Source organism: Sparassis crispa (genome assembly GCF_003851025.1).
Source record: "Sparassis crispa DNA, contig_000001F, whole genome shotgun sequence".
Classification (NCBI taxonomy): Eukaryota; Fungi; Basidiomycota; class Agaricomycetes; order Polyporales; family Sparassidaceae; genus Sparassis; species Sparassis crispa.
Window position 1 is genome coordinate 3,272,569 of NW_020939748.1, and position 927,358 is coordinate 4,199,926.

Genomic DNA, 927,358 nt, shown 5'->3' on the forward strand with positions numbered 1-927,358 from the left:
ATCACAGTTGGCAGATGATTGTCAGCTTACTGGACTGTTATTGAAAGCTGATATATTTACAACCCCCCTGAGACTGGTGAAACATTTTGATCTCTTCTGTTCAGCAACTTGAACTTGATAAACTGCTATTACTGAATGATGGTGCTCCAGAAAGCACACTCTGAGTGTCATTCATTCACAAACTAGATTAGAGGGAGGCAGAATGCCTAACAAAGGTCAAATCTCAGAAATAATGAACTTTTGGCTTACCCTGCAAAAGTGCTGAAAATGAGAGGTGCAAATGTCGCACAGCTCAATGGCAGAGAGTTGAAAGCACAATCTCCCTTGTCCATCCAGAGATTGACCTCAAATGATCTATCTGCATTAGTACTTTAATATCATGTCTTCGATCTCAGTCATTCCTGTGTCATCCTGACCATCTTACAAGCACTGATATTATGCCTCTGTGTCATAAAAAATAGTTATGTAGCCTTTATGATCATTTCACACATTTAACCAGATTTTTAACCATAATTAATGATGCTTCTAGGACATCTGTAGTGCATAATGAGCCTTACAGATTTATAATCAAAATCAGCACTTAGAGAGCTAATACACATCAGGGTGCAGTAGTGGTACTACACCAGGAACCTAGTGTCTCTATCTACGTGGGCAAGGCACATTCACATGATAAAACACACTGGAGCAAAGCAGCGATTCTCTTGGCTTTGCACTTTAATAGGCAAAACACTAAGGTTCTGTTATCTGCCTCAAATTGGGCTAACACTTTAGAGATATAGCTCTCCATAGAGTATGTTGCATCATTCTGGCTGAGGTAAGAGGGTGTTGCTCTGAGCACTTATAAAGCTCGAAGACAGAGTAAACAATTTTCAATTACATTCTCAAAGTTCTGATGAGTTGCATTATGTATGTTAGTAACTGCAGCTTTTCGACTAATTTGTTGGTAGCTGCTAGAGGAAGAGTTGCAGTCAATAAGATAAAGGGAATACAAAGCTGGTGCAACTGGTTGAGCATTCCTAGTAGAGGGTGATAGTGAGTTAATGTCAAAATGTAATGGATCTCATCTACAACAATGCAACACAGTTTCTTCTCCTATATGCCTGCCATTATATACTGCAGAAAATCGTTTGAGGCAGCATGTTTGGCATATACTACAACTACATCTGCATCATAGCAGCTTTGTCTAAAAGTTTATATTATCATTTTTATATCATGAGCTCTTATATTTGAGCACTGTTCATCTAACAGAGTGACAAGGAGAAAGACTCTCATGGCTGACAGTCCCCACTCAGCTGAATTTATGAAAGGCACTATGAACAGCAGCAACTTTCCTGCACTGGTTCTCATAATGACAAGAAGATCATTCCACTATTGCGACACTATCTGCAATGCAACAGCTTGTTCTGCAGACTTGAACTACACATCAGGTTCTATCAACTTTTGACATCTATAAGCCTTTTAACATAAACATCAACCTGTAAAACATTAATGAGGCATAGGTTAGACTCTGAAGATTAAGACAAATAGTTGGCCAGGTCAGAATGCATCAGCTTCGTGCTTGACCCAAAGCTTTCTGGCAATTCTCCCCATGAGCATATGTACTTAGAGTGGATTGCATTGGCACAAACTGAAGTCCAGCTATGTCGAGATCACATTCTGACTGCCAGGTGCCACTGACTGTCCAAAATCTGTCAACCTCTTCAGATGACAATTCGAAACAGGAACCTAGTTGCTCCAGGCTATAGTTCAACTCTGAAACAGGCTTGGCATGGCCAGCTTGGTTATCAACAGCAGAAGTGGTAGGGCTGGAAGATCTTATAAGATGTGGATAATGCTTTTGATAGATTTCATGCATAATCTGATAGAGGTCCGGTAAATCAATAGTGCAACCCAGCTGGTTTGCAATGTGCTTGCGAAATATTTTGTTCACTCTTGTTAATCTCCAGCCACAGGTTCTTTTTCTCTATGGAGCACTGTTGACAAAGACATGTGTTGCATGAAGGAGTGTGGATTTGCCCAGTGTGTTGAGGATCCACATCGTTAGTGGGCAAATAATGCCTAGATATAAGCAGAAAGCCTTGGTAAGGACAGGAACTACCTAGAGACTAGCTTGATATGCCTCCTTGTTTTGCTGAAACTTTGCCTTTGGCCACACAATGACGATGTACCATTTATCAGGAAAAAGTTTTGTAGGAATTGAGAGTCTCCAGCATAAAGAAGGTCGCCAATCTGAAATGCACGTGGACTAATATCACATACGAGGTCAGCTGTGGTTCCCACCATTGTATTACAATTGCCCACAACACTGAGCAGGCCATTGTGCACAACTCACCAGCCATTATAATTGTAATAACACTGGGCACATTGTAATACAATGGCAATTACAATGCCGGCCACATTGTAATACAATGGCAATTACAATGCTGGCCACATTGTAATTGGAAAAAAAAGTATTTACAGTAAGAGTTGAACCCCTGACCTCATGGCCAAAGTTTTGCTTATGTAAGCTACACAAGACACATGCTTTAACCACTACACTATTGGTACTTACTGTTATTTCAACCTCAATTGTATATAATGAGTCTGTCCACTACAATATAATATACAAGCTTCTAATGCACATTTTAATATTATATCTAATACTATTACTTTAAAGAATTAGAAAAAAAGATGAACAAGTAAGAGAACATAAATAGACACTATAATAGTAGTTAACAAAGAGTTAAGAAAGGAACAGTAACAAGTGTTAGTATTTGTAATAGAAGCTTGTATATTATATTGTAGTAGACAGACTTATTATATATAATTGAGGTTGAAATAATAGTAAGCACCAATAGTGTAGTGGTTAAAGCATGTGTCTTGTGTAGCTTACATAAGCAAAACTTTGGCCATGAGGTCAGGGGTTCAACTCTTACTGTAAATACTTTTTTTTCCAATTACAATGTGGCCAGCATTGTAATTGCCATTGTATTACAATGTGGCCGGCATTGTAATTGCCATTGTATTACAATGTGCCCAGTGTTATTACAATTACAATGGCTGGTGAGTTGTGCACAATGGCCTGCTCAGTGTTGTGGGCAATTGTAATACAATGGTGGGAACCACAGCTGACGAGGCAGAAGGCCACAAGTAAAAATTCGAGAACTCGCTGTTCTTGCACAAGCCAAGCCGTGATTTTGACCCTGTAATGCTGTTCGAATGCCTTCAAAAGACGTCCTGGTTTCCAAAGACTGTCCTAAAAGTGCGCAGTGATAGGATCAAAGATTTTTTTGGGTTTTTGCGTGACTAAATGAATGAAGTGGCCATAGTTGGGTCATCACAGAGTGAAGCTATCAAGAATTTCAGGACTAGTTGTATCACCTTGGCATCATCTATTGTGAACTTATTGAACTCTGAAATAAGGCAGACAACAAAATGGTGTGCGGAGGCAATAAGCTTGTTTACTTCTATCAGCCGCTTAGTTCCGCTTCAAAAGAAATTGAATACCTGGCCATTTAGTTCCCATTCAATAAATATCTTGCTAGGGGTCTCTTTATTAGTTTTTCAGACATTCTTCCAAAGAGTCTTTAGGCGACTAAAGGGCCTGGATACAAGAGTACTCCGATTCATGCAAGCAATCAAGTGCTTAAGTTCTGCGGAGTGCCTGAAAATTAGAAAATATAGGTTACAATGAAGAAATTTGTTATAAAATCTTATACACATGCTAGCAATAGATCAGCATCAGTGTTGGCATTCAGGCGCCAAAACATCCAAAGATGCTGAAAATGATGTGGCAACTTCTGTAGATCCAATTTCTTCCAAATCTGTGACAGGCACAACCATGTCAGGGGAGATGTTATCTTCACTGGTGTCTTTTTTATCATTATCATCATCATCATCACTACCTCCTTTCTCATTGCCTTCCACTATGGCCAGATCCCTGTCAGCTACTAACATGTTATCACTTTTCACATTGCCTTGGTCTCTGTTGTCTGTCTCTTCAACTTCAACTTCATTTTCATCTTCTTCATCTTCTTCCTCCTCATTCTCCTCATCTGGACACAGGTGCCAAAATGTATCATTTTTTGGTAGGGCAGGTACTGGCATGTAATAGTTATCCTGAAGCCGTGTCACATACACAAAAATCGATCAGAATATATACTGCCATCTTGCACAAAGTTTAGAGAATATGTGGGCATCACAGAAACAGTCAATCTTATTCTTTCCAAGTGCAGAACAGAAAAGCCCAAGGTCCGTAGGGCAACCAAAGCATTGTTGAATTCCTGGTGTAAATGTCAACAGTGCAACACACAAGCAATGAAAATGGATGGCCAGTTGTCCCTCATCAATTTCTTTCTCCACAGGGTATGAGATAAGAAAGTTGAAAAGACTGTTGCGTGTGTTCTGAACTTGCTGCTGCATGTAGACTTTGATGCACTTTATGGGCTTCATGCACTTCTCAAAGAAGCGAAGATGCAAGCGCATCAAGACACAGATTAATTGTGTCAATGGAAGCTTGTAATGTGACAGGGTCGTATCTTGAAGATGCCAGTATGTGGAATTAGTACTAAGATCAAATACTGTGAATACAATGCAAAATATTCCATATGAATAGGTGCACTCAATGGTAAGCCGATCACAATACACTTTATGAGAGGATTCCACAAAATTATCAGCTTGTCGCAGGTACTCCCAAGTGAGCTTGTAAATGGCTGCTAGACCTCGCTCTAACATTAATTCTGCATTACTTGGGTTTTTGCAGAGGCAGTATTTGCTGGGGTGGGCACGAAGATTGAGGAGAGTAGCAAACTTGATACCTTGATCAAAGCTAGATGATGAATCTGTGGACCTTTGATCACAGCACCACTCATTGAGAAGAGCTGGATAACCTATATTCTGTAACCATGGTGCAAGATTCTGAGACCCTTGCATGCTTTCTGGTTTGAATCATGGATAGCTAGGTTCTGGTGAAGGGTTTGGAATCTCCTTGTGGAATCCAGTCTGGAACAATTGGTACACGGCCATTAGACATATTGTGCATGAAAAGAGTCAAGATTGCTTGGCAGTACTGAATGTGTGACAGAGTGCCCTGAGGTGGTTCAGCGCAAACTCGCTTTTTCCCTGCATAAGATCCAGAGGTTGCATAATGCTCCTTCATCAATGTTTCAGCTGATTTATTTATGCAGAGCGTTATCCAATTATTACATGAGTTGCACCAGAAGCACTTGCTACAGGGAACTCCTTCTGGAATAAGTGCAGACAGCTCCAGGTCTTTAGTCTCCACATTCTGAGTCACTGCGATACCATAGAATTTGAAAATGTAAGAAATGATAGGGTTCAAATGGGTTTTCTGCAATGCCTGTTTAGACTAAAGCCTATTGAGCTGCTTGCACTGATGTGCATGAGCTGTGTTGCCCAATCTGTAAGCTTTTGTAAGATGGCAGATGAAGTCAGAGAGTGGGACAATTTTCTGGTGTATTTGGCAGAAGAGGAATCCAGTTTCATGGTGAAAAAACATGCTAAAGAATTCCAAAGTGGCACAGAATGGACTAGCAGAAGTTACAATTCATGAGGAATGAAGAGATTCTTTCTTATACGCGGTGGACCTTTTGAGGCTGATCTGAACTGTGATGCACTTTTCCCCAAACTGTGGGAAAATCCTAGAGGCAGAACTGGGCTACAAACATTCTAATGGCTCTTCTTGCCCAACTAAAAGTTGATTATAGGTGGACATTCAAAAATTGTTATATTGAAAACCAGTGCAGCTTGTGACAGACGAGAATGGTGTCTTAGATAAAACACAACCCAAAATAAAATCCTCCTGAGGTCACCGGACTTGAACAAAGTCGGGAAATATTCCTCAGTGTATTCGATATAGTTAATCACTTGGTTACCTGGTAGTAATCAAGTGTGATAGTGTGTGTGTGAGTAAGAGGGAAAGACTGTCTTGTAATAAGACAGAGAGTATGACCAAATAATAAGTGACCAAGTAAACAGATGACTGATTGACAGATAACCGAGTCATGACTTGCTTGATGCCTAGAATGCTATGCCTGAATAACACTGTATTCAGGTGAGTATGAACTTGAGTATATACCGACTAGTGACTACTGGGGGTGAGAAGAATGTCCTATACCTTTAGGACAACAGGTTTCCTCTGAAAGTCCAAGTGGGCTTCCAGGGTTTATATACTAAAGAAGGTGGGAAAATTTAAATATTAGAAAAGCACCTTCAATAGAAATAACAATAGAAAATGTGATAATAGGAGTCTGAGTCATAATAATAGAAAATGACTCTGAATAAAACAAAAGAGAGTGGGGGATAATAAAAATAATAAAGACAATAAAAACCTACCTTGCTATTGTCCCTCTAAGTGTCAGACATTGGTCAGCAAAAATGACCAAGCACTTCAGTGACTAAAAACAGACAGAGTAATAGCACAAGCAAGCAGTGGTGAATACTTAAGCATAATACATGAATGCACATGAGTGGAGGGGTTGAGCAAGTGTGCTAGTAAGTACAAAGAAATTTTCTCATCAATTCTAGACCCGCAATGTTCCCTTTCCTCTGAATTTCTTAGCATTGACTTCCTCCTGGTTTCCAGCGCATGTGAAGTCCAATTCATAAGCTTTTCCATAAAGATGAGCTCTGGCACGCGCAGCCTTGGCAGCTTTGGCCTTGGCTTTCATCGCCTTATTGTTGGCCTTGGCCTTGCATCGCTTTGCTTACCAAGCATGATATCTAGAGTATTGTGTTAGTTATGTGAGGTTTTATATTGTAACATATTACCCGTCTGTCACTTGTATAAATAACCATTAACAGAAGAAAGGCTTCACATCATATAGATTACAGTCACAAATTTAGATCATACCTTACATAATGATTCTGCGTGCGACGTGGTTCGTCTGAGTGTCTGCCCCCCGACAGGAGTGAAAATCCAGAAAGGGGCTTGGAGATGGGTAGGTCTGTCGAAAGGGATGGTCAGTGAACAAACTGGAAAGCAGTGCCCTCAAAGATGACAGGGATGAGGTATGGTGGTGACACAGAGCAAGCCTATGTCGAGTCAAGCAAGCGGCAAAGGATGTGCTGGCAGTGAAAGCTGTGTAGATGCCCAAGACGGAGGTGCTCATGGACTTGCTGATGCGACTGTAAATTCTCACATTGCGACTGCAAATTCACCATCTCTGAGCTGGCTGAGAAGGGGTCAGTTTTTGCGGGCACTCCAGCCAGATGTGAGCACTAACACCTTCCCTGCAGCTGCATTTACAGTCAAATGGCCTGCAAAATTCACAGTCCTTCAGTTGGACTCCATGGTGCTCCCGCCTGTATCTGCCCTCCCCGCCTCTTCCTCGATGCCACTTTGTTGACATCCACCACCTCTGTTAGCTCTCTACCTGTCTTACTCTCATCGCACACGTTATTGTCCTCCATGGGTATCAATGGATTTTGGGAGGTTATTTTTTCTCTTTTCCATCATCATTCTCAGCACATGGCTCACAGTTATCCACCAGCTCCTCCAGCCAGCTGCAGAGAGTTGCTCACTCACTAGCTGTGGTTCCCACTTTTGTATAACAATAGCCCAGGTAACTGGGCAAGATGTTGTTCACTACTCATCAGTCATTGTCAATTGTCAAAGTTATTGTTAACAACAGTCTGAGAGGATTGTAATACAATAACAACTTGTACAAAACAACTTGCACTCAGCCAGGGTTAAACCCTGGTCTTCCGGGCACATAATTACATAAGCACATGCCACACACACAGTCTACCAACTGCTCCACTGGACCATGCATTTCTTTTAGCCTCAATTCTATATAAGGCTACTGCCTTCTCTAATATATATATTAGAATCTTTTGTAATGGCTACTATATCCTGTTGTTACTGTTGCTTCTAACAGTGATTGATGTCTCTGTTAATAAGTCTTTGAGTGCCTAATCTTAAGCATTTCCTTTTTAGTTCAGTAAATATTCAAATAATATTAAAATTGTAATATCAAAATTTGTATTAGATGTAACAAAGCTATTAGAAGGGTGAAATAAATAGAAAAATGTGGGTAAATCACTATTATAAGCAACAGTAACAACAGGACATAGTAGCCATTACAAAAGAGTCTAATATATATATTAGAGAAGGCAGTAGCCTTATATAGAATTGAGGCTAAAAGAAATGCATGGTCCAGTGGAGCAGTTGGTAGACTGTGTGTGTGGCATGTGCTTATGTAATTATGTGCCCGGAAGACCAGGGTTTAAGCCTGGCTGAGTGCAAGTTGTTTTGTACAAGTTGTTATTGTATTACAATCCTCTTAGACTGTTGTTAACAATAACTTTGATAATTGACAATGACTGGTGAGTAGTGAACAACACCTTGCTCAGCTACCTGCAGTATTGTTGTACAATACTGGCCACCACTGGTGGCTGAATGGGATAGACATGTCGTGGTTGGGATCTGCGGTGAGCAAGCATGGTTTCAGGACCTGACAGAAAGCGTGAGGAATCCCTTTCCAGAAATAAGGGCCTGTTTGACTTCTGAAATATGACCACAGTTCACTAGCCATCCAGTGACTGTGAGAAAGTTCCTTGAGTATTCCCGCCATGCACCTAAGTTCTTGATAGTAGGCTTCCGACATGATTCTTTGACCAAGGCTTCAAGGTCCTTGACCTTATATCGCCTTTTGTCTCGGTCAGCGTCATAAAACATGAGAACATCTCTCTTGAAGGCATTCCAGTCTGGCATGATATAGGCGGGGAGTGATTCTATAAACGGGTGCACGCTTTGTGCAATACTGCGTGATGTTTTTCGCTTGGTCCTCTGCAGTCACGATGTTAAGCTGAGCGCACAGCCACTCATAGTGCTGCAGAAACCTCACAACTTCTGCATAACTTCCTTTAAACTTCTTCGGTGAACCCTTCATTCTCAGAACCGGTAATCCAGCGATGCCAGTCACCATATTGGACTGCGAAGTGTTGATTGGGTAGAGCTGTAGTGTAGGATAGACTGCCGTGTTGACAGGCTTCAGACTTTTAATCTGAAGGCTGCGAGTTCGACCCCCACGGTGGGCTCCAGATGTCAACTCGGGGTATGCACGGGCCTTGGCCGGAGGAGCTTTTGACTCCAGGTCAAGTAAGTGGTACTTCACTGTGGTTCACCGGGCGTGGCAAAAGGGAAAGTACACCGGGCTATCACAGTTGTTCGTTGAGATCAAATTTATGATAGTGGGTTAGGGGCGCTTGAGCTATACATGTGATTCATTGTCTAAAGTCGAGATGGAGAGTCTGCACAATACAGATGGGGAAATGTGGGGGGATGCCTAGCAACCGTGTGTAAGGGCTTGCTTTCTGTCTTCTGATATGATGTCTACAACCAGTGCAGGGCTTAACAGGTTTTCTTATACGAGGCCTACAACCAGTGCAGAGCTTTCTTCATCTTCTTCGTCTTCCTAATCTGTGTGCCTACAACTGTGTGCAGGGCTTTACCGAGTGCGTATGTCCTAATACAATGTGCCTCGCCGATAACTTTCCTCAGTGATGTCAGTTATGGGTGATAATAAATTATGCTAGTTAACAGCATGAGAGGATAAGCAGGCTTCTAAGTTAGCAAAGGATAATCTTTGAATGTCTGAAGATAATCTTTAAGATAATCCTAAGAATGATCCAAAGGATTATCTGAGTTTAAAAGATATTTTTTAAGTTGTCACCAGCCAGGATTGAACCCTCAACCTTGAGAGAAAGTCACATGATCAACTTACACTAGACACTTTAGCCACTACACCATATCAGCTTATAAACTTACTCTCATGTATCATGGATATAGGAGATTTTGCCAAAGAGACTTGGGCAAATTCTGTCTATAGTGTATAACTGAGTGAAACATAAGACAAAGAATGTCATAGTAGCATTTCATACGGTCTATACTGCTGTTTATATTACAATATCTATATATTAACTTTGTATATGTTGTGAACTACTGTTTACCTTATAGGTACCATTAAAGGTCCATTCTCTAAACTCAAAATTTATGACTATAGTCTTTTTGTAAAAGATGAGATCACAATGTGATTGAATTGTAAGGTATGTACTGAAAATGTTATTATAAACATGCTTTGCCTTGTGTTTAACTTAGCTACTCTCTTATGATAGGCAGAACTTGTCTAAGTCTCTTTAGCAAAATCTCCTATATATATTATACATGAGAGTAAGTTTATAAGCTGATATGGTGCAGTGGCTAAAGTGTCTAGTGTCAATTGATCATATGACTTTATCTGAAGGTTGAGGGTTCAATACTGGCTGGTGACAACTTAAAAAATATCTTTTAAACTCAGATAATCCTTTGGATTATCTCAAAGATTATCTTAAGATAATCCTTCCGTTTAAAGGCTTGCTGATAAAATAATCCTGGAAGAGGTCTGCTAAGTAAGGAGTCTGCTAATCTTAAAGGTCTGTTAATTAACAGTATATATTATCTTCCATAAATGACAATGATGCTTTCCTACGTGTTGTCCGAGAACAGTTTGAGTATCTAGCAATCGTGTGCTAGACTACCTAAAAGAAATGATTAACAAGTTACTAAAAGAAGTGGAATGAACTCCTATTCTTTTAGTTTATCACTTGTAGGGTAAGCTACAAGTGGAGGGAGAACTCTTCACTTATATGGGGCTACAAGTGGGGAGAGAAGACTGAGGGTCGGAGCGCCTCGGGGGTCCTTTTATACCCCTCGGATGTCACCCGTTGTGACTGTTACATAGTAGTGTTATATGGCAAACTGGCCAATAGCAAAATAAGAGCGTCATGTGATCAAAGGAGAAAGTAGGAAGGAAAAATGTCTTAGGACCTTCGTGTCCAATAGCATAAAGTGAGCAGGGAGAAACAGGGAAGATAAAACTCTTGGCACCTCTGTGTCCAATAGCATAAAGCGAGCAGGGAGAAGTAGGAAGAAAGCACTTTTTGAGTTTTTCCCGTCCAATAGCATAATGTAAGCATCAGGTGACATGCTCGGCCAATGTTCTCGGATTCTGTCTTAGTCACATGACTTCTTCGTTGAGCGCTTCACCGGTGGTTACGTGTTCACAAGCCAAACACTTTTGGTGTGTGACAGCGCCCAGAAGACTGAGCTGGCAAACAGATCTGAGTAATGTTACAGCTGGTATATGTGATTGCAATGCTCTGCTTGCTGCGCTTTGATGAAGTGTTGAGGATCTCTTGAGGTGATGTTTATCTTGAGCAAGAGAATGGTGTGACCCGCATGCGTCTTGAGCTGCCATTTCGCAAGACACATCAGAATGGAGGTATGGCTTTATCTCTGCTTCAGGTGAGATTATACTGAACTTCTCAACCTATCGGACTCAGATATTGCACCATTTTGGCTCTATCCTGACAATAAGAAGCCATGGATGTGCCCCATATGGATGTTTGCCAGTCACACCTTTCAGTCATGTTACCTGAACTGAACTCCCATTTACCCTGACATTGTCATGAACTGGACAGCCAGCGGACGTCGGCCCATTGTCACCATGTTGACCTCTACCAGCAGTGGGCCCATATCTTTCATGTGTGGGATACTAGCAGTGGGCCCACCGCTAGTGTTCTTCTCCCAGTGCTCGGCCCACTAGCAGGGCATATTACAGTGTTGTAACCGTTAAGCAATGGGCCCACCGCCACAGGTCAGAGGGTGGGCCGACGCCAGAGCATGTTATCGCCATCGATGGGCCCACTGCCAAAGTATGATCAATGAGCAGTGGGCCCATCGCCACGAGTGTAAGATGACGGATGGGCCCACCGCCAAAGGTCAGAGTGTTGGCCATGGCCAGAGCATGTTTGTCTGAGCAATCGGCCCACCGCCAAAGTATGACGAATGAGCAGTGGGCCGATCGCCCAGAGTGTAACCTGAAGGATGGGCCCACCGCCAAAGGTTAGAGGGTTGACGATTGCCAGAGCATGTTATCGCCAGCAGTCGGCTCATCGCCAAAGCACCCTCAGAGAGGGCCTTACTGCAAGCACCCATGGGATAGGTCATCGCCAGGACATGTTTCCGCCAGCAATCGGCCCACGGCCAAAGGTCAGAGGGTTGGCCAACGCCAGAGCATGTTATCACCAGCAATCGGCCCACCGCCAAAGGCCAGTGGGTTGACGATCACCAGGATATGTCATCGCCACCAATGGGCCCATTGTCACATACAGCCCTGCAGTTTCCGGGCACATTGGTGGTGATGACGTGCTCTGGTGATCGCCAATCCTCTGACCTTTGCCGGTGGGCCCATCACTCACCAGCACTCATGGCGGAGGGCCAATTGGTGGCAAAAACATGGCTTGGCGATGGCCAACCCTCTGACCCTTGGCAGTGGGCCCTTTGCTGGTGGAGCGATATTCCCATGCAGTGAAGCTTTCACTCAGGTCCTTTGGCGATGGGCCAATTGCTGGCAACAACATGCCTTGGTGATGGCGAGCGCAGTCCGCCCATCTCAAGAGTACACTGGAGGAGCGATGGGCTTTAGAGCTTAGTGATGCAGAAGTGAATGTATCCATTTTGTACTGGTATACAAGCTGTTACATAGCGGTCATATATTGCTAACACCAGAACGCTCAAAGACACTAGTTCAGTTGCTGCGATACGCCTCGCCACGAATGTCCCTCAGAATGTACCCCATTTGGAACACGGTCGAGCTGGCATTGAGGTTCGCAACGTGCATATCCTCAGTGAGGTTGAGCTCACGCTGAAGACGTACAATGCGCTCCCGCAACATGGCGCAACGACGACTAACCGCAAAGCTATCACCTTCGTCATCGTCCACTATGAATAAGGTCAACATCAGACTGAAGGTTGCCAGGGATGTACTCACTGGAACTGTCTGCCTCTGCTGCGATCTGTGCAAACGATCTACCGAGGCGGGCCACTTGTGAGCCAGAAGCGGCATTCGTCTCTCCAGGGACTGCCATTGGCAGCAGCTGTGTGGTATCTGGGAATAAGCCTGGAACCTGTTCCCAATGGGTGGGACGATGGATCGGCAGCTCATCTGGAAGTGCTGCCAGACTTGGCATCCTGGAAGTAACAGTGACTGGCTCGATGCTGCCTTTCATATAGTGAATGACAGGTGCATCGTGGTGGAAATTGCTGTCATCGAAAGTGCGAGCTGGCGAGTGAGAGGGTGCCGATGGCGGAGGCGGTGGACTTAAAACATCATCCAACAAAGGCCGCCTCTTTGGAGGCGAAGTGCTGGGACTATTTAGCCACCGGACCTGGCTACACACAGGCATCGCGCCAGGGCTGTCTATCACCAGAGCTCGCCATCGTCCTGGCATGGCGGGAGGACTATTGTCAAAGTCCAGCAGTTTTGGCACTGGTTCCACGTCAAGTGTCTCGTCCACCAGCATGCCCCTCGCCATCGGCATACTTGCTTGACTATCGAAGTAGATGGATGTACGTGGCGTAGCGTCAAGGGGCTCAGCAATGAGCGATCATCGAGGGAGTTGGGAGGTGTCAGGAGTGCGAAAGTCGAAAGTGTGAGCTGGTGGAGGAAGGGGAGTAGCTTCCAACAGGGCACATCGAGGGATTGGCGAGATGCCAGGAGTGTCGAAGTTGAACATTCCACTGGGTGCAGTGGGGGTGGAATCTGAGATGAGTGCATGCCTATGGATTGGCGAACTGCCATGACTTTCATCTCAAGCTGGCGCCAGAGGGTCAGGAATAAGTGCGTGACTTCCCTCCACAGGCGCCACAGATCCAGATGACGCCTGTACCTTTGGCGAGGCGTGGCGGTGGAGATGCTCATGTGGTGAGTTGGATGGCGCAAATGGAGCCGCCAGGGACGGGGTAGTGTGGCGGGGCACGAGGGGTGTCTGAGAAGCAGAGTGGAGAGGCAAGGAGATCTGGGCAGATCCAGGAGAGTCAAGGAGATCCGAAATGAGTGGACGACGGGGCTTAGCGATACTATCCTCCTCATCCGACTCGCCCATCATAATGTCCAGCATGTCAGGAGGTTCCGCGTCACTGGCCATGGCAGGTAGATTGTGGCGAGCAGACAAGTCTTCGATTAGTCCTGGATCGCGGGAGATCAGTTGTAGAAAGGGGATTGATATGACATAGAAAGGTCAGATAACATCACAAAGGAGTCAGATTCCACAAGGAGAGCAATAGAACTTACTGTTGGGAGCCATGAGAACTTGCGGCAGGTCACACTGACCTTGAGAGACTTGAGAAATCGCGCAAGTCCAGCGATCACGTGCAAAGCACGTGGTCGCGTGGCGTGTGAAGTTGAACTTGGTGCAGATCACGTCTGCCAGCTCATAGCATCGTCTGCTCTGCCTCCACTGTACTGCAACCTCTGCTTTTGAAACACCCTCACACTTTCTTCTGCCAAGCTCACCATGCCTCTGGATATCGACCCCAACTATGTTCTGCAGGCCGCGCAACTGACGGCCATTGTTGCAGCGGCGCCTCGCCAGGACGACCCTTGCTATCCAGACTGGGAGACGAGGATTTACCTCGAAGTGGTAAGTCATCAGTCGAAGGTCTGGCATGCACTTACCGAATATGCCACACAGAGTCGGCTTGAAAAGAGTTTCCCGCAGCCCTTGAAGTCGTTGAGGATGCCTGGGATTGTCATCAGCGCGTTGCTGGAATTCACCCAGACATACCAGCAGAAGGCCCTGGCGCGGCTGGACCACATATCGAACGACGACGAGAGGATATACAAGAGGTACCCTCCGGCTGTGCGCGAGTATGGGGAGTGTGAGGACCTGGGAAGGCAGTGGTGGACTGAAGGTGAGTCACAAGCGTTGTGAGGCGTCGAGCGACACACTGACTGCACCAGATCCATATTGCAAGCTGCCACCGGTGAAGAGTACGCCAGCGGAGGGCTGGGGCAATGTGCCAGCCGATGATGACACCCAGGGACGTGGCGAGGAGGACCTGGCTACTGGGGACCTCATCACCAAGGGGAAAGGCAAGGAGAGAGCTGACAACGACGTCGGGACAGGCATGGTGGGTGAGCGTATCGTCCACGTGGAGGCGGGGGAGGACAAGGGAAAGGGCAAGAGCAAGGAGAAGGCGCAGGGGAAGGCGGTGCATGCGATGAGCGAGGAAGAGGATGGGGGAGAGGGAGAGGGAGAGGGAGAGGAGCAGGAGGGCGAGGACGACGACGATGCCGACAGTGACGAGGACGACGATGCCGACAAAGATGACGACGATGAGATGGCGGAAGACGTGCCGGGTGCAGGCCAGCCCGAATCTATCGAGGTCGATGCGGCGTCGCCCCCTCCACCAACTGCCAGACCAATATCGATCTCGCCAGCTGCCCCATCACTCCGAAAGCGCAAGGCGGTCATCACAGAGTCGAGTGAGGAGAGTGAGAACGAGGAGGCGGCTCCGAAGGCGAAGCGGATGAAGCCGATCGAGGTCGCAAAGGAGAAAGGCGAGGCCCCGACCACCTCTGGCCGAGCGCAGCGTGCGCAGAAGAGGATGGCGCAGACCGAGGTGGAGGGCTCGAAGGTGAGCACGAAGAAGAGCGGGAAGAGGAAGGCGAAGGAGTCAAGCGATGAAGAGGAAGTACCGACCGTCAAGCCGCCAAAGAAGAAGTGTGCGACGAAGGAATACAAGAGCAAGGAGTTCATCGAAAGCGAAGACGAGACTCCGGCACCGCCTTCCAATCTACCCGCCAAGATCGCAGGGGACTCTAACGACGGTGTTGCGAAGACGAACGCCCCTGCCAAACCTGTCAAACAGACAACGAGGATGACGGTGACGCCTCATGTCGCACCGAAGGCGAAGGCAAAGGGGAAGGCAAAGGCGACGGCGAAGGGGAAGGCGACGGTGAAGGCAAAGGCGAAGGTGACGGTGTTGCAGAAGGACATGTGGAAAAAGATGTCCACCCGCGTGTCTGACTTCATGTGGGCACATGCAACAGATTCGGTGAGTAACGATCTTGTGAGACATTGACCTGTGCTAATGTTCCTGCAGCTCGTCCCTTGCGTTGGCTGCCAGGAGAAAGAGTGGCCATGCAAGCTCAACACCGCCAACTTTGGTCGCTGCCTCGAATGTGCAGCACGAGGTGTCAGTTGCAGCATCGCGCCGAGGAACACGGACAGTGTGTCCCTGCGAGGAAACTCACACACTGCACAGCGTGAGTTCCAAGAGATGTGCGCAGCGCTGGTGGTAGAGGGCAAGCCACTGCCCACGTCGCCACCTCCATACAACGTCAAGGTCGACTCTGACGAGCCCGACAGTGCAGAACCCATGGTCATGGGAGCATCGAAGCGCAAGCCGCCGAAGAAGACCAAGATGCGCAATGCTGCAGCATCCAGCTCCAAGGTCAAGGGTGGCGAGGAGGTCGAGGCGACGAAGCAGAAGGCGACCGTCATGCCCTATGAAGCCAACGCTGAAGGCGAGGCCTCGGTGGAGAAATCGTCAAAGTCCAAGTGCGCCACCAAGTCCACCACCGCCACTGGAGCTGTGGCTCTGTCCAACTCTGGCGAGGTCTCCAAGTCTGGCGCGCCTGCCAAGTCTGGTGCGGTCGCCAAACCTGGCGAAGGTAAGAAATCAGGACCCAAGGCAAAGCCGGTGAGGAGCCAAAACTCAGGTGCGCAAGATGGTGGCGAGGTCACCAGGACCTCAGTACGTGAGCCAGATGAGGTCCCACCTGCCAAGTCTGTTGCGAAGGAGGGCGGGCAGACGACAAGGGTGGTGATGGGAGGTCGCTCAGGCCCAATGGTGCCCGTGATCACCAGGAAGGCGAAGGTGAGTGCTCCGAAGGCAGCAGCCAAGATGCCTCTGGTGGAAGGCGATGGCATGGAGGAAGCCGCCAGGCTGGCAATGGAGGCGGTGCGGGCTATGGCCTTCCAAACAGGGCCAGCTGCTCCACCGCAAGCTAGCAGCAGCAAGCGCATGCTGACACCAGTCGCCGATGAACCAGAGGATGCGCCAGAGTATCAGGCAGAGGTGGCGGAGGATGAGGTAAGCAGGACATCTTGTCGCAGCTGGAGTCAATGTAACCATGAGACAGCGCGCGTCCTTGGAGCGGCCACACGACGATCGGTGGCGTTCGCTGCTGATGCCCCACGAGATGAGCGCAGGAGCTGCCGAGGTGGCACAGGAGGTGACGCCCTCCCTGGAGATATCCAAGGCGTCGAAGGGAGCGAAGTCCTCCACATTGGCAAAGGCAGGACATCTCAATGAAGGGCGAAGGCCAGCTAAGAGGGGTGCCCCACTGGACCGCAAGGCAGCGAAGAAGGAGGCGGAGGCGAAAAGGGATGCGAAGGCGAACCGCCTCAGAGCAGTGCCTCCGACCAGCAAGGGTAAGTGCGCCCGCCACAGCTTCGAATCCATGCAGCGCTGACCAGGGATACAGCACCCCACTTGCGCGACATCCAGCGAGTGTCTACAGGAAGTCCCGCTCCGGTGAACGAAGGCGACACCCCCAGTGGTGAAGAAACCTCGCAGTCATCCAACGATGACTGTGCGAATTGTGCCGAGTTGTGACAGGAGTTCCTGGCGCACAAGGACGGGATGGAAGTTCAATTCCAGGAGAGGATGGCGGACCTCAACACCGTCAAGGCAGAGATCACAGCGGCACTCCAGCGAATCAACCCGCCATCCGCATTTCAAGAAAATGCCCGGAGCATTCGCGAAGAGGTCAAGTTGGCGATGGAGGAGTTTCGCAGGCCGGTCACCATCGAGCTTCAGGAGAGCATGAAGTTGGCAGTGGCGGACCTCGTCGCCAAGCGACATTGCCTGCCAGAGCTCAAGGAGAAGGTCAACAGGTTGGAGCAAGGCGCGAACCAGACGGTGAGCCAAGCGGACGTCAACAAGCTGCAGGGTGAATTGGCCGACCTCCGTCATTCAATGGAGCTCCAGGCAGCGCGGTCAGACAGCATGGAGAAGGAGCTCAGGTCTTTGGCGGCAGAGGCGATCGCTCAAGCGAGCAAGCTGGAGATGGAATTGGTGCTCGCCAAAGAGGATTCGATGGCGGTGGCGACGTCCGCTTTGGATGAAGCGAAGAAGGTGGCGAAGGAGGTGGTGACGGCGAGAGAGGAAACCTCGCTGGTGGCGAAGTCTCTGGACGCATTCCGAGAGAAGGTCGACTCCGCCATGGTCTTCACCGCCTTTCACCCAGATAGACACAATGTGTAGTCATTAGAGTATTGATATACATGCTTTTTAACCTAGCATGGAATCTCCATGCACTCGATTCGCCACTGCCACTCCAAGTCAACTGAATGCCTGCTGAAGTTCTCGCCAACTCCCCTCGCCATTGCCACCATCTCCATGGCTTTACCTATGTAAATCTATGGGTCACATTAAACAATGTGGAAGCCTACGAGTCTACTTTGAACTGGAGTTATATTGTCAAGGTCTGGTGCCGCCACTGCGGGTCTTGCGACCTGCGCCAACTTGGCCACTCTCTTTCACTTTGGCAGCTGCTTTCCCCAGACGGACCGGCTTCAGCTTGGTTTCTCCCTTGTCCTTGACCTCCGGGGTCTGAGGCAGAGCTTATCTTCGCTTTGCGGGAGGCTTGTCACCATCATCCGAGTCCTCGGCCCTCGCATTCTTCTTCCTCGGCGAGGCCACTACCAACTCGTCCCGAGTACCATGTCCACGCTTCCGAGGTGGCGGATTGTCTTCGCCAGAGCTGTCTTCGCCATCGGGCTCGGGACGTGCTGGTTGACGTTTCCGCTTTGGATCAGGAAGCTTCTTCAAATCTTTCACAGCTCCTAGTGGATGCTGACTGCGGGTATTCTTGGCGGGCGACTCATCCATCGCTTGACGCTGACTGCGAGTGATCCTGCCGGGGATATTACTCTGAAGAGCATCGGTGATTGACCTTCCCTGGAGCGCTTTGGCTTGACCTGACAGACGGTCTTCCGTGGCTGCGGCCTTCCTCGTCTTAGGTATAAACGGAGGCGGTGGCGGTCGTTCAGCACCACTGCTAGGTACGGACAAGTGTGCATCGTCCTCTTCGCCATCGTCAGAGGCCCCACCACTGGTCTCCTGGCTCGGCCCTTCGTCTCCTCCACTTGGAATGATTGGTTTGTCAGCCATGAGGGCAGGCTGGTGAGCCTTGTGAACTTTGGCAGCAGTAGCAGCGCCATCGTGAGTTCTTGCAGAGGCATCACCTTCCTGCTCCTCCTGGCCCCCAAGGCCATCGCCACCTTATGGGGCACCGCGTATGGCAGGCTTGCTCACTGGCTTCACCATGGCATGGGTGACGTTCCCTTCCACCATGTCCAAGGTAATGATCTCGCAACAGCGAAGCAGCTGCTCTACTGCATCAAATGAGATCGCCGAGTTCACCACATAGTCGGGAAGGTTGGTCGGTTCGCCCTCCTCAATGAACTGAGATCGTGTGAGGTCCCTCAGCGCCATACCAATCACGAGTGCAGATTGTTGTACGCCCTGTGGATGTAAGAACCGATATTTTGTGAGCCATGGTTTGTCGCCCAACCAGTTCTCGACGATGTCAAAGTTGTCCACCGCATGAAATGACAGCGGGAGGTAGCGCTGGCCATACGACCATTCGCTCCAGGGAATCGGATCATACCTGGTGAAATGATACACCTGGGGCTATATGACGGATGATCAATAGTGGCTATGAATCCCCACGAAAGGAGCTCACCACAGTCGCAATCTTGACTTGCTTCAGCATATCCTGGTATTGCAGTTTGATGGAAAGGGTGGCAAGAAACACGTCTCTCCTTTTGACGAGGTGGGGCACAGTACTCCCCACAGTACTCCCGCCAGTGAGATGTGGGGCTCGGCCTTGAAGCTCAAGCCTCAGCTCCTTTGTACTGGGCTCCAGTTCACTCGATGCTTCATCAGTCTCCTCCGTGTCAAATCTGTGCAGTGCGCCCAGAGGAAGGTCTTGGCGATCTCGCTTCTCCTTCACCTTGGCACCGCTACTGCTGGCTTGAGGTGCACCGCCATTGTTAGCCTTACATCCACTGGTGGTGGCGACTGCCTTGCCCTTCGCTTTATTCGCAATCACGCTCTCGCCATCCCCTGAATCTTCATCGCTGGCCATATCTTCTTCAGAAGCCATGCTGGGTATATCTGGCGAACTCCTATCAGAGTCTTGGCTGCTTCTGGCATCGTCTTCCGAGTCGTATGCATCTTTCGTCTTGCGTTTACGCCCACCGCCTTTGGCTCTGCCAGGGGCCGCTTTGCCCTTTGTCGCCTTCGATGCTGCCTTTCCCATGACCTTGCGCACAGGTTTACCCTTCTTCTTCGCCTTCCCCGCCTTCTTAGGTGTGAGTGCTTCTTGGACCTCATGTTCAGATCCTTCTTCTAATGCCTGTGCTGATCCGTCAAGTGGTGGAAGAGGATCATACTTGGCGGGAGCAGCTTCGCCATCCTTGTCGAAGTACTGGGTGAATCACATGGTCTGCTCAGGTCCATGTTCCTCTTGACGTGCCCGCCAGTGGTCGAGGAGGGCACGAACGGGAACACTTGTCATCTTTGAGGGATCGATCCACTGGAAGTTCTCAGGTAGCATCTCCGCTGGAATAACCTCATTGATGTCGTCTATGCTGTTCAGCTTCGTCCATGGCGACTTGCAGTTCCGAACACCCTTCGCCAATGCTGTAAACTGGTCAGCATCTCTCAACACCCAGTGGGAGTGTCATACCGTAGTGATGATTCATGAAGTCTCGAACTTGTACCTTCATCACCTTGAGAGGCGCTTCCGCCATACCTTCGGGCACCGACGGGAGCAGAGGAAAACCGTTGGCCGTCAACCGAATCTTGTCCATGGCCCGCATGCAATCGGCAGGTGTCTTCTTCACCGTCACCGTAGTCTCAGTCACACCTAAGGAATCAGGTCAGTGTGCCAGCGACAATGCAACTGAGGTCTTCTTACCGTATTCACCTTTGGCCCACTCAGAGAACACCTTTGCTAGAGGCTGGTAAGCACGCAGCCACCCAGGATAGGCCCCGAATGGAGTTCCATTGGTGATGGCGTGGTTGACCTCCACCCTTCACTCGGGGTTTAGCAGATGGTGACAGTCGGACGGTCTACGCTCACATCTCTACCTTCAGACTCCCCGCTTCCTTCGGATATGCTAGCATGAATGCCATGCGAATGCCCATGGTGTCCCACATAGTCTTGGCAAACTTCTTCAGATATTGCATCATTCGCTGCTCCCTCAGCCTGTCTTAGGTCAGGATTTGCCTTATGCTACGTGACAGGAGGTACGCACTTCATTTTCGTCTTATCATTCAGAGTGCCATTGCGCCAACTTTCCGCCTTTTCCTCATACACCTTCTGCTCCTCCTCGGACAGTTTTGCCCATTCGGCACTCCGTGCGACTCTCCACACCTTGGAGACATTGCAACCCTTATCTGCCGCGAGTGCTCGCGTGGCCTCAGTCACCTTGTCCCTCTCCAGCGCATCCCACACCTTGAAGGCATTGGGCTTGCCAGAAACATGCATATGCTTTTTCGTCACTTTCTCCTGCGCATGGCGGGCGTGGTTATTGAGCCACTCTCGGATTTTCTGCAGTGAGAGTTAGTGGGGACCTCACAGACATGAAACACTGCTCACAGTTTCCACAATGATGTCGTCATAATTTGACGCGTCGACAAACTGTGTCTTCAGCTTCTGGTGCAAGCTCTGAACCAGAGTCTTGCATCCCTTGGCATCTGCCATGTCATAAGACCGCAGCTTCTCAGAGAGTATGGGCTGATGCTCCGTCAAAATTACAAATCTCGCCGGCATGCTTTCTCGATGTCGAGGATGAGATTTTTGTGTTGGGGCAGTGAAGGGGGTCGATAGTTCAACGGGCAGCGCTCTGTCCATTTCCTCGTCAGCCGCCCACAACTCAACATGCACGTGCTGATGGCCCATTTGGGCTTACACCAATTACCCTCCTCGCCATGGTGTGTGGTGACTGCTGAAGCATTGTATGTGTATTTTTCGCAGTGGCGGGAGGTGGTAGTAGGTATGCACTAGCATTCATGCCTGGTGAAAGGCAATGTTGAATGCCGCTTCTATGGCAGAGCACACCACGCCAACTTCATCTTGCGAATGCTGGGCGGAGGCAATCTGGCGATCATCTGCATGCCAATCTGTGGGATAAAGGGCTTCCTCGGAGTTAGGCTCGGCCAATTAGATGGCGGTGACGAAGGGCCCAGACATGGCGGACCACCCGGCCCATGATCCGGCATGGCGGCATCAAGTCCGGCTTGGCGGCATGATGAACATGTGAGATGTGCAAGGGACGTGCTTGCAAGCAATATGCAGGCAGATGAATGCATACTGTTCTTTGCCATTCTGGCCCCTCCTACATTCTCCCCTGCATCTGCAAGCCAACCGCCTGAGCCCGCCATACACCTGTGCATTCCTTCAACCGATGCATGCTGTAATTGTCCCATTGATTGGCAGACAGTATCAAGATGAGCAATCTGTCACCCATGCCACTGACCGATCAGATAGCAGGAGTCTTAGAGCTCATGTTCTGCCGAAAGCTCCATCTGGCCACTCATGCAGCCCATTCTGCGCCATCCATAAAAGTGCCTCCGTCCATGCCATCCGCCGTCCTATTGGAGTGCAATGGCATTGCAGATGCTCTTGTGAAGGCCATCCGTAATCCTGGTAGTCATTAGTCTTGCCGCAGGTCTGATCATACTGATCATGCCATTGTAATAGTAAGGCTGCAGTGGGACATTGATAGATATTGCGACAGCCTTTCAATTCAGCCCACGGGGCAGAATAAAGTCCTCGAGGCAGAACTGGAACGGAAGTGGCCTCCTCCATTTGGTGAGAGCGAAATACGCATAGACCAGCCCGCCACCCTCGTGGACATGCACAGACGCATCTTGGCTTGGATACTTCCAAGAGTGTTGATACCAGACCGTCAGGTGAGTGGCTTGCCCAGCCTTGCGCTGTGATCTGACAAATTTGTCAGACGAAGATGCTCCAAGCGACCAGGGCCCTACACCCAGCAATAGCAGCCAGTAAGCCTTCCAGCACCACCGCCAGTTGGCGACACAACCCGTTGTACTTCTTGCCTCCTGAGGAGTGTGCCTAATTCCCAGCGGGCTCCTTGTGTCTCTCGCCAGGTTGGTTCCAACAAGTAAGAGAGGTGGGTCTCCTCGCCACGCCATTTGCCTTGTGTCTGGAAAGGCTTTGCAGCATATGGAGTCTGGGAGGCTGGAGACCTCCGCCAGCCTGAAGCTTGAGGGTGGAAGACGTTGGCTGCATGATATTCATGACTCCTCCGCATTGCTGGGTGCCATCCTGGCCGTCGTTCACCCAATGCTATATGCCGCAGGATGCCAGTGCTTGGGTTTGATCCAGCAAGACTCAGAATTGCGAGAGATGGCACTGAACTGGTTATCACCATTCAATGCGCTCCAGGTGATCGCCAACCGGGAAACTCCTTTCCACCGAGATAGCAAGACAAGATACACGTTCTACGACCTGTTGGCGACATTGGGCAACTACACTTGCGCGTGGTTGAAGTTCCCCGCCATGCATGTCGCCATCGATTATAGTCCTGGAACTGTCGTAGCCTTCTGTGGAAAGGCGATTCGTCATGGCGTCACTGGAGCAGATGGCGAAAGGCTCGTCTATGCATACTTCATGCGAGAGGGCATCCAGAACAGGCTGGGCATTCCGGTGCCCCACTGGATGCAAGCTTCATATTATGCCTCACACATTGGCATGTGCACAGTTCATCACCGAGTCTGCATTCCTAACTCAGAACAGGTCCTAACTGGCTCGCTTATTAGAGGGACATCATGCTAAAGACTGATTGTGACGAGAACACTATGCAGGGGATGGAGACTGTCGATGGCAGCTTCATTGGCAGGACAAAGTTGGCAGAGGTGATGGTGAAATGTATGGAGTCGAGAAGTTCCAAATGCTAGCTGAAGGTTGGCAGCGGTGTTGGTGGCAGCGTTGATGAGCGCGCGGTATGAGTGTGCATTTCACATCTCGACAGTGTTCAGCTCAAGGTGTAGTTATCACTGATGGCAGCATATGGTTGGCAGACCTCGAAGTTGGCGGAGGTGGTGGCAAAATGTATTCGGTCGAGAAGTTGTGAGTGCTAGTGGGGCAGATGGCGGCAGTGCTAGCGAGCGCGCGGTGCAAGTGCAAGTTTCCCTTTTGAAAATTATGCTACTCCGAGTCAACGCAAAGTTAGCACTGAGGGTGACATATGATTGGCGGACCTCTCGCCAACATGGCATCCTTATCTGCATAACACCGATATGGCGCCTAAAGAGACCACGAGGTGATAGGGCCCAGGCATTGCAGCCATTCGTAACCACCTTCTTGATGGGTAGTCTGGTGGGCAGCAAGGCTGTGTGTGATTTGCACATATTGTGCGATAGGGACACAATGCTCATCGATGGGTTTGGAATACGACTCCCCACTGATCTGAGCCATGAGCAGATGCAACAAAAGCAGGCTCATTGTAGACCTGAATGACGAGGTTGAGTTTGTGACCAAGGTAGCTAAGCAGACCACTAGGGGAGTGCGCTATGTGGACGTACCTTTGCCGTTGTTATGTGCTGTGAAGGCACCCAGAGGGCAGAGATCTCCGCCATGGCCCAAATGGATGCAGATGCCGACCCGATACAGTGATGCCGGCTCAAAATACTGACCCTGCCAATGCTCTATCCGATGGAAAGGAGCACGCTGATGGCTGTTACGACAGCAGTCGGTACAGGTGAGTGGTCTGCCCATACAGTCCAGGCATCGCCACCGTCCCTCGCCAACCTTGCATTCCGCACAGTTTCTGGGCTCAGGCGGGGCTTCCATCTCGACAATGGCATGAAGATAGTCATCACAGTGGGGTATCCAGTCCCTCATGAAGTCATTCTGGGTCTATCGTGCATGGTCAGACCGTCAGATGGTCATGGCGGGAGTGCCCACCTTTGTCTTCCGAGCCACCGGATCCAGCTGAATCGGTACACCTATGTTGCCCAGGATGTCGCCATCATCCAAGTTAAACAAGGAGCCTGAAGCATGAGCCTTCGATGGACTTTTGGAAGGCGATGGGGCGTTTGAACCCGTGGGCATGCCTGTGCTGGTGGTGGCCCCGAGGTCCGATTTCTGGAATGCCTCCAATGAAGACCTAAATGCATATGATGGTGAGGTCCCATTCGACTTTGCACCGCTGGCAGGTGCCCTTGACGGTGAAGCAAGGCAAACCGACGATGCTTCCAATTCCACTTGGGAGGAAGATGTGCCACCGGTGCTCTCCCGGCCACCTCGCCGTGATAGTTATGGGAATCGCATCATGGTCATTGTCGACATCTCTGGCATTCACCATATCGGCGTTGACTGGTGCCAGTGTGAGATGGCGGTGGAGTGTGACATGCAGCTTCTTCAAATGGGACTTTACCCTGGTACCGTCAAGGATCCCCATACCACCTTCACATTCGCCATCCTTGATGATTTCCTTCTGGAGAACAAGGAGTGCAAGACGGCGGCATTGAACTACTACAGCAAGCTCAAACGGGTCACGAGCAATGCCTTCCCTGGCACCATTCCTGTAAGTGTTCACATGCATTCCCATGGTCCAACCATTTATGCCAGTTTCTCGCCAGGACCGTTATCGTGAGCTGATGCGAGTGTCCCACCAATGGCGCCAATTCAAATATCGCAAGTGGCACGGCTTCTCACACAATGCCCTCCATCCTGTGGAGAAGGGTGGCCTCGCCATCTTTTGTCCCACCTGTCCCCAGCCTGGGCTCAACCTGCCTTTCGATTGGCAAGCAGATCCAGTCCAGTGGAAGTTCAAACGCGGCTTCGTCATGGATGGCAATTTCAGTGCAGAGCACATGAAAATGAAGCACTCCGAGGAGGACGTCGCCCTCAGTGATGGCCAGGCATTCATGGTCAGCCAAGAGGATTACAAGGCTCATCTGGCGGTGGCCATGGAGTCGCATCAGGTGCGTGTCTGGCTGCACATTCTTCTTCCGCCCTTGACTCGTAAGCCCACCAGCGCTCCACTTGTCACGAGCACCGCGCTGTCAATCAGGCCAATGTGGATCGCGCCAATCTCGACGCCACAGGAATCAGGGCCACTGCTTGCGCCAGACATGGTTTCTTCATCCCTCATACTGTCGTTGATTTCCAGAAGGGAGAAAGGTTCGCATATGTCTCTTGTCATGATTCATTCTCACTGACGCACCCTCTGCAGACAAATGAATATGGATTACTCTCTCATCAATGCACTCCTGACCCTCATCGGTATTACCCTCGTCCTTGTCATGTACGACATCATGTGCCAGTTGTTACACGGCAGCGAAACATGAGCATTAAGTCGAGTCGTCACGAGACAAGGCCTTAGTCTAAGACACAAGTCCATTCAAGTGACACTTCTGGTGATGTCCTTGCACTGAAGGTCGATTAGAGTTCGTTCTTATGACTCGTAGTAGCTGTCTGCTACTAACGGTCGATCTTAGTAAAAGGCAAGTGAAAAGTTGGTTTAATAGTAACCAGGTCGAGATGGGGATCCAGCTCGACAAGGTTGTCTACTTATACAAAAGGTATCCGCAGTACTACACAGTAATGCGGGATTGTTCATTGGCTAGATAAGGTGAAACGATGTCTGGGCAAGGTAACAGCGAGGAAGTAATATGTATGAGAAAGCTGAGTAAGGTCGTGAGAGATAATCAGTACTAATGGGAATAACGAGTCGTGTATCGGAACGAGGTAAAGATGAGGCATACATGCACATCTTGCATGCGCGATAAGAAGAAGGTCCGGAGTTGGATCCGGTGTAACCCTAGACTAGGGGTTCTGGACATCTGGATAAAGAATCGGAGGTTGCACTCCGATGAGTCATGTGTTGGATCACGTGGTCTGGTAATGTAAAGGGAACAAGAAAAAGAAAAAGAAAAGACGCGCCACAAGTGAGGAGCATTGTAACATCAGCTCCTGTCTAACGTTTCTTGTCCCACAAGAAATATTGTGATCTTCATCGTCATCGGGGGCAGTCGCGGACATAATGATCTCCTCCACATCTGTAGCATGTCCGCCGGCTGGTTCGTGATCCTTGTTCGGGGATACGTCCATCCCTGTAGGGATGACTGCGACGCGAAGAAGTGGATGCGGTTGAGAAAGATGGTTGGGATAACGGAGATCGTCCACTGGGTACGTGCGAACGAGGAGGGCGAGGTCGAACGGGAATTGGTTCTGGTGACGAGCGAGGAGTGGATGTGGGTATTCCATTAGTGGTGTATCCGAGGATGTGTCCGATGTCTTTGTCCCCATGCTCCCTCCAAATTTCCTGTGCTGTACGAGTGACCGTACTGCGCATCAACGACCAGACTTGGTCGACTCTGGTTTGGGCTCTACTCGTCCTTTCTTCTGCTGCGATGAGCTCTTGTCTGGCCGTCTGCATCCACTCGACCATTTCTAATGCTCGTTGCATGGAAACCACTGCTTGTCGATCTTGCGGGTGATTTCGTAAGGCGACAAGGATATCTGTGAAGTCGACAGGAACACGGATAGCCGAGACCAGATGTGTGGCAAATTCTTGTTCGTCCGATGTGTGACTGAGTTCGATAGAAGGTGAGGGCGATGAAGCGTGGATAAAGGGTGTCTGTGCTCGAGAGGGTACTCCATTGACAAGCGTAGGCGATGCGGGTATGCTCATAATTGTGGAGGCGACTTCAGCGAGTATATTGTGAACAAGGTCGTCTATAGCGGAAGTGGGCATTGATGATATGTCATCTTCTCCTCCTTTTATACCTTTCGGTCGTTAAGGGGATCGCCGTTATCTGTGATGTGAAATAGAATGTCGTGGATCTGGGTAATAATCAAATAGATGAAAATCCATTGGACGATAAAGAGTATTCCCACAGAGATAAGAGCTGCCTGATCAGTTCCAGGCATCGTTCTGATCACCCCAGCCGTTAGCGTGCGGGCTGTCTCGCGTGAAGAGTGTGTGTTCGACAAGTCGTCTGATAAGGATTCGGTGGATGATCCAAAGAAAGGCGAGGGTTGTGCAGTGGAGGACGATTAGGAAGATGATGAGGAAAACCGCCGTGGTAGTCATTCCGGGTTTCTTCTCCTCTACTGGATTCCCCTGGTCCTTTTATATGCATCGAGGATTCGCTTGGCATTCTGTAAATTGTGGGTAGGTTCCCACGAGTTTTCTGCTGAAGAATATCCCTTCCACTTGACTAAGTACCTCAGATGACCTCGGTACGTCTTGTGATTCAGGATGGCTTCGACTTCGTACTCTTCTTCGTTATCAACGACATCAGGTGGTGGGTTCACGTAATTCGGACCATGTATATCGTTTTCGCGATAAGGAGATAGAAGGGCGGCGTGGAATACGGAATGAACTCGCCAGGTCTTCGGGAGTTTGAGACGATAGTTGGCTGGTCCGATGACTTCGACAATTTCGAATGGCCCCTCACGCTTTGGTGCTATCTTGCGCGAGGCGTAATTGACCTTCAGGTTCCTCGAGTCTAGCCAGACCTTCTGTCCTAGTGTAAACTTCGGCGATCCTTGTCTGACTCGGTCCGCCATCTGTTGCCGGGCTAACTCGTGCATGGCTAGTGCTTCTAGTCTTATCTTCTGCAACATGTCAAGCCTGGATTCAACCGATGGAATGTTCGTGGTCGGAAATACAGAAGGGAGTCCACATGGTTCGTATCCCATCATGATGCGGAATGGGCTCATCTTCCGTGCCGAGTGTTCCCTTGTGTTATGACAAAACTCGAGGTCTGGCAGGCGGTCGGCCCATGTTTCAGGGTTGTTTCCGCAATAGAGTTGAAGATAGATTTCCAGCTCCTGGTTGACTCGCTCTGTTTCTCCGTCCGTCTGAGGGTGATAAGCTGTGCTCATTGATGATCTGATCTGGAGTAGTCGATTTAACTCTTGGAAGACCTTGGATGCGTATTGAGGTCCTCTATCCGAGATGATTCGGTCGGGTAATCCAAATCGCGAGTATACTTTGTCATGAAAAATCTTGGCCGTTCCTTTGGCTGTGATCATTTTGAGGCAGGGCGTAAGAATCACCCCCTTCATAAGGTCATGGTCTACTACGACCATAATCGAATCAAAGCCATTGGAAACGGGGAGGTCGGTGATAAAATCTGTGGTGCAACAGGAAAATGGTAATGCGTGTGGGTCTGCGGGGATCAGTTCCAAAGGAATACGAGTTGGATGAGTATTCGGTTTCATCTGTTGACAGGCTGCACAGCCTTCGATGTAATTGTTGACAAATGCATACATGCCGGGCCACCAAAATTCACGACGTAGGAGTTCAAGAGTATTGAACTTTCCAGGGTGGCCCATGGCAGGGGAGTCATGATGTAGTCGAACAAGGTCACGACGAAGAGTTTCGGATGGTGGAACGTAAATCTTTCCCTTGTAGAGGATGACACCATCGCAAACTTCCCAGTCAAAAAGCGATGATTTCATGGGGAATGGCCCTTTGTGCGCAATCGCTTCAAGGGCTTCGTGAACAATGAGGTCTTTTGCTGCGTGATTCCTGATTTCGTCAAATAGCGTCGGGGAAATGGATCGCACGAATAGTGCGTTAGGTAAAAGAATGCGATCTTTGTTGTCACTTTCACTGTCATCGAGTCCATTACAACGAGATAGCGCATCAGATTGGATCATCTGAGTGCCAGGAACATGGATGAGTTGAAGATCAAATTGTGATAATTTGAGACTCCATCGTGCTTGTCGGCAGTTTAACTTCTGAGCTGTACGGAAGTATGTGAGGTTCTTGTGATCACTGCGAACTTCGACGGGATGGGGAGAGCCTTCAAGATAATGGCACCATTCAGTGAGGGCTCAAATGATTCTAAGGAGTTCGCGGTCGTAGATTTCCGTTCAGCTGAATTGAGCATCTGTGAAATGTAGGCACAAGGATGGAGGTCTCCATTGATGTCGGCTTGGCGTAAAACTGCACTTGTAGCAAACTTGGAAGCATCAGATTCAACAATAAAGGGTTTTGCCTTGTCAGGCAGTAACAGTACTGGGGCGGTACTGAATCGTTGCTTCAATGTGTCGAAAGTCATCTGACATTCTGTCGTCCATTCAAAAGGTGGAGATCCAGCGGCAGTGCGCATAAGATTCGTCAATGGTTTGTCAATATCCGAGAAGTTGGCAATAAACTTCCGATAGAAGTTTCCAAACCCTAGGAAAGAGCGAACACCTTTTACCGTGCTTGGTTCAGGCCATTCTGCAATTCCTTTAAGTTTGATAGGGTCCATGCCAATGTAGTTTTCTCGAATGATCATGCCTAGGAATTCGACTTCTTTAACGTCAAAGAAACACTTTTCCGGTTTAAGGAATAGGTCGTTGTCTTTGAGTCATTGGAGTACGCGTCGGGTTCGAACGTAATGTTCTTCCAGATTGTTCGAGAAGATGAGGATATCATCCATGTAAATGACTATCCATCCCTCATCGATCATGTCCTTGAAGAGTGCGTTCATCATCATTTGGAAAGTCGCTGGGGAGTTGCAGAGTCCGAAGAACATGACCATAGGTTCGAAAAGTCCATGATTTGTCTTAAATGTGCCCTTCCATTGGTCACCATCTTTGATTCTGACATTGTTATATCCGGAGCGTAAATCCATTTTTGTAAAGATCGATGCACCTTTGAATTGATCCATAAGGTCAGAGATGAGTGGAAGAGGATAGGCGTTCTTCACCGTCCCTTCATTCAGGTATCGGTAATCCTGACAGGGACGTAGTGCTCCATCTTTCTTTCCTACGAAGAAAAATGGTGAAGCCATGGGAGATTTCCAGCCCATTCAGTCATGTTTGTGAACTGGACTCCCATTTACCCTGACATTGTCATGAACTGGACAGCCAGCGGACGTCAGCCCATCGGTCTGTGTAAGGAGCTGTCAGCAATTGGCTCATGGCGATGAAGGGAATGCTGGAGCGATGGGCCCACCGCCATAGGAGTATTTCTGAGCGATCGGCCCACCACCATGATGCTACTATTATACAGGCATGGGCCCACCGCTGCGGTGATAGTTCTGAGCGATGGGCCCACCGCCATAGGTAGTGTTCTGAGCGATGGGCCGACCTCCATAGGTAGTGTTCTGAGCGATGGGCCCACCGCCATAGGTATATTTCTGAGCGATCGGCCCACCGCCATAGGTAGTGTTCTGAGCGATGGGCCGACCTCCATAGGTATATTTCTGAGCGATCGGCCCACCGCCATAGGTAGTGTTCTGAGCGATGGGCCGACCTCCATAGGTATATTTCTGAGCGATCGGCCCACCGCCATAGGTAGTGTTCTGAGCGATGGGCCCACCACCATAGGTAGTGTTCTGAGCGATCGGCCCACCGCCATGGGGCTATTACACAGCCATTGGCCCACCGCCATAGGTAGTGTTCTGAGCGATGGGCCGACCTCCATAGGTATATTTCTGAGCGATCGGCCCACCGCCATAGGTAGTGTTCTGAGCGATGGGCCGACCTCCATAGGTATATTTCTGAGCGATCGGCCCACCGCCATAGGTAGTGTTCTGAGCGATGGGCCCACCACCATAGGTAGTGTTCTGAGCGATCGGCCCACCGCCACGGGGCTATTACACAGCCATTGGCCCACCGCCATAGGTAGTGTTCTGAGCGATCGGCCCACCGCCATAGGTAGTGTTCTGAGCGATGGGCCGACCTCCATAGGTATATTTCTGAGCGATCGGCCCACCGCCATAGGTAGTGTTCTGAGCGATGGGCCCACCACCATAGGTAGTGTTCTGAGCGATCGGCCCACCGCCACGGGGCTATTACACAGCCATCGGCCCACCGCCATAGGTAGTGTTCTGAGCGATCGGCCCACCGCCATAGGTAGTGTTCTGAGCGATGGGCCGACCTCCATAGGTATATTTCTGAGCGATCGGCCCACCGCCATAGGTAGTGTTCTGAGCGATGGGCCCACCACCATAGGTAGTGTTCTGAGCGATCGGCCCACCGCCACGGGGCTATTACACAGCCATTGGCCCACCGCCATAGGTAGTGTTCTGAGCGATCGGCCCACCGCCATAGGTAGTGTTCTGAGCGATGGCCCGACCTCCATAGGTAGTGTTCTGAGCGATCGGCCCACCACCACGGGGCTATTATACAGCCATCAGCCCACCACCATAGGTATATTTCTGAGCCCATAGGCATGGGTCGCCTGAAATATCTGACTAGCCCGGGCATAGCTGAGTTATTTGCCTTGCCCTAGGTTGTCAACTGGGCTCGTATCGTGTCCGTGTCATCTTGGTGAAGCATGGGTGGGTGAAGGAACATACCGAATGATTCTTCAGGGAGGGTGAAGGAACATACCGGATGATTCATCAGGGAGTAGCATAGGTGGATATATGAAACATGGAGATTGGTCGGGGGGAAGCATGGGCAGATGTATGAAACGTGGAGATTGGTCAGGGGGAAGCATGGGCGGATGCCACACCTGGTTGCCCGAGCCAAGAAGTAGACCATACGAAGTGAACGGATTGTACCCGAAGTCAACTGAAGAGCACGAAGTAGACGAGGATGCGGACGTGTGCAAATCAGCGTACGAGCCGAAGGACACCACAGAAGAAGGGGGCTCCGACGCCGAGTCATTGCTCATGCGGCACCTCTTGCTCAGACCTATCGGCCCACCGCCATAGGTGTAGTTCTTAGCGATCAGTCCACCGCCATGGGCATATTTTTCAGTGATTGATCCACCGCCTAACAGGGCAATGATGGAGCTACTGCTGGCCAATAATTTCCACGTAATCCACCCATCATTCCCTCCAATTCTGGTTAGCTCACTATCAGCTCTCCTTGCAGTATCACACTCTCTCCCACTGTGGGAAGGGTTGGCAAACTGTGGCGAATATCTTTCGCCATCTGAACATGGAGTTCAGAATGACTTCACCAAACTCTCCCAATTGGCATCGGCATTTCGAGACATGCATCAGATAGAATTTGGGATGTGCCCTTCTGGATAGAGTATGTGGAGACGAATGGCGATCCTTTCCACCGTGAGTAGGGTTGGCGAACTGTGGTGGATATCACTCGCCATCTGAACATGCAGTCCAGAATGACTTCGCCAAACTCTCCCATGTGGCAGTGGCTTTCGAGCCATGCATCAGATACCATTGGGGATGTGCCCTCCTGAGGAGAGTATGTGGCTACTATGTTTCGCCTTACCACACCAGGTACATTGCCCAGGTTCAAAGACATGACAACCTTATATTCAACACACTACAGCACGAACGGACGCCTGGCATTGGGCGATTACATTCCTAACTCACGCAGCTGCCGCGTCGCCTCCTGCAGCTCTTCCAGCACCACATCCAGGTTCTGATCTGTCCTCTCATGCAACCAACTAGTGAGGTTCGCGACGCGAACATGCAGCTGTTCAAGCTGCACCAGTGTAGACTCGGAGACGGTGTACACCTTCTCCTATGTTCTCGAGGTTCAGCAAGACTGTAAGGTGCTGGAACGTACCACTCACCCAGGGATCACCAAGTTTGTACCACCAGGCCTCCATAGGGCTCCCCGCCGGCCCAACCTGACGATCCCATTTCCACCAGTAGTCGGGTGAATCCTCGAGTAGGTTCTTAGGATGAGGAACGAGGGTGGTGGGGCGTGGAATCGCCTTGACGTCAATGCTGATGGGGCGCAGAACTTCGCGATTGAAAGTGCAGACGGTGAGGACACTGGCGATAACTCCGCCATGGTCAATATGGTCAGCATGACCCACCAACGCGAGGTCGCCACAGATACCCCTGACGGCGAACTGCACAGGACTCAGCAGGGTCAGGCGATATCAGCAAGAAAGGCGTACCATCTCCCGGCGCAAGCCTTCCTCCCAACGGACCTTGGTGAAGTGATCTGGGTCAGGCTCCAGTGCCAGAACAGCTTCTTGGATCCTCCAAGTGTAGACTTCCAACTGCAACCTCCCTCTGGAGAACAGGCAGGGGCGCGCATCTGATGTTGAAGACTGGGCAGACATGATGGTGAGTGGATGAGCCGAGGTTGATATCTGATCGACCTTATCTGATGTCTGATGTCATGCGATTGGAGAGCACATGCCGAGATGAAGCCCTCAGGCGAGGATGGAGGTCACTTCGCCAAATGTGATATTGGTGAGTAGGAATTACATACATGATGATCACTACATCGATATAGCAAACATGAATATGCGTACACCCCAGTGAACCCTGACTCAAAGCACATTTTCATTGCCCGCCCTTTCGTCCTCAATGTCCAGGGCGAGGATGTGGCTGAAGGCGTCAGTGGCATGGCTGGCGAAGGTCCGCCACATACTCACTTGCCTGGCGGCATAGCAAACATGACCCCGCCAGGAAGGATCCGTCATCTCGAGCCAGTGAGCCCATCGTTCCGCATTCCGCTTGAAGGTGGCTATGGTCCAGGCCATTTCCGAGTGGACCAAGACACGCTCCTCCCTCCATCTCTCATATCGAGCTCTGGCACGCAGCCAATTCACTCTATAGACTGGAGGGTAAATTAGCAGGAGGCCTAGAGATTGATCGGACAATTACGAACACTCGTCCATCCATTCTGATGAACCTCGATCTCCAGCGACATCCATGGTCCAGAACCAAGCCAGGTTGACGTTCCTGAGCCCGGAGGTGCTAGCCTCGATGACGGCAGTCTTCACGTGCAGGTCCTTCTTATCCAAAGGGCGATAGAGGGCCAAGTCTTCATCGGTGGCGCCCAAGCACATAATGGCGCGTCGGTTGGCGGAATAGAGCCTGGCACAGGCCAAGACGGTCTGATCGGCAGCATGAACCTCCGCCTGTGCACGGGTCATGGTTCCGACGCTGTTGGCAGGACGAACCCTCTTGCGGTAGAGGTAAGACTTCAGTCCAAGCGCCATGTGAAGCTCGTGGAGGATGTCATTCATCAGGCCTTTGCGCAACTCCAACTCTTGGGCCGCCAGGGTCTGGAGCCCGTTGGCGACAGCGGCCACAAATCTGATCTGCGAAGGTAAATTCAAGGAAGCTCGCTCGGGTGAAATCGCATCCTCACCATACTCAGCATCCTCCAGGTGTATTTGAAAAGGATTCTCATCCAAGGAATCCCAGAGCGCACCATCGTCACGATCTTCCATGGCGGGAACGTCCTTCAACCTTCCCATGAACTTCTCAGAGCGACGTTGGAATGTGAGAATGCTGACTTCGAGGTGCTGATGGTGCTCGAGAGTCTTGAGGTCCTCCGCCACACTCGGATTTTGACCTGCCTTGCGGATATCATTTGCAAGCTTAAGCCTGAAGGCCGTCAGAGCTGTATTTTTGTTAAGATGAGGCAAACTCACTGTGCTTCTTGAATTTTGAGGCCAGTCGACAACCATCCGGCGGTGCCCTTCTCCAAGCCCTTGGCAGACTCCTCGCCCGCCAGTCTGAGTTGGGTGAGGTCTTTACCCGGGGCTTGCATTCACGTCAACTACATGCCACACGACGATGGAAGGATACTCACCCTTCATGAGCTGGACATCGAAGGTGTCCATGATCTTCGGATCATTTTGGCGAGCCTCCATAGCGTCGTCGTACTCCTTCTGCCATGCCTCAAGGACATCCTCATCTGTGGATGCAGATAAAGCTTCAAAGGACTCCTTGCTTCGTGGGAAGCCCAGGAGCACGCGTTTCCACTTTGTCATCAAGGTTGGCACTATAGGCAGCATAAGGCAGGTGGCAAATAGGGAAGGAGGAACCAGGCTCACCCATGCGAGTCGTCTTCTTCCAGTTGGAGTCATTCATGTGATCGTCAAGGACTTCTTGGCGGTGAGCTCAGGTCATGCCCCTGGTACTGCCTGAGACCTCATTTGTCGGCGCCCACAGGGTCTCGATGACCTCGCCATCGACCATACCAGCGCCAACTATAAAGTTGGGCAAGAACCGTTGGAAGCAGCAATCTTGGTGTCCATGCACATGAAACAAGCCGATGCCTTGGTCTACCTTGAGCTCGAAGGGCATCCTCAGATAGGCACTGTGGCAGAAACGTTTGCGGACATGGATGCCATACTGGCACATGATGTCGTACATGACGAGGACGAGGGTAATACCGGTGAGGGTCAGGAGCGCATTGCTGAGAGAGTAATCCATATTCATTTGTCTGCAGAGGGTGCGTCGGTGAGAATGAATCATGACAAGAGACATATGCGAACCTTTCTCCCTTCTGGAAATCAACGACAGTATGAGGGACGAAGAAACCATGTCTGGCGCAAGCAGTGGCCCCGATTCCTGTGGCGTCGAGGTTGGCGCGATCCACATTGGCCTGATTGACAGCGCGGTGCTCATGACAAGTGGAGCGCTGGTGGGCTTAGGAGTCAAGGGCGGAAGAAGAATGTGCAGCCAGACACGCACCTGATGCGACTCCATGGCCACTGCCAGATGAGCCTTGTAATCCTCTTGGCCGACCATGAATGCCTGGCCATCACTGAGGGCGACGTCCTCCTCGGGGTGCTTCATCTTCATGTGCTCTGCACTGAAATTGCCATCTATGACAAAGCCGTGTTTGAACTTCCACTGCACTGGATCTGCTTGCCAATCGAAAGGCAGGTTGAGCCCAGGCTGGGGACAGGTGGGACAAAAGATGGCGAGGCCACCCTTCTCCACAGGATGGAGGGCATTGTGTGAGAAGCCGTGCCACTTGCGATATTTGAATTGGCGCCATTGGCAGGACACCCGCATCAGCTCACGATAATGGTCCTGGCGAGGAACTGGCATGAACGGTTGGGCCATGGGAATGCATGTGAACACTTATGGGAATGGTGCCAGGGAAGGCATTGCTCGTGACCCGTTTGAGCTTGCTGTAGTAGTTCAATGCCGCTGTCTTGCACTCTTTGTTCTCCAGAAGGAAATCGTCGAGGACGGCGAATGTGAAGGCGGTATGGGGATCCTTGACGGTACCAGGGTAAAGTCCCATTTGAAGAAGCTGCATGTCACGCTCCACCGCCATCTCACACTGGCACCAGTCAACGCCGATATGGTGAACGCCAGAGATGTCGACAATGACTATGATCCGATTCCCGTAACTATCACGGCGAGGTGGCCGGGAGAGCACCGGTGGCACATCTTCCTCCCAAGTGGGATCAGGAGCATCGTCAGTTTGCCTTACTTCACCATCAAGGGCACCTGCCAGCGGTGCAAAGTTGAATGGGACCTCGCCATCATCTGAGACCTCGCCATCATGTGCATTTAGGTCTTCATTGGAGGCATTTCAGAAATCGGACCCCAGGGCCACCACCGGCGCAGGGTTGTTATGTGCTGTGAAGGCGCCCAGAGGGCAGGGATCTCCATCATGCCCCAAATGGATGCAGACGCCAACCCGATACAGTAATGCCGGCTCAAAATACTGACCCTGCCAATGCTCTATCCGATGGAAAGGAGCACGCCGATGGCCGTTACGACAGCAGTCGGTACAGGTGAGTGGTCTGCCCATACAGTCCAGGCATCGCCACCGTCCCTCACCAACCTTGCATTCCGCACAGTTTCTGGGCTCAGGCGGGGCTTCCATCTCGACAATGGCATGAAGATAGTCATCACGGTGGGGTATCCAGTCCCTCATGAAGTCATTCTGGGTCTATCGTGCATGGTCAGACCGTCAGATGGTCATGGCGGGAGTGCCCACCTTTGTCTTCCGAGCCACCGGATCCAGCTGAATCAGCACACCTATGTTGCCCAGGATGTCGCCATCATCCAAGTTAAACAAGGAGCCTGAAGCTGGAGCCTTCGATGGACTTTTGGAAGGCGATGGCACGTTTGAACCCGTGGGCATGGGCAAAGGTACGTCCACATAGCGTACTCCCCTAGTGGTCTGCTTAGCTACCTTGGTCACAAACTCAACCTCGTCATCCAGGTCTACAACGAGCCTGCTTTTGTTGCGTCTGCTCATGGTTCAGGTTAGTGGGGAGTCGTATTCCAAGCCAATCGATGAGCATTGTGTCCCTATCGCACAACACGTGCAAATCACACACGGCCTTGCTGCCCATCAGACTACTCATTAAGGTGGTTAAGAATGGCTGCAATGCCTGGGCCTTATCACCTCATGGTCTCTTTAGGCACCATATCAGCGTTATGCAGATAAGGATGCCATGTTGGTGAGAGGTCCGCCAATCGTATGTCGCCCTCAGTGCTAACTTTGCCTTGACTCGGAGTAGCATAATGTTCAAAAGGGAAATGTGCACTTGCACTGTGCACTCGCCAACACTGCCGCCATCTGCCCCACTAGCACTCACAACTTCTCGATGACCGAATACATTTCGCCACCATCTCCGCCAACTTTGAGCTCCGCCAACCATACGCTGCCATCAGTGATAACTACACCTTGAGCTGAACACTGTCGAGATGTGAAATGCGCACTCGTACCGCGCGCTCGCCAACCTTCAGCTAGGATTCGGAAATTCGTGACTCCATACATTTCGCCATCACCTCCGCCAACTTTGTCCCGCCAATGAAGCTGCCATCGACAGTCTCCATCCCCTGCATAGTGTTCTCGTCTCCATCAGTCTTTGGCATGATGTCCCTCTAATAAGAGAGCCAGTTAGGACCTGTTCTGAGTTAGGAATGCAGACTCGGTGATGAACTGTGCACATGCCAATGTGTGAGGCGTAATATGAAGCTTGCATCCAGTGGGGCGCCGGAATGCCTAGCCTGTTCTGGACACCCTCTCGCATGAAGTATGCATAGACGAGCCTTTCGCCATCTGCTCCAGTGACGCCATGACGAATCGCCTTTCCACAGAAGGCTACGACAGTTCCAGGACTATAATCGATGGCGACATGCATGGCGGGGAACTTCAACCACGCGCAAGTGTAGTTGCCCAATGTCGCCAACAGGTCGTAGAACGTGTATCTTGTCTTGCTATCTCGGTGGAAAGGAGTTTCCCGGTTGGCGATCACCTGGAGCGCATTGAATGGTGATAACCAGTTCAGTGCCATCTCTCGCAATTCTGAGTCTTGCTGGATCAAACCCAAGCACTGGCATCCTGCGGCATATAGCATTGGGTGAACGACGGCCAGGATGGCACCCAGCAATGCGGAGGAGTCATGAATATCATGCAGCCAACGTCTTCCACCCTCAAGCTTCAGGCTGGCGGAGGTCTCCAGCCTCCCAGACTCCATATGCTGCAAAGCCTTTCCAGACACAAGGCAAATGGCGTGGCGAGGAGACCCACCTCTCTTACTTGTTGGAACCAACCTGGCGAGAGACACAAGGAGCCCGCTGGGAATTAGGCACACTCCTCAGGAGGCAAGAAGTACAACGGGTTGTGTCGCCAACTGGCGGTGGTGCTGGAAGGCTTACTGGCTGCTATTGCTGGGTGTAGGGCCCTGGTCGCTTGGAGCATCTTCGTCTGACAAATTTGTCAGATCACAGCGCAAGGCTGGGCAAGCCACTCACCTGACGGTCTGGTATCAACACTCTTGGAAGTATCCAAGCCAAGATGCGTCTGTGCATGTCCACGAGGGTGGCGGGCTGGTCTATGCGTATTTCGCTCTCACCAAATGGAGGAGGCCACTTCCGTTCCAGTTCTGCCTCGAGGACTTTATTCTGCCCCGTGGGCTGAATTGAAAGGCTGTCGCAATATCTATCAATGTCCCACTGCAGCCTTACTATTACAATGGCATGATCAGTATGATCAGACCTGCGGCAAGACTAATGACTACCAGGATTACGGATGGCCTTCACAAGAGCATCTGCAATGCCATTGCACTCCAATAGGACGGCGGATGGCATGGACGGAGGCACTTTTATGGATGGCGCAGAATGGGCTGCATGAGTGGCCAGATGGAGCTTTCGGCAGAACATGAGCTCTAAGACTCCTGCTATCTGATCGGTCAGTGGCATGGGTGACAGATTGCTCATCTTGATACTGTCTGCCAATCAATGGGACAATTACAGCATGCATCGGTTGAAGGAATGCACAGGTGTATGGCGGGCTCAGGCGGTTGGCTTGCAGATGCAGGGGAGAATGTAGGAGGGGCCAGAATGGCAAAGAACAGTATGCATTCATCTGCCTGCATATTGCTTGCAAGCACGTCCCTTGCACATCTCACATGTTCATCATGCCGCCAAGCCGGACTTGATGCCGCCATGCCGGATCATGGGCCGGGTGGTCCGCCATGTCTGGGCCCTTCGTCACCGCCATCTAATTGGCCGAGCCTAACTCCGAGGAAGCCCTTTATCCCACAGATTGGCATGCAGATGATCGCCAGATTGCCTCCGCCCAGCATTCGCAAGATGAAGTTGGCGTGGTGTGCTCTGCCATAGAAGCGGCATTCAACATTGCCTTTCACCAGGCATGAATGCTAGTGCATACCTACTACCACCTCCCGCCACTGCGAAAAATACACATACAATGCTTCAGCAGTCACCACACACCATGGCGAGGAGGGTAATTGGTGTAAGCCCAAATGGGCCATCAGCACGTGCATGTTGAGTTGTGGGCGGCTGACGAGGAAATGGACAGAGCGCTGCCCGTTGAACTATCGACCCCCTTCACTGCCCCAACACAAAAATCTCATCCTCGACATCGAGAAAGCATGCCGGCGAGATTTGTAATTTTGACGGAGCATCAGCCCATACTCTCTGAGAAGCTGCGGTCTTATGACATGGCAGATGCCAAGGGATGCAAGACTCTGGTTCAGAGCTTGCACCAGAAGCTGAAGACACAGTTTGTCGACGCGTCAAATTATGACGACATCATTGTGGAAACTGTGAGCAGTGTTTCATGTCTGTGAGGTCCCCACTAACTCTCACTGCAGAAAATCCGAGAGTGGCTCAATAACCACGCCCGCCATGCGCAGGAGAAAGTGACGAAAAAGCATATGCATGTTTCTGGCAAGCCCAATGCCTTCAAGGTGTGGGATGCGCTGGAGAGGGACAAGGTGACTGAGGCCACGCGAGCACTCGCGGCAGATAAGGGTTGCAATGTCTCCAAGGTGTGGAGAGTCGCACGGAGTGCCGAATGGGCAAAACTGTCCGAGGAGGAGCAGAAGGTGTATGAGGAAAAGGCGGAAAGTTGGCGCAATGGCACTCTGAATGATAAGACGAAAATGAAGTGCGTACCTCCTGTCACGTAGCATAAGGCAAATCCTGACCTAAGACAGGCTGAGGGAGCAGCGAATGATGCAATATCTGAAGAAGTTTGCCAAGACTATGTGGGACACCATGGGCATTCGCATGGCATTCATGCTAGCATATCCGAAGGAAGCGGGGAGTCTGAAGGTAGAGATGTGAGCGTAGACCGTCCGACTGTCACCATCTGCTAAACCCCGAGTGAAGGGTGGAGGTCAACCACGCCATCACCAATGGAACTCCATTCGGGGCCTATCCTGGGTGGCTGCGTGCTTACCAGCCTCTAGCAAAGGTGTTCTCTGAGTGGGCCAAAGGTGAATACGGTAAGAAGACCTCAGTTGCATTGTCGCTGGCACACTGACCTGATTCCTTAGGTGTGACTGAGACTACGGTGACGGTGAAGAAGACACCTGCCGATTGCATGCGGGCCATGGACAAGATTCGGTTGACGGCCAACGGTTTTCCTCTGCTCCCGTCGGTGCCCGAAGGTATGGCGGAAGCGCCTCTCAAGGTGATGAAGGTACAAGTTCGAGACTTCATGAATCATCACTACGGTATGACACTCCCACTGGGTGTTGAGAGATGCTGACCAGTTTACAGCATTGGCGAAGGGTGTTCGGAACTGCAAGTCGCCATGGACGAAGCTGAACAGCATAGACGACATCAATGAGGTTATTCCAGCGGAGATGCTACCTGAGAACTTCCAGTGGATCGATCCCTCAAAGATGACAAGTGTTCCCGTTCGTGCCCTCCTCGACCACTGGCGGGCACGTCAAGAGGAACATGGACCTGAGCAGACCATGTGATTCACCCAGTACTTCGACAAGGATGGCGAAGCTGCTCCCGCCAAGTATGATCCTCTTCCACCACTTGACGGATCAGCACAGGCATTAGAAGAAGGATCTGAACATGAGGTCCAAGAAGCACTCACACCTAAGAAGGCGGGGAAGGCGAAGAAGAAGGGTAAACCTGTGCGCAAGGTCATGGGAAAGGCAGCATCGAAGGCGACAAAGGGCAAAGCGGCCCCTGGCAGAGCCAAAGGCGGTGGGCGTAAACGCAAGACGAAAGATGCATACGACTCGGAAGACGATGCCAGAAGCAGCCAAGACTCTGATAGGAGTTCGCCAGATATACCCAGCATGGCTTCTGAAGAAGATATGGCCAGCGATGAAGATTCAGGGGATGGCGAGAGCGTGATTGCGAATAAAGCGAAGGGCAAGGCAGTCGCCACCACCAGTGGATGTAAGGCTAACAATGGCGGTGCACCTCAAGCCAGCAGTAGCGGTGCCAAGGTGAAGGAGAAGCGAGATCGCCAAGACCTTCCTCTGGGCGCACTGCACAGATTTGACACGGAGGAGACTGATGAAGCATCGAGTGAACTGGAGCCCAGTACAAAGGAGCTGAGGCTTGAGCTTCAAGGCCGAGCCCCACATCTCACTGGCGGGAGTACTGTGGGGAGTACTGTGCCCCACCTCGTCAAAAGGAGAGACGTGTTTCTTGCCACCCTTTCCATCAAACTGCAATACCAGGATATGCTGAAGCAAGTCAAGATTGCGACTGTGGTGAGCTCCTTTCGTGGGGATTCATAGCCACTATTGATCATCCGTCATATAGCCCCAGGTGTATCATTTCACCAGGTATGATCCGATTCCCTGGAGCGAATGGTCGTATGGCCAGCGCTACCTCCCGCTGTCATTTCATGCGGTGGACAACTTTGACATCGTCGAGAACTGGTTGGGCGACAAACCATGGCTCACAAAATATCGGTTCTTACATCCACAGGGCGTACAACAATCTGCACTCGTGATTGGTATGGCGCTGAGGGACCTCACACGATCTCAGTTCATTGAGGAGGGCGAACCGACCAACCTTCCCGACTATGTGGTGAACTCGGCGATCTCATTTGATGCAGTAGAGCAGCTGCTTCGCTGTTGCGAGATCATTACCTTGGACATGGTGGAAGGGAACGTCACCCATGCCATGGTGAAGCCAGTGAGCAAGCCTGCCATACGCGGTGCCCCATAAGGTGGCGATGGCCTTGGGGGCCAGGAGGAGCAGGAAGGTGATGCCTCTGCAAGAACTCACGATGGCGCTGCTACTGCTGCCAAAGTTCACAAGGCTCACCAGCCTGCCCTCATGGCTGACAAACCAATCATTCCAAGTGGAGGAGACGAAGGGCCGAGCCAGGAGACCAGTGGTGGGGCCTCTGACGATGGCGAAGAGGACGATGCACACTTGTCCGTACCTAGCAGTGGTGCTGAACGACCGCCACCGCCTCCGTTTATACCTAAGACGAGGAAGGCCGCAGCCACGGAAGACCGTCTGTCAGGTCAAGCCAAAGCGCTCCAGGGAAGGTCAATCACCGATGCTCTTCAGAGTAATATCCCCGGCAGGATCACTCGCAGTCAGCGTCAAGCGATGGATGAGTCGCCCGCCAAGAATACCCGCAGTCAGCATCCACTAGGAGCTGTGAAAGATTTGAAGAAGCTTCCTGATCCAAAGCGGAAACGTCAACCAGCACGTCCCGAGCCCGATGGCGAAGACAGCTCTGGCGAAGACAATCCGCCACCTCGGAAGCGTGGACATGGTACTCGGGACGAGTTGGTAGTGGCCTCGCCGAGGAAGAAGAATGCGAGGGCCGAGGACTCGGATGATGGTGACAAGCCTCCCGCAAAGCGAAGATAAGCTCTGCCTCAGACCCCGGAGGTCAAGGACAAGGGAGAAACCAAGCTGAAGCCGGTCCGTCTGGGGAAAGCAGCTGCCAAAGTGAAAGAGAGTGGCCAAGTTGGCGCAGGTCGCAAGACCCGCAGTGGCGGCACCAGACCTTGACAATATAACTCCAGTTCAAAGTAGACTCGTAGGCTTCCACATTGTTTAATGTGACCCATAGATTTACATAGGTAAAGCCATGGAGATGGTGGCAATGGCGAGGGGAGTTGGCGAGAACTTCAGCAGGCATTCAGTTGACTTGGAGTGGCAGTGGCGAATCGAGTGCATGGAGATTCCATGCTAGGTTAAAAAGCATGTATATCAATACTCTAATGACTACACATTGTGTCTATCTGGGTGAAAGGCGGTGAAGACCATGGCGGAGTCGACCTTCTCTCGGAATGCGTCCAGAGACTTCGCCACCAGCGAGGTTTCCTCTCTCGCCGTCACCACCTCCTTCGCCACCTTCTTCGCTTCATCCAAAGCGGACGTCGCCACCGCCATCGAATCCTCTTTGGCGAGCACCAATTCCATCTCCAGCTTGCTCGCTTGAGCGATCGCCTCTGCCGCCAAAGACCTGAGCTCCTTCTCCATGCTGTCTGACCGCGCTGCCTGGAGCTCCATTGAATGACGGAGGTCGGCCAATTCACCCTGCAGCTTGTTGACGTCCGCTTGGCTCACCGTCTGGTTCGCGCCTTGCTCCAACCTGTTGACCTTCTCCTTGAGCTCTGGCAGGCAATGTCGCTTGGCGACGAGGTCCGCCACTGCCAACTTCATGCTCTCCTGAAGCTCGATGGTGACCGGCCTGCGAAACTCCTCCATCGCCAACTTGACCTCTTCGCGAATGCTCCGGGCATTTTCTTGAAATGCGGATGGCGGGTTGATTCGCTGGAGTGCCGCTGTGATCTCTGCCTTGACGGTGTTGAGGTCCGCCATCCTCTCCTGGAATTGAACTTCCATCCCGTCCTTGTGCGCCAGGAACTCCTGTCACAACTCGGCACAATTCGCACAGTCATCGTTGGATGACTGCGAGGTTTCTTCACCACTGGGGGTGTCGCCTTCGTTCACCGGAGCGGGACTTCCTGTAGACACTCGCTGGATGTCGCGCAAGTGGGGTGCTGTATCCCTGGTCAGCGCTGCATGGATTCGAAGCTGTGGCGGGCGCACTTACCCTTGCTGGTCGGAGGCACTGCTCTGAGGCGGTTCGCCTTCGCATCCCTTTTCGCCTCCGCCTCCTTCTTCGCTGCCTTGCGGTCCAGTGGGGCACCCCTCTTAGCTGGCCTTCGCCCTTCATTGAGATGTCCTGCCTTTGCCAATGTGGAGGACTTCGCTCCCTTCGACGCCTTGGATATCTCCAGGGAGGGCGTCACCTCCTGTGCCACCTCGGCAGCTCCTGCGCTCATCTCGTGGGGCATCAGCAGCGAACGCCACCGATCGTCGTGTGGCCGCTCCAAGGACGCGCGCTGTCTCATGGTTACATTGACTCCAGCTGCGACAAGATGTCCTGCTTACCTCATCCTCCGCCACCTCTGCCTGATACTCTGGCGCATCCTCTGGTTCATCGGCGACTGGTGTCAGCATGCGCTTGCTGCTGCTAGCTTGCGGTGGAGCAGCTGGCCCTGTTTGGAAGGCCATAGCCCGCACCGCCTCCATTGCCAGCCTGGCGGCTTCCTCCATGCCATCGCCTTCCACCAGAGGCATCTTGGCTGCTGCCTTCGGAGCACTCACCTTCGCCTTCCTGGTGATCACGGGCACCATTGGGCCTGAGCGACCTCCCATCACCACCCTTGTCGTCTGCCCGCCCTCCTTCGCAACAGACTTGGCAGGTGGGACCTCATCTGGCTCACGTACTGAGGTCCTGGTGACCTCGCCACCATCTTGCGCACCTGAGTTTTGGCTCCTCACCGGCTTTGCCTTGGGTCCTGATTTCTTACCTTCGCCAGGTTTGGCGACCGCACCAGACTTGGCAGGCGCGCCAGACTTGGAGACCTCGCCAGAGTTGGACAGAGCCACAGCTCCAGTGGCGGTGGTGGACTTGGTGGCGCACTTGGACTTTGACGATTTCTCCACCGAGGCCTCGCCTTCAGCGTTGGCTTCATAGGGCATGACGGTCGCCTTCTGCTTCGTCGCCTCGACCTCCTCGCCACCCTTGACCTTGGAGCTGGATGCTGCAGCATTGCGCATCTTGGTCTTCTTCGGCGGCTTGCGCTTCGATGCTCCCATGACCATGGGTTCTGCACTGTCGGGCTCGTCAGAGTCGACCTTGACGTTGTATGGAGGTGGCGACGTGGGCAGTGGCTTGCCCTCTACCACCAGCGCTGCGCACATCTCTTGGAACTCACGCTGTGCAGTGTGTGAGTTTCCTCGCAGGGACACACTGTCCGTGTTCCTCGGCGCGATGCTGCAACTGACACCTCGTGCTGCACATTCGAGGCAGCGACCAAAGTTGGCGGTGTTGAGCTTGCATGGCCACTCTTTCTCCTGGCAGCCAACGCAAGGGACGAGCTGCAGGAACATTAGCACAGGTCAATGTCTCACAAGATCGTTACTCACCGAATCTGTTGCATGTGCCCACATGAAGTCAGACACGCGGGTGGACATCTTTTTCCACATGTCCTTCTGCAACACCGTCACCTTCGCCTTTGCCTTCACCGTCGCCTTCCCCTTCGCCGTCGCCTTTGCCTTCCCCTTTGCCTTCGCCTTCGGTGCGACATGAGGCGTCACCGTCATCCTCGTTGTCTGTTTGACAGGTTTGGCAGGGGCGTTCGTCTTCGCAACACCGTCGTTAGAGTCCCCTGCGATCTTGGCGGGTAGATTGGAAGGCGGTGCCGGAGTCTCGTCTTCGCTTTCGATGAACTCCTTGCTCTTGTATTCCTTCGTCGCACACTTCTTCTTTGGCGGCTTGATGGTCGGTACTTCCTCTTCATCGCTTGACTCCTTCGCCTTCCTCTTCCCGCTCTTCTTCGTGCTCACCTTCGAGCCCTCCACCTCGGTCTGCGCCATCCTCTTCTGCGCACGCTGCGCTCGGCCAGAGGTGGTCGGGGCCTCGCCTTTCTCCTTTGCGACCTCGATCGGCTTCATCCGCTTCGCCTTCGGAGCCGCCTCCTCGTTCTCACTCTCCTCACTCGACTCTGTGATGACCGCCTTGCGCTTTCGGAGTGATGGGGCAGCTGGCGAGATCGATATTGGTCTGGCAGTTGGTGGAGGGGGCGACGCCGCATCGACCTCGATAGATTCGGGCTGGCCTGCACCCGGCACGTCTTCCGCCATCTCATCGTCGTCATCTTTGTCGGCATCGTCGTCCTCGTCACTGTCGGCATCGTCGTCGTCCTCGCCCTCCTGCTCCTCTCCCTCTCCCTCTCCCTCTCCCCCATCCTCTTCCTCGCTCATCGCATGCACCGCCTTCCCCTGCGCCTTCTCCTTGCTCTTGCCCTTTCCCTTGTCCTCCCCCGCCTCCACGTGGACGATACGCTCACCCACCATGCCTGTCCCGACGTCGTTGTCAGCTCTCTCCTTGCCTTTCCCCTTGGTGATGAGGTCCCCAGTAGCCAGGTCCTCCTCGCCACGTCCCTGGGTGTCATCATCGGCTGGCACATTGCCCCAGCCCTCCGCTGGCGTACTCTTCACCGGTGGCAGCTTGCAATATGGATCTGGTGCAGTCAGTGTGTCGCTCGACGCCTCACAACGCTTGTGACTCACCTTCAGTCCACCACTGCCTTCCCAGGTCCTCACACTCCCCATACTCGCGCACAGCCGGAGGGTACCTCTTGTATATCCTCTCGTCGTCGTTCGATATGTGGTCCAGCCGCGCCAGGACCTTCTGCTGGTATGTCTGGGTGAATTCCAGCAACGCGCTGATGACAATCCCAGGCATCCTCAACGACTTCAAGGGCTGCGGGAAACTCTTTTCAAGCCGACTCTGTGTGGCATATTCGGTAAGTGCATGCCAGACCTTCGACTGATGACTTACCACTTCGAGGTAAATCCTCGTCTCCCAGTCTGGATAGCAAGGGTCGTCCTGGCGAGGCGCCGCTGCAACAATGGCCGTCAGTTGCGCGGCCTGCAGAACATAGTTGGGGTCGATATCCAGAGGCATGGTGAGCTTGGCAGAAGAAAGTGTGAGGGTGTTTCAAAAGCAGAGGTTGCAGTACAGTGGAGGCAGAGCAGACGATGCTATGAGCTGGCAGACGTGATCTGCACCAAGTTCAACTTCACACGCCACGCGACCACGTGCTTTGCACGTGATCGCTGGACTTGCGCGATTTCTCAAGTCTCTCAAGGTCAGTGTGACCTGCCGCAAGTTCTCATGGCTCCCAACAGTAAGTTCTATTGCTCTCCTTGTGGAATCTGACTCCTTTGTGATGTTATCTGACCTTTCTATGTCATATCAATCCCCTTTCTACAACTGATCTCCCGCGATCCAGGACTAATCGAAGACTTGTCTGCTCGCCACAATCTACCTGCCATGGCCAGTGACGCGGAACCTCCTGACATGCTGGACATTATGATGGGCGAGTCGGATGAGGAGGATAGTATCGCTAAGCCCCGTCGTCCACTCATTTCGGATCTCCTTGACTCTCCTGGATCTGCCCAGATCTCCTTGCCTCTCCACTCTGCTTCTCAGACACCCCTCGTGCCCCGCCACACTACCCCGTCCCTGGCGGCTCCATTTGCGCCATCCAACTCACCACATGAGCATCTCCACCGCCACGCCTCGCCAAAGGTACAGGCGTCATCTGGATCTGTGGCGCCTGTGGAGGGAAGTCACGCACTTATTCCTGACCCTCTGGCGCCAGCTTGGGATGAAAGTCATGGCAGTTCGCCAATCCATAGGCATGCACTCATCTCAGATTCCACCCCCACTGCACCCAGTGGAATGTTCAACTTCGACACTCCTGGCATCTCGCCAATCCCTCGACGTGCCCTGTTGGAAGCTACTCCCCTTCCTCCACCAGCTCACACTTTCGACTTTCGCACTCCTGACACCTCCCAACTCCCTCGATGATCGCTCATTGCTGAGCCCCTTGACGCTACGCCACGTACATCCATCTACTTCGATAGTCAAGCAAGTATGCCGATGGCGAGGGGCATGCTGGTGGACGAGACACTTGACGTGGAACCAGTGCCAAAACTGCTGGACTTTGACAATAGTCCTCCCGCCATGCCAGGACGATGGCGAGCTCTGGTGATAGACAGCCCTGGCGCGATGCCTGTGTGTAGCCAGGTCCGGTGGCTAAATAGTCCCAGCACTTCGCCTCCAAAGAGGCGGCCTTTGTTGGATGATGTTTTAAGTCCACCGCCTCCGCCATCGGCACCCTCTCACTCGCCAGCTCGCACTTTCGATGACAGCAATTTCCACCACGATGCACCTGTCATTCACTATATGAAAGGCAGCATCGAGCCAGTCACTGTTACTTCCAGGATGCCAAGTCTGGCAGCACTTCCAGATGAGCTGCCGATCCATCGTCCCACCCATTGGGAACAGGTTCCAGGCTTATTCCCAGATACCACACAGCTGCTGCCAATGGCAGTCCCTGGAGAGACGAATGCCGCTTCTGGCTCACAAGTGGCCCGCCTCGGTAGATCGTTTGCACAGATCGCAGCAGAGGCAGACAGTTCCAGTGAGTACATCCCTGGCAACCTTCAGTCTGATGTTGACCTTATTCATAGTGGACGATGACGAAGGTGATAGCTTTGCGGTTAGTCGTCGTTGCGCCATGTTGCGGGAGCGCATTGTACGTCTTCAGCGTGAGCTCAACCTCACTGAGGATATGCACGTTGCGAACCTCAATGCCAGCTCGACCGTGTTCCAAATGGGGTACATTCTGAGGGACATTCGTGGCGAGGCGTATCGCAGCAACTGAACTAGTGTCTTTGAGCGTTCTGGTGTTAGCAATATATGACCGCTATGTAACAGCTTGTATACCAGTACAAAATGGATACATTCACTTCTGCATCACTAAGCTCTAAAGCCCATCGCTCCTCCAGTGTACTCTTGAGATGGGCGGACTGCGCTCGCCATCACCAAGGCATGTTGTTGCCAGCAATTGGCCCATCGCCAAAGGACCTGAGTGAAAGCTTCACTGCATGGGAATATCGCTCCACCAGCAAAGGGCCCACTGCCAAGGGTCAGAGGGTTGGCCATCGCCAAGCCATGTTTTTGCCACCAATTGGCCCTCCGCCATGAGTGCTGGTGAGTGATGGGCCCACCGGCAAAGGTCAGAGGATTGGCGATCACCAGAGCACGTCATCACCACCAATGTGCCCGGAAACTGCAGGGCTGTATGTGACAATGGGCCCATTGGTGGCGATGACATATCCTGGTGATCGTCAACCCACTGGCCTTTGGCGGTGGGCCGATTGCTGGTGATAACATGCTCTGGCGTTGGCCAACCCTCTGACCTTTGGCCGTGGGCCAATTGGTGGCGGAAACATGTCCTGACGATGACCTATCCCATGGGTGCTTGCAGTAAGGCCCTCACTGAGGGTGCTTTGGCGATGGGCCGACTGCTGGCGATAACATGCTCTGGCAATCGTCAACCCTCTAACCTTTGGTGGTGGGCCCATCCTTCAGGTTACACTCTGGGCGATCGGCCCACTGCTCATTTGTCATACTCTGGCGGTGGGCCGATTGCTCAGACAAACATGCTCTGGCCATGGCCAACCCTCTGACCTTTGGCGGTGGGCCGATTGCTGGCGGAAACATGTCCTGGCGATGACCTATCCCATGGGTGCTTGCAGTAAGGCCCTCACTGAGGGTAAAAGGATCCCGATGAAGTCAGTTCAGTGCAGGCAGTGAGTTGTTACGAACACAACTACTGCACTCTCATATCATTTCTTTTGGGTAGTCTAGCACACAGTTGCTAGATACTCAAACCGTTCTCGGAAAGTTCTCTGACAACACGTAGGAGAGTTATCGGCCAGGCACATTGTATTAGAACACGCGCACTCGGTAAAGCCCTGGACACAGTTGTAGGCACTCGGATAGGAACACAGAAGACTCAGTAAGCCCTGCACATGGTTGTAGGCACCCAGATTAGGAAGACGAAAAAGACTTAGAAAGTCCTGCACTGGTTGTAGGCCTCATATAAGAAAACCCGTTAAGCCCTGCACTGGTTGTAGGCATCGTGTTACAACGCTCCTCACTTGTGGCGCATCTTTTCTTTTTCTTTTCCTTGTTCCCTTTACGTTACCAGACCACGTGATCCAACACGTGACTCATCGGAGTGCAACCTCCGATTCTTTATCCAGATGTCCAGAACCCCTAGTCTAGGGTTACACCGGATCCAACTCCGGACCTTCTTCTTATCGCGCATGCAAGATGTGCATGTATGCCTCATCTTTACCTCGTTCCGATACACGACTCGTTATTCCCATTAGTACTGATTATCTCTCACGACCTTACTCAGCTTTCTCATACATATTACTTTCTCGCTGTTACCTTGCCCAGACATCGTTTCACCTTATCTAGCCAATGAACGATCCCGCATTACTGCGTAGTACTGCGGATACCTTTTGTATAAGTAAACGACCTTGTCGAGCTGGATCCCCATCTCGACCTGGTTACTATTAAACCAGCTTTTCACTTGCCTTTTACTAAGATCGACCGTTAGTAGCAGACAGCTACTACGAGTCATAAGAACAAACTCTGATCGACCTTCAGTGCGAGGACATCGCCAGAAGTGTCACTTGAACGGACTTGTGTCTTAGACTAAGACCTTGTCTCGTGATGACTCCACTTGACGCTCGTGTTTCGCTGCCACGTAACATTAGGTCCAGATCTTATTACTCTCTGTGACTTCCTAAAAGTCTAACAACGAACTACCGACCGGACCGAACCTTGAAGACTAAACGATACACCCAATTCGATTGCTAAAGCACCGTTTGAGATTACTCTGTAATCGAGGTAGCTGAAGGGATAGACTGATCACTAATATTCGGAGAGGGGTCTGTCCGAGAGACCAATAGGCCGAGGAGGCTGAGGTAATCACTCGAGCAATCAGCAAATAGGTGTATCAGTTTGAAGGCAGAAGACACTCTACGGGCTTGTTAGCCGACGATGAACGAACCCACTTAGTTAAGGATGGTGTGCAGTCTACGTGTAGACGTAGGTCACACAGGAGAATTTATCCACACTGGATTTGAACTTTATCAACACGACTGCTCTTCCCAAGCAATACATCGATCTCCTCCCATCTCAGGCAGAGTGGGACGCACAGAGGAACGTACACGTTTTAAACGGACGACCCTTATTCATCAGACCAGACCAGCACATCGATCACCCAGGTGGTGACTATGAAGCAAATCTACCCCATAACGTTGGAGAGCTTGTACTGCTACACATCGCAGACAGTGGTATACCGATCTCTTATCGAGGAGAAAGACCAGATGCCCCTTGGAACCCCCCTGCCCAGGATCCCATACCACAATCGACTCTTGCACCAATCGTAACTGTTGACGTCCCACCAGTGGCTACAATTACCATGGATAAAGGTCATCACCATGTTAGCCAAAAGGAACTTGGTTTTAGAAAACCCGAGATCTTCAACGGTTCAGACCGTTCGAAGCTCAGGGAATTTATAAACCAATGCAAGAATTACATGGCTGGAAATAGCCATGTCTACCAAGAGGACAATCAGAAGATTGCATTCGTGCTGTCGCACATGCAAGGAGGGACAGCAGGATCATGGGCGCAGAGCTTCATAGAAACAGAACTTACCAATGACGACTTCCTTTCTTATGGAAGTTGGAAAGAGTTCATTGCGAGTGTGAACAAAGCATTTGGCAATGAAAATATCAAAAAAACTGTTCGTACCTTGCTACATAACATCAAGCAAGGGACTCGTACCGCGGATGACTACATTGCCGAATTCCGATCGCTTGAATCCAAGGCGAAATTAGAAGATGCCGGAAATATTGAGTATTTCAAGTGGGTACTTAACGACCCACTCCGACAAAGGATATATGGGATGGAAAGCATGCCCAAGACACTTGACAAGTGGTATGAATATGTCTCGCGGTTTGATAACCAATGGAGATCTGCTCAGATCTTCAAGCGAGGAGCCACTACGACGACGCGAGGAAAGGGCCAATCTGTCCATCGTCCCTACTACTCGGCTTCTGCAAAGGATCCAAACGCGATGGATGTTGATCGTGTCAATATCTCGCGCTTATCCCCGAACGAGCGACAAAAGAGAATGAAAGAAGGATTATGTTTCCTATGCGGAAAGAAGGGCCATATAGCCAACGACAGACAATTCCACCCCCAGTCTGGAAGTTTCACCCGTGCTAGAACGATACAGCCCGGGTTAGACACAGACATGATCACATGGATCAAGAAGATGCGAGAAGACCTCGCACAGAAGAAGGAGACGTCGAAGGAAGAAACCAGAGAGGAACAGATCGCCTATGTGCGAAATGTCTTCAACGACATGACTGATGAAGAACGAACCCAATTGGGTTTTTGAGACGACGGCCACTAGTAATGCATGGACCGTCGCATCTTACCGTATCTCCCCTCGTTATTTGTAACACTAGCGGAAATTCAATCACTGTGAATATTTCGTTGGGAGAGAAGGAAGACGTTACAACAGAAGCCTTGATCGATTCCGGTGCAGCCGAAACGTTTATGAACATTCGTTTTGCGGAAGAAAACAATTTCATCAGATGGGAATTACCGAAACCGATTACAGTCATAAATGCAGATGGCACACCAAATCAAATGGGCACCATTACTCATTGTACCTGGAAGATGATGAAAATCGGAGGAAGGAAGACGCTTACTCGCTTCCTCTTGACCGGCATTGGCAAAGAAAACATACTTCTCGGCATGCCGTGGCTTAAACGCCTCAATCTGATGATCAACTGGGAAACCGGTGACTTTTGGTTTGGTAAAGACGCCAAATGGCCACCGAAACCCACCGTCGAAGATGCACCAGATGAAGAAGTTTCGATTTTCAAGGAAGATGGACTCCCAGAGTTAATCACCACCGAAACTTCCCCTACCTCATTTGGGCATTCAGAATCTATCAGAGAAATCGTGGCCGATAACACTGAGCGTGGCGAGTTACCCGCAGTGCGGAATGATACCGAACCAGATGACCCACCATCAGAACCCCCTATGGATCAGCTCGATGACGACGATCTAGTTATATCCTATATTGCAGGAGAGCCAGTTATTGGGATATTTGAACCCATCAGGAAGGAGTCACCTTTGACGAATGAAGAGACTGAAACCGCAGTCTTCACCTTATGAAGAGGCCCCGCCATTGGAAGAATGACACACAGTACTCGATCCCCATTATTCTGTAACGCACAGAATACGGTCTTTTACAAACCATCTGGTAAATCACAAGAATTGGCACAACAGGCACACAAGGAAGCATCAGCTGTAGACAAACCCAAAACCGTCGAGGAGTTGGTCCCCAACTACCTCCACGATTTGAAGTCCGTCTTTGAAAAGAAAGCAGCTGAACGCTTTCCAGAAACCAGGCCTTGGGACCACGCCATTGATTTGAAACCCAATTTTATTCCACGTGACTGTAAAGTCTATCCATTATCGCTCAAAGAACAAGGAGCGATGGATGACTTCCTAGAAGAAAATCTGCGAAAAGGATACATCCGACCGTCGAAATCTCCCATGGCTTCACCATTTTTCTTCGTAGGAAAGAAAGACGGAGCACTACGTCCCTGTCAGGATTACCGATACCTGAATGAAGGGACGGTGAAGAACGCCTATCCTCTTCCACTCATCTCTGACCTTATGGATCAATTCAAAGGCGCATCGATCTTTACGAAAATGGATTTACGCTCCGGATATAACAATGTCAGAATCAAAGATGGTGACCAATGGAAGGGTGCATTTAAGACAAATCGCGGACTTTTCGAACCTATGGTCATGTTCTTTGGACTCTGCAACTCCCCGGCGACTTTCCAAATGATGATGAACGCACTCTTCAAGGACATGATCGATGAGGGATGGATAGTCATTTACATGGATGATATCCTCATCTTCTCAAATGATTTGGAAGAACATTACGTTCGAACCCGACGCGTACTCCAATGACTCAAAGACAACGACCTATTCCTTAAACCGGAAAAGTGTTTCTTTGACGTTAAAGAAGTCGAATTCCTAGGCATGATCATTCGAGAAAACTACATTGGCATGGACCCTATCAAACTTAAAGGAATTGCAGAATGGCCTGAACCAAGCACGGTAAAAGGTGTTCGCTCTTTCCTAGGGTTTGGAAACTTCTATCGGAAGTTTATTGCCAACTTCTCGGATATTGACAAACCATTGACGAATCTTATGCGCACTGCCGCTGGATCTCCACCTTTTGAATGGACGACAGAATGTCAGATGACTTTCGACACATTGAAGCAACGATTCAGTACCGCCCCAGTACTGTTACTGCCTGACAAGGCAAAACCCTTTATTGTTGAATCCGACGCTTCCAAGTTTGCTACGGGTGCAGTTTTACGCCAAGCCGACATCAATGGAGACCTCCATCCTTGTGCCTACATTTCACAGATGCTCAATTCAGCTGAACGGAAATCTATGATCGCGAACTCCTCGGAATCATTCGAGCCCTCACTGAATGGCGCCATTATCTTGAAGGCTCTCCCCATCCCGTCGAAGTTCGCAGTGATCACAAGAACCTCACATACTTCCGTACAGCTCAGAAGTTAAACCGCCGACAAGCACGATGGAGTCTCAAATTATCACAATTTGATCTTCACCTCATCCATGTCCCTGGCACTCAGATGATTCAATCTGATGCACTCTCTCGTCGTAATGGACTCGATGACAGTGAAAGTGACAATGAAGGTCGCATTCTTTTACCCAACGCACTATTCGTGCGATCCATTTCCCCGACACTATTCGACGAAATCAGGAATCACGCAGCAAAAGACCTCATTGTTCACGAAGCCCTCGAAGCGATTGCGCACAAAGGGCCATTCCCCATGAAATCATCGCTTTCCGACTGGGAAGTTCGCGATGGTGTCATCCTCTACAAAGAAAAGATTTACGTTCCACCATCCGAAACCCTTCGTCGTGACCTCGTTCGACTACATCACGACTCCCCTGCCATGGGTCACCCTGGAAAGTTCAATACTCTTGAACTGTTACGTCGTGAATTCTGGTGGCCCGGCATGTATGCATTTGTCTACAATTATGTTGAAGGCTGTGCTGCCTGTCAACAAATGAAACCGAATACTCATCCAACTCGTATTCCTTTGGAACCAATTCCCGCCGACCCACACGCATTACCATTTTCCTGTTGCACCACCGATTTTATTACCGACCTCCCCATTTCCAACGGTTTTGATGCAATTATGGTCGTAGTAGACCATGACCTTACGAAGGGGGTGATTCTTACGCCCTGCCTCAAAACGATCACAGCCGAAGGAACGGCCAAGATTTTTCATAACAAAGTATACTCGCGATTTGGATTACCCGACCGAATCATCTCGGATAGAGGACCTCAATACGCATCCAAGGTCTTCCAAGAGTTAAATCGACTACTCCAGATCAGATCATCAATGAGCACAGCTTATCACCCTCAGACGGACGGAGAAACAGAGCGAGTCAACCAGGAGCTGGAAATCTATCTTCAACTCTATTGCGGAAACAACCCTGAAACATGGGCCGACCGCCTGCCAGACCTCGAGTTTTGTCATAACACAAGGGAACACTCGGCACGGAAGATGAGCCCATTCCGCATCATGATGGGATACGAACCATGTGGACTCCCTTCTGTATTTCCGACCACGAACATTCCATCGGTTGAATCCAGGCTTGACATGTTGCAGAAGATAAGACTAGAAGCACTAGCCATGCACGAGTTAGCCCGGCAACAGATGGCGGACCGAGTCAGACAAGGATCGCCGAAGTTTACACTAGGACAGAAGGTCTGGCTAGACTCGAGGAACCTGAAGGTCAATTACGCCTCGCGCAAGATAGCACCAAAGCGTGAGGGGCCATTCGAAATTGTCGAAGTCATCGGACCAGCCAACTATCGTCTCAAACTCCCGAAGACCTGGCGAGTTCATTCCGTATTCCACGCCGCCCTTCTATCTCCTTATCGCGAAAACGATATACATGGTCCGAATTACGTGAACCCACCACCTGATGTCGTTGATAACGAAGAAGAGTACGAAGTCGAAGCCATCCTGAATCACAAGACGTACCGAGGTCATCTGAGGTACTTAGTCAAGTGGAAGGGATATTCTTCAGCAGAAAACTCGTGGGAACCTACCCACAATTTACAGAATGCCAAGCGAATCCTCGATGCATATAAAAGGACCAGGGGAATCCAGTAGAGGAGAAGAAACCCGGAATGACTACCACGGCGGTTTTCCTCATCATCTTCCTAATCGTCCTCCACTGCACAACCCTCGCCTTTCTTTGGATCATCCACCGAATCCTTATCAGACGACTTGTCGAACACACACTCTTCACGCGAGACAGCCCGCACGCTAACGGCTGGGGTGATCAGAACGATGCCTGGAACTGATCAGGCAGCTCTTATCTCTGTGGGAATACTCTTTATCGTCCAATGGATTTTCATCTATTTGATTATTACCCGGATCCACGACATTCTATTTCACATCACAGATAACCGTGACCCCCTTAACGACCGAAAGGTATAAAAGGGGGAGAAAATGACATATCATCAATGCCCACTTCCGCTATAGACGACCTTGTTCACAATATACTCGCTGAAGTCGCCTCCACAATTATGAGCATACCCGCATCGCCTACGCTTGTCAATGGAGTACCCTCTCGAGCACAGACACCCTTTATCCGCACCTCATCGCCCTCACCTTTTATCGAACTCAGTCACGCATCAGACGAACAAGAATTTGCCACACGTCTGGTCTCAGCTATCCGTGTTCCTGTCGACTTCACAGATATCCTCGTCGCCTTACGAAATCGCCCGCAAGATCGACAAGCGGTGGTTTCCATGCAACGAGCATTAGAAATGGTCGAGTGGATGCAGACGGCCAGACAAGAGCTCATCGCAGCAGAAGAAAGGACGAGTAGAGCCCAAACCAGAGTCGACCAAGTCTGGTCTTTGATGCGCAGTACGGTCACTCGTACAGCACAAGAGATTTAGAGGGAGCATGGGGACAAAGACATCGGACACATCCTCGGATACACCACTAATGGAATACCCACATCCACTCCTCGCTCGTCGCCAGAACCAATTCCCGTTCGACCTCGCCCTCCTCGTTCGCACGTACCCAGTGGACGATCTCCGTTATCACAACCATCTTTCTCGACCGCATCCACTTCTTCGCATCGCAGTCATCCCTACAGGGATGGACATATCCCCGAACAAGGATCACGAGCCAGCCGGCGGACATGCTACAGATGTGGAGGAGATCATTATGTCCGCGACTGCCCCCGATGACGATGAAGATCACAATATTTCTTGTGGGACAAGAAACGTTAGACAGGAGCTGATGTTACAATGCTCCTCACTTGTGGCACATCTTTTCTTTTTCTTTTCCTTGTTCCCTTTACGTTACCAGACCACGTGATCCAACACGTGACTCATCGGAGCGCAACCTCCGATTCTTTATCCAGATGTCCAGAACCCCTAGTCTAGGGTTACACCGGATCCAACTCCGGACCTTCTTCTTATCGTGCATGCAAGACGTGCATGTATGCCTCATCTTTACCTCGTTCCGATACACGACTCATTATTCCCATTAGTACTGATTATCTCTCACAACCTTACTCAGCTTTCTCATATATATTACTTCCTCACTGTTACCTTGCCCAGACATCGTTTCACCTTATCTAGCCAATGAACGATCCCGCATTACTGCGTAGTACTGCGGATACCTTTTGTATAAGTAGACGACCTTGTCGAGCTGGATCCCCATCTCGACCTGGTTACTATTAAACCAGCTTTTCACTTGCCTTTGACTGAGATCGACCGTTAGTAGCAGACAGCTACTGCGAGTCATAAGAACGAACTCTGATCGACCTTTAGTGCGAGGACATCGCCAGAAGTGTCACTTGAACGGACTTGTGTCTTAGACTAAGGCCTTGTCTCGTGACGATTCGACTTGACGCTCGTGTTTCGCTGCCGCATAACACATCATATCAGAAGACAGAAAGCAAGCCCTCGCACACGGTTGCTAGGCATTCCCACCCACATTTCCCCATCTGTATTGTGCAGACTATCATCCCGACTTCAGCCAACGAACCGCACGTATAGCTCAGGCATCCCTAACCCACTATCATAAATTTGATATCAACGAACAACTGTGATAGCCCGGCGTACTTTCCCTTTTGCCACGACCGGTGAAGTACCACTCGCTTGACCTGGAGTCAAAGCTCCTCCGGCCAAGGCCCGTGCATACCTCGAGTCGACAACGCAAAAGTACGTGTCTTTTCTCCACAACGAGAACATTGTATTTCAAGTGTGAGGTGGTTGACACACATGATTTGTGTCTCACGTAAAGATTCTATCCTACACGGGAAGATCTCCATGCTCAACTTGTAAGAGCAGCAAATGAGAAAGGACAACACCAACCTTTCCTTAAAATATATCGCACCTATATGCCAACTACCCTTGAGGACGAGTATATTGCTTGAGACACTGTGATCCCATCCATCGGCATATACATCGACTTCACCTCTCTTTACGGTCACTCAGTGTAGGCAATCTCCTCAATCCTATCAGTGCAAGATTCTGCTCAGTGTTACGCGGCAGCGAAACACGAGCGTCTAGTCGAGTCGTCACGAGACAAGGTCTTAGTCTAAGACACAAGTCCGTTTAAGTGACACTTCTGGCGATGTCCTCGCACTGAAGGTCGATCAGAGTTTGTTCTTATGACTCGTAGTAGCTGTCTGCTACTGACGGTCGATCTCAGTCAAAGGCAAGTGAAAAGCTGGTTTAATGGTAACCAGGTCGAGATGGGGATCCAGCTCGACAAGGTCGTCTACTTATACAAAAGGTATCCGCAGTACTACGCAGTAATGCAGGATCGTTCATTGGTTAGATAAGGTGAAACGATGTCTAAGCAGGGTAACAACGAGGAAGTAATATGTATGGGAAAGCTGAGTAAGGTCGTGAGAGATAATCAGTACTAATGGGGATAACGAGTCGTGTATCGGAACGAGGTAAAGATGAGGCATACATGCACGTCTTGCATGTGCAATAAGAAGAAGGTCCGGAGTTGGATCCGGTGTAACCCTAGACTAGGGGTTCTGGACATCTGGATAAAGAATCGGAGGTTGCGCTCCGATGAGTCACGTGTTGGATCACGTGGTCTGGTAACGTAAAGGGAACAAGGAAAAGAAAAAGAAAAGATGTGCCACAAGTGAGGAGCATTGTAACATCAGCTCCTGTCTAACGTTTCTTGTCCCACAAGAAATATTGTGATCTTCATCGTCATCGGGGGCAGTCGCGGACATAATGATCTCCTCCACATCTGTAGCATGTCCGCCGGCTGGTTCGTGATCCTTGTTCGGGGATACGTCCATCCCTGTAGGGATGACTGCGACGCGAAGAAGTGGACGCAGTCGAGAAAGATGGTTGGGATAACGGAGATCGTCCACTGGGTACGTGCGAACGAGGAGGGCGAGGTCGAACGGGAATTGGTTCTGGCAACGAGCGAGGAGTGGATGCGGGTATTCCATTAGTGGTGTATCCGAGGATGTGTCCGATGTCTTCGTCCCCATGCTCCCTCCAAATCTCTTGTGCTGTACGAGTGACCGTACTGCGCATCAACGACCAGACTTGGTCGACTCTGGTCCGGGCTCTACTCGTCCTTTCTTCTGCTGCGATGAGCTCTTGTCTGGCCGTCTGCATCCACTCGACCATTTCTAATGCTCGTTGCATGGAAACCACCGCTTGTCGATCTTGCGGGCGATTTCGTAAGGCGACGAGGATATCTGTGAAGTCGACAGGAACACGGATAGCTGAGACCAGACGTGTGGCAAATTCTTGTTCGTCTGATGCGTGACTGAGTTCGATAAAAGGTGAGGGCGATGAGGTGCGGATAAAGGGTGTCTGTGCTCGAGAGGGTACTCCATTGACAAGCGTAGGCGATGCGGGTATGCTCATAATTGTGGAGGCGACTTCAGCGAGTATATTGTGAACAAGGTCGTCTATAGCGGAAGTGGGCATTGATGATATGTCATTTTCTCCCCCTTTTATACCTTTCGGTCGTTAAGGGGGTCACGGTTATCTGTGATGTGAAATAGAATGTCGTGGATCCGGGTAATAATCAAATAGATGAAAATCCATTGGACGATAAAGAGTATTCCCACAGAGATAAGAGCTGCCTGATCAGTTCCAGGCATCGTTCTGATCACCCCAGCCGTTAGCGTGCGGGCTGTCTCGCGTGAAGAGTGTGTGTTCGACAAGTCGTCTGATAAGGATTCGGTGGATGATCCAAAGAAAGGCGAGGGTTGTGCAGTGGAGGACGATTAGGAAGATGATGAGGAAAACCGCCGTGGTAGTCATTCCGGGTTTCTTCTCCTCTACTGGATTCCCCTGGTCCTTTTATATGCATCGAGGATTCGCTTGGCATTCTGTAAATTGTGGGTAGGTTCCCACGAGTTTTCTGCTGAAGAATATCCCTTCCACTTGACTAAGTACCTCAGATGACCTCGGTACGTCTTGTGATTCAGGATGGCTTCGACTTCGTACTCTTCTTCGTTATCAACGACATCAGGTGGTGGGTTCACGTAATTCGGACCATGTATATCGTTTTCGCGATAAGGAGATAGAAGGGCGGCGTGGAATACGGAATGAACTCGCCAGGTCTTCGGGAGTTTGAGACGATAGTTGGCTGGTCCGATGACTTCGACAATTTCGAATGGCCCCTCACGCTTTGGTGCTATCTTGCGCGAGGCGTAATTGACCTTCAGGTTCCTCGAGTCTAGCCAGACCTTCTGTCCTAGTGTAAACTTCGGCGATCCTTGTCTGACTCGGTCCGCCATCTGTTGCCGGGCTAACTCGTGCATGGCTAGTGCTTCTAGTCTTATCTTCTGCAACATGTCAAGCCTGGATTCAACCGATGGAATGTTCGTGGTCGGAAATACAGAAGGGAGTCCACATGGTTCGTATCCCATCATGATGCGGAATGGGCTCATCTTCCGTGCCGAGTGTTCCCTTGTGTTATGACAAAACTCGAGGTCTGGCAGGCGGTCGGCCCATGTTTCAGGGTTGTTTCCGCAATAGAGTTGAAGATAGATTTCCAGCTCCTGGTTGACTCGCTCTGTTTCTCCGTCCGTCTGAGGGTGATAAGCTGTGCTCATTGATGATCTGATCTGGAGTAGTCGATTTAACTCTTGGAAGACCTTGGATGCGTATTGAGGTCCTCTATCCGAGATGATTCGGTCGGGTAATCCAAATCGCGAGTATACTTTGTCATGAAAAATCTTGGCCGTTCCTTTGGCTGTGATCATTTTGAGGCAGGGCGTAAGAATCACCCCCTTCATAAGGTCATGGTCTACTACGACCATAATTGCATCAAAACCGTTGGAAATGGGGAGGTCGGTAATAAAATCGGTGGTGCAACAGGAAAATGGTAATGCGTGTGGGTCGGCGGGAATTGGTTCCAAAGGAATACGAGTTGGATGAGTATTCGGTTTCATTTGTTGACAGGCAGCACAGCCTTCAACATAATTGTAGACAAATGCATACATGCCGGGCCACCAGAATTCACGACGTAACAGTTCAAGAGTATTGAACTTTCCAGGGTGACCCATGGCAGGGGAGTCGTGATGTAGTCGAACGAGGTCACGACGAAGGGTTTCGGATGGTGGAACGTAAATCTTTTCTTTGTAGAGGATGACACCATCGCGAACTTCCCAGTCGGAAAGCGATGATTTCATGGGGAATGGCCCTTTGTGCGCAATCGCTTCGAGGGCTTCGTGAACAATGAGGTCTTTTGCTGCGTGATTCCTGATTTCGTCGAATAGTGTCGGGGAAATGGATCGCACGAATAGTGCGTTGGGTAAAAGAATGCGACCTTCATTGTCACTTTCACTGTCATCGAGTCCATTACGACGAGAGAGTGCATCAGATTGAATCATCTGAGTGCCAGGGACATGGATGAGGTGAAGATCAAATTGTGATAATTTGAGACTCCATCGTGCTTGTCGGCGGTTTAACTTCTGAGCTGTACGGAAGTATGTGAGGTTCTTGTGATCACTGCGAACTTCGACGGGATGGGGAGAGCCTTCAAGATAATGGCGCCATTCAGTGAGGGCTCGAATGATTCCGAGGAGTTCGCGATCATAGATTTCCGTTCAGCTGAATTGAGCATCTGTGAAATGTAGGCACAAGGATGGAGGTCTCCATTGATGTCGGCTTGGCGTAAAACTGCACCCGTAGCAAACTTGGAAGCGTCGGATTCAACAATAAAGGGTTTTGCCTTGTCAGGCAGTAACAGTACTGGGGCGGTACTGAATCGTTGCTTCAATGTGTCGAAAGTCATCTGACATTCTGTCGTCCATTCAAAAGGTGGAGATCCAGCGGCAGTGCGCATAAGATTCGTCAATGGTTTGTCAATATCCGAGAAGTTGGCAATAAACTTCCGATAGAAGTTTCCAAACCCTAGGAAAGAGCGAACACCTTTTACCGTGCTTGGTTCAGGCCATTCTGCAATTCCTTTAAGTTTGATAGGGTCCATGCCAATGTAGTTTTCTCGAATGATCATGCCTAGGAATTCGACTTCTTTAACGTCAAAGAAACACTTTTCCGGTTTAAGGAATAGGTCGTTGTCTTTGAGTCATTGGAGTACGCGTCGGGTTCGAACGTAATGTTCTTCCAAATCATTTGAGAAGATGAGGATATCATCCATGTAAATGACTATCCATCCCTCATCGATCATGTCCTTGAAGAGTGCGTTCATCATCATTTGGAAAGTCGCCGGGGAGTTGCAGAGTCCAAAGAACATGACCATAGGTTCGAAAAGTCCGCGATTTGTCTTAAATGCACCCTTCCATTGGTCACCATCTTTGATTCTGACATTGTTATATCCGGAGCGTAAATCCATTTTCGTAAAGATCGATGCGCCTTTGAATTGATCCATAAGGTCAGAGATGAGTGGAAGAGGATAGGCGTTCTTCACCGTCCCTTCATTCAGGTATCGGTAATCCTGACAGGGACGTAGTGCTCCGTCTTTCTTTCCTACGAAGAAAAATGGTGAAGCCATGGGAGATTTCGACGGTCGGATGTATCCTTTTCGCAGATTTTCTTCTAGGAAGTCATCCATCGCTCCTTGTTCTTTGAGCGATAATGGATAGACTTTACAGTCACGTGGAATAAAATTGGGTTTCAAATCAATGGCGTGGTCCCAAGGCCTGGTTTCTGGAAAGCGTTCAGCTGCTTTCTTTTCAAAGACGGACTTCAAATCGTGGAGGTAGTTGGGGACCAACTCCTCGACGGTTTTGGGTTTGTCTACAGCTGATGCTTCCTTGTGTGCCTGTTGTGCCAATTCTTGTGATTTACCAGATGGTTTGTAAAAGACCGTATTCTGTGCGTTACAGAATAATGGGGATCGAGTACTGTGTGTCATTCTTCCAATGGCGGGGCCTCTTCATAAGGTGAAGACTGCGGTTTCAGTCTCTTCATTCGTCAAAGGTGACTCCTTCCTGATGGGTTCAAATATCCCAATAACTGGCTCTCCTGCAATATAGGATATAACTAGATCGTCGTCATCGAGCTGATCCATAGGGGGTTCTGATGGTGGGTCATCTGGTTCGGTATCATTCCGCACTGCGGGTAACTCGCCACGCTCAGTGTTATCGGCCACGATTTCTCTGATAGATTCTGAATGCCCAAATGAGGTAGGGGAAGTTTCGGTGGTGATTAACTCTGGGAGTCCATCTTCCTTGAAAATCGAAACTTCTTCATCTGGTGCATCTTCGACGGTGGGTTTCGGTGGCCATTTGGCGTCTTTACCAAACCAAAAGTCACCGGTTTCCCAGTTGATCATCAGATTGAGGCGTTTAAGCCACGGCATGCCGAGAAGTATGTTTTCTTTGCCAATGCCGGTCAAGAGGAAGCGAGTAAGCGTCTTCCTTCCTCCGATTTTCATCATCTTCCAGGTACAATGAGTAATGGTGCCCATTTGATTTGGTGTGCCATCTGCATTTATGACTGTAATCGGTTTCGGTAATTCCCATCTGATGAAATTGTTTTCTTCCGCAAAACGAATGTTCATAAACGTTTCGGCTGCACCGGAATCGATCAAGGCTTCTGTTGTAACGTCTTCCTTCTCTCCCAACGAAATATTCACAGTGATTGAATTTCCGCTAGTGTTACAAATAACGAGGGGAGATACGGTAAGATGCGACGGTCCATGCATTACTAGTGGCCGTCGTCTCAAAAACCCAATTGGGTTCGTTCTTCATCAGTCATGTCGTTGAAGACATTTCGCACATAGGCGATCTGTTCCTCTCTGGTTTCTTCCTTCGACGTCTCCTTCTTCTGTGCGAGGTCTTCTCGCATCTTCTTGATCCATGTGATCGTGTCTGTGTCTAACCCGGGCTGTATCGTTCTAGCACGGGTGAAACTTCCAGACTGGGGGTGGAATTGTCTGTCGTTGGCTATATGGCCCTTCTTTCCGCATAGGAAACATAATCCTTCTTTCATTCTCTTTTGTCGCTCGTTCGGGGATAAGCGCGAGATATTGACACGATCAACATCCATCGCGTTTGGATCCTTTGCAGAAGCCGAGTAGTAGGGACGATGGACAGATTGGCCCTTTCCTCGCGTCGTCGTAGTGGCTCCTCGCTTGAAGATCTGAGCAGATCTCCATTGGTTATCAAACCGCGAGGCGTATTCGTACCACTTGTCAAGTGTCTTGGGCATGCTTTCCATCCCATATATCCTTTGTCGGAGTGGGTCGTTAAGCCCCCACTTGAAATACTCGATATTTCCGGCATCTTCTAGTTTCGCCTTGGATTCAAGCGATCGGAATTCGGCAATGTAGTCGTCCGCAGTACGAGTTCCTTGCTTGATGTTACGCAGCAAGGTACGAGCGGTTTCTTCAATATTTTCATCGCCAAATGCTTTGTTCACACTCGCAATGAAGTCTCTCCAGCTCCCATAAGAAAGGAAGTCATCATTGGTGAGTTCCGTTTCTATGAAGCTCTGTGCCCATGATCCTGCTGTTCCTCCTTGCATGTGCGATAGCACGAATGCGATCTTCTGATTGTCCTCTTGGTAGACATGGCTATTTCCGGCCATGTAGTTCTTGCATTGGTTTATAAATTCCCTAAGCTTCGAACGGTCTGAACCGTTGAAGATCTCGGGTTTTCTAAAACCAAGTTCCTTCTGGCTAACATGGTGACGTCCTTCATCCGTGGTAACTGTAGCCATCGGTGGTATGTAATCGGGTACGATTGGTGCAAGAGTCGGTTAGGGTACAGGATTCTGGGCAGGGGGGTTCCAAGGGGCGTCTGGTCTTTCTCCTGGATAGGAGGTCGTTATACCGCTGTCTGCGATGTGCTGGAGCACTATTCCACCAAGATTATGGGGAAGTGTCCTTTCAAATTCCTCTGGGGAGTAGTCGAAGTTGTGATTGTCTGGCCTGATGAATACAGGCCTTCCTCCTATGAAATGTGCGTTTCGTTCTGTGCTCCACTCCGCTTGGGATGGGAGGTGCTCGCGGTACTGCTCTGGAAGAGCGGTCGGGTTGATGTAGTTAAAATCCAGCGTGGATAAATTCTTCTGTGTGGCCTATGTCTACACGTAGACTGCACACCGTCCTTAACTAAGTGGGTTCGTTCGTCATCGGCTAACAAGCCTGTAGAGTGTCTTCTGTCTTCAAACTGATACGCCTATTTGCTGATTGCTCGAGTGATTACCTCAGCCTCCTCGGCCTATTGGTCTCTCGGACAGACCCCTCTCCGAAGATGAGTGATCAGTCTATCCCTTCAGCTACCTCGATTACAGAGTAATCTCAAACGGTGCTTTAGCAATCGAATTGGGTGTATCGTTCAGTCTTCAAGGTTCGGTCCGGTCGGTAGTTCGTTGTTAGACTCTAGGAAGTCACAGAGAGTAATAAGATCTCGACCTAATGTTACGCGGCAGCGAAACACGAGCGTCTAGTCGAGTCGTCACGAGACAAGGTCTTAGTCTAAGACACAAGTCCGTTTAAGTGACACTTCTGGCGATGTCCTCGCACTGAAGGTCGATCAGAGTTTGTTCTTATGACTCGTAGTAGCTGTCTGCTACTGACGGTCGATCTCAGTCAAAGGCAAGTGAAAAGCTGGTTTAATGGTAACCAGGTCGAGATGGGGATCCAGCTCGACAAGGTCGTCTACTTATACAAAAGGTATCCGCAGTACTACGCAGTAATGCAGGATCGTTCATTGGTTAGATAAGGTGAAACGATGTCTAAGCAGGGTAACAATGAGGAAGTAATATGTATGGGAAAGCTGAGTAAGGTCGTGAGAGATAATCAGTACTAATGGGGATAACGAGTCGTGTATCGGAACGAGGTAAAGATGAGGCATACATGCACGTCTTGCATGTGCAATAAGAAGAAGGTCCGGAGTTGGATCCGGTGTAACCCTAGACTAGGGGTTCTGGACATCTGGATAAAGAATCGGAGGTTGCGCTCCGATGAGTCACGTGTTGGATCACGTGGTCTGGTAACGTAAAGGGAACAAGGAAAAGAAAAAGAAAAGACGCGTCACAAGTGGGGAGCGTTGTAACACTCAGTCCCCTTCCCCCTATTCTCACAATCGTCATTCATCTGCTAAGCAGATGTTCAATGGACTTCACTTATCGAGGGTTAGATCGTGAAGGAGAAAAATATAAGATGAAGACACTGGGTTTGATCGAAGCTTAGGGAATTATGTTTATATCCTTTCACTATTATCCCTGGTCATACTTTTAGTTACAAGTGCTCAGTACACTGTTTGTTATGTTTGTAACTTGTTGAAATGTTTCGTTGATTCTATTTGTTATTTGCTGTATAAATGAGTACAACAATAGCCTAGCTATTATTTCTATTTATTTATTATTACAAGACAATAGCCTACTATTCATAACACTAAGAACTATTGTTCCTATTGATTCAAGTGACTATTATTCTTATTGATTTACTTAGCTATTGTTTATTTTCGTTATTGTTTCTATTGAACCTTCTGACTATTGAACACCATTTTTAGTATATTTTATGAACAACCTATTATTGTATATAGGCAATTGTTCATCCTCCTATTATTCTTTTCGATTGTTCTTGTCTATTATGCTTAGGACCTCATTTTCCCAAGTTTTAGTATATAAAGGCCCTTATCTGAGACAGGAAAAATAATATACATATATTCACACTGATATTTACATACAGTCACGTGCCAAGCAATCAAGTACTACTAAGTCAAGTAGTAAAATCTCTGTCTAAGTCACTAGTAGTTTATAAGTACATAACATTGTACTTACTGAATTACAAAGTCTATCGCACAAGTCTTTAAGTTTATAAGTCTCAAGGTCTGATATCGGAGTCGATGTACTTATATCAGTCAACTCTACTGAAGTTAGTATTTTATCCAAGAAGGGTATTCTACTACTTTGTTCTTATTTCTAACACCTAATTTACTTCAGTAACAACTGGGATATAATCTGACTTAAGACCAGTCTGATTATCTCAGAATTTGTGGAGATTTGAAGTCTTGCTTGACACCAGACATTTTTATTAAATCACCCAAGTTATAAGTCAATATTAGAAGTGTAGGCCTGATAGATATTAAAATCAGGAATCATCCTTGCCATGTGTTAGCATCAGCCCACTCCAAGCAAGTGCTATTATATTTGTATAATTTTCGGCCAAGAGAATACTGACTATTATCCCAGGCCTTTAGGGTTAAATCTGGGGTAAAGGATAATCCTAAAAAGGTGGTTGCCTTTTTTAAACATTTTTGCTTCACATTCTTTGGATTCCTGCACCTGCCCGTGGTAATCAGTCATTTCAACTTTGCCTTGAATTTCAAGGGGGACTTGCAATAAGCATCATCCAGATCAAAGTCCAAATTCATGTTCTAGCCATGCAACCATCTCCTCTACTAACCCCTCAGCATCTAAGGAAGCCAGTATAGTAATGAAAGAAGGTGATCATTATACTGTGGTCAGTATAAGCACTTGAGTCAAGTTTGAAAGGACCAATGTATGCTAAGCTAAGCTTAACTGCATGAAATTGACAAGTTTCCCAGCAGAAACATTCTGAATGCTGACAAAATCAAGAACATAATATATGGCTATGTCACCTTTATGATCACTTTGCTCATTCAGGACCTCCTCCATCAGCATGTACTCATCAAAGATCTCATGGGTATACTTGTGCATGATAGTGATTAGGAAGTGTCTTGTCTTTGCTAAGCCCATAGAGTACCCCAAATCACCATTGAGAACAGGCTTGCCTGAAACTGCCATTAGAACCTTAGATAAATCATCTGAATCTCAATTACCATAAAAACTTATGAACATTATTTCTCTAAAGTAAAGCATGAATTTCTGAGTAAACACATTAGCTGCAAGGATCTTCATCGTAGGCACCACAAATATCATCCATTGGATGAACAACTTGCCAACTGGTGAAGGCATGCTGCATAGGATTATGTACTGCTTTTCTTGATTGCGCAGGATTTTCTTATAAGTTATGATATCATTGAGGTACTTTTGAAACCAGTAAAAGTTTCTCAGATGGAGTAGCATGTTGATGAGCATTAAGAGGCATAGCTTAATACCTTTTACAGATTGACTGAAGCCATGATGATATAGGGCAAACATAAGAGCCAAACAGTTTTTGCAAGCTTTGTACCATTTCCTAACTCCAGCAGAATTTCACATGACTTCACTGTCATTTGTGTGGTGTAAATATGTCATCCATTAAACTAATTGGAGTTCAGCAGTGCATCATAGAGGTATCATGCATGTTGCACACATAGGTTGCAAGAATCACATATAAAGGAGTAGCTGAGCTCAATCACCAGTGGTGGCCACCATTGTATTACAATTGCCCACAACACTGGGCAGGCCATTGTGCACAACTCACCAGCCATTGTAATTGTAATAACACTGGGCACATTGTAATACAATGGCAATTACAATGCCGGCCACATTGTAATACAATGGCAATTACAATGCTGGCCACATTGTAATTGAAAAAAGAAGTGTTCACAGTAAGAGTTGAACCCCTGACCTCATGACCGGAGTTTTGCTTATATAAGCTACATAAAATATGTGCTTTAACCACTACACCATTAATGCTTGCTATTACTTCAACCTCAATTGTATATAATGAGTCTGTCCACTACAATATAATATACAAGCTTCTATTACAAATACTAACACTTGTTACTGTTCCTTTCTTAACTCTTTGTTAAATACTATTATAGTGTCTATTTATGTTCTCTTACTTGTTTATCTCTTTTTCTAATTCTTTAAAGTAATAGTATTAGATATAATATTAAAATGTGCATTAGAAGCTTGTATATTATATTGTAGTGGACAGACTCATTATATACAATTGAGGTTGAAGTAATAGCAAGCACCAATAGTGTAGTGGTTAAAGCATGTGTCTTATGTAGTTTACATAAGCAAAACTTTGGTCATGTGATCAGGGGTTCAACTCTGACTGTGAACACTTCTTTTTTCAATTACAATGTGGCCGGCATTGTAATTGCCATTGTATTACAATGTGCCCAGTGTTATTACAATTACAATGGCTGGTGAGTTGTGCACAATGGCCTGCCCAGTGTTGTGGGCAATTGTAATACAATGGTGGGAACCACAGCTGGCTCAATGCTACTGAGATCATTGTAAATATGCTTATCAAGGGTTGGCAGTAGAATTCCCATTAACACTTCCTTCTCAAACATGATAATCATTTCCTCTAGCAATTTCAAATATATTGCCTAGAAGATGAGTATAATGAGCTGATGGCCATAGAATAAGAGCTCCATGCTCTGAGAGTCCTGTCACCTAATATTCAAAACATAGACAGAATTCAATGCCAGGTACGAGGTATAGTGAAGGAGCTCCTAAATGTGGGTAAAGAAACAGGAACATTTGTTTTTAATGAATGGATAGACTTTGTGAACTATACTACATAATGTAATATGATGTTAAAGTAGAAATTTATGAGACATTTGCCAAATTTACTCTTTGATATGCTCATCAGGTTGTATATGTGACCATTTCAGAATTTCTCAGAAAGCTGATGCCCTTAAGGTCCATTGCAATTTAGCAAGAAATGTCTTCTAGTTCCTTAACCTGGCCTAATATCTTAACGCAGTCATACATGATAAAAAGTTCCTTTCTTGAGTTTATACCCTTGCTTGACAGTTAAATATCTGGAGTACCTAACTACTCATCTTTGAAACTCATCTCGGCATCATAGTCCAACATCTGGACAAGTAGGAGCTCAGTGCTAATGAACCCAGCATATGACTATTATTTATTCACCTGCCACAAGGACAATCATGAAATCTGAAGTTTTTCTTTATTGTGAGAAGGACAATAATGAGGGCATGAACTGGATGAGACATCATTATCATCTAGAAATGCTGCAGCAGATGCATCATCATTTAAAACTATTAATGCATTATATTCTCTTGCAATGGTGGTCAGAATAGCTTGTTACATCACTTAAGGAAAATGCCACACATTTTTTAAGGATGCTAGGCTTCACCTGGTCCTTTGGTGGGGTCAGAGACTGTTCAGCATGCGATAATATTGCTTTATACTTTTTTAAGGCAACATTAGCAAGTGAAGGTGGATGAACAGCAGGAAAAATGACTCTTGAGAGCTGCACAGGATAGTATGTCACTTTGGACTTAAAAATAACTTGCACAAAGCTTTTCACAAGGACTAAAGACACCACAGATGAGACATGTTTCTGATGGAAGTGTTCTAGCATATTCTGTCTTGACGAACATCTATGTACATAGTGAGAAAAGGGACATCTTCATCCTAAGGAATATCCAGAACAGCCTGATACTGCAAATTGTGGTTCCTGAGGATATCCTCTTTAAGAAGATTGAACTATTGTACAAGCAGTATGTCATCAATGAGAGAAGCATCACTGTGTTTAGTTTGGCAATCCCTTCAGAATACTCAAGGTCCCCAGCAAGTAGCTATAACAGTTCTGGTGTTTGGTCACAGCTAAGAGCTGGCCAGGGGTAGGTCAGTCCAGAGTCTAATGCTAAGGACTACGTCCCTATGTGGGCAGTTCATAATATGTGGGCAGTCCTATATAGGAAAGTAATGGGCTGATAGTAAAGGAAGGTCTTTGTCTGCCCTAAAGCCCCTTATTTGCCCTGATATCCCTATATCCCTAAGGATCATTACTTGTCACATGATGCTTGGGGTCATCTTTGGGACATCCCTTTTGGACCATCCCACAGCTAAATTAATTGATTCTAGCTAGCATTCAGGTATGCTTTCTGGGTAAGCTGATTATAAAAGTATATAATATAATAGTATAAAGTATTGCTTTATTTGTATCTAATAAGAGCAGAGGTGTCTATAAAAGGAGAAATGCTAAAAAAAGTGGAAAATCCCACACTAAGTTTCTAAATTCACTCATGATGTTAGAAATACTCTATTGCCTTTACTAGTATATACAGCAGGTTTATCAGATTATATAATAACTGAAACAGGCTATATAATAGTGCTTATTTCTGTGTTTCAAAATATATTTGACACTTTCTGTTATAGTGCCCAATCTAACCTCATACAATATTTATTGTATAGTATCTGATGTGGACATTCTATAACTTTCATTATAGAGGTTAAGAGATAGAATAAGCTATATACTAGTAAAAGAAATAAGATTCTCCCCACAAAGATATATTTAAACAGAAAAGCAAGGTATTTAGTCCAGTAGTCTGAGGAAGTTGTACTTGGGGCAGATGTATTTACTACACAACATTCTGTGCTAAAGGACACAATAGGACCTATAAAATGATGTTTCATTGTCCTAATATAGAGGGACATCCCATTGCCTCAGTACAGAGGGATATCCCATTGTCTCTTTATATCAAGAAATGTCCATAGTCTGTCTGACATCTGAGAGGCTCTTAGCTACAACACACTATAGATTATGTTGAAGCTAAGAGCTAGGTCAGAAGGGTATCCTGAAGTGGTAATAAATAGTATATACTCAGCACTACATATACAAATGAATTTGCATATATTATAATCTAAAGTTAACTGGTAGTCTATGATAGCAGCTTCTATTATATGATATAGTACAAAATATATAATTTATTCCTGCATTGACAAGTCAGTTGTTCAAGAAGGTCTGGAATGACATCTACTCTAACAAGTCATTTAAGCTTAAAAGATATACTCTGGCAAAATGTCTCAACATACTTAGAAAAACACCTATATACCATAATCAAATGTCAGTTTACATTTGTGAAATGCGCAATATACATTTACAGCCTTAGAAATATAGGTCTAGCATGCATAGTAAGAAGAAACCAAGCAGCAAAGTATCTATTATATGAGCTATAAGCCAGAAAATGGAAAATACTGCTACAAAGCTCCTCTCTGAGGAACGCACGGACGACTTCCACCTCTACCTTTACCGATCACGTGACAATGACGTCACAGAGCCTAGACTGACCATGTGACAATGATGTCACCTACCACATGACCATGATGTCATCATGGTCATCGCCCTTATCTATCTGGCACGGATCTATATGATCATCTGACGATGTGCGCCTTGTGCGCAAGCCTTGGATCCTCTTCCTATCACACATGCGACAAAGGCATGTTTGCCTCACCTTTGCCTTACCCTTACGATACAAATACCGAACCTCATGGGCATGGCCCTAGACCCTGATACATGCGCTAGATGCACGATGACCTCGCTGCTGCCTTGTCTTTGCAGCACGACCTTATCTCCATATGGACAGATTGTCTCTCACGCAGAGTCATGACTGACTCAGCATTCTCACGACCGTGGGACAGGTATACGAACCCTGTGCCCTTGTATTGATACCGATGGACCAATCGTAGTTCTAGTATTACAGGTAGACAGACGCCTGTACTTGTATATAAGACCGACAGGACAAGCTGGAGTCCCCATCTTGTCCTGGTTACACATCAACCAGTTTTACCATCTACATCTGTGCGACAGATCGACCTTGGTCTGCAGACAGCGGCCAAGCGTTCATAAGACTGCTCCACTGGGCCGACCTCTGGTCATCGCTATGACTGGAGGTTGGACCCCTCACGATTGACTTGAGCCCTTGCAAAGGCCTAGTCACTAGACAATGAACCGGATGCACGGTGGCACGACTGGCCCCCGTAACAAATACCAGACTATAGGAAGTTCAAAATACCCCCTGGCACCCTTTGACCAGTAATAACATGAGGGAGGTTCATGGGAGAACCTATATAACAGGGAAGACCTGAAGCTCATGAGTCACTTCAGATAGTACCAATAAGTAGCTTCCATATCAAAACCTCCTCAACTGTGAGATATCTCACAAGGCCAGTGGGCCATCCACAAATTCCATGGGCAGACCACCTCCTGAGAGGCTCTTAGCCACAACGAACAGTAGATTATATTGAGGCTAAGAGCTAGGGATGGGAGATACCCTGAAGTGCACTTCACTGACAGTCATATAAGATGAAATTGAAGTGAACATGACTAGAAGAAGCTTACAGTGTCCACCTCACTGAGCAGGAAGATATGAGCAGTTTCAAGTCTGATGTAATCTGCACTTGCAACTAATTAATTGGCTCATAATACAGCATCTGTTGCAGTCTCAGACTCACAGTATGAAATTTGTTTTCTAACTGAGTCATTATCAGCTATTTCAGTAAAAGACATTGCTCAAAAATGGACGTGTGGAGTGTGTGTATAGTTAATGGAGTACAGTGACAGGTGGGGGACATCTGTGGTTAGGTACACGATGATCTGATCTAACTCTGTAGAATGTACAATATATCAGTAGTGAGTATAAAAGAAAGCATAGAGAAGAAGTTCACTAGGATGTGAAGTGCATATGATGTAACATCTGGGCTAAAGCTCATCATTGCTGCCAGGATCAAGTGCAGCACCAGCCATAGTGCAATTGTCCTCAACTCGAGATGAATAGAGAGCTCATTGCAAGAGATGTAGCATACTGGGTTGATCCAGCTGAAGAAGGTTGAGATTGAAATGCCTCTATGCTGAAAGAAGCCTGAAATGACTTGGTAAACAGAGAGGCCATGGTGTGAGAGTTGAGCTCACTGGCCACTTCTGCACCATTCAAGGAGCAGAATATATGTATATTGTGTCTGGGAATCTCTGCAGCAGTGAATGTGCACTGGATGCAATTTCCAACAATCTGGTGAGAGTTACACAAAACTTATTTGAAAGCTAAAGTGAAAAAGTTTAGCATAAGTGACTCCAGATTTATCTAAAAGTTGTAGATATGGAAAGCTTATTGTAGAGTTATATTTACTTCAGGATAGGTTTCAAATGTTTTCAGCAGAACCTGCCTAGATAACAGGTAAGTTATTTAGCCTATCTTTGCCAAAAATTCACCGTGAATGTGGGCAGATTATGTAAGGAGTGCATGCTGTACAGAAGTCAGCTCAGCTGTTTGCACTTCGGGCAGGAGAACAACGTCTGAATGTATTTACCTGTACAGAAGTCGGCTGTACAGGGTTGTAAGTAACATGGCAAGAAATACATGTATGTAAACTACTCACCTCAGCCGTTCGCACTCTGGGCGAGAGAACAACGTCTGAGGTGTGCTACGTCTACGAGACTTCCTTAAGTGAGAAACGTATGTACCGTATGCACAGCAGGAACTAAACTAAGTATAGTAGTAGTACGGAAACTGGGAACAAAGTTAGCAACAAATGTTTGACCATTCGGGTATATCGGAGACACATGCGCTCAGATTGTCAGCTCCAGCACTCCCCCTCAATCCTAGCAAAGTCCCAACGCAGTGGCAAAATGCTTGACTTTTGGACTGGGGAGAGCTTTAGTGAGGCAGTCAGCTACCATGTCTTCGGTAGGGCAATAAATGAGTTTAAGTTTTTCTTCTTCAACAATCCAACAAATAAAGTGGAAACGTATATCAATGTGCTTCGTGCATGCATGATACTGATTGTCGCGGGAGAGAGCGATGGCGGACTGATTATCGGAATACAGGGTAATGGTCTCAGAGAATGGTTGAAAAACTTGCCTGATTAGGGAGCACGGCCAGAGCGCCTCCTTCGCTGCATGTGTCGCTGCCACGTACTCTGCCTTGGTCGTTAACAGCGCAATAAGCTCCTGGCATTTCAAACTCCAAAAGACCGCGCCGCCGTCGATGAGGAAAGCATAGCCCCTTCCGATCTTTGTGCATCGACCCATCTGCATCCGTATAGCCTACCAGATCCAGCCCCTGCGCACCATAGGTAAGCTTCAAGTCCTTGGTGCCGGACAGATACCTGAAGACACGTTTGACAGCTTCCCAATGCGCTCTCCCGGGATTGTCTGAAAACCGCGAAAGAAACGAGATGGCATACGTGATGTCCAGCCGCGTACCAAGTGAAGTGTACATCAATGAGCCCACAGCCTCGCGCTACGGGATGTCGTGCATGGCAGCAGCCTCAGCGGTCATCTGTGGTGACTGCACACTTGACAGCATCATGTTCAGGTCCATAGGTGTGGTGAGTGGCTTCAAATCTTCGAAACCAAACCTCTAGATGATGGAATTGATGTATGACATTTGCGATAGGGCGAGCGTGCACGCAGAGCAATCGTGTTCTATGGCGAATCTGAAAATCCAATGGATCTCACCCATATCTGAGATTCCGAATGCCTTTCGGAGTTGCACCTTCACCTCGTCGATCAAGGTGCGCGACGACGCGATGACAGTCAGGTCATCGATGTATACAATAATCACGATGAGGTCAGTCCCTTCTATGCGAAAGAAGACAGCCTGGTCGACATCGCACTGTACCATGCGGAGGAATTCCTGCAGTGCACGCAGGAGTTTCTTGTGCCAGTGATAAGCACTCCGGCGGAGGCCATACAGAGGTCGGAGAAGTCACAGCACTATCCCAGGCTCTTTTGTGAGGTTTGTCCCAGGAGGTAGGCTCATGTAAATAACCTCGTTCTTCTCAAACTCACCATGAAGATAGGCACTCTTCACATCGATCTGGTGGACCTCAAAATCGTGACGAGCAGCGAACGCGAGCGTGACACGGATGGATGCCGTCTTGGCAACAGGTGCATAGGTATCGAAAAAATTGACACTGGGAATCTGCAAGAATCTGCGAGCAACAAGCCTCGCACGATACCTGTAAACATTCCCGGCGGCATCCTTCTTCGCAGCAAAGACCCAACGATAACTGACAACATTTGCACCTGTAGGTGCCTTCTCAAGACGCCACATACCGTGTGCCTCAAGAGCGCGCAGTTCCTCTGTGATCACCTCTTCCCAGCGTGGCCACTCCGGCCTTTTCTTCACCTTGCCTATCATCCTTGGCTCCAGTCCCTCAACATCTGCCATCTTTGCCGCCATCACAACGCCTCCTATCAGCTCTTCAAGCTCCCCCTGAAGCGAAGCTTCAGCGCTGCGGGATTTTTCAGCCTCATCAGGCACTTGCATACCGGTGGGCAGTTTCTTTGACTCTGCCTTCCCCGCGCATATGTCGCAGACATAGCGTGTCAGCTGGCGGTTACGAACAGGGCGCAGCGGTATATGTGGTAATTCGGCAGGTGTCTAGTGCGATGCAGGCTTAGCGGGCACATTGGACGGCACGAGCACATTTGATGCAGGCTCGGGTGCACTAACGGGCAGGTCGGGCGCACTGATGGACAGTTCAGCTTTGGGCTTGTCACCAGCAGGTTCCTCTCCCTCAAGCTCGAGGCCGTCATCTGAGTTTGGCGACACAGCATGTGGTTCCCCAAACTGCACATTGCGCTCAACTGTGATGGAGCGCTTGTCGGGCCAATACACCCAATGGCCTTTGCTCTGCATATCGAAACTGACCCAATGACCAGGTTTTGCATGCTCGCCCATCTTCCCTGTAGCTGTATCGTGGATCCAGATGTGTGCACCCCACTCAGGAATACCAGACAGATCCGGTAAGTCACCTGTCACAGCTTCGTATGGTGTGCGACCATTCAGTGCCTTCGTTGACATCCGATTTTTCAGATAAATCACATGCAGCACAGCCTCTCCCCACAGGAATTGTGGTAAGCCCACAGCAATCAGCATTGCATGGCCTTTCTCAGCAACAGTGCGATTTAAATGTTCCGAGACACCCGACTCGCCGTAAGTATCATGTACGGACAGCTTCTGTTCCGTGCCTTGCTCTTTGAGGTGCCTGACAAATGCATCGCTCAGGTACTCGCCGCCACAATCTGTGTTCAAGACAGTGATGTCAACACCCATGTGAGTCTTCACCCATGCTTCAAAGGCCTTGTATGACATGAAGGCTTCGCTTTTCTGGCGCAGCAGGTAAGCAGTTGAGAAGCGACTGCAGTCATCCGTAAAACTGATGTAGTACTTCCGACCACCAAGAGTTCAGATGCGAGATGGCCCCCACAAGTCAGAATGGACTTCACCACTGAACTCGGTTGCCCGCTCTCCCTCGTGCTCCTTCGGCACTGGTCGCCTCGTGCTCTTTGCACGAATGCACACTTCGCAAAGTTCAGGCTCATCTGATTTGACGAGCTCAACACCATGCACTAGGCCTTTCATCACAAGCTCGCGCACGGCGCAGGGCGCAATATGACCCATAAGGCAATGTAATTGCATGACAGTAAGTTTCTTCACATGTCGTGCAGCATACGTGGAGAGTTTCTCATGCTGATGCACCACTGTATACAGCCCCTTCATCTTCGGGATCATTCCGAGAAGATGGCCATCACAATCGTGGATCTTGCAGCGCTGCCCACTGAACGTCACAGTGCAGCCTGCATCATCAATGTGTCCAATTGAAATCAAGTTGAATGTGATCGCGGGGGTGTACAAGACTCGTGTAAGTTTCATTTTCATCGGTCCGGGACTATTTGGCACCGCGATAATCATATCTCCAATGCCAGTAGCAACAAAGTCCTGCTGGTTTGCTGCATTCAGCAGCTGCAGCATTGTCTCGTGGAAGGTGAGAAAGTCCTCTCAGAATGGTGACATGTGATGACTCGCGCCTGAATCATACAGGTCTGTAGGGTAACTTGACTTGGGTTTTGCAGCTGCCAGTGCCTAAGACAATATCAGGAATGCGAGGAGCATCTTCCTCATTCGATTCATCTTTGGCCACTGCAACCTCAATTACCCAATCGTCGACCCACAGCATCTTCGATAACACATCCATGGGGTGCATCAGGAAAACCCCACTTTTCCTTAAAGACCTTTGGCTCTGAAAACCCTTATTTAAGGCTATAAGTTCTCAAATAAGTCTCAATAAGTTGGATTTCAGGCACTTAATGTAATATGGCTTATGCCCTTTTTGTCCTTATTTCCTCAAATAAGAACTATAAGTCTGTTTAAGGCAGTTAAGTGTTCTCTTAAGAGAAAGTTGGGTTTTCCTGATGTGGCGGGCAGCTTTGTGTGCCCTGGCAACCTTAAGACCGTCCTCGTGCGAGATGGCATCGCCGACATCACAGCTTTGTGCATCACTCGCGCTCTCATCATCGAACTCGCTGGCAGACGAGTTTGACACGGACACCAAGTCTGGCATCTCGACATTGTCAGTGGAGGCCTCTGTGAGTGCACTATAATCTGAGTTGTCATCGCTGACAGACCAGAGGTCCAGCACAGATGACACACTGTCATCCGAGAAGTCGGCAGGTATGAATGCTGACCAGGCACCTGCAATGTCGTCAAGGGTGACTGCTGACACTGCGATAGGCTTCGACGTGGACTTGGATGGCTCGGCACTTTTGCTGCCCTTGTCCTTATCTTTACTGCCCTGCTTTGGAGTCGGGCAGTCAGCCTCTTTGTGTCTCTTGCCACCGCAGTTCCAACACACACCAACAGGCTTGCGCAGACCCTTTCCCTTGCCACCTTTTGGCTTCTCACTCAACACCATGCTGGCTGCGACACTGAGATCCTTTGCCTTTGGCATAGCACCCTTCAACATCTTCCGGCGATCCCATTTCTCAAGAACGAGTGCCATCAAGGTCTCGGCATCAAGGAGTGGCTTCTCCTTGTCAAGGTTAATCTGACTCCACACAGCGGTGGTACTTGGGGTAGTACTGAACATCGCCGCGGCACGCTGCTGCATCAGCATCGTGGCTTTGGCTGTCGCAGAGATTTGCGAGATGAATGCAGAGAGGTCGGGAGGTAGGAAAGCAATGATCAGTGAAGCATACTCGGCTTTGCTGATGTTGATCTCTAGGTTGAGTAGCTCCTCGTGCTTTACAAGGATACGATCAAATTCGGCATGTAGGTCTGCACCGGGGTTATAACGCAAGTTCGAGAACTGCGTCCGGAGGTTCGACCTGATTAATATCGACTTCTGCGTGAACTCCGAGACAATGGCAGACCAGATCTCGGTAACGCTACTCCTCCGGTGGTACTTTGTCACTGTCGTGTCAGATAGCTTCTGCGTGCATCAGGAAAACCCAACTTTTTCTTAGGGACTTATTTAGACTTTGGGGTCTGACAACCCTTATCTAAGTCCATAAGTGTTGAAATAAGTCTCAATAAGTCGAATTTCAGACACTCAGGGAATATGCCTTTTTTTGTCCTTATGTCCTTAAATAAGGACTATAAGTCCATTTAAGTTATATAAGTGTTCTCTTAAGGAAAAGTGGGGTTTTCCTGATGTGAGAAGATAGAGGGCAAGGTTCTCCTTCTTCTGCCATTCCTGAATGAGGTCTGTCTCGTCCGCCGTCGGCTTGCCTGGATCTGCAGCGATGAGCTTCTTCAACGAGCCATCAAAGTGTGACCATACACCTTTCTGGTGAACTGCGATCTCGAGACGATGCTGGAACATGAGCCAGTTCCGGCCGGTCGTATCGAGCTTCTCGAAAGCATTGGCATACTCGGATAGCGAGACAAGTGTAGTCATAATGAGAATAGAGTTTGAAGCAATAGACACAGTGGATTTTTCGTGAGACGTGCAAGGCTATGAAGAGCCGGGGCTCATAACCTGTAAGGAGTGCGTGCTGTACAGAAGTCAGCTCAGCCGTTCGCACTCCGGGCGGGAGAACAACGTCTGAATGTATTTACCTGTACAGAAGTCAGCTGTACAGGGTTGTAAGTAACACGGCAAGAAATACATGCATGTAAACTACTCACCTCAGCCGTTCGCACTCCGGGTGGGAGAACAACGTCTGAGGTGTGCTACATCTACAAGACTTCCTTAAGTGAGAAATGTATGTACCGTACACACAGCGGGAACTAAACTAAGTATAGTAGTAGTACGGGAACCGGGAACAAAGTTAGCGACAAATGTTTGAACATTCGGGTATATCGGAGACACATGCGCTCGGATTGTCAGCTCCAACAGATTATTGAATGGTGGTGCATCCAGTGGTGGTTGTCAACATCAAGTGAGTGACGGGCCTGGGCGGGCCGATGTGGCGGCTCGCGGTCACGGGATTCTGCGTATTGTTCGAGTTTCCACGGAGCCCGTCTCTTTGTCCGCTGCGATACCCGCCACACGCGCCCTCGCGCACCCCGTTGCTCACAGCCTACACATACGCTTCCCTATTCTAATATGTCGCACACCACTCGCCCAGGTCCTCTCCAAGAGCTCCCCCTCGACCGCTTTCTCCCCGCTGAGCCGCCCACGCCCTCGAAGCACCGCGCCCACCTCAAACGGCCCCACTCACCCACCCACTACAGCCCCGCCAAGCGCCGCATCCTCACCGAGGAGGGCGTCTTCTCTCCCACCAAGTCTCTCAAGAGCCCGCTCTCCGCCTCCAGCGCACGCTTCGCCCCCGCCCACTTCCACGCCCTCCTCCAGGGCCCGGACAGCCCTGCGCGCAGGCTCGACTTTAGTGCTGCTAAGCCCAGAGATGTCCCCGTTCATGGAACACTGCCCTCCAACGCGTCCAGCGCCCCGCTCGCACCCTCCCCAGTGCTGACAACGAAGACCGTTCGCAGCCCCCCCACAGCCCCTTCTGCAGCAGCACCTGTGCCCGCGTCATCTACATCGTCTAGGAGCCGTCGCGCATCCCCGGCCGATGACACAGATACCGACACCGACACCGACATGTGGTACGACCCGCGCCCATGCTCGTCTTCCACGCAGACGCCCGCCCCGGTCCTCATCGCGCGCGAGATCGCGCAGCCCGACAGGCAGTCGGTGCATTACCCCGGCTTCGACATCTACCAAGACCCGTGTCTGCCCCTCCCACGCCCTATCACGCGTTCGCGCTCGCGCTCCCAGCCGCTGTCCGACGCGGCTGACGCGCCCCAGGGAGACACTGCGGCGAAGAGGGAGGCAGAGAAGGAGAACGTCGCGCCCCGCCGTCGCACGCACAAGTCTGCCGGCGCCCCCGTTGCCCCTGCGGAGGCGGTGTGGCTGAAGGCAGGGCTACTCTCGCCCGCGGGGAAGCAGCCCCAGACAGAGCGCACCGGGATGGGGAAGACCATGCCTACCACGCCGCATGCGAAGAAGATCTACGAACTCCCTATGCTCCGCGATGGCTCGGTAACACCAAAGAACCGGCGCCGTCCGCTGGAGCTGGAGCTCGGGACGCCCGCTCACACGCCTGTGGGTAGAGCAGCTCGGAAGCTATGGAGGATGATGATGGAAGAGGAGGCAGACGCTGTGGAGAGCGAGGTGGAGACGGTGCTGTAAGCTGATGCTGCGACGATGTATGTTCAACCGAGGATCCTTCCACTTTTCATAATAACGCTGGCGACTCCCCATCCCTCTCATCTAATCCCCTCTCTCCTTCCCAGTTCCTCGCAGTCACCCCCTCGCAGTCACCCCGACTGACCCCGCGATATATATCTGCTCATCTACCCGAAAAAGTTTACGTGTTGATTCACCGCTGTTATATACTCTTGATTTGTCCACTCTTTTGGTTATGGCTTTCTATTGTGTTGTATCTACCATACTTTCTCTTCATGATGACTCCGAATGCTCGTTTGTTCCCCCATTTTCACTCGGGACGGCGGAAGATCTGACGCGTTGTTGCGCGCTGTTGACGCGTCGAGACGACACGTTTCCGGGCGTCTATATAGTTGCTCTCTCTCCCTCTCCGCATACAAGCTGGACACCATGTTGCCACGAATATTCGCCCTCGTCCTCGCCCTAACGCTCATGTCCTCCGTCCGCGCCCAATTCGGGTTCTTCGAGCAGATGTTCGGCCAGCACCAACAGCAACAGCAACAGCAGCAGCAGCGACCGCCAGACGGCGTCCCGCAGTGGGTCCTGCAATCCGACGCCGGTGCGTTTGTTCTTTTCCCTAGCTAAATGGTTTTGGGCTGACGAAGGCGGGACGGTGGACAGTGCCGTGCGCGCAGTACCTTTGCCCGGACACGCTCTTCTGCGCACCGGGCCCCGCGGCGTGCCCGTGCCCGGACGTGCAGGACGTGCGGTGCGTGGTGCCCGATGCTGCGGAGGGGGGCACGGTGGTGTGTGTGCGGGGCCGGGTGGACTGTGCGGAGGTGACGAGGTTAGCGAGGCCGTTGGGGAAGTGAGTGCGCGAGAGGAGGTGAGTGCGCGTGGTTGTGCTTCGGGCCTCTGGGGCTGATGCTGGTGCTGTGAAGGCTTGGTTTTTTTTCGCGTAGGTTAGTCGGGTTCGGCGCGCGACGACGACATCGAGACTCTGCGCGGCGCTGTACGGAATATGTCCAATGAGAGAGAAAAGACGGAACTTTACATTTTCGATCGTGGATGTGCGGGACTGTGCGCGGTCCGCGTCGTCGTCGCGTGGAAGTACAACGTGGTTCCGCAGGATGAATCGACGCAGGGCACTCCAGTGCAGGTCGTATCCGAGCGTGTGGGTCATCAGCTCGCGAGGTGCGTCAGAATTTGCACGTCGTACGATCTCATGTGGCGCTTTGTGCGTAGGGAACCGCGGATAGAGACTTTGCTCTGCCGCTACTGCAGTGAGGTTCTCTGCGCGGTTGTAGGTGACCCCCGCAGTGGCGAGGAACGACAGGTGAGTTTGTGCGATTGTGACACGGACCGAACTTTACAATGGGTGCAATTCTCGATAATCGGGCTGAAGTTCGGAGCGAAGTCTCATGCTGCCGTGCAGGGCATGCACGCTATGCATACAGGAAATAAGGTAGGAATATGCTGCGTCTATATGTTCGTGAGTGCGGCGCGTGTAGAAGGCGTGGAAAGTCGTGGGGCGGAGGAATCAAAGTGCCTTGGAACGAATATGCGTGGATTGTATGCAGGTGGGTTTCTGCTTCGTCCCAGAACGAAACCCGGGCCGGGGCGCAGGTTGCTGTTTGTCAAAAGAAAACAATTTCGGTGTTCTACTGTAACTCACTTGGTGGGCCTTTTGTCTTCGGTATATCAAAGCCAAGGGCGCTTCAGGTGGTAGTCTCAATCATTGGTGGATTTCTGCTTTCACAGTCTGTGGCCCGGTGTCACGCTGTAGTTTGATACGATCGTTCAAGGCGTACTAGAATATCTGACATGCGGCAGCGCAACCCTGAACCTTCATCCTGTTAATGGTGGTGCGTCTTTTTCTGACATACTTATTGCTACCGTGAGCGAGCCGCCGTCCTAGCATTTCTGTGGTTAGCGGGATATTGAAATGAACGACCAGGTCAAGCGGTGAGGATCCCGTGTTTATCTCTGCTTCCGTTGCCAGGATTTACAGATCTCAGGACAGGAACGTGCAATTGCAGCGATCACTTACGCGCTCAGTACATGCGTCTGATCCGCCGAGCGAGTCGCCGGGGAGCTAAGCTCCAGCTCAATGTCAGCATCGGCAGACTGCATGGCAAAATCTCTATCCGCCGTGCGGGAAGGAATACGAACACAGAAAACGGTAACCAGTAGCGTCGCTGCGGACAGCGGAATCAAACGTCGTCCTGTGGTCCTGCTCTTCCTCAGTCAGCTGCTGTGAGCGTTGGTCGATGCGTGCTTACCGCCGGCAGTGACCCTCGTGGCTTGGCAGCCGCGAGCGAAGCCGCCGAGGACGGTTACGCATACATTATCGATAACGTTGAGTTTGTTCGACAGAAAATCCGATGCACTCTGTTTTATGACTTCTTCCGACACCCTCCCGCTATTGGCAGTCAGAGGCAGAGTTTTACCCAGTGGAGTGCGTACCCTCATGGTGCCAATACAGTCTCCCGGCAACGGGCCTGCGAATGTTTTGCCTCTGTAGGCATGCCTATCCTCGTTGATGACACTCATATAGTCATTTTTAGCCAGAAGGCGCTCCAACGCCGACCCGAACACCTTTTTTGCGTATGGACGAGCGCAATATTGCTGTTCCCGACAATGATGGACCTGGAATATGGGCATGCCAAGGGCGTCTGGTATTAAAGTATACCAACGTTCTGCCTGAACTTATGTGCCTCACGAGGAATCGACATCCGTGCTAGAAGGAGCGGAACGCCTCCAAGTTTCGTTCTGCGAAGATCAGTTGTGGTTGTCAGGGTTTCGTGGGTGAGTGCTTGCGTGCTGGCTTCACATTGTCTGCGCCGCCGCCGATCAGACGTCCACGATTGGGGGATCTTACATGCCACCTTCAGGGAGTTCGCATCCTCCGCTTCGCGTGCGGGTTCTCGAGGATTGTTTGTGGCACGCCAGAACGCTTGATCTGTGGTACTTGCAAGCGAGGAGAACGCTAGCCATCAAGCTTGGAAGAGCGATCGAAGCTGGGGCCACAGAGTGCCAATGCCACGCTCTTGAGCATGACGAAATCCGTGGAACTTTGATGTCGAGAGCTAGCTGAGAACACCCCTTGCCTTCCACGTCTCATAGGTGCTTTACACCCTTGTTTTGCGGATGTGCTTATCTCCCGGTTTCGCTGATAAGCCGCTCGACCTCCCGAGATCGATGGCGCGTTCGTTCACAGGCGCTTGCCAGCGCCACCCATGCACAATCGCAGATTCTTTCTAGGCGTTTACCATTGACTCCGAGGGTCATTTGGCATGCCTGCTTTGATTCAGTGCGATGTCGCCGCATCTTCGCAGAGCTTGATTGTCTCAAGCAACAATCACGACGGATGATGCATCAGGGAACGCTGGTTCGAGGTTCCTTCACATCAGCAGTACGTGTGATCCAGCACCAAGGAAGCTTAGGCAAGAGTACTCAGCCGGAGAATGCCGAGACCATGGGTTAGAGAGGGAGGGGTGGTCCTGTGGTCCTAAATTGTGTTTTGACAGCGACTACTCGGAATACTCAGAAAAGGCTTTTTGCACTTTATAACCACTTCAAATGCTTCAGAATTGTCCACAGCATTCATGGTAAGGCCCAGTGACTGTGAATCCCTCAAAGAAGTGAGCTGCAAGGTCTACATATGAGTAAGGGCACACAGGCTGCCATGTGAGCATTAGTAAGTATCTCTGCATGCACTGGGGGCAATTTATTGCAGCACCATTTCAGCTGAATAAATATGCATATGGCACTACTGGTAGGTACTGACTGCTTTTATGATGAGATTTGCATGGAAGGAGAATGCTGGGTGATTTGTGTGTCGGTGAGTGCAGATACGAAATTATATTAAATTTATACCTAGTACTTTCCGTGAGAATAATATTCCATATAAGGCAGTTAACCTGCCAAATATGGCAGGAAGAGGGAGAGAGGGGTCCCCTCGGGGCCCTTATCTGACTTCTTCGACCTGTGGTAAGGAACTGACTTTACGCCACCCTCTTGAGCTTAGGAATAAGGTCTCAAGCATGTCAGTGTATACACGTGACGTTCCGAAGTTATCAGGTTTGTGGCATGTTCTGTTAGTTATCACTGCAGCCCTGACCTTGCTTGGTGGACTGGTGTCAGTAATTACGCGTACTTGTGCCAACGAATCCACCCACTTCTGCTCCTGACGTTCTGCGCTACTTCCTGGTCGCGCGGTCAGGACGCTTGACGTCGCTGTCTGGCATCCTGCACTGCCCTTAATCTGTTCCGACCGCGGACATAGATTGATTGGTGAATACTGGTGGGATGAAGAAAGCACTGGCGTTGCGCCCTGGCAGTGTGCCGTGGTTCGGCGCGCTATGCTCCTTGCGCGGTGCATCTTTCCGGATTTTATCAACAGACATAGCACCTTCCGGTGATCTTCCCGACTGCGCTGCAAGTTGATGAGTATCAGCCATTGACAGCCAACATCTTCGTGGCAGGAGCGAAGAGGCAGTTCTCCCAAGAGATGACAGATCTGTTCAGAAGTGGGATATAAATTCGATAGGTGGTGGTGCTATATGTGCGTTCAACCTCCTCCACCTTCCAGCCCCATCGCACGCCATGATGTTCACCTTACAGTCTATTGCCCTCCTCCTTGCAGCAGTTCATAGTGCTGCTGGTCAATCGATAACACCCTCCAGCGTGCAGCAGGCGTTCATGGATGCCAAAATCGTCCCTAATGGCAAGTATAAAGCTCGCAACCTTGCCAAAGCTTTTTCGCTAACGGTTTATCACAACTTGCAGTTATTCCGACGTTTGACCCGATCGCAGTATTGAATGTCGCTTTCAAGACATCTAATTCGACCATTGGGGTCACTCCAGCAACCAATCTCACCGTTGAACGTGAGAACTCTCCATGCGCGAATATTGGTGTATGCGAGGTTGACTTGCCGAACCAGAGACGGCGCAGCCACCCAGTTTCGCACTGACTTCCTCCAACACCACCCTCGACGGCCAGACGTTCGTGATTGTTATGATCGATCCCGATGCGCCTACTCCCACGAACACGTCGTGGTCGCTTGTCCGCCACATCTTGGCAGGGGATTTCCATGCGTCGGGAAACTTTAGCCTTGGTGCACCACTGACGAACTCGAGTGCTGCGATCACACCCTTCATCGCACCCGGCCCTCCCGCAGGGTCACCTCCCCACAGGTAGGTACAGACTCAGTATCTTTATCGTGAAGCCTGAGGATGCCTGCAGGTATATCCAGCTTCTGTTTATTCAGCCTCCCAACTTCGACACCCTTGCTCCCGAATATGTGAACACCTCCAGCTCAATCCCTGCACGCTTGGACTGGAACCTCACCTCCTTCAGCAAGGAGGTCGGTTTGGGTAGCCCTGTTGCAGGGAACTTCTTTTATACTGGCCCCGATGCATCAAATGCGTCGTCTTCCAGCACGTCGTCGGCGCCTTCTTCAACCTCCTCGCCTTCCGCTGCTAAGGGCATGTCAGACAACTCTTCCCTGTCAATCATATTCGCGACATGGGCACTGACGGCTTTGGCGTTGGGTCTCCAAGTTCTGTCGTAGAGTATGTTTCTGAGTAAGCACCCTGCACGGTTGCGATATGCGCTGTCTTTCTTGTTTGCATGCTTCCTATCGCTCCAAATGGGAGGAGCACATCTAACGGAGGCACACCGTCTACACTGGAATATTTATCGTATTGGCTCTAGGAGAAGGCATCGTAATTTACACATGTTTTGGAGGATGTGCGGGGAATAATCACCCTGTAGGACAGTGATACGTACTCACCGACGGGGCTTGCACAGTATGAGATAATTGCTAAACGTCGACAGCACGATAGTGCACCCGGACCGTTCTAGTAGTAAGAACTGCCTTGATTGCTGCGCAACCGGCATGCCAACGCCAAGGGTCCCGAATCCTCTTCCTCTCCCTTTTAGGAGATTCATCGATGCGTGCATGTTTTTATGATCAGTTCACCAAGGGTTATCATTGCATGCTGAGCCTGCCGCGCCCGCTCCTGTATACGCGCTGTCTGGAAGTGTCACGGTTGCAACATGGTCCTCTTCTTGTGCGTGTGTGCGATTGCGAGTCTCAGGCACACCATTCAATTCATTCCTCCGAATCGTTCTCGATATCGATCGTGAGTAATTCTTCGAGAAGAGGTGAACACTTTAGCGAGTGTGCTATCGCACCAAAAATGTAGCAACCGTTCTGATTCGCCCATCCTACCTTAAGCATGGCGCTCGCATCTGCAGGGGTTGTTAGCCGTTCTTCTGACGTCAATCGACTCTCAAAGATGAAGGTTGCATGTGCAGTAGTCTGTTATATATTGGCAGAAGTTTGCTACAAGAGCAAGGCTAGCGCTGGTAGTTCTCTGACTAATGCGGGCAGCACTTACTAACGCCCGGGCCATGGGTTGTACTCAGCTGCTTTCTCCGGGTTTGTACCCTCGTTGAAGGAGTGAAGCGCAAGGATAGGATACTGTGCCGTGTAGCTGAGACGTTTCTATTCTTTTTTAATGCTGGCTCCCAATCCATCCATTCACTGCCATTCACGCTCAATGACAAGATACATGCTAGATCTAGCACCTCACGAAGGCATCACCGTCTCGACTGTAAGTCCGTTACCCTAGTTTCCTAATGGCCGACAGACGTTCTCTTCAACCTTCGTTCCTCAGGATATCCATACGTATCTGCGTGGCCCGCGCGAGCGTACTCGCGGACTTAAAGAATGGGTGACCGCCATGGACACGCTCGTGCTTGTTGCTGCAATGAGGGCTCAGACGCCGACGAGGACGTTTGCTGTGAAATAGCAAATTTGTTAAGCCCGCCTGATATTGCCAGAGAATGCAGGGCTTCGTCCGCGGTGAGCCTACATCTAAGCTCGACTGCAGACTGGGTCACCGAAGGCGGTTGTTTGTGCCTGTTAAAATCGGAAGCTCCTGCAAAATGTGCACAAATAACTTCTCTGCTGTGGCTGACACTCTTGCTTCATTTAGTGGCTTTGTTGGTATGTCGCGCGCCGAGGGCGAAACGCAAGCACTGGTTGACTTGGACTCGCTCTCAATACTCTCATTTAACAGTGCGCCCGTTTTCCGTGTGGCATAATCGGTCGGTAATCAGTCTCGCCCTCAGCTGGCAGCTGGAGCCCACCAACCACTAACCGATCGCTGAGGTGTCGTTATTTTATCAAAGATACCTACGGGTATATCCAGCTGTTGTACGTACAGCCTTCCGACTTCTACATACTTGCTTGCACCTTTATACGTTAACTCCTCCGACTAAGTCATAGTACCCCTGCTTTGGAACCTGGTCACCTTCACTGACAACATCGGATTAGGCAGCCCCGTCACGGGGATCTTCTTCTATGACGGCCCTGATGCTATGATTTCCTCGTCCTCCAGCACATCATCTGCACTTTCCTCGACATCTTCTCCTCCAACCGCGTCGAATTCTGCCGCAAGCAGCATTGCAGAGAGGCATCCGAATGCCTCTTTGTCAGTAATTCTTGCGATGTGGGGTTTGATGGCTTTGGCGTTGGGCTTCCAGTCATTGCCATAGAGGCTGTGCTTTCGTGAAAAATCGTGACTCGATTGCCTTCGTACATTTGTGTGGGTTTTGCATATATATCGTTTTGCTGGTAAGCACCAGACGCGCTCGCGTTTGAGAAGCGCTTGTCTAGATGCCATTCTAATACTCACTTGGAACTGATCATTGTCGGGATGTGGAATCACACGCGTACGTTGTATGGGCTCTGCCGTGATCATCACTTTAACGTGAAGCGTAAGGTACCGCACGGCGGTAGATGGAGGCTATCGAAGCAGCAAACGCTACTGTAGGCATATCCTGCGGATTATCTAACCATTGATAAGCCTCAACAGTTCAACTGTTCTCATGACGATACCGGAACAGAAGCAGCGGTGAGTTCGCCAGCAATCTCGAGAGGTGTCGAATCCGACTGTACCTGTACGCAGTGCTGAGAATATCCTCGCATATCCCTCATGCCCCTTGGAACCGACGTAATTGCGGCGCCAAACGTCTTGTCTCGTGTGCTTGCGCTACCCTCAGGGATCACATCTAATTCCTTTTGACCAGATCCTTTTCGTGGCAGATATCTTGATTTCGATCGTGAGCAGTTTTTGAGGCAATAATAGGCGGTCTGTTGAGTTTATGTATCCTTAGACCTGGCTACCTCTTCAAGTTGAGCGCATGCCGCCTTGAACACGGGGCTGTATGAGTAGAAATCCCCCCTCTTTGCAGTACGCTTTTGTGTGTTGGACTCTCACAAGCGCGGTACCGGCTGTGGATAGCTATGCAGGACCTCGATTTCGAGACTTCAGGAAGCGTTGGTGCCAGGTCTCCCTTAGCCAACACCAGTGCAGCAATTACAGCAGTATTGCACCCGTCCTCCCCTTCGATTTCGCGTGTGGGTGGATAAGGGAATTGGAACCAACATGACGGGGAGTTAATTCAAAATCTTATCGCGCTTCTGGAGGTACGTTTGCCCAAGTTCAAATGTCTAAGTACGTTTCTCTGTTTGTCCTTCTGATACCGCGAGCGCTCACTTAGACTGCGATCTCTCTCTTATCTATAAGGGATATCTGAGCTGTCTTACTGCTGAGAATTTAATTCTGTCCCCGGAGTATGACAATATTGTTCCGCTCACCCCGTCTTTCGAGACCATCCGGCTACTACCACCATTTCTGTTGCTTATGTCTTTCATGTGGGCACTGAGTCCTCATGATCTGAGAGTTCATATTCAGAACCAATCGTAGTGTGAGAGCTCGACTGAATGCTAGGCAGTGTAGCTGCGGCTATAGCACTCATGCGCATTTCCAGTGCGAGCTCCATTGACTTGGCTCGCAGTTGACAAAATGTCACTAGCATTAGCTCACTGTGGAAGACAGGTTCTTGTTATCGGTCCCAATTCTTCATAATTTTAAACCGCTTGAGACCGACACATGGTACTTTTTGAGTGGCCAACCTTTCGAGAGCATCTCGCTGTCTGTCACACTTACGGCTCGATTTCCAACTGAGTCAGACTTGAGCCATTTTCTGGCTCACAGTTTACGAATAGCTCTGAAAATCAACTTGACGGAGCCGTTTCTGCCTGAGAGTTTGTAGAGGATGGTACTTTTCGGCAGCTGCATCTGCCACGGTTGCCATATTCGGATTAAAACTCCGCGGATTATTATTGGTCACGGTCACATTAGCGTTTAGACCGGTTGAGTTCAACTATCATGGCTTTGGCACGACCCACCGTATGTTATAGTCTTTGCTCTTTTCTTTCCTTTGCCTGCCATCTCACGTTTCTGTTCTTAGACAAAGCTCCCTCCTGGCGCTAACAGGATTCTGTTCGTTAAGAATCTGAACTACCAGATTACAGGCGAAGACTTGTATGATTTGTTTGGACGCTACGGTGGTATCCGCCAGATTCGCATTGGAAATGAGCAGAAGACCAGAGGGACTGCATTTGTGGTGTTCGATGATGTGATGGACGTGCGTTTTCCTAGAATACAATTCGAGTCTACCGTTGACAGTTGTATCGACAGGCAAAGAATGCGCTTGATCATCTGAATGGTTTCCATCTTCAGGAGCGGTACATTGTAGTTCTATACCATATGCCGGCCAAGCAAGATGCGGCGGCGGCGAAGGCTGACCTCGCCCGCCGAGAAGAAGAGTTAGCACAGTTGAAGAAGAAGCACGACATCAAGGATGACGATTGACGCGTGCGTTTCGTATCACGGTTTCACTCCGTATGTTAGCCTTCACGACGACGCGAGGCCCATTGTGATTGTATTGTATTTTTTGCGTACTGTATACTATATAATTGTCTCCGTGCATGATGTGTCTTCCCGCAGAGAGTTCAATGTTTCTTTCCTTCTTGACCTTATCGGCTGCTCTATCTGCTGACCTTTTCCCCCATGCCGTGACTGCATCAATCTTCTTGATACCCAGTCTGTCGGCTTCCGTGATGGCAAGAATCGGATTTGCTGTGTGAGAATATTCACGGTAGTTTGTTGTTCTTCTCATGCCTTTTTGACGATGTTAACTGTGCCGCCTTATATGGTATGTTCCTTCCGTTGAGCATCTGAAGAGGATCGGTGGACTTAGTAAGTGAATATGCATTCATTGCTCCGCACCCACATACACTTGGTACTAATAGCGTGTATCAGTGCATCTCCCAAGGCCATATACAGGATAGCTCAACAAATTGTTACAAGAAACCACGTTCGCAGCGTCGATAAAAGTACAGTTTATACAATTAACCTCATCACACGCAAGAAAATCACCCGCAACGCAGTTCTCCAATGCGCCGTGTATGTTACAATATTACTGTCCAAGAAATTCTGCCGATGCCGTTTGACCAAGTGCCATTAAGCCAAGCCTGCAGCGGTGCAGTTCGGGCAATACGCATCGATATGAGGCGCTATGTGCGGTTGAGTACCGAAACAGGCCTCAGGTCATATCCACTTACAATACATCTGGGGTTGCGGGCGACTGGAGAACTAGTTAGTCACTTAATTGGCGGCCCAAAATGCGTACTCACTATTGCCAGCAGTTTCTTGTGCAAAATGGTGGAACGCAATCCGGTGGATGCATCAGACTAAATTTGCAGGTCGGACTGTCGCATTTGATCTATGCATATACATCGGTAGATATGGTAGTCAACAAAGACTGAAAAGATTGACTGACCTCCTCTTCGGGCTGGTCATAGGAGCCATGATCACGGAGGACTCATCGAAGGCAGAAGACGACATACCAAAGATATGCCGTGCTGGCACCTAGGCGAGATGGAGGGCTGATGAGAGTCGACCTATACTGGAGGTTCGTGGCACTCACTTCACCTAGAAATTGTAGACGCTGAATAGACCGAGGCAACAGAGGATTATGAGTATCGGGCATACCGATGAAAGTTCGAGACATTACCGACGCATTCTGCACATCGTGTGTAAATATGCAGGAGATTGAATACTCTGGGGAATATGTGTTACCGGTGCGTTGTGTCGGAGGTGATGTGGACTCTCCTTTATATACGAAGGGGAGCCTGTGCTCACGATGTATACAGGACATGGTTGCCCGATAGTTACTAGCAAGTTCTACTTGGGTGCAGAGGGGCGCATCGTGCGACCTGTCACCGCGATTCTGAGATGTGATCGAGGCGAAAAAATTTCATGTGGGAGTTACGTTGATAGAATGTTTAACTTGTTTTGGATTCTGAACCGCAGGGGGGCGTACATCTGTGGACAATGTGGATGCCGATGCCACGACATGCCTATCCGGCCGTCCTTCCGAGATTGTCGCCCAAATGAGGCACTTTGGAGTGATTCCCTTCTGTGAAGCGCCAAAGTGTGGTATGTATCGATACGTATCATGGGAGTGGTTCTCTGGATCTTGTTCGAATCGGCAATTAGCTGACATATTACCGGTATCGCTTATGTACAGGGAACACATCTATGGCGTCCATAGGCTCAATGCGAGTTCAACCCGATGTTTTGCTCTGGCATGGGGGCTTAGGACGCCCATCGTGACCCGCAGCGAGAGTTTTGTGCATCTGTGCGTGTGCATGTATCCGTTCGTGCGTATGGTGTATGTTTTCTTCTGACGTGCACCATCTCTGAGTTGTCACTTACTTTCATGCAGTACGCCGGTCGTTCCGACGGATCACGCATCGTCAATCTGGAGATCAAGAGGCCACCTAAGCCGCTTGTGCTCTGCCCTGAATCAACTGCAGATGGCGGGTCTATCTTACTGGAATCTACTTTGGGTCCTCGGTGTCTGTTCGTTTGCAAAGGCGGCGACAAGGAGGGCAATATTAATGATGGCGGCCAAAGCTCCACGCTTCGTTCATGACATCATTTCCAGCGTCATGATAAGGGTCGCCTGCCTTCGTTTACGAGAACCAACGATCGCGAATGCTCGAGAGCTTTCGTAAGGTACATCGGATCGCATCGATAGTACCGGTTAAAATACATGCGGGATAAATTCGACGTGGATACAAATACTAGTAGAACTTTGGTCATCTCATGCATTTACTGGCGTCACAACGTCGAAAACACCCGTCCCTGACGAGTTGAGTCGACCTATCACGATGTTGCCGGAGGGTGTGGTCAAGTCATCGAAGTCACCATGAAGGGTGGCATCGGACAGGAACGCGGCCGTTGTTTCATACGATGCCTTCAGAAGAGGTGAAGGATTGGTCGAGATACCCTTGCGGTTGAAGGGCTTGTATCCGCCGTCGAACGTCTGCCAATGGAACGCGTCGATTACAGCAAGAAGATACAACAAGTGGAGAAAGGTACACACCATGTAATCAGCAATAAGCTCAAGATGGCGAACATCAACGTCAATTTTGTACACCGCAAACACGCCCGCGATCTCCCGCAAAATAGTTGCACGCGCTGCCTCCACTCCATACGCATACATAATCGCATGGATGTCGTTAGAATAGATGCCGTCTTCATCAATCATGCTCTCAACATCGCTGCAAGCGAATTGCCACAGACCAGAGAGATTTGATCCGTTCGTCGTAAGCTGTGTAAAGTGAGCGACCAGGATCGAACGATTGATACCAAGTAATCTGACCTTGTACAGTGTTTCCCCGTTCTTTCCGTCCTCTTTGCTCTTGAAACAGTCAGTGATCCCAGGAATTTCACGTATAACAGTTTTAACACATGTTTTCTCCACGATGCCAACGAGTAGCAGCTTTGGCATGGTCGCTGAGAACTGCGGGCCAGCCATCGATCAGAGGTACTGCCAACGTTGTCGGGTGACAATTAACTCACCGAGAGTCCGATCGTACAACCCTTCTCATTGAACTGGAAGGATGTCGCATTAGGGAAGTTATGCATGAACAACTCCTCAACAGTCTGTGGCTTTTCCGTTGTAGACTCTGGATCGTTGTCTCCGTCTTCCTCGCCGCTGGCTTCACGTGCATAGGCTGCTTCGATTTCCTCATTATCGAATTCGCCGAGCACAGGTTCTTCATCTTCATCATCATCTTCATATGTAGCTTGCTCTTTTGTCTGACGCAGCCGTTTCGCCGCCGATGCATCGCCATCTCCTACTTCGCTGTTCTCATCGTCATCTTTCTTCCCCTTAGCGCTGTCTTCAGCCTCATTATCTCCTTCAGCCTCGGCGTCGACCCCGCCCGCATTGCCAGGACGCTCTCGCACCATTTTCCCTTTGCCCAGCCCCGATATCTGGCCCTTTAAGTCAGCATCCAACTTCTTCATCTCCACTTGCAACTCCTTCCTGAGTATCATCGGGAATCTGGTGCCGAATGCTTCCATGACTTCTGCGGTTTCAACGTCATACACCGCTTGATACTGCGCTTTCGGATAGAACAGGAGTTCGATCATGAATTCCTTGCTCCTGGCGTTGCCTTCTCCCATGAGGCGCTCCTTGACGATGGCCTTGTCCACAACATGAGAAAGTGCAAGTCGACTAGCTTTCTTGCAGAATTCGTCAACGTCTGACTCGGGCACTCCCGGACGAACCAACATGGTCATCGACGGTGTCTTTGGCTTTGTGGAAGCTGACATTACGATTTCTCTCAACCGTGGTATACCCAGAGTCACGTTCGCAGCACCGTGGCCTAAAAGGCAACCTCAATGTTAATCCTCTTCTGATCGAACGGATGTCTCACCAGCGAAGTGGAAGGTATTCAACGTCATCTGCGTTGACGGCTCACCAACACTAACCAATGCGACATCAGCAATTGTTCAGAATCACTGCAGGTGGGAACGCACCCTTGTGAAGCAAGAAGGCCAACCGCTTCCCCGGGTTCCACGAGACTGCGCATGTATTTAACATTCATCAGCAGTCTAAAGTGCTTTGAGGAGACCGGATGTTTCCGCCTTTGAATTGGCGCGTCGTCCTGTCCTTTCTTCCTCAGGAGGCCGTGAGGGTTCTTCTTGATGTATTCCTCGACCTTCTCAGCGAACTTTTCCGAGGTACTACCAATATGCCGACTTGGATTGAAACGAGAGAGAGTTGGCTGGTAACTCTCATCCGGAGACTTCTTCTTCTGCTTCAAGATCGTCTTCATGTACTCCACCGCTTCCTCCGACACGACACCGTGGAGTGCTCTTGGCTTGTAACGATTGACAAACGAGATCTCATTGCGTGCAATGAACTCGAATTGTAGCAGGTGCTTCTGTTTCGTCACATCGAGCCCATCACCGCCATAGTGAAATTGATAAATGGAAGAATCACTTCCTCGCACAGTGTTGTCGTAATGAACGCGGATACCTTCCAGATGTTTGATGAGACACCGCTGGAGATAACCTGAACGTGAGGTCTTGACAGCAGTATCGATGAGGCCTTCTCGGCCGGCCATGCAGTGGAAGAAGAACTCCTGAGGTTTAACTCCTGTGAGGAAACGGCTTGCCACGTAACCGCCAGCAATAGCTTTGGTCTCGAAGGGTTTGAAAGATGGCAAAGTCTTCCCGCTGACCATGACAGGGACTCGACGACCTTCCAACTCTTGCTGGCCCAGCGCACAAGATATCTGTTGAGCATTGACGGCGCTACCCTTTGCACCAGAAAGTGTCATAGCTTGCATATGGTTATGCGGGAATCGGCGCAACAGACCGTTGGGCATGCAAGCGTCGGCAATCGATTTGGTCAACTTGGCTAGCTTGCCCTTGACAGTCATATCAAGCCCAGCCATCTTGCTATCGTCTCGTGACACGTCCTCCAAGAGGGAACGAAGCACCATGAGCTTCTCATCTTCGTCGACCGTGCTGAGAGAAGGGAAGTTGTCGATTGCACCTTCAGTACCAAGTCCAGCCCCCTTTTGTAGTAGCGCCGTGCGCTTCGCGTTACCTTCAGGCGTCAAAGCCAAGTCATCTATCCGACACGTGAACGCCCGGTGCTGCAAGAACTTGGTGAACAGACGACTGAGAATGCCAAGCAGCTTCCCCGCGATATCTGATCCGTACAGTTCGTACACAGAATGCACCAGCCCAAAATCCGTGGCGCCGAATGCTGACTTATCAAGAACTCCGGAAAGGAGCTCACCGTCCATGAAGATGACCTTGTCTTCTTGGGTATCCTTTCCCCACAGGTAACCGGGCACCTTCGCTTGTGAGTGCAGGTTCAGACCTTCAAAATTACTGGGCGTGATGTTTTTCATGACTGTAGAGATCTAAACACACAGAAACCCGTCAGAGAGTACATACACGTGGGTAAGGATGACCTACAATTTGCTTTCCTGTCCACAGAGCTTTCGGTTTCCATATGGTTGGCGGCAAGGTGACTAGGCGGCCACTGTGATGGCCAGAGTCATCTTCCGGGCGAAGCGCTCCATATAACAGCTGGAAGTACTCTTCACGTGTGAAGAACGAGTCTTGCGCGGTCATCCAGACACCAGCCACAACATGATCCTGAATTAAACCTCGCAGAGGTTTCCCAGACGTTGGCACCAGATACTGATTATCTGTGTTGGCAATGTACATTGCCTCGGAGCGTGCAACTTGGTTCTCTGCAAAGACTATTCAGATCCAATCCCATGAGCACGAAGATTTGACTTACGTGGAAAATGGATGTTCATCTCTGTAAATTTATGTCAGACGCGTAGGACTAGCTCGACCAAACGTGTATTTACCATCACCATCGAAGTCAGCTGTTTGAGGACAAATTATGATGAGGGGACGACTAGGAGGCGGCAAGAAACAATCTCACCATTGTACGAATTGCTACGGAGTATCGTCAGTATCACAACGCCGCATGTGGCCGCAATTAGAACGTACCAGTTGGCGTAGTGCATTCGAATGGTCTTCTCTCCTTGTAACACGCGAGCTTTGTGGGCCATCATACTCGGCTTGTGCAACGTCGGCTGACGGTTCAATATCAAGATATCACCGTCACGCAGATGCCGATACACTTTCTTATTTATGGCTGTAGTGCGGGTATAAAGGCCAGAGCGTGCGGAACCGTGGTCGCCTTCCTGCAGCGTAAGAAGTTGGTTCGCAATTGCAGTGCGCTGTTCAACACTGAGCTTGTCCTATTGGATTTGGGTTACAGATTGAAGCTCGTGTATGAGAGAGGACAGCTCACGAGGTACTGCAAATGGCCATCCTCGAACTCTACCATGGAAGCACCGGGATAGTTTCTGGTACCATTGATGACCAACTGCCGCAGCTCGTGGAAATTGAAGGGTGTGACGGGTTCAGGGAATGTCAACTTGCGAGCAAATACAGGTGGGATACCGATCTCGTTGGGTTCAATATTGACATCAGGAGAGATGACGGATCGAGCAGCATAGTTGACTCGTTTTCCCTGAAGAACGAGAGCAAGAGTCAAAAGCATAGCTTCGAGAGTAGATAGCAAATAGGCATACCATCATGTGCTTGCGGAACAAGCCTTCTTTCTTTTCAAGTCCCTGCTTCACACCTGCTGGCGGAAGTCTGCCTTGTCGCATCGGGGCTGGGTTCTTGCTACTATCGATGAAGCTGTTCACATCGATTTGCAGCTGTATGAGAGCGTCAAGAAGTGACTGCAACAGTCTCCGTCTGGTATCATCATCGACCTCTGAACCCTTCAGCGAAGCGGCCCGTACGCTGTCATTTAGGTCACGTAGTCGATATGAAGTATTGATGATTCTGGATAAAAGCTCGTTCTGCGGGTGTTCGAAGAGCATTTCACCCATCTTCGCCGGGGGTCGGAAGCGCGTTGGGCTAACTGGCACAACATCCAGAAAGAACATGTCGGCGGAAGCATACGACAAATTGTGCTTGCCCAGAGGGGCGAAAGGACCATGTCGACCAAAGAGCAGCGAACACACCACGGATTCATTTGCAAACAGACGTCGCAAATGGGCACGACACTCTTCAGGTGGCATAACACGCTCATTGCGCCCTCGTTTGCCCTTCACCTTCCCACTGGCCGATTTGGGTAAGTTCTTGGCTGCCGCCGCAGACTCAGCCTCATCTTCATTGTGCTCTGAGAAAACGTCCTCGCCGTCATCCTCTGATTCTGAATCTTGACTGGAGTCGTCTGCGCCGTCGTTTGCGTTAGAATTCTCGTTTGGGGCGGCCCTCACCTTTTGATCAAAGAGAACATTTGGTCTTTTCAAACCCATAGCTTCATGAGCTTGTTTCTGCTTTCCGGACAAGTCGTATTCGATGACCTTGGTGTACCCCTCCTTGCGGAAAGTGTAGGCGTGACTAGGGACATGCTCATCACCATTTCCTATTCAAGCTATGATGCATCATTGACTCACGCGCCGCATTTGGGGTTCCTGCATCTCTTCTGCGTGACCACCTTCAAGAAGTCGGAGATCAGGGCCTTGCGCGCCTTGTAAACGAGCCCATCCTTGTACGCATCTCGTTTGCTCGTGGACGCAGCTGCAAATTGGAGCGCAACATAGGTGTTGACCCTCTGCTCAAATGCCTCGTAACTTTCGTGAAACTCAGCGTCCTCGTCATCGGGCTCTCCCTGCTTCGACTTCTTGTCCTTTTTCTCAGTCTGAACATAGAAATCGTTCAAAGTCTCAGCAGCGACAAGGAGTCCATGCTCCAAAAGGCGCAACTTCGCAACGTAGAGACAGAGCTACGGTAAATACGCTTGTGAGAGCGTCTCACGATAGACTAGTAGGATGCACTCACCACCGACCGGTCGACCTTGAACCTATGGCAAAACAGACACACACCGCGGAGCAAATGATACATGTTTGTCATGAATAGCGGATGGAACACGGGTGCCGGTAGTTCTATGTGACCAAAGTGCCCAGGGCAGGTGAAATATGTTAGCCGGCATGTTGCACAACTGAGAAAGCCGTTAGATGCGTTTCACAGGGTGACTACTCGTACGGCGCACATGTCTGATCTGTCACTAGGTCCAAGAGCAGGATCGTAGAGACCGCCAATAGTGGGACGGTTCAGGTCGTCGAGAAGTACGGGATTAACGATCTTCTGGACAGAGATGCGTCGGACATCGTCCGCAGAGAGAAAAGAGAAGGAAATGCTCGAGACTGTAGCAGGAACAGTTTGGGCAATGTTCATGGCTAAGGAGGACAGAAACCCCGCTCCAGAGGACTAAGAGCAAAGTAATCTGCGTAGGTCTGCCAAAAATACATGCTAATCACGTGATCAATATCAGATTTAGAGGTCGATCGTGTCGCGGTTGCAGACTGCAGTCAACTTTCCATCAAGGTACACGAGGCAGAGTCGTAAACTTAGGTTGAGACAATAATATGCACTATCGTCGGAACAAGTCCGTGAATATCACTGTCAAGACAAACAAAATACCGTGTGGCAAGTGTAGACACTATGTCATCCCACTACCCCTCCGAGTAGGTATCCGTTTGCCAGTCTTGATTTTCTGCGCCTCTCCAACAAGCTCCCCAATCAATTTGTTGTATGTCTCCGAATCTTGCTGTAAAGCGTCCCGCGTCTGCAAGAGATACGTCAAGACTGTCGAAGTGTTGATTGTCTGCGTTTTCATCTCCGCGAGGAAAGTTTCCAGCTTTGTGACGGGAAGCAATTTCAAGGAGTCTAGTCGGTAATATGTCAGTCCAGCATCTTTCAGACAGAACGGAGATATGCGAACCTGTATCCAGATCGAGCAATTCGGACAGTTTATTCTCGTCCAGGTCGGGTTTAGGTCCAAGTCGTAGTTGAGCAGCCGCAGACGCGGTGTAACCGGGACCAACACTTGTCATGGGAGAACTTGGATGTGGTGTTCCTGCCCTTGAATTGCTCGCTGAGGGTAGTGGCCGCGATGGAGCAGTGCGAGGACCGGGAGGCGCGGACATGGGTCGAGTGGTAATTTGCAGCATAGGAAGCTTCCCGTTCGCTCGAGGGAGGACTTCATCGAGGTTCACTGGTATGCCGAGGGAAATAAGGTGCCGCCGACGTATCCGCGAGCGTGTCCAGTTAACGGGTTGGAGCGCAGGAGGGGTAGGCGGGAGTAACATGGTATATAATTGACGACTGGAACAATCTGTGACTTCAGATATGAGCTGCCGGGTATGAGAATAAATCATGGGTACCTCTCGGGTGTCACTAATGTTTGGTTCAACCCTTCTGCTTGTCGTATATCGTCATTCGTCAGGTGGGATATGTCGATGGTTGCCCATAGCGGCCCCAGTATGTCGTCTATCTGGTCCTGAAGATCTTGTCTAGACGGTAATGGGTGCAACTGTAAAGGTCCCCAATCCGCAAATGATGGGCCAGGTGTTGGTGTCTGCTCGCCATCGCCAAAAGCCACCTCTTCCCCAAACGCAGAGACGTCTCCAGCCACCTGTGCTTCTCCAAAATCTCCAAAATCCCCAAAGTCATCATCCACCTCATCCTCCGACGCGGCCAGTGTCTCTGCAGGTGTTCCAAAGTTGTCGAACTCATCGAGTCCGTCTTGCGAAGAAAGAGCAGGTGAAACGGAGGATGATAAATGTTTGTCAGAGATTGTAGGCACCAAGTCGTTCGGTGCACCCCATACTGAGGCTCCAAAGGTGATATCGTCCTCCATTCGCGAAAAGTAGCACTCACGGCGTGGACCGAGGTTATGTGGGAGTGGAGGCAGAGAAGTGACACACGGTGAGCGCTCGGCGCTCAGCTCACGACGATCGTGTTTGCTGCGCATGTCGACCGAGCATTCGTTCCTCTTCACCTCTCTCGACTCAAAGCAACCATCGACTGCGCGCAAAGTGCACATACGCCGCTTATTTGACATTCTCCATCTCAGTTTGCAGCGGAATGATCTCGTGCGAGCGCGTAGAGCATGGGTAATCCTAGCACGATGCAAAGAGACTCATTGGAAATCAATGTGGAAGACTGCCCTTCTCCTTCTCGGCGCACAGGCTGAGGATGGCATGGATGCGGACGATACGAGAATCAACTTTCTGACCACTATGATGAGACAGCACGCAGATGAAGTGAGTAAAGACTTTGTCGCAGACGATACGTTGACAATACACTGCACACAGCGTGAATCCATCCTTAAGGAACTTGTACTTCAATTGATACATGCCGGTCAGTATCGAAAGGCATTGGACGAGTTAGAACTGTTCGTGTTATTTTTGTGCGAAAGACTTCCAACAGCAAATGTTCAAGGATAAACATCCGCCAGATTTCTTCCTTCGCTACCCTACCAAGACAACCCGGTTCTGCACGTGTATGCCGGTCTCATATGTCTATATCTTGCTCAGCCAAAAGCCAATGCGCTGATTGCAGATGAGCTGTCTGACGGTCGGTCTGTCGAGTTGTTATCAAGCGCTTTCTTTAACGATACCCGTCAGAATCTGGCTGGAATGCTGGCCTCTTGCGAGAAGCTCAAGGGCATTTCGAACGAGCGAAAGCAATTGATGCTGACAACACGGTTGCAACGACCTTCCTTGAACAGGTATAGCGGCAACGTGAAACATTCCGAGATTCACTGACGTCTTCCTGGCATTCTCTTAGCTCCCCACAATTACCAACCCAGCACAGCCCGATCGCACTACCCCGGAATCGGACGACGAAGACGTGACAGTAGATGATGCAGGCCAACGCCGCAAGCGCATCAAGACCTAGAAATCGCGATGTATTCGCACCGATGCCAGCACCGATTACGATTTTGTTTTGGTGCAGGCTATCTTGAAGAAGTAGATGCTGCGCGAATCATTCAAGCGCTGTCAATCGGAATCCGAGTCCATGTCGATGGTTGGCATCGGTTCATCGTCCTCATCTTGATCCATTGGCGCAAAATCAGGTGCCGCTGTCGCAATTGGGGTGACGGGTATTGCAGCCGCAGAAATTGATGGTGCCGCCGATGCGGGTACCCAGGGCGGGGAGCGTGCGGGGGTGCCGAGCGAGGTAGTGCTATGATTTGTGAGGTTCTGTGATGGTTGTACAGCAGACGCCTCCGTGAACCCAGCGTATGAAGCGACAACTGGCAGATTCGCTGCTATCTTCGGTAGAGCCTGTTCCCGATGTATGATGGAGGTGTCTGTAGGCATTTGAACGGACTGCGATCGCGAATATTCCGGGAGAGGTTCGCGGCTAAGTTCCCCAGCAGGAGTTGCCGAAGATGGCGTTGCTGTGTCCACCATCTCCGCTGAAAGTGGTGTGGAAACACCACCCTCGGCGCCGATACCTAGTCTTCTCCGGGCTTCCATCTCTTCTTTGCCTTCCTCCTCGCGGAACAATGACAGCATTTCCACATGTGGCAGCGCGCGGACAAGAGGCGGCACACGGGGGTGAAGGAGCAGGTCGATCGTCCGCTGGACGTTGGCGTCGCGCTAGTTCATATGAGCGAATCAAACGGAAAAGTTTAGATCAATCAAAGCTTACTGGCTCGCTATCACCGTCTTCCATAGAGCTGATGATAAGCCCGAGGCTCTTGCTCATGGTGCTGGTAGTGCCTATGGCTAAATCGGTGCAAATATTCCGGACCTTAACGTACAGTGCACCATGCAGAGACAAATCAGGAGATAGTAGGGCAGGTGGAATCTCTGGCAGAGCAATGTAGATGGACAAGAGCATGCGGCCTGCCAGTGAATGAACGGCAGGTGATATCTGAGCGCTTTGCATGACCAAGTGGATGGCTACACATGTTTCCAAACATTTGTCAGAGGTGACTCCATGCGCAAAAGACAAGTATACTGACCGTCCAGTGCAGCGAGCAGCACTGCTCCGTCATCCACCGTTGAGCAGATAATCTCTCTGGTGACCTTGAACACCTCGTCACCCTCGTAGCCGCGTGCTCTCTTTTTACCCTTGCTCTTGCCCTTGGTGCTTTGCTCCGTGTTACTCTGCACTTCTGACTTCGTTGACAAGACCACTGTTAACGAAGGCAAAATCGCTCGGAGTAAGCGCGACGACAATACAACATCATGCATCGTATGGCAATTGGCGAATAACGACGCTGTCACCTTGAGAAATGGCAGACGTTGTGAGCTATCCAGATTTGAGCAAGAACGTCCAGGGTGTGGTGTAAAACTAGAGGTGCGTACGGCGTTAGGTTTTGTTCCAGATGATATGTCACATGCGATATCAATTGTGGCAAGTGGGGGGTTAGATGAGATTGGGCACTGAATATACCGCGGTGAGTAGAGAGTCCAGAGAATCTGATGGCTGACTTACCTCTCTGCAAGCGCATTCAGAACACCGCACGCCAATTCCCAGATCGTTGGAATTACTGATTTTTCAAGTGCACGCACGCTCGAGTCGATGTGACCGTCTACCTACACATAGTCAGTACGTAGAAGGTCTGTAGGGCGTCTATATATACCTTTTCGACCGGCGTACAACGCAACAGGGCTAGAAAAAGGCGCACAAGAGAGCCCACGGGCACCGAAATAGGGCGGGATGTGGTGGTGCTTCAGTCCAGCGTGTGAGATAGTGCAAACATGTTCGTTTATGAAGTTTCTCACCGTAGAAGATCGCACAGCACGTGGGTAGCAGCTCTCAGACGATCCGTATTCAAAGGGATGGAAACCATTGGATCCACTCCCAACGAACCTGGCTGAGTAACCGAGGTACTCATACCTGAAAAACCATCAGACTAGTTGTACGGATAAAATAGCAAGAAGGTACAACCTGTGGAGGGGTATGTAGTTCTGATGCTCGTCAAAGCAGTCCACGCGAAAACCAGTGTATCGTCTATAGACTTGCGCCAGATATTCGACGCTCCTACTTTGCCCCCAGTAGTAGGCAGGACTGAATAGAGGCGTGAAGCAACCTCTAGAAGTGGCCCTGGAGTAGGTTTCGGGGCAGAGCCATTAAGATATCGCAAAGCCAGCGTATTCAAGGAATTTTGCAATGCGCGATGAAGAGTAGGATAAAGAGGGATGAGGTGGGCCAGAGTGCTTATTGCGAGCAGCTGTGCATGCGATATGTTCGGCAACGTAACACAAATTGAAGACTGATACCGACCTTGAGTTCCAGCTCTTCCTGCTTCTCCGATATTGAAATCAGGAGAGCACTGAATTTGGGTACATTTGGTGTACACAGCTGCCGTTGAAATTCTGGAACATCGAGCGCACTGGAGAAAACATGTCTCAAGAGCCTTATGGCGGCCTTCATGGTAGGAGGAGGCTCATTTTTCTTCGGCGAATGTGAGTTTGCGTTTTTATGTTTACAAATAAATACACGGACTGAAAGCATGGGTAATGCGATCCCGATCCAATTCTGTGCACACTCCATCATCAGAGGCCTAGAAAAGGCTGCAGTCTGCAAGGCAAGACAGAGCCCACTCCAACGCGCGCCCGAATCTTTCGAGTTTAGAAGAGAATTGACACGGGCTGTCCATTTCTCTGTGTGTGGCGAGGGTAAAAAGTATTCCGGCGTGAGTGCCTCGAGGACGTAAGGTAGGTGTAAGACAGCATAGGAATCTGAGCCAAGTTGGAGCTGGAGAAGAGCCTTTAGAGGGTGTGGGTCTTCCATGTTATTGAATTTTGCAAATTTGTAGCCTGAGATAAGAAAACCTTGTGCAGGGTGAGGAAAACAATTTCGATGCCGGAAATGAAGGAAAACATTAGACGCCCATAATCCTACAAGTGTTCAAGCGCCCGTAGAGTTGCCGCGGCTAGCTTCTACGGCTGCGCTAGTAGTGTTTGAACGCCTTTGCCATATGCAACAGTGTAGGGCCGACTGGGACTAGAAGTCTTTCTGGCTGAAAGACATGTCGCAGGCCAGATTTCCACCGAGGTCGTTGGATCCATCTGTAGAAGACCATTTACGAGTAGAGGCCTTTGAGGTAGATCTCCAAATGTTCAGAATATATCTGTGACACTCACAGGTCGTTTTAGGGGAAGTTCGATGTCAGAGACTTTGTGGGATCGATTTCCGAGAGACTTATTGCACAGTCCAAGTCAGATCCAGGACGTACGTTCGTGCAGCTAATGTCTCCAAATATCGCGTTAACTCCTGCGGTGTACAGCGTTCGATCCAAAGCCGTTCATCCGGACGTTTGAAGCAGCAGTAGACAAATTGATTGCGGTGAGAAAGGATGTTCAGGCGAAGACAGAGCAGATGGAGAAGATAGTGAGAACGACTGAACGGGATTATTCGAAGAAGATGGCTGAGCTTAACAGAGGTTTCGAGGCAAGTGGGCTACACCGTTCCTTGAATTCATATCTTATACCATCATTCTATTGCATAGTCCGTGAGCCAGTCATTCTCGGGTATGGAGACCAAGATGACCGAAGTTGGCCGCACAGCCGTCAGGATTGGTGGGTCTATATGCGACATCTTACCCTCGCTGTTAACATGTACGATTTTAGGTGAACAGCTGGAATCTGTCCACCAACAACGACAGAGGGCCCAGGCAGCGTATGATCTCATTGACTATTATCACCAGTTCTCGCGAGACGATACTACTCGACTGGACGCTCTCAAGAAAGAAGGCAAAGATGGCAGGCGCCAAGTTGCCATATTGTTGCGACGTCTAGGCACTGTAGCGAAGGAAGTCGACCTCCCACACGCTGAAAAGGTTGGATATACCTGCATGCGATGAGTTGATACTAGCGACTCAGTTATATGTTAGACCAGAGAAAATATTGAAAAGTACTGTGAGAAGTTCGAAAAGGACATGCTCCATCTTTTCGACCGCGCATATCGCCGAGGAGATCCCAAGATGATGCACGTAAGTTCCTTCTAGTTACTTTCTTCTGCTGGTTCTCAGTTATGTGCGGTCTTCAGCATTGTGCACAGACGCTGCTCGAGTTCAATGGTGGTGCATCATGTGTTCAGGTCTACGTCAATCAACACGACTTCTTCATTAACCGCGTACCAGGGAGCAATAATGTGGATGATCAACTGTCTGTGGTCATTGTGGCTGAAAGTGCCGGTAGTCGCTAATTTTCTGTCGAACAGTTGGCAGACTCTTCCAGATCCGGATGTCAGTCCTCCCGCCACGGAAGCAGGCATGCAGGAGCTATTCCAAGAAATTCGAGATACAGTCGGACAAGAAGCCCAAATCGTCCAAGCGGTCTTCCCAAATCCTCCTTTTGTCATGCAGGTATTCCTGCAACGAGTATTCGCACAGTCTGTTCGTGGTGCATCCGATACCTTGACATGGGATAATGTTTTTCACCCTTCTTGGCTCACAGATCCAACAACATATGGAGCAGCTCCTGAACAGGGCTACTGGATTGTCTGATCTGTCGTTCCTACGTATCATGCAAGTGGTCCATCAACAAACGGCGCTGCTTGTCGAAGATCTCAAGGCGTATGAATTGACTACGGTAGCACCTCGGACACCCTCCGATACCACGGATTTTAATGTGACTCTCAATGGATCCGCGTCAACTTTTGGAGCTACCTCCGTTGCAACAGTGAGCACGATGCTAGAGACCGCGATGGAGGAACTATTCGTGCCATACACGGAGGGCCAAAGGTATCTCGAGCGTGAAAGTAGAAGTCTAGGTCAGCTCTATGCCAGCTACCTCTCGAACTTCACACGCTACCATGTAAGCTCCTCCTTGGCTATTGTACTACCTAGGATATCTCTGATGAAGCTCTCTTGCAGGAGCGGTCACACAAAGGTGGTGGGAAGTCGTCGATGTTCGATCGCATGGTGAACCAGTTGAGCGCTGCCGCATCCACCACTTCGACAACTGGTAGTGCCACTACCTCCGCCCAGGCTGCCGCTGCGATCATGCGCATCGGCGGACTCAGCTCAAACGCCGACCGTTCACAGGATAAGGGCGGTGAAGAGCCACTGCGCGAAGAGGACGGCCGTATAAGTGTCGATATCGCGGAGAAGATGCTCAAGTGGCATGCAGAAGCAATCGGGAGATGCGTAGAATTAAGTCCCGCGGGTGAAGTGTGGGTGTATAAATGATTGCTACGATGCTGCTTGCTCATGGGATAATCTGTAGGCCCAAGCATGCGTTCGCGTTACTGCGCGTTCTCTCAGCTGCCGTTGGTGGAGCTTATATGGAGGTCGCCATCGAAACGTAAGCAGTTGTCCGTGTCTCACAGAGTTTGTTGCGACGTCGTCTTGTAGCATCCAAGCTCGCTTGCAATCTGCTGATTGGAAAACGGAGCCTTCGCTGCAGCTTCTCGCGGTTCTGCGCGAGCTAGATCTTATCTGTCACTTGTGGCAGCACTATGTGAACATGGCGCTCCTGCCGCTTGCGAGTAGCTCGGTGACGGTTCGACGAGACATGGTGGTTTTCAACAATCAATCGGTCAGCAGGATTGAGGGTGCAGTCAATCACGTCATACAACGCCTCGCCGACTGTATGCTTTTTGCTGCATTACGACCTGGCCGTGATAATGATATGATTCTTATATAGGGATCCTGAGCTATCTCACATCGCAGCTCGCGAAGCAGAAGAGGAACGACTTCAAACCGCGGAACGATGACCTATCATTTGCAAGGGTGAACACTGAGCCATGCGTCGCCTGCTGCGATACCTTGGAGAGAGTGCGAGATGCGGCAAAGTCGAACCTGAGTGGCAAGAACTTGGAAGTCTTCTTGACTGAGATCGGCGTTGCCTTCCACAGGTTTGTTGATACCTACTACGTTGCGTGCGCCAACTCATATTACTCGACGTCAGTCTCCTACTGGACCATCTGAAAAAGTTTCCTGTTAGCGCGACTGGCGGTCTCATGCTGGCAAAGTTTGTCCCTGTTTCTCACTACGTTAGGTTTCCCTTAATTAACCCTTCCTTCTCTTTCAGAGACTTGAAACATTACCAAGACACCATCGCGACCTTTGGAATACCCTCCCTGCACGAGCGTTTCGAGTTCATCAGACAGTTAGGCAACGTCTTCCTCGTTCGTCCAGACATCCTCAAATCATACATCACCGAGGGATATCTCGGGCGTATCGACTCGTCGTTGCTTAGGCCGTACCTGGCGCAGCGAAGCGACTGGGGCCAGGCGGAGAAGGGCTTCAACGACGCAGACGGTGGAGAGCTCGCAGACAACAAGGGCCTCCGCGATCGCTTCGGCATGGGGCGGCTCAGTATGATCATGAAGGACCTCGAGCTCAAGGACCTGAATGTCGGCATGCCGCACATGCCTGCTCTGTCCACCTCGCTGGGCTCGTCTTTCACGTTTGGCGCGTAAATTATAGCCTCTGCAATGTTACCTTACGCATCGGAACTGTAACATTGATATCCACTATTGCTGTATTTTTGCATGTACTCCAAGATGGAATGTATTTATTCCCCTTTAAAAACAGGGGGCCGTTTCTCCCTGAATGCTTCCAATGCTTCTGTCCGATCCTTGCTCTTCAAGAGGGGTTCGTACGAAGCTCGCTCGAAGTCGAGACCTAGCAGAGGGTGTATACATGACGTCTGCAGTACTAGTAAATAACGAAGACTGACCTGATTCCAACCCAAGCTCCGGCGCACGCGAGATTGCCTGCTTCGCAGCTCGAAGCGCCAGAGGTGCTACAGAGAATAAAATATTCCGGAAGAAATCACAATGCTGCAAATACTCACCGTTCGCACTGATCTCCTCCGCCAACAGTAGTGAGCGATCGAACGCCGTCGCATCGGGGGCAGAAACGTAATCGACAAGGCCTTGAAGTGACAGACAGATCCTCAGCAAAAAAAGATGCCGCAAAGAAAAAGAGGTACCGCAGGCCTCCGCTTCAGGGCCAGACAAGGTGCGAGCAGTAAAGATGAGACTCTTCGCCTTCGACACCCCGAGTAAACGCGTGATACGCTGCGTACCACCTGCACCGGGAATGATCCCTAAGCGCGTCTCTGGCAACCCAATCTTGGTCACTGTATGTCCTGAAAGGCATTCAAGACAGCCAGTCAATGCGGATTGCGCGCGCGACAAAATTCAGCAAGCGAACCAGCGACCCTAAGATCGCATGCGAGGGCAAGCTCAAGACCACCTCCTAACGCAGGCCCGTCGATGGCAGCGATGGTAGGCATAGGCAGGCTCTCGAGCGTCCCGAGCGCGCCGCGCAGATCCACGAGGAACTTATCCACCTGGGGCTTTGTCATTGAGCGCCGCTCGATCAGGTCTGCCCCCGCGCAGAAAGAGCCAGGAGTAGATGAACGAACGATGAGTACGCGGACGCTAAGCTCAGTTGTTCAAGGAAATACTGCGGGCCTTGGCGCATACATTGCGCACCTGTTGTCAAACTGCACCGTGTCGAGACATCCACGAAACTCCTATGTCACACGGAAACACGGGTGAGTATCCCTTTGTATCAAATCAAAGGCTCGCTTTCACCTTCAAGAGCCTCAGCGAAATGGCGTTCCTTGCCTTCGGCCTGTTGAACAGGAGACACGTTACGCCTGGGTGAGACTTTATAGGTTCGAGGTAAGCTTCAGCATCGGCGCTCGCGTGTATCAGTCTTCTATACGCAAGCCTACGCGCGCTGAGAGCAGACCGACGCAAGACGGTGACCAGCATTGTGGCCAAGGATAAAAAGCATGTCGGCTGAAGGACGACCGGGACCTACGATAAGCGCCAGAGCTCACGCGCCCATAACGCTAACACGCTGCACATGACCAACCTAGTACTGTACACGACAACGCAATAATTATTGAGTCAAGGACGTACAAACTGAGATACTTGTCATAGACACACGAGTATATAGGGAAAAAATCCATGGGCTAGGATTCCATGCAGTTCGAAGTAGAAGTAAGCCACCAAAAGGCTGAAGGAACCCCTGGATTTGATTGACGGAAGTGACACTACACAGGGAACGGTTCAAAGGGGGTATCTGTCGATGGCGAATGAGTGAAGACACGGTAGAAACGTAAGGCGGCAGACACGTACCAACATATAGCGCCAACTAAGCTTACAGGGTTCACTCGGCTTCAACGTAGGCATCTGCCCAGTACTCAGACTCACGGGATGGCTCAGGGCCAGTCACTATGACTGGAGGAGGGCCAACCCGTTTACTGACGTTGCTGGGATCAGCGAACGGGTGCTGTGCAGGAGAAGTCGAAGACTGCGGCGGCGCGCTATAACTGTTATCCGTGTATCCGGACGTATATCCGCCAGGTTGTCCAGTGTAGACATACTGGCCCTGCTGGCTCGCCGCCGCCGCATACGCGGTGCCGGGCGGGTACTCCATACCGTAGTTCTGCGGGTTGCCGTACTCGGCCATGTTCATGTCGCCATAGTGCGTCAAGCGGTCGGGGTATGCGTCTGCCGAAGCGGGCGCCATTATGTTCGCGCCCTCGCCGCCTTCGCCGCTGATGAACGATGGCTCGCGGTCCGTCGCACCGTACGATAGTCCGTTGCCGTTGTCCTTCTCGAACCATACTTCCTCCTCGTCCCGCCGTCGCTGCCGCCGTCGCCGCGCGCGCACGACCAGAGCGATGACCGCTCCGACAACGATCAAGCCGATTACGGTGAACGTACCCGCCATGGCGCCTGTGTTGTGTAGGAAGCTGCACCAAAGCTGAGGTTACTGATCAGAAGAAACAGAAAGTGACACGCACCTCTTCGAAGAACCGCCGGTCGTGACGTTGCTTGCCGCACCGCCAGTAGCAGCGGCGCTCGACGGCGGGCTGGCGATGACCTCGGTGGAAGAGAAGTGGGCGTAGGAGGCCGTCGGCGCCGTATTGTCCGTTGCAGGCATGACCAAAGTGGACGATATCGCACTGCGAGTGGAACTTTTGGCGGTAGAGGATGGACTCGGAGGGGTATAACTGGGGCTGTCGGCACCAAGTCAGTTCGTCAGGAGGCTTGCAGGATGACTGCGAACGCACGAAGATACAGAAGACGGGGACGAAGTTGGAACCGAGGAAGAAGGTGCCAACGAGCTAGGAGTGATAGAAGGGCTGCTGCTTGTAGGGGTATACGAGGGCGTCGAGGAGGTCGAAGCATCAAGACTGCTGCTCGACGGCGCTTGGGCTGGAGTGCTCGCATCTTGCGTAGAAGATGGCTGAGAAGAGTCAGACGACGAACTCGAGACCGGTGACTCGGAAGGAGGGGGTGCAAGGGAGGTGCTAGACGGTGACGGCGAGTTCAACGATTCGCTTACACTCAGCGACGGCGTTGTCGACGGCACATTGTCGACCGACGAAGACGACTGGGCGTTGACGAACGAGTGTGATGAAATGAATGTGAGTGAAAAGAGTGTCAGGATGCAAGCTGCTGAGCAGCAATGCATGGTGGGCGATGGTGGTGGTGGAAGACGAGATCGGCGACGGCGACGAGACTTTCTTCGCCGTTGCGAACGTCGGGCAGAATATCCGCTTAAGTTTACTCAAGGATATACTTATCGAATTGGTATCTGGATAGGTCGCCGGATAAGCTTAAATCTACGTATACTATTCACTCAACAACCGACACTTGTCTTCTTGCAAGTGGTGATGCTGTAGCTCTGGAATTCGAGTCATTCAGCTTGAGGTTCATGGATTTTTTTAGCGAGGTACATATGTAGTCGTGTCCAAGCGCTGCCTCGAGCTCATGGTCGACCACCGATGGAAGAACTCAAAGCGGCCCGAAGGACAGTCTCCTTTATTCTCACTTTCAAACCGTGGGCTAATGCTACGAGTCCGATGTACTTGTTTTCGTGCCAGAATTCATAGAGAAACTATGGGAAAGTTGCGGTGATGACAGATCCTGTCGGTGGCTCACTGACAAGCTGCAACGTCACCTTGATTACTCGCCGACCCCGCAATCTGTAATTGACATTCCCAGCTGATCATGAAGAAACGCAAGAGAGTGGTCTGCTAGGCCTTCACTCCTGAGTTCGATGGTACACTGCTGCAAGTCGCCCTGCTCAAGCATCGTTGCGATACGCTGACCACCCGGAGCCTGATCCCAGCGCTTCTTCAGCTCCAAGGTGAGCTCATCCTTATCCTGAAGAGGCTTGATTTTATTCTTCACTGCACGGCAAGGTTACTTACCTGGCTATTCAGTATGGACCATACTGGCAGGACCTGCGCTATTGTGAAGCTGTGCATTCCGAGATACCACCAAGCTTCCTACGACTGTGGTGATTTTTCGCTGTTTCACTCTGGGTGGCATACGTACCTTTTCTGCGGGTAACACCAAGAGGTGAAAAGCGGGATTCTCGGCTCTGTCTCTTGATATGTATTTCTCGACTTTTCGGTTGATTTTCCGAGTGCCCCAGCTGATGAGGTAGGTTGTGGAAGGCCCTTCCAACACTATGGGGTTGAATAGGAATGCGATGTCATTGTGTATATGGATATGCATGCACGCGTCTTGCCACCATTTGTGATGGCTATGTGCCTTTTCAATCTTGGTGGTAGGAAGATTTTCTACATTAACGTACCTTGTGTTGCAGATAGTCTGGGGGTGAGTCAGGATTTGTCCAAGTCTGTGTGCTGCATAGAACTTGTATCTTACCGTCTTATTATCCAGCTGTAAGTGTTCGGCAAGCTGTTCATACAACCATCCTCCTACTGAAAGCTCTGCTGTTGCTGGTGGTTTGAAGTATTCTAAGTACCAGCCTTCTTGCGATGCGACTGTTGTCTGCTCTTTCCTAACACTACTGGCTGTTCGAACACCTGTGGGTGCCTGCTCCCTTGCCTGTTGCCCCTCCTTGGCAGTCTTGTCGTTACCCGGCCTTGTTCCCGTCTCCTGTATGATGTCGCGTAACGATTCACCTATTAGGCCCGTCGTGTCCGTTTGTTTTGCTTGCGGAATCGTTGCTTGCGGGTTATCGTCATCTTCCGATGATGGTCCACTTTTTGGCGAACCTCCTCCAGACTGGTCTGTGAAGCCCGCTTCGTCCCAGGGCTGCTCCCCAGATAGTTCTACGAGCGCACGCTCTTCTGCTGTCGTGTATTCAAGTTTCTCGGCATTGACCCTTTCCTACCACATATTTCCTATTCAGCTTTGCACACTGCCGCCGAAGTGCCGTCGATCTTACCCTTTTCTCGCTCAAGAGTTTCCGAATGGTCATTCTGACCGATGCTAACTTACACTGTGTCGCGTCGCGCTCATCGATGGCCCGCCGAAGGTCCGGTTCCTTTTCCTCAAGCAGCCTCTTCAATTCGGCATTCTCGGTCTCTAGTCGTCCTATCCGGCTCGCCATGGCCTCCTTCTCCGCCTCAAGTTCTTTAATCCTGCACTGGAGCTTCTTCCTACTATCCTCAGAGATACGTTTCGCAGACGTAAATTCGTCTTGAATACAGAGAATCGATGCGGCCGCCACTAGCAGCTGGAGCTGGATCAATCTGCCCATCTCAGCGAGCACCACCATCGCTGCGCACCTGATCTTGCACACTCTGCAGGTCCGTCACAATCTCAGACATCAGGTCAACAGCGAAGTGGGAGACAGCAAGGGTGGGATACGAAGGGGCGACATTACAAGGCCATATCCAGGCCTGTCTCCTTCGCTGCCGAAGCTCTGTTCTGCGGCTCGACCGCAGATGGTATATACAGCTCGTCACAAGGGAAGATCCTTTCACTTCCTCGCCGGGAGTAACGATGCCTGCAGAGATAGTGATCCCTCTGAAGGTATTCTCTGCTATCGGATGCTCACATGTATGGTGACAGAGGAGCTGTAGTTTGGTACATGAGCACGTGTTCGCGTTTCCCTGTCGTACTTGTCTATCATACTCACTCCCGCTTGACCACTTGGATATACAAATCATCTTGAGGGACTTTCGCTGAGAGTATCAGATTTCTTTTCAGTGTACTCTAACCGCTGAACTGCCATCGATGGCGAAACTTCTTATCGACATCCATACCCACGTCTATCTACCACGCTATGTGTCGTTTCTACGCGCCCGTTCATCTGTACCGCGTATTTTCTCGCGAAATACTGCAGAGGGAAAGACAGAGGAACGTCTTCTGATCTTAGATGGCGAGCCCAGCGGTGGACGGCCGATGGGTCCTCAGGTATTCACCCATTCTGCACTGCGAGCAAATGCGACTGAATGCACGGATCCGAAAGTAGTACTGGGACAGGGAACAGAAGCTGAGCTTCATGGACAGACATGGGATTGATATCTCGCTCGTGAGGTCTGCTGTGGTTGTTCACCCTCCTCACAGAGCGGCTCACTTCGCGACTTGGAAGCTCGGCAAACCCATGGCTCGATTTCCTCCCGGCCTCCACAGCGCACAGCCTGGCGAATGAATTGAACAACGACCTGGAAGAATACTGCTCGACTTCGCCGTCCTTGAGCGCCGCGGGAGGTACCACGAAACGCCTCTACGGGTTCGGACTACTTCCCCTTGTACCAGACGTCCCGATCACGTCTCTCGTGGATACAGTCAAGCAGATTACAAAGCTAGAGCATCTAAAGGGTATCATACTCGGCACACACGGAGTTGGAAAGGGCCTCGACGACGACGCGCTTGAGCCGGTATGGTCCGCCATCGCGGAGGCAGGGCTCGTCGTGTTCCTCCATCCGCATTACGGTGTGGACGGCAAGGAATGGGGCAAGAAGGACAACGGACATGTCCTTCCTCTAGCCTTGGGCTTCCCCTTTGAAACCACGATTGTGAGAGCGCCTTCAGATTGTCGATTCTCACCCACTGACCATCACGCAGGCAGCCACGCGACTGATCCTGTCCGGCGTGTTCGACCGACACCCCGACCTGCGCATCTTGCTCGCGCACTCGGGCGGGACGCTCCCGCAGCTCTCATCGCGCCTCGCGTCGTGCATCGATCACGACCCAATTGTCGCGTCGCGACTGCAGCACGATGCGCGATACTACCTCGGGAAGCTCTACTTCGACGCGGTCGCGTATGGCGCAGAGGAGCTCGGGTTCGTGAGTGACGCGATCGGGCGCGCAGAGTGGTTTGCAGCTCGTCCATCCTCCGCTGCCGCGTCAAAAGAACAGGGACTCGCGTTACGTGCGCTAGGCAGCAAACGGATGCTGTTCGGGACGGACCACCCGTTCTTCCCACCCTTGAGCAGCACGGAGAAGTGGAAGAGCGTCGTGGAAAACCTAGAGGCGATCGATGGGGTGCATGGGTGGAGCGAGACAGAGAAGGACGCAGTACGGGGTAGAAATGCGCTCGCGCTCTTCGGCATACCCTCCGCGAAATGAGTTGGAAAAAGGAAGGTGGGTGAATTCTACCTTATAGAATGTCTCCATAGATGTTCCGGACAAATGTCAAGTACTTCTGGCTTGATAGCGAGTACAAATGGAACCGGTATTGCTACATGTCCCATAACGACTGGATAAAAAGATAGAATACATGTGGTCTTGGACAAAAGTCTTCTTTTCTTCTCCCTTCAGATGTAAGCTCGAAGTGGTTCTAAAGTCGTCAAATCTGAATTTTCAAGCTGAAATCAATGTGCTGGACAGATTGGTGCACGACGCTGGTGCTCAGGATATCGATTTCTGTTCGGGGAATCAGTGCTGTCCCTCGCGAGAAGTAACAAACACACACCATTGATGGCTCTCTCCTGCAGGTTCGTCTCGGTGATGTTTCCACTGCTTTCAAAGAGGAATTTACGCTTGCCACTCCACTTCTCCCGCAGTTCGCGAGCGACGCTCACGAGCTGGTCGCCCTCCATATTGTCTAGCATGATAATGTCCGCGCCGGCATCGATAGCTTCGTCTGCCTCTGCTTCTGAGCCGACCTCCACCTCTAGCCGCAGGCTGAACCCGCCGACCTTGCGCGCTTGCTGAATGGCAGTAGTGATGGATCCTGCGGAGTGTTACGCGTATTAATGATTACGAGGGCATTCGAGGAGAGGGCACACCTGAAGACCAAATGTGATTATCCTTCAGCATAATCATGCTCGAGAGGTCATGCCGATGAGGGTCGATGCCCCCGACGAGCATCCCGTACTTCTCCACGAGCCTGAACCCAGGCGTGGTCTTCCGCGTCCCAGCAATGATTCCCTTGTACCCATACCCTCGCGCGAGATCTTTGATTGTTTTCGACCTGCGTGATACAACATTATCATAAGCCAAGCAACCATCAGCTGCATCACCCAACGAGCAGCACGGCGCTCACTTTGTCGCAATCCCGCTACACCGCGCAAGTAAATTCAATGCAACACGTTCGCCCAGGAGGATATGCCGTGCTTTGCCACGGACAGTTGCGACGTGCTTGACAGGCTCGAACGTCTCGCCATCTCGCATGTGCCATTCAACCCTGCAGCACACACGCGCATCAGTCCCGCCCGTTAGGCAGAGCAACGCGCGAACCACTCACTCGCATCCCAGCTGGGTGAATACTTCCGTAAAGAACGGGGCACCTGCAAGGACCGCAGTCTGCTTGCCCTTTCCAAGTAGAAAGGCCTCGCGGTGCGCTTCGCCGACGACGAACCCACCGTAGTCGAACGACGGCGTGTCTTCTGCCAGCCAGGCTGTCACCTGGGGTTTCCAGCTCGGTGGCAGGAGGTACTCATAAGACTCGGGCGAGCTCATGGGAAAAAGTCAGAGATGACAGTGGGCGTATCAGATCGCCCGAGGCATTTACGGAAGTCTCGCGCGAGGTCGATCCAAAATTCAGGAGCTTGTCGCAGACGGCGAACGAATACTTCTGCAGAGGTTGGTGAGAACGGACGCTGTATTGCACAGTTATCCGCAACTAAAACAGTACGTTGAACAGTACATAGTATGGACAATACGTAGTATGTGAGCGACTGTCAATTACACCCAGAGTGTTCAACAAATGCACGCAGGTGCAGGTACACCAGAACGTACTCTATAATATAATACCAGAACGTACCAAGTTACGACCATCGAAAAGACAGGAAAAAGGACAGGCAGTGTACTCTACAGAGTAGTCCGAACGTTCGAATCAATGTCTATAGTGATCAGATAGAACGGTGTCTACAGCGATCCACATCACTCCTTAAGCAAGCGTGACGCCGAGTAGAGCCAGTGCCGCGAACAGCACCGCCTGCATGCCCATAGCAGGGGCAGCGCCGCTTGTCGTGGTGGGGTTGGTAGAAGAATCGGAAGAGGTGGGGTTCAGAGTACCGCTGCTGCCACTGCCAGTCGATTGCCTGAACCAAGGTCAGAGTGAGGCGCGCATCACGACAAGATCAACCTTACCCAGAGTTTGTTCCCGAGGAAGTTGGCACAGATAGAGTGGAACCACTGCTACTGCTGCTGGAGCCGGAGCTCGAACTCGAAGTCGACTGCTGGAGAGTAAAGTCTCCAGACTGGGCGAGGACGGCATCGAGGCGGGTGGCATCTTGAACAAGGTTCACCTGGTAGCCCGCGCCTGCAACCCAACCGCCGCTCGGGGCACCTACACTGACGGAGCCGAGGCTGGAGACGACAAGGGCATCTAGAACCTGGGAATAGGTCGGGTACTCGTTCTGTAACTGCAGGTGAATATTTTGAATCAGGTGATAAAAGCGCTGATGCCTCACCTCATTGACCAAAACGATGGTGAAGTTAGCCGGGTCGGTGGAGACAGAGACCCAGGAGACGGTGTTGTTGCCGCTGGTAGACCACCCGGTGCTGTTGGTGGGGGAGGTGACCTGGAGGGCGAATGCCGAGGCGGCGAAGGCGAGGAGGGTGGCGAAGGAAGAGCGCATTCTAGAGGTATAAAGCTGTATGCTTTTACTTTTTTGACGATGAGAGGTGTCGAATGCGATGGAAAGGAGGAGGACGAACAGCAAGATTTAAAGTAGTAGGGAACGTGTACGCTGTGCGGAAGAAGGTCGAAGCCTGGGAATAGGTCTTTATATGAACGCTCGGCGGCTGCCACCAGTGCGGCCCAGAGTGACCGACACTGTCGAGATCTCGCACCTCCCCGTTCCATCACCGCTAATATCACTGCTCTTTCTTGTTGGCGTCCAAGCTCTTCGCCGTGAGGACACGACGGCTCCAACCTTCTGCTGGACGCAAGCTGGGCATCTCTGCGCAACCCACTGGGCCATATCGGCAGAAAATTTCACCGCGGGAAATCACTCCAGGTTTTTACTATCTCACTCAGGAACCGTCAGTCGAAGCCTTGCCAGTGATAACACTGATCACGCTCGAGGCTCCATGCCTTATCTGCAGCCTATGATTTACAGAATTGTAACGGGCATGTCGAGCAGTCGCGACTCGGTAACACCATTACCACTCGCAGGCATTTTATACTACTGTCAAAGAACCGTTCTGGCGCAAGTCAAGCAGGGATACCTGGAATAAACGTACCAGGTCTTGGGTCTTGAGCGTGGATAACTTCGTGGCCTTTCTCTTCCGTCTCTGGCAGGAAGCTGTTGAAAAAGCAAGGTTTCGGCATCTAGTCCGACATATTAAAGAGACGGCAGTACATTTTATGTATATCTGCCATTCATGATTAGGCTGTGACAATTCTGCCGACTTCTTTATTGCAGTACGTTCACCACATATTTCTCGTACTCCAGTTAGTGGTGATTCACCGGTGCAGTGATCTTGCACACCAGTTATCCATTATCAAGACGTCACCGAGAGCGATATCTCGGAACATCTGGATCCAACATCCCGGTGCTTAACGATCCATAGCTGCGTACGACGTAATGGAGACTCGATTCCGGAACAGATGGGCGAAGCATCAAGTCCTTCAAAATCCGATACTGAGCCATGGAAGATTCGGATTGATGACCCCATAGTCAGCAGGTGCACATCCGAGCGCACTGGGAAGTGATACTGGATGCCTACGGCGTTTATGCGCCCTTCAGCTTTACTAACTCCACCTCTCTTGTACGGCGCTGGTATACTCGTAGGCAAGTCTCCCAGTGTTGCAGTATGAGTGTCTTAGTGTACTTAATATATATGACGGCATGCGACAGAGCCACGGTGGTGACAAATGCCGTGTTTTCTACCATCTTTCATAGCACTGTAAGTGCGCACTGGGCATGCTGCACGGACACAGTCCAACGCTGTGTATGATATCCGCTGGGTTGCTTACGATTCGCAGAAAAAACCGCGCATTTTTTGTGTCAAGTAAACGGCCACAAAAAAGTGAGTAACAGTACCGCCGATCGTGAGGTGATGCTGAGGAAGGGGGTGTAGTAGTGGACCATGGATGCCGTGCTATTTGGGACTCGTCTTGGCTCTTTCTCTGTTACAGCCACGATCGATCAAAGGCCGCGGAGATCAAATTTTAAAGTCTACTATCCTACTAAGGAAGGTATCTAAGGTCGCCCTCGGCTGTCCGGGGATTTCCTTTTCAAGGACAAAGTACCGACTCGACTGTGCTTGTACTTGGAACGCAGTGCCGACCAGTACAGTTTCAATACATGCGCCAATTGCCAGGTAGCTAAAGCAGCTCGATGCAACAGATAATCGAGATGGATAGTTGAGCTATAGCTTGTGATGACATCGTTGTGCACACACTTCTGCGTCGACTTCGAAATCGTCGATTCCGCGGACCGGGAGTGATCACAGCATTAATATTGTTCCTGAGGAGTGACGAGCATAATATCACCTAAAGTCACTCGTACTCATTAATTGGCAATAATATAGTGTTGATTGGAATTGCTGATTGAGCTTCCATTTGCGCAACGCAGAAGGAAGACCAACCAGCAATGCGATCAAGCCAGAGACGATATCGAAATCAAAAAATGACTGCACGCCTCTCAGAGAACACATGAATCGACGGAGTTTGTGGACGTGGCAACCAAGGCTTGCATTATATGCCCGCCATGAACGTTGGTTACTGCTGATGTGGAAGTCCGTCGAGCCGCTTGAGTAATCTCGCATGCCGTGCGACAGTAAGCAAACCAGAGCTGAATTATGCGGCAAGATCACATACATTAAGGGGACAACAGCAACGATCTATACCACCATATTGGCCAGCATTTCCTCCGCGTCCACCCACAAGTCTCTCTGTCCCCAAATGCCGACAATCGCCGTTATGATCAGCCAACAAGACCGCTCATCCATGCTGATGTCTACTGGAGTCGCCTCATCAGGGGATGCAGTCTCGATGGAAACTGTTCGTCGGATCATGTTTTCTTTGATTAGCGACATGCATGCTCGAGCGAGATTGCGGAGCAGACTTGTCTCGTCTGCAGAAACATAGTCTTCCACGCGGGACAGAAGGATGAATATCCACCGCGCATGTGTGTGAGTGAAATATGCAGGGGGACGGTGGGGCTGTTCGAGGTGCACGTTGATCCAATGGGTGAAGTACATGAGGAGGTGCAGTGCATATCGCTGGACAAGAAGATGAGTGTATCATCCCCACCGTAGAACAGCACAGGAACGTACGTGGTCGATGTATTGCATCAAAGAGGGTGTCGGTTCGCGCCGTCCTCGGTGAGCCTGTTTGTCTACATCATCACATTTTTCTCCAGGACTAAGCTCTTGAGGTGCAGGAGTACCGAAAGGTGTTGGTAGAGAACCAGAAGCCTCGAGCACACTTGCATCCTTCATATCAGTGGCACGCAGAGCTTCCTGCTCCGATGCATACGCACGGCCTTCTTCCCGGTAATCATAAGATAGTTCCCGCTCATCAGTGTCATCAGGAAACCCGCGTAGACCTCTACTATAACGGTCGTTCCGCCACTTGTTCTGCTTGTTTTGTTGCGGCTTCTTAGGCGGATCCCAGTCAGTTTGCGGCCGCCCCTCAATGAAGGCCCACCATTGATCTCGTTGCTTCTTCTCCGGCATGATCTTGTGTGGAGAAGCTGAGGCGGGTACATGTACGTGGATGGTTGGTTGCGCGGAATTCTAGGGTGAAAAGTGTGAGAACGATAAAGCCGACACGCTCCGACGACCTACCCTGCGAAAATTCCTGAATCGCCCAAGAAAAACTTTACGCCATTCTTCAGAAGGGAGCGCTGGGTGAGGAACACCCAACCTACTAGTACTCGTTGCGGGTTCCACTGGGTCCTCCCTTATCTCGTACGGGTTCGCAACTCGTGTATAGTGAGGTAGCTTTCGAGCATTCCGACTGTAAAAACGTCAGCTCCGGTGTAATATTACTGAAGTAGCAGTAGCGTTGTTCTTACCGAACGGTGAACAAATACTGCAGGCCATCCATAGGTTCACCAGAATAATCATGCGGTAGGTTCGCAACCGGTAGCACTTGCCGACCCAACATAGGTTCCTCATCTGCGTCTGAGAGATCCATATCAGATGCTTTGCGCTTGGGAGCCATTATTATCCAAAATCTGTGGGAAGAGTAACGAGTGAAGGTGAAGGAGGAAGCCCGAGGGACTTTGGTGACTGGCGCCTAGGACATGACCCACGTGACACAACAATTGCAAGTCTTTCGAGTTGCTTTCGAGTTGACGTTCAGAACGTACAAAGCATGACTAGCTCTATGCTATAGACCCTACGGTCTTATCTCACGACTCCACGACCATGGCAAACATCCTTGACGAAGATGACGTCGACGCTGAGACCCTTCAGGCTCAGGTCGACATGTCCATGGCCTTCACGGAAAATCTAGTAGCATCTTGGATGAAATCATCAGAAGGGAAGCTCCCCTCGTCAAAATGGAGACGCCAGGATGAAGAGAAGGAGCTGGAGGAATATATGCGTAGGCCTCCCAGGTGCATGGTCTGTAGCCATTGTTTGTGCTGTAGTTCACCGTTCATATAGGCTTGGCGTTGGTGCCGCAATTCCGGAGTCGACCAGCGCGTTCGGACGCGATACGGCGAAGCTCAAGAACAAGCTTACTGGAGGAGCTGGAAAGAAGCGCGCACGAGAGGAGGAGAGAGAGGTGGTCGTCGTGCCCTCGGACGATGAAGAAGAGAGCAGGGCCGGCGCGATCAGGAAGAAAGTCAAACTAGATCCATTCGCCAAGGTATCCAAGCCAAAGGAGAAGAAAAACAAGCTCAAAGCGGAATTGTCGCCTGCGAAAGAACACCTTGTCGCTGTGAATGTGGAGGAGAATATCAAAATCGAGGATGTGGTTCCTATGGAAGGTCAAATCGAGGGAGAACAGGAAACTGCTGCGCCTCCGTCATCACCTAAGAAGAAGAAAAAGAAGAAGAAACACAAGGTCGCCGGCAACTCCGTCGTTGACCTCACCGTCTCACCCCTCTCTACGTTCTCTAAACTTGCCCCCGATTCTGTCGGTTCCGTTCCAAGCTCGGTAAAAGTGCAGGAGGAGTCAACGGTCATCTCGCGATTCCTTCAAGGCGTGAAACACTTAACCCGGAGTTTGGACATCTCTGCGTTCTCAGGTTGGGCAACTGTATTGTATGTGGATATACCGTGGTCTCATATATTGCCTGAAGCCATTAGTGTGCCCTCTTCTCCCGAGAAATTGGCTTCGGAGAATAAAGCCAGAACTTCCGTTGCTTCAGGTAAGTTTCTTTCCAGAAGTTGCTTTGTCTTATCGCGGCTGATGAATCTACAGCCGCGAACGTCGCATCCTCACCAGAGAAGACGAAGCCGGAGCCGATCGATGCAAATTCCCTTCCTCCAAGTCCGGCTAAGCACGCCTCGAAGCCAACACTCATCTCGGGCGTCCCTTTGCTCAATCTGGACGGCCCTCCGATAGAGGTAGAGGAGGACGCGACGACTTCTCCCAAGAAGAAGCGTAAACGAAAGAAGCATAAAAAGAAGAAAGTGTTAGCTGATACGCACGTCAGCGGTGATGCTGAAGAGGAAGGTTGAGGTGTTTGCAGGATGGCACTTAACTACGCTACGGGATGATGGTGTGACAACCCTTTGGATACCGGTACGTACTTCCACTGCATACAAATCTTCTAGCTTACTGATTTATTTCACCACAGATTATGCGGAGGCAGGAACGTGTTGGTATGCGTCTCCGTTATGGAGTTACTTTATTCATCACACCCCTCGGTGAATCGCACATCTTTGCACTTGTTGTGAACTTGGATCTCCACACATTTATCTAACCATACTGACGTCACTTGTATTAGTAAAGCGACGAATATCCAGACTGTCCACGGGTCCCTACACTATACTACTACAGCTAACGTGCCTAGCGCCGAAACTGTCGTTAACAATCGTCCCAAAATAGCGATGTAGATGAATAAATACTATAACGGAGCCTTCAACGAGGAAAATTTAATGAATCATCTGCGCCAGTCCCACCTGTTGCCGGCAGCCTCGTACTTCAGAGCAGCAGCATCCTTCCTGCTTTGCCGCTGACGCCTGCGTCGCTCCTTCTGGCGTTCTCTGGCTGCCCTCTCGTTCATCTCCCTGCCTATCGCAGCTAACTCCCTGTTCCCGGTGAGTATGCCTCGAAGACGGGTTCCATGACCATGGTGGTAGGGTTTGGTGCGATGGGGGAAGTGCATGCACGATGACTCTCCTCGGTTCGAATGGCCGAGGTCGCGATGATGGTCAGATTTGTCATGATACCCTCGACCCGAGTGATGTCTTCCCGAGGAGTGGTGGGGGCGGCTAGAGTGATGTCTGCCGGAAGCGCGAAGCTTTGGGGGGGAGTGACTCTTCGGTGAGGAGAAGACGGAGAATATAGAGAATATACCCCAGAGACTGTGATCACTCTCGCGCCCCCGCTCTCTCCGCTCTCTGGCCCAATTGTGCTTGTACTCTCGGATGGCACGAGCTTCGCGCATCTCCCTGATGCCGAGGCGTCTGACGGACTCGTTGTCAATCAGCGTGCCACGCATCTTGGTGACCCAGCCATGTACCGTCGACGCTTTCTTGTGATGACGTCCATGGTGATCAGGCTGAGCTGGCTCACCATCAGTGCTGGGACCTGGTGCAGAGGGAGAATGCGGCGCACCGATCCCCACTCTATTTCGATCATGGTGGTGGTGGACAGCAACCTCGGTATCGGACATCGTGTGCAGGTAGACGATTACTTATAGACAATAGTTGATGGGCAAAATGAGGCTGGCAGCAGCGTGTTCGCCGTGTGTTGTTGTTGTCTTCTCTGTGGGAGCAGCTGTCCAAATTCTTTACGTATATATGCACGTGACTGTCGCGTCGCGTGTATAACGCGTCGCGGTCGCGTCTTTGGCGTAGCGACACAGCCACAGATCATGGATTGACACAGCACGGCTTCGACTGCGCGAAAACCTCGTGTTATCTGTGTAGGGCCTCAGAGCAAAAAGCGGCGTAGCAGGAATAAGTATTAACGGAATCGGTCCCCGTCAGGAACGCTGGGCAGCAATAATTACAGAAGATAACGCAGGGTGCTAGTATGCTACTCATATTGTACCTATCGCTGTAACGCATAAACCGCTCCAACAGACCGGCAGGCCGCATCGGGATCCCGGAATCAGGCGTGGTTCCCCACAGATTGATGACACTCGCCGATGACCGCGAAGAACACAGGCATCTGCATGAAAAAAATGGCACTCATCCGTCAAATGGCGTGGACATCTCTGGACATCTTCAAATTTCGGCACTTCCGGCATTTTCGGCGGTAGGGAGTACACACATGCGCACTGTAACCATGAACCATGGCCGGCTCAACGAGCTCGTTCTTTTCCCACTTCCCGAAACAACAGAGAATTCTCAACGCCCGCATGAAACGCCGTCACAGAGCCCGACATAACTGTTTCCGAGGGCTCTGGGGTGCAGAGAACGGGGAGACCAATGAGAGCTCGGCCTTTGCCGAGTCGGGATATTTCCAAATTTGGGCGAAACACGTGGCGGCGGTTATCCAATTCAGGACGGCGGCAACCGCTGCGCGCCGCATCATCATGCTGCCAAACGTCTCGGCCTGGTCTTTACTCATGTCCATCGTCTGGATCCTGGCCTGGGTCCATCCATCCGCCGAACGTTTTGTTCTCGATCCACGACGAGGTCCATTCGGTTGTGCGCGCGTCGCGTGCTTGTAAATACCTACCGGTTTGACGCGTCGCCTTATAAACTTCCTTCGACTCGGCGATGGCGGTTAATATTCATACCTTCTGGAAGCTGTGGTCCCTTTCATCTCTTCTCTGAGCAGCCGATAGAGCCCGCCTTCTACGATGCAAACGTCGTTCGCCAACCTCGAAATCCGTTCGAATCACGGGGAGACATCCATGTCCTCGCCCACATCGCAGAGCGGGCTCCTTGACGAGTCGCACCATGGTTGCCCATTCTCTGGCGCCAGCGGCAACCACGCGGACCACACACAGCCGGCGGGGAAACCCCAGGCTACATGTCCCGCCATCTTCACACAGGAAGTCGATCCCATCCTTATCAAGCACTCGTTGGAGGACCGCATCGCGTACCTCACAGACTTTCTCAACTTCACTTCGGCAGACTCGGATGTGATCAACAAAGTTGCGCCCCATGTGAACGACGTGATCCCGGAAGTCGTCGACTCGATGTATGCGAAGCTCTTTGAGTTCGACATCACGAAGAAAGTGTTCATGAAAAGGAACCAGGTGCGTTGCGTGTTAAATGCTCGGTGATTAGAGCTCAGTGTGTTCCAGGGATTCGATGGTCCTCTCCCAAAGAGATTAGAAGACCTTACCTTGGACAGTCCTCAAATAGTATTCCGAAAAGTGAGTTCCAAGGTTGGTTCATCTACGCGTTCGCTGACCATGAGGTTCAGGTATTCATGAGATCATGGGCACGTCGCGTTCTCACGTCCGACTATGCAAGTGGCAAAACCTGGGCCTACATGGACAAGGTCGGGTTGATGCACACTGGAGCATCGCCGTTCAAGCACCAGCGCTCCCTCGGAATTACTCCACTGAACGTTCCATGTGCGTTCCATTAGCCCTTCGCATGGACGAGTCTAACTTAGGTCATCCTGGTTAATTAGATCGGGATTGCGCTCTGACGCTGGGGTTGGTGCAGAACATCTTGCAGACCGCAATTCTTCGTTTGCCAGCGGACAAAGCAACGACAGAGGACAAGATTGCAGCTGTCTCAGCCATCAACAAGGTACGTGTTTCCGGGCGAATTTCCATACATCTCTCTATCACTTTCCCGCTCGATGTTTGTTGTGAAGCAGTTCAGCTATACTAATGATCACTGCACAGGTCATCTGGATCCAGAACGACTTGTTTTCACGGCATTATATTGTCGACGAGTAGAGACTTTCATGGCATACCTCCACGTCACGGACATTCATTCGTTCAAGTAAGATCAAGTAAGATGTTATTTGTACCGGCGTAGCATTCAGAAGTTGTTGAGCACGCTATAAGATACATCCCTCCCCTCCATCGAGGTAATAGACGTTTTGTACGCGGCTGTCCGGCGGACCCCACTGCATTTGTCGTTCTTGATTCCGTAGTGCTGAGTGCGTCTCCCGCGTCGCGTACTTCCCGCGTATCACGTGCCGGGCATTCGCTCCGAAGCAAAGTCATGGCGCCTTCCTGGCGCCCACAAACCACACAGCCCTCAGCATTCCATTCAGATGCAATGCTTCTCCAACAACATGTTTGCAGCTCGTCGGTATTCGAGCGCCCTTTCATCGGCCAATTTTCTCGTCCGTGCTACTGGGCGACGGCGTTCGCAACATCGCGACCATCTTCTCAGTCGCAGGCAGTGAGAACCTAGTACCACGAGCGCCTTCTCCACCGTTCTGTGGTCACTGGATTGATTTACCCCAGCGCTCCTTCCCCCTCGCTCGAGTCAATAGATCCGTTGACTGCCTGCCACGAAGCTCTCAATACGCGCTGTTGCGCCTTACGGAGGTCTCAACCAACGTACAGTCAAAGTCGCTCACATACCAGTGTGTCTGCATCAAACGACGGAGTACGGTCTTCACCTGTTCCTGCACTTCCCTTGCAATACCGAATACGTCGGACGACACCTTCTCTCCTGATCTGCTCGATGTGATCTGGTATCCACGGAGCCAAAGTGATCTTCATCTTGAGATTCATCGAGTTCCAAAGGGGTACCGCCACCGCTGCTCTGGTGGCTGATTGACTCAGTAATATGGGACCTTTTTTGATTACATTCACGGCTTCGGAACTTGCGCGGCAGAACAATGTTGAGGTCATGAAGACACAGCTTCTGCGCCAGGATCTGTGCCTTCTACGAGGCGCTAAACTCGTGTCGGCCGCATGCGGGCGCCTACAACACGTGGAATGAGCGTCCGGGCATATTCCCACGCTAATTGGCTGTGTTTTGTCACTGCCATAGACGCTGCTTCTGCCAAAATCGTACATCCATCATGCATCCACAATCTCCGGACCTGCCCTTATTGCGAGTACGCTATGCTTACCACTTCGGAGGTCGTATTAGACCGCCTCGAGAGCGGCCTCTACAAAACCCAGCTCCGTCCAGCGAGGATGGTCGCGTCGAAGTTCCGTTTGGGAAGCACAACCCGTCAAGATGAGCTGGAGAAATATCAACGCCATCATCGATGGAAAGCTTTTCTTGGGAACGTATGTATTTGCACTGCCTCCCGCTTGGCGTGTCTCATATACTTGCGACCCGTCAGTATCGACGCTGCGATATCTCCCCGGACCCTGTCGGATCGGCGCATCACCCATATCGTCTCTGTTGGGTCGGAGCCCATACCTGCGGATAACCCAGCATCCGGGTTTAGGCATCTGCGCATCCCCGTCGAGGATATCGGTCATGCGGATTTGTTGATCCATCTGCCAAGGGCGTGCCGTTTCATACATGACGCGCTCAGCACCGGTGGCGTTGTTCTCGTGCATTGTGTTCAGGGACTGTCTCGGAGCGCCGCCGTGGTCGCTGCATACTGTAAGTATTCGCATCTCTTCTCCGCGGAATTGAATAACTCGATCATTTTCAGTGATGTACTCTCGACATATTGACGCCACTGATGCGATACAAGCCGTTCGGGCCGGTGTGTACATCCATGCGCTCATATGAAAATCATTGTATTCAGTGCCACTCCTTAAAGCAGCTCGCGAGCAGGTTTGGATTATCCCCGGCTTCCAGGTACGGTCCGAAATACGTGTCGTTTTCTTTATCACAACTCACCCATAATCTTAGGAACAATTGGTTCTCTTTGCGCTTTGCAAATATGCACCTTCGCCGAACGAAGGCATATATGTTAACTGGCGTCAGAGGATCAACCGCCATATCCAAGAGCAGCATCGCTGAGATACATGCAAAGACCAGGAGTTCCCTTCATGCGACTAGAAAATACCGCTTCAAGTAAGCGATGATCAAGACGTACTCGTGATTTCTTGGATGTCTTGCCAACGTTATATCACTCCTACCTTACTACCTGTATTTTAATGTGTGCATCTCGGTCTGACTACTAACGTCCCACGTAGAATGTACAAGATTTTCATGTTGTTTGTTGTTGTGCTACAGTACATACTGGTATTTGAGATCGTCTGTAGATATTTCACTTATTTTTGCCTTTTTGAGACGGATGGACAGCCGGCGGGCGTCTGTCCCAGGTTCTCGGGGCGGTTGAGTATAATTACAATCTCAGATCGCCGATGGGCTCATGACGTAGCGGTATGAATTCGAATCACGTGTCAGACGCGCCATGAACGCGCTGAGGCTGCCCCCCTTCCTACTCCCTAACCCTGGCCTTTTGGATCTACATCTTTTGTTCTCCGGGGAAATATTAAAGTTGATCTCTAGACGCCATGCCCCTAAACACTGTCTCTGCTGCTGTGTATATCACCCCGGGTTCGAGTCTATACCGTTCACGCGTGGGGAAGAGTTGCGGCTGACTTGATGCTCTCCTAGTGGTGATAAAGACACTTCTTAAACACTCGAAGAAGAAAGGTCAAAAGCTGACTGACAGCGATGCCGTTCAAGAAGCCACGGATGACATCTTTTTCGATGAGTATGTCCCACTGCTGATACGCTACGACGTTGATTATCGACGGTGTATATTTCAGAGCCTTTCATATAGTAAAGGCATTTATACAGTTGGGAACTTTGAATACAATAGAATCTCTGCAGGAATTGTAAGTGTTTATCCATTACACGAGTGTTTCCTGACACTGACCGCATTGCGCAGCACGAACACCCATGTCCCTGCTCCGTGGTGGGCTGCCGTGTCACCAGTTCGGATACCATTATCGACATGCAATAGAGCTGCGGACGTCCTTATCGACTGGTTCGGCCAGGAGGACTTGAGGTGCGTCGTAGGTGGTGAACGATGGTGGCAAGTTAGAGGATTAGACGGGATTGACTCGGAATGGATCACGGAGAAGAAGTTCCTCCAAGACACTCCGGAGTATCAAGGGAAATTTACTGACGAAGAGGAGAACATTTTGCGTATGGAACATCTGGAGCCCGTCATGGTGAGTGATTTTCGCTTTGGGTCTTCATTTACTAAGCGACTCCCCAGCTCTATGTTCATGGAGGTATATCTTGCTGAGAGAACTTTGGTCGCGCATTGTTAACTTCTCTTCCTAGGTGCCTATTTCTGGGGTTCAATAAGTATGCGTCGGTTTCAGCCCGAGAATCTGCATCTGATATCATTACATCTTAGACACTCACAGGTACCAGATCATACATTATGGTGCGTTTAAATTCCACGAAAGTCTCAAAATATTTCACTGTGCATAACGTTAGCTCGCAAAATGAAAGGTCGCGCCTTCACGGTTAATTACCGGTGCGCTTGAAATTGCGCAGGCAGAGACAGATGGTTGACGCTTTGTTCTCTTGCAGGAAAGCTCCGCAATATCCTTGGCCATGTCCTCTTCAGGATGTCCTAGCAGCTTGTCGGTGAAAGGATTGTTCTGGAAAGATGCGTTAATAACATCCCCGTTTTGCAGATTTCTACCTCATCAATCCTCCTCCAAATGTGGTGCACAAGCCTGTCTCACCGTCCAAGATTGTCTTTATCGGAGACTCAGCTGGGGCAGGCTTATGCATCAGCATCCTCACGGTCCTCAGAGACATGGGATTGCCTCAGCCGGCTGGTGCGGTGCTCATCAGCCCATGGGTAGATCTTACCCATAGCTTTCCGAGTGTTATGAAGAATGCTGAGACGGTGAGTGGCACGCTGTCCGATGAGACATCTCCCTGAATGTATCATCGCGAAGGATATTATTCCTCCGCATGGCTTCATCCACAAGCCATCTACGCTGTGGCCAATACAGCCTCTGCCAGAAGGCGGTCGAACTCGCGTCATTCCTACAAAGACGAATCCCCCACCGAGACCTGGGCATGCAGATACATTGGAGCCAGACCCAGCGCGTTTGAAGAGGCAGCTCCGGCAGCGTATGGAAAGGGGCCAGAAAGGCACTCCCGTCCACGCGCACGATCTTCAAGAGGACGATGCACAGATAGAGAGCCAACAGGATATGCTGAACCGGGCCAATAGTGATGACGAAGAAGGCCCGAGGAGATGCGCCGATGCTGACGGCCCCACCTGTGATGGAGACACACACCTCGATCAGGAAGCGCATACAGACTACGATATCGCCCTGGACATGTTCGAGCCCAAACCCCCGAAGGTCCTCATGGAGAACCCGGGGGAGAGGCCGCTTGAACTGCGTTCTCAGATACAGGTCTATGCAACCACCGAGTAAACTATACCAGTGCAGCCTCTTTATAGACACTTATCTGACTAGTCCTTCTGGCAGGCAACTCACGCATCCTCTCGTTTCCCCTGTCCTGCAAGGTTCTTTGGGTAACCTCTGTCCACTATACATCCTCGCGGGAGACGGCGAACTCCTGAGAGATGAGATTATCTACCTTGCACACAAAGCTGCGCACCCAAAGGATTACCCTACCAGAGCCGGCGCGCTGAGGGAAGCACGCAGACAGAAAGAGAACGCGGAGAAGTTCCAGACTCCAACGAAGGTGATGTTCGTCTACTTACATCTCTAAGAGCATCTAAGCTGATGGTCGAAACCTCCAGGTTCACCTGCAGGTCTTCGACGGTTAGTTCTTGCGTGGCATGTACCATGTAGAAGCTGAATCATACCATCGTCAGGAATGTGCCATGTCTTGACCGTCTTCACGTTCACGAAGAGCGTACGTTTGGAAACTCAGCAGGCTCGCTGCTGTTCATCTGACAACGTTGACAGGCAAAATATGCGTATCGCTCCATCGCCGAGTTTGCCAAACACGTTACGTCGCACTCCGAGGAGCACTTGGATCGCAATCCATTCCCAGAATTGCGCAGAGCGCCTTCTGAAATCTCTGAATCTGAGTCGGACGACGACGATCATTGCGACCGTGCAGTGAAGAATAGTAGAAGTACCCACAGCGGTCACAAGCTGAAAGAGGTGGAACCTCATCGCGGCTCTGCTGGAGGCGTGAAGCACCACAAAGAGAATCAGGAGAAGGTAAAAGAGGATGTCCAAGCAGGCGAAACCGACAGATTTGCGAACTCTGAGAAGGTCGGCGAATCTCAGAGCAACGAAGCGACGATGAAGGTGGGATTGTACTCGTTCCTGAGATGGAGAGTTGTCTGATCTTGTCAGCGTGGCCAGGACATCCCCAGTGTCTTTATGATCCGAGAGCGCGTCGATGTTAATGGCCGTGTGCGCCCTATGGAGCCACGAGAGGAAATCGAGGCACTTTGTTTGCCCCCTGAAGCGGTCGCACTCATCAAAGAGGCACCGGTCAAAAGGTGGCTCACGGGCCAGGAGGAGTGGGACAAGAAGTACAACCGCGCCGCGCGCAGAGTGGTGCATCGACGGCGGTATTACGAAACGATGACAGCCAAGCTGATGAAGAACGCTCGGGATCAGGGTTTCGTTCACGCCAACGATGATGAGATGATGAGAGTCAACTCTGGCCAGAGCTCAGCTTCACCGGCCGCTGGCGGTATTGCTCCCGATCGACGATGGGGTGGGTCAGGTTATGAAGTCATGCAAAAAGCTCACTCACTTCCTCGCTAGGTCCCCTGGATCTTAACGGCGAGCTTCCTCCCCCTAGTGCTATAGCCGCAAGAGGAGATACGGTACGTCACCGTACGTTTGTTCTTGAAATGGCGCTTCATACAAGGTTTAGCGCGAAGCAGTGGCGCTCTTGAAGATGCATATTTACCACAGCGCTCCTGCGACGCACAAGACGGTTCCCAGGCGCAAGACGTCTGATGCGATACGTGCTGCGTTCGATCCCATGGACCATCCCACGAAGCCACCTCGCCAGTCTATCTCCGAGCAGCAGAACAAGACCCATGTCATACCTGTGCACGGCCTGCGTATCTGGCCGTCCCTCCTCACGTAAGTACCAGTCAGGATTTTCCTTAGTGCAGTCCCTCTCATCAGCTACTTGCCAGACTCTTCATGCGCAAGAGCTCGAGAAAGGCGTTGCGCGGCAAGAGACAAGCAGAGTTGGGGATACTCTCCACGTCTCAGAAGCTGCAGTCAGGACTGGGAAATTCCGAGCCTCAATCATGACCGGGCGCGTTTCATGAGCGATTTTCTAGGCAGAGAGGACTTTTTGGATTCTGTATGGATGCTTTTAGGATTAGTTTATAGACTTGTCGAAGTCTGTGTCCATATGTATTGCATACCTGTTCCAGCCTACTTCTAGGGCGCGAACTACAACAGTTTCTATGTCTGGGAATAAATGATGCGCACGGACCAAGTCGGGCACGCCGTGTGTGGGAACGTCTTTGTCATCGTTTGGATTGCCTTCGCCGTTTGCGCGTGTTGTCGATCTTTTCCTTCACCACCCTTGCCTTTCTCTTGTCTTCCATCCTTCGTCGACAAAATGCGTGAAGTGATCTCAGTCCACGTCGGTCAGGCTGGTGTCCAGATCGGTAACGCCTGCTGTGAGTTTGGGTACATGTTCTGCGATTTGACGAAAACGACGCGTCAAATCGTACCATTTTCGCGTCCGAGGTTGCCCAACATGTTTCTGACTTCGTTTGTCTCCCAGGGGAGTTGTACACCGTTGAGCATGGCCTCAGCGTAAGTCTCGTTGCGCGTCAATGTCCACGCGAAGACCTCAACTTGTTCTTTTTAGCCTGACGGGCGCCTCGTCGAGGGTTCACCTTCCGCTCACGACGACAGCTTCAGTACTTTCTTCTCGGAGACCGCTTCTGGGAAGCACGTGCCGCGTTCGCTCTATGTTGATCTTGAGCCCAATGTCATCGACGAGGTCCGGAGTGGCACGTACAGGAGTCTCTTCCATCCGGAGACTCTGGTGACCGGCAAGGAAGATGCTGCTAGCAACTGTGAGCTCTATGTATAGATGTTTTAGTCGTTATCGCTTACGGTTCGCTCTTCCTTCAATGAGATGCTCGTGGTCATTACACCATCGGCAAGGAACACATCGACACCGTGATGGACAAGATCCGCCGGCTGGCCGACAACTGTAATGGCCTTCAGGGCTTCTTTGTCTTCCATTCCTTCGGTGGTGGAACTGGATCTGGTCTCGGTGCTCTTGTGTTGGAGCGTCTCTCGACCGATTATGGCAAGAAGTCGAAGTTGGAGTTCAGCGTATATCCTGCGCCGACCATGGCCAATTCCGTCGTTGAGCCTTACAACTCTGTCTTGACCACCCACACGACTCTTGAGCACTCTGACTGTTCATTCATGGTGTGTTTTCGTGTCGTATTCTACGCGGATTTATCTGCATTGAGCTGATGGATTATAGGTTGATAACGAAGCTATCTATGACATTTGCAAGACCAGGTTGAACATCACGTCACCCAGCTTCTGGAACTTGAACAGGTTGATCGCCCAGGTTGTTTCTTCTATCACCGCTTCCCTCCGCTTCGATGGGTCCTTGAACGTCGACTTGAACGAGTTCCAGACGAACTTAGTCCCGTGAGTCTAGTCGTTACTGTCCGTTTGGCACCATCTCATGTAGTGTCCACAGCTTCCCTCGCATTCACTTCCCATTGGCGACTTTCGCGCCCATCATCTCTGCGGAGAAGGCTCACCACGAGCAGAACTCGGTCGCTGACATGACCTTCTCTTGCTTTGAGCCCGGCAACCAAATGGTCAAGTGCGATCCGAGGGAGGGCAAGTACAGTGAGTATGCTTATGCTACGTTACATACTTGTTTGTTGACTTGTATAACTTAGTGGCTTGCGCCCTCCTGTACCGCGGTGATGTCGTCCCCAAGGACACTAACGCCGCAGTGAGCATCATCAAGACGAAGCGGACTATCCAGTTTGTCGACTGGTGTCCGACTGGCTTCAAGCTTGGTATTTGCAACGAGCCTCCGGCGCATATACCTGGCGGCGACCTGGCGAAGGTCACTCGCAGCTTGTGCATGCTGTCGAATACCACTGCGATCTCAACTGCGTGGAGCCGTCTGGACCACAAGTTTGATCTTCTGTACTCGAAGCGAGCATTCGTCCATTGGTATGTCGGTGAGGGTATGGAGGAGGGTGAGTTCTCGGAGGCGCGTGAGGATCTTGCCGCGCTGGAAAAGGATTATGAGGAAGTCGGCATCGACACTGCTGACGTAGAGGAGGTCGGCGAGTACTAAGCATCTTCCTTTGTTAGGCCCGATTTCTCTTCTCGTTGCTGTTTATGGTTTTCGTCTTGTCTCCTTGTCGTCCACTTTTCCTTGTCACGATCACGCCCATCATCAATGTTTCGGCTTATATTTTTCTACGCAAGCAGTCCCACCTATACCATCCGTACGCTAAACGTATAATGCATGGATTTCAGCGGAGCGACGATGTCTTGACATTGGGAATTGCACGATGGTTGTTGGCAGCCATGACTCAGAAACTGAAAATATTGATAATGCAAACATCTGAGTTTTTTATTGGTACGGCCTTGCAAATGTTTTCGCTGCACTATATGTACAGTCGGGCCATACAACCACAGCCAGTCCATTTCAATTGGAGCGCAATTCAAATTCTAGGGCAGATACGTCCAAGATGTCCCGCCACTTGTCGTCCCATTCTTCTAGGAACAGGCATTCCGCCTGCGCATCACTCTGCACGGCCAACACATCGCGGATACATCTTGCAAGAACTCCAGCCCCTTCTTTTTGATGTCGTGCGTCTCTGCCAGCGTAACCTGGAACATTGTAACGCAGTTTCGTCCGTTTTCCTGCTTGAACATAAGGGAGTCGGAAGTCGCGTTATTCTTTTCGCTGGCACAAGAAGCATGGCCCAGTATTTTTTGCGGAAAAACCACTAGAAATGGTTAAAGTAAAGCACACAGAAAAACTCTGGAAATAGAAAAAAGTATTTCTCCAGGAAAAACTGTGATTCTCAGCTGCTGATTGGACAATCACAGTATTTCCCACAAAAATTTATTATGCTTTTTTCAAAGTTTTTTCTCGTGCTTTACTTTATGAATTTTTCTCAGGGTTTTTCCCTAAGAAATACTTGGCTATGCGTGTTGTGTGGGTAGATAGTAATGGTCGAGTTTGAACTCCGCAGTCGAACCATGCATTGAGAAGAAGACCTCCTGGAACCTAGGGTTCTGCGCGGGCATAGAGGTCTACACAGCCGTAGTCCTGGTAGAAGCGTGCAAGGTGGGGGTGTGGGGTGTGGGAGTAGGGACGCAAGATGCGTCTCGTACAGGGTCTCCAAAACCTCCCTCGTGGTCGCAGAAAAGTGTTCCACCCCGTCGTAAGGGTCGGACTGCATAAGGCGTCTTCTGTGGGAGCCTTCGTCCATGTGCGTCCATTTGGCAGATCTGATTCCGACGGCCTTTAAAGGCATCACGAGCCGATGGGCCAAAACTCTGCTTCTGTTGCCACGACTTTCTTCTGGTGTAGACGACTAGCAATGTGGTAAGTTTCACGGTTTATAGCAGATAGCCAGCGGAACTCACGCCATAAAAATCTCCGCGAAATTTGTAGGTTTCATAAAGAAAAAGCTGGGTTTCGTTACGTAGCCATTCCAGTCGAACGACTACGAAATAGTAGTATCATCCGAATTCCAGTCCACGGAGTACGGCATTTGACTGGCTGGGATGCTCTAAATGCCCGATTCATGGAAGTAAAGGACGGAATCCGCAGTTTCCTGGTAGAAGGTGAGTAAACGACACTGGAGCCGATAAGTCAGGACATTAATGTCGTCCTGCCTGTCGGCGATGCTGGGAGTCCGACTTTGACTAGACAAAGACACGCGTACCTATGCCGGGATGACCGATTGCAACTATATTACCATCAGGTTTGCCTGGCCCCGACCAAGCAGTGTGCAAGCTTCTAACGCCTCAGCATATTCGTTGCCAACCACTGCACTGTCCAAACCCCGCCCCATGAAGGGGTGACCCCTGATCGAAGTGCAGGCTGCAGGGATCTCTTCGTCCAGGTCATGACCAGAAAAAAAGGTACTATCCCGCGCGACGAGATTCTCAGAAGGGGCGAACGTTTCGCGACCCCACACCTTCTTCGAGGAGTCCTTAGCCACTAAATCGTGGTTATGGAACGATAAAAGATGAAGCTTTGAAGGACGAAGCCACCTGAGGGAGACATGAGTCCCAGTGAAGTTAATGCTGGTCGTACTTACAGTAGAAGCTTACCGAGAAACTCATTAGACTATGACTTTGGGCGCTGGTGGGCTCCCAGTCGCCTTTTATGGGGGAGGCACTATTTAAGCCCAATCTCTGGGCACCCAGCCTCTGCGTCGTTCACGAATCGACGACCTGCTGCCATCGAAGACAATTATGCGTGAAGTTATCTCTCTCCATATTGGACAAGCTGGCGTTCAGATTGGCAACGCGTGTTGTAAGCTCGTCTGTCCCTTTTTTTGCGCGTTGATCTTGATCATTGTTTATGCAGGGGAGCTGTACACACTCGAGCATGGCATGACAGTACGTGTTAGCATACTGACAGTGAAGGCTGCTGATGGATCTCTCAGCCGGACGGTCGCATAACCGAAGTAAAACCCGGTAGCGACCATACCAGCTTTTTCTCTGAAACCAACTCTGGGAAACATGTCCCTCGCTCTCTCTATGTCGACCTTGAGCCCGGTGCTATCGATGATGTCAAGACTGGTCCGTACAGGTCATTGTTCCATCCCGAGACGATGATTTCTGGCAAGGAAGACGCAGCCAACAACTGTATGTTCGTCTCGTCATTCACAAGCTGCGCCGTTGACCCGTCTTTCAGATGCCCGCGGCCACTACACCGTCGGGAAGGAGATGATCGACCCAGTGATGGACAGGATCCGTCGCCTGGCAGACAACTGCTCCGGCCTGCAGGGATTTTTCGTCTTCCACTCATTTGGCGGTGGAACAGGTTCAGGGTTCGGCGCGCTGGTCCTTGAGCGCCTCTCGGCAGACTATGGCAAGAAGTCCAAGTTGGAGTTTTGTGTATACCCCGCGCCTCAGCTGTCGAGTTCCATCGTCGAGCCGTACAACTCTGTGCTTACGACGCACACGACGCTCGAGCATTCGGATTGCTCGTTTTTAGTGAGTGCTCTCAGTACTTTGTCTCCTAACGATGTCCGAGAATATCGTGTGAATAGGTCGACAACGAAGCGATTTACGACATCTGCAAGACGAGGTTGGGCGTTTCGCTGCCGAGCTTCACGAACTTGAACAGACTGATCGCGCAGGTGGTCTCGTCCGTGACCGCGTCGCTGCGCTTTGGCGGGTCCATGAACGTCGACCTTGCTGAGTTCCAGACGAACCTCGTGCCGTTCCCGCGCATCCACTTCCCTGTCGCCTCGTTTGCGCCGCTGCTGTCCACGGAGAAGGCACACCACGAGCAAAACTCCGTTGCAGAGATGACGTTCTCGTGTTTCGAGACGGGGAACCAGATGGTCAAGTGCGACCCAAAGGAGGGCAAGTACATGGCGTGCGGCCTCTTCTACCGCGGCGACGTCGTACCCAAGGACGTACAGGCCGCCGTCGCGACCATCAAGACGAAGAAGACCATCCAGTTCGTGGACTGGTGCCGGACGGGCTTCAAGGTGCGTTGGGTTGAAGTCCGATCCGGGTTGAGCTGACGTGCCGGTGATAGCTGGGAGTCTGTAATGAGCCTTCGGCGTGCGTGCCCGGCGGCGACCTTGCCCGCACGACACGCAGCTTGTGCATGCTGTCAAAGTGAGCACACCCTTTCGATTCAACGTGACAGGATAGTTGAATTGAAGCGCGGCGTTAAAGTACCACGTCCATTTCCGCCGCTTGGAGCCGACTTGGTACGTGTCTTCTCGCCGGAGAGCTAGTTGGTCAGACTAACTGATGCATTTTGTAGATTACAAGTTTGACCTGATGTATTCGAAGCGCGCCTTCGTTCATTGGTACGTCGGTGAGGGCATGGAAGAGGTCAGTGTTTACTTCGCGTGCTCCGCGGGCTGCGTGCTCATATCTCCCCAGGGTGAATTTTCGGAAGCTCGCGAAGACCTTGCCGCGCTCGAGAAGGACTATGAGGAGGTAGGTCTGGACTCCCCGGAGGACGAAGAGCAAGGGGTTGAGTATTAGATCCTGTGAATACCGACGGATTACTTGGAAGAGTACTATAAACGGTTGGTATAGTCGCTCTGTAGTCGTGCCTCTTTCATTATTTCGTCTGTATTCTGATAAGTTATTCAACTCTTTTACGCGATATCCTTCCCTTGACAGAATGGATTCTTGAAGTTGCAGGAACGATGGAAATCCGCAGAGGCGCCTACGTAGTATCCGTTGCTGACTAGTCTCATCCTGAGGCTCCTGCTCCTGCTCTCTGTTAGTCTTCGTTGTTGACTTAGTCTGATATCAAGGCCGTCCGCGACATTATCAGAGGGGCTTGCATTGAACCTAGTAGTTGCTGACTGTCTTATGGCTATGGATGATAGTTGATCCATGCACACTGATTCAAGCGCGTAGATGAGAGCGCGACCTGCACGTGATCGATGCGGTCTCGCACGTGAGGTCGACGCGTTTGCGCAGGGCGGCCGGCCAACATCGGGCTATCTACGAACGATGAGCAACTCGCAGCCGGTTCACGGGAACTACCATGGGTTGGTACCACGAGCCAAACAATTGAAGAAGTGCGTAACAAATCCTTTCGCAGATACTACACCAAGCGGCTGTTTGTGCGTGATCCCCGACTAGCAGTACTGCCTCCTTCCACCTTCGCTGGTGCGCGGGTTTTGGATGTGGGATGCAATGAAGGATTCGTAACTTGCGAGATAGGTAAGTCTTGTATGTATCTTGTACTGCCGAACTCACTCACCGGGACGTGTCGCAAAGCCAGCGCAGTCATGGGGCGCGAAGAAAGTCATCGGCGTAGATATCGATGACACGTTGATCAGGGCTGCATGGAAACGGAGGCGCACCGTGTGGAGCTCTCAGGAACCTTCAAGAGACAACCAAACATTGAATGCCAACATGACCCAGACAAATGGCAGGAAACGAAGGAGGGAATCAGTCGCCTCGGACGATGAAAGCACGAGTACTGGTCGCGCGCAAGCAGATTACTTCCCCCTGTCATGTGAACATATGTTCGGGCCACTACCTATACTTTCTACGTGCAAAAGTGGCGACTCCACGAACTTTCCGCATAACGTTGCCTTCCGCGCGGCCGATTGGGTTAACAGCGAGATCCCTGAAGACAAAGAAGGATACGACGTTATTCTCGCGTCCGTCGTTGTCTCGATACTTTGCTTGCGTTCGCTTACGCTTTATTTCAGATTCTCGGTATCTAAATGGATCCATCTCAATGGCGGAGATGAAGGGCTGAAGAAATTCTTCCGGCGCATTTATTCTGTGCTAAGACCGGGGGGCACATTTGTGTTTGAGCCGCAAGACTGGGATACATACGCTAAAGCTAAGCGCATGGATGCTGTGCGCTGAATCTCCTTCGACCGCTTAATTGTATTGAATTTTTCTTTTTTGAACAGAAACTCAGAGAGAATGCCAAAGGGTTGAAGTTACGACCAGAAGACTTCGAGAGGATCCTCACTGAGATCGGTTTCGGCCCCGCACAACATCTGGGCATGGTCGGACAGAGCGGTGAGTATTCAGAGGATGGCTCTACTCATATCCCAAGCTCATGGACTTGTGTAAAGGATTCCGACGACCAATTGATGTGTATATTAAAGCCGGATGACCTACAAGGTGGGTCCAGCTGTATACGGATTGTAATGTCCCTCTAGACTTCTATGCTCTAATATCTCATATACTTCTGCGGGATCTTACATGCTGCTGAATCGCACTACTCGATGGTGTTAATCACTGGCAATGTTAATCTCCACCTCGATGCCGTTTTCTGTTCTCCGCATGTTGACGCTGAGAGGAGAAATTCAGACGCGAGTAATCTTCACAGATATAACCATAAGCCTACCTGGACAGATCCTTGATAATGAAGTCAGGCTGCGAATCCTCCACTTGCTTGCGACTATGCGTTGTCAGTAAAGCCAGGGTTTTGCATCCGGCCGCGTTTCCGCTGCGAACACCGGAAGGTGCGTCTTCGATGACCAGACAACGCTCCGGCGGGACTCCGCATCGTTTTGCACCGAGCAGGTATGGGTCAGGCCTGCATCAGTGTAACACATCAGCCTTCTGTGACGACGAGTTGAGCGCACATGCGTACTCGGGTTTTCCCTTCGTGACATCTTCTGCGGCTACGAGGACGTCGGGTAATGGAAAGCCAGCGAGGTTCAGCGCTGCTGAGGCGTAACTACGCGTCGCGGACGTGCAGATCGCCCAGCGGGGCTTGGGGAACTTGGCAACAGACAAAAGCTGACAGGCATAGATCAACATTGGACGCCAACAACTGGGTGAAGGAGAAATACGTCGTCGATGATTTCGTGCGCCCCTGGGAGCGCAACGATGCCTCTCCGGCCATTTAGGCTCGAAGTGGAGACGATGGCTTCCTCAAAGCGGACGGCTTCTCGCTACGAGCACATCAGTCAACCTTTGCGGAGCACGAATTTGACACACCACGGACCTGTAGCTCTTCTGGGTCCTCCACGCCACAGTGTATCCGTAAATTATCGACGGTCCGCACCCCATGCGAGGCTGAACGGGTGAACGCCGGGTAAGCATGACTCATTCCCACCTGTCCAAACAAGCGCGGTGTGGCGAGAGACACTCACAACTGAGAATTTCGTGGACGTTAATCCCGGGGTATGATTCTGCGAAGAGCGACCACGCGCCGACCACGCCCGCGGTGGAGTCTACGAGGGTACCGTCCATATCGAACAATCTGTGGTATGCAACAGCGTTAGACTGCGTAAGGATAGACAGGGTGTGACCCGACGCAGGATACGTACATCGCATCGAACTCGAGCGTCGTCGAGGGCATCGTGCTTGGTGGATAGAAAATTATAGGTGTAAGGAGAGCTCACCGCCTGTGTCGAGTCAATTATGTTGTCATCCGGCTCGGACTCGCCTCGGATTTACTTACTCGACCCCGGCCCGGTGCCGTATGCAGAGCGGACCCAGCACTCCCAAGTCTCCCAAATCTTTGCCGAAAAAAGTCTACATACGTCAAAATTGCTCCGAGATAGATAATTGTTTATTAGGATCAGAATCTTGCCAAACATCCTCCCAGTATAAGGGCCCTATAACCTTCAAATTCATCTGAAGGTCCTCTGAAGCGATGGTTCAAAAGCACATTACCATAAGATTACGCCGCAACAAGGGCATGCAGATTATAGATCTCTCTGCGAACGACGTAGTACACATGAGACACAGATCCCTCCAGCTCGACCCGTCCCCGCGCAGTCTTCTTTACGGCGACCGAATCCTCGAGCGAGTCCGGGGCGCTTCCTCTCTTCGCCGCCGCACCGCATATCAATACACCTTCGCCGACGAGCTCCGCTTGGACACCCACGTCGGCGAGACGCTTCTTCAGTGCGGTCAGCTTCAGCTCACCAATCATAGTAGACTGTGCTAGGGTTGCTACCGAACGTGAGCCGAGCATACGTCTCTGAACCGACTTTCTGGGCTCGGATTCAGAGGAAAGGGGTGCTGCAGACACCGGTTCGAGAACGGGGATCGTAGAGCTTGCAAGACTTGCGATGCGGCCTGTTACGTAGCCGACTTCGTTGTCTTCAAACTGCGAAACGTATTGGCAAGAGCGCTCATACAAGGAAGGGTAGTTCACCTACTTGTGACATTTTTATTGATGTGAGAAGCTCGTCGCTGAGAGATATTGAAAAGCTGTTCGTGTGCTGTCCGATCTGGATACTCTCGCCCTGGGCAGGGGCATAGATATCTCGTGTCATGGCGCGGATCTTCGAACAGCTCTCCAGAAGTATGTTTGTAGCGCTTGATGGGGCATGCACGACGATCTTGGAGGTGAAACACAAAAGTCCGAAGTGAGACGGAGAAGGTGGAGGACAATGCGTAGCACGCACCATTTTTCTAGGATGGACTTGAGGCACGATCGTTTTCACTGCACGCCCATCGTTCAAGCCTGCCAGGTCCACGAAAAACAGGCGACACGCCAACTGGACTTCAATATCCTTGCTCACGAATTTTGAAGGCGGTTCCACTGGGACTTTCTAAAGAGACAGCCAGGTTATTGAGCACCCTCCGTTACCCAGAGACGACGGAGACATACCTTAGCTTCCTCTTCTGCCTTCCTCCGCAACTCCTTGACCTCCTCGCTCTCCGCGTCCTCCTCCAGCACCTTTCCCTTGCGTAGCCACATGCCCACATCCAGCATCTCGCCGTACTCGTCCACACGCCGCTTCTTCTCCACATACGGGAACATGCGGAACCGCTGTGTCTGACCCTCCGCGCTCTTGAAAAATGACGTCGCGCGTGAGACATTGCCCTTCAGGTATATATCAAACGAGAGCGTCCGCATCTGTTGCCCTTCGTCCGCATCCATGCCCATACCCCAGTCCGCCCCGTCCGCCGCACCGCCCTTGGTGGTCTTGCGCTTCACACGCCCGTTCTCTGCGGAACGACTTTGCGCACCCACAGAATCCTCTTTGGTGTCCATGAGGTCCTCGCCCAGCGAGCGCTCCACCTCGTTCTCCTCGTCAGAATCGGCGTCAGAATCCGAGTCGCTATCCTCGTCGTCGTCCGCCTCGAGCAGCCGCTGGTTGCGTGCCAGAGCGGCCTCATGTGCGGCCTCCTTCTCCTTCGCCGCCCGCTCCCTTTGTAGGTGGGCCTCGAGCTCTGCGCCCTGCAAAGGTACCTTCGCATGCATCTACATTTGAGTTCATATAGTTAGCACATGGGCGACAGTGTCGGCAAGAGGGACACAGACCTGCAGCCGCAACGAACCGTCCATCATGACGTTGTTGCCGATCTTGCCGCGATCCCACTTCGAGTCATCCCGTTGAGCGTCGTTCCACCGATCGAAAAGCATCCGCCCGAGCGTGCCTTCCTCGCTGCGCCCGGTGAGGAGGACAACATTATCTGGGGTTTCAGCGAACTCGGAAAACAACGCGCGAGAAGGGCCGTGCGATAGTGAGGCGGGAACTGCGAGAATTAGCTTCGGATCTTTCGAGGAATAGGTCTGGAGGAGCGCTTGTGGGCTCGGGAAGAACTCTAGGTGCCTAAGCCGTGCGCGTATGATTAGTACCCTTCAACGGCGACGAATGGACTAGTGTTTTTTTACCTGAACCGCAGCGCAAATGCGCCCAAAGCATCTTCGTCTCCATCTTCGTCCCTTCTCCGTTTCGTCCCCTTCCTTCCCGCAGGGCCCGTGCCTTCCTCGCCGACATCCTCCTTGCTGACCGTCCCGCCGAGCCATTCCATCATGCTGCGCACGAACGTGAGCATCTCGCGCCCCGTGCGCGAGAGCAGGCAGATTGGATACTTCAGGCGTGAGTAGTTCCAGTGCTGGTCAAGTAGCACGAGGAGCTCAAGCACGCGCGTGCTCGAGTCGCACGGGAGCAGCAGCGAGTTACGTGAAGTGAGCGTAGCGGTGACGCAGTCTACGGGGCACCGAAATCAGTTAGACTGGTGTAGTGGTGCGAAAGAAAGAAAGACGATACGTGCCGAGTAATGCAGCATCTCGGTCCTTCCGCCGCGCAGTGGTGACTCCCGCACGCTCCGCGTCAGTGATGAGCAAGTCTGGGCGGGCAAGGCTCTCGAAGACGCCGCCACCTGCAGACGCCTGGCGGATAAGTACCGTTCCGTCGAGATGACGCTCGCGCATGTGGTTCATGTCGACTGCGTAGAGGATCGTCCCTGCAGTCGGTGAGCGGATCTTCCAAATGGTGCCCCCAAGCGTGTGTCCAGCGTTGAAAGGGATGACAGTGATGCCCTGGCACTTTCCTGAGTGACAGTTCAGCTGCAGGCGTAAGATAGAGGGCAAATATCGGTACCTTGAAGATGGTAAGGCTGAGAGTACCGCAAGACGTTGACCGAATCGAATGCGTCGTGTACTTCCTGCAGTGTTGGTATGTACTTTCCAGAGCGCGGTCGAGGTGCAGATGTACTGCCGGAAGCGTCATCTGATGAGGGCTCATCTGTACCGGGGGAAGCACTGTGCTGCTCTTTGTCTTGTCCACCAACGTCTTGTTCGTCACGGATTCCCTCCGCATCTTCTGTGGCAGCAATACGGGCCATAGCTTGTACGGGAAGAGTCGTATAGGCGGGTGCAGTTAGATTCCAGTGAGAATATGCATAGGCGTATAGTCCAGAGTGCGCAAGATCGCCGTGTGACAAAAGAACCAAGTCGACGTTCGGAGCAGCGCTGGAAAATATCGTTAGCATGCACAACCGGTCATTGCAGCCTCGAAGCTCGTGGCACTGCCCGCGGGAATGAGGCGGAACATTGCATCACCACGAGAGCCAAACAACACTCCGACGAACTTGGCCTGTAACGTGCAAACGTCACGCAAACAAATCATGCAGCTGCGCACAACGACTGCTGGATGACGGACGAGGCTACACCCTGCTTAACACAACGCTAACTGAGACAAGACTTACTCCTCCAACGCCTCACAATACTTCTCCCATGAATGCTCCTCCTGCTTCCCAGTAGATGCATTTTCTGGACACCAATCTGGTGAACCACAATCAAGGAGGATGCGAACATCGTCGACCTGGAGAATATAAGCGAGTGGAACGGTGCGAGAAGAGTGAGCAGCGCCCGACAGCGGGGTAAACGTGATCATGGCGGTGTTATAGTACAACCAGGCTTCCAGAAGTTGATTCTAAGGATTCTTCCTATGTCATCGAGTTAGTGCTGAAGCCCGTGTTTGGACGGCCGTCAGAGTGAAATTAGCGACTTTGGGCAAGGGGCATGCATAAATCGGATTTATTGCCGTTTGCAGAAGAATTGGCGGTCGCGCATTTCACGCGCGTCTTGCAGAAATACGACGCTCGATCTTCCGAGCTTCATATCTCCTCGACTGTCATTCGGACTACCTTGAACACACATATATTCTGAATCCTCTCATCGAGGACATGTGCGCCTCGGTATCAGATCCGCGGTAAGTGCTGTGGGACGTGAGGTCTCGAGAGGTGACCTGTATACCAACATATTGCCTGTATCTCGAAAACGATGAAATATATTTTGATCAACACTATGCTACTGTATTCCAGACGTGTATGTGGAATGCGCCCCAGCAAAATCAGGACCGGAGTTCGATGTTGGAGCTGTGCCATATAGACATCCTCGTTGTCGGCTAGTCTCGCACGTCTTTGGCTCCTACACTCATGGCTCACTGCTATGCTCTCTCTGATGGCCTGTACGGTATACTTCTTGACATGTTCTGCAATCTCACCACGCCGACAATCACTCAATACAAGTGTTCATGAGGCATATAGTCGGCCGGGTGCTGTCTGACTACCAGTGGCATGGGAGAATGACTTGCGCAAAATCTTCTGGAGGGTGTGTATGTGTCGGATTGGCAGTAGCTCAGGATGTCTGGGTGAGTGACATATTGTTGTGAATGTCTTATGTGGTGAAGAAACTCGGCCTTCTTACAAGAAGCTGTGGATTGTCTGCACAGTGCTGGTCCGATGTTGAAGTCCATTCCTAATTTTGCTGGGGCGCATTCCACATACACGTCAGGAATACAGTAGCATAGTGTTGATCAAAATATATTTCATCATTTTCGAGATACAGGCAATATGTTGGTATACAGGTCACCTCTCGAGACCTCACGTCCCACAGCACTTACCGCGGATCTGATACTGGGGTGCACATGTCCTCGATGAGAGGATTCGGAATATATATGTGTTCAAGGTAGTCCGAGTGACAGTCAAGGAGATATGAAGCTCGGAAGATCGAGCGTCGTATTTCTGCAAGACGCACGTGAAATGCGCGACCGCCAATTCTTCTGCAAACGGCAATAAGACACAGGGTTAGAAAATCCGGTTAAGCACCCTTGAGACACCCCCCTCCCCCGTGGGAATTTCCCACGGTCCATATGTGGAAGGTCTCTGTATGCATGGAGAGTAGAGACAAAGGTTTTTTGATGCATATACTATCGATATAGCTCTGTAACTACATGCCGATCAATACCTTGTTCTCCTTTTCTTGTGCGCATGAGATTTCTGATATTTTGCATGGCATTCATCCGTGCAAAACCATGGGCCTTTCGGTGGTTTCAGGAGGTCGACACATTCAAAGTGGTACTGACAGCAGGATAATGCGGACGTGAGATACAATGACAAAAAATAATGATAAGTCAATGCTTACAGCCAGATGTACTGCCTCCCCCAATTCAGGACCTTGACACCAGCAGAACGTCTCCTCGTGGTAGGGACTAGCATGGATCATCCGGATGTCTATCCGGATGAATATCCACGGATATTTTTAATCCCCGCCATCTGCGGATATTGTCCGTACGGGTGCAGATGCATCCACGTTTGGGTAACATGACACAAGTACACTGTCTAGTATACAGAGCAGTATAGACATTTTTGAACTAACATTTCACCGGCATCACTTCTCATCTTTGCCTTCAGTATCCATGTAAGCTCTGAGAATTCTGGCATCAGCAGAGTGTCACAAATCGGAGCCCGCTGCCATTGAATATTGATGCCTTGAATGTCTGCAAAGACATGCTGTGCTGCATGAAAATTTCAGGTGGGAAATGTCTTAGTAGTGGCAATGACAATGGTATTGTTCATTATTAGAGGACTATACAATCAAGACTTAGCATGTAGCATATCAAGAGGGTATAAACGAGCGCTACAATGAGAGGAGACAGAGTCGGCAGAAAGTATAGCGAAAACCGTGGATAAAACCGTCTATTCGCCCTATCCGTGAGAAAGTATCCGCATCCATATCCACATCCACGCAACTGCTATCCATGGATCATTCATCCGGTTGACCGGTATCCATGCTAGTCCCTACCTCGTGGGATTCCAAGTTTACTGGCTCCGTCGAGTGCTGGGTTGCTATGTCGATGTCCAAATCCTCTTCACTCTCAGGTAGAAGCTTAGGATCAATAGGAATATCCAACCGGTTGGTTACAGGTTGAGCCCGCAACACTAGATCAGGACCGTCCAGCTGATAGGTAGATGGCTCGCCCGTGGGACTCGAGGGCAACAGCTAAAGATTTGAGATGTTGGTGTTAGAGTAATGAAAACAATTAAAGCTTAAAGGACTGTGCTCACCACAACTTATATTCGTGAGACTGCTGGCCCCTTCCGACCGATGTGGTGCTTAGGATATTTTATGCAGGTTTTAAATATATATATATAATTTCCGGTTAAGGACCTCGGAGGCCCCCCCCCTCCCCCTACCCTGTGTCTCGGAATCTGCCGGTGCATGCCCCTTGACTTTGGGACTTCAGATTGAGAGAGTAAGGTAAATCATGTAACGAACGCCAAAGATTCTGCAAAACACACTATCATTACTCAGAATTTGCCAGGGAGCCTCTTGAACCGATACCACCACCTGGTCCAAGTTTTCCCACGCTTTTTAGCTGGGCAAGAGAGGATGTCCTGAGCTACGCACAGGGAGGGCCCGCAACCTCCCTAATTCCATCAGACTCCTAAAGCCGACAGCTCCTCGTCGCACCCGCTACCAGTTGTCAGCGTTCTCTGACGACTCTTACCCGCTGCCACGGTGGTACATCCGGTGCAACCGCGATCCATCCACCCTTTCTGTCTCCCATTTATTGATCCTCGACTCTACTAACACCCAAGGCTCACCGTCGACTGGTTTCCAGCTATGTCCAGTTGTTGCGCCCGCTGTGTGCGGACTCAGCACCTCATTTAATCCTATAGCGAGGCTCACGCCGGATCCGGATTCCGACCTTCACCCATATGCCCGCCCACGTAATACCTCATTTTAGCTATGGCAGCCATATCCTATCATTCCGGTTCACCTTCTCTTTCATCCTACACCACCCACTCACAGGAGCATCTACCGAAGAACTACAGCATGAGGCCCGGAAGACCACCGGTCTAGCAGGAATGCGTTTCTGCAGGAGCCTTACAGCGCAGTAGTTGGATGGAGAGTGGTACAGCAGGAATGCTGAGGCCCTCTACCCTTGTCTGGGATGGTTGGGGTGCGAGCGGAGCTTGAGCAGGAGGTGTAGGTGGACATTGTCGGTTCTGACCCATTGAAGCACAGAGTAAAAGCCGGGAGGTCAGTGAGAGGAGGGGAGTTTTCTGACTTTTTGTCTCTGCTTTTCGTCTTGGTTCCAGCGTCGATCTGCTATGACACCCGTATGCCTACACATGGACACCTTTTATCAACTATATCACTCTCAAGCCTCACCCAATGCACCCCACTTCCATCACATTGGTTCCTTGTCGTACAGTTTGTACTGGCCGGTGACCACCGCGTCTTAGCACGTAGTTTGCTTGTTGCGGTATATAAATTCTGAGTTCATCATCATCAACTCAGAATTCGCCGCTGTGAGCCTTGTATTGAGAGGCGAGCGCAAGGCAAAAACCATGCAAGCCGTCAACATGTCCTATGTTCCCCTCACATACTGATTCTAATTCAACAGGTGTTTCACCAAACTTGTTGGTAATGGCAATGCTGATGCATGCCCAGGCCGATTCCCTCGTAAAGCCAAGGAGGAATGTAATGCAAGTATAGGATATGTGTGAGGTTCCAGGAAAAATTGGGTAACCTAGATTATAGAAGAGCATACAATACAGACATACAAAACAGTACTCGAAAAAAGGATCAAAGGTATTCCTGGTCTCAGAGTGAGTGTGATATAGTAGTGAATCATGAGATGAAAAAGAATTACATGCCAAACATGCAAGAATAAAAAATACTACTCTAAATGAAGTCTTCCATATCTTTACAGGGCAACTGATCCTCCAGTCCTCCACACAGCAAAGCAATACTTAGCAGCTCTAACCTGTCGCATCATAGGCATTCAAAGGGGAATGCCTGCTGCACATTAGCAGCGTGTTGTACATAGAGTGAGAATACATACAGCGGACTGGTCAGTAACTTTGAGAAGCTTCGACTGAGAACAACTCGCACGCACAACGTCGGCAGTGTTGCAAGGGTAACCATCAAACAGCAATGATAAGAGCAAAGCAAAGACAAGGGAAGTGGGCAGTGACATGGTGAAAAGACTTTCAGATTGTTGGATGGGCAAAGGAAAAGGGGAGACCTTTTATCGAGATTGTCGGAGGCCCACCATATAGACGAAAGAATCAAAGTAGATGGACGAATGGAGTTATCTCCGCGACGGGGAAGACTGAAGGAGAAACGATACCAAGTGGAGCGCAGGTACAGCCCCTACGGGAATCGGAATTTGATTCTAACAGTCCTTTCACCAAATGGATCATCAGCACCGGTTAACACCCATGTTCCGTCTCGACGGTCTGCAATTGTCTTCAGGCTTGTCAGCCAGGGATCGGAGCCGATGGCTCGAGACGGTACCCTGCAGCTCTAAAGGTGAGGTTCCCCTTTGCGATGTTCACTTGCCAGGTATTGCAACCTTCAGAGCATGAAGACCCTTGCACGGTCAAGCGGAGGCAGTGTAAGTCGGTGTTATAGATTTGTAGATATTTTGCGGACACCGGGAGTCATACAATAACACGTCGGGAGTCATTAATATTGTGTCAGAGGCTATGAGAGACCACGTAGGCTAGACGTGGAGCGACATAGCCTTTGTGTCCCACCGAGACCGCGATCGGTATAAAGTCGAGGAGGGCCGCCAAGGCATCACCCGCATCTACTTACACGTAATATTTGGGAGCTTGAAACCGTCACGGTATTGCCTCACACACAACTCCTTCAACCAGCAAGTCCAAAACCTCTTTACAACTCTTCATCCTCCAAACCTTTTTGTTGTCTTTATTCCTCCGTGAACACAGCCAGCCATGGGGCTCTCAATCTCCCGCCTCCTTTCTGGCCTCTTCGGCAAGAGGGAGATGCGTAAGTGTCCTTTATGAGTGATACCTGGCATGTCTTGAGTCTGACCCGTCCGCGTTCTTTAGGTATACTGATGGTGAAAACCACCAAAACTAGTTCTAGCATTCGGTATTGACTCACATACCCACCAGGTCGGTTTAGACGCAGCTGGTAAAACGACCATTCTGTATAAGCTGAAGCTCGGCGAGATCGTGACTACTATTCCTACGATCGGTCAGTCGGCCCGGTTTTCGACATTCGCTTGATCTGATGAGTAAAGTACCCAGGTTTCAATGTCGAGACTGTGGAATACAAGAACATCTCGTTCACCGTGTGGGATATCGGAGGCCAGGACAAGATTCGTCCTCTTTGGAGGCATTGTATGTGCAGACTACCTCTCCTGACTTGGTGCTTCCTGACTGGCTCACTACTTGCAGACTTCCAGAACACTCAGGCTATCGTTTTTGTTGTTGATTCCAACGACCGGGAACGTGTTTCGGAGGCACGCGAGGAGCTACAGCGGATGCTCAACGAGGATGAGCTCCGCGATGCGCTCCTCCTTGTCTTTGCGAACAAACAGGATCTCCCCAATGCTATGAATGCTGCTGAGATTACCGACAAGCTCGGTCTACATGGCCTCAGGCAGAGGACGTGGTTCATCCAGGTAAGTTCTAATCTATCCTGATTCCCGTGTATTTGCCACTGACCGCGATCCCACAAGGCGGCGTGCGCGACCAGCGGAGATGGCCTCTACGAAGGTCTCGAGTGGCTGAGCGCAAACATCAAGCGACGGGTGTAGTTTCGTCTCTTCTCGCCGTCGTTTCTGGATACCTACAAACACTGTCGTATTACGATCCTCACGATATTGAGAAGGGTTCATGTGCCGCCTCGTCTCTGCTCAGTACTTAGTTTACATGTCATAGTCTTGTCAGCGTCGCCTCTTCAGTCCGCCGGTGGTCCTTCTGGTTTTACCGCCTCACCTATTTGTGTCATATACATAACGGAGCTCTTACTTCCTGTTCCCATCTCGAGGAATGGGCTGCCCCCAGTCGGCTTAACATCATGAAATCTATCTTTCTTAAGACTTCGATGTGTGTGAGTAAATACTCCTGAAAAAAAGGTAATCTGGGCCCGGTATATGTACTTTGGCTATCAAGCATAACGTACGGGACGCAGGATGGGCAGTGACTGATACATTTCGAGTTTCCAGGTATACGTACAGGCAGAGAGAGTACAATCATGAACGTCCCTCGGGAAACAGCCTGCCGACAGCGTCCGCTTCCTTTCTACGCTTCTCCCCCCTCTCCCTCGACGGGGCGTCCCTGCATTCACCGCCGTACCTCGCCAACTTCTCCAGCAGTGCCTGCAGGCGCTTGGCGCGCACAACGGCATACTGTGATTGTCGTGTCGACGGTACGAGGTAATCTTGCACCTTATCCGACGTGACAATGAATATCATCTAGAGATACGGATGTCAGAGTGCGAAAAGCAGAGAGCATGGTGACTGCGTACTGCTCGGAGCTCGACGAAAGCGTTGTTGAGGAAGGCATGCCCACTCCGTTTAAACTCGTCCTCGAGGAAGTCGATGTCGAGCTGCAAGTTTGCAAGCCCGTTCTCGTTGATCATGGGCGTATGCCGGCCCGTCAAGAAGTCCTAAGCAGCACGCCAGAATGAGCCACCAGCCCCCATCCCAGCGATTCGCAACGCACCATGAAGCAGTCAGCAATGTAGTCGACCGCGCCGCGATATGCCTCCTGCTTGTACGCGTCCTCGATGATGAGCGAGTCCACGACAGTCGTGAGCCAATTCACGAGCTCGTAGAGGTACATGCTCGGCGCGTCCTCCCGCGCTGCCGGCGTCCAGTCGTACTCCGCGAGCCCGAAGAAATCGTCCAGCTTCGACGTGATGGACGCCGTCACCCGTGCCAGCGCGCGAGAGAGCGTCGCGGCGAAGGATGCGGCGGCCGTCACGCGGATGGCCCCGCCGCGCTGTGCGGAGCTGCGTGCATGACGAAAGAGTGAGCACAGCGTGGTTAGATGTGTGAGTACGATGCGCACCGGATGTTCGTCAGAGAGCGCTCCAGCTCGGCACAGGCGACTTCGAAGTGCTCCAAGTTGGTGACAATCTGGGTAATTTGAGACAAATTTGATGTACTCTGAGCCCGCCGCGCGATGCTCTCGCTGATATACGCTGTCAGTATCGTGTCCAGCGACTAGAGGAGTCGTCAGTCGCTATAGTATGCGACATGAATCGAAGAGTAAATACCTTGCTCAACAAGTCGTCAATGTTGCGATGATGTTGGGATACACCTTCGATGAACTGGTAAAAGTTCTGCACGAAGCTGCGTATCTGGCGTGAAGGTCAGAATGATAGGGTTTATAGTGAAGGGGCGGTGAGACTACTCACGTCCTGGCAGCATAGATAGAAGCTTTGAGACCACGGCAGAGTGAGCGGCAGGGCACTCCTGCAAAAGCAAGAACGTTAGTGGTCGTTCTGCACTTTTCACGGAGTGGCTCACTTGGACAGGTAATCCCTCTCCTCTCGGCCGAGCCATACAGTATCAAGTACTTTGCTCCTCTCAAGTGGTTGCTCAACATACATCGGTAGGCAATCGTCTTGCGTCACAATCTGAGACGAATGTCATGAAGTAGATCGAACAGGTGAAAGGTCACACGAACGCTTTCAAAGCGCTTGCCGAACTGTTTCTCTAATATGCCAACGTACTTCTCAAATAAGACGAGGATGAAAGAATGCACGCTGTTGGTGGAATAGAAGAAGGACTGCATTCTCGTGCATGAGCCGAAGCAACAGCCAGTGCACGGTAGGGACTAACCTCAAGGGTCATCACGAAAGCAAGCAAGCTCTCTTTTACTCGCAGATACGCGTCTGGATCGGTTGAGTTCCTGAGAGAATTCTCAACTGCAGTACCAACGCGCTTCACGATCGCATCCCAGAGGTCTTCAACTTCCCTCTCGGACCGGAAGCTTCCCGTGGTATGGAGGACATGGGTTTCGATGATGAAGAAACCTACTATTTCTTGGGTAACGGATGGTAGGGAGGAAAGTGGGAGTGGTTCAGGAAGAATAAGGTCGGATTGGGCCTGTTAACCGGCATCAATAATGGTAAAGGGGGAGAACATTCTAGTACGCGCCTTGCGATCCTGCTGGTATGAACGTCGAATTTCGTCCAGAGAATCGAGCGCACTGTAAATATGGATGCATTCGTATAGCGGCTTGAAGTCAACCTTCAGTTGATCATTATCCAAGACATTGTCTGCAACCACTCTTAGCATGGCTTCAGCTGGTCAGACGAGTGAGGCCTACATTCCGTCTTCTCGTTTGTAACGACTTCGACCGCGCTGCCCACTCGGCTCAGCTTAAGCATTGGGTCCTTCTCTCTCCTGCTTCTCCATTTCCGATTCCGAAGCTCCATGGCTTCCAACGCAAGTTGTCCCAGCTGTGCACTGACATTTCTGATGTCTAAGAGCCATTGCTTCACTGAGGCAGTGACTGCACCTTTGATTTGGCCCCTTAGTGATGGTAGCGAGGAAAGTAAGTGCTGGAACAGCGGGCTCTGCGACAGCGACGTCGAAGGCATACTCTCAATATCTTCCAGAGACTGGAGAACGAAGATTGCATTCATTACATGTATACGTTATACAGACAACGAGAGTTACGGACCCGTAACGCACTCCAGTACCGCCCCTCCTTGATCATCTCGCCGACGCGGTTCACGACGTCAAGGACGCGCAGACATGCCTGGAGGCCATCAATGGCCTCGTCGAGGTTGGCGGCGGTCTTCTTGGACTGCAGTAGCGCCTTCTTCTTCTCGACGAGACCGCGTCCGGCCTGCTCGACGCTGGCATCCAGGGTCGTGATCTTGTCTCGCAAGTTCGTCGTGTACGACTTGATAGAGAACAGTGTAGAGACGGAGCCGATGAACTCTTGGTAGTTATCCGAGCATATGGTCTCTATCTCGGCATCCTTGGATTCAACTAGAGCATTCACCGTGCGCAGATAAGCATCTTGCTGCCGGTTCTGGTGTATCTGCTTGATTATAGGCCCGAGCTGCTCGAGGTTCTCCGAAGACGAGGACTGGTCGAGGAAGTGAATTTGCTGGAGGTGCTGGTCAATATTCTCCTGCGTGAATTGGGGCCGTCGCCGAGGAGGCATAGTGGGATTACTAGGCGATATATTTCAGAGAAAACATAGGGCAGGTCACTCTGTACGAGAGCTGCGCAGAGTAGTAAAGAAGAAAGCGCCCGGACGATCTGATCGTGACCGACCTGCATGATCTTTCGCGGCACAACTGCCAATCCCGCTCCGATATTCTTCTTCGTATTCATCCTCGGTCGGATTCAACTTTTATCTCTGAGACTTGTCGTCTGACGATTTGTCTGGGTCATGACCGAGCGAACCAGGCCTGATGTCAAAGAGATCAAGTCCGTCTTACTACGCTTGACCTTTTGGTTCAGAGGATTAGTCCTGTAACCTCTTGCTGCGACAGGGACGCATATGACTACCTGTTCAATTCTGCTTTCAACATGTCCAAGATCAAGGACGCCGCGCTAGGTGGTCGTCTCTTCCGCGGCTCAGACGATGCAGACGGTGTGCCAGGGAGGAGCATGGCTTGGAAGGTGTGTTGTTACTTTTGTCTATCTCCAATAGCATGTCACTCATTGCTGAAGTTGGTCCTTCTGGAAGCTGTTCCTGCTGCAAGCAGAGCCCCTTCAAATGCCCCATGATGTGGTGGCCATCGCACCTCTCGAATCATTACGAGTATCTCGTAAAGAATACACTAAGTTACTGCTGGAAAAGATGCGCTCTCCAGATGGAAGCTACGAGGAAGGGCTCGTCATCCCCGGTCTTGCGACATCGCCACCGAGGGTGGACCTCTCAAAGCAGAATTTAGAGAAGAACAATCCACTGAGTCTACACGACGAGGTTCGGACATCATTCGCCAAGTGCGGCTGTTTCGAGTTTGCTGAGAATATCGATACCGCAGAATCCTTGGACGAAATGGTTTGAGTCGGTTGATTTGCGAAAGACAATTCTCCAGGACGTTGAGCGCACGTACGCCACACTCTGTATGACTAGAAGCCCTATTAATCTCTTTATCCACAGCTTCCCCGACGTTGGTTATTTCCGTGACCCAGAAGTGCAAGCACAACTCACAAACATCCTGTTCGTTCACTCCGTCATGCATCCAGATGTCGGGTACCGGCAAGGAATGCACGAGCTGCTCGCCCCGCTGTATTTTGCCGTGGACTACGACTCGGTTACTGAAGACGAGCCAGGACTGGATGATAGTCCAGTGAAGGAATTCTGCTCCCGCACATGGGTTGCTTCAGACGCCTGGTCGCTCTTTGTGTCTGTCATGCGCGGCGTTGGTCGGTGGTATGAGTGGCGTGAGTCGCAGAGCCCAGCGGATACGTCGCCTCTCGGGTCACACGTTCAGCTGAACATACCCTCGGGTGAGACCAGGTTGAAGCCGTATGTCGCGCCGATAGTGGACGCGTGCAACCGAATACAGTCGACGTACCTGAAATCCGTAGACCCAGAGCTCTGGCGGCGCATGCAGAGTGCAGGCATTGAGCCACAGATATACGGAATGTAGGGCGCCCTACTTTTACGATTGTCGAAAGTGTTATGCTGACTTTCTTCGCGTTGATCAGACGGTGGCTACGATTACTTTTCACCCGAGAGTTCAGTATGCAGGATGCCATGATTATATGGGACGGCCTATTTGCCTGTGATCCTTCCTTCGATCTCGCGCAATGGTTATGTGTGGCCATGCTGATTCGCATACGCAACCAATGTGAGCTCTGTCCATCAGTTTATCTCGCGATTAATGACTAACTTGCCCAGTGATTCCGTCTGATTACAGTGGTCAACTCACTTACCTCCTACGATACCCTTCACAGCCACCTTCTGCAGAAGCACCAGCTGTACATCACGCTACGCTCCTCCTCCACCAAGCACTGACCTTGCAAATGTCTCCAAGCCCCGCTGCCGGCGTCTCAGTGATACACGAGAACAGGAACCTGCTCAGTATTCCTATCGAGGTGCCTGAACCGTCGCCACCGCCGCCCATGCGCCGTAGACAGCGACCTGGAGAGTGGGGGATGTCTTTCTCGTCCGAGGCTGCGTCGAGGGCAGGCCAAAGCAGCAAATCCGCGCATGGGCGCCAGCAGTCCACCCCCTTGGGCCTATCCGAGATGCTCGCCCGGGGACTGCTGGAACGAGGCGAGAGCCTCGGGATCAACAAGACCGTGATGAACGCCGTCTCGGAGCTGAAGGTAAGCTCAACTATCGAGGCACTGGCGCGTTCATTGCTCAGCGATATGCAGCGGAATCTCCCGGACTTGACCAACTCGCTGGGACGGTTCCCGATGACGCCACAAACGGCATATGCTGCGTATCCCCTCACTGATGAGAGGCTGCCTAGTGAGCGCCCGCCTTGGGAGTCTCGCATACGGTTTGAGGTGGATCGCGAAGTTGCGCAGATGCAGTCGCTTCAGAAGCGTCTGGGGGACTCGGTGTCGTGGATTGTTGACACCCTCTTGTTAGACGAGAGCACCGGTCCCAACGAAGACCGTGCGCGAGCGGTCCAGAACAGGAAGCGGGAAGCGCTAGAGTGTCTATCGTACGTCAGGGACGTGCTACGAGGGACGGTAACCGTGGTCGAGGAGGAGCGGTTGGTAGGAGAGGAGGAGTTCAAGAGGAGGCAGGCGAAAGAAGAGCAGCTTGCGATGCCTGCACCACCACAGCCTGCAGCACCTCCTCCTGCTGAAACACGTCCACAGGCATTGGGATCTGGTATGCCGTCGGACTACTTCTCGTCCACCATGCGTTCCCAGTCCAGGGCGTCGATTCCTGTTGCTAGGCTGTCTCCTCAACCCCCCTCCTCGACGGCGTCACCTTCACTCTCGACGCCCAACAGCAAGGGGGTTCCGATGGCGCCGTGGAACCATACACGCTCGAATTTCTCCAGTAAAGCCCCGCCTATTCCGAACTTGCCCCGTCTTCCTCCACGCACGTCCACGGCGACTCACCCTGGTGTTGTGCCTTCTGCATATACCCCACCACTACGCCCTTCCCCAGTAGTAGAATCTGCTACATCGCCAGGATATCCCCCGCGTCATGGAGTGCAGCAGGACCCGTTGGGTGCCCTCCCGTAGACATTTATATTTTCGGATTTGTCGTACCTGCAAATTTAGACAGTTGACAATACACACGTTGATGGATCTAGATGCGCCGATCCCGACAGGCGGACATGGAATAGGAAGGTGGGGATTGGTTGGCACGGTTGTCGGAGACCGACGGGCATTATCGGTCGTAGGCCCGAACTATAGACCGAGGCTCGTGCTCGCCATCCTCGACGTCTTTACCACCGTCCTCTCCATCCTCCTCATCGTCCGGCGCGTCCTCCTCGCTGCGACATGATCAGAACTTCACTGCCCAGGGCGTTGCGCGCATCCAACCGCTGTTTTCACAGCTCAGTACCCGCACACAGAGTTGTCGCGACAAACCCTGTCAGGGCTGAGGAGGTGCAAGTACGGCTTTCGCTACGTTGATGCTGGCCTGCTATTGACGGCCAGTATGAAGTCGTGGGCGTCTGGAAAATACCCTTTGATTGAACATGAATACGACGCCATTGTTGTGTGAGTGCTGGAGTTACGTGCGTTGTGGATCCTCAGTAACACGGTCGTCAGAGGAGCCGGAGGTGCGGGTCTGCGCGCTGCGTTTGGTCTTGCTGAGGCTGGTTTCAACACTGCTTGTATCACCAAGCTCTTCCCTACACGTAGTCACACTGTCGCTGCTCAGGTGTGTTATCATTTCTCATGACGTCGTGCCGGATCTAATACACCGACAGGGAGGCATCAATGCTGCACTTGGAGTGAGTACATAAGAGGACAATTTTGTCGTGCATGGTACTGAACTGGGCATTCACCAGAATATGTCAGAAGATGACTGGCGGTGGCATATGTACGACACGGTAAGATTCTCTTTGCTAGCGCGTTCTCCACGCGGTCATCCATTCTCTCTTTAGGTCAAGGGTTCAGATTGGTTGGGCGACCAGGACGCTATCCACTACATGTGCCGAGAAGCACCCCACACTGTCATTGAGGTATGATCTACAGAATCCTGGCATAGGTGCCCCACCTCCTAACTCTACTCCCAGCTCGAGCACTACGGTGTACCCTTTTCCCGAACAGAGGAAGGCAAGATCTATCAGCGTGCGTTCGGTGGTCAGTCGCTGAAGTTCGGCAAGGGCGGCCAGGCGTACCGCTGCGCTGCGGCCGCCGACCGTACCGGTCACGCGCTTCTGCACACGCTATACGGCCAGTCCCTCCGGCACAACACCAACTTTTTCATCGAGTACTTCGCGCTGGACCTGATCATGCAGGGTGGCGAGTGTGTTGGCGTTATCGCGCTGAACATGGAGGACGGCACTCTGCACCGCTTCCGCTCTCATAAGACTGTGTTGGCGACAGGCGGGTATGGGCGTGCGTACTTCAGCTGCACGAGTGCCCACACGTGCACTGGCGATGGGAACGCCATGGTCGTGAGAGCTGGTCTTCCTCTCCAGGATCCGGAGTTTATTCAGTTCCACCCTACTGGTATATACGGAGCAGGATGTCTGATAACGGAAGGTTCGTCGGTTTTCCAATGTTCTCTGCGAGTGTTGAATATGTTTGCTCAGGTTCGCGTGGTGAGGGTGGATACCTCCTGAACGGAGAGGGTGAGCGCTTCATGGAACGTTACGCCCCTACTGCGAAAGATCTTGCATCTCGTGATGTCGTCTCGCGTAGCATGACGATCGAGATCCGCGAGGGCCGTGGTGTCGGGCCCGAGAAGGATCACATCTACCTGCAACTCAGCCACTTGCCTCCTGAGGTTCTTCATGAGCGACTCCCGGGTATCTCGGAGACTGCTGCTATTTTCACTGGTGTTGATGTCACCAAGGAGCCCATCCCGGTGTTGCCCACCGTCCACTACAACAGTACGTGGCATGTGGGCACCGATCGGTCTTTGATCTGACATTTCTTTCAGTGGGTGGTATTCCTACTAAGTATACTGGTGAGGTCCTTACCATCGACAAGGTTGGCAATATCGAGTCGTTCCATCTGATTTGTTTTGACAAAATCATCTCCAGGATGGCAAGGACAAGGTTGTCCCGGGTCTATACGCAGCTGGTGAAGCCGCCTGTGTTTCCGTACATGGTGCGAACCGTCTCGGTGCCAACTCCCTTCTGGATATCGTTGTCTTCGGACGTGCTTGTGCCCACCACATAAAGGAGACGCTCACGCCTGGCAAGCCCCACAAGGCGATCCCCGACGAGGCTGGTATGGAGAGCATCGAGTTCCTGGACAAGATCAGGTTGGTTTGCCTCTGACCCAACTCTGTGGTTGGTCCTGAGTTTGTGCCCAGGAAATCGGATGGTCCTCTTCCTACGGCGAAGATCCGGTTGGATATGCAGAAGGCCATGCAAGCTGATGCTGCTGTCTTCCGGTAAGTCATCCGATATTGCCTCAAGGCCTTACTGAAAATGTCCGCTAGTACGCAAGAAAGCTTGGACCATGGTGTCCAGAAGCTTCGTGCCATTTACAAGAGCTACGACAACGTCGGCATCAAGGATCGCAGTATGATTTGGAACTCGTATGTTCCGTTGCCTGAAAATGTTCACTTTTTGTTCATTGTAACCTTGCCTTGTAGCGATCTGGTTGAGACCCTAGAGCTCCGCAACATTCTCCAAAATGCTGTCCAGGCTATCAACGCTGCCGCCGCACGCAAGGAGTCTCGCGGTGCGCACGCACGCGAGGACTACCCCGAAGTAAGCTTCTCATTCACTCTGGCGGCTATTCTGGCTGACTGCTCTTCACTTGTAGCGCGACGACGACAACTGGATGAAGCACACTCTGACGTTCCTGCACGACCCGTCATCGCCCGACGTCGACATCAAGTACCGCGCAGTCACGAGCGCTACGCTGGACGAGAACGAGTGCAAGTCCGTGCCGCCGTTCAAGCGGGTGTACTAAACGCGAGAACACCCTCTCCTCGCGTCCTTGCCACATGCTCCCATCCGTATCAAGGTGGCATATGTCTTCTGCGTATCGGTCGTTTTCGCTGTAACTATCATGGTGGTGTAATCGATTTATTGCATCTACGGTCCCTTTCTGTTTGCTCAGTATCTCAACTTCTGCAACACAGAACCCGGGAGACGCCATGTCGTTGCAGTATCGACAATTATAGTGGACTACTGGCCGATCACGCATGGCGGAAATGCATGTGGGAAGGATCGTGTATAATAGTAATGTCATCAGCAACACATGGTACATACTTTGTGCATGCATGCTCGTACTTGTACCAGGAGAACGCAGCGATGTCGTGTGTGCGGGACGCCGGCCTCGTACTACAAAATAACAGTCTAAAGCGCTATACAACTTCGCTCTGGAAAATGAATAGGAAGAAAAATCGATTTAAGCTGCATTGATGTTACAGAGCAGAGGTCGGTTGCTCAGCACCAGCGGGGCTGGCACCAGACGATAGGCTGGCAGACTGATTCTCCGCATGAGCGATCCTGAACGATACAGGAATGATAACTGTTTGAACGTACCCGGAGCCGGCTGCTGCACCTGGAATCCGCCGTGGATCTGATGGTGCGCCGGAGAGCAGCAACAGTTGCCCATGGGCACCATGACGGCGCACCCGCCCTGAGAAGATCAGAAAATTAGTTAGCGGGTCATGGCTGGCGGTACGTCCGGCTTTGGTGAGACATACCACCGGGCACTGGTGTCCTGAAGGCTGTGGCGTCTCGTTAGCGGGGTGCTCGACGACGAGCACCATACGGGCGAGCACTTACTCCGCATCCTCCGCCGCCTCCACCATGGTGCTTGTGGTGGCCGTGCTTGTGATGATGGTGAGGCATCGTAGTTGTGCTAGGAAGAGGGGATTGTAGTAATGTGCAGTGAAAGAGAACTTGGCTCGCAAGTGAGGAGTGAGTTGCTGATGGTGGGGTGAGCGATATCTGCGAGGCCTTTTATCCCTCTTCCGTGGGTGTTTGCGAGCGCTTTGTTAAAGGCGGTATTTGCCCAGAATGTATTGTTCATATTGAGAAGTGTTAAGGCCTGTCAGTGTTATATCGCCGCCTCGCAGTCATCAAACCACCGCGGCGCCAAACACAATGGGAAAAGGTGGGCGGTGCGCTAGCGAAGGCATTGCATCACAACGTGAGCACGATGGAACCTCGTGAATCACGGCATAAGAACAACAGGAAGAAGGGACTTCACTGCCTTACGGTCCAATCGCGACAAAGACCTGTGCGCTTGAACATCAGCTGGATGGAAACCACACGCCGGGTGACGCACGAATGAATACAATAGCATCTGCCCGATAGCGGTTAATCGCCACTTTACATGAGGAGAATCGCAATGTGGGAAGATCTGAACCAGGTTCGCGGTAGAGCTTCAGTGTTGCAGAATGCTGCCAGACCAAAGCAATCCAAAAGGGGTTCAAAGGTGCGCAATCCATGTATTGGCGGGAGTTTTAGAATCAACGGCGTGATCATAATGCCGCTGGTCCATCTGCAAGGTAAAGGCCGGTGTGAAGCGACATATATGAAGTAGTTCAACGCCGAGGAAGCTACAGTGGGAAAGCGTGAGCCTTTCAACTGCCGAGGAGCGGTCAGATGAACCATGCAGCCGTTGCCGAACACAGCGCAGCAGAATTCCAGGGGCAATGGGCGCACCATGCCATTAACTGGAATGAAGAAGGGGCTATCCGAGAACCTCTGCATAGAGTGCAACATGCAATTGAATGCGTGTCACATGTTTCTGCGGAGAACTTCCGGTGGATACGAAGGCTATGAGTCTGTCTATACGAGAGTAAGAAGATTGACAACTCAGGAAGACTTTCGGAATTAAAGGTCGGCCGCGAAAGATACGCTGCCGAGTGCCAAAGGATTTAATGCGCACTCCGGGCGACTGAGAGAATCAGCGCAGACAAATTGACGCGGCTGAGCAGTAGAATACTCACTTAGGCATTTGTGTTCCGTCATAAAGGGCCGCTGGTCACCGTAGATACGTGGGGAGTAACGAAGACTTGAATAAATGCTTATGAAAGACCTGTTAGAGAAGTTTCACGTGAGCAGCCACGGTCCACAGACTCGGGTTTGGGCATGTTCGCCCGGGACAAATAGCCCCGGGAATCTCAGCTTGCAAAATCATCCCCATTTACCAAGGGAGGGTACGGGATGATAATAAGGAAATACGAGGTTCCAAAGTTCTTGAATTCAGGACGGCCGCCTTGAGTCTGATCCATATCAGTGTCCAGTCTCAGACGCTGATTGCTGGGCCGCAGTCTTCGTATGGCGGTGACGCTGGCCAGAGATTAAATACATAAATTATGATTGCTGTGGTCAAATTTCAAAAAGAAAAAACGTTTATCTAGGGAAAACCCGATATCTGATCGTCGATCAGTTTTGATCGAAGTTACTTCTCCGACGGGGCAGAAGTCAAAAAATAACATACGAGCCGCGATTTGCGTAGACAAGTAGACGAGTAGTCTCTCTGTGCATTACAGCAATAAACGTTTGACTCCAGGAATTCGAAGCCACAACTTCTACACGAAACATTGGGCAAACCTCCCCGTCGGACAGAAAATGGTGTTGCAAGAGAAGGTAATTATTACAAGGAATCTCCACACTGCACCGGCTATAATATGGGTCTGCAGTGCACAGCGGTATATGAGAAGTAGTAGTGAATTTTTGAAGAGTCTGTCTGAGAAAGGCAGCGGAATTTGAGGAACTGCACGGCGGGAGCAGAAGTTCCGAAGTAAGTGTTTCGTGCTTGTATGCATGCCGCCTTCATTGTCTCTTTCATACCGGGAACCTAGAGTACAAGATTCAATTATAATGATGGTGAATTCAAACAATTTAACGACTCACAGTATTCAACAGTGCCTCTGGTGGCAACGAGGCGAGCAGCAACAATTTCCAGAGGGGACCATATTGCCACATCCAGGCTGATTATAACATCAAGTCAGACAAGAACACAATCAGCAGGCGATATAAGACTCGCCGCTGGACACCTGTGTCCTCCACCAGGCCAACATCCTGCGTATCATCAGTATCAGGGTGTATGTGTTTTGAGAACGCAAACGTACCAGAAGTGTTGTATCCGCAGTGTATCATGTGGTGCGCGGCACCGCAGCAGCAGTGGCCACTGTCAACCATGACACCACAACCGCCCTGTACATAAATGTCAGAGACAGGACGCGTGATATAAAGCAGCGACTGACCACTGGGCACAGGTGTCCTCCTGTATGTACGACGAACAACTTGTCTCAGCAGTAGGAGACACGAACGAATAACTACGCACCGGGAGGAGGGCAGTGCCGTTGATGACAGCCTTGGGAGCAGCAACACGAGTAGCCACCACATCCTCTGGGGATCGGCCCGCCGCACATCTGAGCCGGTCGACTCAGCAAAGGGACCCAGGCCAAAGCTGGCAGAACGCTCACTCACACAGCAAGATCTGAATCCACAAGGCATCGTTGTATATGAAAGGGTAAGCAATCGGTGAGAAAACGAGTAGCACTGCGTGTGAGAGGTGTACTTGTCGCTGTTAGGGTCGTCGAGATATTACATACCTTTTATACCGTGCATTTTCGGCGCTGCTCTTCGTAACTGAGGTCGCGATGAAGGAGTAGCCGATTTCCCGCCTGAATTTCTTGCATCCGTCGCCAAAGCTCTTGACAATGGACGGACGAAGGGAAGCGGCATTCACAGCCTCACGGGTCAATATAGGAGCGGAGACGGAGGCGAAGACAGCTAGAAGGGAAATCGACTGAATAAGACAAGGGGGATCAAAAATCACAAAAATCGGGACGAGTATTCCGCGGGGAGCCTTACAGCCTTACAGCCGTCCTAGTTCCCCAGGAGCCTAGGAAAGGCGTCTGCATCCATATAGGTGAGAGTTTGTCAAGAGAAGTCAGTACGTACTATGTCCTAGGTGCTTTCAGACTGTGAGACGAAGTGAAGGTCCTCTGTGATTATTTCCGGAGCAACCAACGTTCCAACAGCATAGAACCAGAAGGTGAGAAAATGCCATGGGTTTTCGGCACGGCGGCAACGAAAGTTGGAAGGACAAGCACCCGAATGACTTTAAAGCAGGTACCATCACGGCGTTTCTGAAGTTCCATAACGCCAGGCTTCCGAGTTGTCGAGCACTTGGCAGCACTTCTCGCGGTGAAGTTGCCTCCGCGGGGACGTTCATGATAATGCAATCAGTTCCAAGCTGCACTAGTCCGCTCGAGGACGTATTGCACTGCTAAAAGAGCCCTGCGCGCGAATATGCAAGACATGGAGAGGATAGTGAATAGCAGTGTGGAGACCAAGTAGTGGGGGACAACGCAAGAAGCAGCGCGGGAACTTAGAGTGAATGATCTTATCTGGTATAGGAGATCTATCAATATTATCGGCGAGTCTGAGTCACTGGGCCAATTAGGCCTAACGTTCTCAAAAACATACCCCCACCATCGTGAAAGTACCGTCTAAAGTCCTCGGTAGCCTTTGATCCCTAGGTAGCACTAGAATCGCTTCGCCAGCATGCCTCCGAATCGAGATACTCCGGACACAGCAAGTCTCGTCGAGCTTTTCAAGTCAATTGGTCTCACTCAGTCCAAGGCTGCTGAAGCAGCAAAAAGCTCAAAGAGTGCTGCGACATTGAAGGAAATTATTGAGATACATGCAGTGACGGAGAAACGACTGGAGGAGAAGCAGGCCGTACTGCTTGCCAGTCTGGCGGTGCAAAGCTCGAAACTGGAGGCTGGAGAGAGAGGATACGGAGTAGATGCGATTCTGGATGGTCGGTTGAAGAGTACAGACCAGGTTTCTGGTGAGTGAATTGTCTCACTGACGGACAGGCAAAATGTGACTGCGGATGGGGCTTTACAGCTGCGATCAAGTATCTCGAGACGCATTCCCTTCCGATTGATGGCTTCGAGTTCGACAAGCAATGCGGTGTAGGTGAGTGGGAAGAATCGAGATACTCGCGGATGACCCAACTGATAGTATGCACCTACTCAGGTTTTAGTGTTACTCCCGAGCAACTGTCTTCACAAGTTGCATCGTACGTCACTTCAAGCGCCTCAGCGGGATGGAACAACTTGGGCGCTGTCATTGGGAGTCTGAAAGGCACGGAATTGCGCTGGGCGAATCCACTTGAGCTCAAGAACGCCGTGGAGCGGGCCTTTGCGGAGAAATTTGGACCCAAAGAAGCGTCGAAACCCAAGGGCAAGGTAATCGCGTCCTATGAACCCCATTCCGTCTCATTCATCGCGCTTCTAGGAAGCTAAGAAAGATACGCTCGCAAAGACAGTGTCAGCCGGTGAACCAACCGCCACAACTGCATCCACATCCAAATCTGTCTTCCTTGAAGGGTTCCTCGGGCGCCTGCACAAGCCGGGCGAGAATCCGCAGATCCATCCACATCTCCGTGAAAGACATCTTGCTGCAACAGGTGGACTCGTATATACGCGTTTTCCCCCCGAGCCGAACGGTTTCTTACACATTGGGCACTCGAAAGCCATCTTGGTCAACTTCGGGTATGCGGCGTACCATGGCGGGAAATGCTATCTCAGATATGATGATACGAACCCTTCGGCAGAGGAGGGGCGATACTTCGAGAGTATCTTGCAGTCCGTGAGGTGGCTCGGCTTTGAGCCGTGGAAAATCACGTATTCGAGTGATTACTTTGACGAGCTGTACGAGCTGGCCGTCGAGCTTATCAGGAGAGATAAGGCGTACGTATGCCATTGCTCTGGTGCGTTTACAAGGATATGCACTTTTGGTTGCTTCTGAATATTCACAGGTGACGAAATCTACGAGAATAGAGGAGGTGACGAACGTGGTCCGCGGAAAGCATGTGCGCATCGCACAAGACCTGTCTCACACTCGCTAGGAGAATTTAGGAGGATGAAGCATGGAATATATCAGCCAGGCGAGGCCATCCTCCGAATGAAGCAGGACCTAGAGTCCGGAAACACCATGATGTGGGATTTAGTTGCGTATCGAGTGCTAAACGCTCCTCACCACCGCACGCACGACAAATGGAAGATCTATCCAACATATGATTTCACACACTGTCTGTGTGACAGCTTTGAGAACATCTCGTCAGTATCTGTCATCACTTTCCCCTGCCCTCTCTGAACAACTTGCACAGGCATTCACTATGTACAACAGAATTCATTGCCTCGCGAGAGTCGTATGACTGGCTTTGCGATGCTCTGGAGGTATATAAGCCCCGCCAATCCGAATACGGCCGTTTGAATGTTACGGGAACCATAATGTCGAAACGCAAGATTCGACAACTCGTTCAGGAGAACTATGTCCTGGATTGGGACGACCCCCGTCTATACACCCTCATCGCACTCCGGCGACGAGGCGTACCTCCGGGTGCAATCATCTCTTTCGTCAGCTCTCTTGGTGTCTCCACAGCTGCTTCCAACATCCAGGCTGTGCGCTTCGAACAGACAGTACGGCAGTACCTGGAGAGTACCGCACCGCGCCTGCTCATGGTTTTGTGCCCGCTGAAAGTGACAATCGAGAACCTCCCGGAGGATTACCTCCTTTGGCTTGACAAGCCTCTGCACCCCAAGGTACCAGAGCTCGGAACCTCAAAGGTGCCGTTCACACGCACGATCTACATTGACGCAGATGACTTCCGGCTGGAGGACTCAAAGGATTACTTCAGACTCGCACCAGGGAAGACTGTCGGGCTTTTCCAGGCCCCGCATCCCATCACGTGCACGTCATACAAGACTGACCCGGTCACAGGGCGGCCAGTCGAGCTCGTCTGCCGCGTGGAAGACTCCGGTGCGAAGAAGCCTAAAGCGTTCATTCAGTGGGTCGCGGTGCACGCACCCTCGGGCAGCCCAGTGCGCGTCGACCAGACCCGCATTTTCTACCAGCTGTTCAAGAGCGAGAATCCATCTGCGGCTGTGCCGGACTTTAAGGCAGACATCAACCCGGACAGCCTCGAGATCGTCGAGGGAGCGATGGTGGAGGTGGGTTTCTGGGCACTTGCGAAGCGAGCGTATGCCGACGCGCGCAAGGAGAGCACGGAGCGTACGGAGAAGGCGTTAAAGACGACCGCAGAGTCTGATACGGTGCCAAGGTTTGACGATGACACGCCGAAGGCCACCAGCGAGCAGCTGGTTGGCAAGGAGTGCATTCGCTTCCAGGGCTTGCGTGTGGCGTACTTCGCTGCTGACAAGGACGCAAAGTTGGCGTGTCTGGATGAGCCCGATGACGTTGTGCCTAGCCGGAGGGAGGGTGACTTGGTCATTCTCAATCGCATAGTTAGTCTGAAGGAGGACTCTGGGAAGACTGCATGATAGTGTGCCTGAGTGTGCGCGTCCATCGTAGAAGTAATTAATGTGTGGTTGTACCAGAAGGAGATAGATCTGACTTGCAGTGATGCATGTGTCGACTGCAATACAGCATTGCTACCGACAGAAATGTCGATTCCATTTATATGCGAGTATTCCATGAAGATGCGTCTCTTAGCTCTAGCAGTCTAAGCGGACGAGACCGTTCAATATCTATGTCAATGCATAACCACATCCCCAATGCGACTGACTAGCTTCTTGTGATGAGTGCTCCCACGTTGCGCGCTTGAAACGGTCCGCCTCTTGTCCACCCACGTACATAACCTGCATTCCTCTAGTTTGGGATGTTCCGGAGCTCCTCCCCCAGGCAATCTGATAGGAACGCCGTTGCAAGCTCGCCGATCTGGTCGAATATTCCCGAGCTTGGACGCACTCATGAATGACTCAACGTTTCGGATAAAGATCACGCCGAAGTCAGTGAACGATGTTTCGCGCGCACGAGCATGAGAAGTCCGACAGACGCCCCAGCAGCGTCCCGAACTCGGCTTCCGCTTCTCTGCCACGTCGCGTCGCGATGTCCCACCACCACCTTGAGAAGTGATTCAAATTCAGAGTTGTGAATTCCTCTGAGTTGATGATAAGGATCTTCGGGCCTTTGGTTTGTGATCTTCGCATCCACGAGTGCCGGTAAGCAAGCCACAGCGAGAGATGACGAGAGGGCTTGTGCCATCTCAAGGATTCTCAACGTTCCATGGCCAATACCATTTTGCCCTAGGAGGCTATACGTGCACAAACTGATCACGGGACTGGCGTCGGCCGTGACCTTGCTTGCCGAGATGACTAGCGTAGTGTCACAGTTTTGACTGATTTTCGAGTGGTCAACGTTGTACAAGTTCAAAGCGGAAGTTCAGAAGTCAATTAATGTTGTTGTCAGATGTCACCGTTGTGACTAGGCACACGGGCGACGAACGTGAAATTTTATATAGACTACATACGTACTCTACTACAGGGAAAAAGTCGAACGAACGGCGGAAAAACCTGCGTAGCCCTTCCGGCAGTTGATCCATCAAGCCTTCGGGAAGATCAACATCGTGCATTCGACATAATCACTTGGCATCTGCAACAGACATTAGCGGGGTCGAAGCCTCCTCCTCTGCGCATGATCTTGTATGGCGAGGGTGGGACGGGAAAGTCGAGAGTGATCCAAACGGTTACAGAGGCGTTTGTCACCAAGGGGGTCGACTACATGCTGGTGAAATCAGCATACACCGGTGTTGCTGCATCACTGATAGATGGGAAGACGACGCACACAATTGCGCACCTATCAATTGGTTCTGATGGTACCATCAGTGACGACTCCAAGGTTGTACTGCAGGAGTTCTGGCGAAATCGACAGTATCTCATCATCGACGAGTTCTCCATGTTGGCGAAAACATTTCTCGCGAACCTGTCAAACACTGTGTCAGTCGGAAAAGAAGGCACCCCACACCGGAAGGATCGTTTCTGGGGAGGCATCAATGTTGTACTTTGTGGTGACCTGCATCAATTCCCTCCTGTTGCGAAGGGAGCATCAGAAGCCCTGTTCCGTCCCATCGGTGTCAGAGACTCTGACGACTGTGCCCTCGGACGGATGACCTACGAGGAATTCACCACTGTTGTCATCCTCAAGGAGCAGATGCGCGTGACGGATGAGGTGTGGAGGAAATTTCTGGCACATCTGAGACATGGCAATGTCCAGCCACGACACATTGACATGCTACGGAGCCTGATCATCAATCAACGTGAAAGTCCACATACCGACTTTGATTCAGCACCTTGGTCCGATGCATCTCTAGTCACGCCTCGTCATGCCGTGCGCAAGATGTGGAATGCGGCGGCAGTCCGAAAATGGTGCAGGAAATCGGGAGAGCGCCTGTTCGTTGTGGGTGCAGAGGACAGTTGCAAAGGCCGTCCGCTCACCGTTCGGGAAAAATACGCCGTGCTCATGCGCAACAAAGACAAGAGAAACAGATCACACAAAAAGGATCTCCCAGAGCAGATCGAGCTGGCGAAAGGAATGAAGGTGATGGTGACTTCCAATGTGGAGACCGACCTTGACGTTGCGAATGGCGCGCGTGGTGAGATCGTAGACATCGTGCTTCATCCGGATGAGCCGCCACTGGGTCCGGAACCAGTCGTTAACCTGATGAAGTATCTGCCAGCATTTGTGCTCGTAAAGCTTAGTCGTACACGTGCGACGACATTGGAGGGTCTGGGAGAATGCGTGATTCCTGTGGAGCCCATGGCGATGTCGATGCGGATCAAGGTGGACTTACCGGGAGGCATGGTCGGGCACCGCTATGTGCGTCGGAAGCAGTTCCCAGTGACAGGCGCATATGCGTTCACTGACTACCAGTCTCAAGGGCAAACTATTCCTATTGTCATTGTCGATATGAAGACACCACCACCACCTGGAACTCTAAGTCTGTTCAACCTTTATGTCGCGCTCTCAAGGAGTTCTGGTCGCTCAACGATTCGATTGCTTCGGGATTTTGATCCGGAATTGCTTCTAAAACAGTCGCATGATCCCGATCTTCTGGCAGAGGATGACAGGCTGGAGCGGTTGAATGAGCAGACGAAAGCATGGTGGGTAGAGATGGGCCATTGCATATCGAGAGATCCTAGTTCACGTTGACACTACATGTATGAAAGTACTACACAATTGTCTATGCAGCGTACAACGACACATCATTGATAAGCAATGGATCATTTACATTTATTGTAGACCTACGATTTGGAGACGGCACTGGAAGGCCAGAGCTTATCGGGAAGTGAGTCGGGCAAGAACGGGGCAACGAAAAGTGCGTCAATTAAGGGGGACGAGGAGACCTTGACAAGCAAGGTAACCTCTAATTCGTGCGATTGCCACTAAGCTCATGAGAGAAAATGACAGCGGACCATCGAGCGTTTGGGTTTTTGGATGAAGTTGGGTTGAGAAGAGGTATGTACGGGTATACTGGGATCTGCGGAAATAGCGTAAATAAGAGCTCGCGCTCAGCAATCTCGCTCACCTTAAGACGCGAAAAATAAGTCCTACTAGAAGCCTGACAAGCCAATATGGAATTTCGCTGAAGTGGACACAGCCTCGTAACGTGTGCTTCACTGGGACGAACTCAGACAAGTTGGTACAAGGGCCAATCTGACGTACCTCGGGAGTATAATTTCTTCCTATCCTAGATGGATCCCCCGCTGTCAGGTCTGCAGTAGTGGATAATATAACGTGGACGCTATCTTCTCGAGGAGCAAAAGCTGATCGTAGGATAATGTGAGGGACCGGAACGAAGAGCCTATGATCCAGGGTTCGTGAAGAGTTACGGTGAAGTGGTAGCTCCAACAGGATAGTCACCAGATGCTCCGTAGAGAATTAGCATGACTGCAGGAGGCCCATTTCTTTGCTAGAATTAGTTGGGACAAATGTCAGTTGACGGGGTGGCCTGAGTCCACGCGGGGCCGGCCCGATGACAGACACAGCTACATATCCTGAGGCACGAGGGTAGAAGCAGAGTGTCTACCATCTGCCTTCGGTAGATTAAAGGCAGCTCCCTGGCCAGACAGTTCAACTTGCCACATTCGAGTCCGCCGCACTGGCAGGGTGGACGAGCAGGATAAGATAAGATCAGAATCGGCGGTCGGCGCGCTTCTTTACAATGAGTTCATCTTCTCGCTCTGAGCCGTCCAGGTACGTACTGAGTGGCAGCCTCGAGATTGTGGGTATCGTTCAATACTCGTGAATAATGTATGTAAGCGCTTACTAGAAACGGTCCAGTACCAACTACGGTACGACATCACTTTTCGCGAAGTTAACAATATTAATGTTCGTTGTCATGTCAGTATATTTTACCCCCGTATTGTTCTAATGCTACAATGAGCTAGTTGGCTATATATTACTTCGCTATCTATGTTGACGCCACACCAAGTTTGAACCCCAGTTTAGAGCTTTGAGCCCGAACGTATCCTACAACTTTCCGTTTAAATACAATCCTCCAGTAATTCAAGGAACTCTATACATCATACACAGTCACCACGGAAACATCCTGCAAACCAAGCATCGTACAAGTTTAAAGTCAGCCACTACACGAAGGAGCGCCCCAGTGCCGCCAGCGTCGCATGCGGCCGCCCTTCCAGCGCCGCGCCCATACCAGGCATTCCGCCTGGCATCACCGACGTTCGTGCCTGCTTGCTCTCCCCGGCGGACCATATCCTACCGGCAAGCGTGAGGCAGCTCGCGGGCAGACCGTCGGACCCTCCGGCAGCGGAGCCCCCAGAGATGCGGACATGACGGACGTCCCCAGTGGCGCTCTGTGCACCTGCGCTATGCGGCTGCTTCTTGAGCTGGTCGCGGAGGGACTTAATCTGCCCGAGGAGGACGGTGGCGAAGACGGGCTTCTCGTCGCCCTTGTCGCCTGCAAGCAGCACCAGTGCAGAGACACTGGGCCGGTCAACTGATTAGCGGGAACGACAGTGAAGGTGGTGAGACATACAAAGCTTCCTTGAGGTAGGCGAAGCTGAAGCCGTCGGTTGCGGATGCGACCTCGTCGACCAGGCTGTCTGGGAACGAGACACTGTGGTTGCTCTTCAGCTTGCCCTGCCAGTAGCGTGCGTACAACGCGCGCTCGTCCTGATCGGGATCCTCGAACGGGCTGAGTATACAACGTCAGGAGACGCGCACCAGTAATACGCAGAGCGCCACGCACTATTTACGGTCGAATCGGCTCGGCCTGCCGCTAAGCGCGGGGTCGAGCTTGTCAAAGTGGTTCGTCGACCCGATGACGAGCAAACCATCGTTCCCCTCGAGGCCATCAAGCTGGTTGAGGAAGAATGAGCGGTTCGCGTCGTTGATAAGCGAGTCGAGGTCCTCGAGCACGATCACGCACGGCGCCATCTCACGCGCCTTGCTAAACACCGCGGCCATCGAACCCTCTTCGCCCATGTAGCTCTTGAACGACTTGACATACAGCGTCGCGTACCCTCGCGCGTCGCAGTCTTTCATGATCGCTTTCACACTGATCGTCTTGCCATTGCCTGTGTGCATGTCAGAGTCAGCGACTCGTCACGGCGCATGTAATGAGATATACCTGGAGGCCCGTGCAAGATGAGACCACGCTGTGAGAAACTCCGTCAGAACCCTGCCCCAGTAAACCAGGGGCGTATGCACCTTCCAGGGCACCGACAGTGACTTGTACAGCTCCTCGGAGTCGAAGAACCCGCGCACATCTTTCTGCAGCGCGGTCTTGAATGACTCCTTGAGGATGACGTCACCCCAGTTAGCCTTCTGGACCTCCATCCATAACTCGTGGTTCTTCCGCCAGAGGCCCTGATTGAAGACGAGGATCTCGTCATGCAGCTGGTTCTGCCAGGCGCCGGCAGCGACGAGGAGAGCGCGGGAGTGCTCCTCGGGGCCTTCGTGCAGGACGTAGTGCTGCACAATTTCCGAGATGCCTTGTGGGTACTGGGAGCATCAGTCAGTCCATGCACGCAACGCAGCGGTAAAAACTGAAATTTTACCCTGACGATGTACAGAATGAAGTCGTATGCCTGGCATCAAAATGTAAATTGCTTAAAGGATCACGCAGGGTTGCAGTACGCACATCCCAGGAGACGTGGAACGCCGCGAATCTAATCATGTTGACGAGAATACCCGGAATCTGCCCTAAACGACGTGCGAATGGCACGAAGTAGACCGAGCTGACTGTCTCTGTCGGCGACATGGGCAAGAACGCGGCGCTGGGGAAGCTGAGGATATCAATGCCCCGATCAGTGGAGAGCACGATGGAGTGCTCTGGGTATAACTTCTGCAGGGCTATTGCACTGTGAACATATAATTTTGATTAGCTCACAACTCGTATACTCTGGTTTCAGCATCTGTACGCCAAGACAAATACTGAAACAGAGCCAGCCATTGAAAAGCATCGCAGCCCATGAATGTTTTCGCCCGCTTGCCGTCTGCTTGAATTCATTTTTATTTTATTTCGGAAAGCTCTCAACTCTGTCTCCATCAAGGACACTAACAATGATGCTCTAGGAGAAACAACGCATTCTTCAGGAGAGACCGCACTGCTCTCTTCTGCACAACGCGTTGATTCTATGCGCTAGCGCCTTCAATAGCACACAATATGGATGTTTGACCACAACTAAACATATCTGGGAAAAACCATAGGGTCCCGACTTGTGAACAGCTCCGCACCTCTACCGAGGGTCTGGTGCCGATGCGCAGAGCAAATGTCACATACCCGTAAGTTGCAGCATCACTGAACTTCGCAGAAACTGGAACGTGCATTCCATATTCAGCATGGTTTTGGAGGTTTGAGCATGAAAACGAGTCTGGGCTCACCGTGGTCAACCCAGGTATCGTAAAATGCCTCTGTAGACTGCGCTCCGGCGCCGTGACCATCTTCCTCGAAAGTAACTTTAATGAACGCATCCTCGAGCTCTTTCGCAGCACGGTCGGTTGTATTGTGCTTCATACTGGCGGGCATTTTTCGACACTGAAGTGGTGAAGACAGTGAGAAAGCGTGGATGGGAGACGTTGATGCGAAGTGATCGCAGCGCGGTAAGCATAGCGAACGGCAGACGCGCCGCGCGCGCGTGTACGCTGAGCGCCGAGCGCGTTCCGGCGGTAGCCGGACTGAGCTCGGCGTCTCTTCCGCCTTGAAACTTTGTCGCCGACAGCCATGGCGAACAGAACGTCCACCATCTTCACCGTCGCTAGTGCAACCGTCCTCGCTGGCCTCGTCGCGTATGTCGTTTACTTCGACTACAGGCGGAGAAACGATACTGAGTTCCGCAAGAAACTGCGTAAGTGCTTCGCTGGCTTTCTTGCTCACTCGCGCCACTGACGCCTGCTCACAACGCCATTACAGGGAAGGACAAAAAACGCGTCACAAAACAGCATGCGGAGGCCGAAGAGGCTGCGAAAGTTGCTGTTAAAGTCAGTCCAGAGGATCTGAAGGCTGCTTTGGCCAAAGTCCGTGACGAAGAGGTTCCTACTTCGCCGGAAGACAAGGAGCAATATTTCATGACTCAGGTCGGGCTTGGTGAACAACTCTGTGCTCAAGGTGGGTCCATATCACCGCTTGCGGTTTTGTGGAGCGAACTCAATCTGTCATCAGGTCCCAATTTCTACCTCCCAGCCGCTCTCTCCTTCTACCGCGCTCTCCGTGTCTATCCTTCCCCCGTTGAGCTCATCGTTATATATCAAAAGACTGTTCCAGAACCTATCTTCAATGTGTGTGACGCCACACTCCACATCATGCGCATCTGACCCATTCCCAGGTTGTAATGGAATTAATGAACATGGACGTGAGTACCCCTTCACCGGAGTCCTTGGACAGGCCGCCGCCTTTGTCGCACGATACGTCCGAAGATGGCGAGACGAGTCCGACGAGGACTGGACCTCCCTCAGAAACGTCTTCACAGGAGTGGGACACGGTCACCGACCCGGGCAGCCAAGCTGCCGTTGCCTAGTTGAACTACCCACCCCTTCAGTGCGGGCTGAAGACGTAGATATCGAAAGAGCATATTTTCACCCTCGTTCGCCCCCTGCTCCATCTGCCTCTGCTCCATCTATCCTTGTTCCATCTGTCATATCCCGCATGAACCCATTCTAATACATGTTGTTTTATCTCTTTTTCATATCGTCGTTCTGTCGTAGGTGAAAGCGCGCGTTGAAGGTGAGCTTGTCAACTTGAGAGTGACGCTGCGGTAGCTGAGAAGGGACTGGTGGGGAATCAGGTTATTACAATGTCTTCCCGCGTAAGAGCATGAACGTATCCGTACGGCCAGCACCTAGCGACAGCCTCCGGAAGATCCTCGTCGTAGAAAAAGACTTCAAGGCTGGCGAAGTGATTTACAAGGTCTCGTTATCAACCTTTTCGATGTTACAGCGAGAGTACTGAACGTGCGCCCCCACATTGTCCAGGAAGAACCAACTGTGGCCGTCCTCGACGCCGACCTGCAAAAAAAGGGCACACACTGCTCGCACTGTCTGCGCGACATTCAAAAAGGCATGGCGATCTGCCCCACCGATCGCCTCGACTCCGTGTACTGCTCCAAAGATTGCCAAGTGCGCTCTAAAGTGCAATCACAAAACCTCCTCTTCGGACTCGACTCCGTTCTCCCGCCGGAGCTTGACAACGGCACGGGCAGGCTCACTGAACAGGAGCGCGACCGCGCACAGACGCAGTTCGCCGCGTACATCAAGAATTCCACCCGCGCCGCGCCCTTGCTGGTAGCCCGCTTCATCGCGCGCCAGGTTGCGATCGAGACCGCAAAGATGATGCCGAAGAAGGAAGGCCCGCTCGCAGACGAGTTCGTCAATGCGGATAAGACCGACGCGGAGTACAGCCTGTACGATCACGTGGAGCGCCTGCGCTTCCTCGACGGGAAGGTGTCGGATGAGGAGACGAAGCTGCTCAAGGACGTGCTCGCTGCGGCGCTCCCCGGCCTTGAGCAGTCGCTCACGTCTGAGCGCCACGCGATGTACATCGGGAAGATGACTTACAATGCGATCGGTGTGTGCTTTGCGGGCGGGCGGGACGACAAGGTGCGTGTGCACGCTTTTCCTCCACATGTGCGTCTGGTTGATCTTCGCGCTAGCCTACGCCCAAGGAACGGCCGGAAGACCAGGAGCGAACGCGCACGCCGTACGGCACTACGCGCCAGATCGGCAGTGGCCTCTATCCCGTTTCGTCCTACGTTCGTTGCCTCATCGTCCTGGACCCATATCTACAGATCTAATAGGCGTTTGCAGATTGCGCACTCCTGCGCGCCCTCCGCGCGACCCTCGTTCAGCTCCGGCACGTCTGAGTTGCACCTGATCGCGACGCGCAACCTCGAGAAGGGCGAGGAGGTCACAATGGCGTACGTCGACGTCACGCAGCATCCCAACGAGACCCTTGCGGAGGCCCGCCGTCGTCGCCGCATCGAGCTCGCACGCGGCTGGCGGTTCAAGTGCGAGTGTACAAGGTGCGTGGAGGAGCTAGCGGCCGCGCGCAATGCCGCGGGCGAGGCCGGGAGCGAGAGCGAGAGCGACGTGGGCGTTCAAAAGGACGAGTCAAAGGTGGAGGATGTCGTCCAGCGCGTCGAGAGGGGCGCGAAGCTTACGATGCCAGCCGCGGGTCCCATCGACTAAATAATTATTTGGTGATGATCACCTTAAGCTTCCGGTGTTCACAACTAACGCTGCTCATACTACCGGATCATCTAGTACGAAAATTTACTTACAAGCTGCACCAATTTTCATCACACATATTTCCCCCACTCGATACTCAATAAGCATTGGATTCGAAGCATAACTGGTGCATTTGAGATTAGCTTACGGGCGTGAACGCACTTAGCGATACATTATGTACACGACAGCATTGCACAGCACGGATACAGCGAGTAGATGTGAATACGGGTACGACTGCGTTAGCTTGTTACAACAACAACAACAACAACAAACGGCATCACCACAACCACGCCACGGGGAAAATTAAACCAAGATTAAGGTAGGACTGTGAATTCGTTCGGCAAGCAAGGTATCTTGTCAGGCCAGGCTTCTCCACATGCCTGAGCGGTTTAGGAGTCAGAAGATGTGAATGAAGAGAGCGCGGGGCACTCACCGGCTGGTGGGAGCTCACTGCGCGCCTTCAAGATCTGTAACGCGCGCTGTCGGCCTCTCGACCCGGCTTCAAGATCATCGCCGTCATCTTCCTCTTCCTCCTCTTCATCCTCATCCATAATGCAATCCAGCGCACCCGGGTCAATAGATCGGCTGCGGTCGCGTTCCGCATAGGCTGCCTTGCGCATCGCCGCGGACGAGACCTTGTGCAGCGCTGGCACCAGCACGCCAGGACGGTCGGATAGCGACGTCTTGAGTTGGTAGGACGGGAGTCCAAAGCCTGACCTGTCTATGGGAATAGGCAACGAAGATGCCACACCCCGATGTGACGACCAGCGCTCATCTACACGCATTGGCATCAGTAATCTACGATCAGCGGCAGAAAAGAGGAAGAAGACGTACCATCTTGGCCGTCATCGTCGCCATACTCTAACACGTGTTCATCTTCTGGTCTCTCCGTGTATCGTGTGCCAGGACTGGTATATTCCACACTAGAAGCGCTCTCTTCTTCCTCTGCGATCGCCTCCGGGTCAGCATCCCGCATCCTGCGTTCGCTCCGGTTCACAAACAGCTGCCACGCCTTGCTGTTCTTCTTCCACGCGCCTCTATGGCTCGGCGTGCTCGCAGCGACGAGACGAAGTATCTCCGCCTCCTGTAAACCGAAGTTCTCTTCGTCGTCTGAGTCCTCCTTTCCGTTCGCTATCACGTCGTGGTTGCCATTCACCTGTCGACTGCCGTCTGGAGGAACGAGGAGCGACTCGCGCATGGCCTGCGGACGCGGGGTTGCTGCAGGCGCAGGCTCCTCGCGCAGCCGAGGCGGCGGCGGAACGGTGGAGTATGTTGGCAGCGATGCCGGGCGCAGAGCGGCGAAGGACACGGGCCCGAAGTCGTTCGATTTTCTTGCGCGGGGCGGGCGTTTCGGTGCTCGCGGGGAATCTGGGGTAGGTGACTTCGGGCTCAGCGGAGACGAGGGATCTAAGACAGGACCAGTATCCTTGCGCTCGCCCCCTTCGCCTTCCATGTCGAAAATCACTTCGGCAAAGTAATATGATGAGCGAACCACAAAGCTACGATGCAGAAACTGCCTCAGTACCTTCGTCTGCCTCCTTCACCGCCTCCTGTGGCTGAGCTTCTCCATCTATGATGGTAACTTCAGGCTTCACAACAAAGGTCACTTTTCTTTTACCTTTGTCAGTACTGCCCTCTGGATGGCCATCTTCTGCCTTCCCATTCGTGCTTGGTGGCGGCACGTCCTGCGTTGGCTCAACAGGCCTCTCCTCGTCCTTCGGCTTCTTGATAGAGCTCTTGCCCGCCTTCGGAGATCGTGCTCGAACAACCGCAGCGGCACTGCTCTCAGCAGCTTGATTCCCCTCCACCACGCTCAGATCTACAGTGTGGCTGTTACTATCCTGTCGCCCTCGGACGCCCTCCATCATCGTCTCCATGTTCATCACGTATTGGAAGCTGGTCGCAATGTCCTTTGACTCATCCATATTCCGGCGGAACGCCTCGAGGATAGAGCTGCCCTCGCCGTTCGTCGCCGACGCGGCCGTACGCGAGGAAGCTATGCTGGGCGTCTTGACGCGCGTAACGCTGGAGCGGCTCGGCGACGGCGAGGAGCCTGAAGCATCCCGCTCCCGGTGGGCGTGTGGGTAATGGAACGACGACGTCGCGAGAGACGCCGAGAGCGCAGAGGCGACCTTGGGGAAGGCAGCTGCCGCCGATGTGCGCGGGTGGAGGTCGTGAATCGGGACGAAGTCATTGATGCGCACGGAGGACGCTTCGACTGGGATGGGGTCCGCACCGTGTCCCGGCCGCCTGACGCTGCTACGTCTGCGCCGGGACGTCGAATGTGGCGCGATGCCGTTAACCTTACCTTCAAATTTGTCTACAGTCTCTCGAAACTTGCTCCACAAGAGCTCAACTTTGTGCTTTAGGTCGAGATCCGCGGCTTGAACTTCGGCAACTTTCTCCTGTGTAACGTTCGCTATGTACTCTTCAGCCCCGTTTCTGATATTCTCAGACTCGGCTGCAGCAATAGATGAAAGATGAGAGAACACAGGATCCGCGGGCGAAAATGGTGGGGGCGCAAAAAGCGGTGGAAGCGGTGGAAGGTGTGGTCCCGACTGTTGAGGGAGGCTCTTGTACGGAGGTTCGGAATCACCGGCAGGGGCAGAACCCGGTAATTCCGGGGGTAGGAGGACAGAAAATAGTTTGGAGTACTCAGGCGAATTTTCTGCCTGCGATATACATTCCCGCGTCTGCATCCGTAGTCAGTCAGCTGGCAGACACAGTAAGAAGCGCCAAAGACGATGGACCAGCGTAACACTGCGCGGTGGGAAATTTCTGCAGTCAGCTCAGCCTATACTGATGCTGCCTCACTGCAAAAGTTCTCCGTCGGCCGGCCACGATATTGTACACTTCGAAGTATATGTGCGAACGCACCAGACACCCCTTGTACACCTCAATCCACCCAGATGTACTCTTCAGCATGTCTTGCTCCGCCCAGTCGTCCGTAGGGAGTACAGGGCCTTCCGCTTCCTCCACGTCGGGGTGAACTATCTGATGCACACGATATACGGGCGTTTGGCATAACAAACAGGTCAGTGATGTGTACCGGGTGGAGCGGGTAGTTTCTCCGCTCTTCTCCTGAACTGGTCGGGTTCGGCTGCGGAGAGTAAGTTGTAGATGGGCCTAAAATATGTCCGCGTAAGTTTGGAGATCATAGCCGGGGCGTACACTCGAACTCACGACAGATAAACCGTCGTCATCGACATAAACCGAGTCATAATCGTTGTCCACCGTCGGCGGTTGTCCCGGCGGGGGCAGGGGTAGGACACGCACGTTCAGGCAGCGACATGCGTACCCCTGCTGCTGACTTGTAGAGCCCATAGGGGCCATACGGACGGAGGAGGGGAAAGAGGAGATGATGGGACTTGTGAAAAGGCGGAAGACATAGCCAGACTTGCACTGAGCGCCCGGCCTAAAATGACTATCGCCGCAGAATTTTACCACGGCTCCGCGGCTCGGGCCGTCTCCAGTGGCCTATGTCCCATCCCGCCAACCTTCACAGCATCGCATGCCACAACACACGAATAGATACAGCGACGAGCATACGTCTTTCGGGTCAGATGAGCTTGCCGATACCAGCTGCAGAACAGATTTGTGCCTGCGTGTTCCGGCCGTGATACGTACAACGTGTAACTACTCGCGGGACACCGGGTCACTTGTTCTTCTTCGTCTCCGTCCCCTCTTTCGCCTCCTTCTCCTGTACGGCAGCCACTTCAGACACCATCACCTGACCGTACTCATTCACGCGCTTGGGGTCGATCCGGTATATCCACCGCTGTAGATTAGGTTCGCATCACCCTTCTATTGACAAAATGTTCGGAGATGTGGGGTTGCGCACCTGATATAGGAAGACGAGGAAGACCACGTCATCGCGGAAGCAGGCAAGGCGATGCAAAAATGGCATCTTGATACAGAACCTAAGGAGAGGTGTGAGCATCACGGAACATGACGAAATAGCTACCGATGCACGCACGCGAAAAAATCGTCCACAACTGTAGAGAGGGACTTATATATCATTGCCTTCATCGGCATGTGAGCAACACTCTGAAATAGCCAGAGTATTAGTGGTGCATCTAGAAGCAGATAATTGGTCATACCTTAAGCTTATAGTTTATGATCAACTGTGGGATCAGTTGTGCCTGTACAATGAGATGCTCAGTAAACCTAGCTCCACGGAGTGATAAAGGGAACGTACGAAGCCGAACATGTAGACGAACGACGTCAGCGTCGAAATGATGAAACTGTACCACCCTCTATGGGTTTCGTAGAGTAGCGAATAGAGCGTGTAGACAGCGAGACAAGGGATTGCGAAGTATGCCACGATGCGGAACGCAAGCTTGTCGTATCTGAAAATACGTGTCAGTAAACAAGCACGTCCTGCACCTCAAGATGACACACTCTTGCGTCTTCCTCTCATCCTCGCTAAGAACGTGTTTATCTGATACGACGTGAGCTCCCAGCATCTGTCGTATATACAACAAGTAAGACCAACCTTTGATCTCAAGCTTGTAGGGCAACAAAGAGCCCGCATCTCCGTTGACAATACTGATGTCAACTGCCTTTGTGATCTGTCGGTAAGGCCAGTGAGATCAATCAGCGAACAGATTCCAGATGATCACCGACTTTCCAAGCTTCAATTAGTATTCCAATCCCCGAAGAAAACAAGATCATCCAGCTCGTTTGTTCACTATTGTCGATGAGATAGAGTAGAATGATCGTCTGGACCACAACGTTCGTGACAATTGATCTGTCGTGGTTATGGTTATGCGGCGGAGGCGAAAGTAGTATTTCATCTCATCTCACCTCACTGAAACACCGACAAGTTCCCGCTTCTGTCTCCAATGCGAGACATCTGAGCTGAATGCGAGCATCTCGAACCTATCGCATTCTCAGTAAAACACCGCACCTAGGATAAGGGATCACGTACACCATATGCAAGATACTGACGAGCGCCGTCAAGCCCAAGAAGTATGGGTTCGTCTCGATGAGCATCCGTTTGAGCTCGTCTAGCTCCGCGCTAGCCGCGCCACCATTCTGCTTCTCCGCGTCATTGAACCCCTGCGTCATGGACGCGAACAGGTTGAACTTCCAGTACGACATAGGCTGGAATGTCACCTGGAGCGGGAAACGTGGCGTTGTCGTGTTGATCTCGACGTACTGCGAGCGCAGGTGCCAGAACTCGTTCGGGAAGATAATGGGCTTGTAGAACCCAGGAGGAACGATTTCAACAACTACGATTTTTGTTAGAGACATATGACGCTGGACGCTCCTAGCTTACATTGAGCTACCGGAGGAGCCATCTGATTCACCGGGATGTCTGAGTCGTCCGATATCAATGCCAGGGTGAGATTCTGTAATGTCAGATCTATCATCGTCCATTCCTTCCAGTATCAGTTCTCACTCACATTATGCCAGTGTGATACAATGACATCTACTTCAGGCTACACCGGGAAGTCAGCAGTATACATTTGGAATTAATGAGACACCTACTTCTTCCTCCTCTGCATTCTCATCCTCTGCACCCTTGAGCAAGTTCTTTTCCTTACGAACCTTCGCACGTGGGAAGTAGTGCGTCAATACTAGGACATAATTTGAGCGAAGAAAAGGTCCGAGGTGGAGAGCATTACCCACACTTCCTGATATGATGCACGGAACTCGGGTCAAATTTAGGACTCGATGGATCAGGGCTGGCGCCATCCCGAACAAGGAACACATCCGCCCATAAAGATCCGTTATGCTGCACAGTCTGCACAGCACCTCAGCACACTGCACCACACTCATCGCAGCACGCCAACGAACCAGAGGGAGATCGATCTCATACTCCGCCGTCCGGGACTCCTTCCAGTCTCCATACGTAATGTTTGCCCAAACGAAGCTGGGCAGTCCGCCGTCCTGATCCTTCCACCGCGGCGAGAACACATTGCCCGTCGGGGACGTCGACAGGTGGACGTGCATCGCGAGGGGGATGCCGAGCGGCCATATGGGGTGCACTTCAGCAGGTACATTTGATTGTGGGACGGAGCCCGGCTGCGCTTGCGCAACGTCGCCTGTGGATGGTACTGGGGGCGCTGCTGGCGGCGTCGCGGGTGAAAAAAACCTGGTCGCTGGTTGTGTGTAACGTCTATTGTCAGTTTCAAGTGCGAGATCATACCGAGCATACCCAATTGCATTATTACCCATATCATCAACAATTGCTGCACAACGTCTGCTCAGTCGATCGGACGTCTTCCTTTGACAAGAGTCTACGCACCTGCGCGATGCCGAAAAATTTGCGGAATGGCGACTCCTGTTGTCCTTGTCCTGGTCCCGCGTTCGCATTCGCAGCCGCGGGCCTTGCGGAGGGATTGACGGTCGACATGGCTGTCTGCAGAAGAGACACGACGGACTGCACGGTGTCACGGTCAGGACGCGTGCAGCAAGTGAAGGCCACGTGTGTGCGGGTAGATTAGATAGGCGCCCGTACATACCTTCGGGCAGTTGACCAACCACTTCATCCTCTCCCGTCGCATGCACACATGATTCAGAACGTCGGGTGTCCGGTGCCAACACTGCCGTCACGCCACAGGGTTTCTGCTACTTAGTACCGCACCTCTGTGACGGCTTCACCAATTCGTCTCTCTTGCGATGGCAATAGGAAAAGTTCCAGTGGTCTTGTACCAGTGAGTGTATAAGTTACTCGCTCTTTCTTATTGCGACCAGGGTAAATGGCGCAACAGTTATGAAGCCTCCCCATTCTCTACCAAGATCAAGAACATACTCGCTCTCAAGGGCATCCCGCACAGCAGGGTAGATGTGAGTGCCAGTGATCCGTATCTGCCTACCATGTCCGAACGAGTTCCCTACAGGTCGCTCTCGCACCTCCCCGCCCGGAGCTCTCGACGCTGCTTGGGCTACCCTACCGACGCATTCCCGTCCTCGCGATCGGGAGCGACGTGTATTGCGATACCAGCCTCATCGCGTCAGTGCTCGAGCGCCGATTCCCACCCTCTGAAGGCTACCATACCTTATTTCCCAAGAGGAAGGGAGGGCAGCGTGCGGATACGGGGCTGGTAAAGGCGCTGTCTATGTACTACGTGGACAGAGTTCTGTTCCAGCTGGCCGCGGACAGTCTTCCTTACACCCGGTTCCCCAAGCCCCTTCTGGAGGATCGAAATGTGGTATGTCCGAACTTTTGTGTTTAGGTGCATCTATCATTAATCATATCTGCAGTTCTTCAGCCCCACGAAGCCGTTTGACCTGACACAGATGACTGCTCGTCAACCTGAGGTGAAGAGCGCCATATCCTCCCACCTAGTAAGCTACATAATTAAGTTGCAATGCGCTAGATCTCATCCCAGCCTTGAAGACTCTCATTGAGGAGCAGCTTGCGGATGGTCGCGAATGGCTCCTCGATACAGAGGCTCCCGGCTTAGCTGACATATCCGTCCATTTTGTTGTCGCATGGTTGCAACACCGCCAATTCAGAGCTCTTCACGACGTGCTTGATGCACAAAAGTACCCCAAGAGTCTCGCAGTAAGCCGCTTGTACCCGCCCGCTTGTCTATTTCTGACGCCCCACATGACAGTGGCTGTCCACTGTAACTGCGTACATTGACGGCAGACAGAAGACGGGCGCGTCTGCGTTCGAGGATATTACGGGTGAACAGGCCGCAAAACTGATTGGCTCATCACCCTGCGAGGATGTGAGCGCTGTCGGATTCGACGACGTTGAGGCCGCACGCTTGGACGTGAAGCTGGGCGAGGACGTCTCGGTAGAACCACAGGACAGCGGTGCGTGAAATACTCGCACATTTTCTGCCTGCGTTGGATTGACATACCATTGCCCGTCCTGCAGGGAAAGTTCCTAGCGTTGGTAAGCTTATCGCGCTGAACCGCGAAGAGGCTGTAATCGAAACCCGCGGGTCGACGGGTGATGTCATTCGTTGTCACTTCCCGAGACTCAACTTCTCCATCAAGGCGCTCCAGAAAGTGGACGCGAAGTTGTGACGCGCTGTGCGAAATAGGTCAGAGTCAGGCTCCTAAAACCAGCCGTCGCTATAGCGTTCTCGCTCCTTTATCCTACGTTCATGTTTTAGGAGATCATGTGACAAATGTTTTATGAGACTTACCTGATTGAGCGAATCTTACTGTAAAAGGATAGCCGAACAAGAGGAGGAGAACGCTATAGGACGGCTGGCCAAACTGGTCATCCGAGGATACGCCGAGCGCGCACACCCAGCATTTCTCGCAGGAAATCTCGAATAAACCCTAGCATGGGTCCTGTTTTCTGCGATGCTGTCAACCCAAATTCGGCGTTCGCATAGGGCACCATCGCGCAGTGTCGCAGAATACAAGGTGCAATGTTGTTGATTTGAGGCAAGCACTACCCAAAATTGATAGATCACTATGTTGTCTAATCCACAGGAACTGACACAGCACAATGCTCCGGATTCTGACACCGGCAGATTCCGAGAGAAATGTCAGATTTTAGAACATTTTCCCAACATTGTGCCTCAGATACCCTCTGCAGAGAATCTACTTCCGATTACAAGTTTTTGCAGCATTGTTCCATCATTCTACTGAACATTTCTGCTCACATTTTATCACATTCTCTCCGGCCGCGCTGGGTGCCACCGTGCAGCCTTCCCTCACCTCCTCCTTGCCGTCCCTCGTCCGCCCATATTAACAGTCTCCCGCGGTGTGAAAAGCAGTAATCCATGCGCCGAAATGATGTATTAGGATAGATTAATGATAATGAAATGATCAGTATCCGCGTGCGCTCGCATTGTACAGTTGATGAACAAGAAGCTCGAGTCAAGCGCGCAGAGAGACACTGCATCGATGAGAGCACCTGAATCTGTGTCCGCTGCTCAGCGTCATACATGCCCTCAACCTTCACGGTACTAGTACTTTCTTGCCATGGAGGATGCGAACACCACCGAGAATGGCATGGTGGCGAGGAAACAGAAGACGGCGATGCTTGTGGTGCAGGTGTCTGATCACCAGATGCGCATTGAAGTTCTGGAGGGTGAAAAAGAGCTGTTGAGGATGGAGATGGAGAGCTTCAAGACAGTTGCAGAGACGTACGAAAAGCGCCTCGAGACCGCAATTGATCAGCTTGATAAACAGGCCAGGCTCATTGGCGGACTGCAAGACTTGGCATCAGAGCTGCAGGACCGCTTGGAGGCCACCAAGGAGGCCTCGAGTGAAGGGGAGGATGAGTTGGATGAAGGTTTTGACAAGAAGGAGAAGATGAGAATTGCAGCCAGTGCCGCAGCGTTGAGAGATGCGTCCTACCGAGTGAGTCAGCCCCTGGTGATGTTCACAAAGAGGTACTCACATGAAAGTCTCAGGAGCTCGTTTGGCAGGCTTTCCAGACGCGCATGGGTGTTCCGAACCTTAAACCGCGCACTCTTCCATTCTGGCCGAAGGATGGAGAGTCTATGCCAGTTGATCCTGCAACCAAGACCGACTTGATGCGCTTTCGATGGGATCAGCCTTGGGACGCCGCTGGAAACTACAAGAACATTAGGACACTGGTCACGATGATCATCAAACAAGGAGCGGAACTTGTACCTGGCGCGGCCAAGCCCATTCGAGATCTTCTCAAATCTGATGCTGAGGAGAGCGTGAAGAAGAAATTCCGTGCACTGCAAAAAGCTCTTCGTGATGAAAAGCTGATCGGTGCACGTGGTCGTTCAGTAATGGTTCAGCGGGATATGAATGCGATGGCGTACGAGGATAATGATTCCGCAGAGGCTGGTGGAAATGGCGCTGTGAAAGACATGCCCATTACAGCGAAGAAGTCAACACGTACTACCAGCCGTGCGAAAGGGGTAAGTCTGTCTGCAGTTCTGAGTAACGAAGGCATGGGCTTACATATGTTATAGAAGCTTCAAGTGCACATCCGTAAGCGTACCAACTTGCCCAAGGAATCCAAGTGGCGTGATCCAAAGTACGATGCAGCGTTCACCATGAACCTGATGTCTGATGACGAGGACCAGGTGGATGAGAAGGGTGAATTCACGGGGAAATATATCTCAAAGGCCCCTGCTTACCGAAGCCAAGAGGTGTGCATATTATTTTCTTCTGCAAGCACGGAGAGAATGACTTGTATACCAGTTAATCAACCTGTTTCGGGCGGTTGATGCAGCTCAAGACCCGAAGCCACCGAACAGATATATTCCTCGTATGAAGGCTGCCGAGACCATTGATGAGCCGCCGAAGGTGTCAAGAGACCTCAAGAATAAGGCACGGCACTGGATGATTGACCAAGCTTGGTTAGCCCTCGAGAATAACAAGCAATATGATGTGGAGAGCCGCATCGTGAACAACGGTCATCTTTGGGGGGACGAAGAGGACCCTCAGGATATCACTGAGAAGCAGAAGCGCATGCAAGAGGCGAAGGCAGAGATCACCTCGAACAAAAAGGCACGCTTGGCAGAGAGTGCAGGCAACAAGGGTAAGGGATCATCAAAGAAGAAGATTGTGAAGAAGATCAAGACCGTGAAGGAGAAAGAGAAAGAGGTAGCTGCCGAGGATGATGATTCTGATGATTTGTACTTCGGGTAGCAGCTTGCAGCCCACTGTCCCGAAGTTCTGCATTCTTGGCATGTGCATACTGTTCTAATCATCTTCCTCGTCGAGAAGCTCTTCAGGCTCATTTTCCATCTTGTTCCATAGTTAGTATAGTTCAGCGGCGCTGTAGGTAGACGTACATGGTCGAATGAAACTGAGACCCATAGTTCTTGTGCCAAATGTTCAGATCGGACTGGGATCAAGGTGAGAGGAGCATCGAGGGCCGTAGCAGGCACAATTTTGTAAGGTCCGAGGCGATTGGCATACGAGACGTGAATTCCGAGCAAATTGGAGCTAGAGTGGGAGTTATACATCAGCGTGAGGTATATCTGATTGTGTGTGAGAGCGCAGACTGCGTACTAAGTTTGCCATGGGAATGTTGGAATATTCTCATCAGAGACCATGCAGCGGATGACAGCGCATACATGCGGCGATTTCTCCGCAACCTTGATGCCGAGTAGTGCTGCAATCTCCACAGGTACACGCTCACCTGACTCTCCACTAGGATCTATGATGAAGACATATTGATCAGCTTTTGTGCACTTGTTAGAGGTCGATCCGTAGCGTATCCCATCTTTCCGAATGTACGTGAGGGGTTGCGCGACTTGAGATGCAATGAAAGCAACTCCATCCTCTAGCGACAGATCGTCAATGAGATGGAGTTCAGGATATAGCAGTTGGGAGTACTTGAGAGCAAGGCAGTATATTCCTCCAGCCCCAGGCGCCAGGAATTCACAAAGATTGATAGGCTTCCCGAGCACACGGGGGAGTTTGACGTGATCTACAGGAAGAAAGATTCATGTGGTATATTGGTTATGAATATAACACCTACCTGTTGTAGCCTCACTGTGATATATGGCAAGTTCCGTCATCATTCCACCTCACTGACTGTGCCCTTCTGACTTGATTACTCTCTCGACGTACTCGCGTTCTTTTGAATGAGCTTCGGGAGGTAGTGCCAGGAGATACTCATAGATGAGATGGCACTGTACCCAGTGCCACATGAGAGTTAGCTCCATGCATCCCCCGTCATGACCGTTAGTATTCACTCGCTCAAACATTCCGTTAAACTGTTCAAAGGCAAAGAGCCACCAACCGTAGACAGGCCCAAATAATTTGATGAATTTTGCGAAGTGAGTCGACAGATGGTTGTTGATTGTAAGGTCGACACCGAGCTCCTGCATCTTGCGGTTGTACTGTGTCAGGAAGTCTTGACCAATTTGAGCCTGCGACATAGAGATCTTGCACGAGGCTAGTATACGGACACCTGCACAAAGAAGAAGAATTGCGAAGTAGATGCTCTTGCAATTACGAGAATGTGTAGGTCGTGTCTTCGCATTTGGAGGAATAGGTGGGGTGACATTTGATATGCGGTCATGTTCATCTTTCCAGCACACCCAGAGTAGGATTGGCATGATGGTAAGAAGCCGGTGCCATTCATCAGCCTTCTTCAATGATTGATTCTCGCCAAGCTGCAATAATGAGTGGCTTACTGGCTTGTGAATATCAGATATGTGTTACGCACGTTCTTTGGAAGCCGAGTGACATGACTCAGCCATCGCACTGAGTTCACTGTGTCCTCAAACTTCTGTTTGGGGGAATCATCACCTCCGATACCGGAGAACATGTAACCCTTGAAGAGAAGGTCAAGATATAGATGTGCAATAATTCCTAGAGTCCATAAACATGGTATTTTGAGCATAGAATGCATGAGTCTATTGTTACGCACCTAAGAATACTGCATGCAGGAAGTCCAAGACAGTCTGCGAGGATGGCAGCCAGCCTGCGAGCAGATTCATGATGCTCCAGCGCACGCCATGGTCGCGCAATATGGCGCTTTCCCGGTGAACGCTCACTCCTCTCGCGGAGAATGCATGCTTGAGCAATTTGTAGTCATCCTTCTCCAGTCAACCTAGAAGTACATCAGCGCTTGAAACACAACTAACACAAAGGGCAAACTATTGTCGTAGCCACTGGACTTGTTGATATCCAGTATATTGATCCCGCAGTACAAGCAAGGGTGAAAATCATGGTTATGCGATGCTGTGCTGCTGATCTTGCGTGCCGCGGGTGTGTCGCAGTTATCACAGAGGAAGTCGGCATACACCGTGGCTGCATCATCATCGTGCACATTCATTTCAATGCCTACGAGATTATTAGCAAATTTATATCATTTTTATAACCGGATCTCACCTTTGTGCAGTTCAATCATTTCCTTGATACCGGGCTCAAGTGCGTGGTTAAGCTGTTGCTGATTAGGCTCGCCTGGACCTGGAAGTACTGCAAGGCAAATTACGTTAAGTTGAAGGTACCGTTGGTCGCGTGGAAGATTATTAAGGGCGAGGTATATTGGGCCAGTCGAGTGAGGACGGCCAGAGAGTAAGCCAAACCTATGCGGGATTAATTCTACATCGGAACAGTAGTTATGGTACTTACCAGTCGAAGTTCATAGAAAGAGCTAGTCCGTAGCGATGGCTTGTAAGCTTCACTGGTTCTTGATGGTCTTCTCGAGGACGATCACGAACAGTACTGGCAGAGTTAATTTCTCTGATTGTCCCGGTTGTCAGCCTAAAGAGCATATCACCGTCATAGATATCCTCCATCATGAAGTCTTCATCGCGATTGTGCCCAGGCTGATCATTGCGAAAGTCACGCAATTCATGCAATGACTTGGCAAACCCAGGACGCATCATCATGCGTCGCAGCGACTCGATAATAGACACCTGTGGACTGATTTTGATTGCCTGCCGCCGAGTTTTGCCCTTTGAGTCGAGTGATTCAAGATAAAGTGAACCGGAGCAGCCAAGAACTGTACAGCACCAGGAAAACCCAACTTTCTCTTATGGACTTATTTAGACTTTTGGGTCTGAGAACCCTTATTTAAGGCCATAAGTGTTCAAATAAGTCGAATTTCAGACACTCAGGGAATATGCCTTAGGCCCTTTTTGTCCTTATGTCCTTAAATAAGGACCATAAGTCCATTTAAGTTATTTAAGTGTCTTTTTAAGGAAAAGTGGGGTTTTCCTGATGAGGCAGGTGACTCAAGCTCTTTTAGTTCCCTCGGAGTATGGTGCTTCCAGCAAACTGGACAAATTGCATACTGAATAATCCAAGCATCAGGATCAATGCTGAGGCGTCGTCTAGCAGTTGCCAGAGTGCGTGCAGGTTGAGGCCTGAGGGGTAGCTGGCCTGCTTAGACTGACAGACAGTCCAATGTGTTGTTCAGCTGCTCGGTTGCGGCGTTCCACGTGAGATTTTGGTAGGTGTTACCCATGACAGCATGAAGATAGGCCATCCGAATGTAGGACTCCTCGCTAAAGGCCGGAATAATGACAGAGGGTTCGTCGTCATTATTGTCATGCTCTGAGCCTGGGATGGCAATGTCTGGTGGCAGCACTTCATGATAGTCATCAGGTTCAAGCCCTGGTGCAGGTGGAGGATCAACATATGGAGAAGGCGAGCGAGAAGGATTCCTAGACGGCTGAGAGTCCGGTTCCACATCCTGTGGCTAAAAGTCGTCAAAGCTCTCAAAGTCATCTTCAGCAGGGATGGCAAGGTCACGCTCAACCCCTTGACCTTTGACGGGGTCAGTGACCTTGACGGGGTCCGACCCCCAGGGTCACGGAGGTCAGCGCGTCAAGGCGTGACTGACACGGCTCGGCAGCTTCGGCAGCGACTAAACGCTTGGTGCTTAACACTGGCGATGCAGTGTCTAACTTACTGTGTAGCACAACATATATTTATTCCTTCCCTCTGGCACTATGTGCATGCTTTCTGGTATGTCACTCAGTCCGGAAGGGTTTCTAAAGAAGGCCAAAACTGGATGAATAAGTAGTCAATCCAAGGATGTGGTGTGTCTGCTGTATGGCTATGAAACTTCATGAGATATGCATGCAGGCCCTGGGGCTGGATGCTGTCATGGATGCAAGTCTCCCGGACACATGACCTTCAGAGGAATTTGAGGAGTAGCATAAATAGTCCTGTAGCCCTTAGTCTCCCAAAGCCAGACTACAAAATCAGTCCTATGAGAGGTTGGAAGGACGGTATGTAGCCCTTGAATGACTCGGAGAACGGGTTGTATAATATATCAAGATAGCCCACCATGACAATTTGTAGGTGACGGGATTCAAGCTAATTTTGTCTACTTTTTCGAGACGACAAGATCTATTCTACGAATGAACCAGTTTCGTACGAAATATATGTTGCGTGCCATTGAGTTGTGCGCGCGCGTCGGTCACGCGGTGACCCTTGACCTTTTTGACCTTTCGGGGTCGGACGGGTCATGACCTCTGGCTTGACGGGGTCAGACCCCGTCACTGCCATCCCTGATCTTCAGCACCATGTGGGCCAGGATGAACAGCCCCGTTGTCACACACCAAAAGTGTTTGGCTTGTGAACATGTAACCACCGGTGAAGCGCTCGACGAAGAAGTCATGTGACTAAGACGGAACCCGAGAACGTTTGGCCAAGCATGTCACCTGATGCTCACATTATGCTATTGGATGGGAAAAACTCGGAAAGTGCTTTCTCCCTACTTCTCCCTGCTCGCTTTATGCTATTGGACACGGAGGTCCCAAGAGTTTTGTCTTCCCTGTTTCTCCCTGCTCACTTTATGCTATTGGACACAAAGGTCCTAAGACATTTTTCCTTCCTACTTTCCCCTTTGATCATGTGATGCTCTTATTTTGCTATTGGCCAATCTGCCATGTAACACTACTATGTAACGGTCACAACAGGTGACACCCAAGGGGTATAAAAGGACCCCCGAGGCGCCCCGACCCTCAGTTCTTCTCTCCCCACTTGTAGCCCCCTATAAGTGAAGAGTTCTCCCTCCGCTTGTAGCTTACCCTACAAAGTGATAAACCAAAAGAATAGGAGTTTGTTCCACTCCTCCCAGTAACATTGTTACTCGTAATCAAAAGGATCCCGATGAAGTCAGTTCAGCGCAGGCAGTGAGTTATTATGAAACACAACTACTGCACTCTCGTATCGTTTCTGTTGAGTAGTCTAGCACACGGTTGCTAGATACTCAACCCATTCTCGGAAAGTTCTCGGACAACATGTAGGAAAGTTATCAGCCAGGCACATCGTATTCGGACACACGTACTCGGTAAAAGCCCTGCACACAGTTGTAGGCACTCAGATAGGAACACAGAAGACTCGGTAAGCCCTGCACATGGTTGTAGGCACACTGTTAAGAAGACAATGAAGACTCGGTAAGCCCTGCACACAGTTGTAGGCACATGGATAAAAGAGAACACAGAAGAATCAGCATCGTATAAGAAGACAGAATGCAAGCCCTTGCACACGGTTGCTAGGCATCTCCCTCTACATTCCCCCATCTGTATTGTGCAGACTCCCATCCCGACTTCAGACAACAAATCACACGTATAGCTCAGGCGTCCCAAACCCATTATCATAAATTTGATATCACCGAACAACTGTGATAGCCCGGCGTACTTTCCCTTTTGCCACACCCGGTGAACCACAGCGAAGTACCACGTACTTGACCTTGGAGTCAAAAGCTCCTCCGGCCAAGGCCCATACGTACCCCGAGTCGACATCGTCATCATGAGTGAGTACAGGCTCAGGCAAACGCGCATCCTCTGGAATCCAATGTTCAGCCTGCCGAGGTTCACTACTGGATCCAGTATCAGCGATGTTGTGGTGTGCTGTAGGCTGCAATGGGGCTGAATTAGGGGTTTGCGAGCTCTCCTGAACAGAAGTGTATGGCCCATAGAGCTTTAGATGCTTCACACAGACCTGCTTTGACTGATACTTGAATCCTAGCAGGTCCAGACTGCAGCGAGCACAGCGACATTGTATGCGAACAGCTGCAGACATCAGTGAGTGTTCTCCTTTAGACTGAGATCCGAGCACCCAGGGAAGACTTGGTAGACACTTGTGTAGCCCTTTTCGCAGAGAGATATAGGTGATTGAAGGACATATAGTCAGGTGGTGGCGGCGCAAGATGGAGTCAGGTGCCAGTGAAGTGCGACACGACTCAGAATGTGACTGTGCCAGTGGGCGCTAATTGACAAGAATCTTATTTTGTCCAAGTCTCGACACTTGGAAAGCATGATGATAGACAATGTATATTTTCTAAGGTTCTGCATGTAGGAATTACTCGGAGGCTTCACAATCGTCATAACCTATGGAGAATCGTGGAAAATCTGGGAACTGCTGACATTTTCCCACGTCCAAAATCTCTGGTGTTGTGCTGTGTGAGACTCAGGTCACCCACAACCTACAATATTTCCCGAGTTCAAGCTGATGCTGTTGCACTACATAGTACTTAATTTTCTGACGTGCACTTACATACAACTCGACAACCAGAGCATTGCGGTCAATTTCCAACAAGTGGCAACAAGAGAGAAAAGCATGCGCAGTACACTGTATGGCTTCCATGTCTCTGCAACACTGCGGGGAGCGCGCGATGGTGCCCTATGCAAACACCAAATTTGGGTTGACAGCATCACAGAAAACAAGACCCATGCTAGGGTTTATTCGAGATTTCCTGTGAGAAATGCTGGGTGTGCGCGCTCGGCGTATCCTCGGATGACCAGTTTGGCCAGCCGTCCTATAGCGTTCTCCTCCTCTTGTTCGGCTATCCTTTTACAGTAAGATTCGCTCAATCAGGTAAGTCTCATAAAACATTTGTCACATGATCTCCTAAAACACGAACATAGGATAAAGGAGCGAGAACGCTATAGCGACGGCTGGTTTTAGGAGCCTGGGTCAGAGTTATACGGTGTCTGGCAGTGGCAGCGTGTAAAGTCGAGGGTTCACATTTAGCCTCAATCCTCTTCCCTTGCGGGGTGTTATCACTTATTCTCTGTGTTGGTCCTTATATTGTCTAAAGGATCGAGCTGTTTTCACTGGCAACTGTATGCAGAACGAGCGATGGCCAACTTCCAACTCGAAATGGACCCGTCCTACAGCCTGCCCTGAGCGAGCAATGTTCCAGAGTACTTCTAGTTTGAGGCGATGTAACACTGCTGTGTGTTACCCCTGCGGCGGAAGCAGATCGCTGACATGAAACAGGACTCTCTGTAAAGATGAGAAGTCCAACTAAGTCATGTAGAGTCATTAAATAGTCGTGTACTAGTCAATTTGGCCAGAATTTTGTGTTTTAGCTACCAGCCTGTGACTATCTTTGTCAGGTTTAGTCTACAAAAAGTCGAGAATTAGTCTGGAGTTGGGGAGCGGTAATGACACTGCAGCCACCAAGTAAAGTCAAACAATAGTCCGTCATAGTCATCCGTAGTCAAATTTCAGTCATAAAGTAGTCAGACTCCAGTCATAAAGAAGTCAAACTCCAGTCACTCTCTTTCATCGAAATAGTCATCAAAGGTCATCAAAAGTCATGAATTTGTCATGCAGAGTTACTACAAATGAGAACAATTTGGCACTAGCGACACAGCAGCGACATGCCCCTCCCCTCCTCACGATGAGGCTCAAACTCTTGAAGTGGCCATCTTCTTAAGCTTGCACTGCGAACCGAAGTGTCAGAAGTAGATGCGAAGAATGGGACTAGTATCATACCTGCTGCACAATGACATCAACTTCTGCCTTAGATGGCTGGGCGATCGCTTCGGCAGACAGAATGATTGATACGAGCTTGTCTGTAAACATGAAAATAAGTGCACCAAGTCATACAGAAGGTAAAAAAATGGAGAATTCTTACCTTTCTTAATGGAGGAACTCTTCTTTCCAAGCTTCATATTGACCGCCAACTTCCGATCGGTGATCCATTCAAACAATTCGTCTCTGTTGAGCGACTATCCAGTGGCACACATCAGTGAAAATAAACGGTAAAGGCTAAATGTACGTACAGTGATATATGCACGCAGGTCAGAATTGCTGTTGGCCATAGGTTTGCCACTACCAGACGAGTTGGAAGGGCATGAATCAGAGTTCATGGACAAACTGGTGTCGGCAGAGGGCTGAGAGACATTGACCAAAGTGGCGGCAGAGGGGGTAAGAGTGGCAGCAGAGGAGTCAGGAATACTGGCGATGGTGTCAGCAGTGGACATGGTGCGTGAGTCCGATGATGTGAAAGCTTTGCCCTTCCCCTTCACAACAGGCTGTAGTGAACATATTTAGAAGCAACACCCACCAAGATAATATAGCACTTACTCCTCCTGTGGCTTTTCAGAGCCTCCAAAGGATTTCAACTGTCGTCTCCAAGTATGCATCACTAAGATACGCGTTCATTTTGATCCCGCTGACAAAACACACATGTCTTGCAACCTTGCACATCTTGATGGCGGCAGCAATTAATCTTCGCGTGGCCTCACTCCCAATGCCATCCCATGAGACAAGTGTGGAGCTGGAGGTCATCAAGCCTGCTGTAAACTGGTAATGGCCCCACACCGTTCCAAGATTGTCTTCCGAGAGGTCGGGTGAGTTAGGATCAGTGTTCTCGATGCGCTCAATGAATGTGATGACTTCTGATGTCGGAGAACCGATGTTGAATACAGGTGTGAGCTTCATGGAATTGAGCAGCTCCAAACCACTTATTAAATCCGGATGGCTACTGGACAAGGCATCTGCAAGCAAATAAATAAACAAACAATAATGATGAACGAAGCGTACCTGTCAAATTTTCGATTGACAGATCGACATTGATGAAGCTGATGCCAACGGCGCTTTTCACCATTAGGCCAGATACCGAAGGAGAGATGACAGAGGCAACGACAGAGGAAGGCGCGGAAGGCAACTTTGGCTATTTACCATGAGGTTTAATAACGCAAAAGGACCATGTAAATTTACTTACCGAGAATATTACCGATTGCACTCAGCTGTGGTTCCAACACAGGCATGGTCACTGGGGCAGACATTAGATTCAGCTGCGGTTCCAATGCAGGCGTGGCCACTGGGCCAGATGATCGGCCCTCTGCATATTGCGATACCACACCCGTGACAGGCTTCTTCTTCGGCTTGCTTGAAGAAGTGGAGTGGACGCGGCACCTCTTGTTGGCAACAGAGACCTGCGAGGCCATCGAGGCAGAGATTTCACTGCGCTCAGATGCACGAGAGTTGGTGGCAGAAGTGCTGACGTGACTAACATCATCGTCGTTATTGTCGAGTTCGGAGTCGGGTTTGTGCTGCTGAAGCAGCATAGGACCAATAATGTACTCTGCCTTCCAATGGTCTGAGCAAAGGGCAAGCAACAGTTGTTGCTTCTCCATCTTTAGCATGGCTGCTTCCCATTCGCAGCCTTGAATACCTTTTTTGTTCACTTTATGTTGCGATACCGACGGTCTCAAGGAGGTGGAAGAGAGAGAAGCTCGTTCTTGACTACGCGTGCAGTCGTCTGAATCACGTGCCACTCTGCACTTGAGATGAGGTCACCATTCTCGTGTTGAATGGCCTGATCTATAGGAATCCGTTCAGGATTAGCTATCGTGATGTGGACATCATCGTCCTTCTTACAATCCTCTTTGTTCCAGAGGACCGTGAATGGATATGTCTTTTTCGGCACAGGAGGAGAGACAATGCTGCTATCTTGTGAGATCGTGCCACCGCAATGCGAAACAGAGTCACTTGGCATAAGTGTCGAAGTACTGTGTAGTGTATAGGTTAATCAGATCAAACGTGAGGGAAAAAGCTTACCTGACAAAACTTGGGGATCAGCTTTTCTTGGACTTTAAGGCCTGCAGCTCTTGTGTCAACTGCTTATTTTCTTGCATAACCTGCATCAATTCAGTCTGTACATCAGATAACTTGACCACCTGAGCACTTGTTCTGCGCAGCTCAGTGTACAAGTCGGCAACGTGGCGATTCTTCATAAGTTCGGAGAGCTCGAGCCCTGCAATGTCATGATCAGTGAAGGACTGATGAAGACTTGCAGATCCAGAAGGCAGAGAGAAGTTAGTAGAGAAATCTGAAAAATTAGAGGGTTGGAACGACATTACTAGGCGGCAAACACAGAGAGCGCCATGTCCGCTGAAGGGACGCAGAGCGCGCTGAGGTGGGAATCACATCCGGGAAGCGGTCTCACATTTTGGAGATACTACAGGGTGCTACACAACCGACCCCTAGTCCGACATTAGTTGGAAGCTGGTTATCGGAGGAGGGAACACTACGAGCCTGAACGCTACTTTCAATTCCTCGACTGTGATCCGCAACTGTCTCAAAGTACCATCCGCCAGCTCGCGTCTACCAGTGATTTCACGCATAACATTGTACAGTTCGCAGGCCGCGTTGCGCAATGTCTCAACCTGAAGGCGCAAGGTTCCTGATGGCGATAAAAAGCTGAGGAACACGACTCCAGGAAAATAGGGACAGGACGACCGTGCACCAATGTCAGGGAGACCATCCGGCGGGTGGCCTAAACCAAAGTCCTCGTGGACAGCAGGGTCGTCATACAGAACGCGGGCAGTCAAACCATGAGGAATGACCGCAGGAAGGTGATCCACAATTCGGGGTATCATCTGACGACCACCTTCTACAGTGCGAGCTGTTGCCAGGTGTATTTTCACCTGGGCCAGGACAGGGATATCACGTGGAAGGGGTAGGATGATCCCCACGCTGGCCGCTTCAGACTGGGCTTGGACCATAAGGACCTCAGGGACATGTGAGGGTCAGACAACAAAGGATCATATGCTCGTGGGGGCCTCACCAGCAGGACGTGCATCTGGACTGCCCATGCTTTCCACAGGATCGGATCGAAGGGCTCGGTAAAGATCTCAATGCGAAGAAGAGCTTCTGCGAGGGTGTATTTGCGAAGGATGATGCTGGCGTCCATGGATGGGAGATTGAGTTTAGGATGGGAGACGCCTCCGAGATGGATGGGTCCTTATTAGGCGCTCGGGCGGGTTCAGTGATGGAAGGTCCCTCAGAATGAGTAGGAGCGTGAGGGGACGGGATTGCGAGATATGGCGTGATGGGCAGTGATTCAGCGGAGCGATTGTTAAGCAGATGCGGGCAGTATCGGAAGGGCAGGAAAGGTCAGGACTAGTTAAGTATGATGGCAGGGAAAAAGGGGAGGGGGAGAACCCACCGTCCCGGAAGGTACGCTTGCGAAAAGACTCGTTTCCCATTCCCATCCCATCCAGTTAGTGCGTCTTTGGGCAGTCTTGTGTTTTATGCATTTTCTGGGCAGTCTTGCATTTCTGCATTTTAGCGTTCTCCTTAGGGCAGTGCGATTTTAGTCCGACGCGTTGTCCAGTGATCATTGCGACTACAGAGATTTTCCTAGCTACGCTTTCGGGCCACCCACCTCATACCTCTGGAATAGACTCTTCTCCCTCGTTGCATCTCAGACCCCACGCGGACTTGATTCCGCTCGTACTCCTCCTTTCCGGCTTGCGACAGAACATCAATCACGTCACTGCAAGATTTGAGTTTTCGAGATTTGTCAGCAATCCAAATTAGGAAATGGACCACGTTGTAACCAGACGGATGCAATGCAGCTATTGGCTGTACCGCTCTCTTGCTCTCTGACTCTTATGACATCTCATTACACTTTTCTGACCAGCTCTACACTCCTGAGACTAAAGACAATATGCTTTGCCAGTGCAGTCAATGCCACCCCGTCAAGGAATGCGGTCCCAAAACTATTTGAAAACATCTCTACAAAGATATTGAAGAGCTTGAACATCTGTTTCACACAGAGGAGTTTCGCGACCATCTTCACACCTGTATTTCTTTGAACACTCAGACACTGTGGAACATATCATCAGAAGCTTCCAGTGAAATATTGCCTGCTTGTATGTTTTTTACTTAGTTATTTGTAAATCTTACAGCTAATATAATTATAGACTCAAATGCTAAGGACAGTTTGAATCCTTGTATGTTTTTTACTTAGTTATTTGTAAATCTTACAGCTAATATAATTATAGACTCAGACAGTTTGAATCCTTGTATGTTTTCTACTTAGTTATTGGTAAATCTTACAGCTAATATAATTATAGCCTCCAATGCTAAGGACAGTTTGAATATAAGTGAGGAGAGAGATCTAGTTGATGAAAATATGGAAGAGGTATATGCTATGGAAGTGGATGAAGATATGGAGGATAATGAGAAGGAAGCTGAGGAAGAAGCCGAGGAAGAGAATAAAAATCTTCTTATATTTCCTTCTCAAATTCAAGAAACTGACTCAAGTGATATAGATTCAGACGATGGTGATACAAGTGGTATATTTCCTCCTCAAATTCAAGAAACTGACTCAAGTGATATAGATTCAGACGATGGTGATACAAGTGGTATATTTCCTCCTCAAATTCAAGAAACTGACTCAAGTAATATAAATTCAGATGATGGTGATACAAGTGGTATCAACTCAAGTGATACTGAGACTCAAGACGATATCGCAGAGCCTGCTCATTTTCAATATCCTCAAGCACGAGTGGATCTTCAGAAAGCTCTCCTGAATAAATATTCCTGTCCCTCGGAGCCTCCTTTCTCTGCATCTCCACCACGGGATTTATCTAGGTCTGAATTTCAATCTCTTCGACATTATATTGCTTGGAAGCTGTCCAATGGAACAGTGAAAGCATATAACTATCATGCAAATGTTTTGGCAGATGCATCCCAAGTGGATATCTTGTCCCTATATTTGGTCCGCAGGCTAGCAATGACCTTAACAGACACCACACCACTGCAAATTGATATGTGTCCACGAAGCTGCATTGCTTATACTGGTCAATTCGAAAAGATGGATACCTGTCCATTTCTTCGAGACAACAAACTCTGTGGAAAGCCACAGTACCGAGCTGCGAAAAAGCCCAGAGCACAGATGCTTTATACCCCATTTACTGCAGTTATCAAGGCCATGTTTGCAAATGTGGAGACCTTAAAATTGCTTGCAGAAGCTTCACAGGTAGGTTTTACTTATATATATATATTTAATATGTTTGAAACTGATTTAGAATTTTCTAGTCTCAAAGGCTCTATTCAGATTTTGCAGATTCCAATGTGCACATCCATCATTATACACAGATGGATCTATTTTGGGATTCACGAGATATTGCATTTGCCTTGTCCACAGATGGTGCTCAGCTCACAATGAAGAAACACTCAAACACATGGATCCTTATCCTGATCTTGCTGAATCTCCCTCCAGAACTGCGCTATAAATCTCATCGCATTCTCATTCCTATGGCTATTCCAGGCACACAAAGTCCAGGAGACATTGAATTCTTTTTGCGACCTCTCTTTGAAGATCTAGCTATGGCAAGTAAGGGCATTTGGATGTGGGATGCCATCGATTCCTCGTATTTTGTTCACCATGCTTTTCTTTGCATGGTCCTTGGAGATATGCTGGGCTCTGCAAAAATGAATGGAATGGCAGGACACTCTGAACTTCATGGTGATCGATTTAGTGAAGTACAGGGTGCACGCTCGAGCCTCAAGAAAGGAGCAAAGGCACAGTACTATCCTATATCACCTCCAGATAATGCAAGATATAATCCCAGTCACACCCCTTTCTATGATCTTGACAATTTACCATTGCGGACTGAAACAAAATATTGGGACACTATTGCAAAGCTTTTGCATGCTATCTTAAAGAGAGAACAAGCTGTGATTACACGAGATACTGGAATTTCTCGTATGCCTCTAGCTGCAGCAAGTCATGCATTCATACTTTCATCCTTCACCTCCAGTATGAAAACCAAATGGCTTTTATATGGGATTTGTGGACTACTTTTAGTTCACCTCAAGATCCAATTCATCTCAGCAAAGAGAAAGCAGCATTATTTGGAACTCTGATCTCAGAAGCAATGTCCTCACTCCCTCCATCATTCTGTGGACCAGTTCGCGATCCTTATTTGAAACGACAAAGCTAGTACAAAATCTACGAATGGATGGCTTTGCTTCATTGGTATATTCTTCCAATTGGATTGGAACTGGGCTTCAATTCTATGGTCCTTTACAATTTTTCCCAATTTGTGGAAATTGTAGAGTTTGCCATGACAATCAGGCCTAGAAGCAATGCCGATATTCACTGGTTTCACAATATGATCAAGACATTTCTGATAGGTTTTCAGACACTATATATTGGAGTCGATCCAGAAAAAATTTCAAGATTTCGGCTATGCATTTTTCAGTTGATTCATCCACATCAAATGGTATGGCTCTATACGCCTTGGCTCACAAGCAACTATGGAAAGAACTATTGGGGAACTTGGTTCAAAAATTCGTTCCAAGAAGGCACCATTTGCAAATTTGGCCAACCTAATTTTGGAAAGACAACTTGTTGAATCCCTTCTTCTATACTATCCTGCACTCGCACCAACTTCGAAACAACCAGACACCAATAAGCTGTTGCTTTTTTCCAAATTTTCAGTGAACAAAAAGGAGCGTAAACCAGGAACAGTATTCTATCAACAATTACAAGCAATCTCAGAGTCACAGCAGATTGCTTTCAATCTTGATGCAATTGTTACAAGATATGGAAAACTACGTGTAGGCAGTCAAGGTGCTGTCTTGAACAGCCATTTGGGTGAGCTTCATCAAGGCAAAATTCCCTCGAGATCTCATCGCTACTTCGAGGGTCATCTGGCTGGAAGTACAGCCCCAATTTTTGGTGAAGCACTTGCATTCTACCAATTCAATGGAGAGGCAATAGCTGTTTATCATCCAATCAATGATATACAGCATCCATTGAAGACTTGGAAGGGGAAGTGGTCTAATGAGATCAAAGTTGCCCCAATTTCAGAAATTGTGGATGTTGTTGGAGTATGGAACTACAAGTCTGTTGTCTATGTGCTTAGAAAGCATCCAGGACTTGATTGGTTGAACCCGGAAGAAAGGGGAGAGGCCAGGGAGGCAGAGGAAGAGGCAGAGGATCTAGAAGAAGGCTTTAACACATTCTAGCAGATCTCTTGACTATTGCAGACTACTGTATGACAAATTTCTTGGCATTTTTTTCTCAATTTGTAAGCTGACAATTTTTGTGACTAGCAGTAGACTATAATGCGACAACGACTGTATACTGTTTGACTACATATGACTTTGTTGGACTTCCCATTTTTACAGAGCAGGACTCTGGACCCCATGCACCACACACGGACGAGCTCGCATTTGTATCCGAGGCACTGCAGGAAACATTGACGAAGGTGAGTATGCGTATTCGATGGTCGTGCACACACTGCACTAGGTCAGTATCATGGTGTCGACACTTCCGAGCCAGAGGAAACTATAGACTACAGCCAGTGAGAATGTTTTTTATACTGCCTTAATGCGGCCAAGGTCAAGCAAACCCTCGGCTGCCATGCCCCTCCAGCAACAGGGTGTGCCTAATAACATCCTGCCCAAGATCCTCAAACTCGAGCATGCGGACATCGAAGTCAAATTGGCCTGTCACAGGTCATAAGGTGTGAACCTACCGTTGTTTGAGTACAGTATGGGGGTGCACCGCAACAGGTTCATTTGATTGAGGGGTGGAGCCCGGCTCAGCTTGTCCGACTTGCCGACTGTGGAGGACACTGCGGGTGGTGCCACTGGGGGTGTTGCGGGTGAGAAGAACCTGGATGTTAATTGTGTACAACATCAACTGTCAGATTTCGATTTACAATTAATGCCGAGCGTACCCAATTGCATCCCCGCCCATAACATCGGTAATTGCTGCACCACGTCCGCTCAGTCGACCGGACGTCTTGAGTCCTGCGCGATACCGAACAATCTGCGGGACGACCACTCCTGTTGGCCTTCGTCTTGGCCTCCTCAAACATTCGCATTCGCAGCCACAGGCCTTGCGGGGGAGTTGGTGGTCGACATGGCTGTCTGCAGAAGAGAACGCCGTGAAAGCCACGCGTATGCTATAGATTAGATTGGCGCCCGTACATGCTTACAGTACGTGTCATCCCGAGTCGGGGCAGCACACGCAACGCGGCAACGGTGACCAACCATCCTCTGTCTGTACACATGATTCAGAACGTCGGGTGTCCGGTGGCAAGACTAGGCCGTCACCCCACCGGAATTCGTACCTACGCCACCTTTGCGACGGCTCCAACACATCTCTTTGACGATGGCAACTGGTAAAGTCCTAGTGGTGCTGTACCAGTGAGTAAACTACTCGCTTTTCTTCATGGCACACGGCCAACGGCACAACAGATATGATGCCTCTCCGTTCTCGACCAAGGTCAAGGACACACTGGCTCTAAAGGGGATCCCGCACAGCAGGGTAGATGTGAGTGTCAATGAACTGTATCTGCCCACTGTGTTTCGAACGAGCTCCCTACAGGTCGCTTTCATGCCTCCCCGTCCGGAGATCTCGACGCTCCTTGGGGTATCCTACCGCCGCATTCCCGTGCTCGCCATTGGAAGCGACGTCTACTGCGATACCGGCCTCATCGCGTCCGCGCTCGAACGCCGATTCCCTCCCTCCGAAGGCTACTATACGCTGTTTCCCAACAGGAAGGGAACGAAGAGCTCGGACGTGGGACTGGTTAAGGCACTGTCTATGTACTATGCGGAGAGAGTTTTGCTCCAGCTGGCCGCGGACAGTTTTCCTTTCAACCAGTTCCCAAAGGCCTTTGTGGAGGATAGAAATGCAGTAGGTTCCAACGTTCCTGCTTAGATGTGTATATCGTTGATCATCTCTGCAGTTCTTCAGCCCTACGAAGCCGATTGACCTAACACAGATGGCCTCTCGTCAACCGGAGGTGAAGAGCGCCATCTCTTCTCATCTGGTAAGCTACGCCAATAAGTTGATAAGCACTGGGGTCTCATTCCAGGCTTGAAGACTCTCGTTGAGGAGCAGCTTGCGGATGGTCGCGAATGGCTCCTCGATACAGAGGCTCCCGGTTTGGCTGACATATCCTTCCATTTTGTTTTTGAGTGGTTGCAAGGCCCGCAATTCAGAGCTCTTCACGACCTGCTCGATGCGCAAAAGTTCCCAAAGAGCCTCGCGGTAAGCCATATGTTGGCGCGCGCTTGTCAATTTCTGATATCCCGCATCGCAGTGGCTGTCCAATATGACTGCGTACATTGACAGCAGACAAAAGACGGGCGCGTCCGCTTTTGAGAATATCACGGGAGAACAAGCCGCTAAGCTGATTGGCTCATCACCCTGCGAGGATGTGAGCATCGTCGGATTTGATAATGTGGAGGCCGCGCACCTGGGCGTGAAGCTGGGCGAGGACGTCTCGATAGAACCACAGGACACTGGTGCGCACAGTCGTCGCGCGATTTCTGCCTTCGTTGCATTAACGTACCTTTATTTGTCTTGCAGGTAAAATACCGACTATCGGTAAGCTTGTCGCGCTGAACCGTGAAGAGGCTGTCATCGAAACCCGCGGGACGACGGGCGCTGTCATTCGTTGTCACTTCCCGAGACTCAACTTTTCCATCAAGAAAGCGCACACGAAGTTGTGACGCGCTGTGCGAAATAGGTCAGAGTTGTAGGGTATGGGACAGCGGACAAAGTCAAGGGTTCACATTTAGCCTGAATATCCTCCCTTGCGGGGTTTCACCACTTGTTCTCTGTGTTGGTCACTACCTTGTCGAGAGCATGGATCTGTTCTTGTATGAAAAACGAGCGATGGTCAACTGCCAACTCGAGATAGACTCGTTCTTCACGCTGTGCTGAGCGATGTAATGTTCCCCGGGTACTCCTACAGTTGCGGACAATCAAACACGGTTAATTTGATAGCGCCTGAACTAGATTTTTCTGAGACAAATGGACTTCAGATTCAGACTCAGGGAGGTTTTAAACCCCCAAAAATGCACTCAGATAGTTTTTCCCACGAAGTTTTTGGATGGCCAAATTTTTGGGCGATTTTTTCGACACTTATAGGCCACTTTGCGGTCGTAGTGAGTACTATTGGCCACCTGCTAGTCACCCGCAACCTCTGATTCATTCAAATGTTGCGAATCCACCCAAAATTCACCCAACCAGCTTCCGTAAGGGATCCTACTGCTACTTACGCATTTGTTCTTACGCCACACGTTTGAGGTGTTCTCACATGTTCGCGCAGATTTCAGCTGAAACTGCCTCTGGCACGAACCCGCTCATCATAGCTAGATTGGCAATGGTCAGAATGCTATCTAAGACAGTAACTTTAAATGACAAATTCCATATTCTAGGTATACTTTGTGCATTTTCTATAGCCATATTTTTGGATGTATATTTTTCATCTGTTTGTGGCATTATGCCCTACTCATTGAAAGGAGTCGATTGCATATTTTTTCGTATTTTTATCTAATTAATTATGGGGTTGGCCAAAATTTTGGGTCCAAAACAGGAAATAATAAGAATTAGTGAAATCGGCTCGTGCAAATCGAGTCTCTGAGTCATAAGCATCACATTTGTGCAGTTTCCGAAAGCTTCCGGCACTGTCCGGACTCTACATAATTGGACTAAAATAGTTACCGCGTTTGATTGTCCGCAACTGTAGATTGAGGCAATGTAACACTGCTTGGGCGCCTGTGTGTTACTACTGCGGCGGAAGCAGATCGTTGTGATGAAACAGTACTGGACCCCATACACCACAGCTCGCGTCTGAGGGACTGCAGGAAACATTGACGAAGGTGAGTATGCACATTTGTAACTTGTTTTATCTGAGAGGTCTATATGATGGTCGTGCACACTGCGCTAGGTCGCCGAAATCATGCACGTTCATGGTGTCGACGCTTCCGAACCAACGGAAATTATAGACTGCAGCGAGGATGGTTTATACCACCCTAAGGCGGTTCAAGCCAAGGTCAAGCAACCCCTCGGCTGGCATGCCCCTCCAGCACCCACAGGGTGTGCCTAATATCCTGCTCAGCCTCAAGATCGATATCCTCAAACTCAAGCACGCGGACGTACCGGGATCCCTGTTGAGATAGTTTTTCAAAGAGCATCAATGAATTTTCCGCGGTTCTTTATTAGTGCCACTGCTGCAAACTGCTCAAGTTAATGCACTGTACTTCCGCACCAAGGGCTACAGCCACGTGCAACCAGGCGCGGCAGAGGTCTTGTCAAACAGAAAATGTGTTCCTTGACGTTGCGACGGTGCATATCTGAGGGGCGAGGTCGAAGCGATATGCATAATATTGAGCGCTGCGCCGCAAGGGAAATGTAGAATCGTGATGGAAAGTCGCGAGCGCTATACTTTCCTAAACAGGGTGAGGATCGCTACAGCTGTGTTGGGGTGGCCGGGGGTGCTGCTTAAGAGGGCTTCCTTCAATAACTTGCCAACGAACTGCGGTCACTCTTTCTACTCACCACCACGCTCTCCACACCCGCTCCTCAGGCCTGTTTTTTTGTTTTTTTCTGGACCTTGACGAACAGCACCATGGCTGAGGGCAACCGTCCCCCGCTCCCTTCCTTTTCTTCCCAAACTTCGCTCTCTGACCAGGCCGACCCATTTGCTGACCACCACGTCAACTTCCTGGAGCCCCCACGTCCCTATGAGAGCACCGTGTCGCTGCCGCAGGAGTTCGGTGGCATGGGAGGGAGTAACTACGATGAAGACGACATAGAGAAGCTCCCACTCACCGCCAACCAGGGCTTTTACCCGCCTAGGTGAGTCGTTGCCAGGCGCTACGCTACACGCGGTCCTAACCTGCCGTCTGCCTGCAGCCCCATAGATCCCAGCGCGTATGGAGATCCGTATGAGCGCCCGTTGTCGACCGTGTCCACCTCCTCTTCTGGAGTTGATTCCGCATGGAGACGGCGGCAGACGATCAAGCGCGGCGTAACGCGCAAGGTTAAGCTCACCAAGGGTAACTTCATCACCGAGTACGCCGTTCCGACACCCGTGTATAGTGCCATTGAGGCCAAGTGGGTGAACACCAATACGACGGAGTTCTCGTCAGTTAGATCGATGCCTGTTCCCGCAGTTTAACATTGACATGCTTCACAGGCACATGCGATACACTGCGGCCACATGTGACCCGGATGACTTCACGGAAGCTAATGGTTACTCTCTCCGCACGAAGATATACAACCGCCAGACGGAACTGCTCATTGCCGTCACCTCGTACAACGAGGACAAGATCCTGTACGCTCGTACTCTCCATGGTGTCATGTTGAACATCCGCGATATCTGCAAGACTAAGCAGTCGAAGTACTGGCGCCGCACGGCGGAGGAGGGTGTGCCTGGTTGGCAGAAGATCACTGTCGCACTCATAATTGATGGTCTGGAACCCATGGATAAGACAGTTCTAGATATTCTTGCCACAGTCGGTGTATACCAAGATGGTGTGATGAAAAAGCAAGTCGATGGGAAGGATACCGTGGCTCACATTTTCGAGGTGCGCCTGATGTTTCGCTCATAACGGTTGCAGCGGTTAAGGCACCCTCAGTATACCACCCAACTGTCAGTAGACCACACCCCGCAGTTGGTGCTTCCTCATGGCGACGATCCCAACAATCTTGTGCCCGTTCAGATTATTCTCGTCATCAAGGCAAAAAATCAAAAGAAGATCAATTCTCACCGTTGGCTCTTCAATGCGATCGGCAGATTGTTGGAGGTTTGTCTTCGTGGCACCAGATGACAGACTCCCGTACTAATTTTACACTTAGCCCGAAATTTGTGTCCTGATAGATGCAGGTACCAAGCCCGGTCATAAGTCTATCTACTACTTGTGGGAAGCCTTCTACAACGATGTTCATTTGGGAGGCTGCTGTGGTGAAATCCACGCCATGCTTGAGGGTGGCAAGAAACTGCTCAATCCTTTGGTCGCTGCGCAGAACTTTGAATACAAGATGTCGAACATCTTAGGTCAGTTTCATGCAGTGCATTCTATGTGCATGTCATTCTAACCGCGAAAATAGATAAACCTTTAGAGAGCACTTTTGGATATGTGTCCGTGTTGCCTGGTGCATTCTCCGCATACCGATACCGCGCAATTCTTGGGCGCCCAATGGAGCAGTACTTCCATGGTGATCACTCTTTGGCGGACCGCTTGGGCCCGAAGGGTATCTATGGGATGAACATCTTCACGAAGAACATGTTCCTGGCCGAGGATCGTATACTTTGTTTCGAGATTGTTGCGAAGGCAAACGAGCGGTGGACGCTGACATACGTCAAGCCTAGTAAGGCTGAGACGGATGTCCCGGAGTCCGCTGCCGAGCTTATCGGTCAGCGCCGTCGTTGGTTGAACGGTTCGTTCGCTGCATCAGTGGTAAGTGCTCCTTTGTCGTTTTTCGTGGTCGACTGGTACTCACATTCTGCACTAGTACTCCCTCGTCAACTTCTTCAAGATGTACAAGTCAAGCCACGGTATCATCCGCATGTTCTTCTTCCATGTACAAGCTTTCGTGCGTGCTTTGTATTCTTGGGATTCAATGTCTCGTACTTACCCAGGATATGCAGTACAACATCTTTACCCTGTTCTTCTCATGGTTTGCTCTTGCCAACATGTGGCTGACATTCAGCATCGTCATCGATCTCCTTCCTGATGGTGGAGTCAATACTTTTGGTACAGCGGCCGTTGTGAGTCAGTTGTGGAAAGTGATTTATACCCGTGTCAATATAAGTTATCAGACGTATTGGATCAATGACATCTTCAAATGGATTTACCTCGCATTCCTTGCACTCCAGGTTGGTTTCTCAACTTTGAGTATGTTTACTGTCTAACGTGGTCACAGTTTGTGCTGGCTCTTGGTAACCGACCAAAGGGAGAACGAGTGACATACGTAGCCACATTCTGGTATGACGACACTTCTCTGATGTGAATAAGGTTGCTCATTTTGTTGATAGGGTGTTCGCCTTCATGGCTGTGTACCTATTGGTCTGCGCCTTCTGGTTGACTATCAGGGCGTTCCTGGTACGTCTAGTTGTCGACGATGTGATACTGGCGCTCATTTCACCTCTATCGTATAGGCGGTCCCTGCGATGCTGAAGAACAAAACGACACTCCAGATTGTCGCTACGTTCTTCGTGCCTCCAGTTGGATCTCTGGTTGCTGCCCTGGTTTCTACTTATGGTGCGTGTGTTGACCGCGCATGTTAGACGATAGCTGAATTACTGTGAAGGCATTTACATGGCCTCCTCGTTCCTCTATGTATGTCTCTTTCTGTACCGTGTTAAGATGCCTCCGTACAACTAACTCCTTGTGTAGCGCGACCCATGGCATATGTTCACGAGTTTCCCACAATACTTGTGTATTGCACCTAGCTTCACGAACGTGCTGAACGTGTACGCATTCTGCAACCTTCACGACGTATGTCTTTTATTTCCCTCTTCAACCGGTAATCATGACTAACAAAACGGACTTCGTAGGTATCATGGGGAACCAAGGGTAGCGACAAAGCGGAGGCTCTGCCATCGGTTTCGTCCAAGAAGCCAAAGGATGCTGATGCACCAGTCGTTGAGGATACGTTGCGGAACAAAGAGGATCTCGACGCCCACTTCAAGGAGACCGTGACGCGTGCCGTGACGAAGCTCGATATTAAGGAGGCCGTTGAGAAGCCAACGCTGGACGACCAGAACAAGACGTTCCGCACGCGTCTCGTTGCGTGCTGGATGCTCAGCAACGCTGGGCTGTCTGTCGCGATCTCGAATTTGAACGGCTTGCCTACCGGTAATGAGACACTGGACAACGAGCATTTGCGCACAAAACAGAACATTTACTTCGCAATTATCCTTTACTCGACCTTCGGTCTTGCGATGACGCGGTTCGTAGGGGTACGTCTTCGCTTGACTTTGCACGCTTCGCAGCGACTGACACGCACGATTGTAGTGCCTGTTCTACTTCTTCAAGCGCAACCTCTTCCGGTGTTGCCGACGGAATTGAGCAGGGTTCGTTGGTGGACTTTGCATGTGTCGTCATTCATTCACACTTCCTATACACTGATACATCTCTGGGAACACGGACATCTTTCATATGCATGCCTGCTCGCGGTCCCTGTCGGAGCCGCACCTGTCTTCATACTGCTATCCAGTCGCGCTACTGAATCTTATTAATGACTACTTTCGTTGTACGACGCCGTCTAGTGATACCATCCCTTATGCTCCGATGCTGTGCTGGGTGTATCCCAAATTGTTTTGAGTTCGTCGAAACTTCTCGTTCGACCCTGAGGCGTGAGCGCTGAGCGCTGGCCGGCAGTCGTCTCTGAAGTACTCGGAGCTAAATAGCGCTATGGGCGTTTTCGATGTCTGCGGAAGCAGCCTTGATACTTTAGAACACCTCGGTTGCGGCACTGGCTGCCATGCCTGTTCCACGCCACTCTTTCAGCCTCTGGGACTCTGCTGCAATATCTCGGAGCTGTTCTGAGGCACTGCGATATCGATTAAGCTTCTCTGATAATTAAACCCCACTAGCTCTTCTGCGGTGCTGGCCCTGGACACGCAGGGGCTGCGTTTCGACAAGGTGTCCAATCGGGACGTTCAGGCCTTTCTAACTGCTACACCGGAGAGGCCTTCGCGAGCCCGGAGTATGTTGCAGCGTCTCTGTCCGACATAATAGGGGAACTTATTCCCTGCTAGCGCGCCTCTGCTGAGTTCGCTACTCAGTGCGCGCAAAGCAGGCTGTTTGCCCGGTGGTGATCCCCAATCCCGCTCTCTGCGGACAATGGGGAACGTTTATGGCCTCCAGGGTTAAAAGGGCTGCTGGAATGGACGGATGGACCCCATTGCGGTTTTGCATTCATACTCCACGCACTCTCTGCACTGTCCTAGCTTCGCAGCCACATTGAGATTATGGACGGCCCGAGATATGCCCCGCAGTCTGTTTTCTTGGAAGGTGGCGTGCCTCGATACCTCTCCGTCTCCGGTCGCCCGCTGTCGATCGCGGAGATGTCGCATCGCTTTAAGAGACGGGGCATGGTGTTCCCCTCCGACGTGGTAATCCCCGAGCTGGAAAGCATTCCGTCGTCGAGCAGTAGCTCCAGCACCTACAAGGGCCACAATGTGGTGGAGCTCTTCCCTCCGCTGGGTCCGCGCAGCATCTTGAGGATTATGGCCCCGCGCACACGGGAGGGGCCGACCCCAGCGCAAGACTTCGCTGCGCAGTACCGCGCGACGCACACGGCATGGGAGTACGAGCCGAGCGAAGTGGGTTCCAGCACTTACGTCGGCAGTGCCATGCTGTCCGTCGATGCGCTGAGCACTTCCCCCGATACCGCCTCCCAGGTGCGTTTCAGTCAGCTGGACGAGGACGTGATGGAGGGCTTCGTGAGTAGCAGGCTTGTCCGCTTTGAGTAAGACCTGATCGCATCGTTTACAGTCCTCCGAGGCGGTCGAGATGGCGAGCGCTGGCGTCGGCGCGAGAAACATCCGCTGTCGACGACCGGGTTGTCATTATGTTCTAGAAGACGTGCGAGCACTCACTGCGCATCTTCACTTGCACAGCATTGGCCATGAGCGGTGCGTGCTGCCGCTGTGCGAGACAACTCTTCTGGTCTGACTTTTATCGTCAGCAATGGGATAGAAGGGTTCAACGGGCCATCGGCGACAGCCAATAAGCCGTCCGGTAACAGACGTCGAAACCTGCCGCATTCCGCCCCTAAAGGTGTGCATATATACTGTGACCTGTTATTTCCTCTTGCCTCATATCTTGGTAGAGGGATTCTTCGCCTTTCTCGGCCGGCTGTGTTGCCTGTGTTGCAGAACTCGCCGTCACGTCATGGTCGATTGAACGAACAAGTCCAAGCACCAATGGACTATGATGCTGATGAACTAATCTTATTCTTTCTTCTTTTCTCGTCTTCATCTCGCTATTATAACTAACTTAATTTCCCACCTGCTGATTCCTCGTACGTAGTATAACGCTACATGACTTACCCTATTTTTCTATACCCACCCATGAAGATACCTCCGTTTTCTTTCACTACGTACATGGCCTCCTTCGTCGTTATGATTCCTTTCACTCGTTTAATATGTTGTACACTCTAGTATCTGACTGTGTTGCCCGTACTAATTACCTCTACAATGCGAACACCGGAAACTGATATTTATGCCCTTGAAATACCAAATATGCCTCATTTTACCTGTCTTGAGTCATCGCTATCAATAACCATCCGCAGCGGTTGCCCACGACCGCAAACATTGGTACGCGCATGCAATAGTCTCCCGAAGGCGGATGGTAGACACTCTGCTTTGCCTCAGGATATCCGTGTCTAAGGCGCAAGCCCCTATAAAATTTGGTATATCGATTGGCAAGAACGCAAACCCGATTCTTTTAAAAGAGGAATCGGAACCTCTACTAAAGCCATGGTCTTGTGCCGAGTGGATTGACAATGACTCGGTAAACTTCCACTGCCTAGTACGTTAACATTGCTGGGACTTAAAATGCTTCAGGAGGCGTTCTCTCCCCTCGTTTCCGAGAGACAATTTAACGGCAAATGATTTCTGGGTGAAGGCGCGGGGTAAAGAAATGTTCGCCCCTTCTGAGCGTTCCGTCGAGCGGGATGGTACCTTGTCTGCCCATGACCTGGATGAAGAGATTCCTGCAACCTGCCAGTTGATCATAGCTCACCCGCTCGTAGGACTGGATGTAGAGAATGTGGTGGTACGCAATGAGTATGTCGAGGCGTTGCAAGATTGTACGGTGCTTTGTCAGACGAGACCGTGGGGTAATGAAGTTATAGTTGGTCATTCCGGCATAGGTACGTCTATTATTCATGAACGTTGAACTTCAATGAAGTCGGACTCACAGCGTCGCCGACAGGTAAGACGATATTTCTCTATTATGTCTTGGCATATCGGCTCCGTTCTCGGTTACCTGCCTTCTATCAAAACACTGCGGATTCCGTCCTTGAATGAGTCGCGGAGAGACACGACCTCGAAGTGGAAGGCTTAAAGTTCTTGGAAGATGCCCTGGATCTACCGAACGGAACACCGTCTATCCCGTCGCCGTGTATCCGCTCTGCGTTGGTCGTGCAGAGTGGTGAGGAGGCGAAATGCTTGTTCCCAAAAGAATGGGTTCAATTGAGAAGTGGCAAGACATCGTGGACGTGTGTGACCTAGAGATCAAATTCGATTGAAATCACCCAGTTCTACGCTGTCGTTGTACTTATGTCTCGTGTCGACGTTCTCGCGAAGATGTTTGTGAGGTCGTGTCGGACTCGGTCCACCACTAGACCTTCTACAAACGGAAGTATTACGTAATATATGAGGCAGGAGCGTAGACGCTCGAAGGTAGCGTCAAAGCTGACCATATACTGCGATCTTCTCTGCCTCTGAGTGTTCACTGACAATGGAGGAGACGACCGCTGCAGGACGGCCTGTTCTTGACCGTGAAAAGGTATGCAATTTTCATTTCTCTGCTCACTGATCATATCTTCATACAACCGCTGCATCTCAACGTCTTTTCTTTCCTCGGTAGACTGCGCCATTCCTCATCCGCACCTTCATCAAAGTCGGCGGGTTCCACCGCGCCCTCCAGTTCGAAGACGGCCCGCTGCCCATCGCAGACGAGCAGCAAATCTACACCTGGTACGCCTTTCTCCATTCCCTCAGGCGACAGCCGACTTACGCTCCCCACCCCACCCCAGGAAAGACGCAACCCTGCGCGAAGTCCTCACGACGCTCCGCCCGCTCCTGCCCTCCACCCACCCGCTCGCGCGCTACTCCTTCCGCACGCTCTTCTTCGACGCCCTCGCCCGCGGCCGCGTCTCCACCAAAGACCTCGGCCTCATCTACTCGCGCGACATCCTCGGCGAGCCCGGCACGCTCGCCGCGCCCGCCCCGCGTCTGCAGACGGACGACGAGCCCCCGCCGCCCGCCGCGGAGCGCACGCTCGACGAGCTCCGCTTCGTCCCCGGCGACTTCCTCTGCGTCGCCGTCCTCCTCCCCAAGAGCGCCACCGTGCCCGGCCCCGGCGGCGAGCTCGCGATCAAGGGCGGCGCCGCTGCGGCAGCGCCGGGCGCGGGTGCGGGGACGAATGGGTGGAAGCGCGATGCTGGGTGGAGCGCGGGTGCAGCCGGTGGTGGCCCGCCCGCGGGCGTAGGGAGGGGCGGCGGGCATTGGCGGGGCGATTCGAACCCCGTGCCGCCTGCCCCGCGTTCTGTGCGTGCTGGGGGGCGTGGAGCAGATTTAGCGAGGGACAGGGACAGGGATAGGGATGCGGACCGCCGTGCACCCCCGCTGCGCCGGGACTCTCCACCACCACCTAGGAGAGATTGGAATATTGATAGAGACCGAGACAGACCGAGGGATAGACGTGTGTCGAGGTCGAGGAGCCCTCCGAGGAGACGAGGAAGCTCGAGATATTGAGCCCGAGGCCTGAGCGCTGAGCGGTTGTGCTCTTCTGCGCGTGTATATCTTGGTATTTTGGCGCCGTACGTGCTATTCATCATTCTACTTCTCACCACTTCCAAATGTAATGTCATGATCATACATGTCGTGAACTATAACAGCGGTGCTACAACACAGTTCCAATGCGAGAGAACAAGGAGATATCTACAATATATGGAGGTCCATCGATCATCGCTGCTGGGACATGTTCAATCATCCCTTTGCGCGAGTCCGACCCTCTGCCCGCCTTGGTCGACTGCACCACAGTCGTCAGTATATGTATACTTACAGAGAAGCTTGGGCAGTAGACGACTCACAGACAACATATACCGACTTCAGGAAGATGTCACCGAATATATCAAAGTTGAGATCACCGCGGCTCTGGATACCGCCGAAGGTGTTTCCATCGCCAGCGTCACCGAACGCGAAGTCAACCGCATTTATCTGGTCGAGCATGTTTAATGAGTAAAAACGCCAAAGGTAAAAAACTTGGCTGCACGCACCTTGTACAGTGTCTCACCGACCGCGAAAGACACTTCGGGGATCTTGGCATTGGTGGGGAAGATCCAACCGCCTTGCTGGTTGCTGTACTGAGCACCCTCAATCGCGCCTACAGTGCCCCGAAGGTGATGAGGGAGCAGTCTCACCCAAACTGCACAACCTACCATAGATGGCCTCGAGAACGCTGTCATCGACGAGGCAGAGCGTGGTGCCAGTATCGAGGATAGCCGAGTTGCCCGAGCGAGTCTTCTTCTCACCATTGAGCGTCCACGAGGTGGACTCGGCCTGCCAGAAGCCCTGAGAGCTACATTTCGGGGAACCAATTGGTAACAGTGTTGATAAGGTGAATCTATACTTACTTGTCGACCTTGGCGTAAGTAATCGGGCTGGAGGTGACAGTCTTGTCGATATAGCCTGCGGAGGCATAAGCACAACGGCACGACCAGAGAACTATCTACTTACCGAACGAGTAGAAGCTCTCCTCCTCAGTACCATGGCCCAACTTGACAGTGAAGACCGACTACAGACATATGCCTCAATATGGCACATTTCCTTGATCGCCGATGGAGCAACTTACCGGATTGATCAGTTTCTGGGAGATCATGTTCTCGACGGGCGTTGCGACTGACTGAGGCTGGACGGTGTTGATCGCAGGCCATGCGAGACCGAGTAGACCGTCGTTCCCGCCGTCCTGCAAGAAGCTGGAGCTCAGTTTGCTCGCGAGCTCGACGGCTTGTTTGGAAATTGTGATTCCGGCAACGATGACATTGTCGGCGTAGACGTCGCCGGAGGCGGAAGAGCCGTCACCGTAGCTAATGTTCCAGGTTCCATCTGCCTTCACAGCGGTAGAAGAGTTCTTTGGGTTGTAGATGTTGTGGCCGCTCGTCGAGACGCCCGCAAGCTCGGAACTACGTAGCAGCGGAGTGAGATGTAAAATAATGTCACGAAGAGATTTATGCAGTTACCTCCAGACCCAGAGGTCCGACGAGCCAGTGTCAAAGTCGAGATTGAGAGTAACACCAGGAGTGCCAATGGTCACTTGGACAACGTACTCCGTACTGTCAGAATGGGAGAAAGTAGGTGAGCGACGCCACAAGTGCGCGGACATAATTCCGAGATGGCATCGGACTCACTCTAAACCATAAACGCACATCAGTGGTGTAACATGTGCGAGAAGCGCCGGATCTCACCATTCTGAATGGACTCGGCGGGGACTTCGTGCTCGGTGGACTTGTCCTCCTTGCCTCTGACCTTCACTACGACATTGTTGCGCTTGGCGAAGCCGGCGTATACACCTGCCTCGAAGCCGTAGCGGCGTGCAGCGCGTGCATACGCGGCGTAGAAAGAGGGACCCTGGCCCTTCGGATAACGAGAAGGGCGCTCGAGTCGCTGGAGCTTGGACTGAGGCATTGTAGAGGCTTGTGGGGGTTCGGAAGACGACTTGGAGGGAAAGCAGCCCATGGCGGCGAGACTTTATAGCACAAGATAGCGACGTCTGACTGAAGTTGCGGACCCGGCGGGGGACGGACTAGAGGAAACAGGCGGCGATGAAGAGACTGAAGCACTGACGGATGGCGATCGTGGGGCGAACAGAGCGGGACCGGGAGAGAACGATCATCCGTCTCTTTTATCACATCCAGCTGCAGCCTTCCGGTTCTGCACCCACGCCTGGCACCGTTGCGGGGAGGCACGTGCACGTTTCACAGCCAGCCCCTGGCTCTCGTCCCGTGTCTTTTGTTCCAGGTCTTCTGCGTTTATCAGCCGCAGCCAGGAAACCACAGCGGCATCAGAACATACCTTAGCTACTCGAAGTTACCGCTTCGGGACCACTCTGCCCCATATATGGCAGGTGTTGTGATTCCGCCCTGGCCTGCGTCTTATCGCACCATTCCTCGCCCAGCTTCCTGAACTTCCGCTTCTTCCTGTCAGCCTGGCCACGTCTTTGGGTGTGCTCAATAGAGATAACACCCACGCACAGCGCTGAAGTCGCATCCTGTCGTACGAGTCATATGCCAAACTAAGAGAAATCGACATACGCAGCTTCACAGCTCCTAACACGAGCCGAGACACAATCTAGACGATCCACCGTTAACACCACTCAGCAAGGCACAGCAGCAATATTTCTCGAGGCTGTCATGGCAAGAAGTCACTCGATCACGTTCGGGTCATCGCTCAGAAGATGTCCAATAGATAGCCACGTCCAAGCTCAGGCTGGCTGCAGTCGATGCCTGAACTGACCTTGAACTGCCTGGCCCCAAACAATAGCGGATCAATGGGATTTCGTCCAGCGGGCTCTATCGACATTCCATCTCCTGCCTTGCATTTGCATTGCATCTGTTCCACGCATTCGCCAGTCTGGGTCGAATATCTAGTTGTCACGCCCGAGTAGCCGAAAACAAGCGATCGGACGTCCGAAGGCGCCAAGCCGTCTGTCGCAGAACCGGATAGTCCAGTGTCACTCCGTAAACACCTATATAAATATCGGAACGCAAGGCCGCGGATCAGCGATGCCGGCGATCTCGAGGTCATACCCACTCACCGGGTGAATCAACACATATATGGAACCTTTATATGTTCTGGGCGTAGTGTCAGTAAATGAACATTATTTTATCGTAAGCTGCTTATGCTCTCTGTCCTGATACTATCCTGGTACTAAAGCTAAGATGGTATGTCTCGAAATGACGATACTCCGCTTAGAACTCGAGCGCTCATGCAGCCTTCTCCCGCGGTCTTCCTGCTCATTCCAGCACCTTTTTTTGTATCGCGGGTTTGCAAGGGAAGCATACTTGATTATAAGACTGTGGAATGGCAATCATCAATGCTCATGGCCATTGCTTTTGCCAGTCGGACCCGCGCATATATCGCTTCGCTGTATTTCGTCGAAAGAAGGGATGAGTCTATTCAGAAACCCCCCCCCCCCCCCCCCCCCCCCCCCCCGAGGGAAAATAAACCCCCTTCCCCCGGAACTGCTGAAGAGAAAAATGCGAAGACGGAAATACCATGAAAGAAATGTCAATGGGTGCCAACGATGGCGTCGACCGCGCGTCATTGCTCACCGTGTCGCACAGGGTGGACAGCATCGGAGTCGTCATTGGAGAAGACGAGCAATGGCCGGTCGTCGAATTTAGGTGTGTACCATATCTTTGGCTCTGTACGACATGATGCCCACTTATACAAAGTTTTTTCAGCTCACCTTAATAACGATGGGACACCACTACTCGACGTGGTAGACGATGAGCGGCACCCGATGAACGACATGGGGTGCACCGACCCACCCTAGCATCTGGCCAATGCGTGCACCCTCACCGAGCTCGACAGCGGACCCAGGAGACCGCTGCTAAACATTGACAGGTGAGCGTCTTCGACTTTTTTTCAGAGCCATCACGAAATTACCAAAAGCAGGGGGGGTTTCTGCGTAAACCGGATTTCTGAATAGACTAATCCCGAAAGAAGCATTATTGGAATGGCCAAGTGAGACATATATACATATGGTGGTTATCTCGAGATTTATTGCGGTGGCCTTCCTCCAAGACGACTTCAGCGCAGTGCAGTATGCCACATCCATCTATGACAACAATTAGTTTGACAAAGAATAAAAATTCCAAGCCTTAGCTGCTTAGGATGTCAGAGGCCCTCCGTTCGCCACTTAGACGACTCCTAGACTCTATCGTCGCTCAAATTTGAAACTCGCACAGGAAGTCAGAACGGCAGTGGCTTCAAGTTGAAAACTTCAGCAAGAAATTCCTTATCATCAAGCAGACTCAACATGGGCTCCTCAGGCAAATGGATCAATCGCCAGTTTTCTCGTCCTCAGAGGTAAAAGCGCTACGCACTGGTCGGGAGGTTGCAGGTGGTCTCTGTTTCGAACGTTACCGTGCTCCGCCTCAAGCGCGCTCGGGTGCAGCCCTTGTCACGTGTTCGCATTGCCTAAAGATCGGTGATCTCCGAGTCCGTCCACTGAGTTCCTTCACCGTGCCAGATGTGGCTGTCCGTCTCGTTTCCCGTCCTCATGCCACCCGGTCCTTCATTCAGTTCCAGCTGCAGTGCAACTCACCAGGTGAACTGAATAGCAACGTCTAGAAAGATATGCTCATGTTCGTTGCCTCACCCGAGGCGGTCCAATCGATCACGGACAAGAGAACACAAACCTTCTGCAGCAGATTGTTTCATATAGACATATAACGTGCGACGTGCATCGACTTGAACTGTGTCCATGCCTTTTCCATGGCTATGATAAACAAAGCCTGGCTGAGCCTGGTTGCTATCGCTGTCCCGGTAACAGTGCTGGGCGAGAATCAGTCGGTGAGCGACGGACCACTTGAGAGCCTGAGCTGTGTCCGAAAGTTGCCGTCACTTCGTCTCTGTTTTGTTTCGCCAATTGCTGCTGCCCGACAATGTCGCTTCCTCGCGGTCATCGAGCATACTTCAAGTTGCCAATGTCTTACGCGGCTCCCTAGGATTCGGTGCCCCATCCTTGTCGAGATGCCTTTTTCTGAGGTTAGGTACGCGCTCTCTTCGACTGATTGATGGACTAGCACTCTCAGGCACCCATGATTCAGCGCTCCTTCTCATGCAATGTGGGCGGCGTTCCGAACAGCTCATATGGGAATTGAATTAATCTTAGACCATATCAACTATGTGTCCTGACCCACCGGATGGCAGGAGGTACTATTGACCTTCGCGGCTTGCTATACCTCTGGTCGTTGACCTAACCACCCCTTGCTATCCACGCTCGTCTCAGTATGTCTATCAAAGTCGACGATGCGGATCCGAGCATCACGTACTCCACTGGCTGGACGTTCAATATTAGCAGTGCCCAGTACGATGATACTTACCACGGAGCTACCAAAGCCGGCATGACTGCCACCTTCACTTTTACTGGTGCACACTTCTCTCTGCATGTTGCCTGCGCACAGGTAGACTCAAGCTGTCTGCTATTTCAGGTATATCAGTTGCTGCATACGGCTCCCTAGGGTCTTGGGACGTCTTTGGCAGGCCGGTGACGTCGTACACAATCGACGGCAACTATATTTCGGCATATCAAGCACCCATCGTTGACCCTCCATACTACACGGTTAATACCTTGTATTTCCAGTCATCGGAGTTATCGCAGGGTACACATACGCTGGTCATCACGAACCTCAACGGGACGCCACCGAGCGAATTCTGGCTCGACTACGTCATTTATCTTCCGGGCGCTGCTACGACCGCCCCCGCCTCTACCCCCACGACGGACTCTCCCCCACCTCCCCCCGCGACTACGCCACTGTCGTCCAGCCCCAGTCCGACACCACCGGGCACCTCCCCGCCTCCCGGCAGCCCGCCCGAGTCTTCGTCTTCGTCACCATCCCTAAATTTTCCCAGCAGTCCGTCCGCTAATTCAGGCCCAACTTCACCAGGTGCCAGTGCCTCCACTGACCTATCCTCCTCGTCAAGCAACCATCCCACCTCTCCTTCATCCTCCCCGTCGCATAACTCCTCCACTGAGCTCACCTCGCTCACCCCAGGATATGCCGCCTCGTCGCCCAGTGCGTTCAGTCATTCGGGAGGCACAAGTTCTGCAGCGGATCATTCTTCGACTGGCATCTCAGCTGCGGCATCAAAATCGAAGACACCTATAGGTGCCATAGCAGGTGGGTCGGTCGGGGGTGTGGTCGGACTCGTCGTTCTGCTTTTGCTGTTCTTTTTGTTGTGGCGGCGGAGGGGACGCCGTTCTGGTAAGCACTTCCTGCTCCGTTTTCTGCTAAATGTTCGATGCTTATACTGAAATAGGTGAGGACGTCCGTCCCTTCGCGTCCTGGCGCCACGATCCGGAACCGGCGAGGGTCCCTTTCGTATATCACAAATCACCCCTCCCAGGCACTTCCCACAATCCTCCAGAGATGGTGGCGACTGCGTCTGTGAGCTCACCGGAGTCTGTGAGCTCTACTAGCTCTGGCTCTGTCCCCTCGCAGCAACAACCTGTTGTAATATCAGAACTCACGTCTGTTGTAACACACCAGCATGAAGACTCTGGTGTGCGGTTAGCGCCGGCACCCGTGGTCGTGGAGGTACCCCCCGCGTATACTCACGCATGATGGGGCTGAAGACTTGGTTCATTCGAATACGACCACTAGACATCAGGTACCGGGCTAGCTGATTTTATATGGATGGGGACATTGACAGAAGCCATTCACCTCATGCTCTCCTCTACAAGCTGTTCCTTATAACATAGAAATTTTCGTGGATGTGCGTTGGGCGATGTTCTCGATGATCCTGGCGTAGCTGACTGTACCAGATATTTCACGCAATTCACAACCATCTCCTCAATTCGGTACATGATGTCACCAGCAGTCCATACCCGACCTCCATGACCTGTTGTCGTTTCTCAGAAGCACTGATGCTGCGATGCCGTGCGGTATGTCGAAACTGATCAAGATTCACACCTCAGCCGGGAAAGCGATGGACGTGAAAGCCATGTCTCTCAGCGTCGTCCGTGCGTGCGACAATGTCCCAGCCTCCGTTCTCATGGTATCAAGACGCTTTGTGACTACGTACGTTCGGCTGAGGTCAGGCACGATGCAGTAACTTGGAGCAACTTATACGATAGGCTGTTGACTGCTCCAGGTGAGATTTGCAAGTCTATGACCGCTCGTAGGTAGTATGTGCCATATACGTACAGTGCCTTTTCCACTGAGTTTGGCAGATTGATCCGATGGCGGGATGGGATCACGTACACCATTGATGGCCAGTTAGCAGCAGCGGTTCTCCTTCGGGTCGTCCTGGCCATTCAGACAAAGTTCCAAAGACAGAGGTGTAGACCGTCACAGCAAGTTGCGAGCCCTCAAGAGAGCGACAGTTCGCGATCACTCCCGCCGAAAGTTGCTGGGGTCGTACCTGTGACGACGGCCACACCTCCATCTGTTATAGACGCTCCACCTGCATACCCGGAATTGTTGAGGGAGTTAAAAGCCAGGTGTTTATGCATGAGCGACATGCAGACCACTTACTTGCTCAGTGCACGACCTGTACCGGCATGTTTTGCCTAGTCGCTCTCTCAATGTCGTACATACCGCTAGCTCCGTGGAATAAAGACTGTTGTAAATGCTGAAAGACCATACTGTAGTAGGACGTTTCAGACGCAACCTGTTTCTGGCTTTTGTCGTTACTGAGGCGGCTGCCAATCATTTACTTTGGAGCCTGAGAGATCTCGAGATCTCGATCGCGTCGTGACATTTGCCACAGTGCCGCCACCAATGCATGGTTTGCTTTTTCATCGACTGAAATCAGCAAAGCTCCCCGGTGCATCGACAGAAACGGAGTTACATATGTTTCCTTTTCTTCCACGGAAAATCGCGCAGTCCTCGAAAACTGTGCGCGCACCAGCAGCGTCCAACCGTCCGACGACGATCCCACAGACACCCGTAACCCAAGAAAACATACAAAACGCGTCAGATTCCCAAGCTAAAGGGAAAGGGAAGGAGAAAGTGGAGGACAATAGCCTATCTGAGGACGACTATGCCATCCTCGTTATGCTGTCTCTGTCCGACCATATTATTTGGGCTGACGCTGATCTGAGGAGGACTATAACTTCTGGTGACGAAGGGTGTAAGTACTTTATTCTTTATGTTCCTCAGCTAACTGTTTATGGTCCTGCTATTGTCTTTCAGACATTCCGTTGAGATATCTCATGCGTCATTCACCATTCTTGTCGAACTTGACACCTTCACCTGTTGAAGCCGTGTTAGCGAAAGCAATACGCACTCATACTAGCGACCACCTAGATGTTCGCATGTTAGTCTCAGAACCATCGCGTTCATCATGGCGTGGAAAGGATACAACCGAAGATGATGTGGGAGGGTTCGAAGTGAGAAGGAAAACGTGGCGGACAGTTCTGCAAGTGGCTCGCAATTATGCCAGGCATGAATGGGAGTCTAGAACGATTTACATGGTATGTTCAACTGCAGTGCTTCTCGTGATGGAACGATAACTGTGCCTATCTTGTAGGAGAACATTCCATTTCAACACCGAAGCATTGCCGGGATCTACAGGTTCACCGAGTCGTTGCTAGCAGCCTCCTCGTCGTATTCAGGGACAGCACAGCCCGTACAGAGTATCCTGCTTCCGCCGCACCGCCAAGACAAACCTGGCGATCAGCCTAAGTGCAAGGGCTTCGCCATCGTAATTTTCCTACATCTCGAGAGCGCAGAGTTACTTCTCTCTCAGTGGCCCTGGAGTCCAAGACGACTAGATGAACGCGGCGTAAAACATGTCCAAGAAGTTGGGGAAGCAGTCAAATTTGGCTTCCGTACACTTCGAAAAACGCAATGGGACAGGTTGAAAGAGGAATATCTACTCTACCGCCAGATGCTCCTCGATGAGATCGCTCAAGTAGAAGTCCACGAACAGCCAACCGTGGAGGTTCATGCGCAACCGCAATTCTTTGATACGGCGGATAACACTCTCAGTGAAGCGCCTGCCAGTCCAATGCACTCTGCGCCGTACCCTCAGGGCTGTCTCGTATTCGTGCGTAACGTACACCCAGAGACGAACAAGACCACCCTGCGCACCCTGTTTTCTCAGGCATTTCTTGGTTCCTCTTCAGGCATGGACCAGTTAGATTACGTTGACTTCAACAAGGGCATGAAGACGGTAAGTCTCCTAACCGGAAACCACACGATAGTATTAATCCAGTCTGCAGTGCTACCTCCGTCTCACTACGCCCCACCACACTGAAGTGCTCACAAAGTTCTTCGCCATAAATCCGAAGATTCAAAGCCTGGGTCTGGACAGCAGTGGCACTGACGCCAGCGCAATGAATAAGGACAAGACGATCGCCATGGAGGTCGTCGATGGCACCAGAGAAGAGTTGTATTGGACGAAGGTGCCGGAAAAGGTGCGTCGACAGGCTGTCGAGAAGGCGTTTGCGAAGGCTCTACCCCACGAAGGTACGGATGCTACAGGAGAATACCACGATGCATCCGAGCAGACGGAAGTGAAACGCAAACGGAAGCGCGGGAAACACAACGGTTAAGTCATGCCTCGCGGTGCACCATCGCATCTCGCCGTCCTGTTGTTGTTACACCGATCATCCAAAATGCAACACGACACCAGCGTGCAATATAGTACAATACCTACGACCGGATCATCCTGATCAAGTGTTCAGTCCCTCTGTACGCAGCCGATCCCTCACGCGCATTAATGCCTTGCCGAGCTCGTTCGCCCCTTCACCTAGGGATCCATCTCCCCAGAAGGGATCATTGAGTTCCGAATATACAAGCTCTGCTGTACCAGTGTGCATCAAAAGAGCGCGCAGATCTGGATGCTGCACGAACTTATGGTACAGCGCGACGTCCATCTGCAGCACAGGATCACGGGTAAGCAACCCACACTGACACGTTGCATTGCGACGGAGACACGCACCATCTGAAGGACGACGTGCTCCCAATCGGGTCTGATGTGCCGTTGCTTGTCTGCAGCGATCGCGGCCGCATCATTCGGGGTGGTGCATTTTCGTATGCGCTCTGCAATGTCCGGCCGGCTTTCCATGAACTTGAACGCCTCCAACAGATGGAACGCTGTAGGATATCGCTTGTGCTCGTAACGCACCCCGTGCGGCGAGAAGTGCAAAAGTCCCGAAAGCTCGTTTTGGCGGTCAATCTTCAGCGCGTGCGGACGCAATGGTGCAGGTGTGCCTGTGCGTACAGCAGGATTGGGCGATGCACTATGAGCAGGCTCAGGCATTGGCATGGGTGTGAGCACGGGCACTATTGGTGCAGGCGCTGCGCCGGCGACCTGCACCATCTGTGGAGGGATGCTGTAGACAAGGGCCTTTGTTCCATCTGGCATTTCTTGCAGAGTAGGCATGCCAGCATGCACACCCCCGACGACGGGAGCACTCTCCTGTTGGGCCTGGTCGTCATCATCATCATGTCGCCGACGTGAGCCAAACACACCCAACAGGCCTCTGCGCCGCCCTTGACGGCTTCCCCCCGAGCCGCTGTGCGAGCGGAAGGACCCTATTGGTACTGAATTGGTTCTCTGCAGTTTGGAGAACGGATCTACGACCTCCCCGCTTTCCTTCAGATTGCGCAGGATCGATCTGTACGGTGAGTCTAGGAAGAAATTTTTGGGCGGTACTGGTATCGGGTTGTGGGGATAGAGACCATAAAAATCATCGTATGGCGACGTTGCGTGTTCTTGGTGACCATACTGACCTGGCGCAAGTCGGGTTGGTCGTGAGTGCGGCCGTGGTGTGGGATTGGAGATCTGAGGTTCAGGAAAGGTGACCGGCGAGGGCATGGACGGTGCTTGGACTGGTGGAGGCGGTGGAGGCATCTGCGGGATAACGGGAGGCTGGGCAGCAGTCTGTTGTTGCTGGTACTGCACTGGGATGACAGGTTCTGGCATTTGCATGGTCGCAGCTTGCACGACTGGGACGCGCATCGTAGGCTGCGCCAGTGCAGGTTGCACGCCGTGCTGCACGGCTACTTGTGGCTGCGAGTAGACAAACCCTGGTGGTGGTGCCGTCACCGGAACCGGCTGCTGCACGAAGGTCATCTGCGGCGGCGGCGGCTCTGCGTGCTCGCCGCATCACATCGTCAACCTTGATTGGGAGGACTGCAGAGGCAGGACGCACGGAAGTATTGGGGCTGCGCGTACCCGGGAAGAAAGGGCTGAGGAGCGAACACGGGTACCAAACCCTGTGGTGCATGTTGCGGTCGGTACGCCTGCTCTTCAGGGTAGTAATCTTCTGAGCGGTGCCGCCGCCGGGTCGACTGGAACTCTTGGGGTCGTTGTGTGCGCGATCGCGAGAGGGTTCCACTGCGGGGGTATCTCTGTGCAAGGTCATAGTCGTATCCATATGTGCCTGCACGAGAAGGATTATTTCCCATCCGTCTCGTTCAGTGATTTGAGAACTTGATTGAGATAACGAATCGAGTACTAGTTGGACTTCTGCAGGATAGAACAGAATGAGAAACGAGATATTTTTGGGATCGCCTCTGAAATATAGTGAATTCCGGTCATGGATTATGTAGTACCGTGGCACCAGCTACCGTACACCAATCAGACCCTAACCCTAAGCAGACCAAAATAAGAGCACGTGTATCCTCAAGGAAACTCTACTGATTTTGAGCAGGTCCGTTTTCCGGCCGGCATCATTCAGCCACCAAAACATACGTGACCGAAAATTCAAGAGACGCATTGCACAAAAGTAGGGGGGACTCCGTAGGTGACCATTTTATTGCTTTGTTGCAATGGTAACTTACCACTGGCAGGCCAGGATTCTCGAGCGCTGTCTGGAAGCTCCGTCCTCGCAGAGGACTCCTCTGCCCCCCAAGTACTTCAGAACGACATGGTATGAAGCTCGTCATGGACGGTGCCCTCGCGATGCCGCCCTCCGATGTCCACCTCCCCCCAAGTGTTAAGCTCCCACTTCGACAGAAACACAAGCAGACGAAAAGGTGGCCCGTTGTCAGCAGCAACCAAGGTATGTGGGCATCGTGCGCCAACGTGCACGGTGACCCGCGTCCCCCCCCTCTCTCGTGACCATCCAGTGTAGCTCTCATCCCCGCTGTTGTTTTTTACATGCACAAGACGCAAGACGACGAGGACGAGGACGACACCATTGTCAAGGACGAGCTATGGACGTGTACGGCGCACTACGCGGCCTTACTCATGCGTACGGGCTGTCCCGCTTTTCCCGTGATCGTCGTTTCCTGCACCCAGACATAAGACGACAAAAACGAAGACGCGGAGAGCAACAAGAGATGACAGCGCAGGTCCGTACATGGCGTACAACCTTCCTCGGGACCCGTTCCTCATCTTCTACACCTAGAATGTAAGACATCGAGAAGAAAAGTGTCTCCGCAAAGAACGCCGACGCGGTGATGTTGGTGCTATGCATTGTACCGTCTGCCTGCGCTCTTCAGCCCTCACCAGGCTCTCAGACTGGGCCTCGATCCAAAGCCGCCTGTGTGCTTTCCTAGCTTTATTCTTCATGTTTTATCTCTTGTTCATACGCACCCTTGGAAGATTTCGTGTGCAACACGTGTTCCAGCATGTTGTAAGTCAATAGAAGTTTTTTTGTCGAGGACCCGATAAGTTGCCTTCGATAGCTCAGTTGGAAGAGCGCAAGACTGTAATTGGTTGCAATTGATCTTGATGTCGCTGGTTCGATCCCGGCTCGAAGGACTGGGTTGTCTCTCTATTTATTGCTTTTCTGAGCAAACACGTGCCCCGGACCTAAATCCAGTTATTTCAGGACCCCCCGCAATCCCCGACGAGCCCCGATGCCTGAATCCCCGAAATTGGGCCTGCCGCAGGCCGGACCTCCGATCTTGGACCCCCGAAAATGGTCGAAAAATCGGTACAACTTGTGTCCAGAAATTCCCGAATTGTCCCCTTTGGCCCGAGGTTCAGTGCGAAACCCCCGGAAAATGGTTCCTGAAAGAAATTTTCCTGGAGACCTTCAACGTGGAAGGATTTTCCGGTGAAAATTCGTTTTGAACCCAGCAGAAGCCCATTTCTCATCGTAGATGTTCAATCCCAATTTTCCTGAAACCGGCCGGGACCTTGCAAGGGTGCGAAACCCCCGAAAATGACCGTGTCCTGACCCCCGAAAATGGCCTCTGGTGGGATTGGAGCTCTAAGCGAATTACGGAGGGTCCTGTTATTTCTGTTTCCACCCACGGAGAGCAAGTCATTGGGTGCACCATGGAAAGACCCCTGACAATTGGGGAGGATCCCTGAGCCGATTTCAGACAAAATTTGGACTTTTGAGAGCCTCATGCATGGTTTTTCACGGACAAATCAAGGGGTTGACCGTTAAATACTGGCGAGGCAGGGCGGAGGAGGCGGGGAAGCCGCTGCTCTAAAAACGGTCAAAACCCCCTTTTTTGGGGCTGTGCGCGACGCCATGCCTGAGGTAAAATGCGGACATGGTCCGAAAAGTTGGTGGTGATGCCTGGTTTTTTGCGGATGTTTTGGGTCCGAAATGGCACTTTCCTAACAGACATTTTGGCCTCTCTGGATCAGGCATCTTTTGTCAGGGGTCCTGCTTGGTTGATACTGCCCAGTCAAAACCCCCTCGGGCCAGATCGAGCCACGTCGAGCGAGAGAGGGATAGTACTTTTTCATCGGGTGAGATCGAGCTATGTTGAGTGTACATTTGACCTTACAATTAGACATGTCAAACACTGTGCAATAGTTCCACCTTGCATAGCTTACATATCACATTGTCATACAGCTTGCATCACACTGCTCAACGTATGCTAACAACACCATCCTCTATTGTGAGGTCACATGGCATGGATGTGAAAATCGTTTGACAATGACATCATTGGTACTTTGGAGTCCTTTTGCACCGTCTCTTCGCCACGTCACTCTCCTCGACACCTCCATCTGCGCCTGTGGGCAAGTACTTCTAGCATTAATGTCACACAAATGTTGTGAGCCAATTCTCGAGACCTGTCACCGCAGAGGATGCAGACAGGTAGCTCAGCAAGGCCTGAAGGCCTTATGCTTATAGGCTGAGGAGCTTTGTGAACACGACAACGGACGATGACCCTTGGGCATGGCGACAAGTACACACTCGCTCTATCCATAAGCTGGCAGATGGCTCACAGCAGAGGTTGAAGCAGAGATGACATGGGTGTTGAAAGAGGACGTACCGGGAATGCATGCACATTGTGCATACCGGCTGGTGCGCGCGAAGTATTGAATGAACATACCAGACATATGTGTCCCATCCAGCAGGCAGCAGGTCTGCCGCGCTACCCCCCATTCTCAGTGCGAGAGTGAAATGCACAGTGCCAATGGATCACTCGAATGCTAAGATCACCGGTCCTATGTACGTTGCACTCGCCAATAATCATGATCACTCTTACTCTAACTTCTGCAGCACAGTCAACACGAGACAAGATCTCTCATGCACTCATGAGAGCCCAGGGGCTGATACATCGAAGGTAAGACTAATTTATATACATGTTTGTTCTAACTACACCACCCCGCAGAAAATACAAGAACATGGCTGGTGCGGTGATGATGGCCAAATGCAATCCTGGACACGGTGCAGTGAACATGAGCAGTGGGAATGGATTACGAACATGCTGGCTGCCCATGCCAATGTGGAGGGCAAGGGCGCTGGCCATGGGCGATGCGTCAGAGGGTAAGGATATGGGCCGGCGGTGCTGGGTTACTGGGCGGCAACACTACGTGTGGGACGGCAACACTACATGTGGGATGGCGATGCTATGTGCGAGATGGCGATGCTACATGCAGGGTGGCAATGCTCTGTGCGGGATGGCAGTGCTGGGTGTGGGACGGCGGTGCTGGGTGCAGAATCGTGCAGAGTAGCATTGGGTGCAGTAGAGCTGTACAGGGTGTCGCGATCTGAGATTGAGATCTTGTACGGCGCATTTACAATACGTGCATGGTCTATTTCATTCTTTTATTGTGTTCTTGTTTCTCATTGAATGTCTTGTCTCACGATTATGAGACAAGACAGTTTTATCTTACTTAACCAGTATATTGAGTAGGGAATGCTCCAGAGCTTACACCTGGAGCATTCTGCGTACGTATTCTCATCCTAACTGTATACTATAGCTACTTACTAGCTGTGCAGTGACCCGCGTGTCACTGCAGGTATGAATTACAGAGCTTACACCTGGAGCATTCCGCTGACCCGCGTGTCACTGCAGCTCCGCTCTCCGGTCTCATCAGCCACTCAACCGTACCACTGCACTCCAACGGCTTTGCCCGTTTTCCCCATCGTATTCTATACGTTCACAGGTTATGAGCCCCGGCCTTAGCGGCTGAGAAGTCTCTTTATTTTTGCATGCACATTGGAATTTTATGAAATATTTTCCCCACTATCGACAGACCGTTACCCTCATGTGTTGCACGTACTCATTTGCATCACGAACACTTCGACTTCAACAAGGTTACGAAGTCTCGGATCTTACAGATCTCCCTCTCTATCATTCTGATTCACCACTTGCTCACCTTGCTCGGATTGAACCCGACATCTTCACATCTGTATCTTTCACTCCGGTCACTCAGAGCTCAATTCCATTGCCAGTCATGTCCACAACTGTCGCGAAGGAATTTTCGGAGGTCCTGAAACTCGCGTCCGACGGCTCGAAATACCGCATATGGCTCGGTCGCGTTGAACGCGCTGCGGGTGCTTGCAAAGCAGAACATCTACTCAAGGGTGCGGCAGACCCTGCCTTGGCCGCGGAGCTGAAGCTGAACAAACAGATGCTCAATACTATCACGGCAAAATTTCCGGACTCACTCTTCAAGAAATACCTCAACTTCATAGAGGTGCATTCCGTGATGTCTGGCCTGAAGGTTGAGTTTGAAACATCCACGGCTGCCTCTGAGGCGTGGACAGAGGCGAAGCTTTTCTCGCTTCACTGTACAGATGAGTGCAAGGTCCGTCAGCATTTGGACCAACTTGCCGAGCTCAAGGACAAGCTATCCGAGATGAATGTCCAGATCGAGGATAGGACATACATCAATGCCATTACAACATCCATTCCACGTTCCTTTGCTCCCACCGTCACTGCTATTGCTACTGCTGTCGACATCTATAACTCAACACTAGCGGCAGGTGCAACTGCTCGTGTTGTCAAATCCATGGAAATAATCAAGGCCCTCCGCACGGAAGCAGACTCACGTGCAGTGCTGAAGTCCACTGACAAAAGCACCACTGCTGGTGCTGCTGTTATGAGTGGACGTGGTGGAGGATGAGGACATGGACATGGACACCATGGTAATCGAGGCCGTGGTGGAAACTCGAGCAAAAATAGTGCACCTAGGTCTGAGAATGACCTGACATGCTTCAAGTGTGGAGGCAAAGGGCACCGTGCTCCGGAATGCCCATCAAAGAAGCAGTTCTACCAGAGACCCAAGAAGTCCGAGGCTGCATCCACTAGTGTGAACGTGACCGATGGGAAGACAAAGGCAGATGCCAAGCCCAAGGATGGCGCCATGAAGGAGTCATCTACATCAGTGGCTGTGACAGCCCCTGTGCCGTCTGTGCACATTGAAGAGGCCTGGAGTGCCTGCACATCATTCTCACCTCTGTGCGAAGAGGAAATTGTTATTGACTGCTCGGACTTTGCTGTGCAGGAGGAGATCCGAATTTCGGACGCGCACCAAGCTTTTGGCAGTGTTCTTGAAACTGGACACCGCATTGATATTTTCGACTCGGGAGCCTCGCGACATATGACACTGCACTTGGATCGCCTCTCAAATTTCCACACCACCATGCCACACTGGATTCATGCTGCGAACTCAGAAATCTTCTACTCACATGGAATAGGTGACTTGTTGATGCACCTACCTGCTGAGAACAGCGGCAAACACATCCGGCTCAAGAGTGTCCTGCACGCACCTGCTATGCATGCAACCCTAATTTCTTTGGGTCTCATCGAGGCAGCAGGATTTTCGTGGCTTGGCCATGAAGGCGAGCTGACTATTATCAATAGGCAAAATGATGTCATTGTGTCAGTCCCACACAACGACAATCTATATCAGATCTTCTATGATTCGTCTCTCGCTTCACTTGCCACTGCACCAGTCCAGCTCTCACTTTTCAAAATTCACAAGAGGCTTGGCCACATTAACTACGGTTACATCAAAGATATGCTACAACAGAACCATCTCACCGGCATCGCACTTGACCCACACAATAGCAAGACAGTCAAGTGCAAGACCTGCCTCATAGCGAAGGCCCACTGTGCACCCATAGCATCGGTGCGCCGATCCCCGCTCACAGAAAAATTTGGCGAGCATCTCCACATGGATATTTGGGGGCCTGCAACAGTCTTCATAATCGACCGATGCAAGTACGTCTTGACAATTGTTGACGATGTGACCCGATGGCTTGAAATGCCACTTATGCGAGTAAAATTTGAGGCCTTCGGGAAGTATGTTAGCATCGAGGCACATCTGCAGACACAGGATGGTGTACACGTGAAAATCGTGCAGTCAGATCATGGTGGAGAGTTTCTCTCTGCAGTTATGGACTCCCATCTTGAGCGTGCAGGGACTATTCGGAAGCTGACAGTGCACGACACACCTGAGCACAATGGCGTAGCTGAACGCACACACCTCACAGTTTTCAATGGCATACGAGCTGCACTTGCCTGCTCTGGTCTTCCAAAATGGCTTTGGGGTGAGGCTCTGGCATATGTTGTCTATGTGTACAACCGGACTGCGCGCTGCGCACTTCAGGGTCAATCACCGTTTGAGGTGCACTATGGCCACACACCGGACATCTCAAATTTGCACGAATGGGGAAGTACCGTATTTGTCACTGTAGCAACAGATTCAAAGTTTGATGCACGAGGACATGAGGTATGCTGGATAGGCCTCGACAGAATGTCGAATGGACACCGCATTTACTGGCTGAAAGAACGGAAGATCTCTGTGGAACGAAACATTGTTTTCAGCTCGGAGTCTCCGCACGTCGAAGGGGAGCATGATTTTGACATAGGACCTACCTCGAATATTTCCGATGCCACTCTGCCTCCTCCTAAGCATCCGCGATATGTCCCTGAATCCGAATGCTCACCGATGCTTGAGCCTGGTGAGATTCGCGAGCCCGAACATCCCAACATTGTCACAAGTAAGTGCAAGCGCACACTGAGCGCAAAACTGCGTGACATTGCATCTGGATGAGCTGAGAGTGCACTCACCGAAATCACAATCGATGAGAACGATGAATGTGAAGTCCTTGCATATTTGGTTGGTGTCGCTGCATCCGACTCCTTAGGATTTGATCCACGTACCATCACAGAGGCCAAACGTCGCCCGGATTGGCCTGAATGGCAAGAAGCCATGCACGATGAGATCAGAAGGCTGGAGTCGAGAAAAGCATGGGTGTACATGGACCCGCCGTCACGATTGTCGGGCCAAAATGTCGTCAGCTCGAAATGGGTATTTCACATGAAGCGAAATGCTCGTGGTGAAGTTACAGGCTATCGTGCACGCTTAGTGGCTCAAGGTTTCACACAAGTCAAAGGTGTCAACTATTTTTCTGATGATACCTATGCCGCCGTGTGCAAGCTTGCATCTATCTGCGTCATTCTCTCTGTTGCTGCCCACAATGGATGGTTCACACATCAGGTTGACGTCAAGAGCACGTATCTCTACGGCAAGCTGCGGGACGATGAAAAGATCTATATGCAGCCCCCTTCTGACATTGAGCTTGATGGCCTGAAGCCTGGCCAGATCCTATTACTACTCATTGCACTCTATGGACTCCACCAGTCTGGCCGATGCTGGTACATCCGTCTCTGCAAGATTCTCGAGGGCTTCAAACTTGTTCGGCTTGAGCATGATCACACCGTGTTCTATTGGCGCCATCCCGATGGTGAAATATCTATCATATTCCTTCACATAGATGATATGACACTGGTCTGCTTGCTACTCGCTAACCTGCTTCATCTCAAAGTAATGATCAAGTCCGAACTTGAAATCACGGACAATGGTGAACTACACTGGCTACTCAGAATTGAAGTCAGACGCAACCTCGAGAAGCACACAATCGCGCTCTCACAATGGGCGTATATCGATTCAATCATTGCCTGCTATGGATTTTCTGATGCAAAGCCACTCTCGCAGCCCATGGATCCCCATGTCCGCCTCTTTGTCGACCAATGCCCTGTTTCGACAGCCGAATATGCCACTATGCGAGATAAGCCATATCTCGAGGCGTTAGGAGCACTACAGTATGTCTCTATCGCTACTCGCCCTGACATCACTTTTGCAGTTGGACAACTTGCTCAGTTCGGACGGAACCCTGGCATCGCACACTGGAGTGCATTAAAGTGCATTTACCAGTATCTGAAGGGGACCGTGGACATCTGGCTCATGCTCGGCAGCTCGGAGGACAACGACATCGTTGGATACTCAGATGCTGATGGCATGAGTACGGAGGGACACCGTGCAATCTCCGGCTACATTTTTATGCTCAACGGCGGCGCAGTTTCATGGTCTTCAAAGTGCCAGAACCTCGTTACCCTCTCGACGACTGAGGCCAAGTACGTTGCATTGACACACACGAGCAAGGAAGCCATCCGGCTTCGCTCTTTCATCAAGAAGCTCTTTGGTGACCCGGAACACCCGCTGCCTCTCTGTTCCAACAATCAGTCCACTATTGCGCTTGCCAAGGATGACCGTTTTCATGCACGTACCACATCAGTATTGCATAAGCAGCAACAGACGGCGCAGTGGTGACGATAAAATTCTCTCCTGACATACGACGACCAGCGCGAGCGTACAAAATCTACTATGAAAAACTCTGCCGGCAACCTCTGAGATGGGCGCCAGCTTGCCCACCTTCAACACTCTCCCACAAGGTGAGCACCCATCGAGGGTAAGGAAGTAAAATCAAAACAAACACAAAACCTCCTCTGAGTCATCCCAAACCCTCGCTGACATCGCAGCCTCATCCTTCCCATTCTCCGAATCCACTGTAGCAATGTGAGCATGAGCACAACTTGAACCATGACCAGAGGAATGACCAGAACCTTGAGACGGGGAAGGACACTCATCTGAATAATGTCTACGACCTCCACAATTGTAGCATGAGACCTCCTGTCGACCAGGTCCCTGCTTTCCTCCACCTCGCGATCCATCTCCATCTCTCCTGGACTGTGCAGCATAGTAGGCAACAGTGACCTTTGAAGCCTTCTCCTTGGAACGAGCAAGTTGTGCTTCGAGACTGGTGATCCGCATGGTGACAGCGAAGAGCTTGAGCTCCTCAAATGAAAGACTGTCGAGAGCATTGACAACGGGCTGATATTCGTCAGGAAGGCCATTGCTGATGACCATAATGATGTCGAGTTCAGTGGTGGGATAGGGGGTGCGACTGAGCTCGAGTGCAGCAGTGTGGACACGAGAAATCCAAGTCATAATTGACTCAGACTCAACTTTCATCATCTGGTGACGAGATTGTTGTTTCGTCGCAAGCCGGATTGGAGGAGTACGAGCGGAATCAAGTCCACATGGGGTCTGAGATGCAATGAAGGAGAAGAGTCTATTCCAGAGGTATGAGGTGGGTGGCCCGAAGGCGTAGCTAGGAAAATCTCTGTAGTCGCAATAATCGCTGGAAACATGTCAGGATAAAATTGCACTGCTCTAAGGAGAACGCTGAAATGCAGAAAACGCAAGACTGCCCAGAAAACGCACAAACGCAAGACTGCCCAAAGATGCACTAACTGGATGGGATGGGAATGTGAATGAGGCTTTTGCAAGCGTACCTTCCGGGACAGTGGGTTCTACCCCCACCTCTTCCCCCGCCATCATACTTAAACTGGTCCTGACCTTTTCCTGCCCTCCTGATACTGCCCGCATCTGCTTAACAATTACTCCGCTGAATCACTGCCCATCACACCATAGCTCGCAATCCTGTCCCCTCACGCTCCTACTCAATCTGAGAGGTCGTCCATCATCGGGCCCACCCGAGCGCCTGATAAACACCCGCCCGCCTCGGAGGCATATCTCCCATCCTGAACTCAATCTCCCATCCATGGATGCCAGCGTCATCCTTCACAAATACACTGATCCTGTGAAAAGCATGGGCGGTCCGAATGCATGTCCTGCTGGTGAAGCTCCCTGCGAGCATATGTTCCTTTGCTGTCTGATCCTCACACGTCCCTCAGGTCTTCATGGTCCAAGTCCAGTCTGAAGCGGCCAGTGTGGGGATCATCCTACCCCTTCCGCGCAATATTCCTGTCCTTGCCCAAGTGGAAATACATCTTGCGACAGCTCGCACTGTGGAAGCCAGCCGTTGGATGGTCCCTCGGATTGCTGACCACCTTCCTGCTGTCATTCCTCGTGGTTTGACTGCGCGCGTTCTGTATGATGACCCCGCTGTCTGCGAGGACTTCAGTTTGGGTCACCCACTGGATGGTCTCCCTGACATTGATGTGCAGTCGTCCTGTCCCCATTTCCCTGAGATCGCATTCCTTAGTTTTGCTATATTGCCATCAGGAACCTTGCACCTTCGGGTTGAGACATTGCGCAATGCGGCCCGTGAACTGTACGATGTCATGCGCGGGATCACCGGTAGATGCGAGTTGGCAGATGGTACTTTGAGGCAGTTGCGGATCATAGTTGAGGAGTTAGAAATAGCATTCGGGCTCGTAGTGTTCCCTCGTCCGATAACCAGCTTCTAATTGCTGTTGGACTAGGGTCTGTTGTGTAGCACCCTGTGGTATCTCTGAAATGTGAGACCTCTTCGCAGATAGGATTCCCACCTCAGCGCGCTATGCGTCCCTTCATCTTTTCAACACTTCAAATACTGACCACCCTCGGTCAGGGTACCTGGGCCCCCCATACAAGAATGAGCTGCGGGTACCACACGACACCAGATTGCACCCGCGAGATTGTCTCAGTTCAGCGCTAAATGAGATCCTCTCGGTTGGCACCCTGCAAGTATTACTAGTCGGGTGCCTCACGAGACCGGCCCTTCATCACGTGCCCTGTGAGACTGGCACAGGTGCCCAGGCATGCGGCGTGAAGAGATGCATGCAAGTAGCACCTGTAGTCTCATGTGTGGTTCCCTTGCACGCAGGGCACCTTGTACCCCGGCCTACAACCCTGGACGATCCGCGCTGAGATGGCTCAACCCTCCGATGCCTGCATTATTTCTAAATACAATGTGCACGACACCATAGCAGATGTGAATCGTCATCTTGCAAAGGCCGATGGGTCCGGAGAAGATGAGGTGCAGAAGGCGTGGATCAGTGAGCTGTCCCGCCTAGTGGTGAGTGTCTCAGTATCCTCGCTATCTGCTTTTGACCCCTCTTGTCCCTCAGAGAATTCTGGAGGATCGCTTCCAGGTCCTCACCACCTTCGGGGAGTCGGATTTTCATCCGAGGGAGGTCAACGAGATACACGCGACCTTCGTCGATGTCGTCTTGTATGCGCGCTTGCAATCATTCGCCAGTCTGCATCTTCCGGACCCATCCCAAGAGGAGGTTGATGCTGCGATGACCCGGCTGGCACTGGGCCAGGACTTCTTCACTGCACTCGAACGTCGCGCAGCCCAGCCTGCATTGATTCACAATCCCGGATGCGAGGCATGCCAGGAAGCCGAGGTAGATTGCATCTTCGGCACCTTCGAGAGAGGCGCTTGTGCCAGGTGCCAGGCGAGGAGGTGCAGGTGCACCTATGCAAAGCAGAGGTCGAAATCCCAAGGTGCGCCCACACTTCTACCCTGCGGATTGCTCTCTCTCACTACTACCTTCCAACTAGCGACTTCCGCAAACACGGGCAGATCACCGGGGCCACAGATGAAATGATCCCGTGGAAAGAAGGCTGCCTCCTCGGGTGCCCGCAGTCATGTCGCGGAGTCGTCCTCTGCTGCGGGTGCAGCTCCCGTCATCAGCCGCGGCCCTTATGTCGACGTGCCCCCTATGCCTCGCCATCACCATGATGCGCTTGCTCGTGAGTCGCAGAAAGGGCTCATGCAGGACCTGGAGGCTCGTATCACAAGCCTGGAAGAAAAACAGGACTGACTCAAACACGACAACAACAAGGCGACTGCTCTCCTCAACAAGCTTCGTGGCACTCCTGCCCCTGCTGGTGGTGCTGACGACCTCATCGTTCATGTCAACGGCTTCAAGACTGCACTCTATTTCATCCGAGAAAGGCAGGGTTGGGTCGCCGTGGATGTTATCACTGTCGTGAATGCACTGCGTCAGGCTGGAGTGATGATCCTGACTTTGGGTGTGGAGGAACACGACTCCGATGTGGATAGCGTGCCCGGGGGTGAAGCTGAAGATGATGACGGGGACGCGGAGGTCTGAGCGGAATCGTTTCCTTTATGGTCTTTCACTGTATTAGTATTACGCCCCGCGATCGAGCTGTAGTTATATTGTTGCCACTCCACATTCCCTGGAATTGTGAGTTTCCTCCCAACGGCACGTGCAGGGTGCGAGCACGCACTTCGGGGTGCATGCGTGTGCCCATATAGCTTCCGGCCTCCTGGGAACTTCTGCGCATCGTGTTTATTTTCATCCCTTTAGCCATATCTCACACTCTCCTCCCTTCACATCATGTCGTCGGAATATCCTGACCTCCAACTGAAGGACTATGCAGTCTTCATTTTTGGCCTGGTGACTGAGATGAAGGTCCCATGCACGTGGGATCGCGGATGGGCAGAGGGGCTAAAAGATCGTATCGTGCATCGCGCGCTATTGCTATTGACCATCCAGGACTGACCGTGGTCCTCTTCCGAAATGCCAGGAGTGTGCGAGGGCTATGCATGCTTATTTACTCACTAAGGGATCAGAAGTCCCCCTCACTCTGGATGGACGCGCCGATATCCGGGACGCATTGGCAGCGTATGACTCCCTCATGGCACCTGCTCCGGCCTCATCAACCTCGAAGAAAGAGGGGAAGGCGAAGAACTGCCCGCGACTGCCCCTCCCGTCTGGTGCCAAGGTTCCGACTTCAGGCGTGCACAGTAAGCCCACAATTGTGTCGCCCATTCCTCAACCTGCCTTTATGGGGTCCACTCCGCACACCATACCGCCTACATTGAACCTCGAGATGGGCAGTGCTCGTCCGATCGATCACGCATCTGGTGTTCAGTACATGCCCGACGTCGCTACGATCGCTGGTGGGCCATCCTTGCAGAGTCGCCAACCATTTTCACTACCGATCGGATCGATCGCGGGAGATGAGCATCCGGTGAAGTGTCACGCTGCCTCCCCGCAGCTGGATCCCATGGTGATTGATGACCCGCCGACAATCCGCGCCGCGGCATCGGCCATGCCTCCTCCACCACTTCAGATGAGTGTGCCCTCGTGCTCCCAAGCCGTCACCACAGATTTGATGGACGAGCCGTATGCCCGCCCCTCTCCTCGTGTCATGGCTGCACTTCCCAGGCACCCGTCCGATCATTCCCTTAGTCGACAGGCTTCCGCGCGGTCTCTTCACATCGCGCCATCCCCAATTGAGTGCAGTGGGTCCCAAGGTAGTTATGGCAGTCCGATGCTCCCGGCCATATCTCTTGACGATCTGCCCCGCCCTCCGGCTTTTCACTCTCACTTTGCCGACATTCTCCTCGCGAGCTTCCGGTCCATGCAACCGGGCGAGCAGATCGCGATGCTGAAAGTGGCACTCCGTTGCAGCTGGCAGTGCATGCGTGTGCTTGAGGACAGCCAGCATGTTATGCGCTCCCAGCTGGATGCCATCATGGGTGCCCTCAGGGGTGATCCCGCCGCATTCGCCACCCGGTTCGGGGTGTATGCCACTCGCGTCAATGCGATCCCATCTAAGCAGCACGAGCTGAGCCAGAGTTTGGCCGAGTTGGAGGAACATGTCAGCGGGCTGGAGGGTTCAGATGCAGAGTTCCCCTCCGAGGAGGAAGACGAGGTCGTCCATAGCATCTCCACAGGTGCCTTCGACCCCAGTATGGATTCGCGTAGCGGTGGGGACGAAGGGCTCAATTTCGACGAGGAGGATTAGGGGCTGCGAGGTGAAGGGAATGCGAGGCCTCGGAAATGCATCGGCCGACTTGTCACAGTAGTGTACGATATCTTTGTTGTGTTCCACGAAACTCGCTTCTGTGGTTATAACTTGTACAATATTCACTGGATCAAAATGGAGCGTTCTCAAGGAATCTCATAATCAATTAAAAACAAGGAGTAAAATTCTTGAGGAAATAAACTGGAATGGATACATGCTGATGTCAAGGCTCATTATCCGATCCTGCAGCGCTGTCCGTCTCATCCACGTCGGACAACGGGGTGAAGTGGAGATCGGCATGAGTTCGGTACTTGTAAGGTATGACACGGAACACTGCAAACCATAGCTGAGACACCACACCATCCGGTTCTGCGAGGATATACGATCCTCCCTCAGTTCGTCGAATGACTACCATGGGTCCCAAGTAACGTGGCTTTGTTTTACGATTGAGCTCCATGTTAATTCGGGAGTTTCGAACCAGCACAATATCGCCCGGCTTGAAGTCATAGGACCTAATGGTCCCATGAAACTCTTGTGCGAACTGCTCCATGGACTTGTATCTCGCTCTGATGACACGCTCCCATACCTCCACCAGGTCCTCTTCCCATTTTTGGAGCTGACGCGCCCGGTGTGCTAAAAGTTCAATCCGAGTCATCTGTACACCCTCATATGGAACCAGGTAAGTTGCTTCCGCGATGTCAAAGGGGAACAGAGGCTCGGTTCCATGCACCATGTAATATGGGGAGTATCCTGTAGATCGCTGAATTGCGATGCGCTCTGCCCAGAAAACTGCGGGCATGACTGTAGGCCACTTCTGCTCATCTCCCAGACACGTTTTCATTGCAGCCTCTCGCACATCCAGATGTCGGCATTCCACAAGCCCATTTGCCTGGGAATTGTATGGGGAAATTCGGATATGATGAATCTTGTATTGCTGAGCCAAATAGTCTAATGCCTGAACAAAAGCGGAGCCGTTATCGGTGACAATTTCCGTGACTGCCCCCAGCGACAAAGGATTTCTTCAAAGATGAATGCACCAAGGGTCCGCCCATTTTCCTGTCAGAGCATTTGCCATTCAGGATATGATGTAAGTGAGCAGTGTGCTTGTACGATATATCGGTACCCTCCTGCCCGCGGCATGAGCATCGTGTCCATGTGCACCTTGTGAAAGAGTGCGGAAGGAAGCACAACCATTGGTGGAATGTGCACCTTCATCATCTGGCGGACCTGGCATTCATGACATGTGCCCACGTACCATCGTACATCCTGGTCTAAGAGTGGCCACCAAAAGTGTTCCAGCAAGCGTGTCCGCACTGTGAAAATTCCCTTGTGGCCGAGGTCATCATGCGCCTGTCGGATAAGCATGTAGCATCTTCCCTCATCGACAAATAGTTTGTGCCTGCCGCTCAGGTCCTTTTGCCAGAGATTCCCATCCCTGAGGAAGAAGTCCGATGCATACCTGAGGAATTGATGGTGTTCCTTTATTGGCACACTCATAGCAACCTCGGGATCACGTAGGAAATCGTGGACTTTGAGAACGCATGCATTCCTAGCCATGGCCTTTGTCGTTCGCAGAATCTCGACGTCTTCTGGGGCCGAGGTGTAGACTGCGACATCTGGTGTCCTAGCACTCAAGCCAGTCAAGACAGTCCCCGGAGCACAGGCACACCACCCTTCACACATTATCCCAGAATTTGCGGCATCAATAGTGAAGGCGTTAGCTTTGTCTAACTATTGCTCGAAGTCATCATCCTCCTCGGGGTCTTCATTTGCACAGGGGCGACATGATAAACTGTTAGCCCCAGTGTGGCGTGAACCTGGTACGTGTACGAGGCAGAAGTCAAATAGTAGAATACCAGCAATCCAACAATTGATTGTAGCATTGGGTTGGATGTCGGGGTTATTTAGCATTCCTTTGATGTATTTCGCGTCGACTTCTATGACCAGGTTTGCGACCCCAATGACGTAGATCTGAACCGCGCGGAGAGCGCGAAAGAGACCATACAATTTGACCTTCGCTTGTGAGTATCGCGACTTGCGCTCGTTCCAAGTGATGGATCCGAATCGGTTTGGGCATCGCTTCCCATCTTCGCCAAGTTGGAAAAGGACAAAACTGACAGCAATGTTTGATGAGTTGACCGCGAGGATAACGATGCGCAATGATGCATAATCAATGGGAACCAATGCCCCACAGGACTGTACAGTCTGTTTTATCTGTGCCATGGCTGCGTCCTCCTTGTCGCCCTAACTGAACTCTGTCTCCTTACGCGTCAGGGTAGTCAGAGGTCATGCCATCTTCGCATAATCTTTGATGAAGACCCGAATGAGACCGCAGGTCCCAAGAAATCTGCAAACCTCTGTGACAGTTGTGCATGCCAGCCAGTTGACAATCTTCTGTATATGAGATGGCAGAGGCCACCGACCTTCATAGTTGTACAACCCGCCAAGGTATTCAAGTTTCGGTCCGCAAATGATACATTTCTTTCCCGACAGCGTCGCACCAGCCATCTCCAGACGATGAATCACGTGGTTGACGTTCTCTGCATGCTCCCAGATGAAGCGATGTATTCCGGAGTTCTGGGGGATGACTTCGTATCCTCCGTCAGACATCTCGTATCGCATTGTCCCATTCTTTACAGGGATGTCGTCGATGTAGGGAATCGTGACATGTGGTATCTCATCTTGTAAAATGAAGGTCACGTCGCCATGCATGATCTGGACTGAGTTGGTATACCCCATTGGAATGGTGGTCAGGCGGAGTGCTCCGAGCGGGCTCTGGAAGGTCGTTAGGTCACGGGAGTCCGGGTGAAGAGTCCTTTGGTCGAACACGACGAACAGGTCGAAGCTCGCATAGCAAGAGCATTCACCGAACGCCTCCACTATATCCTCAATCTGTGGCAGTGCTGCCAAATCTCAAATCACAACGGCATTTAGTGGCTGGAGATCATGTACCAAACATAGCGACTTCTCATCCTTCTTCAGGACGCAGAACCAGCGTGATCGGTAGGATGAGTTCGATGGCTCGTATACACCTGATGCGATTTTATCGTGAATGACTTGAATAACTTGCTCGCGGATTCCCAGTGGAATAGGAATGTTGCACAATGCCCAAGGGACATGCTGCTGATAGGGAATTCGGATCGGTTCGAAATATTCATCGCTAAATTTCCCTTTTTTGGACTCATCCCAGGTGAACGCTTGCTTATGGAGATAGAGGATGTGATCGAACAGCTTCACCTCCTCCTCCCAGAGAAACCCGTCGCTGTTGATGTTAAGGTCCCGCCATCGTTCCTCCATATAACATGATCTGCCGATGAAGTCTGGTGGGTGGAAGGGGAGTGATGGGAGGTTCTGCATGGGGTCACGGGGAACACGCCGCATGATCCGGAACTCGTCCGCCAGTATTCCTGGAACAGGCTTGACACCCTTGTCAACCTTTTTATATCCATAACCGTGGACTACAGCCTCGTCACACCTTTCAGTCATGTTACCTGAACTGAACTCCCATTTACCCTGACATTGTCATGAACTGGACTGCCAGCGGACGTCGGCCCATCGGTTTGTGTAGAGAGCTGTCAGCGATGGGCCCATGATGATGAAGGGAAGGCTGGAGTGATGGGCCCACCACCATGGGGGTAGTTCTGAGCAATGGGCCCACCGCCATAGGAGTACTTCTGAGCAGTGGGCCCATCGCCATAATGCTATTATTTAGCGATGGGCCCACTGCCATAGGGGTACTTCTGAGCAGTGGGCCCACCACCAAGAGTGGAAGATGAAGGATGGGCCCACTGCCAAAGGTCAGAGTGTTGGCCATCATCACAGCATGTTTCTCTGAGTAATGGGCCCACCGCCAAAGTATGATCAATGAGCAGTGGGCCCATCACCATGAGTGTAAGATGAAGAATGGGCTCACCACCAAAGGTCAGAGGGTTGGCCATCACCAGAGCATGTTATCACCACCAATAGGCCCATAGCCAGAGTACAATAGCTGAGCAGTGGGCCCATCTCCAAGAGTATCAGATGAAAGATGGGCCTACTGCCACAGGCCAGGGGGTAGGCAATCACCAGGACATGTTTCTCCTAGCAATGGGCTCACTGCCAATGTACAATGAATGAGCAGTGGGCCCACTGCCATAGGTGTTGTTCTGAGCAGTGGGCCCATCATCATGATGCTATTATTTACTGATGGGCTCACCGCCATAGGGGTACCTCTGAGCAGTGGGCTCACCGACATGGTGTTATGAGTCAGTGATTGGTTGACCATCATAATACTGGCAGTGCCTGGACTCAGCAAGACACCTAATCGCTAACCTGACACTACATCTCTGGTGGAGTTTTTACAACATGGAGTCCTGCCTGAAACTTATCGTAGCTGTCATATAGAGTGCAGTGCCACCATTTTATGAGTTTCTGATATATGGTGAACCATGGCTTTACATTCTGGTGATGGTGAGACTCAATTTGCCAAAAAGTCGCCAACCTAGCTCTCCTTCTTTGGCAAAGTTTGTTAAACTTGGAGGACTGTCTGAAACTTGTAGAAGAGGATTTATAAAGTGCAGTACTGCTATTTTAGACTTCCTGCATATATGGAGAGCCATGGCTTTACATCCTGGTAATGGTGTGACTCAACTAGTAAAAAACTCGCCAACCTAGCTCTCCTTCTTTGGTGAAGTTTGTTAAACTTGAAGGACTGTCTGATACTTGTAGTAGGGGATTTATAAAGTGAAGTGCCACCATTCTATGAGTTCCTGGTATATGGCGAGCCATGGCCTCACATTCTGGTGAAGGTGAGACTCAACCAGTAAAAAACTCAGCAATTTGGCTCTCCTTCTCTGACAGAGTTCACAAAACTTGGAGCACTATCTGGAATTCATAGTAGTTGGTATATAAAGTAAAGCACCACCATTTCATGAGTTTCTGATAGACGTTGAGCCATGGCTTCACATCCTGACGATGGCTAGACTTAATCTGGTGATTCTCCACTAACCTGGCGGTCCTTCTCTGGTAAAGTTAATTCAACTTGAAGCACTGTCTGGAATTGATAACAGCTGTTATATAAAGTGAAGGGCCACCATGTTATGAGTTCCTGATTGATGGCCAGCCATAGTTTCACACATAAAAATGCTAAACGACTAGCTGCTTCTGTAATGAAGTCTGTATGCAATGGAGTATTATCTGAAACTTACGGCCAAAGTTATATACTGTGGAGGATGAACTGCAACTTGGAGTAGCAATATCATATTGTGACTTAACAGCTATTAATTCTCAATAACAATTAAGTGTAATTCTTTGGAGAGAGCTACACTTAAGTTTATAAAGTGTGTTTTGCTTTTCATATAACTAAATGCCAGACATTTGTTAGAAAATGACAGATGTATCTTTTTCAAGACAACATGTGGTCAACTGTAATGTTAAGTGATTGGCAAGCTTTACTTCTCAAAAAACAGCAAAGTTCACTTCCGAAGAGTTAGCAATATTTCACTCTGAGCTCTATAGACTTCTTATAAACATGTCAAGAATCTATCTAGCTCTGATATAAGGTCTATATAATCACCATCCTTTAATGTAGATAGAAAAATGTATTGAAGAAGAATCTCAAATATATAGAAGAAAACACATATAGGAGCCATTATGTTCATGTAGATGTGTGTGCACTCGGAGACTAAAAAGGAAAGTGTGATTCCTTGACCAGTTCAGCAAGTCACGTGAAGTTCATTAAAGGTAGACAATATTGAATTCTTCACATAACACTAAGTGATTACAATCAAAACTAACCACAACATCATATTTTGCATATAAAGTGTTGTACTTTATTACACATAGTATCATGCAGAGAAATGGTAAGTTGTATGCTGAACTTCTCAAAGTGTTCACAGATCATTAGAATGGGTGTGTGTATCTTGCTAAACTTCAAGAAGTAATGCAAGGCTTCTAATTTAGAGCATACAACTGCTGTTGTAAGATTTAGTCACTCTTCCATATTATACATATATAAGATTATCACAGCCGGTTAGCATGCTAACTTGTGAGTGTATTTAGGGTGATTAGATGTGGCTCAAAACCAACTACGAAGTCATACAGCACTGGCATTGAACAGTAATGCAACTGCTGCTTTAAGTTTTGAAAGGCTTAGATACTTCACTTTATAATAAATAGCAGATTGTCAGCATTGAATCTCAGTGCATCCACACTTTGCCAAAATGTACAAACACAGCCTGACATCAGCCAGAAGTCCATATAAAAGGACATCACAGTATATAGCTACTGCTACAACTTATAGTTAGTACTGTATATCATATAAAATTCATCAGTGTATGTGAAAAAAGAAGTATCAGGTTGCCAGTTACATTTTCCCTGTGGCTCACCATCTATAAGGAACTCACAAAATGCTGGCACCACTTGATATAACATTTACTTCAATTTTTAAACAGTGCTTTAAGTTAGACAACCTTTATCAGAGAACAAGTGCCAGATTGGTCATTCTTTTCCTGGTTAAGTCTAACTATTATCAGGATATGAAGCTATAGCTCACCATTGATCAGGAACTCAGAAAGTGATGGCACTTCACATTATGAAATGTCTACTATAAATTCCAGACAGTGCTTCAAGTTTGACTAACTTCATCAGAGAAGAAGAGCCAGGTTAGTGATATGTTTATCGGTTGAGTCTAGCCATTATCAGGATATTAAGCCATAGCTCCCATCTACAAGAAACTCAAACAATGACGGTGCTTCACTTGATACTGCAGCTACTATCAATTCTAGACAGTCCTCACTTCAGAGTACCCTTCCGACCTAGCTCTTAGCTTCAACATAATCTATATTGTGTCATGGCTAAGAGCTTCTCAGGTGTCAGACTGACCATGGTATCTATGTAAGTCCCATGGCCTTATAGGGGAAGTACCTGACCAAGGGAAGGCCATGAAGGGCTAATACCTAGGGACATCCAATAGTCATCCTGTTTAACCCTGTGTTGTCCTATTGCCATGGGAAATCCATGGAGGTCCTTGGTCATTGTCACCTGTCACATGGTGGTAGGGGTCAATATGTATTTCCCGCTCATTATTTCTCTGCCAAATTGGCAGCCACTGGGACTGTATACCTATCGTAGATGCTTTCTACATATACTGTAAACACTGTTATCTGAATTTTATTATAATGAAAATAGCTGCTTGCTGTCAGCTGTTACTTCTCACTTTTTGTGCTTGCTCCATCACATTGTATGAGCAAGGAGGAAATTATAGTCTAGAACAGCACGCTGGCTGAAGCGTGAGCATCAGGTCTACTCAAATCACTAGTCTCAGTTATAAGCAAGGCTTGCATTGACACATAGGATGTTCTTACTAGTGATAACAAGTAAGGAGGACATGAGAAACTGCTGAGCAGCACCTCAACAAGAAAGTGAACTAGGTAAGGAGGATGTGAGAAACTGCCGAGCAAGAAAGTAACTAAGTAAGGAGGACGTGAGAAACTGCGGAGCAGTATCTCAACAAGAAAGTGAACTAAGTCTGCACCTTTTGCAAACTATCAATATTAGTCTCTGACACAATGATATCATGTCCAAAGGGTGCACACTCCTCTCTTAATTGTGCCAAAGTTGTAGGTCATTCCAGTGCGGCAGCCTCAGCAGCTTCCACCAACTGCTGTGTCTTCTCTTCCTGTACATCCACCTGTATGTGGGTAGCAAGCACCAATATCTCAAGTGCAGACACCTTTGCTTCAAGATTTAGGATCGTCGACTGAGCATTTGTATGCTACATCTCCAATGAGTGAGACAGTTCGAGCACAGACTCAAGCTGCTTTGACAGTGTGTTGAGGCGTTCAGTGACATCCTCTGAGGAAGAAGCAGGAACATGGGGGACAGGTGGAGACAATGGCGAGTGCAGATGAGCATGAAGGTGAGACAGGTCTGAGTTGCCACCTTGAAGATGGATGGGATGCGAATCATGGTCCTCATCATTGTCACTCATGCCCATCCCAGTTGGCTCAGGCATTCTTGGGCACCCTAACTCCTCCCTTCTCCACCTTCAGTCTTCTTCCTCTTGCTCAGTGGCTAGCTGTTCTTCATCCTCTTCATCAACTCATTCCAGTTTATGCGGGACAACTGTCGCAATGCTACGTGCATTATCATCATCTCCGAGTAAATCTCCGTCATAATTCATTTTGTCCTGATGCTGCTGCTGGTGAATAGGACTGCCGTTCTGGTGCTGTCTGTACACCTATCAAGCAGGTTCTGCGCACCAGCTGGGCTGTCCACAGTCATACATGGATCTCCTGACAGGTTACTCCAAGGAGCTACATCTCTCCTGTATGGGCCTATGGATGTCCCAGAGGGCCATGGCACTATACATGGATCTCCCGACAGGTCACTCTGGGGAGTTACATCTCTCCCGTATGGGCCTACGGATTTCCCAAAGGGCCATCACAACATATGTGGATCTCCCAACAGGTGATTCTAGGGAGGTACATCTCTCCCGTATGGGCCTACAGATGTCCCAAAGGGCAATGCCAGTCTTCACGTATCTCCCAACAGGTCACTCTGGGGAGTTACATCTCTCTCGTATGGGCCTACGGATGTCTCAAAGGGCAATGCCAGTCTTCATGGATCTCCCGACAGGTCACTCTGAGGAGTTACATCTCTCCCGTATGGGCCTACGGATGTCCCAAAGGGCAATGCCAGTCTTCATGGATCTCCTAACAGGTCACTCTGAGGAGTTACATCTCTCCCGTATGGGCCTACGGATGTCCCAAAGGGCAATGCCAGTCTTCATGGATCTCCTAACAGGTCACTCTGAGGAGTTACATCTCTCCCATATGGGCCTACAGATGTCCCAAAGGGCAATGCCAGTCTTCATGGATCTCCTAACAGGTCACTCTGGGGAGTTACATCTCTCCCGTATGGGCCTACGAATGTCCCAAAGGGCCATCATATCTCCCAACAAGTTATTCTAGGGAGGTACAACACTCCTATCTGGGGAAATGGACATCCCAATGGCTATGTCAGAGATATATAGACATACTTGGATTTCCGAAGTTGTATACCTCCCACTCATCTGTGCTACAGTTTTAACTAGACAATTTGAGCAATCCTACTTGTTACAAAGTTCTAGAGGTGAAGCACCCGCTTGCGCGAGGATTGACTAACCATTCGCATGACTCCATCATCGAAGAGACTATCGGAGTCAAAATCTACTGCACTGGGATGATATGCATCAGTCAATGCAGCACCCTCAGCAGCATCAAGGAGTTCACCATCATCTTCGGGATCCGTGGCCTCATCAAAGCTCACCTCATCTTCATCGTTGGCATCCAGCGCAGCATTCACGGAGCGGATACCATCACCTTCATCATCCCAGCTTCCGGTGACCTCATATGCAGCTGCTGCAGTTAGCTGTGCTTTGGATGGACCCCAGGTCTCGGTCATGTCTCATTTGCAAGGGATCATGCGTACTCGGGCCTGCCACGTCACACACAGCAGGCATAACGACTCACGTTGACAGTCAAGCTGGTAGAGGAGGTCTGGATTGTCACCTGCATATAATCAGACCACTGCGACAGAGAGAGAACTGCAGTGAGACTTACCTGCATCCACGCAAGCCCTCTCATTGCTCGTTCACTCCTCCGCAAACCACTCTTGCAGAGAACACCTTTCTTCCCGCAACCGCTCCTCCTCCTCATTGCAGCGATCTAGTAAGAGGCGATTCTTGATGCCTTCGCGAACAGTCTCATCACCGAGCCAACGTGGGACCGCGGCAATGTCGTCATCATCATCGAGGCCGACATCTTGCCAAATATCGTCATCGATGTCAAGCTTGAAGAGGCCGTTGCCTTGAATCGGCTGCAGCGACACTGCGTATCGCGGGGCCTTGCGTTGCTTGATGAGAAGGTCCATCTGCTTGCACAAGTCGTTGTAGGTCTTGGCCAGCTTGAGGATGCCGGGCTCACGACGCTTGATTGACGACTCAGCGTGAGAGCTGAGCTTGTTGTCTCAACATGTCATCAGTTGTTAGACTAAATCCAACATGTGGAGACTTACTGTTGACCGTTTGACGATACGAGCGTTCGAGCCGCTCGAGCTCGAACTTGCGCTGGTGGAGACGGTCGCGGATGTGCTGCTTGACTGCGTGCGCATTCATACGCAGCCTCAGGAAGGCGTTGTTGATCAAATGTGAGAGCTGCAGCCGCTCACCAACTCCTAACGCAGTCTTCTTACGTTGCAAGGCTTGCTTGACGTTCACTACTTTAGACCTTGCCTCCATCAGCTTTAAGCTGACCTCCTCGATGCTGAATATGTCATCGTCGTCACCAAGTAACTTGAGTTCCAGTAGGCGCACACTCTCGTTGTACGCGCCGAGCATCTTCTGCAGCGCCAGGATTGTCTGGATTGCCTTCTTTCCTTTATCGCGAGAACGCCCTGAAGTATGCGGATCAGTATCACATTTGCATGATAAGAGATATGAATGAACGACGTACGAGGCGCGGGCTTGGTTTGATCGCGAACCTGTGCCGCCCATTGCTCACGTAACACCTCATCTGTGATCCCACATTGCTCAACTGCTTCCGCCGCTACAAGTCTCTTGGCCTGGCATTGCTTCCACTTCTTATTGAGCCAATGACCGAGGCTGAAGAGGGACTGCTGGTCAAGATACTTGACTTGTGCATCGAGAATGAACAGGCGCTGATGATACTAAAGTAGCGGTTAGATTTTGATGCACAATGAGCACGCTGAAACACTCACCCCAGAGACACGAAGAGATGGTATTAGCTTCCGGATTGAGCTCCAGAAGCGTTCACAACCCTCCCCATCTGTGAGCCCAAATCCAATGCATTTCCTCGGATGGTATATCAGTTGGCATGGCCATTGATGCCCGTACACGTGAAAGATCGAGACAGCGAACATGATGCGGTCAAACAAATCCCCGAGAAGGTCCCACTTGACGCAACTCCAGTGCAGCTGGCAGGCGATATCATACAAGATCCCGATGGTGGTGGAACGGGGTAGATGCACGAAGAGCCGTTGAATGAGAGCGAGAGTGTAATGTTGTTTCTCCCCTGCTGAGGTCATGTTTACTAACCAAAGGACACGATCATGCCTGCACAGCAATGCCATCAGGCCGGTGTCCGAGAAAAACTGTGTGCTAGCCTTCTCGCGCTTTTCATCGGCGGCAAGGAAGGATTCATGGCAGCCATCGAGCACAGACCTTGGTACCTTGAGGCCTTCTTCATACCCATCATTGTCGTCGGCTGAAATGGGAGGTTGGGCACGGCGCCGCCCAGTGTCCCTACTTGGTCGAATTTGCTCAACATACGACTCCATTTTCTTCACCTCCTCCTCCGGGATGAAGACTGACTCCTCGGCTTCACGTGGATGATCATGCCCGTCTCCCTTCCCCCTTCTACGTTTTTGAGTGAAACAAGCGTCGATATAAACGATCACATCTGGACTGAAGACAAATGAGTTTTGATTTACAGTCAGTAAATAGCGTAGCACAGCTCACATATCGTTACCGTCTTGTTGCGCCTTCCCACTGAAGCACAACGGACATCGCTTGCGCAAGTACTCACTTGGTCTCAGCAGGTCCTCCGGCAGTGTGAACGGCTTGCTCTGTCCAGCATGCCCTCCATCTACGGCGGGAGATGACAGCTTCGACGGCGAACGCGTTGGTGACTCCGAGCGTGAGTGCGTCGGTGACTCCGAGTTCGAGGGCGTCGGAGACTTCGAGGTCGAGTGCATCGGTGACTCCGAGGTCGAGCGCATCAGTGAATCCGAGGTCGAGCGCATCGGTGAATCCGAGGGCAAGCATGATTGTGAGTGCGAATCGAAGTGCGATGAAGAGGCGAAGGCCGAGGGCAATGGCGAGGGGGAAGGGGAGCAAGGCCGCATTGAGCCAATATCTGCGAAGACAGTCAATACGATGCGTTCGGTCAAGTAACGCTACTAACGTACCAGGTGTCCGAATGTGTGATGTCGACTCACAGGCCTCATGCAAGACAGAACATCGGGCTTGTTTGACAGCATCCTGCACGTGTCTCTTAGTCGCATTGAGGAGGTTTGAGTACCAGAGGAGCGCGTTTCCGAATCGTCGATGCAATGAGTCCTACCGGTGATGTGAGCAGCTATATAAATAGAGCAGTAAGGAGAATTCATACCCTTGTCGTGAGCTTATATCCCCGGTCCCCGAGAAATGCTTCTAGCGTCGCACAGAATGACGTGGTGTTAGGAGGTAGGCGGACAAATAGCTGTTGAGTAAATCGCAGCAGATTCAGGTCCACGGCGAGTGTGGGCGCCTGAGGCGTGCAGGGGAACAGCCCGCGCGAGAGTAACTGTAGAGCAGCAGGCGAGCATAAACAAACATTGATATTTACATAGCGAAGAGCTGCAATTCATGAGCATAGGATCATGTACCACAGGGAAAGGAAACCTACATTCAAAGTAGACACACACAACCTTCAGTGTTCTTACGTGCTCACCACCGCAGGTGCACGCACGCGGGATGTCAACGTTTTGACGCAATGATTCGCTCAACCGAAGTAATTCCATGTGGGGAAGGAGCAGCGAAGGTATGACCTCCGTCACCCACCTCTGCCACTGGTGGGCCTTCTTCTGCCGGAGGCGTGCCGCTCGGACGGCAGCCGGTTCATCAAGCAAGGACGTGTAAACGCCGTCGAAAAAAAAAACGCTCTGGACTTGAAACAGGAAGATCGTCGACATGTGAAAGGAATGGATCGTCTGAACTAGGAACCCCTTGCTGAGTAGCGGACGGACCGTGCTGCATGCGAGTGGAAGATCGACCTCTCGGAAGGTTGGCATGCGTGAAATTGAGGCAGCCAGGCAGCGTTACCAGGCTCTCGGGGCCAGGCAGGAAAAGATGCTTTGCACCATGGGGTCGCCTTTGTCGAGGGAAGTCTATAGGCTGGATGAGATGAACATGTGACGTAGGGGTTTTTTCAGGAGAGGTCGAACGAGAAACTGAGCGAGAAGATGGCTGGGATGACGAAGGATGCACGGGAGATGAACCTTTAGAATAATGAACCCTGGGTCGGCGGAAGGACATTGCGATACAGTCTTGGGAGTGCTTGAACTGAAAAAATCGTTGAGGGGATGGTCGCGAAGACATGCAGAAGGGGCTTACCTTCCACGTCCCGCTTGACACATGCTCGAGCCCCTTGAAACATCGCCATGGGGGCGGCGAACAGTCGCAATCGGCGGCATCCGCCCAAGATATTTAGGCAGAGATCGGGCGTGGGTGAACCGCAGTTATGACGGCCGCCTCGAATTGCCTAGAGATGAAAAGGGTTAGTTTGGACATTCTATAGCTGGTGTACGTTGACGCGTTAATCCGTGAGCGAGACGTACATGTACACAGATAATTGTGATTCATGATGCAGGTCTTGCGAATGCTGAAGGACGCAAGCTGTGATGCACCAAGGAATTCCGTCTACCATATCATCGTGGGGCAGTTGTTGAAAAGTAGGACCTGGATCATGTTGCACGTATTTCGGTGGGGACCTCACTGTCGAGTGAGAAACCATCGCGATCGATGGGTGGAAGGAGTGCACGTCCCTAGAGGGATGCTTGCTGGAACTCTCAGAGAAAACGGGGTGTAGTTAGCTGTCTGTAGTAAAGTAGTGTGTTATTTCGGACAGATGGAAGAGTATCAGGATAGATTGGTTTGCTCACCTTTCTTGAAGCAATTTTGACGAAGGACTTGTCCGAGTCAATAGGAATTGTTGAAGGCAACGCAAGGACCACGTGGGACTTCCATGTAGGGACATCCCATTGTACATTCGCACTCTGCTCAAACTCGGCACCTGGATCGCTCAAGTTCATCAACCGCCTCTCCTGTATCGACGCATCTGTATGGCTACAGTCCGCTTTGCATGTTTGCTGCTACTCTGGTACTGAGATCATGGTTTACTGGCCGCTATCACCCTCATATCGTGGTATATCGAGCAAGTATCATCCGGCTGCGTCATCTCTCTCTCAATGTAGCGACACTTACATGGGCCCGCCTGAATATTGTACGGTCGAGCACGCTATTGAAGCTTCACCCGCAGACTCAATTTCTTGCGAGTCTGTGCATCTGTGGGAAGCACGAGCATTTCAAGTATACCCATACAAATTCTCAACCAAACTCTGCGCGTTGTCTTCAACCTGCCCGCCACCTCATGTTTCGCTCATGGATGAAGACATTCCGGGCTTCGAACGCTGCGCTATGGTGAGTCTGTGTGGTGCATCGGGTCCACTTAGCTCCACAAGGCAATATTTTATTCCCCGAGTGCCCTGACCGCCGTCGCAACAAGCGCGTCACCGATGCGCTAGCATCACATTCCTGTGCTCCTTTCGTGAATCTTGACAAATCGTGACACCGTGGAATTAACATTGCACATGCAGATAATGTCGCACGACTCAATAGTCTCCATTATTAACACGGTATCCTTTGAGTGTGAGCTGCAGGTACAGTATCATTTACTCTTTGTCCTTTTGATACTCACTGCAGATCTGCAGCTGAAGCACACCCTGAGGTCTTGTCAGCTCTTCTTCAGACTAGCGCGAGCCTTCGTGCGGGCGCAATATCGTGAGTTGCATTTCATCCCATCCCCTTACTCAGTTTGATGGACTTTTCAGAATTCTGTTCAGAATCCGGCAGGAAGGATCTTTTTGGAGGCCGCCCGCAATGACTCAAATCTGGACAATTCCATGTGAGTAGACGCCATCCACTGCCCCTTCGTCTTCCTCCGCCATGTTCGATTAATCGTCTGACTCCTGCACTTCAGAACTCAGCCGCGATGCCTCCTCGAACGCGGTCTGCACTGGATGCGAGCGAACCGCGGCAGACGCGGTCGCACACGAAGGGAGTTCAGAAAGTTTCGACTGCCTCAGAATCGCGTCCTCGCAACTCCGCGAAGAAGAAGAAAGATGTCTCTCCACCAAAAGATGAAGGTCACCCAGCCACAGATGGATCAAAGCAAAAGGTGGAGTGCCGCAACCATCATCTAATGCTACTGAACGATCTGACCGCTATAGCAGAGCTCTCGTACGAGCAAAACTACTGACGTGGCCGATGAAGAAGCTGCAGAGTCGGTTGCGCAACATCAAGGGGTATGTCCACTCCCTCCATATTTGTTTTTCGACGTGTGTTACTTACTGTTATCCGACTTCAGAAGGCGAAGCTACCGGCGAAGAGGGACACTAAGGCCAGGAGGACATCCCCTTCCGACTCCGATGGTGGTGATGGCAAGTCTGTGGCACCGGCGAGCGAGGATGATGGCATCGATGCACCCAGCAACAATGACAAGGACACGAATCTCGACTCAGCAGAGCCAGATGCTCACGCGGCTGCCAACCTGCACAGATCGGTTGATGAGGCTGATGCGTACAACGAGGACGAGAGCAGTGAAGAGCCAGCCGGCAATGATGGACTTCATGAGGAACATGGAAGGACAGATGTAGACAGAGGTGGAGACCAAAGAGTGCCCAACACCGAAGACTCGGAGGACGGCGCCATTTACAGTGACACTCAAACCATCGATGAACCCATGCCCGGGAATCGCGACCGCAAGTTGGTGCTACGCAAGCCGACAAAAGCGGTAAGTTCATTTTCTCATTTCACTTGTCATCCGCAATTTGACCATCCGCACACAGAACCAGCCATATGTTATGCTCCCTAAGCTACGTGACATAAGACACAAGCAGGACACGACCCATGATGCCGTCAGGAAGCAGCAGCCTCAAGGACAAATTCCAGATGATAGTATGTCTGATGGTGGCTCGGACGGGGGCTTTGCACTGTCATCAGAAGGCGGTATTGACTCCGTGCACAGTGGTGCTGATGGACAGAATGTTGCTACAAGCTGAGGTCAAGAAGGTGAGATTATCCCGTGTGCGTGCATGAGCTCATCACTGATTTAAATGTAGATTATGATATGTCGGAGTACTCGGGTAGCGACTACAGTGAGACGAAGAAGGTCGAGCTGATGAGACGCGAGAACCATCTGCGACGTCATCAAGAAGATGTTAATACTGAGCAAGATGATGACTTACTCGACAAGGAGATGGTGGATGACGTTGTCACCGAACTTGAAGTCCATGGACTGCACGCACGCACCCTTGAAAAGCGGAATGATCTTCGCATGCACAGCCGGACCGTTCATGGCAAGGGGAAGCAGCACGTTGTGCAGCTTGATGAGGCTGAAGAGATTGCTGAACAAGAGGCCGTGGCTGGCAGTGCCAATTGGCAGAAGAGTACGGGTCCATTCTCGAAGCAAGCAAGGGCTGCCGCGGTCACCTTTGGAGAGGTTGTAATGCGTGAGGCTGAGAACCTTGCACAGAAGCACGGCAAATCCACCCGGGACGTCCTGATCCTCGCTGGATTGTCGTTCAAGCCCTCGCACGCTGCGAATCCTGCTAACAAGTATAGGCAGTGGTATTCTTACCACCATCCGAAGGCGGACAATGGTGAGTGTCCTCACTGTTGTCGTCATTACGCATGCGGCTGACTTGCATGCCTCAACAGTCACCACTGCGGACTACCTGAAGGAGGTTAATACTACTTACAAGAAGATGTTTGAAGGTGTCGACGGTCAAAATGACGAGCAACGTGCACTCGTCATGAAGCTGATTCTCGATTTCTGTGACTCGATCGAGAAGGATCCCAGCCTGGCGAAGCACTCTATGCAGTCCATCACTGCTCGGATGTTGAGTGCGAAGGACCAGTTTACCGCGTTGGTATGTGCACACAGTGCCTTCCCCACTTGACTACATGGCTGATTCATGTGTGTAGGCCGCTTCGTATCGCAATCTGGCTGACATGGAAGTCGTGGGGGCCATCTTATACATGGGAACTGATGCTGGCGGATGGCAGACATCCGCGATTTTTGGTGGGTCTTCTGCAGTGAAGCGGTTGATCGAAGATAATCAAGTGGATGTACGGAAGATGGTGGACGATCTTACCACCGCCATCAAGTGAGTTTTCGTTCCATCGTCTTTCCAATATATTCTTAACTGAACGTTCTGTCAGGGCTGTCAATCTCAACGAGGGAGGTTTCTCGCTGCCATCGTCATTCGGTCGGGTCGACGTCAATGCTCAGGGAAATGAAGCACCGCGTGATCATTTTCATCGAGTGTTCATGGCCATGATGCAGCAGAACTTGCGTACGTTGTCATTTTCCCTTCAATCTTACTGTACTCATCATAGTTATACAGAGAAATTTGAGGAGGCCGCCACGAAATGCGTTCGCTGGAAAGACTGGATGAAGACGGCATCGACATACAAGCTCTGCATCGTGGACTGGCCGCCCGCTATTCTCGCCCTGGGCCCCGACTTCGAGTTCAGGAGCTTGAATGCTGCCGAGTTGAAGGTCCTCACCGATGGCTTCATTGAGGCGTGCCAGAAAGGGAGAACAAATATCCCAATACTGCACATAATACGATGGGATCAAGGTAATTATTTCATGTTTACTCTATACTCCTTGAGACTAATATGAATTTTGTAAGCTGACATCGACCTACCGGATGACGATCCGCGCAAGGGCAAGGGTCTCGTCACCTTGGTGAAGGACACCAAGGGTAATAGGCTAAGAGTCCTCCGTGACATTGCCGGTTGGGCCAGGATTGTCGCACATGCTGCTCCGAAGGGTAGGTGTCGCCATGTCAGCCCTGTGGCTCTACCTTCGTCATCTGAGTCTGAGGAGCTGCCAACCCCTAATGTCCGGCCGGTGCGAGGATTGCCACCTAGAGCTAGAAGTGTGGTTCCTGCCAGGACCATCAATACTGACATTGCACCGCCGCGCAAACACCGTCGTGAAGCTTCGTCCGATGGGTCGGACATTGAGGAGATCTCGCCGACACGCAAGACACTCGGACATAAGCCCCAAAGTATTCAAGGCTACGAGGGTCCAGGTCAGGCCAGTCGTCCTCCTTCACGCAATCATCATCCTCGCTATAACGAGCCATCGACTCGTGGCCGTGACGCTCAATGCGTATCTCGTCATTCGAGAGACCACGATGGCGGCGCAGCTCACAGCAACAATCTGCACATTATGGCCAGAGCTCGGATGGGTGAGGCTTCCAATTATCTCGCACCACCTGGCCAAGTGTTCCCGTTGCCACAAGATGAACAATTCGGTGGCGGCGCCCAATATCCTCACCAGGTACCCCCTCACAACTCTCTGGTCGGACCCGCTCGCCCTCGAATTCCATCGGCAGCCTCGTCGCACAATGATCATGTGCCTTATTCATATGCAGATCAATATTCCTCGCGCCTGCCCCAACAACACCTGCGATCCATACAAGGTCTTCTGCCTCCGCCGCATTGGCCTCGGGCTCCTACGTCACAGCTGCATGCATCTCATCGTTCGCAAGACTTCGATGCAGCGGGGAACGGCCAGTGTCGTCGCGATGACCAGTCCACGCGTGCATCTGGCTCCAGGCCATCTGCGGGTACCTCAGGTGCACTTCACGGTGCTCAGGCGGACACGTCGCGTGCCCACCGTGTAGCCACTTCTTTGCACGAATCTGAGCCTGGGCCATCTCGCAGGGTGGAAGTTGCTCACCCTTGTCAACGCGTGGTATCTCCCATCTATGACGAGGGTGGTTATGATGACTATGGCGACTTATTTGACGGTGATGATAAAGGTAATGACTGGTACCATGAATGCTAGAGTAGCGATAAAAGGAGCTACCAGATGTACTTATATATCTCAATGTGTTTCGGTTTGATTTTGACTTAAAATATACCACTGTATTGTGGGATGTGTGTGAAATGTGTGAGAAGATCCGGCTATCTTTCTATCTCCCTGGCATTGCCCTTTGGGACATCCGTAGGCCCATACGGGAGAGATGTAACTTCCCAGAGTGACCTGTTGGGAGATACGTGAAGACTGACATTGCCCTTTGGGACATCTGTAGGCCCATACGGGACAGATGTAACTCCCCAGAGTGACCTGTTGGGAGATACGTGAAGACTGGCATTGCCCTTTGGGACATCTGTAGGCCCATACGGGAGAGATGTAACTCCCCAGAGTGACCCGTTGAGAGATACGTGAAGACTGGCATTGCCCTTTGGGACATCTGTAGGCCTATACAGGAGAGATGTACCTCCCTAGAGTCACCTGTTGGGAGATCCACATATGTTGCCATGGCTCTTTGGGAAATCCGTAGGCCCATACGGGAGAGATGTAACTCCCCAGAGTGACCTGTCGAGAGATCCATGAAGACTGGCATTGCCCTTTGGGACATCTGTAGGCCCATACGGGAGAGATGTAACTCCCCAGAGTGACCCGTTGAGAGATACGTGAAGACTGGCATTGCCCTTTGGGACATCTGTAGGCCTATACAGGAGAGATGTACCTCCCTAGAGTCACCTGTTGGGAGATCCACATATGTTGCCATGGCCCTTTGGGACATCTGTAGGCCCATATGGGAGAGATGTAACTCCTCAGAGTGACCTGTTAGGAGATCCATGAAGACTGGCATTGCCCTTTGGGACATCCGTAGGCCCATACGGGAGAGATGTAACTCCTCAGAGTGACCTGTCGGGAGATCCATGAAGACTGGCATTGCCCTTTGAGACATCCGTAGGCCCATACGAGAGAGATGTAACTCCCCAGAGTGACCTGTTGGGAGATACGTGAAGACTGGCATTGCCCTTTGGGACATCTGTAGGCCCATACGGGAGAGATGTACCTCCCTAGAATCACCTGTTGGGAGATCCACATATGTTGTGATGGCCCTTTGGGAAATCCGTAGGCCCATACGGGAGAGATGTAACTCCCCAGAGTGACCTGTCGGGAGATCCATGTATAGTGCCATGGCCCTCTGGGACATCCATAGGCCCATACAGGAGAGATGTAGCTCCTTGGAGTAACCTGTCAGGAGATCCATGTATGACTGTGGACAGCCCAGCTGGTGCGCAGAACCTGCTTGATAGGTGTACAGACAGCACCAGAACGGCAGTCCTATTCACCAGCAGCAGCATCAGGACAAAATGAATTATGACGGAGATTTACTCGGAGATGATGATAATGCACGTAGCATTGCGACAGTTGTCCCGCATAAACTGGAATGAGTTGATGAAGAGGATGAAGAACAGCTAGCCACTGAGCAAGAGGAAGAAGACTGAAGGTGGAGAAGGGAGGAGTTAGGGTGCCCAAGAATGCCTGAGCCAACTGGGATGGGCATGAGTGACAATGATGAGGACCATGATTCGCATCCCATCCATCTTCAAGGTGGCAACTCAGACCTGTCTCACCTTCATGCTCATCTGCACTCGCCATTGTCTCCACCTGTCCCCCATGTTCCTGCTTCTTCCTCAGAGGATGTCACTGAACGCCTCAACACACTGTCAAAGCAGCTTGAGTCTGTGCTCGAACTGTCTCACTCATTGGAGATGTAGCATACAAATGCTCAGTCGACGATCCTAAATCTTGAAGCAAAGGTGTCTGCACTTGAGATATTGGTGCTTGCTACCCACATACAGGTGGATGTACAGGAAGAGAAGACACAGCAGTTGGTGGAAGCTGCTGAGGCTGCCGCACTGGAATGACCTACAACTTTGGCACAATTAAGAGAGGAGTGTGCACCCTTTGGACATGATATCATTGTGTCAGAGACTAATATTGATAGTTTGCAAAAGGTGCAGACTTAGTTCACTTTCTTGTTGAGATACTGCTCCGCAGTTTCTCACGTCCTCCTTACTTAGTTACTTTCTTGTTCAGATACTGCTCGGCAGTTTCTCACATCCTCCTTACCTAGTTCACTTTCTTGTTGAGGTGCTGCTCAGCAGTTTCTCATGTCCTCCTTACTTGTTATCACTAGTAAGAACATCCTATGTGTCAATGCAAGCCTTGCTTATAACTGAGACTAGTGATTTGAGTAGACCTGATGCTCACGCTTCAGCCAGCGTGCTGTTCTAGACTATAATTTCCTCCTTGCTCATACAATGTGATGGAGCAAGCACAAAAAGTGAGAAGTAACAGCTGACAGCAAGCAGCTATTTTCATTATAATAAAATTCAGATAACAGTGTTTACAGTATATGTAGAAAGCATCTACGATAGGTATACAGTCCCAGTGGCTGCCAATTTGGCAGAGAAATAATGAGCGGGAAATACATATTGACCCCTACCACCATGTGACAGGTGACAATGACCAAGGACCTCCATGGATTTCCCATGGCAATAGGACAACACAGGGTTAAACAGGATGACTATTGGATGTCCCTAGGTATTAGCCCTTCATGGCCTTCCCTTGGTCAGGTACTTCCCCTATAAGGCCATGGGACTTACATAGATACCATGGTCAGTCTGACACCTGAGAAGCTCTTAGCCATGACACAATATAGATTATGTTGAAGCTAAGAGCTAGGTCGGAAGGGTACCCTGAAGTGCAGTCCTCCAAGTTTGACAAACTTTACTACAGAAGGAGAGTCAGATTGCTGAGTTTTTTACTGGTTGAGTCTCACCTTCACCAGAATGTGAGGCCATGGCTCGCCATATACCAGGAACTCATAGAATGGTGGCACTTCACTTTATAAATCCCCTACTACAAGTATCAGACAGTCCTTCAAGTTTAACAAACTTCACCAAAGAAGAAGAGCTAGGTTGGCGAGTTTTTTACTAGTTGAGTCACACCATTACCAGGATGTAAAGCCATGGCTCGCCATATACGATGAACTCATAAAATGATGGAATTTAACTTTATAAATCCTCTGCTACAAGTTTCAGACATTCCTCCAAGTTTAACAAATGGCACCAGAGAAGGAGAGCCAGGTTGGCGAGTTTTTTACTAGTTGAGTCACATCATCACCAGAATGTAAAGCCATGGCTCGCCATATATTAGGAACTCATAGAATGGCAGCACTGCACTTTATAAATCCTCTTCTACAAGTTTCAGACAGTCCTCCAAGTTTAACAAACTTTGCCAGAGAAGGAGAGCCAGGTTGGCGACTTTTTGGCAAATTGAGTCTCATCATCACCAGAATGTAAAGCCATGGCTCGTCATATACTAGAAACTCATAAAATGGTGGCATTGCACTTTATAAGTCCTCTTCTACAAATTTCAGACAGTTCTCCAAGTTTAATAAACTTCGCCAGAGAAGGACAGCCAGGTTGGTGACTGTTTGGCAAATTAAGTCTCGCCATCACCAGGATGTAAAGCCATGGCTCGCCATATACTAGGAACTCATAAAATGATGGAATTTAACTTTATAAGTCCTCTTCCACAAGTTTCAGACAGTCCTCCAAGTTTAACAAACTTCACCAAAGAAGGAGAGCCAGGTTGGCGAGTTTTTTACTAGTTGAGTCACACCATCACCAGGATGTAAAGCCATGGCTCGCCATATGCTAGGAACTCATAAAATGATGGAATTTAACTTTATAAATCCTCTGCTACAAGTTTCAGACAGTCCTCCAAGTTTAACACACTTCGCCAGAGAAGGACAGCCAGGTTGGCGACTTCTTGGCAGCTTGAGTCTCGCCATCACTAGAATGTAAAGCCATGGTTCACCATATATCAGAAACTCATAAAATGGTGGCACTGCACTCTATACAATAGCTACGATAAGTTTCAGGCAGGACTCCATGTTGTAAAAACTCCACCAGAGATGTAGTGTCAGGTTAGCGATTAGGTGTCTTGCTGAGTCCAGGCACTGCCAGCATTATAATGGTGAATCAATCACTGACTAATAACACCATGTCGGTGAGCCCACTGCTCAGAGGTACCCCTATGGCGGTGAGCTCATCACTAAATAATAGCATTATGGTGATGGGCCCCACTGCCCAGAAGTACCCCTATGGTGGTGGGCCCACTGCTTAGAATGACACCCATAGTTCAGAACACTACCTATGGCGGTGGGCCGATGGCTGTATAGTAGCCCCGAGGTGGTTGGCCAATGGCTCAGAACTTACCCCCTGGCAGTCGGCCGATCGCTTAGTACTACCACGGTGGCGGTGGGCCGATGGCTGTATAATAGCACCATGGTGGTGGGCTGATCACTCAGAAATATACCTATGGTGGTGGGCCCATTGCTCAGAACACTACCTATGGCAGTCGGCCAATGGCTGTATAATAGCCCCAGTGGCAGTGGGCCCATCGCTCAGAAATATACCTATGGTGGTGGGCTCATCGCTTAGAACACTACCTATGGTGGTCAGCCGATGGCTGTATAATAGCACCATGGCGGTGGGCCCATCACTCAGAAATATACCTATGACAGTGGGCCCATTGCTCAGAACACTATCTATGGTGGTCGGCCGATGGCTGTATAATAGCCTCAGTGGCAGTGGGCTGATCGCTCAGAAATATACCTATGGCGGTGGGCCCATCGCTCAGAACACTATCTATGGCGGTGGGCCCATTGCTCAGAATGCTACCTATGGCAGTTGGCCAATGGCTGTATAATAGCCCTAGTGGTGATCAGCCGATCGCTCAAAAATACACCTATGGCAGTGGGCTGATCGCTCAAAACTATCACCATGGCGGTGGGCCCATGCCTATATAATAGTAGCACCATGGTGGTGGGCCGATCACTCAGAAATACTCCTATGGCGGTGGGCCGATCGCTCCAGCATTCCCTTTCTCGCCATGAGCTGATCGCTTACAACTCCTTATGCAGACCGATGGGCCGATGTCCGCTGGCTGTCCAGTTCATGACAATGTCAGGGTAAATGGGAGTCCAGTTCACAAACATGACTGAATGGGCTGGCCTTGTGCTCTATCTGGAATGCACCAGGGGCCACCACAGGTGTGTTCACACTGCTGGCCACTCTGATACTGCAAAAAGATGAGGAAAGGGTATAAAGAACGCGGGGCTCTTCGATTTGCAATGAAACGATCCGAGGAAATAATTCTTCAGAGGAAGAGAGGGAGGAAACCAGAGTCGCAGAGGATGAGAGAGAGGGAAACGAATCCATAAAGGAAAAGAGAGAGGAGACCGCAGCCATAGGGGAAGAGAGAGAGGAAACTGAAGACGCTGATTCTAGAATATGAGGAACTCTACCATCCACGAGGGACCACTCCCTGATGTGTCCTGTCATTTTAAGGGTATCGCTAGCACACTGGTGCCTGTTCATTGTGGACCCTCCTCAGATCAAGCCTGACTCCTCGAGTCTTGAAAACCCATTCCTGGAAGTGGCGTCGGCCGTGGCCTTGGGTGACGCTCATGAGTGAGAAGCGTGACTACTTGACGTGTGTTAGGGTCGTGCAGAGTAATGTGTTGCTCGCCATTGGTAAAGTCGAGTGTTTTGCATGCCGTCAAGGTAAAGAACGGCTGGCCCAAGAGTGCCTCGAATGGGGCATCATTTAGAACATGGGCCTGAAGATACAGCTCCATCTCGCCGAACCCAAATCGAATGTTAGCGAGGCATCCGAGCATCTGGTTGATACCCATGTTAGCTGATTCCATGTTGAGTGTTTTCTCAGACTGCAGCGCGGACCCGATGCGTTCCCAGATGTCCCGTTGCATTGCGATGATCTGTGAGCCTTGGTCAAGGATACATTCTGCTGATTCCTTGCCTTCAACCAGGGCGTCAATTGCTCGCAATGGAAGAGAATCATCAGCTACCACGAGTGGTCCGCCGCCGTCGCTCACATCCACTAAGAGAGCCTCCGCAACCTCCTCGCCATCCGCAGCCTCGAAGCTTCCCATCATCGCTACTTGCTTCGCAGTAATCTCCTCCTTCTCAAGCTTGTGGATCTCTGGGCACAATGCCATCAGTTCCCGATGTGTAAGCGAGATGCGGACTTCATTTTGGATGCACTCGAATATATCCTGCACATTCATGTTGTCTTCCACGGGCATCTTATAGCTGTATTGCATAGTGCGGTTTCCCAGAGATGGTAGAGATGGTAGAGATGCCTTCGCGCCTCTTCTGGGTGCTGCAGATGGATCCGACGTTGGCTTGAGAATTGACGCGGGGACCTGGGAGGCCAGAACACCAGGAGGACGCTTTGCAGACTTCCTCGCGGCGCTGTCATCAAACCGAACCGTCTTTTTCTTTGGAGCCACGTTGGCTTCTAACACTGACGTCACGGAGTCATCAAGACATTCCTCAATGTACACTGATGATGGTTCCTTGGGGTTAAGTGCCTCCTTCGTGATCTCCCATAGGCTGACCATATGCAGAGGCTGGTCACGCCCATCCCTGGAAACGTTTGGCAGAGGCGCTGCAGATGGCCCCGGACCATCGCCAAAAAGGTTCCCCGGATACATATCATGCCATGCATCAATGTGTTCTGCCATGCTACGTCCCAGTAGGTCACGAGGAACGAACCACCCATTCGGGAGAATGATCCTACTAAGCGCATCACGATTAATCTTCCGCACCCTGATGTAATCCTCGATGCGTGGACAGTTTCGCATGAAATGGTCAATGGCTAGACAGAAGTTACAGGCATGCAGAGCTTGTGGAAGAGGGTTTTGTGCGACCACCGCCTGAATGTTGGCCTGTGATACCGGCGCCTGTCCCCCTCCCGATGTTCGCATTACTTGCTGCAACACGTTCGCTAGAAACCACATCGCGTCCATCTCATTCCCCTCCAACTTCACCATCCCTGTGCTCGGCTTCGACACAGCCACAGCACTCGATGCACTCCCGCTCCCACTGAGAATATGCTGTGCTGCGGAATGGACTTCCGATATTGCGTATGGATTGTCCGGGTTCTGATCAGGAACCTTAATCACCAGTCAATTCTTGATAGCATGTAAGGGGGACACTTCGAATCCCTCAAGGTACAGCCGGTCCCGCTCATAGGTCGATAGTCGACCCCTGGACAATAAGAACAATGCGACGCGAGTAAAGTCCCGATAGTACTGTCCCTCCTCCGCGCGACTGGACACTCCTCTCATCCGGGCCGCCTGTACAATCTGAGTTAAGTCGGACTGCGTGTAGCGACGGTCATCCTCCGCCCCCGGGTACAATGCAATGACCGCAGTCTTGAACTGCTCATAGGTCTCTCGCTCCATCACACCCATCCAAAGATCTGCCTCGTCCAATGAGACGTACTTGCAGGCAGCTCAGATTTTTGCGTCGTCGTCCAACTGTGCTCGCATTGCCAAGTCTTCAAGATCAGTGAAATATTGCATCAAGGCTCACGGGGATCCATCAAAGGTGGGTGCCGTCGAGTGACCACGTGCCAGCATTGAGCCTGGTCTGGAGGCAGGTTCCTGGTCTGCCATGGCTGTTGCTTCTCGGCATTGTGGTGATAGAGTTGGGGATGGGGGATGAGACGGAATGAGTGAGACGTCCTCCAGGAGTGACGAAAGGGGAGACGATTCGCGAGATCTCGAGGAAGAGGGAATTGGAAGATGGGGGTCAACAAATGGGTTCTCTGGATCGTCGAAGTCGATAGGTGGTCGGTATGTGAAATTGTCAGGAAGTGGACCCGTGAACACTGGGGATCCTGGAGTCGGCGGCTGGGAAGCTGTCAAGGTAAGCTCCTCTTGGAGCGATCTGGAAGCAAGGCGACTGCTCCGCCATGTCGCACGAAGACCCCTCACGGTGGGCTCCAGTTGACGAGATTGTTGTTCTGTCGCAAGCCGGATTGGAGGAGTACAAGCGGAATCAAGTCCGCGTGGGGTCTGAGATGCAATGAAGGAGAAGATTCTATTCCAGAGGTATGAGGTGGGTGGCCCGAAGGCATAGCTAGGAAAATCTCTGTAGTCACAATAATCGCTGGAAACGCATCGGGGTAAAATCGCACTGCTCTAAGAAGAACGCTGAAATGCAGAAAATGCAAGACTGCCCAGAAAATGCACAAACGCAAGACTGCCCAAAGATGCACTAACTGGATGGGATGGGAATGTGAATGAGGCTTTTGCAAGCGTACCTTCCGGGACAGTGGGTTCTACCCCCACCTCTTTCCCCGCCATCATACTTAAACTGGTCCTGACCTTTTCCTGCCCTCCTGATACTGCCCGCATCTGCTTAACAATTACTCCGCTGAATCACTGCCCATCACGCCATAGCTCGCAATCCTGTCCCCTCACGCTCCTACTCAATCTGAGAGGTCGTCCGTCACCGGGCCCGCCCGAGCGCCTGATAAACACCCGCCCGCCTCGGAGGCATATCTCTCATCCTGAACTCAATCTCTCATCCATGGATGCCAGCGTCATCCTTCACAAATACACCCTCACCGAAGCCCTTCTTTGCATTGAGATCTTTACCGAGCCCTTCGACCCGATCCTGTAAAAAGCATGGGCAGTCCGAATGCACGTCCTGCTGGTGAGGCTCCCTGCGAGCATATGTTCCTTCACTGTCTGATCCTCACACGTCCCTCAGGTCTTCATGGTCCAAGTCCAGTCTGAAGCGGCCAGTGTGGGGATCATCCTACCCCTTCCGCATGATATTCCTGTCCTTGCCCAAGTGGAAATACATCTTGCGACAGCTCGCACTGTGGAAGCCGGCCGTTGGATGGTCCCTCGGATTGCTGACCACCTTCCTGCTGTCATTCCTCGTGGTTTGACTGCGTGCGTTCTGTACGATGACCCCACTGTCTGCGAGGACTTCAGTTTGGGTCACCCACTGGATGGTCTCCCTGACATTGATGTGCAGTCGTCCTGTCCCCATTTCCCTGAGATCGCATTCCTTAGTTTTGCTATATTGCCATCAGGAACCTTGCACCTTCAGGTTGAGACATTGCGCAATGCGGCCTGCGAACTGTACGATGTCATGCACGGGATCACCGGTAGATGCGAGTTGGCGGATGGTACTTTGAGGCGGTTGCGGATCATAGTTGAGGAGTTAGAAATAGCATTCGGGCTCGTAGCATTCCCTCGTCCGATAACCAGCTTCCAATTGCTGTCGGACTAGGGTCTGTTGTGTAGCACCCTGTGGTATCTCCGAAATGTGAGACCTCTTCGCAGATAGGATTCTCACCTCAGCGCGCTATGCGTCCCTTCACCGAAAGAAACGGTGACACAATGACAGAATAGAGTTGACAGACGCTGACCTATGAGTTTCCTCAAGTGCAGCCCATGCCTCTCGGGGGTTTTCCAAACCCAACACGAAAGCCATCTGCGGGGGACTGAGGTTCATCAAGATCTTCGAGTACGCCTGCTCACGCTTCTTCTTCTTTGCTGCCACTCCCTTCGGTCCTCTTGCTACCAGTTCCTCCTCCTCGGGCCCAACAACCTCCCACAAATCTGCAGCAACCAGATGTGCCTTCATCAGGGCACTCCACTTGATGTAGTTCCCCTCAACGAGCTTGGGTGTTACAACGCTCCTCACTTGTGGCGCGTCTTTTCTTTTTCTTTTCTTTGTTCCCTTTACGTTACCAGACCACGTGATCCAACACGTGACTCATCGGAGCGCAACCCCCGATTCTTTATTCAGATGTCCAGAACCCCTAGTCTAGGGTTACACCGGATCCAACTCCGAACCTTCTTCTTATCGCACATGCAAGACGTGCATGTATGCCTCATCTTTACCTCGTTCTGATACATGACTCGTTATTCCCATTAGTACTGATTATCTCTCACGACCTTACTCAGCTTTCCCATACATATTACTTCCTCGCTGTTACCCTGCTTAGACATCGTTTCACCTTATCTAGCCAATGAACGATCCTGCATTACTGCGTAGTACTGCGGATACCTTTTGTATAAGTAGACGACCTTGTCGAGCTGGATCCCCATCTCGACCTGGTTACCATTAAACCAGCTTTTCACTTGCCTTTGACTGAGATCGACCGTCAGTAGCAGACAGCTACTATGAGTCATAAGAACGAACTCTGATCGACCTTCAGTGCGAGGACATCGCCAGAAGTGTCACTTGAACGGACTTGTGTCTTAGACTAAGACCTTGTCTCGTGACGACTCGACTAGACGCTCGTGTTTCGCTGCCGCGTAACATTAGGTCGAGATCTTATTACTCTCTGTGACTTCCTAGAGTCTAACAACGAACTACCGACCGGACCGAACCTTGAAGACTGAACGATACACCCGATTCGATTGCTAAAGCACCGTTTGAGATTACTCTGTAATCGAGGTAGCTGAAGGGATAGACTGATCACTCATCTTCGGAGAGGGGTCTGTCCGAGAGACCAATAGGCCGAGGAGGCTGAGGTAATCACTCGAGCAATCAGCAAATAGGTGTATCAGTTTGAAGACAGAAGACACTCTACGGGCTTGTTAGCCGACGACGAACGAACCCACTTAGTTAAGGACGGTGTGCAGTCTACGTGTAGACATAGGCCACACAGAAGAATTTATCCACGCTGGATTTTAACTATATCAACCCGACCGCTCTTCCAGAGCAGTACCGCGAGCACCTCCCATCCCAAGCGGAGTGGAGCACAGAACGAAACGCACATTTCATAGGAGGAAGGCCTGTATTCATCAGGCCAGACAATCACAACTTCGACTACTCCCCAGAGGAATTTGAAAGGACACTTCCCCATAATCTTGGTGGAATAGTGCTCCAGCACATCGCAGACAGCGGTATAACGACCTCCTATCCAGGAGAAAGACCAGACGCCCCTTGGAACCCCCCTGCCCAGAATCCTGTACCCCAACTGACTCTTGCACCAATCGTACCCGATTACATGCCACCGATGGCTACAGTTACCATGGATGAAGGACGTCACCATGTTAGCCAGAAGGAACTTGGTTTTAGAAAACCCGAGATCTTCAACGGTTCAGACCGTTCGAAGCTTAGGGAATTTATAAACCAATGCAAGAACTACATGGCCAGAAATAGCCATGTCTACCAGGAGGACAATCAGAAGATCGCATTCGTGCTATCGCACATGCAAGGAGGAACAGCAGGATCATGGGCACAGAGCTTCATAGAAACGGAACTCACCAATGATGACTTCCTTTCTTATGGGAGTTGGAGAGACTTCATTGCAAGTGTGAACAAAGCATTTGGCGATGAAAATATTGAAGAAACCGCTCGTACCTTGCTGCGTAACATCAAGCAAGGAACTCGTACTGCGGACGACTACATTGCCGAATTCCGATCGCTTGAATCCAAGGCGAAACTAGAAGATGCCGGAAATATCGAGTATTTCAAGTGGGGACTTAACGACCCACTCCGACAAAGGATATATGGGATGGAAAGCATGCCCAAGACACTTGACAAGTGGTATGAATACGCCTCGCGGTTTGATAACCAATGGAGATCTGCTCAGATCTTCAAGCGAGGAGCCACTACAACGACGCGAGGAAAGGGCCGATCTGTCCATCGTCCCTACTACTCGGCTTCTGCAAAGGATCCAAACGCGATGGATGTTGATCGTGTCAATATCTCGCGCTTATCCCCAGATGAGCGACAAAAGAGAATGAAAGAAGGATTATGTTTCCTATGCGGAAAGAAGGGCCATATAGCCAACGACAGACAATTCCACCCCCAGTCTGGAAGTTTCACCCGTGCTAGAACGATACAGCCCGGGTTAGACACAGACACGATCACATGGATCAAGAAGATGCGAGAAGACCTCGCACAGAAGAAGGAGACGTCAAAGGAAGAAACCAGAGAGGAACAGATCGCCTATGTGCGAAATGTCTTCAACGACATGACTGATGAAGAACGAACCCAATTGGGTTTTTGAGACGATGGCCACTAGTAATGCATGGACCGTCGCATCTTACCGTATCTCCCCTCGTTATTTGTAACACTAGCGGAAATTCAATCACTGTGAATATTTCGTTGGGAGAGAAGGAAGACGTTACAACAGAAGCCTTGATCGATTCCGGTGCAGCCGAAACGTTCATGAACATTCATTTTGCGGAAGAAAACGATTTCATCAGATGGGAATTACCAAAACCGATTACAGTCATGAATGCAGATGGTACACCAAATCAAATGGGCACCATTACTCATTGTACCTGGAAGATGATGAAAATCGGAGGAAGGAAGACACTTACTCGCTTCCTCTTGACCGGCATTGGCAAAGAAAACATACTTCTCGGCATGCCGTGGCTTAAACGCCTCAATCCAATGATCAACTGGGAAACCGGTGACTTTTGGTTTGGTAAAGACGCCAAATGGCCACCGAAACCCACCGTCGAAGATGCACCAGATGAAGAAGTTTCGATTTTCAAGGAAGATGGACTCCCAGAGTTAATCACCACTGAAACTTCCCCTACCTCGTTTAGACATTCGGAGTCTATTAGAGAAATCACAGCCGATAACACTGAGCGTGGCGAGTTACCCGCAGTGCGGAATGATACTGAACCAGATGACCCACCATCAGAAACCCCTATGGATCAGCTCGATGACGACGATCTAGTTATATCCTATATCGCAGGAGAGCCAGTTATTGGGATATTTGAACCCATCAGGAAGGAGTCACCTTTGACGAATGAAGAGACTGAAACCGCAGTCTTCACCATACGAAGAGGCCCCGCCATTGGAAGAATGACACACTGTACTCGATCCCCATTATTCTGTAACGCACAGAATACGGTCTTTTACAAACCATCCGGTAAATCACAAGAATTGGCACAACAGGCACACAAGGAAGCATCAGCTGTAGACAAACCCAAAACCGTCGAGGAGTTGGTCCCCAACTACCTCCACGATTTGAAGTCCGTCTTTGAAAAGAAAGCAGCTGAACGCTTTCCAGAAACCAGACCTTGGGACCACGCCATTGACTTGAAACCCGATTTTATTCCACACGACTGTAAAGTCTATCCGTTATTGCTCAAAGAACAAGGAGCGATGGATGACTTCCTGGAAGAAAATCTGCGAAAAGGATACATCCGACCGTCGAAATCTCCCATGGCTTCACCATTTTTCTTCGTAGGAAAGAAAGACGGAGCACTACGTCCCTGTCAGGATTACCGATACCTGAATGAAGGGACGGTGAAGAACGCCTATCCTCTTCCGCTCATTTCTGACCTTATGGATCAATTCAAAGGCGCATCGATCTTTACGAAAATGGACTTACGCTCCGGATATAACAATGTCAGAATCAAAGATGGTGACCAATGGAAGGGTGCATTTAAGACAAATCGCGGACTTTTCGAACCTATGGTCATGTTCTTTGGACTCTGCAACTCCCCGGCGACTTTCCAAATGATGATGAACGCACTCTTCAAGGACATGATCGATGAGGGATGGATAGTCATTTACATGGATGATATCCTCATCTTCTCAAACGATTTGGAAGAACATCACGTTCGAACCCGACACGTACTCCAACGACTTAAAGACAACGACTTATTCCTTAAACCGGAAAAGTGTTTCTTTGACGTTAAAGAAGTCGAATTCCTAGGCATGATCATTCGAGAAAACTACATTGGCATGGATCCTATCAAACTTAAAGGAATTGCAGAATGGCCTGAACCAACCACGGTAAAAGGTGTTCGCTCTTTCCTAGGGTTTGGAAACTTCTATCGGAAGTTTATTGCCAACTTCTCGGATATTGCCAAACCATTGACGAATCTTACGCGCACTGCCGCTGGATCTCCACCTTTTGAATGGACAACAGAATGTCAGACAGCTTTCGACACATTGAAGCAACGATTCAGTACCGCCCCAGTACTGTTACTGCCTGACAAGGCAAAACCCTTTATTGTTGAATCCGACGCTTCCAAGTTTGCTACGGGTGCAGTTTTACGCCAAGCCGATATCAATGGAGACCTCCATCCTTGTGCCTACATTTCACAGACACTCAATCCAGCTGAACGGAACTACGAAATCTACGACCGCGAACTCCTCGGAATCATTCGAGCCCTCACTGAATGGCGCCATTATCTTGAAGGCTCTCCCCATCCCGTCGAAGTTCGCAGTGATCACAAGAACCTCACGTACTTCCGTACAGCTCAGAAGTTAAACCGCCGACAAGCACGATGGAGTCTCAAATTATCACAATTTGATCTTCACCTCATCCATGTCCCTGGAACTCAGATGATCCAATCTGATGCGCTCTCTCGTCGTAATGGACTCGATGACAGTGAAAGTGACAACGAAGATCGCATTCTTTTACCCAACGCACTATTCGTGCGATCCATTTCCCCGACACTATTCGACGAAATCAGGAATCACGCAGCAAAAGACCTCATTGTTCACGAAGCCCTCAAAGCGATTGCGCACAAAGGGCCATTCCCCATGAAATCATCGCTTTCCGACTGGGAAGTTCGCGATGGTGTCATCCTCTACAAGGGAAAGATTTACGTTCCACCATCCGAAACTCTTCGTCGTGACCTCGTTCGACTACATCACGACTCCCCTGCCATGGGTCACCCTGGAAAGTTCAATACTCTTGAACTGTTACGTCGTGAATTCTGGTGGCCCGGCATGTATACATTTGTCTACAATTATGTTGAAGGCTGTGCCGCCTGTCAACAAATGAAACCGAATACTCATCCAACTCGTATTCCTTTGGAACCAATTCCCGCCGACCCACACGCATTACCATTTTCCTGTTGCACCACCGATTTTATTACCGACCTCCCCGTTTCCAACGGTTTTGATTCAATTATGGTCGTAGTAGACCATGACCTTACGAAGGGGGTGATTCTTACGCCCTGCCTCAAAACGATCACAGCTGAAGGAACGGCCAAGATTTTTCATGACAAAGTATACTCGCGATTTGGATTACCCGACCGAATCATCTCGGATAGAGGACCTCAATACGCATCCAAGGTCTTCCAAGAGTTAAATCGACTACTCCAGATCAGATCATCAATGAGCACAGCTTATCACCCTCAGACGGACGGAGAAACAGAGCGAGTCAACCAGGAGCTGGAAATCTATCTTCGACTCTATTGCGGAAACAACCCTGAAACATGGGCCGACCGCCTGCCAGACCTCGAGTTTTGTCATAACACAAGGGAACACTCGGCACGGAAGATGAGCCCATTCCGCATCATGATGGGATACGAACCACGTGGACTCCCTTCCGTATTTCCGACCACGAACATTCCATCGGTTGAATCCAGGCTTGACATGTTGCAGAAGATAAGGCTAGAAGCACTAGCCATGCACGAGTTAGCCCGACAACAGATGGCGGACCGAGTCAGACAAGGATCGCCGAAGTTTACACTAGGACAGAAGGTCTGGCTAGACTCGAGGAACCTGAAGGTCAATTACGCCTCGCGCAAGATAGCACCAAAGCGTGAAGGGCCATTCGAAATTGCCGAAGTCATCGGACCAGCCAACTATCGTCTCAAACTCCCGAAGACCTGGCGAGTTCATTCCGTATTTCACGCCGCCCTTCTATCTCCTTATCACGAAAACGACATACATGGTCCGAATTACGTGAACCCACCACCTGATGTCGTTGATAACGAAGAAGAGTACGAAGTCGAAGCCATCCTGAATCACAAGACGTACCGAGGTCATCTGAGGTACTTAGTCAAGTGGAAGGGATATTCTTCAGCAGAAAACTCGTGGGAACCTGCCCACAATTTACAGAATGCCAAGCGAATCCTCGATGCATATAAAAGGACCAGGAGAATCCAGTAGAGGAGAAGAAACCCGGAATGACTACCACGACAGTTTTCCTCATCATCTTCCTAATCGTCCTCCACTGCACAACCCTCACTTTTCTTTGGATCATCCACCGAATCCTTATCAGACGACTCGTCGAACACACACTCTTCACGCGAGACAGCCCGCACGCTAACGGCTGGGGTGATCAGAACGATGCCTGGAACTGATCAGGCAGCTCTTATCTCTGTGGGAATACTCTTTATCGTCCAATGGATTTTCATCTATTTGATTATTACCCGGATCCACGACATTCTATTTCACATCACAGATAACCGCGATCCCCTTAACGACCGAAAGGTATAAAAAGAGGAGAAGACGATATATCATCAATGCCCACTTCCGCTATAGACGACCTTGTTCACAATATACTCGCTGAAGTCGCCTCCACAATTATGAGCATACCCGCATCGCCTACGCTTGTCAATGGAGTACCCTCTCGAGCACAGACACCCTTTATCCGCGCCTCATCGCCCTCACCTTCTATCGAACTCAGTCACGCATCGGACGAACAAGAATTTGCCACACGTCTGGTCTCGGCTATCCGTGTTCCTGTCGACTTCACAGATATCCTCGTCGCCTTACGAAATCGCCCGCAAGATCGACAAGCAGTGGTTTCCATGCAACGAGCATTAGAAATGGACGAGTGGATGCAGACGGCCAGACAAGAGCTCATCGCAGCAGAGGAAAGGACGAGTAGAGCCCGAACCAGAGTCGACCAAGTCTGGTCATTAATGCGCAGTACGGTCACTCGTACAGCACAGGAGATTTGGAGGGAGCATGGGGACGAAGACATCGGACACATCCTCGGATACACCACTAATGGAACACCCGCATCCACTCCTCGCTCGTCGCCAGAACCAATTCCCGTTCGACCTCGCCCTCCTCGTTCGCACATACCCAGTGGACAATCTCTGTTATCCCAACCATCTTTCTCGACCGCATCCACTTCTTCGCGTCGCAGTCATCCCTACAGGGATGGACGTATCCCTGAACGAGGATCACGAACCAGCCGGCGGACATGCTACAGATGTGGAGGAGATCATTATGTCCGCGACTGCCCCCGACGACGATGAAGATCGCAATATTTCTTGTGGGACAAGAAACGTTAGACGGGAGCTGATGTTACAACGCTCCTCACTTGCGGCGCGTCTTTTCTTTTTCTTTTCTTTGTTCCCTTTACGTTACCAGACCACGTGATCCAACACGTGACTCATCGGAGCGCAACCCCCGATTCTTTATTCAGATGTCCAGAACCCCTAGTCTAGGGTTACACCGGATCCAACTCCGAACCTTCTTCTTATCGCACATGCAAAACGTGCATGTATGCCTCATCTTTACCTCGTTCTGATACATGACTCGTTATCCCCATTAGTACTGATTATCTCTCACGACCTTACTCAGCTTTCCCATACATATTACTTCCTCGCTGTTACCCTGCTTAGACATCGTTTCACCTTATCTAGCCAATGAACGATCCTGCATTACTGCGTAGTACTGCGGATACCTTTTGTATAAGTAGACGACCTTGTCGAGCTGGATCCCCATCTCGACCTGGTTACCATTAAACCAGCTTTTCACTTGCCTTTGACTGAGATCGACCGTCAGTAGCAGACAGCTACTACGAGTCATAAGAACGAACTCTGATCGACCTTCAGTGCGAGGACATCGCCAGAAGTGTCACTTGAACGGACTTGTGTCTTAGACTAAGACCTTGTCTCGTGACGACTCGACTAGACGCTCGTGTTTCGCTGCCGCGTAACATTGGGAATGCGCGAGTCATGTTCTGGCATGGTGACCACTGACGAAATCAATGTAGAATAGAATAGGAATAGGAATGAACGAAAAATGATTGGATGGCTTGGTAGATGAGCGCACAAGCCAAAAGTAACTGCCAAAAATCGAGAGTGTAGGCCGAAATGCAGTTGCAAGCGTGACTACCGGTCGTTGCTAGCGGTTGATTCGAGGATGCACAGCAAGAGAATAAGCAGGGTGTGTAAGCAGTAGGAAGAAGCAAACACTAGGGTGTCAGAGCTCGGGGCTCATAACCTATTGCATAAGCAGCAACAGACGGTGCAGCGGCGACGATAAAATTCTCTCCTGACATACGACGACCAGCGCGAGCGTACAAAATCTACTACGGAAAACTCCGCCGGCAACCTCCGAGATGGGCACCAGCTTGCCCACCTTCAACAATCAGGAAAACCCAACTTTCTCTTAAGAGAACACTTAACTGCCTTAAACAGACTTATAGTTCTTATTTAAGGAAATAAGGGCAAAAAGGGCATAAGCCATATTACATTAAGTGCCTGAAATCCAACTTATTGAGACTTATTTGAGAACTTATAGCCTTAAATAAGGGTTTTCAGAGCCAAAGGTCTTTAAGGAAAAGTGGGGTTTTCCTGATGCAAGCACATCGACATTCACTTTCACTTCATTCGCTATGCCATTGCTGAGGGGAAGATCTCGCTGTCATACTGCCCGACGGAGGACATGACAGCGGACATCCTGACAAAAGCTTTGCCGTCCATGAAGTGCAAACACTTCGCTTCGTCCATGGGACTCTCGAAGGTTTGATGGGGAGTGTCGCGATCTGAGATTGAGATCTTGTACGGCGCGTTTACAATACGTGCATGGTCTATTTCATTCTTTTATTGTGTTCTTGTTTCTCATCGAATGTCTTGTCTCGCGATTATGAGACAAGACAGTTTTATCTTACTTAACCAGTATATTAAGTAGGGAATGCTCCAGAGCTTACACCTGGAGCATTCCGCGTACGTATTCTCATCCTAACTGTATACTATAGCTACTTACTAGCTGTGCAGTGACCCGCATGTCACTGCAGGTATGAATTACAGAGCTTACACCTGGAGCATTCCGCTGACCCGCGTGTCACTGCAGCTCCGCTCTCCGGTCTCGTCAGCCACTCAACCGTACCGCTGCGCTCCAACGGCTTCGCCCGTTTTCCCCGTCGTATTCTATACGTTCACACAGGGCTACCTAGAGAGTAATCAATTTCGCTCTACCTGGCATGATCTCGTGCTACCACTTTCCGATATCCCTCTATGTCCCTCGACAGCCATAGGGATTATTCCAAAATCTCGGGGGAGATAGAGCCATATCGAGAGACTTGATATGGCTCCGTCTCACCCGATATGGCTCGAGGGGGTTTTGACCGGGGATACTGACCGGTGACCGGATAGCATATGTAAGCTAATTGCTCAAAAAATCTGCATGCCGCACAATGACTACAGCCTTGAATTTGAGACCTTCATCTATCAGAAACTATCTGAGTTTTTTTGGCTTCAGACCTGTACCTGTACACAAAACGTTGAACCCCTAGTACACCCAACTTCAAGCAGCCAATGTCCACGGCACCCCGGAAATCCAGACCCCATATTGACTCTGGTGTCAAAATTGTCGCGCTGTCTTTCTTCAGTCTCCTGCAATTTTCTTTTTCTGGTTCTTTTTTATTTTATTTTCCACCCAACTCTACCGCTATCGAGCCAGTCATTGGAGTCTGCGGAGATAATTATTCCCATCGTCCAAGGAAAGCCGAGAGCCTGAGCCCAGAAGGAAGATCCGCGAGGCAAGATCCCTTCAATAACAATTGCTGTAAATGAAGTGTACGTACTAGTCTTCGCTCAAAATTTGTTGACTCTGGATGTGGCTGCTCATTTGGGACGGTCCAACCACCACGTTAGAGACTCGATTATGCACAATGTATCGGCACTGACAGTATACATTCTAGTTTCACCCCTTTGTTTCAGTTCGCCAAAGGCGTTACGGCCTGACGATAGATATGTCATTGATGGCAATTAGCAACTCATGGGAATACTTGGACAAACCTTCTTTGTGATTTCATATATTCTCCTTTGTCCCATGAACAAAATCGCTGCCGTCAACACGCTCTGCACGAGCTTGCTGCCAATCCCCTTGTACAAGCCTTCGATACCTTCGTCCTTAATGATAGTCAGGATACCATCCAGTGACGATTTGTACTTCAGAGCGTGGGCTTGACCCGCTTGCAGTCTGCTCTTCATGACACTGCGCGGAAGAAGTCATGAAACAGGCCCAGTTCGCGGTAGTAAAACACATACATGTACGGATACGTGGACGACGTCGCCACTGCACAGTGTCAGAAAAGATTCATGCAAAGCCATCAACACTGACCTAGTTTCGAAAGGGCACCGAGGATAAAGTAATCCCAATCTGTGAGTACAGCGATGGCCGCAGCAGCACCGCCAGCGGCCCTCAGCTTTGCCGTCCGGCGCTTCACCAGCAGGTTCTTCAGCTGCTCAAATATAGTGTATTGCAGCACGGGGTTAATCACAAGCACGAGCGCGGGACCGATGCCGCGCCAGAATGCGCCAATGCCGTCCTTGCGCAGGATATGCTGGACGGTCTCAACAAAACCCAGGCGCTTGATGACCGGGCGCGGGGCGGAGGGGTCCTCGGGCGACTGTTCCATCGTGTGCACTGCCTGCGAGGTCTGTATGACCCAGATGGGGTTGCTGATGATCGTCGTCGAGGAGCCGGCGATGAGGCCTGCGAGCATGGCCTCGAGAGTGGTCAGTGCCTTCGTTCCCCGGTGGCCCCTGGCGCTGACAATTGCACCCTTTGTTCGCTCGTAGAAGTAGTAGTAGATACTGCGCAGACGCATCAGCATGATAGGCTGAGTATGGTGCGCGGAACTCACCCGTTGCTCACGGCGATACCAAGTAAACTGGAGTTAAGCCCGCTGTACAGGCCTAATACGCCTTCGCGTTTTATAATGTCTACAACGGCTTCATACGTGGACTGGCTTGCGCGTCAAGATCTGCCATGGCTTACGCCACTCTATGGAAGTTCACCTTGTGGGTCGTCTTCGTCTCAACCGCCGTTCGGGTTGAGAGGAAGATGAGGGGGCTATCGCGTCAGACTTGTTCAATAAAACAATCCCACACACGAACCGAGTACATACTCACTATGTAACCGTCATGGCTACGACGCCACCTGCTGCACCAGCGACGGCATGAATGACAGAATCGCTGACCATATTAGAGGTTCTTGTCTATTGCGACGTAAAGACGAAGTAGAAGATAGAAAAGGTGAACAATAGCGCTGTTCGCTGGTTCTGCGGTTGTCTGACGACGAGAGGTCCCACAAAATCCGGAGCCCATGGTCCCGAACGTTGCAGGCTTTTAATGCAGCACACGCTAAATCGCGTGAATATCACATGTTTCTATCGCACTGCTTACAGCTGTATATATAAGTTAAGGGTGAGTTCAACGCGGATTAAGTAGTATGCAGACAGGTTTTAATCGCGAAATACGACATGTCTTTCATTACTGGACTATGAACGTAAGGTACAATATATATGCAAAAACAGCGATGCGCAAAACATTTTGCACTAACAACCAGCTGTCAAAAAGACGTTCACGAGGACTCTCCAGCCTGCAATTTCAGCAGCAGACTCTTCAGCTCGTTCACGTCTGACTGGAAGCCGCTAGAGCTGCCGCCCGCCGCAGCTTTCGGGGAATAACCGCCGTCGCCAATGGGTCTCCCATCGTCTTCCGCAAGCCATCTATCGAGCTGCTCAACGATAGAACGTGCCTTGAGTCGGAAATGCGTGTGGATGACATCCCCGAACGGTTCTGGCGGGTTCTTCAGGTTACCCAACATCTATGCGGGCATGAGTACAAGTGAATCACAGAGTGTGAAGTAACGACGCATACTGCAGTTCTAACGACCATCCGTCGGACATTGGCCGAATCTAGCCACCTCCTCAGTTATCACGTTCACCATCACCGGGGAAAAACACTTGCATGCTTTTGATTGAACGGTGCCAGCCATACTTGCCCACCCGGGTTCATTGAGATATGGCTCTTCACAGAGAATCATAGACTGTATTGAAACGAGGACCTGGATGTCTTGTCAGAGATCTGCACATTATATATATAAAAGTAAACGCATCATGCTTACCTGCAATAACGTCGACTTGCCTGAAACCCAGCCGGGACCTGACCATGTACCTAGCAGCGACAGGCACACTTTACCATCCTGGACGAAGCATCAGATACGACTATATGCGCAACATGGCACATTGCTCACCGCGTACAAGTTGGGGTTGAAACGGTATTTTCCGCCATGAGTCTGTCAGGTGATCGGCATGGTGTCTGACCGTAGAATGAGAGCACGAGTTTAGACTCACAGTCATGTACTTAACCATCGGTGGAGACTGGTTATACGCGGCGCCTAGGAATACATCGAAAAGATAACTTTGTCCCCTTGAGAAATACACGGAAAGGCAGAATAGTAGAGAACGCGTACCATCCGTTATGATAGCTAATTCGCGTGACCAAGTCAGTCAAGCTGTAAGTGAGGGGATGAAGAAGATTCGCACGGCGTTCCGTCTGCACCCGTCACAAGCACTTTGATGACATCTACACGAGTTTCGTCTACGCGCATGAATATGGAGGAGTTCCAGTCCACGGGCAAGTTAGTAGTAAGAACTGCGAGCTGCCGAACGGTTAGTCCATCGTCACATCTCAAATGGCAAGGAACACTGTACTTCTTTCGCAATAGCGAGGGAACGTTTTGGAATGTCGGAATTCGCCAGCATCCGAGCTTCATTGTTGTAGTAAAATTTATAGTGCGGTACGTCGTCATCGTCTTGTCCCGGAGCTTCTAACGGTGGTATTGTAAGGTCGCAGTACTCGAACCGTACTCGGCTTGCCCACTCTTCGTATGCCTTAACCGTACTCTCCTCGGTCTCACCAGCCTCGACCCATGTATCGTCATCATCCGAGTTCGGGATTTTTGGCAGACTGGCGTGGAGCCTCTTGACGAATGCATCACCCTTGGTATCGACTAGCGAGCGATCTATCGCCTTGGCAGTGCCCAAGATACGCTGGCAGAACCTGAGCAGCTTCATGTTCTCCTCTGAGACAGCACGGCCGGGATCGGCCGCCTTGCCCTTCTCGTTGCCCGTTCTCCGCTTCTCCTCTTCCGTCATCTCCACGTCCTGTGACAGTTTCAACCCCTCGAGTCCCTTTAGGGCAGCTTTTGCCTGGATGACGATGGCTTCGAGGAGCTCCCGGGGACCTGAACTGCCTTCGTAGACGATTGAACGTTCGCGTATCCGAGAACTTCCCCTTGGAGATCCTCTCCTCGTTTCCTTCTGCGTAGCAACCATGATTGGCATGGCCATCATGCTAGCTAATGCTTCATGACACGAGACTGTCTGAAGCATATTACATCAATCGCCAAGTCCGACTGGCAGTAATGAAATCATACCTCAAGCCATTCGAAGAGCTCGATGTACAGTACCGAACGGTCGGACATGTCTGTCAGTGAGTCATTGCGGAGAAGCCGACTGCTGACGAGGTTGAACCGCCGACGAAGGTGTGCAAGGGTTGTCGGATGGACGAGGTAATCACTCGTTCGGCCACCACCGTCTCGATAAAGAGAAGGAAGATAGATCCGGATATTTGACAGAAGCTGAGCAAGCTTCTCGTCCTTCGTGCGTTGCAGAGCTAGTGCCTCCAACTGTCCAGAAACCTGGTAGCGAATACACTGAGCAGTGAATGTAGCCGCCAGTAAGAAGATGCTTACATCCTCTCTGACATCTCCGGCGTAGCCTACACCCAGTTTCGCCTTCTTTCCCTGGACCATAGGAGGATAATCTTCATCATCGTCATCGTCGAACTCGTGTTGCAGGATTGGGGCGGGAGCTACCTGGACCTTGCGTCTCTTGCCGTTTGTTGCCTTGTTCGTTTCGTCGCTTGTCACGTCCTGATCCTGGTCATCATACGTCTTCTCTAGCATGGCAAGCCCGACACCAAGAATAACGCCCTGCAGATTGGAACAATGGAGTAACACATCGTCTTCCTTCGAAGTGGCCTTCTGATGATCTGGGGTTGTAGGTTCTCCGCACGCAAAACAAAAAGTCTTCGTACATTTGGTACAAGTACGGGGAACAATGTTCCGTAAATGAATGATATAGGTAGGGAATTCCGCCTGAGTGCCGCATGAACTATTAGCTTTCAAGTGACAACTCGACAACTCACAAAAATAGTGAAGAAATCGCGCTTCTGCCTGGGAATAGATTGACCACAGCCGTGCGGGCACCGACATTCGCCTTGGCTGAGTTCCTGATACAGGCTGAATAGGAAGCTTTGCTCTCCTCCTTCTGGGCAGCCTTTCATCCACTGTCCTTGATTCATGAGAGTTGCTTGCTCGTTGACATCTGGAACCATGGCCACTTCAGGTTCTTCCTCCACCTCGATTACTTCTTCACGCCTGTCCTTCGAGAAGAAGATGCCTGAAAGACTGTGAACGGACGAATCAGAAAGTCGAGGAGAATAAGCGAACCTGCATAAGGATCCGCATTCGAATTGCTTCTGCCCGTAACCTTATCCTCGTAGTCTGAGTCGTAGTCCACGTAGTCTTCATCTGAACTCGTGCATTTAAGTCATGGACGACGTGCGAGCGTGTCGATCACTCACCCTCGTCGTCCTCATTCCCGTCATCTACCTCCTCGTCCTCACCTTCGGCATCGTCCGGTGTCTGACCCGCATTGTCAGTAAGAAATAACGTCTGCCGTGGAACTACGTACAATTGGTCTGTTGGCATTCTGCTTAGGACGAGCGGGTGCGCTCGACTCGGATGCACCTCCGTCGTCGATGATGTGATCAAAACTGCCATCAAAGATACGCTCTGCTGCTTGCATGACATCCTTGTATCTTTCCAGCGCAGCTCGTGCTTGCGCCACTGTGGCACCCTGTAAGCATTGCGGCCAGCCACAATTAGCAAAGTCGGGCATAGTTGGAACGAATGCGTTCCACCGCACCATCTCGACGAGCTGCTGAACTTCGCGATCCATTGTTATGAAAGCAAGATGTTCAACAAATTCTGTGGTTGTCTCGCATGCAGGAAAGAGGTCAGATAGGCTCGTTCGTTGCGTCACGAAGGGGACGAACGGTGTCACTTCTCTGTGCGCTGAAAAAGGGAATCTTGAATACCGCGCTAGTTCTTTTTGGGCACTTCGCCGCCGCGGCGTTCCACGAGCTCATCAGCAAAACCGGGAATTTTCTCCAAAGAGATTATAAAGGTGTAATTCCATGTAACTTGCGCAATTTTTTCACCAAGGAATACATTGCATTGTAATCCTGAGTCAGATTGCAGAGTTGCCAACTGGCATAATCAGTTATAAACTCTGGAAACATTCTACAGGTTATGAAGCTCATATAACTTCCTACAAAATTTATTACACGCTACATTCAGACTGTCCTAAACAGACCGAAACCGATTCATTCAGATCGGTTTGATAATTCTCAAAAGTGGGAGTATTCCAAATTAATTATGTCAACATATTATTATTACTGCAGCGACGGACAAAGTGCTCTACATTAGAGCTAGTTGGGCCTACTTACAAGCTCCAAAACCCGCGTGCCGCCGTAACGTCCACTTACCGCAGTAACAACACCCGCGTGCCACCATAACAAACAAGTAGTTAGGCCTACTTACCGCGCCAACACCCGCGTACCGCCGTAACAACCAATGCTAGAAATCAACATACACTACACGTCCGCCCAGAGGCATAAAACAGTAGAAATTGAAATAGAACGCACTATGCGAGTCGCTCCAACCACGAGAGCCCGATCAAGCACACGCAACAAGGAACCTGGTAGACCTGTGGAATATAGTTAGCTGCGAGTAACAACACTCACCTGGCGGGCATCTGGCAGAGGCTGCGAATTTATATGCGAGTGAGGGTGGCGAGGATTGTCAGCGGATGGTAGTCGCGATGCATCGAGATTAGCCTCAGACTTGCCTCCGAGTTGCCTCGAAACGGCTTCGGATCTTTTCGCTGTGAGGGCCTGGACGAGAGCCTTGCCTCAATGCTCGCATTTGGTGCGGTATTCGGGGGCCTGAAAACTAAAACGCGACGCAAGAGCCAACTCGGAGCGAGTTCTGCAGAGAGCGCTAGTAGACGCCCAATAGGCGCTCCTTACAACATTATATTTAGTGTCTAGAAGTTCTTCCGACTGTGTAACCTGGTGAGCAACGTTTGACTCGGGTTACATTGCTCGACAACTCTTTGCCAACATGTATTTTTGTTATAACTTGTGTATCAATTTCTATTCTATGTAATCTTCTTTATAGACCTCTACTACCTTTACTTTGATTACAAATTGGTTTAAACATCACTAGTCCTGTGTAACTTACACAACGCTTGCTACCCCGATGTAACTGGTGTAACCTTACATAAAAATTTCCCGCTTTTGCTGATGCTTGAGCTTCTCGGAAGCTGCTCCAATATCCTTTTAATTGTCGAATACGAATACTTTTCTCGCGTTTACCGGACATACAAGCAGCCTGCATCCTCTACTCAACTCATGTACTGGATTGCAATCGGATCGCCTGAAGTCGTTCGTGGTCGCCCTCGTGGCGGAAGCCGTCCTCAAGTCTGACGGGCCGTCTCGAGGTCCGCGAGCTTCGTGAACATCGTCCCTATCTCTTGTCTGGTCTATATCTCTTGTCTGCTTGTCTGGTCCAGACCCTCTGCATTATGACGGCTCATACTGGACCCGTGGTCGCATTCGTTGTTGATTCCAAGTGGAGCAGCTGTGATGCCGGCATGCTCCTGCTTGCCACCAATATCATCAGGTGCCGACTTATCAGACCGATTGGATCCAAAGTAGAAAACACTATTGTTGGACATGCAAAATATTTGTCAGCATTACTCGAAGTTAGCCGGCGATCGACGTCATGGATATCATATGTGCGTTGCAGCTTGACCGTTGAAGCTTTGAAGCCACTCCCCGTTTCTCTGTGCGTCGGAGCGACGTTATTTTCCAGCCCAGGGCCGCTGTTAGCTCAGCATTTGTAGGGTATAATTGGAAAGCTACGACGACGTGGTGACGTCGATCCTCCCCAACTGGATGTCCTGCCCTCTATTCTCGTCCTCGCGTTCTCTCGCTGAGGCGGTACATTAAATCAATTAATTAGGCAGCGCTAAACTCTATGCCCATTCGAGGAGTACTTACTCCCGCTTGCAGCAACATGCATTATCATCGTGTGGAGCAGAAGAGTAAAGCGTCACGAAGACGTTGCCGATCCCGACAAGTTGGCTAGTACGCCCATATAACTCTGCGGTCCCACACGCTGCGAGTAGAGCCCCTTGCGTCGATGTTTCCCGACAACACCATGACTGGTCCGTCTTCCGACGATGAGAGGTTGCGCATTCCCCCAGAACGGCAGGATAGCCTGGATCCAAGCGCACGACGCCGCAGTACCAGAGGTAATGACCTGACCTCTATCAGCCAGCGTTTTCTGGATTTGAATTGAGGTTCCTCAGCCTGTGATCATTGTCGCCGCTCCAAGAGCAAGTGCGAGCGTGGAGCATCCGCGTTAGATCAACAATCCTGCCGCGGGTGTCTATCTCTAGGTCTTTGTAAGTGTGTGTTGTTGATCAGTTTAGTCTCTCACTGACACGCTGCGGCGTCAGCTTGTACATATGTCGGTAGGTGCCGCAGATACGCCAAAATATGTCACATCTTCAAAGTTCTTCTCAGGTCCGAGTCACAAACGAGGACCGCCTAAAGGGTAAGTAACGCCCATCGTTGTGATAGGTGCACTCGTGTTTATATCTACATCATAGGTACATTCTTGCCATTGAAAGACGCTTGCACCAAGTCGAAGCATTGCTTGGGACGATTATCGGTTCTGACGATCTCCGCGCTCGCAGCCTTGTGCAAGACCTATCTCAGGATGATCTTGCCCGCCAAATCATTCACCGAGTGGAAATTGGTCCGTTTGGTCCCAGAGGTCGCGTGGCTCACCCGTGAGTCAGATAGTTCCTTCACCTGAATCTCACTAATTGGTTACCCTAGCTTTGGCTCAACGAAGGAAGATTTTCTCGCATCAATAATGAATGGTGTTGAAATCTCTTTCCGGCCCGATAACCGAAGTCCTGAAGCAGGTTGGTTGTGTTATTGCAGACATTCGATGGTCTTTCGTTTATGCGCTTCCAGATGTCGGCGCATTAGTCAGTCCGAGTAGCAATTGGCAAGACTGTCTATACCATGTTCTGCGCGCATCAGGAAGCGGCTCTTCGCATGAGAGCTCGATGGGAAGGGGATATTCATCGTCTTCCCAGAGTCACACCGAGTCACTTTCTTTGACTTCTCCGGTATGTTCTGGCTCGTCCTGGTCGCATTTTCAAGGGGAGCAAACCGGTTGGGATCTCGCGAGACTGGAAAAGATCGGTGGTATGTTGCAGTGCTTCTTATTTTATCCCTCAACACTATCTAACAGGTGAGTCAGCTTTATCCGAAGACTCTACAACCAGGGTCTCCATTAGAACAGAAGACGTCTATATCGATCGTGATAGGCAGGTTAGTTTACTTCACTTCGATTTTTGACAATGAGCTGTCCTTGATATCTCGTAGCTGCGCATCATCCATCCTACGAGCGGACTGCACACACTATCGCAATATTGTCAGCTCCTCGCCAACAATAATGGAAAGCCCTTGTGAGTCCTTAAGACCAGTGCTGTCACGACCATATGCACACACATTCCGCAGTGAACTTTCATGGCCATCAACTATAGGGTCGTTGCCATTTGGTCCTGCTGCCGCTCCCTCACTCTTTCAGCCTCTTATGGATCAGCAACAAAACATATTAGTTCACTATTTCTTCAACTATGTTCACCCGATGTACCCGGTGATCAATCGAACATACTTCATGGTGCTGTATAACGAAAAGTAAGTGCTTCTGTACATCTATATGCAACCTCAACTTGCGAATTTCTGCTCTTGAATGGCAACAGGTTCAACTCGTGAGTAACCTGTTGATTGTAGTCCGTCGACCTTCAACTTCTTCTCTCAGTTTCATCAAGGGACCGTATAATTCTCACAATCCTACGCTTAAGGCCTTCGAGGTCCTACTACTCTGCATTTTCTCTATCTCGGCAAGGTACTTGGATATTCCGGGAGGAAACCGTGATAGTGACGAGTACGCCGCCGAGGCTGTTAGATTATTGGGTAGGCGATAGATAACGGCCGTGGGGGAAATTGCATGGCTGACATTTTCCAGGTACCGTCTCTGGGATATCTAGTCCATTGCTGTGTCAAGTGCTTCTACTCCTTGGTTATCGCAGCTTTGGGATTGGTATGTGGAGATCTTCGGTCATGTCTAAATAATTTCAGAGTCACTTTTGACTATCAGGTGAGGCGGAAGATGCATGGACCTACATTGGTGAGCCTGTTCAAGTGTGGAGGGCCGATGTACTCATCAATGTTTGCAGGTATGGCCGTACGCATGGTAAGGGGCGGATTTTGATCGATGTCAAATATTGACATTGCGTGTAGGCATATTCTCTGGGCTTGCATCGCAGGGTGGGCGAACTGGCTTCTGCAAGCTTCGGCCTGGTAACGTCGCTCGAACAAGAGACGCGGCAACAACTGTGGGCTGGTTGCGTAATCGCCGACAGGTACCATTGCCATTCCCTCTTTTACGATATCGAAGCGACTAACGTGCTATGCGCGTAGATTCGTTTCTGTACTTCTCGGTTAGTATTGGTTCATTCCACCAGCGATATTACGTCGTCACCTGCTCGTTCTAGGTCGACCCTCCATGATTCTCGATGGACAATTTGACATATCGCTAGTAGACATCCCAGAAGTTAGCATATTTGGTTCTATCGCACTCGGCTGTAGCTCACCCAAGGATCGTAGTCGACAGGCCGAGGCCCAGTACTTAATCCTTCTCCGCCCGGTAACTTAGCACTTCAGCCGGAAGAAGTGAACGAAAATGTTGTGTTATCGTGCTTTAATGCGTCTTGCGCTCTGTGTGAGTTCAATGACACTTATCAATGTCCTTGAATCTCACTCATTGGACAGCTGTAATCGTCGGTTCAATTGCAAACGAACTTTACCCAATTGATCGACCTGCTGATTCGACGCTGTACTTCCGCGCCAAACGGCTGGAAGACAAGCTCTCTGGATGGATGGAGTCAACCTCCTCTTTGCTCAACTTCAATCTTGCCACAGTCAATGTGCATTCTGCGCCATGCATATTCGAACTGCAGTTGCACTATTGGTGGGCCGTCATCTTACTACACCGAGTGTTGTCGGTTCTTTTCTCCTTTTCTGAACATGCGCACTTGCTCACTCAGTCGCAGTATTTACGACTCTTGGATGAAATGCATGTTCCGCCCGGGAGACCGGCCATCGCAGGCCTGCACTGCGTGCCAAGACGCCGCGGGTCATATATCGTCAATAGGTCTGTATCAATCGCTCTTTCTGTCTAATACTCAGGTTAATTTACTCGTAGTTACGGTCTTCGTGAAGCAGTGGGAGAAATTTGCTTCTGCTTTTCTTCCTGGATACATCTTGGCGGCGGGGTTAGTGTGGCCTTCTTTATTTCTTTCATTTCATTTCCCGACTCATTGCGGTTGTCCCGTCTGTCTAGGGCTGTTGATTTGATGCTCTGTACGGTGCTGCTTCCTTCACCCAACATAGTTACTGAAGTTTTTGCAGCAAAACTGTCGCACCACACTACGGAGGGTGGTACTCGGCTGAGACACAATCTCACCGCCCTACGGAAAGTCGAGGTCGATTTGCTCCCTGTCAGTTCTCGTCTGGCATATCTAACGATCGTCTTCAGGTGACCTGGCCAATGGCGTCCATCGTGCAAAAGCTCCTTCACGCGTGCCCCTCCAATTTCCCTACCACGTCTTTTGTCCTGTCCTCACCACACTCGGGAAGAAAGCGATCCACGGGAGAAGCCTCCCAGAGCACCGAGCACCGGGAGCCAAAGACTGACTGTCGACCGCAGATGGTCTCATCCCCTGTGAAAGATCTTGTGAGCTTCGATACCCAAGGCCGTGTGCAAGGTCTCGGCTCTGCGTTGGGAATCGTTACGTCGCCTCCATGTCCTGGTTTCCAGGACCCCGGTGAAGGCTCTTCCAATGGCAGTTCCTTACCGGGAGTGACTTATAGTTCTGCTACTATGCATTCTCTTGGCGCGTTCGGTCTCTGGTAGATGTTCATTTTGCTGGAATAAACAATACCTGCGTCAAAGAATGTAGTAATTGCACCTATGCACTGGTGTTGCGGTCAAACAGCAGCTTCAGTTTGTGTGAGACTATTCGAGTGTTCATTAAATAAACAATTGGAAAGCGTGCTAAAACTGGTGGCAATGCTGTGTACATAGAGTAGGAATCCATTTCTCCGGCGGAAAAATACAAGGGAATCAGTGGAATTTTGTCTCGGTCATAACGTTTCGTCAAAATAGATGAGCCGAACTGCGTTGGAAGCCTCACGCATCATTCCCCCTTCCAACAAACCTCCGCACCATGCCAATGCTTTCTTGCTTGGGTAGCTCGCTTCGCGCAGGCACAAGTCCGGGAACACCTATGAGCATCACAGCGAGCAGCTCCGAAAGCGCGGCGAGCGGATACCACAGATGCTCATTGTTTTGCTAACAACGCAACGTCAGACGTGATCGCCATTTAAAAGCAGCAGTGAAGACAATACCTGAGAGAGGTTGTGGGCCGTCGCAGCAAAGAATGCCTCTCGTAGGAGCAAGAGTATGGAGACGATGAGAAGGACGAAGACGCCATACTTTGCTCCGAAAGAGGCCTGGAAGCCGTAGCCCGAATCGCCCGCAGCGTATCTGGGTGCTACATTGAACAAGACAAAGTTAGTCTGATGACAAGTACCATGCACACTCAAGTGGAAAAACTGACACTTAATGTCAGAGATTGCAAGTACGATAGTCTGAAAGGCCAACAGCGAAGCGACGGAAATGAATATATAGATACTTGAGCTGCGGAGGGTTTCCCCAGAATTAATTGTAGCGGCTGAACTTCCTGAAGATATTTTGGTCTACAACGGTAGAGGTGAAGGAGGGCAGAACAAACATGAATCAGCGAAATAATCGATCATAGTGCTTGCAAAAAACGCATACCGCGCCAACGATACCAAGAACAATTGCGACGAGGAGTATAATCCGGATCAAATGGCGGTCCCGACTTATACGGACGACGAGCCTCACGGGTCCAGGCGCATAGGCCAAAACGCCATCCGTGTCTGCCAGAAGTTCACTTAATCCACCAGACATCAATGCTTGCATTAGATACCAGACAGATGTGACTCACCGGTCAAGAACGAGGGTATATGAAGAGTAGAGCACTCCGAAGAAACCTACGTTGTATAATATTTGCGCTGCAATGTATAGGTTCAGATTTGATCCTGCCGAGGTTGATCCTGCGAGAGCGGCGCGTAGCGAAAATGCTACTATACGAACTGTGGTAGAAGGACCACTAAGTGTTAACCACGAGTAGATTGAGAACCATATTGTAATCACCGAGGCAGAAAAATGACAGAACGAGATGAACATATGTCGGCCTGCGAACACTCTTGAAGAGGTAGAAAGCCAAAAGCGGAACATAAATGATCGCAAAGATGATTGCGGCTGTGAGGGAGTGGATGCCTTCAAGCTGAGCGTAGTTGACCATGGGGTGAAACTAATAAAGTTGCAATATGCAGACTTTGTAGGGGACTCAAATAGCGGGACAGAAGAGCTGGGCAACACAGCTAGAGTCCAGAAGTGAGTCACTGGGGAGTCAGAGTGGACTCTAGGGGGTTTATATCTACCTAGAGTGTGGCTATACAAACCTGTGAGTAACACAGGATTGTGGCTATGAACATAGGCAGGCATAGCTATGCATAGCTTCCACATACATCAGGAAAACCCAACTTTCTCTTAAGAGAACACTTAACTGCCTTAAACAGACTTATAGTTCTTATTTAAGGAAATAAGGACAAAAAGGGCATAAGCCATATTACATTAAGTGCCTGAAATCCAACTTATTGAGACTTATTTGAGAACTTATAGCCTTAAATAAGGGTTTTCAGAGCCAAAGGTCTTTAAGGAAAAGTGGGGTTTTCCTGATGTAGCAGTGCATAGCGCAGCCCGATCAATAGGTATCTAGGTGTATAGCATCTTGCATTGCTTTGAGTCTAGACACATAAGAGACTGATGGATTATCTAATCTAACAGAAACCTGTTTGACAAGCACTCACTGCAGTCTGGGGAACTATATAGGAAAAGGATCGCTGCGCCCCGGGTCGGAGAACGACCGCACAGATGCGTGAAGGTGGGGGAAGTTAGAATGCCTGCATCCATTGCTGCTATTCAGCCAATAACGGCACCACAGTCTTAAGCGATGTACCTGAACACTCACATCAGGAAATCGGGGAGGCTCTGGCATGACCATGCGGAGTTGATAAATAGGCTACATGCCGAGAGCTGCCGATCAAGGTGTTCAATATATTAAATTGATGTCTGATTATCATTAGGTCCGGTTTCAAACTGTACAGATGGAATCAGTCTTTGAGAGACATGGCAAGAATCCTGAAACTCCTGTCTGCATATGGCCTGTTCAAGTCTACAGCTGTATGACCGTCGAGAAGTTGGCAGATGTCTGCATTCATTATCATGTATGCTCTGAGATTAATGATGGTTCCATTGATTCTATAATGTGCTGTCACTGGACCAACATTCTAAGGACTCCTGTTACAGCAAACACAGCTTGAGACTGAGTGGTCAGAGCCTGCAGTAATTCCATTGATTCTATAATGTACTGTCAGCAGACCAACATTCTAAGGACTTCTGTTACAGCAAGCACAATTTGAGACTGAGTGGTCAGAGCCTGCATTAATTCCACCAATTCTATAATGTACTGTCACTGGATCAACATTCTGAGAACTCATGTTACAGCAAACACAACTTGAGACTGAGTGGTCAGAGCCAGTATTAATTCCACTAATTCTATAATGAGCTGTCACTGGACCAACATTCTGAGAACTCATGTTACGGCAAGCACAGCTTGAGACTGAGTGGTTAGAGCCTGCATTAATTCTACCAATTTTATAATGTATTGTCACTGGACCAACATTCTGAGAACTTGTGTTACAGCAAGCACAACTTGAGAGTGGTGGTCAGAGCCTACACTAATTCTATAATGCTCTGTTACTGGACCAACATTCTAAGGGCTCATATGTTACAGCAAACATAACTTGAAACTTAATGTTTAGAGCCTGCATTAATTCCGTTGTAATGTTTGTAGTGCTTGTAAGAGAAGTTCTAGCTTGCTGGAGTCCTAGGGCTTCAGCCATGCAAAGATAAGTCTCCAAAGTTGACTAAAGTAGTGCCATCATTCAGGTATGGGTTTAGGATGAAGGATTGGGAAGAACTGAGTGGACTGGATGTCACCCACAGAGATGAGAGTGGCAGGTGAGCATTGTGTGTCACACACCATCTTTGATAGTGTTGTTCTGCTTGCTGGGTCAACTTATGCTATGTATGCATATCACAATCACATAAACTTGAGGATAGCAATAAAATTCAAGCCCCATCACTATGGCACCATTCCCAACCAATTTGGACTGAATGAGATCAATATCTCCACCTCCGAGAAACTTGGCACAATGCTAAGCATCTGCAGTGTATCACAATATTAAGGAGAAACCGAAGAGAGAGTGATAATAAACACATACCAAGACTGGAAAGGCCATGAGTAAACTGCTGAAGACATTGCATGAATTCAGCATCAGAGACTTTCTTAGGTTCACGAAGCTCCACCTCATTTACTCGATTAATAGTAAAACTATCAGCATGCTTTGATCGTCTTGCAACAGTTAATGTAAGTGAAAGTATACTGTAAGGGCACAGAAGCTTACAGATGATTAATCAGGCCACTTCTATGAAAGAATCCCTTGCAGAATGAGGCAAAGATACAAGGAAAATCACTCCCTGGTCTGCGAGGTCATTCTCCAAATGCTCGAGCTTCATTCTGAGCACGGTGTTTGATCTTTCTTCTCTCCTGCTTCCGATAAAGTGCTACGCCATTGTCGACAATGTTAGATTCCATTCCAAGCTCTTCAGTCACATGAACAGGCATTGCATCACCAGTATCAATGTGAAGAGGGAGGTTGTCTGCAAGAATAAGAGGAAGCTCCACCCTGGTCAAAGGAGTTGTTAGATGATGGATGGAAGTGGTGCCAGACAATCTGCTGGATAACACCTCTTGCATCAGTGCTAATGACAATCATGTGTACCAAAGTGTAGTGTAGAATTGAAGGACATCATCACCTGACCCACTTGTTAGTCTCTGTTGATGAAGTTCCTTTGTGAGATGCTGTGTATGGGTTATGTTCTCTACAGAGAAGAAGTCACAGGCAATTTTTATGGCATCCAACATATTGCAAACCTAAGCAGAATAGGTGAACATCACTGAAGGCAAAGTGAAAAGAATTGTACCTGGTGGGGACAGCCGGCCGGTATAAAAACAGCCTGACCAGGGTACTGGTGAACAGTAATTACACGGATGCCGTACTTCGTGGCAAGGCATTCCAGCATGTCTGGTGTCCAGTACACACTGTGAGTGTAGATTGGATTCTGTAGACCATATTCTGTTTGCAGTGCACGATCTAGTGCAGGTGTGGTTACTGCAAGGAATAGATGCCAGAGAGCAAAGCCTGGCCGGCCACTTGCAGAAGTTGCGGCCCAAAGCATGATATTCACAGCATCTGTGACGTCTGCATGTAGTCGAGTAGAACCATGATGAGAACGATCTGTGGTGGAAGCTAGTGCATTATACATTTTCCATCTTTGTCAGTTATGAAAGATAATCTTTTCTATCAATAAGTAGCAAATTTTCATAAGAATTGCTACTTTTAAGTAGACTTATTTGTAGGTGCATAGATTAACTCAGGATAATCGTAATATAATCTTCCAGATAATCTGAGGATAATCTTCTGGATAATCTGAGAATAATCTGAAGATTAGCAATAAAATACAATTTTAACTTTAACACCAGCCAGGATTGAACCCTGGACCTTAGGTTGATTTTATAGAATATAATTCCAAGTGACACTTTAGACCACTTGACCATTAGGCCATACATCACAACTATCTTATATTAAATTAGACGTCTTTTTCTTGAAAAAGACTTAGCCAAATTCTGTCTATTAGAAAAGAGTAAGTAAAAGACACTTGACTTTTATCATAGATAGACAAGCCTTATAGACAAACAGTACTCTGCATCTTATTATAGTCTTGTTCTACAGCTTACAGTTTTTGTAAACTATCATGCAGTACTATAGAGTATCTTAATATAGTCATCTATAATATATAACAAGTTATTGAGAGACAGTATTTTATTTGTTCATTTTAGGCTTATACTCTAGAGTCTATTATATTATAGACTGAGCACTTATATATACAAGATCTTTATAGCTATCTTCTAGTTGTATAGCAAAGTTCTGTTTTGCTGAAGTAACTGTAGAAACATATATTCTATTAATTACATATTGTACTACATTATATGAAGGCTGCAAGCATTAGAAAAGACTATAAGACTCAGAGTAATGTTTGTTTATAAGTCTTGTCTATCTATGATAAAAGTCAAGTGTCTTTTACTTACTCTTTTCTAATAGACAGAATTTGGCTGTCTTTTTCAATAAAAAGATGTCTAATTTAATATAAGATAGTTGTGATGTATGGCCTAATGGTCAAGTGGTCTAAAGTGTCACTTGGAATTATATTCTATAAAATCAACCTAAGGTCCAGGGTTCAATCCTGGCTGGTGTCAAAGTTAAAATTGTATTTTATTGCTAATCTTCAGATTATTCTCAGATTATCCAGAAGATTATCCTCAGATTATCTGGAAGATTATATTAAGATTATCCTAAATTAATCTATGCACTTACAGATAAGTCTACTTAAAAGTAGCAATTCTCATGAAAATTTGCTACTTATTGATAGAAAAGATTATCTTTCATAACTGACATCACTGAAGAATCATTCACCAATGAGTCCGTTGCACCCTTCTGTATGTTAGCTTCTATCTTTTCACTAATAGGTGATGACAGGGAGAGGAGAGAACATAGGGTTTTTACCATGCTTCTTCAGTCAATTCCTGGCCTTGAAGAGTGTCTCATGAGTAGCTCAGAGGAAGAAGTTGCTATTGTGTCTAGTCTGGTGAGCAAAGCCCACATCCAGAGACAGGATATACTGATCTTTCTTAGATACAGAAGGGTGCTGTGAGTGCGAGATCTGACGACACGAAGAGCCTGAAGAGGGCCATCTTGGATTGGATCACTCCTAAGGGCCAATCATTGAATCCACCCCTGTCTCGTAATGTGAAGGTGGATCGTGAGTTTCACCATGAATGCACCGGATACCTCTTGTGTCCAGCTGGCATGGACTAGTCCAATGAAGAGTGCGTGTTTAGTGTATGGAGATTCTCGAAGATTCTTTCCTCAGCGATGAACTTAGGACCAAGCAGCTATTGCAAGATGGGCAAACAGTGATCTCAGGGGATCAATGGCCTATTTTTCTGTATCGCAATTACAGTTATAATCCAGAAGATCCATGGAATGGTCTATTTTGTAGTGCTCTTCTTATCACAGTAAGTCAATCAATTACCTTCCAAGTCTATATCATTATTGCTGAATTAGTTGCAATGATTCAGACATACAAACATATCTTCACATCTCCCAGTTCTGTTGACAAGGAGCCCAAAGCTACCCGTGCTGAAAATGCACGTATCCATGGGATGACCAAGGTTACAGGTGCCTCTATTGCATATGTTGCCACTCAGGTATGACTTTAGCTATCCTCCGTTTCACCTTCTCTAATTGCCCTTAACAGGTTCAATTTGCTCTGTCTTCCTCACCTGTGTTCTCAAGAACGGACATGGCTACTGACTCGGAGTGCTTTTACATGTCGATTCTCAATTTATTTGAGGATCTCGACGAGCAAGTTGAAGTATCTGAATTGATTACTTGGTAGAATCGGTAAGTCTAGCATGTGCTAATGATTATGGAATCCTCTACTGAAGGTGCATCTAGTCAAGTGTTCCCAAATTTCTCCACTGCACGGAGGCCTGTATCAAAGGACAGTGCTCTGGCAAAAATTAGAAAAAAATGCGCTGCATTGAAAGCAGCTGCATGCGCAAATAGATCGGGGACTAGCTCTCATCTCAATGGCCAGTCTAGTATCTCCTACCATCCCCATTTGACCTAAAGTCCTCCATGTTCTTTATTTATGTTTGGTTCCTCATTATTCTCAAATAGCAGTATAGGATTGGGCATAACTTGTGGGATACCTTCTCTAATGTTGATTCTTTAGCAAGCTAGTCCTCCAGACTATTACACTCAATACACCTCAGATTTTTGAAGTCTAATTATCAATGTCCTTCATTGCATCTATTAAGCTATGCTGTAAGCATGTTATGAGGTTGACAGCCTGATTAAATATGGAAATAAGCTATCTGTTTATAGTTGATTAGCACAGAGAGTAAAGCCACTTATATCAAGAAGTTATCTCTATGTAATTGAGGCAAGCATTACAAACCCCATGATAAATTATTAGGGTGGGCTAATTGAAATAACTTATAAGTCTTACCATCTTGTTAAGTATGTTTAGAGACTTCAAGAGCTATAGTGGCCTTATCAATATTCTCACTTTCATGTTATTTTGATATGAACTATAGGTCTGTCTGGTCTTGGCCACTTATATCAAGAAGTTATCTTTATGTAATTGAGGCAAACATTACAAACCTGGTGATAATAATCATGGTAGGCTGATTGAGATAACTTATAAGTATTATCATCTTGTTTAGTATGTTTAAAGACATCAAGGGTTATAGTGACCTTATCAATACTCTCACTTTCTTGTTATTTTGATATGAACTATAGGTCTGTCTGGTCTTGGCCACTTATATCAAGAATTTATCTCTATGTAATTGAGGCAAGCATTACAAACCTGGTGATAGTTATCATGGTGGGCTGATTGAGATAACTTATAAGTAGTGCCATTAGTGTATGGCATGGGTATTACTAACTCACATGGGTTGTAAGTATGGGTATCCATGGGTATGGGTGTGGGTCAGCAGTGAGTAACCCATGGAAACTCATGGGCCATCTTATGGGTTTGTTGTAAACATAGGGTTTCAGCAGTGTGGTGGTGGCATAACTGTATGGTACCTCTATGAGGTAATTCAAACCTGGTATCACACATAGCTCAGAAGACCCATCTCATCACTCTGAAAGCATGGCAGGTGACGACACAAAGACATGCATACTACTATTGTACTATGACTCCCACACTGCAATCCATACAGACCCATAGCTGACCCATACCCAACCCACAGAAAACCCATACCCATGTGATGGGTATGAGTTTTCCGTGGGTATGGGTGTGGGTATACCTTGTCAGACCCATGGAATACCCATGCTAGACACTAATTGCCATCTTGTTAAGTATGTTTAGAGGCTTCAAGAGTTGTAGTGGCCTTATCAATACTCTAACTTTCTTATTATTTTGATATGAACTATAGGTCTGTCTGGCCTTGGCTACTTATATCAAGAAGTTATCTGTATACAATTAAGGTAAGCATTACATATCTGACAATATCACCAGGGTGAGTGGTTTGAGATAACTTATAACTTTGAGTATGTTCATAGGTTTCAACTTGAAGGGTTATAGTGTCTGGAAATGAGATGGCATGCTGGAACACATTGTGGAGGATGCCAACAACACTGTCTATTATAAGGTTTGGTGTATAACCAGACCTCTGAATGCAATTATCAGATATTCTCAGAGCTTCACATTCTGAGGGCACTTGCAGACTCTAGCAAGCATACTGTCCTATATCTATATTTGTCAGGCAATATGCAATTATTAGAGTTATGAATAAGGTTACTATCGTTACCCCAGTTCTGCAATCACGATTGCAACTCTAGCACCATTCCTTCAAACCAAGCCCAATTTGCTTGAATTTTTTTTTAAATGAAAGCGCAACATATAAACTACCTCCTCCGCAATGCTCAAATTTTTCGGTGATGTTGTGTGATGCTGAGAGTGAACGCGGCGAGAGGTGTCGTTTGCCCACCAGATTGCATTATCGGTCACACAACGTCACACATTGCCGTGGTGCCGCTTCCTTTTTCGTTCAAACTCCGCTCACGCTCACCGGTTCTGCAATTGCAGCTCAAGCTTGTGCCACAGATGGAAAACAATAAATGTATTTGATTTAAAGCTAGCTCTGAGTATATGGAGGTCCATATGGTACATGAGAGAAGGAATACTGAGGGTATGTAAGAGCTGGTACAGGAGTGTGTGACTCTTCATGAGCTGTTGTTGACACAGGCTGCTCGCACACTGTAAAAGAGGACTGAGGTATATACGGCATACCGTATGGTGTGCCATATGGTGCCGGCCACTGTGCTGAGCCTGCATATGGTAGTGGATTGTACTGCCACGGTGCAGGAGTTGAGAGTGCATTGGTAAGAGGCTCCGCAAACTGTCGTTGACTAGGACCCGGCTCTGCATTGTCATTGTCATTCCGTGTGTTTTCCTGAGTAAGGACAGCTGCACGCCGCTTCGAACCATGTGTTGCGAATATTTCGGCAAACTGATTGTTGTTACGAAGCACCGAGTTCTCGTCCCTGTCAAAGTAGGCCTTAATGCGGGCAATAAGCTGGTCTTTCTTACCATCCTCTGGTAGCTCCAAGCTCCAGGCAATGTCACGAAGAACAGGGAGCTTCTGGCAGCTCAAGGCACTCACGAATTTCATACCTGTACGGCCGTTCTGCTGACGACGAGCACGCACCTCGACTCGTGCATCCTCCTGCTTTTGTCGGGTCTCTTGTGTCTTCTTGGCTTTCTCGTCATGCACTAACTTCTGTTGCAAAGCCTCCTCACGCGCTTCATCAGACATAGTCACGCGGTCGCCGATATGCACAATGCGACCGTTGCGCTTCTTGGACGTCTTTGTGTTCAGCCTGGCTTGAAGCAACTTGATATGATTACCAGCCAAGATTGCGTGTGAAACAGCTGTGTCGCGCTGTTCTCAAGCCTTATTTCGTTATCTTTTGAGCTTTGCGAGCTTTTCTCAAATCTCTGAATCATAGCCCGTGTCTGAGAAGTCAGAATCTGAGCTGTCATCGTTGTATTGGGGTGGAGGGCCTAGATCAGGCAATTGTGTTGACAGAGCGGCCGATGCATCTGCAATCAAGCTGGGAGACGGGAGTCTGGCGATGGCAGAGGATGTCGTGGTTGCCGATGGCATACCTGCTGGCAAATCCGGGTAGTCTTCTTCTTCGTCACTGCCCAAGCAAGATTCGGGTGCATCGGGCACATCATAAGGTGAGTCGCAAGTGGTAGACAATGGTGCACTAGCAGTGGATGATGATGCACCAGGAGTAGACAGTGATGTACTGGCAATTGGAAATCCATCTGGGAGATATACTTGAGTTGAAGTGGAGACACTTGGAGCGAAGTCGGTTGCCGTGAAGATGGATGGATTGCACTGTACCTTCGAACCTTCAGGATTTGAATCAATCCCAGATTTTCGCCATGCCTGTTTGATTGTTTCGACCTTGAAAGCTTCTTGCCGTGCAGCTAAATATAACCCCACCACATCCTTTGCTCGCACGGGTATTCCAGTGGACTCAAGGAATGAATCACACTTACGATTTCATGCTCTCTTCAGTGGTCCAAATGCCCCCACATCACAGGGCTGAAGTCGATGAGTCGTATGAGATGGCAGACAATAAAGAACAATGTTCTCCTTCTCTGCAATAGTAATCATCTCATATGTAACATGAGATCCATGACCATCAAACATCAGAAGCACTGGCTTCGAAGAATCACTATGAGCTTTGGCGGCAGGGATAAATGCTCTCTGGAACCACTCCTGGGACACGTGGTCATCTGTCCAGCCATTATCGGTGGTAGCAAGGCTGCAGAAACATGAGTATTGGCAGCACAAGAGCAAATCTGACTTACAAAATCCCGTCCTCCTCAGAAATCCACTCTTCACACATCTTGACACCCGCGAAGACAAAACCAGGCTTCACAGTAGATGAGCCATCAGCGCAGACAGTTTCGAGAACAGTCACAAGCTCCAGGTCATCGCTCTTCAGTTTGTAGTGGCTCTGGTCCTCTGAGGCAAAGAAGAACTGCTCACGCGATCCCTTCCGACCCCCACCAAGCTGGATCCCAATCTCGTCAAAGTTAAACATGTTGCATGGAGGAATGTCGTAGAGGTCGATAGTCTTCTGGAGCTCTTCAAAGTGGTGGTTGACAGTAGTATAGTTAAACGCACTAGCCCGCTTCGGATCCAAACCAGCCGGTCGCCCCATAGTGCAGTCGGGATTCCGCATTAGGAACCGTTCAATCCACTTGGGATTCGGGTCCTTTCCACACAGAGCCTTGACCTTCGGAGAGATCGTCTCTCTCGTCACCGGCTGACCAGTGAATCCCAGCCACTTCGTCCATGCTACAAGAGTGCGCTCCTGTGCATGGTTGAGAAGTTGCTTGGCTTGATGGGCCTCGCATTGCGGTCGTGTCTTATTGTTGAGCCGTCGCCAGATCGTGGTGTACTGAGAGCCAATACCGAGCGCGCAAGCAGCAATCTTGGGTGTAGCATAGGTGCCGTTCTTGATGCCATCGACAGCCTGTTGAATCTTTGCTTCCCGGTTTTGAATGGTGAGGCCCTTCTTGTGGAGAACAGCAGCCCGAGGCATATTGCAAGTTAGATATTGTGTAAAGTAGACCAGATGTAAGGTGTGATAGCTGACAGCCAAAGGAGAGTGTTGCAGAAAAGAGCATGCCGCGCGCAGGTCAAACAGACTTGAACACGGATGCGAAGTGCAATTGCCACCCGCGCGTGAATTGCCGAGCGGAGTTTCAACCTGCAAATCCTAGTGTCACACCAGTCTTGCAATCGGCGTTCGGTGGGTTCTAGCACATAGAACATCGCATCTCCTACCTATTCTTTATGCCGGTTGAGAAGATTTAGTGACCTGCTACTGTTGGAGGTGTGGATTAGCAATCCGGCATCTACGGAAAGGTCCGGGAAAGGTCCGTAGGGTTAGGATTAGTAAGGACAATGTCTCGAGAACAGTCTGGTAGTTTCTAGTCTTTTAGTTTACAGTATATAAGGAGCTCAACAGGCTTCTATGTAGTTAAGCCAATTTCTATCCTCTTCCACTCGTAGCCCGAGGTGCAGTTGCTTACAGGTTATGAGCCCCGCGCTCACACTAGTTCATATCTAATCTCTCCCTCATATCTTATCACTCGATCTTATCACGCAAGATGGCATCGCTAAATCCCCATGTCAAGCTCCCGACCCTCACGGGAGATAATTACTATGACTGGAAATTTGCGGTTTCCATGGTCATGCGGCGCAACGCGTGCTGGGACGTTGTGAGTGGAAAGGTGTCGAAGCCTGCCGAAGACAAGTTGGGAGACTGGCCGAAGAAAGCGGAAGATGGACTCACACTAATCGGGCTCACAGTTGATCCGAGCCAGTACGGCTACATTCGTGATTGCACGGATGGACCGGCGGCATGGAAAGCATTGGCAGCGGTCTACGAGAAAAATAGCCGCGCGAACCGAATCGCCCTCAAGCGTCAATTCTACAATTTCGTGCATGATCCCAAGTGTCCGATCCGGGATTACATCAGCGGCATTACCAATTTGGCAGCGAAGTTGAAGGGCATTGGAGTTGTGCTCGAAGACGAAGATGTTACTGATGTCCTTATATTCAATCTACATGAGGACTACTCTAATATCGCGGGCACACTCACAGCCACCAAGGGTGATCTGAAGATAGCAGATGTGACAGGTGCTCTAGTCGACGAAGAAGGACGACGCGGAGGATTGCCTAAAGCGGACGATGAAAAAGAAGTCGAGAATATGGCATTATTCGCGCAGAAAAAACGTGACAATCGAAATCGTAACGTGGAATGTTACAATTGCGGAAAGCGTGGTCACATTGCTCGTGATTGTCGCTTACCGGGCAGGTACAACGAAAAGAATTCGGCAAAGGCCGAGAAGGCGTCGGTTGCCTTTGATTTGCGAGACATTGCATTTTGAAGGGTTAGGGTTACCGTGGGAATCAAGGGAGGTACCTTGGGAATGAAGCATTGGCTCTGCTGTTGTGGTCGAAGGATCTGGCGGGATGGTAGCAGGAGGCTCTCTTGTCACGAGCATAGGGCTCCCACAGCATATAGCGAGGTACAGGATTTCCAAGTATGGATAGCCGATGAATTTTGGAGATGCCGAATTGAGGGGGTGTGTTGGAGGTGCGGATTAGCAATCCGGCATCTACGGAAAGGTCCGGGAAAGGTCCGTAGGGTTAGGATTAGTAAGGACAATGTCTCGAGAACAGTCTGGTAGTTTCTAGTCTTTTAGTTTACAGTATATAAGGAGCTCAACAGGCTTCTATGTAGTTAAGCCAATTTCTATCCTCTTCCACTCGTAGCCCGAGGCGCAGTTGCTTACAGCTACTACTGTGTGAAATTTTTCCGTGAAACTTTGGGTAGGAAATCAGCCAGGAAAGCAGACTAGCTCTGCAAAGCAGTAATTCTCACTTTTGTAACACATTCCCTTCATACATGGTACTTCAAAATTTATATCCAAGGCATACAGGATGATGTGAGTTCAGTACATATTTTTTCGTGATTTGTGCTACAGCGGAATGAGGTGGAATCGCGAAATTGCAGAACTAGACCCGATTGCAGAACTGGGGTAACGATAGTACATCTCGGATAATCTCTGACAATTCCTTGTCATATGTTCATAGATTCTCTGATGCAAGAATCCAATGTGAGTGTGGCTGCGAAATCAACAGCTGCCATGCTGCGGCACCGCGTACTGAGCAATTGTGGGGATTCTCTCGAGACAAGCATACATTGACAGAGAGACATACGGTTAATGTTCTCCCAATAATCTGGCAGAATTGCGAGTCTCGGTGTCCCGAGGTTGGCCTGACCTGAACACAAATTCTGATTGAAATGCAATTGCACGCACAAGTCTTAGCGGGGCGCCCACCAGGAATGGTATGTCTGAAACGCCACGACCAACGGGTTCAACGTGAAAGGTATCTGACTTACATAAAGAAGTACTCTGCAGGGCATGACTTTGTACGGGGGAAACTTCGCATGGGATCAAATTGTGAAAACGTGAGTTGTACCAGTCTCACCGCCTTGATGGTTTTCTGCACTGTGTTCATGCCTGCAGCTTGGGCAGCTATGATACCGGTGCCAATATGTCAAGTGCTCGAGCGCAGTCTCAGACGTTCAGAAGCATATCACAAGTGGAAATTCGATGCGCGGCGCCGTTTCCTATGCATGGTTCAGCTGTGCTTCATTCCAAGTTGCGATGGGATCACTCACAGTCTGCGCAGTGCGCAATGCTCGGATCTACGTCAGTCTACACTCTGAGAATCTCTGATTATAGAACAAAGCGTCCATGTTCGCCATGCTATATATTCGGTTCAACAGAATAAACAAGCAAATCATAAATATTCGCAATGACAACCCAGACAACCGCACAGCGCATGCGGGAAAGCAAACGCACGAAGGCAGCACGACCACCACATGGAACAACACAGACTACACAAGAGTCGAACTCTTAAGGGACAAGGAGAAACTGAAATATTTAGTACGAACAAGTATGGTATCAACCAAAAAGAAGGGAAGCATAGAGAAAGACGGGGAAGCAGGAAGACTGTCATTGATGGAGATCTTGCCAGGATCAACCAAGCGGGCAGAGACGAGCCAAATCGATCAGGTGGTATAAGCAGGGAAGTGGTGGAAAGGGACGGAGGGAGTTGTGTTAGTGTTGGTGCACTGCGACAAGTCGAATTCGTAACATGGGCAACCCGTTTAGCGTCGGTGAGGCATAGGCGCCGCAGAACCGCGATCAAATCCAAGCGGATACGAGGATAGGTCGCTCGTTAGAGCAAGCGTGTCTAAGCTTGCACGCTGACGACCCATAAAGGCGGATGGCGGTGAAGTCGAAGGCGTGGCGCTTTCTGAGCCGCTCCCAGAATCGATCTGGAAGGGGAACGAGCCCAGTCCATTCGATGTCGTCGAGGACTGCGAGGCAACCGACAGTCCAAGCATCTGCCGGTTAGGAGGCGGGGGAAGAGGGGAGTCGGGAGGTTGAGCGGTATCGTGCACGACTTCTCCTCGCGCAGCTGGAATCTTTGACTGTGCTGATTTATTATTATTGGCGAACGTCTGCTGTGCAAGTGGAGAGCGCGGTGGGGACCGGATCGGACGGTTGGAGATGGGCGAAGGTGGAACGAAGGGGAAACTCTCGAGGATGGAATCGGCGCGCGTCGACGTGGTCAAGACGGAGGACTGAGACATTCGTCTCTCGTCAAGGTCTTGCATCGCCCGATGCTGCTGCTGCTCCATTGGCCCGTTTCGGTAAGCCGCGGAGGGGGGGGACACGAGCTGGGCGCTCGTCATTCTATAAGGCGAGCGAGGCGTGCCCAATGCTCCACTGGAAGCCGTAGCAGGGGGGACGTTGTCGCCGATGTATTGCTGAAGCCCAATGTGCACACGCGTCGCAGTACTGATGTCTGCGCCAATGACGGAAGAGGCAGCTGTGGCTGTGCTAACTGGGCGTGGAACCTTCTTAGCGAATGCAGGTCGTGGACCCTCGGGAGTCCATTCGTGCTCGAGGTCGGGTGTGGGCTCTGAGTATTGGCTCGCGCTCTGCTGAGGGGTACGCATAGCGTCAGGAAACCCGAATGTTGACACAGACGGTGCGGGCGATGGCAGGCCGGTGTGCTGCGCTGAATGCTCGTCACCGAATGGATTGCCACGTGCGACGACCTCTGGCTCATCATCTGTCTCCCGCAGCACGTCCGACGGACCGAAACTCGTTGCCGCCAGCGGGGAACGCACCGGGGGACGCGTCATCCCCGACGGAGCGCGCAATCCCTCGTTGCTTGGTGCTGCCGGCGCCCTCACGTAGTCGGCTTTGACCACGCCAACCACCTGTTTCACCAATCCCCGCGTCGGCGTCACGATTACCGGTGCCTCGTTCAGGAAGTCGCTGGCGTAGCTGCCCGTCGTCATGTACGACAGCCGGTGGTTCGCGATTGCGTTGGTGTTCCCCATGTCAGAGCGCTGTGAGTCGGCATCGCTGTTAACCGCATCCTGAGAGACATTGACATGTTCCAGGTTCAGGTCCAGATCCGGAGAGCGCGAAGGGCGAGTGGGTCCAGACGGTCCGACGCTCGATCCCGATGTAGCCTGCATCGATGGTGGGGGGGTGTGCGCATGCGGGGCAACGAGCGCGATAGGGATCACGTTGGACTGCGTTCCAGTGGACGTCGTCTGGATCGAGTGGTTGTCTTCGAACGGATTGGATTGCGCAGACCCACGGCGGGACGGGTGCGCGGAGGTAGGCCCAGCGCCGCTGAAATCCACCGCCTCGGGATCGAGGTTGATGACACCACCATCGGCGCCAGAGTAAACGCGCACCGTACGTTCATTTGGTACAGGCTCTGCCGCGTTCGCCTTTTCGTTCGGATCAGGTCTATTGAGCACATCCTCCGCGCGAGCCGGCACGTCCCCCTTGCGCTCTAGGGCTGCGACAGCCTCGCGTTGCTTGCGCAGACGTCGGCGGTAGAGGTACACGGCTGCCACGACGGCAGCCAGAAATATGACGACCCCGACCACGGCCCCTGCCACTGCGCCTTTGCTGACACCACCCGAGCCAGAGCTCGAGGACTTGTCGTTTGCTGCGCAGGTGTAGCTAGCACACGCGCTACAAGACCTGGCCGAAACGGTTTGTAAGCTGTGCATCCACCCGGAGAGACAAAAACTCACTCTTCTATGAGGATACAGGTCTGGTCTGACGAGCAAGTACACGGGGGAAGGCTAGAAGGGCACTGGACGCAATCGCGCAGAGTGAGGAGACTCATCGTGAGACGAAAAAAACTAAAGAGTGTGGGTCAAAGGAAGAGATGGCAGAGAGAAAACGAAGTGTCCTACGACGGCCAGCACGTCGGGAAGATGGAGAGACGAGGGTAAGGGCGTCGTCGTCGGCTCCAACGAGGGCAGGCCAGCGACCGCAATTGAGATTATGGCTGGTATATGTGTTACCGTGGTAATTACCTTGAAACTATGGCAGTGTATTCCCACGATTTTAAATTCTAGCCCCAATAGCATACAGTGATCATAATTTCTGACTGGTCTGTTACTACGACATGTACATTGCAGGGTTGAACGTTAAATACTGATCAATAAGTCACGTTGAAGAGCTCTAGGGTTGATGAGTCCAAAGTTACAGTCCTATGCCTGAGGTTGAGCTCAGCCAAACGTATCCATGCACAAACTTGGCCTGCACAAGCAGGTCCATTAATGGCTGTAGTCATATCTGGAGCATGGAAATCAGCATCTGTTCACTGTGGCAGACGAGGCACGGGTACTTACTTCCTGTAAAACGTTTCCGAGTCCGAAGGAACCTGTGTCCATGTCCAACTTATCAACGATCGTTCTGAGCGCGAGAAGCACATAACTCACATGATCGTGCTTAGCACCTCTCATCTTCCGTCCGTCCTTTTCCAACCGCCGCCGCAGTCCACGGTCTTCTTTCAACCACTGTAGCGCTACAGTGTACAGCGATGGACTGGGCCCTAGATCCATAGACACATCGTTTAGAGTAGTCGCCTCTGTAAGCGGCCACGGCGTCGGTTGGGATAAAAATGTTCCCAAATGCATGTGCGCGACATGCGTGGGGAAGTCGTTCAATCCGTCAAATATATGTGTGGCATCTATGAGAGATATGATGAGATGTCACAGAAGTGGCGAAATCGATGAAATCGGTGCCAAGTAAACTCACAAAGTATTGTCGCTCCACGACTCTCGCTATCAGCCTTCAGGAACTTCAGGAGATCGTCTCTAACCAGTACGTCCAGGTCGACAGTCACCTAAATTCCATGGTTTGTGTGCCAAAGTGGCGCCAGTCAATGCGATATATGTCAACCAATACGCTTACAGAGCACTCACTTCGTCAAGTAACAACACGTCCCAGTCGGACATGAGTCCCATGCACAGCTGGACACGCCGACGCTCCCCGTCAGATATCGCATGCATATGCCAGTCTAAGTCGACGTCAAGAATGTCAAGCAGGCGATCACGCCGTGCTTTATGGCGATATCCACCGACGGAATTGAGAAAGTTTGACACCACGATGTCGCCGCGGACGACCGGGTTCATTGCCCTATGGTATTCAAAACAGACCGATGAGACCAGGGATATGTGAAAATCAAGGCTACACTACCATTCTGTGCCCAGAAATGTCACTCCAGGAGGAGAGTGACGGAAGACATCTCGCCCCTTGACTTCTACTCGTGTGTCATCCTTCGAAATGAGTCGTTTGCCCGCTAGGATTTGCAGCAGCGTTGACTTTCCAGCTGAAGCGTCAACGGACAACGCCATCAGAGTAGTTGCAACAGAGAAAACCGCGCTCGTACCTCCATTCGCGCCTACAAGAATTGTACGTGACCCTTTCGGTAGGTCCAAAGTTATGTCAGAAAGGGAAGGGGAAAGGTCCGGAGCATGAGAATAAGTGAGTTTTGTGATGGAGATCTCGTGTTCTAGCTGTGCTTTCGACATGGTTGTCGACAACTGGTTGAGTGCGTCGAGAGTTCCGTGCTGACCGTGAACGTGGACCGGGAAGGTATATGTACCGACTTCACTGCCAGACCAGACCAGCCCGTCCCTCCCCCATTAAAGGGATGATTTAGACTATACCAGACCACACATAACCTGCTCGCCGTCGGCATCCCTTTTATTACCGAGCGCAGAGAGGTCTCTTTCCTCCCCCATAATTCCGCAGCAGTGCGATACAGTAACCCTTTGTACCTCTGAGAATTACCATTGGATGGCGGAGAAAGCACATGACAGTGTGTAAGAGAAGATGACTCAGACACGGAACTTTATCGGTCGTTTGTGTGCTCTATGTAAGTTTTACAATCATTCCTAGGAATACAGAAATTATACCGATTTGTATATGGTACATTAAATGCTCCCTATCTGCTGTGAGGAATGAGGAGGAGGATGGTTTCCTGTGGTGCATTTAGTGTGAGTGAATATGGGATGGAGAGTCGGACGCACCGAGTTATCGGAGAAGTGAAACGTGAAATGATCGCTACCTCTGTTAATGCATTCGACATTCACGGAGACCGTTAATGTGTTGAAAATATGGTCTTGGAATTTGTTGCCATGGATTAGCCTGTTAGATGGCAAAAGATACGAACCGTGCAGAATATATTGGGTACGTGATGCAAAGGCTCTTCATCCAAACGAATGTGAATCGGCGTTGAAAGGAGCACTCGGAGGAGCACTCGGCAAGATGACGATGAACATAACAAGACAACGTACATGGGACAAAGACTTTGAACGCCGCAATCGTGACGCCGATGCCTACTACGCCGACGTCTCTCAAATCAGTTCTTTCTCCCGGTTATGAAGACATCATCACTTCCTCCACGGAATGACCAGGAATGAATCTACCTGACAATGTCACAGCTGTGAAAAAGAAAAAGAAAAAATAACAGTTTCAATTTTTTTCCCTTGAGTTACTTTTTAGTCTATGCGCACCATAAAAACAATCCTCTTATTGCTTAGTCTACGAGGTCTCTTTCCTCCCCCACAATTCCGCAGTAGTGTGTAATAGTAACCCCCTGTACTTGTGAGAATTACCATTGGCTAATGCCGAAATGTGTTGGAGGCTTCGGGATGACCTTATTAGTCAATCCGGAGCATCCAGGTAGTCGGGCGATATTCCCCGATATCTTATTCAGCATCGAAGGATACAGTAGCTACGAGAACTATGTAGTATGTTCTGGACTAGTCTACTGGTGTAGTATATAAGGAGGGACCTCTTGCAGGTCCCACGAATAATATCTCTTCCCCAAATCACTCACTCGGAGGAATTCATACGAGCTGTGCTAATAGGTTATGAGCCCCGCTAGCTTATAGCTTATACTTTACCAGCTTCTACTTACTTGTTACACACTCTGACTATCGGTAGTTACAATGTCGAGTACTACCGAATCTCGTGACAGCCTGTCGTCCTTGTTCCGAATCGAGCAACTTCGCGATGACAACTGGCTCCCATGAAAGCGCCGTACTATGGCGATCTTAAGGGAGCACGGTGTCCTGAAGTATGTTGATGGGACCTCGGAGAAGCCGAAGCCGGCAAATGCAACAACACCAACAGCAGGAGAAACGGCGGTGATCACGAAATGGGTTGAGGGCGATCAAAAAGCCCAGACCGTTATCGAGCTGCTGTTGAGTGACTCGCAGATGATACACATTGCGGACGCTACAACGGCTGCGGAGATGTGGAACCAATTGAAGTTAGTAAAGGAGGCGAGTGGACAACTGGGGATAATGGCGTACCAAAGGAAATTCTATCGCACAGTTGCCACGGAAGGCAGCGATATCGCAGCGCATATCACGGAGCTCCGCCGGACACAGGAGCAGCTACACATGATGGGTAGCAAGGTGTCGGATGACGAATTTCGAGCGATCCTGATCACATCGTTACCGGAGTCTTGGGACCAGTTCACATCTGCGTACCTGGGTGCAACAAGCCAGAAGGACAAGTTGCCGACATCGCATGAATTGATAGCCATCTTGCTTGAAGAATACCGGCGCAGGCGAGAGAAAGGCAGTGCCGATGAGTCTGCGCTGGCAGCGCGCGGACGGTGGACCCAGCCGAAGAATACTGCACAGGGCGGAACGGACAGGAAGTCCGACGCGGAGTGCTGGAATTGCCACAAGCGTGGACACACTCAACATGAGTGTTGGTCGAAAGGCGGCGGCAAGGCGGGTCAGGGACCGCAAAGTAAAAAAGGAGGTCGTGTGCAGGTGCACACGAACCAGGCACAGTCAACAAATGATGTGCTGCGAGATGTTGCATTCCGCACAGACGAGGCAATCGGTATTGGGCAGCAATTTAGTAGTCAGTTCTCATGTTACGACTGGCTAGCTGACTCGGGAACGACGTCGCATGTTACGAACCTTCGTGATGCAATAACGGACTTCATGCCGCTTGAAGCCTCATCGATCACCAGCATTGGTGACCAGAGCATACGCGCACTTGGGCGCGGCACTGTGAAAGTCAATAGCAGGATAGGCGGCAAGACTTTTACCTTCTGTCTGAAGGATGTGTTATACGCACCAAAAGCAACGAATAACTTGGTGTCGCTCACACGTTTGGATGAGGCGGGCGGACATTTTGACGGTGGTGATGGAGGGATAACACTACGGGAGAGTGGCGGCCATGCCATCACTGAAGGCCGGAAAATCGGCCGTTTGTACTTGCTCAACATGCGGGTCAAGGCTGCTATGCCGAGTGAAGAGCACGCGAACATTGCGCGCGATGATAGCGACTCGTGGGAGTCGTGGCACCGGAGATATGGACACCTGGGATTCACAGGGTTAGAGAAGCTCTACAAGGAAAACTTGGTGGAGGGACTCACCGTTGATGAAAACTCGATGCCACTGACACAGTGCGAAGCCTGCGTACAAGCTAAGCAGGCGCGTCGTGCATACCCGAAGGAGGTGGAGGACCGCTCCCAGATGCCAGGCGAGTTGACGCATAGTGACGTCTGGGGCCCCACACGTGTAGTATCGATCGCCGGATCGCGTTACTACATATCGTTCACGGACGACTGCACGCGGAGGTGCCAAGTCCTGTTCATGAAACATAAAAGTGAGGCTTTTGAAAAATTGAAAGAATACCTCACCTTTATTGGACGACACTTCGGGCACCTGCTGAAGATCGTGCGTGTTGACAATGGGTCCGAGTACATCAATAAAAACCTGAAAGGGTGGTGCCGTGCGAAAGGAATTGAGCTGCAAACAACAGCACCATACTCACCTTCGCAGAATGGTGTAGCTGAGCGATTTAATCGCACGCTATTGGAGCTTGCTCGTGCAATGTTGATTGCGAGGAAGCTTCCAAACTTCCTCTGGGCGGAAGCTGTTGCATATGCAGCATACCTGCGAAATCGAGCGCCGACGAAAGCACTGCACGGGAAAACTCCGGAAGAGGCATGGACAGGCAAGAAGCCCAATGTCGCGCACCTACGAGAATTTGGGTCAGATGTCTGGATTCTGACGGAAGGCCAGAATCTCTCGAAACTCGAGCCAAAGTCGAAGAAACACACCTTTGTAGGTTTTGCTGATGGCCAGAAGGCCATGCGCTACTACGATGTGGGTGTGCGCTCGATCCGAGTCTCGCGAAATTTTGTATTCGCGGATGCCCCGAACCCAGCAAGCAATGTTCCTGTACATCAGCTTGATGACAGTGACAGGCTGCCGCTCAAGGGGGAGTCAGGGGGAGCTGTCAAGCAGCAGCCTCCCACATCTGCATCAAAACCAGCATCAGTACCTGTCAAAGCTGATCAGTCTAATAAGAAACACGATGGAAACCACATTACGGAGGAAGACTTACCTCCCGAGATGCAGGAGAGCATGCGAGAGCGACCGACATTCTTGTCTGCACCCCCGAAGATCCCTCTTCGTCGTACAACCCGCGTCATGCAGGATCACGACTATCGAAAGATGGATAACCCCCGCGCGCAGCCCGCAAAGTTGCGCGAGCCGCCGGGAGTGCTGAAAGAGAACGCACCGGGTGAAAGTGCGAAAGTCGCTGTGATGCCCGAAGAATTAGAAGAGATTGCGCAGGCACTGTATGCGACAGCGCTGGCATCGGGCGACAGAACGGCGAGTGCGGGAGATGAACCGCGAAGCCTCGCGGAGGCCCAAGCCTCTCCGGAATGGTCAGAATGGGAAAAGGCTGTAAAAGCGGAATATGATCAGTTGCAGGGCATGGGGACTTGGGAGCTACAAGACTTACCAAAAGGTCGAAATGCTGTGGGCTGCAAGTGGGTCTTCCAGAGGAAAACCAACAAGGAGGGTCAGGTTGTCAAGTACAAAGCCAGATTGGTGGCACAGGGGTACTCACAGATCCCAGGGATGGATTTCCTTGAAACCTTTGCCCCTGTAGTTCGTCTTGAGTCCATCAGGGCCATCCTAGCATTAGCAGTAGTTAATAACTGGGAAATAGGCCAGATGGATGTCAAGGGAGCTTACCTGAATGGAGACCTCCAGGAGGAGATCTACATGCGACAGCCGGAAGGCTTCGATGATGGAAGTGGACGCGTTTGTCGACTCCACAAGACGCTCTACGGACTAAAGCAGTCCGGGCGCGAATGGAACCGCAAGCTGCATCGCGAGCTGACGGAGCTCGGGTACAAGCGGCTGGAGGCGGATCCATGTGTATACCTGCGGGAGCGAAAGGAAGGAGAAGTTCAGATTATCACGGTATGGGTGGATGACTTACTGTTATTCACCAACTCTCCGAAGCTCATGGAGGAGCTCAAGCGCGACCTGCAGGACCTCTTCGAAGTCACGGACCTTGGTGAGCCGCAGAAAATTGTTGGGATTGAAATTGAGCGAGATAGGGAAGTGGGAACACTTCAAATCTCGCAACAGCACTACATCGAGAGCATTCTCAAGCGATACCAGCTTGAGAACGCCAACGCTGTAGGGATGCCGCTTGATCCGAATGTGGCGTTCACAGCAGAGGACGAGAACGAGGAGGCGGACGACCATTTGGCGGGAGGTTACGCGTCGATGGTGGGATCGCTGATGTACGCAGCAGTGGGAACAAGGCCAGATATTTCCTACGCTGTGCAAACGCTGAGCAAATATACAGTGTGCCCACGACCTGTCCATTGGACAGCGGCAAAACGCGTTCTACGGTACCTCGCAGGAACACGTGACTTGCACGTCACGTACACGCGATGCGATTTGGACACGCTGAACGGAAATATAATAGGAGGATATATGGACGCGGATTATGCATCAGATCATGACCGAAAATCAGTCTCGGGTCATGTCTTTTACTTGGGAGGTGGAGCCGTAGCATGGAGTTCGAAGAAACAAACAACAACGGCAACATCCTCGACAGAAGCCGAGTATACAGCACTCGCGCACGCGACACGTCAAGCAATATGGCTGCGAAACTTACTGGCAGAACTCGGGTTTGCACAAGAAGAACCCACAGAAATTTATTGTGATAACCAGGCAGCGATCGCGACCCGCAGTATCACACGCGGTCAAAGCACTTTGACGTGCAGAATCATTTCGTGCGCGAAAAGGTGGAAAATGGTATTATTCAATTGTGCTACTGTCCTACAGATGAGATGGTAGCAGATGTATTTACTAAGGCCCTACCCAAGCCTAAGCACCAAAAGTTCACATTGGAACTTGGGATGCTTCCGGCTTGAGGGGGAGTGTTGGAGGCTTCGGGATGACCTTATTAGTCAATCCGGAGCATCCAGGTAGTCGGGCGATATTCCCCGATATCTTATTCAGCATCGAAGGATACAGTAGCTACGAGAACTATGTAGTATGTTCTGGACTAGTCTACTGGTGTAGTATATAAGGAGGGACCTCTTGCAGGTCCCACAAATAATATCTCTTCCCCAAATCACTCACTCGGAGGAATTCATACGAGCTGCGCTAATAAAATGGAGTAACAGATGATGACTCATTTGATTGGATTCGGCTATATTTTGTGCTTTGCACTGTTGATACGCTACTAATACAACGATACCTGGTAAGCTTTGTATGATTCTTATCCACCGTAAGGAATGAGGAGGAGTACGGTCTCCTGTCAAATATTAGGTCAGGATGAATACTACGAAATTCGTCATATTTTGCATGCACATCGTCGTAGTCGTCAGTGAAGTGGAATGTAAAGTGGTCATTTCCTCTGTCGATGCATTCGATATTCACGTTTACAGTTATCGTGTCAAAGACATGGACTTTGGCATTTGTCGCCATTACTCAGTGTATCTGAATGTGCAATTTTTCATCCGACACTGCAACCGACACGAGCAATGACGCTGACAAAACACCAGCATGTAAGATTATTCTCCTCATTCAAAATTCACACTCAGTCTAACAGAATTGGATGCTCAATATGGCATTCATACATGGAACATGTGTGAATCTTGCGAGCAACTACATGGTATCCCCTTACCCGCCTTTGATCTACGCAATGCTAAGGCTCTCCATCTGAATGAATGTGAATCAGCATTGAAAGGAGCACTCGCAAAGGTGTCGATGAACATAACGAGACAGCGTACGTGGGACAAAGACTTTGAAGGACATAATCGCGACGCAGATGCCTTCTACGCTGATATCTCCCAAATCACTGTTCTTCTTTCACCCGGCTATGAAGACGTCATCAGTTCCTCTGCAAAACAACGAGGAATGAACTTACCTGACGTCATAGCTGCGAAAAAGAAGATTAAAAAGTAACATTATCAAATACATTTCCTGCACTCATACTCTTACTTTCTACTGTATGCGTACGATACATAATTCTCGATTTTCACACTCTTATTTCCTACTTTACGCTTCATATCTACTTCTATATCGAAAACCACACTAAAATATATATATAATACAAAAATTCAGCGAAATTTCACCCCAAAAAATTGACCTACCTACCTCGCGAGGTTAGTGCATGCTGAAAAGCATGCGCTTCTCGAGTGGTAAGCTTTGAAGCTGCGGCTGGGAGTGAGGGAAACCATGTGTATAACCTATCCTTATAGTAGCCGCGAACATTATACAATGTACGGCGTCACAGTGGGCAAAAGCACCTAACACTGGACATCAAAGCAAATTTGGGCACAGAATACTGCCTGAATATCTGGGATATCTGACAAATTTTCTGGCTGTATTCTGCCTGTAAACTTGGCAAATCAGCCCATTCAGTCATGTTTGTGAACTGGACTCCCATTTACCCTGACATTGTCATGAACTGGACAGCCAGCGGACGTCGGCCCATCGGTCTGTGTAAGGAGCTGTCAGCGATCGGCTCATGGCGATGAAGGGAATGCTGGAGCGATGGGCCCACCGCCATAGGAGTATTTCTGAGCGATCGGCCCACCACCATGATGCAACTATTATACAGGCATGGGCCCACCGCCGCGGTGATAGTTCTGAGCGATGGGCCCACCGCCATAGGTGTATTTTTGAGCGATCAGCCCACTGCCACGGGGCTATTACACAGCCATCGGCCCACCGCCATAGGTAGTGTTCTGAGCGATCGGCCCATCACCACTAGGGCTATTACACAGCCGTTGGCCCACCACCATAGGTAGTGTTCTGAGCGGTGGGCCGACCACCATAGGTAGTGTTCTAAGCGATCGGCCCACCGCCATAGGGATATTTCTGAGCGACCAGCCCACCGCCACGGGGCTATTGTACAGCCATCGGCCCACCGCCATTGGAGCTGTTCTGAGCCATTGGCCGACTGCCATAGGTAGTGTTCTGAGCGATCAGCCCATCGCCACGGTGCTATTATACAGCCATCGGCCCACCGCCACCGTGGTAGTACTGAGCGATGGGCCGACCACCATAGGTAGTGTTCTGAGTGATCGGCCCACCGCCACTGGGGCTATTATAGAGCCGTCGGCCCACCGCCATATGTAGTGTTCTGAGCGATCAGCCTACCGCCATAGGTATATGTCTGAGCGATCGGCCCACCGCCACGGGACTATTATACAGCCATCGGCCCACCGCCACCGTGGTAGTACTGAGCGATGGGCCGACCACCATAGGTAGTGTTCTGAGTGATCGGCCCACCGCCACTGGGGCTATTATAGAGCCGTCGGCCCACCGCCATATGTAGTGTTCTGAGCGATCAGCCTACCGCCATAGGTATATGTCTGAGCGATCGGCCCACCGCCACAGGGCTATTATACAGCCATCGGCCCACCGCCACCGTGGTAGTACTGAGCGATGGGCCGACCACCATAGGTAGTGTTCTGAGTGATCGGCCCACCGCCACTGGGGCTATTATAGAGCCGTCGGCCCACCGCCATATGTAGTGTTCTGAGCGATCAGCCTACCGCCATAGGTATATGTCTGAGCGATCGGCCCACCGCCACAGGGCTATTATACAGCCATCGGCCCACCGCCACCGTGGTAGTACTGAGCGATGGGCCGACCACCATAGGTAGTGTTCTGAGTGATCGGCCCACCACCACTGGGGCTATTATAGAGCCGTCGGCCCACCGCCATATGTAGTGTTCTGAGCGATCAGCCTACCGCCATAGGTATATTTCTGAGCGATCGGCCCACCGCCACGGTGCTATTATACAGCCATCGGCCCACCGCCATAGGTAGTGTTCTGAGCGGTGGGCCGACCGCCATAGGTAGTGTTCTGAGCGATGGGCCCACCACCATAGGTAGTGTTCTGAGCGATCGGCCCACTGCCATAGGTAGTGTTCTGAGCGATCGGCCCACCGCCATAGGTAGTGTTCTGAGCGATCGGCCCACCGCCATAGGTAGTGTTCTGAGCGATCGGCCCACCACCACGGTGCTATTATACAGCCATCGGCCCACCGCCATAGGTAGTGTTCTGAGCGATGGGCCGACCTCCATAGGTAGCGTTCTGAGCGATGGGCCCACCGCCATAGGTATATTTCTGAGTGATCAGCCCACCGCCACGGTGCTATTATACAGCCATCGGCACAACCCCATAGGTAGGGTTCTGAGCAATGGGCCGACCTCCATAGGTAGTGTTCTGAGCGATCGGCCCACCACCACGGGGCTATTATACAGCCATCGGCCCACCGCCATAGGTATATTTCTGAGCCCATAAGCATGGGTCGCCTGAAATATCTGACTAGCCTGGGCATAGCTGAGTTATTTGCCTTGCCCTAGGTTGTCAACTGGGCTCGTATCGTGTCCGTGTCATCTTGGTGAAGCATGGGTGGGTGAAGGAACATACCAGATGATTCATCAGGGAGTAGCATAGGTGGATGTATGAAACATGGAGATTGGTCGGGGGGAAGCATGGGCAGATGTATGAAACGTGGAGATTGGTCAGGGGGAAGCATGGGCGGATGCCACACCTGGTTGCCCGAGCCAAGAAGTAGACCATACGAAGTGAACGGATTGTACCCGAAGTCAACCGAAGAGCACGAAGTAGACGAGGATGCGGACGTGTGCAAATCAGCGTATGAGCCGAAGGACACCACAGAAGAAGGGGGCTCTGACGCCGAGTCGTTGCTCATGCGGCACCTCTTGCTCAGACCTATCGGCCCACCGCCATAGGTGTAGTTCTCAGCGATCAGTCAACCGCCATGGGCATATTTTTCAGTGATTGATCCACCGCCTAACAGGGCAATGATGGAGCTACCGCCGGCCAATAATTTCCACGTAATCCACCCATCATTCCCTCCAATTCTGGTTAGCTCACTATCAGCTCTCCTTGCAGTATCACACTCTCTCCCACTGTGGGAAGGGTTGGCGAACTGTGGCGAATATCCTTCGCCATCTGAACATGGAGTTCAGAATGACTTCGCCAAACTCTCCCAATTGGCATCGGCGTTTCGAGACATGCATCAGATACAATTTGGGATGTGCCCTTCTGGGTAGAGTATGTGGAGACGAATGGCGGTCCTTTCCACCGTGAGTAGGGTTGGCGAACTGTGGTGGATATCACTCGCCATCTGAACATGCAGTCCAGAATGACTTCGCCAAACTCTCCCATGTGGCATTGGCTTTCGAGCCATGCATCAGATACCATTGGGGATGTGCCCTCCTGAGGAGAGTATGTGGCTACTATGTTTCGCCTTACCACACCAGGTACATTGCCCAGGTTCAAAGACATGACAACCTTATATTCGACACACTACAGCACGAACAGACGCCTGGCATTGGGCGATTACATTCCTAACTCACGCAGCTGCCGCATCACCTCCTGCAGCTCTTCCAGCACCACATCCAGGTTCTGATCTGTCCTCTCGTGCAACCAACTAGTGAGGTTCGCGACGCGAACATGCAGCTGTTCAAGCTGCACCAGTGTAGACTTGGAGACGGTGTACACCTTCTCCTACGTTCTCGAGGTTCAGCAAGACTGTAAGGTGCTGGAACGTACCACTCACCCAGGGATCACCAAGTTTGTACCACCAGGCCTCCATAGGGCTCCCCGCCGGCCCAACCTGATGATCCCATTTCCACCAGTAGTCGGGTGAATCCTCGAGTAGGTTCTTAGGATGAGGAACGAGGGTGGTGGGGCGTGGAATTGCCTTGACGTCAATGCTGATGGGGCGCAGAACTTCGCGATTGAAAGTGCAGACGGTGAGGACACTGGCGATAACTCCACCATGGTCAATATGGTCAGCATGACCCGCCAACGCGAGGTCGCCACAGATACCCCTGACGGCGAACTGCACAGGACTCAGCAGGGTCAGGCGATATCAGCAAGAAAGGCGTACCATCTCCCAGCGCAAGCCTTCCTCCCAACGGACCTTGGTGAAGTGATCTGGGTCAGGCTCCAGTGCCAGAACAGCTTCTTGGATCCTCCAAGTGTAGACTTCCAACTGCAACCTCCCTCTGGAGAACAGGCAGGGGCGCGCATCTGATGTTGAAGACTGGGCAGACATGACGGTGAGTGGATAAGCCGAGGTTGATATCTGATCGACCTTATCTGATGTCTGATGTCATGCGATTGGAGAGCACATGCCGATATGAAGCCCTCAGGCGAGGATGGAGGTCACTTCGCCAAATGTGATATTGGTGAGTAGGAATTACACACATGACGATCACTACATCGATATAGCAAACATGAATATGCGTACACCCCAGTGAACCCTGACTCAAAGCACATTTTCATCGCCCGCCCTTTCGTCCTCAATGTCCAGGGCGAGGATGTGGCTGAACGTGTCAGTGGCGTGGCTGGCGAAGGTCCGCCACATACTCACTTGCCTGGCGGCATAGCAAACATGACCCCGCCAGGAAGGATCCGTCATCTCGAGCCAGTGAGCCCATCGTTCCGCATTCCGCTTGAAGGTGGCTATGGTCCAGGCCATTTCCGAGTGGACCAAGACACGCTCCTCCCTCCATCTCTCATATCGAGCTCTGGCATGCAGCCAATTCACTCTATAGACTGGAGGGTAAATTAGCAGGAGGCCTAGAGATCGATCGGACAATTACGAACACTCGTCCATCCATTCTGATGAACCTCGATCTCCAGCGACATCCATGGTCCAGAACCAAGCCAGGTTGACGTTCCTGAGCCCGGAGGTGCTAGCCTCGATGACGGCAGTCTTCACGTGCAGGTCCTTCTTATCCAAAGGGCGATAGAGGGCCAAGTCTTCATCGGTGGCGCCCAAGTGCATAATGGCGCATCGGTTGGCGGAATAGAGCCTGGCGCAGGCCAAGACGGTCTGATCGGCAGCATGAACCTCCGCCTGTGCACGGGTCATGGTTCCGACGCTGTTGGCGGGACGAACCCTCTTGCGATAGAGGTAAGACTTCAGTCCAAGCGCCATGCAAAGCTCGTGGAGGATGTCATTCATCAGGCCTTTGCGCAACTCCAACTCTTGGGCTGCCAGGGTCTGGAGCCCGTTGGCGACGGCGGCCACGAATCCGATCTGCGAAGGTAAATTCAAGGAAGCTTGCTCGGGTGGAATCACATCCTCGCCATACTCAGCGTCCTCCGGGTGTATTTGAAAAGGATTCTCATCCAAGGAATCCCAGAGCGCACCATCGTCACGATCTTCCATGGCGGGAACGTCCTCCAACCTTCCCATGAACTTCTCAGAGCGACGTTGGAATGTGAGAATGCTGACTTCGAGGCGCTGACGGCGCTCGAGAGTCTTGAGGTCCTCCGCCATGCTCGGATTTTGACCCGCCTTGCGGATATCATTTGCAAGCTTAAGCCTGAAGGCCGTCAGAGCTGTATTTTTGTAAAGACAAGGCAAACTCACTGTGCTTCTTGAATTTTGAGGCCAGTCGACAACCATCTGGCGGTGCCCTTCTCCAAGCCCTTGGCGGACTCCTCGCCCGCCAGTCTGAGTTGGGTGAGGTCTTTACCCGGGGCTTGCATTCACGTCAACTACATGCCACATGACGATGGAAGGATACTCACCCTTCCTGAGCTGGACATCGAAGGTGTCCATAATCTTCAGATCATTTTGGCGAGCCTCCATAGCGTCGTCGTACTCCTTCTGCCATGCCTCAAGGACCTCCTCATCTGTGGATGCAGATAAAGCTTCAAAGGACTCCTTGCTTCTTGGGAAGCCCAGGAGCACGCGTTTCCACTTTGTCATCAAGGTTGGCACTGTAGGCAGCATAAGGCAGGTGGCAAATAGGGAAGGAGGAACCAGGCTCACCCATGCGAGTCGTCTTCTTCCAGTTGGAGTCATTCATGTGATCGTCAAGGACTTCTTGGCGGTGAGCTCGGGTCATGCCCCTGGTACTGCCTGAGACCTCATTTGTGGGCGCCCACAGGGTCTCGATGACCTCGCCATCGACCATACCAGCGCCAACTATAAAGTTGGGCGAGAACCGTTGGAAGCAGCAATCTTGGTGTCCGTGCACATGAAACAAGCCGATGCCTTGGTCTATCTTGAGCTCGAAGGGCATCCTCAGATAGGCGCTGTGGTGGAAACGTTTGCGGACATGGACGCCATACTGACATATGATGTCGTACATGACGAGGACGAGGGTGATACTGGTGAGGGTCAGGAGTGCATTGCTGAGAGAGTAATCCATATTCATTTGTCTGCAGAGGGTGCGTCGGTGAGAATGAATCATGACAAGAGACATATGCGAACCTTTCTCCCTTCTGGAAATCGACGACAGTATGAGGGACGAAGAAACCATATCTGGCGCAAGCAGTGGCCCCGATTCCTGTGGCGTCGAGGTTGGTGCGATCCACATTGGCCTGATTGACAGCGCGGTGCTCATGACAAGTGGAGCGCTGGTGGGCTTAGGAGTCAAGGGCGGAAGAAGAACGTGCAGCCAGACACGCACCTGATGGGACTCCATGGCCACTGCCAGATGAGCCTTGTAATCCTCTTGGCCGACCATGAATGCCTGGCCGTCACTGAGGGCGACGTCCTCCTCGGGGTGCTTCATCTTCATGTGCTCTGCACTGAAATTGCCATCCATGACAAAGCCGCGTTTGAACTTCCACTGCACTGGATCCGCTTGCCAATCAAAAGGCAGGTTGAGCCCAGGCTGGGGACAGGCGGGACAAAAGATGGCGAGGCCACCCTTCTCCACAGGATGGAGGGCATCGTGTGAGAAGCCGTGCCACTTGCGATATTTGAGTTGGCGCCATTGGCAGGACACCCGCATCAGCTCACGATAACGGTTCTGGCGAGGAACTGGCATGAACGGTTGGGCCATGGGAATGCATGTGAACACTTACAGGAACGGTGCCAGGGAAGGCATTGCTCGTGACCCATTTGAGCTTGCTGTAGTAGTTCAATGCCGCCGTCTTGCACTCTTTGTTCTCCAGAAGGAAATCGTCGAGGACGGCGAATGTGAAGGCGGTATGGGGATCCTTGACGGTACCAGGGTAAAGTCCCATTTGAAGAAGCTGCATGTCACACTCCACTGCCATCTCACACTGGCACCAGTCAATGCCGATATGGTGAACGCCAGAGATGTCGACAATGACTATGATCCAATTCCCGTAACTGTCACGGCGAGGTGGCCGGGAGAGCACCGGTGGCACATCTTCCTCCCAAGTGGGATCGGGAGCATCGTCAGTTTGCCTTGCTTCACCATCAAGGGTGCCTGCCAGAGGTGCAAAGTTGAATGGGACCTCGCCATCATCTGAGACCTCGCCATCATGTGCATTTAGGTCTTCATTGGAGGCATTCCAGAAATCGGACCCCGGGGCCACCACCGGTGCAGGGTTGTTATGTGCTGTGAAGGCACCCAGAGGGCAGGGATCTCCGCCATGCCCCAAATGGATGCAGACGCCAACCCGATACAGTGATGCCGGCTCAAAATACTGACCCTGCCAATGCTCTATCCGATGGAAAGGAGCACGCTGATGGCCGTTACGACAGCAGTCAGTACAGGTGAGCGGTCTGCCCATACAGTCCAGGCATCGCCACCGTCCCTCGCCAACCTTGCATTCCGCACAGTTTCTGGGCTCAGGCGGGGCTTCCATCTCGACAATGGCATGAAGATAGTCATCACGGTGGGGTATCCAGTCCCTCATGAAGTCATTCTGGGTCTATCGCGCATGGTCAGACCGTCAGATGGTCATGGCGGGAGTGCCCACCTTTGTCTTCCGAGCCGCCGGATCCAGCTGAATCGGCACACCTATGTTGCCCAGGACGTCGCCATCATCCAAGTTAAACAAGGTGCCTGAAGCTGGAGCCTTCGATGGACTTTTGGAAGGCGATGGCACGTTTGAACCCGTGGGCATGGGCAAAGGTACATCCACATAGCGTACTCCCCTAGTGGTCTGCTTAGCTACCTTGGTCACAAACTCAACCTCGTCATCCAGGTCTACAACGAGCCTGCTTTTGTTGCGTCTGCTCATGGTTCAGGTCAGTGGGGAGTCGTATTGCAAACTCATCGATGAGCATTGTGTCCCTATCGCACAATACAACACGTGCAAATCACACACGGTCTTGCTGCCCACCAGACTACTCATCAAGGTGGTTAAGAATGGCTGCAATGCCTGGGCCTTATCACCTCATGGTCTCTTTAGGCACCAAATCAGCGTTATGCAGATAAGGATGCCATGTTGGCGAGAGGTCCGCCAATTGTATGTCGCTCTCAGTGCTAACTTTGCCTTGACTCGGAGTAGCATAATGCTCAAAAGGGAAACGTGCATTTGCACCGCGTGCTCGCCAACGCTGCCGCCATCTGCCCCACTAGCACTCACAACTTCTCAACCGAACACATTTCGCCACCATCTCCGCCAACTTTGAGGTCCGCCAACCATATGCTGCCATCAGTGATAACTACACCTTGAGCTGAACACTGTCGAGATGTGAAATGCGCACTCGTACCGCGCGCTCGCCAACCTTCAGCTAGGATTCGGAAATTCGAGACTCCATACATTTCGCCATCACCTCCGCCAACTTTATCCTGCCAATGAAGCTGCCATCGACAGTCTCCATCCCCTGCATAGTGTTCTCATCTCCATCAGTCTTTGGCATGATGTCCCTCTAATAAGCGAGCCAGTTAGGACCTGTTCTGAGTTAGGAATGCAGACTCGGTGATGAACTGTGCACATGCCAATGTGTGAGGCGTAATATGAAGCTTGCATCCAGTGGGGCGCCGGAATGCCTAGCCTGTTCTGGACACCCTCTCGCATGAAGTATGCATAGACGAGCCTTTCGCCATCTGCTCGAGTGACGCCATGACGAATCGCCTTTCCACAGAAGGCTATGACAGTTCCAGGACTATAATCGATGACGACACGCATGGCGGGGAACTTCAACCACACGCAAGTGTAGTTGCCCAACGTCGCCAACAGGTCGTAGAAGGTGTATCTTGTCTTGCTATCTCGGTGGAAAGGAGTTTCCCGGTTGGTGATCACCTGGAGCGCATTGAATGGCGACGACCAGTTCAGCGCCATCTCTCGCAATTCTGGGTCTTGCTGGATCAAACCCAAGCACTGGCGTCCTGCGGCATATAGTGTTGGGTGAACGACGGTCAGGATGGTGCCCAGCAATGCGGAGGAGTCATGAATATCACGCAGCCAACTTCTTCCACCCTCAAGCTTCAGGCTGGCGGAGGTCTCCAGCCTCCCAGACTCCATATGCTGCAAAGGCTGTCCAGACGCAAGGCAAATGGCGTGGCGAGGAGACCCACCTCTCTTACTTGTTGGAACCAACCTGGCAAGAGACACAAGGAGCCCGCTGGGAATTGGGCACACTCCTCAGGAGGCAAGAAGTACAACGGGTTGTGTCGCCAACTGGCGGTGGTGCTGGAAGGCTTACTGGCTGCTATTGCTGGGTGTAGGGCCCTGGTCGCTTGGAGCATCTTCGTCTGACAAATTTGTCAGATCACAGTGCAAGGCTGGGCAAGCCACTCACCTGGCAGTCTGGTATCAACACTCTTGGAAGTATCCAAGCTAAGATGTGTCCGTGCATGTCCACGAGGGTGGCAGGCTGGTCTATGCGTATTTCGCTCTCACCAAATGGAGGAGGCCACTTCCGTTCCAGTTCTGCCTCGAGGACTTCATTCTGCCCCGTGGGCTGAATCGAAAGGCTGTCACAATATCTATCAATGTCCCACTGCAGCCTTACTATTACAATGGCGTGATCAGTGTGATCAGACCTGCGGCAAGACTAATGACTACCAGGATTACGGATGGCCTTCACAAGAGCATCTGCAATGCCATTGCACTCCAATAGGAGGGCGGATGGCATGGACGGAGGCACTTCTATAGATGGCGCAGAATGGGCTGCATGAGTGGCCAGATGGAGCTTTCGGCGGAACATAAGCTCCAAGACTCCTGCTATCTGATCGGTCAGTGGCATGGGTGACAGATTGCTCATCTTGATACTATCTGCCAATCAATGGGACGATTACAGCATGCATCGGTTGAAGGAATGCACAGGTGTATGGCGGGCTCAGGCGGTTGGCTTGCAGATGCAGGGGAGAATGTAGGAGGGGCCAGAATGGCAAAGAACAGTATGCATTCATCTGCCTGCATATTGCTTGCAAGCACGTCCCTTGCACATCTCACATGTTCATCATGCCGCCGAGCCGGACTTGATGCCGCCATGCCGGATCACGGGCCGGGTGGTCCGCCATGTCTGGGCCCTTCGTCACCGCCATCTAATTGGCCGAGCCTAACTCCGAGGAAGCCCTTTATCCCACAGATTGGCATGCAGATGATTGCCAGATTGCCTCCGCCCAGCATTCGCGAGATGAAGTTGGCGTGGTGTGCTCTGCCATAGAAGCGGCATTCAACATTGCCTTTCACCAGGCATGAATGCTAGTGCATACCTACTACCACCTCCCGCCACTGCGAAAAATACACATACAATGCTTCAGCAGTCACCACACACCATGGCGAGGAGGGTAATTGGTGTAAGCCCAAATGGGCCATCAGCACGTGCATGTTGAGTTGTGGGCGGCCGACGAGGAAATGGACAGAGCGCTGCCCGTTGAACTATCGACCCCCTTCACTGCCCCAACACAAAAATCTCATCCTCGACATTGAGAAAGCATGCCGGCGAGATTTGTAATTTTGACGGAGCATCAGCCCATACTCTCTGAGAAGCTGCGGTCTTATGACACGGCAGATGCCAAGGGACACAAGACTCTGGTTCAGAGCTTGCGCCAGAAGCTGAAGACACAGTTTGTCGACACGTCAAATTATGACGACATCATTGTGGAAACTGTGAGCAGTGTTTCATGTCTGTGAGGTCCCCACTAACTCTCACCACAGAAAATCCGAGAGTGGCTCAATAACCATGCCCGCCATGTGCAGGAGAAAGCGACGAAAAAGCGTATGCATGTTTCTGGCAAGCCCAATGCCTTCAATGTGTGGGATGCGCTGGAGAGGGACAAGGTGACTGAGGCCGCACGAGCACTCACGGCAGATAAGGGTTGCAATGTCTCCAAGGTGTGGAGAGTCGCACGGAGTGCCGAATGGGCAAAACTGTCCGAGGAGGAGCAGAAGGTGTATGAGGAAAAGGTGGAAAGTTGGCGCAATGGCACTCTGGATGATAAGACGAAAATGAAGTGCGTACCTCCTGTCACGTAGCATAAGGCAAATCCTGACCTAAGACAGGCTGAGGGAGCAGCGAATGATGCAATATCTGAAGAAGTTTGCCAAGACTATGTGGGACACCATGGGCATTCGCATGGCATTCATGCTAGCATATCCGAAGGAAGCGAGGAGTCTGAAGGTAGAGATGTGAGCGTAGACCGTCCGACTGTCACCATCTGCTAACCCCCGAGTGAAGGGTGGAGGTCAACCACGCCATCACCAATGGAACTCCATTCGGGGCCTATCCTGGGTGGCTGCGTGCTTACCAGCCTCTAGCAAAGGTGTTCTCTGAGTGGGCCAAAGGCGAATACGGTAAGAAGACCTCAGTTGCATTGTCGCTGGCACACTGACCTGATTCCTTAGGTGTGACTGAGACTACGGTGACAGTGAAGAAGACACCTGCTGATTGCATGCGGGCCATGGACAAGATTCAGTTGACGGCCAACGGTTTTCCTCTGCTCCCGTCGGTGCCCGAAGGTATGGCGGAAGCGCCTCTCAAGGTGATGAAGGTACAAGTTCGAGACTTCATGAATCATCACTACGGTATGACACTCCCACTCGGTGTTGAGAGATGCTGACCAGTTTACAGCATTGGCGAAGGGTGTTCGGAACTGCAAGTCGCCATGGACGAAGCTGAACAGCATAGACGACATCAATGAGGTTATTCCAGCGGAGATGCTACCTGAGAACTTCCAGTGGATCGATCCCTCAAAGATGACAAGTGTTCCCGTTCGTGCCCTCCTCGACCACTGGCGGGCACGCCAAGAGGAACATGGACCTGAGCAGACCATGCGATTCACCCAGTACTTCGACAAGGATGGCGAAGCTGCTCCCGCCAAGTATGATCCTCTTCCACCACTTGACGGATCAGCACAGGCATTAGAAGAAGGATCTGAACATGAGGTCCAAGAAGCACTCACACCGAAGAAGGTGGGGAAGGCAAAGAAGAAGGGTAAACCTGTGCGCAAGGTCACGGGAAAGGCGGCATCGAAGGCGACAAAGGGCAAAGTGGCCCCTGGCGGAGCCAAAGGCGGTGGGCGTAAATGCAAGACGAAAGATGCATACGACTCGGAAGATGATGCCAGAAGCAGCCAAGACTCTGATCAGAGTTCGCCAGATATACCCAGCATGGCTTCCGAAGAAGATACGGCCAGCGATGAAGATTCAGGGGATGGCGAGAGCGTGATTGCAAATAAAGTGAAGGGCAAGGCAGTCGCCACCACCAATGGACGTAAGGCTAACAATGGCGGTGCACCTCAAGCGAGTGGTAGCGGCGGTGCCAAGACGAAGGCAAAGCGAGGTCTCCAAGACCTTCCTCTGGGCGAACTGCACAGATTTGACACAGAGGAGACTGATGAAGCATCCAGTGAACTGGAGCCCAGTACAAAGGAGCTCAGGCTTGAGCTTCAAGGCCGAGCCCCGCGTCTCACTGGCGGGAGTACTGTGGGGAGTACTGTGCCCCACCTTGTCAAAAGGAGAGACGTGTTTCTCGCCACCCTTTCCGTCGAACCGCGATACCAGGATATGCTGAAGCAAGTCAAGATTGCGACTGTGGTGAGCTCCTTTCGTGGGGATTCATATACACTATTGATCATCTGTCATATAGCCCCAGGTGTATCGTTTCGCCAGGTATGATCCGATTCCCTGGAGCGAATGGTCATATGGCCAGCGCTACCTCCCGCCGTCATTTCATGCGGTGGACAACTTTGACATCGTCGAGAACTGGTTGGGCGACAAACCATGGCTGACAAAATATTGGTTCTTACATCCACAGGGCATACAACAATCTGCACTCGTGATTGGTATGGCACTGAGGGACCTCACACGATCTCAGTTCATTGAGGAGGGCGAACCGACCAACCTTCCCGACTATGTGGTGAACTCGGCGATCTCATTTGACGCAGTAGAGCAGCTGCTTCGCTGTTGCGAGATCATTACCTTGGACATGGTGGAAGGGAACGTCACCCATGCCATGGTGAAGCCAGTGAGCAAGCCTGCCATACGCGGTGCCCCACAAGGTGGTGATGGCCTTGGGGGCCAGGAGGAGCAGGAAGGTGATGCCTCTGCAAGAACTCACGATGGCGCTGCTACTGCTGCCAAAGTTCACAAGGCTTACCAGCCTGCCCCCATGGCTGACAAACCAATCATTCCAAGTGGAGGAGACGAAGGGCCGAGCCAGGAGACCAGTGATGGGGCCTCTGACGATGGCGAAGAGGACGATGCACACTTGTCCGTACCTAGCAGTGGTGCTGAACGACCGCCACCACCTCCGTTTATACCTAAGACAAGGAAGGCCGCAGCCACAGAAGACCGTCCATCAGGACAAGCCAAAGCACTCTAGGGAAGGTCGATCACCGATGCCCTTCAGAGTAATATCCCCGGCAGGATCACTTGCAGTCAGCGTCAAGCGATGGATGAGTCACCCGCCAAGAATACCCGCAGTCAGCATCCACTAGGAGCTGTGAAAGATTTGAAGAAGCTTCCTGATCCAAAGCGGAAACGTCAACCAGCACGTCCCGAGCCCGATGGCGAAGACAGCTCTGGCGAAGACAATCCGCCACCTCGGAAGCGTGGACGTGGTACTCGGGACGAGTTGGTAGTGGCCTCGCCGAGGAAGAAGAATGTGAGGGCCGAGGACTCGGATGATGGTGACAAGCCTCCCGCAAAGCGAAGACGAGCTCTGCCTCAGACCCTGGAGGTCAAGGACAAGGGAGAAACCAAGCTGAAGCCGGTCCGTCTGGGGAAAGCAGCCGCCAAAGTGAAAGAGAGTGGCCAAGTTGGCGCAGGTCGCAAGACCCGCAGTGGCGGCACCAGACCTTGACAATATAACTCCAGTTCAAAGTAGACTCGTAGGCTTCCACATTGTTTAATGTGACCCATAGATCTACATAGGTAAAGCCATGGAGATGGTGGCAATGGCAAGGGGAGTTGGCGAGAACTTCAGCAGGCATTCAGTTGACTTGGAGTGGCAGTGGCGAATCGAGTGCATGGAGATTCCATGCTAGGTTAAAAAGCATGTATATCAATACTCTAATGACTACACATTGTGGCTATCTGGGCAAAAGGCGGTGAAGACCATGGCAGAGTCGACCTTCTCTCGGAATGCGTCCAGAGACTTCGCCACCAGCGAGGTTTCCTCTCTCACCGTTGCCACCTCCTTCCCCACCTTCTTCGCTTCATCCAAAGTGGATGTCGCCACCGCCATCGAATCCTCTTTGGCGAGCGCCAATTCCATCTCCAGCTTGCTCGCTTGAGCGATCGCCTCTGCCGCCGAAGACCTGAGCTCCTTCTCCATGCTGTCTGACCGCGCTGCCTGGAGCTCCATCGAATGACGGAGGTCGGCCAATTCGCCCTGCAGCTTGTCGACATCCGCTTGGCTCACCGTCTGGTTCGTGCCTTGCTCCAACCTGTTGACCTTCTCCTTGAGCTCTGGCAGGCAATGTCGCTTGGTGACGAGGTCCGCCACCGCCAACTTTACGCTCTCCTGAAGCTCGATGGTGACCGGCCTGCGAAACTCCTCCATGGCCAACTTGACCTCTTCGCGAATGCTCCGGGCATTTTCTTGAAATGCGGATGGCGGGTTGATTCGCTGGAGTGCCGCTGTGATCTCTGCCTTGACGGTGTTGAGGTCCGCCATCCTCTCCTGGAATTGGACTTCCATCCCGTCCTTGTGCGCCAGAAACTCCTGTCGCAACTCGGCACAATTCGCGCAGTCATCGTTGGATGACTGCGAGGTTTCTTCGCCACTGGGGGTGTCGTCTTCGTTCACCGGAGCGGGACTTCCTGTAGACACTTGCTGGACGTCGCGCAAGTGGGGTGCTGTATCCCTGGTCAGCGCTGCATGGATTTGAAGCTGTGGCGGGCGCACTTACCCTTGCTGGTCAGAGGCACTGCTCTGAGGCGGTTCGCCTTTGCATCCCTTTTCGCCTCCGCCTCCTTCTTCACTGCATTGCGGTCCAGTGGGGCACCCCTCTTAGCTGGCCTTCGCCCTTCATCGAGATGTCCTGCCTTCGCCAATGTGGAGGACTTCGCTCCCTTTGACGCCTTGGATATCTCCAGGGAGGGCGTCACCTCCTGTGCCACCTCGGCAGCTCCTGCGCTCGTCTCATGGGGCATCAGCAGCGAACGCCGCCGATCGTCGTGTGGCCGCTCCAAGGACGCGCGCTGTTTCATGGTTACATCGACTCCAGCTGCGACAAGATGTCCTGCTTACCTCATCCTCCGCCACCTCTGCCTGATACTCTGGCACATCCTCTGGTTCATCGGCGACTGGTGTCAGCATGCGCTTGCTGCTGCTAGCTTGCGGCAGAGCAGCTGGCCCTGTTTGGAAGGCCATAGCCCGCACCGCCTCCATTGCCAGCCTGGCGGCTTCCTCCATGCCATCGCCTTCCGCCAGAGGCATCTTGGCTGCTGCCTTCGGAGCACTCGCCTTCGCCTTCCTGGTGATCACAGGCACCATTGGGCCCGAGCGACCTCCCATCGCCACCCTTGTTGTCTGCCCGCCCTCCTTCGCAACAGACTTGGCAGGCGGGACCTCATCCGCCTCATGTACTGAGGTCCTGGTGACCTCGCCACCATCTTGCGCACCTGAGTTTTGGCTCCTCACCGGCTTTGGCTTGGGTCCTGATTTCTTACCTTCGCCAGGTTTGGCGACTGCACCAGACTTGGCAGGCGCGCCAGACTTGGAGACCTCGCCAGAGTTGGCGACCTCGCCAGAGTTGGACAGAGCCACAGCTCCAGTGGCGGTGGCGGACTTGGTGGCGCGCTTGGACTTCGACGATTTCTCCACCGAGGCCTCGCCTTCAGCGTTGGCTTCATAGCGCGTGACGGTCGCCTTCTGCTTCGTCGCCTCGACCTCCTCGCCACCCTTGACCATGGAGCTGGATGCTGCAGCATTGCGCGTCTTGGTCTTCTTCGGCAGCTTGCGCTTCGACGCTCCCATGACCATGGGTTCTGCACCGTCGGGCTCATCGGAGTCGACCTTGACGTCGTATGGAGGTGGCGATGTGGGCAGTGGCTTGCCCTCTACCACCAGCGCTGCGCACATCTCTTGGAACTCACGCTGTGCGGTGTGTGAGTTTCCTCGCAGGGGCACGCCGTCCGTGTTCCTCGGCGCGATGCTGCAACTGATGCCTCGTGCTGCACATTCGAGGCAGCGACCGAAGTTGGCGGTGTTGAGCTTGCATGGCCACTCTTTCTCCTGGCAGCCAACGCAAGGGACGAGCTGCAGGAACATTAGCACAGGTCAATGTCTCACAAGATCGTTACTCACCGAATCTGTTGCATGTGCCCACATGAAGTCAGACACGCGGGTGGACGTCTTTTTCCACATGTCCTTCTGCGACACTGTCACCTTCGCCTTCCCCTTCGCCGTTGCCTTCCCCTTCGCCGTTGCCTTCCCCTTCGCCGTCGCCTTTGCCTTCCCCTTCGCCTTCCCCTTCGGTGCGACATGAGGCGTCGCCGTCATCCTCATTGTCTGTTTGACAGGTTTGGCAGGGGCGTTCGTCTTCGCAACACCGTCATTACAGTCCCCTGCGGTCTTGGCGGGTAGATTGGAAGGCGGTGCCGGAGTCTCGTCTTTGCTTTCGATGAACTCCTTGCTCTTGTATTCCTTCGTTGCATGCTTCTTCTTTGGCGGCTTGATGGTCGGTACTTCCTCTTCATCGCTTGACTCCTTCGCCTTCCTCTTCCCGCTCTTCTTCGTGCTCACCTTCGAGCCCTCCACCTCGATCTGCGCCATCCTCTTCTGCGCACGCTGCACTCGGCCAGAGGTGGTCGGGGCCTTGCCTTTCTCCTTTGCGACCTCGATCGGCTTCATCCGCTTCACCTTCGGAGCCGCCTCCTCATTCTCACTCTCCTCACTTGACTCTGTGATGACCGCCTTGCGCTTTCGGAGTGATGGGGCAGCTGGCGAGATCGATATTGGTCTGGCAGTTGGCGGAGGGGGGCGACGCCGCATCGACCTCGATGGATTCAGGCTGGCCTGCACCCGGCACGTCTTCCGCCATCTCATCGTCATCATCTTTGTCGGCATCGTCGTCCTCGTCACTGTCGGCATCATCGTTGTCCTCGCCCTCCTGCTCCTCTCCCTCTCCCTCTCCCTCTCCCTCTCCCCCATCCTCTTCCTCGCTCATCGCATGCGCCGCCTTCCCCTGCGCCTTCTCCTTGCTCTTGCCCTTTCCCTTGTCCTCTCCCACCTCCACGTGGACGATACGCTCACCCACCATGCCTGTCCCGACGTCGTTGTCAGCTCTTTCCTTGCCTTTCCCCTTGGTGACGAGGTCCCCGGTAGCCAGGTCCTCCTCGCCACGTCCCTGGGTGTTGTCATCGGCTGGCACATTGCCCCAGCCCTCCGCTGGCATACTCTTCACCGGTGGCAGCTTGCAATATGGATCTGGTGCAGTCAGTGTGTCGCTTGACGCCTCACAACGCTTGTGACTCACCTTCAGTCCACCACTGCCTTCCCAGGTCCTCACACTCCCCATACTCGCGCACAGCCAGAGGGTACCTCTTGTATATCCTCTCGTCGTCGTTCGATATGTGGTCCAGCCATGCCAGGGCCTTCTGCTGGTACGCCCGGGTGAATTCCAGCAACGCACTGATGACGATGCCAGGCATCCTCAATGACTTCAAGGGCTGCGGGAAACTCTTTTCAAGCCGACTCTGTGTGGCATATTCGGTGAGGGTATGCCAGACCTGCGACCGATGACTTACCACTTCAAGGTAAATCCTCGCCTCCCAGTCCAAATAGCGAGGGTCGTCCTGGTGAGGCGTCGCTGCAACAATGGCCGTCAGTCGCGCGGCCTGCAGAACATAGTTGGTTGGGGTCGATATCCAGAGTCATGGCGAGCTTGGCAGAAGAAAGCGTGAGGGTGTTTCAAAAGCAGAGGTTGCAGTACAGCGGAGGCGGAGCAGACGACGCTATGAGCTGGCAGACACGATCTGCACCAAGTTCAACTTCACATGCCACGCGACCACGTGCTTTGCACGTGATCGCTGGACTTGCGCGATTTCTCAAGTCTCTCAAGGTCAGTGTGACCTGCTGCAAGTTCTCATGGCTCCCAACAGTAAGTTCTATTGCTCTCCTTGTGGAATCTGACTCCTTTGTGATGTTATCTGACCTTTCTATGTCATATCAATCCCCTTTCTACAACTGATCTCCCACGATCCAGGACTGATCGAAGACTTGTCTGCTCGCCACAATCTACCTGCCATGGCCAGTGACGTGGAACCTCCTGACATGCTGGACATTACGATGGGCGAGTCGGATGAGGAGGATAGTATCGCTGAGCCCCGTCGTCCACTCATTTCGGATCTCCTTGACTCTCCTGGATCTGCCCAGATCTCCTTGCCTCTCCACTCTGCTTCTCAGACACCCCTCACGCCCCGCCACACTACCCCGTCCCTGGCAGCTCCATTTGCGCCATCCAACTCGCCACATGAGCATCTTCACCGCCACGCCTCGCCAAAGGTACAGGCGTCATCTGGATCTGTGGCGCCTGTGGAGGGAAGTCGCGCACTTATTCCTGACCCTCTGGTGCCAGCTTGGGATGAAAGTCGTGGCAGTTCGCCAATCCATAGGCGTGCACTCATCTCAGATTCCACCCCCACTGCGCCCGGTGGAATGTTCGACTTCGACACTCCTGGCATCTCGCCAATCCCTCGACGTGCCCTGTTGGAAGCTACTCCCCTTCCTCCACCAGCTCACACTTTCGACTTTTGCACTCCTGACACCTCCCAACTCCCTCGACGATCGCTCATCGCTGAGCCCCTTGACGCTACACCACGTACATCCATCCACTTCGATAGTCAAGCAAGTACGCCGATGGCGAGGGGCATGCTGGTGGACGAGACACTTGATGTGGAACCAGTGCCGAAACTGCTGGACTTTGACAATAGTCCTCCTGTCACGCCAGGACGACGGCGAGCTCTGGTGATAGACAGCCCTGGCGCGACGCCTGTGCGTAGCCAGGTCCGGTGGCTAAATAGTCCCAGCACTTCGCCTCCAAAGAGGCGGCCTTTGTTGGATGATGTTTTAAGTCCACCGCCTCCGCCATCGGCGCCCTCTCACTCGCCAGCTCGCACTTTCGATGACAGCAATTTCTGCCACGATGCACCTGTCATTCACTATATGAAAGGCAGCATCGAGCCAGTCACTGTTACTTCCAGGATGCCAAGTCTGGCAGCACTTCCAGATGAGCTGCCGATCCATTGTCCCACCCATTGGGAACAGGTTCCAGGCTTATTCCCAGATACCACACAGCTGCTGCCAATGGCAGTCTCTGGAGAGACGAATGCCGCTTCTGGCTCACAAGTGGCCCGCCTCAGTAGATCGTTTGCGCAGATCGCAGCAGAGGCAGACAGTTCCAGTGAGTGCATCCCTGGCAACCTTCAGTCTGATGTTGACCTTATTCATAGTGGACGATGACGAAGGTGATAGCTTTGCGGTTAGTCGTCGTTGCACCATGTTGCGAGAGCGCATTGTACGTCTTCAGCGTGAGCTCAACCTCACTGAGGATATGCACGTTGCGAACCTCAATGCCAGCTCGACCGTGTTCCAAATGGGGTACATTCTGAGGGACATTCGTGGCGAGACGTATCGCAGCAACTGAACTAGTGTCTTTGAGCATTTTGGTGTTAGCAATATATGACTGCTATGTAACAGCTTGTATACCAGTACAAAATGGATACATTCACTTCTGCATCACTAAGCTCTAAAGCCCATCGCTCCTCCAGTGTACTCTTCAGATGGGCGGACTGCGCTCGCCATCACCAAGGCATGTTGTTGCCAGCAATTGGCCCATCGCCAAAGGACCTGAGTGAAAGCTTCACTGCATGGGAATATCGCTCCGCCAGCAAAGGGCCCACTGCCAAGGGTCAGAGGGTTGGTCATCGCCAAGCCGTGTTTTCGCCACCAATTGGCCCTCCGCCATGAGTGCTGGTGAGTGATGGGCCCACCGGCAAAGGTCAGAGGATTGGCGATCACCAGAGCACGTCATCACCACCAATGCACCCGGAAACTGCAGGGCTGTATGTGACAATGGGCCCATTGGTGGCGATGACATATCCTGGTGATCGTCAACCCACTGGCCTTTGGCGGTGGGCCGATTGCTGGCGATAACATGCTCTGGCGTTGGCCAACCCACTGGCTTTTGGCGGTGGGCCGATTGCTGGTGGAAACATGTCCTGGCGATGACCTATCCCATGGGTGCTTGCAGTAAGGCCCTCACTGAGGGTGCTTTGGCGATGGGCCGACTGCTGGTGATAACATGCTCTGGCAATCGTCAACCCTCTAACCTTTGGCGGTGGGCCCATCCTTCAGGTTACACTCTGGGCGATCGGCCCACTGCTCATTCGTCATACTCTGGTGGTGGGCCGATTGCTCAGACAAACATGCTCTGGCCATGGCCAACACTCTGACCTTTGGCGGTGGGCCGATTGCTGGCGGAAACATGTCCTGGCGATGACCTATCCCATGGGTGCTTGCAGTAAGGCCCTCACTGAGGGTGCTTTGGCGATGGGCCGATTGCTGACGATAACATGCTCTGGCAATCGTCAACCCTCTAACCTTTGGCGGTGGGCCCATCCTTCAGGTTACACTCTGGGCGATCGGCCCACTGCTCATTCATCATACTTTGGCGGTGGGCCGATTGCTCAGACAAACATGCTCTGGCCATGGCCAATACTCTGACCTTTGGCGGTGGGTCCATCTGTCATCTTACACTCGTGGCGATGGGCCCACTGCTCATTGATCATACTTTGGCAGTGGGCCCATCGATGGCGATAACATGCTCTGGCGTCAGCCCACCCTCTGACCTGTGGCGGTGGGCCCATTGCTTAACGGTTACAACACTGTAATATGCCCTGCTAGTGGGCCGAGCACTGGGATAAGAACACTAGCGGTGGGCCCACTGCTAGTATCCCACACATGAAAGGTATGGGCCCACTGCTGGTAGAGGTCAACATGGTGACAATGGGCCGACGTCCACTGGCTGTCCAGTTCATGACAATGTCAGGGTAAATGGGAGTTCAGTTCAGGTAACATGACTGAAAGGTGTGGGCAAATACTGCCCGAACTTATTGCTTATTCGGGTAGTTTTCAGGCGCTTTCCGGGCGCTTTCTGGTCACTTTTCCCGCACTGCTATTCCTGGAATACTGCTCACTTTCGTTTGGTGCTCATGCCTTTTGATATATGTATATATACCACATACGAAAACACAAGTAATATTTTCGAGTCCATCTGAACTACTTCAAACCACATGCATTCGCTGTCCCGTCCACGTGTGGTCGTCACAATGAAGTCCACTGCGGCGGTGCTCACATGCCAGAAGGAGGCGACAGACTGGCCACTGTCATCGAAGCCAGTCATTTGTGTCAGTGCGATGGACAGCGCATTCACCGTATGTCCAGGAGATGATCTGGATAAGTCCAGTCATGACAAGGAGCTCGGCAGCAGCGTGCACACTCACCGCCAGCTGTTCTCCATCCCAGACTAGCATGACGCCATGCCTGTGCCTGTGAAATCCTCTGGCACAAATCACCCACCCCGCGAGGACCCTTCCAAAAGACCGCGCTTGAATACTCAGAGCGGGGGAAGCACCAGATCCAACACACCAGCAGGTGAAGCCAATGCAGCCACAGGATTGAGGAGACCGCACAGAGTAAGTGGCATGTTCAAGGACCCATTTGCGGCGGCGGGTAGCGAGTCCGATCCATCTGGGCGAAGCAGCAGTCCACTGGTCCCCAGGTTCACAGCAGACACATCTGGAGCCACTCTTCATCGACCAAATGCCCCTGCTAATGTGTCCGCAGGCCACGCACTGAATGTGACTTCGAGCAAGGCTGTCGCTGATACCATGGCCATGCTGAAGGACGGTTTAGCAGAGATGCATCGGAAGTATGGGATCCACGACGCACAGCTCGAAGCTCTCGAAAATAACGTGTCGACTATCGAGGGCATTTACGCTGACCTGTCGCACGACGTAGGGGTACTATGCGCTGAGAACCGTGCAATGATAGAAACAATCAATCAGTGTCTCAGTTGCATATCTCGCCTGGAGGATGAACTGGAGAGCTTACACGAGAACGGCATCGCTCCGTCAGCTGATGGCATTAACACGCATGATGTGGATGGTCAGCACAAAGGAATTGTGATGGCTGGCAATGACCATGACATGGCAGGAGGCAAAAAGCAGCGCAACAATCGCTTGAGTGTAAGTAGTACCGCGCATATGAACAGTGGATCCATGACTCACCACCACCCCTTAGAACATCGTCAGAGCGGCCATGTACCACTTGATTGGGATCGACTCTAAGACAGTGCCACCGTCATCACTTCATGAAGGAGTCTTCTGGAGTGGAGAGGTTGGCGATGAGAACCGAGCGCTTCGTCCAAACTGGGAAACTTGGAACGTCAACAAGGTGGCTTGGGTCAGAGAAATTGTCCAGAAGATACAAACCGATGGGATGTGCTGGCACAGTGGGTTGACATCGGAACAATTACAGAACATGGCGATGTCAGATATCGAGGTGGCTATCAACAGTGTGTGGGAGACGATGCGGGCCCGAGTCAAAGCTAGTCAAAAGAGTAAGGCAGAACACCATGTCAACAAGATCAAAAATCGCCGCACGGCACGCAAGAAAAAGGTATGTGACCAAACTTGTCACTGAGAACAGATTAGTCCTGAAGACAATGGCACATCTGCAGAAAGCCGGCGAGTGTAAAGCGGTCCGAGATGATGTTCTTGCTTGAACTGAAGGGTGCCGAGTACGACTACTTGTTCGACTGGAAATACCAGTCAACCGACGAGTCTCAGCGTTCCGACCAGCAGGGACCAATCCAGTCAGATGCGGTGAGTTCAGATGACGATTCAGATGCACCAAGGTCAAAGACAAAGCCCTGGATTTCTCATCCACCAACGTATCACCTTGCTGCGGTGAGTACCAAACTCGTGCAGAGATAATTACTCACTGATTACCCCAGGTCGAGCCTCTTGTGGTTCGTCTTGATCAGCAAGTCTTCCGTGCACATCAAAGGTCAAACAATGCACAAGGAAACACTTACCATTCACATATCCGAGGAGCACGAGCGGAGAAGGAACTACCCAGCCGTAAAGGTGCCAAGGCTGGTGCACTGATTTCGCGCAGCCAGGTCAGCGCAGGGTGGCTTGCGGCGCATCCTGTCAACGATCTCCCGAGTCATATTGCGATGGATGTGGAGGTCAATGAGAATGAGAACGACGTGGACGATGAGGATGGAGAGGGCCCGCAGATTGATCCAGCATTGCAGTAACATGGTGAGCCTCAATACTTGATCTTTCGAAAGGAAGTACGAAATTAAGCAGGACGTGATTCAGGATAACGCCCGACTTCTTGATCCAATGCAACAATACGGCCACAGAATTCTTGATGCAGACTTGAGTGTCTTATGTATATTGCACGATATGTTCTATTAGTAGACACTGTCAGAGAAGGAGACAAGATGAGGTACATGCAGATGCAATAAAATCTTGATCGTATTGTGCAGAGTTCAGGATAGCCTAGTTGTCATGGTAATCTGAATCCGGCTCATCCAGGATGTCAGGCTCTTGTTCATCCTGGTCAATGCAAGGCATTAGCTACAGCAGTCACATTATGCAGTGAGGATGCAAACATGACATAGCGAGATTGTTACCCATAGGTGCTGGTGGTTCACACTAAGCGTAGCAAGCGCAAGATGACTGGAAAGGCATTCAAGTTGCACAACTTCAGCAGATTGTAGTCTCTCAGCATACCAAGTGGCAATACCAAGGTCTGTCGCGCTACGGGAGTTAGAAGGTTATCAGATGTACCCCAAGATGTTCGGAAAGCACATATATACAAACCACATAGACCAGGGCATTTCCAGTGGTATGTCTTCATTGCTAATGAATCGCTGAACTATGGCACAACCGCATACCAGTGGAGGATCGCCGGGCGCACGGCGTGGATGCTCGATTCGGAGGATATAATTGATTTGAACTGGCTGCCGACCATCGATGTATGCATAGCAACAATCATAACCTCGGTGTGTAGTTGACGCACCATACCGCAACCCTTTAACTAGGACATGGGAGAACAAGTGCACTGCAACGGCAACAAATGGCTCACCACTGTCGACTGATGCCGTGTCAGCAACAAGAAGAACAGTGTCAGTCCACAGCATCTGCAGGAAGTGTAGAACCAAGCCGTAAACACCGAACTGCTGCAGATTGATCTTTGAAGACTGATGGGGAAACCTCAATGACTCTGAGATGGAGATTAGCAAGCGCATAAGTTTGATATGGATAGACTAACCGCCACGATCTTGCGCCATCATGTTTCCCATTAAATTCAATAATGTCCCTCATTGTCGTGTCGCCTTGGTGTCACCCTTGATAAGTTCTCGGAGTTTGCGCAGTATCTTCTCATCGTCTTCCGTCTTCTCAGGACCCAGTCCATCCAAGTGTAAGATCTAGCCCCATATCATGTAATGCAAGGCTGCTGCAGAAACAGACTCGAAGCTTACCAAGTCATTGATGAGCTGACATTTGACCCAGCCATGCATCATCGTCGCCTCGATCTCCCCTCCAGTGTGGCCATTATTCTTGAACTGACCGAGAAACCCATTGTTCTGCTCATAGGGGTAAGTCCACCAAGCATAGACAGGTCCCAAGTGAAGAATGTAGTCCGAAAGATGAGTCGACATGTGAAATACCGGCATCAAATGTGATCCCATGTATGCCCATGATTGACAAGCCCTGAAGTGACATTCATGTGTGCGAAGAGCTTCTGCAGGAGAGATTAAGCGTGAAGACCAGATCCGCATTGCTGTGCAGAGCTCGAGGACATTGTTGTAATGCTGTAAATAGTTTTGGTTCAGCTTTGCATCCTCAGCCCACCTGTGATCAGCATCTGTTGGATTTGGATTCTCTGCAACATATGCTTGATGACATTCACGCAGCATCTCTTCCTTGCATGCGAATGCTTTGCCCACATTTGTGGTGGGCCTGGGACGAGGGGATTCATAGTCCGGGATTTTGCCGTCGATCTCCCATGCGACATATAGAGTGACCACATAGATCGTCATGAGGTTTCGCCATTGGTCAGCCTTCAACGAGCCTGGCTCTGCAATCTAGAACCTGTTCCATGAGTAGTACCTTCACACAGTAGTGATAATATCGCACCTTACATGTTGTGCGTCCAACCGTCGATGGCCACCACACCGTACTCAAAAAATTCTCAATTTTCTCCAGAGGCTTATCGGAGCAGTTACGCTGTGTGAACATGCCGCCGCCGACAAGGATCTCATTGTTGAGATGATTTGCTTCACCTAGATACAATTGTCAGCACTCGATATAGACTAAGTCATGATCTCACAAGATATCCCATATGCATGTAGTCCGGAGGTGAATCTCGCGCAGGCATCCATCCTGGATTCGCATCAAGAATCGACCAGCGAACACCTCACTTTTCAGTGATCTCCTCGCGGTCTTCAACACTGGCAGAGCGTGAAATAAATGCATACTTGAGATACCGCCAATCCTCGCGCAACCAGAATTCTTAAGATCATCAGTATTGCGCATGAAGCAAGCTGAAGTAAGAAGAAGAGTGAAGTGTGCTTACTGCTGGAATCAAAGCAATCTGGCGATACTAGCGATGTAAAACTTTGATGGCAACATGGGCACATGAAGTACTTTGTTGTCACTAAGTGGAGACCGGCCGCCTTGCGACTAGCGGGAAGATCAGAAACATCGATGTACAATGTGCCATGGCAGACACGAGACTCGGGCTCCTTGTATATACGAAAGGCAATTCCTGTTAAATCTTCAGATTCTGCAGAGGTGCACTGTTGAAAGGATATATACCGCTTTCCAGCTTCAGAACATCTTGCACAAAAGGCTCCATCACATAATTTAGTTCTTCAAGAGATGGTTCCTTTGGGCCTGGAATGATGCAGACAAGAATGGTCTCCTCGCGCAGGAATCATTTCGAGCGCAGATTGTTGCAGATACTTGCATATATTGCACCGGCGGAATAGTGTGAGCATTTAATTGTTCCGAACCTGCAAGATTATTAGCATATGTGCAGCAATAACATGAGGAGATACTGCACCAGTCAATGTTGAACATTAAGACTAGACCGCAGGGCAGTGAGACAAACCGCTGATGAAGCTGCCTCATGTCTATGTCCTCGATGCCCCAGTGCCCACCCTTCCTCCGCTCCAAACCTGCCTGAATTTCATGCCATCCTCAGCCATCATAGATGTCGCACATGCGTACATCTGGGTCTGGAAAAGCATCCCAGCCATCTATTGGCCATGCAAGCGGTGCCACACGTCCCGGCTCATCACCAGGCTTCCGCCATTGCTGGAGTTCAGCATACTTGCCTGGGCGAAGCAACATGCGCTGTATCACAGTTGTGAGAGGCATTGATGGGAATATTTTGACGAGAGTGCGTTTCATGTGCCCATTACTCAATTTCTTTGTCGTGTATAGAATTCCTGGGCAGTCTGGCTGCATACAGTTTGGAGATTTCAGCTCGCTGAGTTCGGAGGGATGATGTCGATACCAGCATACATTACACAGGAAATGATATATGATGAATTTGTCGGGGTCAATACCCAAGCAGCGCTCTACCGTATGAAGAGTGCGAGCCATATTCTCGAGCCCACGAAGTTCGTGACCTGTCTGATCGGACAGAGAAATGAACAAGTCATACTGACTCTCGAGTATATGCTGGACAAGGTCATGAGTCGCATGATGAAATGAGGCCGCAATGAATGCATTGATATATGCGTTGCGAATGAGGGGGTCTTCGTCAAACGCTGGTGGCAAGTTGCTAGTTGAGTCATCATCTTCAGTGTCTTCTGGTTCTTCCTCATTATCGAATACGTCCTCACGAGAGACAAAGAGAGGATCATCTAAAATGTTAATGTCAAGTTCATCGTCCTCTTCGCCATCCTCATGGGGCAAATCTTCCTGGGCTTCGAAGAGATCATGATGAATGTTGTCGCTAGAGTGGGAGTACATGGATACCGGTGAGCCAGGCACTTCAAGTGGGTAGATGTCATCGATAGCAAGCGCCCCGAGAAGGTCATTGTCCTGAGAGCCCACAGGAGTGGCTGCCAGAGAGTCATCAGCACCAGATTGCAGAGGATCAAAACCGACATCCAGTTCGCACAGAGAGCCATTGTCGGGCGCAATGTAGATATCCTCACCAGAGTATGATCTCTCAGAATTATTGTCAGAGCCTGCTGTAGCTGCCTTCACATCGTAGTCAAGAGCGTAGTCCTCGGCGACTTGCTGGATGTTGACAGTAAGACCTCTCAGCATGAGCTCTTGCAGTCGATCCCGCGTCCGAGGCTCTGTCAATTGCTGTCTAGCGAGTCTTTCTGCTTCATCTCGGTCATGCTTCAGATGGTTTCGGATGGTCTGCATTGACTGAAGACAGGAGTCAAGATCTCGGCTGCAGCGCTCACATGGGCACTTCCGGTATTGCTGTTCCCCATATGGCTTCACCCTTCGACCCTGGCCTGTGGTCTTCGATGGATCCTGACTCCTAGGCATTAGCGAACTGCGAGATGATAGTGTGGGTAGTCCAAATTGGCCAAGGCAGTGAGCAGGGCATGAGCAACAGCGAGCGAGTGGGAGAAAATGTTGGCACAGGCTGCAGTGATGGCGGGGTATAAGTGCAAGAGTGCTAAGTGTCGCAGGCCCATATGCAGCTGCAGGCGTGCTCGAGATCTGAGCGCGCGAGTCGCATCTGCTACGTCACGCACTGGAAAATTGGCTCATATTTGGCTAAGTATGGACTGGGGGGAGAATCTACTGAATACTGCCAGGATATCTAGACTATTCAACGAGTATCCTACTGGCAAATTCAGGTCTGAAGTCCAGTGTAAAATTAAGATTCCAACTCAATTTCAAGTTCATATCCATTGCTGCAGTCTGAAGTTCATTTGCATTCCTTTGATGCATTGATAAAAAAAAGCCTGTGGATATTCTCTCGCACTCCTTGCCCGCAGTTCGTCGCGCGTTCACCATGCGCTTCATCTTGTAGGTTCGAGGACACGGCGGAGAGTGTAACGGGGCATGCGTGTGGCCTTGTGTGGCACGAGAAATTGTCGGGAGTCGAGCACGCGGCGGCGGCAGTGGCGGTAGCGGCACCAGCACAGAGAACGGCACATAGCCCAAGAACGGCAACAGGTACTGCATATAGCAGCTGTTGCTATAGCGGGCAGCAGACGGTACACGGTGTGCTATGGTCATCGGTGCCACATATCAGGGGTTGCTGGCTGGTGACCACCACACCCAAGGGACAACTGAATCTCCCTATTGCTGTGCCTACAGAATTGCTGAGTCGAGTGTGTCTCATTTTTTCTTTTAATCTCTCTGCGTTCTGATTTCTTTCTTTCGTGTTTTCCTCCTCCAGTGTCTAGCACCAAGACATCTGTTCAAACGCATTGTAATGTCTTCCACGGACCAGGACGTCCATTCCACTACCCTCATAAGCTTGATCACCCACGCTGTCCCTGACCCGCCTTCCAATGCTCTCTACATTCTGTCCGATGTCGAGGCGAAGCATTATCTCTATGGCCTTCCCTCCAAGGCCCACCTTATCACTCGCTCCAACCCTGACATCTGAATGAAGCTGACGGGTGCTGAGGCATACCTCGATCCCAAGGAGTTGACTCCTCTCGGCATGCACCGTCTCAATGAGGTCTGGGAGGACACTGTCGGTCCTGCCATGGATAGTTACTTGCTCGAGAAGAAGGTGCAGTGCACGATTCTACGCCCCCTCCGAATTGGCATAGCTGGCCGGCCTTCCCCTTCCACCTTCATCTTGGTCGGAGTCAACCATGGCACTCTCTCTGCTGAACTTGGCATTGAGGTCGCTGTCCATTGTCGATCTATCCTTATCCAGAACAATATCGACGACATGCACGTCATAATCTGTGAATCGAAGTTCACCCGCTCTGCCATGATGTACAAGCCTGCCATCAGCGCCAACCCCACCGCTGTCATCCGCGAGCCCTTCTCCACTACTCTTGGTATCCCCATCTGCAACGCCAAGACCCCCAATTTCAAGGGCACTGGTGGCTTTTTCTTCATCGACACTGCCAAACCCGGCATCCTCTATCTCCTCACAGTGAGGCACGTCCTCTTCAACCCCGACAAAGAAGAGAACATTCTCTACAGGTTTCATGAAGGCAGCGGTCAGCCCAGTAGGAAGGTCATGTTGATGGGCGAGGCTGCCTTCAAGGCCCATTGCGAGGCTATCGAGTCCGCGATCGGTGCCAAAGAGATCATCATCAAGCAGCTCCACAGGCATTTGGCTATTGTTGAAAGGATAGAGGATGAGGACGATGCTAACGCAGAGCGGAAGGCAGTCAAGCCGAAGATGGAGGAAGCGGAGGAGGCGATCACAGCCTTCAAGAAGTTGCTTGCCGACATCACCAGGGATTGGACGGACGAAAAGAAGCATGTTATTGGCCATGTCACCTTGTCTTCCCCCATCGGTCAGGACCTCAGAATATTGGCTGAGAACCCTTAGGCAAATTCGGACAAAGTTCGGCTTGAAATTGGCTCCAACCCTTGATCCAGTCCGGACATATGGGAGAAATTTTTTCTGGAAGCCTTATTTTTTTTCCAGACAGACAGAGGATGTCCAGCCCTAACTCTTATCCACTTATAGGGCGCTTGTGGCCCATATCCATCTGAGTTCACCTATATTTGGGAATTTGGTGCCCACAAACATAGTTTTCCAGGATTCTCGGCAGCCCTGTGATGTGTGACTACGGTAATGTATACTCTGTATCCATACGATAACGCGCTCCCATGTGGGCCGAAGGGGCGCCGTTGAGGCTGATACTGGTCTTAAGACACGTTGGAATCATTTAGACATTTCTTTGTGCTACCAGTAGTGTTGAATTTATGAAGTTGACTATGCTTGTGCTCAATACCCGCCTTATCACAGCTTGCAATGATGTTTTGGAGTTTCTGCTGCTGCATCAGGACAAAAATTACTGTTTTTTGAAGCCTTATCTCGGCATCCGGACTAAAAGTGAGTTTGAAGGACCCTCATCCGCCATCTGGACAAAATTTTCGAAAAAGTGCCGAACCCTCGTTCAAATCGGACAAAAACGTCGGATTTGGCATCTCAGTGCTTAGACATTTTTGCCTCCGCTGGATAAGGGTTGCTGGCCTATTTTCCGAGGTCCTCATTGGTCTCGACTACAGCGATGATGGCTTTACCGATAATTGGGCAGTCATCCAGATATACCCCTCCATGATCGCCAGACTTAACTTCATTGGTAATGCTATTGACCTTGGCTCCATTGAGGTCGACGAGCTTACTGCCTGGATGTACCCTCATCCTGCCAATCCGAGTTCATTCGAATACCCTGGCGACCGTCTCCTTCGATTCCACGAGACCATCTCCGACCAGGAGATGTTCAGGCCTAACCCGAAGAACAAGGACTACGATAATGACCCAGTCATCATGGTCCTGAAGAACGGCAACAGCTCTAACCTCACCATTGGCCGTCTGAACACCATCCGTGCCTTCCTTCACGAATACTTCAAAGGCAAGCCCGGTAAGATGTCGAAGGAGGTGGGCGTGTTTCCTCGTAACTCGAAATCTGGCCCGTTCTCTGAGCGTGGAGACTCTGGTTCCATGGTCATCGACACCATCGGCAGGGTTTGTGGCATCCTCACTGGCGGAGACAAAGCCACTGTCTCTGACTGTACCTTCGTTATCTCTATTAATTTTCTCATTAAGCGCTTGGCCGCATCGGTATCCATGCTAACATCTTCCCCTTACCCGCCAATCTTTAAATGCTGTCCCCTCTCCAGATCCCCACATCCGCTCGTCCCTTCTTCACACCTCCTTTTTATATATTCTTCTTCTCCCCGTCCCCCCACTTGTTTTTTCTTCCACGACCTCGCTATTTTTCTTTACTTTTTACTCTCCTTGTTCCATGGACTTGTTGTCAGTTAGACTAGGTACCGGATAGTTCCTTCGGACAGTACTTGGTACTTGCATGGTATATCATTAGTTTATGGATTGAATACAGCAAAGAATCACCTTGATCCACCAGTATGGGAGTGGACGGTTCAAACCTGACTCTGCACAGAGCAAGTTCAGTTACCATCAGCAAAAGCGGGAAATTTTTATGTAAGGTTACACCAGTTACATCGGGGTAGCAAGGGTTGTGTAAGTTACACAGGACTAGTAATATTTAAACTGATTTGTAATCAAAGTAAAGGTAGTAGAGGTCTATAAAGAAGATAACATAGAACAGAAATTGATACACAAGTTAGAACAAAAATACATGTCAACAAAGAGTTGTTGAGCGATGTAACCCAAGTCAAACGTTGCTCACCAGGTTACACAGTCGGAAGAACTTCTAGATGACTAGTGCTCTCTGCAGAACTCGCTCCGAGTTGCTCTTGCATCGTTCATATTCAGGCCCCCAGATACCGCACCAAATGCAAGCATTAAGGCAAGGCTCTTGTCCAGGCCACAGTGAAAAGATGCGAAGTTGTTTCGAGGCAATTCTGAGGCAATTCTGAGGCAATCTGAGGCAATTCTGAGGCAATCTGAGGCAATTCTGAGGCAATCTGAGGCAATTCTGAGGCAATCTGAGGCAATTCTGAGGCAATCTGAGGCAATTCTGAGGCAATCTGAGGCAATTCTGAGGCAAGTCTCGATGCATCGCGACTACCGTCTGCCGACAATTCTTGCCACCCTCACTCGCGTATAAATTCACAGCATCTGCCACTGCAATGTGCCTGCCAGGTGAGTGCCGTTACACGCGGCTAACTGTATCGCACAGGTGATACCAGGCTGTTGTTGCACGCAGCTTGGTTGGGCTCCCGTGGTTGGAGCGACACATGTGTGTTCTATTTCAATCTCTATTGTTTTATGCCTGTGGGCGGAAATGTAAGTGTGTTGATTCCTAGTGTTGGTTGTTACAGCGGTACATGGGTGTTGATGCGGTAAGTAGACCTAAATACTTATTTGTTATGGCGGCACGCAGGTGTTGTTACGCGGTAAGTGGGCATTTCGACGGCACATGGGCTTTGGTGCAGTGAGTAGGCCCAAGTAGTTCTAATGTAGAGCACTTTGTATATGTTGTACCGCTGTAATATAATATGTTGACATAATTTGGAATACTTTGAGAGCTATGAAACCGATCCGAATGAATCAGTTTCGGTCTGTTTAGGACGGTCTGTGCCTACATGCTACAAGTGCATAATAAATTTTGCAGGAAGTTATATGAGCTTCATAACCTGTAAAATGTTTCCAGAGTTTATAACTGATTATGCCAGTTGGCAACTCTGCAATCTGACTCAGGATTACAATGCAATGTATTGCTTAGTGAAAAATTGCACAAGTTACGTGGGATTACACCTTTATAATCTCTTTGGAGAAAATTCCCGGTTTTGCTGATGACCGAGCACGAGCTGTCACAGATAGTGACTTCATGTCACCAATGATAGTCGTTACAAAGGGAGGTTCAATTACACATCACAAAGGCCATCAGTCTCTTAGCAAATATATCCTGAGGGTTCCAGAGGTGTATAGCTATCATTTCACCTCTTCCTTATGTCAATACATGTCCTCAAAGTTGACAGGTATTTTTGCAAAGTCGGAGAACAAGTCACAGTATGACATGTCACACATAACCCGCGCCTCGCCAGATCAAGATGAATGAAGTATACATTATGACTTTGAAGTGTCTTGCTGCTACAAGAACAGGTGACCGTGCTACCTCGATAGGTTGATTATCTCACTCATCAACCAGGAGGTGAAAGGGGAATAGTCATAGCTTACTTCCATGAGGATAGAGGAGACTTCGAAAGGGGGTGAGTCTGTGTTTTGAGCTCTGAATGTGCCTAGCGGCAATGACTGGGACGGGAACGTCATACTGTATGTTTCCCTGATGTCTCTCTCCATTCTCATAGATCTGAGCCTTACCTCCAGGCCCAACGAATTCTTACAACACACGTGGACATCACTCGCGCTCACGCCCCATTATCTAGGCGTCGATCTCAGTGCGTGCGGCCCACTGTGCTCTACTGTGCTGCAAAACTCAACCTTTGCTTCCTGCATGCCCCAGCATTCGCAATTCCATATTTCCTTCATCTCCCAAGCTCGGCCGTGATGCGACGGAGCCGCATCTCGCACTGCTTCAATACCACAGGTCCCTTGCATTCGAAAATTCGATTTTTCGACATCCACCGAGCTGGGGCATGGGCGTCGTCCACCCAGGTGTCCTGCAGTCCTCGAATGTCAAGTATATCTGCAGCTGCATCTGGTGTGGCACAGCCGCACTCTCCACTTTTCTCAATGCGGACGTCCCGTGCTCCCAATCCATGCACCACCCTTCGAAGCCGGGAATGCTCGTCACTCGCGAGTGCACTCTTCGCATTTCAACACTCGATTGATGGCGACGTTTCGTGGCTGGCGAACCCTGCCGCATTCGAAGTTCAATATTCCGCCATCTCGCGAGCTTGGTGCATCGCAACCTCGGCGCATCGCGACCTCCACGTCAATGTCTCCAATGAGTGCCCCGCGCTAAAAATTCGATTTCCTATCGTCCGACCGGCGAGGCTTTGCGGTCGTCGTTTGGGCATCCCCTGGCTGTACTCACTACATGTCCGCCGCTTTTCGAACGCGATATTTCGATGTCCTGTGAGTGAGGGTACGTTGTCCTCGTGCAGGCCGAGCAAGCAAGTCCTTATCCTGTGGTCTTTGCAGGCTCTTCATCGCGCGGCTACACACTGGAGGTCAGCGCGGTGGAGGCGTGTCCTCCGCCTTTCAAACTCGATATTTTGACGTCCGGTTGAGCGAGGTGGTTCCACCTGCAAGCTTGACGTCGCACACCATACGCTGTTGGAGGTCAGCTCGGCACCGTCGCACTCTGTCTGCTCACTCAGGCTGCGAGTATCCCGGCCCTATGGACTGCATATTTCGACGTTCAGCGAGCAAAGGTGCGCGGTCATTGTCTTTCATTCCTGTTTGTTCTTTTTCTGTCATGCTGACTTAGCCGTCTCTTTCTGCTGCGGTTTCAGGCTCATCTCCAGTGTCGACACCTCAAGTGCAAGGCTGCGAACTCCAGCCCCGTTCACTGAGTCGCCGCCGTCATCGAGCACACGCGTGGCATTGTCCGCATTCAACTTTCGAATTTTCGCTGTCCGGTAAGAGAGGGCATGACGCCATGGCTATCATCACTCCTGCGCGCTATGGACCTTGTTTTTTGGACGTCCTGCGAGCTGGACGACGTGTTCGATGGCCAATTCAATAATACTCCGGATTGAGTGCAAGTGCTTGATGGCTAGCGGTGACGGCATCCAACGCCCACAATCCCATGGCCCAGCTTGCGGCACAGGGCCAGCGTGCGAGATCTGCAGCCTGGGGGTTCGCGCGACTGCTACAACAAGCTCGGGGCACTTACTGCGCAATGAACGCACAGTCCGTTCGCCCAGCTCGCAAGTTTCAAATTCAAATGGTCCAGTAAAATACCAGGGAATATAACGCAGCATAAGGTATCCATAGGTGTTCAAGGCAACCATATTTACGCGTACCCATGTCAAAAATCCCGCCCTGACAAGTATGTCCATCATAGATCTGATCCTACAGTGTCGACCACATGTGCTGCGGCCGCAGGAACAGTCCTCTCGATTCCGACGCTGACATGTCCAACACCGCAGGCGACGTGCTTGCAGTCTTTTCGCTGGTTCGATGCTTAGCTGTTCACCCTAGTGCAGAGCAAGGGTTATGACAACCCATGAGGGTCATGGGTAAGGGTATCCACGGGTACGGGTAGGGGATTACAGTCCATTGACAGTCCCTCCTGCCTAATCTGTCCACACACGTCGCACGAGCGCGAGTCCCCGGCCAGCCTCGGTGAATGGAAGGAAACATGCGAGAGGACATGCGCATGCTGCACGCTAGTGCAGAGCAAGGGTTATGACAACCCATGAGGGTCATGGGTAAGGGTATCCACGGGTACGGGTAGGGGTCACGGTCTGCTGACCCTTAATACCCACCACGTACCTGTAGGCATTAATTAGTCTTAGACTTTGCCCGATCTGTTGCACAAGTGCACATGGCCTAAAACCTTATTTCATAAGCTACATACTGCATATGGATTGACTACATAAAGGTGAAAGAAACCCGAGCAACGGTACCATCACCATCATGCTGAAACATCGTGGAAGTCAATCAAAGAACACACAAAGGAAGAAGCAGTGCATTGACAGCCAGGATCCCGATGCAGCTCCATCTGCGCCCGACCGGAGATTGCACCCCAAGGATGTCGAACCACCGAAATGCGATCGTCGGGCGCATGTTGAGGACGCAGATGATGATGATGATGATGATGTCGAACCACCGAAACGCAACCGATGTGCACATGTTGAGGATGCAGATGATGATGATGATGTTGTCAAGATCTTCGAGTCTGATAATGAGGCCACGGAGAAGGTCCGGGCAAAGAAGAAGGAATTGATGACACCTGAGGAAGAGCTGAGTGAGTAACTTATGATAATATCATGACTGAAGATGACTTACCAAGCACACGGACAGGCGAGATGCAGAAAGACTGGACAGCGACAGCCTATGCTTTCTGTAAGCCTGAAGTCACTATTGAGACAGATAAGGCGGGCGTACGTGGACATGTTTTTTGTTGCGCGAACCACGGCTGCAAGATGAAGGTGAAGCGATGGCTTGATAAAGGAGATCAAATGTCGACGGGGAACATGCGTAGACATATCCGGAAGTGCTGGGGTGAGGAGGCTTTGGCAGCGGCTGATGAGATGAACACCGCGGCTGATGAGATGAACACCGCGGCTGATGAGATGAACACCGCGGCTGATGAGATGAACACCGCGGCTGATGCGCGCCCATCTATTGAGAAGTTCAGATGGTCAGGAGATATCACCGTGGCATTCGAGCGCAAAGAGAAAGGGAAGGTAACTTACTCTGTGTGCCAGCACACACGCACCGAGACCCGGTGAGTTCCAGTGAATGCCAGTCGGGTCTGTTGGTGGCTGAATGCAGTATGCCAGGGCGGAGATTGTGCGCTGGGTCTCGGAAAGCCTTCGCCCATTCACGATCATTGAGGATCATGCATACCAGTCTTTGATGAAAACGGGTCAGCCAGAATATTGGATCCCCTCGTGCTGGACGGTAGCACGAGATGTGCACAAAGTATTCGCATGCTGTTGGGCACATGTCGCGAAGATGCTGCAGGTCAGTGATCAGTATGCAAGAAGGGGTAAGTCTGACACTCACCTGCAGGAGTACGATGGCGAGTTGAGCTTCGCCACTGATGCTTGGACCTCGCTGAACCATAAGGCAATCGTCACGTTCACAGTCCACTTGCAGCATAAGGGCATGCCACTCCGGATGGTCCTCGATGTTGTTGAAGTCGCGGACTCCCATAGTGGCGTCAACCTTGCCACTGCATTTGCGAAGATGGTGGATGATTTCAAAATTGCTATAAAGGTATGTCAATATTCACCGAGGCACTCAAATTGCGAGGAATTACTCACCAGAGGGTTAGATGCTCAGCATCACCGTGGACAATGTGTCGCCAAATAATGTCATGATCGATGAGCTCGCCAAGTTGATCAAGTCGTTTCAAGGCCAGGCAAACTGCGCGCGATGTTTCGACCACATCATTAATCTCATGGCCAAGAGCCTGCTGCGCCAGTTTGACATCCCACAGAATGGAGCTGATGCGACACTCGACGACACCAAAAATGCCCTTCACGAGCTGGCAAAGGATTTGGAACTTGGAGTGGGAGAAGGAGGTGAGAAGGGGGAGCCACCGAATGATATTGAGGGCCTCCAGGACGAATGCGAGGGGATGTCCATGGAGGATCACGCAGCGCTCGATGCGAGTGTGCGGCCTGTTAAGCTCATTCTTGTTAAGGTGAATTCCATATCAGATATATTGTGCACTCACCTTGGCTTGACTGCCTTTGCACAGTTGCGTAAGATCGCGTCCGTGATCATACACTCATCAACGAAGCTCTTGCCAGCTTGGTTGAAGGTGCTGGCAGACTTGGAGCTGGCAGAGAGAAAGATGCCTCGGGATGTCATCACGCGATGGAACTCGACCTTCCGGATGTTGGAATTTGCACTGGAGTACTGGCTGGCAGTCGATGAGATGACAGGAGACAGAGCGATGGAGCTGTGAAGATATGAGATGGACGACGATGAATGGGAGATAGCAAAACAGCTGTGTGACATCCTCAAGGTGAGTCACATGTGACTCTCACCACGCCTCCTCCTCACGCCCGCCACCAGGTCTTCAACGACGCAACCTTGTACTTCTCACGCGACACACCTAGCTTACCTATGGTCATTCCGGCCATGGATATCATCGATGAGAAGCTGACAAATGACTCTCTCGACTCCGACTATGAGCCCTGTATCTGCGCTGCCCTCGGGATGGCGAAGAAGACACTGAATCGCTACTACGACAAGACCGATCTTTCCAACATGTACCGCATCGCAATGGGTGAGTTTCCAATTGGTAGCTTTCAACATCATACACTAAATACAATACAACGACAGTGCTACACCCCTCCCACAAACTGCAGTACTTCCAGAATGCCGATTGGCAGGCAGAATGGATCACGACAGCAAGGGCGCTGGTCCATGAAGAGTATGACTGTGCTTATGCGCAATGTGCAGTGAATGTCAAGCCTACTCAGATGAAGCAATCGGAACACATGGTAAGTCCATCCCCATTGTTTGCGATTGTGGCTGATTTCGAATGCACACGCGACACGTTCTGTCGCCATCCCCTCAGCCATCTAGCAACATGTTCGACAACCTCCTGAATGCGAATGTCTCCAAGGGCAAAGACAATCGCGATGAGCTCAAATGCTATCTCGATGCTGACACAGAGCATGTTGATGGTGATGCGCTTGGCTGGTGGTACGTGCGGTGCAAGGAGTTCCCTCATCTATCGTGGATGGCCATGAGTTATCTTACTATTCCCGGTAGGTGTCTCCTGATCTCTGATTGCATTACAACCCACTGATGCACTTATCTGCAGCCACGTCTGTTGACGTTGAGCACATCTTCAGCAAGGGGCACATATTGTTACCACATCTGCAAAATGGTCTCTCCGTGGAGTCTATTCGTGCTCTTCTGTGTCTTGCGGAGTGAAGCCAACTGGGGTTTGTACATGATACTGATGTCTTGGCTGTTGTCTCTCTCCCTGAGGCTCAAGAGGATGATGATGGCCTTGAGGATGGGTGGGATAACATTCTTTGAGATTAGATAGCTCTATACTATGTTGAATGCACCAAAGGTCCACAGATCTACCCTCAGGGTACATAAACCCGTGGGAACCTGTGAAATCTGTGGGATACCCGTACCCGTGGGCACGGGTATGATACCCATGCAGGTACGGGTACAGGTACACCTTGGGACACCCAAGGGTACACCCTTGCTCTGCACTACTGTGTAGTACTGTGGATACCTTTTGTATAAGTAGTGGACCTCATCGAGCTGGATCCCCATCTCGACCTGGTTACCATTAAACCAGCTTTTCACTTGCCTTTGACTGAGGTTGACCATTAGTAGCAGACAGCTACTGCGAGTGATAAGAACAAACTCTGATCGACCTTCAGTGCGAGGACATCACCAGAAGTGTCTCTTGAACAGACTTGTGTCTTAGACTAAGATCTTGTCTCATGACGACTCAACTTGATGCTTATGTTTCACTGCCGCGTAACATTAGGTCGAGATCTTATTACTCTCCATGACTTCCCAAAGTCTAACAACAAACTACAGACCGGACCGAACCTTGAAGACTAAACGATACACCCGATTTGATTGCTAAAGCACCGCTTGAGATTACTCTGTAATCAAGGTAGCTGAAGGGATAGACTGATCACTCATCTTCAGAGAGGGGTCTGTCCGAGAGACCAATAGGCCGAGGAGGCTGAGGTAATCACTTGAGCAATCAGCAAAAAAGTGTATCAGTTTGAAGACAGAAGACACTCTATGGGCTTATTAGCTGACGACGAATGAACCCACTTAGTTGAGGACGGTGTGCAGTCTACGTGTAGATGTAGGTCACACAGAAGAATTTATCCACGCTGGATTTGAACTTTATCAACCTGACTGCTCTTCCCAAGCAGTACATCAATCTCCTCCCATCTCAGGCAGAGTGGGACGCACAGAGGAATGTACACATTTTAAACGGATGACCTTTATTCATCAGACCAGATCAACACATTGATCACCCAGGTGGGGACTACAAAGCAAATCTACCTCATAACGTTGGAGAGTTTGTATTACGACATATCGCAGACAGTGGTATACCAATCTCTTATCAAGGAGAAAGACCAGACGCCCCTTGGAACCTCCCTGTCCAGAATCCCATACCCCAACCAACTCTTGCACCAATTGTACCCATTGACATATCACCAATGGCTACAGTTACCATGGATGAAAGTCATCACCATGTTAGCCCGAAGGAACTTGGTTTTAGAAAACCCAAGATCTTCAACGATTCAGACCGTTCGAAGCTTAGGGAATTTATAAACCAATGCAAGAATTACATGGCCGGAAATAGCCATGTCTACCAGGTGGACAATCAGAAGATTGCATTTGTGCTGTCGCACATGCAAGGAGGAACAGCAGGATCATGGGCGCAGAGCTTCATAGAAACGGAACTTACCGATGATGACTTCCTTTCTTATGGAAGTTGGAAAGAGTTCATTATGAACATGAACAAAGCATTCGGCGATGAAAATATTGAAGAAACCGCTTGTACCTTGTTGCGTAACATCAAGTAAGGAACTCGTACTGCGGACAACTACATTGCCGAATTCTGATTGCTTGAATCCAAGGCGAAATTGGAAGATGCCGGAAATATTGAATATTTCAAGTGGAGACTTAATGACCCACTCTGACAAAGGATATATGGGATGGAGAGCATGCCCAAAACATTGGACAAGTGGTACGAATACACCTCGTGGATCGACAACCAATGGAGATCTGCTCAGATCTTCAAGCGAGGAGCCACTACAATGACATGAGAAAAAGGCCGATCTACCCATCGTCCCTACTACTCGACTTCTACGAAGGATCCGAATGTGATGGATGTTGATCACCTCAACATCTCACGCTTATCCCTGGATGAACGATGAGACACTCCCAGACCTCCTGGCCTCTAAAAATGCATTTTCCAGTGATTGCTCATACCTCACTACTCTAGCTCTTAGCCTCCGAGATGCATCCGACCCTTTCACGACCTTATGCAAACTTTGGCGGCTTTGTTCGACTTCGCTCAATTTCTCACGACTTCTCTCCGAGATTCGACATTTTTTCATCACTCATACGCCACTCTTGCATCTCCCTGCTGTCAGATACCACTTATCCATTGTCCTTTGGCCTAGTCTGATGCACCCTGGCTGATTTTCTTCTAAGTCCATACTTTCCCGATGTCGCACCGACTTACTGGTTCATCGCGCTGACTTATCGGTGTTGCACAATGGTCGCGACCTCTTCCTTTGCAAATCCCATTCCCTTTATCATTCGACCTTCCCCTTCAAGACTCCTACCTTCGTGCTGGACCAGAGATGCCGTTAGAGTATTCCATGTGGTTCAGGACAAGTAGCATATGTTTTCTTTCCATTTCCCTCTACTTTACCATTCTTTTCCATCGCTAACGTACGACATTCACCTCTCCACTCCCTTTACCTATTTTTCCATTGGTCCTAGACCATTGCAACTCTTTCCGATGTCAGGATCCATTTTCCGACATTTTGCGACTTTCGCATTTCACCTCTCCCATTTTCCCCTCTATAAATAGCTGCTATATCTACATCGATTATCATCGAAGACCAGTAGAAGACTTCCCCCTTCACTTCAGATCACCGAGAAACTGTGTTTACTGCGATAGCGACTTCGAACTGCGATATACCCCACTGCGACATAGCGACATAGCGAGACTGCTATACTGTATCATTACGACCACTCCGGTGTTGGGTGTGACATGTGACCAGAAGTTTCAGTCTGGCGCCACGGTGGGCAGCTCAGAGATATGTGACACGTTGACCTGACGGCGCTGCAGGCGGCGAAAAATGGGTATAGGAGGCCCGGAAAGCCCGAAAACTGGTGTGACACGCCGCTGTCAGGCGGCGGAAAGCCCAGTGACACTGTGACACTGGTCAAATACTGGCAGGGATGGGGGCCATGTTATGCGTGACCGCTGGAGTGGTCATAATGATACAGTACTTCGAGACTGCGTACTGTGACTGCAATAGCAAACTGCAACACTGCGATAGTGACATAGCAATATAGCGATATACCACCTGCATTAGTCTTAATCCGACTTTTGTGTTAGACTGACCATGTGATAAGGACTGACCATGTGATAGTGTGATAGGTTAGACTGACCATGTGATAAGGTCTCGCCCCCCATTACACTTTTTTACAGTCCATTTCACCCTGAGAAAAATTCTATTCAACAGCGAAGACCCCCATCAAGAAATCAAGAACCTTAACTTGCCACCCAATGGCAAGTCAAGGCCCCAAAAACACATGGATAACACACTCCCAGTCAAGACAGGCAGAGCACGTGGCTCTGGCAGATGTGGCCGAGAGTGCACCCCATGATGGCATGCATGTGGACACTGGCATGCCAGCCCCAGAAATAACGGACCATGGGCAAGAACTGGCATCACCAGCCCCATGATCCCCTACTCTATCGTACGTTGAACCCACATGCTCAACACGAGGAGGCCGAACGGACGAACAGCGGTGGGAATCCGCCTCTGATCATACAGCTGTGGTTCCCACCATTGTATTACAATTGCCCACAACACTGGGGAGGCCATTGTGCACAACTCACCAGCCATTGTAATTGTAATAACACTAGGCACATTGTAATATAATGGCAATTACAATGCTGGCTAGTGCAGAGCAAGGGTGTACCCTCGGGTGTCCCAAGGTGTACCTGTACCCATACCTGCACGGGTATCATACCCATGCCCACGGGTACGGGTATCCCACAGATTTCACAGGTTCTCACGGGTTTATGTACCCTGAGGGTAGATCTGTGGACCTTTGGTGCATTCAACATAGTATAGAGCTATCTAATCTCAAAGAATGTTATCCCACCCATCCTCAAGGCCATCATCATCCTCTTGAGCCTCAGGGAGAGAGACAACAGCCAAGACATCAGTATCATGTACAAACCCCAGTTGGCTTCACTCCGCAAGACACAGAAGAGCACGAATAGACTCCACGGAGAGACCATTTTGCAGATGTGGTAACAATATGTGCCCCTTGCTGAAGATGTGCTCAACGTCAACAGACGTGGCTGCAGATAAGTGCATCAGTGGGTTGTAATGCAATCAGAGATCAGGAGACACCTACCGGGAATAGTAAGATAACTCATGGCCATCCACGATAGATGAGGGAACTCCTTGCACCGCACGTACCACCAGCCAAGCGCATCACCATCAACATGCTCTGTGTCAGCATCGAGATAGCATTTGAGCTCATCGCGATTGTCTTTGCCCTTGGAGACATTCGCATTCAGGAGGTTGTCGAACATGTTGCTAGATGGCTGAGGGGATGGCGACAGAACGTGTCGCGTGTGCATTCGAAATCAGCCACAATCGCAAACAATGGGGATGGACTTACCATGTGTTCCGATTGCTTCATCTGAGTAGGCTTGACATTCACTGCACATTGCGCATAAGCACAGTCATACTCTTCATGGACCAGCGCCCTTGCTGTCGTGATCCATTCTGCCTGCCAATCGGCATTCTGGAAGTACTGCAGTTTGTGGGAGGGGTGTAGCACTGTCGTTGTATTGTATTTAGTGTATGATGTTGAAAGCTACCAATTGGAAACTCACCCATTGCGATGCGGTACATGTTGGAAAGATCGGTCTTGTCGTAGTAGCGATTCAGTGTCTTCTTCGCCATCCCGAGGGCAGCGCAGATACAGGGCTCATAGTCGGAGTCGAGAGAGTCATTTGTCAGCTTCTCATCGATGATATCCATGGCCGGAATGACCATAGGTAAGCTAGGTGTGTCGCGTGAGAAGTACAAGGTTGCGTCGTTGAAGACCTGGTGGCGGGCGTGAGGAGGAGGCGTGGTGAGAGTCACATGTGACTCACCTTGAGGATGTCACACAGCTGTTTTGCTATCTCCCATTCATCGTCGTCCATCTCATATCTTCACAGCTCCATCGCTCTGTCTCCTGTCATCTCATCGACTGCCAGCCAGTACTCCAGTGCAAATTCCAACATCCGGAAGGTCGAGTTCCATCGCGTGATGACATCCCGAGGCATCTTTCTCTCTGCCAGCTCCAAGTCTGCCAGCACCTTCAACCAAGCTGGCAAGAGCTTCGTTGATGAGTGTATGATCACGGACGCGATCTTACGCAACTGTGCAAAGGCAGTCAAGCCAAGGTGAGTGCACAATATATCTGATATGGAATTCACCTTAACAAGAATGAGCTTAACAGGCCGCACACTCGCATCGAGCGCTGCGTGATCCTCCATGGACATCCCCTCGCATTCGTCCTGGAGGCCCTCAATATCATTCGGTGGCTCCCCCTTCTCACCTCCTTCTCCCACTCCAAGTTCCAAATCCTTTGCCAGCTCGTGAAGGGCATTTTTGGTGTCGTCGAGTGTCGCATCAGCTCCATTCTGTGGGATGTCAAACTGGCGCAGCAGGCTCTTGGCCATGAGATTAATGATGTGGTCGAAACATCGCGCGCAGTTTGCCTGGCCTTGAAACGACTTGATCAACTTGGCGAGCTCATCGATCATGACATTATTTGGCGACACATTGTCCACGGTGATGCTGAGCATCTAACCCTCTGGTGAGTAATTCCTCGCAATTTGAGTGCCTCGGTGAATATTGACATACCTTTATAGCAATTTTGAAATCATCCACCATCTTCGCAAATGCAGTGGCAAGGTTGACGCCACTATGGGAGTCCGCGACTTCAACAACATCGAGGACCATCCGGAGTGGCATGCCCTTATGCTGCAAGTGGACTGTGAACGTGACGATTGCCTTATGGTTCAGCGAGGTCCAAGCATCAGTGGCGAAGCTCAACTCGCCATCGTACTCCTGCAGGTGAGTGTCAGACTTACCCCTTCTTGCATACTGATCACTGACCTGCAGCATCTTCGCGACATGTGCCCAACAGCATGCGAATACTTTGTGCACATCTCGTGCTACCGTCCAGCACGAGGGGATCCAATATTCTGGCTGACCCGTTTTCATCAAAGACTGGTATGCATGATCCTCAATGATCGTGAATGGGCGAAGGCTTTCCGAGACCCAGCGCACAATCTCCGCCCTGGCATACTGCATTCAGCCACCAACAGACCCGACTGGCATTCACTGGAACTCACCGGGTCTCGGTGCGTGTGTGCTGGCACACAGAGTAAGTTACCTTCCCTTTCTCTTTGCGCTCGAATGCCACGGTGATATCTCCTGACCATCTGAACTTCTCAATAGATGGGCGCGCATCAGCCGCGGTGTTCATCTCATCAGCCGCGGTGTTCATCTCATCAGCCGCGGTGTTCATCTCATCAGCCGCGGTGTTCATCTCATCAGCCGCTGCCAAAGCCTCCTCACCCCAGCACTTCCGGATATGTCTACGCATGTTCCCCGTCGACATTTGATCTCCTTTATCAAGCCATCGCTTCACCTTCATCTTGCAGCCGTGGTTCGCGCAACAAAAAACATGTCCACGTACGCCCGCCTTATCTGTCTCAATAGTGACTTCAGGCTTACAGAAAGCATAGGCTGTCGCTGTCCAGTCTTTCTGCATCTCGCCTGTCCGTGTGCTTGGTAAGTCATCTTCAGTCATGATATTATCATAAGTTACTCACTCAGCTCTTCCTCAGGTGTCATCAATTCCTTCTTCTTTGCCCGGACCTTCTCCGTGGCCTCATTATCAGACTCGAAGATCTTGACAACATCATCATCATCATCTGCATCCTCAACATGTGCACATCGGTTGCGTTTCGGTGGTTCGACATCATCATCATCATCATCATCTGCGTCCTCAACATGCGCCCGACGATCGCATTTCGGTGGTTCGACATCCTTGGGGTGCAATCTCCGGTCGGGCGCAGATGGAGCTGCATCGGGATCCTGGCTGTCAATGCACTGCTTCTTCCTTTGTGTGTTCTTTGATTGACTTCCACGATGTTTCAGCATGATGGTGATGGTACCGTTGCTCGGGTTTCTTTCACCTTTATGTAGTCAATCCATATGCAGTATGTAGCTTATGAAATAAGGTTTTAGGCCATGTGCACTTGTGCAACAGATCGGGCAAAGTCTAAGACTAATTAATGCCTACAGGTACGTGGTGGGTATTAAGGGTCAGCAGACCGTGACCCCTACCCGTACCCGTGGATACCCTTACCCATGACCCTCATGGGTTGTCATAACCCTTGCTCTGCACTAGCGTGCAGCATGCGCATGTCCTCTCGCATGTTTCCTTCCATTCACCGAGGCTGGCCGGGGACTCGCGCTCGTGCGACGTGTGTGGACAGATTAGGCAGGAGGGACTGTCAATGGACTGTAATTCCGCGGGTGACCCGTGTGACGAGACCGTCAATCTGGCGGAGGAAGGGTTGTCAGAATGTCTGGTGAAAATTGTATAGAGGGGGGGGGGTATGTAACGCTCTCCCCACTGTAGCTCCTGCACAACTCGTGTCACACTTGTCGTCCCGCATGTACCTGTGCATCCCCTGACCTCCGCTGGAAAATTTTGTTCATGTATGCCACCATATGTGTACCTTGGACCATATTTGAGGCATTGTGACCTGCGAATGTGCCGCGCTCAGGTTCGGATGTTTCGAGTTTTGGCTGAGGTCACGCCCATGTGACATACCCCCCCCCTCTATACAATTTTCACCAGACGTTCTCGGGAGCGACCCAACATCTTAAACGCCCAATTTGGTAACCGCCAGGTTGCTCACGTGAACGTCTGGTTACGAGACTACTGTGCAGGCAATGTGAACTAGAACACCTGCCAGATCGGGTACGTAGGCACTGGAAATTTCCGCTTAAGCGCCTTGTGCTCGTGTTTCCCGCCCATTTCTTGGCTCATTCTCAAGGAGCTCAGCAGATCACAGTCTGCTTGTATCGTATCTCTTCGATTGACCATGGCTTCTGAAGCGGCAGAGATTATCGACCTCACAGTTACTCCCCCACCGGTATATGCTGACCTGGAGGACGAAGAGATCATCCTCGTGAACGAGGAGACTACAACCAATTCGAATGGAAAGCCAAAGAAGCCTCGAAGGAAGAAGGGACGCATGACAGAACCTGTTGAAGTTGGTGTTGGAGCGAAGGCCAGTATGAATGGCGTCCCTCACGTTAACATTACGAATGGGTGCGATGGAAAGCGGACTCCAGCGGAGAAGACGCTGACCAAAAAGTCGCTACTCGAGCGTATGCAAGACGCCAATTCAGTCAATGCCTCTACCAGCGGAAGTGGGGGAGTAGTCAATCTGGAGGAATCAGAACGCGGAACGAAAAGGAAGAAGCGAAAGCAGAAGAGAAGTGGGTCGTTGTTACAGGACTCAGAACAATATCAGGGTCGTGGACGACGCTCTCGCTCACCCGATCGACAGAAGGAAGACAACAGATCATCTAACTCGGCGATAGATGACAATAACTGCGCCTCTTTGTTCTTCGTCGATGTCAATCATTCTGACCTTCCATCCTCCATGAAACTCAACGAGCAGCAACCAGGGTCTTCGGGGAAAACACCAGAGCAGGAAGAGACACCTATGCTGCTACTTCCGGCGCACGTCTCTGTGTTCGGCGAAGGTGGCGTGGACCCTGTAGAGATTCTTCCACCATCGAATCCGGTTTCCGACGACGACGACTACATTGAATATCTGGACTATGACGATGATCGCAAGGTATGTCGCGCTGTAATCATTATGCAATATTAAGTGTTGACAGTGTGATGCGTGAAGGCTCCGTGGATGAAACGGTATTTCGACCAACCTGAGGACGAGGAAAAGGTTGCGAAACCGACAAAGATCGTGTGCAAGAATTGTGGGGCAGAAGGCGAGCACAAGACGTACCAGTGCCCCGTCCTAATTGTCAGTATGTCAATCCTTCCCATACTCAGTGTTCAAATCTATCAGACGGAAGCTGACTTCACTTGAACTTCCTTCGTCGAAAACAGTGTCTAACGTGTGGCGCACGAGATGAACACTCCACACGGAGTTGTCCCATCAGTAAGACGTGTTTCACATGCGGTATGAAGGGACATATCAATAAGGTCTGTTCTTTCATGCAGGATCAATTGATTCATCGTCTTATTTAGCATCTTGTAACAGACATGTCCCAATCGGTATTCCAGTCGAGCTGGCGTCAGCCAATCTGAATGCGATAGATGTGGTGCACGAACACACAACACCAATGTACGGCCACCTAGAGTCGTCATTGTTGCTTATACTGAATGAATACTAGGAATGCCCAACGCTGTGGCGCATGTATGAGTACGTTGGCGATTCAGAGCGGCAGACTATCTTAGTTGCCCGAGATGCCAAGAAGACACTGGCGCTAGGACAGGGCGGTGAAGGCTACATCGCCTCTGACGAATGGTGTTATAACTGTGGCGCCTGTGGCCATCTAGGAGATGTACGTCCAAGTTACGTTACGCATCGTTGATACCCCATGATGACATGCTATACTTTCAGGACTGTAGAGGGCTACCATATGCACCGGATATCCCCCGCGAGCCCTCCGCGTTCGGTTCGTACAATACCGTGTCAGGGCCCTTCTATGACACTTCATCGGCATCCAACGAGAAGCGTCCGCCTCGCGACTGGGAAGTTGCGTCTGCGTTCGCTGACGGGTTCGGATTCAATGCACCCATGAATGTCGGCAAACAGGGTCGGCAGAAGGAGCGGGCGCGGATGGAGATGCGCGCGAAGGAAATTGAAGAGGAGGAGCGGCAGGATGATTGGTTCGCGCGACCAAATGGTCGCAGGAGCGGTGAAGGTGCTGAAAATGGGCAAGGACAACCCAAAGGATATGCGGGTGGGAAGAAGATAGAGATTGGCCTATCAAGTTCCAACTCAAGGAGAGATAATAGACGGGACAACAGAGATGGGGTTGACCGGCCACGCCTGGTGTATGATGACCTACCCGGACCATCACGAGAAACGGATTCAATACGGTTGCTTGGGGCAGCTACGAAACAGTACGATGACCGGTATGGTGACCGGTATAGTGGCAGTCGGCGCGGTCGGTCGAGAGAGCGGGACCGAGGGAAACACTGGGACAGACGGGACGATAGACGAGATGAAAGACGGGGAGAGAGAGGGCCGCGGTATCGAGGAGGCTATGCTCGATGATTGGCCGGCGTCCGTTGTTAGTATTCTTTGCATATATACTTAGTCTCTGGCTTCCGAGCAAAGGCTTTACTTATATATACGGGCGCATGTCAGAACAAAACTAATATTCGTAACATATGGCGATGCATTATGTACAACCGTGTGGGAGCAGGCAGGAGGAGCGTATAGTTGATTCTGCTATATACATCAGTACAAAGTATACAAGGATGCCAGTTAAGATACAGGTACCTACGATAGAGCACGACCGTGAACGTCAGATTCCCGGAGAATGAATGGAATTCCAGATAGTCAATTGTGGAACTAATCTACCTCCCCTTCACTTTTTTCTTGGTCTTTTTTGCCCCCTTCGACGTGGCGTTCGACGGTGCCAGGGAGATAAAAGACGACATAGGCGAAACACGGGAGAGCTGCTCGGAAGGTATTACAATAGGCTCAGGCATAGGGATGGGAGCGTTCATGAAATCATCAGTAGGGTCATTTCCGAGATCGTGCGGACTGGTAGAGAGGAAGATCAGTTAGCATATATATAAACCGCAAGTGTGAGCACGCACGACAACCTCTGTTGGGCTTGCTGGAGCGGCGACGGGAAGGGCATCGGTATTGGTAGAGGGGTTGGGTCCGCCCGTGCGCTACCCATGACAGGTGATAATGGCGTGTTCATGCGGCCAGATGTCCTTCCACCATCTAATCCAAGATTGCTGTGGCTGTAAGGTGTTCGCGAGTAGAGATGAGATTGCGATGAGCTAGGGCTCATCACGGATCCAGCTGCTGAAGCAGGCAAGGGTACCCTTGCCGCACCAGAACTTACAGATCCAGCTGCCGAGGGAGGTAATGGTACCATTGCCGCACCTGAGAGAGAGCTCGGGACCAGCCGCGGTGTGGGCACAGGGTAGATGATATTTGGCGGGACAGGCGCGACGGCGTAGGTGGGACCTGCTTGCTTTGGGAGCTTCTTACGCCGATCGGGAGGTGTGGTCAGTGTGTTCATAGAGCTGCTGATGCCAGAGGAGACTGCGTCCGATTCCGACGACGACGAATCTCTTAACGCAGAACGACTGTACCGCCTTACGGGCTGCGCATTTGGCGCGGGAGAAGTCCCAGGCAGATGAGGGATCACTACAGGTTCTGAAGCAAAAAATGCACCCGGAGCCATATTCGGAATGATTGAAGGCGTCAGAGTCCCACCGTAGGAGGAAGGTGGTAGCGGTACACCTGCAGGGCTAATCGATTTCACATACATATCTTGAGAGGTCAGTCTCAAGGAAGGCGGTAACGGGGGTGGCATTGACGGTTGAGGGGTGAACGTACTCGGCGGGACAGGACGGCTATTAGGCACGAAGCCTGGCGGTAACTGATCCTCTAGCACTTCCGCAGACGCCGATTGCGATGAAAGAGAAGGGATTACGGGCTGTCCGAAAGATTGTTGAGCGTTGACGCCAGTGCCGGCCGCATTATCCTCTGGCAAAGTAGGCAGAGGTCGATCAGCATCACCTGCACTCAAGAGGTTTGGCGTCATTGGTACAATCCCAGAATGATTGGACTCTGGACGGGACTGGAATAATACCAAAAAGTGCGATAATCAGAAACATGTTGAAGGCACGTTTGAGAGAATACGCAGCAGCAGGAGTCAGAACAAGAGATACGAGATGAAGAGAAATCCATACAGGGGGCTCAACCGTGATACGATATTCGGAATTAAGGCTCTGGCGGCGATCACTCGCCTGCGAAGGAGGCCTCAACGACGACTGAGATCTCAACCGCGACATCGGACGTGCATTCTGTGCCGAGTCAGACGAGGAATCGGGAGAGCGTGGACGCGTGTAGATGTTTTGGTTATGAGAGAAAAGACGTATTGGAGTAGTATCCACGCTCTGTGTCTGCGTTTGCGGAGAAGGCCCTTGAGGCATGTAGAAACTTGAATTTGACGATTGCAGGTAGGGCGACTGATAGGATTCCTACAACGGCTCAGTACGGTTTTGAGGAAACATCATGAGAAGCTTGACTTACCCCAGGTCTAGGAACTGGAGAAGACGCAGATGACGTCCGCTCTCTTTCTTCAGCAATTGCGCTTAGTACGACAGGTCGCTCTCTCAAAGCACTCCTCCCATTCGGCGCGACGGGCGGTCCCAAAAGTTCGAATTGAGACATCGTTGTGGATTGAGATTCGGAAGACCTACGGCGAGCGTGCCGGGGTCGGCGATGAGGAGGTTCAGCAATTGATTCCGTATCGGACACTGCAAACTCAGCATGATCTATGGGTGGAGGAATCATAACAGGTTTAGCGTCTGCAGTGTCTGCCGTGCCCAATAGCACCACAGACGGTGGGGGAGAGGGCGTAGGGGGTGGCGGTCCCAACTCGTGCGGAGGCGGGATACGAATGCGAGAGTCACCGTCTTGCATCGGGATCCATCCATCCGGAGGTATTTCGACATAAGGATGGGAAGGAGAGGCGTTGAGCATATGCACCGGGATAGGATGTATCTCGTTATCGTGAGGCGGATTAACGTGAGGGTTCTGAGGGAACGGAGGATCAGTTGTGACGACGGTGGGTGCAGGTGTAGTACGACGTAAAGGTTGTGAATAATTCGAAAGACGCTCCTGCTCATACCCTCGTGAGGATGACCCAGAAGACCGAGAAGGCTGTCGAACATCTCCACGCTGTTCGTCAGAAGGAGTTTGAGCCGCGTCTTCGACATCCTCCACGTATGGGCGCATTCGCATTGCAGCATCCTGCCCTCGGGCGTATCCCTCAGCCCTGCCTTCTTCGTACCCAATATTTTGGCCCCTCGCAAGACCCTCTTCCATACCGAGCCTCCGTCCCTCCTCCCTGGCAAGCTGCGCGAGTTTCTCCTCTTTTAGCTTCCGCGCCATACTGCGAGCCCGCGCCGCCGATTCCTCGGCCTCCAATCGCTGAGCCTCCAGGGAATCCAACAATTCTTGCGCCCTGTGAATTTCCTTCTGCGCCGTCGCGAGCTGTAGCTTGTACAAACCCAATGCCTCTTTGGCACGTGCAGCCTCCTGCTGGGCAAGAATTCTGTCTTCGTTCGCGCCCTTAAAACGAAGCGCAGCTTCCCTTGCTTTGTCCTCTGCAGCGTCCGCGCGCCGCGTCTCGCCCTTGAGTTGCTCCGTCACAGACGAGAGCATCTTCCTGAGATCTTTGGCATCACGTTCCTGGTATACCAACAAACGAGCGAGCTCCCGACTTGATCCTCCTAAAAGAATCTTTTCGCGGTCCTTTGAGGACCGATGTTTCCGGGGTAGTTCTGTCATCCTTCGCGATAGCAAAGGCTCTTCCAGTGGTGAAGGAGATTCCGAGTCGTCCATATAAGCTGATGAAGATTGGCAGTACGGTATGATCTATGTAATGATGTTTCTCAATTTGAGCTCTCTAGAATGCGATAGATGGCACCTGGCTGCTCACCAGATAGTTCTGTTAGTATCACAAGACATTCCAATCCGGTCTGAAATCTTATGAAGGTCGTCGTTAGATCTTGCAATCATTTGAAATAGCAAGCGAGGTACCGTGAAGAAAGTAAATAGAGAAAAAGGTCACAGCATTTGGGGTCCGGTGGTGGATTCAACTTCACGAGTAGACGCCCATAACACATGCATGCCGCACGCCGGGCGCTCTGTGATTAACCTGAGAAACAAAGGAGCTGCGGTGATTCGCGCTTGAGGTATGGTAGCGATATATTGACGAAGTGTACGCAGCCGTAAATACACGCAGACCGGAACACCATCAAGACAGAGGAACAACAAGCAAGCAAGCATTAGAATTTGCTGATAAAGTACACTAAAAGTGGTCCACCGTGAACGTCCATTTCCCCTCCTCGATGTCAAAGCTCTCGAAATGGGTATGTTTCATGTTCTTCAATCTCTTCGAATGACGCACCGCCATAGGATGTTTTTCGTCCTTGATCGGCTCTCGCGTCGCCTTGTCCAATGCCCAGCACCGCACAAGCTCGATCCTCGCCCTCACGTTTAGGCCCGACCCTGCTGGTGGTTTCTCCGTATCGTCGCTGTCGGGGTAGACACTGCACTCCTTGTCGTCGAAGCGTACCACCTCCCCGAGTAAGCCAGCCAGCTTCGGAACATTCGTGAGGTCCACGGGGTCGAGGAACGTGATTTCACCATAGCCTACACGCCCGACGACAAGGCCCTTGAACGCCACCAAATCATCGTAGCCAAGCTTCTTCAAGGTCTCCAAAGGTGGCTCTACCCAGTAGTCACCTTCCTGCAGTTCTGTCGGCCCTCGCTCCGGCTCAGCCGCCGGTTCAGGTGCACTCTTCTCGGCGTTCGGAATATCAAAGATATCCTGGGTGCCTTGCGCCGAGAAGCGATTAAGTGGTCGTGTAGGTTGTGCCCGCGCAGGAGTAGGTGACTCGGGGGCACGCATGTGAGTTGACGCCGCCGCGGCGGTGGCCGCAGCAGTAACCGCTTCTTTTTCCCGTGCAGCGATGCTCAACGCGGGGCTGAATTGAGGAGTCTTGCTGAACAAGTCGTTCGCCGCAGTTTTCTTGTCCAGAACCAGCTTCTTCACGTTCTGCCGCGAGTTGCTGCCCAACATTGGGATGGGTCCGCCTCCACTCAAGAACGAGTCTGATCCGATAACGCTCTGCGCGTTCGTCGACTTCGTCAGCGACAGCGCGTTCGGCTTGTTCGTCGAGAATATTAAACTGCTGTTGTTGACACTCCCGCCAGGACCCGGCGTGCCAGACGTCGATCCAAACCCACGAAGCTTCGCGCCTGCAGGAGAATAAGTCAATTGCAGGCGCGGGCCGGTGGGTCGAGTGGGCACATCTACAAAGTAATTTCCTCTTTTCTTCGGCTGCTCCATGTCGACAGCGCGCGGGCCAGGAGGCAGCATGCTGAAGATTGGGAGATTGGAACCAATAGGCTGTGCGATTGACGCAGTGAGCGAGCCCTGTGCACTTGGCCCCAGGGCAGACGCTCCTAGGGTACCGGTGGAAGCGCCAAGATTACTGCCAAAGAGACCTCCCTGTGCTCCTGTGGACTGCGACATGCCCAGAGCTGGAGCCGCAGGCTTCGCAAAGAAGGAACTCGGCGCTTGCGTCCCTGGTTGCTGACCAAGGGCGGTACCAAAGAGGCCTGTCGTGGGCTGAGTAAAGGTGTTCGTGGTTGAGGATGGTTGTCCAAAGGCGCTTCCGAAAAGTCCGCCAGTTGTTGGTTGTGTGGTGGTTGTAGCAGGTTTAGGGCCACCGAACAGACCGAAGGCGTTCGGGTTGGATGCAGGCTGCTGCTGCTGTTGTTGACCTTGTTGGCCAAGGTTGCCAAACAGTCCGCCACCACCACCTGTGTTACCGAACAGCCCACCGGTTTGCTGCTGAGCAGGTTGGCCAAACACTATCGATGCACACGCTTAGTGGAAACAAGGATACAGTTCTGCAAATGATGAACGTACAGGAACCAGTCGGTTGTTGCTGCTGTTGCCCTTGCTGCTGCTGCTGCCCTTGCTGCTGCTGATTTGTCTGTCCAAACAATCCTCCCGATCCAAAGAGGCCACCAGTTGGTTGAGTGCCTTGTTGCTGCTGGCCAGTCTGACCTTGTTGTTGCCCGAATGCACCAAAGGCGGATGGCTGGCTCTGCTGTGTTGTCGCAAATAATGGAGGTTTCGGCGCGTTCATACCTTGACCTGAGGAATGAAATAATGAGTGAATACGCTACGAGGCAATTCACCCCATGAACTCACCGAAGGCATTGAATGCGCCTCCGGGCTGCTGGGGTTGTTGAGGCTGACTGAACAGACCACCGCCTTGCTGTTGGTTCTGAGGCTGACCAAAGGTACTCCCGCTTCCAAACGCACCGCCTCCTGAGCCTCAGGAACGATAAGCGCCATGCGGTCGCGCGGTCTGCATCTGAGACTTACCAAATGTGCTGCCGCCGAATGCGGACTTCTGTTGTTGGTTGGCGCCAAATGTGTTTCCAAACAGCCCTGCTCCTGGCTGCTGCTGCTGCTGCTGCTGCTGCTGCTGAGGCTGCGTCTGTGTCTGTCCGAATGCACCAAAAGCAGACGGTTGCTGAGGCTGATTCTGTGGCTGGTTCTGCTGACCGAAAGTGCTACCACCGAAAAGACCTCCCCCGGTATTTCCTTGGTTCTGGGGTTGAGCGAAAGCTGCAAATCCACCACCAGTAGTGCCAGTATTCGAAGGGCCAGCGGTAGGGGTGGATCCGAAATTGCCAAACATAGGATTCGCCGCGGGCTGATTTTGGGCTGACTGCCCAAAGAGTCCTGTTGTTGGTTGAGTAAACGAGGACTGGCCAAATGCTCCTGCAGTCTTCCGCCCTTGTTGATAATCTTGCACACGAAGTTCCTGTATACGGCAGCTCATAATGAAGTAACCATAGCATGAACGAAACGCATACTGACCTCGAATGAAGACCGACTATATTGGGGCATGCATGTGATACTTTGGTATTGGAGTGTTGCGCTCGGGAGAGCTGGATCTTTCTCATTATGGACGATGTAAGGTGGGTTCGCTGTGCCTGTCGTCACAGGCGCAACACCGTCCATAGACCCTAATACCGCTGAACAGAGACATCAGCAACGTAAGCCGCATGGATACCAAACATTACTCACGAGCAGTGGATCCGAAACCAGTGGCAGGCTTATTGCCACCAAACGCACTAGTGTTTCCGAAAGCACCTCCAGTGATGGTCGACGGTTGAGTGCCAAACATCCCACCGCCCGTGCCAGAGGGCCCTGTACCAGTTGTGCCCGAACCAAAAGCGCCACCTCCAGTTCCGCCAAACGCAGACGTACCGCCTCCAAATGCACCAAAACCGGTGGCCGGTTTCGGCTGTCCGAACAAGCCACCAGTGTTGGCCGTGTTGGTGCCACCGAAAGCGCCTAGAGTGATGGGAGATGAGCGAAGATGCTGCATGAAGGCAGCACGCCACAGAAAGCTCACCGAATCCAGTACTAGTGCCGGTAGTGCTGGGATTGCTAAGATTGCCAAACATGGGGTTAGCCTGAGGCTGTGGTTGTTGCTGTGGTTGGCCAAAGGTAGAAGAGGAACCGAATGCTACATTGACACGTCAGGTTATAAGGGGCGCGCGAAATGACTCTGACAATTAAACGAACCTCCCCCGGAACCGAAACCTGAAGGTTGCCCAAAAGCGCTAGGTTGCTGCTGCTGCTGCTGCTGTTGTTGTTGTTGTTGTTGGTTCTGCTGTGGGTTCGCCCACGACGAGGAGATGCCAGTATTACCGCCGAACATTATCCAACTCGTCGCAGCAGGTTGTTGTTGTCGTCGATGGTCGGTTGAGGAGCTTCCTGTAATCCAAGGGCACAACAACACGCGTTCAGGCGGAGATCCAAATCAGACGCGCCTCCGCGTGACGCTCACTCTCCGCGGCAATTTTTGCTAAGTCTGAAAGTGCTCGGGGCATCACCGCAAATTCTTCCTGTTAACGTTTGCCATGCCGGACGCTTCGACTAGGTCGACGGGAAGCACGTTCCACACGCTCACCCGAGAGAAGCAGTTCAAAAATCCACCAAAGAAAGGCTCAGTCGTTCCTATCCTGAATGAATTTGTGATCCCTCATTTAGAATCATTCAACGCGCTTTTCGATGACTCCGGTTTACCTGTTGGCGATGGAGACGGTCAAGGATTACTGTCTTTGGCGATAAAGGACATAGGGGAACGCGTCGTATTCGATGGCAAAGGAGAAATCGGTTCAGAGAGCGGTCTCAAAGGTTGGGGGAACAGGTTGAGCAGTAAGTACTCGAACTACTTTACTGGAAGTGTAAAATATAACAATTGTCCAGTGTGTTATGAACAGGTTCTTGTGGCACGACCTATGATCTCCGACAAAGTTCAAAACGATTACGCCCGGCTATTCCCCTCGGAGGTGAGATTTTCTTCATGTGCGCTTAGTGATCGTCATGTTTTGCGTGGTCATCATACGGAGTGCTTCAGAAGCTCAGGGTGCAGATTCATGGCCATGGCTGTCTTGCAGGACTTCTCACTCGGGAGAGTAGATGCTGTCCATGCCATGTTTGCTATGTGCTATGATTTCGCTGCGAATAGACATTCTCCTCATCTATGAACGTCCGCGCGTCATATATGTTGCACCTAGTGAGACGCTTCTTCACTATCTTGCCTTCAAGGCGTTGATGCGGTGTGCGTCATCAGCAGCGTTCCGTCCAGGTTGCGAATGCTGTTTCGGTATCGATGCTAACATTATTTCATGTACAGGCTCGCGAACGTGTGACATCTTACCGTGCCCGCATGACAGTCAAACTCCGTTGGAGAGTTAACGATGGTCCGACAGAGGTCGAACAGCGAGACTGCGGGCTGCTCCCGATCATGGTTCGAGTAAGTGCGTCTATATGGCTAGTTATTGTCGGGTAATGACCACTCAACACAGTCAATAAGGTGCAACCTCAAGGGTATGTCTTCAGCCGATCTTGTGAAGCACCACGAAGAGCCCGAGGAGTTCGGCGGCTACTTCATCATTAACGGAAACGAGCGGCTTATCCGATACCTCATCCTCCCTCGGCGACACCATGTTATCGCACTTACGCGCCCATCCTTTGCGAACCGCGGGCCGTCCTATACACCATATGCCGTGCAGATCCGGTGTGCTCGGCAAGACCAGACGAGCGTAACAAACACACTGCACTACCTCTCAAACGGGAGCGCCATGCTGCGTTTCAGCTGGCGGAAGCAGGAGTATGTCATCCCTATCATGCTGATCCTGAAAGCGCTTGTTTCCGCCTCGGACAAAGAGATCTTCGAGGGAGTCATGATGCAGGACTATGAGGACACGTTCCTCACGGACCGGGTGGAGTTGCTCTTGCGCAGCTTCAAAATGTACAGTTTGTACGCTGGTGATCAGTGCCTCGAATTCTTAGGCTCCAAGTTCCGCGTTGTTCTCAGTACACCTGACGATATGACCAACAAGGCCGTTGGTGCCTGGCTAGTGCAAAAGCTGGTGCTTGTCCATCTCGACTCACCGCGAGAGAAGTTCCGGATACTTCTGTGCGTGTGGATAACGACGCGTTGTCTCGTCCTCGAACGCTCACGGAAGTTCGATCTACCAGCTTTATGCTCAGGAAGCTCTATGCGCTGGTGTCAAAGTCATGTTGCGTAGATAATCCTGATTCCCCGCAAAATCAAGAAGTTCTACTGCCGGGAACATTATACGGGATGATTATCAAGGAACGGTTGGAGGAAGCATTGCACAATGTGTCTCAAGCCATTGCTGCTGACGTCAGGCTATCGAACCCATCCGTAGACTTCTTTGACAGTGCGTACACCTCCATTTCCATTCCAGCTGCGGGTTGAGCACCAGCTGTCTCGCGTAGATCGTTATTTCAGAAAAATCCTAGCGCGTACTAACTTCGACATCGGTGCAAAGATGTCGAACTTTCTCGCGACGGGCAACTTGATATCACCGACTGGTCTTGATCTGCAGCAAGCTTCTGGATTCACGATCGTCGCGGAGAAGCTCAACTGGCAACGTTATATCAGTCACTTCAGATCCATTCACCGAGGGGCATTTTTTGCCGAGCTGAAAACTACGACGGTCAGAAAACTTCTGCCAGAAGCCTGGGGTATGCGTGACTATCGCTCCACTGAATAACGACGGCTAAGTTGCTCGGTGCAGGTTTCCTCTGCCCTGTGCATACTCCTGACGGCTCTCCGTGCGGATTGCTCAATCACCTGTCGCGTACGTGCCGCATCGTGACTGCGCCATTAGCAGTCGCGCATATACCCGCCCTTCTAGCCGTCCACGGCATGACACCAGCCTTTGCCGCCTCAATCGACGGCCGTAGAAACCTGTGCGTGCAGCTCGATGGACGTCTGATTGGCTGGGCCCCTTCCGCCGTCCTCAAACAACTCGCGACGAATTTGCGGATATGGAAGACGGAGGGAAAATACAACGTACCGCTCGATCTGGAGATTGCATTCGTGCCTGTCTCCAAGGGCGGGCAATATCCTGGGCTGTACCTTTTCGCGTCGCGGGCGCGAATGATGCGGCCCGTGAAGTACCTCGCGAATGGACATAATGATCAGATTGGGTCGTTCGAGCAAGTCTACATGGACATTGCGTGTACACCGGAGGAGATTGAGCAAGGTGTTTCGACACACGTCGAGCATGCCCCAACAAATTTCCTCTCGATTCTGGCGAATCTCACTCCTTTCTCTGACTTCAATCAAGTGAGTGGTGTCGTCCACGTGTCGTCATGTCATATAATAACATGGCCCTGTTCAGAGCCCCCGTAATATCTACCAATGTCAGGTAGCTAATACCACGTTTTGTAAGGAGGAGTGACTAACCGGGTGCTTTCAGATGGGTAAACAGACCATGGGAACACCGGCCACTGCCCTCCAGCATCGGACAGATAACAAGTTGTACAGACTACAAAGTGGTCAAACCCCAGTGGTACGTCCCGCGTTGCACAACACATACGGCATGGACTCGTTCCCAAACGGGACCAATGCCATCGTCGCGGTCATCTCTTACACTGGATACGACATGGAAGACGCCATGATTCTAAACAAGTCAGCGCACGAGCGAGGCTTTGGATATGGTACTGTCTATAAGTCGCATACCGTAGACCTCAGAGAAACGCAAGGGTCCGCAAAATCGCAGACAAACCCGACGCTTCACTTTGGCTTGGGGTACGATGTCAGGACTTCGGGTCCTAGGCGGCATCCCTGGTGTGACTTCGTAGATCCCGATGGTCTACCAGCTGTTGGAACTCGACTGACCGCTGGCGATCCACTCTGCGCTTATATTGACGATACGAAGAATCGCACGATATGGGTAAAGTACAAGGGTGACGAGGTGGCCTATGTAGACACGGTGCGCCTGCTAGGTAAGTGCGTCAATCCATCATACAAGCAAAGATTGACAATCCATCCGCAGCCAGTGACGGTGTTGAGACCGAACTACAGAAGATCAATATTACTCTCCGGATTACGCGCGCCCCAGTCATCGGTGACAAGTTCTCTTCCCGGCATGGACAGAAGGGTGTCTGTTCGCAGAAATGGCCTGCCATTGACATGCCGTTCAGCGAGAGCGGGATGCAGCCGGACGTCATTATCAACCCGCATGCCTTCCCCAGTCGTATGACGATCGGTATGTTGGTCGAGAGTATGGCAGGTAAAGCGGGCGCGATGCATGGCCTTGCACAAGATGCCACTCCATTCCAGTCAGTCTCCTGTCATAGCTTCCGGTGATCGTTGACCTCACACAGTACCTTAGATTCACAGAAGAGGACACAGCTGTGGATTACTTCGGCGAACAGCTTCTTGCTGCCGGCTACAACTTTTACGGCAACGAGCCCATGTACTCAGGTATTACTGGACAGGAGTTTGCCGCCGATATTTATATTGGTGTCGTCTACTATCAGCGTCTACGACACATGGTGTTGGACAAGTTCCAAGTACGTACGACGGGTCCTGTCGATCCCTTGACGCGGCAACCTGTGAAGGTGAGTTTTCAGGTCTAATATGTCACACCAATCTTCATTTGTGTTGCAGGGTCGTAAACGTGCAGGAGGTATCCGATTTGGTGAGATGGAGCGGGACGCTCTCATCGCCCATGGTACATCCTTCCTTCTCCAGGATCGACTGATGAACTGCTCCGACTACTCAACTGCCTGGGTCTGTCGGACGTGTGGAAGTCTGATATCGCTGGGATACGACGACATCAGCCTAGGAGAAATGTCCTTGGGTCCATCGGGACAGCTAAGACCCACTGGGCCAGGAGGGGAGTACTGCCGAGTCTGCCGAGCAACTGCAGAAGCGGAGGATGAATGGGCACGAAAGTCGCTTGCCAATGCGCAAAACGGGATTTCCGCCGGTCACAGTCAGAGCGACCTTAGGGTCGCCATTCCCTCACACAATATCTTGGGACCCGCGTCGAAGGGTGGCAATCTGGATATCGTTGCAGTGCCGTATGTCTTCCGGTATCTTTGCGCCGAGTTGGCTTCCATGGGGATAGCGATTTCCCTGGAGGTCCACTAAGTTGTACTCGAATTTGTCTTGCGTGTGGCTTTATTGTTTTGACATACGTTCTTGCATTCCTCGACAACTCGTGATTATTATTGTACTTACCGAGCTATCTAACCAGAGTGCTCAAAAACTTGGAAGCAGGGAGTGTAATATCATCCTATATCCAAAATAAACCAGATATACCTGCAGAACAGAAAGGAACAACGACAGAGTAACTATACAGGCGATTAACGCCACGAAAAGTATGCAAACGAAAGATAGTGAGCAATCATGCAAATGAAAGTTACGGTATAATATTAAACAGCAACGGGTGGTGGGGCCAGCACTTCGACAGCTGGCGATTCAAAAGTGTCCACGAAACATTGTGATGGTATCTTCGCCTGAGCCACAGCATCCGGCATCAGTAGCACTTGGCCTGTGACATCGACCACGGTATCGTTGGTGTCTTCCTCAGGGCCGCTCTCCCCCAGAAACAATTCGACCAGCGAGCTTTCAAGATCAGCGGCAGATGCTAACTGGGTATATGCACCGTCCGAGGGTAAACCCACGCTAGAAGATACTGCAGCGCGAGAAGCTGATGTAAAGGGAAATCCATTCCTCGCGAAAAACATGTCGACAAGCAAGCGACACTCGTCAACGGACGTCGCACTTGATAAAAGTCGCCGGAAGTCATCTACTTCGGCAGTGGATATAGAGGGCGAGCTCTTCTGTGAGACAACTGCCGAATCTTGGGGTATATCTGTGGCGACCGGAGTAGGCGGGGCCTGGGTATTTCGAGGACTATTCTCGCTGGCAGAACGGAGAACTGATGTGCGAAGCGCATTGTCCTCCTCTTGCTCTGCAGCAGGACTCCGGTTGTGTCCATTCAAAAGCCCAAGGGGCCGCTTGGAAGAGATCTTGCGCACCGGCGCCATCGCCAGCGTACCGTCTCTGCCGCCTTCTGCATGCCTGACTGAGGTGCTCTCCACATGGCCGTTGGCTTGTCCGTTCGCTATCTGAGCCAGGGTTTGTGTCGACTCATCTGCCGAAGGCGGCGACACAGGTAAGGTTGGCTGTATCTCAGTCCTCTCGTCGTACGTGGGTACAGCCTTGCGCATAGTGGAACGACGAGGGGACAGAGCAACGGGGCTTACACCGGCCTCCTGGATCGAAGTTTGCGACGATGATGCAGACGATGATATCATAGGGGATGCTGCAACGGGGGATGGAACCGCCGGCGACGACGATACAGGTGAGGGTGCTGCAATAGGCAACACCAACGTACTTGGCACCTTCACCGACGGGACTACAATGGACGGTGCGGTAGACAGCATCGGGGAAGGTGGTGGTGGTGGACGGGGAGGCGTCGCAACGATCACGTTGGGCAATGACCTCTTGGGAGACAGCGACAGCGACTGCTGCATGTACGCTGGCGGTGGAGGCATAGCGGACTTGCTCGGTTTGCGCCCAAGCGTCCGCGGTAAACGCGGCATGCCTTGCGACTCGTAGCGACCACTCAGCTTCTCCGTTGAACCACCAATAGTCAACTTCGACATCATGCGGGAGAACCGGCCAGCCTTCGACTTCGAAGACTCGAACGAGATAACACTAGCGTTGGCGCTGATAGCGTGGGGGAATTTAGGCTCCTCAGGTGGTCCCTCGTCTAAGAAGTCGATTAGGTCTCTTGCAGACTGTGACACGTACGGATCTTTGGCCTTTGGTCGAGGAGAAGTAGGCTTGGTCGCCGCTTGCGGCACCACTCCGACCGTGTCGTTGTCCGACCCTGCCATCACATCCTCTAGGTCTATCGACTCCCGATTCCCCATCACTCTCCGTGTACGCTGCGGCTGGCCGGGTAAACTTTTGAACACGTCGACTTTGCGCATATCCCGCTGTGGTGGTGCAGATGCGACTGGGGAACCGGTTCTTCGAGACAGGCTATCGTCATACCTGGGGTGAGGTATGTTGGAGATGGAGATGGAACGATTACGCCCGTTGGCAGACGTTGAGTGTACCGTGCCTGATGCGCCTGTGCTTGAAAGGCTACCCTGTCGTACCCGTAGCGGTGCGCCGGTGTGATAAGACGTGGGCGGAATATTGGGGCGTGCAGGCTCTTCCTCGTCCTCGATAATGGAGTCGACATGACGTAGATGAGGACGTCCGGCCAAGCTATGCGGACCTCGCTTCGATTCTGGAGATGCTGGGGAGGGCATTGGACTGGTGTTTTCGGTCTCCTTATCCGTTGACTGCTCACGCTGGCCACGTCGACTCGCACGCTGGGCGCGCTCCTTATTGTATACCTGGGAGGATGCCTTCAGCGCCGAAGATAGCGGTCACAGAATCAAATTGTGCACTTGCCTCCATGGATTTCAGCCTGTCTGGAGTGAGGGATACTTTGACGGTTGCGCCAGAGCGCATCAACTCGTCGAACTCGTTGAGCAGATCACTGTCGTCCTGGGAGAGAATAATTTTGAGAAATAGCCGGAAGGAGAGTGTGAAAAGGTACCTCGAATTCGGTAGACGCGCGGGACCTTCCAGATTCGGACTGCGCCCTGGCCTCGACTTCCTTCTCGCTTGACGATCGGCTGTGGCTCATCAGCTTCTTCATGGCCCTGCCCTTCTCCAAAGACGTTCGCCCCTCCACCGTCGTCGTCGCCCCCGACTTCATCGACTCGGACGACATCCGCACACGCCCCGTCGACGACGACTCTCTCAGCGACGCAATCTCAGTAAACGGCGACGACGTCTGCGATCGTAACGTCACTTTCTCGTTGCTGCGTGAGAACGACTTACTCCGCCGTGGTTTCTGGGCTTTGGATAACACTTCGATCTGATCGTACACTGTGTGCGCACATTGAAGAGAATTGTCCGACGAGTCACACCGCAGAGACGTACCCTTCATCGTCTTGAACATACCATACATCGAGTCGTCCTCGCACAGCGCAATAAATACGTCTTGTAGGATCGCGGTAGTCCGGCTACTATCCCTCGCAGCGACGCGACTGACATTGGAGAGGAGATGCCTGGACGAATTGTTAGTAAAACCGCAAACGGTTGGCCAGCATTACTCACTCGCAGGTAGACCTGCAGTAGCACAGACGGTCAGCGGCGCGACGAGACCGATGGATGGATATACGTACTCGAGGATAGCTGTTAGATACAGTGCTGCCGGTGCCAACAAAGATGCCTTTGGAGGGGCAGAACTATTGTTCGTCCCCATCTTCGCATTCAGGCGTTTCTCCGCATCAGCGTCTTCATCGGAATCATTCATCGTGGAATAGGCTTCGCATTTTAGGCGAAGCAACTGCAAAGACTATGAGAACAGGTATAGCGACGCGTCACAACGCGTACTCGCCTCGAAAGCCCACTGCAAATTGAACTCTGTCTCCGCTTCGCCACGAGCAGAAGCCGGCGGTGCTGTACTGCGTTCCCAGTACGCCTTCAGCTCAACTTCGGCTTCCAGCAACGCCTCTTTGCCCAAGTTCGTGGGGAGTACTTTGCTCAAGGCGCCCTTGAGTCTGTCCGTAGATATTGAACGCGCGGCGCTGAGGATATTGTACAGGAGCTCGTCCAGCAGAACATTAATGGATTGCAGCGCTTCGGCATTGAGCTTGATGGGGCGGACGTCGGACAATATGGCATCGGCGGAACGAGAGGATATGTATGCAGGACCTGGGGAGGCCATGGATGTTGTCCATAAAATTAAACCAAAGGCAGGAGAGAAAACTAACCAGGTCGAAGGCTCTCAGAGCCTGCAACAGTCATCGGGAAAGTCGAAGGAGAAAGAGAGCACTCCGGTGGCACAGTTAGCACCTGCCTGATATAGCTCAACAAGTCGATTAGATAAACTCGACCGTTTGCTAGTTAACTCATGCTCTCCGATCTAATCCTGCACCGTGACTGCATAGGCCATCATGCCAGAAACGGCAGAACAATCAAAAGAAAATCCCACATGCCCCGAATGCCCCGAAGTTGATGGAAATTGTCGGCCTTTGAGACATGGGTCTGACTGCTTCAACGCAGAAATTGTCTATCAGGTGGTATCCAGACAGCTCTGCAAACCAGTGTGCAGAAACTAAACGTTACGCCAAAAGAGATTCTACTGCAACCTCGTCGTCTCCATTGCTCTGCACGGCGGTCCACTCCGGCTGAGACTGCTCGTCGCCATCTTGATGCACTTCTGGATCATCACTGGCATCGTGCATCAAAACGTCGTCGGCAACGTCCTTAGTCCCATCGTGCACCTCGTCCGGACCCTCCACGCCACTAGCAACCCCCGCAGCGCTCCCAGCGGCTACAGCCTGATCTGCACGTACCGCTCCTTCGCCGTCCACGGGCTCAGGAGGGCTGTTATGTCCGGATTCCAGAGGCAGCTGATCCTCTTCCTCGTCCTTTGCTTCGGCCTCAGCGCTCGCCTCCCGCTGCTCGTCAGCGGACGGCCATAGCACGAGGCCATCATCGCACAGTCGAGTGACCTCGCTCGAAGGTATGTCATCACAGCGCTTGGATGCCTTCTGCGTTGTTTCTTGAGCGATGAGGTCGTATTCGTCGTGCGTCATGCGCCGCATGAGCTCCAGAATAACGGAAGGATCTGTGCTCTCCTTTTCCACGGCCGCGAGCTTCTCAGCTATACGACGAGACCCGCGCGACGGCGTGCTGTGATGAGATCTGAGTCCAGGGCAGTAGAAGAAGGAAATATTCGCCAAAACCTGAGCACAGAAGGAAGGTTGAGAATGTGTCAGAAGCTGATCAGCGGTAAACGCACACGTGGACCCAGCCAATTGTGAAGCTCCTTGGATATTGGATGTCTGGTGACACGCCTCGGGAGCGACATGTAAGCTGGAAGCGTTTCTGGTAGAGGCGGAAGATTCACGTCGACATGCTGGAAGGGCATCGGTGTCGCTCTGATATTCTGCCATCTATGCATATGACCGTTGTGGTGACCAAAGAGCTCTCTGGGTGTCGTGAAGGAACGATTACAGCCTATGTGGCAGACGTTAGGATATTTGTACAAAATCGGCAGCCGCAAAATTACCTTCGTAGGCACAGAAAAGGGAAGTCGAAGCATGTCTGGAGATATGGTGCAGAAACGCTGTCTTGCTGGTGAACTTGCGAGCGCACTCCTGCCAGTCACACACCAAAGCTCCCTAGAGGTGACCATGACTTAGCACATATTTCCTAATGTCGATGCATGTACTAAAAATTTAATGCAAACCTTGCCGTCTTGTTCTTCTACATGCATCGCTAGATGCTTGTCAAGGCGTTGGGCGGAGTTCAACAATGCGTCACAATTCCTCCACCGACACGGAGCCTTGCGCAACCTGGTGTATGAGAGTCGAACAGCATCCTGACGCATTGCCTCTGTTTAGTCGTCTACGATGAGGATGATGAACAATGCAGACAAATCTACAACAACAGACCTTCCCTCCTCCGCTCTTCCTCATTCTCTGCATCATCGAGGTCAAGTAGGTCAATTAGCCCCTCTCCCCATACCTCGGACATCAACGCCACGCACCATCATCGCCAGCCAGCTCATCTGTCTCGGATCCCGCGGCCTGAGGAGCACGAGCTTCGATGCTGGCATTCATTCGCTTCGCCCATGTCGGGAGCGGGGGCACAAGAACGTAGACGTCCTCGGAGACACGAGGCTTCGCTCTCTTGACCAGCCTCTTTGGAGGAGTCGGAGTGAGGTCGATGGCATCAATGTCTATCGATAGAGCTCGTCCTTTGCCTTTGTCTGGTCTAGAGCTGGAAGCCGGCCCCAGTAGGCTCGTATTCAACACGAATGATCCTGAACCCATGTTGAAGTCACCATCGGCGTCAACCGTGCCTTGTTCTGGTGCACCCGCCAGCTCGTCATCTTGAGCCCCGACAGAACTCGAGGGAGAGGGGAGGAACAGAGGCATTTGGGACAGACCTGAGTCTGCTTGACCCGTACGAGCGATTGCTGAGGAGGTGTCGTCCTCATCACTGTCGAAAATTTCAATCACGTCGACCTTTGGTGCGGGCTGGGAAAGTGCTGGTTCTGCATCCGGATGTGAGATCCCGAACGAAGGCGCAGGGGATGCTAGACTGGGTTGCACAGATGGTTCATGACCGGACTGAGGGATTTCCGGGGTACGAAGCGGTGCTTTTTCCAAAGACGGGCCTGGCGATGTCGTCTTGGAGGATGGCGGTTGCGAAGCGACAGACTCCGGAGGAGTATGTTCCACGGCAGCGACCACCACCTTCGCAAGCTCCAAATTGTGCGCGCTTTGCCCTTGACGCTGCTGCTGCTGCTGCACGCCCGCGTCTTCCAGCTGAGCACCTGTATTCGAATTTTGCATCTCTTTCCGTTGACTCTCTACCGCACCGATGGTTATGATTTCACCGTCGACATCCATCGGCTCCCTCGTTTTCTGCTTCTTGAGAGTCTCCGGCGAATCCGTGGCCCTCTTTCTCTTTGCCTTTGCATGAGCATCCGAATGCGTCCTCACCAGCGGTACAGACGGCGAACCCGTCGGACGGCCAAGTGATCGTATAATATCCTGCGCAAGCCGCCCCTTGTCGGCTTTCGCAGGTGTCCACGGGCTGTGTGGCCGCTCTGCAGGACGAGGGGGTGTCTGAGGCTCTGGAAAGACTATAAACGGAGACGGGTTTGGCGCCACGTTCACAAGTACAGACGAGCCTGATGCGATAGCGACAGGCTGAGACACGACGGATTTCACTGGCGGTTGTAAACCCGGTTGTGCAGAAGCAGTGCTGGTTCCGGCTTGCACAAGAGAAGTGTTTGCGATTCCATTAGCGTAGATCTGCCGCGGCAGTAAATGCCGGCGATCAAGCGAATCACCTCTGCGGTCATGTTCTGGAGGGGGGAGCTTCGATTGTTTATTCCAACTGAGCCCTATCTGTGATGCTGTCACATATTGACCTTCGCTTTGTTGTCCTCCACCTGCCAACGGCGCTGTAACGGGCGGAGTGGATGAAGCCGGCGGGTGCGAATGCGGTGCCGACGTCGAGGTTGGAATGTGTGTTAACTGGGAAGATGTGGGCACCTGCGAAGGACGAGAAACTGGTGGTAATGGAGCTTGAGGGATTGCTTGAGGGCCGGTCTGTGGTAGCTGAGAAGACTGCATGTTGTGTTTTACAGTCATAAGAATCCGTATAATTGCATTGCGATCCAGACCCTAAACAAACGACAAGTATTACACCACTGAAATGAAGAGAAGAAGAAACTTACTTGTAACTGACTAACAACATACTTGCTGACTTTCTGTATATGCTCTTGTTCCGCAGCAGACTGGCTTTGCACTGTTGAATGATCAGGTGCTGCAGTCACATTCAGCTTCACTTGCAAAACAGTGATAACAAGAGCAATGATAGTCTGAATGGTGGTAGGCCTAAGATTCTGGATCATCCATATTACAGTCAGATGAACAAAATGGAAAGTATATGTATGAAAGTTACCTTCAGAACATTGACAATATTACCACAGATTTCAGCATCCTTCTGGGTAGCTGCAGTGCCAATAAGTGGCGTAGGTTGTGCGGAGGCTGCCTTAACTGAACTTGAAGAATATGTAACCTTGGCATGATTCACACCTTCCGCAGGTCCAGATGTGAAAGAAGCGCCCAAAGCGCCATCCAGAGTTGATGTTATGCTTGGAGGTATGGACTGTGCGTGAGATGCAGATGGATAATCAGCTGAAAAGAGCATGAGGACAAGATACTCTACTAGTAACAGGCCGATCAATTCACCACTACCAAATCTGTTGGTTGTACTTGATGAATGGCCCCCAACATTTCGAGGCAGTTGAAGGTGTGAAGTAGAATGTCGGTTTGAGTGAGATCCAGACAACACAGAGTCACTATCTCCTGGTAATTGTCCCCATCCATCCATTGGGTTGTTGGGCTGATGAGAAGGCATCAATAGTCGACTAAGTACCCGACCGAGTAAAGTAACCTTAGGATGCCCCAACTGTGACCAGTTCTGTGCTTGGACATGCTGCTGTTGGGCCCAAGAATTGTAGGCAGGTTGGGTAATATTAACGCTGCTACCAGTGGCAATGTACGGTTGTTGCTGATGCGGCACACTTGACGGAACCTGATATGTGGTTGAACTAGACTGCTGTCTGCCCGCCTGGAAAAGAGCGTGAAGAACGAATATGCACAGTACTATGTTACGAACATACATCTGGTGACTGCTGTCCGGAGCTGGGGAGCTCAACAATCCTAGAAGCTTCCTGGTACGTAGATTGGGCATTTGTGTAACCAAAACTGGGGCTACTTGCATAGCTAGGCCCGGGGGTCGTATCAAGGGACGAACCCACTCCAACCGGAGTTGATCTGCGACGCAACGCTTTTCTCAGTATCAACAACATACGATTCACTTACGCTACGCACTGGCTTCCACCTTGTATGCGAGATAACAGACGCCTTTCAGAGGGGCAGAAGAACACTCAGTACCAGAATCGAACGGACAGCATTTCGCCACTCACTCGGCTTCCCGACCCTCTTCAATACGTCTCTTCAGTTCCTGCTCTTGACTATAGTACTTCCGCAAGCCTGCTTCGTTGTGGGCCTCATAATTCGCGACGAACTCCTTCATCTGTCTGATGCGGTCCAAGTTTTGACCGTAGTCATTCGGGGTAACGACAACATTGCCTGGGATCAAAGCGAGCTGTTTTGGTTCGTTGCCATCCTGCCCATAGCTCATTTCAGCCAGAATGCGCGTCCTAAAAGCTGCAGCAATTTTTGGGCAACGAACAGAAGAGTACAGATGTGATGGGAGTTAAGAACGATTCGCGTCTTCTGCAGACACCGTGCGGGCTTGAATAGGATGATCTGACTAAGCAACGGTGACACTGTCACCGCGTGACGCTCATGACGCGTCGGTGGCGTGTTCAGCGCTCAAGCGCTTGTTTACAGCTGAGCGCCATCGGTGTGCATGTGAGTATCCAGAACTCTTTTCGGATCTGATGTGCCTTTATCCTGCTGGTTATTCAACACGTTCAATCACCCTCACTAACTCATGCCAAAAGTGCGTTCACGATGCTCATCCATAACGTCGCACGTCGGTGCTGTTCGACCACGTTCAAGCGATCGTACGCGTCCGTGTCGTCATCCTCGTCGCCCATAAACCCAAACACAGTACGCCCGTTCCAGGTCTTCGACCGTAACGCGAAGCGTCTCCAGAAAGACCGCGCAGCGTCTCGAGAGGATGGCGTTCGTAGCAGAATAGTGGATTACGTCCGTGATGAAGTTGCCGACAGGATGATTGAAAGGCTCTTGGTGCGTACCTTTTATGACGGAGCTTTGCCTCCCAGTTTGACGTCAGAGAATAGGACATCAAACGGAAATTTAACACGATACTTGATCTCGGCTCAGGTCCTGGTCACTTCTCCAGATTGCTAGAGTATGAAACGACTAACAAGGTGGTAATGCTCGAATCGAGTGGTAATCAATGTTTCCGTGTGTGAAATCACTCCACAACCTCACTCATTCTTGTTAGAAAAGCTTCTACATCGTGATCCGGACACTGAGTTTGATGGTAGGTAGCCTTAGCTCACTCTATATCTGCCAGCTATTGAAATACGCTCCGTAGTAGAAGTGAAGAGGATTTATGCAGACGAGGAGGACTTGCTGAAGGTCGTGGAGCCAAACTCCCAAGAAGCCATCGTCTCATGTCTTAGTTTACACTGGGTAAACGACCTACCCGGTGTGTTATGCGTCTTTCGGTGGATGCCTGCGATGAAATAGGCCGTACCGACGAATTCACCGACACAGGAATCCTCATCCAGATAAAGGAAGCACTTCAACCCGACGGAGTATTCATGGCGGCACTATTTGGTGGAGATACGCTCTTCGAACTCAGGTAGGACATTTTTTCTACTATCAAACCGTTTACATATCACAAGCAGAACTGCCCTTCAACTAGCCGAAGTTGAGCGAGAAGGAGGCATCTCCCCACATGTTTCACCAATGACAGGTACGCGAGTTGATCCCTTCAGTTCAGCGTTCTACTGACTCCTTACAGATTCACGGGACATGTCCAACCTCCTGGGGCGCGCCGGATTCACCCTTTTAACAGTAGATGTAGATGAAGTCAAGGTGGCATATCCGTCCATGTGGGAGCTGATGGACGACCTGCGTGACATGGGAGAGAGTAACGCAGTGATTGGTAGGTAAGATATCGCTCCAAGCTACTCGACGAACGTGAAGTCTTCATAAATTGAACAGACGGAATTTCATACATCGCGACACCCTTACCGCTGCTTCTGCCATATACAAGGGTCTGTCATCGTTCTCGCCGTCTTTCCTACAGTGCTTACGGACATCGTAGAGTTGCACGGTCATGAAAACGGGAGTGTTCCAGCGACTTTTCAGATTATCTATGTTGTAAGGATCTAAATTCTGCTATATGTCTCGTACCCTCATTGCGCAACAGATCGGGTGGAAACCTGCTCCTACGCAACCAAAGCCCCTTGAACGAGGAACCGGTAGGACAAGTCTGAAAGAAGTCCTGTAACGATAGGAATAAGCATAATGCATGCTTTCATGTTTTCGGTTGCAGAATGTATATTGCGTGCTAACAAGTAGAGGGGCAACTACACAATATCTGGAAGTTTTGGCTCCTCACCGCCATCCATACTCTCTGTTTCAGCTTCTTCCAATGCTCGCACATCGATCACCATCCTCTCGACGCCATCGTCACCGTTTTGGGCCCCTTCAGCATCTGCGTCGCTCTCATTTTCCTCGTTAGTGATAACTGCACCATTTCTGCTCCTCTTCTCTTGGAATTTTCTCTTTGGTATAACGTCCCAGAAAGCCTTCTCCCAATCACGAGTCTCAATCCATTTGAGTAGAATCTCGATCGTCTGATTCACGGTAAGCACCTTGCGCGTGCGAAGCGTAGACAGGTATGTCCCAATAGGTAACCGCGCAGAACGAACCCCGCTTTCCACGGATTTCTTCTGACAGAGGTTCTGTGCAAGGAAAGTATGTCAATCGAGCACTTGTCCGCGACATCACAGTCCATTGGCGTTTCATGGACGACTGCGTACCTTGTACCGATTGTGGTCGCATATGCCACCGATGATGTATGTTTTGCCTTCGTTCAGTTCCGTCAACTCTTCTGGAGAGTCTGCTGTGAGGTATACTACGGTTTCTCTGTCTGCGGTTTGTGGCTTCTGTGCGAGCTCCAAATGTCTAAATTTCGCATCCGCCTCCTGTAGGTCATGCCCACCCTCTATCTTTCCGGTTGCGTCGTGCACCTTCCCGTCACCGTTGCCGTTCTTCTCACCTCCCTCTGTCACTCCTTCTACGTCCGCGCGTTCTGCCTTCTGGTCCTCCCATAATTGTTCGTATCCTTCTGTCCACCATTCGGTATCCACCCAACGCTTATATGCGGCATTGGTGAGGTTTTCCAGTCGCGTGAATGTTCGGCCGTTCAGCGAGGTGAATAAGAGTGAAGCAAATGGGCGTATTGCCTTACGATTAGCGCTAGAGGTGTATGCCAGCTGCGACGTTAAAGATATGATCTCCTGGTTTTGATGATAAATGATGCACAACCATTCCGGCGTCGTGATGAGTTCAAATACATATAACAATACTTAGGACTCACCTTCTCACTCATCAAGTCATCGAATCCCAGGTCCACCACCACCCTTGCACCGAAGGGCTGTCTCAGACCCTTCTGCTCGTCTATCCTGCGCTTCTTTCTGCTTCGGCCGTCTACCTCCTCGTCGAGCTCACCGGCGACTCGCTTTTCCGCCTGTACGCGCTTCTTCTCTTTTTTGCGTTCCTTCTCTGCCGCGCGTCGCTCCTTCTTCTGCTCCGTTCTACGCGCTGCCTTGGCCAGTCTCTTCTGAGCGTTTTTTGAGAGTCCTTGGGCGGATGAGGATCCGATTTCGGGAGATTCCTCTGCCGGCGGGTCAACGATCGCTTCTTCTGCAGCGTCCATTGTCCGAGAATATAAGATATTCGATACTCCATAAGTCAGATGTGTCAGATGTGTCGCAATGTAAACTTTGGAACGTCAACTTACTACCCTGGTAGGACCCTGGTAAGGATGATATCGATTGTACAGTGAATCTCGCGAAAGAAGATGATCTCCTTTCCCATCTCCTCGATCGCGGCACGAGCGCCCTCCAAGCCCGGAGAAATTTCATTCGAATACGCTCGGTTGCGGAAATGAATGAGTATAATGTGATTTGTAACCGTCTCTGTGATTGCTGGTTTGCATCTGCACGGCCGGGCTATTTTCGAGCACAGATGGTAGTTCGTATTGCATGGAGGGGCGATTTTTGTTCAACTACTAGGCGCTCGATATGTTTCCTCCACTCAACATTTTTATAGTCCCTTCGAAGTTTCTGCATATCCAAACTAACGTCTCAACAGAGCCAGTGCCTAAGTATGTGCCGCAAAAACCATGACCGCCAGGCGTAGATCCTCCTCCCACCGCTTTGCGACCTCCCGCGGTATATCGTATTTTGATCCCAGCTCTGCCACCTCCATAAATTGGGATTTCAGCTCACACAAATCCCCTTTTATATGTAAGTTGGAGCTTGGCTCGAGGATCTTCTGCAAGCGCTTCGCGTCCCTAATAAGTGACCTAGGAAGAGACAAGGTGAGCACAGGAGGTTTATGCCTTTTCGTTCGCCCAAGACCTACGTATCCTTGGTGAGCTGCACCTTCCACCTATCTTGTTCCATGCCCACGGCACTTGTGAAATGTGCCTTCGCCACCTTCTTTGAGGATTCCGCATGAGTCAATATACCTTGCAGCGACAACAATATGTGTGGCAGTGGGCCCAGGAAAAACAGACGGTACCGCCCACCCCTCACGTTGGAGCTCTCGGCCTGGTTCTCCAGAAGACAGGCTGAGAAGAGGCGGGAGACCTGTGTTTCTGTTTCATTCCGTCGACGATTAAGAATACGCCTGTACGTTCGAGCGAAGTAGCTTGCAGCAGCGATCTTCTCCTCAGAAACAGCAATGCTCATTGCCTCGTCGTCGGCGGGTTCTTCGAGATCGCTGGCAGTGGAGTGAACGTCATCGCGGTCTTCAATCTGGTCTTCGGCCATCTCTATAAGATCTTGTCTAGGTGCAGGCCCCACTGTGATACTCTTATGAATAGCTATTACAGGCGAGGCAGGCGGCTCGACGATCGGGTTGGTCCTCGCGGTCCTCGTCGCTCTCGCCGAGAATTCCAAATCGGCAGCCACTGACGGCAGAATCTGCTCTGAGTGCCAAAATGTCACTCTGTGGATCCCTTTGAGTCGTTTTCCATGGATGACACCCTTGGTCATGTCTCTCTTGCTCAAGTGAAGTAGCTGATCCATGCAGGTCTCAGGAAAGGTTGGTTGTAGAGCGTCCACCACATCATCCCAGCCAGAAACATTGATGTAACTGCGCAACATGTTTTTCGACTAAACGCCTACTCGCACGTCAACCAGAAAGGATGGCGCACCTGCTGTAAGGCAGTTTAGATTGAAAGTTGGTACTTCGTAGTGATTTCAACACTGAGAGGACATCCCATTTGAATTCTTCATTCTGAGAGTTGTACCCCACTGTAGTGCACCGTAGTCAATGCCATTCTGCATAACACATTGAAACACTTACGGAGAGCAAGCATTCTGCAGCTACATTGGACACGTCAACTCAGTGTGAGAATATCCGTACATACAAGTTGCACTCACATGCGCAATATGAAACGACTACCCTGGTCGCTGTCGATTTTTGAACCATCCAAGCTGAGATAATCTGCAGAGGGACCAAACTCAATATGGACCGGATTCTCGACGTGTACGATGTACCTATGTCCTGCCCCGTGTAAAGGCCTCCCAACAACGCGGACATCGGTCGAAGAAAGATCGCCAAGAATTCACAATCATCGTAGTCGACACGTTCGAGATTCCATCTTTCGAAATTCAACAGCCACCTCCGAGGAAGGGTAATATCATGAAGTTGGTGGACAGATTGGGTGCGATCCAACAGGACAAAGGAACCGCATAGGTATTCAAGCAAATCGCACAAGACATTCAGATCAGCGGGAAGCTTATGATCTAGAATGTGCCTGAAAGAACGATCGTAAGTTCAGATTTTCGCAAGCAGATGATCTACAGCGTACACAGCATAAAGAACACCAAATGATGTCCCTGATGATCCAAGTGCCTTCAGTGCCCATAGGAGATCTCGCACTGTATCGCGCCGATCGTCTTCCCATCCACGGAGTAAATGGATGAGACTGCAATTTCTGAAGATAGTCGCAATTTCAATGTCTCTTTTGACTTGGATCCGGCTGAGGAAGAATTCTAATGTCATAAGCTCTGCAGTGGTGAGCCACAAGTTCGAGCGCAGTAGACTTTGCCGATCGCAAATGAGGCTTTGAATCCATCGTTTGACAACCTGTATCCCTTCGTCGAACGCAGGAATACAGTCTGCAGTCAGCGCTGGAACGGATGTGCAGACCAACATTGAGGGTATTACTGCATGATACAAGTCCTCGAGAATACTTGACCGACTGGTGAGCCGAGAAAAAAACAGGACATTGACGTTCGCGTTCGCAACGTACCTTCTTTGCATCATTTGATACCCGAATTTGTCATCGGAGAATACCCAATGAAACCTCTCGTAGATGACGATCCGAGACAGTAAAATTCCAATCCGTGTGTGATATGAACTACTGTCGAGTGAATCAGCAATTGAGTGGTCTCGAAGGCATGTTGCTGGTCCATCATTACAACACCCAAAAATCGCGAAGGACAAGCATGGGGCGAAGATGTATGTCTGACGGAAAACTCCATCTTCCTGCGTTATTCTACTCCGCAGACGGTCTTGTAGAGAATGTCGGATAAGCAGCACCAGTTCGGCGATTGATAGTGATATCGATTTCTTGGGGTGGCGAGTGCGCTCGGCTTTGACGGAGTGTGAGCCAAATACCGCAGCCATCCGATGCAGGAAAGTCCCAGCCGACAACACATAGCCATTTGGTATTGAATATTGTATTCCGAACAGTTGTCGCAGGGCAGGATCAATGCCACTATATTGGCCTTCGGCGACCTTCGCCATCAAGTTGAGGTACAAGCGAAAGTTTTCAAGGATAGTAGCAGCCTCAGCTTGGTCCGATTTCTTGAAACAAGCCGTGCCCATGAAAATGTGGTCCAAACAGAGCAGTCTGGCAGCAATATCTCCGCTGAGCAGCGTAGGATAGAGTAGGTGTAGTTGTTTAAGATCGTCTGTAAGGGCTGCCCTAAACATACTAATCTGTGACGCAATGGATCAGTGCCTGGACCTGAGGAAAAATTTGAGCAAATACCAGTCTTTGACTATTCGGAGTGGCATTGGATAGGCCTGAAAATTGAGTGGTGAAATCTGCCAAGTCCCGGAAGATCTTTTTTTCAGTGGTCGGCTTGACCCCAAATGAAAGATGCAGCCAAAGTTGTCCTAAGAGACACTGTTCTGCTCGTCGGACTGATCGCATATCCTGGGGACACTTCAGGTAGAGCTGAATTGCCTTCAGTGGGAGACCTTTGGCGAGGTGGAGGTCTGCAGCATCTGAGAATCGATTAAGTCGTTCAAGATACTTGACTCGTTCAACATCGAGATCACATTCTTCCATGTAGGCAAGTGCCTTGTCAGGTGAAGAAAATAAAGGGATAGCTTTCCTAAACATCCAAGGTGTCTCAGCAAACGGCAGCAGTACTACACAAGCTGAAAACGTACCTCGCTTCTGATTTCTTGAAGTAATAAGATATTGCAGAGGAAATCACAAGATCTGCGTCAGCTTCTTCCACATGAATCCTATGACTCTGGATGATCTGGACTGCTTCGTCAAACAACTCTGCATCCCTGAGAGACAGGGCAGCCTCAGCGTAGTCATCTGCATGGATGTAGCACTGCGCTGCTGGTCTCGGTTTCCCACTTTCCCCATAACATTGCGCGGCAATACGGAAATATGCCTTCCTCTCTCTGGCAGTGGCTATTTCTGCACGCACTCGGAAAGCTTCGGCAGCATCACCAAACGCAATGGACCTAGCAGTCCCGCCGACATCCAATGTATTTCTGGCTTTCTCGCGTAAGTAGAAGGCTTCAGCAACGGCCTTCTCTCCTGCCATCGATGCCTTGTCGTATGCATGCATGGCCTGTGTGTAGTGTTTATTTTCAAAGTGAGTACGGGCGGCATGCGCCCATTCCTCTGATGTTGAAGATGTGGCGAGCCGTGGGACCTTTGAACCAGGTATCCAGACGTCTATCTGATCTCGTGAAGTCCAAAATATCTGCAGCTAGTGAGAGCCGATGCTACAAAGTAAACATTAGTGAGACCTACCCGCATTGGATCAAACTTGTCAGGATTATCGGCAATCCATAGAGTTTTTCGCGCTCTAGTGATGGCAACATAGAGGCACTTCAACTGGAAAGTATTTGTCAGCATACATTTAGTAGAATTGATTTCATCTAACTTCGTGGCAGATCGAACTATGCCCGATATCGTCAAACAAAGGAGCTGGGGTAGAATATTGTTGTGAATATTGTTGTGGCAAGGCATTTAGGACGACGCGGAATTTGGCGGAATCAACCGTCGAGTCTTCAAAGAAGTTGTACAATAGGACCTTCGTTGCTTCGTGAGTGATTTCATGATAAGATGTAAGAAAATCTTACGTCGTCGAATTCTTGCCCTTTGCTCTCATACAGTGTGCTATATGTTATGTCAGACAGAGCCAAGTAAGAGGGAGGAATAGGCTCACAATATTGTTCCGACTTCCCCAACCCTGGCCCGCAGACGCTCACGAGCCGCATCATCCCGGACCAATATACCTGTTGAAAAGTATTAGACGGTAACAAGCTTATGCATGAAATGTAATATCACATTGTTTTGCGCCAAATTCAACAGAATTGCCACTTCCACTAAGAATGTGAATACAATGCTTCGCAATTGAGGAACACGTACTCACCTATCGCCAAACAAGAACTGCTCATACTGAACGCTGTTCTCGTCCCGACCGTTGAAAAACATCGGCTTCGGTCCATCTATCAAAGCTTTCTCTTGTGTAAGAGAATCAATGGAGTTGGGCCAGAACAGCATCAACAACTCAATGACAGATTGCGCGCAATTGACTATTCCTGCGTGAGAGCGATAGTTTACACAGAGTTGGAAAAACTCAGGTTCAGCCCGAGGTCTAGAAGACGAAATCACGGTAGTCTGACAAGAGTGGATCAAACAAGTGAGAACCCATGTCCAATACAGTAGATGGTACATACCTCAACTCTGTGCATGAATGCCCTCAAATCATTGAACTTGAATGCGCTGCCTACGGATATCGTCTGAGCAGTGTCTCCAGCCCAGAACAAGCCACTCGAATTCCCGCACAACATTCGTAGAACTGCATTTTGATGGATTGTCATTCGTAGAAAGGAAGCTCTGCTGCAGCATCTTACCAAGTAGATCAATGAGCAAATTGTCCTGAACCTCATCGACATATCTACGGGGGTATGTCAGGACAAGCTGACCATGTGCGCAAGATTCAACTCACAGGAAGCTAACCTGTCGGCCGGGAACCCCATCGTCACGTAGACCATCCCAAATCCTATGTGTTCTGGGTTGCAACCTGAATTAGTTGCTTAATGAAGTAATTGATAGTGAGCAAAATACCTATCAGCAACGTCATATTCTCCTCGTTCACGTTTCATTCTGGAATAGATCAGGAAGAGTTGATAAATTACATCCGCTTGATTCGCCACAATCGCATGAGACCGGCGGTTTTTTAGCTTTTGGTAATTGTCCTTGTCTAGGTATTTGGCGGAACTCGCCAAAGCTTCCTCGGATCCTTTGATGACCCCTGTTGACTGTAAGTAGAGAAAGATACGCCCAGTCTAACCGACTCACCCATGAACTCTGCGAACACCAAAGTGGCATCTAGAGTAACATCAGAACCAATAGTCAAGAAAATGCAGATACAAACTCGCCTAGACCCTTAGTCAATGGTTGAGGGAAGTGTGGCCAGTATGCCATCCTGAACCTATCGTAAGTCACAAACGAGCGCCGTTGCTTCGAAGAGAACCATCAGGTGAGTAAATGTCTGCCCATCAATCATACGCAACATTGTCCTTACCCGAGCAAGAGCTGTGCTCTGGGTTATGCCTGATGTGGTCATGTCGTTCTCAAGCAGTCGTGCCAGCTAAATACAAAGTTAGTAGGACTCGCGACCTCCAACCATGACTATTCACCTCATCATATGTGATAAACATCGGGAAGTGCTCATCCCTGAGCGCAGTCCATCGCTTAGGCAGATAACTTCCCAAATCAGCCATCTCGTCCGCATCATATAGACCACTAGGCAAAATATTCATCTTGGTTTTCATCGCAGAGAGCGCTTGTAAAGACAGATCTGCTGCACCATGTGCTTCAATGAGCTGCCCGAAGTGTTGCTGTACCTTCTCGGCAAGCACTCTCGACTTCGTGACAAAGAGTTGGCGTGGTTTCGGTAAACGATCTCCGTCTAGATGCCACAGACGCTCAATGCGGAGCATCTTGAACAGCATTGTTGTCGTTTTACTGTGTGGTATTTCAAAAGAATAGCGATACTCCATCAATGACAGTCTTACCCAGTTCCGCTCCTTCCGATAACATAACAAGAGTCCTGATGTTCGACAATGCGTTGTTCCTCAGTTCTGGGACGAATAGTTAGATCGCAGGGAGTAGCGGCAGTGGAGCGAAATACGCACGAGACCTGGAATACGAGCGAAAGCTCGAGATCGCCGAGTATACCTAAACGAAGCTCACGCACTTATAAGTTACATATAAACATAAAGACTCACTATTCAGGAGAGCCTAGAAGACCAGGTGAGAATTCGAGACGGTCATGTCAAGGTAATAAACAGACCTTCGAAAACGGATAGTACTTGTCCAATCTTCAATAAAGTCAGACTGGCTATAACGGAGCAACAGAGCTGCTTTGAGAACTCACACCAGCAATTCATGTAGCTTAGACAAAGGTTAATGAAAATTGGCACGAATGTCACTTGGTGCGCACCTTGCCAAGATCTTCTTTGTGTAATGTAGGCAAGCTTGAAGAACGCTGCTGAGACTCGGAAACAGACAATGGAGGGAAACAAGCTGGAAGAACGACGCTGTTCACCGACTGGTTTCGAAACACACAACTAGGAAGCATTCAGCGACAAGCGGTCTGAGCAACATGCGAGTTATCTATACCGTCGCTTATATTCGCGCCCCTTCCCACTTAGTGAATGTCCGACGCTGTCCCAGAGATGTTCTCCCATTTGCGCATGAGTAAAAATGCCGAAAATCTTCAAAACTGCCACGCTTGTTACTATCTTGCGAAGTCGCCATGGTCGATGCTCTCACCCTGAGTATCAACCTGTGTACCCTTATGAACACATTTCTTATTCGTATGTTATGCGAGCACTCACATTTCGCTGAAAGTCTGGTACACAGTCAATTTGATACTAGCCAGAAGAATGAGTACTTTTGATGAGTGAGAAGAGTTGAGTCTTACTATCAAGCGGGAATCCCGGGCTAGCTTCGCCGCATAGATCGGTACGTCAAACTCATTCCTCACATTCATGCGCTTATGGTTGTCTTGCGTCCAGAAACTGGGACCGTTTGATAATTCTCTAAATCAAATTTACTCCTGAGCATAGAACAACATGCAACTATGGCTTCACTTTTCTTACCTAATCTTCTTCATGATGATCCTGAACAGTTCGGGATCCTTCTTGAATTTTTGGCGTAGATCGCTCGCTGCTGGCTTTGATATAAGCACACGCCACCCACCAAAACCATCGGCGTTGTCTGCATCCAGCGTCATTTGCGCGTGCTGCATCGTTGGGAATATTTCTGAACCATTGTCAACTGTCGGTTTCGATACCTCCTGAGACACCGAAGCTGGGCCGTGGGAGGCGTGGCACTTTGGAGAGACCACCACCACATCGTCCGAGGGCGCATGCTCAGGGATGTATGTGCCCTTGAAGATATTGCGTAGTTGAGGATAGCGAAATACATTCAAGTAGTACTCAATCGAATCTCTCAGCCGAAGTTGATAGAGAAGTGTAGGAGAAATCGGGCTAACCTGCAATACTTCCTTCAAATTCCTCATTATGTGATCGGCCAACCCCTCGGCTTCACGTCTGGAGTGCGGTACATCCATGCGAAGGTCATGGAATGGCTTGGATTCCAAAGAGACACCGCCTGGTCGAGCCGAAGTCCCACTCGCCTTCTTACGCTTAGAAGGTTTTGAGCCGGAAGCCCCGAGATCGTCTGCGAACAGTGACGATGTCAGAAGGGCCTCCAAAGCTCGCGTAGAGAGTTGAGCCGATTGACGACGTTCGCGTAGGTCTAGTGGTTCTTCGGATGGCGGATAGGACAGGAAGTAGTGGTAAAGAGAGAAGCGCTCAATCAGTTTGCATGCCAATGAAGACGAGAAGATTCGAGGGTCCTTGGGGAAATTGTCCAAGAGACGTTGAGAAACAGCGATGAATGTAGCATCGCAGATGACTGTGGTGCCTCGTCAGATACGAAGCGGAGTACGAGATTGACGCACAAACTCACCAGATAATGAAAACTCCAGCAGGTGTTGGGAGGGAAACAGATCCTCGACGAGCACTTCGATGTCAGCTGCTCTGTTATCGAGGTGTGTCTCGAGGACGCCAATGGCGATCTCGAGTGCGACCTCGTCGCACAGCAACCTGCCATCGAGGATGTTGAGATCGAGACTCGCGTGGGCCCTCTTCTGCGTCTTAAAGTTCTTCATGGTGAGTCCGATGAGAGCGACAGATGAGGGGGTGAGAGAAAGCCAGCTGGAGGGTATCTCTCCTTCGCATTTAGAGTTCACTGAAGGCCTCGTGTGTTGATGGAAGAGCTACCACGCCGTGTCAAGGTGGACTGTGAGGGTCAATGACATATTTACGGTCGTCGTTTGCCATATTCGCAATAGATGCCAGAGTCACCAGGAACGAGGACCAACTCGCAGCGGTAGCAAAGAGTGAAGACATTGGAGAAGACAGTAGCTCTGTACATACCAGCATCTGTTACCGTCTCAGGCTGGGAAATTAGACTGAGGGAACATAAGGTATTTTGTAAGGTGTTTCCAGATACAAACAAGCTGCCACACGATCGCTGAAAGTTGGACGTTCACAGTTTTCTTGATACGGAGTACCTAGTATTAATGTGGCTGGATGGGACAAGCGAGCCGCGGCGCTTGAATTAACGGGATCCGATCAGTTGCCTATTGTAGTTGGGTGGGGTATCTATGCCAAGTCGTCTCTTCTGGTTCTCGATCTTCGTTGCAGTCTTCTGTTCGTTCACCTACGTCTTTCGGGTCAGATTTACTTCGGAAAGCTCGATACAGGTCATACCGTTACAAGAGATGGCAGCATTACAGCCTTTGAAGTTCCTGACAGTCCAACCTATCGCTAAACACACCGCCACAGTCATATTCGTTCATGTACGTGGTTTCCCGTTATTGTTTTCTACGGAATGCAAAGAAATCAACTCTTACTTCGTAATAGGGCTTGGGTGACACCGGATTTGGTTGGAAACCCGTCGCGGAGATGTTCAAAGCGGATTCTACATTGAACCACATCAAGTGGGTTCTACCCCACGCGTGAGTAGCAAGCGGTCCGTCGATACTCTTCTGGTGCACAGTCGGTTGGTCTTACCATATTGTTTGCAATAAGCCCCACAATGCGCGTCACGGCAAACATGGGCATGGAAATGCCCTCCTGGTATGTATCACGTTGCCTGTTGCAGTTCCAATCCGACCCCGATCGCACTGACGTATCCACCTAAGGTTTGATATCTACGACTTCGGTTTTCAGAGCACCGAGGACGAGACGAGAATACTGCACACGGTGCATTCCCTGAATCAGATCATCACTGCGGAAGTGGACGCTGGCATTCCAGCAAATCGTATTGTCCTGGGAGGCTTCAGCCAAGGCGGCGCAGTGACCATATTTACGGGCTTGACATCTGAACGCAAGCTAGCTGGACTTGCTGTCCTCAGTGGATGGACGCCTCTCGCGAACAAGCTCAAAGCGGTGAGTGCACTCTCCATGCGCTTTGCGGGTAACATGGGACGAACACTATTCACAGATGGCGACACCAAGCATGAAATCAGTACCCATTTTCTGGGGACATGGCAAGGCCGATCCGTTGGTTAAGTTCCGCTTTGCTCAGCATTCTGTCGACTTCTTGCATAACGACCTCGCTATCTCATCTGCCTCTCCCGATGTTCCGGAGAAAGGGGGGTTGACTTTCCATGCATATGACGATCTCCCGCATATGACGAATGAAGAAGAACTTCGCGATCTCAGTGCCTGGTTAAGGAGAATACTACCGAAGGAGTAATCGGTCTCGTGCACAAAGGTTTAAGGCAGTAGAATCCTTTATTTCTTTTCATACGTTGTTCCACTTCATGCAAAGCTTTCAGAAATAGATGGTACGGTCCAACGAGTTTAGAGGCTGTACAGATACTGGGAAAAAAAGTCCAAGAGAAACAGGCGCACCAAGTGGATCACTTCCTCGCTCGCGTCGACCGTCGCACCGTGGTGTCAGATGCTTCATATTCCTCCACGAACTTTGCCTTCCGCTTGCGAGTCGTTGGTTGCTCCTCGTTCGCTGACGCCTTGTCCTTGCTTGACCCCTCCATATCCCCGGCCACCACACTGCTCCCTGTATCGACTTCATCCCGATCTTCCTCGCTCTTCGTTGCCTTGCGCCTGCTCCTCTGCCCTTGCGCAGTTCCGGTTTTCTTCCCCTTCTTTTTGCTCGCAGTAGCATCCTCCTCAGTCCATCCGCCTTTCGCGGCCAATTCCTCGATCACACCCCACGTGTCTTCCTCTACTCTCTGCACACTCAACCGCCCACGCGTCACCAGCGCCATCTCTGTCATGCAATTACGCTCGCAGCTTAAGAAGAACTATGATAGCATAGCACGGGAAGCGAAAGACTCACGCTTGATTGCCGATGTTCCTGATTCGCCGATGTATGAGACGTCAGTGGGGGGTTCTGACCCTGCTGCTGCGATGCGCCGTAACAGCGCGAGTGGCACGAAATGGGCTGTGCGGTTAATGAAAGTCACGTCAACCATGTACCACTTCGGGTTCTCTTTATCAGTTTTCTACAGCAACGAACTTCGTGAGCGCGTGTAGGCAAATTGATAGGCCTCGGCGTACGGGATCGTAATAAGGATGTGATCTATCGAACTGCGTCAGACGGCTATATCCATCGCGACATCACGCAAGGGTGGACGTACGAATCCCATGCAGTGTCTAAATTTGCTGAGAGAATTAGCTCACCGCACTAACCGCACTATGTGGAGTCACTTTTGCTCACAGTCAGGGTACGCCTCTCTAGACACCTACGCGAGTCAGAACCTGCATGAGAGACGGGTATCTGAGTAGCACACTTCCAAGACAATACCTCCGCAAAACCCGCAATGCCTAACGGTCACCACTGAGATCAACAAGCAGCGAGATCGACTAGGGTGGCGGGCTAACCTGGTTTCTTGCAATTCGAGTGATAGAACAACACCTAGATGAGTTGGATGCATACAAGGACATGGACAATTACGGAACGAGGATAACAGGATCTGACTGACCTTGTCCCCAACTTCCATCTCCCTCATTAGATTGCGAGCTTCCGCATTGCGCACCCCCTCCCATGGCGTTGTCTTGACGGACTCAAAGTCGTCCACGCTGAACTGCGTGGATATTACGTCGCCGGGCACAGGTCATCAAGCTGTACAGACCTTGACGTCCTTGCCCTTGACGACGCGTGAGTCCGGCTCGGCCTTCATGAGCCAATACCTCGGAGACATGGTGGCGGCGGGGCTCGTATGCGAACCTGTACGAAGCCGTGGCGTGTCCTGAAATTTCGGAGATGACGATTAGAGATGAGATCAGATGGCCGTTAATAAACACAAGAGGATGACGGCTAAGCGACGAGCAGCCGCGTCAATAGCGAGGCAACGGTGAGGGAAGACGGTGGCAAGACGGATGATGGCGCGGCGGGCGCAAACAGCGGTCAACACGCCTTCGACGCCAACTTCCACCGCCCTCGACAACCTCATTCCTCTGGCCGTTGCCGTTCTCATCTACGGCGACTCTCAATTGTCATGAGCAGCGCTGACGCTGCAGCCCGCACAGAGACCCAAACAGTTTCGCCCGTTCCGCCGCAGCAAGTGCACGCACTATTGCCTGCCCACTCCGGAGAAAATGTCCTTAATACTAACCAACCGTCGACCACGACAGTAAATGGACGCGTCAATAGTGCAGAGAAACTCGCTGAGGGTCAGGGGGGCGAGACCACGGGAGCAGGCCCGTCGTGCGAGGTTACGGGCGCTGTTCATGTTGGTGCAGCCGACCATCTCGAAGGAGCAGAACAGACGGGAGATGACTCTGGGCAATGGTCTGACGACGAGAGCCATGATCTAAAGCGCGTAAAAGTGTATCAGCTAATTGCCAACCGCTGGGTCGACCAAGGGACAGCATTTTGCTTCGGCGACTTTCAGGATAACGAGGCCCTTCTCGTCGCTCGCGCTGAGGCTGATTTCAACCATATAATACTCTCTACAGTTATCCGGAGCAGTGATGTCTATCAGCTGCAGCAAGGTGTGTGGTAGGCAAACTCGTGCAGTTTGAAATGCTGAAGATATTCGGATAGACACCCTCATTGTGTGGACGGAACCAGATGGGAACGATTACGCGCTCAGTTTCCAGGATCCGGACGGCTGTGCAGAAGTCTGGCAATTTATTCAGGAGGTACAGCGGCACATGAACTCGGGAGGTGGGCATTAACTCTATGTTTAGGTCGATCATACGCTGAAATGTTGCAGAAGACCCAGTGTTGTCCTCATCTCCTCTCATGGGGCACGACCAGTCAATCACGACTGCAAGCATAATTCGTTCAGGGCATTTACCACAGCCTCAGTTGGGAATCATTGGCGAGATCGAGAAGGCCATCAAGGCTCTTTCACGCACCAATGCGCTGAAGGAACGCATCTGTGAATACATTCAGACGGAGGTACGTAACTTTACTCTTAGTAAGCTCGTCTTTTCCTTACGAGCTCATGCAGGACTACATCAGAGCCATGATTGATGTTATGCACCAGGCAGAGGACTTGGAGAACCTGGAGAATTTGCATGCATTATGTAGCTGTATGCAAGCTATTCGTAAGCATCGCCCGATTATGTAGAGTTGATTCCTATCACTAACTTTATGTGGTAGTCATGCTAAATGATCACAGCCTATATGAACATATCCTAGAAGACGATCTCTTCTTTGGCGTAGTCGGCATGCTCGAATGTCCGTCGCGCTGATCTGCATGTCTGTCATACGATCGATCTGACCGAACTTACCAGACGACCCGGAATTTCCGACGCACAAAGCCAATTATCGTGACTTCCTGCGGCAGACGTCCCAATTCCACCAGCCAATTCCGCTTGGCGATGAGACAATTCAGAAAAAGATCCATCACACATACCGCCTCCAGTTTCTCAAGGATGTAGTGCTTGCCCGCGCAATCGACGACTCGACATTTAATGTGCTTAATTCGTGTATCATCTTTAACCAGATCGACATCATCAATTACGTCCAGAATGACCCCTCATTCCTCCCGGAAGTCGTCGCCACCTTCATGGACGATGAGCTCTTAGCCGCAGTTGGTCTTCCTGCGAAGAGCAGGGAACCGGAGAAAGAGAAGAACTCTCAGATGGACTCGGAGAAGATGGACGTTGACCAGCCCGAGGCGAAGACAAACGGCGCTGTGAATCCAATCGGGATTGCTGAAGGTGCCCCGTCGTCCGCTCCACCATCGTCAGACGATGAATTCAAGCGTCGCTGCGAGGTCGTGCTGTTGATTCAGCAACTTTGCGCGATGGGCAAGAATGTTCAGCTGCCCGCGCGAATGACACTATTTCGAGCCCTCGTCGAGCGCGGCATAGTCTTTGCAGTCCAATGGGGTCTGGATCAATCCGAGACAGAGGAAAATGGCCGGCAGATGATAGCTGCATCGGGGGAGATATTGACTGCACTACTTGACCACGACGTGGGCGGAGTTCGCACTCATGTTATGAAACAGCTGACGAGGATGGAGCATGAGAAAGCCAGCGGAAAGAAGATCGTCGCGAAAGAGACTGTGTTGGAGTTAATGTGCAGAATCTTGGTAAGAAGTCGGGATTTGGCTGTGCAGAGTCAAGTTGGCGAAGCCTTGAAATTGCTCCTGGAAACTCAGCAGGATTCATTGGAGCAGCATGTAAGTTTTTTCCTTCCTTCCGTCTAGAGGACTACCGTGGCTAATTTCTATGTGAGGCTCCTCCGGGTACGAAGACGCTTCAGCGCCCTAAAGATGAACCAAATACTGAGAGGTTCCTGGACTTTTTCTACAAGCATTGTATTGGAACGCTCTTCAGACCCCTCGACGACATCCCTGTGTTCTCAGAATTGACAGGTATGATCACTTCATACATTGTCTCTTGTCGCATCTGACGACGGTGTTGATAGAACCCGTTCTCGTACTTTCGCGGGAAAGGGCGAACCTCTATTTTTATCTATGTGACTTGCTATCCACATTCATTTTGCAGCACTCATTCCGCAGTCACTTCTATATACTTTCCTCCGACATTTCTCTACGTGTAGCTTCATTACTCAGTGCGCGGGACAAGCACCTTCGACTGGGTACGCGTTCTGTTATCTTACCGCTCTCCCATCTCTCAAACCGATTTACATGCACCCAGCCGCATTCCGCGTCTTCCGCACATGTCTTAAGCTCAATAATCCCGGCCTCTTCAATCAGCTTATCAGCAAGCACTTATTCAAGCCCATACTTGATCTCACCCTGCGAGAGTCACACCGTGATAACCTGCTCAGTGCATCCTGTCAAGAGTTCTTCGAGCATATGCGGAAGGTATGCAAAGTCTACGATACGCCTAGACGGGCTTTGCTAAGCACTCTACGCAACATAGGAAAATCTCAAGGATCTGATAGCCCACTGTATGACTGTATATGGGCCGAGGGTGCGGGAGTTAGCGGAGTCTCCCATGGGCGGTCCGCGGTTCAAGGCTTTCATCCGTCGCTGGGAGATGAACGTAGAACCTCCCCCGGAGGAAGAGAAACCCGAGAAGTGAGTACAATCTGAGAAGAGCATGCTGTCTAGATGACTTAATTATTCACCGCCTCAGATTACCATTAAACGGTCCGCGGCGGTGGGGTGAAGGCCGTTTGCTGGAGGCGGAGGAGGAAGACTACTTCAACGCCGATGACGATGACGACGAGATCGTCCCTGTTGTCAGCACACCTCCACGAGGAAACGCTCTCAAGCGAAAGCGTATGCGCGGCATGGGGCCTTCCGTCCGATCCATACGTCCATTCACTCCCTTACCTCGAACCCCGCCCCTCGCGCGTCTGGTCGACTACGACGAAGGGGACAATCTCGGAGGTCCGGTGGAGGACAGTCCTATGCAATCGTCTCCTAGTATATCGAAGACGGCATCCACATCAAGTGGGTATTTCCCCCTGTCTTCCCCCTCCGTGGATGGTCCTCCCAGTTCGCGCATGATTCGACGATCACTAGTGAAACCTTCCTCGTTCCCCGACGAGCAGGACGACCTGCTGGAGTCACTCTTCACTAGGTCTGGTTCGTCATCAGGCCTAACCGGACCACCAGAGCTCGGCGCGAAACGACGGCGGGAAGACGAGGATGACGAGCTGCTGGAGCGCCTAGCGAGTAGATCTAAACGGACTAGCGTTGGTCCCGGCCCGAGCCCAGAGAAGGAGAATGCGGACTCTCCCGTGGCAGGTAAGGCAGGCCTTGCCAAGCCTATAGAAGAGAGTCCGAAGAAGATGAAGGTTAAGATCGGCTCACTGGGTGCCGCACTCGCCTCTTCGTCCCCGTCTACCTCCGTACCACCTGCCCCTTCAAGAGCTGGCACGAAGGATGGCGACAACGGCTAGCGAAATCAGAGACTCATGTACACATGCTTATCTGCACATGTCCCATGCACTGTAGCTACTTACCGTTCCCTGACATGTACATACAGCGCTGTTGTATGTACGACATACTAAGCTCACTTGCTTCAGATTCATTGGCGGTCTTTGCTCTCCAACGGTATGAAAAGCAGCTTTCGTAAATAGTACTATACATAATCTTATCGAGGAAAGTAGTAAACAGCGCAATGTACCCTCGTGATGACTAGCCAACATATATGCAAGGTATGCAAGAGCAACGGAACGAAAATGACCTGATGTGCGAATGTACGGACGAAAGATAAACGGTGCGACGCAGAACGGAAAAGGTGGGACACGGATATTAGCATATGTAAGTTTCGTTTATGGGGTTGATATGGATAACCCGATGTACGCTGAAGAATGGTCGGTGCGAGGATATTGCCAGTGTGAAGGAGAGAACGTCCGAAAGGCGAAGATATTGACCGGGAGTAAATATGCAGTGAGGAGATGGAGGTTGTGTTCATAGATAGTACATGCACGATTGCCATATGCGACTTGCTGGCCTCAGCCGACACGGCCGGCCTCTATGTTCGCTGCGGAAGAGGAGAGATTGGGAAGATAATCGTGGTTGGCATCAGCGCTGGGCTGATCGGGTATCGTTGAACGAGAAGGGGAGATGCCGAAAGGAGAGAACGAGCTGGAGCCGCCCAACGTCATACCATACCCCTGCGGGTTGGCTCTAGGAAACGCCGTCGAGCTCGACAACGGCGTGACAAATGGAGCAGACGGAGGGGGGGAAACAAATCGAGGAGGAGGAGGTGATGTCGTATAATGATAAGAGGTCGTAGGCGATGTCATGCCCGACATGTCACGGCGTAAAGATCGTCCAGCGTCTTGAGGGAACACGTCACCCATAAATGACTGCCCGTGTGCGATGATCTGCTGCTGCTGTTGCTGCAAGCTTGAGGCGTTAGTGCTACTGGTGGGAGTTCGGACGCCAAGTGGGTTCTTGCTGTACGACAACCGTATGCCACCACTCTTGACCAATCCGTTTAGCGTATGACCAGATAGCTCATTAATGGCTTTCGTGGCTAAGCTCACGTCCTCAAACTATACGCAATGATCAGGTTAGAGCTTAGGTAATCGGTGAGGTTCCGACATACCTCGACAAAGCACATCGGACCATTGCTCTTCTGCCTGAATATGAGCTTGCGGTATCCCGGCCTTTTGGAGAACAAGTCCCTCAAGCGGTCTTCGAGAAAGTTGAGGGATGTCACACCAGCAGTGGAAGACGTTGGCAAATTCCCGACATACAGTGTGTTGATCTATAGATCATGTTAAATCAATTGTTGTCCGAATCAAGCATGCGATTGAGCATACGTACAGGTGGGTTCTGATCACCGGAATTCCTCCCTGTGCCTGAACTAGCTCCAGAGGATGGAGACGGTAGTTGAGGAGACGTCGTGCCTTGGGCTGTACTCACTGCTAGCGCAGCCACAGACCGGGAAAGTTCCTCTTCATTACCACTCTGAGAACCACTGACGCTGGACGCACTAGAGGTAGGTATCGAAGAATTGATCAGAACCTGTCCCAATATACTTGGCTGTGGCTGTGGCTCGCTGCCAGGTGAGTACGGCCGCGGACGAGACGGAAGCGACGGGTGACTGGGGAGTGAGGAGGAACTGGACTGAGGCGAGAAAGGGGCACTACGACTACCCGGCATCGCGCTGCCATTCTGGGACGACGCTGACACAGGAGCGGACGGCGGATTGGTCGCCGTATCCGCGCCAGGGGAAATCTGTGAAAGGGGAGACGAAGGACGCGCAGGCAGGTTCGTAGCCAGCATAGACATCTTCCTCAAAGCAGCACTGGCGCTGACATCACGCAGCGAACCCCAAGGAGCACCATTGAAACCCTCCGGCTGCGGAGGAACGCTGTGTGTCGACTGTGGGGATGGCAAACCCGTTCCGCTGAGCAAGTGACCACTCTCGACGGACAACAGGGAATTCGCGCCTTGACGTACCATCTGTTGCGGAACAGAGTGGAAAGCCTCAAAGGCAAACGAGTTCTGTCTCAACCGCAACGCCTCCCTCTCCTTGCGTTTGCGCTCACGTTCGCGTTCGTCTTCCTCAGCTCGTTCCCTGGCTCCACGGGTACCGAGAGCGCCAAGGCCGACCACTCCGACGTCCGGACGTCTCGAGCGTTCTTCGTCCTCTCTCCCGTCCATCATCCTGCGCTGGTTCAACGCGATCCCCATAGCACCCAGAACACCTAACTCCCTGTCCCTCTGAGCGAAGGGCTCGCCATTACCAGTGGTCCCGGAGTTCGGGCCGATGCCAGCTATACCATTAAGACCCGCGATACCAGACAAAGACTCTGCCTGCCCCGGGCCAGATTGACCGTTAACCAGCGAACCAAGGGGAATGCCGAGAGGGCCAACGCCAGGCCCCCGCTTCGTGTGCAAATTCTTCTTGGCCATCTCTGCCTTCAGTACTGCACCGCGCTCAATATCAACCCGTCGACCCTGAAGGGTATCGCGTGCATCGATAGCCTCCTGCCGCGAGCGAAACTTAGCAAACCCAATGATCTGCTTACGGGTGGTCTGCGCGGGGACGTTGGATTGAAGGTAGTGGCCGTCGTCATTCGGCTGCAGGGGTGCTGCCGCCGGCCACGACGTTGTGGTACCGTCTCTTCCACCATCTACTACGACCCCGCCTTGATTGACAGTGACGAGGTTGTATGGATCGTTAGATCCTGGGTACGGGAGACGACCACCAACGGTCGGAGTGCCCGCACCATAAGCAGTGAATTCTTTGTTGGGAATCTTTAGCGTGGCAGCTTCGAAGCCGGGTGAGAACGTGAACATGTTTTGGAACTCACGCTCCTAGAAGTGAAGAGAATGCGCATCAGCATGAATCACAACGACGTCAGACGAAGCACAAAATGAAACGTAAGGCACCAACACTGACCTGCATGTCATCGGGGAAGCCGACAACAAAGATGGTGGATATCTCCTCTTGTGGCTGGGAATTCTGCGCACTACCGTTCACATGGTTCATCCCAGAAGCGCCCCCAAGGCCCGTGCTCTGCGCGCCAGCGCTAGGTCCGGATCCTGCGCTGACAGCAGGCAATGTGGGCCCAAACTGCGTCTGTGATTGTAACGCAGTATGGGGCCCGTGCCCAAGGTGGGAAATCCCGTTAGGATAGGCCCCTTGGTAGGACTGCTGCGAGACCTGATGTTGCATAGACAACTGCGATGCCTGTGTACTGGTCAGCATGCCACCGGGTCCCTGCTGATTCGTCTGATGATTCTGTTGGAGCGATGCTGAATCAAGTCCCTGCCGATAGGGGTCCAAACCACCAAAGGACTGTGGGATCCCATTGATCGCCCCACTGGTCGAGGATTGGGATCCAGGGACGGCGTAGTCGTGTACACGCCCAAGGTGATGCATAGCTTCAAAACTGTACGATTGTGGTGCTTGCTGGGTCGGGGATGTGGGGATCTGAGAAAGCGGGCTCGAGGTGTTGAACGTATCCGCAGAGGGCGGACCGAAAGCAGCTGCACCAAAATTGGAAGATGAGGTGTCGCGAAAGGTGGAGGTGAGATGGCGCGTACGGGACGAGAAAGGATTGAAGGACGTGGACGTCCTGAACGGCGCCGGGGCAAAACCGTTTGCTTTAGTTTGAAAATTAAGAGCATCAGGCTCCATCGAAGATAGGGAGGTGTAGTCGGGGGAAGCGAGATGAATATTGTTCATGCTGTTATACATTGGATGATGGGTGGTATTGGCGATCGGCACGGTCTGTATGTACTGGTCGGCACTATGCGGAGTGGACTTGTGATGGGAAAGCATGGTATGGTTCGGCGAGTCTGAGTGAGGTGGCTGTTGCTGGGTTTGCGTAGAGATGCGGTATGGCAAAGTCGGGGAGGTGGATGAGGTAGTGGACATGGATCCAAATGTCCTTGCGGAGACACCTGCGCCTTCGGAGTCGGAGGAAGAAGAAACAGGCTCCGCGTCACCTTGAGCGTTAACGCTTTCTAGCAGAGAGCGATTAATATATTCCTCGTCCGAAGATGGGGATGCCACGGAAGGAGAGAAGGTGGAAGGGCGGCGGGCAGCTACAGAAGACGCCAGGCTGGGCAAATGAGACAACAGTATGGTACTCTTGGGGGTGTGGGACGACGAGATAGGACGAGGCGACGAGAGAAAATGAGACGGAGACAGGTTCAGAACATCAACAGCCAGGATGGCAACAAAGACAGCAGAGCGATGAAAACGCGTATAGCTGTCGGTATAAATACAGAGGAAGGGCGACTAGAGCAGCTGGTGATGATAATGTATGTGGTCGAGGGCGTGCACGACAACGAAAAGGATGCGCGACGCGTGAGACCAGATGTGAATTGTATTGAGGGCGGCCGGCTGAGCAATGCGGGCGGAGTGGAAGGCGGTAGACAGCGAAAACGAAGTGAGAGCAGCGAGGGTGGAGTTGAGCAGGGCGTATGTGACGATGAGCAGATGTGTGCGCTCGCTGTGGCTGGCGACGAGCAGGGGCTGATCGAGGATGGAGACAGAAGGCGGACGGCCGGAGTCCCGGAGTATAGAAACCCACCCAATGGTCAACTATTCTTTCCCACGCACAGACCATTTGCCTTATATGGACGGCAAACCTACCAAACCTAACCTTAATTCCCAGAATGGACCGGGTTCCCACGTGGCCGGCCCCTAACCAGCGCCTCCGACGTGAACAATGGGCAGGCGGGACAGTATGCCGTCGTCGCCATTGTCTGCGACGAAGAGTCGATGAACGAGGGCCAGAGGGGATATGCGAAGTCTGCGTACCGGCCGCCATTATCCACGTCAATGGTTCTCCATCGCTTGTTTGCCAAACATGCCCCTCATCGAGCATCCATAGAACTGCCTGTACGGCAATGGCAGAGTATCTCCAGTGAAGAGCAGCACAGCGACCTAAGAACTAGCAGCTGACCGAGGTCGGTGGTAGAGGATAAAGAGACGGTAAGGGGGAAAGCGAGTAAGGGAGGTGAAGCATGGTGTGAGCCAAGCAAGTCCACGCGAACACCTTCACAGTGATATGCAAATTGTGCCGGTGCGCCGCAACATATTTCTTTCTTCCTTACCGCCCATTCTCGTCCAAAATATCATTGTACTCGTAAACACAAAATTGCTAGATATCTAACTAAACATTTCTAAGGTATCGTCCCCGTTGCCCCGATGAGTCAGTAAAGTCCCAAACAATTACACGTCTCCATCACGAGCCTGACGACGACACAGCACTGAAAAGTAATCCGCAGGAATACCTGCCCCGGCGATAACCATAACATCAATCAGCTACGCCCATGGCACTCAGCGAAGGCCGTGCTTATACGGTGGTCTGACGCAAGCCAACGTTCATCAAGCCACAGCGCGGCGTGTTCAGAATGATCCGCTCACCAACAGAGCACCGGGCAGCCGTCTACAACGCCTGCCAAATGTCCGTGTCCCCCGACGTCGACTGTCCGCCGAGCAAGGCGTGATGGATCTTCAGGTGCACCTCGTATCCCGTCACAAAGCCTGCAAGCAGCAAGATGGCCACCGCCCAGACCATGGCGCCCACGAACCGCCAGCGTGCTCGTGAGCCAGCCTCAGCCAGAGCGTACGGCGAACGCAGGTCGTAATACGGCAACAGATGTGTGTACTGGGCAATTGGTGTTGGACCGTAACCTGCGTGGCTCTGGCTGCCAGACGATGCTGATAAAACAACGTTTGTCGCATCGCGAGACGGAATATATGGCTGGTGCTGGGCGGACTCTGCAAATTCGGAGTACGCGGGTGGAGGAGACAACGTTTTCGCTGACGAGGATGCACTCATGGCAGAAGGTGAGTTCGAAGACAAACGCAAAATCAGAATGACTTGCCTTCTTCGTCTTGCGAATGATGTCATCATTGACCCTAACCTCGTGTCAATTTTACGCGTTGTTTACGCGCGTTAACCTGCAGCGTCGTCGTCTACGGCACGTCTACGGTCACTACAGGTGATTTCACAAGTAGGGAAACAGTATTTTTGATAATATTGGTAGGTAGATTCTTTCTCTATGTTGTCTTAATTCTCTTATCCCATAATTCAAGGGCGACCTTTTTACAGTAACAACATCATTAGCCATTTGTTGTGCGATAAGTAGTAGCCATCCGAGTCCTTGACAAGAAAGAATTGCCATCGAACTGGTCGTGTCAGCTTGGCTCGATGCATCGCTGCTTGCAGATTCCGGAGGTTGTCCACTTGATAGTAGATGCATTTACCATGCAGGGGCAGGTGGTACACCTGCAGTGTGGTCCTTGCGTCCGCAGGGATTATGAAACTCTCGCGACTCTTGCACGGACCAGTCGTGTATTTCATGAACCTGCGCTGGACATCCTTTGGTCTTACCAGGCAGATCTTAGTAACCTCGTCAAGTGTTTCCCTTCTGACTCGTGGATAGAAATTCCAGGCGTAGACGGTGCTCCCACTTCTCTCGTGAGCATACCATATTCATGATCATTGTGTTTTGCGAATTTGAAGAGGTATGGTAGACTTTCATGCGACCGTTGTTACCAATCGACTTCACGCGATTTGACCAATATGCCTTCCGCGTCAGAGAGTTATGCTTCAAGCCATTTCGCAAGGGTGTGCCCGTGATGTATCCATCGGTGGAGCTTCTGAGGTCTCTCATCTTGTATCTGCCGTCCAGGCCACTTCTACCAAACCTCCGTGCCATCGTCTGGGACCACGGACCAATCGGGAACGGCGCCTTCCCTTTCTGCCAGTTATTCCTGGGGGCAAATATCAAGATTATGTCATGGCGATCCACAAATCCCGCCTCAGACCTTGTCGTTGCGTATGCGTTGCTGCAGCAGCAACAGCTTTCACCTTGTGCTCACCGCATCTCGATGGAGCTGCTGAGTTTCCCTGACATCCTAGTGAAGGCACCCGGTGTGCTCAACGGGTTCAAAGAGCTCCGCTCTTTCTCATGTATCTCCCCCGCACCACTCCCTTACGAGCTCTTCGGCCACCTGGCACAGCTGCCCCGTCTATACCGACTGCTCTTATCTTCGCGTGGGGACGACCTTGTCATCCTCCCAAAGGATCCTGCTCCACCCATTGCATTCCCAGCGTTAATGCATCTTTCTGTCAGCGCCGTCTCAATCAAGGCATGCGCCGCGCTCCTGACCGCTACAACATTTCCCTCCATAACAAATCTCAGAGTGACCGCCTACCACACCAACACAATTTCTCCGCTGCTAGAAGCCATTCAGAAACAATGCTCACATGTGACCCTCGAGTCCCTTACCATCTCCGGGCTGAAGCCTCCGGGGACAGCCGCTCCAGCGAGCACCGCGCCCCTCGCGTGCCTGCACGCCTTTTGCAGCCTGCGTGAACTCACGCTCGACACACTGGAGCGCCCGCTCGCGCTGGACGACGATGCGTTGCGCGGGATGGCGCTCGCATGGCCTCAGCTGGGCTCGCTGAATCTCATCGGTACGCGCAGCAGGGGCGCCCAGACCGCCGTGACCCTCGACGCCCTCGTTACGCTCGTGCGACACTGCCCGCACCTAGTGACGCTGCAGATCCCGCTGAGCGCGGCACACACACAGATGACACCAGGGCGCCGGCCTGGCGGTGGGTATGTGAACGGCAATATTCAATCACTGCACCTCGACGCGTCTTCCGCGGGCGATGCGGCCGAGGTGGCAGCGTTCCTGTCGGACTTGTTCCCTAATCTGCGGATGATTCGCCCTTATGTGACTGGGGAGCCGAGTCTCGATTGGAAGCTGTTGGAGAAGCTGCTGCCTACATTTGCAGCTGTGCGGACACAGGAGAGGACTCCGTTGGAAGACGAGTGACAGACTATGTGTGCCTCGGTGCTTCCGAATTACCGATTCATTCTCAAACTGTGTTCTTTCCAATATACCTTCTCCTCCTCTATATATTCTGCCCCTATTCGGAAGCTGCCACGTACAGCACTAAATAACTGTGATCATCATTTGCCCCTATCCGCGACCTTAGCCCACAACCACATCGTCTACCATGGCACAACCCCTGCCGGCGATCTCCAATGTTCCACCCGAGGTGCACAACTTATTCATCGACGAGTTACGCGACGACAAAGCGAGCCTTGTGTCTTGCGCGTTGGTCTGTCGAGCATGGAACCCCTACAGTCGCCGCCATCTCTTTCACAGCATCTGTGTCATAGAAAAGGAGCACCGAAACGTGGCAGCATTCCTGAAGCTACTGAACAGCTCAGCGGATGTGCACCCGCATATACATGCCCTGACCCTGCGAGCATGGCCTCCTGTCCCGATGGATCCCATTTACTGGCGTTGCGGTACCCGCGAAGCCAGCAAGCCTAGCATTCCTCTCGACTTGCACGTCCTGGCAACGATTCTCTCAAACCTACCTAATCTCCAGACATTGCGCCTGTTGGAGTTCGCATACACATACGCCCCTGAGTACGGTCTCCCACAGACGGCCTTCAAGATAGAGGAGCTCTCTGTGCGGCAAACCCCTCGGCAGCGCGAATGCTCCTTCAAGACGCTCGGAGTGCTTGCTCTCTTCGCTGAAGTGGACAGGCTCTGCTTGGAAGATGGGTCACGGCATGACTGCGATCCGAGGAATGACTTCACCAGAAGGCCGGAGCACGAGTTGCTGAGTATGCCCAAACCCCGGGTCCATAATCTTACTTTCGGCTGGATCCAGGAGATGGACTACTATTGGCGTTACCTGCTCCCCTCGTCATCGTCATCGACCCTCACTGGGCTCGGGGCGGTATTTAAGCACAGCAAGGACTTCGGGGCCTTCGGGACTGTACTGTGCAAGGCCAGACACAGCATCCGCTCTGTGGAGCTCCGCATAACTTCCAGTTGTGAGTATCAATTCACAGACAATGTCGCCCTGATTGATGATTTTTGTCGCAGTCATCGCCAAGAATTTGAAGGCAAAATGTTTCGGAATCGATCTGTCCAAATGCCCGTCCCTTGAGTCTCTCGTTCTCGGCTTGAACCTGGTGGGAGAAAACAACCCGCTATGGCCAGTATACACGCACCTTCTCCGCCACGCCCCCCACACGCTGCGCGAGATCATCGTTCGCGTGTCCGTAATGTGGCTGTACTCCACTTCCAAATTCTTTGCCGCGTTGCAGAGTCTCGACGGTGCGGCGATGGACAAAGTGTTAGGTGTGCGCGAAGAGCTTCGGGCGGTGAAGTTCGAGTTCACATGGGATGACAGGGAGAAGAATATTCCTGTGCACACGGCGCCACACCCTGACGTCGATTCATACCTTGTTACAGCTTGTCGCGACATACTGCAAGAGATGCTGCCCACGATTCACGCGAGAGGCTTGCTGCGCGTTCGTTGAAGACCTGACGTAGAATCTGGCACTAGCCGGGCAGTCATTGGGGCGGTCACCTTAGCTGCAGTTGGCAAACTATTTCCTTCTATCTGCTATTGATACGAAGTGCATGTTACATATAAAGAAGAGGAGTATTGAATGTACACGATACCTTTTTTCCTTGAATCTAGATTTGGTGCACGCATATAATGCCAGTACCCATGGGTTCTCCAGCAAGTCACCGCGATGGTTCGTTCATGAGTGAGGTCCAGATCTCAATATAGCATATGTATGCAATGACTTTCCTGGTCGTAGACGTACTGGTTGCTCGAGAGGAGTACAACCGACTGTATGTCTTCAGTTATAAGGCACCTCGCTGCCGCCAACATGCAGTGTAGCTGGCCGTTCACATACTTCATTAGAAAATGAGACGAATGCATTCTCGCAATCATACCTGTGATCAGTCATAGCTCGACGTAATTCAATCCGAGTGCATACTGATTTATAAATTGACTTCTGAAAGTGTCGATGTTGCTCTTGGGAACGATGAAAACAAGCAACCACTGTTTCATAGTCTTATTCAGCAGCCCCAATAACTTCACAGCCTGCTGGAGGCACCTTCACCGCATACCTGGGTTCAACTGTCATCTGGATGACCACAGGAGGACTGTCGACAATGGTGAATAAGTCTATTCCGGGAAAGTTGAGTGCTCCTGGCCTGCAGTTGATATGCTCCGTCCGGTTTTCTTGTATGTGTTTGAGACTTCCTGCATTAAGCGTCAAATCGATAGTGAACATAGAAGAATTCATGAATGATGTGGGTTCCTGTTGAGAGGTGCGCATCATGTCTGCATGGGCAGTAAGTGTAAAGGCGGTTCCTGAGAATGCCAAAACAAAAAGAAGACAGATGAGGAATCAAATATCTGACGAAGCTCTACATCCTGGATAGTAGCAGTCTGCTTGATTAGTTGATTCCAGATGAAGCGGGTCGTAATGTTCTGGAAATTGCAACCCCAAGTTGTGAGTGTAGACGATCCATTGAAAGGTCAGGTGCTAGTATGCAATTGGTGTAGACATCTGCACAGCATGCTTCCTACAGTATATCTGTGTCTAGTAGGGCAATGGAAGGCTGAGACATCACTAAGATAGGATGACTTTCGCTTGGTGAGTCACTGAGTGAACGAACCGCCGTGATGAGTTCCTGCTCGGTTGCTCAGAACGGTAGGTTTCGGGAAGTCAAACACCGTCCAAATAGTCCGAAACTGTGTGAACAGAACGCGCACGAGTATAACGGGCGCGAGAATGTGACATCACTACCATAGTCACTTAACGGCTGCCTTATAGCGTTGCACCTACAGGACGTACCCGACGACAATGATGCGATAGACCGCCTCCCACTCGGCCTGGTCCATGCTCAACAGCCTCCCATGGAGAGCCTTCGTGCTCTCGTTACCCTTCACGACTGAACTTATCCCGAGGCTAATGCCTACATTATTCACGAGGACGTCGACCAGTTTCTCGTGCTTGCTACCAGAGAGCCTCTTGATGGGCGCCTTGTCGGTGGTTGTCCAGGAGATGGAGGCAAGGTTGCCCTGTGGGTGCAGGTCAAGAACCGCCATTTCTTATCCGCAGTCTCGATGGCGTCCAAACGCCGCCTAGTGATGCAGGCGCGGGCGCAATTGGCAAAGGCCCAGAGGACGGAAATCATGGAGGCGGGGCAGGGAAGGAGCTTTTGTGGTGAACCAAGTCGGCTGTTGAGACATGGTTATGGCAGAATGGTACGTTACAGAGTTGTCGTCGTGAACATTGACGCGTACCGCCGCAGTCGGACGCGTCGTTCATGAGCTCATGTGACCGATCTTGAAGATGCGAGTCACATGCTCAATACTCCTTTGGCTGTCTCTCAACTGTCTCTACTGCTGCTGCACTCGAATACAGTTGATCAAGCTTCAAGCAAAACATAAATGCTCGAGCACCGGGGTTTTGGCGTTTAGCTCGTGTGCGAACGGGACTTAGAGGAGTTTTCGGTCAATGTTGAAGACGAGCGGACAATTGGCTGTTACATTCCCAGTGAGGCTGGAAAGGTATGTGTCTTTGGTTGCTGCTTTACTAATGTTAGTGATGAATGATCATTCACATAGACCTTCTCCGTGGTTGTGAAAAGCAACTTTGATGCCTTGGTTGTTGCTCAATTTTTTGTGGATGGCGTCTGCGCGAATGAATTGTACTTGCATCCAAAACGTGAATGCACTTCAAGAGGACCATAAGTAATTGAGAGAACCCTACAAGTTTGTTCCACTTAATGTCACCGGTATGGGGACATGCAACACCATGGGCGGTAGTATCTAATGTACTTTTTGCTAGATGACGAGATGATCGTGAACCCTCGTGATCCAGTGCTACGTGACCTGGGTACGATCGAGGTCCGTATCCTTCGAGCAACACAAGGGAAGCCCGCAGAGAGGGTTAAGGAGGGTGCCAAGTTGGAGGGCCACGGACCGGTGCATGAACGATGCAAGAAAGCAGGAACTCACCAGGTCTCGTACGTCTTGTCACTAAAATATCGAATATGGTGCGACTGAAGCATGGTATATGTATGATGAAGCCATAGAAGTGACAAAGGCTGCCTTTCACTTTCCAGTTTACATTGATTCACTTGAATCTCCGTATGCTACATTTCGTTTTCGGTACAGACCCAAGGGTGAGAACTTCAATCTTCTGCAGTACAAACTCATATCATGTTATTTTCGTACTAGACATATTGCAGGCCCAGGGCATCATTACGGTGAATAGAGCTGATGTTAATGATCAACCTTCCGGTTCGGGACTCTCGTTATACGGCACCTACTGCGGACACAGAAAGACTCAGACATTGTTGTGCTTGATGGTCCACCCCCGAAGAAAGAATGTTGCTGGCACTCTGCTGAAGAGGACGTTAATCCTCTCGTCGACATCAGTGCTCTGCGTGGAGATGGCGAGATTGGTGACGATGCTGACCTCGCAGCCATAGAGGTGAAATTTTTTGTTGTGTGGCGTCGAGAGTCTTCTAATGGAATGGTGCTACTAAAGAATCAAATTCGCTCCCTTACAGAGCAGCTAGAGCGCAAGAGACGTAGTAAAAAGAGACGGGCAATTGCAGATACCCGGGTCAAGAAGGAAAAGCTGCAGGAACTTGACATACACATAGGAGAGTCCGACATCATAGAATTAACGTAGAGCTGATGCGGGCGAGGCTGAGCACTAGCCGTCACCGCGTTGTTCTACCACGCGCAGGCTCTTGGTCGCAGCTTACACCGAAATTCTAATATTCAATAAAATTATATTGAGTACTCTACGTGATATGATTTATCTCTGCAGAATTGTTTCCGAGACTGGTGTTGCCTTGTTCTCGTCTTGTTTCCTCGATGTTACCAATACTGTCGCGTCGCGGTTCACGACTATCAACAACGCGAATGTCACGACTCGTCATCACGCTTGATCTCTCTTCAAACCGCCGCCACACCTACTTACCGCCCTCTATCTCGAGCAGTTATGCCACTAGAACTCGGCGGCATTCGTGTTGGGCTGGTCTGCGATGCCACACCGATGGATCAGTATGCAACGCAGCTTGAGACCCAACCTAACGGCAGAACGCGCAGACCCAAACAGATGGGCATGGCCAGTTGCTACGTACCTAGTGTCGCTGGGAAGGTGAGATGACCGACCCTTCTCCTACTTCATAGTATAAATGTGGTTTTTTGACAGACCTTCTCGATCGCTGTGATCAATATGCGCACCGACGTGTCGGTCTCCGTAAACTGCTATCTGGACGGCCGATGCGTCCATGGCATGCTCTTTGCTCCGGGCGTACAACATATCTCGCATGGCGTCTACGTGTCCGAGACTGATTATCGGCCGTACCGTTTTGCAGACCTTCAGGTAACTGGTGAGTTGTCACTTTGGTATTCCCAGGCCAGCTGCGTTACTGAGCAATGTAGATGACGAGGCGATCGCGAATCCGAAGGACCCGAACTACGAAGACCTAGGCATGATTGAGATCCAAGTGCTTCGGGTCAGACAAGGAAAGTCTGTGCATGCGAATATCGGTGACACAGCCGAGTCCCGGCCGGTGCATGAGAGAAGCAAGAAGGCCGGAACACATCGAGTATCGTATGTCATAAAGCACGTTCAATATGTCATGCACAAGCTCATCCTGCAACTTCAGATTCGGAAACAAGGTGCGAGGAGCGAAAGCTACCTGGGTCGATATCACCTACATCGATTCTGTGGAGGAGCCGTTCGCTACCTTCAAGTTTTTCTACAGGCCTCGAAGTAGAGTCATAGCGTACTCTTTTTCGCCAATGAGCTGATAAGTCGATCCCCACAGCGCTGCTACAAGCTCAAGGAATCATCCCTACTTCACCAGCGTCGAGGAAAGGCAAGCAACGAGTCCCCGATCCAGATTCCGTAGGAGGTCCCACAGGTATCAGTACAGGTGTCGGGCTCAAAACAGAAGATAACAAGGATTCGCTCCGTCCGAACTTCAAGAACGAGGCTTTAGATGCGGATACCAAGAGACGTATTCCAGATGGAGAACCGAGCAACCGAAGTCCCCAGAAGAGACGTCGCATCGACGATTCGGGTGATTCTGCATCGGTCGCCCTTAAAACGGAAGTCGGAGAAGGATCGTCCAGAGCCAATCTGCCCTTTATCAAGAGCGAGCCTGTCGACGAAGACATCGAACCTTTAGTAAAGCAAGAGAGTGTTTATCACATTGATAGCAGACCGACTGGTAATATGGAGAGTTCTTCGAATCCTCATGGGCAGTCTAGGGATCACGATGATGAAGTTGCGTCGTTGAAGGTGAGTCTCGTCCACGATTTGGATCCACTGTTTGCGATGGGTAGGACTGAATGCCTGCTTCTGCTGCAGGTGCAAGTTCAGACCCTGCAGGGTCGAGTGGACCGCCTAGAAGCACTTGTCCAGGAACTTCGTCAGCATGTCAAGATACCTATTGCTATTGATCTGACGGAGGACCCATGATGGTTACAATACTCGTCGTCTCGTCGACGGTTGACCGGCTCTGAAAGCCGAAAGGCTTTATCTGCCTTCCGTGCGCCGACGATACTTCATTTCCCTTCTGGCTGTGATAATGCTTGTATCGAGTTGTGATAATGATCTGTTGCTAAGTACATCCTAGATACCTATTGCATTACATTCTGGCATACATATTATCATGTACCTCGCTATCCAGTTTCCGGTTCTGCATCAGTGTGAATCTTGGTTATAATCGCCTATACGCGACTGTCACGTTCACGTGCTTCGCGACCACCGTGGTGACCATGACCATGACCGTTCCGTGTCTTCCATTCCGTTTTTCGACGTCGCTAACCGAGGAGGATCGACTATTATGCTGGAGAAGAAGGCAAGAAAAGTGTGGATGCAATGTGACATTAGAAGACGAGAAGACCCTTAGTAGCTTCATTCAGAGTAAGCCAGGAAGGGACTGCATCAGTATTCTCATATCTTACGCTAAGGAAAGTACCCACTGTTTACAGATCTGGAATACTTCCCACGACTTAGTCGCGGTAGACTGTTATATGGTCGGCCGATTCAAGTTGGACAGCAATACCCTGCGGGTGCAAAGGTGTTCGAGTGTCCTTCGCGTGTGTCCTCCGTCGGAGAAGTTATATCAGTAAGTCCCAATCGTCGTCACTGTTGTATTGAGTCTAACCTCTTACGGCGATGATTAGGCTTATATGTCCGATCATTGGTTGACGAACAGCTTGCATGTTGGCAAGGACTGGGTGACATTGAAGAAGTTCGCATATTACTCAAAAAGCTTGCTAGCCAAGATGAAATCCACCGTGTGGAGATCTTAGAAGAGCGCTGCTGTTTATGAGTGGAGAAAAAAGCTGGAAATCGTTATGTCTCGTGAGTTTGCTACCAGAGAGATCTAATTCTTTACCGACGATCGGCTACAGTCAGTGGTGCAAAAAATGGCAGAAGAAGGACGAGTGGAAAATGGAGCTCATAGACCCTACAGCATATACCCTTATGCGATATTTCTGTTTTGCCACCTGATTCGAGGTAACATGATATCGTGCCACTCATGAGCCAATATGACTGATTGTATCATGGACGATTAGAGATGTTGGTGACTCGGGGAATCGAATCATTGCTCCTCCAATTTTCGACATATCTCTAGTCGCCTCATCAAGAGGCAAGTCAGACGAGAAGAAGGGCCTGCGGAGGCTTCGACCTACGAGCGAACAAGAATCAGAGGAAGCACCGGTCTGTATCTCCCCACGCGGAAGATCGGCGTGTTAGAGCTGAGGGCTCTTCGAACATAGACATGAAGCCTGCCGTCGAAGCTCAGACTTAAGATGATGACGAAGAAATGGCGTCCACGAAGGTAGGTGGCCACACGATTTTTCAGCATCACCTCGTGTTACTTGTTGCCTTCACTCTTCGAAGCAACTTTTGGCATGCCCAAGCCAGCGCATGGAAGCTAGGCGCCGATCTAGCCAGAAGGACGTCATCGTAGGCGATTGACGATGTTCGCAACCTACTGTAACTTCTGGATTGGATTATTTGTGCGTGGTCCACTACCCGCTTTCTCCATCACGCGTCACCCCTTGTCAATTAAAAATGGAAAGAACCGTATGATGGCTCACTTATACATTTTTACATGCCCCCAGCTGTTCTTCCATGTCATTAGGAGGGCAGACGAGGAGCATTGACGTGGATTCTCCCTCGAGGGAGAGCACTGCAGAGTGAGCCTACAGGTGAGCATAAGCGCATAACTTTGTATGTATACGTCACAGTATGACAGCATGATACAGCAAGGCTCTACACCTCAACCACCTCTTCCTCAACCTGCTCGATGACCTCGTCGATCCACACCTCGATCTCCTCCTTCGACTCCTCATGCCTCTCGCTTTCGCGCTCGATCTTCTTTCCGCGCCGCTTGCGCTCCTCAGTCATCTCCTCCTTGCACTGTGCACGCCATGCATTCCACTCGTCGACGAGCCGCTTGCGGAGGGCGATGAGTTCCGCGCTAACGTTGCTCTCCTCCGCAGCATCCTCTTCCTCAAACGTACGGCTGTACTCCTTGAGGTTCCTGCGGATCTGGCGCTGTTGGTCCTTGGTGAGAAGCGTACGCGGTCGCGGACGCCACAGGAACTGCTTGAAACGATCGAGGATGTGCTTCTCCAGCTCTTGACCCTTGAAGTCCCAAATTGCATAGCCATTTTCGAGCTGACGCACACAACGGAATTTAGCTCCTTCGCACCGACGTACACGCGAAGTATACATACTGTGTGTCTCCATGCACTTGCACTAGTCGCGAGGTAGCGGCCGCTGGGATCCCACTCGGCATCGGTGACGGCATAGTGGTCGGCGGTGCCAAGTAGCTGGATGCCACTGCCCCATTCCTCCTTCGACGGGCCTTCCCGACGGCCGACATCATCGAAGTTGAAGTCGAGGTCCCAGAACTCGAGCTCTGATTTGCTCGACGAACCTACAGTCGCGAGTACGACATGGCGGCCCCGGGGAGACCACCGGACGGTATTGCTGGTTCGTGTGGAGAGTGTTTCTGCGGTGACGGTGGTTAGGAAAGGATACGTAACTGCATTATCTTTGGTACACGTACTGAGGAGTTTGAAATCGCCCTTCCCTCGCTCTAGCTGGTAGAAACTGACATCAGTCTTGATGGTGACACCAGGGCCCGGGTTGCCAAGATTTGGATCGTTGCTAGAAATAAGAGCGAAGCGCTCGCCCTTGGGTTCCCAGGAGAAGTCGGTGACAGTGTCTGACATACGCGGTGAGAATAACACATCAATGCACCATACTTCACTTACCCTTCAGCTCCACGACCTCCACGGGGAAGTCCTTTTCACGCACACGGAAGATCTCCAGATTGCAGAAGATCGACTTCTTCGTTTTTGTATGACGATCCACCTTGACGCAGAGGAAGTCGCCCTGATTTTGCCAGTAGAGCTTACACTACATAGAGCACTGTTAGGGCTAGTCACATCGATATTACGAACGCTGTTACCTCAGTGACATTGAATAAGTTCTTCTGTCGCAAGATGGAGCGGCTAGGGAAATCCATTAGTACGACACGGGCAGGCTGGTTCGCCACTTCCGGCGTCCAGTATGCTAGCATGTTTTCCTTAGCCTTCTTCGTGCCCTTGCTTACTCCATCCGCAACCGCCTTCGTTTCCTTCTCGGCGTCCTCGCGGTCCTTGTCGCCATGTGGACACCACTCAAAGTCGATCACTCCCTCGATCTTAATACTCTTCTTACCCTGCAGACCCATGCTCGGCAGCTCGTACACACTGATCTGCTGCCCGGGCGTCACACGCGCGACGAACTTGTCGTCTGGGCTCCACTTCAGCGAGGGCCACTGCATTTGCTTCTTCTCCTCGCCATCGGGGTAGACTGTGGGGAACGTCCGCAGTAGATTGCCGGTCTTGACGTCCCAGACTGCGATGTTGTTGCCCTCGTCCTCGGGTGAGAAGAACTGGGGGCCCTGCTGCGCGCCCTCGGGCACCACGATGGGGTCGTGCGACCAAGTAACGAAGTACTTCTCGCAGGGCGAGAAGTCGATGAGCTTGACGAGTGGGTGTGCAAAACGCTGCTGCTTCTGCCATGAGGCGCCGCCCCAGAGCTGTACACCCTGACGGTGCAGGGTGGCGAGATATGTTCCAAGAGGCGACCAGGATACATACAATTCTGTCCAGTTCTAGCCGTCATGGGTGTCAGTAGATGTCTGCGGCAAAGTTGGCGTTAGCGTACTGGTCGATTGAATGCGACCTCGCACTGCGACGGCTTTCCGTGCCAGTGGATTTCGACTTCGTCGTCACGGTAGGTTGCATACTGGTCCCGACCTTGAGGATCGCCGAGCCAAGCACGGAGATGTTCCTACGCGCAGAAATTCAGCAGCAGCCGCAAGACCGGTGCGCATCGCGTACCTTTGCCACATATTGTTCAGGCTCCGGCTCGACATACGTCTCGTCCAAGTTGGCGTAACGCTCGATGTCAGTGAATCGATTGATCAAAAATGTGTGCTTCGTATCGAAAGGATGCCCGTGCATCGCATTGAGCGCGAAATTCGCCTCGTGGGCATTCTTGAATTCCACGAATATATACCTACACATCTGTTCTTTCAATCTCTCGCCTCACCAGAGAGAGAAGTAGACGGACCCTCTGCTCTTCCCGTTAGCATCGTTCCATGGTACTGTGATATCATCCGGCTTGATGGGCGCGCCCTTCCGCGAAAACTCCTTCGCGATCTTGACGAGAAGTTTCTCTGCCTTTGATTTATCAATGACCGGAACACCGTCGACGACCAAGACGTTGTCGAAGCCCTCCTCGTAGTGGACCTGGTATCTGGTACATTTACTCAGCCGTGCACACACCATCTCGGGATCTAGCCACTCACTTTGCTTCGATGTCGGTATAGTCAATTTCCTCGTCGTTATCGGCGTGGTGTGCGCCGTTTATACCGTTGGGTGCCATAGTTTTGTGTCTGCAGGTCGTCGGAGGTAGTCTTAGTGGGCACACTGCAAACTTTTTGTCGGTGTGACCCTGTTTTAGGGTTACGTTGCCCACTCACGCCTCGGTGATCGCTCGGTATGTCAAAAAACATATCTACATTTCCCTCACGCCCAACCAGGAGCTCGGACGGCGGGGTTGTACTTGTGTAGCAGTAGTCTACTACTAGGACGGACCTCACTGCTATAGCGCTTATCCGCATCTCACTGCTATAGCGCTTATCCGCATCCATTAGGAGAACAACGTCGATGACATGCGACAGGAACGATAGATTCAGACCACAGAGAAAACAAGAACAACTACACAAAACGGAACAGAGATTTCGCGAGGGGGTTTGTGAACAAATGTGGGGGAGCGCGCGTGGTGCTACGGAAGACGTATGTTACAGATCCCGCATGCAGAGATGGAACGTCGGGGCATAAACACAGAAAGGGTGCGTGAGCTGGCCGCAAGCGACAGCCATTCGAGAGCGTCGTAACAAACACAGAAGAAAGCCTACAATTGGAATGACGTCTGGCATGCATAACGAGAAGAAACGAGTGGACAGGAACGAACTAGATCACAACGAGAAAAGGAATGAGATGGGTCTGAGACATCAGATATTCAAGACAATGAAAAAAAAACCATGTCCACTCATGGCGACGCCAACGCGTGCGCGCCATCCGCACCGTTCTTCCAGATCCCCTGCGAGTGGTGGTGGTCGAGGTCGAGGCTCGCCAGCGTCCCGTTCAGATCCTGGATGTCGTGATCGTGGTCATGGCCTGAGTATTGCTCCTGGTTCTGAGAACCCTTCCTCGTCACATCCGGTCGTGCGATGGGCACAGGACCATCCCGTCGAGAAGCCGCACGGTCGGCCTGGAAAAGCGACTTCGAAGAGCCTTCGCCCAACAGGAACCTTTGTGAGGCACTGGGGGGACGTATTGTCTGCGCAGACGACGGCGAGATCTTCCCGCTCGCACTAGGAACCTTCTCGTCTTGACCAATGAACCACGGTGTAAAAGATTTCGCAGGCTGACGAAGAGTCTGTGATGAGGACGAAGCCATTGGCTGTTGTTCCTTTACCGCATTCACGAGATAGTTGGGATCAGGTGAGAAGGGAGAGAAGCTGGATGGTGCCCCTGAGCTGTTGCCGCCTGGGGCGGGGCGCGTGCCGAAGATGGGGTTGAAAGCATGGTAAGCTGCCAGGCGATCTCCGTCAACGTCGTTCAGGAGAGCAGCAGCGACCTGAGACTCGCTGCTACCATCGTTACCTGAAAAATCCCCACCATTATTATTGAGAAGATTCGTTAGCCCGAGCTTCTCTAGCAGTTGCAGCGCCTGCTCGGGAGTCAGAGCAGGAGCAGCACTCGATGGCGTCACCGGTGTCACCTGTGACTGGTATTGCGCTTGAAAAGCGGCAGCTTGGGCAGCCTGCGCCGCAGCCTGTGCAGCCTTGTCTGCACCATTCGATCAGAAAAAGAATTTGATCGTGTGAAGATGGGAGCCTACATTGACTACGTCCCCAGCTGAGTCTGATCCTGCTGCCCCCAATGGGGAAACCTTGCATCTTCTCGATGGCTCTCTCCGCATCAGGCTTTCGCACAAACTGCACGAAGCCACAATGCTTGCCAACCGGTACTTTCACCTGCAAGATAACATGTCAGACGACAAAGAACCCATAAATGGTTAAGCTCACGTAGTGGATGTCGCCGAAGGGCACAAAGAAAGTCCTCAGTGTCTCCTCAGAAATCAAGGGCGATAAGCCGCCCACGAAGACAGTAGTGTTGTACGGGTCCGACGACGTCAACTGCTCGCCATTCGGGCCAATCAAATTGGACAAGATCGCGCGTGCCTGAGCATGATGCTTCCACGACTCCTCAGAGATATTGTATTTCTGAGCCATCAACTGATCCTGGGTAGGCTGAGCGAATGGTACGGAGACGGACGGAGTCTCATCGTTGGTTGCGGATGGCGCACCGGCCATCGCACCAGAAAACTGTGCCTTCAGCGCCTCATCTGAGGCAGTGGATGCAAGCGTGGACGAAGAAGAGACAGTTGATCCCGAACTCAGAGATGGTGCTGAGACAGACGACGTCGACCCGGAGGCAGACATTACCGTACTCGTGATTGAGGAGCTCGAACCAGACGCAGCAGCAGTGGAGCCGGCAAGAGGAGCAGACACGCTCTTCGTTTGGGTGGCATTCGGAAGTGGTAAAGCGATAGTCACAGGGTTCATTGGTTCTGTCGCTGCGGGAGGCGTCGGCTGCGCAAGCGGCAACTGCATCTGTGCAATGTCCATCCCTGCCATTCCAGGCACAGGTTTGAACTTCGCAGTGGCAGGCGAAATCCGCACTGCATGCATACCGTCAGGCACGTGTTAGTATACGTGGCAAATGGTGCACTCACTGGGACGTGAAAGACAGTAGAGACCGTGCATTTCGATCAACGCACGCTGCTGATCAGCTTCATCCGTGAACCTGTAAATACTGAGTGTCAGCACAGGGAAAGCAAGAGCCTACACCAACTCGAGCACACCTGACAAACCCATATCCTCGCGACACGCCAGTGACAGGATCCAACATGATCTTAGCACTCTTGCAGCTCAAGAACGGCCGGATGAAGCGAGGCTCCCTGTCATTGCGAAGACCAAGGACCGGATTACGAAAGACGGCCACCAAGTCCGAGTTGGACACTTCCGGAGCAAGATCACCCACAAAGATACTGTACTCTTTGGGATATTGCGGGTTCTGTGCGCCCGGGACTGAGATGACTTGGCCGGGCTGTAAGGCAGCCATCGGCGTGGAAGGTACGGACGACGCCCAATTGAGCGAGAAAGGCTTGCTGGAATTGGGCATGGTCATGGAGGGGGCGCTCCCGTTATTGCTATTGTTGATCTGAGACAGAACTGACGCCGCGTGGGCTTGAGAAGGGAACGTTAAGAAGCAGTAGCCTGGATTGTTTGCCTGCTGGCCGGTAATAGGATCCGGCGCAGGGCGAGGAACCTTGATGCTGACGGGGTCCCAACCCATGAGGTTGCAGACCTGCTTTGCATACTCTTCGTCCATCCAGGGTTCGAGTTCGCCCCACCAGAGAGTAGAGCGAGAAGATGAATTATTGTTGGTGGGAGACGGGAGGGACTGGGGGCTCGCCGAGGAAAGTTGAGGGGAACTAGACTGCTGCTGCTGCTGTAGCTGGCTGAAGAAGTGCTCGCGATGGTCTCTCGTGTCACGGGTGTCGCGGTCGTGAAAGGAGGAGTTGTAGAGCTCAGAGGCGGGCGGGGCACGAGGAGGAGAGGGGGAGCGCAGGAGATGGTGGTGGTTATGAAGCAAGGGGGGGAGCGAGAGTTGAAGTTGGGAAGAGACGTCGGCGGACGGTCTGGCGGTAGACGGGGAGGCCGAGTACGCGGCCGGCTTGGTGGACCAAGTGTCACTGGGACCGACGCCGATTCCCTGCGAGCCGTGGAAGATGCCCGGAGCGACAAAGGACGGGAAGCCGGAGCCACGGAGCGTGCTCGACGCCAGCGGACGGCGATCGGCCGTGGCTGCAGCCAGCGACGGCGCACCGCTGCTGTAGACGTTCCCCGCAGACGGTCCAAAATCTCGCGCTGATCCATCTCGAGAGAATTCCCGGATGTGGCTCCCAAAATCTCTGGAACCATGCCCATTCTCTCGCCCATTAATCCGCCCATTTTCGCCCTGCGGTCGCCCATCGTACGGGGGACCATGGTCGTATTCGCGCGTGTGCGGTTCGGGTCGTGACATGGCGGATGCCGGATGTGAAGATCGGAAGGACGTCGAAGACGGTTGACAGGAGTTTTTTTCTAGTATTCCTGCTCTTTAACGGAGTCAAGGTAGATGGACGAGAAGATGCGACAGCGAGATGAGTTAAATGACGAAATGCAGAGAGGGAAAAAAAGCAGAAAAGAGCTATGCGCAAACGACGAGTTGGCGACAAACGGGAAAGCGATTCAGAAAGAGAAAGGAGGTGATTTTAACACGTATTCGACAGCGATGCAGAACGACAACAAGGGCCCGCGGCGTGGTTGTATACCAGATCTCCAGGGACCTCGATAGATGGAAGGAGGTGGCAAGGCAGAGTTCATCTGCGGAGTGCGGAATTGCCGCTGGCGGAGTTACCTGTTCGTCAATAAACAACAAATCAGACCCCCATCCAAACTCCTCCTTCTTCCACCAACACGAGGTTACCCGATAGCGAGGTGGGCACGCTGCTGGTTCGTCAAAGAGCCTCGGCGATCACGCCTATTGTCCCTAGGCATCACGATGCGCGCTAGCTATTTCCGGTTGGCCCATTGTTGCACTTTTTTGTCCACTTTGGACCGTACTTAGTGTCCCTTGGTTACAAGCAACGAGGAACATCCACCGTTTGTTCTCCGCAATGTTTTCGTGGTCGACCGACAAAACACTACAGCGCCTGTCAAGCTGTCAGTCGAGACCACAACTTCCTGATCGATCAAGCGTAGACGCAGAGAGGTGAGCCACATGTTCCCAGACTGAAGTCACCAAAGCTCGACTTTGCTCAGCTCCTTCCATTCATTCGTGCTACCTTTATTTGGCTTATCTCGAGACCACCCTCTCAATCTATTGTGGGTCCCCGTCGATCCTTTCTATGTGGCTGTGCGCATCTCATTGTTTCCAGTGATTGTCTTTTATCCCGTGTTCTTCCAAGATATGATTCCACCTTCCATCGAGATGTCTTTAGCCAATCCGCCATATCTCATGAGCGATCCCCTCGCTTCATGGTTAGTCTATGTAACTCTTTGGTCCCAGTGGGGTGCTTTGCTAATCGATTTGCTGCGAATCCCAGTCTCTCATCTTCAGCATACTGATGTGTCGGAGTTGGCGCAGCTAATATTTCTTACCTCTCCCAGAATTTGTCAGTTCATCGTTTCCCATTACAGCGCCATCGTAGCCATGTAACGTTTCCCGGAATATCCTTTGTGCACACCACCATCTAATCAATCATGTCGAAAATATGGCGCTACAGTGATTAGACACGGACTCGATGTGAGCTGCCTTCCACTTTCGTTGTAAACGCCCTCTCCAAACTCTCTGGGTGGAGTATTCACTGATTAATATTGCCTTTTAAAGCAGTCAGCTACATGTCAATTAGATAGGCCACTCCAACCGCGTCGTATCACTGTACCAGGTCCCAAAGAAGCCGCGTTGTCAAAGTAAGAACATTTTGTGCATTTTGGCCGAATACGCATTAATGACGTGGTACGTGGTTTGCTGCTTTGTTGAGATGCCGCCGGGATGGGAAGTACACATCTCTCCAACGGCGCTATCGTCTTGTTGTCCCCCGCACCACTAACTATGACGTGGGTAATGATGCAGATCTCATCTAGTGGTCTGTTACGGCAACCCGATCTCGGAATACAAAAAGCGCGCAAAGATGGGATCCTCGTGAGTAAGATACTATGAGTATGTTTTAACACTTCCGCAGAAGCTCCGTACACATGGGTGTCCATTACTCATCGATGCTCGTTCACGCGGACACCTACACTGGCAGGAAGCGCTTTATCTGGCGGGCCCCGCTTTTAAGCTTTATCCAAGCACGCAAAAATGACTGCGTACGTCTACATGATACAAGTTTCAGGTCATCAAAGGTGAGGCTCCATATATCTGGAGCTACTTACGTTTCACGCTTCGGCCATGCATTGGAACAGTGGGAGTCACTGAAACATACATCTCTCATACATATGATCATCGTGTATCAGCCTGGGCTTGTCAGCAGCACGGCGGGTTACTGTTAGAAATTGAGATAGCATCCTTCAGGAGGTAGTGAAATTTCAGAAATATTATGCCCAAGCTATCAGAGCCTTGGAGCTTTCAATGCTCAAGCGCTCACTTCAGAGAGCGGGAAGTGTCATTTTTACGTAATCACTAATGCGCGCCTGTCCCGCGCGCCCCGCCGTGTACAAGCTGCCAGAGCCGACGACGAGCACTTCCCTTTGTCTCGTCCACCGCTCTGCCGTTTTCTCCTCTCACCTCCACCTCCTCCAATAATCTGTCCTGGCCGGCATTCCGTCTTACCCAGGCCCTTCGGACCTTTCTTTATTGACTCGCAGCGCGCAAGCCATGCCTCCACGGCGCGCTTCTGCCGCCCATAACGTCGCGTCCTCCTCCACGCGGGCCCATAGAAGCAATGGGTCGAATCACAGCATCTCTGGGCAGTCTCCTGTCGTGCAGTCGCAGAATCTTCCTTACAGCTCCAACTCAATACCTGCGACACCTCAACAAAAAGTAGTATATGTTCTCGTGAACAGACTGAAAAACAAGGTGAGTGACTATGTCCCGCTCACCCGTTGTATCTACGGGGAGGATGCACGCGTGACGAGACGGCATGTGCTGACAATGAGGACTTCTAGCTCCCATGTAATTCGGGTATTACTTTGACTGAGCTGGAGACGGATGAGGCAACGCAAGAAGTGGTCGAATCTCTCGTGGAATTGTCGCGGGAGTCACTGGATATTATAGCGTGGGCGCTGAGTGAGTTGCTGGAGAAATTGGCCAAGGTAGATCAAATGAACTCGCACCGAAACGAACCAACTGAACTATTTCTTGCAGCAAATTGACCCCGACAACTTCAGAAATCTCGATGTTCTACAATCACAACTCTTTGTACTGAAGGTTCTCTCCATTGCAATGGCGTCGCGTTGGAACCGCCGTCCAGAGGCGAATAGGCCGGACTCTCGAAATAGCCAGCAACCGAGCCTCGCCACCTCCAGGACCTGTGTCCCAGATTCTCCCGTTCAGGCCAGAAGTCGCGATAAGGAGTCGTATGATCATCTGTCATCTCTGCGGGTGGAACCTCCTCCCCTGGATGACAACTGTGCCAAGTATGTCTTGAGCGTGATGGTACTTTTCCTCCGACAAACCGCTCCTCCGAAATACCGTCTAATGTCTTCTGCGAGTTTGAATTTTGTCGCGTCGTACCACGACTTTGAGTCCATCGAGCTTCCGGAAGTGGAGCCGTCCACAGACGTCTTCGCCAACAGCGCCAGTACGCCTCCCAGCATCTCGCCGTTCCCTAGAAGCATGATACGCGCAAAGCATTCGTCCTCAACAACTCTCAATTCTCCACCCAGCACAATTTCGTCTGCTTACATCTCGAAGCATTCGCTCGTCTACGAGACAACGTCTCTTGTTACCTCCAAAGCGATGGGCTCCTTGAATGCCCTCATCACCAGATTCGTCGGTCGTGTCGTATATCACTTGTCGGCTTCGAATTGGCCGATTGTCCTGACGCGCATCCGGAACAAGATCCATTCCCTCGCGAATACAACAGAAATTGATCCAGACGTCATTGACTTGCAGTTGATGACCCACAGTGCGCTGGATAAAGTGCGGTTGACGCAGGCCCTGTACGGTGCGTTTTCTCTTCACTGAACGACTGCTCCAATTTGACTTTTGTGCAGAATTGTCGTCGCTCCTGGTGAACATGAAGCGAGAGGCGCAGATGGCGATCGCGATACCGCTGCGAGGTGCGATCTGGAACTGGATCGAACTATTTCCGGAAGAGTTCAATGAGACTATTTGCCGCCACCGTCGGCTCGATGGTGGTCCTGAGCGCGTCTTCGACATTTTGTACGAGACCTGGGATGTGGTCAAGGATAAGATGAACCAGAATATCTGTCCGACCCTCACGGCACTTATGTGTATCAGCAACGACAGAGTGAGGGTCGACTACACCACAAATTCAGTGGGCATGCCTCTGTCTTCAATGTACAATCGTAAAGTAAGTTCAGTTACTGTCTTCGTGAATGGTAAATAACCATGTGCACGCTGCAGGACAAAAACTTTGTCGACGTGATGATTAGGAACCTGCTGGTCGAGACGAAAATTTCAGATGTGGCTCTAATCTGCGTCTTGGACATTTGCAGAGCCGCTTCTCGACTCAATCCCGAGGATGGGAGCGAGACGCCGTTGTTCTCGATGGCGTCTGATATTGCCCATCATCTTAAGGTGCCTCCTTTCTGATGACTAACGTCACGATCGCTGACAATTCGTTACTCTTCTCTCTAGGGACAACTTCTCCAATGGGGCAGTCAGAAACCATTCTGGGAGGATCCGGATGAGATAGATGTTGCTCTTATCAGTGATATTCTTGTGACAATCTACCGCTTCCTGCCTCTTGAAGATACGCTACCTATCTTTGGGCTTTGTCTCGAGCCTGAACGCGCATATGCGGTGAAGATTTCCGTTGTGAAAGCATGCACGACTCTTGTTATCGAGGTTCGTGACCCGCTGTCGGATATCATCTAAACCGAGCATAATATGTCATAACTAGGCTTCTCGCATCCCGTGGCAGAAGCCTCTTGATCAATTGAAGGCTGTGGTAATCCCACGTCTGCCTATTATCTACAAGGTAGCATAGTCTTAGCTCTCGTTACCGTGCATACTCAGTTTGCATGTCTGCCAGGTTTGCGCGAGTCGTCGCAGCGAAACTGACCCGCAGGGGAACATGAAAAAGATTGCTGTACGGCCGAAAGCCAAGAGATATACCTCTGAGACTCTGCCCGACCGAGAGTTGATAGTGTTCTCAATCTTGGCCTTGTATCGGACAGACCCTATGTTCTGGATAGAGTCCCTTACTATGGATCAGGAGCCGCATTGGATTCCAGAAGGATTGGACTTGTGGAGGACACCCCGCGACCTTACCCACAAGCTGTGCATGGCGCGGACATTCCGCCGTTTAGTTGATGCAGTTGTCAACATGACTCCGGAAAATGTCTACTTTGAAGTTGCTAGTGCTTGGTTGAAATCCACGGCGTATGTGCCTTTCCATTCGAACATTTCCGCTGACTTCAAGATCATTGTAGACCCGCCGTTCTTGCGGCTTTGGGCATGAACCTGATTGACACGCGCACGGATCTTCAGTCGCAGCGCATGTTCATCAGCATGGCGTACGAGATTATGTATCGCTTCAGTTCGAGTACTAAAGTACGTGCCTTCTTTGCGGTAACTAATCGCTCAACCTGACAGACGTTGCAGGAGCATATCGAACCCATTCAGATGTGCACTGATCGTGTACCAGCCTTTGCGATAGCGGAGATAGCTTTCCTAGTCTCATTGACCTCCGCAGACAGCTATGTCACATTGACAGCAGCTCACTGCCTTCGTCTACTTGCGCGGGCCGAGACAATGCCTAAGGCTCCAGCACCTGCTGCAGAGAACGAGGAGGAGAGGGTAAAGCGTTACACGCTCTACGAGCAGTTAGGTGATCCTTCGGTTATTGCTGTCGGTACGTCGTCATTCTACAACGGCATGAGATTCAGGGCTGAGCAGATAAACAGGGCGAATCGGACATCAGAAGCGCGTTAGGAAGATCATGCGTTCGATGACATTTTCTTCTGCGATCAATACGGCTGTGTGGGAGGAGTGCTTCTGGCGCTGGCATGCACTTCATGATCTTGTTCAACGGACAACACGAGAACTAGAAAGATGTGATCCCAATATGAGACCCATTGGAGACAATTCGCTCACACTGGAGGTAAGACCGAGAAACTTTGATCCACGAGACTCAAGTTTACCCCGGTCGCAGGAATGCCAGGCTCAATGGCAAAATCTCACTCTTTTTATGACAGCATTCGGATCAGCGTGTATACGCGACGGCCATGATCCTTCGGCCTTGACTACGACGATTCCTTCCTACTACCTTCCAGACCAGATGCGAGTACTGCGGGATCCTGCGGACTTGCTCTCATCCTTCTTAACAGTGCTTATCGACCTGTTGATTTCAGATACTGTACAACATCGGGAAGTTGCAAGAGAAGCCCTGAGCACCGAGGTGCATCCGCGGTTGTACACAAGGGTTTTCAAGGAGTTGGATAGGTCCGCAACCACATATCCATGGCACTCTTAAATACCGCTCACTTCGAGCATTGCAGTGTACTTCGCCAAATCAGCGGTGAGAAGTTGCATTGGGAATCTCTTGCAGTTTTCCTTGACCAAGTAAGCTTGAGCCACCTTTATTGTCTAAAATCAGCGAAGTCTAACCTATATCTAAGTTTACTGCGATCCTGAGAGTACTGGTCGAAAACGTTCAGAACGTAGAAGAGATGCGAGGCATTGACATCGGGTCTACGCTGTTGATTCTTGCTGGCTTCATCACGCGCCTGCACGATCCGTCATCGTCTCGCATCAAGATCAAGTACTGTGGTCTATGCGAAAGTGTCTTCAAGCAAGCGGAAACTATCATTATTCGCAAAGACACCGACACGCGCCAAAATGTAGTTGATATTGTTATCGACTGGATCCAGGATCCGTCGTTGGTAAGCTTGTCGTGTGTGACTGGGCATGACAATCGCTGAGTGGGTGTCGACCAGATCGAAGCTCCAGACCTTGCAGCGACGCAACGCGAACTCAATATGACCGCTTTCAAGACGGTTGTGAACCTACTCGACTGTCTGCAACTTCAAGCTCCTCCAGGCACCAGTGGAGAAGAGGCTACACATGTCATTTCGCGACTCTTTATTCGCTACCTGAACTTCCTGCTGAAGGTTGTGGAGAGCAGCCGCACTAACTACATTGTGAGAACGCGTCGATTTCTTCACGCTCCCCAATGGATTTGATCCATCGAATTTAGGTCGGTGACGATGGTTTGTCTGACAAAGCATCGTCGCTCTCGCAAGTGGGTTCCATTTTGGTCGGTTTCGTATATCATAGCGACTTAATCACCTCTAGATGCGAGCCACTCAGCAGGAGGATCAACTACGCGATCTTGTGTTGACCGGAATCACCTCTCTGATCAGCGCCAATACGGAGTGTGGAGTGAAGCATTTTCTACCTCTAGCATATGACAAGGACAACGCCAAGCGGGTGTTATTTGCGAACGTGTTCACACGCGTTTTAGGTCAAGGCATCGAGCTCTCTGCGGAGAACACTCAGCCTGTGGTCAACCGACAAAGTCGCTTGTGCGAGGTAGGTCCCTGCGGTCCAAGAATATTGAGTTATTTCTAACGTTCGACCAATACAGCTAATAAAGGGGCCTGACGTGAGTTTTGACGCTTCTGTTTCACATCTCCATCCCATGTTGATGTCCTATAGATGATTCTCGCCCTCGCTATCTGCCAAATCTGTCCCTCCGGGGAGGTAGATAACTTGATCTCTGTCCTGCTGAATCTCTTTGATACGAGGTCCTCGCTGATGACCCTTATGAAGATGATGATTGACTTGGAGGTAGCAAATACAGGTGGGTCATCATGTTCTTCGTCTCGCAGGCTACCTTTGAGGGGCGACTTTTCATCAGACAGCGATACTGCATTATTCCGTGGCAACTCTACCTGCACCCGTTTTCTGTCGGCTTTTGCCAGCATCTATGGCTACAACTACTTGAGGAGCATTGTCATGCCGCTTCTGAAAACGATGTCTTCTTTGCCAGCAGGACATGGTTACGATCTTGATCCGCTTAAAGTCGGAGAACAGGCTGCGGTGCAGAATTCCGAGAATGTTAAGCTCGTAGTCACCTCTTTCCTTCAGATCATCTCGTCTTCAGTCCCTACTATCCCCTCGTAAGTCATCCGTGCGCAGGCGTTGAATGTTGCCAATTCATCATATCCATCTGTCAGGATGTTTCGCGAGATATGCGCCCACATTGCCAAAGCCGTGTACGTGACTCTGACTCTCGCGTGGTCGCTGGTCTTATTGTATCACGTTTAGCCAGGAGGTGTGGCCGGAGGCTAAGTTTGCTGCGATAGGCTCGTTTATGTTTCTACGGTAAGCCTGTGAATATCTCACCTGGTTTATCTGACAGTGGGTTCAGGTTCATCTCCCCTGCCATTGTCTCCCCCGAGACGGTGGACATTGAAGTTCCGAAGGAGAACAAAGTCATCCGCCGTGGCCTGATGATTATTGCGAAGGTCATGCAGAGTCTTGCGAACAACATTTTCTTTGGGAAGGAACCACATATGATCTCTTTGAACAAGTTCTTGGAGGACAATATCATGAATGTGACCCGTTTCCTGAGCGAAGTGAGGGTCAGTCTTTGACATATCCGTTGTCGTACCTAAGTCGATACTGATTCGCGATGAAGATCTACAATCCAACCCCTCCCGATGAGGAGTCTGATGAATGGTTGAACACGACTTATGATGATACTGATACAATAGTGCTGCACCGTATCCTCGAGAAACATGCTGACAAAGTCGGTAAAGAGTTATTAAGCCTGTCGAAGCCACCTCCTGACCAACAGCTTACTCCCGAGGGAGAAGCATCCACTGCCAATGGGAAGCGCTTGTGGGATGCTCTCTGTGCAGCGCTGCTCGAGCTAGGACAGCCGTTAGAGAGTCCGCAGGTTACTGAATCGACTAGCCATGCGCATCGGGAGTACCTTGACTTGATGTCGAGGTATGACTACAAAGACACCACGTCAGTGCAGGATCTATTTGTCAAGGCACTCACACCTCAGGTCAGAAATTGGACACCTTTATGTGATTGTTGTTGATCCCTTGTTTCACCAGGATACCGCTGTATTTGTTCTTTCTGTGTCAAAGATTGACGTGGAAGTGCTAGACATTGAATTATTGCTGTACCATATCTTTAAGGTGAGAATCCAGCAGCGCCGTAATCAGTCCTTACCTGAACCTTCATCATAGAGTCTCACTTCGCCTCTAAACGATATACGGGACTTTGACATAGTGTTCGACTTCACATGTTTCACCGCTGCTTCTCAGATACCGGCTCAATGGTTGAAGTTCGCACATGAGGTCATACCGGCCGATATTCGGAAACGCTTCAAAACATCTCACATTTTAGCTCCGAATACTCTGGCCTTGAAATACCTCAGAAGATTGTACAATCTTGCGTCGGGTACGCTCCTTGAGTCGTGGATTCTCCATCTTCTCTACTGATCGGATTTGGTCATGCTCTTGCAGGCGCACCGTTGTCCAAGGAGTATTCAACCCATTGCTCATTGGAGGAACTCCTGCAGAAATATCCTCCAGGCACTTACATGTCTTCATTGTCGTACGCTGGTATGTGGGTAAATCCTGTATGCCGTGTCTTAAAGTCAACCATGAGGCAGGGGATTTGGAACAGGAGCATCGAACACCCTTCACGGAGGTGACAATGCGACATACACATCCCATGCGTGAGCCAGTCACACTAATAGTCGCCACAAACCACTTGCGAGTCACCACAGTGAGCAGTTGAAGTTCTTCATCTTTTGCAAGCATGTGGCTAAGATACGCAATAGATGAAGGCTCAACCGATCTGCAACTCGTTGGCGTGTAAAGCGACGGAGATAGTACCGCTATCGGATATTAATGACGTCTATAATGTCGCAACGGGCCATGAATCCAATGAATTCATCATCCGCAGAGTTCGCCATGGGGTCACCCTCTATTTCTCCTCTCCTCTCCGTGGGGCAGTCGTCCAGGTACGTATATTTTACTGGGTCGCTGGACCGCGCTGACAACTCGGTCACTTACAGGCCATCCGAACTGCAAAGGGTTCTGCACAGCCTCTACAATTGCCCGGTGCGGAGCGTTTCTCCAGATTATCCAATATCGTGATCACACTACTCCATATTGGCATGATGAGTATGAGCTCTGAAGACGAGGAACTTCATATGGCTGCGTATCATCTGCTTTCGGCTGTCTGCACATACCTCGATTATGAAGGAAAGCCGCTCCTGCCATCAAAGAGTAAGTGCAGATAGCAACTCCAAGTTTTTTTTACTGATGCTGCTTTGGATAGCTGTTATTGTGAACGGGCCTCCCGGTCCTTTCTTAGTGCAGCTCAATGAAGGATTAGCCGGCTTCGCCCCTCAGCTCACGCTCGACTTCATTTCCGAAACAGTCTCGGGGCTGAATAAAGCTTCGACAGTGCAAAGAGTGAACTGCTTACATTATATCAGCGCTTGGATCAGGAATATGCATTATTTTACTAATCCGGCCAGCAAATATTACGAGCAGTCTGGTGCAAAATTCCGGGACTGTGTGCGGGTTCTGATAGAGTTGACACTGGCTGAACAAGAGGTGAGTAAGTGCTTTCTGGACAGTCTCGGTAGCTGATGAATATTGTATAGCTTCATTATCTTGTTCAGAAATATATATGGCTCGAGTTTGCCAAATACGACAGCAGCGTCGTCTACCCTGTGTTAGATGAATTAATGCGTGCCGCGGTAGACGGAGGGATAGGTTCATCAAGAGGTGAGATAGTCGCGAAGACACTGGGAGCATTTCCATCCATCCATGTCCGCGCTCGGCTATCGAATCGTTTACGCAAGGCGGGTCGTGTTCTTCCTATAAACTATTCTTTCTAACCCTCCACACAAGGTTGTCGGAAAGACTTCCACAAAGCCAACGAAGAACCTGGCAGACAATGCGCATTGGAGCGAACTTGTGTGCCTCTGTCGACTCGCTCTGGTTGTCAGCTATCAGTCGAGAAATGCGGCCAGTAGTCAAGTGTTCGTTCCCGACACCCTATATGTCTCCAGCATCATGGCCGCCACCGGATCTACCTATGTCCGCGAAACGATATATGGCGTCTTGGTCAACATGTTGAACTCCCTGTACACTGCTCGACTTAGCAATAATACTGCGAGTCCTGAGATCCAGTCCCTTCTGCACGAATGTGAACAGCCTGAGACACTACGCCTGTTCGGGCTCGTGCGGCATACTCCCTCCAGCGATCTCTATTCGATTGATCCACCGAACGAGAGGATTTTCATTGACACTCTTGAAAGCATGATGCGGTTCCTTCTACGGATCCTGGAGACAATCTCTGACTCGAATGGTGTGTGGTATCGGTCTTTGTTCATGCCGTTGCTTACGCCTTATAAGATATATCAAATACTTGGCGTGCACGATGGATGAGTCTGGTAACATCCTCAGCATTCCAGCTCTCACCCGCCGTTCAAACCCGCGCCTTCATATCTCTCGGAGTTTTGGCCAACTCAGACGTGGACGACGATCTTCTCTACCAGATGCTTGTGGCTTTCAAGACTGCTCTGTCACAATCCAACGAGACGGACATCACCTGTGTTGTCAGCATGTTACGCTGCATTCGCAATGTTGTTCCTGCTCTACCGCGTAACTCCCGGTATATCTGCCAACTCTTCTGGCTGTCAGTTTCCCTCCTGCAATCAAGTCACATAGGTCTCTACGTAGAAGCGATCCATTTACTTCGAATCACCTTGGAGGTGATGGCAGTACAAGGCGCGTTCGAAGAAAATGGAGTATCTGCCGTCCTTTTGGATGGTAGAGCACCGCTTGAGGAGATCGCATGCCAACTGGACCAGCTTCTCGGCCTCTCTTTTGAATCCAGTTTTTCGTTCTCCCTCGCATCTATCATCTTCAAGGGTATCCGCCATTCAGGATTGAAGGATGCCGCAGAAGCTGCACTGAGGAGCTTACTACGGATCACTGCAACGACTTGCGGGGAAGCAGAGCACGCCGACGATGGGCCCAATACACCTATTTGTCAGGAGGTTCTCGGCTACTTCCTGGCCCTGATACCAATATCCACAACGAAGACGAGCTTCAGACAGCTTGTTGATGATTCCAACTTGGATTTGTCTTGGGTTTCGGAGGAACCCTCCCCATCTCTCAATGAGGAAGAAGAGCCCTTTGTCAAAATTCCGTTCGAAATGCTCGGCTTGATGGACAGCAATACAGCGCTGTTCGTGACATCATTCGTAGGCGCGGTGCTTACCACCGCCCAAGGAGACGACGTGGAATCGCAGATTCTGTACAACCTGTTGTCCGATGTCGGAGACGCCTTCCCGAACATTGCGTCGTTAACGTGGGGCTCTTTCACCTCCAAATTCTGAACATAATTCTGACCTTCCTTGCAGATACGATAGCCTACAGGACAAGATCAAGGATGCATTTGCGAATTCCTCTAGCCCCGCGATTTTAAGCTCAGTCTCCAATTTCTTCCAAGTGGCCATGCAGGACACGGAGAAGGGAACACTTGTGCGAGGGTCCGGATCTGCGTCGACTCTCAGTACTGTCGATGAGAGTACTGTCCACGGCCCTGGTCGGGGTCACCTGTACGCCTTGGAGGAGCTCAATATGCAGGGGCTGGCCAACAGTTTCCAATTCTTGCCTCCCAACCGCGGACACGCTACGAAGATGATCAACTGGATATCGGAGCTCGTGGTGAAGATTATTGAATGATGACTGTCTTTTTAGTTACTCTACCCGCCTCGATCACTTTTGGCATACCCGTATCTACCCTAAGTTATTCCAATTCGTCGCCTTCAATTTCCATTAGTGTATGGTAGCTTACTGCATATCGGATTCGCACTCACTCTGTACACTCTCGTACCCTTCTTGAGTTATGAACTTTCATGCTGGTGCGCTACTTGCGCCCCTCGTCGAGTCGCTGGATTACGTCCTGTTTGGTAACGCTCAGGTAGCGGAAAGAAAAACCTGTGACCGGCAAGCCACGCTGGTATCGCCCTAATGGTATATACATTGGTGTCACCAGTGATAGTCCTGGACTGGTATCTATAAGTGGTACTGTAGGGTAGAGGTACGAGACTTGTATGCTATAATTTACATGCGGCACCTAACAGTAAGCAAGTACAATGTAACAATAGATGTTCTCTAAGATCAGACCATAAGTGAGTGTCATCAGTAATCCCCCTCACGACTCCAAGTCCGGTGCATGAATGTCTCCTCGCGAGGACTCTCTCCGAATAATGAAGACGATGGAGGCTGATTGGGGTCCAGCGCCGTCGTCGCCCACGATGCCAAGTTCAAGGTCCGCAGAAGCCCTGCCGTGCCAGGCGGAATGGCGCGAGGTGACGATGCGCGCGGGCGCGTGGGCGTATGTGCCCCTTCGCGATCAGGGCTCTTGACGTTTGGTCGTGAGACGGGTGTCTCAGGGCGCGAAACCGGGCGTCCTGCGTCCGCGTTCGAAGTGGGACCTGCGAATCGGAAGCCCTGCATCCGCTTGCTGATCGCAGCGAGTACAGACTGGTGGTCTTGCGTCGCGGAGGTCTCGTGTTCGGCGGGCTTGGCCTCCTCCTCACCGTGATTCATGAACGTGGTATGGATGGAGGAGTCCGACAGGCCCCGCCGGATGAGCGTGCGGTCCAATAGCGTGCTCGGACTCGCCTCTTGAGGCTCCGGACGATCGCCTGCCAAGTCGACAGCATCGACCAGGCGCGACAGCCCGATGCGGGATGCTGCGTGTCGCAGCGCAGACCGTCCAACGGTCGCGGCCCCCGATGCCGAGCCAGAAGGCGCACCTGTCCCAGTTAAGCTCCCTTCTCTTACGCCTGGCATAGGAACTGTGAATCCGCGTTGTGGCTTAGGAATCACGATCCACGGATCAACGCTATCCTCAGTCCGTGGTGCCCCGGCGAAGATACCCATGACACTCCGGGAGAGGTTCGTATTGGGCCCATTTGGGACCGGAGCAACTGGCTGCGTCGTGAGGCTCTGCATCGACAGAATGCTGATGCTGTCCTCGCGCTCGGGATGCGCAGAGTAGGTGCTCGTGACCGAGCGCCCGACCGCGGTTCCGCTGAATTCCACGTTCACGGTCATCGCGGATGCGGACAAGGCGGCCTCGCGCTTGGGGACGACGCGGGAGGGGGCGCGGCCACGCCCGCGGCTGCTCGACCGCACGGGAGGCGCGAGTGCCCGAGAGGCGGCCTGTTCGCTTGCATTTGGCCCGGCGGATGGTAGGCCGAGCAGCTTCGAGATCGGAGCCATCCATCCTGGAGCAGAGAGGTTCCCCGCGTCTACTCCCGATGTCTCTGCAGTCGCCTTTGCGGGATGCAGCGCCATCTCACTAACCTTGTTCGCGACGCTGGGGTCGAGGATGACATCGTTGAGGGTAACGCGCATCTGGCCCATCTCGGCGAACATGTCCTTGACGAGCCTGAGGAGTGTCCGGAGGTCCCGGCGCGTGCATGTCGTCGTGACCTTATCGTCCTCGAGGAACGCGCGGAAGTGCGCACGGAGTGCGGCGGACTCGCGCAGGATTCCGCTCACAGTCGTACGCGAGAGATGGCTCACGTCCGCGCCAACCAGGTGCTGCCGCTTCAGCCGGTCTGTCAGTGTAAACGCGTCCGCCTGGCTGAGGCGCGTCAGGAGTGTCGTCACTCGCTCGAGGAGCGCGCTCATGACGGTCGAGGAGGACTGATTATTGTCCGTCACAGAAGATGACTCGGACTGCCCGTCGTGGGGTGAGAATGACGCGAACGAGGACGCCTGGTCGCTATATGCACGCAGGACGGACGACGGGGACTGGCTCTCGCCGCCATCCGTCTGCACGCCGCGCGAGCGAGTCAGGGGATACAATGTCTTCTGCGCACGTGGATACCCGGGGGATGCCCTCGCATCATCGTCATCGTTCTCCAAGCTGTCACGCGACGATGGATAGCTTGCACGCGAAAACGACGTCCATTTCGCCTCGCTCGGCATGAGCGAGTCTGCGGGAGACAGCGGCCGTTGTTCCGTCTCCGGCGTGAGCAGTTCCTGAGTACAGGCTCAGTACAATGCATACAACGACAAGAAATGACTCACGAAAGCCCTTCGAGACGCCCGCTCCATGCTGGCAGCACGTCGACCCCCACGCAAGGCGGGGTCCAGGGAATGCAGCACCGACGGCGAAGGGGCGGTCCCCACATGGAACACGGGCGACAGCGGGGACGACGCGGACGACTGTCCGCTGTGCGTGTAGCGATGCCGGGCAAACGACATGTCATTCGCCCGCCGCTCCTGGATCTCTTCTTGCAGTGCCCGCAGGTCCTCGCGCGACTCCCCGAGCAGGTTCCGCAGCTCCGCGTTATCACGCTTCAGCGCCTCGTTGTCCGTCACCAGGGACTCCAGCACCGTCGTCATCTCCGTATTCTCAGGCACCATTGCGTGGCCCTGTTGCTGTTGGTACATTCACTCAGGCTCGTGTGGATATGGTGGGACAAAGGGCACTCACCGATTGTTGCAGCTGTGCCAAACGCAGACGCGCGTCCTGCAGCACCTCCTGAGACATCACTCGACGATGCGACCGCTGAGCGTCCAGATCCTCACGAAGACGCACCAGTTGAGCCTGCAACTTGGCTTCGGACGTCAACCCATTAGGGCTCCTCCAGCCGACACCGCAAAAAGCGAAGCCACTCACCGCACTTGTCTCTCAGCATGCTAATCCGCGCCTCTGCCAGTTTCGCCCGCTGCGCCGCGCTGTCTCTCTCCTGCTGCATGTCGTCCTTCTCCTGCAGCGCGCTCGAGAGCCGGGTCTCCCACCCAATCGAGCGCGCCTGTTGGGTCGTCAAGCGCGACATGTTGGCGCGAACTTCCTCGAGCTCTTGCAATGTCGTCTTGTTGGATGCTTCGGACATTTCGTTGTTAACTAGAGCCTGTGTGAGACGCTGAAAGCGCGATCAGTGATACAGGCGAGACTGGTGCAGCTGCATACGGACCTTCTCCAGCACTGCGTTCTGCATAAGATAATGTCAATGCCATGCGGGGCGCATAATTTACGGTGTGCGCACCTCCTTGACTAACTCCGCAACTCGTGCGTCGACAGGGCCCTCGCTGGTGTCGCTAGCTTCTGTAGGTACTGGTGATCGTTCCGACTACAACGAATATTAAGACCGTATATACAGATCAAGAAAGACAAGGACGCACCTCACGCCTTCGCACATACGCCTCATGCCTCTCTAAGAGAGCTTGCCCGACCTCTAACCGGGACGCCCTTCAGCAGTGACTTGGACGCGACACACGGCGCTCACCTGCACTGAGTACGAGCCTGGCCTCCATCTTGGTCTTGTACGCTAGCCACGCCTTACTCGTCGCGCACTCTTCCTTCCTACAGCAGCACACGGCGACGTGGAGCGGCTCTGGCGAGGACGCGCGCGAGAAGTTGGCGAGCGCGAGGGTCAGCTCGTCTATCGTGCTCGTCGCGCGATAGAGCGGGGAATCCGGGCTCATTGAGCGGAACGTTCGCAGCATGGTGAACTGGGTGGTGTAGGGCGTCGCCGGGTGGATATATAGCAGCAGTCGTGTGTATGCGACTATTCAGGTGAGTAGATGAATGAAAGGCACGCTGTTATATGCGGTGAGTGGGACTGCTGTGACGTGCACTGTCGTTTAATTTCCGCGAAAGCACGTTCAAAGCACAGGAAATAATAAGGAGGAGAGGGAAGGCACAGCCTACGAGCGTGGTAGAAGATTCAAACCAATCCTGAATTTGCTGAGGATGTCTCTCAGTCTGACCTATTGTTCGATCACATTCTTAGCACGACTCGCCCGAAAAGGAATCCCACGTGGTCGGTGGTCTGTGTTGCAATAATCGCACTACCTGACCATCATGCATCACCCTTCGTCTCGGCTGCGATTGAATGCACTCCACTTTCGCATCTCTCTCTCCTTGTGGATCCTAGCGGGCTCCTGAATATCTGATAAGTGCGAGGTCTGGTTTTCTGCGACAAACTAACGCGGTAGCCACACCGGCGCTTGTTCTCAGGCCGGTCTAATATGCCAGTGTATTGCTAAGGATATTCCCACCGACCCTCCAAGGTAACAACAGGCGCTTTATGTGTTGGAAAACATATTCTGGACACGTGATGGGAATGAAATAGCGGAACAGAACTGACTGCATTGTTCCAGCACCGAATAGTAGAGACTTGGTCCAGCAACGATCGACAGGTGCAGTTCATGACTTCGAATTCTCGGTGCAGCTATTTAGTTGCTTGCAATGTATTCCAGCCTCTTTGTTCCGTCTTTATGTTGTCACTGTAGATGCACGGTCTCAGCTGCGTGGCAGCCCTGTGTATAGCCACTGCGGCATGCCACTGCCGCGTCCACTGTTCCAGTTCTCCTTGCCCGGATGTGTCCTACTCTCCATCCAGCCTCATCTGCTAGTTCTGAAGTTGCAACAACGCTATGCCTACCTTGGTTCAAGATAATTAGGAGAGTCCTCGATGGGTCCTGATGTCTCTCGCTGTCGCAGCACACGCGAATACCAACTCCTCCCGCAGAAAATTTCGCCGGATCGCATTACTAGGGGACGTAAACTTGAATGCGGCGGGCGTGTCAGGGCTCAGAATATTGACGGACTGCCTACTACAGACATCGCAACTCGAGTTGCGGTTCGTGACGAAAATCTAAAAGCTAGTATAATTGATCACAAAAAAATTGTCTTGAAACTATCCCTTCAGCTTTGTGTAGTGCCGCGCATACTGACGATGGCTTGCATGCACGGTGACTTGATCTTCCCGGAAGGAATATTGCGTCCGCGAGAGAGGTGATCAATGAAGGTGCAGTTGGTGATGATGAAAATCTGTGTATTTATACTGCAAGCAGGCGATCAAGTGCGCCAAGGAACAGTCTCTAACGTAGGTAAATACGCGCTGGTTGTCGAAAAATAGAAGTGTCTTTGCTGCCATGAAAGCAGCGGTGTCTCATGAGTACTGCATTGTTCAGGTGTGGGGAAGTGATGTCAACGGTGGGAGTCTATGAAGTGAAAAAAGGAAAACGGAGAGATAGAAAAAAGAAACCGAGAAAGCCCTTCACACCGACTGAACCTCTTGCCATCCTCAACGTGTTCCCCGCCTAGCTCGCATTCACCAAACTCTACTCACCCGCATCAAAGCTCCATCCCGTCCTCCCATCGAACCTCCTTCCACGTCAGCGATTCACGGTTGGGACGAAGAGGGTTCGGCATCCCTGCTTATTACCCCTCCCCATCGACGTACTACGCCACGTCGACTAAGGCCGCAAACGCATTCCTGCTATGGCGGGGCACAACTCCCGTAGGTTCATGCAGCCGTCTTTCGGCAAATGCTCCCGTGTGTGAATCGTGAGGCGGAAAAGTGGTGGTGGGATACCTAAAATGAAGACCTCAATTGAGGCAGAGAGATGGATGGCAAGTGCTGGATAGTGGATGCATGTCGAGGATGGACAGAGTAGAAGGTTTGAGGATCCAGGCTGGTGGATGCATCGCGACGAAGTCGGATGTACCCTGTCGAGTGAACACGCGGGGGAACGACTGCCGCAATGGCGAATCGGACGATGTCGAGTCGGCTGTCTGTTGGTGGCGTCTACAGTCCTCCCATAGGTGAGAATCTGCGTTGACTGGGAGCATCGGACGATGCTCCCTCTCTTTGCTCGGCGAAGAGCGTGGGAAAATCCGCACCAGGTGGTGGTACGAGTCCAAGGAGCCCCTGGTTGCAGTTGGTGAGTAACATGAAAAATATCTGGTGTATGTTAAATCCGCATGTTTTACGGATATTCCTCATACCCCTCCACCTCGGCTTGGCCCGCACAGCTGCCGAAAACGGAAGGTGACTTGCTTGAAAAGGAAAAAAAGAAAGCCGTCTATAGCAAGTCCTCTTTCTCGCTGCGTAGAAAGGCGCAATTGAGTGCGGTCCCTATATATCACACGCGTACCAGTGACCAGTCCCACCGAAAGCGAGAACCCATACATAAGTGCGTGATCACGTACCTACGCGAACAATTAATAACTCATTGCAATATTCATGAGGTTGGAGCAGAATTATTGAAGCGTAACGTTGTGGATATTCCGGTCAGTAGGCGTCGCTGCAGCTTTTGGCTTGCTGTCCCTCAAAAACATGTTAATTACCGAGCGCAGAGAGGTCTCTTTCCTCCCCCACAATTCCGCAGTAGTGTGTAACAGTAACCCCCTGTACCTCTGAGAATTATCATTGGATGGCGGAGAAAGCACATGACAGTGTGTAAGAGAAGATGACTCAGATACCATTGGCTAATGTTTACAAGGAGTAAAAGACGATGACTCATTCGGTTTGATTCGGCTATATTTCATGTTTTGCACTGTACGATAACTACTGATACACTAATAATACAACGATACGTGGTAAACTTCCTATGATTCCTATCCACCGTGAGGGATGAGGAGGAGTACCGTCTCCTGTCAAACATTAGGTTAGGATGAACAACAGCTACGAAACTACTTTGCACGCACATCGTGCAAATCGTCAGTGAAGTGGAATGTAAAGTGGTCGTTCCCTCTGTCGACGCATTCTATATTCACATTTACGGTCAACGTGTCGAAGACATGCGCTTTGGTATTTGTCGCCATTAATCACCGTATCCGAAAGAGCAATGTACAAACCGTGCGGGACATATTGGGTACGTCCGATGGCGTCTCGGATAGTCGCGAAGTAGCACATGTTACAGGAACTGATAATATGACAGATGACAGAGTGAATATACTGAGAGTGTTCAGGAGAGGACATGATGGTCGTATGGATGGATGCAAATACTGTTTGTCCCCTGTTTGGGCGTCTCGTACTAGCGCTCAATCACCTGATATTTTGCCAGCGCACGAAAGGGTGCTTCCACTGTATTCGCTGTAACGACAGCTATGCTGGAGACATTAACAAGGTGCGTATCGGTGCGCGTGGTAGGTGAGTAGCATAGAACATCGCTACTTATACTATGTACAGTGACGGTGCTCTTTTCCGACCTAGAAATCAGCTAGTCATCATACAGGATTATCATCTGCGACGTCCTCATACTGGACTATGGTTTAACGATGGAAGTGAGTTCTCGATTTCGCTTTCATTTGCAACCTCGGCTGCTGATTGGCCGGCGATACTCCGTTGTCGTAACCCGTCTGCGATTTTTGGGTGAGTGGGATTTCGAATCGATTATTGCTGGATTTTACCTGGTACGTTTACATTGTTCAATCCACCAGCATTCAGTGCTTTCCACCACTGTAGCGTATCCTTTTCCAGCTGGATCAGTCGTCTGTCTTCTCGACAGAGCATTTCGTCTACTGGCTTTTTTATCAACGCAGGATCGAAATCTCGTAACAGGCGAATTGTTTCTCGACCGGAACTGCGAGACAATGCAACATATATGTTGAAAAGAGTTAGCGCGCCTCCCGTGGGTGGATTCGCCATATCGACAATGATATATGACAATGTTTGACCTTGGCCTCAAAAATCTGTGAATGCGTATGCTCCGGTTACTGCGAATTGCAGGCGAGTAATAGTTTTTTTGGGTGAGGTTGTCTTTGAGCTTTGGATATAGAAAGTTTTGACCATCGGTTCGATAGGTACAACCCCTTCTGGTAGACCCGGCAACGTAAACTTGTGACTGCCATGCAATTTCACCAGTATATATGCCGGAGGACGTTGCAGATGAACAATGGGCTCATTTCCGTACCGTGGTTCAGTTTCGTGTAAGACAATATCGATCACGGTTCCTCGGCTGCCGTTTGCAACATCAAGGTCGGTCTTCATATTCATAGTGATCATTATTTTCATTCCGATTGCCAGCTCAACAACATCTGGAAGGCCCGATTGCTCATTCCGATTTCTTCGAGTTCGAGGTCTTGTTAAAACCAAATATTTTTCCGCCGTAGTCAAAGGCCGTTTCGCTCGACCTATTGTGTCCAATGCAGGACAAATGAATAGTCTTGTATCTGCGATAGGTAAGCAATCTGTGTGTCTTTGAAAACTATTAGACACTTACTGCTTTCCGAACAATGTCGTCTTAATGCTGCGGCGTTGCATTCTTCTCGAACTGAATGTCACGGAGTGATCAGACACGCATCTTTCCATGGGTGTGTCGAAAAATCAGTAGGTGGACATTGCGAACTGGTAAGGACAAGACTTTGTAGTAGGTTCAAGTCGTCGTTACTTGTCCTGCCGTTACGAAGTGCCCGCAAGAAATTCATCCATACTGGATCAGTTATTCGCACTTGTTCGTGAAGAATTACGACGCGGTTAAACTGTTCATATATTTTGCGACCAATGTTGGATTTGTGGGTGTCGTTTTGACTGACAGGATAATACAACGGTGCAGTTCTCCCTTTTGCAATTGGCGGAAACTGATGAAAGTCGCCACATAGAATGACGTGTAGTCCTCCGAATGCAAGATCGTCATGTACCTCCCCCGTTTTTCCTATTCCCACATGACGCGACAGATCGGCGAAGAATTCACGGCTGAGCATTGACATTTCGTCGATAACTAGATATTCGCATAAACGCCAGATCGACTCCAATTTGGTCTTTCCTTCAGGACGAAGAGAGGCAGATGATCGAAGCGAAAGGACACCAACGTTGTGAGTTGTCTTGCCATCAATTACTGATGCTGCAATACCTGTGTAGGCCGCTTTGACCAACATATAGCGAACTGCCCTGCTAGCGAATGCCTCTGTTACTGTTTGTATGACTTTTGATTTTCCGGTGCCTCCTTCTCCATGAACTTGTAGCAACAACTGTGGTAAGTGATGCCCTCGAAGTGTACAGTCCAAATGATAGACAATGATGTCGAATGCCCGACGTTGGTCGACTAACAGGCAATTTGGATCAACAGCGTCCAATGATGCTTCTGCTGTCGCGATAGACGTTGGTGACACGTCTCCAGCTTCTTCTGCATCCAATGCGTTTCCTATATTTTCCACAGTGCCTGTCGGCTCTTCACTCGCATGAAATCTGATGGCAGAATCGTGTTGGTTAACCATTCGGTCCATTTCTCCATTCCACGATTTCAACAGTTCACGATCGGCCGCTGTAGCAACATGGATAGGATATTTGACACCAGGTGGTATATATTCTTGTGAAAACATGCCGACCAAGCGTCCAATGCGTGTCGCAGCTTCTGAATAGGCATGATCGCGAGAAGATAACCGATTTAATGTGAGCCAGTTTTCCAACTCTTCTTCAGTGATGTCATCATATTCGTTGCCCTCCATATCTTCGTCATCACCTTCGTTGTCCGTTGGTTCGTCTTCATCACCCAGAGTCATTTGATTGTCATCATGTTGTTCTTTCTGCGCAGCGACTTCTGCAGCAATATGGCATCGATGAAAATACTGAATTCCACATATTATATCGCGCCATTTCTGCGAAGAAGTGTTTTCGAATGCATCGAAGGCTGCAGACCAGGATTCGTAACCTCGTCTGAGGTCATTAACATTTCTCCAAGGTTTCAACAACATCAGCATCGATGCTGCATACAGTTCACGTGAATCTTTATCATCTCGTCGCGGAAAATATTGTCCAACAAATTTCGGTGCTGCATTGTGCCCGGAGCTTCGTACAATACGGTAAGCAGTTTGACTTCTTGGGTGTTCCGGTCGATAATGAGAACACATATTAAGCGGATGACCTTTTTTCCCATGAGAATTCTGTTCTCGCTTGTTCTTTGGCTCGTAGGTGTCAATGAGAAAGAATAAAACACTGAACTCCTCTAGTTCATTGCCCCGAAACCTATAATCTGTCACTTGACATTTCGGCGTAATAAACCCGGCAGGTGAAGCTTCTAGAACAACAGTTTCTTCTGAGCGGAGTTCCTATATGAACAATTAGCATACCGTTGCACTAACTGACTGACGTTTCGTACAGAACTATTATCATTTGTTGGAAATTGTTCGGCGTTATTCGTCAGTCTTCGCTCTGCAAGCTGCGGATCCTGTTTCTGCAAGTACATGGCAAACGATGACCAATAAATTGTATTTGGATGATGGGAACGGAATACGTCGCCCCATCCCTTGTGGTAAGTCATAATCATTGGTCCAGCAAGTTCTTGCTCTCGATTAACGGTATTCACTGCTCGGAAGATTAGAAGCCTTTGCCGTTCTTTCAGATCTTCCATAAATCGCGGATCGTCAAAATGGTAGGCCAGTTTGTCAGCTAAGAGTGCTGATAAATTATAATTGGAACCTTGTTTCTTTGTAGCGTATGTCGTGGCATAAAATGATAAGTTCAATGTGTCGTGTCCATTCAAAAGCAAGCTGACATCATTGTTTGCCATTAGCGTCTCTGTTATCGTAGGCATGGAAGCATTCATAAATGGATATAACCGCTTCGGATGCCATTCTCCAGATGGTGTGACGATGCTCTCAGCATATAATGGCCATGGAGCTCGACGTTTGCAACGAATAATGCCCTTCTTCAATCGCAAACAACTTGAAGGGGAACAAGTGTGTATTTGTTTTGTTCGCATAACTTGAAATGCAATTTGACTTGCACGACTGTTATAGTCATCGGAATCAGGATCCAATTGACGTGAGTAGCCAACCTCTGGATTTGTAGATGTATGCCGTATCTCATTCTCCGTATCCAATCCTGCTAGTCGTGCTCGAGCCACTGCATCGCCGAAAGTTCGAACCCGCTCCCGAAAAGCTTCCTCCTGCAATAAACGATGCATGACTTCTGTTGATGGAGCTCCCTCCAACCATAAGAGCGCATGCAGATGAAGAGTTCCCCGCCCTTGACTTTCCACCACACCGAAATACCCTTTGAGCACTCCAAAAATGCCTGTCGTTGCTTTTATACGTCCTCGAGATGTAACGTGAATACCGAAAAGAACGCGAAAGACGAGATCGATGATGAAATGGAAATATCTTGCAGCGCCATATGGGTTTTTTGCAATATTGACTGCTCGTTTTTCTTTTCCAGGACCAAGAACATTGGAGAACTGATCCATGTCGATATCTTCACCACAAAAGATTTGAGCAATTGGACTATGCAAATCGTCAGGATTGATAGTAACCCATAAACTCGGTGCGTTCAACAGAATTGTCATGCCCCAAATTTCGCTACGCAATTTTTCTCTTGAGGAATTTGAACCGGTAACACGCATTGCACTAGCATACAGATGTTTTCGTAGTAAGCGAACACCTGGATCGGAGATAGGTTGATGATTTGCCTCCTGTTCTGCAGCGGACTTCAATCGCTGAATTGTTATTGATGATAGCTGAGCCGCATCCCGATCAAAGTCCTTCTTTTGCATTTCAACTCGTGCGGAATGCAGTGCCTCCCGTTTTTGTTTGACGCTGAACACATGATATGGGAAAATCCCATGTGTACAGAATCTTCGATCGAAATAGTCCAAGCACCACTCCATATGTTCTCCCAAAGACACTGGACGTCGACACTTCCGTTCTAGCCCACCGATGCCAAACGGAAACAGAAATGGGTACGTCTTCTCCCACAAGTTATTGTTTATCTCTGTTGATGGAAATTCATTTTGCGCCTCCCAACCGTGCCGAACTGCATATCCGCCCTCTTCTCCACTGCTCCATAAATTGACCAATCCCCACTGAAGCATCTCCGATGATGAGGTCTGCATCAGGTCAACATCGTGTGACCCTAAAAATCGCAGAGGAACAATATCTATATTTATGGTGAATTTCTTTCATGTAGTAATACGCAAAATACTTACCTGGATCACTTTCACTTATCTCGATGTCTTCTTCCACCGCCACAGCACCAGCACTCTCATATGCAATCATATCAGAATCAGTTTCCTGTCGAACAATTGCGAGGACTTCATTCGGAACGTCATCTTCAGGGAGTAGAGACAGCGCGGCCATATCGATTTCGATGTCTCCATAATATGCCGGGTTATGCTCCTTCAACCATTGGAGTGCGCGACCCACATGATATCGACGAACTCGAAAGGTAGAACGTAACCAATTCTTCGGCAAATGACCTCGTCCGACATATGTTACTGAAATGACTTCTGCGAGAACCCCTAAAGGCTGTGGTAGAAGTCGACCATGAAGCATATTGACTATCTGCTCCGTATTCAACGAATATGTTGTAACGTTGCCCTTGATCCCGCATTGCAACATAGCTGGATTTTGACCTCCTCGCCGATCTTTAGGATATAGCTTGAATATACACGCTCGCACGAAATTTCGCGCAATCAAATATTGCTCTGGAATCGTCAGAACTTCCAGGTCGAAAGGCAATGTTCCGATCCACATGTCGTTGGCAAGGGAAAATTTTGGAGGTCGGTCTTCTTCATCCTCTTCATATAATTGATCCAAACACTGACCACATATGTTGATTTTCAGAGTATTATCTTCTTCAACACACCCTTCCCGCACTACTATCAAACCGTCCACGGTATCCTGTCCAGGAATGATAGATCGACATTCCAAGCGGTGACGATTGGGTACTTTCTTCAATGCCATCGTCTCGAATTCTGCCTCCATCACCATCAACCGTCGTGCACAAACACCACATATCTTATGTTGCAATGCAACATTAGACGTCGCCTCTCGAAAGCGACGCAAAATATTCTTCAACTCTACGTCGTTAGCAGGAATCATAAACTTCTCTGTCGTAACCTCGCCATTAACGTCACCGCTCAATCGCGGCAATTTCCTCTGGTTCTCCGCATCGGCAACCGCTGCCTCTTCTTCCAACCGTTTTCGCTTCCGAGAAATTGCGTCATTGATACGAGACTCACAATCTGAACCCAGCTGTGATACAGCAGCGAGCAGTGCCGGTTTCGTTCTGTGAGCACTAGAAGGCAAATAAATATTGTCGCCAACAGCTTCCAGTATTTCTTTCTTCGTGAGTGTATCCATCGGAACGTTATGCACACAAACAGCAAGACCCTCACTTATTAATCCACCAATTACGTCAATCCAGCTATGACAAACCCTCCACCATCGTCTGCCCCCAACCCCCTATCCTCGTTCTTATTCATTCTACCGCCATGTCTTCGTCTATACAAACTATCCATCATTCAGAAATTGACACACTACTTGAAGAGCAGCGACAGTATCTACGCAATAATCCGCTTTTCCTTGGCAATCCCGCTTTACTCAACCATGTGGAATGGGACAAAAAGGACACGACTTACGACGCGCTCATCAACAAACGTCAATCGAACACCGAACCGTCCCAATTAGCCGACGTTGTCTGTATCGCAGAAATTAGCAAGGACAAATACTGGATGATCCCGGGAGCTTTTGCGACTATCGCCAACAGAGAAATCGCCAACACCGATGCGTTCACTCGACAACGTGGTTCTCTCAGGCTGTTTCAGCTGCGAAAGAAGGCTCTCACAGACCTATGGAAGCCGACGTTGGATGGAATCAAAAACCTCTTAACCTCCGTTCCTAATCCGAGATCTCGAATCACTCACACCATTATCGAGAACGGAGAATTTGTTAGGGTTCGACATGAATGGTTTGAAGTATACCTTTCCGCACTCCATCTATTCTATCCCACTCTAACAACGTCACAGCGCATACCGCCCGATGAAGCAGAATACGAAGAGACATCGCCAGGTTTGACTAAATATTGTTATTGCTTCCTACATTGCTAACGCACTACCAAAGAAGCACCTACCACCTCTGCTGTAACGATTTCATCCGACGCTGCAACAGACACGAGCGATGACGTTGACAAAACGGCAGCACGTAAGGTTATTCTCCTCATTCAACCTACGCAATTCACACTTAGTCTAACAGAACTGGACGCTCAATACGGCATTCAGACATGGAACATGTGTGAATCTTTCGACTGGGCTCAACAACATCTACAGCGTATAATCGAAGACAAACAACTACGTGGTATCCCCTTACCCGCCTTCGATCTACGCAATGCTAAAGCTCTCCATCCAAATGAATGCGAATCAGCATTGAAAGGAGCACTCGCAAAGGTGACGATGAACATAACAAGACAGCGTACGTGGGACAAAGACTTCGAAGGACATAATCGCGATGCAGATGCCTTCTACGCTGATATCTCCCAAATCACCGTCGTTCTTCCACCCGGCTATGAAGACATCATCACTTCGTCCGCAAAACGACGAGGAATGAACTTACCTGATGACATCATAGCTGCGAAAAAGAAGATTAAAAAGTAACATTTCTGCACTCATACTCTTACTTTCTATTGTACGCATATGATGCATAATTCTCGATTTCACACTCTTATTTTCTACCTTACGCTTCGTATCTACTGATAAACCGAAAACCACTCCATAAAAAAAATAAAAATAAAAAATTCGGCGAAATTTCGCCTCAAAAAGTTGACCGAGCTACCCCGCGAGGTTAGTGCATGCTGAAAAGCATGCGCTTCTCGAGTCCGGTTAGAGCCTCCCTGCCGTGCACCACCTTGGTTGGAGCGATGCGACCTAGACGCGACGATGCCAATCACGTTCGTCGATCAAGATAAACTTCGATCGAACGGTCGACGTTACGTTCGAATATCTGAAGGTATTTGTCCCTGTATTTCTTCGCCATCTCCTATAATACGACACTTTGCCTTCGCGGGTGAACCTCCTATCTCCCGCTATCATGGCTGCCACAACGCTCACCGCTGATGATGGGAAACCCTTCGCGCTCGACGAGTGCACCGCCACTGTCGACATTGACAATGACTACTATGAACATCCGGGCGTCGTGAAGCGCATTTCCCTCAAAGTGAAGCATCCTGTGCAGACCCGTGCTGTCCTGGGCGACACTACCACCGCCGCCCCCACCAATGGTGAAGAGGAGTGGTTGGACGACATCGACCTCAGCGATGACACAGTCGCGTCCGTAACCGCGCTACAGATCAACCGCGCACGTTGCAGGGGCAGCTTCCTGGAGGTGATGGACGACATGTCTCAGGAGCTGCACGAGTTCTCTGTCGCTCTCTTCAACAAGTTCGGGCACCTCAAACCCGAGCTTGTCGAACACGAGTACCACCGCGGCTCCGGTTGCTGGGGGCGCGAGATGGACAATAACATGCTCGTGTACATCGAATCTGTCGAGGTAAAACCTCAGGTGTGTCTGCCCCGCCGCCCGTCCGGGCTCCGCCACCTTCTCATTGCGGGACGCACCGTATAGTTCCGTAACAAGGGCGTAGGCTCCTGGGCACTGCGGAAGCTTAGCGAGCGTTTCGCGACACACGCAGACTTCGTCGTCTGCTGGCCGACCCCTATCGAACGCATCCTCGAGAAGTCAGCATGGGAAGCGCAGAAAAACAAGATCATCGATTTCTTCCGCAAGGTAACCTATTTGCCTCCCATGTCCTCACCTGCCTATACTCACCCCTGCTGCAGAATGACTTCCGACGCGTAGGGCGTACTGATTTCTTCGCATACTCACCTAACCCGCAACATCCCTCGCGTTCGCTCGCAGCAACAGATGACGTCGCAGGGCACGAGTATGCCACAGATGAGAGCGAGGACCCAGCTACGGAGGCACGCGTGCTGGATTTCCTCCTTACGGGCGGGCAATTGGAGGCACAGCGAGAGCGCGACGCGCAGCACCAGGAGCGCTATCCCGTGCACCATGCTATCGCTAAGAGCCTGCATCCCGGTGGCGGCGCTCCGATCGGAGACACTATTCGCACCGCGTACTCAGTAGACCACGCGTCCGTCCGCAAGAAGGACGACAACGGGATCTCCCCGCTGCACCTCGCCGCTGGCCTGCTGAGCCTTCCGGCGGTAGAGGCACTGCTCGCACTCCCTGAAGAGAGCGGAGTGCGTGAAGATCTTACGCTGAGGGACAACAAGGATGGTGTGACACCGCTCGAGGCATGCGAGCACATGATGCGCTCAACGAAGGAGTTTTCCGAGACGATGCTCGGCGTGTGGAACGGCCACCAGGACGAGGGGTTGAAGATCGCCGCGACGTTAAGGCGAGCTGCGGGCGAGCAGGTGGGTACGGACGACGAGTACATTCGCCAGCGCAAGTGGGGATGCACGTGTGGGCAGTGTGCCGACGGGTGGCTTTCACCGCGCATGCGCTACCGTTTGGAATGTACGTCTCGCTTTATTACTGGTTTGGAGCGTAGCTGACTGGCAGCAGGTGCGGCGGAGCTGGACAAGGATATGATGGAGACAATGCGCCCACAGTTCCGGAGGGGCCGACCGCTGTCCCTTCTCACCATCCTCGGGGATAGCATCGCGCTGAACTACGTTCCGCAGTATCTGTGGGGCGTGATCGACCGAGCGTTCTACGACGGCTTGCAGCTCGTGTTCCAGGAAATCGCAGATGTGCTTAAGCAGGGCGCAATCCCGAGCCCACAGCACGTGAGGCAGCGTGTGGAGGCTGTTGCGCAGAGGTTCTTTGCGGAGGACGGACGTGTTGAGTATGCGTTGGACTTCGTCACGCAAGGGGCGCTCGAGCAGAGCCCGCTCGGCGACGCCACGTGGGATGAGATGGTGGAGGACGATCTTGCAGAGCGGCACGATGGCGTGTGGGAGGCGTGGCGCAGCTTGCCCCAGTGTGCGAATGATCTGGAGTTTGGGATGGTCAGGGAGAGGCTAGGCCTCTCGGGCAGGCAGCGGTGGGGTCCGTATTTGGGCGGGGACGACCACGACGAGGACATGGATGGTGACGATGACGGCGATGACGACGAGATGGGTGAGGAGGAGGATGAAGCTTGAAAGGAATTCGCTCTTGGTCAGGCTACGAGGTTTTTGTTTGTACGTTTATATGGGTATTGTATGGTCTAGGGAAATACGCATGATTAATGTTGGTCTTTTGCGATCTTTCGAACGAAGTGTAAGACACCCAACGCCGATAGCACAGGAATTCACCGAGATGTTCAGCTGGGTTAAGAAAGTCCTCTAGATTTGCTTGTACACAATTCGTACACGGAGTCATGCCAGCGAACCAACTATTCCGATCCGTTGACAGTCACGCATGTGGGCCGGTGGACATTCAGCGGCTTGCAGTTCAGAGAAGGAATCGTTTATCTCTATGACAGAGGCTGGATCCTTGTATGAGGAGCCGCTGAGAAGTCCCTCGTGGGAACTGCGGAGATCGAACATGCCGACGGCAAAACCGCGCACGAAACTTGCAAAGCAAAGGCATACTATCCTAGGCACAGTTCTGCAAACTCTTTCAGTGTGCTGCTCATAGCTCCCTGACAACTTCATGAAATCCCTTGAAACTTGCAGTCTATGTACAATAATGTCCCCTCTACAAGGTTATCAAAGTAGCATGTTAAAATTCCCAGAACTTATGTTCTCGGAGACCTTCCGGTGACGAGAGTGCAAGTGCGCAGGGTAATGCAAAATCGTCACAAGCCTGTCACGGTGAGCGCCCTTCGGCATGCCCGGCAAATTTGATGGCTCGGTCAACGCAAGCGGTGTGCACAGTTCTGCAAAGCCGCTTTGGGCGACGGAGTCTGAATTTCATCACGCTGTGGCGGATGGATGTAACGCGTCTTTCTCGCAACATAGCATAGAGCAAGAACAACTTCGCATGGCGTCAATCGGGGTCACTCTGAAGGTAGCTCCATGTTAAAAAGGCTTATATTATGGGTGGCAAAATTTTAGGATGAGTACTGCAAGAAGGATCTCCACATCAGCTGTATTTCCGGCACTTACATTGGGGTGCAAAACCATGCAATCGCTCTCCCATTTGTTTCCACATCAACAAATTATCATACACAGGGTTGAAACATGTTTAGATAGTGTCCATACAACTACTAACCAAACCCATTAAAATATTTTTGAGAATTGGACGAGATATTCGCATTTTGCATATTGATGCGCACTTTGCAGAACTGTGCCTAGGATAGTATGTATCGGGACACGTCTCTGGTGCAGGAAATGTGGAGGTAATTAAATTGTTAAATTGCAGTACAATGCGAATCTTTCAGCCTTGGTATTTAGAGGGCGGATTGGCTATACAATGCATATATTCATGTGCGCCTTCTGTAGGGCTGCCGTTTGGCCGATGTCAATATTCAAACTCAATGGTTCCCACGGGAGACCGCTCAGACTCGGAGGCTCCTCATACGAGGTTCGAGCTTAGCTTCGCGCATAACCTCCCCGAGCGATTCTTCTCAACTTTTGAACTCGTGGGGAATGTCTATTCGAAATCCTGGAACAGAGCTGAAGGTACGGGTCAGAAGACGAGACTCCCGGACACAAACAAAGTGATGAAATTCAGGAGTTCACGCGCACATTTGCCATAGCGCTACGGTGACTTGGACAAACAGGATACTGCGCAAAGATGCGCGAACTTACAGGCAATTCAATTCCTATCTGTACAACATAGTCCTAGACTAATTTCCACCCTATTGTCCCTAGGTTTTGGATGTTCCACTAGTACTGGCCGCTAGGTCTTGCCTCGCGTTACCCAAGAATCTTGCGAGCGTCCGATATTTTATATCTTCGAGCGCTAAGTTTTTGCCACAGCAAAGGTATCATGTGAAAATTGAACGCTGAGGAAATTAACCCAGCTCGAGAAGTCGACGCTCCTTTAGCCCTACTCAACAGTAGACTGGCCCAGTTAAGCTCCCGTATGCTCGCTCGACTCAACTCCCAAAGTTCATTGACATTTCTATAGCTCTGTCATCGTAGATCTTATCGGACTTGCCGAGCGCGGGGTGCTTATTCACCATCGGCCAACTGGGACTAGTACTTAAGGGCCAACCCCACCAGACGCTCTCAGAGCATCCACTCCATCAGTCCCCTCACCACCCGCCTTCCCTCCCCCAAATATACAAATGTCAACCCCAAACGCCGCGTCCTATCTCACCGCTCCCGGGGGAACGTTCACCGTCAAAGACGCTCCTTACTCGAAACCGGGACCTGGAGAGATCGTGATCAAGAATGCCGCTGTCGCTGTGAATCCAAGTTCGTATCAGCCTTCCACCCAGCTTCTCTCCTTTCCTTCTTTCATGATATACTTGTTTTCTCTATTTGCTATTTTAATGATAAGGCAATTTGCTGGGACTGATTTCTGATGTGGAACACAGTGGATTGGAAAATCCAAACTTTTGGAGCAATCTTGCCGTTTCCAAAGCAGTATCCTGCCGTAAGTCCAGTCTGGCTGAATCTGAAGGAATGGATGGATGAGGAGGATAGGTAGGGAAGATGTTGATTGATTGGATTGGCAATAGATACTTGGCGCAGACGTCGCAGGCGAGGTATATGAAGTTGGTGAGGATGTGACCAGGTTCAAGAAGGGTGATCGTGTTATTGGGTGAGTTCCGAGTCCGCATGCTCATCTATGACTCTCCATGTTTCCTGCTCCCCATTCCATTTACTATCTACAAGCATTGACCAAACCGCATCACTACTAACTCCCCTTCCACTCAAAGCAAGCCAAGCTGGTTCCTCACCGCCCGCCCCCAAGACGGCGGTTTCCAGCACTACACCGTTTGTATATCCAGTGTCGTCTCCCCCCTCCCAGCCAGTATCCCCTTCAAATCAGGCTGTGTCCTTCCTCTAGCTCTGTGCACGGCAGCAATGGGCCTCTATCCGTCCACTCGCTTGGCACTTCCGCTTCCGCAGCCCACAAAACCGAAGTCTATCAACAAAGTCCTCCTCATTTGGGGCGGTTCCTCCAGCACGGGGAGTGCCGCAATCCAGCTAGCCGTTGCCTCGGGCGTTACGGTTATTGCCACCGCATCGAGCAAGAATCACGGATTCGTCAAGGGGCTTGGAGCGAGTGCGGTGTTGGATTATCAAGATGATAAAATTATAGAGAATTTGGTTGAGATGATCAAAGGGGCCGGGGGTGAGTTTGCGGGTGCGCTTGATGCAATCGCTGAGGAGCAGACTTGGAGGGCTTGTGCGGAGGTTGTCAAAGCCTTAGGAGGCGGTAAGGTCGTGAGTAATTTGCCGACAACCTTTGTGGATGTTCCTGAAGGAGTGGAGGTCTTACCTGGTGAGTTGGACTCTTGTTTCCGTGGTGGGGACTCACTGAGACTGATGCTGAAATGTGGGTAGTCAATAATACTTCTGCCATAGTCCAACACAAGGAAATCGTCGAAGGCATATGGACGCAGTTTGTTCCTGAAGCATTGAAGGCAGGGACTCTGAAAGCTGTGCCTGAGCCTGTCGTTGTTGGGACAGGCCTGGAAAAGATAGGGGAGGGAGTTGAACTGTGTAAGAAAGGTGTTTCAGCGGGGAAGGTGGTTGTTGAGATTTGAGGCGTGTGGGTAACAACATACGACCCATAACCCGATACGTATGATCATGTACTTATATGTGTGTGGATGGCATACAGTGAATCCAAGCGTTCGGTTCAAGTAGCTCGTCGTTCTAAACACGATAAGCGGTGTCATTCTTGGTTCTATCCTCGCTGTTTCACTGGGGAGATCGACTCCCTGACTTTGAAGAATGTGCCAAGGAAACTGACAGCAGCCGATGATTTCGAAGGAGCAAGATTGACACTTTGAACTAGGTGTGCGAGACTAAAAATTGCGAGGATGGGAACTCTGTCGTGCGTAAGTTAACTCCCAAAGTCCATTTCGCATATCAAATAGCTACTCATTGTCTCATTTTGTAGCCTTTTACCTCACCCTACTGTTATGGACCTGTCCTGCCGAATGTGACTATACCGATACATACATACATTGTACACGACCGCGGAACGGTACGCGAGCTACAGAACGACGCATGAGCCCCACCAGGACGCCGCGGGCCTGGGCAGCGCTGACGGCTGCGACTCATAAACGCCAGGCCGATACAAAGTGGGCTCCCGCGTAGTGAAAAGGAACCAGTGTGGTGCAGGGCTGACCGTATCATAACCGGCCTCTGCGGCCTTTTCGTCCGCGCTACGGAACGACATGGCGATGTTGCCAGCCACCATCAGACAGTCGATCCACAGGCCATTGTCGTACAGGAGGACGTCGGTTTCACAATATCCCTGCGTTATGTCGTCCACACTAAGCTTGGGGTAAGTTACCCCGTCGACGCTGTACAAACGCTCCCCGGCAGCTGAAGGTAGTTGGCCGTTTAAATCAACTCGCAAAAAAATTACGAATTGACTGACCTAAACCGTCTCTCTCCCATGGTGCCGCACGTAGCGGTTCTATTCCGGCTTGCCAAACCCCCTCATCTGTCCAAGGGACGAAGGCGGTGATCCAACCGCTAATAAAATCAGCCTTATATAGCCAATCATGTAGCTGGACTACATGCGTCCAAAATTCGACATCAGGCTCGCCGTCGAAAGCGGACACAAAACGTCGCAGTATAGGGCGCAGCATCGTCGCCCAGGCACGGGGTTGCCTCCCGAACTCGTCCAGCTTGTCCACTCGTTGCAGGAGCTTCAGCCAGTCTTCCTTTTCGCCCTCCAAGGTGACAGATGGAATGCCGCAAACGCATGCCATCATGTAGTCGAAGTATCTGCGAGAGGAAAAAAGTTGAGAGAAGCTCGTGAGCCGACGACAATCGGGGATACGCACGACTTCAGCGTATCATCAGAGCCGAACATATCGTCGTGTCGGCGGTGGTCGTGGTGGTGAAATCGGGGAGGATCCACTCGGTGAGTGTCTTATCGACGACCTTCACACAAAAAGGTGAGATAACAACTAAACAACAGTGTGCGATGAGAAAAAACGGCACTGACATTCTCGCGCAGTTGCTCGGCCATCTGACGCGTCATCTCTCCGAAATCGACCATGTATCGATTTCCTTCGGCAACCACCCTCACCGTTTTCTTCCCCCCGTGCTCTACGAATTGGCCCCGCAGTTCTTCGGCGTGTGCGTTCACGCTGCGTAGCACCCTGAATGAGCACGACTCCACCGCGGTACGCAGACTCGAATGACACACTAGAAACTAAATTGGTTCAATATGGCGATCCAGACATCATCTGGCCTGCAGAACGTGTTTAATCTCTCAGGGGTCAAAGAGCGGATCGCCGGACAGACCTTATAACGAGGTTATGATGCCCGCCGTGTGCCCTCATAGCGGCATGGACGAATCCGTTCCCGCAGTATTCCATCGACGGCAGCGCCTCGGGACACACTGAGCCCTGAAAGACTTCGATGCATCGTCCTCTCGGACTAAGGCGCGCCCTTGTCAGCAGGTCTTTCGCGTCCTGGACCTTGTCCAGGGACTGCGGATGGACAGGCTCGGCAGAGTGTTTTGCGACCTTGAATGTGACAGGCATTGTGGGGGAAGCTTAAGAGAAGTTAGTTGAGGACCTTCAGAATCGAAAATCTTTCTTTGGTTACTGTTGCGCCTCCTGAGCGTTGGCGCGTACACGTCAGTCGGGAGTCATACGTGGTGAAGGAAGTAAACTTTCGCGGAAGCAAAGCGGGTCGGACGCAGGGCCCAATACTCCTGTGTACCAGTTGAAGGTCAGGTTGTCAGAAGTGATTCAAACAGAGGACGGTAATCTCACCGAAAGAGTGCAAGATGAGCTACACCCACCACATAGCGCCATGTGTATCATCTGTCAGCGCCGGAAGGCATGCACACCATGAGGGCTCCAAGAATTATCAGAGGAACGACAGGTTCCGAGGCTACTGTACAGAACAAGCAGGCTACATTGAATACTAGTACAATAAATTCCGTCAAGCAGAAATCCGATGCTGGCCGATCAAAGCGCAAACCTTCTCCAAGCCCCACCAAAAGAGGCATAGCACTAATTTTGTGATACGAACAAGAGCAGAAGCACGCACTAATGTCGACGCGCAGGAACGGCGAGCACGATCGCAGTGAACATCTACCACCGCCGCGTCAGTCCAGAAGCAGCCAGCAGCGACAGAAAAACCACGCACCGCCGTCCACGCAAAGCCGACCCACAGGATGTCCCGCATGACGCGCCGGTGCACCGCCTGGATGCGCGGGTCGAGCACGACCTTCTCGGGCCCGAACACGGGTGGCCGCGAAAACCCGCCATCCTCGTCGTCCCGTTCGTCTGCAAGCGAGAACGCGGGGGGCGCGCCAGAGTCAACCGCGGACTTGATGCTGAGCGACGACGGCTGGATGCGGAGGCGCGGCGGGCACCGCGTGCGCGCGAGGGACGGCTGCGACGACGCGCTGCCCACGCGCACCAGGGTCCCGTCTTTGTCCTTGTCCTCGGGGGACCCGAACGGAGCGATCGCGTCGAGATCCATGTCGTCCTCGCGCCCGAGGCACATGCTCATCGTGGTGCTGGTTCCGGGCGATGAGGACGCTTTCATGCTCGGGCAGCCGCTTGCTAGCGTGCTCTGCTGCGAGTCCCACACTGGCGCACCGGCGCGCTCGCGCATCTGCACGCCGCCCATCGTGGGAGAGGTTGGTGAAGACGGGCTCAGAGTCGGTGACGGCAGCGGATCGAGGGCACGCGCCCAGTGTGCTGCCGCCTCGTCGTCCATCTCGTGCATCTCCCACACCCGCAGCTGTGTCGCGCCTCGGCCCCATACTTGGCTGCAAAACCTGTTGTCGAAATAAGTGTCGATTCAGTATCGAAACGTATTGTGCACGTACCCCCTCCATGCAGAATACGTCTGCATGCTGCCCAGCGCGGCGAACGGAACCGCAAATAACCTCCACGCGCGACTCGCTTCTGGGGGTGCGGGAACGAGCATCACGAGCAGCAGCGTGATCAAAATACTGACTACCAGGTCCACGAAGCCGACGCCGTACCAATACAACTGCTTCGGCAGGTTTATATTCGCGGACGCCGCAACGAGGAAGCGCGGAAGGGAAACGCCCTCGACCAGGGCGTACAGCTCCTCGTACGCAGGCAGGAACGCGTCAGGGTGCGTGTTCCATGAGAGCGCTCGCAGTAGCGTGTCCCGCAGTGCCGGCTCGAGCGGGAGTTCCTTTGGTGCACCTGGATGCAGGAATGTCGCGACGATACGCTCACATTCGTCACGGAACGGCTGCTCGGTGACGGTGGGGAGGCCCGGAAACGGCGTAGAGGGCACACGACCATCTGTCGAAGTCGCGGCGACGCGCTGAGCGGTGCGTGCGGGGGTGGGCAGGGCGAAAGTGAACTGCTTCGGCCCTGGAGACGCCGCTTGGATCTCCTCAGGCAGAGCAAGGAAGCGCGCGCGGTAGTCCTGGAACCAGACTACGAACTGGAGATGCTCGAGGGTGTGCTCCTTGTGTGCGAGGTACGCCTCGAAGTCGGAGAGGCTGAGGTAATCAGTATCAGGTCGAGTTATTCGCCGGTGGCAAAATGTAAACGCACCTGATCGGAGCGCAAGTGTCGCCTGCCAGGACGTGTGCGAGGGTGATGTCAGCGAGTAGCTTGACGTTGAAGTTTGCGGCATATCGCTGAAGGACGGCGGCGTACGTGGTGCGGCGGTTGCTGTTGCGGTTGGACATGACAGCGGGAGAGAGGAAGGAGCGGAAGGGCAGCAAGCAGGGTGTGAGGACGTGAGGGAGACGAGAAGTACGAAAGCAGTTGCGGAAGCCAGAGCGGAAAGCCTGGAATAGATGCGGATGGTGGAGCACGCGCGGCGGGTCGTAGGAGCGGCGGATATATGAGCTGTGTGCTAGTCAGGGTTTGTACATCGAAGAATTCGTGCATCATGCTCGCTGCCGTGATGGGGCGCGGAAGCTCCTGCATGTGGAATAAGCTTGTCCGAATTCATCGCGAGCGCCCAGCACTGTCGTACGGCATACGTGTTGCGTTGTTCTCAGGCGAGAGCGAGTTAGCCATTGGCGGAAGGGCTGACGAAGTTGACGAGGTCGACGAGGTGTGAGACTCGAAGCACATGCCACGCACCTGCTGACCATCTCTCTCTGCTCAACTTGACTCCCGCGAACAGCCTGAGCGTCAAACGGGTTCACCAAATTCTGTGCGTAAAACATGGACCTGCGGGGGGAGGATCGCAAGGACGTCTGCAGGCCCCGCTGTTCAAAGGCTCCTCATCCCTAGCCCCATTCATGTTTCAGTTGATGTGGCTGGGAAGTCTAAGCTGCTCTGACTCCACCGTCATTGCTTCGAATTTTTGCCTTTGATGACACCACACGGCCCCTAAAAATGTGAGCAGTAGACTCGCGCTTGTCCAAAGTGCTTCAAAGAACGTTGACGTCCCGTGTGCCAGGGAACATGCTGAGTGCCAGGAAGCCTGTGCGGAGCTTTCGACAAAGCGCGATGGTGTTGGCTCAGGCTTTTGGATCATGAGAGTGGGGGGAAAAATGTTGGCCGTCCGATTGAGTCAAGATGTACGCCTTATATACTAACTGTACTCGCAGACCATCAATCAGCTCGGTACTATCCTTGGGCTATAGTACGCATAGTATGCCGAGTGGCATGCCTAAAGGAGTAAGTGAGGTGCTATAAATGGAAGGAATGCAGACTTTCCGACTAGCTTGCCCGGAATCCGCTAATATTTGTCCTACGTTGACATGTACAGTGGCAGTAAAATACACAGTAATTATTGCGCAGTATTTGATCGCGAGGCTCCCTTCAATTTAATTACGACGGTGAACTGCGCATATCTAAATGATATACATACAATGGCGACTACGAGTAAGGACTGACACTGAGCGCTCTTACATGAAACTGAGTGGAGAATCACAATATTTCAGGTGAATCAGACCTACCGTACACGAAATAGCTCCTCATGCCACAGACCAGCAGCACCTCGCATGCCTTCACGCACTCGCTTCGTTCAGGGTAGAAGCATCTCGTCGCCGGCATCACCACACGATCCTGTGCTGAGTAGCGCGAAAGCCGTGATGACAGGGTTCCAGCCAGTCTGACAGGAAGAGCGTTGGGACTTAGACAGAGCCGTTGTTAGAGATTGCCGCAGCCCCTTGGTTGAAGATGCAGTGCAGCATCAACTTCGGCCTTGTAGGTCCATGTGTATCCACCCTGCCCGCGAAGATATCCTCACACAGCAACGAGATCGTCCCAACGGAGGCGTTTGTGGCATCATCTCAAAGACATAATATTAGGCCGTACAGAGAGAGCATGAAAACCAGTGTCAATTACATTACTGAATTTCCAAGCCCGTTCCGGGATCTCAACTGACACGAAGGACAAGGGCAAATCAAGGGCAAATGTGGCTCCGACACAAAATCATTGACCGCTAAGACTATGTGACGTTGAGCTGCGCACGGTGAGTTCTCATCGGATGAAATGTATGGAGAAACGGTAGTTGCATAGCGTACTGGCAAGGGCACCCAACTCGGGCTTTGTATGTAACGCGCTGACTGCGGAAGGGCTATGAGGAGAACAATTTTATTCTAGAGTAAATAAAATTGTCCGAGATAGAGAAAGCCGAAATGAGTATGCGCCACGCAATGTTGCATACGAATTTCGACGTGCGGGGGGAATGTTGCGGGGCTTCGTGAGGGAGCGGAACTCGGAGGCGCGAATTCCCAAAAGGGGAATGCCAACGAGATCGGCCCGCGGAACCTTCGGAGCCTGGCACGTAGATCTCGCGGCCAGACCATGGCGGGTCAGCCGGGGAGACGAGACCATACCTATCCAGAGCGCGGCTCACTACGTCGAGTGACCGGGGACCCGACCCACACACAAGAGCAAGCGATGGAGTGATGACTCTGCGGAGAGAAGCACGAGTGACAGCTAAGATTGAGGCCAGCTATATGGTACAGAGTATTCTACAAGGGGGAAGGTGCGTGTGCATGAAGATGGGGAGTGTGAGTATTAGGTAGGAGCACACGAAACGAGACGGTGACGACGAGAGAATGAGTCCATGGCGGAGCCAATGTGTAGTGCGCGAGAAGAGTGTGATGCATTGGAAATGAAAAGAGGGAGGATCGATTCGATGCGACGCCAATACTCCAGGAACGCCTGTGATTTCCAGCGGCCTTGTGTCGCGACCACGTCCGGGTTGACACCCTGCAGGAGTAGTTCCGTGGCGCCCCCGATACGGAAGGCATGGCCCGGCATGTCTGGAAAACCGGCGGAAACCCAGATGGTATTGCAGCACTGCATGAACCAGTGCTTGGTCATGGGAGACCAGCCACCGGCCGCAGTCTCGAATGCGAAGAGGGGAGCGGAGGTGGGGATGTCGATGTTGCAAGAGAGGTGATGGCGAAGCGCCACGAGTGGGCATGTAGAGTGAATGCGCGCTGTGATCGAGATGTCGGCGCCCTCCTGCAACGTCGTCTTGGTCCACGGGATGTGAAAGGTGGCGAACTCAGCTCCATTGGCCAGACGATCGAATGCGATGGGGAGCACGGAGCGCGAGACATGTTTGAGTGGATCAAAGAGATTGGTGCTCGGAATGACCAATTCCCCTAAACTATGCACGGGAGGTGAGTACAGGTTTGACCGGTGTGAAGAGGAGTGAGAACGGGGAGGGGGAGAGGGAGGGAGTGAGAAAGTGAGAGTAGCAAAGAGGAGAGGCCTACCGACAACAGCACCAGAAGGCGATGCTCACGAGGGCCCAGACAGCCGCGTCGAACACGTTTGAGAGGTCAAGGCCATCTTTGAGGATCACCATCGCTTCAATGGTGACCGGAGGATGCTTGGCCCGCTTCGAGTCGGGTGGAACCAATTTCGCGATGCCACGTCGAACGTGACGCAGCATGTCATGTCCGTGCCATACCGCACCGTTGATGGTGTGCCAGAAGTGAAGACCCGCAAGCCAGTTGGAGAGGGTGTTGTCTGAGATCGCACCGGCGGCAGATGCTGCGAATGTGGAAAGGAGCGATTCGGAGGCCGGCATGCGCTGAAGTTCTGGAATGCGATGTTGGTCACAGTACTGAGTGAAGCGTAGGAGACCCGCTCCGTGTGTAGATTCGTCAAGTGAGCATAACATGACTTGGAAGAGTTTGAGCACTGCAGTGGAGGGGAGGAGGCTATCGAGAGATCGTTGGAAGGAGTGTGAATGAGGGGTGGTCCAGAGTAGGACCCGATCACTGGCGAGAACGAGAGGGCGATGCGAGGAGGGGGCGATACAGTTCAGAGAGGATGGACGACGGGGAATGCGTACGTGTCCCCCGGATGGTGGGAGAGTGGCAACATGCCGGACATCACTATTGACCTGTGAGAAAAAGGCAGCTGCCTCCGCGTCGATGTCAACATCTTGCAGGAGGTGGGCGATGGGAGAGGAATCATTCATGGGAGAAGAGGGGGGCTATGGGAGCTGGGAGAGCAATGGAGAGAGGCAGACGAAGGGAGTCATCAGGGTGGATGCCACGTGACACGGGGTCCGCGAGATTGTCTTTGGTATTGACATATATGAGAGATGCTGATAGGCCAGTGACACGGAAGACTTCTTCAGAACGACGAATGCAGAGGTTCGTCTCCGCATTGTTGGAACGACCCTTCTCGAAGGCACCAATGACGCCCTCATTGTCACTCCGAATCAGGATGCCTGCATCCCGAATACCTAGTTCATATGCGATGAGAATGGCAATTTCGGCTGCGACGCCCTCGAGCCAACCAATGTCCCGACCGGGTACTTTCCAGCCATCGACAGCGCGCCAAGCAGCCCAGTGGCCATTCCATATGATGCCTATGCCCATGCTGGTGGACGCATCGACCCAAATACCGTAGTCTCGAGTGGGGCCGTGAGGGGTGAGTGAGCGCGGTGCAAAGGGGATGGAGAGCTCAGTTAACCACCACTTGAGATCTGAGATGATGGAGGATCGCATGTAGCATGGGATGAAGTCCGTGTGGAAGGTGCGGAGCCAGGCGTATAGATTGCTCATGTATAAGCGACCGCGTGAGTGTACAAAGGTGATGTGGGAGAGTTTCCCGATGATGCGTTCTGCTTCCTTCTTCGGTACTTGAGAGTTCTCGTATGTCTGGAGAAAGAGGAGTAGGTGAGCAGAGTATTTTAATCGTTTGCGCTCGGAGAGGGAGACGGTGCGCTGCGCAATGTCCCAGTGGAATCCGACATAATCGAAAGAGTTTGCAAATTCTTGGTCTTTCGTAGAGTGCCAAGGAATACATAAGGGTGCGATCAGTTCTTTCGCATAAGTGAGATCGTAGCGGTAGCGAAAGCCGTCTTCCACGAAGGGCCCAATTTCACATGGAAATCGAAAAAGTGTGAAGTCATCCACCCATTTGACGATGGGGGATACTGCGAGGGACTCCCAGACATCCACCGTGGCATCAGCGATCTCGCCTTGGAGACCTGATGCCGACGCGAGACCAAATGGTACATTATGATCCATGTAGAAGAAACTGAGAAAAAATACGACGAGAAATCGTTTGTGGTCCGGCTTCACCGGAACCATATGATATGCGCCCGCGATGTCTAATGTCACCGCTTGTGTGCCGAGCAGTGCGGAGGAGATCTGAGTGGCATCAGTGGGGAGGCATGAGCATCTGATGCTGATGTGGGATGACGAGTAGGGGAGATAAGTGTTAGCGATGTGAATCGTGGTCCCCCTCGATAGTGATGTGCATTTCGAGCTGATAGTAGGTGAGCATCTGGAGGGGTGAACCCTTTTGACAGCACGACCTCTTTTCGGCGAAACACATCCACCAGTCTCATGGGAGAATGAGAGAGAGGAAGGAAGATGGTATGAGGGAGGATCAGGAGAGCGCATGGAGTGAGTGGGGAGAGTGCGTGAGAAGAAGAGAAGAGGGAGCATGCTAGGAGCGATAGGTAGACATCATGAAGATGGGAAACTGAGAGCCGGAGTATAGGAGTGTGCAGAAAGAGAGACCATGTATGGCTGAGAACAAACAATGCACGAAGAGAGAGGAGAGAGATAATGTGCATGAGCGATCGAAGAGAGATGCACGTGAGAGAGAGAAGAGTGAGGGCTTACGATTTTCTCTACATCTGTCGCTTTGCCTCATCGAGTAGGATAATCCTTGGCATCAATCTCATCGTTGACGGATTGGCCCAGCGTACCCTTGTACGAGAGATGGCGACATATGCGAAATTTGTCCAGTTCACCGCAAGCCCCCACTTTGGTCGCGACTTGGAGAGGAGATGATCGAAAGGGTCCGATCTTTGTTTCGAGCTGCGCGCGCGTGAAGGGACCGGTGAAGCGGCCGAGAGCGAGTTCTTCCGAAATGTATTCACGAATGACCTCCATATGATCGTTTGCACTCGGCAGGTTGTTGGGAGTGAAAGACTCAAGGATTGGTGCGAGATCGCCAAGTGGGAAGCTGTGTGTGATTTTGAAGCAGAGTTCAGGATATCGTGCAAGGAGGCCGGCGTTGTCAAGATAGCGCTGGAAGTCGGGCGTGGAGTAAGGAGTGAGAACAAGTGAGAAGTCAGGATCTTGATCGAAAGGAGAGGGCTCAATTTGCAGGCCATCCAGGTACACATGCAGCTCATCGGGAGTGGAGATATTTGGAGGGGGATACCACTCCACGAAATCATCAAGAAGACGTAGCCACGCGCCAAGAAGGAGGGTCACGTCGCCCTCATTATGTGCATTTTCTCGCGCAGGCTCCATGCTCGGAGGAGCCGCAGAATGAACAGATATGTTGCTCGGGATGGTGCTGTTTGCAAACACATTTGGGAGAGTTGAGCTGGAAGGTGATGCAGAGGGGGGAGGAATTGGATCGCAGGACAAGCTTGTTGTTGAGGTATCGCGAGAGTGTTTCGATGCCTTGCGCTGTCGACGTTTCCGTGCATTGAGAGAACTTGTGTCCGGGCCGGCGGCAGCAGAGGCAGAGGGGAGTGGACCCAGAGTCAGCTCCCTTGCTGTCTCGAAAGGGAGGCTTCTCCATGGAGACGTTGCGAGGGTTGCGACGGGCGTCTCGGTCATAAGGCTCGAATGCCCGACTGCCTCTGCTGGCGTTCCTGTCAGGCCCGGAGAACTGTGTGCGCGGCGCCTGCCTGTCGGTTATAATCTGAGTTCTGAGTTCTTCCAGTTTGACCGCCTCAAAGCGTCGCTGGTATGCATCCTCGTTGTGCGCTTCGGGAGAAATGGAATAACGTGTGCGTGCTGAGCCACTGCTTTGTCTGCGTGTGTGCGAAGGAACAGATTGTAACAGTTCCAGGCTTCGTGCCAGTCCGCGACATCCATATCTGATTCCGCTTGAAATTGCGTGAGATCCATTAGGTGACATTTTGTGCCGCTAGAATTATAAATGATGTTCTGCTTGATGGAGGTGGCGTGATTATGTAATTTGTTTGTAGTGGAAGTGGTAAATAATGATAACGGAATGTGTACTCCATTGTGTCCGAGGTTAAGGATAAAGGGATGTATACCGAAGCTCTGAGTGTGGGAAGTGGAAGAGGACGGGCGTTCACGTTCGATAGAGAAAAGTAATTTTGGGACGGAATCAGGGAGTGCATTAGTAGGTAAAGGTAGCGAGGAATTAATCAGGGTTTGGACTTTTTTCTGGGAACCCGGGGAGAATTGAGAGAATGCGGAAAGGAGACCAACACAATTATTAGCCGAAGAAAAGGGTGTGGGAGGTAACATAGGGGTGGGAGTGGAAGGACGGGATATAATGTGGAGAAGCGGTTCATCAGCGGGAACGTTAGTCTCCTGCGCATCTCTGCGCTGCTGCAAAAGGAGATTGCGAGCAACTCTCGCCAGGTTCTCGGTCTTCTTCTCCTCGGTCGTCAGGGGCGCTGGCCCTGGGAGATTAGGTCCTCCTGAGCTGCCGGAGCCTGATTCGGACTGGATCGTTGATGTGTCTTTGTTGGCCGCGCTTGTGAGAGCGATAGAGCCAGTCATGGTGTGAGATCTGTGAGATCGGAGGTAGAAAAAAGTGAGACCAGGATGGGGCAGCGGCGTGTAGAGAGAGAGGAGGTGAGGTGACGTGTGCGCTCTTCCTTCCTACTTAGGGGAAGTGCGCACGGACCTCTAGGATGAAACACGTGTCGCCCGCCTTCCAGTGAACGTCACGCTTACAAAGCCAGCGCTTAACCGTCGTCGTACTCGCAGGCTCGCAGACGTCGGTGGAGCGTTCATCTCGACTATAAAAAATCAATTCCCACCAGAAGGAGACGTTACCCACAACTTTTGCTTGAACATTCTTGTTCTGTGTGGCCTTCCAGTGATGTCTCGATCTGTACGCAGAATCACTTGTCTGCTGCTTATAGATGGCAGTGTCATTCATCCCGCCCTATGACAATCCCGTTCGAACGAAGTTGAGCGCCCAGCACTCCCGTCGGATATTCGTTTCCTAGAACATGACAGGAAGAGTCAAGATTGTCTATTCAGGGACTGTTTCGCCATTCAAGAGATTTATTTTGGAGCCACCGAAATGTATTCCCAGTATGGCAAAACAGTGACTGGTGGTGCATATGGTTAACATTACAGTGCGGCGTAGACTATTGTGCAGAACAAAGTGAGGCAAGTGTGTATGTTATTAGGATATCTTATCATCAACCTTGCAAGTACACAATTGTCAGTGACTGAACATAAGGAAGCGTAAATGCACTCGTACCTCCGTCTTCGCAGTAACAAGCAGCTTAGGCGTGTCCTCCAGCGACAAGCTCTGGACATCGGGCATTTCGGGGCCATCGTAGGAGGCCAACAACTTCTCCACCGTCAACTCTCCTGACATAGAGTGCTCCGTGAAAGAGAGGATAGACCACTCAATGAGAAAGTCCGGTGTTTCCATAGTCTTGTACCGCGCAGGTTCAGGTCCATCGCAAGACACCATAATGACAGGATTCCTGCCCAGCCCAACCATCTTCTGGAATTTCCGCAGTTGCCGCTCATCCTCTGGTGTGTGGCACTGGGGTAGCATCCTCATGGGAAGAGCCCAGCACAGACTACTTCAGCTGCTTCCAATCCAGGTGATCCCAATAAGCAGTTCAGGAATGGGCACCTCACAGTTGACCTTCGCCACTGTGTAATCAACCAGAACACTTGCCCATCTGTCCATCCCGTCTCGTTCAGCCTTTGCGCGTAAGCTTGGATTGTGAATGAGCACGACCTGCACGGCCTTCTCAATGTTGATGATAAAACTGTAGCAGGTGGGCCATCGCTGTCGTGAAATAGGCATCGGCGCTCTATGTAATATTTGGCAAAGCAGTGAATGAATTGCTTTGGCTCATAAATGAATGATGACATACCATCAGTTCGGGGTTTGGATTGTGTGCACAATGTACTCTACCTGGTTCCATCTTAATTATGCTGCATGCTGCAAATCAGGGGATATAAGCACATCAGCGAATTCACGCTAGGAGGGTGGACTTACCTGAGAGGCTACGTACGAAAGCAATTGCTTATGAGAGAATCGGCATACTAGGCGCCCATACACTTCAATCAACATGCTTATGTAATACCGCACATTTGTTCCCGCCTGTTTCGCTCCAGAGGTTCCCTCATTCGGTGGCCGAAACAGTCTCTGTATATGCCTAGGCTACTTGCTGAGAGGGTAACTTACTCAATACTAAATGTTCAGATTAGTTCGTGAGCACCCAGCGCGGGCCACGGATCTACTTATATTGTTTATTGTCTTTTGACAGCTCCGGAGACGTGCACAAGAAGCATACCATTCGATGGAGTCGGGACATACGTGCTAGCTGCACTCACCAACTATAATTCAGCTCTGTGATCTCCTTCTAGCACACCACAGAAGAAAACCTGGTACAACATCAAGGACCAAAGATCAAAAGGAGAAGGTGAGATACCATAAATGGAAGGTATTCCCCTACACCGTATTGAGATCAAGTCAATTCTGCGACAGTTTCGCCATTCAAGTAATTCTTTTTTAGTGGTGATGTACAAGGTTCGTGTTACATTACATTACAAACTATCGTGAAGAGCAGACGGGCAAGTATGTTATTGGGATTCCTCTTCATCAGTCTTCTGCATACACAATCGTCAGTGACTGAACATAAGGGAACATAAATGCACTCGTACCTCCATCCTCCCAGTAACAAGCGGCTTCGGCATGTCCTCCAGCAACAAGCTCTGGACATCGGGCATTTCAGAACCATAGGATGCCAACAACTTCTCCACTGTCATCTCTCCTGACATACAGCGACGTATGAAAGACAAGAGAGACCACTCAATAAGAAACTCCGGCGTTTCCATGGTCTTGTAGCGTGAAGGTTCTCGTCCATCACAAGATGTCAAGATGAGGGGCTTCCTGCCCAGGCCAACCATCTTCTGGAATTTCCACAGTTGCCGCTCATCCTTTGGAGTGCGATACTGTGGTAACATCCTACTTGGAAGAGACCAGCAGAGACTGCTGTGGCCACTTCCGATCCACGCTTCCCCAGTAACCAGCTCGGGAATGGGCACCTCTCGGTTTACCTTCCTCACTGTGTAGTCCACCAGGACGTCCACCCATTTGTCCATCCCATCTCGTTCGGCCTCTGCACGTAAGACTGGATTGTGAACGAGCGCGACCTGGACGGCCTTCTCGATGTTGATGATAAATCCGTAGTAGGTGCGCCACCGCTCGTGAACTAGGCATGGTGGCTCTAATATCAGGGCATTCAATACATAGCTCTAGTGTATGAGTGAACAAGGATATACTTTCAGTTGGGCGTGACCGGTTGATATGTACGAATCTGCGGGCTCGGCATAACTTCGGCTTATAAGTGCTCATCCTAGTCCGGTAAATTTCGATAAAAAAGGCAAGTCTCATAAAATATACATCCCTATTAGGCTATTTTCTAAAACATATACTGGACATGGATTTAAAAAACAAGTTCTACATCTGATCTACATCTGATTTCCGATCATGAGTCCTCAGCAAGATGATTCATTGTTGGAAATGCCAATCACAGAAGGAAGTTGATGATCCTTTCAATGGATGTGATTCCGGTTCAAACGAGCTTGAGGGAGTTGAAGTTTTGAAGGCTCAGCGCTCAGGACAGATACTCGTTTCTGAGAGTATGGAACGAAGATCAAAATTGTGGATTCTGGGACCACTTCGCCATTCAGTTCGGTGGAAATACATATGGTTACAGTACAGTGCAGACTATCATGCAGAGCTGGCGGGAAGCAAGTGTGTATGTTATTAGGATTTCTCATCATCAGTCTTCTGCATACACAATTGTCAGTGGCATAAGGGAGCATAAATGCACTCGTACCTCCATCTTTGCAGTTACAAGGGGCTTAGACGCATCCTCCAGCGACAAGCTCTGGACATCGGGCATTTCGAGGCCATGGTAGGAGGCCAACAACTTCTCCACTGTCAACTCTCCCGACATACAGTGCTCCGTGAAAGAGAGGAGAGACCACTCAATGAGGAATTCCGGCGTCTCCATGGTCTTGTAGCGTGCAGGTTCCACTCCATTGCAAGACACCATGATGACAGGATTCCCGCCCAGGCCAACCATCTTCTGGAACTTCCGCAGTTGCCACTCATCCTCTGGTGTGCAATACTGTGGTAGCATCCTCATGGGAAGAATCCAGCAGAGACTGCTGTGGCCACTTCCAATCCATGCGTTCCCAGCAAACAGTTCAGGAATGGGCACCTCACGGCTTACCTTCGCCACCGTGTAGTCAACCAAGATGTCTACCCAGTTATGCATCCCATCTCGTTCGGCCTTCGCGTATAACCTTGGATTATGAACGAGTGTGACCTGCGCAGCCTTCTCGACGTTGATGATAAATCTGTAGCGGGTGGGCAACCGCTGTCGTAAAGTAGGCATCGGCGCTCTATGTAATATTTGGCAAAGCAGTGAATGAATTGCTCTGGCTCATAAATGAATGACAACATACCATTGACGGTTCGGGGTTTAGATTGTGTGCACAATGTACATGACCTGGTTCTGTCTTAATTATGCTGCATGCTGCAAATCAGGGGATGTAAGCACGTGAACGAATTCACGCCAGGAGGATGGACTTACTAGAGAGGCTACGCAACGAAAGCAATGGCTTTCGAGAGGATCTCTTCGCTGTCACACTAGGCAATCAATGCGCTTATGTAATACCCCATATCTAGAGGTTCCCTCAGTCGGCAGTTGAAACTAGTCTGCTTTCTGACGCGGGGGGTTAGTTGAGAGGTCGGACAATTTAGACGGAGCTGGAAAGTACAGTAATGTTGGCTACAGTGGAAGCTCAAGTATTGTAGAGTCACGTTACTGCTTTCTCAGATGCGGAGGGGCAAATTGGTCATTCCAAGGATTTTCCCCACAGCCGGCGGGCCGGGGACCATCCAAGGATTTTGGCGCGAAGTGCCAAAATGGTACCAAGGAATTTCTCACCGACACGCGTGTCGGCGAGACTGTATCTCGCTCATTCTATTTCCGCAACTTCAATATCGGTCAACACACTATGAAAGATGCACCTCAAGTGTCATGTCAACCATATGCGGACTCGGCTAATAGCTCACACCTTCAACATTTGGGTGCGCCACCACAGGCGGCGAGGAAGCATTCTCGAGTGCGAACATTGTACGTACATGTACGCAGCCCTCAACCTCAGGCAAGCCCTTGTACAGGGGATGTAATTGGTAAGCACTCTTCTCTTCTAATATTGCAGCAAGATGGACGAGCGGGCAGCATAATGTGCATGCACTATGCTGCTCGGAGTTCACTTTGCTGTAATATTATTCCTCACCATCTGGTGTTGACCAGGGCCTTAGGTACGGACCGTCCCATCTTTCATTCTATTTCCATCCACTTGTCAGCATACCGCTGATGTCCTGTTGTTCACAGCATGTGCTCCTACTGACCATCCTCTCATTGTTGATGGGTGCACCACTGCCATGGCAGCGGGGGCATGCTGTTCCATTTTGGTCAACATGCGCTGCCTCAGCAGCCTCCGAGTCCTCCCCTGTCACTATCACTCTTGCTCCTGCCCCTTTGGTGCAGTTTGCTGGGCACTCTCATGCTTGCCCTGCCAGTGTTTTGTTATGAATTCTTCCCTTTCTGCTCTACTGGCTTGAGCAGCTTGTACTCCTATGTAACACTAGTTTGTAATATACTTTTTGGAGTCTAAATATGTAAACATGCAGAACAAATGAGAGGATCTTTTCGAAGAGCCTGTATGTCGGGAGGTCAGGTGAGATCGTTTTGGTCAGTCAATTTGGGGTTAGGGTTCAGATTGGTCAGATTGGTCTTGGACCAATCTTGGACCAATTTTGGTTGGTCCTTGGTATGGCGGTGTAGCCCGCGGAGGCGGCTAAGTGTCTCTGCTAAGTGTCTCTGGCACGAAGCTCTCCATGGCAGGGCCATCGAAGCCAGCAACGGTCTCGCCAGCTGTTTCTTTCGATAAAACCCAGATTGCACATCTTGAGGCCATATTAAAGCTCATCCAGCAGTGTCGATGGACCCTCAGTTCCTTCCTCCAGGCTGTCTTCACGGAACTCGCAGCCGGCGACAAGAATATATCGCAAGTTCATTTACAGATGGTGGCTCATTTTCTCTCAGATTGTTCCACCATTCAAGCTCAAGATATTGCCGAGCTGATGTACTCAAGCAAACACAGCGCTCTAACCGGATCACGTACGGCATCAATGCTTCCTGCAAACATCGTGGAGGGCTCCAAGCAGGCCAAGATGGCACGCAGTCATTTGCAAGAATGGGCTATCCAAAAAGTGGAGGCTGTAGTCAATTTGGAGGCCGAAGAAGTGTCTGGTAAAGGCAGTGGATTTCACCTGAAAAATTCGAATGCGACTTGGGACTTTGTCCTTAACTTTTCCCTGAAAAATATATTACTCCTTGTTGAAAAGAGGGGCTCAACCATCCTACACTTACTCGTAGCGTGCGCTATGCCTCCTGGAAGACGACCCGTATGACAACCACAACCAGTCACACTGGCTGCACATAGTGCAAGCACTGCGACTGCTGTCGTTCCCATGAATGCTGCCACAGCTGCTTCCACCGATGGTCGCGCATCTACCACCACCCCCGCAAGCACTACTAGCAGTGCAAGTGCCATGACGATCATGAATACTACTGCCATTGAGACAATCCCTCCTGCAACAACGGTGATACCAACCAGTGCGAGCATAGCTCAGCCTGCCACGTCCTATGCTGCGTATCTCACAAAGGATGCCCTGCACGGGATCGGTAAGAATCGCTGAGACCCTTTCGTGGTATGTACTGTGAAGACTCTCTGTGTGTTACTGGGCATTTAATATCTAAGCTCTCTAGATTGTCCTGGTCGCTCTCGTCCTCCTGATGAGTGCCCGAAATCTTCACTTTTCAGCTTTTCGGAAAGTTGTTGGTGTATGGCTCTTCACACACACCTCACAACATGGAGTATATGCTATTCTCACTCGCTTCAGCTTCACGGTCTCGTACACATCTGTCCTCAAGCTGTTGCACAGTCTCTCGCAGTCTGCCAAGAGCCTCATTCAGCAGAAGGCAAAGTCTCGTGCATTCTTGCTGATATATGACAACATCAACCAAATGTCACGAGCGTGGGATCTGGACTTAGGCCAGAAGGATACAATCCACAATGGCACGGCGGCAACATTCGTGGAACTAGATGACTGTGACGTGACCAAAGCTTTTGACGTCAACCGCCTTCACCATGCACAGCAAGCGGAGCGCAGGAAGGATCTCAACCTCGAGACGCTGTATAAGTGGGTCGACTGGGAAAGGTTGAATGCTACCATCACTACTCACATACTGAGCTTTCTAGTCGAAGCGGTGCCGGCATTGGCGGTACATCACGAGATGGTCCAGTTGCAGCTGAAAACAACACTGATGGTTCATCGTATGCGCACGGGACGTCAGACAGGAGTCCACCCACTCACGACATCCAATCACAATGAGGGGAACACTGCTGAGAATGCAAAGGTATTAGAGGATCTTCTGATGGACCAACTCCAGATGTCCAAAGAGGAAGTAGAGAAGGGGCTAATTCTTGTTGGCAGTGATCAGTCTACTGTCAAGAAGTTGCGCACGTTGAAGAAATATGTTGCAACTTGCCTGCATGGTTACTCCCGACATGGCTGGGTTCTGCCCCTCATCCAGCTTTGGCACATGGGTTGGGCGGACCTGGAACACATTTTGAGTACGCACTGGGGGACCTCAACTGCGGATGATCTCTCATCATTCCGCGCGGCAAATGTCTTGTTGGGGCGCAAGGTGAAGGACCAAAAACGGCCTGATTACTATCCGACACAGCACCTGGTTTTCGACATGCTGAAAGCAGAAATACTGGACTGTTGGAGGTACACCGGGCAGCATACATCCAAGAAAGTGGCTGACAGACAATTTCAGAATCCATCTCAAGGCTGAGAACCTCAAGGAGTATTTTTGTTCACATTCCGTGGTGTACGAGCAGTTGCTCAAGTTGGCGGTTGAGATCTGTGATCATTATTTGACTGCAGATGCGTACGACCGTGCGCTCAACCCTGTGGGAGGTCAGCCTCAAGCATTTTTTGGAAATGGTACGCCATGGACAAGAGATGTGGCGGAAGGTACAGAGATAGGTGCCGAGCCATTTCCCGGTGACCAAGTCTTGGCAAACACTATTCTGCATATGCGGGATAGCATTATCCACTATGAGTTCCAATGTGCAATCGCAGATGGGGATATTGGACGGGCAATGAATGTGATGGCCGTGAGTGGCAGTCTTTATCGGGCGCCTTGCATTCTTGTTGATCGTCATGAAGATCTGGACCTTCACCTTTGCAGGATCCGGTCGAAGTAAATATGCTAATGAGCTACTTGAATTCACTTGCCAATTTGAATTTGAATACTCAGAAGAACTGAAGACCGCAATCAAAAACAACTGGCTGTGCAATCTGTCTGGTATTGAGGGGTGTTGGTTCCCTATGGACCTCTTACAGGAGAAAAATATTAAACAGCTGAAGAAAATGTCACAGCGCAAGGATAATCCTTTCGGGGGAGAATTTTTCAAGAACATCGTCGCTATGAACATCCGTGCTTTCCTTCAGGCTATCGTGTCAATGCGAGACACTGTCCGGCTACTACGCAAGGGGAGTTCCCACTGACGGTCAGCCAAGCAAGCGAGCATGAATGAGCTCATGTGCAATATGATAGAACAAGAACTTCACTGCTTTCGTGCAGGCCGCATGGCTGCACACCCGGCGAAGGATGATTTTGCGATGGGCTATGAGCGCTTGGCAGATGGGAAGCGAATAAAGGACTTTATCACAAGAACAGTGCGGGACGCAGGAGCCATTCATGGAGACGAGGAGCTCACCACAGATCAGACTGTTGAAGGCGTTGGCCCAGATGTCATGCATGATGCGTCGGACGCACCGCTTCCGAATATTCTCTTCAATGGACAGTTGCTCGAGGGCAGTTCAGACAGCGCAGATGAAGATGGCATTCTGTCAGTATTAGATGACAGTGATGTGAGCACATCAGACTCCGAGTCAGAGGGGGGGGAGTGACGACTGCAAGGAGCTGTGAGTATTTTATTAGGCACTCGTACGTTTACGGGTGCATAGCTGACAGCCGAGTAGAACATCGCAGAAAAGCGGCTGAAGACGGGGCTGAATTCTCCTTTTGACAGGCTGTTGTTGTAGTACTTTTGCTTGTGCTCTATCATCGACTATGTCAACCTCTGCAAATGGACATCCAGAATGCCAGATGCGACGGGTACTCACCATTGCCTTGGTTCCAATTCGAGATCTTTTCTTCTCCGGTGCGTCTGTGCTTTCAGATGTCGAGGCGCGACGTTTTCCGAGTGAAGAAGCTCCTCCTGAGATATTATAGAACTGTGCCGATGGCACAGGTGCAAGGAGCCCAGTGCGCACTGGAGGCTGAGGTCCTGGCCATGGCGGAGTGCTCGATTCCACGGCTTGAGGTGCCACCATGGAGCACACACTTGGTATTTTGACTTTCAGCATGACCTGTTTGATGCTGTTCAGTCCCACAGCTGCCAGTTCTGCTCAAACTTCCTCCTCGCGCTTCTTCTGTCTGTTAGCTCGCTGTTTTCCCAACATTTCCTCGTGGCGCACCCTGAGGAGCTCACACATCTCATCAGCAATCTTCTTCACAGCATCCCACAGTGCAGCCCCAGAGTCCTCCCAATACTGCCACCCGCTCAAGCGCGATGCAAGAACTGATCTAGAGTCCACGAGATGGAAATCACGTGTAATCTTCTTCACGTACATCTCATCAAGGAAGCATTGTGGGCTGATGAACAGCCTATCTAGCTTTGAGGAGCCGCTCCTGCGAAGGTCGCAAGCAGCTGCGCAGAGCCTCACCGCAACGTGATTGATATCCTTTGTGTTAAGCTTCATGTATGCAGGAACTTTGGGCACATCGGGATCACCCTGAATTTCTGGTGAGTTCTCAGATGCTTCCTCTCCATTGTTCTCGCTCGGTAGAACTCGGGGTGTGGGAACTGGGCGAGGAAGACAGGAGCTGCATCGCCCGCAGTCTCGAGACACGCCAGGGTTTCCATAAATGAAGTTGATTTGTCATGTGATGCAGTACCCTCGAGCGTGCGTGGCAACAATCAGAAGCCGCACGGTGCAGATTCGTTTACCAGGGCCGGGAATACTTTTGCGTGAGCTCACCGCTGTCTTCATGATATGCAGCTCCTTCGGAAGAGAGTTTGTCTTCGTAGCGGTGACTACACTGGCAGTAGTCTGTACAGTGGTTGCATTGTCACTCAATCCTGACCACCTGACAGTGAGTACAAACTATTAGCGCAGCTCGTATGAATTCCTCCGAGTGAGTGATTTGGGGAAGAGATATTATTAGTGGGACCTGCAAGAGGTCCCTCTTTATATACTACACCAGTAGACTAGTCCAGAACATACTACATAGTTCTCGTAGCTACTGTATCCTTCGATGCTGAATAAGATATCGGGGAATATCGCCCGACTACCTGGATGCTCCGGATTGACTAATAAGGTCATCCTGAAGCCTCCAACACTCCCCCTCAAGCTGGAAGCATCCCAAGTTCCAATGTGAACTTTTGGTGCTTAGGCTTGGGTAGGGCCTTAGTAAATACATCTGCTACCATCTCATCTGTAGGACAGTAGCACAATTGAATAATGCCATTTTCCACCTTTTCACGCACGAAATGATTCTGCACGTCAAAGTGCTTCGACCGCGCATGATACTGCGGGTCACGTGCTATCGCGATCGCTGCCTGGTTATCACAATAAATTTCTGTGGGTTCTTCTTGTGCAAACCCGAGTTCTGCCAGTAAGTTTCGCAGCCATATTGCTTGATGTGTCGCGTGCGCGAGTGCTGTATACTCAGCTTCTGTCGAAGATGTTGCCATCGTTGTTTGTTTCTTCGAACTCCATGCTACGGCTCCACCTCCCAAGTAAAAGACATGACCCGAGACTGATTTTCGGTCATGGTCTGACGCATAATCCGCGTCCGTATATCCTCCTATTATATTTCCGTTCAGCGCGTCCGAATTGCGTCGCGTGTACATGACACACGAGTCACGTGTTCCTGCGAGGTACCGTAGAACGCGTTTTGCCACTGTCCAATGGACAGATCATGGGCACGCTGTATATTTGCTCAGCGTCTGCACAGCGTAGGAAATATCTGGCCTTGTTCCCACTGCTGCATACATCAGCGATCCCACCATCGACGCGTAACCTCCCGCCAAATGGTCGTCCACCTCCTCGTTCTCGTCCTCTGCTGTGAACGCCACATTCAGATCGAGCGGCATCCCTACAGCATTGGCGTTCTCAAGCTGGTATCGCTTGAGAATGCTCTTGATGTAGTGCTGTTGCGAGATTTGGATTTTTCCCACTTCCCTATCTCGCTCGATTTCAATCCCAATGATTTTCTGCGGCTCGCCAAGGTCCATGACTTCGAAGAGGTCCTGCAGGTCGTGCTTGAGCTCCTCCATGAGCTTCGGAGAGTTGGTGAATAACAGTAAGTCATCCACCCATACTGTAATAATCTGAACTTCTCCTTTTTGCTCCCGCAGGTATACACACGGATCCGCCTCCAGTCGCTTATACCCGAGCTCCGTCAGCTCGCGGTGCAGCTTGCGGTTTCATTCACGCCCAGACTGCTTTAGTCCATAGAGCATCTTGTGGAGTCGACAAACACGTCCACTTTCGTCATTGAAGCCTTCCGGCTGTCGCATGTAGATCTCCTCCTGGAGGTCTCCATTCAGGTAAGCTCCCTTAACATCTATCTGGCCAATTTCCCAGTTATTGACTGCTGCTAATGCTAGGATGGCCCTGATGGACTCAAGATGAACTACAGGGGCAAAGGTTTCAAGGAAATCCATCCCTGGGATCTGTGAGTACCCCTGTGCCACTAATCTGGCTTTGTACTTGACAACCTGACCCTCCTTGTTAGTTTTCTTCTGGAAGACCCACTTGCAGCCCACAGCATTTCGATCTTTTGGTAAGTCTTGTAGCTCCCAAGTCCTCATGCCCTGCAGCTGATCATATTCCGCTTTTACAGCTTTTTCCCATTCTGGCCATTTCGGAGAGGCTTGGGCCTCCACGAGGCTTCACGGCTCATCTCCCGCACTCGCCGTTCTGTCACCTGATGCCAGTGCTGTTGCATACAGCACCTGTGCAATCTCTTCAAATTCTTTGGGCGTCATGGCAACTTTCGCACTCTCACCAGGTGCATTCTCTTTTGGCACTCCCGGCAGCTCGCGCGACTTCACGAGCTGCGCGCGGGGGTTATCCATCCTTCGATAGTTGTGGTCCTGCATAGCGTGGGTCGTACGATGAAGAGGGATCTTCGGGGGTGCAGGCAAGAATGTTGGTCGCTCTTGCATGCTCTCCTGTATCTCGGGAGGTAAGTCTTCCTCTGTAATGTAGTTTCCATCGTGTTTCTTGTTAGACTGATCAGCTTTGACAGGTACTGATGCTGGTTTTGATGCAGATGTGGGAGGCTGCTGCTTGACAGCTCCCCCTGACTCCCCCTCGAGCGGCAGCCTGTCACTGTCATCAAGCTGATGTACAGGAACATTGCTTGCTGAGTTTGGGGCATCCGCGAATACAAAATTTTGCGAGACTCGGATCGAGCACGCACCCACATCGTAGTAGCGCACGGCCTTTGGGCCATCAGCAAAACCTACAAAGGTGTGTTTCTTCGACTTTGGCTCAAGTTTCGAGAGATTCTGGCCTTCCATCAGAATCCAGACATCTAACCCAAATTCTCGTAGGTGCGCGACATTGGGCTTCTTGCCCGTCCACGCCTCTTCCGGAGTTTTCCCGTGCAGTGCTTTTGTCAGCGCTCAATTTCGCAGGTATGCTGCATATGCAACAGCTTCCGCCCAGAGGAAGTTTGGAAGCTTCCTCACAATCAACATTGCACGAGCAAGCTCCAATAGCGTGCAATTAAATCGCTCAGCTACACCATTCTGCGAAGGTGAGTATGGTGCTGTTGTTTGCAGCTCAATTCCCTTCTCACGGCACCATCCCTTCAGGTCCTTATTAATGTATTCGGACCCATTATCGACGCGCAATATCTTCGGCAGGTGCCCGAAGTGTCGTTCAATAAAGGTGAGGTATCCTTTGACTTTCTTGAAAGCCTCACTCTTATGCTTCATAAACAGTACTTGGCACCTCCGTGTGCAGTCGTCCGTGAACGATATGTAGTATCGCGATCCGGCAATCGACGCTATACGTGCAGGGCCCCAGATGTCACTGTGCGTCAGCTCACCTGGCATCTGAGTTCGGTCCTCTGCCTCCTTCGGATATGCATGGTGTTTGGCTTGAATGCAGGCTTCGCACTGTGTCAGTGGCATCGAGTTTTCATCAACGGTGAGTCCCTCCACCAAGTTTTCCTTGTAGAGCTTCTCTAATCCTGCGAATCCCAGGTGTCCATATCTCCGGTGCCACGACTCCCACGAGTCGCTATCGTCGCGCGCAATGTTCGCGCGCTCTTCACTCGGCATAGCAGCCTTGGCCCGCATGTTGAGCAAGTACAATCGGCCGACTTTTCGGCCTTGCGCAATGATGTGGCCGCTGCTTTCTCGCAGCATTATTCCTCCGGCACCGCCATCAAAGTGTCCGCCCGCTTCATCCAGGCGGCTCAGTGACACCAAATTATTTGTCGCTTTCGGTGCGTACAGGACATCTTTCAAGCGAAAAGTACATGTGTTGCCTCTGATCCTGCTATTGACTTCCACAGTGCCACGCCCGAGAGCGCGCACACTCTGGTCTCCGATCCCGGCAATCGACGAGGCCTCAAGCAGCACATAGTCTGTCATCGCATCACGAAGGTTCGTAACATGTGATGTCATTCCAGAGTCAGCTAGCCAGTCATAACGCGAGAACTGACTACTAAATTGTTGCCCGGCACAGGTCGCCTCGTCTGTGCGGAACGGGACATCTCGCAGCACATTGTTCGTTGACTGTGCCTGGTTCGTGCGCGCCTGCGCACGGCCGCCTTTCTTGCTTCGCGGTCCCTGACCTGCCATGCCGCCGCCTTTCGACCAACACTCATGTTGAGTGTGTCCACGCTTATGGCAATTCCAGCACTCCGTGTCGGACTTCCTGTCCATTCCGCCCTGTGTGGTATTCTTCGGCTGGGTCCACCACCCACGTGCTGCCAGTGCAGACTCGTCAACACTGCCTTTCTCTCGCCGGCACCAGTATTCTTCGAGCAAGATGGCTATCAATTCATGCGATGTCGGCAACTTGTCCTTCTGGCTTGTTGCACCCAGGTACGCAGATGTGAACTGGTCCCAAGACTCCGGTAACGATGTGATCAGGATCGTTCGAAATTCGTCATCCGACACCTTGCTACCCATCATGTGTAGCTGCTCCTGTGTCCGGCGGAGCTCCGTGATATGCGCTGCAATATTGCTGCCTTCCGTGGCAACTGTGCGATAGAATTTCCTTCGGTACGCCATTATCCCCAGTTGTCCACTCGCCTCCTTTACTAACTTCAATTGGTTCCACATCTCCGCAGCCATTGTAGCGTCCGCAATGTGTATCATCTGCGAGTCGCTCAACAGCAGCTCGATAACGGTCTGGGCCTTTTGATCGCCCTCAACCCATTTCGTGATCGCCGCCGTTTCTCCTGCCGTTGGTGTTGTTGCATTTGCTGGCTTCAGCTTCTCCGATGTTCCATCGACATATTTCAAGACACCATGCTCCCTCAAGATCGCCATAGTATGGCGCTTCCATGGGAGCCAGTTGTCATCGCGAAGTTGCTCAATTCGGAACAAGGACGACAGGCTGTCACGAGATTCGGTAGTACTCGACATTGTAACTACCGATAGTCAGAGTGTGTAACAAGTAAGTAGAAGCTGGTAAAGTATAAGCTATAAGCTAGCGGGGCTCATAACCTATTAGCGCAGCTCGTATGAATTCCTCCGAGTGAGTGATTTGGGGAAGAGATATTATTAGTGGGACCTGCAAGAGGTCCCTCCTTATATACTACCCCAGTAGACTAGTCCAGAACATACTACATAGTTCTCGTAGCTACTGTATCCTTCGATGCTGAATAAGATATCGGGGAATATCGCCCGACTACCTGGATGCTCCGGATTGACTAATAAGGTCATCCCGAAGCCTCCAACACAAACGTCCAGCCTAGGTAGTCAAGGCACAGACCTTCTCCATCATCATTCCCATTTTCCGACGGACCAGGCATCGCAAGATCATCAGTACAGAAGGCATCACCTTCACTCCTTCTCTCCGCAGCACCAGCTTCTACGTCTGAGGCTGTACGATCGTCTTCTCCAATATGGGCATTGCTATCGCGTGCTGTTAACAGTCGTTCATCTACGGGTTCTGACTGCACATAGGTAATGGCGGCATCGATGTCGGATTTCTTCACATAGAAGATCGCCTCTCCGTGAGTGTTTGGTTCTCGTGCAGGCCGGCCGCCCTCTTGAATCCACGATGATGCACTCTTGCTTCCTCCATAGCTAATGACACGCCGAAGACCCGGGATGTTCACACCCACTTCGAGAACAGCAGTTGCCACAAATATAGCACTTCGCTGTTCATCTTCTCTCTCATACAAGGCTGCAAAACCCTCGCGCTTGCATTCCGGGCAGTTGATGGAGTGCATATGGCGGATAAGGATGTGGCCCAGGCTCTTCAATGGCAGAGGAAGGAGACTCCGAAAGGTAGTGTGCAACACGATGGCCGAGTTCAATGGTGTCGCAGTACAGTACCAATTTTTCAACATCGGAGGCTTTCGTCATGGTTTCAGGGATGAGCCAATCTAGATCTCGAAATTCGTGGCCGGTAGAGGGATACTGCATTGTTCGGAAGATGAAATCAACATTGTGGCGCTCACAATCACGTCTGTCGAAGAGATAATGGTCTTTGCGGAAACCGAGACAATGCAGTATATTCATCGTCTGGGGCCCTGGTTCGACACTGGCAGACAAGGCAACAAATACGAGGTGCGATGGACATGACCAAATGTCCGAGTATGCTGTTCGGAAGTCGGCACCCCATTCATCCACTATATGTGCCTCGTCGGTCACCAGTACCCTCCACTGTGCACGAAATTGGTGATTCTGGATGAGCCTGCTAAATTCAGCTGTCCTCAGAGTCTCCGGCGAGAATGTAAGGATCTGCCAGCGGCACTCGCGCGCCTCCTTCCACAGGTCTCGTCCGGCTTTGCGAGCTTCGGCTAGACTCTCCGCATTGATAACTGTTGCTTGCAGTCCTTTCGCAAGAAGACTGGAAACCTGTAAAAGTAATCAACTACATGTTTGACTTCAAAGTGGGCTGCACTTGTACCAAATCACTCTCCAGAAAATTTGTTGGCTGAATCACCACAACAATAATGTCTCGTTGCGCCAATGCTGGTATGTAGATGAGTGCTGACTTTCCATCGCCAGTAGCCGTGATACAAAAGACGTCGCGACCATTAAGGATGCAGGCTGAGTCGTACAATTGAAAATTGCGTGGTTCATATTTTAGTAACGGTGAGACGAGCTTCTTCAATTTATCAAGACCTTCCTCGGGGGTCCAGTCATAAGGTATCCCATTGGACCGGTCCAATGGGAGCGAAACAGCAGACATTCAGACTTAGATGTCAGAGAAATAAATAATACATGATGAGACGAGGTCGCTAGTCGAGAGTGGACAGCAGGGACGCGCTCTAACGATCGCGAGACGCGTGTAAACAAGACGCGTTCGATAAGTTATGATCTGTTTGTACGTGCACATGACGTGCCGGCTCGGCAATGTTCCGCGCGGCCGACCTCTTAGAAACACCCCCCTTAAGGAAAGCAGACGTCAGATACGGATATCCTGAGACACGAAGGTTGAAGCAGAGTAGCTACACTGCCTTTGGGAGACTAGTTGAAACAGGCTCTGTATACACGCCTAGGCTACTTGGTGAGAGGGTAACTTACTCGATACTGAATATTTTCAGATTGGTTCGCGAGCACCCAGCGCAAGCCACGATTCTACTTGTATTGTTTATTGTCTTTTGAAAGCTCCAGAGATGTGCTCAACAAGCGTACCGTTCGATGGAGTCGGGAAATACGTGCCACCTGCACTCACTAACTATAGCTCAGCTCCGTAGTCACCTTCGGCTCTAGTACATCACAGAAGAAAACCTGGTATGAAATCACCAGAGGTCGAAAGGAGAAGGTGAGATACCATAAATGGAAGGTATTCTGCCGCTGCTAACATCAAGACAATTCCGCGACAGTTTCACCATTCGGGTGATTTTTTTCAGTGGTGATTACGTATATGGTTCGCATTATATTACATTGCAGATTATCGTGGAGAGCAGACGGGAGGCAAGCATGCATGTACGTTATTCAGATTTCTCATCGTCAGTCTTCTGCGTACACAATTGTCAGTGACTGAACATAAGAGAACATAAACACACTCGCACCTCTGTCTTCCCAGTAACAAGCGGCTTAGGCATGTCCTCCAGTGACAAGCTTTGGACATCGGGCATTTCGGGACCATAGGACATCAACAACTTTTCCACTGTCACCTCTCCCGACCTACAGCGCCGTATGAAAGACAAGAGAGACCACTCAATGAGAAATTCCGGCGTCTCCATAGTCTTGTAGCGCGCAGGTTCTGGTCCGTCGCAAGACGCCATGATGAGGGGATTCCCGCCCAGCCCAACCATCTTCTGGAATTTCCGCAGTTGCCGCTCGTCCTTTGGGGTGCGGTACTGTGGTAGCATCCTCCTTGGAAGCGCCCAGCAAAGACTGCTGCGGCCACTTCCGATCCACGCCTCCCCCATAAGCAGATCGAGAATGGGCACCTCACGGTTTACCTTCCCCACTGTGTAGTCAACCAGGGTGCCCACGCATTTGTCTATCCCGTCTAGTTCGGCCTTCGCGCGTAGGACAGGATTGTGAACGAGCGCGACCTGGACGGCCTTTTCGATGTTGATGATAAAACCGTAGTATGTGGGCCACCGCTGTCCTGAGCTAGGCATGGTAGTCCTGTGGAATATTTGGCAAAGCAGTGAATGAATAGCTCTGACTTGTGAGTGAACGACAGTTGTACATACTTTCAGTTGGGGTTTGACCGTTTGGGTTATGTTGTACGTATACCGCCTGGTTTCATTCGCACTAGTGATGCATGCTGCAAATCAGGTCATGTGAGCCATGTCGTTGCTCTCATTAATGGCTGTCGTAAACTACTAGGCGGCAGCAAAGAGAGATGAAGTACCGACTCGCACACAAAAAACTCAAGAGCTGAGGCCTGAGGCCTGAGGGACTACGCGTACGGGCACTGTCAAATATTCACATAATGTGACCGTTCACCAGGGACCCCCGTCACCTCTACCCATCGGGGGAAGAACTCCCCGATGGCCAACCCTCCTCCGTCCCTATAGACCTGGAATAATCTACTGTTCGCGACAAGTCTTATCATTTCACCATTTTGCGAAGGCGAAAGCGGAGCCGAAGTCGAAAACGGTGGAATCAGCGGAAGAAAAGGAAGATGACGACGTGGTCGACGTGTCCAGCGATGTCGATGAGGCCCGATTGTCACTTTACAGTGACGCATGCCAAAGAAGATGTCGCGGAAACGGGTCAAAGCCGTTGACGCGAGCGCGAATTCCTCTCCGCAAGAGACTGTCGAAGAAACGGCGACGGCGGACCCATCAAGAAGATGATGGAGACGCCAGTATATGCCCACGGGGGAATGAATGGTGCAAATGTTGTGTTGGTCCGCATACGATATCTGCACGTCAGCGATAAACTTCACCGTCTGAGGAAGAAGAGGTCTAAGTAGAAGCTCCGTGTGGTGCAAGGATAGCAAGAGATGTCATGACAGTGAGCGCTCGGCGTCGGATACTCCTTATAACACAACAAGAAGGATCAAGATTGTCGATTCCGGGACAGTTTCGCCATCCAGATTTCAGTGGTGATGCATACTGTTAATGTTACAGCGCGGTGCAGACTACCGTGCAGAGGAGACGGGAGGCAAATGTGAACATTATTGCGATTCCTCATCAAGAACCTTCTGCGTAAATGATTTTGTCAGTGACAGAACATAGACTAGTACCTCCGTCTTCCCAGTAGCAAATAGCTTATGCGTGTCCTCCAGCGACAAGCTCTGGACTTCGGGCATTTCGGGGCCATAGTAGGACGCCAACAACTTATCCACTGTCAACTCTCCCGACATAGAGCGCTCCGTGAAAGAGGGAAGAGACCACTCAATAAGAAATTCCGGCGTCTCCATAGTCTTGTACCGCGCAGGTTCAAGTGAGTCGCAAGACGCCATAATGACAGGATTGCCACCCAGCCCAACCATCTTCTGGAACTTCCGCAGTTGCCGTTCGTCCTCTGGGGTGCGGTACTGGGGTAGCATCCTCATGGGAAGAACCCAGCAGAGACTGCTGCGGCCACTTCCGATCCATGCGTTCCCAGCAAGCAGTTCGGGAATGGGCACCTCACGGTTTACCTTCGCGACCGTGTAGTCAACCAGGGAGCTCACCCATTTGTGCAATGATCCCATCTCGTTCGGCCTTCGCGCGTAACCTTGGATTGTGAACGAGCGCGACCTGCGCGGCCTTCTCGACGTTGATGATAAAACCGTAGCGGCTGTGCCGCCGTTGTCGTGAACTAGGCATGACCTTATATATGTAACACTTGGCAAAGCAGTGAATGAACAGCTGTGACTTATGAGTGCTAGTGAACGACGACATACCTTTAGTTGGTGGTTTGGAAATAGTCAGGGCGTGTACGTGTACTACGGCCTGGTTCCGTTCGCGCTTGCATACTGCAGACCAGGTCGGCAAATTGATGCAAACCGACCCTCTAACTTATCATGACATTCGCGATGCTGGGGGAAGAAGAATGTTCCTGAAAAGTTACGACGTCGCTTTCTGCCGCTACCTAGTACCAGCGCGAGCAGACTCATCGCCGAAGTCTGTCTGTCAACACCACAAACGAGCGAGCGAAGTGGTATACTCAGCACAAGCTGAAAGTGGCATTATCCACGAGTAGAAAACATAACACAAGACAACCGGACTCAACCTAGTCGTACAAGGTGGGATACGCAGAATCCGTGAACGTAAACAGGGCATGGAGCGTGGAGGGGCATTAGGTAGATGAAATCGCAGCAGGTACATCGGCGGCGAGCACCGCGAGAAGAAGGAATAGCGTACGAGGAACAGAGGACATCACCAGCACACCCCCTACACGTTCGCGATGCTGTTCATCAGCGCTACGCGGCCGACCGAGCCCTCCTCGCCGGTCGCCTCCTGGAGATGCGCCGACGACAAGCCAGAGCCCTGCGCGAGCTGGCCAGCGACGTCGCTCTGCAACTGCATCGGCACAAACACGACCTTGCTATTCGCCGTCTTCGCCATCGTCTGCAGCGCCTCGAGCTGGCGGATCTGCATCGCAGCCGGGCTCGCGAGGATGTCCGCGGCCTGGCGCATGAGGCGCGCCGCGTCGACCTCTGCGCGCGCGGCGATGACCTTGCTCTCTCCGATGCGCTTCTGCTGCGCCGCGGACGAGAGCGACGCGGAGATCTCGGCGGAGAAGATGATGTCCTTGATGAGGATGCCCTCGATGGCCACGCCCCACTTGTCCGCGACGTCCCCCACGATCTCGGCGATCTCATACGCGATCGCCTCGCGCTCTGCGATGACACTCTGCACCGCCCGCGCGCCCACGACGTGCCGCAGCGTCGTCTGCGCCCGCTCTATGAGCGCCTGGCGCAGGTCGGTGATGTTGAACGCCGCACGGTAGGGGTTCGTGATCTGGAAGTAGATGACAGAGTCGCTGTGTGGGGGTCAGCTCGGTTGCGCATGGACAGGGGTTGGGCAGACGTACATCTCGACGTCGACGTTGTCGCGCGTGATGACCTTCTGCCTACCAATGGCGCTGATTTGAATTTTGACGTCGACGATGCGTAGAGACTCGGTGCAGACATTCACTTGCACGAGCCCTGGGTCGACGCTCTTGTAGAATTTACCGAAGCGTGCGACGAGCCCAACCGAACCTGGCGCGAGACACAGGTTGCATGAGCATAATAATGCAAGGACAGAGAGCAGGTCTCATACCTTGTTGGACGTTGTGGAACGGGTTGGGAACCGGGCAGCACGGGATGGCACCGCAGAACCCGATGCACGAGCCCAACACTTGCAGCAAGGAGCCGTAGACACCATGTGTAACCTCTCCAGTTCCCAAATCCTGCGCATACGATGGCTGTTGGAGTGTCAGAAGTGTTCGAGACAAGACAAGATTGGAAGAAAGAGCATACCTGCATCTCGGCGCGTTTGAGCGGCTGAACCTTGATAACATGGGCGTCCGCTGACTGCGGCCTCCGCGCCACCGCGGGAGGCTCGTCCGTCACTAATGCACGCAACGTTCAGCGTGACGAACAGTAGGCGGGCGGCAGGGTGTGCTCACCATTAGGGGCATTGTGGTCGACGACGTTGCGGGAGCCGGACGAGCCCTCGCTAGGCGGACGAAATTTGGAGTCAGACATAATATCGACGTTGACGAAAACCAGCTGGGGGGCGAGGAAGACGAGGAGGACGAGGAGGGTGTTTTAAGAGGGGCAGTGTGGGTGCGCAGTCGAAGGAAGAGGACAGCTTCGAGGCTCGCACTCGTGCTCTATACTGGACCTTATGCGGTGTGAATGCGATGCCTTCACTCCGCAGCAGCAGCTGCTCAAAGGTTTGATCCCGCTCCAGCGCCACCCACGAGGCTATCATGCGGGCCGCACCTCTCTTGTTTCCCATCCCATACGAACAGCTATTCCTGTCTTTCGCCCAGGGCTCACAGAATTGTATACTGACAAGTCTATACATGATTTTCCTCTGAAAGGATGCACCGACTGTTGACCGACCGCACGCAAATCTAGACTCGATCTCAATCGCATTTGGTTCCGCTTCCTAAGTGCTCGGTAGCTGAGCTACGGAGTGGAGCACGGCTCACTAAGATAGTGTTCGCCGTGCAATGTAGAGTGCTAGTCTTGCGGGTTGGGGAGAGGTGGATTCCGGCGGCGGCTCAAGCTCGGAACAGGCTGCAATAGGCGCCTCACAGGACTGCGACGGCCCGAGAAGTCAGCGGGCGACCGGCAGCGGAGGGGCGAAATGCGAGGGGAGCCTGAGCGGAGAGAATCGCGGAATCCAACTCGAGCGTGAAGCGGCGGAAAGTCGTTGAGAACACGGCTAACCACCGCTAGGACGCTTGAATCAACAAGGGGAGGTGGGTGGGATGAAAACGAGTGAGAGGCTGTAGATGCAGGAGGAACAGACTGGCGCTTACGGCGCCTATTCCTCCGCCTTCAGCCTCTCGCTTAGTAAGCACTAGTTTGACTTAGCGCTCGCGAGCTCGCTGCTAAGCCAAACTCCACGCTTCCTAAGTGCTCGGTAGCTGAGCTACGGAGTGGAGCACGGCTCACTAAGATAGTGTTCGCCGTGCAATGTAGAGTGCTAGTCTTGCGGGTTGGGGAGAGGTGGATTCCGGCGGCGGCTCAAGCTCGGAACAGGCTGCAATAGGCGCCTCACAGGACTGCGACGGCCCGAGAAGTCAGCGGGCGACCGGCAGCGGAGGGGCGAAATGCGAGGGGAGCCTGAGCGGAGAGAATCGCGGAATCCAACTCGAGCGTGAAGCGGCGGAAAGTCGTTGAGAACACGGCTAACCACCCAAGGAGCGCAGCCCACAACAGTCGTGGCTCAACGTGAGCCCGCCGACTTCCCCAACCCAGGGCTAGCGTTCCGCAGCAAGGAGCGGGAGAACAAAGTGACATGCATTACAACATAGACAGTGCGACAGCAGTGGAAAGTATTACAACGAAAACAAACATACAGTTGCAAGTATAGTAGACTACAGAGAATACTTCTTCTTGAAAGAGTCCATGGCAGTGGAAGCCAGTTGCAAACGAGAGGAAGTGAATGACTGTGAGATGAAAAGAGGTAATATAGACTCAATTTTCCGCCAATACTCGAGAAAAGCGCGTGATTTCCAGCTACCCTGCGTAGCGACCACATCCGGATGGGTACCGCGAAGCAGAAGCTCGGTCCGATGCGGAAGCAGTGGCCTGTGAGGTGCTCGAAGCCGGCCGCTGCCCAGGCCGCATTGGCGCGATTGAGGAACCAGTCGCGGGTCATTGGCGCCCAACCCGCCGTGTCGCTCGTTTCGAATGCGAAGAAGGGAGCATGCGCGGGCACGCGGCCGTTCGCCCGTAGGTGATGGCGCAAGGTGACGACGGCGGAGCTAGGGTCGCCGAATTCGGTGGCAATGATATCGGCACCGAGTTGCTTAGTTGTCTTGGTCCAGGGCACATGGAAGACAGCATACTGCGTACCTCCCGATAGCGTGCGATAGGCAACGGGCGCCGCGCGCGCGACGTGCTTGACTGGGTCGAACGCACCCGCGGAAGGGATGACTAGCTCACCAAGCCTGCAAAGAAGTTAGCAGAAGGAAAGAGGGGAGGCCAAATGGCACGCGCGCACCGACGACAGCACCAAAAAGCAATGCATGCCACCGCATACACAGCGGCATCGAAGGAGTCGGATAGGTCAAGATTGGCGCGCAACGCATACAGGTGCTCTACGGTGACCGGCGCGCGCTTCTCCTTCGAAACCGGAGCAGTCTTCGAAATGGCCGAGCAGGTCACTTTGAGCATCTTCGCACCTTGCCACGGGGCACCGTGCAACGCATGCCAGAAAGATAGACCTGCCATCCAGGTATCCACGGTTGAACGCGCGACGCTCCCACTCCACTGCGCAACGAACGCAGCTAAAAGCGGCTCCGCCGCGGGCATGCGGAGGTCTTCCGAGATCGCAAGACAGTCGCAGAATTGCGTGAATCGTAGCAGCCCGGCGCCGTAGTTCTTCCGAGTACTGGGATCAAGAGAGGATAGCATGACATTAAAGAGCTGTACTGAAGCTGCAGATGAAGTCTGCGCGGAGAGAGAAGCACGAAAACGAACAGCATGAGGCGTGGTCCAGAGCGCAAGACGATCTCGCGCTAGGACATGAGGACGAAAAAGAGAAGGAATTACTTTGTTTTCAGAACGAGGCTGCCTAGGTTTTCGTCGAGCCAGTGTTCGCGACGAAGGGCCAACATGTGCTGCTCCAGCCTGAACAGTGTTTGGCCTCTCACACTGGGACGACGCGCTCGCACGTGCGGGCGCAGAAGGTGACGAGGTTGTATTAGACATTAACGAGGAAGGACACGAGCTCCTCCGGGAGCTGGAAAGGAGGTTGTCGGTGGGACATCGAGGGGGTCGGGTCGCCGCGAGAGACCGGATCCGCCAAGTTGTCCTTGGTATTTACGTAGCGTACGATAAAGAGAATGTTCAATGACATGGCGATGACCTCCGCACGACGGATGGAAGAGTTGACTTGGAAATTGTGGCTGCGACCACGAGCGAATGCGCCCTCAACACCTTTGTTGTCACCACGTACCAGGATGGTAGCGTCGTGGTAGCCAAGCGCGTCCACTGTGCGGATGGCGAGCTCGACCGCCACCATCTCGGCCCAGCCGATATCGCGCCCTTGGCCCTTCCAAGTATTGATCGGACCCTGCCAGTGCCATGCGCTCCATTCGCCACAGACTATGATCCCGATGCCCCAGGAAGAGGACGCATCAACCCAGATGCCCAGGTCCTGCAGCGGACCACGCGATGCGAGAGAGCGGGCAATGCTGGGCACGTTCAGGACAGAGAACCACCACTTCATGTCGGAGAGGACCGAGTGTGGCGCGAACCGCGGCGCATAAGGGTTGGAGAAGGACGCGATAAAGCTGCAAAGATTGGTGAGGAATGCACGACCGTGCGGGTATACGAACGTGATGTGCGAGAGCGTGCCATTTATGGACATAGCATCTCGCTGGGACACACGTCCCCGTTCAGCGGTGGCGATGAATGCTGTGAGCTTCGCTAGATACTTCGAATGCTTCTCGTCAGGTAGGGCGACCGACCGCTGGTCCAGGTCCCAAAGGAAACCGCTGTAAACTGCACGTGAAGCGTAGTCTGAGTATTTTGTCTGGTGCCATGGAACACCCAGAGGATCGGTAATACGGAAGATGTCCGCCAGACCATATGCATACTTGCGGACATCAGAGGTGGCAAGTTGGTCGACTGGAAAACGGAATGTGATCAAATCGTCAACCCACTTGCGCGACGGTCCGATGTCGTGTGCCCCCAGGATGTTGACGATGGCATCCATCGGCTCGCCCTGCACTCCGGTCCCTGATGAGACGCCGAACGGGAGAACATGGTCGATGTAGAAGTTGCCCGGGTCACATTGAATGACCAGAAATGGCTTGTGCGCGGGTTTGATGGGAAGATTGCGGAACGCGGAATCGATGTCAAGGCAAGCTGCCTGCGCACCAGAGGGCGCGTTGACGATCTGACAAGTGGGTTAGCAATGTCTGCTGCAGACATGCTCTGGAGTTCACCCGCACAAGTGACGGGGAATAATCAAGTGGTATCCCGCGCACCGGGCATGTACCGAATGATGTCAACCTCCCGCGCACCGGGCAATGGTTTCACGATGTGACCTCCCGTGCACCGGGCAATGATCAAGGTAAAATGCAACCTCCTGCGAGCCAGGCAACAATCGCGAATGGAGATCTCCCGCGCACCGGGCAGTGATCTGGGCTACGAGCCCTCCCGCACACCGGGGAAGACCGAGAAGATATTACGAAGGGACTCACGATTTCTGCGACCTCAGCTGCAGTGCCCCATTTGGTGGGGAAGTCGTCCGAGTTGATCTGGCTATTCACCGAAACCCCAAACTCGTCCTGATATGAGCAATTCTGTACAAGACGGAATTTTTTCGAACCAGCCTTTGGAACGACAGCGAGTGGAGAAGAAACGAAAAAGGTGCCCAAGATGTGCTCAACTTGAGCCTGCGAGTACGGACCAGTCATGCGTCCAAGAGAGACTTGCTCGGAGATATACTGGCGAATGAAATCGATGTGCTCAGAACCGGAAGAATGATTGGAAGGAGCGAACGTGCGAAGGAGCGGAGCGAAATCACCAATAGGAAAGCCGTAACGTAATTTGCGGGGCAAGAAAGGGTAACGCTGAAGAAGGCCGAGTGTACGAAGAATGGACTCGAAGGCATCAGCGTCGTAAGGAGTAATGATGCGCTCACGCTCCGAGGCACCGCTTAGCCGCAGCGGCATGACCGTCGGAACCGCAGAGGGAGCAGATGTGTCCGCTGTTTCCGGGACAGTACATACCACGGCAGGGCGTACGACCGTGTTGGACATTCCAGGTGAGGCAGATCTCCGCGCGTGTGGAGATGGCGAGGAGCTTTTTGTTCTCCCAGACGGTGAACGCGGGCTTACCGTTCGACAAGGTCGATCGCCCACATTGACTGGCCCGGTGTCCACTCTCGCCGCAGATGAGGCAGAGCATGCTTGTGGACGCAGATGCTCTGCCTTCGCGAAAGGGCTTGGCAGTGGAATCTGCCGTGCCATCGCGGCGCGGGCGACGTGAATCGGGGGAGTGGGACGGCGTGCGATACAGGGTTTGGGACGAACCGGCGATGGGAGCCGCGGGGATAGGGAGTGTGGATCGGGTGCCCTTCTCGATGTGCTCTAGGCGAATTTTGAGGAAATGGTCGTTGTAGCTCTTCGAGTCAACAACGAAGGTCTTCTTCGTGAGGAAGTACCCGCGGCGTACGTCGATGTCGAATGCGAGGATGACTGGGAAGATCCTATTGAAGTCGCTCTGTCCGGAAAGCCACATGTAATGTTCCGAGAAGCGCTTGACGATCTCATCATCGCAAACAGCTGGTAAAATCTCGAAGTAGTTGCGCCAAGCGTCGCGCCAATCCTCCGGCTTCAACATCTGTTCGTCGGGCCATTGGGCGATGTCGATCAGCGCCCTCTTGATCCCCTTGCCGTCATGCATCTTACGATATTGAACCTGTTCCGGATGCTTGTGCATCTTGGTCATCACCTCAGAGGTGCACATGGAGAGCGGAAGGTGGAAACCATTCCTAAGGAGCGCGGGTAGTTCCTGAGGCGTCTCGACGACTCGGCCGGCAAAGAGGTCAGTCTTGATCTCGGAATCTATGGTTATCAGCGCGTTCTCGCTACCCTTGCTTCCACTTCCCGCGGTAGCCTCTGCCCGAGGGCCAGCTCCACTGCGCTTATCGACACCTGCATTCCACAACTTTAGGGCGATGCCCCGAGAGTTTGGAGTCATCTTCATTACGTCCCGAAGCAATTGCAGGCTATCGGTATCATCTTCCGGCGTTCTGGGTCGCGAAGGCATGCCTGCAGGCATTGCCGACGGTTCCTGGGAGTCTAACTGACCCGGAGATGCGCCATCTGATCCATCCAACATTCCCAGCTCCTCGTCATCACTGACGCCATCTTCTCCGCCCTGTCTACGTACTGCCCTAGCCGCGTTCCGGGCCTGCCGCTCCCGGTTTTCCTGAAACAAAGCCATCTGGGCCGGGTTGGGCAGGCTCGCGGTGCCTCCACCTGATCCAGACTCATCGGGAAGGAACGAAGACAAATCCTTACCGCCAACGCTCGGGGGAGGTCCTTGGGACGGCATTTGTTACAGATCGGCGGAGATCGTGCGTGTGGAAACACCAGAATGAAAACGAGTGAGAGGCTGTAGATGCAGGAGGAACAGACTGGCGCTTACGGCGCCTATTCCTCCGCCTTCAGCCTCTCGCTTAGTAAGCACTAGTTTGACTTAGCGCTCGCGAGCTCGCTGCTAAGCCAAACTCCACTTGTCTACGCACGCTGTCAACGTTTCAACCTCTACCCCGTCGTTCCGTATGCATTCCGCAGAGTGATAAGCTCTGGATTGCCATCTCATGGCCGTATCCTGAACGAACTGTATACTTGCGGGCGCAGCATCCGGCGGACGGAGTTTCCTTGTTCTCCATTTCAGCGCGGAAACTCCTGCGCCCGTTTCGACTGCGAAGGTACCACATTCTGACTCCAGTCGACGCTGACGCCAGCGCACAACGAATATCTGCTGCGCGAATTGGACACTTGCGCGCTCAGACGTCCACCCACTCGCACAGATCTTCGGAGCCAGAAGGCAAAACACCGGCCGGCTATAGCGCTTGAAGCTTGATCACTTCTGCGCTAAACGGTGGTTTGAATGCGTTAACGTTGGCAGCTGCACCACTTTTTTGCGACTGGCTCATGAAGCTGCGGCGCAGTGTTCAGCTGGGCCGAATACGACGCGAACTCGACCTCACAAGGTATAATTTTGCGCGCCCTTCACTACGCCAAGAACTACAGGCCTCAGGCTGTGCGCGGGCCTTGGATTGTGCACTGAGCACCCTTTCAAGTTATCCCCGGCTTGCCAGGTACCTTCCACAACAGTCATAGTGCGGACATACTACTATGGACCTACGCAAACTAGACGCCACAAGCTAGAATTTTACGCGCCGTTCGTGACGCCAAGGCTCGGGCGGCTGTGCGCATGCATGGAGAGTCACTGAGCATCCGTTCAAGTTATCCCCTGCTAGCCAGGTACCCTTTTTTTGAATCCTGTTATTGTCCCCGAGGGCGGAGCCCTATGGTAGACAATAACTGCTGTATCTAACTGATAGCTTGCCAGGTACCTCCGGCAACAGTCTGCACAGACATCTTGCTGACTCCTACAAGTATCCTAGTTGTTCTGTACAGCCTCGAAACCTGTGATAATTCTTGGGGCCCACTGCCTTCCAGCGCTGATTCGCACGGCGCTGTAACATGTGTGGCTTATCTTGCACTCATTCGGTGAGAGCACTGTCCTCTATTTGAGTCGCTTCGGACATCCTGACCTTCAACTGGTACGCACCAAAACTCGTATTGGTCCCTGTATTCGACCTGCTTTACTTCCGTGAAAGTTTCACAACTCCCGACCCCTGAAGTGTTAAGCAACCGTCAGGAGGCGGGGTAGTTAAGAGACTCATTCAACCCTGAAAGTCCTCGTTGAACAACTTCTCTTACGCTTTTCCTCACCATGCCTGTCACATTCGAGGTCGCAAAGCACTCTGCTGAGCCAGTTCGTCAGCGGTCCTCCGTGAATGGAGTCCAGGACGCCAAAGGCCTGTTGAGACAGGCGCATCTTAGTCGGCGCCAACGATGCGTCGAAGTCCTGCAGAGTTCTGCGGCCCCCGACGCACTTCTGTCGATGGAATACTGCGGGAACGGATTCGTCCATGCCGTTATGAGGGCACACGGCGAGCATCATAACCTCGTTATAAGGTCTGCTCGGTGTCTGCTCTTTGACCGCTGCGAGATCTGAACATGTTAGTTCTGCAGGCCAGATGATGTCTGGATCGCCATATTGAATCAATTTAGTTTTTAGTGCGTCTTTCAAATTCTCGTACCTCGGTGGAGTTGTTCTCATCAGGAGTTATGCAGCGTGAACGCGCACGCCAAAGAATTGCGCAGCCAGTTCGTAGAGCACACGAACAAGAAGACGGTGGTGTTCGCCGCCGGAACTCGATACACTGTAGATTTCGGAGGCATGACACGCCAGATGACGGAGCAAATGCGCCAGAACGTCAGTTCTATTTTCCTCGTGCATGCACCGTTATTTATCCTATTCACTTGAAGGTCGTCGATGAGACACTCACGGGATGGATCCTCCCAGATTTCACCACTTCGACCACCGTCGACTCGACGATATGTTCGGCGTTGATGACGACGACGCTGAAGTCGTACGATCCCTTAGCTCCTATCAGGAGCTTCTTTGAATGTTTTTATCACAAATACTTTAACTACAAGATGATATGCATTTGCGGCATCCCATCGGTAACCTTGGAGGGCGAGAAGGAAGACTGGCTGAAGCTCCTGCAACGGGTGGACAAGCTGGACGAGTTCGGAGACGAACCGTGTGCGTGGGCGACGATGCTGCGCCCTATACTGCAGCGCTTCGTGTCCTCTTTCGACGGCGAGCCTGATGTCGAATTTTGGACCCATGTCGTCCAGCGAGATGTTGCCAGGTACCGGCATGATTCCGTTAGTGGTTGGATCGCCGCCTTCGTCCCCTGGACGGATCAGGGGGTTTGGCAAGGCGGAGAGCAGCCGCTGCGCGCGGCACTATCGGAGCAGAAAGATGATTCAAGTCAGTCAATTCGTAATTTTATATCAATCCGAGTGAATTGGCTAACTATCCACTTCAGCCGCCAGGAAGCGCGTGTACAGCGTCGACGGGGTAACTTACCCCAAGCTCAGCGTGAACCGCATACCGCAGGGATATGGCGAAGTCGACATCCTCCTGGAGGACACCGGTGTGTGGCTCGGGTGCCGGATGGTGGCAGGCCACATCGCCATGTCGTTTCATAGCGTAGACGGAAAGGAAATCCTCGATACGGTCAGCCCTGCACCTCACTGGTTCCTATTCACTACGCAGACCGCTTTCCATGCGAGCGTTGTCGTTCCGTCGCTGGCGCCTTCCCAAGGGTCGTCGTCTCCGCCTTCCGAGGGACCATCAACTGCGCCATCTGCGCCTAGACAGACATCGTCTTATGCTTCCTATGGGCGTGTTGTCGTTTTGCCGCAGGCGCCTTCCCAAGGAATGTCGTCGTCTTCGCCTTCCCAAGGGACGTCGTCGTCCCCGCCTTTCGAGGGATCATCGGCTGCGCCTAGGCAGACATCGCCTTATGAGGAGAATCATCCTCGTCGTGTAGTTCGCTCTCGCTCAAGCCCGCGCATGACCTCGGCGTCGGGCTTCGCATCGTCAGGCTTCTCGTCGTCGGGCTTCTCGTCGTCGGGCTTCTCGTCGTCGGGCTTCTCATCGTCAGATTCATGCCTCGTACAGTAGTTGAATGCAGTCCCTCCAGTCCTACGTACCTGCGCCCTAGCCTGCAAGAATTAGCTGTGATATGATGGAAATTAGTCTTATGATGTTTTTTAGCAACTGGATCGGGTTGTATGCCCGTTTCATATCTCTTGTATACTTCATTTCCCGTCCTGCCAGCATTTCGGTGGACATCGACGAGACGAGTTCATTGGAGTCAATATATCTGTATGAACATCCAAATATTCATGATTCAGGATACCTTTAAATATGCCCAGGAAGTAAGTTCGTGAATACATCAGCCGCCCACTTCTGCACCTCCCTCTTCGTAACGTGGAACACATGCTTGACCGAGATCTCTACGACCTCGCGAGTCAGCGTCCTCGAGTCAGGGAGTGCAACGGGCACCACCCCACCCAATTGTGTGCGGCCTTCCTGTGAACGTCGGATGTCAGCAGACCTGCCGAGGCGAGCTCGGAGCTGCTCCAGGTACAGCTCGCGGGCAACACAGATATCCTTGCTGATACCGATGGCGTTCTTCATCAGGGCTATGCGCTCCTGGTCTAGATGGTGGATTGTCTGCAGCTCGCAGTGCAGCCTCGGGATGACAGGGCTGCGGCTCTCGCCGTACTGCCAGGCGTCGTGGAGACGCAGGTCGACGGATACTGTCCTTTGGTGTCCTTGAAGCAGTACTTTGGAGTGGTCACACACACCGCTGAACCAGTTTTCCGGCGAGGACGGCCACGTATAGGGCTCGCGGGCACTCGAGGTATTACTTCTCCAACCCATACGATCTCTAAGCGCTTCTCCAAGTCTTCTGGATTCGGTAGCATTCCGGGTTGCAAGATTAAGTCGAAGTACCTCGTTCCACGAAAAATGAAATCTGTCGCAACGCCAAAGTAGCGTTCAAGACCCGCGACACAGCGGCACAGGCAGAGAAGTAGATTTTTGCCCGGAGGACAGTTGGAGAGCTGCTTCACCCATACCGGACTCCGGAAGTACCTGTCGCAAGGTAATCCTTGCGTTCCTCATCTGTCTCAAAGTTCTCCGTACGGATGCGCTGTGCCAGGTCGAAGGCCGATTGGAAATCACGCTCCAGCGCCTTGAGAGTGTCCCCGCCAAACGATTTATCGGCGACTTGCTGGATTGGCTTGGAGGACTCTCTTCCATAATCCGTGTGGGCCCAAATGTTCTTCTAAAACCCAGTCATCAATCAAGTCATCTATCCGCTGCAGGGTCTCGTCCGGTTCTGGTACCCGATTCCGAGAGGGCATGTCCAGAATGTGATCAATCTTGCGAACGATCCGCCCCCATGCCGTTTCGACGTTCAAGCGCAGAAACTGCGAGACAGCGCGCTCGCACATATCATTACTGGGTATACTATCCTTCAGGGAGACGGCTTGACAACTTCCGATATGAACCGTTGGACCACAAGACGATCTTCTGCAGCAGGTACTCGATCGCTTGCAATGTGCATGGTGAGCATGCCGGGGAGAACAGAAAGCGCAGCAACAAAACAATCTCCATCGTTGGCGTGCACGAAGCACTGGGCAATCCAGGCTAGCACATTTTGCAGTGAGGTCCTTTGGGGAACCTCGCGACTCTGCCCTGAATAACGGTAGAACCTGTATGGTGCGCAGCTTGATAACACACTCTGACTTGTTGTTGGTATCGTTTTCGACAAATGGGAATTCTTTCGCATTCACAACATAGTCGGGTTTGCTTCCTCTCGGAGGGTATACGGAGTCATTTGATTCCTGTTGAACGTAATAAAGCTGTCCAGTATAATTAAACATAGCGCTTACCGGCAATATGACAGTCGGTCGTTCGTTTTGAGAGTTGGATAATCTTCAGCGAAAAACTTGGTAATGAAGTGTCGGATAGAATTGGTTTTCATCGGTGATATTCATTGCGTTATGAGAAACTGCAGCCGAAAGGAAAGAATCTTACTTGGTCCGCTGACTCGCTGATCAACGTGACATTCGCGCTGTGAAGTGTGACGATCGCGGATCGTGACATTTCATTTCGAGAAGAAAACAACTGCAAGCGGACACGACAATGAGTCTCGAAAATGATCAAACCTGTCTTCTACGCATAGTATATACTCGAAAAGATAATGTGAATGGCGAATTATTGAGTTATTCTCATAGTAGTATACCTGCTGCAACTCGAAGTTAGATCAAAAACCATTGAAAAGCGGGCATACGAACTCCAAGAGGGTGAAAGACTTCAGGCCAATATCGCATATGTGAGTTCTTCGGTAGGTCCACGGGATCGGACTATCCCAAGTGCACGTCAATCTCCTCCAGTTTTTCCTTCTTGGCTTTCTTGCCTCGGGCCCCAGTGACTGTCCGTTTCTTCTTACGTAGTTTGCGCTCTAGCTGCTTCGTGAGAGAACGAATTTGTTCCTTTGACGGTACGAAAGTTGTCGGTAAGCTCGTGATGCAAGACGGGACTGAACTCACCGCTATGGTTGCCACATCGAGGTCGTCGCCAGTGTCGTCAGTCCCGTCTGCGTCCAGAGCGTCAACGTCTATGGTAGGCTTAACGTCCACTGACGTAGACGAATTGATACGTCGTTTCTTCGAAGGTGGGCCATCGAGTACGACTACGTCTGAGTCCGATTCGTAGGTTTCAGCCGTGTCTGCCGAAGGATGAGATCCCGAACTAGAAGGCTCATCGTGGATGTCAGCTCTGTCCACGATAATGCCCCGTGCCCGCAATAATTCTGCAACGGAAAACAATCTGAATGCCAAGAACTCGTAATCAGCACGCTGCGTCATTACCTCTGGGCCTGTATCGTAACCTAAATGTGGCATAGGGTTGGCTCTGTGGATCAATCCAAGTTGGCTTATAATATTGACGCTTCTCTATTTTAGTGGCTTCTCCATACCTGATGTGGGATTCACTGCAGTACGCAAGCAGTATATGAAGTCACATACGAGACATGATGAGTGCCTGCTTTCTTGCATCGCTCATGAACAGGTCCACGTTCTGTCGGTGTATTCGGCGCTATGGGCTTCCCTGTGGGCTTCTCTTTGTTGACACGGAAGATACGAACTTCAATTGTGCCCAAGTCGAGCAGGGCTGGATCTTCAGGGTTTACCATTTCATCGTCTGCGTCGACGGGACTTAGATGTTGCATGTTACCGGAGAGCATTAAAACGCACGCCTACCTGTGACAGTCACTGTGTTTTCGCCGTTCTAGTAGGGGGTCTGCTACGAATAGGCTACGCCAGATAGAATACATAGTTTGATGGGTAGCCGAAGTCGCAATGTGAAGATAGGCGGAGTAGGGCAGATAGCAAACATAGCTGTGACCCCCACTGCTATGTCATAAATCTTGATGTGAAAGATGTGTGCTAGCCCACATAGCTTATGCATCGCATTTGGTGCACGATCTCACTTATCTACGACCATCTGCTACGTGAGCTATACTACATCACTGTGCTCCTTTCTATACAGGCTTTCTGGTGTACCTTGCACCAGCTACATTGGCTATTCCACGTAGCGATTTCAAGCTTGACGTACATATAACTAGTGCTAAGTTCAGGCCTCCATCGGCCCAAGCGCATCATCGTGTCCAAGGTCAAGTTCACCTGGCGTACACTACGTGCTGGTTCCGCGCCCTTCCATCCACAGATTCACTGGCCCGTTGACCGCTGTCTAAACATATTTCTGGCGTGCCGTCGCCGTCACCTTAAGAGCGAGGAGTGCTGCGTTGCCTTCTATCTCCATGACATGGTCTCTGCATGCTCTTGGTCTCTCGGGTCATGGCTGAACATGCGATGTGCTCTACAATTCTTGTGTTTGTCCAAAGTTGGGATGCTCCATTGACACCTCTCGTGACAGGTATGTGAGAAACAGACTGCGTCGCAAACCCCATCGGAAGATCGACATGCAAAGTCTATTCTGTTGCAGGTGTGATTAGGTATGCAGTAGGGGATGTGAGCGCATCAGGAGTATCTACTATTAGTATATAATGGAATAGACGGGTGTTGTTGATGGTAGCCATGGAGCATCGCCAATATAGCTGAAGTTTGATATTTCTTGTAGCCTAGAAAGTGTATGCTGTAGCTTCTAGACTGCTAGTGACTACGTGCTGCGCGGCATAGCCAACGTATCACCTTGTTCACTACAGGGGATCGCACAGTGAAAGATACACTTGAAGCTTGGTAACCCAGCTTGGGGGTTGATATGCAGAACTATGCGGCGTAGCCCAGGTCCTAGTTATACCACGTATCCATGGGGGTATCTTGCACCCAGACATAAGGGCAAAAACGCAGTGAGTAAGCGTGGTGAAATTATACGGTCTCAAAGTAGTGTCGTCGACAAGGAAGCCTGTCGAGATTCGCTGCTTTTGTGGATCAACGAACGGCTTATACGCACATTCGCCATCGACGAAGCATCTAGCAACGACCACAGCATCGAGGTTGTTCTTCACAACAATAGAAAATGTCTGCAAGAACGGCTGTTGCATAAGTCTGCATGAAGAGACACTAGATGATACGCATACTTTTCCGGCCTCACTTGGAACATAACAACTAATTGACTTCTTGTTGGAAAGTAGCGCCCAAATTTCTGGAGCTCCAGAAATTGGGGAGCGCCCAAGGGTAGACAAGCCGAGGGCATGATTACAAAGAAAGACAAAGAAGGAAATTTGCTTATATAAAGTGGAGCGTCTAGAACTGTATATATACAGAAATCTATTTTAGGACGCGCAATCACGCGCCCCGACGCATCTTGACCCGCCATCACTACCTTCCTATTTGGGAACTAAGGCGCGATTTCTAACAGGTTATGAGCCCCGGCTCTAGCCAATAAATACTTGGATAACAACAGCCCCTATTGTGGCTACAAAAATTGTTACCCCCTTACTAGTACGAGAACAAATAATGTCGACCAGTGCTGATAATACGAGCAATAGCAATGCTTACTGGATCCCGCTCCTGAAGGAAGACAATTGGCTCCCGTGGAAGCGCCGCGTCGAGGCCATCCTTAATGATAAGGGTCTCCAGGAGTATGTGACCGGAAAGACACCAAAGCCGCAGCCGAGTAATGACCCGGCCAATAGGGCAGCGAGAGAGGCGGAGATTAGCGCCTGGGGAGAGAAGGACCTCAAGGCCCAGAACATAGTTGTGCTATCGCTGGGAGATTCCCAGATGGTGCACATCGCTGGAGCCGAGACGGCACGGGCCATGTGGGAGCAGCTTCGCACAGTCAAGAAACAGCGTGGACAGCATGGAATTCTCGTGCTGTGCCGGCGTTTTTACCGGATGCAAGCCAAGGAAGAAGATAATATCTCCAGTCACATTACACAGCTACGACAGATCCAGGAACAACTCCACCTAATGGGGAAGGTTGTTTCTGATGAGGATTTCCGGCTCATTCTGGCTACCTCATTACCGGAGAGCTGGGACTCTTTCCTCAGCTCTTACTTTGGCGCCGTGGGCGGCAATGTTGGCGCCGAAGGTGCTGACAACGTGCGCCCTCAGCTTACATCACAAGAATTAATTGCCATCATTCTTGATGAAAATAGGCGAAGGCATGAGCGTGGCGAGCGCGGTCAATCCTCGGACCAAGCCATGGTTGCCAAAGGAAAGAAGCGCCCCTTTGGGGAATACAAAAAATGTTCGATCTGCGGAAAGCCGGGACATCTTGGTAACGAGTGTCAGCACCGCGACAAGGTCAAATGTATGAATTGCGGAAAATTCGGGCATAAGGCCACGGATTGTTGGGCTAAAGGCGGCAGCAAAGCCGGACAGGGCCCGCTGATGAAACGGCAAAAGACGGAACGTGCTTATGAAGCGCACGAGGTCGAATCGAAAGAGGATGAGGCAAAAATAGCCTACAATAATGATAGCGACACTGTATCTCTCGGATCTGATGGCGAAATCGCTTCTTTCTATGAGTGGTTTGCCGACTCCGGGACAACTTCGCACATTACAAATTGTCGTGAAGTCTTCGCGACCTATCAGGCGCTCGAAGATCACGCGATCACGGGCATCAGACTGCAACCAACGCAGGCATTGGGCCGCGGTACGGTCGATGTCGAAAGTAAAGTAGGAGACCGAAAAGTGAAATTCCGTCTCCACAGTGTACTGTATGCGCTGACAGCACCCAATAGCCTCCTCTCCATCACGCGTTTGGACGATGCGGGAGGAAGAGTACTTATGGGTAATAGTCGTGCAATACTAATAGATAAAAATAAACACACTCTTGCTATAGGCAAGAAAAATGGACGACTATATTCATTGAAATTGCGTCCAATAGTTCCACAACCTGCGCGAACCTATACTGCTAAGGAATACGGCCCGCATACCTGGGAAGAGTGGCACAAGATCTATGGCCATATCGGGAAACCAGCGCTTACGCGATTATATCGCGAAGGGCTTGTTGATGGCCTAGAAATCTCGCCAAGCCCAGATGAAATTAATTGCGAGGCGTGCATCCAAGCAAAGGCAATGCGGAAGCCATTTCCCAAAGAGACAGACGAATGCAGCAAGGTACCCGGAGAATTAACACACATGGATGTGTGGGGACCTGTGCAGACAGCCGCTCTACAAGGGTGGAAATATTTTATTACATTTACCGATGATTACAGTCGTCGAAGTACAGTACTATTTATGAGGCATAAAGATGAAGTAACTGAAAAGGTAAAGAATTATATTACCTATATCGAGCGCAAGTTTGGAAATAAACCCTTGCGACTCAGGCTCGACAACGGTCGAGAATATATGAACACCGAATTAATTAACTGGTGTCAAATGAAAGGGATCGAGATGGGTCCGACTGCGCCGTACTCACCATCCCAGAACGGAGTCTCTGAGAGATTGAATCGCACACTGCTTGGACTAGCGCGCGATGATCTATGCGAGAGATCTACCTCGTTATCTTTGGGCTGAAGCGATTGCTCACGCAGTCTATATTAAAAATAGATCGCCTACCCAGGCATTAAATGGGGCAACTCCCGAAGAAAAATGGAATGGGATGAAACCAAATATCTCGTACCTACAAGAATTCGGTTCCCCCGTATGGGTCCTCACGGAGGACGCAACACTATCAAAGCTAGCGCCTCGTGCCAACAAGTATATTTTTGTTGGATACATGGACGGACCCAAAGCCATCAAATATTATGATGCGCATACGCGCCAGATTAAAATCTCGCGTAATTTCCAATTTTCTTCGAATTTCCCGGACCATTTGCCCGGCAACGCGCCTCACGTGCCACAAGAGCAAATAGGATCCGACGTACCTATCCTCATAGCACAGTGTGAGGGGGAGCAAAATATATTTCCGGGCACTTTACCTAGCAATGTGTCAGATGTGCCGCATGCGGAAAGAAGACCCGAAGTCCCAAACCTCACAACGACCGCAGACGTGCGGCGCGAGGGGGAGTTAGGAACTTCCGCGCCACAGTCACCTGCCAAAAATTCGCGAAAGTGCAAACAGGATGATGATCCTGATCAACGCGAGGAAAGCGGGACGGATGCACCAAGCCAGCTCAGACGAACCAGAAGAAAGACAGTTCGGCATGATTACCGTCTAATGCACGACCCAGAGGCAGACGAAGATCTGGATAATGATCCAGATAAATCAAATGCCGAATTAGTCTATATTGCGATGAGCACCCACGGAAATGCAGATGCAGACGAGCCAAAGACGCTCAGTGATGCCAAGAGATCACTCAAGTGGCCCAAATGGGAACAGGCAGTCCAGACGGAACTCAATCAACTACAGGGTATGGAGACTTGGGAGTTAGTGGAACCTCCCAAAGATCGAAAACCCGTAGGAAATAAATGGGTTCTAGTTAAGAAAACAAACAAAGAGGGTGAAATAATCAAATACAAAGCCCGCCTGGTTGTGAAGGGATATTCTCAAATCCCAGGCATGGACTATACCGAGACGTTCATGCCCGTAGTCCACCTCGAAACCATTCGAGCTATCCTCGGGCTAGCCGCAATCTTAGATTGGGAGATCGGACAGATGGACGTGAAAGGCGCCTATCTCAATGGAACTCTCAAAGAAGAAGTGTATATGCGGCAACCCAAAGGATACAGCGATGGAACATACCACGTATGTAAATTAAAGAAAACCCTCTACGGGCTAAAGCAGTCTGGCCGAGAATGGAATATCGTGCTGAACCGCAAGTTACTAGACGCGGGATTCAAGCGCCTATTCTCGGATCCATGTGCATACATTTGGATCAAAGGTGATAAGATAGAAATCGTCACCGTTTGGGTAGACGACCTATTAATATTCACCAATGATTGCGCACTGATGGACCAATTGAAGAGGGAACTCCGAAATATGTTCGAAGTTACCGACCTTGGCGAACCCCGAAAAATTGTGGGGATAGAAATTGAGAGAGACCGTTCAAAGCGGACAATCAAAATCTCTCAGACAAAATATATTGAGTCTATCCTACACAAGAATGGGCTTACGAACGCCAACACGGTCGGGATGCCTCTTGATCCAAATACAGTGCTTGAAAAAGAAGAACCCGAAACTGATGATGAATGCGACCGAGACAACGGATATGCATTGCTCATCGGATCACTGATGTACGTGGCAATTGCCACAAGACCAGACATTGCTCACGCCGTGCAACGGCTTAGCTCATTTACTGCCAATCCCGGAATGGCTCATTGGACTGCTGCTAAACGCATCCTCCACTATCTATCCGGAATGCGAGAACTTGGAATAATCTACGGGCCAATTGCAGATGTCAAGCCCGAAGATCAATCCATATTTGTGGGCTACTCAGATACAGACTATGTGAACGATATCCGAGATCGCAAATCAATCTCGGGATATTTATTTAAATTAGGAAATGGCACGATCACGTGGAGCTCAAAGAAGCAAACCACGGTCGCGTCATCCACCACGGAAGCCGAATACATGGCATCCGCCGAAGCGGCAAAAGAAGTCGTGTGGCTCCGAACACTATTCAAAGAAATAGGTTTCGAGCAACAAGATCCTACAATTTTATTCGAGGATAATACAGCGGCGATCTCAATCGCACGTGATCCCCAATTCCACGCGAAATCAAAACATTTTGATGTAAAGCATCATTATGTGCGCGAAAAATTGAGGGATAAATATATTGATATCCACTACTGTCCCACGGAGGACATGATAGCGGATATCCTAACAAAATCACTCCCTAAGCCGAGGCACGAGAAGCTCACAAAGAAGCTCGGAATGCCCATCGGCTTGAGGGGGAGTGTTGGAAAGTAGCGCCCAAATTTCTGGAGCTCCAGAAATTGGGGAGCGCCCAAGGGTAGACAAGCCGAGGGCATGATTACAAAGAAAGACAAAGAAGGAAATTTGCTTATATAAAGTGGAGCGTCTAGAACTGTATATATACAGAAATCTATTTTAGGATGCGCAATCACGCGCCCCGACGCATCTTGACCCGCCATCACTACCTTCCTATTTGGGAACTAAGGCGCGATTTCTAACACTTCTCATCGTCGACGTTCACGGAAAATTCCTCCAAATTCTGGCCTTCACAGACAAGATGAACGCTGAAACCTCGGAGTTCAAGCATAGAGTTGCTGTAGGTATTGTACTTGAAGTTGCGACCGCGTATGCAGAACGTGCCAAGGTGATCAAGTTGAAACAAAAGTCACGGTCTCACGTGAATTCAAGTCACGTCGCGTCATACGGCTTTCATCGAGTCCAACTGGATTCGTTCTCTTCCGTGTCGCCTCCCGCATCCGCAAGTGCTTACTTCTGTGTTTCACTTCTCCCGGATGCACTCCGCAATGCCAGGTGCAGTCCTGCAGTGAACACCACATACGGCGCCCGATCTCCTTGTAGATCCTCCTCACTAAAGTGTATTTTCCCTTCGCGTCCTGCTCCACGTCGTGCTCTGCCTCCGGCGCACCCTTCCTCCGGTGATGTAGAAGCCGAGGTTCCGAGATAGCACACCCAGCGCAGAAAGCGGCGAGGCTCGCTGTGAGATTTGGCGGGAGGTGGACTGGGGGGGGAATGTATGGCGTTGTTGGTGCTGGCTGGCTGGACATGGAGTGAAACGAGGTTCTTCTGGTGAGAGCTCTATGTGCTTCTGCGGGTGGAGACCTGATGTTGATGCAGCGTGCGCCCGTCCTTGCGAGGCCCGTCTCTTGCGCTCGCGTACCTTCCGGATCAGCTGTCGCCGTTAGTGTTCACTCCTTCCTCCCAGTCAACAAGATATCCTTGAGTACCCCACCTGAAGCAATATGTTTTCGCGCCTCCTGACGTTTCCTTCGTGCGACACTTCCAATGCCTGCTTGTACCAGCAGGACAGCTGGGGTCTGGTCTCCCTACCAGAATACAGAATATACCTACAGGACGAGTCGGTGAATCTCATATAGTCACACCCAGCTGCGAATTCCGGACTCCACAAATGGGTCACAGTCTCTGTACCAGAACATATAATATGTATGCTGGTAAGGTAGATTCGGTGTGTCCTCGCGTACCCTCGTCCCAACTTTCCGCTGCGGATTCCAAAATTTAAATTCTGCGACAGTGCCGTAATTGCTCGCTCGAGGCCGGATGAATGATAGGTGTACGGACGAGTCTTCCGCAACTGATCTTGCTATGTGTCCCCAGGTCGCAGGGAAACTGCGACTGCACCGCCCTCGTACAATCCCTGACCCTCGCGGCACCGTTGGACAGATGGTCACCAGATGCCCTTAACTGACCTGTAGACCGAATGACGGGGTTGAGCAAGGAAGTCCGAACGAACCTGGGCCTTATGAGTCGAGTACGCAGCTTTCACTTTTTCAAACTTGGGGAATGTACAGTTGTCCATTGGTTGATGTTGAGCCCTTGCTGTCCATCTCTCCGACGGTGCCATCGGAGGAACCTCGTCCTGTGATCTACGGGAAAAAAAACAGTGCACCGTGGGTCTCACGTCTACTCACAGTTTACAGCCTCTCTGATTCTATAACTCCAGTTTACGGTCCCTCTGCCATCTCCTTCCTTATTGTATTTCCCTCTGATGATTGTGATGTACAGTACGTTTTACTTCGCGATTTCTGTCCATGTGGGTATGGAATCATCACGTTGATGCAATGAGCTCGATCTATCGCCTCCTCACATTAGTGCATCGTCAATATCGTGCGTAAAGAGCAGCAGCGAGTCATGATTGCCCCGAAATTCGGAGATCCGACATGGCTGGGAGATACCGTAGAAAAGTCCGAGCACAAAACCAGCACTGGCAGACCCCGAAGGACGCGCTAGGGTCAATCAGTTGTAGTTCGCAACAAGGGATGGGCGATGCGTCGAAGTGATGTCACCAAGCTGCACTGAATGCCAACGGCCAGGCGGACACTCTGAAGTATCTAATATCTAATATCTACACGATCTTCGGGCCAAGTGTCTCATTAGTAGTTGTCTGGTGCTAGTAAAAGTCGAAAAGTCGAAATAATAGTATGGGAACCCCGTAAACTAGCGAATCCTGTTTCGCTCAGATGGAAGAGCGCGTCATACTATAAGAGTTGACGAGGTCAGTCGTTCGAGTCGTCTGACAGGAATCTTGGAGTCTTGATAATATTTTGTACCAGACGTCGAGCACTGACGTGTAATGCGTCGTTCACCGACGACCAGCTTTCGTTATTGCTCTTTTTGCCACGGTGTGGAATCGCACAAAAAGTGGGGGCGGCAACGATCTTAAGGGAGCCGATTGGAACAGATTGGAACACGATGATCTGAGATGGTTGATCTGGGTAACGACGCGCGCACACCTCCTCGCGTCCTCCTCCACACATGCTCATCCAACTGGATCCGTTTTCCTCTCCTGTGTCGCCTCCGCATCCGCAAGTGCTTACTAGCTACACTTCCGCATTTCACTTCTCCCATGCGGCGCCTGATCTCCTTGTAGATCCTCCTCACTAGAGTGTATTTTCCCTTCGCGTCCTGCTCCACGTCGTGCTCTGCCTCCGGCGCACCCTCCCTCCGGTGATGTAGAAGCCGAGGTTCCGAGATAGCACACCCAGCGCAGAAGGCGGCGAGGCTCGCTGTGAGGTTCGGCGGGAGGTGGACTGGGGAGGGGGATATATGGCGTTGTTGGCGCTAGCTGGCTGGACACGGAGTGAAACGAGGTTCTTCTGGTGAGAGCTCTACGTGCTTCTGCAGGTGGAGACCTGGTGTTGACGCTGCGCCCATCCGTTCGCGTGACCCATTTCTTGCGATAGCATGCCCTTCGGAGAACGCTGCGAGGCTCCGGGACGCGGTGGACTGGGAGGGCGGCAGAGGGGGATCTACAGCGTTATCCGCACTGGCTGCTGGTTTCTGCCCGGACTTGTTCTTCCCAACTTGCGTGGTTCTGCCCGAACTTACAATGTCAGGCAGGCTCCCCATGCGATCAACCGGGTGAGGAGAATATTCGACGTGGCATGCATAAGTCAGTCGTGGCTGATAATGATGCCAATAGGTGCGAACGAGTCGCCATCGACCGATCTTCCAGCAAAGATCATATCGATAGGCCCCTCCAAAAAATCCGTTCACAGTGCGGACTGCGCAATCAAACGGTCCGGAAGTTCAGGAGGATTGGCGCCACCGTGCCGCCAAGTCGCGCCGCCTAGACGCTCGCGTCCGCAATGTCCTTGATCCCGGCGAGATACGAAGGCTAATATCCAGCCTATCAGGAGCTCTTTTTTTCGCAGACCGCCCAAAGGCCGTCCGTGCACGGTTTTTTGACCAGGGGCCTAACGATTTGGTTGTCATGACAGTGCCCAGGTCCACTCACATCTACTCACAGTGGGAGTCTCTTGGCCATATTATTCCCTCTCGGACATCGTCCGATGAGTACTCATTAGACACTGGCGCACGTTCTGCTCTTCTCCGCAGGCACGGTCGCTCGTTTTTGTTTCTTGGCCTCCTGATTTCTGCTCCGTCCGTGTTATGTTTTATTTTTTTTCCGTTCGGTTTGTCGCCGATCGTGACCGTGCACCCATTTCCGGCCATTTCCAACATACAGACTACCCGATATATGCCACGTCGTCACCGTTCTATGGTTCATACTACGACTGCTGTTCAATTCGGCATACAGGCACCCAACTAACAATATATTGATGAAGACCGTTGGTGTTGAAGCTGTTGGTTTTCTGACATTCAAAGTAGTAGAAGAGACTGGTCTACTGAGAGGGTGCAGCACACTAGAAGAATGTGTTCCACTGGCTTTTTATGCTGTGATTTCCGGAATGTCCAGCTCGACCCGGTGAGTATAGACCGTTGATAGGACAGCACCGCTGATCGAAGTAATCCTAGGGAATTTGTATGGTTCCCGTTCCGCAGCTTATAACGCTTCGCGGATGATCTGCGAATTACTCACGATCGACATTGGCCTATACGAACGCACGAATGTCGAATGTCGCACGCTGTTCAATGCCTGCCAACGGTCATAGTGATGACCTCGCCCTGGAACGTGCTTTAAGGTTCATGGTGTGAATGCTTTCTTCTTTTTGCCATGGCTCATCGATATTGGATTCCAAGGTGATAACTCTTGGTGACATTATCGCCCATCGTTTATTGGAAAGGTCGTTGCAGACACAACAAGCCTCTGCCGGAGTCGCTTTTCATGTCAAGCTTACGGTGAAGTCTTCAGTACACCTTTAATCGCGTATACTGCTGCCCGTATCTGACGGTCGGATGAGGGCTGGATACGTCTTGATGCAAAATCCAGGAATCTCGCTTGCATGGACTTTTGAACTTGTCTACGCGGCGGGAGGCCTTCATACCTCCGCCGTCAGTGTCGTTTGACATTTACCAGATGACTCATGCCTTCTCTGAATGACAGTCTTCTTAGCCACGAAGTCTTCTGAGCCATGATTGTCCAGTGACTGTGAACGGATTTAAACTCCTGCGTGCGTTAGGCTTTGGCGTTATCAGGTATAAAAGCTGCACCTTGGCAGGACCCGTTGGCGATTGCCCCTCTCCCGGGATATCCACGTACTCTGTTTTGTCACGAAATTGGTAGCCTCTTGCCTACAATACTATGACTATGATCGAGGTACTTTTAAACCCCGCGGCACATCCGATTTCCTTCGTCTTTTGTCTTCTGCCCGTTGTTGTCCTGGCAGTGCACGTTGTACCGTATTTGGTCGATAAGCATGGTCTTCGCCAATACCACGGCCCTTTCTTTGCAAAATTTTCCGTTGGTTGGCTCTTCTGGGTGTCCAGCACATTCAGGAGGACCAACACTATCGACGAGGTGCACCATAAATATGGTATGCCTCTCTAACTTAGATGCAGAGTGGTTAGTTGAATGACCGATGCCAACTTGGACACTAGGACCTTTCGTCCGCATCGCGCCGAACCACATTTCGATTGTTTCTCCAGAAGCGTTCTCAGAGGTGTATGGCCACTCCGCCGGCACAACGAAGTCAGCTTTCTACGAGGCCTTTACGTCTTACCGTGCCATACGCGGCATATTCAACACGCCCTTCCGCACCGAACATGCTCGTAAGCGACGTGTCATGGCCCACATGTTTTCCCCGCAGAGCGTGCGCGCCTTCGAGGGCCCGATCAAGGTTCATCTACAAACTCTGTTGAACCAGTGGGACGTCATGTGCAACGGCGCGGTGCGCAAGGATGAAGTGAAGACTGGCACACTGGGGTCCAGCACATGGGAGGTGCGCGGCCGCTATGTCTGGTTTGATGCACAGTTTTGTGAGCGACGAATTATTCTGAACGAGATTCTGACCATCTGATGTTGTGTGTTGTGTGACAGGGTGCAATTTGTTCACGTTTGATGTCATTGGTACGAAATTCGTGCTGCATAGATACTTCAACGCAGGCTGATGTGACGGTCCCTCAGGTGAGCTCGCCTTCGGCTCTCCTTTTGGTATGCTTTTGCGTGGCCAGGACACCGCCAGGATAAGGAAGTCTCTCACAGCTGGAATTGCCTCCTATGCAGTCGACGAGTCCACCGCCCAGGAACCTGCGATTCAATATGAGGTCGAAGAAGTCGCTGCTATCGACGCGGTTAGTGCGCGCATGGAGATTTCTCCCATTCTCGGTGTGCTTCCCACGTGCGTGCGCGAGTTCGTGGAGCGCATGCCGCAGCACCGTCGTGGCCTGAAGGCGCAGGGCCAGCTGATCGGCCTGGCGGCGGAAGCTATCTCGCGGCGCCTTACCGCCGCCCGCCAGGCGGAAGATGCAGGGAAGATTTTTGATGATATGTTTGGGAAATTGTTGAACGGTCGAGACGAGAACGGAAACCCAATGACTGAGCGGGAGTTGACTGTGGAGGCCGTTGGGCTGCTAGTCGCAGGATCCGACACAACTTCCAGGTACGTCTACTTGTTGCAGCTATATTGTCCCGTTGAGCTCGCTTTGCTGATAACTTATTTTACAGCTCGCTGTCAACTATGATATTCCATGTTGCCCGCAACCAGAATGTGCAGAAGAGACTCCAGGCTGAGCTGGACGCTGTGGCGGGCACAGACCCGAGTATTCTGCCCTTTGTTGACGTCAAATCTTTGCCATACCTCGAGGCTGTCATCACGAGGGCCTCCGCGTTCTCTCCACGATTGGTTTTGGTCTCGGTCGTGTCGTTCCCGAAGGAGGCATCACGGTGTTCGGCCACACTTTTTCTGCAGGCACAGAGATCAGCGTGCCGTCATATAGCATGCATCACTCCGAGGAAATGTGGGGCGCGGACGTGGAGGAGTACCGTCCCGAGCGCTGGTTGGATGCTGAGAAACAAGGCGAGATGATGAAGGCGTTCAACCCGTTCTCCTTGGGACCCAGGTGACATCTTCGGCAGTGGTCTTTGCTTCGGCGGCTGTGTAAACTTATTGTCGTGTTCCAGGGCCTGCATCGGGCGCAGCGTCGCCATGCTGGAAATGAAGTTGCTCATCGCCGCCGTTTTCCGCCGCTATGATATTGTCCTGCAACCGGGCCAAGCGGTGAGTTTGGACTTCTGCTACGGCCTAAGCGTGCTGACAAGGGATCTTGTGCAGTTCGGAGTGCACGACAATTTCGTTCGCAAGCCGCATGAGTGTGTGGTTGGGATCAAGCGTAGAGAGATATGATCGCCCGAAAGATGCGCTTCCGAGGGTAAAATTGCAAGCGTCGGTGTGTTGTATAATTTTACTGTGAATTTGATCAAAGATCCGGAGGACGAGGGGTGGTTTAGTGTGTGAGCAGGCTGCAGGCAAGCTGGCAGCCTCTCGGACCCCGAAGTTGCGTGCTATACTTATGTTGAGCATGTATCAATTGCTATCGTGCGTACTAATACCTTTCATTCATCTTTTATATACCATTGTGTCACCGCATTATTTGCGCGTTGTTTATACAATAATTATTTACTCATACCATGTGAGTTGTGTGCATTGGCGTACCGTCATGGCCGTGAGTTCGGTCGCGATAAGCGCATAGGAGCTGGTTGAGAACAATGGTAGACGATCGCTCCCATGAGTGATAAACTGGCGCTCCGAGTCCGATGTATTGATATGGCCCCAACTCGAGCAAACGAGTCTTCCTGCGGAATGAGGGATCACAGCAAAGTTTCAACTCGTTGCCCCGGGTATTTCTGGTACGTGTATCTGTCGGCCTTACCGTCACTGTTTTCCCACTCACCGATGGGCATTTATAGCGTCCTGCACATCACGGTGAAGATTCTGACAGCGACGTCTCGTCATCTCGATGTCTGTACCACAAGTCAAGCGGATGAGAGAATTACGATTGAGATAATCAGGCGACCCAAGACAGCGATGGCAATGAAACGCTTACTCGGAGCACGCGCGACGCGTTAGTCACGTGAAGATGCTCAGTGACTTGTGGGGCGCTTTTCTGCGGGCCAGCGGCGTTTCTTTCAAGTTCTCATTAGTCTGAAAACTAGAGGGAAAAACTAGAGAGAGAAACTATGCACTATCAAGCTTGCTTCGGTGTACTGTCGACAACATCTAGCAAGCAACATTTCCGTACACACTGTCTTGTGGCTCCCACGCGCCGGTGGACTCGGCAGTTTCCAACCATCCTTGGAATCGCTCTATATTCAGGCAGATCGCCTTTGGAGACGGAGCACTCGATTGTTCATACTGAATTATGGTACTTCTACCTCGCAGTGAGTATTGCTCCTCGGGGTATATAGTGACTTCTTATTGCACCTTCAGAGTGTTCAGCTGGAGGAGTCATCCGTCCAGGTGTGCAAGTATACATCGAGCTCGTCGCTGTGCATGGAGCCAGTTCCCCCCAATGAATGGCTTCTCCTCCGAAACTGGATATCTGACGTGTCAGCGCTGGTGAACAGTTTAACCAATTTAACTTGCCTTGCCATCGTGCTCCTACTGCACCTCCTGTTCAGCTTGCGCAATTACTTGTGCGTGCATCCTATTGCACTATCGCCACGAATTGGCTTCTGCGTTATTTTCCTTTACCGTAGGCTCTCACCGGGATTTTGACAAGATAACGGGCTATCCAAGCACACTTCTCTCTGGCGGCTCAATCTCGACATTGTGCCCGGATCGGTTAATTCACGGGGCTCGTACTTGTCCGAGTGTCTGTTCATTGCAGTTTCCCTTCCTCCTCGTCGCTCAGCGCAAAAGGTGATTTTGTCTGTTCACAAAGCAATGAATCTTCGCAATGTGGTCAAGGTGCGCACATTTTCTTTGTCGTTCCTATCGATTAGTGGTTAGATCATCACGTTGTGGTTGGTGTGTGCCAAATTAGAACCGTGAAGACGTGGGCTCGACTCCCACTAGGAACATGTCATGAGAGGTAGAGGGAATTTTAATATTTCCTTCCACTTTCGTACCGTGAGCATCGTCATACTTTTGCTGAATTTCTGATGCTCGTTTTCCATAGGAGTATTCAATTATTATTCATGGGTCTCTAGATGTTTCATCAGTTTGCTTTTTACTCGGAACGAATGATGGCATCCTCGCAGGGTTACGAGCGGATCAGGTCTTACGAAGGCGCCTTACATGAGCATAGGCGCTTACCTCTCGGTGCTCAAGGGTTGTTCTGGTCTCATAACGGGCTCTTGAGTACTATGAATTTGCCTCCATGAGGTCTCCAATTATTCTGCACCTTGCGAACTACTTGACCGTCCGCAGGCTTGGAAGTGCTCGGCATCTCGGCACCTTACGGAGACCACCCGTGTGTTGTTCGAAGTGTTGTCGCGGAGCACTTATTATCCCCTCTGCTTCTGGAGTTCGATTCTGTGCCACGAAACCTCGCAGTAGGAAATTTTCTAAACTACGCGCTGGAGGATGGTGGTTCTAGATCGCGTGTGGTGCGTGCTCTCCATCTTCAGGGAGAGCTAGTTTAGACGTTGAGTGCCATTTGCTAAGGAAGGCTCTACCCACAGATATATCCGCTGTCGTACGGATAACAAAACTGCGGCGCGCCATCTAATCTGTACGATACGGTGGGTCAAACTGTCCGCCCTCGTTTAACTTTTGGTGCCTAAAATAAATGTTCTGTCCTTGCCCTCGGCGTGACGACACCTCCCGCCGTGATTCTGCCACTCCTCGTGTGTTTGGTCTGCACGCGTGGTGGTTCAGCATGGGCTGCATCACACGTAGCATTGACGGTCATAATTCTTTCCCGGAGTTCTGTCAATCATGTGGGTTGAGCGCGTCGGTTTTCTCGCTCTTCCATTGCAAGCTTTTCAGCGGTACCTGTCTCTCCCGTGCTAGGCTTGACTGGAACCGTCTTCCGTTGCGTCTCGCGCTGCACGTACATAATGTACGCCAAGACTGGCGGGCACCATTAAACCTCGAGGTTGAGCTTCCATGCACTAGCTGACGGGCACCACCGTCCTCTTGGCCAAGCACGAGACATCCGCTGTCGACGAAAGTTGGCAGGGAATCTGCGCACGCGGCTCGCATTGTGCCGACGACTTCTGTGTTCTACAGGCACGACTGAGGAGCCCAGACGAGAAGCTACGCATGCAGCCGGCGTAGTACACAGTCCTGCGCGTGCCAGCCGTCGCATTCTCGAGCACCTGTTGTTCGGCTTGCAAATTGATTGTGCGTCGTATCTGACTCATTGACTCTCGTGTCATTTCTTTCCTGTAGGCGCGCTCCGGGACGCTGACAGGGCAAGAAGGTGGACCACCCAAGTTTGGTGGCTGAATCTCGATATTCTGCTCAGATCGGTTGGTTCACGGTGCTCGCACATTTTGCAGTGCCCTTCCTCGCTATGGAGGATTTTACCTATTCACGAAGCACGGAATCTTCAGAATCTGATAGGGACACGTTGAGTTATGGTGAGTTCCTTTGGATTAGTGGATAAATCCTCACGGCGTTGTTTATATCATCGCGTTCAAGCATCGTGAAGATGTGGGTTCGAGTCCCACAAGGAACATCGCAGTGTAAAGCTTCAGTTTTCTTCGATTCTTCAGTTTGCCCTGATCCCGTGAGCCTAGTCGTGTTTTGTCTGCAACTTGTTGAACTTCATTTTCCTTACTTAGGGGTCTTCAGGCATTATTCACGGAGTCCTACTAGTTCCAACCATATGGGCCGAATGAGTGATGGAAATCTCCCGGTGTTATGCGGATCGGGGAGCTCGAGGCGCCATGCACGAACATGAGCGCTTATCTCGCGACGCTCAAGTTTTCTGGTCTCATACGGGGTTCTTGCAAAGTGCTGCTCAATTGTCCTTCTCGACACGGCTGAATCAGACGCATCCTGCATCTGGACCGCTGGCCCTTCCGCAGGCGACATGAAAGTGCTCGGTATCTCAGCATCTTACAGAGACCACCTGTGTCGCTCCAGCCGCTGTTCGACAACGGTTTGAGCAACACAGCTGGTCTCCGTAAGTCGCAGGCCACTTGTTTATCCTCTCTGCTTACGACTCGAGTTGGAGGAGCCCCTCGGGATGTTGAGTTTCTGCCACGGATCCTCAGTAACTTGGGAAATTTTGTAAACTATTCGCTCAGGGACTGCGGCTCTGAAGCGCGTGTGGCGGGTGCCCTACGTGTTTTATTTTCCATTCGTGCGACTGACCAGTGACCTTGGAGCAGGCTAGGTTGACGCATGTGGTGTTTTTCCGCCTACTGCGACCCCACAACTAGGTATGCCTGTTGTCGTCTCTCGTATGATATTCGCAGCTGAGCTCCGTCGATTCGTTTACATCAAGTCACAGCGCTCCGTCTTGTACGATGTTCTGTGTCCATGTTGTGAGTCACCACTGTCCTCCGTTTTCTCACTGTTGGTGGCTGAGATAGGTGCTCTGTCCTTGTCCTCGGCGTGACGTACCGTTATCGTCTTCCAGGACACGTCTGGTCTGCTACTTCCCGCGTGTTTCGTCTGCACGTGTAGTGGTTCATCACGGGCTGCAGGACATGTGTTGACTATCACAATCCATTCTCGGCTTCTGCCAATCGCGCTGGGTTCGAGCGGCGCGGTTCCACCGTCTCACCGTCGCGCGGCGGCCTTCTCGCTTCTCCATTGCCAGGTTTTGCCAGCGATACCTGTCTCTTCCATGCTAGGCTTGATAAACGTCTTCCGCTCCCTCTCGTGCTGCCCATATACAATGTACTGCCAATGACGGGTAACACGTCTATTAAACATCGACGCCCGAGCTTCCATGCAACTAGCTAAGGAACCCCCCTCAGTGCTCTTGGCTAAACACCCAGTACTCGCTGGCTGTCTGTGGAACTTCTGGCGTTGGCGGGGAATCTGGGAACGCGGTGCGTTTCCGCGCGCCGACGGTTCTCTGCGCATACAGGACGACGGCGGAGAGACGAGCCGCCCGGAGGGAAGAATATGTAGGTATTCCCGGTGCACCTTTGGGTGCATGCACGCGCGCATCACTCTCCACGCAGACGGTGTCGGTGAAAACCCCTTGCGCTCGCCGTGCCTCCAAATCTAAATCCTCATCATCCTCATCATCATCGCGTCCGCGACCCCCGCCCACAATGACACACACCCTCCAGCGTCAGCGTCGCCCCCGATCGCTGCGTCCCGATCGGCGTCCCCAGGCCTCCTGCCATGTTATTGCGTCATTAATCCTAGTGTTTGGGGCCTGCCTTATCTCCCGAGCTGTAATCTCTGCATAATGCCACATCGGACGCCCGATCGCGATTTGAATTGGGTGTGTGTGTGTGTGTGTGCGGGCGGTCTTGTGGCCTCCACTTTTTGAGTGCGACGGCGCGTAAGTCGAAATTGAAATTCACGAGTTGAAGCCCCGGCGGCAGAAGGTGCCAGGAAGGGGCTGCTCCTCGACGAAGTGCGACCTGCGCGGCGTGCGTTCCGTCATGCGACCGAGATATATTGTTTACTAGTACGGGCGCAGGGATGCATCCGGATCCCTACCAGCCACTGCCGCAGAGACGTGCTGCGGCACACGACTCGCCGATTCGCGAAGTTTGTGGTTCCTGTTGTCGTTCGAGGAGGGGGTGAATTCCTGAGGCCTGAGCTCTCAGGAACACAGGCGCACCAGAAATCGGGGACGACCGCCATGAGATAATTTAGTCGCGGGTGGTAGGCGTCGTTTCGCACAGGAGCTCGCGCTCGGATCGAAAATTTTATTATTGTTCTTTTATAACTGGAACGCGGGGAAAGGTGCGCTGGAGCCGGGGGTGTACGCTCCCGGCGTGTAATGGGCGACGAAGCTGGGGAGAACCAGCAACGCACGAGACACGGCGCAGGGCCAGATGATCGACGCTCGGGCCCGCGAGCGGATAATTGTTGTCCACTACTAGGGTGACGTACAGGGGAGAAGGGGTGGGGGGGGGGGCACAGGAGACAGGAGAAATCGCGCGCGCGGAGGGGCCGTACACGTCCTCCAGCTCGAGACTCGGAATGGACTGTGGATAGGCGAGGAGGGTTTGGGGAGCTCGAGACGTTCGTAGGGCTCCGTCGTTGGTTTAGAGGGTGGAGGCCTGCGCCGGCGCTCAGTACTCAGTTCGTGACGTCGACCCTTCGCTGCAAAGAACGTGTCGACACCGCTCCCACTTCGCGTGTTGCTGGATCTTTCGATCGCGCTGCGGATGGTGCCGTCGCGAGGCGACGTACGAAGCGTATTCTCGGAGGTTGTGCCAGTGCGCGCCTGTGCGACATTCGCGCGACATCGAGCGCGATCCCGAGTGCAGTGCGCGCTTGCGCCGGTCGTGCTTGAAACTCGGGAGGTGACTTATATACGGGCCTCGGTACGTTCTGTCCGAGATGGATGACGTCTCTGGGATGTGGCGAGAGCTGTTGGGGGCGTGCAATTCGCTGTTGGTTCAGAGGAAGGCAGGGCCTGCGCCGGCGCCGGGTTTTCGCCTGTATACGACATTCGTTTATACGAGCTTCGCAGACGATGCGATCCCGAGTGCGCGCTGAGACGGCGTGTGCCGGCCCCGGTCTCATCCTTCGAGGCGGGATATACCAATCGCGGGTTGGGTTCACGCGGATATACGAAATTGCTGACATCCAGGTTCGGAGGTGATGTGATCCCGAGTGCGCTCGTCCTTGAAGGTGGCTATTGTATACGGCGGGGGTTGCTGGCACACACCTGGAGGACTCGCTGACGCTGTCCGTGTCTGGCTTGGCGACTTCTGCGTCCATCGGTTGTCCCGAAATCCGTGTGGTGCAGACGTGCCACGACAGGGGAAGATGTCGGTGGGTGGTGCGGTGTGAAGGTTTGACAGCACGCACCGTGCGGAAGTGGGACGTAAACTGACCAGCGCGTTCGGACGCAGCCGCCGCCGCTGCATAGAATTGAAATGACGTAGACGAGACGACGCGAAAGGCGCGGGTGGCTTCATCTCCGAGCCCCGCCCTGCCCGAGAAGTTCGGAGGGGGGGAACGGAAGGCTGCGATGTCGCGGCGGAGCGCGCGAGGACGGAATATATTGCCCCGTTGGGAGAGACGAGTAGAACCTGAATCATGATGCATGATGGGTGGTCGCTGGCGGACGCTGGGGGCGCTACAAATTTAAAGCGGGGGGCATACTGTGATTGCACGGCGCGCGGTGGTGGCACTGGCGCGACACGAGGGATCGATGGAGGAATGTCGGGAAGCGTGGGAGGGCCAGGGTCGGGGAAATTGGGTTGGCGGGGAAATAGAGTCGACTTCTGAGAAGGGAAGCCTGGCTGCCATAAGCGGCTAGCGCGTCGCAAGAAGGAAGTGCGCTGGATCGGAGGACCGGGCCGAGATCGGTGTTGCGGAGGCAAACGCGTCGAGGATGACGACAGCAGACAGGAGATGGCATCGAGAGCAGTAGTACTGACAGCGTGGTGGTCTCCTGAGGGGAGAGGTGTCAAGGAGAACGAGGGCGGCGTCGAGGAGGGAGTGAATAGGCGTAGCTGCGGAGAAGCCGAGGAAGATCGTTGGTGCGGCGCTTCTGATGGACACGAACGTGCAGGCGCGTCCAGTGCTCTCCTAAAACATGCCTCATAGTACCCTCCTCGTTCGGAATATCATACCCCTCGTCCTCTCCTCTCCTCTGCGTACGCGGCACACTCGCGCACCCTGGACTTCCCTTCCAGATCCTCGCACCGTCTCCCCGCGCTTCCTGATCGCGAAGGACTTCCACTCTGCGATCCCCCACGCGCGACCGGTAGTTCTCTTATTCTAGTGTCGACCACACGCACGCTCCCTCCTTATCTGCCACGCCCGTCCTCGCTCCTCAGGCCTGCCATCCACGGGGCTGACCGCCCTCTCAACCATCTCCTCTTCCCCTTCTCTCCAACCTCGCTCCACACCCCCCGCCCCTTCCCCTTCGTATCCCACTGCCTCCCTCCTCTCTCGCGTGGTCCTCCCCGGCTACCCCGCTTTTCTCCCTCTCTTTTTCCTCGCTTCTGCGCGTACCCACAAGCCGTCGACGTTGCTTATTATCGTCGCTTGCCGGTGCCAGCACGTTCAGCCTCGTTGGGCCTGCCTATCGGTATGTCCTTCCTTCTTCTGGTATCCCGCCTTCTCGTTTTCTCCTTCCTCTACCCCACACCCCCCTTCACATATGCATATCTGACACCTCCCTTCCCGTGCGTTCACGTTGCCCGCCTTCTATCCATCCTTCTTCCGTCCTTTCCCACTTGCTGCCTAGCAGTGCCAGCCACCGCCTTTCTCTCCCATTTCTTCGTCTGCTCTATCATCCGCTCACCCCGATCAACCAGGGACGAAAGCCGCGCCATCGCTCGCGCTCTACTATTTCAGGAGGGAAAGCCAGTGATCGTTTTCTTTCGAGCTGAATGTGAGTTGCCTTGCCGTCCGTTGATCCCTTCCTTTATTTCCTACCCTGTACTTTCGGCACAATTTACGTCTGTCTCGTTTCCTCCATCCTCGACCCCACACCCCACAGGCCTTTTCGTATACGCATACCTGACACCTGCCTTCCGGTCACTTTTCGTTGCCCGCACTTCTTTACGTCCTCGTCCGTTTGTCCGTCCCTTCCCACTTGCTGCCTGCTCCACCTGTAGCTTGCAAGACGACGTTTGCACCCCTCTTCTCTCTCCAGTTTCTGCGTTTGCCTCTTCCTATATGCATATGTGACACCTGCCTTCCGGCGATTTTTTGTTGCCCGCCTTCTACGCGTCCTTGCCCGTTTGTCTGTCCCTTCCCATTTGCCACTCGCTCCGCTTGCTGCTTGCTCCCCCAACTACCGCTTGTGACTTTTGCACGTCTCTTCTCTCTCATTTCGTCGTCTGGTGCTCTATCCCCGGCTGACTCCTTTGACCAGTGTAGTTGCTCGTGCACTGCGCACCGTTTTTTGCACGAGAGGAAGCTTTCTTTGGAGCTAGATGTGAGTTGCCTTGCCGTCTGTTTTTCCCTTCCTCTGTTTCCTACCCTGTACTTTCGGCACGCTTCTTCATATCTGACTGTGGCCTGCTCCACGCATTGCGTGGTTTCTGCCGATCCCTTCCTTTCATCGTCTTTCATTCCCGCCTCCCTGCCGCTTCCCTATCACGCCGTGATGCGGTCAATGGCAATACCGACACGTTAGCTCTGAAAAACGTCGGCCGGTCTTCCTGCAGTCGCGCACTTTTCGGTTCATTGCCCTTCCTTCTCATCTTTCTTTCATAACCGGCTGCCGCTCACTCGGTAGATCGTGCTAGCATTGACGCGGTAGAACTCCACGCAAGGGCGAACATCAAAAGCCGCTTTGGAGGAAACTTCGAAGGTGTGTGCACCGCGCCTCCTGTGTCATATTGCTGTCGGGGTGTCCGTTCGTTGACCTGCTTCTCAGATACCCGCTCGTCCGCTCTCCCGGTGTGCGCTGTGTCGTTCACAGGTGCGTCTGCTCGTTCACCGCGCGTTGTTGACCTTATCTTTATCTTCGGTGCTAGTTAAAGTTATTCGAACCTGCGCTCCGTGTGCGCAGCAGTCCCCGCCATCTGCGGAGACATCGGACACGACTTGATCCTGTATCTCCTTTCCGAGCTCTGGGGTTGTCATCGGTATGCCCCCTCGTATCTCGACGATCTCCCGCCGCTGACGTCGGCTCCATCCCTTCTCCGTCCGAAGCCAGCTTTTCACAGCAGCGCTTCGAAGTGCGTCACAGCTCTCGTGCCGATATTCGCTTCCTCAAATTCTCCCCCGTCAGTCCCATCGCGCATCTGGCTGCGAACACCACCGCGGCGCGTCCGGTACCCATCAGTGCGCGCGATGGAAGTCCTGTCCTCGCCCGCTCCCCCCTCCCCCCCGCATCCAAAACCCCATGTCCAGCGCGCGCGCAGCAGCAGCCGTCCCAAGCCCGACGTGCTCGACTCGATCCTGCTCAGCACGTCCACCCCGTCCTCGCCCACGAAGCGCATCGCCGCCGCGCACAGCCTGCTGTGCCCGCGGCGCGCCGCGGAGCACGCGCGCGCGAGCGTGACGATGTCGCCCGCGACCGCGACCGGCACGCTCCGCGCGCCGCCGCCGCGCAGCAAGGCGTTCGTGCCGCTCACGCCGATCATGGCGTCCCCCGTGATGACGCCCGTGCCGAGCGAGGGCGACTACCTCACGCGAGGGGAGCATCCGACGCCGCCGCCGCGGTGGACGTCGACGCCGCCGACGCCGCCGACGAAGCACGCGTTGCCGGGCCCGAGCACGGAGCCGCCGCGGCGGCGGAGCAGGAGCGGCGCGCGCCCGGCGTCGGTGGCGGTTTTCCCGCGCGTGGGCGCGGGGGACGCGCCGGCGCGGAGGGACCATGACCCGTTTGCGGGGGTGGTGCCGCGGCGCGCGAGGAGGATGTCGTTGCCTGTGAATTTGGCGAAGGCGTTGCCGGCGCTGCCGCGGAGTGGGAGTCCGTTGAGGGTGGAGGTGGAGAAGGAGGCGCGGGCGCGGGAGGGGGAGGAAGAGCAGGAGCAGGGGAAGATGGGGGCGAAGAAGCTGTTTCATCTGGATGGGGACGAGGATGAGGAGGCGGAGGGGGAGCGGCGGTGTGCGGCGTTGGAGATTGCGCAGGCGGAGTCGGTGCTGCTGCTGGAGCGGGAGAGGGAGGAGCGCGTTAGGGCGGACACGCGGCGGTACCATGCGCTGATGGAGCTGCTCACGACGGAGGTCGGGTACCTGATGGACCTGCGCGCGCTGGTGACGGTGCGCTCGCGATGTGCCCCTTTGACCGCTGATCGCTGATCGCTGATTGCTCGGTGCTTTCGTAGGTGTACCTCGAGCAGCTGCGCGTGCTGACGGCTGCGGGCTCGCCCGCGTCGCACAGCCAGAACCCGACGCCGACGCCGACGCCGCTTCCGTCGCCGGCGCGCACGTCGCCGCCGTCTGCGCTCTCCCTCCCCGCCCTCGGGCTGGGACGCCCGCTCCCTTCCTCGCGCTCGTCCTTTCTGCACGCGTCTCCCCTCCCCTCGCCGTCCGTATCGACCAACAACGACCTCGGTGCACACCCCCACGAAGACGAAGCGCACCCACACCCCGAGTCCTGCCCGGCGCCTCCCCTGCAGCGCCCGTCGCTGAAGAGACGGAACGCGCGCCGGCCGCTGCTGTCTGAGGACGATGTGCGGAAGGTGTGCAGGAACGCGGGGGAGCTGCTGCGGTTCCATGACCGGTTCGTGGAGGAGCTGCGGAGGGCGGTGGGGCCCTTGGGGTTCGGATCGGCGTTTACACAGGACGATGGGGGGAGTGGGGAGGTGGAGCGGGTGGACGAGGCTGCTGAGCTCGTTGCGGGGAAGTTTGTGAGCCAGGTGAGTGCGTTCGTGATATACGCGCCGCTTGGTAAAACGTTGAGTGTTTGTGTGCTTTGGGCAGGCGGCGGAGTTTGGGATATACGAGGCGTTCTGCCCCGGGCATAGCGAGGCGGCGGGTTTGATTCGGAGCGTGCAGGAGACCTACCCCGCGGAGTGGGAGGCGTACGAGCAGCGGTGCTCGCTCCTCCTCGCGGGCCCTGCTGAGACTGCGTCCCCTGTTGAGGAGATGGCGGCTCCGCCCTTGCCGCCCCCACCACCGCCGCCGTCGTCCTTCCGGTCCCCGAAACGAAAACGCAGACACTCGACGCCGTCCCTCGCGGTGCTCGACACTGCCGCGTCGCTCCCCCAGGCGCTCTCTGCCCACGTCGTCGCCTCGCCCACGCGCTCGGACTGCGTCGAGGCCAAACGCGCGCGGCAGGGCTCCGCCTCCAGCGCCGCGTCCGCCTCCGCGAAAGCGCAGTCGCGCCTCAAGTTTCTGGATTACCTCATCAAGCCCGTGCAGCGCATATGCAAGTATCCGCTGCTGCTCGACCAGCTGCGGTGCCGCCCGCCGGGGGGTGCGGCCGTGGAGGGCGCGAGCGAGGCGATGCGGGTCGTCGTGGGCCTGGTGGACCGCGCGAGCGAGCACCGGGTGCACCTGGTGAAGTCGGCGCTGATCGCGTGCCGCGTCGCGTTTCAGCCGCCCCCCGTGCCGCCGCTCCCCGGTGGTGCGCCGGTGTCCTCCCGCCCGACGTCGCCGCAGCGGGTGCAGCATTTGACGCCGGAGTTTGTGGCGTCGCTGGGCCCGTGTCACCTTGCGGGCGCGCTGGATGTGGTGCACCATCCTACGGCGCTGCATGCGCCCAGCGGGACGGTGCGCGCGAAGTATTTGGGCGCGTTTTTGTATATGGGGGGTTATCTTGTGCTTGTGAAGGTCACTAAAGGCGGGAGGGTGTATGAGCCTCGGTACTGGTTTTCGCTTGCGGGGTTTGAGGTTGTGGATGAGGAGGACGACGAGGGTGAGTGGGTTCTGTTGTCGTTGCTGTGATGATTGGGCTGACTGGGATGATTGGGGTGTTGGGGCGTTTTAGCGTCGTTGCCGTTCTCGTTCCACCTGTGCGGGCATGGCCATGTGTTGCAGCTGGCGACGGCGTGCCAGCAGGAGAAGATGATCTGGATGTCTGCTGTTCAGGAGGCGCTGTCGGTCGAGCCGGCGTGGACGGACGAGCCGCTGTCGAGCTTGCAGGCGGACAAGGACGATCGCGAGAAGAGCGTGCAGTCTGCGCCTGCGATGGAAGAAGGCCCGGAGTGGAACTCGCCGATGCCCTCGCCCCTCCCGACCATCCAGTCGCTCTCAGAGCTCGAGAACCAGGGCGAGAACCCTATTGCTGAGACCGTGCAACAGTCCAGGAGCCGGGTGGAGGTGAAGATGTCGAGGTCGCTCAGGCTGGAGAGCATACACCGACAGGAGCCGGCGTTCGCTGCGCTCAATCGCCGCTCGTCTACTGCCTCCGTGAAGGCGTTCTTCTCGCCCATGGCGTTTGAGGGCCCGACTCGCATCGCGCGGCCGTCTGCGCAGACGCGCCAGCACACGGACCAGGGCTTGCACGATGTCTTTGCGGAGAATTGCTCGACGGCGCGCTCGCAGGCGCTCATGCGCGAGGACGAGCTGTTTCAGGTGCGTAAGAGACCTGGTGCGGGTATGGCGCGCTCGAACTCGGGCTTGAGCATCACGGGCGCTATGGGCTTTGCGGCGAAGCGTCGGTATGATAGCGTGCTGCTGAACCGGAGGAAGAGCTCCATTGATGGATCGGTCGAACTCCATAGCGAGGTTGAGGGCGGGAAGAGCTTGACGACGTTGTCGAATAGGGCGAAGTCGTTGACGAGGCGGCGAAAGAAACAGCTCCCGTCGATCGTCCCTGCTGCGTCCAACCTGGCGAAGGTGGATTCTGAGGTCGAGATGGAGACGCCTGTCACCCAAAGCCCGGGTACCATTCTTGACTCACCGTTGCTCCGTTCGCAGTGCTCTTCTGCTACCTCGTCCAATGCTGGTTCTGCCCTCCCGAGCCCCGTCGACACCCCACTCCCGCTCCCGCTCCCAGACGTACCCCAGGAAGCGACCCTCCGCCAGTCAGACGTGCTCGTGGTGCGCGGAGAAGACTACAGGCCCAAACGGACCCGATCGATGGTCGATAACGTGCGGTACTTCTTCCACTCCCACCCAGAGTCCCCGACGTCGTCATCTGGCCACTCCTCGCCTACGCCGCCACTCGTGACGCCGGAGCCGGAGCCTGAGCCTGAGGCGCCTCCGAGCTCCTTCATGCCATGGTGGCGCAAGACGACGTTGCGCCGCCGGGTGCAGAGTTCCCCCGAGGTCCCCGGCGAGGAGCCGCAGCAGGCGGTTGCTGCGGGTCGGTCGTCGGAGGATAATCATAATTCTTTCCTTTGGAAGGTCCTGCCTGACAGGCCCAAGGAGGAACCCGCGCATACTGCGATGGATGATGATGGTCAGGCTGGGACGGCAAGCTCACGCCGAGGCACGGATACCATCCCTAGTCGGCGACGATCCCTCCTGGTGCCGTCGACGTTCTTTCGCGAGGCGAGTCCGCAGCCAACACCGTCGGCGCCGCCGCCTGCGATGCCTGTCGCGCGGAAGACGCTGAAGAGCGTGTTGTTCTTCCAGCGGTCGAACTCGTTCACGCCCATGGATTTGGACCGGACACACGAACCTGACCGATGATCAAAATTATTTATGCCCCGTCGTCTCCCTATATATGCTATTTCACACAGCTAATCTAGTTCGTGACTTTATTCGCGCTTTGCATTTTTTTTTTTTGCGTTGGTAGTAATCCTTCCGCCCCGCCCATGATACTAGTTCAGTCGGTACACGCGGACGTTTCGTAGCAGTTCTCCTTCATGCATGATAGATCGTTCATGTATCCTCCCAGCAGTTCACGCAATCATTGTAGATACCCTGTATCAATTTCAGCAGTTCATGCACATTTTGGCGTTCTTGGAGGGGTGATCACGTGTTGTCGCTGAACTTTGAATTGAAGTCGACCCCGACCACGACGAGCCTTCGTTGTGTCCGACCATGTCCGTTCTGTTCGAGACGTCTCTGGGCGACATTGTGATTGACCTCGAAGTGGAAGCGTGCCCAAAGACATGCGAAAACTTCCTCAAGCTGTGTAAGGTGTACTACTACAACCTGAACGCGTTCTTCAACGGTACGTCGTATTCTCGAGTGACGGCGCGACGCTAGCCTCACACGCTGGTCTGCAGTATCCAAGGACTTCCTAGCGCAGGCGGGAGATCCGTCTGCCACGGGCACAGGAGGCGAGTCTATTTGGTCTTTGATTGCCTCCAAGCAGGGACAACAACAACAGGCCCCGCGCTACTTCAGCCCCGAGTTCGTCCCGCGCCTGAAGCACAAGGCGCGGGGCACGGTCTCCATGGCCGTCGCGCCCGCGATCGACGGAACGCGAGGTGGCGGCTGCGGGAGCCAGTTCTTCATCACGCTCGCGGACGAGATCGACTACCTGGACGGGAAGCATGCCGTGTTCGGGCACGTCGTCGAGGGGCTGGACACGCTCGAGAAGCTCAATGAGGTGTTTACGGACCAGGAGGGCCGGCCGCTCAAGGATGTGCGCATACGGCATGTGGAGATTTTGGGTGCGTTGCTGCTGCACAGTGTCCTTCGTTTGGTGAGGGAGCGCTGATGGGATGGCCTCTAGATGATCCTTTTGAGGACCCTCCGGGGCTGGTGGTCCCGGAGTCGATCCCTACTAGTCCGCCGGACAACTCCACGCGCATCGCAGAGGACGAGGACCCGCTTGCGACGCTGCCTGAAGAGGAGGCGGAGGCAGAGCGGCGCAAGCAGGCCGCGAGGGCCTCAGCGCTTACGCTTGAAATGGTCGGGGACCTGCCCTTTGCGAACGTCCGACCGCCAGAGAACGTCCTCTTCGTGTGCAAGCTGAACGCTGTAACGAGAGACGAAGATTTGGAGCTCATATTCTCGCGATTTGGAACCATCATGAGTTGTCAGGTGATTCGAGACAAGAAGACGGGAGATTCACTCCAGTATGCGTTCATTGAGTTCGATAAACGAGAGGATGCGGAGCAGGTGTGTGCGTTCAGATGTTCATATTGTGTGAAATCTGACGCGTCGATGTTAGGCGTACTTCAAGATGCAGAATGTACTGGTCGATGACCGTCGTATCTGGGTAGACTTGTACGTTGTAAATTTACCAGTGTGAGGGCTCACTGACACTGTCCCTCAGCTCACAGTCTGTTGCCCGTCTCAACACTCATTGGTCAAACGACATCAAAATTGGACCGCGCCTCGGTCGCGGAGGCGGAGGTCGAGGACGAGGCGGTGGATTCGGCGGGCTAGAGAATCTGGAAGAGACGCGAAGGTACAGAGAGGGTTCGCGCGGTGCTGTCAACGGGTACGGGATGGTTTTCGACGTTCCTGAAGACCGGCATCGTCGTCGTAACCGCAGCCGAAGCGTCACTCGCGACAAGGAATACGGGAGACGATCGAGGTCTCCCCAGCATAGAGACCGTGGAGAACGCGAACGTCATCGGAGTCGTAGTAGGGATCATAATAGGCACTCGAGGGATCATTACGATCATGACCGTCGACGCTGATGGGGTCACCTGTTGGAGGTTATTCGACAGAGGCTCCTTATGGGACGCTGAGTGGCGGTGTGCGCTGTTTCTACTCGCCGTTGTTATGCTCACTCCACCACTTTTGACCAGTTTAGTCCGATGTCGGCTTTATGTGAGCCAGTGGCGGCTGACCCCGATTTGTCTTGTCTCACTCTACGCCATATAAAAGCCAGGGGCATTTATCCACTCCTAAGGAAGAACTTTCTCGATGCCTTTCGAACCTTGCGAACCCTTTGACTTTGCGGACGCCGATTTGGTGTTGCGCTCCTCTTCCGATGAAAATCTGGAATTTCACGTGCATCGATGTATCCTCTCCGTCTCGTCTCCATTTTTCAGACAGATGTTCACCCTCCCGCAGCCTCTGTCGGCTGATACGGATGCTCCCATTTTGGAAGTGTCGGAGAGTCCGACCATATTACAGGCGCTCCTGTCGTTTGTGTATCCCGTGCCCGACCCGCCGATTCATTCGCTGGATGAGCTAACGCCCATCCTCACCGCGGCATTCAAATACGAGATGACGGGCGTAATCGAGCAACTCCGAAAGGTCCTCGTCGTCCAGCATTTCCTGAAGGAAAACCCTACTCGCGTATATGCCATCGCTTCGCGATTTGACCTGGAGGGGGAAGCGCGGACCGCATCACGGTACACGCTCGCCGTGAATATTCTCGATTGTCCGCTACACGACGATCTCAAATACATCACTGCATATGCGTATCACCGCCTCCTCGATCTTCACCGCCGACGGGCGGAGGCTGCCCAGGCGTTGCTGCGGCTACCGGAGGAGGTGAAGTGCATGCGGTGCAATGGGACACAGTACCTTGCTTTCAGTCCACCAAAGTGGTGGCTGGACTTCGACGTGCGGGCGAGGGAGGAGCTGCGGGTGCGACCCACGACGGAGGTGGTTTTCTCGTTGGCGTTTCTTACGCGGTCGGCGCAGGCTGGGTGCGAGCGGTGTGCCGGGAGCATCCTTGATGCTCACCATTTCCTGGAGAAACTGAAGAATAGCATTGACGAGTTGCCCTCTACGATTTGACCATGGCGGCTTGGTCTTTCTGTTTGCATTGCACGGACGCTTGGCGATAAAACTTATCGTTGTTTATTACCCGCGTAGCGTACCTGCGCCTTGTACCTGTTTCTACTCTATCTAATCCATCTCCTTGACTCGTCTATCGCTTCCAAGCGCCCACGATCGAAGGCCCACTCATAAGGTCTGGTAGCGTCCATGTAGCATTCGCAGTTCCTCTCCACCATGTCGACACCCCAACTGGCAAACTTCAAGCTCCCGGCTTGTTATAATGAGCCCATGGTGAGTCTCAGCCGCGCAAAGTGTTCGCATCTGACCGCGCGTAGAGGAGTTATGGGCCCGGCTCCTCTGAGCGGAAGGCCTTGCAAGAGGCCATCGCTCAGATGGAGAGCGAGCTGCCCTTCGAGGTGCCATGCGTCGTGAACGGGAAGCCGGTGAGTGGCCATATCCATTGCTCTTACTCAGATCTGCCCATCGAGGCTGACCCTATCTCCCTTCAGGTAAAGACAGGGAAGCTTGCAAAGCAGCCCATACCCTCCGAGCACGCGAAACACCTCTGCACGTACCATGAAGCCGACCAGGCGACTGTCGCCAGTGCCATCGACGGCGCTCTGGCGGCCAAGGCGGAGTGGGAAGCCATGCCCTGGGGCGATCGCGCTGCCATCTTCCTCAAGGCGGCCGATCTGGTCAGCGGTAAGTACCGCTACAAGCTGATAGCTGCCACCATCCTTGGCCAGGGAAAGAATGCCTGGCAGGCGGAGATCGACGCTGCAGCAGAGGTGTGTCGCCTTCGTACTCGTTCTCGGTCATTTCACGGAAATAATCGCTGCTACTAGCTCTCGGACTTCCTCCGCTTCGGGGTAAAGTATGTCGAAGAGCTGTACTCTCAGCAACCGTCACAAAACTCGCCTGGCTGCTGGAAGTGAGTGGAGATCTAATACCGTTCTCAGTTTATATTCATTCCACGACAGTCGCGTCGAGTACCGTGCATTGGAGGGCTTCGTCCTCGCAGTGTCGCCATTCAACTTCACTGCCATCGGCGGTAACCTGCCAGGAGGTGAGCGGCCCAACGACGTATATCCCAGCAAAATCTCAACGATACGCACTCCTATCTCCAGCACCTGCTATGGTTGGTAACACCGTCGTGTGGAAGCCCTCGCCCGCAGCTACGTACGCCAGCTGGCTCGTCTACCAGATATTCCTCGAGGCGGGAATTCCCTCGGGTGTAATCCAGTTTGTCCCCGGCCCTCCCGCAGAGGTCGTCGGGCAGTGCATCGCACACCCGGACTTCGCCGCGCTGCACTTCACCGGCAGCACGTTCGTGTTCAAGCAGCTCTGGAAGGACATCGCGTCGCACGTCGACACGTACAAGAGCTACCCCCGCATTGTCGGCGAGACGGGTACGCCGCTGCTACTATGTATTATCCCTTCCTTTGAGTTGTGCCGTTCATGCTACTGCTCCAGGCGGGAAGAACTTCCACCTCGTACACTCCTCGGCTGAACCGAAGAACGCGGTGATGCAGACCATCCGGTCAGCTTTTGAGTACCAAGGTGTGCACAGCGCCAACGGGGCGTTGAGGGTGCTGATGTTGATGTCAACGATAGGCCAGAAGTGCTCCGCTCTGTCACGGCTGTACGTCGCGTCGTCCGTGTGGAACGCGGGCTTCAAGGACCTCCTGCTTTCTGAGATTGCGAAGCTAAAGGTTGGCAGCCCGAAGGAATTCACCAACTTCGTCGGGCCCGTCATGTATGTTTCTCTGATCGTTCCTCATTGAACATCTTTCTGAGGTGGGCGTGCAGCGGTCGGCCTGCGTTTGACAAAATTACCGGGTATATCAGGAAGGCCAAGGAGGCCGGCGGAGAGGTCCTGATCGGTGGTAGCGGTGAGTATTACAGGCAGCTGAACGGTCACCGTTCGCTCATGTCGTCATTGGAGGTGACGACTCGGTTGGATACTATGTCCAGCCCACCGTTATCCTCACGAAGGACCCGAAGTCTATCACCATGAGAGAGGAGATCTTCGGACCCGTGCTCACCGTGCGTGCAGACTGGCACTTTTGAGTTCCTCACCTTAAGGCAACGGTCTGGTAGGTCTTCGTATATGAGGACAGCGACTTCGACAAGACGCTAGAGCTGATCGACACCACGACCGCCTATGCTCTCACCGGGTCAATGTAAGTCCCGCTAAGTCCTGCCAGGCCCCAGCCTAGCTGGCCCGTACGCTAACGTCGAGCACAGCTTCGCGCAGGACCGCAAGGCGCTGATCCACGCGACGAATAAGCTACGCAACGCGGCCGGGAATGTGTACTACAACGAGAAGTCGACGGGCGCGGTCGTCGGGCAGCAACCATTCGGCGGCGGGCGCGCGAGCGGGACGAACGACAAGGCGGGAAGCATCTCCATCTTCTACCGCTTCGTCTCGCCACGCAGCATCAAGGAGAACTTCCTCTCGCTCGAGAGTTATACGTACCCGTCCAACTTGGCGTAGGCCTCCCGTCTCGCTGTAGTGGCCCTTCGAGAACTATGGGGTTTACGATGTGCTGAAAGAAAAAAGGAACGCTGTTGTAGGAAAGTAGTCGACAGAATGCCATTGTTATGCAAAAATGATACAATATATAGCTCTAGATCGTGCACTGTTTTGAAGGTGCCGGATGTACACGATGACGAGATGGGCGCACTGTGTTCAGGATCGCGATTCGGCCAGCCGGAGAGATCTTGGTGAACATAACGTTGAAGCGAAGTCGAAGGGAAAGGGCACAAAATGACGTCACAGCAGATCGAGCAGCGTAATCCAAGATAGAGGATTGAAGCGCACGTTGCCAGTCAAGTGTCCTCTGGCTCAGGGATCACCGCTCGCCGCAGAGGGCTTGGCCCCACGCCCACGCGGCTACCAGATACAGCCTGGTGCCACGTACGGTTGCGAGCCTGAAGGGGCCTGGCAGACTGGTGGTCATGAGTCAAACAACAGTCTGAAGAAGGGCGTCTGGTTATCATCCACATAGGAAACACTCACAGCACGTTGGGCCGACTGGGGCAGCGGTTGCGGCGGCGGAATCGGCTTTGGACGCCTGCTGGGATTCTGGACGAAGTTCAAAGTGAGTGGTATGCGTGTTACCGCGACACAAAGGGGACGCTCACCAAAGCGAAATATAGCTCTACCGCTGCGGCACCTTTCAGAGCTGTGAAATCCATGTTTTCGTTCAGACTCAGCAACTTCCTGAAGACGGCGGCCACAGTGGCCCTCGTCTGCGCGACATCATTGACATCCCATTCCGGATCTTCTTCTCCAGAGTTCATGGTAGAGCTGCAAAAGTTAGTTAGGAGGGATACTAAAGTCGAGATTATACTTACACAACAGAGAATGCACCGTCAAGGGCGTTCAGGATGTGCTGCTCGCGCTCCGGGGTGGGCCGCGGAACGTCAGGAGGGAGAGCTTCACCGTAGAGCTCGTCCGATGTTATCCCCAAGGTGCTCATCAAATGCCAACACAGTGTATGGCCCAGGAAAAATACTTGGAACGTTGGTGATGGTGCTCGAAGAGGTGGAAGAGAATAGGCGAGTGAAGGAGGCGAAATAAATACTTACTCACAATAGGCGCCCATAAAGTAAGAATACACACACGTGATGAACGCGTCGTCCGCCACATACGCGCTTTCCGCGACTGAGCCTCTCCTTCCGTAGCGGTTATTCTCTGACAGAATCGACCCTTCGAGTGGCTATTTGTGAAGAAGCTCTCTGGCTTCAAAATCTCTCCGCGATACCTCGACATGCGTACCCTCCATAGCGATCAACCGCAGACTCTGTGTGCAAGGTACTCCGAGAAATCCCCGATGCCAATATGAAAGTAGGACCTAACAAAAGCTGAAAGCACAAGACGGGACTAAGTCGACTGTCCCGCCGGAGACGATAGGTACTCAGAGACAATCTGCTTCACCCTAGGATCGACTCCTTCGAGTATTTCCAAAGTCTCAGTCTAAAATAAGGTCAATTCAGCACAGGTCCGTCACAGAACTCAGAGAAACACACCCAGACTCTTCCTGCAAGAGCCTTGCCCTCCTCCGTCCGCAAATAGTCGCTTTCTTCCACAACCTTACACGTACTGACGAAGTGCCCGTGGAACGCGCGCTCGTCCGGGTCGATCACGGAATGTACCAGTGTGCGGCTGCCGACCTCGGTCGTGCGCGCGAAGATGGCCTTAAAGCTCCTAATCACATATTTCTTCAGGGGTCGCTCGTCGGCTTCGCGTGTGAGCTTCGAGTGGCAGAAGCCTGGGTTAACGGCGAGAACGGCGACCGGGGTCGGTCGTGGCAGACGCGCCGCCAAGGATTCCACGAACATCACGCCGAGGACTGAAGATCATAGGTCAAAACCTGTCATAGGTGAGGGGGTGTGACTGCGTACGTTTGGAAGTGTAATACAGCTTGTCCATGTTCCTGTAGTGAGCAGTCAGTCCTAGCGTCAGAAGGTCTTCTAGTAGGCTTACTTCTGCGTGCAATACTTTGGGTCACTCAGTTCTTTGACGATATTCGGTGACTTCTTCACGTCATCCAGAGTGGCGAGGTAGTGGGCGTCACTGGAGACGATGAGAAGGCGTGATGCTGCATCGGCCGTAGCCGACTTGATCAGAGTAGGGAGTAGCAGAATGCTCAAGAGCGCATTGGACAGATAGTTGACCTGCAGACTTCAGGCACTTTGCATAAGCACGAGAGCGCGTTTCTCAAGTTGAACAATAAACGTACGTTTTCTCCCATCCGTCTGAAGTAGGAGCATAGATACTAGTCGCTACCCCAGCATTAATGAGCAGACTGTCGAGCTTCGCGTTACCACCGTCCGCAATTTCATCAGCAAATGCCCGAACAGAGTCGAACGATGAGAAGTCGACGAGCGACAGAGACAGCTCGCCGCTGTTAGCGCCATCTCCTATCACTGTCCGGGAAGTTACAGAGACGCCGCAGACTATACGAGTTGTTCGACTCACACTTCTTTGCCTCCTCCCCCTTTGTCGCATCTCTGCTGGTCACGACGAGTCTATCTGGTTCGAGCTGCGCAAGACGTTTGGCAGCCTCGAAGCCCAGCCCGACATTCGCGCCGACGACGACGATCGTCTTACCCTTCAGGCTGCCTGTCGGAACAGGGATATCGGTAAACTGCTCGCGCAGGAAACGTATAGCGTTTTTGATGACACCGGACATGGCGAACGGCAGGAATGCTGGGGGCTCGGTGGTCTCTGAGATTTATGATGGCAGGTCTATACCGTGAGCTAAGTCGAAGTGGCGTCGTGTGACGGCGATCGCGAGCTGCGCCGCTCCAAACCACCGTGCGCCATAGCCGAGCTTGTCGACGGTCGCGTACGTACGAGGTAGTGTTTGCAACTGCTTCGACCCTCACATGTTTTCTTTCTTCCACGATACTCTCGAGCTCTCTCACAGCAATATTTTGACTGTTTCACCGTGTCGTACCTGATGTACCATAAGTGAACTCATGATTCGTTTTCAAGTTCACAGTACGGCAGACTAAAACTTGGGCAGAATGATCGCGCAGTGTTCATGATCATATGCATCTGCCAGCCACCAAACTCCGGGCAACCACCTACAGCGTCGCTTTTCCAGACTCTCCCAGCCCGACAGCAGCAAGAGGGCCTCCAGGTATTGATGGGTTGAAGCTTCCCCGCAACCTCGGTCATTTCAGCATGTATGCTGTATTTGTTAAATGAAATACTCACCAACAATGTAGTAAGCATGAATTGATCCAAAGCGGTTCACACAAGTGAACATGCTTCATGTTTACCTTCACGTCTTCATACCTGAGGCGCTCAGTCCAACGACTATACTGCATGTAAAGCAACCTGCGAGACACGGTCAGTCCACATTTTCTTGCACGGCTTGAGAACAGGCCCAAGATTTGACAACATCCTGGTGTGCGCTGGTGTGCGCTTCCTTCGTTTCGCGCGGAAGATGCAGAATTCCATGGTGCTCAGATTGTGCGCCGCGCGGGATCTCGAGGGTTTCCGGTACGCAGCACAGCTGTAGCTTCGTTGATATCTAAATCCAAGCATTTATAGTAAGATTTTACAAAACGGATTTAACGACACACCTGTGCTCATATCGCAATGCTAGCATTTCGGAGGTCATCGATGTCAGCATGTCACCACATCAGCAAAACAAAGTTACCTACATGGAGTCAAGAAAGGTTTATTGGACTCACAACGCAGATCCGTACGAACATTCATATTCAAAACAAAGGAAACGGTGATATGGGCCGGAACTCCTTGAATGCCCGCTTCGCCCAATCTTGCATCTCCCTCTTCGTGATCTGGAACACATTGTTGACGGTCCTTTCCACGACGTCACGAGTAAGCGTTCGCGCCTCAGGCAGCGCGACGGGCACCATCCAATCGTGCGCGGCCTTCCTGTAAGCGTCGTATGTTTGCGGGACCTTCCATCCCGGAAAGTCGTCACCAAGCCTCGCTCGGAGCTGCGCGAGGTACAGCTCGCAGGCCCAACAGACGTCCTTACTGACACCGATAGTGTACTTGACCACGGCTATGCGCTGCTGATCTAGGTAGTGGACCATCTGCAGCTCGCAGTGCAGCTTCGGAACAACAGGGCTGTTGCTCTCACCATACTGCCAGGCGTCGTGGATGCGCAGGCAGGAGAACGCCCTCCGTTTGCGTTCTCGTGAAAGCCGCACACCGGAGCGGTGCAACACACCGCTGAACCAGTCTTCCGGCGAGGATGGCCATGTATAGGGGTTCGCGGGCACTCGGGGTATTACTTCTCCAACCCATACGATCTGTGCGCAATTCTCCAAGTCTTCTGGTTTCGGTGGCACTCCGGGTTGCAAGATTAAGTCGAAATACCTCGTTCCACGAAAAATGAAATCCGTCGCACCACCAAAGTAGCGTTCAAGACGCGCGATACGGCGGCGCAGGCAGAGAAGTAGATTTTTGCCCGGAGGACAGTTGGAGAGCTGCTTCATCCATACCGGACTCTGGTCGAGGTCCCTCAGAAAGTCCGACGAGTGCAGCACTTCACATCTGAAAATTACCTCTCGCAGGTAATTTATGCGTTCCTCGTCCGTGTCAAAGTTCTCGGTACGGATGCGCTGCGCACGGTCGAACAGGCATCGGAAAACATGCTTCAGCGCCTTGTGAGTGTCCCCGCCAAAAGATTTATCTGCGACTTTCTGGATTGGTGTGGAGGACTCCCCTCCATACGTCATTGTGGTCCAACGATCCACCCAGTCATCAACCAAGCCATCGATCCGCTGCAGGGTCTCGTCCGGTTCTCCTACCCCGTTCCACGAGTTTACATCCAGGATGAGATCAATCTTGCGAACGAGCCGCTCCCAGGCCGTTTGTGCGTACATGCGCACAAATTGCATGATGATGCCGTAGAAGACATCGGGGTCGTCAAGCCTGTCCTTCCGAGAGACGGCCTCAACGACTTCCGCTATGAACCGTTTGCCCATGAGATGGTCTTCTGCAGTAGGTGCTCGATCACTCGCAATGTGTATGGTGAGCATGCCAGGGCGAACAGAAAGTGCGGCGGCGAAACGAGCTCCGTCATTAGTGCGCACGAAGCACTGGGCGATCCAGTCCAGCACATTCTGCAACGAAGACCTTCGGGGGACCTCACGATCCTCCCCTGGATAGCGGGACTGGCAACGGAGGACTTGTATGGTGCGCAGATCGATAATGAACTCGGACTGCTTGTCGGTATCGTCCTCGACAAATGGGAAGTCTTCCGCGTTCACAACGGTGTCGGGAATATTTCTTCTGCGAGTGTTTACGGAGTCATTTGAGTCCTGCCAGATGTGATGAGACTGTCCAGTGTGATTAAACATAGCGCCTACCGTGAGTATGACACTCGGTGGATCTTTTTGAGAGTTGGAGAGTCTTTTCAGAGAGAAAAGCTTGGTAATGAAGCAACGGAGAGAGTGAAACATTTTCTTTCAGTCATTTACTTTTCATTACGTATGGCGTTGAGGACCGTTGCAAAGGGAGAAAATGTCAAGTGCAACTGAGAAGAACTTGGCGGATACGACTAAGAAAAAACAGTCACTTGGAGCGCACCGACGCTTGATCGAGTGACGGCAAACCGTGACATTCGCATTGGGAAGTGACATTGAATAATCTCGTTTGAACATTTCACCAGTCGATGGGAAGGGGAGAACGCACGGGGACCACAACTACGCTCTAGAATAATCGCAATCTCCAAATATACTGTAGAGAATCGCGTAAAGTAAGATAATACCTAACCGCATAACGTAATACAACAGCTGGACAAAAACTGTATGAGCGGGTGTACAACTTGGTAGGGAGCCAACCTCGTTTGCATCAGCTCTCCGTTAAGTCTATAATATTGGGCTCTCCCGGGAGTATGTCGAGTTCTTCGAGCTTTTCTTTCTTGACTCGGGCGTCTACGATTGCTCGTTTCTTCCTGCGTATCTTGCGCTCGAACTCCTTCGTGAGCGAGCGAATCTGATTCTTTAACGACACGATAGTTGTTAGTGTGCTCGTGAGACAGAGTACTTCCAGACTTACCGCCATAGCCGCCAGATTGGGGTCGTCACCAATTTCGTTAATCCCAACCATATCCAGACTCGCAGTATCAACGTCTATGACAGGCTTAACCTCTGGGGTAGCGTTGCGGCGTCGTTTCTTCAGAGGTGGGCCATCAAGTACGACGATGTCTGAGTCCGATTCGTATGTCTCAGCGGTGGCTGTCGCGGTATTCGAACCGGAAGGCTCGTCATTAGCCTCAACCCCCTCAGTAGTGATGATGCCCTGTGCCCGTAATAATTCTGCGACGGAAAATAATTTAAATGCTCGTGATCCGCAATCAGAACAAAATGCCATTACCTCTGGGCCTGTAGCGGAATCTAAAGGTAACATAGGGTTGGTCCCGTGAATCAATCCAGATTGGTTCATTATAGCGAATTTTCTCTGATTTCACACCGTCTCCATACCTGAGGTGCATTCAGGTCAGTGGGTAAACGGCATATAGAGTCACCTACGAAACACGATGAGTGCCCGCTTTCTTGCACCGCTCGTGGACGGGTTGAAGATTTGACAACTTCGTGCCCTTCGATGGTCTGTAGTACTTCCCTTCCTTCACACGGGAGAATCGAACTTCGATGGTGCCCAAATTGCGCAGCGCTGGATCTCGAGGGTTCGCCACCATTTCGTCGTCTGTTAGTAAGGTTATTCGGATGTCGAGTAACACTGGATGGCAGAACAACAGACGCCTACCTGTGACAGTAAGTGGGATGAATTGAAACGGCTTGACCGTCGTCTTATCGACGTAGGGACCCTTCACGATTCCTTGGGTATGGGGATAAAGGAGTGACCCACGCGCGAATTCACCATCAGCGTAACAGTCAAATACAACTAGAGCATCGAAGTTGCTCTTCACAACAATGGAGAACGTCTGTGAGAGACAATCACGCTGCATAAGTACGCACAAAAGAGACGATAGGAAGGCACATATACCTTGCCAGCCTCACTTGGAACGTAACAGCTAATTGTCCTTTCATCGTCGACGTTGACGGAAAACTCCTCCAAGTCCTGGCCTTCACAGGCGAGACGAACGCTGAACCCTCGGTGTTCAAGCATCGAACTATTGTAGTTATTGTAATTGCTATCACGTATGCAAAACGGGCTCAGGTGCCAAGTGGTGCTACAGTGCTTGAGGGTGGTCAACGATCAAACCAGGATGTCACGGTATTGGGAATGGTCACGACCTCACGCTTGGTGTCACGTCGCGTCGACGGTTGGCGGCGGGGGCCCGGCTGGACTGACAAGAATTTGATGCAATAGTGGATGCCTTCCCGTAGGATTTGGAGCACTTCTAAATCACAATGCGGACTGCGAAACACCCCACTGTGTCGGAACAGCAGGATTTGTGAAACCGTAGCGTCGCAACATGATGATGATCAAACCAAGTTCTAGAGGGTCGGAGGACGAGCGGCAGCATGATGTAAGCAATATGCAGCACCAAATATAGGCAAAGATGGGCATTGCGAGTGGGCGGAGATCGAAATCAGCGTTTAGAGAGACGTTTAGAATCTGGAAGGGGGGGTCGACCCCCCCTTCCAGATATAAGGTTTAGAAAGAGCTCACTTTGCTCTCACGGTATACGGAGATCAATTTGCCGACGTGCCGGCCTGATTTAGAGACGAAATTTAGTTTAGAACGTTTCTAAACGGCTACGGGAAGGCATCCAGTACTACTATCGTTGACCCGGATATGCCAAAAGTTTGGCACTTCTGGTCCCGCCGCGCAACACCTGGCGCGATAGTCTCCGGCACTCCATATGATGTTGATATGGCACGTAGAATACAACAGGTGGTTTTTCTGTATTTTTTAGAGCAATTTTTTGGGATCCGAGCGAGCCACACATACTTACCAAAAATTTAGAGCATCAAGAGTAGACACACAGGCTTCTACCTCTGCAATATTGAAGTGATCAGGTAAGAGAATAGAGCCGCAGGAAAAAATTTGGCACTTCTGGGACATTTGGCATATCCGGGTCCACGATAGTAGTGCTCGCGTTCGCCGAAACGTCAAGTATTAATTGCTAAGTACTTTGAACCTCGTGAAACATATAAGACATTAGACAATAGCGTTTGCAAGGAAGGGATATGATACATGTTCAAGAATTCTTCGAGGCAAGGCGCGCAATGGCTGAAATCACGTCCGCCGAAGTGGCAACAGCCCCGAAGATGCCCCCCTCCGTCTTGACCATTGTCACCGCAGCACGATGCAGCTCCTGCACACTGGCGGCGGCGGCATCCTCCACAAGCAAGCAATCATACCCCCGGTCATTCGCCTCGCGCATCATCGAAGACACGCACACGTCCGTCGTCACCCCACACACGACCAGGTTCTTCACGCAGCGCACCTTCAACAGCAGCTCGAAGTCTGTGTACGCGAACGCGGACTTGCCTGGTTTATCGACGACGGGCTCGCCCGGACGGGGATAGAGCTCGTCGACAATGTCGTGCCCGCGCTCGCCGCGGATGAGCAGCCGCCCTAGAGGTCCGACGTCTCCTATGCCCAACCCACTTGGATTATTACGCGACCTGCCAAGCTCGCGCAACGATAACGTGGAAAGGTCGGCGCGGTGTCCTTCGCGAGTATGAAAAATCGGAAAGCCGTGCACGCGGAACGTCTCGAGAAGAGAGGCGATCGTAGGGATAATAGCGCGTGTGCTGGCGATTGAGTAGCCTTGGTGCGCGAGATACCCCGCCTCTGAACAGACTGGATGATCCGCGGGTGTTGAGACGTGAGATCTCTAGCCAGTTCGAGGATGGAGAAGGACTTGCAGTCGTTCTGCATGTCGATTACAACGAGGGCTGTAGTAGAAGGAGACAGAGAGCCATCAAGTGGCCACTGGTAGGGCTGTGCAGCAATCGCCACCATATTTCTCTCCGATGAAGTCGAGAGCCTTCGGACGGAAGCTTGGTTTGAAGCAAGAGCCAGTGCCGGAGACGCCCGTAACTTCATGAAGAATTACCAAATCTGGAATTGCAGAAATTTCCCTGCACCAGCGACCATGGCTCAGGCTGTATTACCGTTCTCTGTCGCAGGCTTCACGCCCATCCCAGTATCCTATTCAGACTCTTCCACACACGTCCTTTATGCGCGTGCTCACACTGGGCCGAAGAAACCGAAAACAGACTCGAAGGGTAAGGCCGTCGTGCTCCCCGAGGACCGCACGCTCTTTCTCGTGAACGTCCCACCAGACGCGACGGAGCGAGAGCTCACCCTCTTCTTCAAGAGCAGCGGAACTGTAGAGAAAGTCCTCTTTGTCGGGGACGCGGAGGAGACTGATGAGCCGTCCGACGGAGAAAGCGACAGCGACGAGGAACAGGAAGCTGCGGAGAGTGATGCAGGGAGCGATGAGGATGCGAACGAGCGCCCCAGGAAAAAGCGGAAAAAGGGCAGGGCGGTCGCTCCACAGGTCGTGCCCCTCCCCTCACGACCGTTGCGGACATTTCGACGGACGGGCGGGAGGGCGCATGTCGTGTTCCTCGATGCGTCCTCCCTTGCTCGCGCATTGACTCCTCCCACAAAACCAAAACCATGGCCGACGGACACATCGGTACCATTGGGCCTTGCGCATTACACTGCTCTCTACGCGTCTCTCCGACCGCCGCTAGATACCGTGAAGGCGCACGCGGATACATGGATGGCGCATTTCGATTTTGAGGAAGCCAAAAAGAAGCAGGAGAGCAAATACAAGAAGGGAGAGGCGATCGTGGACGAGGACGGGTTCACGCTTGTCGCGCGGGGCGGGGCGTATGGTAAGACACTGGGTGGCGATGTTGGCGTTGCGAGCAAGAAGTTCCAGAACCAGCAGCAGAATGGCGGAGGAAAGAGGAACAGGAAGAAGAATGACAAGAAGGAGAAGGAGGGGTTCTATTCGTTTCAAATTCACGAAAAGAGGCGGAAAGGTGAGCAGAATCGGCCCCGTTGCGGGCGGACCATCGACTCAATGCTGTTTCAGAGCTCATGGACCTGAAGAAGAAGTGGGAAGAAGACAAGGCGAATGTGGAGAAGTTGAAGCAGTCGAGGAAATTCAAGCCATACTAGGGCTTCACATTGGGTGCATATCCCTACTATTCATTTGTTATCTCATGTACGGCTCACCATCTGGTCTGACATATGAGAGTAATCCCAGCAGAACACTAACATGTGTCGTGACCTACACCGACTCGAACTTGTGGAGATAACTGTTCGACGGTCATATAATTGTATCATTACATTGCTAATCTACAGTCCTTCAGATTCCTTCATATCCAGTGCACTGCAGATATAGACCAGGCAATCCGTGGTCCGTTAGGCTTCGTAGCTTGGAGGGCTGTCATTAGGAACATTCGATGCAGGAACATACGACGACGGCCCTGGAGCGTCACCCGGAGTCGAGTAAGATGCTGGCCGAGATAGAGCACCAGTAAGTGCCATACATGGGCGTTCAAGGTGTATTACGCACGAAGACCCTCTTCCTCATCCGCCGACTGCCGCCTCATGTACAGCGCGCGTTCGCGTGTCTTGTCCAAGGCGCTCGCAAACTCGAAGATCCCCTTGTTCATGAAACGCACCTCGGCCTTCGTCCCCTCCGCCAGCCCGCCGGCAGCGGCAGGATGGATGTCCAGGATGAGGTAGTTCGAGCCCAAGTACGGCTGCTCGAACTTGGTTGACAGGATCGACTTGAGCGGGACAGAGAGCGACTCGAACGACGCCTTGTCCCTTGTGGCGTCAGACACGAATATCACCTGCGATCAGGCAGGCCAGCCGGGGAAGAAGTCAACGAACAGTGGCGCAGCCGAGAGGGAAGGTGCAGCGCGCACTCGATGGTCAGTGAGCCAGAGGCGTCCCTGCTCCTTGAGCTTCTTCGACCCGCCCGACCCGCCTGAGCGTGCTGCGCCCGCCGGCGGCGAGTCGGTAACAACAAGCGTGAGCTCGACGCCGCTGTCGACCGTTCTGATCGTCATTTCGTGGGGCAGCGGGACTGGGGAACGATTTGGACTGAGCATAGTCCAGTTGAGCGCCATCGTGATCCGGTAATGCAACTACAGAGAGACGAGGAGGATTAGATAGAGGGAGACACTTGGTCGTAACTTGGGAGTGCTTTGGGAGAGATACAAGTGCCACAACGGCCCGGCGTTTGGGCTCGTGGAAATCTACCCTTCTCGCCGTATTTGGCAGGTGTTTATGATCATCGATCCTGTAGCAGGGTCGCAACAAACTGAACACCACCTACTATAGAGGATGGGAAAAAATTCTCACCAACTCCAAGTCACCATCATCCCTCTCTCGGAGGTGGAAGATACGATGACTGATATATATATTACGATGGATGGCATACACAACAAGTGGATCGGTGCAAAGAGACTACTCTAACAAAGGATCGGTCCCGCAAGCACCAATGCTTATGCTGACGAACGCAGGGAATCCTGCAGGCTTCTTCGCCATCGGTGGTGGGAGAGTTTTGAAGGCGAATCTATGCACCGATTATACATGCCGACCCGACCCTCAAACGTTCTGATACGCGAGCACTACAGGCGGTAGGCGGATTGCCTTGAAGGTTGATGCGCGCGTATATATGCCGGAAAGGGCGCCATAGTACGCACCCGCGGTCGCACACAGGCCGAACGCACCGCCGGCGGTACCCAGGTGAGGGTTGCCTGCGACGACGATAAGCTTGAGCGTAGTAGACAACACGGTCAAACGTACCGGTGAAGCTGTTCGCCGACAGGCACGTTAGAGCGAGGACGGTGAATCCAAGCGTTGCGCAGACGGGTAGAGTCGTTCTGAGGGCACCGATGCTAGATAACCGCGCATGTCAGCAACGGTACGGTGGGAACAAATCAGATCGCGCACAAGAAAAGCAAAGTGATCGCACTGGTCATGTCCGATTGTCAGAATTATAGGAGACTAATGAACTGTTCGACGTACTCCCAGATAGCCAGGTAGATGCCGATAGCGTGCGAGAATTCCTCTGTTACTACTCCGTCAACGGAGTACGCTGCCCTGTGGGGTAATCAACACTTGCGCCATATTGAAGACGAACCGATGAAAAAACTCACGCTAGTCCGATCTGTGGTAGATAAAGCGCACCGTATGAGAAGTTGAAGCCGCCATATGCACCGAAGACCGTCGCCGAGAATGTATCTCTGAGGACCATGTTAGAGAATGGGGGGACAGCTACGAAGAAACACCATACCCGAGGAACATACACCACATGCCCACTAATGTTTGTGAGATACCGCCGAAGCTAGTTTCAGATAAGAAAACCTGTGTTATTGCGATGTCACCACGGACGTACAATACTGCGAAGACCAGAACTAGGTTTGCCGACTGTACTCCCCCAGCGTGCAATGTCAGAAGGGACGAGCAGAAAAAAACGGTACCATAAGCCAGCATTCCAAGCGGTGCCTACACAGACACGATGAAAATGAGGGCATTGTATGAGAGAAACAGATTCCACTAACAGGGTCCGCATAGGAATGCTTGTACGCCTCGACGACAGGTGGCGGTGCATTGATAATGGAGTGAGGAACGCCATGCTCACTGTCAGTGGCATGCATAGCGCCAGACTTCTCAGACATGATGTCGTGTCAAAGGACCGTGGCGGGATCGACGAGAAGAGTGCTGTGTGGGGAGAGGGGCGGGGAGAAAATACCAGAGCAATGTCAGATTCTTATACAACAGTGAGAAGTGTCTATGATAGATCAAGAAACTCTGGGCGTGGTTGCGGAGGCACTAGAGCGCCATCGCCCCTCGCACGGTGCGAGGTGAGCATCTGCACGAAACGCGCTTCTGTGGAGTGCTAGCTTGGCATATTTGCTTTAGCCGATGCGAATTCCATTGTCTACGCTGGTCGCATCCATTAAAATTTGACTGCGTTCCCACTACGCTGCAATACTGCATAGTAGGTAAGAAGCACGATAAGAAGCCCGACGATTCCGCGAGAATGCAGAGTGAACGTTAATACCATTCTGGGACGATGTGCCATCACAGCAACCACGCAACCCACGCAACCGTGGATCCTCACACACGCCACCGTTTTCGGACTGGTGAACGCACGGTATGATGTTGCATGTGTGACATTTCGCATGCTCTAGGGTTCCGGAGGATCTGATCCAAACGCACCTGAAGCAATATGCCTGTCCTTTATCAATTGAGCAGTCGACAGCTGAGCGATGCGATCGCGTAACTTGCCATCCACACAAACACAGCTGACACGGCACAGCATTTCAACACTTACCTATGAGTTCTGGAGATGGCGACCATCATGCAGCCCCGGATTAACGTGAGCAGCGGAAGATTCTGAACAGAAATCAGCATGCAGTTACTACGCTGGTGAATGGTTTCAGCGGAATTAGAACACGGTGATCTGATCAGGAACATACGCTGTCGACTTCAGACTCTTGGGTTCAAGCTCAAGGATGAGACCAAAGAAATGTTTGACACAGAGGCCGGGAAGTACAACGCGCCAAACGCAACCGTGACAGAGCGGTTATGGACTATCGCAGCCACCATTCTGAAATTCCTGTCATGTCGAAATAGGTTTTGCTGCAGACCGTGAAAATTCTGTTCCACTGGCCAGCACGACGTCATGTATCGCGAAGCGCATCAGCGTGGGTGCTGTCCCACGTTTTGTTCTTGATAGCGTTCTGTCACTTGCACCAAGGGAAAACAAGGAAAGTAGCCTACCGGGAGAAGTTCCAGTGGTTCCACAACGCCGTAGCTGACATACCGAGATTACTTGTCACTGCAGCCTATGGCAGACGGAAGGTTGGATGTTGAGAAGTTCAGATCTCGGATGCGAGCTCGCGCTACGCGCCTTCAAGCGCAGGCTCCTGCCTATGTTGATCTCATCGACTTAAACCTAACAGGACTGTCACGAATGACTGAGCAGGCGGTGCCGCGAGCACATCCCAAGCAGAAAGTTTTCAAGAAGACGGTCTGCTATCGCAGCTTCAAGGGGAAAGAAAGCCTGGATCGCGCGCTAGTACGCACGGTACGGCTGCGCCTCTGACAAAAGTCCCATACACATATGGCGCTGGGAATATATAGCCAATCCTGAACTAGCTCTCCCAAATCTCAACTTCATTCGAGCCCCGACCCTCACGGCAAGGATGATGGAGGCCTACATCAAGTACTGGCTATTATACGTTGCACCTGTCTGGCGTAACTTTATTTGAAGGCCCCCCCCAGGACACAGCTAATCAGATGGTCACTCTGTACGTCTGATACCTCGAACGTCTTCTACTCGGTATCCCGCGTATGGCTCAGGGAGATTAAAGCTATGTATGTCGTCAGATCCGAACCGGCTAGAGTCTCTATACGCCGGTGGACTCGGCATTGACTTTCCCTCTAGGAAAGGTACGTATCGTCAGCACTGAGAGCACTCGCCGTTGTAGCACATGTCACCTTTCCTTCGTGGGGTCTGCTTGCTCACTCACTGCCGAAAGACTTTAGCAACGTGCATGAAGGCACCGGCAGATCAAAGTAAATTTCCTGACTCGCCCAATACTAGCGAGTTTATCTCTCCCGTATCGAGGTGGTAAGTTCTTCTTCCGTCTTCTTCCGCTATATCTGATATGTACTACGAGTGGGAAAGTTGCAGGAGAACGACCGACGTCGTCTCAGCCTATAGTCGTCTCTGAACGCTATCGTTGAATATTGAAACATCTCTCTCTTAGAGTTTGACTGTGAGCTATCTCTCGGCTCTCGACGTGCACGCGCCGCTCTCAGCGGTGGGACCATGCATACTGCTTCTGGCGCCTGAAATCCAGCACACCGCTTGCAGCACCCATTCATCGCTCCCTGCAGCGCAAAATTCCTTCTTACTCCGTGCGTCTTCGTATAACTGCATTTGTCTTAGGTCGATTGCGAGCGCATCCCTTGCCCACAGATACCACCGTCCTCTAGGCTTGCGTGATACTCGTGATATTTCGTCACTAGTACCTTCTCTTTCACGTACGTGAACACTTCTGGCCCTTGACTGTGCAACGTTCTCTCTGATTTCGTCATGTCGACTCCCGCAATATTTTTACGAAGGAAGCAATCGTCAACCGCATTATACAGCCAGCTGGTCCTCGTTCCTTGCTCTTTAGTCAACAATTTTTCCCCAAGTTCATCCGCTCAAAGTTCGTCCGCATCGGCATTCAAGTGATCGATCTCTGCCTCCTAAATCTCTCGCGGAGGCAATAGACACCAAAAGGCCGCCTTTGAGGACGAATCTCAGGCTCTCGATACTTACTCCTACCGATGCTCGATCAACTGACCGTCCAACCCCCAAAATAGCAGTGCACCCCAGTCACCAGCTCTCGCGTCGTGCGCACCCAGTGGGGGTGGTTGATTCGTACCGCGCATGAAAATAGCCCAAAGCAGCTTCTTCTACGGGGCTTCTTCCGTCCACCTTCCCCCTGGGGGATCTTCGGACGACCCCATTCTCGCTATCCGACCGCCAGGCCACTTCCGTATTTCTTCCGACATACTTCTCTGTTTCGTGCACGATGGCTATTACTTCATGTACGACGAAGGGTGGCACTGCAACATTCCCATCCGATAACATGTGCGGACGCTGGCTGCGCTGGCCTACTGGTGCCGAAGCTCTTCCGAGCCAAGCTTGGAGCAGATAGAGCATCAGACGGGCGCAGCGAGTCTATTTTGAAGCGTTGCAGGGGGTTTAGCGTGAGTCTGATTCCGCTTTTTTGTAACTCATGCTCACATTGAGAGCGCTGTACGGTGAAGCTACGCTGATAGGTTCAACAAAGATTCGCGATGATAGATACCAGCTCAGTCCGCAAGGCCAAAGTTGTGTGTATGTTATAATTAGCGGTGAACAAACTTACTTGACTGCGTACACGCAGTTCGCATGGAATTGAACTATCGCAATCTCAAATATCTATCTCTTCGTTGGTGGAGTACTCAGCAAATAAAAATTATGGAACCAGAGGTGTAATATTTGTGCCGGATACATTAGTATGGCTACCTGGCGCAATGGTAGCGCGTTTGGCTTCGATTGCCAGCGTACCAAAAGGTTGCAGGTTCGAGTCCTGCGGTGGTCATGAGCCAGGGGTATCTGTTTTTGCACTCAATTTGATTTTCTGAATTAAGTTGTTTTGTTCTACTCCAATTGTACAAATAAGAATGTTTCAACTAACTATAAGCTCTTTTAGCATTGGTGTTAATATTGTTCGCCTGAGAGAAACGCAACGATTACAACATCAATGTATGATCATGAATATTCATAACCATCTTCAGCACGATGAAACTCGCACGGCTGCCGCCCGATCGCGATGGCTTCCCCAGCGACCACCCTCCGAACCTCCATCTCCTCGTCAGGCACGCGCACACGGACACACAGCTCATCCGTGACCTCGTCGACGAAGTGCCACTGACCGCAGACGCCCTCACCGAACGGATGCGGGAAGAACTCGTCGTCCCCGGGCGCGTCCGGCGCGCGCAGGAACGGGTGTGCGAGCGCGCGGCGCGGTGTGAGGCGGCGCGTCGCCTCGGGCTCGAGCAGCTGTGCGGCGAGGTCGAGCGCGGCGTCGACGTCTGCGGCGTGCGCCTCCGCTGTGGGCGCGCGCACGCCGGGTGTGGAGGATCGCGAAGAGTGGCGTGGGGGGGAAGAGGAGGAAGTTGGGGGCCTGCCGGAGTGCGCGTGCTCGCTGGTGGTGTAGGGGTAGAAACGCGAGTCAGGGGTCGGGGGCTCGTGCAGTTCGGGGTTTTGGTGCAGGACGAAGTCGTGCCAGCTGATGCCGTCTTGCGTGATTGAGGGTACGTTCGACTGGAAGACACGGCCTGGAGTAAGGCTGGTTAGCTACGTGCGCGAGGTGTTGAGTACGAAGAGGGAACGGTGCGCATACTGTGCAGCGTTGCAACTTTCTCCATGCGCCTCTTTCCAATAATCGTCGCGATTTCCATCAGCGCTTCGATGTCGTCGTTCGAGTGAAAGAGCGGGAACTTCCCAGTGAGAAAGAACAGGAGGATCGTGCCGGCGGACCAGACGTCGATAGCTGCCATATATGCGTCGAATAAGTACCGAGTGAGTGCACATGGCTAGGCACCCTCACCGCCCGATTGTTCCCCACACTTGAACAATACCTCGGGGGCACGAAAGCCGCGCGTTCCCGCGCGATTTGCCTTCGAGTGTGGCCTGCGGCTGGCCGTCAGGGAGGATGCGGTGTTCATGTGAAGGCGAGGGCTCACCGATTATCCTTCTCCGGGTACCCAACTTTGTCAGAGGCCATCGCGCTCTTCATCCGGCCTTCCTTCTGCATGCGTTTGATATACTCGATGTCGTACTCCTCCCGCTGGCGGACGCGACCATGCGGGTGCTCGCGACTCGGCGCGGTGTGCAGGCACGCACCAAGTGTCGGCCCGCGTTCCATGCGCTGCCAAGGGCTCAGCGCGATTTTCGCACAAATACCAGAGAAACTCACTTACGCATGCGAGCCCGAAGTCGCAGAGCGTGCCGGTACCTGTGCGGGGGTCGAAGAGGAAGTTGGCTGGCTTCACGTCTCGGTGGATGATCCCCCGAGAGTGGATATCGCGCAGAGCGCGAAACATGCAGCGGAAATACGCCTTTATCCCCTCCATTGGCAGGAAGTGGTAGTAATCCTGTGAAGGATGTCAAAGAAGGGGCGGACGTACATTGCATGACGGCGCCACTCACCCGGAAGTCTTCGTTGCGGTGGTACGGCATGATTGCGACGACTTGGTCGCGCTCCCGGAACGCCGTAATGAGTTGTGATACGTGTCTACAGCCTCTGCAGTCTTCCATGATAGAAATTTCATTCCGTATCCGCTCGGGACCACTCGTGACATATATGCGCTTCACCGCAACAAATACTTTGCTCTCTGGCGGGTGCGGGACGGACTGGTAGTGCGCGGAGGACGCGGGCGCGTGGAAGCCGTGCCACGGGGAGTTGTCCCACTTGTTGTGGTAACCGAGGTCAATCGCCTTGTACACGGAGGAGAAGGTGCCCGTCCCGAGGCGGTCGACGACCTTGTAGTCCGGCGTGAGCTGTGGCACGGCGGCCTCGAGGTCCGCGATCTCCTCCTCGATCTCGTCCTGCTCGTCCGCGGGCTTGAGGAATATAGTCATCTCCTCGTCCGTCTCGCCCTGCGCGTCCGCGTCGTCGTCGTCGTCGTCCTGTTCCTCTTCTTCATCATCATCCTCATCGTCCTCGCCCTCGTCCTCCTCGTCGCCGTCCTGCGCTTCATCCTCTGCTTCGTGCCCATCCATGTCGTGCTCTTCGTCCTGGAACATCTCGTCGGCAAACTCGTCGTCACTCATGTCTTTGTCGAGGTCTGGGTGAGAGGGAGCGGGGGCGGGGGCGGCGGGAGTGGAAGGCTTCGAGTGGCGGAGAAGAGACGCGTTTGGGTATAGCCTGGATATATGGGAGTGGTACTGCTCCATTTCGGGAACATTGTAGTCGTTGAGGGGATCGTCGGAGGTGGGCTCGTCGCCGACAGCCTTCTTAGCGCGTTTCAACTGTCGAAGATAGGCCTTATTGCGAGAGTCGGAGGAGCCTACTTCGAGTGGATTGGAGGAATGTTGTGACAACAAGACAGTAGCCATATATCAAGAGCTCGACCGGCCTAGCACAATGTCGCAAGAAACACAAAAAAGTAAGACATCAAGAAATTATGTGTTACGCTGTCGTCTGCAGACCACACCATCGACAAACCGTGAGACGCGTCGCATCACGTGGGGGTCTCAATGGTGGACATTGCAAAACGTCTGCACAATTTGCACATGACCACCGCAGGACTCGAACCTGCAACCTTTTGGTACGCTGGCAATCGAAGCCAAACGCGCTACCATTGCGCCAGGTAGCCATGAGAATTTGGAGGGACAGATACATTTCGACTCGTTTGTTATATGGGAGACGCCGCTCTTGGGAGGGACAGCTTGAGGTCGGACGCTCATGTCGGGAGCGAATGTTTGAGCTAGGCTTGAGCAACTAGCGCAGATGCTCCTGGACGATATTCGCTACCTCGCCTACCTGCTCGTCTCCAGCCCTGCCTTCCAGCTGCTCTTCCCCTTTCTTATTCTCTTCCTCGTCCCTCTCCTCGTCCTCTCCCTCCACGCTCGCAAAGCCGCCATCGCTGCCTCCATTTTAATGGTCCTCGAAGCACTTGCCTACGCCCTCCCCTGGAACTGGTTCGACTCCCATTCGACACCCGCCCATGCAGAGAAGAGGAAGTCCCGCAAGAAGGCCGTCCGCACCCGCGCAGACGAGCTCGCCAGCAGGAAGGCCGAAAACCATGGTGCGTCGCATCCTCGCTCACTGCCTTCTCCGTATCTGCTCAACTTTCGGGTCGCAGAGCTCTCAGAGCACCTTGCGGCTGACGGGGGTTACTACCCTGGGCTCGTCAATATCTCTGGCACGTATTGCTTCATGGACTCCACCCTGCAGGTACGTGTCGATAGCGCATACATCACCTTACCATGTGCTCATCTCGCTTGCAGGCGATGGCCTCCCTCACATATCTGCAGCCCCACATAGATGCCATCCACGCCAAAGCCGTGGCGCTAGACGTACCCACCCCCGTCGTAGACGCCCTCCGCGCGCTCCTCCACAGTCAGTCCATTCCTGAAATGCCCTTGTCCCCGCACTGACCCGCTTTCCCACTAGCCCTGAACACCCCCAGCTCTGCACCCTCAGCCCTGCGCCCCATCGAGATGATCAGCGCTCTCTCCGCATCATCCTCCGCGCGGCACAATTCCCTCTTCTCCTCGCGCGAGCACCAGGACGCCCAAGAGCTTTTCCAGCTGCTCTCCGAGTGCATCAAGAATGAAGCGGCCGCCGTCGACCGCGAGGGGCACAGAGACCGCGGACTCGGTGCGCTCGCGCACGCCGAGGGCCCTGCCTCCCGCGAGATAGGTACGAGCGTCTTCGACGGGCTTACCGCGAATCGCCGAAGTTGCATGGAGTGTGGGTACACCGAGGCGGTCATGCACTTCGCCTTCGACAACTGGCAATTGGCTGTCCCCCGGCTTACGGTGCGTGCGTTCCTGACTTCTCCGATACGGCTTCGGACTTATTCGCCGACATGACTTGGTTGGCGTGCAGTCGGCGTGCAGGCTCGAGGACTGCTTGGAGGATTACACGAGACTTGAGATCCTGACGGACTGCGTCTGCCGCAAGTGCTCCATGCTCGCGACGTACTACCGGCTACAGCAGGAAGCAGAGAAGCTGACGGAGGCTGCGGATGTGCACGAATCCAGTCCGTCGAAGAAGAAGCGGGCGCGCGAGGCACGGAAGTTGCTTGCACGCGTAAAGGCTGCGATAGACCAGGGTCGGATCGAGGAGGACATCAAAGGCGTGAAGATGGAACGAGTGTTCAGCAAGGCATCGACTAAGCAGGCGATGATAGCCAGAGTGAGTAGCCTTTTGCACCGTCTCTCGAATATTCCTCACGGACCTGCTCACTAGCCTCCGCGCGTGCTCGCACTACATCTCAACCGTTCCGTCCACTATGGCCACTACGCGGGCAAGAACACCTGTCGCGTACTCTTCCCCGAGATCCTCGACCTGACACCATACACCACCTCCGGCCAGCTCTCGACCGTCCCCTCCGTACCCATATCCACACCTGCGCCCGCACTACCGCGGAGCACGACCCCGACGCCTGCGAGCGTCTCCGCACCACGCACGCTCTACCGCCTCGCCGCCGTCGTCTGCCACTACGGCGCCCACTCCTTCGGGCACTACGTCTGCTTCCGGCGCAAACCGCGGCGGCACGCAACGCCTCCAACCCTAGCGTGCCCGCTCAGCTGTGAGTGCCCCCGTTGCGCGCGCTTCGGGCCCGTGCGCGACGACGCGGACCCAGATCCGGACGCCGCGCGCCCCGGGTGCGGCTGGCTCCGCGTGAGCGACGACAGCGTACGCGAGTGCGGGCTCGAGAGCGTGCTGCAGGAGGGCGCGGGCGTGTTCATGCTCTACTACGAGCGCGTCGTCCTCCCGCGCGGCGGGCCGTACATGGTGCGCTCACCGCGCAGCTCCGAAGAGACGCTGCGCCCCGAGGGCGTGCGCGCGAACGGCTCGTGGGCGTCCCTCGCCAGCGAGGACGGCGGAGTTGTGCTGCATACGCCGGTGCCGAAGGCGGTTGGGCCGCGCATTGTGCGTAATGTGTCGGCGCAGGTGCGCGGAATGTCGCGCTCGCCGTCGGCCCGCGAGGAGGGCACCCCTCAGCCGCTTCCGAAGATGCTGAACGGGAAGTTGCATGCGGGCCTTAATGGGGATGCAGTGCTGCCAAATGGAGACGCTTTTCTACCACCACAAGACAGAGATGCAGCTCTAACGACCCAAGACGGAGGTGCAGTTCTAGCACTACAAGACGGAGATGCAGTTCTAGCACCGCAAGACCGCAAATATGAATCAGAACCTGAACCGGAACTGAACGGCGTCGTCGAAGCGACAATAGCTGCGCCTGCTCCGAGCGTCGAGCCTAAGTCTGAGCATGAAGCAGCACCCGCGACGTCGCCGGTACGCCCCTCATCCTCCTCGAAGCCAGCATCGTCCCCATCACCGTCTCCCCGTCTGCCCAGACAGCCGCTTCCCCGCGCGTCCCCGCAACCGCAGCGCATCGCCTCACCAGCGGGGCGCCCGCCGTCCCCCACGCGAATGGTCGGTCTGCGCGCATAGCATAACAGAAGGTTCCCCGTGCCCCGGAATCCACATGTGTATCTGTAGTAATGTCGCTATCTTACATCAATATTCCCCTCCAGTCGTCGCATGTTTCATTTCCTTTTACCACGTTCTGTGATCGCAAAGGCGGGCTTTGAAGAATGCTGTTGCCGCTCCTGCGGGAGAGCTCTAACATGTCCATTCCGCTGCTAGTCAAGATCCAATATACAAATAATACAGTCCAGGTCCTTCTCCCCACGAAGTACCAGCGAGATAGATGATGTCAGTATGTACAATACGGCGCAGCGTCCGCGCGGCGGGGAGCAGCGTCTCCTGGGCACGGCGCTGACGGGCCAGATACGAGGTCCCGGAAGGGGAGGTGGATCACCAGTAGACCATGCGCTCTATTGTCCGGTGTTTGGGCACCGTCGGGCGGGTGTACGAGATCGTCCGCTTCACGCGGGTGACGGTGGGGTACCTGTGCAATCGCGGCGAGCTCAGGGCACGCGGGTGCAGTATGGGGTAAGGGGGACACACCAGGCTTGGTAGACCTCTTCGGGCCCGAGCCGCACCTCGACGATCTGCCGGCCCTGCGGGGGAGGTCAGCTGGGCTCCGAGTGAATATGGGTGGTACGGTGCTCACAGCGTAGTCGATGTGGGACCCGATGACGAGGCCCTCTTTTCGGCCGTACTGGCCGTGCTGCACGGCGACGATATCGCCGGGCTACAGGTAGCGCATGCAGTTAGTTAACACTTGGTCCGTGGGTGTATGCAGGCGGAATCGACTCACGGCGATGGATTCATCAGAGGACGACATGGTGATACTGATAACGACTTACAGACGAGCACGGTTCTCGAGAGCTGAGGACGCAGGTAGGCGAGGGACGAGGAGATGCAGAGGAAAAAAATGGGAGAAAAATAAGTTTTTATAGATAAGATGTGCGGGCCCTGGGAGTGTTCCGTCGTGTTCTCGTGCGGCAACCACGAGGCAAGTCATGGTCGCCGTCGCGCTCTGATGGACTCCGTTTCCCGACCCCTTGTCCTCCATTTGTTGACCGCGTGAAATGAACAGGAAATTTGCAGCCGACGCGGACACCCCGGGCGATAATTGCGCGCAATTGTTGTATGGCCTTTTATCCGAATTTTTATTGTTTGAATTTTTTCTCGCTCGGAGTCTCATCGTCGCGTATAGCGCTAGGCGGGCACGCGCTGGAGCCTCACGGCATCAGAATATCCTGGCGAGGGCGGCGTGTCGGGCAGTAAAAATGACGATCATGACAAACCGAAGCGAGAGATGGCTGCGTGAATCAAGCAGCTGGCACATGGCGGACACGCGCAACGATTCCACATCGCCATCGGATGCTGCCAGAAAAGCTGCGTGAACTATCGATACACCTATTCAGAGTAAGCACTACTATTACAGTGATCCACAAGACGTCAACGGGCTACACTGTGCAGCGTGTGCAGAGGACGCGAGGAATGCACGCACACAACGGCCCTCATCGACCTCGTAGGGCACCCCACCAATCGCGGAGTAGATCGCGGATACGCAACCTCGCCCAGGTGTCTGCGACAGCTGCCCCGGAGGCAGTGCCCTCCTCCTCGGCGTCAGTAACGCCCCGGGGTTGAGGGCTAACGCTGCTGGCCTGCATCCTCTCAGCAAGACCGCGCAAGATGTCCTCCCCAGAATCGCGGTACACGCGCTCGAGCTCGGCCGTGCGCATGTAATATGGTCTGCGCACGGCGTAGGGTGCCAGGCCGTTGTATTTTCTGACAAGCGAGTTCACCTCCTCGAGCGCCGTGTCGTGGTACGACTTCTCACGCGCCTCCCATTCTGCATCGCGCAGCGAAGTAACATCGGTGAGTGTCAAGGTAGGAAGCAGGGCTAGGGGCTGGGAAGAGGTGAGCATTCGGATAGCACGGCGGATCCAGGACTGCTTGACCACTTCGCGGAAGGAGGCGATCGCAGCTTCCAGCTCTGCAGACGCAGTCAACACCTTGAAGACGAGCCTAATCAGCATACTGACCCCCCTGTATTTCCACCCACGGAGGAGCAGCACCGTTGCGTTGGACAATTCTGTTCATGAGGAATTCCTCTCGAGCGATAAACGGATTCCTCTCTTGAGTGGTGGACGCAAGAGGTTGTCCTCGACCTTTGACAGTCTTGAACAAGCCTTCCATGCGGGCTTTCTGCATACAATCGGTTACTAGAGTAGTATACATGAGATACTAGGACGCACCTCTATTCTGTCTTCTACCAAACTCGCCCAGCCTTTCATGCTGACCGGGTTTGGTCGTCGATAGTCAGTTGCCCCGCCTCTCTTAATTCCGAGACGATAGTCTAGGGTGGATTCCCGGGCTCTCGACAGCCTGCCAGCCTTCTCCGTCCGCTTCCTGGCTTCCTTCTCCTTCTTCCTTGCCCGCTCGTCCAGCGACTGTGAGATGACGGGGCTCCTTGGCGGTGAGGGGATACGTCCATAGCGAACACTCGAAGTTGCATGTGAGGGGGCCTTGAAGGTCGTGTGCCAAGGCTTGTGTCCCTCAATCGACGGCAGCAGCGGCTCGTTCGCAGACCTGACACGGACCACGTCTGCTGCCTGTGCCTCGATCTTCGTCCCCCCCTCACCAACCGCGTCTCCACTAGTGTTAACACCATCTTCAGCACTCACCGAACCTGTGTCGGGGATATGCACCCGCGGCGGCGCCTGCCTGAGCTTCTCGTCCGCCGAGCGTATCTGCCCGCCGCGCAGAGGTTTGTACTTATCGACGAGCATGCGGAGTACCGCGTGCTCCAGCGCCTCGTCGCCCGTCCAGTTCTCGTTTTCGCGCTCTAGGGCGGCAGGACGCGCAGGGGCAGCGCGCTCTGCCGCCTCCTCTCGCGCGGCGTCCTCGAATAGCTTCGCACTCGCACGATGGTCTGGGCGGCTGGACGATGCATCAGCGTTGACGTTAGCGTTGGCTGCATCACGCGCGAGGAGGCGGCGGTGAAGGCTGTGCGGAGCTCTGAGGGGAACTACTAGGGGACGAGCTTTTGAGTATGGTAGTCGCACAGAGATCATGCAGGTCGGAGGTCAAGTCCGAGTCGGGTCTCAGCCACATCTCAAGATCTCAGATCTCTCTCACCATCTATCGCTCGGGCCGCGCTGAGTATTGAAGTCTCCCCTAGTGGCGTGATATAACACACCAGGTGCGACACGGTGAGATTGGCAAAAATATCGGCATGATAGAGCTTGCCGTGCCAGAAAGACAGAGTAACTTTAATCTCGTTCGTGTCGACCTTTCGGACTCCCTGGAAGCAACATCAAGAGCGCACGAACCCAGTGACGTTATGTAGGGCATAAAAATATCTCAACATTTTGCAAGCAAGATCGCGCATGCATTCTTCGTAGGAAAGGTTCCAGTGTTCTTCGGGGCGTGATTAGCTTTCAAACCATCCAAAACTCAAGCATAATGAGGGAAGCCCGCATCCACAGAGCGAGCAACCGCAAACTCTGATCTAGCCGAGATGCGGGTCTAAAATAAGGCACCTGCCGAGGCGATCAAAGTGGGGAACTCAGGGAGGGACATAATTGAACAGGGCACATGAATAGTCAGCGAGAAACAGGACGAAGAGCAAAAACACGAAGAGCAACAACACAGAGGGCCGAGGGCTCCGAGTCATAGTCATGCTCACCTCAAGCCTGAGGCTGCGGCAGTCGAATTACGACGGAACAAGTGCCCCTGATTCTGGCATTCCACAGACCGTATTGATATGTTTTGATCAAAGGACCAGGGTCGCAACAAGATGCTGCTCAAGTTGCACAGACCTTTCTTAGATTGGGAGACAGACGGACACTGCATAATTAGTTGAGTAACAGAAGTTCCGTTGCAGTGGATAGAACCAACGCGGAAATAAAGCTGTGAAGTACACAGCGGGTTACAAAGCGGATAGAACCAACACCGCTTCTTCCCCAACGTACAATATGCAGTGGATACAACCGACACCGAGACGAATATATTCTCCAAGTACGAGATAATGAAAATGAAACAGAGGGGATAAAGCCGACGTTGAGATTTTCAAGAATCCACGTACGTCGGACCCAACATATCGCCAGTTGTGCGACATCGTCTCGAAAGTTCGGTGCCAGCGGTGGATCATCTTCCACAACGGCACAACGACATGCCTACACAGCCGTTCTCCAGCTCCATGTTTGAGTACCTCGTCCAGGCGGGCCAACAGCAACGCGAGTCTTCGCTTCGGGTGACCTGTACGTCTCAAAGCAGCGGTGGGGTAAGCGTTCGAGCGCGCTGACTCGCAGCGCTTGAGCAGACAGCTTCATGGCCATACTTGAGGAAGTGGCGAACGCGACCGTCCTTGTCCTGGGCTGGGCAGGCGAAGGGTTCTGATGCCTCTGGCTATTTGTGGTGGGCGCGAGAGCGATCGAGAGCGTAGGTACCCGGCGCGACGGCGGCCTGACAGCCTGAGCCTGAGGACGGTGCGCGAAGAGTAACAGCATGGAGATGGAAGACGGACTTTGGGTTGGATGGGACCCTGCCACCGCGGAGCTGGGTGGAGGTGTGTAACAAATAATGTTGCTCTCCGAGTCGCCTTGACACGCTCCCGGCTCAGAGCTTCCATAGGACTGAGCGACACCCGCATGCCGTATGCTCTCCAGCGTGGGGATCTCTTGCGTTCCACCTTATTCCCGTGCAGCACGCGAACTGCCGGTGGCACAGTACTCGATTCAGCACGTCCGGTTTCAGTTCCAGTGCTTCCACGACAAGTAGCCGGAGGAGGCGGCCGACCCGCCAACCATGATGACCGCACAGGTGCATCAAACCGGTATGTTTTCCGTAGCTGTCGTGCGTGAAACTCCCACTTCTATGAGCCTGAGTAGCGTCCGCACTGCCCCTGAAAATGCTGATTCAGAACGGCCTCGTTGTGCCTCGCCTTGACGTGGCGCTCGACGTCGCCTGTGCCGGCGCTGGAGGATAAGGTGGTCATTAGGACGGTGAAGAGACAGATACTTGAGTTAACGCACATCCATTCGTAAAATAACGCGTGCGATACACAGATGAGTTTATCTGCTTGAGGTGCAGAATAATTCAGCGGCCTCAAGAAAGACGATACATAGTACTCAACTCTTCCATTGTTTGACTAGTGTCCACGGTTGAGCACTGAGACGGACGCGCTTATGCTCGGGCAAGGCGGTCCCGTGAGATCTGATCTGCTGGTTACGCCGGAAGGTCTCCATCATTCGTTTGATGCAAACACCAACCGAGCGCTGATGGTGCACGTAGAGACCTATAGATAACAATAGAACACTCTTCTAAAAAACAAGTAGTAGAGACTCAGCAAGTCGCAGGCAAAAACTGTGGCGGCGTACATAATAGGAAAGCATATCAAGGCGTCAAAAACCAGACACAGATATTCCTTAGTGTTCCTAGTGGGAGTCGAGCCCACGTCTTCACAGTTCAAGTACTTCAGGAGTCGGTACCACAATGTGATGATCTAACCACTAATCGATAGGAACTTCACAAACGAAAAGTGGACCTTGAACGTATTCGGAAGATAAAGTGCTTCAAAAGGCACCCTCTGTTCTGCATTGAGTGATAAGGAGAAAGGACAGCTGTTGCCAGCAGACGATGGTGTGTGTACAAGCCCCACGCACCAGTCAATCAAAGCATAATGTCGGGATTTCTCCGCCGGGGTACGCAGAAAGCGGTAGAGAGGCTGCGCCATATCGCAAGCAACGCACAGAGCTCATACAGTAAAAACATTCTGCCATGTCAGAGGAGCCTGCAGATATTTCAGAAGGATAGACAGTCAAGATGCTGAATGGTGCGCAAACACACAAGTGTCCCTGGAGGTTTCTGGCAGTATTAGAAGACAGCAGAGAGCTTTCAGCACGGAGCAACAGCATGCAGGATGATTCCTGCGCATGACAATCGTGAAAAAAGACGCGTGTCACCATCGGTCAGGAAAGCCTAGACAGCAGGCGAATTCGAGGATGAGGACGGTGGCTTGGGCAAAAGAATATGATTAGCAACCGGTAAAGACGGGTTTGACTCTACGTCGATTCCACTCCACGTATTCAAGTCATGCAGGAACGGCGGTGAGTTGGAGAAGACAGTGCCCGGCCATGGCGATAGTAGCTCGATGCATGCTCGTTCACCAGGACACGTTATCCAATTCAGGAGCTTCCTGAGCGCATAACAACTTAGTTTAATCCACATAATATGGCGCTCACAGTGAGGAAGCCATATCAAGGCACTGAATATACGGGCCTCTGTGTCCTAACGGTGTGCCCATGTTAGAGAGAGCGAGTCCGAAATCCAAAACAAAGATCGGTTGATGTCAGCCAAATGGTGGGAACCGCAAAGGAGAAGAAGGCGCCCGCTGAGTGATGCACGATAATATGTCAAGGCAGTGTCCACAGTTGCAAGTACTGTAGCCAGATTTCTTTCTGCTCAGTAAGCTACAAGAAAGCGAGGAGGCACGTTGGAAGGCGCCCATACTTCTTGTATGCACGTGACTAACGCGTCGCGCGTGCTCCACATTTGCCAGTTGCCACAGGCGCGACTCCGCGTAGTAGGGGGGAGGAGATTACAGTACGTACATGCAATCATGAGTGATTTTGCGACGATGTCTGCTCTTTGAAGGCGCAGTTACCTAGAGCTATCCCATTGTATGAGCTCAAACTACCTACTGTGTCTGATTCGATCATTCTACTAGTCTCATTCCTCTATCGCGGTGAATACTGCAGACCGCGTCTTGCAGTCACTGCATCGTCCATAAATGCGGCTATAATTAATAGCTCGTGTCCGAAGTTCGTGAGTCCGTCTGGAGCAGGAGCTGCCTGTGTATCCGACACCGGGCAAGTTGTCCGCAACCGCCAACGCGCGGCCAGGACATGCCAGATAGACAACCACGTAAACACCGAGACATTCTACAAACGCGTATACGCCCCGATACGCGGTGTGTAGATGCGATCAGCGGTGGTTAATACAGCGCGGTACTGTCATCCTCACGAGGCACGAAGATAATATTGCGCCGCTCCGCGTCCCGCCGCCGTTCAAGTTCCTTGTCTAGGAACACGCAAAGCGCACGGACGTTCTCGCCGCGGAAGACTCGGTACACGCCCCGGGCGCGCTCGTCATAGCCCGGCGGCGCAGGATCGGAGAACCGAGCAACACCCGCGCGCCGCAGAGCGCGCACACCGGACGCACCGAACACGGCGAGCCGCACGAGCTTCCGCACGACGACATGCGCCGCGTCGAGGGAGAGGCGCGCACAGTGCGCGATGTGCAGGCGCTCGAGCGCAGGCGTGTGTTCCGCTATGAACAGGAGGGCGTTGTCCGTCACGCGCGGAATCCCCGCAATTACAAGCCGCCTCAGGGGCAATCCCGCTAGCTCGAGCACCGCGAGGTCCGTCAAATTCGTGCAGACTGCAACGGGCGTCAGCGTATGATGTAAACACACCAGCTAGGGGTGCTCACGGCTGACGTCGACAGACTTAAGTTGCGGGCACGAGCGCACAAGGTGCACGATCCCGCGGTCTGTGATACGCTCGAGCTGCGCGAGTCGGAGCACACCGAGGTACGCGCCGAGCACCGCGATACTCTCCAGCGCGCCATCGGTGAGCAACACGCACCCCGACACAGTGAGATGCTGTATATAATGCGCGTGCGTGACAATGCCTGCAATGGCCGCGTCAGTGATCTTCGGGCAGTGCGCGAGGTCTAGCAGACGGAGATCGAGAAAGGCGTTTGCGTCGTGCGAGAGTATCAGCGGTGGAAGCTCGTCAAGCCAGGTAGGTGGCCGCGCAGGAGGTGCAACACCGTCCTCCCCCTCGAGCTCCCCGCTGCCCTGCGAGCGCGGGCGAGGCGCGAAGGGGAAGGCGCGATCAGTCAGTTGGGTGCAACGTGCGAGCTTGAGACGCTGAAGATTGCGGGAAAAGGTCCAAATGTCGCGCACAGAGGCGGCTGTGATGAGTGGGAGGTCACACAGCTCGAGTTCAAGGAGGTGTGGGAGGGAGCACGCGAGGGCGGATATAGCGGGATCCGCGAGGCCAGGGATGGCGCTTAGCTTCAGTACTACCAGGTTCGTCGCCGTCGCGGCGAGCTCGAGGATGCCGACGTCTGTGAGCAGGGTGCAGCCAGAGACATCGAGGTAACTCAAATACGGAGCAGCGGTGGCGAGGAGGATGAGAGTGCGGTCGGAGAGATCAGGCGCGCCAGAAAGATAGAGAAATTCGAGATGTGAGCAGGCAGGAAAAATGGCCGCGAGCTCCTCATCTGTAACCCCATGCTCAACGTCGCAGTGCAATTCAAGATGTTGGGCAAGAAAGCAGGCATCCTCGCCGTGTGGTAGGGTGTTGATGAAGTCCATGCACTATAGCTAACCAATGAGGTAAAAAAGAGATGAGGATGGATCAGATGTTCCTAGCGGGAGTCGAGCCCACGTCTTCACGGTTTCTGGCACTCCTGCGCGACACCACAACGTGATGATCTAACCACTAATCGATAGGAACTACAGGTAACTTTCTCCAATGCACTTATTGATAGTCTTCAACGGAAGGCTTCCTGAGTATAGGGGAGTCTCCTTGTCACGTCACGGTAGGTATAGAGTGGCATAGCTCATTGATCGGATTGTGGCGGAAGAGCGAGCGTTCTCCATACTCGGGCCAACATGAGACGCGTTACCCGATCTTCTGCAGCAGCCATGGACCACCAGTCCCATCCCGACAATGGCTACGACATCAACAAGGCTCATGACGGCAACGGCAACGCCGAAGCTAGCGGGAGCATCGCCCCGCCCACCCTCGAGGTAAGCCTACCCCGCGAGCCGCACGCTGTATTTGAGCGCGACTGGTATTCACCATTTAAGTCTACCGCAGATCCATATTAGACGTGCATTAAAGGGCGCGCAGGCTCTCCAAGAGGAGCTCGCGACGCTGCAGAAGCGCAATGGCGCACTGCAGCGCAGGCTAGACGTGCTCGAGCAGGACGGCCAGGTTGATGTGCAGCCCCGGAGGGGCCGCGGAGCTCGGCCGACTGTGAGCGGGCTGCAGGTGCAGGTGCAAGAGCTCAAGGATCAGATAAAGAAGCTGGAGAAGGTGCGCCCGCTGTGTGTCTGTCCCAATGCACTGTCGCTGGACCGATGTCGGGCAGGACAAGAAGAAGGACAAGCGGAAGATCGAGAAGGTATGTGCGATCCACACGTCTTTTCCCGCCAGTTCCAACTTATTATACACATCTGTACCCAGCTTAAACTCAAGGAAGTGAAAGAGGACGCGGTCGATCTGCAGGAAGCCGCATTCGAGGTCGGCGACACCGCCTACCGCATGCGCAAGGTGTGTGCCGGTATGTTCCCCATGCCTGCGCCGACTTTCCGTTCACTCTCCACACCTAGCTCTTACGGCGCTTCCACGACCTCATGCTCAGCCCCTCGCTCGAAGAGGGAGAGGAGTGCCCTGTGTGCATGGAATCGCTCGTCCCCACCAAATGCGCAAGGTAAGTCTCCCCCTCTCCATATGGCGAAGCCTGACCGTTGCGCTAGCCTCCCCTGCGACCACACCTTCTGCGCCGACTGCATCCAGCAGCTCTCCCCCGGCAAAGATGACCTCACGTGCCCGCAGTGCCGCAAAGTCTGGCCTCGCGACGAGCCCGAGGCTATACAGTATACCGCGTCACAGCAATGGGACGCGCTTCTCGACGTCGCGAAGGACTGGGCGTGCATGGATCACCGCCGCGAGGATGACACCAGTGAGGAGGAGGCCGAGGAGGAGTTCATTGACGATGGGATACCCGACGCGACGTGTGTACTTTCCTGGTTTGCGGCTGTCGGGATGTCGAGTTGACGGTGGTTATTACTAGATCCTCCGAGGTGTCGGCGCCCCACGACCAGGACCCTCTCGCAACGTCTCCAGAGCCAGAAGTAGAGCCTAAGCCGCAAGAACTGGATTTTGAACCCGGGGTGCGCGCATCTCCTAAAAGGCGGCGTGCCGTCACGCTCGAGTCGTCCCCGGAGCCTGACGAGTAAGCGTTCCGCTTGTCTGCCATAAGCCTCAACAAATTTCGTATATCTCTACAGTGCTGTCGCACCGGAGGCCATCGCTGCGGTTCCTGAAACCCAACATAACGGTACTACATTGAATGATGCAAGTACCTCGAATGACGCAGGCGCCTCGAAACAGGAAAGACCTGCAACCCCTCCGAACGTTGCAACCCCCCTGTATGCGCAAAGCCCGAACTCAGAGAAGAGGAAACGCATGGAGGACTTAGCCGCCAGGCGAAGTTCAAAGCGGTCACGGTATTAGCCAGAACTCTGCAACATATACACTGCGTACGAGAAGCATAGATATCGGAATGCCGGACTTGTCTGTTACATTAGTACTACGCTCTCAGGAATCACTGTATCGATAGATGGGCCATGATCTGCGTTTTTCCGAGGCTTACTAAAACAGCTCCACCAAGCCTCTCCCTGGAGACAACACCGCGGTAACCTTGCTCGAGAGGTCGAACGCGCTCCCGCCCGCGTACGCGACAAGGTCACCGTCGTCCCCGAGCCAGCCCTCCAGGTCTAGCAGCTTCTCAAGGTTCGTCGATACCAGCGCATGAGCCTGCAACCGGTCGATGCGCCCGTTCGACTCTAGGCCCGCCTGCAAACACATTCCGTCAGTTCGCATGCACGCTGCAAGACGGTAGACACGGAGACGCACCCAGGCGGCCTCGAAGCGCGTATTCGCTGCCTCCCAGGCGCCGTGCACGCCGATGCCTACCGTCACGCCGTGCTCCATGAGCGTGACGAGCTCAGTGTCGTTAGTGAGCGGAGGACCGGGCAATCTGCGGACGCATGGTCAGCATTTCGATGAGCATATATATGCCCGAATGAGCTTACATTCTGCGCTCATCCCATATCTGCGGGAAAGGCCTTACGGGGTCCAAGATAACGCCCACTTTCGCTTGAGCTTGAGACGAAGCAAACTGGTCAGCACGACACTTTGGAAGTCAAGCAGGTAGGTACGAACCGATTTCGCTGGCGATGAGGTGCGCCTCTGTCGCGCGCGCAAACACCATCCTCAACGTGGACCCGCGCTCCTCCTCAATCTGCGCCTTCAGTTTCAGCAGCGTGACCATGATATCCGCGCTCGCGACGTCGATGACGAGCGGGATCACACCCTACATCGAACCCAGCCAAGGTCAGCCTCTAAATCCTCACAGTACACATATCACACGCACCTTCGCAGCCTGCTTGAACCAGTGACCCGTCTCCGTGTCTGACCTCTCCGCGTTGAGCAAGAGACGCCGTAGCGTCGCAATCTGGCTGCTCACACTCACGCCCGCGATGCGCGAGGTGGGCGCGCTCCGGCTGATGACCACGTGCAGCGCCGTTACGTGCTTGATCACCGCGCCGCGCTCGAGGCCGTGCGTAGCGCCGGTGCGGAAGGTCGTAGACAGGCCTACATTGATCGACGCGGACGCGGTGCTGATTGTAGACTCATGTGCAATGAGCGAGGACGTCGCATACGACACCCCAGCACGGTTTGCAAGTCTGCACGGAAGAATTTGTGTTAGCGATTCGCGAGGATGGAGAGAGCACCTACAGCGCATTCCGAGTCCCGAACTGCAAGGCATCTGACGCTCTCACCAACCCGGCTTTGTCCCCAAGTATAGCAGGCACGTCATCCGAGTACGGGTCGTATATTGCTCCGTCGCCCGTCGAGGGTTCGCCGGAAATCTCTTCCAACCCAACGCGCGAGCCGAACGTCATCAAGCTCGGGGAAATCGAGCCACCGCGCAGGTCTACAAACGCGCGCGCATTATCGATCCCGCCCATACAGGCCCTACCGATGCACGACACCTTCCCGTTCTCGACGACCACCTCCGTCCCAACCTCAGAGGCTGTCGCCATAAACATGGGCACGATACTCTCCTGCCCGCGCAGCCACAGCTCCCTGACGTTGCGGAATACAACGCGCCCGCCCTCCCGCATCCCCTCGAGCGGCGGGAGACCCTCGTACTTGATAGCATTCTCGCGCTCCGCATCCCAGTTCGGAACGTCTGGCACGTCCTGGAACGCCCGGTCCTCTTTGCCTTTGCCCACGATGACGCCCTCTTTGTCGTTCCCGATTTGCAGGATTCCGTCGATCCATACCTTGCGCGGCGTCGCGCCCAGCTGCAGCGGATGAGAATCCCAGAGTACGACGTCCGCATCTGCGCCTTCGTACAGAATCCCAATGCGGTGCGACATCCCAGCCGCTGCAGCAGGGACGGATGTCACAGACCCTAGTGCAAGGCGCTGTGGAAGACCTAGAGGCTCTCGGTGTTATCACCTGCAACTATTGAACATGCCAAAGCGCGTACCGAAGTAATGTGCCTGTTGCGCCTCGAACATAAGGTAACGACTGTTCAGGACAGGATGGTCGGACTGCAACTGCAGTGTTGATTTATGTTCGATTGCTAGATCATCATACGCACCTTCATGACCACGGGGATACCATTGTCTGCGAGCACACGGGCCGCGAACTCTGAACCACGGTAAGACTCGCGTTTATAGCGGTGCTTTGTTGCGAACATAGCGATGGTGGGAGTGCCTCCCCACCTATGCGACACTTGACTGAAGATCAGAAGTAGAGGAGAGAAGAGCTTACGTTCGTTTGAGCACATCCGGGACGAGCCAAGCTTCGGACGCATGGTGGAACGAGGCAATGGGAAATTGGAATTCATTCGTCAACTAGGCATCACTTTCAGCCGTAGCAATGACCGGATACGGAGCTTACGCACCCGCACGATGTCGTCAAGATCAACCTCCTCATAACAGTGGTTTGAAATCTACAACGCGGTGAATATTTATAGGTGTACCAGAAAGAGTAAAGGCACCTTAACACGACCCCTCAGAACATCTACCAATGCTTCCCATTGCAAGTTGTCGGGGTAATCCTGTCCCTGGAGCTCGTTCCAAAGGCCCGCTTCCACCTTTGCGCAATAGGCATCTTGTGTGTTCTTGATCTTGCGCGCCTCATTGTACGCGGACCGGAACGACCACACAGCATCCATGCGGTTGCCGTACCTGCGCAAGTTCTCGCCACATGCAGACTTCAAGTGCCGCCAGCGCAAGGGCTGAGACGGGTCAAATTCAGTTCCGTTCAGCGTGTATGGTGGCTCGATCATCATTGATGTGGGAGACCTCTCCGAAGTCGGTCGCAGCTTCACCATAAAGGCTTGGCCGCCTGGTCCCACAATACTTGGCACACGGCCGCAAGGAGCAGGTTGTGAACGCACCTATAGCATTTCCGCTGCCGGGCAGGATCTGTGCGGACGTCACTCCTCCCGCGATAGCAAGCCGAATGGACTCATCGTGCGTATTAAACGCGTCGATGCTCCTGAGCCAGGGAAGAATCGGTCCATGGGCAGAATTAACATCGTATGCACCACTCAGAACGGGCGTACTGAAAATACCAAGGTGAGAGTGCAGGTCCACTGCAGAGCCATGAGCTCTCTATAGCACGCCCCCGAAACGCCCACAGATGGATACTGCGCACCTAGACCAGGTGTTACCCATCCTCCCTGTGCATTCACCTCCACGAGACTTTCCACGTGCGCATATAGGGACTGAGACACGTAGCCAATGCCTTTGACGATGCCCTGCTCCAGATACAAGTCTCCTCGAACAGTCTCAGTACCATTCCTCGCGCCCGTCCATATCGTCGCGTTTCGGATGAGGATTGGTGGTGTACCGGGCTCGAACCGGTCTGAGCGTTGTCGTTCGAGGAAGTCTATCGAAGGGCCGACAGTAGCTCGCAGGGCAGCACATTGACCTAGAATTTGCTGAGCATTCAGTGGGATGTGTTGGACCTGGACGGTGGAATTGCTGGTAGAGACCGTCGAGGTTAAGTAAGTGTTGTAGACCGCTAAGGTCGTGGCGAGAGCGCATAGTGCCAGCACCGTCGGTTTTCGGCGCGGGGAACGACGAGTGGGTGGCGTGGAGATTGGGAGTACTGGAGGGGGATCCTTGTTTGCCATAGTCGTCACAAACTACCATTAGTGCAGCAAATATGTCATACTCTTCTTATATGTAGTACATCGGCACGCCGTCCACGGCAGGCCGTGGGATCGATGTCGCGTGTACGGAGGAAGCACTGTTTATGCGAGGCACCAACAAGTATTCTCGAATGAAGAGGGACGTCTCCGTATACACGAATGCGGAGACACACGATGTGAATGAGCTGGCAGACAAACTAATGGGCGCTGTGATCTCGAATAAATGTATATTCAACAAACTCACTCTCAACGGTGTATAATACAGGACAGGGACTCAACTAGTCCAAATCCGCCATCAGACTACCGAGGAGAGCAGCGCCGCTTTTGATACCTCGTCCCCGAGCAGCAGCGACGCTGATGGCTAAGCAGCTGAGCAGGAATCCCGTGAATCTATAGGAAGGGAGGAATATAAGTCGAGTCAACGTTCAGGCACACAAACAGACTCACCTGAAAAATGCGACACGGGACAAGGAGCGCTCCTCGTTCGTTGTGCGAGAGGACGCGAAGATGGAGCGAAGGACGGCAGGAGTCACTGGAATGCGACTTGGTTGGCCTGGAGGTGGAGGTTGATGGATGGGCTGCTGGGTGATGTTAGACGGGGTGGCCGTCACCGTAGACGACGTCGACGACAGGTTGCTCATCGTCGAAGACCGCTTGTAACTGGTTCAAAGCAGGTTGTTCCAACTTCGTTGTTTACTTTCAAAAGTCGGCTTACAAATTGTTTACCTGCTTTCAGCAGACTACAAATTGAAATTGATAACTCGTGTTTTACTCCCCGAGCTTGACGTTCGTACTGACGCATACTGCACAGGAGCATCATCCTATGAAGATTCTAAATACTATGGCTGAGTACACAGGTTTCTTGCGGGTCTGGGTCGGCGTTCGGTTCCTTCTGCAGCGTTCCCCTCTCCGGGCTCCGGACGACTCCAGATCTGAGTACCCCCTATAAACACCGCAGATCATACGGAATAGCCCCTCGCCATTCTTACCCTTTCCATGATGACTTCCCCTCGATGGGTGGATGCTTTGACTCAAGCCCTCAGTTTTCCAGAGAATGAATACGAAAACAGTGGGTTTCTCACCAGAGAACGTGTTTTCGGTATAATTGATACACCAATACCTGCAGCGTACCAACTTGCTACCGTCGATGCTGAGAGCATGCCGCACGTCCGCACCTTCATGCACCGCGAGATCCTTCACCCCGACGGATTCCCAAATCTCCCGGTTCTGCTCACCACAACGGACGTGCGCACGCCCAAGGTCACACAGATCTACTGCCACCCATTCACCGAGCTTGCGTGGTGGATGTCGGGCTCGCAGGACCAGTTCCGCGTATTCGGCTCAGTTCGTATCGTCACCTCTCCCAGAACCCTGTGCCAGGCAGAGACATATGAGGAAGGCCTCCTGGCGCTCAGCAAGTTCCAGGAACAGGACTACGATTGGGAGCGCAAGCGGCTGGAAATCTTTGATTCCATCAGTTCGGACAGGAAGGCGGGGTGGTGCACCCCCCTGCCAGGCAGCGTCATGCATTCGTATGAAGATGCGAAGAAGTGGCCGCAGACAGTACCGAGGCTGGGCGAGGCGCAGAGCGAGGAGGACAAGCGCAATCAGGAGCGGGCATTGGATAACTTTGCGTTGGTCCTCATTGAACCTACGGAAGTGGATTGGACGCAGCTGGGCGTAAATCCCTGGCGGAGGACGCGGTTCACGAGGAATGATGGTGAGTGGATCGAAGAGATCATAGTGGCTTCATGAATGCGTTGAAGCTTCTTTGCGTGGGGCGTCGGGTGTGTTATGCCCTGTATCTTTGTACTATGTATTACTATTGAATGCAAGTGGCCCATCAGCTAGTTGAAGGAACTTGATATGAATGATACAATGTACTTGGGGAGTGTCTCAGCTCCATACCAGTTCCACAAGTTAACGCAGATTTACCTACCGTACTTACTGAAGAAGCGCGCGAGCGTAGGAGATCTCAGATTGCAGCTGCCAATCGCCGATCGTTCAAGCGCGCGCATAATCGACAAGTCAAGGTACCGTCCAATCTTGCAAATCGCCACCCTCTGGTAGACCCCCGCGGTGGTCGTTAATCGTACAAAATCAAAAAGTAGTATACGTACATCCCCGACCAAGCTGCTTAACAACAGGGCGACATGCACACATCCTCACATGTCGGCTTTGCTATGTGGCTTCTCCTCCACATCTACGATCTCGACCTCCTTGTCGTCGTCGTCATCCGCGTCTTCTTGCGGAAGAATGAGGTTGAGAACCACCGCAACAACACCAGCGACGAGGACTACAGGACAAAAAACTCAGTAAGCAAGACAAAGAGACGACAACGGATGACTACGCACAAGGAGTGCTGAGCACGATCGTGATAGAGCTGAAGAAGCCCTGTAGTGCGCTATTTGGATGCTTGACGCGGTCAAATAGGTAGGTAAATATGGTGGGCACAAGGAGGTCGCCGAACCCGAACGACAGCGCGGCGGATAGGACAAAACGGTCGCGGCGCGTGTAACGAGTATACGCGAGCACACGCGCGCCGGACGTCGCAACACTGGCAAATAGGAAAGTCGTCACGCCGCCAAGGACGGGGTTCGGGACTGTGGGAGTAGGGCGTTGAGTTAGCGATGGGAAGGAAGGACATAGATGACGCATACTGGCTAAGAATACCCCGGATATCTTGCCGAGGACACCGAAGAGAATCAGGAACATGCAGCAGAAGCGTCCTGCCGTACGGTTCGCACACCGTGTTACCGCAATGACGCCATTGTTCTGGCAGTGAAAGTCAACGATATAGCAGAAATAACTACATGGGCAGAGCTCACCTGAGCAAATATTGACAGCGGAGTCACGGTGAAGAGCGCGGATAGGAATCCTCCAATGCCGTCACTCTGCAAGATCCTTGTGAGCATCTGATATCGGCTTATAGACAGTGTGGATGTACATACCAAGACACCTCCTTGTATCCGCGAGTCGAATTCTTCGCCGTCTACAGCAACTCGTGAAACCTCTGCAGATGCAGTGATGTCGCCAATGGCCTCCATTGCGACAGAAACTGAGAGGACGAATTGTGATGAGGAGATGCGGCAAAGCACAGGGAAAAATACTTACTGTAGACAGCTAGCATAGGCAAGATGGCGGGAGGATATACCCTGATCTTGAATGTGTGTACCCTGCCTGACGTTAATCTTTCGTGGCACACTCCACAGCATGATCACACACCATAAGAACGTGATGACTGGCGCTGTCTTGATACTGCTTCCGTCAATATAGCCCGCAGCACCGGAGACAATGCAGCCAACCGCCAGCCCGACAATGATCGAGATATTCTTAAGGAACGGGGAGCCAAAGAGCTCTGTCAGGAGGATGCTGACGAAGGAGAGGAATCCAAGTCCGATAAATTCCGGCGAACCCCAACTAAGGACATCTCTCAAAATGAGATTCATGCAGCCAATGACACGAAACTCACAGCAAAGGTCTCGGTGCATTGATGTTTGGGCAGAGTCGGAAAAAACCAGAGGTTGGACGTGAACTGCAGCTGTTGGATCCTCCTCCCCAGTCGGGTATGCCTGACGATCCGACGAGAGAGGCTCCGATCATCAGGATAACAGTGCCTGACACATGTCATGTGAATACCACATCGCGAAGTCTATCCGCAAAGTCCACTGACCCGTGACCATCGGAGGGAAGATGCGCTGCAACATTCTTGGCGGCACAAACGACAGGAAGATTTCGAGGAATGAACAGATGAGTGAAGTTCCTGCACAGCTAGCGTTAACGAGGGCAATAGAGGAGAAGTGAAACAGTTACTCACCAAGAACTTTACCATATGCATCTGGACATGCGCCTCTCACTACCGTTCCATCGGCACTAGTCGTAGATGGACATGTACCATCAGCATACATGGCATTGAAAATCTGATAAACGAGTAAGTCAAACCTGCAGAACCACAGAGACGTCAGATGATGTACGCACAGCATTGGCAGTACTGAGGGTCGCAAAACTAGTCCCGACGACGGATAAAAGCCCCGTGCCGAGGTAATAGTTCTTGAACAGCCTGATGCGAGACATCTGCACCAGGCTGAGAATACCACAGCCGATGAGAGACGCGGAGATCATGTATGCGGAGGTCTCGCCATCGAGGTTCAGCGTGCTTGCAAAGATGATGGGCGGTGTGATGAGGCCCGCCAGCATCGCGAGCGCGTGCTGCAGGCCGCTGGTGAGCGCAAGCAGGAGGGGAAGTTCTGAGTCTAGCGCGTAGAACGGCGGCATTCGCCTGCGCGGCTTCGCGACGGACGAGATACTGAACGGGAGCGTCGGCATGCAGAGCCAGCCATAGTCGTAGTCGCCCACCCACCCGTGCTTGGTGGTGAGCTTTTCGTAGGCATGCACGACATTCGACCTGAGCGCGCCAGAGAACGATGTCCTGTGATCCAGAGAAGCTACTGGCTCTGGTTGTTCCTTGATGACAGAGTGCTCAGACATCGCGGGAAAGCTGAGAAGACTTCAACGTCGACTCGTGAGACTAGAAGAGGTGGTGAGAGGACAGACCCGAGTTAGGGCACATCGAAAAGGACGTTATATGTTTTTGGTGGGCACCACCAGAATCGACGAGAGATGGCCAGCCCAGGTACGCACGATAAGCCTGCGATTACCGGCCTGCTGCTAAGCGCAGAGATAAGGCTCTCCGTCCTGTCAGAACTTTGGAAATTTTTGAGAGGAACGCAGCATCGCGCTTTTATCAAACTCACATGGCCAAGCGCCCGCCGTTATCTACACTGCACGTGATCTGAACGCGTGAGTCGCGACTCCCAGAGGACGCGTTCCTACTATGGCTCCTCGTAGCGAAATGCGAATCACGGTGTGAACAAGTTACAGCGAGGGTACACTAGAACATAACAATGTAACGGCAAACAGTAAGAGTCCAAGAACACTCGCACCTGGCCTACTCTTCATCTACCTCCATCTCTTCCTCGTCTTCCTCGTCTTGCCCCCCCATCGTCATTAAGTCCGCGAGGTTCACCGCGGGCCTCGGAATCTTCTGTATCTTCTGTAGTTGTGGGTCCCACTCAGCTATGCTCTGGAAGAATCTCCGCTTGAAGTTCGGGCCCTTGAGTATCCCAGGTTTCACTTCGTGCCCACACCCCATGTCGTAGTACCCGTACCCGCCCTCCTCCACCCGCGGTACGTCGAAGTACTGCCCTGTCACTATACTCATGCGTTTTCTGTCACTACGCATGTGTCGACGAGATCTCGAGCGCACTCTCCTACTGGACGAGGACTCGTCCGATAGTGACTCCTGCTCAGAGTCGTCAGATGCTAGTACGTCCTGCAGCCCATAGACGAAACGTGTATGTTCTGCGAAAGGATTGTAAAATGAGATAGTAAACGACTTCGTGGAAAGCTCACGCGCAAGACGTTCGTCCAAGTCATCTACTTGCTCCTCTGCATCATCACGGCTGAACCCAAGATGATGCCCAACACTCTCAGATGGCACATCATGCAGTCCGACTGACGGCGCCGGCTGCATTTCGGATAACTGGGCCAGCACGGTTTTTCTGTATCGCGGATGGTCAACTGTGTCAGGACAACACGCCGGGACGTCAAGGCAGCGCGCACCGGACGTCATCCACCGACCCGTCTTTCACGTTCACGTCGTCCATGTTGTTCTCCACCACCTCCAATCGGTATCTTGGTCCAAACCACTCAAAGTACTCGTTCCAGGGCAGATTCGGATCAATCTCTTTCTCGATGCCGAGAGCGCATGCCGTCTCGTACGTCCAAGCCCTCGCGACGTTCTTCACTGTATAGCCGCCGCCGCCGACGAGAATCATGGGGATATTCTGCGAGCGGACATACTGCACGCAGTTCGCGTGCCCCTGCATCGTCAAGTTGAAGCAGCCAAGCCGATCCCCCGCGAGAGAATCCGCACCGCACTGCAGGACGATGGCAGACGGACGGAACACTTCCAGTATCTTGTCAATCACCTGCAGATCATCAGCTCGCACGTAGTAAACAAGGGTAAGTACGCGTACGGGTTCGAACACGCTCCTAAACGTCTCGTCCGTGATCCCGTCCTTCAGCGGTACGTTCACTGCATAACCCCTGCCCTTCCCCCTCCCTCTATCATTGATATTGCCCGTCCCGGGGAAGTACTCGCCGAACTTGTGGAACGAGCACGTCATGACGCGGTCCGTGGTGTAGAACGCCTCCTCGACACCGTCACCGTGGTGGCAGTCGATGTCGATGTACAACACGCGCGGCATCCAACGGAGCAGTTCAAGGATGCCGAGCACGATATCATTGATGTAGCAGAACCCTGACGCCTCCCGCTTCTTGGCGTGATGCAGCCCGCCCGCCCAGTTGATCGCAATGTCTGTCGCACCGCTCGCCAGGCGCTGCGCCGCCGCTAGGGAAGCCCTCAGTCTTCGGCGCCGATACTAATAGATTGATACATACCAATGGAGCCCCCCGCTGAGATAGTGCAAAATTCGAACACCCCCTCAAACGCAGGGTTATCGTCGCCCACCAGAACTGAAGTTATACATGAGCACACAGCAGACAGACCGAGACCGACAACAGGACGAACGCACATCGCGACCCATGGAACGTCAGCTCCTGTGCAGTTTCCGGCGTAACCCTCGACAAGAAGTGCACGTATTCGTCTGAATGGAAACGGCTCATCACCTCCGCCGTAGCGCGTTTCGCCCGCTTCCCCGCCCCGGTTAATTCGTCACCAACGTCGGAATAGGGTTGTGCTTACCAGGATATGCATCTTGGGCAGCATGCCGTACACTGAAACGAGTTCATGGGTGACGCGCATGCGTTGCGGCTTCATGAGATGCCCAAAGCCGTACGTATATGCCCCGACATCGGCTTGGAGGCGAGGTAAGGGCAAGGTTAAGCAACGAAACTTAGTCAAACTTACGGTCGTAGTAGTACGTCACTCTTCTTTTCGACATGGGAAATCCGATGGGAGGTCGACGCGGCAAACAGAAAAGAGAGTTGGCGGGACAGACAGCGCTCAAGCGCTCCGAGTCGAGCTTCGATGCGTGCACGTGCACGTGCCTATACAATCAAGTCACGTGCCTCCAAAACGCGATCGAGCTAGCGCGCAGCATCAGTTGGCCATAATGGGCGCTAGCGGTGTCAGACTCGGAAGATGTTGTAGAGAATATGCAAATAACACGGAAAAGTGCGGTTGAGAACACGCACATAAAATGTTAATGAATCCAGGCTGTAAACAGTCATGATTAGGCGAATGAATGGCTCCATCAGATTTTACATCTTTTACCTCGCGATCGCACCCCCGTCTTCTGCAGAGACAGTGGGCGTGTAAGAACGTGTGCGAAGATTGGGCAGTATCGTCTCCACTTTTGTTAGGAAGCATGCGGATTCACGCGCAACCACGAGTCAAGGGGAGACTGTCATTCAATATTCAGGTCCAGGGCTTGGACAGGGCGCGTCATTCACTCGTGGAAAGAGTGAATGGTAGTACTGCTAAGAGATCTCGATCATTCCCCCGCGGCATATGGTTGAAATGCACACCACAGAAGTGCAGGACGTAAAGATCTTTACATACGGGAACCCACTTCTGAATACCTCTCCCCCCTTTGATGTGCCCTCACGGTTGCATGGGGGTCATTTCTCCGTGGACTATCCGTCCACCACCGGATGTCCACCTGTGCCAATCCAAAGACAAGAAAACAAAATCACCAGTGAAGCTTTGAAGTACCATCGAATTTCCGAACAGAACGCCGTCTATCCAATACGAACGCCCATGTTACACCCCGCCAATCGGCACGAGTCACATTTCACGTCTGCGGAGAAGGATCTTTGATCGTCGACACGCATTGGCTCGACGACCTGCCACAGAAGGAGTAAGGCCAGGCGCTTAACGATGGCATCACACCGACATCTCTAACTAAGAATTAATATTAATATTATAAACTGCCTCACCTGACAGATCCTTCCGCCATATCATCATGACTTCTCTGATTTTTCCGGTTCGCGGTGCAATGCCGGCACTGCACTTGCAGATGAGTCCACGATTTGGGGCTCGAAAATGACAGTCTAGAACATATTTTTCGACGTCGACGAAGCCAAGACATGTCAATAGTAGACTGCGAGTAGGTCCACATCGCAATTGAGGACGAACGATGAAGTAATGGTACATGCTCGCCATTTGCAGATGCTTCTGAGCATCGAGTACGGGCCCAGACGCAGCTTCGGTAACACAAATGCCCACGGACAGTATAGCTGTGGGTCCGTAGTGCCTACCGGGATGATAGAGCATTATATACCACACGACCGAAGTGCCATGAAGAATTGTGTAGCGGATGTACATTCGCGCCCTGAACCGCATACCGAGGAGCACGGCCGCTGTATCCCGGATCCCCATCCAGAAGCCGCGCGGCCATCACTGATAAGTCAAAGTGTGAAGTTAGTCCTACTAGTAGTTGCGTAGGAGCGGCACCATCAAGTTCAAGTGAGCTCGAACGCACCGTCCCGGATTCTGTTGGCGGTGGTGGTGGAATGAGACCGCGTGCACGTGTAGAGAAACGTCTCATGGGCCAGCAGTGCTGCAGCAGTCACGGTGTCTAGCGGGAGTAGTAACATCCACGGTACACGCCGAAGTGGTGTGACCGTACTAGGCCTCGCCTGCCACTATATTTGACTGCAGCCTGAACGTTGGGCGAGAAGGAAACCTTGTTGGGAGAGGGTCCAGAAGGTGGATACTTAAAGATGGAGAAACAGAGGAGGAACTTACAGAAGACCGATGGGCCAGAAGGAGAGCGTTGAAGCTTCTGTGTCTGAATGGGCGTCTAGATTTGGAGACCAGCGAGTGAACATCTCGCCTTCCTCATTTGGCTAGTGGGCGCCAGCGGTGGCGGAAGCATCTTAAGTCGAAGCCAAGCGTGAGCCAAACTCCGCACGTTGCCCGGCCAGTCGTGCCTGCGTTGTAAGTCTTATAACTTCTGGCGGTCGCCCACCTTTCTCCTACTTACGCTGCTCCTCGTACCAGCTGAGATATGCCACCGCACCTTCACGTCTCTCTCACCAATTAGTTTCATGCTGCCAGTCGACGCCCTTTTCTATGACTCCTCCGACAGTCAATATCCGCCAATATCTCGTCAACTTTCTCCCAAGCCCGACACTGCTGTGCAGCCCACTGCTCGCCATCCAGCATACGCCACGATGAACCCTTCTACAGCCCAATACTCTCAGCGGCATCTGCATCCTTCCCAGTCTACAGCCTATCCGACGGCGCACCCGGCTTCACCCAAGAAGAAGCACGTCTGTCCGACATGCGAACGCGCTTTCACCACCAGCGGACACCTCGCTCGACACACCAGGATTCACACCGGCGAACGCAACCACAAGTGTCCGTTTCCGGGCTGCGAAACGCGCTGCTCCAGGCAGGACAATCTGCAACAGCAGTGAGTTTCTCTCTGTACTGCGCCTTGTAACAGCGAACAGGTCTTGTAAGGCTAAGTACTTGGCTCAATGTTCGTGACCGACACCTTTTCGGTAACGGCGAGGTGCCCGGCGCTCATCGCTGAACCATTTACTTATTTTGTGCCTATCCATTCCTTAGTCACAGAACCTCGCTGATTGCACGATGAGTACTCCCGCTAACCCGCCCCCGCGCCCTCTTAGTTATCGGATCCATCTCACGCCCGGCTCACGGCGAAGCACAGGATCTGCAACCAGAGCCGCTGCGAGCCGCGCGAGGAGTACATCCGAGGTTTCTTCTTCGGGCCGGCGTGATCTGCAGCGAAGGGGAAACAAGAACGCTTCAGCGCCCACCCCTCCTCCCGCAGTCCCGTCCCCCCCCATCGATCCACCTCCCCTGGTGCAAGCTTATCCTGTGGCTGCCTCGGTTGCTGTTGCCTCAGAGCCTCCGGACACTCCTCCGCCTCTCGTTCAGGCGCCGCTCTCAGCGCTCCTGCCACCTCACGTCTTGGCGGCCCTACCACCGCCGGACAGCAGGTCGAGCCACGCTTCAACAGCGTCGACCCCGGATTACGTGTATCATTCTCCACAGGCTCCAGCTAACCCTGAGCTGCATTCATCCGCACGGAGTAATCAATATTCGCCGCAACACTCGTACTCCTCGTCTTTCAGCACCTATTCTTCTCCTGTCTCCCTTAACCAGCGCTCGCAGTGGGAATCCGGCAGTCAGTCTGGTACCTACTATGAGCCAGATCATATTTCCGAGAGCCCTGGACCGACCTACAATCATCCTAGTTCGTGCTCTTCCCGCATTGCAAGTCCAGAGGACTATTATCAAGGAGAGACACACGACATGTCCTACGCGTATGTCGAGCCCCGTGAGTTGGAATACTCCGACTCCGCGACTTCCCACGTCTCCTCCCAACCTACTTCTTCTTTCGGGAGCGTGGGCAGTCAGATACAGCAAGTTCATCACGCCCATGTCAGCCAGGAACCGCTACAGTACACTGCCACTGCGGCAGCTTCCTCTTCACGTCATTCCATCGCGCATATCTCACACCCGTTTTCGCAGTCTTCGCCTTCTCCCATAAGCTCTCTGTCGCCGAATCGGTCGCATCCTCCCACTCTCACTGCTGCATATTCGACACCCTCCTCAGCTACGGTGTCAGTATACCACCAACCTCACGACGTCTCTGCAAGTTTGCCTCCCAGCCCTGTGCACGCTTCACACATACCCGTCGAGCAGGATCCGGCAGGCTACACACCTGTGGGACATTCTCGGCCTCGCGCCTACACGCATGCACAGGCCAGTGCCGAACAAACACACTCCGATTACTCGACTCCTTCGCCACTCCGAGAGCAACCGTGTGCCAACGTCTACCCCGGAAGCGTGAACATGCACAGCTATTTCTCGGGCCACGGTGTACCTTTCGGTCGGTATCACTCTCCGCCGCCCACACTCGCGCCCATCCACACGTCGAGGGATTCTCCCGAGATGGACGTCCAGCATCACGTCAACTCGCAGACACTCACAAAAGAGTACCCCATATCTCATACGTCCGGTCAATTCTATCCCCATTCGCATCACAATGGCCCTCACCACCCTCAGTCTTCGCCACAGGATGCTGACGCATCGGAAGATGTGGAGCAGCTGCAAGCGTCGGGCCATTACGTTCCTCTCCGGCAGCCACAGCCTTTGCACCCAGTCCACGCATACTCGCAAGGTTTCAACTCATATTCATCTCTCTCTTATGCACACCAAAACGAGCCAGGATAACGCCGCCAGTCTCGACGGAGTCCTGGTTCGGCTCACGACGAGCTAATGGGGTAACCAAGGACTTGCGTCTTTTTCCTATGGTGTGGTACTGTTCATTGCTCATTCGTCTTTGCACGCTCTCAATATCGCTCTGCATGTTCCTCATAGTGTTCTAGGGGGTTTTTCCGCGTCCATGTCCCATTGCAACTTGCACTGCTGTCCCTATTTCCTTCAGCTGATTCGTCGCTTTCCTCGTCCCGCATGCATTACCCTCCGCCTAGATTAGCATCATGCCTCTGCATATTTCTCTTTCGGGCCCCTTTTCTCTTCCGGGTATCATCCTCCTTACCTCGTTATCCTTTCCTCATTCCTTCCCCCTCGTCTACCACTCCTGCTCATTTCCTCGCATGTTCATTTCACTCACACTTTCCGCATCCGTTCTCATGCATCCTTACTACTGAGTACGAGTAGAGAGCCTCGTCACCATCTGCATTTGCTGTTCACTGTATATCATACGCCGCGCAGATTATCGCTGTATTTGATAAGCGTCCTTAACATATATGCCTGTATAATTCCCTAGTCTCAGATTATGTCCGCGAGAGTGTATCTCATTCGGCTTGCCTCGACGCGCGACAATTGAGGACGTGACCAACGCGTCGCGTCGCGTCCGCGTTTTGTCCAAATGTGTAATCCGCGCGTGCACTCCCTGCAGTTTACTCTCACGCGCTACTCCAAGCTTCAAGAAGATACCCCTTCAAAACCATTCAAGCTTGGTTCTAGGCTGTCTGTAGCGCCGAACAATGGGAAGTGATTTGGACAGGTCTGTCGTTCTCTACCTTCCGACCGATAGAAAACCCCGAGCACCGAGGCATGCGGTGGGGCACGATTGGCCGTACGTGCCTTAGTGTTTGCGATTCTCTTTCTGTTGGAAGAGCTGTCAGGGATCCATATTTTCTCAAATTACGCTCGGAACTAGACAAATTGAACAACTGAATCGGTGTGAGCCGATTTCAGAGGAAGAGGTCAAGCGGCTATGTATCAAAGCCCGAGAGATACTCATAGAAGAGGCGAACGTGCAGGTTATCGACTCCCCCGTTACGGTGCGTACACTTGCTTCCCGCTGCCCTTAGCCGAGACAAGTCTGTGGACCAGCGCTCTTATGCCTACTTGACAGATATGTGGGGACATTCACGGACAGTTCTGGGACATGGTCGAGCTGTTCAAGGTCGGCGGGTCGTGCCCCGACACGAACTATCTCTTCATGGGTTTGTCTTACCTTGTTCGAGTGGGGCAGTGACGTCTTACAGCGCCTTGCAACATTCTAGGGGACTTCGTCGACCGAGGGTTCTACAGCGTGGAGACCTTCCTACTCCTGCTGGCACTGAAGGTGCGCTACCCGGAACGCATCACGTTGATTCGCGGCAACCATGAGTCGCGTCAAATAACTCAAGTGTACGGCTTCTACGAAGAGTGCCAGCGAAAGTACGGCAGCAGCAACGTGTGGCGGTGGTGTTGCGAGGTCTTCGATTATCTCGCGCTGGGCGCCATCGTCGACGGGCGGGTGTTTTGCGTGCATGGCGGGCTGAGCCCCAATTTACAAACCATCGACCAGGTGAGTTTCATTGACGTTGACGTTATCGTGGGGAACAGTCTGGGCTTCATGTTATCGCATCTTCAGATTCGTGCAATCGACAGAAAGCAGGAAGTCCCCCACGACGGCCCAATGTGCGATCTTCTCTGGTCAGATCCTGACGGTACGCCGCCTTCTGTGTGCTTTTTTTCCTCAGTACGCATAAACGCCTCATTCTCTGCGCTTAGATATCAATGGATGGGGCCTCTCTCCGCGCGGTGCTGGCTTCCTCTTCGGCGCGGACATCACGAAGATGTTTGCGCACCATAACGCTATTGATTTGATAGCGAGAGCGCACCAACTCGCGATGGAAGGTTACAAGCTGATGTTCGACAAGACGATTGTGACCGTCTGGAGCGCTCCGAATTACTGTTATCGGTGCGTAGCTCCCCCGTCGGCCATCCATACATTCCGCCTGCTGCTTCCCTCCATTCATTCGGATGCACACCATTACGTCGGGCGTCCTACGAATATTATTAATGGCACTCATCACGGCTGTGCTTGTAGGTGCGGGAACGTCGCGTCCATCTTGGAATTGGACGAACATCTTGGCCAGGAATACAAGGTGTTTTCGCACGCGCCTTCGGTTCGTCGTCTCACTGTCACCTTCATGCCGTCGCATTACTGATGCGGTACTTCGACCAGGATGTAAAATCAATACCTGCGAAACGGCCACCGGCCGACTATTTCCTGTAGCAGACTAGGGCGAGTTGAAACATGGCGCTGGCTACTTCCTTGCTGACATCTTCCATGCCCTCGCAGCTGATCTTCTATTCTGATTACAAGCGTGTTGTATGATGAACAGTATTACTACTGTAGCGCTAACTCTTATTTATTCCTGCTACATCCTGACAGACGCATATCTACGTTGACGATACAGCGAGCTAACTGAGCACGAAACGAAGACAGAAATTTGATATGCCACGCGGAAACAAAAATGCGTAATGACGATGAGGGTGACAGTTGATGACAGACGGAGAGCACAATGCAGTGGTGACACGGAACTCGGTTACAGGATTGCGATGTCAAATTCTACAGCGGTCGTCCGGACTTGCATCCGCTCTAGGTCTTTGTCTTGCTCGTAGTTTTGCTGAACAGCTTCGCCTTCTCCAGTGCAGCGTAACCTGGGATGGAACAGTGAGTTCACCGAATTCGTGAAATAATCTGATATACTGCACGTACTGTGCTTGACCAGCAGCTTCTTGTAGTCCACGATCGTAATATCTTCCTTCGTAAGGTTCTTGATCTTGCGATCCTTGACCTCCCACAACTCTTCTGCAACCTGGGAGATGAGACCTTTACAACGCCATCGCGAAATATCAGTAAAACATGATCACAGATCAAAGGAGTACGCCTTACGGAAATCGTGGGACACGATCACGACGCCTCCCTCAAACTCCTTGATCGCACGAGCAAGTGCATCAATTGATGCCATATCTAAGTGATTGGTGGGTTCATCGAGCAGGAGAATGTGTGGGTGTTCCATTGCTAATTGGGCAAACACAACACTAGAAAGCTACTTAGTAACGCAAGTTTCAATAATAAATACAGCCGCAACTTACCGATTCCGCAGGCCGTCCGATAGTTGTTTGATCGGAGCCGTCTGGTGCGCGCCCGAGAGACCGAAGCGGCCCAACTGCGCACGCCACGCCTGTCATCGGGTGAGCACTACAATTCTTTTTGCAAGCCTCCGACAGAAAAAAATAGCCCACCTGGAGATCCTTGTCTGGGAACTTCTGAGCGTACAGCGATTGCATATGCTCAATGGGGGACTTCTCGTATGGAAGCTGGTCGGCGGAATGCTGCGAGTATTTCGCAAGCTTCAGGCCCACGTGGCGTGAAATATTACCCTCGCAGGGCTGCAGCACACCGGTGATGAGATTCAACAAGGTCGATTTTCCTGTACCGTTCTGGCCTACGATGGCGACACGCGATTCCATGCTGCATACAGGAAGACTTACTCAGCGATCATAGCAAAATTCACGAAGAGGAGCGACGTACTCGATACCGAAAGAAAGATGCTGGTACAGATAATCCTCTTTTTTTCCTGAGTAGGAGAACGCCACATCGTTGAAAGCGAGAATAGGCGGTGGAAGTTTGCCGACATCCTCGAAGTTGAACCGAAGAGGCTTGGGCACCTCGATCTTCTCGATGAGACCCGCTGCCTCCATCTTGTCTATGATCTTCTGCTTTGACTTCGCTTGCCTGACAAGATTCGCATATGTTCCCGCAGAAGCAATGAATCTTCACGTTTGAAATGTTAGTGGACAGCAGCGATACACAACGGCATGTGGCGCACTTCTTGATGTGAGCGATTTCGTCCTGTTGCTTTTGGTATGCCTTCATTTGGTTGACCTCGTTTTCTTGCTTTGTCCGCACGTACGTTGAGTAGTTACCACCGTAGTAGACCAGTTTCTTCTTCATGGTAAGGTCCATGATGTTAGTACATACACTGTCCATGAAGTCCTGCGAGTGCGACGTGATGACGAGGATATGGTTATACATGGACAGGTAGGCTTCCAACCACACGACCGCTTCAAGATCGAGATGGTTCGTGGGCTCATCGAGCAAGAGAAGGTGTGGCTTAACGAAAAGCGCTCGCGCGAGAGCAACACGCATCCGCCAACCACCGCTCATATCCTTGGTCGGCCGCAGCATCATCTGCTGGCTGAAGCCGAGACCGTGGAGAATACTGCCGGCCTTAGCCTCGAAGGTACTGGGATCCATCTCCTCCAGCTCCTCGTACGCAGCGTCCAAAGCGAGCTCGTCGACAGGGTCCTCGACCGAGATATCTTCGATGCGCTGCTCCAGTCTGGCGACCTTCTCCTTGGCCGAGGCGACGATGTAGTCTACGGCGTTCACATCCGAGGGCTCTGCCTCGCCACGGACAAGGTAGATGTCGATGTGCTCTGGGATGTGAACGTCGCGTTCGGCAATTGATTGCAGCAATGTTGACTGGAAAGAATTAGTTGGGTCCAACGAGCTGATCGTTCCTTATGCTCACCTTTCCTGAGCCATTGTCTCCCAGGAGACCATATCGCTGCCCATAATTCAACGACACTTCAGCGCTCTCGATGAGTAATCGCCCGTGGAACGATAGTGTAAATGAGTCAATCTTGATATCCCGACCCTTGACATCGGAGACAAGCACTCCAGAAGCACTCCTACGCAGATTGATACATAAGCACATGTGAAATCGAATGGAGTAGACCATACCGATCCGTCGCAATCTGCAGCTTCGCCATCGAGGTGAGATTCTCCTGGCTTGTTGCCGCCGACATACTAGTCATAGGTGTGTTCACCGAGCTCCCGCCATTGACGGAACCACTCGGTGTCTCCGTAGACGTCGAGGCGTCTGTGCCCCCCTTTGACTTGGATGCTTGTTTTGCGGCTTTCTCAGCCAATCGCTTTTGTTTTGATGAGGAGGGGGGCGGCATAGTGATAGAGAGGTCAAGAAAGTGTAGGGCCTCCTCCTTGCGGCAGTCCAGAGTATCGATCCCGGTGGCGCAAAATTTCGCTTACCTGAGCAGTACCCTTCCAAGTATGGCAGGTGTTCTAGAAACACTTAAACTCTTTCACGGTGACGCCAATACAAGCTCTGGATGTCTCAGAGATCCAGCCATGAGAAACACGGCGAGCATGAAATACATTCCGCTAGGTATTGGATAAGTCCTGGCAACCATGAATGAAAGAAGTAGCTTCTCACCTCGGACTGTGGGCGAAGTATGTATATGCATCAACTAGTAGACTACAAGCGTGACGGGACTCGTGCAGGAATATCGAACACTACAGGTCAGCGTAAACGATCGCGCTGTAAAAAGTGAGCTAATAGCGATATGGAACGCCTCAGTCGGCCTGTCGCCGTGCAGCAAATAATATCCGCCACGGGGACCAAAGCTGGCTGTTGGCGAGCGTGACCAGATTACAAGTACTGCAATTTCTGAAGCGGACACTTCACACGCAACATATATACAATCGTGACCTGCGTTCGATCTGCAACCTAAATGCAAACGACTTGAATTATTTTCTCGGGGGGGATGTCACGGTATGTGTGACTCAAGTATCGTCACACTATACAGTTACGCCGCCACCGAACGCTAAATATTCGGTAGACGCGCGTCGGAAACTATACCACTAACCTTTCCTCCACAGACGTCGGGATAAAAGCATGAGGTTTGTCGTCGCAGTGCTGTATTTCATAAGGAACGCTGAGGGTTGTTACGTAGCGGAAGCAAGCTCTCAGTGTCAAGCGTGCGGGGCTCCATCAAAGAGCTTCTCGCCGATGCCAATGGCGAGAAGAAGCGTAACTTTGTCGAGACTATCGAGCTTCAGATTGGTCTCAAGAACTACGACCCTCAGAGGGACAAGCGTTTCTCTGGAACCGTGAAGTGCGTTCGCTTCTTCCGTAGCCGTATCTGTAGACGATCTAATTCGGTTGACATTCATAGGCTCCCGAACGTCCCCCGCCCTCGCATGTCCATTTGCATTCTCGCTGATGCTGCCGACATCGACCGTGCCAAGCAGATCGACCTCGAGTACATGTCTGTGGATGATTTGAAGAAGTATGTGCGATGAAAGTTGTTAAGTACGCTCGCTGACTACGTTTACCTTCAGGCTGAACAAGAACAAGAAGCTTGTGAAGAAGCTCGCCAAGAAGTACGATGCTTTCTTGGCCTCTGAGACTCTCATCAAGCAGATTCCTCGACTCCTCGGTCCCGGTCTCTCTAAAGGTAAGTCTCCTTCTTGCAGCACTGATATTCGATTGCGTACTCATTGTCCTTTACATAGCCGGCAAGTTCCCCACACCTGTGGGGCATACTGAGGACTTGAATACCAAGCTCACCGAGGTCCGCTCGACCATCAAGTTCCAGCTGAAGAAGGTGCTTTGCTTGGGTGTTGCGGTTGGCCACGTCCAGATGACCGATGACCAAGTCCTCGGAAATGTCATGCTCAGTATGTGGACTTTCCCTTTCGAATTCGTCCGCACTCTGACGCTGCTGTGTCTCAGGCATTAACTTCTTGGTCTCTCTGCTCAAGAAGAACTGGCAGAACGTCAAGTCGTTACACATCAAGTCGACGATGGGCAAGCCTATCCGACTCTTCTAAACGTTTTCGTCATTTAGGAGACCGCTGGCATCGTTCGCGATTGGCCTGATGCGAGAATGGAATGGACGGAGGGACCGAGATGACCGTGATCCAGGGCTGCAATGCACAACATGAAGCCCCGCACGCTTGGACCAACGGCTTCGTAGGGGGTTGGGAGCCGATTGGGAGCTGATGCAGCCTTACGATCACTGTGTTTTCTATAGCGCTTCACCGTTGTTTCGTTCTCGTGGATTCCGATTGTAGCTTGTTGGCATATGAGTATTTGAGTAGTCATGTCGTATGACATATTGGCACATCCCGATCTATGCGTATGGCATATCAGATCTGCAGTATTTCAGCTGGTTGTGGTTGCGTCCTAGTTGCTCGGACGCGAAATACAAGCCCGAGCGATCCGTACTGGTTATCAACGAGCGACCCGAATGTTATTAGGCTGAGATGTCGAACGCGTAGTTCACGAGTCATCTGTCTGTAACAAGAAGTACTCGCTCCCATACAGAGCAGTCGAGGCTAAAGTTGCCCCTGTAAGAGCGAGTGAGACAGCACTGCGATTGGAGGTGAGAGACTTTCGCATGTTGAAGAAAAGATATGTCAGTGACCAGGCTGCAGATATTGATGCAGGAGTGAGCAACGACGCAGACGCAGTTATCGGAGACGCGCCTGTAGTGATGCCGCTACCGTTCCGTGTATCTCCTGTGGAGAGTACGTAGCCAGCACCTGCAAAGATGGCACCAAACCCAATCCTGTGCATTATTGGAGGGAAGAACGGCCTTGGTGGAACAAATGACGAAGCGAGGACTGTGAACAACGTCAACAGAGCACGGTCAGCAGTGACATCAAGCGACACACATAGTGCTGACAAGCTCCATACTGGGATACTGCCAAGTTCGAATGAATGAGTGTCGATCACTAGCAGACATACGTTAAACGTGGAGAACAACATACGGATACTGTGAGTACGGTCGGATTACCGCCTCGATAGCAGGGTATGGAGAGTCACATGTTTTGGATTTCCCCTCGGCGGGCATGTGTGGATTCTCCTGAAATATATGACAGTTCGAAGGAAAGTGGCTGAAATCTGTGAACACCTCTGATCGGTGCGGAGAGGAAGTTCCCGATCAGGCAATTCACCACTGACATATGCGCGTTGCCTCTTGTCCTCACCTTCTCCGCGACGTCTGACGCGCGTGTTGCTTGTACTGCGGCTGTCTCTCTGTGCTGCTGAAGCTTTGATGTCCTCTCCCGAGTTAAATGGTCTCAATGAGAAAGAGCTCGACGACAACTTAGCCACAGACAGTCCGGTCGAGCTGAATGAAGCTGCCGACAATGACTACGACCACACTCATTCAAGCGGGACGTCTCCGGAACTGGGTGCAAACGGAGTCTCTAATGGCCACCAAAATAGCCATGTCGATGTCACTGGTTCCGAAACGGAAGGAGAGCGCGAGGGCACAGACGAGGAGGTCGACGCTGAGGGCTCTGACGAGGATAGAGACGACGAGGAAGACGACGAGGAGCCCGCGCTCAAGTATCAGAGGTTTGGTGGAATCGCGCATAGCCTTCTTCAAAAAGATGCTGGCTCCGCACTGGCATATGCGAACCAACGGGTCGTCAGTGTTGTCCACTCGACGCATTCTGATGTTGAGTCTTGACTGTTATGTTCCCCCATACTTCAGGCACTGGGAACTCACGGTGGCATGGTGCACATTTTGGACCTATCTGGACAACATTTGAAGTCGTTCAGCTCACATTCCGCTTCTGTGAGCGACATTTCCCTGGATATCACCGCAGAGTTTGTCGCTAGTGCGTCAATCGACGGTGAGTAGCAGTCCCTCTCGATTTCAATACTGTGTGAGTGTGGTTCTCTAGTCCACCCAATGAACGTTTCATTGAAGTGAACCCATCATCTTGACAAATCCTTGTCTGAGTTATCCCATCTCAGTAACTGAGATTCAGATTTCCGCTTAGGAAATTTGTTGTGATTATGTGGAGGACTTGGATGTGTTTGCTGCTAAATCTAACATACACTGATGCCGTTCACCCAGGACAGGTCATCGTACAGTCGCTCTCTACAACTGAAACTTCCACGTTCAATATGAAACGTTCTCTGCGGACTGTGGCACTGGAGCCTAATTTTGCTAAGAGTAGCACACGGTCTTTGGTGTGTGGTGGCATGGCAGGCGATCTGGTGCTACACGAGAAAGGCTGGTTGGGCTACAAGGAGACGACACTACACTCGGGAGAGGGTCCTATCTGGCAAGTCAGATGGCGAGACAGGTTAATCGCCTGGGCAAATGACTTGGTTCGTCCCAGCTTTGATGCAAGACGCGCCTGCCACTAACACATCGAGCAAACAGGGCGTGAAAATATACGACACCGTGTCACAGACTCGTATCACCTTCATAGACAGACCAGCCGACAGTCCGCGCGCCGACCTTTTCAAGTGTACTCTCCAATGGCAAGACGACTCTACCCTGCTAATAGCATGGGCGGATCATATCAAGGTTGCACGTATCCGTGCTCGTCCGCGCAGCGTAACTACCTCCGCCTCATCACATCAACCGCCTTTCCTTGCTGAGATCACAGCGGTATTCCAGCTTGATTGTATGATTGCAGGCATAGTTTCGCATCCAACACCATCAATATCTGTTCCCCCTCCACCGGACACTGCTAGTGTCACTTCTGCACCTTCAAGGCATGCGCCTAGCTTGTCTACATCCTCTGTCGCTCCTCCTCCTTCCCTCACCTCGTTCCTTATACTCGCATACACACCACCCGACACTTCTCTCCTTACAGGGAATGAAGCCACAATGGATCGCGCAGAGCAAGCGCGCAAAGCCGCTGAGCGTCCTGACCTCCGTATCATCTCGCGCGCAGGAGAGGAGCTCGCAGCTGACGCTCTAAGTATCACCGGGTTCGAGAGGTGGAGCTGCAACGACTACGTGCTGGTGGATATCGAAGCTGGCACTGTCGTAGCTGGCAGTGGGAACGCAGGCGAGAGGTACTATCTCGTACTGAGCCCGAAGGACATCGTAGTAGTTAAGCCAAGGGACTGGAGGGACCATGTAGCGTGGTTGGTGGAGCGAAAGCAGTTCGAGGAGGCGCTAGACACGATTGAACGCCAGACGGCCTTGGGTTTAACTCTCTTACCTGGGGAGGACACGGTGAATCCTGTCCACATCGGCCAGCAATACATCGAACATTTGGTCGGCGAAGGTACGTGAGGTTCGGTTCCCGGCGTTGTTCCAGATCTGCTGACGACGTGTTGGCTCAGGCGAGTTTATCAAAGCTGCACAGTTGTGCCCCAAAGTTTGTGGACGAGACACGAAGCGTTGGGAAAACTGGATATTCGTATTTGCCCAAAAACACCAACTACAGGTTCGTGGTAACGCCAGTCGCACACCGCTACGTAACTGACACCGGCAAATCAGACAATTATACCTTATGTACCCACCGAGTCGCCGACACTTGGACACATGGTTTATGAGATGATCCTGGCTCATTTCCTTGCCCACGACCGACAAGTGCGTTAGACAGTAGCATATCTTCGATTATTACTCATCGTCTTGCCACAGTCGTTGCTGCAAACAATCAAGAGTTGGCCCAAGGGAATATATGACATCCCCGCCGTTATTGTAGCCGTGCAGTCCGAACTTGACAGAGCTCCTTCCTCATCATCATTGAGCACAACTACTCCTGATTCCATAATCCTCATGGAATGTCTCGCGGAACTGTGAGCCTTGCATCTTTTCTTTTTGCATCTTCTTATTCCTTACACGTTACATTAAGATATACCACCAACCGCCAGCCAGGAAAAGCTCTTCCATTTTTCCTTCGGCTTCGGCGTCCCAATGTATTCGATCTCATCAGAGAGAATAACCTCTTTACCGCTGTCCAAGACCAGGCACTTTTACTGGTCGAATTCGATCACGAGCTCATGGAAAAACGAAAGAAGGACGGTGAAGATGTCGATCCGGCCCAGAGCACTGCTATCACATTACTTGTGGACCACATACACTCAGTACCAGTCCGTCTGCACGTTCCCCTGTGATATATCGCTGATTTAAGTTATTGTTCAGATCGGACGGGTGGTGAGGCAGTTGCAGAGTAGGCCGTATTATCTCTACCTCTACTTAGATGCTCTGTTCAACAAGGATTCGCATCTAACGTCTGACTATGCGGATAGTCAGGTATACAGAGTTGATATCTTACACTCAGACGTCAATTACTCATGCAATCACTTTCCGCAGGTCAAGCTATACGCCGAATACGCTCCCCATCGTTTGATAGACTTCCTGCGCGCCAGCAACTATTACAATCTAGAAGATGTGCGACTCTCCTAGTGTCCTCTTGCCCTCGGTAACTGACCGCAGAATCTGCCAGGCGTATAATGTCTGTAGCGAACGCGACCTTGTCACGGAGATGGTCTTCCTTCTTGGTCGTATGGGCGACAACAAGAGAGCGCTGACGCTCATCATAGAACGGCTCGGGGATGTGAACAGAGTAGGTTATACCTTCATATCACATTCTGGCTCAGCACTAATTGTCGACGTACATTGTAGGCTATCGACTTTGCCAAGGAGCAGCATGACGATGATCTTTGGGAAGACCTTCTGAGGTACTCAGAAACCCGACCCGGTACGCGTCATATTAGTGAGACTCAGGACCAACGCTAACGTTACTTGTCTTTGTTATCTTTGTCAAAGCTTTCATCCGCGGACTGCTGGAAAATGTTGGAGCTGAGATCGACCCCATACGGCTTATCCGTCGTATCAAGAACGGACTAGAAATTCCCGGACTGAAGGGCGCCTTGATAAAGATCCTACACGACTTCAACTTGCAAATATCTTTACTGGAGGGCTGCCAGACCATACTGGAAGGCGATTGCGCGGACCTCGCGCGCACCCTCCACAAAGACCAGACTAGCGGATTTTTCTTGAGTAGTAAGCTACGATTTCGCATGTCTTGTCCCCTCATCCCGCTGAGCATGTCCGTCTCCCAGTAAAAACGATATGCCCCATTTGCAGCCTGCCGCTGCAGCAGTCCTCACACAGTCTGATCCTGTTGTACCTGTGTCGGCACGTTGTGCACGCGGACTGCGTGTACGACGGTGACGCGCTTCCTGAGCAGCTTGACCAGAATTTCGTCGACATGGGGCTGGGCGGTGACGCAGGTATTGGTGGGAAGATTGCGTTGTGAGTATTCTTTCTTCGCGTCTTCGCTCCCATCTGCTGATGCATGCTGTAGTACCGCGATGGTCAGGGCCAAGATCAACCAGGGCTGTCCGGTTTGTCATAGTAAGAGTGAAGGACTGCGGACGTAGCTTGCTCAACGGGCTCCGCGCGCGGGTGCATATACCCAGGACATTACATTGCTATGAGCTTACGGCAGGACTGCTCGAGATTGCTGATTGGATTCTCCATCTACGCACATGTCCATGAGTCAAATATGATATCTGCACTGTCAGTTTCATTTTCTCCCAGAAACACAGATATTCCTGTGTACGAGAAAGGAAACATATCTCGAGGTCCACAGATTTGCACCGCGAGCTCGGCGATTGGCGACACTCGTCCTATAACTGAATCGTCGTAACTCGTGCGCAAACATAATTATGACCGCAGATTTTGGAATCTACTACGCGTACTGATAGAGGTATAGCAATAGTGGCTACAATGATGTGAAGACCTGGGAGAAATGGAATCAGCATCATGCCAAGTGTGCAACATTAAAAGCCAGTGAGAAACGAAGTTCAGACAATGTATAATGATTCCGGATAGACTAAATCCTCAAAGAACGACGTTCTCAGTTGAGGGAGTCTGCTTGTCATCTCGAAGAGAAGACAAAGTATCAAAGAAAACCGAATACCCACTTAACGGTTCTTGAAGTAGTCAAGGAGAACGTTAAGCCCCTCGCTCTCCGTACCGTAGTCCTTGACCACGACGCACGAGCACCCGACAACCTTGCGTGGGTTACCCTCGCGATCGATCTTGCAGAGACCAGCCCAGGTGCCGAGGACCTTCGCGTCACTGACCCGGATGAGGTTGATCTTGTGCTCCGCGCAGAGCGCCTCGATAAGCCTAATGTACTCTGCCTCCGTGCAGGTCTCGACGAGGACGCACAAGTACGCCTGGCGCTTGTCGAGCGCCTTGGCGCACTCGCGGAGACCCCGCGAGAGGCCGTCGTGTACAAGGGCGTTCTTCAGGACTTGCTATTCATCGGAGCAGATTATTTAGTGGTATGCGCATCATGGGTAATCATTCACACACAAAGCTCACCTGAAGAGCGTCCTCTACGGACAGCTTGCCCTTCGGAGCTTCGGCGGGAGCCTCTACCTCGACCGGAGCCTCGTCAACTTGAATGTCATCTCCAGCGTCAGACATCCTGCAGAAATGAAGATCCTGTGTTAAGCTCAACGGTACACAAAGCAGGTGTCGAGTCGTACTTTTTTCAGATTAGAAAGAAGTTGGTGATGTCTTCGTCCGCTATCGTTGATGTGAGGAAAATTAGAGTTAAGTTGTGGCGACAAATATATGCAATTTGAACCCCGCCGGCAGTCTCCGGTGGCAGATGAAGATCTGTTGCAGCAGCGAAATGACAAGTACCTGTAACTTGCAATGGTCCGTAGTATATTCAGCATAACTCGTCCGTTTGTTGCAATTACTGAAGTTTACGCGCAGAGCCTAGCATTTTTACACGCACACGACGGCGCAGAACGTACGCATCGCACACATTGATCCTACCGGGACTTCGCGTCTTGTCTAACGCTACACCTCCAGCCCACTCTGATGCCATTTGGGGTATTACATGGACACACGACGACACTGTCCTCACCGCGTCTGCCGATGGCTCCATCAGAGAGTGGAACTCCACGTCAGGCCAGGTGTTGCGCTCTCAGCTGGCCCATACGCATGGACTCGTATCGCTCGACGTGGACTCGGCGGGGAGACGCGCATTATACAACAGTTTGGAGGGCCTGACGTGTTTGTGGAACCTGGAGAGCGGGAAGATGGAGGGGAAGTTCGAGAGTTACGTGCGGTCGGGGGCGGAGGCGATCGAGCCATGTGAGTCGTGTGTTCGCAGTCGCTTTCTAACTACACCCTTGAACCCGTAAGAATTTTGCAGCGTGGTCCGTGTCACTGGACCCTAAGGGCCAGACGTACGCGTCGACGGGCGGGTCGGGCAACGTCACGATTCACTCCGCCGCTCGCGAGTCCTTTGGCGAGCGCCGTGCGACTCTCCCCAGCGGGCGCAACAAGTTCGGCATGTTCTGCAAATATGTGGGTCCTTCGTAGGCTGCATCGTCCGCGCGTTTTGTCCGTGTCCTTCCTCTCCTCTGCAGTTCTGCTCTCGCTGTCTTTTGCTAGTTGCTTCGGCGATGGTATGGTACTGACATTACGTGTTATACAGAGTCCCGATGGGACGCGCGTGGCGATGTCTCTGGAGACTGGTCAGATATACATCTTTGACGTTGCGTCTGCGTCACTCCAATCGACCTACACGTCGCATGCTATGGCGGTGCGTTCACTGGCTTGGTCACCCGATTCGCAAGTGTGTTCACTATTCTCCCGACTCGAATACCAAGCTGACACGCGACACCATCAGCTGCTCCTAACTGCATCTGAAGACAAGCGACTCATTCTCCATGACGTCCGTGTCTCACCATCCGGAAAGCCTGGTTCCGGTGCTGTCGCGACATTTGCGGGTCATTCATCTTGGGTACTGAGTACCGACATCTCTCCAGATGGACGCCTCGGACTCTCCGGGTATGTGGGTGCATTACGCGGTCTTAATGCACTCAACCAATCTCTTCCGTAGATCTGCCGACAAAACGATAAAAGTTTGGGACCTCTCCGCTCGCGCGGCGGTGTCAACCATTCAGGATACGGGCGAGGTTTGGAGCGTGTCATGGCGCCCACGATCAGCGGCGAATAATTCGGCGGGCGCATTTGTGAGTGGTGGTGAGGATGGTGTTGTGAGGTGGTGGAGGGCGGCAGGGGCCGGCTAAGGACACTAGATCGGTGAGAGGTTGTTGGACCTTCAAAACGTATTCTTGTTCTGCGCTTAAGTGTTTGAGGTACATGACGAGAAGTACATTGTACGCTAAAGAGCGCAAGACGATCCCACTGTATACAAGCGACTATATGCGGTGTAGATTCTCACATTTACTCCGTTTTCCGTGTGTCCTCGGCTGGTCCACCAAGTCCGATGCCTGCTAGGAATGCAATCCTCATCGACGCCCCCGCATACACAAAGCCCACGCTCCCCCACTCCATCGCCGACCACCCAGCGACATTCAGAAACACGTCTGCGATGCCCTTCTCCCATGCAAGTGGCAGCATCGTCGCGAGATGCCCAAAGTCCGCGACGAGCAGACAAAAGAGGAGGCAGCGCCACGTGCGGCGCGAGGTGGTGGACGTGAGGACGAAGTGCTCGTTCAGCGCGAAGAGAAGATAGAGGTTCGAGAGCTGGTAAAGGGATATGAGGGTAGCTGTTGGCGGGGTGGTGGTGGTCGGCGACGGGGTGGAGGAGAGGTAGGCGAGGTACTCCGCAGGTCTGCCTGCGGCATAGTAGGAGCCTACCACAGCGGAAATGGGCTCGATGTAGAGGAAGAAGAGTCTGTAGAGCAGAGGAATTGTGCCCACGTCGTTGGCAGACATCGTGGTCGTCGTCGAGGACTGTTCCAGCTCGCGTTCCCACAGATCTTTGGACTTAGACCTCATCTACTTCCGCTATCGCTGCAGACTTCGATTTTCTGGTGGTTTCTACTCGTTCATCTCGGTTCGCGAGTCGCCTGCGTTGCAGAGCATGGAATAGCTCAGTAGACCGCGAACGTATTCCAGGCTTTTGACGGTGACCGCGCGACTGCAGCCCGGCGCAACGGGAGGATATGCTCCCTGCAGCTGACACCACGGTCCGTCGTGTTCTAAATCTCACTGGTGAGATGACCTTGATGCGACTGCTTCACAGGAGGAAGCTCAGGACATAGAGCCAGCTGTCGACTCTATCCCGAAGTCGCAAGCGACGCCCTTCCCGCTCCCGTGCGCTCTGATATCTATCAGTCCAGAGTGTTCCGAGCAGCAGCGGTCGGATGCGATCTACCGAAATATCCGCCTGCTCGAGCGCGCACTGGAGGAGCAGAAGATACGCATTGCTACATCGCAGACACGGTGCTTCTACCTCCAGTGCAAGCTGCGCGTTCTGCAGAGGAAGCTCGATGCCCAAAGTTTGAAGCACAAGGAGAAGGTCTGCAGGAGCGAGCTCTGCTTCATGGTTCGACGCGCGCGTAAAGCAGGAGGGAAACGTCGGAGAAGAGACCCCAGCTAAAATTTCTGACGTTCGCGTCGCCGCGCATCGTTCTAGAGACAACTTACAGATCGTTCCGAGTCACCGTTAATTCACTTTTAGAGTCAATGTGAGTTCTGGACGATGTACTAAGTGATGGTGTGCGTCTGATATTTGTCGCATTCAGTGAATCACTTTAGTCCCTCCAGATAATGCAATAGTTACAAGCAGCAGCTTTGCCAGACTAATTGTTCTGTAACACGCAATTCCGATATGATTTTTACGTGAGCTCTCAACCACACCCTCTACGCCGCACACATCTGACGCCCGCTGTAGCTTAGATAAATGCAACAATCTCTCGATATGACACTCGTATCAGTGAGCAAACGTTCGCGGGATTCTCTTCAAGGTCCTAGTCCCTTCCAAGGAGGTTCGTTCAGCAGTGGTCGCACCGATATCCGCATGTATCAGGAATAAGGCAGACACACAACAAGATCAACTTGATCCACATTCAACGAATGACTTGATTCAGCTAGAAAATTGAAAATTACCCAGAGACTCCTCCCTGAAGCATACTTACAATTGAATAATGCCGACTTATCTCTGTACGGTATCTCGGCTCATCTAGCGACGCTTAAGCTCTCTTCTACGTGGTATGCACTGACACGGACGTGTCCGCGGAATGCTTCTCGTCATATGCGCTAGCACCTTCATTGACGTTCGAGATCGGCCCAGTGAACCACTTGCGTGCGGAGAGCACCCAAGACGCTGCGGCAAAGAAAAACACGCCCATGATGATCACCACCGCGTAGTCTGTCACTGCGCGTCAGCACTAGGCACTTGCACTTCATGTGAGATAAGCACGCACTCATTGTCTGCGCGGTAGTCGTCTGTGAGGGCGGGAAGAGTAAGAGGACGACGATAAAGCAGACCCATGCTACGGCGACGATCCCGAGGGGCATGTACCACCGCCCGAGAGAGAAAGGTCCTTTCACGAGTTTGTCCCGACCTGACGTGATGCGCAGGAATATGGGGACGATGTAGGACACGTACAGACCGATGACGGATGCGCTGCAGAGGAGAAACAAGGATCAATCCTCAGTATTTCTAGAAAGCGTGATCCGCAACACACCCAGCAAGCGACGAGAGCGCTGCGGCCGAGAACCCTAGCAGGCCGCAAATCCCCGCGAGGACCATGACGAGCCACACCGCATTAACGGGCGTCTGCGTGTGCGAGTTCATGCGCTTCCACCAGCGCGAGCCAGGCAGCGCGTTGTCACGCGCGAACGCGAAGACCACCCGTGACGCGTCGACGCCCTGTGCGGCGCCCGTGACGAATTGCACGACGATAATGAAACTCCAGATCGCAAGCATGCCCCGCTTGCCGAGCACCATGTAGAAGAGCTGGCCCATCGGCAGCGGCAGCGTCGTGTCAAGTACCGCCGTGACGGACGCGGTCGCGAACGACGCAGCTATGAGCAGGATCCACCCGAGCGCTGCAGTCCCCGCGACGCCGATGAGGATAGCGATCGGGGCCGCACGCGCTGCACCTGACGTCTCTTCCGAGATGTGCGCAGCGGAATCATCTGCGTTACCGTATGATCTTAGAGCCAGATATGCACGGCACGCAGTTAATTGCAAACTTACACCCAGTCAGAGTCCACATCGGCGCAGTGAACGCGAGTAAGAACGCCCAGCCGTTATTTGTCCAGCCAGTGTTGTTCTCAAAGAGAGTGAATGCATCTGCGGTTGAGACCTTGTTATCCCCCGCGCAGACAAGTAACGCGATGATGGCAGCAATCGTCGTGCCGACTGTTTATATACACCGAACTAGGATCAACATCTCGGTGCGCAGGGACATACCACTCGCCATTGATAACCACGTAGAACAGGTTCAGCCGCGCGAGGATATTCGTGGCGGCGGAGCAGACGAAGCCGTGCGCGAAGAGGATGGCAATCAGGATACCGTAGGTGGGCCCGCTGCCGAGGTTCACCGCACCGTCAGACCCTACAGCTATCGCGGTCGTAATCATTTGGGCACTGCAGAAGGCTAAATATTCTCGGAGCGCCGGTATGCTCGGAGCACGTACCAAGTGAAGTCGATTGAGCATACGAGCGTCACTTGACCAGTGATGTTTGACCAGCCAGTGATCCAACTTGCAAGCGCGGACCACTTTGCTGGTGCTAGTTTCGCCGAAAAGTAGTAGAGCCCAGCACTCGTCCTGCAATAGTATGGGAACGCATGTGTAGAAGATCATTTCGGGCGGCTTACGGCATGGATGATGCGAGCTCGGCCATGCATGCAGCGACAGTCAGCACGAACAAACTTGGAATTAACCAGCCAAACACCATGCCGACATGGCCGCCTGGTATACAATTGTTATTGAGGAATGTTTAGCGGAGATGCTAGGATACTAACCTGACACAAGGGGGAACGAGAATGTCGACGACACGGAGGCGACGACACCCATGATAGAGAAGGCAAACGCCACTGTCTCGATGAGCTGCAGGAGGGTGAGCACTTCCACGAATGAGCAGGACGCTTCGGGCATACGCACAGAAAATTCTCGCTTGAATTCTGACTTGTATCCGAGCTTCGCGAGCAGGACATCATCGGAATGGCGTATCTCCTCCAAGGCGACGTTATCATTATGGACAGCATGAGTAGTGGTTGTGGCCTGTTTCTCTCCCTTGATGTCGGACATGGTGGGGTGCTCGCTGCGACCTCGCAGAAGGTGGAAGAAGCAGAAGATACAAAAGCCGAGCGCTGGCGTTGTCCACGGCCATGAGTCTATCGCCAGCGCGGGAGTAATAATCTAGAGGACCCTGATAACTGGCGATGGTCGCTGACAACCACGGAGGCAGGCATTCCGGGCGTCTTCACACACGCGATAAAGCCACTCAGCATATCACTTGACGGCTTATCGTGTCCCAGGGATGCCAACATCAAATTCTTGCCAAGCGAATGGCCGTCCGGTAAGAACTTGAATAGCTCTCATAAATGGAGCTTGTTCGAGACACGTCGGCAGGCACCACAAGACACGTTATAGCTGAGAGTTGTTGGGGTATGGGTTCCCGACGAGGGTCGACAGCACTGCAACCAAACTGTAAAGATCGCCGAGATGGGATCTCCATCACGAACTTCTCGTGCGCGCGCGCTCCGGAACAGATGGTTCTCGTCCAGACCGTGGCCTGAGCAAGAACATGTCAAACTTGTCTCCTCGGAGGAATCATGAACTGGCTGGAGCAGAGGCAGCAGGAACACGCGAGAAACATACAATATGTTTTTTGGGCGGGTATCGTTCTGGCCGAATTCCGGGGGCTCAGGCTGAAGGTCATATCTCAGAGGGCCTGATAGCGGAGCTGTCGTGTAATGTTTCTAGTCAGATGATTTTTCGTCCGATGCAAACATTACTGTACCTAGCTATGGTGGTCACCACCAACTTGGCATCACGAACGAACCTCACCGCGCGGTGCGCCACAGACGTGTCAGTCACGTGACCACATATGTTATCGTCTATCATCTTCAAGTAATTGCGTGAGTGGCTTTCCCACTTGTCCATGCGCACTGTAGCTGTTTTTATACATCTACGACATCTCGTGAGGACCAAACATTTGAAGGTCTGATTTTACGCCTTGCGCGAGGTGTAAACACTGCTTTTGTTGCAGTTGATTCTCAACAGGTGGGCGACAGGGATATTTGCAGACCCACCCGATGCGCACCCAAATTGAAGCCGGGTACGATTAGCCAAAGTCCAGAAACACGGTCGTATCTGTGTAGCTAGGCACCAGCGCTCCCAGGTGCTTCTACGAGTGACATCACGCCCTTATCGTTTCTGTCTTCTGTCATCGGTATCTTTGGCCTATCAGGCCGCGGTAGCTCTCTGGACGGCGTGAACCAGCCATATCTCGGTTGCTAGATTCACTCACCCAAACATGCCTCGACGAGTGCTCATTGGATTTGGGGTCGATGTCGACGCCGTCTCTGGTTGGTAAGGACCCGCCATGGCCTTCCCGCTCTGGAATGACACATTGAGATTCGTACAGGCTGGGGTCCTATGGGGGCGAAGACTCGCCCTTGGACATATCGAGAGTAAGTTAAGGCTCGGAGGTTACTTGTGAATTTTGATTTGAATTATATCGTCCAGGGAATGTACTCAGGCGAAGTGGGCGTACCCCGCCTGCTCAAGCTGTTCAAGAAATATAATATCAAGACGACGTGGTTCATACCAGGCGAGTTGTTGACTTCCTTGGGTAGTAGAAATTGATACTGATTCGGTATCGCAGGTCACAGCCTTGAGACGTTCCCGGAGCAGATGGCCGCCGTGAGGGACGCTGGCCACGAGATGTACGTATCTCGCCATACCACGGTCACCATTCACCGAGACTTCTCTCAGCGGACTGCACGGCTACTCGCACGAAGTAAGTGCCCCTCTCCTCAGTAGCAACGCTGTTAGCTAAGAGGACTCCCAGAATCCCGTCGCAATGACGCTCGAGCAGCAGAAGGATATTTTGGACCACACGTACAAGCTCCTCACCGATTTCAACCACGGCGTCCCGCCGAAGGGCAGCGTCGCCCCGTGGTGGGAGACAAGCAGTGAGGGCACAGACCTCTTGTTGGATAAAGGCATTGAATATGGTGCGACCCAATTCCGCGTAATCACGACATACACCTGAACGTATCTGTTGCGCGCAGATCACTCGAACATGGCCCACGAGTGCGTATATCATTGATGCCTTGCTAGCAATCACCGTATTGATCTGTCGAATATTCTGCGTCACAATCGCAGTTCCCAGGCGTCCTATCTGCGTGATCAAGATCGCTGGACCAAGATTGACTACAAGGCTCGAGCCGAAACGTGGATGAAACCGCTCATACGGGGGAAGCAGACGGGATTGGTGGAGATACCGGCGAACTGGTGGGCCTGTTTTTTCTGCTGTCGCATTGTACCTTCAGTCTACTGGTCTGCTAGGCTTGATGGGTGCACTGGCTGATTGTTCTTTGCCGGGCTCACAGGTACCTCGACGACCTGCCTCCTATGATGTGAGTTGTACCAGACCGCTTCTGATTCTTCCGGCCTAAGGTCATCTTCACCTCGATGTAGGTTCATCAAGTCAAGCCCAAATTCACACGGCTGGGTGAATTCGCGAGATGTCGAGCAGCTTTGGAAGGACATGTTCTCCTACCTGTACAGGTAAGGCACATTTCTGATAACAAGACACTGACGTGCCAATGGACATAGGGAAGAGGAAAACTTCGTTTTTCCGATCACCATTCATCCTGATGTTAGCGGGTACGTCTCGGTCCAATTCCATCAGTGTGGCTTGACAAACCAATGACAACCAATGTGACCTGCAGTCGCCCCCATGTCCTATTGATGCTGGTACGTTATCGACTTCATCTCCATGTTTTCCGGTCATCTTCTATCTCCATATACACATCAACGAGCCAATCTCCGTCTTACGGGGGATTCCTGCATGCTGACCTACTTGGCTATCCGACAGGAACGCTTCATCGAGTGGGTGAACACGCACGCCGACGTGCATTGGGTGCGCATGATCGACATGGCGAACGAGTTTCGCGCGAATAACGCTCCGCCTGCGGGCGCCCGCATGCCTGCTGGATTTCAGAACTTGCAGTGAGCTCGTGTTGGATCGTATCTTGGCGCCACATGCGCTCGCTCTGCCCCGTGTTGGACGGGCGGTAAGAAGAGAAGATGAAAGAAGAGACGTGTAAGCAGCCTGTATAGTACTGATGAGATGAATGAGCAAATGAGTTCGTTTTGGTATAGTGGTCACTCGCGTGGATGGGGCAACTGTGAATATGACGAGGAATCAGTCATTCGCGAAATTGAACTAATCACGCCAAGGACGACGCACCCTCTGTATGCACGAATACCTATATTGGATGCGCACTCGTCCTTATTCGCATAATGCGTCATACGCGTGCACGTTGCAAGTGCATCGCATGCAATAGCACTTCTGAATGTGATTTTTGTTTGTGCAAGAAATTCGCTGCGATGGTATCTGAAGTGTCTCTGAGCCTTATCGCGAAGCATTCATTTCTGTGAGGGGAGCCACGGATGGATGGTAGCATGAATTGTGCTGGTGTTGCATTGTACAGAGACAAACCAAGTCGACGTAAGTCTACAGTAGAACAATTTAAGGCATGTTACCGTTCATGCGTACATTTTCGCCGCGATACACCATACTCTCTGGATGCTGGATAGTCTATGGACAGGGATTATATTACGGTAGGTGGTATGGACCATAAAACGGACTATGCGAGCCGTAAAGTTCAATCGGGTATATGTTATAGTGGTGATAGGAGAGGAGGCTTAGGTGTAGTAATGTTCTCGAGTAGACTCGTAACCATAACCTAGCAGGATGCCGTTGCCTGAAGGAATGGGTACAAACCGATGGAAATCCTTGAGGACAGACAAAGCTGAACAATGACTTCAGTCAAAATTTGCGTGTGTCCATAAGACTGACGTCGTGGACATGCACCTCAGGTATTTACCGTAGCTTCAGCAACCCGCAGGGAGCAGTACTTCATTCAGAACTGTAAGGATTGATACATTTCCATTGGGCTAGTGGAATCATTGGAAATGCAGCAAGCCCTACAATTCTATGATGTCTGTGAACAAGTCGACTTTCGTTGATCAGTGCAGAATACCGTGTCCCAACTGGTCACTACCCCTTATTTCGTCACGACTCTTCACCGGCAGACTCTACTCACCCGCCAAGCTTGATGCCATGACATCAGACATTCAAGGTGACACTGATAGTCTGAACGCAGCGAAGTCCATGAATACAAAGGTAAAAGCCCTTGGAATCAGAGAAGCGCCAACGATGGTCGCAAACTGGAGCGTGAGTAAATCAACCATTTCGGTTTCAGAAGAATCTGCGCTCACCATCCCATTATATGGACGTCAAGTCGCCCCAGATTACGATATCGACATATCGGTATCCGTTGACGTCTTTGGATCAGAACGTTGATGGCATGCTTCTCATGAGCGCTCGCAGAATTCAAAGGAGCATTTGGCTCGACAACTGCGACCTAGGTCCTCCTCGTCTTCACATACTATGCAGCTGTGATGACAACGGCTCCTCCCTCTCACGTCGTGGTGTCAGACACCGAGCCCAAGGTGGACATCGACAGCAAAGTTGATGATGTCCTTGCGATCCCCTCCCTTGCTGCTAGCGACAATGTAGTGCAGAAGTCGTGGTGGCAGAGGATTATCAGCGGCAACGCAGACGCAACACATGATACTAAGAGGGCCATGAGTAGCCGTCACTTGATGATGATAGGTACGAAATCCTATGGTCGAACAATGCACTGAGCCAGATCGCCGATCTTTGTGCAACAGCGATCGGTGGAACGATTGGGACTGGCATCTTCCTTAGTGCGGGATCTGTGAGTACAATTCGCATACTTCAGTGTTTTCTCTGAAATCAAGTGATTTGCGATAGGCTGTAGCCACTGCAGGGCCTGGAAGTGCACTTCTGTCCTACATTATTGTCGGTCTGTTCTGCTATGCGGTCGTCATTTCATTGTAAGTCTGCGGGATTTCTGAGCAACGTCTAACGCCGAAGGATCGCAGGGGAGAAATGGCGGCTTTTATCCCTGTGTCTGGAACTTTCGCCGTGTTTGGGACTCGGTTTATATCACCTGCTTTGGGATTCACTCTTGGTGAGCTGACTCTGCGGAGTGTCCGGCTTGTCGTTACTTACATTGCTACTGGCAGGCTGGAATTATTGGTTGCAATGGTGAGTAGTTGTTGCTCGTTTGTACTGTCACTAGTGACACTCACTGGTGTGTAGGAGCCTCTCCATTCGTGCGTAAGCATCATATTTGACCGCTATTGTTCTGACATTCGAAGCATGCAGCGAGTGAGCTGACAGCAGCAGCAGTCATCCTTCAGGTAAGGATATACACTGTTATGCCGACCTTATCTCCTGATCCCCACTACCAGTTCTGGACCGCGCGACTGCAAGCATGGGAATGGGCTTTGGTCATCATCGTACCAATCTTCGCTATGCAATTAATACACGTACGAGTATATGGTGAGTGTCTCGCGTTCAATGAGAGAGTTGAATAGCTGAGGAGAGATTCATGCTGCAAGGTGAATCTGAGTACTGGTTCGCGCTGATCAAGGTCCTCCTGATCATTGTCTTCATCTTCGTCGGCTTGATATACGACTGGGGAGGCGTCCATGGCCACCCAGGTCCGGTGAGTGTATCTGTCTCTCGCGGACTCAGCAGTGACATAAACTTGCGACCAGGGGCGCTCGAACTTCCAGGACGGACAGGCATTCATCGGGGGCTTCTCTGCGTTCGCGCAGACGTTTGCATTCGCATTCTATTCGTACGGTGGGGTTGAACTCGTCACGCTCGCGGCAGGCGAGTCAGCGAGCCCGCACAAGACCGTTCCGCGCGCAGTTCGAGCAACCTTCTTCCGCATTGTCTTGTTCTACCTTTTGACGATCCTGACGATCGGTTTGTGCATCAATCGGGCGGACCCAACCTTGTTGAGTGCAGCATATGGTATGTCTTCTCTGAAGTCTGAAAGCCGGAGCTCAGCTGACGAACAGCAGAGTCGGACGTTACCGCCTCCCCTGTCACGGTTGTCTTTGTACGCGCAGGGTTCAGGACCGCTGCACATGTCGTCAATGCTGTCCTGCTTACGGCCGTCCTCTCTGCGACAAACTCATGCTTTTACGCCAGTTCGCGCATGCTTTTGTCGCTGGCCCGGAATGGACAGGCGCCCCGCGTATTTGGCTGGGTGAACAGCCGCGGCGTCCCAGTACCAGCTCTCCTGTCAGTCTCTCCCGCTCCCTTTTCCGGTTGGCTATATTGACAGGAACTGCTTCTCTACTCCAGGATGTCACTCGCGGTATCCTTCCTCACGTTCCTGACGACCATATGGGGTGAAGGAATTGTATTCACCTGGCTTCTTGACCTTACCGGAATTTCCGCGCTCCTCGTCTGGGGTTCAGTGGGTCCTATATCGTTGCGTTTCCGCCAGGCTTGGCGTGCACAGGGCCGCGTGCTTGACGATCTCGCGTACATCCAGCCACTCTTTCCGCTACTACCAGTAGCTACAATTATAATTGCGGTCTTGATGTTCGCGGCCGACGGTTATGCTGCAGTAGCTGAGCAGCCTTTTAATCCAAGGGTGCGTTCGAGCTATCGCTCTGATCTGAACCAATGAGAGACTGATGGTATATATGGCGTTCAGAACGTGGTAGCGACGTACATTGGTGTCGCTCTGTATGTAATCCTCTACGCAGGTTATACGCTCTACGAACGATTTTGGTTGAAGAAGACGGCGCACTTCGTACCTCTCTCGGAAGTCGATCTCGAGACAGATGCAGTTTGGGGTCGAGGAGAGGGGCAACGCAACCGAGAGTACGACAGAAATGAAAAGAGGTTGGACGATGTTCACGACGGGTGGCGAGCTTGGCTGGGGAAGGTCGGCCGACATGTCTATTGAGTCGCACGTCTGCCAGCCGAGAAGCGACACTTGAGCAGGGGGAATGTACATCACAATATGTGAGTGTATCAGGAATGATTTTCTTGTTCTGTGGAAACCTTTCGGAGTGTCCCCATCATTCTGAGAAAACGTGTAGGAGAGGCTGAAACTCCCTTCCCCGCAGCACCAATGAAGGCCGTCAGCGATCCTTTCGCGAGCCCGTGATTGTATTCGCCTAGGTATTTGACCACAGTCGGCGCTTTGAGCCCTGTGATCCGCGTAATCGTGTAGCATAGCTCGCTATCTTGTGTAAATGATTTGGAGTCCATGCATGCATGATAGACACCGAGAAATGTCTGGGCGCGGCCGTTAGCCGTGAGTAAGTGAGGACGGATGAAATAGCGATATGGTTTAGCGACATAGACGACGCGTGGATGTGTTGCCAATCTTTCCAACGTGATGTCCGGATGAGAGAGCTCGAGGCCGATACGGGGAGACCGATAGATAGTAGCACTGCTCTGCGTCCGTGATGGCTGCACGTGCACTAGGTGCAAGCACGTTGTCCTTGTCTCACTTGAGGCAGATATAAGGAATGCAGAAGTATCTCCGCTCCATTTGTCTGTAACCAGTTTGGCTATATTCGAAGCTTCACTGACACGGAGCAATTCATCTACGAGGAGTGATGGCCCCGAGATTATTGTCGAGTCAGACATCCTCCGTAGGGTACGCAAAAGAACGCCTCCACGAAGCAGAGGAGGGTCGAGCATCTGACTGGTAGATTCAGTGAAAAATCGAGATTTGGGCGTTGCAGGAGCCCCTATCGTTAGGTCCAACCCTTTGCGCGTCCCACCTCTGTATCCGCCTGCAGCTGTCACACTGAGCTGCGAGACACGAGCCTTTCGAGGTGCGCGATGAAAATACCTGAGGTAACATATGACACTGCCTAACCTTGAGAAAAACATATGAAGATGGATGCGTACCAGTTCCCGCTCTGCTTCTGCTCGTCGCTCCCATGTGTGAAAGGATCTTCATGACAACTTGATTTGTGCAAGTAGAATTCCACCTCAAGGATCTCGAATTCTGTACGCGTCTCTGGAGACGCCGCCAACAGTCGATACTCGTGAAAGAGTGCTGAAGCAATGTTATCAAAACGAGAGCAAATAGCGTGGTCCGATTCGAGAGAGGTGAAGTCCAAGAGTTCTGGGAGAGTGAATCCAGAAGCAATATGTGGTGATCCTGACCAGCTAGAGCCATCCTGTAAAGACGTGTCTAACTTTGAAACTTTGTGGGGTGTTGCTACGCAGCCTTTGGGTTCACTCTCAGCTTCGGAGCTCTACCTATCAAGGTCATGATGACTCACTGGACGATCGCTGTCTTTTCACCATGACATACAGACTACAAGAAAAACATTCAGATAGGAACAATCAATAAGGAGGTCGTACCATCAACCTCGTGATATGTAATCGACAGGACGATCGCTCGAGATTCAAGTTGTCAGTTCGCGTGACAATGAGTTGTGACACTCACGTGAAGTGACAGTTCGTGACACCATCAGTGATCGCGCCAAATCCGGCGTGTCGCTTTCCCTAACCTCTGGAGCAGTGTAAGCTGCTGTGAATGCTGCGGGACTATCATTCCTTTCTCTGCCGAAATACTTCGCGCGTAGAAGATCTGAATTGTAGTACAACCGGCGTTATCTGTTCGTGATGGCATTGTCACCGGCGGATGATCTCGGTGTACTTAAGGTTGGGCTCAGCCATAACCATCCGGTGTCACGTGCAGAAGACTTACATTGAAAATCTAAAAACTTCGCGGGCCGGCACTCTTTCAGAGAACGACAAACGATGAAATTTCGAGATTCTTAGCAACTAATTTTCATCGTTTGAAGATTTGATGTCCATCCAGTTGTTCCAATGCAATTAGATTTACAAGATAAGTGGGATGCACGTGACATTGGAGGGATATGGCTGAGCCCAACCTTATCTGGAGATGCTGGCCGGTATCTGGGTGCCGAACGCAGCCTAAAAGTCTTCATTTCTGGCCAACATGATGCAGTCATTCAGCTCGCAATTTGGCGGAATCTCATTTAATAATGCTGTCTCTGCTCTTGAGTGCATGGCAATCGACAGGGCCTCCAATAAATTCGTTGAAGATATTCTGACCAGCGATCTCATCTGCGACGTTATGCTGTCTTGCTGTTCTCCAACATCCGTACTTCGATTGTCGAGGATTTGCCGTGCTGCGACTCGGCGGTCAAAACGTATATCTTACGCACCTTCAACATCAATCGTCACCTTTCTCGTTATTTCAGGGATGTGCCTGCCTTCCGTTCCATGCAATCCCGCACGGGAATTCTGGTATCCGGTTCTACGGCTCTCCAGTTCTTTGACAGGTCATTTTATCCGAGTCAGACCTCGATCTGTATGTGCACATGCGTTGGCGCCATGAAGTCGGTAGATGGCTTTGAGACAGGGTTACAAATACGCACCAAACAGTCGTCAAGATCCGTCTTTCGAAATCGCAGCCTCCGCTCCCTGGAGCCCCGTAAGGCACGTAAACGCCTACTACTCTATGCGCGGAGTAGCTGCCGTGTTCACGTTCGTCAAACGACTGAATGGAGCGCAGCTGAAGGTTCAACTGATCATTGCAATTCATGCCCCCATCGAGGTAATCCTTTGGTTCCACTCCAGTGAGTGGAGACATAGCTTAGCCATTGTTTCACCCAGGGAAATAGATGACTCAATACGTCCTCCATGCCTTATTCAGCGTGTGTCGTGAATATTATCTCCTACAAGAATGCCGTCTCGCTGTATCCACGTGCTACTTTCGAGGAGCGACGTGCTCTGGTATGTCCCAATGGTCGATCAGAACAAGAGCTCGCGGTTGAGAAGTACAGCGCGCGGGGCTGGGATATGCTTCGTGTGTTGCCCGAGTCTGAACGTACTCGCTTAAATCCGTCTTTCCGGCTCGGACCCCGCTGGCTCGAAGATAGTGATAGCTGGATCATTCCTCTTGACATGGCTGGCGTGGAACCTCTTCCAGTGATATCTCCCATCTCTGCACCTATCAAGCAGGACCCGGTGACCGTTACTACATGGGAACTATCGCTCACAGAGGAGTTCGGCGGCCAAATGGAATTTTTCTACTTATCCCACCCTACCGGCCTATTCTATGAGTACCTCATCGGGGACGCGGAGATATACCTATTCATCAAGCGAGTTATCGCGCTGAGGATAGATGCGCATCGTGTTGCTACGAGTACTTCTTCGTCGTCGAACCACAAACAGTGAGCAGGCCCTAGTTGGTCGCTCCCGTTTTTACTCACCCTGTACCATGCTTCCCAGTTTCGACGCATCTGTGCTCACTATTTGTACGGCGCTTCTACGGGAGCAGCAACTGGTTGGGCTTCGACCTTGAAGCATGAGGTGCAATATAGCAATATCCTGATACTTCGTCCAGGAGGGTAAAAACTCGAGCCGATGCCTCCATCGGGCTTCGGGAGTTCCAGTGAATAATTGTCTTACGATGCACGTCTCATATGTTATTTCTTGCTGCTTTCCAATCTCTAATGTACACACTCTCGTTCTGCTGATGTTTTGTATTTATAGCTCAACTGTTCTGCATCGAGATCGCTGGGGTACTTCACATAGACATATCGACTGACTCTACAGCATACGACTCAATGGCATAAAATTAACATTTGGATATGAGTACTCTAGATAACGCCTGCCCCCCGTCGCCCAGCCCACCTGGCCCCTCCAATAGATACGGATAGATATGAACAGAATTATCGCCACAGGACTACTGTACAACGACAACGGTACTAAAGCTACATATATCAGGATGAGATGAGAGCAGCAAGCTATATAAATGATAAGTCTACACCGTAGGACGGAGTTATCGTGGTCATGTCTTCGCGCGAGTAAAGGCGTTCCGTGGTAGTCTGGGACTACTGTAGCCATTTAGATCCAGTTACGAGAACGGTAGCACAGAAAAGGACACGTACAGGTCAGGGGGAGTCGCAGCAAGCCCTACGATTCAAGCACCCGATGGCGAAGTTCTCCACATCCCACATGAATTGAATGCAGCAAAGAACAAATGGGAGTGTACCGTAGGAGGGTTGTCCCAGTAGAAGCTCTACAAGGATAACACCTTGTCCGATCTCCTGTCAATACCATCACCTTCGTCACGTTGAAGAGAAAGGCGTTCGCGCGTGAATGTCATGAGTGCCGATGTCCGAACTGCGAGGCTGGTTCTAGCCATCGGAATCTCGGTTCCCGGCTACAGACGATCGTCTCTACGGGACTTTCTTCGTGGACTCGGCTCTTCAGTGGTAGCGCGGGTTCCTCTCCGGTGGGGGGGAGTCGATGGCACGGGTATCGTCACGCCCCTCCGAACCTCCTGTAGATCGATCTGCGTACCCTGCCGAACTAAAACTTCTGCAATCCTTGCAATAGATCCGATGTGCCCGACATGAGGATCGTCCACTGGAGCTGGTGGCGCGGAAGGCGGTCTTCTGAAACTTGGAGTTAACCCTGGAACAACCATATAGTCATGTTCAACAAACGGATTATGACTGGTCGTAAATTTCGTCTGATTTTGCGAATCATGATGAGAGTGTGCGTGACGTGTATCCACCGAGGGGTCTAGAGACGTTAGCTCCTGCTCAGGATTTTCGCTGGCTCTCGCCTTTCCCTTGTTATTCGTAGGTGTATTCGCAACTGAAGTGACAGAGTCCGCCCTCGGCGTCGTGAAACCCGACAAAGCCAGCCTCATCTCGGGTTCCAAACTTTGCCGTCTGCTCCCCGGACCACTGGACGGCCACCTCCCTTGTTCCTGCGCGGCTTGTTCCGCTAGCACGTCCAGCGCGCTACGAACAGGAGTAGCTGACAGTGGGACGGATCGAGGTGTAGGCTCCTTGGCCCTGTCGCCAGAGTCCGTGGGAGTTTCTCCGCTCCTCCCCTTCCCTTTCCCTTTCGCTTTCCCCCTTCCTCCGCCCAGATCCAGCTCTGCAGGCTGTGGTTCCCGTCTGGAGCTTCTTGGTTTCATCCTTGAGCCCGATGCTGAAGCTGTTACAGACCTTCGTCTCTTCGGAACCGGGCTATCTTGAGCGTCGAGCGCAGCCGCGGTCGCATTACGCCTTCGCGGAACCTCGTCCGCGTTCGACTCGTCCACATCGTCCATCATCGTTCTCGCCGCACTCACAAGCGAATCCATGGGTGTGGTTACGCCTTGTGAGCTTCCCGTATTCCGGACCGGCGTCCGCACCTGGTTGGTCTTGCCGCTCGTTGGCGCGCCAGGCAGCGGCCACACTCCAGGAGGTAAGGGAACTAGCAGAGGGACTCCATGCGCACCCTGACTTGTACCAGGACCACCGGATACAGGGTCAGCAAAGCGAGGATGCATGTATACAAACCCTTGGGGCACAGTATGAGGGGAGTTGGGATGCAATGGGAGGTGTGGTGGCTGTTGAGAGTGCTGTATGGACGGGTGAAGATGCGATGGAAGCTGCAGAGGACGCCCGTGTATCGGTGCAGTTTCGGAAGTAGAAGCTGCATTGGGATGAAGAGACGCTGGAGCGTCTCGACCCGACGAAGATGATGCGTGGGCCATGGCGCCATATGCATAATGAGTAGAAGGGCCCGCGTCGTCACCCCGATCAAGCTCCCCGTGCCGGCTACTGCGGGTGCGTAGTCTTTGAGCGTCAGCTGCTTCCACAAGCCGTTCGCGCTCCTCCTTTTCCAGTTCCTGTTCACGCTGACGTTGTTCCTCTCGCTCCTTTGCAAGATCGGCAATTGCATCTGCACGCATACGTGCGATTCTCCGTGCGGCCACGAGCAGGCATTCCGCGCGTGCATCAGAGAGCAGAGGTGTCGCGTGGTCTCTGGACGTGCCAGCGTGGGACTTCCTCGTCTTCCTGACCTTGACTTTACCTTGCTTATCAGGCTTTACATCATTGTCTTGTGGCTTACCACCGGATGTAGGCCCCTCCAGCGGCAGGGCAGACGGATCGCTCAAAGCGTTGCCCTCCACTGCGAGTTGTGGTGCGTCATTCTCCGCGTCGACTTGCATAAGGTCCCGCTGGTCATCGCCTGTCGCGTTCACACCGGCGACGGTGTGTATGGCTGTGCCGGCGTCTACTTCCTTGTCCGCAGTTGTCTCTTCTTCTGCATTCGTTAGAGCGAGGGCGTGTGCCAGCGCCAGAGCCTCTGCCTCTCTCTCGTTCTCTTCCGTTTGTTTTTCCTTTTCGCGTTCCTTCTTGCTTTTCCGTTTCCCTTTCTTAGGCTCTGGTTTTGCCTTGGGTGGTGCATTCGAAGAAAATAGTGCCGGGAGCTGCAGCAATGATGGGTCCCGGAGAAGAGCAGGTTGGACGAGAAGGAGAGGACGAAGACGGTTGAGCTCAGACTCGAGAGTGGACATCCGGCTGTGAGACTCTGACAACTATATCACAGCAGAAAAGAAATAGAGGATGTGTAACAGCAGAAATGTTGCATCGTCGTCGTTATTCAATTTAGAAAATTGGGAAATGAGCACAGAGAGATGACGCGAGGGAGAGCGACGGCTAACCTTGTGCCGAAGGGCCCTGTTGTCATCTTGTAAACGTGCAATATGGCGTTCAGCCTCCTGCAAATACATATTATCGTTAGACAAGCGGCAGACCATTAGCCACTGCGAGTTAGACGGCTAGCGCAAAACTGCTGCAACAAAAAAAGGGGAAATACGTAAAACAATTAAAACCGCGGATATAAATTGACCATATGACCAATGTACATCTACCGAGCCGATCAATAGGCATGGCTGAACACCCACATAGTCTTTTTCAGCAGCATCTTGCGCTGCACGCCGTCTGCCAATAAGAGCTTCGGCAGTTCTTTCCCAGCCGTCGCGCTCAGCCTGCCATCGCGCCTGTTCTTCCTCCTTCTCACGGAGCAAAAAATTGCGCTGCACACTAAGCCCAGCAATTGTCTCCGCCTGAGAGGCAAGCTGCGACGGAGAGGGGTGGAGTAACGGGTCGGAGGTCAAACGCAAAACCTGAGTCATATTAATGAGCTTAAAAAATAACCAAAGGGTAGAAACGCACCATATCAGCAAGCTCCCGTTCTGCGGGAGTCATATTGGCATTGGCCGAATGCGGACTCGTAAAACCAAGCTGGTGTACACGAAAGCGCATGGTCTCAAGCTCCACTTGTTCCAGAGGATCGACAGACAAGTGCCGCTGAGGTGTAGGGTCCACATGCGAGCCGAAGATTCCACTTTGGTCGACCTGGATAAGCGATACATGTGCCGAATCAAAAGGCAGAGGCGGCTGCGGTGCGGGGGACGGCGACATTGTGTGCATGATATCGGAGAGGGAGAGCACCGGGACATCTGCAGACGAGTGCGAGAGCATCTGCACGACCGTGCCAACGACGGCGGACGGCTAGCTGACGGCGACAACGGCAACGGTGAAGAGCGCGTGGTTCTGCAGGAAACACTCTGGACAAACAACCGCCAACAACGCCATCGCTCTCTTCACGCGATCGACACACGTGACTCAACTTTGGCCACGTGCAGAGACGTAGATAGAGCAACCCTAACCCTCCATTAAATTTCAATTATTCTATGCACTCGTCTATTTCCGGAAATACAGTATAGGCGACCATGCTCTACTCAGCGGCATTATGCCAGTCGACGGCAGTCGATTAGCAGCCAGAAACACCGTCCAATCAGTCAATTCGCTCTGTGAAAGTTAGTGCATACCTGCGTTCTCACTAGGGCCCACGCCCGAGAATATTTCGATGACCTCAAGCTTAAGGGTAGACGAAAACCGTGACAAACGATTTGAACATTACTGGGTTAATCTGCGCGAAAACGAGAAAACGAGTCGCAGGCCGTACGTGCACGTCTTCTCTCACGTGATGCATAAATGCACACATGCATCGCTCACATCGCTTGGGCGACTCTTATATACGAGCTCCAGGCCAGGTTGAGGCCAGTGGGTATTACAGCGTTTGTATTCATGTCAATTAAATGTGATATAATGTATGAGTTTTCCTGCTGTGTATATAGGTATCCAAGTCCTCCGTGTACTCCACGATGACTTCCGTAGCCAGTCCGTCCGCGTTCAAAACATTCCTGACGTCTCCAAAGACGCACACAAGAAAGCACGACCAAGCCGAGAGCGCATTATTCCAAACAATGAAGACTTCCAGAAGGATATCTGCGAACCGAAAGCCGAAAGTAGCGTAGAGTGAAAGTCGACCGCCCGCAAGAGACCAAGATGTCGAAGAGCAAGGCGATTAAGAGAGCGTATAGGGTATGTGGAATGTGCCAGTTCATTAAGCGCGTATAGAGTAATGTGCGAGACGACGTTCAAGGGGGCCCCACAGAGACCAGGGCAGCCAAAAGGCAGGAGCGGGTAATAGAACGGTTACTTCCGTGCGGTGAAGGTGAGTCGGCACTCTTTCGATGCAGGGAAGATGACCTTATAAATATTAGTTGCATTATGATACGCACGGTTGGTAAACTAATGAACTCACAAATGCATCACGAATTTCCATGCTGCGTTCATTCGTTTCGCCGACCTTCGAAGCGATGTTGAAATTGCGCGCAACCGCAGCAACCGTCATACGCAGAACCATCTGTGCCAAATTTTGTCCTCCACAGACGCGACTACCGACGCCGAAAGGTATCATGTGTTGAGTCATCCTGCAATTCGCCATTACAGGCGAGGAACGACAGTGTGTCAGCAAAATGAGCGCCGCGAACGAATCACCTAGTTCACCTCATTAACCGCTCCTCTTCACCTGCGATCCCTTCGACAGGCAACCACCTCTCCGGCAGAAACGTCTCGGGACTGGGAAAAACATCTGCATCACGATGCATGCTCCAAGCCTGCGTCGAGACAATAGTGCCAGGAGGCAAGGCGTAACCCATCAAATCGAACGAATCGTCAATTTTAGATGCGGCGGGAACTATTCGCTCGAGGAGCGAAGGTGCAGCGCTATAGAGTCGTAGACCTGGAATACGATGCAATAAGTGCCTCAACTTCTGTTTATCTTAGGCAGACATGGGTGGCACACCTTCCTTGATGAAAGCATTTAGGTATGGCAACCTGTACAGGACCGACAGGTCGGGGATGACTTTACGGTCAGACATGACGTCATCGAGCTCGGTCTGGAGCTGCTTCATGATATCTGGGCGGCGACTGAGTTCCCAGAACAGGTAGGAAAGCGTCGTCGAAGACGTATCAACGCCCGCAATGCTATTGCGGGAAGATTTTGAGTCAGTCAAGCAGCCAGCCATTTGCGACGTTGGCGAACTCACAGGTGCCCCATAGCTTCTGAAATGATGTTCTGGTCAGACAATCCCTCACTCGTGGAAAACACGCGGTGTTGCAGCATGCGCTGGAGCAGGGGCATCTTCTCTACGTCGTTATCTTCCCCGACAGGACCAGCTTGCATCTGAGCGCGCATCTCGTAAAGCCGACCGCCGACAAACTGAGCGTCCAGACATCTTGAGTTGTACCGCTGTCATGCCTCAGGAATAACACTTACCTGGGCCATGATCTGATCGGAATCGCAAATTTGACGCCAGCGAACATTGGGGATGCGGCAGACAAGGTTCCACGCCCAAGTAGGAACAGCGCTACGCTACAAGAATCAACGGACGTGAGTACAGGCAATGCGCATATACCTGGGATTCGACGATCGGACAGGACATACCAAGATGCCTCTCTTGGGGAAATCATTGACTGCGGTAGAGAGTGGATCCTGGATGTTCATAGCCCGTTTCTCTAGCGACCCGGGGCGGCAACCGAAGACAGTATCGCCAATGATATCGACCATAAGGTGACGGAAGAGGTCAAGACATTCAACCGATGTCTCTCCTGCGAGGCAGTCGAGTATCTGCGGGGTAAACCAGGTGTGAGGACGGCAGGCGTGACGAAGAAACTTAGGCTTCAAAATGACTTCATAAAATAGATAGAAGTGAGCCTGGTAGAAAAAGTGGTGACGTACTTCTATGAGCGTGATGACAGAGTCGTGCAACTCAGTCTGGAAAAGTGAAAGAGTGGTTGGTATGTAGTGTGGAGAGTACGCCTTTCGGCGGATGGCGTGCTGTGCGTTCGGAAGGGTCGTCATGCTAGTTAATAGAAAGCTCGGTTAGTCGCTCAGAATGCGAAAAAGAGGTGATGGATTTTACGCATGGTCGTTATTGTTCCTGCAGGGAAGCTCAGATGATGTAGAAGAGAAGAAAGGATGGGACACGAACGTCGAAAGGCTCTTGTAGTACGTGCTCTTGTCGAGCTTGTGCACGCAGTAAACGCTCTTCATTGTCGTCACGTCGCAGAATGCCACCTTGTTGGGACCGACGCGGACGACGGGGCCATACTTCTCGAATAGAGTCTGTACGGTTCTGCATTGTTGCAGACGTACGACATGGGTGGTCAACCAGAAGTCCGAGATGGCCGCGTACCAAGGTCCGGGGAGGGCAGCGAGCGGAGAGAAGTGAACATGGTATACGGTGGTAGCGCAAAAATACAGGAGGACGAAGGCAAGGGCGAGAAAGAGGATGGAGGGGGTGTTGGCGTTGGCAGTGAGTAGGACTTTCGAGAAAGACGAAGGGGGAGTCGCAGAGTTGAAAGCAAGAAGAGACGCAGAGTTCATCGTGGTGTGTTACTGAGTGGGTCGTATGGTCAGTGAGGTGTTGTATCTGTTGTATCTGTCGGGATGCGTCGCTAGGTAGTCTCGGGGAGAAAACCAAATGGGACCTGCTCGCCGCTGCGAGGGTGTTGAAGAGGAAGGTGATGGGGGGAAGAAGAGGGGGTTAGTGAGACGTAGCTCTAGGTGCCGAGTATATATATGCTCCACCACCCGACGTGTCGGGGGACGCCGTCGAGAGTAGAAGTCCTGTCGTGAGCGAAATTCTTTCGCAGAGACAGTACAGACCAATTCTATTGAACATCCTACCTTCCATAAACGGGAAGTACACAGCCAAATAAGGCAGGTGTAGTGACAGCTACGTGCCTTCACATCTATACGCCGAATCGCCGGTCGACATTATAAGTGCCCGTCCAAGGTGCTTCTGGTCTACCCAATCAATGTCCCGAATTGGTCCTCCAATTCCGAGCATGTGGTCCCTGTCTGGACCACAGTGATAGGTCAGCACCAACAGTAGTGTCCGGCGGACGCATTTACAAGACCCCTCCATCATCCAGAGTTCACGTTCAACACCTATGTACTGTCAGCTGCAGGAGGTTCGTGATGTGGTAGTAAGCACAATGTGCAAACGCCAGACGAGGTACAGAGCAAGTACGTGTCCTAGGACCCAGCCAAGGTGAACACCGCGGTGTTAGCTGCCGAAGAGCGTCGAACGTAAGTCGGACAATTGTCAGCCGTAGACCCTGCTCTTCTCCAGGATTGTCATACGTATGATCGAGAGGTTCGAGGTCCCGATGCACGCCCTCCATCGCAACTCTCTCCGGCGCCCGCGTACAGGGAAGCGATTTGGCGTATCGTCTGAAGCGCAGACCCGCTCGAGGAATATGGGCGGAGTGAATAATACTGGTAAACCAATACTCGAAGCTTGAAATTTTGAAAGACCACAAGTGCGTATCGACCCGGAGTATAAAACATCAGATTCACGCAGTGAAACTGTAGTACGTCGACCCAGAAGGGACTGGACGCGTACGGTGACCTCGCGTCATCATCATGTAACATTCGAACGATATATCATCGAACGACGCACGTGCACACGGGAGCGCCTGCTCCTGCGGGTCTCGAGCGAAGAAACGTGGGCCCTGTCTCAGGACCAGACTCCGGAACGCGTCGCAGTAACATGAAGTTCCTCACCCAAAAAAACCACTGCCTGTACGAGACGACACGAGCAATTTGCGGCCCAAATGGGAGTTATAGGATAGACGCACGCTGCAAACGGTGAGAAGTAAGTTAGTAGCCGCAAGAGTTCCTGGTTGCCAAATTTGAGAACGATATCTAGGCACCTTGCGGCGATTTTCTGTTGAAGCAACCAGATAGCCTTCTATGAGATGGATTCGACGATCAGATAGAGTGAGCGGATAAAAAGATGAGCGCTAGCACCCACCGGCATTGGGAGCGAGCTTGCTGATTGGGGGTCAGAAGCTGGGATAACCCGAATGATCTCGAATGCAGATGAACCCGACGGACGGAGGCGCCATGAGAAACAGAATATTACGGGAGTATTCGTATTTCTGCTGTTGATGCGGCAGCTGGTCGAAAGGTCTTCTCTTAACGGCTACAGGACTTGACTTACCCGACTGGCAACTCCGCACATCTCATGTGCAAGGCACCGGCTCCAGGTTCCATTTCTCAAGATGTCCTTGCCCATAGTAATGATACAGTTCGCATCTTGATCCAGGAGGCCTGCCGCTCAGTCAAGCTCATGGTCACGGCCAGTCACGCGTCACGGCGATTTTCAGACCTCGCCAATATTTTTTTCTGGATTTTTGGGAATTTAGATTTCTTGAACTGACAAAAAAAGGCAAATGTTGGCCGGATTCATCAGGAAAACCCAACCTTCTCTTATGGAAGACTTTTGGGTCTGAGAACCCATATTTAAGACCATAAGTGTTCAAATAAGTCGAATTTCAGACACTCAGGGAATATGCCTTAGGCACTTTTTGTCCTTATGTCCTTAAATAAGGACTATAAGTCCGTTTAAGTTATTTAAGTGTCCTTTTAAGGAAAAGTGGGGTTTTCCTGATGTTGGTCAACGGTACTGGCAGGACTCCAGGAAAATTTCTCTCAAAGAACTATTTTCGGGAGTTTTGCACCAGACCTTAGGCCAAAGGGGACTATTCCAGGGATGTTCTGCATGTAAGGTTGGGCTCAGCCCTCTAATGTCACTTGCATTGAACTTGTCTTGTAAAACTAATCACATTGTAACAACTCGACAGATGGCCATTCTTCAAACGATGATTCAACGATGAAAATTAGTGGCTAAGGATCCTGAATTTTCATCATTAGTAATTCTCTCAAAGCACTGCATGAAGTGCTGGATTACTCTAGGGAAGGATTGCATCGGGATCAGGGCATTACAACCTCATTCTCACAATATCCTATACACATTACTATGTCGCAATTCATAGTCCGAGGAGCTCAGGAGTCCGAGGAGATGACCTGGCACGTTCCTCTGAATGTGCTCGGTTCAGTTTACCCTTTTTTACCTGTATTTACTCAACGCCTTGGCGTGATTGCTATGTAGCCAGCAGCGCTGATCATCGTATATACCTTACTAGTGCAGAGCAGGGGTATGGATAACCCTCAAGGGTAAGGGGTAAGGGTATTGGAGGATAAGGGTAGGGGTATGAACTTTTAGACCCTTGTACCCCTGGAAGGTATCACTGCATATAGTATATATAATGTAAGCAGTAATTGTATGGTGACTAAAGCCTAAGTATAGTCTAGATACAGCCTTAAAATATGTCTACAGAAGCTTCAAAGAAAAAAGAAGGCTATTACAAGCCTTAAACTTAATGTCTATGATGTTATTTCCTCAACTAAGGCAGATATTGAGGGGTATACCCTCAGGGTTTGGTACCCTTACCCATACCCTTACCCCTGGTGAAGGGTATGTACCCTTGGAGGGTAAGAGTAGGGGTACAGCTCAAAGTACCCAGGGGTATACCCCTGCTCTGCACTATACCTTACCGTTGCTCATCGGATACCCCAGAGACTCATTGTCCCTGTGCATTCATGGACGTCTCCCTTTTCCTATTTACATGTACTATTACTTACAGCTGTTGCAGTGACCTCTGTGTCACTGCAAGGTATGAATACATAGAGACTCATTGTTCTGGTGCATCCACTGACCTCCGTGTCACTGCAAGGACACTCTCCGGTCTGTCTGCCCTCCAACTGTATTCGCTGTGCTTAATCGGCTTTGCCATTCTGACCTGAGTTGGTCACCCTGTTGCTTCTCGCATCTCGATATACTAGTAATGTTAGAAATCGCGCTTTAGTATCCAATTAGGAAGGTAGTGATGGCGGGTCAAGATGCATCAGAGTGCATAATTACATGTTGTCGACTCAGGGTATGCACGAGCCTTGGCTGGAGGAGCTTTTGACTCCAGGTCAAGTAAGTGGTACTTCGCTGTGGTTCACTGGGCGTGGCAAAAGTGAAAGTATGCCGGGCTATCACAGTTGTTCATTGATATCAAATTTATGATAGTGGGTTAGGGACACACAAGCTATACGTGTGTTTCGTTGTCTGAAGTTGGGATGGTAGTCTGCACAATACAGATGGGGGAGTGTAGAGGGGGGATGCCTAGCAACCGTGTGCAAGGGCTTGTGTTCTGTCTTCTTATATGATGCCTATAACCAGTGCAGGGCTTAACGGGTTTTCTTATATGAGGTCTACAACCGGTGTCGACTCGGGGTACGCACGGGCCTTGGCCGGAGGAGCTTTGACTCCAAGGTCAAGTACGTGGTACTTCGCTGTGGTTCACCGGGCGTGGCAAAAGAGAAAGTACACCGGGCTATCACAGTTGTTCGGTGATATCAAATTTATGATAATGGGTTAGGGACGCCTGAGCTATACGTGTGATTTGTTGTCTGAAGTCGGGATGGGAGTCTGCACAATACAGATGGGGGAATGTAGAGAGGGATGCCTAGCAACTGTGTGCAAGGGCTTGCGTTCTGTCTTCTTACACGATGCTGAGTCTTCTGTATTCTCTTTTATCCATGTGCCTACAACCGTGTGCAGGGCTTTTACCGAGTACGTGTGTCCGAATACAATGTGCCTGGCCGATAACTTTCCTACGTGTTGTCCGAGAACTTTCTGAGAACGGGTTGAGTATCTAGCAACCGTGTGCTAGACTACTCAACAGAAACGATATGAGAGTGCAGTAGTTATGTTTCGTAACAACTCACTGCCTGCACTGAACTGACTTCATCGGGATCCTGTTGATTATGAGTAACAATGTTACTGGGAGGAGTGGAACAAACTCCTATTCTTTTGGTTTATCACTTTGTAGGGTAAGCTACAAGCGGAGGGAGAACTCTTCACTTATAGGGGGCTACAAGTGGGGAGAGAAGAACTGAGGGTCGGGGCGCCTCGGGGGTCCTTTTATACCTCTCGGGTGTCACCCGTTGTGACTGTTACATAGTAGTGTTATATGGCAGATTGGCCAATAGCAAAATAAGAGCATCACGTGATCAAAGGGGAAAGTAGAAAGGAAAAATGTCTTAGGACCTTCGTGTCCAATAGCATAAAGTGAGCAGGGAGAAACAGGGAAGACAAAACTCTTGGGACCTCTGTGTCCAATAGCATAAAGCGAGCAGGGAGAAGTAGGGAGAAAGCACTTTCCGAGTTTTTCCCGTCCAATAGCATAATGTGAGCGTCAGGTGACATGCTCGGCCAAACGTTCTCGGGTTCCGTCTTAGTCACGTGACTTCTTCGTCGAGCGCTTCACTGGTGGTTACGTGTTCACAAGCCAAACACTTTTGGTGCGTGACATCTGGGCGGCACAAAAAAATGCAACTGACCCCAGTTGCCCTCCTCGGACCATTCAGGTTCTTGATGAAGCATCAGAATCTTCTACACTGATGCTTGAATGGTCAGAGTGGTCATCTGAACTGCTGCTTCCATCATTTTCATAATTTTCCATTTCTTCGGCTAATTCGATAAGGCGTGGGTCATCACGATGCACGTACGGCAGCAGGCGAAATGCAGCAATGCTTTGTTTCCAAGGCGTTCCATCGAGATCCTTTAGAACATATGCTCTATTCATCGTCCGGCGTACCTCCTCGTAAGGGCCCAAATATTGGTCTTTGTGCTTGCGATCCATCTCCTTTTCGACTGTGTTGTTGTGTATGAGAACCAACTCTCCCTTCGTGTATATATCCTTGGTAAGGCAGTGCTTGAAATGTGTCTCGAATGCTTCTTTGGATTGGAGGCGATGATGACGTAGTGTGTCTGCAGCACGGGCTAAGTCTTCGGGTCTCTTCTGTAGTTGGCGAATGTGCATTGCTAGCAGGTTGCTGGTTGTCATTCCTGAATGATATCCCTCCATCATGAACGTTGCTTCGGTAAGGTCGAAAGGAAGCACGGGGTGGACTCTATACAGCAAATAATACAGGGAGAAACCAGTTGAGCGGCTGACAGTGATGCAGTCGGTGAAGAATGCATGATGTATGAGGTCGGGCCAGCGGTTAACTTGTCCGTTACATGCCTTGATAATTGATTCGCGTATAGTGAAGTGTCCACGTTCAACTACTCCATTTGCCTTTGAATTGTAGGCTGATATCCGCACTTGAGGAATTCCATAGCGGCGCATTAACTCCGAGAACGCTCCTTTAACTTCATTCCCATTGTCGGTCGTTACTTGTCCAACTGCTCCATATCGGCAAAATACTTCTTCTCAAATGAATCGTGCCACAGCTTTAGCATTGGCCATTGGCCTTGCGTAATGCTCGTCCTTCAGCTACTCGAGAAAGATCGTCTCATGCTGCAATGATATAGCGATGCCCTTTGGCGGTCGGCATGAACGTAATGTCCACATAAACCTTGGTGAATATTGTGGATGGGGCTGATATCAGGATGGGCACTTCCACTTTGCGTACACTTCGGATTTGACACTGGTGACATGATTGGACATGCTGCTGTGCGTCGTTCCACATTCCTGGCTAGTAGAAATGCTCTTTTAGGGTTTGCATGACAGCATATTCTCCTCGGTGTCCAAGTCCTTCATGTGCCTGAAACAAAATAGATTGTCGGGATTTCGTGGAGAGGATGACTCGTAACGAGGGCTTTCGTCCATTTCTCCAATATAGTTTTCCATTGCGCATAAGGAACCGTGAAGCTTTCTGGATAAATCGTCGTTTCTCTTGAGTGTTCGGGAAAATTGGTGTTTCAAGGGTCTGCAGAAAATGCTTGTAATCACTGAGGGTCTCGTCTTGATCACTTCGAGTAACAGTGTATGCCTTGACTGCATTTCCATGGGTTCTTTTTGTGTATCCAACCAGTGCTGATCCATAGCTTTGACCTCGGGCTCTGATTTCCATGTATAAGGCGATATCGTCCAACCAGAAATCATCATGTTCACTTGCTTCTTCGTCAGATGCCAATTCTCATCGTGATAGAGCATCGGGTCCTTTGTGTTTGTCAGCGGGCACATGGATGAGTGTAAAGTGAAACAATAGGACTTCTTGTATCCATCGATTGATAGTTGCATTGGGTTGCAAGTCTGGCTCATTCAGCATTTCCTTGATGTATTTTGCATCCACTTCCACTTGCAAGTTCCGTACTCCAATCAAATATAACCGATAGGCATGCAGCGCTCGGTACAGTCTGTAGAGCTCCAATTTCGGTTGTGAATATCTTGACTCTCGTTCGTTTATGGGGATCAATCCATAGCGCACCGGATGCTTTCGGCCTTCATTGTCATATTGTCCCAATATAAATCCAACAGCATACTTGCTTGAGTCCACAGATAGTACCACAGGATTGTCCACCTGGTAGTTAACTGGGCGAAGTGCTGGTGCGGGAGTGATAGCAGTTTTTAGCTCATCGAATGCATCTTGTCGCCGGTCGGTCCATTCAAAGTCGACAGTTTGACAAGTCAACTCCGTGAGTGGTCGGGTGATTAACGAGTACTGATGAATCCAAATGCGTATGGTTCCACATAGTCCTAAAAATGCGCGCACATCGCGTACTGTCTTCAAAACTGACCATTTAAGGATTTTCTCTATTTTCTGGTCATCAGGCAGGCATCCTTCCGGGGTGCATGTTTGTCCAACAATAAGGACTCGTTGGCGGGCCAATTGGAACTTCTTTCCTGAGAATGTGGCTCTAGCGTGTTCTATTCGATGCAAAATTCGGTGCACATCTAATGTATGTTCCCATATGAAACGTCTGATTCCGGGATTCTCCAATAATACTTCTGGTTCCCCATCTGCATCAGGGTACTCAGTGTCGGTTCCTTTGATCGGCAGGTCATCGATAAAGATATCTGCTTTGGTCGGGATTTCATCTTGCAATATGAAGGTCATGCAATTTTGAAATTCAGCAGACGAGTTCGTGAAGCCGGTGGGAAGTGATGTGATTCATAGCAGTCCCAAAGGAGTATGGAATGATGTCAGGTCTCGGCTGCTCATGTCCACTTTGCGTGCGTCAAATCTCCAATGAAGGTTTCCAACGGTGTAAACTTTTCTTCCTGCGAATGGTTCCACGAAGTCATCCAGTAAGGGCGGGAGTCCTGCGTCTCGGATGGTGACTTTGTTTAGCGGCTGTAGGTTGTGGACGATCCATAGTTTTCCATTTTTCTTCATCACGCAAAACCATCGTGAGCGATACGAGGACTGGCTGGCTTCATATACTCCAGCAGCCATCTTTTCCTTAAGAAGCTGGATAACTTTCTCTTTAATTCCTGACAGATGTGTAACATGTTTCAATATAAAACTCGCATAACTAACGCAATACTCTAGATATCGAGCTTGGCAAGCAGAGCGATCCAAGGTCAAGGCCAACAATAAGGCGACGAAAGCCAAGGCCAAAGCTGTCAAGGCTGCACATGCCAGAGCTTGTATTTATGGCGAAGCTTATGAGCTAGACTTCGCATGCACTGGAGACCAGGAAGAAGTTGATGCTGAAGGATTCAGAGGGAAGGGAATATCGCGGGTTTAAGATTGACGAGGAATTTTTCTTTGTACTCGCTGTCACACTTGCTCAACCTCTCCACTCACTCGTCTAAGTATTATACTCAAATATCGATCACTGCATGTTTGCGCTATTACTCTGTCTCTTTTTAGTCACTGAAGTGCTTGGTCATCTTTGCTGACTAATGTCTGACACTTAGAAGGACAATAGCGAGGTAGGTTTCTATTGTCTTTATTATTTTTATTATCCCCCACTCTCTTTTGTTTTATCCAGAGTCATTTCTTATTGTTATGACTCAGACTTCTATTATCACATTTTCTATTGTTATTTCTATTGAAGGCGCTTTTCTATTATTTAGATTTTCCCACCTTCTTTAGTATATAAACCCTGAAAGTCCACTTGGACTTCCAGAGGAAAATTGTTGCTCTTATGTTACAGAGCATTCTTCTCACCCCAATAGTCAGTATATACTCAAGTTCATACTTACCTGAATACAGTGTTATTCAGGCATAGCATTATAGGTATCAAGGAAGTCATAACTCGGTCATCTGTCAATCGGTCATCTGTCAACTCGGTCACTTTTTACTCGGTCATTCTCTCTGTCTTATTATAAGACAGTCTTTCCCTCTTACTCACACACACACTCTCACACTTGATTACTACCAGGTAACCAAGCGATTACTACAACGAATACACTGAGGAATATTTTCCGACTTTGTTCAAGTCTGGTGACCTCAGGAGGATTTTGTTTTGGTTTGTGTTTTATCCAAGACACCATTCTCATCTGTCAAACTGGAGCCCACCACGAGGGGTAGTTTCCTTGCTTATCAGGTAACATACTATCCCAATAATACCCCCTTTACTTTCCCCATTTCCACTTGCCCAACATGCCATCATCACAATCACCTACACCCACCTCAGGATTATCAAGTACCAGTATATCATCCCTGTCTGGTAACTCCTCAAATAATCTCACCACCTCCATTTCCAATCCAGGTTCTACCAGTTCCAGTAACCCCTTATCAGCCAGTTTATCAGCTTCAGCCACAGTATCAGCACCAGTACCCACATGCCTGTGCGTGGAGGAAAACAAGCTCCCAGGACTTTTAAAGGTCAGTCATCCCAAGTTAAGGACTTTCTGGAAGACTATGATGCCTTACTGTCCTTTAATCAGGTAACTGATAATGGATTAAAGTGTAAAACAATTTGCCGATATTGTAGTTGAGCAGTGCGAGAGGTAATAGAAACTCTCTCTGACTACAAGATTCCTAACTGGGATAATCTCAAGGCAGAAATTTTGAAGATTTATGATTCAGAAAGGAATGAAAGACGGTTCAAGCGTACTGACCTTAAGGATTTTTGTCGTACAGCACATCATTCCTCTATTCACTCACTTTCTACAGTACGTTCCTACTATCGTGGATTTCAGTGTATTGCTGGATGGCTAAAGGAGAAGAATATGATAGATGAAGACACTTATAACAAGGCATTTTGGAAAGGGTTACCTAGGACCCTTAGGCCAAGAATTGAATTACGTGTACTGTGAATTAACCCTGCCCATGATTTAACAAAGCCCTTTACTGTTACAAACATGTTAAAATCTTTGGAGGACATGTTTCGCCGTGATAGATTTGATGCCGATGAATCTGAGTCAGATTCTGACCATGATCAAGACCAATCTGATTTTGAGGATGGTACGGACTCTGATTCAGATTCTGCTGAGTCGGAAAATAGTGACGATGAATTTTTTAGATACAAGAAGAGTTCCAAGAAACAGCCAAAGAAGACTTCAAGCTCTGAAGATAAATCTGGAAAAATCAAGAGGAAGAAGAAGCGCAAGATGGAGTCAGGCCATAAGGCGCATGTGCGCCTGCGTGCATTACAAGATGAGGAAACAGCAGCGGAAGAATTTGATAAAGTAGAAACAATTATTAGGAAACTTCAGACACTGTCATTAGATGATCCTAATTACTCTACTCTGTTTTACAGGGCATACAAGTTGGATAAGGATATTGTACAAATTGTACAACGTCCTAGGAGGTCGGGAGAATCCACTTCATCACCCATTGTGCGTTCAGGAGGACCCCCTGCAACAATGGCAGACAATAGACCATTGTCGCATGGAGAAATGACCTGTTATGGTTGCGGGAAGAAAGGGCACTCCATGAATTATTGTCCAGAGATTATTGACCTTTTGAATAAAGGGACAATAAAACGTGACATAAATGGCAAGTTAACAATGCCAGATGGGTCTCCTATTCGCAGAGGAAGGGATGAGTCTATTGTCTCAGCCTTCTATAAAACCCAGCTTGCGCAGTCAAACTTTATCTCATTTACTGCAGAAACCATGGCATGCATTTCTGACACTGAATCTGACATTCTTGTTATACCTGCTGAGTGCTCTTCCAAGTCCACCAAGGGAGCGCGCAAGGAGCGCTTTGAAGGTGTGTTCCCTCCTGCCAAGCCTAGTTGGGCTCAGAGACTTGATGACAAAGCTGACAAAGCTAAAGCAGATAAGCCTAAAGTGGACAAACCTCCGAAACCCTGCCCAATTATTACATTCATCATCAGTTTCTGGTTCTTCCTTTTCAAGCACTGTATTTGGATCAAGAGGCATTCTGACTGTGTTGGCGTTTGTAAGTCCATTCTTATGTAGGATAGGCTCAAAATATTTTGTTTGAGAGATTTTGATTGTCTGCTTTAAATGGTCTTTCTCAATTTCTATCCCCACAATTTTTCGGGGTTCGCCAAGGTCAGTAACTTCGAACATATTTCAAAGTTCCCTCTTCAATTGGTCCATTAGTGTGCAATCATTGGTGAATATTAATGGGTCGTTTATCCGAATAGTGACAATTTCTATCTTATCACCTTTGATCCGAATGTATGCATATGGATCCAAGAATAGACACTTGAATCTCACATCTAGCAACTTGCAGTTCAGCATGATATTTCATTCTCGGTCAGACTGCTTTAGCCCATAAGGGGTTTTCTTTAATTCCGTCACTGTATCCTTTGGGTTGCTGCATATATACTTCTTCTTTGAAAATTCCGTTCAGATAGGTGCCTTTCATGTCCATCTGTCTTTCTTCTGGTACATCTGGGCTGGCTTGGTGCATTCATTCCACTTTCCTCACGTTGTTATACACCAAATGTGTTTGGTACAAGGACAGGTCCTTCATACATATAAATGCACAGTTATACAATCAAATTTGACACCAGAAAACAGCCTGCTTCAAAAGGTTTAATAGTAAATTGATTCTGACATAATACATTCATTACTTGGTCAGCAGTTATTAGTCAGAATAATCAGATTTATTGTTCTTTTATTTACCATGAAAACTGTAGTTATGAAAACAGCTATTGTTTCATATAATTTTAAAGATTATAGGTTTTTACATAATTTCACTTAGTAGCAGACCTATTTTGCTTAGTAATTTACTCAGTTTGCTTACTAATTCACTTATTTTGCTTACTAATTCATCAGTTTGCTTATTAATATTTAGATTCTGCTTTGTAATCAGCTTGCACAGCTTTTTATATACAGTGCACAGCTTTTAATACACAAACCTGCAGAGTATATAAGGAGGGAGCAATTCTCCCCCAAAATATCAATCAATTCTCTAGTTATTCACTCAGAAAAGTGTGACACCTGATTCCTTACTATCTCAACACTACTATTGCTGTTGAACAGTAGGTATAGTTAAGTATTTCTAGCACATTGACAGTTGCTAGTAGAGTTATAAGCTGCAGTATTGCTAGAGTCTTACTAAGTGCACAAACCACTAAAAGACTCATTGTAAGTTTGATTTAAGAAGCTTTGCTAGCACATAAGAGACTAGAAGCTTCACCAGCGTAATTAATATAGTCTTGGATAGTACAGTTGATACATCGAGACATAAGTATTAGTTTTTAAAGAGCCTATAATAGTATAAGAGCAAGAGATTAACTAATAAGCAAGATATTGAGTATAAGTGATTGTTAATACTGACTTAGTCTTTTCTTGTAGTATTTGCAGAAGAGAGTGTTTAGTTTTTGATTCATATTAAAAAATAGCCTGGAGACTAAATCTTTCCCCTTTCCACGAATGATCCATATGAACTTAACTGAGCCTTTGGCCGAGGAATGACAACTACCACCAAGCTCAGTATAATAGAGACAATTAAAGTAGAATCTCTCCCTCACTTTTCACTACTTAAACTGTCCCGAAGCACGACAACATCGTGCTAAGCATAAGCATAGTGAAGATGCAGCAGGCTCTAAGTCTAAGAAACAGAAGGTTACAAGTGCTATAATACCAGGAAATCTGGCTTCACTGCAGGGCTTTGTTTGAAATGCAGAAACATACAGTTGTGCCTATGACAGTCTCTTCTCAATCTTACATGCTGTATATATAACTTCACCTAAATGGTAGATGTTCAATGTTCAGCAGCAGAATATTCACCTGCAGCTTTTTACACAAGTGTTGAATGGTGTTAAACTGGGCAAATTGATAATGGAGAATGCACGAGACAGAATCAGACTCAGTTTGCACTAAGTTAATTCTGAGGTATTTCCAGTAATAGATACAGAAGGAACTAATATCTATGCATTATGCCAGGAGATGTTAAATCACTCTGAAGATATTCTGACTTGCACACTTATATGTGATCACTGTGATATATAATTTGAGAGTAATACAGATAGACAAGTGATTTGGGATTATAGCAGAGCAGTTTGGAAAGATAGTCCGTTCAAACTTGGGTCCTATAAGAATAAGATCAAGTACAGACTGGTTGGATGCAATTTTTGCCAGATGCTCTGAGCGTGTTTGTTCTAACTGTAATAGTACAGTGCTTTATAATCTGGAATATGAGTCTTTGCCAAATTTTCAGTGTTTCATCACTAATAGTCTGCAGATTAACTGAGAATCTGAGTCAGAATTGCAAGATCAGAAGTATAGACTTTGTGGTATAGTTTATTATGGTAGGTTCGACTTTACTGTATGTATCATTACAAAGACTGAAAGTGTCTGGCTTAATGATGCAGTTACAACTGGGCAGACTTGTATACTAAAGGGACAAATAGAGAGTATGGATTCAACAGCATAACTGTATTAGATTGTAACATAGCTAAATGTATGTGTAATCATAAAAATGTACAACTGTAATACTTTTGAATAATAAGTGCAAAAAAAGAGACCAAACATATATATTAGAAGTGTAGACCTGATAGATATTTAAATCAGAAATCGTCCTTGTCGTGCATTAGCATAGGCCCACTCCAAGCAAGTATACTAGTAGATGTATTGTTTAATTATTGTTTCATATAAGTTGGACTGATATTGCTTAAAGATGTACTGCTTAAGTTATAAATTTAAAGTAATCTACTCCTGTAGGAAAGCAAACTATAATAGTATAATAAAGCATTCATTTAAAAATATTTCAGCTTGAGACAGTCTTACATTGGATCATCTCATCTTATCTTTGAAATGATCTATGATTAGGACCTTCCAATGCCACAAAACATGAAAGCATGAATGTCAAAGACACTCATGTTGAAGATTGTAAGTAAGCATATTGTCTGTTTACTATGTCAATATTGAAGGCCCACTAGTGAATGTCTTCTTATAAAATACAAAATATGTTTTAAATGAGACAATATGAAAGTCCAATGTAAGATTAGATAATATATTCTGAATCTGCATGCTATCTTGTCTATAGTCCCACATTTAAAAAGTGTTCGAATGAAAAACTGAAAAGATATAGCACAAAGTGAATTAAGGCATTCCAAAGTTGAACTGTCCTCATTATACTAGGACCTTCTATAGTTTTGTCATTTAAAAGATATTAAAAGTCTCTTTATCTTAAAATTTATAAGAAAGCTACTAGTCTATTCATATCTAAAAAAGAGCTATATACTAAGATTACAATGATCTGAAATAAAGGTAAGTAATATGATGTTCTCACACTGGAATGTCCCATATTAGTATTTATCACTGTGTGACATGTGATAATATATAGGAAAGCTCATGATAAGAGAAAACAGTGAGACAAAACTGGTCCATTTTATGTTTCCAAGTGTCAAAATCTACTTCTGAGATGAGCCAGGCCTAGTACTCTTCTAAGATTAGATCAGGTCTTTAGAAAAAGGACCTGAGAAACCATGCTAAAAGAGCCTCTTAGGTACAACTTTTTAGTGATTAAGTTTAACCTAAGAAGCTGAGTTGGAGGGTACCCTGAAGTGTTTATGCTATATTGAACATCATTTTACAAGTGATTAGATGGCCCTTCATCCACATTTTCCTTTAAGTTCCTGCTAAATAACCCCGCAGCTTACAAGATATCAACTTACTAATGTTTGTATTCATGCCACACCTTTGTCAGATGATTTGATGTGACAAAACTTAAGCCTATTTAAGAGAAAGTAGGTTCTGTCTTACATGGATCGTAATTCTGCAAATTTGTGTCATGAAATTCTGTTAGCTTTCAAATTATTCCTGTATTTGCAGCTGCTATAATCTTGATGCCATAGTGACACATATAAAAATGATCTTCAGCATTATTTGAATCTGAAACTCTGCTGGTGATTCATGAGATGTTATATTTGTGAGGTTGTAGCTCTTTATGTATGACACTAAGAATATGTAAATTTAGATATACATTTTGCTAATAAGATTGACAAAAAAACTCGTTATGCATAGTTTTTTGCAAACATACTAGCTGTGGTGCAAGCTCCACTCTATGAAATTCAATCTGCTCACCAGTCTTCTCAACCATATAGGTTCTCGTCTTGCATTCTGACTTTTGATTACTGTCCATGCAACACATATCCTTCTATTTCAGATATGTTGTAATATCATCAATTACTGTATCTGAAAGCTTTGTCTTCACTAAATTTTAGAATAATGCAAAAACTGAACTGGACTTGTAGTTAAGAGAGTGTATAAGCTCTGCAGAAAGCCTAGTTGAAAAAAGATTGTGTGCTCAGTTACAATGTGGTTTGTTGTGCGAGCCAGCCATATAACCAATTTGAACCAGTTTTCTTAGATCTTCAAGCTTTAGTTGACACCAGTGAGACTTTGCAAAAGAATTATAAAAGAAATACAAGCTCTGATGCTCTTCTTATCATCCACAACCTTCTTAATTACTGTATCAACTCACTTCAACACATCCTCATCATCGCAGAAGTCTCTTAAGACCATTCTGATTAGTTTACCTGTCTTTTTATCATAGAAGATGACACTCTCAGTTGAACTAACAATTCTAGCCAATTTTGAATGATTGAGCAAATGAACAGAATGGCACTCAAGGTGCTTGTCTGCCTGCTGACAGGTCTCCAAATGCTTCCTCCACAGGGAGTTAATCTGCCTGTCATCACAAACTCACATACATGGATGTAGATACTCCTCAGCAAAAGGTGCAATGTGAATTGATGATATCTTAGCTAAGAACTTTTGTCATGCCTCTAATGACTGACCTAGGCAAAGATTGGTGATAAGTGTCCAATAAACGCCATATTACACAGCCTTTAATGACTCTAGGCGACTAAGGGCTGTCTTAATTGCCTCTGGAAACTAAGTCATACTCATGTGATCATCACACTAGCTAAGAAAGTTGGAGAAAAATCTCTCCTCACAATGAGATGAGCTGAATGATCATTGTGTATAATGTCTGTAGTACAGTTGCAATATCACTGAAGAAAGAGATCTTTTTTTTGAGGTTGTGCTGATGCAGCAAGCAGTTCAAGGCCAACTTGATCTTGTGTGAGATGACTGGCCAAAGATTATATCAACTTTGCCCACTCTTATGTAACTTTAGCCTTTGTTATAGCAGGCTCAGTTGTAGACTTCATTATCTATCGCTTGTATGAGCACAATACTAGCATATCTAATGTAAAATAGGAGTACTGCTGACTGTGATAATTACTTAAAATCTGCTTGACAATTTTAATATCAGAAAGCCTTAGAGAGGGGCAGTTGGCACAAAAAGCAAAGTATGCAATGCACATTCTGATAGTTCAGAAAGAAATAAATGCCAAGTTGCAATAGCCCTTGACAGCACAGTTGTAGGTATTGCTGATCTTGATCTACATTATCCATAGAGATACTCTTGCTAGTAAAAATGCAAAAATGTGATCTGATATAGGAAAGAAAACACTGTACTGGTAGATCTTAGCCAAGTCTCACTTGAATAAAGGCTTCTGCTTCACTTGCACAGGTACATCTGGTGCATCTCATTGAATCTTGTCATTTGCATTATGCCAATATCATGACAAAATGGTGGTCTGAATGTTGGTCCAACAGCGCCACTGATCTGACTTCTGAAGCGAATAATTTTCACCAAACTACATATAGTTACACTATAAGTGTTTTTGCAATACAGGAGTAAATGTGCTCACATTGGTAGGTAATTTACCTATACCTGATGGCCAGATGATACTGTTTATGCAATCTTACAGGGACCTTCCATGACTTTAAGTTCAGTAAATTTCTCTTGACAATAATATTAGAAAAGAAGGAGTGTTGAATGTCTGCAGAAACAAGTGATAAGTATCAAGATATATCCCACGAGCTTAGCAGCATTATCATAGATATTATGCATATAGTTCAGTGCTGATGTTTTGATTAAAAAAAAGCTAACAATCTTGTTGAGTACTATGTATTGTGAGCCACTCTCATCCAGAATCCTCTTAATGGCCTTCTTAGATTTTGATAGTTTAGCACTTTAGGGTACCTCTCAACTCAGCCTCTTAGGTTGAACTTAATCACTAAAGGATTGTATCTAAGAGGCTTTTTTGGCATGGTCTCCCAGATCCTTTTTTTCAGAGTCCTGGTCCAATCTTGGGAGATTACTAGGCCTGACTTGTCCCAGGGCTGAGAAGTATATTTTGCAATTTGGGAACAGAAAATGGATCAGTTCTGTTTCATTATTTTCTCTTATCCTATGGGCTTCCCTGTATATTATCACATATCACACAGTGCTAGGTGTTAATATAGGACATTACAGTGTGAAAATATTATATTATTGAGCCTTATTGTTTGTACATTATATTGTAGTGTTTAGTTTATTTTCTAGAGCAACCAGTTTTTTAAAATGTATATCTTCTATTATTTTTGAATGTTTCTGTAACTATCTATATACTAGTAAATGTAATGTTCAATCATTATTTTATATAAGCTTGACTGATATTGCTTCAAGATATACTGCTTAGGTTATAAATTTAAAATAATCTTGCTATAGGAAAGTAAACTATAATAGTATAATAAAGCATTTATTTAAAGAGATCTCAGCTTGAGACATTCCCTGGGAATATTGGACTATCTCATTTTGACTTTAGGATGATCCATGATTGGAACCTCCCAAAGGTACAAAACATAAAAGCATCAGAGTCAAAAACACTCATAATAAAGAATGTGTATTGTCCATTTGCTGTGTCAATACTGAAGGCCTACTACTGAATGTCTTCTGATAAAATACAAAATACATTTTAAATGAGACAATATAAAACTGTAATGTAAGATTGAATAATATATTCTGAATCTGCATGCTATTTTCTCTATAATCTCATATTTAAAAGGTGTTAAAATGAAATACTAGAGATAAAACACAGAGTGAATTTATGGGACATCCCAAAGTTGGACTGTCTCTATGATACTGGGACCTTCTATAGTTATATTATTTAAAAGATGTAAAATGTCTCTTTATCTTAAAATTTATAAGAGATCTATTAGTATATTCATGTCTGAAAGAGAGCTATATACTAATGTTATAACTATTAGAAACAAAGCTAAAATATGATGTTCTCATACTGAGATGTCCCATATTAGCACCTAGCACTGTGTGACATGTGACAATATACAGGGAAGCCCACGGGATAAGAGAAAATAATAAAACAGAACTAGTCCATTTTCTGTTCCCAAGTTTCAAAACACTTCAGGGTACCCTTTATCTCTAGCTCTTAGCAATAAGATCTTCTATAGTATGTAATAGCTAAGAGCTTTTTAAGTGTCAGACTGACCATGGTACCTATTCTGTCTCAGGGCATTCTATAGGATTGGGCATAAATAGAGTATAGACTAGGCATATGGAATGATTATTATGTGAGATATCCTACCAGGCTAGAACATTAATTATTTATTCTAGTATTACTGATTGTCTCATGGTGTCAGGGGTATATAAGGATGTTCCACTATTAGCAGAAGATGTATTTTTAGGCTGTTGTATATTTGTTGTTTTATCTTTTCATCCACTGCCATACTATATAAACTGTAATTACATAGTACAGTAAACAAGTGCTTTATTAACACTTTATATAAAAATGGGACATTTCATTTTAAGGATATTCCATTTTAAGGACATCACATTTTAAAGACATCACATTTTAAGGACGTCCTAAAATGTCATTTATTTGTAGGCTGACAGCTATTTAGGCTATTATTTGTCTGAATATATCTGTTAGACTACAGTAATTAGCTAAAGTTCTATACTAGTCATTATATTATTAAGATTGAAGAGTAACAGGTCCTTAGATGAGATATCTCATCCTATAGCATAATGTCCCAGAGTATAAAAAGTTATTAGGTGAATGTGTTTGTGAATGCAACTTTACTGCAATCTTAGGTCAAATGTCTTTCTTGCTTTGTTCAGATACATTCTATAGTAGCAGACTTAACTAAAGTGTCTCTTATTTGCTAGTGTATAAGTAGACTGAGTTACTGTGTTTTTTCTGATTATTAATGACAGTTATAGAATATTCATGTTAGATGCAATATACTAAAGGTGACATCACGTTAATTCGAACATTGCATCAGAAAAGGTATAATTACTTTTGAAACATGAGAATAAGAACTGTCATTTGGCCTGTTATAATTGTTATTTGATCTAATGAACATGTTATATATACCACTAATAGTAATTAGTATTATAACACTGCAGGTAAATACACTACTTAGTATGGAATATCTCACTATTTGTGAATCTCCCATTTTATTTGAAGTATCAGTAAAGCACTAGTTTACTATACTATGTAATTACAGTTTATATAGTATGGCAGTAGATGAAAAGATAAAATAACAAATATACAACAGCCTAAAAATACATCTTCTGCTAATAGTGGAACATTCTTATGTACCCCTAACACCATGGGACAACCAGTAATACTGGGATAAACAATTAATGTCCTAGCCTGGTAGGATATCCCACATAATAATCATCCCATATGCCCAGTCTATACTCTATTTATGCCCAATCCTACAGAATGCCCTGGGACATAATAGGTACCATGGTCAGTCTGACACTTAAGAAGGTCTTAGCTATGACATACTATAAAAGATCTTGTTGCTAAGAGCTAGGGATAAAGGGTACCCTAAAGTGTTTCAAAATATACTTCTCAGCCCTGGGACAAGCCAGGCCTAGGACTCTCCCAAGATTAGATCAGGACTTTAAAAAAAGGACCTGAGAGACCATGCCAAAGGAGCCTCTTAGGTACAATTCTTTAGTGATTAAGTTCAACCTAAGAGGCTAAGTTAAGAGGTACCCTGAAGTGCACTCCACCTGATTACTATTTTGGATTTCATCTAGTGCAAGTTGCTCTGGCTGGATTTCTGCACATGCCAAATGTAGTAAGCACTGCCACATCAGAGATCACATGTCAGTAGGTGCCTTTCTGTTTGTAGAGCATCATTATCAACTTCAAATTCTGGTAATTTATGTTCAAGTTTTCTCTTTATTTGCTAGCTAAGTTCAAATCTCTGCTTTATAAATCAGAATGTGCATTGCATACTTTGCTTTTTGTGCCAACTGCCCCTCTCTAAGGCTTTCTGATATTAAAATTGTCAAGCAGATTTTAAGTAATTATCACAGTCAGCAGTACTCCTATTTTACATTAGATATGCTAGTATTGTGCTCATACAAGCGATAGATAATGAAGTCTACAACTGAGCCTGCTATAACAAAGGCTAAAGTTACATAAGAGTGGGCAAAGTTGATATAATCTTTGGCCAGTCATCTCACACAAGATCAAGTTGGCCTTGAACTGCTTGCTGCATCAGCACAACCTCAAAAAAAAGATCTCTTTCTTCAGTGATATTGCAACTGTACTACAGACATTATACACAATGATCATTCAGCTCATCTCATTGTGAGGAGAGATTTTTCTCCAACTTTCTTAGCTAGTGTGATGATCACATGAGTATGACTTAGTTTCCAGAGGCAATTAAGACAGCCCTTAGTCGCCTAGAGTCATTAAAGGCTGTGTAATATGGCGTTTATTGGACACTTATCACCAATCTTTGCCTAGGTCAGTCATTAGAGGCATGACAAAAGTTCTTAGCTAAGATATCATCAATTCACATTGCACCTTTTGCTGAGGAGTATCTACATCCATGTATGTGAGTTTGTGATGACAGGCAGATTAACTCCCTGTGGAGGAAGCATTTGGAGACCTGTCAGCAGGCAGACAAGCACCTTGAGTGCCATTCTGTTCATTTGCTCAATCATTCAAAATTGGCTAGAATTGTTAGTTCAACTGAGAGTGTCATCTTCTATGATAAAAAGACAGGTAAACTAATCAGAATGGTCTTAAGAGACTTCTGCGATGATGAGGATGTGTTGAAGTGAGTTGATACAGTAATTAAGAAGGTTGTGGATGATAAGAAGAGCATCAGAGCTTGTATTTCTTTTATAATTCTTTTGCAAAGTCTCACTGGTGTCAACTAAAGCTTGAAGATCTAAGAAAACTGGTTCAAATTGGTTATATGGCTGGCTCGCACAACAAACCACATTGTAACTGAGCACACAATCTTTTTTCAACTAGGCTTTCTGCAGAGCTTATACACTCTCTTAACTACAAGTCCAGTTCAGTTTTTGCATTATTCTAAAATTTAGTGAAGACAAAGCTTTCAGATACAGTAATTGATGATATTACAACATATCTGAAATAGAAGGATATGTGTTGCATGGACAGTAATCAAAAGTCAGAATGCAAGACGAGAACCTATATGGTTGAGAAGACTGGTGAGCAGATTGAATTTCATAGAGTGGAGCTTGCACCACAGCTAGTATGTTTGCAAAAAACTATGCATAACGAGTTTTTTTGTCAATCTTATTAGCAAAATGTATATCTAAATTTACATATTCTTAGTGTCATACATAAAGAGCTACAACCTCACAAATATAACATCTCATGAATCACCAGCAGAGTTTCAGATTCAAATAATGCTGAAGATCATTTTTATATGTGTCACTATGGCATCAAGATTATAGCAGCTGCAAATACAGGAATAATTTGAAAGCTAACAGAATTTCATGACACAAATTTGCAGAATTACGATCCATGTAAGACAGAACCTACTTTCTCTTAAATAGGCTTAAGTTTTGTCACATCAAATCATCTGACAAAGGTGTGGCATGAATACAAACATTAGTAAGTTGATATCTTGTAAGCTGCGGGGTTATTTAGCAGGAACTTAAAGGAAAATGTGGATGAAGGGCCATCTAATCACTTGTAAAATGATGTTCAATATAGCATAAACACTTCAGGGTACCCTCCAACTCAGCTTCTTAGGTTAAACTTAATCACTAAAAAGTTGTACCTAAGAGGCTCTTTTAGCATGGTTTCTCAGGTCCTTTTTCTAAAGACCTGATCTAATCTTAGAAGAGTACTAGGCCTGGCTCATCTCAGAAGTAGATTTTGACACTTGGAAACATAAAATGGACCAGTTTTGTCTCACTGTTTTCTCTTATCATGAGCTTTCCTATATATTATCACATGTCACACAGTGATAAATACTAATATGGGACATTCCAGTGTGAGAACATCATATTACTTACCTTTATTTCAGATCATTGTAATCTTAGTATATAGCTCTTTTTTAGATATGAATAGACTAGTAGCTTTCTTATAAATTTTAAGATAAAGAGACTTTTAATATCTTTTAAATGACAAAACTATAGAAGGTCCTAGTATAATGAGGACAGTTCAACTTTGGAATGCCTTAATTCACTTTGTGCTATATCTTTTCAGTTTTTCATTCTAACACTTTTTAAATGTGGGACTATAGACAAGATAGCATGCAGATTCAGAATATATTATCTAATCTTACATTGGACTTTCATATTGTCTCATTTAAAACATATTTTGTATTTTATAAGAAGACATTCACTAGTGGGCCTTCAATATTGACATAGTAAACAGACAATATGCTTACTTACAATCTTCAACATGAGTGTCTTTGACATTCATGCTTTCATGTTTTGTGGCATTGGAAGGTCCTAATCATAGATCATTTCAAAGATAAGATGAGATGATCCAATGTAAGACTGTCTCAAGCTGAAATATTTTTAAATGAATGCTTTATTATACTATTATAGTTTGCTTTCCTACAGGAGTAGATTACTTTAAATTTATAACTTAAGCAGTACATCTTTAAGCAATATCAGTCCAACTTATATGAAACAATAATTAAATAATATATCTACTAGTATACAGATAGTTTCAAAAACATTCAAAAGCAATGAAATATATACAGTTTATTCAACTACTTACTCTAGACAAAAACAATACAATATAAGGTTAAAAAATAGGGCTAAGTGACATAATGTTCCCACACTGAGATGTCCCATATTCGTATTTATCACTGTGTGACATGTGACAGAAGCTTATGAAGTAAGAAAAAACTATGAGACAAAACTGGTCCATTTTCTGTTCCTAAGTGCCAAAATATACTTTTCACCCCTGAGATTTGCCAGGTCTAGGACTCTCCTAATGTTAGACCAGATCTTTAGAAAAAGGAACAGAGAGACTATGCCAAAAGAGCCTCTTAGGTATAACTCTTTAGTGATTAAGTTCAATTTAAGAGGCTCAGTTGGGGGTACCTGGAAGTGACATGAGTAAAATTATGACATGTATACTTGTGTAGCTACTATAATATTTGAGACAATTTGGATGGTCAGGAAGTGTACAAAGCCAATGTTCTTATTACAAACAATCTTGATTTAATTGATCAACTCGAAGTTGGGAGGTACCCTGAATTAAGCTTAGCAGTAAATGCAGACTTGAGTTAGATCTAGTCATCTCTCAGCATGAAGTCTGAGTGATATTCTTACTATAAGGTTAGTTATAGCTGAGTAGTGTCTGTGACAACTCATTGGCTATAGCATATCCTGCTTTCATATTAAGATCATCATGCACTATCATACAAATGTTGCATGTATGTGTCTTGTGCCTATGTGCTGCCAAACTGGTTATTTTGTATGTAGCTTGAATATTGCTGATATGTAGTTCTAATCCTATATGAATATGCAGTGAAATCTGACATGTGTATATAGCCATTTTGAGGCCTGAGTAGTGTTGTAATGACCCTAATGTGAGATACACAGGCACACAGAATAATTGATACCTTCATATAGTTGCAATATATCAGCAATAACTGGGTCAAGGACATTGTCAAGCTGCTCTAAACTTGGCTCCTTCAGCTCTGAGATGTTGGTAATCAGGTGTACAAATAGTTGTGTAAAGTGAATAGATCTGTGCAGGCTGACAAACAATAAGTATATGCCACCTGCAGAATAAGGTCAGTTGTCGGTAATCCTGAACCTGCATATACACATATAATTAACACAATAAATGTGATTACAAAGGAGAATAGTGTTACCAATTCATATTAAGTATTATACTTAAACCCACATTAACTTGTCATAATGTCCAATGAGAGCCATATTTCACTTCAATTTCACATACAGTTCCATCTTTTTGCACGACACAGTTTAAGCTCAGTTCTATTAATCTCCATGCTGTGTCATTGTGAAAGTCATGCATAAGCTTATGTGATGTGAGTGGGTCCGTGTTTACATCCTTGGATAGAAGACCCAAGTCGGAGTATAGCAGGAACTATTAAATAGCCTTAATGATCAACAAGTACAGTTGTATCTTGGCTGGAAGGTGCTTTGCAAGATCATTAGTATCATTGAAATCAATATTATCAAGTTAACACTTAACACAATAGATGGTCCCGGAACAGCGAGCTTGTACACAGCTTGGAGAATTCATCTTTATGATCATATTCATTGAATAGTACTTAAAGCAGATAGTGCAAATGGAGTGCCTCTTGATGTAGTTGTCTATGGCTAGTCCAAGTTGCTGCTTGACAGTGATCAGCATGATGGCTGACTTGGATAACATAAAAAAGCAGCTGCAGAGTCAGATAATATCCAAACTGTTGATCCTGAGCAGCAGCAACTGTAGATGAGCTGAAGACATTCTCTAGTACAGCTTGTAGATAGGCTAAGCAAATAGCTTTGGACTCTCAGAAAGCAGGGGCAAGATCAGTCTCTAGTAAAGTCAAAGTATTGCATCTTCCACAGAGTCTTGAGCAGCCACTGCATCCAGTGTAATGATTAGTGCACACCTGACACAAACACCTAAACCCAACTAAAATGACCAAGAAGCAGGGGCGATCTGTGTGAGAGGGAAGGGCATCGCAACTGTAAAATAATGCAAGTGGGTCCCAGAACCTCGACCTAAGCCAAAGGGGGATGCGACCTGTAAGAGAACAAGGGCTCGTGATGTAAACGCGAAGTCGGGCGACAATCTACGATGAAGTCGCAAAAGTCGGAGGCAGGAAGCTAAAGTCACGACATAATCGCCAAACTTGTAGGCGAAGATGAACTAAATCGCAAAGGTGAAGGGAACTATCTGTGGGGGTAGAATGCTATGGGGAAATGCAGTATTCACCTCTCGACAAAGTCACAGTCAGTCTAACACAAAAGTCAGATTAAGACTAACACTGATATGCTCTCAGACCTCCTGGCCTCTGAAAACACGTTTTTCAGCGATCACTCATACCTCACTACTCTATCTCTCAGCCTCGGAGATGCATCCGACCCCTTCGCGACCTTCTGCGAACTTTCCGACATCGCGCGACCTCTCGTTTGACTTCGCTCAATTCCTCACAACTTCGCACCGAGATTTGACATTCTTTCATCACTCATACGCCACTCTTGCATCTCCTCACTGTCAGATACCACTTACCCGTTGTCCTTTGGTCTAGTTTGATGCACCCTGGTCGATTTCCATCTAAGTCCGTACTTCCCCGATGTTGCGCCACCTTTCTGGACATCGTGCCAACTCGCTGGTTCGTCGCACTGACTTATCGGTGTCGCACGATGGTCATGACCTCTTGTTTTGCAAATTCCATTCCCTTTATTGTTCAACCTTCCCCTTCAAGACTCCTACCCTCGTGCTGGACCAGAAATGTCGTTAGAGTGTTCCATGTGGTTCAGGACAAGTAACATATGTTTTCTTTCAATTTTCCTCTACTTTACCGTTCTTCTCCATCGCTAACGTACAACATTCACCTCTCCACACCCTTTACCTATTTTTCCATTGGTCCTAGACCATTGCGACTCTCTCCGATGTCAGTATCCATCTTCTGACATTTCGCGACTTTCGCATTTCACCTCCCCCATTTTCCCCTCTATAAATACCTGCTGTATCTATGTCGATTATCATCGAAGACCAGTAGGGGATTTCCCCCTTTACTTCAGATCACCGAGAAACTGTGTTTACTGCGATAGCGACTTCGAACTGTGATATACCCCACTGCGACATAGTGACACTGCAACATAGCGAGACTGCTATACTTCGAGACTGCGAACTGCGACTGCGATAACGAACTGCGACACTGCGATAGCGACATAGCGAAATAGCAATAGCGACCTGCATTAGTCTTAATCCGACTTTTGCATTAGACTGACTGCAACTTCATCGAGATGACAAATACTGCATTTCCCCATAGTGTTCTACTCCCACAGATAGTTCTCTTCCCCTTTTGCCATTTAGTTCGCCTTCACCTACGAGTTTGGCGATCATGTCATGATCTTAGCTTCCTACCTTTGACTTTTGCGACTTTATTGTAGATTGTCGCCCGACTTCGCGTTTATGTCGCGAGCCCTTGTTCTCTTACAGGTCGCATCCCCCTTTGGCTTAGGTCGAGGTTCTGGGACCCACTTGCTTTATTTTACAGTTGCGATGCCCTTCTCTCACACACAGAGCGACCATGCTTCTCATTTTGTTTTAGTTGGGTTTAGGTGTTTGTGTCGGGTGTGCACTCATCAACGCAGGTGGTATATCGCTATATCGCTACATCGCTATGTCACTATCGCAGTGTCGCAGTTCACTATCGCAGTCGTAGTATGCAGTCTCGCTATATCGCTATGTCGCAGTGGGGTATATCACAGTTCGAAGTCACTATCGCAGTAAATGCAGTTTCTCAGTGATCTGAAGTGAAGGGGGAAGTCTCCTACTGGTCTTCAATGATAATCAACGTAGATACAGCAGGTATTTAGAGAGGGGGAAAAGGGGAGAGGTGAAATGCAAAAGTCGCAAAATGTCAGAAGATAGATCCTGACATCGGAAAGAGTCACAATGGTCTAATACCAATGGAAAAATAGGTAAAGTGAGTAGAGAGGTGAATGTCATACGTTAGTGATAGAGATGAACAGTAAAGTAGAGGGAAATCGAAAGAAAACACATGCTACTTGTCCTGAGCCACATGGAACACTCTAATAGCATCTCCGGTCCAGCACGAAGGTAGGAGTCTTAAAGGGGAAGGTCGAACAATAAAAGGAATGAGATTTGCAAATCAAGAGGGTGCGACCATCGTGCGACACCGATAAGTCAGTGCGATGAACCAGCGAGTCAGCGCGACATCGGGAAAGGTGGCGCGATGTCAGAAAAGGATGGACTTAGAAGGAAATCAGCTAGAGTGCATTGAACAAGACCACAGGACAACGGGTAAGTGGTATCTGACAGCGGAGAGACACAAGAGTGGTGTATGAGTGGCAAAAGAATGCCGAACCTCGGAGTGAAGTCACGAGGAATCGAGTGAAGTCGAATGAAGTCGCAAAAGTTCGCAAAAGTTCGTAAAAGGGTCGGATGCATCTCGAAGGCTAAGACATAGAGTAGTAAGGTCTGAGTGATCGCTGGAAAACACATTTTCAGAGGCCAGGATGTCTGGAAGTGTATCAGCGGGTGGAGGTTCATTGCTCTGAGAGGCCAACTTACTGGCCTCAGCTTGCATGTTATCAGGTTCAGCTACAAGATTGTCATTTTCTTGAATGTCACCATCTTTGAAGTCGAAGTGTCAGAATCAGCCTCCAAGTCAGCAGATGCAGGAGTAGAGGTGAGGGGAGCAGAACGAGTGCAGGCAGCTGAAACTTGAGCTGATGTGACTGAAGATCTGGCATGTTCTGGATGGTAACAAGCTTGAGCTGACTGCATAGAATGGGCAACAGCAACCTCTATGTCCTTTTTCTCATGCCTACTAGCAGTGAGCTTAATTTGTACTCAATACCCTTTTGGTGTCTTGGAGCAGTTATAGAAGATGCAGTTACAGTGTGCTGTGTCTGCTGCTGATAGCCTATGGTCTGTGCACATCTGTAGTAAGTTCGCAGCATATATATGCAGCTAATAGCCTACAGAGGACATCAGAACAATATCTGGAGCCCATAAACGGTTGAGGTCAAGGGTCCTGATGTTGGATGTCGAGCTGAGTATATGCAAGAGGAATGTAGAGTCTGATGTATTGTTTTATATGTGCACATATAAGTAATTAGATTTAATCATTATATCCACTTATCAGCAAACTAGCCTTTTTCTTGAGCTGTACAGACAGCATGCATAATGAGACTTTGAATGAGTAGCTGAAACCTCAGATTGCAACATGGAAGTAACATGCATATAATGAGGGCATCATAGTCTAATAACACCAAATAAGTAATTTGTATGAGATCTACATAGAATATGGGTAAAATGAACATATTATCACACCATCCTCATAATACATAATCTAGAGTTTCATGCAGTAAAGAGACCCAGACTGCAAAGTTTTTAGATTTTCAATATAAGACTCCTGCACGTAACACCAGATGGTTAAGGCTAAGCCACAAACACTTTCATCGACCATCTTGCAAGTCACTCTTATTTTCAGCCAATTCTCTCTGCTCTGATCTCTACCTCACTATAAATGACTATATACTATACTAAGACCAGAACTCAACAAGTCAATTCTTTTAGGATCAGGACCAGGACCAGTTCTGTTAGAACTAGTAAGGATTGCGGTCCTGAATTAATCTGGACTGGTCCTTATTTACTTTTAACTCATGTTAAGAGATTAAGGTATAATATACACAGCTTATAAGAAGGTTGTTTTTATATTATATCTAAGCTTCACTTAAATTCTAGTTTTCTATCATGTCAACTTCTTAGCTTTGGCCTAAATTTTGATGTAAAACAGACTTTAATAGCATTTAAACATTATCAATTCTAAACTGGGCCCAGACCAGTTCTGGCAGTTTTGAAACCTTCAGGACCAGATAGTAGTCCTACATGATCCAGTTCTGGTCCTGAATCAGTCCTGAACTAGACCCTGCAACGCTAATGAGAATAAAGAATTGGCAGAGTGGTTGAATCTAATGAAAGGGAGTGTAATATATTCAAAAAAAAGTGTAAACAGGCCCAGTGGAGGATACACTTCACTTAGATCAGACGAAGACAAAACAGATACAAAAACACTTCATTGCCATAAGAGGAAGAGATCATTACTACAATACAAAGCAGAGAGCATGTACATACCACTTTAGGGTACCCTTCTGACCTAGCTCTTAGCTTCAACATAATCTATAGTGTGTTGTAGCTAAGATCCTCTCAGGTGTCAGACAGACCATGGTACCAATACATGTCTCAGGGCATTATATGAGATTACCCTGGATATAGGCAAAGCATAGGCTGGTCCAATGGCATAATTATCACATCCTATAATACTAGGATATTGATATTATATCTCAGTATTACTGGTTGTCCCATAGAGATGTCCCACTATTAGTAAATGATGTATTTTTAGGCTATTAAATGTGTAGTTTTTTAAACTTTATTCTACTGTCATATTGTCTCAGCCTTGATTATAAAAACAGTGACTATAGTGCTCTGAACAAGCAATTTATTTGCACATTATATAAGATAGGATCTCCCATTTTAAGGACATCCTAAGAGGTGATTTATAAATTCACAGATACTTAGTCTCTTCTTTAGCCTAAAGCTTCTATTAAACTACTATAGTTATCTAGAGATCTGTACTAACAGTTGAATTACTAAGATTTAAGAGTGACAAGTCCTTACATGGGATATTCCATCACATAAAGTAATATTCTATAATATAAAAGTGTCATTTAGTGAATGCATTTCTGACTGCAATTTGACTGAAATTTTAGGTCAAACACCTTTCTTTTTTCATTCAAATACAGTATATGATAGGAGACATAACAAGATATATATCTTCTGTGCTAGTATATTAGTAGACTGAGTTGTTCTATTTCTTGAGACAATTCGTGAAAATTGAAAATTGTAGTATAGCTATAACACATACTATATGTCAAAGATTATATCATGTTAGTCTGAACATTATGTTAGAAAATGTAAAATTGATTTTAAAACACAAAAATAAACATTGTTGTTTAATCTGTCTTAGTTATTCTATAAGCTAATGAAGTTGTTATATATACTATTAATAGTAATATAGTCTTTATAACATTATAAATGCATATAAAAACTTGACATGGGATATCCTGCTTTCTACAAATATTTCACCTTATATAAAGTGCAAATAAGGCACTTATTTACAGTATTCTAGTCACTATTCTTATAATTAAGGCTTATATGATATGATAGTAGAACATAGTATTAAAAAACTATACATATAATAGCCTAAAAATATATCTTTTACTAATAAGACATCCTTATATACCCCTGGCATCATGAAACAACCAGTAATACTGGGATATAAATATTAATATCCTAATATTATAGGATATCCCATATGATAATTGTGCCATTGGACCAGCCTATGCCCTGCCTATGTCCTTGATAATCTCATATAATGCCTTGAGACATGTGTTGGTACCATGGTCTGTCTGACACCTGAGAGGGTCTTAACTACAACACACTATAGATTATGTTGAAGCTAAGAGCTAGGTCAGAAGGGTACCCTGAAGTGTACATATCTTTGTTGCAGTGAGGGAGAGAGAGTAATGAAGGGCAATGAAGTCGAACAATATATAAACAGTATGGAATAGAAAGGAGGAGCAAACAAGCTGTTGTAAACATATGAGCAGGGTTACATAATTCAACTTAAGATCAGTCCAATTATCTCAGGATTTGAGGAGGTTTGAAGTCTCACTTGATGCCAGACAGTTTTATTAAATCACTCAAGTTGTATGTCAGTCTGAAAGTTATCCTAAAAATAAAAAACTTATTATGAAGTTATTTCTACTTTAAAATAGGTTTAAAATAACTTTCAGATAAGTCTCTTGTAAGCAGTGCCACTTACACTAAACTTATTTACTCTATCTTTCAAATAACATTTGCATACTCCTGCCAACTTATTAAAAATTGCTTCCAGTGCTGATTATCTTAGGATTTATGAAGATTTGAAGTCTCACTTAATGCCAGACATTTTTTATTAAATTATCCAAACTCACTGAATACAATTTCCAATACATTGGCAGAAGTAAGCGAATGTTATCGATAATAAGTGACATGGCTTACAAGAGACTTATCTGAAAGTTATTTAAATCCTATTTCAAAGTAGAAATAACTTCATAATAAGTTTTTGTAATGGGTCAGTTCTGACGACTGTTACTCATTATAGACTGCTTACTGATTACCTAAGCAAGTTGCTTTTAATCCTTTACACTCACCATCTGGCTGTATACACTCAGTCTTAGCTTAGTTTTGGCTATATATTGAGTCTACTGCAGCCCTGATGAGCCTAAGGATCTAGGCTGCTTACAGTATTCCATTTCTACTTTCAGATAAGTCTCTGCTAAGCAGTCACTGGATGCAATTTCCAATAAATTGGCGGGAGTACATGAATATTATTTGAAAGATAGAGTGAATAAATTTAGTGTAAGTGGCACAGCTTACAAGAGACTTATCTGAAAGTTATTTGAAACCTATTTTAAAGTAGAAATAACTTCATAATAAGTTTTTCATTTCTAGGATAACTTTCAGATAAGTCTCTCCTAAGCAGTGCAACTTACACTGAATTTATTCACTCTACTTTTCAAATAACTTTTGCATAGTCTCCCCAACTCATTGGAAATTGCATCCAGTGAGTGCAACTTACACTAAATTTATTCACTCTATATTTCAAATAATTTCCCCAACTTATTAGAAATTGCATCCAGTGACTGTATGTTAAAATGTATGACGAACACTGGATGCAATTTCCAATAAACTGGTGGGCATTACCTAAAACTTACTTGAAATGTCGGAAAAAAATAATGTGCCTTGTAAGGGACCTTGCCTTACGACTCCTTAATTGGGACTTGTAACTGCCTTGTAAGGGACAAAAATGGTGCCAAAATTACTCAAAATGTCCTAATTTTCTATTGCAAGGGAGGTCAAAATCCATCGCAACTACCTTATTAGGCATGAAAGGTTTTTCCGACAAAGTGCAAAAGTGTAGTATAAGCGGCTCAAGACTTATCTAAACTTTGTGGTAGATATAGAAAACTTATTGTAAAGTTATGTCTACTTTGGGATAGGTTTCAAATATTTTCAGAAGAGCCTCAAATTACGGGAAAATTATTTAATCTATCTTTACCATAAATTCACAATAAATATGGGCAGCTTATTGAATGATGCATCCCGTGAAAATCTGATTCCAGGAGACTATCCACACCGACGACATATGATAATACTACAAAGATAGTAAGTGCATGCAGAGTGAGGTCTGTGATGTAATGCATGAGGCTACACAACCCCAAAGGACGTAAATGTAATGTGAGACTGTGAGGCGGACGAGGGATAACATGAGACTATGTGCACTGTAGTGAGCCACAGGAGGAAGATAAAAATGTAGGCAAGATGCGAGGAAGCTAGATTATAAAATATATCGAGTCCATTTCGTGAGATCAAGTCATGATCATCGGTTCGACCGCGCGAGCCATCCTTTCGCATATCCGTCCGTCCGTCCGTTCGTTCGTTCGTTAATCCAAGGTGTTAGATCTTGCAGGCCTCATCGTCCGGGCCAGAGCATCGGCTCATTTCCCTTGTCAGGGGAATTCGGCTCGTCCATGGGGTCCACTTCCCTCAGGACGCCGTCCGCATCCAGTTCCATGCCAGCGGTCCTCGCGTCCTGCTCACCATCCTGGGTCGACTGCGCGTTAATTCCCGTGCGTGCATCCGAACTAGTCTCAACGTCAAGCCACGCCGCCCGCGCCATAGGCAGTGGTGTCAGCGGTTGCAGCTGCAGCGGCAACTCCATCGGTTGCGCAACACGAGCTGCGACAAGTTCTGCAGATGAAGTCGCCCCGTCGACGGCGGGTGGTGGCGAAATCGGCCGAGGTGACGCCGTCCAGCGATATCCATAATACAGTCCGGGTGCAGGTGCGGGACTCGGCGAGCTCGCTCGACTTTCCTGCGAAACCTGTACATCCACATGTATTCCGCGCCCGTGAGACGGGTGCCCAGGAAACCCGTACGGCCGCGACGGCGACACGTGGTCTGCAAAGAACGTGTAGACGTAGAACGCTGACGTCCTACGCCCACTCCCCGACCCACGTCCCGCTGCCGGAGGGCGACACTGCCAATACCGCGGACCGCTCGGGTGCAGTGCCGGAGGTGTGCGCACCGCTGAATTCCGAGAGAAGATGCCCTCCGACGCCGCCTGGCAGGGCATGTAGCGCGTCCCTAGCGTGTTCCCGCTGCGGAGACCTCAGAAACGAGAATAAAGAATAAATCCAGACCGCACGACGTACCATACCGCGCACCCTATTCCCTCGCGCACGCACCCGCATGCGCTCTTCATCATCTTCGCCACCACCGAGCGTTCAAAATAAGATGCGTCAAGCCCGACCACAACCTCTGTCGCCTCCTCCTTGCCCACCCACACTCCCCGCGGCCGCTGCGGGTACGCACGCATATGAACCAGAGCGCCGCACCCGTTCGTCCGTCGCGCCGCCTGTGAGCTCGCACGTCCAGAGGCTGAAGTAGACGCCGACCGAGATCTACTACGGCCTGGCAAAGGCGATGGCGCAAACGACGGCCCGTGCAGCCCAGTCACCGCAGACGGGCCCCATTCTTCTCCGCCGCAGAAGAGCATGAACTCCTCTTCCTCTTCGCCCTCTCTTCTTTGTTCTTCCGTCTGCGCCCCTCTCGCGGCGCCGCTACCCTCACCTCTGTCGTCCACATTCCAGTCTCTCCACTCGCCGCCGCTGTACGTGTATTCGTCTTCGCCTGCAAGCTCCGTGGGGACGTAGGGTGGCGTGGGCGTCCTCGAGGGCACTACCACGATTGGCCGTGGAGCAGAGTTTGAGCTGGACATGTATGGGGGTGCAGGCGGTGCTCTTGCGTGATCTATGCGCATAGCACCTCGACGGCGTAAACGAGAAGCTTCTCCCGTACGCACGAGGTCTGAGAGGACGATGGAGTCGTCGGCGTCGATTGGTTGGGGAGCGACGCTCGAGCGGCGGCGAGTTTCAGGACGCTGGCTGTATTCCGAGTGTCGACGGTATACCTGGGGCATTCCTGTGCGAATATGGAGTAAAACAGAGTGAAGTCGGTTTGCTGTCGAGGCGGTATGAGATGAGGAGGTGAGGCGGCGGCGAGGAGAAGGTGAGGTGCCAAATTGGCTTATGTAATGCTCCCTTTTGCTTCCGTCGGCTGCACGCTGGAAGGAACAAATTCGAACAACAACATTGAACTTTATTTTCTGGGTGACGACGACCATACATCGTGAGGAGAATGTGTTGACGGCTACAAAAAAGGTTTCTCAGGGTATTTGTAGACGATATCTGATCTGTTGACCGACTTAGGTTACGATTGCTCTACAATTACTTACCTCGCACACCTCGGTACCGACACAGAAGCTTCGTGGATCCACAACCTTCGTACTAAACGAGAGGCGACCACAGGACTGAAGTGTTCTAGTGTCTGACTCGTGGAAATTAGATGGGAAAGCCTCGCCAACTGTGGGATAAGTACCGTGGACAAGCGAAATCATGTCTGAGATCTGAGGCCTTGCCTTCGCCGGCTTTTGTAACGGAAGGCCGCATTGATGAGCATGAAGCCCGTTCAAGTCCAAGGTGAATGAATAGATGATAGATAATGTCACAACTTGCTGCGTACACGACCCCTCCTCGCCCCGGGATGAGCATCGTCCGTCTTGGATCCGGCGGTCTTATCCGGATCTATACCCTCCTGCTGGGCAGCCTCTCGGAAGACAAGATGGTGTCGGAGTACGTGTGCGAGCCGCTCTTCCCAAGAGGGCTGATCCGGAGCGAACACCTCAAAGTCCGGCTCACGCCCGTAGCCAATCGCGGCTACCCTGATCAATATCGAGCTGTGAGAAGCCGTTTAGGAAGGTGAACTCCAGACGATTGAATGGGAGAACATACGCAGTGAGCCCGAAGATGGGCTTCGTTCCGCCCGCTTCCCTGCCGGTCAAGAAGCGGTGCATGCGGACGTGCCCTTCGTGTGCGGCAATGTCAACGTACGTATGATATTTCATCTCGAGCATCTCGGGCTCGGTAGAGAATGGTGGCTCCGAATGCAGGAGCGAAATGAGCGGGTGAGAAAATAGAGAAGCAACTTCGGGTGCATTAAGAATTGGCTGCGGATCGACAGTAAGTGTTGTGAAACTGGAGAATCAATGTAATCGTACTCGTAGAGTATTGTCCAAGATCAAGACAACCACCCTGACATCTTGAGGTACAACGCAGTATATTCAGTAATCGGAGAAACACTTACGGTATCACCACCAGTTGGTTGCCGGCGAGGAATGGTTCTACGACGCAGAGAAGAGGGACTTTTTGGCGGTCCATCGGTAAACCTATCTGCTGCACTCAGTTGCCGCCTTGTCGAAGTAGTAGGTGGGATACCTCCTCGAATGCCTCACGCCGCTGTCTCTTTCTTCAGCGCATGGAGCCTGTCCAAATTCTGAGAACTTACAGCTGTCCACTCGATGCTGTGGTCTTGGGCGTCCCACTTGCCACCAGGTAAGGAGGTATCACCCGCGTATGTCCTCAATGTCGACGCACGACTTCATTATGTAACATACAGCATCAACAATTTAAAACAGGCATCCACAATAGATAATTTTCCCAGAAGGATACACATACCGACTGAGTAAAACGTACAAGTCGCCCGTCCTCCCAACGAACAACGCTACCAGTACAGCCGCACATCGCGACCTCGGTATTTGCAGCCGTATCTTCGGAGGTTGATAGTTTAGGAGGTTCTGTATACACCTATAAGACAAGCATCAGAGCATTCCATGAACAACTGCTAGCGACAGACTGTTTAGACTCTAGCTTGAGCACCGGAATGGGGGCTTCATTCAGCTGAAGCTTTGGTCGATGGAATTTGAGGAGATTGCTGCGACGACTCTTAAGCTTGAACATACGTGATTAACAACCAGCCTGGTGACATAGGTCTCAGAAAGAGAGGCTGGGTGAAGGATGATATATATACAGTATCTCGCGAGTGAGCCTAAGCTGGATTTCAAGTTGTTGCGGAGAACCTCTGACACCTGCATCCGGATTAGGAAACCGTTGTAGTTCGCAAAGCGCTGCGCTGTATGGCCATGGCAGTTCTGCCCAACCTGGATATCCTTTCTAAACACACTCCAATATTATCATGCGCAAGTGAGTGTCACAGAGGTAAGGGAGATGTAAAATGACATGCGAGTACAGGCACTGCGTCATTATGTAGAATTCGCCTCAGCTAATTTACGTCCGATTCTCGCCCATCCCCTATTGGTTAGATATAACACAATATTATACGTGAATGCGAGGCCGTGTGTAAAACAGTGAGATAAAGACACCAATCTGCAGTTGCTTCAAGACGGAGAAGGGGTCCGGGAGGCACGAGATCGCAGTACAACACAGGGAGGGAGCAAATGTACAACAAAAACCTGCGGACGACGGATGGAACGCGTACAGGTACATCAAATCGATAGAGAACAGTCAGAGCAATATTACATACGAGAGAGGGAACAAAAATGACACAGATAGTAGTGTATCTAGAACTCAGGCGTCCTGCGACCAACACTCGCCCACGACGCCTCGCTCCCTTGTTGGGATCGGGCATCAGATACATCCTCATGCCCGCCTCCTGCATCCAGCATACCAAAATGGGGAGACAACACTTCCTGGGCGCTACCGGGACTGAACATGCCTGACCGTGGGGACAGCACATCGTAATCGTCATCCGACGGCAAGTCGAAGTCAGAGCCAATATTGGGGGAGCGTACATCTGGGGAGGTCGACCCGCTGCTGTGCGTCTCGACTGAGTAGACATCAGAAAACGGTGAATGTGACCGCGAAGTCGGGTTCGCCAGAACAGTGGCCCCGTGTCCAAGTTCAGACGTGTCCATCATCGCAGTATTGTACATAGAAGCAGGAATATTGATGTCCGAAGCGCCCGGTGTTGAGGCCTTTGAGGATCCAGAAGATACAGATGAGCCAATATCTGTGATATTAGGTGTCAGGGCTCGAGACGATGGATCGGAATAATTCGATATCGGAGTGGGCAGTCTTGGAGAAGTAACTCGAAAAGCGACCTGAGGTGTCTGATGACGTCCTGACAATGAATGCACCGACGTCGATGGACTGGCGGAAACCGAATGTTCCCCGATCGACCTTGGGCTACTCGGTAGCGACGGTCTCTCCAGTGGAGAAACTGGGGAAGAAGGCGCAGAAGAGTCAAATAACACATGCGTGGGCGATAGGGTTGAATAGGGGATGAAGGTGTTGGACTAGCAGGATGAGATCAATGAACAAGCCCGACAGTCGTGAATGATGATGGTGAATACCTCGTCCATCATGCCAGCCGTTCTCCTGTGTCTAAGGCCAGACCCGTTCGGGCTACCTCTCCACTCGTTCACCTCTTGCGTTACCAGTTGTTCGAGCTCAACAGGCATCTCCCCTCGTTCACCATCCGATCCTGATCTGCGGGCCCTATTCTCATCTCTACCATCCTGCGTTGTGTACTGCGGGACAGGAGCGGCAGTCAGACGATGCCGCCGTCGGCGGCGGTTTTCGAGGAATGCTTCAGCCCAAGCTTCAATCTTCGGAGCGACGTGCGGCTCATAGACAAACTGGCGGTGATAATGAGCCCATCGATTGCAACAAAATTCTTAAAGTCTTTACCTCCTTGAAGGCTACAACAGCCACTACAGCACTTAAAGCTGCAATAATATATACCGCTGGAGCAGGCATGACAGATGTGGTGGAAGAGATGGAAGTAGTGAAGGATCCTATGTACTCAAGCTAGCGCGGCATCAATGAGGGGTATTTCCACGTGATCTCAAAGTTGCTCTGATAATGTGCATTCGCCTTCGATCTTACACGCAGGCGACAACTTCAAGCAACAACAATATAAAGAATCCATGCCAATGAGAGTGGGAGATTTGGTATTGCGAGTCAACGACGAGTCGGATGTGCTTCAACGTCCTGCACCGACAATTATTACAATGCTTTATTCAATAACTGGGGATGCAGTATGAGGAGAATAGTCCGTGCAATGTAGTAAAGATGAGGCACATATGCCGAAGTCCGTATGATAAATGTCCAAACGTCAATCCATGTAACGACCGAACCCAAGTCCACTAGTGTTCATGACTGTGAAAGGATTTTGTCTATCGAGTCATTCAGGAACTGCTTTCGACTTGCGAGATCCGCCTTCGGGAATCGTGCCTGGATGGCTTCCCGAGCAGTCCTGCGACGTGATCAGCACAACTGCGACTGACTTCGTCCAAACTGTACTCACTTCTTCGTAACTGTCATGAGATCTTGCGTACTCAGGAAGTTTCGCAAAGCAGTGAGGAGGTCGTCGTCGCTGGGATCTGGATTCATACTTGGCCCAGCGAACGGATTCACCGAGGTCGCAAGAGAGAATGTTGACGTCGGTCGTTGCATTCCCGGGGGGAATGTAGGAGGGGCGAATCCACCTTGTGAGCCGTGCACGTCACCCTCGCCTCCGAACATGTTGAGACTCGTCATGACGGTATTGCGAGGAGCTGTAGGCATCATGCCGTAGACGCTGGCAGTGTTCTGGTATGGAATTGGCCCAGGCATGGCAATTGGTGCACCGTATTCGGAACCAGCGACAGACCCGTGAACACTCGTTGGCCCGAACGGTAGTTGAGGCAGAGCATAATGCGAAATGGCCTGCTGCCCACCGTAGTGCGATAGGTTGGTCTGCGAAGGTCTACCGCGAGGATTAGAGCCATTCGGATCTGTCAGGTTGGTATCACGGTAGTAATCTCCAGTATTAGATGCCTGGTGGAAGCTAAGAGGCGAAGCCGTTCTTGACTGAGGAGCATGGGACCGTGATTTAGCTTGAGATTGAGGTTTACCGCTGTAGCTAGTTTCATCTGAGTGCCGCGAGCCCGTCTCCCAGGCCTCCGCCTCATACTCTGTGGGGTGAATGTTCGAATTTGAGATCAGTCGGAAGGTAATGATTGGGACGCACCGCTGAACTTCTTTAGAGGGATCATCGAGTCATCGAACTTCTCGTCGTCGTTCATGATGACTTTCTTGTTAGTACCCTCACCGATGACCAGACGCGTGTTACCCCAACTGAAATCGTCCATGCACCAGAAGGAATACAGCGGTAAGAAGAAACTGTAGATCGGAAAGCTGGACACGGACAGGGAGAGTTGGTCACCTACACCGGACGAAATAACCACAATACATACGAAAGGATGTAGACAACCATCCAACCGATGAGCATAAATTCTCGCTTGATAAGGAAGATCAGAGCCTAGAAGAAAGTTTCTGCTCAACTCGGAGCTCTGATTGAGATAGAGGTTGCTTGCCTGTAAGCCGTAAACAGCTGCCAACATGACGATGGAGATAATAGGTAATGCCCCCCTTCCCGTGGAAACGGTGATGATCAAATATAGCAACTGCGCAAGGTCATCAGCCAAGAAGCTTGCAGAGTTTATCGGCGGGGACTCACGTATACGACTGTCGCAGGCAAGATCTGGAGCAAAAAATGAACACCACGTACCAATAATAGACCAAGATCAACGTACCAGAGTACCCACGATATCGATGAAGACAAAAAACCTCATTGAGAAACAACAGAAGCCAATTAGTTCAGGCAGGAAGGCCAACTCGCAGAGGTTATGAACGGTGGAGTTGATCCATCGACGACGTTGGGAAAACAGAACGCGCCAGGACTCGGGGGCTATCGTACGAGCAACGGCATCGGGGGTGAACTTCGTCCTGAACGTAGGGAAATGCTTGAGGAGTAGAGTCGTAAGATAACGATCTTCACCGAGAGACAACAGATTCTTCTTGTGTAGCGTATCCACGATGGGGTCCGAATACTCCTCAATGACGCGGTTGGAGATGATGATTGGGCGACCCTTGTCAGCCGTCCGAATGCGGTACATCGAGAAACAACCAGGAAGACAAGACACGGAGCCGAACAAACTCTCGAAGGCCTTGGAGAGATGGTGGGAGATGTAGTACTCGTACACCTAGAGTACATATGAACTCATTGCTGAAGACCTATAATTCGACTGTACTCACCTGAATCATTGTCCACCAAGAGCCTTCTTCGTTGTCCAGCTTCGTCTCACCACAAATGCCAATGATACTTGAGTCATCTGCTGCTGCTGCAACAAGGCGATTCAGGGAGTCCGGAGATACCGCCTAGACAGCGACGTTAATGTGTCTGTACGTCTTCCAAAGGAAATACTCACAGTATCAGCATCGACCGTGAGGATGTACTCATAGAACGCTGGATCTATACCGATGACGTTTCGCATCTGATGATACAGTTCGAGCTCAAGCGGCGACATAGGCGCATCGAAGTGAACCCTGTTGAGGTACTGCATCAACACAATTTGACTGTCGCGCTTTCCACGGTTGCCGGGCTTGGTACGCTCCGTTGGCTTGCCGACCTTGACAACCACCACATACCTTCACACGAAGATGAGCGGCGGTTGAGAGGAAACGAAGATGAACGACTTACGGCACTACGTGCCCCTCGAATTCATACAAACCGGAGTAGACCTTAGCGTAGTTGAGCGCTTTCGATCCTTCGCCTACTGATTTGAAGAGCACTGGTTCAGGATCTAGTTTGGGGTCCACACCGAGGATATCAAGCACTATACGAGGCGTAGTCCGATCGTTGCCAGTACCGATGATGTTGCCATCACAGATGAGGAAAATGAGCTTGCGCTTATCATCGTAATGAAGAGCAGAAAGCGAATCGATGGTACGCCGTAAGGACTCTTCGCCCTCAGTGTAACAGGGGACTTGGCATATCACGAACTTGTCGAGCATTTCCGGTGTTCCCTTCGGTGCGAGCTGGAGTGCAGCGAGGACTATAGGATTCAGCAATCAGAAGCGGCTCAGATTCAACCAAAGCAGCATACGTACACTTCAATCCCATGGAGGACATTAGGATACACGAGAACGCCAGCAGAAGATAATTCTGCACTTGGCACCGCGGAGTGTTCCGGAAATCTGTCGTTCCCAGGTAGAACATGTTGTTCATGCAATTCACATTCTGCTCGCGATACGTCACGTTCATGGTGGCAAGCACTTTGCTGATGGACGACGTCAGATCTTGGCCCGGTTGCTGCTTGAACAAGCTAGTCAAATCTGGGCTCAGGAAAGCGTACAGATTCATCCCCTCGTTGACAGTCACGGTATTGACGTAGTCCGTCAAGTCATAAATGCCGTTGTTCCAAATGGCCCATAGGCTAAAAGATCGCCTTTGTAAGTAAACCACAATATGGTAATAAATTACGCTTTACTCACCGCTGGTCGTTATTCGTACTTGCGGCTTGACCTTCGATGTCGCTCTTTTCCCATACGAGCGCACCCTTGTGGAACTCGGCTATTTTCGGTTGGAAGACGCTGGTATACCAGTTCTCAGAGTCGAGAGCGGTGTTCTGAGCACCCTGCATTTTACCAGAGATATGCATGGCGTTCGGAGCCTGTGGTGTGAAGTTCTTATACGTAAGCTGCAGACTAGTATCAGTGACGAGACCAGGGCAGGCGAGTGTCAGCGGCGGTGGAAAGTAGTCTGTCAGGTCTTGACCTGCTAGGATGTCCAAAGTATCGGCGTCGTTGCTGACCAGACCCGGGATATCGCTGTGATCCCCCTGAACGAAGTTGGAAACATCATAGACCTGTCCTTGAATAGAGACGTAGTAATCGTTGGTACCAGTGTGTTGAGCAACCTGGCTGGGATTCCAAGCCTTATCGTAGTTTGGACAGAGTAGACGTCCGAACTCCACGATGTAGAAGATGACGAAGCCATTGAACGCGACGATGAGGACGAAGATCGCGAATTTCTCGCGCCAGGCGAGTCGGACATCAGGGCGTTTCATGCGACCGATCCTCGTCAAGCAGAAGTCCGGGATCCAGAATGTCATCAACCAGACGACCAGTAGCCAGTTGCGACGAGAGCGACTCGACGGGACTTCCTCCACGGCATTCGGTGCATCTTTGACGATTATGCCACCGCTCTCTTTTGACTCGAAGGCAGGCGGGCTGTCGTAGTCTCCGCCCTTCTTATCCCATTCGGAACCCCATCCATCACCATCTGGCTCGCTATTCGCCAAACCACCGCCGACTTGAGGCGATGACAGGCCGCCCTGTGCGTAGCCAGGACTCATGTTAGGATCGAGATATCGGGACCCGTTGGTTCCAGTGCGGGCGAGTAGCAAGTTGTCGTCACTCCCTCCAGCGCCGTAGTATCCACCAGGCGCAGAGAACGACGCATCGTGCTGAGTGTGCGTGTAATCCGTTGTGTCGTCCTGGAGAACGCTCTCGTCGTCCTCCGCACCCTCTCTCGAACCCTTCTTCTGATCCTTCTCGGCTGCTCGCAAGACGTCTTCGACCATTTTCCACGCCGAATAAGTCAACCAAATCATCCGATAGCCCATGACATAGTCAACGCCATCTTGCCAACCATTCGATGCTGCGCACTGTCTGATCCGCTCTGCCTCCGAACCCCTCATAGTCGGTACGTATCTGTCGCAGAAGACGGAGTGCTCGTAATCCACCACAAACTCTGTCTTCCGCCTAGCGACCAGGTCTGGAAGAAGCAGAGCACGGATCTGCGCCTTCACTCTCCGTTTGTCGAACGAATTTGATGATCCAGAGTCGTTCGGGCGAATGCAAGATACGATCCACGAATGTGTCCGATCTATATTGCTCATGAGCTCCGAGAGGGTGTGGTTCAACTGTGTGGTGATGGGGTACACTTTCGCAGGATCGAGGTGCGAGTGTGCTTCTTCCGACGAAGGTGCAGTACCGTCGCGGGCCAAAATTGGAGTCGGGTGTCGCAAAGGTCGTGACGAGACTTGCGCCTGCACGATGATATTCTCGTCCTTGGAGTGCCTCTCGGTCGCAAGGTTAGGACCAGCCATGAGCTTGGAAACAAACGCATCGGAAGAGTTGCGCAAAACGGAAACAAATGCAGAGTCGAGTACATCTGCATCTTTCTCGATGAAACCGTGCACATCATAAGCGCACGGGCCGGCGTAGTGGTTGATGCCAAACTCGAGATGTTCACCGGCTTCCGACGTGTGAGCTTCAAACGACGCATGCCCACTGAATTTCGCCACGAGGTCCTGTAGCATCTCCTCGTCCTTCTTGTCCCCACTCTTTCCGGACCTGTGCGAAGACGATGACTTGTTCATGATGCCAAGAACACCACCAGGCTTGCGATGTGACCGCTCGCTCAACTGCGCGCCACGTAACAGCTCGACGCACGCCGAGTTGTCCATTGTGGTGATCTCGGGCAATGAAACACTGTCCCCAGCGAGCTGCGCGTTGTAGCCGACGGTATCTTCGAAAGCGTTGCGGATCACGTACGAGTGCAAGATCTCGTTCGCGAAGTTGATACAGAATTCGTCGAATCCGGCTTGACCGTGAGGCGAAATCAACGGTGCAGGACCACCAAAATAGACCGAAGCCGAGTTCGGGGGACCCTTCATCTGAAACCCAGGCTGGTCGAGCAGGACAATCTGAGTCGGTGGGGGAGGATCTTGCCCATTGGGACCGATCCTGTGGTTGGCCGTCTCGACGACGAATGCAAACAGCATCGCGTAGAGGTCTCGGACCAGCTGGTCGCGTTGCGCTCCGCTCTGCTGTGCGTTGAGCATCACCATGTACAGCTCCTTCCGAACGTAGCTCGTCTTGTTCGTCAATGTCTCCGCTAGCTCCTCAGCACCTACTCCCAACAACCTCGCCGCGTGTTCAAGAACGGCCATATTCATAACGTAAGCAGACACATCGCGCGCGTCCGCTTCGCCAAATTCCACGTTCCCGAGAACAAGGATGGCTACCAGGAGACTGAAGATGGACGAAACGTGCTTAGGTTTAAACCCCAACGTCTTCATTGCCACCCGCAAGTCCTCCATCGCGATCGAGTCATCGCTGAACGGGCCCGACGGTAAACGATAACACCCAGAGGATGCGAGCAGCGCATACTCCGACGGATCCTCCAGCACGTACCGATCCCGCTCCTCCGGGGTAGCCCCTGCCAGAAATTGGTAGAACACATGGTACGTGCGCTCCTCGAACGACAGGCGGTTCAGACGAGATTTGTCGAGAGCATACGTCAACACCTTCCCAGAGCTGATCCGACCGCGTTCGTTGAAGTGTAGCTCGAGGTACCGCCCATGACGAGATGCGTTAGGGTTAATGAGCGTCTTCGCGTTTCCGAACGAGTCGAGCAGAGGAGTGAGCGCTTTGATCTGCTCTGCCAACCGAGCCTCTCGCTTCGAGTGTGTGGACAATCGTAGGACCTGTTCGACGAGGAGTTGCGAGCTGAAGCTTTTCCCTGAGCCTATGTTTCCCCTGCATTGCCCCGGTCAGTGTGGTTCGAATTCGATCAGCTTCGGGAAACACTCGCCGAAATATGACGGACTGTGACTCGTTCCTCCTTCGCATGAGCAGGTACATACGAGCGGCGATATCGTACAGGTGTGGTGATAGAGGCGGAGGACCACCGGGCAAGGGTAAGCTGGTGTCCTTGTAACACCGCTCCTCGTACTCTTTCGCGCTCGCCTCGTTCACATTGGCCAACGCCTTGTACGGGTTGACGACGACGAGATTCGATGTCCCGACTCTGGTGTAGGGTAAGTCTGCTCGGAATCGTGCTTGGAGGACGGAGAGTATGGTCTCGTCGGTCGGATAGACCGTTGCCGACGTCGAGGATGCAACAAGGTCTGCGAGGTCGCCAGAGGTGATGGCAGGGGACGGTGTTGAGGCCATCGCCTACAGAAACGAAAGGAAGGTTGCCGTCGTTCGACACAGCGAGCACGTCGTTCGTAAGTAAGTGGTGGGAGCGGACCAGCAACACCCTGGAGACACGCCTGGAACGTTACGCCCGTGACTTGAATGTTACTTCGAATACTCACAGGCGAATGCGAAGCAGATTGCGCCGTACTGCCGAGTGTAAAGGCGTACTAAATACTGCCGGAAAGTAGGAGGAAACGAGGTAGAACGAGGAGGGCGAGGAAGTAGTAAATGATGATTTGTGTTGAATGATTTGTGTTGAATTAAATAAATAGTATTGATCAAGCTACAGTATAATAGGCTATCACGCCGTTGTAGTGAATTTTGTAATATCTTCTTTAACTTTCTAAGCTTCAACAGTGATGGCGGGTATTGAGACTGTAGCTGTGCTCCAAGGTGAGAGAAACCTATTTTCAGAAGCTATGTACATCAACGAGAAGTCTACGAGGTCTCTGGTTCTGGTAACTCAGCGTGCTCTATTTTTTTGGTGAGAATATCAGATGGCTTCTGACTCACGCAGACACAGGAAAACTCAGAGACGAACCTGAATTGCCGTTCACAAGAGGTAAACGGATAGGGTGCGACTGTCCTGCCTGTTCCCGGTCTAACGCCCCTTCCCATCCCTCCTCAAACAAATCTGGGTTCGCAGCAGGGTCCGCGATCGCCGACGCAAGCTTTGGTCTATTCTTCGCCTGCAGCTCCGTTCGCCACGCTGTCACCACTTCCGGAACTTTGCTCGGCGTGTATGCCCGCGCAAACATGGCGGCCTCTGGCGCCCGATGAGTTTTGACAAGCAAGTCAACACACGCCTTCGGATCCCCGAGCTGAAGCAACGAGGCAAACGCGAGGTTATTTTGGCCCTTCTCCTCTGGGCATCACGGCAATTAGCGGCGAACTGCCACAAACAATGAGAGCGGTTTTACCTGCCGTCCTGGCGAGCTTGGCCAAACCGTGCTGATCTCCGATAGCGAGGAGGAGGAGCATGAGAGCACTAAGGTCTCCTGCTTTCTCGAAGCTCTCGCGGGCCAAATCAAATCGCCACACCGCCAGAGCGCGGTCGCCGATCGATTTCCACTTCGCCTCTGCTTCCAGCTCGGGTACAGACCGTGCAATATCCACTGCTGCGTCTAGGTCATCCAGCTGGAGTGAGAGGTCAAACTTGTGGTCCGGATCGGTCGTGATTTGAAGAGCGAGCTCCTTTAAGCCTGACGAGTGCGTCAACATCGAGTTGACGGCTGCAGCCTAGACTATGCTTACCTTTGCTTTCGAGGAACATCGCAACCTTGGTTCTTTGTTCCTTGGGAACGGTTGGTAGAATTTCCGCTGCAGCACCCATATCGCCTCGCAGCACAGCTGTCTGATACTCCACAAGGCTCAGCGACAAAGAATAGCTGTAGACGTTCATATCCTTGTCTGCGAGGTAGACGCGATTATGAGCTGGAATGTAGCCCATGAGGTACAATGGCCTGTAATTGCAATCAATATAAGTCCAAAATCTCAGAACCAACCGCCTACGTGTCGAAGGGAGTAATTGTGTAAGACTCGGCGCCCACAAAGTAGTTCAATCGGTTGCTCGTAGTGAAAATGAAGCAGTCGCCAACCCATTTCGCAGTCTTCACGCTGCAATATATTGAGTACGAAGCAAGACTGAGATAATGTAATGCCCTTACCCCTCTTGCACTTCCGCAACCAGCTCGAAAGCTTCTTCTACTCCTTCGTCGCCGATCTCACCGCCTTCCTCCAACTTAGTGATGTAGGCGTCACGGTCAAATCTGAGGATATAGAATGAATCTTCTGAGGCAATTGCAACCAATGTGCCCGTGCCGGACCAGAAGACCTATGTTTCCTCGGGCATTAGGAGGCAAAAACCCCAAAGTAAATATACGCACATTTGTGGCATCAACCTCAATTCTGCGGACTACCTCTCCTGTCTCCCAGTCCCAGAAGAGCACAAACCCGCTGCCTCTCGCGGCTAACAATGTACCTCCGTAAAGACCGTCGATGGTCCACGAACCGACACCTTTTATACCAGCACCGCCACGCTCTCGGAAATTCTTATAGACCCGGACCTTGGTCTTACCCTCGAGAACAGCATATGTGTTGGAATCTCCCGCCCATGCAAATGCGTTTCCGTTCCCGAATGCTTTGTTCCGCCAAGCAAGTGCAGTGTAGACGATGTACTCCCCGTCACCTACCACAGTCACGAAGCGCCCATTCGGTGAATGGTTGAGCGACGTCGAGTAGATCTCGGTCGTTCCTAACTCTTTGATCGAGAGTGGAATCCGATTGCCCTCTGCGATTACATCATCTTGGATAGTCTGAAGGTTTGCTGATAGCACCTCGTTGTTGTGCGTGTAGATCAGTTTGCCAGAGGGGTCCATGCTGTAGGTGGGTTCGTCCCGGCCGAGCTGCCCAACGTGAGTATTGTGCGCCAGAATACACCGGTAGAGACGGATACCTTGATAACGACGATACCCTCGTCGTAACCGACTGCAATCTCGTTCGACGTCTTGCGAATAGCGATGCACCAGGCCCGCTCGAGCGCATAGCTCAACGTGTTCTCCAGGCGATATGTTCCACTATTCCAGATCTTCACCGTCCCGTCCTCACCACCGCTGATAATGATTGGAAGGTTTGGATGGAAGGCGACGAAGAGCACGTTATTCGTATGGCCCTCGAGGGTCTGTACGCAGCTTTTGCTCAGGTAATCCCAGATTTTGATGGTCCTGTCGTCGCTCGCAGTGACCAAGTACGGCTTATCTGCTCCAGGATAAAAGTCGACGTAGTTGACACCTTTGTCATGTGCTTCCAGAGTGAAATTCGGGTTAGACGAGCCCAAAGACCATATTTTGACGGTGCGGTCCAAGCATGACGACGCAAAGGTGTTCGGATCCTTCGGGTTGACGGAAATGTTCATGATGTAGTGTGTGTGACCTTCATATGTCTACCATGAAGAGACGTCCGTAAAGCATGGAGAATAAATAACTTATTCACTTACCTGTATACACCTCCACTGTTTGTCCCAATCCCACGCCTTGATTGTCATGTCATCACTGCCCGTAAGAACAATGCTCGCCGTGGGGTGAACAGTGAGACATCGAATGTAGTCGGGGTGTGCCTCGAAGGCAGCGACCTTCTCATGCGTGTTGTAGTTGAAGACGCGGAGTTGGAAGTCGTCTGAACCGGCGACGAACCAATTTTTCCGTGGAATAAAGCGTACGCAACGAACTGGAACTTCTGACACCTCAAATGACTTGATGATAGCGCCTGTCTCGTGGTTGTAAATGTTCACCGCGCCATTGTATAAGCCCGTGAGCAACCAAGGTTCTGTTGGATGAAAGTCGACTCCCTTGACACGGTCTGATCTACTGAATAGCTTTCTCTGCAACCAGTCAGAAATGACCCGGGCTTTCCGTACGAAGATGACGGAAGTACAAACTCACCTCGATGTCCAAAAGCATTCTCCGTACCTCGAATAACGTTGCTCAATTGCTCCGTTTGATAAAGCGACAAGTTTCGCGTCCACACTTTGTCAGGTAGGGTGAAGGAGCGTGAAACTGTGACGAGGGGCGAGCTTGACACTGTGAACCAGATTTGTTGGGACTGCAGTACCGCCCGCAACACGTAGATGGTGGCATGTAGGCGCCCGCTGCCCAGTATTTAGTCTACACGTGACCATTGGACGCGGGTAACTTGAAGTACTACAGACTACAGTAGTTGCTCTTGTCTTCCCCCACATCTCCGAACGTTTATGCGTCGCAGGATAGCTGGCAATTGATCAAATCTTGTGCTTTTTCTGCGTGTTTATCGCCAATGCTTTGATGGGCGCGGCGTGCGATAGACATTCATTTCCGGGTGCCAGTGACCCCAGCGTCGTGCAAGATTGCAATCTCGGCCCCTCAACAGCGCTTAGTATTTAACTTAGAACCTTTTCACCTTGCCTTTCACCGCAATATTCCTCCAGGGCGGCATATACTCGATACGCACGTCGAAAACTTCCGCAAAAATCTCACTCGTCTCCTGCATGCCTTACTTCCACCTTCTGTAGTGCGATATTTATTTCATTCCGCAGGAGCAAAGAGCCCGTGCAGTCGGGAAACGCATGGTCTGCACGTGTTGAACACAGTTCCTGTAGATGGTGGTGAGTTGGGCGACGGAGTGATCTGGAAGCGTATCAAGGCTCGCTGTCCATGTACGTTTTGCGCAGAAGCATGGCTGTCTGCCACGAACCTCGACGAAACCGCCAGGCAGTGGGGTCGCTTCCTCGATATATACTCTGTCCGTGATGTCCCTTCTCCTCATTCAGGGTGGTTTCTGTCCGTTCGCTCCTTGTTATCCTATCTACCTCTTCCGCTATGTCGTCTCCTCCTGCGAGAACCATCTCGCCTGAGCCTACGAGAACCGCGTCGCCTTCGAGGTCCTTTCGTTCCCGTGTGGGAACGATCATGCGACGTACTTCCTCTGGGCTTGCGTTTACTAAAGCTGGTTCTCTGTCACGATCCGCATCCAAGAGTTCCTTGAAGGTGGACGCAGCGCAGGCGTCGTCGTCCACCCACGACCTCCACTCTGCGCCGAGTCCCGTCATGGAGTCTCCCGCCCGCGAGGCCGCGGCGGAGAGCGAAGTGATCACACATCCTCCAGTAGGCCCTTCTCCACTATCCAACTCGACCACGGCTCCCGCGGAGCCTACCCCGCAACCAAGCCCTGGGCCCGCCGAACAGGCTCTTGCAGGAGAACCTAAAGAGGTTCCGGTCCTTGCACCTGCACCTGCGCCTGCCCCCGCAGAAACTGTGGAGCAGCCTGAGAGTGCTGCACCAGAGAGCGATGCAGAGCTGGTTGCGGCACACGAGATTGAGATACCTCACGTGGAGAGTCCCGAAAATCTATCCGTTGCTTTGGTGCCGTCACCTGCGCTGGTCTTCGTGGAACTTTCCAGTATTCCGGAGCCTCAGCCTGCCACCGAGCCGATTTCTGCGTCTCGGTCTATCGTAGAGGAACGACGTCCTGACTACTTCTCATGGACCGACGGGCACACCTTGGATCCGAATTGGTCAGCGTCTGACATTGAGGTACACGCGTCGACTGTTCCTGTCCAGGTTACTCCATCCAGTGGTGCGCCTACCACTGGCGTCTCATCTGAGACTATTCGTGCTGCTCAGACTGATGCTGAAGCATTCGCATGGCACGACGAACCCGCCGTGGTGGTAGCGAAGGAATCAATGTCTTCTCTCAGTGCGAAGGGCTCCGTTGAGGAACACTCAGTACCACGGTCTGGCCGCATCTCATCCAGGGCTAGCAAGTCCTCTATGGCATCTTCGTACGGGCAAGTTCTCAACACAGTAGGAAGGCGTACATCCGTGAATTTTAATGGAGGCCGTGGTCGTAGTTCCAGTATTCGGTTCGTCTCTCGATTCCGCGTTTGATGCTTGTTCCTGATAGAGTATTTCAGCATGCCAGTTGAAGAGCCGTACTCCAATCCTTTCGCTGATCCTCCGTCGCAAGCTGGCCCAACACTTCCTTCCGCGGAACCTCCGTTGCAAGCTGTCTCAAAACCACCGTCACTCTCTCCCGTCGAGAGTGTACCAGACAAGGCTCAGTATGTCACTCACATTTACACTTGGGACTCTGTGTTTTGACCCTTACCTCCTTCAGAGTCGTGGTAGCACATTCACGTAAAGAACCGTCCTATGCGGAGTTTCCTACCCCAGCTCCGGACTCCTTCCCTCTCCCTCCAGCTCGTGATGTCATTGCTTCCAGGTAAGCCTCAATGCTTCGGTCTTTTGAATAGCGTCAAACATCGCGACAGATCCTCCCATACTCCAACAAAGGGCTATAGCCTTGATGGATCGGCATATATGGACCAAATCCAACACGACACCGAGTGAGTCGGATGTAATCTATCGCGCGGACCACAGCTTAGCCATTTTGTTTCGCAGCGAAACACGCCCGCTCTTGCCGCGTTCTGTCAGTCCTGCCGTCGTCAAAGCTCCTTACCAGGGCGCACCTGACCCTAGTGGCGTACCATTCCCAACGATTGTACAGCTTTCTGGTCCCGCTGCGAGATATTCCTATGAAAGACTCGGCTGGAGCGAATACGCGCTTCCCGATAGTACGGTGTACTACGCCAATTCGGGGATGCACGTCACAACAGACATCGACCTGCGCAACGCAAAGAAGTTCAAGGCGGTAGCCGACTACGTTGCCCAGAAGTCTTCTGACGAATACGGGCTTGCTCCGCCGGGTTGGGAGCTGTGGCTGAGGGATGCAGGCCTTTTGAAAAAGGACTTCATGACGGTGAGGAATTGGGTCAATCACAAGGCACGCGTCGTGTCAACCGTGCCGCCCCATGATGTGTCGTTCGACAACATCACGGATGATGACAGTAAGTACATCGACTGTTTTCCCTGGTCGGTGATTGAATGTGCTGCTAGGATTGGATATGGAGTATCGGTATTGGGTCTTCCTCGAGGGACATCCAGCTCATGCTCCGCTTCCTGCTGAAGCTCGTGCGGAAGCCATGGATGCCTTGTCTTGGTCATATACAGGTGCGGCGACCGTCTCATCTCAGGCCTTTGATATCATTTTGAGTGATGTGCAGATTTTCTTCTTCCGTCGCAAAAACCAGTACCTCCACCATTCTCACCACAAGAGTGTCAAGAACTTATGAGGCTTCTACGGTCGTCAGAAGAAGGTTCCACAGGTGGATCTCTCGTTCACACACGCATCGTCGCTCGAGTGCTACTACGGAAAGGTTTGTCATTCAATAACATCAGAACTGTATTTTTTATCTTGATCATATTCGCAGTACAATGGCGTCAGCATTATTTCCGTCCACATAGGCCTCTTCCCCATGACACGAACAGACAATCAGCCCTTCCTACACCTCACAGACCTTTCGGTCGGACGATAGTTGATTTCTTCGTATCGTGCCTCTGTTTAGGTATCCCTTACCTCTTCTTGAACCGCTCGCATCACCAACGAATAGACGAAGAGAGCGGTACGCGGAGTGCTGGGTCGATGCTCATGGTCGATGCATGTGCTTGTCTAGTGGTAAGTGCTTCTGGTTCACGACGAAGCATAGCTCTCACACCTCCGCGCAGGCTGCCGTCATTTTGAGTGCCTCTGTGACGTTCATCTCGTTGCCAGGCCTGGACGATGTTGCGAGACTGGCTGGTCTAATCGCAATCTTGTTCTCAGCCTCAAGCATGATATCAACTGTGATCGCGCTGTTCCGTTACAAGGCGGAGAGAACAGTAGTCTATGTTGGAGGTGAAGGTCTCATGATGTTGTCGGTGAGTGCTTACCGTGCATAGCGCGCGACTCGGGCCTGACGTGGACTTTCTCCACATCAGACGCGCAGCATCATCATGTCGCTGCCGCTCGTTTTCTTAGCGTGGGCAATAGCAGCCTTTATGACAGGCATCACATTCTATTCCTTCCGTGGAGCCACTCTCACAGGACGAATGGTCATCAGACATCCTTTCGAGGCATATACGCACTGGGCGGTGGTGGGAACGCTAGGGGGGTTGGGTGGGGTGTTGCTTATGTGCGCTCTGCTGGCGCGCCGTTGATGCGAGAGGTCTGTAGAGACGTAACTGGTGTCGATATGACTACTTTCATTCTGCTATCTATTGTGCGCATTCATCATTGGTTTCTGTAGTAGTATTGCTCCACTTCTGTTGAGCTGGTGCTTGGCATGTTCTCAGTTGTTCCTCTGTATTACCAGTATTGCAGAGGCGATGAATCGTGTACGACATGCGATGCACCTATTGATGTATCGATGAACTACGAACGGATCACTCGCAAGATCCGTCTGCGTTCTGAGTGGAGTGCCAAGTGGATGATTGAGCATGAGGAATCACTGTGACTCCATGACTGGGATCCATGCCGGTAATATACCTACCATCAACTCGAAGTCAATGTGCGTGCGTCTGATCCCACTGCGGGCGCTAGGCTGTCGGTCCCGCCGCCAGTACGTATATGAGGACTTCACCTAGACATGCCTTAGCCAACCTAATTTCTATCATGTCTCATGGAAAGCAGTTCACGCTCTTCTCCCACCCACTTGGACCGAACGGCATGTAAGTTCTACATTCAAATCGTACCATCCTGCTGGCACTGCGTCATCTGATGGTAATATTTCCAGTAAAGTTGCCATAGTATTGGAGGAGCTAGGTTTGACTTATGAGGCGGTCTATTTGAGTGCCTTTGAGGAGGGTGATCGTAATGTCAAGGGACCTCTACACACAAAGTACAACCCGAATGGTCGCATTCCAACTTTGATTGACCACAGAAGCAGCGACTTTGTAGTGTGGTATGATCACAGGCCCGCAACCTTAGTTGTCTGAGCTGATGGCGTGAGAAACAGGGAATTCTTACGTACCTTGTTGAAAGATACGATGCCGAGCACAAAATATCGGTCACGGATCTGGAGGACAAGATAACCCAACTTCAGTGGTTATTCTTCCAAGCTTCTGGACAAGGGTCAGTAGCTCTTCGTGCATTTTCTGACTCCGATTATAGTCTGTACTGACAGTACCTCGCTATAGACCGTATTTCGGCCAGGCTGGCTGGTTCACCAGCTGGCACCCGGAGAAATTACCGAGCGCTATTGAGAGATACCGGAAAGAAGTCCTTCGTGTATTCGGGGTGCTCAACAGCGTGCTGTCTAAGCAGGAGTGGCTCGTTGGCGGCAAGTGCACCGTAGCAGATCTTTCCTTCATCCCGTAAGTTTGTAACCCGGTAGTCAGCGTTCGGTGTGACGTGTATCTTCCTTCAGGTTCAACGTTCTAGCAATTACCGACTATGTTGCAGACTACAATGGATTTGACTTCGCCAGGGACTTTCCTGCAGTGTTCAAGTGAGTGCAAATGCCAATGTTGATATAAATTTACGAAGTATCCTGATCGATCGACTGAGGTGGCATAACGACCTCGTCAGCCGAGAAGCGGTTCGCAAGGTGTATGAAATCAAAGATTCGTTGGAGGGCCGCGTATTGATGTAATCCAATGCTTCTGTCACCGCCGTTCACTGGCCATGAATCTCGGATGTGAACTGCCAGGTACATATTATTCGCAAGGCCTGTACATGTATATTTTCTACCTATATCAATCAAAAGAACACTTAGCATGATGGCGCTTGCAGCTAGCGATGAATATACGTACTCGCGGCTTGTTGGGACGATCACACTGGGTAGCTACTTTGAAGCGCTATGTCAAGTTTCCGAGTCCAATCAGGCACATTGTATGTGCTACTGTCTATATGTTGAAGTCCTGTCAAAAACGACCATCGTCTGATCCGTGCGCTCAATATGAGCCACCAAAATTCATAAAGGGTCCGAGACGTGAAGGGCTTCGTACCAACCCTCTCATTTCTAGTGATTTCTAAGGCAGTGATAGTGGCATGTCCCACGGAAAGCGACTCACTCTCTTCTCGCCCATTCTAGGTCCTAACGGCATGTAAATGTCAGCCTGTGCATTCTTTCCGAGAAGATCAGACTCATGAAGTTCCCGGAAGCAAAGTCGCCATAGTTCTGGAAAGGCTAGGTTTAACCTACGAGATAAAGAACCTAATGTATAAGCCGGGCGACCGTAACCTGAAGAGTCTTGATCACACGAGATACAACCTGAATGGACGCATCCCGACGTTGATCGATCACAGGAACGACGACTTCGTAGTTTGATCAGCCATCGTGCATGATATCTTCATCCTGTGCAAGTGTCGGACTAATGCACAGAGTCAGATGCAATTCCTGACATACCTTGTTGAGAAATATGGACCAGAGCAGACTATATTCGTCGTGAATCCCCTAGAGAGATTTGTCAAACTGCAGTCGCTATTTTTCCAGGCTTCTGGGCAAGGGTCAGTATCCTGGGGTGACCATCACTACCATGTGCTGAACATGCGACCACTGACTTTGCAGGGTGCAAGTTGCATGGTCCATTAGAGCCTACCACGAGAAGATCCCCAGCCGTCGAGAGATACCGAGGGAAAGTCCTTTGTGTGTTCAGAGTGTTCGACAAGGAGCTTGCTCGACAACAATGGCTTGTCGGAGGTGCATAATAGCAGACCTTGTGTTTGTCCCGTAAGCTCAACAATCACATCTGGCATTGCCGATACCGTCTTTGCCATCAGGATGAACATACTACATTGCCACACTTGTTCGTTGCGGGCTACAATGCCAGGCTTTTACCTGCAGTACGCAGTAAGTAGTGTGCATCAAAAGGTGAAACGTGGACTGACGGTTTGACATAGCACAATGATCGATAGAGAAGCTGTTCGCGAAGTGTAGAGTTGAGTTCTCGTGCATATTATTTGCGCATTGCACACTGGATGTGCCGAGTAGCAGAAAATGCTGATCAGCCGCAGAAGACATCAGTTTTGTTATAGGCAGTACATATATGCCCGAAGAAGTAAGTGTCACTAAGAGCCGGTTTGTCGTCAACGCTTCACAGGTTACAGTTTCGCAGTAGCGAGGTAGCGTTGACGGCTCAAAAGCAGCTTCACCGAGTGTAATTTTTGATATAGAGAAAGTTGGGCGGAGCGTGAACTACTTAACAAAGGTCCGGAATGCTGCATAACAGCTCAGAACAAAGCACCGATTGGCCAATGGCAGCATACCATCTTCTAACCCCTCTGGCAATTCCGGGATGTACCTACAATGTGTGAGCATGAAGGTCATCGTATTGAAATCACCAGTAGCACAGTAGATGTTTCAACCAAGAATGAGCACGTTTGACCCCAAGGGACGAGTGAGGATGGGGCAATCGCGTAAGGAATACAAACACGAAAGCACGGCATAAGTACTCGATCGACAAACCCTAACCCTCTTCGGCTTGCAAGCTCACTCAACACCCAGAAATTCCAACACACTCCCTTGAGCGAAGCAAGCTGATAAAAATGACTCACTCCCTGAAGCAGAGCACTCCCTGAAATCTCCACCTCAACCTCAACAACTCAACAGCATCCAATCCACCAGTCAAAATCCTTCCCAATCTCCGACATCCAGCCAGTGGTCCATGCCCAGACCAGCAGGGCTCCGACTGATGACTCTTAGGCGACAAAGAGAGACAATGACGATGGTTCGCACCAAGTTCCTCAGCAATCCTTCAACTTCTTCTGCAACTCTTCAACTTCTTCAACTCTTCTTCAACCAACAGATTCTTCTGCGCCGACAAGCGATGACTTCCTTCAAAAGATCCAAAAGATCAACCACGACAAGATTATGGTCCTCGAGCAGACACGGCATGTGAGAGTCGGAAAAGTGAACCTCGACCTCAACAGAGAATAGCATATGACACATCTTCACAGCATCACAGCGAACAGCAGGCTTTTGGCTGCCCCCAGAGCCACTTGGGTAAACCTCCAAGCTAGGTCATGCGATTGTATTGAAATCACCAGTAGCACAGTAGATGTTTCAACCAAGAATGAGCACGTTTGACCCCAAGGGACGAGTGAGGATGGGGCAATCGCGTAAGGAATACAAACACGAAAGCACGGCATAAGTACTCGATCGACAAACCCTAACCCTCTTCGGCTTGCAAGCTCACTCAACACCCAGAAATTCCAACACATCATGTATGGCACAGCGGACTACACACCTCTTAATTATAGTGGGAACTGTAGGATACATCCCCGTCTGTACGCATTGTTCCAACTGTTCAGTAACTGGGATCTTGTAGAATGTCGGTGTGGCGCCCTCCATCGTGATGCCCGCAAATGTATGAGATCGACACGCGGGCAATCTCATTCGGCGGACACGGTGAAAGTTATTATAGTAGAATGCCGCAATGGCTTCTGCGATTAGCTGCGGCTCCGGATCCTTTTCTTCATTATGACCCTTGTCCTCCTGAACAAGCAGGAGGATACCACTGGAGTCCATCAGACAGACGTCGGTCTGTGCATGCACCGTGTTGCCGCACACGATGAAGGTTAGATTTTTACGAGTGCGAACAACTTTAGACATGTCCACGTAGTGCATGGCGCGGAGTAGGGCTGACACAAGGTCATCCACGGCAGATTCCTCCATCGGCGCGCGAGCCATGGCAAGTTCCATCATACGAAGGAACTGAAAAGTATCGAGGTCCGTAGCATCCTTAGATGCAATGGTACTGAGAAACGTCGGTGGAACCTGCGGGTCTGGGAGCAGGGGAGGGCTTGGAAGGGTGAAAAATGTCTGTAAATCTTCGTCCTCAACAGCAATATTATATGCCATGAGTTCATTCGACGTCCAGTCATTACCAGACTTTGTAGAACGAGTACTAGAGCAGCCATGATTTCGAGCTCGAGCCTGAGAACGTAAAAGTAAACGAGGACTCGGAGTTGGTGGACGTTTGACGCTCCGCGCGAAATAAATCTCACCAGCCAGATCATCGAGTGGAATAACTACTACGATACACATTGCGTTCGACAGCTCCAATTACACAGATTGCAGAGTAGTAACCAGTAGACTGCCATTGAGTCGCAACTCAATAATGCGGTTCTCTGCCGGTCGGAGAAGAGGGGGAACGGACTCAAGCTCATCAACGAGCATCCGAAGGGGATCATCGATTTCTGGGGTCTAGCGAGGACGTTCTAGTCAAAAGGAGAGGTTCACTAGATAGAAACTCACAAAAGCCTCTCGGTATTTGAGTGCCATAGCATGTACGTGGAACAAGTTGTTTAACGATACATGAACGTTGAAACTCGAATTCGAAGAGGCCTTGTCCTGCTGATAGTGAGTCAAAGGAACAGCCGGATACCCGCACGAACCAGAATGACTTGCCTCTATCACACTATCGTCAAATTCACCCACTTCACAGAGATCGTTCAGGAATCGGTTCACTCGAGACCTGTTCTTCTCGATATTCGGAGCTAGGGCATCCATATACGACTGCTGCTCGACACTCAATGGCATGTTCCCATATTGCTGCAGTATTAGCGATACCTGTGTCAAACGCCATTAAAGAAAGTCTGGTCCTGTCGGGGATACGTACTAAAGTCAACGACCTACGCGGATGTTTTGCGAGAACACCACTGATGGGCAGATAGTCCTGAGGTGTCTGGAGAACAGGGCAGATCAGACGGACAAAGAACAGTCCACCGATCACTGAGCTGATAGACCCTTCAGAAGCATCGGGAAATCTTTGCTGAGAGTATGATCAATGGCACTGCCGGGAAAGCCAGTGAAAAAAAGGTTGCTCACCTGCACCAATGTCCTGATCTGCTTGCAGATCCATCGGATACCAAAAGGAACACTGTCCAGTTGCTCTACGATGGTCAAAAGGAAACTATCTACAATTTCATCGAGCATTTTCAACCGAGGACCTATGATAGCCTGCACGTTTTCATTTTCGGCAGCGAGCTCCGGTGTCACGTTTCTTGCGAAGGGATGATGCACGGTCCCTGTCGTTTCTTCCACGGACTGGACCAGCTGAATGTAAACAACTTGCGGATCGATCTCCAAATTCAAGTCTTCGTAATTTAGAATTTTGTATATCCTCTGGGAAAGTACAGCAGCAATGTAGTCCTGAGGAACCTTGCGGCGGGTATAGCAAACCAGCATGGGGGAGATGGGGGTGTTGCGGCAGAGCAGAGAGTCGAATTGCGTGGTGCCTTCCATGTAGGAAAATAAGACGGACCGTATCGTGGTCAGGACAAGGGCTTCCTCTTCACGGCGCTCTGGGCCAGCGCTATTATACAACGAAAACATAACCGTGTTGAGCAACGCTCCCAGCTCGCTGAGATCAACGAGCTGGCAAAGCCAAGCGATACGCTGAGGGTCAGAGTATAGCAGACGTAAAAGTTCCGCGTATTTCCTCAAATTTCTGTCCGACACGATTGCAGCAATTTCCGGTGGTGTCTGCCTCTCAGAAGTATCTTTGACGTTGCGGAGTCCGAGTCTAAATACAAGACGATCACAAACATTATGACAGGTCTGGTCGAAAGAAACTACGGACCTGGCTAAGAAAGATTTCACGGCACTTATGGCGGGGATAGCGCAGATGCACATGGGAACTCGGGCTGAACTTCACGCGTCGAGGCTGCATAAGTGGGGGCAGCGCCGCTACCGGCGGTGCTAGAAACACACACGGGTTATAGATATTCCTTTCCAGACCTGCCTGTATCGGAGCATTGCGATTCATGTTGGCGAACTTCCATCTGTCGTATCGTTGACACCGTCGCAAGGAGCCGTGATTCCGCAGTGGCATCGAATTCTCAAGAACAAAGGATCTTGTGCCTGGTATCGAGCTCCGCGACAAATATCAAAAGAAGCCAGCGCGCATGGTGTAGACCGTTGTCCAGGGAGAACAAAAGACTGAATAGAAAAGAGGCAGTTGTTGACGAGTTATTGATGACAGTGGGTCCGTATAAACCACGTGGCTTGCCACCGTCCCGATTTGTTGAGGTTGCAGCTGTACACACCGTGACGGAATCAAACTTGTCTCCCGTCAACTTGTGAGGGTAGCGACAAAAATTCAAACAAGTGGAGGCTGGAAATTCCCAGAAGTTCATCGTTCTTGCTTCGACGCTATTCTGCGCCATACTGGGCCTCTTGAGATGTCAATCGAAGTTCCACCACACGCCTGGTCCTTGTTCTGTGTGACCTGGTAACATGTAATCTCTCGTAATAATTCAGTACCTCAAGGATGAACCGCCCTCTATATCAACGTCGTCTCATGAGGTACCCTGATCAGCAATCCTTCAACTCCCTCGCACCTTGACTTTGTCTCCGACGATGAGCGAAAGACCTCAGCGACCTCTACCGAAGTCCCGTATCGTCAATCAACCTGCAGCCACAGAGCAGAGTCAAGACACTCTGCAACGGATGCCGACCCCGCAACCGGCACCTCATCAGGTTCTGCGCGCAGGTCGCGAGGATACACTGCCGTCTGTCGGCGGGATTGTTCCCGGTTTGAGCGCTAGCTCTATGCCGACCTTCAGCAATTCGGATATGCAACAAGCAGCAATGCTTCCGGATGCTCCAGGCGACAAGGCCTCCTCGGGGCAAATGCCTACAGTTGGAGATATATATCCTGAAGTCCCAGTTGGCAGTCATCGACAGACGCAGCCTTCCCATAATCCTTTCTGGCAACCTGGCTGCTCTTTGAAGCCAAACGATAACCGCGACGGATCGCGAGTGGTTTCAAGCTCTTCCGCGCCAGGGTATCAACATTCTTCCTCTCGCTCCGTTGGTCCAACGCCAGGGCGCACGCAGCACGGAGTATCTCCGCACAGCTCCCGCCGGAACAGGACTGCACATGTCAGGATATCTGATCGTGACAGCGACACGACGTCTGTTAGCGACAGCGGCATTGTTCCAGAGATTCTTCGCCGCGCTGGAGGTACACCCTCCCGACAACTGGACAAACTGCCCGATGGGTAAACTTATTTTAAATAGATGGATGGTTGAGAACTCACGGGTGTGCACACTACAGAACCACCATGTCCAATTGGACAGAATACGTCCATTTGGATGGGAGTATCTATTACTTTGATCTTCGCCGACTTGTGGTCACTCCAGACGATATCCAGCAACGTCCCGTACTCGACGCGCTGGAGAAAACGCTAAAAGACATTGCTTTCCGCCCAGGAGGCGACACTGAAATGATCATCAAAGGTTTGTGCGGGACTTCCGAACCTATGGTGTTCTACCTCAACCACGGCTACGGCTTGTACATTGAGCCCGTCATGCCTGGGGCCGAACCGAAGGTCTCGGATCCTAAGTTCCGCGAGGAGGAGAGAACGGAGCTCTATTGGAAGCAGCTGGAAACATTTCCGATGCACTTACCGCAACTACCTTTTGATGCAGAGGCAGAGTTCTTCCGCGCGATCACGTTTGGGTCTAGCGGTATGTTCCATTAAGCACAGCGTCAGCCTGTTGTTTACATGGTTATACAGAGAGGATCCTGGAATGGACGAAGACACCCTTCCCGTTCAGCGAGCATCAAGCGACGCGCCTTCTTCAAGTGTACGATGACCTCAGAGGTGCGCCATCATGACCTATCAGGATATATCTAGCTGAGCCATGTACAGAGGCAGCGTCGCAAGGGCTCAAGGTCGTCCCCGCACAAGCGTGGCTCATCGCTCGGACCATGGCGCGCATCGAGGTAAGCCGAAGGCAGGTGAAGCACGGCACCCGCGAGTTCAGCATGTATCGCGCGGTCGCGGTGAGCCCAACTAGGTGGCAGGTGCGCGTTGCGGACGTGTGTCTCGTCTTTCTGCTGTTCGGTGTTCAGCGGATGTACCGCCTGCGCTTGGAAAGTGTTCGTGTGAAGGGCGTGGTGTATCCCCCGGACTTGCGAGATTTATTCAAGAACTTCCTCGCTGAATGGGCTGGTACGTTACATTTCCGGGCGTTCACGCACCATCATAGACTAACCTTTCTTTACAGATTCTAATCTGCTGGTCAGTGCTACACGCTATGACCTGAAAGTTGATCGCTCACCAAGTTTCTGCCTACACAGGCCACAGTGTTTGTTAGGTAAGTTTTTTTAATCTCGTTATGTGCTGAACAAGAACGAAGTCATCAATCTGGAACAGTGCGAACATAGCTTTCCTTGCCCTGTCGGTAAGTCGCAAAGCGAGTGGTGGCTGGTCAGCGGTCTGATAGTTGAGGAAAGGGAGGCACAAGCATTCAACGCACTGCATCTCTAGCATCTACTCTCTTTGCCGTGACTAGCGTCGTATCCGGTGTGCACCACCTCTGGCAGCACAGAACGAAGATCGATAGTCCAGAAGAAGCGGTACGCTGCATAGCTGCTAAAACGTTCTCTTGCTGAAATATTCATATATGCAACAGCGTGCCTACCTATCTCAAGCAGACGCTGCCGGTGCTGATATCCAGCTTGCAGTTATCTCGTGCTTCCTCTCTGTTCCCGTGTCTTCGCTTTTATGGTCCATCCTATGCTTCACGGTTGCGCTCGGCGCGCTGTGCATTCAGGGTACCGACCTTCGGGGCGAGATCCTGCTCGCAGTAGTGTTGGGCATCCTCGGGCTACTCTGCGCTGCAACGCTGCTATTCTTTTGGGACGTATGGCGTGGGACGAGAAGAGAAGAAGTGCAGGAAGAGGAGGAATGGGCTGTTGTGGACCACGGGTTGAAATGGAGGCTGAAAAGGTCCTTGCGGAAGCTGAAACTGCTTGTGCTCAGAAAGATGAAGATCCAGACAACCGTGCAGCTCGAGGAAATAAGCAAGCATAGCTGAGGAAATTCAGATGCCACGTATCCCACTTTCTAGTTACCCCTTATAAACATCACCATACTTAGTCGCTTTGCCCATGTACATTCCTATCACACTGCTCACTTGCAGGCAGCTCAGCTTCCTGTGCGCTGGGGACGGACATTGTCGTGCGTGAACGTCTACACGCATGAATGCACATGATCATTTTGGTCGGCAGAAGACTAGAGTAATAGACACGACTAATAGACGTAGCCGAGAATCTTGCCACCGACGTTCTTACGACGTGCCTCCTCGTGGTCCAAGATGCCAGACGACGTCGTCTAACATTTGCAGTCAGTATCGACGTTGCAACACGAGCAAGTGACAGATGACGCACGAGAATAATGTAGCCAAACCCACGAGAAGGGAGAAGCAAGTTGACCCATGTCTCAATCTGCGATACCTGAATGTTGAACCTAGGTGATATGACACCCGTTTTGTTCAGCCGCCCGTTTAGCTGGATGACGATCTTGCCCGAACGGTGGTCATCCACGATCTCAAATTCGCCGATGTAACCTGTAGCAAAATACTTGCATCAGTATCCATATCAAAGGTAGTACAGTGAAATTGTAAGATGGATGTTATCTCCACAGTGAAATTGTAAGATGGATGTTATCTCCACAGTGAACTCATGACCAGTGGAACGAAGGAAATGTGTTGTTTTGGTTCTGAAAGATGGTTGATATATCGGAGTGTTAAAACGAAAGGCGGGTGGAGGCGAAACCTCGTCCATCGTAGTTATCACCCCGAAACTGGCGTAGCATGTAGCGAAGAGTACGTCACGAAAAGTGTACACACCGTGGCGCTGCATCACACTCAAGAACTTCACAATGACTTTCGATGAAGGTCGGATGAGGACCTGACGCTTCCCCCTGCGCTCGGCATTGACAATATTGTTCTGCATGCTGGGTCAGCATCACAAGCCTGCTGAAACTGCACGCAGTCATACCAAGCAGTCGTTCTGCAAATGACTATCAGATCACTTTCAACCGGAGAGTCGCCGTTGCACTCACCAAAACAGAAACGCGAACCATGGTGAATTAACGAGAGAAATGGGAAGCGGCGGGGAACTACGAGGAGAGACCTAGAGTAAGCAAGCTATGCTCGTCCGAGTGTCGCGCTATGGAAAGCACGAGTCAAGACGAGACTTGAACGGAGACACAACGAGCGCAGTCGCTGTCTCTGCCGCTGCGGACATCGTCAAAGGAGGCGTATTCACCTTGAAGAGTCTTGACGTTGCTGGCGGCGGTGAAGAGCTCCGTATGATCTGTGGCGGGAGATCGGGGAAACTGTACAGTACCAACCCAGCCACCCGGCAACTTCCGTATCTCAGCCACTTTCTCTACTCCCGTTCGTTGCGTACAAGTCAAGCCGCAGTCTTCAAGAAGAGCAGAGCCTCGCAACATATCTCTTTCTCAACATGGTGAGTGCTTACGTATCTTCTCAACATACCTCGGAGACTGAAATTTCAACGGTGGTAGGGTCGTGTTCGTACTAAGACTACCAAAAGGGCCTCACGTGTGCTCATCGAGAAGTAGTGGGTAGCCAGACATTCATATTTCGTACTCCAGAAAGGAGGACGGCAAGCTGATTTATTGCCCCAGCTATCCGCGCCTCACGCTCGACTTCCACACCAACAAGCGTATCATCGATGAAGTCGTGCGTACACAATCACTTGTTCTACTTCGCGTAGAAATTGACATCCAGTCCCGCATGCTTAGGCCGTCGTCCCCTCCAAACGTCTCCGGAACAAAATCGCTGGCTTCACAACCCACTTAATGAAGCGTATCCAGAAGGGCCCTGTCCGTGGAATCTCCTTCAAGCTGCAGGAGGAGGAGCGCGAGAGGAAGGATAACTACGTGCCTGAGGTGTCTGCCCTCGACACGAGCGTCAGCGGGCTGGAAGTCGACGGTGACACCAAGGTGCGTCCTCCGTGTCGCCCATTTATGTCTTCTTCTCACAGCCCATACCCGATAGGACCTGCTCCACGCACTCAACTTCGACTCCGTCCCCGTCACTGTAGTCGTGCCTGTTGTTGCTGTGCCAGAACGCGGCCCCAGACGTGAGCGACGGAACGTTCCTGGTGCGGGCCGTTCGTAAGGCGATTTTGGGCGAGGTTATGCCTTATGACTTATGTCCTGTACTGCTGTATCGATGATCCCATTTCCCGCCGTCGCCCGACCCACATAAACTGTCAGCGCATCTATTCCGTCTTTATGCACTTGTTTTCAAGTAATCTGTTGGTCGCAATTGGCTCCATGGATCGATACTGCTAGGATTGGCAATGGAGCTCAGTTGAGCGAATGCATCAGATTTGAGTGCTGCTGACAGTACCGCTTGGGCTCTACATGACATGTTGACAGGCTAAGTCGTCCTGCATGATGAACGCACTTCCCTGCGAGAATCCCCAATTACGCTGATTTTCAGAAGCGTCTGCCCCCATCGCTGAATGAAACTACTAAAAGAAAAGTCCGCATACAATATATACTCGAAATGTAAAAATTAATTTGGCCCTACGAACTGGTACAATATCCGGCGAACTAGCCCTGAGAGATGTTGCGGGTCGTTCTGCGAGTCGACGCCGTCAGTATGCGCAATAGCAAGATACAGGGGCGGCACTTACTTGGTAGGTACTCTGCGAGAAAGAGAGCCGCATGAGTCAGTCTCTCGTCACGCACACAAATCGCGAGGACGCACCATCACCATTGCCATTGCCATCGCCGTAAACTACACCGATTATATGAGATCAGGCACCTCACGCGAGCGAGACAGCAAGAGACACGCACCAGCACCTCGCCCACCTCGCCCGTGCGGAACACGAGCCCTCTTCCACGCGCCATGATCCACGCGCTCTCGAGCGCCTTCGGGAGTACGTACATCGCGAGCTCCTCGCGACGATGCTTCTCCTCGACGAATAGCGAAAGCCCGGTCATGAAACCCAGTACCCAGTAGCTCGACTTCGAGATCAACAACTCGATTGGGCCCGGCGGGAGCTGCTGCGCGAGGACCGCGATCAGCGGGTGAGCGCGTGCGGAGGCACGAGAGGAGCGCAGTGCGCTCAGCGCATTGTAGAGGTTGTGCTTGAAGCACAACACGCCTGCGTGCGCGTCAGCCACGTCAAGCGCGGAATTGAAGCGATTGCGGAAGACACTCCGACGCACCCTGGAAGATGATAACAAACGCCCCGAGGAACGCTGAGCTGCGCGTGGTGCCCCAGACAGCGCGGAGGAGCATCCCGACGGGATCCTTCGCCACTCGCTGGCGGCGGAAGAGCAGCAACGGCACAAGGTGCAGCGCGCCGTAGATGGGGAACATCCACCGGAATACATCCAAAAAACGTTCGACCTGCACAAGTGTGCACGAGTCGAGCCACGGATGCACCGCCGCGCACCGCGGGAAGCGCTGGCCATATGAGCGTGCCGGCGGCGGAAGCGAGGCGGAGGCAAGGAGTTCGAGCATCTCAGCGCGGTTCGCCGGGGTTGTGTTCTGGACATCTCCATGAGGAAAATGCCAGGGAGCGAAAGAAATAAGACTCACCTTGCGGGCGATGAGACTCTCCAAATCGGAGAGCTTGAACGTGCCCTCATTGACGATGTCATGGAACATGGACACGGTCTCACCGTAAACTCTACTTGCTTTCAGGATCCTGAACGCATCTGTCAGTATATGCGCAGATATGATGTGCGTTGTGCGAAGCCGCACCATGTATTATACGAATGTGGGAGCGTCTCAGGATGCAGCAGCCAAGAATACATAATCTGACCACAGCTGGCACGTAATTAGGATGCGCCCAGCCGGGAGATGAGAACTGACGTACCAGAGCGAGAACAGTAAGATGTCCCCATGCGGGATATGGATACCGTGCTTTGATGAAAAAGCGTTATACGAACCCTGCAGACCCCTACCCATGGCGTCAACGGCATAAGCGGGACGGTCCTCGCAACTAAACGTACTCACCGCACAAACATCTGCTGCGCAATCCCAGCACGTCGATCGCGCTTCTCAAACAAGATAGCGATCCCACCAGCAACCGCGCCTGCGAGCACAGAGTACCACCGACGAGTGCGCTTGCGCACCCATATCTGGTGAGCCTGCGCACTCATTGAGAGACGGGCATGGCGCGATCCTTTTGTGCGCCCCTGCTCGGCAATTTGGAGGTCGTGTTCGACATCATCCTCGTAGAAGGGTGAGTCAGGCGGGCTTTCTTCCAGGAATACGGATCGGAGAAGCGACTGTGAGCGGGATGCGCCATGGTGGCGGCGCCGGATGGGTTCCGGAAGGAAAATGGGAAGAGCATTGAGTATGAATTTGTAGATGGCGACGAATGAACCTGGGCAACATATAAGTAGACGGAATAGTATCTGAGAAAGATCATACCAAGCATGGTTGCAAACCGCATAGAGTCGGGACCAAATGCTGCATGTCGGATGAGGGCAAACCGCATATTTCTGCCATTGTTTCATCAAGTGTGAGCGGTTTTTGTTACGACGATGGTGGCCCGTAGGGCCGCCTATGATTCATACTCATCACCGAATAAATAGTGACAGCACAGAAAACAGGGTCGTCTCCGAGAGAGCTGCCCGGGGATGTGCAGGCTACACAAAATGTCGCATAAATTGAAATAAAACGCGCATTGCACTTGCGCAAGAACCATTCGCGTGAATAGAGACTAGGTAGGTAATATTGCCAGTAGGGCGTGTGGACAAATACCGGACCATACTCACACCTTCCATTATGCACGAAGATAGTTTTCCCGAGCAAGCCAATACGCCAGGAGTGAACGACGGCTCACCTCGGAAGCCTTTTGATTCTCGTCATAAGTAAGATCAGATTCACACCGGAACGAATGGCAAAGGCGAGACCTCCTGCGCCTGAAACATCTCATGTTCGCATCAGTAGAATTGAAGGACAATATGCACGTACGTAGACCGCCTCTTCCTGCATGCTCAAGACAGTCCCAGAGGTCGTTTAACTCGACCGGTTTCTCTCCTCGATCACGCCATACTATCTTGCGAGCTTCACGGAGACGTTCCTCATAGTTGGCGAGAGCAACAAGATTCTCGAAAGAGGCCATGGCTACGCCTCTTGTCCGAAACTCGACGAAGGAAGGTTCGCGAGAGATCGGCGGGTAGTGCCCATGGTAGTTCTGAGCTTCAGGATCAGACATATTGATCAAGCGTTTGTAGGATATAGTTTGAAGAGAACGTCAAGAGAGTGTGGAAGGGGAATGGCGAGGAGAGAAGGGGGATGGGACGGGATAAGACGCGTGGTGGGGAGATGATGGCATGGGACGCGTTGCTCTGGGGTTGGTCACGTTCCCGGTACCCGCTCAACTCTCTTTTTCCCAGTCTGTCCCTCTCGGTTAAGTCACATTTGCCTCGTGTTCGTGCGTGCACCGTGTCTGGAATTCCTCTCGACTCATACATACCAGCCTTCGCGGTTTGTTGCGCGCTCCTGCAGCTTCAGCTCAATATTTACGGCAATTGAGCGCATATATGCGTCCGCAACGCTTTCTAAACGGCTGCCGAACTTTCCTTTCCCACTTGAAAATCAGATGAGCCTTGCAGAGAATCCCGCGGGGATTGACGTGGGCTCGTGCGAGGACAACATAGATGAGTCACGATAGAGTTCAATATTCAATATTTGGGATTGTCGAGGAACGTGCCTGCGCCATCTGACGCGCGCTGTGACATTGACCAACTCGACCCCTCTCCCGCCCTTCCATTGCCGTTCTGTCTCTTACTTTCAACCATGTCCAAGCAGCCCAGTCAGCATGATCTCCAGCTCCCGATTATCGCACACACCACACAGGACGGCCTGGGTAAAAATCAGACTACGAACTACATTATCTTAACTTCTCGAAGGAGATTCGAGGGCCTCGTGCTGCTATCGTTCTCCGTCTTCGTGTGCTTTTGGTATACGACATGGTTTGCTGCAGTGCCAAGAACCGTTTTCGAAGAATTGGATAATACGGGGTCTTACTTTCGGCAGAGCCAGAATTGGGCGCAGTATTCGCCATACTATCCCGTGGAACCGTATCGCTCTCCGCCGTCGAATTGTGAGGTCACGCAGGTGAGATCAGATGTCTTTTTGTGCACTCGGAAAGAGAGGGGGGGTGTTCTCTCTTCGTATCTGAGGCATTGGAGTCTCGGTGTCATCATCAGTCTGTCTCCGCCTCAACCAAGGCCTACCGATCTCTCATCTTCGGAAAGTTCATTGGGCTGGCCAGTTGCACCTGAATAGTCTGTGCAATCCGCTGGATCACGATGAGCATGTCAGGTACATCGGGCTCAAAGGTGACTATACCTGCAGTGTTCCAACTCTGCCTTTGGTTCAAGTTCAGACTTCTGGTCGGTCACGTCATCGCACGAGATCGGAGAGCATCTTGGCTACCAATCTGATCGGTCTGACGTATTATTGTTCATACAGGTCAACATCGTATGAAGGTTCCCGCTCATGAAGCGTGCGACTGGCATTCACGATTTCATGATTAGCTTCAAAGACACGGCGCACGCTACCCCACCGCGGGATCATCAAAACATATACGAGGCGCTCTGAAGAAGCTGCTAGCCGTGCGCAACTATACGGACCCTCAGCTACTGTTCCTGCACAACTTCACGTACAATCTCGGCGAAGATGACCTCGTCCCCTTTGGCGCTTACCAGTATGCACCGCGAGCTTCTGTGTAGTACGCGTGCTCACCATTCTGTATACAGATCCTTCGAAGCCGGCGGAGATACATTCCAGCGATATGCACACCTTGTCAGCGAGGACAATATGCCCTTTGTGCGGGCGTCGAGCGAAGAACGTGTCGTGATGTCTGCGACGAACTGGACGGCAGGTACGTGTTCTCGACTTGCGGACGGACCAGAAACTGAACCTGACGGCATCTGATAGGCTTCGCCGCGGCCAGTTCCCACAAATACACGCCGGTGCTGTCTGTCATCCTCCCTGAAGATGTACGTCCTGATGTAGTAGCAGATGACCCAGCTCACGACGTCTGCAGGCGAACGACACCCTCGCGGACAATATGTGTCTGAAAGCAGAGCCCGACGAGGAGAAGAAGGCCAAATGGCTGAAGAAGTACGCGCCGCCGATCACTAGGCGGCTGAACGCCGGTGCGCCGTATGCGAAGCTCGATGACGAGGATACCTCCAGTCTCATGAGCCTCTGCCCGTTCGAGACGGTTGCGACGCAGTCGCCCAGCGCCTTCTGTGCAGTCTTCGAGGATATGGAGGACGCGTTCTCCGGATACGAGTACAGCGGGGACCTTGACAAGTACTACGGCACAGGGTGCGTACTCCAATGCATCTTTCTACCATGCGCCATTGCTGATCGAGGGAGCCCAGGTATGGCGGGAAGCTCGGGCGCGTGCAGGGCGTAGGCTACGTGAACGAACTCCTCGCGCGGCTGACGGGTAACCCTGTGCGCGACCACACGCAGACAAATCGCACGCTCGATTCTTCGCCCGAGACGTTCCCGCTTCACCGCAACCTCTACGCCGACTTCTCGCACGACAACGAGATGGTCGCTATCTACACCGCGCTTGGGCTCTTCCGGCCGAAAATGCCTCTGCGCCCAAAACATCCTGACCCGAAACGCAGGTGGCGCGCCTCTAGGTTGGTCCCGTTCTCTGCGCGAATGGTCGTGGAGCGCTTGGAGTGCTCCGGGCGCGCGGTGAGCAGGCAGTACGTGCGCATACTGGTCAACCAGGCGCTGCAGCCGCTTGAATTCTGTGGATCGGGGGACGGGCTGTGCACCCTTAGTGATTTTGTAGAGAGCCAGGCATATTCCCGTAGCGGTGGTGAGGGTGATTGGGAAGAGTGTTTCGAGTGACAACTGGACCAACCCTCTGTGGATTTTCCGGCGCGTTCCGGGTGGCATTAGATTTGAAGGGTTTCTGTCGGTTTGTATTGACAGCCTCTTTTCAGGACATTGTACGAGTGTTGTTAATGTTTGTATGCAGTAATACCAACTTGTAGAGTAAGCGAACGGGCACGTGTCCCCCAGTCACGGTCACGTGCAGCCTTCTTGACGCGTGCGCGCACTCACGATACGTCTGGAAACTCCACAAGGCTATGGGGGACAGCCGCGTGTGCTCCGAATACACACCAGGGGACCATTTACCTTCCCAAAACCGGGTGGATCCCACCCTCTTGCGGAGCGATTCACGGTGCTGGCGAGGGGGGCAGGAGTACGCATTGCACTTGGGCTCTTGAGAGAAGGGATCATGGAGAATTAATATTATTAATATTGGCCTATGCCGCCAAAGAGTATCATATTCAATTTTTGGACCATAATGAGAGTTACCGTGACATGTCGCGACCGGTCACATTTGACTACATCTAACTCAAATCTAATTTCACGTTGTGACTCTGCGTTGACCTCACGATATTGCTAGAACATGAGTCTGCCCACCATCAACGACGATGTCTTGCTCCTCATCATCTCACTTCTCAAGCCATACGATGCCCTGTCTCTATCCGAGACCAGCCGCCACTTCCACGCCATCGCAATGCCACAAGCACTCTCCTCGGTTACTCTGAAAACCTACCGGCAACTTACTGCTTTCTGGACATCCATGCTTACCTGCTCGTTGGTTCACTTGCAGTTTTTGAAATGTCTCTCAGTCACTCTGGTAAACCTTACTTATGTGCACCTCCTCGCGACCTTCTCGAGAATGCTCAAAGTCTTAGATCGATCACCGTCCATAATGCAGGGAGGCTCATATGGAAAGAACCGCCAGGGATGCGGTCGCTGCACTTGAAAGGATTGATGACATAGTGCTAGAAGAGATTGAGGACAACGTGCATGGGATGCTCTCTAGGTTCCGTAGCAAACCGCGTAAAGTGTCACTTTTCAGCCATTTTTTTAATCGTTATCGTCTCTCTCCGCTACCTCTGCAAAACACAGAGGACCTGACGATATCTCATGGCACCATCGATAATGACACGCCGTTGGGAGGACGCTATGCAGGACCGCAATGGCTGGCATGTCGACATCTTGAACTTCTGTTCGTCAACGTCCCTTCGACCATCTTCGTGGATGTATTCCCCAACCTCGTGCACTGGCGGTGCTCTGTGGCCCAGGTTTCCTGGCCATCCACAAGCGCTGTGCTCAGTTCGCAAAACTCCTGGCCGTTCGTCATATGGCTCTGGACCTCACAGGGATCACCTTCATGCGACCCGAAGTGGGTGTTGAGTGGGTACTTGGCTTTCTGAGGTGTGTCGGCCTACGGTGCTCTGTCTCGCCATTCCCGCAGATCCGCATGCACTTCTGTGGCGGGAGCTTGTCGAGTTGTCCCCGCGGCTTAAGTATTTCATTTTGAAGTTGGACGCAAAAGCGAATATCTTGAGGTGGCTGGTGAGCATGCCCAATCATCGTGAACTTGAAACAGTGTTAAATTGACTATTCGTTTACGTAGACTACCGTCCGTGTCTTTGTTCCACGTGAGGAGAAGAAACAGTCCCAAATCTTGCTGCGAGACACACTAGCTGAATCTATGTCCTCATTGCATTACATTGCGGTCAGTTGCCTGGCCTGGGTGATGGAGATGCCGCGGGAAGTTGGCGACGCAATATGGCGTGCTGCCGCGTGATAACGGGTCGCAACGTGAGCTAACGGACTGTCCCCATTCAGCGTTTGTGATACCCTTGGTAATTTGTTTTCTTCAGGTGTTGAATTGACGGTGATTAAGCTGTCGGTTGCTTGCAGGTTCGCGGTGTTCTCTACCGCTTCACACTCGACATGTGAAATACCATCACGCCTGCGGTAGCTTTTTAGCTTCTTCATCCCATACTACACAAACGCCTGCGCCTGCGACTTCAATCGCTCACTGATTTAACTTTTTGATGAACATCAGAAGCACGCGTCTCTTTCTTTGGTATTTCACCCGACTCTTTCCTAATATTTTGACGGTTGCTTAGTGGAATTTCTATTGCGAGCCTCGACATCTGCGTGGATGGTCTATAGAGAGAACGACTCCTTCTGTTTATCTACTAGAGGCTGGTTAACGCGCATACGTGGATGAATATTCACATGGTCTTAGTAGGGGGCATTTAGATTTATAGGTATGTTGTGCTCTCCTACTTAATAATATTATATACCGCAACCGTTGAGTCAAGCGCCTGGAAGTCGTTGGCATCTGTCGTGGCGTCTATCCACATAGCAAAGGTAGATGGAATAGATTGTCTCCTCGTAGCCTATTGACTCGTCGGCGCCCGGCAGCAATGCTAGCATCTACCAACCTTCAAGGCCGAATGTCACCTTATGATTGTTTTTAGACTCGAAGTTGGCACTAAATTACGAACCAATCCAACAGGGCCCTCGACCTATCGAATGCGGCATGAACCGCAATGCTCGTTGTCTATAATTACTTGCTTCTACTTTTACGCATGACAGTGTACAGTATGACTAAAGATGCGGTGCATGAAAACTACGTCCGATGAATCCGGTAGGAGGGACCAGGGGATTAGTGTGTGATGGACAGCGAACCGAAGCGAAAGAAGAGCACAAACAAACCAGCGAAATGAAACGAAAGAGTACACACAACACTCGACTAGTGAAAACAACAAAGTGGTGTCCATGTCTAGTCCTGTCGGAAAAAGCGCACAAGCGTACGCCCGACCTCCTGTGGGTGGCTCATGGTGAGCGAATGACCCGCTCCCTCGATCGTCACGAGCTCAGCATGCGGAATGAGCTTCTTGACGCGTGCGGCGTTCACGAACGGAACCACTCTGTCAGCCGTACCCCACATCAGGAGTACATGTGCACCCGTCCTGCGGCCCAGTTGTGCGAACGCAGGCGCGAGTCCGAGGACCGGCCCATCGCGTAGGGACGAGGCAACAGCAGGATTAAAACCAGGGAGATACGCCGACTGGAGCCGGATTAACGCATCGGCAGGTGCATCATCCTTCCGGCATCGCGCAAGGTACTGCAGGTACCACCGGAACGGAAAAGTAGAGGCGAACTGCTGCATCAGAGGCGACGAGAGAAACTTGGATGTACGCGAAAGATCTCCAGGCTAGGTACATTAGATGGGGTCCGGTGTAAGCAAGACGGCTCACCTGCGCGAGGCCTGTGGATGCTATGAGCGCGAGTTTGGAGGACACGAGGTGCGGAAATTGCGCGCTGAACGCGGTGGCGATGCCACCGCCCATGGAGACGCCTGCAACATGGGCGTTGTTCCAGCCGACGTACTGCATGAGCATCGCGAGCTGGGTGGTGTACAAGTTTGTGTCGTATGTAGTCTCTGGCGCATCCGTATAGCCACGCCCGTATAGATCGTAGAGCAGCACTCGGAAGCCATTCTCCGCGAGATGGGGCGCGACGTCCTTCCAGATGAACGCAGGGACTGAGAGCCCATGGATGAGAACGACACGTTCACCGTCTTCAGGGCCAATGAGCCAGTAGCGGACCTGTTACGCACGATGTACACATGTAAGTGCGATATGAGCAAGGCATGATGAATAAGGAGCACGACACCTACTTTGCCATGAGGTAGGCGAGCGTACGCGCCGCCATTGTAGCAGTCTTCAGGGTAGATTTTCCAGCTGGGAGATGTGTCCGGAAGAGAGTTAAGCGACGGGTATATGATGAGCGGCGCGGACGTGATTGGGAAGGCGGTGAGGAGGTAGGCGACGATGATGGTGGTCGGGAGCGCGAGAAGAATCCACTGAAGCGTCGAGGATGGTGGGCTCATTACGGTAGAGAGCGACGTCAACTAGAAGGTCGGCATGAATAGTGGTGGACAGCACAGAAATATTGAACAAGTGTCGGAAATAATGTCTCACCACCAGCTGCGCCACCGTGCGGGCCGTGCGTGCTGAGCGCTTAACGCTGTCCGAATCATGGCAACCTGTGTATTGGAATGACTACAGATCTTTACGATCATTTTACGATAAATCGGAGAGTTTCATGCCCACGAATATGAATCATATTAATCTCTCATCACAGAATTACCGGCAAGATCAGGTACTCGAGAAGAGCAGAAGGTGCATTATCCGTCCAGGCCGGAATTCATACTGTCGTCATTAATATCATCGCCTACATACGTCCGTATCCGAGCCATAAAATTCCACTTGTCTGCCTGTCAATCCTTGCTGCAGTTCCTACTGTTCCGTCTCCAACATTTGAGGTATTCCAGTAACACCGTTCTCCACTGAGGCATGCCGCCTGCCTGGATGGGTACGTTACGGGGAGTCGGTGGCCTTTCCGACTCTGGACTCTTCCAGACGTGCCAGAAGAACAGCAACGTAACTAAGCCTACGAATCCCACGATGCCCAGGACTGTGGCAAGGAGCAGCATTGCCGTGGTGTCAGTGTTCTGGATGGAGTATGCTCCAACTGCGATGGTAAAGCAAAGCACCGACCAGAGGAGCGCGGCGATTGGAGTAGCCAGGAAGGCCGCAGTGAAGGCGAGGTCATCTATCTTGTTGCTCGGCGTTTCCGCGTCACGGGCATAGTTGACGTACTTCACCTGCAAACCGTGAAGCATGAGACGGGATTCGTGCGCACATAAATAACAATAGAGACGCACAGCATCGATGATGTCCGTGTTCACTTTTCCGCGATGTCTCCAGACATGGTGTACTCCGATGAGCACACTGAGAACTGAAAAAATGGCAGAAGCCAACGATGCAGTCTTCTGCACGCCGTCGATGCCCTGGGGACGTAAAGCACTCAGAAATGCAGTCGACAGCCACGCATTCCAGACTGACCGAGATCTGCTGGAAGCCAACGTTTGCTCTGGAGTATAAGATCAACTAAGATAGAGTTATCAGCAGAAAGATAGCACTCACCCTACAAACACGGTAGCCTTCACGTTAGATGAGGCATCAACAATCAACGATACTAGACTGGAAACCTTTGTTAACTCACGAGAAGGTTGGAGTCTACGGAATTGCCAAAGTCTGCGTGAAGAAGGATAGAATATGATTGCAACAATCGTACTTACCTGACCACTCCTCCAAAAATTGCTTCAATGACTCCCTGAAGTCGAGCAAATATGCAGAATCTTCCACCCTAGCTTCGCACAAGCGTCGGAGATAGGTTCGATGCGTGCCAAACAGAAGTACCATCAGCACGGCGTCCGCAGCCTTGAGCTGCCACGTTGATCGCACGATGTTCGGCTTCCGCTGTAGATTGAAGCCCGGCTTGTTCTCAGTTTTTCCGCGCAGCTTGAAGGACTCAACGTTGTACAGTATTCGTGCGATATGCCAGATGAATGCAGGTACAACTGCACGGTTACTCATTGAAGCACCTGTGAACAATGCATCCGATCAATTCTCGGACGGAAAGTAGTTTGACACTCACGCTTTAAACGTCGATAGAGCGTCATCAATTGTTCAATTTGCGCATCGGTGTAAGGAAACATTATATTTTTGTTTTCCATAATGCCCTCTGGCAGTGATACAAAACAGATTATGAGCAAGGAGTTAATGAGAAAGTAAGGATGCATACCATAGGCTCCATAAGTGAGAGCAATGAGGAAGTCTGCCTCCGCCATCGGTGGAACGTGACCCAGGTGCATTGGATACTGCTCAACGTAGAACCAGTACGCAGGTGTTTTCTCTTGGATGATCACATCTATCCGTGCCATCAGGTTTAAACCTATGAGATGAGAGTGAATAACTCGTACCTGGGCCTCGTTCAGGAAACTCAATCAACTTGCACTGACCCTGGCATAGGAAGGAAGAAAGCTCTTCCCCGCACTCTGCATCGCTAATAAGCAGCTCGGAATTGCTGGGGACGCAGTGTAAAATGCCATCCTCAATCAGGGTGTTGAGGATCTCGTTGCGAGACCGCAGTACCGCACGCCGGCACCCCGGGTCCTCCATATCGTCCGGCGTCAAGAGTCGGTACGTGGCGTGGTAATAGTATACGCCTCCACTAAAGTGCACGTACTTCATCCAACCATCACCAACATTCGAAACAGGAGTTCCACCGAAGACGCGGGGGATCCGCATCGGCGCGCCGAGGTCAGGGATCATGGTGGTCGAGCGATTACTGCTCGTTACGCCCTTAGCGGATTTACTGCAGCTTGTAGACGAACGTGCAGATAAATCGGCACCGCCATCCGACGTGCTCGACGGCTCGGGCGTCAGTGTCGTGCCAGGCAAGGATCGAATGGCGGACAGCGACTGTTTCGGCAGCTGTTCCGAAGATATCTGGCATGAAATATCATTGCTGCCGGTGGTTGGCGGTGACACTGTCACTTGGGGGAGATTCTGAGAAGTGATAACATCGGTCTTCGAGCAAGAACGAGATCGAACGAAAGTCTGGAGTTTGTCTCGGATTCGCCCAGTGGTAGAAGCCTTCTTCGCGATTGGGCTAGATGCAGGTGCAGGAAGGTCACCAGAGACTGAGTTTCTGAGCATTGTGCAGATCGACAAGTGCAGTCGATGTCAAGAGAAGGAATGGTGGAGCAAACAACAGCAGCCATGGTACGCTTTTCAACGGCAGAGAACAACAATGGTCGTATCAGTTGCATCAAGAAGCAAGGGCGCGTTGTTAGACAGATTAAATGCGTGGTGAGAACCTACAGGCAAGAACAAAAGCAAACATAGCTGTTGATCTGTGTGGGTCCACATAACATGGTCATAGAGTAGGCGCCCAATATACAGAACTTTCAGCGTGCTGTCATGGCCGTTGTTCTACATTTAGGGCTGAACGATCATGGTGACAAATTGTGAGATGCGATGATTGTGTATAAGCAACCCCTCCATTTCTGCATCCCCCGAGTGCGAGCGTGCAGCTGAGGAAAGGAGAGAAAGCTTGCCAGGCAGACGAAGAATTTAAGGGTGCGCAGAAAAAGGTCCAGGTAGCTAGTGATTGGGAGACAGTTGAGTTTGGGAAGAGCAGATCGTGTCTTCTTGGATTACACCGTCCATTTATTCGAGGTTCTTGCAATTGTCGAGGTTCGTCCAAGACTTTAAGTCACACCGGGCGCTAACTTCCTGCAGTGGAGCTATATGTAGTACTCGTCGAAATAGGCAAGTGCTGTCGTTCGATCGACTCCGCCGACCATATACATGTGTCCGTGGGACGTGTCAAGTGAATACCAGCTCTAGACAGAGTGAATAATATCAGATACGTGGTAAAAAAAAATCCGATTCCTGTTCAGGTTTTTCTGCCGGAGTGGCGTCTACAGGCAGAGATTGGCCTCTGTACATGCCCCCGGCTCACTCACGGGCCGCAAGCTCGCGGAGGCTGTTAACCCATCGGAGAAGTCTCTAGTAGCGGCACGTTACACCAGACACTACTATCGTAGTTCCAAAGTCTTAGCTGTAGTACTTATGAAATCGAGGGAATGGCGACATCATAAGGCGCGTGCTCGAATGTACCAAGGGTAACCGAGGAAGACTAGTAATGGTATGGCAAGCAACAGCGACAAGCATATTCGACAGCTAGAGCACATCAGGGTATCACATAAAGCCATACATTCAAATGAAACGAACACCGAGCCTATCGCATCTCCTTCGGCGGGATCCACTCCGGTATCTTCCCAAACTCGAAGTGTTCACTCTTAAACGCCTCCAGCGCACTGGCGGGCACCAGCTTGATGTAGTCGGCGGGCAACATATCGTCGTACTTGCTCGTCCCGGGCATCCAGCGCACGCGCAGCCGTGCCGCAGCGAAGTCCGGCTTTCCTGGCTGCGTGCGCGGCGCAGCGGCAGGTGGCAGGGCGGGCGGTGCAGGTGCGGTATTGAACGCGGAGACGACGGGCGCACCGGAGGACGCGAACGCGGATACCGGCAGCGTCTGGCTTTGTGACATGCCGAATGCCGACTGTACCGGTTGCGCTTGGTTCTGCTGCGTCCCGAACGCAGATTGCGCTGCTTGTGGCGGGTTCTGTGAGGCACTAAAGGCAGATTGTACAGGCTGCGTCTGGTTCTGCGGTGCGCCGAACGCGGATTGTACAGGCTGGTTCTGATGTGCACCGAATGGAGATTGCACGGGCTGGTTCTGTGATGTGCCGAACGCAGATTGCACGGGCTGCTGCGAAACATTGCCGAACGCGGACGTCGCTGCTGGCACCGGGTTACCGAATGCTGAAGTCGGAGCCGGCGCGTTCGAGGAAGAGCCGAACGTGGACGTTGGCATGTTCTGCGCGAGCACCCCGAAAGCAGACGATGCGCCGAACGCAGGTGTACCAAACGTAGATGTCGTGTTGGCGGATGTAGGTGTGGCGCCGGTGCCGCCAAATGCAGAACCGCCTGTAGAATTGCCCGCAGCGAGCCCGAATGCGGATGGCTGGCCGGCGAATGCGGAGAACGCCCCTCCCCCTCCACTCCCCGATGCACTGGCCGCGCCACTCAGTGATGATGGTGAATTAGCAAACGCGGAAAAGCCACCGCCTGTTGCGTTAGAGCCAAACGCTCCAGATGCTGGCTTAATGATCGACGACTGCCCAAAGGAAGATTGCCCAAAGGCAGGCTGGCCGAAAGCTGAAGTCGTCGAACCTTGTGCTGGCTGTCCGAACGCAGACGTCATCGACCCCTGCCCAAAAGCAGACGTTACCGGCCCCTTCGCGGGTTGGCCAAATGTTGATGTCCCTTGTGCTGACTGTCTAAAGGCTGTGGGCTGGCCAAACACAGACGCCACTGGCCCTTGCGCAGGTTGACCGAACACAGATGTCGCTGGGCCCTGTGCGGGTTGACCAAATGCGGATGTCACCGGACCCTGCGCCGGTTGTCCAAAAGCTGATGTGGATGGACTCTTCGTAGGCTGGCCAAACGAAGACTGTCCGAACGCTGGACCTTGCGCAGGTTGACTGAACGCAGACTTGACGGGTCCCTGCGCGGGCTGACCAAACGCGGAGCTAGGCTGCGCAGGCGTGCCGAATGCCGATGCGCCCGTCCCTGCAAATGCACCGAACCCTGAAGGTTTCCCGAACAAGGACGTGGTCGCGGGTGCCCCAAACGCTGAATTCGTTGAGCTAGTCACGCCGAATGGCGAGCTGCTGGGTTTCTGCGACTCTGCTTCGTTGCGCAAAGCCTGCCGATGTGCTTCATGGACGTTATTTCGCGCGTTAGTGTACAATTGCTCGGCTGCTGTGATCTTCTGCGCCTCATAGTTCAACTACGACGGCGGGTCAGACAAGGACGAAGTGGCGACATGTGAAACGCACATATTCTTGTCCGTTATTAGCCGCCGACGCCTGCAACCACTTTAAGTGCAGCTCCTCGGGAGACTCGTCGAGGGCAGAAAGTAAATTCACTTGGTGCTTGGCGGGCCCAAACGAAGACAATGGCCAGTCAGGTTTATCAGCTGTGAGATCCCTGGTGAGGATATCAACGCTATCCATAACGTGAGACCGGGATATCTTGTCAGTGGAGAAAGAGAGCGAACTTGATGAGGCCTGACGGTGCAGATGAAGTCTGAGACCAAGACTGGTCTTTGAACGCGGCTGATTGAGTAGATCTAGAGGCGAGATTATAGAACAAAAGACGCACTCCCGAAGCCACTCTGCCTCTGTCCCTCTTTCGGATGTTCGTTCCTGCATTGATCGCCGAATTTGCACTGGCCACGCAGGAAATATTGACAAACGACCTACGAAACACGAAACTTCTCAGTGTTAGGAACGCGGAATAGTAGTATTTTGTACCCACCATCTCAGGTGTCAGTCAGGGGAGGCTGAGAGAGGCATGCCCAATAATCTGCAGGCACAGGCTCAGCGCCAGGGAAGGAACTCAGGGTCTCCGGGGCCACACCATACCCCGATCACCTCGCCTTGCGCCAGCGGCTCTAAAGCTGCATTTCTTATGTCCTCTCTCTGCTCTCATCTCACATTTTGTCTCGCCGTTTTGACTGCTCCATTGTGACACAACATTTTGTTCTCGCCGAACTGCTCGAACAACACGACCTGTGCTTCCGCCTTTAATTCTATCCACCGAATTGGTGTTTCTGCAACATGAAGACAGAACAGGATCCATCGACACCAATGACGACTTTCTCAGCTGCCCAATGGGGCCCTACCCGTATGTTGTTATGACAATTGTTATGTCCTGCTCATGAACAACTCTGAGCAGAAATTCCAATTGATCCCGCATTGCAACAACAGTCGCAGCAAGCAACGTACGCATGCGGTGCCCCTTATGATTCCTGCATCCACTCACCAGCAGTATAGATCCACTTATCCACATTACCAGACGTACCAGCATTATCCGCAGGCCTCGTATAGCCACTACCAGCAATATGCACCCCCGCAGACAGCACAACAGATACAATCCCAGGCAGTAGCGCCCACCTCACGCCAAGCCGCGCAGTCCAATGCAATGGACACGGCTGACATTGCGACACTGAACGATGCGCTTGGCAGCGCGGGGGTAGATCTCAGGGTAAGTTCATGCTGAACTTCGCTTCGAAAGAATGGCTCACGCGTCCTAGGCCGAGGAAGAGACCCTCCACCGAACATATGACCAGTTCCAACAGTCCTACCGGCCGTACGAAGACCGCACGCGCACGCAGCCCGCAGCGCCAAATTTTAACACTCAATACCTCGGCACGACGATGCGCGCAGTAGGCACACAACACAAAGTAACCAAGGTGCCGGAGGACTCTGTCAACTACATGGCGCTCGCGCTTCGCGCGCGACTGCAGGACCTCATCGTTGCAATGGTTGCCGCCTCCGAGCACCGCACCGACACGCAGTTCGACCGCCCCGCGTCACACTACGCCGACGGCAGCCCGATGTGGAGCATTGTTATCCGCAGCGACGTGGGCAAGCAGTTGGCCGCAATAGAGAAGGTCGAGCGCGACGAGGAAGTGCGCGTACGGCGTGAGCGGAAGGAGCGGGCGGAGGCGGCAGCAGCGCAGCATGCAGCCCTTGCCGCGCAGGCGGGCGCTGGCATGGGTGTGGACGGTGGATTCGACGATGAGGGTGCGCCGAAGAAGAAGAAAAAGAAGGAAGGTCCTGGGGTCACCGCCCGCAACATGTCGGAGGATGTGCGCAAGAAGATGTCGAATGCGGTCGCGAGCCAAGCTGCGGGACTGGGAACGGGTAAGTATGCGTGGATGACCGCCGCTAATGCCAATGCATCTGTGCCGGCCAAGCCCAAACCTACTGCGACAGCGAGCGCAGGCAGTTCTGGCGGCGCGAATACACCCGCATCAGCAGCAGCTCCTGCGGCGGGTTCCACCGCCACCGCTGGAGGATGGGCACGGCCGTATGTTCCTACGAGACCAAGCCAACAACAAATGCCGCAGAGGGAGGACCTGCGGCGGGCAATCACGTTGCGGGACGCGATGTTTGTAATCGAGAAAGAGAGGGGACACGGAGGAGGGCGTGGTTCTGCGACAGGATGGACATGATCTGACGTGATCAGCCTGCTTTTCGGATTTACGCTCTGGATGTATCATTAGTGCTGTCTTTCAATGCAATGCGTGATTTAGGGAGTTGTTCGATGGATAGAATCTGGAGATATGAGTTTTGAACAGTGCGACATTTCATTGTGAGGGTCGAAAGCTACATCAATAATTATGCTCGGGATAGCCGTCAGGAGTCATCGTAAATAGTCGTTACGTTCATGAATCAAACCCTCTTCAGAATCGCTGTGAGAATATAAGAAATTTTTCATGAAAGCCCCAGACTGGAGCGGATGACGTCCTGGAGCACATAGTTGTAATCCTGCAACCACAACGAGTGAGGCACGGAGTCACGAAGAGTCAGTAGCACCTACCTGGTCCAGAGACCAAGTGAAGCATCCTGCCATACCATTCTGCTTCGCGAAAGTTGCCTTGTCGCCCAGCGAGTAAGTATCGTCGTACGTCACCACCGTTGCCTGAGACACATCGAAGAGGTACTAAATGACAAAGTATCAGCGGCTCATTGATCCCAGAGGGGATGCAAGAGAAAGCAAAGTAGCGTACCGGTGTGTCGCTGCAATTATCCCAACCTACAAGACCCGGAGACAGTCAGATAAGAAGCCCCACATTGGAAGCAATGCTTATTACCCTCTGTATACCCGCCCGCTTCCTGGAACGTCTTCCACGACGTTTCCGTCAGCGCACCTAAGGCAACAATCTGGTTAAATGCGATCTGCTGGCCCCAATATGAACTCAGATTCGCATTCTCAGTGACAACCTTCGACCTCGCATGCGGGTGCGCGCCATTAAGCGGGTTTGGCTTCCCACTGGGCTTATTAGCTGCCCTCTGCGGCAGCTCGCATACGAGCCCGCCATTCGAGAGCGGGTTGCGCATCGGGAGGCCCAGCACGCGCTGGCGGTACTCCGCGAGGCGGAAGCCTGGTGGGGGCAGCGCAATCTCAGCGAGCGTCGTCGCTGTGCTTTCGGAGACGTAGCCATAGAGTGGGAGGCCGAGCACGAGCTGAGAGGCGGGAAAGCCCGCGGTCGTCCATTGCGAGAGCGCAGCCTCAGCGCTGTATTGCGGCAGCTGCGCGGTGCCACAAAGATTGCCCAAAGGTGCATTGGGGCCGGGAGTGGAAGAGGCGCCCCAGACATCGTAGTTCCTTTGGTGTGTTTGGTCAGAATGCAGGAAACAGAGATAGGACGAAGACAAACATGATGTTTGCGTAGGTGAGTTGCGCGGCATATGCGGCGACGTTTGTCAGGGGACTGCCGTTCGACCCTTGCCACGGGAGGTCCGTCACGGCCGCTGAGATGATCTTGGACCAGCCGAGTGCCGAACGCAACGAGGTCAGGAATGCGAGGAAGTTCGCAGAATCATCAGAGGAGTACGGGTTTCCAGCGCCAGATTCACCTGGGTATTCCTTCCATGCAGACATTAATACGCGGGGGGCAAATGAATGATACTATGGTCTCACCCAATCGATGTCAATTCCTGGAAGACGTTAAGAAAATTATACAATTGCCATGCGCGTAAACTCACCATCTAGATCGTACGTATTTACCGCACTTACACACGCATTCACGAATGTCGTCATGTTCGCAGAAGTGCCGACAGCCTGTGAAAAATAATAACTTCCGCCCCAACCACCTGCGTCCGGATCGAGATAGATTAGCCACTGAACCAGCCGCGAGGTGAACAAAAATCATACCAATAGAAAGGACGACTTTGGTGCCGTACCCGCTATTATGAGCGCTGCTGACCAAAGTCTCTAAAGTACTGGTACTTCCGGAGTCATAACTGATGGTAGACGAAGAGTTTGGTGTTGCAAATGCTGCATCGTCAACGATGTCATTGAAGACGTTAGTCTTGTTAGTAACTCTGTGATAATCGTACCGAACAACAGGACGTCGAATTTCGAAAAGTCCACACCCTGAGGAGGATTGGTAGCGGAGGCCCAGTCGGGGTAATAAGCAGCAGCAATCGGGGTCGTAGCCGCAGCAGACAATTTTCCCTGCAGTTCCAACGCTGTCTTCCTGGAAAGCGTGGACGGCAGCGCATCCTCTGGGTCAAACTTAGCAGGGGCCGAGGAAACGGGGGTCAGGAGTCGAACGAGTGCCGCGTGTTCACGGTACTCTGGCAAGCCCAGTATAGTAGTTAAATACGAGTTTAGGCCTTCCTTGCGCTCCGCTATGAGTTTGTCGTCCACCCATGCAGAGGGAATGAAGGATGTGACCATAATCCTCTTGGGTGGAAGCACCTCGGAGTCGGCCAGCGCACTGTGAACGTCGACGAACTGATATCGAGTGTCAGGTGTGCACGAAAAACAAGGGAAGGTATCATTGTGACATACTTCAGAGTAACGTTTCGCGACTTCGAACTTTTGGCCGTCGTCCGTGGTAACCTTGACGCAGTAGAGAACATGTGGCCGAGGAGAGGAAGCAGTCGTGTGCTTCACAATGGAGGCACTGATGACGGTCATCTCTCGCACCTGTAGAAGGGACTGATAGAGGGCGAAGGCAAGGAGTGGTCGAGCTTAGGGGGCTGTCCCGTGCGACGAAGCGACACATATATGTACGGAGTGAGCGTCTATGATCAGGAAACAGATGCTGCACTCACACACATTGTCGAGTCCCCACATGCTTTCAGAAGAGAGGGACCAAGCGATCGGCATGGCCACGACAGGAGAACTGAGAGCTACTATCTTGGCCAGAATATCGGGTGATACTCCGATTCATTCTGTCGGAATGGTTTCAGCACGACCGCAAGAATCGCAGGATAATTTCATCGGTATCTCCCTGCTATCTTCTCTCACACAGCATCTCGAATCAGCACGTGCCTCGGTCCCAGGGTGAAAACAAGTCAAAAATCTTGGGAGAATACGACCGGAGGAACATCTATCCCGAGAAAATGGAGTGAAATGCGGATGCATATATTCAACTCCGTTTTGGGGGAATGGATGACAGGAACATGATCGAGAATGTGAACGATCGGGGATGAGATGTTATCTCCCTACTCGAGAGAGCGAAACAACAGGAGGTAGGTGCACAAGAGACTGAAGAGTAGGTGGGCGTGACCGGTCGCCTGATATGACCGTGCAGGAGAGCAACAAGATGCACCGTAGACCATTTCATGCAAGACCAACAGACGCATCGCTCAGATCTGTACAGCGGAGAAGTATAGTTTGCAGGAGAAGCGCAGCATAGGCCATTCAGACACAAGTTCGCAAGCTTCCACTGAGACATAACAGCCGAGTGCAGATGATCAAAGAAAGTACTCCACATGCTGATACCACTTCGCAAGGGCGACACGGCCTACTAAGAGTTGTACCAGAACGGCACGAGAATCGAAGTAATACCTTGGCCACATGGTTATCAACCCTTGTCGTTGTCACCCTGAATCTGAGTTTATTGAAGGAAAGACTCGAGCAAGCAAACCGAGGAAACAAGTATGACTAACAGGCTCGAGGAACCCAAGGGTAGTAGTGGGATATGCAACAAGGCTAGTTGCTGTTCAACTTCATTAAATCAGGTATCGTCAGTATCCCGAAGGCAGATGGTAGACACTCTGCTTCAAAGCTTCAACGTTCGTAGATCAGGATATATGCGTCAAGCTTTTGCAAGCTGTCACGGTGAAGCTTGAGCGTTTCGGCGCTTCTTCTGCTGTGATGTGTGACAGACGCGTTCAATTTGAACGGAGGTCACAGATAATGCTGTCACGCCATCGCTCTCTGTGCTTCACAAGCTAGGTGTGAAGGCATACAGCGCTCAGCTGTCTTGGTACTTCATCTGCTTATCATATTCAAAGACCATCTGTCATTTGAGATACCGCTATAACGAGACGAACAATCCTATCAATGGCTCCGACGGGAACTGTTGAAGAGGCGGAGAACGTTGTGGAGGTTAGCCTCTAGGCTGTTCTTGACTGCAACACAAAGTTTGTTGACAGAACATTACCTCCGTTATATAGCCAATGTTTACGAACAATGTTCTGCACATCGATCTCGTGTGCGATGTTATCTTCTCCTGCTGCAATCCGATATCTCTTCTACGAGTGGCGCTAACCTGCCGCCAAGCTCGCGCCGCAATCAGTTCCTACATGCACTACGCATTTAATATCAATAGACATCTCATGCGCTTCTTCCCGGACCCATGCGCGTTCCGCTCTCTGCAAGCGCGTACGGGCACCATCATCTCTGGATCGATGGCGCTACAGTTCTTCGATAGATCCTTCTACCCTTCCTCCGACCTTGATCTCTACACCCATATGTGCCACCGCCGCGAGGTGGGGGAATGGCTGATCAAATCTGGATACAAGTTTGCACCCACCCGGCGACAGCAGCCAACGTTCGAACAAAGTATCGACGATCTAGGTCTCAGAGCGTCTAACGTATATGGCCTGCCGGGTGTCTGCTGTATCTTCGATTTCACTAAGCGCATCGCGGGTCGCCAGGAGCTCAAGGTGCAGCTGATTGTAGCGCTCCACAACCCGATAGAGGTCATACTTGGCTTCCACTCCAGTAAGTACATCGTCTCCCGTAGCGCTGCCTCTTATCTAAAAGGCACGCAGCATGTGTAATGAACGCGATAAGCTTTGAAAAGGCATACTGTCTCTTCCCGCGTGCAACTCTTGAGGAGCGTCACTCGCTCATCAGCTCCACTCAGGCAGGCGCCTCGCGCTGGCGTGCACAGGGTATTGCCAAGTACAGGAAGCGCGGCTGGAGGATGCACTACAAGCTCCCAATTTCAGAGGATCAAAGAAATAGGCTTTTTGGTTGCGGATGGCGCTGGATCGACGACGAGAAGAGCTGGGTAATACCTCTTGACACCACTGGCATCGAGCCCCCGCCTTCAGCGAACCTGAGCTCTCTACCGATGCAGCACGATCCGATCTCTCTGTCCAATTGGAAGATCTTGTATAACAAAGGGAGTGGGGCGATTATGCTGTTTACGAGCATGAAGGATGAGTTGCTGCGATATGAGTACATGCTCACCGATCGGGATCTGCAGCTCTACATCAACCAGGTTCTGTCCATGAAAAAAAGAGAGGAGCAGTGCAAGAAGCAACTGCTTCTGGACTCGGAAGACAGTACGTTGTGAGTGTCTTCCACCTTCATCGTGAAATACTCCCTTGTGAATGGTCGTTTGGGCTCCAGGTGCGACGAGCAGATGGCGGAACTGGTTCAGGTGTGGATGTTGGCACAGCGGGAGGAAGTCGCATCTTCCGGGCCCCCGGCCGCCGGAGTCTATTCCAACCATCTGCCTAGATTGGGGCTACCTACAGTGCAGTGCAGCATCGCGTGAAACTTGCACTACGGGCGGCGCTCGATGTCAGGCTGCAGGTTAGCCTCATGATGAATCCTACCTACCCTTCCTCGTGTTGTTGTAGGTGTCTCGCCCGGCCACCGAGCCACCGGGACTGCTGTCGGAGTGTAAACCTTATTTAACATAGTATACACGGACGCTTTACTGTACTTATACCCTGTGCGTTTGCAACGACTCATGATCATGCTATGATCGGGCCAAATGCTTTCCGTTCGTATGCTTCGTCCATGAGCCTTTCCCCTTGTTGATTTTCAACACAGCGATGGCGTCACATTCTGCTGCAGTAAATTTGTCGTTCTTGTCAATGTGTCGTAGATAGAAATTTATTGCCAGTGGTCAGACCACCGTCGTGAAATAGGCCATAAAGTACATGCTATTATAGTCTCCCAAAGCCAGACTACAAAATCAGTCCTATGAGAGGTTGGAGGGACGGACTGATATAGGTCTGCTTTCAAACGCGCCCCCTTAACCGTAGTACAGGATTTCACTCGTGAATGCGGATGCCGAAGAGATGCCGTTGATCCGGCTGTGATGCCGGCCGAGGGTTCCTGACCGAAAGAGTGGGTCGTCGCGTCGTGTCAAGACGCGCTCACCTTCCCCAAGATGTTCTCATTCCACAGTCCTGTCGATGATCCACCCTTGCGCCAGTTCCTCGCTACATTTCTCATAATGCTCAACTACAAAATTCAACCTGCCCTACTCAGACAGCCTCGCTTCCTCATCCACAGCTGCCAGGCTCAACATCACCTTCTCGCGATGTGCTTCAAGATGTCGTCCCGACCTGGTCTGCACCTCCTGCACAAGATCCATCTAATGCCTTGCAGACACCTTCCAGTTGATAGTCGTGTGGATCATAAGGTAGAGATCTCGCGAGTATTTGCCGGCACAGTGTGAGTCCCTCAGGTGAACTGAATCAAAATGAGTGTGGCCCAATGAATGTAGAAGTCATTCTGACATTATGAGGATGGTGGAATGTATAATTATTGGAAAATTCATGTGATGCAGAGGGTGTTGTCTTGCGGAGGCCGACGCGTCGCGTTACACCAGATCTAGTCGACGCGTTTCGGAGATCAAGTTGCTTATGTAACTCCGAAATCGTGTACTACGGTGAAGCACCCTGATTTGAAAGCAGACTAATGCTATTATAGCATCCGGGCATATTCTTGGAGATGAGCCAGCCAAAGCAAACATTAGCAGTTGAGGTGCCGGAGATGTCTATCATTTGTCATTACAGCTGTCGCAGAACTGGCACTATTTATGCAAGCAGCTGTAATATTTCTGAGACGTTGACAACCGCTCTCGAAAGAGGGAGCTCTGAAATTCCCAATATCTTTCCTCTAGCACAGTCACAACCTTTCCCAAATAACTGCGTGCAATGGATCTCATGGACGTGAATGGTGAAGCCTCCGCATCAAACCTGTCGTCGGCTATGAGTACAGAGCTCAGCTCAAACGCACTCTCAGGAACAGTTCGTGCTCCAGCTCTTCACTCGCACACCGTGATCGTACACACGGAGTACGACATCTCTGCGCCACCACCCCTTCCAGGACCCGAATGGACGCGCTTTGTATGCATCAGCGACACGCATTCGCGGCAGTTTGCAGTTCCTGAGGGAGATGTGCTTCTGCATAGCGGTGACCTGACGAACTCGGGCACGTATAACGGGTTCCGCAGCACCATAGAATGGCTTGCAGATCTGCCGCACCCGCATAAGATGTGAGTAGTTAAATGTTCATGTTTCTATTGTCATGGCGCTGCATTTTGTAGAAGCACGTTTGGTATGCTGACGCGAACACCTTGAAAAACCAGCATCATAGCAGGCAACCATGACCTCCCTTTAGACCAGAATGACGACTGGTACGAGAAGAACTGGGAACGATGGCACTGGCCTGAGAAAGAGGTTCGACTGCGCGTTAACAGTAAATTCTGTTCCGAGAGATGTAACTCTGAATACATGTACATGTTCACAGGACGTGAGCATGATCAAGGAGTTGCTCCAAGGCGAGTTGGCTACGAGCGCCAATATCCTATACCTTGAAGACCAGAAGTACGAATTCCGTGTCAAGGAAGGTGGCAGACTCTGGTCTGTCTATGGATCACCTGTAAGTGGCAGTTACGAACGTTTTGTTCTCCCACTGGTAGAGTTGGATGTTTGCAACGCGCCCTCCATTGTCCCTGGAAACCCTTCTCGGAACTCATTTCCGTTACCAGTGGTCCCCCGACTTCTATAACTGGGCATTCAACTATGAGCGTGGTCTGCAAGCAGAAAGTGCATTTCCTCCAGCCCATCGAAAACGTTTCGATTCTAACTACATTCCCAGAGATCGTGTCTTCCATCCCGAAGACGGACATCCTGTATGCCCTCTTTCCCGCGAGCGTTACTACACATCTGCTTACCGCCGTTGCACCGCAAGGCTAACACACGGCCCGCCATTCGGCATCCTCGACGAAACGATAACGCACGAGCAGGTCGGATGCGAGACTCTCGCTATGCGCCTAGCGACCACGCTCCGCCCGCGCTTGCACGTGTTCGGACATATCCACGAGGCGCATGGCGCACTCATTCAGGAGTGGGACGCGGACGGCCAGGGTCGAGCGCACGGGGAGCGCACGGTCTTCGTGAACGCGGCGAATTGGCCTATGGGTCCCCGCGCGCGCCCGGCGCCGGGTGAGAGTCGCATCCAGTTCGGCGAGAGGCCCTTTCAGCCTGTCATTGTCGACCTCCTTGACTAGGTGTGATTACCGAGCGGCGTGTGGGGCGTGCTTCGGAGTTGCTGCAGTTGTTGTAGTACGATCTGTACGATAGTGTGGTATATGGCAGTCAGATTTTGACCAGAACTACGATCTAGATGGAGGATTCCTTTTAAACTGATACACCATTTCTAATAGTATAGTACTCGTCATAGGCTTGACTCGTCCCGGGGAACCTATATCCTACTCAGCACCTGCTGAGCCTCAATAACGTTATCGCTCTCAGATGGTTACATAAAGTACCCCATCCACCGTAATCAGTCGCAGAACGTGATGGCAAGGTTGACCTTTGTTAGAAGGATTTAGCCATCAATTGTTCAATGGGTTAAGACGGCGTAGGACCACATACGTTGTCGGAGGGACAACCAACTTGGACATACGTCTGGTCTGCAGAGTAGAACGCTTCGGGACAACCGTCGTACGCGCCTTTCAAGTAAAACTCAATAAACGAAGACATTGCACGAAGCGGCGGTGAGTTGCACTTACAGTCAGCACCAATGCCGTCGCAGCCATTGTAAAATCTAGACTCGCAGAAGTTAGTGATAGGTACCTCGAGTGGTCATACCGGGAATGTATTCACCCGAAGCCGCTCGTCACCGAGAATGCATGACTGATATCTCCAGCATCAGCTTAATCATGGACGAAAGTATGAGAGGGACTGACGGAGAAATAAGCGAGATGTCAGTGCTGCTCCATCCGTTCGCCAGATTTGTTTCAATGAGGGTGCATCCCTCGCCGTTCTCTCCGCATTCACCTGAGGAGGGAAAATACATGATGAACCCCTATCAGCGGACCATACAGAGAAGCTGCATTTACCCGTCTGCAAGTAGCTGGGACGCGTAGTAGCAGGTAATTTCAATATGGGAAAAGCAACGAGCAACGAGTGCGTACGCGATGAGGCCGCCCACAGCCCCGCCGCTGGTATACGGCTCTCCCATCGAAAGGACGCTTCCATCCTGGCCTCGCAGGGTGGGCTGGAAGACGGTCACGTCAGTCAATCATGTTCGTTACCCCCACAGTCAACGTGTCCGCGCACAGTGCCGTATCCACATCTAACATATAACATGATCAGTAAGGGGAAGGAAGGATCGGACACACTGACTTGTTTGTGAAAGTGATAGTGTGTGACTCGTCGCGCGCGAGAACTAGGCCTGCTCCAGGAGCGACAACACGAGCAGCGACGAACAGGGCCGCGATGAGCTGAATAAAGAACGGCATTTATACAACGAGAGTTGACGCTCACAAGGCAGCACTATAGGCTGGTAACCCAGTACGGAGCCTATTTATACTTCATGCAGGACTGTAAGCGTGCTACTTCCCTGCCAGTGAGATTTTTGGGGACCTCCCAACCAACCTCCCAACCAAGATTGCAGAACAGACGCTACAAGGTCCCCTTGGGTAGCCGCTGAAAGTCCAGAGCCAATCCCCGCCAATTGCGTGAGGACCGCGGCACTTTTTTGAAGCGATTCGAAACCCTTAAATGCGGTTATGATTACACGCTGGTACTTAGTGAGATGTTGCAACATACCGCGAGGCTAGCGACGCGGCACTGTCCAGCACTCTTGCGGAGATTGGAGGGGTCACAACAGTGGGTGTTTCGTATGGCCTGCCTGGTGGGCAACTTGAGGGGCAGCCTATGGTGGAGAACATGAGGGGAGAGCAGGCAGTGTAAGCTCAGCGATGATGAGGAACAACGTAACGAAGTGATCAGAATATTACCGACTGCAGATGCATAGATATGAAGAGTTGACGGCGTAGAGACAACCGTTCACCTGTGATAAGCCGACCAATCCCAGTATGGCACAGCGAGATCGGCGAACGTGATCAAATTCTGTCTCAAGTACCAACAAACCTGTTTCACCGAGATCCCGCGATATTGAATTTGGTATACGGTCTTCATTCTGAGGTGCAGGCGCAAAACAGCGACAAGCGTTCAAATGCAATAACTGTCACCGCTGTCAGATGGCGCAGCAGTGTGCCATTAGATTTGTGATGATCCACAGATAGGTAGAGATCAGTGGTATGGACAGACCGTGTTCCTGGACTGCACTCACCTGAAGAAAAGCAGAGCCAAGTGCACGCCATAGAACAGGAACTGTCGATGCGATTGCAAATTGCAAAAATGTATCCGTCGTTCTAGTCAGACGCCAATGACGCCACAATCATGCACAACTCGGAAGGACCGAGTGTATATTGCGCGCAAACGACATGAAGACTGTCATACTAAGAAATAGTGAATTACATTATACAGTTTTGAAGCCCACATCGTCGCCTTAATTCGTCTTCCAGAGCCTAATCGCAGAACGTGATGGCGAGATTAACCTGCGACAAATCGAATGGGTCAAATTCACCTTGTCAGCTTGGGAAAGTAATAAAGTAGGGTGAGGACTGACGTTATCAGCAGAGCAACCAACTTGTTTATAGGTCTGGTCCGGGCTGGTAAAAGCGTCCGGACAGCCAGAATAAGTGCCTGCAGGGTACATTAGCACTTTGGAGTGCAGCATATGCTGGAAGCTCACAGTCTGCTCCAGCACCATCGCAGCCGTCGTAATATCTAGAGCGACCTTAAGTCAGTCGGAATTTATACAACCGTGCGCTTGTACACACCCAAATCCGCTAGTCACGGAGAAAGCATGGCTAGATCATCTGAGCGTCAGTTTCATCCAAGAGGAAGAGAAAAAAGGCTCAAGCTACGAACGGAGAGATAAGGGAAATATCGGCACTGCTGTATCCGTTGGAGAGCGTGGCTTCAATGAGCGTGCAGCTTTCACCATTATCTCCGCAGCCACCTGTCTGCAAGTACCTAATGATTTGCTACTCAGTGTGAGACGGACTGCGAAGAAAGTAGGACTTACGAGATGAGGCCGTCCAGAGCATTATTGGCGGTGTAAGATCCGCCAGTAGAAAGCGTATTCCCTGAACCGTCTCTCAGGATGGGCTATAGTGAATGTATCTTTAGTTCCTTCCACCTGGCTGGAATATCGAAGACTGACTGTGCCATATCCACAGCTAATGTACCATTAGATCGAGTACGAAGATAAAGAGCGCGACACACTCACTTGTTGGTAAAGCTGACGGTATGCGTCTCCGCGGCAACTCGGGTCGCGGCCAGAGCGGCGACGATGAAGGCAGCGGTGAGTTTGAAGAAAGCCATGTCGATAACGGGGATAGGCTGAGAGGCTCTTACAAGACTGGCCGGTTTGAATGTGTGGAGAATGGTGCTGGATAGTCGTTTGCTCTACAGAGCTTTTATACCGCTGCAAGCGATGAGCGGCAACATCTCCCCGTCTGGGACTGTCGACGAAAATGCCTTGTAGAGATGTTGCATTCGAAGCCCTAGAACCGATGCTGTGGTTGCAGCAAAAGCCAAAGGCCCGACCGCATGCCTGGCCACGCTTGCAAAGTTCATCACAGTCCACTGACAGATCGCAGTACGCTGACGTCGTGGACATTGACAAACGATTGCCGCAAAAATTTGTGATCAGATGTCCGTGGAATGTTAGAGGAAGTAGTGCTCGATACTGACCACAAAACAACTAAGAAACTAGACATCTTGGGTGTTCCGTGGAACAGTGGTGATGCTGCTATTGCCTGTCATTTAGATGCCAGAAATGCCCAACAACAGCTATGGATCGGTGCATTTCAATACCTAGCTATGGGCGAGCCGTCAAGGAACATGTAGCGGAGAAATGCCGTGGAGGACAAGAAGTCTCAGCTGAAGTAAGTTAGACCTTGGAACGAATAAAACAGAGAGCTTGATGCACGGTCAATGATTATCCCATGACACTACAGCGATGTGAGGCCGCCGCCGCGTCCACAGAAGTATTGGCCAGTCCATGACGTCTCAAGTGATCGAGGCGCATTAGCGTCTGACCCGACGTCGAACTACATCATCGGTACGGCACCGCGCGGATCACGGAGCTCTAGCTTCGTTCCCTAGATCTGATCAATCAGTAAAATGACAGATGGTATGAATCTCCCAGAGGTACCTATGTCTCGGATTCCATCAAATCAGATGTCTGAGCACCTCGGATCACCTGGACTGCAGCCAGAAAGGGCCCACGCAAAACTTCCAGTTACAGTGCGTACGAGGGCCAATGACTGAAGAGATTGCACGCTCTCGCCTGAGCCATGGTAGGCGTAATTCCAGGCAGTCAGAGCCGACGTCTCTTCTTGTCGCGCTGCGAACTCGTCTGTCAGATCGACCTGCAGGACAGAGATGGGAGAAAATGTTTCATATTTCGACAGGGGCTCACCCGGCTAAGTACAACGCACACGAAGTGATGCACTGCCTAGCCTATGCAGCCAAGACACATCGTCTGGGCCATCGACCTAGAGGACTACTTCGTGCCCCATGGGTGTCACGGTTCGTTCGACAACAGTGGTTATACCCTCAAGCGCTTTGTGCCCCAGTTCCTGTAGGTCGGGACTCCAGTCGTTGGGTTGAAATCTGAGCTGGAAGCGCAGCGGCATGCGGCTTTCTACCCCTGGTGACCCAAGGGTGACAATATGCCGGTATGGAAGATAGCTCTAGCCGCTCATCAATCAACGCATTAGTTCTGCTATACGTACTGTTGCGGAAATGTATGCACTACGACGTTTCTGGGGCTGCATATATGCACTTGAAATTCAACAAGTTGTGAGTGGAGTTGGCGTGGGAGTAGTGCAACAGTACACAGAAACTACGTCACCTTTCATGGTTCCGGTCAGATGCGCCACTGTGTGCTTAGCAATAAATAGTCATCTTCTGTCCGAATCCTCAAAGTGTTGCGGCCTTTGGACAGCAGGCCACTTTCTGGTCCCCTTCGCGCACGCGGCCCCCATCGGGCATCCATACCTGGGAGGTGATCAATAACTCCTAATGTATTATAGATGCTCGATTTTGGGCTGGAGAGCGAAGAAAGACGGGTACCTTGTTGAGCTTGGTTGACTGGATCATCATTCCGAAATCGCAGAGCGAAGCGCTGTGCTTGTGCCAAACGAACCCGAGCTGAGATTGGTATGCCATAAAACACTAGCAAAAAGTGGGCCTCTCTTCGTCAGAGACCTTGCTTGCAACCCTACGGTATACATTGGAGCCAAATACGCGAACATCCACGCGTACGTTAACCGGGAAAAGACGGGTCAAATAAGGGAATGGGAGAGACCAAGCAAGCACGGTGCTCGTCACGAAAGAGATGTTCCTCTTCACCGACTCAGTGACGACAAGAACAGGCACGTCTGGTAGATATTCGGCGCCAGCTTCTGTCGTCGTCATATGGAGACCACAAGACCAGTGAGAAATTGCAGTCGGGCAGCCCTGTTAAACACGAAGACGCAGAAGTGAATGCCACATCGTTTAAGTCATTCACATGTACGCCTAGCACACGATACAGAGAAGCCAATGTCAAGCAAAGAAATGACTGGCGATTCACCCTGGCTAGCAGGGTTGCGAACGAACTTGGCCGGGACTCGCCCAGAAGTTATGCATATTGATCGTCATTGAGAATCGAGACATCCACGATCGCAGAGCAAAATGACTCGATGTACATGCCTCTTGTGCCTGCGATGATTAGCATTCAGACGCGCTGAAGCGCCTCGTGCAATACACGAGCTTATATGTGGCCCTAGAGAAGACGACAATCATTCGACTTGTCGACGAAAAGTACGGCTCATGCCGAGAACACATCAGTACAAGATCGTGGGCCACGTCTTCTGAGCTCTGGACACGCGGCACAGAATGGCACAACGTGGCACACCAAGATGGGAACAAGCGAAGCTTATTACAGTGTTCTGCTATTCGTTTCTGAGAAGATTGTTGCACGTCTTATATGCAAAAGAAGTTCGCCAGATGCACGACTTCATAGTAGAGAGAAGTTCACTTGATGCACGACTTCGTGGTAGCAAAAGAAAGGTGAACATACAATTGACACAACGCCGACCTTTCAATGAGGAATTGAGTACTTGTCACGAGGGACATCACTCAAACGCCCATTGGTCCGCCGTCGTGCCGCCACCAACAGACGGAAGACCGAGAGTTCCCGCGATAGGCAGCGATATCGCGGCGAGCTTCGTCTCTTACACGTCATCGTGATGCACCCGCGCCAGCAGGAGACCAGCAGACGTTCTGCGACACGTCAAGGCGGGAATGGAGGCAAATCATGACAAGATGCAGGGGGTTTCGAGACGTACCAATTGCTTATAATAGATAACCGAAGCTCTGGCACTGGCGGGCCTCAGGCGAGTGAAGAGATTTGATTTGCAGGCACTCGTGGGTGACTTCTTTGCGAGTAGCTAACGCAAGTGGCGATAGAGATGTTGCAAGTTGTGGTCAACGTGACGGTCGGTCATGGAACCTGGATGGGCTGTCCCACGGCGACAGTTTTTAGAAAGGCTGGGCGACTCCAAGAAACGACAAAAGCTGGCATGAGGAAGACCTTCCGCAGACGCGATGCAGCAAGCATAAAGAGTCAGAAAAAATGGGACGCTCCTTCATCAAACTTTTTATGTGTACTGCATCGGGGTTTGATAGAAGGGACAAAGGAAGGAGCCTTAAGGCTTCAGAGGAGGATTGCAGTCGCCTCGGAAGACCGGGCCGGGAAGCACTCCTCCATGCGCCCGGCCGTCATGACTAGGACTCGGGTAACGCGCTATTATATATCTTAGAACCCTGTCGGTATGCCATGGAATACTGACCTATGTCCCACGATATAACAGGGTTCTTCTTCTCGTCATACTCTTGCCCTCGAGGTCCTTGATTTCTTTTTACTGCCTGTACATATAGTCGTGTGCTATCGATTTTACGCCTCATTCACCAGCAGTAACGCTGTCCCCCCGCCAATATCGCCATGGGTTCATCGGCTGGATTTCTCGTCTATTCAGGCGTCATGCCTCTCATTAAGACGTACGTTCATACAGCTCGTTCCCCTAGTTCTCCAGTTAACGACGGTTTCCAGATATATCTCAATTGCACTCGGATACATCCTGGCGAGGAAAGGTCTATTCCCACCAGAAGCATCCCGAGGAGCGTCACAAGTGACTATGAACGTTTCCCTCCCTGCACTCATCTTTGCGAACATCGTACCCGCTTTCACGCCCGCCAACGTCTCTGCCCTCGGACCCCTCTTCCTTACCGCCTTCACCTACCAGATCATCGGCTTTACCCTCGGCCTTCTAATCCGTGAGTTCTTCTATGTGCCCCGCAACTTCTACCAGGGCATCGTCGTCCTCACAGGCATGAGCAACTGGGGAAACCTACGTTAGTACCTTTGTAAGACCCCGGCGAGAGTCGTCCCCTGTATGAGCTCATCCCTCATCCTCCTGTACTAGCTAATGCCGTCGTCATGTCCGTCATGGCCCAGGCACCCTTTAACCCAAGCACGGATCCAGCGTGTATGTCCTTCCATACCTCTATTCCATCACGATTCTGAAGTACGTGCAGTGGGCGTGTCATTCGTGTCGATCTTCATCGTCTCCTACCACCTCGTTTTCTGGGTGGCTGGCGCGGCGAACTCCCTCTCCTGGGATTACCGCCCCGGTGTACCGCAAGGCGAAGCGGCTGAGCTGCGTGTGTCTTGGAAAGAAAAGCCCATTGGCGGCTTCATCGCACGACACATTCTCAAGCTCTCCGTAACCCATCCGACACCCGAGAAGCATGATAACACACTCCAGCCTGAGCATCGTCCCTCCATCGAGAAGGTGCCCGTCGACCATGACATCGAGAAGGGTACGCCAGAGGTGGCACCCCAGCCATTCGAGAACACACCCCACGAGCTTGATCCAGACGTTCAGCTTGCCCGACGAACCTCGCGCCTTTCGGCAAGCTCCTTCCGCTCGCGGCATCCATCCACCTCGCTCGGCCACGGGCCCTCTATGGCCGTCGTCCCTCCTGCGCCCCCACCATCCCCCTCACCGTCCTCAAACGCCCATGTCGCCGCGCACTCGGCAGAGGATACCGAGCCAGAGACAGCGCTGCCTAGCTTACGCGCGCGCGTTCTTCACATGTTGCGACCGCTCTCCGTCATCGTGACACCCATTACGATCACGCTCGCGATATCGCTACCCGTCGCGCTTATCACGGACCTAAAAGCGCTGTTCGTGAATGTCACTGCCGAGGGCGGGCCAAATTGGCACGGGCCCGACGGGCAGCCCCCGCTCGCATTCGTCATAGAAACCGGTGCGCATGTTCTAATCTTCTCTGCGTCCACGGTCAATCGTTCTCGGCCTACTGATTTCTGCTCTGTGCTTTGTGTTTTCTTTTTCCCCGCCGCCTATTGTGCGTCTTAAATGCCCTCATCGCTGAACGTGGACCTACTGCACCGCGCACACGTATCCTTATGTCTGATTTTCGTGCGTATGATGCTCACTCCATAGCTGAATTCCTTGGCGCAATCGCCGTTCCGCTTGCGCTGGTTCTCCTCGGCGCTTCCTTCGCACGCATTACTGTGCCGCGCCCGCTCTCGCGGCTACCGATCGCTGCGATGTTTGCCGTGAGCGCGTGCAAACTGTTTCTGCTACCCGTTTGCGGCGTATTCATGGTGCAGGCGATGGTCCGCGGCGGGCTCATACCGCGCGAGGCAATCGCGGAGCGTTTCGTCGCGATGTTCCTCAGCGGAACACCGGCGGCGGTCAAGTGAGTGTCTGCGTGCTCGTCGTGTAGCGCGGGCGCTGACGTGTGGTGGGTGACAGCCAGCTGATTGTGTCGTCGCTGTATGCGCCCGGGGGAGAGGTCGATACACTGTCTGTGAGTTACTTTTTGCCTCTATCTGGTGCGCATATATTCAATTCACTGTCGCTATGAAGGCTTTTCTCCTTGTACAATGTGAGTTTTCGTCGTGTCCTCGTTTGGGTGACGACGCTGACCTGTCGTAGACGTCCTCATGTTTATCTCCAGCGCGTGCGTCTCTATCTACATCCTGATACCCCTCCCCGTCGCTCATCTTCTCCCATTAGCGCCCTCACAGCCGTCGCTCTCCTACTCATCTGACCCGAGGGACACGATCTATAACCCGAAACGACTTACTGACCTCCATATGTTACTGACTTATCTGACGACTAGATGCCGCATACGAGAGTGAGGATAGACCTATTTTGTTACAAGACGATATAGATTTAGGACGATAGACGGCGGCAACAGCACGCGTATATCGATGTGGTAGAGGCGGTCGCGCGGGTCGGCGTTGTGATAGAGGTCCGCAAGGATCTCTCAGAGTTGATGGATTAGATAGACGGGTCCTCTACATCCTTGGGTTCTTGCATAGACTTACATACCCTTACTGTTGTTTCTTCGTTCAACTACCCTGTCAATTGGTTTGTGACGAGCTCGTGACACCAACCAATCGACAAGAGGTAGGTGTGACGAACGCGACATGTCGCGTCGGCGTGACATCGCCACCTGGGTTCACTTCGTGTCCTCCCGGCCCTGTCTCAAGTCCAAAGAGTGCGTCATAACAATGATGCAGTCAGCCATTCGAGTCGGCTAATGGGAATACAGTGAAGGTGAATTTGCTTTTGTCGGGGGATACTTGTCGACTGCGACCTTGCTAGGGTGTTCTTGAACTGGATAAACTGTCATGATGAGTGGGCATGCGTCAAGCAGTAATCAGTATGGACGTGGGCAGAGCCAGTCCTCTAGAATGAAAGGCAGATTCTTCAAATGCATACGTGAGCTCTGACAAATGTACATTCACCAGATGTCTGTTTGTTCATGCACGTCCTCGTGAGACAACAGCTTAATGGTATACAAAATGCTTAACGTAAGAGACTATCGCGCTGGCACGGCTTCAGTGGCCTGCATTCAACCACAGATCGTCCAGTAGTTCCCTAGCATTCGCTCTCTCCTCAGGCTTCCACTTCAACATTTTCCTAATGAAGTGAAGAAACAGTGCCTTATCCTCCCCTGCAAGATTCTTCTCGGCATCCTCCAAGCTCGTGTTTGGAATATCAGCTGCTCCCTTCCAATTGCCTGTGCAAATGTTAGGAGCCATGTATTTGTTCCGGTTATGAATGATACGCACCATCCCTATTGAACCATTGCCAAGGACGATCTGTTTGACTTCGCTCGAGGAAGTCTTTTGGTGGAAGGCCAAGCAATGCAATCATATGAGCAAGGTGATAGATATTGTCCTCCTTGTTCTCAGCTCCTCCTGTAGTTTTGAATAGATTGCCATTCTCAAACAAATCCCAAATCTGCAGCATGTGGTTCACATGATCTCTCGAAGGCTATGAAGACAGTATCGCTCACCAGGACTCCGATGTTCCAGATATCCACCTTCTCATCCCAAGGAATGTCTAAGATAACTTCAGGAGCTCGATATTGATATGGTTGAATGTCGTCCATTGGATCGTATTTGCCAAAATGGGCTTCGCCGAGATCACAGAGTACCGGTCGGCCATAATTATAGATACAAGGGACCAGCGGTCGGGATGTGTAGAAGATTCGGTCACCGTCGATTTTGCGCGGACTGGGAGACTCCACCTCTTGCTTCTCAAATTTCTCCAAATCATCTTCGGCAGAGTGATCATCCAAGCCTAGTAAAATGTTCTTCTCCTGAATATCTAAGCCATTCGGGCAATGCATATGACATGAACATAGAATAGAGATCGACATGACATGGCTCACCGGTGTGTATCACTCGAGCCTCGGTATGCAGGAAGTCGAGAGCAAGAAAGACATGCTTGAGAACCGACCTCAAGAGCGCGACAGGCAGGGATTTAGTGGGAAGCATCTTCCGAAATCCTCGTAGGGTGATCGCCAAAGGTGAGTAAATGATAGCTTGATACTTCTGGTTATGGCTGGTGACTTCGAACTCATCCAGCATCTCGCGAACCAGCGAGGAGCCTACGTGGTTTGTTTTGATCGTTCTCAAGTAGTTCGAGGCCGAGAGCTCCCCCGAAAGCGCATGGCAAGTGCCGATCTTGAGGGCTACATGCCGATGTTCCCTGGCGAGGTTGAGTGAAGACTAATGTTATGACCATCAAGAGAGGCTTACGCTAGGTCCCGACATAGCCATACTGTAGCATATCCTCCATACCCTAGTTTTCCAACGACTTGATACTTTGACTTGAAGACTTCACCTATTCGCACTGGATAGAATTCGTCTGGTCTGTACCGCTCCCAGGTCTCCTCTTCGACCAAGTAAGAGTTGTCGATGACCTCGAAACCACTCGTAGGGAACAATCGCGGGGGCAATGGTCTTCGTACGAGGCAGCGAGCAGCACGGAGAAGAGACGACATTCAAACTTTAGACTGAGGACATGAGTTCAGTACGGTAAGCGAGACGTCCGAGGTTCAATTGCCCCGGCGTACGGTTGCCCGCTTAGGCTAGTCCGAGGGTCGCAGCTGCAGTGTCGAGAAAGTTACTTGCGACGTTAGCCGTGTTACTCCCTATTAGTAGTGAAGAATAACAAGCTGCAGTGAGAGAGCGACACTAAGATGTGGCTTACGCACGGGAACTTTCTGGCTCGAAATGAAATATGATTGGTTTTACGAGACCGCAGTGGGGTGGAGAGATTTTTGAAGTTTCCGCATCTCAGTATGGGCCTAATTCAAACTAGATCTCTTCGACCACCTGCCCCGATATTGCGATGGGCGTCGGGGGCGCGGTGCACAACGCGATCAACCCTCCGGTGGAGGAATGAAATGGCGGATTACACGCTGGATTCGAGATCGTATCCTCAAGGATTTGTATCACCGAGTCGTAATGCAAACGGGCTATTTGTACTTATTTGTACCACTGCTACCACAGGTCCCGCCTGAATGTCGGTAGGCAGGTAAGTCATCAGAAAATCCATGACGGTGCGACAAGGCATTAGCTATGATTGTAATGTAAATAATTTCCGCAATATGCATCAGTCTTGCATTCATTCTGGTCAGGCCTTTTATAGGACAGTTGAGTTGGTGAACATCTAACTGAAGCATCGGCATGCCATGGGGTTATCGGAGTCAGCACAGCTTGCAGTTGTAAGATCATATGCATTTCCACATGGATCAGGCATTATAATTGATCCCACAGAGTGCTCAAAAAGAAAACATATCCATTTTTTGCTGTAATGTAAATCTATCTGCATTATCTATGAAAACCGTGCCCATACGGCTACACCCCAGGTTCCACTTAGCAGGCAGGCATGGGGAGCACAACCCCCCGAATCCGCAGAGTGTACCGACGCAACACCCGCACCTTATAGCTCGACCCCAGCGGCCATTCCGTAAGTGTCCCGGCGTCTTGATGGTCCAGGTCGGCCATCCAAATAGTCCTCATCGTCGGCCATCCACAGTCCTCGCAAGTCGTCGCGAGTCATCGGCGAGCCAAACCCTGCGCGCCCGCGAGCCGCGGTCCTGGTCAAACATCGGCCCTCCACGGTCTCGGTCAAACGTCGGCCCTCCACGGTCCTGGCCAAACGTCGGCCCTCCACGGTCCTGGTCAAACGTCTGCCCTCCACGGTCCTGGCCAAACGTCGTGCCCTCCACGGTTCTGGTCCGAGGTCAGCCTCCTCACCAACGGGGATGGCCTTCCAGAGCGATCTTCACGTCCGTTGTCTTCGGCCAACAGTGGGGAGCCCGAGCAGTGCGCCAGTCTCGAAGGCAGGGAGATGGAAGCAGAGCAGCAGCGGAGAGGAGAGAGGCTTCGAACCGCAGCAAGCAAAGGCAATTGTACTCCGCACCAACTCCGCTCTCGCCCTGGTCCCACGGACTATGTTATGATTCCGTCACAAATAAATGCTGTGTCTGTGTAGACTAGTTGGTTAGACTGTGAGGCTGATATGTGATGTGATTTAATCTAGAGACCTTGAGTTCGAACCCCACTCATGTATTTATTTTAGACGCTATGGTTATGAAGCTTCACTGGCAAGCCTTGCGGATTTTGTGGATTTTGTCATCGCTTTACAATAATTTTGCTGGATTTTAATATCTGGTCATGTCCTCGTCTTAATGATGTTACCTGACACTGTCACATATGAACGATAGTTCCCTACAATTTATTGAATGTCTAGATAAATGCTCAGAGAGAGGTGGCGGGCGGCCGTGTGGTTATCAACTCCGCCTGGTCATGCCTGGGTCTCCCGAATTTCCTGATGGTATCTCTTAATATCTCCTACAGGTCACTTCGCGATCCGCCTCATTCTACACAACTCAGCGCGCAACCTATGGCTTCTTCATCGATCTCTCCTCTCCCCCTCACGCGCCCGTCCGTGCAAGCTGCATATGAGGCGATCAAATCCCGCATACACCGAACCCCCATCTTCACCTCGTCCTCTCTCTCTGCCTCTCTTCCCGGGCGCAACACTCTGTACTTCAAAGCGGAGAACCTGCAGAAGGGTGGGGCCTTCAAGTTCAGAGGAGCCAGTTACAGCCTTGAATGCTTGAAAGAGGACGAGCTCGCGCGGGGCGTGTGTACGCATAGTTCAGGTTAGTGATCTCCGTTCTTATCTGACCCCGTTCTACGACCGTCAGCGGTGTACTAGGGAACCATGCCGGCGCGCTGGCGCTCGCTGCGCAAGAGCGAGGCGTAAAGTGCTACGTCGTCATGGTCTGTCCCGCCGCCCTACTTTTGATATGATGCAGACCAGACTGATCATTCCTCAGCCAAACAACTCCTCACAGCCCAAGATCGCCGCGGTACGCTCATATGGTGCCGAAATCACCTTTTGCGAGCCTAATGCACGTGCACGGGCGGACACGCTTGCGGCCGTCCAATCGCGCACGGGTGCGACCTTCGTCCCGCCATACGATGCGGCGAATACGATCCTTGGGCAGGGTACGGCTCTGCTGGAGCTGCTGGAGCGGGCACCTGAGCCGCTTGCGGCGGTTATTACGCCTGTCGGTGGTGGTGGTCTACTTGCGGGCACTGCGCTAGCCGCAGACGGCACCGGCGTCAGGGTATTCGGTGCGGAGCCTGCGGGTGCAGATGACTGTGCGCAAGGTCTGAGTGAGGGGAGGCGTAGGGAGGACGTACAAGCCAATACGATTGCGGACGGGCTCCGCACGCCCGTCGGCGTGCTCAACTTCCCCATTATACAGGATAAGGTCGAGCGAGTAATCGTGGTATCTGATGAGGTTCGTACTGTGTTTGCGTGTCTCCTGGTCCTCAGGCTGAACATCTAGTCTGGCTACGTTTCCGATCTCTGTTGTTCTCGTACAGGAGATAACAGAGGCGATGCGCTTGATGTGGGAGCGGTTGAAGCTCGTCGTAGAACCAAGCGGGGCGACGGCGTTTGCTGCAGTCCGGAGCGCAGCGTTCCAAGAACTGGGTATCACAGGCCCAGTGGGGATCATCATCAGCGGCGGCAACCTCGACCTGTCGAAGCCGCTGCCTTGGTGCTGATGCCATCCCTGGAGGTGTGTTCGTAACTTTCTTAGAACGCTTGACGCGGTTCTTGCATATGTTGTCTCCGGGACAATTGACCATGGTTGTTTTATTGGCATTGCCGCGGCGGCGGGTTTCCCGGCTGAATGTCCATGACAACTACAATGATGATGCAGCAATCCAGTTTCTGGCATTTATGATCAGTGTTATCTCATTGCCTGTGTTGGTGATCCGATTTAAACGATCTGACCAGTCTGAGAGAATGGTGCTTCGCCACTGGGGCGGCCCGATTAGAATGCACATTCCAGAGTGCAAATTGCCGTGTGATGCTACGGTAAGTAGTAGTCCGATTTGTAACCTATTATACGCGCTATGCTGATAATTATACAATGCTTGCAGTAAAGTCCAGGAGACTCCAAGCTGAGTTCGTGTGCCAGCACACATCACAAGGGCGCATCGAAATTGAGGTCACTTGCCACGCCTTCCCACCCATCAAGACACGCTGAGACCTTCTTCTGGTGCACCCGCACATCGCTGAACGTGACGCCCCCGAGCATCAGGTACAGCGGCATTTCGTGCCCCCGCGCGGCGCCCTCGCCTTTGACGACGTCGACCAGCAGCTCCATCGCCTTCGCGGGGTCTCCCGGCGCGTTCACAGCGACGTCGCGGAAGACCGCCTGCATGGCCGCGCGAGTCCCGTCGTACGCGGGTATCCGACGCTCGGCCATGATCGGTGCGCTATGGATATTTTCCGTGCGGAACGCGCCGGGCGCCACGACCATCACACGCACGCCAAGCGGGCGCAGCTCTGCCGCGTACGTCTCGCCGAGCGCGTGCACTGCCGCTTTGCTCGCGACGTACATGCCGACGGTCTGCGTAGACGGAACGTCAGGACTGCACAGAAGCGGGAGAGCATCGAGGAGGAGCTTACGGGACCAGTCTTCCAAACCGAGCGGCTGCCAATGATGACCACTGTCCCCGACCGCCGTGAGCGCATGTGCGGCAAAATCGCGTTCGTGACGTTCATGACACCGAAAACGTTCGTCTGGAATTGCGCAAGGGCGGTTGATGGACTGTGCAGACAGACCGTCATGAGAATACGCTCGCTCATTTGCATTGTAAAACTCTACCTGACTTCCTCGAGCATGCCCTTCGCGCCGGTGCCGGCATTGTTTACGAGCACGTCGATGCGGCCCCATACGGCGAGCGCAGCTTCTACCGTGCGTTGGATTTTGTCTGCGCTGCTTGCGACGTCGAGAACGAGCACGTGCAGCCGCGAGCGCTGCGAATCTAGTGGGATGGGCGCGTTTTTAAGGTTCCGGACGGTCGCGATGACGCGGTCACCCCGCGCAAGCACAGATGCAACGAGGCGCTTCCCGAAGCCAGAAGACGTTCCTGCATGATATCGGGTTAGCTTCTCGGTATGTTACGATGGCGAGGAAGAGCGATACGCACCGGTAATGAGCCATACCTTGTTGACCTGTTCCATATGCACAGAATTCGAGAGAGCGGAGTAGCTTATGGCGCAGAGAATGAGGGGAAGAAGCTCTATTACAAGAGTCCTATAAGAGCTCTGCGACCAAGTGCGACCTGAAAATGACGATGTCCCAGCACGGACAGGCCCTACTTAAGGGGAGCGCGCCCAGCGGGACGAATGCAATGCATCGCCTGCGTGTCTCACGGGCTGTCAGCTCGACGTCCCTGGAAACAACATCAGAAGACGCACGACACAGCCTCCTTGCTGCTTGGAGCATGACCACGCAGCGCAGACGCCTTCGTGAAAACTGCGTCGCCTCGGTAAGTGATCAATAGAGTCAGACTGCCGTGTACAGTACATAGACGTAGAGTTCATCTACATATACACAAGCAGCTGTGCGCGCCCTGACTCACCTTCTCTCCGACGTGAATCCGACACATGTGACAGAAGGCATAACGCTGGCGTCGGCATTTCGCAACTGACAGATTACAGCCGTTTGCAAAAGGAGAGGCCCCCGCGGGGAAAACACTCGTGGATCGGGCTGCCAAATGACGGCTCCTGATTGGCGAGGGTTCACTCTCCCACAGGCAGCGGCGAGCGGGCCCTGGCGGCTCATCCGGCATGGGGCTTCGGAAGTTGTTATTTCGAAGTCCGCCCTACGCGCAAGTTGTTTGGCAGGGTATTGCAAACAGCTGAAGATAAAACAAAGGGACAGTATGGTGGGCCACGTTGTCGGAAAGTCTGTGCAGAGAAACCACATGGTCCAAGACTACAAAGAGGTTTCAGGATGAAAGATTGTACTTGCTGTGCCACTGTGCGGCAAGCGTGAGCAACGTCTCGGAGCCGGAAGAAACCAATTCATTTCGGAGCAGGGTAAGGAATCGGTACGCGATCTCCGGTTACTAATGCGGCTTTCCGGTTTACTATCACCGTGAACCCATCTACCTTAAGCTCATTTCTGAGAGAGAGAGAGAGAGAGAGAGAGAGAGAAATCTGTGTATTTATACTGCAAGCAGGCGATCAAGTGCGCCAAGGAACAGTCTCTAACGTAGGTAAATACGCGCTGGTAAGGGGTTGTCGATAAATGGAAATGTCTTTGCTGCCATGAAAGCAGCGGTGTCTCATGAGTACTGCGTTGTTCGGGTGTGGGGAAGTGATGTCAACAGTGGGAGTCTATGATGTGAATAGCAGGGAGCATGAAAGTAACATAACGGAAAGCATAGGAGAAGGGGAAAAACCGTAACCTCATCAACGTCATTCAAGTCTGCCTGCTCCGGATCCTTCCACCTGAGGGATTCGTTCGTTCGCGCGGTGTTCTTCGTATGACCCTGCGGCTGGCCCGCCTTTTGAGGCAGCTCGTACTCTAGCGGTCTGGCGCGTAGTTAGCCGTTTTCCTCGCTGCGGCGGGAAGCTCGCTTCTGAGATGCAGCAACTGCGCAGGAATCTTAGCCATGATATCAGCTACGATATGTCCATTGCATCCATGCGTGTCTGGGGAAGGAGGTTACGCTCCCGATTTCACCGATGCTTCGGAAGACTCGCTTCGCAAGGGGATCAGAAGGGCCGACTCGGAGAGGTCACCCTCAACACCATTCACTAGCACTGACTGTACTTACTCGCATGCGGCTGCAGCGGTGCTGGGCTGTGAGACGTGCCGTGGCGCATGTCACTGGTCGTGTGGATCCTCCTTGTTCTTTCTGCGATGCCCTCGGCCAGTGTGCTCTCATGCTTCCGTTATGTGGCGCTATGTCGGGAATCATCTACTGGCACGAGTATGGCCGACTGGAATTGTCGGTACTTTCATAGTTTGTTGTGCGCCGCCTCTTCGTCATCATTTTGTCTTCTGAAGATTTGTAACCAGTCTGCGCTCGGAACTCGCTGATGGGGAGGCTGACGAATACGTCCCTGAACTTCTTCATTTGTCAGAAGCATTGTACCTTCTGTCGACATCAACCTTCTGGACTTTGACCGAACAGTGGCCACTCCTTGAACAACTTCTCTATGACGTGATAAACTGGTTGCGATCTCTCTGGCTGCGATCAATGTAGAAATGCGCAGCCAATGCCTCCCAACGGGGTGAGTGAGACCGAGACTCATCTCGGGACGCTGTTCGTAGATGACACCATTCTCAGATGTTTCATGACGATAAATAGTGCACATCTGCGGGGCGTTGGGATCCCGGCGATGCGTCTGATTGTAGAAGTCCATTTTTCTTCTTCCTGACAAGCACACAGAATCATAAGCTAGATTCTCAAGTACTCATGCACACATGTACGGCGCTCGCTAGCGTCCGCACTGATTGATTATAGATCATCATATCGTGGTCTGGAGCGACTGGAACGAGACTCAGGCTCCTGGGGGGTGGGTTATCTATAAGTATCGCAGGCGTAGACTAATACCAAGTGTTCAAGGATCCAGGTTGTTGACTTGCAAGAAAATACTTATCGACGGTATATATTATACGTACGCGGGAGCACTACTGCTGTTCATATGTACCACTAGCTAATCTACTCGCCAGGCCTATTGTACTTATTAAATATACGCACGGCCCAAGCTTTCATCGATGTTGAACGTTGAACGTTGAGCAACGTGGAAGTGAAACAGCTGAACGACAGTGTACCAATACGGCAAGTGGATAGCCGTTTTGAGCGGGTGATGTCATTGCGGAGGAGCAGTGACACGCCTCCGCCGCAGATCTGCAAATCCTGGGCTTCTCGACGCATATATAACCTTCCGAGCCCCATTTCAATGAGACATCTTCCTTCCCAACAAACCACCATGTTGTCTGCAGCTCGTCTTCCGCGCCGTCTCGCGGCAGTGCGCGCGCTTCACAACCGCACCCGTCTGTGCGCGCAGCCTGGCAAAGACCACCAGCTCTCCCAAGACACCGCCAACAGCCCATCATCTCTCTTCACACCGCTGGATGCCGCCTCGAACGACACTTCCAAGCAGGACACGCGAGAGGCATCAGGCAAATCCGAGGGGGTAGGCTTCGTCGAGCAGGTGGGGTCCGCGAGCAAGTCGGGCCCGCAGGAGCCGGATGGCAGCAAGGGCGGGCAGGTGGAGAGCATGCCACCTGGATTCTTCAGTGCAATCAAAGGCAAGCTTGGGCTGGAAACTACGAGCGGGCAGGCGAAGCAGAATCGTGGTGCGGGCGTCGGCGTTACAGGCGCGGGTACAACGAGGCAATTCCATGCGTGCTGGGGAAATGCGGATATACAACCGATGTTCCCTCCATACCAAGTAAGTCGTAGCGCTCGCGACGTTTTGCGTACTCATGAGTCTCGGCAGATGAGTAATGATGGAGGGAAGAAGGTCAATGGGCAGCAAAATAGCTCGTTCTCGACGTCTGCGCGCACGGGTGTCGAGAAGACGAATCACACAGCAGAGTCTTATTTCAAAGACGTCGACGAGACACCTGCTACAGGTAAGACTCACCAAGTCGACCCATCGGGCACTGGTGCAAAGATTAATTCGAACGCGGTCCAATCATCTGGAGAGTACGACACGGTGAGTCCACACGACGCATTGTCTTTTTCATCCTATCAACAGAAGTCGACGTAGGTTAGCAAGAAGGAACCGTACGACACCCCTCCCTCGAGCGGAGAAGACAAGGATAAGAAATTGCGTTACGGGAATGTTCCTGGGCTAGGATCCAAAGATCAAGTGAGTGAGCCTGAAGAAGGTCCTGCGGGTGCGTCTGCGGAGGGGCGGAAGCCTGAGGGTAGAAAGTAATAACAGGAATATTGCCGGTGATGTGGTAGACGGCGTGAGGAGTATACTGCACGGAGGTGCATATCATCATATTTTTGAGAACAGTTTAGCGCTGAGCGCAACTGAACTTCGGAAGCGCCCATGTGTGGTACGAATTACAAACGTTGAGCATTGAGTCCCAGTGAAAAACGCATATTCTAAGAACGAACCAAGACGCACCAGATCGCGGCTTGACTTGGACTATCGCAGGAGGTCGAACCAAATCCCACCTAGTCAAACACGTGTGAGAGATCCTGTGATTTGGCGCCTCGATCCTGTACGAGATCCTGTCTGCGTAGCACTTTGCTCGATGTCCCTGCCAGGCCTGCCATCGGTTGAAACTTGTCTACACATGTGACTTGGCTTTGGTGCATCTCTAACTATACACGATATTTGCTCTTACTAGTGTACTTGTCTCCCGCACACGAATATCATCGCTTTGCCTGCCACACCGAACTCTTCTGCGCGATCATGCCTGCAAGCAAACGTCAGTATCAGTGCGACTGCGAGAAACACTGTGGTGGCCGACAGAAGGTGGTTAGTCGGGCTACGTACTATGGGCATGCTGAGTTTCGCGCGAAGACATCCCAAACATTCGCGGACTTTGTAGCAGACCTCTCTGGTACACGCATCTTCTCGCATGCCGCTTCATGGCCTTCCGAGGGGAACACAAGTCAATTGCGAGGGAGAAAACGTGCTCGTGTGGAGAATGAAATCTACGAGATGTCGGAACAGGTATGTCTCCATGCTCCTACATTTCAGCAAGCTGCCTGACATATTTTCGGCTGCACACAGATGGAGAGCTCGACAATCGCACCTTCGTTTGATGAACTTCCCGGGCCTGATATGGATTGCGAATCTCCTGGTCTTGGACCAAGTACAGAAACCTCCGAATTTACACCTACATGCACTCTCCACCTCGCACATGATCACATCACCCTATCCGATGTTGATGAGCATGAGGATGAAGACATGGATCCTGGGAGCATAGCAGCCACCCGAGGGTCAGAGGATGCCGCGTCTAGTTCTCAGACGCGAGACGACACACGTTCGGGACTTGGACCAGAGACGGAATTGGAAGCAGACCGCACGGCAACGATAGAGGAGATCAAGATAGCAGAGGAGTTTATTCGTTTACTGAAGCAGGCTTCACTAGAGACTAGCGGGCTTGATGCTAATACCATACATCGCCTCCACCATCCCATCGAGGCCCCCCTTGATATCGACGATCCCGATCTGCTGCTATCGATTGAAATATTCCTCTCCGTGACTAACACATCACAAGCGACATACACAGCCGTGCGCGGTGCAATCCTCCACCGTTACCCCGAGAATACCATCCTCACTTTTGACCAGGTGAAGAGCAAGATTGCCGAGCTGAGCGGCGTAGTCCCCATTATCCAAGACATGTGTGTCAACACATGTCTAGCCTACACTGGTCCATTCGCCGAGCTAGACCAGTGCCCGACATGTGGAGAACCGCGCTATGATACTACGAGCAATGGCAAGAAGCGCATTGCTCGCCAAGAATTTCACACCATTCCAGTCGGTCCTCAGTTACAGGCTCTGTGGAGATCTCGTGAAGGTGCTACGGCCATGCGTCATCGTAGTCGTCGCACACATGAGATTCTGGAGCGGCTTCGCGAGCATAATAACCAGCTGTACGAATACGACGACGTATACCACGGATCTGCCTATCTCAAAGCTGTTCTCGAGAATCAGATCAGCACCGACGACATGGTCCTTCTTATGTCGATTGACGGTGCGCAGCTTTATGAAAGCAAGGCCTCGGATTGCTGGATCTACATCTGGGTAGTTCTAGATCTAGCACCGGAGCTTCGTTACAAGAAGAAGCACGTCCTCCCTGGTGGTTTCATACCCGGTCCGCATAAACCCAAGAATCTCGACTCCTTTCTGTTTCCTGGCCTTGGGCATCTAATGGCACTACAGATAGCAGACACACTTCAAGATCAAATACACCTTTTCCATCCACGCAAGGACAGAACACACCCAGTTGGGAGTTTTCTTCGCGCAGAGTATGTGTATTTATATATTAAGCTGGAAATTACTGACCATACAAAATAAGCCATCATTATCTATGCCAGGTAATGCGGTCCCACAAACAATCGCCAACGCAAACCATGAAACTCTGTTGAAATTTCAAAATCAAGCATATCTTGGCCTGCGTGACGCTTATATGCGCCAAAAGATGGAAATACACGCGCTGAATGCACGGGAACAAATTCTAAAGTAAGTTCGAAGTTTTATCTCTCACTTTTTGCGCATATATGCTGCTTATTACCTTGTTCCGCAGGGAGATATATTCGAAACTTGTTGAAGCCGTGCCGCAAGCAGTCCTCCTCATGAACAGCGAACCCTCTCAGCCATCAAACTTTCCCGGTTCTTCTGACATCTCAGGACCACGCGCTCTGTCTTTTTCGACTAGCGGTGGAGCACCCCTTTGCAAGAGCGACTATCCGGGTGTTCGTTTCTGGACGTTTGATGAGTGGAACGCATATAGGAAGATTCTAATCATGGAGGGAGGAATTCTACAGATCCCTGAAAGTATCAATGCCGACCACAGCACAGATGAACAGCAAGAAAGCGAAGATCGGCGGAGCAAGAAATCCAATGCTACCAAGAAGAAAAAGACCATACGCCGGGCACTGTACCTGGAGGATGAACACGGTGAAACCGTCAGCGACAATCGGGCCGGCGAGATTCGGCGCGTTGCCAGAGAAATTTGGGCACAACTATGGAACGAGGGCCATGCGCCGGAGACTTGGGGTGCAAAAACTGCGAACGTCGCAGCTTTCTATTATAAGCAGATGAGTCTTTGCTGTCCTGAACTGAGACTTTGCCATGGAGACTGGAAAGCTGAACGCCTTGCGATCGACTCCTACTCTCAGTGGCGCACTACTCGGTCTAAAGGCGACGAGATGAAATCTGCCTCTCGGTCTCGTTCTCGTGCTCATTCCCGTGCTCATTCGAAACGTAAGGCCCGCTCTGCATCAGACATGGACTCTTCCGAAGACGACTCTCAACCAACCAAGCGCGTCAAAGCAACCATGTCTTCTTCCACCCCATCTTCGAACTCAATATCGATATCTAATCCTACTCCTGATACTGTACACTCTCGAGAGTCTGCAAATCCTGCCGTGAATGTTCAATCGTCTTCCAGTAGCGCCGTCGCTCTTATCTCTGCTATCGCTATCACTCCTGCCGAATCCGGATCACCTGTTGCCAACGAGAATGACGAAGAGCTTGAATATATTGATGCTAGTCTTGGACTTGCCGGCTCTGCTTGTGACCCCACTACGGCTTCAGGACAGCGAGATGATACGGATCCTGGCACCCACGAACGACAGCAGACGCCTATCGCAAGCACTTCAGTCCCGACCACAGCTCGAAACCCGACAAACTCAATGGTGCGTCCTTGAAATATATTATTGTCCGGTTGTTCTCATTGTAATGGGTGCCGTCGCATCTCAACTCAGCCTCTTGATCCTCTGTATGTACATTCCATCTTTACAGCAAACTCATGCTGAACTTTAGATTCAAGTGCCGACATGTTCGATATGACTCCTGCTACAGCACAAACAGCAACAACCTCAACATCTGCTGCTACTGTAATCCCTCCGGCATCCGAACTTCCAGCACTTACTTCCGGCGATATCGTGACGGACTCGGTTCGTACAGCGGTACCTACAATGCAACTGAAGAAGAAGAAAAAATCACCCAAGATGTTCGCCAACAGCTCAAGCACCGCATCGTGAGTCTCATCCCCTCTATCATTTATGCTTATTGTCGGCTTCCAGGAATTTGTTTGCAAAAGACTGGCTCAAGACTCATGAAGGAGAATCCCGAGAACAATTCCAATCCGCGTGGGAGGCCCTCGAATCAGCGGAACGGAAGGTGAGTTATCTATATCAACGCTTGAATCTGCGCTGATCGCAGTTTTATTACAGATGTATGAGGACAGGAGTGCAGCCACCATCGCTGCGCTGAAGGCAGAGAAAGCTGCTGCAAAGAGAGCTGAGAAGGCTGCGAAGGTATCGGGAAAGAAGAAGGCAGGGCAAGTGACGCTCCCCGCCAGCGCGGGCACGAAAAAGGTACCTTATCTCACTCTTTATCTATGCTATGACACATATTCACTAACTCTACTTATATTACAGGTGTTGGGCAGCATCCAGGTGTGAAAACGGGGACGACGGCGAACGCAGGGAGTGCGGATGTGTGCGGTTGCGTGCCAGTGCGCGGGTGCGTACGCGGGCAGGGGGATGGGCGCGCGCGTGCGTGCGGGGGTGTGTAGGTGCGAGGGCGGGGGTACGGGCAGGAGCGGGAGCAGGGGCAGGAGCGGCAGCGGCAGCGGCGGCGGGGGTGGAAGCGGGGGTGAGAGCGGGGGCGGGGGCGGGGGCGCGGGCGTGAGTGGAGCACGCCGAAGTAGATCGCGCGATGTCGCAGGAGCTCACACGACGGCGAGGGTGCTCACACGACGTCGAGTGTAGTCACAGTGTATTAAATCACGACAATACAATGTTTTACAGCGGCTTAATATTCGACTAGATGCGAAATGCCTCGATTCTCCCGCTTGGCACTGTGCTAGCCTGCGACCACGTTTGATTGGGCTCGCGCAAGATCGCATATAGTCCAAATTTTCGCAGCTGGTCGCAGCTGGTCACAGCCACGACCTCGTGCGACTTGCTGCGATCTCACAATACGCGTTTTCCACTGGGATTGAGTATTGACTAGGTCCTAAAACCAGCCGTCGCTATAGCGTTCTCGCTCCTTTATCCTACGTTCATGTTTTAGGAGATCATGTGATAAATGTTTTATGAGACTTACCTGATTGAGCGAAAATTACTGTAAAAGGATAGCCGAACAAGAGGAGGAGAACGCTATAGGACGGCTGGCCAAACTGGTCGTCCGAGGATACGCCGAGCGCGCATACCCAGCATTTCTCGCAGGAAATCTCGAATAAACCCTAGCATAGGTCTTGTTTTCTGCGACGCCGTCAACCCAAATTCGGCGTTCGCGTAGGGCACCGTCGCGCGCTCCCCGCCGCAGCGTTGCAGAGTGTCTTTCTCTCTTTACCACTTGTTAGAAATTGACCGGAATGCTGTGGTTGTTAGGTTGTATGTAAGTGCACATCAGAAAATTAAGTACTATGTAGTGCAACAGCTTAATCTTAGGATTGTTAGTTGAGGGTGACCTGAATAATCAGTTCCTGTGGATTAGACAACACAGTGATCTATCAATTTTGGGTAGTGCTCGCCCCAAATCAACATTGCACCTTGCATTCTGCGACACTGCGCGACGGTGCCCTACGCGAACGCCGAATTTGGGTTGACGGCGTCGCAGAAAACAAGACCTATGCTAGGGTTTATTCGAGATTTCCTGCGAGAAATGCTGGGTATGCGCTCGGCGTATCCTCGGACGACCAGTTTGGCCAGCCGTCCTATAGCGTTCTCCTCCTCTGAGAGTCTTGTTCGGCTATCCTTTTACAGTAATTTTCGCTCAATCAGGTAAGTCTCATAAAACATTTATCACATGATCTCCTAAAACATGAACGTAGGATAAAGGAGCGAGAACGCTATAGCGACGGCTGGTTTTAGGAGCCTGAGGACTGCCAAGATACTCAGCTGAATCGTTATATTTCTGAATCCCTGAGCATACGATGTCATATGGCTGTATCAGGTGCGCTCATCGCACGAGCTCAGAACGTTACATTTTTGAACTTGGACAGCAAATTCGAAGAAGGATAATGAAAGCCCGAGCAAAGGATTGAAGGGCCCCCAGCAGATCTATCATATCTAGATTCCAGACAATATGTTATTGCGGTTTGGACCCTCTGGAGATTTATCGCAGGGCGCGACTGGGCTATTCATCGGCACTATCGTATGGAAACGATGGAATCGTTATCATTCATCTGTGGGCAGTTTGCAAGGAGACTAGAAGTGATATCTTGCGGTGTGAGTTGCTGCCTTTGTTGTTCGAAACGCAAGCCTCAATACTCAGACTACGTTGAACAGATGATGAGCTGTCAGCGTAATTTCTCGAAGTTGTCTCTTCGACTGGCTCTGAATCCGCTGCGTTGCGTTGACACAGACGTTCCCCCCAAGTACACTCTGGAACTTACTATTGCAGACGTTACCTTGAGATGCTACGGAGAAAGAGGTCTCCAACTTGTACGCCATCTTCCGTTATCACTCGCATTAGTGCACTCAACATTAGGTAGCATGTGGTATTACGTTGAGAGGGGGGATGCTCGCAGTGGGGGTGGGAGCAACATGTATGGTCCCAGGTTGGAGGTAAGGAATTCCTTTCTGAAGCTACGCACACTAGAAGAACTGATCCCCGCAATGTCATATAACCGGCAATTTTCCCAATGTGTTGTATTCATCGGGACGTCCTCTATTTGCCGAACACAACTTCGCCTACGTCGATATGTGGGAAATCTTGATTGCGTTGCGGGGCACATCCATCCGATACGTTAAAGGAAGCGTGGGGTAAGTCCCGTTAGAAACTAAGCATATACTCCCAGTGGAGCGGAGGTGGTGATGCTTATTCGTACGTTATCCAGAGACTGCCCATGATTGCCATGATATCGATGACAAGAGATTTCCAGCCTGACTTGCGCTCGGTACCAAGACTTACTCCTCCCACGAGTGAGCGAACGTGAGAGGTTTGTTTCTCCCCACGTCATTAGGCGTTGAATATGCGTTGAATCATTGATGCTCAGACAAAGGACTTCGTACACGTTCGACACAAGCAGTGGGGATGTTCCCAGCCTAGTGGCCAGTCAGCAAGAGGCATGATGCCCTTTCTCACTGGGAGGTGGAGAGTCGGTAACACATTTATTGCGGCTCGACGATTGCCGCATCCCGGAATTGCAACCTCGTCTCTCCTCTGTTTGGAGGCTGCGCGGCATACTTCGCCCTGTCTGGCACTTTGCCATGCATTCCGTTACACAGTACGTTAGAAATGGGACGGACAGATGCGACGCTGATGATGAACCCAGTGCCCGCTCTTCACGACTTCCTCCCGAAATCCTGGAACACATCTTCCTTTGCAACTTCAGTTACGAAGTTCCCGGTGCAGACATTCACGCTCACGAGAATCCACACAGTTGGAGGGCGAATGTCAAGTCCATCTTGCCCTGTTGTGGGGTTTCCAGGGATTGGTATTGCGTCGCCAGTGGATTGCTGTATAGACAGAGAATTGACATTCGTTGGTCACATCACCCAGTCAACATTCTACTACTGACAAGATGGACTGTAGGTTCCGTAAAGGCAATGAAATTGCTTCTCCGGACTGTCAAAGAATTTAAGACGAGGAGAGAATCCTGTCCAATTCGACATCTGTCGGTCTGCAACTACGCGATATTGCACTCCAGCACATTTCGGCAGGAATTGAATGAACTCACGACGGTCCTTCTCGCACATTGCACCGAGCTGCAGTGCCTGGAATGCCGCTTTATATCTCTCCTACAGTCTCCGAATACCCCATCGCCGTTTCCGATATTTTCGTCCCTTCGAGAACTCAGCATCGGAGATGTGCACCTTGGAGATATCGCACCGCTCCTGATTTGCGCACCTGCTCTCAAGCGTCTTGATGCCAGCATGCTTGGCAATCCACTATTCCCCAGTCCTAGCGACGCGCTGGACGCACTGCTTAGTGTCCCTCCTCCCGCGTTCAGCCTGCGAGATCTCAGAGTCGCCAATTGCAGGCTCTCGCAGGCTCAGGCGCGGTGGCTGCTTGCAAACTCACGCGACATCGCGCAAGTAGACCTACTGGCAGGCCAGTATGGCATGCTCGCTCCTCTGTCGTGCACCATCGGCCGCACTGTCCATTCGTTGTATATCCGCGACTTTCCGCAGGATAGCGTGGGTGTCGCGCATGATATATCCCGCTTCACGCGATTGACGGCCCTCCGACTGGGCCATTACGACTGGTCATGGTCCGAGCTGTTGTCTGCTATAACGGCGCCGCTGGAGTGGTTGGAGTTGCCGTATTCCAAAGTGGCCTTGACGTACCTTACGACTGCGCTGAGTGACAGGACATGGCTTCAAAGCTTGGGCAAGGTCGTCATCTACCATCTGGGAAACACAGATCGACTCCACCAGGTGAATTCGGCGGATGTGAAGGCTAATAGAAAGATGTTGAAAGAAGTGTGTTATATTCGTGGGATAGAATGTTCTTGGGTTGAGGAGAAAGTTTCTGGTCGCGATGTCGGAGTGGTATGTCTCTCAAAATGCGGGATCGTCAGGGCTTAGGTGGGCGTCATTCTCGGCAGGCGTGACAAGTCTCTCTCTATTCGCCAGTGGACGTATAACCACTGGCATTTACGGAGATCGTGAGTTCATCCTCCCTCCACTGTCGGTCCTTAGGATTCCAGCCCAGTCTTTATCGGGTTTAGAAGAGGCGATTCGTCGGAATGTACCGTTCCTTGGTAAGTAGTAACTGTTAGTGAATGCAGCTATTACTACAGTACTTATATACCTTCACGAATCACTGGCGACCGGCTTCAGCGGCGGCTCGTGGTCTAGCTTCGTGCTGTGGTCTTTTTCTCACTTCATTCGATTGTGAAGTTGAACGTTGAACGATCATCTTGCCGCTTCTCAGTCGGAGATCGTCGGAAGCAAAGCCATCTACATGATCTGTCAGGTACCAAGTTCAAGTTGACTCAACTCATCACGCTCGAGTCGTCAGCATCGTTTCATGGTTATTGATCATGATATTGACAATCAGTTCAAGTTGAACACTTTGAATCATCCTTCGCCACGCCACCACCACTATTCCTAGACACCGCAAGTGGTACTTCTCCAGTGGTCTTCTTCACTAAAATCCTGGTCTGTGCTAGTGAACTAGCGACCGACTTGATTTCGTTCACTGAAGAAAACAATCATGGACGAGTCGGCGAAACCGGGGATGTGGAGCCATACGCTCGTCGCTATCGCTCAGTCTTGTACAAGCGCTCGGGGACCGACCCATCAGGTATGATGTGACGTACTGTAATGCGAGAATCCCTATGTCTGACATTTCATCGGACAGGATGTGTCCAGGCGCACGACTATGTTCCTGAGTGACATGGAAGAATTCGACATGGAGGGCCGATGTCATGTGGCTTGCGGTATGCCTCTCAACTTCATGTGTCGTTATATCATGAAATACAGCTCAGATTATCTGAATATAGAATTCGAGCATTCTTCCTGCTCTAAACAGCGTCGCAGCGGCAAATGATATTGTCCGCGACGATGAATTTCATTTCACAGCCTGTGCTTCAACACTTGCGGTGGAATGGCAACGTTTTCTGGACGAAAACATTGTACCTGGGCGCCCTCTTCAGAGCAAGAAGCTGAAGAGTGCAAAGCAGGATGTAGGTGTTGGCGACGTGGTCGTCTCTCGACCGATCCCCCTGGAAATCATTGAGCACATATTCCGCTCCAATTTGAAGCGCATCACCACTTGAATCGACAGAGGCGAACATGAAGACTCCCGGGATGGGCGAGTTGACCTCAATCCTCTCCTCTCCTATTGTGGCGTCTCGAGGGACTGGTACCGTGTAGCTAAGGGATTGATATACAGAGGCCGAATTCATCTCAGTTGGTCCTTTCACTCATTATCTTGCAAATGTGAGTATTGATGAAGGCAAAAGTTCGACGATAAAGCTACTCCTTCGAACCGTCCAAGAGGACAAGGCTTCGGAAGCCCTGTCCAATTCGACATTTGCCTTTTGACCACTACCTAGCTCTCAACGAGCATGATATTAGAAAGTTCAATGAGCTGGCTGCGTTTTTAATCTCCTTCTGCATCGAGCTGCAGTCTCTGGAAATGTCGTTCGTGGCTCTCCCCAAGACTCTGCCTATCACATTGCCAGACTTCTCGTCTCTACACGAAGTGAGCTTCAGTAATGGGGCCCTCAACGACTATGCACCTCTTCTCACACACCTACCCAATCTTGAGAAACTTGACAGTGTTGGACTCAATACCCATCCTCCTGATGTCGAATTGATATCCCAAACACCTCCACCTACTTTCAATCTACCGCATCTGCGCCTCTGTCAGTGCTCTCTCACCCGAGAAGAGCAAGTGGCTTCTAGGAAGCTCTCGTAACATCGCCTACGCAGAACTACTGGAACTAGGAAGTGATGCTTTTACTACTAGACGCGCCGTGGCTGTTTCCTTCGCTTCTGTTCCGTGGCCTATCCCCATTGTAAAAGCTATCTGTGACACCGTTCGATCGCTCCATCTCAAGGGAATGTTGGACGCACCACAACAAGGAGATCCGCGTTTTGTAACTGAGATCCGCCGGTTTGTACGCTTGAAAGCGCTCAAGGTCAGCGGTCGTGACTGGCCTTGGGAGTCGATATTGCTGCTACTTGAGTACTAGTTCGCGTTGTCGTACTCCACGCTGGGGCAGACGCACGTCTCAAACGATACTGCGCGACCATACTTGGATGCTTGGGTTACTCGACATTACTATATACCACTGGTTCGACACGGACTACTTCTATGGCGTGGAACAAGCCGACGTCAAGGCCGATAGAGCTGTGTTGGAGGATGCATACTCCGCCCGACAAGTTGCATTGAGGTGGGTCACGGAGGGTAACGCTCGTGAAGTGGATCAGTGAGCACTTTTCTGAAGTCTATACATCAATGTATGGATTCATCTATGTTTGTAGGAGTTATCCTGGCATTGCCGAAGATGACTTCATTAGATTTCCTCCCTTCTGGTCGCCACAATCTCATTTGAGTCAAAATGCGCATTAGTCTAACGGTGAAGCTTTGAAGGCCAGTGTATCTACATGGAGAACGTGGAAGTCAGGTTCGTTGAAATAACCTCGTCAACTCGCTGTTCTAGAAGTCGCGAAGACGTCCAGTCAGTCGGCTTACACTGCAAAATCCTTAATCAACGCAACTTTCTCATTTTCCAGTATCTTGGCTCGGAAATGAGATACATCTTGAGAAAATGACATTGACTACAGACAAGAAAAGCACTGGCGACCACTAGTTGTCTATCTAGGCTTCGTCGAAATCGAGATCTTTTGCTAGGTCTTCCCATTCGTTCAAATCTCGCAAGAGCTTTTGACAATGGTCCCTGAGTTTGTCTATGGTGATGCGCCCGAGAGGCAGATACAGTGGGAGTTCCTTCCCCTGTGCCCTCCCCTCGCCTCTGACAGCATCGACCAATAACTCCATTGCCTTCTTGGGATCTCCGACAGCCCTCGCCATGTTCTTGATTAAGACTCCCCGTTCCTCGCGAAGCTCGTCGTAGTCCGAGATGTGCTGGTCGCGAGTAGTATACATATTGACGACGTTGTTAGTACGAAACGCTCCTGGAGCGACGATGCAGACGCGGATACCAAACTGGCGGAGTTCAATGAAGTAGGTCTCGCCGAGTGCTGTTGAATCACATTAGCTACACAAGCGCAACGACAACATGATGCAAAGACGCACAATGCACTGCCGCTTTGCTTGCAGCATAGGCTCCCGCGAGCTGGAGCCCAGCTCGACAATCAGAAAAACAGAGGATACGAAAGCCGTTCAAGACCCACGGGCATATTAACCCCCTGCCACGCGGATCTGCTACCAATCATTATAATGGTTCCCGAATGCCGTGCTCGCATATGAGGCAGGGCTGCATTGGTGACGTTAATCGACCCGAATACATTCGTCTGGAATTGTTTCTGCAGTGTGAGTGGCCTGAAAAAAGGGTCAACCTTTTGAGTCTCAGCATTCCTGAGATTTCATCGATTTCGTCACTCACGCAGCCTCTTCCAACGTGGACATAACACCAAAACCGGCATTGTTTACGAGCACGTCGATTTGTCCCCAAATGGCTGCTGCCTCGTTTACCACTCTCTGCACGTTCTCTGGCTGGTCAGTAACGTCCAGTTTGACAACGTGCAGGCGCTGGCGTGCAGCATCCGATACGATGGGGGCATCTTTGAGGTTGCGCACCGTCCCAATGACACGGTCGCCTCGTGCAAGTACAGACGATACGAGCTCCTTGCCTAAGCCAGAAGATGTACCTGTAGGGCGTAATACACGTGTGCTTTAGCCCAACGCAACGACCATGTGAACTCACCTGTAACGAGCCAAACCTTCTGTGCGAGAGACATTGTTTACGGTGGATCTATAGTTGGGAGTGGGCGGAGATTATATACGTATGTATACCACGTCGCAAAATGAGATGCTACCAACCGGCCGGATCATTTCTGTACAAGAACTCCGTAAGTACTAGTCTGATGATAAGTCGAACTCTTCCGATGATGGCTTCCAAATGTGACAACGCCTGGTCATCCCGGCATCGGACCGACAGAAACATCCTTACGTGAGGAAAACACTCTCAGAGAGGCCTGAGTATGAGAGAACTAGTAGTACAGAAGCTGAGTCAGTTTCAGAGTCACGGTCATCATCGTATTTGCCTGCCCAGGCGCTACACAAAAACGTCAGATAAGATGAGAGTGGATTGTGATCGAACCGGTCAAAGTTTCGGGCACGTTCGAGCCCTGTAGCTTGAAGACCTGAAGTTACAGAGTTCTTAGAGGAAGATGGGGCGCTCCAGCTAAGCACAGAAGGACAAGCCGGCCGGCCATTGAATGTATCGGATGAGTAAACTACTATGAGTCCTCTTCAAGATAAGTTGCGATAAGATTAGATCCAGGTAGAATAAAATAGTGAGTCTGCCACTGCCAGTTGCCAGTGGGTCGCACCTCAGGCCTCAGGCCCCAGATCTTTCGAGTTTTAAAGCAACGTTCACAAGACAAGCATACAATAGACCAGGAAAAGGCGGCAAGTATGGCGGATAACTGGACTCCGAGCTCATGGAAGGAGAAGCCTGCAGCTCAAGTGAGTGGCAATCAACTTCGAGTTCGATCATGATGGATGTCGTATCGTTTTATTACGCAGGACGTTGTCTACCCCGACAGGGACAAGCTGGAAATGTCTCTTTCTTTTCATGCTCAATCATAAGGAGCTGACCTATCGTTCAATGCAGCGTCCTAAGCAAAATTCGCATGTTGCCTCCATTGGTGACCCCGTCGGAAGTGCGTACTTACCTTCTCTCGGCCTGTGTGTATCGACACCGTGCATACAGATTGAACGTCTCAGACATCAGCTCAGTCAGGTGCAACATAATGAAGCATTCCTGCTCCACGCAGGAGATTGCGCAGAGAGCTTCGATGCGTGCACACATGTTTGCACCATTTATTGTTTTCCCTTCTTCATTTGTGAATATGACCTTCTAGGAAAACATCTCCGCGAAGATCGGGTTAATCCTGTCATTCTCCTTGATTCTCATCTGGGGCGCTCGAATGCCTGTGGTACGTTGTGTGTTCCCGTCTCGTGCTCATGACGTCGCCCATTCTCTGCGTAGGTACGAATCGGACGCATTGCCGGTCAGTATGCTAAACCAAGAAGCAACGCAACCGAGAAAATCGGGGACCGGGAAGTTCTGAGTTTCCGGTACGCAAAATACGTGTATTTTCGGGCGCTCTCATCCAACAGACGGCGATGAAGGGGAGACAATGTAAATGGGTATGTTTATCAATCATATTTTGCACACTATAACCAGTCTCTCATTCTCTTAGGCTCGATCCAGATGATCGTACTCCCGATCCGGAGAGACTACTTCGGTACTCGATTTCTCCCCTCATTTCTAGACAGGCAGTCCTTGACAGTGTTTTGTTGACTAAGTGCTTACTTCCATTCTACAACCACTCTCAACTACGTGCGCGGCCTTCTCACGTCGGGCTTTGCATCTTTGCACCATCCCCGAGAGTGGTCCCTTTCCCACGTCCGGTCTCCCGCACTTCGGTGAGCGCAGCATGCATGTCAATGTATATTGGGCTAAAGCTTGCTGATCCTCGGTAGGGAAGAATTTGAGCGGATTATCGAAGGTCTGTCGGATGCACTGGAATTTACCAGAACGATCGGTTTCGGACGGGAGAACACAAGCTACGAACTTGGCGGCGGGCGTGGTGTCCTCGGGGAGGTTGATTTCTACACCAGGTAATCTAGTTTATTTGAGAATCAATTTGCTGCTGAAACGGAATTCTGCAGCCACGAAGGTCTCATGTTAGACTACGAAGAAGCCATGACACGCGAATTCTCGATCCCCTCGTCGCTCGATTCCACGGCACAACTTTCTTCGACCCACAGCGCCCCATTGAACGTTCACTACAACACTTCTGCACATTTCCTCTGGATCGGTGATCGTACAAGACAACTTGACGGTGCTCACGTAGAGTACTTTCGCGGCATTAGGAATCCCATTGGAATAAAGGTCGGTCCGAGCATGGCTGCAGACGAGCTGGTGCGGCTGCTGGGAAGTAAGTCGTACAGCCAAGCTAATTCGGTACACCTGACCTTAACCCTGTGCCATCACAGTCGTGAATCCTGCGCGGGAAGATGGCAAGGTTACCCTAATCACTCGTTATGGTGCGGGGAAAGTAAGCGGCAGGTCATCGTCTCTCTGCATTCTATCTGATCACTTCTGAGCAGATCGAGAACTATCTCGCACACCATGTCATCGCCGTACAAAATTCAGGACACCCAGTGACCTGGATATGCGACCCGATGCACGGCAAGTGCGTAATTCTCTTTTTTCATCTTACACTGGACTACAGCTCGTACTGCACTGGCTAATAGCACACTGACGTCGTCGTCCGGCTTGAAGACTCGCAACTTCGGCACCATCATCAGCGAGCTCACGTCGTGTATCCGCATCCACTCTGAGTGCAGTTCCCGCTTGGGTGGTGTTAGCCTTGAATTCACCGGTGAACTGAACGAGGAGGGATTCAGCGTGACTGAGTGTCTAGGGGGGAGCATGGGGCTAAGCGAAGAGCAGCTCGGACTGCGGTACCAAGTGCGTTGCAATGCCATTCGTCTGTCGTGCCGTAAATGAAGCTGAAACGTCCCAACCACAGTCTTTCTGCGACCCTCGCCTCAACTTCGAACAATCGCTTGGTGCGTTCTTCGTAGCGCTTCATACTACGAGCGCAGTCCTGACTTTCCTCTCAGATGTTGCGTTCCTGATTTCAAACCACTTCAAGGAGCAGCGCTTGGGAAATAAGCGCGGTGATAGCGATGTGGTGTTCTCTGAGCTTGGAGGACGAAAAACGTCGTAAGACTGACGGAAGTTAGACAAATATATGTGATGTCGGGTGTTACTTCACATTTGGCAGCTGCAGTAGTCGACCGGATCGGACGGATAGATCTCTGTTGCAGGAATCGCGCGAGTGTCCGTATAGTGTTCCCTATGCTTCGACACCGGGGGATGTACATCATGGATCAAGGCTGAGAACGGAAAAACAGACATAATCGCACGAGAACATCCAGTATACAACCCGAATGCGGACCACGCGCCGTTGCGCATGTGCTAGTGCAACCTTTAAAACACGTCAAAAAGCCGCCAGAACTTCATATAAAAGACGCACTGACAAGTGGTAGCTAAGGATACAACGCGAAATTCGGCGCACTATTCTGCTCCAACCACCCTGGCTTCCTCGCAGTACCAAATTCTCCGTCATTCTACTGTAGACATTGAGCATGTACGTCATCTCCGTAAGGGACGTATTTCGCGTGTTCCTGCTGGTTACGCAGGCGATACTACTGTGGTTTATCCCATCATTTGGATCAATAGGGTACGCCGTTACTGAGGGTTGACAGCACAGCATCGACAACCATGCAAGCTCCAGCCTCATACTTGGCTGATCAAGAAATATGACAAAGAATGAACAGAAAAGGCTCACATCCATGCTGATGTGGGCATCATCTTGCAACATGACCGTACAGGCACTTCATCTCAGGCGTTTCCACTCTATCCGTGATTAAAGCACGAAGACCATCATCCTCAAAATTCAACACTTGAGTGGTCACCGTAATGTTTATGAAATCTGCACGAGTGACGGGGAAGAAGCTAAGCTTCTGGTTTAACTCCTACGCCATCAGATGGGTGTGAGAGGAACATACCGGAGACAAGAAAAATACCACAGCTTTGGCAGATCAGCCGAGAATCATCTCTACGGTGTCAAAGTCTGCTCCATCTCACGTTGAGTCTCCTTGATATCTCTTTCGAGTGTGCGAAGAAGGTCTTGAACCTTCGCGAGCTCGCTCACGTCCAAGGGCATGTTGAAGACACGGCTTTGGATCATGATGACTTTGAGACGTACAACATCGATATATCAGACTGAGACTTTGAAACGATGGAGCCTTGGATGAACCACTCTTCATGTGATTCATCGTCTCGTCTAGGAGAGATCATATCGGGCTTCGGCGAACTCCGAGTAGACCCTACGTAACTTACGTAAACGGTAAAACCGACCTAGTACGGACACACAGGCCTACTCCGAGCGCGTATACAGTAATCCATAAACAATGTCGGCAATTCAGGAAGGGGGAACGGCACCCCAAAACCCGGTCCAAGTCTTATATTGCGAAGGTCTGTCCTGTCTGTCTCGAACGAAACTCATTCGTAAGTCTTAGAGTTCGCAGTATGCACATTCCCCGTGGAGTACTGCGAGTTCGGCTCCAGATTCACAAAATGTAAGGAGTGGTTGAAGAACGAGCATCCAGATCTATTCGATAAATACTATTCCGAAGGTGCGTGATCCTCCCGCACTCTGAGCGGTTGACTAGAATTCGTCTCCGATGGTAGAGGCGCTGCATGCGAAGCTGGGCACCCTTAGTCTTGAGGCACAGTCCAAGCTAGAGAAGGACACGGCTAAGAAGGAGGCGAAGGCAGAGGCTAAGGCGGATGCAGCACTGAAGAAGAAGATGGTGCGCACGGAAATCTCGGTTCGCTCAGTCAGGATTACACTGACATATCTCCAATCCTTCGTGTGATCAGGCATCACAAGTGAATATTTAGTCCATTTTACGATCAGTTCCAATGGATCCTAACTGTTTTCCGAAGGTAACGATCAAGCGAATAGAACGGAATAAACGCAAATATGTAACATCTGTACATGGGCTGGATGCTTTCGGTCAGTCGAGTCTCATCTGTAAGGGTTGATGTTGACGTAGTTCCTTATCTTACATGGACTGTCCCGGCAATATTTCTATCCCAAATCACTATTCTAAATTCTCTCAGATGTCGATTTGAAAAAGGCTGCCAAGCTCTTTGCACAGAAATTCGCCACGGGCGCATCGGTCACGAAAAACCAACAAGGTCAGGAGGAGATTGTGGTGCAAGGCGACGTCAGCGGCGACATCGTCGAGATGATCGAGGATGGAGTCGGCATATTACAGAATGTACCGAAGGATAACGTCGTCGAGATCGAGGAGAAGAAAAAGAAAGGCACGGGAGAGGGCGTTCAGTAGATCATCGACCTTGCTGGTCTCTAGTGGGGTGTTTGATGTGAGTTGCCACCTTTCCGGAACCATGATACCGTCTCGTTGGCTGACGTGCACGTCAGAATATGATTTTGGCTGAGTGCATCGATTTGTGTCAATGGATTGTATACTTTGGACGTATCGATATCATTGCTGTAATATAATATTTGTGCGTGTACTGTTAAAGAGAGGTGTTTTTCATTGGGAGGCATACGCGCAATTGTTGCGGTCTAATCAGTTGAATAGTCCAGCCGTAGGAAATTACCTGAAAATGCAGGCAAGCAGCTCTCAGAGAACACGCGAGTTAGACTAATTTAGTATTTGGCGATATCAATGAAACGAAAAGACACAGATTGTTAGGAAAGACATCTGCAATGCAACAGAGCGACACATGTATATGACAGTAAGACGTATGATCTAGAAGGACGTTGAAGACGAAGGATATGCAAAGAATGTGATGCCAGGATACCGACGCAAAAGAATGGATGAAAGAAGTAATAACGTTTCTCGAAGATGCCAAAAAATCAGTGCCCCGTCAAAACAGTAAGAGACATGCCATGCTCTTCACGCAGAGAAGGCGGAGACCTCATCTGTCGTGAGGCTGGTGCCGGTCACAGACCCCCGACGTAGACTTCGGCGTAGAAAATGTCTCAAACGTTATGCAAAGAGACCAGATACAGGTTTTCGACGCGACACGGCAACGACATGGACTGATCCTCGTGCTTTTGCAGTACAGCATGCTCGTCGGACGCGGGACGCATGCAGAGACGTCGCAGCAACACGGTCACGTGGTGGCTGAAACTGCGATCTCCCAAGCCAGTGAGTAGTTGATACGCATTTCGTAGTGGATGGCACTCTCTGGTCCGTTTATAGCACGACGATTGATCCTGTCACTGCGGTGCCACTGCTCCTTGCAGAAAGAATGGTGGCATGGCCACCCGAAACGGCGAGCGCAAGGAGGCGATTGGCTATAACATAATATTTGCAGACGACGGACGATTCCACGGCCAATGTTCAGTTACACGGCGACAGGATACATTGCGGAGATATTCGTAATGTCATGCTGAATCTACTGTTTGAAAGCATTCCATGCGTCATTGAGCGAGCCAAACACTCCGTTCGCGATCATCCGTTGCTCCAGGGTAGTATTGTTCACGCTGAGCTGTAAAACTCTTGAGCACGAAGATAAGCATGAAGAAAGGCTACATACCTTGTCAGGGTGTAACTTTGCAATGGCTTTTGTGTACCGTATCTTCACCTGCGAAGGCGTGACCAGTTCATGCATCCCGACTTTCTGCCACCCCAGGTCTGGCCAAAGGACCGTATCCAGGCTGGCAATGAGTGCACGAATGTTCAATTCCTTCCCGTTCTTCCACGCCGCCAACCGACTATCAACAACATCCTTCAGCTCGTACCGTTGCTGATCCTCCGCCTCCGCAGCCTGATTAGCCGCGCGCACCCTATTCAGAGCCTCGGAAGTAGGGGTCGGCCGACGTTGGACAGGCTGCGGCTTTGGTTTTCGCTTCGGCTGCGAGGGTGGACGTGAAGCTGGCGCAGATAAAGTGGGGGCAAGCGTATCGACATCCGCACTAAGCATCCTTCGACAGCGCCCGGCACCTCTCACTGCTTCTCCGCGCGTCTTTGCAGCCCACTCAGCCGCAGCGATGGTCTCCCAATCCTGCCGCGCAAGATCCCACTTCTCCTTGCCTTCATACGCCTCGGCGCGCCGGCGAAAGGCTTTCATAAGGCCATCGGCCAGATCAATTCCGGCTCCTTCGTCCTCCTTCGTCACCTTCTCCTCCCGTGCAGGATGATAATTCAGCCCAATTATGCTGATAACATTGGTACAATCTTCTATTGCACCAGTGTGTTCGCCGGTCTTGATGCGTGTAAGCGCACGGTTGTTATACAGCGGGATAAGCAGCAAGTGCGACTCTGGTAGAGCAGCAATAGCAGCAGAGTAAGATGTCTCTGCCTCCACGTACCTCCCAAGCTTGAACATCTCGGTTCCAGCAGCCTTGTGCTTCGCAGATGCTGCGATGGCTGTAGGCGATGCCGAGATAGCCTTCCGTTGAATAAGTTTCACAGGGGATGGTGGGCGGACGGGAGGAGTAGACGGGACTTGCGCCGGGATCCTTCGGCGGAACGGGGAGACATACATCGCAGGAGCATCTTCGGAAAGCAGATTCGTCGTCATCGCAGCCGGAGCGGCCGCAGGACGCGCGTGGTTCGTCAACTTCCTCGGACGAGTCTGACTAGAAGGCCCTGGCGGCAATACTTCAGGCTCGTCCGAGAACTCAACGCAGTCATGCCGGATCCCTTCGACGTGCGCGTGCTCGGGGACATCTTGCATCCACTTCGGCCTCGCGTTCCTCGCCTTGTCCGCGGTGGGCGCCTTGGCTGAGGCTGCGGCAGCCGCACGCTCTTCGTATGCGCGCTGTACCTTCTCCCTCCCTTCCTTCCAGAATGCGTTTGCGCGATTGAACACATTCAGCCCGATCTCGCTGGCCTGGGCTAAGAGCTTGTCTGCCTGCTCCTGCAGGTTGTGCTGACTGGCCCCAGCAGGGCTCGACGAGGGCCCGTCACGCGCCGGTGGTTCGCGCGGGGGACGCGCAGGACCGCCACGCTTAGATGGGGCCTGGCGGCGGCGAAGAGAAGAGTCCTCGTCGTGTTCATCTTCGTCTGACTCCTCGTAACGCTCTCGCCGTCGCCGCGGCGCGTTTCCTCGTGGTGCCTCTCTAGATGGTGTCTGCGTTCCATTATTCGATGCTGCTGCTAGCAATGACTCCAGTGCAGTTTGAACATCTAATCCAGTGTCGGTGGCGGCGAGCGCGATTCGAGCTTGTTCCGGCGAAAACCCCATCTCAACTATCTGTCCGACGATATGTGGAGGCGGAGATACAGCACGAGAACGTTGACCAGATGTTGATACTTGTGAAGATTGCGGCGTATCTTGCACGGAACGTGCCTAGTCATGACATGTGCACTCACATTCATAATGTGGAAAGAAAAGGCAGTACATACAGGTGGTTGTGCGCGTGCGTCAACTGGTTTGCTGAGAGCGCCCAGGATATCGTCTTCGTCGTTTGAATCATCGTCAAGTAACGCATCCTCCCGGTCGCCGAAATCAAAATCTCCTGGAGAGTTAATTCGTGACGTGGGCCGCTCGGGCGAATGTCGGAAATTCGACAGTACGGATGGTGAGGTGAACTCGTCCAAATCCAAGATCGATTGGGGCGCTTGTGAAGGAGCAGGCCTCAGCGGAGCGGGCTGCGAAAGGAACTCATCGAACAAGTCGACATCCGCCGGTGGTGGAGGTTCAGCAACGGACTGCGTCTTTGAGGGTGCTGATACGAAATCCCACTCGTCGTCCTGGATTTTAACAAGAGCAGTCGCAGAAGAAGACTTCGCACCGAAGGATGTAGTTCCAAGGGAGTCAAGCCCAGCCCATGCAGCTACCTGGTGCTTGCTAACCGTCTGCGCTCCGTGCGACTGTTCCTTCCTCTCCCTCTCGGCCTTCGCCGCCCGCTCTGCGATAGTCATATTCGCACTGGTCGAACTCGATGCGAACGGTCCTGCGAGTAAACTGCTGAAGGCATCTCCGCCAGCACTCGTTGACTTCTGCACCGGTTTTGGGATTGCCGGGCTGGACGTTCCCAGGGATCTCGTGGACTGCAGCGGTCCAGTGGCAGAGGGCGTGTTCGATCGCGAGTTCCTTGTAGAAGGGCTCGCCGACGCGAGCATAGAAAATACGTCATTCTGCGGTGGGCGGGCGGAAGATACAATAGGAGTGAGGGAACCGAGCTTGCGTGGTGGTTCTGGCGGTTTCGTCGGGGCAGTCGAGTTCCAGAGGTCGGCGAAGGAGTCTGCCATAATGGTGAGTAGTCCAGCTACACGATACGTATAAAGGTTGGGACGGCGTTTAGTGTGGTAGAGAGCCGCCAACCTGTGTGAAGGCTGTATCAACGAGTCTGATTCGTAAATAACCGATAGCCGCCGTACCTCTGTATTCAACCAAGAAATTCGAACTTCGCGTTAGCCAACGAGAGCTGAGATTTCGACAGCCGCTGCGTAAATGCCTTGACTACGCTGTAAGTACGTGCAGCAGGACGTAGCTATACACATGCAAGATCCTCCCTTACCTCTATGCGTGTAAAGTCCTCCAACGGTGCATCAAACCAAATCCCAGATAGTGCACTCCCAGCCAGATACTACGATAGCAGCGACTGAGGTGATGACCAGACGTTTCAGTGTGGAAGCTGAACATTTCAGGCTGCATTTTGCGGATAACTATAGATAAGAATTCTCGTGAAATTGAGTGAAAACTTTGACGCGCGTGAGTCTGCCAATTGAAATTGCAGTCCTTTCGTCGTGCAGCCTGCTGGGGAAGCACGGACGACGCTAATGTTTGCCTCGAACTTGGCATCGCGCGGTCTAAATGTTTTCTTTCTACGCTGCGTCTCCAGACCCTCGAGTCGCAATCTTTCGACAGTATTGGATGGAGTCAAGTCGGTGAGTAACGTCAAGCCGTATTATATCACGACTCCCATATTCTACCCCAACGCAGGTGTGTCAAATTTTGTTGCAAAGTTTGTGTTTAAGTACGGGGAAAACGTGTCATACTCGTGCATGAGAGCTTGCCATGCTCTGTATGACTAGCACTCACGCACGAACATATTCCGAACCCTGAGTGCGACTAAGATGCCATTCCTTCGTGAACTGCTACAATTTTTCCTCTATGAAGTCGTAGACTGATTTCGTTATAGTCCCTCATATAGGACACCTGCATTCGTTGGTCATCGCGGACATATTCGCGCGATTTGAACGCATATCAGGAGAGAGACCGGTTCAATTTATAACTGGCACGGACGAACACGGTCTCAAGATTCAACGAGCTGCGCAGGCGAAAGGGATGGCTCCGCTTGCATTTTGCGATGAGCTGAGTGAATCCTTTCGTGTGTGTTCTCACCTGTTTGTCTGCACGCAGCAGTGTTCATTGGCGTTGTTGTGTGATCATGCAGGACTTGGCGAAGAAAGCCGACATCAGCAGCACGATGTTCTTACGGACAACGGAGCGAAAACACTGTAATGCAGTACAACATATGTGGGTAGGTTGGCCAGCCACCATTCTGTACTGTGAACAATGTAGTCATGAACTCTTCTTGCATGCACACGCCCTAGCGTACGCTAGACGAGAAAGGCTTGATCTACAAGGGTCAACATGCCGGCTGGTACTCCGTCTCCGATGAATGTTTCTACACCGACCTGCAGGTAACGGAAGTGGATCCAGGTACCGGTAACGACAAGTACTATGTTTCAAGCGAAACGGGCTCGCGTGTGGAGTGGCAGGAAGAAAATAATTATAAGTTCCGGCTCTCATATTTTCGCTCTATCCTGGCGCAGCATTACAAGGCCTACGAGGACGCGATCTACCCACCGCAGTACCGTGCTGAAATTCTTGGGGTCTTATCTGAACCCCTGGAGGACTTGTCAATATCGCGACCAAGTTCGCGACTGACATGGGGCGTGCCAGTTCCAGGCGACCCGGAGCATACGATATACGTGTGGATCGACGCGTTAATGGTGTATCTCTCTTCTATAGGATACCCATGGACGTCTTCAGGAGACAACGGGTTGAGCTCGGGATGGCCGCCAGACATACAAGTTATTGGTAAAGATATTCTCAGGTATGTCCTCTCTACCGGTGATAGGTATCGTACTCACTAGGTCCTTTCAGATTCCATGCGATTTATCTGCCTGCCATGCTTGCAGCTCTGGATCTTCCATTCTCGAAACGCCTGCTCTCTCACTCTCACTGGACTGTTGATAAACATAAAATGTCCAAGTCTGTAGGTAATGTCGCGGACCCCATACAAGCGATAGACGAGTATGGAGTGGATATAGTGCGGTACTACCTCGCGCGTGTAGGTGGTCGGTTCAAAGACGATGTCGGTAAGTTCTTCCATGGACTCCCATTCGTGTGAAGTTCTGATCTTTGTTTGTGCATCTGAATGTGCTCAGACTGGTCGCATGAGCAGCTCCAGAAGCACTCCAAAGAGATCATGGCTGCATTCGGGAACCTGTACTCTCGGAATGTCGGGCAAAAAATACTGTCAAGGTTGAATGGCCAGATACAGCCAAAGATTGAAGACCTTCATAGACATCGCATTACGACAGCGCTGATGAGCGACTTGCAAGAACTTCCTAACTCGGTGCATGAACATATGCAGAGACTGGAAGTAGCTGATGCATTGGACCGGATCGTCACGACTCTCCAAAAAGTGGGTATTTGAGCTTCTTTACATATGTCTCAGTCTGATTCATACGGATTGTGGTAAGGCGAATCTCCTGGTAACGCAAACTTCGCCGTGGAATGACCGGGCGACGCCTGTGGAGGTCGCGTTGTCAGTGCATACTGTCGTCCTCCACGCTCTCCGCGTTTGCGGCATCCTGCTGCAACCATTCATACCGTCTAAGGCTAGCCTCGTGCTCGATCAATTGAGCATCCCGGAGAATGAACGTAACTTGAACTTTGCTAACAGCCGAAATGTGACACTGGGTGAGCTGCTGCCACGGGTGCAAATATTCTGAGAGATGCTGGATGTATGGTGGAGAATAATAGGTTTGCCCGCTGTATTCGCCTTTTGCTTGAATGCAGTGCAGGCCGATCGTCATGTTGTGCTGCGGACATCTGAGTATGTCGCGGACGATTGACCGCTCAATCTGGTTCGGTCGTGCAAAAGTGTTTTCTACACGAATAGCTGTGGACGTCGCCTTTACCCTATCTTTGCTCGGGTCCCCGATAGATGTCGCACCAGAGATGGAGGCATAGGGACGGTCGAATGGCTGCAATTAGTATTGCCTCAACTCAAAGAGATTATACGCAACCAATGCATAGACAGTACTTGACAAATGTTACATTTTAATAAGTACTGGCACTTGAGTCGAGCGGTAGAGGCGGCAGACCCATTCTACGCTCGGAAGGTTACCGAGCGCAGAGAGGTCTCTTTCCTCCCCCACAATTCCGCAGTAGTGTGTAATAGGGACCCCCTGTACTTGTGAGAATTACCATTGGCTAATGCCGAAATGGAGTAACAGACGATGACTCATTCGATTGGATTCGGCTATATTTTGTGCTTTGCACTGTTGATACGCTACTAATTCCGATTCCCTTAAAGAATCGGTTATCAGTCTGTGCACGTATGGTGGTTGCTGACATAAAGTTGTACCCGCGCCGCATATAGTAATTTTCTCTTAGAATGGTTATCCGCTTTTTTTACTTTCCGTCTTTAGGCCACCCGATTCACTTCGGGTTTCCCGCTTCCTGTTCAAGATTTCCGCAACACAAAGTCGGCCGGCATTCCTTGAAAGTTTATTTCCGATGAAAGACTGGAGGAGGACCGATGGCTAGGGGTGATTGTCTGCATCTCTGCACCCATCCTCTATCTTCTCGCAGCTGCATTCACTCTTCACATAGATTCTGTATGCTGCATAGATGTGAGTGTGCCTGATACTTCCTCCCTCCTTCTCTCCCTTGCTGATGTCGACACTTGCAGCTTTGGATTTATATCCTCTCCTCATCGTAGACAATAAACCAGCTACTGTGTGGCTCGTCGGAGAAGTCGACTCATCTTGGTTCAAACTTCGCGGTGAACCCTTGGCCGTTGTGAGCATCAAGATCGGTTCAAACACTTCAGATGTTTTGAAAGCATCACGCTTCCAGAGCACCGGGAGTGGAGAGTATGCTTCTGTATGTTGAATTTCTTCTTTTCAACAAATATTTGTTATTCATTGCTTTAAGGTGGAAGCCTTCCAAAACGTATTTGATGCCGACACCAAGTTCGGCCCCAGGAACACTATGAGACAGATGCATGCCACGGACATCCACAAAAATGATCTCGTCCTGGTCAAATGTAACGTCACTCGTTGGAGGGTCGATGCTAAAGGTAAGGCTTCATACGAGAAGGGCTGGACCAAGTGGCGGACAGGTTTTGAACTCGTCACTATAGCGCGTCTGTATGATGGGCCCCAGGAGATTAGAGCTGTTGTCCCGCGCGCGGAAGTTTCATCATTCATCTAAATAGCCTCTATCTTATATGAGCCTGTGCTACTGCTTGTAATCTGCGCTACCTACGTTTATTTTCTTCCCCACTATTCGCTTGCAGTGATTGCCACCGTAAATTTACATGGCTTGACTACGGGATTTTCTTGTATACTATTACTATGACTACCGCCTTATCACATGTCGCTCTCGCAGAAATCGATGCTGTGAATATACGTGGGGGGACTAGGGAATCGGACATGGCGTGCGAATGCAGCGCCGCTCACCCACAAGTACAACGATACCTGGTAAGCTTTGTATGATTCTTATCCACCGTGAGGAATGAGGAGGAGTACGGTCTCCTGTCAAATATTAGGTCAGGATGTGTTAGAAATCGCGCCTTAGTTCCCAAATAGGAAGGTAGTGATGGCGGGTCAAGATGTGTTGGGGCGCGTGATTACGCGTCCTAAAATAGATTTCTGTATATATACAGTTCTAGACGCTCCACTTTATATAAGCAAATTTCCTTCTTTGTCTTTCTTTGTAATCATGCCCTCGGCTTGTCTGCCCTTGGGCGCTCCCCAATTTCTGGAGCTCCAGAAATTTGGGCACTACTTTCCAACACTCCCCCTCAAGCCGATGGGCATTCCGAGCTTCTTTGTGAGCTTCTCGTGCCTCGGCTTAGGGAGTGACTTTGTTAGGATATCCGCTATCATGTCCTCCGTGGGACAGTAGTGGATATCAATATATTTATCCCTCAATTTTTCGCGCACATAATGATGCTTTACATCAAAATGTTTTGATTTCACGTGGAATTGGGGATCACGTGCGATTGAGATCGCCGCTGTATTATCCTCGAATAAAATTGTAGGATCTTGTTGCTCGAAACCTATTTCTTTGAATAGTGTTTGGAGCCACACGGCTTCTTTTGCCGCTTCGGCGGATGCCATGTATTCGGCTTCCGTGGTGGATGATGCGACCGTGGTTTGCTTCTTTGAGCTCCACGTGATCGTGCCATTTCCTAATTTAAATAAATATCCCGAGATTGATTTGCGATCTCAGATATCGTTCGCATAGTCTGCATCTGAGTAGCCCACAAATATGGATTGATCTTCGGGCTTGACATCTGCAATTGGCCCGTAGATTATTCCAAGTTCTCGCATTCCGGATAGATAGCGGAGGATGCGTTTAGCAGCAGTCCAATGAGCCATTCCGGGATTGGCAGTAAATGAGCTAAGCCATTGCACGGGGTGAGCAATGTCTGGTCTCGTGACAATTGCCGTGTACATCAGTGATCCGATGAGCGATGCATATCCATTGTCTCGGTCGCATTCGTCATCAGTTTCGGGTTCTTCTTTTTCAAGCACTGTATTTGGATCAAGAGGCATCCCGACCGTGTTGGCGTTCGTAAGCCCATTCTTGTGTAGGATAGACTCAATATATTTTGTCTGAGAGATTTTGATTGTCCGCTTTGAATGGTCTCTCTCAATTTCTATCCCCACAATTTTTTGGGGTTCGCCAAGGTCGGTAACTTCGAACATATTTTGGAGTTCCCTCTTCAATTGGTCCATCAGTGCGCAATCATTGGTGAATATTAATAGGTCGTCTACCCAAATGGTGACGATTTCTATCTTATCACCTTTGATCTGAATGTACGCACATGGATCCGAGAATAGGCGCTTGAATCCCACGTCTAGTAACTTGCGGTTCAGCACGATATTCCATTCTCGGCCAGACTGCTTTAGCCTGTAGAGGGTTTTCTTTAATTTACATATGCAGTATGTTCCATCGCTGTATCCTTCGGGTTGCCGCATATACACTTCTTCTTTGAGAGTTCCATTAAGATAGGCGCCTTTCACGTCCATCTGTCCGATCTCCCAATCTAAGATTGCGGCTAGCCCGAGGATAGCTCGAATGGTTTCGAGGCGGACTACGGGCGTGAACGTCTCGGTATAGTCCATGCCTGGAATTTGAGAATATCCCTTCGCAACCAGGCGGGCTTTGTATTTGATTATTTCACCCTCTTTGTTTGTTTTCTTAACTAGAACCCATTTATTTCCTACGGGTTTTCGATCTTCGGGAGGTTCCACTAACTCCCAAGTCTCCATACCCTGTAGTTGATTGAGTTCCGTCTGGACTGCCTGTTCCCATTTGGGCCACTCGAGTGATCTCTTGGCATCACTGAGCGTCTTTGGCTCGTCCGCATCCGCATTTCCGTGGGCGCTCATCGCAATATAGACTAATTCGGCATTTGATTTATCTGGATCATTATCCAGATCTTCGTCTGCCTCTGGGTCGTGCATTAGACGGTAATCATGCCGCACTGTCTTTCTTCTGGTTTGTCTGGGCTGGCTTGGTGTGTCCGTCCCGCTTTCCTCGCGTTGATCAGGATCATCATCCTGTCTGCGCTTTTGCGGATTTTTGGCAGGTGACTGTGGCGCGGAAGTTCCTTCGTCTGGGCTGGCTTGGTGCGTCCATCCCGCTTTCCTCGCGTTGATCAGGATCATCATCCTGTCTGCGCTTTCGCGGATTTTTGGCAGGTGACTGTGGCGCAGAAGTTCCTAACTCCCCCTCACGCTGCACATCTGCGGTCGTTGTGAGGTTTGGGACTTCGGGTCTCCTTTCCACATGCGGCACGTCTGACGCATTGCTAGGTAAAGTGCCCGGAAATATATTTTGCTCCCCCTCATGCTGTGCTATGAGGATAGGTACGTCGGATCCTATTTGCTCTTGTGGCATGTGAGGCGCATTGCCGGGCAAATGGTCTGGGGAATTCGAAGAAAATTGGAAATTACGCGAGATTTTAATCTGGTGCGTATGCGCATCATAATATTTGATGGCTTTGGGTCCATCCATGTATCCAACAAAAATATACTTGTTGGCACGGGGCGCTAGCTTTAATAGTGTTGCGTCCTCCGTGAGGACCCATATGGGGGAACCGAATTCTTGTAGGTACGAGATATTTGGTTTCGTCCCATTCCATTTTTCTTCGGGAGTTGCCCCATTTAACGCCTGGGTAGGCGATCTATTTTTAATATAGACTGCATGAGCAATCGCTTCAGCCCAAAGATAACGAGGTAGATCTCTCGCATAGATCATCGCGCGCGCTAGTCCAAGCAGTGTGCGATTCAATCTCTCAGAGACTCCATTCTGGGATGGTGAGTACGGCGCAGTCGGACCCATCTCGATCCCTTTCATTTGACACCAGTTAATTAATTCGGTGTTCATATATTCTCGACTGTTGTCGAGCCTGAGTCACAAGGGTTTATTTCCAAACTTGCGCTCGATATAGGTAATATAATTCTTTACCTTTTCTGTTACTTCATCTTTATGCCTCATAAATAGTACTGTACTTCGATGACTGTAATCATCGGTAAATGTAATAAAATATTTCCACCCTTGTAGAGCGGCTGTCTGCGCAGGTCCCCACACATCCGTGTGTGTTAATTCTCCGGGTACCTTGCTGCATTCGTCCGTCTCTTTGGGAAATGGCTTCCGCGTCGCCTTTGCTTGGATGCACGCCTCGCAATTAATTTCATCTGGGCTTGGCGAGATTTCTAGGCCATCAACAAGCCCTTCGCGATATAATCGCATAAGTGCTGGTTTCCCGATATGGCCATAGATCTTGTGCCACTCTTCCCAGGTATGCGGGCCATATTTCTTAGCAGCATAGGTTCGCGCAGGTTGCGGAACTATTGGACGCAATTTCAATGAATATAGTCGTCCATTTTTCTTGCCTATAGCAAGAGTGTGTTTATTTTTATCTATTAGTATTGCGCGACTATTACCCATAAGTACTCTTCCTGCCGCGTCATCCAAACACGTGATGGAGAGGAGGCTATTGGGTGCTGTCAGTGCATACAGTACACCGTGGAGATGGAATTTCACTTTTCGGTCTCCTACTTCACTTTTGACATCGACCGTACTGCGGCCCAATGCCTGCGTTGGTTGCAGTCCGATGCCCGTGATTGTGTGATCTTCGAGCACCTGATAGGTCGCGAAGACTTCACGACGATTTGTAATGTGCGAAGTTGTCCCGGAGTCGGCAAACCACTCATAGAAAGAAGCGATTTCGCCATCAGATCCGAGAGATACAGTGTCGCTATCATTATCGTAGGCTATTTTTGCCTCATCCTCTTTCAATTCGACCTCGCGCACTTCGTAAGCACGTTCCGTCTTTTGCCGTTTCATCGGCAGGCCCTGTCCGGCTTTGCCACCACCTTTAGCCCAACAATCCGTGGCCTTATGCCCGAATTTTCCGCAATTCATACATTTGACCTTGTCGCAGTGCCGACACTCGTTACCAAGATGTCCTGGCTTTCTGCAGATCGAACATTTTTTGTATTCCCCAAAGGGGTGCTTCTTTCCTTTGGCAACCATGGCTTAGTCCGAGGATTGACTGCGCTCGCCACGCTCGTGCCTTTGCCTATTTTTATCAAGAATGATGGCAATCAATTCTTGTGATGTAAGCTGAGGGCGCACGTTGTCAGCACCTTCGGCGCCAACATTGCCGGCCATGGCGCCAAAGTAAGAGCTGAGGAAAGAGTCCCAGCTCTCCAGTAATGAGGTAGCCAGAATGAGCCGGAAATCCTCGTCAGAAACAACCTTCCCCATTAGGTGGAGTTGTTCCTGGATCTGTCGTAGCTGTGTAATGTGACTGGAGATATTATCTTCTTCCTTGGCTTGCCTCCGGTCAAAACGCCGGCACAGCGTGAGAATTCCATGCTGTCCACGCTGTTCCTTGACTGTGCGAAGCTGCTCCCACATGGCCCGTGCCGTCTCGGCTCTAGTGATGTGCACCATCTGGGAATCTCCCAGCGATAGCACAATTACGTTCTGGGCCTTGAGGTCCTTTTCTCCCCAGGCGCTAATCTCCGCCTCTCTCGCTGCCCTATTGGCCGGGTCATTACTCAGCTGCAGCTTCGGTGTCTTTCCGGTCACATACTCCTGGAGACCCTTATCGTTAAGGATGGCCTCGACGCGGTGCTTCCACGGGAGCCAATTGTCTTCCTTCAGGAGCGGGATCCGGTAATCATTGCTATTGCTCGTATTATCAGCGCTGGTCGACATTATTTGTTCTCGTACTAGTAAGGGGGTAACAATTTTTGTAGCCACAATAGGGGCTGTTGTTATCCAAGTATTTATTGGCTAGAGCCGGGGCTCATAACCTGTTAGAAATTGCGCCTTAGTTCCCAAATAGGAAGGTAGTGATGGCGGGTCAAGATGCGTCGGGGCGTGTGATTACGCGTCCTAAAATAGATTTCTGTATATATACAGTTCTAGACGCTCCACTTTATATAAGCAAATTTCCTTCTTTGTCTTTCTTTGTAATCATGCCCTCGGCTTGTCTGCCCTTGGGCGCTCCCCAATTTCTGGAGCTCCAGAAATTTGGGCGCTACTTTCCAACAGGATGAATACTACAAAATTCGTCATATTTTGCACGCACATCGTCGTAGTCGTCAGTGAAGTGGAATGTAAAGCGGCCATTTTCTCTGTTGACGCATTCAATATTCACGTTTATGGTTATCGTGTTGAAGACATGGACTTTGGCATTTGTCGCCATTAATCAGTGTATCCGAATGTGCAATTTTTCATCCGACACTGCAACCGACACGAGCGATGACGCTGACAAAACACCAGCACATAAGATTATTCTCCTCATTCAAAATTCACACTCAGTCTAACAGAATTGGATGCTCAATATGGCATTCATACATGGAACATGTGTGAATCTTGCGAGCAACTACATGGTATCCCCTTACCCGCCTTTGATCTACGCAATGCTAAGGCTCTCCATCCGAATGAATGTGAATCAGCATTGAAAGGAGCACTCGCAAAGGTGTTGATGAACATAACGAGACAGCGTACGTGGGACAAAGACTTCGAAGGACATAATCGCGACAGGACCCCGGCATATGCTCCAATATGTCCAATCCAAAATCCCCGAATTTTGGCCCTTATGTCCGCACACCATTTGGGCCCAAATACCCGCACAACAGATCGGGTTAGCCAAATTTGGTCCATTTATACCCGCATGGCCAATATAACCTCTGAAAATGGCCAAAATTTACAAAAAAAGCGCAAAAATCACCCAGGACACGCATGCACCGGAGACGGCGAGCTATATCTGGACATCTAATATTGTGCAAATATCCCATCTAACATTGTACATATATGGTAGAATGTCAGACAGTTGTACATTTTTGTAAACATGCTTATTCTCACGATCTGATTGGCTGAGAAAGGATGTAAGGCAAAATTTTCGCAGGCAACAAGAGCCGGTCATACATGTACAATGTAAGGCAGAATTTTCCCACAATGTCCGCAGATGTGATATTGCACACTGTCTCCAGTGGCAGAACATGCTACGCATCATTGCTGAACCTATAGACACTATCCTGACCCTTTGGCCGTGGCTACATGTCTAGGACACGTTCAACGTCCAATCTGTCTAATACCGCATGTAAGAGAATGGGCTTGTCATTGTATATCAGTGCTGAGGGTGAGAGGCAAATGCTGACTTGCTTGCTCAACCTGAATGCGCGAGCGGAAAACATATTGACTCTGACTCAGCGACAGCCACGTATCGGGCATTCACTTACTCGGAGAAGGCGAAGCCTTGGAGGTTGTCCCCGGCCGTCCAAAAATGTCTGCACTATCAGATCGGACATGCTGGCGATGGTCCATTTATGTCCGCACAGTGGATCGGGTAGAGTGCCAGAATTTGGCCTGTTCTACACGGCCAGACATCTGCGGCACCAGAATGGGGCCTGAGAGCGGAGTCGCCGCAACAGCCCATGCCCGGCGCGATTACTACCCTTTTCGTGTAATGATTTTACGGTATTTAAAAAATAGCCTTATACAGTGCTTGGACATGTTGTCAATTCAGCTGCATAGATAGGCCTATGACAGCCCAAGTGCGGCCCCATTCCAGGGCTGGCGGTCAGACACCAAAACAGCCCTCAATTCACATGCAATTATGGGGCCGTGGCAGCCCAGAAACTGGCTGAGGGAAAGGTCAGTCCGATGCTTCAGTCAGGGTCACAAATGATCAATCCAGCCAAAATCCCATTTTCGTACAAAACAAAATGGTATAGCACAAATTTATTGCATTTTTGTATGCTACATGTACGCTATGGGAGAGTACAACACCCACATGCCGCTTCGCGATGATGCAGCATGCTTTAGGTTGGGCACGGTGGATGGAGGGTCTTGGGATGGGAGGACAGTAGTGGCAGAAAGGCAAGAGCAGGATGCCCACACCGACACGAGAGTACAACACCCGCATGCCGCGTTGTGATGACGCGGCGTGTGTCATTTGGCACACTGTTGATCGGGCACGGCGGGCAGAGGGGCTTAGAAAGAGAGGATGGCAGTAGCGGGAGCGCGAGAGCACGACGCCCGCACACTGCGTCGTGATAACGCGGCGTGGTGGCGTAGCTTGTTCAAGGCCCACTTGACATGCATGACGGGCAGAGGGCTTTGGAAGGGAGGACAGCAGTGGCGGGAAGCAAATATTGCTCCTCCCGCTAACCCTCCCATGCTGTGCTGCACTTGTGAATGCCCTGAGCTGTGAACCAAATCCTAAAAAATCTGCATATCAGAATTGGCACAAAAGACAAAAATGTTAACCTATCGTGCGATGCATGATCAGCACCTCTCAACGCGAATGTAGGCGGCATGTAATGTGTCGTGATGCACTGGCGCCGACAACTAGGAAGGAAATCTAAATGAATGCGGGAGACGCGGGTGGTGGTGACACGACGACAAGGATGAGAATGTTGGTGGCTGGAATTGGGTGGACATTGGAGACGAAGGATCTGGGTAGTGAGGAGCGTGAGCCAATGGAGGAGGGAACGAGACATGAATGCACGAAGCAGAGCCCGCAGATGACCTGCAGAGTTTGAATTGACTTAGAGACTTTCTGGTGTATCGCGACTTGCACATCCATGTTGCTGCCTCGGGCTCTCAATGCAATTTATTAGTAATAATAAATATCATTCATCTTGTTTGTCCAGAAAGTAGAGTTTACTCTAATATTAATTTCGAGAGTACTACTGCCAACCAGCCTGGCCTATACATATGTCTGCAGAGTCATAGTACCAGGATCAGACGGGGGTCGAATAGGCACTGGGTCATGTTGGAAATGGCCGGAAAAGAGGCAATCCGAGGGCATCCGAGGGATGCGCCACAGCGGAGATTAATTACATAATGTGGCCATTATATAAAAGGATATCTATATTTGGAGCAATGAGAGCTCCGCAGCCACATCTTCGTCCCGATCCTTTACCTCGCGTCCGGTCCGATTCTCTCAGATTAAATTCCTCGCTTCCCAAAAGGGCTACGAGGCCCCGCATTTTCTAACAGGTTATGAGCCCCGAGACGATTGCAATCCTCGGACATAGGCTCTTCTCTGAATATATAGCTGAGTCCTTGACCCCTATTCACCAAAAGGCTGATATACTGCATTGCACAACAAGTAATAGGAGATCTCAGCAGTCCTATGTATGATTTAGGACTACTGAGGAAAAATAATATTGTTTTGTGCCTAAAGACTTCGCCGGATAATGATTCGGCAGACGCGGTCAAAAGAGCCGCGCAGAGAAGCGTTGGGAGGCCAAGCGCGCCTAAATAGGAGCGTGCGAGAATGAGATGCGCTCTTGCTGTCCTAAGAGGCAGAACTGCAGTAAATGCGAGTGCTAAGACCTGGAGCTCAGAGCCTAGAGTGCAAGACCAGAGACTGAGAGTCCATAGAGAGACCACAGTCCCAAGTCAAAGACTCAGAGCCAGAGATGAGAGGCCAAACTCGAAAACCCGAGGCGCGAGATGTGTCATTGAGATAAGATTAGATGAGGATGCAAAGCGCCTTGGGAACGCAGAGCGCCTAAAGCAGATAAGCGAGATAAGATAAGATGATGCGCATGCATACTGCGCACATCAGCATGGTGAGCCTCGAGGAATATGGCGCGTGCAAAGATGCACGGAAGCTGTGACGCGATGTGCGTTAGTGGTGAGAGATGCACTTGCAATGCGTGGACCCCCGAGCCATAGCCAGAAGATGTTTTCGAGCCCCAAGCTCAGGAAGCAGACTCTGTATCACCGGAGAAAAGCCGAGGCCATAGCCGATGATTAGATCTGGCAGGCAAGGCAGAGCGGGATGCGGAGACTGGGGCCTATAAACACAAATGTAAGGCCCAACAATATATATTTCTACGGGCCAAAAACAGTGTGAAGCTGTATGCAGTACTGTACTTAACGGAGTACAGAATAAAATCAACCGGTATAATGGGTATATCACCGGAAAGAAGCCAAAGCTGATCGTGAGCAAAGGCACTAAATTTAGATGGTCGAGAGTATCGAAAGGGCAATCTACAGTAATTGCTCAGTACCCGGCCAATGAGAGTGAGATGAGTGTGACTGCGCTGCACTCGCCATTCCAGAAAGAAAGCCGTAGAATGTCTAAATTGAACACTACTCGATTGAATGTGCCTATGAGCACAATTAAAGATGCTACCCTCAAATACAATATTAGCATCCAGGGCTACAAAAATATATTGGTAAGCTACATGGATGGAGTGAAATGTAGGGCGCATGAATGCGTCAAGACCACCTAGCCGGGCTCCCTGCGAACCAATGGACAGATGTGTCACATGGTAAGGAGAAGCCCGATGTCCCCAAACTAGGCGGAACTGCAGATGTGCAGCGCCAGGGGGAGAGAAAATGAAAAATTCCAGACCCCTCACCAATTAGCATGGCAGACGTGCATGCATGGGAAGGAGATCTGAAGTCCCATAAAACTCAAAGCGACTGCAGACGTGCAGTGCGAGGGGAAATCAGGGGGAGCATATTAGCACCGGGTCCACTACCAAGCAACGTGACAGACGTGCCGCGTGCGGAGATGAGTCCCGAAGTCTCCAAACTAGGCTGAACTGCAGACGTGCAGTGTCAGGGGGAAGAAAAGGAAATTGCCGGATCCCATACCAACCAATACTGCAGACGTGCAATATGGAGATGAGAGATCCGAAGCCCTAAAACCTCGGCAGCCATAGACGTGTAGCGCGAGGGGGAGCTAGGGAATTCCGCACCACAGTCAACTGCCACATCAAATCCGCGCAGCGCAGATGGGATGATGATCCCGAAGAACGCGAAGAAGGTGGGACTGATGCACACAAAAAAGGAAAGGCCCACAGACAGAAAAGTCGGTAAAATCTACCGAATGATCTGGATGCCAAGAAGGACGATCCGGAGAACGCGCGCCAACAGAAGCGCACATATGAGCTAAAAATGCTCAGAATTGAAAAAATGAAAAATCGCACTCTGGCTAGTAGCGAGTGTTATTTGGTGTTGGGGGAACCCTCACCAGATTCCGACAGCGGGCTTTTCCCACTGGGTTTTTTCCTGCGAGGTTTTAACTGCTGGTCTACCCCTACCAGAAGGTAGGATGGTCGGGAGTGTGTATCTGAGGACCATCAGACGGCGATATTAATCGCATGCGATCCTCAAAATATTTATTGTCCTATCCCGGAAAGAAAAACAATCCCTAAGCCAAGGCATCAGAAGCAAATAAATATGCTCGAATGCCCGTCGGCTTGAGGGGGAGTGTTGGAAATGGCCGGAAAAGAGGCAATCCGAGGGCATCCGAGGGATGCGCCACAGCGGAGATTAATTACATAATGTGGCCATTATATAAAAGGATATCTATATTTGGAGCAATGAGAGCTCCGCAGCCACATCTTCGTCCCGATCCTTTACCTCGCGTCCGGTCCGATTCTCTCAGATTAAATTCCTCGCTTCCCAAAAGGGCTACGAGGCCCCGCATTTTCTAACAGGTCAGTATCCCACAACCCAGTGCCTAGCTGGTGCCGCTGTCGAAGCACCAATGCCTGGTTGGGGGAAAACACCGCAGCCACCCTCTTACAGCCCAGGAATCGACCCGTTCACGGCACCAAGACAGCCCTGCAAGTCCGGGGCCGTTCGGACAACTCAAACCGGGTCAAATTCCTCTGCGCTTGAAAATCCCCGAAACGGTAACAGGCGGGGGCTGGATTTGGGCCGATATTCGGGCCGCTACGACCCTTTTCGTGTAATGATTTTCTGGGGTCTGCCTATTCTGGCCGTGTACCCGGACTTAGTCTCGGACGTTGGCCGGATTTGGGGGTCACTTCTACCCGCATCCGGATCGGACATGTTGCAGCGTATGCCGGGGTCCTATCGCGACGCGGATGCCTTCTACGCTGATATCTCCCAAATCACTGTTCTTCTTTCACCCGGCTATGAAGACGTCATCACTTCCTCTGCAAAACAACGAGGAATGAACTTACCTGACGTCATAGCTGCGAAAAAGAAGATTAAAAAGTAACATTATCAAATACATTTCCTGCACTCATACTCTTACTTTCTACTGTACGCGTACGATACATAATTCTCGATTTTCACACTCTTATTTCCTACTTTACGCTTTGTATCTACTTCTATATCGAAAACCACACTAAAAATATATATAATACAAAAATTCGGCGAAATTTCGCCCCAAAAAATTGACCTACCTACCTCGCGAGGTTAGTGCATGCTGAAAAGCATGCGCTTCTCGAGTGTTTCTCACGCACCACGAACGGAGTCCGTTCGTGCTCGACTCCAACACGACCCCCTCCAAGTTCCAAGTCCTGTTCCAAGTTCCGCACCCACTCGTCAATCTTTCTCATCTGCCGGATCTTGTACACACCCGCGCGCGCGGCTTAAATTACTGCTGCTTTTCAGTCAGGCTGTTTCGTAATTGCTTCATTTGATATCTCAAAACTGGAGCTTGTGCTTCTTGCGCACCTGACATACCCCCTCGAGTGTCTTGCGGAGGCTTCCATGAGAGCTCGTGCGTTCAGTATTCTTCGTGGCAGTTCACGGCACAGGCCCCACGCGATATCCCTCACCCTACGAAGAACCAGTCATCGAAGTGTTGACCTTTCCGAGACCACTTCCGATGTCGCAAACGACTTTGGTTCTTACGATGTCATTCTTCCACCAGAGCCTTTCGTATGGGGCGTCGCCCATATCAAGCCGCGCTGTGTGCCTGAAGACATTCGCAGACCGCGTTATGCGCTCTCATTTGACTCTGCTTCTACCCTTGGCTTCGGCGAGGACACGTCTACGGGGCCTCAGCACGTTCGGGACAAGCTAATTGCACTTCAAGACGAGGAAACTGTGAGGCGCGTCGGTAGGCTGGCGAAGGAAGTGCTACTCTACGCAGGAAGCCTGGTGCAGGTGAGTTGGGTAATCTGTCGACGAGCTTATGCATCTGCGGCGCGGGTTGATGCGTCACAGATTCATTAGCCCATCGCCTGGTCTGGGACAACGCGCTGCATTTTCTTACATGTGTAGGTGGGCGTAACGACGGAAGCCGTTGACGCAGCTGTGCACGAATTCATTCTGTCTCACTCCGCATACCCATCTCCCCTCCTGTATAATGGCTTCCCGAAGTCATGCTGCACCAGCGTCAACAATATCATCACTCACGGTATTCCCGATGAGTAAGTTTGTTACCTTTTTCACTCGTCGCACTGCTCATCGTCCTTAGCCGCTCACTCATGGACGGAGATATCGTGAATGTTGACATCACAATATATAAGGATGGCTTTCACGGGGACACGTCGCAGACATTCCTCGTCGGCGACGTGGTGAGTCCACTGTCTTCTCTTTAAACTATGTTATTTATCTGACCCGCTCGTATGAGGACGAACAAGGCCGTGCACTTGTTCAGACCACCCGTGAGGCATTGGAGGCAAGCATCGCCGCGTGTGCGCCCGGCCGACCATTCAAGGGTATTGGCAAAGCAATCTACGAGCTCGTTCGAAACACCGAATTTTCTGTGAACACGCAGTTCACCGGGCATGGCATCGGCGAGGACTTCCATAGGAGACCTTGGATTTTGCACCACCGTGGGTCTGCGCATACCATTCCGTCTGATGTCAGCTCAGAATGACTGTTGCAGTGAACGATGAGCCAGGTGTAATGCTGCCCGGTCATTGTTTCACGATTGAGGTGCGTATTGCAAATTCCTGTCTTCGTCGGGCTGTACTCATGTCGTCCATTAGCCGTGCATTGTCCAAGGCGCCGACCCCAACGGCTGGATGTTCCCAGACGGCTGGACAGTTTCAACCGAAGTACGCGTTAGAGTTTTGACAAATTACGATACTCACAGACCACGTTCTGTAGAACTGTGCACGTAGTGCACAAGCAGAACATATGGTCTTAATCACCGAAACCGGGGCGGAGGTACTGACACGATAGCCAGACGCAGATAGTGCTGTTTGTACGCGTATACCACGAGTAGTCACGAACATTCGTTGTTTGGGTGGTGGAGATTGGCGAGCAGGCTGGCGAAGGATAGAGACGAGCAACGATATATCCAGATACCTTGGCGCTTGTAAGCTTCCTTTACCGCGCCCTGGCATGCGGCCTGGCCGGAAGCGCCAGGCCTCATGCCACTGCAAAACCGCTTTCAAACGAGACTTACGCGTCCACCCCTAAGCCCTGAGCTCAACTTGCGATACACCTCAAACTCCTCTCGATATCTCACCTTTGATCAATCTTCGATAAAGTGATGCCTCAATCTTGTAGGCTCTATGCCTCCGGAGGAGGCTGCAGGTTTGGAGATCAATGCAGATTCTCCCATGGTATCGCCCCACCTTTGTCGCCCAACCGTACGCAGTCGCCATCCGTGCAGAGCCCTGGAAGGCGAACTGGGGCTCAGGCTGGCGGCGGTAGTGCGCCGAGGCAGGTTTGCAACATGTACTGGGCTTCTGGGAGTTGCGGTCGTGGGTTTGAGTGCCAGTACAAGCACGAACGAGCACCCAACGCCGCAGCTTCCTCTGGCCCTCCTACTGTCGCGGAGGAAGAAGTCGAACCCGACTTTTTCTCCGCGGAAGGGCTTGCTGCGAATGTGGGCTCGGTGCGCGAGCAGCGCCATATGCTGAACCCCAGTGAAGCCCACAACCATGTCAGGCCTTTTTTGAGCGTCAACTATCATTTCGAGAGCGCTGCAAAAGTTCAAGGCTTCGTGAGGATACTAGCGAGTGTGAATGACAGAAACAAAAGCTGGGTATGTCATCTTCCGATTTTGCCTGATGTTGGGCATGCGTTGATGATGACCTCTGGGATCGTAGGACTCGGCGAAGGCCCAAGTAAGTTGAATCTGCCACCGTGCTAGGTGGGATCACTCAATACGCACTTGAACAGGCGTTTCTTGACATGGTCGTTAATGTGATGTGTTCGCGATAGTTCGATTTGAGATTAGTGATTGACGTTGAATCCGATACAGGGAAACGCGATCTTGCGCGTCGGTGAAGTTTTGCGTTTTGAACCTGTAAACCATAGGATAGGCATGGCAGGGGGCGTCCTGTCCTTTCAGAAAGGATATTTTCCCATCTTCGAAGTACACAAACTTTCGTCTTCTATAGTCAGCATGTTTAACCAACTACGCAGTATTTCGCATCCAACCTGGTTTTGAAGAGTACCTTGCACAAGAACATCAAGTAAGTAGTTCTTTAGCTACGTGTGGCGTTGTTGTGCGATTTTGACCATCTCGTAGTCACTTATACACTGTGATTGAAAACAACTACGAGACCGTCCATAACGTGATTCACACCTGCGTTGGAGGTCTGATCCGAGAGAAATCTTGGAAGGACTCGACACCAAATTTGACATCAGGTCTTCAAAGTAGCCTAGACGGCGTAGTGGTGTTTAAGACATTGTCGACAGTCCTTCTTCAGTAAGTGCCTCTCCGAGTGTAGTTCGGGGCTCTGCTAAACTCTTTCGAGGTATTTCAACCGATTCAAAGATGCGATCCGCAACCACCCTGGAATAGTCGATTTGGTTCTCGATCTCGCCACCTGGTTCAACACCTGGGCAGATGACGTGTGTGCCAGCCCTCCTCGCTTTGACGACGTTATCACATCGGCCAACACTAACATCCGCAACCTGACCATAGCTCAGTTGCGCGAAGAGATCACGCGTCTGCAGACGATTGTCGAAAGAGAGGCTGCCGTTGCTAACCGACTCCGTCGGCCTGCTGTGCAAACATCGATCAGTTCCGTGCAGCGACAGCAGGCGCTCGTCGCACAGCTGGTGCAGACCTACGACCCGCCGGGGCAGCTCCGTCCTGAGGGCCCCCGGCACGACAATGATTTTGAAGATATTAGTTCTATCCGTATTGCGCCGACTCATGAAGAACTTTTATGTCCTGTCCCACCATATTTGCCCGTCTTCGTGCACGACGCGCCTCATCATCACGCTGCCCACTCTATGGAGAGGCATCTCGACATTCAGTTTCGGCTATTACGCGAGGAGATGATGTGAGTGTGCCTATCGCAAGCGTAGATGAGTCACTAATGGCAGTGCAGAGCTACAATTCGCTCATCGATAACGTCCATAAATGGTGATCTCGCCTCCATGTGGAGTCGCACAGGACGCAAGAAGGAGAAGACCAAGCTCGAAGAGCTCCTGAATAAAAAGGGTGGCGCGTACCGCTCAAGCGGCTACGACTCCGTCTTCTTCCAGCTGTATACCAATGTTGAGTTCTTACCCGTCAAAGCCGAGCGGCGGGATCTCACCGTCGGATTGCTTGTTGACACGCCTCCGGGTACTGCCCGTGATACGGACGTAAGGCGGCGGTATGATTATTGGTCACATACAAAACGGCTGCAGGGTGGTAGCCTCGTTGCACTTATCATTGTATCTCATCGACAGATGCGTATCTTCCTTGGAGAGATCAAGTCTTTCAACAAGGATATCGCAGAGTCATCGAAGGCGAACAACGAGAAAATACAAGTGAGACTCAAGTTCTTCGATGCTGAGGTAGAGTTGATGGCACTCCGCCGGGAGAGCATGCATGCCGAGTATGGGTCGAAATACGCCGTGTTGCTGGATAATAGCGTCATGTTTGAGGCTGTCCGCCCCTTCCTCGAAAGGCTCCAGACGATTGAGCCCACAGAGATCCCCTTCTCTCGCTACATCTCCCGGAATGGCGCTCTGAACAACGATGTCCCTGTTCTCCATGCACGATACGCGACGGCTCCTAGATTCCGCTTCAATCTCCAGTGTCTCGCGAAGCACGGGCAGACGATCCCAGCGCTTGACATTTCGCAACCGGACGCCGTTACGAACGCCCGTCAGCAATTGCGTCAAGCAAGTCATCTAGATCCTAGCCAAGTCGACGCCGTGGTCGACACACTTACGAGAGAAGTCTCGCTCATCCAGGGGTAAATGATGATGATTTGTGTCCAGCAATGGTCTTTACTTATTCCCTTCGTCTCAAATAGCCCACCCGGAACTGGGAAGGTATGTAGATGTTCTCTCTACCTTGCCTCGTAGGTTTGATCAGTTCGTCACTAGAGTTATACCGGCAAGGAGATTCTGCGAATCTTGTTCGCCAGTGGGATCAAGCCTATTGGTGAGCTAGGAGTTGTTAATGTGTGACTATTTCGCTCAAGGACTGCCTCGCAGTGTTGATCGCTTACACTAACCATGCCCTTGACCATATGCTTAGTTCTGTGCTCGATGCTGGTATCACACAAAACCTTGTCCGACTCGGATCGCGGTCATCTGATGAACGCATCGCTGAGTATACCCTGGACAAGCTGGAGAAAGTTGCGGGCGCTACGGAGGTGGAACGCACGAATCGGCGTCAATATGCAAAAATGAAGAAGTTAGAAGAAGATATGATCAAAGTCATGGAATCAATTCAGCTGCCGATTCTCACCTGGGAGAAGATCCAGGAATATCTCGAAATTCATTACCCTGAGCATGCGGACTCCATTGAGACCCCACCATACTGGGTCCAAATGCTGACAGCACGCGTTTGGGAGGATGAAGAAGAAAATGGTGAGTTTGCTACAGTGGAGCGAAAGAAGAAACAGCACAAAGTCGACACGGGGTCTCGTACACTGTACGGTTTCTGGAGGAATGGCCAGGACTTGCAGTACATCTCGCCTCCAAGTCCCCAACAACCGAAGCACAAGAAGAAGAGGAAGCAGGCAGAGACCGAGTCTGTTACTCCGGCTACAGACTCCTCAGTCATCGAGTTCTTTACATCGTTGGGTTTCAATGCAGAAATCCCTCCAGTGCCGACTTCAGCCCGACCGACCGATATTCTTCTCAATCTGCAGGAACCTAGAGTCTGGTCAATGTCTCTGGACGAAAGGAGGAGACTCGCCGGAGACTGGGAACAAGACATCCGGATAATGGCCTATCATTCAAAATTGCATGAGTACGAAGAGTTACGCGAAAGCTACAAGGATGCATGTCAAGAATATAATGACATTAAGGATGAGGTATGGTTATCTATGATAATATCAAGGATTTCTTACTCAGCAAGTTTAGGCTCGCCGTCGTCTCCTGAGCAAAACCGACCTTATCGGTTGCACGACCACAGGTACGTCTTATCCCGAGACCTATAGTGTTCAGACCCTCTAATTCATCGCAAAGGCGCGGCCAAATTGACATCGTTGCTCACGGTAAAGAGGCATACGATCATTCTCGCATATCTCGCTCAACATGATGTCACAGAATATCGCTCCGAGAGTTCTGATGGTAGAAGAAGCGGGACAAGTGCTTGAGGCACACATTCTGACGTCGCTAGTATCGTCCGGTGCGTCCACCTTCGTTTTTTTACAAGAATACCAATTCATTGTTCCTAGTTCATCATCTAATATGCATCGGAGATCCTCAGCAGCTACGGCCCTCTCTGGCAACCTACTGTAAGTTGAAGTGCTCTGATCAACACATTGCAGCTCATGATCGTTCGTAGCGCTTTCTATGGACAGCGAACGAGGAAACGAGCTTTACAAATTTGACCGGTCTCTCATGGAGAGACTGTCGAATGCTGGCATGCCGATGTCCCAGATCAATGTGCAACGCCGGATGCGCCCGGAAATCTCACATTACATTCGGTAAGCACTCAATATCAAGCCCCATTTCAGCACCACTCATACTTTTGGTAGAACCATCTTGTACAAGAATTTGGAGGACAACGACGTCGTTCAACACTATCCCAGGGTCCAAGGCATGCAGAGGAATGTGTACTTCTTGAGCCATATTAAGCCAGAGAGTGGAGCGGAGGATTCGGTATCGAAATTCAACATGTATGAGGTATGCGATGCCCTCAGTCGATGCGCGAGAACTCGCTAAGAGGCGTTGTCAGGTTGAGATGATACGGGACTTGGTCCTGTACTTTTTGAAGCAAGGACCGTATAGCGGTCCCGGCGACATTGCTGTGTTATGCGCATACCTCGGTCAACTACAGAAAGTTCGAGCCGCCCTCAGAGATCTCAAGATCTCCGTTGCGCTGGACGAGCGAGACCAGGAGCAGCTTGAGCGTCAAGGCTTGGAAGAGGAGGGTACCGAATACGAGGAAGTTATCGTCGCACAACACGTTGGTATACTTGACTCTTAAAGTGCTGGGTTACTCATATATTACTATAGGTGCGACTAGGGACTGTCGACATCTTCCAAGGGCAAGAGGCAAAGATTGTGATAGTCTCGCTTGTTCGAAACTCTGGTTCGTATGAAACCGGATCTGCATCGATTGGATTCTTGAAGGTATGCTCGACAATTACAGTCACCTCGATAGATGATTGATTTATGACACACCCATTTCAGAGCTCCAACCGTATCAACGTTGCACTGTCTAGAGCGAAGCATGGACTGTACATTCTCGGCAATGCGTCCAATTTGCGCAAGAACCCAACATGGTCAACCATCGTGGACGAGATGGAAGCGCGCGACCAAATCGGTACTGGCTTCCCTACCATCTGTCCCCGCCATCCAGATCAAACGCAGGTGATATCGCAGCCTGGTGAGCTAAACCGCTTGTCTCCAGGAGGAGGATGCTTGCTCCCGTGCGGATTCCGTCTTGGATGTGGACACATATGTCCGTCGTCGGTATGTCACAATTATCGGTGCTACTTGTGCGTCTGAAACGGGGCTTTTTCCAATAGTGCCACGCTGCTCTGGATAACCACCGGTCGACAAAGTGTCATATGCCATGCAACCGGACACCGTGCCCCCGTAGTCATCCCTGTTCAAAACATTGTTCGGATGATTGCGGCGACTGCGAGTTCCCTATGTACGAGGTCGCCTTACCATGTGGACATGTGAAGGATAAAGTCCCATGGTGAGTTCGTCTTTCACCTGCTGTAAGGACGACCTGCTGATCGGTCTTAGTTACTTGTTGGAGAAGCTGGAATCTGTCAAGTGCCAAAAGCTCGTTCGCAAACAGCTGCCGCGGTGCGAACATTCGGTCACGGTGGCATGTTCCCAAGACACGACCCTCGTTCAGTGCAAAGAGCCATGCGGTGGTACACTGCAGTGCTGCTCAAAGACATGCAAATCAACTTGCAACGATTGTCAGCGAGCAACTGCTGGTGCTGCCTTCACAGTCCGCAGTACAAACCGCATCAATCGGACATCTCATGTCGCGCATCCTTGCGAACGGCTCCTCAATTGTCAACATCGATGCGGCCTTGACTGTTCCCAGGATCACCATTGCAACACGAAGTGCTCCCATGAATGTCGTCAGCGATGTATTCACCATGAATGCCCGAAGCTCTGTTCTGCTCCGTGCGCACCGTGTATGGAGCCGTGCATATGGCGCTGTGCGCACCAGACTTGTCCAGTTCTTTGCGGCTCTGTGAGTACTATATCTGAATCCACGAAAACTCGCGCTCATGATGTTTTCGCGATAGATCTGTACGCGACTGCCCTGCGACGAACCGTGTACAGAAACTCTGGAGTGCGGACACCCGTGCCCCTCTGGTACGTACGGTTCATGCATTCGATTGTATAGAACTGACGATATTTCCATCCATGCAGTCTGCGGTGAACCATGTGCGTCACAGAAGTGCCCCCTGTGCCTCCCTGAAGACCGCAAAGCGGACATCGTCGACTTCATCATGCAACGGAAGCTGGGCGACCTCGACTTATCGTCGACGGACGTTAGCGAGCGATTGATCACGCTCTACTGCGGACACTTGTTCACCGTCGAGACCCTCGACGGGCACTGTAGGATGTCCGAATACTACGAGGTCGACCCGTCTGGTCGGTACCTTGCGCCCATGGCCCCGCCGATCAACTACCAGACGCCGCCGACGTGCCCGACGTGTCGCGGTCCGATCACTGCCCTGCGCTACGGGCGTGTTACCAAGCGGGCGACACTGGACATCTTGGAGCAGAACGTCGCAGGCACGATGTCACAGGCGATCGAGGAGATCAGTCCGCAGGTGGTACAGCTGTCGGAGGCACTGGAGGCGTCCCAGAAGGCGGCGAAGGAGATGAAGAGCGTCATCCCGTCGGTGGAGGAGATCCCGGACTGCACCGCCGCTGCCGCTGGCAAAGCCAATGAGCCGCTCTCGTACGATCTCCTGAACAAGGGCGCTATGCGGATCAGACACGGTCTTGACCCGGCCGAGGCGACTGCGTGGTTCGCCATCGTCAAGGACCTGTTGAAAGCGTACCAGCGCATCGTAGCCATCGCGGTGACTCGCGGTGCACACGTGAAGGCATATGAGGCCGCGCTGGTGACGCTCTTCCGCCTCGAGATGGACGCGCTCGCGGCAGACCCGGAAAAAGCGACCGCTGCGCCGGAGCCGTTAGCGATGGCCGCGGTGAACACGAAGATCGGGCAGCCGCCGCACAAGGCGGACACGCGCTTCCAGATCGAGGCGTTCTTCTTCTCGCTCGAGCTGCGCTTCACGCTCGCGCAGATCGGCGTGGGCCGCATTGAGGGCATCGCCACTGCGTCGACCGAGCCCGACGTCGCGAAGCACCGCGGCGTGTGGTGCGCGTTCGTCGCCTTCGTGTACGAGTCGTGCACTGCGGATGCTAAAAAGGCGGTTGAGATGGCGCAGCGGTCCTCTGCCTCGCGACAGGCTGCGCGAGCTTCAGTGTACGGGTTGCGCGTCATGTTCGAGCGGTTCAGGTTCCAGATCATGATGGAGCGGGCTGAATATTGCCGGAACAATCGTTGGACTAACAAGGAGCGGGGCGAACTTGCGAGGCGGGTGAAAGACAAGAAGAAAATCATGGCACTATCTGCTGACTCCATCCAGAAAGCCTATATCTGTAGCCGTCCCTCGCAGAGCGTGAAGGAGTTGACGGAGGAGCTTCAGTGGTTTTCTAATAATTGTCGCAGCAGGATAGACCGCTGGGAGGAGGACTGCGATGGGCTAGAAAGCTCCCTGTTGCGCGACACGATCTACCAGCCCGTCTCGTTGCAGGAACAAGAGGACATCGTCAAGGCATTCAACTTCAGTGCGTCGTTCGCTGCTTCTTAATTTTAATATACTGACCAGTGCTGTGTGGTTCGTACAGCACACGGGGGCCACTTCTACAACTGTGAGAACGGCCACACGTTCGTGATTACTGAGGTAGACATTTACCATGCCATGTCTGCAGTCAAGCGATGTGCTTATCGGATTCTGAATGTAGTGCGGCGGCGCTATGCAGGCTGCCCGGTGCCCCGAGTGCCACGCGGCGATCGGCGGGACCAGCCACAACTTGCATCAGAGCAACACGCGCGCGACGGAGTTTGAGGAGATCGCGACGAGGCTTGGTTCGGAGCGGTCTCCCTGGGCGTGGGGCAGGTGAATGTGCCGAGGTGCGATCAGGCGGCGGGCGATTGGCGATGGTTTTTGAGAGTGAACTTGGTATATAGGTCGTTTGGCGAAGGCAGTATAGAGGGGGTGGGTATTTGAATAGAGGATATGCTCGATATTGGCAATGATGAGTGATGGATTTGTACTGCAAGCTAGTGCGCAAGTGCGCCACTGACCTGAACGTATGGTAAACGCGCACTGGTTCAAGCAAAGAGGGTCTGCGAGGCATGCATCCCGCTCTTACTGAGAGCTTCGAATAAACATAGGAAGCGTAATGTTCGCGATTCCGGCGTGTTCGTTATGGTACTCGACGGTGCCGCCGCCAGTCTAGCGGTGAGACCCCGCGCGCGGCATGAGATCGATTCCCCTTTTCACTCGACCAAAAGTTGGCGCTCGCCCAGGAGATGTGATTAGCCTTTCAGCCAGTTCAAGATTACCCGTCAAGGCTACACCCCGCAAAAAGGACCTCGTTAGCCCATTATTCCAGTTAACCGACTCGAACGGTTGATCTCATCACTACGTTGATGCACTCTTCCCACTGAGCTAAACAGGAGTTAAATTACGATGAACGGAACTCAATCTCGGCGTTCCATCTGGAGTCTTGGACTTGCATCGGTGAATCTGTAAGTTGAGATACTTGGCTAAGGACGAGCACCGCAGATATGTTATATACGGCTTATGTAAATGACAGGCTGCATCGCTGCTGGAGCTGACCGCTGACCGCTGAGGCCGTACGCCTCGTACGCACTGAATATGCCGCGGGTGAAGTGAGATTGCATCCTGTCCGGCCAGTGATCACGGTCAAGCAAATGGGTCACCGTGTACTTGGAGAATGATTCGCCGCTAAACCCGCACCGCACCCGCACCACAGCAAGTCAAAGTCAAAAAAAGCACAGCAGACCCATTCAACCACGCAGATATCCATAGCATCGCACCAAGGGATAAGTAATAACTCGTTGCAGGCCCCGCAGTACAGATCACATATGAGAGACGAGTCACATCGTAGACTGTCCGAGAGGGAAGCGGAGACCGCTAAGAGACGGTAAGCTGGAGTTATAAAATCAGAGAGGCCGTGCAAGTTGTATGCAGGCCATACGTGAATCCCCGACTTTTCTGTGAGGTTCGTAGTAGATGTGGAGCTTCCGCGCGTCCATGGGCACATTTTCTTCTTCTTCTTCCGTTCCCTACGTTCCATACACGTCGACAGCCATGCCCGGTCCCTCTCCGAAAGCTATTCGATAATCCAGAGTGGCGTCGCAGAGACGGAGAGGAAAAGATCAAATCAGCAACCAATGTACAGAGTACATTCCCCGAGTTAAATAACAACGTGAAAGCGACTCGACAGGCCGAAGTTCCTCGATCGGAACCGCATCGCGCGATTTGAGCTGGCCCATCAGAATTGAGAAAACCGCGCAGGTGAGCACAGCCGCGTCGTCTGCGATCAGACAGCGCTTGGAGGGGGGCCGTCCGGCGGACAGTGCTCGCTCGTGGCAGCGTTCGGAATGGGGTCAAAACATTTGGACGGACAGGAATAGCGAACAGATATCGCTGGTACTGACGCAACAGGAGTCAGCGGAACGGAGAGAAAATTAAGGGGTAGTAAGGCTTCGAGTTCGGCTGGTCGGCTGCGCCTGTGATGTGTCGAGTGAAGGGCCCCAAGAGAAGCCTGTGAAAGACGCCACTAGCTGTTCCTTCGGTATTGAACGACTGGAGGGTGTGAAGGATTGCAGGAAGCGCAGAGACATGTCTGCACCTACCGTATCTATATCATCCCCAAGACCGACGCGGATATGCCGCATCGAATCCTCGCCCTCGCCCTCGCCCGGCGTGCAAGCAACGCAATCCGCGGTTCGAGTGTCCCAAATTGAAGGAAGACGCGTTATTCGCCAATGGACCTGTTCGATGTTAAATCCTGAACGCATACGCAGCTTGATCAAATCTGTGTTGGAGAGCTTGAGCGACCGTGTCATAAATTTGGGCAACGCATTCGCTCGGTACTAATCCCGGAAGATAGGATCTCGACTCGGGCGTATACGCCATTCGTTAATCGTCTCTTCACTGTTCTGAGTCGCTGGAGTGAATCCCGAGAGCCTTGGAGCGCCTCCCTCGTACTTACCACAGCTCGGGAGAGCGTGCCGGCAGCTACAGCACATCGTCGAATTCAGAACTCGCATCAGCGGGAGTCGCACCTAGGTGCGAGATGTACCAAATGTATCTTGGTAGTCAGACCCGACACCACCAGAGATAACGCAAGAACGATATCTCAGGAGGCCCGTGTTATGGCACGGATGAGAAACACTAGACGGTGGACGCGAAGTCCCTCAGTTCAATGCCGTATAGCGAAAGGACTAAGTTAGATATCTACCTAGACGGTGGACACGAAGTCCTACAGGTAGATCAGTACGGGTAGCTACGATAAATGGGTGGAATGTGCTTACCGTCGGTCCAACGTTGTAACGGCATAGCGAAAGGACAGAGGGAAACACGTGTAGCGTACGTACGCGGAGAGACTGAAAAAGGAAGGTAACGTAGTCAATGGCATACTACATACCTCTAGTCCCTCCGCGAGATTGTATCTACAACAACGGAAACCTCCAACTGCATTCCGTACACCGAGATGAGTTCGTAACCAGCATCGCGCTTACTGAGTGGGATGAAGGGGTGAACGTTAAGGGCTACGGGCGATCCAGAACGTACGCGAGCGCGAGAGACGGCCGTCACAAACGGACACGCGCCCCTCCCGCCTCCTGTGTAAGGCGCGTGGAGCACCCTTTCCCCGCTATCCTCCACCTCGCCCTGGATCCCCGCGGAGAGCCTTGCGGCCTTCTGCGCGGAGCCTCTACGCTGGCGCCTTCTGTGCCACCGGTTCGCGGTGCGCCGAAGGTGGAGTACGACACGGCGGAGGCTGACTTGTCCTAGTGTATCTTAGTTATTTCGAAGCTGCTATTCGACTTGTTTAGGCCGCCGTCGCTCATACCACTCGGGGATATATACCTCGTGAAGAGCTCCATGATCCATAGCAAAAGAAATGTTTACAGCAGACATGAAGGCCCGCCCAGCTTCTCGGACCAACCCATCCGCATCAATGGGTGGTGGCAATAGTCAACGTTATTCAGCGTTTAGTAAACCTTAAGGTAAGTGGACGCGTGATACTTCCAATGTGGGTAGTCTCATTATTTCTATGCAAGTAAAATTACGCAACACACTGTCGCTCGCAAATTTACCGTCAGAAGCGCATCGTTCGGGCGATCATATCTCTCTACGCTTGATCCCAACCACACACTCATGCGGCTTGCGAACGAAATTGTCGTGCACTCCGAACTGCACAGGATCTCTTGTCAGCACGCTTGTGCCGTAGAGGAAGTCCAAACTTACCTCTCGACCCGGTTGCAGGACAATATCGTAACGACGGAAAACGGCGGCGAGGACCAATGTCAGTTCCTGTAGGGCGACGTTGCGTCCGATGCAGGCCCTGGAACACGACAATAAGTTTACACAGCCGCCGGAGCAATGACCACTGCCCAAGATCTCACCTGGGTCCCAAGGAGAAAGGGTTGAACACCTTCATTAACTCGCCCCGTTTCTCAGCATCCAACCAGCGCTCGGGACGGTACTCCTCCACGTCCGCGCCCCACACTTCCTCGGAGTGATGCATGCTATATAAGGGCACGCTGATCTCTGTGCCTGCAGAAAAAGTGTGGCCGAGCACCGTGATGCCTCCTTCGGGAACGACACGACCGAGACCAAAACCAACCGCGGTGAGAATGCGGAGGCCCTCGTTGATGACAGCCTCGAGGTACGGCAAGGATTTGACGTCAACAAACGGCAAAATGCTCGAGTCTGAGCCGGCCACAGCGTCCAGCTCGGCCTGGAGTCTCTTCTGCACATTCTGGTTGCGGGCAACATGGAATATCACGGTCGCCAGCGAGCTGTAAAATAAGTTATCAGCAAAGCGAGCTCAACGGGACAATATAGCGGTAATAAATAGACGTACTTGGAAGTTGTGTCGGATCCTGCGACTAGCAGCGTAACGGCCTCCGTAGTCAACTCCCGCTCAGTCATTGGGTTTCCGTTCTCGTCTCGACCGTTCAATAATTTCCCAAACATATCATCAAAGATCTTCCCTTCATCTTCCGCCTGGCGGGCGGCGGCAAGGCGCCGCGAGATAGCTTCCGCCGCCAGGCCGATCAACTGGCCCTGCGCCTTCAGGCCACGACGGTGCTGCGGCATGCGCTCCACGAACTCGCGCACGTACGTGGGAAGCACACCGAGAATGGGAGAAACCTCCATGCGCGCACTAACTGCGTCGATAGCATCGATTTCTTCGACCTCATATTGAGCCGCAGGTTCCTGGGCGGTGGACTCGTCGAGTGCATAGGAGGCAATTCCAGCTGTAAGAGACTTCCTTATCCTGGCGGTGTCCTGGCCACGCAAAAGCATACCAAAAGGAGAGCCGAAGGCGAGTTCACCTGTGGGACCGTCACATCAGCCAGCGTTGAAGTATCTATGCAGCGCGAATTTCGTACCAATGACATCAAACGTGAACAAATTGCACCCTGTTAGACAACATCAGACGGTCAGATTCTCGTTTGAAAATAATTTGTCACTCACAAAACTGTGCATCAAACCAGACATAGCCGCCGCGCACCTCCCACGTGCTGGACCCCAGTGTGCCAGTCTTCACTTCATCCTTGCGCACCGCGCTGTTGCACATGATGTCCCACTGGTTCAACAGAGTTTGCAGATGAACCTTGATCGGGCCCTCGAAGGCGCGCACGCTCTGCGGGGAAAACATATGAGCCATGACGCGTCGCTTACGAGCATGTTCGGTGCGCGAGCGCGCGTTGAATATCCCGCGTATGGCACGGTAAGACGTAAAGGTGTCGTAGAAAGCTGACTTCGTTGTCCCGGTGGAGTGGCCATATACCGCTGAGACCGCTTCCGGAGAAACAATCGAAATGTGGTTCGGCGCAATCCGTACGAAAGGTCCTAGCGTCCAAGTTCGCATCAGTCATTCAAGTTACCACTTTACATGTAAGTTAGAGAGGCCTACCATATTTCTGGTGCAGCTCGTCGACAGTGTTGGTCCTCCTGAACTTGCTGGACACCCAGAAGAGCCAACCATCGGAGAATCTCGCAAAGAAAGGGCCGGGGTATTGGCGAAGACCATGCTCGTCGACCAAATACGGTACAACGTGCACTGCTAGGACAACAACGGGCAGAAGACAAAGGACGAAGGGAATCGGATGTGCCGTGAGGTTTAGAAGTACCTCGAACATAGTCTTAGTATGGTAGGCACGAGAGGCGACCAATTTCGTGACAAAACCGACTACGTGGATATCCCGGGAGAGGGGAAGTGGCCAATGGGTCTTGCCAAGGTGCAGCTTTTATACCTGATAGCGCCGAAGCCTAACGGCACGCAGGAGCCTAAATCCGTTCTCGTGGCTTAGAAGACTTCTTGGCTAAAAGGACTGTTATTCTGAGAAGGCATGAGTCATCTGGTAAATGTCAAACGACATTGACGGCAGAGGTATGAAGGCCTCCCGCCGCGTTGACAAGTTCAGAAGTTCATGCAAGCGAGATACCTGGATTTTACATCAAGACGTATCCAGCCCTCATCCGACCGTCAGATACGGGCAGCAGTATACGCGATTAAAGATGTACTGAAGACCTTACCGTAAGTTCAACATGAAAAGCGACTCTGGCAGGGGCTTACTGTGTCTGCAACAACCTTTCCAATAGACGACGGGCGATGATGTCACACCAAGGGTTATCTCCTTGGAATGCAATACCGATGAGCCGTGGCAAAAAGAAGAAAGCTTTCACACCATGAAGCTTACAGCGCGTTCCAGGGCGAGGTCATCACTATGACCGTTATGTGGGTGGCAGGCATTGAACAGCGTGCGACATTCGACATTCGTGCGTTCGTATCGGCCAATGTCGATCGTGAGTAATTCGCGGATCATCCGCGAAGCGTTATACGCTCCCGTACGGTAACCATACAAATTCCCTGGGATTACTTCGATCAGTTGTGCTGTCCAACCAACAGTCTATACTCACTGGGTCGAGCTGGATATTCCGGAAATCACAGCCATGAAAAGCCAGTGGAACACATTCTTCCAGGGTGCTGTACTCTCTCAGCGGAACCAGTCTCATCTACTACTTTAAATGTCAGAAAACTAACAGCTTCAACACCAACGGTCTTCATCAATATATTGTTAGTTGGGTGCCTTATGCCGAATAGAGCCGCAGTCATAGCATGAACTACAGAACGGTGACGACGTGGCATATATCGGGTAGTCTGTATGTTGGAAATGGCCTGAAAAGAGTGCAGGGTCACGATTGGCGACAAACTGAATGGAAAAATAAAACAAAACATGAAACACGGACGGAGCAGAAATCGGCAGGCCAAGGAACGAGAACGAGCGACCGGGCTTCCGGAGAAGAGCAGAGCGTGCGCACCAGTGTCTAATGAGCACTCATCGGACGATGTCCAAGAGGGAAAAATATGGCCAAGAGACTCCCACTGTGAGTAGATGCGAGGGGACCTGGGAACTCTCATGACAGCAAGAACCATATCGTTAGGCCCCTGGTCAAAAAATCGTGCACGGGATCTTTGGGTGGTCTGCGAAAAGAGCTCCTGATAGGCTGGATATTAGCCTTCGCATCTCGCCGGGATCAAGGACATTGCAGACGCAAGCGGCTAGGCGGCGCGACTTGGTGGTACGGTGGCGCCAATCCACCTGAATTTCTGGACCATTTGATTGCGCAGTCCGCGTTGTGAACGGAGTTTTTGGAGGGGCCTATCGACATGATCTTTGCTGGAAGATCGGTCGACGGCGAATCGTTCGCACCTATTGGTACCATTATCAGCCACGACTGATTCATGCATGCCACGTCGAATAGTCTCCTCACGCGGTTGGTCGCATTCCTATCCGGAGAGCCTGCCTGATAGTGTAAGTTCGGGCAGAACCACGCAAGTCCGGGAAGAACCACACAAGTCCGGGCAGAACCACCCAAGTCCGAGAAGAACCACGCAAGTCCGGGCAGAAACCAGCAGCCAGCGCGGATAACGCTGTAGGTCCCCCTCTGCCGTCCTCCCAGTCCACGGCGTCCCGGAGCCTCGCAGCATTCTGCGCTGGGCGTGCTACCGCGGTGTCCGTGTCACCGCCTCGCAGATCCGCTGGAAGTGGGATACAACTGTTGAAGTACATACATTGCGACATGGATGGAATAGTTAAGCGCTTACGCTGCCGGTATACTTACGTAATCACGTAGTTACTGTTGGCGGACGTTCGTATGACGCACTTCAGTCACTCGTTTGCTACCGTACCGGGACTGAGGTGATTACTCTCTTTTTACTTAGTTCTCACTTCACTGACCTACAGTAGCATACTGCTCCTTTGTCCCTGTTGGAATTAAGCGTGGCCAATGGAGGGATATTACAGTGAAAATGAAGCTTTGAGCACACTGGGAATCGAACTGCAGATCTCTTAGTTGTTGGCCTCACTGATGTGTGTTATCCTTTACACCATGCACCCTTGCTGTCATATCAACAGTCCCTGCTACAGGTTGGTACTAATATAGTCACTGGCACTGGTTTGCTACCACACACATACTGCTCCTTTGTCCCTGCTACAGATCCATCAAACATCCGTTGGACATCTTTCCACCTTGCCGTGTACTCGCAACAGGTTATGAGCCCTGGCTCTAACTGAATCTGACAGGATCACATACATTGAGAACTCAATCGTTCCCTATCACCTTTTTTTCCCAGCAACTACTTCACTCATTCACACAGCTGTCACACAATGTCCCTCTGCCCACCAGTACCTCAGGTCAAACCAAAGACCAAGTCAAACTGCCTCTATGATGTCCCATTCCTCAAAAGCAATGGCGACAACTTTCAGACATGGAAGTACCACATGACCACCATCCTCCGGCTGCGCAGTCTACTGTAGTGAAATAACCTTAGGTTCAGTCACGCATCACAGACCTCGTGAACTGAACTCGCTTAAGGGTTTGTAGCATGTCATGGGTGTCTGTGAACTGGAAGTGAAAGACGATGTCACCTGCGCTAACAGCATCAGGCATGGCGGACCATCAGTGGGCACCTGCAGTGCTTCTGAACTAAACTTGGTCACAGGTCACTCCTACCCTGTGAACTGTGAACTGAGGAAGAAAACATATCACAGGTCACAGGCCGTGAACCTAAGGTCGTTTCACTACAGTATATGCACTCATCAATGGCACTGAGACTGACCCCGAAGCAGTGGATTCTGCCAAGAAGGCAGACTGGGATTTCTGTAACAGTGAGGCACTTGTGCAGATTACATTGATGCTCAAGGACGAGCCGCTCAATAGCATGATGTACTCAACAACAGCACAGGATGCTTAAGAGAAGTTGAACAGGCACTATGAGGGCAAAGGCAAGCAGACCTCAGCTTACCTCATCAGTGACCTCTTTCACAGCACACTCAGTGATGAGTCACCACTCGAGCCACAGCTCAATGCAATGCAGCAGAAGGCTCACATACTCAAGATGCTTGGTCTTTTCCTTGACAACATGCTCATCGCTACTGCCATGACCATTTCTCTTCCTCCCTTCTATTCTACCCTTTGTACCATCCTCATGGCCTCTGACTCCAAGTGCACTGTAGATAAAGTTGTAAATGAGGTCATTAGCAAGGAGAAGTGATGCGGTGAGATGACTGCAGCATCTGCACTCATTGTGAAGCATGCCGACTTCAAGGCAAAGTCTAAGGGGAAGGACAAGGACAGGAAGAAGAAAGGCAAGTGCACTTTCTGTGGCTTTTCCAGTCATATAAAGGACAAGTGTCAGAAGTTCAAAGACAGCCAGGCTGAGGGCATCACTGTGAAGAGCGATAAGAAGGCTGAAAAGCCTGCCGAGACAAAGGAGTCTGCAAAGATCACCAGTATAAGCCAGGCAGATTGCGAGATGCTCCATCTCTTCATCGCAGAGGAGTTGGCACATGGCAATGACCTTCTTCACTGCTAGAACATCAATTCTGGAGCATTCTCCCATATGACATCCCATTGCGAGTGATTCATCAACTACTGCACTCTCACTATGCCCAAGCACATCTACCTCAGGGATGAGCACTTTATCCTTGCTGTTGGTATTGATCAGGTCACACTCCATGCAGCAGTCGACCATGGCTCAATGAACACTGACATTGTGCAAGAAGTCCTCCATGTCCCAGACCTAAATGGCAACCTTCTCTCTGTCTCACAGTTTGATCACAACAGCTATGATGTCCAGTTCATGGATGGTACATGTCACATCAGCAATGCCCAGGGCCAAATTAGCACTATCGGGTACATGCGAAGGAACCTCTACATTCTCAATGTGACCACACACCTCCCAAAATGAACATACATCTCGTGAGCAGACAACCTTCCTTCTTTCTACATTAACTCCACTAATGGTCCGATGCTTCATGCCTTTGTTGCAAAAGAGATGACCTCCAGTGTGAGCGCAGATGTTTAGCATCGCCACCTCAGCCACATCTCTGTGGGCTCCATGCTGAAGATGGTGCAAAAGGGAATGGTCAAGGGCATGTTGATCATTGGCAAGAAGGTGAGTGAGGCCATCTGCAAGCCTTGCCTCCAAGGCAAGCAGACACGCCACCTGATTTTGAAGGAGTTAGATGCCGAGAACTCACACGTTCTCCACCAGACCTATTTCGATGTCTGTGGTCTCATGCAGACCCAGAACTGATCAGGTCATTGCTATTTCATCACATTTATTAATGGTCACACACACAAACTCATTGCCAACCTCATGAAGATAAAGGATGAAGCTCACACACACTTTAAAGCCTTCATTGAGTGTGCTGAGGTTAAGACCAGGCAGCATGCAAACATCCTGTGGACTGATGGTGATGGAGAGTACAAGTCGAAGAAATTCGATGCATATCTCAAGGCAAAGGGCATCCACCATGAGAAGACAAATGCCTACACTTCACAGGAGAATAGTGTCTCAGAGCAGATGAACTGCACTGTCGAGGAGATGGCCTGGTGCATGCTGAATGATGCTGGGCTGCTGAATGTATACTGAAATGATGTCATATTACATGTGGTAAATATCCTCAACTCCATTCTGACTCTCATGCTCCCATATGGCCTCATGCCATATGAAGCCTACACTGAAAACAAGTCGAGTGTTGCACACCTTTGCATTTTTGGCTGCAAGGTCTATGTCCACATACTGAAGGAGAAGCATTAGAAACTCAACTTGAAAATGCTTGAGTGCATGCATCTGAGGTTTTCCGAAAACTGCAAGGCTTACCAGCTAGTCCACAGACCTACCAGGTGCATCATTGAATCCTGCAATGTCTACTTTGATGAAGGATCTGAAGTCGAACTGAGTCATGTTACAATTGATGTTACACCTGCGCAGCCAGCACCCAATGTGCAACCACTGCTGCAGCTGCAACTGCTGTTGGCACTGCACTCATCAAGGTCAACTGTTGAAGGCATTCCTGATAAGGATGAGGATGCACCTGCACTTCTCAACATCGACAATGACAGTGATGATAAGGATGATGATGAGGACAATGATGCACCACTGCTGAAACCCCAGGACTGGCACCGGCAGTGAGCACCACATGCCACACAGCCACCAGCACCGGTACCAGTACTGGCATCAGCACTGGCACCAGAACTGCACTGTTCTGGTTGAACACACATCACACTAGTAGTGGCTGATGATGACTGCTATTTCATGTTCTCTTACACATGAAAACCAAAGGACCAGGATAATGCCAATGGTGCTGCTGTCGGACAGGCAAAGGGCCCTACTAGAGTGAGCGATGCAAATGCAGAAAATGTGTGCAAAGCCACAAACTAGGATGAACCACAAACCTATGAGGAGGTGATGTTATGCCCTGATGCCACACACTGGAAGGCTACATGCGCAGAGGAGCTACATGCATTTGTTAAAGTGGAACTCTACAATGAAGTGGAGCGCTCGCGCAACTGCAAAATTGTTGACTGCAAGTGGGTCTTTAAGATCAAGTGTGGACCAGATGGTGAAATTGAGAAGTACAAGGCCTGACTTGTTGCCAAGGGCTTCACACAGATTGAGGGCCTCGACTTCAATAAAACTTTTGCACCTGTTGCAAAGTTCACTTCCGTCTGCTGTTACGCGACAGCGAAACACGAGCGTCAAGTCGAGTTGTCACGAGACAAGGTCTTAGTCTAAGACACAAGTCCATTCAAGTGACACTTCTGGCGATGTCCTCGCACTGAAGGTCGATCAGAGTTCGTTCTTATGACTCGTAGTAGCTGTCTGCTACTAACGGTCGATTTCAGTCAAAGGCAAGTGAAAAGCTGGTTTAATGGTAACCAGGTCGAGATGGGGATCCAGCTCGACAAGGTCGTCTACTTATACAAAAGGTATCCGCAGTACTACGCAGTAATGCGAGATCGTTCATTGGCTAGATAAGGTGAAACGATATCTGGGCAAGGTAACAGCGAGGAAGTAATATGTATGAGAAAGCTGAGTAAGGTCGTGAGAGATAATCAGTACTAATGGGGATAACGAGTCGTGTATCAGAACGAGCTAAAGATGAGGCATACATGCACGTCTTGCATGTGCGATAAGAAGAAGGTCCGGAGTTGGATCCGGTGTAACCCTAGACGAGGAGTTCTGGACATCTGGATAAAGAATCGGAGGTTGCGCTCTGATGAGTCACGTGTTGGATCACGTGGTCTGGTAACGTAAAGGGAACAAAGAAAAGAAAAAGGAAAAGATGCACCACAAGTGAGGAGCATTGTAACATCAGCTCCCATCTAACGTTTCTTGTCCCACAAGAAATATTGTGATCTTCATCATCGTTGGGGGCAGTCGCGGACATAATGATCTCCTCCACATCTGTAGCATGTCCGCCGGCTGATTCGTGATCCTTGTTCGGGGATACGTCCATCCCTGTAGGGATGACTGCGACGCGAAGAAGTGGATGCGGTCGAGAAAGATGGTTGAGATAACGGAGATCGTCCACTGGGTACGTGCGAACGAGGAGGGCGAGGTCGAACGGGAATTGGTTCTGGCGACGAGCGAGGAGTGGATGCGGGTATTCCATTAGTGGTGTATCCGAGGATGTGTCCGATGTCTTCGTCCCCATGCTCCCTCCAAATCTCCTGTGCTGTACGAGTGACCGTACTGCGCATCAGCGACCAGACTTGGTTGACTCTAGTTCGGGCTCTACTCGTCCTTTCTTCTGCTGCGATGAGCTCTTGTCTAGCCGTCTGCATCCACTCGACCATTTCTAATGCTCGTTGCATGGAAACCACCGCTTGTCGATCTTGCGGGCGATTTCGTAAGGCGACAAGGATATCTGTGAAGTCGACAGGAACACGGATAGCCGAGATCAGATGTGTGGCAAATTCTTGTTCGTCCGATGCGTGACTGAGTTCGATAGAAGGTGAGGGCGATGAGGTGCGGATAAAGGGTGTCTGTGCTCGAGAGGGTACTCCATTGACAAGCGTAGGCGATACGGGTATGCTCATAATTGTGGAGGCGACTTCAGCGAGTATATTGTGAACAAGGTCATCTATAGCGGAAGTGGGCATTGATGATATGTCGTTTTCTCCTCCTTTTATACCTTTCGGTCGTTAAGGGGATCGCGGTTATCTGTGATGTGAAATAGAATGTCGTGGATCCGGGTAATAATCAAATAGATGAAAATCCATTGGACGATAAAGAGTATTCCCACAGAGATAAGAGCTGCCTGATCAGTTCCAGGCATCGGTCTGATCACCCCAGCTGTTAGCGTGCGGGCTGTCTCGCGTGAAGAGTGTGTGTTCAACAAGTCGTCTGATAAGGATTCGATGGACAATCCAAAGAAAAGTGAGGGTTGTGCAGTGGAGGACAATTAGGAAGATGATGAGGAAAACCGTCGTGGTAGTCATTCCGGGTTTCTTCTCCTCTACTGGATTCCCCTGGTCCTTTTATATGCATCGAGGATTCGCTTGGCATTCTGTAAATTGTGGGTAGGTTCCCACGAGTTTTCCACTGAAGAATATCCCTTCCACTTGACTAAGTACCTCAGATGACCTCGGTATGTCTTGTGATTCAGGATGGCTTCAACTTCGTACTCTTCTTCATTATCAACGACATCAGGTGGTGGGTTCACATAATTCGGACCATGTATGTCATTTTCACGATAAGGAGATAGAAGGGCGGCATGGAATACGGAATGAACTCGCCAGGTCTTCGGGAGTTTGAGATGATAGTTGGCTGGTCCGATGACTTCAACAATTTCGAATGGCCCCTCACGCTTTGGTGCTATCTTGCGCGAGGCGTAATTGACCTTCAGGTTCCTTGAGTCTAGCCAGACCTTCTGTCCTAGTGTAAACTTCGGCGATCCTTGTCTGACTCGGTCCGCCATCTGTTGTCGGGCTAACTCGTGCATGGCTAGTGCTTCTAGTCTTATCTTCTGCAACATGTCAAGCCTGGATTCAACCGATGGAATGTTCGTGGTCGGAAATACGGATGGGAGTCCACGTGGTTTGTATCCCATCATGATGCAGAATGGGCTCATCTTCCGTGCCGAGTGTTCCCTTGTGTTATGACAAAACTCGAGGTCTGGCAGACGGTCGGCCCATGTTTCAGGGTTGTTTCCGCAATAGAGTCGAAGATAGATTTCCAGCTCCTGGTTGACTCGCTCTGTTTCTCCGTCCGTCTGAGGGTGATAAGCTGTGCTCATTGATGATCTGATCTGGAGTAGTCGATTTAACTCTTGGAAGACCTTGGATGCATATTGAGGTCCTCTATCCGAGATGATTCGGTCGGGTAATCCAAATCGCGAGTATACTTTGTCATGAAAAATCTTGGCCGTTCCTTCGGCTGTGATCGTTTTGAGGCAGGGCGTAAGAATCACCCCCTTCGTAAGGTCATGGTCTACTACGACCATAATTGAATCAAAACCGTTGGAAACGGGGAGGTCGGTAATAAAATCGGTGGTGCAACAGGAAAATGGTAATGCGCGTGGGTCGGCGGGGATTGGTTCCAAAGGAATACGAGTTGGATGAGTATTCGGTTTTATTTGTTGACAGGCGGCACAGCCTTCAACATAATTGTAGACAAATGTATACATGCCGGGCCACCAGAATTCACGACGTAACAGTCCAAGAGTATTGAACTTTCCAGGGTGACCCATGGCAGGGGAGTCGTGATGTAGTCGAACGAGGTCACGACGAAGAGTTTCGGATGGTGGAACGTAGATCTTTCCCTTGTAGAGGATGACACCATCGCGAACTTCCCAGTCGGAAAGCGATGATTTCATGGGGAATGGCCCTTTGTGCGTAATCGCTTCGAGGGCTTCGTGAACAATGAGGTCTTTTGCTGCGTGATTCCTGATTTCGTCGAATAGTGTCGGGGAAATGGATCACACGAATAGTGCGTTGGGTAAAAGAATGCGATCTTCGTTGTCACTTTCACTGTCATCGAGTCCATTATGACGAGATAGCACATCAGATTGGATCATCTGAGTGCCAGGGACATGGATAAGGTGAAGATCAAATTGTGATAATTTGAGACTCCATCGTGCTTGTCGGCAGTTTAACTTCTGAGCTGTACGGAAGTACGTGAGGTTCTTGTGATCACTGCGAACTTCGACGGGATGGGGAGAGCCTTCAAGATAATGGCGCCATTCAGTGAGGGCTCGAATGATTCTGAGGAGTTCGCGGTCGTAGATTTCGTAGTTCCGTTCAGCTGGATTGAGTGTCTGTGAAATGTAGGCACAAGGATGGAGGTCTCCATTGACATCGGCTTGGCGTAAAACTGCACCCGTAGCAAACTTGGAAGCGTCGGATTTAACAATAAAGGGTTTTGCCTTGTCAGGCAGTAACAGTACTGGGGCGGTACTGAATTGTTGCTTCAATGTGTCGAAAGCTGTCTGACATTCTGTTGTCCATTCAAAAGGTGGAGATCCAGCGGCAGTGCACGTAAGATTCGTCAATGGTTTGGCAATATCCGAGAAGTTGGCAATAAACTTCCGATAGAAGTTTCCAAACCCTAGGAAAGAGCGAACACCTTTTACCGTGCTTGGTTCAGGCCATTCTGCAATTCCTTTAAGTTTGATAGGGTCCATGCCAATGTAGTTTTCTCGAATGATCATGCCTAGGAATTCGACTTCTTTAACGTCAAAGAAACACTTTTCCGGTTTAAGGAATAAGTCATTGTCTTTGAGTCGTTGGAGTACGCGTCGGGTTCGAACGTGATGTTCTTCCAAATCATTTGAGAAGATGAGGATATCATCCATGTAAATGACTATCCATCCCTCGTCAATCATGTCCTTGAAGAGTGCGTTCATCATCATTTGGAAAGTCGCCGGGGAGTTGCAGAGTCCAAAGAACATGACCATAGGTTCGAAAAGTCCGCGATTTGTCTTAAATGCACCCTTCCATTGGTCACCATCTTTGATTCTGACATTGTTATATCGGGAGCGTAAATCCATTTTCGTAAAGATCGATGTGCCTTTGAATTGATCCATAAGGTCAGAAATGAGCGGGAGAGGATAGGCGTTCTTCATCGTCCCTTCATTCAGGTATCGGTAATCCTGACAGGGACGTAGTGCTCCGTCTTTCTTTCCTACGAAGAAAAATGGTGAAGCCATGGGAGATTTCGATGGTCGAATGTATCCTTTTCGCAGATTTTCTTCCAGGAAGTCATCCATCGCTCCTTGTTCTTTGAGCAATAATGGATAGACTTTACAGTCGCGTGGAATAAAATCGGGTTTCAAGTCAATGGCGTGGTCCCAAGGCCTGGTTTCTGGAAAGCGTTCAGCTGCTTTCTTTTCAAAGACGGACTTCAAATCGTGGAGGTAGTTGGGGACCAACTCCTCGACGGTTTTGGGTTTGTCTACAGCTGATGCTTCCTTGTGTGCCTGTTGTGCCAATTCTTGTGATTTACCAGATGGTTTGTAAAAGACCGTATTCTGTGCGTTACAGAATAATGGGGATCGGGTACTGTGTGTCATTCTTCCAATGGTGGGGCCTCTTCATATGGTGAAGACTGCGGTTTCAGTCTCTTCATTCGTCAAAGGTGACTCCTTCCTGATGGGTTCAAATATCCCAATAACTGGCTCTCTTGCAATATAGGATATAACTAGATCGTCATCATCGAGCTGATCCATAGGGGATTCTGATGGTGGGTCATCTGGTTCGGTATCATTCCGCACTGCGGGTAACTCACCATGCTCAGTGTTATCGGCCATGATTTCTCTGATAGATTCCGAATGCCCAAACGAGGTAGGGGAAGTTTCGGTGGTGATTAACTCTGGGAGTCCATCTTCCTTGAAAATTGAAACTTCTTCATCTGGTGCATCTTCGACGGTGGGTTTCGGTGGCCATTTGGCATCTTTACCAAACCAAAAGTCACTGATTTCCCAGTTGATCATCGGATTGAGGTGTTTAAGCCACGGCATGCCGAGAAGTATGTTTTCTTTGCCAATGCCGGTCAAGAGGAAGCGAGTAAGTGTCTTCCTTCCTCCGATTTTCATCACCTTCCAGGTACAATGAGTAATGGTACCCATTTGATTCGGTGTGCCATCTGCATTCATGACTTTAATCGGTTTCGGTAATTCCCATCTGATGAAATCGTTTTCTTCCGCAAAACGAATGTTCATGAACGTTTCAGCTGCACCGGAATCGATCAAGGCTTCTGTTGTAACGTCTTCCTTCTCTCCCAACGAAATATTCACAGTGATTGAATTTCCACTAGTGTTACAAATAACGAGGGGAGATACGGTAAGATGCGACGGTCCATGCATTACTAGTGGCCGTCATCTCAAAAACCCAATTGGGTTCGTTCTTCATCAGTCATGTTGTTGAAGACGTTTCGCACATAGGCGATCTGTTCCTCTCTGGTTTCTTCCTTCGATGTCTCCTTCTTCTGTGCGAGGTCTTCTCGCATCTTCTTGATCCATGTGATCGTGTCTGTGTCCAACCCGGGCTGTATCGTTCTAGCACGGGTGAAACTTCCAGACTGGGGGTGAAATTGTCTGTCGTTGGCTATATGGCCCTTCTTTCCGCATAGGAAACATAATCCTTCTTTCATTCTCTTCTGTCGCTCATCCGGGGATAAGTGTGAGATATTGACATGATCAACATCCATCGTGTTTGGATCCTTTGCAGAAGCCGAGTAGTAGGGGCGATGGACCGATCGGCCCTTTCCTCGCGTCATCGTAGTGGCTCCTCGCTTGAAGATCTGAGCAGATCTCCATTGGTTATCAAACCGCGAGGCGTATTCATACCACTTGTCAAGTGTCTTGGGCATGCTTTCCATCCCATATATCCTTTGTCGGAGTGGGTCGTTAAGTCCCCACTTGAAATACTCAATATTTCCGGCATTTTCTAATTTCGCCTTGGATTCAATCGATCAGAATTCGGCAATGTAGTCGTCCGCAGTACGAGTTCCTTGCTTGATGTTACGCAGCAAGGTACGAGCGGTTTCTTCAATATTTTCATCGCCAAATGCTTTGTTCACACTCGCAATGAAGTCTCTCCAACTCCCATAAGAAAGGAAGTCGTCATTGGTGAGTTCCGTTTCTATGAAGCTCTGTGCCCATGATCCTGCTGTTCCTCCTTGCATGTGCAATAGCACGAATGTGATCTTCTGATTGTCCTCCTGGTAGACATGGCTATTTTCGGCCATGTAATTCTTGCATTGGTTTATGAATTCCCTAAGCTTCGAATGGTCTGAACCGTTGAAGATCTCGGGTTTTCTAAAACCAAGTTCCTTTTGGCTGACATGGTGACGTCCTTCATCCATGGTAACTGTAGCCATCGGTGGTACATAATCGGATATGATTGGTGCAAGAATCGGTTGGGGTACGAGATCCTGGACAGGGAGGTTCCAAGGGGCGTCTGGTCTTTCTCCTGGATAGGAGATAGGTATGCCGCTGTCTGCGATGTGTGATAGTACAAGCCCTCCAACGTTATGGGGTAGGCCTGCTTCGTAGTCACCACTTGGGTGATCAATGCGTTGATCTGGTCTGATGAGTAAAGGTCGTCCGTTTAAAACGTGTACGTTCCTCTGTGCGTCCCACTCTGCCTGAGATGGGAGGAGATCGATGTATTGCTTGGGAAGAGCAGTCGGGTTGATAAAGTTCAAATCCAGCATGGATAAATTCTCCTGTGTGACCTATGTCTACACGTAGACTGCACACCGTCCTTAACTAAGTGGGTTCGTTCGTCGTCGGCTAACAAGCCCGTAGAGTGTCTTCTGTCTTCAAACTGATACACCTATTTGCTGATTGCTCGAGTGATTACCTCAGCCTCCTCGGCCTATTGGTCTCTCGGACAGACCCCTCTCCGAAGATGAGTGATCAGTCTATCCCTTCAGCTACCTCGATTACAGAGTAATCTCAGACGGTGCTTTAGCAATCGAATCGGGTGTATCATTCAGTCTTCAAGGTTCGGTCCGGTCAGTAGTTCGTTGTTAGACTCTAGGAAGTCACAGAGAGTAATATGATCTCGACCTAATGTTACGCGGCAGCGAAACACGAGCGTCAAGTCGAGTTGTCACGAGACAAGGTCTTAGTCTAAGACACAAGTCCATTCAAGTGACACTTCTGGCGATGTCCTCGCACTGAAGGTCGATCAGAGTTCGTTCTTATGACTCGTAGTAGCTGTCTGCTACTAACGGTCGATTTCAGTCAAAGGCAAGTGAAAAGCTGGTTTAATGGTAACCAGGTCGAGATGGGGATCCAGCTCGACAAGGTCGTCTACTTATACAAAAGGTATCCGCAGTACTACGCAGTAATGCGAGATCGTTCATTGGCTAGATAAGGTGAAACGATATCTGGGCAAGGTAACAGCGAGGAAGTAATATGTATGAGAAAGCTGAGTAAGGTCGTGAGAGATAATCAGTACTAATGGGGATAACGAGTCGTGTATCAGAACGAGCTAAAGATGAGGCATACATGCACGTCTTGCATGTGCGATAAGAAGAAGGTCCGGAGTTGGATCCGGTGTAACCCTAGACGAGGAGTTCTGGACATCTGGATAAAGAATCGGAGGTTGCGCTCTGATGAGTCACGTGTTGGATCACGTGGTCTGGTAACGTAAAGGGAACAAAGAAAAGAAAAAGGAAAAGACGCGCCACAAGTGAGGAGCGTTGTAACATCTGCTGCTCCCAGACCTCCTGGCCTCTGCAGGAAAATGCATTTTCTAGTGATCTCTCAGATCTCACCACTCTATTTCTTAGTCTCTGAGTTATGTCCGACTTGTTTGCAACATTCTGTGAACTTTCGTAACTTCGCTCAACTTCACTCGATTTCTCGCAACTTCTCTCCAAGATTTGACATTTTGTCACTCATACACCACTCTTGCACCTCCCCTCTGTCAGATATTACTTACCCCTTGCCCTTGGGCCTCATCCAATGTGCTCTGTCTAATTCTCGTTCAATTTTGTACACTCCCAATATCACACTGCCTCTCTGGATGTTGCGCCAACTCGCTGGTTTGTTGCACCAACTTATCAGTGTTGCTCAATGGTTGTGCCCTCTTGTTTTGCAAATCTCATGCCCTTTATCATTTTACCTTCCTCTTCAAGACCCCTACCTTCATGCTAGACCGGAGATGCCATTTGAGTGTTCTATGTGGTTCAGGACAAGTAGCATATGTTTTCTTTCTCTTTCCCCCTACTTTACCATTCTTTTCTATCTCTAACATATGACATTCACCTCACCACTCACTTTCCTTATTTTTCCATTGGTCCTAGACCATTATGACTCTTTCTGATGTCAGGATCCATCATCCAACATTTCGTGACTTCCGCATTTTCTCTCCCTTTTTCCCCTCTCTATAAATACCTGCTGTATCTATGTGGATTATTATCAAAAACCAGCTGGGAGGAGTTCCCCTTTCACTTCAGATCACTGAGAAACTGCATTTACGGTAATAGTGACTTCGAACTGCGATATACCCCACTGCGACACTGCGACATAGCGAGACTGCCACACTGCGACATAGCGAGACTGCGATATAGTGAGACTGTGTACTGCATTTAGAGACTGTGACTGCAAACTGTGACACTGTGATAGCAAACTGCGACACTATGATAGCGACATAGCGACACTGCAATATACCACCTGCATTAGTCTTACTCTGACTTTCACATTAGACTGACTGCGACTTCATTGAGATGGCAAAATATTGTGTTTCATCATAGTGTTTCCTTCACAAATACTTCCCCTCCACTTGCAATTTAGTTCATCTTCACCTACAAGTTTGGTGATCTCGACACGACCTTAGCTTCCGATCTCCGACTTTCACGACCTCATCGTAAATTGTTGCTCGACTTTGCATTCTCATCACGAGCCTTTGTTCTTTTACAGGTTGCATCCCCCCAGGTTTTGGTCGAGGTTCTGGGACCCACTTGCATTATTTTACAGTCATGTCACCCTTCCCTCTCACACAGATCCCTTCTTGTTTTAGTTGGGTTTAGGTGTTTGTGTCAGGTGTGCACTCATCACTGCACACTGCTCACTCTCGCTGTCAAGCTCAACCTTGAGATCTATCAGATGAATGTCAAGTCGGCATTCTTGCATGGTGATCTTGATGAAGAGATTTACATGAACATCCTACTGAGTTTCTGCAAGGACAACAAGCTCATCTGGAGACTTAACAAGGCCCTCTATGGTCTTAAGCAGGCTGGGCATGAGTGGTACAAGAAAATCTGTGCTGATTTTGAGGCACTCGAGTTCACCCGCTGCAACTTGGTCCACAGCATGTTCTACAAGAATGACAATGGTACCCTTCTTGTTATCGCAATCTATGTTGATGACATGCTCATCCTCTCTGACAACCCTGCTGCTGTCAACACCCTCAAGGATGATTTTAAGCCTTGCTTCGAGATGACTGACCTTGGTGAAGCATGATGGCTTCTCAGCATGGAAATTACCCATAATTTTCCTCGCCATATCCTCGAGCTCTCGCAATGCCAATATGTTGAGAATGCTCTCACGCAGCATGGCATGGCTGACTGTCACCCGGTCAGCACCCCTATGGCACAGAACCAGAAGCTCATCAAGCTCTCAGAGGCAGAGATTGACCCAAAGCCTTACCAGAGTGCACTTGGCTCCCTTATATATGCCATGCTCAGCACTCGTCCCAACCTCACTTTTGCAGTGGACACATTGAGCCACCATGCCATGATGTCTGGCAAGGAGCACTGGAATGCTCTCATGTGAGTCTATCGCTACCTGTGTGGGACAGCAGACAAAGGCTCATCTACCAACTACTTGTCAAGATTAGTTAGGCTGGCACAGTGGCTGGCATAGCTGCTGCAGGTGCTGTTGCTTTGGCCCTGGCTGCTGACATCCATGTACGTACCTCCTTCCTATTATACTCACTTGTACTTATAGCCCCTGCAGTGACTGTCATATCACTGATAGGTATGAACAGAGAGATTTGTATTCCTGGTGCATTCATTGACTGTTGCATCACTAACAGGTATCCTCTCCAGTCTGTCTGCTCCTCCGCCATGCTCACTGTGCTTACCTGGCTTTGCCATTTTGATCCTGGGTGAGTCGCCCCATTGCTCACATTTTGATAATGGTAAGCTGGAATTATAAAATCAGAGAGGCTGTGCAAGTTGTATGCAGGCCATACGTGAATCACAGACTTTTTTGTGAGGCTCATAGTAGATGTGGAGCTTCCGCACATCCATGGGCACATTTTTTTTTTCTTCTTCCATTCTCTATGTCCCATACACATCAACAGTCATGCTCAGTCCATCTTCAAAAGCTATTCAACAATCCAGAGTGGTGTCGCAAAGACAGAGAGGAAAAGATCAATGTACAGAGTACATTCTCTAAGTTAAATAAGAACATGAAAACAACTCAACAGGCCGAAGTTTCTCAATCAGATTGTGTCATGCAATTTGAGCGGGCCTATCAGAGTTGAGAAAATGGCACAGGTGAGCACAGCCACATTGTCTGCAATTTCTGCAAATATGTCGAGTTGTTTTAATGCTATATAATGGATATCGCTGGTACTGATGCAACAGGAGTTAGCGGGATGAAGGAGAAATTAAGGGGTTGTATGGCTTCAAGTTCAGCTGGTCTGCTGCACCTGTGATGCATTAAGTGAAGAGCCTAAAGAGAAGCCTGTGAAAGATGCTACTGGCTGTTCCTTTGGTATTAAACGACTGGAGAATGCGAAGGATTGCAGGAAGCACAGAGACATTTCTGCACCTATTATATCTATATCATCACCAAGACCAATGCAGATATGCCACATTGAATCCTCGCCCTCACCTGACATGTAAGTAATGCAATCTGCAATTCGAGTTTCCCAAATTGAAGCAAGACGCGTTATTTGCCAATAGACCTTTTCAATGTTAAATCCTGAACACATACGCAGCTTGATCAAATCTGTGTCAGAGAGCTTCAGTGACATATTGTAAATTCGGGCAACACATTCACTCAGTACTAATCCAAAAAGATAAGGTCTCGATGTGGGCATTTATGCCACTAGTTAATTGTTCCTTCAGTATTCTGGGCCATTGGAGTGGATCCAGAGAGCCTTGGAGCACCTCCCTCAGACTCGCCACACCTTGGGAGAAGTGTGCTGGCAGCTATAGCACATCGTCGAATTCAAAACTTGCAGCAGCAGGAGTTGCAGCTAGGTGCAAGACATACCAAATCTGTCTCAGTAGGCAGACCTGACATCACCAGAGTTAATGCACAAATGAGATCTTAGGATGCTGGTGCCATGGCACAGATTTAACAGTGGATGTGAAGTCCCTCTGAGTCAGTCTGACATTGTATAGTGAAAGGACTAAGTTAGATATCTACCTAGACGGATCAGCAACTCATTCCTCCTTGTCGATAATGCAATCAGATCCAACAGTAATAAAATTGTCTCACATTTCATTGTCTTTGTGCATGATATTGAATGTACAGGTCAACTTCAAAACCTGGGCAGCTGCAGTAACTTGAGGCAGACGATGGCAAGAGTGGACATGAAGTCCTACAGGTAGATTCATACGAGTAGCTACAATAAATGGATGAAATGTGCTTACCCTCAGTCCAACATTGTAATGGTATAGCGAAAGGACAGAGGGAAACATGTGTAGCATCAGGCTCCTAAAATCATCCATCATCACAGCTTTCTCGCTCCTACATCCCACATTTATATTTTAGAAGATCATGTGATATATGTTTTATGAGACTTACCCTTTTTATTGAGAATTACTGGATTAGGATGAGGACTAAGAGGAGGAGAACACTATGAGATGGCTAGCCCAACTCGTCACCTGATTTCTTTTGAGCTTATGAAAGTGAGCTTTTCTCAAGTGTAATTACATGTAAACCCTAGCACGGGTGTTATTTTCTGAAGCACGAAACAGGCCAAATCAGGTGCTTACTATGTGTACTCATGGCCTGACTGCACTGTGCTGGCATAGGGAAGGTGCTTGCTAGGGTAGAACATGATGATAGATAAATATTGCATGAGTTCCGGTCCATTTGCAGGGCAAATCAGCATCCTCAGCCTCATCTAAAGACTTGGGATATGTTGCACAGGTAGTAGATGGTTTGGATGTGTGTGCAGATTCTAAATATTCTCTTGCAATCAGACTGGTTTCCAACAGCTGAATTTAGAGACAACTGCAGTGCTACAGTGACTTTTCTCTGCTGCAATGCAGTGAGATAGCAGGTGCACATAGCTAGCAAGCACCCACTTTGGATTGAAAGAAAATAAGCCCCAGGCTAAGGTTTGCTGCAAATAAACCAGCGAGAAACGATGTTGCTCCGGATCGGCATAACCTCGGATGACGAGTTGGGCCAGCCATCTCACTGGCACAGTGTTCTCCTCCTCTTAGTCCTCGTTCTAATCCAGTAATTCTCAATAAAAAGGGTAAGTCTCATAAAACATATATCACATGATCTTCTAAAACATGAACGTGGGATGTAGGAGCGAGAACGCTGTGACGACGGATGGTTTTAGGAGCCTGGTGTAGCGTACGAGTATAGCGGGTACGCGGAGAGACCGAAAAAGGAAGGTAACGTAGTCAATACTACATACCTCTAGTCCCTCCGCGAGATTGTATCTACAACAACGGAAACCTCCAACTGCATTCCGTACACCGAGATGAGTTCGTAACCAGCATCGCGCTTACTGATGAAGGGGTGAACGTTAAGGGCTACGGGCGATCCGGAAGCCTGAGGTATGCGAGCGTGAGAGATGGCCATCACAAATGGACACGCGCCCCTCCCGCCTCCTGTGGAAGGCGCGTGCAGCTCCCTTGGACCAGAAGAACATTGGATCACCCACAATGTCAGGCCAGTCAGTGCCGACAACACTGTACGTCCTCCCCTCCCCCGCTGTCCTCCACTCGCCCTGGATCCCCGCGGCGAGCCTTGCGGCCTTCTGCGCGGAGCTCCTACACTGGCGGCTTCTGCGTTACCGATTCGCGGTGCGCCGAAGGTGGAGTACGACACGGCGGAGGCTGACTTGTCCTAGTGTATCTTAGTTATTTCGAAGCTGCTATTCGACTTGTTTAGGCCGCCGTCGCTCATACCACTCGGGGATATATACCTCGTGGAGAGCTCCATGATCCATAGCAAAAGAAATGTTTACAGCAGACATGAAGGCCCGCCCAGCTTCTCGGACCAACCCATCCGCATCAATGGGTGGTGGCAATAGTCAACGCTATTCAGCGTTTAGTAAACCTTAAGGTAAGCGGACGCGTGATACTTCCAATGTGGGTAGTCTCATTGTTTCTATGCAAGTAAAATTATACAAGACACCGACGCTTGCAAACTTACCGTCAGGAGCGCATCGTTCGAGCGATCATATCTCTCTACGCTTGATCCCAATTACACACTCATGCGGCTTGCGAATGAAATTGTCGTGCACTCCGAACTGCACAGGATCTCTTGTCAGCACGCTTGGGCAGTAGAGGAAGTCCAAACTCACTACTTGACCCGGTTGCAGGACAATATCATAGCGACGGAAAACAGCGGCGAGGACCAATGTCAGTTCCTGCACGGCGACGTTGCGCCCGAGGCAGGCCCTGGAACACGACAATAAGTTTACACAGCCGCCGAAGTAATGACCACTGCCCAAGATCTCACCTGGGTCCCAACGAGAACGGATTGAACACCTTCATCATCTCGCCCCGTTTCTCATCATCCAACCAGCGCTCGGGACGGTACTCCTCCACATCCGCGCCCCACATTTCCTCGGAATGATGCATACTATATAAGGGCACGCTGATCTCTGTGCCTGCAGGAAAAGTGTGGCCGAGCACCGTGATGCCTCCTTCGGGAACGACACGACCGAGACCAAAACCAACCGCGGTGAGAACGCGGAGGCCCTCGTTGATGACAGCCTCGAGGTATGGCAAGGATTTGACGTCAACAAAGGGCAGAATACTCGAGTCTGAGCCGGCCACAGCGTCCAGCTCGGCCTGGAGTCTCTTCTGCACATTCTGGTTGCGGGCAACATGGAATATCACGGTCGCCAGCGAGCTGTAAAATAAATTATCAGCAAAGCGAGCTCAACGGGAAAATATAGCGGCAACAAGTAGACGTACCTGGATGTTGTGTCGGATCCTGCGATCAGCAGCGCAACGGCCTCCACAGTCAACTCCCGCGGTGTCATTGGATTTCCGTTCTCATCTCGACCGTTCAATAATTTCCCAAACATATCATCAAAAATCTTCCCTTCATCTTCCCCCTGGCGGGTGGTAAGGCGCCGCGAGATAGCTTCCGCCGCCACGTCGATCAGCTGGGCCTGCGCCTTCAGGCCACGACGGTGCTGCGGCATGCGCTCCACGAATTCGCGCACGTACGCGGGAAGCACACCGAGAATGGGAGAAATCTCCATGCGCGCACTAACTGCGTCGATAGCATCGATTTCTTCGACCTCATATTGAGCCGCAGGTTCCTGGGCGGTGGACTCGTCGAGTGCATAGGAGGCAATTCCAGCTGTAAGAGACTTCCTTATCCTGGCGGTGTCCTGGCCACGCAAAAGCATACCAAAAGGAGAGCCGAAGGCGAGTTCACCTGTGGGACCGTCACATCAGCCTGCGTTGAAGTACCTATGCAGCACGAATTTCGTACCAATGACATCAAACGTGAACAAATTGCACCCTGTCACCCAACACACAACATCAGATGGTCAGAACCTCGTTCAGAATAATTCGTCGCTCACAAAACAGTGCATCAAACCAGACATAGCCGCCGCGCACCTCCCACGTGCTAGACCCCAGTGTGCCAGTCTTCACTTCATCCTTGCGCACCGCGCTGTTGCACATGATGTCCCACTGGTTCAACAGAGTTTGCAGATGAACCTTGATCGGGCCCTCGAAGGCGCGCACGCTCTGCGGGGAAAACATGTGGGACATGACGCGCCGCTTACGAGCATGGTCGGTGCGGGAGCGCGCGTTGAATAGCCCGCGTATGGCACGGTAAGACGTAAAGGTGTCGTAGAAAGCTGACTTCGTTGTCCCGGCGGGGTGGCCATATACCGCTGAGACCGCTTCCGGAGAAACAATCGAAATGTGGTTCGGCGCAATCCGTACGAAAGGTCCTAACGTCCAAGTTCGCATCGGTCATTCAAGTTAGCACTTTACATGTAAGTTAGAGAGGCATACCATATTTCTGGTGCAGCTCGTCGACAGCGTTGGTCCTCGTGAACGTGCGGGACACCCAGAAGAGCCAACCAACGGAAAATTTTGCAAAGAAAGGGCCGGGGTATTGGCGAAGACCATGCTCGTCGACCAAATACGGTACAACGTACACTGCCAGGACAACAACGGGCAGAAGACAAAGGACGAAGGGAATCGGATGTGCCGCGGGGTTTAGAAGTACCTCGAGCATAGTCGCAGTATTGTAGGAACGAGAGGCGACCAATTTCGTGGCAAAACAGAGTACTTGGATATCCCGGGAGAGGGGAAGTGGCCAATGGGTCTTGCCAAGGTGCAGCTTTTATACCTGATAACGCCGAAGTCTAACACACGCAGGAGTTTAAATCCGTTCACAGTCACTGGACAATCATGGCTCAGAAGACTTCGTGGCTAAAAAGACTGTCATTCAGAGAAGGCATGAGTCATCTGGTAAATGTCAAATGACATTGACGGCAGAGGTATGAAGGCCTCCCGCCGCGTTGACAAGTCCAGAAATTCATGCAAGCGAGATACCTGGATTTTACATCAAGACGTATCCAGCCCTCATCCGACCGTCAGATACGAGCAGCAGTATACGCGATTAAAGATGTACTGAAGACTTTACCGTAAGCTCAACATGAAAAGCCACTCCGGCAGGGGCTTATTGTGTCTGCAACAACCTTTCCAATAGACGACGGGCGATGATGTCACACCAAGGGTTATCTCCTTGGAATGCAATACCGATGAGCCGTGGCAAAAAGAAGAAAGCTTTCACGCCGTGAACCTTACAGCACGTCCCAGGGCGAGGTCATCACTATGACCGTTATGTGGGTGGCAGCCATTGAACAGCGTGCGACATGCGTTCGTATCGGCCAACGTCGATCGTGAGTAATTCGCGGATCATCCGCGAAGCGTTATAAGTTCCCGAACGGTAACCATTCAAATTCCCTGCGATTACTTTGATCAGCTGTGCTGTCTCCTACCAACGGTCTATACTCACCGGGTCGAGCTGGACATTCCGGAAATCACAGCCATGAAAAGCCAGTGGAACACATTCTTCCAGTGTGCTGTACTCTCTCAGTGAACCAGTATCTTCGACTACTTTAAATGTCAGAAAACCAACAGCTTCAACACCAATGGTCTTCATCAATATATTGTTAGTTGGGTGCCTGTATGCCGAATAGAACAGTAGTCGTAGTATGAACCATCGAACGGTGACGACGTGGCATATATCGGGTAGCCTGTATGTTGGAAATGGCCGGAAATGAGTGCACGGTCACGATCGGCGAGAAAACATAAACGAGCGACCGTGCCTGCGGAGAAGAGCACAACGCACGCACCAGTGTCTAATGAGCACTCATCGGACGATGTCCGAGAGTGAAAAATATAGCCGAGAGACTCCCACCGTGAGCAGATGTGAGGGGACCTGGGAACTCTCATGACAGCAAGAACCATATCGTTAGGCCCCTGGTCAAAAAATCGTGCACGGGACCTTTGGGTGGTCTGCGAAAAGAGCTCCTGATAGGCTGGATACTAGCCTTCGCATCTCGCCGGGATCAAGGACATTGCGGACGCGAGCGGCCAGGCGGCGCGACTTGATGGCACGGTGGCGCCAATCCACCTGAATTTCCGGACCGTTTGATTGCGCAGTCCGCACTGTGAACGGACTTTTTGGAGGGGCCTATCGACATGACCTTTGCTGGAAGATCGGTCGACGGCGAATCGTTCGCACCTATTGGTACCATTATCGGCCACGACTGATTCATGCATGCCACGTCGAATAGTCTCCTCACGCGGTTGATCGCATTCCTATCCGGAGAGCCTGCTTGATATTGTCAGTTCGGGCAGAACCACACAAGTCCGGGCAGAACCACGCAAGTCCGAGAAGAACCACACAAGTCCGGGTAGAACCACGCAAGTCCGGGCAGAACCACACAAGTCCGAGTAGAACCACGCAAATCCTAGCAGAACCACGCAAGTCCGGGCAGAAGCCAGCAGCCAGCGTGGATAACACTGTAGACCCCACTCTGCCGTCCTCCCAGTCCACTGCGTTCCGGAGCCTCGCAGCGTTCTTCGCTGGGCGTGCTACCGCTGTGTCCGCGTCGCCTCGCAGGGCCGCCGGAGGTGGGATACGGCGCTTTCGGGGTTGACGCTGGGTATTACTATTTCTATTCCGGGCAGGGTACGGTGGATCCTGCTGCAGAGCCGCACAGACGAACATCTGTGGGGCTGGAGTCGACGCGCAGCGGTGGTATCGACTGGTGCTCCCTCGCTGAGGCTCGTTGCCCTAAGCGTCTGGTAATTAAGAGAGGTGCTCACAGGCAGGAACACCCTCAGCCGCCGAGGTTTCCCCTGGAGCCCGCTCAAAATCCGGTACGATCTCTATTCCCGCTAGCGACTCGAAAGACTGACCTCGTCATCCCAAGGCCATGACGCACCCTTCCTCCAGAGCTACATTGGACACATCACTGCACGTTGAATCAGATATATCATCGACCTGCAGTTCTTCCCAGTGCTCGAAGATTATGGTGCCTCGCATAATTTCGTGTCTCGCCTCGCAACTACTGGCTGTACGCGGCATCACTCCCATTCACTCGCGTTCCTGCAGTGCGGACGGACGCGGACTAGTAGCGCTGGAGACAACGTGCAGTCGGAGAACGTACGGTGCCGATTTCTCGTCGAGAAAAGCTCGCACCGCACTGAGTTAACTGTAGAAACCACATGCGCGGAACAGGGAAAGGAAGGAGACGGCAGAGGGACCGTAAACCGAAGTTAAAGGACTAGACAGGCCGTCGACGCGCGCGTGTGCGTAAATTTATGAGTAGATGTGAGGCTTATGGGCCCCCCGGCGCACTGGCTTTTTCTTCCGTAGGTTCCACGCACGTTATCCGCCATACGAGACTCCTGAGTCCGGCGGCAGTGCTGGAGGGACGGACAGTAAGGGCTGAGCGTCATCCAATGCACAAGGGGACAATGCCCGAGTTTGAAAAGGTGAAAGCTGCATACTCGAATCAACAGGCCGAAATTCTCGAGTAGCGCATCCTTCCCTCATCGCGCGGTTCGAGCTCGCATCACATTAGAAGAGAGAAAACTGCACAGCTGAGCACAGCCGCCACGTCTTCTGCCGCTTTCTGCAGGTCCGTTAATGCATCCACCATCGGTCCAATGCCCGTGAGGATCAGACACAGATCGATGGTATCAACGCAGTACAATCGCATTTTTCTTGCGACCTGGGGACGCGCACACTCGCCTACACTGTTATCACCCATCACGCCTCGAGCGAGAGCGTCCCAGTAGCTACTGCACTGTCGCAGAATTTCAAATTCAGAATCGAGTTGAAGAACTAGGCCCTCGAGGCGTCGGCATAAGCTGTGAGTAGATGCGAGGCCTACGGGCCTCCACATGCACGACTTTCTCTTTTTTCTTGCATAGGCACGCACGTCGACCGTCGTACGAGGTTCCTCTGATGGCAGCATCAAAGAGACAGAGAACAAGGAAGGGGCGTCAACAAATACACAACGGCACGTTCCCCGTGTTTGAAAAAGTGAAAGGTGCGTACTCGACTCGAAAAGCACAAGTCCTTTCGGATTGAGAGTATACCCTTCCCTGCGTCGCGCATTTTGAGCTCTGTAGATTCGTCAAGTGCATCAACCGTCGGCGACGGTCAGGGATAGAACGATGGTACTAACGCAGTACAGGCGCAGTTTCCCTATGACCTGCGGACACGCATAAAGGTCGGTCGGAGAAGGCTCATGCGCACCTATCGTCCATCGCGCCTACAGAGAGCGCGGCGCACCTGTCGCAGAATTTAAATTTCAGAATTCGCAGCGGGAAGTTGGGACGAAGGGTATACAAGGACCTTCCAAATTTACGCTTCCAGTACATTATATTTTCCGGTGGAGAGACCGTGAGCCGACACCACAGCTCGAAGGAGGTTCCGGAAGTTCGCTAGTGCACATTCGTACAATTCGGAATGCGCAGCTGGGGAGTTGTGACTATATGAGAAGTACCGATCGTCTTGTTGGTATATTCTGTATTCTGACAATCAAGCCGTCCCTCCAGCACAAGCAGGCATTGGAAGGGCCCCTGGTGCGCGGCACGAAGGAGACGTTAGGAGACGCGGAGACTGAGAAACGCTCTTCACGCCGCTGAGATGGGTTCGGATGAGCACATCATCTCAAGCACGGTACTAAGAGATATCGTGCCAACCAGCATGGAGGAGTGAACACTAACCTCGACGGCCGATCCGGAAGGTGTATAACAAGCGCAAGAGACGAGCCTCGCAAACGGACGGGCGCGTACTGCGTCCGAGTCTATATCAGGGCTCCACCCGCAGAAGCACGGCGGGCTCTCTCACCAGACGAACGTCGTATCCAGCAAGTCAGCACCGGCAATGCTGTACATCCCTCTCCCCAACCATCGTTCTAGTCCACCTCACGCCGGATCTGACAGCAAGCCTCGCAGCCATCTGCGCGGAGCCCCTACGCTGGCGGCTTCTGCATCATCTGTTAGCGGGTGCGCCGAAGGTGGAGTACGCGGCAGGGGTTCACTTGCCCGGGGACACGGCGAGGTGCTATTACTTCCACCCGAGACGAGGCAGGGCGGTGGACCCGGTGGGCACGCACGACGCGGAGCAGGGGTTTGAGTGGTGCCAGTGAGGACGGGGCGCGCCCAGGCGGTGAAGTGTGCACGGTGCAGCACGGCAGCGGTTCGTCGATGCAGGCTGAAGCGAGTACTAGTATCATGGGCCGATGATGCTGTGAGCAGTATCTAGAAGGGTTACTGCGCTGACGCGTGGGTATTCCGGGAACATGGGCACTCGTGCACCTGTTCAACGTTCAAGGTGCCGGGCGAGGAGTCGTCGGGGGAGGAGGATCTGCAAGGAGATCGGGTGCCGTATGTAGTGTTCGCTGCTGCACTAGTACGCCTGGCGGTGCGGAGCGCGTCCGGGCGAAGTTAAATGTGGATGTACATGTGGGTATGCGACCGCGGGAGGCGACGCGGGAGAGGAAAACGGAGTTGGACGCGCATGGAGAGGACGATCAGCCATCTCAGATCATCGTGTTCCAATCGGTTCCAATCGGCTCCTTCAACTGCAGATCGTTACCCCCCTTTTTTTCCGATTCCGCACCGTCGCAAAAAGAGCAGTGAAAAGCTCGTCCTCGGTGAGCGACACATCACAGCGTCGGTGCTCAGCGCTCAGCGCTCAACGTGTGGTACAAAAGGCCACAGGTGTACAGAGTATTCCCATTAGGCGACTTGAACGACTAACCTCGTCAACACTTAGATGACGCGCTCTTCCATCTGAGCTAAACAGGATTCATTAGTTTCAGCAGTTCCGATACCATTATCTCGACTTTTACCAGCAGCAGACGACTACTAATCAGGTACTTATCCTGCAGATTACATATTAGATACTTCAGAACGTTGGTATTCAGTGTGGCTCGGTGATATCACTTCGACGCATCGCGCATCCCTCGCCATGAACCACAACCAATTGAGAGTGCTTGTCTGCAGAACGCCGAAGGACGAGCGAGAGTGCCTGCTCATTTCAGTGCGATCGTGGCTTACTGCTGCGGATATTGATGGTGCGCTAATGTGAGAAGGCGATAGACCGACCTCATCGCATCGACGTGACGATCCGACGCTCACATGGACAGAAATCGCGAAGTAAAACGCACCGTACGTTACAATCATCAGAGAGAGAAACGCGGGAAGGATGGAGATGGCCGAGGGGCCGTAAACTGGAGTTATAGAATCAGAGAGGCTGTGTGTAAACTGTGAGTAGATGTGAGACCCACGGTGCACTGTTTTTTTTCTTTGTAGGTTCCACGCACGGCGACCACCGGACGAGGTTGCTCCGATGGCACCGTCGGAGGGACGGACAGCAAGGGCTCAGCGTCGGAGGGACGGACAGCAAGGGCTCAGCGTCTACCTCGAAAGGCCTATGCTGCTTCGAATAGCACACCTTTCCTTGCTCGACCCCACCATTCGGTCTACAGGTCAGTTAAGTGCATCCGGTGACCGTCTGTCCTATACCCGCGAGGCTCAGACATACAGTAGATCGATTCCACCAGCGCAGCGCAGTCGCATCTTCCCTGCAAATTGGGTACGCTCACCAGATTGGTCGGGGAAGATACCTCCACACCTACAGCATCATCCATCAGCCTCGAGAGAGCGGAATTACTCTGTCGCAGAATCTAGAATTCGGAATCCGCAGCGAAAAGTTGGGACGAAGGTACACGAGGACACACCGAATCTACCTTACCGGCGTACATACTATACGTTCTGGTAGAGGCTGTGACCCATTCGTAGAGTCCGGAATTCGCAGCTGGGTGTGACTATATGAGATTCACCGACTCGTCCTGTCGGTATATTCTGTATTCTGGTTGGGAGACCAGACCCCAGCTGTCCTGCTAGAACAAGCAGGCATGGGAAGTGTCGCACGAAGGAAACGCTAGGAGGTGCGAAAACGTATTGCTTCAGGTGGGGTACTCAAGGATATCTTGCCGACTGGGAGGAAGGAGTGAACACCAATGGCGACATCTGGTCCGGAAGGTATGCAAGTGCAAGAAACGGACCACGCGAACGGATGGGCGCAGCGTCAACACCTGCAGGTCTCCACCCGCAGAAGCACGCGGAGCTCTCACCAGAAGAAGCCCGTACCACTCCGTGTCCAGCCAGCCAGCGCCAACGACGCCATACATCCCCTTCCCTAGCTACCTTCCCCCGGGTCTCACAGCGAGTCTCGCCGCCTTCTGCGCTGGGTGTGCGACCTCGGATCCGCGGCTTCTACATCACCGGAGGGAGGGTGCGCTGGAGGCAGGGCACGACGTGGCGCAGGACGCGAAGGGGAGATACACTCTAGTGAGGAGGAGCTGCGCAGGGAGACCGGGCGTCGCATGTGGTGTTCACTGCAGGGCTACACCTGGCGTTGCGGAGCGCGTCCGGGCGAAGTGAAATGCGGATGTACGTGTAGGTATGCGACCGCGGGAGGCGACACGGGAGAGGAAAACGGAGTTGGATGGGCATGTGTGGAGGAGGACGCGAGGATGTTGCATGCGCGTCGTTACCCTCCAGATCAACGCATCTCAGATCGTTCCGATCGAGCTGGTTGCCCCCGCGTCATTTATCATTTCACAAAGAGCAGCAAAAGCTGGCCCCGAAGGTGACGCGTTGACGCATCATAGCGTCGGTGCTCGACGTCTGGTACAAAAAGACCCTAAAGCGAATGAATTCCTGTTAGTCGACTTGAACGACTGACCTCGTCTACACACTCGCCGACGCGCTCTTCCATCTGAGCTAAACAGGACTCGAACATCCGCTATTTCCGATATCCTTCTTTCGACTTCTACTAGCACTACTAATGAGATGCGTATCCCGAAGATTAGACATTAGATACTTCAGAACGTCCGCCTGGCTGTTGGTATTCAGTACAGCTCGGTGTCATTACTTCGACGTGTCACACATCCCTCACTGCGAACAACTAGTAATTGCCCCTGGTGGTCTTCACCACAAGACCTGCCTGCGCCTAGTACCTCTACGTGGTCCAGGGGATTAGTACCTCCGCTGGACGGACCCGTCCGACGTGCGACGTTCAGTTCTGAACGCATACGCAATCCTGTATGCAAGTCTGGTAGCAGTGCTAGTTTGGGAGATGTATTCGGTACAAATCCCAATCCCGGAGGTACAGTATATAGGATCTCGTCTCGAGGGTATAAACCCCCATTTCACTCCTGCGTGGGAGGCGTACGCCTGGATCCATAACACCACTTCATGCCCGGTCGGCCACCTCCCTCCCTCGAGCTCTCAACTCATCACGCGCTTCCAGAGAGCGTGGATCTCCGGATCCACCAGCGCGTTTCGCCGGGATTCAGCAGAATTTAGAATTCGCAGCGGGAGGAGGGAGTCGCGGCCGGTGCGAGAACGTACCGAATCCAGCAGGGCCATTTTGATAGAAAGAATGCTCTTCGCGCGCACTGGCGGCCTCGTGGTACCCCGGCGTGTGTTCGTATGAACGTATCCTCGAAGCGGGCTGCCAAGGCATCCACATGCTGTGGCGAAACGGGCATTAAGGGCGACGAATGAGCTGGGAGGTATGCGAACGATGGGTCTCACAAACGGATATGCGAACGATGGGTCTCACAAACGGATATGCGGACGCTGCGTTGACATCATGCATATATGTGGCCACGTCAAGTCTCCTCCCGCAGAAGCACGCCGAGCTCCCACCAGAAGAACTCCGTACAGTACCACTCACCGCATCCAGCCAGCGAGCGGCGACAACGCTGTCCATCCCCCTCCCCAGCCTCACAGCGAGCCAGTTCTGCCTCGGATCTGTGGCTTCTACATCGCCCGCACGAGGGTGCGCCGGAGGCAGAGCGCGACATGGGGCAGGACGCAAAGGGGGAGCCGGATGGAGATACGCGCACACGACGCGGAGCAGGATTCTGAGTGGTGCCAGTGAGAGGAGCGCGCCCAAGACGCTGAAGGGTGCGTAGTGCAGCACGGTGCGTCCGGTTGCACGCGCGTGCTTTTCGGTGATGTGGGCTGTCGGCGCGAGTGTCGAAGCCCGATGATGCCGTAGACAGTATATCGACGGCAGCTGTCGATCGCTGTCCATCACAGGTGTGGACTTGCTACACAGCATATGCCATTGGTTGTGCTCTTACGACACGATCGGCGAACCGAGCCCATTGCACTGGTCAGCATTACGATGAATCCACAGCCACATGCCCGGAACCCACGAAATAAGACATACCGCACAGTCACTTTCGCAAGCCTGACAACGGACGGCAAGCACATTCAACGATGCCTTTTGCACATCGAATCCGGATCAAAAAAAACCAAGCAGTTAAAAGTCACAAGGCGCCGCTTTCCTGGACAAAACGAATGGCGATGTTGAGTTGATTCCCATTCGCCGATTCGAACGGCCGACCGCGTCGTTGTAGTGACACGCGCTCCCGACTGAGCCAAACAGGATTTGGTTGTCTTCACTGAATTACATTATTGTGCCAAGACTCAACCAGAGTCAAATATAATTATTCGAGATTCCACCAGCGCGGCACTAGAACTGCCGTTCTCTCAAGACACAGCGGAGGATACTCACAGAACCCGACTATCCCAAAAATCATATCCTCTAGAAAGTCCTGCACTGTCGGTATCTGCAGTATCACCTCAATGTGACACATCGTGTCCATCGCACACGCCCGCTCGACAAGGTACAGTATCAGCTGAACGAACGAACAGCAAGGGCATGCAAGCCCACGCAAGAGCCCGAGGACGCAGAGCGCCCATCTGCCTAATTCACCAAGAGATCGCGGACCTCTATCGCAGTGCTGCTGCTGCCGCCGTCGATATACGCGTGCGGCTACCGTAAAGCTATATCATCTTGCAACATGAAGGTCTATTTTCACTCTCGTATGCGGCATCTAGGCGCCAGAAAAGTCCGCAACGCATAGTCAATAAGTCATTTCACGCGATAGACCGGGTCCCACAGGTATCAGAGGAGGAGTACGACGGCTGCGAGGGCGCGGGCGAGAGAAGACGAGCATGGGGAGGAAGGCATCATCCCCGACTCCAGGAACTGGAGGAGGGCTTTGGCAAGGGGAAACGGCAGACGCCTCTGCGAATGAAGTTGTGCGAAAACAACATCAGTAAATAAGTTGAGTAATAACACTTACGATTTGAGTCTTGACTCCGTCTAGGATTCCGGTCGCGAACGTCGCTGTTGCACTGGACCTGTCGACACTGTTCGAGTGCAGGTCTATTTACGTAAGATCGCGCTCCCGAACGTTCCGCCCTTGCGCTCGACCTGCCCACGGTGTTCCAGTGCAGGTCTATTCACGTAGGATGGCGCTCGCAAACATCACGTGCGCGCTCGATTTCTCGACGATGTTGGCGCTGCTGGACGACGTTACACCTCAGTGTCGCTCCTCGACGAGTCGCTATACGACATCATTCTGTTTTGCATGTGAGTGTATTCTTCTTCTCGTATTATTACTAATCTACTGATTCACCACTAAACCATGTAGAATCTACGTGGACCTGCTCTCTTGAAGACATAGTTTTCGCATTTTTTGCGACTGTTTCGGACAAGTGTAGCTGCAAAATAGGTGCGTCTATGCTTGTTGACTTGTTCAAATGGATACTTACAGTTTAATTTGCACAATGCAGTTGCTATTTGTGATACTGTGTTCACAGTTTCGCAGTGCTGTTTTGATTAAGTTCGTGTCTAAGCACGTTAAACATTTCGTGTTCAAGCACGTTAAACATTTCGTGTTCAAGCACGTTAAATATTTTGTGTTCAAGCACATTAAGTATTTGTCTTCAAGCACGCTGTTCAAGTACACTAAGGATTTGTGTTGAAACACCTTTAAATCTTCGGACTGAAGTAGCGTAAGCGATTGACTTTAGCCATGGCAGATTTCAATCCCTCATGGTTCTATTTGTCTGATGAACAGTATTTGCGTACACTCCAAAGGTTAAGTCTTCATACTCTGCAGTCTGCAGCTGTGTCATCTCACTGTTTAATACCTCAGAAAGACCGTAACAAGTCTGAGATTTGCAGAAGACTTCTTGTTGACTTTCAATTGAGTCGTGCATCTGTTGCTATCATGTCCAATGAAGATGTAGCAAAGTGTCTGCATGGTGATGATCAACTTCTCAAATCCCGGTATGCTCTGCTCAGTGCTCTGTATATTAAATTGTATGGTGAACCTGTAGCACTAGCAATACGTTCTGCGAACTCTCCACTTTTTGAGGAACATCCATTAATTGGATATGCCATACCGCCTGTAGAATTATGTATAGAATTACCCTGGTTTGTCACTCCAGCTAGTGTTCTCATTCACCGTTTGTCATCTGTGTTAATGCGAACACTTTATAACTATGGTATTACGTTTACAAACCAATTGCCGGTAAAACGTCATGCACGTTGCACAGTTATAGTTGAGCATATTGTTGAGTTGTCCCAGTACTTATTCAAAGTTGAATCTTCAAAGTTTTTGAATACTATCTTGTGTCATTTACCATTCTTATCTCAGAGTGAGTTATGTAGTCCTCGTAGTGAACTGATTTTCAAGCTACTAAAGTCAAGTGTTCCATCTGAGATTTTTGATAAATTAAACATGGAGTCTCATACAAACAGTGATGCAAAGAAAGAGCAGCGTAGAGTTGAAAAGGCGTTAGAAATTGAACAGGACAGTGCAGAGACAAAAGCATATATTGATGCATGGCCACAACTTGTTCCTCACAATGTGATTCTTAACTGTCTGAACAATTATTACATTCATACTCAGTGGCATTCACCTTCAATTTGTGCTGTATGTGCTCGTCAGTCACATGAGATTCATATTTCTGAATATAAGATGGATGGTTTACTGCTGAATAAGCAAGTATTATCTGCATTCCAAATCACAGATCCTTTCATTCTAGAAAACTGCGTAGTTAAACAGAATAGCTCTGAGTTTGTTTTTAAGGACTCAAGGTTAGACGGCTGTATGTTGGACAAGAAAGGGCTGACTTATGATAATGGCATGGTCACAACTATCAAAATTTGTTCGAGCTGCTATACAGCAATACAACATCGTACTACACCACAATATGGCTTAGTTAATAATCTGTATCGTGGTTGTCTGCCTGAGCAATACAATGATATAACCTGGGTTGAAGAAATGGTTTGTGCAATCTACCGTAGCACTGCACATGTCACAAGAATTTATCAGTCATCTGACCCTGCACAGCCAAAGGTGTTTCATGGAAACACATGTGCACATGATTTAAATGTTGTTTCCACAGCATCAGTGCTTCCAAGAACACCTGCCGATGTTGCTGGTATGCTTACAGTTGTTTTTATTGGTCCACATAAGTTTAAGCCTGAGTACGTAGGAAACATGTATCGTGTGCGGAAGCGTAAGATTTGGAGCTTCTTACTGTGGCTTAAGAGTCATAACAAGTTGTATAAACATATGACTTTTGATCTGTCTGCACTTGATATGTATCCTGAAGATGATGTGTTACCGGGTCTTAGTTCACGAATTGTCGAAGATCACAGAATGAATACTACACTTATATTTCAAGATGAAACGGCAGGCTTTTCAGAACATCCTGCAGAATTATTTGCCAAAAGCTGCCCTCTATCAAATGAACCACAACTTATGATGGAGAAAATGGGCATGTCAGATCCAGAAGGAGATAAACTTAGTGGGAGAAGCTTTACTGCTGCGGCAATAAGAAGTATAGTTAATCCAACTGCATCGCAACCTGATCTTGTAGTTCATCATGGTATGCTGCCTGTCTCTGAATACAACAATCCTAACTTGTTTCCAGGTATGTTTCCAACACTATATCCATTTGGCATTGGTGGGTTTGAAGATCCTAGTAGGCCAAAGCCAATAGAGTTTGATACTCAGGTCAACTACTATCTTGATCTTGCAGACAAGGCATTTCGGTATCATCACATGTTTATGTTCATTGCACTTAATATATGGCAGCGTCACTCTGCTCACTTACACACACACTTTGCAGTACAAAAGCCCTACTTTCAGACTATCGCTAGAAGATTAGTCACTCTTTCACCCTCCTTGCTTATGTCAGTCTCTAACCATCTTGAGAATGAAGGTAAATATGCAGATTTGACTGACCAGCAAAAAGATGCATTAGACTTGCTAAAGCATGTGAACGCTATTGGTGGACATATTCCTGGTTCTCAAGCCTCAAAAATTCGGGTCAGAAATGAGATACGTAGCTACTTTGGTTACTTTGGCATGCCACATATTTACATGACCATAAATCCTTCGCCTGCACATAATCCAATTTTCCAAGTCATGTATGGTGACACTACTGTAGACTTGGCCAAACGATTTCCACTAGTTGTGCCTGCACATGAACGTGCTTTGCGGCTGGCCAAAGATCCAGTTGCAGCATGCGATTTCTTCTACTTTTGTATACACACTATATTTGAAGACCTCTTGGGCTGGGATTTTTCTAAGAGACGCTCCAAAAGGCAAGGTGGAATCTTAGGAAAGTTGCGTGCATTTTATGGTACACCTGAATGTACTGAGCGTGGTACACTGCATGGTCACTTTGTATTATGGCTACTTGGAGGTCTGAATCCTTCTGATTTGCATGCTAGGTTGCGTGACAGTCATGAGTTTGAATACCGATTTTTCAGATACTGGGAGAGCATTATATTTCATCACTTGCCTAATATTGATATGCAAGTTGATCAAACGTACGAACCTCGTATTGAACGACCACCACAACCACCTATTGTTGGTGAATCGGCACTCAATATTCTGAATGAATGGGAGTCAGTGTTTGTCACTGAAATTAAAAAATGTGGAGAAGTCTTGCAACGTCATCAACACCGTAAAGTCTGTGAAAAATACGGTAATGAAGGTAAATGCAGATTTTTATTTCCCCATGAGGTTGTTGAGAGCTCATATTTTGATCGTAATACTAACTCTGTCATTCTGATGTGTAAAGATGCAAATGTGAACTACTACAATCCATATATTCTGGTTTTTTGCAGACATAATCATGACATTAAATGTATTCTTTCTGGTAAAGCTGCGAAGGCTGCAATGTTTTATATTACAGACTATATTACTAAGGTTGACCTAAAAACCTATCAGATGCTATCATTGTTATCAAAGGCAGTAGCAAGTTTACCCAGTGGCAATGACCAATCCTCGCAATTGACTAGTTACAGTACAAAAACCTTACTAAATAGGTGCTTGGCTCAATTCTTGCGTCAACAACAGATCCACTCTCAGCAAGCAGCCTGGTACATACGTAAGAGAGGCGATAGTATTTCATCACATCCTACAAAGCCCTTGCTATCTATTTTGTTACTGCTTTATGTCAAAGAGCATTATTCATTTGCTATGCAAATTGAAAGTCAGAGTGGTGAGGATAATCATTCTGATGCTGATGACATAGAAGAGTGTACTATCAATATTAAAGTGAATAAAAATGGACAGCTACTCGAACGGAACCAAATTGATGATTACATCTACAGACCAGACACTCTTTCTCACTTAAACTTCTATGACTTCTGCAGATACTTCACATTAGAGTCTAAAACAGCACAGCATAACCATCATACATCAGATGATCGACTAGGTGTACTTCCACGTCTTTCTGTAAAGGAACAACATCCTCTTGCAGATACACATGTACTTGTTGAGCACTTCAGTCCAATGCATGTTGACTTTAATATGGAGCGTGTTCCACGTCCAATTGGTACACTGATCCCTCGCCGTGAAAATGGTGAAAGGTATGCAATATTTATGCTGGCACACTTTAAACCATTCAGTGATACAGTTCCACTTGTAGAGTACGGTGACACCTTTCAGCATACCTTCAGTGTATATGACTTTAGTGAGTTCAGCAAAACCAAGATGCGCAACTGGGAGGCAGCATATGAATGCGAAGATGCAAGAGACAGTGAACGGTTGCGCAAGCGAGCGACGCTGCTAGCAGAATCACGTCACTTGACAAAATCCATGTACTCATCTGTTACAGCAGACACAGATGATGATGTTGATGTTACATCACATGATAGACGAAGTGCAGTCAATGACTTTAAGATACAGCAGTTTGTCTCTTTACTTGAACAGTGCAATTGGCTCCATCACAACACTTATCACAAGATAGCTGCACTATCCACTGTTAAATATAATATAACCCACTTGCAGTTGCAGAAGTGGAAGTCAGCCCTACATGAGCAAGAGATGCAAGTAATGCAGAAAAGACGTAATGCTGGCAACATGAGCTCTCAGTTTACTCTCGAAAAAACTCCTGCATACACTGAGTATTACATGACGCCTACAATACCAGAACAATTAACCACATCCACAGAAGCCCCAAATATGAGTGATACTACTGCATTAGTTGAACAGTCCCCAATGAAAGTTCTACAGTCTGTTCAGACATCCTACAGTTTAAATGCTAAGCAGGCATGTGCCTTTCAGATTTGTGCAAAACATTTTATTCAAAACTATGTAGTCAAATCAGACACTGTAATGGAACCGCTGTACTTGTTGCTCACCGGTCCCGGTGGCACAGGCAAGACGCATGTTGTCAAAGCCTTGAAAGAATTGATGACATACTTTGGCTGCTTATACCAAATTCGTTTTCTTGCACCTACCGGCTCTGCTGCTGCTCTAATCGATGGAATGACAATTCACAAAGGACTCGGTTTGAAGATACAATCAAAGACAAAGGGTAAAGGCAACAGGCGACTGGGCGAAAGTGAACAGGACTATACAGTAACAATTAGTGTTCAAAATCGTACAGTATTGCGTGATGAATGGCAGCGTGTTGAGTTTGTACTTATTGATGAAATCTCACTGGTTAGCTGTCAGTTACTCTCTGAGATAGATCATGCATTACGTTATGCCAAAGAAAAACCAGATGTATGGTTTGGAGGTATTAATATAATTTTTGCGGGAGATTTTTATCAATATCCTCCAGTAGGTGGCACACCGCTATACACACCTATATCAGCATATGCAAGACAGACATCAGATGAACTCAGCAAGAGGCTTGGTCGACTTGCATGGAAGCAAGTAAATGCAGTGGTAGAGTTGACTGAGCAACAACGTATGAAACATGATCCTGAGTATGGTGATGCAGTCAACAGATTGCGAACACGTGAATGCACAATGGGAGATGTTGACCTATTTAATACACGGGTAGTTAAGTCAGCGACCCATCTTGATGGCCTTCAAATAAAAGATGATGATGATGATCCTACAGTAATTGTCAATACCAACCTGCTACGACAAGTTATTAATACTGAAAAGGCACAGGCAAACTGTGATGCAGACAATGGTTTGAGCTTAATAATATGCACAGCGGTCGATAAGATTGATGGTCAGGTACCTGAGAAATCCATTCGTGATGCACTTCTGCGGCTCAATGTAACACCACTTACTTCTGAAGGTGCCCTCCCAGCATTCATTTCATTATATGTAGGCATGCCTGTGGTACTACGCAGTCGAAACATCTCCACAGAACTTGGAATCACCAATGGTGCTCAAGGCATAGTTAGGCACATCTCGATTAAACACTGTCCTGTCGGATACACATATGCAGATTGTGTTATAGTTGAGTTTCCTACAAGCAAGGTACATCTGCCTGATTTGCCTTCAGGCTATGTGCCTATTGCTCCAACAACATGGCGGTTTACAACTACACTTAGAGATGCCAATGGAGATACACAAAGGTACCAAGTTACCCGACTGCAACTCATCATACAACCTGCATTTGCGGTCACCGGCCACACGTCGCAAGGCAAAACACTGCCTAAAGTACTTAACAACATGACTGAGGGCGGCTTTGCAGCCTACGTTGCTGCATCGAGAGCACGCACACGAAATGGCCTATTCATCTCAGAGCCAGTAAAGTTGGAACAGCTAAACAAGCCTGTTTCTGCTGACCTATACCATGAGACACAGAAATTTAAAGTGCTTGAGCAAAATACTTTAATTCACTATGGCTTTAAAACAGGATCCCTTGTACCTTTGCCAAATCCTGAAAGTGAAGATGACATCTCCACAAAGTCATTTCATGTCAACTTTAGTGACAGTAGCTCACAGTCAAAAGGAACCAAACGGAAAGCCTCACAAATGGAAGAATCAGGGATTTTGCCATCAATGTCAATGCCACATTCTGACTCATCACCATACATGTACAAGCACGGTTGCCAATGGTCATCCACAGACTACTCATGTGCATATGATGCCACATTTATGTCACTTTATCACAGCTACTCTCAACTGAGCTCTTCTTTGCGTGCAATGTGGAAGAATCAGTCAGCTATTGCTAGTCTGTTGGTCAGTTGTTTTGAGAATCTGAGCCCAGACTCCAGTGCCGAGCAGTTTAACATGCAACGTGATTTTCTCCGAGATTTTCTTAGTAGACGATCACCTATGGAATATCCAAGATATGGTCCACAGTTTGCCTCTGCAGCAAGCATAATTGAATGTGCATTGGAAAACACCACTAACAATATAGTCACGACCATACAGTGTCTTGCCTGTCATCAAACACGCCCAATCACACTAAGAATCCCATCTGTTATTGTGTCCACCGGCATGCAGTCCTCTGCTGAAACTCAAACTATACAAACTTGGTTAAGTAAGACCATGACATCATCCATTCTGCATGCAAGAAGATTACTATGTCAATGCGACAGTGAAGTTGATCATAATATAAGCAACATTACACCACCGCCCATCCTATACTTTGAATATCCGTCACAGGAACATACAGTTATCACTCCCATATTTGATCTGGAATTCAATATGCAGACCACCTACTCATTGGCAACTGTAATATACTTTGGATCTAGTCACTTTACAGCACGTCTCCTCCACTCTCACAACTCAGGATGGATATACGACGACCAACAGAATGACGGTGTCCCACAATATGAAAACAGAATGGATACCGATGACCTTACACCACTCCTTACACTCGACGGACGCTGGGCGCACATCCTCATGTATACATCAAATGGTCCATTCAATCGAATCAATTGAATCAACAAAATATTGTATTATTGCCACCATGACACTATACCTATTTTACTGACTTTATTACCTGATCGACACGATCTTCATGCTCAGATGATCCTTTCATTTGAATTTTTAAAAGACAGCCATACCATCAGTATCTTATATCATATGACTATATGTAACAGTACTGCAACTATCCCACCGGCTTCATTACCTGATCTACATCATCTGTCTTGTCCAATACTGTCAGCGAATTCAAGTGTTGTTCAGTACTGGTTAAAACAGAAGGCACAGACTGGAGGTAAGAGAACCGTCTCTTCTTCGGAGCCTTACCTCCACCAGTGTTATCAGCCGCCGCAGCAATACGCATCATCGACAAGTGCTCTGACTCGCAGTCCGCAATCAGCTATAGCCACCATTAGAAGTCATTTTGTGATAACAAACAAATGCGGGCAAACGCCAACTCACCTTCATCCCCAAGCGACTCACGATCATGACAGTGTCAAGTCGTGTAAGAAACTTGCGACCTACGTTTGCCCCATTTGGACTCACGTGCTCACGAAGCCGAAAGTTTACTGAAAGCTCAACGAGCTCACCGGCACGCACCATGTCAAGGGATGACTGCACAGGAGTAGACCACCTACATAAACACAACATCACCTCAAGCAATGCAGACAGATGATTTCATATCATGACATACCTGTCGTCATACTCGCCCTTCAGCTCCATGCATGACACGACATTGTCTGATGTCCACGAGAGCCTCCCACCAGCAACTAGCTCTGCCAATGCACTATACGGGTCAATAACCATGTTCAGATCGGCACTGTCAAACAATGGTGCTTCCACCATAGGCGTGAGCACACGTGTCTCTGCAATAAAACACGGCATGGCGCCAAGCCAGACATCATCAATTACAGATGTCGTTCCACGGCGTGCATGCATTTCCATGAAACGTAAGATGTTTGATCGGGCAGTGATGGCTCGCCGGAATGCAGGACCATCACCGGCAACCACAACAGTCTGCAGAGCGAGATTCGGATTTCCCCTCGGCAGCCTAGATACGAATCAATCACATCGGCAAGCAGCTTGTGAACTGCAGAAGTGACAAACCTGAATGAGCGCCTGAAAGGGGGCAGAAGACTCATCTGAGAAACAAACCCAGACACACGCAGTGTAACCTCCTCGCGCGAGCTTCGCCACACCAGGTACAAATACCCACCCGAACCGACCTGAACATCAAATTGACGCTCAACTGTCTCGAACTGATCGTACGTCTCGAGCAGGAACTGCGATCCCTGTCCATCGGCACCCATTTGCGGATTCGGCGCCTTCGTACGTGTGGTCCACTCGTCGAATAATTTCACTGACCAAGATTCAGCCATCATCCAGTCCCATCACCAAAACAGAAACTCGACGCACCACAACGCGCATCCTGAAAGACCTTTGCCATCGTGTCAGAACTCAGGTGAGCCTCCAAATTCATTTTGATCGAAAGCAGCAAGATTTTTACTAAACTTTATACACCAGTGTCAATTGCCAGCAAGACACGATCAACGAGCAAGAACGAACACACCGGTGGAGGTAAGTAGCCATCCACAACGACCAACGCTCGCCCCCGCACGACAAACCGTTCGCGCGTCAGATTCAAATCTTACCGTCGCGCCCAGCTCATTGTGGACACGCGCCACTGCTGCGCGTCAAATTCGGCGCACGTTCACGACCGCTCTAGCCACATCTCCACCACTGACACGGACGGTCGCCGACGTTCTCCGCCACCATCGCCAACTCGGCCGCGACGTGCAGCAATACCAACACGGAACCTCGCCCGACCCAAACGCGCATCCCCACTGGGAGCGCGTTCGCGACCACTTTCCGCAGCACCTCGACCGCGGACGGCCTCCACCACCTGCATTCTCGCCAATGCGATGACCACGCAGACCTGCCGTTGGAACGCCAATACCGCGCCTGGCCGACCACAAAACATGCGCCCCCCCTGTGCACGCAGTTTCCTCCCCCCTCTGGCTCAGGTTTCGCGATCGCGCGCGGCTTGACCACCACGCGGACCTCCCGGCGTGCCAACACCAATCCCGCGCTGAGCTTCTCGCAAAACACGCGCACCCGCTCGGGTGCATATTTTTCTCCACTATTTTACTTACACTTTGCTGACATCCAGCAGTCCCAACACCGCACCTCGCCCGACCCAAATGCGCGTCCCCACTGCGCGCGCAATTCGGCGCGCGTTCGCGGCCCCTCTCCACAGCACCTCGACCGCCGACACCCTCCACCACCTGCATTCTCGCCAATGCGACCACCACGCGGACCTGCCGTTGGAACGCCAATACCGCGCCTGGCCCACCGCAAAACACGCGGCCCCGCTACGCGCGCCACCACCTCGACTCTCTCCCTCACACTTCGCGACCGCGCGCGGCTTAACCAACACGCGGACCTCCCGGCGCGCGAATCCCAATGCCGCACCTAGCCCATCGCACAACACACGCACCCGCTCGGTGCGTATTTTTCTCTGCTATTTTGCTTACATTTTGCTGACATCCAGCAATGCCAACACGGTGCCTCGCCCGACCAAAACGCGCGCCTGGACTGCGCGCGCAATTCCGCACGCGTTTGCGCCCCTCTCCACAGCACCTCGACCGCCAACACCCTCCACCACCTACTCTCGCCAACCGGACCACCACGCGGACCTCCCGTTCGAATGCCAATACCGCGCCTGGGCCACCGCAAAACACGCGCCCCCGCCGCGCGCGCCGCAACCTCGACCCTCTCCCTCACACTTCGCGACCGCGCCCAGGTCGACCACCGCCCGGACCTCCCGTTCGAACGCCAAGGCCGCACCTCGCCCCTCGCAAAGCACGCACCTGCGCTGCGTACGCAATTTCCTCCACACTCTCGCCCCCGTTTCGGCACCGTGCCCAGACAGCGAATGCCGACGGACATGCCCCAACAGTCGCACCGCGAACAACTCCCACCTCGCCCGATTTCCTCTCGCAACCGCCACCATGGCCTCCGTCACTGATGCTCCTGCAACCACCACTGGCAGCAAATGCAAGATGAGGCATCTGTCACCGTCCGCACCAGTGCCTTCACCCGCAAAAAGGCAGAAGCCCGAAGACAGCGACGACATGTAAGTCTTCATACCCACTCACCGCCATATACCAGCCAACATGCAGTTCTTTGCAGATTCTCGCCGACAGCACACACCGACTCCACCGCATCCGATACTCCCGCAGACGATGCTCACGCCAGTCACCGACCCGACGAGACTCCCGGTAAGCCCTACCGCAACAAAGGAAAGCGCGTCGAGAAAACCAGGACACCGTGAGTCGCTGTTTGCCACCAGACAGACACTTCCGCTAACTGCACCATATATACAAGAACCGAAGTGCTCCAGTCGCTGTCGAAACTCAGGTACGCCCTTTGGCAATTATCCACTGTGACTCACACTGACACTTTCTTGCAGAGAAACACTCGCCGTGACACGTGCCATGAACAACGTGTTTGTCCTCGTGCAACCCGTGTATCTCAAGAGGGCATTCCCTTCGAACATCGCCGAGTACGTCCATTTGCCCTTGCTTTTTCTGCCATACTACTAATCGACCCCAAAGACGTCTGGACCACGTCTCGATCGCCACCGCACACGACATCATCAATCTCGCGACCGCAGACCCCACAGCACTCCACTTTGTCACCATCGGAGCCTCCGACTACCTTCAGCTCAAGACGAGCACCCATCTCACGCTCTTCTCTGTCGTCGGCTCCGTTACCCACAGCGACCTGATCAGTCCGAGCGGTCGCAGCCGTCAACTCTGCGTTGCACCATCAGCACTCACCTGGCCACGTGCGGCCGCCGTCCTGGGTGCCATTCTCAACAGACGAACACTCGTCTTCCCGTCGTTCCATGCCGGCCTCTCCTTCTCGACAAGGTTGACCACTGGCACCTCAAACACTCCAACCAAGATCCGCGGCATGGCTCCCGCCACTCCGGTGAACGCACAACGCGGTACGTGACGTCTCGCACTACAAAATGTTCGCTAACGCACCCTGCAGGTCCACCCCCCGTGCTGCCGGCCGATCGAGATGGTAAGATCGCCCCCAACCTTCTCGCACATGCGCCCTAACTCACTCCTCCCGCAGTGCCGACTTTCGACGGGTGTAAGCCCTTCAAGTTCTCCATGCGCTCCATATCGATGCTTCCCAAAATCCACGACGATCTCTCCACAGAGTCTGCCGTCCTCCTGCTCTTCACTCTTGGGAAGTACATCAAGAGCCACCCTGAACTCGACGACGAAAACGCCGACACCACTATCTCCCTCAACATCCAATCCATCGTCCTTCTCGCCAATCCGGGATCGATGCCCCGCGGCTTCCTCGACGACGAGCCCATGCCCCTCCTCGGAGTCTTCCGACCGAATTCCGAGCCTGACCAACGCCACTAGGATGACAGCGATGACGACGATGCCTCGCTTGTCTAGTTTTTTCCATTACTGTAACTATCACAAATGCCTGTACTTGTACTATACGTATCAATCACACACCCTTGCTCATACAAAAACCGTGAGCACCCCGTCGGAGTCGGGGAATGGCGCTCGCGCCGCTACGATACGGTTATGGCGTACACGCTAGATTTAAAACTGAGCTCAGCATGATCGAGCGCGCACATCGTACAAGATACGCCTCCACAACGACCAGGCAGAAATTTAAAAAAAGGGGGGCCTCGCAGATAAGTATCGAACCCCTCTCTCCTGGCACACGTACAGCGACAACACACTCAGCGCGCGATTTCTTCACCCGCGCTGCGCACAAATCGTAGTGGAAGATGCATTTAGCAACGAGACGCACCGAATCTGGGGGGTATTCAGTATTCCTGTAAGGATGCCCGACGCCTGCACAGCGGAAGGCTGCGTGGCTCGAAGTAGGTGTCGCGAGGCCCGCACTGACGGAAACTTCAAAAAGCCGTTCGCGCGCACTGGGGGTATCGTACAACCACCCATGTTCTGAGTCGGGCGAGCATATTGTCGTAGGCAGGCTGCCGAGGGATCTACTTGAGTGGGTGGAAGGGGTGAACGTTTGAACGTTAAGGACGACGGGAGATCTGGAGGTACGTGAGCACCACCAGAGACGGCCGCCGTAATGGGGGCCTAGCAAATGCCTCGTCGACATCACCACATCAGTCTCACTAACATCCACATGCCTGAAACCCACGAAATAAGACCTTCCGCACAGTCACTTTCGCAAGCCCGACACAGACACCAGGCACATTCACCGATGCCTTTTGCACATCGAATCCGGATCAAAAAAAACCAAGCAGTTAAAAGTCACAAGGCGCCGCTTTCCTGGACAAAACGAATGGCGATGTTGAGTTGATTCCCATTCGCCGATTCGAACGGCCGACCGCGCCGTTGTAGTGACGCGCGCTCCCAACTGAGCCAAACAGGATTTCTTTATTTTCACAGAATTACATTGTTGTGCCAAGATCAACCAGAGTCAAATATAATTATTCGAGATTCCACCAGCGCGGCACTAGAAGTGCCGTTCTCTCAAGACACAGCGGAGGATACTCACAGAACCCGACTATCCCAAAAATCATATCCTCTAGAAAGTCCTGCACTGTCGGTATCTGCAGTATCACCTCAATGTGACACATCGTGTCCATCGCACACGCCCGCTCGACAAGGTACAGTATCAGCTGAACGAACGAACAGCAAGGGCATGCAAGCCCACGCAAGAGCCCGAGGACGCAGAGCGCCCATCTGCCTAATTCACCAAGAGATCGCGGACCTCTATCGCAGTGCTGCTGCTGCCGGCGTCGATATACGCGTGCGGCTACCATAAAGCTATATCATCCCGAAACTGTATAGGCCCACCTTCACTCTCGTATGCGGCATCTAGGCGCCAGAAAAGTCCGCAACGCATAGTCAATAAGTCATTTCACGCACTAGATCGGGTCCCGCAGGGTGCGATGGCGGGCGAGAGAAGACGAACATGGGGAGGAAGGCATCATACGGTTATGGCGTACACGCTAGATTTAAAACTGAGCTCAGCATGATCGAGCACGCACATCGTACGAGTAATAACGCCATCCGCAACGACCGCGACCTGAACGCGCAGACACAGGCGGAAATAAAAAGGGGCCTCACAGATAGCCTCGACCTCTCTCTCCTGCTACACATACAGTGCCGACACACTCGGCGCGCGATTTCACCCGCACCACGCACTTCAACGTGGAGCCTGCAGACAGCTGCCTGTGTCTTACCAGGCGGAGCGCTCTATGATCGAGCCTGCCGCGGGCCATTGCTTGCACAATAAACATGCCACATACAGGTAGCAGAGGTTTACATGGGCCTCCCGCAGACTTTGACGCGATCGGCAGCCGCAAGCACGAGCACGAGCACGAGCACGGCGAGGAGAACCGGTGCGCGCGCGCGCGCGGGCCCGCGATCGCGCCAAGGAGCTCTGCAGAGTCGGCACCACACGAAACACAGAGCGCAGAGCAAAAAAACGTCAGATCAGCGCGGCAAGAAACGAAAACGAGTGTGACCGTGCCCGCAGAGCAGAAGGCACCTACCGGGATCTCGTAAGCACTCATCGGAAGCTGTCCGAGTGGGACAAATATGGGGGAGGGACTGTATGGAGTGAGAGAACGGGGGAGCCCGTTGGGTGTTTCGCTGGTATGCAGAATGTCGACACGTGTGCGTGAATCCTAGCGTGAGTGGATGTGAGGCGACCCCGGTGCGTGCGCATCAAAATCGGCTGACGACGACTCGTCCTCACCTATTAGCATTATCACCAGCCAAGACTGACTCGCGCTCACTCAGTTCAAATCCCGGAGGACAGGATCTCGTCGAGTCTCGAGCGTATAGACCATGCATTGATCATTCCTCCGCAAGAGGAGCGGTCGCATGCCTAATGTCCGGACCCAAAATTCAAGTCACGCTCGCTTGCACCGCCCCCGAACTCAACTCATCACGCCCCAAAAGAGGGAGCGAGACTCTGGGACCACCAGCACGTGCGCAGAATCCAGAAATCGCAGCGGGAGTCGTGATTAGCAACGAGACATGCCGAATCTGCCCTACCGGTATTCTGTAGGGAGACACGACACCAGCAGGTGGTGGGAAGGCTGCGTGGCTGGAAGTAGGTGTTAGGAGGCTCATACTTAAGGAAAGTTGAAAAAACGTACGCGTACAACCGCCCAGATGTCTCTACGTTGAAGTGCGTTCCGAGTCGGGCTAGCAGGCAGGCTGCCAAAGGATCTACCTGAGTGCGTGGAAGGGGTGAACGTTAAGAATGACGGGCGATCTGAAAGGAATGTCGAAGCCAGATCTAGAGACTCTACAGCACAACGTCAGGCTCGTCCCTGCGGAAGCAGCTGTCATCCGCCCCGCGCTCTCCGGCCAGAAGACGAAAGCATCACTCACCATGTCCAGGCGCAGCCAACATGGATAACGCTGTAGATTCCCCTCTGCCGTCCTTAGTCCATCACCCACAACGAGCTCCGCGGTCTTCTGCGCTGGGCGTCCGTGTCTCGCAAGTTCGCTGAAAGTGAGATACGATGCTGCGGAGGTTGATGCGGGGCTACTACGTCCGTCCGGGGCGGGGCACGGTGCGAGTGTACCCTGCTGGAGAGCTGGAGAGCCGTACGCACGACGAGGAGCTGGAGTCAACGCGCAGGGGCAGCACCGAAACGTGCAGCATGACGCGTCGAGCGAAGGAGGATTTGGTCGATGCAGGCTACCACATGAGTCGTATGGGGCAGTATGTGGAGGGGGGAGGGGGGTATGGGGACAAGGAGCATGGCGCACCTGCCGAAGGGGCTGGGCGAAGGGTCTTTGGGGGGCACCGCACCTGTTCACGAGGAGGATCTGCGAGGGCGCTGTAGTGACGGCAGTTTCAGGGAGGTTTGGAAAGCGGTGCCCTAACTAACCTAAGTGCTGGAGAGGACGACGCTCGTCCAATCAGCAGAGCCCGGAGGATGCACGCCGATGAGACGGCCGCTGGTGAGGTCAGTATACAGTATCTCCGGAGTAGCCAGAGGAGGCGACAGCGGTGCCCCCGGTTTAAAAAAACATGTATGTTTTCCTCCATTCCTGCCAGACGACTTGAACGACTGACCTCGTCACCACAAGACAATGACATGCTCTTCCAACTTATAAGGTACACAGGATTCGGTATAAGCCTTTTTCGAGTCTGCAAACACCACTGGCTGAATTCCACAAGCATCAGTGCTAACGAGATATGGTGGCACGGGGACGCGGGGCAACTGGCAGGTATCAGCCCGTAGAAATACCATCGTTTTGTGCCGCTTGATGGCGTCACGTTCTGTCTTGCACGCAGGCCTCATTGTGAACAACTAGCAGACCCTGGAGGACGTGGGGCCCCGCGGACTTAGCTACGTCACCTCCCTAGCCACATCTCAGATCTTCCTCCGCCGATCAAATCTCAGACGGCGTAGGTCCTGGACGTCGAGTGAAATTGCTACTGGCGGGAGCCATTAAGGCGTCCAAAAGTGGTGTCGGGGAGGTCAGGACCCCTGACAATAGGTGGAGAGGCCTGATCCAAAATTCCGAAAATCAGCCCCAAACATCCGGAGAAATTTTGTGATTTTTTGGCCCATACTTCCGGATGAGATCAGACCTTCGTCCAATTTTTGGGTCCCTGTCCGGGTACCGCATCAGGCTTTTCGGCAGCCGACCGCCTATATAAGGCAGGTATGGGCGCTTATGAGAGGCGGCGGCTCCGCCGCCGGCTCGAGGTCGGCGCTTGTCGGCTTCCGGGGCGTGGATGGCCGGCTGAGGATCAGGCCTTCGCCGAAACTGACAGGAACTGCCGGACATGAGATCACCTCCGGAGGCCTTCAGGGCCCTCTGACGTCCGGATGAGATCAGGCCTAAGGCCTCAAAAATCCCAAATTTCGTCCGGATAAGTCATCAGGCCTCTCCACCTATAGTCAGGTCTAAGCCGCGGGCAACATACACCCGACGAGCAAGGCTACTAGTCTCGGAACCAGCCGTTCTGTCAGTGCGGGGCCCCAATCGGAGAGCGAAAAACACCTGCACAGCCCGCAGACAGAACGTCTGGTGAAATTCGTATAGGGGGGGGGATTGTCACATTCACGTGACCTTGACGCGTCTTTCTGCACGTCAGGCGTGTCGCGCATCGCGTCTAGAGATGTAGGTATCAGGTACAATGTCGTAGTACACAATATACCCGGACCTTCTACATGATACCCGGACTTGCTACACGCACCTGTACCCGCTATTACAGAGCAATCCAGCCCCAGAACGAGGGCCTCTCCAATGTCGATTTGCCAGCCGTAAGGGAATTTGTTATTTGCCTCTCTGAACCATTCAATGAGGCGATGACGGCATGCGCGTGAGTCATACCCGCGCAATTTGGATGCCTCTTCTCGCGCAGTCTGCAGGATTCTCGCTGAATTTGCTCTCTGGTTCTTATGTGAGTCATGGGGAGTCTGCGCCGCCATCGCCGGGATTTCTCTTGAGTTTGTGTCACTTGCGGAAGTGGTTGCAGATGTGTGGGTATGGGTTGAAGCTGCAGATGAGCTAGAAGTCGGAGGTAGAACTCTCAGGGCAGGACATAGAAGCAGAATATGTATGAGGGGAAGGTGTATCATGATTGCTACAGACACTACACAGAAGACGCGTACTACTACACATCGCCCGTAGGACACGTCGCCCTGACGCGCTGGTCACGAAGTGTGACAATCCCCCCCCCACCTATACGAATTTCACCAGACGTTCTAGGTGGTAGCTGTGCATCTCTTTTTCACTCTCCGCTGTCAGTTTCACGTGATGCCCTGCTACCACCGAACGTCTGGTTCCGAGACTACAAGGCTACGAGAGGGACCGCGATTGCGATCGCACCAATGAACTCGGCTGGGGAGCCAGCGTCGTACGCGCTGTGGGTGTAGTCGGTTCATGATCTGCAAAAAACGCGCGGGAAAACATCGAATGCTAAGCATAGCAGAGCAGAAATCAGTAAGCAGGGAGACTGACCATGTCCGCGGAGAAGAATAGAACGCGCTAACCAATGTTCAATACGAGCGGGGCCTGTGCGAATATGGTCCGCCCTCGAGCTCGGCCGTGACGTTCATGAACAGCGCTTCCAGGTCAGTGCCGAATACAACGGACAGCGATATCGCAAGTGAGCATCACGATGGCAGAGAGCGGCCGTATCGTGAAGAACGCATGCTCGTAGCTTTGGCAGCGCCGCAATGTGTGAATTTGAGAACGGTGAGAGGGCTGGTGGGAGCCCTGGAGGAATGGCAAGCGGGAGAGGCGAACGAGAGAGATGGACGCCGCTGGTGGAAGGCGCTCGTCGAGAGATGTGAGGTTCGTCTGATACACTGAAAGTCTGGGGATGTACAAGCACGTCTCGTGCGGGATGTTTTCAAACGTCTGGGGGGCGATGTCCAACGTCCATGATGACGTTGTTTGAGTGGTGGATGCCACACACCCCGGCCGAACACACAAGATGCATAGCCAAGTATTTCTCTGGGAAAAACCCTGAGAAAATTCATAAAGTAAAGTGCGAGAAAAAACTTTGAAGAAAGCATAATGAATTTTTGTGGGAAATACTGTGATTGTCCAATCAGCTGCCGAGAATCACAGTTTTTCCTGGAGAAATTCTTTGTTCTTTTCCCACAGTTTTTCTGTGTGCTTTACTTTAACCCTTTCTAGAAGTTTTTCCGCAAAAAATACCGGGCTATGCTTCTTGTGACACCTGACACGCAAGAACATAGTGACGTCTTGGACAAAAAATGAAAACAAAAATTTACGTGTGCCCTCTTCGCTCTCCAATGTCATACGGGTGGGAGCCGACGAGGCCTGAGTGCACCCTTCAAGGAAAAATTCCCTGAGCCTACACAACAGAACGATTGGAAGAACAGTATCTACTCGCCCTTTGAGAAACTAACCCATGCAATCTACTACCGCATCCGCCGAGAACACCCTTTCTTATAGCTGTAGATTTTATCTACGACTGCCTCCACGGATCCCTCTGAGTCTGAACTCTTTATAGCTGTAGATTTCATCTATGACTGCCTCCACGGATCCCTCCGAGTCTGAACTCTCCCCAGTGGAAACGTGTTCATCGGACACCCTCTTCTGACCTGGGAAGAGCCATGCCAGAGTATCTGTCAAGCGGACTGAAACGCCATCAAGGACGGCAGCATCAACCACATTCTTCCCGCTTCGTATACGAGCATGCGCGTATGAAGGGCCCGGAAGCGCCCACGTTGCATATGGCTTGCCATGAGATCCACTGGTCAACCATTCCGTCTTGAACTCGTCATTGTACGCATCAATCCACAAAGCACAGCAAAAGCAGCTCCGTTTGCTGCACCCAATAGCTTCCTGCTCCGGTGGTCCAACGGTTCTTCGAGGATGAGAAGATGCCGAGCTAAGGTGAAGAATGATGCGAAGTTCCGCGTGAACGCATGTGTTAACAGTGCGTCGCCGTGCCCAATTACTAAGCATATCAGGGAACCTTTGCTCCAGTGCATTCACCGTCTGCGGAGACAAGGGGTATCCAAAAGCACGCTGCACCGCGTCCAGATAGTCATTGCAAAGCTCGAATTGACCCTCTCCCGAGCCAATGAAGCGGTTATTGATCCAGCGATAAGGAATATGTCCATCAGGAAAGTATCGCTTCGCATTGCGGATAAGTTTTGTGACGCCACCGTAATATTGGCAGACCTTGGCCAAACGCCTCTTCAACTTCTCCCCCCTCCCTCTTTGAGCCGCATTCAAAAGATTTTTATCTGCACAAAGATGACCCAGGAATCGAGAACGCAGGAGAGCAATGGCTACCACATAGAGGTCGCCGAATCGACTCCGCGATAACTCAACGTCGTCCGGGACCAACGGGACAGCGGATGAGTCGCCGATCATACGGACAAGATCCTGGAGCATTGTACGAAAGGGTGGCGCGATGTCTCCGTAGTTCTCGCGCCGAAACCGGGTCGAGTCGGGAAACTCGTCTTCGATAGACTTCGGTACGTACTCCTGCAAAGCAGAATCGAGATCGACGACGAAGAGGGAAATGGATTGGTGTAGGTTACTCATCCGCTTCTCCATGTTCACCCGGCAACGCGAGAGCAAGGTGTGAAAGATGTCCATCGCATACGCGACTTCAGGATCGGTAATGGCACTAATGAGGTTTTGTGTGGCGAGCTCGTCCTCGAGGGTCGGAGAACCATTCTTCGCAAGCACCAGGCTGAGACGTTGCTCTCTGTCAAAAGCCACCGCAACCACATCTCCAGGTTCTCCCGTGGTCAGACATATGGCGATAACATCGAGGATGTGAATATCGGAAGTTGTCCTCGACTCGCGGATTTCCCTATTGCTATGAACCCCAGAACCTTTGTAGGGCATGTCAAGATCCGAATAGCTGAGCTCCTGTAAGAGCTGCAACTTCTCAGAGAGAGTTGTCTGGTCAGAGGACATTTGGGAGTCCATCATGGAGATTAAACTGAGAAGAAAGATTCAGTTGGCCACCGACAGATTTACGGTCCAACGGCAGGGCTTACCTAATCCGGGGCACGGGACGGGCCGGGGTTGCTCGTGCACATAAATGTTAAAATATAGTTACGTGTGTACAGCAAAGAACATTGGCAACAAGTCATCAGCGTCCCTCTTGCTCAGCGCGGCCTCATTCCACACATGCTCTTCCGCTGCCGCCGCCCGCCTCTCCCGAGCCTCCTCGCGTATCCGCACCTCTGCACCTCACTTCCCCGGATACGCCCACAAATCCAAGCGTCTCCCCACCGCAAACACCACATATGGCAGCGCCCTGAAGCTTGAACAAGTGCATCCCGCCATCCCAGCAGCCCGCTACACATACCGGCTGCAAGGTGGAACAGACGTTCGCCGTCTCCGTGCGCAAGCGAGAAGACGAGGCACGGCTGGCGCAACGGCAAGAGGCCGACGACACTCCTCCGCATACGCTCTTCGATATACTGGTAGTACAGCTTATAGCCGCTTCGCCCGTCGCTCGGCTGAAAACCCCTCGGGCCAATCGCGTAAGGGAGACAAACCCGAAGGCAGTACGCACTAAGTCGGCGATGCGCCCCTGCATGGCGGAGGATGCGTTTTGGTCGTGTGTCTCGGGGCCTGTGTCCGCAGCCAGTCGCATCGCATCTGGGTGTGCGCGTCCACACGTACCTGCGTGCCGGCGACATGGAGACACTTGCTCGGCTCGATGGTGCGTGGTGTTTTCGTCCATTGTTGGCACGAAGAAAGTAAACGCACCGACGTTCACAATGGCTGTTGCAGAAACACTGCCCTCGCCGTCGGAGGGGAGTAGCATTCATAGATGGATGAGGTGTATGTAGCACAAAATGGACGTTCGAACGTTCGTGAACGGCGCTTCCAGGTCAGTGCCGAATGCGACGGGCTGCGATATCGTAACTAAGCCACCATGATGGCAGAGAGCGGCCGTATCGTGAAGAACGCGTACCCGCGGCGCGGCGACGTGAATTTGAGAACGGTGAGGTGGACGGAGGGGAGCTGGAGAGGCAGTCGCCGTAGAGGCCCATTTGCAAGCGAGAGTGATGGCTGGCGAGCGAGAGAGATGCACGCCGCTGGTGGAAGGTGCTCGTCGAGAGATGTTAGGTTCGTCTGGTACACCGAAAGTGTGTGGATAAGCATGTCTTGTGCGGGATGTTTTCAAACGTCTGGGGAGGCGATGTCCGAGTCCTCGTCAGTGTGGCGACACGCTCCTCCAGCTGAGCCAAACAAGAGTTGTACTCGCACCTTTTCCTAGTCCAAATCATAATCCTGCGTATTATGTCACGGTTACCACCACTGCGCTCACAGGATACGGTGGTGGTGAACAATGCACAAACCCCGATAGCAAAAAGATTATGTACCGTAGAATATCTCCACTGGCGGGTGGTGTTGTACAGCTTGGCGGCGGTACTTCGACGCAACGAGTGGAATAGCTGAGGACACCGGTGGGAGAAGATGAGCGTCGGGGAAAGGTCACTCGACGTAGATATGGATGCACTGGAGACGTTCACGAGGACAGTATCATCCAGAAACAGAACACCGCACAAACCGATTCGTGCGCAAAACGCCTCCAGCGAAAATGAGTACACCCGCGTCGGACGGACACGGAGATAACTCATAGATCATGATGGTGTATCGACCTCCCCCCCCCGGGTGTGTACAGCGACGACACGCGCAGCTGGCTCTCACCCACTATGCACACGACGAGCCATTGAGGAATATCGCGACAAAGTGCTCCGCGATCGCCGAGCACAGTATGCGCCCGCCGCGAACCATCACCTGCATGGGCAGCATAAGTGGCATCCACGGTGAACATCGCAGCGAGAGCGGGCATGGTACAGTAATGTGCGCAAAGGCACCGAGGAGAACGAGCGCGAGATTGCACCTGGGAGCCAACATCATGCGCACGAAAATCAGATGTGCGGATACATGTTCGGTTCACAGTCAGTAGAAAACAAAGTACAGCGGAAATCAGTAGACTGACCTGCGGAGAAGGGCAGAACGTGCGCACTGGTCTATCAATATGAGCGGGGTCCAATTCTGCGACGAGGAGCGACCTGATGTTATATTTGTGGCTTAGGAGGGGTGCCAAGGATCTGCGCGCTGTAGGAAGAAGGGGCGAACATTGATAAGCATGGGGAAAACAAAGGCATGCGAGCGCGAGAGACGGCGCTCGCAAATGGATGAGCAGGACGCGTCGCACCTATGAAACTCGCGGAGGCAGATGCTGCATACCCTCACCCAAAGAACGTTTGTCGATCACTCCCCGTGTCCCGGCCAGCCATGCTGTACGTCCCCCCTCCGCTCACTTCCTAACCTCCGCCTCCCCCGGGTCCGCACGGCAAACCTCGTAGCATGCGGCGCAGAGTCCTTGTGCTCGGCTCTTGTATCACCAGTGCGCGGGTGCGCGGGAAGTAGAATTTTGATAGGTGGCGGCGAGGGGCGGCGAGGGACCAGTACTTCGACCGGGAGCGGGCGGGGGGTGCTGCAGTGCTGGTTGACCCGGCACTGCGGAGATGTGCACGCACGATGCGGAGCTAGAGTTGGATGCACAGATCATCAGGGCGGATGCGCAGAACAGCGAGGGGGACATGCTGTGTGATCGCGTGCGCGTGGACGACGAGGTGCGGTGCATCGAGACGGGGGCGCAGTGAATGTGCAGCGTCTAGCTGTAGCCCGTCAATTATTAATGGGAGTGGAGGGTCGAGGACGCCGACAGAGGCTCAGCTACACATCTTGCTCTCTCTCAGGGCAGAGCTGCTCAGTCCGCAGCCGACGGGACTCATCTGGGAGGAAACACAACCATGCCCATTAAACAATCCTGTTAGCCGCGACTTGAACGGCTGACCTCGTCATTATTATAGTGATGTGCTGCCCAAGTGCTGCCGAGCTAAACAGGAGTTACACCTGAGGTTCTTTATCACCGTACTACCTGCCTGGTACACTTTGCCTCATCCCTATAGTATGTTGGCCAACTGTGACTAAGGAACCAGAGAAAAATCCACCGCTATGAAGCTTCCCCGGAAAAAAAAGAGGTAGCCCAGCTCTGTATGCACTCTCACCAGCTCGAACGTCTAACGTGGTCCCCGTGGTCACACGTACTCCCAACTGAGCTAAGCAGGCAACAAAACTAGAGCCAGCGAAATATTAATCCAGTACTGTTATTTGGACTTACCACACTCAGCGCTCACAAAAGAAGACAGAACACAAGGCCCGAAGATTATACATCCAGGAAGTCCCCCGGACTTATACAATGATATCATACAACTTGGCAGCATCACTTCAACGTGATGAGTGCGACGACTGAGGGCACCGTTGGGAGAAGATCAGCGTAGCGAAAAGCATGTGGATAAGGGTTGTCCATGAGGTCAGCCTCATCCATGACGGAAGCCGCCAATCGTATGAGGAGTACCTTCACACCAACGCCGACAGTGACTTGAATTTAATACCCTGCACATCACATAACTCACGCGTAGTGTCCCCGGCGCGTACAGCGTGACACATCCAGCTGGCTATCACCCACTACGCACTGCACGACGAGCACTTGAGTGCCGCTAGCGGCTCGCTGAGGAACGCGATGAAGCGCTCTATAATCGAGCTCGCCATGGACCATTGCCTGCAGCCACACACGGGTCGCAGGACTTCTTTGCACATGCACACGGTGAACACCGCCCCGATTGGCGGCCCCGAGGGTGGGCGCCGCGAAGGAGATGTCCATGAGGACAGTATCATCCAGGAAGGGAACATGCCAAAAGCCGGATCACACGCGAAATGCCTCCACACCGATGTACAGCGACAAAGTGTACATGCACGTCAGACAGAGGCCCTCAGACGTGGAGATAACTCACAGATCCAGCCCTTCCCCGACGCATACGAGAAAACGAGAAAACGAGAGAACGAGAGAACGAGCGATGACACCTCCAGCTGGCTATCACCTGCACGTGCACGACAGGCACACAGACCACCAATCAGATGTGAGGACATATTCAGACGAAAAAATATTTACCCCAAGTTAATGCCCCGTAGCCGACTCGAACGGCTGACCTTGTCACCATAGTGACCCATGCTCCCAACTGAACTATACGGAACTTGGTGATGAAGAGATAATATTACAGCCATTTGCGGAACATAGGGCGCGAGCCCGAAATTTCTATTTTCGGTCACATTTTCTATCGTACACTGTATCCACTGTAGCTTTTTAATACCCATTCGATTCCTTTGAAAATTAGTGCAATAGAACGGGATTGTGAATATGCAGGGGATGACCTGATCAGATTTTCAAAAAGTGTGAATAGAGCATATCTTGAAATACTGAGCCCATTTGCACAGTATTTCCGAGTTTCCGAGACAAATATGCCACACCTATCTAACGGGTGATCACTACACTATGTCAGGGTCAATACCTACAGGACCACCACTTTATTTTGTGTGTATTTGTAAGCAACTGCGCCTTGGGCTATGAGTAGAAGAGGATAGAAATTAGTTAGCTACCTAGGAGCCTGTTCAGCTCCTTATATACTGTAAACTAAAAGACTAGAAACTACCAGACCATTCTCGAGACATTGTCCTTACTAATCCTAACCCTACGGACCTTTCTCGGACCTTTCCGTAGATGCCGGATTGCTAATCCGCATACCTTCAACAGTATTCGAGCTGTGTTCAATTGTCCCGCTACATCCACTGTACAGTGGTTCCGGAGTCCTCCCGCCAGAGCACGTGACATGTGGCGCTGTCCATTTTTGGTCAGGCCGCAATATCTCATGGGTAACAGTAAGTCTACCAGTGCTCGCAAACTGCGGTGACTGGCCCTTTCCAATACCAAGGTGGAGCAATCTCAGGATATGTTACAACCAGATGGAGAAAGGTCAGATGGAGCTGAGGAAACTGTGGTTGACGATCCTTTGCCCAATGAGCTTTCAGACGCTCCCTCAGTCAAAGCTGTCGACAAGCCGAAACCAAAGTCGAAGCCACACAAGGCATTGAAGAAAGCCTCCACTATATCAAAAAAGAAACCAGTTGCTAAGGAAGTTGTAGAAGAGTCTTCTGAAAGCACGAAGGACAAAAGTGAGTTTGTCGGTTCGCAGAATGTGACCCTAAACTCACCGATGAGTAGAAATTGTGCTTCTGGTCTCACAGGCTAGAAGTGAAGGATCCCAACGGCTCAGTCTCACACGCGGAACATCATTTGAAGATGCACTGGAGATCATACATGAGACGATAGGATGTGTTGATGTCACTCGCAAACCATCACTGTCATACAAACTCTGGACAGCGACAGTGAAGTCTGATGCCATCAATCTTGGTAGTGAGGAGGACTGGGCGAAATGCATTGGAGATATTGTCGATGCCGAAAACAAGAAGAAGGGAGTGACAGTACCTGTTAAAATTGTGGTGCCTGAACAGGTAAGTCTCCACCAACTGTATCATGCACAATGACAGCTCATCGGTACACCATTCATAGTACATGGAGTTCCTTCGTGCCCATTCTAAGAGGCCAGCGGCAAAACCAAAAGGAAAGAAGCCGGCACTATTGAACCTCGACAACAGTGATCCCAATGATGAAGGAGAGGATGAAGGAATGGCAGAGAAAGAAAAAGGATTCCTCACTCAACTCGAGAAGACCCTAAATAATTGTCAGCGTTGCGGCACCTCCAAGTGGTGTAAAATCGATCAGGGTGGTAATCATGTCAATCTCACATTCAACCAGCATTGTGGTTGGTCTGTTGCACTGGTTAGCATTGCAATCTGATCTACACACAAGGTCTAATTGCTCTCAGGCAACCGGCACTCACGGTGTCACATTGAGATCACCTCCAAAGGGAGAGCTGTTTGCCAATTTTCATAGACATGGGATAGGAATGATGCCTAACAAACCAGAGGACTCCACCAGTGGACATCTGTATGGAATGCCAATGCCAATGGCACCTGGGTATCAGTGGTCACCATATATGGGCATGCCCTACGGAGCAGTACCTAATATTCCGCCAACACCATCAGTAATGCCGTCTAATGGCATAACTCATAAGTGAGCTGCCACTGATATCCTCTCTAGTGACCCACCAGAACAAGATGCTACATCGTACGCTTCTGTCGGGGACTTTCTTCAGAACCTTCACAGTCAACACCCGAAATGAAGATTAGACAACTATATCAGTACCTTTGAAGATGCCGACTTCTACAATATTGACGAGCTTGTAGACCTAGATGAGGCGCATTTGCATAGCTCAGAATTTGGGCTGTCGAGTGGAAATTCCAGATTTCTGTTGAACCAGGTAAGAGCTGAAATTCGGCAAGTGGACAGGGCATCGGGCAAGAAGAGAGCACGGGTGGGCTAAAAAAGTATCCCAATTGAGACACATGTGTTGTAGACATCAGGATCAGATATATCCTGAGTGATGGAACCAACCCTGAGCAGCTGCAGGTGTCACTTTATCAAGCATAGCGTACAGAAACAAGTATGGGCCAGCCACATCTCCGAGCTCAACGAGATCACAAAACTCTTGTCCACGACGCCGTATACACTGCTTGACAAAGGAAAAGCACTCCTCAATGGGATTGAGGTCGGGGGAGTAAGGCGGGAGATAAATGAGCTTTGCACCGCTATATATCATAACAGTAAGTGTCGTCAATTAGAATTGAAGTATCACTGACTTACCGGGCTTCACATAGCTCCTCGATGCCAACGACGTGATGTATGCGACAATTATCCATAACCAGCACGCTCCGTGGCCCAGGGTAAAGGTTCATTACCTCGAGCAGTCCCTGAATATACTCAATAAATTGCTCGCCATTATAGCCTCCGACCTTGATGTGGCTAAATATAATGCCATCAAGTGTGATTGCTGGAAGAAGGGAGTAGCTGAAAAATACAGAGAGATCAGCCTTTGAAGGATGTTCGCAGTCACATAACAACATACCGTGTTCCTCGAACAAAGCAACAACGCTTCTGAGCACGCACATGCTTGTATGCCCAACCACGCTGTCAATAGGTCGTCAAGATGTTCACCGCACTTTCATCGATGCAGACGATGCGATCGGGTGCCTCACCTCCGATCTCGTAAATGAAATTGTGGCGGGTCTCTGCACAGCGCTCAGTGGCTGCCTTGGACAACTGTCATAGAACCATGAATTCAAGTGGGATTCAGACAAAACATGGAACTCACAGCTTTCGAAGAGATACCTAGATGCTTCAATGTTCTCCAGATTGTAGATAGCGGCACATCAATGTCGTGCTGTGCCTGAAGTTCCTCCTGTATCTCACGTAGGTAAATATCCGGTGAGTTGTCGAGCAGAGTAGCATGAACTGATTTATGTCATCAGAGCCGTCTAAACAGGCCAAGCATATCGGTTCGAAGTTTGCTCACCTCCACGGCCTGTGAAGACAGCATATATGACCTGCCCAACCCAGTTCTGTCCCGAAAAACTTCCCCAATCTGACTCCAGAGCCTCCGAATGCGTTGGATGACATGGACTGGCATGTCAAGGGAGACGGCGATCTGTGTCGATGTGTATCCCAGTGTGTAGGCTTGATAAATAACCCGCCTTTTGAGATCCTTTGAGAAATGTTGCCGTACTGGAATCCTCGCCCTGAGACGAGGCATCGCATGAAGAAGCTAGTACACAGAAGCTAGTGCATAGAAATACAGAATGTAGACAGTCCGAACGAACGAAACAGATGCGCGAGAGCAGCGGCGATGACACTGAGATAACCATTGTCACGTGCTCTGGCGGGAGGACTCCGGAACCGCTGTACAGTGGACGTAGCGGGACAATTGAACACAGCTCGAATGCACACAAAATAAAGCAGTGGTCCTGTAGGTATTGACCCTGACATAGTGTAGTGATCACCCGTTAGATAGGTGTGGCATATTTGTCTCGGAAACTCGGAAATACTGTGCAAATGGGCTCAGTATTTCAAGATATGCTCTATTCACACTTTTTGAAAATCTGATCAGGTCATCCCCTGCATATTCACAATCCCGTTCTATTGCACTAATTTTCAAAGGAATCGAATGGGTATTAAGAGAGCTACAGCGGATACAGTGTACGATAGAAAATGTGACCGAAAATAGAAATTTCGGGCTCGCGCCCTATGTTCCGCAAACGGCTGTAATGGAGTACTATTTGGACTACACCGCACTCAGTGCTCACAAGACATGGTGGAGGAAGACATAGGGCACAGGGACTGACGATTGTACACTTAGGAAATTCTCCTCTTGTTGGTATTGGGCGACTTGGTGAGTATGATGGCTGAAGGCACTGGTGAGAAAAGCGGAAAGGGCTCATGTGGACAAAGACACGTGCCCCCAGAGCTGTTCACGCGGTCATCCTCATCCATGACGAGAACACGACGAAAGCTGAGTCGTATGACAAATACCTCCACGCCGACCGCGAAGTGGATTCACAGGTGGTGCATCGGCCTCTCCCCGGCGCGTACAGTGCGGACACATCTAGCTGGCTATCATTCACTACACGCCGCATGAAGAGCACTTGACCACCGCCAGCCCGCTGAGGAATGCGACAAAGTGCTCTGTGATCGAGCCCGCCGCGGAGTACTGTCTGCACAATGAATAGGCAGCACACGGGTCGCAGGACTTTGCACGGTGAACATCACCGCAATCAGCAGCTTTGAGGGTGTGCGCCACGAGGACAACTACCGCCAGTGGGACTGCGATTGCGATTGCACCAAAAAACTCGGCCGCGGAGTCAGCATCATACGCACGAATACCAAACTGCGCGGTGCGGCAGGTTCGCGTCCAATAATAAAACCCGCAGGAAAGATCAAACGCAAAGCACAGAGCAGTAAGCTGAGAAACCGGCCATGCCCGCGGAGAAGAACAGGACATGCGCACCGGTCTATGGCGAATGGTCAACCAACCTGTTTACGAACGCCACGACCGAGCTCGAGGGTCTTGATGAGCGTGACGATATCGCAAGGGGGCAGCATAACGGCAGAGAGCGGCTGTATCGTGTGAAGAGTGTGAGCGCGTAAGTTCGATGGCGCTGTGATCTGTGGGGCGCAGCGACGGGGGCATTCGAGGTCGGGGACGGCGGCCGTAAAGGTGATCGTGAGTGAGACGAATGGATGCTGCGGGCGGGAGAAGCTCGTCGAAAGGCGCGAGGTTCATCGAGCAAGCTGAACGTCCGAGTCATGCTCCAAGTCGCGGGGTGTGTTCGCGAACATCTGGGGTACCATCTATGCAAGCGGAGAATGTGCAGTTCAATGTCCAAAAGGAATGATACCCGGGCGCTGTTGCACAGTACACCGACACAGCTTTCCCTGACAAAAGCAGAATGGGTCTAGTACATTCCCATCAGCCGATTTGAACGACTGACCCTGTCGCAATGAGGACACGCTCAACCAACTGAGCTAAACGGGACCTACGTTATCCTGTATTAACTCGAACACAAAACACAATACTACTATGTCACACATGCTCACGGGTGTTGGAGGACACAGACGTGCATAGCCCGAAGATTACATATACTTCGGAAAGTGTTGGTTGGCATCACATCCGAGTCAACGCGCACGCCCGTGGAGGATCGCAAACTTCGACCTTGCCAACGTCATCTCTCCTCAAGCTATCGCTGATATTCACGCACCGATCGAATCTCAGCTGCAGGCATGAGGACTACGTGAGGATTCCACTCGTTTATCATACTCGCTAATCTATCTGTAGGACGTCGCGTCGACCGTCGAGGCAGATATCTTGCTCCTTCCACCGGGCAATGTTGGACTGAGGCCACGTCTGCCGTCTAGCATTCCAAGTACTCAAAGTTATCGGAGCCCATCGAGGCACACGAGAGTGAAGGTCAGCTCACGCGTACCCACAAGGAGCTCGGGGAGCGCAAGGACACCGCTTGCTCGCTTGCTGACATGGACGCGGCCAGTCCGGGGTCCCCTCTCCGCCGAGTCTGAGCCCGAGTAGCCCCTAGATACCGGGGACGACATAGTAGCATGCTTGAATGCCCAACAGGCGGGCTTGCGTGAGCAGCTCCTCAAGTACGCCCGCCTGCTTTCGCATCCCAGCCTTCACGCGTCACGCGTGGCCTTCCGCGGCATGCTGGCTCACGAGCTCGAGAGGATGGCGGGCAAGGCTCGCAACCCACATGGCAAATTGGCCCATACGAAGTGCTGATGCGTACGCTAGAGGCGTGGATCTCGGCCAGTGCTGCGACTCGAAGAACAACGCTGAAGTCGATCGCAGTGCCACCTCCACCAATTACTCCGTCTCGTCGTCGTCGGGATCGATCCGAATTGAAAAATTTGAATGTCGCAGGGCCCTCTTGACTTGCGAGCATGTCCACCCGACCACCGAGAGAGATATGAGCGCGCGCCACATCGTGCGGAATGGTGGATCTGATTTCGCCTTTCAATTTCAGGTACCGGCAAGTGAGAATGGGTAGGTTGAGCCACACCGAGCGCCCCGAGGCCAGATGAAACGCTGAAGTCCGTTACCCGTGTGCGTGATTGGGTTGAAGCACGATCGCCTCCAACTATTTATCTCAGATCTTCGGCCTCCGATCAAATCCCTTTTTGCCTCCGTCTATTTGGTTCGCGGCGTGGATGGATGGTCATGCAGTGCTGGAGATGACATGCTGCAGCCCCGACAAGTCTACCTTCTTCAATTGCGCGCTGACCGGAGTGTCTCAGAGGCGGCGGAAGACCCGGCTTGTCGAACTTTGCAGTCCGTCGCTCTATTCGTGTCATCAGAGATGGCGCTGATGGACGGGACGATCGTGAAAGGGGAGTCTACTCGTTGCTACTCTTTATTTGTATGTAGTGTACGGTAGGACTCACTGGCATGTCAGTCACCCTCGTGAACCTGGATCCCAGCCGCATTCGAGGACGTGGATGGGCGTGCAAGCATCTTCGAGACGCAGTGGAGTCCACGTATGATTCAAGTCTTCCAGTCCAATAGAAGCCGCGTTCCGCTGGAGAGATCTGGCTGGTGCACGGGACGTAGCCACTAGAGACCGTTCCGGCGAGAACTCCTGCCAGTGGGGAGGTCATCGACAGCTGACAGTAAAGTGTATGCGGAGCTCAAGCCTTTGAGTTACAAGCAGTCAAATACAGGCTTTTGACACACGCGTTGCGGAGCGCAGAAAGCGATACTAGTAGCCAGAGTTAGTTATAGCATTTCAGAAAGTGATACGAGCATCTCCACAGGCATCTCCATGTACAGGCTCCTTGTCGGTCTGCGTGCATTTCTGGGATGGAAATATTGGCTTGTGACTGTAAATCGTGAGGTTCCAATATGGATAACGCGGCAGTCCCGGAACGCCACTCGGGAAGTTTGCCCTTTGGCCAACTTTCATCGCCTCTCACTCGATCGACGGTGTTGTGTTGGACTAGATGCAATCTCGTGAATCGCAGACTTTCTACGATACCTTCCTTTTTTGTCTGCCCGCTCGGAGCTCCGGTGACCGTCAGCTTCTGCATCTCCGGTGCATGCGCGTGGGGGGTAGAGTTTTGACAGGCGGAGGGAGTTCGACGGGGGGTGCTAGTTGACGGTACATCGAGACGGGGACGCAGTGAATGTGCGGCGTCTAGTGGCCAGTCAATGGGGAGAACGCATGCGCTCGTTGATTAGGGCTGTCGCGAGGTCCGTGAGCTGATGCTGTATGGCGGTATATCGAGGGGCTGGGGGCGGAGGTATGGGCATTCATGCATCTGTTCAAGGAGCTGGGCAGGGAGCCGTTACTTCCGCATGTCGTGTTTGCTGCTGCGGGGCGCCGCGAGAGTGTGCTATTACGCCTGGATTTGTGGGCGTATCCGGGGGATGTGGGATATGCGGAGGTGCAGAAGGCTCGGGAGAGGATGGAGAAGGGAACGTACCGAAAGCCGGATCATACGCAAAATGCCTCCACATCGACGGCGACAATGTGTCCATGCACGTCCTGCAGACAGAGGCCCTCAGACATGGAGATAACTCACAGATCTAACCCTTGCCCGGCACTTACGGCGACGACACCTCCAGCTGGCTAACACCCGACACGTGCACGACGAGCACACAGACCACCAATCAGATGTGACTCATGTGAGGACATCTTCGGACGAAAAATTTAAAATTAGCGAAGGAACGGACTATGCCCCGTAGCCGACTCGAACGGCTGACCTGTTCACCGCAGTGACCCACGCTCCCAACTGAACTATACGGAACTTGGTGATGAAGAGATAATATTAATGGAGTACTATTATTTGGACTTCGACACCGCTCGGTGCTCGCAACTCACAAGATATGGTGGAGGAAGACACAGAGCACAGGGACTGACAATTGTATACTCAGGAAGTCCTCTTCTTGTTGGTATTGGGCGACTTGGTGAGTATGATGGCTGAAGGCACCGGTGAGAGAAGACGAGCATGGCGGAAAGGTCTCATGTGGATAAAGACGCGTGCCCCAGAGCTGTTCACGCGGTCATCCTCGTCCATGACGAGAACACGACGAAAGCCGAATCGTACGCCAAATACCTCCACACCGCCCGCGAAGTGGATTCACAGGTGGTGCATCGACCTCTCCCCGGCGCGTACAGTGCCGACGCATCCAGCTGGCTGTCATTCACCACACGCCGCATGAAGAGCACTTGACCACCGCCAGCCCGCTGAGGAATGCGACGAAGCGCTCTGTGATCGAGCCCGCCGCGGACTATTGCCTGCACAATGAATAGGCCGCACACGGGTCGCAGGACTTTGCACGGTGAACATCACCGCAATCAGCAGCTTTGAGGGTGGGCGCCACAAGGACAACTACCGCCAGTGGGACTGCGATTGCGATTGCACCAAAAAACTCGGCCGCGGAGTCAGCATCATACGCACGAATATCAGACTGTGCCGTGCGGTAGGTTCGCGTCCAACGATAAAACCCGCAGGAAAGATCAAACGCAAAGCACAGAGCAGTAAGCCTAAGTTCTTGATGGTGCGAAGGGATGTGACATAGACACCGACGTCCAAGAAGGCGACACCGACAAGCCGTTCATCCAAGTCGAATGCCCTGACAAATATCTACAGAAACCTGGGTTATGAGCTTGGGTTAGAACGAAGATACGAAGCGCACCTTCTGCCCCATCGAGGAGACAAGATAGCCATCCATCCCACAAAGCGCTGTGACGGGACCCTTCGCATCATCTCTACACCGAAGCTTCAGCTTATACCAGCGCTTATGGCTAGAGCTTAGGTCAGGAACAACTTCCACGATCTCGAAGATGTAAACCTGCGACATTGTTCATCAGGACTGAACGTCATCGCATGCGCTTATGTGAACACTCACGACACCCTTGATCGCCAGATCCTCTCCTCGGTTCACTGTTGTCCCGACGGCTATGTGTTGGGAGCAAACTCGTATCTGGGCAACATCTTCAGCCAGATACACACAGGAGAGCACACGCGAGACTCACCCATCCATGGTGATCCAGCCTTCGGGTGAGATGAGCTCCAGCATAGAGCATTAACAGCTCGGGAAGGATATGTTCGATGCTTTCACCACAGATACGACTGTTAGACGTAACGCCATACAAGGTGCCAGAAATGAACTCGCACCATCTGGCTCCCACACAATGTTGCCATCTTCATCATATGAAGCAAATTTATTTTGCAACGAGGATGCAGTAACGAGCAGTGACGTCGAAGCGTCGTACACGACATTCGAATAAGATTTATCTCGCGGGATGAATTTCCACGGCAGATGACCGTCGAGCTGGAAGTGCGGGATCCATTCCGCAAGGCTCGGCCCCTACATGGTCGTCAGTTGTGTTCGGCGGAACAGAGGTGAGCTTGGGCAACGTCCAGATCTGCAAGGCACTATGTCAGCGCTCATGAAGTGCAACAATTAGGCTTTCATACCTCGACCGCACCTGTGGCCGGCATAGGAGCAACCACTGGCTCTTGTTCCCAGCATTCATAGCGGCCTGCAGAGTTGACGTAACGTTCTCAGTCCCAGCAACTTCCATGTTAGCGTGGCTTTGAAACACGCCGGTCGTATCTGTGAAGAAACAGCCAGCCAGGTATCGAGACGTCTGCACGACTTGTCAGCATGCTGGCGCATCACCGATGTGCAGAGAACTACCTTCTCGCCCATCGGAGACATGTCCTTGCGCCTAATCTTCCCTCGGTCGGTCTCTCCAATGAAGAGACCGATGGAGTCATCCTCTCGGATGATGAGTATGAAAGGGTCGCAGATACTGCAGAACCTGATTTTGGCCGGGGTACATTCCCATCCCAATCTTTAATAACCTGGCGTTCCGTCCCATCTGTGGATGACGATATGATGAGCACTCGAACAACGCGGAAGAGGCGCGACGCACCAGGCTCTAAGACTCGGATGACGTTGGTGACATTGACCATCACATGCAAGATAGCAGTCCCTTGGAAGAATGGTGCCGCGCCAATCGTAGATACGTGGGGTGATCGAGATGTCTGATTGAGGGTGGCGGGAGGCAATCTGCCCGTACGCGGTATTGGTTTTCTTCGACACGACTAGGGGCGAGAGCTTACTCGAGAAGCGCCCGGCGAAGGATTCGCATCGGTACTGATGATAATGGAGTCGTTCTCCATGTAGAAGGGATTGACGGGACGTTCATAAGTCGAGCCGTTAACCTTGACAGCTTGTCGCACGGGCACAGACCACATTCCGCGACCGCCGCCTATGGCGTGCAACTTGCGTTTGGTGCGTGTCGGTAAATCCCGCTATGGACAAAATTAAGATACCATTGTGACTCATCCCCAGAGAGCACACCTGAAAGACAGTAAAACCACCCAGCTCGCCAGCGCCAGTGGCAGTAACAAGCTCTGGTACGTACCGATCCTAAATCTTGATCATTAGTTCAAAAGGTCGTGACGCAGTAGCAGGATACACACCCCGTTCTTGGCTCACGCAAAAGTCATATCAGAGATGGGCCCGTGGGCAGATAACGAGTCGCACAGAGATAGATGCACGACCGTCCGCCTCTTCGAAGTAACAGCGACGCCATTGAGATTGCCATTGCCGTTGATGGACAGCACTTCTTGCACCTGGGAACTTCCGTATAGGTCTTAAGACAAAATTAGACTCAAGACAGTTGTGTCGGGAAATTTCCGCGTACCATCGTCATCGTCGAGGTCCATACCATCGGTCGAGTCAACAACCATGGCGGGCGCAGACGTCATCTCCACATCCTCCTCAGGGATATCCTCTTCCACCCGAATAGTCTTCAACAATACAGAAGGGCTTACAATGCTCCCAATGAACAGATAGTTGTCCTCGACTCTCCTGACGCATGCAGGAATCGTTGTCCTTGCCATGGGCGACGCCATTGACAGCCGTGACACCGTCTTCCCGTCAACGATGACTTCTACGGAATAGACTGTGCCATCTCTAAGCACTTACCCGCCAGTTGGAAGTATTGCGGTATGAGCAGTGAGCACCGGCATGGACATGTCGCTCAAGCGTGGTGGCTAGCCAATTGACAGGCAACACGACCCAGCGGGAGGACTGATCCACGTATATAATGGAATTGCTAGCCAGGACAACGACACCGCCCAGCGCGGTCGAGCACGCTGTGATGGCGAGGCAGTCGTAAGACAGGCCCTCAACCGCAGTGATCACAGGATAATTCCTCGTGATCAGATCAAGAGTGAATATGAAGACACCAACTGTGTCTTTATACTCCTTCAGTCGCCTGCACATACGGTCAGTAAAAGTTAGCAATTGAAGGTCATGATGCGCACCCCGTCCATGTCTACTCATGTTGGAAAAGGACTGCAATGGTCGGATTGCTGAATCCAGGCAAAGTTTGAGGCAAGCAGCAAATTCGACGCCGCTTGGAGGCAGTATTTCCTGACGCAATGCTTCCATTCAACACAGTCAACGCAGCAGAAATAATCTTTTCACGCGTGTCGCTCCTGCTTAACAGTGGAAGACGGTCAAACGGGAACACGACACAACAGATGCGACCTACTGAAAGTCAAAATGAGCTCCTCCTATCAATTTCCGCACGAATGACCCGCCTACTAAAAACTTGTCCCCGATGATATGTCCGCCAACGTTGGTGGCACAGGCTACAAGCGAATGTCACGGCGGAGGTTGTGACTCAAACGTCACATTCTAGTCACATGACTTCGGGACAGCCCGACCCGACTGGACCTCGACGCCGAAGTCTCGCCTGTGATGTCGTCCGCGTTCACTTCGTTGCTCGTGTCGGGATGCTGAATAATGTCTTCGGTCTTGGACCCTCTCGTTCTGTCTGAGGCTCAAGGTCCGATGCTGCTGGATCAGTCCCGATTCGTTGGAGACTCGACCAGAGCTCTCTCGACAATGCTGGCAGCAGAACATTCTAGAGATTCTGACCAGCATAAAAGGAGGGCGTCTGCGCTGAGTCTTCGTCGCTCATGCAAGCACGGTCCTAGGACGTCAACTGGAGTCGCCATTATCTGGCCGACCGAATTGTGGGTTGCGGGTCGTGGCCAAGTCTTTCCATTTTGGTCTATGGGATGGATACTAACCACGCGGCATACATGGTAGGAGTAGGGATAGGATCGTTCGTCTTTGTGGTCCTGAGAGTTTTTGACATGTCGGTGTTGTGGGGTGTTTCGTCGAATGGGTTGTGAGCCGTTCGGTTTTCCCTTTGGGCGCATGATGGAAGCGATGAAGCGTTGAATATTATCGCGGTCGAACTCGTCTACTCGTTTCGTTGTTGTTGCAAGCTGGTTCGGCGTCGTCGCAAGAGGTCTCTGGAGTGATATCGGTTCTTTGGATACGGGCGAATATTTCTTTCCCGGAGTTGGTCGGTCGTCTTGGTTGTTATGGTCAGGTCCCTCGCGTTTCGCGGATATGTGGTTGAATATTCCTTTCCCGGAGTTGGTCATTTCAGTGTCGTTGCAAGCTCGTTTGGCGTCTCAAGAGGTCTCTGGAGGTCTCTGGATTAATGTCGTGGCCGGGCGGATCTATGGTTGAATATTTCTTTCCTGGAGTTGGTCGGACGTCTTGGTTGTCGTGGTCTCCGTGGGTCGAATATCGGTTCTTTGGATACGGGCGCTTCGGTGGACAGGTACTTTGCGTTTCGCGGATATATGGTTGAATATTCCTTTCCCAGAGTTGGTTGGACGTCTTGATTGTGGTTTTGTCTGTGGGTCGAATACCGATCTTTTGGATGTGGGTGCTTCGGTGGACAGGTGCCTCGCACTTCGAATGGACAACATCGGACAGGAGAATGTCTTGGGTTTCGCATGGACAAGGTTGCTTGGGCGAATATCTCGCACTTCAAGAGGGCGAATGTCTTGGATATTCCGTACTTCGCATGGGCAAGATCGCATGGGCGAATACCTCGTACTTCAAAGGGCCCGCATGGATATTCCGTACTTCGCATGGGCAAGATCGCATGGGCGAATACCTCGTACTTCAAAGGGCCCACACCGTGTGGCGCATATTTCGGGCTTTGAGTGGTCGATATTACACGGGCAAATAACTTGGATTCTGAATATTTCGGCAAGATCGCCGTGGTACAATTCCTAGGATTTTTCGCGACGGCAATGAACTCGCATTGAGCAAGATTCGATGGGAGGATGGGACATTCAAACTGAACATCGTGTGAGGACGCACGCGTGTGCTGAAGTTCGACATTCAAGTTTGTTTCGCCTGACGTTACGGCTACTCTGGAGATTTCGGTGTCGAGGTCGCTTGTGGGAATTCCTCTCTTTGCGAGAACTGCTATTTATGCGACTTGCAGTCTGCCGGTGTTGCGGAGGATTGGGTCGACAGAAGGTCCGATGTTTAGTCTCGTTGACTTTCCTACCGAACAGAGTAGTGACTGTCTGCCCATGAGATCGTTCGTTCGTCGGCGACGCGTCGCCTTCTCGTATTTCTGGCTTGGAGAGGAAGAGGCAGGTTGGGTAGTTTGTCGTTGTTGAAGGTTTGTTTTGACGAAGGTATGTGGTGGTTCTCCTGTTGCACTATGTTTGATACTCAACGATTAGTGCAGATTGAGGGCTAGCCTGTATTCGGCGCCATTCGTCTAAATGGCGCCAGGATTGGTTCCAGGGAGGAGTGTAGAAGGAAAGTGCTAGGGTTGGGTTGGAAATATATCTTGCCTTTGTCTAATTCGTTTGCGTGTCTCCAGAGAAGATCGATTTTAAGGTTATGGTTTCTTACCTCGGTTGACATGCTTTCTAAGTGAATCGCGTCAGGTCAGACTCGTATATGAGGGGACTGCTGTAGATGGGCAGGCCGAAGGCCTTCCATCGATCACCCTCCAGCATTGGCCCAGTTCTGTTATCCGTTGATCGGGATCGAATAGGATCGACGCTTACTTATATCATTTCCCTCTTTAGATCTGCCCTTATGCTCAGAGGGTGCATAAGTTTCAGTGCAGGAATATGAGACGGACCTTGACCATCCCAGTTAGGTTGAGCTAGCGTTGGAGGAAGCCAAGGCACCGTAATACCAAGTTCCAGATCAATCTGCAGAACAAGCCCGATTGGTATGCTCCCCTCGTCAACCCGGCAAGTAAGGTACGTATTTACCATACCTTCGGCTTGCTGTGGCGGTTCATCGACAGTCCTCTTAGATTCCAGCCATTGCCCACTGCATATGGTGGCCCTGCGGTCGCCGCGGACCAGCCATCCCCGAAGTCAACCAAGTTGACAGAGTCGCTCGTCTTGATCGAGTTCGTCGCGGACTCGTTCCCCGATGGTCACTTACTTCCGGCAGAACCCCGTCCTCCGTGCCAAAGCGCGGTTCTTCATCGACGTCGTCTCCACGAAGTTCGTCCCCACGTGGACCGCATTCGTGAGCGGTAAGGGTACCGCAGACGCCTTCGTCAGTGCCACAGAGCAGGTTACTGCAGTCCTCCCGGAGACTGGATTCGCGCTGGGCGAGTGCTCGACTGCCGATATTGCCGTTCCTTGCTCGCGCGCTCACTGCTTTGAAGAATGATCTCGTACTGTATCCTGCGGGAGAGGGGAAGAAGCTCTATGATCTCTTCCACACCCCGCGCTTTGAAAGGTTACAGAAATACTGGCACGACGTTAGCTCGCGGTCTAGCTTCAAGGCTACGTTCGATGAGGTGCGTTGTTATAGTTGCATCATTCTATATGATGGGTGCGCTAACGGGATGCGCATTCTGCAGGCATACGTCATTGAGAAATATAGTGCCTGGTTCGCAAGGCAGTAAAATGAGGCGCAGATTGAACAGGCTCCTTGCAGGTCTGCGTGCGTTTCTGGGATGGATCCCGAGAAATATTGGTTAGTGACTGTAAATCGCGAGGTTCCGATATGGATAACGTGGCAGTCTCAGAACACCACTTGGGAAGTTTGCCCCTTGGCCATCGCCTCTCACTCGATCGACGGTGTTGTGTAATGTGTTGTACTAGATGCAATCTCGTGGATCGCAGACTTTCTACGATACCTTCCTTTTTTGTCTGCCCCCTCACTTAACCTATGCACGCACGCTTATAGTAGCGCCGACACGTGTTCTCATCAAGTTCTCTATACGTTGGAATGAGGGTGAGCACATCTCACTCGTTTATCACAACCACTGGTGCTGATCTGCCTGTAGTTGGCGTCCACCATCTAGCCATTCTGAAAGATGTCGGAGCCCATGCAGGCAAGCTCGCTTGTTTGCAAGCTGAAGTCGACGATCTGGAAAACCAGATTCTCATTGTGGAACAGACATCGATCGACGTCGATCCACCTCTCTTTGACGATTCGGCGAGCACCTCTGCCCGTCAGCTGAGCGATACATTCCCTGCCGAGTATCTTCCTCACCTTCAGTCGCCTCTCCCCGACGCCGCATCCGAGTCCGACGCCGAGTCCGAGTCCGAGTCCGAGTCCGAGTCAGAATCTGAGCCCAAGCAGGTGCAGACCCTCGACGACTTCGTAGCATCATTTGACCCCGAAGACAAACACATACAGGCGCAGCTCCTCGACCTCCTCCGCGCGCTGTCGGATCTCTATCTTCGCACGCAGATCCTCAGAAGTGAGGCATCGCGCAAGTTGCGCAAGCTGGTGGACGAGAGGAACCCGTGCCGCAGCGCAGGATTGAGGCGCATGAGGCGCTGATGCGTAAGCTCGAGGCGCGGATCTCGGCATGCGAATCTGGCAGTCCCGCGGGAGGGATGCGTCGCATGGGCGTAAGGCCGTACGTCGGTAAGCCGTGTCCTACGTACGCATCGACTCGGAGAACGGCGCTGATCATGACCTCGATCGCATTGTAAACAGTCCCCCATCTACCTATTGCCCAGTCATATCGATCCGAAAATGTCGATCTCATGAGGTGGACGGATCGGTCTGAAACCATCGCCAGGCCCTCTCGACTTGCTAGCAGCGGTTCGATCACTGGACTGACAAACGTATGAGCGTTGTCATGCGCTACCAACAGTGAATATGGTACTTGGCGGCAAGTGATAATGCACACTAGTAAACAGGTTGAGCCACGCCTATGGCGCTGTCCCAGAGCCCTTATAGAACACCACGTGGGTGGTTTTTGGGGAGGTGATGGCAGATGAGAGGACGGCATTGAAAGGTGGTGGATTCGTCATGCAACATATTATCTGTGGTATGTACGTACTCAATGAGACCTCCAGTGTACTGAATTCATTGTATCGTTTGCGAATTGCAACTCCGTAGAAATCCCAGTGTAATACGTGTCTTGCCACGGAAGAAAAAGGAGAAACATTTCACAAGCATGCATGGGAACTCCACAGATACAGCAAAGCCCCAATCCTCAAGGTGCCGCGGCGGTCCGCTCATGCACAAACCATATCAACACATCTACATCCTCCCTCCCCGCTTAATAATACTACCACCCGGGGCAGTTCGGTGCCGATTCAACTTTCCTCTAGATTGGACGTGCTCGTGCTCATGTGGTTCTACAGGCTAATGGTGTTGTACGCCGCTTCCCACTTTGAACCTCTCGATATCAACGATGTTGGTGTGGATGACTCGGACCTTAGAGACATCAAACGTGCCGCTTCGACTATCCATTCAGGTAAGTCCTTACGTTTTCCCTCGTGGGTAACTGCCCGTATAACGTTTAGACTAGATGGTTTACACACGGTTGCGAGACTGATTGCTCTCCAGACATGGTCATCTTTGCAAATTTTCTTCCTTGCGATGATGTTGTTTCCGGAGGCGCAATGCAGCGTAAGGCTCAGGAAGAGATCGCCAAAGTTATAGGGATTCGTGCTCTGACAGTTTATGCAGACCTCGAGCAGTCTTGAGTCTATCGTGACATAGATGGTGCGGAACGCCCGTAGCGTGACAAGCGCACAGAACGTCCTGTCGACTTCATGAAGCATGAAGCTCAGCAATCTCCCTTTGTTTCTATTGGTTATAAAATTGTGTACAGTGCTCACATGCAGTAATATCAACAACCGACGTAATTCGCAGACCCGTCTGCTGATGGAAAAAAAAGGAATGTCACTGAGTTATGACCCACCCCGGAAAAATGCTGGTCAACACCTTCTAATTATTTCAAACCCAAACAGGAGAACGGCTGCTAGCGTGGAGAAGTGCGTCTTCGAGCAGTCTGGCCGAACTACCGTCCTCCGAGAGCACGGGCATTTCTTCGAGGTCTTCCAACACTTTGTCGATGTACTTCGCAGCACCAGAAAGATGAGCTACCTTGGCACATGCTGCATGAAGGGCCAGGTAATCTGGCGACGGGACCGGGAGGAGTTCTGGATCGGTCGTGGTAAAGGTGACATGTTTTGGAAGTCGTCCGAATCCGAGGTACATATCAGATCTACCTTCCAGCTTATATTTATTTTTTGTTTTCTATCTTTTTTTTTGTCACTGCCTTGTGCAGAAGGGAAAGTATAATCACGTACTGTTGCAGTGAACCAAATCGCCAAAGCATCGAAACTACGATGCACGTTGTACTCCAATGTCATGACATTTTCCAGGCGATGGACCTTGACACCGTTCAAGTCATCGGATAGCTTTTTACGGCTACTAAAGGTATTCATGATACTCCAGACCGTAGCAGCATAATCGGCCTGAAAAGAGCAAATGAATATTTGGCAGAAAATCGGTGGGTAGAAGTACCTCGTCTGAATTCGTGGCATTCAAATTCGTTGACTCAGACAGTATATGAGCGCACTCCGTGTATACAAAGTTAGCCCCTTCACTTAGGGCTCTGCCTGACAACTCTTTACTCTTCTCGGCGGAGGGAATGTCATAGGCGCCGGTGACCACACACCGAAACCCGTCACGGACAAGGGCCTTCACAATGGCCGGAGTTAGTGAACGTGATTGATTGAAATAAGGCGAAACTGACTTGATTTTTTGCAGTAGAATGACCCTGCGGTGCCTCCTCCAAACAATCCTTAATCATGTCTGCCATCGTGTCGAAGGAGGGACGTGACGTGTGATTTGAAGGCGTGGGTGTCGGTCCTTTGCTGGATCGAACTGGGAATATTTTTATTTAGATGTACGCCAGCTGAATAAACAAATGCCGAGATACATACAGGCTCGGACGTAGTGGTCGAAATACATCTTCCCGAGTTGAACTAGCGCCATTTTGTCTTCGCACGATATAATTTCCTTGGAAACTGAGACCCGTGCATTGATATTCGGGCCATAACTTAGAAGGTAGCCGAGAATGCGACAAAACATCATTTGTTCTTTGGAATTTTGTGCGGGGGTGGCGTCGGCCTCGATGTCCTCCTCGAGGCGCAAACATATCTGATAGGCACTGTTGAGGTGCAGGAATTGCTCGGAATGGCACTGTAAATCCTCCGGGAGTTCTCTAGGAAGCTTGCTCATTGTCGCAGACGAAGGACTTGGATGGGTGGTAAGGGCCTGATCTACTCCGAGGCCCCAGCCTACCGTGACGGCCGCCACATGAACAAGAGATTAGATAATCGCATAAGTGGGGTTTTCAAGTTCCTGATGCCCATCCCCGAGAAATGTCGTCGCCAGGATCGGAGCTCTTGGTTGATTCGCGGGGGTCCTATGCCAGCAGATGCAAACTTACTACAAAGGAGCCCGCCTTCGAGATGCTCGTATAACTACCTGGGGTGCTCTAGCTTAGCAACTACTTACTCTGACTCAACGGCCGGAAATCCGACATCGAGCGCATGCTTCCCATGACTTGTTCCCAAGTGCCAACTGTGGGGTGCAGTTCGTGCTGTGTACGTAGCGCAAGAATCACTGAAAAGTTGTCTTTCAACAGTATTTGTGATGTGACGGCAAAGTCACGGTGGCACCTCTCCACTTCCTCTCCCTGCCACAAACCACCATGTCAAGCAGCATCAGTCTGGACCTGGACGTTCTCTTTATGATCACATTTCTGCTCTCGTCAAAAGATGCTCTTGCCCTTTCCCTCACGTGTCGACAAATTCATTCGTTTGCGAAACAGCATGCGCTCTCGTCAGTCAGGCTGACATCTACAAAGCAACTTGGCAAGTTCTGCGATTCAATGTTCGATGGCGCTCCAAGTTGCTGGAATTGGGTGCGGAGGCTTGACGTTGCCATGTCCGCATTTGACGTGAAGTCCGAACAAAAGACTGCTCCCTGGGGCAATTTTTCGGATGTTCCTCGTCTTGCGGAGCTGATCACGCATGCCCTCAACCTCGAATTCCTTTCTATTGACTGCGTTGAATTCCTACTACGGAAGGGATCCCCTATTGGAGACGCCATTGCCTCACTTACCAGCCTTGAGGAGCTGGAACTGCATGAGGCAGATTCTCAAGCCGTGGAGATGCTGAGAGGGATGCGAAGCGGGCTCCGCAAACTCGTCCTGCACCGCGCTTGTAGCAATCAACAACCTACACCTCAGATCTTTGTGTCCATCCTTCCTTTTCAAAACCTGCAGGTCCTGGAACTGGCCCACTCTTGCTGGCCTAAATGGATGGATATGCCATGGGACGAGCGATGGCGGTGGCCAACAGTCCGCGTTCTCCGCTTGAAGCATAGCAAATTGTCAATGGCCCAATTGGTACGCGCTTTCCCCAATGTCAGGAAACTCAGCATCAGGACAGTAACATTGCCAAGGGAGTCGGAAACGCGGTGCTGGGATAGCTTGGATTACGTCTACATCGGGCATGGTCGCCCGTGGACTTCGACGTTAGACTGGGATCAGAGGATAACCTGTCCTGTTCACTCGTTGGAATTCGAGGATAACTACAAGTCCAACTCCGAGGAACAGATCGTAATGGTCAACACCATTCGGGAGACCACTCCTCGTGTATTGTCAGTGACAATCAAGTCCTCGGACGCTAAGTTTTGGATGTCCTTGATGGCAACTGGTGCCGCGAGACTCAGATATCTCAACCTCAATCTCCGTCTGACGCCTCGGAAGCGTGGAACGCATCTCGCACAATGGCTGGTGAGATTCCATCACTGTGGCGTACACATCTGCGTGTTTTGACACCAACATTGAAACAGGAGAAGATACCTCTGATTCTGAGCACGCTCGACATAATTTGTATCCGAGTGTGCATCACTTCTCGGAATCTCTCCAGAGCTGCCATGACTGTTCGTTGGCCCTTGCGCCTTGCTACTTGTTTGCCTTCTCTGCGCTACATTGCCATCGCCCGCAAGATCGGCGATGTGCCCTGCATGGCGGAGGATGCGTTTTGGTCGCGTGTCTCGGGGCCTGTGAAGGAGCGTCGTCTGCAGCCAGTCGCAACGCATGTGGGTGTGCGCGTCCACACGTACCTGCATGCCGGTGACATGGAGGCGCTTGCTCGGCTCGATGGTGCGTGGTTTTTTTTTCCGTTGTTGGTACGGAGAAAGCGAACGCACTGACGTTCGCAATTGCTGTTGCAGAAACACTGCCCTCTCCGTCGGAGGGAGTAGCAATCATAGATGAATGAAGTGTATGTAGCACAAAATGCACACCTGTTAGCTGACGCAAGTGTATAGTTGAATTTGCGGGCAATGGGGTATTGGGTTCACAATCACCGTTAAGCACTTACACCCCAGCGCATGCATGAGGGTCTTATTGTGCCCGATATCGAAGGGTCACCCGTGTCCCATGCCTTGCAGCTGTGAATGCAGGGTGTTGCACACAAAGGAACGACCCAGTGCGAACTATGTCCACCGAAACCAACATCTGGTTGATAACTGGGTGAGTCTGCCAGTGAAGATGACATAGAACGGTGCCGACCTCACCAATCATCTCTACTTCTTCTCGAGGTATCGGACTCGAGCTCACGAAGCAGTTGCTCCGTTCGGCTGCAAACGTCGTCATTGCGACATGTAGAGACTCAGAAAATATGCCAAAGCTCGAGGGACCCGGGACCTTACAACACAGAGAAGAAGAACGTGCGCACCGAAATGTCAACCACTCTGAAAACGCTGTTTACGAATGTCGTGACCGAGCTCGAGGGTCATGATGTGGAGCGCGATGATCATTATCGCAAGCGGGCGGTGTAATGGCAGAAAGCGGCTGTATCGTATGAAGAGCGTGAGCGCGTAGCTTCAACGGCGCTGTCCCTGAGTCGGTTGCCCCTGCGGAGTGCGGCGACATGGGGCATTTCAGGCAGGGAACCGTGGCCGGAGAGGTGATCATGAGTGAGACGAATGGATGCCTCGTGCAGGAGAAGCTCGTCGAAAGGCGCGAGGTTCATCGGGCAGGCTGAACGTCTGGGTCAAGCACGTCTCCTGGGGTGTGTCTGTGGTGCCATCTCCGCAGGCATACCCTTCTGGATGAAGGGACAGAGCTCAAGCTGGAGTGTGTCATTGTGCTTCTCAAGCGTATCGGGTGGGTTATAAACGGAGAGCTGGGGAATTGTGCGATGTCCAAAAGCTTGGTGTCTGAGCGCTGAGGGTACACCCGTCACCCGCCGGTGATGGAGGACACAGACATCCACAGCCCGAAGACTATATAGTTTCAGAGTGTCCTGGCTTGTTGGTATCGTGCGGCTTGGCATCGCATAGACGCATCCGTGACACCTGCCTCGTTACGAACCCATTGAGAGGATTCTCTGATGTAGTACAAGCAGCTCCTCCATGGCGGCGGACGAGGAGGTGAGCAGGACGCGAACTTCGACCTTGCCTACCTCATCTCTCACCGATCGTCGTCCTCCGATCGAATCTCAGTGAGGACTGCGCGAAGATTCCACTCGTTTATCATACGCTGATCTGCTTGTAGGACGTCGCGTCGACCATCGAGGTAGATATCTTACTCCTTCCCCTGCGCAACACAGCGTCCACCGTGACTTTCCAAGTTCTCAAAGTTATCGGAGCCCATGGACTTGCACGAGAGTGAAGGTCGGCCCACGCGTACCCACGAGGAGCTTGGGGGACGCAAGCACACCCCCAACCTCGCTTGCTCGCTCGCCGACGTGAATGCGGCCAATCCAGTGCCCGCCACCCCATCTGAGTCCGCGCCGAAGTGGCCCCTCAATACCGTGGACGACCTAGTAGGTCTACAGTAGAAAATCCTATTCTATAGAGTCCTACATAATTCGGGACATTGCTACAGGCCTCTCCGACGTACGCGAGCTACATAGCACTACATGTCTTTTTTCCAGATGATGCCTCTCGAAATAGTCGGCCAAGACTTGAGTGTGTACTACGCTACCTTCCTTTTTGGTCTGCCTGCTCACGCACGCTGCACGTGTATTCCTCAGTTCTTTCGCTATACGAGGGTAAGCATAAGCATATGCCACTCGTTTATCATAGCCACTTGTACTGATTTACCTGTAGGACTTCGCGTCCACAGTCTAGCATTTCGCAAAGATGTCGGAGCCGATACAGGCGCATGAGAAGGAGGTCGAAACCGCGCGCAAGGCCCGTGAGGAGAAGCTCAAGGACATGGAGGCCGACCTCGCTCACTTGCAAACTGAATTGAACGATCTGAAGAACAATCTTCGCCTCGTGCAACAGACGCCGATTGTGTCGGCCCGCCTCCCTTTGATGACTCGGCGAGCACCTCTGCCATCCGTCAGCCGATCGAAGCTTTTCCAGCCGAGTATCGTCCTCACCCGCAGCCGCGGCCGCTCGTTCCTGATGCTGCATCCGAGTCAGCACTTGGGTCGAACGTCAGGACTGTAGATGACATGGTGGCAGTCATAAACGGTCAAGATCCGGCCATTCGCGAGCGGCTTCTCAGCATCATCCGCGTGGCTTTGGATCCCTGCCTTCGCTCAAAGCTCCTCAGCGGTGAGCTGCTTCGCAGGATCGAGGCGATGAGAGACGAGGCGGACCCGCACGGCGCGCTGGTGCGCAAGCTCGAGGTGCACGGCATGCTGGTGCGCAAGCTCGAGGCGCGGATCTCAGCCAGAGATTCTGGCAGTCCCGGCACGCGCACGTCGGCGACCTCTCGTCCACGTCGCAATAGTATCTCGCCGTATGTTGGTAAGTCGTACGTTGCGTCCACTCGAAGAAGCACAGGGCTGACGCATCGCATCGTGAGCACTGAATAGTGCCACCTCCCCAGTCTCGTTATCGGACGGATCGGTCCAAAAATGTCGATGTCGCTGGATGGACGGATTGGTCCACAGCCATCGCGGGGCCCTCCCGACTTACGAGCACGCCCACGCCAAGCGGCTCGACCACTACAGAGGTATGAGCGTCATCGTGCGGAACAATGGATCCGATACTTGGCCTTTTCAGGTACTGACAGGTGAGACTGGTAGGTAGGTGGAGCCACACCGACTGCAGTGCTATCCCAGAGGCGAGATAAAGTGCCGCGTGCGTGGTGTAGAGTGCTTGATGGCAGACGAGAGGACGACCTTGAAAGATAGTGGATTCGTTTGGCGCCATATCATCCGTGGTACTTCACTGAGACCTCCAGTGCACTGAGTTCATTGTATCGTTTGCGAGTTGCAACCATAGAAACTCCAGTAATAACAGGTGTTTTGCCACACAAAAAAAGAAACCGATACAAGCACATGCAGGACAGTCCACAAATACACCCAAGCTACCATCATTACGGCGGCGCCGCGATCCGCTCATGGACAAACCGTATGAGTATATCCGTCAGATCCACATCCTCGCTCCCCACGACCCCCACGCTCTTCGCGATAACGCCCTTCGCCTTTCCCAGCAGCGCCAGCACCTCCGCCGCCATCTCCCCCGTCATCACACGCCGCAGCCGCTCCTCGAGCGTCAGCGATGACCGCCGCCGAGCCCGCCGCTCCTTCGCCTCCGACCCCAGTGACGACGACAGTGACGCATCCATGAGCATCTGCATCGGCACGTCCTCCACCTCCTGCTCCCCCGCCGGCCGCGGTGGCAGGTCGAACTCAGGCTTCGCGAGCCACAGCGCTAGTTGCGTTACCCCATACAGGACTGCACCCTCGAGCGCGCGCCGCGTCGCGAGCGCCGCATCCCGCACGTCCAGCGCCTTCCCCCCGGACGACGCCCCTGCGGCTGGCGTCAATGCCTGCGCACCTGGCCGGTCCACGAGGTGCCGCAGCACGTCTAGAGCACAGTTGCCCAGCTCGACTAGCGTACCCAACGATGCAGGATCTCCGAGGATAACCTTCGAGTGCTGCAGAGGTTGCGTTATCAGCAATGCGCGTTATGGGCACAGATATCGTGGACACGGACACTCACCGGAACAATCAGCACCCCATGTATCGGCCAGTCCTCCCGCTCGCCCGTGAGCACCGTCTCGGCGCCGCTGATGGCAACGAGTGCGGAGAGCACCCCGCCCGCTAGGCGGAACAGCCGGTATACGAGCCGCGCGAGGAACGGGCGTGTCAGCGGGTTGAGTGCCTCGGCGGGGGAGTTCACCGACGCGTTCCCGCGGTCCGCCTCGAACCGCGCCTTCTCGTCCGCTGTGACCGACTCAAACAGGCTGGCAAGATGGTTCGGGTGCGTCAACGCGTAGTTGAGCTGCTGCAGTAGGAGCTGCGCGTCCGACACGAACGATCCCAGCACACGCTCCACCGCCTCGCTCGCACCCGCGCCGGCAGTGTTCTGTGCGAGTGCGGAGAAGAGGTTCACCACTTGCTCGATCTCCTCCAGCAGCGGTAGTGTGAGCGGGTCTCCGATGGTCCACGAGAGTGCGCGGTGAATCTGCTCGCCGAACAGCTGGATGAGCCCGCAGGCCTCGGCATCGAAGTACTGGCCGTGGCGTCCTAGGGAAGTGATCACGCCTGCAACGACCGCCACCATCGAGCAGTACGCGGTATGTGCGGGGCTTCTCTCGCCAGGAAGCTCCGGTAGGGTGACGTCGACCATTCCAGCTCTGATGGCAGCACTTATCCGGTTCTCACTGTACGCTGTGAGTACACCTTCGCTCGCCAGTCTCTCCGCAGCAGAGGGTATCCGGGCCAACGCCATGTGGAACGCCAAGACATGAGATGCGTATAGTGGCTGCTTCCGGGCACGAAGCAAACCAATGTCTGACAAACCCACAAGGTCCATGTTGCTGAGCAGCTGGAGACTGGCTCCAACTACGTCCGTTTCTTGACACCGCGTGAGCCAGAGTGTCGAAGGCACGGTGAGCTCTGAGCGCGTACACTGCTCGAAGACTGCCACCAGCAGCTCGAGGTCTTGGTCCAGATCGACATCTAATCGAGCACGCGCAGAGTCGAAGGCCAGGCGCAGACTGTCGATCACAAACGTCAACGTCGACTCGAGCATTGCAACCATGCGCAGACGCTGCTGAGAATTGAGGGCCTTTTCGCGCAGCGCAAGGCTTCTGCTATGTCGTGCACAGAAGTAGATTATCTGTAACAATGGCCGGTGAAAGGGAATAGTCAACTGCCCAAGGAACGACATTGCAGGTGGATGTGAGGGACTGAGGATAATTCCTCGCACATGGTCCACCAGAGATACGAAGTGTTCAACCTCTTCCTTTGTATCCGACGTCGAGAACCAAGCGACCTCAAGCAAAGCGAGCAGCAGCGACAGCCGCGCCCAGTGAATAGTTGACATCAGATCTCCCGAACGCTTCTCCATAGACAAATCACGGGAGATGGAAGCGGCGAGGGACAGCAGTGTTGTACGTACTGGTGCATCTCCACGAAGATATGTCACAGCCTGTAAGAGTAGATACTGCCACGATTCCGTCAGAGCAGTCTGAGCCTGCGTCAGAGACAACGTGAGATTGATGGAGGTCAGCCGTTTCACCGCCTCCAAGAGCACACCGTCAGCGAGGTTAAACGGCTGTAGCCGGAACTGTAGAAGGGTCGTTGAGAACGCAAAGTGGTCCCCGTATTCGCGATCCACCAGCGGTTCCTGCAACTGCATTTGTTCCATTTTGAGCGAAGGGAAATTCTTGTTGGCGAGCTCCGCAAAGTCGTCGTGCACAGTCGGGTCATACGTACTCGCCACGGCCTCATAAGTCAACTCGGTGAGCTGATCCTCATCCTTGAGAACGCTCTCGATCGCGGTATAACTCTTCGGTTTGTCGGACGGCTTATTACCATGTACCAGCCAGTGCATCTGAATGTCAACTGCGATGATGTGCATGGCGTGGGACTTGAGAGCAGTACGATAGGCGTGAGACGAGACGGCCTCGTGAAGGTGTGAACGCTGCAGGCCATCCATCTCCACAAGGCGCTCTGTCCTGTAGTCCGGATGCGGTCCGAGCTCTCGAGCGGCGATCTCAGCAAGCTGCGTGAAGAACTCTGAGCTCTCGCGAATTTTGTCCAGCACCGCCTTGTGCTCGTGGCCGTGCTGCCACACGACGTCCAAAAATCGCAGCAGCGATGCTAGCAGTTGTGGATTGAGCTCCCAGAGCTGCTGCCAATGCTCCAGCATATCGCACGCGATACTGACCGCACTAATCGTTTGTGGTATGTTATGGGTCTCGGGCTTCTCCCTTTCTTTCCCCTTCCCTGTTACGTCCACACTATCCGCGGCCGACTTGGAGTTCGGTGCCCGGAACTGCCCCGTGACGAAGAGCCTCGCTAATGCGGGCTCCTTATCGATGGCGAGCGTAATGAAGTTCCACACCGCGTTGCGCAGCAGCGCATCGTCATAGGGGTGCTGAATGATACGCACCAGCGAGAGCACGGTTGCCTCGGGATCTGACAGATGGCCGATGATCGTCGGCGAGGCTCCTTGGGATAACGACAGAGAAGAGCACAAGGAGAACAGCACCTTCATCGCCTCCACAGGGACAATCGAGCCCATGCCACGCTCCTTGACGTACCCGGCCAACGCATCCACAGGATCGACCTTCGAGGGGCCTCCGTCGAACGACGCGATGCTGCCACCGACGCGAGTGCGGAGCGCCTGCTCCAGCAGACACGGCTCCGCAGCGAACGCCGAATTCTGCTTAAAATAAAGCAAGGTGCGGGTGAAGAACAAATGCGACTCCAGGAGATATATCAGCCGGCGCGCATCGCCGTATCTGCGGGACGCGTAGAGCATGCCCAATACCTGCCCCGCGGTAGTGAGAGACGACACGAGCGGCGTGACGGTCGACGTCGTCGCCTTGAAGACGAACGCGTCCGCGATGGCGCTGCTGAGCGCCGAAAAAGGTGCATTCTTCAGCACGGGAGGCGAGTGCTTGAATACTTCCGCGTAGAATGCCGTCACGCGCCGCCCGATCTCGAAGCGGTCGCCCAGTTGTGCGTACTTCCACCCCATATGCTCAACCCAGACCTCCGCATGTACGAACCGCGCGGCACGCAAAAGTACCTCCTCTTTGATCTGCTGCAGTTTCGGAGACTCTTTGGCAACAAAAAGTACGGACGCCGATGCTTCACTGAATAATTGTTGGACAAGGTAGAGGAGCGCGAGCGTCATCGTATAGTGGCCCGTCAGTCTCTCAGCAGCAAGCACAGCAGATGCGACGCCGACGTCCCGATCGGACCCAAAGAGTGACGAGGTGGATCGCACGTACAGCCAGACGCGGGTTGAATATTTCGGCAGTGCGAGTAGGGCAGAGAGGACACTCATGGCGGAGGTAATCAGGGGGGAGCGGGGAGCGCTCTTGGATCCCGACGAGCGCAACAGCGCATCCTCCAGGATCGTCGTCGTCAGTTGCACGAGATCGGGCGGCTGCGCCTCCACCATCGTGTGTGAGACGACGGGAGCGCCCGTCTCGAGCGACCGCAGGAGAAGCTCCGCGAGCCTCGGGTTGTCCTGCACGACACTGCGGATGAGGTCGAGCACGTCCATGATGAGGTCCTCATCGCCTACGCGGTCCATCTCCACGCCAATGTCCTCCAGCCGCAGCACAAGCGGCTGGTGTGCGCTGGAGCGTGGCGCGAACGAGAGGTCCTGGTACCCCGCCCCCGCACCGGACTGAGCCCGTCGGCGGTTCACGTAGTCCGTCAGGATCTCGAGCAGCGTCTTCCACCCGCAGTGCTCGTGCTGCCACGCGACCACGATAAATTCACCTCCGTCGCCACTCAGTAGGCGTCCGATGGTCTTCAGCGGGAGGACGCTGCCTCCGGGCAGCTTGAGCGGACGCAGGTTGACATAGGCAAGTCCGGGCGATGTGGGCGTCCCGCCGTAGCGGTCCGGTAGCTTCTCGTATAGGGCATGGGCGCCTGTGCATGCGCTGAGGGGAACGACCTGCGTGTATGTCGGGAGCGCATCCATGAAGTAGAATACGTGGCGCGCGCACAGTTCGCGGTCAGGGTCGAGCAGTTCGCCCTCGTTTGCATGGTCTGCCGTCGAAAGGGGGTCGGTATCCAGGAAACCCGTTGCTGTCATCGCACGCAGGAGCCTGACGAGTGGGCGGGGCTGTACGGGGAACCTTGAACGTGCAACATCGAGGATGGCCCGCCGTGCGATGCCCTGCGTCCAGTCAGCCAGCCAAAATTGACGGCAGATTCCCGAGACGGAGAGGCTTTCGCTTCGCCCAAAGAGCGCAATCCACACGTCCACAAACTCGTCGAACCCCGGGACGAGCTCGACAGGCATAAGCTCCACAATCGCGATTACGAGACCTGTAGTCCCCCAGTTAGCACACAGGATAGCAGGAATAAACATAGAAAAATAGACCTTTGAGGACGGAACGATATGCCACAGCATTGGGATCGGTGAGTGTCGAGCCAGTGCGCCACGCCATGGCGGTGACGAACAGCGGCGAGTTCGTCAGCATGGTCAGCATCAGCTTGAAGAGGCCGGCGTCAGGGTCTAAACACGTCCTGGCCATGATCGTGTGCATCCGCTCGCGACCTGAACACAGAGGCTGCGCAAAGTTCATGAACGCCGCTGGAAGCTTCTCCTTCATCTCCACCATCGCCTTCGTGATTCGCGAGAGTACGAACGTCCAGGCCATGTATGTACACGCGTAAAGGCTGTCGCCGTGCGACGTCACGAGCTCGTGTATTCGCTCGAGCGCGTCCGGCGACACCCAGTATATCTCTGTATCTGCGGAGTCGTCAGCCAGCACGATCCCAGCGGGCTCTGCCGCGCGCTCGAGCTCGAGCACCTCAATAGTAATCAGAATCCACAGCGCCGCGACGTCCTGTTGCACCTGCGTCGCCTCACTGTCGAGCAGCCACATCGAGTTCTTCTGCACTGACCCGAGCTGGGTCGAATACGCGGCCTCGTAGATGGCGACGACGAGCGTAGGATCACACGGCACGTAGCTCCACATCGTCCAGAAAAGTGCTTCAAGTGCGCCGAGCTGCTCCCGCACGTTCTGTTTCGCCCACGCCGCAATCTGTCGCGCGTCATCTGGCCCCACGCGAGAGGGAGGTGCGGCAGATGTCTTACGGACGTACTCCCCGAGAAGGGTCTTCGCGAACACCTTGCCGTCGGGGAGGATAGCCGGGAGCATTTTTCGGGCGACGGCGTGAACGGGATCTGCTGCGTTCTCATTGGCACGAAACAGGGGGATGAAGGCACGGAGGACGAAGAGGCGCTCAGAGTAGTAGAAGGGGGTGATGGCGTCGACGAGCTCGTCGACGATGTTTGTGGCAGAGTCCACGCTCTTGGGTAGGCCCTCGTTGTAGAGGAAGGAGCGGAGGAGGACAAGAGCTTCGACTTGGTCGATGTCGAAGGCAGCGCTAAGGGCAAAAATGAAGGCCTTGTCGGCCTCCTCGACGCGGATAATGACACCGTCGCGGAGGACGACGGAACCCGAGTCTACTTTCTTTTTTGACGCGTCCGAAGGTTTTCCGAACGGTTGTTCGACGTTGCGGAGCTGCTCGACGCGGGGCTTGACAATGTCCTCGAGCTGCTCGAGCGTTAGGCCCTCGAGGCGCCCGGAGAGTAGTGAATGAAGTTGTTGGTATGATCTAGACGGCAATGACTGTGAGCAGACAGCACGAAAGGACAGAAAACATACACATCGATGAGATTCGAACGTTTTGAAGATTCGCCTGCGGACATGGCTGGACGTCGCGAGCGGTGGTGAGCGCGTTCAAAGAACGCACGCCACAATCTGGAACGGGCGCTTACTGACCACGCTAGTTTTCCTGCAGCCATGTCCCAAGCTGTTGGCAACGTCCGTCTCCCTTCGTCTCCAGCGGCTCTTCTCGTGCTGACTACTAAGCCGGACAGACTGCACTAGCATATGCTCGGGTGTGGCACCATGTCGACGCGTCGGAGCGCGTTCTCGGAAAGCTCGCTGAGCGTATTGCCATCGTCCTCATGGGCAAGCACAAACCGATCTTTGATCCCAGCGGTGCGTCTCTCGCCCCACCTCTATCTTACTGGTTTCTGAGTCGTGAACAGTGGACTGCGGCGACTACGTCGTCGTGACCAACGCGCGCAAGGTTAAGGTGACCGGCAGGAAGGCCGACCAGCTCGTGTACCGCCATCACACAATGTTTCCCGGCGGCCTCAAGGAGATCCCGTACGATATAATGATGAAGCGCAAGCCGGACGAGGTGTGTTGCTCATTCTACCATCTCTGTGTGCACCTAACAGAATTTACGTCTCATAGATCATCCGCCAGGCCGTGTCAGGCATGCTGCCCAAAAACAAGCTGCGAGAACGCCGACTGGAGCGTCTCCGGATATTCGAGGACGAGGACATGGGAGTGTTCAAGCACAACATCATCAAGCGCTGGGAGGATGGTACGTTACGATGAAGGGTGGCAAGTCCTGGTGTGGGTGCTCTCCAATATATTCCTCTCTTCTGATATACTTGTCTTTGGTGCTCTTCAAGCTCGAAGTCTTGTCGTGGTTGTTATGAGAGTGCTCGGTGGCGACATCAGCGAAGGTGCAAGTCCGAAACTCGACGAGCACTGCAATTTCTACATCGGAAGTCTCAACTGCCTCTGAGAAATCATCCAACCTACAGCTCAACCAGACTCCTCTGACCGCCAAATTTCTGGCTCCAGACAGCTCAACTACTGAGAGATTTTGGTCTTCCGGGGATCTCGCTGCTTCCTCGAACCTCAGTTACCAGCTCGTCCGCACCGTTTAAGCGGTGTGCACTATTAGACATCGCTTTCCCGGACAAAAAGGATCTCTTGTAGAGAGGAGTTCCAATTACCCGACTCGAACGGGTAACCTTGTCATTACATCTCACGACACGCTCTACCGACTGAGCCAAACAGGAATGTAGGTGATACCTCTCCGCACAGATCTAGTAGTGCCATTTTTAGCACCTGTGCAGCACCTCCACTAGTGAAAATACTCTGAGAAAAACTCACAGTAGCTAGCAGCTAGCTCATTCACTGTACATGTTTTAGAAACCAGCACTCCCACATCAGTGCTCCTGCGAATGTGCACATCCCCACTACGGCTGCCGTCTCCACTGCCCGCCAGAAAGCCGCGTCCACTTCGTCACCGTCCTGCAACCCGTCCTTCAAGCCATGTTCGCCCACTGGCCGGCAATATATCTATGGACAGAAGAGTTCCCGATACACTGCGCATACCATCGTGCGTAGCGCACTTGCAACCATTCTCAAAGGCTGAAGAGTCTCTCCTCGGCTCGCCACCACCTCACCACCACCTACCTTTTGTGCATGGGCATCCTGTACTTCTAGATCTGGTGCAACGGGCCAACTTCCGTGGTTTATCGTCCCCTCACATCCGCGTCGCTGACATCCAGTCGGCTCAAATTCCCTCTCGAACCTTGACAGTAAAATGCACTCTCGCCACCAGACGCCCAGCGAAGCTTAGCTTCGACAGGTAGTGCCGAGTTCGCCACGAAAAAGTGAATAGCCCATACTAGCTCGCTTTTTTGTGCTATGACAGCTAGTGTGAATCGAGGTTCTGCATTTGTCCGTGTGCTTGTGCCGGCAGGTATCCGTGCAAACAGTGATGCTTATCGACCTGGAAGCTCTGCGGGTTGGAATTGAGATACCCTTTGTCCGCACCTTTGTGTGCTAGAATTCTGGCTTGTTTGCAAATTACCATGAGACCCCGCGCACGTACGTAGTACGTAGTAACCCTGATTAGGCGGAGCGCATTCCAGATCAGTTGCCATACTCGGTAGGTCGCCTTCCCTTTCCATCATCGCCCATCGGCGCAAGCCGACCACTGTGCTGCTTGAAATCAAACACTGCAGGGCCTGCGATCCAGCAATCCGGACAGTACTTAGTACGTCCGTGCGCGTGAAAGTTTGAGCGTGCAAAGAATTCTTTGTCTCATTTGAACCTCTCTGTCATGATCCTTGTTATGTCCTCTACTAGTGCCCTGACAGACGTAGGCCTCATTTCAAACCTTACCAGCAGAAGCTCGGCGAACTCTTGGGGGATTCAGATGTTCCACCGCAGTCCGAGTTTGCCCTAGGAGAGATCGCATGGTTCTGCCAACAACCCCCAGAAGACCGTACGTATGCTGAGCTCGATCTGGCGGTGGTCCTCCAAGCCACACTCGACCACGCGCATACTTGCGGGCACAGCAGCCACCGCTCCACTGCGTACGCCGTAGCCGCGTGCTACGCCTCCGAGGATTCTCAACGGCTGAAACGCTTTTTGCGACCTCGGCACTGTGTGGTTTATGGCCGTGTAAGTCAGTAATGCGTTGTGTGAACGAATCGCCTGCTGAGATGTTTTTACGCAGTTAGAGGGGATGCCTACTACACGGCAACGACGCAGTCTGATCTTGCCACTCCAACAGGAAGTCAGCCCTTACACGTTGGGCCCCCACGAAAAAACCATGAAGATGCATTCACCGCCGAGTGTAAGGTTTTATGCTGTAGGTATTTTGTGAGCGAGCCCTGTCCACAGGTCCGTGAACGCGACGGACACCTATGTGCAGTCGAGCGGTTTCTCCACCTGGACGACATACCCGGCTACACTGGTAAAGCAATCCTGGTTGACGCAGCGCACATCATCCCGCCCCCAATCTGCGTCTTCGACGGTACAGACATGACGAACAGCCTCTCCAGTCTGGCGACACTCGGGATCCTGACGCGCTACACGGACCCCCCGGAGGACTTTCCGCAGCACATCGACGCCCCCGACACGGATGGTACACACGTTCTTCGACACGTATGCCCAAATGGTGTTTCGAGGCGACCGCCGTGCGTTCGATTTCCTCCACCCAGCCACGCCGTGACACCGATTCACAGATGCCCAGACACCGAACGAGTACGCCTACAAGACCTACAGCGACATCGTCATCATCGCCCTGCCCGCCTCGACCATCATATTCCGCAATCACGCGGAGAGGGATATCCCACTCCCCAATCCGAGGCATTTGGCGTTCCATGCTGCGCTATGTGGCGTCCTCCACGCGACCGGGACAGGGAAGATGTTCCATCGCGTGTTGAGGACGCTGGACCTGGCGTGCAGGGCTGGCAGGCCGACGAACAAGCGGCGCACCGGCGAGGATTTTCGTGCTGCGGTCACGGTCGCTAGCCTGAGGCGGTTCTCGTCCCAACTTCGCGTGTAGGAGTGGGATAGCCTGTCGAGGACACATGTACGATTGGTCACCGGTGATGCATTGAAGATGTATTGGAGGGAACACAGACATCTACATGAACCTACTGCATCTCAGCGTAGTTCTGTGTAGAAACATACCAGTGCGACAATGAGCATGAGTACGCTCCTGCGACAGATGGTATGTACAGCCGTCGCAGGAGGATACTCACGGGACATAATCCTCATCGTCCTCATTGTCATCTACAAATGGCACTTGCGAATTTTTCCCAGTCTGTGCTGAAGAGCAGGAACGTGTCCGATTCGACCGTCGCGGGCGCGCACTCTGCTCCTCCTCCGTTGACCACTTGTCCCTGTCATCGTCCTCCTCTCCGCATGCCTGTCCATTTGTGTCCGTATCGCTCGATTTTGCCTCGCTCTCCTCATCTTTACTCCTTCGGCCGCGCATTGGCTTTCCCTTGCCCTGAGTTTTATCCTTACCCTTACTCTTCAGTGTGTTCTGGGCTGGCGCATCTTCCTCTTCCGCGGTCCGCTTACGCTTCCGAGACTTGCGCGGGGGTGCCGAGTCTTCCCACCCGGCAGGCGGGGTGCTACGCAAGAGCGCGGCAATGTGCTCCTGGAAAAGCATACCTGAGGAGGGGGGTAAATGACAACACGGTGAAGAGAGGAAATGGAACAGTACGCACCAAGCACCATCAGCGCGGACCCGTCAAATATTTTGTACATGTCCTTGCGCGCGGTGAGCAGCTTGTGCGTGCGCCAGCGCATGTGTGCACTGTCGTCGGGCTCCTGCTCAGTATCGCTACCCTCTTCGTCCCCGTCTTCGTTTCCTGAGTCGGAGTTTTCGTTCTCTTGTTCATCGTCTTCTTCTGCGTCGCTGTGATCATGTTCGTCAGCGAGGTTGCCTGCAGCGGCGCGCGCGAGGCGTCTGCGACGTTTCTCTCTGCGGGCCTCGCGGGACGCGTCGTATAGCTGGCCGGCAGCGGTATAGTACGTGCTCGCGAAGTGGTGAATGCATTTGAGGAGATCCTGAGTATAGAAATCAGTATATAGAGATATCATACGTGCATTTAAGAAAGGCAGGCGTATGCGACAGTGGAACACGGAGAACGTGTTGAACTCACAGACGAGGGCGTGGAGAAGGAGAAAGAGCTTAGCGCGGCGTGCGTTGGCGCGACATCATGGGACTCGCCGAGTACAACCTCTGGGACCGACGGTGGGAGGGAACCTGCGACGGAGGACGAGCGAGGAGAATCGAGGAAACTCAGGTCCTCAGCGAACCGCCTCCGTTTCCTCGCACGGGGATCCTCCTCGTCAGTTTTCCCCTCGTCCACCAGCGAGTCCCCTTCTCCACCATTTACCCCAGTCAGGTCAAACACCTCCCCGTCCTCATCCTCCTCTCCTTCCCTAGCCTTTCCCTTCCCCTTACCCCGCGTCCTAGTCTTTCGCACACCGATGCGCCCACCCGCATCTCGAGCGAACCAGTTCCCGCGGACATCGTAGGCGGTATACCGTGCCTGTCGTAGACTCAAATTGGGAACGGTTTCATTGACCACACGAGTACAGTCGGGGTGAAGGCGAAGCGCCGCAAGATCATGTATGGTGCTCAGACGGCGAGACATGACAAGAATGAGAAAAGTATTCTGCATGATAGCACGCGCTCGCTAAAAGAAATCTTCAGGCAGAGTCGGTTATTGGCCAACGCCGGGATCGAACCGACGACCTTGGCGTTATTAGCACCACGCTCTAACCAACTGAGCTAGCCGGCCGTAACATTGCATGAAGCAACTATGATATTATAGTCAATCATAGCACCAGACTTCCTTGATTCCTCATTCCCACTCTCAGACTGGTGCTTGTACATGTCACTCTGCTTTATTGTTTTATCGGTTGGGGTCATTCAGATATTGAACAAGCTACGCACTCCCTAGGGTTAATTACACTCACAATGCCAGAATATGTCTACGCACTCCACGATTTTGTGCCTGAACACGAAGACGAGATAGCCTTCAAGGTCGGCGAGAGGATAGAGGTGATAGAGAAGGACGACGAGTTTGGCGATGGATGGTGGAAGGTGAGCCAGCTCTCTCTGTGCTGTCTTTCCGGGTTGCCGGGGCGGTGTACGGAACGGTGTTTGCAAAGGGTCATTGGAAAGTACCCCTTTTCTGCTAGTGCTCGCGGCGCAGAGGCATACACATTTGGATGGCCTTTCGTTGCTGCTTGCCATCGTGTACGGGGGTACCGACTGCAGTGGTCCGTTTTGTCTTTCCTATCGGGTACGGCGTGGCTTCTCAGGCGTCGTGGTGATTTTGGTTAACGCATACCATGAGGCGCTGAGCGATAATAGTGTATCGTCAGCCTTGCCACTAGGGCATGGTGTCGGTGCTGTGCTCCACTGATGCCCAAATCACTCGGCGGTCATTGCAGCGTGTTGTACGCAGAGCACAGATGCAGAAGATTGCAGCTTGAAGCATGTAGCGGTCCCCATCAGTTACTAGACCACATAATACGCTTGCTTCGCGATGTTTTATTCCACCATTTCTACCCTGCATGTTCCGAACCATCCGCTCAATTTATATTTTATTCCAGGGTCGCAACGCATCTGGCGCAGATGGTCTATTCCCACAAAGCTACACTTCACAGAAACCACCTTCCACGTCCAGTATCCCTTCGCCCGAACGCCGTTCCGCACCCCCCTCCAATGACATGCTCAGCCAGAGCATGCTGGGTGCGCCTGAGCTTCAGCCCCTACAAGAGGAGACAGATCAGGATGCACGCGTGCGCAAGTCGCCCGGGCAGAGCGATGGCGAGATCATGCGGAAGACGATGACGGACGTGCAGGAGGCGATCGAGGCCCTCGGCCGACAGGACAACGACTCGCACAGCTTCGACTTTGGCAGCTTGCCCGGATCCGACCACGAATCGGAGGAGGAGGGCGGGTCGTTCGCCGACCCGCGCGACGCGCGGCAGAAGCTTGCTCTTCGTGCGCAACAGGCGAATAAGGAGCGGTGGGCCAAGGAGAACGCGGACTCTGTGCCGGCGACGCCCCTGCGGTCGGTAGCGCCGCCGATTGACGTGGAGATGAGTGATGAGAGCGAGGCAGAGGACGAGGACGAGGAACATCTGGAGCTTCACCATACACCACGACCCGATGACGGCTCGCAGAGTCGAATGCAGTCCCATATATCGGAGGACGAAGCCGAGCACGAGGAAACGACCGACGCTGGTGGACCTCAGCCTCCACCTCCCGTAATCACAATCGACGATCACAGTATTCCGACGTCCTTGCCAGCGAGACAGAATTCTATGGGGAGCTCAGCGCACATCGTACCCTCGGAAGATTTCATCGTCCCCTCCCCCGCCATAGATGAATTTGACCTACCTACCGCTACTGCCGCGCAGGTGTCATTCCCGGTGCCTAGTCCCGTCCCTAGCGTAGCCACACTCCCAGAACGCAGAGACGAGCCAGACGAGTTTACTGCCAAGGGCGGGCTGGGCATGCTCCAAGAAGTCGCTACGACATCATCGACGCCTGGGCCCCCTGATGTGGAGTCTACCACGCCGGTCCCTCAGGCTTTCGTCCCAAATGCCGCGATGCCCGTAGTGAGTCTGCCGCATCCCGTCACTGCGACTCCAAGCGTGCAGACTGTTACGCCGACACCCAGTACGTTCCGCACCTCGCAGGAACTGCCGTTTGCGGCGTTGGGTATGCCGTCGCCCAGCGGTTCGACATTCTCGACGGGCATTCAACAGACTCTCGTGACGTCGAGAAATGTGTCTGGTTCTCCATTGCAAGAACGAGCTATTTCAGGCGCACCCGATGCGTCGAGGATACCGAGCGGGCACCCATCCGAGTGGAGCGTTGATGAGGTGGTGGAATGGCTCAAGTCGAAGAGTTTTGATCAGGGTGTCTGCGATAAGTTTATCGGTATGTCTCCTCTCGAATAATTCAGTTCCCTAGATGAGCCGAACGTCCACAGAGCAGGAAATCACAGGCGACGTTCTGCTCGAGCTCGACGCTAACGTCCTCAAGTCCGAGATCGGCATCACTGCGTTCGGGAAGCGCATTCGCATCGTAAACGCGATCAACGAGCTGCGCCGCCCGCTGTCGCTCTCCGAGTCTGATCACCCCGCTCCACTCATGACGCCGCGCTCACAATCCCAATCGCTGGCCTACTCGCACTCGCATTCCGCGTCGATGCAGAGCTCCGCCCAGTCGTGGGCGAATTCGCCGCTGTACACCGCCCCCGGGTTCAGCCCCATCAGTTCGGTTACGAGTACCGAAAGCCCGCAGTATGCGGGCGACCTGCCTGGCAGCCCTGTCAAGAAGAATGGATTCCGCGTGTCCGACCCGGCTTCGATCCACCAGGTTTTACCAGAACAGGCCCAACCATTGAACGAGAAGGCGAAGGACAAGGCCGTTGCGGGTCTTGGCCTTGGCTTCCCCTCGCCGCCTGCGACGGTGAACGGTAAGGAACCGGTAAGTGTATCTAGCTCATATGGCACATCTGTTTTCACGATTTGCAACATTTGTAGAAGAGCCGCCCCGCGCAACTCCTGCTGTCCCCCAGCGACGGCGCGCTCGGCATCAGGGCTGTCAATGACGACCAAGCGTCTGAAGCCGCCGAGGAGGAACACACGGTGATGAGCGATGTACGTTCTCCTCCATGAATTTGACTCGCTCATCCGTCCAATGGGCTCCCTGTAGACGGAGATCACACGCAGCAAGAGCAAGCGCCTCCACCTCTTCAGCCGTTCCGACTCTGCGTCAATCAGGGAAAAGGCGCATTCGTTCAAAGATTCAATAAGAAGTCATTCGAAGGAACCCGTGTCGCCGCAGTCGAACGGGACATCGCCCGGTGAGTCCAAGCAGGAGTCGGCGGATACGGAGTCTCTGGCTTCGACAAAGAGGAGGCCGAGGGCCAAGAAGGGCGACGACGATCGGAAACCGTCTGATCGCCTGAGTCTGTTTGGCTCGTCGTTCCCTGCGACGCTGGGCATGGCACGTAAACCCCCACCACGACTCTCCGGGTGCGTGGATTGAAAATTTTGCCCACGCATTTTGAGATGCTAATATCACGACCGGAATAGTGCGGTTGAGAAGGCTGCCGAAGTAGAGAAGCACCTGGCGTCAACGTTCTCGAAAATGCGGGAAAAGAGGGCGTCAAGTCGGCCCTCCACGGCTGATGGCTCGCGGAAGGAGAAGAGCTTGAAGGAGTCCTTCCCCGTGATTAAGGAAACGACAGAGTCCAACGAGATAAAGGAGAAGGAGTCGAGCCCGACGCTCCTCCGCAAACGCACCCCGTCAACAGTCGATGGCGCCTCTCGCCCTACGACCTCTGTGATACAGCCTGGAGTACCGTTACTGAAGGCTGGACAGAGTATACTCGAGCAGATCGGCACACCAGATCACAACGGGTGGATGCGCAAGAAGGGCGTTCGTTACAACTCCTGGAAGTTGCGGTATTTCGTACTCAAGGGCCCGCACCTCTATTGGTTGCGCAGCAACAGTAAGACTGTACGTATGTTCACGCAAGGCCAGGTGCCTAGCGAAGTTCTGACGAATGCGCTTGTCGTGTAGGAGACGAAGATCAAGGGGTACGTCAACATTATAGGCTATCGTGTTGTGGCCGACGAGAACGTCGATCCTGGGCGATATGGCTTCCGCATCATCCACGACACAGACAAGACTTATTACTTCAGCTCGGAGGAGCAGATGGTGATCCGGGAATGGATGAAGGCGCTCATGAAGGCCACGATCAGCCGGGACTATACGAGTACGCGTCGTGCACCTCTCGTCCCGCACATTATTGATTGCAGCCTTCTAGATCCCGTTGTATCGTCGTGCAATGTCCCCACTATCCCGCTCACTGTCGCGCAGGCGATGAACCCGGCTCCGCGCCCACCCTCACCCACGGCACGCGCCGCAACACAGAAGGCGCTCCGCCGCGAGAACCCCAACCAACTATCGAGCCGGGATGCGCAGATCTTGCTCATGGGCCTGCCTGCGAAGGACAAGGCTTCCAATAACGAGCGCGCTCGACTGGACTCTTTCTTCACGAACGACACGGTCTCGACGACCGGTACGGAGCCAGCGTCGCCCCCGAGGATAGCGCAGCTATCCAAGTCCGCCGCGCCACCACGCCCATCGCGAGAGATACGCAGAGCGAACTCGGCCCAGCCCGAGACAGTAGGTGGACCGGATGTACGCCCATTCTTATTACTGATTTAGTCCCTTTTTGCAGCCCCTCGACGCCGACCTGATGGATTGGGCGAACTCGCGGCTGCCAGACTCGTTGCAGATCAGCAATCCCGCAGGGCCCCTGTACGGTGGTTTGGCGATCCTGAGGCTAGCGGAGAGCATCAAGGGTGAAGCGTCGTCACCTCCGGTACCGGACTCGGCCTTCCCTTCGGGACCGAACGATGACAAGCTGGATGGGCTGTTCCGGCTGTTCGACTTTTTGCTGGACAACGACGTGAAGATGGGAGCTGTGAGCATCAACGACATCCGGCAAGGGAAGCGGGAGAAGGTCGTGCAGCTGCTGCGTGCGTTGAAGACGTGGGACGACAAGCGGCGCGCGGTCGCGCAGACTGTGTCGGGCAAGACGTCTCCGACGCTGTCGTCGTTCGCCGGTGGGCAGATTGATTCGTTGTTTTTCTGATGCAGATGTCGTGTCTGACACTGTTGTGTTCAGGATCGCAGGGATCGCCACGGTTAGTATACTAGGAGGATCTTGAAGGATGGGATATATACCACGCTTTGCACTGCTCTCTGTAATCCTTACATATAATTTGTTTTCGTTTGATCTGCAGAAGACTTTGATCAGTAAGCGTCACCGTGAAGGGCGCGCGAGTCGGTCAGTCCTCATCGACATCGACGATCAGCGAGAGCGCGCGGAGCGGATCCCGTCAACAAACTCTACGATGAGCGTGAATGTCGAATCCATCGAAAGAGCCCTGCTCGCTGCGAAGTGGGATAACCAACTCCAGCCCGACGCCGCGCCGTCCGTGGTCGGCATCGTGAAAAACGTTATCGAGGGAGCGTTCCGCGATGTGCTCACCTCACCCTCTGCACGGGCGCTCTTTACATCGGCAAGCGCGATTGCAGACAGGCCTGTAGCTGAGTGGTTCTCCTTTACATCCGCCCAACCAGATTTCACTGTCGAGGAAGAACTGCTGCGCCTCGCGCTTGCGATAGCGTGCCTGCGTGCGTTCGTTCAGGCCAACTGGACGGGACCGGACTTGGACTTCAAGCCACTCGATGTTATCTCTGTCTCCTTGCCCCCTTCTCCGGGCTCGTCTTCGCCTCCAACCACGCCGGTCACGGAAGAGGTCCTCCAGCAGAAGGCGATCGCCGAACTCTCGTACGGCGGCGAGCCCGCGTACCACCTCGCTGAGGTGCCCGTCTTCCTCCTGCTCGCCAAGCTCCTCCTTGACCTTCCGTATACGCATTGCGTCTCCGTGCCATGGTGGAGGATGCGCGCATGGCTAGTTCACCTCCAGGTGCTGGACGAAGCTGCGCCGGTTCCCCCTGACCTTCTGCCCTCGGTCGAGATATTAGGGCAGAACTTTTCTTCGTACCCTGATCTAGCCGGCAGTCTTCTGTTGGAGGAGGGGATCATGATGCACCTCCTGGGACATGACAGGAAAGCAGCCGAATATTTTGTTCGAGCTGCCCGTGCGACGCAGCTCCAGTACGAACTTACTGGTGCCCTCGGAAAGCGGACAAAATTCCAGCAACATGACATTACTCAGCTGGTGCTACTTGCAGAATCTCGCAAGAGGAACGATGACACTAACGACGAGAAAAAAGAGGTCGAACTCGCGTTGTCCACCAAACCCCAAGCAGACTCTGCACTCCCCGAGACACTTTCCCTCAACGACGACACCCTCCTCGAGCAGACTCAGTTTACGTCTTCCTCCTCATCGGCTGCCGCACCAGGCTCCCGCCTCGCACACCTGGACCCATCCGCCCAGCCGGCGCTACACCCTCTCGACCAGTGCATCCTGCTCTCGCTCTGCCTCAACATCAGCAACACCTCCCCCGCACACGGGCTCACCGCCGAGCAAATGTCACCCTACGTCGCCCGCGTGCTCGCCCACCCGCGCAACTGGTCCGTGCACACCATGGCGCTCCTCCTGCGCTCGCGCCTCGAGGCGCACCGCACGCGCACCGTCGAGCGCTCGACGCTGCAGCTGCAAGCGCTCGTCGACCAGATGCCCACAGCAGACTCGCGCGCGGCGGAGCGTCTCCAGTACGTGCACGCGCTCCCGCTCCCGAGCAAGTGGGCGCTGGAGCAGGAGCTCGCGCGCCGCTTCCTCGCGCTCGGCGTCGTCCGCTCCGCCCTCGCCATCTTCGAGCGCCGCGAGATGTGGGAGGACGTCGTCCGCTGCTGGCAGAGCATGGAGCGCCCTGACAAGGGCGTCGCGATCGTGCGCGACCTCCTCGAGGGGCGCAAAGCGGAGGCAGACGCGGTCCTCTCGCGTGGCAAGGACGTCTCCGCCGCGCGCAGGCAGACGCTGGACGCCCTCCGCGAGGCGAAGCTATGGTGCCTCCTTGGCGATCTCGAACCGGAGCACGCGCTGGAGCATTATACGAAGGCGTGGGAGGTGTCAAAGGACTCGTCTGGCCGCGCGATGCGCTCTCTCGGCGGGTACCATTTTGCAAGAGGGGACTACCCGAATACCGTGAAGTGTCTCAGACGTGCGGTCGCGATCAACCCGCTATTAGCTCGCTCGTGGTTTATTCTGGGCTGCGCGTACGTCCGGATGGAGGACTGGGAGGGTGCACGCGACGCGTTCACGCGGTGCGTCACGATCGATGACGAAGACAGCGAGAGCTGGAATAATCTGGCCAGCGTGTACTTGCGCATGGGCGAGATCGGGAAAAACGTGGACGTTGTTGAAGATGAAGATGAAGAAAGTGTCGATGTAAGCAGAAATCCCACCGTGAATACCAATAAAATGACCATTCCCCTCAGACTGATGAGACTAAAAAATCAAAGCAGACGGCGCCGTTGGACACTGCAGAAAAGACAATCCCGTTCAGCAACAAAATACTCGCCTTCCGCGCTCTCAAGCAGGGCCTCAAGTACAGCTACGAGAACTGGCGGATGTGGTCCAACTACATGATCGTCGCGATGGATGTCGGTGAGCTCTCAGAGGCGTGCCGTGCGCTGGCTCGCGTCGTCGAAGAGCGCAGCGCTAAAGACGGCGCAGCATCCGTCGACGAAGACGTGCTCGAGCGGCTTGTCGATGCAGTCACGCGTGCGCCGGCGGACCCGAAGGACGCAGTTGAGGGCACCGAAACGTTCGGAGATGCCGTGCACAACCCGAACGAGGGCCACGGGCTCCTGCGACGCGTAACGGACCTATTCGATCGCACGATCCTCCCGCGCGTATCGTCCGAGCGGATATTCCGCGCGCGAGCGCGGTTGCTTACCTGGCAGGGGCACTGGGCTGACGCCCTTGCGACACACTTAGACGCGTACCGCTGTGGCACGGCCGGGACGATGGAGAAGGGTGAGACGGATATTGACCGATGGCGCGAGGCCGTACACGAGGTCGAGGAGATCGTCGCGGTGCTCCACAATTTTGGCCCGCGGGTCGAGGAGGACAAGTGGCGGTTGCAGGCACGCAGCATCGTGCGGACGTTCATGGGCCGCACGCGCGATTTTGCAGATGAGCCGGAATGGGCGCGTTTGGAGGCGCTGTTGGAGGAGGTTCGGAGGGACGAATAGATTACGTGTGAGGTCCTGTGGGAGTGGGCAGCATTGCGTGGCTGGAGAACCGAGGGTGAGTAGAGCCGAGGTGCGGTGGTGGCTCAGTGTGCAGTAGAGTTTGTGATGTTGACCTCAGAGAAGTGCATAATCTGTAGCAAAAATGACACTCATGATGAGACTTGCCAAATGCGATGTATTGAGTAAAACTCGGAACACTCGGTTAAGATGTATGCGATAGCAGACAATGGGCGAGCGCGGGTGAGGGGATGGCATAACGCAATGCGACGCGGGAAAAGCTGAAAGCGAGACGACAGATCGGACTAACGAACGAACGAAAAAAAATGGGGACGCGGGGAAGGTCGAAGGTTGAAGTGGATGGAGTAGAGCGTTCACCAATTTAGCACCTGGGCTATTCGATTGAGCGTCAAGGTGGTCATGATTTCTGTGACCACCGGCAGGCCCTGGTGCTTGATTGTGAGTCGTGCGTGGAACATGTCTTCCAGCTGACTCGTTTCCCACACCGCTACAGTGGCACCCCTGCCATCGACGCACTGAGGGACAAGGGCGAGTCAATGTCAAGTCGGGGGCACAAATAATACACATCGTATTACCTCGCACCGCTGCGGTGCAATCCTCCATTTGAATTCCTTGCCATTCTGCGCGGAGAAATAGCGCGAGCTGCGGGGGTGATTAATGACGACACATTCGCGGAGAAATTTAGGCGGGGGCATACCAGCTGGCCTCCTTCTTCTGCCGGCGGGAATTATTCATAGATTGGGAAGGACTGTTACCGTAGACGAGGTAACCGGGCGTACGCAACGGGCCGAAATATAGATATGAATTGCTAGGGCCCATGATGTCTGGATGCTGCTGAGCCCATGGAGCTTCTCGGCATATCTTCATGATGAGGTTCGGGCTTTCGTCGACCTGACGCAGTCCGGTGAGAAATAATACAAGGGTCTGAGCGGGAAAGGAGAGGTACCATCGCACTAAGGAACCCGGGAATTTTGCGGTGAGTATTACAGGTACGGCAGACGGGAAACAAGGAAGACGGACACCGTGAAAGCGAGTCTGCTCTCGAGATCCTCGAAGCGAGCGTTCCAGGGGTCAGCGTTGAACTGCAGGAGGACGTACGAAGAGGCCATGAGGGAGGTGGGGGCAAAGAGATGAGATTTGGAGGGAGAGGCGATGGATCATGATGTGAGTGGAGAGCAAAGTACTCAGCAAGAACGAACAAGAGATTCCGCTTTCGGCGGAGGAGGTCGAGCACGCGTCGGCCACGAGGACGGACACGATGTTCGATCCGAGATGTAAAACGTAAGTGAATCACTCTTCGCATTCTCCATCACCATGACAATGATATCGAATCGACCTCTAACCTTCCCGCGCGCGATCCAATCTCTCCTTCCCACCCAGAGCTTATCGATGTCCACGCCCGTGCCATGGCTCATAATCAGTCATACACTGCACGGCCAACCGTCAGACAGACGAGCGCATTCTGTAACACACAACGTACCGTGTATAATACCTGATTCATCGTCCATTATCAGCCTCGGCGAACAAGAGAGCGGTGGGCGCACCAAAGAACAATGTCCACATGAGCACAAAGGAGAACACATTCTCCTGCCCAGGATTTACCAGCTCCCACCAGCCACCAGCCATGTACTTCTGTGGCTTCCCCCGCACCTTGACGTAGATACATGCAGAGGTCAGAATGGTCGAGGCAATAAGGAGCGCGAAGCCGCGCCAGTTCTCGAGACCAAGCAGGCCCGCGACGGCACCGGTAAAGCAAGATGACAAGAATTTGATCGTGTAGAGGCGCGAGACATTGTACTGCACGTTCGGAGGGAAGAGTAGCTGGGCAGCGTAGTCCGCGGTCGTCTCGGACGTCGAGGTCATCGTCGTATGCGGCGAGTGCGGCAGTGACAGACGTCACTAGTGACTGACAGCGGCTGTGACAGGGGTCACTGGTGACTGAGGGTCGGGTGTGACTCGATCACCTCGCTCAGGCTCGCTCTTGTGACTTTGTCCAGTTGAACAACGGCTCCGACAACGGCTCTGACGACGTGGACGACGGCTTCGACGACGAGATGCACGACGGTCGCAAGATCAACGTGGGTGTACTCGGTGCAACGGGCACCGTCGGGCAGCGGTTCATCACCCTCCTCGCAGAACATCCTTTCTTTGTGATCCATGCCCTGGGCGCATCACAACGCTCAGCGGGCAAGCCATATCCCCGCTCGGTCCTCTGGAAACAGACTTCACCCATTCCCGCCGTCGTGCGCGACATGATCGTTTGCGAGTGTCTCCCAGAATATTTCCGCGAGTGCGACATTGTTTTTTCTGGACTCGATGCTGACGTTGCAGGCGACATCGGTGAGCGCATCTCCCCGTTTCCGGGTCTGTATCTAAGCTCAAAGCAGCTCTCAGAGGCCAGCTTTCGCAGGGCAGAGCTCGTCGTTTTTTCCAATGCAAGAAATTTCCGCCGTGATCCTCACGTCCCACTTATCGTCCCTCTCGTGAATACGGCCCACTTCGCCATGGTACGCCAGCAACAGGCCCTCCACTCTCCACCTCTCCGCAAAGGCTTCATCGTGACCAACGCAAATTGTTCCACTACCGGCGTCGTCGTCCCCCTCGCAGCCCTTGAGCGTGCCTTCGGCCCGCTCGAGTCCTGTATGGTCACCACTCTCCAGGCAATCTCCGGTGCTGGCTACCCCGGCGTACCTTCCCTCGACATCATCGACAATGTCGTCCCCTACATCGCCGGCGAGGAAGAGAAGATGGAGTGGGAGACCCTCAAAATCCTCGGTGGCATCGCCGACGCCGACGATGGCACGCGCACCTTCGACATGCACGCGCGCCATCCTCTCCGTGTCTCCGCCGCATGCACTCGCGTCCCCGTCGTCGAAGGCCACACCGAGTGCGTCTCCATACGCTTCGCTCGCCGCCCGCCACCGAGCCCGCAGCAGGTCCGCGAGGCCCTGCAGGCGTTCCAGTCTGACGCGTACTCCATCGGCTGTCCCTCCGCGCCCCGCCACACCATCTTCGTCCATGAGGACATCGACCGCCCCCAGCCGCGGCTGGACCGCGACTACCAGCGTGGCGCGGGTGTCAGTGTCGGCCGCGTCCGCCAGTGTCCCGTGCTCGACATCAAGTTCGTCGTCCTCGCGAATAACGTCGCAATCGGCGCTGCCACGAGCAGCATCATCAATGCCGAGTTTGCGGTTCTCAAAGGTTATATCCAGTCAGGGGCGGGGGAGAGTTTATAATAGGTTTAGATCCGTTAATAGAAGTATTCGGCAGGCTGCTGTACCATATACACTGAGTGTAGCAACGATAGAAGAAATAATGACTATTTGCAGGAACGCAAACGACCTGCTCGTATGATCTAACTTCTTGCTCCTTGCTCACCACGAGGAAAACCTCAAAGATCCTATTTCCCTGAAACCGAACAGTACTTGGTCTAAACTCGGAGGTATATTCCACAGGCTCTGGCTGAGATGGCGGAAGCCTCTACCTCCTCTGCGCTTTCCGCCGCAGAACAAGATGCCCCACGCGCAGCCACTTTCCAGCGGCTACACCCCAAAGCCTACCTTGAGCGATTCCTCGCAGAAAACGTCCGCCCCGACGGTCGCGACCTTGACGGATGGCGCCGCGTCTCGCTCAACGTTGGTGAGTGCCCCGCCCGCCCCGTGCTCCCTTCGCTGAACTCTGCCCCCGCGCTGACCTAGGCTCAGTATCCACCGCGGACGGCTCCGCGCTCGTGCGCCTCGGCGCGACGGCCATCGTCTGCGGTGTAAAAGCCGAGATCGCAGAGCCCGAGCTCGACAGCCCCGAGAATGGCTTCCTCGGTGTGTCCCTACCCCATCCGCGATCCCTCTCGTTCGCACTAACGCACCCCCAGTGCCCAACCTCGACCTTCCAGCGATGTGCTCTCCGCGCTTCAAGCCCGGCCCGCCGACAGAGGAGGCGCAGGTGCTCTCGGACAGGCTGAATGACGTGCTCGTATCGTGCGTGCCCTCTCTGCTCTCCCGCTTTACCTTCATTGACATTGACGCAGCGCGGGCGTCATATCTCTTCCCTCGCTCTGCATTGCCCCCGGCAAAGCGGTATGGGTGCTCTACGTCGACGCGATGTGCATCAACTACGACGGCAACGCCTTTGACGCGGCCCTTCTCGCGATGATCGCCGCCCTCCAAAACAGTACGCCATCTCTTCGTTGGAGTTGCTGCGGCTAAGAATGACATGCCCCGCAGCGCGCCTCCCGAAGGCGACCTACGACGAAGAGACGGGCCGCACCGTCTGTTCGCGAAACACGAGGAGCCCGCTCCAGCTCAATCGCCGTCCAACCTCCGCATCATTTGGGATATTCGACTCGTACGTCCCAGCACTCTTATCGCGGTGTCGTTCACGTATTTTCCACCTCACAGAACACACGTCCTCGCCGACCCGACATCGTTCGAGGAGCCGCTATTAGACACGACACTTTCCGTAACGTCAGACGAAAATGGTGCCATCATCTCTGTCACACAGTTGGGGCTGGCAATGGTAGGCAAGCAAGACGTGCTCATGGGATGTATCACCGCTGCCAAGGCCCGTAGATCAGAGCTTGGAAACATCTATAATACATCTTGAGCGGACTGTGCAGAAGCACTTCCTTGCAATGAATGTTAAGAAAAATCGTATTCTAATCAACCGAAGGTACACATTAAGCACTGTATTCACCAATTACAGCAGGAAAGCACATTACATATGGATTGACAAAGAGCATACGTCACCAGAGCACGACTCGTAGTGGTATAAGTTACGACGAAGTCGAGTGTGTGCACAGCTCATGCCGAAGATACCGCCCGGCCGGAGTGCAGCTTCACGTAGCCTTCGATCATATTCATCATGTTTCCGATGCCGGATTCCTCGGGAAGCCACTCCCCGTTGTTGACGCACAGGACCTTCATACGCTCTGCGTAGTTCAGGTCCGGCAGCAGCTTGGGCGTGATAAGGAAGTACTGGCCACTCTCGGCTTTGCAGGTGACCTCGACGAGCGAATTGTGGACGGCTCGTTCTGCACGCTGATCCATGCCCTACAGACAAAAATGACAGACGTCGGTAAGCTATATCTGCCCATCGCACTAACGTACGAACCTGATTGATCTCGTCTACCAACGAGAAGGGAGCACGAGCTTCCTCGGTCAAGCTCATGAGGTAGAGGATGGTGGTGAGCGAGCGTTCCTGCGATCAATAGTGATCAGCACCAGGCGCTAATCGTACACTAGCGGCGACGACTTACTCCACCCGATTGTCGCTCTCCCGTCAACAGCTGCAGTTTCTCGCTGTCGCGGAACTTGACAAAAATCTCTATCGCCCACTTGTCATAGTCTTCGTGTTCACTGATTCTGACTTCGCCAGCGCACCCGAGACCTACACATGGCATATGTTAGGCGTGATGATTGTTCTTCCCTCCTTGCAGAATACTCACGGTCAAAGGCCGCTGAGAACCTGGTGCCGATACTCGCTACTAACTCGTCTAGAGCGGGTTGCCAATGGTCCTAGAAGAGCGTTAGTACAAGGCGCATTCCCATGAGGGAGAACCGGCGTACCCGTGCAGTCTTGATGGTTCGGTCTACCCTCTCCATCTTCTTCTCCTTATCCTCAATCGTCTCGGTCAAGACTTTGATCTGGCAGCAAAGTCAGCCACTTGGAATGACAACGACGAAGCCACTACTAACCTCTTGCTCGCGCTTCCTAAACTGTTCCACGACGCCCGCGTTGGTATGGAGATTCATGTCTAGCTGTGCCTTCTTCGCGTCAAGATCCGCCTGGACGTCTTCTGCAGACCGAGCATTTGCTTCACCAGACTATTAGACAGGGTCAGCAACAGTTGATCAACATACGGCGAGAAACGCACGTCTTCCATATCCTTGAACTTGGCACGGATTTCGTCGTCGACTTCATCTAGCTTGGCCATACTGACACGCAGTTTAAGCTTCGAATCCTCCTTGGCAACTTCGTAGCGCCTATGAGCTGAGATATAAAAATGAATAAGTGGACGGGAACGACGAAATCTGTGGTATGATAAAGCACCAACCATCGTTGAATTCTGCAACAGCCTTCTGATATTCCTCCTCTTGGTCCTGACACATCGCTTCGAGCGCAGTCTTATTCGCGGCGACCTGCAAGTACTCGAGTCCAATACGAGTCGCCTCCTGCTGCGTAGTGATCACAGAGCGAATAATTTTCTGCAAGTACTCTTAAATGCCGTCTACTCTTCGGAGTGCACACGAAACAACTTACACTGAAGTCCTTCACAATATCCGCGCGTTTCTTAGTCAGAACGACGAGTTGGCTCCTTAACCGAATTCTTTCATCTTCGACAGACGGCATGGAGCGGAGGTCGTTAACTTTCGTCTGTTCCTTCTCTGCAAAGAGATGTCTAGGGGAGTTTGAGCGGGAAGACACGGGAATACTTACCGATGTTGTATCTGAAGGATTCAAACTTTTTTTGCAAGTCCACGACGGCGTTTCTCCGAGAGATAATATCGTCCTACATAGCCATAGTGAGTGCGAGAATCCAGTGGTCCTGCTCGGACGTACATGTTGCCTCTTGTGCTGTCTATGTTCTTCCCGAATCCTGGCATCGTCGTCTGTAAGAGTCTTCGCTTCTTCTTGGCACAATGTGAGCTTCTGGTTTGCTTCTCTAAGAATCGTATCTATGCGCTGCTTGATCTCGGGATCGACTAGGTATCTTCATCAGAAGACAATCTTCTACGTCATCGTTTTGCTTACTAGCAGAATGGACAAGGTTCCTTGCCGGCCTGACTTCTCTGGTCATGTTTTGAGGGAGTCGCTTCCCATACCTTGACCGTTGCACAGTGTTAAAGACGTCCCCGCAGACGTAGCTAGCACCGCCACCAGAACCACCAGGCCCGTATCGAGAAACCATTTCCATAGCGCGGTTCGGATCTACCCTGCCTGCGTCCAAGGAGATTGCCTAGATAAGTTTACAAGCATCAGTCGGTCTAAAAGACATAAGAAGATGTCGGAAAATCAGCCTTACTGTTCGATGGAGCTGCAGGGAGTTCTGCAAGAACCATTTCAAACCTTCGGGGTAGACAAGGTATTGCAGAGCGTAACCATCGAAGCCAAGAACATGCATCTTGAAAAAGTCGTTAAGAGGAGGGTGCGCGCTATAATTGCCTCAAGGACAAACCTCCTGTTCCGACATTGGTGGTCCGACCAGTTGCGTCTTAGCCCTGTACCAGGTGTTGATGCGCACCTTACGACCAAGCGCTTCAGGCGTGTCAACGACGAGTCTGTTAAGCAATTGATAATCTTCCTCGCACTGCGCTACAAACGTCTGTGCATAACGAGTGAAGTTCAAGAAACGACAACAGAGAACACGGATGGCGTCAGCCACTTACCTTCATCTGAGTCTGGTTGAAGCAAGCCTCGACGGCGTGCACGTACTTCTTGTCCGGAACGGTGCAGCATAGCATGGGTGGCTCGAACAATTCCATCCTGAATCTCTGCTTATTGTTGCGTAGCCATCGAACGACATCGGCGCAGTCTCTGTCCCACCTTGCAAGGTCTTCAAGCTTTCTATGAGACACGTCATCTAGTTCCTTCAATCTGCGAGCATAGTAATAAGGGACATGAATGAACATCGGGACTGGAGGGCGACTCACCGCTGCTGTTGCTGCTGAATAGTGGTCTTCTGTCTAGACTCCTCTTGAACATTGAGTCGCTGCTTCTCTTGCAGGTCAGATTGTTCGTTTCTAATCGCGTTGTTCTGGGTGCTCAGATTTCTCTTGAGAAGGAAGAGTCAGTGTCAAGTATAGCGAGAATACAACATTAATCGGCCACGAACAAGTTGATTGTTCAGATCGTCAAGGTCCCCCATCTCGGGAGGGTTATCTAACTGCTTCTGCATGTGGGCGATCGCCTTCTCGGCCCTTTCAATGTTCCTCTTGCGTTGCTTCTCCGATTCTTTCAAGGTTTCCAGTTTAGTCTTCAGGTCCTCCGCATCCGTCTCCTGCAGCGGGCTAATTAGTATCACGGCATTGCAGCAAGACATCAGCAGGGATGCGCACAAGCTTCTCGTTGTCGTTGTACTTCTTATGGAGACCCTGTAACTTCTTCTTCGTTCCCTTCTTCCTGTCCTCTCGTACTTCATCCTTTTCCTGCATCTCTCGCGTGAGATCTCTGCAGTCACGAGGTTAAGAGCGAGTAACCAATGAACGTAGAAGAGGGACGTACGCCTTCAACTTCAGCATGGGTGCATTCTTAGCCTGCAGCGCCTTCACCTTGTCATGTAGACGGCGCTGCGCGGCCTTAGTCAAGTGGTATAGATCCTTCGCCTCCATGTACTGCTTGAAGGGCAGAATGAGCTCCAAAAGATCGATCTACCACAGCGTTAGATGCCACCAATCCAGGATCCATTAATCAGAATAATGCACACCTCACGCTCGATCCTGCGACGTTCCTCGTATCGCCGAACATCACGCTCCAAGTTAGCATTGCGCTCTTGCATCGTCTTGAGTTGGTCACGATCGGCATCCAGTACCTACACGGAACAGTCAGTGGACGAGAGACTGGACGAACCAACGCAGCATACATCTTGCATCTGTTTGAGCTCCTTACCGCTGCTGATGAGAGAGTCGTGCCAGCTGGTCAAATGGGCATTACCAGCAGCACGCTGAGTCTCCCGCAACAGCTGTTGAGGACTCATCGACGCGAACTCTGAGACCTTATCCTGCGGCAAGAAAGTACTGCAAACACCGATCGGCTTAGGATCCTTCGAGTCAGTACCAAATAGACGTACCAGAGATTGCTGACTTGAACGTTCAGCTCAGCCATGCGCGCGTTGATCTCCTTCCCAGATGCAGACTGGCCATTGAGCGTAAAGGTTGAACTCTTCGACTTCGCGCTGAGCATGCGCCTGACAACAAGGTTTGATTTACCCATCAAGCCTTTGAGCTCGATCTCGATGTGACCCGACTCTGTGCCGATCTTGACAAAAGAATTCAATTCAGAGGCGCGACCCAATACCTGTGAGAAATAAGTGTGAACGATGGACTGGAGTGTACTCACACAAGGTGGAACTTACACTAGGGGGAAAATTCAGTCCGAGACAAATCGCACAAGCGATCGTACTCTTGCCCGTACCATTAGGGCCGAAGATCATGTTCAGATACGGTCCCGGGCAGAATTCGACGTAGTCGTAAGTTACAAAGTTCTTGAGTTGGACACGAACGATCGCGCCAGGGGTGAAGCTTGGTGGACAAAGACCGCATTAGCGCTCAAGTTTGCAGGGAAAGGTAGCTGCGACTTACCCGTCGACATCACGAGGGAGAGTACGTGATTTCTCCTTCTTCTCCGCCTTGGGCTTGACATCCACCTCCGTGGGACGAGAGTCGCCCTCTGCGTTCGTGCGCACGCGTTTCCGGCCCCTGGGAGACGCGCCTTCTTCATCCTCCTCTTCCTGTTCTCTTGCTTCCTCACCCGCGGCATCTTCATCCTGACCTTGGGTATCGTCCAGGTCGTCTAACTCGTCTTCGCCCTCCGCATCCTCGTCGTCTTCTACGCTGACGGCGCGCTGACGCGCAGCTATCCCAGTCAGCTTTGCTGCCCTCTTTTGCCTCAACCTCTCGAGTTTGACTCTTTTACGTACTCCGGAGTTCTCCTTCTGGGAGTCGTCGCTAGCAGCAGACATGACCCTACGCGCCATGGTTGGTTTGCGAGGATGGCCCCAACTGGCGTGGGTCGCGGTGGCGTGAACAGATAATGAACGCGACTCCTGTGGGCGTCACTTCAGGGCAAGCCTTTTCGTATTGTTGCCTCATTACAAAAATTACTTTGACACTAGGGTGTACTGTAGGATAGGTTAGGAGCGGAGATTGAATGCGATAACAACGCGGTTCCGAGTCTACCTGCAAGCAAAATCGGCTCTAAATCGTAACATGCCCTCGAAAACATTGAGTACGTAGCTGTGCTGAAGATCTTCCTCAACGTGTTGTTGAGAACTCTAAGATTATCTCAGTATTCGTTACAGGCAACGCGAATAAGCTCAAGGAAGTACGCGCCATACTTGGAGCGTCACATATTGAGATTGACTCGAAAGATCTCGATAGTGAGTGTACGCGTCCATTCATAAAGTCGCTTCTGAGCTGACACGGTGGACTGTCACATAGTCCCGGAAGTGCAGGGTACCACCCGCGAAGTTGCTATCGCGAAGTGCCGCGCTGCCGCCGAACAGCTTGGTGGGCCCTGCATCACAGAGGACACTGCGCTCTGCTTCGAGGCTCTCCATGGCCTTCCAGGACCTTACATCAAACATTTCATGAAAGAATTGGGACATGACGGCGCGTTGTTCCTCCTCCTCCTCCGGTACCTGCGATCTTCACTCTGAGCGTTTTTCACGCATAGGTCTCAATACTCTTCTCATGGGTTTCCCGACTACCGCTGCGTGGGCTCTGTGCACATTTGCCTATAGTTCCGGGCCCGGATCGGAACCTATACTGTTCGAAGGACGCACCAACGGGCACATCGTACCAGCTCGGGGCACGAACACCTTTGGATGGGATCCCATCTTCGAGCCTGAAGGGACGAGTCAAACGTGCGTGTCCTCTTGTTTGTAATTTCAATGCAGTTATCTGATTCATCTTCAAGTTACGGGGAGATGAGTGCAGAAACGAAGAACAAAATATCTCATCGATACCGCGCTCTGGAGAAGCTGCAAGCATACTTGTGTACGTTGAACCCGTAGGACTGATGGTGCGATAGAAGGCAATCCATATATGTACTATATCTACTCAACATGTAGACGATAGATAGAGCTGCGAGAAGCTACAATTTAGGTATGTCCACTGACATTCACTTTCGTGGATCACTCACTCATCCTCCCGAGCAGGTATGATTTGTGTCCCGATAATGACAATAATTATGCGCACCAGACCAGTTTGAATTCCAATATCTTCCGCCAGCTTGTAGATGGGCCGTTCAATTGGCTCTGCGTGGCCCGCCGTTCGGTCAAGATCAAAATGGATCGGCGGGGTTACCAAAAATGGCAACGGAAGTCGGATACTGGAAGATCCACCCCCCGCCGCACTACCGCTGTGCGACTCTTGGGTATCCGACCTGCCGCTGTCAGAGTCCCATCCGCTCCTTCCGTGCCGCCCGACATATCCGATACTCACCATCATTTAAGGGTTCGAGGTGCGATGGCTACTTCCAAGTATTCACCCGAAACGCTGCGCGTATTACCCACCGTCTATCTCACTGACCAACGCCTCATTGCAACGCACTATGACCCACCTGAGCTCTATTCTACCCAACTTCGTCGGCGCCACGGTCTTATCCAGACGCCTCCGCCTCCGCCTGCTCCAGCCACTCGGATCTGGGGTCTATGGCGTCGTTTATCTCGCACACGACCTCGCTTCTCCGCCAGATAATCCTACCTGTTACGCTGTGAAGGTGCTCCTCAAACACCCGAAAGGCTCGGACCAATATCGGTGCCAGCAACGCGAAATCGCATATCAGTCTGCGGTATGCGATCATCCCAACGTCGTGAACCTGCATCGCGTCATCGAGGAAGAGCATTACATGTACCTCGTGATGGATTATTGTCCTGGTGGCGATTTATTCAGCTCCATCATCGACCGCCAGGCTTTCGTGAACAACGATGCGCTACTGCGGAGTACATTCCTCCAGCTCATCGACGCACTCCATTCTTGTCACGACCAGGGTGTTTACCACCGGGACCTCAAACCAGAGAATATCCTCATGTCCAGTGATGACCGCCATCTCTATTTAGCCGACTTCGGGCTGGCCACGAAGGCCAAGTTGAGTTCAAGCTTTGGTTGTGGAAGTTCGCTATACATGAGTCCAGGTAAATTTCAGATCGTTTCTCATTACTACTCCAGATTGCTCATTTTTGTGGCAGAATGCCTTGGTATATACGCCAAGAAAGCCCCATTTTGCACCGCACGCTCAGATATATGGGCGTTGGGTGTCATCCTTACGAACCTCATTACCGGCCGGTGCCCGTGGTTCGTCGCGAATCCACATAGGGACGAGGGCTTCGCCATGTTTCTCCGCGAAGGCCCATCATACATCCACCGCAGGCTCCCCATCTCACGCGGCGTGAGCGAGATCCTCGGGCGCATCTTCACGCTCGATCCCAATCGCCGCATCACGCTCAACGAGCTTCGCAAGGCCGTGCTCGAAGTCGACACGTTCTGGCGCTCAACTGGGGTGCCCACCACTGTTCCTGTTCCCTTTCCCTTGCCCCTGGGCCTGAACGACCCCAACACCGAACAGCCGCACAACCTCGCCGCTGCGCCGCAAGAGTCGGACATCGCCGACTGCCGCCCGTCGGAGCGGGGCGAAAGTGGCGTTCACGTCGTGGTGCCGGGACGGTCCTGCACACTGCGCGTATCTTCCTCGGTCGGTGCCAACGTCAGCGCGTTCGTAAACGCCGTGCCAACGCTCTCCGCGTCCGCGACAGCCTTGGCCAGAGTGGACGTATCCCCACCACCCACACTTTCCACCGGTTCTTCAGACCCGGAAAGTGATGGCCCTTCCACTCCGGCGACGCAAGCACGCGAACCGGTTGTTGATGTATCGAATCTATCCTTGGAATGTGTGGGGGAGGGATGCAGCGTGTCAGGTGGGGAAGTACGCATGCCTGCGCCGATGCACGAGAAGAAAAAGACACGATCGTGGAAACGGCTATTTCACTCCGTTCACAGAATACGTATTTTTGCCTGATGGATGCTGGACATCCGAGAACGGTATGGAATGGACAGTAGCGAAGTCAATATAGGTGTAAAATAGTATCACTTTACGCATTGTAAACATGGGTATATACGGTCAATGTTAGATCTAGTTGAACACAGATAAACTGCAATCTCCAGTAGCAGTAACGTTAGAAGATATACACCGCTCAGACATGGCGAAGCAATGCTTACACCAAGCTGGCAATTGCAGGCAGTGTAGGTACCACGCATCAAGATCACAATTTAGTTGAAGGTTCCATCTTGACATGAGTACCAGACGCGACAAGCCGACGGTTTGTAGCATCCCAAATCTGCAGAGTAGCGTGAATGTCCGCCGACTGGGAAACGTACAGGCGAAGGTAACGAACCTCAGTCCGCGCGGTCAAGATTCGTTTTCCCCAGGACGTCGTCGTGTTCACAATTTCAAGCTCTGCACCGCTGAGCACGGCGGAAGTCAGCGATATTAGTACCCGAAACTGCGCGCATGGGAGTAGCGTAAGCTCACAGGTGCGTTCCTCCGTGATAAAGCATGTTGATCGCTTGCGAGACGTGTTTGGTGGACGCCGCGGCGTTGCTCTCTTCCTTCGCAAAGTCATTCTTGTAGACACCAAGGGCCCAGAGAGCCATGCTTGAGCAACTGTACCAGAGGGTGAGTCAGGTCCGCGGAATGGTCAGGCACGGACATATCCACCAAGAACGCGCCGCATCCGCCGTGGAGGCTACCTCCGACATTCAACATATCTACAATAAAGAAGGGGCGTGCTCAGCCAGGAACGCGCCGTAATGTAGCATGAGCGGGAAGACGCACCATGTTCCACTGTCAGTCTGAAGACAACGCGCGCGCAGGTCTTTCCGTCCTCAGGACGTTCATAAACCGATACATCGTGCAATTTCACCCTTTGCAGTATCTCGTGGCCGAAGAGTCCCTCGCTCGAGAGGTATGGAATCATCTCTGTGAGTTGCTGTATCATCTCGGAGGGGACATTGGTGCGCGTCTCTTTGGATTCCATGCGCCAGTTGGGTGCAGATCTGCTTGTAGAGAACGAAGACATGTCGGTCAGGAATAGACGGGGCTTGGGAAGCAGAGAACTCGGACTTATAGCCATCTAGTTCAGCGCCTGAGAAACCGGAGCGAATCCGTTCCTGTAACCGACATTCATCGAGGACACCTGCCATTTCCGGTCCTCTTCAAGATCGTGATTTTCTAGCCACAGTCGGCAGGACAGACTTGAATTTATGGACTCAATCATGGACTCAATCATTGACCAGGTGAAGACTGTGTTTATGCCCATCACCCATGCAGGATGTTGCGAACAAGTGTGGGCCCTTACAGACGCCGGGTAGTACCCGTCACGCCCCAACTTGTGATGAGTTCACACTTGATGGGAGAAAAAAATGGTGGATATTCACGGCGATGCGCTTCTCTCCTCACCCGCCTCAAACGTGTACTGCTCGCCGCTATATCTCACCAATTGAATATTGTTGCCATTTCGTTTGCGCGGCGCGCCGACGCTCCCGGCACGTGGCCATTGCCATTTTGGTGGACGCGTCTGTCTGACTGAGCGCATCTTCATATCCTCCTTTCACACTCAAGTCCCTTCCCCCCTCTAGCTCCTCCAGCCCGCTATGCTGATCAAAGTGAAGGTCGGTGAACCACTAACCGACGTATCCGATGGCTTAACTCACTGCTATGCTCTGCAGACACTGACAGGCAAGGAGGTGAGCCCCAGGCAACAGATCGCACAAGAACGCTCGAACACTGACGATACCCTCTGCGTGCGCCCTTTCCCGACAAGATCGAGCTTGACATCGACCCTGATGACAAGGTGCGCCCGCTCGCACGCGTTTCCCGCCGTGCGCCACACTAACCACCCCGCTCCGCCACTCGCGCCCCGCGACCGATCTCCGCAGATCACGCGTATCAAAGAGAAGGTCGAGGAGCAGTCGGGCGTGCCTCCGCCCCAGCAGCGTCTGATTTTTGGTGGCAGACAGATGCGAGTACCCCGTACCGCCCTTGTCGTCGATTCGCTCACCGATCGCGTTTTGTTCTGCTTTTCCTATGTAGGCCAGACGACAAGACCGCGCGAGACTTCAACATCACTGCCGGCACAGTGCTGCACCTCGTACTCGCGCTCCGTGGTGGTTGTTAAGCCCCCTTGTAGTCGGCTCGCGCTCATGACTCGCGAGGGCGCGCGGGAGCGTCTACCATGGAAGAAGGGGGGAAGACGCCGTTGCAGAACTCGATGTAACCCACATACGTCGTGTGTTGTTAGATATTTGTATGTGCTCAATTCGCGGTCGTTCTGTTCATTCTGTTCTTCGCATCGATAGCACTCTAGTTCCGTCGTCCATAAATACAGCATGATAATTTACACAGTGCGAGCGCGCCCATCTATGCTCTACGCAAGTGAATGGAAGGGTATCATACGTCCTCGGAAGCGTCAGGCCCGCCGACTACGTCCGCGCCAGGTAGCAACCACCGGAACGTGATGCTCAGCCGAACATCCCGCTCGATCCAGCTGCTCCCCGCCCCCGCGCCGCCCGGCGTATGCTCGACGAGGTCGTCCATCCGCTTCTCTATTCCATGCGTCCACGCGTACCGGGCCTCCTCCGATAACACGAACACGCTCCTCGGGGGAAGATACACGCCCCACCGTTCTCGCCCCTCTCCGCCGTCCTCCTCCCCGTTGCGCACCCTCTCAAACTGCATCACGCATCCTGAGCCCAGGCTGACGCCGATGACCCCGTCGCCGTAGCGATCGAGCAGGTCGACGTGCGGCGTGATGCCCTCGCCCGGCCAATACAAGTTGAGGATGGCCTGACGCGCGAGGCGGGGTGCGGCTGCAGAGGGAGGCGGGAAGAGGAGGGCATGCGTCGTCGGAGGCAGGAGAGGCCGGAGCAGCGCGGATAGCGTGACGAGGAGGTCGGTGAGCACGGGCGGGAGCCCGCTGCTACCTGGGCGCGGAGGCGAGTCGTGCTCGGGAGACGGGGAGGGCGCGCGTTCGAAGAGCATGACCTGGTCCGCGCTGCTGCTCTGGAAGTACGTCCGGATACAGGTCCACATCACGTCTTCTGCTAGGTCCTCTGGGAGCAACAGAGCTTCATCGAAGAACAGTCCAGGAATCAGCGGTGCGGTACGACGTGCTGGAACAAGGTTTTCGGCGGGAGTCGCGCTCTGGGAGGTCAGCTCAGAGGTAGCGGTAGTCTGGTCTAGACAAGCCGAGCGGGGAGAGGAGGTATCGTCGAAAAGGGAGTCCGCGTCGAAGAGAGAGTCTGTCTCCGAGTCCAGTGAGAGATCCGCGGACGAAGGAGATGCAGTGAGGTGCGTCAGGCTTGCCACGTCGGTCACAATCCTGAGTCGGCGCTTCGCAAGGGGACGCTCCAAGGACTTGTCCTCCGTCTGATCGCCAAAGGAGTGGCTGTTGCGGGCTGTGATGAGCTCGTCGACCTCGTCGCTGGGCCGCTTGCGTTTGTTCGACAGCAACTCTGGCATGCCGACCGCAGGTGAGGGGGGAATTATTGAGAAACCCCGTAAGCGTGTCGATGGAAAAACACTAGGGCATTCGAATGTCGACCGGCATCTCGACCCAAGATTCAGTGCGCTGGTCTAGTTAGAGACAGAGCGGATGGTCGTCTACCGACAGCTTCGCTTACGTGATCACTCATCGCGATACCGACTCGCGTCGTGCGTGCATACAATTTGTGTCTCTTTTATCTCATCCTGCGGCGGTGTTGTCCCTAATTGCCTGCTCTGTGCGCTCTGGTATTAGAGCGACATTGCGACTGTGTTGTTGTGGCGGTCACATCTCGCGGCACTTTTATCGCACCTCACCACATCTAGCCATCTAACCTCGCGATGGAGTTCGTGCCCGCCCCCGCCGTTCACCGAGTACTCTGCGCCGACTGCGGGACACCGATCGAACCTAATTCCGCCAATCTCTGCGTCGCCTGTTTGCGGAACACCGTAGACATCACAGAGGGTATTCCGAAGCAAGGTACGCAGCACTTCCGTAATCTGACCAGAAACGAATCTCACCTATGAAATTTCCTGCAGCATCCATCTCATATTGCCGCAACTGCGAACGCATCCTCTCGCCCCCAACGACATGGGCTATTGTCCGTCCCGAGTCGCAAGAGCTCCTCGCGATCTGCCTCCGCAAGCTCAAGGGCCTGAACAAGGTCCGGCTCACCGAGGCGCACTTCATCTGGACGGAGCCCCACTCAAAACGACTCCGCGTCTCGCTCACCATCCAAAAGGAGGTCCTCACCTCCACCATCCTCGAGCAAGTCTTCGAGATCGAGTACCTCGTCCAGCATGGCCAGTGCCCCGACTGCACCAAGCTCGCCGCGAAGAACACCTGGAAGGCGCTCGTGCAGGTCCGCCAGAAGGTCCCGCACAAGCGCACCTTCCTGTTCCTCGAGCAGCTCATCTTGAAGCATGGCGCGCAGAAAGACACCATCTCCGTCAAGGAGGTGCGCGACGGAATCGACTTTTTCTACAGCCAGCGCAGCCATGCGATCAAGATGGTCGAGTTCCTCGGCGGCGTGGTGCCCGTACGGTGAGTATCCCCTCGCCGGGACGTAGCTACCGTAATACTGATTTCCGGGCAGGTCGAAAGCGTCAGAACAGCTACTATCGGCAGATACCCACACAAACACCGCAAACTTCAAGTACACGTATTCCGTCGAGATCATACCCGTGTGCAAGGACGACCTCGTATGCATACCGCCAAAGCTCGCGCGGCAGCTCGGCAACATCAGTCCGCTCACCATCTGCTCCCGCGTCGGCAACACCCTCCATCTCCTTGACCCCTCCACGCTCCAGCTCTGCGAGCTCTCGGCGCCCACATACTGGCGTACGCCATTCGAAGCGCTCGCGACCGTCACCGACCTGGTCGAGTTCACCGTCCTCGACGTGGAGCCCTCCGGGCAGACGCGCGGCAAGTACGTGCTCGCCGACGCGCAAGTCGCGCTCTCCGGCGCCTTCCGCTCCTCCGGGCATGCGCACGACGACAGCATGGACTACGACGACCCGGCGGTTGCGAGCCAGATATTCCACACGCGCACGCACCTCGGCGGGATCCTGCAGCCGGGCGACGCCGCGCTGGGCTACCACCTCACGCACGCCAACTTCAACTCGGACGACTTCGCCGCGCTCCCGGCGCACCGCGTCCCCGACATCATCCTCGTGAAGAAGACGTACCCGAATCGGCGCAAGAAGAACCGCGCGCGCAGCTGGAAGCTGCGCAGCATGGCGAAGGAGGCAGGCGAGGAGGGCGACACCGGTGGTGGGCGCGGCGTCGTTGGCCGCATGGGCGGGCGCGATCAGAAGAAGGTCGAGGAGGATTACGAGTTGTTCCTCAGAGATCTGGAGGAGGACCACGAGATGCGCGGTGCGGTGAATCTGTACAGGGCCAAGTCGGATAAGCCGGGCGCGGGTTCAGGGCTTGCGGGCGGGAAGACGAGGAGGAAAACCCAGTTCGCGATGGATGTGGACGAAGGTGTTGCACACGCGGAGACTGCGGAGGAGCAGGCAGCTGAGACAGATATCGAGGACGAGCCAGACTTCCCCGAGGTGAAGCTGGACGAACTGCTGGAGGATTTCGACGAGATGACGCTAGACGATGCATAATATTGCAAACGTAGATCATGACTCTGTATCTCTGCTTCAGAATGTAGCCGTAGTCGTCTGATATAAACGCGCAGAATCGGTCTAAGGTGTTAGGCGCACTCGGATACTCCATGTCATTACCATACGACCTCTTGACCGTTGTATCGATAAAACTTGCCGGAGCTTGCAGACGTAGCTGAAGTAACAGTCTTAATAATTCCGGAGACACTCTCGTAGGGCTCAAGCAGCGCGCCAGGACCACCCATCTCTAACATACCACCGTCAGATCGGCGCGCGATCAGGCTCATTCGTGGGGGGGGGGGGAACTCACTGGTCTTGACCCATCCCGGGTCGAGAACAAAAGCGATAATGTCCGGCCTGGCTCTTGCCTGCTTGTACGTCTGGACGAAGGTCAACTCTGCCTGGACGATGAAGAGACGACGACGCACCAACATATTCAGGGCGGTCTTGCTGATGCTGTACGTCGCGGACTTGGGACCAATATCGAGGCCTATACTCGCGAGGCTGCTGGTCACATTCACGATTACCTTGCGCCTGCTCTTCTCGATGAAAGGCAGATACAGCTGCGCTATCAATGCGGGGCCGACAACGTTCGCTATGAGCGTCCTCATGAATCCAGGAGAGGAGTGATCGAAGGCGGAATCATTGCCCTCGGTCTGGCGCCACATGCTTGTCAACACTCAGGCTTCGAAGTTCGAGCGCAAATATAGGACTCACCACGGCTGCGTTGTTGTACAAGTAGTCCAAGCCTCTATCCCCGAGGATGCTGCTGACCACTGGAATCGACGCCCGGATAGACCCTTCCTCCGAGACATCGAGCTGGACGACATGTAAGGTCCCGGGTCCCTCGAGCTTTGGCATATTTTCCGGGTCTCTACATGTCGCAATGACGACGTTCGCAGCCGAACGGAGCAACTGTTTCGTGAGCTCGAGTCCGATACCTCGAGAAGAACTGGAGATGATTGGTGAGGTCGGCATGTCATCTCCACTGGCAGACTCACCCAGTTATCAACCAGATGGTGGTTTCGGCGGACATAGTTCTGTGAATGTAGTGTTTCGCGCACAAAATGATGACCCAGTGTGTGGAAGGCGTGGGACAAGGGTGACCCTTTAATATTTAATATCGGGCACAATAAGACCCACTCTGCATGACGCTGATGCACCCAGTGAGAAGTCCGAAGTTTGACCACAAATGAGCGCGAATCCTTGACCGGTGACTGTAAATCGTGGAGTTCCGATATGCATAACGTGGCAGTCCCGTAGCACTACTCGGGGAGTTTGCCTCTGGCCAGCTAACATTCGGCGGAGTGTTCGCCTCTCACTCGATCGAGGCTGTTGTGTTGTAGATGCAATCTCGTGGATCACGGACTTTCTACGATACCTTCCTTTTTTGTTTGCCCGCTCCCCTAACTAGCGACAACCACGACATCCAGAAGAGTATGCTTGCATAGATGGTACCCCCAGATGTTCGCGAACACACCCGTGGCACGACTTGGAGCATGACTCAGACATTGATCAGCTTGCTCGAATCTCGCGCCTTTCAACATCCATTCGTCTCACTCACCATCACCTCTACGGCCGCCATCCCCGACCTCAGATGCCCACGTCGCTGCACCGCACAGATCACAGCGCCATCGAAGTTGCGCGCTCACACTCTTCACACGATACAGCCGCTTTCCGCCATTATGCTGCCCCCTTGCGATATTGTCGCGCTCATCAAGACCCACGAGCTCGATCGTGGCGTTCGTAAACAGGGTGGTAGACCATTCGACATAGACCGGTGCGCATGTCCTGTTCTTCACCGCGGCATGGCCGGTTTCTCGGCTTACTGCTCTGTGCTTTGCGTTTGATCTTTCCTGCGGGTTTCATCGTTGGACGTGAATCTACCGCACGGCGCAGTCTGGTATTTGTGCGTATGATGCTGACTCCACGGCCGAGTTTTTTTGGTGCGATCTCAATCGCAGTCCCACTCGCGGTGGTTGTCCTCGCGGCGCCCACCCTAGAAGCTGCTGATTGCGGCGATGTTCACCGTGGACGCGTGCAAAGTCCTGCGACTCGTGTGCGGCCTATTCATTGTGCAGGCAATAGTCCGCAGCGGGCTCGATCACAGAGCGCTTCGTCGCATTCCTCAGCGGGCTGGCGGTGGTCAAGTGCTCTTCATGCAGCATGTAGTGAATGATAGCCAGCTGAATGTGTCGGCACTGTATGCGCCGGGGAGAAGTCGATGCACCACCTGTGAATTCACTCCGCGGTCGGTGTGGAGGTATTTGTCGTACGATTCGGCTTTCGTCGTGTTCTCGTCATGGATGAGGATGACCTCATGAACAGCTCTGGGGGCACGCGTCTTTATCCACATGAGACCTTTCCGCCGTGCTCGTCTTTTCTCACCGGCGCTTTCAGCCATCATACTCACCAAGTCGCCTGATACCAACGAGAAGAGGACTTCCTTAGTATACAATTGTCAGTCCCTGTGCTCTGTGTCTTCCTCCACCATGTCTTGTGAGTTGCGAGGTGTCGAAGTCCAAATAATAGTACTTAACATCTGGAAAAACCTCTGCGGCGGTAGCTCCAGGCCACCGATCATAGCAATCAGTATCACGATGGCGTGCCTGTAACTCGGGGCGCTACTCCATGCACGCACTGTAGCTATCATAGCCTTCACTCCGTCATCTATAGCAGTACCGCGGGCATGTACACTTGGGCAAGGCTTTGTAGACTATAGGGTTTATGTACTCTATATAGCCAAAAATTCTAAGTACTTCTGTAAAACATATGTCCATCGATAAAAGGGTTCAAGTAAAATGTCACAGCCTGTTCATAGACATTGTCAGTAGTCCAAGCGGTATCAATACAAGAGCCACACTTCGGAACCAAATGACATGGCCGCATGAGATCGTCAACATGAACAATCTCCGCATTGCGGCCGCGATTGCGAGTGGACCGACTGACTTGATACATATTCACTGCACGGTCTGGTTGCGGTCGGAACTCCGTGAACCACTCAACATATGCGAGAGGGTGTGGGTAGTGTCCAAACTGATGGGGTAAGTGAAATATCGCGCGGACTTGCCCTACTCGTAGACCTACCACAGAGTCAGTTAAGTGCAGCGCAATAACAAGGTGAAGTACATACCTTGGAACCCGCGCTTCTTGATGGGATCCGTGCAAACAAGTGCCATGTCGAAGTGAGACGGTGAGCCTGGTTTGCGTCCGGTAGATGAGGGAGGGATAGAAGGAACAGCGCGGATTCTCATCCGGCTGTGCTTGTCGCTGATATGTGGATTGAACGGCATCTGTACAACTACCTGGTTGTAAACGTTGAAACGGTCCTGTGCGGCAGGCTTGATCGTGTTATGAGGGAGGTGTTTCTGCAAGAATGATGTGAGTGCGGGGAGGAAATCGACCGCTCCATGGGCATTCTGCAAGTGTTCAACTGACATCCTCGGCTTAGGGCATGTCTTCGCGAGCTTATGCACGGGCTCTGCATCATCTGAGACCACCGATTGCGGGAGTACATCAGTATCCTCTGGCTCGGCATCTGTGTCATAACCCTCGTCAACTTCCACAGAGACGTGCTGTGCAGCCGGTTATGAGGCCTCCTAGGCCGGCCGTAGGGTCGCAGAGGGCGGGGGACCCCAACCCTAGGATGGGGGTTCGCTGAGCCGAGGGCTAGGGGTGCATGTCCGCTTTAGGAAGGAGGCCATTGCCGAACCCTATGGACAGTGCCGTAGGGCATGTGCGTCATCATTAGCGCTGGTGAGGGGCCTCTGACCTGCGTGGCCGTCGTGGACGGCCATGCACGGAGAGGCTCCACTGGCTGCATAGGCCAGGTGGCACAGAAGGTAAACCACGCTGGGCACGAGTGGCCGTCCTGGATGGCCGTTCGAGGTGCATGAACTGCCAGTACTGAGTGGAACCTGAGCCAAGGCTAGGGGTATGTGTCTGCTTTGGGAAGGAGGCTGTTGCTGAACACTACGAAAGGTGCTGTTGGCACGTGTACCATCACTAGCGCTGGTGAGTCGCCACTGTCCTGCACGGCCGTCGTGGACGGCCATGCATGGTGGTGGTGGTGTATTACCGACATGGGTCCCAGTTAGGAATGCTAGGCTGCCACTGTAGTAAGCATATGATAAACTAGACCTGTAGTAATGTACTACGCAATCATGATATGTATTATTACAGCGACACATCCATAACCAATGCCACTTCAAAAGCCTCATACTCCTCAACCATAGCTCGCGGCCAAAAGAGGCTCAGATGGCTGTATAGGCCAGGTGGCACAGTCAGCAAAGCACAGCGGCTGTGAGTGGCCGTCCTGGACGGCCATCTGCTATAGTGGCCACCAGGGGGACAGACCACAAGTGGCAGTCCAGGAAGGCCATATACAGCTTGCACAAGAAATGGCCTTCCCGGACGGCCACCTGTGGCACTGACCATGAGTGGCCATCCTGGACGGCCACCTACTGTTGTGGCCACCAGAGGGATAAACCAAGTGGCAGTCCAGGAAGGCCATGCATGGCTTGCACAAAAAATGGCCTTCCTGGACGGTTATGAGGCCTCCTAGGACGACCGTAGGGTCGCTGAGGGCGGGCAACCCCAACCCTAGAGTGGGGGTTCCCCGAGCGGACGCTAGGGGTACGCATCCCCTTTGGGAAGGAGGCCGTTGCCGAACCCTACGGACCGTGCCGTAGGGCACGTGCGCCATCACTAGCGCTGGTGAGGGGCCTCTGACCTGCGCGGCCGTCGCGGACGACCATGCGTGGAAAGGCACAGGTGGCTGCACAGGCGAGGTGGCGCGGGGGGGGGGCGAAGCACGCTGGCCATGAGTGGCCGTCGTAGACGACCGTTCGAGTTGCATGGGGTGCCAGGTCTAAGTTGAACTTGAGCCAAGGCTAGGTACGTGTCTGCTTTGGGAAGGAGGCTGTTGTCCAACACTACAAAAGGTGCTGCAGGCACGTGCACCATCACTAGTGCTGGTGAGGGGCCGCTGTCCTGCGTGGCCGTCGGGGACGGCCATACATGGTGGTGGTGGTGTATTACCGACATGGGTCCCAGTTAGGAATGCTGGGCTGCCACTGTAGTAAGCATATGATAAACTAGACCTGTAGTAATGTACTACGCAATCATGATATGTATTATTACAGCGACACATCCATAACCAATGCCACTTCAAAAGCCTCATACTCCTCAATCATAGCTCGCGGCCAAAAGAGGCTCAGATGGCTGCATAGGCCAGGTGGCACAGTCAGCAAAGCACAGTGGCTGTGAGTGGCCGTCCTGGACGGCCATCTGCTATAGTGGCCACCAGGGGGACAGACCACAAGTGGCAGTCCAGGAAGGCCATATACAGCTTGCACAAGAAATGGCCTTCCCGGACGGCCACCTGTGGCACTGACCATGAGTGGCCATCCTGGACGGCCACCTACTGTTGTGGCCACCAGAGGGATAAACCAAGTGGCAGTCCAGGAAGGCCATGCATGGCTTGCACAAGAAATGGCCTTCCTGGACGGCCACCTACAGTACTTATCAGAAAAACAGATGTATCGTTTCAGGTGTCGGGTGACACCCATATATAGCAAGTCACCTTCCTTTTATGGAGTCACCCGAGGTGTTCGAGGTGTCGAGGGTGACCAGGTGACGAGGTGTTCGAGGTGTCGAAGGTGACCGGGTGACCGGGTGACCAGGTGACCGAGGTGTCGGAGGTGACCCGGGGTGACTGTAGGCCGCATACAGATAACTGTAGACCGCATACAGAATGCTACAGACCGCATACAGAGCACTACAAACCACTCTAGATCGCATACAGACCACTCTAGACCGCATACAGAATGCTATAGACCGCGTACAGACCATTATAGGCCATTATAGACCACATACAGACCACTATAGACCGCGTACAGACCACTATAGAGCGCATACAGACCACTATAGAGCGCATACAGATCACTATAGACCATCGTAGACCACGTACAGACCACTATAGACCGCATACAGAGCACTACAGACCACTCTAGACCGCATACAGAATGCTACAGATCGCATACAGACCACTATAGACCATTATAGACCGCGTACAGAATGCTATAGACCGCATACAGACCACTATAGACCGCATACAGAATGCTATAAGCCACTATAGGCCACATACAGAATACCGTACGCCACATACAGAGTACTATACATTGCATACGAACGCTTATAGACCACATACCGACGTTCGTAGACCACATACAAATATTCGTAAGATGGCATACAAATATTTCTAAGCGGCACACAAAAGATACTTTGTAAGCGACGTACCGATACTCGTAGATGGCATACAAATATTTCTAGGCGGCATACAAAAAACACTTGTAAGCGACATACCGAGGCTTACCGTAGGCAGCATACAGAATACCATAGATGACATACAGAGCACAGTAGACGACATACACAGTGACGTAACCGACATACCGACATTTCTAAGCAGCATACAAATATTTTTAAGTGGCGTACAAATATTTGTGAGCGACATACGAACGCTTACCACTGACGACATACAGAGCGTCGTAAGCGACATGGACATACCGACATTTGTAAGTGGCATACAAATACTTCTAAGCGGCAAACGAACATTTCTAAGCGACATACAAATATTTACGAGGGACGCACCTATCTATAGGCCGCAGGCCTAACGCTACGTTAGGCCGCCCGCCTTTCGGCCTCGACATCCCTTCCTTCCTCCCTCGTTTTCGGTCCCTCGGCTATCTCAAAAGAACGCCCGATATCGAATCTACCCACCACCCGAAGATGGGATTCGACCGAGCTCTCGGTCGCCGTGGCCACCGGCGGCAATCAGCCGACTTTCCCACCGCGCGCGTTTTCCACTTCTCGATTTTTTCCCATCCCCTTCGTCTACCCCTGGCCTCATATTGTATATGGTCCGACAGCCTGACCTTCTGGCTTCAAGGGGCCACCGAGTTCGAGAGGGATGTCGCACTCTGGTCAAAGATTTCGCCGGGATAAGTGGCGGGGCGCGCGCCAGCGCGCTCATCGTGAGTTCTCTCCCTTCGTTTCCGACGTTGCGCTCACTCAAATCCCTCGAACGCGATACAGTCCGGTAGACGAAGGTCGTGGCTACAAGACGACACCCCGCTCGGGAAGAATGGCCTCGTCGTTGTGAAGATGTAGGGGAGGGAAGTGGAAGGGCGCGCACTAGTGCGAACGAGGTAAGCTCACCCACAACCAAAACCCTTCCATTCGCCCATCGTGGGGGCTCGAAACTGCCTGCGAACCGTACAACGGGTCGTAGGCGGCTTGTTTCTGTCTGTCTCCGTGGTTTCTGGTCCAACGCAGCGCGTCACCATCGTGCTTCCGTGGCGACATCTCTACCTCCACCTCAGCTTGAGGCTCGCGGTCCCCTGCGCCATCGCGAAACTGCTGCGAACCGTACAACGGGTCGTAGGCAGCTTGTTTCTGTCTGTCTGCGTGGTTTCTGGTCCAACGCAGCGCGTCACCGTCGTGTTTCTGTGGCGACACCTCTACCTCCACCTCAGCCTGAGGCTCGCGGTCGCCTGCGTCATCGCTCAGAAATGTTCGAGCGCGCATTCCTTCTGGAGGGTTCGAGAGGGCCCAGGTGAGTCAAACAAACAGTTTTTGTTTGTTTTTCAGCCGTGCTAATCTTTTATAGCGCAGTCATCATCGTGCGGGCCACCGCAGTGCAACAGCGGCTCGCAGCCACCTCCTCGCAGTCGCCAGGGCATCGCGAGGCTTCGCGAAGCCCCACCCCGCCTGGCTGCACTGTTGCCCGACCCTCGTCGATGCACGCCAGCCCACCGCGGTGAAGGATGGTGCTGCGGTCGTCGCACCGGCCACTGAGGTGCAACGATGGCACGAAGCCCCCGCCACATGTTTGTCACGGCTCCGCGAACCACCAGCCTACCTCTTGGAACTCACCGCCAATGCTCCTTGACCCGCAGAGGGCCTCCGCAATGAACGACCACACCCCGGTCATCGTGTCGGCCACCGCGGTGCCACAATGGCACCCAGCTCCCTCTTCACAGTCTCCAGCTCTGTCCGAAGGCCCGCGTCACCTTCCAGCACCCCCATCCTACCCTCTTCGATGCGCGTTTGCGCTCCATGGCAAACGACTGCACCCCGGACCACCCCTGCAACATTGAGTGTCCGTCGCTCGACCAGAACCTCTCTCGCGCACTCAAACGCAACATGTTTGAACGCGCGTTTGCCCAGCACTGCTCGGGCAGTGTAGGTGAGTAAAAACAAAAACTTTCGGATTTTTTTACGGTGCTAAACCACTTCCACCCTACGTGAAGCCCGCCGTCCGCAAACGACCCATCGCCATCCCGCTCTCGTCGACGCTGCCCTCGCGTTCGCCCTCTGCGGCGAACAACTGCACGTCGGTCATCTCACCGGCCACCGCAGTGCAACAACGGCGCCCGGCTCCCTCCTCGCGGTCTCCAGCGCCCGATGAAGGTTCGCGTCACCTCCCAGCACCCTCACCCTATGCTCGTCGACGCATTTTCGCCCTGTGCGGTGAACGACCGTGCCCCGGACCTCCCCTCGAACATACAGTGCCAGTGCCCGGCGATACAGGTGAGTAAAAATATATATATTTTCGACTTTTTTTACCTGTGCTAACAACCTGTAGAAGATGCGAGCCCACGCAGGGAACACGGAACAACGACCAGCCTCCCCACTCCTCTCGAATGCCGCTGTCTCAGTCCCCTCGAACCCCGCGGACTCTGCACAACGCTCCGCCGTCCTCATCCGCGTGACCCAGCCACACGCGGGAAATGCGCAGCAATAGCGTGCGTGCACGCTAGGTCGACGGGCATGCAAGTTCACCGTCACAGTCCCCTCGAATGCCGCTGTGTCTGCACAACGCACCGTTGTTCTCGTTCGCACATTGCAAGTATATACACGGAACCTCACTACACAGCGCTCACACACCATTTCCACTCTCCCGCCCGCGGTCCATGTCATGTAGTACTATCCGTAGTACACAGCAGCCAATACATCATGTAATATCCTCGCGGCTGTGAAACGCTATCAGCCTGCTCGACGCCCGCAGGATTTGCCTAGACGGGCAGGTCAGCTGCCAAATCGGGCAATAAGTGGTAACAGGAGGACTTACCGGGAGAGCGGGCGCAGGGAATGGCATCGGGGTAGAGTAAGGGTAAAAGACTGTAGAATCATGCAAGATCTCAGCGGAATAACGAACGAGTGAACGAGGGCGGGAGCCCGAGCATTGCGCGGGCCAGCGGGGCGTGGGAAAGCCGTCGCCCAACAAGCGCCAGTGGGACTTAGAGCTTTCGTGCTCCTCCTGCTTGGCTCACCGCCGCGACACCCTTTCATAACGGCAAGGAGGCCTCTCCTCGCCGTTGCTCTCCTTTTCTTTTCGATTCTCTTGCTTGTTTGGGCCGTCTTTTCTGGTTTTTTTTCCGAGACATGGCGACACCTTCTCCCTCCACCTCGCGCTCCCCCAGGTTGTCGAACACCACCGTTCGGCGGTACGTTTACTTTCGGAGGTCGAAGGGTATTCCAGGTGAATCCGAAAAAAACTTCTTTCCCTATCCCACTGTGCTAACATTTTGCAGCCCCTTCGTTGTCGCGCCAGCCACCGCGGTGCAACAGGGGCGCGTTGCCCCCTCCTCGCGGTCGCCGAGGCCCCTCTAAGTCTCAATGCACCCAACTCCACCTCCCTGCACCCTCCATCGACCGTCTCCTTCGCGCGCAGGCCCACCACGATGAACGACGGCGCCCCGGTCGTCACACCGGCCTCCACCCTCCGCCTCGCGCTCCCCCAGGCCGTCGAACGCAAACGTTCGGCGGCACGTTTATTTTCGGAGGTCGAAGGGCATGCCAGGTAAGTAAAATAAGCTTTTTTGTCCCCATCCCACCGCGCTAACATTTTGCAGTCTCATCATTGTCGCGCCGGCCAATGCGATGCAACAGCGACGCGCTGCCCCCTCCTCGCGGTTGTCTCGGCCCCTCGAAGGCTCACCACACCCCACCCCACCTTCCCGCAGCCTCCCTCGGCCCTTGTCGACATGCTTAGGCAGACCACGGTGAACGACGGCACCGCAGTGGTCGCGTCGGCCACCGCGGAGGAACGACTGCGCCGACCTCCCTGCTGGCGTTCTCCAGCGCCCGACGCTGGCCCGCGTCACCTCCCAGTGCCGTCAGCCAACCGTCCTCGACTTTCGTTCGCCATCTGCGGTGAACGACTGCGCCCCGGACCTGCCCTCGAACATCGAGCGCCGGTCGTGTCCACCTCGCTCGCACCCTGAAACGCAACGCGTTTCAGCACGCGTATATCCAGCAGTGCTCGTGCAGTAGAGGTAAGTAAAAAACATTTTTTCGGTTTTTTCTAACGGTGCTAACGACCTCCACCCCAGTCGACACGCTACATCGAGCGGGCACGCACATCCGCCGCCCCGCTCCTCTCCAACTCCGCGGACCCACTCCTCTCGCACACCCCCGTCCCACTCCTATCGAACGCCGCGGTCCCACTCCCCTCGAACGCCCCCGTCCCTTTCCCCTCGAACACCGCGATGTCCGCACAAGGTACCTCGGTCCTCGTCCGCAGCCACAGATGCAGAACGCGCAGCAACAACGGCTCGGGATCGTGCGTCGACGGGCACGCATGTCCGCCGACCCTGTCCCCTCGAACCTTGCCGTTCGAGTCCCCTCGAATCCCGCCATCCCACTCCTCTCGAACCTGCGATCCCACTCCTCTTGAACGGCGCCATCCGACTCCCCTCGAACAGCGCCTTTTACGCACAATGCACCGCAGTCCTTGTCTGCGCATCCCACTCTTCTCGAACCCCCCGGTCCGAACCCTCTCAAACCCCGCCGTCCGACTCCCCTCGAACCTCGCCTTCCCATTCCCCTCGAATGCCGCCATCCCAGTCCCTTCGAACGCCGCGATCTCCTCACAACGCACCGTGGTCATGGTCCGCGCGATCCAGCGGGAAACGCGGAACGCGGAGCAACAGCGCATGCTAGGTCGACGCGCACGCACGCCCGCCGCCAAGCTCCTCTCGACCCCCCCGGTCCCACTCCTCTCCAACGCCGCCTTCTGACTCTCCTCCAATGCCAAGATCTCCGCACAATGCACCCGGTCCTCGTCCGCGCGACCCAGCCACACACCCGCAATGCGGAGCAACAGCGTGCGGGCACCCTAGGTCAACGGGCACGCACGTCCGCTGTCCAGTCCCCTCGAACCCCGCGGACTCTACGCAATGCACCGCCGTCCTCGTCCGCGTGACCCAGCCACGCCCAGTCGCCGGCACCGATAGTGCGTGAGGGCACACAACCACGATGCCCATTCCAACAACGACAGTGATACCTATCTCGACACATATAATCAGACTCCTCACGAGCCCGACACCGGCTTTACAACAATGCACACGTTCCTTCATCTGCTCCTGCTGATCACCGCGACACACGCCTTCCAGATCCCCTTCTCCCGTCACCAGGCCTCGCTCTCTCCTGCGCAGGTTACACAACCTGCGGAGCCACGTTACGCTCGTACACATCCACTTTGACGTCAAGCCGGAACCGCTCGCGCGTCTTCACGATCCAGAACGATGCCGAAGACCCGCCCGCGCCCGCTCCAATAACTGCGATCTTGTTCGGTGCACGCCGTGCCCATCGATGGCGTTCTTTGGGGTCGCTCGCTCGCCGACGGAGGTGCTCAAAATGAGCATGGGGGCGGAGCGGGACGTCGCGCCCAAGTTCAACTCACTGACGTACCACGAGCGTGTGCGACGGCGCGACGGGGAGGAGGTGCCGGAGGAGTAGGTGGTCAAGATATTCTCGTAGAAGTGCGTGGGGGACGCGTGGCTGGAGAGTGTGTTTGGGAATGTGGGGTGAGTGCGCAGCAACAGCGTGCGGGCACGCTAGGTCGATGGGCACGCAAGTCCGCCGTCCCAGTCCCCTCGAACGCCATTGTTTCTGCACAATGCACCACCGTCCTTATTCGCGTGATGCAAGGGTATACACAGAACATGACCACACTGCAAGCATACAATATTTCCACTCTCTCGCTCGCAGTTCGTATCATGTAGTACTATCCGTAGCACGCAGTAGCCAAATATATATATATATATTGCTTCATCCCACCGTTAGGCCACCAGACTTATCGCCTCCGCACCTTTTCACTTTGACCTCACATAATACCCAAGCACCGTCATCGCAGCATTAGTTATCTGAGCGTTATCTGAACGTTAGACTGACTGAGCGTCATCTGAATGTTAGACTGACTCAGCGTTATATGAATGTTAGACTGATTCAGCGTTATATGAATCTTATGTGAACGTTATGCACACTGAACGTCATCTGCACGTTACGCTGAATGTTAGGCTGACTGAGCGTTATCTGCCAATGAGATGACCGTGATCAGGATCCCACACGGTGATATGTGTGAGTGTAATAAACTACACATAGACCATGAACAAAGGACTGTAGACTGCATATCAACATTCGTAGACTGCATACAGAGTGCTTTTATAAAAATCCACATCGTGAACTTGAAGTTTTAGACCGCATACAGAGAGTGTCGTAGGCGACATACGAATGTTGGTAGATGACATACAAATATTTCCGAGTGGCATACAAAAAATCGTCATAAGCAACATACGACATTTGTTATACGCAGCATACAGAGTACCATAGGCCACGTACCGACATGCGTAGACCGCATACAGAGCATCGAAGGCGACATACATATCACGCTTTTATAAAAATCGACCGCACGTTGTAGACCGCATACAGAATACGGTGGACCACGTACAGAGCGTCGTAAACCACATACAAACATTTATAGACCACGTGCCGACATTCGTAGACCACATACGAAGCGTCGTAGACCACATGCCGAGCGTCGTAGGCGACATACAAACGTTCGTGGATGGCATACAAATACTTCTAAGCGGCATACAAAAAATACTTCTAAGCGACATACAAAAAATACTTCTAAGCGACATACGAACGCTTATTACGGGCAGCATACAGAGTACCGTGAATGGCATACGGATTAGTTAGGTTAGGGTTATGAGGCCTCCTAGGCCGGCCGTAGGGTCGCAGAGGGCGGGGGACCCCAACCCTAGGATGGGGGTTCGCTGAGCCGAGGGCTAGGGGTGCATGTCCGCTTTAGGAAGGAGGCCATTGCCGAACCCTATGGACAGTGCCGTAGGGCATGTGCGTCATCATTAGCGCTGGTGAGGGGCCTCTGACCTGCGTGGCCGTCGTGGACGGCCATGCACGGAGAGGCTCCACTGGCTGCATAGGCCAGGTGGCACAGAAGGTAAACCACGCTGGGCACGAGTGGCCGTCCTGGACGGCCGTTCGAGGTGCATGAACTGCCAGTACTGAGTGGAACCTGAGCCAAGGCTAGGGGTATGTGTCTGCTTTGGGAAGGAGGCTGTTGCCGAACACTACGAAAGGTGCTGTTGGCACGTGTACCATCACTAGCGCTGGTGAGTCGCCACTGTCCTGCACGGCCGTCGTGGACGGCCATGCATGGTGGTGGTGGTGTATTACCGACATGGGTCCCAGTTAGGAATGCTAGGCTGCCACTGTAGTAAGCATATGATAAACTAGACCTGTAGTAATGTACTACGCAATCATGATATGTATTATTACAGCGACACATCCATAACCAATGCCACTTCAAAAGCCTCATACTCCTCAACCATAGCTCGCGGCCAAAAGAGGCTCAGATGGCTGCATAGGCCAGGTGGCACAGTCAGCAAAGCACAGCGGCTGTGAGTGGCCGTCCTGGACGGCCATCTGCTATAGTGGCCACCAGGGGGACAGACCACAAGTGGCAGTCCAGGAAGGCCATATACAGCTTGCACAAGAAATGGCCTTCCCGGACGGCCACCTGTGGCACTGACCATGAGTGGCCATCCTGGACGGCCACCTACTGTTGTGGCCACCAGAGGGATAAACCAAGTGGCAGTCCAGGAAGGCCATGCATGGCTTGCACAAAAAATGGCCTTCCTGGATGGCCACCTGTGGTACTGACCATGAGTGGCCATCCTGGATGGCCATCTGCTGTACTGGCCATGAGAGTGACAAACTACAAGTGGCAGTCCAGGAAGGCTATGAACAGCTTGCACAAGAAATGGCCTTCCCGGACGGCCACCTGCTGCAGTGGCCACCAGAGAGACAGACCACAAGTGGCAGTCCAGGAAGGCCATGCATGGCTTGCACAAAAAATGGCCTTCCTCGACGGCCACCTGTGGTACTGACCATGAGTGGCCGTCGCGGACGGCCATCTGCTGTAGTGGCCATGAGAGTGACAAACCACAAGTGGCAATCCAGGCAGGCCATGTACAGCTTGTACAAGAAATGGCCTTCCCGGACGGCCACCTGCTGTAGTGGCCACCAGAGGGACAAACCACAAGTGGCAGTCCACGAAGGCCATGCATAGCTTGCACAAAAAATGGCCTTCCTCGACGGCCACCTGTGGTACTGACCATGAGTGGCCGTCGCGGACGGCCATCTGCTGTAGTGGCCATGAGAGTGACAAACCACAAGTGGCAGTCCAGGCAGGCCATGTACAGCTTGTACAAGAAATGGCCTTCCTGGACGGCCACCTGCTGTAGTGGCCACCAGAGGGACAAACCACAAGTGGCAGTCCAGGAAGGCCACGAACAGCTTGCACAAGAAATGGCCGTCCCGGACGGCCACCTGTGGTACTGACTATAGGTGGTCATCTTGAATGGCCATCTGCTTCAATGGCCTTCACAGGGATGAACAATAAGTGGTAGTACTGGAAGGCCATACATGACATACCTAATAAACGCTCATCTCAGACTGCCACTAAGGGTACCAACAAACTTACACGGCCGTCCTGGACGGCCACCTGCAGTGAGAAGCCCTGTGTGGCTGTGTCGTAGCCCACCTACGAAGTGTTGTAGGCGACATACCAACAATTGTAGATGGCATACGAATATGTCTATAGACCGCATACAGAGTGTCGTAGCCCACATACGAACGTTCGTAGACCACATACGGACATTTGTAGTCCACATACGAATATTTCTAAGCGACATACAAATATTTCTAAGCGGCATACAAAAAATACTTCTAAGCGACAGACCGCTATAGACCGCATACCAACGTTTACAGAGTACTATACACCGCATACAGAGTACTATACACCGCATACGGAGCGTCGTAGCCCGCATACGAACGCTTATAGACCACATACCGACATTCGTAGACCACGTACAAACGTTCGTAGATGGCATACAAATATTTCTAAGCGGCATACAAATATTTCTAAGTGGCATACAAAAAATACCTCCAAGCGACATACCGACGCTTACTACAGGCAGCATACAGAGTACGATAAACGACGTACGGAGCATAGTAGACCACATACAGAGTGTCGTAAGCGACATACGGACATTTCTAAGCGGCATACAAATACTTTTAAGCGGCAAACGAACGTTTCTAAGCGACATACCCATATTTACGAGCGACGTACAAATACTTCTAAGCGACATACTAGACGACGTTATTTCAAGTATCCGTTAGAGGTTTAGATTAGAGTCACACCACGTTAGAGGTATTAGTGTTTCGGTTATAGCTTCGGTTACAGTCAGAATTAGGTGAGGATTAGAATCAGGTTTAGTGTTTCGTTTAGTGGTTCGGTGAGGAACGTTATCTTTTCGTGTAGATCTATTATGTCACACATTTATCACGCATTTATAAAAAATCGACCGTCATGTTTAGTAGACCGCATACAGAGTACCATAGACCACTATAGACCGCATACAGAATGCTACGGACCGCGTACAGAATGCTATGGACCGCATACGGAGTGCTACAGACCACTATAGACCGCATACAGAGTGTCGTAGCCCACATACGAACGTTCGTAGACCACATACGGACATTTGTAGTCCACATACGAATATTTCTAAGCGACATACAAATATTTCTAAGCGGCATACAAAAAATACTTCTAAGCGACAGACCGCTATAGACCGCATACCAACGTTTACAGAGTACTATACACCGCATACAGAGTACTATACACCGCATACGGAGCGTCGTAGCCCGCATACGAACGCTTATAGACCACATACCGACATTCGTAGACCACGTACAAACGTTCGTAGATGGCATACAAATATTTCTAAGCGGCATACAAATATTTCTAAGTGGCATACAAAAAATACCTCCAAGCGACATACCGACGCTTACTACAGGCAGCATACAGAGTACGATAAACGACGTACGGAGCATAGTAGACCACATACAGAGTGTCGTAAGCGACATACGGACATTTCTAAGCGGCATACAAATACTTTTAAGCGGCAAACGAACGTTTCTAAGCGACATACCCATATTTACGAGCGACGTACAAATACTTCTAAGCGACATACTAGACGACGTTATTTCAAGTATCCGTTAGAGGTTTAGATTAGAGTCACACCACGTTAGAGGTATTAGTGTTTCGGTTATAGCTTCGGTTACAGTCAGAATTAGGTGAGGATTAGAATCAGGTTTAGTGTTTCGTTTAGTGGTTCGGTGAGGAACGTTATCTTTTCGTGTAGATCTATTATGTCACACATTTATCACGCATTTATAAAAAATCGACCGTCATGTTTAGTAGACCGCATACAGAGTACCATAGACCACTATAGACCGCATACAGAATGCTACGGACCGCGTACAGAATGCTATGGACCGCATACGGAGTGCTACAGACCACTATAGACCGCATACAGAGTGTCGTAGCCCACATACGAACGTTCGTAGACCACATACGGACATTTGTAGTCCACATACGAATATTTCTAAGCGACATACAAATATTTCTAAGCGGCATACAAAAAATACTTCTAAGCGACAGACCGCTATAGACCGCATACCAACGTTTACAGAGTACTATACACCGCATACAGAGTACTATACACCGCATACGGAGCGTCGTAGCCCGCATACGAACGCTTATAGACCACATACCGACATTCGTAGACCACGTACAAACGTTCGTAGATGGCATACAAATATTTCTAAGCGGCATACAAATATTTCTAAGTGGCATACAAAAAATACCTCCAAGCGACATACCGACGCTTACTACAGGCAGCATACAGAGTACGATAAACGACGTACGGAGCATAGTAGACCACATACAGAGTGTCGTAAGCGACATACGGACATTTCTAAGCGGCATACAAATACTTTTAAGCGGCAAACGAACGTTTCTAAGCGACATACCCATATTTACGAGCGACGTACAAATACTTCTAAGCGACATACTAGACGACGTTATTTCAAGTATCCGTTAGAGGTTTAGATTAGAGTCACACCACGTTAGAGGTATTAGTGTTTCGGTTATAGCTTCGGTTACAGTCAGAATTAGGTGAGGATTAGAATCAGGTTTAGTGTTTCGTTTAGTGGTTCGGTGAGGAACGTTATCTTTTCGTGTAGATCTATTATGTCACACATTTATCACGCATTTATAAAAAATCGACCGTCATGTTTAGTAGACCGCATACAGAGTACCATAGACCACTATAGACCGCATACAGAATGCTACGGACCGCGTACAGAATGCTATGGACCGCATACGGAGTGCTACAGACCACTATAGACCGCATACAGAGTGTCGTAGCCCACATACGAACGTTCGTAGACCACATACGGACATTTGTAGTCCACATACGAATATTTCTAAGCGACATACAAATATTTCTAAGCGGCATACAAAAAATACTTCTAAGCGACAGACCGCTATAGACCGCATACCAACGTTTACAGAGTACTATACACCGCATACAGAGTACTATACACCGCATACGGAGCGTCGTAGCCCGCATACGAACGCTTATAGACCACATACCGACATTCGTAGACCACGTACAAACGTTCGTAGATGGCATACAAATATTTCTAAGCGGCATACAAATATTTCTAAGTGGCATACAAAAAATACCTCCAAGCGACATACCGACGCTTACTACAGGCAGCATACAGAGTACGATAAACGACGTACGGAGCATAGTAGACCACATACAGAGTGTCGTAAGCGACATACGGACATTTCTAAGCGGCATACAAATACTTTTAAGCGGCAAACGAACGTTTCTAAGCGACATACCCATATTTACGAGCGACGTACAAATACTTCTAAGCGACATACTAGACGACGTTATTTCAAGTATCCGTTAGAGGTTTAGATTAGAGTCACACCACGTTAGAGGTATTAGTGTTTCGGTTATAGCTTCGGTTACAGTCAGAATTAGGTGAGGATTAGAATCAGGTTTAGTGTTTCGTTTAGTGGTTCGGTGAGGAACGTTATCTTTTCGTGTAGATCTATTATGTCACACATTTATCACGCATTTATAAAAAATCGACCGTCATGTTTAGTAGACCGCATACAGAGTACCATAGACCACTATAGACCGCATACAGAATGCTACGGACCGCGTACAGAATGCTATGGACCGCATACGGAGTGCTACAGACCACTATAGACCGCATACAGAGTGTCGTAGCCCACATACGAACGTTCGTAGACCACATACGGACATTTGTAGTCCACATACGAATATTTCTAAGCGACATACAAATATTTCTAAGCGGCATACAAAAAATACTTCTAAGCGACAGACCGCTATAGACCGCATACCAACGTTTACAGAGTACTATACACCGCATACAGAGTACTATACACCGCATACGGAGCGTCGTAGCCCGCATACGAACGCTTATAGACCACATACCGACATTCGTAGACCACGTACAAACGTTCGTAGATGGCATACAAATATTTCTAAGCGGCATACAAATATTTCTAAGTGGCATACAAAAAATACCTCCAAGCGACATACCGACGCTTACTACAGGCAGCATACAGAGTACGATAAACGACGTACGGAGCATAGTAGACCACATACAGAGTGTCGTAAGCGACATACGGACATTTCTAAGCGGCATACAAATACTTTTAAGCGGCAAACGAACGTTTCTAAGCGACATACCCATATTTACGAGCGACGTACAAATACTTCTAAGCGACATACTAGACGACGTTATTTCAAGTATCCGTTAGAGGTTTAGATTAGAGTCACACCACGTTAGAGGTATTAGTGTTTCGGTTATAGCTTCGGTTACAGTCAGAATTAGGTGAGGATTAGAATCAGGTTTAGTGTTTCGTTTAGTGGTTCGGTGAGGAACGTTATCTTTTCGTGTAGATCTATTATGTCACACATTTATCACGCATTTATAAAAAATCGACCGTCATGTTTAGTAGACCGCATACAGAGTACCATAGACCACTATAGACCGCATACAGAATGCTACGGACCGCGTACAGAATGCTATGGACCGCATACGGAGTGCTACAGACCACTATAGACCGCATACAGAGTGTCGTAGCCCACATACGAACGTTCGTAGACCACATACGGACATTTGTAGTCCACATACGAATATTTCTAAGCGACATACAAATATTTCTAAGCGGCATACAAAAAATACTTCTAAGCGACAGACCGCTATAGACCGCATACCAACGTTTACAGAGTACTATACACCGCATACAGAGTACTATACACCGCATACGGAGCGTCGTAGCCCGCATACGAACGCTTATAGACCACATACCGACATTCGTAGACCACGTACAAACGTTCGTAGATGGCATACAAATATTTCTAAGCGGCATACAAATATTTCTAAGTGGCATACAAAAAATACCTCCAAGCGACATACCGACGCTTACTACAGGCAGCATACAGAGTACGATAAACGACGTACGGAGCATAGTAGACCACATACAGAGTGTCGTAAGCGACATACGGACATTTCTAAGCGGCATACAAATACTTTTAAGCGGCAAACGAACGTTTCTAAGCGACATACCCATATTTACGAGCGACGTACAAATACTTCTAAGCGACATACTAGACGACGTTATTTCAAGTATCCGTTAGAGGTTTAGATTAGAGTCACACCACGTTAGAGGTATTAGTGTTTCGGTTATAGCTTCGGTTACAGTCAGAATTAGGTGAGGATTAGAATCAGGTTTAGTGTTTCGTTTAGTGGTTCGGTGAGGAACGTTATCTTTTCGTGTAGATCTATTATGTCACACATTTATCACGCATTTATAAAAAATCGACCGTCATGTTTAGTAGACCGCATACAGAGTACCATAGACCACTATAGACCGCATACAGAATGCTACGGACCGCGTACAGAATGCTATGGACCGCATACGGAGTGCTACAGACCACTATAGACCGCATACAGAGTGTCGTAGCCCACATACGAACGTTCGTAGACCACATACGGACATTTGTAGTCCACATACGAATATTTCTAAGCGACATACAAATATTTCTAAGCGGCATACAAAAAATACTTCTAAGCGACAGACCGCTATAGACCGCATACCAACGTTTACAGAGTACTATACACCGCATACAGAGTACTATACACCGCATACGGAGCGTCGTAGCCCGCATACGAACGCTTATAGACCACATACCGACATTCGTAGACCACGTACAAACGTTCGTAGATGGCATACAAATATTTCTAAGCGGCATACAAATATTTCTAAGTGGCATACAAAAAATACCTCCAAGCGACATACCGACGCTTACTACAGGCAGCATACAGAGTACGATAAACGACGTACGGAGCATAGTAGACCACATACAGAGTGTCGTAAGCGACATACGGACATTTCTAAGCGGCATACAAATACTTTTAAGCGGCAAACGAACGTTTCTAAGCGACATACCCATATTTACGAGCGACGTACAAATACTTCTAAGCGACATACTAGACGACGTTATTTCAAGTATCCGTTAGAGGTTTAGATTAGAGTCACACCACGTTAGAGGTATTAGTGTTTCGGTTATAGCTTCGGTTACAGTCAGAATTAGGTGAGGATTAGAATCAGGTTTAGTGTTTCGTTTAGTGGTTCGGTGAGGAACGTTATCTTTTCGTGTAGATCTATTATGTCACACATTTATCACGCATTTATAAAAAATCGACCGTCATGTTTAGTAGACCGCATACAGAGTACCATAGACCACTATAGACCGCATACAGAATGCTACGGACCGCGTACAGAATGCTATGGACCGCATACGGAGTGCTACAGACCACTATAGACCGCATACAGAGTGTCGTAGCCCACATACGAACGTTCGTAGACCACATACGGACATTTGTAGTCCACATACGAATATTTCTAAGCGACATACAAATATTTCTAAGCGGCATACAAAAAATACTTCTAAGCGACAGACCGCTATAGACCGCATACCAACGTTTACAGAGTACTATACACCGCATACAGAGTACTATACACCGCATACGGAGCGTCGTAGCCCGCATACGAACGCTTATAGACCACATACCGACATTCGTAGACCACGTACAAACGTTCGTAGATGGCATACAAATATTTCTAAGCGGCATACAAATATTTCTAAGTGGCATACAAAAAATACCTCCAAGCGACATACCGACGCTTACTACAGGCAGCATACAGAGTACGATAAACGACGTACGGAGCATAGTAGACCACATACAGAGTGTCGTAAGCGACATACGGACATTTCTAAGCGGCATACAAATACTTTTAAGCGGCAAACGAACGTTTCTAAGCGACATACCCATATTTACGAGCGACGTACAAATACTTCTAAGCGACATACTAGACGACGTTATTTCAAGTATCCGTTAGAGGTTTAGATTAGAGTCACACCACGTTAGAGGTATTAGTGTTTCGGTTATAGCTTCGGTTACAGTCAGAATTAGGTGAGGATTAGAATCAGGTTTAGTGTTTCGTTTAGTGGTTCGGTGAGGAACGTTATCTTTTCGTGTAGATCTATTATGTCACACATTTATCACGCATTTATAAAAAATCGACCGTCATGTTTAGTAGACCGCATACAGAGTACCATAGACCACTATAGACCGCATACAGAATGCTACGGACCGCGTACAGAATGCTATGGACCGCATACGGAGTGCTACAGACCACTATAGACCGCATACAGAGTGTCGTAGCCCACATACGAACGTTCGTAGACCACATACGGACATTTGTAGTCCACATACGAATATTTCTAAGCGACATACAAATATTTCTAAGCGGCATACAAAAAATACTTCTAAGCGACAGACCGCTATAGACCGCATACCAACGTTTACAGAGTACTATACACCGCATACAGAGTACTATACACCGCATACGGAGCGTCGTAGCCCGCATACGAACGCTTATAGACCACATACCGACATTCGTAGACCACGTACAAACGTTCGTAGATGGCATACAAATATTTCTAAGCGGCATACAAATATTTCTAAGTGGCATACAAAAAATACCTCCAAGCGACATACCGACGCTTACTACAGGCAGCATACAGAGTACGATAAACGACGTACGGAGCATAGTAGACCACATACAGAGTGTCGTAAGCGACATACGGACATTTCTAAGCGGCATACAAATACTTTTAAGCGGCAAACGAACGTTTCTAAGCGACATACCCATATTTACGAGCGACGTACAAATACTTCTAAGCGACATACTAGACGACGTTATTTCAAGTATCCGTTAGAGGTTTAGATTAGAGTCACACCACGTTAGAGGTATTAGTGTTTCGGTTATAGCTTCGGTTACAGTCAGAATTAGGTGAGGATTAGAATCAGGTTTAGTGTTTCGTTTAGTGGTTCGGTGAGGAACGTTATCTTTTCGTGTAGATCTATTATGTCACACATTTATCACGCATTTATAAAAAATCGACCGTCATGTTTAGTAGACCGCATACAGAGTACCATAGACCACTATAGACCGCATACAGAATGCTACGGACCGCGTACAGAATGCTATGGACCGCATACGGAGTGCTACAGACCACTATAGACCGCATACAGAGTGTCGTAGCCCACATACGAACGTTCGTAGACCACATACGGACATTTGTAGTCCACATACGAATATTTCTAAGCGACATACAAATATTTCTAAGCGGCATACAAAAAATACTTCTAAGCGACAGACCGCTATAGACCGCATACCAACGTTTACAGAGTACTATACACCGCATACAGAGTACTATACACCGCATACGGAGCGTCGTAGCCCGCATACGAACGCTTATAGACCACATACCGACATTCGTAGACCACGTACAAACGTTCGTAGATGGCATACAAATATTTCTAAGCGGCATACAAATATTTCTAAGTGGCATACAAAAAATACCTCCAAGCGACATACCGACGCTTACTACAGGCAGCATACAGAGTACGATAAACGACGTACGGAGCATAGTAGACCACATACAGAGTGTCGTAAGCGACATACGGACATTTCTAAGCGGCATACAAATACTTTTAAGCGGCAAACGAACGTTTCTAAGCGACATACCCATATTTACGAGCGACGTACAAATACTTCTAAGCGACATACTAGACGACGTTATTTCAAGTATCCGTTAGAGGTTTAGATTAGAGTCACACCACGTTAGAGGTATTAGTGTTTCGGTTATAGCTTCGGTTACAGTCAGAATTAGGTGAGGATTAGAATCAGGTTTAGTGTTTCGTTTAGTGGTTCGGTGAGGAACGTTATCTTTTCGTGTAGATCTATTATGTCACACATTTATCACGCATTTATAAAAAATCGACCGTCATGTTTAGTAGACCGCATACAGAGTACCATAGACCACTATAGACCGCATACAGAATGCTACGGACCGCGTACAGAATGCTATGGACCGCATACGGAGTGCTACAGACCACTATAGACCGCATACAGAGTGTCGTAGCCCACATACGAACGTTCGTAGACCACATACGGACATTTGTAGTCCACATACGAATATTTCTAAGCGACATACAAATATTTCTAAGCGGCATACAAAAAATACTTCTAAGCGACAGACCGCTATAGACCGCATACCAACGTTTACAGAGTACTATACACCGCATACAGAGTACTATACACCGCATACGGAGCGTCGTAGCCCGCATACGAACGCTTATAGACCACATACCGACATTCGTAGACCACGTACAAACGTTCGTAGATGGCATACAAATATTTCTAAGCGGCATACAAATATTTCTAAGTGGCATACAAAAAATACCTCCAAGCGACATACCGACGCTTACTACAGGCAGCATACAGAGTACGATAAACGACGTACGGAGCATAGTAGACCACATACAGAGTGTCGTAAGCGACATACGGACATTTCTAAGCGGCATACAAATACTTTTAAGCGGCAAACGAACGTTTCTAAGCGACATACCCATATTTACGAGCGACGTACAAATACTTCTAAGCGACATACTAGACGACGTTATTTCAAGTATCCGTTAGAGGTTTAGATTAGAGTCACACCACGTTAGAGGTATTAGTGTTTCGGTTATAGCTTCGGTTACAGTCAGAATTAGGTGAGGATTAGAATCAGGTTTAGTGTTTCGTTTAGTGGTTCGGTGAGGAACGTTATCTTTTCGTGTAGATCTATTATGTCACACATTTATCACGCATTTATAAAAAATCGACCGTCATGTTTAGTAGACCGCATACAGAGTACCATAGACCACTATAGACCGCATACAGAATGCTACGGACCGCGTACAGAATGCTATGGACCGCATACGGAGTGCTACAGACCACTATAGACCGCATACAGAGTGTCGTAGCCCACATACGAACGTTCGTAGACCACATACGGACATTTGTAGTCCACATACGAATATTTCTAAGCGACATACAAATATTTCTAAGCGGCATACAAAAAATACTTCTAAGCGACAGACCGCTATAGACCGCATACCAACGTTTACAGAGTACTATACACCGCATACAGAGTACTATACACCGCATACGGAGCGTCGTAGCCCGCATACGAACGCTTATAGACCACATACCGACATTCGTAGACCACGTACAAACGTTCGTAGATGGCATACAAATATTTCTAAGCGGCATACAAATATTTCTAAGTGGCATACAAAAAATACCTCCAAGCGACATACCGACGCTTACTACAGGCAGCATACAGAGTACGATAAACGACGTACGGAGCATAGTAGACCACATACAGAGTGTCGTAAGCGACATACGGACATTTCTAAGCGGCATACAAATACTTTTAAGCGGCAAACGAACGTTTCTAAGCGACATACCCATATTTACGAGCGACGTACAAATACTTCTAAGCGACATACTAGACGACGTTATTTCAAGTATCCGTTAGAGGTTTAGATTAGAGTCACACCACGTTAGAGGTATTAGTGTTTCGGTTATAGCTTCGGTTACAGTCAGAATTAGGTGAGGATTAGAATCAGGTTTAGTGTTTCGTTTAGTGGTTCGGTGAGGAACGTTATCTTTTCGTGTAGATCTATTATGTCACACATTTATCACGCATTTATAAAAAATCGACCGTCATGTTTAGTAGACCGCATACAGAGTACCATAGACCACTATAGACCGCATACAGAATGCTACGGACCGCGTACAGAATGCTATGGACCGCATACGGAGTGCTACAGACCACTATAGACCGCATACAGAGTGTCGTAGCCCACATACGAACGTTCGTAGACCACATACGGACATTTGTAGTCCACATACGAATATTTCTAAGCGACATACAAATATTTCTAAGCGGCATACAAAAAATACTTCTAAGCGACAGACCGCTATAGACCGCATACCAACGTTTACAGAGTACTATACACCGCATACAGAGTACTATACACCGCATACGGAGCGTCGTAGCCCGCATACGAACGCTTATAGACCACATACCGACATTCGTAGACCACGTACAAACGTTCGTAGATGGCATACAAATATTTCTAAGCGGCATACAAATATTTCTAAGTGGCATACAAAAAATACCTCCAAGCGACATACCGACGCTTACTACAGGCAGCATACAGAGTACGATAAACGACGTACGGAGCATAGTAGACCACATACAGAGTGTCGTAAGCGACATACGGACATTTCTAAGCGGCATACAAATACTTTTAAGCGGCAAACGAACGTTTCTAAGCGACATACCCATATTTACGAGCGACGTACAAATACTTCTAAGCGACATACTAGACGACGTTATTTCAAGTATCCGTTAGAGGTTTAGATTAGAGTCACACCACGTTAGAGGTATTAGTGTTTCGGTTATAGCTTCGGTTACAGTCAGAATTAGGTGAGGATTAGAATCAGGTTTAGTGTTTCGTTTAGTGGTTCGGTGAGGAACGTTATCTTTTCGTGTAGATCTATTATGTCACACATTTATCACGCATTTATAAAAAATCGACCGTCATGTTTAGTAGACCGCATACAGAGTACCATAGACCACTATAGACCGCATACAGAATGCTACGGACCGCGTACAGAATGCTATGGACCGCATACGGAGTGCTACAGACCACTATAGACCGCATACAGAGTGTCGTAGCCCACATACGAACGTTCGTAGACCACATACGGACATTTGTAGTCCACATACGAATATTTCTAAGCGACATACAAATATTTCTAAGCGGCATACAAAAAATACTTCTAAGCGACAGACCGCTATAGACCGCATACCAACGTTTACAGAGTACTATACACCGCATACAGAGTACTATACACCGCATACGGAGCGTCGTAGCCCGCATACGAACGCTTATAGACCACATACCGACATTCGTAGACCACGTACAAACGTTCGTAGATGGCATACAAATATTTCTAAGCGGCATACAAATATTTCTAAGTGGCATACAAAAAATACCTCCAAGCGACATACCGACGCTTACTACAGGCAGCATACAGAGTACGATAAACGACGTACGGAGCATAGTAGACCACATACAGAGTGTCGTAAGCGACATACGGACATTTCTAAGCGGCATACAAATACTTTTAAGCGGCAAACGAACGTTTCTAAGCGACATACCCATATTTACGAGCGACGTACAAATACTTCTAAGCGACATACTAGACGACGTTATTTCAAGTATCCGTTAGAGGTTTAGATTAGAGTCACACCACGTTAGAGGTATTAGTGTTTCGGTTATAGCTTCGGTTACAGTCAGAATTAGGTGAGGATTAGAATCAGGTTTAGTGTTTCGTTTAGTGGTTCGGTGAGGAACGTTATCTTTTCGTGTAGATCTATTATGTCACACATTTATCACGCATTTATAAAAAATCGACCGTCATGTTTAGTAGACCGCATACAGAGTACCATAGACCACTATAGACCGCATACAGAATGCTACGGACCGCGTACAGAATGCTATGGACCGCATACGGAGTGCTACAGACCACTATAGACCGCATACAGAGTGTCGTAGCCCACATACGAACGTTCGTAGACCACATACGGACATTTGTAGTCCACATACGAATATTTCTAAGCGACATACAAATATTTCTAAGCGGCATACAAAAATACTTCTAAGCGACAGACCGCTATAGACCGCATACCAACGTTTACAGAGTACTATACACCGCATACAGAGTACTATACACCGCATACGGAGCGTCGTAGCCCGCATACGAACGCTTATAGACCACATACCGACATTCGTAGACCACGTACAAACGTTCGTAGATGGCATACAAATATTTCTAAGCGGCATACAAATATTTCTAAGTGGCATACAAAAAATACCTCCAAGCGACATACCGACGCTTACTACAGGCAGCATACAGAGTACGATAAACGACGTACGGAGCATAGTAGACCACATACAGAGTGTCGTAAGCGACATACGGACATTTCTAAGCGGCATACAAATACTTTTAAGCGGCAAACGAACGTTTCTAAGCGACATACCCATATTTACGAGCGACGTACAAATACTTCTAAGCGACATACTAGACGACGTTATTTCAAGTATCCGTTAGAGGTTTAGATTAGAGTCACACCACGTTAGAGGTATTAGTGTTTCGGTTATAGCTTCGGTTACAGTCAGAATTAGGTGAGGATTAGAATCAGGTTTAGTGTTTCGTTTAGTGGTTCGGTGAGGAACGTTATCTTTTCGTGTAGATCTATTATGTCACACATTTATCACGCATTTATAAAAAATCGACCGTCATGTTTAGTAGACCGCATACAGAGTACCATAGACCACTATAGACCGCATACAGAATGCTACGGACCGCGTACAGAATGCTATGGACCGCATACGGAGTGCTACAGACCACTATAGACCGCATACAGAGTGTCGTAGCCCACATACGAACGTTCGTAGACCACATACGGACATTTGTAGTCCACATACGAATATTTCTAAGCGACATACAAATATTTCTAAGCGGCATACAAAAATACTTAAGCGACAGACCGCTATAGACCGCATACCAACGTTTACAGAGTACTATACACCGCATACAGAGTACTATACACCGCATACGGAGCGTCGTAGCCCGCATACGAACGCTTATAGACCACATACCGACATTCGTAGACCACGTACAAACGTTCGTAGATGGCATACAAATATTTCTAAGCGGCATACAAATATTTCTAAGTGGCATACAAAAAATACCTCCAAGCGACATACCGACGCTTACTACAGGCAGCATACAGAGTACGATAAACGACGTACGGAGCATAGTAGACCACATACAGAGTGTCGTAAGCGACATACGGACATTTCTAAGCGGCATACAAATACTTTTAAGCGGCAAACGAACGTTTCTAAGCGACATACCCATATTTACGAGCGACGTACAAATACTTCTAAGCGACATACTAGACGACGTTATTTCAAGTATCCGTTAGAGGTTTAGATTAGAGTCACACCACGTTAGAGGTATTAGTGTTTCGGTTATAGCTTCGGTTACAGTCAGAATTAGGTGAGGATTAGAATCAGGTTTAGTGTTTCGTTTAGTGGTTCGGTGAGGAACGTTATCTTTTCGTGTAGATCTATTATGTCACACATTTATCACGCATTTATAAAAAATCGACCGTCATGTTTAGTAGACCGCATACAGAGTACCATAGACCACTATAGACCGCATACAGAATGCTACGGACCGCGTACAGAATGCTATGGACCGCATACGGAGTGCTACAGACCACTATAGACCGCATACAGAGTGTCGTAGCCCACATACGAACGTTCGTAGACCACATACGGACATTTGTAGTCCACATACGAATATTTCTAAGCGACATACAAATATTTCTAAGCGGCATACAAAAAATACTTAAGCGACAGACCGCTATAGACCGCATACCAACGTTTACAGAGTACTATACACCGCATACAGAGTACTATACACCGCATACGGAGCGTCGTAGCCCGCATACGAACGCTTATAGACCACATACCGACATTCGTAGACCACGTACAAACGTTCGTAGATGGCATACAAATATTTCTAAGCGGCATACAAATATTTCTAAGTGGCATACAAAAAATACCTCCAAGCGACATACCGACGCTTACTACAGGCAGCATACAGAGTACGATAAACGACGTACGGAGCATAGTAGACCACATACAGAGTGTCGTAAGCGACATACGGACATTTCTAAGCGGCATACAAATACTTTTAAGCGGCAAACGAACGTTTCTAAGCGACATACCCATATTTACGAGCGACGTACAAATACTTCTAAGCGACATACTAGACGACGTTATTTCAAGTATCCGTTAGAGGTTTAGATTAGAGTCACACCACGTTAGAGGTATTAGTGTTTCGGTTATAGCTTCGGTTACAGTCAGAATTAGGTGAGGATTAGAATCAGGTTTAGTGTTTCGTTTAGTGGTTCGGTGAGGAACGTTATCTTTTCGTGTAGATCTATTATGTCACACATTTATCACGCATTTATAAAAAATCGACCGTCATGTTTAGTAGACCGCATACAGAGTACCATAGACCACTATAGACCGCATACAGAATGCTACGGACCGCGTACAGAATGCTATGGACCGCATACGGAGTGCTACAGACCACTATAGACCGCATACAGAGTGTCGTAGCCCACATACGAACGTTCGTAGACCACATACGGACATTTGTAGTCCACATACGAATATTTCTAAGCGACATACAAATATTTCTAAGCGGCATACAAAAAATTAAGCGACAGACCGCTATAGACCGCATACCAACGTTTACAGAGTACTATACACCGCATACAGAGTACTATACACCGCATACGGAGCGTCGTAGCCCGCATACGAACGCTTATAGACCACATACCGACATTCGTAGACCACGTACAAACGTTCGTAGATGGCATACAAATATTTCTAAGCGGCATACAAATATTTCTAAGTGGCATACAAAAAATACCTCCAAGCGACATACCGACGCTTACTACAGGCAGCATACAGAGTACGATAAACGACGTACGGAGCATAGTAGACCACATACAGAGTGTCGTAAGCGACATACGGACATTTCTAAGCGGCATACAAATACTTTTAAGCGGCAAACGAACGTTTCTAAGCGACATACCCATATTTACGAGCGACGTACAAATACTTCTAAGCGACATACTAGACGACGTTATTTCAAGTATCCGTTAGAGGTTTAGATTAGAGTCACACCACGTTAGAGGTAT

General features: G+C 51.3%; 320 protein-coding genes and 9 non-coding genes across 329 annotated transcripts, besides 9 other annotated features; 155 read left to right on the top strand and 174 right to left on the bottom strand.

The window, feature by feature from the left end:
• Positions 1–12,569: 12,569 nt before the first annotated feature.
• Positions 12,570–13,362, bottom strand: SCP_0211680 (hypothetical protein; the record flags this gene model as incomplete). The annotated part of the gene is made up of 2 exons (XM_027755078.1): positions 12,570–12,763; positions 12,813–13,362. 2 exons carry the CDS (start codon positions 13,360–13,362, stop codon positions 12,570–12,572), a joined length of 744 nt encoding a protein of 247 aa, XP_027610879.1.
• A 270-nt stretch (positions 13,363–13,632) lies between these two features.
• Positions 13,633–14,127, bottom strand: SCP_0211690 (hypothetical protein; the record flags this gene model as incomplete). Its single annotated transcript, XM_027755079.1, has 2 exons — positions 13,633–14,009; positions 14,115–14,127. 2 exons carry the CDS (start codon positions 14,125–14,127, stop codon positions 13,633–13,635), a joined length of 390 nt encoding a protein of 129 aa, XP_027610880.1.
• Positions 14,128–14,337: 210 nt separating this feature from the next.
• On the top strand, positions 14,338–17,446 carry SCP_0211700 (hypothetical protein; the record flags this gene model as incomplete). The annotated part of the gene is made up of 7 exons (XM_027755080.1): positions 14,338–14,463; positions 14,515–14,734; positions 14,784–15,880; positions 15,929–16,021; positions 16,091–16,921; positions 16,971–17,262; positions 17,316–17,446. 7 exons carry the CDS (start codon positions 14,338–14,340, stop codon positions 17,444–17,446), a joined length of 2,790 nt encoding a protein of 929 aa, XP_027610881.1.
• Positions 17,447–17,473: 27 nt separating this feature from the next.
• Positions 17,474–18,097, top strand: SCP_0211710 (hypothetical protein; the record flags this gene model as incomplete). The annotated part of the gene is made up of 1 exon (XM_027755081.1): positions 17,474–18,097. One exon carries the CDS (start codon positions 17,474–17,476, stop codon positions 18,095–18,097), a length of 624 nt encoding a protein of 207 aa, XP_027610882.1.
• A 360-nt stretch (positions 18,098–18,457) lies between these two features.
• On the bottom strand, positions 18,458–21,677 carry SCP_0211720 (hypothetical protein; the record flags this gene model as incomplete). Its single annotated transcript, XM_027755082.1, has 9 exons — positions 18,458–19,093; positions 19,151–19,528; positions 19,581–20,327; positions 20,403–20,542; positions 20,589–20,768; positions 20,820–20,935; positions 20,985–21,110; positions 21,160–21,455; positions 21,504–21,677. The coding sequence occupies 9 exons, from the start codon at positions 21,675–21,677 to the stop codon at positions 18,458–18,460; spliced, it is 2,793 nt and encodes a 930-aa protein (XP_027610883.1).
• Positions 21,678–22,483: 806 nt separating this feature from the next.
• On the top strand, positions 22,484–22,989 carry SCP_0211730 (hypothetical protein; the record flags this gene model as incomplete). The annotated part of the gene is made up of 3 exons (XM_027755083.1): positions 22,484–22,553; positions 22,608–22,819; positions 22,867–22,989. 3 exons carry the CDS (start codon positions 22,484–22,486, stop codon positions 22,987–22,989), a joined length of 405 nt encoding a protein of 134 aa, XP_027610884.1.
• Positions 22,990–23,096: 107 nt separating this feature from the next.
• Positions 23,097–23,708, top strand: SCP_0211740 (hypothetical protein; the record flags this gene model as incomplete). The annotated part of the gene is made up of 1 exon (XM_027755084.1): positions 23,097–23,708. The coding sequence occupies one exon, from the start codon at positions 23,097–23,099 to the stop codon at positions 23,706–23,708; it is 612 nt and encodes a 203-aa protein (XP_027610885.1).
• Positions 23,709–24,984: 1,276 nt separating this feature from the next.
• SCP_0211750 (hypothetical protein) lies at positions 24,985–26,227 on the top strand (the record flags this gene model as incomplete). Its single annotated transcript, XM_027755085.1, has 4 exons — positions 24,985–25,461; positions 25,517–25,861; positions 25,915–26,060; positions 26,113–26,227. 4 exons carry the CDS (start codon positions 24,985–24,987, stop codon positions 26,225–26,227), a joined length of 1,083 nt encoding a protein of 360 aa, XP_027610886.1.
• Positions 26,228–26,945: 718 nt separating this feature from the next.
• Positions 26,946–27,942, top strand: SCP_0211760 (hypothetical protein; the record flags this gene model as incomplete). Its single annotated transcript, XM_027755086.1, has 2 exons — positions 26,946–27,133; positions 27,837–27,942. 2 exons carry the CDS (start codon positions 26,946–26,948, stop codon positions 27,940–27,942), a joined length of 294 nt encoding a protein of 97 aa, XP_027610887.1.
• A 50-nt stretch (positions 27,943–27,992) lies between these two features.
• Positions 27,993–29,351, bottom strand: SCP_0211770 (hypothetical protein; the record flags this gene model as incomplete). The annotated part of the gene is made up of 1 exon (XM_027755087.1): positions 27,993–29,351. One exon carries the CDS (start codon positions 29,349–29,351, stop codon positions 27,993–27,995), a length of 1,359 nt encoding a protein of 452 aa, XP_027610888.1.
• Positions 29,352–29,626: 275 nt separating this feature from the next.
• SCP_0211780 (hypothetical protein) lies at positions 29,627–30,178 on the bottom strand (the record flags this gene model as incomplete). Its single annotated transcript, XM_027755088.1, has 1 exon — positions 29,627–30,178. One exon carries the CDS (start codon positions 30,176–30,178, stop codon positions 29,627–29,629), a length of 552 nt encoding a protein of 183 aa, XP_027610889.1.
• Positions 30,179–32,117: 1,939 nt separating this feature from the next.
• SCP_0211790 (hypothetical protein) lies at positions 32,118–32,508 on the bottom strand (the record flags this gene model as incomplete). Its single annotated transcript, XM_027755089.1, has 2 exons — positions 32,118–32,155; positions 32,223–32,508. The coding sequence occupies 2 exons, from the start codon at positions 32,506–32,508 to the stop codon at positions 32,118–32,120; spliced, it is 324 nt and encodes a 107-aa protein (XP_027610890.1).
• Positions 32,509–33,161: 653 nt separating this feature from the next.
• Positions 33,162–37,787, bottom strand: SCP_0211800 (hypothetical protein; the record flags this gene model as incomplete). Its single annotated transcript, XM_027755090.1, has 14 exons — positions 33,162–33,329; positions 33,382–33,666; positions 33,715–33,870; positions 34,201–34,385; positions 34,437–35,161; positions 35,209–35,320; positions 35,370–35,561; positions 35,614–35,664; positions 35,761–36,005; positions 36,058–36,203; positions 36,257–36,601; positions 36,651–37,096; positions 37,364–37,475; positions 37,524–37,787. The coding sequence occupies 14 exons, from the start codon at positions 37,785–37,787 to the stop codon at positions 33,162–33,164; spliced, it is 3,432 nt and encodes a 1,143-aa protein (XP_027610891.1).
• Positions 37,788–38,281: 494 nt separating this feature from the next.
• SCP_0211810 (hypothetical protein) lies at positions 38,282–39,015 on the bottom strand (the record flags this gene model as incomplete). Its single annotated transcript, XM_027755091.1, has 2 exons — positions 38,282–38,419; positions 38,467–39,015. The coding sequence occupies 2 exons, from the start codon at positions 39,013–39,015 to the stop codon at positions 38,282–38,284; spliced, it is 687 nt and encodes a 228-aa protein (XP_027610892.1).
• A 107-nt stretch (positions 39,016–39,122) lies between these two features.
• On the bottom strand, positions 39,123–39,739 carry SCP_0211820 (hypothetical protein; the record flags this gene model as incomplete). The annotated part of the gene is made up of 3 exons (XM_027755092.1): positions 39,123–39,245; positions 39,293–39,504; positions 39,559–39,739. 3 exons carry the CDS (start codon positions 39,737–39,739, stop codon positions 39,123–39,125), a joined length of 516 nt encoding a protein of 171 aa, XP_027610893.1.
• A 764-nt stretch (positions 39,740–40,503) lies between these two features.
• Positions 40,504–43,654, top strand: SCP_0211830 (hypothetical protein; the record flags this gene model as incomplete). Its single annotated transcript, XM_027755093.1, has 9 exons — positions 40,504–40,608; positions 40,657–40,952; positions 41,002–41,127; positions 41,177–41,292; positions 41,344–41,523; positions 41,570–41,709; positions 41,785–42,531; positions 42,584–42,961; positions 43,019–43,654. The coding sequence occupies 9 exons, from the start codon at positions 40,504–40,506 to the stop codon at positions 43,652–43,654; spliced, it is 2,724 nt and encodes a 907-aa protein (XP_027610894.1).
• Positions 43,655–44,014: 360 nt separating this feature from the next.
• SCP_0211840 (hypothetical protein) lies at positions 44,015–44,638 on the bottom strand (the record flags this gene model as incomplete). Its single annotated transcript, XM_027755094.1, has 1 exon — positions 44,015–44,638. The coding sequence occupies one exon, from the start codon at positions 44,636–44,638 to the stop codon at positions 44,015–44,017; it is 624 nt and encodes a 207-aa protein (XP_027610895.1).
• A 27-nt stretch (positions 44,639–44,665) lies between these two features.
• SCP_0211850 (hypothetical protein) lies at positions 44,666–47,774 on the bottom strand (the record flags this gene model as incomplete). The annotated part of the gene is made up of 6 exons (XM_027755095.1): positions 44,666–44,796; positions 44,850–45,141; positions 45,191–46,183; positions 46,232–47,328; positions 47,378–47,597; positions 47,649–47,774. 6 exons carry the CDS (start codon positions 47,772–47,774, stop codon positions 44,666–44,668), a joined length of 2,859 nt encoding a protein of 952 aa, XP_027610896.1.
• A 369-nt stretch (positions 47,775–48,143) lies between these two features.
• SCP_0211860 (hypothetical protein) lies at positions 48,144–49,542 on the top strand (the record flags this gene model as incomplete). Its single annotated transcript, XM_027755096.1, has 5 exons — positions 48,144–48,401; positions 48,475–48,747; positions 48,802–48,863; positions 48,926–49,299; positions 49,349–49,542. 5 exons carry the CDS (start codon positions 48,144–48,146, stop codon positions 49,540–49,542), a joined length of 1,161 nt encoding a protein of 386 aa, XP_027610897.1.
• Positions 49,543–52,278: 2,736 nt separating this feature from the next.
• Positions 52,279–53,145, top strand: SCP_0211870 (hypothetical protein; the record flags this gene model as incomplete). The annotated part of the gene is made up of 1 exon (XM_027755097.1): positions 52,279–53,145. The coding sequence occupies one exon, from the start codon at positions 52,279–52,281 to the stop codon at positions 53,143–53,145; it is 867 nt and encodes a 288-aa protein (XP_027610898.1).
• A 284-nt stretch (positions 53,146–53,429) lies between these two features.
• Positions 53,430–53,933, top strand: SCP_0211880 (hypothetical protein; the record flags this gene model as incomplete). The annotated part of the gene is made up of 1 exon (XM_027755098.1): positions 53,430–53,933. One exon carries the CDS (start codon positions 53,430–53,432, stop codon positions 53,931–53,933), a length of 504 nt encoding a protein of 167 aa, XP_027610899.1.
• A 324-nt stretch (positions 53,934–54,257) lies between these two features.
• Positions 54,258–54,743, top strand: SCP_0211890 (hypothetical protein; the record flags this gene model as incomplete). The annotated part of the gene is made up of 1 exon (XM_027755099.1): positions 54,258–54,743. One exon carries the CDS (start codon positions 54,258–54,260, stop codon positions 54,741–54,743), a length of 486 nt encoding a protein of 161 aa, XP_027610900.1.
• Positions 54,744–54,815: 72 nt separating this feature from the next.
• SCP_0211900 (hypothetical protein) lies at positions 54,816–55,367 on the top strand (the record flags this gene model as incomplete). The annotated part of the gene is made up of 1 exon (XM_027755100.1): positions 54,816–55,367. The coding sequence occupies one exon, from the start codon at positions 54,816–54,818 to the stop codon at positions 55,365–55,367; it is 552 nt and encodes a 183-aa protein (XP_027610901.1).
• A 74-nt stretch (positions 55,368–55,441) lies between these two features.
• On the top strand, positions 55,442–57,001 carry SCP_0211910 (hypothetical protein; the record flags this gene model as incomplete). The annotated part of the gene is made up of 1 exon (XM_027755101.1): positions 55,442–57,001. One exon carries the CDS (start codon positions 55,442–55,444, stop codon positions 56,999–57,001), a length of 1,560 nt encoding a protein of 519 aa, XP_027610902.1.
• Positions 57,002–60,090: 3,089 nt separating this feature from the next.
• SCP_0211920 (hypothetical protein) lies at positions 60,091–60,765 on the bottom strand (the record flags this gene model as incomplete). The annotated part of the gene is made up of 1 exon (XM_027755102.1): positions 60,091–60,765. One exon carries the CDS (start codon positions 60,763–60,765, stop codon positions 60,091–60,093), a length of 675 nt encoding a protein of 224 aa, XP_027610903.1.
• A 419-nt stretch (positions 60,766–61,184) lies between these two features.
• SCP_0211930 (hypothetical protein) lies at positions 61,185–62,744 on the bottom strand (the record flags this gene model as incomplete). The annotated part of the gene is made up of 1 exon (XM_027755103.1): positions 61,185–62,744. The coding sequence occupies one exon, from the start codon at positions 62,742–62,744 to the stop codon at positions 61,185–61,187; it is 1,560 nt and encodes a 519-aa protein (XP_027610904.1).
• Positions 62,745–62,818: 74 nt separating this feature from the next.
• SCP_0211940 (hypothetical protein) lies at positions 62,819–63,370 on the bottom strand (the record flags this gene model as incomplete). The annotated part of the gene is made up of 1 exon (XM_027755104.1): positions 62,819–63,370. One exon carries the CDS (start codon positions 63,368–63,370, stop codon positions 62,819–62,821), a length of 552 nt encoding a protein of 183 aa, XP_027610905.1.
• A 72-nt stretch (positions 63,371–63,442) lies between these two features.
• On the bottom strand, positions 63,443–63,928 carry SCP_0211950 (hypothetical protein; the record flags this gene model as incomplete). The annotated part of the gene is made up of 1 exon (XM_027755105.1): positions 63,443–63,928. The coding sequence occupies one exon, from the start codon at positions 63,926–63,928 to the stop codon at positions 63,443–63,445; it is 486 nt and encodes a 161-aa protein (XP_027610906.1).
• Positions 63,929–64,252: 324 nt separating this feature from the next.
• SCP_0211960 (hypothetical protein) lies at positions 64,253–64,756 on the bottom strand (the record flags this gene model as incomplete). The annotated part of the gene is made up of 1 exon (XM_027755106.1): positions 64,253–64,756. One exon carries the CDS (start codon positions 64,754–64,756, stop codon positions 64,253–64,255), a length of 504 nt encoding a protein of 167 aa, XP_027610907.1.
• A 284-nt stretch (positions 64,757–65,040) lies between these two features.
• SCP_0211970 (hypothetical protein) lies at positions 65,041–66,039 on the bottom strand (the record flags this gene model as incomplete). Its single annotated transcript, XM_027755107.1, has 1 exon — positions 65,041–66,039. One exon carries the CDS (start codon positions 66,037–66,039, stop codon positions 65,041–65,043), a length of 999 nt encoding a protein of 332 aa, XP_027610908.1.
• A 10,673-nt stretch (positions 66,040–76,712) lies between these two features.
• On the bottom strand, positions 76,713–77,276 carry SCP_0211980 (hypothetical protein; the record flags this gene model as incomplete). Its single annotated transcript, XM_027755108.1, has 1 exon — positions 76,713–77,276. The coding sequence occupies one exon, from the start codon at positions 77,274–77,276 to the stop codon at positions 76,713–76,715; it is 564 nt and encodes a 187-aa protein (XP_027610909.1).
• Positions 77,277–77,390: 114 nt separating this feature from the next.
• On the bottom strand, positions 77,391–78,104 carry SCP_0211990 (hypothetical protein; the record flags this gene model as incomplete). Its single annotated transcript, XM_027755109.1, has 1 exon — positions 77,391–78,104. The coding sequence occupies one exon, from the start codon at positions 78,102–78,104 to the stop codon at positions 77,391–77,393; it is 714 nt and encodes a 237-aa protein (XP_027610910.1).
• A 93-nt stretch (positions 78,105–78,197) lies between these two features.
• Positions 78,198–78,764, bottom strand: SCP_0212000 (hypothetical protein; the record flags this gene model as incomplete). Its single annotated transcript, XM_027755110.1, has 1 exon — positions 78,198–78,764. One exon carries the CDS (start codon positions 78,762–78,764, stop codon positions 78,198–78,200), a length of 567 nt encoding a protein of 188 aa, XP_027610911.1.
• Positions 78,765–79,128: 364 nt separating this feature from the next.
• On the bottom strand, positions 79,129–79,905 carry SCP_0212010 (hypothetical protein; the record flags this gene model as incomplete). Its single annotated transcript, XM_027755111.1, has 1 exon — positions 79,129–79,905. One exon carries the CDS (start codon positions 79,903–79,905, stop codon positions 79,129–79,131), a length of 777 nt encoding a protein of 258 aa, XP_027610912.1.
• A 468-nt stretch (positions 79,906–80,373) lies between these two features.
• Positions 80,374–80,688, bottom strand: SCP_0212020 (hypothetical protein; the record flags this gene model as incomplete). The annotated part of the gene is made up of 1 exon (XM_027755112.1): positions 80,374–80,688. One exon carries the CDS (start codon positions 80,686–80,688, stop codon positions 80,374–80,376), a length of 315 nt encoding a protein of 104 aa, XP_027610913.1.
• Positions 80,689–81,339: 651 nt separating this feature from the next.
• Positions 81,340–82,428, top strand: SCP_0212030 (hypothetical protein; the record flags this gene model as incomplete). Its single annotated transcript, XM_027755113.1, has 1 exon — positions 81,340–82,428. The coding sequence occupies one exon, from the start codon at positions 81,340–81,342 to the stop codon at positions 82,426–82,428; it is 1,089 nt and encodes a 362-aa protein (XP_027610914.1).
• Positions 82,429–82,854: 426 nt separating this feature from the next.
• On the top strand, positions 82,855–83,276 carry SCP_0212040 (Long chronological lifespan protein; the record flags this gene model as incomplete). The annotated part of the gene is made up of 2 exons (XM_027755114.1): positions 82,855–83,023; positions 83,086–83,276. The coding sequence occupies 2 exons, from the start codon at positions 82,855–82,857 to the stop codon at positions 83,274–83,276; spliced, it is 360 nt and encodes a 119-aa protein (XP_027610915.1).
• A 3,832-nt stretch (positions 83,277–87,108) lies between these two features.
• Positions 87,109–87,980, top strand: SCP_0212050 (PEBP-like protein; the record flags this gene model as incomplete). The annotated part of the gene is made up of 4 exons (XM_027755115.1): positions 87,109–87,133; positions 87,196–87,294; positions 87,351–87,603; positions 87,653–87,980. 4 exons carry the CDS (start codon positions 87,109–87,111, stop codon positions 87,978–87,980), a joined length of 705 nt encoding a protein of 234 aa, XP_027610916.1.
• Positions 87,981–88,986: 1,006 nt separating this feature from the next.
• Positions 88,987–89,226, top strand: SCP_0212060 (hypothetical protein; the record flags this gene model as incomplete). The annotated part of the gene is made up of 2 exons (XM_027755116.1): positions 88,987–89,028; positions 89,092–89,226. The coding sequence occupies 2 exons, from the start codon at positions 88,987–88,989 to the stop codon at positions 89,224–89,226; spliced, it is 177 nt and encodes a 58-aa protein (XP_027610917.1).
• Positions 89,227–91,653: 2,427 nt separating this feature from the next.
• On the top strand, positions 91,654–92,139 carry SCP_0212070 (Splicing factor 3B subunit 6-like protein; the record flags this gene model as incomplete). Its single annotated transcript, XM_027755117.1, has 3 exons — positions 91,654–91,674; positions 91,736–91,912; positions 91,966–92,139. 3 exons carry the CDS (start codon positions 91,654–91,656, stop codon positions 92,137–92,139), a joined length of 372 nt encoding a protein of 123 aa, XP_027610918.1.
• Positions 92,140–94,438: 2,299 nt separating this feature from the next.
• SCP_0212080 (DNA-directed RNA polymerase I subunit rpa1) lies at positions 94,439–100,422 on the bottom strand (the record flags this gene model as incomplete). Its single annotated transcript, XM_027755118.1, has 16 exons — positions 94,439–94,660; positions 94,721–94,948; positions 95,000–95,140; positions 95,200–96,011; positions 96,063–96,112; positions 96,166–97,565; positions 97,621–97,901; positions 97,952–97,972; positions 98,025–98,042; positions 98,102–98,115; positions 98,170–98,423; positions 98,477–98,698; positions 98,760–99,585; positions 99,642–99,970; positions 100,027–100,186; positions 100,238–100,422. 16 exons carry the CDS (start codon positions 100,420–100,422, stop codon positions 94,439–94,441), a joined length of 5,163 nt encoding a protein of 1,720 aa, XP_027610919.1.
• A 265-nt stretch (positions 100,423–100,687) lies between these two features.
• Positions 100,688–101,887, bottom strand: SCP_0212090 (predicted protein; the record flags this gene model as incomplete). Its single annotated transcript, XM_027755119.1, has 3 exons — positions 100,688–100,914; positions 100,970–101,352; positions 101,412–101,887. 3 exons carry the CDS (start codon positions 101,885–101,887, stop codon positions 100,688–100,690), a joined length of 1,086 nt encoding a protein of 361 aa, XP_027610920.1.
• Positions 101,888–102,182: 295 nt separating this feature from the next.
• On the top strand, positions 102,183–102,930 carry SCP_0212100 (hypothetical protein; the record flags this gene model as incomplete). Its single annotated transcript, XM_027755120.1, has 5 exons — positions 102,183–102,293; positions 102,345–102,424; positions 102,488–102,606; positions 102,657–102,760; positions 102,820–102,930. 5 exons carry the CDS (start codon positions 102,183–102,185, stop codon positions 102,928–102,930), a joined length of 525 nt encoding a protein of 174 aa, XP_027610921.1.
• A 101-nt stretch (positions 102,931–103,031) lies between these two features.
• On the bottom strand, positions 103,032–105,504 carry SCP_0212110 (hypothetical protein; the record flags this gene model as incomplete). Its single annotated transcript, XM_027755121.1, has 10 exons — positions 103,032–103,637; positions 103,690–103,943; positions 104,006–104,295; positions 104,352–104,429; positions 104,482–104,582; positions 104,630–104,717; positions 104,772–104,886; positions 104,938–105,220; positions 105,274–105,444; positions 105,496–105,504. The coding sequence occupies 10 exons, from the start codon at positions 105,502–105,504 to the stop codon at positions 103,032–103,034; spliced, it is 1,995 nt and encodes a 664-aa protein (XP_027610922.1).
• A 517-nt stretch (positions 105,505–106,021) lies between these two features.
• On the top strand, positions 106,022–109,419 carry SCP_0212120 (hypothetical protein; the record flags this gene model as incomplete). The annotated part of the gene is made up of 15 exons (XM_027755122.1): positions 106,022–106,096; positions 106,149–106,224; positions 106,280–106,443; positions 106,502–106,571; positions 106,623–106,831; positions 106,886–106,984; positions 107,041–107,159; positions 107,215–107,389; positions 107,451–107,810; positions 107,870–108,168; positions 108,222–108,299; positions 108,350–108,585; positions 108,642–108,852; positions 108,906–108,968; positions 109,029–109,419. The coding sequence occupies 15 exons, from the start codon at positions 106,022–106,024 to the stop codon at positions 109,417–109,419; spliced, it is 2,625 nt and encodes an 874-aa protein (XP_027610923.1).
• Positions 109,420–109,514: 95 nt separating this feature from the next.
• Positions 109,515–110,727, bottom strand: SCP_0212130 (predicted protein; the record flags this gene model as incomplete). Its single annotated transcript, XM_027755123.1, has 7 exons — positions 109,515–109,624; positions 109,680–109,745; positions 109,797–109,877; positions 109,935–110,093; positions 110,159–110,388; positions 110,443–110,483; positions 110,545–110,727. The coding sequence occupies 7 exons, from the start codon at positions 110,725–110,727 to the stop codon at positions 109,515–109,517; spliced, it is 870 nt and encodes a 289-aa protein (XP_027610924.1).
• Positions 110,728–111,127: 400 nt separating this feature from the next.
• Positions 111,128–112,441, bottom strand: SCP_0212140 (hypothetical protein; the record flags this gene model as incomplete). Its single annotated transcript, XM_027755124.1, has 3 exons — positions 111,128–111,716; positions 111,768–111,983; positions 112,038–112,441. 3 exons carry the CDS (start codon positions 112,439–112,441, stop codon positions 111,128–111,130), a joined length of 1,209 nt encoding a protein of 402 aa, XP_027610925.1.
• A 494-nt stretch (positions 112,442–112,935) lies between these two features.
• On the bottom strand, positions 112,936–114,505 carry SCP_0212150 (hypothetical protein; the record flags this gene model as incomplete). The annotated part of the gene is made up of 5 exons (XM_027755125.1): positions 112,936–113,136; positions 113,184–113,261; positions 113,311–113,589; positions 113,647–114,114; positions 114,173–114,505. The coding sequence occupies 5 exons, from the start codon at positions 114,503–114,505 to the stop codon at positions 112,936–112,938; spliced, it is 1,359 nt and encodes a 452-aa protein (XP_027610926.1).
• A 461-nt stretch (positions 114,506–114,966) lies between these two features.
• On the top strand, positions 114,967–116,304 carry SCP_0212160 (predicted protein; the record flags this gene model as incomplete). Its single annotated transcript, XM_027755126.1, has 4 exons — positions 114,967–115,146; positions 115,205–115,269; positions 115,325–115,751; positions 115,801–116,304. 4 exons carry the CDS (start codon positions 114,967–114,969, stop codon positions 116,302–116,304), a joined length of 1,176 nt encoding a protein of 391 aa, XP_027610927.1.
• Positions 116,305–116,524: 220 nt separating this feature from the next.
• Positions 116,525–117,639, bottom strand: SCP_0212170 (Nicotinate-nucleotide pyrophosphorylase [carboxylating]; the record flags this gene model as incomplete). The annotated part of the gene is made up of 5 exons (XM_027755127.1): positions 116,525–116,601; positions 116,651–116,911; positions 116,967–117,151; positions 117,224–117,364; positions 117,425–117,639. 5 exons carry the CDS (start codon positions 117,637–117,639, stop codon positions 116,525–116,527), a joined length of 879 nt encoding a protein of 292 aa, XP_027610928.1.
• A 430-nt stretch (positions 117,640–118,069) lies between these two features.
• On the bottom strand, positions 118,070–118,763 carry SCP_0212180 (hypothetical protein; the record flags this gene model as incomplete). The annotated part of the gene is made up of 3 exons (XM_027755128.1): positions 118,070–118,223; positions 118,273–118,541; positions 118,596–118,763. The coding sequence occupies 3 exons, from the start codon at positions 118,761–118,763 to the stop codon at positions 118,070–118,072; spliced, it is 591 nt and encodes a 196-aa protein (XP_027610929.1).
• A 2,212-nt stretch (positions 118,764–120,975) lies between these two features.
• SCP_0212190 (hypothetical protein) lies at positions 120,976–122,302 on the bottom strand (the record flags this gene model as incomplete). The annotated part of the gene is made up of 5 exons (XM_027755129.1): positions 120,976–121,356; positions 121,411–121,872; positions 121,924–121,955; positions 122,007–122,095; positions 122,154–122,302. The coding sequence occupies 5 exons, from the start codon at positions 122,300–122,302 to the stop codon at positions 120,976–120,978; spliced, it is 1,113 nt and encodes a 370-aa protein (XP_027610930.1).
• A 206-nt stretch (positions 122,303–122,508) lies between these two features.
• Positions 122,509–123,771, top strand: SCP_0212200 (hypothetical protein; the record flags this gene model as incomplete). Its single annotated transcript, XM_027755130.1, has 4 exons — positions 122,509–122,699; positions 122,749–123,335; positions 123,390–123,458; positions 123,512–123,771. 4 exons carry the CDS (start codon positions 122,509–122,511, stop codon positions 123,769–123,771), a joined length of 1,107 nt encoding a protein of 368 aa, XP_027610931.1.
• A 425-nt stretch (positions 123,772–124,196) lies between these two features.
• SCP_0212210 (hypothetical protein) lies at positions 124,197–124,897 on the bottom strand (the record flags this gene model as incomplete). The annotated part of the gene is made up of 2 exons (XM_027755131.1): positions 124,197–124,817; positions 124,874–124,897. The coding sequence occupies 2 exons, from the start codon at positions 124,895–124,897 to the stop codon at positions 124,197–124,199; spliced, it is 645 nt and encodes a 214-aa protein (XP_027610932.1).
• Positions 124,898–126,068: 1,171 nt separating this feature from the next.
• Positions 126,069–127,127, top strand: SCP_0212220 (hypothetical protein; the record flags this gene model as incomplete). Its single annotated transcript, XM_027755132.1, has 5 exons — positions 126,069–126,470; positions 126,519–126,590; positions 126,641–126,794; positions 126,854–126,975; positions 127,074–127,127. The coding sequence occupies 5 exons, from the start codon at positions 126,069–126,071 to the stop codon at positions 127,125–127,127; spliced, it is 804 nt and encodes a 267-aa protein (XP_027610933.1).
• Positions 127,128–128,373: 1,246 nt separating this feature from the next.
• Positions 128,374–129,117, top strand: SCP_0212230 (phosphatases II; the record flags this gene model as incomplete). Its single annotated transcript, XM_027755133.1, has 5 exons — positions 128,374–128,426; positions 128,483–128,751; positions 128,804–128,857; positions 128,918–128,952; positions 129,007–129,117. The coding sequence occupies 5 exons, from the start codon at positions 128,374–128,376 to the stop codon at positions 129,115–129,117; spliced, it is 522 nt and encodes a 173-aa protein (XP_027610934.1).
• Positions 129,118–129,617: 500 nt separating this feature from the next.
• Positions 129,618–133,343, top strand: SCP_0212240 (alpha/beta-hydrolase; the record flags this gene model as incomplete). Its single annotated transcript, XM_027755134.1, has 19 exons — positions 129,618–129,660; positions 129,721–129,820; positions 129,876–129,944; positions 129,998–130,283; positions 130,331–130,346; positions 130,399–130,422; positions 130,475–130,504; positions 130,558–130,597; positions 130,654–130,706; positions 130,761–130,978; positions 131,031–131,515; positions 131,574–131,793; positions 131,852–131,873; positions 131,927–131,967; positions 132,021–132,371; positions 132,429–132,789; positions 132,840–132,901; positions 132,952–133,166; positions 133,223–133,343. The coding sequence occupies 19 exons, from the start codon at positions 129,618–129,620 to the stop codon at positions 133,341–133,343; spliced, it is 2,757 nt and encodes a 918-aa protein (XP_027610935.1).
• Positions 133,344–133,659: 316 nt separating this feature from the next.
• On the top strand, positions 133,660–135,390 carry SCP_0212250 (Tubulin alpha-1A chain; the record flags this gene model as incomplete). Its single annotated transcript, XM_027755135.1, has 7 exons — positions 133,660–133,720; positions 133,828–133,859; positions 133,915–134,125; positions 134,188–134,489; positions 134,548–134,720; positions 134,773–134,927; positions 134,981–135,390. The coding sequence occupies 7 exons, from the start codon at positions 133,660–133,662 to the stop codon at positions 135,388–135,390; spliced, it is 1,344 nt and encodes a 447-aa protein (XP_027610936.1).
• A 2,144-nt stretch (positions 135,391–137,534) lies between these two features.
• On the top strand, positions 137,535–139,295 carry SCP_0212260 (Tubulin alpha-1B chain; the record flags this gene model as incomplete). The annotated part of the gene is made up of 9 exons (XM_027755136.1): positions 137,535–137,595; positions 137,650–137,681; positions 137,729–137,930; positions 137,980–138,281; positions 138,338–138,784; positions 138,835–138,917; positions 138,978–139,012; positions 139,069–139,139; positions 139,191–139,295. The coding sequence occupies 9 exons, from the start codon at positions 137,535–137,537 to the stop codon at positions 139,293–139,295; spliced, it is 1,338 nt and encodes a 445-aa protein (XP_027610937.1).
• Positions 139,296–139,775: 480 nt separating this feature from the next.
• SCP_0212270 (Probable RNA methyltransferase) lies at positions 139,776–140,904 on the top strand (the record flags this gene model as incomplete). The annotated part of the gene is made up of 6 exons (XM_027755137.1): positions 139,776–139,813; positions 139,867–139,988; positions 140,050–140,434; positions 140,486–140,639; positions 140,696–140,807; positions 140,864–140,904. The coding sequence occupies 6 exons, from the start codon at positions 139,776–139,778 to the stop codon at positions 140,902–140,904; spliced, it is 852 nt and encodes a 283-aa protein (XP_027610938.1).
• Positions 140,905–141,022: 118 nt separating this feature from the next.
• SCP_0212280 (predicted protein) lies at positions 141,023–142,101 on the bottom strand (the record flags this gene model as incomplete). Its single annotated transcript, XM_027755138.1, has 7 exons — positions 141,023–141,083; positions 141,139–141,330; positions 141,388–141,536; positions 141,590–141,691; positions 141,745–141,815; positions 141,893–142,002; positions 142,070–142,101. 7 exons carry the CDS (start codon positions 142,099–142,101, stop codon positions 141,023–141,025), a joined length of 717 nt encoding a protein of 238 aa, XP_027610939.1.
• Positions 142,102–142,425: 324 nt separating this feature from the next.
• Positions 142,426–145,882, bottom strand: SCP_0212290 (hypothetical protein; the record flags this gene model as incomplete). The annotated part of the gene is made up of 9 exons (XM_027755139.1): positions 142,426–142,857; positions 142,910–143,092; positions 143,159–143,305; positions 143,365–143,961; positions 144,022–144,313; positions 144,376–144,694; positions 144,759–145,037; positions 145,088–145,458; positions 145,695–145,882. The coding sequence occupies 9 exons, from the start codon at positions 145,880–145,882 to the stop codon at positions 142,426–142,428; spliced, it is 2,808 nt and encodes a 935-aa protein (XP_027610940.1).
• A 5,140-nt stretch (positions 145,883–151,022) lies between these two features.
• On the top strand, positions 151,023–151,852 carry SCP_0212300 (ADP-ribosylation factor; the record flags this gene model as incomplete). Its single annotated transcript, XM_027755140.1, has 6 exons — positions 151,023–151,077; positions 151,140–151,150; positions 151,206–151,287; positions 151,341–151,433; positions 151,491–151,717; positions 151,775–151,852. 6 exons carry the CDS (start codon positions 151,023–151,025, stop codon positions 151,850–151,852), a joined length of 546 nt encoding a protein of 181 aa, XP_027610941.1.
• Positions 151,853–152,290: 438 nt separating this feature from the next.
• On the bottom strand, positions 152,291–155,225 carry SCP_0212310 (hypothetical protein; the record flags this gene model as incomplete). Its single annotated transcript, XM_027755141.1, has 12 exons — positions 152,291–152,512; positions 152,566–152,706; positions 152,763–153,051; positions 153,111–153,265; positions 153,319–153,402; positions 153,460–153,517; positions 153,572–153,681; positions 153,732–153,833; positions 153,887–154,153; positions 154,205–154,326; positions 154,377–154,671; positions 154,734–155,225. 12 exons carry the CDS (start codon positions 155,223–155,225, stop codon positions 152,291–152,293), a joined length of 2,337 nt encoding a protein of 778 aa, XP_027610942.1.
• Positions 155,226–155,456: 231 nt separating this feature from the next.
• SCP_0212320 (RabGAP/TBC protein) lies at positions 155,457–158,233 on the top strand (the record flags this gene model as incomplete). The annotated part of the gene is made up of 8 exons (XM_027755142.1): positions 155,457–155,494; positions 155,560–155,689; positions 155,757–155,996; positions 156,058–156,125; positions 156,177–156,665; positions 156,728–156,870; positions 156,921–157,351; positions 157,403–158,233. The coding sequence occupies 8 exons, from the start codon at positions 155,457–155,459 to the stop codon at positions 158,231–158,233; spliced, it is 2,370 nt and encodes a 789-aa protein (XP_027610943.1).
• A 261-nt stretch (positions 158,234–158,494) lies between these two features.
• SCP_0212330 (Probable succinate dehydrogenase [ubiquinone] flavoprotein subunit) lies at positions 158,495–161,095 on the top strand (the record flags this gene model as incomplete). The annotated part of the gene is made up of 14 exons (XM_027755143.1): positions 158,495–158,608; positions 158,661–158,716; positions 158,768–158,879; positions 158,929–158,952; positions 159,010–159,051; positions 159,106–159,183; positions 159,238–159,709; positions 159,760–160,059; positions 160,110–160,159; positions 160,213–160,436; positions 160,488–160,568; positions 160,617–160,715; positions 160,773–160,890; positions 160,946–161,095. 14 exons carry the CDS (start codon positions 158,495–158,497, stop codon positions 161,093–161,095), a joined length of 1,920 nt encoding a protein of 639 aa, XP_027610944.1.
• A 457-nt stretch (positions 161,096–161,552) lies between these two features.
• SCP_0212340 (hypothetical protein) lies at positions 161,553–161,945 on the bottom strand (the record flags this gene model as incomplete). Its single annotated transcript, XM_027755144.1, has 4 exons — positions 161,553–161,615; positions 161,674–161,770; positions 161,838–161,861; positions 161,920–161,945. 4 exons carry the CDS (start codon positions 161,943–161,945, stop codon positions 161,553–161,555), a joined length of 210 nt encoding a protein of 69 aa, XP_027610945.1.
• A 2,298-nt stretch (positions 161,946–164,243) lies between these two features.
• On the bottom strand, positions 164,244–164,721 carry SCP_0212350 (hypothetical protein; the record flags this gene model as incomplete). Its single annotated transcript, XM_027755145.1, has 5 exons — positions 164,244–164,304; positions 164,355–164,374; positions 164,435–164,522; positions 164,581–164,590; positions 164,706–164,721. 5 exons carry the CDS (start codon positions 164,719–164,721, stop codon positions 164,244–164,246), a joined length of 195 nt encoding a protein of 64 aa, XP_027610946.1.
• Positions 164,722–165,663: 942 nt separating this feature from the next.
• On the top strand, positions 165,664–168,452 carry SCP_0212360 (Probable glutamine--tRNA; the record flags this gene model as incomplete). Its single annotated transcript, XM_027755146.1, has 6 exons — positions 165,664–165,952; positions 166,012–166,083; positions 166,144–166,355; positions 166,405–166,879; positions 166,928–167,228; positions 167,279–168,452. The coding sequence occupies 6 exons, from the start codon at positions 165,664–165,666 to the stop codon at positions 168,450–168,452; spliced, it is 2,523 nt and encodes an 840-aa protein (XP_027610947.1).
• Positions 168,453–169,605: 1,153 nt separating this feature from the next.
• Positions 169,606–171,120, top strand: SCP_0212370 (ATP-dependent DNA helicase PIF1; the record flags this gene model as incomplete). Its single annotated transcript, XM_027755147.1, has 1 exon — positions 169,606–171,120. The coding sequence occupies one exon, from the start codon at positions 169,606–169,608 to the stop codon at positions 171,118–171,120; it is 1,515 nt and encodes a 504-aa protein (XP_027610948.1).
• A 1,436-nt stretch (positions 171,121–172,556) lies between these two features.
• On the bottom strand, positions 172,557–174,949 carry SCP_0212380 (hypothetical protein; the record flags this gene model as incomplete). The annotated part of the gene is made up of 9 exons (XM_027755148.1): positions 172,557–172,914; positions 172,967–173,125; positions 173,180–173,507; positions 173,561–173,588; positions 173,641–173,934; positions 173,991–174,020; positions 174,074–174,293; positions 174,716–174,749; positions 174,817–174,949. The coding sequence occupies 9 exons, from the start codon at positions 174,947–174,949 to the stop codon at positions 172,557–172,559; spliced, it is 1,584 nt and encodes a 527-aa protein (XP_027610949.1).
• A 207-nt stretch (positions 174,950–175,156) lies between these two features.
• Positions 175,157–177,615, top strand: SCP_0212390 (MAS20-domain-containing protein; the record flags this gene model as incomplete). The annotated part of the gene is made up of 9 exons (XM_027755149.1): positions 175,157–175,280; positions 175,346–175,540; positions 175,595–175,710; positions 175,758–175,784; positions 176,137–176,155; positions 176,217–176,338; positions 176,404–177,027; positions 177,081–177,179; positions 177,235–177,615. The coding sequence occupies 9 exons, from the start codon at positions 175,157–175,159 to the stop codon at positions 177,613–177,615; spliced, it is 1,707 nt and encodes a 568-aa protein (XP_027610950.1).
• Positions 177,616–178,011: 396 nt separating this feature from the next.
• SCP_0212400 (Cleft lip and palate transmembrane protein) lies at positions 178,012–180,978 on the bottom strand (the record flags this gene model as incomplete). The annotated part of the gene is made up of 6 exons (XM_027755150.1): positions 178,012–178,034; positions 178,088–178,429; positions 178,489–179,118; positions 179,180–180,347; positions 180,532–180,780; positions 180,838–180,978. The coding sequence occupies 6 exons, from the start codon at positions 180,976–180,978 to the stop codon at positions 178,012–178,014; spliced, it is 2,553 nt and encodes an 850-aa protein (XP_027610951.1).
• A 331-nt stretch (positions 180,979–181,309) lies between these two features.
• Positions 181,310–184,015, bottom strand: SCP_0212410 (cleft lip and palate transmembrane 1; the record flags this gene model as incomplete). Its single annotated transcript, XM_027755151.1, has 17 exons — positions 181,310–181,432; positions 181,496–181,574; positions 181,631–181,701; positions 181,755–181,796; positions 181,853–182,003; positions 182,056–182,095; positions 182,150–182,225; positions 182,281–182,404; positions 182,461–182,535; positions 182,585–182,888; positions 182,936–183,008; positions 183,063–183,098; positions 183,148–183,236; positions 183,289–183,403; positions 183,457–183,761; positions 183,818–183,851; positions 183,908–184,015. 17 exons carry the CDS (start codon positions 184,013–184,015, stop codon positions 181,310–181,312), a joined length of 1,845 nt encoding a protein of 614 aa, XP_027610952.1.
• A 266-nt stretch (positions 184,016–184,281) lies between these two features.
• On the top strand, positions 184,282–185,643 carry SCP_0212420 (hypothetical protein; the record flags this gene model as incomplete). The annotated part of the gene is made up of 7 exons (XM_027755152.1): positions 184,282–184,316; positions 184,374–184,449; positions 184,503–184,814; positions 184,867–184,950; positions 185,003–185,170; positions 185,223–185,427; positions 185,492–185,643. 7 exons carry the CDS (start codon positions 184,282–184,284, stop codon positions 185,641–185,643), a joined length of 1,032 nt encoding a protein of 343 aa, XP_027610953.1.
• A 912-nt stretch (positions 185,644–186,555) lies between these two features.
• Positions 186,556–188,208, top strand: SCP_0212430 (hypothetical protein; the record flags this gene model as incomplete). The annotated part of the gene is made up of 4 exons (XM_027755153.1): positions 186,556–186,936; positions 186,990–187,472; positions 187,527–187,706; positions 187,759–188,208. The coding sequence occupies 4 exons, from the start codon at positions 186,556–186,558 to the stop codon at positions 188,206–188,208; spliced, it is 1,494 nt and encodes a 497-aa protein (XP_027610954.1).
• Positions 188,209–189,095: 887 nt separating this feature from the next.
• Positions 189,096–190,013, bottom strand: SCP_0212440 (hypothetical protein; the record flags this gene model as incomplete). The annotated part of the gene is made up of 3 exons (XM_027755154.1): positions 189,096–189,686; positions 189,740–189,885; positions 189,944–190,013. The coding sequence occupies 3 exons, from the start codon at positions 190,011–190,013 to the stop codon at positions 189,096–189,098; spliced, it is 807 nt and encodes a 268-aa protein (XP_027610955.1).
• A 113-nt stretch (positions 190,014–190,126) lies between these two features.
• On the bottom strand, positions 190,127–190,910 carry SCP_0212450 (hypothetical protein; the record flags this gene model as incomplete). The annotated part of the gene is made up of 3 exons (XM_027755155.1): positions 190,127–190,359; positions 190,408–190,604; positions 190,651–190,910. 3 exons carry the CDS (start codon positions 190,908–190,910, stop codon positions 190,127–190,129), a joined length of 690 nt encoding a protein of 229 aa, XP_027610956.1.
• Positions 190,911–195,671: 4,761 nt separating this feature from the next.
• SCP_0212460 (hypothetical protein) lies at positions 195,672–196,250 on the bottom strand (the record flags this gene model as incomplete). Its single annotated transcript, XM_027755156.1, has 4 exons — positions 195,672–195,707; positions 195,760–195,839; positions 195,902–195,995; positions 196,050–196,250. 4 exons carry the CDS (start codon positions 196,248–196,250, stop codon positions 195,672–195,674), a joined length of 411 nt encoding a protein of 136 aa, XP_027610957.1.
• Positions 196,251–196,368: 118 nt separating this feature from the next.
• Positions 196,369–198,967, bottom strand: SCP_0212470 (hypothetical protein; the record flags this gene model as incomplete). The annotated part of the gene is made up of 6 exons (XM_027755157.1): positions 196,369–196,766; positions 196,874–196,942; positions 196,994–197,371; positions 198,362–198,457; positions 198,521–198,785; positions 198,842–198,967. The coding sequence occupies 6 exons, from the start codon at positions 198,965–198,967 to the stop codon at positions 196,369–196,371; spliced, it is 1,332 nt and encodes a 443-aa protein (XP_027610958.1).
• Positions 198,968–203,526: 4,559 nt separating this feature from the next.
• SCP_0212480 (hypothetical protein) lies at positions 203,527–203,776 on the bottom strand (the record flags this gene model as incomplete). Its single annotated transcript, XM_027755158.1, has 2 exons — positions 203,527–203,692; positions 203,757–203,776. 2 exons carry the CDS (start codon positions 203,774–203,776, stop codon positions 203,527–203,529), a joined length of 186 nt encoding a protein of 61 aa, XP_027610959.1.
• A 417-nt stretch (positions 203,777–204,193) lies between these two features.
• SCP_0212490 (hypothetical protein) lies at positions 204,194–205,542 on the top strand (the record flags this gene model as incomplete). The annotated part of the gene is made up of 7 exons (XM_027755159.1): positions 204,194–204,228; positions 204,280–204,355; positions 204,410–204,721; positions 204,774–204,857; positions 204,911–205,078; positions 205,131–205,335; positions 205,400–205,542. 7 exons carry the CDS (start codon positions 204,194–204,196, stop codon positions 205,540–205,542), a joined length of 1,023 nt encoding a protein of 340 aa, XP_027610960.1.
• A 1,904-nt stretch (positions 205,543–207,446) lies between these two features.
• On the top strand, positions 207,447–210,894 carry SCP_0212500 (Chitin synthase 1; the record flags this gene model as incomplete). The annotated part of the gene is made up of 16 exons (XM_027755160.1): positions 207,447–207,676; positions 207,734–207,964; positions 208,017–208,407; positions 208,459–208,626; positions 208,679–208,877; positions 208,931–209,280; positions 209,336–209,416; positions 209,472–209,591; positions 209,643–209,699; positions 209,747–209,808; positions 209,859–209,925; positions 209,982–210,084; positions 210,134–210,162; positions 210,220–210,321; positions 210,381–210,785; positions 210,841–210,894. 16 exons carry the CDS (start codon positions 207,447–207,449, stop codon positions 210,892–210,894), a joined length of 2,649 nt encoding a protein of 882 aa, XP_027610961.1.
• A 905-nt stretch (positions 210,895–211,799) lies between these two features.
• Positions 211,800–212,736, top strand: SCP_0212510 (hypothetical protein; the record flags this gene model as incomplete). Its single annotated transcript, XM_027755161.1, has 4 exons — positions 211,800–212,273; positions 212,326–212,465; positions 212,519–212,610; positions 212,663–212,736. The coding sequence occupies 4 exons, from the start codon at positions 211,800–211,802 to the stop codon at positions 212,734–212,736; spliced, it is 780 nt and encodes a 259-aa protein (XP_027610962.1).
• Positions 212,737–213,474: 738 nt separating this feature from the next.
• SCP_0212520 (hypothetical protein) lies at positions 213,475–213,863 on the top strand (the record flags this gene model as incomplete). Its single annotated transcript, XM_027755162.1, has 2 exons — positions 213,475–213,706; positions 213,769–213,863. The coding sequence occupies 2 exons, from the start codon at positions 213,475–213,477 to the stop codon at positions 213,861–213,863; spliced, it is 327 nt and encodes a 108-aa protein (XP_027610963.1).
• A 433-nt stretch (positions 213,864–214,296) lies between these two features.
• Positions 214,297–215,315, top strand: SCP_0212530 (hypothetical protein; the record flags this gene model as incomplete). Its single annotated transcript, XM_027755163.1, has 3 exons — positions 214,297–214,344; positions 214,426–214,535; positions 214,595–215,315. 3 exons carry the CDS (start codon positions 214,297–214,299, stop codon positions 215,313–215,315), a joined length of 879 nt encoding a protein of 292 aa, XP_027610964.1.
• A 230-nt stretch (positions 215,316–215,545) lies between these two features.
• SCP_0212540 (Aspergillopepsin-1) lies at positions 215,546–217,298 on the bottom strand (the record flags this gene model as incomplete). Its single annotated transcript, XM_027755164.1, has 9 exons — positions 215,546–215,592; positions 215,654–215,780; positions 215,840–215,946; positions 216,002–216,141; positions 216,197–216,251; positions 216,300–216,357; positions 216,415–216,745; positions 216,803–216,895; positions 217,003–217,298. 9 exons carry the CDS (start codon positions 217,296–217,298, stop codon positions 215,546–215,548), a joined length of 1,254 nt encoding a protein of 417 aa, XP_027610965.1.
• A 3,281-nt stretch (positions 217,299–220,579) lies between these two features.
• SCP_0212550 (hypothetical protein) lies at positions 220,580–221,914 on the top strand (the record flags this gene model as incomplete). The annotated part of the gene is made up of 3 exons (XM_027755165.1): positions 220,580–220,718; positions 220,781–221,554; positions 221,610–221,914. 3 exons carry the CDS (start codon positions 220,580–220,582, stop codon positions 221,912–221,914), a joined length of 1,218 nt encoding a protein of 405 aa, XP_027610966.1.
• Positions 221,915–223,144: 1,230 nt separating this feature from the next.
• Positions 223,145–224,850, top strand: SCP_0212560 (hypothetical protein; the record flags this gene model as incomplete). The annotated part of the gene is made up of 4 exons (XM_027755166.1): positions 223,145–223,424; positions 223,487–223,767; positions 223,824–224,468; positions 224,518–224,850. 4 exons carry the CDS (start codon positions 223,145–223,147, stop codon positions 224,848–224,850), a joined length of 1,539 nt encoding a protein of 512 aa, XP_027610967.1.
• A 120-nt stretch (positions 224,851–224,970) lies between these two features.
• On the bottom strand, positions 224,971–226,711 carry SCP_0212570 (predicted protein; the record flags this gene model as incomplete). The annotated part of the gene is made up of 3 exons (XM_027755167.1): positions 224,971–225,174; positions 225,240–226,393; positions 226,456–226,711. The coding sequence occupies 3 exons, from the start codon at positions 226,709–226,711 to the stop codon at positions 224,971–224,973; spliced, it is 1,614 nt and encodes a 537-aa protein (XP_027610968.1).
• A 509-nt stretch (positions 226,712–227,220) lies between these two features.
• Positions 227,221–227,552, top strand: SCP_0212580 (hypothetical protein; the record flags this gene model as incomplete). The annotated part of the gene is made up of 2 exons (XM_027755168.1): positions 227,221–227,307; positions 227,415–227,552. 2 exons carry the CDS (start codon positions 227,221–227,223, stop codon positions 227,550–227,552), a joined length of 225 nt encoding a protein of 74 aa, XP_027610969.1.
• A 373-nt stretch (positions 227,553–227,925) lies between these two features.
• Positions 227,926–228,011, top strand: SCP_t0212590. Its single transcript is given in 2 exon segments — positions 227,926–227,962; positions 227,976–228,011. It is a non-coding gene; the product is annotated as a tRNA-Tyr (tRNA).
• A 2,889-nt stretch (positions 228,012–230,900) lies between these two features.
• On the top strand, positions 230,901–231,572 carry SCP_0212600 (hypothetical protein; the record flags this gene model as incomplete). Its single annotated transcript, XM_027755169.1, has 1 exon — positions 230,901–231,572. The coding sequence occupies one exon, from the start codon at positions 230,901–230,903 to the stop codon at positions 231,570–231,572; it is 672 nt and encodes a 223-aa protein (XP_027610970.1).
• A 19-nt stretch (positions 231,573–231,591) lies between these two features.
• SCP_0212610 (hypothetical protein) lies at positions 231,592–235,067 on the top strand (the record flags this gene model as incomplete). Its single annotated transcript, XM_027755170.1, has 3 exons — positions 231,592–231,609; positions 231,669–233,454; positions 233,509–235,067. 3 exons carry the CDS (start codon positions 231,592–231,594, stop codon positions 235,065–235,067), a joined length of 3,363 nt encoding a protein of 1,120 aa, XP_027610971.1.
• A 153-nt stretch (positions 235,068–235,220) lies between these two features.
• On the bottom strand, positions 235,221–235,745 carry SCP_0212620 (hypothetical protein; the record flags this gene model as incomplete). Its single annotated transcript, XM_027755171.1, has 2 exons — positions 235,221–235,303; positions 235,355–235,745. 2 exons carry the CDS (start codon positions 235,743–235,745, stop codon positions 235,221–235,223), a joined length of 474 nt encoding a protein of 157 aa, XP_027610972.1.
• A 755-nt stretch (positions 235,746–236,500) lies between these two features.
• On the top strand, positions 236,501–237,010 carry SCP_0212630 (hypothetical protein; the record flags this gene model as incomplete). Its single annotated transcript, XM_027755172.1, has 1 exon — positions 236,501–237,010. One exon carries the CDS (start codon positions 236,501–236,503, stop codon positions 237,008–237,010), a length of 510 nt encoding a protein of 169 aa, XP_027610973.1.
• A 443-nt stretch (positions 237,011–237,453) lies between these two features.
• SCP_0212640 (hypothetical protein) lies at positions 237,454–238,645 on the top strand (the record flags this gene model as incomplete). The annotated part of the gene is made up of 3 exons (XM_027755173.1): positions 237,454–237,600; positions 237,653–237,934; positions 238,376–238,645. The coding sequence occupies 3 exons, from the start codon at positions 237,454–237,456 to the stop codon at positions 238,643–238,645; spliced, it is 699 nt and encodes a 232-aa protein (XP_027610974.1).
• Positions 238,646–239,195: 550 nt separating this feature from the next.
• Positions 239,196–240,311, top strand: SCP_0212650 (hypothetical protein; the record flags this gene model as incomplete). The annotated part of the gene is made up of 1 exon (XM_027755174.1): positions 239,196–240,311. One exon carries the CDS (start codon positions 239,196–239,198, stop codon positions 240,309–240,311), a length of 1,116 nt encoding a protein of 371 aa, XP_027610975.1.
• Positions 240,312–240,534: 223 nt separating this feature from the next.
• SCP_0212660 (hypothetical protein) lies at positions 240,535–241,110 on the bottom strand (the record flags this gene model as incomplete). Its single annotated transcript, XM_027755175.1, has 1 exon — positions 240,535–241,110. The coding sequence occupies one exon, from the start codon at positions 241,108–241,110 to the stop codon at positions 240,535–240,537; it is 576 nt and encodes a 191-aa protein (XP_027610976.1).
• A 932-nt stretch (positions 241,111–242,042) lies between these two features.
• Positions 242,043–242,534, bottom strand: SCP_0212670 (hypothetical protein; the record flags this gene model as incomplete). Its single annotated transcript, XM_027755176.1, has 1 exon — positions 242,043–242,534. One exon carries the CDS (start codon positions 242,532–242,534, stop codon positions 242,043–242,045), a length of 492 nt encoding a protein of 163 aa, XP_027610977.1.
• Positions 242,535–242,597: 63 nt separating this feature from the next.
• Positions 242,598–243,797, bottom strand: SCP_0212680 (hypothetical protein; the record flags this gene model as incomplete). Its single annotated transcript, XM_027755177.1, has 2 exons — positions 242,598–243,214; positions 243,269–243,797. 2 exons carry the CDS (start codon positions 243,795–243,797, stop codon positions 242,598–242,600), a joined length of 1,146 nt encoding a protein of 381 aa, XP_027610978.1.
• Positions 243,798–249,416: 5,619 nt separating this feature from the next.
• SCP_0212690 (hypothetical protein) lies at positions 249,417–249,734 on the bottom strand (the record flags this gene model as incomplete). The annotated part of the gene is made up of 1 exon (XM_027755178.1): positions 249,417–249,734. One exon carries the CDS (start codon positions 249,732–249,734, stop codon positions 249,417–249,419), a length of 318 nt encoding a protein of 105 aa, XP_027610979.1.
• A 189-nt stretch (positions 249,735–249,923) lies between these two features.
• Positions 249,924–253,121, bottom strand: SCP_0212700 (hypothetical protein; the record flags this gene model as incomplete). Its single annotated transcript, XM_027755179.1, has 8 exons — positions 249,924–250,297; positions 250,347–250,724; positions 250,784–250,997; positions 251,049–251,754; positions 251,876–252,205; positions 252,254–252,408; positions 252,461–252,687; positions 252,737–253,121. The coding sequence occupies 8 exons, from the start codon at positions 253,119–253,121 to the stop codon at positions 249,924–249,926; spliced, it is 2,769 nt and encodes a 922-aa protein (XP_027610980.1).
• Positions 253,122–255,100: 1,979 nt separating this feature from the next.
• SCP_0212710 (hypothetical protein) lies at positions 255,101–258,973 on the top strand (the record flags this gene model as incomplete). Its single annotated transcript, XM_027755180.1, has 10 exons — positions 255,101–255,286; positions 255,342–255,413; positions 255,476–255,901; positions 255,957–256,116; positions 256,230–256,769; positions 256,828–257,039; positions 257,095–257,276; positions 257,332–257,465; positions 257,517–257,753; positions 257,808–258,973. 10 exons carry the CDS (start codon positions 255,101–255,103, stop codon positions 258,971–258,973), a joined length of 3,315 nt encoding a protein of 1,104 aa, XP_027610981.1.
• Positions 258,974–264,398: 5,425 nt separating this feature from the next.
• On the bottom strand, positions 264,399–266,282 carry SCP_0212720 (hypothetical protein; the record flags this gene model as incomplete). Its single annotated transcript, XM_027755181.1, has 2 exons — positions 264,399–265,970; positions 266,025–266,282. The coding sequence occupies 2 exons, from the start codon at positions 266,280–266,282 to the stop codon at positions 264,399–264,401; spliced, it is 1,830 nt and encodes a 609-aa protein (XP_027610982.1).
• Positions 266,283–267,516: 1,234 nt separating this feature from the next.
• SCP_0212730 (hypothetical protein) lies at positions 267,517–268,119 on the top strand (the record flags this gene model as incomplete). The annotated part of the gene is made up of 2 exons (XM_027755182.1): positions 267,517–267,531; positions 267,589–268,119. 2 exons carry the CDS (start codon positions 267,517–267,519, stop codon positions 268,117–268,119), a joined length of 546 nt encoding a protein of 181 aa, XP_027610983.1.
• Positions 268,120–268,194: 75 nt separating this feature from the next.
• Positions 268,195–268,476, bottom strand: SCP_0212740 (hypothetical protein; the record flags this gene model as incomplete). Its single annotated transcript, XM_027755183.1, has 2 exons — positions 268,195–268,204; positions 268,259–268,476. 2 exons carry the CDS (start codon positions 268,474–268,476, stop codon positions 268,195–268,197), a joined length of 228 nt encoding a protein of 75 aa, XP_027610984.1.
• A 1,399-nt stretch (positions 268,477–269,875) lies between these two features.
• SCP_0212750 (hypothetical protein) lies at positions 269,876–270,859 on the top strand (the record flags this gene model as incomplete). Its single annotated transcript, XM_027755184.1, has 1 exon — positions 269,876–270,859. One exon carries the CDS (start codon positions 269,876–269,878, stop codon positions 270,857–270,859), a length of 984 nt encoding a protein of 327 aa, XP_027610985.1.
• A 362-nt stretch (positions 270,860–271,221) lies between these two features.
• On the top strand, positions 271,222–274,722 carry SCP_0212760 (Transposon Tf2-6 polyprotein; the record flags this gene model as incomplete). The annotated part of the gene is made up of 1 exon (XM_027755185.1): positions 271,222–274,722. The coding sequence occupies one exon, from the start codon at positions 271,222–271,224 to the stop codon at positions 274,720–274,722; it is 3,501 nt and encodes a 1,166-aa protein (XP_027610986.1).
• Positions 274,723–275,141: 419 nt separating this feature from the next.
• On the top strand, positions 275,142–275,946 carry SCP_0212770 (hypothetical protein; the record flags this gene model as incomplete). Its single annotated transcript, XM_027755186.1, has 2 exons — positions 275,142–275,649; positions 275,711–275,946. The coding sequence occupies 2 exons, from the start codon at positions 275,142–275,144 to the stop codon at positions 275,944–275,946; spliced, it is 744 nt and encodes a 247-aa protein (XP_027610987.1).
• Positions 275,947–278,512: 2,566 nt separating this feature from the next.
• SCP_0212780 (Peroxisomal membrane protein) lies at positions 278,513–279,784 on the bottom strand (the record flags this gene model as incomplete). Its single annotated transcript, XM_027755187.1, has 7 exons — positions 278,513–278,536; positions 278,595–278,793; positions 278,847–278,874; positions 278,920–279,395; positions 279,446–279,546; positions 279,600–279,654; positions 279,714–279,784. The coding sequence occupies 7 exons, from the start codon at positions 279,782–279,784 to the stop codon at positions 278,513–278,515; spliced, it is 954 nt and encodes a 317-aa protein (XP_027610988.1).
• Positions 279,785–280,164: 380 nt separating this feature from the next.
• Positions 280,165–283,612, bottom strand: SCP_0212790 (ubiquitin conjugating enzyme family protein; the record flags this gene model as incomplete). Its single annotated transcript, XM_027755188.1, has 16 exons — positions 280,165–280,410; positions 280,464–280,501; positions 280,554–280,650; positions 280,711–280,788; positions 280,840–280,881; positions 280,940–281,006; positions 281,059–281,073; positions 281,132–281,247; positions 281,300–281,971; positions 282,025–282,288; positions 282,343–282,747; positions 282,798–283,051; positions 283,102–283,182; positions 283,236–283,296; positions 283,346–283,510; positions 283,580–283,612. The coding sequence occupies 16 exons, from the start codon at positions 283,610–283,612 to the stop codon at positions 280,165–280,167; spliced, it is 2,634 nt and encodes an 877-aa protein (XP_027610989.1).
• Positions 283,613–285,939: 2,327 nt separating this feature from the next.
• SCP_0212800 (hypothetical protein) lies at positions 285,940–289,779 on the top strand (the record flags this gene model as incomplete). Its single annotated transcript, XM_027755189.1, has 25 exons — positions 285,940–286,033; positions 286,091–286,186; positions 286,241–286,255; positions 286,308–286,338; positions 286,394–286,576; positions 286,626–286,714; positions 286,767–287,003; positions 287,059–287,129; positions 287,184–287,266; positions 287,319–287,498; positions 287,564–287,572; positions 287,623–287,777; positions 287,830–287,904; positions 287,962–287,991; positions 288,041–288,057; positions 288,105–288,226; positions 288,285–288,304; positions 288,359–288,417; positions 288,471–288,585; positions 288,636–288,864; positions 288,917–289,017; positions 289,069–289,138; positions 289,207–289,226; positions 289,275–289,348; positions 289,402–289,779. The coding sequence occupies 25 exons, from the start codon at positions 285,940–285,942 to the stop codon at positions 289,777–289,779; spliced, it is 2,553 nt and encodes an 850-aa protein (XP_027610990.1).
• A 276-nt stretch (positions 289,780–290,055) lies between these two features.
• On the bottom strand, positions 290,056–291,256 carry SCP_0212810 (hypothetical protein; the record flags this gene model as incomplete). The annotated part of the gene is made up of 6 exons (XM_027755190.1): positions 290,056–290,217; positions 290,274–290,419; positions 290,486–290,624; positions 290,707–290,842; positions 290,897–291,044; positions 291,106–291,256. The coding sequence occupies 6 exons, from the start codon at positions 291,254–291,256 to the stop codon at positions 290,056–290,058; spliced, it is 882 nt and encodes a 293-aa protein (XP_027610991.1).
• Positions 291,257–295,704: 4,448 nt separating this feature from the next.
• SCP_0212820 (hypothetical protein) lies at positions 295,705–296,598 on the top strand (the record flags this gene model as incomplete). Its single annotated transcript, XM_027755191.1, has 5 exons — positions 295,705–295,785; positions 295,833–295,959; positions 296,172–296,215; positions 296,279–296,407; positions 296,458–296,598. 5 exons carry the CDS (start codon positions 295,705–295,707, stop codon positions 296,596–296,598), a joined length of 522 nt encoding a protein of 173 aa, XP_027610992.1.
• A 2,251-nt stretch (positions 296,599–298,849) lies between these two features.
• SCP_0212830 (hypothetical protein) lies at positions 298,850–299,530 on the bottom strand (the record flags this gene model as incomplete). The annotated part of the gene is made up of 1 exon (XM_027755192.1): positions 298,850–299,530. One exon carries the CDS (start codon positions 299,528–299,530, stop codon positions 298,850–298,852), a length of 681 nt encoding a protein of 226 aa, XP_027610993.1.
• A 759-nt stretch (positions 299,531–300,289) lies between these two features.
• Positions 300,290–301,340, bottom strand: SCP_0212840 (hypothetical protein; the record flags this gene model as incomplete). Its single annotated transcript, XM_027755193.1, has 2 exons — positions 300,290–300,554; positions 300,601–301,340. 2 exons carry the CDS (start codon positions 301,338–301,340, stop codon positions 300,290–300,292), a joined length of 1,005 nt encoding a protein of 334 aa, XP_027610994.1.
• A 571-nt stretch (positions 301,341–301,911) lies between these two features.
• On the top strand, positions 301,912–302,694 carry SCP_0212850 (hypothetical protein; the record flags this gene model as incomplete). Its single annotated transcript, XM_027755194.1, has 1 exon — positions 301,912–302,694. One exon carries the CDS (start codon positions 301,912–301,914, stop codon positions 302,692–302,694), a length of 783 nt encoding a protein of 260 aa, XP_027610995.1.
• Positions 302,695–304,487: 1,793 nt separating this feature from the next.
• SCP_0212860 (hypothetical protein) lies at positions 304,488–306,544 on the bottom strand (the record flags this gene model as incomplete). The annotated part of the gene is made up of 2 exons (XM_027755195.1): positions 304,488–306,396; positions 306,450–306,544. 2 exons carry the CDS (start codon positions 306,542–306,544, stop codon positions 304,488–304,490), a joined length of 2,004 nt encoding a protein of 667 aa, XP_027610996.1.
• Positions 306,545–306,980: 436 nt separating this feature from the next.
• On the bottom strand, positions 306,981–308,240 carry SCP_0212870 (Uncharacterized ABC transporter ATP-binding protein; the record flags this gene model as incomplete). The annotated part of the gene is made up of 7 exons (XM_027755196.1): positions 306,981–306,999; positions 307,056–307,087; positions 307,146–307,396; positions 307,465–307,552; positions 307,632–307,845; positions 307,906–308,038; positions 308,099–308,240. The coding sequence occupies 7 exons, from the start codon at positions 308,238–308,240 to the stop codon at positions 306,981–306,983; spliced, it is 879 nt and encodes a 292-aa protein (XP_027610997.1).
• Positions 308,241–309,761: 1,521 nt separating this feature from the next.
• On the top strand, positions 309,762–313,426 carry SCP_0212880 (hypothetical protein; the record flags this gene model as incomplete). The annotated part of the gene is made up of 2 exons (XM_027755197.1): positions 309,762–313,294; positions 313,360–313,426. The coding sequence occupies 2 exons, from the start codon at positions 309,762–309,764 to the stop codon at positions 313,424–313,426; spliced, it is 3,600 nt and encodes a 1,199-aa protein (XP_027610998.1).
• Positions 313,427–317,383: 3,957 nt separating this feature from the next.
• Positions 317,384–317,740, bottom strand: SCP_0212890 (hypothetical protein; the record flags this gene model as incomplete). Its single annotated transcript, XM_027755198.1, has 1 exon — positions 317,384–317,740. The coding sequence occupies one exon, from the start codon at positions 317,738–317,740 to the stop codon at positions 317,384–317,386; it is 357 nt and encodes a 118-aa protein (XP_027610999.1).
• A 653-nt stretch (positions 317,741–318,393) lies between these two features.
• SCP_0212900 (hypothetical protein) lies at positions 318,394–319,114 on the bottom strand (the record flags this gene model as incomplete). The annotated part of the gene is made up of 3 exons (XM_027755199.1): positions 318,394–318,561; positions 318,614–318,898; positions 318,947–319,114. 3 exons carry the CDS (start codon positions 319,112–319,114, stop codon positions 318,394–318,396), a joined length of 621 nt encoding a protein of 206 aa, XP_027611000.1.
• A 546-nt stretch (positions 319,115–319,660) lies between these two features.
• Positions 319,661–324,973, bottom strand: SCP_0212910 (hypothetical protein; the record flags this gene model as incomplete). The annotated part of the gene is made up of 14 exons (XM_027755200.1): positions 319,661–320,393; positions 320,441–320,552; positions 320,602–320,793; positions 320,846–321,237; positions 321,290–321,435; positions 321,489–321,833; positions 321,889–322,707; positions 322,756–323,011; positions 323,368–323,458; positions 323,545–323,653; positions 323,713–324,261; positions 324,312–324,479; positions 324,527–324,738; positions 324,793–324,973. 14 exons carry the CDS (start codon positions 324,971–324,973, stop codon positions 319,661–319,663), a joined length of 4,305 nt encoding a protein of 1,434 aa, XP_027611001.1.
• A 695-nt stretch (positions 324,974–325,668) lies between these two features.
• SCP_0212920 (hypothetical protein) lies at positions 325,669–328,555 on the top strand (the record flags this gene model as incomplete). Its single annotated transcript, XM_027755201.1, has 7 exons — positions 325,669–325,842; positions 325,891–326,186; positions 326,236–326,361; positions 326,411–326,526; positions 326,578–326,757; positions 326,804–327,768; positions 327,821–328,555. 7 exons carry the CDS (start codon positions 325,669–325,671, stop codon positions 328,553–328,555), a joined length of 2,592 nt encoding a protein of 863 aa, XP_027611002.1.
• A 69-nt stretch (positions 328,556–328,624) lies between these two features.
• Positions 328,625–329,035, top strand: SCP_0212930 (hypothetical protein; the record flags this gene model as incomplete). The annotated part of the gene is made up of 1 exon (XM_027755202.1): positions 328,625–329,035. The coding sequence occupies one exon, from the start codon at positions 328,625–328,627 to the stop codon at positions 329,033–329,035; it is 411 nt and encodes a 136-aa protein (XP_027611003.1).
• A 216-nt stretch (positions 329,036–329,251) lies between these two features.
• SCP_0212940 (hypothetical protein) lies at positions 329,252–332,032 on the bottom strand (the record flags this gene model as incomplete). The annotated part of the gene is made up of 4 exons (XM_027755203.1): positions 329,252–330,033; positions 330,087–330,378; positions 330,428–331,438; positions 331,487–332,032. 4 exons carry the CDS (start codon positions 332,030–332,032, stop codon positions 329,252–329,254), a joined length of 2,631 nt encoding a protein of 876 aa, XP_027611004.1.
• A 40-nt stretch (positions 332,033–332,072) lies between these two features.
• On the bottom strand, positions 332,073–332,832 carry SCP_0212950 (hypothetical protein; the record flags this gene model as incomplete). Its single annotated transcript, XM_027755204.1, has 2 exons — positions 332,073–332,608; positions 332,658–332,832. 2 exons carry the CDS (start codon positions 332,830–332,832, stop codon positions 332,073–332,075), a joined length of 711 nt encoding a protein of 236 aa, XP_027611005.1.
• Positions 332,833–333,268: 436 nt separating this feature from the next.
• On the top strand, positions 333,269–334,826 carry SCP_0212960 (hypothetical protein; the record flags this gene model as incomplete). The annotated part of the gene is made up of 4 exons (XM_027755205.1): positions 333,269–333,281; positions 333,387–334,583; positions 334,633–334,661; positions 334,710–334,826. 4 exons carry the CDS (start codon positions 333,269–333,271, stop codon positions 334,824–334,826), a joined length of 1,356 nt encoding a protein of 451 aa, XP_027611006.1.
• A 1,684-nt stretch (positions 334,827–336,510) lies between these two features.
• Positions 336,511–336,711, top strand: SCP_0212970 (hypothetical protein; the record flags this gene model as incomplete). The annotated part of the gene is made up of 1 exon (XM_027755206.1): positions 336,511–336,711. One exon carries the CDS (start codon positions 336,511–336,513, stop codon positions 336,709–336,711), a length of 201 nt encoding a protein of 66 aa, XP_027611007.1.
• Positions 336,712–336,885: 174 nt separating this feature from the next.
• Positions 336,886–338,507, top strand: SCP_0212980 (hypothetical protein; the record flags this gene model as incomplete). Its single annotated transcript, XM_027755207.1, has 4 exons — positions 336,886–337,428; positions 337,484–337,861; positions 337,927–338,151; positions 338,199–338,507. The coding sequence occupies 4 exons, from the start codon at positions 336,886–336,888 to the stop codon at positions 338,505–338,507; spliced, it is 1,455 nt and encodes a 484-aa protein (XP_027611008.1).
• A 1,071-nt stretch (positions 338,508–339,578) lies between these two features.
• SCP_0212990 (hypothetical protein) lies at positions 339,579–340,643 on the bottom strand (the record flags this gene model as incomplete). Its single annotated transcript, XM_027755208.1, has 4 exons — positions 339,579–339,686; positions 339,741–340,346; positions 340,399–340,544; positions 340,592–340,643. 4 exons carry the CDS (start codon positions 340,641–340,643, stop codon positions 339,579–339,581), a joined length of 912 nt encoding a protein of 303 aa, XP_027611009.1.
• Positions 340,644–341,463: 820 nt separating this feature from the next.
• Positions 341,464–342,651, bottom strand: SCP_0213000 (hypothetical protein; the record flags this gene model as incomplete). The annotated part of the gene is made up of 1 exon (XM_027755209.1): positions 341,464–342,651. The coding sequence occupies one exon, from the start codon at positions 342,649–342,651 to the stop codon at positions 341,464–341,466; it is 1,188 nt and encodes a 395-aa protein (XP_027611010.1).
• Positions 342,652–343,858: 1,207 nt separating this feature from the next.
• On the top strand, positions 343,859–344,767 carry SCP_0213010 (hypothetical protein; the record flags this gene model as incomplete). The annotated part of the gene is made up of 1 exon (XM_027755210.1): positions 343,859–344,767. One exon carries the CDS (start codon positions 343,859–343,861, stop codon positions 344,765–344,767), a length of 909 nt encoding a protein of 302 aa, XP_027611011.1.
• Positions 344,768–345,502: 735 nt separating this feature from the next.
• On the top strand, positions 345,503–346,218 carry SCP_0213020 (hypothetical protein; the record flags this gene model as incomplete). The annotated part of the gene is made up of 2 exons (XM_027755211.1): positions 345,503–345,913; positions 346,210–346,218. 2 exons carry the CDS (start codon positions 345,503–345,505, stop codon positions 346,216–346,218), a joined length of 420 nt encoding a protein of 139 aa, XP_027611012.1.
• Positions 346,219–350,422: 4,204 nt separating this feature from the next.
• Positions 350,423–352,427, top strand: SCP_0213030 (putative AC transposase; the record flags this gene model as incomplete). The annotated part of the gene is made up of 6 exons (XM_027755212.1): positions 350,423–350,753; positions 350,810–351,236; positions 351,292–351,475; positions 351,524–351,730; positions 351,789–352,160; positions 352,218–352,427. 6 exons carry the CDS (start codon positions 350,423–350,425, stop codon positions 352,425–352,427), a joined length of 1,731 nt encoding a protein of 576 aa, XP_027611013.1.
• A 9-nt stretch (positions 352,428–352,436) lies between these two features.
• Positions 352,437–353,407, top strand: SCP_0213040 (hypothetical protein; the record flags this gene model as incomplete). Its single annotated transcript, XM_027755213.1, has 5 exons — positions 352,437–352,487; positions 352,538–352,751; positions 352,808–352,968; positions 353,046–353,238; positions 353,295–353,407. The coding sequence occupies 5 exons, from the start codon at positions 352,437–352,439 to the stop codon at positions 353,405–353,407; spliced, it is 732 nt and encodes a 243-aa protein (XP_027611014.1).
• Positions 353,408–357,465: 4,058 nt separating this feature from the next.
• Positions 357,466–360,450, bottom strand: SCP_0213050 (putative AC9 transposase; the record flags this gene model as incomplete). Its single annotated transcript, XM_027755214.1, has 11 exons — positions 357,466–357,578; positions 357,635–357,827; positions 357,905–358,065; positions 358,122–358,335; positions 358,386–358,443; positions 358,498–358,655; positions 358,713–359,084; positions 359,143–359,349; positions 359,398–359,581; positions 359,637–360,063; positions 360,120–360,450. 11 exons carry the CDS (start codon positions 360,448–360,450, stop codon positions 357,466–357,468), a joined length of 2,418 nt encoding a protein of 805 aa, XP_027611015.1.
• Positions 360,451–361,403: 953 nt separating this feature from the next.
• On the top strand, positions 361,404–363,617 carry SCP_0213060 (hypothetical protein; the record flags this gene model as incomplete). The annotated part of the gene is made up of 6 exons (XM_027755215.1): positions 361,404–362,168; positions 362,226–362,354; positions 362,441–362,536; positions 362,595–362,678; positions 362,728–362,898; positions 362,958–363,617. The coding sequence occupies 6 exons, from the start codon at positions 361,404–361,406 to the stop codon at positions 363,615–363,617; spliced, it is 1,905 nt and encodes a 634-aa protein (XP_027611016.1).
• Positions 363,618–363,922: 305 nt separating this feature from the next.
• On the bottom strand, positions 363,923–366,941 carry SCP_0213070 (predicted protein; the record flags this gene model as incomplete). Its single annotated transcript, XM_027755216.1, has 4 exons — positions 363,923–364,112; positions 364,169–365,169; positions 365,282–365,572; positions 365,625–366,941. The coding sequence occupies 4 exons, from the start codon at positions 366,939–366,941 to the stop codon at positions 363,923–363,925; spliced, it is 2,799 nt and encodes a 932-aa protein (XP_027611017.1).
• Positions 366,942–367,410: 469 nt separating this feature from the next.
• On the bottom strand, positions 367,411–370,855 carry SCP_0213080 (Nucleoporin2-domain-containing protein; the record flags this gene model as incomplete). The annotated part of the gene is made up of 8 exons (XM_027755217.1): positions 367,411–368,981; positions 369,040–369,270; positions 369,328–369,453; positions 369,505–369,949; positions 370,006–370,163; positions 370,216–370,485; positions 370,547–370,660; positions 370,720–370,855. The coding sequence occupies 8 exons, from the start codon at positions 370,853–370,855 to the stop codon at positions 367,411–367,413; spliced, it is 3,051 nt and encodes a 1,016-aa protein (XP_027611018.1).
• Positions 370,856–371,057: 202 nt separating this feature from the next.
• On the top strand, positions 371,058–375,619 carry SCP_0213090 (Probable DNA-directed RNA polymerase I subunit; the record flags this gene model as incomplete). Its single annotated transcript, XM_027755218.1, has 12 exons — positions 371,058–371,355; positions 371,407–371,489; positions 371,837–371,956; positions 372,009–372,622; positions 372,685–372,890; positions 372,949–373,197; positions 373,251–373,804; positions 373,860–373,886; positions 373,938–374,466; positions 374,517–374,802; positions 374,856–375,084; positions 375,134–375,619. The coding sequence occupies 12 exons, from the start codon at positions 371,058–371,060 to the stop codon at positions 375,617–375,619; spliced, it is 3,681 nt and encodes a 1,226-aa protein (XP_027611019.1).
• Positions 375,620–375,903: 284 nt separating this feature from the next.
• Positions 375,904–379,351, bottom strand: SCP_0213100 (hypothetical protein; the record flags this gene model as incomplete). Its single annotated transcript, XM_027755219.1, has 8 exons — positions 375,904–377,886; positions 377,945–378,040; positions 378,093–378,427; positions 378,482–378,609; positions 378,659–378,670; positions 378,727–378,890; positions 378,942–379,258; positions 379,318–379,351. The coding sequence occupies 8 exons, from the start codon at positions 379,349–379,351 to the stop codon at positions 375,904–375,906; spliced, it is 3,069 nt and encodes a 1,022-aa protein (XP_027611020.1).
• Positions 379,352–379,668: 317 nt separating this feature from the next.
• On the bottom strand, positions 379,669–384,280 carry SCP_0213110 (hypothetical protein; the record flags this gene model as incomplete). Its single annotated transcript, XM_027755220.1, has 13 exons — positions 379,669–380,295; positions 380,352–380,569; positions 380,622–380,733; positions 380,802–380,947; positions 381,007–381,033; positions 381,102–382,752; positions 382,806–382,973; positions 383,033–383,268; positions 383,323–383,476; positions 383,528–383,704; positions 383,757–383,910; positions 383,968–384,000; positions 384,063–384,280. 13 exons carry the CDS (start codon positions 384,278–384,280, stop codon positions 379,669–379,671), a joined length of 3,921 nt encoding a protein of 1,306 aa, XP_027611021.1.
• A 335-nt stretch (positions 384,281–384,615) lies between these two features.
• Positions 384,616–386,092, top strand: SCP_0213120 (predicted protein; the record flags this gene model as incomplete). Its single annotated transcript, XM_027755221.1, has 10 exons — positions 384,616–384,855; positions 384,909–385,020; positions 385,076–385,114; positions 385,169–385,282; positions 385,351–385,438; positions 385,485–385,552; positions 385,601–385,748; positions 385,804–385,856; positions 385,907–385,962; positions 386,012–386,092. 10 exons carry the CDS (start codon positions 384,616–384,618, stop codon positions 386,090–386,092), a joined length of 999 nt encoding a protein of 332 aa, XP_027611022.1.
• Positions 386,093–386,171: 79 nt separating this feature from the next.
• SCP_0213130 (tRNA (guanine(9)-N1)-methyltransferase) lies at positions 386,172–387,526 on the bottom strand (the record flags this gene model as incomplete). Its single annotated transcript, XM_027755222.1, has 3 exons — positions 386,172–386,549; positions 386,628–387,107; positions 387,188–387,526. The coding sequence occupies 3 exons, from the start codon at positions 387,524–387,526 to the stop codon at positions 386,172–386,174; spliced, it is 1,197 nt and encodes a 398-aa protein (XP_027611023.1).
• Positions 387,527–387,972: 446 nt separating this feature from the next.
• On the bottom strand, positions 387,973–396,332 carry SCP_0213140 (predicted protein; the record flags this gene model as incomplete). Its single annotated transcript, XM_027755223.1, has 37 exons — positions 387,973–388,177; positions 388,237–388,971; positions 389,033–389,132; positions 389,185–389,204; positions 389,262–389,325; positions 389,379–389,638; positions 389,693–390,076; positions 390,137–390,828; positions 390,881–391,229; positions 391,288–391,841; positions 391,892–391,975; positions 392,025–392,174; positions 392,224–392,260; positions 392,310–392,379; positions 392,432–392,469; positions 392,517–392,764; positions 392,824–392,945; positions 393,001–393,044; positions 393,096–393,158; positions 393,215–393,401; positions 393,449–393,478; positions 393,529–393,610; positions 393,675–393,740; positions 393,790–394,117; positions 394,168–394,233; positions 394,288–394,330; positions 394,381–394,393; positions 394,446–394,473; positions 394,530–394,546; positions 394,596–394,722; positions 394,775–394,877; positions 394,928–394,940; positions 394,993–395,028; positions 395,079–395,196; positions 395,257–395,594; positions 395,652–396,076; positions 396,131–396,332. The coding sequence occupies 37 exons, from the start codon at positions 396,330–396,332 to the stop codon at positions 387,973–387,975; spliced, it is 6,441 nt and encodes a 2,146-aa protein (XP_027611024.1).
• Positions 396,333–396,947: 615 nt separating this feature from the next.
• Positions 396,948–397,927, top strand: SCP_0213150 (Acyl-protein thioesterase 1; the record flags this gene model as incomplete). Its single annotated transcript, XM_027755224.1, has 5 exons — positions 396,948–397,025; positions 397,090–397,184; positions 397,258–397,305; positions 397,371–397,617; positions 397,673–397,927. The coding sequence occupies 5 exons, from the start codon at positions 396,948–396,950 to the stop codon at positions 397,925–397,927; spliced, it is 723 nt and encodes a 240-aa protein (XP_027611025.1).
• Positions 397,928–398,093: 166 nt separating this feature from the next.
• SCP_0213160 (Uncharacterized protein) lies at positions 398,094–399,398 on the bottom strand (the record flags this gene model as incomplete). The annotated part of the gene is made up of 9 exons (XM_027755225.1): positions 398,094–398,464; positions 398,534–398,699; positions 398,755–398,776; positions 398,835–398,850; positions 398,915–398,939; positions 399,002–399,021; positions 399,079–399,112; positions 399,180–399,281; positions 399,330–399,398. 9 exons carry the CDS (start codon positions 399,396–399,398, stop codon positions 398,094–398,096), a joined length of 825 nt encoding a protein of 274 aa, XP_027611026.1.
• Positions 399,399–399,695: 297 nt separating this feature from the next.
• SCP_0213170 (hypothetical protein) lies at positions 399,696–403,531 on the top strand (the record flags this gene model as incomplete). The annotated part of the gene is made up of 11 exons (XM_027755226.1): positions 399,696–400,191; positions 400,244–400,366; positions 400,416–400,603; positions 400,656–400,752; positions 400,808–400,885; positions 400,942–401,834; positions 401,891–402,029; positions 402,083–402,256; positions 402,316–402,485; positions 402,544–402,701; positions 402,760–403,531. The coding sequence occupies 11 exons, from the start codon at positions 399,696–399,698 to the stop codon at positions 403,529–403,531; spliced, it is 3,288 nt and encodes a 1,095-aa protein (XP_027611027.1).
• Positions 403,532–404,089: 558 nt separating this feature from the next.
• Positions 404,090–407,475, bottom strand: SCP_0213180 (hypothetical protein; the record flags this gene model as incomplete). The annotated part of the gene is made up of 5 exons (XM_027755227.1): positions 404,090–404,635; positions 404,689–404,850; positions 404,910–406,409; positions 406,495–407,084; positions 407,142–407,475. 5 exons carry the CDS (start codon positions 407,473–407,475, stop codon positions 404,090–404,092), a joined length of 3,132 nt encoding a protein of 1,043 aa, XP_027611028.1.
• Positions 407,476–408,997: 1,522 nt separating this feature from the next.
• SCP_0213190 (hypothetical protein) lies at positions 408,998–409,393 on the bottom strand (the record flags this gene model as incomplete). The annotated part of the gene is made up of 1 exon (XM_027755228.1): positions 408,998–409,393. One exon carries the CDS (start codon positions 409,391–409,393, stop codon positions 408,998–409,000), a length of 396 nt encoding a protein of 131 aa, XP_027611029.1.
• Positions 409,394–409,822: 429 nt separating this feature from the next.
• SCP_0213200 (hypothetical protein) lies at positions 409,823–411,402 on the top strand (the record flags this gene model as incomplete). Its single annotated transcript, XM_027755229.1, has 2 exons — positions 409,823–410,035; positions 410,092–411,402. The coding sequence occupies 2 exons, from the start codon at positions 409,823–409,825 to the stop codon at positions 411,400–411,402; spliced, it is 1,524 nt and encodes a 507-aa protein (XP_027611030.1).
• A 184-nt stretch (positions 411,403–411,586) lies between these two features.
• SCP_0213210 (hypothetical protein) lies at positions 411,587–412,913 on the top strand (the record flags this gene model as incomplete). Its single annotated transcript, XM_027755230.1, has 2 exons — positions 411,587–412,421; positions 412,474–412,913. 2 exons carry the CDS (start codon positions 411,587–411,589, stop codon positions 412,911–412,913), a joined length of 1,275 nt encoding a protein of 424 aa, XP_027611031.1.
• Positions 412,914–414,238: 1,325 nt separating this feature from the next.
• SCP_0213220 (hypothetical protein) lies at positions 414,239–414,505 on the bottom strand (the record flags this gene model as incomplete). Its single annotated transcript, XM_027755231.1, has 1 exon — positions 414,239–414,505. One exon carries the CDS (start codon positions 414,503–414,505, stop codon positions 414,239–414,241), a length of 267 nt encoding a protein of 88 aa, XP_027611032.1.
• An 886-nt stretch (positions 414,506–415,391) lies between these two features.
• SCP_0213230 (hypothetical protein) lies at positions 415,392–416,102 on the top strand (the record flags this gene model as incomplete). Its single annotated transcript, XM_027755232.1, has 5 exons — positions 415,392–415,428; positions 415,492–415,587; positions 415,643–415,671; positions 415,746–415,898; positions 415,956–416,102. 5 exons carry the CDS (start codon positions 415,392–415,394, stop codon positions 416,100–416,102), a joined length of 462 nt encoding a protein of 153 aa, XP_027611033.1.
• A 315-nt stretch (positions 416,103–416,417) lies between these two features.
• On the top strand, positions 416,418–417,908 carry SCP_0213240 (hypothetical protein; the record flags this gene model as incomplete). The annotated part of the gene is made up of 6 exons (XM_027755233.1): positions 416,418–416,576; positions 416,631–416,811; positions 416,864–417,035; positions 417,091–417,197; positions 417,253–417,728; positions 417,798–417,908. The coding sequence occupies 6 exons, from the start codon at positions 416,418–416,420 to the stop codon at positions 417,906–417,908; spliced, it is 1,206 nt and encodes a 401-aa protein (XP_027611034.1).
• A 1,809-nt stretch (positions 417,909–419,717) lies between these two features.
• Positions 419,718–422,390, bottom strand: SCP_0213250 (Eukaryotic translation initiation factor 3 subunit B; the record flags this gene model as incomplete). Its single annotated transcript, XM_027755234.1, has 9 exons — positions 419,718–420,125; positions 420,185–420,462; positions 420,520–420,678; positions 420,728–420,872; positions 420,925–421,614; positions 421,668–421,793; positions 421,844–422,021; positions 422,076–422,261; positions 422,314–422,390. 9 exons carry the CDS (start codon positions 422,388–422,390, stop codon positions 419,718–419,720), a joined length of 2,247 nt encoding a protein of 748 aa, XP_027611035.1.
• A 669-nt stretch (positions 422,391–423,059) lies between these two features.
• SCP_0213260 (hypothetical protein) lies at positions 423,060–426,166 on the bottom strand (the record flags this gene model as incomplete). The annotated part of the gene is made up of 5 exons (XM_027755235.1): positions 423,060–423,862; positions 423,915–424,050; positions 424,102–424,757; positions 424,812–424,882; positions 424,941–426,166. The coding sequence occupies 5 exons, from the start codon at positions 426,164–426,166 to the stop codon at positions 423,060–423,062; spliced, it is 2,892 nt and encodes a 963-aa protein (XP_027611036.1).
• A 519-nt stretch (positions 426,167–426,685) lies between these two features.
• SCP_0213270 (hypothetical protein) lies at positions 426,686–427,251 on the top strand (the record flags this gene model as incomplete). Its single annotated transcript, XM_027755236.1, has 6 exons — positions 426,686–426,705; positions 426,769–426,811; positions 426,886–426,895; positions 426,946–427,008; positions 427,062–427,164; positions 427,230–427,251. 6 exons carry the CDS (start codon positions 426,686–426,688, stop codon positions 427,249–427,251), a joined length of 261 nt encoding a protein of 86 aa, XP_027611037.1.
• Positions 427,252–428,503: 1,252 nt separating this feature from the next.
• Positions 428,504–438,549, top strand: SCP_0213280 (hypothetical protein; the record flags this gene model as incomplete). The annotated part of the gene is made up of 35 exons (XM_027755237.1): positions 428,504–428,704; positions 428,794–428,940; positions 428,993–429,794; positions 429,844–430,163; positions 430,217–430,390; positions 430,451–430,660; positions 430,716–430,793; positions 430,848–431,197; positions 431,248–431,368; positions 431,420–431,669; positions 431,722–431,918; positions 431,970–432,259; positions 432,316–432,379; positions 432,436–432,699; positions 432,754–432,957; positions 433,014–433,058; positions 433,112–433,348; positions 433,404–433,421; positions 433,475–433,619; positions 433,677–433,938; positions 433,996–434,034; positions 434,087–434,143; positions 434,190–434,403; positions 434,460–434,834; positions 434,887–434,970; positions 435,022–435,235; positions 435,301–435,399; positions 435,450–435,565; positions 435,621–435,803; positions 435,858–436,071; positions 436,124–436,404; positions 436,455–436,655; positions 436,705–437,164; positions 437,212–438,172; positions 438,225–438,549. The coding sequence occupies 35 exons, from the start codon at positions 428,504–428,506 to the stop codon at positions 438,547–438,549; spliced, it is 8,202 nt and encodes a 2,733-aa protein (XP_027611038.1).
• A 459-nt stretch (positions 438,550–439,008) lies between these two features.
• On the bottom strand, positions 439,009–442,338 carry SCP_0213290 (hypothetical protein; the record flags this gene model as incomplete). The annotated part of the gene is made up of 8 exons (XM_027755238.1): positions 439,009–440,865; positions 440,914–441,267; positions 441,323–441,447; positions 441,509–441,755; positions 441,807–441,824; positions 441,879–441,962; positions 442,015–442,067; positions 442,119–442,338. 8 exons carry the CDS (start codon positions 442,336–442,338, stop codon positions 439,009–439,011), a joined length of 2,958 nt encoding a protein of 985 aa, XP_027611039.1.
• Positions 442,339–451,833: 9,495 nt separating this feature from the next.
• On the top strand, positions 451,834–452,991 carry SCP_0213300 (hypothetical protein; the record flags this gene model as incomplete). The annotated part of the gene is made up of 3 exons (XM_027755239.1): positions 451,834–452,410; positions 452,462–452,542; positions 452,594–452,991. 3 exons carry the CDS (start codon positions 451,834–451,836, stop codon positions 452,989–452,991), a joined length of 1,056 nt encoding a protein of 351 aa, XP_027611040.1.
• A 433-nt stretch (positions 452,992–453,424) lies between these two features.
• SCP_0213310 (hypothetical protein) lies at positions 453,425–455,505 on the top strand (the record flags this gene model as incomplete). Its single annotated transcript, XM_027755240.1, has 4 exons — positions 453,425–453,895; positions 453,959–454,120; positions 454,174–454,876; positions 454,925–455,505. 4 exons carry the CDS (start codon positions 453,425–453,427, stop codon positions 455,503–455,505), a joined length of 1,917 nt encoding a protein of 638 aa, XP_027611041.1.
• A 1,319-nt stretch (positions 455,506–456,824) lies between these two features.
• On the top strand, positions 456,825–457,180 carry SCP_0213320 (hypothetical protein; the record flags this gene model as incomplete). Its single annotated transcript, XM_027755241.1, has 3 exons — positions 456,825–456,969; positions 457,022–457,100; positions 457,162–457,180. 3 exons carry the CDS (start codon positions 456,825–456,827, stop codon positions 457,178–457,180), a joined length of 243 nt encoding a protein of 80 aa, XP_027611042.1.
• A 400-nt stretch (positions 457,181–457,580) lies between these two features.
• SCP_0213330 (Dehydrogenase orsE) lies at positions 457,581–459,011 on the top strand (the record flags this gene model as incomplete). The annotated part of the gene is made up of 5 exons (XM_027755242.1): positions 457,581–457,710; positions 457,833–457,891; positions 457,977–458,059; positions 458,178–458,746; positions 458,809–459,011. 5 exons carry the CDS (start codon positions 457,581–457,583, stop codon positions 459,009–459,011), a joined length of 1,044 nt encoding a protein of 347 aa, XP_027611043.1.
• Positions 459,012–460,272: 1,261 nt separating this feature from the next.
• Positions 460,273–460,976, bottom strand: SCP_0213340 (hypothetical protein; the record flags this gene model as incomplete). Its single annotated transcript, XM_027755243.1, has 4 exons — positions 460,273–460,368; positions 460,433–460,577; positions 460,637–460,681; positions 460,735–460,976. The coding sequence occupies 4 exons, from the start codon at positions 460,974–460,976 to the stop codon at positions 460,273–460,275; spliced, it is 528 nt and encodes a 175-aa protein (XP_027611044.1).
• A 513-nt stretch (positions 460,977–461,489) lies between these two features.
• On the bottom strand, positions 461,490–463,126 carry SCP_0213350 (hypothetical protein; the record flags this gene model as incomplete). Its single annotated transcript, XM_027755244.1, has 4 exons — positions 461,490–461,534; positions 461,590–462,229; positions 462,281–462,934; positions 462,990–463,126. The coding sequence occupies 4 exons, from the start codon at positions 463,124–463,126 to the stop codon at positions 461,490–461,492; spliced, it is 1,476 nt and encodes a 491-aa protein (XP_027611045.1).
• A 221-nt stretch (positions 463,127–463,347) lies between these two features.
• On the top strand, positions 463,348–463,731 carry SCP_0213360 (hypothetical protein; the record flags this gene model as incomplete). The annotated part of the gene is made up of 2 exons (XM_027755245.1): positions 463,348–463,500; positions 463,573–463,731. The coding sequence occupies 2 exons, from the start codon at positions 463,348–463,350 to the stop codon at positions 463,729–463,731; spliced, it is 312 nt and encodes a 103-aa protein (XP_027611046.1).
• A 1,691-nt stretch (positions 463,732–465,422) lies between these two features.
• On the bottom strand, positions 465,423–469,462 carry SCP_0213370 (hypothetical protein; the record flags this gene model as incomplete). Its single annotated transcript, XM_027755246.1, has 4 exons — positions 465,423–466,023; positions 466,133–466,860; positions 466,961–468,028; positions 468,653–469,462. The coding sequence occupies 4 exons, from the start codon at positions 469,460–469,462 to the stop codon at positions 465,423–465,425; spliced, it is 3,207 nt and encodes a 1,068-aa protein (XP_027611047.1).
• A 78-nt stretch (positions 469,463–469,540) lies between these two features.
• On the bottom strand, positions 469,541–470,383 carry SCP_0213380 (hypothetical protein; the record flags this gene model as incomplete). The annotated part of the gene is made up of 1 exon (XM_027755247.1): positions 469,541–470,383. The coding sequence occupies one exon, from the start codon at positions 470,381–470,383 to the stop codon at positions 469,541–469,543; it is 843 nt and encodes a 280-aa protein (XP_027611048.1).
• Positions 470,384–471,020: 637 nt separating this feature from the next.
• SCP_0213390 (hypothetical protein) lies at positions 471,021–471,410 on the bottom strand (the record flags this gene model as incomplete). Its single annotated transcript, XM_027755248.1, has 2 exons — positions 471,021–471,041; positions 471,099–471,410. The coding sequence occupies 2 exons, from the start codon at positions 471,408–471,410 to the stop codon at positions 471,021–471,023; spliced, it is 333 nt and encodes a 110-aa protein (XP_027611049.1).
• A 2,223-nt stretch (positions 471,411–473,633) lies between these two features.
• Positions 473,634–474,270, bottom strand: SCP_0213400 (hypothetical protein; the record flags this gene model as incomplete). The annotated part of the gene is made up of 2 exons (XM_027755249.1): positions 473,634–473,657; positions 473,707–474,270. 2 exons carry the CDS (start codon positions 474,268–474,270, stop codon positions 473,634–473,636), a joined length of 588 nt encoding a protein of 195 aa, XP_027611050.1.
• A 2,475-nt stretch (positions 474,271–476,745) lies between these two features.
• SCP_0213410 (hypothetical protein) lies at positions 476,746–478,532 on the top strand (the record flags this gene model as incomplete). The annotated part of the gene is made up of 3 exons (XM_027755250.1): positions 476,746–477,746; positions 477,796–478,138; positions 478,191–478,532. 3 exons carry the CDS (start codon positions 476,746–476,748, stop codon positions 478,530–478,532), a joined length of 1,686 nt encoding a protein of 561 aa, XP_027611051.1.
• An 81-nt stretch (positions 478,533–478,613) lies between these two features.
• SCP_0213420 (hypothetical protein) lies at positions 478,614–478,937 on the top strand (the record flags this gene model as incomplete). The annotated part of the gene is made up of 1 exon (XM_027755251.1): positions 478,614–478,937. The coding sequence occupies one exon, from the start codon at positions 478,614–478,616 to the stop codon at positions 478,935–478,937; it is 324 nt and encodes a 107-aa protein (XP_027611052.1).
• Positions 478,938–479,438: 501 nt separating this feature from the next.
• On the bottom strand, positions 479,439–479,792 carry SCP_0213430 (hypothetical protein; the record flags this gene model as incomplete). Its single annotated transcript, XM_027755252.1, has 1 exon — positions 479,439–479,792. The coding sequence occupies one exon, from the start codon at positions 479,790–479,792 to the stop codon at positions 479,439–479,441; it is 354 nt and encodes a 117-aa protein (XP_027611053.1).
• Positions 479,793–481,012: 1,220 nt separating this feature from the next.
• Positions 481,013–481,762, bottom strand: SCP_0213440 (hypothetical protein; the record flags this gene model as incomplete). Its single annotated transcript, XM_027755253.1, has 2 exons — positions 481,013–481,513; positions 481,577–481,762. 2 exons carry the CDS (start codon positions 481,760–481,762, stop codon positions 481,013–481,015), a joined length of 687 nt encoding a protein of 228 aa, XP_027611054.1.
• Positions 481,763–481,990: 228 nt separating this feature from the next.
• Positions 481,991–482,623, bottom strand: SCP_0213450 (hypothetical protein; the record flags this gene model as incomplete). Its single annotated transcript, XM_027755254.1, has 1 exon — positions 481,991–482,623. The coding sequence occupies one exon, from the start codon at positions 482,621–482,623 to the stop codon at positions 481,991–481,993; it is 633 nt and encodes a 210-aa protein (XP_027611055.1).
• Positions 482,624–482,728: 105 nt separating this feature from the next.
• SCP_0213460 (hypothetical protein) lies at positions 482,729–484,708 on the bottom strand (the record flags this gene model as incomplete). The annotated part of the gene is made up of 1 exon (XM_027755255.1): positions 482,729–484,708. One exon carries the CDS (start codon positions 484,706–484,708, stop codon positions 482,729–482,731), a length of 1,980 nt encoding a protein of 659 aa, XP_027611056.1.
• A 296-nt stretch (positions 484,709–485,004) lies between these two features.
• SCP_0213470 (hypothetical protein) lies at positions 485,005–485,520 on the bottom strand (the record flags this gene model as incomplete). Its single annotated transcript, XM_027755256.1, has 1 exon — positions 485,005–485,520. One exon carries the CDS (start codon positions 485,518–485,520, stop codon positions 485,005–485,007), a length of 516 nt encoding a protein of 171 aa, XP_027611057.1.
• Positions 485,521–487,233: 1,713 nt separating this feature from the next.
• SCP_0213480 (hypothetical protein) lies at positions 487,234–487,875 on the bottom strand (the record flags this gene model as incomplete). The annotated part of the gene is made up of 2 exons (XM_027755257.1): positions 487,234–487,260; positions 487,315–487,875. 2 exons carry the CDS (start codon positions 487,873–487,875, stop codon positions 487,234–487,236), a joined length of 588 nt encoding a protein of 195 aa, XP_027611058.1.
• Positions 487,876–488,882: 1,007 nt separating this feature from the next.
• SCP_0213490 (hypothetical protein) lies at positions 488,883–489,404 on the bottom strand (the record flags this gene model as incomplete). The annotated part of the gene is made up of 1 exon (XM_027755258.1): positions 488,883–489,404. One exon carries the CDS (start codon positions 489,402–489,404, stop codon positions 488,883–488,885), a length of 522 nt encoding a protein of 173 aa, XP_027611059.1.
• Positions 489,405–490,086: 682 nt separating this feature from the next.
• Positions 490,087–491,387, bottom strand: SCP_0213500 (hypothetical protein; the record flags this gene model as incomplete). Its single annotated transcript, XM_027755259.1, has 5 exons — positions 490,087–490,678; positions 490,730–490,898; positions 490,960–491,104; positions 491,160–491,251; positions 491,309–491,387. The coding sequence occupies 5 exons, from the start codon at positions 491,385–491,387 to the stop codon at positions 490,087–490,089; spliced, it is 1,077 nt and encodes a 358-aa protein (XP_027611060.1).
• A 1,346-nt stretch (positions 491,388–492,733) lies between these two features.
• Positions 492,734–493,775, bottom strand: SCP_0213510 (hypothetical protein; the record flags this gene model as incomplete). Its single annotated transcript, XM_027755260.1, has 3 exons — positions 492,734–492,805; positions 492,880–493,309; positions 493,363–493,775. The coding sequence occupies 3 exons, from the start codon at positions 493,773–493,775 to the stop codon at positions 492,734–492,736; spliced, it is 915 nt and encodes a 304-aa protein (XP_027611061.1).
• Positions 493,776–494,064: 289 nt separating this feature from the next.
• SCP_0213520 (hypothetical protein) lies at positions 494,065–497,432 on the bottom strand (the record flags this gene model as incomplete). The annotated part of the gene is made up of 3 exons (XM_027755261.1): positions 494,065–495,264; positions 495,572–496,080; positions 496,121–497,432. 3 exons carry the CDS (start codon positions 497,430–497,432, stop codon positions 494,065–494,067), a joined length of 3,021 nt encoding a protein of 1,006 aa, XP_027611062.1.
• Positions 497,433–498,845: 1,413 nt separating this feature from the next.
• SCP_0213530 (hypothetical protein) lies at positions 498,846–500,654 on the top strand (the record flags this gene model as incomplete). Its single annotated transcript, XM_027755262.1, has 5 exons — positions 498,846–499,090; positions 499,148–499,192; positions 499,250–499,391; positions 499,445–499,955; positions 500,014–500,654. The coding sequence occupies 5 exons, from the start codon at positions 498,846–498,848 to the stop codon at positions 500,652–500,654; spliced, it is 1,584 nt and encodes a 527-aa protein (XP_027611063.1).
• Positions 500,655–500,894: 240 nt separating this feature from the next.
• On the bottom strand, positions 500,895–501,419 carry SCP_0213540 (hypothetical protein; the record flags this gene model as incomplete). Its single annotated transcript, XM_027755263.1, has 1 exon — positions 500,895–501,419. One exon carries the CDS (start codon positions 501,417–501,419, stop codon positions 500,895–500,897), a length of 525 nt encoding a protein of 174 aa, XP_027611064.1.
• A 187-nt stretch (positions 501,420–501,606) lies between these two features.
• On the bottom strand, positions 501,607–501,994 carry SCP_0213550 (hypothetical protein; the record flags this gene model as incomplete). Its single annotated transcript, XM_027755264.1, has 2 exons — positions 501,607–501,825; positions 501,887–501,994. The coding sequence occupies 2 exons, from the start codon at positions 501,992–501,994 to the stop codon at positions 501,607–501,609; spliced, it is 327 nt and encodes a 108-aa protein (XP_027611065.1).
• A 915-nt stretch (positions 501,995–502,909) lies between these two features.
• On the bottom strand, positions 502,910–503,739 carry SCP_0213560 (hypothetical protein; the record flags this gene model as incomplete). The annotated part of the gene is made up of 4 exons (XM_027755265.1): positions 502,910–503,038; positions 503,096–503,358; positions 503,417–503,523; positions 503,573–503,739. 4 exons carry the CDS (start codon positions 503,737–503,739, stop codon positions 502,910–502,912), a joined length of 666 nt encoding a protein of 221 aa, XP_027611066.1.
• A 1,786-nt stretch (positions 503,740–505,525) lies between these two features.
• Positions 505,526–509,870, top strand: SCP_0213570 (hypothetical protein; the record flags this gene model as incomplete). Its single annotated transcript, XM_027755266.1, has 2 exons — positions 505,526–506,807; positions 507,553–509,870. 2 exons carry the CDS (start codon positions 505,526–505,528, stop codon positions 509,868–509,870), a joined length of 3,600 nt encoding a protein of 1,199 aa, XP_027611067.1.
• A 2,207-nt stretch (positions 509,871–512,077) lies between these two features.
• Positions 512,078–512,155: a sequence feature (amino acid sequence was deduced to be 'Pseudo' by tRNAscan analysis;~tRNA-OTHER).
• Positions 512,156–514,623: 2,468 nt separating this feature from the next.
• On the top strand, positions 514,624–516,658 carry SCP_0213590 (Benzoate 4-monooxygenase; the record flags this gene model as incomplete). Its single annotated transcript, XM_027755267.1, has 8 exons — positions 514,624–514,849; positions 514,914–515,291; positions 515,353–515,382; positions 515,440–515,914; positions 515,980–516,198; positions 516,252–516,374; positions 516,436–516,532; positions 516,587–516,658. 8 exons carry the CDS (start codon positions 514,624–514,626, stop codon positions 516,656–516,658), a joined length of 1,620 nt encoding a protein of 539 aa, XP_027611068.1.
• Positions 516,659–518,241: 1,583 nt separating this feature from the next.
• SCP_t0213600 lies at positions 518,242–518,334 on the top strand. Its single transcript has 2 exons — positions 518,242–518,278; positions 518,300–518,334. It is a non-coding gene; the product is annotated as a tRNA-His (tRNA).
• Positions 518,335–519,844: 1,510 nt separating this feature from the next.
• Positions 519,845–519,881: a sequence feature (amino acid sequence was deduced to be 'Pseudo' by tRNAscan analysis;~tRNA-OTHER).
• Positions 519,882–519,903: 22 nt separating this feature from the next.
• Positions 519,904–519,938: a sequence feature (amino acid sequence was deduced to be 'Pseudo' by tRNAscan analysis;~tRNA-OTHER).
• Positions 519,939–526,165: 6,227 nt separating this feature from the next.
• On the top strand, positions 526,166–530,401 carry SCP_0213620 (predicted protein; the record flags this gene model as incomplete). Its single annotated transcript, XM_027755268.1, has 4 exons — positions 526,166–527,080; positions 527,146–527,679; positions 527,744–528,680; positions 528,753–530,401. 4 exons carry the CDS (start codon positions 526,166–526,168, stop codon positions 530,399–530,401), a joined length of 4,035 nt encoding a protein of 1,344 aa, XP_027611069.1.
• Positions 530,402–530,755: 354 nt separating this feature from the next.
• SCP_0213630 (Peptidyl-prolyl cis-trans isomerase-like 4) lies at positions 530,756–532,311 on the top strand (the record flags this gene model as incomplete). Its single annotated transcript, XM_027755269.1, has 5 exons — positions 530,756–530,888; positions 530,944–531,333; positions 531,396–531,784; positions 531,837–531,892; positions 531,942–532,311. The coding sequence occupies 5 exons, from the start codon at positions 530,756–530,758 to the stop codon at positions 532,309–532,311; spliced, it is 1,338 nt and encodes a 445-aa protein (XP_027611070.1).
• Positions 532,312–532,672: 361 nt separating this feature from the next.
• Positions 532,673–533,365, top strand: SCP_0213640 (predicted protein; the record flags this gene model as incomplete). Its single annotated transcript, XM_027755270.1, has 1 exon — positions 532,673–533,365. One exon carries the CDS (start codon positions 532,673–532,675, stop codon positions 533,363–533,365), a length of 693 nt encoding a protein of 230 aa, XP_027611071.1.
• Positions 533,366–533,581: 216 nt separating this feature from the next.
• Positions 533,582–535,844, top strand: SCP_0213650 (Delta-1-pyrroline-5-carboxylate dehydrogenase; the record flags this gene model as incomplete). Its single annotated transcript, XM_027755271.1, has 12 exons — positions 533,582–533,638; positions 533,683–533,790; positions 533,857–534,135; positions 534,193–534,278; positions 534,328–534,413; positions 534,475–534,756; positions 534,821–534,907; positions 534,962–535,103; positions 535,157–535,239; positions 535,293–535,393; positions 535,448–535,530; positions 535,595–535,844. The coding sequence occupies 12 exons, from the start codon at positions 533,582–533,584 to the stop codon at positions 535,842–535,844; spliced, it is 1,644 nt and encodes a 547-aa protein (XP_027611072.1).
• Positions 535,845–536,179: 335 nt separating this feature from the next.
• Positions 536,180–536,832, bottom strand: SCP_0213660 (hypothetical protein; the record flags this gene model as incomplete). The annotated part of the gene is made up of 4 exons (XM_027755272.1): positions 536,180–536,299; positions 536,370–536,435; positions 536,495–536,660; positions 536,708–536,832. The coding sequence occupies 4 exons, from the start codon at positions 536,830–536,832 to the stop codon at positions 536,180–536,182; spliced, it is 477 nt and encodes a 158-aa protein (XP_027611073.1).
• Positions 536,833–537,236: 404 nt separating this feature from the next.
• Positions 537,237–538,548, bottom strand: SCP_0213670 (Short-chain dehydrogenase/reductase tropG; the record flags this gene model as incomplete). Its single annotated transcript, XM_027755273.1, has 6 exons — positions 537,237–537,329; positions 537,383–537,705; positions 537,758–537,789; positions 537,840–538,037; positions 538,096–538,282; positions 538,335–538,548. 6 exons carry the CDS (start codon positions 538,546–538,548, stop codon positions 537,237–537,239), a joined length of 1,047 nt encoding a protein of 348 aa, XP_027611074.1.
• A 1,039-nt stretch (positions 538,549–539,587) lies between these two features.
• On the bottom strand, positions 539,588–541,201 carry SCP_0213680 (hypothetical protein; the record flags this gene model as incomplete). Its single annotated transcript, XM_027755274.1, has 1 exon — positions 539,588–541,201. One exon carries the CDS (start codon positions 541,199–541,201, stop codon positions 539,588–539,590), a length of 1,614 nt encoding a protein of 537 aa, XP_027611075.1.
• Positions 541,202–541,694: 493 nt separating this feature from the next.
• SCP_0213690 (hypothetical protein) lies at positions 541,695–542,972 on the bottom strand (the record flags this gene model as incomplete). Its single annotated transcript, XM_027755275.1, has 6 exons — positions 541,695–541,844; positions 541,902–542,161; positions 542,220–542,326; positions 542,375–542,549; positions 542,610–542,787; positions 542,850–542,972. 6 exons carry the CDS (start codon positions 542,970–542,972, stop codon positions 541,695–541,697), a joined length of 993 nt encoding a protein of 330 aa, XP_027611076.1.
• A 1,039-nt stretch (positions 542,973–544,011) lies between these two features.
• On the bottom strand, positions 544,012–544,781 carry SCP_0213700 (Isochorismatase hydrolase; the record flags this gene model as incomplete). Its single annotated transcript, XM_027755276.1, has 2 exons — positions 544,012–544,570; positions 544,621–544,781. The coding sequence occupies 2 exons, from the start codon at positions 544,779–544,781 to the stop codon at positions 544,012–544,014; spliced, it is 720 nt and encodes a 239-aa protein (XP_027611077.1).
• Positions 544,782–544,914: 133 nt separating this feature from the next.
• SCP_0213710 (predicted protein) lies at positions 544,915–545,954 on the top strand (the record flags this gene model as incomplete). Its single annotated transcript, XM_027755277.1, has 2 exons — positions 544,915–545,815; positions 545,869–545,954. 2 exons carry the CDS (start codon positions 544,915–544,917, stop codon positions 545,952–545,954), a joined length of 987 nt encoding a protein of 328 aa, XP_027611078.1.
• A 246-nt stretch (positions 545,955–546,200) lies between these two features.
• SCP_0213720 (hypothetical protein) lies at positions 546,201–546,916 on the bottom strand (the record flags this gene model as incomplete). The annotated part of the gene is made up of 3 exons (XM_027755278.1): positions 546,201–546,295; positions 546,355–546,637; positions 546,713–546,916. The coding sequence occupies 3 exons, from the start codon at positions 546,914–546,916 to the stop codon at positions 546,201–546,203; spliced, it is 582 nt and encodes a 193-aa protein (XP_027611079.1).
• Positions 546,917–547,397: 481 nt separating this feature from the next.
• On the bottom strand, positions 547,398–548,473 carry SCP_0213730 (Meiotically up-regulated gene 86 protein; the record flags this gene model as incomplete). Its single annotated transcript, XM_027755279.1, has 8 exons — positions 547,398–547,549; positions 547,599–547,690; positions 547,746–547,766; positions 547,821–547,895; positions 547,952–548,038; positions 548,089–548,139; positions 548,191–548,300; positions 548,357–548,473. The coding sequence occupies 8 exons, from the start codon at positions 548,471–548,473 to the stop codon at positions 547,398–547,400; spliced, it is 705 nt and encodes a 234-aa protein (XP_027611080.1).
• A 3,389-nt stretch (positions 548,474–551,862) lies between these two features.
• SCP_t0213740 lies at positions 551,863–551,944 on the top strand. Its single transcript is given in 2 exon segments — positions 551,863–551,898; positions 551,909–551,944. It is a non-coding gene; the product is annotated as a tRNA-Arg (tRNA).
• A 170-nt stretch (positions 551,945–552,114) lies between these two features.
• SCP_0213750 (Cell cycle serine/threonine-protein kinase hsk1) lies at positions 552,115–554,466 on the bottom strand (the record flags this gene model as incomplete). Its single annotated transcript, XM_027755280.1, has 6 exons — positions 552,115–552,683; positions 552,749–552,898; positions 552,956–553,038; positions 553,092–553,276; positions 553,329–553,502; positions 553,558–554,466. 6 exons carry the CDS (start codon positions 554,464–554,466, stop codon positions 552,115–552,117), a joined length of 2,070 nt encoding a protein of 689 aa, XP_027611081.1.
• Positions 554,467–554,644: 178 nt separating this feature from the next.
• On the bottom strand, positions 554,645–554,726 carry SCP_t0213760. The gene is given in 2 exon segments: positions 554,645–554,680; positions 554,691–554,726. It is a non-coding gene; the product is annotated as a tRNA-Arg (tRNA).
• A 134-nt stretch (positions 554,727–554,860) lies between these two features.
• SCP_0213770 (cysteine proteinase) lies at positions 554,861–557,544 on the top strand (the record flags this gene model as incomplete). The annotated part of the gene is made up of 7 exons (XM_027755281.1): positions 554,861–555,158; positions 555,216–555,307; positions 555,361–555,472; positions 555,527–555,894; positions 555,965–556,273; positions 556,328–557,380; positions 557,443–557,544. The coding sequence occupies 7 exons, from the start codon at positions 554,861–554,863 to the stop codon at positions 557,542–557,544; spliced, it is 2,334 nt and encodes a 777-aa protein (XP_027611082.1).
• Positions 557,545–557,905: 361 nt separating this feature from the next.
• On the bottom strand, positions 557,906–558,338 carry SCP_0213780 (hypothetical protein; the record flags this gene model as incomplete). The annotated part of the gene is made up of 4 exons (XM_027755282.1): positions 557,906–557,999; positions 558,059–558,111; positions 558,165–558,245; positions 558,312–558,338. The coding sequence occupies 4 exons, from the start codon at positions 558,336–558,338 to the stop codon at positions 557,906–557,908; spliced, it is 255 nt and encodes an 84-aa protein (XP_027611083.1).
• Positions 558,339–559,020: 682 nt separating this feature from the next.
• SCP_0213790 (predicted protein) lies at positions 559,021–560,580 on the bottom strand (the record flags this gene model as incomplete). Its single annotated transcript, XM_027755283.1, has 3 exons — positions 559,021–559,499; positions 559,549–559,711; positions 559,762–560,580. The coding sequence occupies 3 exons, from the start codon at positions 560,578–560,580 to the stop codon at positions 559,021–559,023; spliced, it is 1,461 nt and encodes a 486-aa protein (XP_027611084.1).
• Positions 560,581–561,680: 1,100 nt separating this feature from the next.
• On the top strand, positions 561,681–561,907 carry SCP_0213800 (hypothetical protein; the record flags this gene model as incomplete). The annotated part of the gene is made up of 2 exons (XM_027755284.1): positions 561,681–561,768; positions 561,831–561,907. 2 exons carry the CDS (start codon positions 561,681–561,683, stop codon positions 561,905–561,907), a joined length of 165 nt encoding a protein of 54 aa, XP_027611085.1.
• A 1,032-nt stretch (positions 561,908–562,939) lies between these two features.
• SCP_t0213810 lies at positions 562,940–563,034 on the bottom strand. Its single transcript has 2 exons — positions 562,998–563,034; positions 562,940–562,974 (listed from the first exon to the last, which is right to left on the bottom strand). It is a non-coding gene; the product is annotated as a tRNA-His (tRNA).
• Positions 563,035–564,503: 1,469 nt separating this feature from the next.
• Positions 564,504–565,892, bottom strand: SCP_0213820 (SCF E3 ubiquitin ligase complex F-box protein; the record flags this gene model as incomplete). The annotated part of the gene is made up of 2 exons (XM_027755285.1): positions 564,504–564,949; positions 565,001–565,892. 2 exons carry the CDS (start codon positions 565,890–565,892, stop codon positions 564,504–564,506), a joined length of 1,338 nt encoding a protein of 445 aa, XP_027611086.1.
• A 48-nt stretch (positions 565,893–565,940) lies between these two features.
• On the bottom strand, positions 565,941–566,034 carry SCP_t0213830. Its single transcript has 2 exons — positions 565,998–566,034; positions 565,941–565,975 (listed from the first exon to the last, which is right to left on the bottom strand). It is a non-coding gene; the product is annotated as a tRNA-His (tRNA).
• Positions 566,035–566,225: 191 nt separating this feature from the next.
• SCP_0213840 (predicted protein) lies at positions 566,226–567,822 on the top strand (the record flags this gene model as incomplete). Its single annotated transcript, XM_027755286.1, has 8 exons — positions 566,226–566,330; positions 566,401–566,619; positions 566,675–566,707; positions 566,770–566,856; positions 566,916–567,016; positions 567,063–567,320; positions 567,380–567,541; positions 567,597–567,822. The coding sequence occupies 8 exons, from the start codon at positions 566,226–566,228 to the stop codon at positions 567,820–567,822; spliced, it is 1,191 nt and encodes a 396-aa protein (XP_027611087.1).
• Positions 567,823–567,960: 138 nt separating this feature from the next.
• SCP_0213850 (predicted protein) lies at positions 567,961–571,528 on the bottom strand (the record flags this gene model as incomplete). The annotated part of the gene is made up of 13 exons (XM_027755287.1): positions 567,961–568,164; positions 568,225–568,348; positions 568,404–568,473; positions 568,534–568,684; positions 568,745–569,057; positions 569,110–569,815; positions 569,870–569,933; positions 569,984–570,107; positions 570,157–570,239; positions 570,290–570,337; positions 570,386–570,735; positions 570,788–570,985; positions 571,048–571,528. The coding sequence occupies 13 exons, from the start codon at positions 571,526–571,528 to the stop codon at positions 567,961–567,963; spliced, it is 2,916 nt and encodes a 971-aa protein (XP_027611088.1).
• Positions 571,529–571,824: 296 nt separating this feature from the next.
• SCP_0213860 (hypothetical protein) lies at positions 571,825–572,187 on the bottom strand (the record flags this gene model as incomplete). Its single annotated transcript, XM_027755288.1, has 2 exons — positions 571,825–571,936; positions 571,994–572,187. The coding sequence occupies 2 exons, from the start codon at positions 572,185–572,187 to the stop codon at positions 571,825–571,827; spliced, it is 306 nt and encodes a 101-aa protein (XP_027611089.1).
• Positions 572,188–572,542: 355 nt separating this feature from the next.
• Positions 572,543–573,301, top strand: SCP_0213870 (hypothetical protein; the record flags this gene model as incomplete). The annotated part of the gene is made up of 2 exons (XM_027755289.1): positions 572,543–572,615; positions 572,673–573,301. The coding sequence occupies 2 exons, from the start codon at positions 572,543–572,545 to the stop codon at positions 573,299–573,301; spliced, it is 702 nt and encodes a 233-aa protein (XP_027611090.1).
• Positions 573,302–573,711: 410 nt separating this feature from the next.
• On the bottom strand, positions 573,712–576,034 carry SCP_0213880 (Putative purine permease; the record flags this gene model as incomplete). Its single annotated transcript, XM_027755290.1, has 11 exons — positions 573,712–573,842; positions 573,901–574,149; positions 574,207–574,321; positions 574,375–574,440; positions 574,498–574,604; positions 574,661–574,722; positions 574,772–574,966; positions 575,019–575,163; positions 575,220–575,309; positions 575,364–575,466; positions 575,525–576,034. The coding sequence occupies 11 exons, from the start codon at positions 576,032–576,034 to the stop codon at positions 573,712–573,714; spliced, it is 1,773 nt and encodes a 590-aa protein (XP_027611091.1).
• A 460-nt stretch (positions 576,035–576,494) lies between these two features.
• On the bottom strand, positions 576,495–578,511 carry SCP_0213890 (Histone deacetylase RPD3; the record flags this gene model as incomplete). The annotated part of the gene is made up of 8 exons (XM_027755291.1): positions 576,495–576,907; positions 576,959–577,107; positions 577,169–577,536; positions 577,585–577,958; positions 578,009–578,083; positions 578,143–578,260; positions 578,313–578,425; positions 578,478–578,511. The coding sequence occupies 8 exons, from the start codon at positions 578,509–578,511 to the stop codon at positions 576,495–576,497; spliced, it is 1,644 nt and encodes a 547-aa protein (XP_027611092.1).
• A 2,110-nt stretch (positions 578,512–580,621) lies between these two features.
• On the top strand, positions 580,622–582,782 carry SCP_0213900 (predicted protein; the record flags this gene model as incomplete). The annotated part of the gene is made up of 2 exons (XM_027755292.1): positions 580,622–580,989; positions 581,210–582,782. The coding sequence occupies 2 exons, from the start codon at positions 580,622–580,624 to the stop codon at positions 582,780–582,782; spliced, it is 1,941 nt and encodes a 646-aa protein (XP_027611093.1).
• Positions 582,783–583,561: 779 nt separating this feature from the next.
• SCP_0213910 (Putative serine/threonine-protein phosphatase) lies at positions 583,562–585,087 on the top strand (the record flags this gene model as incomplete). The annotated part of the gene is made up of 8 exons (XM_027755293.1): positions 583,562–583,581; positions 583,738–583,861; positions 583,936–584,026; positions 584,087–584,373; positions 584,440–584,515; positions 584,580–584,769; positions 584,899–584,977; positions 585,037–585,087. The coding sequence occupies 8 exons, from the start codon at positions 583,562–583,564 to the stop codon at positions 585,085–585,087; spliced, it is 918 nt and encodes a 305-aa protein (XP_027611094.1).
• Positions 585,088–585,453: 366 nt separating this feature from the next.
• Positions 585,454–587,828, bottom strand: SCP_0213920 (Uncharacterized ABC transporter ATP-binding protein; the record flags this gene model as incomplete). The annotated part of the gene is made up of 9 exons (XM_027755294.1): positions 585,454–585,515; positions 585,574–585,687; positions 585,751–585,899; positions 585,954–586,042; positions 586,104–586,332; positions 586,393–586,635; positions 586,691–587,346; positions 587,396–587,555; positions 587,608–587,828. The coding sequence occupies 9 exons, from the start codon at positions 587,826–587,828 to the stop codon at positions 585,454–585,456; spliced, it is 1,923 nt and encodes a 640-aa protein (XP_027611095.1).
• A 731-nt stretch (positions 587,829–588,559) lies between these two features.
• Positions 588,560–589,497, top strand: SCP_0213930 (60S ribosomal protein L1-B; the record flags this gene model as incomplete). Its single annotated transcript, XM_027755295.1, has 6 exons — positions 588,560–588,564; positions 588,618–588,779; positions 588,840–588,953; positions 589,006–589,121; positions 589,180–589,344; positions 589,400–589,497. 6 exons carry the CDS (start codon positions 588,560–588,562, stop codon positions 589,495–589,497), a joined length of 660 nt encoding a protein of 219 aa, XP_027611096.1.
• Positions 589,498–589,948: 451 nt separating this feature from the next.
• Positions 589,949–590,522, bottom strand: SCP_0213940 (Altered inheritance of mitochondria protein 19 homolog; the record flags this gene model as incomplete). Its single annotated transcript, XM_027755296.1, has 4 exons — positions 589,949–590,097; positions 590,155–590,292; positions 590,344–590,372; positions 590,440–590,522. The coding sequence occupies 4 exons, from the start codon at positions 590,520–590,522 to the stop codon at positions 589,949–589,951; spliced, it is 399 nt and encodes a 132-aa protein (XP_027611097.1).
• A 204-nt stretch (positions 590,523–590,726) lies between these two features.
• On the top strand, positions 590,727–594,817 carry SCP_0213950 (hypothetical protein; the record flags this gene model as incomplete). The annotated part of the gene is made up of 15 exons (XM_027755297.1): positions 590,727–591,104; positions 591,171–591,312; positions 591,540–591,796; positions 591,852–592,710; positions 592,769–592,872; positions 592,926–593,018; positions 593,070–593,227; positions 593,284–593,521; positions 593,574–593,684; positions 593,745–593,822; positions 593,878–593,997; positions 594,057–594,132; positions 594,201–594,437; positions 594,497–594,689; positions 594,742–594,817. The coding sequence occupies 15 exons, from the start codon at positions 590,727–590,729 to the stop codon at positions 594,815–594,817; spliced, it is 3,120 nt and encodes a 1,039-aa protein (XP_027611098.1).
• Positions 594,818–595,363: 546 nt separating this feature from the next.
• SCP_0213960 (40S ribosomal protein S12-A) lies at positions 595,364–595,874 on the bottom strand (the record flags this gene model as incomplete). The annotated part of the gene is made up of 2 exons (XM_027755298.1): positions 595,364–595,702; positions 595,770–595,874. 2 exons carry the CDS (start codon positions 595,872–595,874, stop codon positions 595,364–595,366), a joined length of 444 nt encoding a protein of 147 aa, XP_027611099.1.
• A 234-nt stretch (positions 595,875–596,108) lies between these two features.
• On the top strand, positions 596,109–597,499 carry SCP_0213970 (WD40 repeat-like protein; the record flags this gene model as incomplete). The annotated part of the gene is made up of 7 exons (XM_027755299.1): positions 596,109–596,111; positions 596,172–596,208; positions 596,271–596,555; positions 596,617–596,771; positions 596,902–597,042; positions 597,097–597,257; positions 597,310–597,499. The coding sequence occupies 7 exons, from the start codon at positions 596,109–596,111 to the stop codon at positions 597,497–597,499; spliced, it is 972 nt and encodes a 323-aa protein (XP_027611100.1).
• A 157-nt stretch (positions 597,500–597,656) lies between these two features.
• SCP_0213980 (hypothetical protein) lies at positions 597,657–598,151 on the bottom strand (the record flags this gene model as incomplete). Its single annotated transcript, XM_027755300.1, has 1 exon — positions 597,657–598,151. One exon carries the CDS (start codon positions 598,149–598,151, stop codon positions 597,657–597,659), a length of 495 nt encoding a protein of 164 aa, XP_027611101.1.
• Positions 598,152–598,381: 230 nt separating this feature from the next.
• On the top strand, positions 598,382–598,818 carry SCP_0213990 (hypothetical protein; the record flags this gene model as incomplete). The annotated part of the gene is made up of 2 exons (XM_027755301.1): positions 598,382–598,405; positions 598,462–598,818. The coding sequence occupies 2 exons, from the start codon at positions 598,382–598,384 to the stop codon at positions 598,816–598,818; spliced, it is 381 nt and encodes a 126-aa protein (XP_027611102.1).
• A 604-nt stretch (positions 598,819–599,422) lies between these two features.
• SCP_0214000 (Uncharacterized amino-acid permease) lies at positions 599,423–601,481 on the bottom strand (the record flags this gene model as incomplete). The annotated part of the gene is made up of 9 exons (XM_027755302.1): positions 599,423–599,589; positions 599,645–599,847; positions 599,909–600,362; positions 600,424–600,588; positions 600,647–600,816; positions 600,867–600,998; positions 601,049–601,142; positions 601,196–601,280; positions 601,335–601,481. 9 exons carry the CDS (start codon positions 601,479–601,481, stop codon positions 599,423–599,425), a joined length of 1,617 nt encoding a protein of 538 aa, XP_027611103.1.
• Positions 601,482–602,712: 1,231 nt separating this feature from the next.
• Positions 602,713–604,419, top strand: SCP_0214010 (glycoside hydrolase/deacetylase; the record flags this gene model as incomplete). The annotated part of the gene is made up of 13 exons (XM_027755303.1): positions 602,713–602,768; positions 602,824–602,869; positions 602,925–603,009; positions 603,064–603,124; positions 603,174–603,198; positions 603,250–603,415; positions 603,473–603,494; positions 603,567–603,695; positions 603,794–603,820; positions 603,882–603,971; positions 604,020–604,070; positions 604,136–604,160; positions 604,282–604,419. The coding sequence occupies 13 exons, from the start codon at positions 602,713–602,715 to the stop codon at positions 604,417–604,419; spliced, it is 921 nt and encodes a 306-aa protein (XP_027611104.1).
• Positions 604,420–605,873: 1,454 nt separating this feature from the next.
• Positions 605,874–608,272, top strand: SCP_0214020 (Amino-acid permease inda1; the record flags this gene model as incomplete). The annotated part of the gene is made up of 13 exons (XM_027755304.1): positions 605,874–606,087; positions 606,147–606,193; positions 606,250–606,332; positions 606,381–606,469; positions 606,525–606,546; positions 606,601–606,614; positions 606,667–606,701; positions 606,753–606,843; positions 606,903–607,009; positions 607,062–607,323; positions 607,374–607,596; positions 607,660–607,954; positions 608,018–608,272. The coding sequence occupies 13 exons, from the start codon at positions 605,874–605,876 to the stop codon at positions 608,270–608,272; spliced, it is 1,737 nt and encodes a 578-aa protein (XP_027611105.1).
• A 68-nt stretch (positions 608,273–608,340) lies between these two features.
• Positions 608,341–609,636, bottom strand: SCP_0214030 (hypothetical protein; the record flags this gene model as incomplete). Its single annotated transcript, XM_027755305.1, has 3 exons — positions 608,341–609,172; positions 609,232–609,556; positions 609,612–609,636. The coding sequence occupies 3 exons, from the start codon at positions 609,634–609,636 to the stop codon at positions 608,341–608,343; spliced, it is 1,182 nt and encodes a 393-aa protein (XP_027611106.1).
• Positions 609,637–611,004: 1,368 nt separating this feature from the next.
• On the top strand, positions 611,005–611,668 carry SCP_0214040 (hypothetical protein; the record flags this gene model as incomplete). Its single annotated transcript, XM_027755306.1, has 2 exons — positions 611,005–611,537; positions 611,596–611,668. 2 exons carry the CDS (start codon positions 611,005–611,007, stop codon positions 611,666–611,668), a joined length of 606 nt encoding a protein of 201 aa, XP_027611107.1.
• An 864-nt stretch (positions 611,669–612,532) lies between these two features.
• On the bottom strand, positions 612,533–615,641 carry SCP_0214050 (predicted protein; the record flags this gene model as incomplete). The annotated part of the gene is made up of 4 exons (XM_027755307.1): positions 612,533–614,692; positions 614,819–614,875; positions 615,062–615,283; positions 615,333–615,641. The coding sequence occupies 4 exons, from the start codon at positions 615,639–615,641 to the stop codon at positions 612,533–612,535; spliced, it is 2,748 nt and encodes a 915-aa protein (XP_027611108.1).
• Positions 615,642–616,661: 1,020 nt separating this feature from the next.
• SCP_0214060 (cytochrome P450) lies at positions 616,662–618,897 on the bottom strand (the record flags this gene model as incomplete). Its single annotated transcript, XM_027755308.1, has 10 exons — positions 616,662–616,715; positions 616,771–616,939; positions 617,016–617,250; positions 617,314–617,495; positions 617,558–617,730; positions 617,788–617,883; positions 617,956–618,138; positions 618,250–618,373; positions 618,434–618,451; positions 618,503–618,897. The coding sequence occupies 10 exons, from the start codon at positions 618,895–618,897 to the stop codon at positions 616,662–616,664; spliced, it is 1,629 nt and encodes a 542-aa protein (XP_027611109.1).
• Positions 618,898–620,078: 1,181 nt separating this feature from the next.
• SCP_0214070 (hypothetical protein) lies at positions 620,079–620,574 on the bottom strand (the record flags this gene model as incomplete). The annotated part of the gene is made up of 4 exons (XM_027755309.1): positions 620,079–620,157; positions 620,232–620,269; positions 620,333–620,462; positions 620,522–620,574. 4 exons carry the CDS (start codon positions 620,572–620,574, stop codon positions 620,079–620,081), a joined length of 300 nt encoding a protein of 99 aa, XP_027611110.1.
• A 30,344-nt stretch (positions 620,575–650,918) lies between these two features.
• On the bottom strand, positions 650,919–652,427 carry SCP_0214080 (hypothetical protein; the record flags this gene model as incomplete). Its single annotated transcript, XM_027755310.1, has 2 exons — positions 650,919–651,606; positions 651,661–652,427. The coding sequence occupies 2 exons, from the start codon at positions 652,425–652,427 to the stop codon at positions 650,919–650,921; spliced, it is 1,455 nt and encodes a 484-aa protein (XP_027611111.1).
• A 584-nt stretch (positions 652,428–653,011) lies between these two features.
• SCP_0214090 (Peroxisomal coenzyme A diphosphatase 1, peroxisomal) lies at positions 653,012–654,303 on the bottom strand (the record flags this gene model as incomplete). The annotated part of the gene is made up of 8 exons (XM_027755311.1): positions 653,012–653,243; positions 653,299–653,513; positions 653,565–653,598; positions 653,651–653,736; positions 653,782–653,802; positions 653,852–653,942; positions 654,022–654,150; positions 654,200–654,303. 8 exons carry the CDS (start codon positions 654,301–654,303, stop codon positions 653,012–653,014), a joined length of 912 nt encoding a protein of 303 aa, XP_027611112.1.
• A 620-nt stretch (positions 654,304–654,923) lies between these two features.
• Positions 654,924–656,121, bottom strand: SCP_0214100 (hypothetical protein; the record flags this gene model as incomplete). Its single annotated transcript, XM_027755312.1, has 3 exons — positions 654,924–655,658; positions 655,716–656,000; positions 656,053–656,121. 3 exons carry the CDS (start codon positions 656,119–656,121, stop codon positions 654,924–654,926), a joined length of 1,089 nt encoding a protein of 362 aa, XP_027611113.1.
• Positions 656,122–656,517: 396 nt separating this feature from the next.
• Positions 656,518–663,153, bottom strand: SCP_0214110 (Chitin synthase 8; the record flags this gene model as incomplete). Its single annotated transcript, XM_027755313.1, has 13 exons — positions 656,518–656,620; positions 656,672–657,320; positions 657,377–657,543; positions 657,603–657,667; positions 657,723–657,812; positions 657,866–657,889; positions 657,942–658,391; positions 658,444–658,566; positions 658,617–658,836; positions 658,889–659,243; positions 659,299–659,624; positions 659,683–662,736; positions 662,792–663,153. The coding sequence occupies 13 exons, from the start codon at positions 663,151–663,153 to the stop codon at positions 656,518–656,520; spliced, it is 5,988 nt and encodes a 1,995-aa protein (XP_027611114.1).
• A 465-nt stretch (positions 663,154–663,618) lies between these two features.
• Positions 663,619–666,638, bottom strand: SCP_0214120 (Probable coatomer subunit beta'; the record flags this gene model as incomplete). The annotated part of the gene is made up of 10 exons (XM_027755314.1): positions 663,619–663,653; positions 663,722–664,045; positions 664,101–664,382; positions 664,435–664,643; positions 664,693–664,797; positions 664,848–665,014; positions 665,067–665,585; positions 665,636–666,121; positions 666,176–666,559; positions 666,621–666,638. 10 exons carry the CDS (start codon positions 666,636–666,638, stop codon positions 663,619–663,621), a joined length of 2,529 nt encoding a protein of 842 aa, XP_027611115.1.
• Positions 666,639–667,532: 894 nt separating this feature from the next.
• SCP_0214130 (hypothetical protein) lies at positions 667,533–670,748 on the top strand (the record flags this gene model as incomplete). The annotated part of the gene is made up of 10 exons (XM_027755315.1): positions 667,533–668,575; positions 668,627–668,773; positions 668,830–668,934; positions 668,984–669,058; positions 669,114–669,559; positions 669,609–669,722; positions 669,776–669,928; positions 669,983–670,227; positions 670,278–670,469; positions 670,530–670,748. 10 exons carry the CDS (start codon positions 667,533–667,535, stop codon positions 670,746–670,748), a joined length of 2,739 nt encoding a protein of 912 aa, XP_027611116.1.
• Positions 670,749–671,202: 454 nt separating this feature from the next.
• SCP_0214140 (Glutathione S-transferase 1) lies at positions 671,203–672,041 on the top strand (the record flags this gene model as incomplete). Its single annotated transcript, XM_027755316.1, has 5 exons — positions 671,203–671,258; positions 671,324–671,486; positions 671,546–671,661; positions 671,727–671,903; positions 671,957–672,041. The coding sequence occupies 5 exons, from the start codon at positions 671,203–671,205 to the stop codon at positions 672,039–672,041; spliced, it is 597 nt and encodes a 198-aa protein (XP_027611117.1).
• A 2,284-nt stretch (positions 672,042–674,325) lies between these two features.
• Positions 674,326–675,391, bottom strand: SCP_0214150 (hypothetical protein; the record flags this gene model as incomplete). The annotated part of the gene is made up of 2 exons (XM_027755317.1): positions 674,326–674,365; positions 674,778–675,391. 2 exons carry the CDS (start codon positions 675,389–675,391, stop codon positions 674,326–674,328), a joined length of 654 nt encoding a protein of 217 aa, XP_027611118.1.
• Positions 675,392–675,595: 204 nt separating this feature from the next.
• Positions 675,596–677,167, bottom strand: SCP_0214160 (hypothetical protein; the record flags this gene model as incomplete). Its single annotated transcript, XM_027755318.1, has 5 exons — positions 675,596–675,736; positions 675,788–676,102; positions 676,152–676,304; positions 676,361–677,057; positions 677,115–677,167. 5 exons carry the CDS (start codon positions 677,165–677,167, stop codon positions 675,596–675,598), a joined length of 1,359 nt encoding a protein of 452 aa, XP_027611119.1.
• Positions 677,168–677,983: 816 nt separating this feature from the next.
• Positions 677,984–680,362, top strand: SCP_0214170 (predicted protein; the record flags this gene model as incomplete). The annotated part of the gene is made up of 9 exons (XM_027755319.1): positions 677,984–678,537; positions 678,594–679,006; positions 679,057–679,143; positions 679,192–679,494; positions 679,550–679,563; positions 679,623–679,639; positions 679,699–679,726; positions 679,779–679,901; positions 679,958–680,362. 9 exons carry the CDS (start codon positions 677,984–677,986, stop codon positions 680,360–680,362), a joined length of 1,944 nt encoding a protein of 647 aa, XP_027611120.1.
• A 215-nt stretch (positions 680,363–680,577) lies between these two features.
• Positions 680,578–681,411, bottom strand: SCP_0214180 (40S ribosomal protein; the record flags this gene model as incomplete). Its single annotated transcript, XM_027755320.1, has 5 exons — positions 680,578–680,658; positions 680,715–680,893; positions 681,176–681,275; positions 681,327–681,338; positions 681,391–681,411. 5 exons carry the CDS (start codon positions 681,409–681,411, stop codon positions 680,578–680,580), a joined length of 393 nt encoding a protein of 130 aa, XP_027611121.1.
• Positions 681,412–681,797: 386 nt separating this feature from the next.
• On the top strand, positions 681,798–682,477 carry SCP_0214190 (40S ribosomal protein S17-A; the record flags this gene model as incomplete). Its single annotated transcript, XM_027755321.1, has 5 exons — positions 681,798–681,800; positions 681,859–681,914; positions 681,982–682,036; positions 682,099–682,299; positions 682,355–682,477. The coding sequence occupies 5 exons, from the start codon at positions 681,798–681,800 to the stop codon at positions 682,475–682,477; spliced, it is 438 nt and encodes a 145-aa protein (XP_027611122.1).
• A 402-nt stretch (positions 682,478–682,879) lies between these two features.
• Positions 682,880–685,544, bottom strand: SCP_0214200 (hypothetical protein; the record flags this gene model as incomplete). Its single annotated transcript, XM_027755322.1, has 12 exons — positions 682,880–682,945; positions 683,001–683,012; positions 683,075–683,104; positions 683,164–683,474; positions 683,539–683,863; positions 683,915–684,023; positions 684,080–684,145; positions 684,195–684,278; positions 684,335–684,707; positions 684,755–684,825; positions 685,170–685,248; positions 685,301–685,544. The coding sequence occupies 12 exons, from the start codon at positions 685,542–685,544 to the stop codon at positions 682,880–682,882; spliced, it is 1,770 nt and encodes a 589-aa protein (XP_027611123.1).
• A 584-nt stretch (positions 685,545–686,128) lies between these two features.
• On the top strand, positions 686,129–688,213 carry SCP_0214210 (3-phytase B; the record flags this gene model as incomplete). The annotated part of the gene is made up of 7 exons (XM_027755323.1): positions 686,129–686,449; positions 686,807–686,815; positions 686,872–687,041; positions 687,094–687,218; positions 687,275–687,336; positions 687,384–687,670; positions 687,727–688,213. 7 exons carry the CDS (start codon positions 686,129–686,131, stop codon positions 688,211–688,213), a joined length of 1,461 nt encoding a protein of 486 aa, XP_027611124.1.
• Positions 688,214–689,106: 893 nt separating this feature from the next.
• SCP_0214220 (hypothetical protein) lies at positions 689,107–689,975 on the top strand (the record flags this gene model as incomplete). Its single annotated transcript, XM_027755324.1, has 3 exons — positions 689,107–689,578; positions 689,640–689,740; positions 689,802–689,975. 3 exons carry the CDS (start codon positions 689,107–689,109, stop codon positions 689,973–689,975), a joined length of 747 nt encoding a protein of 248 aa, XP_027611125.1.
• Positions 689,976–690,965: 990 nt separating this feature from the next.
• Positions 690,966–692,078, bottom strand: SCP_0214230 (hypothetical protein; the record flags this gene model as incomplete). Its single annotated transcript, XM_027755325.1, has 3 exons — positions 690,966–691,400; positions 691,444–691,794; positions 691,866–692,078. 3 exons carry the CDS (start codon positions 692,076–692,078, stop codon positions 690,966–690,968), a joined length of 999 nt encoding a protein of 332 aa, XP_027611126.1.
• A 390-nt stretch (positions 692,079–692,468) lies between these two features.
• SCP_0214240 (predicted protein) lies at positions 692,469–694,755 on the bottom strand (the record flags this gene model as incomplete). Its single annotated transcript, XM_027755326.1, has 9 exons — positions 692,469–692,855; positions 692,916–693,041; positions 693,097–693,124; positions 693,178–693,194; positions 693,257–693,270; positions 693,333–693,638; positions 693,692–693,778; positions 693,839–693,964; positions 694,017–694,755. The coding sequence occupies 9 exons, from the start codon at positions 694,753–694,755 to the stop codon at positions 692,469–692,471; spliced, it is 1,830 nt and encodes a 609-aa protein (XP_027611127.1).
• Positions 694,756–695,842: 1,087 nt separating this feature from the next.
• On the bottom strand, positions 695,843–697,992 carry SCP_0214250 (Nucleoporin AMO1; the record flags this gene model as incomplete). Its single annotated transcript, XM_027755327.1, has 5 exons — positions 695,843–697,459; positions 697,509–697,677; positions 697,730–697,775; positions 697,834–697,930; positions 697,990–697,992. The coding sequence occupies 5 exons, from the start codon at positions 697,990–697,992 to the stop codon at positions 695,843–695,845; spliced, it is 1,932 nt and encodes a 643-aa protein (XP_027611128.1).
• A 299-nt stretch (positions 697,993–698,291) lies between these two features.
• On the top strand, positions 698,292–699,691 carry SCP_0214260 (Transcription initiation factor TFIID subunit 4; the record flags this gene model as incomplete). The annotated part of the gene is made up of 4 exons (XM_027755328.1): positions 698,292–698,358; positions 698,410–698,455; positions 698,508–698,718; positions 698,768–699,691. 4 exons carry the CDS (start codon positions 698,292–698,294, stop codon positions 699,689–699,691), a joined length of 1,248 nt encoding a protein of 415 aa, XP_027611129.1.
• A 262-nt stretch (positions 699,692–699,953) lies between these two features.
• SCP_0214270 (glycoside hydrolase family 18 protein) lies at positions 699,954–702,168 on the bottom strand (the record flags this gene model as incomplete). The annotated part of the gene is made up of 10 exons (XM_027755329.1): positions 699,954–700,007; positions 700,060–700,182; positions 700,250–700,275; positions 700,334–700,848; positions 700,901–701,109; positions 701,164–701,180; positions 701,229–701,336; positions 701,398–701,520; positions 701,583–701,982; positions 702,040–702,168. 10 exons carry the CDS (start codon positions 702,166–702,168, stop codon positions 699,954–699,956), a joined length of 1,704 nt encoding a protein of 567 aa, XP_027611130.1.
• Positions 702,169–703,542: 1,374 nt separating this feature from the next.
• SCP_0214280 (hypothetical protein) lies at positions 703,543–704,989 on the top strand (the record flags this gene model as incomplete). The annotated part of the gene is made up of 4 exons (XM_027755330.1): positions 703,543–703,587; positions 703,656–704,205; positions 704,256–704,781; positions 704,842–704,989. 4 exons carry the CDS (start codon positions 703,543–703,545, stop codon positions 704,987–704,989), a joined length of 1,269 nt encoding a protein of 422 aa, XP_027611131.1.
• A 1,396-nt stretch (positions 704,990–706,385) lies between these two features.
• SCP_0214290 (Metallo-dependent phosphatase) lies at positions 706,386–707,743 on the top strand (the record flags this gene model as incomplete). The annotated part of the gene is made up of 6 exons (XM_027755331.1): positions 706,386–706,726; positions 706,820–706,910; positions 706,981–707,112; positions 707,222–707,279; positions 707,332–707,365; positions 707,425–707,743. 6 exons carry the CDS (start codon positions 706,386–706,388, stop codon positions 707,741–707,743), a joined length of 975 nt encoding a protein of 324 aa, XP_027611132.1.
• Positions 707,744–708,018: 275 nt separating this feature from the next.
• SCP_0214300 (hypothetical protein) lies at positions 708,019–709,661 on the bottom strand (the record flags this gene model as incomplete). The annotated part of the gene is made up of 14 exons (XM_027755332.1): positions 708,019–708,048; positions 708,111–708,187; positions 708,248–708,282; positions 708,342–708,371; positions 708,425–708,515; positions 708,578–708,591; positions 708,653–708,735; positions 708,798–708,813; positions 708,864–708,912; positions 709,005–709,040; positions 709,116–709,236; positions 709,290–709,395; positions 709,481–709,533; positions 709,614–709,661. The coding sequence occupies 14 exons, from the start codon at positions 709,659–709,661 to the stop codon at positions 708,019–708,021; spliced, it is 789 nt and encodes a 262-aa protein (XP_027611133.1).
• A 392-nt stretch (positions 709,662–710,053) lies between these two features.
• Positions 710,054–710,915, bottom strand: SCP_0214310 (hypothetical protein; the record flags this gene model as incomplete). The annotated part of the gene is made up of 8 exons (XM_027755333.1): positions 710,054–710,083; positions 710,155–710,231; positions 710,281–710,315; positions 710,369–710,398; positions 710,460–710,564; positions 710,617–710,699; positions 710,755–710,770; positions 710,821–710,915. 8 exons carry the CDS (start codon positions 710,913–710,915, stop codon positions 710,054–710,056), a joined length of 471 nt encoding a protein of 156 aa, XP_027611134.1.
• Positions 710,916–714,588: 3,673 nt separating this feature from the next.
• On the top strand, positions 714,589–716,726 carry SCP_0214320 (predicted protein; the record flags this gene model as incomplete). Its single annotated transcript, XM_027755334.1, has 9 exons — positions 714,589–714,644; positions 714,697–714,998; positions 715,070–715,132; positions 715,182–715,916; positions 716,114–716,372; positions 716,429–716,483; positions 716,543–716,561; positions 716,612–716,636; positions 716,693–716,726. The coding sequence occupies 9 exons, from the start codon at positions 714,589–714,591 to the stop codon at positions 716,724–716,726; spliced, it is 1,548 nt and encodes a 515-aa protein (XP_027611135.1).
• Positions 716,727–717,522: 796 nt separating this feature from the next.
• On the bottom strand, positions 717,523–718,976 carry SCP_0214330 (the record flags this gene model as incomplete). The annotated part of the gene is made up of 5 exons (XM_027755335.1): positions 717,523–717,704; positions 717,757–717,928; positions 717,984–718,297; positions 718,362–718,681; positions 718,732–718,976. 5 exons carry the CDS (start codon positions 718,974–718,976, stop codon positions 717,523–717,525), a joined length of 1,233 nt encoding a protein of 410 aa, XP_027611136.1.
• A 1,910-nt stretch (positions 718,977–720,886) lies between these two features.
• Positions 720,887–722,064, top strand: SCP_0214340 (Serine racemase; the record flags this gene model as incomplete). Its single annotated transcript, XM_027755336.1, has 4 exons — positions 720,887–721,148; positions 721,205–721,269; positions 721,326–721,796; positions 721,882–722,064. 4 exons carry the CDS (start codon positions 720,887–720,889, stop codon positions 722,062–722,064), a joined length of 981 nt encoding a protein of 326 aa, XP_027611137.1.
• Positions 722,065–722,489: 425 nt separating this feature from the next.
• Positions 722,490–723,535, bottom strand: SCP_0214350 (Uncharacterized oxidoreductase; the record flags this gene model as incomplete). The annotated part of the gene is made up of 4 exons (XM_027755337.1): positions 722,490–722,918; positions 722,978–723,119; positions 723,177–723,441; positions 723,502–723,535. 4 exons carry the CDS (start codon positions 723,533–723,535, stop codon positions 722,490–722,492), a joined length of 870 nt encoding a protein of 289 aa, XP_027611138.1.
• Positions 723,536–726,301: 2,766 nt separating this feature from the next.
• Positions 726,302–727,258, top strand: SCP_0214360 (hypothetical protein; the record flags this gene model as incomplete). The annotated part of the gene is made up of 3 exons (XM_027755338.1): positions 726,302–726,766; positions 726,815–727,033; positions 727,088–727,258. The coding sequence occupies 3 exons, from the start codon at positions 726,302–726,304 to the stop codon at positions 727,256–727,258; spliced, it is 855 nt and encodes a 284-aa protein (XP_027611139.1).
• Positions 727,259–727,747: 489 nt separating this feature from the next.
• On the top strand, positions 727,748–729,432 carry SCP_0214370 (hypothetical protein; the record flags this gene model as incomplete). Its single annotated transcript, XM_027755339.1, has 3 exons — positions 727,748–728,011; positions 728,072–729,312; positions 729,363–729,432. The coding sequence occupies 3 exons, from the start codon at positions 727,748–727,750 to the stop codon at positions 729,430–729,432; spliced, it is 1,575 nt and encodes a 524-aa protein (XP_027611140.1).
• Positions 729,433–729,485: 53 nt separating this feature from the next.
• On the top strand, positions 729,486–731,475 carry SCP_0214380 (hypothetical protein; the record flags this gene model as incomplete). The annotated part of the gene is made up of 7 exons (XM_027755340.1): positions 729,486–729,526; positions 729,591–730,704; positions 730,774–730,787; positions 730,839–731,048; positions 731,095–731,191; positions 731,245–731,388; positions 731,452–731,475. 7 exons carry the CDS (start codon positions 729,486–729,488, stop codon positions 731,473–731,475), a joined length of 1,644 nt encoding a protein of 547 aa, XP_027611141.1.
• A 2,757-nt stretch (positions 731,476–734,232) lies between these two features.
• Positions 734,233–735,552, top strand: SCP_0214390 (hypothetical protein; the record flags this gene model as incomplete). Its single annotated transcript, XM_027755341.1, has 3 exons — positions 734,233–734,249; positions 734,298–734,506; positions 734,558–735,552. The coding sequence occupies 3 exons, from the start codon at positions 734,233–734,235 to the stop codon at positions 735,550–735,552; spliced, it is 1,221 nt and encodes a 406-aa protein (XP_027611142.1).
• An 845-nt stretch (positions 735,553–736,397) lies between these two features.
• Positions 736,398–736,748, top strand: SCP_0214400 (hypothetical protein; the record flags this gene model as incomplete). Its single annotated transcript, XM_027755342.1, has 2 exons — positions 736,398–736,409; positions 736,473–736,748. 2 exons carry the CDS (start codon positions 736,398–736,400, stop codon positions 736,746–736,748), a joined length of 288 nt encoding a protein of 95 aa, XP_027611143.1.
• A 988-nt stretch (positions 736,749–737,736) lies between these two features.
• SCP_0214410 (hypothetical protein) lies at positions 737,737–738,049 on the top strand (the record flags this gene model as incomplete). Its single annotated transcript, XM_027755343.1, has 2 exons — positions 737,737–737,906; positions 737,962–738,049. 2 exons carry the CDS (start codon positions 737,737–737,739, stop codon positions 738,047–738,049), a joined length of 258 nt encoding a protein of 85 aa, XP_027611144.1.
• Positions 738,050–738,298: 249 nt separating this feature from the next.
• Positions 738,299–739,401, bottom strand: SCP_0214420 (NAD(P)-binding protein; the record flags this gene model as incomplete). The annotated part of the gene is made up of 5 exons (XM_027755344.1): positions 738,299–738,681; positions 738,737–738,776; positions 738,835–738,982; positions 739,047–739,311; positions 739,368–739,401. The coding sequence occupies 5 exons, from the start codon at positions 739,399–739,401 to the stop codon at positions 738,299–738,301; spliced, it is 870 nt and encodes a 289-aa protein (XP_027611145.1).
• Positions 739,402–740,080: 679 nt separating this feature from the next.
• On the top strand, positions 740,081–742,410 carry SCP_0214430 (Phospho-2-dehydro-3-deoxyheptonate aldolase; the record flags this gene model as incomplete). The annotated part of the gene is made up of 16 exons (XM_027755345.1): positions 740,081–740,131; positions 740,192–740,226; positions 740,280–740,328; positions 740,379–740,477; positions 740,530–740,604; positions 740,658–740,746; positions 740,801–740,818; positions 740,872–740,916; positions 740,978–741,097; positions 741,155–741,292; positions 741,344–741,612; positions 741,671–741,732; positions 741,785–741,870; positions 741,932–742,148; positions 742,210–742,249; positions 742,304–742,410. The coding sequence occupies 16 exons, from the start codon at positions 740,081–740,083 to the stop codon at positions 742,408–742,410; spliced, it is 1,500 nt and encodes a 499-aa protein (XP_027611146.1).
• Positions 742,411–743,659: 1,249 nt separating this feature from the next.
• Positions 743,660–744,604, top strand: SCP_0214440 (Translation machinery-associated protein; the record flags this gene model as incomplete). The annotated part of the gene is made up of 6 exons (XM_027755346.1): positions 743,660–743,723; positions 743,777–743,884; positions 743,940–744,061; positions 744,132–744,140; positions 744,198–744,267; positions 744,375–744,604. The coding sequence occupies 6 exons, from the start codon at positions 743,660–743,662 to the stop codon at positions 744,602–744,604; spliced, it is 603 nt and encodes a 200-aa protein (XP_027611147.1).
• A 1,081-nt stretch (positions 744,605–745,685) lies between these two features.
• On the bottom strand, positions 745,686–748,489 carry SCP_0214450 (hypothetical protein; the record flags this gene model as incomplete). The annotated part of the gene is made up of 3 exons (XM_027755347.1): positions 745,686–745,778; positions 745,827–747,584; positions 747,641–748,489. 3 exons carry the CDS (start codon positions 748,487–748,489, stop codon positions 745,686–745,688), a joined length of 2,700 nt encoding a protein of 899 aa, XP_027611148.1.
• An 828-nt stretch (positions 748,490–749,317) lies between these two features.
• Positions 749,318–751,207, top strand: SCP_0214460 (Probable methionine--tRNA ligase; the record flags this gene model as incomplete). The annotated part of the gene is made up of 7 exons (XM_027755348.1): positions 749,318–749,330; positions 749,383–749,573; positions 749,638–749,724; positions 749,798–750,303; positions 750,354–750,568; positions 750,638–750,897; positions 750,956–751,207. 7 exons carry the CDS (start codon positions 749,318–749,320, stop codon positions 751,205–751,207), a joined length of 1,524 nt encoding a protein of 507 aa, XP_027611149.1.
• Positions 751,208–752,100: 893 nt separating this feature from the next.
• Positions 752,101–752,696, top strand: SCP_0214470 (hypothetical protein; the record flags this gene model as incomplete). Its single annotated transcript, XM_027755349.1, has 3 exons — positions 752,101–752,113; positions 752,173–752,366; positions 752,418–752,696. 3 exons carry the CDS (start codon positions 752,101–752,103, stop codon positions 752,694–752,696), a joined length of 486 nt encoding a protein of 161 aa, XP_027611150.1.
• Positions 752,697–753,715: 1,019 nt separating this feature from the next.
• Positions 753,716–755,167, bottom strand: SCP_0214480 (hypothetical protein; the record flags this gene model as incomplete). The annotated part of the gene is made up of 1 exon (XM_027755350.1): positions 753,716–755,167. One exon carries the CDS (start codon positions 755,165–755,167, stop codon positions 753,716–753,718), a length of 1,452 nt encoding a protein of 483 aa, XP_027611151.1.
• A 1,873-nt stretch (positions 755,168–757,040) lies between these two features.
• On the bottom strand, positions 757,041–757,727 carry SCP_0214490 (hypothetical protein; the record flags this gene model as incomplete). Its single annotated transcript, XM_027755351.1, has 1 exon — positions 757,041–757,727. One exon carries the CDS (start codon positions 757,725–757,727, stop codon positions 757,041–757,043), a length of 687 nt encoding a protein of 228 aa, XP_027611152.1.
• Positions 757,728–764,513: 6,786 nt separating this feature from the next.
• Positions 764,514–765,938, top strand: SCP_0214500 (Methionine aminopeptidase 1; the record flags this gene model as incomplete). The annotated part of the gene is made up of 7 exons (XM_027755352.1): positions 764,514–764,912; positions 765,030–765,178; positions 765,226–765,325; positions 765,382–765,586; positions 765,640–765,689; positions 765,743–765,811; positions 765,864–765,938. The coding sequence occupies 7 exons, from the start codon at positions 764,514–764,516 to the stop codon at positions 765,936–765,938; spliced, it is 1,047 nt and encodes a 348-aa protein (XP_027611153.1).
• A 499-nt stretch (positions 765,939–766,437) lies between these two features.
• Positions 766,438–774,290, top strand: SCP_0214510 (hypothetical protein; the record flags this gene model as incomplete). The annotated part of the gene is made up of 26 exons (XM_027755353.1): positions 766,438–766,749; positions 766,814–766,831; positions 766,887–766,910; positions 766,969–767,082; positions 767,133–767,182; positions 767,239–767,418; positions 767,468–768,001; positions 768,050–768,907; positions 768,968–768,986; positions 769,041–769,098; positions 769,152–769,978; positions 770,028–770,079; positions 770,133–770,161; positions 770,214–770,295; positions 770,345–770,404; positions 770,455–770,596; positions 770,648–770,795; positions 770,848–771,078; positions 771,129–771,245; positions 771,306–771,587; positions 771,644–771,819; positions 771,870–772,335; positions 772,391–772,460; positions 772,518–773,954; positions 774,015–774,070; positions 774,132–774,290. 26 exons carry the CDS (start codon positions 766,438–766,440, stop codon positions 774,288–774,290), a joined length of 6,501 nt encoding a protein of 2,166 aa, XP_027611154.1.
• Positions 774,291–774,779: 489 nt separating this feature from the next.
• Positions 774,780–774,851: a sequence feature (amino acid sequence was deduced to be 'Pseudo' by tRNAscan analysis;~tRNA-OTHER).
• Positions 774,852–776,833: 1,982 nt separating this feature from the next.
• Positions 776,834–777,217, top strand: SCP_0214530 (hypothetical protein; the record flags this gene model as incomplete). Its single annotated transcript, XM_027755354.1, has 1 exon — positions 776,834–777,217. One exon carries the CDS (start codon positions 776,834–776,836, stop codon positions 777,215–777,217), a length of 384 nt encoding a protein of 127 aa, XP_027611155.1.
• Positions 777,218–777,547: 330 nt separating this feature from the next.
• On the bottom strand, positions 777,548–779,577 carry SCP_0214540 (Benzoate 4-monooxygenase; the record flags this gene model as incomplete). The annotated part of the gene is made up of 7 exons (XM_027755355.1): positions 777,548–777,619; positions 777,674–777,770; positions 777,832–778,227; positions 778,293–778,767; positions 778,825–778,854; positions 778,910–779,287; positions 779,352–779,577. The coding sequence occupies 7 exons, from the start codon at positions 779,575–779,577 to the stop codon at positions 777,548–777,550; spliced, it is 1,674 nt and encodes a 557-aa protein (XP_027611156.1).
• A 1,424-nt stretch (positions 779,578–781,001) lies between these two features.
• On the bottom strand, positions 781,002–781,524 carry SCP_0214550 (hypothetical protein; the record flags this gene model as incomplete). Its single annotated transcript, XM_027755356.1, has 2 exons — positions 781,002–781,152; positions 781,214–781,524. 2 exons carry the CDS (start codon positions 781,522–781,524, stop codon positions 781,002–781,004), a joined length of 462 nt encoding a protein of 153 aa, XP_027611157.1.
• Positions 781,525–783,005: 1,481 nt separating this feature from the next.
• Positions 783,006–783,317, top strand: SCP_0214560 (hypothetical protein; the record flags this gene model as incomplete). The annotated part of the gene is made up of 1 exon (XM_027755357.1): positions 783,006–783,317. The coding sequence occupies one exon, from the start codon at positions 783,006–783,008 to the stop codon at positions 783,315–783,317; it is 312 nt and encodes a 103-aa protein (XP_027611158.1).
• Positions 783,318–783,389: 72 nt separating this feature from the next.
• SCP_0214570 (hypothetical protein) lies at positions 783,390–783,692 on the top strand (the record flags this gene model as incomplete). Its single annotated transcript, XM_027755358.1, has 1 exon — positions 783,390–783,692. One exon carries the CDS (start codon positions 783,390–783,392, stop codon positions 783,690–783,692), a length of 303 nt encoding a protein of 100 aa, XP_027611159.1.
• A 411-nt stretch (positions 783,693–784,103) lies between these two features.
• SCP_0214580 (hypothetical protein) lies at positions 784,104–784,379 on the top strand (the record flags this gene model as incomplete). The annotated part of the gene is made up of 1 exon (XM_027755359.1): positions 784,104–784,379. The coding sequence occupies one exon, from the start codon at positions 784,104–784,106 to the stop codon at positions 784,377–784,379; it is 276 nt and encodes a 91-aa protein (XP_027611160.1).
• Positions 784,380–786,154: 1,775 nt separating this feature from the next.
• Positions 786,155–786,832, bottom strand: SCP_0214590 (hypothetical protein; the record flags this gene model as incomplete). The annotated part of the gene is made up of 1 exon (XM_027755360.1): positions 786,155–786,832. One exon carries the CDS (start codon positions 786,830–786,832, stop codon positions 786,155–786,157), a length of 678 nt encoding a protein of 225 aa, XP_027611161.1.
• A 1,880-nt stretch (positions 786,833–788,712) lies between these two features.
• Positions 788,713–792,449, bottom strand: SCP_0214600 (hypothetical protein; the record flags this gene model as incomplete). Its single annotated transcript, XM_027755361.1, has 4 exons — positions 788,713–790,226; positions 790,521–790,964; positions 791,123–791,680; positions 791,738–792,449. The coding sequence occupies 4 exons, from the start codon at positions 792,447–792,449 to the stop codon at positions 788,713–788,715; spliced, it is 3,228 nt and encodes a 1,075-aa protein (XP_027611162.1).
• A 2,404-nt stretch (positions 792,450–794,853) lies between these two features.
• On the top strand, positions 794,854–795,210 carry SCP_0214610 (hypothetical protein; the record flags this gene model as incomplete). The annotated part of the gene is made up of 1 exon (XM_027755362.1): positions 794,854–795,210. The coding sequence occupies one exon, from the start codon at positions 794,854–794,856 to the stop codon at positions 795,208–795,210; it is 357 nt and encodes a 118-aa protein (XP_027611163.1).
• A 12-nt stretch (positions 795,211–795,222) lies between these two features.
• On the top strand, positions 795,223–795,522 carry SCP_0214620 (hypothetical protein; the record flags this gene model as incomplete). The annotated part of the gene is made up of 1 exon (XM_027755363.1): positions 795,223–795,522. One exon carries the CDS (start codon positions 795,223–795,225, stop codon positions 795,520–795,522), a length of 300 nt encoding a protein of 99 aa, XP_027611164.1.
• A 2,998-nt stretch (positions 795,523–798,520) lies between these two features.
• Positions 798,521–798,799, top strand: SCP_0214630 (hypothetical protein; the record flags this gene model as incomplete). Its single annotated transcript, XM_027755364.1, has 1 exon — positions 798,521–798,799. One exon carries the CDS (start codon positions 798,521–798,523, stop codon positions 798,797–798,799), a length of 279 nt encoding a protein of 92 aa, XP_027611165.1.
• Positions 798,800–799,129: 330 nt separating this feature from the next.
• SCP_0214640 (Benzoate 4-monooxygenase) lies at positions 799,130–801,162 on the bottom strand (the record flags this gene model as incomplete). The annotated part of the gene is made up of 7 exons (XM_027755365.1): positions 799,130–799,201; positions 799,256–799,352; positions 799,414–799,809; positions 799,875–800,346; positions 800,404–800,433; positions 800,495–800,872; positions 800,937–801,162. The coding sequence occupies 7 exons, from the start codon at positions 801,160–801,162 to the stop codon at positions 799,130–799,132; spliced, it is 1,671 nt and encodes a 556-aa protein (XP_027611166.1).
• A 5,030-nt stretch (positions 801,163–806,192) lies between these two features.
• On the bottom strand, positions 806,193–806,267 carry SCP_t0214650. The gene has a single exon. It is a non-coding gene; the product is annotated as a tRNA-Leu (tRNA).
• Positions 806,268–808,184: 1,917 nt separating this feature from the next.
• Positions 808,185–808,260: a sequence feature (amino acid sequence was deduced to be 'Pseudo' by tRNAscan analysis;~tRNA-OTHER).
• A 1,598-nt stretch (positions 808,261–809,858) lies between these two features.
• Positions 809,859–809,930: a sequence feature (amino acid sequence was deduced to be 'Undet' by tRNAscan analysis;~tRNA-OTHER).
• An 8,739-nt stretch (positions 809,931–818,669) lies between these two features.
• On the bottom strand, positions 818,670–819,962 carry SCP_0214680 (hypothetical protein; the record flags this gene model as incomplete). The annotated part of the gene is made up of 5 exons (XM_027755366.1): positions 818,670–818,882; positions 818,945–819,116; positions 819,177–819,533; positions 819,590–819,842; positions 819,899–819,962. The coding sequence occupies 5 exons, from the start codon at positions 819,960–819,962 to the stop codon at positions 818,670–818,672; spliced, it is 1,059 nt and encodes a 352-aa protein (XP_027611167.1).
• A 721-nt stretch (positions 819,963–820,683) lies between these two features.
• SCP_0214690 (hypothetical protein) lies at positions 820,684–822,930 on the top strand (the record flags this gene model as incomplete). Its single annotated transcript, XM_027755367.1, has 7 exons — positions 820,684–821,618; positions 821,675–821,812; positions 821,870–821,902; positions 821,955–822,047; positions 822,100–822,494; positions 822,542–822,574; positions 822,629–822,930. The coding sequence occupies 7 exons, from the start codon at positions 820,684–820,686 to the stop codon at positions 822,928–822,930; spliced, it is 1,929 nt and encodes a 642-aa protein (XP_027611168.1).
• A 928-nt stretch (positions 822,931–823,858) lies between these two features.
• On the bottom strand, positions 823,859–823,930 carry SCP_t0214700. The gene has a single exon. It is a non-coding gene; the product is annotated as a tRNA-Cys (tRNA).
• A 5,549-nt stretch (positions 823,931–829,479) lies between these two features.
• SCP_0214710 (hypothetical protein) lies at positions 829,480–830,970 on the bottom strand (the record flags this gene model as incomplete). The annotated part of the gene is made up of 1 exon (XM_027755368.1): positions 829,480–830,970. The coding sequence occupies one exon, from the start codon at positions 830,968–830,970 to the stop codon at positions 829,480–829,482; it is 1,491 nt and encodes a 496-aa protein (XP_027611169.1).
• Positions 830,971–831,918: 948 nt separating this feature from the next.
• SCP_0214720 (hypothetical protein) lies at positions 831,919–832,158 on the bottom strand (the record flags this gene model as incomplete). Its single annotated transcript, XM_027755369.1, has 1 exon — positions 831,919–832,158. One exon carries the CDS (start codon positions 832,156–832,158, stop codon positions 831,919–831,921), a length of 240 nt encoding a protein of 79 aa, XP_027611170.1.
• Positions 832,159–835,034: 2,876 nt separating this feature from the next.
• Positions 835,035–835,107: a sequence feature (amino acid sequence was deduced to be 'Undet' by tRNAscan analysis;~tRNA-OTHER).
• A 752-nt stretch (positions 835,108–835,859) lies between these two features.
• On the top strand, positions 835,860–836,823 carry SCP_0214740 (hypothetical protein; the record flags this gene model as incomplete). The annotated part of the gene is made up of 4 exons (XM_027755370.1): positions 835,860–836,082; positions 836,132–836,421; positions 836,480–836,736; positions 836,796–836,823. The coding sequence occupies 4 exons, from the start codon at positions 835,860–835,862 to the stop codon at positions 836,821–836,823; spliced, it is 798 nt and encodes a 265-aa protein (XP_027611171.1).
• Positions 836,824–840,326: 3,503 nt separating this feature from the next.
• Positions 840,327–840,398: a sequence feature (amino acid sequence was deduced to be 'Pseudo' by tRNAscan analysis;~tRNA-OTHER).
• A 3,368-nt stretch (positions 840,399–843,766) lies between these two features.
• SCP_0214760 (hypothetical protein) lies at positions 843,767–844,464 on the bottom strand (the record flags this gene model as incomplete). The annotated part of the gene is made up of 4 exons (XM_027755371.1): positions 843,767–844,021; positions 844,074–844,229; positions 844,287–844,361; positions 844,414–844,464. The coding sequence occupies 4 exons, from the start codon at positions 844,462–844,464 to the stop codon at positions 843,767–843,769; spliced, it is 537 nt and encodes a 178-aa protein (XP_027611172.1).
• Positions 844,465–845,884: 1,420 nt separating this feature from the next.
• On the bottom strand, positions 845,885–846,307 carry SCP_0214770 (hypothetical protein; the record flags this gene model as incomplete). The annotated part of the gene is made up of 2 exons (XM_027755372.1): positions 845,885–846,045; positions 846,097–846,307. The coding sequence occupies 2 exons, from the start codon at positions 846,305–846,307 to the stop codon at positions 845,885–845,887; spliced, it is 372 nt and encodes a 123-aa protein (XP_027611173.1).
• A 1,911-nt stretch (positions 846,308–848,218) lies between these two features.
• Positions 848,219–848,431, top strand: SCP_0214780 (hypothetical protein; the record flags this gene model as incomplete). Its single annotated transcript, XM_027755373.1, has 1 exon — positions 848,219–848,431. The coding sequence occupies one exon, from the start codon at positions 848,219–848,221 to the stop codon at positions 848,429–848,431; it is 213 nt and encodes a 70-aa protein (XP_027611174.1).
• A 1,246-nt stretch (positions 848,432–849,677) lies between these two features.
• Positions 849,678–849,923, top strand: SCP_0214790 (hypothetical protein; the record flags this gene model as incomplete). The annotated part of the gene is made up of 1 exon (XM_027755374.1): positions 849,678–849,923. The coding sequence occupies one exon, from the start codon at positions 849,678–849,680 to the stop codon at positions 849,921–849,923; it is 246 nt and encodes an 81-aa protein (XP_027611175.1).
• Positions 849,924–850,360: 437 nt separating this feature from the next.
• SCP_0214800 (hypothetical protein) lies at positions 850,361–851,048 on the top strand (the record flags this gene model as incomplete). Its single annotated transcript, XM_027755375.1, has 2 exons — positions 850,361–850,493; positions 850,546–851,048. 2 exons carry the CDS (start codon positions 850,361–850,363, stop codon positions 851,046–851,048), a joined length of 636 nt encoding a protein of 211 aa, XP_027611176.1.
• Positions 851,049–851,673: 625 nt separating this feature from the next.
• Positions 851,674–852,224, top strand: SCP_0214810 (hypothetical protein; the record flags this gene model as incomplete). The annotated part of the gene is made up of 4 exons (XM_027755376.1): positions 851,674–851,807; positions 851,864–851,976; positions 852,031–852,131; positions 852,192–852,224. 4 exons carry the CDS (start codon positions 851,674–851,676, stop codon positions 852,222–852,224), a joined length of 381 nt encoding a protein of 126 aa, XP_027611177.1.
• A 237-nt stretch (positions 852,225–852,461) lies between these two features.
• On the bottom strand, positions 852,462–852,725 carry SCP_0214820 (hypothetical protein; the record flags this gene model as incomplete). Its single annotated transcript, XM_027755377.1, has 1 exon — positions 852,462–852,725. One exon carries the CDS (start codon positions 852,723–852,725, stop codon positions 852,462–852,464), a length of 264 nt encoding a protein of 87 aa, XP_027611178.1.
• Positions 852,726–854,229: 1,504 nt separating this feature from the next.
• On the top strand, positions 854,230–855,740 carry SCP_0214830 (hypothetical protein; the record flags this gene model as incomplete). Its single annotated transcript, XM_027755378.1, has 2 exons — positions 854,230–855,318; positions 855,378–855,740. The coding sequence occupies 2 exons, from the start codon at positions 854,230–854,232 to the stop codon at positions 855,738–855,740; spliced, it is 1,452 nt and encodes a 483-aa protein (XP_027611179.1).
• Positions 855,741–857,185: 1,445 nt separating this feature from the next.
• On the top strand, positions 857,186–857,374 carry SCP_0214840 (hypothetical protein; the record flags this gene model as incomplete). Its single annotated transcript, XM_027755379.1, has 1 exon — positions 857,186–857,374. One exon carries the CDS (start codon positions 857,186–857,188, stop codon positions 857,372–857,374), a length of 189 nt encoding a protein of 62 aa, XP_027611180.1.
• Positions 857,375–857,678: 304 nt separating this feature from the next.
• SCP_0214850 (hypothetical protein) lies at positions 857,679–858,510 on the top strand (the record flags this gene model as incomplete). Its single annotated transcript, XM_027755380.1, has 3 exons — positions 857,679–857,961; positions 858,009–858,296; positions 858,365–858,510. 3 exons carry the CDS (start codon positions 857,679–857,681, stop codon positions 858,508–858,510), a joined length of 717 nt encoding a protein of 238 aa, XP_027611181.1.
• A 360-nt stretch (positions 858,511–858,870) lies between these two features.
• Positions 858,871–865,193, bottom strand: SCP_0214860 (predicted protein; the record flags this gene model as incomplete). The annotated part of the gene is made up of 4 exons (XM_027755381.1): positions 858,871–859,434; positions 859,500–863,800; positions 863,856–865,099; positions 865,150–865,193. The coding sequence occupies 4 exons, from the start codon at positions 865,191–865,193 to the stop codon at positions 858,871–858,873; spliced, it is 6,153 nt and encodes a 2,050-aa protein (XP_027611182.1).
• A 261-nt stretch (positions 865,194–865,454) lies between these two features.
• Positions 865,455–868,654, top strand: SCP_0214870 (hypothetical protein; the record flags this gene model as incomplete). Its single annotated transcript, XM_027755382.1, has 8 exons — positions 865,455–865,488; positions 865,539–865,693; positions 865,750–865,882; positions 867,324–867,355; positions 867,448–867,765; positions 867,821–867,959; positions 868,019–868,231; positions 868,332–868,654. The coding sequence occupies 8 exons, from the start codon at positions 865,455–865,457 to the stop codon at positions 868,652–868,654; spliced, it is 1,347 nt and encodes a 448-aa protein (XP_027611183.1).
• Positions 866,294–866,369: a sequence feature (amino acid sequence was deduced to be 'Undet' by tRNAscan analysis;~tRNA-OTHER).
• A 195-nt stretch (positions 868,655–868,849) lies between the features above and the next one.
• Positions 868,850–870,290, bottom strand: SCP_0214890 (hypothetical protein; the record flags this gene model as incomplete). The annotated part of the gene is made up of 3 exons (XM_027755383.1): positions 868,850–869,271; positions 869,328–869,670; positions 869,766–870,290. 3 exons carry the CDS (start codon positions 870,288–870,290, stop codon positions 868,850–868,852), a joined length of 1,290 nt encoding a protein of 429 aa, XP_027611184.1.
• A 46-nt stretch (positions 870,291–870,336) lies between these two features.
• On the bottom strand, positions 870,337–870,410 carry SCP_t0214900. The gene has a single exon. It is a non-coding gene; the product is annotated as a tRNA-Ile (tRNA).
• Positions 870,411–870,589: 179 nt separating this feature from the next.
• Positions 870,590–883,001, top strand: SCP_0214910 (TPR repeat-containing protein; the record flags this gene model as incomplete). Its single annotated transcript, XM_027755384.1, has 19 exons — positions 870,590–870,715; positions 871,231–872,569; positions 872,622–873,121; positions 873,178–873,294; positions 873,350–873,672; positions 873,733–874,159; positions 874,223–874,418; positions 874,470–874,831; positions 874,887–875,274; positions 875,337–875,355; positions 875,469–877,572; positions 877,623–878,363; positions 880,397–881,590; positions 881,855–882,038; positions 882,098–882,217; positions 882,271–882,376; positions 882,427–882,569; positions 882,623–882,743; positions 882,797–883,001. The coding sequence occupies 19 exons, from the start codon at positions 870,590–870,592 to the stop codon at positions 882,999–883,001; spliced, it is 8,715 nt and encodes a 2,904-aa protein (XP_027611185.1).
• A 197-nt stretch (positions 883,002–883,198) lies between these two features.
• Positions 883,199–888,090, bottom strand: SCP_0214920 (Structural maintenance of chromosomes protein; the record flags this gene model as incomplete). Its single annotated transcript, XM_027755385.1, has 24 exons — positions 883,199–883,447; positions 883,509–883,595; positions 883,654–883,784; positions 883,843–883,912; positions 883,964–884,041; positions 884,093–884,221; positions 884,272–884,387; positions 884,452–884,602; positions 884,658–884,782; positions 884,835–884,907; positions 884,958–885,100; positions 885,150–885,354; positions 885,421–885,519; positions 885,574–885,720; positions 885,785–885,992; positions 886,049–886,170; positions 886,231–886,395; positions 886,454–886,565; positions 886,620–886,765; positions 886,822–886,926; positions 886,978–887,131; positions 887,185–887,411; positions 887,470–887,635; positions 887,696–888,090. 24 exons carry the CDS (start codon positions 888,088–888,090, stop codon positions 883,199–883,201), a joined length of 3,603 nt encoding a protein of 1,200 aa, XP_027611186.1.
• A 232-nt stretch (positions 888,091–888,322) lies between these two features.
• Positions 888,323–891,131, top strand: SCP_0214930 (kinase-like protein; the record flags this gene model as incomplete). Its single annotated transcript, XM_027755386.1, has 7 exons — positions 888,323–888,341; positions 888,403–888,492; positions 888,554–888,622; positions 888,789–888,978; positions 889,032–889,111; positions 889,570–890,250; positions 890,305–891,131. 7 exons carry the CDS (start codon positions 888,323–888,325, stop codon positions 891,129–891,131), a joined length of 1,956 nt encoding a protein of 651 aa, XP_027611187.1.
• A 244-nt stretch (positions 891,132–891,375) lies between these two features.
• Positions 891,376–892,191, bottom strand: SCP_0214940 (hypothetical protein; the record flags this gene model as incomplete). Its single annotated transcript, XM_027755387.1, has 5 exons — positions 891,376–891,450; positions 891,508–891,577; positions 891,645–891,776; positions 891,823–891,880; positions 891,948–892,191. 5 exons carry the CDS (start codon positions 892,189–892,191, stop codon positions 891,376–891,378), a joined length of 579 nt encoding a protein of 192 aa, XP_027611188.1.
• Positions 892,192–893,561: 1,370 nt separating this feature from the next.
• SCP_0214950 (hypothetical protein) lies at positions 893,562–894,632 on the bottom strand (the record flags this gene model as incomplete). The annotated part of the gene is made up of 1 exon (XM_027755388.1): positions 893,562–894,632. The coding sequence occupies one exon, from the start codon at positions 894,630–894,632 to the stop codon at positions 893,562–893,564; it is 1,071 nt and encodes a 356-aa protein (XP_027611189.1).
• A 545-nt stretch (positions 894,633–895,177) lies between these two features.
• SCP_0214960 (hypothetical protein) lies at positions 895,178–895,702 on the top strand (the record flags this gene model as incomplete). Its single annotated transcript, XM_027755389.1, has 1 exon — positions 895,178–895,702. One exon carries the CDS (start codon positions 895,178–895,180, stop codon positions 895,700–895,702), a length of 525 nt encoding a protein of 174 aa, XP_027611190.1.
• A 454-nt stretch (positions 895,703–896,156) lies between these two features.
• SCP_0214970 (hypothetical protein) lies at positions 896,157–896,771 on the top strand (the record flags this gene model as incomplete). Its single annotated transcript, XM_027755390.1, has 1 exon — positions 896,157–896,771. One exon carries the CDS (start codon positions 896,157–896,159, stop codon positions 896,769–896,771), a length of 615 nt encoding a protein of 204 aa, XP_027611191.1.
• Positions 896,772–896,887: 116 nt separating this feature from the next.
• Positions 896,888–897,749, bottom strand: SCP_0214980 (C-factor; the record flags this gene model as incomplete). The annotated part of the gene is made up of 3 exons (XM_027755391.1): positions 896,888–897,018; positions 897,082–897,427; positions 897,489–897,749. The coding sequence occupies 3 exons, from the start codon at positions 897,747–897,749 to the stop codon at positions 896,888–896,890; spliced, it is 738 nt and encodes a 245-aa protein (XP_027611192.1).
• Positions 897,750–899,575: 1,826 nt separating this feature from the next.
• Positions 899,576–900,594, bottom strand: SCP_0214990 (hypothetical protein; the record flags this gene model as incomplete). Its single annotated transcript, XM_027755392.1, has 4 exons — positions 899,576–899,582; positions 899,635–899,854; positions 899,905–900,346; positions 900,544–900,594. The coding sequence occupies 4 exons, from the start codon at positions 900,592–900,594 to the stop codon at positions 899,576–899,578; spliced, it is 720 nt and encodes a 239-aa protein (XP_027611193.1).
• A 3,371-nt stretch (positions 900,595–903,965) lies between these two features.
• SCP_0215000 (hypothetical protein) lies at positions 903,966–904,358 on the bottom strand (the record flags this gene model as incomplete). Its single annotated transcript, XM_027755393.1, has 1 exon — positions 903,966–904,358. One exon carries the CDS (start codon positions 904,356–904,358, stop codon positions 903,966–903,968), a length of 393 nt encoding a protein of 130 aa, XP_027611194.1.
• Positions 904,359–905,421: 1,063 nt separating this feature from the next.
• Positions 905,422–905,577, top strand: SCP_0215010 (hypothetical protein; the record flags this gene model as incomplete). Its single annotated transcript, XM_027755394.1, has 1 exon — positions 905,422–905,577. One exon carries the CDS (start codon positions 905,422–905,424, stop codon positions 905,575–905,577), a length of 156 nt encoding a protein of 51 aa, XP_027611195.1.
• Positions 905,578–907,176: 1,599 nt separating this feature from the next.
• Positions 907,177–907,725, bottom strand: SCP_0215020 (hypothetical protein; the record flags this gene model as incomplete). The annotated part of the gene is made up of 1 exon (XM_027755395.1): positions 907,177–907,725. The coding sequence occupies one exon, from the start codon at positions 907,723–907,725 to the stop codon at positions 907,177–907,179; it is 549 nt and encodes a 182-aa protein (XP_027611196.1).
• Positions 907,726–907,884: 159 nt separating this feature from the next.
• On the top strand, positions 907,885–908,040 carry SCP_0215030 (hypothetical protein; the record flags this gene model as incomplete). Its single annotated transcript, XM_027755396.1, has 1 exon — positions 907,885–908,040. One exon carries the CDS (start codon positions 907,885–907,887, stop codon positions 908,038–908,040), a length of 156 nt encoding a protein of 51 aa, XP_027611197.1.
• A 3,443-nt stretch (positions 908,041–911,483) lies between these two features.
• Positions 911,484–927,195, bottom strand: SCP_0215040 (hypothetical protein; the record flags this gene model as incomplete). The annotated part of the gene is made up of 5 exons (XM_027755397.1): positions 911,484–911,523; positions 914,818–914,846; positions 919,409–919,439; positions 922,591–922,640; positions 927,190–927,195. The coding sequence occupies 5 exons, from the start codon at positions 927,193–927,195 to the stop codon at positions 911,484–911,486; spliced, it is 156 nt and encodes a 51-aa protein (XP_027611198.1).
• Between the last annotated feature and the right edge of the window lie 163 nt (positions 927,196–927,358).